Raw genomic sequence first — 843651 nt, 5'->3', positions numbered from 1 at the left:
TCACGTCACAATGCAAAGAGTATACTCTGTCTGATTAACTGCCAACAGAGTAGAATAGAAAAGATCTTGATTTCAGAAGAATGCATCTCTGAGGGCTACACCGCAGTGGGAGGACCAACAAGCAAAGTGCAGCCCAGTGACTATGACAGTTTGGATAGGCAGAAGGCAAGGAGTTGGTATCGCAGGAAGATGGGAATGGATATAAAAAGGTAAGCTGATGGAAAATACCCAATGTTTCTAGTTGGAGCAGAATCAGTAAGGATTCAGGTGCAAGTAGTTTACTTGGGAGGCGATTCCAGAGAACGCCAGTATGATAGTAAGGAAATGAGATAGGGAAGGGAAAGAAACCAATAAAGCATGTAAGGTTACCCCAAGGTGGGCATCTAGGGTGCAGATCCTGCGGGGAACTCTCAGAGATGGTGTAGAATCTGCCTCAGAGTTATCCCAAATGAAGCTGGAATTATTCACCGACTCCCCATTTGTTATTAGCTTCCCCCTACCCCACCCCACCCCCCACAAAGCTCTCATAGCTGTCAGTACCCTCCCTAATTGCAATTGTATCTTCGATGCCAGCCAGTTCGCATCTGACTCTTTGATTCACTGACAAGAGGGGTTCCATTTTTAACAAAATTAGAGCTTTGTTTCTTTCATCTGAGCAGCTCAAAGCATTCCACAGCCCCGCCTGGTTCATTCTCAGCATACCTCTAGGCAGCCAAGGGGAAGTATGGTCTCACCAACCCCAAGAAGAGAAGACATTCAGATCCTAGCACGTTACATGATTTATATCCCTTTCCGGACCAGGAATAACGTGGTCTAGATACTTATAAGTCAAAGGGACACAGTCCTAGGAGGAGAACTTTGAAATTTCGTGAGAAGGGATTTCTTCTGAGCACTTAGCCCAATAGAGGCTAATATCAGAATGGCAGGGAATAACTGCTAAAGCTCACAGACCAGACCAATTCTTCAGAAAATCAAGACACCCTAGTTAATCCCACCCCAGAGAGTTTGCTCACATTTTTATATATGAACATATCTAGGAACATCATTGTGTCAAAATGTGTGAGATGTTTAAAATTAATAAACTCAACACTACAAGAAAAATGAAGATAAAGCCTAAAAAAATTGAATCCGGATTTTTCATGGGATCTTTTCCCCAAGTGACTTTTTCTTCTTGCCTTTTTTTTAACACTAAAAATACTACTTTTAGTATGTTTACAAAAATAATATAGGTGTGTTTGGTGGATATGGAGTGTTTGTAAATAAAATTAATCTTAGAAACCATCCCACCAAAAAATAATCCATTTGCATTGAAAGAAATTATATTACACATAAATATAAAGAATGTAGAAGTCCAAATTTCCATCACCTTGATATAACATTTACATTTTATATAATTCATCTTGTGCATACATGCATATATACATATATATCAATGTATGCTGTTTTCCATCTTGTATGCTTTTTAAAAATTGTATTATTTTCCCTTAATCCCCCATCCCCATTCCTCCCCAGGTAACCAATTTTAACAACTTGGTGTATAGCCTTCTCCAGACTCAAAGACTTATAGGCAAGGATATACACATACACAGACCACGTTCCAATTTCAACAGACAATTCCAATTGTCCTGATAACATCCTTATTAATTTTTTCTGAGTTCAGCATCCACGAAGTAGTTATATCTTCTTAGTGTCCTTTCAACACTAAGTTGTCCACCACTCCTACAATTAAACCCAGCTGGAAGACACCAGAAAGACCCTGAATTTGCAAAACAGTTCCACTGCCTTACTTTTAATCTCTTGACCTTGACAAGAAATCAAGGTCAAGTTATTTTGCAGAATGCCAGTTATTTTGTAGAATGCCTCTCAATTTGGGTTTGTCTGATGTTTCCTCCTAATGAAATTCAGGATATGGTTCTCAGCAGGCCTTGGTCATGTGGAGGCAGTTGTGGCTTCATCAAGGGGGAAGCAGTACCTTGAGGCCGCAGCACTGAAATGTCAAATACCTGCCCAGATCAGCACTGCTCATTCAGGGTCTGCAGTGCATCACACAACGGTATTAAGAGCACTTTTGAAGAAGCACGGCCACACTTTCGGGTGCTCGTGCTGGGTAACTATCAAATGTATCTCAAGCCTAAGCCAAAACTGTTTACACCTAAAATGCAGAAACTTCTTAATCAAGAAGCAAAAAAAGTATGCACTCAGTTTTAAAGAAGTAAAATTGTAACGAGGTACAAGGACTCCAAAACCATTTTGTTGATTACTTGTAAAACATGCAACAGAACAGAACATGATGATAAAAGTAGAAGCTTCTATCAGCAAGGAGAAACAATTCCACCACTCCTACGATTAAACCCAGCCGGAAGACACCAGAAAGACCCTGAATTTGCAAACCTGTTCCAAAGGCAAAAGCCCAGCATCAGTTTTCAGAACACCTACATCTGGACAGTAGCACCCACTTGCTCCCCAAAGATCATTAGCAAAACGAAGAAACACATCACTCAATTAAAAAGGCTGCTTAGTCTGAAAGAATCCCCCAAAAACCCAAAGGTGTGTTTCAAATTTCTTCTCTTCTGTGAAGACAGGATTTTGAGAAATGTCTAATGCAATTTCTGATCTGAAGCTAGTCAGTAAAACAGACAGGATTTTGAGAAATGTCTAATGCAATTTCTGATCTGAAGCTAGTCAGTAAAACAAACTTGTTTCACTTTTACTTTTTCTCTGAATACATGGAAGCTAGATTCCAAAACAAACTTTTCTTGTCATCTTTCTTAGCATTTCTGGTGGGAAAAACTTCATTGGAATGACTAACTAAAATCTGTCTACCTCAAAGGTAGGATGTAAGATTAAAAAAAAAAATAGATGGATGTGCCTTGAAAATAGTAAATTAATATGCACGTAGTAAGTGGTATCCTGATCGTTTTCCCTTCCCTCAGCAATTTTCATTGTATCATTTTCTTTCATAAGGAAATTGAGACCTTTATGAAAGTTTCTACTCAGTCAGGAGAAATTCTTCCAGAGGTCAATAAACTCATTGTTAATTCAGAAAAAGTGTGTGTCTTTGTTTTCCCACAAACATCTGTAGTAAAATCTGAAGATTCTTCTATTTGGGTGCAAAAATCACTATCAGGGTTCAGAGTATAAGTATACTTTCTAGAATTTTTCATATTTATAACTTCCTGTCATTCCTATAATAATATTTCTCATTAAGGGACATTTTAATTTGTTTGGGGGCAGTCTTATTTCTAGGTTTAAAAATTATTTCAAAATATAATATAGTAACTTACAATTCAACTATCTTAAATCATTTCTGGAGCAACATAGATATAAATGGTGGTTGTTTTTTTATTTTTTTTAATAAGCTAGAATTGTTTGAAACCTTTCTTTTTAGCTCATTTAAATACTTCAGAAAAATAATTCAGGTGATGTATTTCTGGTAGGAGTACCGCTGAAGTGATGTAGTGTCCTTCCCTGTATCATAGCAAAAGCTCACCATGTTGGTTTGTCCCAGTACTGTTAAGGTTAATTTTGATCATTATAGTCAGGTGGTTTAGCCAGGTTTTCCCATATAAAGTTACTATTTTTTTTCTTTATAATTAGTAAATAAAAGACAGTACGAATATCTTTTTCTTCATCAAACTCTTACCCACTAATTTTAGTATTCATTCATGGTTTTCGCATTCCAGTATTCCATATTCCTTCTACATTTCTTTTTTATTTGTTTGTTTTGGAGGGGTGGGGGCATTTTATAAGGAAAACCCTTCACTTCTTCCCCATTTATGTATTTATTCATTGGTTTATTTATATTAATATGGCCTAATAGATACTTATTTTATTCAATATGTCCTTCTATAATATGAATTAAGGCCCCCTCTTATTGAGTTACAGCACGCCTTAACTAAAAATAATATCTTCAAGTGGTCTTATTTATATTGAGTTCACACTCACTCAGTGGGTGCTAAGTGGTATCTCATTTTGGTTTTGAGCATCTTTTCATGTGCTTATTGGCCATTTGTATATCTTCTTTGGAAAAATGTCTATTCAAGTCCTTTGTCTATATTTTAATTGAGTTATTTGTCTTTTGTTGTGGCATCATAAAATTTCTTTATATATTCTGGGTATTAAGCCCTTATCCAATATATGATTTGCAAGTATTTTCTCCCATTCTGTAGGTTGTCTTTTCACTTTCTTGATAATGTCCAGGACCACATTTTCTTGCTGCTTCACATGTCTAGTGTATGCTGGACATTGTAAATGCTTCATTTTTGAAAGTCTGCATTTTGTTATCTATAGTTTTTCTTTCCTGACACACTTCTGTTACTGACCTAGCAGCTTTAGCCTTTCAAGGCTTGTTGTTGTTTTTTGTTTGTTTGTTATTGTTTTAAATTCAGTTTTATTGAGATATATTCACATACCATACAATCATCCATGGTGTACAATCAACTGTTCACAGTATCATATAGTTATGGATTCATCACCCCAATCTATTTTTGAACATTTTCCTTACACCAGAAAGAATCAGAATCAGAATAAAAAATAAAAGTAAAAAAGAACAGTCAAATCATCCCCCCCATCCCACCCTATTTATATTTAGTCTTTGTCCCCATTTTTCTACTCATCCATCCATACACTGGATAAAGGGAGTGCAGTCCACAAGGTTTTCACAATCACACTGTCACCCCTTGTAAGCAAAATTGTAAGCTGTAATGTACCCCTTGTAAGCTACAATCATCTTCAAGAGTCAAGGTTACTGGGTTGGAGTTTGATAGTTTCAGGTATTTACTTCTAGCTATTCCAATATATTAAAACCTAAAAAGTGTTATCTATATAGTGTGTAAGAATGTCCACCAGAGTGACCTCTTGACTCCATTTGAAATCTCTCAGCCACTGAAGCTTTATTTCGTTTCATTTCACATCCCCCTTTTGGTCAAGAAGATGTTCTCAATCCCATGATGCCAGGTCCAGATTCATCCCCGGGAGTCATATCCTGCGTTGCCAGGGAGATTAACCCCCCTGGTAGTCAGGTCCCACGTAGGGGGAAGGGCAGTGAGATCACCTGCCGAAGTGGCTTAGTTAGAGAGAGAGACGGCCACATCTGAGCAACAGAGAGGCACTCAGGGGGAGACACTTAGGCACAATTATAAGCAGGTTTAGCCTCTCATTTGCAGTAACAAGCTTCATAGGGGCAAGACCCAAGACAGAGGGCTCAGCATATCAAGCTGTCAATCCCCAATGTTTGTGAAAACATCAGCAGCAATCCAGGTGAGGAAGTCCAACACCTCCGCATCCCTCCCCAGCTCCTCAGGGGGGCCCCCGAATGTATTATTTTTATTCCCCGCCCAAATTACTTTGGAATGTGTTGCTATTTCACGCTAACCTATACAGACCTACCATATCAGACTTCCTATTGAAAGTTCCATGTAATTGTGGTGTTTGAATAAACTGTAGAAGTTATATTGTTTAGAAAATATAGATCCTACACCAAATAAACATCTCTTCCTCAAGGCTTGTTTTTAAGCTATGTAATGTGAGTCCAGAGTAGTCTTTACTCCAGACTAGATGTTTTTTGGCATGTTAACTGAGTGCCCTCTGTGTTCAGTGAAGTCCCTCTGCTCTAGCTGAGTGGAATTCCTGTGTTACCACAGTGCTGTTCAACATATGGAATCTCTGTTCAGTTCAGAGCTCCCGAGAGGCTGTTCTCTACCAGGTCTAGTGCACCCTTGCCCTAACACACAACTCAGTATATGCCCAAAGATGTAAGGAGAACCCTAAGCAGTATTTTTAGCTCATATTATGCACAGCTCCCTTCAATTCTGGCACTCTGACCCACCAATTCCAGCTGCCTTACAAGCCTTGAACTCTGATCTCTGTTTCCACAAATCAGAGAGACCACTGAAGGGGCTTGGGCTCCCTCTCCCTGAACCATGGTCAGATAAAAGGCTGAGGCAATCATGGTGCTCACCACATTTGCTAACTGTTGTCCAACATCTGAAAACTGTTGACAAACATTTTGTTCAGTGTTCCAGTTTGCTAAAGCTGCTGGAATGCAATATACCAGAAATGGGTTTGCTTTTTCAATGGGGATTTATTAGTTTACAAAACTACAGTTCTAAGGCCATGAAAATGTCCAAATTAAGGCATCAAGAGGAAGATACCTTCTATGAGGAAAGGCTGCTGGCATGCAGGGTTCCTCTGTCTCATGGGAAGGCGTAAGGCGATGTCTGCTGGTCCTTCTCTCCTGGGCCCTGGTTTCAAAATGGCTCTCTCAGTTTCTTTGGGTCCTTCTTGCTTCTCCCGGGTGTTATCTTTCTAAGCTCTTTCTCTCCCTGAGCTCTCTTGAAGGACTCCAATAAAGGATTAAGACCAACCTTGAATTGGGTGGACCACATCTTCATGGAAACAACCTAATCAAAAGGTCCCACTCAGAATTGGCCTGCACCCACAAGACTGGATTAAAAGAACATGGTCTTTTCTGGGGTACATAACAGCTCCAAACATCACATTCAGTTTTCTAATTGTTTATGAAGGGAGAGTTAATTGGGTACTAGTTACTCAGTCGTGGCCTGCAATGGAAATCTCATGATAGTTTTTGGTAAATGTTCTATGGATACATGCTCAGTTGTGCTACCAGGGAAACTAATGCAGTACAGTGTTGCCTTGTCTCTCACGGATCCATGGGTGTCCTCAGGCCACACCCATTCCAGGAAGTCCTTCCTGATGCTCACCCAGGGCTTTCTTTCTCTGGTCCTGAAGCTCTCCCACCTAGAAAGGAAGAGTCTTATGATGACTTTCTGTCTGGATTCTCCCAGGGTCTGAGGCTAGTTCATCCCCTTGAGTCCCAGCAGCTTACTCTCCCAGGCTCAGAAGAAGTAATTGGTAGTTAAATTGACATTGGGAGGGGACAATGCAGACTTCTTCAAGTTGCCATTTTCCTCGTGAACACAACTTGATTACATTCGCTCCATGGATGAATAAGAGAAGAAAAGTTTCTTGAGCACCCCTTCATACAAAAAATTAGTTCTTCATATTTTGTATTCAGTGCTCATTCAAATAAAATTCTTGGCCAAGATTTCTTTTCTTATGTTAACCCTTGATTAAATATTTAAAACTTCCAATGCTTCTCTTAAAGATGAAAGTTGACCAGTATCAGGCTTAGATTACTGTCCTCTTCTCTCTTTCCAGGGCCCGGCACAACATTCAGCAGTAACTGTTGTTGATAATGAAAAACAACAGCATTTGAAATGATGCCAAATGCTGCCGAGGAGGTAAAACAACAAAATTCTCACAGGAGCATTCACTGAAGCATTGTTTTTATTAGTAGAAGACATAAAACTAGAACCAACCTATATGTCCATTAGTAGGGGACTAAATAAAGTATGGGATATTCATACAATAGAATATTATACAGGAACGAAAATGAAAGAATTAGAACCACAAGAATAAACATGTAAATTTCAAACAATTTGATGTTGAATGCAAAGAGAAATTTGCTGAAGGTTACATATATTGTGATATCTATTATAAGAATTAAAACAGCATATGTTGTTTATAGTTATATACATATATAGTAAAATTCAAAAAACATTCAAAGGGATGTTAATGCAAAATTCAGGATATTTGTTACATCTGAAAGGGAAAGAGGAAGGAAAGAAGAAAAAGAGGATCAACAGTTTCAATCAAATGCATAATACTTTATTTCTTAAGTTATATAGTGGGTACAGTGGTAATTATATTTTTATTCTATTAATATCTAAACTTTTTGTATTCCTGTCATTTCTTTATTTTTTAAAAAAATGGAAGTACTTTATCACTTTCATACCCCATTTTGTTTCGACATGAATAAAAGAGTTTGCAAACAATATGTTTTCTCAGATAAAAATCTATTCACAGGAAACTAACCAAATGTAAGGGAATTTACCTTTTGACATTTCTTATTCTATTTATTCTATTAGTTAGGGAGGTCTTTCTGGTCTGGTTCTTTACTGATGAGGAAGGCATGCATTCCACATACTGAGATACAGAACAGCACTTTATTAGCAGGTCATTGAGGTTGAGGCAAAATATGGCTGCTGTCAAGGGTTTGAAGGGATATATGGAAAAGAAGAAAGTCATAATTAATTCACTGGAAAAGTGTAAATAGGGTGAAGTGGTAGGTTACAAATTAATATTGTCAGACCTCCCATGATGGCTGTGTTCACATGTAAAACCACCACAAGAAAACATTCCATGTTATCTCAATCAGATTTTCTCTGCTAAATATTTATTATCCTTTTGGCAAAAAGGAAAATGGGTAATAAAGACTCCATTTTTTTAGCTTTGGTGTCTTAGCAGAGAAACAAATTGGGCTGGTTTGAATCTGTTATATACCCCATACAAAGCCATGTTCTTTATTTTATTTTTATTTTTTAAAGCCATGTTCTTTTAATGCAGTCTTGAGGGGGCAGATATGTTGTGGGTGGGATCTTTTGATTAGGATGTGTCCATGAAGATGTGACCCCACCCATTCAAGGTGGATTTTAATTAGTTTACTGGAGTCCTTAAGAGAGTCCACACAGACCCAGACATTGGAGGTGCTAAGCTAAGAGATGAAGCCCAGAGTTTGCCTCGGAGAAGCTAAGTGAGAACCCACAGATGCCTCAGAAGCTGAAAGCAATGCAATCGGGAGCAAAGGACTAGCAGACACCAGCCATGTGCCTTCCCATGTGACAGAGGAACCCAGATGCTATCAGCCTTTCTTCAGTGAAGGTATCCTCTGGTCGATGCCTTAGTTTGGACACTTTTATGGCTTTAGAACTGTAAATTTGTAACCTAATAAAACCCTGTTATAAAAGCCAACCCATTTCTGGTATTTTGCATTGAGGCAGCTTTAGCAAACTGGAACACAAATCTAACTATCTAGATTAACACAGTTGTTCAGTGAACTTGAGGGAAAAGCTTTGAAAAAATCTCTTGTGGGCCAAAAAATAAATAAATAAAAAATAAATGAAGTATGAGAAAGGAGAAAACTGGGGAGAAAAAAGGAAACTAAAGGAGTCTAAATGATAAGAAAAAGACATGGTACCCAAGGTAGGTTTGAGTAATGTTTGTGAAATATATCTCATCCAACCATCTGCAGAGTCCCAGGCATATACTATAGACTATGGGGATACAAAGATGGGTGGAAACCAAGCTCTGATATTTACTACAGAGAAAAAATTCCAATAACTAAGGATTGCCCCACAAGGCAGAGGGTAATAATTGCTGCAATAATGGTACACACAACATAACATGGGGTCACAGATGAAGGAATAATAATCGTGGACAGTTCTGTGGGAGAAGCTGGCATTTGGTTTGAACCTTTACTGAAATTCTACTCATCCTTAATCAAAGGGATGAAAAGAAAATTCCAAACTAAGGTTGAAAGATGACTATCATGGAACTGCTTAAATATTTGAAAAAAAAAAAAAAAAAAGGCGTAAGTTACCATGAATGAAGAATTGTTTTCAAAAATATATGTTATGCTTACAAGGCTGGCAAACATCCCATAAAGTAGTTTTTAAACAGGCTATCAAACACATGCATAGAATGAGCTAATTTTATAAAATTATGCAACTACATGCAAAAATATAAATAGAAAGGTGACAAAATGTTTATCTCTGGAATTTTGGGTGATCTGTGCCTTCTTCATTAACCTTTTCTGCATTGGTCAGTTATTTTTATAAGCACAAGAGTGGACGGATTCAAGTGGGAATAAATACATAGATCAAGAAAAGAATGTAGCTCAGGACAGAACCTTGGGGAATAGTTATATTAAAGAGACAGGGTGGGGGCAAGCAAAAGCAGCAAAGAAGGATCAGTCAGAGAGGAGAAAACACAAGAGTAGAATTCCAAAGAAACGCAAAATTTTCAGAGTAGCAGGGTGTTCGGCAGTGTGGAATTCTACAGAGCCCAGCTGCACGGAGGTCTGGCAGGAGAACTTGGCATTCAGAAATGAGGAGGTCATTGCTGCTGTCTGAGAGAGCACTTTAAGGCAGTGCTGGAGCCAGTTTGTAAAGGTTTGCAGAAAGAATGAGCGGTGAGGAAGGAAGGCAGCAAAGCCGTAAATAGGGGAAAGAACTAGAGACCTTCCGGCAGAGAAGCAGATTGTCATTGTTAAACTAGGAGTAGCCTGAATACAAACAGGAGGACGCTGCAATGGCAGTTACCCTAGAAACCCAGAGAGGAGAACCTAGCAACGTGTACCAAGCTGCTCTATTCTATACTGTCCCTAAGATGTTCTTGGACCCAGTCTAGTATCATCTGTCCATTCACCTGTAGTCTTTGCTTCATGAGAAGAATATCTCTATAAACCAAAGATCTTGATGAGGAAATCATTTAGCAGCCTCTCTGTAACGACAAAGGTGTTGGCAGCAACCAGCATAACTTGTTATTAGAAAGTTCCTGAAATATGATGGGAAAGGCTTTATAGACTCACTTTACTACTGGGGAACATGCTTTCTTGTCTGGTTTCTCTACCTCTTAGCAATTCTCTTGGGATGATGACACAGTAAAAAAAAAAAATTAAGAAACAGCGAGAAGGAGATGGGGAGAGAGGGAGAGGGAAAGAGAGAGAGTATGTGTTAAGGGTGTGTGCCAGACTCTGCCTTCTTCCTCCATCTTGGCCAGGTAGCCCTGGGATGGCATACTGTCAATATTATGGGATCTATACCTACCATATATTTGCCCATATATGTATGTGAATATGCATTAGGTGCCAAGTACCCTACTACCAACTTTACTTATTTAATCTTTACACAATCCCAATTAGGTAGGTACTATTAGCATCCCCTTTTCATAGATGAGGAAACTGAGGCTTAGAAAAGTTTCAATATTTGCTTGATCACACAAACCACTTGACTTAAGGTAATTTCCTGAGTACCACAGAGAACACAGTGACTTTATACATCTCTCCCATGGAGGAACTTGCACCCTGGTAAGACAAATTAGGTGCATAAAAAGTAAACAGCACCTGAAAGCAGCATATAAGTGCCATATGAGAGGGAGAGGGCCAAGGTGCTTGCTTCTGGTTGGGCAACCAGAAGGTTTCTAAAAGAAGGTAGCTTTAAAATTTGGCCTTGAAGGTTGAGACGAATTTTGTTAAGTAGAGATTCCTTTCACCCCAAGATCAAAACAACATCTATTTTTTCTACCTTTCTTTCTTTCTTTCCCCCTCCCCAGCTCTTTTCGAGCTATCTCTAAATAGTAAGCCATCACTATCACTACCACCTTTTTATTCCCATCGACTTTTATTTCCTTCAGGAAACTGAAATCATTTAGTAATAGCAGGCAGAGCTGGGCTTGCTCAGATTTCAAGGCGGGCTTTAATTGCAAAGCAGTTGTGGCAAGGATGAGGCTGGTCACAGTGACTTCATTAAAGGACAACAGCCCATCTTGCTAGCTTGGGTGTCTATGAGTGCCTTGTGGACCAGCTTCTGTGGGGTGAGGGGCAGCATAAATTAATACTAGATGTCAGGGGCAGCATCAGTTAATACTAGACATCAGACTTAACCCTGGTGCATTCTGGGTGCACTCTGAGCAGTCTGTCCCATTATGGAGATGTTATTGGAATTTGCCTTTAATGGTTGTCTGTTAAATAAAAGTCTAAAATGCTCTGCCCCTTCAAAGTTGGAGGATGGAGGGATTGAGTTATCAATTTCAGACCTGTAATCAGGTGGCTCAGCCCAGCACCTGGCTCAAGGATTGATGGGACGGTCCATTTGACTGGGCATTCTCCCAGCACCTGTATTTCACCCTACTTCCTCTCTAAATCTGTTTCTGACTGCATTGCTCCACCAGAAATCAGAAAGTCATCATTAAAATACATTAGTTTTTAAACTATGAGAAACACTTTCACATTGCTCGCAGTCAGATGTCTGTATTTCAGTAACCTGACTGGTGCTATAGTCAGAAAGGAGGGGACATGTTTTGAGTAAGCATCTTCCTTAAAAGAGAGTAAATTCTGGATACCTATAAAAAACAAGCCAAAGAAAAATTGGAAAGAGTTTTTTTGTCCTTACCAAAGCCAAATGATTTCTTATAAGAAGAAAAGCTCATGACAGTTGACTTTGATAACAGTCTGCTGAAAGAAACCTCAACAACTTAAGAAAAGAAATGCTCTCAACACACACGTCATTAAAACCTGCAGTGACAGTGCCAGAGTATCACATTTTTGACCAAATAAAAAGCCTGCAGACTTTCAATACCCCATTCAAGCACATGCAAGATTATTATATGAGGAACTCCTCCATCTCTTCAGAAGAGTAGTTTAGGTTTAAGAATGGTTTAAATTATAAATTTGGGGGAAAAAAATCTATGGAATTAGGATTATAAAATAAGATGCTAAAAGAGACTGTGGCTTTGATTTTTCCTAAGAATAGGACTGTGGGTGGGTGGTGGTCCACTGGATGTGACTGTGTCCCAGGTAATGTAATCTAAAGAATGCAGCAAGGGATGTGACACAGGCTGTAATACTAAAAATAGCTGAATCTTCAAGCATTTTCTGTTATTTATATATTATTTTAAAATCTGGATACCTAAAGTGTCATTTCTTTCCAGTTTAAAAATAATGTTATTTTTAGTGCTGTTTCCTGTGGAAACCATTTCCCTAGGCATGGTAAAAGCCAGAGGGAATTATTTATTTAAGCCAGTTTCTCTTGTTGAACTTTGGATGACACAAATTCATCTTTTATCCCAGTGGAGTCTTCAAAGCTAATCCCTGCCTACCCCAGGAAAATCATCTAATGCTGACATAGCCACACTCGCAGCTGCCAAGCAGCCAGGGAGAACCATTCCATTCCCCGGAGATCAGCTTGAAGAACATTAGGTCCTCAGGGACTGATGGAGAGTTAAAAAGACCTCTGACCAAATTGTTGGACCTCTCCAAATCTGCTTGCATCCAATGTCAAAACAGCAATAGGGCTCAGAAGACACATAGCATTGCACAAAGCCTTCCACACTTGCATAGAAGAGAAAGTATATTTCCTTTGCATAACGTAGATTTCTGACAATGTATTGTTCTCCTTTAAAAATTAAGGAATGAGAAACTTCTACTACCACCTATGAGTGCGTATCTTGTATCAGACTAGTTCTCCCACGAAAACAACTTGAAAAACAGGATAAAATACCCTTTCCACATAACACAGCAATTAAAACCACAGAGAGTGACCAAAGCAGCCAGGACTTCAGAGGTCAAGATCCTGGAGAGAAATAAAATGCCTTGTGGTAAGCCAGGGAGTTGATGGCTGCTTTCTGCCCCCAGGGTATTTGCTGATTGCCACCAGAGGCTTAGAAGCCAAATAAATAACTATAATATATAAATAAGATGATCTAGTGCTACAGGAGTTTCACTGGATGGGGAGACAAAAATTAGAAATCAGTAGATTCAATGCAATCCCAACTTTTAAAAATGCCTGTATCTTATCATTTTGGAAATTGACAAATTGATTCTAAAATTTATGTGGAAATGCAAAGGGCCAAGAAAAGTAAAATAACTTTGAGGAAGAAAAAAACAGTTGGAGAACTTATACTATTAGATATCAAGATTTATTGTAAAGTTAAATTAAAAATAATTTGTGTTATTAATGAAAGGAAAATCAAAGAGATCACCAGAATACGAAAGTTCAGTAAAATATTCACACATTTATGGTTGTCTGATTTGTGATAAAGGTGACGCATTGATGCTGTGGGGAAAAGAATATTAGATCTATAAGTGGTGTTAACTCTATATAGGCAAATAGGAACTTTGATCTCCTACTTCATACCCCAAAAGCCATTTCAGCTGGATCACAGACCTAAATGTGAAAGATAAAACAATAGAGCTTCTAGGATATAGCTAGGACAATAGCTTCATCAACTTGGGGTAGGCAAAGAGTTCTTAAACAGGACAGAAAAAACACTAAACACAAAGGAAAAGATGGAAAATCGGTATTTTTAAAATACTAAATTTCTGTTTATCAAAAGACATCATTAACAAATGAAAAAGCAAACAACAAGCTGTCAGAATACATAGAGAATGAATGTGCATGTGTGTGTCCTAATGAATCATTGAGGAAAACGCAGACAAACCAATTTTAGAAATGGACAAAAGGTTTAAATAGGCTGTTCAAAAAGGAGTATATCTAAATGGCCAATAAGGATGTAAAAAGGTGTTTGATATAATTAGTCATCAGGAAAATGCAATTTAATTCCACAATAAAATACCACTACTCACCCAGCAGGATGGCTAAAATGAAAAGGACTAATAATACCAAGTATTGGCTCTCTCCATGATTGCTGGTGGGAGCATAAATAGGTACTAACAATGTGGCAAATTTTTTAAATGGCTATAAATTTTTCCCATCTCTATGCATTTTCAATTAGCACATGCAATTTGCAATTGACTTTGCAGTTTCTGCCTCCAAAAGGTAGAGTCTGTTTGTCTATACCTTGATTCTAGGCTTGGCCATGTGACACAAGAAGAGGCTTGTAAAGAGATTGTGGGAATTAGACAGACACAAAGGGACAAATACCATATGATCTCAGTTATATGAAATAAGCAGAATATGCATATTCATAAAGTCAGAATCTAAAATACAGGTTACTAGGGGCTGGGGTAGGGAGGAAAGTGGGGAGCTAATATTTAAATGGTATGGAGTTTCTGTTTGGGGTGATGGAAAAGTTTTGGCAATGGATGATAGTGATGGAGGCACAAATTTGGGTGGGTAATTAACACCACTGAATTGTACATCTGAAAAGGGAATAAAAGGAAATTTTAGGTTGTATATAAGTTAATACATACACAAACACAAACACACACAAAAAACCTCATAGAACTTTATAACACAGAGTGAACCCTAATGTAAACAGTGGGCTAAATTTAATAGTATAATTGTAATAATATCGTGTCAACAATTGTAGCAAAGCTACCACACTAATGCAAAACATTCATAAGGAAAACTGCATGAGTAAGAGGGGGGTACATGAGAATTCTGTACTTCTGGCATGATTTTTCTATAAAACTATGTGGGAAACTGAGTCTTCCATGTTGCCTGAGGCATATCTAGGGTGGTGGCTTAGAACGCTAAGCCTCAGGCCTGCATGGAACACTGTGTGGGCCCGCCCTGTAAAGATATGTGTCTTGTGACTATGAGGACAACGTTTACCATTGTCCTAAACGTAGATTGTTCCTTCTGATATGCAACAGGATGTAAACATAGGTATCTGGTGGGCTCTCCCGAGCCTGAGGACATTTAGCATGTACTCCCCGATCTTCTGAAATAAATAACTGGAGCAAAGGTGCATTATCGTCCACTTAGCACGAGATGCAGTGGGCCTCCTGCTCCCTTAATTCTTAACTTTGTGTCTGTGTCTCATTCCTGCGCCGTCCTGTCAGCAACAAGTGGTGCCCAACGTGGGGCTCAAGAACCAGATCTGGTTCCTGACAGAAGAATCGCTTGAATGAAAGAGGTACAGCAGCGCTGGAACTCGGGTGGAGGTAACGGCCGTCTTTTGTATGCGTTCCTTGTAGAACGACCCCGAGCATTATAAGCAGGGTAATGGGTAATGTTGAAGGACACAATAAATATGTTTCCTATATTTCCCTCTTACGGCAGCTGCTGCGGGCCAGCGGTGTCAAGGTGGGGGAGTCACAAATCTTAGAATTGCTGCAGGTTATTGAAAAATACTGCTCTTGGTTCCCTACCCTTGGCTCCCTTGAATTGTATGACTGGGAGCGGGTAGGTAAGGAATTGAAACAAAAACATATGCAAGGAGCTAATTTACCTATTACTATTTAGTGTACATGGTCTTTAATTAAGTCTGTTCTTGAGACTTTAAAAACTGATGATGAGGAGGAAGAATATGAGTCTGATGACAATACTGGTCCCAATTCTCCTTCTGATGATGATAAGGGTAAAAAAGATCCAGTAAAATCTCAAGTTTTTTATTCTTGCCAATGCCCAAAACCTCCTTCTGCGCCTTGCTGGAAGGAATGGCCCCCCGCCTCCTCTGCTGCCTCTTTCTGAGCATAGCTGTACCCTGGTAGTTAAACCTGCCCACGTCTCTGGTGTACAGCAGGGTCTGGCAGAAGCCAGGCGGTGTGGAGATCTGGAGGCCATATGCTGTCCCTCCACCAACTCCAAGCCCTCCGTCTTGGAGCTTTCCCCAGCTATAGCAGGGAGCGCAGCAGAAGACCTCGCTGCCAATGCTGAGGTATGTCTTCTCCCCAATAATCCTGTTAAGGTCCCCACCAGCTATTATGGCCCCTTACCTAAAGGGACGGTGGGTCTTTTGCTTGGATGCAGTTCTCTCAATCTTAAGGGTGTTCGTGTACACACTGGAGTCATTGACTCTAACTACACTGGGGAAATTCAGGTGGTCATGTCTTCTTCTATTCCATGGACTGCCCATAAAGGCATCCTTATTATTACCTTATGTACCTGTTGGTTCCTCCTCTAAAAATTGGGAAAATGGAAGTTTTGGCAGCACAGGAAAGGCAGGAATTTTTCTCACAGAGGCTCTGCAGGAGCCGCGCCCTATGTGTACTCTTACAATTCATGGGCATAGCTTTACTGGGCTTATAGATACGGGTGCAGATGTCTCTATTATTAGTCAACAACATTGGCCCCGACATTGGCCTTTGCAAGAGGCATGAATTACTGTTTTGGGCCTAGGCTCCCTTCAGGGACTTATGGAAAGTGTTCATATTTTGCCTTGCCTTGGCCCTGAGGGACAGAAGGCCACTTTACAACCTTATGTGGCTGCTCTGCCTCTTAATCTTTGGGGCAGAGACCTACTTGAACAATGGGGTGCTACTGTACATATCCCTCCTCCTAGTGGAGTGTACAGTGTTCAAAGCCACAAAATAATGGCAAATATGAGGTATGCCCCTAGCTGTGGGCTTGGCGTACGTTTGCAAGGTACCCCTTCACCCATACAAGTCTCACCAAAATGTGATCAATTTGGTTTAGGGTATAAACCTTTTTAGTGGCAGCCGCTGTTCATTTGCCTCCCCAACCTGTCCCATTAGTATGTCTACAACAAAACCGGTATGGGTAGAGCAGTGGCCGCTTACAAAAGAAAAATTAGAGGCTTTACATGAATTGGTTCAAGAACAATTGTCCTTGCAGCATATCGAAGAGTCTTTTAGTCCTTGGAATTCTCCTGTGTTCCCAATAAAGAAAAAATCAGGAAAATGGAGAATGTTAACTGACCTAAGAGGTGTTAATGCTGTCATTCAGCCCATGGGACCTTTACAACCTGGGCTCCCCAATCCTAGCACGAGTCCTGAAAACTGGGCTTTAGTGGTCATTGATATTAAAGACTGTTTCTTTTCCATCCCTTTAGCTGATCAAGATAAGGAAAAATTTGCTTTTACTATTTTGTCCCTTAACAATAAAACCCCTTCTAAACGATATCAGTGGAAGGTTTTACCACAAGGTATGCTAAATAGTCCTACAATATGTCAATATTATGTCGACCATGCCTTACAGCCTATTTAAATTTTCCTAAAGCTTATATAATCCATTATATGGATGATATTTTGTGCTCTGCACCTCAGGAGACTGAAGTAGAAGCTTTGTTCTATGCTGTTCAAAAAGCTTTACAGGATGTAGGATTGCATATTGCTACTGACAAAGTGCAACATACTTTGCCTGTACAGTATTTAGGTTCTAGTATCAATAGACTTACAATTCAACCCCAAAAAGTACAACTCCACAGAGATGCTGTTACCACCTTAAATGATTTACAAAAACTACTAGGGGATATTAATTGACTTCGCCCCAAAGTAGGTATAGCTAACTATGAGCTCTCCAACCTATTTTCTCTCCTTTGTAGGGATTCTAAATTAAACAGCCCTAGATCTTTAACTTCAGCTGCAGAGAAGGAATTACAATTAGTGGAAGCTAAAGTTCAACAAGCTCGGATATCCCATGTTGATCCTACACAACCTTTATCTCTATTTATCTTTTCCACTCCCAAATCCCACACAGGCTTGCTTTTGCAAAATGATAAGCTTGTAAGAATGGATCTTCTTGCCCAATTCTTCCGTAAAATCCATTTCCCCCTATCTAGATCTCTTAGCTACTTTAGTTGCTTAAGCCAGAAAAAAGGCAAAACAACTCAATGGTTTTGACCTTCATTTAATTGTGCTCCCTATAACTGCTAAAGAACTCTCAGTTATTTTGCAACAACATCTAGCTTGGCAAATTGCTCTAGCTGACTATGTTGGCTAGCTGGATAATCATCATCCAAAAAATGATCTTTTCCAGTTCATTCGCCATACACAATGGATACTGCCTAAGTATACTTCTTGTGAGCCTTTAATCAATGCTCCCATTGTTTTTACTGATAGGTCATCTAAAGGTCGAGCTGCCTATACTGGCCCTAAGTCCAAAGTTTTAGATCTTCCTGATTTCTCTGCCCAGCAAGCTGAACTGGCTGCTGTAATAGCCATCTTAACAGATTTTTCTGAGGCTGTTAATATTTTATGATTCTGCCCATGTTGTTCATGTAGCTAGTAAAACTGAAACAGCATCCATTGAGCAACAGTTGCCTCCTTGTTTATTTAACCTTTTTCTTGAGCTACAATCAGCTATTAGCGCTCGTGTATCTCCTTTTTATATTACCCATATTCGTTCCCATACCAACCTCCCAGGCCCTTTAGCAGCTGGCAATGCTGCTGCGGATAAATTATTACTGCCTGTTATTTCAGAAGCTTCTCATTTTCACTCGCTTACTCATCTTAATGTGCAAGGACTCATGGCTCGATTTTCCCTTACGAGAACACAAGCTAAAGATATTGTTTCTTCTTGTCCTAATTGTCAACTCCTTACTGCTCCACCTTTGCAGGATCCTGGTGTTAACCCTTGTGGTCTAGCCCCCAATGATTTATGGCAAATGGATGTTACTCATATCCCTTCCTTTGGCCGCTTAGCCACTGTTCATGTCAGCATTGACACGTACTCTGGCTTTCTTTGGGCCAAAGCACAAACCGGTGAAACATTTCGACATGTTTGTACTCACCTTTTTGCCTGTTTTTCCTCTATGGGCTTGCCCCGTGCTTTAAAAACTGATAATGGCCCAGCCTATACATCTGCAAAATTTGCTACTTTTACTACAACTTGGGGCATTCATCATACCACTGGTATTCCTTATAATCCCCGAGGACAAGCTATTGTTGAGCGTGCCCATCATACTTTAAAAACTATGGTAACAAAACAAAAAGGGGGAGATGATGGAACTCCCCATAAACGATTATCAAAAGCTTTATTTACTTTAAATTTTCTAAATTTCTATGAAAAACTGGGTGGCACTGCCGCAGAACGACATTTTCCAGCTGAAAAGACAACACTGAAACATTATTTCCAGAAAGCACCTCCTATATGGTGGAAGGACATGCTGACTAATGAATGGACAATGGGTACTTTATTAACATGGGGAAGAGGTTATGCTTGTGTTTCCCCAGGTGACGGACGAGCACCACTTTGGATACCGGCCCGACGACTGAAGCCGTACCATGAACCCAGCAAAGAAAAGAAAATTCCTATGGAACGTCGAGCCACCAGTGATGCAGTTCCAGGGTCTGACACTGAAGACAACAGTGATCGGGCCAACACCCCGAACTAGGGAAGCCCAACATCCAACTTGGGGTCAGATAAAGAAATTATGTCAGGATGCTGAAAACAAGTCCAACGAGACAAGCTGCCTATGACAGGTTCTAACCTGACGGCAGCAATGTTGGCTCTTATTGCTATTGCTGTGAGTATATCTCCGGCATGTGCTCATTCTGGAAATTATACCTATTGGGCTTATATTCCTAACCCTCCATTGCTGCAACAAGATATAAACATTGGCAATGCAAAAGAAAACAGTTCGTTCAGTTTTCCCTCCTTCTTATTTTGGCTGCCTGGGTCCAAACCATTGCTGGGCATGGAGGCCACGGGGCATAGGCTGTCAAGGAGACAAAACTAACCTTCTTGGGGGGCGTTGCCCCTCCCTTACATCACCCTGTATGGCCCCGGAGGATGGCTGGTTAGCCAGAGACGGGTAAGATTCCTCAGGGAAGGAACAACCTAAGACAGGCACAGTCGCAGAGGGGCCATCAGGAGAACACTTGGGGGCCAACAGAAGTGGGGCACAGAACCTCACCCCCCCCATCTTTGCAAGGGTCTGAACCCTCACCCCTTTTAAGGGAGGTCTCCTGCCCCCATGGCTACTTTGTTTCCCACGCCCGGCTCAGATAGGAGCCCAAGTGGCAGACAGAGATCTGGCCAGCGGCTAAAATAAAAAGGGGGACATGTGGGAAACTGAGTCTTCCATGTTGCCTGAGGCATATCTAGGGTGGTGGCTTAGAATGTTAAGCCTCATGCCTGCATGGAACGCCGTGTGGGCCCGCCCTGTAAAGATATGTGTCTTGTGACTATGATGACAACGTTTACTATTGTCCTAAACCAAGATTGTTCCTTCTGATATGCAACAGGATGTAAACATAGGTATCTGGTGGGCTCTCCCGAGCCTGAGGACATTTAGCATGTACTCCCTGATCTTCTGAAATAAATAACTGGAGCAAAGGTGCATTATCGTCCACTTAGCATGAGATGCAGTGGGCCCCCTGCTCCCTTAATTCTTAACTTTGTGTCTGTGTCTCATTCCTGTGCCGCCCTGTCAGCAACAAAACCACAACTGCTCTAAAAAAAATTTAAGAGCTTTGTGTTGGAGTTTGCTCTCTTTTGCTGCTCTTGGGTACCCTGCCCCACCCACCACATGAATGAGCTCAGGCCAGCTTAGGGGGTGCCAAGTGACCATGGACCTATTAGCTCCATGACCCCTACTGACAACCGGCCAATCACCAGACATGTGAGTGAGGTCATCAACCGCCAGCCGATGACAAGTTCACAATGGAACCATCTGTCATACCTTGGAACACAAAGGAACCAACCCAGCTGAGTCCAGTCCATGGCACAGACCCAGAGAAGCATAAACTACTGTTTTAAGGCACTAGGTGTGTTATGCCACAAAAGCTAAACCGACACAACCACTTTGGAAACTTGTTTGGCAGAATCTGCTATACACATATTCTATTACCCAGCAATTCCACTTCTAGATATATATATCCACAGAAATGCATCAAAAGACATGTACAAGAATGATCATAACCCCAAATTAAAAATAGCACAAATACCCATCAACAGTAGAATATGTAAACACATTATGGAATATTTATGCAACTGAGTACTACACAGCAATGAAAATCAACAAATTGTTGATGCATGCATGGCATAGATGAATCTCACAAATATCATGTTAAGCAAAATAACCAGACACCAAAACAAAAGAATAACCACTGCATGATTTCGTTTAAGAAAGTTTTGACTGGGAAGGAGCCTGAGGAAGGCTTCTGGGTGCTGGCAATATTCTATATCTTGACCTAGTTGGGGGGTGCCCAGTTGTGTCTACTCTTAAACTTTCATTGAACTGAATCCCCTCAGATGTGTGCCCTTTACTGTACGCATGTTATACCTCAATTTTAAAAGTACAAAAGTGAATAAGAACTAGTTCTCAGCTGTATTCTCTATACTCTCTCCACAGGAGCTTTTCTAATGTCCCACACACTTTTAGTTACTAGATTTTTGCTGATGACTCTTTGACCTCTACCTCCATCCTCTACCACTCTCCAATTTCTACAGATATTTGTACTTACCTGATCCACCAATGTCTTGAACACAGAGACTAAAACTGAACATAGCCTCACTTACTCTACATCTTTGGGTTAGTGATGCTTCTCATTTCCAAGCACCTTCTCTGGTGCCTCTCACTGCTGTATCCCCCTGTTCTCCACATCAGATTGTCAAGCCCTGACAAGACTACCTTTGAACTTTCCTTCAACTGGATCCCTTTATCCTTCCCATTGACAGTCAAGATTCAGATGCAGGAAACAGAAACCACTCTAGTTATTTTAAGCAGAAAGAGATTTAATACAGGGAGTTCAGGGCTTAGAAAATAATTGGGAGGGTTTGAGGAATGTTCTCTAGCTTGGGCTGACCACCAAGAATGACTATCAAAGCAAGGCCACCAAACTGGATCTGCCATATCAGGCAGGTGGAGTGCCAGGATGCTGCCTCTGAAAGTGCTGAGTTCAGAAACACGCCATCATACCTGCAAACCGGATATCAGGCAGGAATGCAACCGCCCCACAAAGGCACTCAAAACTCACAATGCCAGTGACCCAGACACTTGGGAACAAACCCAGTCTCTCCACAACCTGGTCTGCCCGCAGCAACACCATGGCGGGAGAAAGTGTCCTCCACCTCACTTCCCTTATCCAAATCACAGCAACGATGAATCTAATTCACGTTCAGAATGCTGGCTGCAAGGGATTCTAGAATGGACCTTTTACCTCTCTAGAGAGACTGAAGTGACTTGCTGAGGGTCCATCCACCATACCCACTGCATATGCCTTCCATCTAATACAGGCCCACCATCTCTCACACCTGGGCCATTCATTTTGTCATCCAATAAACATTTACTAGTGTCTTCCAGGTGGCTGGTACTGCGCTAGGCTCTGGGAATACAAAGGAAAACAACTCCTTTCCTCAAGGAGCTCTTGGTCTAGAAGGAGAGAGGAATAGAAGAACTGATAATCACAAGACAGTGTGGGGGAAAAGGCTGTGATTGAGGTATGCATGCTGCATTTTGGGAACGTGGAAGGGGACTTCTATTTGAACCTGGGCAAATAAGAAAGCTTTACCAGAAGAGGCCCAAACATATTTAGAAGTCTTCGATGATTCTATTTCCTTTGCCTGAAGGATATTTTCTTATTCCATATTAATAAAAATCTTGTGAAACAACACACTCATTGTCTTAGTAGAGAAAGGGCAATTTAAATTAGAAAAAAAAATGTCTTTCTAATGGATTTTTAAAGATACATGTTTATTACTGTCAAGGACATTTTTAACAAATGAAGGCAACAGTTGGATATACTTATATTGAGTTTGAAAATTAATAGATATGTGTCTGTTTACACACACAAACATACAGATATTTGTCACATCCCTTACTACAAAATGGTGCTTCTAAAGGACATGAATTGTTTGGAAAGTCCGCTGATATGCATATCAGGCCACTCCAATTTATTTTTACACAATTGATCAGAACATATTATACCATTCATGGAGGAAAGCATCTTTTACTCAGTTCCTGTCCCATTTAATACTGGAACCCACATAATTTCAGTTTTACCTTTGCTCAGTGTAATTAAGCTCACTGCAGAGAGGGCATTAAAAAGTTGGAAACGGGATCGTTGTGTTTGCCTCGTCACTAACCAACTCTGTGACACCAGGTGTATCCCCTGCGTGTCTATCCAAGTCAACAGGTTCTTATTGAGCGCCTAGCTCATTTATGCAATGCTTGTCCTTCTCTGTCCTTATGGTGTGTCTTTATCTGGAGATGCTGCTTATAGTTTATGTATCTATGTGTGTGAGTGTAGCTGAAGAATCAGAGGTTGGCTGTAGTATGGGTAGGGGCTGGGATGTGGGGGGCTGGGATGTGGCCGGTTTGTCATTTTTCTAGCACTGACTCTTCCCTTTGGGGGCTGCTTAATCCCTTTGCTCAAAACGTGCTACTCCAATTCTAATCACTGCCAGCCAGATAAATACACCCTCTCTTATTTCCTGTTGGCCCCAGATCTATGCAATATTTCAAACAGAGTAATACACATCATCTGTAAAATAAAAATTATATTTCCTTTAGGCCAGTTGTCATGGTGTTTGCAAAGCATTGGACAAACAGTAATAGCTGATATTACTATGAGATCGGTTTCTGATTTAGGGGAGTGTGAAGTGGTCAAGTGTGATGGAGAGGCTCTGTGAGGAGCAGTCTACTTCTGTCTGGACACCTCTTTCCTGGAAGCGTGCATGTGGCTTTCTTGAGGTGCATCTGCCCTGAGAGTCAGAGCCAGTGCTTCCTTTGACCCTATAAGGAGTGTCTGCGCCTGACCCTTTCTAGAGAGGTGACAGCACACCTCAGCACACTGCTTGTCCCACATGCAATGTGGGAAGTCCCTCCCCTAACCTCATAAAGCCACACAAAGACTGAAGGGAAGTGAAAGGAAGGAAGGGCATGCCTGATTTTTAAAACCTAGTTTTCCTTGAGCCTCTGAGTTCAAATTACAACTTAGTCTATTTAAATGGCAAGTAAAATAAGAATTCATTTCACTTTTTATTTTAATCATTAATGACTGATTGTATCAAGATGAACAGACTAAACTCCCTTCAACAATCATTCCCATTTACATCTTGGTTAATTAAATTGCCTCAAATATGTTAAACTGCAGTAATAAATTTAACATATTCCATTTCCTTTTGAAGTACTTCAAATGCCTGTCCTAAGCAGCAAGGCTTTCCAGGTTCTTAACCAACTGTAATAAATCTAATAAATTAAACCTATAAATATAGCAACTCTCAAGTTTCTTAAGCATTCCAATATTGTTTATAAAATATAATCCATTTTTGTACTTAATTTAAAGTCGTAAGTCTAAAATCAATTACTTAATTATACATTTTATATTGGAAATCAGAAGGCTGGTCTCTTTGTTCTAATGTGCCCTATGCTCTTACCGCAAACACACAAAATTCAAATATACCCAGATTATCGCAATGATTTCAAATGTATTCCTGACTGTATCAGTTTGCCGGAGCTGCTATGAAAAATACCACATTTGGATTGGCTCAAACAACAAGCGTTTATTGTCTCACGGTTTTGAAGGATGGATGTCCAAAATCAAAATGTCAGCAAGGTCACGTTTCCCTTAGAAATCTGGTGAAGGCAGTCCTTTGTCACAAAGCACAAACCTGAGTCGTCTTCTCAGGGTTTTAATTATTTGTTGATCAGGCAGTTGAGTCCTAGACAAGATGGCAGCTTGAGCCTGCATTCATCCGGGCATTCCTACCTGCAGCAATGACAAGCCAAGAGCTTTCCTTGTGGTCTGACAACAGGGAACTCCATGTCCTCACCTTTCAGAAGCTGTTAATCTTGAAGCCCCTGTCCCCTGGGTTCAAGTGACAGCATTAACTAATCTTCTGAAACTTCTTTCAGCATTCCTGCCTGTTTTGGGGGGTTGGAGAACTGCACCCTTATTAGGTTTCATGAACCTTCTCTACCACTTACTATCTATTTGAACTTCAATTCTTTTTATATTCTCCCTGTGTGGACAGACCGCTACTTTTGCAGATATGGAAATGATGTCTGGTTGGATTCTACCATAGTTCATGCCAGTCTCTGGCTCTGTCTTCCTGTGGAGAATGCTGGCAGAAGCTCTTCATACCACACTGGCAGACTCCTCTGGTGGGCAGCTCATCTTAGACATCTAGAACAAAAGTGACAACCGCCTTCTAAGTTCAAACAAACCTCTAAAACCCCAATTGAAAAAACAAAGAAATATGATTTCCCTGGATGAAGGTGATTGTACAACCACACAGTGATTAAAATAAAAACAATGCAGCTACAAACACTGATTCTATCAAGTACCATTATGCATTCATTTCACAAACATTTTTGAGCACTTACTGTATGCCAGGCAGTGTGGATACTCCGAAGAAAAAGATAGATCAGGTTCCTACTCTCATCCCAGTGGGGGAAATCGGACCACCCATGTATGTCTCGCACCTGCACACCCCTCCTGTAGCTGAGAACCCCATGCTCCCCTCTCCATGCTGGACTGCTGCACAGGGGGGTCCAGTTTGTGGCAGCCCCTTTCTCCAGTTATGGCCTCCTGCCCTCCAGAGAGAGAAACCTGCCTTTCTGGTCAGTCACGTGACTTGGCAAGGATGAGCAATTACTTGGAAAATAGTTTTCTCCTATGTCAATTGGGGACAATAGCAGCTACCCCACAGGAGTGGGGATTCAATGAGCTCATAGAGATAAAGTACTTGGCCCAGTGCCTGTCTCCCAGCATGCACTTAATACCTGCTAGGTAGGATTGCCATATATATATATATATATATGTATATATATATATATATATATATATAATTTAGTTATGTTTCCCTGAGATTCAGCTAGGCTTGATTTTTTTTCATTATCTCTTGAAAAGAGATAAAACCATACATAGCTGTAACTTGATGTAACATAGTTAAGCATTGCCAAAATTTTACTCATAGGTTATTTCCTCCAATGGGCTACTCATTCCCCACCTGGGCCTGCAGACCCGTTCTCCACCCTCCTCGCCTTTCTCTGAGCTCTGAAAGGCTCTCTCTCAATGAGTCCATTTCAGCTGACTTCTGATAGGATTTGGCCAGTAGAAGCCCAAGGTCTTCAGAGAGCAGGTGGGCAAGACATTCTTTCTCTGCACCTCCAGGTTTTGGTCCTGAGCCTGGTCATATCCTCGCACAAATGCAGCTGCTGCAAGGAGTGGATGCCTTCCTGCCAGACTCCAAGTCTCTCTGGGCTTCCACATCGTCTTTCCCAGCCCCATTTCCCTCAGGCCTAGTGTTTATAACGGCTTTCCACCCTTGCTAGGTGGAAAACCTCTCTTGTTGGTTCTCTTAACCTTGCCTACATCTCTGTAGTGTTCCTTCACTCAGGAATCTTCCGGCGAACTATCAGAGGGGGTTTCTATGTCCTGCTTGGGACCCAGGTTGATACATGAAATTATCATAAATTTCAATATTTTCCCATGCAACCTATTTGCTTATCAATGATGATAGGCTTATCAGTCTTCTTTTTTTTTAATTAAATTCAGTTTTATTGAGATATATTCACATACTTATTCACATACCATACAATCATCCATGGCGTACAATCAACTGTTCACAGTACCATCATATAGTCATGCATTTTTGAACATTTTCCTTACACCAGAAAGAATGAGCATAAGAATAAAAAATAAAAGTAAAAAAGGCCACCCAAATTATACCCTGCATCCCACCCTATTTTTCATTTAGTTTTTATCCCTATTTTTCTACTCATCCATCCATACACTAGATAAAGGGAGTGTGATCCACAAGGTTTTCACAATCACACTATCAGTCTTCTTTTAATAAAATATTTTTCTTGATTAAAAAAGAAATTCTATAAAAATGTCACCTGGCACATGTGACTTTTGCAAGGTTGGAATGATAATTGCCATAAGGGAATTAGTCCTTTTCACTACAACATGGAGGTGAGATTGAGAAATACAGTATAGGAAATGCAATCCTTGTTCATGGCTTGATCTATTAAGAAATGTGAAAAATTGTGAATTGGAAGTAGTCAGCAGAGCAGTTAACAGAAATTAGCTATCACAAGAATCATTTTGTTACTGGTCATTTGCCTTCAAATTCCCTTAAGTCAAAGTACTAACTGTCTTTCTGTAGGAATTCAACACTTACCCCCAGCTGACACTTAGGAGCTACCACAGGGCATATCCCCATTGCCCCTAAATAGTGAGAGAAATAAAATTGCTCTCTAAGAATTAAACTTTAAATTACTTGTACTGGATCAAAACAGAGAAATGCAAAGTCACCTTAAAAGCAGAAGAACCCTTAGAATTTACCAACTTGGCTTTAGCTGGACTGAATATACTAAACTATCTGAAGCAAAAAAGTGCTGGTCGAGGACATCCAGTCAACCAAGATGGCGGTATAAGAAGCTCCAGGATGTGATTCCCCCACAGAATCTCGAATAACTAGCAAAAATTGGCAGAGCCACCTTCCTCAGACAACACCTCTCCCCGCCAAATAGTAAAAGAGTTGCAGTAACTGAGCAAGTGCTGAATTATGAAAACACAGCTTTAAAAAGCAGTACTCCCTGCACCCTAGCTGCCCCTTCCGCCAACCCTTCCCTGGCATGGTGTGGAGGCAGCCTGCACTCCCACTGTGAGTTCCTGATGCTGTTTTGGAGGGAGCAGAGTAATACCCATGTGCATACTGTGTCTATATGTCTGTGCCAATCTATCCAGTAGCAGCCTGTAAGATGGGATGAGGAAACACCTCTGGCTCACCACCCAAAAACCTGCCCTGAAGGCACAAGCAGGTTGCAGAAAACTAAAGCAGTGTAAGTAAACAAAGAAATCAAAGTGGTTTTGGGCAAAGGATTACCTGCTGTAAGTCATACAATACAGCACCCAGAGGGAGAGAACTGTCTATTTTATAGGGAGTAGAGGGGGGACTCTAATTCCTGTAAAAAGGGGAATTCTTAAGGCCACAAGCAAGCACAAGCCCAGGATAAGAGTCAGGCTCAGATACAATGGAAAGGATTTTGTCTCAGATTGATGTTATTAATAGGAGGGCTAAACTCTGAAAAAGAGCACCAACCAACACGGAGCCAATTTGCAAAGAAAAGTGATTTTTGCCTTGGTTTGTTTATTTTTGTTAGCTCCTGGCACTCAAGGAAATCTCTGTCATATTACTAACTGGATACAAAAATAAAGAACAGACAGCTCAGGGACTAAATCCCAGAGTTAATACCTTAAAATATAAAAATGTACGGTATACAACAAAAGAATACCAACAAAGAAACAGGAAATGATGGCCCATCCAAAGGAACAAGGTAAACATCCAGAAACCATCAATGAAGAACAACACACTTGGACATAATACCCAGAATATATAAGGAAATACTACAACTCAACAACAAAAAGACAAACAACCCAATTAAAAAAATGAACAAAAGACTTGAATAGACATTTTTCCATAGAACATATACAAATGACCAAAAAGCACATGAAAAGATGTTTCCCATGAGGGAAATTCAAATCAAAACCACAGTGAGATACCATTTGACACCCACTAGAATGGTTGCTATTTTAAAAACAACAATAACAAGCATTGGAGAAATGAGGAGAAATAGGAACACTCATTTATTGTTAGTGGCAATGTAAAATGGTGCAGCTGCTGTGGAAAACAGAAAGTTTAATACAGAATTGCCATATGACTCGGTAATCCCACTTTGGGATATATACCCAAAAGAACTGAAAGCACAGACTCAAACAAATATTTGCACATCAGTGTTCATAGCAGCATTTTTCACAATGGCCAAAAGATGGAAGCTATCAAAGTGTCCATCAACAGACGAAAAGATGAAAAAATATGTGGACTATATATACAATGGAAGATTATTCATCCATTAAAAGGAATGAAGTTCTCATACATGCAACAACATGGATGAAACTTGAAGATATTATGTTGAGTGAAATAAGCCAGACACAAAAGGACAAATATTGTATAATCTCACTAATATAAAATAGCTCACAGAGTAAGAAACTAGAATACAGTTTACCAGGATGCGGGGTGTGAGTAGGGAATGGAGCGCTAATGTTTAATTGGTACAGAGTTTTCATTTGATGTGATGGAAAAGTTTTGGTGATGGATGGTGGTAGCACAACATTGTGAATGTAATTAACTCCACTGAATTATACATTAGAATGTTGTTAAAAGGAGAAATTTTAGGGGGTATATATGTTATTAGAATGCAATTAAAAAAAAATAGGACTGTATAACACAAAGAGTGAACCCTAATGTAAACTATGGACTATAGTTAACAGTATAATTAAACAATATTGTTTATTCAATTTTAACAAAGACACCACCCCAATGCACAGTGTTAATGTTAGGGAAAACTGTGTGTGTAGGCAGGGTTATATGGGAACTCTTTATTTTCTGCTTGATTTTTCTGTTTACCTACAACTTCTCTCATTAAAAAAAAAAAGTCTTGCCTATTTAAAAGATGGATTTTTCTGTTTAAATAGAAATATTGTGTAGGTTTCCAGGGTAACTCATCAAACTCTCCAGCAGGATGTTTGCTAACAACATTCTTGCTTTGCAAAGAAGAAAGAGAGAGAAGCATTATGTCATGGGGAGAAACTCTGGGCTGGCCTGAGAGCCCCCAAGGCCTTTGCCTCCCCCAGTTTGCTGCTCTAAGGACCTCTTGAATTCTTCCCATATCTGCTCTGGGTTCCCAGAGCTAGAACTGCTTTGACGTGCACTGCAATCAATACAGTGCAATATAAATTTTAAGTGTGGTATAATTCCTCTGCAGTGAGCTGCAACTTGAATTCCAAAACGTTAGTCTCATTACTCACTTCCAGCATCTCATTACTTATCTTTTAGGATCATATTCTGTAACAGTCCCAATTTGAATAATGTAAGTCTGTCTTTACCACAATAAATGAAAGTTGCCCTTCTAGGTTCCTCCTTTCCATTTTTCTTTCTTGTCGAGTGTGCCTTCCCTATCTCTCTCTATGCTACCAGTGGAACTACTGTTAATGATAGACCAGAAATCTTTTGAAAGCTGTTGCAGTTGCTAAACCACTGGATATTTCCTTGTAAAAGAGCAATGCATCCAATTTCCTTTAACTATGTTCCGATCTCTTATGAGGATCAAATATGACAACATATGCTCAACATTTTGTAAACTGTCAAGTATTCTGGCAACATAAAACAATATTGCTTTAGTCTTATGTACATCCTTGTGCCAGTTTGAATGTACTATGTCCCCCAGAAAAAGCCATATTCTTTGATGCAGTCTTGTGGGGCAGATGTTTTGGTGCTGATTAGATTTCCATGGAGATGTGACCCACCCAACTGTAGGAGATAACACTGATGAGATATTTCCATGGAGGCATGTCCCCACCCATTCAGGGTGAGCCTTAATCAGTGGAGCCATGTAAATGAGCTGACAAACAGAAGGAACTCAGTGCAGCTGTGAGTGATATTTTGAAGAGGAGCTACAGCCAAGAGGGACACTTTGAAGAAAGCACAGGAGCTGCGGATGAGAGACATTTTGAAGAAGCCCTTTGAAAGCAGACTCTTGCTCTGGAGAAGCTGAGAGAGGACAAATATCCCAAGTGCAACTAAGAGTGACATTTTTGAGGAACTGCAGCCTAGAGAGGAACACCCTGGGAGAAAGCCATTTTGAAACCAGAACTTTGGAGCAGATGCCAGCCACGTGCCTTCCCGGCTAACAGAGGTTTTCTGGACACCATTGGCCATCCTCCAATGAAGGTACCCTTTGTTGATGGACATTTTATGGCCTTAAGACTGTAACTTTGTAACCAAATAAACCCCCTTTTATAAAAGCCAATCCATTTCTCGTGTTTTGCATCCTGGCAGCATTAGCAAACTAAAACAATCCTGGTCATAGAAAAGCCCCCTAACATTGCCAAAAGTAAAATACATTTCCATCACATTTACTATTAAGATCTGCTAATTATGTTTATTAATTATCTTTGCTGATATATTAAACATTATAAACTATAGCAATGTTTAAAAACAGCTTCTAACCCACATTTGAGTGACTATATAAACTAGAAAACTCTTCCTTGACCCAATATTATGTCTAGATTGATTTTATTTTTCATTCACTCACCAAGTTTTTACTGAGCACCTGTTATGGTCTCTGGCACTGGATAACTGCCGTGAAATAAGGAAGCACAGCCCTTGCCTTGTTGGAACTTACAGTTCCATGACCCTTAATTTTCTTTGTGAGAATTTCATCAATGCTTTGTTTTGTTTCAGGATTTGTGGCTGAAAATCATTCTAACTTAATAAGTAAATCACTGACTAAAGCAACATTTTAATTTTTGCTTAAGAATTTTTGCAGTGCATCAGGTGACTCCCCTGAATATCAACAATTACTGTGCATGTAGACCTAGCGGGCCCAGGAGATTGGTCTGCGTGCATGCTGAACCTAGGCAGTTGCATCTTGGAATTCCTAGGGGCATGTGGGAAGAGGCTGTTCCTGCATGTAGGTTCAGCAACTGAGGCTCTGACAAATGACCCAGCAGCAAGCAGATCAGGGGACAAACACATGTCTCAGGGGTCATAGCAAGAGCAGTGTTCCATCTTTGTGGTCTGGTGAAGTAGAAGGATTCTGAAATAGGCAACTTGGCAACTCGGAATCCAGGGCGAGAGAGGGAGTTCAGAAGTTTAGGCAAGAAGGTGAACAGCACCGAAAGATGTGTCCATGGGTAGCCAAGTCCCAGACTCTAGACGGCAGAACTGCAGAACTTGAGATGAGATGGTAACTGGTAACTGGAAGGCACAAACCTGGTTAAAATACCAAGGCCACTGAAAAAACATCAGGGTTCAGGAGTGCAGTTATCAGACCTGGAGCACAGTCAGAGGCCCAAGGTCTTTAAATATAGCCTGATTCAGGTGAGGATGAGGGCTAGGTCTGGAGGTGGGGATGGGTTCCTGCTCTGCAGAGGTGGAAGGCAAAACGAAAGGGAAAGAAACAGGACCCCTGCCTTTATTTGTGCAACTTGGTCCCTTGCACAAGGGCCTCCACGTAAGAGGAGGTGGGGGCTGGAATCCAGCCTGCATTCTGCTCACCGAGCCCTTGCCCCAGTGCAGGGCTGGCTACAACTGCCCTAAGGAAGGGGCACCTTTTCTGGTTCACAACAAGACACATAAGGACCATTATTGGCTTTGAAAATCTGAGGATGAACTTGGTATTCAGAGGCTAGAAACCAATTTAAAAATATCCCAACTGATGGGAACATATCTCATACCTCAAGTGTGTTAAGGCAGAAAAAAATCTGGAGAAATATTCAGGGCTGGATTCTCAGATACAAAGGTGTGGTTAAAGAAGTGCTGAAATGCATATCGATTCAATGTGCCTTTGGAATTCACAAAATAAAATCAGAAAAAATGTTGCTTCTGATGAGTGTCCAAACACTTAAACTCATTGAATTTACATTATTTGAAAAAGAAAAAGAAAAAGAAAAAGAAAAACTACCAGTGCTTTTTGGGAAAATTTTTATAATTTTGGCTCACCTACTCTCTGCATTACAGAAGTGCCAATGATTTCTTCTCACTGGACAGTGCACTTATATTTTAGTAACATATTTTAGTGAGATTTGACCCCTTTGATTTACTCTAAGCTTATAAAAGTAATAACCTCTTACAATGTGATTATATAGCCTGATAAAATATTTCATTATATAGCAAATTACCAGCCATTTAAAAGATAGTGTTTTATTTAGGTCAACTATACAGGGCCCAGTGCCCTTTCGAAAACATTCAAAGCATTTGATGGCTTCATTGTTGAGTGCCCTATAAATAAGTACAACCTCAAATTCCAGACAATGAAAATGTGCCAGGAGACACATCAAAGCTACCCCCATTAGTGATGCCTCTTTCAAGGTGACAGAAAGAGCAGGGACTAGTTTTTCTGTAAGCCAAGGTCTAGTTCCTAGCTCTGTCAGAAATGGGCCATGATTGCCCCACATTAGATAAACGAGCACTCTTCAGAGTATGTTTTGTGCCATGATGGTTCCAGAAGCTGTTAGATGTTACCTGGGGGTGGGGTTGAGGTGGGGGTGTGGTACAAATTTGTGATCAAAAATTAAGTCTGGCAACAAAAGATAACAGCATCCTTTGTTTAGGAGTATCTTGTGGGCTTGACCTCCTTAGAATATAGCTTGAGAAATACTGACGAGTTGGTCACTAGGATTCTTTCCATTTCCCCAAACTCTATGATCCTAGTCAAGCTTGGAGAGATGAGGATACTCCATTTGGAGGCCAGGTGACAACACATCTCCTTCACTCTTGTGGCTCATGGTCGGATCTAAAATTGAGTGAAATCTCCACTCTCCAGTTTGTCTGAATCATAAATGTGATTGGAAGATTAAAGATGAGATTTCACTGAGGGGTCAAAACTTGAATTCTACTTAGGCCCGATATAACCTTTCACTTTCCCATGTCAAATTTATAGCTATTCTTCACAGTCTCAGAGATAAGAAAGAGAGCATTTTTTGGAAAAAGAGGACAAAATTGGCACTGAGTAATCTTCATTGCAATCAATTAGGAAGGAAAATGCAATCCCCAAAGCACATTCTGAATTGACAGAGTGGAGAAATCAAAATAGACTGATTTACAGTAGACTGGGTTTACTATTTCAAGCCCTGCTATAAACGTATCCATATTTGGTTGCCACTCACAGATTTGTATGACTACCGAAATGGAAGAGACCTTGAGAGGTCATGAAGCTGATTGGCTTGTATCCAGGAAGGATTTCATTCAAGTTCTCCTAATCCAGGATTCAGCAGCAGGTCCATCTTGACTCCTGATTTTAGAGGAACTAGGTGGCTTAGGCACATTCTAACTTATACCTCATTTCTCTTAAAGTTACCCAGTTTGCTGGGGTTATGGGATTAGCAGAGATTGGAGAGATGTGATGATGTGTTGTATGCCCATCATACCCTCAGCTGCTTCTGAGAAAAATGGCTACCTACTGAGATTTCTGTTTTGTCTCCATGACCCAGTTACACTGGCCAAAGCAAATTGGTCCCAGATCACCACCAGACACAGAGACAGTCATCTATAGGCCAGCTGCTCTGCCCAATAGGATCACTCCTATTGCAAGCTCTGCCCAACCTGCCACTTCTGATGTCTTGATTACTCTCTCCCTTGAACCTCTCTCTGCCATTCTCATCCTAATGCTCCTGAAACTGTCCTTCAAGGTCTCCTATTCAGCCCCGTTTCCTCTGGCTGCCATACGTCACTTGAGTGATCGTCCATGGGGCTGCCACTAGCCCTTATGGCATCTTTGCTAGAATTGAAAAGATGCACATCTCTGCCAAGTAAAGTTGTTTTATGTGAGTAGATCATTGCACAACCTGCATTTGTGGTGGGCCCGTGGTGGCAGGAGGCAGCTCTGGCTGCAGCACACATGCACACATGCTTGCCCACTCACACAGCTTCCTGGAAGCTAAGGCCCACACAGTTGCCATGAGCAGAATGTCTGGCCACATCTCCTATTATTACCCGCAGGTGGTTACAAAATCCCCAGCCCTGCCCCAGCCCATTGTGTATCCACTCCAGGAGTCATATGTTGTTCCACTCCTGGGCTTCTCCTGGTTTGCCCTGCTCTGTTGCAGCAGCTGCACCCAAAATCAACAATGTCACGAGATGGGTCACACAGAACCATGAGTGATACTGTATTCCTATTTCAGTAGACTTGTGACCAAGTCTCTCCTTTCCTAACTATATCAATTAGATTGGTTGTATTTGAACCTGGTTGAGCCACATACCCTAAGAGTATTGATTATGTATCAGCTAGGGGGAGATCTCTGGGCCATGCTTCAGGTCTCTTTCCTGGACTTTCTTGCCCTTTCAGCATGTTTGTAGGCAACCCAGACCTAGCCTTAGAAGACATGCCTATTACATTTTACAGAAGGAAAAGAAAATAACAAAAAAAAAAAAACAAAACAGAAAGGTTCAGTTATTTAATGAATGAGATGAATGAGAGAAATGTTCTAAAATTACTTAGATTAATTAGACCAAATGTCAAAAACAAACAAAATGAATGGATTTTTAAGAAAATATCCAAGTGCACGATGGGAAAGACTTGGTTTAAAGCACTTCCCGTGGGGAAAAATATGGAAGAAGCAGTTGGCAACAGTGCTGAAAAGCAAAGGCCTTTGTGTCCCAGGCTAACTGGTACCTGCCTAACAGAGGTCTCTCCCGCCCAGTGCCATCACTCCTGGTACCACCTTTGGGGAAGGATCCTCAGAGAGCAGAGCAGGTCAAGGGGAAGGGGACCAGGATGGTGGGAAACCTTAACCACGATATCTAATAAGAAATAGCTGAGGGAGAGAGAGAGATTCAGGCTGGAGGAGAGACGGATGTGAAGGGCTGACATGAAAGAAGGGGTAGAATCTACAGGAAGCATAAGGAGAAGTTATACTAGGTAGATTTTCTATAAATAAGAGCCTTCTAAAAATTTGATATATCTCCAAAACGGAATTTGGTGCTTTGAATTTATAGTGTTTTTTTAATCACTAGGACTTTCTAAGAAGAAGTTGGATTAATAGCTGTCCGAGAGAATGCAGAAACCCTTCCTGCACTGAGTGACGAATTAGAACTTCTAAGATGGCTTATGTCACAGAACATGGGCCACCTCAGCTCTGCCGTCTCTGAAACTTGGTTTCTTCAGCAGAGCAAGAACAGATTTATCTCTGGGAGAAGAATCACATTAATCAGGCCCATGAGTCTGAATGCCAGTTTAATCATTTGTAATGAGAAACACAGTAAAAGAACTGAAATAATTTCCGACACCATCTGCAATCTAACCCTCTATGTCAGAGTCCCCATAGACTGCCCTCACTTCAGGCACCAGCTGCAATTTCAGGGGTTTCCAGAGCCGCTCACTCTTCTGACCAAGTGGCTACAAATTCAGAGGTTCCCACCACCATCTCAGGTTTGATAACTTGCTAGAATGACTCATGGTAGTCATGCTATACTTACAATTATGGTTTTATTATAGCAAAAAGGATATGAATGAGAAAGAGCCAAAAGAAGAGATGCAGAGGGCGAGGTTTAGGAGGGTCTCAAATGCTAAGCTTCCGTCACTTCTCCCTGTGGAGTCAGAATGCGTTACCTTCTGGGCACATCGATGTGTGTTACCAATCAGGGAAGCGCCTCTGAACTTCGGTGTCCAGAGATTTTACTAGGGTTCCGTTATGTAGGGATGACTGATGGAATCAATGTCCATGTGGCTGAACCCGAGCTCCAGTCCTCTCTTCTCCCCAGGTGTCTGTCATGGCTCAAAACCCCAACCCCTTCATCACATGCGTGGTCTTTCCAGCAAGGCCAGCTACACCCTAAGGTTACTGATGTAGCCACCCCCACCTGAGTCATCTCCTTAGCATAAACTACCAGTTGTGGTCTGGGGTTCATCAGGAATAGAAAAGACATTCCTATCACAAGGAAATTCCAAAGGATTAGATAGTATCTCCCAGGAAGCCAGGACAAAGGCTAGACAAATTCTTTATTACACAGGAAGAACCATAATGAGAAGCCAGATAACAATCAGAAAGTTGCTTGTGATATTCCTCTCTTGGGATCTGGGAGATTAAGTAGACAAATAATAAGAAGGAAAATGTTTAGGATGAATAGAGGGTTCAGTAAGGTGGCCAACAATAAAATAAAACTTATAAAAGCCTTTAGCTTTCTTATATATTGACTATAACCAATTAAAATACAACATAACGGAAAAAGATCCCACTATAGGAGAGATCACAAAACTTTTCTGGCACATAAAAGAAGACTTTACTATGCCATGTCTCTGTTCAGGAAACTTAATTGTACAAGTTGTCAATTTTCACTTAATTTATAAATGTAAGGCAATTCCTGTCAAAATCCAAATAGGATAATTTTTAAAACTTGACAAATTGAATAAAAATTCATCTGAATGACGAACATTCAAGAAAGAGCAAGAAATGTTTTAAAAAGAAGTATCATGGGAGGGGACTTGCCCTATAACGTTAAAATACAGGATAAGTTACATTGATTAAAGTATTAGTCACAGCAGAGGAACAGATAACTAAATTCAAGGTACAGAACAGTTAAGTACCAAAATGGACTTAGGTGTATATAATAGCTTATTCAATAATTAACATATTTCAAATCAGTGGAGAAAATTCTTAAATGATACTGGGATAACTGGCCAATCATTTGAGAAAAAAAAGTTTGATTTCTCCCTCATGTTACAATGAAACCATAAAAGTAATGGAAGAAAATATAGATAAATATCTACTGGAATATATCCTCGAATTGGGAAAGAACTTACTGAGCATGAATCCAAGACATAAATGCAGACCAATTTGACTACATAAAATCTCAAAGTTGCTCTATGGCAGTTGCTCTAAGTTTGCTCTCTAATCCCATCTTCCTTCACAGCTGAGAGTGGCCATGAGACCACTTCTGGCCAATGAAACATAAGCAGGAGTCCTTTGTGTCTCTTCCCCCTCCCTTCTTCCATCTGCCTGGAATACAGAGCTGATGACTAGTGATGCAGCAGCCATTTAGTGACCATAAAGTGACAGGCAGCTGAAGGCCAAGAAATGGAAGAGATGTTAGCTCTCACACTGTCATTCTGCTGAACCAGTTAAAACAGCTATTTCCCTATGCAGTGTTTGTTATATGAGATAACAGGTCCTTTTTGTTTAAGCTACTGGGGTTGGGTTTTCTGTTAAGGTCAAAGGCCTTCCTAGCTGTAAGGCAAACCACCACAGTGCATTAAAAGGTAGATGACAAACTGGGAAAAATACTTGCAATACATATCATGTATGTTAATATCCCTATTAATATAAAGAACTCTATAAATAAATAAGAGATAGACATACCAATAGACAAATGAGTAAAGAATATGAATAGGAAGATCAGAAAAAGAAGAAATTCAAATGTCTAATAAATTGATGAAAACATTTTGGCTTCATTAGTCATTAGAAAAATGCAAATTAAAACAATGGCCTAATAATTTATTACCTATCAAATTGGCAAATATTGGAACAATCATAATATTATTTTCTGGAAAGCAATTTGGCAAAATGTATCAAAAGCCTTGGAAATGTCCATGCCTTTGGAAATCCGTGCAAAGAACCGGTTCATGACGTGCAAAGATGTGTTATAAGGATGTATCCTGCAGTGCAGTTGGTTGCAAAATGATGGAAATTGCAAAAATGTGCAATAGAGCTTTTTGGTTAAAAAAAATGTTAGGGCTGCCCCACATATAAAAAAACACATGTATCCATTAACCTGCTGTGGTACATATGTTTGTTGATACACAAAAATGGTCATGATTCATTATTAAGTGAAGAGCATGTTGAAGAACCCCTCAGGAAGGACTAAACACTTCTATGTTTGTTAACAAGCATGTCTGTATATTTATGTGCATGAAAAAATGAATGGAAGAAAATACATCAAGGCATTAATTTATCCCTGGGCTTGTCTATATTTTCTAATGATTTCTGTAATGTACATGAATGCTTTTGAAATAAGAAAATTTTTACAATAAACATATTTCTTGGTGAGTACAGAATTGAAACAAGAGGAATTAGAAAAATTGATTATTTAATGGCATCACTCTGATGTAAGCTAAGATGTTTGTTTGTTTCATGACCAAGAGATGTTTATTTGGTGCAGGATCTATATTTTCCGTAGCACACTAAATAATTTAACTTGTACAGTCAGTTTAGTCAAACACCATAATTACACAGAACTTTGAATAGGAGGTGAGATCTGGTAGGTTCGTACAGGTTAGTGTGAGATTCCCAAAGTAATCTGGGCAGAGAATGAGGATTATTTGCAGGGACTCCTGGGGAACTGGGGAAGAATGAGGAAATGTTGGACTTCCCCACCTGGGTTGTTACTGGTGTTCTTGCAAATGCTGAGGACTGACAATTTGGCAGGATGAGCCCTTGATCTTGGAGTGTGCCCTTGTGAAGCTTGTTGCTGCAAAGGAGAGGCTGAGCCTACTTATAATTGTGCCTAAAAGTCTCCCCTAGAGAACTTTGTTGCTCAGATGTGGCCCCTCTCTCTCTCTCTAAGCCCACACAGCAGGTGAACTCACTGCCCTCCCCACTACGTGGGACTTGACTCCCAGGGGTGTAAATCTCCCTGGCAACATGGGACATGACTCCTGGAGATTAGCCTGGACATGGCATAGTGGGATTGAGAAAATCTTCTTGACCAAAAGGGGGAAGTGAAATGAAACAAAGTTTCAGTGGCTGAGAGATTTCAAATGGAATTGAGGTCACTCTGGAGGTTATTCTTAAGCACTATAATAGATGTCCCTTTTTAGTTTTAGCGTATTGGAATAGCTAGAAGGAAATACCTGAAATTGTCAAACCGCAACCCAGTAACCTTGATTCTTGAAGACAACTGCATAACCATGTAGCTTAGAGAGTGTGACTGTGTGATTGTGAAAACCTCATGGCTCACACTCCCTTTGGCCAGTGTATGGACAGATGAGTAGAAAAATGGGACAAAAACTAAATGAAAATAGAGTGGGATGGGGGGGATGGAATGTTTTGGGTGTTCTTTTTTACTTTTATTTTTATTTTTTTGGAGTAAGAAAAATATTCAAAAGTTCTTTCTGGCGGTGAATACGATGGTACTGTGAATAGTTGATTGTACACTGTGGATGATTGTAGGGTATGTGAATATATCTCAATAAAACTGTATTTTTTTTTAAAAAAGATGTTTTTCTCACAATAAGGATATCTGAACATTCCAAGTCTCCTCTGCAAGGTAATTCAATGGGCAGCGTCACATCTGCCCCAGTGGTGCTCCTTTTGCTGGCCCTTCTGACACTTTTTCTATTGACAAGTTTATTGTCAACTAAACTGACAAGTATATTGTAGTAACAAATACACAACCTAAAATTTCCCGTTGATCACATTTCAATACATTTTAATATACACTTCAATGTGTAATTTTGAATTACACTCACAGTGATGTACTACCATCCCCACCATCTATTACCAAAACTTCTCCATCACCTGAACAGAAACTCTGTTATCAATTAAGCACTAATTCCCCATCCTCCACCCCACCCCTCAACCTGTATTCTAGTTTCTGGCTCTATGAATTTGCTTATTCTAATTATTTCATATCTTCATATCATACAACATTTGTCTTTCCATGTCAGGCTTATTTCACTCAACATGCTGTCTTCAAAGTTCATTCATCTTTGTTCCATGTATCAGAACTTCATATCCTTTTTATGGCTGAATAATATTCCACTATATGTATATGCCACATTTTATTTATTCATTGATCTGTTGATGGACACTTGGATTGCTTCCATCTTTTGGTAATTGTGAATAATGTAGCTAGGAACATCAGTGTGCAAATATCTGTTCATATCTGTGCTTTCAGTTCTTTTGGGTATATACCTAGAAGTGGGATGGCTGGGTCATATGCTAATTTTATGCTTAACTTTCTGCTGTTTTCTACAGCAGCTGCATCATTTTACCTTCCCACTAACAATAAACGAGTGTTCTCCACATCCTCACTAAGACTTGTTATTTTCCACTTTTTTAATAGCAATCATTCTAGTGGATGTGAAATGAGAACCCAACGTGGTGTTGATCTGCATTTCCCTCATGGCTAATGATGTTGAGTATCTTTTCAAATGTTTTTTGGCCATTTGTATATGATTTTTGTCTATTAAATGTCTATTAAAGTCTTTCTCTTATTTTTTAAATTCAGTTGCTTTTCTTTGTTGTTGAGTTATAGGAGTTCTTTATATATTCTGGATATTAAACCCTTATCAGATATTTGGTTTCCAAATATTTACTCCCATTCTGTAGATTGCCTTTTTTATATGTCTCTCCTTGTGCTAGTACCATGCGGTTTTAATTACTGTAGCTTTGTAATAAGTTTTAAAATTGGGAGGTGTGAGTCCTCTGAGGTTGTTCTTTTTCAATAAGATTTTGCTGTTTGGAACCCCTTACAAATTTGGTGTAAATTTAATGATTAATTTTTCCATTTCTGCAAAGAAGGCTGTTAGAATTTTGATTGGGATTCTGTAGAATCTATATATTGAATTGGGTAGATTTGTCATCTCAACAATATTTAGTCTTCCATACATGAACACAGAACATCCTTACATTTATTTAGGTATTCTCTGATTTCTTTCAGTAATATTTTGTAGTTTTCAATGCCCAAGATCTTTACATCCTTGGGTTAAAATTTACTCCTAGGTATTTGACTCTTTTACTTGCTATTGTAAATGGAATTTTTTTTCTTGATTTCCCCTTCAGATTGTTTATTATCAGTGTATAGAAACACTAATGGTTTTTGTATGTTAATCTTGTACTCTGCCAACTTGCTGAATTCGTTTATTTTCTCTAGTAGTTTCTTGTAGATTTTTCAGAATTTTCCATACATAGGATTATGTCATCTGCAAATAGAGAAAGTTTTACTTCTACCTTTCCAATTTGGATGTGTGTGTGTGTGTGTTTTTTTTTCCTTTTCTTGCCTAATTGCACTGGTTAAATTCCCATTACAATGTTGAATAACAGTAGAAACAGTGGGCATCCTTGTCTTGTTCCAGATCTTAGAGGAAAAGCTTTCAGTCTTTCACCATTGAGCATGATGTTATGTATAGGTTTTTCATATATGCCCTTTATCTCATTAAGGAAGTTTCCTTTTATTCACAGTTTCCGGAGTGTCTTTATCAAGAAGGCATGCTGGATTTTGGCAAATGCCTTTTCTGCATCAGTTGAGAGGATCATGTGATTTTTTTCCTTTGTTCTATTAGTATTGATGTATTAGGTTAACTGATTTCCTTATGTTGAATCACACTTGCATACCTGGGATAAGTCCCACTTGATCATGCTGTATAATTCTTTTAACGTGCCATTAGATTTGCTTTGTTAGTATTTTGTTGACAATTTTTACAACTATATTCAAAGGAACTGTGATTTGGTCTGTGATTTTCTTTTCTTGTGGAATCACTAACTGGCTTTGGTATTAGTGTGATGTTGGCCTCATAGAATGAGTTAGGAAGTGTTTCCTCCATTCAATTTTTTGGGAAGTTTGAGCAGGTTTGGGGTTAACTCTTCTTGGAATGTTTGGTAAAATCTGCCAGTGAAGTTCTTGTCCAGGGCTTTTCTCTGCTGTGAAGTTTTGCTTCTGATTCAGTGTCTGCTTGTTATTGGTTTGTTAAGAAGTTCTACTTCTTCAGTCAGTATAGTCTGTGCACATGTTTCTAGGATTTTGTCTATTTTATCTAGGTTATCTAATTTGCTGGTGTACAGTTGTTCATAGTATCTTCTTAGACTCCTTTCTATTTGTGTGGGTTTGGTAGTAATGCCCCCCCCTTTCATTTATGATTTTAGTTATTTGCATCCTCTCTGTTTTCTTCATCAGTCCAGCTAAAGATTTGTTCATTTTATTGATCTTTTCAAGAGCCAACTGTTGGTTTTGTTGATTCTATGGTTTTCTTTTTATTTCTATAATTTTATCTCTGCAATAATCTTTCTTATTTCCTTCTGCTTTGGGTTTAGTTTGCTTTTCTTATTCTAGATCCTCCAGTTTTGAGGTTAGGTCTGATTTGATATCTTTCTTCTTTTTTAATGATGGCATTTAGAGCTATCAGCAACCCTCTCAGCTCTGCCTTTGCTGAGGCCCAAAAGTTTTGGTATGTAGTGTTTTCATTTTCATTCACTTTAAGATATTTCCTAATGTCCCTTGTGATTTCCTCTTTGACCCACTATTTTTTAAGAGTGGCTTTTAAATTTCCATATATTTGAAAGTTTTCCATTTCTCCCTAGTTATTGATTTCTAGTTTCATTCCATTATGGTCAGAGAAGATGTGTTATATGATTTTAGTGTTTTTTAATTTATTGAGACTTGTTTTGTGACCTAAGATATGGTCTACTCTGGAGAATGATCCATTTGCACTAGAGCAAAATGTATATTCTGCTGCTGTTGGGTGAAGTGTTCTATATATGTCTGTTAGGTCTAGTTGGTTTAGAGTATCATTTAAGTCTGTTTCCTTATTGATCTTCTGTCTAGATCTTCTATACATTAACGAAAGTGGTACACTGAAGTCCCCTGCTACTAATGTAGCAACATTTGCTTCATGTATTTTGGGGCTCTGTCATTAGTTGCATATATATTTATAATCGTTATGTCTTGTTGAATTGACTCCTTTATCGGTATACAGTGATTTTCTTTGTCTCTCTTAATAGTTTTTGACTTAAAGTCTATTTTATCTAATATTAGTATAACTATCCCTATTTTTGTTACTATTTGCATGGTACACTTTTTCTCATCCTTTCACTTTCAACCTTGTGTCTTTGAATTTAAGGTGAGTCTCTTGTAAAGAGCATATAAACGGGACATCTTTTCATCTATTCTGCCAATTTCTGCCTTTTGACTAGAGAGTTTAAGCCATTTACATTTAAAAAGACTACTGATGATGCTGAAGGACTTTCCTCAGCCATTTTGCTATTTCATCATTTTAAGTCATACACCTTTTTTTGTACCTCCATTCCTCTGTTAATGCCTATTTGAATATTTATTTCAGTTTTTGTATCATATTATTTTGAGTCCTTTCTTGTTTCTTTCTGTATATGTTTTTCATATATTTTCTTTGTGGTTACCACAAGGCTTAAATGTATGAACCTAAATCTATAACAATCATATTTGACTGATACTGTTAATTAAAATAAATTGACTCCCTATTTTGGCATTGCTGATAGTGACCTCTTTTTCCAGAAGTGACAGGGACTTTCTAAAGAGTTGAAAATAAATATGCAGGTTTTCCAAAACAATGGAATGTACCCTATAAAAGTTGCATTATAAGCAACAATTAGAAATAAACTGCTTTTGGTCCAGTAGAGATAACCCATCAGAAATTGACAATCCGTGATCATTCCCCACTTTGTTAAACCCTCCTTTGTAGTAAGGAACCTAAATGTCGACCAATATTTGTAACTTCCCCTTTGGAAATCCCTTAACTGCCTTTATAAGCCAATGTAACTCACTAATCATTTGTCTCTCATCCTTTCGTTTGAGCTCTCCCTGCTTGAGCAGTTTCTCTAGCAATAAAACTACCAACATACCCATTATTATTGCAGACTCAGTTTCTTTTGATAATACCAACTTAACTTTAGTAGATACACATACACTATTCTATAACCCCTTGTGCTGGTTTGGATGTATCTCATGTCCCCAAAAATGCCATTATCTTTGATGCGGTCTTGTGTGGGCAGGAAACGCATTGGTGTTGATTGGGTTGGAGACTTTGATTGGATGTTTCCGTGGAGATGTGATCATTCAACTGTGGGCGAGAGTCTTTCATTGGATAATTTCCATGGAGGTGTGGCCCCGCCCATTCAGTATGGGCCTTGATTAGTTTACTGGAGCACTACATAAGCTCAGACAGAAGGAGCGAGCTTGCTACAGCCAAGAGGGACACTTTGAAGAATGCAAAGGAGCTGAGAGAGGAGCTGCAGATGTGAAACAGTTTGAAGATGGCCACTGAAAGCAGACTTTTGGTCCAGAGAAGCTAAGAGAGGAAAAACACCCCAAGAACAACTAAGAATGACATTTTTGAGGAGCTGCCGCCTAGAGAGGAATGTCCTGGGAGAAAGCCATTTTGAAACCAGAACTCTGGAGCAGATGCCAGCCACGTGCCCTCCCAGCTAACAGAGATTTTCTGGACACCATTGGCCATCCTCCAGTTAAGGTAACCGATTGCTGATGACTTACCTTGGACACTTTATGGCCTTAAGACTGTAACTCTGTAACCAAATAAACCCCCTTTATAAAAGCCAATCCATTTCTGGTGTTTTGCATTCTGGCAGCATTAGCAAACCAGAATACCCCTCATACCCCCAGCTTTTTATGTAATTGTTATAATTTATATCTTTATTCCTTGTATGTCCAAAATCGTAGAGTTATCATTACTTTTTATGCGTTTGCATTTTAGAACCTGTAAGAAGTAAAAAGTAGAGTCACATACCAAAAAAACATAATATAATAGTACTGGCCTTTATAATTACCCATATGGCTACCTTATCAGAGGTCTTTATCTCTTTGATCCACTGTCTACTTTCCTTTCCTTTCAGTCTTAAAAACTCCCTTTAGCATTGCCTATGAGGCAGGTCTAGTGGTGATAGACTCCCTCAGCTTTCATTTATCTGAGAGTATTCTTAATCTTTTCCTCATTTTTTATAGTTGTACCATATATAAAAGTCTTGATTGTCAGTTGTTTTCTTTCAGCATTTTAAGTATTTTGTCCCACTGCCCTCTTGATTTCATGGTTTCTGATGAGAAATTGGTACTTTATTTTATTGGGACTTTCTTATACATAACATGTTTCTTTCCTCTTACAACTTTCAGAAATTTCTCTTTGTCCTTGGCATTCAACAATTTGACTAGTATGTGTCTGAACATGGTTATCTTTGAGTTTATCCTGTTTGAAGTTCATTGTGTTTCTTGAATGTGTATATTCATGTCTTTCATTAAATTTAGCAAGTGTTCTGCCATTATTTTTTTGAATATTCTTTCTGCCCCTTTCTCTCTTTCTTCTTCTTTGGGTACTTCCATAACATATTGGTATGCTTGATGGTGTCCTACAGGTCTCTTAGGCTCTGTTGACTTTTGTTCATAGTCCTCAGTTTAAATCATTTTCATAGTCTTGTCTTCAAATTCACTGATTCTTTCTTTTGCCATTTCCAATCTGCTGCTGAAACCCTCTAGGAAATTTTTCATTTTCGTTATTATGGACTTCAACTCCAGAATTTCTGTTTGGCTCTTTTTTTTTTTTTAATTCAGTTTTACTGAAATATTTCACATACTATACAATCATCCATGGTATATAATCAACTGTTCACAGTACAATCATATAGCTATGCATTCATCACCACAATCTATTTCTGAACATTTTCTTTACATCAGAAAGAATCAGAATAAAAATAAAAAACAAAAGTAAAAAAAGAACACCCAAACCATCCCCCCATCCCACCCTATTTGTCATTTAGTTTTTGTCCCCATTTTTCTACTCATCCATCCATACACTAGATAAAGGGAGTGTGATCCATAAAGTTTTCACAATCACACTGTCACCGCTTGTAATCTACATTGTTATACAATCATCTTCAGGAGTCCAGACTACAGGGTTGGAGTTTGGTAGTTTCGGGTATTTACTTCTAGCTATTCCAATACATTAAAACCTAAGAGGTGTTATCTATATAGTGCGTAAGAATGTCCACCAGAGTGACCTCTCGACTCCACTTGAAATCTCTCAGCCACTGAAACTTTATTTAGTTTCATTTCGCATCCTCCTTTTGGTCAAGAAGATATTCTCAATCCCACAATGCTGGGTCCAGATTCATCCCTGGGAGTCATATCCTGCATTGCCAGGGAGATTTACACCCCTGGGAGTCGGGTCCCACGTAGTGGGGAGGGCAGTGAGTTCACCTGTGTTTGGCTCCTTTTTAAAATTTCTCTTTATTGAGATTTTCATATTGTTCATTCTTTGTTTTTCTGATATCCTTTAGTTCTCTGTGTTGTCCTTTATTTCTTTGAACATATTAAGCATCATTTTTTAAAAGTCTTCATCCAGTATCTCTAAGTGTGTTCTTCATTTATGGTTTCTAGATGTTTATCTTGTTCCTTTGGATGTGCCACCATTTCCTGTTTCTGTCTGCCTTGTAGTCTTTCGTTGTACCCTGTATATTTTAATATTTTAAAGTGCTAACTCCGGGATTTGTCCCTGAGCTCTCTGTTCCTTAAGTTTGTGTTCAACTAGTGATATGCCAGGGATTTTCTTGAGTACTAAGAGCTAACAAAAACAAACAAACCAATGCAAACTACATTTTTCACAGTCTTTGCTGGTTTGGCTGGTACTCTCCTTCAGAGTTTACTTCTCCTATCAAGAAGATCAGGTAGAGGTGAAAGTGAAGTACAGGGTCCTTTCAGTGTTTTCTCAGCTTGAGTCTTGTCCTGGGCTTGTGCTTGTTTGTGATCTTAAGAATTTCCCCATTTACAGGAATTCAAATCTCTCTACATCCTATGGAAATATACTTTCTTCCTACTCTAGATGATCTACTGTATTTCTAAATCAGGTAATCCTTTGCCCCAAGCCACCATCTCGGTCAACTGGAAGCCTAGGTGACACATTTTGAGTATTTTTATTGTTTCTTTCCTTTTTTTGCCCTTCTCAAAAAAGTAATGCATGTCCATTGTTAAAATTTTTTCACACATTATAGAAATACATAATGTAAAAATGTTGCTTTGGTCAGTATTTTATTTATTATGAGAGAAAGTAGAAGAAATGCAGTTACAATTTTTTACTTTTCCCTCTTCCCCCAAGGAAAACTCTGTCAATCATTTAGTGTGAAGTACACCTTTTCCTTTATGCATATACTCAATTAGGCAGTAACTTTTAAAGATCTCTGTACTACATCATTTGACAGCTACCTTATATCAAATTGCTGTGAGAATAAAACGAGCAATGTATTACCCTTATCAGATTTTAAAAATAGTCCAGTGTCATATATTAAAAAGAAAGAAACTGAGGCTCCAAAAATGTTTTACGAATATATGGGGTGGGGAGGTATCCTGCCAGTGTTTGAAACTAGCTATATCTAGGGCTACCACAATTCTGGGAGCTGTAATGCTAGCAGGTTCCTAGCTGTCAAAATTTGAAATAGAATTTGCAGGAATCAACAGTTTGGAAATAAGAATGTGATCCTTTCAGCTGACCTAAACAAACACCAAAATAGCAACAGAGTCTATCTCAGATGGACTTGCTTTCACAGTGGCCTCCTTTGCTTGCCAGCCATTTCTATGACATTTTCCTAAAAGGGAATTATGCTTCTGTTGAAATGACAGTCCTATACTCACTGCATAAAGCACTGAAGCTCTGCAGCAGCTTTCTAATCATGGTTTCCACCTGTGAATGTTCTTTCTTGCTATTTTAGAACTAGGGAACCTGTCTTGTAAAGACACTGTGCTTTAAGACAACTGTTTGGAGCTCGTATCATGTCTTTCCCCAGAAACGAGCCTTGGTGTGATTTGGGGGCTCCTAAAATAGACCAGTTAGTCAGATTGCACCTGAAGCACCTAGTTGTGTGCACTGAAGAAATATGAGGCATTGCCTTCAGAAAGTGTTTTCTTTCAGTACTCTAACTTGGGATGCCTGGAAAGCGGTCCTAATCTCAGTGCCAGGAACCTGTCGTCCTTGTACTGCTCAGATGTCCAGACCCTGGAAACACCATTGCCCATCACCTGCGACAAAGAGTGTGCAGGGCAGGAGCCTGAGGGCAGTGAGGAGTGGGGCTGCAATTCCCCCCACAGCACCCCTTGTCCAAGTAGCTATCAGACACTCCTCTCAGGTGCTTATTGAACAAGGATGCTCAAAATGCAAATTGCTCACCTAAGGCTAAAGAGTATCATTTTGCCTTAATTGCCTCTTCAGGCCTAGGTGTATGGGGAAAATAAGCTTTAAGGTACAAAGAAGGAAAACTGTCTTTTACTTCTGGAAGTTAGAAAGAAGACAGAAGTTTGTGAGCCACATCCTCTTGAGTAAGAGCAGTGATACATCCAACAGGGTTTACAATACTAACTCAAAACAGAGATAGGCTGTAGAGTATAGGCTTGTGATTTCCCTTGACTTAAAGATAGGTTATCTCCCTTGTGTTCCATACAGTAAATAGAAATATAATCCTAAAAATTAAGGTTTGTGTTTTTTGGGGGAGGGGACACCAAAGAAGAACAGCTGAAGAGGCTGCTTTAGGAGAACAGAAGCCCAAGTCTTAAAGCAGACAGTAGATTTTAAGCACTGTAAACATCGAGAGCAAGACTAGTGAAGCAGTCTTCAAAGTGGAACCAGCAGCACCAGCCTCACCTAGTAACTTGTTAGGCATGCACATTCACAGGCCCACCCTTAGCCCTACTGAATCAGACACTCTGTGATGGGGCCCAGCAATCTGTTTAACGAGCCTTCCAGGTGATTCTGATTCAGGCTAAAGCTTGAGAACCACTGGCTTAGTGGTTAAGGACTTGAACAGATATACTTTTAAATCCTGGCTCTGCCTCTCAAAGCTGTGTGGGCTTGACCAAGTTACTGAGTCTCTCTGAGTTTAGGAAGAGGATTAAATAAGAGAATGTTTGTTAAGCACTTAGCATGGTGCCAGAAATATAGAAACCACTCAGTAAACATTGGCTGCTATTGTCACTGTTTTGTATGAGGAATTAGGATAAGCCCTTAAGACCTTCAACAAGTCAGATCAGCATTTACCGACTCTGACATTGTGCTTTCAAGGAATGCAAACTTCAAATAAATTTTTCATGATTCCATCCACAGAGAAACTTGAAGAGAGCAGTAGTTCTCAACCCCACTGATCATCAGAATTGCCCGCAGAGATTTTAAACTTACTGTTGCTGTCCCGGCCCTGCCTGGACCTTTAGAACCTAAGTTATTTTAAAAATAACACAGCCAGGGTTGAGGCCCAATGGAATCAAGGGTGATAATAATTAGCACTAACATTTACTGAATATTTATTTGTGCCCAGGCACTATGCTGACATCTGTATATATACTGCTTCATTTAATGCTCACAACTCTATGAGGTAGGGACTATCTGTTACTTTATTTTACAGAAGAGGAAACAGAGGAATAGAGAGGCTAATTAATGCAACCAGGTTCACACAGTGGAAAAGTGGTTTAAGAATTGAACCCAGGTTTGAGCTAGTAACTGCATTTAACCGATGCAAAAACTGATGCATTCATTCACTCATTCATCCAATATGTATTTATTGTGCAGTTCCCAGTAACAGCACTGAGAGCTGGGAAATATAAAAATGAATAAAGATCCCCTATCTCCACCCTCAAGAAACTCATGGGCCTAAAATGATAAGAAAGAACAACTAATCTCGTGTCTGTGTTCAAGAGGCTGAAAAGGTTTTCCATGACTCCCAGCCTCCCATCCCTCAAAGGCCAGGTACAGAATCCATCACCGTTTGCAAATCAGCCTCCCAGACTGTGGAAAATCAGTCCAGTCTGCTGGCTGCCAATTTTTCCCAGCAGCAACCAGCTCCAGTGCATCCTTCAAGCTCAGTGTTAGCAAATCTCTTGGAGTGGTTTCCCCTGCTCTTTCCCGCTGGAGGTTATACAGTTCACTTCAGTTCAACCATGCTAGCCATCCAACCCCCTAGCAAGCCCATCAATCAAAGGTGAGGAAGAGGTACATCACCACAGAGCGGGAAGACAGGATCTCTTCCAGGGATAAACTTGTCTCTAACACAGAAAGTGACGACTGTTACTAAATTTCCCAGAAAAATACAGAAGCCCTCGCGATGGAGAATTGTGGAATGTTAGCGTTACCCAAACCTTGGACAGAGCGTAAAGGCTGATCAGAAAACTGAGCTGCAGGGTCTCAAACCAGGCTGGGAGAGCATGGAACCATCTGCATCCCCTCACTGCCTCCTAGAGGAAGGGCTGAGCGTTGTTTCAAACAGACCAAGTACTTCAGTGCAGAGACCATTACCTTGGGGAGGTAACTGATCTCAGAGGGAGAAGGCCTTGGAGGACGCTGCGCCCGGCGCTGCGTTGAGGACACAACACGCAGCCACCTGCCCGCGGCGGGGGAGAAAAGCAGTTTGGGCGGCGCGTTCCCGGGGCCCAAACCCAGCTTGCACAGGCGGAGGAGACGGCGGAACCTTTTTCCTGCGCCTCTCGCTCGTGTCTGCCCGGCTCCACTTCGACGTCGAACACAGTAGGCGAAACTGAAACATGGAGGCGGCGGGCGCTGCGGCTGGGGAGTCGTCTTCCCGGCTGGATACTCCGGGACCCACCGACGACCGGCTGTTCCTGGTTAAAGGTGTGGTGAGGTGTGGGTGCTGGGCGGGGCTCACCGGCACACCTGCCCTGGGGACCTGAGCTTGGGATCGTCCCTGAGGTTAGCTCGTAGGGGCCGGGGGCCGGGCCGGGTGACACGCGGAGCGGGTGATTGTCCCCAAGGCGAGCGCAGATCCCATGAGCTGTACACCTGGGCGGGCCTCGATTTTCCATCCCTCTCTGCAGTTTTCCTCGGACCTTCCTCCCTTTTCTAATTACCACTGTCTCTTCCCTCCCCTACCTCCGAAAACACCTTACGCCGCTGGCCCGGGGAAGAGAGATGGGACCCTGCGCCCATTCTCTGCAGCTTGGGAATGACCCCTGGAACCAGAGGGCTTGAGGTCACGCAGGTTTCACATCCGCTATCATTTATCTTTGGCAAGAGCTGCTTAGCCATGCTTCTGGGATTCCAAAAGTGATATTGAATGTAACGTAAATAGTATCTGAAACTTGTGTACATCTTTTTAACTTAGGGTTTTTGTTTGTTTTTGTTTTTGTTTTTTGTATCTCCCGTCCTACCCCACTTACCCACTCCCAACTCTTGGCAGGTGGAATTTTCCTGGTACTGTTGCTGCAGCGGGAATGCTAGCTGGATTTGTTACAACATTATCATTGGCTAAAAGAAAAGCCCTGAATGGTTCAATAAGGTTTGTGACACAAAATCCACTCACAGCATTGTTACTGTTTACAATAAATGGTAGCTGTTTTGCATAGAAGAAATAAAGAAAATGTTGATAACTTTTCATATTACTTTAAGAGGTAAACCAGTATACATCTAATAGATTCAAGAAGTGTACAGATCAGTGGTCTTAATTTTCATCATTAGAAGTACTTAATTCTGTGCTTCCTTAAATTTTAACAGAACAAGATGTGGAAAGCTCACCCAATACATTTCCTATTCACAACATCACTGTAAATCTAAATCTAAAGTAACTCACCATCAGTTGTAAAATGCTCCAATATTTTGTGTACCACTGAGAAAGAAAACATGACATTTAAACTCTCCACTGATTGCAAGAGGCATCTCTACAGAAAAGTTAAAATAAAGTACATCTTAAAATAGTATGTTGGCTCCTCCAACATGGGGACCAGGCATGCTTGTTTGCTGCTACAGTACCAGTCTGTGAGAGTGCCCAGCACATAGTAAATTTTGTTTGAATGACTATAAACTTTGACTATTACCTATTTAAATCCTTACTCCATGAGCAAGATTGGGCAGTCACTCTGTTGTGGTCACGGGTATCTCATTTCCCCAGTTAGAATTTTCTTCATGTTTACTTGTAGTTGTCCTTAGGCACTGTCCTGTCTTCTCTCCCCACTCCATTTAGTTTATTTATTCATCACTTCAACAGATGTTTACTAGGGACCTTTTATGTGTCAGGCACTGTAGGTGCAAGGAATACAAAAATGCCCAAAACACATCTGCCTCTCAGGAAGCTTAGGATCTGGCTTGGGAGACAGATATTACACAAATATTCACACAAATAACTATATAATTTGATATGTGCTATGGAAGAAAAGCGTTGTGTGGGATTATAAACCAGTTGAATTCCATTTCCATTTCCATTTCTTTCTAATAACCTAATAATCATACTGAAGCCTTAGGAATACTATCATGGCAAGAGACCACATTTTAAAATGTGTTTGGATCTCCTTCTGAATACTCTTGAGAGCTTAGATAGAACTACCTGAATCATTGCTGTGAACTTTTTTCCCTGTATTTAGAATATTTTCAGAGCAGAAATAACACCTTGTGGCAGAAAGCAGTAAAACCTGATTGATAGTGGTGCTTAAACAGTGAAGATTTGATTTCTGAGCCTAAGCTAACATGATAAGCTTTAAGTCACCTGTCTTTTTTGAGAATCTGAAATAAGCTAGGGATTCTCTCCCAGGGGGAAAAAAAAGGCACATACATTTATTCACAATTTTGCATTCTATTTTGTTGGTTCTAAGATTTGATCATCACACATGCTTTTTATGGCTAAGACAATGGTTTTCAAAGTGTGATCCACAGATCCCTGGGGGTCCTTGAGACCCTTTTGGGGTCTATAAGGTAAAAACTATGTTCATAATACTAAGACATTTGCACTGTTGATAAAGAAGCAATGGCAGGTGAAGCTGCTGTTGCTTTGGCATGTTCAAGGTAGTGGCACCAAACTACCCAACAGTTACTGTATCCTGCATTGCCATATGCCTGTAGTGTGAAAAACAAAAGCCAGTATTGCATAAGAATTACATGTTGGAGCATTGAAAATTGTTCATTTTATTAAATCTCAACCCTTGAACATTCCTCTTTTTAAGATTCTGTGTGAAAAAATAGGAAGTATGCATAAAACATCTGTTCTACACTGAAGTAACATACTTTTCTCGAGGTAAAGCATTTATATGATTAAATTGTAAGTTGAACTAGCCACTTTTTTTTCCACAAAATACCATTTTAATTTGAAAGAACAACTGACAAACTGTGGTTATCCAGAAGCGTGTATGTGCAGACATTTTCTCAAAAATGAACACAATGACCCAGTCTCTTCAAGTCATTAACTGTCATTATTTGTTGCCAATGATAAAATTCAAGCTCTCAAGTGAAAATTAGAATTTTGGAAAACTTTTATCTACCACTGTGAGCTTGACAGCTACTCAATACTTAACAGCTTTTTGATGAGATTGGTGGTGATATTAAAGAATGTGGGTTTTTTAAATATTGTTTAATAAAGGCATCAACATTTGTAATATCTGCCTAACTTCGTAAACCAAGTTATTTTCCTGAATGATCATCAGGTATGGGTAAAAGATAGATTCAAAGTGCAGAACAGACCAGTGGATTTTGATGTAACAGTCCAATCAAAATTCACATTGCAACTAACCTTTGAGAAGCTACCATGTGTCAAGCTTTGGTGTCCTATCAAAGAAAGAAGGCTATTAAAATACCCCTTCCTTTTCCAACCACATAATCTGTGTGAGGCCAGATTTTATTCATATACCTGAATCAAAACAGCATGTTGTAACAAGCAGATATGAAAATCCAGGTGTCTTCTATTAAGCCAGACATTTAAAAGAGTAACAAAAATGTAAAACATTGCCTCTATACAAGTTTTTTTTTAAATAGTTTTTTCATTAAAAATAGATTTATGTTTATCATTAAGTAAATGTTTAAAATTTCTTAGTTTTAATTTCTAATACATTAAATATTGATAAATAGAACCCATATAATTAAAAACTCTTTGAAATCCAAGTGTAAAGGAATGCTGAATCCAAAAAGTTTGAGAACTATTGTTCTGGATAGTTAAATATGTAAGGTTCTCTTACTCTCTGGGAAAACATTTGAATTGAATCCTTACTATTTATCTAGACTCTATTTTAGGGGTAAAATGGTTTATAGAAGAACTCAGAGGTCTGGTATACATGGCTAATGAGTTTACCCTGAGCAAGCACCAGTTTAAGAATGCCCCCTGGGCAGAGGACTTAAAAGCTGCTGCCTGGAGCTTTTCTCTAACATTAATAATAATAATATCTCATATCTGAGTGCTTACAAAGTAATAGGTGCTGTTCTTGGGGCTTTACTCATTTAATCCCCATCACAGCCCTATGTACTATAGTATATAGCCCTAGAGTACTAGTGGAGTGTTGTCCCCTTTACAGATTAGGAAACTGAGGCATGGGTAAATTAAATACCCAATTTGGCACTCTCCATCTCTGGTCACTTCTGGGGAATAAGTGGTATTATTTTTAGCAACATTGTTATTTCAATAGACTTTTGTCCACTGGCCTGGAGACCTAGGTATTAATTATAAATACACATTCAACTTGCAACCCAAAAGACTTTAAAATGATCACCTTTTCAGTTGGGGACTGTCTTCACAGCTATTATATCAAGAGGATCATAAGCATTGCCTTAATGTCTTATTTTCATCGTCACAGCTGAGCCTCATGCTACGAAACTGGGAGTTGAAAAGCAATAGTAAGGTGCTAAATAAACATGAATTTTCCTTTGCCATTCTTTGAGTAAAAGGGAGGGGGAAGTGGCAAGTTAAAGTGGCCAAAGAATCCACTCTCAAGTTTCTTTGGCTGATTTATTAAAATATTAGTTCAAGGTTTCTTTTAAACTGGTATGTTTCCTATTTCTGTAACACCAGTCTCATAAAATGATTGTGAGATTAAGTGGGGTGCTATGAGTGGAAATGATTTTATATGTCTATTTGGTTTAGAATCATTGAAAAAAATGCAAAATTGATATAAACACCAACATAGTTTACTTATAAAAAATAATTGTCTTGCTTATCTTAATATTATGACATGACAAAAATCTTTCAAATAACTGAATTATTTCATGACCCTTTTATGTAACGAATAGTTAAAAAGGACAAATATCATTCATACTTCTAATATAACTATAACTTCTGAGAAATTGCCAAAGAAAATCTTTTTAAAATATGCATTTTATATGTTATAAAGATACAGTTGGCTATTTCTGTGATGTAATTTTAAAAAATCAAATTGTTATATCAAATAAAGATGCTCACTAGGGGAAATAACTAGATTGAACATTCCTTCTTAAAAATCAGTTTGATTTATATCAAATACACCCCAGGATTAAACTGAATGAAAGCTAAAGACCTTATTCTTAGGTACACAATTGACTTTTTGAGAAACTTTGAACACTTTGCCTATGATAGTGCCTGTGTGTGAATAATAGATTGATTCTCGTCACCTGTTTTCTCAAAAGGTACTGGTAAACGTTAGAAGATAAGGGGCCTCCATGTCTTCACACATAAGAGCTACTATAAATACTGACTGTTCATTTAGAAAATAATTTTCCTGTTTTATCATGGGGATACTGCAATGTGATTTGTTAAACTCAATTTCCATATGCAGATGCCTTAATTTTAATTAGCAAAATAATGTGACACTGAGGGAAGATTTAGCTTTCACTTTGAATATGTGGTTAATGTATACAAAGATCTTTTACCTCTCAGAGAGATTGTGACTTGTCTAAAGCCATGCAACTATTAAGTAGCAAAGCAGGTGCTTGAACTTGGGTTGGTCTGACTTCCCAATATCATGGCGCTTACACAGAGTAGTTAATTTCAAGTACTCCCCAAATATTTATGTTTTCTAAACCGATTATTTTTAGCCTGACCTTTCTTTCTTCATTTCAGGGAAGTATAGCCACAGCAGCCTTACCAGAGAGTGGGTCTTCCCTCGCCTTGCGAGCACTGGGCTGGGGCTCACTTTATGCCTGGTGTGGAGTTGGTGTGATCGGCTTTGCAGTCTGGAAAGCTTTAGGAGTTCACAGCGTAAGTAACCACAATCCTGTATTATGTATCTGAACTCTTATTGTACTTTCTGCAGCCTAAATCTTCCTTATTTTCAAATTTGTACATAGTTTGGTCACTGTTTTGGAAAACCTGTGACAGATTTTTGATGACTTTTGTCATTTCCTCAGTTTTGTTTTTGACCAGAAAAAAATCTCTTCATCCATTTCAGGTACTATACCAGACATTTAGACATCGTAGATTATTTAATTTTTGCTTTAACTAAGAAGCAGATATTAATATTCCCTGTGTTATAAATGAGAAAGTTGAAGCTCAGAGAGGTTAAGTCACTTGCCCAAGATCACAGCCTATAATTGGCACAGCCAAGACTTGAACCCATGTCTGACCGTCTTCAAAATCTATGTTTTTTTCCCACTTTACCTCCCTTAACAGAAGATACGAAACCAAGGAATAGACAGACTCATGGGCTGTGTGAGGGGAAGAAGGTAATGAATTTGATTCTTAACAACTCAGCAGGTTTTTCCTAGGGATCTTTAGTGTAGGCCTCATCTGCCAACATAACCATTGACTTCACTGTTGATATAGGACCGGCCATTCTTTTGATTAATAGAGAAGAACTTCTTTTAACCTGTCATGTTCAGTAGGATATAATGGTAAGTGGAAAACAGAATTACATGGCTGTATCTATATAAAATATAATAGCAGGTTTTTTTTTTTAAATAAGTGAAAAAAACTAAGGAAATATGTGTGGCAGACATGTTATGGGTATATAACATGAATTATGGACATATGGGTGAAGTTTTTTATTTTACTTTTCCATTTGTTTCTTTAATATTATGTACTACTTTACAATAAAAAATATTAGCTTTTAAAAATTGTGCTAGATTTTATTTTTACCAATTTATAGTTCCCTAATTTATAAATAAAGCACAGCTATCTAGGCATATATACACTTCCTTGACAACATACGATATCTACTTGGGGGTGGGGGAAGGCACATGCAAATACCTAGTAATAATGTTGTTAAGCTTTTAGTTTCTATTAAAGCAACTGACTTAGCATTTTATGTTGACTGCATGGAATTGATAGGTGATGTTCCCATTGTTTAGAAAGGCAGGTCATAAACTGAATAGTAAAAGTTTAAGATATTTGAAAATACATATAGCCTTTTATTTAGAAGAATCACAAGAATGAATCAATCCACATTTTCATAGACCAAGAAAATTAGGTTATTTAAATTAAGTTATACACTTGAGAACTTGTATTTTATGGGCTAGACTATGCTATTTTAGTTTCTAGAACATGAACTTTGTTTTATAAGACTAGTAAGAGGATTATTGCCTAAATAAAATATTTGGGGGGAGGAAAATTCTTTTCTGATTGGCACTGTTGAATATAAAAGTACTTAAAATCCTCTTATATTGTGTCCATTTATCTTTGTATTTTACTAAAAATGAGAGAATGCAAATATACCCTCTCTCCCTATATATAGGTCATTAGACATATCAGTTTGGCCTCCTTGTCTGAGAAATCTCAGAAAAATGAATCCATTGAATCCACTAATACCTTTTCAAGGGCACACACACACATACACACTATATGTGTGCGTGTGTGTGTGTGTGTATATATATGTATAGTGTGTGTGTGTGTGTGTGTGTGAAATCAAGAGATTTATTATAGGAATCAGCTCATGTGACCGTGGGGATTGGCAAGTCTGAATTCTGTAGGGCAGGTCGCAAGTTGGAAACTCAGTGAAGACATCAAGGACACATACTTTAAAGATAGTCATATTCATTAATTTGTTTGTTTGTTTATTCTGAAGATACTTATGTGCCTACCCTGAGCCAGCACTATGCTAAGGCATAGGGTCTAAGCCTTACTTATTGACTTACCAAGCAAATTCTTATTACCTGACCCTGCTCTGAGGTTTGCAGAGAGCAATATGGCATATTTCAGCTCTCATTTAGAGACTTTTTTGTTAATAAGATTTTGCTGAGTCCAGTGAAGAACTTTTATCACCATTTATTGCCTCTTACTGGGAATTGTCTTTCTATGACTAAGGACAGCAATCTGAGAGAAAATTTTGAACAAACAGTCCAGGTCTACATACACAATAAATAATTGAGATGCTCATTCTAGATAAATGCAGTTAAACCAAAATCAATTCCAGTGTCAAATAACTGTTGATAGGTACTTTGAATTGTGCCACATTTCCGATATAAATCCAGTTCAAAAAAACACGGTGCCATCTAATGGCTGATCTAGAGCAGCTTGATAGAAGTGGTTACTTTCCCTATTTTAATTCACAGCTACATCTGCTGGCCCAAAAGGGAACATGTTAGAAATGTTGAAAACAAAACCCTCTTCAGTTTCTTTAAAATATTTTGGATTTACTGTTTGTTTATTCAGAACTGTTATGGAATTTCTTTTAACATAGAATATCTATAACACACTGAATAAAAATATAAATTTGTATTTTACATAATGGCATATCATTTAATCAGAAGTTCCACATAAGTAGAGCTGCAGAAGCTATCTTGTTAGCAGACCAAAGCAGATAAGTGTGCCCAGGATTTAGGATGGGATCCTCCCTGCCTTCATGTAGAAATCAGTACAGATTCCTATCCCATCTCAACAGCTGCCCCAAACTGCCCTGACCAGTAAGCTTGGTTTGATTGTTCAGTAGCATTCATTGATTACTTTGAACTATGGTGTTTTATTATTTGATTGTGATTGAGGTTGTGTTCATTTTATCACAGTAAGTTAATTGTGAAAAAAATGATGAACCTTTCCTAAGGGTTTATGGCCTACTATTGCAGCTGTGCAAATGAGCAGATACTGGAGAACTGACATGTTTGGGCCAGTGAGTGCACATTGACTTGGGGCAGTTGACTCAGTTGTTTTATCAGGGCAGATATTTTAAGTTTAGAGAATATTCGAAAGAAATGCTCTTCAGTCAGCAAATAAGGAACTGTAGTGATACTAACCTGTAAGTTCCTAATTACCCAAATTAAAAAGGAAAAAAACAAAACAAAACACAGTTAATCATGTTACTCAAGAACAGGAACTTTTTAGGTTTTTTGTCTTGTATTATTTATTGTAGATATTGATACTTGAAAGGATTTCTGAAGAGGTAGTGCATATTTACGGTTAGACTATCTTTTTACCTCCTGTTAGAAGGAAAAACATTAGGTATATAAAGAATTCCCAAATGATATGATTTGAAGCTTTATAGACAGGAGTATGCAATTTCAGTAACTGCCTACGGACTGTTGTCTGTGACGAGGTTATCGTCAAAGTATAGGTCAGACTCACCATGGCTAATGCTTACTGTGACTTGTGTATAATATATTCATCATACGTAGTACTATTGAAATTTATAGATGATTTACTGCTCCTGCCCTCATTGGGACTAAAACCTCAACAGTTAGTAAAAGAGACATGAAATTAATAACAAACCATGAATGAAACACTCTTAGTTACTGCTTTAAATTTTCCAGAGATTTAATTATTAAAATTATTAATACATAGATGGAGTTTTTGGGTTTGTTTTTTTTTTTAACCCTTTTACCATGAAGTAAGAGGTGTTTGTCTTTGTTTAAATATTTCACTCTTTATTTTTAAAGAAAAAATATATTTAGGACCCATCTTTTTAAAACACAGATAGCTGAATTTCTTTGTAAAAATTTGTTCTTATTGTTAAAAATATCAGTGCAGAAAAGTACAAAGAAGAAAACAAGCATCACCTGAAATCCCACTAAGTTATCATCATTAACTACAGTTGGAACGTTCTTTCAGACTGTCTTCTATAAGTATTTTTACGTAATTGTAGATAAATGCGATTTACTGTACATGCAGCTCTGGAACCTTTTTTCACTGAACAGTCGAAACATCTTCGCCTAGCAGAGTATATAAATTTCCATCATTCTAAGTGACTACAGGTAATCTATTGTGTATTATAATTTACTTAATCATTCTCCTTCCAATGGGCATGTGGGTTGTAATATTTCATTATTAAAAACCACAGTGAATCTCTGTACACATACATGTTTTTGCACTTGGCTTGATCAAGAAATTTGTCCTAAAGACAAAAGATGTTACTATTGGTCTAAGTGCCTTTTAAAAATGTTTTTGATACCTGTTGCTAAAGGGCCTTCCAGAAAAGATATTACAATTTAGAGATAACCAAGCATACAAGTTTACCACCATCCTTGTCATTCATTAGTGGCTTTTGTTTCTCTGAACTTTTTGCCAATCTAATCAGTGGAAAATACCCTCTTTCTCTCTTTACTGCATCTTTCCTAAGTCTCTGCTGTGGTAAAGGCTTTTATGAAAATAATTAGGGTTTGGAGTCTTCCCTTCTCTATCTGTTGACAGAGGTTGCTTCTTTCTCAAGAGTTCAGGTCCCCTTTTCTTTAAAAAACAAAAAGTAAAACATAAATAAAACCCATATATTTTAAATATTCCTCTAACAATGGACATATGGCATTCCTATTATCAGAAATCCTGCATAGGAATCGTATTATCCCTTTCCTCTAGGACAGTATTTGATGCCCTCTAATAAAGTTTCTTTTCTCCAGCTCTTTCTTTTAGCTGCTATGCTAGGTATAATTTTTATGTTAATAATTTAGGCACACTTCCTGATTACCTTATGACCAACTTTTGCTAATTTCACTCAAACTTCTTTAGATTTTTTGCTAATTTCAAATTTTACCACCATTCGGGTGGTTCTCTCATCAGTACATTTATTCCTGCAGTATTTTTACTTATTCATCTCAAAGGAAGCAGCATTGTGGAATAAATGCTTGAACCCCCTATGTAAATAAAGCTATGGAAAAGCCTAGAGGTTGTTTAATTTCTAAGATTTCTAAAGAGGAAATAGACTTGAAGTGCTGGATACTTTTGATTGAGAAGGAAGTGTTTCTCCTTGGTTTAGGTCAAAGGTTACAAACATATCTGAGTCTCCTGGCAAATTGTTTAATGGTAGCTGCTTTTGAATGATCTGCAGGAGTCTGAAAAGCAGCTGAAACATTTTCCTTCTGTGGTCCTCACTTAATCTAATTTCAGTTCTTCCAAAGATCTCTACCTGTTTCTGCCCTCAGGTAACAAGCTTGAATTTCTTATGTCAGTATACTCAGCCTCGTTTCCTTTTCTTAATAATACTTAGTAGGACTTCCAGAACATAGTGTCCTCATGCTCTTGCAGAGATAGTTCCAAATGTCAAGCTCTTGGGCCTTTAGAAAACTTAAGGACTGAGGGATATTTTCCTGAAATCATTTTGAAATTAAGTAGAAGTAATAAGTGCATCACTTATTAAGCTGAGGTCTGCGATGACAGAACACCTCTATAAGCCTCACTTCCCATCCCTCTAATGAGCTTAGTCTCACCATGGAAATGTGGAGGAGCAACCACGTGCAGTGCCTGAGTCACAGGTCCTTGCTCAGTTTAAAGCTGGAGATAATGACCAGTGTACCTTTTTTGTTTTTTTTGAACCCAAGTATGAGGAGAAATCAGCTGTTTGGGCATATTTCCAAGATATCTCTTTAAAACCCCCACCAGTATCCTTTTGTAAGTCAAATAGAGCCTGGAGCATTTTCTGCAGTGGGAGTGTGCAACAATTCATAGGAAAGATAAATTCTGCCATAAAAGCCTTTTTGTTCTGAGGTCTGACATGATTGCCTCAGGAATGTTCACTGTGCCTACTCCACTGGAGGAAATGTATCCTTGATTTCACTTGGACTTTCTTTTTCTTTGTCCTTAATTTCTTACAACTGAGCATAAGAAATGGGACTCAGGAGCAGTGCTCTAATAAAGCTAGTGGGATGAAGACCTGGTCGTGTTTGTCTTCAGAGTGTGCCTTCCCCTTCAGTTTTGTTTTAAAAGATGCCCATTGTTAAACGCTTAGGTCATAAACTATGAAAAAAGATTACATTAGTAAAATATATATATGGATACAGTAATATGTATGTTTTACTTATTTTACATGTACCATTATATCAGAAAATGAAATGTTCTCTGAAATTGAATTTTCCCGACTAAAATATTTTTAACAATTTTTGGAAGAAATCTTTTTATGTAAATTATGCTGAACATAATTTTTCCTGATGACTCAGATATATCAGTTACTGTTGGCTTCTTGTGCTAATAGATTCTGGGCTTTTATGGTTCTTTATAGTTTTTATAATTTTTCTCAGTCCTAGTTTGGCTCTTATTTTTCTCTTCTGATTGTTCTGATTACTTTTGAAATGCTGTGACCTTATTTTACACTCAGTTACGCCTAAGGGTCCTTCCTTTGCCTTCTTCCTTCTCCTTAATGGATTCCACCCCCTCCCGTAGCTTCATCTGTATCCACCAGGTCTCCATCTCCAGCCAGGTGATCTCTGGAGTCCAGATTCATAGGCCCTCTTGACTCCTAGACACAGATGTTCGAATGTCCTGCAGGCATCGTGTGTGTTCCCAACTAAATTATCACTTGCTGTCACACCCTGTACCCCAACCAACGCCTGGGTCACTGTCTCAGTGAATGGGTACCCAGAGAGACACCTGTGTCACTCATGACCCTATACTTCCTCACCAAGTCTTGCTTCCTCCCATAGCCACTATAGTTGGGGGCACCATCTTCCCCCGAGCTTATCATAACAGCTTTCCCCGTCATCCCTGCCTCCCCGCTTGCCTCTCTACCATCCTTTCTCCACACTACTGCCAGAATGTGCTGGCCTTCATCTTCCTCATACTTCTAAGCTCCTTGAACCTATACCAGATGTCCTGCCTTTCTTCCTGTTACCGTGGATGAAATGTCCCTGCTGCTACCAAAGGCCTGCCCCTGCCACTTGGGCATCAGATCTTGTCCCTTCTCATCTACCCAAGGACTTTCCTCCTGTGCCCGTCCTCAGCCTTCACTGATAGTCAGCCTTTCACCCTCTGCTGCAACCCGGTATAGGCATGCTCTAGTTTCTCCACCTCTAAAAACCCTCCCTCTTCATATTCCTTACCCCCCTCCTGCTACCAGCCCATTTGCCTGCCTCCTTTGCAGAAAAAAAAAAAAAAAAAATGTCTTGAAAGAGTTGGCTGTGGTCACTGTTTCATCTTGCTCACCTTTCTCTCCTCAGTCCGACTTCTTTCCCCAGCACTTCACAGAAACTGCTGAAGTCAAAGTCACCAATGCCCTCTCATTGCCAAAGCCAGTTCTTATCTTTGTCCTTCTGTTACTAGACTTCTCAGCAATAGTTGGCACAGTTGGGCATTCTCTCCTTCATGAAAACACCACCTTTGGCTTCTAAGACACCTTCCTCCTCACTAGCCAGGCAAAACAACTCCCAGCAGACCTCTACATCACAGGGTCCAGCGGTTTTATTCTTAGACTCTTCTCTTCTCCGCCTATACTCAGGCCCTCAGCACGTTCATCTAGTCCCTGGTATCATAAAACAGTTAGGTCCAAATACATAGCTCCAGCCTCGACATTCAGACTTGTCTACTAACTGTTAGTGAAACTTGTCTGGCTCACAGGCATTTCAAATAACCCGTGCCCTAAACAGAACTCCTGATTGCTTTATCTCTTCCCCAATCTGTTCCTCCTTTGGTGTTCCCCATTTCATTAAATGCCACCATCATCCCCCCAGTTGTTAAACCAAAACCTAGGAGTCATCTTAGATGCTGTCATTTCTTTATTCCCTTCATCTAATTCATGAGTCAGTGTTCCTGCTAACCATAACTGGACTCCTTTTATATCTCTCTACTTCCATTTGTCTTTTGCCATGTGCATTGAAATAGTTTCCTATCTAGTCTCCTGGCCTCTCTTTTACTTCCCCTAGAACTTTTTAGCCACAGAGCAGCCAGAATGATATTTTAAAAATGTAAGTCAGATCATTTCTTTAAAACCCTTTATTTAAATAAACTCTATTTAAAACCCTTCAATGGCCCCCATTGAACCTAGAATAAAATCCAAATTTCTATCCCAAGCTTAAGAATCCTCACGTGTGGGCCCCACCTTCCCTAACCTTGTCTTGGATCCCCTTCAGAATAGCCTCCAACATGCACTGCAGCCATGCCGGCCTCCTTATTCCCTCAGCACACCAGGCCTGCTCCTTCTTGGGGCCTTGGTACTAGCTTTGCTAGGAAACTGATCTTTGCATGGGTGTTCTTTTTTGCCATTCGGGGTTTCAATTCAAATTTATTTCACCTCCTCTGAGCAGCTTTCCCAGACCATTTGATCTAAAATTAAATAGCCTGTCCATTCTCTTGTTTTATCTGTCTTCCGATAGAATGTAAATTCTAAGAGAACAGAGACCTTATTTATCTTGTGAATTATATCCTCAGCATCTGTAACAGTGCCTACTGCGTAGGTGTTCAGTAGATATTTGTTGAATGAAATCTGACCACATCACATCTACCACTTCAGTGGCTCCCTCTTCCCTTGAGAATAAAGTCCAAGCTCCTTGAAGTGGTTTATGAGTCCCTCTGATCTGGCCCCTGCTTGCTTTCTAGCTCTGTGGCTTGCAACCAGGGGCAAAGGCATCTGGCAATGTGTGGCAGCATGTTTGGTTGTCATAACTGGGGTGGGGCTACTGGCGTTTAGTGCATAGGGGTCAGGGATGCTGTTAAACATCTTGCAGGGCACAAGGCAGCCTCCACAAAACAGGGTTATCCTATCCAAAATGTGAGTGGTGCTGTGATGGTCTAGCTGTATCTCTCGTAACCCTTCTGTCTTGCTCAAAGTTCTGGTCATGTTGAAGGGCCATGTTCTGTCTAGCCTCTTTCTTGTCCTTGCTAATCCCTCTACCTGGAACACTGTCTCCTCTCCCCATCACTCCCCTCTGCTGACTCTGTTCTTTGCTCAGATGTAATCTTTGAGCAAATTAATTATTAACCTTTACAAAATGGAGTTAATCTTATATGCAGTTTTGAGTTTTTTATAAAGGTAACTTAAATTGCTACCTCAAATTGAAAGTAACTTCCATATACAAACATATTCTCCATATCACTTTTTCTTTAGATAAATAAAGCCATTGTTCCTTTGGACTACAGTATTAACTTCTATTACTTAATCCAGTCACAGAAGAAAAACGGGGTGGGTTAATAAAATGGCACCTCTGCAATTACAGCCTGTATCCACAAAGTTAAACTTTCTCAATTTTTAGAGATGATTTAGAATATTTAAATATATACTAACGAATGTGAAATTCTTTATTTTTCACATTTTGTGCCATACCAAATACTTTCTTTTGTTCCTTTATAGTGATTAATACAAGTGGTTCTTTTACATAGCTTCAAAAATTATGTGTAAGATGATGCCTTTAAATAACAAAAATTAGATTCAGGTAACCCATTTAATTTATGAGAATACTTTCCAATTCATCTTATAATATTTAAATCCCATAAATAGGAAGCTGATCCCAGTGTTACTTTTTGATTTGACATTCTACCTTTATTCTTCTTGGACAGAAAGCTTTTGTCCTTCTCTGTGCATTCCCAGTATTGCCAACAAAGGAATATACTTTCAAATACTAGAATTTTTGTGAAGACCCCACATAAGGATTACAGTTATATAAATCTTATTATCTATGAGCAATAGAATTAAAACCCACCGATTTACTATTAAAAAGACAATATACATTTTATGATTTTCCTATCAGAAAGACTTTTTAAAAAATGATATTTATAAAATGCTCTACTTGCATGCTTGTGCCTTTATGGCCTAGTTCAGGTCAGTTTACAATATTAATTAACACTGCTTTCATTGCATACTTGTTTTGCAAATCAAGGCCTTTGTGTGTTTTTAAAAAAATTTCCAAAGAATAAAACATTTAAATTACTTTAAAGGATAAAAATAGTCTGTTCTGTTGCAGATTTGTTTTGGTGTGTTTCTAGCACAGCAGAATTCTCTTTTTTTTTTTTTTTGGTATGTGACCAAATTTTAAAAGCACAGCTTTCTTTGGTATATGTTTTAATTTAGTAAAGATAGATATTGGCTTTGAAAATAGTTAAGAAATCTTTTAGCATAAGCACAGCTTTGTTTGACATTTGTGCATCAACCTTGCTAAGAAACCCCAAACAGGCTCCTACCCGTCTTACTTACCCCTTGACTCAGAACTCAGGCACCAGGTGGGCTCTCCGACCCTGCCTTTCCATATCTCCCCCACCTTTCAGGCTTCTAGTTACTAACTCATTTCTATAGTTACTTAACTGATTCTTTCCTACCACAAACATATACTGTGTCCATATTCAAACATGTACTCTTCTAGAGGACAGGGATATGGTGATGAATGAGAGGTGGTCCTTTGTGCAGTGAGACATTCATAAGTAATTATGTTTAATTGCGTGTGGCAGATTCTATAATGGAAAGAGGTACAAGGTATAATGATGGTATAGAGTCAGGAAAAGTTAATTCTGCTTGGGGTACTGGAGAGGACTTAACAGAGGACAGAAGTTTTGAACTGGACTCTTAGATAATAAAAGGAGTGAGGTGGGATTCCAGGTGACTTAGAGACTTGCTAGTCATCCTCATCTCCTGCATCCTTCTTCCCAAAAAGTGTGGCCTAAAGTATTAAGGTCCCATCCGGCCATCAGTGATAATTTTATCCTGTACTTTGAATAGATAACTTGAGTTAGGTTTTTAATTCAAAAGGAATAATGAGCCACCTAAGATAGAAAGTCATTAGGGCACTAACTATATTTGGCTTTCTTCATCTTTGAGTAGACCTAAATCTGCTTGGGAGGACTGTGCAACTTTATTTTTCTTAATACTTTCTTGTCTCAAGACTCATTGTAAATAAAAAGCTGCTTTGTTTGAGATATTTTTATTTTGTAAAGTATTGTTATTTTTTTTCCCCTCAAAATTGATTTATTTGTGGCTGAGGGGGAAAACTGAAGAGGCAGCTATCATAAAGATGGTATTTCTGAAGAGGTTCAGACTCAAGAAAGAAAATTACTATAGAAAGAAGCCATCCAGCATCCTTGAATTGCATCCTCAAGAACACTTATCTTGGAAAATGACTTGACCGGTCAAAGGAATCATTATAGGAAAAAGTGGAAAAAAGGCATCAGGCTAAAACATTTCTTGTTATGACTGGGATCAAAGAAGTGATAGCTGGCAGTAGCTGATCCTTTGAAAGGATCCCCCTAAAATGTTGGCCACTGTTAAGTAAAGATTATCATTTTTTAAATTCCCATATTCAGTTTGACAAATGGTTTCTATAAATCTGCCTGCCAGTGCTGAGAGAATTCTTACATTTCACGTGTCGCCTCGAATGGGCCATCCGGCCGCTGCCATGGGACAAGAGTCGGGGCAGCCACCGGGTCACAGGGAAACAGCTTCACAGGTACTCCACTAATGCCACTCTTTGCCCACCCTTCACCCTTCCTTTTATAACTGCTCCTCCTTCCTGAGCTGCATTTCAGTGGCAGGAAGGAAGAGAATAGCTTTCAAGTCCTGACTATAAATTATTCATTTTGTCAGGATTCAGTATTCTGAACTGAAATCTTTTGCTGACTGAGGGGGCTGTGTGAACCAAGAGCCCCCATTAGGAGAGAGCTCTCTTAGAGCGAGAGAGGGAGCTTTGAGGAACCATCACATGATCAGGATTCAGGCTTTACGGGGCAGAAACTACCATTTCTTTCTATTTGGGCTTCTGTAGTTTAATTTATCGGGTTTATTAGGATATACATTTCATTAGATGCAAAGACTATATATATATCCTCAGAAATTTGATTGGAAATACGTAAGACTGACAAGATAAATATAGAGAAGGGTAAAACATATTAATGCTATGTTGCACTGACTAACCAGTATTTCATTTGCTACTTCAGTCAATCTGATTTGAGCATTTATTAAGACTTGCCATTTTAAGGCCACTTAAGATGTAGCTTCATTTTAGTAGAGGGCATTTTTAGTTGGGACTTGGCAATCACAAGCTTTCCTTTGGCATTATAAAGAAATAATAGCCTCTCAAATGAGGTTTTAGTGTTGGAATGATTCCCAGTCGGCCCCTTCCCCTTGTTGTCAAGCTCCTGCTGACCTTCTCCACACTTGTCAGTCATGGTCATGACTGGAATAAAGGCAGTGGGATCCTTCCCAAACAGAAGGTCCTGGAACCGGATACACTGTAAAACATGATCCCCGTTTCTCCTCTGGATGCCAGGAAAGGGTGCAGAAGGCTATTGGGAAGACAGCCATGTGCACCTTGTTCTTCCTGTCAGGGTTACAGGTCAGCATATTTAATCTTATTTTCATCTGTAGTTAATATAAGCACTTTTATTTGGCAGACATACTAAAAAACAGAAAATGAATAATTCCACAGATCTGGGTTGGCCTGTTTTACATGTCAAATATTGAAGGGAATACGTGTTTTTAAAACTTTAACTCCAGGATTCACTTGCCAAAGAAGCAGCCCTTTGTCTGCCTTAATCGGAGCAGACAGGAGAAGTACTTTCTGTAATGGAGCCATCTCAGGGCTGCCTTCATTCCCCTGTGACAGTCTTTCAGCTGCACCATTAAAAAGGCATTATGAAATGGGAGCTACAGGTAGGTCCTGTGTGTATGTGCGTGTGTGTATGTGTGTGCACGGGCACGCCAAGGCAGGATCATTACATTAAGACATGAAAATAATCATGATTGGGTTAGTAGCTATTGAAATTGTTTAATGCAGGAAAGTATAAAGCTTTTAGAAAGAGGCCTGACAGTCAGAGGTGGTATAGTTACTGTCATTTATTTGGCAGAGGAAGGAAACATCTCTAAATGTTGCAGTTTCTAAAAATAAAGCCTGACTGAGTGAAATCATTCTAGAACTGCCTCTGAGTACCTGACCTGTTCACACATTAAATCAAGAAACACGTTATAAATTGTTTTTTGGGGGCCAGGTCTCAGCAGCAAGTGGACCTTGGCTGCAAGAGGCTCAGGGTTGTCCCTGTTGCTCAGTTTACTTCAAGTTAACAGAAAGCTTTTGAGTTGTGCTCTATTAGTTAATCACTGTCTTAAAAATTGGCCATTTTAATTAGTACCTCCAGGGATTGTATTTCTCAGAACATTACATGTTAATGGTCTATTCCTAAATCAACTGACTTTGCTGCAGATTCTTGACTTCATGCTTGTGATTCAGTGAGGGCTGAGGAGAAAGTAAAGATGCTCATCTGGCCTTTACCCAAATGATAGTATTAGTTACTTTCGAAATGGAACAGAGATTTTTTTTTTCACATTAGCCTTCTTGCTGCTATTTAATATTAAATAAATAATAATGAACTGTTAAAAATACATCTAATCTCAGGATCCACGTGGATATTAACAGGCCTAATCAAGTGAAATATCAGTGTCTGCCCCCTAAACCAAGACAGTCCTGCTTAGTTGTTAAATTGCATCAAATAGACATGACAGCAATCCTCCTTCGAAAAACTGACCCTTTATTTTACTTTGCTTCTCAGAGCTCCCCGTTCAATTTCATTACAGTCATCAGGAAATGTTCTTATTCACCAGGAAGCAGTGTCATGTAATGGGACCAATTGATGTGCTGAGCTCCCTCAGTGGGAAGGGGAGTGCTGCAGTTGTTCCAGGTGACTGTAAGAGCTTTTTGCTCAGCTGACAAGAGTTCCTGATCCCCTTTGTCCAGCGCTTGAGATTTTATTCAACCACATTTCAGGCAAATTGAATGTACCATTGAAGGATATCAGAGCAGGCCTTTTGTCCTCTTTGTACCCCTCTTTACCATCTATATTAGCCAGTATGCTGCAGTAAAAAATAATCCCATATCTGTGGCTTAAAATAAAAAAGGTTTATTTCACACTCATGCAAAATCCACTGTGTGTATTAGCGACCCTCTAGGGAAGCTGTCCTCCATGTGCTGGCTCAGCACTTCAGATTGCTTTGCTCTCCAGGTACCATCCTAGCCACACAGGTTTCCAGAATTGCAATGGAAGGGAAGAGAGGCCTGGAGAGTCCAGCACCTGCAATTAAATACTTCAGTCTAGAGGTGACATGTTTCATTAGAACTACTCCATGATTACTTAACTCCAAGGGGTGGGGGAATATAAGCCTCCCTGAATCCAGAAATAGATGAGTACTGGCTATTGGTGAATGCTAGTAATATCTACTGCACCATTTTCAATAAAATGGTCAGAATTGCAAGAGGTATATAGCATATGCTTTTAAAGTCATTTTAGTGAAAACTGGTATGTAGGTAGAGGTTATAGAAATTCCATGTCTTTCAAGGTCTCAGAACAAAAAGGAATAACCAGAGAAAAGAGACCTGGACATTGTTCAGACAGTTGCCCTTATAAGCTGTGTCACTGTGGACAGGTTAATTTCTCTGAACCTCTGGGTTCTCATTTGTAAAGTGGATGTCATCATTTCTGCCATCTAGAATTGTAAAGATGAAATACAAGTATAATTCTTGGTATGGTGCATGGCATATAGGTGATCTCAAATGGCAGACATTATTATTGCTGTTCAAGTAACATTTTATAATCTAACTACATTCTGTACCTCCTGGTATCAGAATTAAAATGCTATTATTCTGTTTTGTGAAGATGCTGAATTACCAGGTTCTTGAAAATTATCTTTTACATATGCAGAGGATTTCTCAACGGTCCATCCTGTAAAGCTTTTGCCATTCTAACCACAACAGTAGGCCTTCAGCAGTACAGGGCCTTCAAATGAGGAAGTTGAAGCTAAATGAGCTAGTCAATGGCAAAGACATTAATTCTAATAACTGCCTATTTATTCGAATCAATGCTGTAGGGATTTTCCTGAAATTAATTAAATTGGGGGCATAACCTGAAGCTTTTAAGTAATTTTTCAGTACACCATCTGTTAGACCAAAAGTTTTCAAGTCTTTTTTCCCTACAAGACATGCATGTAAATGTGCAGTAACATCCCATGCGACACCTGAGCAGTGCACCAAGTAGATGCATAAGGGTCAGACCTGCTTCACCAGCTATGAAACCAAGCATATTGTTTGATCTCTCTGAGCTTTGGTCACCATATCTGGAAGTAGGGATGGCATCTGCCCCACATGGTTGCTGTGAGGGTTAAATGAGGCAACATGCCCAGCCCCTCTCTGTGGCATCTGTAGTTGAGCACAAGAGCTGTGTGGCAGCCCTCTCGTGACCCTTCAAGAAGCTGTGGGAATCCGGTCATCCAAGATGGTGATGTAAGACACTCTAGGATGCTGTTTCCCCACAGAATCTTTGAAAAACTAGCAAAAACTGACAGAGCCATCCTGGAAACTCCAGTAACAGTTAAAGAGTTACAGTAACTGGGCGAGTGCTGAATCAAGAAAGTGCAGCTTTAAATCGGGTAGGTGAAGCTCATGGCACTCTCGCTAACCCCTACTCCACCCCCTCCCCAGCACAGCGTGGAGTCAGCCTGTGTTCCCATTGTGGGTCTCTGGCTCTGTTCCAGAAGGAGTCATACTGTGATGCCTATATGTTGGTGCCAGTCTCTCAGTGGCAGCATGAAAGACTGAAGGAAGAAACTCCTCCCTGACTCCCCTTCCCAGAACTTGCCTGACAGGCAGAAGCAGCTTGCAAACAGCTAAAGCTTTGTAGGACACAATTAAGTCAAAGTGGCCTGGGGCCTCTTTACAAAATAAAATAGATCATCCCGGAGTGGGGAGAAAGTCCATTTCATAGGCAATTGGGGGAGCATTCAAATTCCTGTAAATGGGGGATTTCCTAAGGCCTAGAGCAAGCACAAGCCCAGGACTAAGCACAAGTTCAGAAAAGACTAAGTATTGTTAAGATGTCAGTTATACCCAAAGCGATTTCCGGATTCAAGGCAATCCCAATCAAAATTCCAACAGCCTTCTTTGTGGAAATGGAAAAGCAAACCCTCAAATTTGTATGGAAGGGTAAGGGTCTCTGAATAGCCAAAACCTTGAAAAAGAACAAAGTTGGAGGACTCACACATCCTGATTTTAAAACTAATTACAAAGCTACAATAATCAAAACAGTATGTTCCTGGACAAGGATAGACATATAGATCAATGAAGTTGAATTGAGAGTTCAGAAATAAACCCTCACTGCTATGGCCAGTTGATTTTCAACAAGTGTGCCAAGTCCACTAAATGGGGAAAGAAAGTGTCTTCAACAAATGGTGCTGTGAAAACTGGCTATCCATATGCAAAAGAATGAAGGTGGAATGCTATCTCACACCATATACAAAAATTAACTCAAAATTGATCAAAGACCTAAATATAAGAACCAAAACTATAACACTACTCCTAGAAGAAAACATGGGTAAGCATCTTTAGAACTTTCTGTTAGACAATGATTTCTTAGACATTACGACAAAAGCATAACCTGCAAAAGAGAAGATAGATCAGTGGGACTTCAAAATGAAAAACTTTTGTGCAAAGACTCATCATGAAAAGTAGAATAACAGCCTACAGAACAGGAGAAAATATTTGGAAACCACCTATCTGATAAAGGTTTAATATCCAGAACATATAAAGAAATCCTATAACTCAATAACAAAAAGACAAACAATCCGACTTAAATATGGGCAAAAGACTTGAGTAGGTATTTCTTCAAAGAACATACACTGATGTCCACAAAGCACATGAAAAAATGGTTATTATCACAAGCCATGAGGGAAATGCAAATCAAAACCACAATGAGATACTATTTCACACCCACTAGAATGGCCACTTTTTAAAAAAATGGAACTTAACAAGTGTTGGAAAAGATGTGGAGTAGTAGGAACCCTCATTCATTGTTGGTAGGAATGTAAAGTGGTGCAGCTTCTGTGGGAAAAAGTTTGGCGGGTCCTCAAAGTTAAATATAGAATTACCATGTGACCTGGCAATCCCACTTCTAGGTATATACTCAGAAGAATTGAAAGCACAGACTCAAACAAATATTTGCACACTGATGTTCATAGCAGCATTATTCACAATTGCCAAAAGATGAAAGCAACCCATGTGTCCATCAAGTGATGAATGGATAAGCAAAATGTGGTAAATATACCCATTGGAATATTATTCAGCCATAAAAAGGAATGAAATTCTGATACATGTGACAACATGGATGAACCCTGAAGATACCATGTTGAGTGAAATAAGCCAGATAAAAAAGAACAAATATTGTATGATCTCACTGATAGGAAACAGAATAAGCATCATAGAGTCAGAAACTAGAAATAGATTACCAGGGGCTTGGGGTAGGGAATGGGGAGTTGATGCTTGGGGTGATGGTAGCACAACATTGTGAATAAATTAACACCACTGAATGATGTATTTGAATGTGGTTTAAAGAGGAAATTTTAGGTTGTATATATGTTACTAGAATAACAATTAAAAAAAAAAAAAACCTGTAGGACTATTCAGTACAGTGAACCATAATATAAACTATGGTTATCTCTAACATAACTACAGTAAACTATAGTTAGTAATATAATAATAGTTTCATCAGTTGTAACAAAGGAACCCCACTAATACAAAGCACTAATAGGGAATAAATACTATGTGTCTTTGTGGAGGGAAGGGTATATGGGAATTCTGTATTTTCTGCATGAGTTTTCTGTATACCTACAACTTCTCTAATAAAAAATAAGTAAAAAGAGGCTATGGGGATGAGAGTAACATTGTCAGAGGCATAGTCTTGAATCTATACTAACATCTAAAGAGTTAAATGTGCCAACTTCAGAACATCCATATCAGTGACAGATTACTTGTAATACATTTCCCAGTCATCTTGGCACTCCATCTGACAGCTGCTGCCTTACGTAGTGGTGGCTTCTGGTAATTAAATGGGAGAACACTGGGACTGAAGGCTGAGGTTCTGGGAGCAGTAGGGACACCATTCACATCTTAGGCTTTGTGGACAACATCCCCTGGAGTTGTGAAGTGCACAGCCCTCCTCTATGAGGCTAGTACCCTGTGATCCATAGCCATGGAAAAATTCTTACTGGACCCGGAAAGAAGGAAGAGACAATAGCAGGGATGAGATCCCAAGATTTGGAAAATGCTTCAGAGTAAAGCAAGTTGCAGATGGGGACTCGAGTTCCCAGCATGCCACATCTTCACCAAACTTTTGGGGCATAGGGTGGGGGAGATGGTTCTGTGGAAATGCTATTATCATCATGGAATTCAGCATATTTACTTTATAACCAAATTTGCTTAAATGCATTCAACCCAAGTCTTTTTTCAAGCCCCTTTTTAAGCAGAGAAATGTTCTGTTGGCCTGTGTATGGAGTATCCCCGATAAGACCAACATAACTTTTCTAAACTGTGTATCAGAAATCAATATAGGTGGGAAAAAAGTGAAGGTTTTTATTTCCTATCCATATAATAAAAACAGTACAAGTTTTGAAACCTTCCATAGAGCCCCACTGTCTAAAGCAACTTGAGGCCCTGTTTTTAACTTAAATGTAGATTGGGTTTCCATTTCCACAGCTTGTAAATTTAAAAGAACAGGGCTAAAAGGTGTTCTTTATCCCACTTGCCTCCCCTTCCTTTACCTTCCTCCCTTTGAGGCCCATCTAGTCCTAGTTAGTTGACTGTGCTTAGATATGCTCCTTCCAGCAATTCATTTACTCACTTAGGACCCTGGGAAATGAGGGGAAAGAAAGAAACCAGGCTAGAGAAGGCCATGGGCATATCACCATGCTGAAGCAGAGCCACTGTCCCTCATGCGCCCACCCCGGCCGCTTGTGCACTTCCCAGCCTCCCTCCCAGCAGCACATCATGTTCTGTCACTGAGGAGGGAGCGTGGTGGATGAGTCTGTCCACATCCTGCTGGCTGATCCCCCATTTGAAAATGAGTCATTGGCTTAGTTGTAACAAACAAATGTTCAACCAGAAAGATAGGGGAAGAACCAGGCAACATGTTGCAAACTCTGGCCCGGGGGATGTCTGTTTTTCATGTATGAAAGTACTCAAAGTTCTGTGATGGGGGTGCTGTCAGTATTTTGATCGGAGCAGTTCTTGCAGGCAGCCCTGGACATTTAGCCTCCCTGCCCCTCCCCCAATGCAAACAGTAGTCCCCAGTGATTGTGACAACCAGAACCACGCCCACTTCACCCTGATTTCTAGACCCTCCCCAGAGAGACAGCCACTACCTTTAGATAAGAACCTCTCAGAAGGGCTTAGCCCCAGTACACACTGGATTGCTGTGTGGGGGAGTGGGGAGAGACACCATCCATGGGTGTGTGCACCTTCTAGATCGGTGCCTGGTTGGCACAGACTTCATACGGACTTCGTATCTTCAAGAACCTTACGTTTCTTCCAGTTTCAGAATATGTAAACCAAAATGAACAGTAACTACAATGCTTTTAACAAACATGCCACAACAATTCTATCCATACAAGCTTTGTTCTTGGAACCCAGCTCACATACTTGGATGGAGGTGTCACGGCGACAGCTAATGTGCATTAGGCACTTCTGCCTGTGAGGCTCTGTGCTTTATGTGCATCCCCTCACTTAATCCTCCAGCTCTGTGAACAGGAGATTATCTTCTCCTCTCTATATCCATAGACACTACTGCTTGGAGAGGTTAAGTAAACTTTCCCGGGTGGTGGAGCTAGGATTTGAACAGAAGTCAGTCTTATGCTAGAATCTGTGCTTCTAACAGTGCTACGGTAACTTCTATGAATGTGTACAAGTTACAAGTCCCGAACGGAGCACACCCCCTGAGTCAGAAACAAAGTAAAGATTAATCCTCAATGTGAAATAAATGAGCATCAACATAGAACAGTATTAGCCAACTCTTAAAATAACTACTCAAAGAGGGACTTAAATGTTGCTGAGGAGACCAGGATGCCTCAGAAATCCAGTCAAAGACATCTGTATCCTCAGGAAAATCTGGCTAGGATGTAGCTGATGTGAGAAAAATTATAACAGTGCTTCTGAAAGAATATCTCCACAACAGGGCCATATGGATTGAAAAGGTGAACCCAAGAGTGTGTGGCTATGCTAGTACCCTCTAATGTGAAGATTATCCAACTTCCATTGTTGGTGGCTCCTCCCTTGGAGGAGTGTGCCTGGCATGGAGCCAGGTGCTCCTGGGGAACTTGGGCTTGTGCTCACACTGCCTGTTCTGACCTTCCACCCTGCCCCACAGCCCCCTGCTCCGACTCCCAGGTTCAGAGTAACCTCTGCCGGTGATCAAAACCTGACCACACTGCCAGCACATAAGAACTTTCTAGCTTACCTGTCATTCATTTGTTCTTTCAACACATTTATTAAACACCTACTAAGTTTCTTCTCTCCACCCCTTCCCAGTGGCTGTAACTTTCTGCTAATTTCGATGACCTGAGTATGTTCATTTATTCAAATGCACAGAAATTCCATTCCACAGCTGTGTCCTTGCCAACAATACATAACTGCTCTGAGGGTTGGGAATAGATATGGAAAGTTGACAGTTTAGGGCATATTGCCTTCCAGATTCAGAGTGGAGTTTTAATGTTATTTAAGTCTCGACAGATTTATACTTGGAGGAAGAAAAGAGGTGTATTTCATTTTTTGTTTTTCAAGGTAGCTAGAATAGAGCCCTTACCTGTTATTGGTATTCAGGTGATACCATTTGCTGTGTACCCGTGAGCAGTGAAGTATTATCCAGTCAGCAGAGGTGTCAGTCTCTAATGGCTTGGCTAGTTTCCCCTTTTCTTAACACTTAATGACTGCTTTTTTCTTCTTCTAGGTGAAAGACTTTCGAAGTAAAATGCAATTGATATTTCCAACAATTCCCAAGAACTCTGAATCGACAGTTGAGTGGGAGGAAGCATTGAAATCCAAATGAGATGAGCATGGATAAATTCTAAAATGACCCCACACCAGCAAAGGGCCTCAGCTGGATTTCTCCTCAGGAACATGTGCAGACCGTTGGCTGAACTCTGGAATGTACAGCTTCCAGCCTTCTCCTCAGGGGCCCTGATGACCCACAGTCATTCTGTTTGTTTTACTTTAAAATTGACTTGGCCAGGGTGTGTGTGTATGTGTGCGCACACGTGCATGTTGGGGTTAAGGAGGTAAAGTTTTTGCAGAGTTAGGAAGACTATTTAAAAATAACAGTTATAGGGACAACTGCCCTCTTTGGGGTAGCTGCCAGGGGAAAAACTTTTGTTTATGTCTATAACCTTTGAAACCAACTTTCCTACCTGAAAGAAAAACAAACAAACAAACATTAATAAATGTAGGATAGAAAATCAACCCAAGCAGATCCTAAGAGCAGTAGTACCTCAATATGTCTAATTAAATGAGTTTTGAGAGCCTTTCTTGTCCTTATGTGAGTGTCAGAATTAGGAGGGCTTTTTCCATTAGCCAGACTGCATAGAGACAGGTTCCTGGGCCAATCCATGTCAGGAAGGAGGTGTGACCCTGTTATCTGACCACAGTGGAGTCACGTGCCAATTACAGTCCTCAAGGACTTCCCTTAAGGTCCTATCAGGTTCTTCTGCTTAGGACCAAAAGCCAGTAACAGATCATGATAACTTGAAAAGGTACAGTTGGAACTAAAAAATGATAATGATTCCTGAACACTGACAATTTGTAGTTTGGCCTCAGTTGTCCAAGTAAAAATAGCCCAGTTGCCACCTATCTGAACACTTTTAACCAGGAAGTCACCTCAGTACTGAGTCTTAAGTATTCATTATTTAGTACCACCTCCCTGATAAAACTGCTACTAGTAATTTCTTACATAAACCCAACCCTTTCCTGTCCTCCATGTGCTCTGGCAAAAAAACACAAACAAAATGGAAGATAGTATCTACATGAATTTATTTTTTTTGGAGATTAACAAATTTTAAAGAAGAGAGATACTTTATTATGTCAATATGTACAGAGAAATAACCTCTTGAATATTAATTATGTAAGTTATAATTGCTGTGGCTTTAATTAGTCAGCAATCAGGTTTAATAAAGTACATTTGAAATTAATTTGTTACAATGAAACCTTTTAGTTCTAAGGAAAAATTTTAAATGAAATGTCAAATGCATAATGTAACATTTTTCTCTAGACCATGTTACCTTGTTAAAATTGCTGTATTGTGAGTTGAACAGGTGTAATAAGCGTCTGGGATTCATATGTAACCTGTTAAAAATTCAAGACTAAGAGAAAAGTATTGTGAAATTTCTCAAGATATGTGGAATATTTGGCAAAGAACTCTTCACCCATCTTTCTTGTTCAGCTAGATCTTCACTAAGAAAAGGCAGGACCCAAAGTGAGTGGGTGTTTTGTCCACATGATTAGTCTGAGTCCAGGTTTCCCTTAGTAGATGGCAAGGGCACCATCTAAAACTAAAGCTAGAATTCAGATTTTTCTTTTTCTTGAATGGAGGATGCCTATTGTTTTTCAAAAGATTTCCCCTGGGTAGGAGAAGATGAGAATTTGTAGCTAATCTGGAATTATAAGAGAAGAAATAATTATTAACTAAGTCTATTTAACAGATCCTCGCCTTGTAAGCTCCTTGAGGGCAGGGACTCCTCTTGGGCCTTGCAAACTGCAGGGGCTGCTATCTGCTAGCTGGGAAGGACAAAGAGGGCAGCATGTGTGGGAACAACAGCATGGAATTAGGACACATAACAGGCAAACAAACTAATAAAAACCAAAGACGATGCCAGCCACCTCTGAAAGACTTTCCTTGGAGTTCAGCGATGACCTGGCTGCCACTCCTGGACAAAGCCAAGTCCCTCCCTTAGCTACATGATGGGCTTGGCCAGAAGGCAAGAGCAGGGTAACACCAAAACGTCCGTGGTTATTAACTTGACTTCAGCACATTACCATGTTTTTTAGGGAAGAGAAAACATAACAAATACTCTTTTACAGCAAATTAAGTCATTTCTGACTATTTGGCTATATGTATTTTATTTCCATTTTCAAAGTTTCTGTTTGAACCTAAAAGAGCAGGGGAAAAACGGGCACCAGTCAATGAACACCGCAAGGGCAAGGGCAGCTGTGCAAAAAGGAGATGATAATCAGCGTGAAGCTCGACAGCAGTGGCAGTCGTGATCAGCCCTGCTCTGCCACACCTCTGCCACACCTCTGCCATGGGAAGTGTGCCCTGTAGGCCTGGGTGAACGAGTCCTGAAGGAGTAGATGTCTGAGTAGGTATTTGCGCAGCACACTGAATGTTTACAAAACCCTCTCTGTATGTGTTAGTTCTGTTGTCCTTGGTTGGCAGAACCAGTCCCAGGACCCTGGAATAGGTACTCAGCATAGTCTTCAACTGGACTTTAAAAGCAAAGATGAAGAAACTACAATGACAATAAAAAAACAATGCAAGCAATATGACTAAAATAGTAGTTTTCTACAGTCAGAATTCAGATGTCGGAAGATTTAGTCATTTGTCTACTCCTTCTATACCAGAGGCATATTGTTAAATTGGTTAATGGAAAGGAAAAATGTTTAACAGATAATGTTATTCTTTATGTGCATTACCATCTGTGTATTGAGTTCTGAATGTTCTGAATGTTGAGTTCTGGATATGGAAGAGAGGAAATGTTATGGAATTTCAAGTTTGCCTTCTTTGCTGTCTTTATCTTGGGTAGAGTATGACAAACATAATCACATTTATCTCCTGGAGCATAAAGAGTCTTAATCACCCTATTAACCAGGATGACATTTTTCACAGACTTAAAAAGGAATAGAATAGACATTATCTCCCCATAAGCAATCCATTTCATGGAGGCTGAGCACTAGAAAATTTTTAAAGGATGGGTAACAAGCCATCTCCATTTCCTGTCTAAGCCCACACAAAGGAGGCTTTTAGTACAGAGGTTGCCGCTTACACTGGTGGAGTGTTAAACTTTATGCTGGGAACCTCATGGCCTAAAAGCAGTGTAGACAAAACATGGTGGGCAGGGAGGGAGGCTTCTATGGCCTCAGGGTTCACTCAAGACAAAACACATATTCTGGTGAGTTACTGATGCTTGGGAAAAATGTATCCATGACTGCTGTTATTTTCAGAATAAAGAAAACATGGTTTCTGAACAACCTGGGAAAGAAACACAGAGCATGGGAATGGTCTCGCAAGGTCCCTAACAGCCTGTAACTAGAAGAAACCTGGGTTGTAATGAAATGGAGGGAGAGAGCTGCAGCTGAGGCCAGCCAAGCTGCGAGTGGCCCTGGGTAATTTCACCCCAGCGTGCCGACAGCCCCTGACGTGGACTGGAAAGCTCTCCTTAGCCTGCCTAATCACCTCCTCACCGGTCACAACTTTTGTTTAGTTTCGTGTTTAGTGTGGGACTAACCTTGCAAATTAATCCTGGTAACCTAAGGGGAAAATATAAGAAATTAAAAAGAAAAAAAAAAAAAAAAGTAAACCCATGGGATATTTTGCAATTAAAATCCATTGACTTTAGCTATTTCACTTGGGGCAAAATTTAATCTCTCCTAAATTCATGGAGCATATTGCGTATTTTCACCTCATTTTCATGTATTTTCTTTAAAAATAGTCAAATACAAAGGAAAATCAATCAGGTAAAATACAGTATAAAATTAGTTTTTCAAATAGTTGAAATTTGCCTATGAAAGTCAGTAGAATACATTTTTTGTAGCTTTTTTTTTTTTTCATGTTTAAGTGAGGTTCTTTTCCTCTATGCCAAGAGTCATTGAATGATATATCAAGTTTTTTTGATTTCTATATTGGTATTATCAGGATTAATTATCAAAGGCTGTGATTTTGTGAGTATAGAAGAGGGAAGTAAGCAGCTTGCTAGCAGCAACATTAATCTGTAATAATGAGTGAGGCTGTTAGCAAATTGTATCTGGATGGCAGATAATTCCATTCTGGAGAAAATTAAAATAGCAGTTAACAAGAAGCTCACATAGTTGTAACTTTTCTGCCCACCTATTAACTAAGTGAAGTGATTGAGGATCTTATTTCTTACAGAAGCTGGATCAGGTCTTTTCCTTCATTATTATTTGATGAGGCATGACTGGTTACTAAAAAAAAAGATGAACAATAGGAAAAACTAAGCAAGAGATTATAAATGTACTTAAAGACATAGGGTAAAGGCCATTCTTAATGGACTGTCCTAAGAAGCTAAATCAGGAAGACTGAGAAAGCTCGACACATTCATAACTCCTATTATCTGCTCATCTGAAAATACTGCAAAAATTAATCTTCATGCCTCACTTGACATCCCAGGCTTGAGAATCTAATTCCAGGTTTGCAGAATCCATAGGACATGTCCAGAAGGATGTCTAAAATGGGAGGCTCCATGCTATTCAAATGCATGAACCCATTGCCTTAGGAGAACAGGTTGACAGTACTGGTTTGATGAAGTTTGAATTTGTCATTCTTTAAGGTATGCCCCTTTGCTTGGCCAAGCTGGGTAATGGGGATGTTTTTATTTTTTATTGCCACTGGTGGAAGACCAAGCCCTCCCGTTTCAGTGCAGCTAGCACTTTCATTGACTGTGATATACATCTTGCCTCTAAGGACATGGTTGGGTGTAAGTGGTGAGAGCTTCAACCTGCTTAGTCATCACAGCCTGCAAGTCTCTCAGCAGGCCCTAAACTCAAAACACCTTATCGGCTGTCTTCTCCAACGTTCCCTGTTGCAGGGACTGACTCCCTTTGATTCCTGACCTGAGCAAAGCTCAAACTGTAGACACCACCATCTGCAAAACTGGGCTTCACAGTGAACAACAGGTGTACTGTCACTGTAGCCAGACTCTTCAAACCTCAGTCCATGGTGGGCACAGCTACTTACAGATACTTCCTTCAGTGAGGATAGAGGTTATAAAGTTAGGAAAATTCTAGGGCGGTAATCTCATGCAAAGCTTAAAATAAGACCTCTTGTCTAAAGACAAGGATGATTGAGGAAACTCTTTGCTCTCTGCTTGCTCGTGGACCAGCTCTGATTCTCTATTCATAGATTTTTATTTAAAATGATTGTATTAAAATATCTGTGGAAACAGCACATCATCAAGTCTACCAACTCCCCGTTGAAGAGGGAGGCTCATTTTTTTTTCAATACAGTAAGTGATCGGGGAGGCTCAACCATGGCAATGAAGAATTCGTGCAGGTTAACATTTTCAGAGGAAGAGGTGGAATTGCTGTACCTCATCCTGGTTTATCCAAAACTGGAGGTAAAATAGCCCTTTGGCCTGCCAAGATGTCGTTCTCTTCAAAAAATCAACTTGTATCCCAGCTTTCCTTGTGTCTTTCCAAATAGCTCTCAAATACAAAAAAGTTCCTACAGGAATTGTCCAAATGTAACATCTCTGGTATGTCCATCAATAAACGCATTGGGGGTGGCAACCACATTCTTCGCAGGGAGTGTGTTCACTTTAATCTCTCCATATTCCAAACACTACTGAAGGAGTCGGGAGTGAGGGGCTGGGTTAAGAGACACAGGGGCGGTAAGACTTTGGAGAATCTCCTACATACCCATCGGGCAGAGAAGGACATCCATGCTTGGATAGTTTCTTCAGGTTCAGGGTGTGCTAGTTTGAATCAGTTAGGTACCCCATAAAAAGCCATGGGTTGTTTCCATGGAGATGTGACCCACCCAACTGTGGGTGAGACCTTTTGATTAGATTATTTCCATGGAGGTGTGACCACGCCCATTCAAGGTGGGTCTTGATTAGTTTACCGGAGTCCTTAAGAGAGTTCAGGGGCCAACACAGACCCAGACACTTGGAGATGCAGACAGAAAGACAGTTGGAGATGCTAAGCTAAGAGATGAAGCCCAGAGTTTGTCCCAGAGAAGCTAAGAGAGGAACCCCAGATGCTTAGAGAGAAACACCCTGGGATAAAGAAGCAAGGATGCACAGGAGCTGAGAGAGAAGCTGAGAGACAGAAGCCCGGAGACATTTTGGAGAAAGCCATTTTGAAACCAGAACCCAGGAGCAAAGGACAAGCAGATTGCAGCCACGTGCCTTCCCAGCTGACAGAGGGGTTCCGGACACCACTGACCTTTCTTCAGTGAAGGTATCTTGTTGATGCCATAGTTTGGACACTTTTATGACCTTAGAGGTACATTTGTACCTCTAAGAACCGTACATTTGTAACCTGTAAAGTTGTACCCTAATAAATTCCCTTGTCAAAAGCCAGTCTATGTCTGGTATTTTGCCTAACAGCAGCTTTAGCAAACTGGAACATGGGACTAGGCTCATAATAAGACCTTAGTAAATGCAGGAAGGAAGGGAACAGGAGGAAGAGAAAGGGAGGAGGGGAAGGGTGGGGGCAGGGGAGGACTTGGTCCCTCGAGTATTCCTCATGGGGAAGGGGAGCCGTGTGTCCAACACCACACAGTCAGCTCCTGGGAAAATCACCCTTTGTCTTCCCACTCACAATGACCACATAAACCTCCACTGCCAAAACTCAAGACAATGAAAATCACATCAAAATGATGAAACATCCGCGTCCAAGGTGGGCCCTGGGCTCTGGGAGCAGAGGCTGCAATGGAGGGGGCAGGGGGCAGTTTCTAACACTCGGTCCCATGACCAGGTAGTTCAAAAATAAAAAATGAACAGCTATCTGGCAGGATCCTTACTGAGTAAGTGAGATAGAGACCCATGCAAATGGAGTACTGCTCCAGGTCATCTTGTGTCCACCTGGGAGATGGTGGTGTTTCATCCCACAGTTCCAGACTTCTGATCAGGCTTCCTGAGGCCTGAGCTCTCACTGGGGGCCACTGGGGAACATTCTCCCTGCAAGCAAAAGACCTTGGGGGAAACATCCCTCCACTTCTTACTGCATTTTAGAAACCACACTCGTTTGTCATTTGTAGAGTTGGCAATACCTTCTGAAACTAAAGGCCCCTTCCTCACCTCCAGGGGTGGAGAGTGTTATTTTTTGTGGGAGAACCAGGGTTGAAGTTTAACTCCAAACATATTTCAGATTAGGAAGGGCACACAGAAGCACCTTGGCCACAGAGCTGTTCGCTGAAGAAATTACCAGAAGCCAACCCACCATCCACTTCCCCGTGAACCTAATACACTGTAGAAAGAAGTCCAATAATTCTACCTAATCTACCCAATTTGTGCCTTTGATGTAAGTCTCAGCATGATTTCTTACTTTTTCACTAGTCACTAAATTATTTTGAGCTGAGTGCCATCACACATTAATTATCTAGCATGACAAACCCCCAGGTCAGCTGGTTTTTCTGGGTTGTGTCTGCTGGGAGGCAGCTGGAGTTGTTAGGAAGGTTTCAGACTGGCAGGTTAATCTCATTCCTTCCAGTATCAATCTGTGGTGCTCTACTCCGTGCCAGGGCCTTCAGTACTAAAATTAAAACAGCTGTCTCCAATGCATGACAGGCCAAGAATCTTACGGGCCCTGAGCCAGCCTGACCAGGTAAAGTGACTTTTATTCTCAGTTGCTCCAAACTTCTAAACACCCAATCACAGTAACTGCTCAGAGGCTCAAGAGCTGTGCTGCCCCAAGGCCTGGGGCTGGGAGCCCACTGATGCTTCATTTCGGGGTTCATGTCCGATATCAGTCGGTTACAGAGGAGAGAAGCCACCTTCTCTAAGATGGTGGCTTCCCAGTGTGGACAAGGACGAATCCAGAGCTAAGTCACGCTCCTCAAGAAGTGTGTGGCTCTGAGTGACCTGTGGGTGTTTAGTCGGCTCCAGAAAAGTCATAAAACCACGTGGAAACTTCACATGCATCCTGGCTAAATGCAAGCTACCTCCAGTTAAGTAGCAGCGTTGCCCAGCCACTGTGGACTAATCCCCATGGAGCGCTCATGTTTTCCCCCAAGATGTGCCCTTGCTCCCTTCCACCCCTCCTTATTGTATTCCCCAGTTGCCAGAAGATGGCCACACCATCTTCTGTCTCACTGGCACTTTCTCCATCTCCTCCTCTAGTCTTAAAATTCCCCTCCTCCTCCTTACAGAAGGCCTGGAAAAGCCAGACATGAATTTGATTCTGTGCATCATGGGAAAAGCTTAGAGTTTGTTCACTATAACCCATGGAGAATCTTCCCAGCCTCTTAGCTGGAAGGAGGTCAAGGTGGGGGTCCTGGGTCCTTGGGTATTGGGTGCCTTCTTAGGCTTCTCTGGGGGTTCTATTCCCCATGTTTCCAGAAACCTTCTCCACATACTACCCAGGGTGGACTTTGGCAAATCTTTCTCCAGGACCTCCCCAGCTCTCCCCAAAGGAGACTCTACGGCAAAAAAGGCAGCAGGTTGGCAGGTCTGAGCATGGACGTGTTGATCGGTAATTTTTTTTTCCTTGTCTGAGCATGGATGTGTTGATTAGTAATTTCGCAATGCCATGTGTCCAATTAAATTTTGTTACCTATTCACAGAAGTTGCTGTGCCAACAACCTGCCAGCCACGTTTCTCCTTTCAAAAAATTAGTCAATTTGTTCTCAACAGATATTCTGTCCTCCCGAGATTCGTATTGTCAGAGAGCCCCGTGGACAGCCCATGACGTCTGCCACATGCCTTTCTGTCACCTGGGAGCAGCCTGGCCTTGGAGAAGCCATTTCCCAAGCCTCATCCATATTCACAGTCCATTATTAAAAGTCTATTCAGCACCGTGAGACACCAATAAACATTTCTCTGCTGCTAAATCTCCTTTACGATAACTCCTCTCTACACACACACACACACACACACACACACATACACACACACACCCCATAATAAACATTAAAAAAAAAATCTTCACAATCAGGCAGCCCTTGGGAAACCAGGCAGGGGGATGATCAGCGGAGACAGCAGTTCACCCTGCAGGTAGGCTTGGAAGCCACTGGCGGGCAAGGGGACGTCCAAATCCCTTCTCTTTGACCCTCTTTCCTTCTTTGTCGGCCCTACCTGGCCCCATCCTCCAAACCTCCTCTGGCCCCCCAAGCTTAACCCCACACCAGGGTCCCTGCCACCCATAGCACACACCACTTACACGGCCGGTATGAGTGGGCACACGACTCCCCTCTTCGTCACTGAAGTGGGTATGTGAACTCCGCCACAGTATTGTTGGCAGGGCTGAAAGAGACCATGTGGGGTGCTTAAAGCAGCAGCCAGCTCGTGGGATGCCCCAGCCCGTGCTTGCTGGTGCGTTGGGGTGTATGTTACTTAGTTCTCGTGGCACACCAAGTGCTCCCTCCTCCACACTCCTGTTCATCCCTCCTCCTGGTCTGAGCACCACCCTTCCCAGGCTTGGCTTCCACAAGCTTGTGGGAGCCGCCCCGGGCCAGGGCCTCAGCAGCTGCCCCTGCTCTTGGCCAGTCATCGTCAATGGGCAGCCCCCAACCCCACCTAGTGCAGGCCTGGGCTCTCGGGGACCACTGGGCAGCTAATGTGGGGAAGGAGGGAGCTCAGATGCCCCCATCTAGGCTAAACAGGGCCCATCAGTATCCTCACTGTCCAATGACAGTGCCCCAGGGAGTCATCCAGTGGCACTTATTGAGAACTTATCAAGTGCCTGACAGGGTCACAGTCTCGAGTTGCTTCTTTATCACTGGGGCCCGAGACAAGGTCACAATACATTTGGGTCTGCCTTCCCCGACAGCACGTCTGAGAGGACAGCCTGCAGGAGGTGGCCGAGGTGGCAGGGATGCAGCAAGGCAGGTGCGGTGCCGGTGAGACAGGCTGGGGGCACACCTGAGACCAGGGTGGATGTTCTGGGGGTTTGGCTAGCAGACAGGGGGATGAGGCAGAAGGTGGGGTAAGGCCAGTTTGTAAAAGGCAGGCCAAGAAGCTCGGGTTTGCCTGTAAGCAAGCTTTCCAAGCATGTGCCCTAATGAACTTGGTATTTTCTTTTAATCATTCATTCATTCATTCATTCAAAGCACAATTATTAAGTGCCTACTAGAGGCTGGTGTGGGGGCGGGGAGTATGACAAGGACTAGACCCTCCCTCCTTTAAGACTTCCCTCTTGAGTAAGGGGGAGAGGGAGGGTCATTTTGACTCTGAACTTGAACTGGAAGGGAAGTCCACGGAGGACGGTAGGAGCACCTCCCTCATCCGGCCAGCAGGAGGCGGCAAAGCCCCTATGGGACGGCCAGAGAGAGGCTCTCCTGCCAGCTGAGGCGTGGGTGGTGCGGGATGGGTCTCAGGGGCGCTGACATTTCCTTGTTAAAAAAGAAACCGAGAGCCAATGGCAGAGCTGCAACGGAGCAGGGCCCCGCTGCTGCCTCACAGCGGCGAAAGGCTTTAACTGCAGGTGGCAGCGAATAAGCACAGGGCATTGGCGCTGGGACAGTTCCGGGTGGTGATGGGATGCAAAGGGCTGTGCCAGTGCAGCCTTCCCAGTTAACTGATGAGAGAAGTCAGGAGCCGGCTCGGGTTCCAGGAAAGGGGGCTCTGGCCCCTGGCCGCAGCACCGCAGGGACCCCGAGAGACTTCCTGCCGGGGAGTCTGCCCCCTACCCTGGGATCCTGCCAGGAGGGGGTCTTAGGGAAGGTGCACCCGGGAGGTGTAGGGCTGATCCTAATAGCCATGATAATAATAAGGGCACTTAGGTAGCATTTCCTCCGTGTCCAGAACTGTTCCAAAGAGTGACAGGCATAAACTCATTTAATCCTCATAGTGACCCCAGGTCGGGACTGTTAGATCCGCAATGTAAAGAGAAGGAAGCAGAAGCACGGTGGGGTTAAGCAATTTCCCAAGGCCTGATGGCTGGGAGCCAAACCAGGTGAAATAATTTGCACAAAGTCGCACATGTAATAGGTGTCACAGCTGGGGCTCAAACTCACGTCTGACCTACCAGGCACCCCGCCCCACGTCTGCCCGTGCAGCGGCCTGGAAGGAAAAGAAAATGTCGACCTGAAATTAGTGCATTTGCACCAGAGCAAGGAGAGGCCCATGTCCTGTGAGCCTAAAAGTTATAGATCAAACTAACAAACTGGTAAGTAAAATGCACTTAGCCCCCTCCCTTGACAAAGACAGCTTCTTAGCAATCGGGAAGGTTCAAATGGAGAGGCTCATACTCCTCAGAGGCCCACGCAGGACATGATGGTGTGGGCGGGCAGCCAGTCCTGAGCTAGGGCTCAGCCCAGCCCCGCTCCATCCTGCACTGCAAGGGTCTCACATGTACACGCATGGGGACACCCAGCCATGGTCCGTGCTCCCCCTGCACCTCCACTAACACCCCCTGGGCCGCTCCTTGGGCCAGGCTGCTCCAGAGATGATGGGCCCAGGGAAGAGGCCACAGAGCCCTGGTGGTCAGCTTGAGGCCTGTTGGGCAGGGAATTACACCAACAGCCCTCACCTAGATCCAGTGGCAGCACCTTGCTTTGTGCCAAAGCCCAGTCCCTCCCGCAGCACTGCCCTGTCTGCAGCGGCCAAGTTCCTGTCTCCTCTTTACTTGCTCCTCTAACCAGCTGTTGGAGAGAAACCTCTCAGGGAATTTATACTTCTGCTTAGTCAGGTGTTATTCCTTTTCGTTATGCCATGAGAGGAAGCAGAGAAAAGGAGTGTGAGAGAGGTAAATGAAGGCTGCCCCTGGAGTTAGTTTAACTCTAATCCTGGTTCTAACTAAGCAGAGGCCCCTGAGAGGCCCAGTGTCCAGCCGGAGGAGCCCCCTAACCTAAGGCTGGGGAAAGCCACCAGTGAGGGAAGGACAAGGGGTAACCTGTGCAACCTGTGTTTAAATTTTAAAATCATATTCTATGAGATTGGATACTTTACCATTTAACGGTATTGGTATTTAGCAGTTCAATAGATAATTCTGGTTTGTTCAAAATAAGCAGTAAACCACCACCACCAACCAAACCTCCTCCATCTCTTCCTGCTCCTTTCAGCCTGCTAGGCCACCCAGAGCAGAAGCTCAAGGCTTCCCGGGCCTCGGCCTCAACTCCTTCTCCACATCCGTTTGGCCCTGCTTTTGCCCCTCTAGACCCTGGGGTCTCTTTCCCCACTCCTGTGCTCTCTGCACACTGTGCTTGAGGCGTGACTTTCCTTCCTCAGTTTTGGTTCTTCCGGTTACGATTTGGTTTACTCAGACCGGTCCCCCACCAGGCCCTGGAGCCCCCATCACGGGTTACCCTCCTCCCCCCACCCCAGCTCCCTAGGGAGATCAGAATTTCCTTGTCTTCTGGACCACATGACCAACTGTTACAGAGGCAACAGTTCTTAATTGCAAGCCAAATTTTTAGGGATGAATAATCCTTTTAAACACAGTCTGCAAAATGGAACTCATAAAGTGATGGCAAAAGTCCTGGCTCCAGAAAGGTTGGCTGTGCAACATTACTTTCAATGTGGACAGTGTCATCAAAATCCTTTATGTACATAGATGTATCTATTTGTGGGCAATTATCACTGGGAGCTGGGATTTGGGGCGTTTTCTATAACCTTTTTTATACGCTTCTATACTATCTGAGTTGTTTCCCAGGGAGTATTGATTACTCTTCTAACTAGAAAAAAAGTGACGGAGCTTTAAAAATATATATATATTGAGAAAAAACCCATGTCTATAGAATTTTGGTTGATGTCAACCCCAGCAGCTCCGATGTTCTCATCCTTTTCTTCAGGAAGAAGTAAGTGCCCTGCCTGGCCCTTACTATTTCACAGCCCAGGGCCACCGGGATTAGATAGGATCATCCACGCTGCTCAGCTCTGCTGTGCCCAGCGCCGCACCCGGAGCACGCCCTGCCTGAACCCGCGGCGCACGGCCGCACTCGGTGCCCTTTGCTGGTCCGTGACCTCCTCAGGAAGCCTTCTGTGCTTCTCGCCCCGAATCACTGGGCTTTGGGTGGCACTGCTCGTTTACCGCTGCCCTCTCCGTCTGCCCCCAGCCCAGCCCAGCCCACCCCACTCCGTCAAGCCCCCTCGCCCTGAGCCCTGCGCACAGATGTCAGAGGAGTTGGGTCTCGGTGCTGGTAGAGGCCACGCCCCCGTCCCCCTGCTTCCGCGGTGGCCTTTCCTCCCGAGAGGAGCTTCACCCACTGTTTTTCCCCATCACGATCTCCCCGCGTTTCCACTTCCTCACTAACGCAAAGCAGGGCTCCCAGCTTGGAGAGGACGCGCCTGTCCCAGCACAGGTGCGTCTTTGCGCGTCAGCCCGCGGGCGGCTCCCTGGAGTTCGCGCTTCCCCCAGCAGAGGTCGGTCGAGGAGCGGGCACCGGCGACAGCGGCGTCCTCCCCTGCTCGCCGCCCCTGTCCCCAGGCCTGAGGACGACGACGCAGCCCCAGCCCTGCGGGGGGGCTTCCCGATGACCCGCCCGCCCCAGCCTGGACAGGTCCGAGGGAGCTAGGTTGTGGGGTCTGGCTGCGACATCGGGGTCCAGCGCGGTGACCGGCCATCCCCAGGACACCCGGCCTCCGGCATGGGCTCTCTGGAGCCCCAGCCATCACGGCCAGGCCGTCTCGCAGATGGTGTGACCTTGAGCAAGGTGACAGAACCTTCCGAACCTGGCTTCCTCCCTTGCAAACTGTGGGGAGGGGGGCGCTCCTAAAACCGTCCAGCTGGGTGGGACGGTCGCGGGGAGGCGCTGAGCACAGGGCCGGACAGTTGTTTTGTTTTTCATATTCCCTGAAGGTCCTGGGGACACCCAGACGACACACTTCTCATTTTGTCCCGATCAGGTGGCACGTGGAGGTCCCTTGCCCACCCAGGTGTCTCACATTTAGAATCATCCTTTAACCCAGGATGGCGGGGCCCAAGCTTGAGCCGCCCTCCAGCGTGAGCGCGGGTCGTCGCCCCGCACCGCCCGAACCCCGGTCCTGGAGGCTGCACGGCCCACAGGTCCCTGGAGGATGTGAGGGCTTGGCAGGCTGTGCACAGCCAGCAGACTGGTGGTGCCTCCTCCGTGGGTCCAGCCCCCACGTCATATCCCCCACCCCCAGATTCTCCAGTGTTCCCTCTCCTCCAGGCTGGCAGGCCCAGGTTGTCTGAATTACTTATTTACACTGATCTCCAGGCAGAAGCAGTGTCCACCAGTACTTCCCCAGAGCAGGTGCCCAAAATGACTGCCCACCTTTCTTATTACCTCCTGATCATAGTGGTGTTTGTGGCAATTTGGGCTTTCAATGTCTACTTTTAAATGTCTATCTTAAATGTCTAATTTTTCTTTACTATTGTGGATGACTTTTTTTTCTTGCCAAAGGTAACTACATGCTCAAGGTAGAAAAAAGATAAAACATAGATAAACAAATGAACAAAAAAAGTCACCTGAAGTCCCAGCTTCTGTAAATAACAATGGTCACATTTTGGTGTGTCTACCTTCAGATTGCCTTCCCCTATGTGTGCGTGTGTGTCTGTGTGTGTGTATAGTTTTATATTATTTTTTCCAAAATGGGGATGATACCCCCTCACAAAGCTCTGTAACCTTTTTCCACTTAACAATACACTGAGGACATCTCTCCATGAGGCAGCAGTGAAAGTGGCACCCAGGAGCCCCACAAGAAGAGCTGCTGGCCTGGAAGGGGAGAACAGGGGAGTGACCAGGTAAGCCGGAAAGCCCCAGGCCCCACCTGGCCCCTCACAAGGTAGGATCTCCTGGAGAGCCAGGAGCATCCTGGGCATTGACCCAAGCTCGGCACTGCCCGCACCCTCCGTCTCCTCGGCTGGTGAGTCTCACCCTGGCTGCAGCTCCGGGGGATTCAGCTTGTCATTTTAAAGAGCACTTTGATGAAAAACATCTCATACCTGTCTCATCCCCCCCAGGCCCATCCGCACATTGAAACAACTCCGCCCCTTGTAGACCTCTTTCTTATGTGGACTTAAATATGAAAAACACAAATAAATTTGTAAAATTGACACACAGAGGAACAGCCTTCTTCCTTTCTGCATGGGGGACAGAAGACTGAGCCTCCAGATCAATGGCTCTCAATGGGGGTGGGGAAGGAGAGCGATTCTGCCCCTCGGGGCATTTGGCAATGTCTGGAGACACTTGATTGTCAGGCCTGGGGATATTACTGGTGTCTAGTGGGTAGAGGGCAGAGATGCTGCTGAAAACCTACAATGCACTGGACAGCCCCCTTACGATGACCCAAAATGTCAACAGTTTTGAGGGTGAGAACCCTCCCAGTCTTGGTGGGCCTGTATAACTTGGACGGCATTGACCCGTCTCTCCAAGTCCCCTCCATTAGCCCTGGACATGAAAGGGCTGGTGGCAAAGGAGGGCAAGTCCCTGCTGAAACGAGAGGTCCTGGGCAGTCAGAGGGTAGAAGAGGGGTGGGAGGCAGGAGGGGGAAATTCAGTAGCCCATGTGCCCAGTTTTGTTTGCCTCCCTGCGTGTGAATTCAGATAGTTTTCTTAGATGTTGGAGGAGAAGATGGAGCTCACTTACACCTCTTTTTCTTTCAAGGTGATTCAGGACAACCCTACATTTCAACCCTTTTGCCCGCAGCATCCCAGATTGCTCGAGTTCAAAGGAACCTCAGATATTGCCCAATCTAACTGCCTCGTTTTCCAGATGGGAAACAGAGCCCAAACTGAGGTTTACTCAGAGCCTCTGTGCCTCAGTTCTTAATCAGTAAAATTACAAATAATAACATCTCCCTTTGCTGGGAACCACCTGCCCCTCGGGCACTTTCACATGATAAGTAATACAACCACCCTGGGAAGGGAGAGTTACTCATCCCATTTCACAGATGATGGCACCGAGGCCCGCGGACCTGGGGGGACATACCTGAAGCTTGCAGCCAGCAGGTGAAGGGCAAGGAGGTATCCTGCATTTCTCTCATCCCGAGACCAAAGACCCCTGGTTCTCAAACTTGCCTGCCCATTGAAATCACCTGAGGAACATTAAATCAGGGATTCTGGTTTAAGTAGTGTTTTCTGGGCCTGGGGGTTTTCAAAGGCTCCCCAGGAGAGTCTAATTACACAGAATTAGAGAACCCCACCCCAAGCACATCCCCTCCTAGGCTCACTGCACAAGCTCAGATAACATCCCTGATGTGGTGTGAGGGCAGTGGAGAGCCTGTTTCCAGGAATGCTGAGAACTTTCATTTTCCTCGTAATGAGCACGTTTCGATGTCTACAACCATTAGGATTGGCTTCAGTGAGCCTTTCCATCTGAATATTTCCCCAAACCTCGTCACTTTCAGACCTTTATTTTCCGGTTGCTTTTTCCTCCCTGGGTCTTTGGAGAGTTGGAAATATCAGCTATACCCACTGGTCCCTGGCAACAGCTCAGCCCGAGCATTCCAGAAGGCTGTGGGCTGCAGGGAGGGAGCGGGCCTGGAAGTCGCTTCCCCAGGCTCAGGGGCTGAAGGCACCACATCTTCTGGAGATATTTCATTTTAGGCAGAAACTCTGGAAAAAGGAAAGTCCTTCAGCTTAAAAAAAAATATCAGAAGGTGGCACTTCAGGCACCAAGAGGCAGGAAGAGAGCTAACTGTGCTGGGGGTAGCAGGCTGCTCCTGTACCTCAATTCTGCAACCCTCCCAGTGTAACTATTTTCAAGTGTATCTGTGCATTCCTTTTTCAAAATGAGTCTCACATCTGAGACAAAGGAAAACAAACATTATATAAATCTTTAAGCGTTCTGAGTTGGATGTAATGTCTGCATTTTTATCTAACCCCTAGTAATGAGTGCACCTTGAAACCTCACGAAGAAACTGGTCATGTATCATCTCATGTTAGTCTCACAATTTCAACAAGTGCATGTGGTTTCTGGCACTTTGTAGGCATTTGACCCAGGGGGCATTTGTTTCATTTGCAAACAGGTATAGGCTGCATCAACACGGACGTCCTGCAAGTGGGACACTGGGTTTTATGCCCTTGGAGCCCTTCTGCTTATGGCCCATCTTTCCTGTGGCAAGAATTCCAGCCACACCTCTCAGAGCTGAGTCTCCCCGCTTGCTGCTCAGGGTTTGGCCCCCAAATTCCAGCTGCTCTTGAATTGCTCAATCCCTTGCCTAGAGTGTGTGTTACATTCCTTTCCCTCTAATCCCGTGTTTTCTATGTAAGTCTCCCGAATTTGCATCTCTGGGACACTACTTTTCTTAGCTGATTAAATGATGCTAACGTGTTTTTATCTCTGTATTTTACTTTATTTTGATTTCATGATATTCTTTAAGCTCTACTTTGACAGAAATTTTTACATAAAAAGGTCTGATCGATTCTGTGAGTGTTTATGTATGTGTGTGTGTTTGTGTGGGGGTGTGTTTTAACCTCCTGTAATGATTCTCAGCTGTGGTTCCAGACCCTGCAGCATAACATCACCTGGGAGCTTATTAGAAATGCAAATTATCAAACCCCACCCCAGACCTACAGAATCAGAAATTCTGGGATGGGACCCAGCAATATACGTTTGAACAAGCCCTCTGCGTGATTCTGAGGCATGATAAGGTTTAAGAACCACTGATCTATGGTTTAAATCTGTTTCATGAGCTGCTCCTTGCAAAGGAAACATGGAAAATCACAACAACCTCCTCTAGAACTCTGTGACCTTTTAAAGATAGAAACATGTAAACAATAACAGCCCTGAGTTGGTTGCAGAAGTGTCAGTAGATTTTTTTAAAATGTCTTCATTATTTAATCTATAAACATGTGCATACACACCACCTTCCATCCCTGTTCCCATTTTGAGAGGCATCCCCTCAGCCCCTGGCTCTGCTACTACTAGAGACGTGTAGTCATTGAGAAAATCAGGCCTGAGACCTGCTAATTCATGCTGAGGTAATGTTTGCAAAGAGATTGGCTGAAGAAAGTAATGATTAAGTTGAAGGAATAAAGCTGCAATAGGACTTTTAGACACCTGGATGAGTATTGGTGATGTTGGCGGCGTTGCTTTTGGTGGGGGTGGGGAAGGTGATAGAGGTGGTGGCAGTGATGGCTGTTGGTGGTGGTGGTGGTAAAAGTGGGGATGATGGGGGAGGTAATGGTGGTGGTAGATGTGATGGAGGTGGAAGTGGTGATGGTGATGGTGGTGGTGATGGTGGTGGTGGTTGTGGTGGTGGTGGTTGTGGTGATGGTGGTGGTGGTAGTGGTGGTGGTGGTGGTGATGGTGATGGTGATGGTGGGGGTGGTGGTGGTGGTGATGGTGGAGATGGCGGTGATTGTGTTGGTGATGGTGATGGTGGTGGTCATGGTGGTGATATGGTGATGGAGATGGTGACGGTGGTGGCAACGGTGATGGTGACGGTGGTGATGGTGGCAGTGGCGGTGATGGTGATGGTGGTGGTGGTGGTGGTGACAGTGGTATGGTGATGGTGGTGGTGACAGTGTTGGTGGTGATGTGGTGGTGGTGGTGGTGGTGGTGGTGGTGATGGTGGTGACAGTGGTATGGTGATGGTGATGGTGGTGGTGACGGTGTTGGTGGTGATGTGGTGGTGGTGATGGTGGTGACAGTGGTATGGTGATGGTGATGGTGGTGACGGTGTTGGTGGTGATGTGGTGGTGGTGGTGGTGGTGGTGGTGATGGTGACAGTGGTATGGTGATGGTGATGGTGGTGGTGACGGTGTTGGTGGTGATGTGGTGGTGGCGGTGATGGTGATGGTGACGGTGGTGATGGTGGCGGTGATGGTGATGATGGTGGTGGTGGTGGTGACAGTTGTATGGTGATGGTGATGGTGGTGGTGACGGTGGTGGTGGTGGTGGTGGTGACAGTGGTATGGTGATGGTGATGGTGGTGGTGACGGTGTTGGTGGTGATGTGGTGGTGGTGGTGACGGTGTTGGTGGTGATGTGGTGGTGGTGGTGGTGGTGGTGATTGTGGTGATGGTGATGGTAATGGTGGTGATGTAGTGATGGAGATGGTAGTGATGGTGGTGATGGTGGAGGTGGTGGCGGTGATGGTGGTGGTGATGGTGGTGGTGATGCTAGTGAAGGCTGTGTTAATGATGCTTCCATACCATTCCCTCAGATCATATTACCTTCCCCCAACTCCTCCGCACCCAAAAGGTTGAGCCCAGGTCATGGCACGGGAGATGGTGTACGTGCACATGGACGTCAGTGAGTATGTATCTTGCAGCTTCGGCTTTAGCTTTCCAAAGTTTTCAAAATCCCCAAAGCTTTTAAAATAAAAATAGGGGTGAAACCATTTGGATCCTCCAAATTAGAAAGAATAAATGAACCATCCAGCTGCAGTATAGGCAATTAATGTGATTCTGGGAGGGCTTCACTGCAAGATAATGGAAAAGCTGATTATAAATGAGCCAGGAGTAACGAGGGAGGTCACATCAGTCCCTTAACTCTGAGCCGGAAGCCAAGGCGCTGCTCCATCTGATGCCAGCTGCGTTCGGGTGCAGTGTCCTTCCACACTGGCCTCCAAACCCGGCTGCCCACCGCGTCCCCGGCCAGGGAGGCAGGGCAGGCTGCTCCCGAGAGGGGCTGAGAACAGCCTCATTCACCTGCAGCAAGGAGTGCTGGGAACCCACAGCTTCAGAAAGAAAAGGTGGCTGACAATAAGCCCAGAGAAGGACAAGGGAAATGAGGACAGGAAGGGAGAGCAAGCAGGAGGGGAGGGTCCCCAGGAGAAAAGACTAAAAACAGGACTTCTGACCTGGAAAGACGCTGGCAGAAGCGGGCTATGAATTAACAAATGAGCCTGGTGAGGCAGGGGGGTTGGAAAGCACAGGCAGATCACAGAGCTGACTGGATTTCTCTTTTCATTGTGGCAATTAGGAATCTCATAACCAAAGCTGCAGATCACCTCTGGTACTTAGGCAGGCCGCTATGTCTTGCACATTTGCATTCTAATTTTATTCTTATCTCAATCCTTTTTTTTTTTTAAACCCTGTTCCGGATCCTTTAAATAAATCTTAAGAATGTAAGAATGTTGTGTTTGCTTTCTTATATCCTAATGCAAATTCTTTTTAGAAAATAAGTCAGAGTATGAATGAATATAGCTCACAGCACTTTAAACTCTGAACTTCCGTTTGTGAACTGACTACAGTCACTGGCAGGACGGGCTGAGCTCTAGCAGTCTCCCAGTGCAGCCTTGCTTTTCTTCAGAATCTGCAGGGTTGGTGGTACCCCTTCTCTTGACAACAGCCTGTGGTCAAAGGGCCTTGCACTCTTTATGCTAGGTTATTGTATGGGGTGGAAAGAACTGTTTCCCAATCCTATCCAGATCTCTTTGCTCTCAGATCTTCTGCAGTTTTGCAGAGACATTGGGGGCTTTGTCCTCTTCCTTGGATGGTTTGTCTGCAGGGAAGCCTCCCACCTCCCTCTACCCCCACCCTCTACCCCATGGGGCACAGGAACCCCCGCTCTGGGAGTGGAGGGCTGGTGGGATTTCTATGGGATATTCCTGCAATGTAGGTTGAATCATGTAACCCAATACATGTTCTTAATCTTAATCCACAACCCTGTGTATGTTAACCCATTGTAAACAGAACCGCTTGAAGATGCTATTTTCATTGACGGTGTGGCCCCAATGAGGGTGGGTCTTAATCTGGATGACTGGAGCCCTTATAAAGAGAACCTGGAGGTCACAGAAGACAGAAAGGAGATGACACCACATGTAACAGGAAGTAGAGATACAAGCCAAGGAACCCCAAGGATTGCTAGCAGCCAGCACCAGAACACTACAGGCTTTGGGGAGAAAGCATCGCCTTGCTGATGTCTTGATTTTGGATTTCTAGCCTCAAAACCATGAGCCAATAAATTCCCGTTGTTTCACCCAAAACCAGCTTGCGGCATTTGTGATCACAGCTGAGGCAGAGTAAGACACCCACCCTTTGTAGGATAACTATTTTCCCCCAAAAAAACCCAGTTCTGTCATTCTGGACCTGGTGAATAACTTACGTGACCCACTGTGGCTTCTATTTTGTGTTATATGTGGCTCAGTTGGGAGTGAGACTGTGAGAACTCACCTCCACAGACTGTAAAGCCACAGTGTGATGCAGTGGCTGAGAGCTGGGGTCCTGGAGCCGGCTGCCTGAGTCCTCGTGCCAGCTCTGTGGTCTGCTCGGCCTCAATTTTGTCAGCTGTAGAATGGGGTAGTAATAGACTCATCTCACAGGGTCACTGCGGATATTTAGAGATAAGAGATGTAAAGTGCTTTGTTCACTGCGGGGGGTGAGGTGAGAGGGTACAATGCAAATTATGGTGTTGATCATTTTTATTATTCCTACTATTATACTATTACCTGGGGCAGCAGGCAGGCCTGGGCTGAAGGCAGGTCAGACGTGGCGCACCATTAGTACTTTGATCGGGGTTCAAAGCAGGAGCTGCTAGAAGCTACCACTGCCTCGTACCTAGGTCATTGGCCCTGAATGACCCCACCTCCAGCCCTCGCTGCTCTGCCAAAGCTGTCCCACTCTGGCTGTGCCCATTGGTCATCCGCCTGTCTACTGTGCCCTTTCCTCAGGGGGCACCATGTTTCCACCCCTATGAGCCTGACGCCAGTGGGCCCTGTAGAGAGAAACCAGGCCCTTGGCTTTGGTGAAGAATATTTTTTAAAGCTTTGTTCCTTTGACTTTTTTGGCTCTTTGCTCCCTGTAATGCCCATTTGTCGTGATGGAAGTGACCCCTTTTCTTCTCACGGAACTTCGTATAAATGGAGCAAGCCCTAGGCGACAAGTCTCGACTCCCCACCCAATGTAGAAGTTGAGAGGAAATGTCCAGCCTCCCTTGCAGCTAGGATGCAGGCTCCGGCAATCAGGCTCAGCTGTGAAGACATCACTTCACAAGTAAGCAGTACATGGAAGCTGTCACAAGTCCAGGCATCTGGTTTCTGGAGACAATAGCGGCTGGGGCAGCAGGAGCCCCTGTGGCTGGGTCCGGTTCCCACTGCAAAAGTGGCATCAGTTGGGGAGTGGGGGCAGCAGTGCTTGTGGGGAAGTTTGGTATGATTGGGGGGCCCTGACCTTGGAAGATCAGCCCGGCTCTGTTTCTCCAGGCTCCCAATGATTCTGTGAACCACCTGATACACTTGACTAATTCCCTTTCTGCTTGAGCTAGTCAGGGGGCCTTCTGCTGTTCCCAACCCAGATGGTTGCCCAGGTCTGCAGGCTTGACTCCCTCTGCTCATCACCTGCTGTTCTGGTTTGCTAATGCTGCTGGAATACAAAACACCAGAAATTGATTGGCTTTTATAAAAGGGGGTTTATTTGGTTACAAAGTTACAGTCTTAAGGCCATAAAGTGTCCAAGGTAAGGCATCAACAATCGGGTACCTTCACTGGATGATGGCCAATGGCATCCGGAAAACCTGTTAGCTGGGAAGGCACATGGCTGGTGTCTGCTCCGGAGTCCTGGTTTCAAAATGGCTTTCTCCCAGGATGTTCCTCTCTAGGCTTCAGCTCCTCAAAAATGTCACTCTTAGTTGCTCTTGGGGTGTTTGTCCTCTCTTAGCTTCTCCAGAGCAAAAGTCTGCTTTCAAAGGCCATGTTCAAAATGTCTCTGTAAGCTGAAACTCCTCTCTCAGCTCCTGTGCGTTCTTCAAAGTGTCCCTCTTGGCTGTACTAGCTTGTTCCTTCTGTCTGAGCTTATATAGTGCTCCAGTAATTTAATTCAGACCCATCCTGAATTGGTGGGGCCACACCTCCATGGAAATTATCCAGTCAGAGTTATCACCCACAGTTGGGTGGGGCACATTTCCATGGAAACAACCTAACCCAAATGTTCCAGCTTAATCCCCACTAATACATCTGCCCCCACAAGATTGCATCAAAGAACGTGGCTTTTTCTGGGGGATATAATATATACAAACCAGTACACCTGCATTGCCTCGTTCAGTTCTCACTGCAGCCCTAAGAGTATGACTTTGGAAATTCAGGCTACCTTGCGTCACTCCCTGGCCAGGCCAATGTAGGGGTCAGAGCTGGGAGTTAGGCTTCTTCTAGGAGACATAGTCATTTTTTTGTCTGCAAACCTAAAAGCCACTCTAGACCTTCTCTAGAAAAGACCGGAAGACTGAGCATTATTAGAGCTGACCCAGGATTTCAAAGGTGCTTCATGGGTCATCTGGAGGAAGCAGGAAATTTCTGGGCCACCTGGGTCCTGGCCTTCCCCCTGCTCCACCCAGGCCCAGTGGGTCTGAGGGCAGACTGGGCAGGAGCTCGGGCCTGACAGGGAGGACAGGGCCCCTGACTCAGGCACATGCACCAGTGCCCAGGAGCCCCATCGGACCTTTGAATCTCAGGCCATGTCCTGTCCAGCTGCCTGTAGAGCCCCTCACAGCTGCTCAGAAGGGACGGCTGCAGCCTTAGACTGCGAGACAGAGTGGGTCTGATGCCCTTCTTCATGCATTTCCTTTCACCTCAGTTCCTAACCTTATTAAAGCCTTTGAACTGTCCCCTGACCATTCTGAAGCCCACATAATCTCATCTCCTCAGAAGCCTGCACCAGTTCCACCAAACAGGCAGTGGTATGCATTTTTCTCCTTAGATGATGCTGTCCCAAATAAAATTTAACTCTTTCTGTGAGCAACAGTTTTTAACTCCCTTCATTACCTCCTGCTAAGCCAAAAGCAGAATCTAAATTCTCGAGTTGGATGGTGGCTTTATGTTCTTCACTTCTTCATTCATGCATTTGTTCCCTCATTTAACAAATGTCTACTGAGCACATGACACACTCTGTGCCAGGCATGGTCTTAAGTGTGGGGGTCCCTGGTACACAAAAGACAAATTTACTCACTCACATGGACTTGTGGTATAGTGGGAGGAGCCAGACACGACACCTAAGACGGTTTCACGTAAGGACAACTGCTATGAAGAAAATGAACAGGGCACACAACCGTGATATTTGCGTGGAATTTGTGGGAGGTAGCATTGGGCAGGGGAGTCCTCCCATCCATTCAAACAGCCAAGGGTCCCAGAAGAGTGTGGGGGCTTCAGGAGTCCAAGAGACCAAAAGAGCTGGAGTGTGGATGATGAGGAGAGCGGGACTTGCAGGGCCTAGTGCAAAATGGAGATGCAGGTCTTTGTTCCAAAATAATTAGGAATTTCAGGATGACCACAGCACAGCATTAAACCTAACGGAGGACATTCTGAGCAGGGACCCTGGGTGGCTGCACGCTCGCTCACCTGGATAAGATGCAGTGGAGAGGTTATGTCTTCGTTTCTCATGGCTGATGTAGCAGTCACAAACCAGGTGGCTTAAAAATAACAGCAATTTATCATCTCATGGTTTTGGGGGGCGGAAGGCTGAGATCAAGGTGTCGCGGGGCTGTGCCCCCTCTGAAGTCTGTCAGGGAGAATCTGTTCCATGCCTCTCTCCTGGCTTCTGGTGGTGGCTTGCAGGTGATCCCTGGCATTCTCCCCTCTTCTGTCTGTGTCCAAATTCCCATCCTGATAAGGACACCAGTCATATTAGATGAAGGGCTCACCCTACTCCAGTCTGACCTCATCTAAACTTACCTAATTCCATCTGTAACGACCCTATTTACACAGAAGGTCACAGTCTGAGACACTGGGGTTTAGGACGTCAACATATCTTTTTGGAGGATACAGTTCAACTTGTAACAGGTAGGTAGGGCCAGATCGTGAGGCCTGGCAGGCCAAGGGAGAGATCTGGAATTTATTCCACCTGCAATAGGAAGCCACAGGCGGTGCAGCAGTGGAGAGATTGGACATGGGCCCTGCTTTTAAATGACCATCCAGCTGCTGCCATCAGCTGGATTGGGGAGGTGAGGGTGGGAGCAGTGCAGACAGGTGTTGCAGACACCCAGGTGAACGAGGATCATGGATGGGTTTTAGAAGAGGAGATGGCAAGAGGTGAGTGGGTTTGGATCCTATTTTAGAGAGTGCTGATGGGTTGGCTGTGGGCGGTGAGAGTTCTGCTTGATATTTGCACATTTCAGATGCTATTAGACAACCAGATAGGAATATGGAATGGGCCACCCTCTCCTGTGGACAAAATGCCTTTTCTAAGCAGATGCCCTTTCTCTCTCCTCTGAGAAGTCCGATCACAGAACACGAGCAACGACGATGCTTGTTAGGAAACGCCTCACAGTGAGAGGCCATGTTGCCAGATGCTAAATCTCCCCCATAAGAAATCTGAGGACAAAATTTGCAGCAGCCACTGTCCAAAACCAATATGAATGAAACCGCAGTAAACACTGGAGCCTCACGTGTTGACTTTGGCAGCGCGTGTGCGTGCCTGTCATGGCAAGCGAGTTTTATTGAAACTGAAAACTGGGAATAGACAGCTCAGCAAGGCTACCTCTCTCCTGATGTAATCCAAATAATCGAGGAAGGGTGAGAGTCCCCTTTTCTCAAATGCCGGCTCGGTGCCTTTGTACACGTCATCTGACATTTTAATCCTTATTTTTCAGATGCTGAAAATGGGGTCAGAGAATCAGGGTGATTTGTTTAGGATCACAGGGACAATTAAATGAAGCCAAAATTAAACACTAGGGTGGGGGTGGAGGGAGGGGGAAGGAGATCCTGTTGGCTGCCTGCAGCCTGCCAGTGCCCCCTTTCCTTGCTAAGGGTACCAATTTTCCATGGCAATCTGGCCAGCCCCAGGGGGTGAGCTATGATTGGTCAGAGCCAGTCACAAGACTCCTGCTCCCCTTTGCCAGTGGTTAGTAAGGGAGTGAGCATGTGACCCATTCTGGCCAATGAGACAGAAGAGAACACCGGGGAAGGCGGGGCTTCCGGGAAAGATGCTCTCCCTGATAAAAAGGAGAGAACAGCTCAAATCCTCCACCTTTCCTTCCTACCTGTGGATATGTCATGGGAGACCCAGATGTTTGGCTTATGCAGCCTCCCTAGATCCATGAGGGGAGAAGAATAAAGCCAACAAGCTGAACATGCTAAATGGAAGCCGGGAATGCACCTCTCATGCTCATGGTTGCAGCCTCTGTTAGTCCATGATCTATGTTCTTTCCAGCTGAACATTGCCTAACATGAACACCAGTGTCCAACCTCAAAGGCATCGGTAGGCCATGCTTTCTCTGAAGTCTGTAGCATTCTGGTGTGGCTTGCTGGCAATCAATCTCCGTCTCCATTACATGGCAGTCTGTCTCCCTTCGATCCCCTTTTGTGGCTTGTACTCACTTCCATGTCCCAATTTCCTCGCTTATAACCAGTCATACTGGATTAAGGCCATCGTGATTCAGTCTGGCCTCACTTAATAGATCTTTGAAGGTCCCATTTACAGATGAGTCCACACCTATAGGGCCAGGGTTAGGCTTGAGCAAGTTTTTGTGGGGGGACAATGATTCAAATCTGCCATAGCCAGGTTGTTCTCACTTATAGGTCCATGCCTTTTTTTCTGTATGGCTCTGAGTCTGCTTGGGGGTCCAGCTGCCATCGGTCATTCACAGTCAACTTAGTGTCCAACAATTACAGATGTAGATGATTAGATTTAGAAACTGAAAGGAACGCTGTCCATTTAAAGAAAGATCAGAAATCCCGGCCAGAATTGTATTGGAATGAAGTCCACCAGCATCACAGAACTTCAAAACTGGGTGGGACGAAAATGATCACTTGGCCTGGACCCTCTGTTTTATAGATGAGGAAACTGAGGCTTTGAGAAGCTGAGCAACTTGCCCAAAGGCTCTGGGATTGGAACTCAAATCTCCCAGTTTATGTTCAGCCAAGGGATCTTTCCTTTGCTTCCCACACAAACTCTTTAACTATTTTGTCCCAAGTTCTGATCGGCCGATCACCTTGAATCGAAAAGAGACTCTCAATTTAATCATAATCATGTGGCAGGGTCAAATTTAGTGTTGTTAACTGAGGTCTCTTTCACACACTTCCTGGTTGTGTCAAGTTAGCACTTTCCTCCAGTGAACTCAGCAGCACACACTACCCCAGAAAATATAAAGAACCCAGGATGATGGGGCCCAAGTTCTTGACTTTTCAGATTAAAAATGGATTCTTGAATGTCATCACTGAGACAGTGGTCTGGAAAGCAAAGTGATGGGTGTTTGGACGTTGAGAGGCTTCGCCTCTGAAGGGATCCAGTCAGAAGTGTGTGTGACATAAACAATACCTGGGGAGGAGAGGAGATGAAAAGCCAGAACCCCCCCCCCCCTGCCCCAAAGACTTAGTGCAGTGATGGCCCAGCCTAGGGTGCTGGAGAATCCCATGCAGGGGACCTGATGCCAGGGAGACAGGGTGGTGGGCAACAGGGACACCAGACAGGTTGAGGAGACTCAGAATGATTCTGGGGGGCAGTCAGGAGGGTCAACAATAGACTACTGAGAAGGGCTTTGGGGATCTGAGCACAGAGGGCTTGGGCCTCTGCTTCCTGACTGGAGCCCTGGCAGGGCAAGCGTGGCCACACAGATAGACCTCTACCACAAGGACTGGGGAAATAGAAGTCAAGGTGTTTTGCCTGGGGAGCCAGGGAAGAGAGGCTAAGTTGACCTTCCTGAATCTCCCACAGTACCAGGAAGGTTCCGGAAGGCGGGCCACCATTCCCAGGGACCTGAGAAGGCCTAGACATCAGCTGAGGGAGGGAGCTACTCAGAGAGCATATCACAGTGAACTATGCAAGCCTGAGGCAATTCGGAGCTGTGGGCACCACTGAGAGGCAGATCTTGTTAGGAATAGATGTCAATAATGAAATATGAGAGAAAGCCTTTATAGCTCCACAAGTGCTAGTGCAAGAAGGCAGGCCCTCCCCCCAGACATCACGATCCCGTGTGTATCATTTCTCTGCTGCTGCTGTAAACGCTGCATGACAACCACACAGCCTTGGTGGACTGTAACCATAAGCATTTATTTAGCTCACGTGTCGTGGGTTCAGCTCACCTGAAATGGGCTTGTTCACATGCCTGCAGTCCTGTGGACTGGGCATGTGGCTCTGCTGATCTTGGCAGGGCTCTCTCGCTTGTCTGGGATTGCTGGCTGGGGGCTGGTCTAGGATGGCCTCCGCCCCCTCTGGGGTGGCCCAGCTCTGCTCCACAGGGCCCCTCTTCTTCTCCTGGGACCAGCAGGCTGGCCCGGGCATGTCCTTCTCTTGGCAATGGCAGAGGGCAAGAGCCAGCAAGCGTAATCCTGCAAGTGCTTTTCAAGCCTCTAACAGCTTCTCATTTGCTAATAGCCCATAGGCCAAAGCAAGTTACACAGTTGAGTTCAGAGCCAGAGTGGGAGGGCACTAGGGAATTAGGTGGAAAGGGTGAGGATGCAGGGAGAAGCAAAAACTGGGCTTTGCTTGTAATCTACCACACCAAGGAAACTGCCCCCCACCCACAGCTCCAGAAAAGAGAAGCTGTCAAGGGAAAGAGAGAAAATCCTGATTTTCACCGATCTGAAGCACAAAGTGGCTTCTAGATTATGATTTTGTCTGAAGTTACCTGCAAAATTGAGTATAGATCAGGTTTTCTGTCATGAGACAGAAATGGGGTTCAGAATAAAAAATTAACTTTAATTGTAGACAAATTAAGTTACAGTTTTTGCTTCTGTGATGTTGTGGCTGAAATTTGTATCCACTAAATTCTTTATGCTTAAGTTTCCAGGACACTAGAATGTGATGAAAAAGTCAGCCTTAAATACCATAGGAGGCAGTCTTCTGGAAACCTCCAAGCAAACCAGAGAATCACAACATCCAAAGCTACACACAGGTTTACTTCCAAAAAGCAAATACAGCATGTAGGAGACTGTTGAAAAAATGTCATTTGGCTTACAACAGTGGATTCTGGAACAAAGTGTCCAGGAGCCTCTGATGCTTATCCTGGAATATCACCTTTCTAATGACAGCCATCTCTGTAATTACAACGATAATTGCCTCAAATATAAAATACCACTTATCCGGCTAGAATATTTATCTGGGTCAAGGCAAAAAATAACATTCAATTACTTGTTGTTGAATGAACAATGTTATCATCATTATAGCAGTTCTGGGGCATAATCCACTGAGTGATGGGAAGGCAGACGCGGGGCTGGCCGGGATACCAAACTCCCGATGGGACGGCTGATATCTGGTGTTTTGCATGTGTAGGATGCTCGCTCTCAATGCTGCCACAAGCTATGCGGAGACAAAGAGGGGGGGCTGCAGGCTGGAGGTGGAGGGGTGTGAGGAGAACAAGAAGGGACTCAAATGCCACAGAATGGTTGGAGGGATTCCATAGATCTGAGCAATGTATTTTGAAATAGGAGCATTTCCCCAGGTTCTCTCCCTGAGAGAGAGAGTCCGTGGTTTCTCTCCATTTTCAAAGGAACGTAAGCGTGCTGTGTGTCAGGGAGCCCCTGTTACACCCTGCCTTTTCGCCTCTGTGTGCACGTGTGTGTGAATGCATGTGTGCATATGTCTGTGCATGCATATGTTTGCAAGTGCATGTGTGAGCGTGCACATATGTGTGAAAGTGTGGCATATGTATGTGTGTGCATGCCTGTGTGCATGCATGTGTGTGTGTTCTGCTCCAATGCCTCAAAAAAGTTCTACGATAACAAAACTTTGGCCCCCTTTTGTAAATTGGGGTTGGGGGAGAGTAAGAAATGGATGATTATCTGTTCTTTATCCTAAGAAACCTGATGTATCTGTTCTTTTGTCCTGGCTCCTTGGACAGTGACTGTACCACATAGTGGATTCCTTTAAGGAAGACAAAGACAAAGAAACAAGAGGGCCTGCCTTAAATTGTATACCCTTTTTTGTGGGTGAATTGCATAGTATATAAATTACGTCTTTCACAGCCTCTTGGAAACTCCAGCATGAGGTTGGGGCCATTTCCTCCTGTTCTAAAAATTCCAGTGGACACCTTTATCAATGGCTCTAGTAAATTGTGTGGAACTCTAGAACAAACGTGCTAAAAAATGTTTGTGCAGTGAAAATTCCCCTGCAAGGCAGACCTGCTGATCGAGCGTTTCCAGAGAGGACCGCATCCAACCCCACAAATCTCTGCGGTAGATGAAGACGCCGTCACACACCGCAGCTCTCCTCTCCAAATTTACAAATGAACCAAACAGCACTGGTTTTCCGCTGCTAGATCTAAGGTCGGCTCAACTTGCTCTGTGTCTAATGTCTGCTGCCAAATCTCGCCCTTGCCGACCCTCTGTCCACCTACCAGGGATTAAACACTCACGAGGTGGGGCCAGCAGAAGAGAAGTGAGGGTCCCACAGTGCTGAGATCAGGGCACTTAGGTCCAAGATTTGCCTCGTGGTTTTGCCCCCCTGGGAAGGAGGCTCATTTCCTCAGCATCCTGAAACACTCTGGCCCTGGGGAGCTGAGCAAAGCGAGGCAATCACACCTACGGTCCCTGTGGGCTCTGCAGCCATCAGCCATCAGCTGCAGATAACATCCACTGCTCCTTCAGACACAAGAGCCTGGTTTCAACCGTAAAGCAAAAGGAGCCCAGATCTCGCAGAAGGCCTTGCTCTCCAATGCTGAATTGAAAGGAGCAGCGTGTTATGACGACAAGAGCAAATCACCCAGGCTGTCCCCATACAAAATGCCACAACACTATGCCAGTTCATGGAGGTTGTGAACCTTCACGTGGGCCCCAGAAACGACCTCCTGTGCTCCCTCAGGCCTCTCGTGGCTCCACGTGGACTCGATCCCAGCAGCCATGTTTTTATCTGGGTCCAGTGCTAGGTTCTGCATGGGATCCCATTTAAAGAGAGGCATTTCCTTGTTTTACTTCCTTTTTGAAACGACTTGTATTGCAAGCCTGCAGCCCCTGTTTGTAGAGTGCACTCCAGCTGACCACTCACTGTGGAAACCAGCCCATCTTTGTGTCTGAGACAATATTTTTCAAGTTTTTGGAGTTGCTCGGTGCAGGGTTCCAAGTCCTGGTGGGGAAATCCTTTCTCCCCAACTCCCTTCATCTGGATTTAGTGGATATTGTGGGTTCCCCAGACAATACCCCCCCACACACACACTTTTCTTTTTAACCGAACTCCAAATTTGTTCCACTAGGGTCAAGCAACCCCACCCCGGCTCCTTGGTCACATTCTGATTTGTCCAAATCAGCCACAGTTGTGCTAACAGCCCTGCCAGGAACAGGTGAGGAGTGGGCACAAAACCCTATTCTGGGAAAGGCATCCTGGCTCCCAAGGAGACACTGAGAGAGACGTTCTCACGTCTGGACATGAGAACCTGAGGAAGAACCCAGGCAGGGGGAGGGCAGAGCCAGGGGAGGTGGGAGAGAAGGGGCATCGGTTGTTGACCCAAACGAAGCCATGAGCACTAGGACACAGAGCAGAGCTGCAAGCACCCAGGAAACAGATTCTTAACTGAATCCATTCCTGTGGGTGTGAACCCACTGTAAGTAGGACTTTTTGATGAGGTTATTTCAGTTACGGTACTGCCTACCCCAGTCAGGATGGGTCTTAATTCTATTACTGGAATCCTTTATAAGCAGAATGAAATTCAGGTAGAGAAAGAGAGAGAGAAAGCCACAGCGGGAGCAGCCGAGGCTGAACATCAACAGAACCCGGAACAGAAGAGAGATACCAGGAGATGCCTTGTGCCGTGTGCATTGCCACGTGACAAGCTGAGGACCAAGGATCACCAGCAGCCAGCCCCAAATGCCACAGTCTTTGGGGAGAAAGCGTCACCTTGATGATGCCTTGATTGGGACTTCTGGCCTCAAAACCGTGAGCCAATAAATTCCCATTGTTTAAGCTGACCCACTGTCGGGTATTTGCTTGAATGGATCAGGAAATTAAAACACATAGAAATCCAGAATGCAGCGGCTGTGATTTCCCGGCAGTTCGCTCCTCTTCCTGCAGGGACTTTCTTCAAGGGCGGACTTGACTCCCCAGCACCCAGGCTCCCCCCACACTCAGGCCTGTCCCAGAGGGCACTTGCGAGGTGCTGGCCAATGTTTTAACAACCACTTGCCAAAGAAAGAAGCCATGACTTGTAGCACTTGTCCATGTCTGGTCCCTCATGATAAAGACAGCCAATACCTGTGATCACAGTCTCCCAAGGTGGTGGCTGGACCCACTGGGGGGGCCGTGGCCTCTGGAGGGAGAGGCGGGGGCAGCACGGCAGCAGCACACCAGGGCAAACAAAGTCCCACACAGCTCACCTGCCCTCGCCCCAACCTGTTCTGTGCCCTGGAGAAAATCAACTGGCACCCATTCTGCACAACTGCCTGGCTTGGGCCTCACACATTAGTGGCTTCCTTCCCTTTTCAGCTTTGATATCTATTTTAGTATAATTGTAATCTTTTTCTGATTATTGAAGTCATGCATGCTTATTGTCAATATTTCTAAAACACAGAAGAGTGTATAAAAATTGATAAACTACTGTTTGTACTGTACCATGTAGAATTAGAATTGGGTCAAGGTTAGGGTTTCAGGATGCTTTTTCTCTCCACTTTTTGTTCTCCACTTTATGTATATCCTGTTCCCTTTTAAAATAACAGGGTTTTTATTGTAACAATGTATATACAACTCAAAATTTCCCATTTTAACCACTTTTAAGTAAGTGGGCAATTCAGTGGTATTAATTACATTCACAATATTGTGCTATGATCACCACCATCTGTTACCCCAACTTTTCATCACCTCAAATAGAAACTGCACGCTTTAAGCAATAACTCCCCCTTCCCGTCTCCCCTGGTCCTTTTTTTTTTTTTTTAATCAGTTTCTATCTCTGGAACTTTTCTATATCCTCTGCTTTCAGGGCACTTGGGCACTCACCATGTTACTTATAGTCCTTTAACTGTCTTCTGGAGCTTTTAGAAAGATGTTTCTTCCAGTTCTTTCTGGGCATGCAGAGCTCCTGTGGGGGAACAGAGCCCTGACGCTTCTTCACCACTGTGACTGGGGTGGGACACCCACTAATCATTTAAGCACAGCTTGGAAGACCACATAGATCAATTAGAGAAAGGTTTCAAGTATCCAATGGTGTCAGCCTAGATGACCCAGCTGCTAGGTCTCTTCTAACCTTACAAAGGTGTCTTGAATCAGATAGGAATGCTATGGATCACAAGAAACAGAACACCTGATAATAAGGACAGTTAAGTATCTCACCTCACCAGAGTCGAGAGAAGGCAGGCCCAGGTGCTCGGCGAGTGGCCTCCAGCACCCATGTCCTTCTAGCCCCCATTCTGCCATCCTCAGCATTCTGGGGGCCATCTCAGGTCTGTTACCTCATGGGCATAAGAGGCTGCCACAGCTCTGAGCATCACATCATCATGCAAAAGCATTCAAGGCAGGAAGGAGGGAAAGGTGCCGAAAGGCTCTTTTCTTAAGAGATTTTTTCTTTTTATCTGGAAAAAAAAAAAATTCCTCCCCAGAAGCCCCATCAACAGACTTCCCCTATGTCTCATTGGCCACAGCTGGGTCCCATGCCAAGTTCTGGACTAACTACAAAATCACATTACAAGTTCTGGACTAACTACAAAATTAGATCAGACACAATTTGTCTTCTGAGGTTGAATCCAGGGAACTCCTATCCCTTTGTCTCAACAAAATTCAAGATTCTCTTGGCAGGGAAGGATGGAAAAAAAGAGGGGATTGGTTGTTGGGTGGGCCACAAATGGTATGGTTTGAGGGTAACAGAAGGCAGAAGAAAGACAGACAGGGTTCTCTTGCAGAAATACTATTTTGATGTTTTGCAAATATCACTAGAAAAGAAAGACTTTGACACGTGCGATTATAAGTTCGAAATCTAATCACATTCCACTTATGGGGCCAGCAGGTGTGACCCTAAAAATCCTCTGTTCTTAAGACATCAGAACCCTTGCCTGGAAGAGCCCAAAGGACTCCACCAGGGTGGGGAAGCCCACTCTGCCGATACCTTCACTTCTTCCCAGAGTATTTCTTTGGTCTGAAAAGGCGAAACTTGCATTGTGTTGCTGGAAATACATTCCACAATTGCTTTCTGGCCTCTGCGTGTCCCCTGTGTTAGCTGTGCCTAGTTCTGATGCAGAAGCAATTTGAAATGACCCTGACTGCACCAACAGGGGCTGGACGATGGCTGGGATCTGGAGATTTGATGCCTTCCACGTGTGTGCATCCCCGCCAGAGCCTGTGAATACAGCAAAACAGTGCAATCTTCTCAAAATTAATTGGTTTCTGAATCATTTGCATGTTTTATAGTTTGCCAACAAAAAAATAGGGAGAAAAGTGGGAAATTATTAATGTTTGAAGGAATTCTCCAAAAGGGGAAGGAGAGAGGGTAATTCTTAGCAAGACTCAGACATCCTCATTTCAATGAGACCCCACCTTGCTTTCCTAGCTGCCCCCCTTCTCCATAGTGGGGATTGCTACACAATTCTGGAAGTCGACAGCTGCACAGGGTGCCCAGAAGCTGCCTGGGACTTACCTTCTTTTATTTGGGGTCAGTGATAGGGTTTGGTAACGGCCACTTTCAGAAAACAACTGAGGCAATTTCAGGATTTGCTGTCACGATAGACACACCAAAAATAAAGTCAGCAAAAATAGATTAAGAAATTGACAGAGGAATGAGACAAAGAATGAGGACGAATGTGCACGCTCCAGATGACAGCACAGTGCAGCAGGCAGGGAGGTGGGGACAAGGAAACGGAAACTGGCGCCTCATGTGCTGACTCTGGTTTCCACCTGCTTCCTGTCTGGGAGCCGGGGGAGCTTACCTCACAGGGCCAATCGGCCCAGAATCTAATTCAGAACCAAGGGCAGTGGAGACTCTAAATGCACGGGTGGGGGGTGGGAGCAGTTTTCCTTGTGACTTTCCAAAGTTTTCATGCTGGTTCCTCTTAAAGGACAGATCAGATGTTTTCCATAGCTGATCCCCAATCTCAAAACTGAGTTAGGATAAGGGTAGAGATGCAGTGCAGAAAGAAGGCAGTTGCTTTTTATTTAGTTATTTTTTAATTTGGTTATAACTTTTGGATAAAGTGAATCTCTTTGGAAAACTGGCATGAGAGAGGAAAGAAAAAAAACAACTGTGGGTTAGGAACAGACTGTAATCACAGGTCAGGATATGCTGCAATAGCTTTAGGGCAATGGATTCATTCTGATCTACAGGTCCTCACACGGTTTCAATCAACTGGTTAACCAAAAAGCTCTGCTTGGGTCTTCCGCTCCCACCTCCCCACCCACGGCAGGAGTCATTGCTTCCTCCCAGCTGCTTGGGATACACACCCCCGGGTGGGAATGCCACCGGGAAATGAGCAGATTTGGAATGTGGGGCAGCCCTAGTTTCCTCATGACCTCCCCCTTCACGGATCCCGAGGCTGTATTTGAGAATAGAGCAACAAACATTACTTTTGAAAACGAGAAATTGGAACGGCTTATGGAATTTTTGGAACACCACTTCCCAAATGAGTTCCCCGGTTAGATGAAGGAGGAGTTCTTAGCCTAAGTGAGTGTGAGAAACACTCGGTTGAAGTGAGCTAAGCAGGTGAATTTGCTTCAGGACTTCTCAGAGTCTTCAATATGGTTAAAGAGTCAAAGCAGATATTTTTCAAGTGAATTTTATCGGTAAACCCTGCCCTTTTTAATTTTTTTTTTTTTTTTGTGAAACACTGTGGTGGAACTCTCTGGAAGTACGTTTGTCCTAGATACAAACGACAAGATTTTCAGTCAGGCAGACCTCCTACAGCCAGTGCCGTATCTTCAAGAGATGGGTGGGAATATTCAGAAACACAGACTCCAAAGTTTCTGCCTTGCCAAGACCAATTTTTTTGAGAAAGGAAACATTTTTATTATTTTCTTCCTGTTCAGTCAATTATCTACAAGGGATGGGCTTAAGGAACAGAGACGAAGGTGCTGAGTTCCCCAGGCTGGGGAAGAAGGAGGGAGCTCCACGTTCAGCCCAAACCCTGACTGGTGGCAAGATGCCTCACTCACGCCTTTCCGTGCTTTGCTAGGATTTTGGCAGACATTCATCAGAGGTCGATAAAAGTTAAAGAAATGGATTGGGGCTCCGCTGAGGTGACATTTAATCATTTCATTAAGCATACTGTTGTGTCCAGGTGCTCTGCCAAGTTGAGAGCCGGTTATGCCTCCCCCTGATTCCTAACTGCTGGGAAAATAAGCGAGTGATTCTTCTGATGTTCTCTCTCTCTCTCCATGTGTGCAGCCCTCCCCAGGCAGCTGCAGGAGAAGCGGCCAAGACGGGCAGCTGGAGTTAACCAGCCGTGTTTGCAAAAGGCAGACAGGATCTTCTGATCAATCTTTCCATTGAAGCTTCTCCAGCCTGACTGGAGTTAAGGGAAGGAGGGAGAGGCAGGGGTTGGGGAGCTCTGAGCTCTCCAGTGTGGCCAGGGTTTCAGAGCCCCTGTAGTCTCAAGTGAGGAGTATTCTTTTGCATTATAGGCTTCCTTGAAAACGTGGTGTGGGGGAGCCCCCGCTCCCCACCCCTACTCTCTACCTGTTGGAGACCTGTGCTTCTATCTGCAGCCAGGCTGTTGGAGGGCAAGGCTCATGGAGCTTAAAGGGTGTAGAAGGAGCAGTCAGCACCTGCTGTGGTGGGGACCTAGAACACTGAGAAATAGTGTGGGGAAAGGGGCCCTCCTTTTATCAGGGGGAAGAGTTTCAGGAGATGAAGGCTCAAAGCAGAGAATTTCAATATAGAATTATGAAACAAAAAATTGAGGGGCTTTCTAAAATAGACCCACACAGATATGGTCAATTGATTTTCAACAGAGGTGCAAAGGCAATTTGATATGGGGAAAGGATACTTTTTCTGATAAATAGTGGTAGAACAACTGGACATCCATATGAGAAGAAGAAGTAGAAGGAGGAGGAGAAGGAGGAGAAGAAGAAAGAGAAAAAAATGAACCTCAATCCAACCCTCACACTATCTATAAAAATTAACTCAAAGTGGAATGTTGACCTCAATGTAAAACCTAAAACTAAAAACTTCTAGAAGAAAACATAGGAGAAAATTTTGTGACCTTGGTTGAGGCAAAGATTTCTCAGCTGCAAGACCAAAAGAAAGAGGAAAAGAAGTGATAACTGAACTTCATCCAGATTAAAAATTTGTTCTTCAAAAGATATCGTTAAGAGAATGAAAAGACATGCCATCACCTGAAAGAAAATATTTGCAAAATATGTATCTGATAAGGGACTTGTACTCAGAATATATTTTTTAAACTCTTAAACTCAATAAAAATTAAACAATGCAATTAAAAACTGACAAAAAGATTTGAACAGACATGTGATGGTTAATTTCATATGTCACTTTGGCTAAGTTATGTTGTCCAGTTTTTAGGGGTACGCATAGGCCTGATTGTTATTGTGAGGGTATTTTGCAGATGGAGTTACATCATTAGTTGATTGCATCTATGACTGATTGCATCTACAATCAACAAAGGAGTGTGCCTTCAGCAATGAGGGGAATCTTCTCATTCAATCAGTTGGAAATTTTAAAGCAAGAACTGAGGATTTCAGCAGTCAGAAAGAAGAATTTCTATCTCTACTTCAGTCAGCCCACTTCTTCTGAGGAATTTGACATCACCTTCATCGAGTTTCCAAGTTGCAGCTGCCCTTTGGAAGTAGGACTTGCTAATCCCCATGGTTGAATGAGAAAATTCCTATAATAAATCTCTTAATATTTACATATATCCACATACATTTATCGTGTGTCAGTCTATTTCTCTGCAGAACCCTGACTAATAATATAAGACAATTTTCAAGATGTATGGGTGGCAAATAAGCTCATGAAAAGATGCACAAAATTATAAGTCACTAGGAAAATGCAAATTAAAATCACAAAGAAATAGCATTACACACCTATTAGAATGGCTAAACTGAAAAAGACTTGACTATACCCAGTGCTGGTGAGGAAGCAGAGCAACTGGATCTCAAATTTGGTTTCTATCTAGAAAAGATTAGTTGGGAGGAGTTCAGTATTATGAGATAACAATTAATTTGGTGTCAGGAATCTAAAACTCATTGTCTTGGATCAAGAATCCCTAGAAGGACTGTTCTTACTTTCTCCATTTAACAGACAAGTAAACTGAGACCTAGAGAACTTGGGTCACAAAATGACTTAGTGGTAGAGATTCAGAGCTACTCTGCCAATTCCTGAGCACCCTGCCGAGCCTCTGTTAGTGGCATCCAGTTAGTGACACCAAAGCAGTAAAACCCACAGAGAAGCAAACACAAGGCTGCAAGGATAGGGAGTAGGGACACCCACACTCCAGCTCCACCCCATAAGCAGCTACCACCTCTGTATCAGGGCAGGTACTGCTCAGCATTGGGGGTTAAATAGGAAACCTTGAAAAGTTTGGAAACCTAAAGAATATCTTTAGGAAGAAATGTGAGATTTGGCAGTGAATATTTGTCTGTGTATAATTTCTCTTTCCTTGATACCATAAACCAGAGAGGAAACAAAGTTAAATATAGACTCTTAAGACATTTCCAGCCTTGGGCAAACAGACATTAGGAAGATTATGGAAAGTTACGGAAAACTACAAAGTATAATTACAACTTTGTATTATTGATCACTTACTATTTTGCTAGGTCATCTTTTAGAGGTTGTATGGTGACAATGCTACTTCGTCTTTGCAAGAAGGTATTATTATCCAGACTTTAGAGATGATTAAACAGGTCTTCAGAGAGGTTAAGTAACTTGCCTAAGGTCACACAGCCAAGTGGCAAAGTAGGATTCAAATTAGATTTGTTGATAGGAATGCCTGTGTTTTCCTTTCCATTCCCCTGACTCCATCAAGGGATTGGTCTCTTTCTTTAAATAGGGATCGAAGGAGTCCTAAGGGGCAGTGTGTGTCCTGCCTCTAAGCTATCTGTCTTTCAGCGTTTATTTTTATGCAGTTGTAAGAAATAGGTGTTTACGGTTTGCTCTATAATTGCAAAAGGCTAAATTGCCTGCCTTTCCCTACACCCACCTCCCCCCAAAGCACAGCATTGACCAGTCCAGCCCCCAGACCAGGCACGCTGCCCTACCCCTCACCCTCCCGAGGCCTAAATGCATATCACCCCGGAAAACCGCCAAAACCGTCGGGGACTCGGGTGCCTCCAAACCTCTCTGATCAGCTGTGAAAATGAGGCCATGTTTAACAAGAGCGCTGTCGCGGTCGAGCGGCAGTCAACGCGCTTGGCAAGAAGGACGACTTGGAACAGGCCGGTGATTATTTTTAATTGGATGGGTCTCGTGGCTGTAACAAAAATCCGTGTATTTATGACAGGAAGGCAGATGCGCTGATCCGTCTGAGCCCTGCAGCTCCCGGGCACCCTGCAGGAGGTCGGCGCCCGCGGAGAGGAGCCTCTCGGTGGCCCGGGGAGCAGATGCGGATGGAGGGGTGGGGGGTTTGTGCGGCCCAGGGAGCTGCGTCCAAGGGTTGTCTTGCGAGAGCCCGGCATCCCCGGCGAAGCAGGTGACCACTGTGCCCTGGGCCCCTGGCTTTGAGGACCCGATATTTGGTGAAAAGCCTTGACCCTGCTGAGCATCCCGCACTTGAGTGGGGGGATGGGGGTGTGGTGGGGTTCAGACCCGATCAGTGGTGACAAGCCGGTCAGGGTCGGTGAGACAGAGATCCTTTCAATGCCTTTTTTCTAGCTGAACCAGCACTGTGAGATAACAAAACTGGAAAAAAAAAAAAAAATACACAACACCGTCCCCTGCGTAACCTATGGAAAGTATGTCTGTTTTCCCTGCTGGCGGCTGCCCAAGGTTTGGGGGGAGATGGGAATGTTGGTGTTTGGGGGTTTTGTTTGTTTGTTTGTGTCTAGAGCAAAGTAGTTGAGACAGATGTTCTATGGGGCCTTTTTAAAAATCTCATCAAAAATCATCCATTAAGGGGGAAAAAAGGTAATTGGATGGACACTGACCCCATTCCAGAAGGCTTGAACCTGGGTAAAGGTTTTTCTCAAGAAAGACGATGGCAGGGTCTCTGGGTGTGCGGGGAAGTCTGCAGCCTGGCGCTCCCTGCTGGGTGGGAGCTGAGGAGGGAGCCCCGAGGGGCCGGCGGGTCGCGGGAGAGCGGAGAGCGCCCCTGGAGCTCAGTGCCCCCGAGCTCTGCGGGCAGGTGTGCAGGAGTGAGCAGCCGCCATCGCAGAGGATGGGGCTTTTCAGGATTTTGGGAAGCTGCTTCCAGACCACAGTACAGCCTTACCGGTAAGAAAAGGGAAGATTCCCGAAGCCATCTGGGGGTTTGCTGTGATTCCTGTGAGTTGTGCCAAGCTGTCACTCTGCTTTCCCTTACGGAAAAAGTCCCCATTTTTGCATTCAATAACATCAAAAACTATTTAAGACACTTTATAGTGAGCCTGATTACAGTTTTTAAGCTTGGTTCTTGGTGTTCAACACACACACACACACACACTTGACGAGGAGATCTCAGAATTCACACTCCCACCCTCCCCCCTTAAACTCATCTTAGTTCTGGTTCTCTGGCATCTTGACATCTATCTACATTATAAGCTCATGGAAGCTTTGCTTGTACACTATGTTGCTTTTTCTACAAAGCTGCTGATTTTCACAGTCACATATGCCATGTCTCTCAAGACATTGCTTTTGTGTAGAAATTTATCATATGTTTTTCTGAGTCCAGAAGCGAATTATTATTATTTTTTGAAAACTAGAAGAAAATTCTTGAAGTTGTTTTGGACTTACTCAAACATTTAAAAAGGGTATTTTCCCACCCGTAGTACAGATGCTTGGCATGTTCTCAGATAGCCCAAACAATATGAATTTAAAACTTTGAATCAGGTCTCTTTAAAAAGTATCTTGAAAGGGTGCCGTTTATGAAGAAAAATATGGTCATGAAATACAGGATGTGGGGAGAAGGTGATCCTGCTAGTTACAGTAATAGATGGAGACTCATAAATCTTAGTTTCTTTTCTTGGCTCTCGAAAGAATTTATGTGTTCACTGTATTTGGCACATGGAAGCAACAGGGAGATAGATTCAAGAACTTGCATATGAAGGAAATAAGATCATCTTGTACAAGTAAAATTATGAAATCCACACATAACAGACTGTAGCAGACATGTGCAAAGCTACCTTAAAGAAACATAACAGTCTGCAGTTCACAGACAGGAGAGTCACAGAGGCAGCTGTGGGCAGCTCACATCCAAGGCTGGGGGTGGGGAGAGGTGGACTGGGGTGGGGTGGGGTACCTATGGGCCAAAAACTGGCACATTCTGCTCCGGGGGAAGCTGTAAGGTATCACTCGCTGACTGGGTGTTTAAATCCCTGCTCTGCCATTTATTAGCTGTGTGACCTTGAGCCAATTACCTAACTTCTCTGAGCCATAATAGCCTTGTTTGAAAAAATGGAGATAACAGTACTTATACTTACTTCACAGAGTCAGGGAAGGATAAAATGGGAAATCAGTGCAGAGTTGGCCAGGTCAGGCTGGCAGAGCTCAATGTTATTATTGATGTCCACTAGCCAAGGATGATATGGAATACACCTCTACTGGAACAAAGTTGGGTTTATTGGAACTTGTTGCCACAAGGGAGACTGTACACCATGGGCAACCGTGAGGCATCTCAGAAGGGGATGCTGGGGGGGGAACTGTTAACAGATTTGGGCTTGTACCAGATGATTTTGGGGCAGTTGCTTTGGATTGGGTGTCAGAACATTGCAATCGGGTATGACTGGTGTCAATAATTCTTATCTAAGAGGCTGGAGTAACAGAGTAAAGCTAAAGCTGTGATTGGTAAAGCAGCAGCAGCCATTCATAGTAGCTGGGAGAGAGGGATGTTCGGTCATTTTTGTGGTTTGAACAGTGTTCTTGTTTTGTCTGTGTTCAAACATGATTGCAGAGTGGTCTTGTTTATGTTTCTCTCTGTCCTGGTCATAGAATGACCTTGTTCGATGTTGGTGTTCGGTGAAGTTGTGTTTGTTCAACAAGGGAGCACCACGGCCACACTGTGAGTGTCTGGGCAGCTCCCAGCTGACAGTTGTCAGGGCCTGCTTTTTCGTTTCTCACCATAAATCCCTAGAATCCTTGCTCTGGTCCATTGCTCACCAAGCACCTCTCTGATTATAATTGGGCTTCCCACACGTGGGGCCTGCAGGGGACAATTGTAGTCGTGCTGATCAGGGTATTCCAAAGCCACTTGATGACATTCAGCCAGAACCATGTGAAACTGCCACTTTTGTAGGCTGAAAGCATTCTAAGATCTGCAATTTCACACCATTGAACCTAAATATTTCTCACTGTAGGTTAATGAATGGCCTTCCTGGTGTCCATGACCTTCTTCTGGGAGCTCAGTAAGAGAGGGGGACTGTGTATCTATCTGTGAACAATCTGGGGGTGCTGATCCTTTTAGGCAGAGAGTTTAACCTGAAACAGCACTCAGGATTATCAAAGTAACAGGAGGCCTTGGAGAGACCACCAGATTTTCCCGTGAAGACACTCTTTAATTTATCAGAGACTATCTGCCTCCATATAAACTTCAGCTATATCAGCAAGTCAGTTAACTCACCAATCTGTAAAATGACTTAGCTGTGACTTTCTCCAGGTGCAGATGCTGCCCACACTCTACCTCAAGTGCATGAAGAGAAAACAAATGAGAAAACTCGGAGACACAACTAGCTGGAGTAGGGGGCTGAGAATAAACATTTGAATTGAAAGAGGCTGAGGTGTCATCAAGGAAGCCATCCAGGGCTGCAGAATTTGATGCAAGCCACACTCCCAGTATCACAGGTTCCTGTTACTGGCTCCCAGGCCTAGTTTGACCTTGGTAAAATTCTACTGGCCCTTGCTGCTCTAACTGATATTTTTACCTGGCAGGAGTCACAGAGCTCAAGAATGGGTAAACAAAGTCAGGTGTACAAAACCACCTGCACCTTGAAGCTGCTATTTTAAGGGTGATGGGTGAGGCTGAGAGAAGGAAGACAGGGATGCTGAGTTTCTCCAAGCTGAGCCTGCCAGGCTCCCAGGCCCACTGGTCTGGGCACTTTCAGCCAGAATTAGTTATCTCCAAGAATGTTGGAGCTACTGCTGGAAGATGTGGGGTGGGCTTGTGCCCTTCTGAGCCCAAGTTTGCAGAAGGGAATGTATTACTTTCCCATGGCTGCTGTAACAAATTTCCACAAGTTGTGTGGCTTAAAACAACAGAAATTTATCATCCCAGTTCTGGAGGATAGAAGTCTGAAATTAAGGTATCGGTAGGGCCATGCTCCCTCTAGAGGCTCAGGGGCAGAATACATTCTGTGCCCCTCTTCTAGCTTCTGGTGGTGAGCCTTGGCATCCTTGGCTTGTAGCTGCATCACTCCAATCTCTGGCTTCCTTCTCTCCATTGTGTCTTCTCCTTTTCTGTCCATCTCAAATCACCCTCTGCCTCTCTCTTACAAGGACACTTGTCATTGGGTTTAGGGTCCACCTAGATAATTTGGGATGATCTCAAGATCCTTAACTTGAAAGAAGATTGTGGGAAGATGGCAGAGTAGGAAGCTCCAGGAATCAGTCCCTCCATCAAAACAACTAGAGCACTGGTAGGAACTGTCTGAATCAACTATCTTGGAAATCTGGAGTCTAATGGAACACTGTGCAGCATCCATGGAAGAGCTGGATGGAGAAGCTGGTAAATTGTGGCAAATATTGGCCACCATCTCCCATTATCCAACTGTCTGTCAGGCAGCAGGAGGTACTGCAGCCTGGGTTCCTGGTCCAACTTGCTGGTGGTGGGAGGAGTCTATAGGGACCTGGTCCTCCAAAATCCAGGGGTGTGTGGTCTGATTGCTGATCACAGCTTTTTATTAGTGACTTCAGATCACTGGGAGGCCAGCTCTGAGGGTGGCCATTGTACCAAGCCCCTCAGGCAAAAGTGGCAGAGAAGTCTTAAAGAGGCAGCACCTATTTTTTTTCCCCTTTTCACTTTTCATTCCCCATTTGGGAGCAAAAATAGATTGGAAAAATCACAGATTGGTGTCTCCAGCCCTCAAAGATATCAACAACAAAAACAAACAAACAAAAAAACTAGCAATCCCAAAGGAGTGGGAGAACTAGATTTCCACAGTTATAAGAAGATAATACTCAGAATGTCCAGTTCTCAACAAAAATTATAAAACATACAAAGAAACAGGAAAGTATTGTTCATTCCGGAAAAAAGGATTTTGCCAGAAACCATCCCTGAGGAAGCTCATACACTGGAACTTTTAGTCAAAGACTTTAAATCAACTGTCTTAAATATGTTCAATGAGCTAAGGAATCCATATACAAAGAACTAAAGGAAATTAGGCAAATGTTGTCTGAAGAAAATAAAGATAAATGAATTATAAAAAGGAAACAAACAGAAATTTTAGAGCTGCAAATTTCAGTAATCGAAATGAAAAACTTACTAGACAGATTCAACAGCAGATTTGAAGAGGCAGAAGAAAGGATCAGCAAACTTTGAAGACAAAACAATTGAAATTATTCAGTGTGAAGAGAAAAAAAGTAATGAAGAAAAATGAACAGAGCCTGAAGGACCTGTGAGACATCATCAAGCATACCAACATATGCATCATTGGTGTCCCAGAAGGACTAGAGATAGAGGGAAAGAGACAGAAAAACTATTTGAAGAAATAAGGTCAAAAACTTCCCAAATTTGAAGGGAGATATAAATATATACATCCAGGAAGCTCAATGAACTACAAGCAGGATAGATGCTAAGAGATCTACACCAAAATGTTATAGAAAACCTGTCAAGACAAAGACAAAAAGAGAAGTTTGAAAGCAGCAAGAGAGAAGCAACTGGACACATACAAGGGCTCCTCAAAAAGATTAACAGTAGATTCCTTATCAGAAACCATGGAGGCCAGAAGACAGTGGGATGACACATTTAAAGTTTTTAAAGAAAAAAAAAACAACTGTCGACCAAGAAATCTATACCTGGCAAAATTATCTTTCAAAAATGAAGGAGAAATTAAGACATTTATACATAAACAAAAGCTGAAAATTCATTACCCAAAGACCTGCATTACAAGAAATGCTAAAGGGAGTCCTTCAGACTGAAATAAAAGGACCCTAGACATTAACTTGAAGTCACAGAAGAAATAAAGAATACTGGTAAGTGTATCTACATATAAAATCCTATATTATTATTCTTTTGGTTTGTAATTGCTCCCTCCCCCCACCACTACATATGATTTAGGGGAAAATGTGTAAAAAAATTAAAATCTGTATTAATGCTCATACATTTTATAAAGACATAATCTAACATAATAACAATATAAAGAGGGAGAAACAGAGATATATAGCAGTAGAGAGTTTGTATACTACTGAAAGTATCTTGGTAGTTGTTGAACTAGGTTATTATTAGTTTCATATGTTAATATGTTAATAGTGATTACAAAGGTAACCACTAAGAAAATAACTAAAAATACATAGAGAAAATGAAAGAAAAGGGAATCAAAATGGCACACCATCGAATTAAATATTAAAAAGGCAATAATGCAGTAATTGAAGAGCAAAAAACATGAAAGACATACAGACAACAAATAGCTAAATAGCAGATGTAAATCCTGCCTTCTTGGTTATTATCTTAAATATCAATGGATTAAATTCCCCTATTAGAAGACAGAGATTGGCAGATTAGATTAAAAAGCATAATCCACATATGTGCTGTCTACAAGAGACTCTTTAGGTACAAAGACACAAAGAGGTTGAAAATAAAAGGGTGGAAAGGATATTCCATGGACACAGAGAGAGCCAGAGTGATTATATTATTGTCAGACAAATAGAGTTTGAATAAAAAAAGATTATAAGAAATAAAGAAGGATAATATATATTGATAAAAGGTCCAATCCATCAAGAAGATCTAATGGTTGCAAGCATGTATGTACCTCACAACACAGCCTTAAAATATATGAAGCAAAAATTGACAGAATTGAAGGGAAAAGTAAATAGTTCTAAAATAGTAACTGGAGACTTCAATATACCACTTTTGATAATTGAAAGACCATCTAAACAGAACATCAATAAGGAAATAGAGGACTTGAGCAATACTATTAAACAATTAGACCTAGTGGACATACATAGAACACTCCATCCAACAACAGCATAAATACATTTTTCTCAAGTGCAGATGGAACATTTTCCAGAATAGACCAGATTGTAGGTTGCAAATCAAATCTTAATAAATCTAAAAATATTGAAGTCATACCATATATCTTCTTAGACCATGATGGAATAAAGCTAGAAATCAATAACAGCAGGAAAACTGGAAAATTTTACATGTATGTGGAAATTAAACAGCACACTATTAAACAAGCAATAGGTCAAAGAAGAAATCACAAGGGAAAAGAGGAAATATCTTGACATAAATGAAAATGAAAACACAACGTACAAAAACTTATGGGATGCATCAAAGGCAGTGCTAAGAGGGAAATTTATAGCTCTAAATGCCTATATTATAGAAGAAGAAAGATCACAAATCAATAAACCAACTTCACACATAGAGAAACAAGTACAAGAAGAGCAAACTAAACCCAAAGTTAGTAGAAGGAAGGAAAAAGTAAAAATTAGAGGAGAAATAAATGAAATAAGTAGAAAAACAATAGAGAGAATGAACAAAACCGAAAGTTGGTTTTTTGGAAATATCAAAAAAATCGACAATCCTTTAGCCAGACTGACAAAGGAAAGAGAGAGAGGAGACAAATAACTAAAATCAGGAATGAAAGGGGAGGCATTACTACTGACTTTACAGAAATAAAAAGGGTTATAAAAGGTACTATGAACAATCATATGCCAACAAATTAGAAAACCCAGATGGAATGGACAAATTCCTAGAAAAATACAAATTATCAAATATGGTGCAAGAAGAAATAGAAAATCTCAACAGACCTATAAAAGTAAAGAGATTGAATCTTTAATGAAAAACCCCCATTCTAGTTTGCTAATGCTGTTGGAATGCAAAACACCAGAAATGGATTGGCTTTTATAAAGGGGGTTTATTTGGTTACACAGTTACAGTCTTAAGGCCATAATGTGCCCAAGGGAACACATCAGCAATCGGGTACCTTCACTGGATGATGGCCAATGGTGTCCGGAAAACCTCTGTTAGCTGGTAAGGCACGTGGCTGGCGTCTGCTCCAGAGTTCTGGTTTCAAAATGGCTTTCTCCCACAACGTTCCTCTCTAGGCTGCAGTTCCTCAAAAATGTCACCCTTAGTTGCACTTGGGATTTTTGTCCTCTCTCAGCTTCTCTGTAGCAAGAGTCTGCTTTAAACAGCCATCTTCAAACTGTCTCTCATCTGCAGCTCCTGTGCTTTCTTCAAAGTGTCCCTCTTGGCTGTAGCTCCTCTTCAAAATGTCACTCACAGCTGCACTGAGTTCTCTCTGCTCATCAGCTCATTTATATAGCTCTACTGATCAAGGCCCACAATGAATGTGTGGGGCCATGCCTCCATGGAAATGTCTCATCAGTTATCACCTACAGTTGGGTGGGGCGCATCTCCATAAAAATCTAGTCAGCACCAAAACGTCTGCCCCACAAGACTGCATCAAAGAATACGGCTTTTTCTGGGGGACATAATACATTCAAACCAGCACACCCCCCCCCCAACAAAAAAATTCCAGGATTGGATGGTTTCACTGCTGAATTCTACCAAACAGTTAAAGAAGACTTAACAGCAATCCTTCTCAATTCTTCCAGGGAAAAAAAAAAAAAAAAGAAGAGGAAGGATTGCTTCCTAACTCATTCTATGAGGCCAGCATTACCCTGATACCAAAGCCAGATAAAGACAGCACAAGAAAAGAAAATTACAGACAAATATACTCAAAACTCCTCAACAAAATGCTGGCAAACTGGATCCAACAGTATATTAAAGGATTATACATCATGGTCAAATGAGATATATTCTAGAAATGCAAGGATGGTTCAACAGAAGAAAATCAATCAATGTAATACACCATATTAACAGCATGAGGGAAAGAAAACCAATATGGTCATCTCAGCTGATGCAGAAAAGACATTTGACAAAATCCAACATACTTTCATGATAAAAACAGTTCAAAAACTAGGGGGGAGGTAACTTTCTCAACATGATAAAAGACAATTATAAAAACTCACAGAAAATATCATTCTCAATGGTGAAACACTGAAAGCTTTCCCCCTAAGATCAGGAGCAAGACAAGGATACTCATTGTCACAAATGTTATTCAACATCGTACTGGAAGTTCTAGCTAGAGCAATTAGGCAAGAGAAAGAAATAAAAGGCATCCAAATTGTAAAGGAAGCAGTCAAATTATCCCTATTTGCAGATGTCATTATCCTATAAATACAAAATCCCAAAGAAACCACAAGAAAGATACTAGAACTAATAAACAAATTCAGGAAAGTTTCAGGATACAATATAAAAATACAGAAGCCAGTTGGGTTTCTATACACTGGGAATGAACAATCTGAAAAGGAAATTATGAAAACAATTCCATTTACAATCATATCTAAAAGAATAAAATACCAGGAATAAATTTAACCAAGGAAGTGAATGACCTGTACATTGAAAACTACAAAACATTGCTGAAAGAAATTAAAGAAGACGTAAACAAATGAAATATATCCCATGTTTATGGATTAGAAGACTTAATATTGTTGTCAAAACTGCCTAAAGTGATCTACAAATTCAATGCAATCCCTATCAAAACTACAGCAGCCTTTCTGCAGAAATGGTAAAGCTGATCCTCAAATTCATATGGAATTGCAAGGGACCCCAAATAGCCAAAACATCTAGAAGAAGAACAAAGCTGGAAGACTCACAGTTCTTGACTTCAAAACTTACTACAAAGCTGCAGTGATTAAAACAGTGTGATACTGGCATAAGGATAGTCATATAGACCCTAGAATAACATTCAGAGTCCAGGATAAATCCACACATCTATGGCCTTGGTGATTTTTGCAAGGTTGCCAAGTCCATTCAATGGGGGAAAGAATAGTTTCTTCAAAATATGGTGCTGGGAGAACTGGAAATCTACTTGTACAAGAATGAATGTGGAACTCTGCCTCTCACCATGTACAAAAATTAGTTCCAAATGGATCAATGACCTAACTATGGGAGCTAATACTATAAAATTCCTACAAAAAAACATAGAAAAACCTCCTCAGGACCTTGTAGGAGGCCATGGCTTTTTAGATTTTACAACAAAAGGACAAGCAACAAAAGAATCAATAGATAAAATGGATTTCATCAAAATTAAAAATTTTGTGAACCAAAGGACATTATCAAGAATGTAAAAAGACAACCTACAGAATGGGAGAAAATATTTGGAAATCATATATCTGGTAAGGGTTGGAAATCATATGGTTATTAGAGTTTAATATCAAGAATATATAAGGAACTCCTACAACTCAACAACAGAAAAGACACCTCAATTAAAAATGGGTCAAGGATTTGGATAAACATTTTTCCAAAGAAAATATCAAATGGCCAATAAGTCTATGAAAAGATGCTCAACGTCATTAGCCATTAAAGAAATGCAAATTAAATCTATAATGAGCTACTACTTCACTCACACTAGGATGGCTGTTATTTAAAAAATGGAAAATAAGTGTTGGTGGGTATGTGGAAAGATAGGAACTCTTGTACAATGTTGGTGGGTATGTAAAATGGTGCAGCCTCTGTGGAAAACAGTTTGGTGGTTCCTCAGAACATTAAACATAGAATTACCTATGACCCAGTAATTCCACTGCTAGGTATACACCCTGAACTATTGAAAGCTGGAATTCAAACAGATATTTGTACATCGATGTTCACAGCAGCAATATTTCCAATAGCCAAAATGTGGAAGCAACCCAAGTGCCTATCAACAGATGGATAGATAAACAAAATGTGCTATGTCCATGCAATGGAAAATTATTCAGCTATAAAAAGAAATAAAATGCCGGTACATGCTACAGCATGGATGAACCGTGCAAACATCCTGTTGAGTGAAATTAGCCAGACACACAAGAACAAATATCATATGATGTTTCTTATATGAAATACTTAGAATAAGCAAATTCATAGAGACAGAAAGCAGAATTGTGGTTGCCAGGGGTGGAGGGGAGGGGAAAGAAGGGAATGGTGATGTATTACCAAATGGGTATGAGTTTGTGTTTGAGATGATGAAAATATTTGGAAATAGATAGTAAATACACTAGCCAATGTATTTAATGTCAAAGAATTGTCCAGTTAAAGTGGTTAAAATTATTTTTGTTATATATATTTAACCATAAATAAAAATAAATAAATTTTTTTAAAAGATCTTCATCTTGATTACATCTGTAAAGATGCTTTTTTCCAAGTAAAGTCACAGTCACAGGTCTGGAGATCCGGATGTGGACATATCTTTGTGGGGACTACCATTCGGCTCATATAAGGAACATGGGAGGAGCAGCCTGGCTTGGCCTCCAAGTGCCTGCCTGCCCTGGTCCTTCATTGTTGGGAATCTTTATCCCTATCCCACCTGGGAAACTCTGCCTCCCTCCAAGAAGCAGCCAGGCCTTCGGGGAACTGCCTCCACTGAAATCTCTAACCCCGTAATACTTCCTGTGTGTGCTTTGAAGTGTGGCTGCCTGGCTTCCTTCCCTCCCCTGCACACCTGCTGGACCTGATTGGAGGTGTAGGGGATCCAGAGTTAGGGACCAGACATGGGGGAGTCCATGGTCTGGGTGGGCAGACAGACAGACCCAGGAGTCAGGCCTCTCTGTGGTGGCACAACTCCCAGCTGAAAATGCCAGGCGGCACCTCAGGTGCAGCCAGACCCGGGCCTGCACTCTGCTTCCGCTCTCACCCAGCACCTGACACGGATACCTACAAAGGATGCTCTCCATCCTCTGGAATGGCTCCCAATTCCCTTGGCAGTGACTAAGCAGCTCTCAGTCACGGCTCCGGCCATTAATTTCAGCACCGTGGCCGTCTGGATGTCCTGTTCTCCCGTAGCGCCAAGGCTGTCCGCGCTGTTCCTGATTTAAGAGACAATATCACTTGCTTCCAAGTTTATGAGGCAATAAACAGCCCCCGCATATTGATGAATGCGGAGGTGTTTGCTCAGCACATTTGCTGTGTGCATTTATTACAAGGGCTCTGCTTTAAAGCAAATGAGACTGCAACTGTTTTCATTTCCTTTTGTAGGGCCAGGCCCTTCCCTCTACAATTGTCTTCTTCTTTTTGATCCCTGGTCCCTCTTCCCATGGTGCTGGGGCAGTAATGTGTCCTGCCGGGAATGCTCACCTGTTGTGGGAAACTCGCCAGCCCCGTTCTCACAGGCCTTGGGAATGCCTCTGAGGACACAGGGCTCACTGCTAGGAGGGTCATGGCATAAGAAGGGAAATGAAGAGGGTCATTTTTCTGAAGGTCCCACCCCTGAGGACGCCTCTCCGGCCTTGCCTCCTCCTCCCTGGGGAAAAGAACACATCATCATCATCATCATCATCATCATCATAAAACACAGTCACCATGCCAGCATCCACCCTCTCACGGCATAACACACCAAATAAAATTCCTTTTAATCTTAAGAAGCTGGGACGCCTGCAAGGCTGGGCTGTTAGTCCATAAAGATGAATCTTTGGAGCATTTACTAGCCGAATGCCCTGTGAATCCAAACTGGTTTATGTATAAAATATTAAGAAGGTTCGGAGGAGGTGTGGGCCGGGTGGGGAGCCAACGGGAGAGATTGATTGCAAACTTTGTGCCGACTGTGCAGCTCTGTGCATGCCAAGCGGCGAGAACAACACTTGAAAAATGGATTAGATTATCCAAAACACAAAACTGATTTATAGCCACAGTAATCCCTGTCTTGCCATCCATTTCAGTAATAGAGAGAGATTAGGACGACGGTGGTGTTTCGTTGGGTTTTGCCAGCTCAGTCCCCACTCCCAGCAACCCCCAAACCCACCATGAATCAGGCAATAAAATCAAGAATTAGCACTTTTAACCAGATATTCTGATATGCAGGGTTTTGAGTTTTGAAGCATCTCTGAGTTTGGAATGAAAACTGACCAGATGAGGATTTTTTTTTATTAAACTAATAATTATTGATGGCTTGAAATCACAGAGTTTCCTAATGGGAGGGAGGAGGCAAGCTCCCCAGGAGCTCTGGGGCTGTGTATACAATTGGAGGCACGTGTTTCGAGTAAGTTGGGTTGCTCAGCTCCAGGAGCATGGTCACGTGGTGGCTGCATCGGTGGCTTCCGCTGGAGTGTGACCATGGCCCTGGGCACAGGGCATCAGGGGCCACCTGCGTTAGGAGGACAAGAACAGAGCCGCTGTCAGGGAGCACGCCAGCATCCACCCCCTCTGTTACTGGAGACATTTAGTAGACATTCATTCAATGACATTTGCCAGCCACCCAGGATGTGCAAAGCACTGCTAGGCACATGGGAGACACCACCTGTGGGCCCCCTTCCTTCCATCTACTAGGTGCTTTGTGAGACCCTGTAGGAAGCAAATCAGGGGCCTGCCCTCCAGGACCCTACAGTCTGAGCTGGAATTGAGGCACAGGTATGTTGCAGGGAACTGAATGAACTTAGCCAAAAACTAAGAATTGGCATCATGTCAAGTCAGGGGTGAGTGAATGGAGGGAACTCCTGGGGCGTGAGATGAGGACGTGATCCAGGGAACTCAGCCTTCCATTCTGTGCAAAGGCTCCAGGGAGCAGCTGGAAGATGGGGATTTGTCTAACCGGCGGGCCCATACATAATATTGTCTGCCTTTCTTGAAGAACTACAATCCCCAAAAGCTGTCTTCCAAAACCTACTCTTCTAGGTCAATCTCATTCCTAAGTTTATTGTTCTAGGAAAGAGTTTAGAAAATGCTCATCTCTTCTTCCATCCCTCGAACATGCATAAGGCCAAGACCATTCAAGGACTCTTCAACTGTTCTAGAAATGCTCAGCAAACTCCACTTTGCCCAAGCAGCGTAGGAGACTCTGCCTCCCTGCACGTCCATTTAATCAGCAGAGAAAAAGCAGGCCTGGGATGAGGGTATACTCTTGAGGTTGGGGAACAATCCTACCACCCACCTTGGGGGTACAAGACCACCAGCTGCCATAGCTGAGTGGATGAAGGTTGGTCCCTGCTCCACAGAGCTGACCGTGGACGAGGGGACAGGTGGTCAACATATAGGATGATGAGCCCTGCTGTGTCCCAAAGCACATGGCACAGCAGTAGGTAAAGTCAACAGAGGAGCCTGATGGTAACACTGAGACCCAGTTGCTGAAAGAGAGCCTGGGGGTGGGGGGGTGGATCACCTTCACTGTCAATCAGTCCCAGCACCATCATCACCACCATTGCCACCATCACCACTGTAACTGTCATCACCATCACCACTATACCATCACTACCACCACCACCACCACCATTACCACCATCAGTATTTATTCTTGGGGGTATCGGTGGGCTGGACCCTTCCCTAAGGATTTATCTAAATCAATCCTCACAACAACCCAGTGACTCAGGGACCACTATGATCCCATTTTACTGAGGAGGGCATTGACGATTAGGGAGGTCACCCAGCTAATAAGTGATAGAGCAGGAATTCAAGCCCATTTGGTTTGATCCCAAAGCCTGAGCATCATCACATACCAAACTGCCTCTGCTGCAGCTGGTTTCTCACCAGGGTCCAAACGTGGCCACATCCCTGCCCTTGCCCAGGAGGAACATGCAGGGCCAGCACCTCGGTCACTTCTCTGCTCTGAGAGCACCCTGGGGCCGGGTGGCTGGACATCTTGGCATCCTTACACCTTCTTTCTCTCCTCCTCCCTCCACCGACAAGAGTATGTTACATGTACTTAAAAAAAAAAAAAAAAAAAAAAAAAAAGCAAAAGCAACACCTACCCACACTAGACAAAACCCAAATCCATCTTGCCAAAGACATTTTCCTTTAGATTTAAAACCCTGTGTAATTTAAGAGATGTGTAATTCATGTGCTTGCATTTAAACCATCAAAGTGCTTTTAAAAGAGCTATTTGAAATCTTTGGAGCTTTACGGACCTTTAAAGTTCTTTCTTTGAAACACAGGAATCACACACAGCTAAGGATAAAGATAGTCAAATACCAAAGAGTTAGGGGTGGGGTTGAGACTCCAAATCTGTGACATTTCTCTTTACAAAATTCAATTTTCTCATCTTTAACATCCACTTCCAATTAAAACCGCAGGCTGACAGGGGACTCTCACCCTGGCAAGCCCCTCCGTGGCCACCTTGAAAAGCCCTTCTGGCCCAGGGACGCCCCCAAATCCCCACCCGCCTGCACCGCCAATGCGCTTTTTCTCGGTGAGGATCGCCCTCAGGCTGCGGGTTCTGCGGTGCCACTCGCCAGGCGGGGCTCCCAGGATGTGCCGGTCAGCAGGGGGGCATTTTTCTAAGTCACACAAAAGCGTCCGCGAGCGGGTTTTTAAAATGCGGATTCCCCGGCCCTCGGCCCAAAGTGCTGATTCAGTACACCTGGGTGGGCCGGCAACAGCGCGCTGCCCGGCAGGTGATTCCTGTTCTCACTTGGGTTTGGGGACCCCAACTGGAGATCTCTTAGGCCCTACTCAGCTCCGCGCGGGTCATGATCGCCAGGCGAGGCTGACATCTCGGCTCCGGAAGGAGAGGAAAGAGAGGCGGGGTGCGCCCGGGGTGCCGGTGCAGGACAGGCGGGCGGGGCGCGCGTCGGGGGCAGTGGGCGTTGACCTTGGGCACTGACGCCCGCGGCCCCACCTGCAAGAGCTCTAGGACACCGTCCCGGGGGGCGCTGGGGTCGCGTGAGGTCTCCCACCCTGAGCCCCCGAGAGGCGTCTCTATTACGTCCGTGGTTCTATCAAATCTTTACGCACGGGTCTTGGTTTAGATGATTCAAGGTCGTTGGGCTAACCCACACCAGGGGATCTGTCTGGTCCGTGTGTCGGCCCGAGGGGAGGCGACATCCAGAGACGGGAGAGAGGGAGCTCGGCTCTGCTCGCCGTTGTCTTTCCCCAAAGGCCACCGGGTCGTCTTTGGCCTTGGCCGTGCGCACCGCGCATAAGCGGTGGTGGGACTTGGGCCGCGACGAGCTCCCGGCCGGGGTAGGGGCCAAGAAACAGCCATGGTCATTATGTCCAACACCAACCATCCTGTCCCCGCCCCACAGCTCGCCTTTGAGGGAGTGAAGGACCGACCCCGGGCCTGCGGGAGGGAACTGAAGGTTCCGTCTCCCCCCACGCCGGGCCCAGACCCCAGGCGGGCGCCGGATCCCGCGGGGCGCGCAGTGTCCAACTGCTCCTGCTTGCGCGATGTGGGTGCCCTCTCCCCGCGGGCGCACAGAGGAGGCCCTGGGGTGCCCAAGAGCAGGCAAGAGAGCTGGCCGGCGGCGCGAGTGTGGTCCCAAGTTTCCCCCCTCCCCAGGGTGCTCCCGCCCTCGCCCCCCGCCCCGGGGGGCCCGGCCCGCGCTGGGGCTCCAGCCTCTCCTCTCTGTTGCCGGGAAGGCCGGCCTGACCTGCACCGTCTGGAAAGTGGCCTTGTATTTTGGCTCACGCAGTCTCCACTCTACAGTACTGCCGGCGGCCACTATGTCAGCGTTAATGCCCATCCTGAGGTTGCTGTTTGGTTTCAGTGTAGACTGCAACCAGAACCTTCTTCTCAGTTCCTGGTCAATCCCAATTTCTTCTGGGCTCTACCCAAAGCTGCCAGCTAGCAAGTCTCTGTGCCAAGGAATACTTTTAAACATGTGTCATATTTGGAATAGAGACATGAGTAAAGCCCTGCAGACTTGGGTGCCCTTCCTGGGGAAAGTGGGGTAGGGATTCCAGAGCAGTGGGCCTAAATTGAGCCCCCGAGGTTTCCATGCACCTGGCCCACTGCAACTTCTGCCAGCATCTACCTCCCAGGCCCTGTCTGAGGGCTTCTCTCTTGACCCAGCTCTGATCACCAATGACCATGAATGACGACTAGGTCTCCACCCAGGCCTGAGTCCTCACCTTGTCCTCCTTGTCCTAACTCCTAGAGACTATTACCATCATCAATGAATGACCAGTGACATGGGAAATTCACCGTCTTCCCTTCCACAAACCTCCCTCTCCCGTTCCAGCTTCCCCATTACTTGCAATAGCTACACCCCCGAGTACTCCAATATCAAAAACATGTGATTCATTTTGACTTCTTTCTCTCCCTTGCTCCCTTCGACACCAGACTTAATCTGACATGAAATCCCTGCCAATTTTCTCCTTGAAGGGTCACTCGAATCTACATTATGTTCAATGAAGGTTGAGTCTTGAAGGCCAAGAGCGAGACGAAGGGCTTTCCAGACAAGGGAACAGCATGTGCAAAGACAGAGAGCGGAGACCTGGGTCCAGCTCTTCCAGAGCTGCCACACCCTCTCTAGTCCTTTGCCTTTTGGCACCTCCTTCTCTGCACTGGTCCCAAAACCTATCCGAGAGCCCTCAGAGGCCATTCACAGGTTTTGTCTCCATTGCTTCTTCAGGGAAGCAATGAGTTTCCTCAGCCCATTACCCAGGTGTGAGCAGAACTCAGGCAACTGTTTCGCCACTTGGTCAACAAGCCATGTCCTTCTTAGCCTTTGAAGGTGGGGATCAGACACTGCCTTGCATGACAGGAGAGGCCCATCCAACCTTTTCCATCCTGGCCTCTCCTCAGATAGGCAACCTCATCCCCTTAACCCACCCACCCCCACCCACCCACACAATTCTGGACCCTCATGTAAACTTTGTCTCCTTGGAGCTTTTACTCATGGAGTAACAGGGGTGTTGCTTTAGAGTTGCTGAGTTGGATGGTGGTGCAATCACCAGCTAGGAAAGGAAAGATCTCTTGGCGTATTCTTGGAGAATCTTTACATTAGTTAATAACAATAGCAATCACGTTCAATACAGGAACACTGCTGACCACAACAAGGCCCCTTCTGGGAGCCAGCATGGAACAAAGGCCTGCCTGGGTGGCATCTTTCATCTAGGCTTGTATTCATGGGAAATAACACAGCCTTGTCAAATGCAAAAAGCCACATTATGACAACTGGGGGATTTAAGAATTCCCCTGAGCCCAGCCAGACTTCTCTACTAAGTGCCTGTTAATATTCCACTTAAATACACAGATCTTGATAGCAGCCTCCTGCCTTCCAACGAATCACCCAGAAAATGGAGCGATTGAGTCTTCCCATCATCAGAGAAACTGGTGTTGCATCTGTAACTGGCCAGTTGGTGAGCCGCTCCGAGTGTTTTGGGGGAGAGGGTACGGGGTCGGGCTCACCCCTGCTAGCCTGCCCACCCTGCCCTGACTTGCTTGTCTCTTCTTCACTCAACCTACGAGATAAAGGGCCACAGTTCCAGAAGGCTTTCTCTGTGGTGTACCAAGAAATCTTCTCCTCTCCTTCCCCTGGGGTAGGGGTAGTGGGAGAGGACCACAGATTTCAAGAGTGGAATGCTCAGATTGGACTTGCCTTCTACCCTTTAGTAGCCATGTAATGCAGGGCAGGTGCACACCCTCCAAGCCTTGCTTTCCTCAATGAAGGCAGGAACCATCGCCAAAGCACCTGGCCCACGTGTCTGCACGTTTAGAAGAGACGAGGTCAGTGGCAGTGATCTGTGCAAACATCAGTTAGTATTACGGTACTTGACTTCCCCATAGCACTAGGGACTGGAATATGAACCAGTAACTTACAGAATAACAAGAATAATGACCATTATGGAGTACTTACCAGTGTGGGAAACACTACTTTGTATGAAATATTTAATTTAATCTCCACAGGGATCCTAAGAGGACAGACATGATCTTTATCTCCATTTTCCATGTAGGACAATAGAGGGGCTCCGTAGCTTGCCAGGCACAGGATCACTGGCTTGCTCAGCTGAGAGAAGCGTCCCACCACCGTCTGGAGAGAGTCTCTGGGTTCAGAGCCGAGCCCTTGTGTTAACCCTGTTCTCTGGAGAGCACATTCTGCCCTTCTGCCTGGAGCTCAGTGAGCCTGCATGCCCCTCCTGGCCTCTCATGCGCCTCGGGACCCAGCTAACTGGGCAGGAATCCCCTGCCAAGTGTAGGGCAGGTTTCTGGGCCCAGAATGTCCCGTTAGAAAGTCCAGCTCCAGAACCTGGAAATGACACCCTGCCCCAAACCGCTGAGAGAACATGTGGGGGGCGAAGGGCTCTCCCCTGTCAGGTGGACTGGCCTCTGTACTTGAACAGAATCACCACTGGGGGTGATCGCCACCTCCAGCCTTTGCAATGCTGGCTCCTGGAACCACATCTTGGCCAGGTGTCCCCTCTGCTGTTTTTTTTTTGGGGGGTGGGGTGGGGGGAGTCTGCAGTATCCTCTCTGGTGCACACTGCTGGGGTACAGCCACTGAAGGGCTGGGGGGGTGGGGAGAGTCGTGGCAGATGACACATGCACTTCCTGACCATGATTCAGTGATGGAACCAGCCAGCTTGTCCCTTATGGCCACTGTCCTTCATGCAGGCATCTTGGGGCCTGAGCTCAGGTCCTGCAAAGTGCTGGAGCCTGGCACAGGGGCGCCGATCCCTTTGTCCTCTCGGGGATGAAGCCCCACTGCCCTTGGTGGGCACAGAAGTTGGATGAAGGACGTGCTCTTCATCAGAGAGCATATCCCATAGCGCTGAGCCCTTCCCAGCTGTGTGGAACATTCTCTGCTGACCATAAAGCCACTCAGTGAAACGACCTGTTGGCGCACACACACCGACGTTCCAGAGTACAATTTTTTCAAAGCAAAGCCCACCTGTCACCTCATGCAGTCAATAAATCAGATGCTCGTTCTCTGCAATATCTCAGAGGAAGAGTATTGGATATGTTAATCATAACAATGTACTCATAGCGTACTTTTCAATTTGAATTAATTTGTGCACCTAATTCTGGCTACTGAATGTCTTCATTTAAAATATACATATACATGTATTTTGTTTGGTATTTTAATTAGGCCCAAAGGAATATACTTTCAAATTTTGGTACACTTCATTTGTTATATTAATGAAAAGGCACTTTAAATCAAGTTTCATGTGGATATTTCATTATGTATGCTGTTATTCCACATCTCTAAAAGAGATTTATGCTCCAAGTAGTAACCACAAATACTTACAGTGGACATGCTGTTAATTTAAAATGTAAAGTTTTCTTTTCAGGGGCAGCAAAAATATAAGGTTCCACTCTTCTCCCAGTGCAGCTAGCTTCCCTATAAACTTTCTGCCCCACGAATCGAAATGGCAGCTCACCATCCCTGTCCTTCACCCCCACACCCAGGAGTGGGTCCCACAGGCTCTGCCCCCAGCCATCCAGCACTGGGATCCATTGTTCACACCAAGATTTACAGGATGGAAGACAGTATCATAATTTAGGGATTGGAGTCCTAAACTAAGGGGACGAGCAGGTGGTGTTGAGTGTTAGGCATCAGAGACTGGGAAGGAAAGGATCTGAGGGCTGGGGGTAGTCTGGGGCCTCTGGGCTCTGGAATCACTGTGGTGGGGTGTAGATCTGGGGGCTTGATTGTGGCTTATGCCATCTGTGATGGTTCAGAGGTTTTATGGACCCCAGAAAAGATCATGTTCTTAAAGCCAATCCATTCCTGTGGGCGTGACCCGATTGTAGGTGGGGCCTTTTGATTAGGTTATCTCAGTTGAGGCCTGCCCCAGGTGGGTCTTAATCCTCTTACTGGAGTCCTTTATAGGAGGATAAAAGACAGAGAAGACACAGAAAAAAGCCCCAGAGAAGCTAATAGAGAAAAGCGAAAGAAGCCAAGAGACAAGGACATACACAGAAGCTCAGAGAAAGCCACTGAAGCCAGAAGCTGGAAGCAATGAAACCCAGGAGAGAAGGGAGAGACCAGCAGATGCCACGTGCCTTGCCATGTAGCAGAGGGGCCCAGGTATCGCCTGTTGATGCCTTGACTTGGACATCTTCACGGCTCCAGAACTGTGAGCTTGTAAGCTAATAAATCCCCATTGTTAAAAACCAGCCTATTTTGGTATATTGCATTTCAGCACCTTTAGCAAACTAAAGCACCATCTACGCACAGTGTCAGTGATGACGATACCGTGTGCAGCCCCGCCCCCAGTAACGTGGCTGGACTTTAAGCTGGCCTGGCCTTTATGGGCCACTGGATGTCCGTCACGCTCTGGGCACGTCATCTCGTTCACTCTTCCGCACAGGGCCGTGAGGGTGACAGTACCACCCCCAGCCCCATGTCACAGAGGCAGAAACCGAGACCACAGCGGTGGCTCTGAAGCCAGGCTGGGTGCTCCCACCCACTAAGTCCTACTGAGCACAGGTTCTGAGGGAGACAGACCTGCTGGCCCTGTGGATTTGGGCTACTGTGACATACGGAACGAGAGGCCTGAGTAGCTAAATAAGAAGGCAAAAAAAGCACTCTGGGTCCTGGGCCCGGTTTAGGAGAGACTGAGTTACAGCTCCCTTCCACACTGATCAAACCTCAAAAGTTAAGCTCCGTTGGACACATGTGCTGGCTCTAAATTTTAGTTTAATGTGAACAAATGGTTTGTTAAATTCTTCTTCTAGCCTCGCCTCAGGTTTTCCTGGACTGCAGGGGGTCCCCGAGAGTGTCACCGAATGCCCCTTTCATTCTCATCCCTGAGATGAAGGGGGTGGGAATGCAGATGGTTAAGCTGGTATGGGAATGTACACCCCGCTCTTACATCCAGTCGGCCCTGGATGACTTGCATACATGTTGACGAACATTAGAGTGCTGGACCCTCATGATAATCCTGTAGATCAAATTGTTTTCATCAAGTTCTCAGAGAAGTGAAGTGAAGTGACCCCACTGGCGTGGTGGGGCAGGGACATGGCCAGAGTGGACGTGAAGATCCGCCTGACCTCCACACAGATACTCTGTCTGGGGTGAGGAGCCCTAGATGACTTTTTTTTTTTAAATTATGGTAACATATGTACAATATAAAATTCCCCATTTTCACCACCTTCAAGCATTCAATTCAGTGGCATTCATGATGTTGTGCTACCATTCCCCGCCATCCGTCATTAAAACTCTCCCATCACCCCAAACAGGAACTCTGTCCCCATTAAGCATCGACTCCCCATTTCCTCTTCCCCCAACCCCTGGTGACCTCTAATCTACTTTCTGTCTCTATGAATTTGCTTATTCTAAGTATTTCATATAAGAAAAATCATACAATATTTGTCATTGTGTGTCTGGCTTATTTCACTCACCATGGTGTCATCAAGTTTCATCCATGTTGTGGCATGTATGGAACAGCGTTCCTCTATTACTGTTGTTCTTAAACTTTTAATTTTGAAATAATTTCAAACTTACAGGACAGCTGCAAAAAATAATACAAATAATGATTATTTTTATTTTTTGCATCCAGAGAACTCCAACAGGCTGCCCACCCAGATACCCAGATCCACCAACTTTTAACATTTGCTGTCTCTCTCTCTCTCTTTCTTTTTCTTCCCTCGCTCTCTCCCAGGGGTCCCACCCTCCCTTCCTTCCTTCCTCTCTTTCTTTCATCTATCTATTTCTGTATCTATCTGTCTAATCAGCTATCTATCTGTTTTCTAAGCATTTGAGAGTAGGTTGTATATATACATCATGCTCCTTGGACACATAATATTTCCATATACTTTTCCAAAAACACGGATATTCACTTATGTAACCACCTTAAGTACAATGATCAAGTTCAAGATATTTAACATTAATATACAACTTTAAGTATATATTCTAATTTTTTATATGCCCCAATAATGTCTTTTTGGGTCTTTTCTTCTCCATTATCATATCCTGTCTAAGATCATGTTCTATATTTAGTTGTCCTTGTCTCTTTATTTGCTCTACTTTTTTTAAGCATGGAAATAAATACACAACATAAATGTTCCATGTCAACCACTCCCCAGCACACCTAATTCAATGGGATTAATTACATGCACAGTGTTGTGCTACCCGCAGCACCGTCCATTACCAGAACTTTCCCATCACCCCAAACAGAAACTTCACACCCATTATGCATTTACTCTTCATTCTCTTCCCCACCACCCAAGTAACCTCTAAGCTGTTTTCTGTCTCTATACTTTTTTCATATTCTAACTATTTCATATAAGTGGAATCATACAATATCTGTCCCTTTGTGTCTGACATTTTTCCACTCGACATGATGTCTTCAGGGTTCATCCATGTTGTCGCATGTATCAGGACATCTTTCCTTTGTAAGGCTGAATAATATTTTGTGGTATGTATACACCACATTTTGTTTATCCTTTCATCTGCTGATGGACATTTGGGTTACTTCCACATTTGGCTATTGTGAATAACACTGCTGTGAACAGTGGTGTACAAATACCTGTCCAAGCCCTACTTTCAATGCTTCAGGGCACATATCTAGACATGGAATTGCTGGGTGGGTCATACGGTAATTCTATACTTAACTTTCTGAGGAACTGCCAAACTGCTCTCCATAGTGGCTGCACCATTTTACGTTCCCACCACCATTTCTCCTCATCCTTGCCAGAACTTAATATTTTCCACTTTTTAAATAATAGCCATTACAACATAGTGGGTATGAAGTGACTTCATTCCTTTAAGGCTAATTTCCATCATATATATGCACAATATGCACCACAATTTACCCGTTCGTCTGTTGATGGACACTTGAGTTATTTCCCATGTTTGGTTATTGTGAATAACAATGCTATGAATCTAGATGACTTCTTAACTTCTTATGATGGAAAATAGGGATTTCAGATAATAATCTGCATCTTAGCTTTTAGGAGAACTTAAATATGTATAAGCAAAATATATTATGCCTCCCTGGATGATATTTAGGACCACAGGCACTGAAACGACCTCATTCTATAAAGTTAAGATAAACATGGCAGTTTAGTGTACTGAAGGATGTGTTGCACAAAATGTCTGGAATTCATATTTGCTTGACTTTTATTATAATTATAAATAACACACAATGGCTACAATTTATGGAGCACTACTTATTGCTCCAAACTTATTACTAAGTTCATACGCACCTGCCTGCCCGTTTCTCTATCCAATCTCACTGGAACTTTGTCCCAGGGTGACCTCAGGGCCTTGGCACATGCTTTCCCCTCTGCCTGGAATGCTCTCCCCTGGGCTTTTCGCTTGGAGACCCATACTCCATGACTGGAGGGGGGGCTGTCCCTAACCGTGCAGTGGCTCCTTGTAATGCTCCAACAAAGCACTGGCTTTCTCTTCTTAGCACCCACCAGAATCCTGGAATTATGTTATTTCTGTATTTATTTGTTTGTATGCTTTCTCTCTCACCTAGGGTTGCCAGATAAAATGCAGGACGCCAATTTTGGATTTCAGATAAACAATATTTATACTTATACTAAAGATTAGTTATTATTTATCCTGAAATTCAAATATAACCGGGCATCGTATTTTTATTTGCTGAGTGTGACATCAGTACTCCCACTGGCCCCCAAGCTATACCAAGAAAGAGACCCTATGGTCCCACGATGTATCCCCAGGGCCGGTGCACAGCAGGTGGTGCGTGGAGATCCCGACCCACCCAGCTGACAGCACAGCCTGGCCGTCCCCTATGTGCAGGAACAGACCCCACACAGGGCCGTGTCCTTGCGAGTCAGTCTGCCGTGTCCTCCACCCACCCCAGCACATCAACTCCCCCATACCTGTCCCCAAAAGACAAGTGTCCAGAGCAAGTCAGCAAAGGTGGGAGCAAATCATCTTTGAGATAAAGCCAGGAAGAAAACAAGAGCACCAAGGGGAGGAGGGTGGTGAGCGGGAGTGGGGAGATGCCTTCGGAGATGGAAACCAGGCCCCAATGTGCGTCAGGATTGCAGGAGATGTGTGCGTGCAGGGAGGTGACAAGTCTCTGAGCAAAGAGGCAGCAGCCTGACCTCATCAGAACAGCCCATCCACCAGAGGTGCCTCGTCGCCATGGAGACCAGACACATGGGCAAGCTGGTCCAGGGAGGCAGGAGAAGAGGCTGTGGGTTGGACAGATGAGGAGAGCTGGAGAATTCAATATACGTGACTGCCCACCTACCCAGGGAGATGTGCATTAGAGAGGACAGAATTGTGTTTCAGGAGGCCAGCAGCTGGGACTGGAAAGGATGGGATGAGATAAAAAAAGTTCAATAGACGCCCGGGGGACATTCGGCATCAGAGATAGATCTTCAAGAGGCCGCATCTCCCCATACTCAGTACCTTCCTTCTGGGGAGTGCACCCTTTGTCTGGGGGCAGACACACCAAGAAAAACCTGGGCAGTCAGTGTTGGGAGCAGGAACAGGTCACCAATATGGCAGACCCTTCACCTCCCAACAGCAGAGGTTGAAGTGACAGTTGCTCCTTTTCCCAAGGATGCCCACTGGGAAGTCTGCTGGGAAGTTTCTGAGACCCAGGAGAGAATCCCTTTCTCTCCCCAGCATTCCCATCTTGCCTTGTATGCATGATGCAGGCAAAGCCTTCGCTGTAGCAGCCATTTTGCAACCAAGATGAGGTCACAAGCCAACCCTCCAAGGATGGTGGGGTGGAAGGAGAGGGAAAGATGGTAGGGTCCTCAATGACCTCTCCAAGTTGGAGAGCCCACCTGGGGCCACTTGCTCAGAATGCACTGTCCTGTGAGCATGTGTGTGAGTGGCCTTGGTCAGGTGCTCTGTCACCTGGGGCCAGGCTGCCCTCTAACCCCGCTGTCCATCGGACACCTCCACCAATGTCTGTCAGCACCTCAGATTCAACACGTCAAACGAGAACCAGGGGTGGGGCCGCCTGGCTGGGCGGTCAGTGGATGGCCCAAGGCTGCCCTGAACTGCTGCTGCTGGCAAGGCTGTGAGCACCACAGCCCCTTCTCCCTCCTCCTGTCGCCCAGTCTCCCCAGAGCCTCCTCCTGGCCAGCCAGCCAAGGTGTCACCAAGACACCCTTTGCAGAGGCCATGACTGGACGTTACTTGGAGCTGCAAGTCTACTGGTGGGGACCACACCAGGTGAGGACAGCCAGGCCCTCAGCCACCCAGCCTGGACACTGCTCAGCTGCCCCGGCTCAGTTCCCGGTCTCTACTGCCTTCCCCGTGCCGTGTGTGTGTGTGTGTGGAAATGGGGTCATCTATGTAAGACACTTAGTGCAGAGGACACTTTAGTAAGCTTTCCATAAATGAGTAGGTAAAAATGTGAATAACATCTAGTGATGCCAACATCCCAATGCGGACCCCTGCTGTTTTGCCCAAAGCCTTTGTGGGGACTCCCACATCACTTACAAGGTAGGTACAGATTCCTTAGCTGGTAGGACACCCCTTCTCAATGTGACCCCAATGACCGTTTCAGTCCCGCCCCCAGCTCTCACCCTGTGGTCCCCACTTGCATTCCCCTTGTGTTACCTGTCCTCTGGGACTGGCTCCAGCTTAGCCCTGGGAAATTCTACTGTCCCTGTCCCTTCCCCAGTGCCACTTCCTTTAGGAAGCTTTCCTTGAGCCAATCAGGCACCCACAGAACTCCTTCTCTGGTCTGCAGGATTCGCCCCGGCCTTTAACGGAACAGAGTAGACCATCTCTAGATACAGGTACAGGTATAGATATAGATACAGATTTCTGGTGAATAGATCATTGACCCTCTCCTTCCTTGGACTCCCTAGAACACTTTGTCTGTTGGTCACCAAACATATTTTATCACAATTATAACTCTTTATCTAATTGCTCTACTTTCTACTAAACATGATCCTTCTGGCCCAGCATCTTATCTCCTCGGTATCCACCACTTGGATGGAGTCTTGCCCCTGCTGGGGCTCAGACATATCCTGTTGACCCCAACCAGACATTGGGCCCCCTTTTTTGTTTTCTCCTGCTTCTGATGCACAGTCAATGGAGGAAGGAAAATGTGAATATTTACTGAGCACCTACAGTTCCAGGCACTCTGAAAGAACCCTCATTTCATCTAAGACACAGACATATTGTAATTCCCATTTCACAAATGAGAAAACTGGCGGTGATAGTTTAAGTAATTTGTCTAAGGTCTGATTTAAAAGCCCATGTGTCCCGGCCCGCGGGATGATCAACGGAAGCTCCAAGTCCTGTGAAGGAAGAATGGTATGGGACAAGAGACACAAAGAACGACAGCAAGACAGGAGTTCTGATCAAGCTGCAAAATTTTATTGAAGAGGCAGGGTATATATGCTCTAAGGTAGAGGGAGTGGCTAGTACGAACGGGTGGCGGCCTAGGATTGGTGGCTGCAAAGGCGGGTGGTGGTCTAGGATTGGTGATTGCTGTTGCTAGGGTGAGACGCAGATGTACGGTTAGAGCTTTTGGCAGGAACTACCATTACTTCCTTGAAGAAGGCTAATTATAGCTTAGGCTGTTCTTGCATCAGCCCTGGCGGCCATGTTGCATGTTGCATGTTACCGGTATCGCTGAAGGTGAATATTATATATGCTACCTTAATTGTCCCCAACACCCATGCACTTTTTTTTTCCTCTTAAATTTATCTATATGCAAAACTGGAAAACTTCTGAGTTCTCTTAAAATTTTAAAAATTATTTAAAAGATTAGAGGTATCACTGAGCTGTCACACGAGTCTCAGGTGCTGACAATCTGAATCCCAATACTAATATATCTACAATTACCTACCATTCTGGAAGAATCCTACCCCCAGCCCATCAGCTCTGAGCCTGCAGCCTTCCCTTCAGCTGTGTTTTCCACAGGCTCTTCCACTGGCTCTCTGAAGTTTGGAGAACTGCCTCTTGGAGGGGGCTTCTGACTACTCTGACCCTGTCCTGAGGACTCTTGGCTTCCAGTTGTGCTTTAAGATCAGACCTGGGTCTGGGGAGGAGCTTCCAGGGCTGCCAGGCCCGTGGGGCTGGTTCTGAGCAGGCCCCTGCTTGTGAGCCCCGTTGCACGTGATTACAAAAGTGCTCCAGGCCCTCCTCCTCAGCTGAAAACAGCTCAGAGCTCAGGGCTTTTAACCAGCAACCTAACAGTTCCAGGTGCTCAGGACAAACGACAATGCGGCACACATGTCTAAGTTTCTCTCTTGCACTGGTAGCCACACCCCCTCAAGTTGCAGTCCCTCACCCATCCATCAGAGCAGACAGCTGCTCCATGTCCTCAGAAAACACTGAGGGCTGGGCAAGCCAGAGGGAGGGCCTCCAGCCAGAGAGCCATCCTTTCTAGTCTGCAACTAGAAGTGTGTCCATGTGCACGAGTGTGCGTTGGCCTTGGCGATTTGGAGACGTGTAGTTTGAAAAAGCACAGTGACTCCTCCTCCAGTGTCCTTGAGAACCGCTGATTTAGGAGACTGTGGCCCTCACCCCTGACCCCAGACACCCACCAATTGGCCAAGGGGAGGAAACGGTTCCTGGAGAAACCTTGTTCCTGAGGGTGAACCTGGCCCCCGCAGTCCAGCCCTCTAGGCCCGACCAGGCGTGCATGAGCCGGCAGGGAGCGTAACAAGGTTACCTCAGCGCCCGGAAGCCAAGGGACGCGCGGGCAGCAGTGGGTCGGTACCTCGGAACAACTCATTCGGGGGCCACGTCTGAAGAGGAAAATTGTGTGGGGCGAGGCGGGGAGGGGGAGGTGAGAGAGAACGGCTGATAGAAGTGTTGCTGATTGAACGATAATTCACATTTCTTATAGAAAAATACAAAGAAAGAGAATCAAATAAAAACTGGCAATTCCACCTCCTCACGATGGAAATTGCTAATATTTTGGAGGAAATTGCTAATATTTTGTATGTGTGTATGTACTTGTATAAAAGGGCCTTCATTGTTCTGAAATCTACTTTTCTTATTTAATAATAAATTCTTCCATGTCAAACCCCACAGATGTACATGCAGGACCAGCGTGTGGATACAGCCCTGTGTCCTCAGCCAGACGGACCCGCCCACGCGCCTGGTGTGGGGCGCAGAGCCCTCTGCCCCGCCCACTGCCATGCCCCGACCCCGCCCCACCTCCGTCTGGCTCCGCCCTCAGCCCTGCCCCTGGCCCCGCCGTGCCCTCGGCCCCGCCCCCAGCCCAGGCCCCGCCCCGGCAGGAACGGGCCCCACTGACACCTGCCGGGCAGCCGAGCCCACCGAGCCCACCAAGCCTCTGTTATTCACCTGTGAACTCAAGCCAGGCAGACATGTGACACTCACGTTTTCCTGAGCCACGCGAATGGATTTGGAGGTCTGAGCTGGCTGCTGACGAGGGGAGGATTTTGATAGAAGTCGCCAGCAACAGAAGGCATGAGATGCCAGCACTTTGAAAGGACCTTTGGGGTCCAGAGGTCATTTGGTGGAGTAGATTCATTTTGCAGATGAAGAGACTTGAGGGAGCAGGCAGAGGAAAAAGTGGCAGTTATTTCTTCACGAACAAGTATGTACCAAATCAGTTTTGATTCAGGTTAATAATATTCTGGGGAAAATGGACAAAGAATACAAATAAAAAAATTTCCAGAAGACAAAATATAGGTGAGTTAAGAACACATGAAAAAATTTCAACCTTATGACAAGAAAATGAAAACAATAAAATTTCTTTTTTTGTCTATCAAATATGGAAGGGAAAAAAAAAGATCTCCAGGGCAGGCCAGGGTTCAAGAAGATACATCCTTTCATATACAACCATTGGGCTTTTAAATGGTGGAAGTTCTGGGACTGTAACTTGGCAATGTCTACATATCTTTGAAAATCACCATACTATTTGATATTGCTTTTTACTTCCAGGAGTTTATCTTAATGAATTACTTAGAGATAGTAAAGATTTATTGTCTAGGATGTTCAACTGCAGCCTTTTTTATGATGGTGAAAATGTGGAAAAGACATAAACGTCCAACAATGGGGGATTGGTTAAATAAATGGAGCCCTAGGCAGGTGCTAAGGATCAAATTTTAGAAAAATTAATGATACATGAAAATTCTCATCCTATAAAAAATTTTTAAATCTGCTTATAAAACTGAACATTTTATTAAGTGGATATTTCTCGGTGCTAGAAGTATACATAATTTTTATTTTTAATTTTTATCTCTGTGCTCCTGTACTTTTCAACACATATTTTTAACATCTATTTTTTAAAGAAAAGGACAAAGAAGGGAGGATAGATGGAAGGTGGAAGGAAAGATACAGTGCATGAAAGAAAGAAATCTTGGTGAGGATGCTTGTTGACTGCTGTCTCCCACCAGCCTGTCAGCTGTGGGGGGCAGGGTCTTGGTGGAGGCCCTGGGCTGGAGTCAAGCCAGTTGGGGGGCAACAGCAAATTGGGGAATTCAGCCTGTGGAGGGTCCCTGCAGGGTGAGAGGGCCATCAGGCAGGCCTGCAAGCCAGCGTTTTGCACCTCTTCTTAGACAGACTACATGGGTTTTGGTATGTCGGATGGTTATCGGCACTTAGTTTCTGTGCTACATTTCCAGACTTTCTTGTTGCTTTGGATTGTCTGGGCTTTTATCCTTCCAATATCACAACTACCTGGCCCCTATTCCTAGGACTTTGTGCTGTTTGCCCAGCTGACTTCACACGGTTGAAAAGTACTTTGACTTCTTTTGTTTTTCCCTCCTGTTGCTGGGTGAGCCCACACTTGCTCCCCTGATCCTGACTGGTCAGCTGGCGGTTCCTATGGGCCTCCTTAGTTTGCCTGAGTTGCCATAGTAACCACCACAAAGTGGTTTGGGCTTAAACAATGGGAATTTATTGGCTGACGGGTTCAGAAGGCCAAAGTGCAAATCAAGGCGTCAGTGAGGTGATGCTTTCTTTCCTCTAGACTGTAGCATTCTGGTGCTGGCTGCTGGAGATCCTTGGGGTTCCTTGGCTTTCCTGTCACACGGTAATGTCCTCTCCTTTCTCTCATGGGTTCCTGATGACTTCCTGCTTCTGGCACTTTCCTGTGGCTTTCTCTTTATAAGACCTCCAGTAATCCAGATGAAGGCCCACTAATTGGGCCACACCTTCACTAAAATCAAGAGGTCCTATTTATAATGGGTTCACAGCCACAGGGACATGGATTAAGAGTATGAACATGTGCTTGTTGGGGTACATGAGTCAACCTACCACAGGGCCTTCCCACAAGTCTATTTTGGAATTTGGGGATATTTTTATACTCAACAAGGAGCAAGGGTGGAGGACAAGTCACCTGACTGATACTGAACAGACACAGGCATGACAGCAGGAGAAGGCAGCAAAGAAGGTGCCCACCAAGAAACAGAGAAGAGAGCCAGGGAGCCACGACCACCGAGATAACACAAGTCAGGTGACCGGGAAAACTGTCCACCCCTTGTGAGCGGGCCACAGTCACTGCGAAGGCCCTGCTCAGGGCAGGTCACTCTGATCTGGAAACAGAGAAACTTAATTTTTCTGAGGCTGCAGAAAGGACACATTCAAGGTCAGGCATAAACAGGTAGCCTAGACCTTGGCAAAAGCTGGAATTTCCATTTGACTCCAGTTGATTCTGTTCCTAGGAGGTGGATAAAGCCCACACTGAAAAGAATTAGAGAAGGAAAATTCAGGAGCTAGGGTAATGGGATTAGCCAGGGAGTTTGATACTATGGTACAAACTGCCAAAATCTCCCTAAATCTAAATCTTGTTGAAAATGACAAAAGAGAACAAGTACATTTGCCCTGTTTAAAGTTGGTTCCAATGGGGATTAGTTCAGCAAGGGGAAAATGTAACCATCTGGCCACATTAACTGAGTACCTACTATGTAAAGACCCGGCGGTGAACAAAACAGGCGAGCCCTGCCCTCCCAGGGCTCCGAAGAAACTTGATGACATAATGCAAGGGCTGGATAATGGGGTGAAAAGTTAGGGGTGCATGCTGGAAGGGAGAAGAGGCATGGAATGGGGGGAAGGGGGAGCCACCCGGGAGGGAAGCCAGTGGTCCAGGGCTGGGGGTGTGGCCAGGCCGAGAGGGGGTAGGGGAAGCAGCCCTGGCCACTTCTGGGAAGGGATCTGCTGCTTAATTGGTTTCTGCCCATTCCTAGTGCTGTCCATTTGAAGCTGTCTGACGGCTCAGTTCTAAGAAAGTTCCAGCAGCGGGCCCTTGATTGCCCTCTGGAAGGCTAATTAGTCCCAGAACCGGAATGTCTGCGGGGCCTGCGGGACGGGGGAGCCATCAGCCAGCACAAATGGCAGGGACGGCATGGGGCTGCCTCTAATGGGTTTTTGAAGGTTGCTCTGCGTTTGATTGACAAATGCCATATGTCCCCAGTGCTCGGGGCATTAGCCTCTTTTTGGAGCCCTTGTCCTTGCCTCTAAAACATGTTCCTCTCTGCTTTGATGTCATATCTGCTGTTTTTATCAGTCCCCACTCTTTAAAGGGAGAAAATGCACATCTGAACACACCTCACTACTGTTCAAGCCTTGTCCCTGTCTTGTGGCTCTAATGACTGCAGCCGCCTTCTCCAGCATTCTGCGCTGCAGAGGGACAGGCCAGGGGAGCCGGGGGTCTCGCACTGCCACCGCTCCCCCATCTCAAAGCAGGGGGACCCTCTGAATCAAAAGGGGACGAGAGACCTCATAACTGCTGACATTGAGGCATAGGAAGCCCACCAGCCAGCAGCAGTACAGGGACCCCCACCTGGGCCTCAGCCAGCCATGTGGTGCTCAGGGAGCGTCCAGGGCTCCAGAAACTGGGCTGCAGCCCCTCAGACCCCCTGAGCCCTGGCCCTGGCTTCCCAGGAAGCCAACACCAAACCTCTCACCGGAGTCCTCACTGCCCTTCTGCCTCAGCACGTGCCCAGCAGAAGCATAGCCGTGGCCCTGGGCATCTGCTCTCAACTTGGCATCTGCTGACAACTCGTGTCCTCCTCCCCGTCCTTGGCCCCCGGCCTGTCTTCTCTTCTCCAGGCAGTTTCCCAAACTTCTAATTGCTCTAACCCACCTTCTCGCAGGGCAGGGCACTGCCGACATGCAGATCTTATTTCCTCCCTTAGTTTCGCTGGCTGGAAAGGCTCGGCTGGGGACGCGCTTGCTCCGGAAGGGTAATTTGAGGTGCAGGAGAAATTAGAAGCTGGTAGAGCTGTCACCGAGCACAAGTGACAGGCCTATTACCATATGCGCTCTAAAGACTGCCTGATGTTTCCCTTCATTTTGTCAAAAATAACATCATCGTCTTTGCACAACACTCAAACACCTGTCTGTTCCGACGCTGCCTTCGGAATGGATGTCTTCACTCACTGTCACCGAGGCACGGATTTTTTCTATTCTTTAGGACCCCCTGCGTCTTCCCCTAACAACCTGCCTCCCCACCCTTCTTTGCATTTGGTCTGTCACCCACGCCCTCCCACCTCGCCCCTGGGTGTGCACCCCAACACAGCTGCTGCAGGATGTACGACCACCCGTCTGTGCTTTCAGGACCCTCATCAAAATGGGGAGCTGTCCAAACAGTAATAGAGGAAGAATTATTTCTGACCTCAACATACTTTAAGCAAAACTTATCCCATCGTCCTCCCATGAAGGACTGGGCTAGGCAGACAGATAAATATCCCTGATTTCAGAGGAGAAGGACTGTGAGACTGTGTATCCCGAGGGGGTGATGCAGGGAAGCATCAGAGTTCACAGCCCCCCTGACGGTGTCAGTGGGAGCACCTGCTGTGCGCTGCCTGGAGAGGGTGGCAGAAGCTCGAGTGTCTGGGGCCCTGCACCCCTGTGTATTTCCTCAGCCTACTCTTCTGTCTTTCTGTTGAAACCTTGAGCTCCTTGGTACTCTTCTAGAAAATTCCCTTCCCGTTCGGATTAACTCACATTGGTTTCTTGTTTGCAAACAAGAAGCCCCCAGCCCCAGCCCTTGCCCTGCCCTGGGGCTGCTGGAAGCCCCCTGGGCCTGTGGGAGACACACCTGGAGCCTTGGGAAGTGGCATCCGAATGTCATTTGCTGCCATCCCTGCCCTCAACCCCTTGCTCCTGTCCAGCACTGAGATTTGCTCATTCCAGATTTACTACTGAGGTTTTCCCACTCTTAGGGAACCGTGAACATTTTTGTTTTGCTTGGGTTACTGGAGGCTCCCAAGTCCCAGGATGCCAAAGGGGTTCTCTCTGTTTACTGCACGAAGGTTGCACTGTCCTCTGCCCCTACACCCCGCCGCTGCTGTTTCAGAAGCCCCCAAACCACCCTCTTTGCTACCTATCAACCCTCCATGTTGTCCTCCCCTGGTGACCCATTCAGATTTCCCAGGCCCCCTCCCCCCCGCCCCATCTGAGCAGAGCCCAGGCTTCTGGACCCTTCTCTGTGTCCAACACATCCAGAGGACAGTCCTCCCCAGGCCGACAGACCCTCCTCCACCTCACGGGGCTGGAAGAAGGGAAAAACAGCTCAACCATGGCCATACGATGTCACTGAGCCAAGAGGAAATACTGCTTTTCCCTCTTTATCAGTAAAGCGAACCAATGGATGATAAACTAATACTTACACACTGACACCTATGATCTGATGCTTTCCAATCGCTTAACTGGATTCCTTTTGGCAATGATTTCTTTCCTTGGACGCTCTCCATGTTTCTCCCAATGTGTACTCTGATTTCTGGGGTCCTGGCAGGGCTGTCTGCCATCTCTGTGCCTGGCCAGGGGTGTGTAGCCAAGAGATGTGCAGTTCAGGCCGGGGCCCTGAAAACAGTGGTTTAAGCTGCTCGGTGCCTTGGGAGCAGCAGGAGAGACCTGAGTGGGCTCTGAGGGGGACCTGGCTTCCTGGCTGCCTAGCGTGGACACAGCTTGCCCTGAGAGAGCCATACGGACCGGGGGCCTCACAAAGGGCCCCCACTCCCATTCCGTGAGGGAACAACACGTGGATTAACCTGGACAAACCAAACTATCCCTGAAACCACAAGCAGGAAGATAAATCATGTCACACGGAAGGTGCTGCAATGACCCAGGGGGAGTTTAAGAGAAAGTGAGAGACTTCATTCAAGAGGGTCACTTGAGCCCACACATTTCTCTACTATATCCCCCACCCCCTATTAAAATACAAAAATACATGTCATCGCAGTAAGAAAAATGAAGATAAAGGTGGAATAGCATCGCTGAACTAGGAACTTGGCTTAGCTTCTGGAGCTGGAAGCAGATGGGCGTGACGAGGCAGCCTGGGGGTCACCCTGGGCATGGAAGGGCTCCCCAGCAGGGTCTCGGGAGCCCCAAGGCAGGACAGCAGAGCTGGGAGCTGGCACCTGGGTTCCCGGAGGAGGAGTCAGTTTTCTTTCTGAAAGAGTGAGTGCCGCCACCTGCTAGCAGATCTGGCTCCAGCAGCGTGACCAGGAGACCCCCTCGGAGCAGAGCCCCTTTCTGCTGTGCAGGAGTTGGCCAGGCGGGGCTGGTGCTTCTGGGGAGGGGGTTCTCTGTGCCAAAGCCAGGAAAGTCCCAAGTGCACCGGGCTAGTTGGTCACCTTATCTGGAGGGAAACGTATTACAGAACCCTTTTAGACCCAGCTTGACAACACTGCTCCTTTGCTTATGCAAGGGTGCCTGAGGCTTCAGGGCTGCTGGGGAGAGGGGCCAAGGGCCGCCCCCTGGACTGCTCCCCTTCGGGTTGCACATTCCTGAGACATTGCTAAGGGGCTGAGGCATTGCGGAGGAAACACCCTACACCTTCCTGTCCTCCTAGATCTGGCCATGTGGGTGGGAGGGGGAGCAAGGACGGACACCCTGGGATGCCCAGGCCTGGGTGTGCATCTGTGTGAGCTCTGTGTGTGCACGAATTTGTGACTCTGTATTCTCCAGGTGTGCATGTGTGTGCATGTCCATGAGTGTGTTCAGTGTGAGTGTGCCATTTGAGTGTGTGGGTGCATGTGTGTGTGTCTGTGTGGTAAGTGGGGAGGGATAGGCCGGCAAGCACAAGGAGCCAGCGTCCCTGTCGTGTTTTCATCACCCCATCACCCCATAACTGAGGAGGCACCCTCCAGCCATAAGGGAGGAGGCTGTGCAGCAGCTCCAGCAGTGAGCAGGGCAGGCAGCTCCCAGCACCACCCCTAGGACTGGATAAGCTCCTGCAGATTAAGGGACAGGGACTTGGGAGTAAAAAACATTTTCACTAAAGGTGAGTATGTCAGGTATGGAATACACACATATCCTACCAACGCCACTTTCCTGGTTTTGATATTGTGCTGTAGTTACGTAAGATCTACCACTGGGAAAACTGGTGAAGGGTACGGGAGGCTTCTCTGCACTGTTTTTGCAACTTCCTGTGAATCTATAATTATTTAAAAATAAAAAGTTTTTAAAAGAGATATGGGATAAGTTTTTCCATAATAAAATGTTGAGAAAAAAAACCTGGCCATGTCCTGGGTCACAGAAGGAAATTCCAACAGATTCCAAAGAAAAATCCTAAGAGATGGGGTATCATTTCTACCCTGGGCTGTTGACGTGGAACCTATGCATTGCCCAGAAACTGGCAGGCTGCAGGAGCTAGAAGGGCACCGCGGCCCCCTGGGGGAAGGCAGGCCTGGCATTCACCCACAGGCATGGTTCTAAAGAGCTTCAGGATCAGCAGAACTGGGGCGTCTCCACAGGGGTCACTGACAGAGGTGGCTGCAGTGAGAGAAGCATTTCAGGGCCTCAGACAACACCCACACACTCCCGTAAGTGCACACACATGCACGTGCACATGCACCCCACACACCTGCACACCTGCACACACACCCACACCCCTCCACACCTGTGCACACACCTATGCACACATACAGCACTCATGCACACACACCTATGTGTGCACCCATGCATAGACATTACATACACTTACACACCCCCACATACCACATACCTCCCCCATACCCACCACCTACACCCCCACACTCATGGACACACACCAGACACAACACACCTCCCACATGCTTACAGCCACCCATATGCACACACACACGCACACACACATGCACCATACTGCCCAGCCAACTCCAGGGAGTTCCCTTCTTATTTCCTATGGAAATCAGAAGCCCTTACCTGAGTTTAAGCGAAAAAGGCCAGTCCTGGAGTTATTGGCAAAAAGCAAATCTCGTTCCATGAACGGCCTCCAGAAGTGACCACTGGTGCCCACACACAGACACAGGAGAATCCTGTTGGTGTGTTGCTTCCACAGCAGCTTCACCTCTATGCTTCATGTTCGCAGAGCCTCCAGCGAAACAAGACTAAAATACACATGTGAAGTTTCCTCTTCACTCCTTGGTGTGAGACTGAAATATTTTAGCAGGTGCTTACACAGTCTCCAAAAAAATCCATGTCAAATGCAGTAGACTAAAGAGAAAAACAAGTGGATGTATGAAAAGATTCAGAAACCTAAAATCAGGGGCCTCGTGACAGGAATTACAGCAAATATTTCCTGTGAAATGTATTTTCTCCAAGAAATAGCAGAAAACTTTACATTATATTCTCAAGGAGACTTGGGATTAAATTGCATCTATGAAAGAGAACCACCTGAGATGTTTTAAAAATTGTTTTTAGAAATAAAACATAATTACTCATTTTTTAGTGCAACAAAAGTAGTGAATGACATGAGTATTACCAAAAAAATGAAACCAATGCCTCAAGAAATTCTGAGTACTTAGAAGACAATATGAAAAGATGAACATTATGAATGACAAGGAAGATAAAAAAAATATGGAACAACACAAAGTATCTGTTGAGGAAGTGCATGCAACAGGAATTCCAGAAGGAAATAATGCAGCAGAGGAGACATAACAACCAAAGAAATAATGTAAGAAAGATGACCAAATATAGGAATTATAAAAGCCATATTTTATGACAACAATGCAATAAAACTAAAAGCCAATAGCAGAGGGAAGAACAGGAAAGAAAAAAGAAAACAAACCAAACCGCTTGCAGAATGAAAGAGGCCCTGTAATTCATGGGTGAGAGAGAAGGGCCCCTCCCTGCAGAGTCTTCAGGAAACAACCTTCAACTCCTGACAACAGTGCTGTCAAAGCTTCGGGAATGGGGACAATTTGTCTCCAGAGGAAAATTAATCGTTTGAATGAGTTTTTTAAAAAAAGTAAACAGAAATGGAAATAAATATTCAATCGAGGAAGTAGGAAAATGTCAAGAATTGGAGGGGAATAGAAGAAAGGATAAACTCAAACGTATGATTTGGAAACTAGTAGAATGAATAAATCATCCTGGGAACTGGTTTTCCAAGAAGAACGATAAAGTAGATGAACAAACCCAAGCATCCAACACCAGTGAGGGAAGGAGAGGCCAGGGGCGCAGAGGAGGGTTGAGGGGCTCAGAGGAAGGGCTGTACCTGGTGGGAGCTACGAAGAGAGAGAGGCGCCCTGATGGATGGAGGGGTGCGTGTGGAGTGGGAGCACACATCCTCCCCTTCACCTGAGGTCGGGGGGTTCCTTCCGGAGACGAGATGTTAGTTGCGTCCCTCTTCATATGGACTCTGGGTGAAACAAGCCCCAAACTGCAGGGCCCTTAGCAAATGGTGGTGGCGGGTGACATCCGCGGTGCAGATGGGCTCTGAGGGGCCACAGCACCCCCACCATACAGGGAGGAAGTGAGGGGCACTATAACCTTAGGTGCTTACCTTGGAATGTTCTGGTAGGTTGGAATAGCTGGTCTTCATGCACTGGTGGCCAGGAGAAGAGACTTCAGGAGGAGCATGGGCTCGCAGGAGAGGAGGCTGGCTGTCAGCGGGGTCTGGGCAATGCTATACTGCCTAAAATGCTCCAATTTCTAGGTTTACCTCACTGATTTAAAGCAAATGTCATGATGGAGCCTGTGACTTTAAGGTCTAGGCACGTTTTTTTTTAACTTGTCCTGAGTATAGTAAAGGTGTGTTTTTCATTGGGAAGAGACCATTTCTAGGCTAGTACATAATAATAATAACAGTAATAAACACTTTGCACTTAAAAAAAACTATTGGAGCCCTTCCTCCCACTGTTCCCTCGTGCCATAGCCCCGGGGCTTGGAAACCCTCGGGCAGGTTCCCACGCTGGCCCTCAAAAACCCCAGCCCAGTCCCCAAGCTTCAGAATTCAGGTAGCTGATGTCACAGCCCAAATGTAGAAACACAGGTGCCACCAGAGAACCCCACCCCGACCCCCCCAATGACCGTGCCAAGGTTAAGGAAAACTCTATGATTATTGCTGAATATCATTGTCTTGATGGTTACTCTCTTATCAAGTCAACAATTTTTGAAGAGTAAAATAGGATTATTTTTTCATGCATGAGAAGAGGTGAGATTTTTCTGAGCCCTTTTTGAGCAAATTGTTGGCCATGAAGGACTTCCCCGAATTGCTATTAAGCTGTGTGCTTTGGGCACGCCAAGCCAGAAATGTGACCCCAAACTACTTTTTCTTGATAGTGTTTTAAAGGAGCCCTGCTCCACACAGCCTGGGGGGAAGTCTTTTATGCCAGGTATTGAAAGTGAATGCCTCCTCCACGGTGCCCAACCTCCCAGGGACTAAGCCACATGGACACTGAGGACCTGATGGTAGTCCCCAGCATCAGACACTCTTGCTGAGGACCCCTTGCAGCTGTCTCCCCCCTCAGCTGCCCCGAGCTCCATGCCACCACTCCTGCTTCCCTGCCCCCTCCCTGGGTTCTCTCCTCTTCCTCTCCCATGCTCACCCTCAGCTCCCCACACTTGTCCTACATTTTGTTCTCAGCCCTCTGATCTGCTCACTCAACCTGCAGTCCCCTAAGGTGATCGATGCTAACCCGCTCTGTGCAGGTGCCCCCCAAATCTCCACCTCCAGTCTACACTTTGGTGCTGGTTTCCAGAGCCCTGTATTCAACGGCCCATTGCCTAGCTCCCCTTGGGTGTTCTAGGAGCACCACTCAAAAGCCTCTGTAACAGTTTCCTATTGCTGTCATAACAAATTACAGGTTTGGTGCTTAAGACAACAGATTTTTTACTGTAGTTCTGGAGGTCAGAAGTTGGGACAAAAGTCAAGGTGTTGGAGGAGCTGCTTTCCCTCTGGAGGCTCTCGTTTCCTAACCCATCCCAGCTTGTAGAGGCTGCCTGCATTCCTTGGCTTGTGGCCCCACCTCCATCTGCAAACCCAGCAGCGTAGTGTCTCTCTGACCCTATTCTGTAGTAACATCTCCCCAGAACTCCTTCTGCCTCTCTCCCACTTGTAAATCTCTTGTGAGTGTGTAGGGCCCACCCAGATGATCCAGGTGGTCTCTGCATTTGAAGGTCAGCAGCATAGCAACCTTAACTCCACCTGCAACCTCAGGTACCCCTGACGTGTTACGTTCACAGGTCCTGGGGACCAGGCTGTAGGCATCTTGGGGGCCGATGTTCTCCCCACCAGAGCCCCTATCTGATGCTGGCCATCTTGGACCCCAAACCTGTGCTTCCTCGGATCTGCCCACTCAGCGGTGACCCAGGCCAGGTTCTGCCTCCCTCTCACCTCCTACATTCATGCCACCACCAAATTCACCTCTACAGACCCCTGGGGTGTGTGCCAACGCTTCCTTGACCTATAAGCCCTGCCCTCCACCAGCATTCCTTGTTTGGATGCTCAAATGGTTCCAGCCTCCAGTTGCAGTCCTCAGATTCCCACAGCTCTCTAAAGTGAGGATTTAATCATTTGGTCCCCATGTTTAAACCCTTCGGTAGCTCACCAACTCCATGCTTCTCAGCAGGGCACGAGAGGCCCTTGTTGTCTTGTCCTCACTTACCTCTCCAGTCTCTTCTTTTGTGTCCCACTGCAACTCGCCCCTCAGACCACTTCAAAACTGGCAATGCAACTATTTTGGTTTCATTTTAGGTTCCAGAATGCTCAGGGATCTTTCATGATGCTCTCCCACAGGAGAGCTCTGCCTGGGAAAGAGGCCTTCTTTTCTCAGCCTCATTCCTACTTTGGTTGCCTCCTACAGGAAGCCTTCCTGGATTGCCCCCTGCTTGCTGGGCTGGGGTCCCCTTCCGTACCCTCCCACAGCGCCCTGGGTGCGGCTCTGCTGGTTTATCACATCAGATGGCTCTTTCCTGTGGACGTGTGTGGCCATCATGAGGCACAGCACACCTGGTCCATGAGGTACTCTCTACTTGGTTTCTGAGTGACTTGTAGGTTGTGAATATGCTCAACTACAGCCTCAGGCCTTGTCCACTCTGTCAGGCAAAGGGCATGACACTGAGGCAGGGAGGTGAGGGACGCTGCGAATCAGGGTCCCACGACTGGGCAGTGGGAGCACCCAGGAGTCATGCTCTCTGGAAGTTCGCGTGGGGCCTGCAGCGGATGCTGGGGGTAGAGAGGGCCATGTACAGCCCTCCCTGCGCCCTCACCCCGCTGAGCAGGCAGGTCTGTGCCCCCTGTCCTGGAGCAGGTGCAATGGAAGCAGAAGGCACGCCATGGCTCCCCCTCCCAAAGGAAGACGAGAGGCCTGGGGAGTCCCCCCGAAGGGCTCCCCCAGAGCTGGGCTTCATACACGCTTTTGAGAAAACGTAAAGTAGCAGACGTCTCATCTCTATTTCCACAGGGGACGCTAGGCAAGAGGATTTGAGGAGATTGTCCTTAATTCCCCACACAAGCATCACACTGTGACAGCGATTCACAGGCTCGTACAACTCCAACCGTTTAACAATGGCGTTAAAGACAGATTCTGGGTGGATGGGAAGAGATGCCAGTCCATATCAAGATTTGATTACTCAGTCCTTTGAGCCCCCAAACTGAAACATTAATTTTAATTTTTCAAAACAAGGCCCACCAAGATGAAATCCCGCTAATTAACAAAAGCAGATTTTTTTCCAGATGCATTCCGACCTTCTATTACCCACCATCGCAGACATCAAATGTGAAATGTGGGGAGAGGGGATTGCACATAAAAAGCTGGCTGAGGCAGCCTTCTCCCCCGGCTCCCTTTGGAGTTGGAGCTGGTCCTGATGGATCACCGTGGCTCCCTGCCATCAGGAGTGTTCTCCCTTCATATCTGAGGGCCAAGAGAAGGGCTGCCCATATGTTCACACCATTTGGTGAAAAATACACTGAACCAACAAAACAAGCATTACACTCACGGGTACATTTTTTATCCTGCTACAAGTGTAATCATCTTAAATGTGGAAAACACTACGAGACTCTCCCCTCCAAGGGAACAAATAAGCTCTGGTATCAGACCAGCATTTTCAGTCATGATCTAAGCACAAGCCACTGGTGTGTCCCCCCCACATATGTCCCTTGTCACTTTTCATTCCTCAGGTGTCCAATTTTGAGTCACAATGGGTGGCTGAGAAATGAAACAGGAAAGAAAAGAAAAACACCATGAAATTAAAACCTGAAGTGTTGTCCTTCGGAGGCACCAGAGGTCGTTGATTATACACAGAATATTCTAATAGCCACCAAGTCAGCAAAGCTTCCCAGAGAAACTAGGTAAAAATCAGTGGGGTGCCATTGCCCTGCTGTGGGGCAGGCTCACCTCAGATGACTATGGATTCCAGTTTTTAAAGTTTACCTGGTGTTTGGTTAATGCTGGTAGTGGGATTCTAACTTTTCATAAAAGATCATCTATGAAAGCCGATGGGACCCAAGGAACTTCTGGAAGAAATTTAATTTCCAAATAAAAGTTTTGTGGCCTATTTTGGACTCCTGGTGGGCAGAACGTTTGTCTGGCCTGTCTTGGGACTCCTTAGTGTCCAGTAGGGACTCAAACACGGGATGCCCCCAAATGAGCTGCCCTGGGAGCTCCCACCAACCTTTGGCAGGAGACTGAGAAGGGAGGCCCAAGGAAGCACGGAGGAATGAGGCTGTCCCGGGAGCCGACTGTGCCTCACAGCACACAGATAAAGCTTCTGGGGGCTGTGAACATGGCACAGTAGGACAAGAGTGCTGGAAGGACTGCATAGACATTCCTGGGTGGTTTAAATTTAAACTGTTCATTTTAGCTGCAGCACCGAGGCCAAGTCGGCATAGGACAGTATGTCTGTATGATGAAGTGTTGCAAAAGACCCTTCTGTCCCTCTCATCTGTGGCCAACGTGCATTGAAGCTTCTATTTTAAAGGTCTTCTCTGGGTTTTGTGTAAAGCTGACACATATGCATTCTTGGAAAGGGGAGGTGAGGTCTCTCTCAGTTTGGTCCCAAGACAGTGCATGTCAGTCTATACTTCTGTGTCTTAATTTTTGGAAGATGGGTGTGATAATGTTCTGTATCAAGGCTTCTGTGAAGAACAAGGAACAGCTATGAAATTCTTTCAAGTGCAAAAAACACCCAAATGCAAAATAATTGCCACTTACCAGGAAGCAGTGCTATAAATGCTGGTGGTTCTTGCCTGAAGGAACTGCTTTGTTTGGCCAAGGATATCTTCAAGGAGCTGAATCCAGATTTGGGTTTTCTAATTTTCTGGCAAAACTGATGACTTGTGGAATTGCAGATCCGGGGCTTGCTAAATACAAACTTGTGCACAAGATCAGAGCTCAAGCTTTTTATTTACCTGACCTTAATTCACACGGAAATGAATAGCGTACTGAGTTTCACAACAGCCCCTAAAAAAACGGCTCCTCTCCAGCTAAGTGTGAAGACTCTGGCTCGTTTTCTCTAGGGAATCTCTTTGCTCTGTGCATCCGCTGAAAAGGAATATCAAATGACACATCATGGTCGGCCACCTGTCACATCTGACCTATGAAAGATGTCACTAACTGGTTTATTTTAGAAGGGCAGAGCATGGCGAGTTTATCACATCTGACTGTATTGCAGAAATATGTTTCACCTGGGTCTGAACAATTAAGGCTGGGGATCTCTAGATGTCTGACATACAAACTGATATTCAACAGAGAAAATATGCAGAACCAGCCTTGGCACTACCCACAGGGAATCAATAGACTGAACCTTTTAAGGCTTTTACTAAAACAAACAAAAAAAGTCAGACAAAATGACTTGGGAACTAGTTATGAAAATGAGACGATATTCCCTTAAGTCTCATTGTAAAGGTACAAGAAACACTGTTTAAGATGCTCACCCAAGGCAAAATGTACATGTATGTGCGTATCTAGGAGGAATGTCCAATGATCACTTAGACTACAAGGCCTTTATATACATGACCTAATTTAATCCTCAGCAAGCCTGGGAGGCGTTTCAGGTGAGGAACTGAGTTCAAAGAACTTAAGCTCCTTGCTCAAGGGCACACACATGGTGACAGCAGACACTACTCCGTCTCCTCTACGAGGCTATCTCAACTTCAGCTTAAGGAGTAAGAATGCACTGTGGGTAAGCAACAGGCACACTGGGCAGGAAGGGGAGGCATGACCTTTGGCGAATGCAGATACTTCCCAAAGACTGCAGCACACATAGGAATTATTAGAAAAACGGTTCCAAGGTTAAGTCAGGAAATGTTTGGAATAAACATGTTTCTGCAGGATTTCTGAGTCTCTAACATGGTAACCAGTAAAATGGATAACTGGTCGCTAAGAGGAGATGTAGGGAGATCTTTTTTCTTTTAATTCTCTTCTGTTTCTTAGAATACAGTGGAAAAAGTTGGGCTAAAACTTAAAAGCCCCTGAAATCAGGTTCAGGAAGTAGAAAAATAAGTCTCATGCTTTCTGTACTCACTTGCTTGTCTTCCCCCAACTCCCCTGCTCCCTCAAGATTTCAATTTTTAAAACTTAAAGTGAAGTACTTTGGCAGTTTGACTTTGGCATTTCAAAGGATTGCATGACTTGGATGATTGCAAAACAAAACCAGGCCTGGAAATCAGTGGCTGGAATCAGGAGGCAGTGAGTGAGATGGGTAGAGGCCACATTTGGAGGCCTGTGGGTCCTGAATAACATCTTGTTGTACAGTTTCAGTAAACTCCTGAATTTCCGAAGGCTCACTGTGTAACCTGGGGGTCATGGGGTACGGCTGCTACTGTTTTTTCCCCCTCCGATTCAGGACACCTCAGTACCCTCACGTGAGCAGAGCAGGAAAGAGCCAGATGCTTTACGATGCCGTAGAGCTGAAGGGGCCTTGCTTGTTTGTCCCAGCACGTTTCACAGAGCGCAGACATGCTTACAGGCCATGCCATGGTGGGAACCTCGTCACAGCCTGTTTCCTTTCCAGAGCAGGGCTCTCCTGGCCAAACCCGTTTCCCCACAGTGAGGGCTGTTTTATTTCTCATCCAACAAAACATATGGATGTCAATGCATGACACTGTATTTGGAAGGCTAGTTTATTTCCATCGTTGTCTGACACAGACTAGAGACTACATGTAACCAAAACGGCGCTTTGCGTGCCGACTGCCCACCGATGACCCCCTCCAGCACCTGCAACAGAACTGGGCACAAGGCACGGGCTGAATGAATGGCTTGTGGGGCACCTTAGATTACACTACCACCCAAAGTGTTTATTTAAGGCTTTAAAAGTTTAACTGACCGTGAAGCCAAGGCTTACTTTGAGAGTCTCCTAGGACAGCCAAAGGGAACTCCATCAGCATGGACGGAAGGCTCCAGGCTTGCCTGTGTGTCTCTGCCCTCTCAGGCCAAGGGCTGAAGGGGGTGCGGGGGCACCGGGCACGTGGGGAGGGGGAATCCTGACACCAGGTGAGGAGGTGAGACAAAACTCGGCAAGAAGACGACAGGCTGTCTGGAGGTCACGTCTGGCTCATTTATGATACTGTCTTTGCTTCCTTGCAGGAGAACAGATATAGGACTTGGTACGCTTGGTCTGACAGGCAATGAAAGCTTTCCAACAGTTTATAAAGGGATGGATTTCAGGGCAAGGGCTATCTTCTTTTCATAAAAGAGGTAATAGCTTACACTGTATCATAAGCCTGCCAATTATCATTACCCTTAAAAAAACTCATTCTCCATTATAACTTTTAAAAAAACAGCTTAACCAGTCTTTGGATAGGCCACATTCATCAGTAAAAAGAAACAAATCTTTATCAATCTCAGCCTCAAAGAAAACATCTTGAACAGCTATTTTTGAGCAGATACCACCCAACACTATCTCTTGCATGACATTAAAAAAATCCACTCAAATACCAACAGATTTGTCTTTACAGCAGCATTCAAAAATACTAAACTTTCTTTGCACCTTTATTTTTATCATTTTTTGTACACATTTAAAGTATGGGCATCCTGTTAATTTCTGAAAAGCCTCAGGAAAAAAAAACAACTAATTTTTAGGACAAGGCAATAACTCTGTTTGTAGGAAAGATGATTTCAGGCAGGCTGTGGGGTCTTCATGGGCTTCTCTAAGTTTTGGTTCTGGGGTGAAAATGGAGAAAGGATGCTCTGAATCTTCCTGGATTATTTTAGAGACTGAGCTGTATATCAGTATATAAAAACTTGCTGCTCAACTAACAGATTTTAGATATTGATTCCAACTGAAACCATGACAATAACAGTCTTTTGTAATGTTTTTACTCTTGACTGACAGAAAAAAAATTGGGATATTAACTTCAGAGTTTGTATACACCTTTTATTCAGACTCTGTAAGAGAGAAATTAGAATAATATGTTATTCCCTCTTACAAATCTCCACATTTTAAGCTTGGAGCAGTAACAACTGTTCTTAGGAAGCAGATGTATTTAAAGCAGAATTATAAATGGGTTTTTAATTCAACATATATTTGGCTGCATTGTTATGTAAGACTGTTGGAGTAAGTGATGTGGGAGTTGATAGATGATGTGAATGCTCGCAGAATTATTTTTTTTTCTTGTGACTCTAGAGTCAAGTTTCACACTCTGATTATAACTGTGTGTTCTTGTCTAACTCTTCCATAAATTACCGTAAGTGATGCAAACAAAGATAATAGGTACACCGAAAGGACTAGTAATTTCTGAGTCTGTTGTGATCGGTAGGGTGGTGTGAAGAGGTGGAATGGGGACAAGAAGGCTGTCCACTAACAGCACTATTATGCAGCAGTTTCAAAGAACTTGATTGTTATACAGTAACAGTCAGTCACCTGGGAAGAAGTTCAAGTTAGAAGAGAGAGTATTAAATGCTACTGTGCACCAGGTAGGAAGGAATACGAGAATATTAATATGCCCTGAAATAGAAATAATCACTTTGCATTGTGTACACCACATACAATAGAACATTCTCTTCTTAACATTGCACAATAAATATCATACATGGTGGAGTCAACTAAACGCAAAATAACTCTGAAGCACACAGAAGAAACATGGAATAGATTGAACTTTGATCAAAATTAAGATGGGGTTAGTAAAAGGCAGAATGTGACATTTTCAGGCCAGTACGTTTTTGAGATCTCATCTCAACTAGCTCTCGCAGCCACCTCCCATATATACTGAAAATGATCATACCTCAATGTCGTCAGGGTTAATTGCTTCAAAGAAAGACTAATTAGCTCAATAATTTGAGAAAATAAAACTGTCGCTCCCCACGCTAAAGTAGGTAATAACCTTGAAAGGTCCCTTCTGACCTATGGGTTTCACAACGATGGACTATGTGAGCACATGGCTGCATTCCCTACTTCCTGTAAATAACCTGGTTACTACGAAACCACTGCAAGAAAACTAGAACAGTATTCAAGAACACCCATCACAGTGCTTAACAAGATTTAATGTACATTTATTCTTAATATGTGGAACATATAAAGATTTTATACTGAATAAATGATATTCATTAAGCCAGAGGAAAAGGAGGAATTTACATCAAGTTTTTTTTTTCCTTTTTTTTTTAAACTACATTATCTTGAAATACAAATGTGGATTCTCATCACTGAAAAATCTTTGAAGTTGTATTTCTTTTCTTTAGCTGTATTTTTTTTTCTTTTTTGTCTGTACTGGTAACCATTTTCTAAATCAATCCATATGCAACCATTTCCACACCTTGATTCATGAAGCGAATTGTGATCAGCTGCTCTCCCGAAATAGAGCATGACTTTATACATACAGAAACTTGTACATAACCCTCTTTTTTTTTTTTGTCATTTTTTTTCTTTTTGTTTTTTGTATTTTTCTTTTTTTTCTTTTTTTGGAGATATGGCCCTAATGAAAAAATATATAAAATAAAAATAAAAATTATTTAAATCTACCGTCACTTCGTAGTTACCACATCATGAAAAAGAAAACTAAAAACTTTGTACTAAAAAAAAAAAAGACAAAAGAAAAGAAAAAATGAGGGTATGTTTAATGTACAACTTCTATATACATCACAGCCCATAGGCAGTAAAAAAAAAATATTTAAAAAATGATGAAAGGAATTGTGAAGAACTGTCACGTGGAAGGTCAAACGACAGGCCGCAGACAGGGCGGTAGTGGTGAGGAAGCCATTACACTGCTTGTTGTCAGGTATGCATTTTCAATCTTAAGCGACGCTGTTTTTGCTTCTAGCCTAACGGAACCATTTTCCTGTGGAGAAACCAGTATCATTTCATAGTCTGACTACTGACTGACACACCTCCTTGAGCCCCTATGCCTACATCTCTAGAAGTTTCTATTGCACAGAGCTTTGGGTGATGGGATACAGGGTTTTTCCTTATCTGAGAAAAATGAAACTCATAGAAAATTGATACGTTTTCACCTGTTTGCCTCAGTCTGGTGAAATTTTCCCATCTTAGCATGTTTTGCTGCAACTTTTTGACAGTTAATTTGCTTCCCCCCACCCCCCAAACGCAATACAACGTGGAGAACATTAAAAAGAAAATCTATGAAAAACAAAAAAAGTGACCTTTGAATGCACTAGACAGCAACTTTGGTTAAAAAAACACAACAAAATTAAAACAACAACAACAACAAAAGGATGTACTTATACACAGAGACAGCAAATATTGATTTCATAACTGTTCGAATTAATTATTTCTTTAATTCCCAATTGGTAAATAGTGAATGGGGCAGAGGAGCAAAGATATTCTTTTCCTTCTTCCTACGCTGGATAAACAAGAACAGAAAACAGCCAGTTCTATGTGACCCTCTAATCTTCACTCACACATGCTTGCCTTCTCACTTATGTCATAACTGCCCAATCTGAAACAGTACATCACAGATGACAGACGCCACCAGAGAGTTCAGCACAGCCGATATCGAGATATCCAGCAACCGACCCTCGTGCAAAAGGAACTCTGAGCGGTTTTCGTCCACCCTGGCCATGGCCAGCAAAGCCTTGGCTGCCCTGCACATCATGTCCACGCTTGGTGGTTCCAGAGGAGGGGGCTGCATGTGCATGAGGTTATGCTGGCTCTGCTGATACTGGGCCATCGTGACCCCATCCTCTAGGAAGCTTATCAAGTTTCCAATGCTTCCTTTCTGCACAGCGATGGCCCTTGCTGCTAACACATCCCCTTGGGCAAGGTTCGATAAAAGCGCCATGGACATTTCTCGACAGACTGGGTTTTTGCGATCCCCAACGTACCTAACTAATGTAGCATAGAATTTCTCCTGACGACTAAATGGAGGCGTGGCCAAGATTAGGTCCACGTTGTTGTCCTGGATACTGAGTTTACAGAGCGTCTCCAGCACAAGTCTCTGAGGCGACAGGACTGAGTTGGGTCCCACAGTTGGAAAGGGATCTTGTGCCTCTGCAGACGGGCACACCATCCAGTGAAGTAAGCCATCCAAAATTGGCAAGCAGATGCTTTCTGTGTAAGCAGACAAGTCTAGCTGCCCAGAAATGTTGGCCAGCGTGACCAACGTGTTATCCCGTAGGACCTCGAGGCAGTCCCACCACCACTCATCTTTGCTGCAGGCCACCCCCTTGTCCTCATCTTCCTCCTTCTCGTATGTCTGCGGTGCTCGTTTTCTCTCTGGATGCTCGTGGTGAAGAAGAATCAGCTTCCCCAGGATCAGCACCAAGCCTGGATGTTTGGACATTTCGGCGTCATTGCCAGGCACAAAGGACAAGCTACGGACAATATTGGACACACAGATACAGCGCTTGGCCAGAGAATCCTGCCAGTGCGCCACAGTGCAGAGGGGAGTCTCGTCTCGGCTTCTGGGCTCATCCTCCAGCAGCTTGATGTTTCGGTGGCTTTTGGCCTGATGTATACCAAAAGGAAACTTGCTGCTCTCGGTCTGGTGACCAGGGTTGGCGTCTTCGGGCAGTGCCCCTGGCCGAGCAGACAGGACATCGTCGATGGTTGCCGTGATGCTTTTCTCCTGCTGCTCTTCCGAATTGCCTTTTCCTTCTTGCTCTTTCTTTCTACCTGTGGAGATCAAAATGGGAGGAGGGCGCCTGCGAGGAGGAATTTCCATCTTGCTCTCAAAATGAGTCTGGATGTGCTCTGTTGTATCGCCCCCACCGAGCTGCCAGTGGAGAAGTCCACTACTGAACTCCTGAACGTGACCCAGTTTGTCGGAGCGGTCAACAACAAAGAGTTTATTCTTTTTGACGATCTTTATTGGAAGCTTGTCAAACTTACTAGCTTGCTTGGGCTTCTCCTTTGGATCTGCAGTGGCCTCGAGAGGCGTAAACACCGTGCTACTCTTAGCGTCGGTGTCTGTCTTTTCGCTGTCTTCCTCCTCCTCGTCCTCTTCGTCGTCCTCATCCTCAACACATTCAGCATCTTCTTCCTCTCTCCCAGAATCGTCTGCCAAGGACTGGCTGTCATCTTTTTTCACTGCGTTGTGATCAAGTGCTTTTTGACTGGGGTCTCCCACTTCATACTCCATGAGTATTCCAAAAATGTCAATCAGGCATTTTCTAAAGTACTCTACTAAGAGTTCGAGGAATCCAGACAACTGGAGAGGAAAGAGAAGAAGAAGAACGGGAACAGGTATAATGTCATGACATCAAATATGACCGAGAAGGGTGAAATTCCTGACAGCTATAAATACAATTTTATGATTATTTTCACATTTTCATTCCTTTTTTGGCTAGGTCAAGAAAGACAAGAGTACACAGCAACTGGAACTAACATCCTGAATTTTACATCACTGACTTCATCAACATTTATCATTTTTCTTATTTGCTGCTTATTTTCCTACACTACCAACGTGAAAACTTTACTTTTATATTTCTACTATTATCAGTGAGCGAGCTTTTTACCTTTTTTTCTGATTTGGAAACAATGCACGTGTTATTACAGGAGTGGGAATGTGCATTTTATAGACTCATTCACCCAAAGTGATTCTGTTCTCTTTCTATTATTTGTCTGAGACTTGCTTGCCTGGATTTTTATGGTTATTATTCTTTGAATTTAATGGCTATTTTTGTCTCAGGTGCCACAGGTTACCCTAATTTACGTTCTACATATATCTTTCAGAGAAGATAATTTCAGCAATGCAGTAGCTCATAAACACTGAAAATTAAAAACAAATCAATTTAGTCCCTGATAAATGAATTAGCATGTTTCATAGAATGTAATTTTACATTTAAGTTATTCATAACTTTAGCTGAAAGACAAAAGCTACTATGAGAGAACCACGGCCTATGAGAACTAGTTTGTTTCCTTCAAGCAAAGGTTTGTATCAAGAAAAAAACAACACATTCCATGATCAGCAACTACCCAACTCCTTCCTCCACCACACACGCGTCCACATGCAGGGATGAGAAAGGGTAAGTAAATAATAAAAGGATTCTTTGAGGATTGATGTTACAGGAATCAACCATATTTTATGTCTACTGTCAGTTTCTTGAAATTGGCAGAAACAATCATTGAGAAATAAGACCCAAATACTAACTAGAAAAGTACTTGTTTTCAGGATTCTGAGGGCATGATTTTTCAAAAGAAGGTTTAGGAATGTGTGTGTGTGTGTGTGTGTGTGTGTGTGTCTGTGTGTTTAAATTTACTTTTCTCCCAGGGGAAGAGGGTAAGTTGAGGAGGGTAAGTTGACAAAGCAATTTTGGTTATGAAAATGTGTGATCAACCACAGTTCACCTCATATAAGGATGAAAGTTAATTACTCTAGCAAAGGCAGAATAAATTTTTTCCAATGCTTACTTTCCATTAAAACAGACTTCATGCAATGTTTATGACCTTATTAATACACTTCCTATCAGTTGAAAAATTGCCTTTCTGGGCTATAGCAAGGAGTTAAATGAGAGAAGAAAGAGGAAATGGAAGACTCTGGTCTTATATCAATAGAAGCCAGGAAATTAGACGTTTTAGCTTTTTCCCTCCAAAGCAGGGAGTTGTTCATATGCAGTTAGGGAAAGCTACCTTTTCTCAGTTTTGTTTCTAAATACTTCTTTAAAAAGAAGTCTGAAGCCCAGTTGACTTCTGGACATTCTTCCTAAGCCTCAGTTTCCCGTCTTTCTTCTAGCTATTATGCTGGAAGCTACTTTAGATTTAGCTCTGAACAAAGGAGGGTGTGCACTCGTTAAACAGTAACAGGCTTTTAAATGACTGCTTCAAAATAATCTAGAGAGAGGCAGAAATGGGTAGAGAAACAGACCAAAAACACAAGTGTGGCTCTTAGTTGATAACTAATGATGGCTACATGGGGGTTCACTAAACTGCTCTCTCAACTTCTATATGTTATACTTTTTTTAAATAGCAAATTTATTTTTAACTTTACATTTCTTATTAGAATAAAGACGGCAGGTCTCCTAACGTCCCATTGCAAAGGACTCCATTTGCAACACTGACTACAGTCATAACTATGTTACATTTTGATTAACTGCTATTGGCCTGCTAATATTCATTACAAAACAACCATTTAACTTTACTACCATCATCTACTCCTCATATACATATATACAAGGTCACTGTTTTCTTATGAGAAATCTGGGTGTGTGTGTACATATTCTAAAGACAATATTATCCTAAATTGTCTGCCAACTATACATCGACAAATGTTGTTTTATGACAACTACAATGATTTAAAATGTTAGCCATGTCAAGGACAACTAAGTCAGGCATTAGTTCAAGCAGCATGTAGTACATCATTTTCTAGTGTCTACCTGGGCTCCTGGTTAGTGGCACACTTACCTGGGAGAGACTGAAAGTAGCAACAGTGCTGTCGTCATACAGAAGAATATTAATAGTGTCCAGAGCCCAAGTACTTTCAGCTAAAAGACCTGATTTAAGGGACATCATCACACGCCACGCCTCAGGAGTTACTAAAATACAGAGGAAAGAAACGAGGATATCATTATTTTTACCTCTATGCATGCAAGAATACAAAAATAAGAAAAAATAGGAGTGACTACTGAATTAAGTTAAACACTGATTTTAAACAAACGCTCTGAGGGACAGTTAAGCATGATCATGCACAGATTTTTAATGGAGGTGATAGGCTGTACTAAGAAACTTTTGTTAAGATTGTTTACTTTGGTGGTTAATCATGAGCCAGAGATGCCAGAGGCAGGAGTGGTATATGTAAATGGTCCGTTCTCCACTCCAGTTTACTTCTTTTAGCCACTAACTAGTTTGTAACGATGCAACAGGGTTTCTAATGATTGAATCAAAACAAAAACAGGTTTTTTTTTGTCTTCTTTTGCCTTCTCCATTCACAAATGTCTCAGGGTGGTGTCTTCAGAAGGCTGGCAAGTATGCAGAACATAAGGAAAATTTAATTTAAAAATATCACATCCTCAGATACAGAATCCTGATTTTTCCCATGCCGCGCTCTCTTTCACTGTGTGTTGAGAGGTGTTAGCACCGGGATGGGCCAGGGGTCTCAAGAGCTTAATCTGAGATAAGGAATAGGAAACAGAGGGGCTGTGTCCACCCCCTCCCCCCGCCCCGCACATTTTCCTACAACCAAAGGAAAACAAAATGATTAGACAGAAAGTTTTAAAGATTTGCCATAGATGGGGCCATGGGATTAGAGCCATCAGGTGTCTGAACTTCCAGTGGAAGACGTCTTAGGATGCCTGGGGGCACGAGGTGGTGGAAGCCCCCGGCCGGGCAGAGTGGGCCCGTCCAGGCAGACCCCAGCCCAGCGACCACCACCCAGTCTGGGAGGGGCTCTCCAGATCGCCAGCACTGACTGGCTGGGGGCAGTGGTGCTATGGGGTTGTTCCTCCTGTATTTTATCCACTTCACAAACATTCTTCTAAGATAGGTATGTATTACTTTTATAATAAAAAAGTCAAACTTTCTTTTTAAAATAAGGAACATCAATTTCCCTAGATTGAAGACAAATACCGGCACAACACACACTAACAAACTAAAACAAAATAATCTTTAAATTGATTTATCTATACAAATACATAAACATACATACATATTTTACATATATTTATTTCTCATAAAAATGGGGTTCAATATGTCTTTCTACGTATTCTTACTTTGTGTATAAATTCTGTACAAGGATTGAAAACATCTTTAATATCTTTAATTTTCCAATCATTGCAAATGATTCTGAGTCAGCTGCTTTTGAGATTTTTGGAGAAGTTTTCTTACAACTCAACTGAGATCTATTTTTTCCTTTGCTATGTTAAAGATACTTCAAAAGGAATGTAGACAAACTCTGTACTGCGGGACATCGTCATCTCTCCCAGTGTTCAGAGCCCCCCTGGAGGCTGACCCGGCATCACCGGCTTCCCACCGCAGTGGTTCCTGACCCGCAACTAGCAGTGCCGTATGGACCACGTCCACTCGGCACATCATATATGCTCAGGCTTCCCCCTTTCCTCACTTTCTGTGTTGTTACCAAAATTACAGAGTGGCTTGCCTTCAAATTTTCTCAGGTCAACTAAAGTTTCATTAGCCTCACAGTGGGCCTGTTAAACATGCATTGCAGAGATTACGTGACTTGGTTAAGGTCAAATCTGTAAGCCCCAAACATGTTCTGTAATCACTGAGAACTCCCTGGCCTCCTGCTTGGAGCTCTAATCTCTCACACAAATTACATGCACATCTAAAAATACCATTTAAATTCAAGCTCTTCTCTGAAAGTACTTCTCAATTCAGAGGACTGGCTTCTGACTATCGTGCTCCTATGTAAAAACATGTCCTGATTGTTTGTAGTTGTAAGAATTCTTATTTCCTTGAGATTAATAGGAATTACATCTAAACTAAAATTAAAATTCTAGATCTTAACTGGAATTCATTTCAGGAACAAAACCTCTGGATGCTTACCGATATCTTTTGAGGTAATCTTTCGTCTTTGTTTCAAGACTGGCTGTGACGCTTCTACTGAGCCAGGAGGGAAAGTGATCTCCCTCCTGATCGGGGGTGGCTGGGGGGGCGGCCCTGTGACCTGTGAGGCGGGCACGGTGGGCATGACCTTCTGCATTTTCATAGAGGGCAGGAAGGGAGACTTGCTTGGAGACATACGGTTCTCCAGGGAGCGCTGGAAGGACGCGGGGCTGGGCGCCCTGGAGATGTGGTTTGGCAGTGACGGTGGTGTCTGGTAGGATGGCTGAGGTGGTCGCGTGATGGGCTGCATGGAGGCTGATGATGACATATAAGGCTGACGCTGGCTGACGTGAGAAGGCCACTGGCTCTCGTGATTCATCCTCTGATCAGGTACCAGCATATCATCTGTGCGATTCATGCCTGGATAAGGAGGTGCCTGTGCAGGGCCGCTCGGGCCTTGTCTGTTCTGGTAGGGATAAGGCATGTCGTTGCGTGCCGCCCACATGTTCTGCTGAGGCCCCTCGCTGGAGGACGACTGCATCGGGCCACCCATCATCTGAGGCGGTATTCCATGCGGCTGCATCTGCCCTGGGCCCTGCATCCTCTCTCTGCTGTAGGGGTATGGGTACTGTCCCTGGATGGGCCTCCTGTCCGGTCCGGAGTAGGAGCTTCCATACTGGGTGTACATCTCCTGCTGCTGGCTGCCATACTGCATGTTGTACATGTCTCCCTCATGGCGTTTGGCTGGAGGCCCGTACATGCCATCCATATGGCGTTTGTAATTCTGAAATTCACATAAAGACCAATCATACTGGAGTGCTCTTACAGGTATAATCACACACACCTAAATTATGCAAAATAGTTATTACCTGGCGGAATATTCATTTCAAAATGAATGCAAGAAGCTCGTATAACAACTAAAGACCAACAATTTACACACTACATTTCAGTATTATACAATACCAGGTCATGTACTTTGAAGAGGGCTTCAGAAGTTTGTTTTCATGTACTTAGAACTTTCTGTGGAAAAAAAATAAAGCCTCTTTTCCTGTGGCATTTTCCAGGGCTACACTCCAGGATGATTCTGCTTTGTGACTACCACACAGGCAAAAGCTGGGCACGGGCCTGGAGCTGACATTGGTGGGTACAAGGAGAAATCACAGAAGAATGCAGTGAGGATGCCGGGCCAAGCCTGAAGGGGTTCTGGATCGGGTTGATTTCTGAGGCCTGCCCACACAGAAACGTCTCCAAGTAAGATCTGGCTCCTTGGCCGGGGCTGCTGGCACCGGGCACCTGGCCCTCTGTGGCTCCCCCTGACTTCTGGCTCGTCCAGGTCTGACTCTCCGGTGAAAGCCCTGCCCTGGCCCGGCTTCTGGGGATAAGGCCGGGCACAGCATCTGTCACTTAGCCCTCCTCCTGGTGACACATAATGAGGGTGGGTGGGAATCTGAGTGAGTGAGATGCTCATGTTTTAGTAAGTATTCTTTCACTTTACTTGAAAATCATTTAAAATCAAAGGTTTAATAGTGTAAGTCACTGTTTCTCTATGGTAAAAATTAAATAAATGCTTAAAACTGCTCTGTGGTTAAAAAAATCCAAAAAGAAAAATAATCCCTCTATTTTGCAAGAGGTGTCCTGAAGAGTTGCTTTAGAAACAACGAAACCCTCCGTGCCTGAAAAGCCACAACGCAAAGCACAATTCTCCTCATCAGTCCTGAGAACTGCCAGGTGGGGGCAGGGATTTGCACAGCTAAATACTGGTGAGCAGCAGCTGAGTCTGCAGACCAGCATAAACCTGTCACGTGGAGGCAAGGCAAGCAGCCATTCGCGTTTTATTTCTAAAAAGCCAATTAACTTGAACCATTAGCCTGTACTATTTTAAGCTGCTGTTTCTACATGTTCTCTTTAACACATATTGACACATTTCTGTTCTAAAAAAGGCTTTTGATATAACAGCACACACAAAAGACAGAAATTTAAAATATACTTACTTCAGGTTTGTTGTTATTTACAAGGATGAATGTACTTAGAGACTGCTTATAACACGGTTGTTTCAGGATACCATATATTTTAATTTGCTGAGTTTGAAATCCTAGGAAGATTTTCCAGCACTAAACAAATACACCCTGAACATTCAAATAAATGCTAATCATTTTTGTTATACTCCCTAAAAATCTTCAGAAGTACTGTGAGTTTAAATTTTAGCCTCCAGGAGAAAACCGGGAAATGAAAAGCTCCATGCCCACTTGTCAACTCACCGGCTGCTGTGGATACAGTCCAGGCTGGTGTCCTCCATATGGGGGCTGTCCTGAGGGAGGCCCTTGGCCTGGATACTGCTGCCCGTAAGTGTCATGCCTAGAATGAGGCATTCAAAGAGAAGTGAATTTATGAGGAACTTCAGGCCAACACAGAACTTACAGATCCATGTCTGGAAACACTACACCCGAGATGGCTCTGTCTTTTCTCCACTCTACACACTTTCCAACAGAGGTGCTCTGAGTGGCGGCAGTGCTTCACCTTTTGGCAAAAGGGATGGGAACACCCAAGCTGGGGAGGGGTGCCAAGCTCCTGCGGGGCCCTGGCTAATGGGTGCAGAGGAGGACCAGTCCAACAGGCAGGCTCCCTGGAGAGCACCGTCCGCTTCCCTGGCCTTGGCCTCTGAGGCAGAGGCCCCGCCCGGCCCGCTGGGGTTTACACGAGGGAGTGTCACACACTCGATGCCTCTGATGTGAGGCCTGGACGAAAGCAAGGAGCAGCAAAAGGATCTAAAAATCAAAAGCAGTATTTCTACAAGTATCAGAACATGGATGTATAATCAGGAAAATGTTTCTACTTCTCACTTCCTCACTATAAATGTAAAATGCTCAATTTTCTGTAACTTATACTTTAAAGGGAACTCAAATGATACTGAGTTAGCTAATTATAGTATAGATGGGCGTACTCAAAACCCCAAAATCCTAAGACTCTAAAAGGCTACAGAAAAGAACAGGGGTGACTTAAATGTACTCCTATTAAATGTTTAAATAGGAATGAACAATACCTTTATTTTTCAACTGCTTTTATGCTGAGAAATTACAAACACCATCAAAAGCAGCATTTTCAAAAGGGCAACTGATTTGAAATTTTGAACAAATAAATTGATTTACTCTATTGCATCTTGTAAGAAAGAGAAAATACTTGGATTGACTGTATTCTTAATCTCATCAAGGAGTGAGACTAAGAAAAAAACGAATGTATTTTCTGAACATCACATGTAAAACAGATACAGGGGGAGGTTTTGCTAACCACAATGATGTCTAGAAGGAAGCTTACAGTTAGGAGAAAAGGAATATAGTTGACATGGAAGAAATTTAAGCTGAATAATGGGACACATTTCTGAAAAGAGAGAATTTAACAATGAGGTAAACACCTCTCTCTAAGGGGGTTGAGCCAATAACTTCCAAACCTAGGCCATGCTTGTTCTGGAGAGCTTTCTAGAAGAAACAGGAAATTCCATTTGCTTGGGTTTCTTCAAGAATATATCTTAGGCCCACTGTTTTCGCCTTGTCAGCCACCCCCCCCCACACACAAATCAACAGCTTTTCCCAGACTTCCAAAGACGAAGCAAATCTAAGTAAATTCCTTGATCCAATCCACAAAACGCAACAAAATGGTTAACTGATTAATGTAACCACTACAGATAAATACTCACTATATTTTTGGCCACGGTCAGAATTAGAAGAATAAACTCTCAAGTCACTATCAGAAGGCACCATATCACTTTGAGCAGGTGATGTCTGTGTACTCTCAGAAACCAGGCTCACAGATAATGCCAGAAAGAAACCTTATGGCAAAACAGCGATTCTTCTTTGCATGAAACCAGTGAAACGTTTTCAATAACAGAACCTTCTGCAATGAGCCCAGCATGCTTGTGAGGCTGATGGAGGGCAAGCGCCTGGTGGAAGCAGCCCCGGAGCAGCCCGCGTATACCCCAGTTCTGAAAGAAACTATCTGGAATCCATCCCTGTCCTGAGACATGCCAAGTGTGGCTGCAGTTACTGTGCCTCTGGTTTTTCCTTTGAAAGTTTCTAATATTAAAGCCTTCGGCCTCTAAGCATTTGTCTACCAGGGAGGTAAAGAACATAATGACCAGGTGGAAGGCGTTTTGTAATAATATGTGTTAAAGCCAGGGGCATAGGTCAGGGGTTGTCTTCACAAAAAGAAGTCTACCTCAGCCATAGGAAGCAGTTTTCTGATTTATTCTCTCAGAGAGATGTCAATGATCCTCCTTCTATCTAATTAAATATAGATCTGGATTGGTGCTGCAGCCTTACTTGCCATTCTGTCTCAGGACGTCTAGAAGGGGGACGTCACAGACCCAGTGCCTGGAAGGCCCCCACGTGCTCCCTGCTCCTCGGGCCCCTGCGAGCCCAGCGAGGCGGCCACCGCGCCTATACTTCCCTGCGACAGGAAAGCTGCAGGGGTCGAGCCGGGGCTGCCTACCGGAAGAACATCTGGTAGCTGATGCAGCGAGGCCCGTCCGGGCTGGAAGGCGGCTAGTCTCCCACGGCAGGTGGATCCCAGAGGGAGGCTCAGTGCTGAGAACTGACTTCGCTTAGATGGCCCCGCTTTGGAGCTCTAGCGAAGCAGGCTCCTGCCCGGCCAGCCCGGCCCAGCACAGCATATTTCTGATTTACATGTCAGGCATTTGCTCATGAAACCACAGCTGCATGTGACTGCCTGCGGACAAGGTCCTCTCCCTGTCCTGGTACAGCCGCCTGAACCTCGACCCTCCTCCTCAACTCCAACAGGAAACCGGACATGGAGTTATGGTCAGTGGCTCAGCTATCAAGGCTCAGAAACATGTGTGAGGAAAGCACAGTTTCTATTCAGTCACCTCCTCTTCATTTTAAAAATGCCTCACCTTCGATCGTAACTGGCCCCGTAGGGGAACTGCTGCCGCTGGCCCATGCCCAGACTGGACATTGCTCCGGACGGACTCTGGTTGTACATGTCCTGCATGCTGCTATTGGGCAGCTGTCCTTGCGTCATGAAGGGCTCACTACTCCCAGGCACTGCAGTATGTTAAATACAAGACACAGAATTAGGCATTTTAGAAAGTCAAAGGGCCAAAAGATCCCTTCTAGTGTTTCTGTTGTAATTATATCATGGCCTTAGTATGTCAGAGAACAACACTAATGAGAGAGCTTAAGTTCTGGAGTCAAGATGGGCCCTTTGGTAGACAGATTCTGAGGATCCTCAAGATTTCTGTCCCTGCCCCCCTGGTGTACACGCCTGGGATAACCCTTCCCATTGAGTGTGGTCAGAATCTATGAAAATGATGGGGTATCACTCCCACGATTGCATTAGGTCATATGGTAAAGGGCTTTCACACATGTAATTAAGGTTCCTAATCAGAAGACTGTGAGATAACCAAAAGGAAGATGCTGGGTGGGGTGGGGTGGGAGAGCTCACCTACTCATACAAGCCCTTTACATCTGGATCTAGTGGTCGAGGTAGGGCAAGTCAGAGACCTCCTCCTGCAGGCTTGAAGGACCCTGGCCACATTGTGGAGGGGCCACATGTTAGGAAACGTGAGCATCTGCAGGAGCTGACAGCAGTCCCCAGAGACCAGCCAACGAGAAAATGGGCCCTGGGTCTTAAACCTGCAAGACACTGCACTCTGCCTACAAGCCGAGTGAGCTTAGAAGACCCGAAGCCTTGGATGAGACAGCAGTCCTGGCTGACACCTTGCTTTTGGCTGTGTGAGACCCTCAGCAGATGACCCAGCCACTCTGTGCCAGAATGCTGACCCACAGAAACTGTTTTAAGCTGCTACGTTCATGGTAATTTGTTATGTAGCAATATAGGAAACTAATACAGGCCCAAATCCATTACTTCCTTGGGTGAGTTACTAAGCTTCTGAGTTTAATTCCTTGTCTATAAAGTGTGAGTGATATCATCTCATGGGGTGGTTATAAGAAAGAAACTATATATACACACACACACACACATAAAGTTAGTTCCCTTCCCTTACAGACAAAAGAAAGAGAAAACCCTAACACGCATATCCATCCAGGATGAAGACAAGAATTGGGAAGTTAAGAATAGCTCAAGATGGGATGAGAATCAACTATTTCTAACAGAAGGTAGAATGCCAATTAGGTCAGATATGCAAATCAGCACCAGCTCAGAGCCTGAAGGAAACTGGGTCAAGCCCTGAAACTAGCCTGTAGGCAAATTAAACATTTTAATATAAATTTTAATTGATATACAGCACTAAAGCACCTTTTTTCATCTTAAAATGGCCACTCTGTTAATTGGGAAAAGCTGATTAAAATTTTGTGAGCTGATAAAATTTGTTAGGCTGATGGAGAAGTACAAATAATGAAGCCTAATGCCAGTATAATATATTTTACTTTGCAATGTGCTTTCACACATTTTATCTTATTTGCTCTCACATCAACCTGTAGTAGAACCAAGTTTTATGTTATTTTCCATTTTGAAGATACGAAAACAGAGATAGGCGGAAATTAAGGTATATAATTAGCTTAATTCTCTAATACACAAAGAGTTCTTAAAAATCAATAGGAAAAAAGGCAATCACATGAAAAATGGGTAAACACTAAATGGGCATTCACAGAAGATGAAAAACAAATGGCCAATCAACATATGAAAAGATGTGTGACCTCACTAATAAACAAATCCAAGTAAAAACAATCACAACCTGCCCCCCCATCTGATTGGCAAATACTAAAGTAATTGATAATAACCCTAAGGAGGCAAGGAACCACACTCTCCTACATACTGTAAGAGTATTAAATAGGTATAACTTCAGTAATACCCATGGTTGACCACCCCTTGGTAACCCCCATTGCTGCACACCCCCTGTGCTTATTTTTGAGAAGTCCCCTCCCATGACAACATTGGGCTTGGTCATGTGACTAGCTTTGACCAATGGGACCCTGCAAATGTGATGCAAGCCGAGGCATGATAAGCGCTTGTAACTGGGGTGTGTCCTCTTAGAGGGCTCCTTCTTGGAACCTGTGCACCATGTCACGAGGCACCCAAGGAGTTAGTGGAAAGGCCCCAGGGAGGAGGCCTCCGGTCATCCCAGTTCCAGGAGCGCTCCCCATCAGGCTTCTAGGTGATGGCAGCCATCTCAGTGTCCCAGGTGACAGCACATGGAGCTGAGAGCACATGGAGCCAACAGCTACCCAATCAACCACAAAGTTGTGAGAGATAATCAACTGTTGTTGCTTAGAGACACCAAGTTTTAGGGTAGTTTGTTATACAGCAACAGATTACCACGATATTTAGTAAACTAAAACAAAGTTCATATTCTTTGATTCAACAATTTCACTTTTAGGAATCCACTTCATAGACACTGTACTTGAATGATCACTGAATCACTCTTTATGATAGCAAAGTATTAGAAGAGAACCCATTCATTACCAGAGCATTAGAATACATCTGTTCAATTAAAAAGCTATGTACACAGAAGTGACCCGGCATTCCAATATACTAAGCTGAACAATACAAATATTATGTTCCCTTCTATGCAATCCGTCAATTGCTCAGTTGGTGATGAAGTAAGCCTACCAGCAGGTGGGAGAATGAAGGCAGGCTCCTTTCATTTACTACAGGGCCATCACATGGGTTAACAACCACCACCACAACCACACTGAGGTAGGTCATTAAAAAAAATCAGAGCACCAAGTTCACTGACAGAGTAAGGTGAAGTGAGGAATGGAAAACTTTGTTAAGAACAGGGGACTCTGCTTTCTGTGGATTTTCTGTTTATCTGCTTTATACAATTTGGTATCAAATATACCAATATTATAAGACAGAATGTGGACTGAAGTACATTGATGAAATCTGAAACAGAGCTTTCCTTTGGCTGTAGCATTCACATGGTGATGAAAACTATCTAGAACCTAGCAAGGTAATTCCAGTCTTTCCTCCCACAATTTGTCTTCCTGTGTGTGTAATAAGAAAAATTGCAGGCAAAAGAAGCAAAATAAGTACATCTCTAGATGTCTAATGTAGCATGTAGGTAGGATACTGGAACAGTTTGCAATACATTTTGGGGCCAGATTTCCAAATGCTACTGATTACTTCTGTTTTTTTATCCAGGTGATTGTCATACTTTTAGAATCTAATAGTTCTTGACAGAACAACAAAAAAATACAAACAAAATGCTCGTTCTAGCATATCATACCCCAAGAAAAGTAGCAACCTCCAGCACCAACAAAGCTTTGGAATCTCTGAGCTTTTGGGTTTACTGTCTGTTCTGCAAACTCCTTACTCAGAACAAGAGGCCCTGAAACTCTCTGAATGGAGAAATTATGGACTATTTTGCTTTATGTAACAGATAACATCCTGAAATATTAAAAATCTAATTTGTAAAATAAGGGGTATATTCCCAATATTTAAAGTTCTGAGATTACTCATTTTTATTTTTCTTTGGTCCATAATACTTGGGAAAACCAAGGCTTTGGGCTTTATGCTTCTATTTAGACAACAGACATATCAAGAAATTTATGTACCCCAAACATTTAAATACAACAGAGGCACTATTATTTAAGGGATCCCAAAATAAATACTTCCACTAAAAGTATTATTCACTATTTTTTATACATTTGTTTTCAATAATATTCACATCAAGCCTTGATTTCATAGGACCCATCTGCATTTTGAAGAGTGCCCCAAAAAATTAAAAACCAACAAGGGAAAAATCAAGTGTGCACTTAGAGTTTGTATGCCAGGGGAAGAGCTAAAAAGGGGTGGGTGCTGAGATAACTAAAATCTCAGTGCTCTCTGGACAAGGGAAAAACCATGCTGGGTGTTTCCTGATGTCTATCAGAGCCTCGCCTACACTTTCTCTCAGTGACTCTCCCTTCCCCTAGCCATGAATACCACCTCACTGCTTAAGACTCCAAAACGACATCAATTCCAACCCTCTGCTCAGCCCAGGCATCCACCCCACAACTACTTAACACTTGCTTACATCTCAGCGTGAACTCCGGTTTTTGTCTAGCCTGCTCCTGTCCCAACGTTTTGGCAGGCGTCTCATCTCAGTCATCAATGCTTGTTCTTCTCGCTTAAACCTCCATGTTCAAGCCATCTGCAAGTCATGTTGCCTCCACTTCCAAAGCACAGCGAAGAGTCTCACTTCTCTCGCCACTCTGGGATCCTACTCCAGCCCATCTCTCCCCCAGACTTCACCAGGGGCTCCTTACTTCTCCCCCATTCTACTCTTACCTCTCTCCAACACATTCTACATAGACGGTGAGATTTTTTTTTTTTTTAACAGAAAAAAAAATCTAGTCAGGCCACTTCCCTGCATAACATTTCACCCATAAAACCCAAACTCATCAGCAGTTCTGACTGCCTTGATGACCTCGCCCTGACCTACTGCTCACCGGCTCCAGCCACCTTTCAACTCCTCAGACACACCAATTTCATTCCCGCCTCAGGGCCCTACTCCTGCCTGCCCTTCCCTGCTACTCCCCATTCTTTAGGGCTCACAAGGTAACACCACCCTACCTATGTAGATTTTCCTTCCTCCGACTGCCCCGACCTCCAATATCTTTGCTATTTGTTCCTTCTTCCTTTTTGTTTCTATTTGTTTCTTTTCTTCCATTAACCACGTTCTTGTTTTAACTTATTAAAATTTTGTTTGTTTCTGCCAAGAATCTGTGAACTCCATGAGGAGGGACTGTCTGATTTACCAATATAATACCTAGCACTCAGTGCTGTGTTCAACCCATGCTGAAGCAGCAAAGATGACGGCAAAGATAATGCTTCCTGCTATGTGTGCCAGTCACTCCAACAGGGCTTTGTGTGTTACATGGTTATAAATATATTTGCTTTTATAAATATATCAGGATAATTCTACACCCTCTGAGACAGGCCCTATTATCATTCCAATTTCTAGATGAGGAAACTGATGCACAAAGATGCTAAGTAATTTTCCCAAGGTCACACATTTAGCAAATCGGGGACCTGGACTCCGACCTACGCAGTAGGCAGCCAAATATGTTTTGAATGGATGAGTGGATGAGTGAATTGGTTGGGGAACGGCAGAGCGGAGAACGAACGGCCTTTTGACCAGGTGTGTGCAGAGGTCCCCTGTGCATACCTTTTCTCATTCCACCAAAGGGGTCCTTGTTGGGCTCGTAGGGCATCCTGCCCATCATGTCTGGCATACTCATGCCTTGCTGGTATGGGGCATTGGGAGTCATGGAGTTCCGTTTTGGGAACGACGAATCACTCACGTCTGAAAATGGGTCGTGCACACTGATTGTACTGCTTCTGAAAAGACACAACAGATGAAAGCTTAATGATATAGCAGAAGTTACCTCCAAACATGGTATTCAGAAAATAAACCAATATTGAAATATGTAAGTACAAAAATCATCTAAAATAAATTACATGGCTAAAACTAGTAGTAATCAACATTTAAAAACCTACTAGGGAACACCATTTCCTCTCTTTATCAAGTTTGATCAGAAAATCAAGCAGTAAATGAATCTGATTTTGCACAGCTCCCGGAGCTCTTCTGACATACCTTCCACCTTGCATCGGGGCCATCTGGCCGTGAGGGGTAGAGGCTGGAGTGGGCGGCTTCAGGTCACCCGGAAGCTCTGCCATTGAATTGCTGCCGGTTGACTGGGGCGTCTGCGGACCTTGCAAGGACCCTGAGTTAGCTGACAGGAACAGTACCGAGATAAAATGGGAAAAAAAGCTGGAGGTTATCAAGTAAGCTCATCTTTGATAGGTACAAAAAAAATAAAAGACATCATCTTATGAAAACTGGTGATGATGTCCATTGCTGATAAAGATATGGTAAAATTAGTTGCTCTTACATTGTTTATGGTGAAAATCAGTTTTTTTATTTTTTTTTATTATTTTATTTTTATAATAATAATTTATTATTATTATTTTATTATTTTATTAGTTTTTTATTATTTTTTTTAAATTACGTGGTAACACACTTCATTTGCTAGCTATAGAACAGGTTTATACCTTTTGATGGGGCAACTGCTTTCCTAGGTATTTATCCCAAGAAAATAATCTAATAAAAGAAAGCTACAGGCCGAAAAATGTTTATTCTAGTGTTGTTTATACTGGAGATTATCTAAATGTCTAAGAATAAAGAAAAAGGGGTGACAATTTTGGATATCAGTTTGATGGACTGTTGTGCTATGCTGGAAAAAAATGAGAAAAATTAGTTCTGGGTCCCAGGCAATGAGAAATCTTGACGTTGAAAAGCGATGATACAAATTAGTAATGAGCCTGATGTCATTTCAATGCTTTCTCACGTCTAGATACGTCTATGCTCTGCCATTAACAACACAATCATTTTTGGAGCTGCGAAATCAGATTTGTTATTAAAGACACAGTCATACTGGTTCAGAGTTCTTTAATGTAGTTATCAGAGTTCTAAGATTTGGCTTTAACTATATGCAGTTACATTATAATAACAGCACTCAACTGAGCAGATCTGTTCAAAGCTTAAGGAGAAATCTTGAAAAAGTTAACCTCACCTTCTAAGAAACAATATTTTAAGGGTTCCTGTTTTATCCTCCACAGTATAATCAGTCTTCAGCACATTAGATGTTCAATAGATATCGTGTCATTTATTAATTAAACAAATATTTAATGAATGAGTATGTGCCTACTATATTTTAGGCTTTTCTATGTCTAGATACACCAGAGTGCCAAACCAACAGAGAAGACAAAAGTCTCTGCCTACATGGAGTTTATAAGTAAATACCTTCCAAACTATAACAAATGGAGGCATTACTGGCTACTTGTAAATAATATTTTGTACTCACAGTTCCTTTCATAAGAAGTTCTCAAAGCTCACCACACTTTCTATTAATCACATTTTACTTTAGAGGAAATCGAGGTTAATCAATCAATGGGGATTATAGAGTGAGCTACGAAGGAGTCAGAAATGGAAACAAATACATCACATAAACTCAGGAAGCATCTGTTAAATTCAGATATTTCTAGCGAGATCTGAAATGGATACTGGAATGGCCGGTTGGGAGAATGGACACTGGAATGGCCAATGGGGTTAAATACTCTTGTGTGTCCACTCCTGTGCCCCAGGACCAGAATGACTTAGAAAAGTTCCCAGTAACTGATGCTAACAAACCAAATTTTGGTGAAACAATGAAAATGCATATTAAAAAGTAGATTGTTATAAAAAGAAAAAAAAAAGCAGTGCCTTTTATACATGTATCAGGATAATTCTACAGCCGTGACTACTCCCACAGAGCTGGCAGAAGAGAAATAAGAAATAACTTGCTTCTTAAATCTTAAATAGTAACAGACTCCAACTTAGCTTGCACAGCTTCCTTGGAAGCATGGCTCACAAGGCTATGATTTCAGAATGACCCTTATTTACAAGTATTCACATTTACAGCTAATAAAAAAAAAAAAAAGGAAAAATTCTTCCCTCTTGCCAGTGTTTTTTCCTTTCCTCTCAGGAAAAAAAAATATGAATGCAGCTTCTTGAAACTCCTCTAATAGAGGAGGTTGGCATGCTCTCTAGGATATCCCTACCTTTTGCCAGAAGCTACAAATGTATACTCTAAAGTAAACAATGGAAAGGTTATTGAAGGTTAAGTACATTCACATGCTTCAGACTGTACAGCCAGACTTCTAGCTGGGAAGATAATTTACCCAGCACGAACCTCGTGCCCTAGTTCTGGCTGGGGTTGTGGGAGGTAGGGTGGGGAGAGGACAGCCTGATAGGTCCCAGGTCTACAGGGACTTGAGGTCAATCAGAGGGCACCTTTGTTTATAATCCTAACCCCTTTCCATTCATCTTCTGCTGAGGGTTCCCTAGTTGGATCTATGACAGGTTCTGTGACATCACCTGTCACTAATAATAGAAACTCAGGCAGCCACCTGCCAGCCGAGATGGATGGGTTTTTGGTTACTAATTGAATGCCAAGCCTCCTGACCTCCCCACCTCCCCTATCCCAGCCTGCTTACCCTGCTGCCAAGGCCACCTGGGGAGCCCACTCCTGCCACGAGTCATTAGAACTACTCCGCAAACTTTTATGGGTTCATTATAATGTGATCCCCACTGGCACCCTAAAGATGCAAACCACACTCCAAGGCCTAACCTAGGTTTCATTTGGGGGCCTGACTTCACCTACTCACTCTAGCACCCAAGGACAGTAACCTGGATCTCAAGCGTGGAAAACCACACACTCAGCAGTGACCCCAGTCATGCACCCACAAAAGGCTAAGAGGGCTGTACCTCCCAGAGGTTGACAGCAGTTAATTTTAGAGCCATCTTACAGAGAGGGATGACTTAGATCACTCTTAGCCCAGTGATTTAGTTATTCAGAGACGATTTTCAAAAAACTCTAGAACATTTCTTAGAAATCTTAGTTTAGCTTGTCTGGGGGTGCCTGCGAGGAATAAAGTACAATTATGTTCTTAGGAGAAAAACTGATTTCAAAGAACACATTTTTTTGCTGAAAATTAAGTTTTAAAAATGTTGTAATAAATGAAAGCTTGATGTGGCAAACTGGTGGGTGTGTATACTGTTTTTCTTCTATGAGAATAAAAATGTTTCAGAGACACTTTCCTCAATGACAGTACTGGAATCAGAGAGGCTATGTGACCCACAGACATCAGCGGAAGGCCTGGCTTGTCCTGTGGGATGGCATTGCTCACTCCCACCAGACCGGACTCCTGCGAGCTCTGTCTCCTGAGCAGTGTGGAGAACCCGAGAGAGATCACTTTGGGCCCCTGGGCCTATGCAGGATGCTTTCTGGGCTGTGCACTGACTTAATGGTTAAGACCAGGAAGCTTTATCACCTCCTGGTTCATAGGGCTTTGGCTCCATTTCTACTACTGAGAAGAATGTATTATATTGTAGGTGCATCTGCAATCCAAGCCCTTTCATGCAGTTAAAATGATCATGCTGCAGTTTAAAAAAAGGGGGGGGGGGTGGGCAGAGGAAAGAGCTGACGGTGAAGAGAACAGGCCCTCTCCTGTGTGACGTCTCTAGGCCTCAGCGGGATTCCTTGTACTGAAGCTATGCACACTGGGAGGGCTATTTTCCATACACAAGTGCACATCATTCGGTGACACAGGCTCTTTCCTGGCAAATAAAATGTACCTTCAGATCTTTGCTGACATCCCCACTTTGGTCCCAATACCCTACTGGGTTTTTATTTTGGAAAAATAGTTTCAAAGCTGTTCATCAGCAGCTTGTTTTACTCTGTGAACTGAATGTAATGTGAAATTTCAAAAATTAGATTTCACAGTTTTTAAGGTACACTGTAACTGGCAAAGGCTTTGAATCTTTAAGGGTGGGAGCTAGGGAGGACAATTTCTTCTTGTACCTAGTACCTATAGATCTAAATCTAGGCAGGTTCGCTACAAATGCACACTGGGCCCAAAAAGTATTTATGTGAGAGACCCTGACTGCCCCCACCCAGGCAGCAGCTGGAGGAAATAATTAGAAGGAAAACAATTCGTGTCTTTGTCTCATATGTGTAAACTTTTTACTTACTACAAAGGATTTGAGCTTAGTGGGTTCAGGAACACACTCTGGAGCCAGGCTCCCTGCGATCAAAGCCCCATTCTTCCACTCACTAGCTAAGTAATTTTGGGCAGGCTTAGATTCCATGTGCCTAAGTTTCTTCACAGATTTTTAAAACAGAACTATATGATAGGGCTGTTGTGAGGATTAAAAGATAAAGTACTTAGAAAAGGGCCTGGCACACACTAAGCGCCCAGGAGATGTTAGCTACTGGCTAGTCCTATTTGATCCTTACAACAAGCCTATGTGCTGGGAAGCAGCACACATTATCACTGCCATCTCAGATGAGGGGACCAAGAAACAGCATGGGTGGTAAGTGCTGACAGTCACAGAGCACCTTCCTCTGCAATGACTAACGGCCAGAAACAAGTATGAGAATGATCAGATGTTTCTGAGTGATGGCACCACCAAGAACTAAGGAGGATACAAATTTCTTCCAGCGTTTAATATTATAAGAAAATAACGATTTGGTAATTTCAAATTTAAAACCCGAACAGGTAGAACAAAGGAAAACAGGAGAACTGAAAAGGGCAGAAGGGTCTACAATAGTCGAGCAGAAAGGCAGGGGAGATGGCAAGTGTTGTTAACTGGTTTTGCTCATGAGCATTTAGGTGAACCACCGTTATTCCTGGGTAGTATTCTATAGACTCCTGACAAATTGAACCACCCTTTCTTAGAAATAGGACTTCATGGACCTTTGCCATGATAAGTTTGCTGAATTCCCTAAAAGTGAGTACTTGCTAGGCAGGGAACATTAAACTAAGTCTGCGTGTCACTATCAGGGGCTGAGCTGTTGCAAGCTAGCTGTTAAACCTGCAGGGTGGCAGTTTCCAGTCGTGCAAAAAAGGATTAACACGGGCTAATGGGGATTCTTATTTTGTATAGAGTTAGATGGAATAGTTTTAAGTACAGGTACAGGGAATAAAGGTATAAATAGCTTAGAATCCCAAAGTCTAGTTTGACTAAGTAAGGTAAAGGAAAAGAATGGTGCCTTCAAAGTGCTGCCCCCAAATGGCAATATCTCAAATTCTATTCTTTTCTTCCTTAAACACTGCTAACTGGGAGTCAACTAAATTTGAAAAAAAAAAGAAAGAAAGAGAAAGAGAGAAAGAAAAAGAAAAGAAAAAGAAATGAAAGAGAAAGAAAGAAAGAAAGAAAGAAAGAAAGAAAGAAAGAAAGAAAGAAAACAAAACCAACACCCTTCCTCTCAAAGAACCAAAGTTCTGTTTGCTTTACACTGACGTGAGCTTTGCAGAAGTGAAGAGAAGGGCATGCTCAGGAGTTTCCCCGGTCAACACCTGTAGCTCTGCCACTTACCAGGAGATGGCGGCTGAAGCTTGGGCTGCTTCTTAGCGTCCCCAGTGCTGAAGACTTCTGGCGGGGGCTCCTCCCCTCTTTCAATCTTGCACTCAAAGGCAAAAAGGTACTGAATATACTGCTTTTTCAGGGAGCTGGCCGCACTGCTCGAAGTGCCAACATTTAGGTTGGTTGCCAGCTCACGCCACTTCTTGTTTTTATTAACCTAGCAAACACACACACACACACACACACACACACACAAAAAAAAAAAACAAAAAAAACCCAGGATCACTGGTTTGCAGCAAAGTGGCTTGTTTAAAGCCAGGAGACAAAAAAAGCACTTAACGTCCTGGTTTACCTTTTTTTTTTATTTGCCTCTTTTAACTAATGCTCATTACTCCCACTCAGTAGTGCACAGACAGCATTTACAGTTATAAAACCATTAAGGAACCTGCTGATAGCTACATAAAAAGCATTGCTTGTTGAGATTCTTCTGCCTGGTGCATCCTTTAATGCCTTGCTCTCTTCCAGAGCCAGTGCTGCTCCTAGCCAGCAATTTATCTGTGTAAATGCACACCTTGCTCACACGTACCCTCATCCAAACTCTAATTTAAAAAAAGGGGGGGGGGGCTCTAAAATCTAATTTAAAAAGCAATCACAGCATCATTTTGCAATTTAAGTGTATGAGCACTGATACAAAAAAAAAACCAAACAGAACTGTTTTCCTTCAAAAAGCCACAGTTCCCAGAAAGATGGACCTGTAACTCAGGCTCAAGGCCTTTTCTGGATGCTTTCCTGTGGTCTGACCCAAGGTGGTGGCGAGGCCCCGTTCAAGGAGGCCCCTGACTGAAGGCCCCGGTTCCCACCCGTGGCGGCAGCGTTGGGGCCCAGCTGGCTCCACTCACACGCTGCGTGACCCACTGGGCAGGCAGAGGGGCAGGGAGCCCTCCTGAGTGCGATATGGGGCTACTCAGGGGTCCTCCTGCATTTAGGCTGGAGAGAACAGAATTGCTAAAAAAGGAGAAATGAAATAGGGAAATCCTGAAACGCTATATTAAGATTCGAGGCATTATTTTAACCTTCGATTACAACTTGGGAGCAGAGTTATAGAAAGTTAAACACATGAGTGAAACATGAAGATCTGCAAATGCCTCAGGGAATATTTTGCTTCTTGATGTCTCCTAGATTGAGCAATGCGGTAAGGATAAAAGTGACAGTGGTTTTTAATGAAATTTTGAATTTTTGGATTTAAACTTTCTCACAAAGCTCTTTATGTCCATTTACTTAGCACTGAATGGTGCATAACGAACAAACTGCCGAAAGCTCATGGAGATGCTTGATGTTCTGCTGGCAGTTAATCCATGGCTGCACACAGCAGGCTTGTGGACTGCTTCAGAGTCGGTCAATGGAGCGCTGCCTGGGACACCCTGAAAAGCCAGGGCTGGCATTGACAACCACATGGTGCAGCAGCTGCTACCAACCACATCTGCTGGCCCACCAGCAAGGGGATGCCTCTGACGGTGCCAGCCAAGCCTCTCACCATTGTGTCATTCAGCTACAGTCACCTAATCCTCACTAGCGAGGCAGCTAAGATTCTCATTTGCAGACCCAACTTGGTAACACACCCTGTCAAAACAGCCACAGTGAAGTATCCAGACAACATGTACTATTATTTGATGAGCAAAATCCAATTGTTTTAGCAGTCTGGGTAATTACGAAAAAAAAAAAAATCTATGTGAAGGGAGTCTGGGGGCAGAGGAGAAAGCTCAGGGGTCTGCCTCATGCCATTTAGCATCTGACTAGGCAAAGCACTGAAGCACACCCCAGTTGTCTCATTTGTAGGTGTTATTTCCTCAATGGGATGAGCCACCTAAGGGCATGGCCGAGAACAAGGGCTCCTCCTGCAGGCCCCCACAGTCATGTCCAACCGCTCCTGGTCTTCATGAAGCAGATGGCTAGCGCCTGGGTCCTTGGCTGCTGGTGTGCCCGCCTGGACAGGGAGGTGGTGCTCCCCCTGGCCTGCATATAAGCAATGCCTTCCACCTATCAGGGCCGGGTACTGAGAATGTCTAAAGCTCCCCAGGGGATTCTGATGTCTAACCAGGCTTGAGGACTCTGGTAGATGGCAAGAGTGCACATTTTGGAATCAGACAGATCTGGCCCCGAGAGGGACCCTGGGCATCAATATTGCTGTACTTAATTTTGTTACAGAAGAGTATCCGCATTTATTTTTGAGGGCTATCGATCCCTTCATGTTATGGGTATTTAAAAAGACGAACACAATGACCAACGTGAAGCCCAGTGCCCAGTGTGTCGTAAGCACTCACACGTTATCCCCCTTTTTCTATTATAGGACATGTCCATAAAACCAGACTAGGTACCAAAACCAGGGCTGGGACAAGGGTGAGGTGCCCAGAGGAGAGCTGAAGGAGGCACCGCCTCTCAGAGCTGTGCAAGCCAGGGGTGGTACTTTCACATCCCTGAAAATGAGGGTGTCCCCCCATCCTGCACCCCAGCTGACTCTCCTGCCCCAGCCTAGTCTCAGCCCTGCTAAAAAATAACAACACTGGCTCCTTCAGTTTCCCAGGTTATTATGGACATGGTTTTAGAAGTCTGACTGTTTTCATGACAAATTTCTCTGAATAGAGGGAAATGGTGAATTTGATTTATATCTGAGCTAGACCATTAATTCAGCCATTCACAAAACATTTTGGAGTGTTTACTATGAACTGCTGGCAGATTCCCCAGAATTCTAAAGCTGTAAGGGAACCTTAAAAATATTTTAGTCCAATGGTCTCATTTTACAGAGCAGAGAGCTAAGACCCACACAGGTGATGGGCCCGGGCACACAGTGGTTGGCGGCAGAGCTGGGGCTCCCAACACCCCCTGCCCCCCGGGCATGGGGCCCAGGGAGGGGTGGTCCACGGCCCCACAGGCCTAGTTCTTTCTTTGTGAGGGGAAAAAAAACCTTTCAATCCATATAGTCAAAGAAGCCACAATAAGAGCTTATATATAATACTTCCTTATCCCTTCCTTCCTCCATTCTTACCTGTGCCAAGCCTCCGATCTCTTTGACGCACACATAGAGTCGGAACAGGTCCAAGGGCTTCTTGCCCACAGCAGGCAGACTTGACACAGGGGAGCCTCTCTCCTCCATGAAGGTGAGGTACCGGTCGACCCACAGCTTTCTCTCTGGCTCGTTCCCCAACTCATATACCTTTGTGATCTTTTCCCCTGTGGTGGTGGATGAACTGGACTTCTAGTACCCAGAAGGAGCATTGGAGATGGGGCAAGGGTGGGCAGAGGGAAAGGGAGGAAGGTGAGAAAAGAGTAATGAACTCCCAATTACAAGAAGAGAAGAAATTAAAAAACTACTGCTATCACACCACAGTTAGGAATGAAGGCTACTAGTTCAGGCACAAACTATACATTGTTTTAATTAAGAATTTACTTCGACTTTAAATAAAGGGCCCAAACTCCCCCTTTTATACACTTAAAAAACAAAAGAAAATGGAAAAATCTTTTTTAATTTATTGATATAAGCGTTGAATCTCAGAAGGCAAGTTTCCAATAATGCCTTACACCACTTTTAAAAATAAAAGAGTGTTCTCCCCTGGAATTATCACAGTGAAAAAAAATTTCACAGGTAATAGTATAGGGCCCAATGAACTATATGGGGCCCAATGAACTATATGGGCCCCTACTTTTCCTTGTTGAAAAAAGATTGGCTAAAGTGTATCTTTCATTAAAACTAAAATCATATGGAGGAAGAGCAAACACTTTGTACTTGCTGAAAGATATAAGGCAGGACACAAGTCACAGGAACCAGTGGTAGGGGCGCTATGTTCACTTGGGAGTTCTTATCAACTAAGGGCCAGTTCAAGTTCTGACATTTACTCATGATAAGCAGCCTTCCCTATGTAAGATTTGTAGAACTCCTCTGTCAGGGTAAGGGGTTATTAAGTAATTGATTTCTCAAAACAGTCATGCTTTAAGCATGAAACAACATGCTACTTCATATTTTCAGCCCATCTATGGATAAACATCTACATTTGTTTTTAGGCATGTGTTTATATTTTCCTATGGTTTGTATTGATGCTCTAATTCTTGGTCTTTTATTATCTACAAGACACACTTGCTACTTAAATTGTAAAGTTGCTATTTCTGCACACTTGAAGCACAGGTAGTATTTTTAGGCCTTGAATGGCCCAATTGTGTTTTTTTTCCCCTTTCTTTATTGTCCCTATATTTATAACAGTATTTGTATATTTATAAAATTGGCACTGCTGGGGTGACTGTGCAAAATCACTTCTAAGTTCTTGAAAAAGAATTCCTTAGAACAATACTGTACTTCATTCACTCAAGCTTACTTACTAGGTTATCATTTGCAACACACAGCCATTATTTTAGACAGAACTCTTCCTCTTTTCCATTATACTTAACTGAACATAATTTTAAACATATTGCTGAAACCTTTTTAGTTAAATAATATGATTGCCATTGAGGTTAGATTTTTTCCTTGTTTAACAGAGTGAACCCCAGTAAAAGCAGGGCCCTGAGCAAGGCTGCTTGAGAATGAGACAAAGCTCATGAGGTGGCGGCTTTTCCCTCCAATTAACAGGAACTGCGCCCAAGGTATTTTTGCTGAAAATTTAAGCCTTCAAGCTTTAGGATTATTGAGGCATACAATCTTCATGTCAAATATATAACAACAGGAAATACAGTTGAGGTAAATAAAAAAATGAACAACGGTAGGGCAAAAAAAACAGTGTGATCTTTTTAGAATTTATTTTGGTGCTGAGGTTAAAGTGCAGGTCACTTCAAAAAATTACTTTAGTTCAGATCTTAAGAATACATACATTTTCTTATGTATATGTCTATACATCCATATACATACTTAGAATACAGAAAACACTATAGACCCAAGTGATAAATTTTTAAGATATATGTGCCAGACACTATTACCCAAGGGATACCTGAAAAGGAAAAGAAACTTATAATACATTTACAACAGATTCTCAAACTGATAACATTTTGAAAGTTTTACCATCATTAAGAGGGTAGTCATTAACAGGAGATTTCTAAATGCTATTGTTGAATTTTTTTTCTTTTGTGGAGGTACACTAAAAAAATAAAGGTCCAATGTTTTTCAAAAATGACAATTAGAAAAATAACACAAGGAAAAAAGGATTATCACCTAAAAACAGTTTTTTAAAAAAGTTCCCCTTTGCATTTCATTTGTGAAAAATTAAGAGGTAAAAGTTTGAGGTTCAATTTAAGGATGACAGAAAGAAAAACAATCACTTTCAACTCAAAATTACTCAGAATAGCTCTATCAACATCTTGAACTTAAGATACAACTGCTCGTTTCTGGCTCTGTCCTTTTTAAATCCAAACCAGGTAATGGTTTTGGATGAACAATTAATAATGAACTTAGCAATGGGCCCACTGAATTATGTGTTCCTACATATGAGACAACTGGATTTTTGTAACTGGAAACAGGCCTAAAAATTATAATTTTCTTCATCTGAATATACATATTTTAAATTTTCTCATCTTTCTTTGTTAAATTAACTTCTACATATCTCCATTGGTTCTCTTATAAAATTGGAAAAGTTCAATGAAACTAGTTTTTAATAGAATAGTTTTACTTTTCATGATGTTTAGATCTTCAAAAAAAAAACACAACACATTTTCATGGCACCATAACACAGAAAAACGCAACCCTGTGTAAGTGAAACGGTCAGGCCTCGGTTTCCTCCCAAAGCCCGGCTCGCTGCTCAAATCAGGCCCTCACTTCCAATCACTGAGCACACGCTTGTTTCTCCTTCGCAGCACTGTGCACATTTTGCACGTGATTGCGTGTTTGACATCCACACTGTCGACTAGGCAAAAAGTTCCCCATGGTGGGACTCGTGTTGATTTCGAATTGCCAGTACTCAGCACGGTGCCCTGCACGCCGAAGGTACAACAGACACTGTTCTATGAATAAATACTTAAGTGGATGAAAAAGGCTGGAGAAGTCTGGGGCTATTCAAACACAAATTAATCGCTGATTAAGATACTCTACAGAAAAGGACTGGAACGAGGCAAGATGCCAAGTATCTGTGCAGGACAACCTAAGAAGACTGAGTCTGGGCATGGGATGGTGCCCATCGCCAGTGTTTCAGGTTTTGACCTCCAACCCAAGGTTTGCTTATTAACTGAATAAGCAAATCTGTTAAAATACAAAAAGGGTGTTAAAAAACTCAAAAGTCTTAGGAAATAAAAAGCCCTCTCTTATCACTCATCGGGCTCAATACTAGCTTTTTTGTTCATAGACTTCAGCCATGGTGTACCCTTCGGATAAATGTCACTATTGCTCACTCTACTCACTGACAAGGGGCAAACAGACTTTTGTTGGTTGACTTTTCCAGGCCAGTAAGGACAACCTGGCATTCTTCAGTGTTGTTAAGAATCATCCCCTACTGTTCTGAAATTGCTACTGTCTATGTGGAGGTAAGAAAAAAGAAAGTGAAAAATTACAGCAAGACACGATTATGGTGTCACAAGTGTTCTCCTTGCATGTAATTTAATTAAGTCTGTATGTATATTTTCCCTCAAGTCTTAGGCAGATTTACATTTCAGCAGCTTTTCCATATGCCTGGTAATATGTGTAAATGCAAATGTTTGTTTTTATTTTAGAATGTTTTATAACAAAACAGTGTTGGTCCGTAATACACTTTCCAAGCATGGAACATCTTTACATTTGGTCCATTTCAAGCCTGCTGTTACACAGGCTTTATTAGGGACACTGCTAAAAGCAATTTTAAGTATCAGACTGAAGGTCTACCTCAGAAAGAGCAGTTAAAGATTCCTGAATTGCATGTTTGCAGTGATTTGATAGCAGAGGTATCTCTGAGGCCCTTCATTTACAATCTCCTTTGGTCCCCCTTCTTGAATTAGCATCTCATTCAAAAAAGTGATCTGTTTTCTCAATGCAGAGCGAGTCTCACATTTTCCATTACTAACCACAGCTTCGCTTGTCCTCAATCTACCCCTGGAGCCAGAGGTTTGCTTATAAATTCTTGCACATAAAAAAATTTATGATACAAGAAGAGACGATGTATGGAAAAAAGAGAAAAGTGAAATATGACTTCAAATATAATTGTATTATAATAAAAAAGAAGTCAACAATTCAGTTTTTTTCTTTTCTAAAATTTAAGTAGAAAATGGGATTTTATAATACTTTCCTACAGGACTTACAGGGATGGAGATAATGTGGCCAGCAAGAGAAAATACAATAAATAATCATTCTTTATAATTTAAAAATTAGCAAGGTGGTGTTTTAAAACCTAACATGATCTATTAGAATTCCTAATATTCTTAATTATAATCTTAATGTTTTTAAGACTATTATTTTCAACTGCTGGAATTCTCCCTCTGAGCCAATATACAAAGGTATCTGAAAAGCCAAACATAAGTTCCACCTGTTAAATCTAGAGTACTACTGATTCAAAAAATGCTTTTCCTATGATTAAAAAAAGAAAACAAATCCAAACAAACAAACAAAAAAAACCCAGGGTAGATTATGGGAAAATAAAACATGATATTGGCTGCCTTCTGAGACTCAAAGCAAATTAACACAATGACATTAAAATTAAGGAGTTGCACTCTCCCTTCCTATTGGTTCTGTTTAACCCATCCTAGAAGTATTTGACATTTCATCTTGGTTGTTGCAATAGTGAACCGTATCTCCACAGAGACGGTAACAGTGGATATCACCCTCTCCTCCTCTGAAAAGGAAAAGGCTGGTGTGAATTTTACCAACATTTACTGGAACAACCAACTCTTCAAACCTTCAACTCTGTTTAAACCAGTTAATGGATAATTAATAGCAGCCTCCTTACTAGGTTTTGACTAGATTGCCAGAATCTGCACAGATTCTTCTCCCCCAACAACTTGCTTTTCCTGAGCTGTGTTCTTCAATACTTCGTCTTACAAAAATTAGGGTGTTAATTAAGTCTTCTTTGCAAGTAATTGCATGGTAAGGTTTTTTTTTTTTTTTTTAAAGATCTTTTGATTCCCTATATGAATGCAAAAATAAAGGTTTCTACAGCACCATTACTCTTTTTTCTTCTTCTTCCTTTTTTTAATGGCAAGGAATTAATTTTTTTAGCAGAAAAAGGAAGGCCCAGATCTAAGTTCAGAAGAACATTAAGGCTAAACTTTTTTTCCTTATACTTACATTCCCATTTTTGTTTTTTATATTTCATATGAAAATGACTGCTTAATTTCAAGATTATCAGCAGTATTGTGCAGGATGCAATTTTTCTACCTCAACTCACTCTAACATAATTATACATTGTTTATCTAAAAGTGGCATTCTAAATATTCACATGCATTAACATTTCTACAACTTTAATTTCAGACAAATGGACTGAAACAAAGCAGAGCTAGTATTAGGCTAAACTGTGCCCAGATTGTAACATTTATATTTTTAGGTAGGCAGTTTTGAAATCAGATGTTTCATATAGAACTTCTCATGAAAGATTTAGCTCTGGGGCCAAACTTCTCATTTACTCTATGGCTGCTATTAGTTCCCATGTAAATGAAGAAGCATCTCATTTAATAAAAAATCTTCTGTAAGTGCACAAGAGATTAGACATGTAAACAAAGTCACTTGGGTGAAGGAGTTTGGACCCAGTAACACAATCTGCATGCTTCATATAGAAATGTTTCTTTACAACAGCTGTTTCATTACCAGAAATCAAGCTTTACTCATTTTATTACTAATATAATTATAAATAAAGAAAACCCTTTCATGGGTAATGAAGAAAAAGTCTTATAAAACAAATAAACAAGCAAGCATTAAAGTAGAATTAATTATCAAAAAACCCCCAAAAAACAAACCAAAAAAACCCCACAAAAAACCAGAGCCACTTACAGGGCTTGATGGAGTCTTTGGCCAGCCTGGGCTGCTAATGCTATCACTTTCATCTCCATGAAATGAGGAGATGCTAGCAGAGCTGGGGGACATTGGGGAAGGGACTGGCAGGTTGCCTGGGGTTGGGGGCTGAGAAATACCCTGAGAGCTGTAGCTATCCTGTGGTAGAAGAATAAAAAAAAAAAAAAATGACAAAGGTAGGGCAAACTTTATTAAAATAACAAAAAGCACATCCAGTTTAACAGACTAATTTTTTATATATAATATACATACATATATATATATATATATATATAAAGAAAAACATGTACAACAAACACACAAAAACACACACACAGAAAGTTATTAAAACAACATTCTTAATTAGTATAATCTGGTAAGTTTGCTGGATGCTGGACAAGGCCAAGAAGCCACCATGCTTGCTTCAAGCTTACATGGAATGCTAAGCATGGGATACCCTTTATGAAAGAAAGGAGAAAAAAAAACAAAAAACAAAAAAACAAAAAAGCTGTTCACCTTATTTATCAAATAAGGCAGGAAAGCAAAATATTAAGTATGTTGTTGCTGAGGCGGCCAAAACAGGAAGCTATAAACTGAAGGCAGAGAAAATGGCTGCAAGTGTCAAAACCAGGCAAGACCCTTTACTTCTCCCCACCCCAAAGCCTATTTCTTAGGTTGGTCCTTGTCCCTCCACCCCTCTCCCCCACCCCAACCGTGAGTTAAATGCCGTAAGAACTAGTAACTTTCAGATCCACACCATGAAGGGGGTGGGGAAAGAAAAGAAGGCTACAAACATGTTGCACAAAATGAAGCATGCAGAAGAGAGGAACCAACGGAAAAAAAAAAAAGTGTAGGCCAACACCAGAGAAGAGAGAGCAACATGGCAGCTTTCTGCGCGGAGGACCCAGCACCACGTGCAGAGGCGGCGGAATACCTTGGACTTGCTCTCGGGTTGTGCAGTGCCTTCTTCTTTACCGTCTGCTTTGAGAGGCACGGGCAATTTGGACTCACCAGGAGATATCATATCTGCAAGACCCATAGATGCTAATCGAAAACAGGAGAAAGAGTTCAGGATTATACATGTCATTTGTCAGACTGTGCTCCCACCAACACAAGTCACTGAGTGAAGCATGGGGCACCTGAATTTCCCTTGAAGGAAGAAAAAGAAAAAGAAACAAGAAACTAACTTGGAGCATGCTAATCTCTGAAATCTAAACAGCATCACATTCTGGCAATCCGTTTTTATCTTAAAAAAAAAAAGTAATCATTCTGTATACTTGAGACCCAAATCACTGAAGGTCAACTTATATCAATATGCTACTTTCAGAATCATTACAGGTTTAGGAAGAGTAGCTGATAAGTGGAAATAAGCCAAATGTTTAAACTGCTCATCAGGTGTTGAGAGCAAATGCTGGCACATGTGAGTATTTTTTACTTGAGTACTGGAGGATTTAGTGGCTTTTTAATTTCCTAAATTCATGTAATCTATAGTTTGCAAAATCATTTGACATTTTATATTGTTTCATTTGAAATCTTATCTATCATGTGTGGTCTGGTCTACAATAAAGGAAGATCAAAACAACAAATGGCTTCAAAAAAAAAACAACCATCAAAAACACATTTTTGAAGAAAAGGGTTTCTAATTATTTTGCAATGGGGCTGGCATCCTTTCAATCTGGCACGGAGCCTTCGACTCAGGCCTGATGCCCACACCTGCCCAGAGGTCACCAGCACCCGTTTTCTACCTCGAGGCACAGAACTCAATCTACTCGATCTCAACCTACTCCCATCCAGGCTTTAGAATGGAAGGTGATTATTCACTAAAGAACTAATTGATTTATACACATTTATTGCAAATGAATTTTCAGGTTAAACATATGGGTTTAGATTTCTTTTTAAAGGAAGAGGTAGGACTTGAAAGAACAAGGCTACAGTAGGGCATCAGTGCACATATCCAGGGGATAGCAGCTTAATTTCTACAGAACCCCACCGTGAAAACCATCTGCACAGCACTGGGCTGCTGGGGACTGTAAGTGAGACAACCCAAACAGATGTGTGAGAGGGAGGGAGGGATGGAAATAGAAAGGGAGAGGGGATTTTAGAGAGAGAGAGAGAGCCTTATAAACGAATGGAAACCAGAAAGTATTCCTATTTCAAAATAAAGTAAACCTGCTGTTTTATGAACAGGACCCATTTTACATTCTGCAAATGAAAACGCTGGCTCAACCAAGGCAGCACACATGTAGCATAATGTGCCTAAATAAATAAATAAATAAATAAAATAAATAAAAGGCTCCCCAGATTGCCCACTACAAAATGATTATTGCACATATTCATGTATTACTATGTTTTAGAAAATAATTAGCTTTAATTACAGCAGTGAGAGTGTGAGCAGGGCTCTAGCGAATGAGCTGGCAAGCTTTGTGGTGCTAATTTGCTAATATCTTTAGCATCTCTGCAGGTTGAGACCATAGGTCCTGCCAAGACAGCCTGCCCTGCCACGTGCTCCCGAGTTTACATCAGCACGCGCCAGAATGCAACTCTGAAATGCCTGTATTTTCCATGGGCACATTGGCTTGTTTTTCAAAGCCCATTTGCAGCCCAGTCAGCCCTTAAAGTCATCACAACACACACAAATCATAATTGGGATGCTTTTCCTTTTTTTTCCCCAAATTACTTTCAATACTTAGACTTTAAGAACTGGAACAAAAAGCTTTTTCAAGTGATGCAGCTGCAGAGAAAAAAATCTATTGGGATCAGCTAAAAATGCTGTTATTTTTGTGAATGTGAGAAACCTCAAAAAAGCAGCTGAGAGATATTACACCAAGAAGACTGCCTAGTTCAAAGTGGTGGATTGCTTTCATGCAGTTTTAGCTCTGAGGTCTAGTAAGAAAATGAATTAGTAAATCCGTACATTAAGAAACACCCGTTGTAGAAGAATGGGAGAGAAAAAAAGCAGAAGACTGTGGGAAAAGGGGCTTCTTTATGGAAGTGCACATGTCCTTGCTAGTTATTCACAGAGGATTCAAAGGAGCCACAGCAAATACAATTCTAGGGCAACTGGTAAAGTCCTTCTCGAAAGCTTATAACTAATAGTTTTGTCAGTATTTATAATAAATTATGCCTAAATAATAATTTAGAAAAATAGGAACAATAATAATATCCTATGTCATATAGTAAACACACATTTGATGCCTACAAAAGCAAGTATAAAGAAGTAGACTAATATGCATTATGATAACCAGCAACAATAATTTATACTGATTTAACAATCACTTAGATAAACATAAGCATGTATGTTTGGCTTGAAATTCCCCAAATTTCATTCTCTATTATATATTTTAAAGTGGGAACATATTTAAAAATTTTATGTAACAAAAACTATGCATATTAAAATGGGTATGCAAATATAAAAACTGTCAAGTTTCATTGCTTTATTATTTTGAGATTCATAAGGTTTGAATTTAGAGTAATAGTGTTATTTTGTTCTCCTGCCTTATTCTCCTGCCTTACAATGTACATTTTATTTTACTAAATGGATCATAAGGTCTTTTCTCAAGTGGCTTTTCCTACTCCTTATGTTGAAACGTTTATTTTTGACTTCTTACCAGAATTCTCAATGAATCACTGCAAAGAGCCATCTGCCTCCCAGGGCAAGGGAACTCCAGGGACACTATTTTCTCCTTTCTCCAAAGAGAAAGACCACCATTATTATAAAGGATGTGTTAAATCAAGGTACTGTCCTTTCTCCTACAGACATTGGTAATCCAGTATGTAATGTTCAGACATAAAAGGGGGCTGTAAAAAACTGTGAAGGCAGAAAATACTGCATGAGTTCTGTAAATACATTTCAAGCACCAGCCTCTGACTGTACAGTTGCAATTTAAGAGCTGGAAAATTTCTTAAAGTAAGTCTGGGTCAAGGTCCCAAGGCAGCTACTCCACACTGGATTTAATATATTCAAGAAGAACATAAAGATCATATGCCAGGAGTAAAGCTGAACTTAAACTTTTGTTCCCACTCATTCTCCCAATTCCTTTACTCAGTCTCACTACAAGGCTGTAGCATCATTCCCAGAAAGTGATAAAATAAGATCAGTAGCACACACACAGCTCTTTTCTTTTCACGGTAACATACCATACTCTGCAAAACATCTTATTCCTTGATTTGGAAAACTCGAAAGGGTCTGCCTATGTGTGCACATCTGTAGATGTTCACTCCTATTTTTATATATGGCAAATACATAAAGTATGCTGTTAACATAGTGCTTGGACAGGACAAAAAAAAAAAAAAAAGCTCAGAGATATGGTTCCCCTGCCCCGGATAAGCCGAGCCACACACTGTGCAGGGGCAGGGCCAGCAAGAGGCCCTGGGCAGCTTTGCGTGGCACCATATTCTCCATCAGCCCAGTATAGCCACCCCAAATAAACATGGGATCTGCTTACTATGCCTCGCTATTCAAGGAAAGGTTGCCAACTGACTTCTAACAAACTACCCCGACGCTTCCTAGAGAGTCCTGCCTAGAGACGAAGTCAGCAGCTGCTGGTTGCTCTGGTACAATTTTGGTACACATTTGCCCACAGCTGAACAAATCTGGGTTTCATAATTCATCAAGTCCTTCATTTGGGGGGGGAGGCAAGGAGACTGTGCAACATTACACCTAAAACCATTAACTTAGAGCAAGCAAGCAAACAAAAAACCCCCCAAAACCTTTACAAACTCCTCAGGCAATCAACCAGTAGCCATGGTGCTGAACACCTAAACTTAATTGGTGAATGCCTCAAGTCCCAGGACAGGAAACAGCTATCCATCTGGTTGACATATATTCTAGTTTTGGAAATCTTTTTTTTAATTCCAGAATATAGCAAATTATGTGACAAACAGCTTATGACACACAAAGCTAGCAGCAGCTCTGCCAGGAGACTGAGTAACATAGCTCTAAATCAATGTTTCAAACTTCAGCATGCATATGTAACAATTACCAGAGGAGTTTGTTAAAATCACAGACTTCCTGGACCCACTCTCAGAAATTGTGATGGGAGCCCAGGAAACCTGACTGGTTAATAAGCTTCCCAGGCAATTCTGAAGGAGGTGGTTCTTGATTCTTGAGAACCTCAAAGGAAGCCAAGGGTATTCATGTAACTGACTTTTATCCCTCGTCAGGACTACTGGAGCCAGTATAACCCGTGCTGGTAGGAAACGAGGAAGACAGTCTGCATTTGAGAGTGAGCAATGCTAGGTTAGCAGACAGATTCTTACTAGAACCTGACCCGGGTTCTGTGCAGGAGGCACAGGTTCATTCACCAGCTGATGGAAATGTCCTACATTTTGTAGAGTGACTTCTGCTGAGGCAAACTCAGAACCACAGATGGTAGAGTACTGTTTGGAATTTAGATTTCTACTTTAAGATGATGGTTTACATACAGACAAGGCTATGACTAATGAATATTATAAAACTGAAAGCAAATGAATAAAATCTAATTAACAACACAAGTATCGTAGAAGGGTATATTTATCAAGGTTCTACATGACTTGTGATTTCGTCCACAGTAAAAAATAATTCTAACCTTTTCATCCAAATCATTAAAAAAAAAAAAAAAAAAAAAGGCCCTTTAAAAGGGAAAAAAAGAGAAATTCCCACTGCTTACCATCCTACTTCTCTTGGCATTTTAAGTGAAGAAATAGTTGTCACATTCATACTCACACTGACTCCATTTAAATAATTACTTGCTCAATGAAGCCTGTAACAATTTGTCACTACACAGGAGGATTTTTTTTGGCCCTGTACACAGTCTACGACACAACTGTTTGCACTCAGCAAAGAGAATGCTGGAATGCCAGTTCTCTGGGCTGCTAACTGAGGTGTGGGAATCCCACAGCCAGCCCTGGCCATCTTCTGTGTTTCTTCACTTTACATTTTCTCTGATGGAGAAAGTGATGTGTCATTAGCACTGGCACTTTATTCCCATGGGCCCAAACCAAGCAAATGGATGCGATGATGATCCAGGCCATTTCTGGCACGTCTAGACCGAAATTCTCAATAGGAATGACACTGTCAAGTTCTGGCTTCCTTTGTCATCCCTGTTTCCTTTTAGAGATTGTAACAGTTATAGCAGAAATCACAGGTACCTATCAATAGATACACAGTAAATGCTAAATCGTCAGCACTCCTTGGACGTGCTGGACCATTATTTTCTATCAGGTAGCACTTGACTTAATAAAGCTGGAATAAAATCATACAAATGTGCAGAGGAAAACTGGATGTTCAAAAAAAAAAAAAAGCTCAGAGATATGTTTCCTCTGCTGGATGAGCCGAGCCACGCACTGTGCAGGGGTAGGGCAAGCAAGAGGCCTTGGGCAGCTTTGCATGGCACCATATTCTCCATCAGCCCAGTATAGCCACCCCAAATAATGATAACTAGCAACAATAATTTACACTGATTTAACAATCACTTAGATGAACATAAGCATGTATGTTTGGCTTGAAATTCCCCAAATTTCTTCATTCTCTATTATATATTTTAGAGTAGGAACATATTTAAAAATTTTATATAATAAAAACTATGCATATTAAAATGGGCATGCAAATATAAAAACTGCATACTATTTTTAATGAACTGTTTTGAGGTTTTTTTTTTAATTTATAATCTAAGCAGTTGCATTCTTTAAAAACCACATGTGATTAGTGAAGTAAGAGTGTTCTATAAGTTTGTGGGAAATATCAAGAATGTCTGCAACTGTGCAGAGCCTCCATGTTCTTGGAATTCTTTAGGCCCTTGAACCACCTCCTCAGATTCCCTAGCTACCTAAAGACAGTTAGTGCTTCTCTCTAAGTGAGAAAATGCTGTGTATTTTAATTGACCTGTTCTTTTCATGTGCTAAAATGGTAGATAGACGTTTGGGGTAGAATTCTCTCATTTAGTTACAGAACCTTTCTTAGTCATTGTGTCTTCTACTACCTTATGATGGTTAGAGAACATTGCGGAATGAGAGGTTTGCTTCCCTCTTCTTACTTTTTTAATTTCCTCTCCTTTTTGCTGTTTTTCTAGCCTCTCCACCTTTGAAGGGCTGTCCCAGGAGCTGTCGTTTCTTGGGCAGAGAGCAGACAGTGAGATGCCAGCTTGCCTCCTAGCTGAGCTTCTCGGTTGTAGGTTTCTAGGATCTAATTTAATAGTGGCATTCCTTGATTACTTCTCTTAGAAGAGTCATGAAAGAAGAAGAAAATAGAAGCTACTAGGGAAATTGAAGAATGGTTTAAAATAAATAAAATAGCCCTTCCTGATATTAAGAAGGCAGTTATTCCTCCCGGTGAGGTGGGTGTTCTTACATTTGCGATGAAAAGTGAAAAGCCCTTGAATAGTCTCTTAGCTCTTAGCCTCCTCTTCCCCATACCAGTGCTGTCCCAAGGAGTAGTGTATTTGGGTTGTAACATTAAATATTTTGTCTGGCTTGCCGATATAAAATTACTTCAGAGCATTGAAATTACACAATAAATTTTCACTTACTATTAGCAATACTCATTTTCTCCTTTTTCCTTTGGACCCCCAAGCTGCAAAAGTAACCATCAACAAACAGATGGCACAGTGCCCTGCCTAAGAAGATTTATTCCTATGGAATAACCAGTTTACTTCACTAATCACATGTGGTTTTTAAAGAATGCAACTGCTTAGATTATAAATAAAAAAAAACCTCAAAACAGTTCATTAAAAATAGTATGCAGTTTTTCAATAGAGACAATCTACAGATAGTACTAATGAAGCAACTACTTCCAGGTATATATTTAAAGGACTTTTCAAAAAAAAAAAAAAAGTACTTCAAACCTCACTTGTTCTGCCCTTCAATTACTTCCTCTGAAATGTGAATTTTAAATGTTTATCTCCACCTCTACAAAATGAACAAGTACAGATTTTGTCTTGGGATCTTCCAATATTCCTAACTAATGCCCAAAGATAAAAGAACTTAGTGTGTATATTTAGCAACCTCCAGTGACACTTGAAATATGTTTAGATATTGTACAAACACAGGATGAATACATATAATTTACATAAAATATAACGTCATGCTCAAATCTTAAAGGAATTAAATGATTGAGCAAGTTTCCGAGAAGCAGAAATGTGGTATTTTTCTCGTTTTCACCAAAATGGTCCAATTTCGAGTTTCGGTACATTCTCTGGTGAATCCCTAAAAGCAGAACGGGGGGAGGGAGGGCAGGCTTGGGTGCCCAGAGCTGCCACCGTTACCTGCTGAGCTGTTCACCATGTTGGGCGTCAGGCTGTACGGCGGGGCCTGTGTGGTCACCAGCCCCGAGCTGTTGTTCATGGGCTGGCTGTAGGGAGAGCTGGAGGCCAGGAGTCCGCTCTGAGTCATGCCCGGAAAGCTGCCTTGCCTACAGGAGGAGAGAGCACATGCACACATGTACTGGCCATGTACATCAGCAGCAGCTTGCCCTGGTGCTCATTTCTAACAATTCAGTTAGGTGGTGGTGGTGGGGGGTTGTATTATTTTTCATGTTTGCTTAACATAATTTATTTCCTAAAGAGACTAACCTCTACTGCTAGGTAATTATTTAACACATTATTTAAAAATTCCAGATAATATAATACGTTCCACAAATAAATTATACGTTTTTAATCATGTCAAGTATTCTAGAGCATTAATGGTATGGAGAAATGAGCAAGAAGGGGAGAACTTGAAATAAAAACAGGAATTACAAAAGCAAGCAAAATTAATTTTCTAATGTTTTGTAAGATCTGACTTTTTATTAACATTACTTAGTATCCTCACATAAAAAAAAAACAATAAAAAAATGGGCAGTGTGGGAAAACTTTCTGAAAAAATATTTCTTTGACCTAAATTTTCTGATATAAAAAATACAGAAGAGAGCATTTCCAGAACTTCCCTTAACACCTTTTCTTTAACTTTTTGGAATCAGGTACTGTCAAAGATATAGCCAATTTCCCTGTGTTAAAGTTGCCGAGTAGATATCAGATTCTGCTTTGTTTGGGGTAGGGGGTCCTGTCCCAAGAGAAGTCAGGAGGCTTGGAGTAGCTGTGAGCACCCCAGATGGGCGACAGGCCACCCTTCGCCCACTGCCCACGCCTTTGCGGGGTGCAGACGCATAAACCCATCTCCTTGGTGCCAAGTTTGTTTTGTTCTATGCTCTGTGAAAGACAAACATGTCTCCACTCTTGCAAAGAGGAAAGGGTGTTCTTTGATATGAAGGAGACAACTGCTGCACAATGTCATTTCTCTAACTACTGGTAAGGAGACTGGGGAGGGAGAGGGAGACTTAAGCTACACAGTGGATTAATTCTCCTAGGGAAAATTACAAAGCAAAAAAGAAAGATGATGGCAATGTGGCAAAAACCTTAAAAGATTCTACAATCATCATCAAGCTTTTCTTATGTAAATAGTATACTTTCAAGGAACTTTTCAAGGTTTAGGCTAATAATGTTTTATCTTATGAGTAAAGCTAGTAAGGGGTAAAAATCCACAGATACTATGCCTATGTTTCAAATTAATTTTGATTACAACCTCCACACCTCACCCCTACAATTAAACTATCACTTGATGGCTCTTAATGTAGAAAAACACAAATTATTTTTTTAAAGATTCTATTAAAGATTATCAGAAATCATTTTAAAAACCAATATACAGTTCTTTTTGTATAGCTATTTTCAGTGGATTCAACTTTCTGGCTCACAGAAAAGGTTCAAACATGGACCATTTGAAAAATCAAAGCCTCAAAGTTTGAGTGTTATTTTTTTTTTTTTCTTTAAATATTAGACCAAGCAATCAAGCGAATTCTGTATGCACTAAAGTTCGATGGCGGCCTGGAAAGGACATGCACAGAAGGTTGAAGAGTAATGGGTGTTCCTTCAGTCCCTAATTCTCAGCCCACTGAGAGCCCTCTCTGAGTAACTGCAGACTGCTGAGTCAGTATTATAATACCAGTGCCGTAGGTTAGGAACCGAGCTGAGATCACCTGATAGCTTCTGATTAACCTCTAGGTCATCAAATACTTACAAATACACTGCCCAGCAGTCACACACATATTCCTATTTGGTGAGGGCCTTGACATCATCACGTAGAGTGTTGGCATTCACTCAAATATCTTAGGTTCCCTCCTGAGGTGTTTTCATCCAAAGAAGAGACAATTCAGTATTTGTACAATGTTTCAAAAGAAAGCCACTGGCACACGTTGGCACCATTCTCTTATTTTCTTAGCAGATAAACCATGCAAAGAGCATCCTTCACTTATGCACAGGCTGTTTGTGGATGGCTGCCTCCCAGGCAGTGGCGGGCAACTCCCAGCCAACTTCTGCCATTCTTCAGGATCCCGCCTTAATGCTCGCCTCCTCTATGGGGCTTTTCCTACCCCCAAACCTGGAGAGTAAGCTCAGCCTTCTCCACACTCTCATGGCACCCTTCACCTGTGCCTGTTATAGCACTTGGCACTCCTGTGTGTATTAAGAAATCTTGTGTGTGTCTTGGCTCTCTCCTCTCAGTGTATAAGCCTCCTGAGAGGGGGATCTGTGCTGAATTAATCTTTTGGACATTTTAGGTGCCTTGCGCATGACAGTGACTAAAAAATATTTGTTAAATGAATTGAATTAGTAGGAGAACTCTGTTATCACTGTATGAAAGTAATATAAAGGAGGGTAACCGTTTTAAGCTTCCACTAAATTCAGTTTCACACGTGGTGTAACTAACACATGTAGGAAACTAACAGTTCCTTTGGCACTTGTTTATACCAAGGTAGAAAGAAGAATCAGAATACAAAATCCACCAGGTAGATGATTAAATGAAATAACCGCTGAGGTCCGATCTGATGCCAATTTGTGATTTCCCTCAAGTCAGCACTGTCCACCTTCAATCACCGTATGATGAGGAAGGTGTATGCTATAGAGGTTTTTTTTTTTTTCAAAAAAAAAAAAAGTCCTTAAAATAAAAAGAAATGGACGGATAATATTGAAAGGTCCATGTGTTGGACGTCAGCTGCTGCTAAGGGTCACAAGACCTCTCTCTGTTCTGGCTCTGACCTGCCACTGCCCACACTGTCCACTCTCACTGGGGGTCCCGGCACAAATCACTTTGGCTTTCTGGGCCTCAGTTTTTACACTGAAATACAGAGGGGCTGATAATGATAACATTAATAATCTGTTAAATACCTACAAGTATGCCTGGCATGATTTCTAGGCACCTGAATTTAATTTTTCAAATTCCTGGGGGAAGGAGGTAGAATTATGCTCAAATACAAATAAAGAAAATAAAGCTCAGAGAAGTTGCGTAAAGTCACACAGCTAGTAAGTGGCAGAAACTTAATTCCCCAAGCCTGCTTTTATCCAGTATACTACATTCTTTCTCCATGGTACCTCTAACTCTGCTAACATGTGATGAGACAAGCACAGTGGCACACAGCAAGCCTTGGCACCTTTCTATTTGTCTAGCATATGAATATTCAGTTGTAGAAAGCTGACAAAATGGAACTATGCTTTTCTGGGTATCTTCCTCGGGCTTCCTGGAGAAGAGAACTGCCAGGAGGGGAGTAGTGAGAGGAGGGGTGGCAGTGGGAGAAAAGGAAACAGCTCCCTGGACGCCTTTTCCTAGGAAGGAGGTTCATCCTCTGTGCTGCAGCCCCTTGGGGATCCAAACCAGGGCATGCGTGAACTCGATGACTGGTGACTTTGAACAGGCAAGATGGGCATTAACAAAAAAAAAAAAAAAAAGGAAAAGAAGAGGAAAAAAAGAGCTTTATATGCACTCTGTTGAATTTTGGAAACTGAGACAATTTGCCTTATGAAGGAAATATAAGATAACCGCCTCTTTCAGGGGTACTCCTAGGCTTTCCATGGTGTTGCTAGCCTAAGATTTCTGTGGCTTACAACAAAAGAGTCTTTTTGATTGGACTGAATAAAATGACCAGGACCACAGCCACCTAGGTTGTGAGGCTGAGGGCTACGCTACCCCGGAACCCTCCGCAGGGGCAGGCAGGCAGCACTCACTGCAAAATCCCTCTGACCATGGCGACATGTGGATGCTCCAAATGCAAGTGGAAGGCCAAGAAGCAAATCACCAGGCATTTTCCTTTTTCAAAATGAAACATCAACAAAACAAAAACAGGCAAAAACACACACTGAAATGAGGGGAACATTCTAAGTGTAAAACCCTACCAAAACACACACTGAAAGGCAGGTCCTGCCTGGACCTCTGCTTTTGAGACGGCCTATCTGGGCTTTTATTTCTAAAGGGTGTCGATACTTTTTGTTACGAATTACTGCTTTTCTTATTCTACGGATTCCTAACCCACAATGGCTGTGACAGTGACTGCCCAATAACATCTCAAGTGGGCAAGCCGGTAAGCATTTAAAATAATTTTTTGTTGTTATGCTGATACACTGCACACTGTGAAGATGACCACGTTAGAGCGGGCTCACGAGTCCCAGTGCCATGACCAAAATGGCCTACGCTCACCCGGGCCACGGTGACAGCAGGCAGTACTTCCTACATGCCTTAAGTTTGTCATTTAAATGCGGTGACCTGCAGAATAACCAGCAGAACTTTTAATTTTAATTGGTCTTCAGTTGGGATTAGATGTAACTGTTAATCTGACATTCTTTCACAAAAAACTTAAGTTATTATAATGAGAATAATCCAGAAGTAGAGGCTGTAAATGCTATTTCCCTAAAGGACTCCTCCTTTCTGCACACATACACAAATAACTTCATTAAAGATTTTCTTTTTACTCACTTTAGGGATTTCTCAAACACTACATTTTCACCTGCCAACAAAGGACTGGCTTTGGGGGAAAAGAAAGCAGAAGTAAGCATTAAAATTTTAAAGTGACCATCTCTTATGATTCAGTATGCAGCTTTCCGCCACAGTTTGAATTTAGCAGTTACAAATATTAGTATGAAATCCAATGAAGGGCACCCACACATTTAAAATAAAGTCTTTGGTGCTTTAAAAAGAGAATATTTAGGCCTTATTGTCTTAGCAAACAACTCTACTTTTCTTCAACAGTGAGAGATGGGGAAATGTGAGCTAGATATCTTCAAAATAAATGGATTTCTGATTTAGCTCTTTGGAGAAAGGAAGGGATAGACAGAAAAGATGCCTTGCAAATAGAGACCACATTAGAGAAGTCACTTTATGAAGTTCTAGTGGCAAAGACCCATAGAAGGAAGTGGTACTGACAAGAATTTTAACACACCCACTGAAAACATCATTCTTGACTTATGATCAAAATGAACTCACTGGCAATGCATAGATTATTGGAAAAACATGCATGACTGCCAAATACACATATCTTTTTCCATATGGATTGCCACTATTGATGTAGTGTGAGCTATTAAGCCTGAAAAGATTGCCCACTAACAAAATAAACTAGGCTAATAGTGAAATTTGGGGCAGCTTATCATCTAAACCCATCAGTTATCAGAACCAGGAAAGCAAAACCTTGAAAAGCACGAATTCCAGTGGAGTTTGTTTCTAAATGTGTTACTTTATTCTATGGAGCACTCAAATTGTATATATAACCTTACACAGGAGGCCCTATTTTAAATGTTTCTTTAAAAAAAGTCCTTCGTACATGTATCCAGCATCACTGATGAGAGAGTGCCAACCTGAAGCGCACAGTGACTATCCCACAGCTGTATCAAGAAGGAGAAAGTGAGTCGAGATTACCTGAAATCTGATATTTCAAGAGAGAAAAACCACTACCTATCCCAAAAACAAGAAAATCAAAACAGAAAACAAACCCATCCAAGCCCTGGTCAATTTTGGGGGGTGACTAACCCATGAGCATGTGTACAAGTACGGCACCAGTAATTCTGTGGCAAATATGCTAGAATTTCAACAAGCCAGTGGCTCTGGCTAGGACTCAATCCTGTGAAGGTAAAGTGGCATTTGTGTCAGTAAACCAAAGACAGAGAACAAATAGAAGTGCCACTGCCTTAATGACTGTAGATTCATGCAGAAATACATATTACCATGTGCTATTTTCAACTATTCCATCTCTTTCACTCAGGAAGACATGCTAGAAATAACTAAAAGTTATCAGAAATTCCATCTATTCACTTAATAGTTACAGTCATTCATCTAAGGTGGGTATTCTAAGATACATGTGGGAGAGGAGAGGAGGAGGACAGAGGACGGAGAACAATAGTACAAAGGAAAACAGAAGTCGAAGACACAGACAACTGAGCATGGGACTGCAGCCTGCCATGCGGCCTGAAGGAAGGGAATGGCTCTGTGTCCAGGAGGTCAGCCAAAGCTCCCTGAGGAAGGCATGACTTGACCTCCCTTCCCTTCCCTCTGAGGAAGAGGAGACAGCAAATCCAAGGGCCTCTGGTGTCACGGAGCAGGGAAGGCCTGCAGAGAATGGTGGATGTGGGAAGACTGAAGAGAGGAGGTAAAGGTAAGGGCCAGCTCATGCAAGGCTTGTAGTTCCATAAGGTTTTCTCTTTATTCTAAGAGAAATAGGAAGAAACTAGGAGGCTTTTAAGGTGGAAGAATGGCAAAAAAAAGTTGTATATTTTAAAGACATTATTCTCTGGGGTAGGGAGAACATTCTGGAGGCAGTGAGAGTGAACGCCAGGCAAACAGGAGGTTACCGCAACACAACAGGTAAGAAGAGTTATGGTGGAAAAAAGGGAGCCAAGAAGAATGTGGTTGATTGATTTTATAAGAAAGACTGGTATGATGGGAAAGCACAAGCAATGTTTAGTATAAGAGATATTGGGAAAATACTAGTTATTAGGACTCAAGGAACCAAAATTGCATGTGATGGCCTTAAGGGTCGTGTTTTTCAAGTGAACCTGACTGATCTGCAGAATGATAAAGTTGCATTTAGAAAATTCAAGCTAATTAATGAGGATGTGCAGGGCAAAAACTGCCTAACCAAATTCTATCCATGGCGTGGATCTTACCCATGACAAAATGTGTTCCATGGTCAAAAAATGACAGACAACGACTGAAGCTCATGTTATGTCAAAACTACAGAAGGTTATTTGCTTCATCTGTTCTGTGTTGGTTTTACCAAAAAACACACCAATCAGATTCGGAAGACCTTTTATGCTCAGCACCAACAGGTCTGCCAAATCCAGAAGATGATGGAAATCATGACCTGAGAAGGGCAGACAAATGACTTGAAAGAAGTGGTCAATAAACTGATTCCAGTCAGCACTGGTAAAGACACAGAATAGGCTTCCCAACCTATCTTTACTTCTGTTAAAAAAGCAAAACTGTTGAATCGCAAGTCTGAATTGGGAAAACTCATGGACCTTCATGGTGAAGGTAGTAGTTCTGGAACAGCAACTGGAGATGAGATGGGTACTAAATTGGAACGAGCTGATGGATATGAGCCACCAGTCCAAGAATCTGTTTAAAATTCAGACAAAATAAAAAATCATATTGGGGGGAGGGAAAGAGGAGATGGTGGGGCCTGGCAACAAGGCTGGCGAGAACAATAAAAAGAGTTTAGCAGTGTCTTGGACGTGAAACTGACAGGATTTGGTAGTGAATGGGACATGATGGGAGCAAGGAAAGGTGGCTGCACCAGAGGACAGATGACAGGCAGTTGTTGAGACAGGAAACACTAGAGAAGATGACGAGTTTGATTTTGGACACATTGAGCTCGATGCGCTCTGAGACATCCACGAGGCAATGTCGAGAGGCAGTGGAAGGCAGAAGATCTGGGTCGTCTGTTTCATCTTTCCTCCGGGCAGGAGCCCCCTTTACAGCCCCTCTCCGGCAGACGGCCATCCAGCCTCTTCTCAGAGATATTCCCCTGCTGGTGAATGTGGCCCCTTTCTTGAGGCAGTCTGGTCAATTAAAAGAAAGCTTACGTGTATATAACTCCAGCAGAAAAGCTAGAGAACAATTAGTCACTTTCCAGCTACCAATTAATAAACCCCCAAAATCTCTGGTAACTAATAGCTTTAAGCTTTCTTTTTTTCTGCCTTTAAGAAAGGGCAAGGAGGAATGTTATTGCTCAATGGCTCTATGAAGAAAGGGACCTGAACTGTCAACAGAGGAGTGGCAATTCTTGGTTACCATATTCTCGAGGACGGCATTTTTAGTGGCTAGGCCAGAACTCTTTGCAGCAGGCTTCTCTCTCCACATCTTGGTGTCGCCCACAAGGCCTCTATTTCCAAAGCATTTCTGTTTGTTTTCACCTTTCTCCAAAGAGCTGTGCTTTCACCTGTGCAAATCTTCACCTAGAATTCCATCATGGATTTTGTGAAGGCCTACGACACCAGAAACATATTTCCCTTTTTGTTTGTATTTCACACAGACCTCAAGAGGTTCCACTGTGTTATCAGCTCTGCTCTCGCAGCCACTGCTAAAATAACACCTGTTGTGCGATCTCAAGGGTTTGCTTCCTCCTCTTCACCTCAAGGCAGGTAACCAGTTTTAGCTGTTCCTAAAGAAGCTGGCTGATCTTCACTTCTCTCTCAAAGCAACCAGGAGAAGAAATAGCTTAATTTTGAAGTGAGAGACTTCCTTGTCAGGGTGTGAAGAAAACGTAAAAAGTCTGACTGCTTTGAATTTTGGTAGCTGATTACTAAGAGTGTTCTCTTCATTCTCAAAGTTTATCCACTCATCAGTTGAAGGACACTTGGATTGTTTCCATCTCTTGGCAATTGTGAATACTGCTGCTATGAACATTGGTGTGCAGATATCTGCTCGTTGTCACTGCTTTCAGATCTTCCGGGAATATACCAAGTGAAATTCACAGCAATACTTTATAAAACCCTCTAACAAAGAATGCACTTGAACAGGCTGCAGTGCCAGGAACCACGTAAATACAGTCATTTTCAATTTCTTTAAAACCCTCCTAAAATTCTTACAGATCTCCTTAAAGGATGTCTGGACTATAGTTACTTAATTTATTGAAGTAAAATGTGGTTCAAAATTGGGATAAATGTTGCAGGAAAGGCTTGAAAGGGGAGCAAACCTGCAGTTCTTGATGTCCTCACCAGTCATCTGTCCCTGAGAGGTAGAGATTATGTGTAGGAGAAGATGGGATTCAGGTGAGCTCTTACCTAGTAGGTATCTTAACTATCAAAGGTAATCTAGGCAGTGCTAACTTCAGCAAGGGAAAGTTTGTAGCTGTGAGTTTTTGTTTGGTTTGGTTTTTGTAATCTATGTTATGGTAAAAGTGGAGTTCAAAATACAAATGAAGATCAGGCCTAAGAAGGGCCTTTGGGCGTGGCTTCCCACAGCCCTTAACGTTACCAAACCAAGATGTCCTGGGGGTGGTCGAAGGACCCAGACTCTTTCTTACCTACGACCTTTACAAAGTCACCCCAGATATTTCCCCACCCCCAAAGTGGGATATACTAAGATAGGGCCCATAAGATCTTTACCTATAAACCTTTCCTGCTGCCTTCAGTCCAAAACACTGTGGAGTTAATCAGATGTCAGGGTAGAGAAAAAATGTGACACCCCACGGTGCAAGCCTGAAAGCCCTGCAGGTTAGCAAGGCAGGCTAATGCCACCATCTGAAATATATGCAATTTCAATGATCCCCACCTTTTGATTTTGGATAGCTGGAGTTGGCTGTGCTATGGATGCTGATTTTTTCCAGTGAGGGTGGGCTCTAACGCTGATTCTAGATATGATAATACCATTTAGACTGGTGTGAGAGTATGGGCACAGAGAAACTAGTAGGGTTAGTGGTTAGAAGGGCAGACAAGTGGCCTAGACAAGTAAACAGGGGCACACACCCCACTGACAGGAGATTCACCTGGTCAACAAGAACCTTACTCCAATATAAACCTTAACTGTTTTATCTTATTGAGAACAACAACAGCTGTGAGAAGTTCAGAATAGGACATGGATAGATGAAACATTAAGTTACAGAAGGCAGGTTGAAGGATTGTGGTGGATCTTTGAATATTTCAGACTATGAGGATACTGAGGTCTGAGAGGCTATTAAATGGCAGAAAATGAAACACATTTAGGGAAACAAATGCTGCCATGGGCCAACAGATTGCCAAAGCCCAAGTGAAGGCATCAAGTCTAGACAAACATTAGTTTCTCCTAATTCTCTCCAGTATCCCCAATGCTAGACCAGTGTTTCTTTATTCAGTGTCCATCAGGAAGAAAGTATAAAAAAAAAAATGAGGTGTCCAAATGTATACTTTCCTTCCTCTTCCCTCTGTGTTTTTCATTAGAGCTGTTCCCTAGCAGAACTCCCAAAAGAGGATCCTCAGACATGTGCTGGCTTTCTGCACAAGACCCATCCAGGGGATTTGTAAAAAAAAACAAAGGCTTGGGTCAGGGTATGTGCATGTTTAAATAACTCTCTAGTGATAATCATCAGTCACTGAGGTAATTTCATAAGACTCTAGTACACCAAAGGTTTCCTGAATATTTCATATTTTGTTTACTTGGATTTCATTAAAATTAAAAAAAAAAAAAAAATCCGTCAGTTTTTTTTTTTTTTTTTTTTTTTGGCGTTTTACTTCTTTTATGATTTGAATACTTGTAAATGTACTTTCTGGCTTCCATAATAGTTCTATAACTGAAAGAACTGACTGAAATCATAATCTTGAACTACTAAAATAATGTCCAAGCAAATTCTAAGTTTTGAAGGGAGAAGGGGGCTAAAGGTTAAGGCATAGTCTTTAAATGATAATGCAAAGGCTTACATTTAATTGCAGAAATAATCTATTTAAGCCTTTGAAATCTTTCCTCATTTGTCTTTCAATAACATGACTTCTATTATTTTAAATCCTAATTGTCCAAAATCCAAAGGGCTAAATTCTTAGTTAATACAAATTGCTCGGTCCTCTTCAGGCACGTGGACCCCACTATAACAGGGGCTCCACTTTGAAGTTTTTGCAACTTCCCTTTGACGTTTTAATGCACTATCTCCATTAATGTATTTCCACCTCAGTGGCTCCAGTTCATCAGCAAAACCGTGTCATACTGGCATGGGAGGAAAATAATATAGAAAAAGTACCTTGCTGGCAAATGGCAACATGGGATATGAATTATAAATACATTTCACTAAAGAACAGTTGCTGGAAGGCGTGTGTATGTGATACGCATGTGAGGCAAAGACACGAGCAAACTATGGACACCCAGAAAGACAGACCAATGCATCTGTGAATGTAAATGAATCCAGTGGTTTTGGAGTAGAGGAAGACTGTTGTTGAAACCGGCTGAGGAAACATTCAACTACTTCAAGATCAATATCGTTGGACTGCTACCAATCAAGCCACTTTATGGCTAAGACTTCATGGAATTTACTTACCAAAAGAGGGGCTTGCCATTCAGCAGGTGAACTCACTGCCCTCCCTACTACGTGGGACATGACTCCCAGGGGTGAAAATCTCCCTTGCAATGTGGGACATGACTCCTGGGGATGAGCCTGGACCCGGCATCATGGGATTGAGAACATCATTTTGACCAAAAGGTGGAAGCAAAATGAAACAAAGTTGCAGTGGCTGAAAGATTTCAAATAAGAGTCGAGAGGTCATCTTGGAGGGCATTCTTATGCAGTATATAGTTATCCCTTTTTAGTTTTTAGTGCATTGGAAAAGCTAGGAGGAAATACCTGAAACTGCTGAACTGCAACCCAGTAGCCTTGATTCTTGAAGAAAACTGTATAACTATATAGCTTATATGGTGGGACTGTGTGATTGTGAAAACCCGGTGGCTCACACTCCGTTTATCCAGTGTATGGACAGATGAGTAGAAAAAAGGGGGACAAAAAGTAAATGAATAATGGGGTGGGGGATGGGATGTTTTGGGTGTTCTTTATTTGTATTTTTTATTCTTATTTTTATGTTTTTGGTGTAATGAAAACGTTAAAAAATTGACTTTGGTGATGAACGCACAACCATATGACAGTACTGTGAACTGACTGTATACAGCAGATGACTGTAGGTACGTGAATATATCTTAATAAAACTGAATTGGAAAAAAAAGGGGGGGGGGGTGCTTGGATTAAGAAAATAGCCTTAATTTAAATTTCCAATCTTCTATTTTACTCAAAGAAAATACTGTAAAACTAATTTCAGTGTCCCCAACTTTTGAGTTTTGGTATGACAAAAATATGAAAATGTATTTGTGATAATCAGTATAAAAATTCCCTTCTGGGCAAGAACAATAAGACTTTTCAAATAGACTCTTTTTGCCCAATTTAAAAAATAAAACAAGGACGTCTGAGAGTTCTCCTCCTTCTGATGTTCAGTTAGCCTGCTACGAACCTTCCATGGACATCAGAGAATGGCAGCAGTTGTACTGTACTATGTATGTGCATGCATTTAGCTGTGTAAATGATGCCAACTTCCATTTTCACTCCTCTGCAACTCAGAATTCTTACTTTAGCAGTTACACTCCATTCACAAGAATGGAAAATGCTAAAGCTATAGTAGTATGGGCAGTCAAAGGGTAAAAAAGGACAAAAATTCAACTCCATTTGTGTGGAAGTAAACTACTACTTCATCTCAAGAGGTGCCTGGTTCTAGAAACAAGCGACACACACTGCACATAAGTGTAAATTGGGAATGTGCACAGCAGTCATTTCCTTTTAGGTGCAACAAAGGAAATCCAGCTAAGATAAAAGAAAAAAAAATCCAGACCTGTAACGTCAGAGGTAGGATCTGCACTAAGACACTACTAGAAAGACACTACTAGAAATCTGCACTGCTTTCTAATAGGATTGTCTTAAGACATGAAGGAGAACTAAAATTAAGAGATTAAAAAAGAAAAGAAAATCTAGTTTAGAGAGAACACAAGTAGAGGAAGAGCAACGGGACCTGGGGATGGGGACATGGGCCCTATCTGCCTGCCACTAATTAAACGATCCTGAGCAGATGACATTGTAGGTCTTGGTTCCTCAACCATAAAATCAATAAGTAGAGACTGGCTGACTTCTAAGCTCCTTTCAGTTCTAAAATTCCTTTATTCTGTAATTGAAACACTGCATCCTCTTGGAGCCTATTCTTATGAAAGCAGTATTACCTTCTGTTCCAGGACTTGGACCCACACAACCTCCACTCTTACAAAACTTGATATGTGTGTGTGTATATATATATATAAAGTGTGTATATACATATAAAGTGCTGAGAAGTGGCAGACCCTAAGGAATCAAAATCTGTTCAGCAATACTAGCTTAAAGATCTAGGTTTGTTAGGCCTTTTGTAAACTAATTGAAGTTTGTCATCCTCCTTGGAGTTCATTTCCAAGAAAAGAAATCTGGATAATTCTGCAGTTTACAGATCTACAAATCATTTGTATGTGGCAGAGATACCAATTGCTGGACCCCACTGGAGCTATCTAGAAATTGTAGATGGATGAAAAGATACCAGATGATTCGGAGAAATTTATTTTACATGTGTATATGTGTGTGCGTTGTAAGTATAAAGGGTACTGATAATGGATTCAGTCATTCAAAGAATATTAAAGCCTATGTTGTAGCCTGGGATTCATGCCAGCGCTTCCTCAGGAAGTTGCAAACCAAGGTCTTTCCTATGCTTTTGGTTCTTTGCTCGGGCAAAGTCTCAGAACACTCTCAACATGATGCTATAGATAAGCCATCAGAACTGGACTGAGGATGAAACGCACTGGTCATCCCTAAACAGGCTTCTGATAAGATAACCGATATTTCCAACTCTGTTTTTCGTGACTTTAAAAGAACATTACATTAACTATCGATGCATTAAAACTGAACACGGTATTGAATTTTCTGTGTAAATTTTCTGACTATGTAAGTGTGTATGTGTGTGTGTGGGCGTCCTGCATAGAAATTACTTATAACTCATTGATTTCATATGATCAGATATTATTACCCAGATAACTGAGTGCCTGAACTATAAGATTCACTATATCCAATCATAAATCTTCTGATACTTGGAATGGGGTTTCCTTTAATCAAAAGGTAACAAAGGAGCAGCAATTCATCTTTCAATTGTTTAACCTAGTCAATGCAGCAGGTGATTTTATCCACATAGTTCCCACTCGGAAAATAGCTTCCGGTCAGTTAGACTTGTGTGTTTTTCTCCATACTCTATTATATCCAACTAGCTGAGAAAATCTAAAGCATTAAGTGCCTTAATACTTTATTTTTACAGTGAACTTTGTTTCTGTTTAACTGTGAACACACTCTTCTCTCTACCTTCACCATTAATTTGTCATTTTCAGATTCCTTCACAGGCTCTAGGCCTTCTGGGATTCTGAGTCAAGAAAAAAGACATATGACAAACTCTGCAAATACTGTGTTTCTGAAAGGTCTGAGCTACTGCTTTCTTTCCAAAAGAGAAACTGACATTTGTAAACTGGCTTTTCAATTCATCAACCTACTTCAACTTTACAGAGCTATCAAAGAGGGAGGATAACAAAAAACAAAAACACAAGTTTGTGGCAATGAACTATTAAAAAAAGTAAAGCAAAAGGATGTTGAAAATGCAAATTTCTTAAATCACAGCACTAAAATATGTAATATATATGTTTTCTCATATTCAAGCTTCTGCTTTTTAACAAAAGGAACAGGTTATGAATGTTGCAAAGTAGAAAGGAAAAAATATTTAAAATAGAAATAAAATTTTCTTTCTTTTTTAGAAAGAACATTGTAGACATAAAAAGCATAATTCACAACTATCACAGATAGGGCTGCAAAGATAGAGCCTTTTGCCAAGTGTGCTTTGTGAGATTTACATAGAAGAATTCAAAAATTTTTCCTTATTTTTAATTAAGGAGGAGGCATTTTATTTTAAGGAAGCTATCTGGATACTGCTGGCTGAAATGCAGATTTGATCTTCTCCTGTGGGTTAGCTAACATTGATTTCCTGCCCCAGTGAAAGAGATTTTACTCTGATGCATGCCATTTAAATTCATTTTACACAGCTGCTTAATGTGGCTTGGCAAGGCATAGCCAAACTAGCTTTGTGGGTCTAAATAGGACTCCTGAGTTGGCTCAGGACAGATCCTATGGATTAGCAGCTAATGATAGATGCTTTTCTCCCCTCACTGTCATCTTCCTACTGACTCATGAATTGACCTGGAAGGTACCACATTTAAAAAAAAAAAAAAAAAAAGGAAAAGACAGTGTCCCAAGAACAGGCATGTCTACCCCATTCTGTACTTGTTAGTTTACTTTCAGGATTAAGGTCACAGAATTCTATATTTATTGGTCCACACTGAGGACCATGCTTTTAGAATTTACAACTCTCTATTTCCAAATTACCTTTTTCTGCTCGTTACCTAAATAAATGTATACTGAATATAAAACTATTAAAAAGCTCTCTATGTCATATATTCATAAGTACCAAAAGCATAGTTTTGTAACCTCAGTCTTTAAACAAAGCTAGTTAAACCAAGTTGTATACAAATTGTTGTCTGTTCTCCACTTTTTCTGAACCAAAGATGCAGTTATGTCTCTACTGGAAGTACTACTGAACATGACTAAATCTATGTAGAATAATCTTATTGTTAATTTATATATAATGACATCAATAGTATTTCTGCTTAATAAAATAATACACTTTTAGAGCATTTACAATCTAAAAATGGTGACAGATCTTGATATTACATTGTCTTGCAACAGGAAAAAAGATACTTTTTGTTGCTATATGTAATTCCTGTGTTGAAATTGATAATAATATGGCGACAATGTGTTTAGAAAGAAAATTCTGTGTTGTGTTTTGTTCTATTTTCCTGGTGACTTCAATATTCTAACACTCCTTGGAAGAAGGAAATATAGACATCGTTGGGACAGACGTGAGCTTGGTGATGAAATGATGAAACCCCTCAGACGTCCGACTAACACCCATGACACCCCACTGCAGTGAGTCTTGCCGAATGCGAGTGCTGCACTCTGAATTCAGGCCTGTGTGGCGGCAGGAGTGCTAATAACACAGTTGTGACAACAGCACACTAACTCCTAGACAAAACGACGACAACAGTGGGGGAAATGGCGCCAGGGTGGGTGCCTCTGTCACGTTTACAGAGACGTGGTTTGCATTTTCCTCTCAGGCATGAGGGGAGAAGCCATGCCACAGCCATGCAGAGGCGGGGTCGGAGGGGACGGCGTGCAGGTTTCCACCACACTACCACAGGGCTGTTCGCAAGAATGAAAAACAAAACAGAACAAACGAAACACAAAAAACCCGAAACAAACAAAAAGAAACAAAAGGACGGCCCCCTCCGTGACGAACTTCCTTTTGGGTCTGCCTTCTCTGGGTTTGGGTGCTCCCTTAGCAGCCAGATGGCATGTTCACTGACAGTTTAAAACAATGCCGGGTCCCACCGCAAGTCCAGCGTGTGTCACTACCTACCCGTACTGGTCAGGCTGGTGCATCACGGCGGCCTGAGAGCTGCCATAGTTGGGGTGCTGGGAAGAAAACATGGGGCGTCCGCCAGCCCCAGACTGGCTGGGATAAGCAGGCGACCTAATGTATGGTGGCCTAAAGCAGAACAGAAGAACAACTTCTTTGGATTTGTTCTGTAGCACAAGTGTGAGTCCCCCTGTCCACTATAACATTCCCACACGTGGGTGTGGGTGGCTATAGGCATAATATCTGTATCATGCAGCTGCCTAAAGGTGGGACTGGGTAAGAGTCCCTAAAAAATAAAAATAAAAAAAAAGGGTGGGGCAGGTCAAAGGAGAGAGAAAAGGAAGAGTCTCAGATCTAACCTCAGTTTACAGTTTTGAACTACAGCTTTGATTATGGTACAAGTCAAAAGTAAAATATAAAGTCCTCACTAAAATCATGGAGAGCTAAAATGGGCAGAGTGGGAACACAAGGCTTTAGAATGGTCTACCGATTAGAAATAGAAAATGAACACGCAGGAATGTGTATTTATACAGTAATTTATATAAACTAATTCAGAAAGGGAGCGTACAGAGGGGCAGGGATTTCTATGGCTATCTTCCCCTTGATCACTTGCAATGGCTTCATGTCAAATGCAATCACATACTTTCAACTTAACAAAAGGAATAACTTGTGTTTAGTGAGTTGCAACAATGGATAATTAATTTAAATCTAAATTAGAACTTCAACTGGACCAGCCAAACCAGTCTTAGCACAGGTTTCTTAAAATGCTCCCTCAAGATGGCATATATTTGGTTTAGAGGCATTCTGTTGGGGTTCAGTGGACTTTTAAGTATTCGTCAGGTGGATAAGAGAGATAATGATTTTATTTTAATTCCCCAAGGGAAATATATTATCGTTTGCAACAAACAGGTAGACTGGAGGGACCCCCACATTCCCAAAATAGCAGCTTCAGGGGAAAAGTAACAAAGGGACACATTCAAACACACACACATACACATACACACAAGCTTTATTTCCCCTTTGATGGAAATGAGAATCTTCTGCCTTTTCTTCTGAAGATACCATTAAGGTACATATCTTTCACTGTGCTTTTTTTAAAAACATATACACCTTGCCTCCCACACTTTCAATTAATTATCTTGCTTCCACACAAGTTGAGTACTTAATTCAAGGATTTTAAAAATCAGGATTAAAAACAAGTAACTGAGGCTAAAGCCTTCACTAGCAACTTAAACTTTCTAAATATATTATCTTTTCTTTATGAATCATATTTTGGTTTGGACACATGGGGAGGTAGAACTGGAAAAATAAAATATAAGAATAGGAAGTATATACAGTGCACATGTACATTTAGACAAACACACACACACAGCACGCACGTGCACACACAATGTTTCTATTTTATAAGGATTTTTATGGTTGGAGCAAAAAAAAAAAAAGAGGGGTGTTCTTTTTCAAGTTTTTAGGTTTTGAGTCCTGCTTAAAACTCATTGTTTCAAATGGGACCACAATGCCCCTTCCTCGTGCCACTGGGCCTGGTTTGCTGGTTGCTGGTTGAGATGATGGTTCACAGACATTTCAAATAACCTCCCCAACTGCCTCACCCACCACTCGGTTTCCTTCCTCCACTGATCATTAAACATGGCCTCCTATCATCTACTTCTCTGACCTTTTCGTTACAGGATATCTTTAACACAAAACAAACTGCCAAGCAAAATCACCTTCCCCTACTCCTCTGCAGGCTAGGGAGATTCTGTGGCTATGCGTTCAGTTCGTGTCTGTGTGTGAAAACCCAGAATCCCGGCCCTGGCGCTCTCCCTGAAGGCATACCTGCTTTGTGCTGAGTTTGCAGCAGCCTGCATCACGGCTGCAGCTGCCTCCTGTGCCTTACGGTTCACAGTGGGCATTGGAGGCCCCATTCCTGGCCCTCCCTGCTGAGACATGCCAGGAGAACTGGGGGTCATGCTGCTCATATTTCCAGGAAATGGTCTGCTCTGCATCCCCGCCGATGGCATCCGTCCCAGGGGCATAGCACCGCATGGCTGGCTGGGCCCTTGTCCATGCATCTGGCTGTTGGCATTGACAGCCATGCCGGGCCCTGGGCCGCTGTAGCTCGCACTGGGCACCCCACTATACGTTGGGGGTCTGGAGTAGTTACCTAAACAAAAAGCAAACACAAATTAAAGCCTTTTATTTAGTCTTTAAGCTTGTGAAAACATTCACTGGATATACTTTAAGTCCAACAATGGGATCAACACAAAATCTTAGCCATTATCCTTATTACTACCCTGCTGGCATTGGTAGGCTGGTGGTTTCAAAATATGCTATCATCCTAAAGGACCTTAAGTATCAAACAAAACCTTACATTCTTAAATTTTAACCAAAATAATAAATTCAGCTCCCAGGCTTTGGGTGAGAAGCACTCCAAGAGTGCACCACCACATTACCACTGTGCTCAACAGCTGTGATCAGGAGTTCAGAAGAACAACACGCAAAGGCAAAATTCACATAAAGCCAAAATCATCCTTCACAAGCCCCTAGGACGGAGTCAAGTGGAAACCCGGCTCCCGTCCAACACAGCCAGTTTTTCTCCAGCACTGGGAACAGCCTGGCACTTAGCCTGAGCTCCAGGTAAAGCGGGGGTCCGTGCCTGCAGCCGAGTCGTAGGGCCCCTGCCAGGGGAGCAGCCACAACCCCGCCTCCACCTCTACCCACGTGTTACCGTAATGTCCTGAACTGCTCAGAGTCGTGTGTTCTCTCCCTGCCCACATCGTTTATCTCAGCTACACGGATGTAAATTAAATTCAGGTAAATCAACAATATATGATGCCATTCCACTCGAACAATCATCACGACTTCAGGTAACAACTGTTGAATGATACTGCACCCCAGGCACTGGGCTTGACATCATCAACCGCAATGACTTCATTCATTTCTTCCAACAAATGTCTGAGCTACAGATAGCACCATGACTCCATTTTCAGAGGAGAAAAATCAAGCTCTTAAGATAGGATTCAAGCTCAAGAAAACTGACTCTGGAACCCACGTATTTAACCAATTGGATATGCTGTCTTCCAATAAGTGACTGTTGAAATAAAATACACATAAAAAGATAAGTGCTTGTAGACTATAAATGAGTGCTTCTCAATCACTGTCCTTACTACCCTCTGGAAGAACAGTCCCATTCATCTAATGTAGCTGCACACTTACCATATGCCAGGAACTGTTCTGGCATAGGGGACAGAAGTTCAATCCAATCCAACCCGTGTCCAAGAGGCTCACACTCTGTGTGTGTGTGTGTGTGTGTGTGTGTCTGTGGGTATTTGCACAGTATGGAGAAGCAGAGGTAGAGGCAAGAAAAAATACAAAAACAAAAAGACAATACAGTGTGAAGAGAGAAAGAAGAGCCGTTCTGACTGAGGGTAGGGGTGGGGGAGTTCAGTAGTTTCCCTGACTAAGCACTTCCTGAGCTGACACCTCGGAGTCCGCGTGGGCAGGCTTTTGGATCTGGAGACCGCAAGGTGAACGACGACTCTGCATTTCCTGACTGTAAGCTGCTTTAATCTTTATTTGTTTCATTCCACTGCCTGTAAAACAGACAGTCTTCTCTAATATTATCTACTTGAAGAGTTGTTGTGAGGCTTAAAGATATGATACATGTACAGTATTTCAAACACGGGCCTACAAATGGGAGCGGTTTCATGGCTGGGTGGCGAGGAAGGCAGAGAGGGGAAAGGCACTCACGGAGCGCCGAGCACGTGGACTCAAGACGGTCCTGATGGCTTCGTGAGGCTGGGGGGCAGGAGGGGGGCGGGGCAGAGGGAAGGGGCCAGATCTGACAGGGCCCGGGTACAGGCTTACAAGTGTGGGATTTATTCTAAAGGAAAGGAGGAGCTTCTAAAGGGTTTCCAGCAGAAATGGAATTGGATTAATAAAAACAATAAAAGCAAATACTTAAGTAATATTTACTATGTGCTAGGCTCAGTTCCAAGTTCTTTGTATTAACACATTTAATCCTCACATCCACTTTATTAAAAGAGAGGCACTTTATTACAATCCTCATTTAAAAGACAGAGAGCCTGTGGCACAGGGATGCTAAGTAACTTGCCCTATGACACAGAACTAATAAGGGAGGGAGCCGAGATTCGAGCCAGGCTGTCTGTGATCATGCGGTTCAGAATTCAGGTACAGGGCCACTCTGCCATGCTGCCCCTCAAACGCTTAAGAAAAACCACCCTATCTAATTATATCATCGCAATTGTACAGGTTCACACATAAAAAGCCGGATCACCTACAAATTTGCAAGGAATCCAAATAGATTTTTCAATATTTACTGAGTGTTTATTCTGCATCATGTGAATTATCCATTTGTAATTGTTCAAGAAATCAGTATTATTAATTACAAGTTATACAAAAGTCATTGTACATATAGACCATGGGTCATCACACTTTTTCTGCAAAGGGCTAGATGATAAATATTTTAGGCTTCGTGGGCCAGTCTTGTCACAACTACTCCGTTCTGTCATTGTACACCCAAAGCAGCCACAGACAATATGTAAATGACAAAGGCTGTGTCCCCATAAAACTTTATTCACAAAAACAGGCGGCATGTCAGGCCACAGTCTGCTGTCCCGATACAGGCCAATCTTCAGACAAGCGAATAAACGACTATAATGGCAGCTTCTTTTACCCTGAATACTATTCAGAAGGCTAAGGAAAGGCTTACAGGGATTACCATATGAGGCACTGGCAAACCTAAAAACTGGAAAATAAAGAGGAATTCAAAACGGAATACAAGAAAGCAATGGAAAAGGGAGCCACCTTTATGTGAAGGCAGATCACCTTTGCATAGTCAGGAGTTGCAGAAGTGATCAAATTTAAACTGTTTAGAAGTAAAAGGTAAACCATTCACTGTTTGTCAGCTTCGAAGTTCTTTTTAAAAAGTTCTTGAGGACACCCCACATCTGTCATAACCCTTTGAGCTCATTCCCTCGGCAAAAGATCTGTGATTTCAGGCTTGTTGCGTAGTTGCCAGATAAAGCAAATAAACTGAGGAATAACTACACTATAAATTTATTCATTCTTTCCTGAAATAAACTAAACACTACATGGAGACTTTAGGAAAGATGGCAGAATAGGAGAGACAGAGCAAATTATCCCCCATGGAATAAATAAGAAAAGGCAGAAAACAACCAAGACAGTGGTTCCAGGGTCTGAGCAGCCAGAGAAGGACCTCTACAATACAGAGAAATTACACCTGAAGGGATGGGGTGAATTTATTCAACTGGGACCACCACTAGTGCTGGCAGTTGCAAGCTGGCTGGCCAAGCAGGGGAGGGAGCAGGTCTCCACTCCTGAACACAATCTCAGCAATTAGCTGGCGAGATAACCCTTGTCAGCCCGGTGGCCAGGAGCTCCTGGGAGGAAACTTGGGAACCAGAGGACCTGTGCTGACTGCACAGAGAAAACTTGGTGCATTTACTCTTCGTCAACAGAAGCCTGCGGTGTCCATGGGTGAGAGGATGGGACCAGTCAGGGTGCCACATGGAAGCACCAGGAGCCCCTCCCCGACCCGAGGCTCATGGACGCATGGTGGGCAGGGACCTTGGGGGCCAACTAGGAGGCAGGGCACCTTTGAGCTGACTGAGGTTCGGCAAGGGTGAGACTTGCAGCCCCAAAACCTGAAGGTAGTCCATTCAGAGGCCTGGGAATCACCAGAACCACTGTGCCCTTAAGTGGACTCTCTGCCAAACTGCACGGGGTCCACCATCCAGCCCAAGGGCTGGCAGACACCAGTGCAAATGGAGAACTTCTGCACAGATGGGATTTCCAACTGGCTTGGTCCCCACCCAGTGCACATCGGCAGTCAGGAAAAAGTGGGATTGAGGGGAAGATGTGGCTCAAGAACGCCATCTACTGGGAAGACAGGGAAAGTGTGCTCCAGCAAGCTGTGATCCTGCTAAATTTTATATAAATACCAAGTAATCCTGCATTTCCCTGAAAACCTTATCAAGATAAGCAAAGGCCCTGAAGTCAACAGAAAATCACAAAGCATGTGAAGGTCCAATAAGATATGGACAAGCCAATCAAACAAATTAAAAAGGAGGAGGAGACAAAGGACTTGGAGCAATTAATCAAGCAATTAATACAAATCTCCAAAACAACTTCAGTGGGTTGGCTAAAGACATAAAGGACATCAGGAAGACTCTAGAATAATATAGATGCTGGCATGATACACTTTTTAAGTATGACATTGGTACAAAGAGTTAACAGAATGGTATATAGAAAAACTATCCATTTTATATTATACACTGTGTTTGAATGTATTATGTCCACCAGAAAAAAACATTTTCTTTGATGCAATCTTGTGGGGCAGACATATTAGTAGGGATTAAGTTGGAATGTTTGGATTAGGTTGTTTGCATGGAAATGCGCCCCACCCAACTGTAGGTGATAACTCTGATGAGATATTTCCATGGAGGCGTGGCCCCACCCATTCAGGGTGGGCCTTGATCACTGGAGCTGTATAAATGAGCTGACAAACAGAAGGAACTCAGTGCAGCGGTGAGTGACATTCTGAAGAGGAGCTACAGCCAAGAGGGACACTTTGAAGAATGCACAGGAGCTGAGAGAGTAGCTGCAGCTGAGAGACAGTGTGAAGATAGCCACTGAAAGCAGACTCTTGCCCTGGAGAAGCTGAGAGAGGACAAATATCCCAAGTGCAACTAAGAGTGCCATTTTTGAGGAACTGCAGCCTAGAGAGGAACGTTCTGGGAGAAAGCCATTTTGAAACCAGAACTCTGGAGCAGACGCCAGCCACATGCCTTCCCAGCTAACAGAGGTTTTCTGGATGCCATTGAACATCTTCCAGTGAAGGTACCTGATTGCTGATGTGTTACCTTAGACACTTTATGGCCTTAAGACTGTAACAGTGTAACCAAATAAACCCCCTTTTATAAAAGTTGATCCATCTCTGGTGTTTTGCACTCTGGCAGCATTAGCAAACTAGAACATAGACTATATTATATAGGAATACTTTACAAGTACTAAACTAATACTAGGGTTGAATAATAAGGGATGTCTGCGGTTACGATAATTGATTAAACTGAGAGTGATGATGACTACAACTAAGTGCAGAGATTGTGAGCTACTGATTTGTTTAAGTTGGACAGAATATAGGCTATGTAAAAATAGGAACCCCTTACTTAATAAATCAAGCCCTCGATCTTGAGGCTTGCTCTTGTGAAAGTTACCGCTGTAAAAGGGAGGCTAAGCCTTCCTATAATAATGCCTAAAAGGTATGTCCAGAGAACCCCTTTTGTAGCTCAGATGTGGCCTTTCTCTCTCTAAGCCCAATTCACAAATAAATTCATTAACATCCCCTTACATGGACCATGACTCCCAGGGGAGTAAGTCTCCCTGGTGACGTGGGACATGACTCCCAGGAACGAGCCTGGCTCTGGCATCGAGGGACTGAAAATGCCTACTTGACCAAAAAGGGGGAAAGGTAACAAAATAAGGTTACAGTGGCTAAGAGAATTCAAATAGGGTTGAGAGACTATCCTGGAGGTTACTCTAATGTAAGCTTCAGCTACATATCCCCAGTGGCCACAGTATGCCATGCCCAACCAACAGTAGTCCCAAAACACCTAGGTCCATATTTGAGACTCTATGAAAGTTTCACACACTAAGTTTATTTTTCAGAACTTAAATCTACCAGAGTGTTCCAATGCTGGACAAGTCCTAAAACCCAGGGGGAAAAGCCTCTTTAAAAACATCAGTCAGATGCAGCCCCCTTTGCCATAATGATAACCCTTTTAAATATGAACAGGTTAGGGTGGTCACTGCCTAGACACACCCGAAGATCGAGAAAGCAATTAAACGAAAGGAAGGGTTGCAACAGACAAGATAGGATTTAACAAATGATTACAAATATTAAATCTTTATATAAATATATGAATACATATATATTTTTTTAGATGCCAGGGTATTAGAATGGCTAGAAGGAAATAACTGAAATGGAAGTATAAACCATAACATTCTTTGAAATTTGCTCTAAAGCTACTCATTAAATTGTACTTTGAAAGCTATCACCTTTCTATATATATCTTATATTTCACAAAAAGGAAATAACTGAAACCGTGGAACTGTAACCCATAACATTCTTTGAAATTACCTATATAATCTCTCATTAAACTGTACTTTGACTGTTATCACAATAAGGAAATAACTGAAGTGGAACTGTAAAACATAACATTCTTTGAAATTTGCTCTCTACTTGTTCAGTTGTACTCTGAAAATCATCACTGTTCTGTATACGTTACATTTCAAAATAAAAAATGAATTACAAAAGAAGGCTCTAGAAGAGCATAAAGAAGAATTTGAAAGAATGAATAGAAAATAGTGGATCTTATGGAAATAAAAGAGACTGTAGATCAAATTTAAAATATACTAGAAACACAAAATAGCACATCTGAAGAGGCAGAAGAAAAACTAAGTGAACTAGAGGAAAAAGCAATTGAATGCAAATGTACAAAAGAACAAATGGTGAAAAAAATGGAAAAATTTGAAATGGACCTCAGGGAAATGATGGACAACATGAAGTGCACAAATATAAGAATCACTGGTGAATGCTGAAGACGATTGCATAAAAAAGTAGCTTATGAGGGGTGACAATGTGATTGGGAAAGCCCTATGGACCACACTCCCCTTTGTCTAGTTTATGGATGGATGAGTAGAAAAATGAGGGAAGGAAAAAACAAAACAAAACAAGGCACCCAGTGTTTCTTTTTTACTTTAATTGCTCTTTTTCACTTTAATTTTTATTCATATTATTTTTGTGTGTGTGGTAATGAAAATGTCAAAAATTAATTTTGGTGATGAATGCACAACTATATAATGGTACTGTAAACAAGTGAATGTACGCTTTGTTTTGTATGACTGCATGGTATGTGAATATATCTCAATAAAATGAATTAAAAAAATTAAGAAGAATCACTGGTGTCCCAGACGGAGAAGACTAAGGGGCTAGGAAAAGTACTCGAGGAAATAGTTGGAACTTCCAAACACTTACAAAAGACATAAATATGCATAACAAAAAGCCTAACAAACTCCAAATAGAATAAACCCAAACAGACCCACTCTAAGAAATATACTGACAAATGCTGAAGAGAAGGAGAAAGTTCTGAAAGCAGCAAGACAGAAGTGATTCACCATATACAAGGGAAATCACATAAAACTAAGTACTGATGACCCACTGAGCACCATGGAGGTTAGGAGGCAGTGGTATGACATATTTAAGATTCTGTGAAGGAGAAAAATTGCCAGCCAAGAATTCTTTATCCAGCAAAGTTCTCCTTCAAAACTGAGGGAAAATTTTAAATTTTCACAGACAAACAAATGCTGAGAGCATTTGCTAACAAAAGACCTGCCTTGCAAGAAATAATAAAGGGAGTTCTACCAGATCAAAAGAGAAAAGAAAGGAGAGGTTTGGAGAAGGGCACAGAACTGAAGAGTGTTAGTAAGGGTAATGTGAAGGAAAAAAAGAGAGAGATGGAAAAAACTGATCTCACAAATAAAAACAAAAGGATAAGATGGTTAGTTCAAGAACTGCCTTTACAATAATAACATTGAATGTGAAAGGATTAAACTCCCCAATTAAGATACAGATTGGCAAAATGGATTAAAAAGCATAATCCATTGATATGCTGTTTACAAGAGACTTATCTTAGACCCAGCGACACAAAGAGATGGAAAGTGAAAGGATGGAAAAAAATATTCCATGCAAGCTGCAGCCAAAAGAAAGGAGGGGTAGCTATACTAATCTCAGAAAAAATAGACTTTAAATCCAAAGATGTCATAAGAGACAAATAAGGACACTATATACTAATAAAAGGGACAATTTACCAAAAATAAATGACAATCATAAATGTTTATGCACCCAATAAAGGAGCTCCAAAGTGCATGAGACAAACATTGGCAAAATTGAAGGGAGCAACAGACGTCTCTACAATAATAGTGGAAGACTTCAATACACAACTTTCTTCTATAGATAGAACAACCGGACAGTGGACCAATAAGGAAACTAGGAACCTAAACAACATAATAAATGAATTGAATTTAACAGCCATATACAGATTGCTGTTACCCAAATTAGCAGGATACATCTACTTCTCTAGTGCTTATGGAATGTTCTCTAGGATAGATTATATGCTGGGGCACAGAAAGTCTCAACAAATTAAAAAAGACTGAAATTATTCAAAGCACATTCTCTGACCACAATGGAATGCAGCTGCAAATCAATAACCACAAAAGAACCAGAACTTTAAAAAATATACAGAGGTTAAACAACACACTCATAAATAATAAGTGGGTCAAAGAAGAAACTACAAGAGAAATTGCTAAATATCTAGAGATGAATCAAAACGAAAACACAATATAGCAAAACCTATGGGATTACCCCCTACGTGGGCTCTGACTCCCAGGGGTGTAAGTCTCCCTGGCAACACGGGATACGACTCCCAGGGATTAACCTGGACCTGACATCATAGGATTGAGAACATCTTCTTGACCAAAAGGGGGATGTGAAATGAAACAAAATAAAGTTTCAGTGGCTGAGAGATTCCAAATGGAGTCAAGAGGTCACTCTGGTGGGTATCCTTATGCACTACATAGATAACCCTTTTTAGGTTTTAATGCATTGGAACAGTTAGAAGTAAATACCTGAAACTATCAAACTGCAACCCAGTAGCCTTGACTCTTCAAGACGACTGGATAGCTTACAAGGGGTGACAACATGATTGTGAAAGCCTTGTGGCTCACATTCCCTTTACCCAGTGTAAGGATGGATGAGTAGAACAATGGGGACAAAAAATGAAATGAAAAAATAGGGTGTGGGGAATGATTTGGGTGTTTTTATTTTTATTTTTTATTCTCATTTTTACTTTTTCCGATACAAGGAAAATGTTCAAAAAATAGATTGGGGTGATGAATGCACAACTATATGATGGTACTGTGAGTAACTGATTGTACATTTTGGATGACTGTATGGTATGTAAATATATCTCGGTAAAATTGGATTTAAAAAACCCATGGGATGCGGCGAAGGTGGTGCTGAGAGGGAATTTATAGCTCTAAATGCATACATCAAAAAAGCAAGAGCGAGCTAAAATCAAAGACCTAACTAAACCACTGAAGAAGCTAGAGAATGATCAGCAATGAATCCTAAAATAAGTAGAAGAAATAACTAAGAATAAAGCAGAAATAAATGAAATGGAGGACAACAACAACAAAAAACACTAAAGAGAATGAATAAAACCAAAAGTTGGTTCTTTGAGAAGGTGAGCAAGATTTACAGACCCTTAGCTAGACAAACTCAGAAAGAGAGAAGACCCAAATAAACAGAATCAGAAATGAGAGTGGGGTAATTACTACATATCCTGAAGAAATTTTTAAAATCATAAGAAGATTCTACTAACAACTGCATGCCAACAAAACAGACAACTTAGAGGAAATGGACAATCTCCTGGAAACACATGAACAACCTAGAGAGACCCATGAAGAAACAGCAGATCTTAATAAATGCATCACAAGTAAAGAGATCCAATCAGTCATCAAAAAATTTCCTAGAAAAAAAAGTCCAGGACCAGATGGCTTCACAGGGGAATTTTACCAAACATTTCAAAATGAACCGACATCATTCCTCCTCAAAATATTTTAAAAAATTGAAGAAAAAGGAACACTACCTAACTCATTTATGAAGCTAACGTCACTCCAATACCAAAACCAGATAAAGATAATACAAGAAAAGAAACAACAGGCCAATCTCCCTTATGAAAATAGATGCAAAATTTCTCAACAAAATACTTGCAAATTGAAACCAAAGGCACCGCAAAAGAATTATACACCATGACCAAATGAGGTTCATTCCAGGTATGCAAAGGTGGTTCAACATAAGAAAATCAACCAATATAATACAACACATTAACAAATCAAAAGGGAAAACTCAAATGATCATCTCAGTAGATGCTGAAAAAGCATTTGACAAAATTCAGCATTGACTTCAAAAGACAGGAATTCAAGGAAACTCCCTCAATATTTTAAAGGGCATATATGAAAAACCCACACCCAGCATAGTACTCAATGATGAGAGACTGAAAAGTCTTACCCCTAAGATTGGGAATGAGACAAGGTGCTCACTCTCACCACTATTATTAAACATTGTGTTAGAAGTTCTAGCCAGAGCAATGAGGCAAGAAAAATAAATAAAAGACATGGAAATTCAAAAGGAAGAAGTAAAACTGATTTTTTGCAGATTATATGATCCTATATTTGGAAAATCCTGAGAAATTGATGACAAAGCTCCTTGAGCCAAAAAACAAATTCGATATAGTGGCATGATACTAGATTAATGTGCAAAAGTCAGCAATTCCTATACACTATAATAACCTAACTGAAGAGACAATCAAGAAAAAAAATTCTATTCAAAATAGCAACTAAAAGAATCAAGTATCTAAGAATAAACTTAATTAAGGATGTAAAAGATCTCTACATAGAAAATTACAAAACGTTACTCAAAGAAATCAATGATGACCTAAAGAGGTGGAAAGATATTCCTTGTTCATAGACAGGAAGGGTAAACATTATTAAGATGTCAGTTCTACCCAAACTGATCTAAAGATTCAATGCAATTCCAATAACCTACTTTGCAGATTTGGAAAAGCTAGTTATCAAATTTATTCGGAAGAGAAAGGGAACTTTACTTACTAAAAACATTCTAAAAAAGAAGAACAAAGTGGGAGGACTCACATTTCCAGACTTAAAAATCTACTATAAAGCAACAGTAGTCAAAACAGCATGTTACTTGCACAAAGATAGACATATTGATCAATGGAATCACACAGAGTTCAGAAACAGATCCCCAGATCTATGGTTAACTGATTTTCGACAAGGCCCCCAAATCCATAGATCTGGGACAGAATAGTCTCTTCAACAAATGGGGCTGGGAGAACTAGATATCCATACCAAAAAGAATGAAAGAGGACCCCTACCTCACACCCTATACAAAAATTAACTCAAAGTGGATCAAAGACCTCAATATAAGAGACAGTACAATAAAACTCTCGGAAGATAATGTAGGGAAACACTTTCAAGACCTAGTTAATAGTAGGTCGCTTCTTAGACCTTACACCCAAAGCACAAGCAACGAAAGAAAAAACAGATAAATAAAAACTCTTCAAAATCAAAAGTTTCTGTGCCTCACAGGACTTTGTCAAAAAGGTGAAGAGGCAGCCAACTCAATAGAAGAAAATACTTGGAAATCATATATCAGAAAGAGATTGATGTCCAGTATATATAAAGTAATCCTACAACTCAATGACAATAATACAAACAGCCCAATTATAAAGTGGGCAAAAGATATGAGAAGACATTTTTCCAAGGAGGAAATTGAAATGGCTAAAAAATATATTAAAAATTGTTCATCTTCACTAGCCATTAGGGAAATGCAAATCAAAACCACAATGAGATATATCTCACACCAATAAGAATGACTACCACTAAACAAAAAGGAAACTACAATTGCTGGAGAGGATGTGGTGATACTGGCACTCTTATTCATTGCTGCTGTGGAATAGGAGGTTCCTCAGAAAACTAAGTATCAAGTTACTCTATTATCTGGCAGTTCCACTACTCAGCATACACCCAGAAGATCTGAAAGCAGTGACATGAACACACATTTGCACACTGATGTTCATAGTGGCATTATTCACAAATGCCAAAAGAGGGAAACAATCCAAGTGTCCTTCAACAGATGAGTGGATAAACAAAATCTGGTATATACATACGATGGAATACTAGGCAGCAGTAAGAAGGAATGAGGTCATGAAACATGTCCTTATGGATGAACCTTGAGGACATAATGCTGAGTGAAATACATTAGACACAAAAGGAGAGATATTGTATGTTATCACTAATATGAACTCCCTGAATAATGTAAAATCAGTTTCTTAAAATGTAGAATATAGGGGACCTAGAGATAGATAGAAGCTATAGAAGGGAGAACGATAATCTAACATGAACAGACCTGTTAAAGAAGTTGAACTTAGGAGTATGGACAAGGGTGACGATGGTTTGTTAACAGGATTATAAGCATCAGTGCCTTACTGAAGGCAGACATGATTGAAAGGGGTTGTTTAAAGGCATGGATCCCACAGATTACCACTACAAATATAAATAAGTAGTTACATAATGTACTTCTAAGGCATGACACTGGTACAGAGAGTTAACCACAGAGTGGTATATGGGAAAAACTAGCTATTGCATATTATGGACTATATTTAATAGGAATACCTTATTAGTACCACACCAATACTAGGGATAAAAAATTAGGGGGTGATAACAGCCTTGGGTATTTTGGGTTATGAGAATTGTTTAAAATTGAGAGTGATGATTGTACAACTAAGTGAAGATGGTGTGAGACACTGATTGTTTATTTTGGACTGAATATATGCTATGTGAAATTAGGAACCCCCTATTTAATGTCAGGACCTCAATGTTGAGGCTTGTTTTTATGAACTTATGGCTGTAAAGGGGAGGCTAAGCCTTTCTATAATTATGTTATGCCTAAGAGTCACTTCCAGAGGACCTCTTTTGTTGCTCAGATGTGGCCTTTCTCTCTCTAAGCCTAATTCTGCAAATAAATTCCTTACTCTATCCTCTACATGGGACATGACTCTCAGGGGAATGAGTCTCTCTGATGACATGGGACATGACTCCCAGGAATGAGCCTGGCCCTGGCATTGAGGGATCGAGAATTCCCTCTTGACCAAAAGGGGGAAAAGAAAGGTAAAATAAGGTTTCAGTGGTTAAGAGATATCAAACAGGGTCAAGAGACTATCTTGGAGGTTACTCTTATGCAAGCTTCAGCTAGATATTCCAAATGCCCACAGTATGCCAAGCCCAAATCAATAGTAGTCCTGAAAATACTAAAGAATACCTGGATCCCTATCAGAGACTCTATAAAAGTTCTACTCTATTTCTCAGAAATTTAAATCCTCCAGAGAGTTCCTATGCCAGATAAGTACCAAATCCCAGAGGCAACAGCCTCTCCAAGAACATAACCAGATGCGTCCCCCTTCCCCATAATATCAACACCTCTTTTCAATATGAACAAGTTAGGTTGGGCACTGCCCAGAGACCCCTGAAGACTGAAATAGTCATCAAACAAGAGGGAGGAGTAGCAACTGATAAGGTAGGATTTAACAAAGGATTATGAATATTGAACCTTTATATAATTTTTTTTTCAGTCACCAGGGTCTTAGAACAGCTGGAAAGAACTGAAATGATAGAATAGTTAACACATAACATTCTTTAAAATTTGTTCTATAACTACTTGTTAGCTCGTACTTTGAAATTTATCACTTTTCTGTATATACACCATATTTCACAATAAAAAAGGTCACAAAAAAGTTCTTAAGTTGCTTCTGAATCTCCCATACCACGGGCACCACATAAGTTGCTCTGTTTTCTGACCACACTGTCTCAGTGGGAAGGGGACCTTACACCTCCCCTGGTGGGAGGGACCAGAGGGGTGGCAAAGGCTGCCCAGTCCTTCCTCTTTTCCAAGCTTCTTTAAAGAACCTGGCATCAGAACTTTTCTCCTTGAGCAGGAATAAAGACATCTCCTACTCCCCTTGCCGTCCTCATTTCTCCTCCCTTTAAGATTCTCTGATAAGATCAGTGGAATACAATGCTCCTTTTCTGCTCTTTCTTTTATTAAATAAATATACTCATTCTAGTTTGGATGCACATGTAATTAATTCACATATTCACGTTATTACTCTGTGGCTAGTTTCCACCCTCCCACAGTACTTGATAAGTGACTCATTTGGTAAGAAGCTTTTTCAGTGAAAACATATGTGCCCTTTGCTTTCGAAGGAAAAGAAATACCAATTTACTCTTCTTTTAGAAAGCAAGCATTTAGGCATGGTTATTGCAGACTATGCCTGAAATGCAGCTCTCAGAGAGAAGGAAGTCCCTATTTTCACTGCACTCTGCTTCCAGTCAGAGGAGCTTGCTGCTGGTGTGTTCTTGTGCTCTGGGTTTATCTCGCAGTCAGAAGCTGTATTTTAAGGAACACAAACGAAAAAACTGAGATGGTTAGTTACCCAGTATTCTACTTAAGTCTTTCTTACTTGTTTTATATAATAAAGAGAGAAGAGCTGTGTCTCAACAGCTTTGCTAACTGCAGCAGCTGGTGTTGGTCTTAGGCAGGAAGCACCCTGTAACTGGGTGGAGCATGCATTAGAGCACAACGGCCGTGCACACCCACACATGCATGCATGCATGCACAGGTGTGCAGAAAGGCACGTTTAATACTGGGCTCTCAATCCAGTTTTCTTCCATCAGTTGGGCTGATTCCATGTATTGGCACTCAAAAGCAGTCAAGTAAGTTCTAATTATAGAGGCCCCTACTTGAAAGAAGAAATACAAAATCCCCCTTTCTTCTCCTTGAAACTATAAAGATTTTTCTCATTAAACTAACATGCCTGGATAAAAATGGTTTCTAAAGGCTTAAAATGGCTTCAGAGGCAGCAATGGATACAAAGCACAGGCTTTAGTTTAGAACCTGGGTCTGAAAACTGGTTTTGACACTTCTGGGCAGCATGGCCTAGAACAAGGTATTTAACCTAATAAGCATCAGTTTTGCCATCTTTAAAGTGAGAATAATGGAGAATGTGTTTATTTAAAGTGACCAGTGCAGTGCCAGGCATAGAGTTCCTAGTAAATGAGAGCTGCTAGCAGCAGCAGCAGCAGCAGCAGCAACGGTATTATATTTTCCCTATCATCTTTTCAAAATGTGTGGATAAGGGGAGGAATGGTTAATGCCCCCCCTTTCCTTTACCGACTCAATAGCTTATCTTTCTCCCCCAAATAGACAGAACTCAAATATGTAAGCCAAGCAAAATATGAGAGGAAAATCCAGGAATGAGAAGGGCAATCTTATTACCCTGTTTCTCTAATAGATTAGTAATTTGTTGGCAATAGCTTTGACAGAAAACAGATGGATCCAGCATTAACCACAATGAAGGCAGCAGATGCTGGGCCAGCCCACCTCAGCTGGACGGGTCTGTCAGCCAAGTCTGAGAGCCACAGTTTTCAAGTGGGTTCATCTTGGCACACCAGCTTTGGAAAATTGGTGATCAAATGAATTCAGATTTCAACCCAGTAGGAGTTATAGTCAAACACCAGGGAGAGGAAGCAGGAGCTAGATTCCATTCAAGTCACTATCATTCTTTCGGGAGGACCACCAATAACTCAGTACGCAACTCCAGAATATTTAAATTTGCTAATTATAATCAACAATCTAAGCATACTCCTTTATGTTTCCACCCACAAAGCAAATTTTGCTCCCAATTTCAGTCATTCAACAATTACTCATGGACAACTACCATGTGCCATGTATTAGAGCACCCTGGTGCCGTGGAGAATAAAATGGAGGCACACATCATAGCACAGACATTTTACCCTGGCTAGAAGGAAAAAAATGCATAAGTAGCTATGTATCATGATACATATATTTCAGAATTGGAGCTAAATATGCATTTATCTTCTTTTAGCCAACGATGTTTATCATTTTTATAGCACTCTACTACATATTTTTAAGTCATGTTTATTGAAATATAATTTATATATACCATAATAAATACAGTCATGGAACCACCACCATGATCAAGGTACAGAATATTTCTATCACGACAATAAGTCCCCTGCCAGCCCCTTGCAGTCAATCCCATTTCCACACCACAGCCCCTGGTAACAGCTGATCTGTTTTCTGTCCCTATAGTTTTATCTTCTCCAGAACGTCATGTTTTGTTCTTAAACAAGAGTCATACACTATTTAGACTTTTTTTGTCTGGCTTCTTTCACTTGTATCTGCTTTTGAAATTCATCCATACTATAGCCATGGATCAAGAGTTTATTTTCTTATTACTGAGTAGTACATCACCACTGTAGGGTCAGTTGGGCTGTTTATAGTTTTTGACAATTATGAATAAAGCTGCTAAAACATTTGCATACGGGTCATTCTGTGGACATAGGTTTTCATTTCCCTTGGTAAAACCTTAGGACTGCGTTTGTTGGACTGTATGTTAAGTGAATGTTTAACTTTATAAGAAAGTGCCAAACTGTGGTTTTAATTATATTCCATTCCCACCAAAAAGTTTATGAGAGCTCTAATTGGTCCACATCCTTGCAAGCACTTGGTATTGCCAATTCTTAAAAAGTATTAGCCATTCTAATAGGTATGTGGTGGATATCACTACACATCTCCCTAATGACAAATGATTTTGAGTATTTTTCATACGCATGTTTGCTGCTTCTCATATTTTAACAAGGCTCGTTCTTTGGGGGTGGGGGGCTGTTTTAAAAACCTCCTTCGAGTATATCTTTCTACTCAGATCTATGGCACAATGCTACTCTCTTAGGCACTGCTTTAAGAGGAATTTGATAATGTAGTTGAATGGAGCACAAACACAGGTTCAAGATGAAAAGTGACCTACCCCAAGTTGTGTTAAATCCTACTGTTTGTAGGAGTAAAACAGAGATCATTTGTTTTTTGAGCTGATATATAAGGCACCATATTTTTTTTCTAGGTCAACTTACATTTAAAAAAAACCTTTAACATGTATTAGTAGAAACAGTATTATATAAAATTTGTAAAAGAGAGGAAAAAGATCCAATATCTTACCTTAAGTATCACATTAGAGCTTCACTTTTGGTAGTTTTTCCACATGTTAAAAAATTGTTTGTTTTAAAAAAACTTTAATGCAAGCTCAATGCAGAAAATAGATGCGCAGAGAAAAGGAGACAAAAATTATCTTTAGTTTCACCTCCCCCAGAAAAGATACCACGTATTAAATTACTCTTAAGCATTAAGTGTCAACCCAGTATCCTTCAAGCATTCAAAGCAGAGTCAAGAAGGTGTATTAGTGTCTTTGGATTTACCACTGTTTTAGCAAAAGTCACTCATTCAAGAAATATTTATTAAGGGTCTTTTCTGGGTCGATCTCTGTGTGAAACACTGGAGGCTCAGCCATGAACAAAGACAAGGAGCTTACGTTCTGGTGGTGGGAGACAGGTAAATACATATAGACATGCTGCATGGTGGTAAGCACTATGGAGAAAAAGAAAGCAGTGGGTGGGAATGTATCCAGAGTGGCAATGGAAGGCATCTCTGAGAAGGCAACTGAGGAGAGCCACTAGAGAACAAGGGAGCTGTGTTTCTCTCCAAAGCGTAAGTGGGATCTTTGGAGAAATGACAACAACCAAAGTACAAGCCTCATACCTAAACACAGGGAACATATGGGTACAAGCAGATGTCTGTATTTGACATCAGGGCAGGAAGTGAAGATGAGAACTAGGATCTCCAGGGAGTAGGGATGTAACCAAACATATACCAGGTGCGTGACCTCTGGAAAGCAATTAAAAGTACTCAGTTTTCTCGTCTGTAAAAAAGGTACAATGTGGGCATTGTGAGAAAAAATATCATAACAGTAACTACTGTTGGACAACTGACAACAACAGAAAGAATCTGTCAAGGAATATAAAGAAATCATTCAAATGTTAAAAAGATCTTTTTAATTGGTGAAAACAAATAATCTTTACAATATCATACTGTTTTTATATGCCTCATTCTATTTCATGATGCACAGATATTCAAATTTACTCCTCAGACAGAGGAAAGTATAAGAAAAACTATGCACTGATGTAAAAAACGTAAAAAGGTATTCTCTCCACCCAATAGCCAAATTTGTATACAACAATACAATCTCTCTGGTAAGAAACGAAGGAGTCTAAGAGTGTGAAGTCACCCCTTGCACAGCCCACGTGTCCTATGGGCTCACGGTGGCTGTGTACTGCACACCCCGCAGAGACTGTAGTGGAAAAGGTGCCTCAGGAGGTGGGCAAGGGAGAGCCCCAGCCCACTTCACTGATGGCCCAGAGACCTTCTGCAGTCAGAGGAAGCCTTCTGAAAGCACGCTTGGCGTTGGTCGGACAGATTTGTGAACTGTAATTCAATAGGCCATTTTTTTTAACAAAGATGTGAACATCTATGAACCTTGAGAAAAAATACCTTGCTGAGGGGTCAAGTAGAGCTGCATGTCTATACACTGCATTCCTACACTGCCATCCACAACTGGCATGATCAGGGGTGAAAGTTGACAGAACAAGAAAGTTTAAAAGTTTGCTTAGTCAATGAATGAAGAGAGTGAAAGTCATCACTCTTGACTGACGTTGATTTTAATTAGTGAGGTAAAATAATTAGCTCCCCAGTTGTCAGAAATTAGTTACTTTTTCTCTTTCTTTCAAGTTGATCTGTACTGTACATTTTCATTGCTTCTAACTCCCAGGTTTCATTTTTTCTAACTCCCAGGTTTTGATAAAATCATGAGGATTATCAGTCTCTTAAGAAAATTTCATGCTTAAGTCATTTAACTTGAAGGCTAAATATAAGCATCAAAAAAAAAAAAAAAAAAAAAAAGACTGACTGCATTAACCCACCTTTTGCTATAAAATTATCTAATTCAATTTGTTTTTTTCTGATATTAGCAAGATAGAGATTTAGAATATTTCTTTAGCAAAACAAATATTACAGACTTGGAAGGAATACTTGTTTCTAGCACTGTCAATTTAACCATAAAAGTAAGGCTATGGTATTAGGAAGTTGAAACCTCATCAAGTACATTACAACCTATTCCAAGATAAACCAAGTGAATGAACTGAAAGGAAGTCCCCTGCATGGAGACTACCCCATTTGGAAAGCCAAAGAACAAGATCTTGTTGACCTCTCCATCAGTGTCCAGGGAAAAAGTATTCTCCCCAGATGAAATGAACTCGTGTGGCAGACAAAATCTCACCTTTGTAGAAGACAGGATGCACTCAGCTTAATCCAATGATCAGACTGAGGTTCCAACTGCCGAGTGTGAAATCCCGGGTCATGGTGGCAACAGGTTGTCGTGTGCCTCTGAGGGACTCTCACATAGCTAGGGCACAAGCAACCTTTGACATTTATACCTTGTTCCTCTTGAAACAGTTGTGTTGTAAACTATTAACTTGTAATTCACTATTCTGGAACTGCATTCATTTCAACTCAGTATCATTTAAAGTTTGCTTTTGTTGAATTTTTGAGAAATAGATTTCAATGCATCCAGAGAAAAGGAAGATTTCAGAGGCCATCTGATTTATTTTAGAGAGTAAACCTTTAAACCTGTCTGAAAAACATCATTTACTAAATAAATTAAAAATAAAAGGCTCAACAGACTTACCTATTTGTAAGTCTCCTGCTTCCTAGGACACACACTGGAAATTAGGGCATAAAATCAGGGCTGTCTCAGTGTGCAGCCTCAGCACTGGGGGCTCTGCAAGGAACCCTAGATGCTTTTAAACTAGGGAGTGATAATTGGGGAGAATCTCATCTCAGAATTAATGGTACTTGTCCAAGGTAATAATGCTTACTTATAGCAAAACTAAACTTAGATCCTTATTTTTGCAAACAGCAAAAAATATGCAAAAAAATATTTGTGGATAGTCAGTGTGACAGACACTATTCTAGAGAACACAAAAACAAGTAAGACAGAATGTTTAGCCTGAGGCAACTTAAAGGCTATGAAGACGAAATTGACTTCAGCTCTTTTTCCCCCACACAAATTCATTTATTAATAATTAACATGTTAATTACAAATATCTCATTCCTATTTATTAAGGCAAGTCCCTATGGTCCTCTCTACTTGCAAACACTTTGTCAGGGTAGTTATTATATATGCTTGCTTGAAGATAGAAAAGTACTATTTCAAAAAATATGCTATAATTAAACATTTTTACACATTTAGGTTGGCTTCATCCCATTTGTATATTTAATAAATCAGATTTACAATGTTGATATACATTTCTAAAAGCTCCCCCTTCTCAACTTTGTAGGAATTTATTATTCCAAACATGTTTAGTATTTTTGACTTATTTTCATACCTAAAAGCCTGACGTATTCCTTGCTCCTTGAAGATAAAATGTTTGACCTTTTGCTTTTGGTTCCCTAGCAGCTCACTGAATGAATGAGCTACAGAGAAGGGCATACAGCGAAGAGCTGGGAAACAACACAGTCCCGTGACTAAGTGAGAGGCCTCTGGAGTACATCTCCCTTTGTCTGAACCCTGGTGCTACCACTTATTAGCTGTGCGATTAGGGGTAAATTACTTACTCTCTCAAGGCCTCAGTGTTCTCATTTGCAAAATGGGGATAACCTCACAGCTCTGACTACATGGATGTGAATCCTGGCCTGGCTGTGGAGTCCCTGTGCATGCTAGAGAAGCTGTTCACCTGTTCTGAGCCTCAGGTCCTTTGTCTGTCAAGTGGAGCAATGGCAGGAGCTAGCTTATTGTGAGGGTTAAACGAGGTAATATACGAGAACAACAGGGCCACTGCACAGTCACATATTTAATACAGGTCAGTTGTTACTATTAATAACAACAGTATTTGAAGAAGCCATTACAGCAATAATGGTTAGCAAAAGGAGGTTGTAAAATATGTTTCCAATATCTCTAAAAACACAGAAGAATTTCATCTAGTTAAGAATAGAAACAACTTCTGGGAAGATGGCAGATTAGAAGAGACAGAGCAACATTCTCCTCCATGGTAAACACTAGATAAAGGACAGAAAGTGCTCCAGAACAGCAGTTCCAGGGTGCCACTGACCAGGCAGGGACCTCTAAACCACACAGAGAAGACATAGCTGGAGAAGCAGAGAGACTGCATTTAGGATGGGTGAGTGTTCAGCCCAGAATGCCACCAGGGATGGGCAGTTGGAGCCAGCAGGTGAGCATGGAAGAGAGTGGCCTTCCACGCCCTGTATACCCATCTCAGCAGTTGGCTGGAGTGATAACCTTTCACGGCCCTGTGGCTGAGAGTGCCTGTGTGGGGAAATGGCAGCTAGAGCTGCCACTGAGTAGAACGAGGCAGCTTTCCAAGCCCTGGGAACCTATCTCAGCAGCTGGCTGGGGAGATAACCCTTCAAAGCCCTGTGACCGAGAGATCCTGTGAGGGAACTTGGGATTTGGCAGACTTGTGACTGCAACCACTCTTTCTCCACGGAAGCCTGTGGTGAGCACAGCTGAGAGCCAAGGGCGCCACACGGAAATGCCAAGAGGCCCTCCTCAACCAATCCCAGGGACATGCAGGCACACAGCAGACAAGGACCACGGTACATTTGAGCTGTAAAGTGAGATGCGCAGTTCTGCAGCCCTAGAGTAGTTCACTTGCAGCCCCAGGAATTACCGGGAAAACTGTGCCCTGGAGAGGACTCCTGCTGAACTGCGCAGGACCCGCTCCTCTCCTACAGGGCTGGCAGTCCCCAGTGTACAGGGAAAATTGGTGTGCTGCCTGGATTTCCATCCAGTTTGGACCCCGCCCAGAGCACAGACAAAGTTGAGGGAGAGCTGGCTTGAGGGTAAGAAGTGGCTCAAGAGTGCTATCTGCTGGTAGGGCAGGGAAGGTGCACTCCATCAAGCTGAAGCTCTGCCAAATTATAGATAAATGTTCAAATAATCATGCATATCCTAAAATAACCTTATCAAGAGAAGCAAATGCCACAAGGCCAATAACAAGAGAAAATTATAAAGCATAAGAAGAAACCGGAAGTTATGGACAACCCAAACGACCGACTTAAAAAGCCAGAGGAGACACAGAACTTGGAGCAATTAACCCAAGAAGTACACACAAATCTCCAAAACAACTTCAATGAGATGGCTAAGGACATAAAGGAAATCAAGAAGACCCAGAAGAGCACAAAGAAGAATCTGAAAGAATGAATAAAAAAACAGCAGATTTGATGGAAATAAAAGATATGGTTGATCAAATTAAAGATATACTTAAGACACACAGAGCAGATTTGAAGAGGCAGAGGAAAGAATAAGTGAACTAGAGGACAGACCAATGAAATATGAAAGCACAAAAGAACAAATGGTGAAAAAAATGGAAAAATTTGAAATGGATCTAAAGGAAATGATGGACTACATTAAGTGCACAAATATAAGAATCACTGGTGTTCCAGAAGGGGAAGAGAAGAGTAAAGGGATAGGAAGACTGTTTGAACACATTGTTGGGGAAAACTTCCCAATCCTTCTAAACGATGTAAATATGCAAAGCAAAGATGCCCAATGAACTACAAATAGAATAAATCAAAATAAACCCACACCGAGACAAATTTTGATCAGACTGTCAAATGCTGAAGAGAAGGAGAAAGTTCTGAAAGCAGCAAGGAGAAGCGATTCACCACATACAAGGGAAACAACATAAGACTAAGTACTGACTATTCAGCGGGCACCATGGAGGCAAGAAGGCAGTGGTATCACATATTTAAAATTCTGAAAGAGAAAAATTGCCAGCCAAGAATTCTTTATCAGCAAAACTCTCCTTCAAATTTGAGGGAGAGCTTAAATTTGTCACAAACAAATGTGGAGAGAATTTGCTAACACAAGACCTGTCCTACCTGAGATACCAAAGGGAGCCCTACCAACACAGAAACAAAGAAAGGAGAGAGCGATATGGAGAAAGGTTCAGTACTAAAGAGAGTCAGTATGGGTACATTGAAGGACATTAAGAGAGAGAGGGAAAAAATATATCTGACAAACATAAACCAAAGGACAGGATGGCTGATTCAAGAAATGCCTTCACAGTAATAATGTTGAAGGTAAATGGATTAAACTCCCCAATTAAAAGATATAGATTGGCAGAATGGATCAAAAAATATGAACCATCAATATGTTGCATCCAAGAGACTCATCTTAGGCACAGGAACACAAAGAAATTGAAAGCGAAACGATGGAAAAAATATTTCATGCCAGCTACAGCCAAAAGAAAGCAGGAGTAGCAATATTAATCTCAGATAAAACAGACTTTAAATGCAAGGATGTTATGAGAAACAAAGAAGGTCACTACATACTAATAAAAGGGGCAATTCAACAAGAAGAAATAACAGTCATAAATGTTTATGCACCCAATCATGGTGCCACAAAATACAGGAGACAAACACTGGCAAAATTAAGGGAAGCAATGGATGTTTCCACAATAACTGTGGGAGACTTCAACACATCACTCTCTCCTATAGATAGATCAACCAGACAGAAGACCAATAAGGAAACTGAGAACCTAACCAATGTGATAAACGAATCAGACTTAACAGAAATATATAGAGCATTACATTCCAAATTACCAGGATATACATTCTTCTCTAGTGCTCAAGGAACTTTCTCCAGGATAGATCATATGCTGGAGCATAAAACAAGCTTAAATAAATTTAAAAAGATTGAAATTATGCAAAGCACATTCTCTGACCACAATAGAAGTCAATAACCATCAAAGATTTAGAACATTCACAAATATATTGTTAAACAACACACTCCTAAACAATCTGTGGGTCAAATAAGAAATTGCAAGAGAAGTCGCTAACTATCTAGAGATAAATGAAAATGAGAAAATGAGAACACAACATAGGAAAACCTATGGGATGCAGCGAAGGCGGTGCTGAGAGGAAAATTTATAGCTCTAGATGCATATATTAAAAAGGAAAAAAGAGCTAAAATCAAAGAACTAAAGAAACAACTGAAGAAGCTAGAGAATGATCAGCAAACTAGCCCTAAGGCAAGTAGAAGAAAAGATATAACAAGGATTAAAGCAGAAATAAATAATATGGAAAACAACAACAACAACAACAAAACAACACAGAGAATAAATAAAACCAAAAATTGGTTCTTTGAGAAGATGAACAAGAGTGACAAACCCTTAGCTAGACTGACAAAGTTAAAAAGAGAGAAGACCCAAATAAACAAAATCATAAATGAGAGGGACACTACTGTGGATACCGAAGAAATTTAAAAAATCATAAGAGTATACTATGAACAACTGTATGCCAACAAACTAAACAATTTAGAGGAAATGGACAATTTCCTAGAACACACGAATAGCCTAGACTGACCCGAGAAGAAATAGAAGACCTCAACCAACCAATCACAAGCAAAGAGATCCAATCCGTCATCAAAAAGCTTCCTACAAATAAAAGCCCAGGGCCAGATGGCTTCACAAGGGAATTTTACCAAACTTCTCAAAAAGAACTGATACCATTCCTGCTCAAACTCTTTCAAAATACTGAAAAAAACATAAAACACTACCTAACTCATTTTACAAAGTTAACTTCATTCTAATACCAAAACCAGATAAAGATGCTACATGCAAGGTAAAGTACAGGCCAACCTCTCTAATGAATATTGATGCAAAAATTCTCAACAAAATACTTGCAAATTGAATATAGCCCCTTTCAATATGCACAAGTTAGGGTTCTCACTGTCAAGACACCCTTGCAGATCAAGCAAGTGATTAAATGAAAGGAAGGTGTAGCAACAGACAAGACAGTTTTAACAAAGGATTATGAATACTGAAATGTTATATACACACATATATACATTTTTTTAGATGCTAGGGTATTAGACTATCTGGAAGGAAATATATGAAATGGTAGAACTGTAACCCATAACATTCTTTGAAATTTGCTCTATAGCTACCTGTTATACTGCACTTTGAAAACTATCACTGTTATGTATATGTATGTTAAAGTTCACAATTAAAAAATGCATTTAAAAAAACAATAGAAACAGAAGGAGGAGATTAAAGGTCTCTGGGGATCACTGCACTGGTGATCCTTCTTAAAAGACTTAAAACTTACAACATGAAGCAGGTTGCATATTTTACTAATATCGAATACTTAATTAAGAGGAGGAAGAAAAAAAGATACTTCATTTGGGTTTCTATTTATAAACGGATCAACAATGAAGAGAGAAATGTAAAGGTACGAGCATGTATTCAACTGAAAAATCATGTTACCAGTATAATTTCCTGTCACTAGGCATTTGCTGAGGAAAGAACACAGGAAAGGAGAACGATTTCAACTGGAACACAGAGAGCACCAGGACAATGACTGTGGACACACAGTGACTGAAGCCACCAAGGGACCCAGGAGTGGCCACACCTCCGAGTGGAACCCAGGGGAGAGGGAGCAACCAGCAGGGAACCCGCGAATGCGGGTGCGTGGATGGCGGGTGCTTCCGTCCATCCTACATGACTAAGTGCTGAGTATGGGAAATACCATCTTCATTCCAAACTGTTTCTAATGTCAACCTAAGCCCAGTATTTATGCCTTTGAAAAAAAAAAAAAAAAAACACAAAATAAAAATCCTTGACTATACAGCCAAAGGTTATACAGGGAATCCAGCGAGCTCCGTCAATATAAAAGGACCTGGAGTAGAGGCTAGGCCTGCCTATAATTGTGCCTAAGAGCCTCCTCCCGAATGCCTCTTTGTTGCTCAGATGTGGCCCTCTCTCTCTAGCTAAGCCTACTTGGCAGGTGAAATCGCTGCCCTCCCCTCTATGTGGGATCTGACACACAGGGGAACGAATCTCCCTGGCAATGTGGAATATGACTCCCAGGGAGGAATCTAGACCTGGCATTGTGGGACGGAGAACATCTTCTTGACCAAAAGGGGGATGTGAAAGGAAATGAAATAAGCTTCAGTGGCAGAGAGATTCCAAAAGTTGCCGAGAGGTCACTCTGGTGGGCACTCTTACGCACAATTTAGACAACCCTTTTTAGGTTCTAAGGAATTGGAATAGCTAGCAGTAAATACCTGAAACTATCAAACTACAACCCAGTAGCCTTGAATCTTGAAGACAATTGTATAAAAATGTAGCTTATGAGGGGTGACAATGGGATTGGGAAAACCATATGGACCACACTCCCCTTTGCCCAGTGTATGGATGGATGAGTAGAAAAATGGGGGCAAGGAAAAAAAAAAGGCACCCAGTGTTCTTTTTTACTTTAATTGTTCTTTTTCACTTTAATTTTTATTCTTATTATTTTTGTGTGTGTGGTAATGAAATGTTCAAAAATTAATTTTGGTGATGAATGCACAACTATATAATGGTACTGTGAACTACTGAATGCACACTTTTCATGACTGTATGTGAATATAACTCAATAAAATTGAATTCAAAAAAAATAACAAAAAAAACACCAAAACCAAAACCAACCAAACAAAAAAGGACCTGGATTTGAAGCAAATTTTAGACTCAGAAATCAGGAATGGAAGCAACTTCCAAGGTAATATAATCCAATTTTCTCATCTTCCAGAAGAAAAGTAATTCACAGAGAGAGAGTAAGCAATTTTCCTGGAGACACAGCAGTTTGGATGAGAAGTTTCCCAGGTTCAGCACTCTTAGGTCAGTCTTCACTCATTATGAGTAACAGCAGAGGGAAAAGATTGCAAGATTGAATTTTTCAAGTAAGTTTAGTTACCAATTTCTAAGATGATATGAAGCCTTTAGGATTTTCAAGGGCTAAGTCCTAGACCCCCCGTTACTCCAATTCTGAGACCTTGTCTCCAATCACATTCTGAGCACAAGTATGCCATTTCCTGTGCATAGCACAACTAATTAATGGCGTTTCCACCTTTCACTCATGTTCTCATCTTTCCACACAGCCCATTATGCCCAGCAACGGTGCAGGAGACAGGTGGGCTCCCTTCACAGCCATGCCTCAGCTCAGCTACAAACTGCTGTTAGTCACCTGGGACTGACTGTTGCTGCCAACTGGGACTGCTGAATTCCAAGGGCTTACTGGAACTAATATCATAGAAAACTGTTTATGACATAGTATAAAGGAACTAAAGCAAAATACAAAAGTCTATATTCATGCTGACCTTGACTCTATGCGCATGGACAAATGCAGGAAGGGACTATATAAACAGTTTTATATTTCAGGTGTTCTAATACAGTTTTCATAACAGAAATAGTTAGAATGCACTATCACAGAGCAATGTAAGGCCAGGAAACAATGCTACACTGGCAGTACTGCAAGCTTACAACCCTTCAGAAAGAGATCTTCAAAAAACAAGGCAATTCAGTGATTACTGACTTTTTATCAGAAAAGTAAAATTTTCTAAGAAGCATACTAGTAAAAAGCCCAGGAGGTGCCTTGCCTCGTGGGCCCGTGTTCAATGCCTGGAGGGGCTCAACAAGCCTCAGTATAACACGGTTTGCTAAACAGACTCAAACGCTCTTAGGAAACACAAAGGTTCTAATATAGGTAGACTTGACTTGGTTGTGGAGGCAGCAGATGTTTTACTACAGTTTCCTAGTAGGCACTGATCATCTTTGCTTGGAATATTCCTGGTATTTTCAGAAATGAGGAAATGCTGGGAAATGAGCCAGATTATCTCATTCTCTGTAAATTACCCATTAATGTCTAATTTAAATAAACAAAATACAAAGAAGGTACTAAATTCAAATGCCTTATTGCTAAAAGTGACTTAGAAAAACAGGTTAAAAACCCTGATAAAAGGACATATGTCCGACAAAACATAAGTCCACTTCCAGGAAGGCAGAATATAAACAATGCATTCTGCACTGGGGATAATTCCACTTATTTTTCTAGTCTTCCCTTATCTTCCACACTGAAAGCCTCATGTCCATTTCAGGCTTGGTCCACTTTCTTCTAAGATTAAGACTGACAATGTGTGGGAAAATCAGAACACCTATTTTCCCAATTCAGCACTTCTGAGACAACGTGGGAGAAGATACACTACTATAACATCCTCCTGAGGAGGAAGTATATTGTTGTAAGGCTAGCCACTGAGAAAAGGGGTCAAACAAGAATTTGACATAAAGAAACCCAAGTTTTAAATCAGAAACTTTTTAAAAACACAGCTTTTGTTTTTTTTCCCCCACAAGCATTTAGAACTACATCACAGAAATAGGTTTACTCCTTTATTAATAATGCATGTATGAAAAGTACTTTAACTAGAGTGTCTGATGCTTAATGAATAGCTGCTATAATTATACTTTCCATCATTATGGGTAACCGAAGGACTTGGGTTTGCATGAACCTCACAAAATTGCCAGGTTAACAAATAACAGAATCTTTAAACATGCTTATAAAATTAAGATCTTGAAGAACTGGCATACCAACAAAATGTCTACAATCTACCGCAAGCCTTTTGGGGAAACTGTTTTTTTACCTTGTGGTCCATATTGGCTCATCTGTGGACCATAAGTCCCACTTGAGTTACTCTGCTGAAAGCTGCTGATTCCAGGATGCATCTGGCCTCCAGGAGAAGGATGAGGTGACATGGATGGTCCTGACTGTTGAGGTCCATATTGAGACATCTGAGGGTTTCTTTGTGAGCCTCCCATAAAACCTAAGTGGGAAATAAATGAAACGTAAATGCAGATGTTTCAGAATCTCTACACATACAAATACGGACATGGAATTGTGTGGAAGATGGATGGGGAGAAGCAGATTGGTTCTGTGAGACTCCTGTAAACTAAAGAAACATCTAAAGCCATCTCACCCCCAGTGGGGAGGATCTGGAAGGGCAGAGGACCCCATGGGCCTACCCTAGTCCTAATCCTGAACAATGCAATGGGAACCCAGTGGATTGTGCACTTGAACTAGGGAAAGGGAGAAGTAAGTAACCCTAAGTGCTAGAAATATCCTTTTATTGATGAGGCACCCAAAGAAGCAATAGTGGGAGCCACGGCCACCTTTGCTGTGAAGCATCCATTCGTGCCAGGCTGGATATGCTGGGTGAACCCACCTGAGAGCCTTTGCTCATGTTCTGACCTCTGGAATACATGCCTCCTGTCACTTACAAATCCTACCCAACACTCAAGCTCAGGGTGAGTCCCAGCTTTTCCCGGCACAAAACTGCTTTTTTCTCCTCTGATTCTCCTATAGCAATAATTGCTCAATCTGACTCCTAAAGAGCAGTGGATACTTACATGAAGACTTGACCTGATTCATACTATCCCTTACGGGGAAATCTTAAACTTGAGTGTATAAGGTGTATTCTGCTATTCCAAACAACTGCTTGACTTTCTCCCTCCAATCTGTAAATGGCTCTACCACGTACCCAAATGCTCATGTCAGAAGCCTCTGTCACCCATGACTCCCCCCTCTCCTTTTTTTCTTATATATACAATTGATCCACCAGCAAGTCCCAGTGACTGCTTCTGAGATGAGTCTTGAGCGTGCAATCTTCTCCATCCCCACTTCTACAAAAGCCTAGGCCAAGACGCATTGTCTCCTGCCCACATGGCAGCACTGGTTTCCTGACTGATCTCCTCTCTGGCTCCTTTTGTTCATTTTTTCACAAAGTTGCCAGAATTATCTTTCAGAAATAAAAAAGGAAATTAGGCCATATTTCTCACCTGCATAATAAACCCTCAAGGCTTCGCACTGAACTTGGGAATCAAATTCAAACCATGGCCTATGAGATCTTATGCAGTCTGCAATTGTCTTTCTCACTTTGACCCCATTTCCTCTAACTTTCCTTCTCTCTCATTATCCTACTGTAAGTCCATTGGCCTTCTGATAGTTCCTACAAGAGAGTATCAAGCTCTTTTCCTCAACAAGCTTTCGTCTCTCCTGTTTCCTCTTCCTAGAATGCTGTTCTACCCACCTTTCATAGTGCTGGTTCTTTCTCATCCTTTAGGCCAGCTTCCCAGGTCACCCAATCTAAAGCAGCATCAACCCCCACTGAACTCCTGCCACTCTCACTCACTTTCCTCCACAGCATTTTTCATAACCTATAATCATTTAACTTTATTTTGGATTCATGTATCTCTTTTCCTCACTAAAACATAAGCTCCATGAGGGCAAGGTCATGACTGTGGAGGTATCAAATACCATTTTTTGAATGAATGAATGCTAAATTTCTCAGGTACTGTACAGAGTGCTGGGTACATAATAAGTGCTTTGGAAGGGGACAGTTACTGCAAATTGATTTTTTAAAATGCATCTTTAAATTATGCAGAATTGTAATGTGGAAGTACATCTACATATCCAGTAGTTCAGGCAAAAGTAAGTGTGTAGCATGAGCTCTAAGATACACATTTGGACAAAGCATCTATTCCAAATCAAGACATTTATCTAAGAAAAAATAACATTATCAAACTCAACTAGGGCTGTTTGAATAACAACTCTTCAAAACCAAAGAGTTCAAGTTGGTAAGCGAGTCTATGTATCATCAAGTGAAGTCCTCTATTTTCTACAGAGTGCAGAAAGTTGACAGACTCTGCCTCCCCAGAGGATGACCAAGAGCAGAGCTTCCAAAGAAAGTCTACTGGGGCTGTCAGAGGGCAAGAGAATGCCAAGATATAAGGCCAGTTTAAACTTAAGGAGATTAAGTGGTACATGGTATTTACAAAGGTCACTGCTTACATTTCAGTAGAGAAAAAAAAAAATTTAACCTTCCTTCTCTCCAGAGATCTACATAAAACGAAAGTAGAATTGTTCCTTATTATCCTATTTAATTTATTTATAAAGGTAAACCTTATGAAACTAGGCTCAATTGGCAGCTCCCAGATATAAATCATTACAGAGAATGTTTGCTTCTTCAAATCTAAAAACAAACAGAAATCAGGGAACTAAAATAACTATAGATGATTGCATCTTAAGATGTTACATGAAATATTTATCTAAGCTTCACTATAAAATTGTTAAGAGTTTCAGAAAGAGAGTCTTGTTTAATAAAAAACGTTTCATCCTGTACTTAGGTTTGTTTTTTAAGAAAACTGCTGCTATCTTCATTAGTTAAAGAAAATGATACTGGTCCTTTAATTAGCATTAAATTTTGCTTCAACTGTGAAGGGTTCTACAAAAATTTAGAAGCAATGATAATAAAGTATATCCTTAAGTTACTGTTACCCCTGGGACACTTACTATATAGGTTTAAGGTTTGTTCAAATGTGTTCTACCTAAAAATTGTTACCTGGGTAATGTTCTTTCCTTATTTCTGAATATTTCCTCAGTCCTTAAAAAATGTATGTCCCATTCTACTTCAACTATCTCAATTATTACTAGCATTTTGCAGAAAACCAAGTTTGTGAAAAGGCTCCAAAAGGAGGTAGAATATTAACATAGCTAGTTCAAATGGAATGCATCACTGCATCAAATGATACAACATAGGGACAAGATTCCATGGGGCATGGAAGCCCCCTTTTTCCACATTAATTAAAATTGGAAAGCTAACTTTTTCGTTTTTGAATACTTTTTGTGGTGGCACCATTTGATAGATAAAGAGTTTCCTAAAATCTTGTTTTCTATTTTCTATGAGACTCATCCCTTCCCAGATACCTCCACCTAGCCCCACCCCCCACCTCCCAAGACAATGAAAGGGGAAAGTGACGCAATTTCCCTGGCTCCTTTCTGAGCTATTATCACCTAATGGCAGTAGACTAAGAAAAGACCTAGATACACTCTTGTTTGTGCTACCAGCTCAGAATCTATTGGGCAGAAAGACTTGTAAGTAAGTACATTATCAATGTACATTGAACTGAACTAGCTGTGTGACTGACCTTAGGCAAATCATACAATTTATGTGAACCTCAGTTTCCTTACCTTAAAATGAAGATGAGGCTGCTGTAAGGATCAACTGAGATAACATATGTGAAAGTGCTATATAATCTATAAAGCAATATACAAAAGTTTGTCATTATAATTTTCTTGTTTATAAATTTCCAAGAATATCTTTTAACTCCTTAATATCTCACATATTCCGATGCAGATTCCAATTGGAATGAATAAGCTAGTTTTTATTTCCATGATTATTTTTCTTAAAATGCGTGGAATACACACAATTTCAGTATTTGTCCAACTATGCATAAATTCCATGTGGTTAAAAAGGGTATACCATGGAAAGTGATCACTCCCATCTCCCACCACCTAGTCCCCCTTGCCAAAGGCAAATTGTTTTTAAGGTATTCTTTCAAAGATATTTTATAATTTGTGAACATACAGATATACATTCTTTTTCAAAAACTATGTTTGCTAAACACAAACTGTGGTGTAATACTCACCTTGTAGAAGTAAAAAAGAAACACACCACTTTATTGCTTTCCTTTAACAATATCTCCAGAAGATTATTCATACATTCTGTATCATTCTTTCTTTAATAACTGCATGGATGCACCACAACTTATCAGTCCTGTACAGAGGGACATTCAGAGTGTGTCCAATCTGGTATGAAGAACATCCTTGCACACACATAATTTCCCATACATGAAATTAAATTTTCAGGATAAAATTTTAGATGTGGAATTGCTGGATCAAAGGTTATGTGCATTAAATTTTGATCAAATAGAGGCTGTACCTGTATACACCCCTCCAGCAATGCATGGGAAGGCCTGCTTTGCTGCACCCTTTCCAATTTAGTGGGTTACCAAAGTTTTTGATCTTTTGCAATAGTAAATGGAAAACAGAACATCATCAAGTCTTGTTCTGTTTTGCTCATCATGAATGAAGTTGAACATTTTGTTTGTGTAAGAGCCATTTTTATTTCCTTTTCTAGAACTGTTCATATCCTTAGCCCATTTTTCTACTGGTTAACTTATCTCTTGATTACGAAGTATTTCATCATGCTCCCATTTCCAAAACAGTTGTAGGGCTCACACAAGCCCTTATATCTGTGATTCTGTGGAAACAGGATCTGACTTTCAGTTTGAATAACGCTGACAGGGGCCATACCATTTTAGTAGGAAAGTGATTTGACGTGACTTGTATTTCTGAATGCTTTAATTCAATTATAATACACAGTAGAATGGTAAAGCTAGGTGATATGCAAAGTAATACATAACTATGATTAAACACTAGCAATATTTCTACTAAAAAAAAGTCTTCCACTTTGGATATAACCATATTTCAAAAAGGTTATTGAATATCTTCATAACTTCTTAAACAAACTGATTGAAGTTAGCTAAAAAAGAGGCATTTCTATTTTTCACCCCAAGATAGAAACAAGGCATGTCTATCATATGATATGATCATATCTACCTCATAGAGTTGCTGTGGGGATTAAACAACACAATACATGAAAATACTTGTAACAGTGTGTGGCACACAGTAAGCTCTCAATAAATATTAATGATTACTATTATTTTTATATTCAGAATAAAAGGAAGTGAGAGAGGCAAGCATGGTTAATAACAAGAGCACTGAGCTAAGATTCAATCCTGGCTTCCCCATGTTTGCTGTGGAGATTTCAGCAAGTGACCTAACATTTGTGGACTCATGTTAAGATAGGGGTGTGGTGCTAGATAGCTTGTAGGGGCACTTCTAGGTCTGCTTCTCTAACATTCTGGTTAATTTTTTTTTCTCTAGGAAAAAACCTAATTCAGGTCTGTAATTTCCATATGTATTATTTGGGGTGTTCTTTTTGTTTGTTTCTGTGGGGTTTAAAAAAATTTTTTTTGAATGAAATAAATGTAAAAATGTTCCCCTGAAATATTTCAAAAAAGTAAAATTTTGACCAAGAATTTTCTACCCATTTATGCTGACATATTTATTTGATTGTAACTTGCTTCCTTTAGAAAGTTCTTATAAAATGGCAGCTTGTAACCTAGTTTGTGAATAGAAATTCTGACAGCTGAGAGAAGGCAGTTGCTTTTTTAAAAAAGGTGTAAAATTTTTCCTTAGTTACAAGAAACTAGAAAAAACTACCAAACTTTCTAGGAAGGGAATTTTACAAAATATATACTGAATTTCCTATATGTTATAAAAGCATATTGAATTACTACATGAATTATGGAAATATATGTCCCAAGTTAATATCCAACACGGAAAAATTCAAACTTAAAAAAGGCAATAAAATGTATAATTGTTATTTAAATTATTCAAAAGAACTTACAGAAGAGAATCTTAGAAATTCCCAACGAAAATATGTATTTCATCCATGATGTAAATCTATAAAAGATTATTATAAGTAAATTTATTTGAGTCCATTATGACACGCATATATAGTCACGAACACCTGTATGAGCACATCTCAAATGAAGAGGGGTACAATGACATGGAAAATCAAAGCTGTCCTTTAGGAAAAAAACATAAATATAGAGAGAAGGAAATGCAAACACACTCTGGATTTGTTTGGCATCTGATCTGGGTTAGAATGCTGCCTCAGCAATCTTCTGTTCGATCCAGGAACTCTTTTATAAAACAGTGAGTGTACTTGCCCTGGCTTACAAGATTATTCTGAGTCAAATAAGGAAAATACATGCAAAAGTACTTTTTCTAAACTGGAAAATACCATGAAAATGTTATATAAAGACAATACCATTGCCTCATAGTGATTCTATGAGCCTTTCATTCATTGTGTGACATCAGATTTTAGCCATTAAACTGCTAACTCAATTTGCAATCATGTTACAGAAACCTACCAGCATGGCCCAATTTTATTCTAGCACTCATGGAACTGTGGTAAGAATGAGAGCACTGAAAAAAAAGAGAGGGTAAAAGATATGATCCTTCCCCTTGAAGAACTTAAAATTCAGTTGAATAGAAAATAAAAACTATAAACGGGGAAATGCTGAAGTAAAATTACAAAGCAACCTACAACTTCACATGAGATGAAAAACAGTTAACATCTTTGTTAACTGGATATCACTCCCTTTCCCTTTCATTTATTAATTATAATGTACCAGTGGTGAGCAATTGCTAGGAGCTGGGGATATAATCAGTGAGCCAACCAGACACAATATCTGCTCTCAAGGAACTTCCGTTCTGGTGGGAGAGAGAGACATTCAACAGACAACTAAGGTACAGGTGCTGTGAGAGTAAAAGGGAAGGACACAATTCAGACTGGGGTATGAGGGTGATTTCCTTGAAGAAGTCACATTTAAGCTGAATGACCTCGGCAAATCTAACTAGGAAGCTTCTGAGAATCATGACAAAGACAAAATATGTCTGAACCCCAAGAGGATGTCACCATGTATAGACTTGGAAGCTCAAGTTCCTGCACTCGGCTGAGTCCCAGGCCACTGGGGTGTCCCTTTATTTGGCTACTTCTTTTCAATGGATGGATTCACACTTGACCCCCTTCCCCAACCCTTCCCCAGCATGATCACTAAACAACAAATGACCACCCACATCACAGGAAAGAGGCATGTCCTCCAACCTACAAGCATCCGCATCCATGCCCCACCCTTACCGATTTTCCTCCTTCCAGAGGAGGAACCTTGTCCTTGCGCCCAATGCCAGAGCCTTCACTTATGCTCTGATCCTGTCTTTTCTCATCTCTCCAGCAATCTCTCAGTGGTGTTTCTTTAAAAAGTATTCACTGACTCTTGACTGCATAACAGAACAGAATGAAACCCCAAACTTAATAGACCAGCACACAAGACATTTCAGAATTTGGTCCTGCCTATTTCTCCAGCCCCATCATGGCTACCTGGTCACCATGGTGCACACACTGTTTGGATCATTCCAGAACACTCCTGCTCCCTGCAGGCAGCTGGTTGCTTTAGACCCACAAGCCTTTGCACATTCATTCACTTAACAGATATTTACTGACTATCTATCATGTTTCAGAAAATGTGCTAGTCAAGTAACAGCTGACATTTAATAAGCATATATTATATGTGCTAACAACTTTGCTCATTATTAGCTCATTTAAACTTTAAAACAACTCTGAGGAGATGGAGGCTCAGAAAGGTTAATTTGCTAAGGCCAAGTTCAAACATTGTATAACACAGCCCATGGTTAAGAAATGTATTTTATATCATGATTCAGTGTCTATTTCTGAGTATATGTGTATATTATAAACATATTCAAATATAGTATTCACACATACATGTTTCATAAAACAGTCTTTATCCTTATTATGTGATGTGTTCTGATAATCTAAATATCAATGAAAAAAAAAAATCCTGATCATGACCCTGTAAATTGATTTCATAATCCACTAATGGGAGGGACGGTTTGAAGAACACAATGCTAAATCATTTCCCTCGATTGATCACGTTGCTTTCACAATGTGCCTAGAAGACCATTTCCCTCTAACTATTGTACTCCTATTCATCACGGCTCAGCTTAGTGTTACCTCCCACAAAGCACTCCTTGGCCTTGCGGGCGAGTTGACACTTCCACATGCTTGAAAGCACCACCTACATTAGGAGTATTGGAGCAGTTACCTCGCTGCTAACAAATGATAGTTATGTTAGATAGATGTGGGATTGTAACCACCGAGCACCTAGGCTTTAACACCCTCTTCAAATGCACGTATTTTTAATGAATAATAAAATATCTTCATTCAGAATTTACTTTTACTTTCCCAAAAGCTTAATAAGTTTGATTTCATTTTGTAGTATATTCAAACAATCACTTGCTATTCAAGGAAGGACTGTTTTGGCAGGAAGAACTGACAGCTGACAGCCAGGAGAGGAAGAAAAGAGACAGCTTAACAGCCAGAAAGCACTATTAGTTCCATCACCCAAGATCTGCCAAGCACATTCACTCTGCCCAGCTTTGCCGTCACTGCAAGGCAGGCTCTGCCCAGGTCAAATTTTGGCTTCATCACTGACGAGGCAGGTGACTTTAGGCAAGTTAGTTAATATACAAGCCTTGGTTTCTCTTCTGAAAAGTGTGGATGACAATCATAAGATTAAATGAAAGACATGTAAAACACATGTATCAGTGCCTGGTGCACACAGAGAAACCCAATAAGTTACAGCTGTTATTTTTAATACAACCCACCATATTTCCTGTCTGAATTATTCAAAGTTTACAAGTTAGCTCCCCTACTAGGCTTCCCAACAAACCATTCACTACAGTGAGGTCAGAAAGTGTTTTTTAAATACAAACTGCATTAAGTCAACTTCACCTAGCTCCAGCCCACCAGTGAAAATCTTTTAACAGTTCAAGGTTTCAGTAACAGTAATTGTTAATATTTACTAACTTTAATCCTCTCAAAGTTTGTGAGTTCTATGAAGGCAGAAACTATGTCTGACCCATTTCTCATCATTGCTTCTGTGCTTAGCATGTATCATATACCCACTGAGTATTTATTTAAGAAAGGACTGAGTGTGTCAGCTATGGGCTGAGCACTATTATGTTGTTTACAGATGAACAAATTAACCCTCAGACGAAAAGTTGTACCCCAGGTTCTAGTGACTGCAAAAAGAATGCTGCCTCCAAAGTCTGGTCTTTATTTGCCCAGCAGAGGAGGGGGTGGGTAGACAAGGAGGGTGCAGCTATAGGGGTGACCTTCAACCTTCTGGGCAGGCAGACAGCGGAAACCCAGAGGGCACACATGGTGAATCAAGCTCTGTTCACCCTAAGGACAACTTCCAGGGGGCTCAAATCCATGGTGAACAGTCTCAGTTTATTCAAGTCTTTTGTCTATTCAAGTCTTTTACCCATTTCTAAATTGGGTTGTTTTTATTTTTGTTGTTAAGTTGGAGAATTTCTTTATGTACTCTGGATATTAAACCTTAATCGTATAGATAAGTAGTTTCCAAATATTTTCTACCATTGTGTATGTTGTTTTATTTTCATGATAAAGTCCTTTAGGCACAACAGTCTTTAATTTTGATGCGATCCCCTTTATTTTTTCTTTTGTTGCTTACACTTTGGGTGTAAAATCTGAGACCACTGCCTAACCCAAGCTTCTGAAGATGCTGCCCTATGTTTTTTTTTTTTTTTTTTTTTCCTAGTTTGATAGTTCTGGATCTTATATTTAGGTCTTTGAGCCATTTTGATTTTATTTTTGTATAAGGTGTGAGGTAGGGGTCCTTTTTTCTTCTTTTTTTTTTAATTTTTGTGAATTGAGATTCAGTTCTCCCAGCACCATCTGTTGAAGAGACTATTCTTTCCCAGTTGAGGGGTTTTTGCCCCGTTGTCAAAAATCAGTTGGCTAGAAATATGAGGCTTGATTTCTGTGTTCTCAATTCTATTCCATTTGTCTATATGTTTATCCTTGTGCCAGTTCCATGCTGTTTTGGTTACTGTGACTTTGCAATAAATTATAAGATTAGGAAGTTTAACTCCTCCAACTTCATTATTCTTTTTTTCAAGATGGTGTTAGGATTCAGGCCCCTTACCCTTCCATAAAAATTTGATAACTGGCTTTTCTATTTCTGCAAAGCAGGCTGCTAGAATTTTGATTGGGATTGCATTGAATCTGCAAAACAATTTAGGTAGAATTGACATGTTAACAATATTTAGTCTTCCCATCCATGAACACAGAATGTCCTTCCATTTACTTAGGTCTCTAATTTCTTTTAGCAATGTTTTGTAGTTTTCTGTGTACAAATCCTTTACAACCTTGGTTGATATAGTCCCAGATATTTCATCCTTTTAGTGGCTATTGTAAATGGAATATTTTTCTTGTTTCTTCTTCTGATTGTTTGTTGCTTGTGAATAGAAACACTACAGATTCTCAGTCCCCACCACTTTGGTGAATTTATTTATTAGTTGTAAGAACTTTGTTGTGGATTTTTTTCAGGATTTTCTGTTTATAGGATCATGTCATCTGCAAATACAGAAGATTTTACTTCTTCCTTTTTAATGTGGATGTCTTTTATTTCTTTTTCTTGCTTAACTGCTTTGGCAAGAACTCCCAGTACACTGTTAAATAACAGTGGTTGACAGTGAGCATCTCTGTCTTGTACCTGATTTCAGAAGAAAAGTTTTCAGTCTTTCACCATTTCATAGGATGTTAGCTGTGGACTTTTCACATATGCCCTTTTTCTTTCATTGTAAATGTGGTTATTACATTAATTAACTTTCTTTGTTGGACCAATCTTGCATACCAGGGATAAATACCACTTGATAATGGTGTATAATTCTTTGAATGTACAGTTGGATTCAGTTTGCTATTATTTTATTGAGAATTTTTGCATCTATACTCATATGAAATATTCCTGTGTAGTTTTCTTTTCTCGTGGTATCTTTATCTGGTATAAGGGTAACACTGGCCTTGTAGAATGAATTGGGGAGTGTTCTCTCCTCTTCAAATTTTTGGAAGAGTTTGAGCAAAATTGGAGTTAAGTATTCTCGGAATATTTAGTAGAATTCCCCTGTGAAGCCATCTGATTCTGGGCTTCTCTTTTTCTGGGAGGTTTAAGATTACTGATTCAATCTCTTTACTAGTAATTGGTTTGTTGAGCTCTTCTGTTTTTTCTTGAGTCAATGTAGGTACTTTGTGTGTTTCTAAGCATTTGTCCATTTCATTTAGGTTATGTAATTAATTGGCATATGGCTGGCCACAGTATATCCTCTTATGCTCCTTTTTATTTCAGCAGGATTAGTAGTAATATTCCTCTTTTCATTTCTGGTTTTCATTATTTGTACCCTCTCTCTTCTTCCATTTGTCAGTCTAGCTGAAGTCTAGATTGACCAGCTAAAGTTAGTATAGCTAAATGTGTTCTTTTATTGATTCTTCCAAGGAATCAACTTTTGGTTTTGTTGATTCTATTGTTTTTCTTTCTTATTTTTTTGGTTTTCTATTTCATTTTTCTTCTATCCAACAATAGTACTCAATTTTGCGAATTCTCTGCCACTTGAAAACAAGGATTGCCTTTCTTCCAGTTTGAACAACATGCTCTTCATTTCTAAGGCCTCATCTAGAAGAAATCTTTAGCAACCATATTTCTACCAATAGTTTCTTCAAAATAATTTAGGTCTTTTCTATCAAGCTCCTCACAGTTCTTCCAGAATGTGCCCCTTATCCATTTATAAAGCAACTCCAGCATTGTTGGTATTTGCAATTCACAGCACCCCACCCCTGGTACCAAAATCTGTTTTGGTTTGCTAAAGTTGCCAGAATGCAATATATCAGAAGTGGATTGGCTTTTATAATGGGAGTTTATTAGTTCACAGAATTACATAGAACAGGCCATGAAAACATCCCAATTAAGGCATCAACAGGATGATACCTTCTCTGAAGAAAGGCTGATGGCATCTGGAGTTCCTCTGTAACATGGGAAGGCACATGGCAAGACTCTGTTGGTCCTCTCCTAGGTTTAGCTTCTGGTTTCCAAGGCTTTCTCTAAAATGTCTCTAAAATGCTTCTGTCTCCACTTCTCTGTGGGTCCTTTTTTTTCTCATGGGGCGTTTTCTTTCCAAGCATCTCTGAGCTCTCTTCAAAATGTCTCTGTGCTCTCTTCAAAATGTGTCTGCCTTTTATCCTCTCATAGAGGACTCCAGAAAAGGGATTAAGACCCACCTTGAACAGGAGGGGTCACATCTCCATGGAAACAACCTAATCAAAAGGTCCTACCCACAATTCTGCCCCCACAAGACTGAATTACAAGAACACAGGCTTTTCTGAGGTACAGAATAGATTCAAACCAGCACATACATTAAGGTACATGATAACAATCATGAAATTGTGCCAAAGACAATGGAAGATCTAAAAGCAGTAAGAGAAAATACAGATTACTTATAAAGGAATCATAGTTAGAGTGAGACAGACTTCTCAGCAACAAAACGAGACATTAGAATGGCATTGTCAGAGTGCTGATAGAAAATTATCACTCAAAAGTAAATAATAAACACATTTTAACACAAACTGAACTTACTTCATGGGGAGGGGTGGGTAAGTGAGAACTTCTACCCTAAACTGAAACCATTCGATAGATATCCATATCCATTCTCCAAATTTAATCTCATGAGTAAACTCTCCAATTTCTCTTCCTGTTAAAAGACTTGAGAGCCCCAGTAGCCCTTACCAACCCATAGTTATTGGCTAGATTAATACAATATTTAAGAATGTGGAAATAAGATTAACTCAAGTTAAACTTTATAACCAGCCTTATGCAAATTTACCCTACAAAATGGCTCCTATATGGCTGATGCCCAATTATCCATAACTATTATGATGTCTAAAGAAAAAATATAAATCCATAAAAAGGACAGTTTGATTGGAAAACAAAAATGCATAATAAAATGTGCCACAGAGGCAATGTTCATTTAAGCACCAAATTTCTATAATTTTGCTACTCTGGGAGAGACTCACCTCTACTAAGTGTGTTTAGTTTTATCCATATGAATCCTTTGCCTTCCAATGTTGCTAGCCAAGCAACCTATTGAGTAGGTCTGCCGCCATGAGAAAGTGTGCTGATCATATACACAAAGTATTTTGGACCTCAAAGACAGCTACTTCTCATTTTAAATTAATAACTTAATGTTGAGAGGCTGGACCAGTCATGAGAACATGAGTATTCTAATTCTTGTGGCAATTATATTTTTCATGATACACTGATAAACAGATATTCTCAAATCAGTAAATTAATCTTACTACTTTTCTTAATAAAGTCTGCCCCTGAGCGATGGCTCCATCCTTGATGTGCTAAGAAAAAGTTTTCGTTCTTAAAACCAGACTGCAAGGCATTGTATAGTGGTTAATTCCCAAGGTGATGAATGCCAGGGAGGACTCCCTGCAGACAGGCAGCTGCCCGTGCCCAGGGAGCACGCGACTCTGTGCCTGCGCTGGACCCACTGGTTCTACCTACTCCATCGGAGCCCATGACACTGACGGACGGGTAGCTTTCCTCACTTACAGACTATGCAGAATGCACTGCCTTTGCAAAAATGCTAGTTCCAGAAATAACTGGCTGGCCATTTTATTTTATGTGAAAAGCTAAACTTGTCAGTTTTAGGCCCCACAACCAAGAGCTACAAAACTGAATAGCTCTGAGCAGCTCAAGACTTAGTATACATCCTTCCTGATTGGATAGATAGCCCAGATGCTGGCTACTTAAAAAAAAAAAAAAACAAAGATAAATAAATAATCAAGATTCCTGCCAAGTGCTTGGATAGACTCTCGGCGTTAAGAACAGAGATGGTGGCATTGTTTACCACTGGGTCTCCATGGTGGTGACTAGGTTTGATAAACATTTGTACACTGGATGACTCAACTGGCTTTTTGTGGGGTGTAAAGGGAGAACAAGGGTATAAAGAAAGACCATTCTCTAGCTTGAAGGAAAATCCACCCAAACCTTGGCAGGAGACAAGGGTGAACTGCTCTTCGGTTGGGGCCTTGTCACTGCACTCGGGAGCCCACGGGGTAACAGCCTGATCTTGTCCAGGCTTGTTCTACTGCCTTGTAACATGCTAACGATTTGCCTTAAAATTCATTTCAAAGGCACACAGTACAATAATTTAGGTATTTGATCCTAATTTGATGCTTTTTTGAATTCCATATTCTAAGTATCCAACAGCAAAAGAGGATTGGTAGTGGGGTTCCCAGGACCTTATCTGAAGTTATTTAGTCTGCATTTCAAGGACTGTTTTATTTAGGTCATTTTCCTCAGGGTAATGATATTAATATCAATGGAAAAGTCCTAGACAAATAATATTCTTGTCACACAGCAGTGTAAGCAGTATTAAATATAAGTCTGAGGAAAATGTTATTTAATCTCTATTAGAGAAACCAATATTCAAGACTAAGCCAGAGACAGTTTTCTTTTCTCAAGGTTTCTTTTTCTTTTAAAATTTATTTTTTATTTAAAAATTCCTTCATTGCTGTCTTGGAAAACAGGCCCCACAGAGAATTACTATTTCCAAAATGTTTATCTAAATTGTTATTAGAAAAGTGAGTTTTCAAGACATTCATTTTCTTCAGCATGGTCCTATTTATGATTTAAGTGTTTTTTTTTTTTCCTGGTTTAAAGAAAACACACTATACATGATTCTCCTATTTGTAAAATTGTTGCGGAAAAAAATATATGCAGGGTTAACTGTCTAAATCTTAGCAGATCAAAAAATATATATAAGCAACTGATTTATGTAGTCTTATAAACAAGTCACATTTTCCAAATAGAGATGAAACTGCATGCCAAATAATTTTATGTAGCGGGAATGAGGAAAAACAATTCATTGGAATTATACAGCTTATCTGTAGAGATATTACAAGATCCTCAAAAATAAAATGAAATTGTATTTAAAAAGTAAACTTCTATATTAAAGCATATTTGGTGGAGATAACATATGGAAAGTAGAAAAGAAAGTTCCATGGATCCAAGTACCCAGTAACAGGTTGTGACCTGAGATAAATTAAAGGACCACACAACGAAAACGTATTGCTAAGTTGAAGGGTATTACAAAACTGAATAAAAAACAAAGTCAAATAAATAATGAAGGCAAAAACAGGACATTCTGAAAAATTAAATTGGAAGAATTTTCACTCGGATCCTAGCCTACAAATGTGAGTTCTTCTTGTTCACATAGCACAACAAATACTGGAACCTACACTTTAAGTACTGTTGAAAAATACAGGGTTAAGCACAAGGTCCACATGATGGTTCATCATACCCATGAAAAGGAAAACAGCAGAGAGAGAGTGAGGGGGGGTGAAGAGACACACGCACACCCGCCTGCCCCAGCTAATGTATGACGGCAAGAGAGCACAGAACCAATTACACAAAAACTGGATTTCTTCATCAAAGCCGCCTCTTCAGCTAGCAGAGAGGTACAGCATTGTCAAGATACCAATAAAATATCCAAGGTTCTATAAGTCACCTAAAAGCAAAGAATGTTTTTCCTTTGGCACATGGACAATTTATTTTCATGTTGGAATCTGTTAAAAATTTACAGAAAAACTGCCTTGTTTCTTCAAGCCAGTTCAATAAAAGAGGTCTCACCACATGTGTGAAATAATGGCCACCCACTGCACCACCTTAGCAGAGTGTCTCCCACAATACAGAGCTATTTCTCTTCACAAATAGGTGGCAGATTCCTATTTGGAGAGGAAAATAGATTTTAAAAAATATTCTTGTTACATTTTAATATCTTCAGTGTTTATTTGCCTGCCTGCTTCTCTTCACAACATGAATTGCTTTGAGGGTGACAGAAACTAATGATCCGTGCAAGGCTTTAACCCAGGCCCCCCAGTGCTCTACCAGCTGTGCTATTAGGTTAACTGGCAAAATCATTCCCACTTCTTTCCCTGCTACTAGAGCATCCTATACACAGAGGCATATACAACAACATGTAAGGTTTTCCCCATTCACCCCCACAAAACCCTCTTAGCTACTGACTTAGTTGTAAAATTTCTATCTATCATTGGGAAAATTAGAGTCGGGGATGGATCTGATTAACCAGATGGTAGATGGGGATACAATGTCTGACCTTTCCTTATGCAAATCTTTTAAGTTTTAGTTGTAAATGTCAGCATCAATGCTTAGGGCAAAGGCAATTATATTTATGTTACTATGAGATGGAAGAAGCAAAAAAACTACTTTTTGGGCTTTCAATTCAGATCTCACCTGAATTATATGTACCTGATACTTACATTTATTATTATTTGTAAAGTGCTTTAAAATGTATAATTCAGATACAAGACCTCATTTGATCTGTGTAACAATCCACGAGACAGTCTGAGCCTTATTTTACATAAAAAGAAGTGGAGCCTTACTCAATAGTCCCAAGTCAAAAAACTAGTTAGTGGTAAAGCCTGCACCTAAACCTTGACTTCTGGTTCTGAAGTCCCAGCAGACAGAAATGAGAAAGAGCACACAAAATAAAAGAGCACATAAAATACTAGGCACTCGAGTTATGAAATGGAACAGGGGTCCAGGATCCTTGCCTCACAGAGCTTGGAGGGGTGGGTGGGGTGTTTGCCCCAGCAATGTATGTGTGTATTGAAAGGGTGCCTCAAATGAGAGGGGCAGCACCATGACAGGGCAGGCTTCAATCATTTGTTCACTTAGCAAACATTTACTCAAGTCCTACTGTGTGCAGGCTACCTGGGACCTAAAGGATTAGTAAAAGCTGGGACCTAAAGGGCAAGAGAACACAGGTGCGGCGGCACAAGTGTTCCTGTTGGAGAAAAGAGCTTATAAAAAGGTCTCAAGAAGTTCAGCGTGGCAGGAGACAGTGTGAAATACTGTTATGCCAAGACGTGAGACCAGAATGGCAGACTGAGGCTGGATGAGAAAGGACCTCATAACCAAGGAAGGCACTGCAAGGCTTTACCCAAAGGCAAAGGCGAGCTGGAGCTAGTAAAGGATTTTATGAGGGGAGGGGCATGAGGTGCAGACAGTGGTCTTTCATGGAGGTGGGAAACAAAACAAACAGAAGAGAACTGCGCTGTTATTGCTAAGTGTTATAAAATATAAACATAGTGAATTTACCTAAGATGGAGATGTTCTCAAGTGTTCTCACGTAAGAATACTGAGCTGATTACAAATGTCTTAATAAAATGAACTTCATTTGGCAATTAAAAAATTATTGCACATAACAAAAACTAACAAAATGATGTTTCTTTCAAATATTCTAAAATTTAGACTGACTGCACTTGGCTCTGGTGACAACCCTTCGCGGGCCTGCGGTCTGTCCTGTCATACATCTGTCTGACATGTCACAAAACATGGTATCTTCAAGGTGCATCCGGTTTGTAGCATGTATCAGAACCTCACCTCTGTGGGTGAATAACATTCCACTGTGTGTATATAATGTATTCAGTTAATCCTCATCCGTTGGTGAATACTGTGCTGCCTTGACACTTGGGCTATTGTGAATAATGCTGCTATGAACAGTGGTGTACAAAAATATCTGGTTGAGTCTCCATTTTTTATTTCAAAAATACTGAGAAGTGGGATTGCCAGGGTTATGTAGTAGGTCTATGTTTAATTTTTGGAGGAACTGCCAAATTGTTTTGCTCAGCAGCTACACCATTTTATATTGCCACCAATAATGTACTAGGGTTCCTATTTCTCCATATCCTCACCAGTACTTATTTTCTTTTTTAAAATAACAACCATAATAATGGGTATGAGGTGGTACTACACTGTGATTTTGATTTGCATTTCCCTAATGGCTAATGATACTGAGCATCTTTTCATGTGTTTGTTGGCCATTTGTATATCTTCCCTGGAGAAAAGTTTATTCAAGTACTTTGCCCATTTTTAAAATGGGCTGTCTTTTTATTGTTGAATTATAAGAGTTCTTTATATGTTTTGCATATTATACCCATATCAGATGTATGCTTTCAAATATTTCTTCCCATTCTCTTCATCTTTTCACTTTCTTGATATTGTCCTTTGAGGCACAAAAGTTTTAAATTTCAGTGATGTACAATTTATCTATTTTTCTTTTGTTGCTCATGCTTTTGTTGTCAAGTCTAGGAATCCATTGATCTTGAAGGTATGTTTTCTCCTAAGAATTTTATAGTTTTAACTTATATTTAGGTTGCTTATCCATTTCAAATTAATTTTGTATACAGTTAGGGAGATATTGTGCATGTGGATATCCAGTTTTCCAAGAACTGTTTTTTGAAGAGACTATTCTTTCACCATTTGAATGAACTTGGCACTTTGTCAAAAATCAATTCAACATAGACATGTGGGTTTATTTCTGAACTCGCTATTCTATTCCACTGATTATATGTCTGTCTTGTGCCATTACTGTACTATTTTGATTACTGTAGCTTAGTAATAAATTTTGAAATCGTAAGTGTGAGTCCTTCAACTTTGTTCCTCCTTTTTAAAGATGGTTTTGGCTATTCAGGGCCCCTTTTACCTTCCAGATGAATGTGATGATTACAAAGCAGACCGCTGAATTTTCATTGGGATTACATTGACTCTGTAAATTTTTAAGGGTGGTACTGGCATCTTAACAATATTAAGTCTTCGAAACCATGAGCACATATCTTCAAACCATGAGCACGTATCTTTCCATTTGTTCAGGTCTTCTTTAATTTCAGCAATGATTTGTTTTCAGTGTACAAGTCCTTTTCATTTTTGGTTAAATTTATTCCCAGATATTTTGTTCTTTTAGTTGCTTTGTAAATGGAATTGTTTTCTTTTCTTTTTTTTTTTTTTCCGGATTGAATCATTACTGGTATGTAGAAACACTACTGATTTTTGCATGTTGATGTTCTACCCTTTGCTGATTTTATTTATTAGGTCAAGTAGCATTTTGTAGATCATTTAAGATCATGCCATCTGCAAATAGGGATAGTTTTACTTCTATCTTCCCAGTTTGGACTTTCCGTCTTTTTTCTGGTGTAACTACTCTGCCTAGCACTTCCAGTACAATGCTGAATAGAGGTGGTAAAAGTGGGCATCCTTGCCTTATTGGTGATTGTAGGGGGAAATCTTTCATTTTTTCACCTTTTGAGTATGACAATAGCCGTGGGCTTTTCATATATGTCCTTTTATCGTATTTTGGAAGTTCCCTTCTATTCCTAGTTTTCTAAATATTTTTATTAAGAAAAGGTGCTGGATTTTGTCAAATGCCTTTTGTTCGTCAATTGAGATGATCATGTGGTTCACCCACACCGTCCCTGCTTCATCCTATTAATGTGATATATTACACCGATCGATTTTCTTAGCTAAACCACCCTTGCATTCAGGAGACTCATTCACTTGATCATGGCATATAATCTTTCTCATGTGCTGTTGGAATTGGTTAGCTAGTATTTTATTGAGGATTCTTACATCTATGTTATAAAAGATATTGGTCTATAGTTATTTCTTATGACATTTACATATCTGGCTTTGGTATTATGGTGATGCTGGCTTCGTTGAATGTTAATTAGGAAGTGGTCTCTCTTCTTCAATACTTTAAGAGTTTGAGAAGGATTGGTGTTAATTCTTCTTTGAATGTTTGGTAAATTTCACCAGTGAAGCAATCTGGTCCAGAACTTTTCCTTTTCTGGAGGTTTTTGATTACTCATTCCACCTCTTTACTTGTTACTGGTCTACTGAAATCTTCTATTCCCTCTTATTTTTTTTTTTTTTCCATTTTTATTGAGATTGTTCAGATACCATACAATTATCCAAAGATCCAAAGTGTACAATCACTTGCCCCTGGGTACCCTCATACAGCTGTGCATCCATCACACTTAATTTTTGTTCAATTTTTAGAAACTTTTCATTACTCCAGACAAGAAATAAAGTGAAAGATGAAAAAAGAAAAAAAGAAAAGGAAACTCTAAACCTCCCCTATCCCTAACCAACCCCCCTCAATTGTTGACTCCTAGTATTGATACGGTACGTTTGTTACTGTTTATGAAAAAATGTTGAAATACTACTAACTGTAGCACATAGTTTGTAATAGGTATATAGTTCTTCCCTATATGCCCCTCTATTATTAACTTCTAATTGTATTGTCATACATTTGTTCTGGTTCATGAAGTGATTTCTAGTATTTGTACAGCTGATCATGGACATTGCCCACCACAGGATTCAGTTTTATACATTTCCATTTTTTGACCTCCAACTTTCCTTCTGGTGACATATATGACTCTGAGCTTCCCCTTTCCACCTCATTCACACACCATTAGGCACTGTTAGTTATTCTCACATCTTGCTACCAACACCCCTGTTCATTTCCAAACATTTAAGTTCATCCTAATTGAACATTCTGCTCATACTAAGCAAGAGCATCTACATTTCTTCCACAAGGCAGGAGGGAGAGTCAAAGAAGGTAGAGAGGCAAAAGAAAGAGGAAACAAAAAAATGACAGCTAGGAAGCAGCAAAAGGAAAAATAACCTTAAATCAAAGTAGAATAAAGAATCAGACAATACCACCAATGTCAAGTGTCTAACATGCCTCCCCTATCCCCACCTCTTATCTGCATTCACCTTGGTATATCACCTTTGTTACATTAAAGGAAGCATAATACAATGATTCTATTAGTTACAGTCTCTAGCTTATGCTGATTGCATCCCTCCCCCAATGCAACCCCATTTTTAACACCTTGCAAGGTTGACATTTGCTTGTTCTCCCTCGTAAAAGAACATATTTGTACATTTTATCACAATTGTTGAATACTCTAGATTTCACCAAGTTACACAGTCCCAGTCGTTATCTTTCCTCCTTTCTTGTGGTGTCTCACATGCTCCCCACCTTCCTCTCTCAACCGTATTCATAGTTGTCTTTGTTCAGTGTACTTACATTGTTGTGCTACCATCTCCCAAAATTGTGTTCCAAACCACACACTCCTGTCTTCTATCACCCTGTAGTGCTCCCTTTAGTATTTCCTGTAGGGCAGGTGTCTTGTTCACAAAGTCTCTCATTGTCTGTTTGTCAGAAAATATTTTGAGGTCTCCTCATATTTGAAGGACAGCTTTGCTGGATACAGGATTCTTGGTGGTTTTTCTCTTTCAGTATCTTAAATATATCACACCACTTCCTTCTTGCCTCCATGGTTTCTGCTGAGAGATCCGCACATAGTCTTATTAAGCTTCCTTTGTATGTAATGGATTGCTTTTCTCTTGCTGCTTTCAAGATTCTCTGTCTTTGACATTTGATAATGTGATTATTAAGTGTCTTGGCGTAGGCCTATTCAGATCTATTCTGTTTGGAGTACGCTGCGCTTCTTGGATCTGTAATTTTATGTCTTTCATAAGAGATGGGAAATTTTCATTAATTATTTCCTCTATTATTGCTTCTGCCCCCTTTCCCTTCTCTTCTCCTTCTGGGACACCAATGATACGTACATTATTGTACTTTGTTTCATCCTTGAGTTCCCGGAGACGTTGCTCATATTTTTTTCATTCTTTTCTCCATCTGCTCCTTTGCATGTAGGCTTTCAGGTGTTTTGTTCTCCAGTTCCTGAGTGTTTTCTTCTGCCTCTTGAGATCTGCTGTTGTATGTTTCCATTGTGTCTTTCATCTCTTGTATTGTGCCTTTCATTTCCATAGATTCTACTAGTAGGTTTTTTGAACTTTTGATTTCTGCCATATACATGTCCAGTGCTTCCTTTACAGCCTCTATCTCTTTTGCAATATCTTCTCTAAACTTTTTGAATTGATTTAGCATTAGTTGTTTAAATTCCTGTATCTCAGTTGAAGTGTACGTTTGTTCCTTTGACTGGGCCATAACTTTGTTTTTGTTAGTGTAGGTTGTAATTTTCTGTTGTCTAGGCATGGTTTCCTTGGTTATCCAAATCAGGTTTTCCCAGACCAGAACGGGCTCAGGTCCCAGAGGGAAGAAATATTCAGTATCTGGTTTCCCTGAGGGTGTGTCTTCGAGAATTGCTCCACCCTTTGATGCCTCAGGTCACTGTGCTTTTCTGCCCAGCAGGTGATGCCTGTTAGCCTATAATTCTTGACTGGTGTGAGGAGGTATGGCTGTGTTCCCCCAGGCTCTGGGGTCTGGTTCTGAATGGAAAGGGCCCCACCCCTTTCCTCCTAGAGAAGACAGACCCCTCAGGCGGAGGTCATTAGCATTTCAGTGGTCTCGCTCTCTGCTTGTGGTGTCTCCACCCTTCCCCGAGTCACAGCCCTGGAAACTGAAAATGACTGGGGCTTTCTCCACTGAGCCAAAAAAGAAACAGATAGTCCCCTTCAGACCAGGTCCAAGGCAACCCTCCGGCTCTCCCAGGTCAGTCGTCACCCAAAGCCTCTGTCTGTTTTTTGGGGATGCGTACCTTTAGTGAGCAGTTCACACTCGCTACTTAAAACCCCAGCTGGAGCTCAGCTGAGCTGTGTTCGCTTGCTGGGAGAGAGCTTCTCTGTGGCACCAGGAGGCTTTGCAGCTCGGGCTATGGGGGAGGGGGTCTCCCGACCTGGTTCCGCAGGTTTTACTTACAGATTTTATGCTGTGTTCTCGGGCATTCCTCCCAATTCAGGTTGGTGTATGATGAGTGGATGGTCTCGTTTGTCCCCCCGCAGTTATTCTGGATTATTTACTGGTTGTTTCTGGTTTTCTGTAGTTGTTCCAGGGTGACTACTTAGCTTCCACTCCTCTCTATGCCGCCATCTTGCCCGAGTCTCTCTAATTGTCCTATTCCCTCTTAAGTAAGTTTAGATAACTTGTGTGTTTCCAGGAATTTGTCCATTTCACTTAGGGTGTCTAATTACCTGGTATCCTCTTACAATCCTTTTTATTTCTGTAAGGTTGTTAGTAATCCCCCCCCCCCCATTCATTTCTGATTTTTGTTAATGGCCATCTACTTTTTTTGTCAGACCAGGTAAAGGTTTGTTAATTTTATTACTCTTTTGAAAGTACCACCTTTGGTTTAATCGATTCTCTCTATCATTTATCTATTCTCTATTTCACTTGTCTCGGCATTACTCTACTTTCTTCTGCCAGCTCTAATCTGCTGTTGAACTTCTCTAAGGAATTACCTTGTTTCTGTTATTGTGGTCTTTAGCTATGTTTGATTCCTTTATATGATTTGCTTCTCTTTATTGGTATTCTCTTTTCATTCATCTATCATTTTCCTGATATCTGTTAGTTCTTTGTTCATCTATTCCTTTAAGTTTTTGAGCACATTTATAGACCTCTTTTTTTTTTTTTTTAAATTCAAGTCCTAGGTATGTAGAAGATCTGATCCTCCTCATGGTAGTTTCAACTGTTTTATTTTGCTCCTTTGCATCGGCCAACTCCTGTTTCTTTGCATGCTTTGTAATCTTTCATTGCACATTGGACATTTTGATATTTTATTATCTCTGGAATTTAGCCACTGAGGAGTCTGTTCCTAAAGCTTATATCCAGATAGCTTTATGACAGAGATTTCCTTGAATGCCAAAAGCTAGCCAGAGAGAGAGAGAGAGAGAGAGAGAGAGAGAGAGGGAGAGAGAGAGAGAGAAAACACGTGCGCATGCACACACCTTTTCTAAAGTCTTTGCAGGTTGTCCCGTGGGGGTGTCTAACACAACACGAGGTGAAAGCATATGGTCTCTTCTGAGTATGTGTCTTGGTCCTGGGCATGCACAGATGACCCTGAATTTCCCCATTTAAGCGGATCCCAATGTCCCCTTTCCCCTAGGAAACTGTTTCCTCTCATTAGCAGGTGCCACACTGTATGTGCCAAAGCCGACAATCCTGTGCTCCAGGCAGCTGTGATCTGACTATTCTACAGCTTTTTAGCTGCTCTGCGAGCCACCTCTATGAGTAGGGCAAGTCATGGGATGGCAAGTCTATGATGAGTGTTCTGATTCAGTCCTTTAGGCTGACATCAGAAAGCTTGGTACAGACAGACATGCATCCTAGTAAACAGACAGACATGCACCATAGTATGTGCACAAGGGTTACTCAACTCTCTCCAGGGACCTGTACTGGGAGTGTGGACTGTCTCTGTACTGTACTAAGAAGAGGGTGGAGGAAGGGCCAAAAGGATAACTGTGAGGTTTTCCTACCCTTTTTAAGCTGCCTTTTTCTTTATTTGATGCTTGCCCAGTAACTGAAATTCTTTCTGAAGCTCTGAGAAAGATGGTTCTGCCTGACTTTGCTTGCTGTTAAAGCTTTTGTGGGGCATGGAATTCTGGAGTGTCTTATTCTGCCATCTTGGTGACATCACTTCCCCAGCTCTCACCTTCCCAGTTTTTGATGAACGTAAGAATAGTTAGTAGACTTAATAGGAACTTACCAGTCTTGCTATACTATTATTTCCCCATGACTCACTTTGGCTTGGTCCACAATCACAGCCCAAAGGCAGAGTTTTGAAGCTGAAGAAATTAAAAACAGCTTTCTACAGTAAAGTCTAGATAGTGTCTGTTTCATATAATCTCTGATTTTAGTTTATTTTTATCTTTCATAGATCATAAAAAAGAAACCCTCAATTAAGAGCAGAGGCCAAATTAATCGCATATGGGGGTGGGGTAGAATATCATGAAGGTCTTAATACATTGATCTTCTATAGTTACACAGCATTTATTAGGAAAGTAATATATCATTTTATATTTCGTATGTGCACAGCCTAAATGATAAAAACACTGTTATATATAAAGGTAATTAGAAAGGTAGGATTAAGAGAACATTTTCCATTGCTCAGTCCACTCTATGATACGTGTCAGAATCTGCAGACTTACTGTCATACCTAAAACTGAGAATCAACACAAAGAGAAAAAAATTGTTTTGGAGTTTGTAAAAACAGAAAGGCATTTTAAACTTCACTTACAACTTTTTAATAATTATCTTGTTGTTCTCCTGCATTTTCTGTACTAATCTGTTAATCTGTTCTCTACAATTAAGTGTATAGGTCAATTAAAATATTCAATCATTAAAAATTTTTTAAACTAATTTTTAGTGTCAGTATCATTATGAGACCAGCTGGTAGCATTAAAAAGTTGTAGTAATTTTTTATTTATCTCCAACTAAATACCTCTGGGTTATAAAGAACATTTTTTTGGTGAGGGAGGAGTACGCTCAGCAATTCATTTTGTGCCTGGCCCCACGGTGGGAGGCTTCCACTCCAGACTGACACCATGTCTGCTCATTCATAGAAATACGTCTGGGAAGAAAGAAGGGCAGAGCAGGAGCTTCAATCGGACACAAGACCAAACTGATGACAGGGTTTTAGCAGACAGAAACACTCTCTGCTACAGCAAATTACCTGTATTAGGTAAAAGTGTAAGAAGACTTAATTAATTTGTTAAAGAGTTTAAAAACAAGAAATATTCTATTATTTGGTTGTTATATGCTTTGAAAAGATGTGAGTTCTTTGAATGGGTGGGAAAACTGAATTATTTTCAGTCATCCAGCTCAATCTTTGCTGCATATCTATTGAAAGCGAGGCTCTGGGGTAGACATAGGGATGCAGGGTATAAACAAGATTCAGCTCTGGCCCTTGGAAGCTCACTTTAATTCACAGTAAGATACCAAATTTATTTTAAGAGATCTCTTTTTTTTCCCCAGGCATCAAAAAAAAAAAAGCAAGAGAAAGATATGCTCTTAGCAAATACAATGTGACTAGAAATCTGATGAGGATTTCTATTCAGACTCTGAAAAGAAGCTAGAACGCACCATTAAAGGGAGGAAATAAAATTACAGTACCAAAGCAGTAAAGATTTAGGGTGATAGTGAAGGAAATAAATATAAGAATAAGGAAGACACATTCTATTCAATCAGTCTAAATAAAATATGTAAGTTTGAAATCTTAAGACTTTTTAGGTATAGAAATTGAGTCACCATTTTGTGGGAGCATACAAAAAGAACATCTAAATGTCTGATTGTATCCTATATGGTACATACTTTTTCTGGATAACAGCTCTCTTTATATTAATAAAAATTCAGCTACTGATAAATAGCACTCTGGGAAGATTAGATTTGAAAGATTAGATTTTTGTAATATTATTGACAAACAGCTGCCAAGAAACTAAACTTTGGCTGAACAAGATTTATAACAATGTAAATTTTTGTTATCTATTTTCTCCTTGTCCTCCAGCTGTAGAGAAAATGCAGCTAGTCTAGCTCATCTAATTTTAGTGCCACGGTTATAGTAAAAGCCAATTCTCAATCAGGCACAGTGAGCCAGTCATGTTCTGACTGCAACTCTTCCTTTTAAATAGCAGAGAGACAAAAAAAAATAAAAAATAAAAAATAAAATAAATTGTTGTGTAGGTTGGCAATGTGGACAAGAATGAAGGTTAGGGTGGTTGCTACTCAATAATTCTGGACGATTTCACCCAGAACACCTTTCATACAGATCTGACGGTCACAGAATGGGGCCAGAAACTGCCTCCAGCAACAGAACACATTTTCTAGCACATCACAGCCTTGTTGCAGCATCTATTCGGCTTACAATCCATGTCCAAAAGGGAAAGTTCTTAGTGGTTCGGTTTCAGCATATCTGAAGGACTAATTAAATCCTCATTACTACCTTGCAATTATTCAACTACTATGGGATTACACTAAGGAAGTCCCTGCTGGCACACTAGATGAAAAGGGTGAAATACCCTATGTTGATTCTGAGAATCTGGATCTAGTTCAGACCTTCAGAAAACCACCAGCATTAACATGAATATTTAACTAGATACCACTGTGAATATTCAAAGGAAATTCAATTAACAGGTTTTCAAAAAATTAATTCTGACCTCTCTATATCCGTCCAAATAAACATTTTTACCTAATTGCTAAATCCAATAAACTAGAAGGGCATTTGCTAGTTTCATTAAATTTAACATTTTGTATGGGTTAAACATGTGATCATTTTAATGTTAATAATAATTATACTTATTTATCTGCTCAGATGATTATTTTATTTCATTTCCTCCTTCACCAGCTCTCTTGGAAAAGAGGACAACACATTAATTAAGCCATTCTCTATTAGGATAGAACTAATCTAATCTTAGTAACTACAATTTCTCTTATCCTCTAAATACTTGCAAAATAAACAGAATTCTGCGAGAGTAACGTTACAGGGGTATAAGTGAGGATCAAATGAAGTAACAACTCTAAAAAGACGCTAGCTCCAGAGCTGGCCTGAGTAGGCACTCAGTGCAGGAGTGTTTCTTTTCTCCCTTTCCTCCCCACATCCCTGACCCACAGCACAAGGAGGTGCAATCCCACTGCCAAAGAAAAGGCGTTTGGTGAGAATCACCCCCCTGCTCGGCATCATTAAATTCTGTAATGTCTTCAGGAAAACCAGAGCCACATGAGGGTTAGTACAGAACAAGCAATTTATAGACAGGATATGAGATACTAGAGGGACTGACAAGCGCTCACAGTGCAGAGTCTAGAGAAACGAATGAAAACGCTTGTTCACACAGTTACTAAAACATATTTTAGTATTGTCCTAGGCGGTGGTTCTCAGATGTGGTCCTTGGACCAGCAGTGTCAGCATTGTCTGGGAACTTGTCAGAAATGCAGATTTTTGTACCTCATTCTCAGACCTACTGAATCAGAAACTCTGAGGGTGAGGCCTAGCATCTAATCCAATAAGTCCTCCAAGTGATTCTGATGCACTCTAAAGTTTGAGAAACACTAACTATTCTGTTATTAAAATGTATTATTGTATGTCTGAAGGGAATTCAGGTATTATAATTATACCTTCCATTTTAATAAAAAATTAAATATGCAAAGGAATTAGAAAATGATAAATTCATTTTATCTTTATAAACATTCAGTTCAAAACAAATGATATGTAGATAGGCTAACCCATCTTTTCATTTGCATTGCTTTCTAGATCAACTTACTGCTAATTTTTTAACATGTAAAGTAAGTGAAACCTTATAAATCTAATTGGAAGCAAATCATCATCTCTTCAACTCGTATAGAAATAATTATAAACATTAGGGTCAGGAACCCTTTAAATATCAGTTAACAAGCTGGCAACTTCTGCCTTCTGGGGATGGGGTGGGGTCAAAGAAAAGAAGTGAAGCCAAGTGGCTTCTTCCTAATGGGCTACGATGGGGATGGGGTGAGGTGGGCAGGCCTACACTGGCAGGAGTGAGAAAGTGGCACTGACACAGCACCAGATCGTGCAGTAGGTTGGAACCCCAGGTCTACATTAACCTGGAATAAAATCACCTCTGTTACCACCACCACCAAAAGTAGCTTTACTATTGAAGGGGAGAAAGAGATACGCAAATGGAGGTCCGAGGCCTCACCCAAGGCAGTGGTAACTGCATTCTTTAGTCTGAAGGAAAGACAGGCAGAACTGAGCTAAAGGTCAAAGAATTTTGCAGATGTGGGATAATGTGAGTGTTCAAACGATTTCAGGAATACACTCCCTTTTAGCATTAGTAAATCTGCAAGGCAGAAGGTCCAAGTTCATTTTTCTGGCTCTTGCAAGTTATGTATAACTTTTATGGTCCCTCAGTTTCTTTATTTGTAAATTCAGGTGACCGAACTATTTGATCTTTTAGATCTGTGTTTAATAGTTTACTATTAAACAGTATAGGACAAGTAATTGATCAAAACAGCTAAACACCCACACACAAACTAAAATATTTTAATTCATTAGGACAAATATCCAACTTACACGCATAGTTATTTTTACACAGCTAGACCAAATGCTAGCTTATAGTCTTGTATAATCTATGTTTCATGGTGTTATGTGGACACATACATTCTTTGGCCTAGAAGTGCCTAGAAGTGCTCCCAATCTGCAAGAATGAACCCTCCTTTTGTGCATTTGTTCTATGTAGGTTCCTGTTTATTTCTTTTATGTGATGAGAAAACATGAGATCCTTTTTTTTGTTTTTTAAATAAGAGATTAACATAGGTAAGCAAATTCATATAAACCTTTATATAGTCAAAACACAACAGGCATGTAAGATACGAACTGAAGACCAACCTCTTTCCTGTGGCATTGGTGACTGGCTCAAGGCAGGATGGGCACTGGATTCTGACTGGCTACCAGGTGGCTGAGGAGGCATCTGACTGCCTGTAAAACACAGGAGGGAGAGTGGGGGTGCGGGGACCCTTTGCATTAATACTGTGATTGTGCAAAACCAAGACATAGCTACACTTATTTAACCCTTATGATCACAAAAGGTACAGCCCCACACAGAAAAAGACATTTATCAAAAAAGTGTAATATTTTACCTTATTTTAGAGGGGAGGGAAGGAGGCAAAATGAAGAAGAAAATTCATAAACGTATTTAGCAAAAGACCTGCTAAAAAGTTCAATTTCTTACTGAATGACTTCTCACAATCACAGACATGAATCAATTTGCAGCAAAAATCTCCTGACACACAGTTCTTCAGTGAGTTTAACAAAATCCAAGAGTGGTGAATTAAACTCATCCTCCTGAGTTTAAATGAGTCCCCAGGTAGGCAAGGCATGCATAGCTACCAACAATTTTTCATTGGACACATTCAATCCATATAGATACATCGAAAGATTTTTTTAAAAAATCTTTGTATTTAGTCAATCAGAGAATTTAACATGAATTTAGGAGAAGGAAATTAAAGCATTCCATTACAAAACATAAAATATACTAGTGTATATGATCACTAAAGAAGGGAATGTTATTCTGTATCTCTTTTGCTATTTATTGTTAATATAGCACACTTCAAGCATCTATTTGATTTCCACTAACTTAACGTTTGCTCACATTGTAAACTCCTTGAGGCTGGAATCACGCCTTTTACTTTTTTTATCCCTCCATTAGCAAACAAAGATCAAATAAATCTTTGTTTTTTAATGGTCCTTAATCTGAGAATATGAATTAAAGGAAAAGATATTTACTATTTATATTGAGAAAAGAGAGACAGTGGGTCATGTAAGGGCAGGAGACTGGATTTTGAAACTTAAGAATCACTGGAAGTACCTGATTATCTCCACTCATTTTCTGGCTCAGAGGTCAAATACTAAAAAATATTACAGAATTACAGAAAGGCATTAGCCCAATCCTCAAGGCAGCACGAAGACTGGGCTATTTTACCTTCTGCTTTCCTCTTGACTAAAATAAAGTGGAAAGACAGAATGTCTTTTATATATATATATATATATATATATACACGTGTGTGTGTGTGTGTGTGTGTGTGTGTGTGTGCCCCTGTGCAACCTTCTGGTATGATAATCAAGTGATCATGCTAGAGCAAGCTCACTGTTTTTATCCCATTGGTCCTATGGGTTCCATAGTTCTGTATATTTCTAAAGAGAATCAGAAGTGAGTAGAAAAGGAAATCAGCGCACTGGAAATCACCATCAATACACCCTGTAGAGGTCACGACCCACCACAGGGCCAGAGATGGGGTCTCACAGAGGAACAACCAACCTCCATATGCCTACGAAATGTGCCTACAGGATGGATTCTGCATGCTGGCAAGCAGGTGTCTGCCCACTGCATTGCAGGTGAGGAAAATGCACAGGTCACAAGCTTCCCAGGGCCATCGCTGCATACTTACTAATGAACAGCTGCTTCTGAGATAGCCAGAGGGGCAGGAAGATGATTTTCAATATAGAAAACAGGTATGAACAGTTGTTCAAAATATTACTATAAAGTAATTCTCAAATTGTTTTCTGCAGTTTAGGCTCCTCACTTTTAGAGAAGAATGTAAAACTTATGAATGTTCTTTTGAGTGCTTCTGGACCCAACTGCCACTCTCATTCTCAGATAAAGTCAAAACCAAGTAATGGTGTAGACACACTGAGAAGCATGGTGCTGTGAAACCACTGGGAATTGCTCTCAGTTTCTGGGTTGGAAAAAAGACCAAGACAAAACAGTATAGAATTTGTTTAACCATTCATTTAGCCTTAGACATTTGTAGTAAATTAGTGTTAGTATGAAATAATTAAATGTAAATTACTTGAAAAATTGAAAAAACTGGAACATAAACTGCATGCTTTTTATCAATGTTAAATTTCTTGAATTGACAGCTGTATTTGATGATATATCTTTGTTCTTAGGAAATGTATGTGGACATATTAAGTGTTCAAGGAGTATGATGTATGTAACCTATTCTCAAAGGTTTAGGAGATAAACAGAGAGCATGTACAAATGTGGAAATTGTTAAAAGTTTATAAATCTGGGTAAGAGGTATATTGGAATTCTCTATATTGTTTTTGTATTAACTTTGCAACTTTCCTAAAAGCTAGAAATTATTTCATTATATGTTTTTAAAAAATGTAAAGTAAAAAATACATAACATTCTGAATCAAAACAATTTCAAGGGGAAATGCTGGTCACCAACTTAACTACAGATATACAAAAGCTGCTGTGTCCACTGTGGGTCACATGCTTCCTATGAAATACCCTAAGGCTCACGAGCTACAGTACATTTACAAACTGAAAGCATGCTACAGCCAAATACTGACTTTTAAGAATGTCACTGGGGAATCAGCTGCCATAAGACAGTAAAAGCTTACATTATAATGATCACTTCTGCATGACAGCCTGAATTCATAGACTCATGACAGTAAAAATAAACAGCAATTTTATGTTAACACAGGACACCACTACTTACACTGTGCATGCCTGAGGCACTGCTCTTAGGTAAAACAGCAAAAGTAAAAACAAAAGGCTGTACAAATTTATAAGATACGGTCACAGCCAAGAAGCACTCCTGGCTGTCTGGTGAAATTTGAAGACATATATCCCTTTAAAGCAATCAGACAATTCATCTGTTAAATTCATACTGTTAAAAAAACAAACAGGAGCCTTTTTGTGATTTGGACAGATTTGCCCAAAACATTTAAAATTCATTTTCTCTTATCTTCTTAACATTCCGACCATAGTTTCATAGTTAATAAGAAAAAACTTCATCCCCTGTAAACACAGGTATGAGCACAGCCATAGCAGATGATGAATGACTGAGAAATGTAATCTAGAAGACTCATTTGTGTCCACAGTCCATATCAAGAAGAAAAGTCAGGGCCCTTTAAAGCACCCAAATTAAGGAAATAACTTCAAAGCCATGGATTTTTGTGATATATATTAGTCTTAGGTAAAACCATTCAAAGCAAATTTGGTAATTACTTTAAAAGAGAATATTGCCATCCATAGTGAGCAAACTTCATGAGGAACTTAATTAAAACTGAGTTTTTAAATAAGTCCAATGTTTTTCCCTTGCCTATGTTGATAATAATGTAAGCACAATGGAAAAAGATGCAACAGGAAAAAAACTATACTGTGCATTAGAATAAATTCACCATTTTATACCTATGCATTTATTCTCTAATGACCACGTACACAACACTGTTCAAAATGTTACTGCAACAAGTAAGAATGAAGCATTTATAAATCACCTGAACTTTTACTTTTTGTTGACTTAAAAATGTCATTATAAGTCTATACTGTGATTTTTAACAACCAGTAAGTTCTGTTTCTTTTAGACAGATGATGTTAATATTCCCTTAGCTCTTATTTTACTTCTGTATTTATTGTCTGTCTCCTCTCGCTAGAATGTAAGTTCCACGAATGCAGAGAATTCTATTTTGCTCCCTGCTAGATCCCCTGAACTGGACACATAGTAAGCATTCAATAAATATCTGTTGAATAAATAAAGAAATTGCTTGGCTGATTACTCCAGGAACAAAGCTCAGAAAAATAGCTATTTGGATCGCTACAGGTTATCAGAAATCATGTAGTTTCATCTTATGATTCCAGATCAGTAATAGGCACTTTTTCAAAAAATTGCCAGACAGTAAATATTTTCGGTTTTGCAGGCCACATGTTCTCTGTCGCAACTACTCAGACTGCTGTAGCATAAAAGCAGCCACTGAACATATATAAATAAAACAGAAATAAAACTTTATTTATAAACACAGGAAATAGACTGGATTTTCCCCGCAGATTGTAGTTTGCTGAGCCCTGTTCTAAATAATATCGGTCAAGAAACATTCAGGAACACTCGCTCAGTAAGTCTGTGAACATCAAATGGTATTTAATAACGAGCATTGACATACAAACCTGACACACTCCCCCATATTTAATACGGAAGCTGTGGCAGCCCCTGGCCTGAACAGAACAGGCCTGCGGACCTTGGCACACAGCAGTCTGCATGACCTAATGTTTAACTATCATCTTTGTAAGCCAGTAAAGAGAAAAAGGGTAAACTGTAACTTTAAATGGGATGTAAGCAGTAGGTGAGAAACTCTTGGTCTAGAATGTTACTCTAGTCTACCTGCTTCCTGGCCTTCAAGTGTTACCTCTTTTGTGGTTATTTACAAAGCCCCATCCTATAATTCTTTCCTTCCTGCACCACCCCCATGTCACAGGATGCTCTCTCACCCTTAGGAATATCTTTGTCTTAAACTCTATAACTGGCTCGCTGTCTTCTTTAAATCTTTAAATCCAGTGGCCAACTTCCCCGTGAAAGCGGTACCTGCCCGATGAGCAAAAAGCTGTTTTGATTTCTGCTGCTTTCTGCCTCCCTGTGAGTAAGCCCCAAATAAAGTTCATGTTTCAGAAAATGCTTGGAGTCTTCTTTGGCCTTTTGACTGGCAAAGCTCCCTAAGGGCTGTGACAGAAGCTTACATAAATAAATGTCAGTAACAGAATTTCATTTATGTCCTCTCCAAACCAGATATAGTATAGGATGCTTTGGGTCCTCAGCATATAATACATGCACAGTTCAGGACTTAAAATAGCAAGTGTAGTTATTTGGCAGGTACATTTTTAGCTAAATGACTACTTGCAGTTTTCTTTTCCCAATGCTTTTTAGTTTAGACCAAAACAAACAAATCAAAAGTGCTTATCAGATGCAATCATGTGTAAGTTTATACTCTACTACTGTTGTGCTGGGATGGCAGAGAATAAGCATGAGATGAACAGGCTTTCCACATTAATCCCTTACTGAGGCTAAAACTTCCCTGGATTATTCCTTTCTAAATTACAACAGCATACAACTATAAGAACTTAAAAGAACAAAGACACTAACTCTGAACTACAATAGCCCCTGGCAAACCAACCAGGGTAACACTGTGCTGTCTCCATATAATTTTAAAAGGCACAGAAATACCAAGAAATTCCATTTTTTGAAAGTTGTAATAGCCAGAAGAAAAGTACTTCTTTTCACACAGCGGCAGCTAAAAGATCAACCAACCTAGTTTTTTGATGGTTTTAGTTACCCAAGATGTAATACCGATACAATTAATCAACACAGCAAACCTGAAATGACAGACATTATTTGAGCTCAATGTTAGCACCAGGAATCCATTCTGTCCCCTCTCCACCTCTAATTTTTCTACTGTAGTTAACTTTTTGCAAGTGAATAAAGAAACGAATAAAGAGGGAATAACATCCAGAATACATAATTCTTTGTCTTATATGTTCTCAGATAAATTGGAGATTGTTAGCTTGAATATACAAAATGAAGGGGGGAAAGAAAAACCTTAGTATTTACTGTGTAGAAGGCAGTTCCCTAAATGATATTCTTTCATTGGTAATTCAAGCAATTTGCTTCTTGTAATTAACGTGAAATGTTATGTTAAACGACACGTTAAACCACAAGAAACCTGGACAATGTTGTTGGCCGATTCTTCCTTAGGATGGAGATCATGAGGTGTTTATTGAAAAAGACTTGAGTCTTATTCATAAATTCCTTCAAATTGACAGGGGTAACACTGGTCTATTGCTGGAAAAAGTAGGATCTGACAATTCACGTGAATTAAATTACTGGCTGTGGTTGTTTAGAAGTGTAAGAACAAACAAGGAATACTTTGTCACTTTGCAAATAACTCTATCATAATCAAGTTCTTTCCCTGGAATAGTGCTACAAAAAATATTTCACAGTTTCAAGCAATTAGCTATTGAATCATTCCTCTAATCTTCAAGAATTCTTGATGATAATTCCTTTAGCAAGGAATTTAAAAAAAATTGTAGAAATTATGGCTACCAATTACTGATACATCATGACCAAGATCAACTTCCATTTCGCACTTCTCTCTGAGTATTATTCAATTCTGCTACGTCCAGGATTAAGACACCAGTTGCTTTCTTTCAAATACTTAGTCTTGCTTTCTGCAGATTATGGAAATCAGCTCTCTCTTGAATTGTTAAAGCAGAATCTGGTTCTCACCCACTAGAGCCTGATGTTGCTGGTCTTCTGAAGGATGTATTTCTTAGATACCTGTTTTCACAGATGTTCTCCTTTAATTTGAAACATGAAGTACTGGTTAGGATCTTTTGTTGCACCATGATAAATGACAAGTAAGATTTTCTTTAGAGATGGCACTGGTGGGTTGCATGGTAGATTCCGTGTCTGTGGAAGCCATGTAACATTTTATCAAAGATAGCATCCAAACTAGAGTGTGGTAAGATGGCACAACTTCGCAATGCAAGCAGCAAGGATTTCACTGCTCATTTCCTTAGTAAAGTTTAAAGACCTGCCTAATGCCTAATAGTGTGAGTGAAATACGAGTTTTTCATAATCCATAAATTGATCAAATGGCCTAGCCTTATGCATTTATAGAGGTAGAAAATCCACAATTTATTTTGAGTATAACTTCTTCCTATTTGGTGTGTCTTCTATTTTCTTCAAGAAAGGAAAAAAAAAAAATTTTCTCTTACTCCCAGAATCCAAGAAGCAGGCTGACTGACAACAACTTCAATATGCTCTAAAGTCAACATTTAAAATACAGAATCTGCTCAGGTTCCCAGCATCATGGTTCTATTTAACAGTTCATCTGAAGTGCCTGAATACGCACTCACAGTGCTCACTATAGTTCGGGGTGTGTGTTGTGTGTGTGTGCATGCATGCATGTGCACATTATAAAGTGGCTCTCACACTCACCAGATCATCCTGTATTTGGGGTATACAGAAGAAGGGGCAGGAGCTCTGAACAGGCTGTCAACACAATACTTTGTGAACTAATTCTCCTCAAATTAGAGCACTATAAAGCAGAAAGTAACACTCTTCCTTACCTCCATCTTCCAAATGGCAACATGTTACCACAGCAACTTGAAATCCCAAACTTTAAAGAGTTCAGCTTGAGTCCTGCAAGGCAAACCCTTTCATTTCCTATGGCTCAAATTTTCACCCAAAATAGGGCTACTAAGGTTTGACTAACCCTCCCCCAAGGTACTGCAAGCTGTTATTGTACCGTTAGGTCTGACTATAGAGACAAATCAGTACTTCACAGGTGTGTCTAACTTCTGTACTCTTGAGCTGTTAAGGGAACAAGGAAATTCCCAGGATTCCCTGAAACAGACAGAATAAGAGGTTCCCATGTATCCTTAACTGGAGATACCTTCCTTCATGGTAAAGAAAGTTACAAAACTTGCTGGATTTAGGCTTTTCAGCTGTTCTCTCCACATGGTTTCTAGGTTAAGGGTCTCTCTATTAATCTTCCTGAGTCCAAGATAGCATAACTTCAAAGGGAGGTTAGTAGATGACTGAAAAAACAAGTGAATATGATATATTCTATGTAAGAATTATTTCCTTAAAAGAGACCTACTACCAAAGCTTTCTGCTTTGTTTGCTTTTACAAAGAACAACTTGTTATAATACATAATTCATCCAGACCACTAGGTTCAAATCAGAATTTTTCCAATTGCCCTCTTTTCTTTCATTAATTAAGTACACTATAATTACATAATACCTTTCACATAGTCTTACCACTCGAAACTTACTAGAGCCCTTTTGAGTAGACACTTGTCTACAGAGAACTTGAGGCACAGGAACTAAAAAGGCACACTACAAGTCAAGTCAGAGACCACCAGGCAAAAACACAGACTTTCAGACTTTACCATGCAGGTCGTTATATACTTTCATTAAGGATAAAACACTAAAACGTTTAGGCAAAGGAGATTCTCAGTTTTAAAATATAGTATTCTTCGTTTGGACCGTTCTCAGGTGGGTGAAAGGCATGGTTTCTGATTTTACTAAGGCATGATTGCAATCCTGCCCCAAACCGCAAGTGGCATGAGCAACATGGCCCAACTCCATTAGATGTTCTTCACTTCCCAGTAACTCTGGTGAAGTGAATGAAAACTGTGTTTCTTTGTAGAAAAAATGGCCATTTAGTTAGAGACAAAACTGGATGTGCCCAGTACAAATACTTCCATCTTTGGGAATCTTGAGGCTCCCAGAAGGTATCCCTTGTGAAAGTCAAAGATGCGCTTGTAATTTACAAACTTATTGTCTCTATTCAGCACTGTCAAAATAAACATCCTTTTCAATAGCTGTAAAGCTGAGGTGTACAATTCAATGGCTTTCTGGGTATGAAGAAATACCTGTGGGGAAGGGGGGTGGGGTGGGTTTCTATATATGTTTGGCTATAACACAGCTCACCTACCCTTCACCAGGAAGTCTAGATCCACAGCCCTCAATTATCTCTAAAAAAAGTGGCCGGTTCTGCACTTCATGCATGCAGAAACCCAGGCATAGATGTACAAGAGCTACTAGCTTAGTCTGCTCTAATCCTTGCTTTGACGGAAGGCAGGAGGCCGGGGAGGGGAACCAAATAGAGCAGGCAGTTTATATTTCTCTCACCAGGAGAAATTAATAAAAACAAAACCTAATTTCCTCCTCTCATACCCATTCTTATTCCTCCTCAATATTTTTCCTCTTTCTAAGATTCCTTTTTTGTTTGAGAAGCTTAATATTTGGCTGCCTTCAGAAGAAATGGGTATAGTGACAGATGAAAGACTTGTATTCACCGTATAATTCAGAATAAGGGAAAAAACCGACTGCTGTGCATTTAAGATTCTAACAACCTTGCAATTTTGTATAGTCGTTTCCCCCACCCGTTCTTTTGAAGAAATCTGCTTTTATTCTGTTAATAACTAACCACAGTTGCAGCAGCATGGATCCGATTAGCAGTTCTTACGGTACAAAGGGGAGAAGAAAAAACGCTGTGAACAGGGTTGCCAATTTGTCCACCTGGGCCCCCAGGAGAACGATCAGATGAGGCGCCTGCCTGCTCCCTTTTTTCCACTTGATCGCTGCTCTGCACAGCCTGACAGAGACAGGCCTTTTTAAAGCTCAGGCTCTTTCTTTCCCTTAATAAAAGTTTCACTTGTCCCCATCCTCTCTTGTTCAATATTTCTCCTTCTGGGTTCCAACACTTTGTGACAACTCTGAGTATAAACACGGTAGCTCTGAAAAGTGCCGCACACTGATGCTCACTCCCTGAGAGTCATTTTCGAATCCAAAATAGAAAACGTGTGTACGAGTGCTCGGCAGGCCCAGGATGTATGTGGGACCACGCTTTCCTGACCACAGGCAGTCAACGTGAATTTTTATGCTGCTTCTGGATGTGCGATGAGGTGAGAAAAACCATACAGTTTGGGAATGAAAGATTGGAATTTTAGGAAAATAGCACAGGATACCTAAAATTGGACCAACAGATAAAACACTGGCATTATAGGCAACACGTTTTTAAATATTTGCTATTTAGAGGTGGAATTGTCAATTTATGTACTAAAATAATGTATTTTTTTCTAAAAGGCTGTGAAATTTACTTCATTTTAAAAATGCCAGATAATGAGAGCATACTTTTATGATAAAACTTAAGACTTCTAAGCTGTTGGTATAAAACTAATTTTAAAAGTACAGAGGCAGAAAACTAAAAGCACTGTACTATGCTGAAAAACTTAAAAAAGAAAAAAAAATCCAAAACTTCTGGACTGAAATCTTCATATTCAAAGAAAGAGTATACCCAATGCTTTTTTATTCATATTTAAAGGTAATGAGCACCTATTTAACTCGCTTTGACATCACAGTACAAGGCATGACATACATTTGGGTATTTATTTTGTCAAGAGCAAAGAGACGGACAATGGGACCCTGATTAACCCTGATTAAAAGCTCTGTTCCTTTTGAATCATGCTTGTCTTGGGTGGGTGCTGGGGGGTGGGTCAGCCTTTTCAGCATGGGGGTAGCTGAGGCGGATGCGGTGGTAACTGTGGCCAGGGACCAGGCCTGGCAAAGGGGGAAGCTAAACTCTCCCAGGTGATGCCAAGGAGATGGGCTATGCCCAAGTCACAGGGAGCCAGTGGTCTGGGAAACCAGACGAGCTACAGACCGTGGCAACACAGAGGAGGGGACCCGATCTGGACCACAGGCTCATGGATTTACCATTTCTTTTATTTTAGATTTTAAATAAATATTCAACAAGTATGATTTTGAAAGGTAACTTTTTCATTAATAAGTGGTTTTTTTTTTTTTTTTTCTATTTATCACTTCAAATATCTGCAACATATTACTTATGTGTGGCTGAAGCCCAAATCCCAGTCAAGGGCTATTATTTCATCATTCCATGTTTATCTGCTCAATGCTGACAATGGCTACAGGGAAAATGGGAATATCATCTGGGCAATGACAAACTCTCTCCTCCAGCCAATCTGTTTTTAGTTGCCCGTTTCACTGAAAATAGGATTAGTTATTAATATTTATTGAAAAAACAGCTGATGTAAAAATTGGACATTAGACAATTCCAGAATTTTGCTACCATATTTATGTGGCACAATTTCTGTCTACAGGAAGGATAAGAATCAGGCAGTATCTACATATGTAAAGCTCTGATTTAGATTGACAAATCATAATTCAGGCTCTGTTTTTAAGAGGAAAGATAGTAAAATAATCTATCATAGAAGACTCTCTTTCAAAAGGGAGGGAAATAGAATGGTCCCACAAAATGTGAAAATGCTAAGGTAGAAAGATGGCTCTAAGGCCCTAGGGGACAAGATTATGTAAGTAAACAACTTAGGAACATTTTTTTCCTGAATTCCTGCTTGTTACAAGAGAACTGTGAGTTCTTTCATTTGGCCAACATCTACTGAGTGCCTCTTACTTGGCAGGCATTGTTCTTGGTACTAAGGATAAAAAGAAGAAAGTAATGTTCACTGCCCTCCAGGGGCTGCTCCTGGGCAAGGGGGCATTCCAAGGGGGCAGAGCTAGACTCTGTTCAGCATGGGTGGTCAGCAATGACTCTGCAAACCAAGATACTAGAGCTGGGTCTTGAAAGATCAGCAGGAGTTTGCCAGGCTGATAATGGTTGGGCTGGATATTCCAGGCAAAAGAGAACAACATATTCTCATTTAATTCAGCTCTAACAGCAAACATGTGACACAAAGTCATGGTCAGCAGTATTGAAACAAGGCATACTAAACTAGTTCACTCTGCTTTTAATAAAAAGCAATGATTCAACTTAAAAAAGTAGCCATTGTAGTTCAGTTCTCAAAACAGTATATATTTTTGCCTATTTTCAAGCAGAATTTAGATGGCACGATTCTTGAGTTTCGTGTGAAACGGACTTAAAATATCAATTGTAAAGTATCAAAGGGGATTCTATTACTAACTGAATTAAGTCTGAGAATTTAACAGCATTTTACACAAGAATTTTCTTCTGGGACATTATTTTCAATTGAGCCACAACCTATTTTTAGAAAGGTGAGACCCGAAGTGGCAACATGCTGCCCTTAAAAATACGAGCTATTGATCCCTACGCTTGTCTAAGACCAATCTATATACATGACCATAACCAGGAATCCAACTTCCTCTGAAAACACTGCCAGGGCCACTTCAAGGGAAGTGTTAAGCTGCACTGGACACAGCTGGTCTCTTCCATAGCTCAGAAACACTCTCTGCACGGCTTTTAGGACATGAGGTTTTCCTGGTTTGCCACTTATATCACAGGCTGTTCCTTCTCCATTTCCTCTTCCTGTTCACAGACTCTACATTTTTGAGTGCTTTAGGGTTCTGGCCTCAGGACTCCTCTCTTCTGAGAAGCTCAGAATTCTTTCCTTCAGCCTTGGCTGCAAATAGTAATTGCCTGGCAAGCTTAAAAATGTTTCTGATGGAATAGTCCACCTCAGATCAATTAAATGAGTATCTCTGGGGGTTTGGCCTAGGCATCAGACTTTTTTTGTGTGAAGCTGCCCAGAATGTTCTAGTGTGTAGCAAGCATTGAAAGCCTGACCTTCAGTCATTTCCCAAGTCACAAGTCTCCAGACTAGCAGCTTCATCATCAATTGGGGACCTGCTGGAAACACAAATTCTCAGGCTCCATCCCCAACCTACTGAATCAGAACCTGGGTTTGGGACCCAGCAATGTGTGCTTTAACCAGCCCTCCAGATGGTTCAGATGCTATAGTCTCCAAACCACTGCCCAAGTGATCTCATCTAGGACCTTAATGACATACAAGTTTATTCCCCCAGCCTGAATCTCTCCCTTGAATCCACACACTATCTAATTGCCTACTCAACACCTCCCTTTGGACACCTAACAGGCATCTCAAATGTAACATATACAAAATAATACTCTTAATCCCCCCCCCCCCCCCCCAAAAAAAAAAAGAAACAAACGAACTTGCTTCTTCCTCAGTCTTCCAAACCTGGTAAAAAGCACCACTATTTACCCAATGTCCAGGCCAAAAACCTTCCACCAACACTTCTGCTACATCTACAAACACCATCCCCAACAGTCCCAACCAGGTTACTCCAATGGCCTTCTGACTAGTCTGCCTGCTTCCACCTTTAGCCTGCAGAGTATTTTCCCCTCAGCATCCAGCATAATCCTTTTAAAACCTATATTGGATCATGCCATTCTCTGCCTTCTCAACCATCACAACACTTAAAATCAATTCCTAAATCCAAATCGTGACCTACAAAGCCCTATATAAGCTGGCCTTTGGCTATCCTCTAATGTAACTACTACCCATTCTTCCCCCTTTCCCCCCCACTATGACCCAGCCACAACAGCTTCCTTGTGTGTCCCATCCCCGCCCCCATGATGCCAAGCACATTACTGATTTAGGGCTTTGTACTTGCTTTCTCTGCATGGATGACTTCATTCATGTCTTTTATTCAAATATCAATTTCTAAGAGACACCTTTCCTAACCACTCCTGTCTAAAGAAGCAACTCCATATCCTATATAAGCCCATAATATCTTAGCCTGATATTTTTTCTGACAATACCAGGAAATAAATTGTATCCTTATTTGCTTGTTTTTTGTCTTTCTCACTAGAATTTAAGTTTTATGAGGACAGGGTCCTTTGCCTTTTATGCTTAATGCATAATCCCCAGGTCCTAGAAACTGGGCCTGCTGTAGAGTTGGCACTCAGCACTTTGCTGAATTACTGAAGGAAAGAAGAAAGCAATGAATTAAGAAAGGAAGGGAAATGGGCAACTGGGCTAACAGGGCTGCTTGAGATATCACCTAATCTATCCAATAGCAAAAATACCACACAACACGTTACTTTTTAAAAACCAATGAGTTAATACATTTGGCATCCTCAGCAAGGTCACACACGTGGCATTCAGCTACATGCATTTAATGTAGTTTGCAACTACAAACTCCTATGTCACTTTCTATTTGAAAGGGAGAATATCAACTTTAACAATCTCTGGTTATATCATTTATAAGCATGCAGATGTGGATTATTAAAGACTAATGCCTTTTAGGATTGGTGTCGGCATTCCGTTTGTCTCATGCCGAAACCAATTCTGTTCTTCATTAGTCAATGACAATCCATATTGCCCTGTTATGGAAGAGAAATCAAAGGTGCAAGTGTGTGAATTAAGAATAAGTGATGAAACTGATTAGTAAGAGACTTAACGGCTATAATCAATACATCATCAAAATCCTGGCTCTAGGGTTATCAGAACATAAGGAAATAAACATAATACCGTCTGTAAAATGGTTTTGTTCCTTCCACAACTGCTAATTATTCCCTTCAGAAAACACGGTAATAAAGATCAGCAGTTTATGAAATCAATTTTAGGACATCTTGTCTATAAGCACTATTTATTTTAACACCAAAATGTAGTCAAGTGATTTTTGAAACTTTTTCTTCTAGGCTAAAATTAGTTCATCAAAGCTTTTGTAACTCTTCCATTCTTATTCCTCATTCCCAATAAAGACATAAAATAAAGCAGGTCAAGGCCAACAGCATTTCTACAATGGAAGCACACTGCTGATTCAAGAAGCAACAATAGCCAGCTTAAGCACATTTTGGAGCAGTGACAGTCAACTCAGCCCAAGGAATCAAAACAAACAGTGAACAAGGCATGTGAAGTGCTTCTTCAGTGAACAATATAAAAAATAACTGAGAAGTGGGAGAGGACTGCTGGGTCAACCACATAAACACATTTAGTCACTGTGAACACTACAGAGAAAGAAAAAGGCACTAAATACTGCCTTGGTAGCACAATGCTTTCCTATATTTTCAAATGCAGAAGACCAGAGAAAGGGGAAGGAAAAGGAAAATGAGAGGAGAATTTAAATTGAATTGCATTACTTGGTTTTAATTAAAAAGGGAGAAAAACCAATTGTAATGAATATTTTGAGAAAATCTTAATGTTCTCTTAATTCTGAATGTGGGAGAAAGAGCAGAGGAAAAGGCTAAATTTGAAATTGGTTAGAACAGAAGAAGTGAAAAATGGACATTTGTGCATTTGAAACAAAGAAAGGCTCATTCCCCACTAATCAGAGTATCTTATTTGGGTTAGGAGTAAGCTGTAAAGCGTAAGAGCTCATAACACTGGGTCAACAGTGGGGAGAGTGCCCTCTAGAAGCAACACTGAGAACACCTATAACCAAAGTGCTGAACTTCTGTAACCAGGATTTTAAAATTTAAATTTTAAAATTGGTATCTTAAAGTCCCAGCAGTGTATCGTATTACTAATAACTAAGCTGTATAGAACTGCAATCTCATCTCTCTGAAAGACAAAATATATTGTTGCGTTCTTAACTGTTGCTAAGCATCATTTGGAAAGGATTTGAAATTACTGTTTGGTGTAACATATAAATATTTTACTCTGTAAGGGAAAAAAATACTGGCTTAAGTTCTCTTCAGTTTCTAGAACTGCTGAATTGATGTTTTTCTGTGCTGCCACAGATTAAAAACATGGATATATCAATGGCATTTTGTGTTTAAAAATTTTCCCCCCTGCTCAGCTTGCCAACAAGCAGCATGCATCTTCCTTGCAACAAGCTGTTGCAGCATATCTACCTCTAGGGAAGCCAAAAAGGAACACTTGATAGATATTTTAAACTGAAATTCCCAGGTAAGGTAACAGCACAGACTTTCAAAAATTGTTACTACATTTTAGAGATTCTACTAATGTTTTATCAAAGTAAATGGACTTAGAACCATTTACATATAGAAATAAACTCATAATTTGATCCTGAGCTTTATTTAAGCAAGGGTTAATTAAAAGTGGAAAATTCATTCTTTTCACATGGATCAGGCTCGAGCCCTAACTGATTTAAAAATCCAGGGAGAATGGATTTTTTAAAAAAAGAGCAACACTGGCTTGCATCCTCCACTGTTCATTTTACGTACTAATCTTGACAAATTAGAGCAGGAACCATCATTTCCCTTCTCTGAAATCCTTCCTGTTCACTCTGGCCTATGACTAACGCTTAGCGTGATTCATTTTTCTCTTTCCCATTATAGTATCCTCCCAGTATCTGCTTGTCTGAATGTCAATTTAAGCAAGAAAATTAGTTTTTTGATCAGAATATCTTCTGGCTTAGCTCTCACTTGCTCAACAGGGTGAAACTGAGTGAGTACTTAAATGGAAGACCTCAAATATGCCACAGTGATGCTGCCCAAAGAGCTACTTCCCACATTCCACCTAAAATGTGCAACCCTTTTTTGGAATCCATGGTTTTAGTGTTTGGGATTTTCTGTGAGATTTTCCATAGGGGTACAAACTCATCATAGTTTAGCTGGTTTGCTGGATGCGTCTCTCACCATCAAGGAACGGACATGGTAAAGCTTCACTTCAGGGAATCAGGTTTACCACAAAGTAACTAACTGGCACTTTATGATGGCAAAGGCCTGGTTCTGGCAAAGCCATTTCTACAGGCTCTGAAAACCTGTGATCCTTTCCAAAGACTGCAACTTAAGTCACTGCCCAGGTATGCATTTGCCTAAGTCCTGGAGCACCAAGCACCACATGCTGTGCTGTGGGGAGGCTGGTGCTCTCGGAAGCAGTGTCCTTCCTGAGCGGTGCATGGGCAGAGGAGCTTACATGGGGAATCAGCCGGCTGGGGAGTGAAGGAAAGGAAAGCCTCCAGAAGAGGAAAGCAAGAACAGAAAAAGACCAGCAACTCTTGAAAGGCTAATGAAAAAGAGCACGCTTTACCTTAACCTAGCTGTTTTTGAGTCCACCTTCAAACTGCCTTCTCTCCTCCATTACAACCGCTCAGTTCTTAAACGACCCTGACCCGCACCCACAACTCTTACTCTTCTTACTTCATAGGGCCACCAGTCAGTCGGGGGTGGTGGGTGAGGTGGGAAAGGAGACACCTCAAGCAGCAAAGCATATAAACCTCACCAAAAGAGAGGTTTTTACTTTCATATTTCATGAAACTACGTTTTGTTTCTGTGATGGTCAGGAAGCTGTTGCCATTTATCAGTCTTTCAATAATAAATACCTGGAACTGCACAAGAAAAAGAAAGGCTACTAAAATGCCTATAATTGTGGCGCTAATGTGAATACTTAAGTTTGCATTTTTTGTCCTAACCTATTATAATGAATGGCCCATCTGCTGTCAGATAAGTGACTTAACTCCATCTCCAACAAGAAATGGTACAAAGGCTAAAAAAAAGTATGGATAAAATAACCATTCAAGAACCTCCAGTTTCCCTTAGATCTTCTTTAATAAAACCAACAAACTATCAGCAGCAGCCTGAAAACTTCAAAGGTTTTATAAACAAAATGTTTATCTGGCTATAACCAGCTACGTGCTCGCCCATCCCCACACCTCACTGAATATTCACCATTCTAAATATTCAAACACCGTTGCCACTTACAGCACATGGAGGAAAGGGCTGACAAAAGCCTTTGGCCAATAAAACAAAAATTTTTTAAAAAGTTCAGCTTATTTACATTTTTGCTTTGTTAGTAAACTGGAATGGTTGGCTCTGGAGGCAAGACCAGTGAAATTAACACTCACTAAATCTTCTGGGGAGCAATGCATTCTGATGTTTTGCTGTGTCAGCCTTCACTGTTACGAAAGATTGCATTAGGCAGTGTAAGACTATACAATACATTCAAGATTGAGTGAGTAGTTTATGTTCCTGAAACCAAACTAAATAACTCTAGGATGTAACTCAAGAAGCGCAAACTGAATGTGATGGAATCATTTATTAGAAGGGGAACTAAATGTCTAACAGAAATTTCACGGGACATGAGATTCGCATAATTCAAATGTGTATATACAGGCACACCTGATAGTTGTTTACTTTAACTACCAATTAGTAAGATGGAGATCTTTCATATCTATTTCCAAATAAAAATACATAAATATGAAGAGGAAAGAGAAATGAAAAGAGAATAAGTAAAAAAGAAAAAAACAAGAAAATTTATAATAGCCCTGGAGAAAGTATACATCTCTGCTCTCAGATGCTCGTTTAGATTAAAAAAACAGGGTTGAATTCTTCACCTTCTAACTATAGATGGCTGCAATGTCGAGCCCAGTAATGGGCAAACAAAGGGAGACAATCCATGTGGCTACTTACCATAGAAAATCTCCATCATGCTTTTCAAAAAGAAGGCAGGAGGGGAAAGCCCTGCTGCTGGGTCAGGGCTCTGCCAGGCCCAGCATCGTGTCAGTGCCTCTTGGTGGTTGTGCATGGCACACCCGATGCTGGGGAGGCAGTGCGATAGCAGGGCAAATTTGCAGTAGGTGGCCAGACAGTTTAACAGGCAAGAAACAGAATCAGCCACACCAGATGCTTTACTCTGCTTTGTTTATCTACCTGTGTGATACTTCCATTAGCTATCAATTTCATTTACTAGAGCAGAGACGGAGAAAATGATTGCTTTTTTCCCCCCAATAAATCCAGGGATAGTAATACCAGGGAGAATACCCCACAATATTTTGGCTTTACCTCATCCCGACTATCAGCTACATGACAGCTGTTCATTTTACAACGACTTGCTGGAGAGACCACGAATGAAACAGTCAATCTGTGACACAGGGATAGGCAGGAGTAAGACAGAGCAGGAGGCAACAGAGAAGTAAGGTCAGAAAAACAAGCGAGTACCTTGAATGAAAGGAAGGAAGGGAGAGAAAAGAAGGCAAAAGGCTAGAGATAGAAATATTAAAAGGAAATTCCAAAGAGATATTTCTGAATGTGAATATCATATCCTGGGAAACCATGAAATCTCTATGTGCCATCTGTATTTCAGAACCAAATAAAGGCTGAGTGTCAATTATTGTAGGATCTAACAAACAGACCAAGAAAATTTGAACATAAGGACTAGAAACAGAAAAAGGAGGAGGTGAAATTACAAAATGGGCCTGACTATTCTCTAAAGAAAGAGGGGGCCTGTGCATTTAGTTAAAAGTAAATAATAAAAAATGCAAATATCAACTTTATGATGATCTCCAAAGTGTGATTTTGTTATCCATGACCAAGTTCTCACAAATACATAACACAATGTAAGTTGGATAAATGAAACATATTTAATATGTCCCAGAGAATAAGGTTATGGATATCTGTCCCAGAGAATAAGGTTATGGATATTAGAGAAATGCTAATAAAATATTAAACACACACACACACAGACACATACACACACAGAGACTAGGTGGAGGAAAGTAGAAGAGAATGACTTTTTTTTCCAACAAATATCTCTCAAGATTTTTAAATAAATTCCCTAAAAATGCACATAAAAATTTTGATGAACATATATTAAAACCTTATGTTTGAGCCTCTGTGGGAACAGAGTGGAGAAACAGGTAATACTTGGATTCAAGCCAGGAAATGCTACTTAAAAGTCTGGGACAAGGTTGCTGATAGCTCTCTGGCTCCTCTGCATGGATTAGAAAAGGGCACGCTTCCCCCAGGAGAGCAGGCTGGATTTCAACTCCCATTTCCTGCTCACGCTCCTGTGCAATAAGCAACCTGGCTAAGGCCACTTGAGAAAAGGAAAAGGTATGAAACTGAGCAAAGAGAGAATGAACTACATTGAGGTGATACCATTTGAATATGTGCAAAAATGGTGAGAAACAACCCAGCATCTGGAACTTCATCTACTGTTAAATCTTAACGACAGACTCCCTGCCAATCACACAGAAATCAATTTGCCTATGATATGAGTGAAGCATGGTTAACTGCCCAGCTAAATTTTTTATTTATGGAGATGACAGCAAAATTTCTGTTAATCTTTGGGATACATTCTTGTCTTCTCCTTGTCTTCTGGTCTTCTTAACCTTCTCAGGCCTAACCCCCAAGAAGAGCAACCGTGGGCCTATCTTTTTACTCCCTCCAAGTCAAAAGAAAAATAGATTCAACCTTGTGAACATACATTATATTTTATGGTTAGTTCTAGTGGTCCTACTGAATAACCTTAGTAATAAACACAGCAAAACATCACCAGAAACTTTATACACAAGTATTCTGAATTGTTTAAGAACATCTTTGACTAAGAATCAGAAGACTTGCTGTGAAAACCAATTCTACTGCTATGTCCAGTAATTATCATGGACAAATCTCTAGGTCTCAGTTGAATAAAAATAATAACTGTAATCATAACAACAATAATGAACATGCACTGAATGTTAACTATGTGCTACAAGATTAACACACTGAATCTTTATAATAAGCCCATGAGGTATGGTTGTTATCTTGACTTTGGTTGCAGAAATTGAAGCCAAGAGAGGTTCAAAGCCTTGCCCAAGGTTACACAGCTAGTAAATGGTTATAAAAGAGGAGGTGGGATCAGATGATTATGAAAGTCCATCCAAGTCAAATAGACTTTGAAATTCCACTTGGGAGGAAGGTAACAAAGTGTCAAAACTACTAACCAGATTTTCTCAGAGGACTGAACACTAACATTAAGAAACAATCTTTCATGTTTTACTTAATTCTGCGTTACACAGCTTCATCCTCAGCAAAAATAGTTAAGAAGTTACTTTAATATCATGATACCAAAAAAAAAAAAAGTGGAACTTTTTCTGCCTAACTTCTCTATACTAGATTTCATTTTTAAAGTTTTATTAAGCACCACATAGATGTAGGTTTCAGAGGAGATGACTTCGAATAGTATGGTGAAATGAAAATGTAGGCCAATTATCACTACTGATACAAATTCAAGATAATAAACTATATGCTTTAAACAATATTTCCAAGAAAAGTGAACTTGTCCAATGAGTTAGTGGAGCAAAATAATATTAAAGCCCTGGTCATCTCTTTTAATGCCTGATCATTCAGGATCACCTATCCAAAGTGAGCTCATTTAATGCGTTATGTGCTCTATACCATGTAAAAACCAAACAATGAAAACAAAAGTTAAAAAAAAAAAACATTTGGAATGATACAACATGTATAAAATCATCAGGTTGGTTAGGAATTTAAGGTTAAAAACTATAATATTTTTGAAACTCAATAAAGTTTTTATTTAGGTTATTTAGAAAAATCTTTTTTGCCAAATTCAGAATGAACGGGTGAGTTTTTCTTTGAGAAATATAACATTTTATATAATTTACTAATGTTTAGGTAGGTGCTACCTCAAAAACCAGTTCAATACCAAAAATTGGGTAAGGCACTCTGGAATATGGTGTATTCACAGCTTAAATAATTTCTAAAAGCAGATAAATCCAGATTTTATTACAATCACTATAAGAACAAATAATTTTTAAAGAAAGGCAACTTAAAATGCCTTAATCAAAATGCATTAAAACTGCAGTTTATGCAAAAATATAGGTGAATTTCAGAAACATAGCATTTGGTAAAAAAAAAAAAAAAAAAGCAAGTTTTTCCATATCACAGATAATATGACTAAGGGACCACATTCCTGATTTGCCCAGGACCTTCCTGGTTTATGACTGTCCCCTATAGTAATTATTAATAGCACCCCTTTTCATGCTCAAACATGTCTCAGCTTGGATGACGAATTATATAGTCATCATAATATGGTACATTTCTATAAAGCTCAAAACCAAATAAAATTAATAACATTTACACTATGAATGTTAAAAAAAAAAAATTCCCCTCCAAATCCAAAGTTTAATATAAGAAAGGTGTTAAAGGATGAAGATAAGGCAAGTGAAATAACAAATAAACAAAGGAAGTGTAACATACAGAAGACATATGACTGCTGAAATAACTGAACACACCTGTTAAACGGAACATGAACAGCTTGCATCAAAAAAGAAGGTAAGAGTTTATTTTGGTAATAAGGCCTTGAATGTGTGCTGGCAAATTATGGTTATTTTAGAAAATAACTGCTAAGATATTTATTAAGATAGACAATAAAAAATAAAGTTAGCACTAGTCAATAGTCACTTCAAGCTAATTTAGTGGCTGGCACTTGTCAACAGAGGATCTTGTTTAGCAGAATCACTACAAAATATGCTAGCACAATAAATAAATTTGTGGTTCTGATGCAGATGAAGTTACCTACACAAACTGAAAACATCAAAGTCACTGGTGATTTCACTAATTGGGTGGTTCTATTCATTAGTTGAGTATCTTTAGAAGCTAGAACTCTCACATACTTTGGTGACAATTCACAGAGTTATACTTCTAATACATGGTCCCTTCACTAGGTATTTTAATAGTAAAATAAAGTAATGGAATGTATGTTCCTGCCGATTAACACTAGGTCTGTCTTTACTACAAAGTAAAATAATAAGAAATTGAATACCTGGAATACTTGCAGGAGAAATTGGGCCAGATCTTGACTGGTTGCTTCCAACAGGAGAGCCAACGGGAGACGGTGACGGCCCGCCCGGGATACTGGAGAGGTGGGGGGATGCATGTGGAGAGAAAGGTGACTGAGCCGGGTTGCTCTGATCCCCTTGGCTGCTCGTGGACCCTGATGCGCTGACCGCTGAACTCAAGGTTGCTTCAGTCCCTGTCGGGAGGTCATCAATGGAGCCAGACAAATCCTGAAAAAGAGAAAAAAACAAGTATTTATAGCCCAAAACATAATTTGATCAGTATCTGATCAAAATACTATTTAAAAATAACACACCCTTTAGAGAGGTGAAGTTTCTCTGGAGAATCCCTTAAAATTTAGAGCATGGTTACTTCTCGTTTGAAGACTTTCATCAGGTTCCTTCTAGGCTGAATCCATAAGAACTTGTCTACCTCCAAACAAATGATAGTTACACCTTTCTTTCATAACCACCCTTGGACAGTAAACTTGCTCAGAGTGCCACACAAATCAGACAGGACTTGAGGTGAAGACTTGTGATATGAATGGAATGCCTGATTCTTAAATGATTACTTCAATAAACCAGTAAACTAGAGGCTTTATATCCTTTTATTTAGAAGTTGACATCAGAGGATTGTTTGAATTTCAAACCAGGTCATTCTAATGTAATAGCAATCAAGATTTTTCTTGTGGTGAAAATTCTTTAGGTAACTGCAAATCTGCCATTTTAAAAAAATAGGGATATGTGCATTTTTATCTGATATTGTGAAGATAAATCCCCTTGCAGTTAGTTGGCAGAACGAGTCCTAATGCTATACTAAACATTTTTTAAATAGCAACTTTACCTAAACAAAGATTTTAATGCTATCTAATTTATCGTAACACCCTGAGGCAGTTATTAAAATCTCCAGTTGTTGGATACAGAAACTGAAGCTCAGAGAGTAGAAGCACTGGTTACACCAGTGAGAGGAGAAGGAGGGAACTGGCTCCCCAGCACCCCCAGCAGGTGAGCAGTACTGAGATTATTTCCGCCTCCTTCCTTGAGTGCTCCCGGGCCCAGGCTGGGGTCTACCCTCTGCAGGCACTTGGTAAAGGAGGGGCCTGCGTGCTGACAGGACTCCCAGATCACCAGGTCTGCAAACCCAATCCAAGCAGAACGCGGGATGCTGAATGAGTTCAAGGGTGAGATGCAGTATGAAGATTTCCACGTTGGTAACTGGGGACTACCTGCTGCAGACAAAAGACACCTGGTTATGCTACTGTCCAGAAGGCAGAGTCAATCCTAATTGACAGCCTCTGCTCATTCAATGTTATTAATGTTTAATCTTACCTCACTGCTTTCTACTAAGACTTTTGAAACTAGGGCTTTAAAACTGTTAGAAGGAAGACTTTTAAGACGCAGAGAATGCATCAAGACCAGAAAGTGCAAAAGGGACAAGGTAAAGCAGAGCTGGCGGGGTACCTCAAAACATCACAACCTAAGCTCAGGATTAGGACCAGCGACCCCTGGACAGTGTGTCTGTCGAGCATTTCCTATACCACATAATTAACTCTTTTTTTTTTTTACAGCAAAATTGTCAATGATTAAAAAATACATTCCAAAGTTTGGCTGATGAAAAACCTCATTTACAGAAAAACAAGAATGCCTTGTGGTGAGAAGAATAACGTTTCTCTTAGTAAAGTAGTAATCTTCAACAACCAAATAATTTGTGGTTATGAATAATGATTGTAACATAAACAGGGTAGATTGAAAATATCATCCCCAGAAATAGTATCATCAATTCTCCAAAATAAATTTGGGCAAACAATCAGATTTTCAGAATTTAGAGATGAAATACATAAACATTTCTACTCAGGACGCAAGGGATGCATGACCTTGCACATATACGTATCTGGTAAAACATACCTGATTATTTGATTCAATAATCATTTTATTCAGACTTTCTGAATTGAATACAACATTGGTGAAGCCACGTAGAAACAGAAGGTTATGAAGCAAGTAACATACTACATACAATGTAGGAAGTAGCTGCACTTCAGCAATCAAGGCAAATATCTGAGTTCCTCAAAACAAAACTTCAGTTAGTGAAAGTGTACACATAACATGCACACACTGACATACTGAAAGAGACGATAAGATTTCAGTCCATTCCTACCCCTACTCCAGGCTGAATGCTGACTTCTCACAGCCTCAGGGGAAGGGTAGGGATGGGGTGGAAAGAATGCTGACAGGTTCAAGATAATTCTTTAAGTATATGCCTCCAAGGGGTTTCCTTCTTAATCTGGCACAGCCAATCCATAAATATGCCTTCAATGGCTCTTTAAAGCTAGGAATTACAAACCATGATGCATGAGCCCATATTCACCCAACTGCTTTTGATCAGTCCATAAGCCACGTATTTTTAAATGAATCAACAACAAAAAAGAAAATAATAATATTTTGTGACACATGAAGCATAAATGAAATTCAAATTTGTTGTCCATAAAGTTTTGTGGAATGCAGCCAAACCCATTCCTTTAAGTATTGTGTATAGCTGCCTTGGGTCTTAAACTACGTACCATTTGGTCCTTCTAAAAAATGTTTACCGACTCTGATTTACATAACCAAGGTATAGTGTGGTCTCCATTGCCCTTGCCTCTTGCTTGGGGAAAAAACAAGAATGAGACAGGCCTCAGCAGAACTGCACAATGACCTCTCCAGTACATCAAGATCTGTTCAAGCTTTAATAAGAATTGGAACTTGCTTCTCTACTATATCCCCTGGAAAAAGACGTATTTAACACCAGATATAAATTTACTCTTTTTAAAGCATCATTACAACCCAGAGACCCACCTATAAGGATGGGCAGGGGACTCTGCGTTACTTGTACTTGGTAATACCTACCAAATGTGGATTACTAACAAACAAAATGGCAGTCAGACGAGAATTAGTTGGGAGAAAATATGTCTATCATGCTGCTTCGGAGAAAAAAAAAAGGTATATAATTAAATATAAAACCATTATCTTCTATTATACTACACATGGAATTAAATATTAAAAGGACTCAACGTAGAATCAATTTTTAAAGTCATTAATTGTAATTACATAATCTTATGCAAATCTTTCATCATAAGGAACAAATTGTTACTCTTAAGTTTTTGCATTCTCTGCAGGGACCTACAAATTCCTTCCCTTTCCTCCCTTTTAAAAAACAAAAGAGACATGGATGAGCGTTAGGAGAGCATCATTCAAGCTGCAAAGGCATCAAAAACATTTCTGTTATTCAACAAGCTGGCCAAGGAAATATCAAGAGAAAAATATAAAAATGGTGGCTTTCTTAGTGTTCACATGTCATCAGAATTTCAGTGCTGACTAGACTAGTGCATGACAGACAGTATTATAGATATAATTTCTATATTTACTGTTATCCACACATGTAACTTTTATATGTAAATTATACAGAAACATCCCTGCCCTGCAGATACTTAGGATATCTACATGTATAACTATCTTAAAGCACATTAATAAAAGAAGTTCAACAGTGGTTTAAGCATTCAGCCTAGTTAACAAAGAAGCTCTGTAACTAATACTCCTCTAGAGGACAATTTAGTCAGCAGGGCACCGACTCGATTCTTCTTTTACAAGTACGATCAGATCTATGTTGCCTGTAAAGAATAGAGAGACCTTAATGCATCTCATTCTAACTAAGGCACCTTCAAGCTACAGTGCTTTCATTTATCTTGCTGGAAAGCTGGCAGGTAAGGTAATTGCAGGGAGGACTTTTTTTAAGGGGTTAGAGTCCCCACACCCCAAGGCATTCCTTAAATCCTTCCTCTCTTTTGATGGAGTGATTGGTAGAGCAATGACTTCATGGGCTCATGAATAGTAAATTCATTATTTTGCCATCACAATTTGATTTGGTAAAATCTTGCTATCAAATTGGGTTTTCAATATCTGACATCACTCAAAACACTGAATATCAAAAATAACGTAACTCCTACTGTCAACAGTTAATTCTTTTTAAATCACTGCCTTAGTAAAACAAAACAAAGCTTGTTTTGCTTTAAAATTTCATTTAAATGAAAGTTCCCTGCAAAGAATTTCCCTCTGTAACCATCTTTCTTTTACCCTCTGCCCACGTAAAATTTTCATTCTAACCGAAGTGACAAGTACGAGGGATTTTTCACTGTGCTAGAATGAAAAGCCACCAGGGAGTAATAATATCTTACCAGAAATTGGCAAGAGAAACACTTATGAATTAATACATAGCACAATATGTTACTGAAGGCAATAAGGAAAAGATGACCAGAAGAATTTTTAAAGATCTACATATAAATAAAATCTCATACAAAATTAAATATATTTTCATATCTATCTATTGTATATGATACTTCCTAAGTATTTTTACATTAATATATTATGACTTACTGCATCAAAACACATTCTTGGCTTTGATGGTACTCAGTTTATTGTAAGTTAGCTTACTAAAGGATAAATTCAGTCTATACTAGTGGTGTTTTACTCCCTTAAAAGAACTGGGAATAAATCAGAAAATTTTACTCCCTTACCTAATTAAATAAATTGTTTTCTAAAAAAGCCAATGAACTTCAAAATACTCAAAGCTGTTCTTCTCAATGCAATTAGTTGATGGTATTAGATCAGCCACTGAGATAGAACTGCAAAGCAGTGCGTGCATTTGGGCATCTCTTGCTCAGAAGCACCCCAAGAGAGCATCAGGATAAATACTGAATTAGAAATAGAGGAGATATTTCAATCAATGAGACCAATTCAGGGCTCTTGTTTAAAGATTTTAAGAGTACACAGTTAATAATTTCTCACTGTGACTTCCCCAGGGGTTAAAATGCCAGTTCAACGGTCTAAAGAAAAAGGCTCTTAGCCATCTTCAGAAGCAGAACTAGTACTCAGTCTCCTTTTTACAATATTAAGTATAAAATACAGGCATGCATTTTTTTGTTGTTGTTTTTCTCCCTCCAACTAGATCCTGTTTCTTAAGGGTAGTGACTCCTTATACCAGGTGTGGTGCTATACAGAGGATGGAGTTGACTACTCACTGGTAAATGTCACTAAAATTATAAGCTATACAGTAAAATACAGCTGCAAACGCTATACAAAGTAATCCAATACGTACAGATATTTCTAAATATTTACTATAAGCGCTCTACTGAAAACTACTGACTTAGCTATTTAAAATTCAGTAGTGACTTCTCAATTCTCTGTTTCTAGTTAACATCCAGGAGGTCAAGAATCCAGTCTCATTAGATTTTTAGTGCTTTAGAAACACACTGTAAAATTACATCATACCTTCCAACCTTATTTTGGAAATATTTTTTTGGACATATGATACAAATATACCTTGAAATTGAAATTATAACTGAGCCAACAATTTTGACTGATAAATATATACACAAAAGGAAAAACCTCACAGTGACTTTTATTTCCATGATGTTTATAGGCTTCTTTTCAGCACAAACTTGTGTGTAAGAGTGTATTTCAAGACACTTACCAAAGTCCCTGCTGCTCTCATTTGTCTAGACAGCAAATGAATTGAAAGTTTAGACTTCCTGTCAAAAGGAAAAAATGCAAAGGCACCAGAAAGACAGAATCCATGAAGAAAATCCTTCCAAGCACTAATTTTTAGGCCTTAAAAGCATCTTCTTTCCAAGATATATATACACAACTTTCTATGTAAACATGTCCAAATAACAAATATTTGTTTCTAATTATATGTGACAATATATAAAATGCAAGGCCTTAACATGCATGAAGTTAACTGGAAAAAAAAAAAAGGGACATTAATTTAACATAGTTACAAGCTACATGAATGACAAGGCCATATCCACAGCCAGGGATAACACAAGAAAAATTAATGAGTCAAAATTTATTTTAAAAGAGGAAGCGAAGAACCACATTTTGGGGAAATGACTTTTATCTGGTTTATTAACATGCTTTCTCAAGAAAAGATTCCACTATAGGTAACTCTCATTTTAAGGTGACATTTATAGGATAATCAGCTAAACTGCTATTTTGCAAAAGCAAAAGCCAGAGTTAAGCATATTATTACAGATAAATATTGTTACAGTGGTATTTTTTTTCTTTGACTATTTTAAAACCAACACCTAAAATAAAAGGTATCCATCCTCCAAGGTCCTTTGATTAAAACTCCTAATATGAAATGTGCTGCCATTTTAAATTGAGAAATGGTCAACAGGTAAGTATGAAATATGTATCATGTAAGGGAATTTTTTCCATTGCACTGGCCTCTGGGGTTTCTTAAATATTCTTAATATTTCAACTCAGCCCGTGGAGTTCTCTGCTCTTCCACTATTCACAACAGTCTTGAGAAGTTATGTAGACTAGGAAGAACAACAAATAGTCCTTTTAACAAAGTATAGGCAGTCTTGAACTTGAAAAAAATTTGGTAAGACAACTTTTGTTTATAATTTTGCTTTGGTTGCTTGGAATTTGGGACTAGCGTTCATCCGGAAGTAACATTACCTTCTTGATTAACTCCCACAACCAGCCTCACAAAAGATAATGATGATCTCAGCAACAACTATCACTACTACCACTTATTTATCTCCTTTTAAGTGCCAGAGATGTTATGTACATTTTCTTAGATGAGGAAACTATACCATCTTGTTAGCTCCAGTCCACTGTTTCAACCATGACCCGTTCTGACCTCAAGTCAAGGTCCACATCAGTGCTGAACACACTGAAGAAAACTCATGCATGAATGTTTGCTGACCCTTTATTACTCCAAGAGCACTGGCATTTTAAAGAATACACTTATAAATACAAATGATGGCATACTGGTGAAATTAAGGCTGCATAAAAAGTGAGAATACTGAATAATTTGGGGAAAGATGCCCTATCTGAGAGTTTGTAGTAGGAGCTGTGGAGAGGGTGAGTGGGAGGAGGAAGGCAAGTTTATATATGTGGGTGGATGACATTTTATATTTAGGTCTATCTGTAATGTTACACATAAATTTTCATTCTATCATGGAGACCCAAAGAAGAGAGACAAACAGCTAAACAGATAAACTATAATAAAAAGCAGAAAATTCTCTGAGACAAGGGTGAAGTAAGAGTTGCAGAATGCAGAATGGTATGTCTTCAGGCAGGGAGCACGCAGCCCAGGGGTTGATGTCTGAGTTAGGCCATCCAGCCCAGAATGTCCATCCAGACCCCTGCCTGGGTGGTGGGAAGGTGGGGGCACCTACGAGTGGAAGGGAGACGTAAGTCGGAGAATACAACAGATAAAGGCCATGTATCCAGGGCACAAAGGGCAAGAAGCACTCTGGGAAGGCATGCTCCTTTGGGAACACGAGGAGCTCGGGGTGGCTAGACATAAGCGGAGTGTGACAGAGGATAAGGCAGGCTGAGGACAGGCTGTGAATGACCTTCTATGTTTACACCATGGAAGATGGGTTTAAACTTTTAGGGAATACAGAGTCAAGAGAGGTTGCAAGAAACAGGAGAAAAAAATTGCAGAGGGGTATATCAAAATAAGACATTTTTAACTCGTCAAGAAAAAAATTCCTATTCTCAGGTGTTTATCAATAAAGAATACTTCACACATGAGTAAAACTGCAGTTGCCATTTGAGAATAAATTTGTAAATTTTTAAAACTTTATATATTTTCGCATTATACAAAATTAAACAAATGAATAACAAAACATGACTAAATAAGTAAAGTCTAGGTTAAATAGTAGTGTTCAGAAATTACCTTAACACTTTCTACACTGCAATAATTTCATGAGTTTAACAGAGTCTTCCTACTCAGTTTGGTTATATGTAAGAATCAATGGATAAAATGAACTGAAAGATATACTTCAACCTTGAAAAATTAATCATGAGTAAAATATGAGTAATATATGTCTTTAACAATTTATATTCTTAACTATATATTCTACTCCAAAAATACTGGTGATGACTCACAAGGCATTTAGCTACAAAGGGGGAAAAATCACCTAATGACTCAGAGGAGGAGGGATATAGGTTTATGGGCTGGTGCTTTACAAGTATCAGTGCCAGGCATGAAACTATAAATATTAATGACCCATGTGCTTTGAAAGCAAATTGACAAACTAACAAGATCTGTAAATATGTAAGATTTAGAGTTTCTCTACTGATTCCCATTTTTACCGCTGAAAGCATATCATAGATCTTTAGAATGGAAAAGCAAGCCACACCCCCTCTGGCAACTCTCACGGTAACAAACTTTACTGTTTACTTAGAAGTACAATGCTTAGCTTGTAGAAATTCTGAAAATAAAACTTAAAAACAAAAAGGCAGGAACCCTCAGGAGACATTTATTTCTTCACTAGTATAGCAATGAAATATTTTGAAACAGCTAGATCTAAAGAAACTGCAAATAAATTAGCAACTTAAAAAAACAAAAAACATAAAACCACACAACTCACAAATTGTACTAAGTCTATGTGGAATAAAGAGAAATTTTATTTTTGGAACAATACTAAAACTTAGTTGTTTTGACGTTTTCCCCATTCACAATTCAACCATATGGATATATGTTTGTTCTACCTCCTTCATTTTAATTTTAAAAATGTATTTTGAAATGAGTTCAGACCCACAGAAAAGTTCCAAAGATAGTACTGAGAGTTCCTGTATACCCTTCACACAGCTTTTCCCCTAATGCTAACCTTTGAAACAATCATGCATTTTTATTAAAACTATGAAATTAACATTGGTACAATACTACTAAGTAAACCATAGACTTTGTTCAGATTTTTGCAGTTTCCTTCTAGTATCTTTTCTGTCCCAGGACCACATCCAGGATTCCATGCTACATTTAGTTGCTATGGCTCCTTAGTGCCCTCCGATCTACGCCAGTTTCTCAGTTTTTCCTTGTTTTTCATGATCTTGATATTTCTGAAGTGTACGCATCAAGTATTTTGTAGACTGTCCTTCACTCTGGGTTTGCTGGTGTTAAATCATGATTAGACTGGGGTGATAGGTTTGGGGAAAGAATACCACAGAAGTGAAGTGTCCTTCCCCTGGCAACTTATCAGAGGGTGCATCATATCAACAGAGCATACCTAAAGATGATGTTAATCTTGATCATTTGGGTAAGGTGGTATCTGCCAGATTTCTCCACTATAAAGCCACTATTTTTCTGTTTCCATACTCAATGATTAGAAGGAAGTCAGACAAATCCAGCCCATACTCGAAGGAGAGGGACTGAACACATCCCAGAGGAGGTTTATCAAAGAATTTACCAATTTATGTTAAAACCATACAGCAATTAATACATATTTTGAGGAAGATGCTTTGAAGCTATACAAGAATCCTGCTTCTCCATAAAGTTTTACCCACTATTTTTAGCATTCATCAGTGGACCCTTCCTGCAGCAATTATTATCCTGGTTTTCTAATGGTGATTTTCTATTTTTTGCATTCTCTCTGTTTTTATTGTTTGTAATTCTTCTGTAAAGAAGAATTGTTCTTTCTCCATTTTTATAAGGGCAAGACAATTTTATCTTTTATATATGATGGTTTTTGTGCAATATGAGTCCTTCATAAGATGATGAAGTGATAGTTTGTCAACCACTGAATGACAGTAATATTTAAACAATATTTCCATCAATAAATACTATTAAAGCAAATAGACTAGTACTGGACTATTTAAGAATAACAAAAAACAAAATGTTGCCATTTAAGGGAGTAATATACTAAGGCAGAAAGAGGCATTTGAAGCTTGTACCATCATTTATCAGTTGTGGGCAAGACAGTTTACTTTATTCAATCATGAAATGGAGATTATAATGCTTATTCTTTATCCTATCAATGGGTCAATATAATGCAGAAAGCAAATGATACGATAATTGTGAGGACATCACTTTCAAAGTATAAAATAATATTTTCTAAAGCAAAGTTATGAATTACACACAGGATTCAGATCACTCCTGTTTCAAATAAGCTGCAAACAGAATAACAATGAAATAAATACTAAGGCTACATCATTTTGAATCCCAATTTCTTTCCTTAAATGCATACCTCCCTTTATCATAATAATGCCAACAGCTAAAAAAAAAGAAAAAAGATTCATTTGATTTCTTCATTATCTAAAGTCTACAGAGTTGAAGACTGTTTAAGATTGTCTAACTAAAAACAGAAAGCAAGTCTAACAGCTACCATATAACAGCTGAAATTTTCTAGTTTCAGAGAATTATTTTTCATACCTTCTAAATTCTTTAGAAAAATATAAAGAGTCCAGAAATTTTTTACATTATTAGTTTGACTAGATTACAGACGGAAATGTTTTGCGAAAGCTATTTTTATTTTTTAAAATGAAATTCAACACAGTACTCCCATTAGTCACACATAAAAACACACATTTTCCTTAATTTCACTCATGATTTACAGGTTCACTTAGTAAGAGGTTTCCGAAATGAGGTGTTTTTCTATTTTTGTTTAGGGTCAGTTGGTCACTGAAGTGGGGCATGACTACCAGAGATGAGCCTGGTCCTGGTATCGTAGGACTGAGAAAGCCTTCTTGACCAAAAGGGGGAAAAGAAATGAAAATACAGTTTCAGTGGCTAAGAGATTTCAAATTGAGTCAAGATGTCATTCTGGAGGTTATTCTTATGCATTGTATAGATATTCCTTTTTAGTTTCTAGTGTATTAGATAAATAACCATAAGGGAATACCTGAATCTGTTGAACATAATCAGTAGACTTGATCCTTGATGATTTCTGGATAACTATTACAGCTTTTATCATGCGACCGTGTGATTGTAAAAACCTTGTGACTGACACTCCCTTTATCCAGTGTATGGGTGGATAAGTAATAAAATATATAAATATATTATAAATAATGGGGGGGGAGTAAGGGGTATGGGATGTTTTGGGTGCTCTTTTTTATTTTTATTTTCTTCTTTATTTTGCAGTAATGAAAATGTTCTCAAATTGATTGTGGCAATGAACGCACAACTATTTCATGATACTGTGAGCCTTTGATTATATACTGTGGATGGATTATACAGTGTGTGACTATCTCAGTACAATTTCATTTTTAAAAAACATGCGTTTTTCTTAATTTCACTTATGATTCACAGGTTTACTCAGATAAGAGGTTCCCAAAATGTGGTGTTTTTCCGTTCTTATTTAGGGGCAATTGGGCACTTAATCCCCAACTGTAATTTTACATAACAATTGTTCCTAAGAGCATATAGTCATTTTGTAATAGATTCCTTCAAAACCTATTTCTCAAAAAGAGGTGGTCATAATCACACTCATGAGCTTCAGAGAGGAACTTCCAATATTAATGATGATGTTGATGGCGATAATAATACCCATAAATTTCACACTCAATCACCGGACTTCTCAGTAGAGCCAATACCATCCAACTGTATTATTGTACCTCAGACTTACAAATTATTCTGTCACTTAGAGCATGTACCCACACCCTGGAGAAGAATACAGACTTTTCTCTGATGACCACTTTACTCCACTATAAGGAGTCTCAAAGACAGCATAAACAAATTAAGGCATAGGATTCCTAAAGGCTGAAGAGTAAGATTCAGTTTTGCATGCCATCTAATACATTTGAACTGAGGAGAGAACTAAGTAATCTGACCACAAGCCTATCAGATTGCCTAATCCTTCCCCATCCTAGTAAATTTTAAGTAAGTTCTGAAGTAAAACTGGACTTAAATTCCAAACATCAGTCTGTAAATTCCTGGAAAGCAATGTGCAGGCTCCTCCCAAAACTATGTATCTCATTCTCTTCCTCTAATAAAATCAGCTTTTGTTTAAGGCAGTCATTAAATTTTAGTTTTCTTTTTAACATTTGTATCATATGCTAACAGTATTATTGCTTCTTGTATTCTGGGGGACAGTGCATACAAAAGAACCTGAGCTCTGGAACCAGATAGGTGTATTCAAAACCTAGCTTCTATCTCACTAACCCAGAGGACTCAGGCCAATCACTCACTCCCCCATACGCCTCCATTTCCTAATCTGAATGTAGCCTGGGGATAAAAGTATCTCACAGTGTGGCTGGGAGAGTTAAACGAGCTGCTGTATACAGACAAAGTGCTCATGAGACATTGTTTTCAACAGGGAATTTATAGTAATAACATAGTGGATAAAAGCCTGAATTCTAGAGTAAGATAACAGTCTGAAATCAAGTCCTGGCTCCATCATTTCCTCATGGAACCTTGAGCAAGTTATTTAACCTCAGTGAGCTTCAATTCCACTTTTCATAAAATGGGGAAAATTACACACCATGATGAGAATTACTAGAATTATGAATGAGAAGGATTAAGCACACAGTAGATGCTCAATAAATGATAGCTACGTATTTAAATACATAATACAGACACTTGAGACACAAACAGTTTATTTTTAACACTGCTTGCTACATAAAACACGTTTTGAGTACAGGACAAAGAACTTGTAAATGAATTTTTGGAAAAATAACATTTATAAGATGGAATGAGCAAATAGGGACATGAATGCATCCTTCCATTTTTAAACAAATATTTACCAGATAATTATGTGTTAGGTAAAGATTTCTTTATTATGTTAATAATCAGCAATATTTTATTAAGCAAATAGCCTTTGGTACTTCTTTAAAATGTAGTGATAGTGTTACCAATGAAATTACACAAAGTAAAACTGTAAGTAAACACTGCATACCAGAGAGGGAATTGGTTGGAAAAGATAATCAGTCCAGGATGAGAAGCCAGGCAGCCTGGGTTCGAGTCCTTGCTCCAATACTGCTTAGTGGTGTGACGTTTGACAGGTGACCCCTAAGCCTCAGTTTAGTCACCTATAATGTATCTATGTCCCAAAGAGCCTGAGAAAACTAAATGAGCTAGTAGAGAATCCATTTAATAAATAAAAGCCATTTTTATTTTTATATGTTACATAGTATGAAAACAAATTTAAAATGAAATAACAAGAAAACTGGATGCCTATAATGGCAAAAAAATTAGAAACCACCTGAATGTCAATCAGTAGTGGGCTACTTAGAAATATACAGTAATTATTTTAAATGCATATTTAAAATGATGTAATATTTATTGAAAAGAAAGGTGTCCATATTGTTGAGTGAAAACCAAGTAACAGCAGGAAATAAGAAACATGATCTAATTTATGTAAAATGTATAAAATATTATGCAAATATATGCATACATATAAAATATATGTATGAATATAGAGTATATATTTTACTGCTTAGATAGTGGTGACTGCTTAATAAAACGTTAACAGTAGTTACTTTGAGGCAATGGGATTTAGGTGGATTTTTACTTTCTTTTTTGTACTAGGAGTAGTTATTTTACAAAAATGCTGAAGCATTTTTATAAAAGAAATAAAAGAGGACCCTGGAGATTTTAACACTCGTTAGCACATAGCTACAACACAGCTTAATGAACAGAGTATTAATTTATGCCCATTCTAAGGCAAACAAACAAATGAGTTTTAAAAAAAAAAGTCCATTTAAAAGATGGGAAACAGGTGAAAGTAGCAGCATGAGATCATCTTAGTATTTTCAGAATATATATTCAAGCTTACTGCAAAATACAGTAATAAAGTGACAAGGCAAATTTGGACAAAGAGAAATTATGCTCACATGCACAGTCTGCAAATTTTATGAAGCTAAGATTTTTAATACAAGTTTCTTCACTGTTTCTATTAGCAAGTCTGTTTGTACATAATATGAATAAAATGGCTAGAAGAACTTTTTAAAACTCAGATTTTAGGTATGTAAAAAAAAAAAAAAAAAAAAAGATGTAAACACTAATTTTGAAAGTACTGCCTTTTGATTTACCAGGCTCCAGCCTACCAACCCAACTCTCCCAAAGAGACGAACAAACAACAAATACAGATACAGGTGCTTATGGTGAAATGAGACATGCAGCAACCGTTCATCATGGAACCTGGCGTACTGAGCCCTGAGATTCTCAGAAGAAACAGAAGTCACATGCCTATCAAAACTTTAATAGAACTTAATAGAAACAGTTCGTTCTGCTATTGCTGTCATCTTTGAGGAATAAGACCTCTTATCGGGAAATAAGGAAGACCTCTACACTTCAGGTTTCTGCAGCCCCTACACTCTGAAGAGCAATTGTCTGGTTCTGAAGAGTTTAACATTACTAATTTTCTTTTTCTTCCAAAGAAAATGACAATTCTTAAGACAATTCACTTTGTGAATTGCTGCTTTTAAAATTCCTGTTTTGTTTGGAAATTGTGGAAAGATGCAAACAAGCTAGAGATCAACAGAGTTTTAAAGTACAGAAGCGGAGTTAAAATCATAACCACAGTGTTACGAAAATATAGTCCGCAGTAAATTTGTTCTAATGAGATCAGTTTTAAGTATTCAGGATAAACACAGGTAGAAGTGGCAGAACGCGTGACTATATGAGACAGCTGAAGAGTGCCCTAACAGCCCCTCACTCGTGGAAAGATGCCTGACAGGACTTCAGATGTAATCCTGACAGGGGACTGAATGGAAAATACCAGCTCTTCCTGCCCTTCTGTGTGGTGCCCACTTCTGAATTTTCCTTGGCTCTGCCAAGCAGATAAAACATTGTAACAAAGAAAAACTGGATGTTGGCTCTGAGAATAAAAGTAATATATATATACATATTTTAAAAGCAAGTATATAAAGATTGGTGAAAACTACCTATGAATAGGAATCAAGAAAAAAATGTAAAAATACACCGAGCATGCTAATCTGTGATGAGCTGAATGATTGCCAGTTTGAGGGCCTCCGGGCTCCGTGGGATTTCTCTGTACAGTGCCAAACTTCAACAATATTGTTCTGGTTAGGAAGGAATTTCTCACAAGAGCTAACAAAGGCAGAAGGTCATAAATAAACACAGCAGGATTGCCTTGTCAGTTCTCATTATTAGCACTGCAGGCACTTGCTTTTCTATGGGCTTCTTGCAGGTTCATTTCTGTGTAAGAGTTCCTCCTCAGAAAGTCACATCCTCATAAATAAAATGGTTCTTAATCTAGCAAAGAAAAATACTAGAAAAGTAAGAAAGAAGGGTATGCAAACAAACAAAGGACAGAAGCATAGCAAATGGCAGGGCTTAGTTTTGCATTTCCGAAGACTGGGACACCCTTAACTACCAGCCAGGCTTTCTGTGAGTTTCTCTCCTAGGGCGCACCACACTTCGCAGCCACCAACAAGATGCTTTCCACCACAGTAATAGTCTGAGAATTATATCTGGGCAGGAAATGAAGCTGAGATCCTAAACTGATCCTGACGTGTTATAAAATGAGGAAACCACAGCTGTGTGATCATTACTGCAATTATGAAATGACATTTAGTGTTAACTTTATTTTATTGAAGATTTTTAACTAGTTAACAAAAGAGGAGGTACATATATATTAGTGATGGGAAGGGAATGCTGATTTTTAGCAATTAAGAAAAAAGGAATATGTTACTAGATCTTTAAAGATGGACACTACCCTTTCACATAAAGCAAATATACATCTTTGAGAATGTACCAATGCCATTTAAGATTTAGTTTAGTAATACTTAAGAAAATAGGACACAAATCTCTGTTCTTTTTCAAGTTAGTTTTAGAATTCTAAGAACGGCAGAATATACTAAAATTTCCAATAACCCTGATACATATATTTACTCAACATAGAAAAGGTCTGATAGACTTGGTTTCATTTACCACTAACTCAAAACAAAAACATACTTTTCTTGTGCAAGAATATACAATATACTTTATGTATAAGATATACTTTCTATTTAAAAGTATGTATAAAAATACACTTTTGCTGTACAAGAAAATTATACATCATGGTGTCATCTATTTTCCTAAAAAATAAAAAAAGAGTAAATGAAAAACGTTAAGTTATTACAGCTCATTATTCTTAAAAACAAATATGAGAAACACCCCAGAAAACAAAATGGAAAATAAAAATCATCAGTAGTGCCACTCTTCAGAGAGCTAACTAAATCCTAACCTAGTGCCCCATTTCCTTCTAGTCTTATTCTTAAGTGTAGTGAAACACCGTATCTTAAGCATCATATGCATGCAAAAATAAATAAGGTACCAACTGACCTACTTCCATTCCCTATAAAGAAAATGAACTTTTTGTTTCACAGATGATTTTTAGTTTTATAATCTGTGCAGTCTTTTTTATGCAACTGTAAATTTCAAAACTCATATCTTTTCTACATAATCCTCTTAAAGGGAGAACAATTAAAGTTTCCAAGTAAAAAAAAAAAACAAAAAAACGTTATTCTTGAAGGCCAGGATGCTGTAATACCCTTTTGTGTAGTTATTTTATCAGTCATGGAAGTTGCCCTGTTAAGTGCTGAGGTGTTACAAAGAAAAGTATGCTTGCAAAATTCCTTTTCACTGGCTTGCAGCCTCTCATTACCTACCACTCATGATTATTAGTGTCAAGCTGATACTGAATTCCTCACAGAGAAAAGTCACCGTGTTTGCTTTGGACACCGGCAATTGGTCTACGTTCTCAGCATTCAAACAGGATTGCCCTTGAATAACATAACATTACTGGTACAAGGAACATGAATAAATGATGAAAAAAGGGGAGCTTTACCATACAAGGGTGATGAGAAACTGTGACAGGCCTTTCCCACTGGTGGGGAAAAGGGGGTTTTGCTAGAGAATATTTCTAAATAAATAAATAAATAAATATTCTAAATAACTGCATCAACTGTTGCCTGTGTAAAAAATTGGTGGTGTTAAATTTACAATATGCTACAAAAATATCATATTAACTTTTGCTTGATTAGTAGCTTTTTAACCAGGTAGCCCATGGTGGACAATATTAGGCCACAAATAGCCCTCAGGAACTTGCCACTGAATATTACGTCAATCGTAATAAGGAGAAAAGTAAGGTTCCTGTATCTGACACACTCAGGACACATACAGTATATAAAAAAAATAAAAGGAGCTCTATTTAGACGCTGATATTAACTAACCTAGACTTCATCAATTCCTAGAGTTATACAGAAGAAAATCACAGTATGTCAAATCAAAACTTATTAGAAGATAAAGATTAAAACTTGGGGAGAGACTAAATTTGACTGCCTTGGAAGAGAAACACTTACAACTGTTCGGAATTGCATACCATTTTCAGGACCAAAACGAAGCCATAGTAAATATTTATTCCTATCCTATGTGTTTAAATTGTGAACCTGAGGTCCAGAGAGGCTAAATTATTTACATCAAAACGAGGTCAGCATCATATCCCAAAGTAATTTGTGCAGAGAATAAAAATATATATGCAGGGCCCCCCTGAGGAGAATGTGGAGATGTTGGACTTCCTCACCTGGACTGTTCCTGATGTTCTCACAAACATTGAGGACTGGCGGTTTGGTGTACTGAGCCCTCTATTTTGGGGCTTGCTCTTATGGAACTCATTACTGCAAAGGAGAGGCTAAACCTGCTTATAACTGTGCCAAAGAGTCTCCCCGAGTACCTCTTTGTTGCTCAGATGTGGCCCTCTCTCTCTCTAGCTAAGCCAATTCGGCAGGTGACCTCACTGCCCTCCCTCCTACGTGGGACCTGACTCCCAGGGGTGTAAATCTCCCTGGCAACGCAGGATATGACTCCCGGGGGTGAATCTGGACCCAGCATCGTGAGATTGAGAACATCTTCTTGACCAAAAGGGGGATGCAAAATGAAACAAAATAAAGTTTCACTGGCTGAGAGATTTCAAATGGAGTTGAGAGGTCACTCTGGTGGGCATTCTTATGCACTACATAGATAACCCTTTTAAGGTTGTAAAGTATTGGAATAGCTAAATACCTGGAAGTATCAAGCTGCAATCCAGCAGCCTTGACTCTTGATGATGATTCTATAACCATGTAGCTTACAAGGGGTGACAGTGTGACTGTGAAAATCTTGTGGATCATACTTCCTTCTCCAATGTATGGATTGATGAGTAGAAAAATGGGGACAAAAATGAAATGAAAAATAGGGTGTGGGGGGATTTGGGTGTTCTTTTTTACTTTTATTTTTTATCCTTATTTTTACTTTTTCTGGTATAAGGAAAATGTTCAAAAAATAGATTGGGGTGATGAATGCACAACTATATGATGGTACTGTGAACAGCTGATTGTACACCATGGATGACTATATGATATGTGAATATATCTCAATAAAATTGAATTTAAAAAAAAAAAAGAATGAACCCAAAGAATGGAAAAAAAAAAAACCACAATAAAAAAACAGGTCAGCATCTATGGACATAGAATACATTAGAATGCTGTTTTCTAAGGTATGGTCATTAATACCATTTGCACTAACAGTGATAGTGTCATCCAAGAGTTCAAAGGACAAGGCATGTCTGTGCGTATGGGTGAGCGCACATGCAACAAGTTTGGTTACAGCATTTTCTAATAGTTATTACTGCACACTAAACAGCCAGGTACATGCCCCAATCTCAAAATCTCTTGCATTAAGTAAATAAGGCTATGGCTTTGTAAGTGAGAAAAGGAAGAACAACACCCCAAACTACGTAGCAGATATGTCGAAGTATGCATCAGAGCAGGGCAGTTTCACAGATCCTGTGGTGAATTTAGAGTGGATTTTTATTTTCTAATTTCTACTCTCTAGTGTGTCTTACACAATGTTTTCTCTAGTTCTCTGATTTCCTGGGCTTGCAAACCTATTCATTCCATCTTCTTGTGGGTGAGTCACAACAGCTGTCACACGGAGGTTCATAAACCAAGATTCCATAAAAGTCACACTTGAGGACCACCAGCTCACACTGCCACCACACAGACCCATCCTTTTCATCTCCCCACCTGGTCTGGGCAAGAAGCCTGTCTCAGATTCAACAAAGGAATCAGTAACTAAATCTGGAGGGAATCCAAATAGCAGTAAGTTAAATATATTTTATAAAGAAGGCTAATAATTTTGCTTAAACAGATAAAACGAGTTTTTTTTTTCTCATTCTATCTACTGACTGTCCACAGGATTCACAAGCGAAATATAAGAGAACCAAATTGTGAAGGTAGGCTGTTTCGTGAAATCATAAGCCATGAAGTATGCCATCTGTGATCTGGCACAGTTCTCAATCTACAATGAATCCCCAGTGCAATTTAAGATGATAAATAGTTTATTTTTTAGAGTTCTGAAGTATCTGTAATTTAATCACATGGGATATAGCACAAACTGAACTAAAATTCCTGAGAACCGTTGATTATGGAATTAACTGTACCTATTGAAAAGCTGGCCAATTTGTAATAACCAAATACACATAGGACACAATGACAGGAAGAAAAAGAGGAATAAGAAGGGACAGAAAGAAAATGGGAGAAGGGAGTAAAAGACAGGAAAATATAAGAAATGTATAATATGAATAATAAGTATTTAAACACTTTCTGGATGAACGAATAAATCAATGAAATAAATCAAAGCATGTTGGAAATAAAGCCCCAAAAAGTAAGCAAGGGTTTGGGCAGATCAGACAAATAATATTTAAGATTTTAGCCTATCACTGCTAAGCTAAACAGTTAAGGAAACTCTACATATACATTTTGGGCAGGGTTCCTTTGTGAGAACCATGGTGCCTCGGTGGCGAGAAAACCGCACCCCCTTAGGAGGAACGGGATGGGGCGGGGAAACTCGGCCTTGCCTGAGTGCGCCAAGCAGGGCAGCAGGCTCCGTACCTGCCCGCGGCACTAGACCTGCCTGGTGAGAATCAGTGGCCTCCACTTGTCTGGGAAATGAGGAGCTGGTAACAGTCCCGTGGTTAAAAACATAGGCCTGTGGTCTGAATTCAGTTCATTTCTTATTTCCTCTAGTAACTAGCCATTTCACCTTATACAAGTTACTTAAACTCTCTGAGGCCTACATTTCTTCATTTCTAAACTGATAAAAGTGGTATTCAATTTTCGTTTATACTGATGTGAGAAAGCACTCAGAACAGTTCTTGGCACACACAGTACAGTTAGTGACAGCTCTGATGATTGTGACTGTATCCACCTAAGCCACTGTTCAAGTCTGCTAGTCCTGACAGCCACTGCACTTTACGCATCAAGGAAGCTGGCTCACTGGGGTGAGGCGGCTTGGCCATGGCCTCAGGCTAGCGCTGACTTCAAACCCAGGTGACTCCCACTACTCTCCCGGTTTTCTCCTTCTGGTCACTGTTCCTACTCCCATGCCAAACAAAGGAAAAGAAAAGACAAGGAAAAGGCCAACAACAACAACAAAAAAAGCTGTACTGTATCAATGTTTTCTCACCAGAAGGCTCACTGGATGAAAATCATTTAACAGTGTATCTCCTTTCTCTCTAAGGAAAAAAAATTCTTAGTTTTGCTTTGATGGAAAATGAGTCTTCTCATAGCAATTAGCTTCCAGATCCTCTGTTGGAACATAAAGTGGCAAAACACCACCAACAGTATATGCTGGCAAAGGTACTAAATTGTGATTCATTCTTTAAAACAAAAAGACCTCCAAAAGCCTAGATTTCACAAGCCCAGATATAAGCTACCTGTTAAAGGCCATAACAACACGAGGAAATAGGATGGCGTTTGGGCTTAAAAATATCATTAAAATTAGGACTTTCCTCATTTAGATACTGAATGGAAGATACTGTAAAACTGGCATCAATTATATATCTAATTGTCAGAAGACAAGTTAAAATTCTGAAATTATATACTGCCCTCAGAAAATAGTAATTTTAGAAGGAAGGACAGTAAGCACAAAACTGAAAGAGTGAACTGTAATTTTCCTTTCTTTATGTAATCCCTAAAGAGTACTCTTGAGTAACCAAATTTGAATGCAAAGAAAAGAGTACCTTTTTCTGTGACATACATCCTTCTAAGATTTCTTTTAATATCTTAGAATGAAAGAATAAAAACTTATGTTGACTATAAACCCCTTGAATAAGGTTTGTGTTTTCTTTTCACAAAACTTTTAATATTTAAAAGTGGAGAAATAAGATTGTTTTCTGAACCAAGGCTAAATAAATGGCTTACCATTGATGATTATGGACTATTTCAAATATCACTGACTTTTACGTATGGCAGTGGTTACCCTCGGTGGGGTAAATGGGTGAGAGCCACCGGAGGGCTTCTGCTGGTATTTCTGAACTGGTACTGGTTACACAAATACGCTCCCTTACAGAAAATATATCAAGCTATACACTTATAATTTGTGCACCTCCTGTATTTATGTTATACTTCTACAATATCTACATTTGAAAAAACTGACTTCTATGCAATGACATCATAGTCATTTGTCATGACATAGGAGAAAGGGCAAATACAAGAAAATAAATCAGTCATCTCCCATATCCTTCAAACATCCTGATAGGCAAGCACTAACATGCACTAAACTCTTCTTCAGTATTCTCCCTGTAAACATGACCTGCTTTCAGAAAAGCAAGAAGTCCAATTTAAATGGAAGTTCCTATGGGCAGGTAATGGGTTGACCCCTGATCCCACCACCACAATTGTTCCAATTCTCTAGTGATTTCCCTGAAGGCTTCATTTACCAGTTCTGGGTCAAAAACCAACATGCCCATGAAGTCAAGGGTTGACTCAAACAGTGCTTGATGCATTTGACAGTAACAGTACCATCAAGGCACCTTCCATCAATTAGACATGGTCTGTGATTTTAAAATAAAATGAAGGAACCTAAGATGGCGGCTAGGTGAGACAGGGCAAAAAAACACCTCTGTGAAAAATACTGGATAAAAATCAGAAAGTGACCCAGAACACCACTTCCAGCATAGCACCAGCCAGACAAGGTCTGCTAAATCCACAGGGAACGTGCATTTGGTGAAACCAGGAGCCTGCATTCTGAAATGAGTGAGTGAGCCGGCTGAAAGTCCAGCACCTGCTCTGCGGTGTGGGGAAACAGTGGGCTGGCGTTTGGAGACAGACTAGTTCTCACAGTGGGAGCGGGCTGGGCTAACACCTTGGTGTCTGGCATGGAGGATACCCCTTCCTACAACCACTGCTGATTGTCTCGAGACCAGGGGAGCAGAGGGGAGCCAAAAGGAGAAAAAAACCGCATTCCTTACAGCCATCTCCCCAGCGGGCAGGGGACGCTCCTGCCCAGGGCTGGACCCACAGCCCAAAGCTGCGCCAAGAAACCCAGTGTGACGGGGAGTCTTTCCTGCAGCACTGCACACACGCCACAATATCAGCCATGGACAGTGGCCTCTAGTGCACCCACGGCTGATTGTCCTGGAGCTGGGAGGGCAGAGCTGTGCGAAAAGGGGGAAGTTAACACATCCCATTCAACCATCTTTGAAGCGGGCTGGGAGTGCCCCTGCACGGCCCAGCGGCCCAGGGCTACCCTGGGGGCTGGTGCGCACTTGTGACGTGGCACAGCCTTCCCTCAGCAGAGATCCTGGAAGAGCACAGCTGGGAAGGGGGAACTGCTCGGAAATCCCAGGGACCCTAAGCGAATACCAAGGACTTGTGGGTCAGCGGCAGAGTCAATCTGTGGAAAGACTGAAATGAAGGCTTAGGCTCCTGCAACAGCCTTAAATCTCTGGGAACACCTGGGAGGCTTGATTATTAAAGCTGCCCTGCCTCCCTAACCACCCAGACACACGCCCCACATTCAGGGCAGACAGCACCAGCAACAAACCCAAATTTAGTGCACCAATTGAACCCCACAAGAATCAGACCCCCACACACCACAAAGACAAAGTTGGGGAGAACTGACTTGAGGGGAATAGGTGACTCACAGATGCCATCTGCTGGTTAGTTAGAGAAAGCGTACGCCACCAAGCTGCAGTTCTGTCAAATCAGGGATCAAGTAAAGAAAATGCCAAGAGGCCAAAAACAACAGAAAATCTTAAAGCATATGATAAAACCAGACAATATGGAGAACTCAACCCCAAACACCCAAATCAAAAGATCAGAAGACACATAGCATTTGGCACAATTAACTGCAGAACTACAGACAGGTAACAAGAGCATGCCACAGGAGATAAAGGACATAAAGAAGACCCTAGAAAAGCATAAACAAGAAATTGCAAGAGTAAATAAATAAACAGAAGATCTTATGGAAATAAAAGAAACTGTAGGCCAAATTGAAAAGACTCTGGATACTCATAATACAAGATTAGAGGAAGCTGAACAACAACTCAGCCTCCTCAAGGACCACAGAACAGAAAATGAAAGAACAAAAGAAAGAATGGGGAAAAAATAAAAAAATCGAAATGGATCTCAGGGATATGATAGATAAAATAAAACATCCAAATTTAAGACTCATTGGTGTCCCAGAAGGGGAAGAGAAGGTCTAGAAAGAGTATTCAAAGAAATTTTGGGGGAAAATTTCCCAAACCTTCTACACAATATAAATACACAAAGCATAAATGCCCAGCGAACTCCAAATAGAATAAATCCAAATAAACCCACTCTGAGACATATTCTAACCAGAATGTCAAATACTGAAGAGAAGGAGCAAGTTCTGAAAGCAGCAAGAGAAAAGCAATTCACCACATACAGAGGAAACAACATAAGACTAAGTAGTGACTACTCAGCGGCCACCATGGAGGCGAAAAGGCAGTGGCATAACATATTTAAAATTCTGAGAGAAAAAAATTTCCAACCAAGAATACTATATCCAGCAAAACTGTCCTTCAAATTTGAGGGAGAGCTTAAATTTTTCACAGACAAACAAATGCTGAGAGATTTTGCTAATAAAAGACCTGCCCTACTTCAGATACTAAAGGGAGCCCTACTGACAGAGAAACAAAGAAAAGAGAGAGAGAGATAGAGAATTTTAACAGACACATATAGAACACTACATCCCAGGTCACCAGCACACACACTCTTCTCTAGTGATCACAGATCTTTCTCCAGAATGGACCATATGCTGGGACATAAAAACAAGCCTCAATAAATTAAAAAAAAAAAAAAAAAAAAAAAAGAATTTGTTCAAAGCACATTCTCTGACCACAATGGAATACAAATAGAAGTCAATAGCCATCAGAGACTTGGAGAAATCACAAACATCTGGAAGGTAAAAATGAGGGGAAGATGAAAACATTCCCAGATAATCAAAAGCTGAGGGACTTCACCACCAGTAGATAAGTCCTATAAGAAATGTTAAAGGGAGGTGAGCAGGCTGAAAGGAAGGGACACTAAACAATTGACTGAAACTACATGAAGAAATAAAGATTACCAGTAAAGATCACATGGTAAATATAAATACAAATACTACTGTATTTTTGATTTGTAACACTACTATTTACTTCCTTCAGGATCTAAAGTACATAAACTGTAATGATAAATCAGTGGTTTTGGACTCAATGTAAAATATATAATTTTTGACAAGAACTACATAAAAGTAGGGGGAATGAGGGAGTACAGGAACATAATTTATGTGTCATATTGAAGTTAAGCTGGTATCAAAGAAAAACAAGATTGTTATAGATTTAAGATGTTAAATTTAAGCCCTACGGTAAACACAAAGAAAGTATCAGAGAATATGACCATAGAGATGAAAAGTAGAGTAGAGGTTCTGAGAAGTGGGGGAAGCGGCAATGAGGAGTTAAGAAATGAGTGCAGGGTTTCTGTTTGGGGTGAAGGGAAACTTCTAGAAATGGATGGTGGCAAGGTGATAGCACTGCAACATTCTAAATGTGATTAATCCCATTAATGGAATGCTAGGGAGGGGGTGGAATGGGAAGATTGAGGCTGTATATATGTTTCCACAATTGAAAAAAAAAAAAAAAATGTCTAAATAGATGACAATTAAATGCCAAGGATGATCCTGGATGGAGGAGAGGGGGCTCAAAGGGACACAGATGGGACATAAGGGAAAAAAAAAGGAAATACAGAATGTAAGCTCTGTATCAATGTTGAATTTCTTGAAATTCTTAGCTGCGCTTAATGGGACTGCATAAAAGAATGTTCTTGTTCATGGGAAAGGTATATGTGAATTATACTGTTTTTTCAAAGATGTGCACAGCTTGCTCTCATGTGTTCAGAGGGCAAAGCAATAGATGATGGGTGTTAGGGAGGGAGGGAGGGAGGGGAGAGAGAGAGGGAAAGAAAGAAATGGTGGTGTGATAGGATGTTAAAGGTGGTGGATCGGGGTATCGGGGGAGGGGGGAGGGGTATGCTGGATTTCTATGTATGGGATTTGTACTGTTTTTGCAACTGTTCCTGTAAGTTTGAATTTATTTCAAAATAAAATTTCTTAATAAAAAAATAAAATGAAGTGTGAACCACAATATCATCATCATTTTACATGAACAAATTGACAGACATACACACACAGAATGATACATCCTGATTAAGTTAAAAAACCAATAATACCCAGAGCCAAAGAAGTTCTGGACTTAAAGAAAAAGGAAATACTGCTTTATCACCTTTAGTGGTTTTGTATTTGAGAGCATTTTCTATTTGTCTCTACATTCTTCACTTAGTTGTTCATTAACTTGGACCACTTCCTCATAACTTGGCCGAGTACAATTATGATCAGTTACGTAGGAACTCAAGAGACCTAATTTCCCCCAAATATGACAAAACACTGCTAAAGTAATCTTTTAAATTTAAACACCACATTATTCCTTTTCCATACATAAAGAGAACTACTTGCAAATAATGATTTCTTGGGGGTAGTTTAAGCAAACTATCCTGGTACAGTACAAGTTGAAATTGGTGTAAAAGCTATGTTTGACTTGGAGACAGAGCATTTTTAAAAATTGTTTTCAGTTCCTAGTAAAAGAACAGAAAACATGTAATTCCCCCTACTATTTGTATAGAAGAGGAAGGAAAGAGAGAAACTACCAAAGATGGGGGGGGGGGCAGGTGAGTATGTGAGAGGTAGGATGAATGAAAGAGGAGTTGGGGGTGAGGCTGTGGTGGAAGCACTGTAGTGGCAACCAGAGATGGTGACTGAACTCAGCAAGGTGAGACGTCACCTGAGCGGAGCTATGCTGGAGCCCTCTCTTTAAAGTGCATTTCCTCCAGACAACGGGGCATGTCACTTCAGGCTACGGGTAGCTAAGGAAGCATGTGGAAGCCTTTGCTATGAGTTCAGCCAGCATCCTGCACTTTCCACTTGACTGACTTTGGATTGGGTTACAAGTATTCACGAATGGGAAGGGCTGGAAGAGTAAAAAATAAAACAAATAAAAGTCTAAGCTGTTTACTGTGAACAACAATATACTCAAAATGGAAGACTATTTCTACATCATTAGAAAAACAATACGAAAGAAAAAGATAAAAAGAAAAACAGTACACTCTCTAAATGTTTTGTTTTGCTCTTCATTATTACAAATGGACACCGTAAAACAAGTTTTCTGGAGAAATGGGCTTTAGATTCTTAAAGTTTATAAATAAATGTAAATGAAAGACATACAAAATACACATAAAAAGGAAAAAAAGTAAGTTAATACAAAAATTTGTGAAACCCACTTGAGAATGTGGTTTATTACTGCTCAGCGCATGCGCGCACACACACACACAAAGTTGCCTTAAGGAAAGAGCAAGGCCAACTCCTAGGCTAGCAACATCTACCTATAAACCAGACCAGATGTACTGATCTACATCAATCAAATGAGGGACTGATCAGCAACAGAAGAGCAGAAGAAATTCAGAGCTGATGACAGGAGCAGGGATCAGAAGCTGGACATCAACGGTATTGCACAGTTGGCAAGGCAACCCTATTCTAGAGGTAGTGGGGTCAGGCTATCTTAGTCCGATGCCACAAATCTTCAAATATTTACCTGGCTACCCCACAGTCTGGTACTGGCTCATGAAGCAGCCTCTTCCTGTGTAGGTATGCCCTAGAGAAGAGACCTGCCTCTCCAACAAAGCTGGTTGGTGAGTCTTTCCCAGAGAGAGCATTCATTCATCTGCTTTCTAAGCTTTGCAGAACAGAGAACCAGATCCTGGAGTTAAGTAATGGCACCCTGTGAGGAATCATGAAGAAGTGAAATTCTCCCTGGTAACACTGTGGCCATCTGAAGGTTCTATAAGGAAAAGCTTATGGTCTACCCATTGACTGTAATTCCATACATAGGTAACCATTATAAATAAAATTATGAACTCTGATTTATTGTAAGTATATTTATTAAGAGCCTTACATTTTATCCACACTTTATTTTCTTAACTATCACCTGCCTGATAAGCTAATATACTATGTACTTTCATAGACTCAATTCTCCCAATAACAGTTAAGATAGGATTAAATTCACTTTGCATATACAAAAAAACTAATGGCACCACCATCTAAAAAATCTCTAATAGAGAATAAAATGGCTCCTACGAAAAGCATCTTTTATTACTAACCATGTGTCCTATAGTTACAGCTACCTACCCTCTGAGCCTGGTTTTCTAAGCTGTAAAATTGGCATTGTTCACCTGACTATTAAGAGAAAAAACGAACAAAAAAAACCTATAAAGTACTTTGCAAAGTGTCTGATATTTATTTGTTGCTCAGTAAATGTTAGTTCTCTCCTTCTTTCCAGTCTTATCCAACATTTCACACCATGACGAAAAAACAACTGACAGCTATTTACCTGTACCCGTAGATATCCTATCTCTTGACATTTCAATGTAAAATAAGGAGGAGCCACCATATGAAATATTCCTCTATATTCTTCAAACCTTAGGGTGAGGATGATCCAAGCTGAGCCCATCCATCCTCATTCAGAAATGTAATTTATTTCTTTAAAATATATTTTGAAAACATCATCAGATAAATAGATGCCTTTTACAAAGCAAAACCCTCAAACCATCACAGAAGGAACAAGGTTAGAAGAGTCCTGATTGAACCATTGTCACTGGATCCTTTATAGTATCCCTTGCACACTCTTTCTAAGATATACAAGAGAAAGCTCTAAAATTAAACTAATGTCTATAACAATTAACAGAGAGAAATAGAAAAGGAAAAAAGCACAATAGCAAGAGAAAGCAAAAGACTCTAATGCCACAGCCTACAAGACAGGCTTGAAAAAGGAGACTCAAATTATCATGATTGCTTTGTGAAACATCTTCCATATCCAAAAAGTGACAGTATATCTGGACTATCTTTAGCTCCCCTCATATTTACTGTCTCACTTTTCCCACTGTAAACGCAGTACGTATTAGCTGCTGGAAAAATTCACTGTGGTGTCATTCTCATAAAAATATTTTCCACCTACAACATCATGTGGGTTTGGGAAGACTGTAGCATAGCCACTTCAGTTTAATTGCCCTTAATTGGATTGTTTGAAAAACAAAAATAGATTTTATATGTTGCATTGCACAGAGGAGTTTAATCAGCTGTGTTCCCTCTATTTTTAGTCTATCAGTTAAGAACTGGCCCAGAGCTTGTTACATAGTAGACATCTAAATGGATGGATTAAGTTATCCAGATAAAATACAGGCCACCCAGCTAAATTAGTATTTAAAAGAAACAATGAAAAATGTTTTAGTATAAGTATTTGCCATGCAATATTTGAGACATACTTGTACTAAAGTATGAGTCACTGTTTCTTTGAAACTCAAATAACTCAGCATCCTATATTTTAATTTGCTAAGTTGTACAACCCTAGGGTAGGTGGGTGGTAAAAGCCACAGTAACTAGGAGTTAAAGTACCTGAGTCCAATGACTAGACCTGCTGCCAGCTGTGTGGTGTTAAACAAGTGACTTAACCTCTTGGAGCTTCAGTTTTATCATCTAGGAGATGGCGATAATGCCTGCCACAACCACTTTTCAGGGCTGACTTGAGACTCAGATAACAAGAGTTCAGAGCAACAACAGCAAACCCTTCCTCAAGGCTATATGCTCCAGGTAATATTCCAAACGCTTTGCAAAAGCAATTCACTCAATCTTCACAACTGTTAGAGGTATTTATTATTATTATTCTATTTTTAAGGTGAGGGTACCGTGATTAAGGTCAAACAGCAAACACATGCAAATTCAAATGCAGCTGGCCTCCAGAGTCAATGCTCTTACTTCACTGCTGTAAAAATTAAAATATGATCAAATGTATGAAAAAAGATACACAAACAGAAGATCTTATTAGTATCAAAAAATTAGAAGGAATTAAACTATGGCAAAAAAGGGAAAAAACATGATCACAGTTGAGTGTAGACCCTAGAGGGAGAGAAGAGAGATAGCGAGATAGCCAGGAATCCCTCTTCCTGTCAGAGGCTTTGAAGCATGGGGGGTGGGGTCCACTCTGTAGCATTTTTAAATGAGGCTAAAAATGAAAAAGACCAGCAGCTCCATGGGCAAGAAGCTGTAAAAGTCATTTGTGAGTTAACTAACCATAGAAGGACAAAATTAACCTTGGTGTGGACAAGGAATTTGTTGAGATGGAAAGGAAGAACAGAGCTCAGAGAAGCTGAGAAGAGCAAATAGCAAGAGGTTAAGGAATGAATTTAATAAGTGTGTAAAATAAGCCACAAGCAGATATTTATTACCACCCCTGGGGTAAGGCAGGATGCTTGAGGTCCTGAATGTGGTTAAAAAATGAGAAAAATAGAAAAATAAGAATTTCAGATTGTAACTCAAATATGTTAAAATGCTTTTTAAATAAGTTAAAATTTATATTTGTAATCAGATTGAGCCAGTTTTTCTTCTGGGTCAATTTGTTGAAAAGTACTGTTTAAGAAAAACTACTACTGAAGCAACTGGATACTGGAAAATTGATGACCAGAGAGAGCTTGGTATATTTTTATATTCATCAATCAAAATATGTAATGTCTATGTTTCAGATAGAAATAGAGAGTATTTGGCAAATAATTCTTTTTACCCCAAATTATACAATCCTAAAAAAAACACACATATGCATATATAGTCCATATTAAAGACAAAATTGTACATTCTCTGCATTAACACAGCATTTATTTCTGAATTCAAAGTTGAGATATATTTTGCACAATTTACTTTGAAAACTGATTTACGGACTGATGATGGGTTGTCTGTACAGATGTGAACTTCTCTGTGCTCTGTTCTACGCTGCTATCTAGACAAGAAGTTGGCAGCAAAGTTCCTGTTTTACCAATTATATTCTTTTCCAAAAGTTCACACTGCCTGGGTGTCCAGGTAATTGCAATTAAGTCAGGAATCTGGTAATTAGAAATTCAAGTGCCCTGCCAGGAACAATACACTTCCTCTTGACATGCTGCCCACAAGAACTAATTCACCTGGAAACACCAGAAGCTGATGGGAAGTGGGAGTGTAGAAGTTGATTAAGCAACAAGCACAGAAATAAATCTCTCCACTCCTCTTTCTCTCTAAAACCAAACACATTATATCTCATTTAATCTCCCAGAAAGCATTCTGTTAATTCTGAAACACATCAGCAAAATGAGAATCACAAATATTCAAGAAAGGTTGTTCTATCACAAAATCATTCCTAGGCCAGGAAGGGAACTTGGGGACCACCAGGTCCACTGAGGCAGTAGGATCAGGGTGCTAAGGAAGTTAAGGGTCACTTGTATCTTGCCACAGAGCTTCACCCATGAAAAGCAATTAGCAAATGTTGAATGAACTAGTTTCAGAACATGTCTGCAAAAACTTTAATCACAGAATGCTTTACGGAAAAGACAAGAATAAACATTTCCTTCATTTACCAATTGGCTAATTTCCAATAAATTAATCAAAATTACCTTCAGTAAACTTTATAGTCTACAGTATACCATTGAATATTTATTTAAAAAGTAAAAAAAACAAATGCATAACTTTAATAAGCATCGACTTGGGGAGTGATGTCATCAACATGGCAAAATGAGCCTGAAAATCTTCCCCAGAGATTCAGTGAATATAAGGACAAATCCCGTGTGCTTAGAAATCTGGAGGATAGTAGAAACTGGAGAACAACTCCACAAGCACCATATTGAAGGAAAAGAAAAATATCAGGTAGGAAATTTCCATACCAGACCTGCCAGTCCTTCCCCTCCCCCTTACTCAGTCCCAGGCACCTTGGGAATCACTCAGGGGCAGTGGCCCTGATCCCTTCCACCGTGGAAACAGACTACAGAGCCACTTACAGCAGCAAGCTGGAACCACACACAAATCCAGGAACAGAGACCCAAGTCTGCAGAGACACTGGGCAGAAAAGAAGCCCATGTGCAGTGCTGCAACAAAAGGGCCCTCAGGGTTGGGGTGGGGGAAGAGCACAGGAGAATGGTTGGGCAGTCATTCAATCCAGTTTCTGCTGACTGGACAACCTAAATGCAAAACAAGATTTTCTGGAGTGACCCAACTTTCAGGACTGATCCCATCTGGCTCTCCAGGGTGGGATACCCTAATAGGGAAAAAATCAGAGGCAGAAAAGCCTCATGGGAATAAAAAGTGGGGGAGAGTTTAAACTGAACTGCTGTAAGATAAGATGGGCCACAGAACTGAAAAGGATGAGAAAAATGGGGCACTGCGTGAGGGAGAGAATAAAAACAAATTGAGTTGGGGAAAAATTTGGCACAAAACAAACAGAAGAGATCAAGATTCACAGAGAAGGAACAGAGGAAAGGAAGCTTTCTCCCACAGGTGAAATGATTGCACAAAAAGTGCAATCTTGAAAAGTACACTGCATGTCCAGGGCAAGAATCAGATGAAGAGGTGAGAAAATCTGATCAAACATGGGCTATTCTAAAGGTACAGAGTAAGTTGGACTAAGTGTCAAAGAAGAGCCTTAACACAAAGTCAATCACAAATTAAAACCCCACACAGGAGGGAGAAACTTAGCTTCACAGTTAGCTCATCAAGATAATCAGATGCACAGACATCAGCAAAAAATTACAATCCATACTCAGAAATAGGGAAATAGGGCTCAGGAACAAATTAAAACTTCAGAGGAGACTCAGAGTTTGGAACAATTAACCAAAGAAGTTCAAACAAATCTCCTAATTCAATTCAAGGAGATGAAGGAAAATATGGATAAAGAGCTAAAGGATATTAAAAAGACAATGTGTGAGCATAAAAAAAAATTGAAAGTACAAAAAGAAACATAACAAACTATAGGGATGAAAACCACAATAGCAGAGATTAAAAATACACTGGAGGCATACAACAGCAGATTTGAACAGGCAGAACAAAGAATGAGCAAGCTAGAAGACAGGATGATTGAATTCTTACAGACAGAACAGATAAAAGAATGGGAAAACACAGAAACAGAAAGTGTTTCTCAACAACAGACCTGCCCTACAAGAGATACTAAAGTGAATTCTGCAGGCTGAAAGGAAAAGACAGAATAGAATGGCCTGCAGTAGAAGATTAGCAGTAAGGGTAACTAAAAGGGAAAATGCAAAACGCAATAGTACTGTATCCTCTATATACAACTCTACTCTTTAATTCTTATGAGAGTCAGGATACTACTGAACAAGGAAAAGACATATTTACTGATAATGGATGTGCAAAATATAAAGTGGTGATGTGGGACCAAAAAAAAAAAAATAAATAAATAAATAAGGGGGCAAACAGAGGGAAATGAGAGCAAAGATCATGTGTGCTATTGAAAGTAAGTTGGTATCTTTTCAAATCAGTAGGCTACAGATGTAGGTTGTGTAATATAAACCCCAGGATAACCACTAAGAAAATATTTTAAAAATACACAGAAATAGAAATGAGGAAAGTATCAGTCAGATACATCACAAAATATCACCTCTACAGAAAAGGAAGTTGCCATAAAGGGAAAGAGAGGTAAAAAAAAAAAAAAAAGGATACGACATCTAAAAACCAAAGGACAAAATGGCTGAAGTACTGCCTTTATAGTAATACACTGAATGTTAATGGACTAAAATTACCAATCAAAAGACACAGATAGGAAGAATGGAAAAAACAAAACAAGACAGAATCTAACTACATGTTGTTTACAAGAGATTCAACTGAGATCCAAAGACACAAATAGGATGGAAAAAAACATTCCATGCAAATAGTAACCAAAAAAAAAACTGAGTTAGCTATACTAATATTGGACAAAAAAGATTTCAAATGCAAACCTGTTCTAAGAGACAAAGAAGGACACTATACTATTAATAAAAGTGGCAATCCACCAAAAAGAAATAACAATCATAAATATTTATTCACAGTGTATCTGGGGCACAGTGCCCCAAAATACAGGAAGGAAACACAGGAAAAACTGATGGGAGAGAAGATGGCAGCATAGAGAGGTGTGGAATTTAGTTAGTCCTCTAGCAAAGAACTAGTAAATAGTCTGGAACAACTGCTGGGGCACATCTGTAACTGAAAATATGCCATACAACAGACTGGAATGGGTGGAACAGCTGAGATCACAGCATAAAACTGTAAGTAAAGCTCCTCAAATTGTGGAGCTGGCATCCCTCCCCCACTGGTAGGGCAGGCTGAGCTGAAACATTCCCTATGGAAAAAAGAAACAGGTTACCTGGAGCTAGGGGAAATAACTCAACCAAGCTCCAACTGCAGTTTTAATTAACAAAGTTGAACTATTAAATACAAGCTATAAGCACAGATAAACTCAGAGCAAGCAGGAAAGGAATCTGAGGTTCCTTCTGAAAGAGAGGGCTGATGGGGGAAAAATACATAAATAATTTAAAACAAAGGATTCTGGAGAAAGCTGAGCTCAGAATACTGGAAAATGGCTGTGTCCCAAGAAAAGGGGCCCAGAGAACCAGGCTTTCTCTCTTTTTCTTGTTTTCCTTTTTTTTTTTTTCTCTCATCCTAAGCAGCTCATTAGAGAAAGCCTCAGGCATTTTCATTTGTCAACACTAATCCAGGCAAGGGCAGAGTTAACAGAGTCAGAGATAAAGGAATAATTCAAGTGTAGAAGGTAACTCCCTAAAGGGTATCACTTCCCTAAGAAAAGTGGGCAGGGCCCAGCTCAAGTGGCTGCCCCACCTCAGAGAACTCAGACCTCAGGGCTTGGAGTGGGGGTGGGGGACCAGAATCAACTTAAGCTTGGCTGCTGACACCCCCAGCCCCTGGTTGGGACAGGGTCCACAGAGAATTAAAGGAGCTGCACTTCTTTACACTAGTGGGGAAATGCAGGCTGACAAGCACCACCTGCTGGGCAGGATAAGAAAAATCAGAGTCTAGAGGCCTCACAGGAAAGTCCCGCAGGGAAATTTGATACTGAACATAGCCTCCTCCTGAAACCTGGGCCCGTCTGCTCTGCGAAAATCTGACGGGGGTAATCAAGGAAACCAGATGCCTAGACAACAAAAAATTATGAATCACATTAGGAAAAACGAAGATATGGCCCAAAGGAACAAGCTTACACCTAAACTGAGATACAGGAATTGAAACAACTAGTTATTAATCAAACAAATCTCCAAAATCAATAAAAATATCAAATGAATGAGTTGAGGGAAGATATGGCAAAAGAGATGAAGGATATAAAGAAGACATTGGGTGAACATAAGGAAGAACTCGAAAGTTTGAAAAAGCAATTGGCATAACTTATAGGAATGAAAGGCACAATACAAGAAATGAAATACACCTGCAACAGCAGATTTGAAGAGGCAGAAGAAAAGATTGATGAACTGGAGGACAAGATATCTGAAATCCTATACACAAAAGAACAGATAGGGAAGAGAATGGAAAAATATGAGCAGCATCTCAGAATTGAATGACAACATGAAGTGCATAAATGTACATGTCATGGGTGTCCCAGAAGGAGAGGTGTTAAACCTGGGCTGGTATTGGGGAAAAAAATACAATCAATACAAACTAGACTCTATAGTTAACAGTAACACTGTAATATGCTTCCAATAATTGTAACAAAGGCAATATACCCAAGTTAAATGTCTATAAAAGGGGGATATAAGGGAAGGGTATGGGATTCTTGGCATTGGTGTTGTCGTCCGACTTTTTATTGTATTTTGTTTTAATTTTATTTTTCTTTTATTGTTTTTAGTTGTCAGTTTTTTTCTCTTTTTTCTTTTTACTTTTTTCACCTCTTTCTTTGTGGGAGAAACGGAAATGTTCTTATACAGATAAAGGTGGTGAATGCATAACTATGTGATTATATAGCAGCCTATTGACTGTTAACTTAGGATGGAATGTATGGTGTGTGAATAAAACCATTTAAAAAATAAGCAGAGGGATACAAGTGCTGGAGAAAATGTGGAGAAAAGGATGTACCTAATCACTTGTTGGTGGGGAAATAGAATGGTGCAGCCCATCTGGAAGGCAGTTGTGGTGGTTCCACAGAAAGCTAAGCATGAGGTTGCCATATGGTCCTGCAACTCAGTTATTCAGTATATACTTGGAAGAACTGAAAAGAGGGACATGAATGGACATTTGCACAATGGGGTTTATGGTGTCAGTATTCAAGATTTACAGTGGATGGAGGTGGACTAAGGGTACCTCTACTGATGAATGGAATGGAGAACTGTCATATATATACAATGGAATACTGAGCTGCTGAAAAAAAAGAGTGAAGTTGTGAGGTGAATGGACATTGAAGACAGTATGTTGAGTGAAATAAACCAGAAATGGAAAGAAAAACATTATAATGCCTCACTAATATGGACTAACTATAATGTGCAAGCTCTGAGAACTGAGTCTGAGAGTATAGGTTATCATGGGAAGGTTTATTGCAAAGGTTCCTAGATTGTAAGTTCTTACAGCAGTTACATCTATTCCTGAGTTGTAATGGTTATTTCTAAATTCTGAGATGCTGAGCTCTTTGTATACAACCTGGTCGGTCTTGGGATTTTTGGGTATCTGTGTGACACCTGAGAGTCAGAGCCAGAGTCCAGCAACTATGAATGTCAGCATTACCCCATACAGCAAATGTTAAGGAGTCTGAAAAAAGAGATCAGACTTCAATTAGAGATGTGAACTAAATGTACTTGGTTAGGACTAAGGTAAATCAGATGAAAGGGTAAAGGACGATAGTGACGGTGTTTTTAAAACTTCAACTTCTGCATGAGACCAAAGGAGGAGATGTTTATTAGGTGCAAAATCTATACTTTCTGTAACACACTATATAATTTAACTTGTATGGTCAGTTTATTCAAACAACATAAATTACATGGAACATTGAATAGGTAGTGAAATCTGGTTAGTTTGTAAAGATTTGTGTGATGCTCCAATACATCCCAGAGTAATTGTGGCAGAGAATAAAAATGTATTTGCAAATGAGGGATGGGGAAAAATGTGGAAGTATTAAATTTCCCCACCTGGGGAATTAATGATATTCTCACAAGCATTGGGGGCTACCAATTTAGAAGGCCAAACTCTCGATCTTGGGGCTTGTCCTTATGAAGTTTGTTACTGCAACAGAGAGCTTAAGTCTACTTAAAATTATGCCTAAGAGTCACCCCATAGAGAACCTCTTTTGATGCTCAGATGTAGCCTCTCTCTATAAGTCAACTCTGCAGGTAAACTCACTCCCCTCCCCCCATGTGGAACATGACTCCCAGGAGTGTAAATCTCCTTGGCAACGTGGGACATGACTTGCGGGGATGAGCTTGACCACGGCACTGTTGAACTGAGAAAGTCTTGGACCAAAAGGGAGAAGAGAAATGAAACAAAACAAAGTTTCAGTGACTGAGAGATGTCAAATACGGTCAAAAGGTCATTCTGGACATTATTCATACACATTATACAGACATATCTTTTTCGTTTTTAGTATATTGGAATAGCTAGAAGGAAATACCTGAAATTGTTAACTGCAACCCAGAAGCCCTTATTCTTGAAGATGATTATGTAACTACATAGCTTACACTGTGTGACTGTGTGATTGTGAAAACTTTGTGGCTCCGACTCCCTTTATACAGTGTATGGACAGATGAATAGAAAAATGAGGACAAAAAATAAATGAATAATACGGAGGGATGGGGGTATGGGATGTTTTGGGTGTTCTTTTTTACTTTAACTTTTATTCTTATTCTTTTTTGTGTGTGGTAATGAAAATGCTCAAAAAAGTGATTGTGGTGATGAAAGCACAACTATATAATGGTTCTGTGAACAAGTGACTATACACCATGGATAACTGTATGGTACATGAATATATCTATAAAATTGAATTTAAAAAGAAAAAAAACTGAAGGGGGAAATAGACACCTCTACAATAATAGCTGGAAATTTCAATAGACAATTGTCATCAAGAGATAGAACATCTAGACAAAAGATGTCTAACTGCATACCTGGAGGCAAAAAGAATAGAAAACTAATCCAAAAGCAAGCAGAAGGAAAGAAATAACAAAGATAAAGGTATATGTAAGTGAAATTGAGAATTAAAAATAGAGAGAATTAACAAAACCAAAAGTTGGCTCTTTGAAAAGATCAATAAAATTCACAACCCCTTAGCCTGACTGACAAAGGAAAAAAGAGAGAAGATGCAAACAAATAAAATCAGTAATCAGAGGTGGGAGGCATTACTACTGACCCCACAGAAATAAAAAGGATCATAATTGGACACTATGAACAACTGTATGCCAACAAATGAGACAACCTAGATGAAATAGACAAATTACTAGAAACACACAAGCAACCCACAATGAATCTAGAAGAAATAGAAGACCTCAACAAACCAATCACAAGTAAAGAGATTGAATCAATCATCAAAAAACCTCCTAAAAGAAAAGTCCTGAATCAGATGGCTTCACTGGTGAATTCTACCAATCATTCCAAGAATTATTAATACTAATCCTGAGAAACTAAGATGGCAGCTAGGTGAGACAGGGCGAAAAAACACCTCCATGAAAAACACTAGATAAAAACCAGAAAGTGACCCAGAATACTGGTTACAGCGATGTGCCAGCTGGACGAGGTCTCCTAGTTCCAGAGGGGCTGCATACTTGGTGAAACCGGGAGTCTGAATTCTGAAATGACTGAGTAAGCTGCTGGAAGACCAGCAGCTGTGTGGCAGTCTGGGGAAGCCAGGGTTCAGTGTCTGGAGACCAACTGGCTCTTTAAAAAAAAAAAAAAAAAAAAGGGAAAAACCCAGGAGCAGCTGCAGCTGCAATAGTGGGAACCACGCAGTAAAACACAGCAAGAGGGGGCTGGGCCAGCCTCTCGGTGTCTGGCCAGGAAGATAGCCCGCTGCAGATACCTTTGGGGACGGGGGAACGGAGGGGAGAGCCGGAAGGAGAAAGAAACCCCGCGGCTAGCAGCTGGCTCCCCGGAGGGCTGGATAAACTCCTGCCGGGGGCCATACCCACAGCCCAGAGCCCTGCAAGTTGTCCAGGAGCTGCGAAGGAGGAACTGTGTGAGGAGGAGGGGGTTGAGACGCCCTGTTCGGTCATTTTTGCTTCAGGCTGAGAGCAAGCCGCCGCACGGCCCGGCGGCCCGGGGCTTCCCTTGAGGGACGGCACGCACTGGTGACGTAGCACGGCATTCCCTCGGCTGAGCTCCTGGAGGATCGTGGCTGGGAGAGGGGACCCGCCTGGAGAACCCAGAGACCCTACGCCAAGTCTGGTGGTTTGTGAGACAGCGAGAGAGAGGGGCTGGGGCTGAAATGAAATGAAGGCTTAGACTCTTGTGGTGGCCTTGAATCTCCGGGAACCTGGGGGATTTGAATATTAAAACTGCCCTTCCTCCCTGGCCACCCGTACACACGCCCCACATTCAGGGCAGACAGCTCCAGCAACACACTCAAACTGAGTTGTGAGTTCTCCAACTGAACCCCACAAGAATCATTTCCCCACACACCACGGGGACAAGGTGGAGAACTGACTTGAGGGGTATAGGTGACTCACAGACACCATCTGCTGGTTAGTTAGAGAAAGTGTATGCCACAGACGCCATCTGCTGGTTAGTTAGAGAAAGTGTACGTCACCAAACTGTGTTTCTGAAAAATTAGATCGATATCCCTTTTTTTTTTTTTTACAAGTTTAAAGAACCCTATCAAGCAAAACAAATGCCAAGAGGCCAAAAACAACAGAAAATCTTAATGCATATGATAAAACCAGACGATTTGGAGAATCCAACTCCAAACACACAAATCAAGATATTGGAAGAGACACAGTACCTCACACAATTAATCAAAGAACTACAATTGAAGAAAGAAAACATGGCAAAGGATTTAAAGGACATCAAGAAGACCATGGCCCAGGATATAAGCTACATAAAGAAGACCCTAGAAGAGCATAAAGAAGACACTGCAAGAGTAAATAAAAAAAATAGAAGATCTTATGGAAATAAAAGAAACTGTTGGCCAAATTAAAAAGACTCTGGATATTCACAATACAAGACAAGAGGAAGCTGAACAACATCTCAGTGTCCTAGAAGTCCACAGAACAGAAAATGAAAGAACAAAAGAAAGAATGGAGAAAAAAATTGAAAAAATTGAAATGGATCTCAGGGATACTATAGATAAAATAAAACGTCCAAACTTAAGACTCATTGGTGTCCCAGAAGGGGAAGAGAAGGGTAAAGGTCTAGAAAGAGTATTCAAAGAAATTGTTGGGGAAAACTTCCCCAACCTTCTACACAATATAAACACACAAAGCATAAATGCCCAGGGAAATCCAAATAGAATAAATCCAAATAAACTCACTCTGAGAATCATTCTGATCAGACTGTCAAATACTGAAGAGAAGGAGCAAGTTCTGAAAGTAGCAAGAGAAAAGCAATTCACCACATACAAAGGAAACAACATAAGACTAAGTAGTGACTACTCAGCAGCCACCATGGAGGTGAGAAGGCAGTGGCATGACATATTTAAAATTGAGAGAGAAAAATTTCCAACCAAGAATACTTTATCCAGCAAAACACTCCTTCAAATTTGAGGGAGAGCTTAAATTTTTCACAGACAAACAAATGCTGAGAGACTTTGCCAATAAAAGACCTGCCCTACTTCAGATTCTAAAGGAAGCCCTACCAACAGAGAGACAAAGAAAGGAGAAAGAGATACAGAGAATTTTAACAGACATGTATAGTACCTTACATCTCAAATCACCAGGACACTCATTTTTCTCTAGTGATCACAGATCTTTCTCCAGAAGGGACCATAAGCTGGGACATAAAACAAGATTCAAGAAATTAAAAAATTGAATATACTCAAAGCACATTCTCCAACCACAATGGAATACAAATAGAAGTCAATAATTTTTGAACTATAACTCCACTATTTACTTCCTACATGATAAAAAATACACAAACTCTAATGACAAATCAGTGGTTTTAAACTCAATGTAAAATATGTAATTTTAGACAACTATATAAAGGTGGGGGAATGAAGGATTATAGGAACATAGTTTATGTGTCCTATTGAAGTGAAGGTGGTATCAAAGAAAAACAAGATTGATATGGATTTAAGAGGTTGACTTTAAGCCCCACAGTAAACACAAAGAAATTATCAGAGAATATAACCATAGAGAAATATAGAGTTTGGGTTAAGAGAAATGGGGGAAGGGGCAATGGGGAGTTAAGAAATGAGTGTAGAGTTGCTGTTCGAGGTGAATGCAAATTTCTAGTAATGGATGGTGGGAAAGAGCACTAAAACACTCTAAATGTGATTAATCCCACTAATGCAAGGCTAGGAAGGGGGTGGAATGGAAAGATTTAGGCTGTATATATGTTTCCACAACTGAAAAAAAAAAAAAAAAAAAGACAGTCTAAATAGATGACAATTGAATGCCAAGGATGAACTTGAATGGGATTGGAGGATAGAGGACAGGTGGCTCAAAGGGACACAGTTGAGACATAAGGAAAAGGAAATATAGAATGTAAGCTTTGTATCATTGTTGAATCTCTTGTACTTAGCTGCGCTTAATGGGATTGCATAAAAGAATGTTCTTGTTCATGGGAAGTGTATACGTCAATTACAGTGTATGTTCAAGGATGTGTGCAGCTAGCTCTCATATGTCCAGAAGACAGAGCAATAGATAATGGATGATAGACAGGGAGGGAAAGAAATAGCGATGTGACAGCATGTTAAAGTTGGTGGATTGAGCTACCAGGGGAGGGGAGTCAGGGTATGATGGAATTCTGTGTATGGGGTTAGTATTGTTTTTGCAACTGTTCCTGTAACTTTGAATTTATTAAAAAAAGAAAAAAGTTCAAAACCAGGAAAAAAAAAAAATACTAATCCTGCTCAAACTCTTCCAAAAAATTGAAGAGGAAGAAACACTACCTAACTTATTCTATGGGGCCAACATCACCTTAATATGAAAACCAGATAAAGATATTACAACAAAAGAAAATTACAGACCAATTTCTCCTATGAATATAGTTAAAAACTCGTCAAAAAATACTTGTAAGTTGTCTCCAACAGCACTGTTCCAGTTTGCTAATGCTGTTGGAATGTAAAACACCAGAAATGAATTGGATTTGATAAAAGGAGCTTATTTGGTTACAAAGTTACAGTCTTAAGGCCATAAAGTGTACAATGCAACAGGGTACCTTCATTGAAGGATGTTTGAAAGCGTCCACAAACCTCTGTTAGCTGGAAAGCACGTGGTTGGTGTCTTCCGGCTTCTAGGTTCCGTTTCAAAATGGCATTCTCCAAAATGTCAGTGTCAGCTTCCAAAGGCCGTCTTCAAAATGTGTCTCTCAGCTGCAAATACTCTCTCAGCTCCTGTGCATTCTTCCAAGTGTCCCTCTTGGCTGTAGCAAGCTTGTTCCCTCTGTCTGAGCTTTCATAGGGTGCCAATGAACTAATCAAAGCCCATGCTGAATGGGCAGGACCATGCCTCCATGGAAATTATCTAATCAGGGTTATCAACTACAGTTGGTTGGATCACATCTCCATGGAAACACTCAATCAAAGAATTACAATCTATTCAACACTAATATTTCTGCCCACACAAGACTGCAAAGATAATGGCATTTTGGGGGACATAATACATTCAAACCAGCACAAGCACATTAAAAGAATTATACACCATGAACAAGTGGGTTTTATCACAGGTATGCAAGGGTAGTTCAGCATAAGAAAATTATTGTAATATACCACAGTAACAAAAGGAAAGGAAAAAAAAATCACATGATCATCTCAAATGACACAGAAAAGACATTTGACAAAATTCAGCATACTTTCTTGATAAAAAAACTTAGAAAAATAAGAATAGGAAGAAATTTCCTCAACACATAAAGGGCATATATGAGAAACCCACAGCTAACGTCATACTCAATGGTGAAAGACTGAAGGCTTTCCCTTTAAGACCTGGAATAAGGCAAGGATGCCCACTGTCAACCACTGTTATTCAACATTGTACTGGAAGTTCTAAGTCAAAGCAGTTAGGCAGAAAAGAAATCAAAGGCATTCAAATTGGAAAGTAAGAAGTAAAACTTTTACTCTTTGCAGATGACATGATCCTATATATAGAAAGTCCAAAGACATCTACAACAAATCTCCTAGAACTAATAAACGAATTCAACAAAGTGGCAGGGTACAAGATCAACACAAAAAATCAGCAGTGTTTCTATATAGTAGTACTGAGCAATCTCAGGGAAAAAAATCAAGAAAAAAAATTCCATTTACAATAGCAACTAAAAGAATCAAGTATCTAGGCATAAATAAGGATAGAAAAGACCTGTACACAGAAAATTACAAAAAATTGCTAAAAGAAATTAAGGAAGACCTAAATATATGGAAGGACACTTCATGTTATGGACTACAAGACTACCCAAAATGATCTAGAGATTCAACACAATTGCAATCAAAATGCCAACAGCCTACCTTTCAGAAATGGAAAAGCCAATTATCAAATTTATTTGCAAGGGTAAGAGGCCCTGAATTGCCAGAAACATCTTGAAAAAGAACAAAGCTGGAGGACTCACACTTCCTGACTTTAAAGCATATTACAAAGCTACAATGTTCAAAACAGTATGAAACACATAAGGATAGATATTTAGACAAATAGAATGGAACTGAGAGTTCAGAAACATACCCTCACATCTATAGTCAATTACTTTTTTTTAAGTTTTTTAAAATTCAGTTTTATTGAGATACATCCATATAATCATCCACAGTGTACAATTAACTGTTCACAGTACCATCATATAGTTGTGCATTCATCACAATTTTGAAACATTTTCCTTACCCCAAAAAATCTATCAATCAATAAAAGAATAAAAATAAAAGCAAAAAAGAACACCCAAGGCATTCCATCCCCCCCATCCCACCCTATTTTTCATTTAGTTTTTGTCCCCATTTTTCTACTCATCTGTCCATACACTGGATAAAGGGAGTATGAGCCACAAGGTTTTCACAATCACACAGTCACACCATGTAAGCTACATAGCTATAAAATCATCATCAAGAAGAAAGGCAATTAGGTTGCAGTTTGACAGTTTCAGGTATTTCCTTCCAGCTATCCCAATACACTAAAAACCAAAAAGGGGTATCTACATAGCACATAAAAATGCCTCCCATAGTGACCTCTGGACTCCATTTGAAATCTCTCAGCCACTGAAACTTGATTTTTTTCATTTTGCTTCCCCCTTTTGGTCAAGAAGATTTTCTCAATCCCATGATGCCAGGTCCAGGCTCATCCCTGGGAGTCATGTCCCATGTTGCCAGGGAGATTTACACCCCCGGGAGTCATGTTCCGTGTTGCCAGGGAGATTTACATCCCTGGGAGTCATGTCCCATAGGGGATAGGGGAGTGAGTTCACCTGCTGAGTGGGCTGAGAGAGAGAGAGAGAGGCCACGTCTGAGCAACAAAAGAAGTTCTCTGGGGGAGACTCTTAGGCACAGCCATAGGTAGGCTTAGCCTCTCCTTCGTCAATTGCTTTTTGACAAGGCTGTGAACTACACTCAATTGGAAAAGAACAGTCTCTTCAACAAATGTTGCTGGAAGAACTGGATATCCATATGGGAAAGAATGAAAGAGGACCCCTATCTCCACCAAATGAAAAAACTAAGTCAAAATGGCCCGAGACCTAAATAGAATAACTAGGACCATAAAACACTTAGAAGAAAATTTAGGGATGCTTCATCAGGATCTTGTGCTAGACAAAACCGCTGTCTTACCCAAACCATAGTCTTACCCAAAGCATAAGCTTCAAAAGAAAAATATTGGGACTTCTTCAAAATTAAAAACTTCTGGGCAAAGGACTTTGTCATGCAAGTGAAAAGAGAACCTCCTCAATGGGAGAAAAATTTGGAAACCATATATCTGATAAGGGTTTAATATCCAGAATAGATAAAGAAATCCTACAACTCAACAATAAAAAGACAAACAACACAACTTAAAAATGCGCCAAAGACTTAAACAGACATTTCTCCAGAGAGGATATGCAAATGGATAAAAAGCACATGAAAAAATGTTCAAAATCACTAGCTATTAGGGAAATGCAAATCAAAAGTACAATGATACATAATTAATTTCACACCCATTAGAATGGTTACAATTAAAAAAAAAGAAAATTGCAAGTATTGGAAAGGATATAGAAAAAGAGGAATACTCGTTCATTGGTGGAAATGTAAAATGGTGCAGCCACTGAAGAAGACAGCTTGGCAATTCCTCAGGATGCTAAGTACACAATTGCCACATGACCCAGTAATCCAGAAGAATTGAAAGCAGGGAATCAAATAGATACTTGCACACTGATGTTCACAGCAGCATTATTCACAATTGCCAGAAAATGAAAGCAACCCAAGTGTTGTCCATTAACCAGTGAATGAATAAACAAAATATGGTATATAAATACAATGGAATATTATTCAGTTGTAAAAAGGAATGACGTCCTGATGCATGCAACTTCATGGATGAACCTTGAGGACATTATGCTTCGTGAAATAAGCCAGACATAAAGGGGCATGATAGGAACTAATTATAATAAGCAAACTCTCAAGAGTTTATCTAGAATATATATCTAGAATATATATCTAGAATATAGTTCACCAGGAGATAGATTGGGGGTAGAGAATGGGGAGCTGGAGCTTAATTTGTACAGAATTTCTATTTAGGCTGAGTGTAAAGGTTTGGAAATGGATGGTGGTGATAGTAGCACATTATCATGAGTGTAATTAACAGTGCTGAATTATGGATGTGAATGTGGTTGAAGGAGGAAGTTTTAGGTTGTGTATGTTACTAAAACGAAAGTTAGAAGATAAAACATGGAACTGTATAACACAGTGAACCCTGCTGTGGATGATGGACTGCAGTTAATACTACAAGTATAAGAATGTTCTTTCATGAATTATAACAAATTACAAATACAAGGTGTTAATAATAGGGTGGTATATGGGAAAATATACCTAATATTAACTATTGTCTATATTAATAGTACTATATTTTAATATTCTTCCATCCATTGTAACAAAAGTACCCCACAAATGCAAATGCAAAGTGTCAACAATAGGGGAGTAAATGGGAACACTGTATTTTTTACATGACTTTTCTGCAAGCTTACAACTTCTGTAATTATAATAATAATAATAATAATAATAATAATAATACTAGGACATATTTCACAGGCCTATGTATTGGGTGTTTTAAATGAGGTAATCCATATAAATTGCTTCATACAGTGCCAAGAACATAGAATCTCTCAATAAATGCTGGCTGCTACTGTTGGGAAAAAAAAAAAAAAAGCATAATTATAAAAACATGTTATCATTAATAGTAACAAATGTTCCACATCATTGGAAGGTGTTGGTGTTAGGCATGATTGTTCTGTAAACCCACAACTTCCATAATGCAAAAAAACAAAAACAAAAACAGAAACAAAAAAGCCACAATGACTTAGTTTGGCTGACATTTTATCTAAGCCACTTGCTAGCTAATGGAGTAATTTTACCAGTTTCTTTTATTCTTGATATCACATAAATGTATACAAGTGGCTATAAATGATAATGTAAAACTTTCATTTACACAACACTTTACTATTTCCCAAGCACTTTCACATTTTCGTACTTGATTATAAAAAGCTAAAAACATAATTAATCTATATATCCTCTCCAAATTCAAGCTGTCTTTATGTCAATAGATACCAAAAACTGTTGACAAATCTTTTTTTAATTTTTTAAACAAAAATTTATTTTTAAGCTGAAGTGCCTTTGGCTGTAATCTCATCAAAGATGAAACATCTAGGCCTGCCACTCAAGGCCCTCCACCCTCCTTCCTTACAAAGGTGGTTAGACATAGCCAAGCCTACGTGTTTCTTTCTGCCTATTCGTGATGCTAAAGCTCTCCTTCAGCAGAGCCACGTGAAATCCCCTCTAAGGCCTCATCACTGCACATCACATTTTACTTCCCCCTTATGAATTCCTGTTGCATCACAGCAATGATTTTAGCACATATCATGGGCATTCTGGCCCATTTCTCCAACTGCACTGCAATTCAAAGAGAACGAGAACTTCATCTTATTGTCCTGGTGCTCTTAGTACCTAGCACAGGGTGAATGAGACAAGAAATCTGGGTTGCAGCATTCTGTCTCCCTCTGATAACAAGGTTTGTTCCTGCTGAACACCATTGCCAACAAAAATGGTGCTCTTCACAGTCGGAGGAAAGCAGATAACCTAGCAAGGGATCAGAATAAAGAAGTTCAAGAAATGGTTGCCAATAATACTTTAGAAAAAAGCCTGCTGTCATTCAGGCCAGTATTTAACTTCTTAGCCTTACTGCAGGCAACCTCAGGATGATGGTGGAGAGCAAGAGATGAAATAAGCACAATAATGACTCCCCCACATCAGCTTGCATATTCCGTATAAGGTAGGTGCTTGTCTTGCCATACTGCTTTCCTTAAATGCTATATAGTGCCTCTTGTAGCCACATACATTCCCCCAAAGTGTGAATCCATTAAACGCTCCATTAAAACTCAAAATGTTCTGTTAAAGAAACAAAATTGATTAGTATTTTTATGCCAACATTAGCAATTTCTACGGACTACTGGAAAATCACCCTGTTCTGGTTATGGAACACATTGTTGATATCAACTCTATCTAAGATGTTTCCTTCTTAACTTTTATTTGATTCTAGAATCAAGACTAGTAAATTATTTATTACTTTTAAAACTAAACTATTCATTATATTTCCAAAATCTGGATAACTTAAAAAAAAAAAAAAAAAATCACTAGACCCCTGGTCTGCCTTTTAAAAGTTTTGGTTCAATGGATTCCCCCACCAAAAGGACTCATCCAAATTGAGTACATGGTAATTCTATTGAATTTTTTTTCCTAAGGTAATTCTGAAATGAATGAGGTGTTAGGAGAAAAAAATAAATTAAAAATATTTTTATCTGAGTACATAATTTTAGAAGGACAGTGAGACCGATTTTAAAAAAGACTAAAGATAGTTTGGGGTTTTTATGTGTTATACTGTACTTGGAATTGATCCAGAGAATTCGTAGGAAAAACTATACAGTTCTTTAAAAATTAAATGAAACTGAATTTCATAAAAACAGGTTTCTCCTTTTCTGCTCCAAAAATGACCAGTCAATTCAAATATCAAGATGGTGATTTTTTGAAAAAAAAAAAAATTGTTTTCAAGAAAATTTTTTCTTAGCATTTCAAGTCTATAATTAACCAGACTTATTAGAGACTTCATTTTTCTGTTATTGATATGCTTATGAAGATTCCTGAGATAATAACCAAGCATAACTACTGGAAGAAGAAACCGAAACAATCTAAAACCTTTGGACAGAAGCACTGGAAACAGAAATTTTAGAGCATTCTCCACCCACCCCAGAAGTATATCAACTGCACAGTAAGAGTCTATATAGTAAGAAATTACTTTTCTTGCTCCTATAGGAAAGCCTCAGCAGCTAACAATACAAGAAATAAAACTGCTGTTATGATGGATAGCTCTGTTAAAGATGCTTATCGTTTATCTTCAATGTTGCCAGTCAAATATGTTCTATTATATCCTGCTTTCATTTGCCAGAACTGCATTTAAAAAAATTCAAGGTAAGGACACTTTGAGTCCATGTAGAGAAAACTTTTGTATTCCTCAAATTTGACAGCAAATGTGAATCGGTGGCTGTCGACAGGGAGAATTCTAAGATGGCCCCCAAGACTCCGAGCCCCTAGTGTGCACATCCTGTATAACTCCCTTCCCCTTATATATGAGGGCACTGTGATTACAATGGGCATCACTCCTGTGATTATGTTGCCTTATATGCCAGAAGGGATTTTATAGATTAATCATGGTCCCTAATCAGTTGCCTTTGAGTTTATATACTAGATGGACCTGACTTAATCACATGATTCCTTAAAAGAGGTGGGAGAGATGTGAAGCAAATCTGCCTGGCCATGATGTTGTGGGGAGGGCCACATGGCAGCGAACAGCAGTGGCCTCTAGGAACTGAGAATCGTCCCTGGTTGACAGCCAGTAAGAAAGCAGAGACCTTAGAACTACAGCCATAGGGAAATAAATTCTGCCAACAACCAGGAAGCTCAGAAGAGAATGCTGAATCTCAGATGAAATCACAGCCCCAACACCTTGATTTCAACCTTGTGGGACCTTGAGCAGAGGACTCAAGTTACACCTTGCCTAGATTCCCGAGATAATAAATGGGCGTGAATGTTTTAAGATGCTAAATTTTAATTTGTTACACAGCAATAAATAACTACCATGTTATGTTTAGTATGTTTCCTTTCCTTTCACATCTAACCAGAGGGCACCTGTAAGAATTTTTAAGTTTTCCTTTCTAAAAAAATTCAATTTTTTTCTATCTTCATTAAGATTATTATAATTAAATTTAAGGAAATTAAGGAAAATAATGATTGCAGGGAGAAGAAATTCCAGTAAGCATTAAAGGCTTGAAACTTAACGTAAATATTTACATTTTCTTTTTAAAGCAAAATTTCTGAGCAGCTATTCTGTAAGGTACTTTGTGCATTTAAATGAGAAAGACACAAACAAACTAACAAAAAACAGTTCCTTATTGGGAAGAAGAAAAATTGAAATCGTAAATTAAAGTAGGTAAACTATTCTCTAGGAATTTGATCAATGACCTGTATCTTTTCTAGAGTGGCATATGGTTGAAGACCTGGCTTGACGTAGAAAAAGCAATTATTTGTTTCTTCTTTAGAAAATAAATTAATTGTAAGTCAAAAGGACTAATGGAAGGCCTTCATTAACTCACGACCCAGGCTCCAGGCCCCAGGGCTGTGCGACCACTGGCGAGGCTCTCCCACGCCTGCACTCACACCAGTTGAGGAGACGCTTCCCAACAGCTGGTGGTGTTCCCTCCCGGGCAGGTTTATGCTGCTTGCTCCTCCAGCTATAAAACTTAATAAGAGATATGGAATCAAGTAATGTATGAATGAGAAAAGAGGACTGTTGGAAATAAACAAATAAATAACCGCACTCTATTAAAGATGAATGAACCCTTAAAAAGTGGCAGTAGAATTAGGTACAGCTGGGACAACTGCGAAAGACGGATGTGGGGCGGTAGTAAGAATCATGAAGACAGATAAGGATTCTGCATTTGGATTGTGGACACAACTGCAAAATATTCGGGGGAAAATTCATAAAAGTCCAAAAGGATTTGGAATAGATAACATCACAAGTTTAAGTAGTTTAAAAAATACACTGAAAATCTAAACTGAATACACTGAAAAAATAAACTGAAAATCTTAAATAATGCATTATAGGTATGGTTTATGCAAGAAAGAACTTGTGGAATTTCAATAAAGGGATCCATTCAGAAAGTAGAGAGCCCCTGCCCCTACAATTAAAAACAGTACATTTATATGCTCTCTGTTACAATAGAATGTGTGATGCATTATCATTTGCTAAGGCTTACCTCTTTAACCAGTCTGACCAACCACCTGGACAGGTGCCATTTAGCAAGGAAGCACATGCTGTGCTCCTCGTCCCTTTCACAACTCAGTGATACAGCTATATGTCACACACCTTTTACACTATACGTGAGCCATTAGCACTGGGTGTAGAAGAAAACACCCAGATTAGGAGCAAGGAGGTACGGGTCTAGTTGGAGAGTATCCTCTCGAGAGCCTCAAATACAACCTTTATAACTTGAGGCGGATGGATGACATAATTTCTCATGTTCCCTATAGCTCCGAATTCTCAAGTCATTTACATTGTTATTATGAAATCACACCACCCCATTATTTAAAAAACTATAGTTCATTACCATTAAAAAAACCAAAACCTTTAATTGGGTGACAGTGATATTAAAAGATACTAAGGAAGTTTAAGGAAGTTAGTGTTACATTGCTCTGTGTTACAGATCTGAGTTTTAACATCTAGCACTTCCAAGGGGAAGAATTTAATCTGGAGCAAAGAATGGTGACATCACACAGGTTTTGGACATCTAATAGTGTAAAAGAACAATTTCATGCTATCATAAATCAAATTTAAAGGGAGACATATTACATCAAGGGAAAAAAAGACGTAATATTTTGTGTCTATATTGAACAAAACAAAACCTTTCAAATAAAGGACCTTAAAGAAAAAATCATTTTCATATTCAAGATCATAATTATACCAAAGATTTAAGCATAAAGTCTCAGGTCTGAAAAACTGCCTACAAAGAAGGAAAAATAATAGGCTGCTAGTATTCAAACAAAAAAAATGCAGTCCAAAAGTAAACAGGTTTGTATACACCACTGACTGGAAAAAAAAGTTAAGCTACCTCCTACCGAGCTTATATTCTAAAAGGTGATACTCTGTATTTATGTAACTAAAGCTTACAAAAACTGTTCTTAGCTACTGTTGTTTGTTTATAGGTTGCTCTGTTTGTCTTTTATCTATTTAATTTTAAGTTCTTTGAAGCTAGCTACATCTTTCCCTTTATAACTTCTACTTTGCCTTACAAGGTGTTCTGTACAAGGAGCCCTTCATACTAAATCTGTCTGAGAGAATTAGGTAGCTGCAAGAGTCTATCTTGGAATTCCAAGAGTACTGATTAAAAATATCTATAAGGAAACTTCACTTTGTTTCAGCAGGAATGTGCAAAAGAGGTGCCAATTACATTGGGGGAAAGCAATCAGCTCTAACAAACTTATTTGGGTAGCAGAGTGCAGCATCTGTCTACAGTTGACATCCATTCCAATAGGCATGCTTTATTCTAGACAGATCCATTACCATTCAATAACCTGGTTGAAAGCTATTCCCTGAAAAATTCTGCTATACTGGACAAGTCACATTGGCTCTGATAAGCTTGACTGTCTGGAAATAATTCAACAATATATGAGGGTCATTTTCTTCATTTTACAAAAAATACAACCCCTGCTATCTAACCTGCATTCCCACTGCTTCATCTACAAGACAAAACAGCACACGTAGGAGATACCAAGTTCCTGCATCATTATATGGTAAAGCATGATGCGCCTGGAAGCCCACAAGGTGCACAAGGCCTCAACCTTTTGTTTTTATCATTCCATTTTTGCAAACTGCTTTCTGACTGCATTTTCAAAGTAATTACCTATTAATTGCACAAAGTGAAATAAAACAGAACACTAACATCAAATCATGTAAACAAACAGGCAGATTATAACTGAATATTATAAAATACTTTTGTGAAACATGGATACAATATTGCATATGGTATGATAAAAAGAAACAGTATGAGAAAGAAAATACCACTCTTCCTAATTTTTTTCCATAAAATTACTAACACCTAAGTGTGTGGCATGAGGGTGATACCCCTGCACAGCTTCAATCCTATCACTTGAGAATTATCTGTACATTGTCTTGCTAATTATATTATTACATTCTCATAGTATTATAAATATTCATTTTTTTTTTCTCGACTTCCTCTGCCTGCATTTACTGAAAATACATAGGCACAAGAAACAAAGATACCTCTAAGCTAACAGTCAAAAGATACATAGCATGGAATTTAGAATTGTGTAATACATTCCCGTGTAACCTAAAATACTGTTTGAATTTAAGAGGTTGCAAATCACCAATACTGTCATCTCAAATAAAAACAATTCCTTTAACAATATTTTTTTTGCTTAATATGAGAATCTATTGTATATTCTCCTTTCTATTATTATTTACTGAACTCTAAACTGCACTTTTCATTAATATTTAAATTGATAAAGGAAGCTGCCTGGAAAATCCGGTTTCCTTGTGCTTATTTCTATCTGCTGCTTTAGTTTAAGGCCAATTTTCCTTTATTTCACTTTTCCACAAGCCATAAAAAAAACTCATTTCTAATTCATCCATTCGTTCAGCTTAACCTCTCTTCTCAGCAATTAAAGCACTCTGCGCATCCCTCATCTATCACACAGCCAGCTAAATAATGCATTGCGTCCCCCGCTCATCTTTTATCATCCCAAATGACAGGTATTAGCATATCTCCCCAGTCAATTACAGTGCAGCAGAATAATCACAGCATAATTGGGCGAAAGCCACTCTAATCACCAACCCTGCAAACTCACAGAATAAAAACTGAGTGGCAGTTCAGACAGGCCTTGCTCTTGTCCATGACTCCAGCCAACAAATCTGGCAGATCTCCATTTCCTCCTTTTAAAACTTATCCTTTAGAGAGGTCAACTTCTCAATATATCCAAAGTAAATGGAAACAATGTACACATGTGCAAATGGAAAATTTTTACTATACAACAGGGTACATACATGTGTTACAATACTTTTGCTTTAGGATGTTTGCACATACTGTTAAATAGCATGTACTAAAAACTTCAACTGTCAATCAGAAAACAAAGTCATTTCATGAACATGATATCATTAGAAGTTCTATTTCATGGCTCATACCAAAGTAAAAGAAAATATTAAATTTTTTACATCAACCTTATCTGTTTTGAGGGGGAGGTTATTTAGAATCAAAATGAAGCCCTTGAAGTGTCCACATGGTGAGGAAATATCTTCTGAATTTCAAAAATCAGGATACCCCAGCTACTCTCTTCTCTTCTTGATTGAAAAACCTAACACCACCCAAGCTATCCATTTATTATAGATATTTTTAAATTTATTATTGTTATACTATAGTAGCATTTTATTGAACAGTTGTAGAATAACAGTATTTTTTTTAAAATCATGATATATTAAGTACAGGGTAACAAGTTAGGATGACTGAAGAAAATAAACTTACACTTTCATAAGGGGATTAAAAAGTTAAAAGAGTCAAAAGTAGAAAAATAATGTGAGAAACCTTAATTACAAATTCAAGACAACAAATTTCTTTTGAATTGAGTATTTTTAGAGCACTTTTTGTAAATTTATTGATTTTACCATGATATCTAACGTGTGATATCGAATCCAAGCCCATATCCAATTCTCAAATGTGCATTCACTTGCTATTCCATCTTCCACCTCCACTCCCCACCCCCTCAATGAGATGAAAAAGTCATTCTGAAATGAAATGAAAATTTAATTTGAGCAGAGTAAGAGGAGTTTCTTATAAAAATCTATGTTGCTTCTTAGGAACAGACAATCAAGTGCTTGCAACTGCCATATGTAGCTAGAAAAAAAATTAAATTTTCTGTAGGATTTAACTTACTCTTAACTCTATTATGTAGAGTATGAGTTCATTGTTGCCTGCCTCACATTCCTCACTCCTGATCACATATCCATCTAAGACGCCCCCTAATGAAAGCAGAAATCTGTCCAACAAACAAAGGAAATCAACATCTAAACTGCACTGTGGCCAGGAGAGAGAAGCTTCACATCCCCACAGCCGAAGCCCAAATTCACCACAGTGGTGCCCTTGCTGAGCAAAGTGGACAGCGAGCTACAGCAGCAGAGCCTCGGCAACCTGGCACACTGGGACACAACTACTTCAAGCTGCATGGACACTCTGCTATTCACAAATGAACAAATTACACAGCAAAATTCTCTGCCAAGTGATTCAAGAGTAGACAAGACACCAACGGAATTCAGAAAATTATGAGAATAGGCTATTTATTGCAACAAAGCAAACAAGATATGACATTTATTGCTTTTATTATTTAGAATTCATGAGATTTTCAACCACAACTCTGTCAGACAATTCAGTCCTTCAATACACCCAAAGAAACTGAAGCAATAATAATATAACTGTTACATCAAAAATGCACCTGCCAAAAGACCACAGTAAAAGCAAAATTCAGACAAAACAAATAGCCTCTCAAACGTTTTCTTGGTTCCAAATCCTGTTACTTTTAAGTTGCAATGTGAAACATTTTATTTGCATTATTTTTGTTGGCATATCCTTTGCACCCAAAGGATACATGACCTCAGTTGTAAAATGGTAATTTTACTGCTTATTTGGGACTATATTATACAAGTATTTATCAGATACATCTGGTATGCAAGTATTAATTCAACAGGTTTTATCACCCAAATCTAATTTTTAAAAATAATCTTCCAATATATTCTTTAATTCATATAAATGTTCTACTTGGCTTTATGCATCTTCTAACATATTGGCTCTTTCAACACCAGCCACTTTGACATTCTCAACTGACTTGCAAAAACTGACGTGGCTTGGGAAGAAGCCAGATTAAGGCAGGAGGAGGGGAGAAGGAAGGTTTTCACCATCTGAAGAAACCAAACTGGCTTTATAATTTGGCACTGGAGAGAGAGAACCTAAAACAGACACAATCAAAATCACTCCCTCCTCCCAGAATATTTCCCTTGCTTTCTCCCAGCAAAATCTTAAGCAGCTTGGTGATGATTAAGATAGATACTGTAACTTTATGCTAAGAAATCTTACAGGCCAGCCCAGAAACATGCCTCTAAATTTTATGTGCACATCTCAAATGAGCAGGTGTTTGAGAGTGGAGAAAGGAGAATATATGCATTTTTATTACAAGAAAATTAAGTCCTCAAAAAATAGTGCCAAAATATGTCCCCAGAGAAAAATGGAGTCAATCAAACTGTAGAATACGTTAAGTAAAAAAGCTTTCTTTCAGCCTAACCACTCATTTTAAAAAGGCTACTTTTCAGATCCACAGCACCTGAGGCCATACTTAATTCCTAACATCTTTTTAAAAATGAACAGAGGTCTGACAAAACCTATCAAGGACTGTATTGCATTTTGCTCCCTTCTACTCACTTTGCTGTCGTCATGACTATGATGGCAAACATTTCTGCCCAAATGTACTTACTAGACGTCAGAACAGACACCATGCAGTCAGAAAATCCATCTAAAGATTCTGTCCTCTACAGTTTTTGACAGAATATTTGGTCTAGAAGAAGAAAGCGCTCCTATCTCATTAAGAACCTACTTGGTCACGATGAAATACTTCTGATTGTCATATATAGTCAAAGGGTATTCTGGAAACATCACACATTCTTTACTGGGTTAGGTGGCCTTTTGGGTTTCATGCCATTTAAATGCCACAAATGTCTTGTGATCACCAATACTTCAAAAAAGGTGCACATACATATTCCAAGTGGGATAAACTACTTTTAAAGAAAACCATTGTTTTTGCTATTGAATGGAGCTATAAAATGAGATAAAAGAAGCCCTCATACATTGAGTTGAGTCATGTGAAACTGCCAAAATTTGACCATTTTTGGTTTGCAAAAATGACAATTTGATAAGGTTCAAACTAACATGTATTTCCTAAATTGGGAAGGGCTAATAACAAGCACTGTCTGCAATTTTGTATAAAGAAAACTGGCCTAGGAGGCAGAAACTTTGGTTCTTGTTCTACTTTGCCATTAAATTATGCCTGAAATAAGTCACCTTACTTCCCCCAGCCTTCTTCATTGTTAGAAAAAAAAAATGGTATTAGTATTTTGGAGTTCCTTTTCCTCTTTGAGAAAATCATAAACGAAATATCTGATCCAGTATCCTAGCCTCTAAAATTAGTCAAAGTAGCCCTAAGGGAAATTATTAAGGGAGACCAAAGGTGGCAAATAGTTTCCATATTTTGACTCTTAAAAAATTTTTTTCCTTGGTTTTACTTAATGGGATAATTTATATGTGGACAAAAAATATATATTTTGCCCACAACGAGCTATGAGAATAGCTTAGACTAGCAAACACTAGCAGGAGAAGGTTAGAAGAATGGTAAGTTAGGATAGAGCGGAAGGTTTGACCTAGTGAATACAAAAAGCCTGTTAGAATTAAGCACTTGCAGAAATTCAGGGCTGAAAAGAAACTTAGTGATATCAAGAAATTAATTTTCCAGCTTTGCAGAAGAAAAAGTTAGGAGCCCGAGTGTCTGAAGTGACTTTCAAAATCACACACTGGGACTTAAAGTGGAAGATAGGACTGCTCACTCCCAGTCAATGAGTCTTAATTACAAAATAGCATGATGGAATTCCTATTCTACATTTAATAGAAATTCAAAAATTAGGTAAGACCCCAACAGCTCTCATTACTCCTCATCATGGAATTCAAGACGTTTCATCAATAAATCTTCCTCTTTTTCTCTAACCTGCAGGCTTTGCCCTCATATTCTTATGTTTCCTAAGTTTTAGATTCATGTGATCCTTGTAAGACAGAGTTGCAAGTGAAGCTCAAATATTCTTTAAAAAGATAATTTAACGTAAGTAAAACTGCATCAAGATATTACAGATGAATATAAATAGAATGTTCCCCTCAAATCTTTCTGAAATAACAATAAAACAAATTTGTTTTAAAATCAAACATGTTTGAACTACCAGCAGATGGCAGAAGAAGAGGCAGGGAAATTCTCTAACAAAAGAAGAGAACAACTCAACATGGATCCCCAAGTCAGGACTCAGAAACTGAGAACCGCTGTGGATTTTTTTTTTCCCCGAATTTTTCTTTCATGGAGACGCAGCAAATATTTTTGTTTTACCATTAAATATTCCGTAATTTTAATTTAGAGTCAATGACTGAAACAATAAAGAATAAACTTGGTCCTCTACTTCTCTAAAGATTTCTAATAGATTTTAATTAAATTAAAAATTAAAAATGCAAAAATAAATCCTTCATATTATGAAAAAGTAGCATGACTTTATGAGATTATGGAAAGAATTGAGAATAACCAGAGTTAATGTAGCTTTACAACAAAAATATGAGTTTTTAAACATAAGATTAATGAATGCTTTCATGTGGTTATGTTAATAAAAGGAAGAACATTTCATTAATACATAGCATCTTACTATGCCAAATTAAGCATTTTAAAACTGAAATAGTATATTGGCAGCCCCCAGACATAACCCTAGGCTAATCAATGAATGAATGACCCATTATACCAGTCACCATTAGGATGTCTAATTTCAGGATCCTTTTAGAAACATTTCTACTTTCAAAATTCCATGTGAAATGTCAACTTTATTCTACTTATTTAAACAGAACATCTCTGCTTTATGGCACTTTATAATCCTTCTCTTCTCTACTCACCTGCTATAATCCTGTTTCTGCCTCAATTAAAAACAATGGCTGTTCTAATTGTGAAATGTGTTATGTCAAAATGTCTTGGGTCACACAACTAACAACGGAACCTTTATTTTCTAGACCATCTCTGGCCAATGGAATTTTCTGCATTGATGGAAATGTTATCTATATGTCCTATCCCAATAAAGTACTCACCAGCCATGTGTGGCTATTAATAAGGGGCTAGTGCAACAGAAGAAATGAATTTTTCTTAAATTGCTTTTAAACAGCCACATGTGGCTGGTAACTATCACATTAAACAACAGAGTAGATGACAAAAACATGCAGTAAAAACTGATTAAAAGCGGGAAAAATTTCCAAAACAACACCTAAGATTCAGAACTAACTAAAAAGAAATGGAGTGTTAAACAATTCAAGATGGAACCACCCCCACCCCACCCCCTCACCAAGGTGGATTGATCAGAAAAGAAAAATAGCAAATAAATCTCCCACTTTTCTCAAGGCGTATTTTTTTTTTTTTTGGCAATTTAGCCAAGAAGCCACCAGAGAGGGGCCACCACTGTTGTTCCATTTCCTCCTTAGCCATACAAATACACATCCATTCCATTATGACATATTTATAGGTTGCATCATCATGCTTTATTTATTTTTTAAATGAAGGTGGAAAGGATGGAAATGTAGATAGTTTTTGATAATGGTCAGAACGTCAAAAGACAGGAATAAGCCTAAATGTGACTTAAGTCGCTGCCAAATATGATCACCCAGGCTACATAATTTTTGTAACGATTAAAAGTACTTCATTGAAAAAAAGAAATTTCCGTTTTATTTCATTTGAAGTTATATTTACCAATAACTAATGCTTTGTCATTTATAAGCTTTTTAAGTCAATTGGAATCCTACTCCATTGTGGAGACCAGGACAGATAGATACCATGAAGGCAATTGTACCACAGAGTAACATACAATTATATCCAAAAGAAAGATATAAATTTGCATCTCTTCTTGGACTTCTCCCTGGCAAAAGACCATTCCAAAAATTGTGTCTAGAATGTAAGGTCTTTGGACCTTACAGGGTTAATTATTCTCACCACTGCCAGCCCAACGCCTGGCACATGATATATATCCCACAAATATTTGTTTGAATGGAAAGAAATAGAATGGAATCAATGAATATAACTGTAGAAATTCATTAACAAACATATTTAATAGTGAGCTTCATTGGAACCAACTGGTTTTAAGTGCCAACTATACCACTCAGGAGCTTCTGTAAGCTACAATGTTAATAATTCTTCACCATCCTTCTGGTGGGCTCTCAGAGGTTCAAAATAAAATGCCAAACCAGTTAATGGGGAAATCAGTGAGAAAACTCCAGAAAAGAAAAGAAAGCAGTAGCCACACGTTGATATCACAGGTATTTTGTCTCTTAGCAATCACAATTATTACAACTTCAGTGAATTCTAAATATTAATCAGCAATATTTGTTGCTGTCACATGCCTGTCAATACAGATATGAAAAGATGAACAAAATGGAGTCTCAAAATTTACAATTTTGCTGAAAACCGTGCCATATAATGGATCTGGACTGTGCCCTACCATGCTGTCTTCCATATACAAAAGAAAACAACAAGTTGGTAGAAGAGAAATTCCAAATGAGTGGTAAAGGCAGGGCAGTGCCATGAAAACTGAGGGCTGAGCGCTCAGAAGGCCTCAACAGTGAGCGAAGACCTCCCAAATGAGGAAGGGAATGATTCCAATCTGGAGGGCACGATTTTGAAATGCAAGCAGAGGAAAGGAAAGCATTTTAGGGGAAGTAAAGGTAGGAGATTGCACCAGAGGGAGGGTAACGGAACACCTTATACTAAGGGGACTGTATTTGTTGGGGGTCGGAAGAACTGTCTGTTATTTTTCTAAAATATCTAATCAACCACAATATTTTTTTTTAAAAAAAGTAAACAAATGCAAGCTTTCATTTAAATTCTTAAGTTTAGACACTTGAAAGCTTGGACTTTTCTCTAAAATAGCAATAAATTTTAGATGCCTAAAAGAAATAATAAAAATATTGCCAAAGGACAGTAAAAGGTGAATTGAGACAAAGAAAAACAATGTACAAAACTAAAAAAAAAAAACCAAAACTTTCAATAGTAAGAAGAAAATTAATGAAAATTAATGAGACTATTAAAATCCGTAACTCCAATCCCAGCCCTGTCAGCAACAACCTGTATGACCTTGGCCTTCAGCTTCCTCATCTGTAACACAGAAAAAATTTAGATGAAAAATCTGAAGATTTCCTGTAGGGATAAAATTGTAGGACTCTATAAGGAAACGGAGTTTCAGGAAAAGGCAGAAAGAGGAACAAAGAGAAATTGGAAGATGGGAAGAGACAAAATGAACACTGGGTCTTGCAATATAGTTTTGAAGAAAATATCTTACTGAGTTTAATATACCTCTCCTAAGTTTGGTTTAAAAAGGGAGCTGGGGGGAGGGAGGAGGCAGCCTGGAACTTTCCCTCCCCACCGTGGGTTGGTGATGTCTAGGAACAGCAGCAGCTCAAAGGGTGCCCAGTAGCAGAGGGTGCTCGTGGCCTTGAGGGCTCCAATGATGACCTAAATTATATCACTTTTCTTTTTTCTGTTCTTTTTTAGACCAACATGTTACATTACCCTTAATTTTCCTCATGATTCATTTTAAATAAACCTTCCCACATACAGTTTTTTTTTATTTTGAAATAATTTCAAAGTTACATGAATAGTTGCAAAAACAATACTAGCCCCATACACAGAATTATATCATACCCGGACCCCTCTCCCCTGATAGCTCAATCCACCAACTTTAACATGCTGTCACATCACTATTTCTTTCCCACCCTGTCATCCATCATCTATTTCTCCGTCTTCTGAATATACGAGAGTTAGCTGCACACATCCTTGAACATACACTATAATTCACGTATGTACTTCCCATGAACAAGAACATTTTTTTATGTAATTCCATTAAGCACAGCTAAGAAGTATAAGAGATTCAACAATGATACAATGCTTACATTCTATATTTCCTTTTCCTTATGTCTCAACTGTGTCCCTTCGAGCCACCTGTCCTCCACCCTCCAATCCCATCCAGGTTCATCCTTAGCATTCATTTGTCGTCTAGTTAGACTGTCTTTTTTCAATTGTGGAAACATATATACAGCCTAAATCTTCCCATTCCACCCCTTTCCTAGCCTTCCATTAGTGGGATTAATCACATTTAGAATGATGTTATGCTCTTTCCCACCATCCATTACAAGAAATTTCCCTTCACCTCAAACAGCAACCCTACACTCCTTTCTTAACTCCCCATTGCCCCTTCCCCCATTTCTCTTAACCCAAACTCTACTTTTCATCTCTATGGTTACATTCTCTGATAATTTCTTTGTGTTTACTGTGGGGCTTAAAATTAACCTCTTAAATCCCTATCAATCTTGTTTTTCTTTGATACCACCCTCACATCAATAGGGCACATAAAGTATGTTCCTATACTCCTTCATTCCCCCACCTTTATATAGTTGTCTAAAATTACATATTTTACATTGAGTTCAAAACCATTGATTTGTCCTTAGAGTTTGTGTATTTTTTATCATGTAGGAAGTAAATGGTGGAGTTATAGTTCAAAAATTATTGACTTCTATTTGTATTCCATTGTGTTTGGAGAATGTTCTTTGAGTATATTCAATTATTTATTTATTTTTTTTATTTTATTTGAGGCTTGTTTTATGTCCCAGCTTATGGTCCCTTCTGGAGAAGGATCTGTGATCACTAGAGAAAAATGAGTGTCCTGGTGATTTGGGATGTAAGGTACTATATATGTCTGCTAATATTCTCTATATCTCTTTCTCCTTTCTTTGTCTCTCTGTTGGTAGGGCTTCCTTTAGAATCTGAAGTAGGGCAGGTCTTTTATTGGCAAAGTCTCTCAGCATTTGTTTGTCTGTGAAAAATTTAAGCTCTCCCTCAAATTTGAAGGAGCGTTTTGCTGGATAAAGTATTCTTGGTTGGAAATTTTTCTCTCTCAGAATTTTAAATATGTCATGCCACTGCCTTCTCGCCTCCATCGTGGCCACTGAGTAGTCACTACTTAGTCTTATGTTGTTTCCTTTGTATGTGGTGAGTTGCTTTTCTCTTGCTGCTTTCAGAACTTGCTCCTTCTTTTCAGTATTTGAGAGTCTGATCAGAATATGTCTTGGGGTGGGTTTATTTGGATTTATTCTATTTGGAGTTTGCTGGGCATTTATGCTTTGTGTGTTTATATTGTGTAGAAGGCTGGGGAAGTTTTCCCCAACAATTTCTTTGAATACTCTTTCTAGACCTTTACCCTTCTCTTCCCCTTCTGGGACACCAATGAGTCTTAAGTTTGGACGTTTTATTTTATCTATCGTATCCCTGAGATCCATTTCAATTTTTTCGATTTTTTTCTCCATTCTTTCTTTTGTTCTTTCATTTTCTGTTCTGTGTATTTCTAGGACACTGAGATGATGTTCAGCTTCCTCTAATCTTGTATTGTGAATATCCAGAGTCTTTTTAATTTGGCCAACAGTTTCTTTTATTTCCATAAGATCTTCTATTTTTTTATTTACTCTTGCAATGTCTTCTTTATGCTCTTCTAGGGTCTTTTTTACGGTGCTTATATCCTGGGCCATGGTCCTCTTGATGTCCTTTAAACCCTTTGCCATGTTTTTGTTCTTTGATTGTAGTTCTTTAATTAATTTTGCGAGGTATAACATTTTTTCCGAAATCTTGATTTGTGTGTTTGGAGCTGGATTCTCCGTATTGTCTGGTTTTATCATATGCATTAAGAATTTCTGTTGTTTTTGGCCTCTTGGCATTTGTTTTGCTTGATAGGGTTCTTTCAAGTTGTATCAAAAAAAAAAGGATATCGATCTAATTTTTCAGAGACACAGTTTGGTGACGTACACTTTCTCTAACTAACCAGCAGATGGCGTCTGTGAGCCACCTATATCCATCCAGTCAGTAGTGTGGGGAAATGATTCTTGTGTGTTCAGTTGGAGAACTCAGCCTGGGTGCGCCGCTGGAGTCACCCGCCCTGAATGTAGGGGTGCGTGCACGGGTGGCCAGGGAGGAAGGGCAGCTCTCTCTTGGTGTCCCATAAACCACCGGACTTGGCGTAGCGCCCCTGGGTTCTCCGAGCGGATCCCTCCTCCCAGCCGCGATCCTCCCTCAGCCGAGGGGGATGCCGTGCTACGTCATCAGTGTGCACCGTCCCTCTAGGGAAGCCCTGGGCCGCTTGGCTGTGCCGCGGGGCTCTCAGCTCATTTCAGAATGCAGAATGTCTGAGGCTGTCTTTACTGCAACGCCTTGTGGGCTGAGAGCAGCTGAGGTTTTCTCCACAGAGAGAGAGCGAGAGACAGAATATTTCCCCCGATTCTCCCAAGGTCAGTTGTCACCAAAAGCCTCTGTCTGCTTGTTGAGGATTTGCTGTCTGTATTGAGCAGTTAGTATTAAAACCTCACTTGGAGCTGGGCTGAGAAAGTGCACAGCGTGGCTTCCGTGAGGGAGGGGCTCCCGGCTCTGGGTTCTCGGCTCTCAGCGCCGGTCTGCAATTTTACTTACAGATTTTATGCTGTGATCTCGGGCATTCCTCCCAATTCATGTCGGTGGATAGTGAGTGTACAGTCATGTTTGTCTCCCCGCTACTATTCCAGGTTATTTACTGGTTTTTTGTTCATTTATGAATTGTTCTGGGGGAGACTAAGTCTTCCACTTCTTTCTATGCTGCCATCTTCCCAGAATCCCCCCCACATACAGTTTTGTAACTGGATCTATCAAAAATCATAAAACGGGGGCATAAAATTCAGAGATTTCGTCTTCCAAAGAACCAAAGGATATGCTGGCCAAAACAGTGTATAAAAATATTTTTGAATTTGTAGAATTCTAACGCCTACTTAGTATTAGGAAAGAGGTATGGGAAACAAACTGGTGATTATATATATATATTTCTGTCCACCCACCTTCCAAAGGGAAAAGTCTTAAAAAATTATTTTGGTAATCAAATTATATTATTGCCAAACAAGTAAGCACTGAGAATCTACCCTAGGATAGATGTTATAGTAAACAAGAGATACATAGGATATATATTTTTTTAATCTTATTCATGGCTTTACGCATTTTCATTCATTCAGTGCAGTGTTTAAGAATAAGCTGTGGAGCAGGAAGGAGAGATGCGCCTTGGGGTGTCAGTGGCATATACACAAGAGAGGCGAACCCTGAGCAACCACAGCAACTAAGAGGAGGCAAATCAGTAAAGTGTGTAGGGGCCGCCAAAGGAAGAGACTGCTCCAAAGAAGAGGTTACCGGGGTCGAGTGCTGCAATGGGGCAGGCAAAGTATGAGGATGGAATAGTTCCTCTAGATTTAGGGCCAGGGAAGTCGTCTGTGACCTTAGGAAGAGAGGTGGAAGGTGGGCAGAGGTGAGGGTGGCTGAGCTCAAGTAGGGCAGTGAGGATATGCGGCAGGTAGCAGCGCACACCTCATCCCTTCTTAGGACCTTCAGGAAAACAGAACAGGCTTTGGGTTTGCCTTCTTGGCTCAAATTCCAGTTCTGTTCCTGACCACATGTGAACTTGGGAAGGCTACTTAAACTCTCTGAGCTTCAACTTCCTCTCCCAAAAATGGGGAAAACCACAGTGCCTACCTCACAGGGGAGTGGATGAAATAAACCCTTATTTCTTTGTAATTTTTTACTTAGTTATCTAGAACAAATTAGAAAGCAAAGGACATTCATGATCATGGGATTTTAAAGTAATTAAGAAACTTATTAAAAAGTTATATACTTTTTTTTTAATGATTCAGGGATATTTTATTCACTCCTTTTTTACATTCCTACCATAAATTTTGCTGTAGAATAACTGATAAATATACTGTTAAATGTAGAAAAACTACAAATTGTAGCTGATTTATTCCTCATATTTACTAGCAGCCTTACCTAGTACATTAATGCTACAAAAGGCATAATTACCTTGCAAAGCAACCTACCCATTTTGGCTGCCCTTGAGACTTCTCATTTATTTTTCTATAGAATTACAAACCTTTTACTATGTTCAAGTCTTGATCAAAACTGAAGTCAAGAACAGTGGTGTCTAGTTTGTAGAACTTTCCTTTTAAAATAAAGATATAATATTTGCCCATTTTTTATTTTAAACATTGCCTGATCACCACAAGTGTTATTTTTCATAAGTATACACAACTCTAAATCAATTAAATATCCCACTAACTTGCCCTGTATAGATGCAAACTAAGGAAAATCAAATTTACCTAAATTCAGAGAAAAAATTTAGAAGCACTGGAAAATAGCTGAATTGCTTAATATACTGTAAAACAGTTATCAGCATTTCAAATTGTAAATTATCTTTGACTTGAAATAAGCCTAATAAAACAATGAACCAGTATTAATGGGGAATTGAGATTTGTGAATCAGAAGAAAGAGCACAGATATTTTCCATTAGATTAGCTTTAAAAAAAATTTTTTTTTTTCAAACAGTACTAATAGTCATAAGAGTTTTGAATGATACAAAATTGTTTTCCTGGGGTTGTAGTTTCAGCACATTCATGTTCAAAAATAAGTTGTTTGATTCTATTGGGTCCCAATATGTTAAGTCATTTTTCACTAAGAGTGACTAGTTCATGCTTTAGTCTTAAATAAATATTAAACTTGTAGATTTTAGTTTGGTGTAGGAGAAAGGGAAACATGCAAGTGGCAAAGAATTTGACAGCGGCAAAAAACGGTAAAGAAAGATCAAAGGTTCATTAAATATCAGCACTAAAAAGATCAAAGTCATAAGTGGGACAAGCACACACTCAAGTGAACTTGAAAATATTCTATTCATTTATCAAGATGATGCCATTAATGTATTAACAGTGGGTCAGGTAGAGTTTTTTTCCCAGTGATTACTTACAAAAACAAGAAAAAAAGATCAACTGTGATTAAGTGTTTAAAGTCCTGATGAATGCTGAATACCTAGACTTTTTAAGAAACAAGATAATTTTGGGAACATAAAAATATATTTGTTGATTTCAAGATAACAAGGCAGTAAAATATTTAAAATTTCTCATTTTCAATTACAAATGTAAAAACTCTGGTATAGATCTGCAAAAGTGAAGAGCATCAAATATTTTGAAAATTACTAAATTACTGCGGGAACGTTCCAAACTGCAATTTCTACACTGAATTTAAGGCTACAAAAACAATCTGCAAGCTTCACCAAAAACAAATGCAAAGCTTTTACCCAGTGGGCAGACCATGAGAGCGGTTGGCTATGCTACTGTTCCAGAATACTGCTGTATACTCAGTAAGTGTGAAGGATTATGGAGATGGGTTCACAAGAGCTGACCCTATGGGTTTATTAAATATTCAATGAATATGTCATATGCATGCCAGGCACTATATAAAAAATGGAAAATTCAAGAAGATGACCATATGTTAGATCCTGCAAATAATAGTCAATTTGCTCTATTATATTTAATAATTTATTTAGCAATTTTTGGCAGTGACAGAAACATGAAAAACACATTACAGTATAAACTTGAGTTAATACATCAAGTATTTAAGTATTTATAAAAATTTATCTTTTCTCTTTTAATTTATATTTATGATAAAAAACCTTGATAAATTTATAACAAAAAAATAGCTTTGATTTGGGTAGTATTACAATATCATCTCACCTGTAATTATAATACAATTATGGGATTATGTCTATAAAATGCCAAACATCTAGAACTGAAATTAGAATTTGGAAAAAATACAAATAACCAATTTTTAGTTTTAAGTCAAAGATGGAGAACACAAAGCAGGCAGGTGTTGACAAGATGGACTGCCTATGCCTTGTATTCTGAAAGTTTCCACCATCACCACCATTCTCCTAAACTTCTGACTTTCAAAATTGATTGATGACACCTATTCTGTGCCTTGATAAGAAAATGAAACCAGACTTCCCTAATAAATGCTTCCTTCCAGTTTACCTAATACTATTTAAAAATTATCAGCAAATATGTACAAAAGGCAACTCATCTAAAAAAGAATTCATGTCTGAATGATTCTAAGTCTCAAAAGAAATATGCAGCCCCTCCTGCTGTGTCCATCTCAGTGTGCCCTGTGACAAAGCCCTTGGTCTCCCCTGATCTCCGCCCCCTCCCGCCTCTGCATGGCCTCACTTCTTCAGTGCTCCTCTCCTCTCTCCTCCTGCCACTCTGCCGACCACGCTGGTACAGGCCTTCATCGCCTCTTATCTGGTCTAGCCAACCTTCTTCAACTGGTCTCTCATATCCATCCAGGGGCCAGAGTCATCCAATAAATTGCAAATGTGACCACTACTGGGCTTAAAATCCTTTTCTATAGGATAAAATTCAAATCCTTAACCTCTCCAATCTCAGATCTTGCCACACAGGCAGAATTTAACTATTAGTTCCTGCTAATTCTTTTCCTTGCTGTCCTACCTGATATAGCTCTCGTTTCTCCTGCCCTCTTCTCTGCCTAAATTTAATCCAAATCCTTCAAACTCATTCCAGGGATCATCCTCCTAGATTGCCTTCCCACCTTCAACTCCTCCAGGCATACTCCTCTGCATATTTCCAGCACAGATGACACCTCCCTGCAAGAAAAGTTATCTGCTTATAGGCCTTTATCTGCCAACCGACTGAGCTCCTTAAGGGCAGGAGCTGGGTTTAATCTGCTTGTGACTGGAACATGGAGGTTTAATAAATATTTGAGCAAGGGATGGTGAATAAATCAATGAATAAAGCTAGACCTACATAATAAATACAGCACTCTGATAACACTCAGCTGTTACATTTTAGGAGCCCCAAAGTGGGCAAATGCATCAAATCCTGCTCCAGGGCTAACTCAAATTGAAATGTCAATTGCTACTGAATGAAACCTTCTCCTTTACCTGCCCTATTTCCCACTTATCTTCCACAATAAAGAAAGAAAACAAAGAAAATACTACCACAGTCTAATCTTAATGACAATAAAAGGGAAATCTTAAATTTCTGGAGATTGTAGAACCTCAGTATTTGATTAAAAATATAAGTCCTCTCTGCTGGGCCTTCAAATCCACCTAGCTGAACTGATGAGACCTACATAATAAGCTACATCAGACTACACACCTTGAGTCCAAAGGCTGCATCCTCCGAGGCCAAGACTTCAACCTGAAATCATAAGGAAAAAAATAATTTAGCCACTATCAAAAATCTTCTTTGAATCTAGCCACAGAAACCAGAGCATAGGCATGGGCTGGAACTCAGAGTTCTGAGACAGCTGGCAAAAGGAATATGGTGTATCAGAGTTCAGACATTCAATTTATGTCCGTTGTCAAGAACAAGAGGTCCGTGAGTGTCTTCAAGAGCTGGGTATAAATCCAGGTCACTGCTCCAGCTTTCAGTTTTGTAATGACAAAGTCCTATCAAATGAATATATCTGCCATCACACTGAAGTAGAAGTACAAGTTCCTCAAAAAATCTAACAAGCTATAGAATCATCCTTCACACATCACATGATGTTGTATGTGCTCTTTGATCTTTTTACTGACAGTGAGTGGAGAGTTATGCTTCATAAAGCAATTCATCATGCTTGTAAGCTACTAGTAGTTTCTTGTCCTGATAGATCAGAGTAGGCAGTCCTGAATCTCAGGAATGTTGCAGAGCAAGTTTCTGAAAGCAATACTCAGGAAAAGGCAGGCAGAGTCTAAGCAACAAGTTGTGAAATGATGGCAAAACTTCAAAATTGCCTGTCAGTCTTATGCATTAGAAGACATAGCTCATTAACATGAATTTAAAAGGCTGCATGGAACAAGATGTGCATTGATAATTACTGTTTTTTTTAAACATAATTATTCAGTCTGGGGCATAAAGCTTTTAACTTTGACTACAATAAAGTACCAATACGTGATGGAAAAGAGCAAGGAGAAAAGGCAACAGAACAAATACGAAGGTTTTAAAAGTGTCTGGGGAAGACAGTGGGGGCAGGGCAATAATATTCAGACTATCGGGGGCTTCACTGTTAAGTTTTAAACCTTTTACAACGAGGCATTTGTGGTAGGTGTTTAAGAAGAAGGCACACAGGTCTATACAATGTATCTTGCTATAAAACAAAACTGGAATCCTACTTTAGGGAAAGGAAATACAGAAAGGAAGATCATTCCAAAAAGACTGTCATCCAGTATGAAAGTAAAGGGGTCAGAAGAGAAATGAGGAAACAAATTGTATTCTCCAACTGCTTTTTTGAAGGTGAGAATCATCCACCACTACCTGGTACTTGATAAGAGACCTGTGCACAAAAAAGAAACACAGGGTCAGGTAGGTATTGAGAAGGGGAGCAGCCTCGTTCTGATAAAAATGGTGTGCTGCTGATACCAAACATGATTTTAAGTTAAAGACTGAGATGTTGGATCAACTATAGCAGATAATCATTTGAAGTTTCACTGACAGCACTTCTATTTACACGTCAATTTCCAAAACTGTTAGATTTAGAAACAGGGCCCCACTAGAGACTTTTAAGAAAAAAAAAAGAAAGGAAAAGAAGAAAAAAAAGCTATTCTATTTGCATATGCATGAATTTCCAAAGTCCCACCTTTCCCAACACTAGGTTACTAATATCAAACACTTTTTACATTAAAACCTCTAATCAATATATTGAAGACATTAGTTAAAGGGAAAGCACAAACAAATTAGCTGGATCTTTTCAGTGATTATTATGACACTTGGTCATAGGACATATATGCATACCTCAGTCTTAGGTGCATGCACCTCAGACGCGATATTTCGGTATACATACAATTATTTAAAATATATGTTAATGTTCAAATTTGCAAAAATCATCTCTAGAGTTAGTTTTGTATTCACTCAACATATTATAAGACGTCAAAGTAGCTAGAAAATTCACTAACAAATAGAAATCTATTTAAAGGCATGGCTTTAATATATTTGACAACTTGAGATGACAGCAAACAAAGCTTTCAAGCGGACTTCAGAAACTGAGTGTGGGTATCACCTTACATAATGACAGACCCTGGGGATGGGAGGAGGAAGGAAGAACTCAAAATGTCACCCCCATCCTCAACCCCAAATTTAAAAACAGAGATGTTTTTAAAATCCTAGATGTTATTCTTTTAAACCAATTTAATTAAAGCAACTGTAAAAAATATTTGTTTTATCCTTAAAAGCAATGATTCAAATACACATGTACTCTACTTCAGTATCCTTTATATTACTTCTCTCTGTTAAGATTTTATTTTCAATACCTGCAGAAAATCAACTGATTTCAAAACCATAACATCAGTTTAATATTAGGGAATGATCAATGTCATACAACAGTTTTCAAGTTGGGTCTAAGAGCATTTTTACCTACATTGGAAAGGAATCCCCCTCTAGTGGGAGTAAGAGAGTATTTCAACCTTAGCTTACAACTGTCAGGTAGTAGTCATTCAATTTAACTAGCAATGGGATCAGCTAAACTTTCTGTTCCTTTTATCATTAACTTGAAATTTAAAAAAAAGTTGATTACTGTTTTATATTTCATGAACAACAACAACAAAGAGTTAGATGAGAAATTCCTACCTATAAACTAGAAGTAGGTTTGTGTTAATCTGATAGGATTTTAGTTATTAATCTACCACCATCATCAAATTTAATTTGGCAAAAAGTAATCACAACTTTAGGTTAAAATGAGAATGAACAACTGAAAAAAATTAATAACTTCTCAGTGAAAAGATTTAATAATGTACTAGGCAGTTAGTTTAACATCAAATGTTTATTATTTGCCTCAATATACTCTGCATTTACCAGATCTAAATCTTTCAAAAGAAAAGCCCTTGCTCATTCATTAATAAGAAGTTTCTGGTTATTTATCACATGCAAAGCATTGTGCTTAATGTTTATAGGAGATACAAAGTGATGCGTTTCACTAAGATTACTACCTGAGTGAAATGTACCTAGAACCTAACATTCATTTTAAAAAAATAAATTCAAATTCACAAAGGAGATGAGATTATTCATGTTGACACTTTTTTAAAACTTCAGTTTGATATATTAGTGGATGATTCTAAAATCATCAGGAAAAGAACACACAGGTTTTATCAAATGTAAAATCAGGACATAATACCTAGTCTTTCTTTTCTCCATACAGATGCTGTAACAAATGTAAAGATAAATTTCAATACCCTGTCAAAAGCCTACTTGACCTCAACAGGAGAGAAGATATCAAACTTTTCAGAGGGTTATCAAGGTACAGATGTGTGAAGGGACATGTTAAAGATAAAGCATAGACTCCCTAACTCCAGAGAGAAGGCTCCTTCCATTAAATCTCACATATTTCAAATGATGCTGTAATCAACACTTTACCTCAGGAGTATCTAACTGGATTTGACAGATAGGGAATGTCTCAGTTATTAAATCACTGTGAAAGTTAAATCTGAAAAGTTCAGCAGCACCTAAGCCACTGACAATTCTTTCACTCTATTCAAACAGCAAATTGGCTTCTCTCTCTCTCTCCCAGTTATCCTCACTAAACCCCACCTCCACCCAAAATAAAAACAAATCACCTTAATTACCAATCATTCTATTAAGAGAAAAGGAAAACATGAACTCATGAATTTGGAAGTGTACTTTTCTCTTGCCTGAAACACTTTCAAAATGTGTCTCACTTTCAATTGTCAAAGCACACTACTAGCAGCATTTTCATTACAATAAAACTTAAAAAGCCAAACTTATGCCCCATTTTAATAAAAACATATATAAAATCAAGATCACACTGTCACAAAAAGAGGATTTCAAATAAAAACTAATGCCAATTTATAATCATGTATGAGGATTTTAATCTCACTCATAATTAAAGAAACCCAAACCCAAACCACAACATTATGCCATTTTCTCAAAAGCGATTAGCAAACATTAAAAATTTTGATGAATTACAATATTGACAAAGGTGTGGGGAATTTGGCCTTCCACTGCTGATGAGGGTTCTCATATGTTCATACTGGAATACAGTACAGTGGCACTACCCATCAAAAATGTAAATGCACACGATTATGTATTAATTCAACAATTCCAATGATATTTAAGTGCAAAAACAAAGACTTACAAGGATGTTACTGGAGCTTGTAATAGTAAAAAGCTGAAACGTCTGTCAACAAGGGAGTGTTTTAATAAATGAGGACACAGTCATACAATAGAACACTATATAAATCCTGCTTTTAAAAGGTACAAGGTACATCTCTGTGTGCAGATAAGGAAAGGTTTCTATGATATTACATTAACTGAAAATAACCAGAACCGTGTGTACAGTAAGCTAACACACCTGTGCTTTTTTGTTTGTTTGTTTGTTTGTTTTTAAAGTGGGGGTGAGTCATATGCTTGATATACTTTGAACATTTCTGGAAAAAAACATTCAAGAAACCCATCACTTACTGCCTCAAGGGAGAGACACTTATTTTCATTGTATTTCCTCTTAAAATTTAAGAAAATTTTCACCAAGTACATGTGTTTCTTATCAATTAAAAGTAAGTTGTTAACAAATAAGCAAATAATCACAGCAAAAACTGTCAATGTCAACAGACGTCACAGGAATGTAAATGAACTTCTTATCTTTCAAGTTGGCAAAAATCAACAACACTGTAGTCAGTGCTTATGTGTCCAACCAAGCTCTCTAGCACATGTGGTGTGTAAATGAGAAGAGCTCTCCCAGGAAACAATTTTCCATTACACATCAATAGCCTCAAACACTCATGCCCATTTACCTAGCAATCTATCTTCTAGAAAAATCTAGCTAAAGGAAATAATTTGTGATCTACCACTCACATATTAAGCATGTGCACTCTCTCATTATTTGAAATAATGACAAATTAGAAGAAAATGTGAATGTATAAAACTAGGGATGGTTAAATAAAGTATAGTATATTCATATGCAATACTATTATATAATCATGTAAAAATCAGTTTTCAAGAATTACTTTATAACATAGGGAAAAGCCTGAAAAATATTAAATTAAAAAGCAAGAATTAAAACAGAAATTTGACATTTTAAATAATCAGATTCATCCAAATTTCTAGAATTCATGCAATGCTAGAAAATGTTATTCATTCCCACTTTCTTTTAATACATTTGACTTTGTTGTTTTTTTTAGTTTATATATTTGATCCATCTATAATTTATTTTGAAAGAGTAAGGGAAGGAGATGACTCTGTTTTAATTTTCCATATGAATAACTGTAATGAAGAATAATACATTATTTTCTCCAGTGATTAGAAATACTATCTCTTTACCATAATTAAACATTAAAATGATATAAATTTTGCATCCAATTCCAGGCAGGGATGGGAAAGGTAAAATTACCCAAATGAGGTATTCAACCCAAAGGGCAATGGGAGTGAGGAGATTGGTAATAATCAACATGAACCTGATTGAATTTGCAGATACAATAATATTTCTCCACAAGTAAATTACGAAGAATTCAGACGCTCTTGGAGAAAATAATTTTTGCCTACACTGCTGTCCAAGGGGTAGAAATAATATTCTACTTAGAATATTTGCTGTGTCTGTGTTGGTTGGGCCAAAAAGGCCAACATACCATCTAGAACCTATTCCATTAAGCATACTTTTACCTACATTAAGTAGGAAAAGGAGACATACATAAATAAACTGCTCTCCAAAACCACGTCCTACGATTTACGATAATTTAAACTGCAGGATAAGCATCTCTCTCTCAAACACAAACCACAGCTCAAACTGGGTTGCAAAGTTTTAATTCTAGCAAGCAAGGAAGTTGGTTTGGCTTTTTATTATTACCACTGTTATCATTATTGTTTTACTTTTTTGTTGTTTTATAATCCTTAAAAAAAAAAACAGGAAAGCTTTAAAAAAAAACATTTAAAAAACTTTGCCAGTATTCCTCTCATACTTATTAATTCTCCACATTCTCCTTATTATCATGTGCAGACAACACGACAGCTTAAGGACGCAGCTTGCTAAAATTGCTCAGTATTTGGTTAGCTGGTAATAGAAAGAACATACAATGATGCCTCATACTATTAAATGCTGATCAGTAGAACCACCATTAAAATTAACTAAAAACTTGTCTTTATAGAGGGACCCAATAAATTTTTAAAACGATAAAAATAACCATGCAACCAAAAAACATTTATGTGTAATTCTGTGCAACATGATTTCAAGACAAAAAATCTGCATTATCATAATTATGCTTTTCATCGTGTTTTGCTTACATTATCTTCTAGACCAGAATTTTAGTTGTGTCTTCATATTCTAGGCTGTTAAATCTAAAACAAAGACCATCAGCAGTTGTAGTCATTCTCTTCTTTCTAATTATGTTCTCTTACTTATTATGATACCTTGACTTTGGGTTCACAAAATAGTAAAAGGATGCCAGTCAAGGATTCATGCACAGGCTCAAGAAAGAGAGACCATGCATGTGGTGCAGCGAATTTGCAAAAACAGACACCTCTATGCAATGTGACTTCTTAGCATCTTCCATAAAAAGGGGAGTTTGTTTCTCTGCCCCTTCAATTTGGGCTGGACTTGTGACTTGCTTGGATTAACAGAAAGCAGCAGAAATCATACTGTGCCAGTATGACTGTGTAGGGACTCAAGAGGCAATGCATACTTCTGAACATTCTCTTGAAACTCACTCCAGTCACCACGTGAATAAGTCTAGACTAGTTTATTGGATGACAAGAGACACATGACCCCGTTATCATATCACTCTAGCTAAGTAAGCCAGCCAACTCCCAGAAGCAAAGTCACTTAGCTTATCAGCAGTGGGGTTGAAGAGAGGAGAATGAACCCAGCAGAGACCACAAGAACTACTCAGCTGAGCCCAGGCAAAATGGTCAAACTGTAGAATCATGAGTGTGATGGTTAGGTTCATGTGTCAACTTGGCCAGGTGATGGTACCCAGCTGTCTGGTCAAGCAAGCACTGGCCTAACCATTGTGGCTGGTTAATAAACCAACAGGCTGGTTTATTAAATCATCAGTCAATTAGCTGCAGCTGTAACTGATGACTCAATGAAGGGCATGTTTTCCACAATGAGAGAACACAGTTGGCTGGATTTAATCCAATCAATCAGTTGAAGACTTTTAAGTGAGACAGACAGAGGACCTTCACTTCTTCTTTGGCTGACCAGTGAAGCGTTTCCTGAAGAGTTAATCAAATACGTTTGTCGAAGATCCCAGTTCATTTCCTGAGGAGTTCATCGAATATCTTCATTGGAGTTGCCAGTTTGCTGACTGCCCTGTGGAATTTGGACTCGTGCATACCCACAGTTGCATGAGTCATTTTTATAAATCTTATATTCACAGATATCCTCATTGATTCTGTTTCCCTAGAGAACCCTAACTAATACAATGAGCTAAATAAGTGGTTCTTGTTCTGAGCAATAAGTCATAGGTTGTTTTGTTACACAGCAAAAGCTAACCGATGCATTGTACAACTCTAAATACAATAACTCTAAGTATCATACATTTACCAGCAGAGTTCCTGACAAGCAGACCATGACACTAAAGGCAGTTCTAAAGCACTTGTAGCCTTTAAGCAGCCAAGTTCCTCCTCCTCCACCAGTACCTACTTAAAACTATCCAAAGGCTTCCCAGACCATAAAATAAAATGTCAATTCTTTACTATGGTCTACAAGAAGCTAAACAAAAGTTTTACTATGGCCTATGAGACCTAAATATAGCTCTTGCTTATCTCACTGTTGGGGATTGAATCATATCCCTCACGAAAGATAAGTTCAAATCTTAACACGCATTTCTGTAGTGTGAACCCCATTTGTAAATAGGACTATTTGAAGATGTTATTATTTAAGGTGTGGCCAAAGTGAATCAGGGTGGGTCTTAATCTGCAACACTGGATGCCTGATAAAGAGAAAATTTGGACACAGTCAGTAGTCAGAAGAAACCACAAAACAGGAGAAGCCAGAAGTTCAAAGATGCCAGAGAGGGGAAAGGGACTGCCATGTGACAGAGGACTGCCAACCACAGAACCCTACTGACCCCAGGACAAAGCACTGCCTTGCTGCCATCTTGATTCTGGACGTCTAGCCTTCCAAACTATGAGACAATAAATGCTTGTTGCTTAAGCCAAACACTGAGTGGGATTTTTCACAGGAGCTCTAGCAGGCTCAGACACTAACTGATCTCAAGTCCTACCAGTCTCCCCCAACTCACAGTGCTTCAGCCACAGTGGATTTCTTCCTGTTCCTCAGAATGGCCTCTTCTCACCTTAGGCTTTTGTACTTGCTGTTCCTTCCTCTTGGAACACTCTGCTCCTAGATCTTCCTATTACTGGCCCCTTCATATCATTCGAGCCTCAGTTTAAATGTCACCTACTAATGTCACTCTCCCTCTCTTGTATTGCCACCTGAAATTTTCTTTATTCATGTGTTCACTGTTTTTCTCCCTTCACTATAAAAGTAAACTTCACAAGTTTACATTCATCAAATTATCCTATTCACTCTGCATGACTCTTACCTAGAAGAGTGCCTGACACAGAGTAGAAGCTCAATAAATATTTGTTGAATGAATAAACAAGTATTTATGAATGAACACACTGAATACTCTATAACCCAAAGCATGGAACACAAGTTTATGAACCCAAATTTCACTCGGCTCAATATGACACAGGTGTAGATATATCAAACTTTAAAACACATCCCACCTAATATAACTATATACATTAAAGTCTTCTGTAACGTTTGGCTTATATTCAAAATCATGTTATACACTGTTCAAAGAGATTAAACCCAAAAACCAATTTCACCATACTTAATGATGATACCCATTAAGTTTTTGTCTCTCTAGTCAAGAGTGAACTTTAAACTCCTTAAAAGGATTAGGTCTTTTAAATTGATGATACTAAAGCAAGTATTATTGCTCAAAGATAGACCTTTTCTGCCCAGCCCAAACTAAAGCATAATGATTTCTTTTAAGAATTATACCAAGAAATGGCTACAGTTCAATTATAGTAAATATTTTGCAAAGAACACAGAGTTTTTTTCAAACTTAATTTTTAAAAGTAAATTTCATTAAAATGTGAGCTTTTCATTTAGGGTGGTTGACCACAACACAGCAGAGGAGAAGAATGCCCCGCCCAAGCCAGGTCATCACTGTGGAGGAGACTGGTGGGCCTACCTTCTACAGAGGACTCATGGCACTTAGAAGGCGGAAGTGGTACGGTGTCACACCTGCTCCACTGCCCATCTCCTTGAGTAGCGAAGGAACCCATCAAGTGTATCCTCATCAGGTACATGAGAGACACATCTGTAGATCTGGGGGTAGCTAATCATTTCTGTATTTTCACTGTTTTTCAAGAAATATGGTTATGGAATCATGAAAAACAGAAGCCAAATACATGTACCTATTCATGGTTTCATTTGACTTTTCCAGTGCAACACATGTCTATAAATAATGTAGATTAGTAAACAAAACTTTGAAAAGACTACTTTAAAGAAAAGCAATGCTTACCATGAATGCTTTCATATTTACCTTTAGATCTTTCAGTAAATCATATTTTATTGCAGTAAAAAATATGTGTATAGTAAAACACTAATATTTATTTATTATATCATTTCTGTGTGCTTGCTTTTTCTATATACTGCAAGTTAGCATCTATTTTTAATTAACATGTTCTATAATTATTCATAAATTCTAGGAGGTTTGACCAAGGAAAACGAAAGCTACTATCCAGACAATGAGGGACTGCTAAAAAAAATTTTTGAACACTAAGTAGGCAGTAATTAATCAAAACTCAAGAAGTTTAGCCATTTTCTAAATAATTATCTTCCAGTGAGTGTTCTCATTCCATCATAATTGAATGTTGTTTTAAGCAATACTTCCCTTTTTACTCATTCCTATATAGGAGTATACAAAGTTCATCAAATTTACTATTTTACAGTTTGATAAATTCAAATGCCCTAAAAACATAAGCCAATAATACATACTCTTCTTTTTCTGATTTTAAAATTTTCATAAAAAGGAACAATTTGCATTTTAAAAGTACCCAGATAAATTAACTAAGGTTCTTTAAGATGAAAATTCAGCTAAATTTATTTCCCTCTCCCAGGCCCACCATACCATTAAGGTTAGCACCCAGAAGCAAGTTGACAGTTGTTATAGAATCATTATGTAGAAGAGATACTGTAGATATATAAGCTATGGTGACTAAACAGATAAAGACTATTTAAAGGTTAATTACTATATTTAAGGATACAAGGTGCAACAAAGATTACCTTAACTAATTAGATGAGAATGAAAGGTTTTACAAACAAAAACATTTTTAGATCAACAAAGTAAACTTCCTCTGTTAGAAAATGACTGATTTGTACATTATTATTTTGATCACATGCCATTGGTTTTCTTTTCTGCTGACCTCTTCCCTGTCTAAATGTTCCTGGCCCCAGAACTCTGTCACCCTCCGAGTCTGGTGGTGAAGAAAAATGACAGATGAGAAAAACTACTTTTTTATCCTAAAATACTTCTACAAAAATAGACTGGTTTAAAAAATACTGCAATAGTGGTTATAAAGACTTCTTACTAGTGTATCTTTAAGGCCTTTCAAAATTTAAATTACATTTGTAGGACTATCTTGATTATCAGGTTGGAATGGAAAGGCAACTCAATAAAAGAGAGCATAAGACTAGATATACTTAAAGTTAACACAAAAGCTTTACCTTTTACCTTATAATGTATTTTTGTTTTGGATTTGACTTATTTTGAAGCATCTACCATTTGGTTAGGTAAACACATAACTGCAAAGCTAAGAAAGAAGCCACTAGGCAAGACACCCATGTTTTTACTTTTCAGATTTCCCTAATGTGCTGTTTATCCAAAGAACCTCAACTAAACCATCTCCACACCAAGCATGTCGCCTTCTTATCCCTAAAATGTTTAATACAGCCTTACCTGCTAATGGCAACAACAAAAATTAAAAACTTAGAGTATAAGTATGTGAAGGGAACTGTCTGAACCTAGAACAGGAAGTCCTGGAAGAGGCAATTTTAGGAAGAGGCGTTGAAGTTTTCAGGGCAGCATACAAAAGAATGACCCTCTGCATCACCACTATTCCATCGTGCCCCCTGCTCTCTCTCCAACATAAGCATATCTTCTAAAAGAAAGAAAATCATACAGGGGAAAAAAAGGTGGCTTCAAAAATAGGTGTCAGTTGTGGGAAAATGCTTTCCTATCAAGTTTAGTTTATAACATCATCTAAACTTAAAAAAACTTAAACATTAGTTTTCTAAAATAAAAGGTTTCAAACACCTGGTCTCTGAAGAATCTCCCAGTCTTGACCATTCTGCAAGAACTAATAAATTATGACATGGGTATTTTAGCCCCAGAAAAGTCAGGGAGATAATTATAAACACTCGTCTGCCCACCCAAGAACTAGGCTCTGAGGACATCTGCAGCTCAGGTTAGACAGGAACCAATGAACACAGGCCTGGGAGCCACACAGCTAAGGGGCTATACGGCTGGCTCAAAGGAGAAGGCAGCCACGCTTGTGAGTGGTGCACATTTGAAAAAGCAAGCGCTCTTGATCTGTGATTGCTTTATCAAGAAAAATACATCATACCAAGGGGCATATCTTAACATATTAACAGCTACTTTCTAAAATACTAGTGACATATGATTTCAATGCTCCTCTCAAGTCACCCAAACATGGAAAAGAGGAGGAATCTGCCAATTCCACCATAGACAGTAGTACTATTTGGCAAAAAAGATATGAGTAATTTGTCTGTTTCCATGAAAAAAAAGGGGGGGGGTGTGGACAAAGAAGAGAAATTAAAAAAAAAAAGATTCCAGCATATTCGTACAGTTTCTTTGGAAAGCAGTTTGGCAGTTACTTAAAGGTGAATTTTTTTACTCTAGGATCCAGCATTCTTTCTTCTAGGTATTTAAACACGAGAAATGAATGTATACATTCACATGAAAATCTGTACTGGAATGTTTACAGAGGGCTTATTCATAATTTTAAAGAACTGGAAACAATTCAAATGTCCTTCAACTGGAGAATAGATTAACAAACTATGGAACATCCACACAATGAAATACAGCTCACCACGCAAAAGGAAATTAACTACAGATACAGCCAACAGCATGGATAGATCTCAAGTGTAGTACACGAATGTGCTGGTTTGGATATATTACGTCCCCCAAAAAAGCCATATTCTTTCACGCAATCTTGTCGGGGCAGACTGATTAGTCTGTTGGTTAGTGTGGAAACGTTTGATTAAAATATTTCCATGGAGATGTGGATCCCGCCCATTCATGGGGGGTCTTAATTAAATCACTGGAGTCCTATAAGAGAACTCACAGACAGAAGAAGCTCAAAGAAGCTGAGAGAGACATTTTAGAAAGAAGCTAAGAGCTGACGCTGATACTTGGAGATGCCTGTAGACGTTTGGAGTTGCTAGCCCAGAGTTTGCTCCAGAGAAGTTAAGAGAGACAAGTCCAGAGACTTTTTGGACAAAGCCATTTTGAAATGCAACCCGGGAGCAAAGGACCAGCAGACGCCAGCCACGTGCCTTCCAAGCTGCTAGAGGTGTCCCAGATGCCAACGGCCACTCTTCAGTGAAGGTCTCCTCTTGTTGCTGCCTTAGTTTGGACACTTTTATGGACTCAAAACTGTAAATTTGTAACCAAATAAACCTCCTTTATTAAAGCTGACCCATTTCTGGTATTTTGCATAACAGCAGCATTAGCAAACCAGAACAGCAAAGTAGAAGCAGCCAGACTCTTTTGGGTGCTACTGTTTGATTTCATTTACATAACATTCTGGAAAAGGCAAAACTACAAAGAAAGTAAACAGATTGGTGGTTGCCAGGAGGTTACAGAAATGTTTAATATCTTCATTGTGGAAGTGATTACACAGCTGTATTTATCTGTCAAAACCCACAGAACTGTACACTAAACCTGTCTGGGAATAGAAGTCCTAACCCAGATTCAAACAATACTACTCTTTACATATTATCGTATTCTGTTTTCAAAAACATAGCCTATAACCTGCATAGTGATCAATGCTGCTTAGAAAAACATTACCTTTTCCAAATATACAGACAAGAACTAAAACAGTATTTCATAGTTTCTCTTCTTCAAAATGCCTTTTCATTGTATGGTATATTTTGACAATTTTTTTCCCTTAATAAAGTATCCCAAAATAAAGAGTTGAATTTTCAAGTTGATAATTTCTAGAGATTTCTGCAGGATATGGGAACTGCTAGATTTTTCTCAGGGGGTGGAGAGGAGTTTTGAGATTTTTGGAATTTTATGCTCAGGTGTAAATAATTATGGGTTCATTTTTGAAGCTAGAAAGGGATCATTTGTTATTTAATAATTCTTTATTATTTAATACAATTGCATATAAATTTCAACTTTAACATGAAAATAAGCAAGTAGACTTAAAACCAAAACTACAGCCAACACTAAAGTTAAGGTAGCGTGTGCAAGTTCAGACATGAAGATATAACACAACCTTCAGATCTGAGGTATGACACTTTAAAACAGTACCTTTTACTTATAGCTCAGAAATTTTAATGTATGATTTTTAAAATTCAATATTAAAAATCAGTTCTGGAAGGACTGCATACTTATATTTGAAAAGTGAGTCCATTAATTCAAGGATAAGCACTGGAAAATTCAAAGTACTGAGCTTACAACCATGAAACTGTTTTGTACTAAGAATGTAGTAAAAGGCTTGAACCGCAGTCTCAAGGTTCAAAACTTAAAGATTTTTAATGTTTGAAACACCAACTCCCAGCAGGCCCATCAACACCGATATATTACGTAGATTCCGTTTTGTTCATGCAAATGCTTTACAATATTTTCAACAAAAAGGAGGTTTCCAAAAGAGTTATGGTCACATGAACATTTAATATAGTGTTAAACTTAAAAAGAAACCGGTCACTAGCCCTCTGGCAGTAATAGTCATTTATGCCATATATTACCTAGAGTTTATAAACAAGTGTTCCAAGCATTACCAGTGAATGAATTTAATTTTTGTCAAGAATTTAGTTTTTGTCAAGACCAGCAGTTCCCAACTAGGGATGATTTTACCATTCACTCCCTACAGGAGACTCTTGGGAGAGATCGGGAGACATCTTTGGCTGTCACGGCTGGAGGTGGGGGTCACTACTGGCATCTAGTGGGTAGATCTTACATTACACAGCTCAGCCCCTTGCAAGCGAAGTATCTGGCCCCAAATGTTAATAGGTTGTGAAACTCTGGTCCAGACCTGGGAAATCCCAGCAACTGGGTTTTCAAAAGCATAAACATAAGAAGATATTGATTCAGTCAGTTAATACTCAAGAACACATCTAATATTTACAAACCTAGTGAATTGAAAGCCTGCTAACCCCAAACTCACCAACATGCATCAATTTAACCATTACACAAGATTGTAGCTCAAACCTAAAAGTAGCTGCTAACATTAGGCCACTGACAGTGACTATTGAGTGTTTGCTCCTCCTACTTGTTTTAATATGAAGAGGCATGTGAAGAACAGCAGTATTTCCTGGTATATAACCCATCCCTTTTTACAAAGTATCCCATAGTTTTGGATGTAACTGAATTTGAAATGGGACTGGCAAGTGTAAGTGAGTAACAAGGATCAAGGTGAGAAGTGTCCCTGCTGCAATCTATTTTTAGAAAATCTAGTCTGTTACAAAACAAAAGCACAGAAATAGCTATGTGAAAATACTGTGCACATTCATATTCACAGTAAACATTCTAAGGCATAAAAGCAAACAGGAACGTTAATGTTCAGAAATCCTTTTCAAGTCCATCACTCTTATATTGCTTCAAAACACTTATTTCTTAGACTCTGCCTCTATATCAATATTGATAAGCTAGCTCAAAACTATATTCTTATGACATATCACTTAATTTCTCCAGAATTCCTATATCAAACTGATATGCAACATGATAAAGAAACAGAACTCAGGTGTACCTCACAGTAAGCTATTTGAGTGAGTGGTATCAAAAACCAAGTAAACCAACTTGAGAAATCATATAGTCTGCAGAGTGGGATAAAATAAGTTTAAAAACCGAAGTGGCCACAGTTGATTACTACTAGTATGATTAAATGCAAGTTTTGATTAATCCAGTACAGTTCATGTATTATTGTTTTGCTTGCTTGGAATTGTCCTCAAAAGTCTCTAGATTCCAACATTTTGCCAAAATGCCCACAGAAATTAACCAATGAGAGTACTTAATCCCTACATCTTCACAACAGAGAAAGGCTGAAAAGAGAATTCCAAAGACAATATTCCAAAAAGGCTTTTTAGAATTTAATTAAGGGCAGGAAAGCACAGGAAGAAGAGAAAACTTCCCAAGGTAAGACTTCTCTTTTCAGCTTAAAAAATACCTTAAGCAATTTTCCCGCCAGAGAAGGGTAATGAGCACTTGGCTCTGGGAAGCAAGTTGTTACCCAAAAAGCCAGCCCCAGCAGCCCCAGCAGCCCCAGCCTGCGTGCACCCTGATGGGTGAAGGGCAGAGCTCAAAACCCAGCCAATGGCGGGTGGCCGTCTGGTCCCGTCCCCGCATCTGGGACTCAGTGATTTCCTGCTCCCCGGATCCACCCCTCGCCGCTGCAAGCTGAGGCTTCTCACAGCGACCCCACGACTCCTCCCACCCCAGCTAGCCCCTGCGCGCCCGACACCGGCTGCAGCGCAGTGCTCCCGCCCCGCGTTTCCTCCCGCCCCGGTTCTTTCCTGCTTTTCTACCATCAGCCACTCCTTTAATTAACACAAAACGAGTTGCAACTCATCCAGCCCTGGGAGTAGGATGCTGGTTTTGTTCCTTTCTTTCTTTCTTTTTTTTTGGAGGGAGAGTGAAAAGAATTCGGGGGGGTGGGGACAGGAAGAGAGACGCACCTAGGGGAGGAGGGGAAAACCAAGAAAAGGCTTTGACACGCCGAATGGGGAAAATTAAGCCACTTCGGGTAGAATTGTGGCTAGAGGTGGCCAAGAAAACGCTCATCACCCTCATAACTCTAGTGTTTATTTAAACGACAAGCTGCGTCAGCAGAAACTTAACAGAAAGGTGTTTCCATGTACCCAGCCAGGCCCCTCCTATCCAGGCCCGATTCTAGAGCTCCACAAACAACTCAGACACAGGAGCAGGCGCCTGGTGCCGAGGAGGGCCCGGGGGCGATGTGGGCTGCGCAGGCGGGACCTGCTCTCTGGAGGCGCGAGGGGAGAAGCGGGGGGTGGAAGGGAAGGAGTAAGGCAGGCACAAGGCCCTGGGGTCCGCCTCAGAGCCCTCCTTGGCGCCGATCACAAAAGGCGCCTGTACGCGCCGGGCCGCCTGGCTGGGCTCTGCGCGCCGCAGCTGCGGTTTCTGAGCGAACGGGGCTGATTTTCTAGTCAAGCTGGAAGGTTTCCCCCCAAGCGCCTACGTGCGGGGGAGGGAGGAGGCAGGAGGAGAAGGGGCTGGGAGAGGGGGCGGCAATAAAAGCCTCCAGAGCGGGGGTGGTGGGAGAAGCGCCTGCTGGGAGTTTTCTACTGCTTGCTTTCTCAACATGCCTTTTACGTTGCACAATCCCCTTGCCACAACCTTCTCCCACTCTTTCTCCACAGCACCTTCAGAAGCATAATTTGGTTCATAATTCCTAGATCTGGTGTTCAAGACCCGGAGGGAACTTCACATTACCTGTACCTTAATTCTGATTTTGCCTAATCATTCACCTTCCCCTTCCGCATTCTTTCTTACACTTTTTTCCTAAGCATTTCCCTATTTCTTCCTCGTTAAGTGCCAAATCAAATTTAAACTGGATGTCTAAATTGTTAAATTTGTAAATATGTCTTGGTTAAGAAAGCAAAAGAAACAAATGCAGAGATGTTTTAAATGCATAGAAAAAAAAAAAACAGCAATAGTAAGGCGGTGGCTGGAAAGAGGTCCTCTCTCCCCAAATATTTAATCCTTCTTCAAAACCAGTCTCCGGCAACCAATAAAAAATAGATAAATTGTGAGGATGACGAATGATTAACTGAGAAGCTGATATGCAGGCCAGCAAGGAAAGAGAAGTAGGAGGAGAGCAAGCTGGAGCCAGAGCAAGGGAGGGACACAAGGAGATGCACCAGGCTCAAAGAAGGGGCCCTTTTAGGGAGGCTCTAGCTGAGCAACTCACCAGCAATCTGCTGTGTCTGAGCAATCACCTTGGCATTTCTTTTAAAGTTTTTATTTTCCAAAATGTGTAATTCATTCAATTATCAAATTCTACAAATAAGAAACCTGTGTCACTCATTAAAGTTATGCAGAGTTTACAATTTCTAGCCACAAATGCCAGATTTTATCTTTTGGGAAGAAAGACAAGGAATCGATTAGATCAGCAAAAGGAAATACACAGAGCATAAAATCTTCTACCACTAACTTTAAAATATAATTTCCTGAATGATAAACAAGAGCCATAAGGGGGAGGTAATAATGATTTGAGGAAAACAGGAGAAGAAAATTAGAGAAAATAATTTTGAAGAAATTGTTAAATATAGTTTTAAATAACCAGTTTAATATTTTGAATATCTTTTAATAGGAGAAATGGCTAAAATTAGGCTTCACTGTATACCATTTTTCATCCAATCCTATTTACAGTACCAACAATATCAATAAAAGAAAAATATGCCTGCTGACATTTACCCTAAGCATTCATCCATTTACAGACCCTTATAAAAAATTTTAAAATTAGGACTGATAAAAAGACAATGCTTACTAGATTTTCAGATTAAAAGTTTGTTTTAGGTCCCAGCTTACAGTTAAGTGAAGTCTATCTACTGCTTTTAGGTTTAAATTCTATCCTTTATAAAGTGCTGAATTTTATCAAAAAGGATGTAAAAAAGACTAACAGATACCAAAAATGTTATCTACAATATGAAAATGCAAGAAAGAAAACTGTTCATGCCCATTTGTTTTCATCAGAGAGGGAGTGTTTAAAATTTATTTTCATTCTACTTATTCTCTAAATTGTGCAAAGTATAGGGGGAGGGGAGTTCACCCTCCCCAAGAGAAAGGCTGTGTGGGAGGGTGGGGATGGGGGTTGGATTTAGGGGCCTAACGAGATTTCAGATTGTTCCAGATCTGTTAAAATAATGGCTGTATGTACATGAGGCACAAGCCAGAGTAGGCAAGATGTCACCTGTTTCCTACTTGGTAGGCTGGATAATAAACACCATGTTCATTAACTAACATCTAATGACTCCGGTTTGGGGCAGTTTAATTTGATATGACTGGCACATCTAAGGCAGAGAGGGCCAGGTGGCAACGGGAAGTACAGGTCAGGGCAAAAGCTGCTTGGGGACTAAACAACATGGAGTCATGGGCAGTCAGATGGTAACTGAGTTCATGTGAGTGGGTGACTGAACTTCATCACCGAAAAGCATGCAGAATGAGAGGGAATAGTTCCTCCCTCCTCTCTTGGTGGAAGCAACAGCCACTGGACTAGAAATTTTAGGCCCCTCTGACTTCTTACACTATTTTTTTCCTCTGTATCTTAGGAAAAATAGGAATTAAAAGCATGGACTTTGAGGCAAAACTAACCAGGAGTGAATTCAACTCCACTTTATGACCTTAAGGCACATTTCATGGCATCTCTGTGCCTCAGCTTCCTCATGTATAAAATTACTATACAGGCATACCTCATTTTATTGTACTTTGCAGACATTGCATTTTTTTTTTTTTACAAATTCAAGGTTTGTGGCAACCCTGCAACAAGCAAGTCTATCCGCGCCATTTTTCCAACAGCACGTGCTCATCTCATGTCTCTGTCAAATTTTAATTAAAGTATGTACTTTTTTAAAAGAAATAATCCTATTATTGCACTTAATAGATACAGTATTAGTGTAAACATAACTTTTATAAGCACTGGGAAACCAAAAAGTTCATGTGATTCACTTTATTGCAATATTAACTTTATTGCAGTGGTCTGGAACTGAACCTGCAATATCTCCCAAGTGATGACAAATATGATGGGAATTGAGCACTTGCTAATTGTTAGCTTTGATCAACACTCAATCCCTCCCCAAATCCAAGTTTCCAAACCCATCCTAGCCGCTATTCCTGTTATCACTGTCACTTTACTTAGGCCTTTATCTCTCAATCTAGAACATTGTCAAACTGGTTTCTTAGACACCAGTGGCTCTTCTCTTTGCCACCCATTATCTTTCACAGTACCCGCCCTCCTCACCCGAGAGTCTGTTCAGTAACAATGAACATACTGTTTAACAGTGCTGTTTTCAGCAACACAAATTTGAATGTGTTATTCTGCTTCCAATCTTTCCAAATACCAAGAGAACTGAGTCCAGGCTTCTTACCTTGGGATAAAGGACCCTGGAGAATCTGTGTTTCATCTCCCTGCATTCATTCCATTAATCACCTTCTCTGGCAACTTGTATTCTGAACCTGCCCTATTTTTTCCAAGCCTTTATAGATACTCACCCCTTCACTTTCCCCATAATTTTGCCTTTTGAAATTTCCATACTTCCTTCCAAGAAGACTTCCCTGATTCTCTTCATTAGAATATACTGTACTTTGTATACTACTGAATTGATATAATTCTATTATTTTATGTGTAACTGTGTACATGTCCACTTTCCTCAACTAGATCTTTGAAGGCAAGATCCATCCATTGTGTATTTATGTATATTCTCCCACCCACAACCCCCATAGAATCTGCCATACACCAAGTAGACACTGAACTAAATTGAGTTGCAAAGAAAGAAAATCTAGAAACCAGAAATTTTCATATTTTGGCAATACAACTCTCAAGATTAGTAAATGAGTGTCAAGTTGGGACCTGAAGGTTCTATTTCGCACATGGAGATATGCAATCATTAAATAGCTGTATTTTGATAAGTATCTCTAGAAAATGGAGAGTTTTCTTTATTGTCCTAAAAAGGAGGTAGTTATTTTTAAAACTTACAACTTATTTTTGAAGTATTTTTCCCTACTGAAAGGTCAGTTTCCATTTTATAAGATGGTTAGGCTCTAGACATTTCCACAGAGTAGAAGGAGCTGGGGTGATGTTTACTTTTAAAACTTTAAAGCATATTCTAAAAAGGTCTGGCATTCTAAATGCGAGGTCCTCTACAGGTGGACTGTCCTTCAAAAAGACTGATAGAGCTTCGTCTCCAGAATGAAAACGAAAGAGACAAAAAACAAAAAAAAAGATAAGCAAACATCTGAAGGAACATGAATTTTTATTTTACTGAAATTTCGACTAGTATCGCTCATCTCCTAAAATAGCACATACCACCTTGTTGCTGAAGAATTCCTAAACAGATGCTAACCAATTACTGACATTTTTAAGTTGGCTACTTTAAATCCCATTTTGAACAAGGTAGCAAATAAACACAAATTTTATAAAATCTAAGTCATTTTTACAGACACTTTATAGTCAAATTTTATGGAACAAAAATTAATAATAAAGAATAAACAATCTTTCCAGTGGCCCCCAATATGTTTTACTGGTTGGGATTATTACTTTTGAATAACTCAACAAATTTAAATATTTCCCCATCTGCTCTTTGCAAAAATCTCCCCAATCAACAAAGGTAGCTTTAAAAATCACCAGGGTTGTTACTAAATTACCATAAGCTTAGACCTGGACAGTGACATTAGAAACAAGTGCAATCCATTACTAACAGATTCACAAGCGGCATCAACTCATTTGGAAAGTATTAGGGGAACACAGAGTATGGAGAGGACTGTGTTTGCTGTGGATTTGTCGAGAGCACCATCCAACAGAAATATAATGTGCTGCATGTGTAATTTAAAATTTTCTAGTACCCACATTAAGTTACAGAAAACAAGTAAAATGAATTTTAATGTTACTTGACCCAATATACCCAAGATATTATTGTTTCAACACATAACCAATGTAAAAATTATTGAGATTTTTTTTCATACTAAGTCTGCAAAATCCAATGTGTATTTTATACCTGCAGTACATCTCAATTTGAACTAGTCACAGTTCAGGTGTCCATATCGGACAGGTCTAGACATTGAGGGGAGACACTATTTGAGATTGGGTAATAACACTAAATTTATATTGAGATGATGTAGTGAACACTTTTTTTTTAACTAAAGACATCATTGCATATAAAGGTGTCAGTGATTACCTTTTTTGATATGAAAATAAAGCACTGAATATTAAAAGGATCTACAAGGATTAGCACTGAAATGTTTCTAATAAACACTACATAGCAGTCAATTGTAATTTGATTGACAATGTCTGCAAGTCAGGCTGGCTCAGGTGTTTTACTAGTTAAATGTCTTCTGAGAGAAGAGAAATAACCTTCTTTACCAGCCATTTCTCTGAACCAAAGTGAAAAATGTTCCCATCTGAGGGACAATGTCTCCAGTGACAATGTTTTGCAACTATATCAAGAGGCTCTGAATCAGTCAGATAATTTTTGCTGTTGAAAAGGCAATGAAGATGCAGGATTCACATCATAGTTTTGTCTTTCTTTCTGAAAAAAAAAAAAAGAAAACCTAGGTGGGGTTGATATAGTGATAGTGTGGGAGTGATGCTCTGATTGGCTCAATAAGGGAAGCAGAACATTTCCAATAATTTTACCATCATGCCAGGGATGAAAGCAGTGAAGAGACGACAGAATGACAGCAGATATGGTGTTACATAGTCAGCACTTGCTAACCTGTAAGTCATGAGAACTGCTTCCTATAGAAATAGGCTGTTGAAGTACTTGGTTCTAACTAGAGGAGGCCCCTTTAGAATAGATCTAATCAGCTCCAGAAATGTCAATTTTAAAGAAACTTAATTTCCCCATGGATCTTAGACATTCTTTTCACTTTTCTTGAACAACCTTGTTCACTTCTATGGCTCCAAATATCAAATATTTTGATGAATCCTAAATCATTACTCCATCTTACGCTCCAGGACTGATCAGACCTCTCCATCTGCACACTTAACATCCCCATGAGGATATCCCTCAAAAACTGAATTTAAGAAATCAAAAAATGGAACTGATTTTCTCTTATCATTCCACTGATCTCAAATCGATTTCTAAATTCTCTTTGTCAATTAATGACGAGCTATCAATCTGCCTGAGCTCATAACTTTGGAATTTGTCTGTCTCCTTATATTGCTCATCTACCAATCAGAAATCATATCACTTTCTTCTTAATATTTCCATTCATTCTGTAGAGTTCAGGTTCTCATCAACTATTTATTTTTCAAGACACAGTTCAGGTTTTTTCCTCAAACACTTGTTAGGTACCTATCATGTCCCAGGCATTTTGTGAAATGTGTGGGATATTAAAGATGAATATGGCATCAAACATCACTTTTTCCTTCCAAATCCGATACCTCAGTCAGGTTACCCAGGTCCTCTCCTTGCAACACTAAATTATAATGATCTGATTATTTGTTTTCTAATTTAGCCTACAAGTTCCTAGAAGATGGAGAATGACCTGTTTTGCTATTTGTTTATTCCTGGCATAATACAGAAACTAGAACAGTATTTGGTACAAAGGTAATGAATTCTCTTGAATAAATGAAATGTTCACTTGGCTTATTACCCTCTAGTTTACAAAAAGTCTGTTTCAGACCACCTAAAGGTTCATATTTAACTAAAGACTAATCTTTTTCTCAAATTTAAAATTCAGATGATCACCCTTCTATCAAAAACTATGCCAGAAATCTAGAAACTCTTACGTGAAAGCCTTATAGTATTGGGTAAGCAACAGAATTACAAATAAGTTTTAGCCCATGTTAACTTTAGAAAGAAATCAATCTCTTATCACTTATCTAGCAGGATTCAAATTACCAGTGATTCAAGGCATACCTCCCCTGATTTTAAAACTCATCCAGTAACTAATATATTAACTATATGAATCAGGGTTCCTAGAACGAATAGAAACAGAGTTTAGCTAATTTATCCATGAAAGGCTTTTCTTGAAAGAATACTGGGTTGGTTCATAAAATTAGTATGGGAGAACCAGAACTAGAAGAAAGGTAAGAACCAAGGGGGAAGATCAGTCAACAGAAATAATCTGACAATAATGTTAATACCCACATTTTCAAAAACAGATACAAATTCCACCAATATCGCTAGTCTCTCAATGGCTGTATGGTTTAATCAAGCCTACGAGTGGCTAAGCCTTAGTCATCACATGCTCCCTAAATAGATTCTAAGATCTGGTCTCCTTTGGATTCAGTAATGGAAAATATAACTCTATCTTTCACCAAGTCTCACTACTACTCCAAAAAAGAAAGCAGGTTTATATGCTTTTATCACCAAAAACAAAACAAAAACCCAGCAAGCAGTCAATACTGTTATCAAAAATATCATAATGCTCAAAGGTTCTGTGTGTGTGGATATTATCAATGCTTAAAGTCAAGGAGGCACTTATCTTAAGCAAAGCACCACATATAGGATTCCTATATTGCTATCCTGGATTACTGAATACACCCATATGGCTGAGTCCTTTAATTGATTTTTGCTTGTCACTTCTGTTCTGGTCTGTCATTGAGCTCCCTTTATGCTGACATCTAATTTGGCTATGGTGCAATCAGTTTCTAGTCAGTACAGAAAAAAATAAGTTTGTGAGACTGCATACAAGCATTCCCTCAACCCTCAATGCACACTCAGCCAAAACTTTTGTATGGTATTTAATGTGAGGGTTGGACAGCAGGCTCCATCATTTTAAGCAAATTCACATTGAAATTCTTGTCTGGTGACATATCCAGTCTTCACTGGTAGTTACATGATCTGATAAGTTCCTTTTGACCAATCAAATGAGGTAGATTTGAAGCAGTAATAGTATTCAAATCATTTGTTTTTTTATCATTAGGCTCAACTGAGACTTCAGCTTCAGGCAGCAAGAGTTACAATATTGATTTTTCTTCCTGTCATCGCTCCATATCACATGCATAATACTGAGTCAATATACTTCACAAAGTACTGGATCTAAATATTAGGGAATAGAGTTGCTGGCTCCTGGGATCATCTTAGAAGATAAATAACATAAACTGAGATCAAGCTTTGGAGGCACTGACTCTAAAAAGGTATAGCATACCATAGGCAGTATTAAGACAGTAAGATGACTAGCTCACAAACTTTATACCATATTTGATAACACACAAAATCCTTTAAGGTTTTATGCCATCTAACATGGGCATATTTATTATTTTCACTGTTATTTTGCAGAGTGATATTCAGAGACCTGAAAGACAATGGGGGTCTAGGAATACTGGCAGCACTGTGTCCACACAACCTTTTTTACTTCACAGATAAGCAAAATGGAGGCTACAAATTAAGTTAAACGACTTGTCTAAAGACACACAGTTACTCGAAAGAATCAGACAAAACCCAGGTCTCCTGCTCCAGGTTGTTGCTCTTTGTACTATATTAGACCATTCCAATAATGTCCTCTGCTTATGGCTGGAAAGACCTGGCTACAAAATGAAGAATCTTTAGATTATTCGAGTCAACCAATGATAAGAAAGGATAGTCATGTTTCAACAGCTCTGGTAAACTTACATATCCACCAAAATGTACCCTAACCTCTATTACATGTTCTTAATCGAAGTGACTTTGTTCCTGGTTTCTACTCCACTTATCTACTGAGAATGGAGCCCCTATAATCTGCCTCGTCATGCCACTCCAGTATTCCCTCAACTGCCTGTCTGGGGTTCTTCAACCTGGACCAGCTCCCTCTGAGAATCAAGACATCACCACCCGCTGATGACAGGGAAAACCACTGCCTAGGTAATGAATGATGCTACCCACCTCCACCAAACACGCTTTCCCCACATTCTTGAAAACCCACATTTTACTTGTGGGCATCCTCCCTTGGGGGCCAACTCTAAGTAATTAATTAACTGCCCTAGCTTCTTCCCTGATCCAGCTCAGCTTGTGACCCGTTCCCTGGTCTACTTTATGCAGAATAATTTGAAACCCTGGATCTCCCTCATCTTTCACTTAAAATTTAATACTTCATCACTTTTCAAATATATTAATACACTAATTTTTACTCTCTAGAATGCATGAACAAGAAGAAATGAGGCTAAATGGAAACACAAGGAAAATAGGTTAAATATGAGAAGAACAGCAAAGGTTGGCTGTTCAATTAATGAATTTAACTAGGGGAGCTAAAAATAGGAGGGGAAATTCATGGAGTTATAGGAGTCTTAAAAAGTCATTTGTTCTACTTAGTGATGGCTCCTACCTCCAGAGATCCTGAAGTAATTGATCTGGAGTATGACCTGGGTATCAGGGTTTTTTTACCCCCCCCCCCAAAATGATTCTAATTTTCAACTAAGGTTGAGAATCACTGCCAAAGGTAAAGAAATTTGGGTGACAAGTTTTCTAGACCTGTGCTATCCAATAGAAATGTAAGTCACATATGTGTTTCATATAGGTAATTTTAAATATTCTAGTAGACATATTCAGATAAAGGAAAAGGTAAAATCTCTTTTAATATGTTATTTGACTCATTATATATAAAATGTCATTTCTACATGTAATCAATATGAACAATACAGTAATTAGATATTTTACATTCTTTTCTTCATACCTATGTGATACCACCAGACCTGTGATTAATGCCGGGAGTTCTTAAACACTTAAACGTCCCAGGAAAACAGACTTTTGTGCAAATCAGGAAAGAGAAATATCTGGGCTCAGAAAGTGGTTATTCTGAGTGAGGGACCAGCTCCAAAAGCAATGAGGAATATTGTGTGGCTGTGAAAATCTTACAGTGCAATGTCCTCAGAAGTAGCACAGTTGGTTTATAGGTAGTTAGATGATCCAGATGCCACCCCCACAAGAACGCCAGCTCTTTAAGAACGAGTACTCTGAATGAACACTATCCTCCAAATAAGGTAACAAAGTGGTTACTGATACTCAGTGTTTTTGCCGCACAGATGAAGAACCAATCTATGGCATCCCACATGGGTATTTTCTGTACAGCTTAACTCGTCCTTTCTTTAATATGCAGAAATGCAAGTGCACCTCACAATGCTTCAGGTCTGAACATTAGTGATGGTAATTCTAAGATCCTCTGGGTCATACTTTTCTATTACAGACAGCAGTAAACACAACCAGTTTTGATAGATATGAGCAAGGGCTTCTACAACTTGGACCCAAGCTCTCCAACTATTTTGCTCTTTTGCCATAAAATAAAAGATCTAGGAATCTGGCTTTATTATCAGCACACATCAAGATATGGTAAACAGCTCTCATTACAACCTTCAACTACTCCTCTTTTTAACAAAATAATTGTCTTCAGAAAGATAATCATGGATTAACAAAAAACAACAAAAAGAAAGTATTCCTACTATTCAGTTTTTAAAAGAGTACTTGAAGAGCTGAGTGGAAATCTGTCAGAACAGAAAGAGTATAGGACTTGAAAGTCAAGCAAACACGGGTTTGAAATCTCTGCCATTTGCCAGCTGTGGAACCTTGGGCAAGTTAACTTTTTGGAACGTCTGTTTTCTAATATGTGAAAAGGAAAAAACAGTATCTATCTTTCCAGAGTTGTTCTGAGGACTATAAATAATAAGTAAAGCATCTAGCGAAATGCCTAGACCAAAGTAGTGCTCAATAAATGATAGCTATTATTAAATTTTCAAAGTGGGAGACAGAGTGAGATGGGGAAAAAAGTGGCATCTGCAGTGACTACCATTACTGAACACTCATATATAAGCATTCCTATATTCATCTAAAATACCAATTTTATGAAATAAGCACCTAACACTCCCATGACTGTCAGTAATACTTTCAGGAATCACAGATCCCAAAAAGAATCATAAAACCTCAGTAACTTTGGTCTCCTGTAATTTAGAATGAGCTTGGACAGATGGCTACTTTTGTACTACCCATAAAAAAAAGGCTTCTTAAACCGATCAATATTATAAACAAACCCAGAAAGTCTTTTTAAGCTATTTAAGATTAAAAACTTGAGTGCATAATTTATGTTTATAGATTTTCAAATTAGGAATAGGTCGTATGTCTTTAAAGAAAGCCCTGAGATGCTCTAGTTGATATCGGTTTGCTTTGTTTCTGTTAAGGTTACCATCAGAATAGTAGGACACAATCCTATTTTCTTTTACCCCCTCCTTTAGTGCTTCAGATTTTTTTTTTCTCTTTATTCTTTCAGTCGGTCCCCTTGAAATGTTAACATATCTATTTGACTAAATAAAATCTCCCTTTATGGGCAGTAAAAGGACATTAAGTTGCGATCTCTCGCCTTCCAGCTTACATTCTCTTGTTGAATAATGTTTAAGTTCCTTTTTTTAAAATTCTACAAATCAGACTATTATTTTATATGTTTGTTTGGTTTAACATATACGTGCACCATTCCATTTGCTTAGTGTTCCATTCCTTCTGAGATCATTTTCCTTTCTGTTGATTTATACACTATAGAATGTCAGTGATAAATTCCTTTTTTTTTTTTGTCTATCTCTAAATGTTTCCCTTTTATCTTAATACTGGAATAGCACTTGCAAATAGTTTTGTTAGATTCACACTTTTACTTTTCTGCTGTTTTCTGGATTCCAAAGTACTGCAGAAGTTTGCCGTCATTCTATTCCTTATAAGCGATCTGTTCTTTTTCTCGGGATGTTTTCAAGACTCTCTCTCTTTGATGTCCCAAAGTTAGGGTAAGTCTAGGCATGGATTTCTTATTTAAACTAGGAATACATTATGCTTCCTGGATCTGTAAATTCCTTATCTTTGTAAATTCTGACAAATAACTACATTTGTATAAAAAATGCAACGTGTATCAATCAAGACAAGGTAGTAGAGAAAGACAACAGTAACAAATTTTATGGTCCTTATGCATTTAAATTCATTTGTAATAAAAGACAAATCCTCTAATAATATCCATATTAACATCATACAACAACAAAAACATGACTTTCTGATAACAGAGAATTCTTCCAAAGACCTCAAAAGGAATTTATATTAGACTTTCATTTTATTCTTCATCATAAAAGTTCCCACAGCATAAATTAGCACAATGCTTCACAAATCCTATTAGGTTTTCTTTTCAGTATTCTCACTTAGTTCATCTTAAGTAATCAAATGACAACCACTACATAATTTTTCTTGGTTCTAAATACTGACTGAAGGTGTAGAATTCCTATGATGGGGAATTTGGACAGTCAATAAGTTCTAGGAAATGCAAAATGTTCAAACATCAATTGAATTATCTTGTAATTATGTTCATTTTATTCCAATGCTTTATATATCAATAATATATACATGCTTCCAATATTAGAACATTAGAATGTACATGTGACAAGACGACTGAAATCCTGACCATGCTAAGTCACCAAGATTTCACTGTACCTGCCCTAAAAACAAAAAAGGAAAGGAGGACAAATGAAAAGAAGTGGAGAATGGTTTCCCAGTTCACTTTCATCCCTTCTACAGCTCCCCCAAAGCAAAACCAACAGAACAAATGAAAGCTCACAAGATAGAAAAAAATTTACCTCTAAGAGGTGTTCTGGCATTAGGATCTTCAGGCTGCTGCAAAACAAGGTGCAATTAACCACATTACCTTTCCTCCTCCTTTTTTAAAAAAATAAACCTATTAAATGGTGATATTACTGATCATAATCTGTACACTTCTGCAGAAGCAAAATTAATGAAGCAGCAACTTCATAACTAAAAACAAAAGGAAGCATAGCTACTTCCTTATAGAGGATTAAGTGTTCTGAGGAAAGATTTTTCACTTTCACACATGTACAATCTCAATTTAAATAAATTTACACAAGTTGTTTTGCCTAAACTGATAGGAAGCCTTGCTGCATTAGAAATAGTTATTTTTACAGGCAATGAAACTGAAAACAAAATGTTTTCAAAATGAGAAGTCTACAGTTGACATTGATCAGTAGTAAAGAACAGCACTACCCTACTCAAAAATACCTAATGATGGAGAGTGGGGGGAAAACCGTGAGTTAAAGGCATGGAATTAACTTTAGATCCCCTATATTGGCTAAGTAACACCAAACAGTACACTGTATTCATTTCAGAAATTCCCTTCTTATCCTAGGCTTCTCTAACAACCCTTTATATGAAAGGAGATAAGAATTACTAAATGATTGCCTCGTAAATTACAAAAGAATATCACCTCACAATCTTTTGTAGAATCAGTAGGCAGGTTGACTATGTATATAGCACGTTCTATGCTCAGTAAGTAAATAAAAGCACAGGCTGTGCCTGTGTTAAAATCCTGCCCCCACAGGGACTGAACTAACAGTCAATTCACCTCCCTGTGCCTCATTTTCCACCTCTGCCAATAGGTATAACAGAAGGAAGTATCTACATCATAGGGCTGTTGTGGGGATTAAGCAAATTAATACATGTAAAGCACTGAGGAAGGTATGTTAACTAATAATATTATTGTTAAGTGTCTGAAGCGATGAGCATATACTTCATTATTAACAACTATGAAGTTTATGAGATTATTCTGTGCCAACTCAGATAAAGCTCCTATATCTAAAGTGGTAACACACAATAAATATTTGTTGAATAAAACAGAACCCACTGCAGAAGCCTTCCCATAAAAGAAACGTGGGCTCCAAAGCCAATGCTATCACCTAGTTTAGGACTGATTTTTCAACAGGTACATCTTTTTCCCGTCTAAGAAAAAGTCCTCTTTTTCAGTTCATCTCCTTCCAGTTCATCTGAGGAAGTGTTCTAAGTGTCACTCAGGCCTAATGGCACTGTGCATCTCAGGTCCCTGCTCAAAAATACGCAACGGCACCCTATCACCTACTGCATCCATCCCTTTATCCGCACACCCTTCTTTTCCTGGTGTACCCTGTAGTTTAGACAAGATGGAACAACTGTGTTTCCTAATTAAATCTTGCATAGATTCCTATCAAAAGGAACTGTTCCTTCGATAGGAACTGCTGGCACTCCTGCCCCTGCATGTCACAGTGTACTTTGGTTCACTGGCAGGTATGTCTTTCCTCTCACAAATGCTGCACAAGGAACATCTTCAAGCCCAAGTAAACAAGAGTGACTAGTATTCACAAACAAATTGATATTTGATTATTTGGAAGGTCAGCCTAAAAGCTAAATAAACCAGACTTCGTTGTTACACTCATCAATGAATTACTTCTTCCAGACAGTCTGTAACTAAACTATATTCTTTAAAAACCGAGGAAGACCAAACTTCTTAATACTGGAGGCAGTACAGGAGCAGTTAAGAGGAACATAGGTGTCAGGGTCAAATTGAAGGCTGCCAGCCCCCAGCACCCTGCTGACACCCTGCGGGACCCCAGGCAAGTCAGTGGAAGGACAGCCAATGCGGAGCACAGGCTCTCATATTTGAGAGGCCCCGTGGTCCATCCACGTCTCTCCTGGAGCCGGGCATTGGCACTGCTAAGAGAGCAACACAAAGAAAGGACAGCTCTACTGCACAACTCAAAGCCACACACCCTTTTGGCCTAAAATCCTTCAGTTAATAGGGATCATTGTAATGAAAAATTACAATCACAGTGACTGGGTGCCCTAGTCATGAAAATTTTGTCTGAATTAAGTTTGAGATCAGGGTGCCAAATCTAGGTTTGTACACAGGCTTTTTAACCTCCTAAATGGATTCTGTACCAGACTATTCTCCTGACTTGTGGACAGTGACTATATTTCCTAACCATTCAACTGTGACAATAAATGATTACAACCAAGGGATTATTACCAAGACCAGGGAAGAAAGTGACTAAGTCCAACCCATCAGTGCTTTCCCCAAAAATAAAAAAATAAAATAAAAGCAAGCAACTACCAACAATAAAAACTTACTAAAATGTGATTCCCAGTGTAGATGGTGGGATAAAGTAGCTTCATGCATACAAGCCCGGCCAGGCCGACATGTCACTTTCTCAGTAAAACCTACCCCCCATTCCGCCCAGACTCTCATACCTCAAGTACTACACTCTTTTTTTTTTTTTTTTTTTTTTTGACCCTTTTAAATGCCACATCCCTTGTTATAGTTACCTGTGTAGAGTTTGGTTTGTTTACATTAATTAGACTGTAAATTAAAACATGTTCCTGCTTTTCATATTGGTATGTCATATCAGAGTCTTTGAACATGGTACATAACAATAATAATAAAACTCCTTCTATGAGTCCTTTAGGTTGTTTCTAATTTTTCACTAATTTAAATAAGATACCAAGAAACATCTTTGTACACATAGCTGTCCCTCCAAGTCCCCCCACTTTGGATTATTTCCTTAGAACAAATTCTCAGCAGTGGAACTACTTCTGATTACACATTTCTCATTGGCATCTTTCCAATGCTAAAAAAAAGAAAGAAATTTCCTCATAATTCATAACATAAAATGAAGTAAAATAAATAAAAACTATGTATTTTGAGATAAATATTAGTGTAGTTACTAAGAACTTTTGTTCTGGCCAAATCCAAAGAATAACTGCTTTATTAGGACTGAAATTGGAACTCCCTTTCAATAACATGGCATCTCTGTACTATAGTGGTATTTTTATAAAATAATAATTTTGATCTTATACTACAATCCCTTAAATACAATTTTTCCTTTCAGACTGGAAATTTTAATGCCCATGAGGAGAGGAGGAGAGAATATTACACAGTATACAAGAGCCACATTACATTGTTATCACCACCACCATTTTAATAAATAGACTTTAATACATTAAGGCTCTTAACATAACATTATTAATAAATTGATAGTGTAAAATTGTGTATCAATGCTAGAGCCCTGAAATGTTTCCAAAAGTTCTTTAAATCAGTTCTCTGAGACAAGCATCTTTTTTGATCTAATGTGTATTATGACTTCTATAATAGTAAGATAGGATATCACTGAACTTGCCATTGAACACCAAGAGAAAAGAACTCTTACTGAATCTTTTAACAGGAGGGGTGGGGAATTAAGAAAAAGGGGAAATAGGAAGAAGGGGGAGCAAAGACAGAAAGAATGGAGGGGAGGGGGACACGTTAATTAATAAAAGCTGCTTAAATTAACAATGTAGTAATAACATACATTTCCAAGGCACAAGAAACAAAGTTAAATCTAGTAGTGTAAAACAAGGCCAGAGCATTTTAAATTCTGGAAGTTAGAGGGTAGTAGAGGAAAGAGAATTTGGAAAAAGGGTGAAATGCAGGCCAAACTTTTAAGCTCTAAATTTATTTGTTAGTTTATAAACTTAATATATATTATGTTAAATTCATCTGTTCATAAGTTTAGGAAGTAAGGATGTGATGAATAGGTAGGGAAAAAAGTGAGGAGAAAAACAGACGCTGCTCTCTTGAAGTTTATGAAGAAATCACTAATAAAAGGTTCTTTGGAGAAATAATTTTTACCAATTCTGTTTCCTTACTCCCCTATCCTGGGCTTTTCAGTTTTAGTTAAAACTCAAGATAACTAATCATTGATTCTTCTTACAATCTCAGTAGGCAGCAAAGAGGTTAAGAAACCTCATCCTTGACATTTTTGATGATAATAAATTTTTGTGTTAGAAATGCTACTGAATTTAAAATATATACACAAAAAATGGGTAAGAATAGACTGCTGTTCTGTAGTTATTTATCTCCTATTCTGAGGGCCATACCATACAAAACCATGTGCTTTTCTCAAGGATAACAGGTTTTCAGGAGTTCCTACCCCGACCACATGGAAGTACTGTAATCTTAATACAGCAGCGCCCAGTGCACAAAGCCAAATTGAACTTCACAACTATTTTGCATACATTTCTAAATTTAAGGTAACTATCATTTTTCTATGGGTTTATAAAAGTGATCATTTTTATCTTTTAAATTACAATTTGTTTTAAAATGTCAAAATTTGTGAAATAAAATTAAAATTTAATCTCCTTCATTCTTGGTCTCAGCATTTCTTTGCGCTTTTATCACAAGGAATACAACTTCATAAAATCAAGCAAAAATATGTTATTTGACCTTGTCACTTAGATCTCTGTTTCTAATATCTATTTTTTTTTCTTTTGTTGCTTGTGCTTCGGGAGAAAAAGTCCAAGAAACCATTGCCTAACACAAGGCCCTGATGATACTTCCCCTGTTTACTTCCAGAAGTTTTATAGCTCTGATTCCTCTGCTTAGGCCTGTGATCCATTTTGAGTTGATTTTTCTACATGCTGTGAGGCAGGGTCCACCTTCATTCTTTTGTATATGCACATCCAGTTCTCCCAGCATGATTTGTTGAAGAGACTATTCTTTCCCAATTGAGTGGACTTGGAAGCCTTGTCAAAAATCAGTTGGCTATAGATGTGAGGGATGATTTCTGAACTCTCAATTCTATTCCATTGGTCTATGTCTGTCCTTGTTCCAGTACCATGCTGTTTTGATTACTGTGGCTTTGTAATATGTTTTAAGATTGGGAAGTGTAAGTCCTTCAACTTTGTTCTTTTTCAAGATGGCTTTAGCTATTTGGCACCCTTTAACCTTCCATGTAAATTTGATGATTGGCTTTTCCATTTCTGTAAAGAAGGCTGTCGGAACGTCGGAACTTTCATTGGTATTGTGATGAATCTGTAAATCATTTTGGATAGAATATACATCTTAACATTTATTTTTCCAGTCAATGAACACGGAATACCCTTCCATTTATTTAGGTCTTTATATCTTTTAGCAATGCTTTGTAGTTTTCTGTATGCAAGTCCTTTATATCCTTGGTTTTAGATTTATTCCTAGAAATTTGATGCTGTTAGCTGTCTAACAAACAGCTTTTTCTTGAAGCCTCCTTACTCTTGATTGATAATACATTTTATAGTTTTAAGTCCTTTGTAAATGCTCTGAAACATTAAAAATAATTAAAAATTTTTAATTTGGTCTGTATGAAAATGTTCATTTGTTCATTCAGCCTTTGTTTATTGAGCACCTGTTGGATTCAAAGAGCAACTAGAGTAATGAACAAGAAACAGAGCTGCTTTCAAAAGTTACTTTAATTTAGTAGGATAGAGCAGGTCATCTTTTCTTAAATCAAGAAGGCATCTAAGTGACATCTATGCTTATACTAAGACCTGAAGGAGAAGTGACCAGACACAAGAATGGCAGGGACTCTAGGCAGAGGGAACAGCTGAGACCAGAAACAAAAGGGATTAAGGAAAACACTGTCCACTGGGGAAGGAAGCATGGGTAGTAGCAAGCTGATGTAAGAGACAAGCTACGCCAGTTCATGGGAGGGCCTTCTAAGATATGGTAAGGAGTTTGGCCTTGATCCTGTGTGCAATGGGAAGCCTTTTAAGGGAGATTTTATTTTAATCTGGGAAGTCACCTGAGTACACTTGAATTTTGGAATGGATATCAGAATTGGGGAATGGATTTCAGAATTGGGGAATGGATTGGAGGGAACAAGACTGGAGCTGGAGGCACTCTTGGGAAACTGCACTGTGTGGCCATTGTGGCCCTGCAGCCTGTACATGGCAGAACTTTAGGGAGAGTCACATGAATGCCCCCCTGCTCCCCCCCCCCCGCAATCCGTACTGCACAATGTGGGCAACTGTACATGGCAGCTCTGCCAGATGAGAAGATGGAGAAATTGAGAGCTGGGATTATAGTGGTCTGAATTCAGGTAGTGACAGTGATGTTGGAGAAAAATGGTCTGAGTTTTTTAGGACAAAGATTCATGGAATTTAGGGTGAATTGGGTGTAGAAGATGAGGGAGGAGAGAGTTGGGAAGATATCCAGTTTCCTGGCTTGGCTTATTTGAATGGATAAGGATACACAGACAAAGGAGCAAGTCCATTTTTGTTCTGCCTCTTTTCAAAAGGATTTGTCTATCCTACAGTAAAGTAGTAACGACAGCCAAATTAAATAACGCTATGACTTATTCTCTGACTCTATCCTTTTATCAGTACAAATCTAAGTAAGAGTTAATTAACATTAGGGTACATCCCATGATGTTTTTCACTGACATGTCTCAAACTTGTGAAACTTAAATATACACCAAAAAAAGGAAGGAAAAAAAAAAAGGAATTGAATTCTTAATACTGCCTTGTACATTTTATGTTTGCTAAGTCTTTAGCAAGTGTAATTTTGCAGCTGCTAAAATGTCAAACGAATCCATTTTGTTACAAATATTAGAACAGACTCAAAAGGATATCTGCACACTGATGTTCTTCATTGCAGCATTACTCACAAATGTCCAAAGATGGAAGCAACCCAAGTTTCCATCCATTGATGAATGGATAAACAAAATGTGATATATACATACAATGGAATATTATTCATCCACAGAAAGGAAAGTTCTGAAACATACAACATGGATAAAGATATCATGTTGAATGAAATAAGCCACACACAAAAAGACAAATATTGTATAATCTCATTGTTACGAAACATTGAGAAGTAACAAATTCATGGGGTCAGGAACTAAAATATAGGTAATCAGGGGCCAGAGTATGGGTGGGAATGGGGAAATTGTACATAGTTTCCATTTGGGTTGATGGAAAAGTTGTGGTAATGGATGGTGGTGACAGTAGCACTGCACTGTGAATGTAATTAACAGCACTGACGGAATTATATATTTGAATGTGGTTCGGAGGGAAAATTTTAGGTTATATATATGTTACTAGAACAAAAATTAAGAAAAAAAAAAAAAACCCATCAGACTGTACAACATAACCAGTGAAGCATAAGGTAAACTATTGAGCACAGTTAATAGTACAATTATAATAATATTCTTTCATCAATTGTAACAAAGGTACCACACTAGTGCAAGGTGTTAATAATAGCATGGTACATGGGAACTCAGTAGTTTAGAATGATTTTTCTGTAAACCTACAACTTCTCTAATTAAAAAAAACAACAAAACCTCCATCTGATAACTAAGAAAAGAAAGATTTCAAGAGGCAAAGCAGCCCGATGTTTGCATGTGTGGTTCACAGTGATTTTTCTGGAGGACTACTTAGATAACAAAAACTCAAAATGCCACTCATGCTCTAAAAACTACGTAAAGAAATAAGATTCTGGCGCTGTTTCTCTCTCCAGCCCCTAGGACCTCACTCCAGTTATGTCCCGCCCATCCCTATGTAAGGGCCTTTTTCAAAGTGGTTCTCCCAACCCGGGATGTTCTCACCTCTGGTCTTTGCATAACTAGCTCTTTGACTTTCAGATTTCAGCTTAAAGGTTTATTTCTTCTGAGACATCTTCTCTGACCACCCAACAAAAAACGTGTCACCCAGTCACTTTCACTTCGTCATTTCTAATTCTGTGCATAGCAATTACTTCTCTCTGACATTTTCTTATTATTTGTTTTCAACTGTCTTCCTCCACTGGAACACAAGCTCCCTGAGAGCAGAATGTGGTTGTCTTTTCACTACTTTTGTTCCTAGCACTTCAAAGTGTAACCTGACACTTACAAGGCAATTCCTAAATATTTGTTGAAAAGATGTGATCCTGATATAAGTCAGCGGCACTTGTATGCTCACATATGCAGCAATACAAACACCCAAATATACAAGTACCGGTAACAGCACATCCTGATGCCTGTGTTCCTTGAACTTTTCTCCTCTAGCATCAGCATGTGTAACTAATGTCAGAAGCAGAAAACAGAGTAGTCTTGATCCCCACAAGGAGCAACTTTCTTCAGTATCTGCTAATTGATAACAATGATGACAATGACAATGAGGATGAGAAAGAGGGTGTTAACAAAATTTGTTGAGCACTTATGTGACAGGTTCAGACAGCAACTCCGCTGACCTTTGATCATTATTATTATGGAGGTATTGATACCTTGTATTTATAAATGAGGAAATTACGATTCACAGAAGTTAAGAATCTTCTCCAATGTCACACAACTAGCTGGTTGTGAAGATGGGATTTATGTAACTACAAATTACATGGTCATGACCACCAGATCCCAAGGATAAACGGTTAATATGAAACTTTAAAATTAATGTACTGATCACTACAGTAGCTACCTACATTTAGACACAGTAATACAGACTACATATAACTGCCCCTTGGACCCTTTGTAAGGACTCCATGGCTTCCTGGCTTGGAAGTTACTGGCTGACCTGAGAACTCTGGGGATGCTTCACATGAGGTTAAAAGCAGCACTAAAAGAAGACCATACACATGTTGTCCCTCCTCCCAGCTCAAATGCCTTCCAACAGCTCTAAGCAATAGCTTGGAACACATTCATACACACCACTCAAGCCTGCTGAGTGTGCCACGGCAGTCGTTCCCGAAGAGCAATATTCCACCAGATTCAGAGGAAAAGACTTGTTTTTTTTTCTCTCTTTTTCAAGCAAAATAAATACAGATGAGTTACTATCCTATCACAGAAGACCAGAGAAAATGCAGTGGATGATTTTTAATCCTACTAGTATTGAACAGACTAATTTAGATATGAATAAAGAAATGGAACTTCAAGTACAGTGATGCATCTGCTGTGTTTCCTGATTCAAAAACTGGGAACAAGAAAGGTAAAATCAGTACTGATGGTGGTGGCTGAACAGCTTTCCACCCTACACTCTCTCTCACAGGTATTACTCCTTATTCCATTTCCACCCTTTGAACCTTTCTCAACTTCCTTCAAAGGAGACATTTAAGAGATTGGGAGAGGGGTCAAAATATTTTGAAAACCTAGGTCAAGGTAAACTACATTTTCACAGCACAAGCATATTCGGAGTTGTCTTGCGTTTGTGATCCAGAAACTTGGTGTAAGAATTACCCACACTGGACTGGACCCACAGTCCATACTCTAATATTCTGCAACCAGAGATTTACCAAAGCGACAGGCTCTAAAATGACATGTTTGCTCTTAAACATTAAGCTGAAAGAGGTAGCATATACCCTAGGAACTCATTTACACATATTCTGAAATCTATAAAGACTTTTCTAGTACTCACATTTTCAGGTAAACGATTTCCTTGCTTAGAGTTTATTTCATAAATTTTGCCTACAGTTTATTTTGTATAATTACAGTCTTCTACTATTTTGAAAATCATACATTTAAAGGAAAATAACTCCATCCCAATTTTCAATGAGGGAAACATTAGACATTCAAATGCATTCCTTTGAGTTAATGTAAAATTCTAGAAATGATGGGGGAGGGGTCTTATGGGAAGCAATATGGTAGAGTAGAAATGCCAGTAAAAAAGAAGTTAAAATACAAGTGGTTTAATCTCAGCGCTACTACTTGCCATCTAAAATCTGTACAAAACAATTTCTCCACCTCTATCTCTTACATAGAATAAGGATAAAATGCCTGCAATGCTTACCTCTTAATAATTGTAAATATTTAACAAGATAACGAGGCAAAACTTTCTGAAAACTATAAAGCGCTATACAAAGGGAACAATTATCCACTATGATGATAAAAAATTGCATCCACATACTAAAATAGAAGGCTTAACATATGTATGAACTACAACCACTAGAGAGCTACAGAATAGGACATAGATTGAAAAGTTGTAACAAAGATTGTAGGGTTCTTGCTTAGAACAGATACACACAAGACAAACCGGCACCATAAACATAAATAAATGCCCATGATTTTTAGGAACACCTGGCACTCAACCCCTACATTTTTTTTTTAAATTCAGTTTTATTGAAATACATTCACATACCATAAAATCATCCATGGTGTACAATCAACTGTTCACAGTACGATCATATAGTTATGCACTCATCACCACAATCTATTTCTGAACATTTTCCTTACATCAGAATCAGAATAAGAGTGAAAAAATAAAAGTAAAAAAAAAGAACACCCAAACCATCCCCCCCATCCCACCCCATTTGTCATTTAGTTTTTATCCCCATTTTTCTACTCCTCCATCCATACATTAGATAAAGGGAGTGTGATCTACAAGGTTTTCACAATCACACTGTCACCCCCTGTAATCTACATTATTATATAATCGTCTTCAGGAGTCCAGACTACTGTCAACCCCTACATTTTGTCAAGGAGGGGAAAAAAATCATGTTTATACAAATGAATAATGAAATATGCATAGTAAATTGCAATTTTTAAAAACAACAATTTTAGTATATGCACATATTTGGGTGTCTCCTATAGACCATATCGATTCACTGTGCTTTTTTTTTTTTTTAAATCTTCATTTTATTGAGATATATTCACATACCATGCAGTCATACAAAACAAATCGTACATTCGATTGTTCACAGTACCATTACGTAGTTCTACATTTATCACCTAAATCAATCCCTGACACCTTCATTAGCACACACACAAAAATAACAAGAAAAATAATTAAAGTAAAAAAGAGCAATTGAAGTAAAAAAGAACACTGGGTACCTTTGTCTGTTTGTTTGTTTGTTTCCTTCCCCTATTTTTCTACTCATCCATCCATAAACTAGACAAAGGGGAGTGTGGTCCTTATGGTTTTCCCAATCCCATTGTCACCCCTCATAAGCTACATTTTTATACAATTGTCTTCGAGATTCATGGGTTTTGGGTTGTAGTTTGATAGTTTCAGGTATCTACCACCAGCTACCCCCCCATTCTTTAGAACCTTAAAAAGGGTTGTCTAAAGTGTGCGTAAAAGTGCCCACCAGAGTGACCTCTCGGCCTCTCGGCTCCTTTTGGAATCTCTCTGCTACTGAAGCTTATTTCATTTCCTTTCACATCCCCCTTTTGGTCAAGAAGATGTTCTCCGTCCCACGATGCCAGGTCTACATTCCTCCCCGGGAGTCATATTCCACGTTGCCAGGGAGATTCACTCCCCTGGGTGTCTGATCCCACGTAGGGGGGAGGGCAGTGATTTCACCTTTCAAGTTGGCTTAGCTAGAGAGACAGGGCCACATCTGAGCAACAAAGAGGCATTTGGGAGGAGGCTCTTAGGCACAATTATAGGGAGGCCTAGCCTCTCCTTTGCAGCAACAGTCTTCCCAAGGGTAAAACCTACGGTAGAGGGCTAAACCCATCAAACCACCAGTTCCCTATGTCTGTGGTCATGTTAGCAACCATTGGGGTGGGGTAGGCGAATAACCCTGCATTCTCCACAGGCTCCTCAAGGGGGCACTACATCTTTCTTTCCTTTTTTTTTTAACCTTTTCTTCCTTTTTAAATCAACTGCATGGAAAAAAAAATTAAAAAAAAAAACACAAAAAAACAAAAAAGAAAAACATACAGTAAAAGAACATTTCAAAGAGACCATAACAAGGGAGTAAGAAAAAGACAACTAACCTAAGATAATTGCTTTACTTCTAACCTGTTCCTACTTTACCCCAAGAAAGTTACATAATATAGCAACATTTCTGTGAACTTGTTCCTACTATATCCATCAGAAATTAACAGACCATAATCATTCCTGGGCATCCCCAGAAAGTTAAATAGCATATCTGTTCTTCTTGGATTACTGTTTCCCCTTCCTTAATTACTCTCTATCGCTAGTTCCACTACATTCTACATTATAAACCATTCGTTTTACATTTTTCAAAGTTCACATTAGTGGTAGCATATAATATTTCTCTTTCTGTGCCTGGCTTATTTCACTCAGCATTATGTCTTCAAGGTTCATCCATGTTGTCATATGTTTCACGAGGTCGTTCCTTCTTACTGCCGTGTAGTATTCCACCGTGTGTATATACCACATTTTATTTATCCACTCATCTGTTGAAGGGCATTTGGGTTGTTTCCATCTCTTGGCAATTGTGAATAATGCTGCTATGAACATTGGGGTGCAGATATCTGTTCGTGTCACTGCTTCCCGATCTTCCGGGTATATACTGAGAAGTGCAATCGCTGGATCGAATGGTAACTTTATTTCTAGTTTTCTAAGGAACTGTCAGACTGACTTCCAGAGTGGCTGAACCATTATACAGTCCCACCAACAATGAATAAGAGTTCCAATTTCTCCACATACCCTCCAGCATTTGTAGTTTCCTGTTTGTTTAATGGCAGCCATTCTAACCGGTGTTAGATGGTATCTCATTGTGGTCTTAATTTCCATCTCTCTAACAGGTAGGGAAGCTGAACATTTTTTCATGTGTTTCTTGGCCATTTGTATTTCCTCTTCAGAGAATTGTCTTTTCATATCTTTTGCCCATTTTATAATTGGGCTGTCTGTACTATTGTCATTGAGTTGTAGGATTTCTTTATATATGCAAGATATCAGTCTTTTGTCAGATACATGGTTTCCAAAAATTTTTTCCCATTGAGTTGGCTGCCTCTTTACCTTTTTGAGAAATTCCTTTGAGGTGCAGAAACTTCTAAGCTTGAGGAGTTCCCATTTATCTATTTTTTCTTTTGTTGCTTGTGCTTTGGGTGTAAAGTCTAGGAAGTGGCCGCCTAACACAAGGTCTTGAAGATGTTTTCCTACATTATCTTCTAGGAGTTTTATGGTACTTTCTTTTATATTGAGATCTTTCGTCCATTTTGAGTTAATTTTTGTGTAGTGGGTGAGGTAGGGGTCCTCTTTCATTCTTTTGGATATGGATATCCAACTCTCCCAGCCCCATTTGTTGAAAAGACCATTATGACTCAGTTCAGTGACTTTGGGGGCCTAATCAAAGATCAGTTGGCCATAGATCTGAGGGTCTATCTCTGAATTCTCAATTCGATTCCATTGATCTATATGTCTATCTTTGTGCCAGTACCATGGTGTTTTGACAACTGTGGCTTTATAATAAGCTTCAAAGTCAGGGAGTGTAAGTCCTCCCACTTTGTTTTTCTTTTTTAGAGTGTCTTTAGCAATTCGAGGCATCTTCCGTTTCCAAATAAATTTGATAACTAGCTTTTCCAGGTCTGCAAAGTAGGTTGTTTAAATTTTGATTGGGATTGCATTGAATCTGTAGATGAGTTTGGGTAGAATTGACATCTTAATGACATTTAGCCTTCCTATCCATGAACATGGAATGTTTTTCCATCTTTTAAGGTCCACTTCTATTTCTTTTAGTAGAGTTATGTAGTTTTCTTTGTATAGGTCTTTTACATCTTTGGTTAAGTTTATTCCTAGGTACTTGATTTTTTTAGTTGCTATTGAAAATGGTATCTTTTTCTTGAGTGTCTCTTCAGTTTGTTCATTTCTAGCATATAGAAACATTACTGACTTATAAGCATTAATCTTGTATCCTGCTACTTTGCTAAATTTGTTTATTAGCTCTAGTAGCTGTATCGTCGATTTCTCAGGGTTTTCCAGATATAAGATCATATCATCTGCAAACAATGACAGTTTTACTTCTTCTTTTCCAATTTGGATGCCTTTTATTTCTTTGTCTTGCCGGATTGCCCTGACTAGCACTTCCAGCACAATGTTGAATAACAGTGGTGACAGCGGACATCCTTGTCTTGTTCCTGATCTTAGAGGGAAGGCTTTCAGTCTCTCACCATTGAGTACTATGCTGGCTGTGGGTTTTTCATATATGCTCTTTATCATATTGAGGAAGTTTCCTTCAATTCCTACCTTTTGAAGTGTTTTTATCAAAAAGGGATGTTGGATTTTGGCAAATGCTTTTTCAGCATCTATTGAGATGATCATTTGATTTTTCCCTTTTGAATTTTTACTGTGTTGTAATACATTGATTGATTTTCTTATGTTGAACTATCCTTGCATGACTGGAATGAACCCCACTTGGTCATGGTGTATGATTTTTTTAATGTGTCTTTGGATTTGATTTGCAAGTATTTTGTTGAGGATTTTTGCATCTATATTCATTAGGGAGATTGGCCGGTAGTTTTCCTTTTTTGTAGCATCTTTGCCTGGTTTTGGTATTAGACTGATGTTAGCTTCATAAAATGAGTTAGGTAGTATTCCATTTTCTTCAATGTTTTGAAAGAGTCTGAGTAAGATTGGTGTCAGTTCTTTCTGGAAAGTTTGGTAGAATTCCCCTGTGAAGCCATCTGGCCCTGGGCATTTATTTGTGGGAAGATTTTTGATGACTGATTGGATCTCTTTGCTTGTGATGGGTTGGTTGAGGTCTTCTATTTCTTCTCTGGTCAGTCTAGGTTGTTCATATGTTTCCAGGAAATTGTCCATTTCCTCTACATTATTCAGTTTGTTGCCATACAGTTGTTCATAGTATCCTCTTATAATTTTTTTTAATTTCTTCAGGATCTGCAGTTATGTCACCTTTTTCATTCATTATTTTGTTTATATGGGTCTTCTCTCGTTTTGATTTTGTCAGTCTAGCTAGGGGCTTGTCAATCTTGTTGATCTTCTCAAAGAACAAACTTTTGGTGATATTTATCCTCTATTGTTTTTTTGTTCTCTATGTCATTTATTTCTGCTTTAATCCTTCTTATTTCTTTTCTTCTACTTGGTTAAGGATTGGTTTGCTGTTCATTTTCTAGCTTCTTCAGTTGATCCATTAGTTCTTTGATTTTGGCTCTTTCTTCCTTTTTAATATATGCGTTTAGTGCTATAAATTTCCCCCTCAGCACTGCTTTTGCTGCATCCCATAGGTTTTGGTATGTTGTGTTCTCATTCTCATTCGTCTCTATATATTTAGCAATTTCTCTTGCTATTTCTTCTTTAAACCACTGATTGTTTAGGAATGTGTTGTTTAACCTCCAGTTATTTGTGAATTTTCTAAGTCTCTGATGGTTATTGACTTCTAATTGTATTCCATTATGGTCAGAGAATGTGCTTTGAATAATTTCAATCTTTTAAATTTACTGAAGCTTGTTTTATGTCCCAGCATATGATCTATTCTGGAGAAAGTTCCGTGAGCACTAGAAAAGTATGTGTATCCTGGTGATTTGGGATGTAATGTTCTGTATATGTCTGTTAAATCTAATTCATTTATCAGATTGTTTAGGTCTTCAATTTCCTTATTGGTCCTCTGTCTGGTTGATCTATCTATAGGAGAGAGTGATGTGTTGAAGTCTCCCACAATTATTGTGGAAACATCAATTGCTTCCTTTAGTTTTGCCAGTGTTTCTCTCATGTATTTTGTGGCACCTTGACTGGGTGCACAGACGTTTACGATTGTTATTTCTTCTTGTTGAATTGCCCCTTTTATTAGTATGTAGTGGCCTTCTTTGTCTCTCAAAACATCCCTGCATTTAAAGTCTATTTTATCTGAGATTAATATTGCTACACCTGCTTTCTTTTGGCTGTAGCTTGCATGAAATATTTTTTTCCATCCTTTCACTTTCAATTTCTTTGTGTCCCTGTGTCTAAGATGAGTCTCTTGTATGCAACATATTGATGGTTCATTTTTTTTGATCCATTCTGCGAATCTATATCTTTTAATTGGGGAGTTTAATCCATTTACATTCAACGTTATAACCGTGAAGGCATTTCTTGAATCAGCCATCTTATCCTTTGGTTTATGTTTGTCATATTTTTCCCCTCTGTCTATTAATATCCTTTATTGTACCCATACCGAATCTCTTTAGTACTGAACCTTTCTCCAAGTCTCTCTGTCCTTTCTTTGTTTCTCTGTCTGTAGGGCTCCCTTTAGTATCTCCAGTAGGGCAGGTCTCTTGTTAGCAAATTCTCTCAGCATTTGTTTGTCTGTGAAAAATTTAAGCTCTCCCTCAAATTTGAAGGAGAGCTTTGCTGGATAAAGTATCCTTGGTTAGAAATTTTTCTCACTCAGAATTTTAAATATATTGTGCCACTGCCTTCTCGCCTCCATGGTGGCTGCTGAGTAGTCACTACTTAGTCTTATACTGTTTCCTTTGTATGTGGTGAATTGCTTTTCTCTTGCTGCTTTCAGAACTTGCTCCTTCTCTTCCGTGTTTGACAGTGTGATCAGAATATGTCTCGGAGTGGGTTTATTTGGATTTATTCTATTTGGAGTTCGCTGAGCATTTATGATTTGTGTATTTATGTTGTTTAGAAGATTTGGGAAGTTTTCCCCAACAATTTCTTTGAATACTCTTCCTAGACCTTTACCCTTTTCTTCCCCTTCTGGAACACCAATGAGTCTTATATTCGGACGTTTTATATCATCTATTATATCCCTCAGGTCTGTTTCGATTTTTTCAATTTTTTTCCCCATTGTTTCTTTTATGCTTTCATTTTCCATTCTGTCATCTTCCAGGTCACTGATTCATTGTTCAACTTCCTCTAGTCTTGTACTATGAGTGTCCAGAATCTTTTTAATTTGGTCAACAGTTTCTTTAATTTCCATAAGATCATCTATTTTTTTATTTAGTCTTGCAATGTCTTCTTTATGCTCTTCTAGGGTCTTCTTGATATCCTTTGTATTCTGTACTATGGTCTCATTGTTCATCTTTAGTTCTTTGAGTAGCTGCTCTAGGTGCTGTGTCTCCTTTGATCTTTTGATTTGGGTGCTTGGGCTTGCGTTATCCATATCGTCTGGTTTTTTCATATGCTTTATAATTTTCTGTTGTTTTTGGCCTCTTGGCATTTGCTGAACTTTATAGGGTTCTTTTAGGATGTGTAGACCAATTGAAGTCCTTATCTCTAATTTATCAGATCTACAGGTTCGTGGAGTACACTTTCTCTAACTAACCAGCAGGTGGCATCCACGAGCCACCTGTTCTCCACAAGCCAGTTCTCCCCTGCTTTTCCTTTGTGGTGAGTGGGGGAGTGAGTCTTGTGGGGTCCAATTGGTGTACCAAGCTTGCGTGTGTAGTTGGTGTTGCCCGTCCTGTATATGGGGCGTGTTTCTGGGCAGTCAGGGAGGGGGGTGGCTCTAACAATCAAATCTCCCTGGTGATCCTGGAGTTTTAAAGCTGCTGCAATAGTCTAATCCTTCAGTTCAGTCCTGCCACAGTTTGTCTCTGCCACTGACCCACAAGTCCTTGGTATTGGTGTATGGCTCCTGAGACTTGTGAGTGGGTCCCTCTTCCAGGCCGTGCACCCCCTGTTCCTCTGTTGAGGGATGACTGTGCTATGTCACAGGTGAGTACCGTCCCCCCAGGGCGGTTCTGGGCTGCTGGGCTGTGTAGGGAGGCTCCCAGTCTGCTGAAATGATGGCTGAATGGGGCTTTGTTAATTCACACTGCTCCACCTTCCCAACTTTGGGACAATCAGCTGAGGTTGCAGGGAAGGCTAATGTCCACGCCTAGTTTTGTGGAGTGTGCCTGTTATTTGAAGCACTTCCGTCACACTGGGTTGTCTGGGGCAGCTCTGGGCTATGGGGCTGGCAATGGGCAGGAGTGTTTCCTGTCCACCAGGATGATGGCTGTGAGCAGATACCCCCCTTTTCTTGGGAAGTTGTGGTGTTTAGTAAAATTTCTCAGCCACTGGATTATTGCGTTTTGTCTCAGAGCTCTTTTAGTTCTGCTTTTGTCTTGACCTGCCCAAACTGTAAGTCTTTGAAGCTTTCTGTATTGGGCTTCTTAGAGTAATTGTTTTAGAAAAAGAAAAAAGGATTAAAAAAAGAAAAAAAAAAAAAAAAAAAAGGGCCCTCCTCAGAGATCTAATGGGTTATTGAAGTGCTAAGAGACAAAGCAATTAGGGCCATTAAGGAAAGGTCCACAGGGCAGAGAGATCAGCTTTTCTTCGGGATTTGCATATGAGCCTGAGGGCCTGAGCTCTGCCCTTCCCCTTTCTATGTTCACCAGAACTCCAAAAATCCTCCGCTTTTATTTTGGAGTTTTTCGTGCTGTTTTTTTCTATGTCTGTCTCCTCTCTGCTGGGCTGGCTGCTCTCAGATTCTCTGGTGTCTGGTCTCAGTCTATCTATGGTTGGAGTTTGGATCAGTAGAATGAGTTTCCGATAAGGGCTGCCACTGCAGTTCTCCCTTCTCCTTCCCGGAGCTGACAGCCCCTCCTCCCACGGGACTGAGCCTGGCAGGGAGGGGCGCGGGTCCCCTGGCCGCAAAAACTTACAGATTTCGCTGATCTCAGCAGTTCCACGTTTTCATGAGTGTTGTATGAAGTGTGCCCAAAGTCAGATTGCTCTGTGGTGTCCAGTCCACGTAGTTCCTGGCTTTCTACCTACTTTCCTGGAGGAGTAACTAAAACATACAGCTCACCAGTCCGCCATCTTGTCCCGCCTCCCACATGTGCTTCTGAACGTAATAGATTAAGAAATAATAATTTCCAAGAGGCTGAGGTTATTGAGAATTTATCTGTCTTAAGTAATGTTAAAAATTAGGTCTACTAAGATGTTATCATATTGCATACTATTAATAACATGTTTTTTTCTCTCCCAACATTATACAGCATCATATTTACACTGCGATTTTTAAAGTCATAGTGATAGACTACCAGTGTTATCTACTAATGTCGCCATGCCAGACAAAACCTTAACTAAAAAAAAAATAATATAATCAATCAGAAGAACTATTTTGATTTTGATGTTACTGCAACTGTGAAACTGCCAATTCCAAACTCTGAAAATTCATTAATTGCCATGCAGCAAAAATCTAATTCAATATGAGGCACTTACAAGTCTTAAAATTCACAACTGCTAAAAAATCCACGACAAAACTTTCAAAAAACAAAATATAGCATAATAATAGTAACCCTGGCAGCCTTAATGCCCTCTATTTATGAAATACAGCACAATTTATAAAACACTTTTACATGCTTTATCTTATTTACTCCAATTTGCAAAACAATCCTCTGAGGGCAGATATTATCCCCATTTCATACAGAAACAAACTAAGACACAGAGAAGTGAAAAATTAAAGTCTAGATCTCACAACAAATGAGGGGCAAAGCGGGATTCAGTCTTTGGCTCCTGAAATTCAGCGCTCTTTCCTTCCATTTTACCATCCTGTCTCTAAACAAGGACCATGAAGGCAGTGGGATGTTGATGACTGGGTTTGCAAGATTCCCTTTCAGACACTTTAGGGTCATCTTAGAACACTCAGCTCCTCCTGGTCTCATCAAGACTCCCCCTCACTGCAGGAAACCAAATCCTCACCCCAGTTTGATCTCAGTCCTGCAGATATTCTTTATGTTTTTTCTACCACTTGCACATATAACAGTAACAGCATCGAGACTGTGATGTAGATTATTTCTCATTATCCAAGCTTCTGGACAAAATTAAGGAAAATTAAGATTTTTTGGTGGACGGAAAATACTCCCATTATTCACACAGCACCTGAATTTGCTAGAGAGTTAAAAGATTTGGCCCTGACTTTTGAAACGCTTCCAGAATTAGGGTGTGGGATCCTGAAGTTTTCAGTAGCTTATCTGACAGGGAGAGGCCTCCTCTTTTGCCAAAGTGAACTCTTCTTCTATACAGGGTTGCCAAATTTAGTAATATGTTCTATGCAATATATTCCAGGCAATATTTGGGACACACTCACACTAAAAAAAAAATTCATTGCTTATCTGAAATTCAAATTTAACTGTGTCCTGTATTTCATCTGGCAACCCTACTGACACAATAACACATTCTTAAATTGGTAACAGATTCTCCAACTAATCTGGTGATAGCTCATTAGCAGCTAGTATAGCAATAACAATAACTGACTTCTTCAGTGCTCTTATCACTGAGCCTATAAGCAATTTGTCTAATCTACATAAGCAAAAGTGGAGGCTCAGGAAGGCTGAAGGCTCAGGAAAGTTAGTTAAGAGGTGGGCTTGAGGACCTCTTACTATTGTGCCTGTGCATGGCACTGAATGGCCATTTGGTTTACACCAATGATCACTTCATTCCTGTATTCAGCCTGCTCGGAATATTTACCAAGACTCTGCTACTCGGTTAGGACAATCTCTGTCCATAAAGAATTCTAAGCAGCTTGTTCCTAAGTCAGGTCATTATATACGTCAATTTGTAAAGTAAGGTACAGGTCGACTGTTTAAATTCCCTTCCTCTCTCTTGACTGCTATTATGCCTTAGACGCAACCAGAGTTCTTTATGGTAAAAAAAATAAGTAAGGAGGAAAAGAAAATGAAATTCATTTTTCAGGGACTCATTTGTAAATCATCTCACACTGTCCTGCTGGACTCTGTGGCTTCCTATTACCTCATTCATCAATGGGGTGCACCTGGAATCCCCTAACGCCCCACTTGCTGACAGTACCTCTTGGGCTCCCAGAAAAGGACTGCTCTCAGAGACAGAATAGACTCAGAATGGCACTGTAAGCCTCTGCGTACATTACAGGGTGGGGCTCACTGCAAAGCAGTCTCAGGGGTTTGAACCCTGACTTCCCTGCCCCTTGGCTCACCCAGGCACAGCTGACAGAGGGTTTGGGGTAGTAAGAGTAATTCCAAACCTTATGTGCTGGTGGGCATTTGTGCATGGTTGGGTATGCTGGGTCCTCAGGGTGTGAGGTAAAGGGACCTCTCCAAGCACTTCTGCATTCCTGAAAGAGAGGAGAGGGCAATGGCTTGTGGTAAACAGAGGGGGTAGAGGTCAAACCGTAGGCAGCATGGCCTGGAATCTCTCTTCCTCCCCTTAAAAGCACTGTGATTTGGTGAACGTTAGTAGATTTCACTCGTTTGAGCAACTGGTTTGAGGATTAGCGACGGAACATGTAAGGTGACTCTGAACAGGTACCCGGTAATGGTCGTTGTTAGAAATAATGGGTGTATAGCTATCCTATATACTTAAATCACTCACTTAAAAAAAAATAAAAATAAAAAGCTGCTTATTGTCCAAAAATGAGCTACATGGGAATAACTTTCTATGAATGTATTTGCTTAAATATAATTTCCTTCTTTTAGAATGAGTAAATTGAGAAAGGTACTTCAAGAAGTCCTGTGTGCAGATCCATAAACAATCCAATGGCATTCTTTGGAGTTCAAACTGCTGCTACAGTAGGTTTTAAATCCATTAAAGGATTTTGCATTAAGACTGTGCACCTACGTATCTAGTCAAATTTGGCTGAAATTGTACTGTTATTAAAATGTAGATGAACATACATTATGAGCAGAGTTTTGGTAACCACAATTACTATATATTTTTGTAAAATTCCATTTTATTGAAATATATTCACAATTACTATATTTTAACGATCCCATTCTATCCCTTCAACTGACTTATGAAGGAAAAAATAATTTAAATAAGTCACTTCTTCCACTGTCATTGTGTCAAATATCTCAAATATCCCCAAAACAAAAAAGGTGCATCTCCATTTCCATGTACCTAACAAACTTCGTATTTCTACATAATCATTTTTATTGTGGCACAATGGACTTCTGAGACTATTTAGTTTTTGCCATTTACTAAAGAGCACTGGTTTCAAACTATGTTTGTTAACAGAATAAATATTATTTCTATTTCATTAAGAAAAATTTAAAAGTTGCACCACTTGTGTGAAAGCAGCTTTGAAACTGTCCCTAGGAATATGACATCTTCATGGCAACTCTGAAGAATCAATGCTTTACAGAATTTTAAAAATTAAAATTGACATTAAGGCCTTAAAGGTCTGAAATATTTTATATCCAAGCATTAAGTCCATCTGCAAACTAATATAAAATGAAATTACATAAACATCTCACAAATTAGGAAATAACAGTTATGTGTTTATGCATCAGTTACCATACTGCCTGTCAAACAGAATACCTCCACTTAAAACCTGAGGGAAAAAAGATATCTCCCCTATCCTCTGTTACAAGAGGAATATGCACCCTTGTGCACATTACACTACACTTGTGCCGTAAAATGGTTAGATGTAAAATGGTTAAACTTAAACGATAGAGTCTACTCTTCAGAGGAGGCATTTAAATTTTACGCCTATTAATAAAGGTCTGTCTTTTCAATTCACTGAATACTCTCTGCTTATTCACAGATGAAATCTTTATTTTTTTAAATTCCAAATATAAACGTAGCCATCACAAAAATGATACTTTGTGGCTGCTCTCCACAATACTTCCCACACCTGATAGCTCACAAGTCCCAGGCTTGTGGTTGCTAACCTTTGTGGGCCGCATCATCAAAGTGCTCGTAAGCCCAATGGACCTCTCTATGACGGGGTCAGTTCTGCAAGGTCCAGTGGCCTCTGAGCAGAAGCAGGCCACCTTCTGACCCGACAGCCAGACGGCTGCTCCCGTGCTCTCAGCGCGCAAGACCACAGAGGGGAGCCTGTTCTGAAGACCTGCTCCAGAGGGCAAGGCCCCGGTGCTGGCCTTCTGTTCCCTGCGCTCCTTTTCTGATGGGGACACACAGAGAATCAGCAAGGAGCGTGCATTTGAGAACAAAGATGAAACAAATTAACCACTTTCTAAATTCAAAAGCTGTGAAAATAACACAAAAGTAGTGGCTATTATGATTATGAACAAGTTGAAAGGGCATTTAGATCATGATGAGATGTTAATATATAATACTGTTTTATTTTTTATTTTTCTCATGAGCCTGCAAACTGAGAAAGGGGCAACAGAAAACACCACCATTGTGCCAAACAGCTTTCCCACATGAAGGTCTACACAAACACACTGTTTATATGTCTATAAATATTTATTTACGGTGGAACATACAAAACCCCAAAACTTAAACTGTAAGCAAGTGCAAATACAATTTACATTTATGTACTACTTTGATCATGAAAGATTTCTATTTTGGAAAGAAACTTAAACTTTAAATTAAGTGTCAATGTTCAAAGTAACTGTTCATAACAAAACACAGATTTTTGTAGCTTAGTTGACTATTTTTAAAATATTTTCTGTTATTAAATTTAAAATATTATTTTCTTTGTTATTAAATTAGGATTACAATATTATTTGTTATGTCTTTTGATAACTTTCAAGATTAAGAATTTAAAAGTATATACTGGAAGAAGCACACTCCCTGAAAGCTGTTTAAAAATACCACATCTAATTCCAACAGAATTTCTGAAGCACTGAAAATGTTTGGGGAAGAAAATCAGGATATTTGAATAATTTATTAGCGTTTGATGCTGATGAAAACATACTAAGTTCTGTTTATTCCTGATTAAAATAAATTAAAAAACAGCATCCAGGCAATGTACTCATGAAAATATCATTTAAATTATTCAAATGCAGGAAGGATATAAGAAATATACAGAAATGACCATCTCCCCTAACACATTTCTCTGGTTCTAAATTGGTGCAATGTTATGCACAATTCTAGATTAATATATACATGTACCCCCAATTTTCTAATGACTATCAGAAAAGGTAAGCTAGCATAGTGAGTTGCATAAAGCCACACTGCCAGGGTTCCCATTCAGATTAAATTGGGCCAACAGCTGGTGGGAGGTGGGGGTGGAGGTTGAGGAATGGGGAGTTAATGGTTAATAGATGTTTGGAGTGCTAGAAAAGTTTGGGTAATAGATGGTGGTGATGGTAGCACAATACTGTGAATATAATTAACAGCACTGAATTGTGGACTTGAAAATGGTTAAAATTGGAAATGTTATGTTTATATATATTACAATTAAAATATTTTTTTAAATAGGGTTAACAACAATCCTCATAGAAATGTTGTGAAAGTAAATGAGTCAATACATGCATTACATTATATGCAATACATTCAATAGTGCCTGGCTCATAGTAATCCCTCAATCCATGTTAGTTGTTGTTACCATTATAGTTATAATTATTAATCTTCTTGGCTGTGAGATATGACTAACAATGAAAAGACATTTATGATGCTTGATTACAGGTAGGGGAGGGGAGGGGAGGGGAGGAGAGAACTGTGCCTAGGATCTCTACCTAACTCACCGACTCTACACGGGCACATTTACTAGGCTCTAAGTTCTCTGAGGACACACAGCACACCCTACTCAGGTCTGTGCTCCTAGGATAGTTAACCCATTGCCTGGCAGATGGCACATGCTCTTGATGTGCTCACCAAAGGAGGGTAAAGAAATACGGTTTGAATAAGAAACTTGACATTACTCATTGGTAAAGGTTAAGAATAAAATTAATTGGCAAGAATTAACCCAAAATGATAAAATAAAAGCTTAGAAGTTTCTGATTAAATATTAGATCACTATTCCTAATCATTCCCCCACCTGGTAGCAACAGGGAAGATTTCCATCATATGGGAAACAGCATAACAACAACTACTACTACTACAACAAAAACGATTATCATAACTACCCTTTACTTAGCATTTATTCACTGTGCACTCTAATAAGTAATTAGCAAACGTTATCTCTGACTCCTAAAAGCAGCCCTGTGAGGTAAGTTATCCCCATTTTACAGATGAGAAAACAGCGGTTTAGATACTAGGTAATTTGGTCATAGTCACACAGCTATTAAGTGGCCCAATTAGAATTAAAATCCAAATGTACGTGTCTCCTCAGAGCCTTAATGACAATCTACTGTGAGTAAAACTTCAGCATTTCTTCAGTTTCTGCATTGGTTTTGTGTAGTGCTGCTTTCACTGCTTCCCACAACTTTCAGTGACTAAGGATTCACATGCACTATCTTGAGACTATCAACAAAGATCATCTTTTCTCTCACTTAGGACCTTTATAACCATAAAAAGATTCAATCCTCACATCAACTTGACCTCCAGGATACAAGATGATCTTCTGGAGCAGAAACACCAATAGTCAAAGTTGTGGCATTTTGCCACAGCAATGCTTAGTAGAAGACATGTAAGAGCAGAGAAACAGAAAGGCTGACCTGATTTGGAGGGGTTCTTCTGAGTAAATGGGATTGACAGATAAGGGCTTAAAAGAATCAAGAGTTATGATAAAATAATTGAGCCTTATCATAAAATAATTACAATAAACCATGGCTAAGAAATTAAATCCAGAAAGGGAGCTGAAAGAATAGGAGGGGAATTGCAATGATCTAGAGGTCTCCACGTCATAACGGCAGGAACAGAGAAAGGTATAGTAAGAGTCAAGAGAGATAAGTCAAATTGGCAACATGGCAACATGACCAGATATGGCCTTGGGCATAGCTACTAGAGCAGAACAGACATGAGAAAAAAAAAATCTTACTTCCTTTATGATACATATTTTTGACTGTAAGAATGCACATGTCTAATAGCCATTAATACTGGCTGCTGTTCTCTATTGGGGATGAGATCAGGGGTTTATGGGTATGGTACTGGTCAACAAAGGGCAATGGCAGCTTCAAATGCCTAGGAATACAGCAGTAAAACATCAGTATCCCTCCAAATCAGATGATTCAGCATGCTAAAGTGTGTTCAGAATGATGAAAGCATGCTTTTGCATCCTACTGGGACAAAGACGAACCAATTGTGTTGGATGCAGTACCTGACAAGTCACTCAGCTTGCAAATGCATTCAGACACACATGGGATGAAATGTACAGAACTGACAGGTAAGAGGGCTCCTTTGGCAACTCCTGAACACTTCCTAGTGCACCTATTCACTTTCTGGTGGCAACAAAGGCTCTGCTGCCCTCATATAAAAGGGGGATGAATGGCCATGAAAGGACCCCACAGGTGCCTTGGTTATCCCCTGTCCCCCGACATCCCACCACCTACCCTCACAGGTGTCCACAATGGATCCCCAAGAAAATGGAACATCCAACTAAGTGAACTCCACGCTCAAAAGAATGAAGCTAGTACAAAACATGAGTCACCACATGTAATGCTCCAGAAATGTTCCTTTGAAGTAAGGTACAAATTGGGCATATGTCAAATAAATCATTGAACCAACAGGTCACATTATTTAGCATATTACTGGTTTGTTTTTTACTCTACCCCCTAAGGCTCCCATCTCACTCTGCAAACCCTTAATTTGTTACCACTGCATCTATCGCTAAATCTGTGGGCATAATCCCTTTACTTTCAGCCCCAAGCCAGTGGTCTACAAATCTGAATTTTCCATATATCAGGTTTTCCTAAAGCAGGCTGCCCATATATACAAACAGGAAGCATCTAAGATAAAACAAAGACTAAGCAAATTTCCCATTTTAACAATTAACACAATATTCTATTACCCCTCATAGACACACCCTGCCCCCTCACACACACCTGATATGGATTAATTAACTACATTGGTTTTGTATGTATGGGAGAGAGAGCGTGCATATTTTTAAAGCTTGAAGTAATACATATACTACTCAACTCAAAGAAATAGAGACTCAAGAAGAAACAATTCTAGATCCAAGGTAGATACAATGAAGGGCAAATAAAGTAAATTAAGGATAGGGTGGACCTTTTCAGTGAGTCAAGTCCTATGTATTAATATATCTGTCAAATATGAGAACACTATATTAAGTGCACAGAAAAAAAAAAAGATTTCCCATGCAGAGGAAATTCTCACAAATAATGCTAAGTGGAAAAAGCAGGAAACACACAAAACTAGCAGGTACATCTAGAAAACTGACTAGAAGGATACAGATAAAAATATTAGATGCAATTGTCTCCCCAGAATGGAGGAAAGTCAGGTATTTTTCTTCTCTTTTATACTTTTTAATGTTTTACAAATTGCTTATAATGAGTCAAGAGTTTGCATTTTAATCATTTTAATAACTTTTAGTACTGTTATTATGCTGAGAGTTGAGCTTCCAATGGTGGCAAATCTTAACCACCAGTCCTCGCTATTTCCTATGCTGATGATTTTACTCTCCAGAACTTCCATGCTTTGAATATGCCTAGAAATAGTGAGTCAACCGAACTTTGGAGACTGAAATAAAAATTCCTATTTAATAAAAATTAGTCATGAACCTGTCTGAGAGAAGACAAAGGATGCCCCTCTTATGATTAAAAAGGTCTGGTCAAGCCACCCCACACAGGCATTACATACTTAAGGGGCTGAGAGGAGGGTCTGGATGACCAATGAAACCACTCCCCAAGCCATTATAGGTGAAGACAGGTAACTAATTCAAATAAAAATCATGAAACTCCAAAGGGAAGGGAAAGAGAGTCTCCCTAGATTTCCTTCCTTTCCCTTGTGAATCTTAACACTTCAAAGACAGAAGCCTTCCAAGTAAAGGAAAATTTGGCAGAAATTGACAGACCAAAAAAAAACCTGACAGAAAAACAACAGAAGACAAGAAAACTAACACTGAAAACTACCTAGTGCAATAGGACATCACATCTCAAAAATGAAAGTAGTAGAGTACAGCAAACCTAGAAGTAAGCATATCACTTTCCTGCAGTGATTCAAGGTATCTTAGCTTGCCACAGCTGCTATAACAAGTACAAAAGACTGGCTGGCTTAAACAACAGGAATTTATTGTCTCTCAGTTTCAGAAGCTAGGTGTCCAAAATCAAGTTGTCGGCCGGGCCATGCTTCCTCCGAAGTCTGTAGCATTCTAGTGTGGCTTCCCGGTGATCCATAACTCGATCTCTGCCTTTGTCACAGGGTCAGCTGTCCCCTACTACTATGTTCAAATTTCCTCTGCTTATAAGGACACTCCAGTCATAATGGATTAAGTCCTACCCTGACTCAGTTTGTCCTCACCTTAACTAACAACATCTTCCAAGATCTCATTTACAAATGGGCTCACCTCCACAGGACTGGAGGTGAGGACTTGAGCAAGTCTTTGTGGGGGACATGATTCAATCCAAAATGCAAGGTGAACTAGGCAGGGCATAATCAAATCTCTAATGATGATGTGAACAGTATCACAAAACTTAAGTACACGTTCTCTTGTAGAAGTAAGTTTTACAACAATGTGCAGATGTTTAAGTTTTATTATCAATATGGTTCACGTTCTCAGGCCATGAAAAGTATATGCCATTAAACCCAATATGTGTATAAAAGTTTTAATAAAAAGAGAGATTCAAGCCACAGTAGTTGTTTACATCTATAAAAAGAGAGAGTTTTAATATATGGGAAGCTGAATACTAAAGGGAAATTAACAAAAAATAAACAGCCAATGTAGTATAAAAACATGAGTTAACTGAGGTCGTTAATGTCAGTTAAATGGCAAACGATCCATTACAACCAATGTTTAAACGTGTGTCAATTAAATATAAGCAGACAGCCTTACAATTAGAGTTTAAAGATTTACTTTTACTTCTTCTAGATTCATATATTACCTTTCAAACATGAACATTTTCTTTAAATTTAAAAAACCTTCCTTTACAGTCCATACTTGTACATTAAACTTTCATGCTAAATATAAAGACTTTTGCCAATGAAGTTGATCAAAGCAGGGGATATTCTTACATTAATTTCAGAATGCAACAATCCAAAAAGCATCAGTTTCAAATCATCTGAGTGATTGCAGAACCACAACATTAAATTCTCACTATTCTTTGCTTCTCTCTTTTCTACAAGAACTGCTAACAATAAAGTTTATGTTATGTGCTGCCCTTAAGAGCCACTGTTCGACGGAATCCCAAAACTATTCTAAATAATATGGAAGCTCTCTTACCAGAAGAGTTTTTTTTTTTAACATAGCAGTATTTAGTAAGAATCACTGTTAGGTATATAGGCACTGAGTCTTCACTTAAAAGGAAACAGTCTGTTTCTGAAACAAACTCTTTATAGCCTGAGCTAATTTTTTTAAAATTTCTTTCACATTTTACATTAAGGCTTCATCCACAACTGCCTCTAGCCCCTGTACTACCTGGTATCCCACCCATGACCTCACACCCTATAACTTTTTTCCAAAGTGTTATCTCACTTTACTTTTGTTTCCTAGCAATATAAAGTCATTGCCATACAGCCCTTGAAATTTCAAAATCATCTTCAATTCCGAATAAGTCAGTAGACATCAAACAAGACTCAGGGTGATCCAAACCCCAATTTGGAAAGTAAGTGATTTGGGGCACTGCTCATTTATCCAGGTTGTCCTTTCTTCCCTAGTGATGTTTCCAGGTACCTTAAAAGAATGGGTATAAGAACACTGTGGGACAAAAATATGTATCTGGACATTGCATTTTGACAACATTGCATTTTGATAAGAGACTGAAAAGATCCAAGGGGAAGCTGAAGAGAGAATTAGTTCTAATGATTATTAAGTTAATGGGCTCATCTCCCTTAGCTTACTCTCCACTCTCTGTTCTGGACCAATGTCAGACTGCTGTTGTAGTACAACCATGCTAATGCTGCACTTTGTCATATCCAAGCCATCATCTGTCCATTCCCTCTATATATAATGTCTGAAGTGGTCTTCTCTCCCTCTTCTTCCACCCCTCCAAAATACATCCAGTTAAGGCTATTCATTCTTCAAAGGTTCTGGTTAAATATCAAAACCTCAATGACACTTTCCCTGACTGTCCTCCCGCCCAAACCAACATCAGAATTGAATGCAACATTCTGCACACTTCCATGCACTTTGTTCCATGAGTCCACGACACATGCTATCTTGTGTTTTAAGTTGTCTGTACCCACATTTCTATTTCTGGTTACACCAAGAGCTCTTCAGAGGAAGGGGCTATGATGCAGTCATTTGTAGTTCCTTATCCAACATGATGACAGGCATCCTTACATGCTCAATAATCGCTGGCTAAACTAAATGCAGTGAGTTGGCTCAGAAATAATTAACCCTTTTCAATCATGGAGAAACAGTAGAGGTAACTAGGACTCAAAAATTATACCTATCTCACTAATAGAGATAGTATGAGAAATCAGTAATCTTGGAACAGGAAAGTATGAGCCAATGCACGCTTCATACTTAAGATTCAGCAGGATTTTCCGTTTTTCTAAAAGCACGTTCACAACAGAAATACCCACTGGTGTTGTACTTCCTTATTGAGTATAATATACATGATCACTGATACTTTTTGGATTAGAGACCCTATGACTTATTCAGCAAAATACATCTAGGTGGTTCTAGAATCAAAATGACAAATTTTCCAATGCTGCTCACACTCAAAAACAATAAAAGTATCCTTAAGAACAGAAACAGAAATATAATCTCCATGTCTGCTGAATCTAGAAGATATCTGTGACAGACTGTACTTTCCAAAGATGGTCACAAAGCAATGTCCCTTGTCCCACATGTTCTTCTAGAACCTTGCTCTCCCCTCCCCAAGAGGTGGGATTAAGGTCCCCTTCCCTTGAATCCAGGCAGATTTGTGGCTCAGCTGTGACCAAGAAAATGGGGCTGAAGTGGTGATGCCTGACCTCTAGGGCCGGGTCAGGAAAGGGGACAGGACTTCCACCTTGCTCACTGCGCTGGAGCCCTGAGTCACCGTGTAGGCAGTCCCCGTGCCCTGGACGGCAATTTTATGAGGAAACCCAATGTAGCCCACACATAGAGAAGCCATGGTATACACCAGGAAGAGATGACCAGGCAAAACCTAGCTGCTCCCACCCCACTTCCAGCTCCAGCCACTATCTATCTGCAACTATATGATATGCCTGGCCGTAACTGCCCTCCCCAAATTCCTAACTCACAGAAATGGTGAGAGGTAATAAAATGACTACTCTTTACAAATGAAGTTTTGAGGTTATTGTTCTGCACCAATAACAGGTGAAATAACAAACCTCAAATTACAATATATACAGAAGAAACAGCAAATGGAGGAATGAGAAATTCTTAGCAGATTGAAAGAATGTCAATCCTAAATCTCTGAGGGGTGCAGAAAAAAGGATATCAATAAGGAACAAGTCAGTATGACCTGTATAACCTGGAAAGCTCAAGAATTAGGGAGCACCAGACTAAAAACAGGTTTATCAAATGAAAGTCTATAAATCAAAGCATCAGACTGCCACAATCTCTCCAGTAGACAGACTGGAAATAATCCGGGCTCATAAGGGTGAGAGTGGCTTGTGAAATGGAGACATGCCATATTGAGAATAAGTGCTATAGATTGAGACCTTAAACCCCTTTCCCCAGTTCAGCTCCAGAATGTCAGCAGCCAGGCTTAAACTTCACCAACTTCACCACCATCTCTACACTAAAGACTAGAGGTGTCTTGTCTGGAGAAAATCAACTACCCCAGAGAAAAGATTTTCTCATATGAACACATGGAAGCTCCCAATTAAAAAGCTGGCTGATCGCAATGATAACCCTAAAGAGATGACTATCAGTTCACAAGCCCTGGCTCCCAAAGACGGCTTCCAATCAGCTTTTGAGTAACTCAGCCCTAATATGAACAAAGATTCTCTCATGTCTGAGAAAAGCCTCTGACATAACAGAGATTATAAAAAGCTAAAAGAGTAATTCAAAAGAGAGATAACACAAATAACAAAAGAAACATTAAAAAGAAGTAATAACCAACTTCCTATTTGAAAGAAAAAGCCATCACACCCAAGAAACAAATAAAGAATGCTATAAGGAGGAACCAAGTACAAAGAAAAACATTTGAAAATTAAAAATACACAAGGAAACAATTTAATACACAGGTTGGAAGAGGAAGTTACCTAGTAGGCAGATGAAAACAATAAAAAAATGGGAAAATTAGTACAGGAACAAAAGATCAATCAATCAATCAATCTTAGTACACTCAAACATTTAATCAATGAGAGGCTCAGAATGAGAGAGTAGATAAAAGGAGAAAGAGAAATTATTTAATAAACCTTATAAGATAATTACCCAGAAATGAAGAACAGTACAAACTTACTGCCCAGCACAATGAAAGGCAAACAAAGACCCACAGAAAGAAATATTATTTTAGAATATCATTGATGAAAATCCAAATAGCTCCCAACACTAGGGGGGAATAGCTCACATATCCAGAAAGGGTCCGTCTTCAAAACGTCGTATGATTTCTCAGCAACATAACACAATTGAAGGGAGGGAACATTAGAAGTCAGAAGATTTTATCTTAAGAATGCTTAGAGAAAATTATTTCTGTCCTAGATTGTTATATGGAGCCAAACAACCAGTTTAAATGTGAAAATACAGAAAAAACATTTTAAAAAATATAAGGCCTCAAAAACTTACCTCACATTCACACTTGATTCTCAGGAAGCTACTGACAGATGTGTGCCACCAAAATGGCAAGTGTTTTAAAAACAGGAGATCCATATATGAGAGACAATGGGAAGAGCCAGAGAAATAATGAAGGAGCATCCCAGGAGATAGCTGTACATATCTAAAGGAAACAACTATTTCAAATTTGGGCAGGGGACTGTGTAATTTCAGAAACGATGTCTCTTAAGAAAACAAAAGCGGAACTGAAAAACATTGACAAGTCTGAGGGTATGAAAAACTATATTGCCAAGCTGTTAGAGGGTATAGGAAAATCCAGCCAAATATTCAAAGAAAATGTTTCTAAAACATTTGAAAAAAATGAGGCAATTGTAAACTCCAGGCAAAACTAAAAGTTATCAAAGAAAGGAAATGTAATTATCATACAGTATACTAAGCTTAGTGAACAATACTTTAAGATATAATTATGAAAATAAGTAATATGGCCTTAACCAAGTGAGATATGATCATACTGGGATGAAGATGAGGAGTAGGAAAGATGTAAAGCAAGCTGTAATCCTCATCTAATAGGAAGTCATTAAATAATGCCAAATTTAAGAATATGAAAGATAATATATCTTAATAATTTTATGTGCATGTATACTCTTTAGAGAACTACAGATAAATATATATATATATATATATATATATATATATATATATATATATAAAGAGGACAATTTCCATTGATTCTTTTATATTCCCTATAAATTACTTACAGGGTTTTTTTTGGTCTATTTTTGAAAACTACAGAAATAAAAGACGTTTAGAAAATACTTTTGGTAGGGGTTACAATTTATCCTAGAAGAAAGGGACATACGTGCTTTCAACTCCTTTTTTGTTTTCTAATACTTCATTCCATATACCCAACAGGAAGAAAGGTGGAGACTCTTTCTCCATTTCCTGGTTCAGCAGACCTTTAATATCCTCTGCATTCCCCACTTTACTCCTGCCCCTGGATAAAATAAACCATCTCTCCTGCCACAAGTACTGTGTCAAGTGTTGCCAAACCTAGAGAGAGAGATGCACTAGTGGTGCTTTTGAACAGTTGGAACAGCAAGGCCGCCACCCACTGGATGAGAGAAGGGAGGATGCTTGCTAGAAGTCTCAAGAAGCTCAACATGTTTCTAGTTTTTTGCTGCCATGAATTAAGAAAAAAAAAAAACAAACAGTGGCTCCACTCAACCGCCAGGATGCCACAAATGTCTACAATGAAATGTGAGGATCAAAATAAAGACTAAATAGATTTACCATGAAATTGTTTCTTCCAATGAACAAATATGATTTAATTCTTGATATCCTCCCCAAACTAATAAAGGAGGTTTTCTCTAAAAATACAAACCAGGACATATGTATTCCTGTATATGTCGAAGACTCTTCATTGCTTCAAGCTACAATTTCAGCTGTCGGTACATTGACCAGTGCTGCCCGCCCCCCGTGCCAGGCCTCCGTGCCACTGCATGGCCCCTTCCCCTGGCTCGGAGACCTCTCCCTCTACCACATGGTGATGCTCACGTGGCTCCTCTGTGGGACTCCACGGCATCTTAGGTAAGACAGCAGAGTTATTACATGGCCCTGTTTTATGGTTGCTTTTGTCATTGACAGAACCAGACAACTCCTAAAGGAAAACGACCATGTATTTCAATAACTAGCCCATTGCCTAGAACATAGAAAGGAGTGCAGTAATTCTTTCCCAAATACACTAATCAAATTATAACAATATTATGATTATGAACCTAAGCATTAAAAGAAATTTTAGTCAATGTTTAATGGGAAATACTAAACTTACAGATACTTTCTTTATGGTTTTTTTAGCTTGACTGGTAAGAAAAGAAAGGCCATGCATGCCACAATCAATGGTTAAAAGGAAGGACAAATTGATTAAAAATTACCTGAGAAGAAAAAAGGTACAGAAAGCCTTACCAATGCTTGTTTCTCTCACACCATAAAACACTACTTTTCTAAAACCATAACAAAGAGGACTGACCTATGATTGCATTTCATGAAATCCCTTAGGTTCCTTGAACATTGCCAAGGTCAAATTCAGGTAAAGCAAACATTAATTTCTAATAACATAAACAGCAAAGAAAATGAGCAGCATGGTCCCACCTCCCAGACTCTCAAACCTGTCATTGGGGTAGATAAATTCTTCCCATGGGAGGATAGGGAAAGTTTAAAGCTGAGTCATCAGCTTACCAAACAGTATACTCTGTATAAGGGAAACCAGATTCACTGCGACCCGATAAAAATTTCCAACTAGGCATCTCTGAAGTTACTTTAGATATTTATTTCTTTATCATGTGATACAAGATACATTGTCCTTGCAAACCCTGGGAATACTGTCAATTGAGAATTTTCAAATGACAAGTGTTATTTATGATTCTATCAGCTGATAAATATAGAAACGGTAATGATAGAACCACAATATAGAAAACAAGAGTACAGTTTTAAAATCATAATCAGATAACATTATCAACACCACTAGTGCTTTCAAGGTTTTTCATTATAAACCAAGATGTAGATTTAAAACCTGTTTCATTCATTAAGAAACTCAATAGCGTTAAAAATGAATTTACTTTTAACTTAAAAAATGTAAACATACCATGTACACTTGAGTCAGCTGCCATCTGGATAGAAAATGGAGAGAAATTTGGTACAAACAGAATAACATAATTTAAGTCTGCCTTCACAAGAAACCTAAAAAAAAAAGTAGACTAAACAAATTATATCTCACATTTAAATATATTCTACCCAGAAGGTAAAAGTTATGATTCTCCAAAGGAAATGGCTCTTTTTACACTAACAAAACACAAAAATTAAATTATCTTTTGAATTACATTAATGAAGATAATGCTACCAGGGAACTAAACAGCATTTTAAGTAAAGGCCCACCCAACATAACAGCAGAGTAAAAATAACTTTTCACACAATAACACACAGCAGCCTCTAGTGATTTGCATCAAACAGGAACAAAGGTTTTTCACGTTGATAAGATGGGTTCTATACAATATACTGGGACTCCCATATTTTCTTAGTAAAAAAACTACACTTAAACAATATCTAGCATCATGCATACTCTAGTATACAGAAAAACTCAAAGCTATTAACAAAACTTGTGGAAGAGATACATCTCAACACTGGTTTATCAAAAAATCTATACTTTTCTCTATCTTTAAATTCTGTTGTTTGGAATCGAATTGAGAATTCGGAGATAGACCCCCAGATCTATGGTCGACTGATCTTTGATAAGGCCCCCAAAGCCAATGAACTAGGACATAGTCTTCTCAACAAATGGGGCCAGGAGAGTTGGATACCCATATTCAGAAGAATGAAAGAGGACCCCTACCTCACACCCTACACAAAAATTAACTCAAAATGGGTTAAAGACCTCAACATAAGGGACAGCACCATAAAACTCCTAAAAGATAACATAGGGAAACATCTTCAAGACCTTGTATTAGGCGATTACTTCCTAGACCTTACACCCAAAGCAAAAGCAACAAAAGAAAAAATAGATAAACGGGAACTCCTCAAACTTAGAAGTTTCTGTACCTCAAAGGAATTTGTCAAAAAGGTGAAGAGACAGCCAACTTAATTGGAAAAAATCTTTGGAAACCATGTATCTGACAAAAGACCGATATCTTGCATACATAAAGAAATCCTACAACTCAACGACAATAGCACAGACAGGACAATTTTTTTTTACTTTTTTTTTTGTTAATTAAATTCAGTTTTATTGAAACATATTCACATACCATACAATCATCCATGGTGTACAATCAACTATTCACAGTAAGATCATATAGTTACGCATTCATCACAACAATCTATTTCTGAACATTTTCCTTACATCAGAAAGAATGAGAATAAAAATAAAAAATAAAAGTAAAAAAGAACACCCAAATCATCCCCCCATCATACCCTGTTTTTCATTTAGTTTTTGTCCCCATTTTTCTCCTCACCCATCCATACACTAGATAAAGGGGGTGTGATCCACCAGGTTTTCACAATCACACTGTCACCCCTTGTAATCTACATTGTTATACAATCATCTTCAGGAGTCCAGACCACTGGGTTGGAGTTTGATAGTTTCAGGTATTTACTTCTAGCTATTCCAATACATTAAAACCTAAGAGGTGTATAGTGCATAAGAATGTCCACCAGAGTGACCTCTCAACTCCATTTGAAATCTCTCAGCCACTGAAACTTTGTTTTGTTTCATTTCACTTCCCCCTTTTGGTCAAGAAGATTTTCTCAATCCCATGATGCCATGTCCAGGCCCATCCCCACCAGTCATGTTCCACATTGCCAGGGAGATTTACACCCCTCGGAGTCGGGTCCCACGTAGAGGGGAGGGCAGTGAGTTCACCTGCCGAGGTGGTTCAGTTAGAGAGAGAGACGGCCACATCTGAGCAACAAAGAGGCACTCAAGGGGAGACGCTTAGGCACAATTATAAGCAGGTTTAGCCTCTCCTTTGCAGCAACCAGCTTCATAAGGGCAAGTCCCATGAAACCGCCAGTCCTAATGTTTGTGACAACATCAACATCAGTCCAGGTGAGGAAGTCCAACACTTCTGCACTTTCCCCCAGCTCGTGGGGGGGGGGGGGGGCAGGGAGGACCTATAAATATATTTTTTATTCTCTGCTCAAATTACTTTGGGATGTGTCACTATTTCACTCTAACCTATACTAACCTACCGTATCTCACTTCCTATTCAAAGTTCCATGTAATCGTGGTGTTTGAACAAACCGACTGTAGAGTTATTCTGTTTAGAAAATATAGATCTTGCACCAAATAGACATCTCTTCCCTTGGTCTCACATGGAAGTTGAAGCTTTAAAACACAGTCAGTTTCGACCTTTACCCTTTGGCTCAGTTTGTCCTAGTCTTAACCAGATCTGCTTCATTCATATCACTAACTGAAGTCTGGGCTCTTTTTCAGTTTTTTTTTCAAACAGTTGCTGTATGTGCTAATACTGACATTCATATCTGCCGAGCTCTAGCTCTGAGTTTCAGGTGTCACAGAGATACCCAGTGTTCCAGAGACCAATCAGGTTATACACTAAGGGATCAGCATCTCAAAGTTTGGAGATAGCCACTACAATTCAGGAACAGAGTTGGACGGTCCAATTTTAAAATGGGCAAAAGATATGAAAAGACAGTTCTCTGAAGAGGAAATACAAATGGCCAAAAACACATGAAAAAATGTTCAGTTTCACTAGCGATTAGGAGATGCAAATTAAGACCATAACGAGATACCATCTCACACCAATTAGAATGGCTGCCATTAAACAAAAAGGTAACCACAAATGCTGGAGGGGATTGGAGAAATTGGAACTCTTATTCATTGCTGGTGGGACTGTATAATGGTTCAGCCACTCTGGAAGTCAGTCTGGCAGTTCCTTAGAAAACTAGATATAGAGCTACCCTTCGATCCAGCAATTGCACTTCTCAGTATATACCCGGAAGATCTGAAAGCAGTGACACGAACAGACATCTGCACACCAATGTTCACAGCAGCAATAGTCACAATTGCCAAGAGATGGAAACAACCCAAATGTCCTTCAGCAGATGAGTGGATAAACAAAATGTGGTATATATACATGATGCAATACTACACAGCAGTAAGAAAGAACAATGTCGTGAAACATATGACAACATGGATGAACCTTGAAGACATAATGCTGAGCGAAATAAGCCAGGCACAAAAAGGGAACTACTATATGTTACTACTAATGTGAACACTGAAAAATGTAAAATAAATGGTTTATCATGTAGAATGTAGGGGACCTAGCAATAGATAGCAAATAGCAAAGGGGGAATGATCACCTACTAAGATAAGATAAATTATCGTGGGTAAATTTAATGTTCTGGGAATGCTCAGGAATGACTAAGGTTTGTTAATTTCTGGTGGGTATGGTAGGAACAAGTTCCCAGAAATGTAGTTATCTTAGGTTATCTGTTTTTCTTATTCCTTTGCTGGGTTATAGTCTGTATATTTTCTTGGGGTAGAGTAGCAACATCTTGGAAGTAATGTAGTTATCTTTGGTAACTTGTTTTTTCTTATTCCTTTGTGTTGGTTTTGTTTGAAATTGTTTTTTTTTAATTTTTTGATTAAATGAATTTACAAAAAAATGAAAAAAATATGCAGAGCACCCCTGAGGAGCTGGGGGAAAATGCAGAAGTGTTGGGTTCCTCACTGGATGGATACTAATGTTCTCACAAACATAGAGGACTGCTGGTTTGATGTGCTGAACCCTCTATCATGGGACTTGCCCTTAAGAAGCCCGTTACTGCAAAGGAGAGGGTAGGCCTGCTTATAATTGTGCCTAAGAGTCTCCTCCTGAATGCCTCTTTGTTGCTCAGATGTGGCCCTCTCTCTCTTGCTAAGCCAACTTGGTGGGTGAAATCACTGCCCTCCCCCTTACGTGGGATCTGACATCCAGGGGTGTAAATCCCCGGCAACGCAGAATATGACTCCAAGGGAGGATTCTGGACCCAGCGTTGTAGGATGGAGAACATCTTCTTGACCAAAAGGAGGATGTGAAATGAAATGAAATGAAGTTTCAGTGGCTGAAAGATTCCAAATGGAGTCGAGAGGTCACTCTGGTGGGCATTCTTATGCACAATATAGATAACTCTTTTTAGGCTTTAATGAATTGGAATAACTAGAGGTAAATACCTGAAACTATCAAACTACAACCGAGTAGCCTTGAAGCTTGAAGACGATTGTATAACAATGTAGTTTATAAGGGGTGACAGTGTGATTGTGAAAGCCTTATGGATCACACTCCCCTTTATCCAGTGTATGGATGGATGAGTAGAAAAATGGGGGCAAAGGACTAGAGGAAGAATGGGGTGGGAGGGGGGAACAATTTGTGCGTTCTTTTTTTACTTTTTTTAATTCTTATTTTCACTTTTTCTGATACAAGGAAAATGTTCAAAAAATAGATTGGGGTGATGAATGAACAACTATATGATGGTAATATGAACAACTGATTGTATACTTTGGATGATTGTATGGTGTGTGAATAAATCTTAATTAAAAAAAATGAAAAAAAAATTCTATTGTTCCAATGTTCATGTCTGCCTAAGAGGAAGTCATAGTGAATGCATTTACCCTCCCAACTAAATTAAACAAAAAAATACAAACTGGACAAAGTATACAATACAGCAATATTCAAGACACTGATCCCCAAACCATTAAGACAACAGTTTCTGAGACACAGGCGACAAATGAGGTGAATCTTTTGATTGCCTGCTTTACTGCTTAGATTGAGAGTCCCACCTGCAGTGCAGGGAGGGGAAAACCCCGCAGAGACTGGAGAAAGCAAAGTTGAGTGGGTGGAGCTGGGAGTTGAAGGAGGCCAAGAGGGTTAGAGTCCTCAGGGCAGAGTATAAGAAGGAAAAGCTGCACACAGAGAGACTGTGGATATTGGCAGAGTAATCATCAGCCCTTGTGCATGAAGAAACAATCTGAGGCTGGGCAAAGAACCACTGGGAACAATCAGAGGGAATAATCCTCAGGGATTACACAAAAGAGTTCCTGTTCACACCTGCCAAGAGGGAATGTGGTGTAGAGCACTCAGACGGGCTTATGTCTCAAAAGTGGGACAAAATTAGCCCTACGCTAAACTCTGCTCTAGCCCACCTAACAAACTTTTTTTTTTAAGACCCAAAAGGATCAGGCTTTTTCTGACAAAAGTCAAGGGCATTCAAAGGAAAAACAAAAACAAAAACAAAAACAAACCAACAAAAAAATATATATATATACACACAATGAATTTTACCATTCAATGAGGTAAAATTCATAATGTCTGACACCCAATAAAAAATTATCAGGCATACAATAAAGCAAAAAAATATGACCAAAGATGAGAAAAATCAATCATCTGAAACATACAGAAATGACAAAGATGTAGAATTAGTAAACAAATATATTAAAACAATTATAACTGAATTCCCTATGTTTAAAAAGGTAGAAAAAAGGATGAACATGTAAGTAGAGATATGGAAACAATACAAAATAATCCAAATTCAATTTCTAGAGATGAAAACTATAATGACTGAGAAGAAAAATACAGTTGATGGAATTAATGGCAGATTAAACAATGCAGAAGACCAGAAAACCTGAAATTGAAGACAAAGCACAGAAAGAAAAAAATAAAACACAGAGAGGAAAAAATAGGCAGGAGATCCAATATATGTGTAATTGGGAGTTGCTGGGAAAAAAAAGGGGGGGGGGATAGTAAAAAAATTCTTAAAAAAAGAATGCCTGAATTTTTTCCAAAATTTTGGTGAACACTGTAAATCTACAGATCACAAAGATTCAATGAGCCCCAGGCAAAAGACACACAAAGATAACAACACAAAATCATGTCATAATCAAATTGCTTAAAACCAATGATAAAGAGAAAATCTTATGCATTTGTCAAAACCCTTAGAACTGTACAACACAAAGTGAACTCTAATGTAAATTATGGACTTTAGTTACCAATAATGTATCAGTCAATATTGGTTCATCAATTGTAACAACTGTACCACACTAATGCAAGATGTTAATAATAGGGGAAAATGGGGGGATGGGGGGTGGTGTTTATGAGAACCTCTGTAATACCTGACAAGTTTTCTGTAAACCTAAAACTGCTTGTAAAAATAAAGTCTTCTTAAACAAAAACAAAAAGATGATGAAGGCAGTGTGAGAATATCAAGGAAGTCATTGATGAGAGCTACACTAGAGCAGATTTCCAAGAACTTAAGAGGATGGCCAGATGTAGAGAGTAGAACAGGTAGGAAGCTATGCCAGTGGTCGAGGCAGAAGACAGTCATAGCTTGGACTACGGTGGTTGTAGTGCAGCAGGAGAACAGATGTATTTGAAGACAATTTAGAAGGTAAAATTGACAGGGATTGATATGGAGGTGACGTTCACTGAGACAGGCAGTAATAGACGAAGACAACTTATGGGTTCAGAGAGAGCCATGAGCTCCACTTTGGATATTTTGATGTTGTGGAATCTTTGAGACACCCAAGAGGTGCAAGGAAAATGGGAGTAATAGCTCTCTCTACCTGAGTTTCTTCTAAAGTATGTGATTTTTTCAGAGAAAAGTTAGACTTCAATAAATGAAAAGAAGTGTAAGGTTAATGGGTTGAAAGTTATAGGCTATATGGGAATTTTACATAACAGACGGATGATACAAAAGATATAGTAGGAAGTGTTTACAATGGGGCCTGCAAATGTCATGTGTCTGCAGAGGTAGTATAAATGCAAATAAGATGATCTGATTAGGTTTTGATGGCAGTAAAACAGAAAAAGAAATCAATACTTAATATGAAAGAACAAGGAATAGAAATACATCTTTTTTCTAGGTTTTATTTGTGTGCCAGTGTTCAAGAAATGAAGGAGTTATGTCTCTTCTGGGATCTATGACCAGCGGAATTTTCTGTTCATTGTGTTTGAATGTTTAAAGCTTTGCTGATATTCTATTTAGGTGATTATTTGCTATTTCTTTGGTACCGTTGTCAATAATAAAACTTTTCAAAACAAACCTCTAACAAAAGGATCAAGGGGAAAAAAAGGACACATTATCTAAAGAAGAACTGAAATAAGAAAGACATCTTGTCAGAAAAAATGAAAGCCCTAAGACAGTGGAGCACTAACACTAAGGTACTCAAAGAAAAATATTGTCAACCTAAAAGTCTATATCCAATGAATTTATCTTTCAAAAATGAGATGTTCATACATTTCATACCAAAAGTATAAGTGACTTTAAAACATGATAAATTAGACTTTTTCAGCAAAATTTAAAAAGTTTATGCTTTAAATGACACTGTTAAAAGTGAAAAATAAAGCCACAGATGGGAGAAAATGGCTGCAAATCTTATATCCAATTAAGAACTTATAAAGAACTCTTCAAACTCAGTAATAAGATGACAAATAATCCAACTTAAATAACAGGCAAAAGATTTGAACAGATATTTCACCAAAGAAAATACACAAACAATTGGCCAATAAAAGCACATGAAATGATACTCAATATCACCAGTTATTAGGGAAATGCAAATTAAGCCCCCAATCATACCCACAAGATTGGCTATAATGAAAATGGCAGCAAGATAAACATTGGTGGGGTTGTAGAGAGGCTTCACCTCAAATGTTGCTGGTAGAATATAAAATGGTAGTTACTCTAGAAAACAGCTTGGCAGTTTCTTAAAACGTTAAATATAAGTTTACCAAATGATCCAGCAATTCAACTTCCTAGGTATCTCTACAAAGGAAATGAAAAAATATATATCTGCACAAAGACTTTTACATGACTGTTCATGGCAGAAGTATTCATAATAGCTAAAAAATGGAAACAACCGAAATGTCTATCAAATAGTAAACAAAATGTGGTGTACCCATTCAAAGCAATGCTGTTCAGCAATAAAAAGTAGTGACTACTGATACGTGCTACAACATGGATGAACCTCAAAAATTAAGCCAAGTGAAAGACAGCAGACACAAAAGACCATATTTAGTATGATTCCATTTATATGAAATGTCCAGAAAAATCAAATTTATAGAGACAGAATGTAGATTAGGGGTTGACTGGGGCTGCAGGTGGGAACAGGGAGTGACTGCAAATGGCCAGGAGATTCTAAATTTCCTGAAACTCGGTAATGGTGACGGTTGCACAGCTCTGTAAATTTACTAAAAATCACTCAATGGTACACTTAAAAAGAGTGGTATGGTATGTAAATTACACCTCAATAAAGCTGTTAAATACTAGGCAAAATAAAGACTTTTTCAGAGACACAAAAGATGAAAAAATTCATCACCAACACTACAAGAAATGTGAAGGAAAGTGCTTTCAGGGGTGGGAGTGTGGAGAGAAATGGCATCAGATGGAAGTCTGGATCTACACAAAAGGAATGAAGAGTATCAGAAATGGCATTTACTCCAGTACAGATAAAGGACCGCCTTTTTTTTTTTAAAAACTAAAGTCTCTAGAAAAGATATTTGCCTTTTTAAAGACAAATAAAAATAATGTATATTGTGCTTTGTAACATACTTAGAAATCAAATAAATCACAACAAAAGCAAAAAAGGCCAGGAGGGGAGAAACAGAAGTAAACTGCTTTGAGGTTATTATCTTATATGTGAAGTGGTATAATAAAACTTGAAGGTTGACTGTGATAAGTAAAAATGTACACTTTAAGTCCTAAAGCAACAACTTAAAAACACAACAAATGACAGCTAATTAATTATATTAATTGTTCCAGGTAATGCCATCTGTGATGGTTAGGTTCATGTGTCAACTTGGCCAGGTGATAGTACCCAGCTGTCTGGTCAAGCAAGCACTGGCCTAACCATTGCTGCCAGGACATTTGTGGCTGGTTAATAAACCAACAGGCTGGTTTATTAAATTATCAGTCAACTGGCTGCAGCTGTGACTGATGACGTCAACAAGGGTGTGTCTTCCACAATGAAAGAATGCAACTGGCTGGATTTAATCCAATTAATCAGTTGAAGACTTTTAAGCAAGACAGATGGAGGACTTTCACTTCTTCAGCTGCCCAGTGAAGCATTTCCTGAGGAGTTCGTCGAAGTTGCCAGTTCATTTCCTGAGGAGTTCATCCAACATCTTCCTCGGAGTTGACAGTTTGCTGACTGCCCTACAGAATTTGGACTTGTGCATATCCACAGTTGCGTGAGACACTTTTACAAATTTTATAGTCATAGATACCTCTCATTGATTCTGTTTCCCTAGAGAACCCTAACTAATACACCATCTATTGAGTTAAACTAATTTGTCGATATCTAATAAAAGGTAAGCTAAAATAAGATGCTTTTATGTGCTTTTACTTAGCTTTTTAAATATCTGAATTTCATTGAAGTAACAATGTGCCTTCTGTGAAAAAGATAGTAGAGAATAGCATTTGGGGTTTTTGTGGTTGTTTTTGTTTTGTGTTGTTACGTTTGCAAGGCAGGCATATTTTAACCTCTACGCTTTCCAGTCTTAGCTTGAATTACAACTCGCTCCTATCTACTTCCAATTAGCCTTTCTCATACATTAACCAAACAAGATTATTTACTATAAAACTATTTGATAACTGTAATTCACTGTGTTTACAAAGAGTATGCTGCAAAAAGAAGAGTCATAATGCTTTCCTTGTAAGAAACTACGAAGTATGAACAATAATTCCAGGACTCATACAGCTTAGTTATTAAAAGGTTTACAAAGCTAAAGCTCCCAGAAGACTTTACGTGTTTCAAAATCCTGAAGTGTCGTCAGTCTGAGCTTGTTCAAATTACACATCTTGATTCAGATTATTAAAAAATAAAGGCATACATAGACTTTATTAAAATATATCTGGGTAAAACACTTGAAATTCAAAACTACATTACAGTTCACCTCATTTCCCCATATCTTCTCTTTTCTTCTCTCCTAAAATCCCGGGTATTGTCAATCCTTGAATGAATAAAATAATTTTTCAACTCAGGTGCCCTTTGAGAAACTACATCTAAATCAGCCCAGCAACATGTTGTAGAAAAATGTTCCATAAGGAAAAACTTTTCAGATCATAGAGAACCTCTGCTCAGCTCATATAAAAACCAATCAGAAAATTCAAGAAGTTTTGAGGTGGGAAAACAGCAAAAAGATACAGACCAAAACATGTCTTCTCATCAAAATCACAAATATATATCTCAGTATTTCCTGTTTTTCTATTCAAACTTATGGTAAAATATGAGAATGTCACTAAATGGCTATGAAGGAATTCTTAAACAAATTCTATGTTACAACTATTGAAATAAAATGCTAAATCAACCTGAACCAAAAATAAGTGTGTGCAGGAGCTCCTAGGACATCATTCAAGATAAATAAACCAAGCCTCATTTTTTTCCTGATAGTGAGAATCATTTGGGAAAATCAAAAATATAAACTAAAATCAAATTTTCTTTTATTAATTTCATTTGCCTTTGGCCTCCATTTAATGGTAAGAGTTCTGTGATACTTAAAAAACAGCAAAGATCCTTTTAAACCAACCAAAAAATTGTTTCTATTGCACAACTGTACAACGATCTATGCAGGAAGATAAATAACTTAGAAACTCACTAATAAAACAACTCTACTTACCCTATGAAAATGCATTTTAATTTACAGCAATATGCACGTAAACAACAAAACGCAGGATGTGAGAAGCAGAAGGATGTTAAACACCATTTAGTTGAACTCCTTTGGCTCTTTATCACATGAGCTTATAAACTACATTCACTTACATCAGCACTGTTCAAAAGAACTTGCTGTTATGATAGAAATATTCTATAATTTGTGCTTTCCAGCATGACAGCCCCTACTTATAAACAGCTATTTAAATTTAAATTCATTAAAATTAAATTTTTGTTGGCTAGAGTAACATTCTGTCCCTCAGTTACTCTAGCCACATCTCAAGTACTCAACAGCAACATGTAGCAGCTAGTGGTTACTATACTGGATAGCACAAAGCTTAGACTAACTCTTCTCACTTGTATAATATAATGTGAGACTGTTAACTAACTCCAAACAATAGCAGCGTTAATGGATGTCAATACAAATAAAGTATTGTTTGTTTCTATTATTTTTCTATTTATTTCCCTCAAAAGAATCAAAATTTAATAAAGAAATTCCTGAAAATTTAAAATGCCTCTTTAATGGACTTTTTTTTTTTTTTTTACCAGAATTCCTAGGATAGCTTTTTCATGGGTGGTTTATTAAAATATGTCTTGTTTGTTTTAAAAACAACTATCTCTGAAGTTTAACAAATCCTATTTATACAATTTTTACAGGTTTTTCTGGCTAGATCCAGGGAAACATCAGGAAACTGCTGTAATTCACATGGCCACCTGAATCCTGATGGATTATCAAAGATAGAACATGGATCTAAATGAAACAGTATGAGAGAGAGAGAATCTCCAAGTTTAATAAACAATAATGGGAAACAGGGACATTACATGCTTAGAGTACTGATTTTAAACTATGGTGACCAAACTTATATTTAAATAAATGCCTACTGCCCAGGTCAATCTTCAAGTGGTAACCAAAGAAAAACCTTCATCAAAGTTACATGATCTCCTTAAAATAAATATTCTCTAATAAAGGAGCTGTGCACCACTTTTTACTCAGAAAGACAAAGGCTGAAGACAGCAGGTGAAGAGGTGACGTGGGCAGCCCATCCTCAGTCCATCACTGGTGCGGTTACATCAAGCAAATCACCAGACCTCCTTAGGTTTTTATTCACCTCCTCTCCCTCTTCCCAAAAACACACACCTTCTACAATCTAAAGTCACTAGCCCAGAGCTGATTGTTAGTTCCTGGGACATTATAAAGCTCAGTAAACATTTGAGAACCGTTCTTGTTGACTAGAGAGATACTAGCTAATATTTCTTCTGAATGTAGACACTATCATCTTAATGAAGGAATTCTGGGGAAATTTCCATATCCAGTGGATAAAAATGTATTTTTGAACACATAAATCCCTAAGAGATTTTTATGATGTAAGTAAAACCTTTTTTGTTTGTTTGTTTTAAATTTTTACCCTATTTTTGACTACCCCTATTCCTGTAAGGCAGTTACAGATAAATCTAATAAGAAAATTAACTTTCAAAACATACCACAGCAGTCCCAACTCTACTACTGGGGAGGTGACCACAGCAGTGTTTTCACAAATATTTTCTGGCCACTGGTTTTCCAACATCAGCAGGCTGACAGTTTATGGAGACATTTTTAAAAGGTAGTAGATGTCAGGAGGTAAATGCTTGTTCTGCTTTTTTATTTCACCAATTCCAAACAAGTGCTTGCAAGAACATGTTTCATCTTCACCTTCACTTCTCCCGCCTCTCTGTAGTCAGTCAACAGCAAGTGGGGTAAAAGTAAGAATTGTTAGGAGCTGAAGACAAATGATAGAGATAAAAAAAAATTACATTCTGCTTTAAGATTTTATGTAGACTTTTTCTTTGAAACTAGTAAGAATAGGTCCACACTGGGGGAGCACTAGAGAAGGGAAAGTGTATAAGCTTTATCAGGAAACCACTATTAGCCAAGAATTGGAGTAGGCTTTCTATGTACTAATTTTTAAATTCTAAAGAACAGAATTATATGAACCAAGGAATCTAAGTCCTTCCAAACCCATTTCCACTCCAGGACAGGCAGAATTCTAAGATGGCCCCACAAGATTCCCAGCTCCTGGTATTTATCCCCTGTATAATGCCCTCCCTTTGAGTGCAGGCATACTGAATTTGATGGGATATTATGCCCAATAAGTTACATCATATGGCAAAGGTCAAAAGATTCTGCAGATATAACGAAGGCCCCTAATCAGTAATTTTGAGTTACTGAAAAGGGAGATCATCCTGGGTGGGCCTGGCCTAATCAGGAGAACCCTTCGAAGAGAGTCTAGAGATCAGAGAGTCTCTCTCCTGCTGGCTAGAAGAAGCAAACTGCCATGAGTTCTAGAGCTGCAAGGAAATGAATTTTGCCCAACCCACATGAGCTTGGAAGCAGGCGCCATGCCTCAGATGAGACTGCAGCCCCAGAAGAGAACAGAGCAAAGGACCCGGCTCAGCCATGCCCAAACTCCTTATCCACAGAGGCTATGAAATAATAAATGATTATTATTTTAAAGTTGCTAAATTAGTGGTAATTTGATATACAACAATAGAAAGCCAACACACTCCCAAGCTCATCCACTATTTACTGTTTGATGTATCTCATTCAGACATTGTCTCTGAATACACACACGGAGTTCCCTCAAAAACTCTATATTATGTTACATATTATTACCTCAAAAGCAAGGAACTTGAGGCTAAAAAACACAGGAGTAAACCAAGTCCTACTAAAGTTGGGCATTATGCTAAGCCCTTTGCAACAGTTAACTTGTAATGTTGTATCAATAAGGATGGGAGGCTCATTTTACTCATCACATTGCAATTTTTAAAAAGTCATATAATTTTTCCAAGATCACAAAGCAATAAGCAGAAACGGGAATGGTTGAACTCAGTCTGTTAGAATCCAAAGCCCAAACTCTTTCCAACCCCTAACAATCTTTCAGTTCTTATTCCCTGATAATTATTCTTAATTGGAGAGAAATTTCTAGGTACTTCATCTCTAAGGAAGTTCAGAATGGGTGGATTTAGGTGAGAATGCAGCAGTGACCCTCGTTTATAGGTACCACTGGCCACAGAGCTCTCGGGCTAAGGAAGCCAGCAGCAGAAAGAAAAATCAGAACCCAAAGGAAACTAGGGATCTGCACCTTGACACAAAGTACAAATTGGGATATTTTACGTTTCTCCACTAGAAATCCAGGAGTAGGTAAGCAGGATGATGAAAGCAAGCAAGGCTGAGAGAGAACTGGCCCCAGTGCATCATGGTCACTCTCCAGTCACAAACGTTAACTGTTCTAGTACAGCTGGCACAAGAAAACACACGGCACACCATTGCAGGGGAACACAAACCCTCCAAGACAGCCAAAAGCAAACAGGCACCCAAATATTCCATCATACTGTCATACAGAGGAAGACAGGAGAGATATAACAATAGAGAAGGAATGTTGGACACTGTATGCACATATAATTTATATATGCAGATTTTTACCATAAGCTACAATTAGTTGTTTTGTAACCTAAAAGGATACCTCTTCTCAGTGTTGTTTACTAGCTACAAAAATTTGACAGTATGAATGAAATAGGAATAAAATAGTTTAGAACAAACTGCTTTTCATATTCCAAAATCTAAAAACCTGGAAGACTTACTGAGCAGTCTAGATTAAAATAGATCATATTTCAAGTGTTACAGAATAGAGTAAAATGTCAAAATTAAAAGAAGAAAAAAGACAAAAAACAAAAAGTAATGTTCTAAAAATTCGAAGCTTTTATTCCTAATAATTAAATACAAAATTCCACATGTCTACAATCTATAATTTACAAATTGACACTGAAAAGGTAAACACTAATTTTCTATTAAAAGTTTGAATTGCTTTACCCTGGAATTGGTTTGTCTGATACCAGTCAATGCAAAAAGGCATTACAGTATAAAAACGAAACTCATAAATGGAAATATTGAGATTTCTAAGTTACTAGACAGTGTCTTTTCTTTAAAAACTAAGGATTTAATATTGAAGTATGCTTTTAAACTTCTATTTAAATAAATGTTCCAGAGTCCAAGTTCCCCTAGTCACAACTTGCATACTCTACATCTATAGTTATAGGCAGATATAAAACTAGTGCCACGAGTGTGAAAATAAGGTTAGTTAACCTGGCTTTTGAGAAACTATTATATGTAAAACAATTATTGTATTATTCCAAGGCCTTAAATTTTCTCATAACATCTCTTTTCAATAAATGCAGAAAACTCTGCCTGGCAATGCCTGCCACATTAATTCAGTAGCTTAAACAAAGTTAATTTTGCTGTGTTTTGAGCCCAGACTACACTCAACCTTCAGCTGGTTGTCTTAAAAGAATTCCAGCACTCATGGGGAGAATCAGCAGTACAAAGTGTCAACAGCCACCACTAACTCTTAAGACTGGAAAGGACACAATTTTAGCTTCTACTAACAGACTTATTGTGAAGAGATTTGCATACATTTAGACTATTTTCTGGGTAACATCGCTGACATGCAAACACACAAAATTTACTGAGATAAAAATAGCAGGACATGTTTTTACTCAGTGTCCATTGTGGAACTAATTCACAAATAAATTACACTATTCAAGTTCAACAATAAGTCAAGTTGTTTGGAAACTTCAATTCTCAGTCTGCAAAAAAGGTAAACCCACAAACAGAACTAATATCACCAGAAGCTGAGTATCTTTTACAATAGTGACCCCTTCAACCACCAACAGCTTCATGCTGAGGACCTCCCCTGCCTGCCGCCATCCCCACCCCATCCCCTGCTGTCTGGGCTCCACTCTCAAGAAGCTAAGGTATGTGTTCCCAGGTGCTCCCATCCCTTCAGCTCTGAACAGCCAGCACAGAACCTCAAGCCAGAAAAACCATGAACAACAACGTGCTACCATTTACAGAGATGCTATGTATGCATCATCTCAAGTAATCCTGACCACATCTCCATGAAGAAGAAACCCTTATTTCCATCTGCAACAAAACAAACAGGTGAAAAGAAAAGTCAAAAAGACTGCCCAGGTCACAAAGCCAGTGCTGGGATTCAAACCCCGATCTGACTAATAACCCAGTAGACTACATTCCGATCAGTAGAGGTGATAAGAATTTTGAGATTATAGGGAGGCCAACATTTTTCACAGGCTATTTCTAAAAACATGTACGAAAGCCAAATGAGCAAAAGAAAAAGAGAATGGGGGTTAAGAGTGGTTCTACAACCAGAGAGAATAATGACGAAGGAAAAAGAAGAGGAGACAGAGGAGAAATGTTTAAATTATATTCTGCCTTCTAAAACGTAATCTTCAATGAGGACTTACTTCTCGCTAAGGGGACAATGAATAACTAATTAAGACAAAAGATTTTCTACATTCATCTTCTCCAACGGTTTCAATTCTTTGTACAGGCATACCTTGCTTTCTTATGCGCTGTTTTACTGCATTTCACAAATATTGAGTTTCGTTTGTTTTTAAATTGAAGGTGTGGGCAACCCTGAGTTGAGCAAGACTGTCCGCAACATTTTCCCAACAGCATATGCTCACTTCATGTCTCTGTCACATTTTAATTAAGGTATGTACATTTTTAAAAGATATAATGCTACTGCACACTTAACAGACCACAATACAATGTAAACATTAAGTCTTATACACACTGGGAAACCAAAAAATGTGTGTGACTCCTTTATTGTGATATTCACTTTATTGCACTGGTCTGGAGCCAAACCTGCAATATCTCCAAGGTACACCTGTACTACATTTTTTGGACATCACTAATACTGTCACTCCCAGCTTCTCATTTCTCCTCACTTTTTTAAAAAAATTAAATTCAGTTCTATTGAGATATATTCACATACCATACGATCATCCATGGTGTACAATCAACTGTTCACAGCACCATCATATAGCTATGCACTCATCACCACAATCTACTTCTGAACATTTTCCTTACATCAGAAAGAATCAGAATCAGAATAAAAAACAAACGTAAAAAAGAACACCCAAATCATCCCCCCATTCCACCCTATTTTTCATTTAGTTTTTTGTCCCCATTTTTCTACTCATCCATCCATACACTGGATAAAGGGAGTGTGATTCAAAGGGTTTTCACAATCACACTGTCACCCCTTGTAAGCTACATTGTTATACAAACGTCTTCAAGATTCAAGGCTACTGAGTTGGAGTTTGGTAGTTTCAGGTGTTTACTTCTAGCTATTCCAATACATTAAAACCTAAAAAGGGTTATCTATATAGTGCATAAGAATGTCCACCAGAGTGACCTCTTGACTCCATCTGAAATCCCCTCATTTTTGTAAATAAGGGCAAATGAACAAAGTATTCAAATATTTGTAACAACCTAAAACAGTCAGTACTAAAACCAAAATGCTGGCTAGCAAGCAGCATTAACAAACAATAGTCTAAAATAATCATTCTCCAGGTGACATGCAACAGTCTCCAAGAGGTGTTCCAGGGTGTTTAAGCTGACGATGTATGCAAGTGCTTGCTGGGTGGAGTTAAGGACTATCACTTGGAGCAACTGCCTTCCACCCATCCCAGTCTTCCCACAGTCCATTCCAACAGGCACAGGGAGAGTGACTAAGGACTGAGAAAGGTAGCTGGTAAAACAACGTGAGAAAAAGGCTAGTCCTTTCCCAGGAATAATGCCCCAATCTACACAAATCTGAACTTTGCATAAATTTACTGCAAAGGTTTACTTAACTGAAAAAAAAATAAAATTTGAAACCCAGCTCCCTACTGGATGAATTGAAGTCCCTTGTGAATCTTCTCTTCATTTTTGAAATTACTGAAACCCCCCCAAAAATGGTTCATACAGTATTTATGTTTCCAAATGCGATTATAAGTCAGTGTTATAAGAAAGGATAATTTCAACTCATCTATGAAATGATTTTGAATACATTCATGAAATTCTACAACATAAAATTTCACTGTAACGATAATGAACATAGCATTGCCTTAATTTCTAACAGTGGATTGGGTTTTTTTTTTTAATTTCAAATGAAATATCCAAGATAATATTACTGTTTCTTAAAAGCAATGAAACAATTTTATGTACCAAATGCAGATACACATTCTCTCACTTTTCCCCCCTCTCTTTCTCACTCATCACTCACAGAGCAGTGAAAATCAGTCAAAAGAGGGAAGCATAAGACAGGTTTTGAAATTAATTTGATTGTGGCTTGTGAGAGAAATGAAATAAATTTATGACTCCGCCTATGGTGACCAATTGAACGCTGTGCCCATTCCCAAATATAGGGACTAAAATATAGAGGAAATATGTGGAGGAGAGAAAAAAAGCTCAGGTTGGGTTTGCTGAGTTTGATGTGCTTATGGGAAAGCAAGTAAAGATTTCAAATGACAGTTAAATACCAATCTTCTGCTGTCAAGCATTTGATAGGGTTAGGATGTACATTGAGGAGATGCTAATGTGTGGAGTTGGGTGAAGTCAGAAGAGGAGCAGAGTGGAATAGCAGCATTTCAGAGGCTGGAAGAAACTCATCAAAGACTGAAATACAGAAAGATCAGTGGGGAGAAGAGCAATGGAGAGCTGTGACAAAGGAGGCCCTTTATATATTCAACTTTTGCAATATCCTTTCCTAATATTGTTCTTGATATGGAAGATACAGACTAATTACTTGACTTTAATATCCTCTAATTAGGAATATTCCAAGAGTCACAGAATCAGAGTAGGAAAGACCAAGGACTAATCAACCTTGAACCTCTCCAACCCACAACCCATATTACCCCTAACCATGGATGGCATACTCTGATTCAACAATGAGGACATGCTGCTACCCTATAAGAGATTTCATTCTTACATCAAGAAATCTATAAACCTAGAAATTTTAATAATTATTGGGCACCAAGGGGAAAATATTACATTAGAATCTGAATAATAATGATTCGTTTCAACATTTAATTGGTAGCACCACCTACTAGGCACTGGAGATACAGAGGAGTCAATCTGGGTCCCATGTCCTTAAGGAATGTATAATCTGATGGCAGAGGCAGATGTTTTACCATATGTCTTCAATATATTGTGGCAAGTGCAGTGAGAGGCATGCACCTGTGTGATGAGAGCTCTCTGACTTCACCTGGTCTGACCTCACCTGGGATTCTGGGTGTGGTGAATAGCAATATCCATGAGCTGAGTGATGAAGGCGGGTAGGAATTAGGCAAAGAAAAAAGAATAAGTGCATTCCAGGATGCAAGAATGAGTAAACTGCATACTCATGCAGCAGAGGGTTGAGCATGTAATGACAGGCAGTCTGGTCCAGTTGGGAGGCTCACCTGATCCACTGAGATGGGAGGGATAAGCCATTTGACCACTTGGTGTGCTACGAAGCAAGGTATATAAACTTAGAAACCTTTATTGGAACAAAAGCTAATGCAGAAATCCATTAAGTAAACTAAATATGGAGCCTCTAAGTAATTGGAACCCATAGATGTGTGTTATAATTTTCATTTTACATTAAATTCTTGGAGTAGCTGTGGATGACAGACTTGAAGGGATAAGATCAGAATCAGAGGTAGCAGTTAGGAGGCTGTTGCAAGTTTCTTACAGACAAATGATGAAGTATTTAACTAGAACCAGGGTGTAACAAGGGAATAGAGTGGGGGCAGAGAGGAGAGTAGTTAGATAAAACGGGCAGGACTTTGTGAGTGAATGGAGGTGGGAACTGAGGACCTCAGAGGAGTCTAAAAGGAATTACAGGTTTGACTCAGGCAAAGAAGTATAATATATAAAGATTTCACCTCAGTCCCTGCCCTCAGGGAACTTCTAACAGGAAGCAGGTGACAAAAGCAAGGAAGAGAATCATTCTCCAAGGATAAAATGGAAAAATCTCATTTGCCCAGAAAGCCTGAACAAAAGACAAAGGGTGGGGGCGAGGAGAAGAGAGAGGGAGAGAGATGCATGAAGAGACAAAAGTCCCACTTCCAAGTTAAATCATTACTCTGATGGGTGACAGCTGATTTCTCTTCATGACTTTTTCTTACCTCTTCAATGGCATTTCCTATGCTGATTCATGTCTCAATATTAGTGAATAATCTTATCTAAAGAGAATATATGTCTGTATGTGTTTGTATGTACAAACTAACTTGTATCCAGTAACATATATCTGCAAATGGAAGGTAGATTTTGAGGGACGGTAAGAATACTATGACCTCTTCAAAGTCCACTGAAGAACTGGGTTTACATATATCCAATGGTGATGGAGATAAAATTTCTAATCAAGGCATTTAAAAAGGAAGACAACATTATTACAAAGAACAAAAACAGGAAAAAAAGGAAATGGATTAAGATACTAAAGAGGCTATTGAAAGTTATCTGTATTTACACTGTAATACTTTTTCCCCAAATTGAAACCACTGCTTCTAAGCACTTAACCTACCAAAGTAGGAAGATTAGCCAGATTTAACAGTATGCCTTTTGAGTCTTGGTATACTGTGGACAGCAATATACCGTTAAGATATTCTCTGCCCACTCACAAGTTTTCATATAAATTTGAAGTTAAGACAGAGTTAAGAACAATTTGCTTGCAAGTCTACCTTGATGAATGGTAATTAACAGTACAAAGACAGGAAGACTTGCCCATTAAATGGACAGAAAATAGGCAGCATATCCTAAAAGATGCAGAGATGGTCTGTGATGTCTCAGGCAGGCTCTGCTGGCACTACATCAAGGATAAACAAAAGTAGTAAAGTAAAAGTAGAGCATACAAATATACAAAGAAAGCATCCTAGCAATTTAAACAAAAAGAGATAATGTCCACACTTTATAGACAAAACTAAGTCTAATGTGAAAATTTTCAGAACTTACTAAAGATGAGTGAAAACTTTTCATGATCTGCAATAAAACTCTAATGTACATTTTAATATGATATTTGTATAATCAAGCAAACAACAACAAAAAATGTTATTGTTCACAAACTCAACCCCCACATACAAAATAACCAGCAAACTACAATTCTACAGTAGGTGCCAAAATTTCAAAACTACTTTTAATATAACTGAAAGAGCCTATTAAAGGCTATCTATATCTGTATTACATAACTTCTTCCCTATTTTGAAATCACTGTTTTTAATTTAATGTACTGTAAGTTTATTCTAAGCTTTCACAGTTATTAATACATAGTGATGAACTGAAGTGCAAATTTAGTTTATTCCATTAACCCTTGTGAAATTGGACAGTATGGCCATAGAAAAATCAACAATTCTTTTTCTTAAAATGCCACACATTCCTATACGCACCAGACTGTTAAGATAAAGTATCTAGGGAAACCAAGCAAGAAAGCTGCTTTGGCAGGGGGTGGGAAGGGGAGAGCCTCTTCTAGATAAAATAAATTGTGCATCTACATTCAGTATAAGAAATCAACAAAGCAATGGCAGGAAAAAGCATTACCAAACTGTTATTACTTCAAATCTTAAAATTAAAAAAATAATAAATTTAAGAAATTCTTGATCCCAGCTGCTCTATGCAAGGGGGAAAAAAAAGGCGGGAAAACAGCTGACTTTCAAACTTCTGGTAACTGATGTCTACCATGTGGGAAATTCGGTATGTAAATAGCTGTAGAGTCAACGAAAAAATAACTTATGAAATATTCATCTGAAAAGTAATTAAGTCCTTGAAATTGAAAAGCTAACCTTTCACAACACAAAATCATCATGCAGCTTGAGGTGAACATGTTCGCATGTCCCCCGACACTTATTACAATTTATTTAGCACCTCATTGATGTTGATACTTGGATGACTTATGTATTTCTCATTTCTTAAAAGCTAAAATAAAAGAATACCCAAAGAATGAATCTCAATAAATATCTGACACAATACCTTTGCAGACCATATATACAAAACTTAAATATGACCTTAGTAAATCTTCTAAAACATTTATGAAAAATGAACCTTTTGCAGTAAGAGAATACAACTGAAGTTAAACTGTCAAAAGAAAAAAAAAAAAAAAAAAAGGAAGTGACAGTTTAAAAATGTCTTTTTCTTGTAAAATTGATAATTCCAAACTTTACAATTTTTATACACACACAATCATTGTATGGCCTATATATACACATATAATTATACTATTGTAAGAATTTTAAACCACAAATCTCTCAAATAATCCTATCCTAGTTTTCCCTACAAAGAATATAAAATTATGCCTGTCTGTATCTCAGCACATAAACATGAAGAAGTTTTTTTGTTAGGGGAAGAAATTTGCAGATTTTAGGCTTCAATGTCCAAAACAGATTATTAAGCTTCCATTCTAGCTATTAGTCAGATAAGCACAGTGGTCTCTACAGTATCACCAACTGATATGAATAAATTCTCAAAATGAGACTTAGCATCTGCTTTTCGAATGTTGAAGGGAATGAGGAAAGCTGATTCTGCGATGTAGATCTGTTCAAGTCACACACCACTATGTCACAAAGAGCCTGGACAGCTCGCAGTCCAGCAGAACCAGAGGTCAGGAGGCGCATCAATAAGACATGCAGCTGAGGCCAAGACACCATCACCAGGCCTGGAGGGCTGGGACAATAATCCCCACCACCGCGAGGCACAATCTTTGTGACTGCTCACAAGGGTGACGGGAGATTTTGAAATTGAGACAAAAGAGTGGCGTGGAAAGATGTCTCATTTGAGTGCTATTAACCAGTTTCTTTCCATAATTGGCAAGCATGTATTTTTAAACTAAAAAGAAAGGAAACAGAAAACTCTTTCAGAACCCAGACTTAAGCCAGGCAGAGTTCAAGCTAGAGGTTATGCTGTGTCTTCTTTCGCAGACCTCTGCCTCATAAGCACATCATAATTTTGTTTTGCAAGATAAACGTTATACAATTTCTGTAAACAAGGAGAATCTCAAACAAACACACCAAGAGGAAAAGTCTTTGTTTTTGATTTTTTTTTTTTGGGGGGGGGGGAGACTTGTTTGTTTATAAAACCAACCAACAAATTCCTCAAGGTTTAAAAAAATTTTTTAGATAGCATTTGATCATTCTTAGCAAATACCACACAATTTTTTAATATCTAAGCATCATTTAACACTAAAGATCAATATAGCAAAGAAGATACCTCAAAAAATGCAATGTTTAATTACATAATATATTTAGGTTTAATATTTTCTTAAGCAGGCTTATTTCATATATGTAGGCTACACAATCATTTAAAATGATGGTATATCTATATTTGACAGGAAATAAGTCTGCTAAGCAGGTTATAAAATAGTACAGAGGAACTGTTCATGTTTTTCTAAAAGAAATGAATTACCCACGAATATATGTAGACAAAAAAATCTAAAATACAGCAAGTAGTAATCTCAATTTTATAGTAAATATGTATTTATTACCAATGTAATTAGAATACCAATAAAATTTTTTTGAAGTGGTATCTCACGTTTTGTTTTGTTTTAATTGGAGAAGTTGTGGGTTTATAGAAAAATCGTGCATAAAATACAGAATTCCCATTTACCACCCTACTATTAACAACTTGCATTAGTGTGGGACATTTGTTACAATTCATGAAAGAACATTTTATGGTCCACTGCTTACAGTAGGGTTCACTGTGCTGTACAGTCCTGTTTTTTTAATAAATTTTTATTCTAGTAACATACACAACCTAAAATTTCCTCTTTTAACCACATTCAGATATATAATTTAGTGCTGTTAATCACATTCACAATGTTGTGCTACCATCACCACCATCCATAATCAAAACTTTTTATCATCAATCCAAACAAAAACTCTGTATAATTTAAGCATTAACTCCCCACTCCCTACTCACCCTCACCCAGTTCCCTGGTAATAACCTATGTTCTAGTTTCTGACTCTGTGAACTTGCTTATTCTCATTATTTCACGCCAATGAGATCATAAATATTTGTCCTTTTGTGTCTGGCTTATTTCACCCAACATGATGTCTTTCATTCATATTGTAGCATGTAGCAGAACATCATTCCTTTTTACAGCTGAATAACATTCCATTCTATGCATGTTTTTTAAAATAAGAAAGTTTTATCACTCAGCAGGAGGATTTTTCTGTTTCCTGATCTAATGCTACATTCCTTGTTTGATGCAAGAATGCAACACTATGGAATACAGTGTAGTTAAAACGGTTATTTTTAAATCCATTAAACTTTTATCTTTCAAAATAAATTATGACTACTATATAGTACGTCTAGAAGAACGGACACAGAAATTTCTGAAAAACTACTTTCAAAAATTTAAAAAAAAAAAAAAATACACACTGAGTTGTATTTCCCCCTGGTTTTGTTTTGAAAATTTATAGTGTATATAAGACAATACTAAGACAAGAAAGGAGATCTGAATTCATTGATGAATCATCATGTACCCTTTTGTAGTATTTTTGAGAGTATACATATGTGTGAGTGTCAAATTATTCTATAAAATAAATCAGTACCTCCATTCTAGTAGAAACAGGGCAGAAGGGTGTGGTGGCATGCTCAGTTATTTACCCACCCCCACCCCCATCCCCAACTCCATGTTTCATACTCTGGTTTGGAATACACAGAAGTAAAATGAATTATCTTTTTAAAAATATATCCCTCCTAAACAAAATTTCAGTCAAAAATAAAATCAGACAGGGTTAATCCTCGCCCCTGTGCCCATTTATTTATATTTGAAGAAATAATCAGCAAATACCACCTGAATATCAATTTCACATTCAACAAGACATACAACGCCACATTCGCAGTGACCAGGCAAGCCCTTGACACCCAAAGTTCAAACACCCCTGGCAAAGCGGCTGATTGCCACGCGGCTCCCAAGAGATTCGGGTGCAGCCTGTGGCCACCTACCCAGCCCGCGACAGGGGCCCACAGGGCCGAGCCGGGGGTGCCGAGCTGGGGGTGCAGACTGAGGCACCAGGGAGCAGCTGCCCTGCAGACCGCGCCCAGCGCGCAGGAAAACCCCCTCCGCACTGCTGGAGGGTCAGGGTCCCAGTGTAGACCTTCACGCCTGCCAAATATCCTTACTGTTGATTTCTTTCGTTTTACTCTCCAAAATACAAACCTAAGTAGCGTGGAGTAGTTGGAAAGATATCCGGTAAGGCCTAGATATCTGACAGAAACAGCTGATGAGATGTAAATTCACAATAGTTCTGGTCCCTAACCCAGTGCCCCAGGTGCTCGCGCCAGCGCGCCGGGTGGACCACCTTGTTGGCCCAAGGAACAGAAGTCTCCACAAAAGCTGAGGGCCATTTCGGTTGTTTCTTTGTTTTCTGGGAGGGTTCTTTCTTTTCTATGAGAACGTATAAAACTTCAAATGTAAAAATCAATGTTCCATTTAATAACTTTTTTTTCCTTTTGAAAAAGTAAAAAGTCCACGTGGAACACTTTGTAATTTTTTTTTTTAATGGCGCCCTTTACTAAAGAGGAAAATATAGGAAACTTTAATCTCTAGACTTTCCCGAAGCTCATTTCATTCAATGTTCTGAGAATAATTCTTCTTTACTGAACAAAATCTTCTAAATTGATGCCTTAAAAAATATAGCAAATGTTTTATACCTGTAATTCTAAAATCCTGTGATTTTTTGCTAAATCTGAATCTTATTCTAGTTTATCAGTTTGTTTTTTTCCAGAGAATAATTTGCGATTCTGCCTGTTTGACAACTGTCCTTTAGGTACATAAAAACGAAATGCCAAGACCAGTCATGGAATTGTTGCTTTAATTTTTAAGGCTTTAGCAGATAGCTATACTAAGGAAATGGATTCAAGAGAATGACGCTCAAACCCAGACAAACTACTTTGTTCATAAAGAAAAGTAGAACTTTGAAGGGCAATACTTTGTCAATAAAAAAAAAAATTGATGTCCATTATTTCTTGCTGACAACTAAAATAATAATCAAATAAAACATAATTTTAGTTTACTATAAATTAGGATAAATTATTTTAAAAACAATAATTCCATGATTTCAGTGCATGGGGAAACTCACTAAGAGTCAATAAAGGAAGTCTGTCATACAGACAGATGCCACATCACACATGTACAAAGCCCACTTCTCCATCAGAAAACAGGAAAGTCTGTTATCTTCCTTCTAAGCAAAGAAATTTAAACACTGTAAAGAAAAACGAAATATTACCGCCACCCCCACCCTTCAAAATCTCTGCAGTAGTTTAGGATGAACATAATATTCTTGGTTAAATCAAGAAGTGGACAATATTCAAAGACAATTCTGAATGAAAATTTAACCAGGAGATGGGGGCAGCCACCTGGCAAACCAGAGAAAGGCACATGGTGTGCTGCCCTCTCCCGTGCTCGGAGGGGACTGAAGGTCAAGGAGGGAGGTAATGAGAAAGTCATTTCAACTCATCCCTTACTCAGAATGAAAGCACAATGTCTCCATCCTGATTTGAAAAACGGAAGTGTTCATAATCGCCCAAAGTGACCAACTCTTTTTAAATGCTTTCTTTTAGATCGACAAACAGCTATCACAAGGAGAAAGTAGTGTCTGCCCTTCTCGTCTCCTCCTCACCCCCCTTCCAAACTCCTACCTTGCTGCTACCTCACCAGGAACAAAATCCTCAAATAAATCTGTTAAATCACGTCCTGCAATTAGCATAGTGCTACACATTTCATCCAATTAAACTAAATTTAAAAAATGATATCATGGAGTAGTCTAAAGCTTTTTATTTCATTTATTTATTTACTTGGGGGGGGGGTCCATGTTTTTAAAAGTGATAAAACATTATAAAAAGGATGCTGGTAAGTCAAACAACATAGACATCTCTACAACTGTTTGGCACTTCCTAAAGACTTAAAAAATTTTAAGCAAACTGCTAAAATTTTATTGAAAATATTTTGATAATGAGATACAACATCCATCCTTTTAAATGGTTTTAAGAACAAAACAGCACACTCTAACAATAAACCACTCAAATTAAGCAAGCCCTTTCTGGAGTGAATTAATGGCCATTTTCTTGCTTTTTTCCTTCATAGATATAGACAAAAAATCAGAATATTATACCCAATCATTAAAAAAGAAAGCCAAATATTCTAATAGGGGAAAGAATTCAATTTTGCATAGCACTTACATACACAAGTTCCACAGACTCATTTAATAGCTTTTCCATAATCTTATGAACGAAAGTATGATGATTAAACAGTCTATGGGTTTTGTGTTTAGGTTGAGGCATATATAAGTATTTAATGATTTTCCTTAACTGAATATCCCAGATGATGACCAGCTTGGAAGAAAGAGAAGGGAGCTTTTCCTCCTTACCTTTAGAAGTACTTGTCTTCACAAATGAACTAACTCCCTATCATTCCTAGCCTCATCCTCTTTTGTACTTTGCTTCATTAACTGGACTACAATCACTCTCTGGTTTTAATAGAACTTTTTTCATTGAAACTACTGAGACCACTGACTTTTCCAAAAAGAAGAGGAGGTGGAGCTATTATTTCTCAGGAGAGTAAAGAGAAAACCAGACTGTAATTTAAAACAATGATTATTCTAAAGAAATACTTCAGACACTTAGCAAACATTTAAATGTCCCTAAACAAGACGGGTGAATATATACTGCACACATTTGCTGAAAAGTACTTCTCAATCTCTGGAACTCCATGTTTCTTCTACTTTCTTCAAACCAGGAATGTATACATCAAAATAGTACACTACAAAGGTTCAAGAATTGCTTAGCAAAATGAATTCATAAATTCCCCTTCTCCCATTATAAATAAAAGACATTATTAGGTTTATAGACTGAATAAGAACAACTAGCAACAACCCGTCCATCTGCTTTTGATGCTGAAATGTACAGTATGCCACAGAAACAAACAAATAGTGAGAAATTATTTACCCATTCCTAGTGTTTTTCTTTTTCTTGGGGGTAGAGGGTAGGGCGTGTTTAAACAGTTTTAAAATAAAAAAATGTTCCCAGGTGTGGGTCAGTGACTACAAAAAAAGTCAGTCAGTATTTAACCTTTTGATACCAGGAAACAGACATAATACATTGACTGTACTATGAATGTTAAAATGTGTTTAATGAAATGAATGTAGACAATCAACAAAGGTTGAGTTCTGAAGGCAGTGACAACTGAATCAGAAACTCTGGAACATAGTATTCTACCTACCCAACAATATTACTTTGAATGTAAAATATATTTTTGAAAATTCTAAACATGCAGAACACTGAAAAGAGAATGAAGTGGCTGCCCTTAAATATAAGGGGAAGGCGTACCACACTCAGGTTCCCTAACAGAATACAGAGCTTGGGAGGGGCAATAAAATGAACTCAATGTGAGGGTCTAATTGGCATCTCTCCTCCATCAGCAAGATCCCCCCTCGTCCGGGGATGGAGAAAATCAGCCCTAAGGAGGTTAGCCATGAAAATCCCCACGCTGGCCTGAAATTCTGTACAAGGTGGTATGCTATTTCTTTCAACGTGGTGCCTTAATAGACAGAGAGTGAGCTCTGAGACAGAAAACTATGACTTAAGAAGTCATACCTATGGGAAATAAAGCAAATAACCAGATTGTCCATAACCAGGCAATAAGCTGTTAATTATTCTGATAATTTAGTCGCTAATTTAGCCTGATAAATAGTTCCCTAAATGTAGCGAAGCAGCTGTATTTTTGGGAAGTGGAGGTGATTCTAGAATTAACTCCCCCTCCTCAAGTGGCACATGGTCCCTTTTACATACTTGTGACATATGCAGTCTCGTCTGGTATCTTTTGGGGAAACTGCTTTCTCTCTACAACTTACTCTTTACCTTGATTTACTCTTTATCATAATTTTAATGGTAAAGTTTGGAAACAAACTCAATCTTAAAACTAAGTGTTGTTTTAAGTGTTACACTAAAAAAAAGACAAGAAATTACAGAATGCCACAGCGGCATAGAGTAGGGAATGTGAGAGCAAGCTTCTCCATATTTATACCTTATACAGGACACAAAGAAATCGTCCTAAATTTTCTGAAGATGCTCACATCTCTGTTTAATGGTTTGACATAGGAGGTGACCTCTGCAAAATCGTATTTACCATGAATAATATAGCACTGTCTCATCTATTTGAGCCATCCTATAAGGCACCCATATATATAATTCAAAAACTGAAAAGTAGTGGGGAAGGAAATATATCTGCACCGAAAGTCATGGCATTTTTTGTTGATAAGAAAGACCCACTGCTCTTTGTTCTGAGCCTGCTTTCATATTACACACATTTCTGACCTCAGCCCACAGCAGCAAATTCTAAAGGAGCCAGTTTCTACTACACTGACTGGCTGTAAGCTGAGGAAAATGCAGAGAAAATGAAGACTGTGTGAAGGTTCATACAGAGAAACTAAAGGCCATGAAATGATTCACATGAAGTTTTTTTTTTTATTTGTTTTTAAGTAATAGCTATTTGGGACCATCCCATTTACTTCCCATTAGAAAGTAAACTGAGCTACATACTGTACTTCAAAAGACTGAAAGGTTAGCATTACTATTTAAGTAAGTGACTCCAGGTATCTAGGAAAAAATATATACTTGGTATATTCTATTTAAGAAGTCAAAAATAGATACAGCACATTTTAAAATCATTTTCATACAAAGTAGTTAAAAACAAACTGCTCCCTAAAATTGGTACTTTAAGCCAGTAAACATGACCATCCAGGGTGTTTCATTTTCTAAGACTTCAAAAAAGCAGAGTTAACTGGAACTGACTTTTGTATCCAAATAGCACTCATTCTAAAAGTAATTTCACATAATGCCCTCATTTGAAATTGACAATAACTCTACAATATAAAAAGAATGGGTGTTCTTGCCCAACCACAGATTAGAGAACTAAAACTCAGGTCTGTGACAGGGCCACACACGGAGCTAGGGGCTGCTCAGCCCAGGAACCTAGGCCTCTTGCCTCCTATTCCCATGCTCTGTGTAGAAATTATCTGGGACTCCTGGGAGAAAAGAACCTCTCTGTGTCCTTTACAATTAAAGGGAAGAAAAATCATTTTAAATAGCAGCAAACACTCTCTATAAACATTTAAGGAACATTATTTACAACACTATAGAGCCAAATCAACCCTAACCTATTTCTCAGATGTGACCCATAAGTGATAAGAAAGATGCCAAGTGCTAAGCCTTCAACCATTTACCCTCCATATCCCAAAGCTCTCGCCGGCAACCCGAATCCTGGAACTCCATAGGACACACTCCACTGCCCATGGGCCACGTGACCGTGGGACCTGGAGTCTGTAACCAGGGGCACCACACTCCTGGTGGCTGAAGTGGAGGCTGGTACGTATCGGAGGGAGATGAGGCATCAGGAGAGATCCTTATGGTAATCACCTCTGTAATAACTATTTCCAATAAATCTGGACAACCAGAAATTCAGATAAATAGGTGAGCAGAAAGGCACAGAGGCCCGCTGACTTTCAAGCCTTTACAATAACACTTGGAAAAAATAAAATAAATAAAACAACGCTTGGTGCATGGCAAGCACTCACTGAACATGCAACTGTTCTTACTCCTGAATCCTGGTTTCAGCCTACACACCAAACCCAGCAACAGATGAACTCTGCATCTAAAATATTTGTTCCTTCAAGCTCCCATACACATGTATGAACAGGTTTAAGTGCTAGTTCAGAAAATGCATCACAAATCAATGATCTATATGCTTGCAAGTTTGAAAGCCTTAATGTAAGCACAATGTTATTTTCACCAAAATTCACTTTGGAATAAAAATACAAATACATAGGCTCCATAGTCTAGAACTATGCCGTCCAGTGTGGTAGCAACTAGTCATGTGTGGCTATTTAAATTTAAAATTTAAAAGCTGATTCCTCAGTCACACTAGCCACATCTCAAGTGCTATATGGCCACAGCTGGGAGGTGGCTAACAGACTGGATAGCACAGGTAGAGAATATTTCCATCACCACAGAAATTTCTATTAGTGCTGACCTAGAATGTACAAAAGTCCCTGTAACATACTTTGTCACAAATGCTATAAAATACTCTGCAATTAAAATTCACTCATATTTTTCCTTTTAGGGGAAGATGCAAAACCCCATCAATGAAAATCTCAAGAATTTCAGTGGCGTGAAAACCTGCCCATCCCCCAAAGGCTCAAGCCAAAACTCTTGTCAGTGAGAGAAGCTCAAATGGTCACATGTTGTATGGGGCCTACTGAAGGACCAAGGAAAGGACTACTGTCCCTAGAGACTGTCTCCAGGGGAAGTGTTTCCCACCTGCCACTCCACGAACCAGCACTGGTATGAAGCAAGTTTTTGCTCCAATCTATAAAGCTTACTGTCAGATTTTCTATTTGTAAATACGTTGCCTCCCTGGCACCAATCTCCAGAACCATCCAGCCCTGGCTGGGTGAGGGGAATATTACAGGTCCAGGCAGACTGTTTCCGAGGACCCCCTTGGCTCCCCTCCCCTCCACTGCCACAGGCGGCGGTCAGAAGGAGGCAGGAGCACACTCCAGTCCCCATGCTACCCTCACCACACATCTTCCCCAAGGTTTGGGCCCCTAGAGAGGGTTGGGTTAGTTTTAACTGCCGTAGTACCCAGTGCCCTCCTCTTCTTGATGTTTATCTTCACTGTTCCTCCTGGATACAGGAAAGGAGCCAATGCCAATCACTGGATACAAAAATATGAACTGTTTTAAAAAGGAGATTTTCTTCTGTCATACTGAACATTTAATTGTCATCAAACCTAAGTTACCTCAATAGCAAATTATGTGTAACCTTCAATTATTATACAGCCCTTATACATATTATTCCATTGGAAAAAGGTACACTCCACAATGCATAATTTTGAAAACAGAAGTATAATGCATAGAGAGCAGGGCAGTAGTCCTAATTGTTCTGGATTCCCACCCAGATTGTGATAAAGTATTAGGATAGTGTTGTGGTTAATATGTAATGTATGGCCTGGAAAGTACAGCAGCGCTGAATTTATTCTACTGGATGACTGGCAATAAGCAGAAAGTCGAAAAGTTCTGTATTTTTTAGCCTGTTTAAATTTTTAATATAAATTAAGAGCTATTATGAGATTTAAATTTACAGATGACACAAAGCTAGGAATTATACTGACTACATTGAATGTAGGATCCAAGCACACTTGTTCATCAGGCTTGAACAACAGCCCACATCATCAGAGAGCATTCACAAGGGTGAATGTGAAAGGCGTCCTTGGGCTCAGGTCCACGTGCAGGCCCAGGAGGGAAGAGGCATGTGCCTTAGAAGCAGTTCCCATCAGAGTGGCAGGAGCTGCAGCTGCTGTAAATCCTCTGACTACTTTAATAAAAGGCACCTGGACAGTGCACAAAAAAAGTGGGTGCAGGCTGGCAGCACTTGGGAGGATTTAAGATGGTTGTAGATACCACATTTAGAGGTGCTTATACAAAAATAAGGTTCATCAAAGAAATAAGGAAAGGGTGCTGTGGGGACTTGAAACCATGTAGTGGGAAAAATAGTTAAAAGAAGTAGGAACTATAACAGTAAAGATCCAGGTAAAATAAAAATTGCCTTCAAATATTTGAACAGCCATCATCATCATATAGAAGAGGCAGCCAGATAAATTTGATGTGGCTGAAGGCAGATGGAGAACCCAGATCCAATAAAACATTTCAAGTTAATATAAGGAAGAATTTCCTATCAATTTAAATTAGCAGAAACAAAATACTTCATGAAGTCATGAGTTCCATATCACCAAAAGTATTAAAAAAGATGTTTTAGAGGGAATTAAATATCAGGTAGGAAGGGACCTGTATATACTACATGAACATTTAAGATTCACCATTATTCTAATGACAAAATAATCAAGAATAAAAAAATCATAAGTATTTTCAAGTCACTGGTCTGGGATTCAAGCAGGCTGAAGAAGTGAGAGAATATTACTTCTAAAAGTTATATAAATCAAAACTTTCCAAAAGGCCCCACAGTTTCCCACAACTGTAAACAGTCTTTGTTTTTTATTATCTCATGTAAGGGTATAGGACAGAAAAAGGGCAAAATAGAACTTGAAGCAAGAAAAACATTTTGAAATAAAATTACTGCTGTGATTCATCGGGAAAAACTGATTACTCAAACACTATCATATACATAGTGAAAAAAAACCTTCATTTTTAATCCTTTTAAAGCCTATTCTCTTGGACTTTGCTCTGAAATAGTGCAAGATTCAGCAGAAAATGGATTAAGTTCAAAAACTAAAGGAGCAACAGAGCAAATCTGACTGCCTATTTGAGAAAGCCTATAAAATGTTACAAGCAAAACAGGAAAGCTTGTGTTAATAATGCATAACCCCAAAAAAGAAAAAAAAGCTACCCATTTAATAGACTAATGCTTTTCTCCTTGCAGTTAAAATGAAATAAACCATGACTATTAATCTAGTTAAGACCATGTAAAAATGTAATTTTTAAACATTTACTAAAAGGGGATAGTTCAGTAACCACTCTAAAAATCAAGGCCTTGTGTACAGCAGCGTTTAAATGCTAAATACCAATCTCCTGTCTGTGGAGGCCATTACCCGCCCTGTCACCATAGCAACGCTAACAGTATGCCTGACTTCAAAGACAAAGATGTAATTTCAGACTTCCAGCAGCCAGAGGGAGTGGTAAGAATATTCTACCCAGGCGGTGTCAGCTGATGATAAATTATAAAAATATCCAGGAAGGTTATGAGGCGGACTGTACCACATATCCTCATATTCCTGGGGGAAGACTCAACATTAGTCAAACATGCTGTGAGACAGCAGGAGTAAAACAAAAGTAAACAAGAAAGAAGCTCAATGGAGTCCGATTTTCAAAATTACACAGTACTGAGTTCCGCCTTCCTTTTCTCTTGCTTCCAAGCAAAAATAAAAATAGGTTCTACCATCCCCTTTCTCATTCAAATTGAGAGTGACTGAAGGGCTGCATGCATGTTCCAAGGACTCTGCAACACCACCTCTGTAACTGCTACTTCTGTATTTGTGAAAACTCCAGCATTTGTCAGAAATTGTTTCCAGTACAAGTAGCCGGCTGAGGGGGCAAAATCGATGTAAGCTTATGACACAAGACAGCAGCTATCCTAACTCCTAGAGCCTTTTTTCAACCATGCAATCCAATCCCAACATATTCAAGATATTTTTAATTAAACCTGTGAAGAGAAAACAACAGGTTTGCCTACTGCCAATCTTTGAATTTGCCAATTTACAAGTTTTTTTAATCTTAAAACTAAAACAGAAAAAACACACACACACATACATGGATAAGTAAAGCTGACACAGACAGTGCTGTTTCTTGATTAAGCTACTGATCAGTTTTTAAAATCATCAGCCCTAGTTGAGGGAGGAGGTACAAAATCCTGAGCAAGTGTTTTTCGTAAAGGTAATGAAATACAAAAGAACGAACATCAGAGTTAAATACTTTTTGAAAGACCTCTACAAAGAAGAATTTCCATACTACTAAGATTTTCTTTTACTTGAAGAAAGTTATACATGAATAGAAGGGCCAAAAAATGAACAGAGGCAGTTTTACTATAATTTTTTAAGAATAATTAAATATATATTAAATTCTCTCTTCATTGATTTCTGTTGAATGGATTTGGACTCAAAAAAGTCTGTTCCCTTACAATTACAGGCGTATGGTACAACTGGTCCTTTTTAACCCATCTGAAGAACAGCATCCCCCTGCCCCCCAACACCTGAAAGACTGATAAGTGACCAAATAACAAATCTACCACAGGGAAGGATAGTTGTGGATTTAAGTCAGGACTGGTGTCAAGGTCCTTGCCCCCTACTGGGTCACTGGCCTGTCTCACTAAAGTACAGGGCACAGCAGCCAAAATACAGTCAGAGCTGGAGTTTCTCCCATGGACTTGGTCAGTTCTGCAAGGAGGTGGAAAATTAAACCAGCTTAGGGCTCCTCACTGCTGAAACCCTGAAAGAGAGGTACACACTCTAAGGACAGAGTATGGATTTATCATTTCCTTCTTAGGAACATGTGCCGGTTTGGATATATTATGTCCCCCAAAACCATGCTTTAATGCAATCTTGTGGGGGCAGACTTATTAATCTTTTTGATTAGGGTTTGACCTCTTGATTGAATGTTTCCATGGAGATTTGGCCCCACCCATTCAGGGTGGGTCTTGATTAGTTTACTAGAGAGCTTTAAAAAGAGCTCCAGGCCCAGACTCTGGCTGATGCCAATGCTTGGAGATGCTTCAAGATGCAGACAGAAGCCCAAAGACATTTTGTAGAAAGTCTTTTTGAAACATAACCTGGGAGCCAAGGACCAGCAATGCCAGCCACGTGCCTTCCAGGCTAACAGAGGTGTTCCAGATGCCATTGGCCTTTCTTCAGTGAAGGTATCTTCTTTCTGATTCCTTAGTTTGGACAGTTTTATGGCCTTAAGACTCTAAATTTGTAACAAAATAAATCCCCTTTATAAAAGCCAATCCATTTCTGGTATTTTGCATAATGGCAGCATTAGCAAACCAGAACAGAACACATCTCCAGTTTTATAATATTCTGAAGTCAAAGGGTACATACAAGAAAAACAAATGGCATACATTTTGCCATAAGGTATAAATTGGAATGGTTATGACTATTAAGTAAAATAGTGGAATGCTTGCATTGCAGAATTTAGACCGTCACCAAACTCATCAATTAATTTTGAAACCAAGTCTTGTGCCCAAGGATTAGAAATTTTCCCATAAAATTATAATTGAAAAATGCCAAATTACAAAAAGTGCTACCCACACACCTATCCCTCAAAACAAAGAATAGGTTTATGAAAAATAATCTCTTCAATTAAACTTTTTCTTCAATAAACAGGTTTTTATCGTGCTATATATTTTATGCTTACCAAAGAATTATTTTAAAAAATCAGTGTGAAATGAAAAGGAGCTCAATAACCTACTTTTAGACAGAACCGTTGGGTTTAACTTTGAACTGGAAGTTAAGCAAATTAATGAAAAAATAACCTATCATTTATTCATTTATGTGACCAGATGCCCAGTTTAGGTCCTGGACAATCACCCCACCCAAATAACATGAAATAATTTCTTTAACACTATACCCCCCACCCACCCACCCACACAGAAAACCCATATTTAATATCATGATTCATTTCCACAAGAGCTGTTTATGTTTTTTTAATAGAATAGTTTTACTGAATAATAGAAAAGTGATATTTCTTCCTCAATAAATGTCTCACTTTATATGGATAATTATGTAACCTTAATTTCCCCCCCCTTGCCTTGGTAGTGAGGGACACAACCTTAAATTTTAATAGCTGTTCTTGGTAATTGCATTATCGTGGTTTGCTTCTCCCTTTTTCAAATATTTTTTAAAAATTTTGCATTCTACTTCAAGTAAGTAGTTTTAATGTATACAAAAGTTTTACTGTAAGCCAGCTCAAATCCTTTTTAGACACATATGGGTTATAAATTCTGTATAAAAATATCATAGGATATAAAAATGTTGAGTCACAATAGGACTCTTTCAGTTAAAAGTGGCCATCAGTTTATTTAAAAAATAAATGAATTTATTTCTAATTCTCAGGATACATATTCAAAGAACACCTCACCCTAGCTGTTTTTAAGCACATTTGTAAATTCCCATTTTACAGAATGAAGAAATTGATATCCTTAAATTTTGATCATTAAGTCAGAGTATCTGGAACCTACTTGTTATTAGCATGCCAAAGTAGTAACAAAATTCAACCGTGGAGGCTAACAAATGTATTAATTATTTCATATCTTATATATTTTTACTGTTTTAATAAGAAATTACATTTGTTGGTATATGCAAAAATAAAGCTGGTGATGGTGAATATGATAGGACAGGATATTACAGGATATGACAAGATACCCAGTAAAAATGTTCAGAAAAAGTAAAATTTATTAATCTACTTACAAAAGTGAAGTCATATTCATTTGCTCTACAATTTGCCCAGGAATCTCTTTACTAGCCACCATTGTTGCTACATAGTTGACCAATTAAATGATCATTTGCAAAAGTTTCCTATTTAGAGATCTTACGTGTAATTTAAACATCAATAAATACAACTATCTTATTGAAAGAGTAGCACTAAAAAGGTAGAACAAGCAAGTTTCAAGGTGCTTTCCTCTTGCAAAATACCACCTGTCTACAATGACATATTTTACTTAATGTCACCTTTAATTAACTGCAATGAGAAAAGGCAGAATTCAAAAAGGTTTATCTTCTATATTAATTACTTAGGTATGCCTCAAAAATGGTATTTAGTGAAATAGCTACGAATCTGTAAAATATTTTATCAAAAGGATCAAAGTAGTTACTTGGCTTAAAAGGGAACCTTAAGTTATATTACCTGATGCATCACCTTCAGTCTTCCACAAGATTTGTTATCAGTACAGCGGGCTGTCCCTAGACAACCACTGTGGTTTATATGGTTATCTGTCTCAAAAATCTGAAAACCCTTTGAGAAATCTAAGGAGTTTATCAAAAGCAGACTTTACTGCAAGCAAAGTAGATTTCTATCCACGCCTTTGCTTATGTCTTATTTTTCCTTTCTGTCTTCTTTTAGGGGATTCCACTACTCACTGATAATACTACAAGCTGGAAAGAGCAAGAGAAAAGTAAAGTCAAATCATTGCTGCCATTTTGCTGCCTGTACAAATCCGAAAATGCTTGGAGTGCAGATATGTATAAAACCAGCAGCTAAAATTAATATCTGAATTATCTAAAGTAATATTGGTAATTCTTCATAACTAGTTAACTGTAAGGTGAACTCTAGCGGATTTTTCCTTTTCATCCTCACTTCCCCTACCCACCTCTAACAATCCAGTCTACAGGGCTTAAACAAACTAAAAATAGCAGCACAATACTGGGAAATTGTTTTTAAAATTACAATGTATGTTAATATATTTTCCCATCTTCATGTTCTGTTATATGGTAAATAACAAATGAGAAACAAAATTTTTAAAGATGCAAAAGAATCATGATAGCATTCACACCAACATACTCTGTGTCCATAGTGGTTCCTGGTATTGGGATTACCAATGCACAGGCCAGCAGTCAACAAGAGAAAGTTTTAGCCAAGAGTCAGCTACTGTGACTGTGTCAGCTACAATGTCCTCCCCACACACTGAGAAGGGATGCTGAATCTCAGTGAAATTGGGCGAACTAGCAATCACAACAGGCTGAGGCAGCTACAGAAAGTTCAAAAGGGAAGGAGGGGAAGGGTAAGAAAATGGGCATTTATTAAGCACTGTGATGTGATAAGTACTACATGAGAGGTTTGATATATGTTATATCCCATGTAAATGCAAAGGGCGAGAAGCATCTGGGATGTAAAATTGATAGTATGGGTGAATGTGCTTTGTCAGTCGTAACATGCTTGTTTAGACAAAGTCTTTAAAATCTGATACCCAAAAAATGGGCCAGAATTGTGTCAGAAATGGCTAAAACTTTAGTATCTCGTTTTCATACCTATTTTAAAAACATAAATTAAGCCCAGGTAAAAAGTATTAAAAAAAATAATAACACCCTCAATTAGGAAAGCCAACACAATTGTTACTCTACCACACCAGGTATTTTTAAGTGTTAAGAGGCAGTGTTCTCCTTCACCTAAAACCAATATCCCAGATAATGCACAACGAAATACCCCCTGAACCTTGTACAAAAGGTTAAAATATTATTTTGATATAGTCAACACTGCTTTTACATTTTTAAATATTCAAGACTTCCACAATATGGCAAAATACTTGTGAAATTACACATGCTGAAAGCATGAAATCTGCAACTATATGTAGATGGTTCTCTGAAGATAACATGAAAAAATACATAAAAGTATTTAAATAACAAGCATCCTAAAAATAAGTTTTTAAAATTATTGATTTCTTTTCCTATGGCTGAATGTTTTACAGAAAAGGACAAACACTAATAGGCTAGTAAAAATAATATAAATTTTTATTATTTTTCCTTATTCCTACTTCTACCCAGACATAGGAGACAATCCATAAATGCTTGTTTAATGTAATCGAATTTTTCTGTGTAAAGTGAGATCTTGTGCCTTGAGGGTGCCGATATTTAACCATGCTAGCTAAGGAAAACCATAAAATGCAGTAACTACGAATCAAAAAAACATTTGGGGAAATCTGAACACATATTTATTCAAGGACATTCATGATTTTAATCGAAACTGGCAAAAATAGTTTTATTTAAAGGTGAGAAAGTCTTAGCTGTTACAATTAAAGTTTATGAGGACACTCAGGTATGTATCTTTTTGGCAGCAGATGCATTCAGACAGCTGCTATAATGGAATGAACTAAAGACTCACTACAACTGCACTAATGTATATATTTAAGGCACATTTCCTGTCATTTTTGTCTTCATTTTCCTATATTTGAATTACAGCTAAAAAAAATCTGGATTTGATATCCGAATCAAATTAAATATGTAAAATTACATATATGAACTATTACTGATTTTGTCTGTTTTTGTTAATTGTCCTTCCCTGTTACAATGTGTTCTGTACTACAGCTATAAAAAAGGGATTTAAAATGAAATCTTTACAAGTTAAATCAAAAGTTTTTTTATTCACCCATAAACCAAAACCTTCACTCTTTATGTGGGGAATGAAATGACAGTTCGGTGCTTTAAAAAAAAAGAAAATGAAGGGGGTGGAGAAGAAAGAAAGAAGGGAAGAAAAGGAAAAGGGATGGGAAAGAAGGAGGAAAGAAGACAAAAGGGGAGGGAAAGGGAAGGAAAGGGAAAAGACACGAAAAAGAAAGGAAGGAAGGGGGAGAGAGAAAGACCGAAAGACAGAAAGAAAATAAGAAAAAAAAGAAAGAATACCCATTCATAGTTTAGGATAATCTCTCCAAGGCCCCATTTCCTCTGCAGGGATTCAAACGTATCACACAAAAACTCATGATGGTAAAGCATTTATTACAAAATAAAAAATAACATGGTCTTTCAAAAATAGCATATTAAAACCAGGTCCCTCCACCCCCACATATTCACACATCTTATTATACTAGGCTCTCAAATACATGTACCTACAAAAGAATTCTAAGGAGGAGAAATTATAATAAGTTAGGATTTTCCTCCAAAATGAGTTAGTACAAAAAGAACACAGTGTAAATCATTCAAATGTATACCAAATAAAGCAATATAATGCAACCTGTCCCTACTCAAGGAACATATTAGGATATAACCTTACTGCACTATGCTGAAAGCAAAGAGAATGAGACTAGCCAGGAATCCTAATTGAACTACACATATCGTTTCATTTCTTTCTGGAGACTGCATTCTTGTCACAGTCTGTTATCACACAGCTGGTTGTCCCTCGACAACCACTGTGGTTTATATGGTTATCTGTTGAGTTGCCTATAAAATCTGCTACAAGAGAAGGAGTATTTTAATTTTTCAAGTCATCTTCAAGAATTTAAATAAAATGTAAAGTTATAGCTAATGCTATCACTCCTTCAACTTCAGTTTCTATCCATGACAATGTTTTACCTCTTTTATAAAGGACTATATAAAAATAAAGCTTTGGTAGCAAAGACAAATAGCTTCCTTTCAGGAGTTTTAGAATTCAAGTAAAGTAATCCAGGACTTTTTTTAATCTCAAAAAATCCCTGGGTATTATTTTCTCCCTCTAAACCAACTCCCTACCACAATTTCTCTGTTTTTGTCAGCACCACCACCATGCCTCCCAGTCAGAGAGCTCAAAAACCTCAAAAGCATCTATCATTCATCTCTCCCTTTATTTCAAGAATTTTCTTCCTCTGCATTCTGACTGCCATCACTTTTTAACAGTGTGTTTCAACTTCATCCCTGAGATAATAAAAAGGCCTCTGAAGTTGTCTCTCTGCCTCCAGTGATTATAAAGGCATTTGAAAATGAAAGCTTGGTATAAATAAAAGGCATGGTACAACTCATTTATCTTGGTAATCCAAAAGTCCAAGACTTTCAAAATATAGAATAGGTGGGACCTGGCTTTGTGAGGCAAAATAGACATCAGAAGGCCCTGGCTTTAAGAAGTGCATACGCCTCAAACCTAGGGTAGTTGCTGTAACCATTAGTCAGGGCATATTTATTCTTCTCTTACTAGGAATTGCCAGTGCTAATTAACTGAACTTTCCTTTCTATGAAACAACACTTTTTAAAATGGTGTCCAATAAATGAGGTGTTATAGTATTATATTTCTAAACCAAATTTTCTCCAGATACGGGATAACTGAAAAAGATCAACCACATATTTTTCAGGACCTCAGAAGGTGTTAAGTGACTCGCTGCACTCCTCAACCATGCCAAAATTAAGGCTAATGATCATCCCTACTCACCTCAGAAATTTTTCAAAAAGAAGAAAGCACACAGAGCACAAGCTTCAGGCTGGGGTACGACACTGCTGTACACTGCCAGCCAGGCAGCAGTCACCAGGCTCACTCACTCTCTTTAGGTGCCTTTACCTGTGGAGCAGGGGTAGCTAATGCCACTGCCTCAGTGCACATCACTCTGTGCTTCGACAGGAAGAGAAGTAAAATAAGACTTGTATCAACCTCTCCACCCAAACCCAACCAGTAAGCCATAAAGACTCAAAAACAACACCTGCACAAAATCTAGAAATTTGGGGGGTGGGGGGCATTATCCAGGAAACAGGCTTGATTCTATTTAGGACAAAGGGTGGTTTCATGTCTCTGGCTTGCTAATATTTCCACTCACGGCAAATCTCAATTTAAAAAGTATAAAATGATGACTCAATTACTTTGTAGTATACAAACATAAACCTGGAGGGCCCAGAAGTGAATGGAGACCTGAGGGACAGATCCTCCTGCCTTTCTTCCACCACACTGAAATTAAAACTAACTGCCACATCATGCCTTGGTTCAGCAAACTCTCCACTGGGTTTCAGGAGGTGGGGAAAGGCTTTGCATTATAAAGATAAGACTTCTCTCTCCTGCAGCTTCCTGTTCGTTCTCCCACCCAGGCAGTCGTAAAGACACTTGATAGAGGTACTCACTTTCCAACTTTTTCACATGAACTTTTCTCCTCTTCCTTAAACCTTCATAATCTCAAAGACATCAAGACTGGCAAGACTCATCACATAGGGATTGATAGGTGGACCTGAGCAGTTTCTGAGATGTCAGGGTTGGAGTCCACAAAAAGGACCATGGGTACCCCATGGGTTATGCACTCATGCAACCCCCAAATCCCTAAACATGTTGAGTCTCCCTACTGCAAACACAAATGACACCCAAGAACGGGATGAAGACCATCAAGGGACACATAGGAACCAGATCTGAAGACCCCAAGGGGGTTGCACCTCCCTCCTGCATAGTTAGAAGTGCTTTCCATTTCATAGTTATAAAGAAAGTCTTTTATGTAAAATTTGAATTGGGAAGGTGCTGCGATTCCTAAATCCTTCAGGGAAGGAAGCTGAGGCCCTGAGAAGTGACACAAATGGCTTGAGATGAGAATCTTGGCTGAGACACAGCATGGTCTGCCATTCAGCATCATTATTAGAACAGGTCTCCCTGTCAAATAACATTATTTTATCAATTGTTCCTTCCATACAAGTAATTATGAGCTGTTCATTTTGGTTTTTGTGAGGAGGGAAAAAAAGGCAAGTGATATAAACTAACTTTCAACTCATCATTGTTAAAATGATCGGATGGTAAACAGATACTGCAGTTAAATATTTATATCATTCCAATCTAATAATCAGGTACCATTTAAGTCAAGAGAACTCTAGAAAATGAACTATCAATAAATGAATGCCAGAATTTATTCATTTTAGAATTAGTGTTCTCACATGAATTGAACATGTACAATAAACACAAATATAAACACACAGACTCTACCACAAATGAACACCACCCTGAGCTCTAAAAAAACTCTCAAACGATAGTCCAATACCGAAGTAAAGTGAAAAGATGCCCAATCCACAATGTAAAAAAGGTAAATTTTAGGTCCTGTGGAAAGAAACAACAGTACCTGAACTTTTTTTTTTTTTAATTAATTTAATCTAATGCATTATGAAGGAAAGCAGTTGAGAAAGCTTAGTCACTTTTTTGTGGCTTAAAGCTTTTCTTTCCCTCTTTTATTCCAGGCTTAAACAAAGTTCAGTAGGGCATCAAAACTGCCTGTTTTAAATTACAGTCTGTATTTTAAAATAGAATGCATGCACGGCATGTTCCTGAAGCTAGAGGGTGGGAGTGTTATTCACAGAAAATTGAAGGCTTGTCGAGTCAATAATCTTCTTTCACACAGTAACAATTTTCAGCTAAAATTTCTTGACCCAAACAAAGGAAAACAAGACCATTCAATTATTCTACAACAATTTAGAAAGGCAGAAGAAAAAAAAATCGAGAGACAACTCTCAAATCCCACATTGTGAGGAAAGAAAAGAAAATTTCATTCTCAGGTAAAGACTTTCTCTACATAGATTTATTTTCTCTCTATAACTGACAGTAAATATTAAAAGTAGTTACTTCCAGTCCAAAAGAGACATAAAAGCAAATAACCAGTTCACAAATGCTACTATGAGCTTCTGCTGGTTATGTATCCCCTGTTGTATAAAGCAGATGTATTCCTTCAGAGTTACCCGCAAAGCGAAAATCTGTACATTAAAATCCATTTCCCACCTAACTTGGAAAACATAAAGTAAAATGCATTCAGTGCATTATATAACGGTCATCCCCTGCATAATCTAAAGAGAGCAGATTGACCACTCTAGATAGCAGGGAATGACAGCACCCTGAAGAGAGGAGAAAGATGGCTTTCAGGCTCAATATGCCAGAATTGCAGGTTGTAGAAACATGGGAACACGTACCTCAGAACATCACAGTAATTTTTTTCTTTCTAGCTTAAAGCAAAACAAAACAAACAAAAAAAGTAAAGGAGCGACAATGCTGACAAGCTCTTCTACCCAAGCCTCCATGCCCATCATGCTCCTTACAATGCTTTTTGTTGTTTGTCAGACATACTGAACACCCAACACGATCCCTCTTCCCCTCTCTACACAGAGATCCCCCCTCTTCCTAGAGACGGCGCCAGGCGTGGTTCTGCACTCCTCTGTAGATGGACCTGCCAGTGAGGTCACAGTAAAGGGCTTCCTGACATCACACGGGTCACATGAGGAGCCACAAGGATGTCAAAACTAGCCAGTTTTCTACTTACTATGGCAATATTCGTTTGCTAACTTTCTATTAGCCAAGAATATCTATATCTTTTATCTCTTATTTAATGAGCCTCATTTATCAACTACAGATCATAGCTATCTTTTTATTATCAAAACCAATATCATCTTTTCTTATGCTTTAATTTTGTCTGGTGTCTTTTTTATTGTAATCCTTCATTAGTGTTTTGTAACTAATTGACAGTCATATAAAATGGGGTGAAATTCACAACCACCCATATTTTAAATGGAAATCTTCAGAAAAATTACATTAAAAAGCTTGCCGGGGACATACTTATCATGCTTATAAACTATTTTTAAAAAAATATCCTGGCTCTAATGATTTTAAAATTATTCATTTATTATAACAGAACTGAAGACATCAATTCAGAAGCAATTTGGGGGCAAAAAGTCAAGTTATTTATAAAAGCGAACCCTAGTTACTTTTAAACATTAATTTATTTAGACTTTCCATCTATTTAGTCTGGTTTTTCCTGGAAAAAAATTCCAAATTGGAGAGATTTTATTGAATATTCACTTGCAGAACAAATATTTAAGTAGAAGATCATTTTGTAAGAGAGAGAAACATACCCTCCACTTCCTGCTACTTCCTACCATACTGAAGTTCAAGTATCACCCCCTATTTTCAAACTGATGACCAGTATAACAAAGAACACTTTGGAGGGTAAAAAGATAGACCACCACATTTAAGAGGAATAATTTGTGATGGAAAACAAACACCTGTCATAGTCATTATCACTTTTTATAAATGAGGACTTCAAGGAAAGCCCTTACATGCTCTCAACCTCTACCCAATAAAAAATGAGTCTTCATATGGAATCGACCAAACACAGTAAGTTCTAAGAAAGAAACTGAAGTATGCACATCACCTATAAAACTTCCCCAAGACTTTGAAGTGTGTTTGTGCCTTCAGTTATGGAATTACACAAGTGATTAAATATATATGAGAATCTATTTCTGCTTCCTCCTTACACAGGGGTGCTCACTTTTTATGGTTTCCATTTTAGACTCCTGAAACATTTCTTCTAAAACGCCAAAGTTCAAGACACTCCAATCACATTTAAAGAAAACTGACAATAAACAGCTCATGTACTCAGTTGCACACGGGGACTAGCCATGCTTGAACACTAAAGGAAGCGTGACAATAGATCAGATTTCTCTTTCATTAACTTGTAATTTTTAAACATTCAGAACAATTTGAGAAAGATCAATCAATGGAAGACAGCTATGTTCTTCACCTATTGATGGCAACCATTTAAGCCTAGTTCAAGATACAAATAAAGTTTGCAAAGAGTTCATTTAGCAGCCATATAGCTAATTCTTACCTGGCAGAGTTTAAAATCTTCCAACTAATATGTAAAGCTAACTTTAACAATTTACATCCCTAAATGGGTTACAAATTTGGTAAAAACAAAACAAAACAAAAACAGAACTTGTTTAAAAAGCTCCTTATCTAGCTTTTTCCAAAAAATCGCAGGAACTACATCATCAAATATACATATTTAAAACGTCCATATTGAATATCATCAAGTCACATATGCTTCTAAAGTACATGGCCTTTATCCCTAACCAACATAATATCATTAAAGATTATAAAAATAAAAACAAAAGTAAGCAAGTCTACACACAAAGAGTATCCTTCCTCGGTAAGGGCAGAGCTTCATGTGCTCTGTTGCTAATACCTCAGCCCTAAAACAGTATTCCTGGTAGGCTTTCCAATCATTCTCTTCCATGCTTCCAATATCCTGTTTAACACCCTCTATTTCAAAGAAGAAAACAGCATTTACTACCACCTCCTTCCTTTCACAAAGGGCCAAAAAACACATTTTGTCTAAAGCTCAGTATTTCTTCCTAATTGCGAACTCAACAAAAGTGCCATAAGCACTATTCACCATGAGATTTAGGATTTTTTAGTTAACTGGGAAAGATTAAACCCTTTTCATGTCAACCTGTTCAGATATTTACTATTTAAGGAGAAAGGGGCAGAAAAAAGGATTTTTTTATTCTCTGATGGGCCTTCTAGAACAGCCAACATTTATACACATTTTTTTTACAAAGTCATACAAAGCAGTCTCTTCTTAAATGCTGTCGGAATATGGCTGCTAAATTGCCTGTATTCTGTATTATATTTAGATACATGGAATAATGGACCCGGGTATCTGAAACACAAAACTAGTGGCAGGCCTCTCTGCAGAAAAAAACAAACTAGTTACTTCTAAACTGAGAAATATTAACAACTCTTTAGATCCCTGTGGGGGAAAGCGCTATTTTGCTTAGAACAAGGAAGAAAAATAAAAACTTTTTTCTTGTTTATTCCTTTTGTATATGTTTATATTTCATTTACAATATGTCTATCTGTACTATTTCTGAAATTGTGAATTACCCTTTGTCAATTTATTTTTACAATTAAAAAATAAATCTAAGAAAAAATATTTTCACATTGCTTTTAGCATAATTATTCAAAAGGGCCACTTCTTTTCTTGATGCTTAAGGTAAAACTCAAATGTCACTGTATAACTTTAAAAAAAGGTGGGGAGGGTCTTAAGGAAAACAAAACAACAACCTGTAAATACAGGCTCCCCCTGGTTGGATCCTGCAGCATCATGAGGAACAGCTTCTCCCAATGTCAATAATGTGGAAAGGTTCTCTTTCTCTGAAACTGGAGGAAGAGTGTACTTAAAAACAGGCTTTTGGATAAAGTCTATCAGGCAAATATTTACTGGAAAAAAAACCCCCACAAAAATATAATAAATACCCTGAAAAGATCCTAGTCTAATAGGAGGGAGCAAAGGCAGTTACAAAAATAACTAATAAAAGGATGAATAATAAATGCCACAAGACATGTAAATTGAACAAAACATCCAACGGGAAGTGTCATAAATCGTAATGGAAGGGTATCTTAGAATGTAAATTGAAATATACACAACGTTTATGAAGAAAAGGTGCTAACAAGCCATAGCCTCTTTAAGATCTTTCACTGTGTCTTTTAACCTTAAATGCTGGCTTTATTTCATATCCAAATTAGAGGCACAAAACTACAAAATGTGTTCAAATTTTAAATGATAATACTCAAAGAGACAAAGCTCTTCCAACTAATTTTTGTATCATGTGCTATAAGCTAAGATTTATTAATAATATCAATATATAAGCTAATATATCTCAACAGGAAGAAAGCAGTTTGATTAAGAGTTATAGAAATAAATGGACATTATTAAGAGGAATGTGTTTTTTTTTTATTATTAAGGTGAGGTCTGAGTCCATAATAATGGATAAAGACCTAATAATTATGTCACATTACAATCATATACCGCATTGAAAAATGATGCAGCTCGTGAGACCCACAATTTGAGTTCTATACAAAACTAGAAATTATAAATAGGATGGACTGTCATTAACCTTAAACAAAAAAACAAAATTTTTATCATTGATAGTTGCAAAGAAATATAGTAGCCTAAGTAAATAGACAAAGGATCTAACAGCAAATTCAGATGTGATGAAAATATACCTTCAAGGTATCAACAGCATTAACTCAGCAGAGAATTAAAATACTGTTTAACAGAATACCAAAAATCTTTCTTCAAAACAATAATTACCTTACTTGGGTACAACTTATCAATGTACCAGCCACATAAATAAAATACTTATAAGCGCCATAGAGAATTTGTTTACAAATATTAAGTACTAGTGAAAGAAGAATGGCATACCAAAGTTCTTTTAAATAAAGCAAATTTTCCTCCTAACAGACTGGATGGGTTTTATGTACACCAGCTGGTCTACAGTTGTCTTTTATTCAATAACTGACACTTCTGTACAAGCACCATAAAACCTGATAAAACCTGGAAACTTTGTTCTCTAAGATTACTGAAATGTGTTTGAAGCGTTACAGTCAATCAACATCCTATTTACCCCTGAGTTACAAAAACAGAAAGAAAATACCAATTAAGTTTCTTTTTCTTTAACCACCTTTATAAGAAACTTGTTATCGACAACCTTAAATCATCTTGGGAAGTCAGCAAGGTAAAGATTAAGATCGATAGCAAGCCATTATATGTATACAAACAGATACACACAGAACAACTCAGAAAAATTTAAGCTATTGATGCACACTGTGGTTCAATTCTCAAAATATTTCCATCCCACTTTCCAGTAGCCAACTGAAAATTTGCATCAACACACAATATATTTTCCAAGCTCTATCACAGTACAAATCACCTGCAATTGACAAACCTACAAAGTTGGGTTTCCCAAGAAACATGGAAAAACTATACATTCCACAGCACAAATAACTGGTGAAAAAAAGTGGAATTCACTGTCCACCCTGCTTTCCATGAGTCAGTTTAAATTTTGTAAGAGCACAAGCCAGTTTCCAAATAAATATTCAGCAAACGTGTTTATCAACAGCACACATGCAACACAATACATGCTCACAAAGCCCTGAAGTATCTGCAAAAGAAAAAAGCCCAGAGTATAAAACACAAACCCATCACCTTTTAAATTCTTTCAAAAACCAAATAACTAAGACAATAAATGCTCCAATATGACAACAGAATGAAAGCAAAAAGACTTCATCCCTTTCTACCATAGAAACAAAAGCTATAAAAATTAGGGTTTCAAAAAGATTCAAAGATAGTTTTCACCCTGTAGCTATCACTTACCTTCTTCCCCTAAGGCTACAAATAACTTAAAAATGTTTATGGTATACAATCTAAGTGTCATGTATAACATTCATTACAAATGTTTGTTCTCAAATGTTTAGAACTAATATAATAAATCTTACTTAACGCAAACATACTTGAAATTCAAATAAAAATCATATCTAGCCTGAACTCCCACCTCAAGCAAACCTTTCTAATAGCAATTATTCAGTAATTCTTCAAATCAGAATATTTTAACATGAAAAAAATGTAAAAATATTTATTTGTACAAACTTCTTTTCGTTTATAAGGAAAATTAGGTTCTCACTTAAACTAGGTTCTCTATTTAAAAAGGCAAATAAACTATGATACTCTATAATATTGCCACTACTGTTGCCAATATATACCCTAATCGCCATACACTATTTGCTGGTAAAAATATTTTACAAGCTGCTCATTCAAATTTTAAATTGCAATACTTTCTTCTTGGTTTGAAAAACAAAAAAAAAAAAGACTGGGTGATTTCTCATTAATTAAATATAAAGTTCCAAAAGAAATTCAAAATACTGTTGGATGCCTTATCTCATCATTTATATCCTTTGCCAAGTGGGGTTTTTTTTAAGTTTCAACTCCTACATAGATACCTCTGTTCACCTACCAGAAAGCAACAGGCTTAAGAAAGTTCAATTGCACAACAATAACTACCTGTACACAAAACCAACCAGCCCAGTAAAACCTTCCAATGCATGCCTGGACTCTGAAACAGAGATACCAAAAATGAAACAGCAGACTTCTCCAGGACTACATAGCGCCTAAGAATTATGCCCTAAAAAAGTTAATAAATGACAAAATACATCTGAAATCTAGAAATTTCTCCTCCAAACCTTAATTTAAAGTAGCACAAACAAAATCAACAACTCTTTTTAAAAGTATTTAACTCATTACACTTTCATTTCCAAATCATCACATAAATTTCTTACTGGTAAACTTGATGGTCTTTCTTGTTGTATTAAGTTCAAGTCTTCGTGGTTAGATTTTCCGGGGGCCATAGGAGGTTGAGTTCTAGTTCCATAGCCTTCCTGAGACATGTCCTAAACAAACATAAACAAAAAAGCACTTCATAAATATCTCAATGAGTTAAAAGTTTATTCAGTAACCAAAATCATGAAGGAAAGGCTTGTCACAAACTATCAACTAATGTTACATTTAAGCAGACATATATGCTAGTATTTCTTTAGTACTTTACTGGAAGTAAAAACAGAAAAGCAGTGAATCATCAATAGCAAAAAATACATATAATTCCCAACCAAGTTTATTATGAGACCATACAAACCAAGTATCAAGTCAATAAAAGATGCAGAGGGAGATCAGCTATAGCCAAACCATCTTTAAAACCAGAGCAAACCAAAAGCTCATTTTATTGTTTAATTCTGATTTTGGTTGTATTATTTAATTCTTCTGACTTCTACTGAACTGCCTTTAACATTACCTCCAAAAATGTTAAAATAATCAACAAAAAGCTTATTATCAATTGACTTTTAATATGCCCTTGTAATAACCAAAACAAAAACAAACAAACAAAAAACAAAAAACAAAAAACCCACTATAAGAAGTTACTAAGATCACGGTATTCTGGGGTTTCTACAAAACTAACAGAAACTCAGTTATAGAATTCCTTACATTCACATGGCATAGATTTCAGAGAACCATACTGAAGAATAATAGAGGACAAAACATACCCCAAAACCTGCTGATACATAAGAACCTCATCATTCACATGGTCTTTCTCACATCTTGTCGAACATTTGCTGAAGGTATTCTCCATGGTTTCAGTATTGTAGTGAAATAATATTACATACTCCAAATACCACACCTCACCAACCTGCTGTTTTCCAGCAAGTACCTGCCCAGTGCAGATCTCTAACTGGTTAACTATGTATGCTCAGCCACTAAACATTCTCCCACCATTTACACCCCAAGTCAAGTAGCAGGGTAGAATGTGAAATACTTATTATAGAATGTCCAACTGGCACCAAAAGCTGAAGAACCAGTTTTGGATTTTAGAGAAAAAAAGAGAAAAGAAAATATCACACTTAAAAATAAAATTATTTCCCTTTCCCTGTCAGTTGTTCAAATGCCTCTTGGTATTAAAGAAACATTATATGCAAGTTCTACTTCCCCTGTTAAATTCCTAAAATATTACTTTAAAATTTTATGTTTATCAGTCGATACCCTTTACAAAAAGCTTTTGCCCCACCCTTTTTTCTCACATAGCATACACTTAAAATTACATGCTTTCTAAACCAAGATATTTCGGACTAATAGCTGGTAGAACAAAATATACAAGCTGTACAAACTAGATCTGCAGTTCGCCCCTGCTGGTGGAACTACTTTTAACCAGGCTTTGGAATAAAGGCGAATGTCAACAATCCAGCATTGTCACAGCAACGCTCCTTCCCTTTACACAAATCTCTAAAGAAGTCCATCGACATAAAAATTAGATCTAACATCTCACAATAATGTTTAATACTTAGTACTAAACTTTTGTAACAGAATCAAATCCCAGTTGCCCAGGTTTTTATTATATAACAACAATAAGGTGAGGTATCAATAAGCACACGCACTCAAAGGATACTTAAAAGGGCAGCCCTGCAATCCGGTTGCCAGCAGAGGGTAACAATTAGGCTTGTGCGGGACAAAAGCTGAGGCTGAAAGGTTATTACCACTCTCAGCCCCAGTGCCCCTCCACCAGGCTCCTTCTGGATCCCACACTTCCCCACAGTGAACGGGCTTCCCACTGTGCACCCTGCAGAGTCCTTCAGATTAACATCAAGGATTTCAAATCAAGGAGGGCACAAGGCCTCCATTCAGTGGCCTTCACCCGGTTACAAAATCCCACAAAGGTGCAGGACAGCCTCACAATGGGCGAACAAATGAGCAGACCGCAGCCTCTCCTCCAACACCAGCCCGTTCGCACAGTTTACCGCAGGCTCCTGCGCTTACTCTAGGAGACTTCGGTGAGGGAACGGTAACAAGGGCTCCTATGCCTTAGGCTTATTAGCCTTTTAAATTCCTTTTTATTTTCTCCTTGTAGCTAAATGAACTGCCTTTTAAAAGAGTTGAGAAAGACCATCACAACTACATTGAATGCACATTTCAATTTAGATACTGTCCCATCTAAAATAAGCACCACTGAACTAATAGACTATGAAAGCCATCAGAGAAATGTACTATGACTTTACATTTCACTTCATAGGGCTTTAAAAGTTCAAAATAATTAGACTCTGCCAAAATCGCAAATACTATTCCTAACCTCAAGAGGCTTTCAATTATTAAATACAGTTGGAAATAAAACCACAACAAAATTTAGTGAGAATTTTCTGGAGATGGAACTGATTCTTTCTCAATTTAAGTTGTCAGAACGTAAAGATGAACTTAAATGAGCAAGCCTATGGAAAAGTACCATATACCTGTGACTATAACAGTCACCTAGACATAACTTACAATGGACTAGAAAGTCTGTGTTTAGCTGATTTAATACAAATATAAAGGTTATATCCCATAACAAACTTAAGCCTTTTCACCTTGAGTGCTATACTTACTTTTTGTCATGTAATTATTTTCACTGAGAAGACTAAATAAGAATAAGTAATTTAATAGACAATAAGAAGGCAATGCCAGCATAAAAAATACAGAATACGCTCAGCATCACACTTCATAAACACCAACAAAGCAGCACAGTTTTACATTTTACAACAACATAGCTCTCATTGGTTACTTGTGAAATTTAAACTAGTACATGTACAAATAACTACTGCCATTTATCTGACATACACATAAAAAGTTCTTTGGTTTTTTTTAAAGGCTATATATTGTGATTGAATTGCAATCAAAAGAGCCTAGGATGAGGACTGTGCTTTGCTGTTTTGGAATTCTTTATTGGTATTATGTCTTTTCCTCTCACACACACACTTTTACCCAACCATGGGATCTTTCCTTAACCTTACTTTAAGAGTCAAAGATAAGAAGGCAACTGACTCACAAAACAACAAAACTGTGAGAAGAGCCTGAGGTGGGTTGTGTGCATATTTGTTTAAGAAGTTTTCAAGCAAATTGTTTGCACATTCATATATTATAATATGAAACAGGACCAAGACAGAAAACACTAGTATTCCACCTATATTTTGAGAAAGGGTAAGTTCAAAACTATTATATGGGTCTAGTGCAAAGGCCAAGAGCATAAGAGCTTCTGTTTTCTTATATTATGAAATCAATTAAATACTAATGGCAACATGAGACTCTGAGGGAAATGTGAAATAACTAAAATGTCAAGGACACATTTTTTTAAAAAAATAATAGAAAGGAAAAACATTTCCATAGTATAAATTTAAAAGAAACAAAGCAATAAACAGTAAAAGAAAAACTGCCTTCCTCCCAGAATCTCCTCCACAAAGGTTACTACTGCTGAGATTTTTTTTTAATTTATCTTTCCACAATCTCTGAATGCATAACCAAGTATGAATGTGAATATAAATCCTTTTTCTTTTAAACACAATTGGAGTGTGAAAGTCTACTTCAGAGATCAATCTATATCTGCACCTAAATATCTACTTTATCTTTTTCTCATGGCAACATAGCATTTCATCATATCTCTGTACTGTAACTTATTTAAAACCAGTCCCTTCCAGATGGACACAGGTTGTTTCCCATCTTTCACTACCTCATAGAGCACTATAATAGACATCCTTGTATGTAAGACTTCATGTGTCTTACATGTATAGTATATAAGACTATATTTCTGTAGCATAAATCTCTACAGGCCGAGTTCTGTCAAGAGATTCATACATTTAAAATTTTGATAGATACAGGCAAAGGAAGTATCAATATACACAGAACAAGCTTTACTAAAGATGTCTGTTAGCATCTCAATACAATTAACCAAAATTTTTTAAGTAGCACATCTAGAAGGAGTGTGGGGAGAGAAGACAGTAACAAAAGAAAAAAAAGAATTTAAGACACAGACTGTAAATTAAAGGAAGATGGTAGGTACAGGTGTGGAGAAGGAACACCCCAGTCCTCACAAACAAATGGCAATGGTATTCAGTAAGCGTTTGATAAGAATAACCACAGAAACTAACAAAAATTGGTTAAAAAATAGTCCAACATAGAGCTTCAGGTCTAAAACAAAAAGCAAAAAGGAGCAACCATGACTTCTGGATGTACAGATGTGCCAGAAAGAAGATGGCCACTTAGTGTTATTCCAACAAGCTACAGCAGGGGGGTGGGGAGTGGGGTGCGGTGGTGGGGTGGTGGTGGTAAGGATTTGAGTAGTCATAAAATCCTGCAATATTCTTGTCAGAATTACCTCTTACTCCTTTTCTTTCCCTGCTTTCAGAATGCCTATCAATTCCAACTACTAGAGGGAATATAAAAAATGTTGCTGGCATGCAAGACATATTAGTGGGAGTGGAGAAGGATGGGATCCCCTTTTTCTACAGAGAAAGGGGTGGACACACAGGGTTGCCACGGTCACGTAAAATCATCTTTAAGCTTAAGAAATTGAGTGTGCTGCTCAACTCTTTTGTGTTTGGAGCTAAATGAATTGAAAATATCCTTTCCTAAAGGTAAGCAATACAAATCTATAAATAATCCATAAAATAAACACTTTCAAAATGGCACACTCCTTACCCACTTGCCATCACAGGAAAGCCCCAGTGGAAACACTGGTAACAAGGACAGCTTATACCTGCAAGCACTGACTCTGATGGGTACACTGAAGTGTATCCTAACAACCACCCTGTGAGAGAGCTCCGATTATCATCTTAATTCTAACCTCTGAGGAAACAAAAACAAATCATCTGACAAAGGCTACACAGATAGTATATGACTGCTATCTATATTAGAGCATCTCAAAGTGACAGACAAACCTTCACTTCCAACATGAATGTACTTTAGAGACAACTGGAAGCTTCAAGCACTAATATAGAACAAAAGAGTTAATGTAATTTTATTTTTAAAAAAAGTATCATCCAAAGCTTCCATATATTCTTTAAATTCCCTCTTCAAAAATAATCATCTTAAATATTAAATGTGGGAAGCATCCAAATCACTCAATCTGACTGAATGGCTTCTAAAAGATCACACTTAGAATTGGAAACAACAATGCAAAAACAGATGTATGCATACAAGCACATGAAACTGAACAAAACTTGGGCTCATGTCCAAGAATATCTATCAGGTTAACAGCTAAAATGCCTGGTAGCAATGTGCTAGAAAACACATTTTGCCGTTTGATACTGGCAGTCTTAATGCAAAAAGATGACCACGAAAGAATATAGTAAAAAAATATACTGAAAATTAAAAGGGAGGTTAAAGACTATACAGAGACTCAATGGTTGCTAACATTAAAAGAGGAAGATAATCATTAAAACATTCTGTACCTCCTAATGAACAAACATAACACCAACAATGAAATATTCTTGCCCCCCCCAAAAAAAATGAGTTTGATAAAGCCTATAGATCAAACTGCAAATTTACAGGAAATAAAAAGGACCAAGGAACATATTAAACCATAGTGAAGGAATCGGGAAATCCCAAACTCTGAGAATCTCGATTAGACAAATGACCTAGTTTCTCCAACAACTAAGCTGTAAGATAAAATTAAAAAAAAAAAAAAAAAAGGTAGAGAGGAAGAAAGGGAGAGGACATAGAAGAAAATCCTAGAGATTAAACAAGATTAAGTAGGAACCCACTACTTAATAAATCAAGCCCTCAACTTGAGGCCTGCTCTTGCAAAACTTGGGGCTGTAAATGGGAGGCTGAGCCCTCCTATAATTACGCCTAAGAGGCACCTCCAGGGAACCTCTTTTGTTGCACAGATGTGGCCTTTCTCTCTCTAATCCCAACTCGGCAAATGAATTCATTAACCTGCCCCCAATGAGGGACATGACTCCCAGGAGAATGAATCTCCCTGGTGACATGGACATGATACCCAGGGATGAGCCAGGCCCTAGCGGTGAGGGACTGAAATACCTATTTGACCAAAAGGGGGAGGAAAAAAAAAGATAACAAGCTGAGGTCACAGTGGCTGAGAGATCCCAAACAGAGTCAAGAAGCCATCCTGGAGATTTCTCTTATGCACAAGCTCCAGCTAGATATCCCAAATGGCCACAGTATGCCATGCCCTTATCAAAAGTAGCCACCAAATACCTAGCTCCCTCCCTGAGATTCTATAAAAGACTCACTCGCTAAGTTTTATCTCTCAGAAACTTAAAGCTACCTGAGTGTTCCTATGCCAGACAAGTCCTAAAACCCAGAGGCAATAGCCTCTTTAAGAACAACAATCAGATGCAGCCCCTTCCCCATGCTGTCAACACCCCCTTTCAATAGGAACAAGTTAGGGTGCTCACTGCTTAGACACCACTGAAAATGGAGAAAGAGACTGAGAGGAAACAGTAGCAACAAACAAGATAAGATTTAACAAAGGTCTATGAATACTGAAACTTTATATACATTGAGATGCTGTGGTGTTGGAATAGCAGGAAGGAGGTAAATGACATGGTGAAACTGTAACCTATAACATCCTTTGAAATTTGCTCTATAGCTACTCACTGAATTGTGCTTTGAAAGTCTTTGCCTTTCTGTATTTACCCTATAATTCATAATAAGGAAAAAACAAACTGTGGAACTGTAACCCATAACAATTTTTGAAATTACCTATATAACTGCTGTATATCCAAAGTTAACACCTTTCTGAATGTATGTTATATTTTATGATAATGGAAATAGCTGAAGTTGTGGAACTGCGACCCAGGAAATTCTTTGGAATTTGCTCTTTAACTACTTGTTAAATTGTACTTTCAAAGTTATCACTGTTACGTATATATGGTAAGTTCATAATAAAAAAAAATGCATTAAAAAAATACTGGTGTTGAAGGGGTGAGGGAGGGGAAGAGCCATATAATTGTTGAAAGATGAGAAATGGGTGCATGGGGTTCATTATACCATTCTGCCTACTTTTGTTTATGTTTGAAATTTTCCAGTTAAATGAAAATGAAGTCAATGGCATGAAAGACTACTTTAGGAATCAAGAAGCAGGACTGAGCTATGGAAGACAGTTTGGCAGTTTCTCAGAAAACTAAGTACAGAATATGATGTGGCAACCCTGCTACTAGGTATATACCCAAAAGAATTGAAAGCTGGGACTCTTAAGACATTTGCACACTGATGAGCATAGTGGCATTATTCACAATTGTCAAAAGATGGAAGCAATCCAGGCGTCCAACAACCAATGAATGGATAAACAAAATGAGGTATAAACACAGGATGAAATATTAAGCCATAAAAAGGAATCAAATCCTGGTTCAAATGACAACATGGATGAACCTTGAGGAAATTATGTTGAGTGAAATAAGCCACAGACAAAAGGGCAAATATTGTATGATCTCACTGATATGAAATAATTAGAATAAGCAAATTCATAGCCAGATTCTAGGGGCTGGGTTGAGAATAGGGAATGGGGAATTAACGCTTAAATTGTGCAGAATTTCTATTTGGGTTGATTATAAAGATTTGGTACTGTATAGGATGATGGCAGCACAACATTGTGAATGTAATTAACAGCACTAAATTATATATGTGAATGTGGTTAAAAGAGGAAATTCTAGGTTTTATATGTTACTAGAATAAAAGCTAAAAGAAAAAATATAGGACTGTACAACAAAGTGAACCCTATTGTAGATTATGGACTATAGCTTATAGTACAAATTTTTAAATGTTCTTTCATGATTTGTAACAAATGTACCACACTAATACACTAATGCAAGGTATTAATAATAGGGAGTATATGGGAACTTGGTATTTTATATATTTTATGCATGGTATTTCTGTAAATCTAAAACTTCTTGGGCAAAAAAAAAAAATTAACTAAAAAAAAAAGTAGCACTGAGAACGTGAGACTGACCCCACCTTTACTCTGAGATTATCATATCTTCCTACTTGGTCCCCCTTTGTTTTAGTTACCCAACTGCTAAATCACGTACCATGCAATGCGTTAGCTTAAACAACAGAATTTATTGGCTCATTGTTCTGAGACTAGGACAAGTCCAAAATCAAGGTGTCAGCAAGGCAATGCTTTCTCCCCAAAGACTATGGTATTTTGGGGTTGGCTGTTGGCGATCCTTGAGGTTCCTCGGCTTTTCACATGCAATGCACATGGCAATGTCTTCTTTCTCTTCTGGGTTCCTTTGACTTCCAGCTTCTTGCTTCTCCAGTGGCTTCTCTCTATGGCCTTCTCTGTAAGGTCTCCAGTAATAGGATTAAGACTCATGCTGATTCAGTCAGCCACAACTTAGTTAAAAATAACCTCATGGAAGGGTCCTGTTCACAAGGTGCTCATACCCACAGAATGGAGTAAGGTTAAGAATATGTTTTTCTGGGGTACACAACTCCGAGCCACCACAGTCTGCCTTCTGGATCCCAAAAAGACATGCATTCACCACATGTAAAATTCAGTCATTCTATCACAATACCCCAAAAAACTTAAGCCATTTTAGAGCAGTGCTAAATCCAAAATCTCAGCAGAATTAGTTATGGGAGTGCTCCATTCTGAGGAAAAATTCCTCTGTCTGTAGACTTGAAAACCTAGAAAACCTAGTATACCTTCTTCCAATATATGGGATAGAACAAACATTACCATTCTGGAAGGGAGAAATTGAAAGGAAAACAGGAGTCATGAGTCCCAAACAAGTTCTAAAACTATCAGGGCAAACTTCATTAGATTTAAAGATCTGAGAACCATCTATGGATCAACATTTTGTCCTCCAGGACTGATGAAGTGACAGCCCCACCACCTTCAAGCAGTTCCTCAGTTGGCCATGCCATGCTCTCCTTTACACAGGTGTAAAGTCCCCACCCTATCCAAACATCAGATGGTGACCAGGCTCTCGGCAAAAGCCCCACCCTGTCAGAGTACTGGGGTAGTAACACTCTCCCTGAATAATGGGGGTGCAAGGTCCACCCCTCCAAGCACTGTGCAGACCTGCCCTTTCCACATACGTCAGTGGGCCTACTCTCTTGGCCCAAGGAGACCTTTGCCTCCATGATTCTGTCCTTAAAGGCATTCTTCCTCCGCTTCATCCCTTCTCTGTCTTTTTAGTCCAGGCTGGCAGTGGTTCTGCTCATATAAATTTTGCAAAAACCTTATTGGCTTTGCATGCAGTTCAAACAAGTCCAATCCAACAGACAGAAGGACCTTCCCCAGATCCTTCATGCATAACTGTATTTCCAGTCCTGACTTCTTCTGAAATGGCTGGCTGTATCCATGTTCAGCCATACCCTCTTTAGCAAAGGGTATTCAGTTAAACCCTCACTCACACAGAACCCTGCTCCCTGGGGAGTCACTTACCAGAAGCTCAGTGTGGGTGGGTATGTGTGTGTGCGTGTCCCTGAGAGAGCAGCTTCTGGCCCTAGTCTCAGAGCACACTACCTGGAAAGGGTCAGAATCTCCCAAACCATCAATTTCTGGTTTCTTTGTGCTTAGGAGTTCAGTTCTCAGCTTATCCCTTTCCTCCTGCATTTTACTATAAGCTGCCCAGAGAAGCCAGGCTGTACCTTCCACACTGAGCTTGGAAACCTCAGTTAAATATGCAAGTTCATTGCTTAAAAGTTCCACTTTCAGTTCAACATCAGAAAAAAATTTTGCCAAGTTTTCTGCCACTCTTTAACAAGGATCGCCTTTCTTCTATTTTCCAATAAAACATTCACCATTCCTTCTAAAGCGTCATCAGAAGTACCTTTAATATCCACATTTCTACTGACAGTTTCTTTAAAATAATCTAAGCTTTTTGCATCAAATGCATCACAATACTTCCAGCCTTTACCCATTACCCAATTCCAAAAATGTCTTCCACATTTTTTGAGCATTGTAACAGCAGCACCCTACTCCCCATTAAAAAAAAAAAAAAAAAGTTTTCCAGCTGATAAAACAATTACCATAAAATAGATTGGCTTAAACAACGGGAATTTATTGGCCCATGATTCTAAGGTTAGGAAAAGTTCTCAGGCTAGCAGAAGTCCAAAATCAAGGCATCAGCAAGGTGATGCTTTCTCCCCAAAGACTGAGGCATTCTGGAGCTGGCTGCTGGTGACCCTTGGGGTTCCTCGGCCTTTCTGTCACACAGCAGTGCACATGGCAGCATCTTCTCCTTTCTCTTCTGGGTTCCATTGACTTCCAGCTGCTTCTTTCTCCAGTGGCTTCTTTCTGTAGCCTTCTGTATAAGGTCTCCAATAATAGGATTAAGACCCACCTGATTCAGTTGGCCACACCCTAGCTAAAAACAACCTCAATGGAGGGTCCTATTTACAAGGGGTTCACACCCTTAGGAATGGAATAAATTAAAGAACATGTTTGTCTGGATTACATAATTCCAAGCCACCATACTTTCTCTCCCCACCCCCCAAACAACCTTCCCCTTCCCCATATTTTTATCTTTAGCATGTTTACTGCTCTATTTAATCATAACATTTAGCTGTCTTAAACAAAAAATGCCTCATAATCTTAATCAGAACAGATTTCATTTTTCCCTAGATTCCCAAGGGAACATCTGCACTGACCATTGACTCATTGATCCTTTCTCAATCTCAACTCTTGGTCCTGCTGTCTTGTCTCACTCAAGCTGTCTTCCTAGCCTACATTTGACATACTGACTCTTATTATAGTCCAACCTCTTAAAGGCCCAGTTCTGTAAAATGATGATGCCAAGAAGCCTTTTCTATCCCCAGATGTCTCTAAGGACCATAATCCTTTGAGTCAGACAAACCCAGGTTCAAATTCCAGCTTCAATATTCATTAGCTGTGTGACTCGAAACAAATTTTTTCTGAGTTCAGTTTCCTACTCTTAAACCACATTTTGCCTGCTGCCCCCTCGTCTACCCCCAGTCCCTACTTCCCTCTGCTATTTCCTTTTATCTTAGATGAAAATCTTTTTATTGCTAATAATCCCATAGGCAGGTGTCAAGCTTAGATTAAGGCCATATTCCCCCTTATATACTATATGAATTGTTGCACTCAAAGGTTAGATTCAGAATGTTGTTTATTTTCTATCAATTCAAAGGAATAACTGTTTCCAGATTTTTAGAAACCATTCTTGAAAAAGGACAGGCTTATACAAGCTACTTTATCATTTTCTTACTGAAGAGTCTCAGTAATATTGACAGCAGATGCCTCACTACAAAATGCCTGCCATCAACAAGGGTATCAGTACAGTGTAGGACTTGCCGGCATAAATGCCACTGCAGCAGTATCCTAAACCGGCAGTAAAGACGAACCCCAAGGATTTAGAGACTAAAGAAAAGAGCCACACCAAAAGCAGCTGCCATCCCTCAGCTAACTGGGCTAGGTTCCTGGAGGCTCCTATTCCAGCACTGAAGATTTAAGAACAGCTTTTTAGTTTTCAGTTTTCACAACAACTTCTTCCTAAACCAACAGTGGGCCCAGAGTGACAAGGGAAGACACATGGTTGCCTAAAGTCACGTTTCCTAAAATAACAAAGAGAAGCCATGAAGAGACTGAAGAGCTAAGAACTAAAGTAATAAAGATTTTTAATAGGTGAATTTATTTTAATAAACTCACAAAGCTAAATAAGCCACAATGTTCAGCTACCTGTGCTTTAGAATGGAAAAAGTAGTGTGTGCCATTTTTTAAAAGTCCCTACTTATACTGAATGAAAGAATCCCACCTCCATCACTTATTACCTAAAGAATTATTTTCCTTATTTGTAAAACCATGATACATGGACCTACCCCCTAAAAGTATATTAATGATTAAATGAGATGCTGCCTTTAAGCAATTAGCACTATGCCCAGCACAATTCAAGCTTTTAATATATATCAGCTATTGTCATTTATAGTTAAATTACATTAAGACTGAAAATCATAATTTTAATTGAACTACCAAGACTTCATCCTGTGAAAACGACAATAATGATGACAGCGATCACAGTAGCTATTTGTCAGGTACTCACCCAAGAGCTTTCCTCATTTAATAAACTCATTTGCTCTTCACATCAACCCCAAGAAATAAGTACTATTTTAGAGATGAACAAACTGAGACATAGAGGTTGATTATCTCGCCCAAGATCACTCAGCTAGTAGGTGGTGGAGATGGGATGAACCAAAACATCCTTAATCCAGAGGCTGTCCATTCAACCACATTCCCACTGCCTCCCACAGGACAAGGAATGATTTCTGGACCCTATCCCATAGCTGGTAAATCTCAACCTGAGGTTAGGGTACAGTAATGTAAATACCCCATATTTGCCTGCAAAGTTTGGGATTTGTTGACTAAAGATAGTAGAGTATTTTCATTAAGGTATGAAGAGAGAGACTGAGAGACTGCTACAACATGGTGTTTTAAGTATTATGCCATCACTTAGTATCTAGGGCGTGAAATATTGCTTTATAATCGACAAGGGCCTATTTGCCAGGCCTTTATGACTGTAAAACAGGTAAAGTCTACTCGCCCTTCATCTGTCCTACTGAGGCCGAGGACCACCCTACTTTTCTCACCTTGGCTGCGGCAAGCACTTAAAAAGGTTATCATGGCTCTGAGGCGAAGCAATGTGTGACACCTCACATTCCGAGGGCTGACTCTACTGCCCAAATGCAAACCCCACCTGCCAGGGCCAGGAAGTCCAGGACCCTCCAAGCACAGGAGCCAGAGACCTGCAGGTACAGGGCAAGGGGATAAAGAGGGAAACCAACTCTCCTTACCCACTATGGGAATGGGAATGTAACTCACATTTAGGACCTGAATTCTTAACCTGGAATGCAAGGACTTTGAAAAATTGCCTGAAATTACAGGCAAACTTTGCATGGGTATGTACTTTTTTCTGGGAAGAAGATGCCTATCTTTCACCATATTCTCACAAGGATCTCAGAAAGTTTTGTTAAAGGGTAAGAACTAACAGAGATAATGGGATTCATCAGAACTGAGAAAACAACAATTTTGAGATTTTTAAAACCAGCTTTGCTACAAATAACTGCTTTCAACATTATAATCTCTTTCTTAATAACTGAAATAAGAAAATCATCACTAAAGAATTCCCAAATTCACTGTAAGTGTCCAAATTAAATACGCAATATAAGCTCAGGCTGGCTAAGTAACTCCAGCTTGAAAAGCTATCTATACAGGACACCTTGCATTATTATACATACTTTAATTAGAGGAATAGCATGAGGGACATGAGTGGCATGACAGCAACCTGCTGAAACAGAATTTATGAAACCCATATGCTGGATAAGCAGGTACAGAGTTTGTTTTTGCCAAAGAGAGTGAAGTGAGGTGCCAGAAAGATCCTGCCTCGAGCTGGTCTTGCCAACATATCCCTAAGGCTGCTCAGGGAATCACGTTTCAAAGTTTTCTCATGTCTCCACGAAATGCTTATGGAGTGAAAGCTAAAAGAACTGAAGAAAACGGGAAGAAGGCTAGAAAATAAATGTAACAGAAGAAATATAACAAAAGAGAATATAAGGTAGCAGCTATTGAAAATTCTGTTGCTGTTTTGCGTTATACCAATAACGCTCTTAAAATGCAAGGAGCAAAAGGGATTCTGAATTTTTGTATGAATTTTTATAACCATACACAAATATTACTTTGTGACTTTTAAAAACATTAAATTTGATTATTTGTTCTTTAAAATTAATCCTCTTTCTCCACTCTAGTTTTCATTTTCAGAGTATAGACTATGAGGAAAAACACCTTTAAAAGAATTTAGCATCCAATTACTATGATCTTTACTAACTTTCAGTGGAATTAGACAGGTCAAAGACATCCCTTCTCTGAGAAATAGCAGAAAATCTTAGTTTTTCAGGAATTCTTTTAAACTTTTAAAAATATTTACATTCCAGTAAAGTGTTACTATAGTTATAAGAAAAATTTTAACTTTAAGGAGTCAACTAAATTTCAATTTGGAGGAAAAAAGAAGAAAAGGAAGACTCTAGAAATTTGAGAGTTATTAACTATACCATAGAGTAAAATGTATTTATTAAAGTAAAATTTACCTTTTTAGCCATTTTATATTAAAATAAACACCTCAAACTTTCTAGGGACAATGAGCTATATATTCCTTCAGAGGTTATCCCCTACTGCTTCTATGTGGGGAGAGACAAGGTTCAAAAACATTGTTCTAAAGCAAGGGTATTCCAAACATTCGACAACTGGTAAGACAGAGGGTTGCATGGTCCCAGAGCCCGTCTGCTGTGCGGGACGGTAACCATTTAGCTGCAGAATCCTGGGGGTCCCAGGGGAAAGATGGAGGACCCTGTGAGTGCCTGCGGTACACGATGGGGAAGGGCTATTCCCAAGCAACTCCCGAGCACTGGGGTGGTTCAACCGTCGTTCCTCCAAGGCCAGCTCCTGCATGAGCAGCAGCCACACCAGCATCACCTGGGAACTTGTCTGAAATGAAAATTACTGGGCCAGGCCCCAAAATAATGAATCAGAAACTCTGGAGGCAAGGTCAGCAATCTGTGTTTTAACAAATCCTCCAGGTTCTAAGGCAAACTAAAGTTCTGAAACACATCAAGTGGAGGACCCATACCAACGGCCTTAAGGTTTGACTATCAGTCCATCTTTGGAGCAAAATGCATCACTATTGTATTCAGCAATAATGGCCACATTAACCCTTTGATTAAAATATATCTGGGATCAAACCCAAGTCCCAACACATTCAGGTATTACTTGTTCTGTGACCTCTCAAGGTTATTAGAAATAAATGAGATAATAAGCATGAGTGGCATGCTAGAACAGAAGATTAGAAAGTACTGGTTCACTTTTCTGCACACCAGTGGCTCTCAAATTTTGGTATGCATCAGAATTGCCTTAGAACCAAAGATAGATTCCCAGGTACCCAAAGGGAATAGTTTTGGAGTCAGGGAACTTTCCTAAACAAACACTTCAGGTGTTTCTGATGCAGTTCTCACCCACCCATCTTTTTTTTTAAGGGGAAAAAACAGCTCTATATTATCCAATGGCTCCTCCTTCTTACTCTACGTTTTTGATCCCCATCTCTCTTCTAGTCCCCAAGGCTTATGCAAAGAGACCTGAACCCATTCCTTTTCCCAAAAGACTAGCACTATAAGGAAGATCAATGAGTGAATTGGGGCTGGTTCTTCTGCCAAGATCTCCTTTCAGAAAAACAAAAACAAAAACAAAAACAAAAACAGTGGTCACTGCCCACACTAGGAAATTCTAATACTATGTTTCAAACACCTGCAGATAATCTCCCTCTGGAATTTACTCTAAGAATTTTACTTTAAGAATTTTCTAAAATCAAAGGAACTGATGAAGGAATAACTTCAACATATGTAAAAATTATGTTTCCTTTTAGTTCTCATACTTTAACAAAACTGAAATGACAAATGAAGGCAGCTGAGAGTAGCAGAAAACACTCCAAGAAAATAAAATTCCCCAATCTCTCTTGTGTCAGAATACAAATATCAAGGAAAGAGGAGAGAGTTGTGTGAGGAAATACAATGAGCCTTGGTGACACCCCATTCTCTCCTTCAACTTTATTCCTCAATACCAATGGGGTGGGAGGTGGGGCAATCAGAGAGGGGAGCAGACAAGCTGATTAGGCCTGCAAGTTGCTGAAGAGGCCTGAGGAGGAACCACCTTCAAGGAGTGCCAGTCCTACACACTATCCCTTTAGAAAAGGAGAGGCTTTCTCCTCCATCAGCAGAGGAGGACGGAAACATAACTAAGAACAAGAGCAGAAGTCACAAGTCCACATATGTCAGGATATCAGGCCCAATTCCATAAATCCATCTCCACTGGTAGAGCTGGAGATGGGGAGAGTGTGAGGAGAGGAGAGGAAGAGTGGGAGAGAATTTTTAAAGATCATCCATTGTTAGGGTTATGTCAGAAACAAAGGGAAGGATGTAGAGCTTAACAGACTTGCAAACTGCTAGGCAGAGGCCAACGGTGTCTGAGTGGGCTCTGAAACAGGTCTAAGCTACCCCATATGCAGGCCCCGTCTGTGGCTTCTAGGCTGGTCTCAGGAGGCATCCTTCTAAAATAAAGTATTGAAATAATTATCATCACTATGTAATTCCTCAATCCCTGATTTTCTTTCCCTTTCATTATACTCCTTGAAAGAAAAAAAATTTTTATGTATGTTAAACAGGCAAATGAACAGCATTATCAAATTACAAGTCAATGCAGTTAAATTCCTAGTTATAATCCAAAACATAAAAAGAATAAAGTTTCCATCAGAGCCAAAAAATGCACTAATACTAGAACAGATCAGTATAAAATCTGAATTTTTCTCTTGCTTTTCTCTACTGTTATAAAATAAACGCAAAGCTCAGACAGAGCTGCAACTGACTATAGGACTATCCTCATTTCTACAGCAATTAAAACAAAAACATACATGTCAAAAAATTCTAACATTCTGAAAATGTTTTTTCTTCGTTCTCAGTAGGTTTTTTCCCCTCTATTTTCTTATTGATGAAGCTTTCAGGAATAACAACAACCAAAACTCACACATAAATACACATACACAACTGACCATTCTTTATGAACTAAAACTGCTAAGCAGAAATTATCATCTACATTCAAATATTAGTGCTGAGCTTTTAAAATACACTGGTCTGTCTCCCAAGGGAGAAAAAAGGAGCTGAGAGAGGCAAGTCACCACTTTCTCCTCCCCCAGCAACTGAAACCCTGGGCCACTCCCAGCCAAGAGCCAGCGGCCTGGACAGCCTGGACGGAGCCCAGCAACAGCCATCTGTGCTCCCAGAATCCACCCCCAGACAGACCTTGGAGGCAGGTCGGTGCCTACCCAAGTCAAGGATCAGAAATTAGCCCAGGAGAAGTCATTGCTCAGACCCGAAATTAACTTAAAAGTTCTTCTCAGGTACTCACAAGCTCTTTAAACTTAAAAGGAAATCCCTTCCAGCAATGGTTCAAAGCCTACTATAACTGCAAACAGGGTAAGCAAGAAGAAAGCAGATTCAAAATTCAAACATAACCCAAAGCTTCACTAGCGGGCTCCCTTAAAACAACAAAGGACAGTTTTTATCAACCTACATTCCAATAGTTTTCATTATAAAGTTAAGTAAAAGACTCCTGTGTTAATATCTGATGGTAAGCAATTAATGACAAGGAACTAAAAATGTTCTTCTCTGTGCTCTTACAGCAAAATCTTATAAAATAAATGAAATCACTTTACTGATTTAACACGGGCCTTCTAAGGTTAATTTTCCCAAGAAGCTGTAGAATACAGAGCAGTTTATAAATGTAAACTTTTGTCACATAAGAAACATGGTTTAGAATAAACAAATAATAATACTAAAAAAAAAAATGTTTACACCAACATGCAGCACAGCCAATATGCTTAATGTAAGTTCTGAGCTCCCTTGGTGACTTATGCCAGTGGTAAGTTATTACAAGTTTTTATTCAGAAAAACATTTCACTTCATTTTAAGCTTATAAAATTTATTCTTTCTAAGTTAAACTCATTAATCCTTTAAAAGATTTTATTGATTTTTCTTGCTTATGATGAATATGTTGTTAAGTAATTCTAAACTATTTCAGGCTAAAGTTGCAAAGTTATCGCCTTTTCAAAATGGTGCCAATTTGCCAAATACTTTCAGTTCACTGCATCTCCCTTTGAAAAATGCTGACCATGACGATGACAAAATAAAGTAGTATCTTAGAAAATATAATGTAAGTACTTGTGTCTACCTACTCATAAAATTAGACTTGGGCTTCCACTTGGTCCAATTATCAAGGGATCCCCTGTTGTAAGTGAACTCCTGAGCTAGTGGTATTTTCTGTTTTAAAAAAATTACTGAACAATAACCTTTTATTTCATCTTTAATCTTTGAGGAAAAAGCAGTATGAGTCACCAACTCCAAGAATAATTAACACGTTACTTCTAAATGATCTTGACTGTTTAATCCAGTACAGTACCATATATGGATGGGCATTATCTGTGTTTTCACTAATGAAGAATTGGTCCTACCCCAAGACCAGTTATTTTCTCCCTAGCAAATTCTCACTCATTCTTCAAGACCTCCTCTGGGACACATTCACCAATATGCTCTCCCAGTGACCCAAAGCACTAGAGCTGTACCTCTTAAAAAACACCTCTCCCATTGGATGGTCTTTACCTGCCCACGACACCCCTCCAAAATCAACTGTGAGCCCCTTCAGATCTGAGAAAATGTCTTACTAATTACCGGATTCCCGGCATATAAAATTGTCCTAAGGATAAAGGGGTTCAATAAATGGTTTATGTTTTGTTTTTATTAATAGTATTATCTTCTTCAATTTTCCCAATAGTCCTGAGGTTAAAAAAGAGAGAGAGAAAGTTATACCTTGAGAAATACGCATTCATCACAGCCAATATCCTCTCAAGAATCTCAGACAATTCTATCAACTGAAAGAAAAACTATACTTAAATAAGCAAAGTTTGAAATCCTGTCACTTTACAATAGGGTTTTTTTTTTTTAAAGATCCATCCTGATACATCTTCTTCAAATAAACTGGGGCTTATTTAAATGGAATTACTTTCCACAATAAGGGAAGATTTTTCTGGATATGGAAGCGACAATATGGTTTAAAACCATGAAAACAGAGAGAGGGTTCTGCATGGCTACCAACTGTCACAATCCTGAAGTGGGGCTGAATGGGCAGAAGGCCTCAGTCAAAGGAAAGGGTGCTGACAGACAGTCTGTTTCCACACGGGCGACTCCCTCCAGGTGACCTGGTTCTTGAACACAGCCCTGACACCTACAAGCTGCATCTGTTTGGATGCAGTGGGTGGAAGGTTCCCGGAGAAATATGTGCCACAACAGAAAATGGGATCTCTTCCAGCATCTCATGAGGGTGGATCTGAAGTGGAACAGGAATCAGAAGTAAGAGGAAAAGGGTTATGAGTAAAAATGTACAAGGAGGAGAGAGGAAAGTAATGAGAGCTGGCTAAGAAGGAACAGAGAAGCAGGAAACAAATCTGTATATAATATTTTATGACCCAGAAATAATGAAATAGAAGACAAGTGGTAATTGGAGGAGGAAAAAAAAACAACAACAACTACTTATGGCTTAAAGAAGGTTTTCCCTACTCTACAAAAATATTAAATCACAGGTCATACAGTTTGAGGAAACAGTCTGGGGTCCAAAAATACTCCGTAAGATGGAAGCAACTTCTTCAAATAGCTTTTTTATTAAGGATTTAAAAATACATCCTTTTTAGAAGGAAGGAGAATGTCAGATTATTGAGTAAATGAATGTTTGGTGAGTGGATGGTGCACCTCACTGCTGGACCAGCTATTCTCTAGTCTACAACAGGAGGAACAAACAAAGCTATTCCTACATTGCACTTCTGTTTCTCACCCCAAAAAGGAGTAGAGAAACAAATAGTAACAAAAACAAAACCTAATAATTTGCGATGTTTAAGAAGCCTCTGTGTCAACAGTAAGTAAAAAAAACTATAAATGTCCAAGTGTGTACTTCTCTTCCTCATGAAACCATATTTCAATTATCTATTCCATCTATGACCACAGGAACATATTAGGTAAATCCTATAGCTAATGCAAAATTCTCTTAAGTCTCTTTAACTTTACCGGGGCTCAAAAAACAACCTATCTAGAATCTTCACTAAAAATAAAACATAACTGATAAGAACCATTGGAAAAATATATATTAAAATGCCTCAGGTAACCTGGTATCGGGGAGAAGGAATACAGAATTTGTTAAACCCTTCTGGAGAGGAATCTGGTAAAAATACAGCAAGTCTCTAAAACATGCCTGTTCTTTTACACAGTTCCACTTGGGAGGTTCACAGGAGGAGAAAACATGCAACGCACATCCACACACACGCACACGCACGCTGCACCAAAGACTGACCTATACAAGGAAATCAGCAAAGCCTCATCAGCAATATCGAAAGAAATTATACACTCCAAATAACCAGTAAGTGTTTATCTTCTTCAACCCTAAAAAGTCCACTTACTACGTGCTAACAATCAAAAAGATTTTTTGAATGACTGAATCAACAACAGCAGTGAGCACACTTACTGTGCTTCTCCTGTGTGCCAGGCACTGACCTGGATTCTGGGGAGAGAGCAATGACTAAACCAAGTCCCTCCTCTCATAAAGCTTATATTCTGACAGAGGAGTCATGGCCAATAAAAACACAAGTATGTAAATGCCCCTAAGTGATCAGTGCTATAAAGAAAACAGAAGCACAGTTAAATGAAAAGGAGTGAAGCGAGAAAACGGGTGCTCTTTTATACAAGGTAGCCAGGAAAGGTTTTGTCTGTTAAGACAACATATGAGCAAAGACCTCCCAAAAGTCAGGAAAAGAGCCATGTGGTAATCTGGGAGAAGAGCATCCCAGGCAGAGAAGTGGGGAGGACAAATGCCTGAGGTGAGCACAGGCAGTCTGAGCAAGGAGGCCCATGTGAATGACTGGGTTGGGGGTGAGACCTGAGAAGCAGTGCACCTCCCCACCACCCACCACTGTGAGGAGGCTGGCTGCTGTGTTCCTGTCCTGGACAAGGGCACAGAAGGACACAGACAGCCAGGGAGCTACTAGAATGATTCAAAGAAGACATCACAGTGCATTGGCCCAAGGTGCAGCAATAGAACTATTGAGAAGTAGTCAGATTCTGAAAAGAATTTTGAGACAGAATGCATTTGAAAGAAAAGAGTCAAGGAAGACTTCAACGTTTCTGACCAAAGAGTTATGGGAATGATGGACTACCATTTATTGAGATGAACAGGTTTGAGGAAGAAGGCAATGGGTGTCAAGAGTTTAGCTTTGGATATGCGGAATTTCAGATACGTTAAACTTTCAATTTAGAGATGATAAATAGGAACTGGACATCCAGACATATAATGAAGGGGAAAGGTCCAAGCTGCAGATATTTAAAGCCTTGAACCTGAATGAGATCACACAGGAAATGTCTGTAGAAAGAAGAGGCTCCGACACTGAGCCAACAATGGGGAGGGGGGGGAGGGATCAGGTGGATAAAGCAGCAGCAGCAACAGAGTACCCAGTAAGGCAGAAAGAGAAACTGGAAGAAGGTGGTGTTCCAGAAATCAAGCAGAGAACGTGCTTCAAGGAGGAAGGTGACAGTAACTGTATAAAAGGCCCTTGACAGGTGAAAACTGCCCACTGGACTGAGTAATAGGTAGGCCATTGGTGGCTTTCAAAAGAGCAGTGTCAGTTGAGAAACTGAAATAAAAGCCAATGGAGTAAATTTAAGGGATGACAGGCAATGGAAACTTTTTTTTTAAGGTGAGAGAAATGACAGCATGTTTGAATGCTAATGGGAATGACAGAAAGGGAAACTGATATGTGCAGAAACAGAGGAACATAGCAAAAGCTAAGGCCACGTTTATGTGCAGACAGAGGTAGGGTGGCATGTTTCAGTTCTCCTGATTGCTGGTACTTAGTCAATGAAATAGGCAGCAACATCACCAGCTGAGACTGAGGAGTAGAGACAAATGTTTCAGGTTTGAAGGCTGGGGGGGTGGATGAATTAGTCCAAAGGAAATGCAGAGTTGCACTGCAGGGATTACATGAAGGAAGTGGTCATGAATTTAAAGGAATAACAGTCTTCTTCCTTCCCTTCTGTTCCAGTTTGCTAGAGCTGCTGTTATGCAAAATACCAGAAATAGATTGGCTTTCATAAAGGAAGTTTATTAGATTATAAGTTTATAGTTCTAAGGCCATAAAGTGTCTAAACTAAGGCATCAACAAGAGGATACCTTCACTGAGGAAAGGCTGGAATGCCTCTGTCAGCTGGGAAGGCACATGGCTGGCGTCTGCTGGTCCTTTACTCCCAGGTTCTGGTTTCAAAGTGGCTTTCTCCAAAATGTTTCTAGGCTTCTGTCTTGGTTCCTCTCTCTCAGCTCCTGTGCATCCTTGCTTCTTTTTCCCAGGGCATTTCTCTCTAAGTATCTGGGGATCCTCTCTTAGCTTCTCTGGAGCAAACTCTGGGCTTCATCTCTTGGCTTAGCATCTCCAAACGTCGTTCTGTCCACATCTTTCCAAGCATCAGCCAGCATCTGTGTCAGCTATTGAGTTCTCTTAAGTAATCCAGGGAACCAATCAAGACTCGCTCTGAGTGGGCGGGGTCTATACCTCCATGGAAATAATTTAATCAAAGGTCTCACCCACAGTTTGGTGAGTCATATCTCCATGGAAACACTCAATCAAGAGGTTCCACTGAACAAGACTGAGTTAAAAGATCATGACTTTTGTGGGGGACATAATATATCCAAACCCGCATACTTTCCTCTTTTCTAGCTCAATTCAGCTGCGAGGTATAGGCCTGGAGTAGGTGGAGAGTTGGTTTCATCAGGATTGCTCACATCAGTTTTTTAAACTGGGGTGGGGAGGGAGACATCCACAAATGTATTTAAGAGTTTACACAAAAGAATGACTATAATGATGGACTAGAAATTTTAGCTGGGTAAGAAGGAAAGGGATGGCATGAGAGGGATGAGAAACAGGAAAAACAGGAGGGGCAACTGACTGTTTCACTGAGTTTGAAGAATTTCTTCAGCATTTCAGATATTTTGACCAATCAAGATATTTGGAGTTCCTAACCTACTATACTGCTCTGAAACTGGTAATCCCTTACATTTTCTAATTAGTTCATGTGGTATCCTTCACACAGTATTTAAAAATTAAAATACACATTTCAAAAGAAAACAAAGCTTTAACATTTTATATAACATTTACATAACATTTACATAAATGGTTTTTACTATGTGTCTGTAATTTATTTAGAAATTCAGGATACTTCCACAGTTTGAGATAATTTACCTTTTCTCTTTAAGAACTTTGTGAGCAGGTTATTAAACATACTCTTCTAAATTATCATTTTATAGAGTTACCACTGTATGAGAATTAATCCCATCTATTCAAACCCTCCTCAAGATTTGAGTTGTTAATGCAGTTCGCCTGCATCAGTATCCTCTGTACGTGTGGAGTTCATGGTTATTCCACACAGAGGTGCACGCATCTGACTATTTCTCAAGTCTAATGTAGCAGGCATGCCTCAGCTTTTACTGAGGAAACACAAGGCATTTTATTATAAACTACTTCCTTTCTTTCCTTTCTCCATTCTATTACATTTATGGCATTATACTGTGTGAGTCTTTTTATGAAGGCAGCTTATATTACGTGTAATTTTATTTAGAAAAATCAAAAAAGCACATAAGTTTTCTGCAATGACAAGTTTTCAGGGGAGAGGTTAGTAGTCACAAGGAAAAGGAAATGCTATGACACTTAGTGGGTGGAGGGTAGCAATGCTCGATTGTCCTGCAATATGTTAGAGACACTGACCCAACAGAAATTTGTTCCACATCTCACAATGCTTTCAAAATCCCAACATTTATGAAAATTTTTAAAACAAAACAACACAAAAAGTTAATAATTATCTGAGCCTAGAATCCAACTCCATTTATATATATAAAAAAAGCAAAATATTCTTAGAATTATTTTATTATATACTGAATTTTCCAGGAATAAAACTAACATGTATATTGAAGGAAGATCATACTTTGTTTTGTTCAGAACTGTCCCAAGAGCTGGTCAGCATTTTAGAAGATCACATTACTACCGATAATCCTGCTTAAAACATTTAGTTCTTAATACAACTCTTCTGTATCCATCTCATTTTGTAACCATCAGGTTCAAGTCTCCTAATATAGTCATGCCTGAGCATTTGCTTAAAAACACAAGATTTTCTTATATACTACTTTCCTTACCTTTTTCCATATACACAGTTGGTGCATTATACCAACTTCCTTGAAATTTCAAAAGAATAAAGGAGGCATTAGGAAAGTTACAATATAAAATTTGTATGTCCTAAGTAATCCATTATAAACATATAATATTTATAACCATTTTTGAGATTGTGTAAAGGATATCAAATGAACAATTAGAAAATATCAGGGAGCTCCAGTTTCAGCAGTATGGCAGATTAAACCCAGTATGTATCTACTGACTGAAATACCTAAAATATTGGATAAAACATCCTTTCTAAACCTTTCCAATTGGATCGCAGATTGGCATGAATCTGCATGAAACCAGGAACACACAGAAAGTAAACCAAGAACATGGAATGTAAGAGAATCAGCTAAAGACTTTGCATTTCCATTTGATGACCATATAGGGAACAGGGAAGAGGAGACAAAGTCTATGGTCCACCAAAATTGAGTAAAATAGGAGACAAAGTCTCTCAAATAAATTAGGGATAAAATGGGCTTTATCTGTCATTCTAAGGGTATATAAACCCATGAAGGAGAAATGAGAATACCTGTCTTGAACTTGACACAAAGAGGTAGGAGGAAAAAAAAAAATGGCTCCCTTGAGACTTATTACCACAGGTTAACCTTTACCAGAGTCTCTGGTCAAAATTAACACTTGAATAGTGTGGTCTGCAAAACCTCAAGAAGAGAATTTCATTTAAAGTGGTCCCAGAGGCCGCCACCACCTGAACCCACTAATCAATCTTAGCATCACTCTTAGTGGGACAAGCAAACATTACATTTGACCTGATTCAATACAATCACAGAATCAACTATGAAGTATTCAAATTATGCCAGTCACTAATGGTGTTTCACAAACCACCCCACACTTAGTGGCATAAAGCCCCCACCGTTTGTTATGCTTACAGGGTCTGTGGGTGAGGGATTTGGACAAAGTACAGAGGGGTGGCAGGTCTCTGCACCACGATGTCTCTGTGGCCTCTGTTGGCAACGCAAACAGCTAACTGTGCCTGAAATCATCGGGAGGCCTCTTCACTCACTTGTGATGACTCCCAGGCAGAGCCCAGACGGGAATGTCATCAAGCCCCACCCCACCCCCACCATGTAGGAGACATTTCATGCCACAGCAGCTGGGTTCCCAGGGAGAACGTTCCAAGAGAAGCAGGCAGAAGCTGCAGGCCTTTCCTGACCTAGACTCGAAATTTGCATATTGTCCCTTCTGCTGTTTTGAAGCGAACACAAGCCTATCCAGATTCAAAGGGCCACAGCCCTCCACGTACTGACCGGAGCAGTGCCAAAAATGGTGGAGACATGAATTTAAGTGACCATAAAACAAAAATGCTTACCTTCAAGCCTTTGGGGCTAATTTACAATTTACAGAAAATAGAGAGGATAGATGAAAAAGTCAAACCACATCAAGAGAACACAATCAGACAAAGTCATTCCACGACACAACTGACCCAGTTTTTCAATATGTCAAAGGCACAAATGGGGATGGGGGAAGAGAGAACTGTTCTTAATTAAAAGACTTAAGAACCAAATCAATTTTCTAATCATGTTTGAATTCTGCTTGACACCAACTATAAAGACATTCTGAGAACACTAGGGGATATCCACATTTGGCTGGGGTATCAGAAGAAAGGAAGTATACTTAATTTAGCAAAGTTTGATGATAGAATTGTGTTTATATAAAAGAAAATGGCCTTATTTTTTCAAAGATACCTACTGAACGATTTAGAGGTGAAACGTTGTGTCTTTGATACCCTGACGAACAAAAGGGGATGGGAAAGGAAGGAGGAAGGGAGAGAGAGGTAGAGCAGTAAATATGGCAAAATATTAGTAACATTAAATCCAGACAAAGCAAATCTGGAATATGCAAATTATACTCAAAGGGCTCATCATATCATTCTGTTTATTATCTCCATGATAAGAATCTTTTTATAACAAAAAGCTTTAAAAACAAAATACAAAAAGTAGCCCCAGGTGACTGGTGCCTTCAGGCAACTGGCAAAAGCAAATACCAACCCTTCCTGAGGGAAAGGAACTTAAACCCAGGCCTCAAAAAATGAATACACATAAAGCTTCAAAAAAAGGAGCACTGCACAGACAAAAATCATAGATACTGAGAACCAGAAGAAAAAGACAGAAAGAGGAAAAGACATCAGCTATTAGAATAATAGAAAATATATATGATAAAAGAGACTTCCAGGAACATGGCTGAGTAAGGGAGACAGAACGGGCTTCTCCTCTGTGAAATTAACTAGAAAGGGGCTGGAGGACACCAGGGACCACGGTTTCAGGGTATCACAGGCGACGGTCCCCCACAGTACGTGGAGAGGACACTGACAAAAACAGAGGAGAGACGGCAGCTGGAGGAACGAGGTGAGTGTATTCCCGTCTGATGGCAGCAGCAAAACCACCGCTGGGCAAGGGAGTGAGCAGCAGCTCTCCACTCCCATCCTACCTTAACAGTCTGCTGGAGGGTGATCCTCCACAATCAGACAGCAGGGAGCAGCATGAGGGAACCCAGAAGGTGGCGATTGTGCCCCCCCCCCAGGACAGTCCAGGGGGGTGCAACGGTGAGAAGCAGGGAAAGGAGAGGTGCCACACCGTGATCAAGAACCCCTCCCATACCCCAGAGACTTGCAGGCACAACGCAGGCAGAGAACGGGCAGGCAGGGCCCACGTTCCATCAGCAGGGTGCCCCTGATGGGATCCCTGTATGCCTGCTCAGAGCCCGCAAGGCAGCCCCAGGACAGGCATTCCCAAGTGCACACGGAGAAAAGGTGCACTGATCAGTTCCCCATCGGGCCTGGACTCGGCACACCACACAGGAGAATTTCGGAGAAGCCCTACTTCAGAGTGCCACCTGCCAGTAGGTTTGGGAAACTAAACTCCAGCAAATCAAATTATATATAAACGCTCAAATAATTCTGCACTTCCCAAAATAATCCTATCAGGACAAGCAAATGCCCCAAAGCCAACAGGAAATTACAAAGCACATGAAGGATCTAGAAGATATGGAAAAGCCAAACAAACAAATTAAAAAGCCACAAGACACAAAATTTGGAGCAATTAATTAAAGAAGAACAAACAAGTTTCTAAAACAACTTCAATGAGATGGCTAAAGACATAAAGGAAATCAAGAAGACTCTACAAGAACATAAAGAAGAACCTGAAATAGTAAGTAAAAATATAGCAGACCTTATGGAAATAGAAGACACTGTGGCTCAAATTAAAATACACTAGAAACACACAATAGCAGATTTGAAGAGGAAGAAGAAAGGATAAATGAACCTCAGGACAGACGAATTCAATGAGTGCACACGAAAGAACAAATGGAAAAATCTGAAAAAGTTGAAATGGATCTCAAAGAAATGAAGGACATCATGAAGCAAACAAATATAAGAATGACTGGTGTCCCAGAAGGAAAAGAGAAGGGTAAAGAGCTAGAAAGAGTGTTTCAAGACACAGTTGAGGAAAACTTCCCAAACCTTCTAAATGACATAAATATACAAATCAAAGATGACCAACAAGCTCCAAATATAATAAATCCCAATAAACCTACTCCGAGATAGATTCTGACCAGACTGTCAAATGCTGAAGAGAAGTGATTCACCACATACAAAAATAAAAACCCACATAAGACTAAGTACTGACTACAAAGCGGGCAACATGGAGGCAAGAAGGCAGTGGTATGACATATTTAAGATTCTGAAAGAGAAAAATTGCCAGCCAAGAATTCTTTATCCAGCAGAGCTTTCCTTCAAAACTGAGGGAGAGTTTAACATTTTCACAAACAAAAGCTGAAAGAGTTTGCTAACAAGAGACCTGCTCTGCAAGAAATACTAAAGGGAGCTCTACAAGCTGAGAAAAAAAGAAAGGAGAGGTCTGGAGTAAAGCACAGAACTGAAGAGTAAGGGTAACTTAAAGAAAAAAGAAAGAGACAGGAAAAAAAATAGATCTAACAACTAAAAACCAAAAGATAAGATGGCTTGTTCTAGAACTTCCTTCACAGTAAAAACTTTGTGAATGGATTAAACTCTCCAATTTAAAGATGCAGACTGTTAGAATGGATTAAAAAATATGACGCAGCAATATGCTGTTTAAAAGAGACTCATCATAGACCCTCTGACACAGAGAGACAGAAAGTGAAAGGACGGAAAAAAATATTCCACACAAACTGCAATCAAAAAGAAGCTGGGGTAGCTATACTAATATCAGACAAAATAGACTTTAAATGCAAAGATGTCCTAAGAGATAAAGAAGGACACTATATATTAATAAAAGGGGCAATTCACCAAGAAGAAATAACAATCATAAATGCTTACGCACCCTATCAAGGAGCAACAAAATATATGAGATAAACGTTGGCTAAACTGAAGGGAGCAACAGACATGTCCACAACAATAGTGGGAGACTTCAATACACCACTCTCTTCTATAGACAGAACAACTAGACAGAGAACTAATAAGGAAACTGAGAACCTAAACAATGTGATAAATGAATTAGGCATAACAGACATATATAGAACATTATATCCCAAATCACCAGGATACACATTCTTCTCTAGTGCTCACAGAACTTTCTCTAGGATATATCATATGCTGGGGCATAAAACAAGCCTCAATAAATTTAAAAAGATTGAAGTTATTCAAAGCACTTAACCAAGGACATAAAAGACCTCTACAAAAAAACTACAAAATTTTACTAAAAGAAATTTAAAAAGGACCTAAAGAGGTGGAAAAATATTCCATGCTCATGGGCGGTTAAGACTAAACATTGTTAAGATGTCAATTCTACTCAAACTGATCTACAGATTCAATGCAATTCCAATCAAAATTCCAACAACCTACTTTGCAGACTTGGAAAAGCTACTTATCAAATTAATTTGGAAGGAAAGGGCCTCGAATTACCAAAAACATCCTAGAAAAGAAGAACAAAGTGGTCAAAATAGCATGGCATTGGCATAAAGATAGACATGTTGATCAGTGGAATCAAATTGAGAGTTCAGAAGCAACTTCCAGATATACAGTCATTTTTGATAAGGTCCCCAAACCAACTGAACTGACAAGACAGTCTCTCAACAAATAGGGCTGGGAGAACTGGATCACCACAACAAAAGAATGAAAGAGGACTGCTACTTCATATCCTATACAAAAATGAACTGAAGGTGGATCAAAGACATTAGAATAAGAGACAGTACCATAAAACTCCTAGAAGATAATGTAGGGAAACATCTTCAACATCTACTATTAGGAGGTCGCTTCTTAGACCTTACACCCAAAGCACAAGCAACAAATGAAAAAACAGATAAATGAGAACTCCTCGAAATCAAAAGCTTCTGTATCTAGAGGAATTTGTCATAAAGGTGAAGAGGCAGCCAATGCAATGGGAGAAAATATTTGGAAACCACATATCTGACAAAAGACTGCTATCTTGCATATATAAAGAAATCCTACAGCTCAACAATAGTACAAACAGCTCATTTATAAAATGAGCAAAAGATATGCAAAGACATTTCTCCAGGAGGAAATACAATGGCTAAAAAACACATGAAGAAATGTTCATCTTCACTAACTGTTAGGGAGATGCAAATCAAGACCACAATAAGATGTCATCTCATACCAATAAGAATGGCTGCCATCAAACAAACAGGAAACTACAAATGCTGGAGAGGTTGTGGAGAAATTGGAACTCTTACTCATTGCTGTGGGACTGTATAATTTGTACGGCCACTCTAGAAGACAGTTTAGCGGTTTCTCAGAAAACTAGATATTGAATTACCTTATAATCTGGCAGTTCCACTTCTCGGTATATAATCAGATCTGAAAGCAGTGACATGAACAGACATTTGTACACTGATGTTCATAGCAGCATTGTTCACAATTGCCAAGAGATGGAAACAATCCAAGTGTCCTTCAACAGACGAGTGGATAAACTAAATGTGGTATATACATACGATGGAATACTGTGCAGCAGTAAGAAGCAACAAGGTCCTGAAACATATGGCAACATGGATGAATCTTGAAGATATAATACAGCGAAATAACTCAGATGCAAAAGGAGTGAGAGTGTATATTACCACTTCTATGAACCATCTGAACAATGTAAAATCAATGTCTTATAATATGGAATATTGGGAACCTAGTGATAGACAGTAGCTAGTGAGGGGGGAATGATAATCTAATATGTTCAGATATGTTAATGATGGTGAATTCAAAGGTATGGTAATGGGTAGTGGTGACGACTGTTTGTTAATGGGTTTATAAGTATCAGAGCTATACCAAAGGTGGATAAGATGGAAAGGGGTTGTTTAAAGGTAGGTTTTCCACAGATTAGCACCATAAATATAGACAAGTGCTTGCATGATACACTTCTAATAGGTGGCACTAGCACAGAAAGTTGACAACAGAAGGATATATGGGAAAAAGCTACACATTGCTTACTAGGGATGTTAATTAATAGGAATACCATACCATTATTACACAACTACTAGGAGCAAATAATTAAGGGTTGACAAGAGCTACGAGATGTTTTGCATCACGAGAATTGTTTAAAATAGAGAGAGATGAGGATTGAATAAGTGAAGATAATGTGAGATATGGATGGATTGTCAAGGACATAACACATGCTATGTGAACTTAGGAACTCCCTACTTAATAAGTCAAGCCCTTGATACTGACATCTGAAAGCAGTGACACGAACAGATATTTGCATACCGATGTTCACAGCGGCATTATTCACAATTGCCAAGGGATTGAAACAATCCAAATGTCCTTCAACAGATGAGTGGATAAACAAAATGTGGTATATACACACAATGGAACACTACGCGGCAGTAAGGAACAAGGTCATGAAACATATGGCAACATGGATGAACCCTGAAGACATAATGCTGAGTGAAATAAGCCAGGCACAAAAAGAGATATTGTATGTTACCACTAATGTGAACTCTGTGAAAAACGTAAAATAAATATTTTATATTGTAGAATGTAGGGGACCTAGAGATGACAGCAACTAGTGAAGGGGAATGATAATCTAATAAGAACAGATAAGCTATTGAGGGTAATCTCAATGTTACAGGAATGCTCAGAAATGATTATAGTTTGCAAATTTTCTTGGGTATGGTAGGAACATGTAGGAAGCAATGTAGTTATTATAGGTTACTTGTTTTTCTTATTCCTTTGTTTTGTTAGGGTTTGTTAATTTTCTTGGGTATGGCAGGGATACGTTGGAAGCAATGCAGTTATTTTATGTTATTTCTTTTTCTTATTCCTTTGTTTTGTTCTGTTTGAATTCTCTTTAATTTTTTGATCAAGTAAAAAAAACCTAATGCATTTTTTAAAAAGTAGCTCCAATGTAATTATTTTAGGTTATTTGGTTTTTCTTATACCTTTGTTTGATTATGGTTTGTTAATTTTAATTTATGGTAGGGACATGTTGGAAGCAATGCAGTTATTTCAGGTTATTTGTTTATCTTATTCCTTTGTTTAGTTTTCTTTGAATTTTTAAAAAATATTTTTAAGTTTTTGATGAAGTAAAAAAAAGCTATGCATTTAAAAAATTAGCTTCAATGCAGTTATTTAGATTATTTGGTTTTTCTTATGCCTTTGTTTGATCACGGTTTGTTAATTTTCTTGGGGTATGGCAGGGACATGTTGAAAGCAATGTAGTTATTTTAGATTATTTGTTTTTCTTACTCCTTTGGTTATGGTTTGTTAATTTTTGGGGGTATGGTAGGAACATGTTGGAAGCAAAGTAGTTATTTTAGGTTATTTGTTTTTCTTAATCCTCTGCTTTGTTTTATCAAAAATGCAGTGTTTTGTTGTTATTTTTTAATTTTTTTGATAAAGTTAAAAAAAAAAACTAAAATGAGATACCATTTTACACCCATAAGATGGTTCTAATTTAAAAATAGGACACTAACAAGTACTGTCAAGAATGTGGAGAAACTGGAAGCCACACACCTTACAAGTGGTAATGTAAAATGGTACAGCCACGTTGGAAAATACATTTAACCCATTCTTAAAAAGTAAACAAACTTATGAAATGATCCAGCAATTCCTCTCCCAGGAATCTACCCAAGAAACATGAAAACATATGCCCACACAGACATTAATACAAATATTCATAGCAACATTGAAATAGCCCCAAATTGGAAACAACCCAGATGATTATCACCTAGTGAATGGATAAACAAAATGTGGCATATCCATACAACAGAATATTATTCAGCAATAAAAAGGAACTACTAATGCATGCGACTACATCTAAACCTCAAAAACATTATGCGAGGTAAAAGAAGCCAGATGCGTAAGACTAGGTACTATATGATTCTATTTAAACAAAATGACCAGAAAAGACAAATTTATAAAAAGAAAGTAGATCAGTGCTTGCATAGGGCTGGGGGTAGAACAGGTATTAAATGGAAACAGCAATAAATGAATATTTGGGATTGATAAAAATGTTGTAAAACTGAATTATGGTAATGGTTGCACAACTCTCTATAATTACTAAAAATCACAGAATTGTAAAGTTAGAGTGGATTTTATGTTTTGTAAAATATATTTCAACAAAATGTCTTTCAAAAAAAAAAAGAAACGGAGGGAAAAAAATTCTTACAACTAAAAGAGTTACAATAATAATGCACATCAAAACTTGAAAGATTCAGCCAAAGCAATAACTTTGAGGGAAGATTTTATCCTTTTATTTAGCTTCATCAGACACACAAAAAAGGTTCAAATAACCTAAATATTCACTTAAGGGAAATCAAGAACACCAAATTAAACAAAACATAACTAGATTTACAGAAATTAAACTAATAGAAACTACTAATTAAAACTTTATGCCATTAAAATTGAAAAATTAGATGAAATGGATTAATTTCCAATACATAGGAATAGGAGAAATTGAAGAAAAAATTGATAACCAACATTTCCACATTCATTAAAGAAATGAGATCAAGAGGTAAAAATCGGAGGTGGGATAAAAATTAAGAACATTCAGGAGTACATAATCCTTTACGGCTTCACAGACACTTACGAAATATTCAAAGAGCAGATAATTCTAAACGTAACATGAACTCTTTGATTAAATTTAAAAATGGGACTAGTCATCAATTCACTATACAAAGCTCCAAAACTTCAGAAGAGTAATTACAATCTAATTTCATTCATTAACACCAGTTCAAGGAACCTTAAACAAATGCTAGTAAACTGACTTGAGAGATATATTAAAAGATAATAAACATAACATGAAGCTAGGTTTATTCCAGTATACAAGTATGGTTTAATATTTTTAAAATTTAATTTACAACAATAACAGATAAAAGAAAAGCAAAGGGATCACTTCAATAGATACAAAAAGCATGTAAGATAAAATTCAGCATCCTTTCATGATAAAATCTCTTAGCAAACTAGAAAAAGAAGGCAACTTAACCCAAGAAAGGGCAACTACAAACAACAACCTAATACTCATATTTAATGGTGAAATAGTGAAACCTTTCTTTTTAATCATGGATAATACAAGAATTATCAGTCCTCTCAAACACTGCATTAGAGAAGCTAATCTGCAGTAAGACAAAAAACAAAAAACAAAAAAAAACAAACAAACTTGAAATATGGAAGGCCTTTCAAATTCTGACCAAAAATCCAGAGGCCATAAAAGAAAATAGATAATTTTGACTACATAAAAATCTTTAAACTTTCTTTACGACAATAAAAATACGACAATTAATGTTAATAGACAAATGATAACATAGGAAGGTGGTTAATAACTCCTATCAAACACAAAAAGGTTCATGCTCGTAATACATAAAGGGGTTTCACATATAAATTTTTAAAAGACCAACAACAGAATGGAGAAAACTCAAGATAAAAAAATACAAATTTATAGTTCAGAAAAAAGAAAACACAAATGTTTTTAAATATATAGGCTATGCAGCATCACTCATAGCAAGATAAATGCAACTTAAAACTATATTATCGAGAAGAGGGTGACACAGAGAGGAGTGGAAGCTAGACAGTCCCCCTGTAACAACAAATAAACAACCAGGAACAACTAGTAAGTAATCTGGAATAACTGCGGAGGGACAAACATGACCATCCACTCATCATACACCAACCTGAATTGGGAAGAATGCCCGAGATCGCAACATAAAATCTGTTAAGATCCAAGCTGGGAACCCCCTACCCCCATGGCCCAAACTGCAAAGCCTCACGGTGCTAGAGAGCAGACCTCTCCCAGCAAGCAAATATAGCTCAGCTGAGCTCCAACCGGGGTTTTAATTAACAAATATGGACTGCACAATACAAGCTACGAATCCCCAACAAGCAGAGGCTTTTGGTGACGACTGACCTTGGAGAGCTGGAGGACCTCTCTGAGAGGGAAGGGAAGCCCAGAGGACCAGGTGCTGTCTCTGGCCAATGGGTGAAACTGAGGGGGGCTGCAGACTGACCCTGAAGGGGGGCTTCCTGTCCCTTTTTTGGCACAGAGGAGAATGCGTCAGCCATTTTCAGCACCCGGTCCTCTGGACTCCCCCTCCCTCCCAGAGGGGTCCTCCGGCTTTCCAAGGTCAGTAGTCACCAAAAACCTCTGTCTGCTTGTTGGGGACTCATAGCTTATATTGTGCAGACCCAGACAAAGGTGGAGATAGCAGAGTCAGAGACTATTCAAATGTAAATGACCTCCCCTAGGGGGTGTATCTTCCCTAAGAGGAAAGAGGTGGTACCCAGCTCTAATACCCACCTTCCATTCAGAACCAGACCCCAGAGCCTGAGGGAAAACAGTCACGCACCACACTCCTTATACCAGTCTGGAGCTATGGCTAACAGGCACCACCTGCTGGGCAGAAAAGCACAGTGACTTAAGGCCTCACAGGGTGTGCCAATCTTCTAAGACACACCTTCAGGAAGACCTGATATGACTGCCTCCTTCCAAGACCTGAGCCCATTATGGTCTGGGAAAACCTGATTCAGGTAACAAAGGAAATCAGATGCCTAAACAACAGAAAACTACAAGCTACACTAAGAAAACCGAGGTTATGGCCCACTTAAAGGAACAAACTTACACTTCAATTGAGATACAGGAATTTAAACAACTAATGCTGAATCAATTCAAAATGTTTAGGAAAGATATGGCAAAAGAGATGAAGCGTATAACGAAAACACTGGGAGTACATAAGTAGAAATCGAAAGTTCGAAAAACAACTGACAGAATCTATGGAAATCAAAGGCACAATACAAGAGATGAAAAGACAAAATGGAGACATACAACAGCAGATCTCAAGAGGCAAAAGAAAACACTCAGGAACTGGAGAACAAGACACCTGAAAGCCTACACACAAAAAAACATAGAGAAAAGAATGGAAAAATATGAGCAATGTCTCCAGGAACTTAAGGACAAAATGAAATTCAGGAATGTATGTGTCATTGGTGTCCCAAAAGGAGAAGAGAAAGGAGAAGGGGCAGAAGCAATAATAGAGGAAATAATCAAAGAAAATTTCCCATCTTTATGAAAGACATAAAATTATGGATCCAAGAAGTGCAGCATACCCCAAACAGCATAGATATGAATAGGCCTACACCAAGACTCTTAATAATCAGATTACCAAACATCAAAGATAAAAAAAAGAGAATCCTGAAAGCAGCAACAGAAAAGCGATCCATCACATACAACGGAAGCTTGTTAAGACTATGTGTGGACTCCTCAAAAGAAACCATGCAGGCAAGAAGGAAGTGGGGTGATATATTTAGGATACTAAAAGAGAAAAACCACCAGTGAAGAATCCTATATCCGGCAAAACTGTCCTTCAAATACGAGAGAGAGCTTAAAATATTCGCTGACAGACAGACAATGAAAGAGTGTGTGAACAAGATACCTGCTCTACAGGAAACATTAAAGGGAGCACTATAGACAGAAAGGAAAAGACAGGAGTGAGAGGTTTGGAACACAATTTTGGGAGACAGTAGCACAGCAATGTAAGTACACTGAACAAAGATGACTGTGAGTATGGTTGAAAGAGGAAGGTTAGAAGCATACGGGACAACAAAAGGAAAGAGAAAAGATAAAGACTGGGACTATATAACCCAGTGAAACCTAGGGTGTTCAATGATTGTGATAAAAGGTACAAATATGTTTTTACATGAGGTAGAACAAATGAAGGTCAAGATTGCAAGGTGTTAAAAATGGGGTGGGACATGGGGAAAAATACAATCAATGCAAACTAGAGACTATAGTTAACAGAAACACCATATTATGCTTCCTTTAATGTAACATAGGCAATATACCAAAGCTAAATGCGTATGGGGGGGCACATAGGGCAAGGGTATGGGACTCTTGGCATTGGTGATGTTGTCTGATTCTTTATTCTACTTTATTTAATGCTATCTTTCCTTTTGTTGCTTCCTAGCTGTCATGTTTTGTTTTGTTTTCTCTTCTCTCTTTTTTTCTTTTCCTCTTGTCTCTCTACCTTCTTTGACTCTTCCTCCTCCTTTGTGGAAGAAACAGAGATGTCCTTATATAGATAGTGACAATGGTGTTGAACACATAAATACGTGATTACACAGGGAACCGTCGGTTGTTTACCTAGGAGGGAATGTTTGGTGTGTGAAAAAAACCATCTTAAAAAAAAAATGGGTTGATGAAGAAACCCTGAGGGCACTATATTGAGTGAAATAAGACAGACACATAGCGATAAATATTGCAGGGTCTCACTGATATGAAATAATTATAATATGTAAACTCATAGACATGAAATGTAAGTTAGCAGGATATAGAACGAGGCTAAAGAATGGGGAGCAGTTGCTTATTATGAGCAGAACGTTCAACTAGGGTGAACTTAAATGTTTGGAAATGGACAGAGGTGATGTTAGCACATTGTGAGAATAACTAACAGTGCTGACTGGTGTGTGAATGTGGTAGGAAGGGGAAGCTCAGAGTCACTTATGTCACCAGAAGGAAAGGTTAAAAGATGGGAATGTACGCAGTGAATCTTGTAGTGTACAATGTCTGTGATTAACTGTACAAATAATGAGAAATCTCTCTCATGAACTAGAACAAATGTATGACACTTTAACTAGAAGTTAATAATAGAGGGGCATATAGGAAAAAATATATACCCACTGCTAACTATATACTACAGTTAGTAGGATTTTAACATTCTTTCATCAACAGTAACAAATATACTATACCAATACTATGCATCAATAATGGGGGGGGTGGTTAGGGGTATTGGAGGATTGGAGTTTCCTTTTTTGTGTGTCTTTCTTTTCAGGAGTAATGAAAATGTTCTAAAAATTGAAAAAAAAATTAATTGTGATGGATGCACAGCTATATGATGGTACCATGGGCAACTGATTGCACACTTTGGATCTCTGGATAATTGTATGGTATGTGAACAATCTCAAAAAAATAAATAAATAAATAACAAAAAAAAACCTGTATTATCAGAAGTCTTGGCCAAGAGTCACCTGGTTTCTGCTTCCGCAGTGCTTGAAAGGAACCTACCGAGGCTCGCCCCCGCCGGGGTCCCTCAGAGCAGCCCTTCCCACTGCTCCAGGGCTGCACAGTTGCCTCCCCTCCTCAACTGCCCGCCAGGACGTCCAAGTCCCTGTCAGGTGCACCAGAACTGCAACCAGGACTCAGAGGCCGCCATCAACCGCCAGATCAACCTGGAGCTCTAGGCCTCTTACGTCAATGCCTTACTATTTGACTATGATGATGTAGCTTTGAAGAACTTTGCTAAATATTTTCTTCACCAATCTCATGAAGAGAGGGAACATGCTGAGAAACTTACGAAGCTGCAGAACCAACAAGGTGGCCAAATCTTCTTTCAGGATGCCAGGAAACCAGACCGAGAGGACAGGGAGAGCGGACCGAATGCAATGGAATGTGCATTACACTTGGAAAAATGGGTGAATCAGTCACTACTGGAAATGTACAAACTGGCCACTGACAAAAACGACCCACATTTGTTTGAGTTCATAATGTGAGACACATTACCTGAATGAAGAGGTGAAGTCTGTCAAAGAATTGTGTGACTATATAACCAACTTACGCAAGACAGGGGCCCCGGATTCTGGCTTGGCAGAGTATCTCTTTGATAAGCAAACTCTGGGTAACAGTGATGATGAGAGCTAAGCCTTATGCCATCTTCCCCAGAGTCATGGGGTGACTTCTGTGGTCACCACAGCAGTGCATACATGTTGGGTGTACCATTACCTTTTGTATAAATTGTATCAACATCCACCAAGTTCTTTCATTTGTACCATTCCTTCAAATAAAGTAATTTGGTACCTCCTTCCAAAACAAAACAAAACAAAAAGTGTACTACCAGCAAAAATCCAGAAGCTTTATAAAGCCACACTATTGGCAAATGTGGGGACAAGAAGCACTCTGCACATCGTGGGTGGGGGTATAAATTAGTACAATCCCCATGGGGGGCATTCTGGTAATATCCACCAAAATTACAAATGCATATGCAATGTCACTTCCAGGAATTTATCTTATAGTTATACTTACACGCTTTTGAAATTTATCATGGTAACACTGTTTGACTTGGAAGCAATTAAAAATAATCTAAATATCTAGCAAAAGAGAACTGGTTAAATACATTATGATATATCCATAAAATGAAGTGCAGCTACAAAATAACAGGGATCACTCGATACAGTCCTTTGAAAAGATCTCCAAATTATATAGTTAGGTAGGCAGTGGGACACAAAGAACAGAAGAGTATGTATACTATGCCACCCTTTGAGTAAGGTAAAAATTACCATCTGGTATTTTGCTTGCATTTGCATAAAGAAACTCCAAAGAGACATAAAATAAACTCCTGAAGTGGTTATCTGGCAAGGGATGGGTTGGATGGTGAACTGGGCAGGGGGACTAAAGCGGGAGAGAAACTTCTCTCTGTGCCCTGGAACCCTGCAATTATCTTTTATATTCATCACATTAGCAAAAAACACGAAGTATTACATACTGACTAATGGCCTTATATAAATCAATAGATTATGCATGCTAAGTCTGAATACAAGAGGAGAGTATGCAGATGAGAACGCTCAGACTTTTATGAAACACTGGCTTATTAAACATAGCTGAATCACTTTACTTTTTAAATGCATATGAATTCAGTATTACAAACCCTTATTAAAATTCGACTTGATTTTGAAAATATTCTATTGGTAATTTTTGCTTTCTTTTGGGATGGATTGGGGTGGGGATTATTCTGTTTTTGGAGGTGCTAATTATATCTGCAATGCTAGATCTCATTTCCTAAAGAAACTTTCCAAATCTATCTTACAGAGAATAGTCAAGGCAAGGAATCCCCTGTCCACCGAAATCCCTAAAACTGGGACTACTACCGTCAAGCCTGATTAGCCTAACTATCTCCAATTCTGATGTCTCTATTTCACAATGAATTTAAAGAAATTTTAAAAGTACTAAGACATTCTATGAAAGCAGGAAAGAATTTCCAAAATACTTTGAGAAATGTTCAGTTTTATTAAGAATACACAAAAATAACACCATTTATGTTAAAGATTAAGTTATATAGTATTTCTTACTATTTAATTTATTGTCTTCAAATCAATAAAATAATGGCAATATAAACAAAGCAAAAGATAGCATGAAATTAAGTGCATTAAAAGAGTATTCATTAAAATAAGATTCTACCTGTAGTATACTTTAAGTATTTAAACGCAAAGGATATTAAATAATCAGCTGCCATGTGGTAGAAGTCATCAATGAATGCTTCATAAGGGGAAGTAAATTTTGAGCTTGGTCTTTCAGGAAATGATAGGCACCGAGAATCCTTCATCAAACTGGTTGTACAATCAAGGATTCATTTTAACACACTGAAGTGAAATGAGAAACATAATCTCTCTATTGAATCTTTCTCAAATTTTGATGACATTACAAAATATTCTATGTGTACAGATTAGTTCAGTAAGGCTCTGAAAGCTCTGGAAAAAGCCTATAACTTTATAAAGCAAAAATCCAGATACCAGTCTTTCTCACTTAAAAAGAACTGATACTAAAGAGTTTTTAAATTTTCCCATTCTTTAATAAAAAAGGAGACTAGATAATTCTGATATAATGTACATGCCCACCTCTACAAACTCCAGATATATTACCAAAAATTTGAAAATATATATACAATACAAGGTTCCACAGCATCTTAAATATCAGCTGACATTTTAATGTGTTTTGTTTAAAGTCAAACTCTCTTTAGAACTTTTAAATAAAATTCACATGGGCAAAAACTCCAACAAACCCAAGAATATACTCAAGATACCAGCTGAACTGATGAAAAGTGAGCTCCATATAGTTATATATTTTGCTTAGTATCAGTCTATTCAAGACAGAGAAGCAGCACTTTAAAAACAGAACAGTCAATGTCACATCAACATCATCTTCTTCACTATCCCCAGATCCCGACAATAGAGAAAGAAAAAAGAAAATATAAAAATGGAAAGTTAACTGGGATATTTATGATTGGGAGTGCTAGGAAAGTCTGATCTGGATTCGGAGTCCGAGTCCCTGGCTCACAACTCCTTTTAGTGTCATTCATGAATGACAGTGTCTAAAGCAAAAGATGAAACTCAATCTCCTTACAAAATACATACATTGTACTGTTTTTCTACAAATCATGTAAGCTGATATAGCCCAATAATTTAAAACAGTATTTAATGAGGCTATTTTAACCTAGAAAATTGCTTAATATACTTAAAAGTACAATTCCTTTCAGTATTTTAATATGTTGTGATTGAAGTGATTATCTGTTTATAAGATAGTTTAAGAATAACAGTGCCAAAGGCAACGTTTTGATGAAGTAGTACTGCCATTAAAACAAAAACAGAAAAGCTCAAGATAAAAATGCCATGCATGCACCAACTAGAAAGACTGAACGATCAATAAAACCAGTCTCATGAATAAGCCTCCACAAAACGGCAGAGCACTTTCTTGAAAGATTTTCCAACACAAATGACAATGCACATAAAATGACATTTTCTGCTCTCACTAACCAGTAATACAAGCACCTATTAAACTAGTCATTCCTCCTGCCCTTGAATCTCAAATTTGCCCAAAATAAATAAATAATAAACAAATATTTAGACTGGTTTATAGGTTTGCATTTTCTCCGAACTACATTTTTTTTTCCCATTAAGAACATCATTTTAAAACTGGAAAAGGAAGATTTTTCAGAGACTGTGTGTCCTGTAGACATAGACACCAGGGAGAGACAGAGACCTGGAGAGTGGTGGCTGTGCTCACCTGCTGTGGCTGATACCTTGGCTGGGACTGTGAGGGCAGATACTGGGCCTGCGGCGGCAGGTGCGGAGGCTGGGGCTGCTGGCTGTAATACGGCTGCTGGCCCTGCTGGCAGTAGCCACTCACACCCTGCTGTCCATACTGAGGTGGCATCTGTCAAAAAGTCAAGCAAAGCGAGTGAGAAAGTCAGAACGTGCAATTAAATGAAATCATACATGGTTTTGATTCAGCAACTTCAAGAGAAGTGGGTTCTTGGCTAAGCAACTGAATTCGGTATTTTTAATCCTCTCTTCATTAGATAAAATCAATGAAAGCAAAAGATAATTTGACTTTGCCTTTAAAAACAATTAGATTTTATCAGATATCAAGGGTGTGTTGATAACTTCGTAAAAATCTAGTGGAATTAAAAAAAAGAGCTAATACTGATATTAAAAAATTGCATCCACTAAAGTCAAAGCAGCATTATGTTAAATCCATTCCCATAAAGACTTAAAAAGAAAATATATCCCTTTACATTCAAATGAAACCCTTTTAGAAAGCAATTCTATGCGTATCAAACAATATAAACGCCAATACGAGTTCTTAAAGGAAAAGATATCTGTATCTAACACAAGAACAGTATTTTCACAGTTGATAAAACAGGTAATGATGTAAAGTAAAGTGTACTACACAGCAAATATCAGAAAAACAGACCAAAAATGGACTAAAATCAGTTTACAATTCCGGAAATAACTGTTCAAAGGAAAAACCCTTCATCATGCACTACATATATCATTCATAATATGTGTTAATGTTTTTTCCAAATGTGAAGTCCATTGACTGTTTTCCTAATTAGGAGAGCAGGAAAAGAAAAACAAAACAAAACAAGAACCCCAAGATATCAGGACAGCAAAAGGTACTCAGAGATGAGAATGGTGACATCACTCTGCTAATAACACAATACGGTCCTTTCGGGAACTTCGAGAACATGAGCCCCATAAACCTCTAATTAAGAAATCAGTGATCAGTTCCAGACATACACTTAAAAACCTACTTAACTATGGAATACTGAATCAGGAGAAAAAAATGAAGGAATGGCAAAGGAGTAAAAAAGTTAAAACATCTTGCTTCTAAGACCAATTAGGGCAGTAATTCAAAACATGTACAATGGAGTAAAAGGAGAAAATGCAAAAAAACTAAACTTCATGTTCCTTTTGACCAATCTAAATTATCTTTAAGACTTGTCAGCAAGGAGCACAAAATTTTGGCCACAATGGCTCACAAATGACTCTCATCATATATAGCCTAAGTTAGTGGCACAAATGAGTTTATACTGAAAACCATGTAACAGCACAGTTGAACTTTTTGCTTTTATTTATTTTACAGCTTGATATTTCATAATGAATGTATGTCCCTGCCATAAGCCAAGCCAAAGCATTTCCATGAAATAGTCCCCCACATGCCAAAATACTATACACTACCACAACACATATCCTTCCCGTTCAACACCCATATGTTTGATTTGATATCTAATACTATATTTCACACAAGCATCTTTGCAGTTTGATTTGAAGCAGTTAGGATAACACTTTTACCAGTGTTAAAATGACTGTAAAGCTCAGTCAACACAGCCAGCTCCCCCATGAACTGCACTTTAATATGCTGACTTTTTGGATTACATAAACCCTTAGATACAATATGGAAGAGAGGTTTCGGGATGGGAGCTCTACTTTCTAGGCAATACAACAGGACATATTGCAGGAGCATACTAACACTAGAGCAGCCACAATCTTACTGAATCTTATACTATATATTCCAGCTCTGAAAAGTTTTGGGGTGGGGCAAGAGAGTATAAGCAAGTCTTCAATAGAGCTATAGCAATGATCTGCAGAACACGAGAACTGCAGAGGGGAAACAAAAGCATCTGCTTAGGCTATTTGATTAGTCTTTCACAATTTAAAACCCATTTACTATCCTTTTAGATACATGATCTAATTTAAAGATTCGGTACTAACTTAATTGGCACCTCACTTTCTTGTGAGCCTTGGATGAGGAAACCTCTAACATAATACAGGTGGTCTAAAAGTGAGATCTGGGACCTAGTGTCAGTCCACCAGATCTGGTCTGCTGTCCTTAAAGTGGAGCAACGATAGACATGGATTACTAAACTGTTTTACAGATGCATGAAATCTAAATCCAGTTTCTATTGTGCCTCTATTTGTCCTACATCTCCATCTGAAGAATGGCTTTCTATTAATTCTATTAATTTTTCTCTTATTATTGGTATTGTGACCAGCAATATAAAAATCCTTGCTGAAATTTTGCACAGAGGCTACAGTTACTTATTAAATTATAAGTTGTAGTCCTATCTCTAATATATTAATTATTATCTAAGCTTTTCTTTAAAATTCAATTTCTAAATATAACACTCCCAGCTGTCTGGAACTAAATTCTGCTCTTTAATGATCAATATTGTTTTCATTTAGATGCAGGGCTTTCAAACATAGATTATATGCTTTTCTGACTTCATAAACCAAATAATTGTTATTATGAAACATAAATGGACAGATTGAGCCATAATACTCTGAAGGCCCAAGAGCCTCCTGTCAAAAACTGTCTGCACAAACTCCCGATGGCCCCAGAATGTAATACATTTATGAGTTCTAGAGTCTGCTTGGTCTGATCATGTCACCTTCTCCCATGCCATCAAGGAATTCAGTCATGACCCATCCCTCAGACCTCAACTCTCAGTCCCCAACCCTTTATTATACTTCCAATCTGCTGAGGATTGAGAAACCCACTACACATTGTTAAAACGATGAAAGCCCAAGGGGCTATCCACAAGGGAAGTCCATGCTTCAAACTCTATAATAAACCATTTTGTCTAACAAGAGGTCTTTTGGTTGTCTCTTAGTTCTCAACCAAATTCAGGATAAATGGGATTACAAAATTGTTCAGTACAAGTGAAATTTAACCAACAGTTACTGAGGACCAGGAACTATAGCTGAGAGTTGGGGATACAAAGCACTTCTGGCTCAAAGGTTGCCTCTTCCCTTATCAGCCTAACCAAAGGCCCACAGTACCACCCACTCTAGTTCTCATGCCATTACCCTACGGTATGTTCCCGCAGGGGGGATCAGCTAAGTTACTTCGCCAGGTAGAGGGCCCAACAGTCAAATACTTGATGAATGAATTAATGTTGTTGAATAGGTTACTAAAGTGAGCTATTGTTATATAAAAATTTAAAATGAACCAAAGAACACATAAAATAGAAATCACTTGTATCACCCAAATCTTTAGTATACTTAAGTTCAGCTTAATCCAAAGGCCAAAGGACCAAACCTTATGCTAACAACTTGGTGCTTTGGGCTATTAACTGTTTGTTTCTTTTTTTTTTAATCTTCATTTTATTGAGATATATTCACATACCACGCAGTCATACAAAACAAATCGTACATTCGATTGTTCACAGTACCATTATGTAGTTCTACATTCATCACCTAAATCAATCCCTGACACCTTCATTAGCACACACACAAAAATAACAAGAATAATAATTAAAGTGAAAAAGAGCAATTGAAGTAAAAAAGAACACTGGGTACCTTTGTCTGTTTGTTTCCTTCCCCTATTTTTCTACTCATCCATCCATAAACTAGACAAAGTGGAGTGTGGTCCTTATGGCTTTCCCAATCCCATTGTCACCCCTCATAAGCTACATTTTTATACATCTGTCTTCGAGATTCATGGGTTCTGGGTTGTACTTTGATAGTTTCAGGTATCCACCACCAGCTACCCCAATTCTTTAGAACCTAAAAAGGGTTGTCCAAAGTGTGCGTAAGAGTGCCCACCAGAGTGACCTCTCGGCTCCTTTTGGAATCTCTCTGCTACTGAAGCTTATTTCATTTCCTTTCACATCCCCCTTTTGGTCAAGAAGATGTTCTCCGTCCCACGAAGCCAGGTCTACATTCCTCCCCGGGAGTCATATTCCACGTTGCCAGGGAGATTCACTCCCCTGGGTGTCTGATCCCACGTAGGGGGGAGGGCAGTGATTTCACCTTACAAGTTGGCTTAGCTAGAGAGAGAGGGCCACATCTGAGCAACAAAGAGACATTTGGGAGGAGGCTCTTAGGCACAACTATAGGGAGGCCTAGCCTCTCCTTTGCAGCAACCGTCTTCCCAAGGGTAAAACCTATGGTAGAGGGCTCAACCCATCAAACCACCAGTCCCCTATGTCTGTGGTCATGTTAACAACCATGGAGGTGGGGTAGGCCAATACCCCTGCATTCTCCACAGGCTCCGCAAGGGGGCTCTACAAATTTTTTTCCTTGTTTTTTTTTTTTTTTTTAAATCAACTGTATGAAAAAAAAAAAAATTAAAAAACAAAAAAAACATACAATAAACGAACATTTCAAAGAGACCATAAAAAGGGAGTAAGAAAAAGACAACTAACCTAAGATAACTGCTTTACTTCCAACATGTTCCTACTTTACCCCAAGAAAGTTACCTAACACAGCAACATTTCTGTGAACTTCCTCCTACTATATCCATCAGAAATTAACAGACCATAGTCATTCCTGGGCATCCCCAGAACATTAAATAGCTTATCTGTTCTTCTTGGATTACTGTTCCCCCTTCCTTCATATCTTCTGCCCATTTTATAATTGGACTGTCTGTACTATTGTCATTGAGTTGTAGGATTTCTTTATATATGCAAGATATCAGTCTTTTGTCAGATACATGGTCTCCAAAAATTTTTTCCCATTGAGGTGGCTGCCTCTTTACCTTTTTGAGAAATTCCTTTGAGGTGCAGAAACTTCTAAGCTTGAGGAGTTCCCATTTATCTATTTTCTCTTTTGTTGCTTGTGCTTTGGGTGTAAAGTCTAGGAAGTGGCTGCCTAATACAAGGTCTTGAAGATGTTTTCCTACATTATCTTCTAGGAGTTTTATGGTACTTTCTTTTATATTGAGATCTATCGTCCATTTTGAGTTAATTTTTGTGTAGGGTGTGAGGTAGGGGTCCTCTTTCATTCTCTTGGATATGGATATCCAACTCTCCCAGCCCCATTTGTTGAAAAGACCATTATGACTCAGTTCAGTGACTTTGGGGGCCTTATCAAAGATCAGTCGGCCATAGATCTGAGGGTCTATCTCCGAATTCTCAATTCGATTCCATTGATCTATATGACTATCTTTGTGCCAGTACCATGCTGTTTTGACAACTGTGGCTTTATAATAAGCTTCAAAGTCAGGGAGTGTAAGTCCTCCCACTTCGTTTTTCTTTTTTAGGGTGTCTTTAGCAATTCGAGGCATATTCCCTTTTCAAATAAATTTGATAACTAGCTTTTCCAAGTCTGTGAAGTAGGTTGTTGGAATTCTGATTGGGATTGCATTGAATCTGTAGATGAGTTTGGGTAGAATTGACATCTTAATGACATTTAGCCTTCCTATCCATGAACATGGAATATTTTTCCATCTTTTAAGGTCCCCTTCTGTTTCTTTTAGTAGAGTTACGTAGTTTTCTTTGTATAGGTCTTTTACATCTTTGGTTAAGTTTATTCCTAGGTACTTGATTTTTTTAGTTGCTTTTGAAAATGGTATCTTTTTCTTCAGTGTCTCTTCAGTTTGTTCATTTCTAGCATACAGAAACATTACTGACTTATGTGCATTAATCTTGTATCCCGCTACTTTGCTAAATTTGTTGATTAGCTCTAGTAGCTCTATCGTCGATTTCTCAGGGTTTTCTAGATATAAGATCATATCATCTGCAAACAATGACAGTTTTACTTCTTTTCCAATTTGGATGCCTTTTATTTCTTTGTCTTGCAGGATTGCCCTGGCTAGCACTTCCAGCACAATGTTGAATAACAGTGGTGACAGCGGGCATCCTTGTCTTTCTTGTTCCTGATCTTAGAGGGAAGGCTTTCAGTCTCTCACCATTGAGTACTATGCTGGCTGTGGGTTTTTCATATATGCTCTTTATCATATTGAGGAAGTTTCCTTCAATTCCTACCTTTTGAAGTGTTTTTATCAAAAACGGATGTTGGATTTTGTCCAATGCTTTTTCAGCATCTATTGAGATGATCATTTGATTTTTCGCTTTCGAATTGTTAATGTGTTGTAATACATTGATTGATTTTCTTATGTTGAACCATCCTTGCATGCCTGGAATGAACCCCACTTGGTCATGGTGTATGATTTTTTAATGTGTCTTTGGATTCGATTTGCAAGTATTCTGTTGAGGATTTTTGCATCTATATTCATTAGGGAGATTGGCCGGTAGTTTTCCTTTTTTGTAACATCTTTGCCTGGTTTTGATATTAGATTGATGTTAGCTTCATAAAATGAGGTAGGTAGTGTTCCATTTTCTTCAATGTTTTGAAAGAGTCTGAGTAAGATTGGTGTCAGTTTTTTCTGGAAAGTTTGGTAGAATTCCCCTGTGAAGCCATCTGGCCCTGGGCATTTATTTGTGGGAAGATTTTTGATGACTGATTGGATCTCTTTGCTTGTGATGGGTTGATTGAGGTCTTCTATTTCTTCTCTGGTCAGTCTAGGTTGTTCATATGATTCCAGGAAATTGTCCATTTCCTTTACATTATCCAGTTTGTTGCCATACAGTTGTTCATAGTATCCTCTTATAGTTTTTTTAATTTCTTCAGGATCTGCAGTTATGTCCCCTTTTTCATTCATTATTTTGTTTATATGCGTCTTCTCACTTTTTGATTTTGTGAGTCTAGCTAGGGGCTTGTCAACCTTGTTGATCTTCTCAAAGAACCAACTTTTGGTGATATTTATCTTCTCTATTGTTTTTTTTGTTCTCTATGTCATTTATTTCTGCTTTAATCCTTGTTATTTCTTTTCTTGTACTTGGTTTAGGATTGGTTTGCTGTTCATTTTCTAGCTTCTTCAGTTGATCCATTAGTTCTTTGATTTTGGCTCTTTCTTCCTTTTTAATATATGCGTTTAGTGCTATAAATTTCCCCCTCAGTACCGCTTTTGCTGCATCCCATAGGTTTTGGTATGTTGTGTTCTCATTTTCATTTGTGTCTATATATTTAGCAATTTCTCTTGCTATTTCTTCTTTAACCCACTGATTGTTTAGGAGTGTGTTGTTTAACCTCCAGGTATTTGTGAATTTTCTAAGTCTCTGATGGTTATTGACTTCTAATTGTATTCCATTGTGGTCAGAGAATGTGCTTTCAATAATTTCAATCTTTTTAAATTTACTGAGGCTTGTTTTACGTCCCAGCATATGATCTATTCTGGAGAAAGTTCCGTGAGCACTAGAAAAGTATGTGTATCCTGGTGATTTGGGATGTAATGTTCTGTACATGTCTGTTAAATCTAATTCATTTATCAGATTGTTTAGGTTTTCAATTTCCTTATTGGTCTTCTGTCTGGTTGATCTATCTATAGGAGACAGTGATGTGTTGAAGTCTCCCACAGCTACTGTGGAAACATCAATTGCTTCCTTTAGTTTTGCCAGTGTTTCTCTCATGTATTTTGTGGCACCTTGATTGGGTGCATAGACATTTATGATTGTTATTTCTTCTTGTTGAATTGCCCCTTTTATTAGTATGTAGTGGCCTTCTTTGTCTCTCAAAATATCCCTGCATTTAAAGTCTATTTTATCTGAGATTAATATTGCTACACCTGCTTTCTTTTGGCTGTAGCTTGCATGATATATTGTTTTCCATCCTTTCACTTTCAATTTCTTTGTGTCCCTGTGTCTAAGATGAGTCTCTTGTATGCAACATATTGATGGTTCATTTTTTATGATCCATTCTGCGAATCTATATCTTTTAATTGGGGAGTTTAATTCATTTACATTCAACGTTATAACCGTGAAGGCATTTCTTGAATCAGCCATCTTCCTTTGGTTTATGTTTGTCATATATATTTTTCCCCTCTCTCTATTAATATCCTTTATTGTACCCATATTGAATCTCTTTAGTACTGAACCTTTCTCCAAGTCTCTCTGTCCTTTCTTTGTTTGTCTGTCTGTAGGGCTCCCTTTAGTATCTCCAGTAGGGCAGGTCTCTTGTTAGCAAATTCTCTCAGCATTTGTTTGTCTGTGAAAAATTTAAGCTCTCCCTCAAATTTGAAGGAGAGCTTTGCTGGATAAAGTATCCTTGGTTAGAAATTTTTCTCACTCAGAATTTTAAATATATCGTGCCACTGCCTTCTCGCCTCCATGGTGGCTGCTGAGTAGTCACTACTTAGTCTTATACTGTTTCCTTTGTATGCGGTGAATTGCTTTTCTGTTGCTGCTTTCAGAACTTGCTCCTTCTCTTCCGTGTTTGACAGTGTGATCAGAGTATCTCTCGGAGTGCGTTTATTTGGATTTATTCTATTTGGAGTTCGCTGAGCATTTATGATTTGTGTATTTATGTTGATTAGAAGATTTGGGAAGTTTTCCCCAACAATTTCTTTGAATACTCTTCCTAGACCTTTACCCTTTTCTTCCCCTTCTGGAACACCAATGAGTCTTATATTCGGACGTTTCATATTATCTATCATATCCCTGAGGTCTGTTTTGATTTTTTCAAGTTTTTTCCCCATTCTTTCTTTTATGCTTTCATTTTCCATTCTGTCATCTTCCAGGTCACTGATACGTTGTTCAACTTCCTCTAGTCTTGTACTATGAGTATCCAGAATCTTTTTAATTTGGTCAACAGTTTCTTTAATTTCCACAAGATCATCTATTTTTTAATTTAGTCTTGCAATGTCTTCTTTATGCTCTTCTAGGGTCTTCTTGATATCCTTTGCATCCCATACTATGGTCTCATTGTTCATCTTTAGTTCTTTGAGTAGCTGCTCTAGGTGCTGTGTCTCTTCTGATCTTTTGATTTGGGTGCTTGGGCTTGGGTTATCCATATCGTCTGGTTTTTTCATATGCTTTATAATTTTCTGTTGTTTTTGGCCTCTTGGCATTTGCTTAACTTGTTAGGGTTCTGTTAGGATTTGTAGACCAATTGAAGTCCTTATCTCTAATTTATCAGATCTACAGCTTCGTGGAGTACACTTTCTCTAACTAACCAGCAGGTGGCGTCCACGAGCCACCTGTTCTCCACAAGCCAGTTCTCCCCTGCTTTTCCTTTGTGGTGAGTGGGGGAGTGAGTCTTGTGGGGTCCAATTGGTGTACCAAGCTTGCGTGTGTAGTTGGTGTTGCCCGTCCTGTATATGGGGCGTGTTTCTGGGCAGTCAGGGAGGGGGGGTGGCTCTAACAATCAAATCTCCCTGGTGATCCTGGAGTTTTAAAGCTGCTGCAATAGTCTAATCCTTCAGTTCAGTCCTGCCACAGTTTGTCTCTGCCACTGACCCACAAGTCCTTGGTATTGGCGTATGGCTCCTGAGACTTGCGAGTCGGTCCCTCTTCCAGGCCATGCACCCCCTGGTCCTCTGTTGAGGGATGACTGTGCTATATCACAGGTGAGTGCCAACCCCCCAAGGTGGTTCTGGGCTCCTGGGCTGTGTAGGGAGGCTCCCAGTCTGCTGAAATGATGGCTGAATGGGGCTCTGTTAATTCACACTGCTCCACCTTCCGAACTCTGGGACAATCAACTGAGGTTGCAGGAAGGCTAATGTCCACGCCCAGTTTTGTGGTGTGTGCCTGTTATTTGAAGCGCTTCTGTCACACTGGGTTGTCTGGGGCAGCTCTGGGCTATGGGGCTGGCGATGGCCAGGAGTGTTTCCTGTCCACCAGGATGATGGCTGTGAGCGGACACCCCCCTTTTCTTGGGAAGTTGTGGTGTTTAGTGAATTTTCTCAGCCACTGGATTATTGCCTTTTGTCTCAGAGCTCTCTTAGTTCTGCTCTTGTCTTGACCTGCCCAAACTGCAAGTCTTCCAAGCTTTCTGTATTGGGCTTCTTAGAGTAATTGTTTTAGAAAAAGAAAAATGGATTAAAAAAAAAAAAAAAAGGGCCCTCCTCACAGATCTAATGGGTTACTGTAATGCTAAGAGACAAAGCAATTAGGGCCATTAAGGAAAGGTCCACAGGGCAGAGAGATCAGCTTTTCTTCGGGATTTGCATATGCGCCTCAGGGCCTGAGCTCTGCCCTTCCCCTTTCTATGTTCACCAGAACTCCAAAAATCCTCCGCTTTTATTTTGGAGTTTTTCGTGTTGTTTTTTTTCTATGCCTGTCTCCTCTCTGCTGGGCTGGCTGCTCTCAGATTCTCTGGTGTCTGGTCTCAGTCTATCTATGGTTGGAGTTTGGATCAGTAGAATGAGTTTCCGATAAGGGCTGCCATTGCAGTTCTCCCTTCTCCTTCCCGGAGCTGACAGCCCCTCCTCCCACGGGACTGAGCCTGGCAGGGAGGGGTGTGGGTCTCCTGGCCGCAAAAACTTACAGATTTCGCTGATCTCAGAAGTTCCACGTTTTCATGAGTGTTGTATGAAGCATGCCCAAAGTCAGATTGCTCTGTGGTGTCCAGTCCACGCAGTTCCTGGCTTTCTACCTACTTTACTGGAGGAGTAACTAAAACATACAGCTCACCAGTCCGCCATCTTGCCCCCGACTCCTGGGCTATTAACTGTTTACCCTAGGAAGTTAGTATTGCCCAGCAAATGCCCTGTGCTTTTAGCGTACAGCTTAAATAAAAAGAACAGTATCATTAAATTAACCAAAATGGAAATCTCCAGAAAATGTTTGGGATCAGAGTTTTTCTGTTGGTTATTTAAGAATAAGAAAATCAAGAGTTTATTTCTCTCATTTCCAAACTTTCTTAACGTTGTGTGTGAGCCCACACAGTAACAGAACATTTATGCTAATTTTCAAATAAATTTTCACGCTTCCAAACATTACTGGAGGGGAAAAATATGGCTAAAACCAACTCATTTTAAGTATTTATCTTAGGAAACTGCCCTGATAAAGGACTTGATTATTAACTTCCACATCTCTGTGTAATGTTAGGTGCACAAAATTCTGGACACCTTTTCTCATTACAGCACACCCTCAATATTTTACTCATTCTCCAAAGCTGGTGAAATGATCCAAGTTGTTCCTACTCTCCCTTTCTTTCTAACTATGGGTTGGAGAGCAGGTTCACCACTCAGTTTAAGGGTGCCTGGCCCTACGTCCCAGCAGTTCCACGTCTAAGCTGTACCCATGGAACACTACCATCTGCATCATGACGCAGGCCAGAAAGAGGACACAATCTAACTCCAGCACAGTAAGTAAATAGAAAAATAAATTTTGCTTTAGTCACACAATAGCATTCTATACAGTGTTAAACAGAAATGAGTAAGAACCATATAACAAAATGGGTCACATCTAAAAAGATACCACGTTGAGGTAGAAAGAAAGGCCAACAAAGTCTAATGCAGTGATGCCATTTGCGTAAATTTTAATACAGAAAACAGTATGTATTGTTTATGAATACCCACACCTAATGAAACATGCATCTGGGACGGGGGGACTTGGGGGCAGGGCTGCAACCCTGTATTCGAAAGATGAAGCACATGTGGCAAAATGTTCACACGTATAATTTTGGAGTAGTTACACAATGGCTGTCCATGTGTTTCTCTACTTCCAGGTATGCCTAAACTGTTCCCAAATTATAACTCTGTTAGGTTACCTCCACCATACCCCATCCTCATCCCCACAGAGAAAGCAAGCGAGGAGAGGCCAGTGGAAGCCCTGGGAGCCGCACTTCAAGAAAAGCTCCTGCAGCTTCCAAGAGACTGCTTGAAAGAACAGTGACCACTGGGCCAGGGGCCCTGGTCCTTCCAAGGCCTCCATTAAGGTCTTCTCCTCAGGGGAAAGACATTTCCTGGAGCTTGGCAGATATCTGACAGGAACAGCTTTATGCCAGCATTTCCCTATGTCTCCTGAGGGACACTAATCCTGCAAGGTATTTCACAGAAATGAGTTCAGTTGTCAAAACAACGCGAGAAAGAGAACACACTACATCACCACATTAGAATAGTAAAGGATTTATTTACCTTTAAATCCAGGATTTCTCAAAAGTATCTGACCACAAACACACCCCCACACCCCCTGGAGTACAAATTCCAGAGAGGAAAGGAACATAGTTTAGTTCATCATTGTATTCAGAACTCCGGACCTGAGGAAAGAGCTAAATGAGTATTTGTTGACTAAGCCTTCTGGAGAAAGTATGTAAATCACGCACCTCTGACTTTAAATATAAAAACTTCCGCCTTGAGCTGAACAACGGCCCTGTCTAATGTACCATCTCTGCACAGTTCATAAAGACATTTGGAACAGATACTAGAAGCCTCCTTGATGTGAGTTTTGAAGCAAAGATAGCAAAACACACACCAGTTTCTATCATGGATTTCCAGATTACCTGAATCTATTTATCAGTTTGTCACTCCTTTTTTGGGAAAACAATTTATGAACAAAGATATATTATAAAGTCTTAAATTTAACATAGACATTGTTCAGTGTAGGAAAAAACTACTCACTTCTGAAAACTGGCGTGCTAATTTTGTGGAATATAATGGAATGAGCACTTTTCTCAGTATCTTCAACCTTCTAGATTAAAGACCTATTGTTCTTACTCTATATAATTTTCACATCAGTTTCAGATCCTTTTGTTCTAAGAAGTACAGTTTGCTTTGGAATCTACATTTTCCTCAACAATTATATTAAATGTATACATGCTCAACATTCTGTACACTTCTGTTTATACGAAATTCAAGAAGAGGCAAAACTCATTTACAGAGATAGAAATGGTAGTAAAAGGCAGAGAATGGGATAAAGGAAATATTCTATATCTTACTTTGGGTGGTGGTTTCACAGACATACATATTTATCAAAACTCTTCAAACTGTACACTTAAGATATTGGCATGTTATTGCATCTCAATTACAAAAAAAAATATATATATATGTGTGTGTGTGTATAGACACTTAAGTTAGAAGGGAACTATCTAAACTTTTGGCCTCATGTTTTTGTACAGTTTTATAACACATATTTAAAAATATTTATGCCTAAACCATTCTTGACTTATTTATTCCTAAGTTTTCTATTTGATAATTTAAATAGTGACAGTTCTAGATGCTTTACAAGGAGTTTCCAAATTTTCACATTACATAATATAAGATATTACAAAGCAGTTAAGCATATTGAAACAAATCATGGAGCATATGTAAATTCAAGTATCTTTTTAAAAGGCATGTACCTATACAATCAACATCCCTTTGACCCAGAATTCTACTTTTTGGAAATTTATCTTAAGAAAAAGTATCAAACAGATGTGTGTAGCAAGGAGTTCACTACAGCCCCAGGATAGGACCCCACTCAAAACTATGGAAACCACCTAAATGGCTACGTGACAATCATCAAGGGACTGGGAAAATAAACAGGAAGATTCAATAAAATACCATACAGCCATTAAAAATAATGGTTCTCCATCCTCCCCCCAACGTGGGACAGGACCCCCAAGATGAATGAGCCTTCCTGGCGACGTGAGACATGAATTCCGGGAATGAGCCTGACCCTGGAATCAAGCGATTGAGAATGCCTTTTTGACCAAAAAGGGGAAAAGAAAGCCAACAAAACAAGGTTTTAGTAGCTAAGAGAATTCAAATAGAGTCAAGAGACTGTCCTGGAGGTTACCCCTATGCAAGCTCCACCTAGACATGCCAAAGGACCACAATATGATAAACCCAAGTCAACAGTAGTTCCAAAAACTTAAAGAACACCTAGATCCCTATCTGGGGCTCACTCACTAAGTTTAGTCATCAGAGACTTAAATCCTTTCTAGTACTTGTGCCAGCTGAGTCCCAAAACCCAGAAGCAATTGCCTCTTCCAGAACAAAATTAGATATGTCCCTTTTGCTCATAAAATTGACACCCCTTTTCAAGGTGGTCATTGCCTAGATATCCCTGAAGATTGGGAAAGTGATTAAACAAGAGGAGGAATAGCAACAGACAAGATGGAATTTAACAAAGAATTATGAATACTAAATCTTTATATAATTTTCTTTTTCTTAGTTGCTCGGGTACTAGAGTAGTTAGATGGAAAGAAGTGAAAAGGTGAAACTGTAACACACAGCATCCTTTGAAATCTATTCTATAGCTACTTGTTAAATTGTAATTTGAAAGCTTTACCTTTTTGTATATATATTTCACAATCAGGAAATAACTGAAACTATGGTACTATAGCTCATAACAGCTTTGAAAATTTCCTATATATTACTTATTAAATCATACTTTGAAAGATATTACCTTTGTATATATGTTTTATATTTCATAATAAGGAAATAACTGAAACTGCGGAACTGTAACCTATAATAGTTTTTGAAATTTGCTCTCTAACTACTTGTTAAATTGCACTCGGAAAGTTATCACTTCTATGTATATATGTTATATTTGACAAAAAATTATGATAAAAAAATGATTCACATTATAGATAATGTGGTAGTTTAGAACTATGTATCTTAATCCTGTTACTAATTATAACTTTGATAGACGGAAGAAATTCAGACAGAAGCGAAAAAGCCACAAGAAGTAAGAAGCTGGAACTCTATGGAACCAGAAGAGAAGGGTGATGCCAGAAGAGGCTGCCATCTGCACTGCCATGTGACGGAGGAGGAAGGACCCAGGATCATCAGCAGCCAGCCACAGAGCACCAGTCTCAGGGAGAAAGCATAGCCTTGATGATGCCTTGATTTGGACTTTTTTCCCAGCCTCAAAACCATGAGCCATTAAATTCCCGCTGTTGAACCAAACCATTGCATGGTATTTACTTGAGCAATGAAGGAAACCGAAACAAACAATATTTAAATATCAGAAAGTTCTGCCCATGGATTGTTGAGTTGGGAAGCAGGGGTAGCATGTTGCAAAACAACATACACAGTATTATTTTTTGTGACCTTTGTTTTTAACTGGTGTCCTGAAAACCTTTCCTAAAATGCCAGGGTCTGCCTTTCCCATCACCCATGCCCTGCCACTATGCCTCTTCCTACTTTCTTTCAAATTCCCCAGCCCTTCCCAGACTGCTTCCACACAGAAAAAAACAACTAATTTTTTTTTCCTCACACACATTCTCCCTTCCCCGCTACCCTGATTCCATCCTACCTCCTTTCCCCCACACCCCACCACTCCCTACCTCTTGTACCTTACCTTTCTAGTCGTCTCTTATAATGGACACCACACACTTGTGGTCTAGCATATATTGCTTGTTTCACTGACCTTAATCTTTTCAGACATGTTGCAGCATGTCTCATAACTTCATTCTTTCTTACGGGTGAATAACATTCAATTGTGTATATGTACTATATTTTATTTGCTCATTTGCTGATGGACACTTGGGTTGCTGCCAGTGTTTGCTTGTTGTGAATAATGCTACTATAAACACATATCCGTTTAACGACCCTGTTTTCACTCTTATTTGGTATATACCTGGAAGTGGGATTGAGGGGTCAAATTATAACTATATATTTAACTTTGGGGGGACCACTATATAGCTTTCCACAGTGGCTATACCATTTTACGTTCCCACAAACAATGCACTAGAGTTCTAATTTCTCCACATCCTCTCCAAAACTTGTTTTAATTTACTTTTTTTTTTAAAACAGTAACCATTCTTGAAGATGGGAAGTGGTATCACACCTGGTTTAACTTTACATTTCCCTAATGACCAATGATGTTGAATTTCCATACATGTGCTTAATGGCCATTTACATAGCTTCTCTGGAGAAATATCTGTTCAAGTTCTTTGCCTACTTTTTTAGTTATCTTTTTGTTGTTGCATTATAAAGGTTCTTTGTATATAGATTTATACCCTTACCCAATATACAGTTTCAAACTACCAATTATGTAGGCTACCTTTTCACTTTCTTGATAATTTCCTTTAACACATATTTTTAAATTTTTGTGAAACAAAATTTACCTGTTTCTTTTGTTGTTGATGCTTTTGGTGTCACGTCTATGAATTCATTACCAAATCCATAGGTAATGCCCCTATGTTATCTTCTAAGAGTTTTCCAGTTTTAACTCTTATATTTAGGTCCTTGAACCAGTTTGAGTTGATATATCTATATGGTGTAGGGCCTAACTTCATTTTTCTACATGTGTGGGTATCCAGTTTTCTCAACACCATCTGTTGAAGAAACTTATTTTCCCCACTGCATGTACTTAGCATCCTTGTCAGAAATCCACTGGCCATAGATGTAAGGGCGTATTTGTGGACTTTCAATTCTGTTTCACTGATCTATTTGTCTATCTTTATGCCAGTACCACACTGTTCTGATTATTGTTACTTTGTAATACAATTTGAAATTAGTAAGCATACTCCAAACCTATTCATCTTTTAAAAGATGGTTTTGGCTATCTAGGGCCCATTGCAATTATATTTAAATTTTATCTTGTTTATCCATTTCTGCAGAAAAGGCTGCAGGAATTTTCATAGGGATTGCACTGAATTTGTATATTGCTTTGAAAAACACTAATATATAAACAATGCTAACTCCCAATCTATGAACATGGGATATCATTCCATTTTATTTAGGTCTTCTTTAATTTTTTAGCAGTAATTTGTAGTTTCCAGCATACAAAGTCTTTTATATGCTTAATTATATTTATTCCTAGTATTTTATTCTTTTAGATGCTATTGTAAATGGAGTTGTTTTCTTAATTTTCTCTTCAGATTGCTCATTGCTGAATTCATGCAAAAACTGATAGTTTTGATGTGGATTCCTTTGGGTTTTCTAAATATAAGTTCATGTCATTTACAAACAGAAATACCTTTACTTTTCCTTGCCAATTTCAATACACTTTATTCCCTTTTCTTGACAAATTAATCTGGGAAAAAATTCTGCTATACAATATCAAATAGCAGTGATGAAAGCAGGCATCCTTGAGTTGGTCTTGTTCTCAGGAGGAAAACTTTAAGTATTTCACCAATGAGTATATGATGATAGGTATGAGCTTCATAAACAGCTGTTATTATGCTGAGAAGTTTCCCTTCTATTCCTACTTTTCTGAGTGTTTTTATCAACAAGTATCTTTGGATTTTGTCAAAGGACTTTTCTGCATCTACTCAGAAAATCATGAGGTTTTTTCCTTCATTCTATTTATGTAGTGTAATAAATTGATTTCTATGTTGAACCACCGTTGCATTCCTGGGGTGAATTCCACTTGGTCATGGTATTTAATGTTTTTAACCTGTTGCTAGATTCACTATAAGAACTAAAAGATGGCCAATTAGAAGAGACACTGCAAAACTCTCCTTCATGAAAAACACCAGATAAAGGACAGAAAGCGCTCCGCAACAGCCATTTCAGGATTCAAGCAGCTGGGCACAGACTTCTACACATACATTGAGAATGTACTTGCAGAAGCTGAGAGACTGCATTTAAGAACGATGAGTGTTCAGCCCAGAATGCCACCGGGAAATAGGCGGTTGGAGCGAGATGACGAGCACAGAGAAGAGCAGCCTTCCACACCCCGGGCACCCTCCTCAGCACTTGGCTTGGTGATAACCCTTCATGGACCCACAGCCAAGAGCTTCCGTGCCAGTGACTGGTGGTTGGAGCAGTCAGATGAGCATGGAGGGGGGGCAGATTTCCAGGTGCCAGGCAGCCATCTTTACAGTTGGCTAGGGAGACAACCCTTCACAGCCCTGCAGCCTAGAGGCAAGGGCGAGGCACTGAAGTGCCAGCCAGAGGCCCTCCCCAAATTCCAGGGACTTGCGGGTACACGGTAGAGAGGCACTGTGGAGCATTTGAGCTGGAACATGAGAATGAGCAGCTCTGCAGCCCCAGAGTACTCCACCTGCAGCCCCAGGAACAGCCGGGACCACTGAGTCCTGGAGCAGACACCCTGCCAAACTGCACAGTGCATGTCCCTCCTCCCCCACAGGGCTGCAGTCCCCAGTGCACACGGAAAATTGGTGCACTGACAGGAATTCCACATGGTTTGAACCCCCACTCAGTGCACAGATGAAGTTGGGGGAGAACTGGCTTGAGGGTAAGAGGTGAGTCAAGAGCGCAGTTTGCTGGTAGGCCAGGGAAAGTGCATGCCACCAAGCTGTAGCTCTGCCAAATTATAGATGAAAGTTGAAATAATCCTACATTTCCTAAAAGAGCCCTATAAAGATAAGCAACTGCCAAGACGCCAAAAACAACAGAAAATTATAGAGCATATGAAGAAACCAGAATATATGGATAACCAAAAGTCCAAATTAAAAAGCCAGAGAAAACACAGAACTTGGATCAACTAATCAAAGAAGTACACAAACATCAATGTCATGGCTCAGGATATAAAAGACACGAAGAAGATACAAGAAGAGGGTAAAGAAGAATTTTCAAGAGCAAATAAAAAATAGCGAATATTATGAAAATAAAAGATACTGTTGAGCAAATTAAAAGTATTCTTGAGACACATAACAGATTTGAAGAGGCCTAGGAATGAATTAGCGAACTCAACGACAGACCAATGGAATGCAAACGCACAAAAGAACAAATGGTGAAGAAAACCGAAAAATTTGAAAAGGATCTCAGGGAAATGATGGACAACATGAAATGCACAAATATAAGAATCGGTGGTGTTCCAGAAGGTGACGAGAAAGGGGCTAGGAAGAGTATTTGAGGACACTGTCGGGGAAACTTTTCCAACCCTACTAAATGACAAAAATATGCAAATCAAAGATGTCCAAAGAACTGAAAACTTAATAAATCCAAACAAACAAACACTGAGACATATTCTGACCAGACTATCAAATTCTGAAGAGAAAAAGAAAGTCCTGAAAGCAGCAAGGGAGAAGCAATTCACCACATACAGGGGCAAAAACATAAGATGAAGTAGTGACTACTCAGCAGATACCATGGAGGAGAGAAGGCAGTGGCATGACATATTTAAAACTCTGAAAGAGAAAAATTGCCAGCCAAGAATTCTTTATCCAGCAAAGCGCCCCTTCAAATTTGAGGGAGAGCTTAAAATTTTGACAGACAAACAAATGCTGAGAAAATTTGTTAGTTAACAAGAGACCTGCCCTACAAGAAATATTAAAGGGAGCTCTACAGGCTCAGGAAAAAAAAAAAAAAAAAGACAGGAGAGAGGTCTGGAGAAGGGCACAGAACCGAGAAGTATTAGTAAGTTTAACTTAAAGGAAATAAAGAGAGGAAAAAAATAGATCTGACAAATAAAAACCAAAGGATAAGATGGCTGATTCAAGAACTGCCTTCACAGTAATATAATACTGAATGGGAATGGATTAAACTCCCCAATTAAGAATAAGATGGCAGAATGGATTAAAAAAATACGAACCATCAATACGCTGCTTATAAGACACTCATCTTAGACCCAGCAAAACAATGAGACTGAAAGTGAAAGGATGGAAAACAATATTCCATGCAAGCTACAGCCAAAAGAAAGCAGGAGTAGCAATACTAATCTCAGATAAAATAGACTTTAAATGCAAGGATGTCAGAAGAGAAAAAGAAGGACATTACATACTAATAAAAGGGATAATTCACCAAGAAGAAATAACAATATAAATGTTTATGCACCCAATCAAGGTGCACCAAAGTACATGAGACAAACATTGCAAAACTGAAGGAAGCAATAGATGTTTCCACAATAATCATGGGAGACTTCAATACATCACTCTCTCCTATAGAAAGATCAACTAGGCAGATGACCAATAAGGAAACTGAGAACCTAAAAATTGTGATAAATGAATAAGATTTAACAGACATATATAGAGAATTACATGTCCAATTACCAGAATATACATTCTTTTCTAGTGCTCATGAAACTTTCCCCAGGACAGATCATATGCTGGGGAATAAAACAAGTCTCAGTAAATTTAAAGAGATGGAAATTATTCAAAGCACATCTCTAACCACAACTGAATGCAATTAGAAGTCAATAAACATCAACAATCTAGAACATTCACAAATATCTCTAGTGTTGTCTAACTAGACACTCCTAAACAATCAGTGGGTCAAAAAAGAAAATGCGTGAGTATCGCTAAATATGTAGAGACTAATGAAAACAAGAACACAATGTATCAAAACTTACGGGATGCAGCAAAGGCGGTATTGAGGGGGAAATTTATAGCTCTAAATGCATACATTAAAAAGGAAGAAAGAGCTAAATCAAAGAAAGAATAAACAATTGAAGAAGCCAGAAAATGATCAGCAAACTAATCCTAAAGCAAGAAGAAACGAAATAACAAGGATTAAAGAAGAAATAAATGATATGGAGAACAAAAAAAAAATAGAATAAATAAAACCAAAAGGAGGTTCTTTGAGAAGATCAACAAGATAAACTCTTAGCTAGACCAACAAAGTCAAAAAAGAGAGAAGAGCAAAATAAACAAAATAATAAATGAGAGGGTGGACATTACTGCAGATCCTGAAGAAATTTAAAAAATCATAAGAGGAGCCTATGAACAACTGCATGCCAACAAGCTAGACAATTTAGAGGAAATAGATAATTTCCTGGAAACACATGAACAACCTAGACTGACCAGAGAAGAAATAGAAAACCTCAACAAACCAATCACAAGCAAAGAGATCCAGTCAGTCATCAAAAAGCTTCCCACAAATAAAAGCCCAAGGCCAGATGGCTTCACGGGGAATACTACCAAACTTTCCAAAAAGAACTGACACGTTTCCTACACTCAACTTCAGTAAGAAAGCATGCCTTGATCATGTCTTGAATTTGGACATTTTCTCAGCCTCAAAACTGTAAGCTAATAAATTCCAATTGTTCACACCTAACCATTTCATGGTATCCACTACCAGCAGCCTAGGAAACTGAAACAATATATTTACCCATATTGTTACTTACACTGTAGATCTTTATTTCTTCATCTAGCACCAAGATATTATCTAGTGTCCTTTCCTTTCAACATGGAGGACTCCCTTTAGCATTTCCTGTAAGGAAAATCCAGTGATTCCATGCATTTTTGTCAGAAAATGTCTTAATTTCTCTCTCATTTTTGAAAGACAACTTCTCTGGGTATATTATTTGCAATAACTGCTTTTTTTGTTTTTCTTTCAGCACATTAAATATCTCCTCCCAATGCCTTCTGGTCTCCATGGTTTCTACTGAGAAATCAGATGCTACTCTTATTAAGGCTCCCTTATATATGACACATCGTTTCTCTCTTACCGTTCTTAAGATTCTTTGTTCTTGGTATTGGACAGTTTGATCATAATGTTCCTTGATGTAGATCTGTTCGGGTTCATCCTGCTTGGCATTCACTGAGCATCTTGGATTTGTATATTCATACCTTTCTCAGATTTGGTTTGTTTTCTCCCATTATTTCTTCAATTTTTTTCTGGCCCTTTATCTCTTTCTTCTCCTTTTAGGACTCCTATGACGCATATATTGGTATGCTTAATGGAGTTCCAGAGGTTCCTCAGACTCTGCTTTTGTTGTTACTGTTTTTAATCATTCTTTTCACTTTCTGCTCCTCAACCTGGACAATTTCTATTGTTTTACCTTCAAGATTACGGATCCTTTTTTCTGCCTCTTCCAATCTGCTCTTGAATCCCTCAGTTACTGTACTTTTGAGTCTCTGAATTTCCATTTGGTTTTTATTTATACTTTCTATGTCATTAGTGAAATTCTCATTGGGTTCATAAATTGTTTGCTTGATTTTTAGTTCTTTATCGGTGTTTTCTTTTAGTTCATTGATCCTATTTATGAGAGTTCTTCTAAGATCTGTGATTAGTAACTTGAGACTGCACTTCTTCCAGAATATTTCTCATCAATTATTTTCTTTCCTGCCTCCTTGCATGTTTCATCATTTTTTGTTGAGAACTAGACACTCTTGATTACTCTGGATATCTAGTTCTCTCACTCTTCAGTACATCAAACTAAGAACAAGTAGGAAAAGAAACAAAGGGAAGCAAAGAGGGAAAGGAGGAATGAAAAGCAAACAGACAAAACACCTACTAAAACAAAAAATAACGGAAAAAGAGGGGGAAAGAGGGACCCTCAAAAGTGACAAATTGCACTGCTTCTCTAAGTCTTCTATTATGCACCAATGGGAAAAGCCAGACGCTGTTGCTTTCAGTGCTGAAAACTAGGCCAGCATCCCTGCTTGTCCCTCAAGGATCCACCAGACCCACAACTATGAAACAGAGTAGGAAAAAATGAACAAACCAAAAAAGAAAAAGAGAAACAGGGGCAATGGCTCTTTATGTCCCTATAGATGTTAGTGTAAGCTTCTGAGAGAGACTGAAGCTAGCCTCCATGCTGGGCCCTCAGGGATCCACCAGACTAAACACAAGAAAGAGAAAGAAGGAACTCAACCAATGAAAAAATGCACTGATAGATGGCAAGAATCCACTGCTGCAGAGAGGGCTGAAACAAAACCGAGAGTCTGTACTGAGCCCTCCTGGATCTTCGAGACCAGAAATGGCCCAGACATGGGAGGGGGTGGGGGTGGTAGGTGGGCCTCGCTCCTGAAGGCCAGGTGGATGCTCCTGGGAGGCTGAAGTAGCTGGTGCCCACAAGGCCCAAAGCAAGATCGGCTTCTACCCTGGTCCCTCAGGGATCCCTGAGCCTGTGAAGCTGAACAGTGGGGGCTGCACACTGGCTAGAGCTTTCACTTACAAAAGCTAAATTCTCGGCATCCTCTCCCTTTCTCTGGCTGTCCTGTAGTTGTTCTTAATGTCCATTCTGGTTTCACAAAGTTAATTATAATCTCTTTTTCCAGTTCCTTCATTTTCCTAGTGGAGAGAATAGGTTGTAACACTTCCTACTCTGCCATTTTTGCACCTGCACTCTCCCTTATAATGCTATTTTTATACCTGAAAATCTATATATGTATGTGTGTAAAAAATTAATAGCCTGGAATAATATACACCAAAATGTTATTTCTTAAACCAAGTCAATGTTTTTCATGAAGCCAAAACAAAATATAACTTATTTTGGATTATGTATTGCTGTTTTACTATGAGTTATCAAAAAAGTTTATTATAACAATTTGTTTTTAATCACATGCAGAAAAGTTCTCTAATTTGTATTTGTTTTTCATCATAGCCTTGAGCCCCCTCTAGGTAAATTCTACAAAATAGGAAGACAAAAAAAACAAAAAATCGTAAGTTCCACAACAGTTATATTTTAGTCATTACTGTGGCAAATTCTACTGGCTTTCAATTCCACAGCAAGATCATACATTTATTTTTCACGCATAAGAGAGACACGGACTGAAAATTCCCCAGAGCAAAGAATTCAAATTCTAATCAGTTCTTGGCTGAACCAATTGTGTGAGGAAATTTTATTATGTCAACATGTCCAGTCAAAAATAACATGCTGGAAGGTAATAAATAAAGTTTACAAGGTCAAGATCCTACTACTCCTCCACATTCTACAGCCCCCTAAGCTAAATTTCCAATTGAGGCCTCCCAACAATTTAGGTGGTTTTGTTTTTATAATTTCTTATTTTAAAAAGAAAAATAAATCCTGCACTTAGCCTTGTTTGAGGGAAAAAAAAGACTGCATGATTTCTTGAAATTATTCCTTCATGCATGAAAATAACAGTCAACAAATGCAGATTAAGTGCTTATTGTATGCATTATACATTGAAGCAAAATTCTACAAAATTCTGTCCAGTTCTCCCTCAAGAATAGAAAAAAGACAACCAGGCTTAAGAAGGAGTTTAGCTAAGTATTCAAGGGTCAAGAATGAGCAGTGTCTTAAACTCAGGAATAGGACTGATGGCCAGCCACACAAATAAGGTAGTTTCAAGTAGCTCATGTTACTCGGGAGCCCACATCAATTTTTCCTATGCCCTCATTCCTAAACATATTACTTTGTGCCACAAATAATGCTGTGCTTTGATATACTAAATATCAGTCAATGGATCTGGGCTAATTTAATCCTCTTTAGATTAAAAAAATTCAAGTCAGAAAATAAATTTATTATTTTTGATTTGTGAAATTGTGTTTAAAAAGTTCTCATTTGTCATCAGTAATAAGTCTTTTTTTCATGACAAATTTGTTTCCTTAATCTTTCTTTACAGGTACACACGATGTAAGATTACAGCGACGTAAGCACGGTGAAATAATCTCTCTCGGATTTTTTACAGTTACTAGTTGCCTACAAAGTTTTACTGTCTCTTTTAAGTTCACAGTAAATGGAACTGTTCTATATTTAGTAAATCATAGCTTAAGAGAATACTAGGTCACACCAGTGTCCTGCAGAGTGAATATTCTATATGGCAGAAGAACTAAATGCTAGGGCTTCTAGTGACCTCAATTGCCACAAGTCAGGTATATGTCCTGAGCAGTCTTTATTTCCTCTTAATAACCACTATGAATCTGTTATCCATGAATTTATTTATACCCTTCTTAAATTAATGTACATTTTCCAGTCCATGCCACCTCCTAAGGTAACATAATCATCCCTTTTGTGATGGGATACCTCTTTAACTGATCATGAACTTAACTCCTTCAAGCTTGAAGAAGTGCCCCCTAATTCTAGAATATAGAATTTGATCAACAAATGTTTAGCCAATCAGTGCAAACCAATGGTATCAGCCCATAGTCTTCATTCTGCCAGATCAAAGATTCCTTACCAACTGCTCTGTATATTGCACGGCCTTCTGACTGCTTTCACTGACTCGTATAAACTGATTTCACTCTTTTAGTCTTTACTGGGGAATATAACAGCTAAAATGGCAGACTCCAAAAGCACATCGAGCATGGCTATATTCACGAGTAAGATTTTTTTCTAGTTACTGTTAAAAAGAAACCCTAGTATCCATTTTGTATACTTCTCTACCACCTTGCTACAGATGTTTTCACCTTTCTTTCCAGGTCAGCCGATTAGAGGAGATTTTGTGTAAGTATTCATAAAATGCAGGCATTCACTGGCAGTAAAATGCTTCTTCTCATTTACAACCAGTGTTGAACTGAAGTCTTACTGTACACAAAATTAACACACAAGTGTATAATTGTAGTTTTATGCTCAAGTGCCCTAATTATGCACTTTAAAACACTTTCTTCCCAAGGATCCATCGAGGGCATTCGATATCACAGATCTGTAAAGTCTACAGTGCACTTTTTGACAAAACAGAAGTATAACCAGAAAATAAATGCCACTGCAGAGAGAAAAATGTGTGTAATGCAAAGGATGATAAATCTTATTCTAAATTTTTTAGCTAAAAAACATAGCATATTCCCAATGTATATAAATTTGGTATGGCGGAGGACAGGGGGAGGTGCCTAGAGCAAAAGACTGTTAATTCATTTTTAAAGAAACTAGAACCAGGAATGAAAAATGAGTGGTCTAAAAACTTTCATAAACCATCTCAGGGGAGAGAAAAATTCATATACGTGTTTTTATGCCTTATCTATATAATAATATAAGCAGGAAAAAATTAACAATAAAGAGTGCCATGCTCACTTCTAATATGGAAGCTTTGATATCCAAGTTACTAACATTTACATTTGAAAACAAAACAAAAAAATAAGTATTTTCCATGCCAAACATGCAGTCATTTTTAAACTACAGACTCATAACTATGGAAATGCATAAACATGACTTGCATAAAGCTCTACTTCTGTGGAGGTTATAGTATGTATAGGAAGAAGTGGAGACCCTGAAGGCAATCCACAGCTAATAAGAAGATTAGGGCACCTCTACAAACAGAAGCATCATTTTCCTAGAAAAAACTACTTGAAAATGAAAAAAGGCATGTGCTGCCTCACAGAGATTCAGTGGGCTCCATCCAAGAAAGTGCTTTCCCAAGAAAACATGCACATGATGGCATTTATTTAGTAACGAACGCATCTCGCTAGAAAACAATTTGGATTTGCCATCTTTCTTGTTATATTATTGCCCAAACTACAACAGGTAATTCTGTATTAATGAATATATTCTTTGAGTTGTGTGAATTAAAAAAATTATACAACAACTTACAAAATCAAAAGTCAAAACAGCACAACGGTACTTCACACACATGTTGCAACAGCAGGGTTTTCTAATAAGACTTTAAAAATAAGTGTCAGGCTACAGTATGTTCGCATTTTTAAAAAACCACCCACCAGGTCCACAACCACATGTTAAGGATGCCATTTACTACAGCATAAAACAGAAAATACTCAGGAAGTAGAACTGATGGGAGTTTTAGAAGGAGCTTCTTGCCTATCTGCCTTTCTGGCCAGAGATTTTTATTTTTATAAAGAACAAAAAGAGGAGAGTAGAGCTTTACCACTTGCCTATATAAACCCAGCTGCCAAAATGGATGTGCCAAAAGGGAATTTCAAAGAATTCTAAAGAGATAACCTTTGCTGAGGCTGCAATGTCAACTTTGTAACCGCATGACTGGAACATGTGCAGTGAATGCTAGATTGGAAAGACTGTTCATTTGAGATAACTATGGAGTGGGGGAAACAGAGAAAACAGGGATTTACCAGGATACGACTAGAATTTTTAAACAGCCAATGGATAGACAAGCAACCGGTTATATTCTGCAGAGTGGAACTGAGTGGGGGGAAGGAGAGGGAGAGAGACCTTGCACTGCAGGCCTGTTTCTACTTTAGGGATTTTATACCACGTATGCACATTTCTTGTTCAAGTGCGTGTGAGAGAGAGACGGAGCAAGAGAGTAGAGAGATTTCTTCTCATACAGCCTTTGGGGCTGTTTCTTTTTGTTAATTAAATAGTCAAAGGAGGTAAAAAAGCCCACGCAATTGTATTGTTACCAACAGTCTAAAGCTCACTTTTTGAGGGTGAAGGGGTTAGTTGCTTCTATATCCTTTTTCTTTTCTGCCAAAAAAGAAAGACAGAGAGAAGAGAAGGAAGGGAGGGATGGAGGGAATAATTCTGGCCAGTGAGCTAACAAAAATTTTAGTACACAACCATTAAGCACCTCAAAAGTGGGAATTTCACAAAATACACTGTTATAACACACAATCCTTTAAGAATACATAGTATAAGTGTTCCATAAGATTTTAGTAAGAAACATGTAGTCATTCATCTCTCCAACCCTAAATTTAAACAATGTATATGGTGAAAATCATATGAATTGGGAGAAAAATAATATCAATGGTAATGTGAAAAGGGTCGGACATCTCCACAGACTGCACTCAAGACCGAAACTTGGCTCTTGACTTTGTCCTCTGGAGTCTGAAAAGTAAGCAGACTGCAGAACTGGAGGACAGCCAGCCCCAAGGGGGGAACCAGTCCTGGGGCCTTTCTGGGCATCCATCTGCCCTGCTCCCTGGAGGTCACAAAGGCTAGCAGGGGAGGGTGGCAGCTGGCAGCAGGGTCTACCCATCCAGGGACAGAAAAAGCTTCAACTGAACCTAACTAGTCAGTCACTTTTTCTCACCCTGAATTTCAGAATGTTCTGGTAATAAATGATGAGAAGGGAGTTTATAAATAAAGGAGTCCTGTATTAGATGATGTTTTACTACTCACCCAAGGCAGTGATTCCTCCCCTGAACCACATGCACAGAAGAACCAGAAGGAACATACAGTCACATCAGGGGTTGAAAAACTGACTCCTTGCAATTTATTCTCTGAATCATAGGTTAAGTTGTGCAAATGGGAATGGGGAGATACCTGAAAATATAACTCACACGCATAGTCCACATATCATTCAGACCAATAAGCTACTGTTTTAAACAGAAAATACACATGCATTCCCCTCCTCAGAAAGCTAAGCCTCATTACCCGTTTTATGAATGAATTTATCATAGACTATTAGAACTGGTAGAGATTTCAGAGAGAAGCTGGTTCAGTCCCCAGGGCAAAGGGTTAGGGATCCTGAACAGTTTTGCCCAGCTAGAGTTACAAATAAAACCCAAGTCTCTTTAAAACCTGGATTTTTCCTTCCAGTAGTAACATAAATTGTTTTCTTTTGGTTTAAGATAAAGTAGAATTAGAATTTGAATTTAGGGCTCACAGAAAATATGTTGGCCTCCTCATCAGTGCTTTTTCCACTCTCCCAATGCTCAGTCACCAAATGAGAGGCCTGAGCAGGAAATGTTTAAGTGATGCGTGGAGAGAGAAAGCGAGTGGGCATTCACGCTGTCCCGGGCACAGAGAGGACATTGTGGAGGACTGGATGATTCTAGAGGAGAGCAGTGTGAGAGCAGGAGAGAGCACCAGGGAGGCTGAGGAACACAGGAGAAGCCGCAGGAGTGAAAGGGGGCTGTGAGTAGCAGGAATAAAGACTACAAATGAGAAATGCATGTCATTTTTTTTTTTTTTTAAACTGAAATTTCAAAAAGCTGTGTGGTTTAGATTAGTTTAGAAAGTAAGAAATATCTATCCAAAAGCACTAAGATTTAAAAGTGCTACCAACATCCACACATTATGTACAACATACATGAGATGCTTAAGACAGAAGCAGGGAGAGCCTCTTCATTTGGAGCCAGCACATCAACTTAACTTCTGTGATCAACCTGGGATATTGGATAAGAGTTTGCACAGGAGCTGTTCCATATTGAGACTGAGGCAGTATGAGAAAATAGTGCTCTGGTTAAAAGACCAAAGCCCTTGAAATATAAAAATATTTCAAAGTAAATATTTATATAAAAGAGGAACTGCCATTCTTTATTATATTTCATCAGGTGGAACATGTGCCAAATACTCCCAAGACTGGTCAGCAAAAATTTAGGATGTTGACATTTTAAAATCATTAACAGAAATATACTCAGGGGAAGTGGGAAGAGATTTTCTTAAAGTAGAATTTTTAAGAAATTAAACATTTCACTTCTTTCCATTGTCTCCTCTGTTTATATTAACAAATCATTAAAATTAGGCATTCTAAACTATGTATTCTGAAAATCAATAAATCATAAAAATCATAATTATCACCCTCAAACTTATACTTCAATATGGATACAATTTCAGATTGTCTACTCTAAGCACATCAGTAGGTAAGTCAATAGATTTCACTAAAATACAAAAGCCATTTAACTATTTTGCTAGGGTCCCAAGATACAGCCCTCCAATCCAATGGCAAATAAGGATAACAGTGCAAACATATTTTTGTTAGTCCTAAACTTAGGACATAGTCAAATTCTACTTTACCTTAAGTATAAGAACACAGTTTCTTATATTATCATCAGTATGATAAAGCCAGGTTTCAAACAGTATCCCACAAAGATTTTCATTTTAGTAACTCCTCTAAATTTAAAAGATACCCTGTATGGGTTTTGTATGAGTGGGTGGGAGGTGGGGAGATTTCTGACTTTTGTTCCACCTATTTAGTTTTCTTTCCAAACTGTATCTTATAAGAACAGTGAAAGCCTATCAGAGCAGTGACAAAGTAAAATAACCCTGAGGTCAGGAAGGATTTCCCTAGGCTCAAAACAAGGTAAAAAGAATTGGAGGAAAACGGTAATAAGTTTTGGCCAGAGATGCTACATTCAATAATCACTCACACTTAAAACCAACAGCTATTTCTTAGTGCAGAGAAAAGAACTGGCAACTAGAGTCTGGCCATTTGGTGGTTCTTAAAATTCAGAATCTCTTTCCAATGGATTCCACTCCCTATACTGGTTGTGGCCTAATAAAACCTTGAAATGGCTCCCCAGCCATCCCCTTAGCCGACCACAATCATTCCACACATGGTGTTTGCACAGACTCCCAGAACAAATCACCTGTTAGGAGTTAGGCACTCCATCCTTCCACATTCTAATCCTCCCAGATCGAGCTCACCATCTATAGAAGAAATTCTAATGCCTTCCTACTAAGTCAACCTCCAGGCAGCTCCTTCAGAGCTTTGCTGGGCCTGTCCTTCAACTGGCAAATCACCTGTGGCTTCCACTTTCCATCAGGTTTGTCCCGAAAATCAACCATATTCTAACCACTTCATCTTAATGACAAGAAAACAATTTCTTATGTTACCATTAGAACGAAGGGGGGGGGGGGGATGACAAAGGAACTGAAAAATACTGCTTAATTTTGACTCCAAAGCAATAGAAGAAATATATTTTATATTACAGCCTTGAACATACATGTGTGTTATATGTTACTACCTGTGACACATTTGTTTTTCCCTTCCCTTTTTAAAAAATTTTCTGGTTGCAGCCCAACAGATTGCTTTCAGGGTCCCTCTAATGGATCACAACTGGCAGTTTTTAAAAACTGCATTAGAGTATGATTGTTTTAGAAAATCTCATGGCAAACTGTTCCAAAAAGTGATATGCTATCAAAATAAATCAGGGTCCACAGACTCTGGCTCCTGGAATTCTGCTGCTTTTGATACACACCATTGCAAAGAAACAGAACTCACCACTGGCATGAGCCACAGCACCTGGAGCACCTCAACAAGAAACAACAGCAAACTGAGGGAGGCCAACAACACCAACAGATCAAATTAGCAACCAACCATTCAGAGGGAAGGAGACAGTGACTCCTGGAAGGAATCAAAAGCCAAAACAAGACAGGGAGAAGGAGAGAGGCAAAGCTGAAGCTTGCCAGTAATGGCCACAAACTGAAAATCAGGAAGAATGGGGTCATGCAATGGTGAGCAAAAAGCAAGTGCCAGAGAGGGCATGCATCAAACTTACAGTCAGGTTAAAGAAAGTATGGAGTGAGTTCCAGAGGTGGTGAAGCAAGGAAAAGGAGATAAATGTAAGATTTAAAAAAATTTTTTTTAAAAATTAAGAGAGTGAAAAAGAAGGGCTATGATTTCTTTTAATTTTCAACACGGGTCCCCAAAAAAAGAAAAGTAAAACATCAAAAGGACAAGGCAGCCTATCTGTCCAGAATGAGAGGAGGAAAATGGGAGACATGGAGTACAACCCTGAACCTCCTAGCAATGAGTTCTTTGCCAAGCTTATAAGTATTCAGGCAAATAATCACCCTGGGAGAAATAGTTCAACAAAAATTATAATTACTCCCTGAAATTTGCAATCATGCTACTAAGAGTAAAGACAGTTAACATATAAGTGAGAAAGTAAATGCTTACAAGAAAGCATGTTATAATCAGAGAGTCACCGTGTAAGATTTTGAAGCATGAAGAACCTAAAGGTACATCTCAAATATTCCCCTGCACAATTCATAGCCAGACCCGAAGATCACTCAGGCAGTTGTGTAAATAAGGTTCCACCCTTTAAACAACGCAGAATTCAAGCTCCTGAATGCTCCCTCTTTTCAGGTCCCCCTTGAACTGTTTTACTATGGCCCTTACTTTGTTACCCATCCTGAAGTCTAAATATCAGATCCCCTATACCACAAAATACAGTAGAAGCTAATCAGCTTATTACTTTCTCCAACAAGACTTGTTACAATAACTACCAGACATGCTCATAAAATTCTTCCATTGGCAACAGCTCCCCTCCAAACAACTAACATTTGTGACAATAACGGTATTTTAAACTTTTTAAACCCTTTTCAATCAAATGTCTCATTTGACTCCATGAAAATCCTGTTAAAGGGGATAAATTATTCCATTTCATAGAGAAGAATTTTAAAATGTATAAGATTATGTGGCCAAATAATGCCAGAATCACTGCTAGATTTCTGGTTTCCTAATTCAGGTAAACCACTGTATTGAAGAAAAAGGTATGGCAAGGCTCACTGGTATTTGGTATCTATATCTATGCCTAGTTTTCCCTAATGGGTTTCAAATATTACTGTATTTCCCATTTCATCAAATGTATTAATTCAACATTTTACTGAGCAATGATTGTCAACAGAATCATGTGAGGCCCTGTAGAAGACAGAAGTATGAATAAGACAAAATGCCTGCACTTAAAGCAGCTTACAAGCATAAGAGAAAGAAAATGCATGTTTATAACTCAGAGTAACGCACTGAGATTTCAATGAGTAATAGAGAGGCAAAGCACAGAAGGCAACAGGTAAATGCCATCTGAGAGCTGGAGGGAACCTTCGGAAATGCTGTTTGGACCAGCAACACTGGAACAAATTTTGGAGGGTACACTAGACTTTCAATCGGCAGAGAAGAGAAAAGAGCAATCTCGGCTGAGTAGCAGCAACCCAACTGGGGAAGAAAGGGAATTCTCATTAAGGGAAAAATGGCTCAGGACAGCATGAGGTGATGAGGGGGAAGAATGCATATTAATTCTCAGGGCCATGCTAGGCATGTGGCGGTGCTTAAAAACAAAAAACTAATGGCTGTAGAAATGGAAGACTCTGTAATAACTTAGTACATTTTATTTTAAAACATAAGAATATGAACTATCACCAAGTTAATGAGCTACAGCTAATTCTCAAATATCAACTGTGCAATGTCCATGGAAAAATTCTAAGCCTCACGGGCTTTCCCCATGGCCACACACAGCTTTAAGGATATCTCCTCACATGACTAGCCAGGAGCACATCTTTTTCAAATTAACATAGTTAAGCCATGGGTAGGGAGGTAAACCTGCTGCCCAATGAAGTCGAATAATTCACTGCAAAACCTGTAGCCAATTTTTAAGGAAGACATACCATTTGGAATTATTCATATAACTGCTCCCCCTCCATCAACATAAACAAATGTTGGGCTACTAAGTCTGTGTACCACTTAAATTAAAATTCCAATTATAGGTATTGAAAGTAGTTAAGTATTGAAGTACAGTAGCCAATGCAGACCTCAAAAAGTGAATGACGCAGAATTGAAGACAATATACTCTATGTGCAGACATTAGGTTAAGAAAGAGCCTGAATATATTATAGGTGACATTTTATAGGTATATAGACATATACAGTGTGTATAAATACATGTATGTATACAAAACTAAGTACAGAGACTAATTTTCAAAACTTTGAGAAAGAGAACTACTAAAAATCAGCCAGTGAAATTTCAAATACCATATACCAGACTTCAATCTGGGCGCAGATGAGCAACTTGAAGTTTCCCATGTACTACACTGCAACTTCTAAAGTCAGCCTGATAACAGAAATCAGTCTTCTGAGGTCGGGAGAGTGGACCAGAGAGGCTGTACCAGACCACGGAGCCCAGGCTGGGGAGGCAGGAGTGGGCAAAAGGCTGGGCTACAGACAGGCATGGGCTGACTTGGCCCACCTCACCCTGCATAGTTCTGGAAAGCCCAACATTCCCAGGGCAACACATTGTCTCTGCAACATAGAGGTTAATGCTTTCTTAAATCCCCTTTTAACCTACTATCAAAGCTTCAAAACCAGTAAACATTTCTAAACTCTTCTTTAGCCTCCTTTTTCTCTACATTAGAAAATGTAAGAACCTGACAATGCAAACTCGTTAAAACTTGAAATTGTTGTATATTTCAAGCATTTTCTAAATAAGCTTAATAACTACCATCCACCAAAAGCCATGAATGTTTGTTTAACTGTAACTGCCTTTTTCTTATGCAAGCCTTTGATGAAAAGTTTTCAATTATGAAAATTTCTTAATGCTTGACACTTTGAACACCATCCTATCTCATCTACTATCCTACAAATACGCTTCGCAGGAAGCTTTTGTCTCAACACAGTCACACAACATTTTATGTTTCTTTCTTCCCCCTTCCATTACCAGTATTTCATTTTCCACCTTTTCCCCTCTCTCTCCTATCACATCCCTGTTTCCCTGATTCTCCCTACTAAGCACGGGGTCATGTTCTCACTCTAAGTTGTTCCCCTTCCCCAAAGATACAACCCGTTCCACCCTACATTTTTCTCTCTTCTTACTCTCAGCCTCGTGGTTCTTGGCTCACCTGTCCATGACATTAACCTGCACTCCCTTATCACCTGGTTCCCCCACATCACACCTCAGAGCTTGGGGGACAGGGGGTGCAGTGGTGTGTGGCTTCTGGTTCCAGATGCTCACAGCCCTCACCAGGACAGACTTAACGTAGAAAGGATTCTTCTCTGATTACAATTTGCCATCTGCTGCTGCAAACACAGTTTGAAATTTTTTTGTTCTTGTTCTTGCTTTGTTTCTCTGCCCCCATTAAGAAAGGGTTGACTTAGCTTTCTTACTAGGTGAAGAGCATGTATGCATTCACGCATCATATGCTCCCATCTTAACTCACATCCAGAGTTGATGTGATACAAAAATAATAATAGTAATAAGCCCTCTGTCCCTGTAATAGAAAACCTAGCCAATACTCTTAAAATAGAAGACTTAACAGTTTGCTGAAGTGTTTAATGTTATACGAAAACGAACCCACTATAACACCTCTTATACAACTGCTTTTGAGGTAATTCATCTCCAGAACACATTTCCCATTATCATCTTTTAATGTGTTCACCTTCCTGACTTCTACCAGTAATCAGCAAGTGTGAAACAAATATACAATTTAAAGAAGGAAAAAGCACAAAGGTTTAGTCTACTGTACTTTCCCATGCCAGAATAAGAAGACGTGAGGCAGAGCTACAAAAATGCTTGTAAATTCAACTGGTCTAATGAACAGATGCAATTTTCATAATTTTTACTGCTGTTCTCCACAGCTGAGTGATTGTCAGGCCAATGCCAAAGTACAGGCTCCATTTGAATGACATATGGTTTCAACCAACCAGAGAGATGTTATAGCAAGAAACAACACCAGCAGACAGAGTAAGAATACAAAGTGGCAAATCAGCACGAACCAGACATGCTAGCATGCACATGAGTGCTTTGGAAGAGGGGCTGTGTGAGAGCATGTGGTAAACACAACCTAGATGACGCCCCCGGGCACTGTCCCACTGCACAGTGCTGACAGGTGGGTGCCATGGAAAGAGCCTGGCACTTAACAGATAAATGATCTCTGTCAGACAAGAGAGCATCGTTGCTTACCAATATCCTTATGAAATGGACATTACAATACTCCCTACACCTCAATATGCAAATAATCACATAAGACCAATACAAAACTGCCTAGAACACATCGAGTCCAAGTTATTAAGCCGCACTGTGGTGAACTTCTGTCCATCTGTTTGGCTTCCCTGGCTGTGACCCTCTTTCTATACTTGAGTAATCTCTCACCTTACGAGTCGTACAGGATGAGGACCTGGCCGCCCATTAAAGAGGATGACAATGCCAGACACTTGCTTTCCCAAACTCACTGGCAATTAGCGTGTGGGTGTGTGAGCCAGCATTAACCAAATCAGAGGCACAAGCTCTGGTCCTTAACTTGTTGGGTAGCGACACAAAGAAACTAGGACGGGAGGAATTTTTCCCAGTACAAACAACAATACCCAATTTCAGGCATAGGCACATGTGCACATGAGCAGGCTGCCTGGGGATAATGATGGAAGATGAGCTGTGGCACTGCCTGCTGAGTGACAGCAGCAGGGATGCTCTCCTGGTACTTGCTTGGTGACCTGGTTTTAGAGTCATACTCACAGTGAGGTCTACTGGCTGCCCTGGTTCTGCAGCCTTCCTAGCAATTCTGGGAGCTTCCCAACTTCCTACCAATAGGTCTTCACAGCTTACAACTAAGAACGCTGGCTGATATACACACTTGCTGAAATGGTGGGGAAGAGAAGTAGAGGAACAACAGGACATCTTCAAAGTGTGTAGTCCAAAATAGCAAAAGCAGAACAGAGAACACAGAACGTGATAAACAGCTGCCAGAAGCACGGGGAAGGGCAGTGCTTGATCAAGTTTATAGGGCAGGAGCAGGAAAAGAATCAGGTCCTTCCAGAGATTTTATGTAACTAATCAAAAATCAAGAATGAATTCAGTTACACGAGAAGGTCCACAGGTCGCGTATAACCAGATTTTAGAGACAGGCAGTTCTAATGCATTCATTCTTTCCTTTAACTAGTATTCACTGTGGCCTTACATGCCAGGCTCTGAAAACCATAAGACAAGATCACAAATTCATCAGGACACACTCACTATACACAAATCTTAATACAGAGACACGAGTATCAACTGAAACAGAAATTGACTGGATGCAGGTGGTGGTCAGTGGGCATGGAAGATTTCACAAAGTCACAGTGTGGGGGAAAGGAGGGAAGAATTTCAGACACAAGGGACAGTGTAACAAAACTACAGAGAGGTGATGCCATCAACATGGTGACAAGACATCCCCTCAGCAAATAAAAGGACAAACCCCACTTCCTTGAAACGACAGAGGATGGTAGAGAATGGATAAGGACTACACAAACACTAAAGTGAAGAAAAAGAAAACCACAAGGTAGGAAATTACTGTCCCAGAATGCCGGTACACCTTGCCATCGCTCTGTCCCGCGCCGTTTAGGAATCCCTCAGAGACAAAGGGGCAGAGACCCTTCCCTGCCACCATGTCATAAACTTTAGAGCCATTCACGGGAACCTGTTAAAACCCCACACAAATCCAGGCACCAGGTCCCAAGACCACAGAATCCAGGGAGGAACAAAGGCCTCCTGTGAGTGCTGTATGCATAAGAGACTCCAGGAGGCAAAAAACGGGGGGTGGGGGTGGGTGGGGGGGGACGAAAGAAAGAAAAGGCAAAGCTGAAAAGTGATGCACTCATTCAAGCCAGTTTCTGTTGGCTGGACCACCTAAACACAAAACAGACGTTTCCAGAGTGACATGCCTTTTACAGGATTGACCCCCATATGCTTCCCAGCATTGGATACCCCAATGGGGAAGAAACCAGAGGCAGAAAAACCTCAGGGAGAGACCAAAATACAAGGAGGAGGGTGTTAAATTGAACTGCTGTAAGACAAGAGGTCCCAAGAAGTGACAAGTACAAGGAAAATGGGGCACTGAGGGAGAGAATTTGAACAAATTGTAGGAGTGAGGGAGAAAATTCTGCATAAAACAGAATAGATCAAGATTCCCAGAGAAGGAACAGAAGAAAGGAAGCTTTCTCCTGGAGGTGCAACAAATGCACAAAAGCACAATCTCAAAACTGTACCGTATATCCAGAGTAAGAATCAGATGAAGAAGAGAAAAAAAATCAGATCAGTTAAACATGAGCTACCCTAACAGTGCCAGTTTTGAATGTATTATGTCCCCCCAAACGTCATTACCTTTGATGTAATCTTGTGTGGACAGATCTATCAGTGTTAATCAGATTGTAATTCTTTGATTGTTTCCATGGAGATGAACCCCACCCAACTGTGAGTGATGACTCTGACTGGATAATTTCCATGGAGGTGTTGGCCTGCCCATTGGGTGGGTCTGAATTAAATTACTGTTACACTATATAAGACCAGACAGAAGGAGTGAGCTTCCTACAGCCAAGAGGGACACTTTGAAGAAAGCACGGGAGCCGCAGATGAGAGACATTTTAAACAATGCCATTGAAAGCAGACTCTTGCTCCGGAGAAACTAAGAAAGGACAAATACCCCAAGTGCAAACCCAAGTGACATTTTTGAGGAACTAAGCATAGAGAGGAACATCCTGGGAGAAAGCCATTTTGAAACCAGAAGTCTGGAGCAGACACCAGCCACATGCCTTCCCAGCTAACAGAGGTTTTCCAGACACCATTGGCCATCCTCCAGTGAAGGTACCCGGTTGCTGATGTGCTACCTTGGACACTTTACGGCCTTAAGACTAACTGTGTAACCAAATAAACCCCCTTTTATAAAAGCCAATCCATCTCTGGTGTTTTGCATTCTGGCAGCATTAGCAAATTAGAACAGTAACAGTCTAGAATAAGCCAGACTAAGTATCAAATAAGAGCCTTAACACAAAGCGAATCAACAATAAAACCCAAGGCAAGAAAGAAAAGCTGACCTTCAGAGTCAGACATCAGCAAAAAATTACAAGCCATGCCAAAAATCAGGAAGATATGGCCCAGGCAAGGGAACAAATTAAAATCTCAGAGGAGTCACAAAACGTGGAACAATTCATCAAAGAAGTTCAAACAAATCTATTTCAAGTCAAGGGGATAAAGGAAAATACAGCTAAAGACATAACGAATATTACAAAGACACTGTATGAGCATAAAGAAAAATCTGAAAGCATAAAAAGAAAAATAACAAATTATGGGGATGAAAGGCACAATAGAAGAGATTAAAAATACACCAGAGGGACTCTCAGGGGTATAAATCTCCCTGGCAGTGCAGAATATGACTCCTGAGAATGAATTTGGACCCGACATCGTGGGATTAAGGACATCTTCTTGAACAAAAGGAGGATGTGAAATAAAACTAAAAAGTTTCAGTGGCTGAGAGATTCCAAATGGAATAGAGAGGTCACTCTGGTGGACATTCTTACGCACTTTATAGATAACACTTTTTAGGTTTTAATGTACCAGAATAGCAAGAAGTAAATACCTGAAACTATCAAACTGCAACCCAGTTGCCTTGACTCTTGAAGGTGATTGTATAACAATGTAGCTTACAAGGGGAGACAGTGTGATTGTGAAAACCTTGAGGATCACACCCCCTTTATCTAGTATATGGATGGGTGAGTAGAAAAATGGGGACAAAAACTAAATGAAAAATAGGGTGGGATGGGGGGGGATGGTTTAGGTGTTCTTTTTTACTTTTATTTTTTATTCCTATTCTGATTCTTCCTGATGTAAGGAAAATGTTCAGAAATAGATTGTGGTGATGAACGCGTAACTATATGATTGTACTGTGAACAGTTGATTGTACACCATGGATGATTGTATGGTATGTGAATATATTTCAATAAACCTGAATTTAAAAATCACACTAGAGGAATATAACAGCAAGTTTCAACTGGCAGAAGAAAGAATGAGTAAGCTACAAGACAGAACAATTGAGATCTTATAAACAGAAGATAAGAAAAAGAAAAGAATAGAAAAAACAGAGGAGCACCTCAGAGATTTGAGTGACAGCACAAAGTGCGCAAACATATGCATCATGGGTATCCCAGAAGGAGAAAAGAGGGTAAAAGGGGTTAGAAAGATTGGCAGAAAATTTCCCAACTCATATGAAAGTCATAAATTTATGTGTCCAAGAAGCCCAAGGTATTCCAAACAGAATAAATTCTATCAGACCTACCCCAAGACACATACTAATCAAGGTGTCAAGTGCCAAAGATAAAGAGAGAATTCCAAAAACAGCAAGAGAAAAGTGATTTGTCACATACTAGGGATCCGCAATAAGACTAAGTTCAATTTCTCATCAGAAACCATGAAGGAGAGGAGGCAGTGGTATGATATATTTAAGGTACTGAAAGAGAAAAACTGTTGTTTATCTGGCAAAACTGTCCTTCAAAAATGAGGAAGAGTTTAAAATACTCACAGATAAACAGAAACTGAGAGAGCTCATCAACAAGAAATCTGACTTATGAAAAATACTAAAGGGACTTCTGCAGGTGGAAAGGAAAAGTCAGGAAACAGTGGCTCAGAGAAGTGTGAAGAAGTGAAGATTATCAGTAAGGATAACTAAAAGGTTAAAAAGAGAGAGAGAGACAGAGAGAGAGAGAGAGAGAGAGAGAGACACGCACACACATAAAAGATAAGACATATAAAAAGCAAAGGAAAAAACGGCTGAATTAAGTACTGCCTTACAGTAATAACAATGAGTGTTAACGGATTAAACTCCCCAATCAAAAAACACTGATAGGCAGAAAAGATAAAAAAGCATGATTCAACTATTTTACTACAAGAGAATCATCTCAGACCCAAAGACACAATAGGACAGAAAAAGATGTTCTATGTAAATAGTAACTAGAAATTAGCAGGAGTAGCTATACCAATAATGGACAAAAGAGACTTTAAATACAAAGCTGTTACAAGAGACAAAGAAGGACACTATATATTAATAAATGAGGCAATCCACCAAGAAGTAACAACTATCATAAATATTAGGCACTTAACCAAAAATACATGAGGTAAACCATGGTAAAACTGAAGGGAGAAATAGACGGCCCTACAAGAATAGTGGGAGACCTTACTGCACCACTCTCATCAATAGATAGAACATCACCTAGACAGAGGATCAATACAGAAACAGAGAACATAAATGACAGGATAAACGTACTTTACCAAACAGACATATACAGAACAGTGCAACCCAACACAGCAGGATATACGTTCTTCTCAAGTACGCACAGATCATTTGTTGGGTCACAAAACAAGTCTCAATGAATTTTAAAAGATTGAAATTATAAAAAGCACTATCTCTGACCATAATAGAATGAAGCGGCAAAAAAAACAGCGGGCACAGAACTGGAAAATTCACAAGTATAAGCAAGTTATACACAATCAGTGGATGAAAGAAGAAATTGCAAAGGATACTACTAAATATCTCAAGAGAATGAAAACGAGAACACAACACATCAAAACTTACGGATGCAGCAAAGGCATTGCTGAGAGGGAAATTTATAGCCCCAAATGATTATATTAAAAAAGAAGGAAGAGCTAAAATCAAAGACTTGACTGTACACTGCAGGAACCAGAGTAAGAACAGCAAACTAATCCCAAAGCAAGCAGAAGGAAAGAAATAAAAATTAAAGCAGAAATAAATGAAATTGAGAATAAAAAAACGAGAATTAACAAAAGTTGATTCTTTGAGAATACAATAAAATTGACAAACCCTTAGCTAGACTGACAAAGAAAAAAAGGTGGAAGATGCAAATAAATAAAATCAGAAATGAGAGGGGGACATTACCACTGACCCCACAGAAATAAAAAGATCATAAGAGGATACTATGAACAACAGTATGCCAACAAAGTGGACAACCTAAATTAAACGGACAAATTGGTAGAAACACAGACAACCTACACTGACTCTACAAGAAACGGAAGACCTCAACAGACCAATGACAGGTAAAGAGACTGAATCAGTTATCAAAAGGCTCCCAAAAACAACAACAACAAAAAGCCCAGGATCAGGTGACTTCACTTGTGAATTTTACCAAAAATTCCTAGAGGAATTAACACAAATCCTGCTCAAACTCTCCCAAAAATTTCAAGAGGAGGGAACATTTCTAACTCATTCCATGAGGCCAACATAACTATAATACCAAAGCCTGGGAAAGATGACACAAGAAAAGAACATTACAGACCAATTTCTCTTAAGAATATGGATACAAAAATCCTCAACAAAAAACTTGCAAATCGAATTGAGTAGCACATTAAAAGAACTATACACCATGATCAAGTTTTTGGTTTTTATTCCAGGTATGCAAGGTGGTTCAACATAAAAACAAACAAAAAAACAAAACAAAACAAAAAACACAATGAATTCCATACACATTAACAGAAAAAGGGAGAAAAACCACATGAGCAAATTTCAACTGCATCTTGACAGATGCAGAAAGGCATCTGACAAAATTCAGTATCCTTTCTTAATAAAAAGACTTGGAAAAATAGGAATAGAAGACAGAAACTTCATCAACATGATTAAGGGCATATATGCAAAACCTATACCTATCATCATATTCAATAGTGAAAGGATGAAAGCTTTCCCCCTAAAACCCATAACAAGACAAGGACGCCTACTATCATCGTTATTCAACACTGTGCTGTAAAAACTACCCAGGGTAATTAGGCAAGAAAAAGAAATAAAAGCCATCCAAATTGGAAAGGAAAAGTAGAACTTTCATTATTTTCAGATGACATGATCCTATATAGACAAAGTCCTCAAAAATTTACAACAAAGCTATTAGGGCTAATAAACGAGTTCAGCAGAGTGGCAGGATACGAGATCAACATGCGAAAATCAGTAGTGTTACTGTATACTAGTAATGAGCAATCTGAGGAGGAAATCAAAAACAAAATTACATTTACAATAGGAACTAAAAGAATCAAATATCCAAGAATAAATTTAACCAAGGATGTAAAAGACCTGTACACAGAGAACTACAAAACATTGCTAAAAGAAATCAAAGAAGATCTAAATAAATGAAAGGACATTCTGTGTTCACGGACTGGAAGACTAAATATCGTTAACATGTCAAGTCTACCCAAACTGATTTACAGATTCAATGCAATCCCAATCAAAATTCCAACAGCCTACTTTGCAGAAATGGAAAAACCAATTATCAAATTTATTTGGAAGCTTAAGGGGCCCTAAAGGGCCAAAAACGTCTTGAAAAAGAATAATGAAGTTGGAGGACTCACACCTTCTGACTTTAAAGCATATTACAAAGCTACAGTGATCAAAACAGCATGGTACTGGCACAAGGATAGATACACTGGCCAACAGAATCAAACTAAGAGTTCATGAATAGACCCTACCATCTACAGCCAAATGATTTTTGACAAGGATGTCAAGTCAACTCAACTAGAACAGAACAGTCTCTTCAACAAATGGTTTTCAGAAAACTGGATTCCATATGCAGAAGAATGAAAGAGGACCCTTAATTCACAACATATACAAAAATTAACTCAAAATGGATGAAAGACCTAAATAGAAGAACCAGGACTATAAAACTCCTAGAATAAAACACAGGGAAAGATCTTCAAGATTGTATGTTAGGCAATGGTTTCTTAGACTTAACACACAAAGCACAAGCAACAAAAGGAAAAAAAAAAGATAAAAGGATGTTGCTCAAAATTAAAAACTTTTGTGCAAAGGACTTTTTCATAAAAGTGAAAATACAACCTACCTAATGGGAGAAAACATTTGGAAACCATGCATCCAAAAAGGGTTTAATACCCAGAATATATAAAGAAATCCTACAACTCAACAATAAAAAGAGAAACAACCCAATTAAAAAATGGACAAAAGACTTGAATAGGCACTTCTCCAAAGAAGAAATATAAATGGCTAAAAAGCATATGAAAAGATGCTCAACATCACTAGTTATTTGGAAATGCAAATCAAAACAACAATGGTATATCATTTCACACCCACTAGAATGGACACTATTAAAAAAAAAAAACAGAAAACTACAAGTGTTGGAGAGGTTGTAGAGAAACAGGAACACTCAATCATTGCTGATTGCAATGTAAAATGGTGCAGCTACTGTGGAAGACAGTTTGATAGCTCCTCAGGAAGGTAAATATAGAATTACCGTATGACCCAGCTATCTTGCTACTAAGTATATACCAAGAAGAAGTGAAAGCAGGGACTCTAAAAGATATTTGGACACCAATGTTCACTGAAGCATTATTCACAATTGCCAAAAGATGGAAGCAACCCAAGTGTCTGTCAACTGATGAACAGATAAACAAAACGTGGTATACACATACCATGTAGTATTATTCAGACTTCAGAAGGAATGACGTTCTGATACGTGCGACAACATGGATGATTCTTGAAGACATCATGCTGAGTGAAATAAGCCAGACACAAGAGGACAAATATTGTATGATCTCACTGATATAAAATAATTATAATAAGCAAAGTCATAGAATTAGAATCTAGAGTATAGGTTACCAGGAGAAAGATTGGGTTTAGAGAATGGGGAGTTGAGATTTAACTGATATAGAATTTCTATTTAGATTTCTGGTAAAGGTTTGGAAATAGATGGTGGTGACGGTACCACGTTATTGTGAGTGTAATCAACAGCACTGAAGTATAGACATCAGTGTGGTTAATTAAAAGGGGAAACTTCGGGACGTATATATTACTAGAATAAAAATTAAAAGATAAAACATAGTACTGTGTAACACAGTGAACCCTACTGTAGACAAAGAACTAAAATTAGTAGTATAAGAATGTTCACGAATTATATAAACAAACGTTATGACACCAATACAAGGTGTTAATAATAGGCTGGTATATCAGAAAAATATACACCTAATGTAAATTATGGATGATAGATAATAATATGACCTTAATAATGTTTCATCAATTGTAACAAAGGTAACTACTGTTAAAAATATAGTACAATTATAAAAAAGTGCTGTCATCAATTGTAACAAATGTTCCAAACCAATGCAAGGTGTTGGTGAGGGGGTGGTGTATGGGAATCCCATATTGTATGCATGATTGTTTTATAAACACAAAACTTCTCTATTAAAATTTTTTTTTAATTAAAAAATTAAAAAAACAAAACAAAAAAACTTTGGAGTAAAAAAATGCATGGTGCATTCATCTGCCAGTAGTTCAGTAAGCTGATGTTTAGACATGTCACAGAGGAATGACAGAGATAAAGTTGGAAAAAAAAAAAGAGAGAGAGACAGGAGTTAGTTCATGCTGCTGTCAGGGTTAACAAGGCTGGATTTCATTTTATAATAGGATATTCACCAAAGAACTTTAAGAAGGAGAATAACATATCAGATTTGCATTTCAGAATGACAACTGTGAAAGTGCTATGTGAAGAAATAATAAAATAATAGCCAGTTCTTAACTAGTTGGGATTCATAAAATCCTTGACACCTACATATAAAGAAATCTCAATATTTAATTCCAAAGGGCTCACAGCCTGCCTAAAGCCCATCCGTGGACCCCCAAGTATCCAAAGACCTCAAAGTAAGAATGATCTAGAAATAGGGGCGGGTAATTGGCCAAGACACTGGTTGAGAGGCTATAGCAGTTGTCCACACCACTGATAGCAAGGGCCTAATCTAAAGTTAAGCCTATGAAGAGGAAGAAAACAGAAAATGACATCAATCTGCAGGAATTAGTAACCAAATGGATGTAGGTAATGAGAGAGAGATGTCAGGGATGGCTTCAGTGACTGGGCAGTGCCATCGTTCTATAGAGACAAATGCTGGGAAAAAGGAAAAGCAATGGGATAGTCAGAACTGAGTCGCCAGGGACATATGTAGCTGGCATCAGAAATCAGAGTATCTACCTGAGCAGGCCGGGAGAGTCAGGGTAGAGTCACCAAAACCAAGATGAACTGTAGAGGCTGCACAAGACAACCAGAGGGACACAGGGCCTAGTGGATTCAAGCCAGGTCAAAAAGTCCACATGGGAAAGCCAGAACTCAGCATCAAATCCAAAGGGCCAAAAGAATGTGGGATGGTCAGAGTGAGGACAAAATCAGAGTATCATTTTATAAATATAAATACAAATACAAATTTACTATTGTGTGCTCGTGACTTATCTGCATGGTCATTTCAGCGCTATCTACTCTAAAATGTAAAACCTAGATAAATTTCTTTAAATCAGTGCCTAGTAGGTACAATAAGAAATTCAACAAATATTAACCACATACGATCCTAAATCTTTTCAGAGCCCTACCTTCAAAAATGATAGTGTATGTAGATAAAAATGTTTAAGGTTGCCTTTAAAATACCCATATAATTTGAAATATTCAACAGTATACTTCTGTAAAACTGAAAATCTAGAATGGAATTTGCAACCTCCTTTCATGAAAGCAATTCTTTCAACAGAAGTATTCAGCATGTTATATAAACATGTTATTCAGAGAAATGTACAACATAGGGGATTTTCATCACATTTACTATATTTGCTAGCCAAATGTAGCAGTCTTGTAATCACCAACAGAGCTGTAGTAAAACCTCGATAATATTAAACAACAACAAAACATGGCAGTAGGCCATCCTCCTATTAAAAAAGAAAACATACTCAAGTAAGTACAGCTTTCTTTGTGATTTGTTCCTAAGGATCTCATTTAAACAACAGCTCACTGGCAAATTTGCATGATAGTGTTTAAATCTGAGCAGAGTCTGGCATCTTTACTTTGCAAAGAGAAGTTGGCAGGGATAAAGAGCATAATGATCCTAAAGTTCTAATATTCTTACACTGGCATCTAGAATAAGAAATAAAAATAACAAAAACATCAATCCAGAATATAATTCAGCTAATCAAGTATCTCTTTCTCATGTCATTCAGCTTTTACCATTGAGTATTACGTATGCAATTGTTCTATACATTCCTACGAAACAAATTGTAGACGTCATTAACTGGACTGGACGATGGACACAGATATTAAGAAAGCTTACAGTACGCAGTCAGCAATTTGTAAAGCTCTGAAACCTGATCATCTTCACAACAGTTTCCAGAGAAACTAAAGAATTACATTTCTTCCACATAATGGGTTTTCTGCTACACAGTATTAGTGTAGTGCAATGATATTTTAATGGAGGAATGAGGAAATAACAAACTAATGAATGGTGATCAGCCCAATATTTATCTGGTATTGCTCTTGCTATACTCAGTTAGGAAATTTAAGGTAGGCTTTCAAACTGGATTGCAAGCTCTAGCAGGTAAAAGTAATTATATGGCAATTAATTCAAATATTTAATTGATCAGTTACTACAGACAGGCCATTCTACTTTTTGCCACAAAGATGAAGTCAAGATATATGGCTCCTGCTTTTAAAGACCTTAAAAGGGCAAAGGATCAGTACAAAAATTATCTTAAGTCAAGATGAAACATCTGATGGCCATAATGTGATGGCTACCCAAATTCTGGAAACAGAAACCAGTTCCAGTAAGAAGAATGGAGCTGAGCTTTGAGGCATGCCCAGGGTTTCAGCAGACAGAAACAAATAGGAAAAGAGATCAGGGCTTCCAAATAAAAAATAATGGCTCAATAAAAAGTGTGGGGCATGTTAAGAAGGCAGGGTTTGTGGTTTACGAGACAAAAGGACAGAAAGGGGAATGAGGCACACAGTGGTCACCTGCAAGGGAGAGGTGGCACTGAAAAGGGTGTTGGAGGTTGACTTGTTGACTTTTAGTTTAAGAGGAATGTGTGATAATACCAGAGTGCCATAATTTTAAAAGAATTACCTAATCACTGAAGGGAGGGAGAAATGGAATTCAAGTTTGAAGACTACTGCCTGCTGGTCCCTAGAACTAACCCCTGAACCATGCTGCCCACAATTCTTCTCCACACCTTGTGAGGGAGAAAGTGTCACCTTCACTTTACAGGTGAGGTGACCCGGGCTACTCAGGTTGATCTCTACATCACATATCTAATCAGTAAGCCTGACTGGAAATCAGGAATACCTGAGCCCTGAGTCCCACTTGAATGCATTAAAATCAACTTGAGAAGTTCATCACTAGAGGAAAAACAGGGTAAAATCCAATGTGACTTGGTATCCCAAATGTCTACAGCATGCCAAGCCCAACCAACAGTAGTCCTGAAATACCTAGGTCCCTATCTGAGACTCCATAAAAGTTTCACTCACTAAGCGTATTTTTCAGAAACTTAAATCTACCAGAGTGCTCCTATGTCAGTCAAGTCCTAAAACCCAGAAGCAACAGCCTCTTTAAGAACAATAACCAGATGCAGCCCCTTCCCCATAATGTTGACACCCCTTTCCAATATGAACAAGTTAGGGTGGTCACTGCCTGGACATCCCTGAAGATGGAGAAAGTAATTAAACGAGAGGAAGGGGTAGCAACAGACAAGACAGGATATAACAAAGGAGTAAGAATACTGAATGTTTATATAAATATATTAGATGCTGTGGTATTAGAATAACTAGAAGGAAGTAATTGAAATGGTGGACCTATAACCCATAACATTCTTTGAAATCTGCTCTATAGTAATTATAACTACTCGCTAAATTGTACTTAGAAAGTTATCATCTATCTGTATATACCTTATATTTCACAATATATGACTGAATCTGTGGCAATGTAACCCATAAAATTCTTTGAAATTACCTATATAACCACCTGTTAAATCATACTTTGAAAGTTATCATATTTCTGTACATATGTTATACTTCACAATAAGGAAATAAAACTGAGGAATTGTAACCCATAACATTTTTTGAAATTTGCCCTCTAATACTTGTTAAATCATACTTTGAAAGTTATCACTGTTCTCTATATATGTTATATTTCACAATAAAAAATGTATTTAAAAAAACCCAACGTGACTCTTCGGCACTGCCCCACGGGCCTGGGGATACCATGGCTCCGTTAAACGAAAGGGTAAATCTGACAGAGAAGCAGCTGTTCCTGAGGAAGCTTCGGACACATGAAACACTCCCCAGCAGGCAGGAGAGGCCAGCCTGGAGACAGAAGGTAAGTGGGGGTTGGAGACAGACCCAGGAATAACCTGCCTACACGAAGAGCTGAAGCCAGCTGAACACCTGAGACTATCGGAGGGGACTGCACAGCAAAAAGAGGGCCGAGGACTTGCAATGAGGCAAACATATCCAAGTTAAGAGAAATCATCCAAGTGTTTAAAGTATTACAGCAAAGCACTGCACAAGATTCCACTGCATTTGCTAAATAATGTGTATTGTGCAAAAGCACAGTCTACACCAAGGCAGATCGTCTGTAGTCTCAAATGTACTCTTCTGGACTGTCAGTGGTGTACTCTCATATCTCCACTTACCCTGGAACGTGCTGTTTCTCCCTTTCAGAAACCAATCACCAACACCAAAGTTCACAAAAGCATTCACGCCAAAGTTCAAATAAAGTAATACAGACTAGTATTGGTTACCCTCTCCTCAAAATGTGGTCACTTCTCTGTAAGAAGGATGTTTTCATACAGGAAAAAAAGCTACTTACTTTGAAGATGCCCTAACTTTAGGGCTTGGTGTAACAGGGAGCAAATATATTTGTCATTTAACAAATTACCTAGGTTAAATTTCATTCACTATCTTTTATGTCTAAAAAGATTTTAGTCTAAAAATTTTCCGATGCTTTCTTGGCTATACATTGAAGTGCTTGCTTTGAATTATGTCCCATCAAAGACTGAATCTGTGTGGTCACTTATAGCTTCTAGTGGGAAAATGTGAGTTCCAAGTTTTGAAAGTAGAATATAAATACTTTTTAAGCACTGCTTACAAGGGTAGTATAAAACCCTACGAAATATAGATCATGATGCATATGTTTATTTTGTGTGTGTGTGTGTCACACTAGACTCTGGGCCCAGAGTAAGAACATTATACTAAACCTGTCGCTATCTTGAAGCGATATTTAGTGACGATTCTCTATCTAGAAATTCCCTAATGGTTATCTAGCAAACAACCATTATAAAGTCTCTAAATGTTCTATATTTGGGATTTTCATGCTCGTTTCTGCTATCTAGAACATGTGAATTTCCTAGAACAATGCCTGAGAGGGTTTTAGTGTTTGTCTCATTAAGTTTTGTAACTATAATCTAAGTGATTTTTTTTTCTGCCTTGGCATTAATCTGAAAAAACTCAAGACTACATGTTAATGGAGATACACAAATAGGTTTGAAACTAAGACTGCTTTCATGGTTCCTTACTTTTTGGCAGCCTATATAGCTATTGTTCCTTGTATATAACCATACAAACAACAGTTCAGTCTATGGTGCAGGAAAGCGAAACTTTTGGAGGACAGGGATACCATAACTTAATCATCTGTTGTATTAGGAAAAATAGCTAAAATTATTAAATCTGAGAATCTGGCCACTTTTGACACAGAAATTTGAAAGTTGATTCCAAATCTTTATATTCCTCTTGAAAAAATATCAAGTAGCTACACAGTATACTAATTAAAATGAAATAAAGTTTCAATTTATAACAAGATTCAATGTATCAGGTGAAAAGACTAAGTTTTTTAAAAATCAGAAACATTTTGCAGACCATCTACTACAATCTCTTCCCTCCACCACTTAAAATTAGATACCCCAAGTAAACTGGATACTTCTAATGATCACTATTCATCATCATTCTGCCACCTCTTTTATTTGGTTAATAATTGTGCTAAATTCCTTTTTAAACTGATGAAACAGAAAATACCATAAAAAAGGTTATTAAAGGCTGACAAGAAAGGTCTCTAAATCCTATTTCTAAAGAGGTATCATTTATAGTCCTGTCCTGAGTGGTTTTATGTCTTGAGGTTTTTGGGGGGAGATTGCTTGCTTTGTTTTGTCTTAAATCCTTTCAGTCTTTCTGCGTATGTGTTTTTTTTTTAATTAGACTTTATTTTTGCCTTTCCATTTTCAAAGGCCGTTTCTTCATTATATTTAGATCCTTAATATTTATCCTAATGTTATAAGGATACAACACAACCACTCAGGGACATCAATGACAAAAAACAAAGAAACACCCCTCCCTTGCTGATAAACTTCATTTAACAGGGAGAGAGAAGAATGAATAAAAAATTTTTAAGTTACAATGTATCCAAATAGTCCAACAAATAATAAAGACCACATGGTTAACTGACCCAAAATAATTAATTAGACACTCATAATTGGTTCAGTGTTGATGTAACTATTCATTTAGCAGCTTTCTACAATTTTCTCAGAGAGAAATGTAGGATTAAAATGATCCATCAACCTGAATTGTTACCGAGAATACTAATGACTATAAAGCACTGTGGAAAAGTGTAACTGCAATAGCACTGCTCAACAATAAAGTGAATAATTTCTCTACTACTAGTATAGCCACTCACAATTTGGACATTAAATTAACTTTTGACACAAACGTTTGTTTTTGCCATCTATCTTCTTATAAAAGGATTTTTCATCTTTTGAAGAGTTGTATTTTGAACCCCAATGAGTGTCATCTAAGGGGAGGGCATGTAAAAAGGAGTTAGAGATCTCAGGACTACTTCTGAGATGAAATGTTATTAAAATGTCATGTCAAAAGTAGATGGAAAAGTAAAACTATTTTCAAAGCAGAATTTTAAAACTTCAAATTAATATATTCTGAATACTTTTCAAATATATAACCAAAACAAACAAAAGGTAATTAACCAGATGGTATTTCTGATGACACTGCCAGTAACTTTTTACTACATTCACTTAAAGAATCAAATATTCCAACACAATCCACAGATGAGCCCTCCACAGGAAGCACTATGGTCTCCCACCCCCTCTAGGTGTGGAGCCATCCTTCTGTCCTTCTGTCCTCCTTCGTAGCTCAGCCTATGCCTCTGGAGGTGGATTCCCAGCAACCCTCTCTCTCCCATGCTCTTCTGTCCCCTTGAGCACTGTGGCGCCCCTGGGGCTCACTCCTTCCAGCTAACACTCATGCACTTGCCAGCCAATCTTCAGGCAGCAGGGCTTGTCAGCACAGGACTCCTTCCAGCCCCTAACTGCCTACTGATTGTTAAACAGTGTTGCCACAAACTTTTCTTTAAAGGCACTTCAGGCTACTTGAAAACTTGCATTTTAAGATCCAGCAAGATAATCACCTTTGTTACTCCCTAGTAGGTTCAGAAATAGCATTGTACACTTTTAATTAAGGATCAAAGCTGTTCAGCAGAATATGCAATAAATGCCAGAAAGAGGGTGTGCCAGTTTGGATGTATTATGTCCCCCAAAACGCCATGTTCTTTAATGCAATCTTGTGGGGGCTGACCTATTAGTGTTGACTAGGTAGGAATCTTTTGATTAAGCTGCTTCCATGTTGATGTGACCCACCCAACTGTGGGTAATACCTTTTGATTAGATTATATTCACGGAGGTGTGGCCCTGCCCATTCAAGTGGGTCTTGATTAGTTTACCTGAGCCCTATAAGACATCAGAAACAAGGACCTCAGAGCAGCTGCAGCTAAGAGAGACATTTTGGAGATGGCCATTGAAAGCAAATTTTTGCTGTCGCTTTGGAGATACTAGCCCAGAGTTTCCCGGAGAAGCTGATGCAGAGACATTTGGGAGAAAGTCATTTTGAAATGCAACCTGGGAGCAAGCAGATGCCAGCCATGTGCCTTCTGAACTAACAGGTTTTCCGGACACCAATGACCTTTCTCTAGTGAAGGTACCCTATTGTTTATGCCTTAGCTTGGACACTTCTATGGCCTTAAGACTGCAACTCTGTAACCAAATAAGCCCCGTTTATAAAAGCCAATCCATTTCTGGTATTTTGCAATCCAGCAGTGTTAGCAAACTGAAACAGAGGGTGTTGAAGAAGATATCTCCACAAAGTGGCTGAGGGCATGTGAAGGGTGGTGAGCTGAGGTGTGCTGGCTGAGGGTGCAGGACAGTCTGACATGCTCCCTTCTCCAGGATGGAAAACATGGGAAATGGCATCAAGAGTGCCGTGATACGTTGTTATATATGTGCACACCAACAAATGTGTATATATGGACATATTTTTGAAGGAAACAAATAGCATTATAAAAAGTCAGCACTGAGCCAGGCAGTGTTAAATAGGGAATTCATATACAGGGACCAACTGTGGTCACAAGTAATTTTCAGAAGCTTGTACAGAAAATAAATGTACTAAATCACATTTAAATGAAGTCCTTTCCATGATGTTTGCAGAATCAAGTGAATTTTCAACTTTTGCAAATAGTGTAAACCACTCAGAACTGCTGACAGAGTGCAGACAGGTCTTGCAGCTGTTAATTACATTTTATGCCTGCGAAAATTCTGTTTATGTCCTGGACAGACTATAACCCACAGTTATGTATATATTCACATAAATTACAAAGGTATTTGTAAAGCAGCACACAACATCAGTCAGACCAACAAATGCAAATGTAGCCAAATTCTTTTAATTTTATAAGTTGCTTATTTCCAACCTAAATGTTTCCAAAATTAAACTAAAGAGAGGTGTCTGGATGAGGATGGCAGCTTCAATGCTTACACCTAGTTTACTCCCCCCTAAAAACAAAAATGTCAGTATGGTTTGTTTTTTGTTTGTTTTTGTAAACACACACACAAACAGGAACAACAAGAGAGAACAGGAGAAACAAAATTTTCAAAGCTATAAACAGATGGACAAGTGGTAACCGACTTAGCACACCTGGAATAGTTAAACCCTATACCCAGTTTACTTGGCAGAACCTTCCAAAGATCAGGTATTGGTGGCCCCAGACATAGCTGAGAGAAGTGTGACCAGGGTGTGTTTTGGAGAGGTCGGGGTTGGAGGCGCTGTGGCCTAGAACAGAGAGGACTGGCTAAAAGGTAACTAAGCAGCAGCTCTCCCCACTTAGCACAGCACCTCCCTCATCCTGGCAGAAGCCCAGAGATTTACTCCCTGCAGAGGAGAAAGCAGTGCTTCTCTACCCCGGGGCACAGAAATACCACAGCAATATGTACTGCATGTTAAGATCCCTTGGGACTACCCTGCCAACTGCCCCTCTTCCCATGGGCTTCTCTCTCTCTCTCTCTCTCTCTCTCTCTCTCTCTCTCTCTCTCTATATATATATATATATACACACACACACACACACACACATATATATATATATATACACACACGAGATATGGGGAGGTCCCCAAATCCTCCAGTAAAGAGCCCATCCAGATAACCTACAGCAGACCCTACGTCAGTAGGCCCTGCCCAGGCAATAGGAACCCTCAAATAAGAGCAGCCAACAAGGATTACTAGATAGCTGGGGAAAGCCTTTAACATGAAAACAGAGACCAAAACAAACAGAAAAGGGCAAAACAGAAGACAATCAAAGTAAGAAAAACAACATAATTTTTAATATCTTAAAGGTTAAGAAAAAGTAATCTAGCCTAATACAAATACAGAATTGTATTAAAACCAAATAAAAAAGAATTTAAAAAGGAAAAAAAGGGCAAGGAGGGAAAGCAAGGAAAAAACTTCCAGAAGATCAGAAAGAATTCTCGAAAATTAACAGAAAGGAGGAGCTCCTCCAGAAAGGAGGGCAAAAAGAAAAAGATATGGAAAATAGAAAAGATAAGAAAGCAAGAAAGTAAGTCCTATGTCAGTAATAGGTGCTCTGAAAAGAAAGAAAAAATTAAAATTTTGGGAGGGGGGGATCAAAGACAAGATTTTTTCCATGATTGAAAGGGTCAGGGTGCAGAGGCAATGGACAAGAGTGGACCAAAATTTAAGTACACTGAAGAAGAAAAAGGCCCTACAACATTAAGGACAGGGAGGAAGGCAGTATCTAAAGAGATCACATGCAAGGGATCTGAAAGCAAGAATGGCTTCAAACTTCCTAATGGCAACAATGGAAGCTACTTCCAAATTCTGAACGGAAATGATTTCCAGAACTCTATTCCCAATATGTAATTCATATATGAGAGCAGAATAAAAACATTTACAGACAAGCAATATCTTTTTAAAAAATTTACTTTCCTGAATCATTTCATGAGAAAGCTACTGGAGAATGGGCTCTGCCAAAACAAGACAGACAGAGAATCAAGAAACCAAAGATCTAACATAGGAAGGAGATGGAGGGAATCTCTACTACTACATATAGTAAAGGGAAAACGCAGGATAATAGTTGTGTATCAGATGTAGAAGGTAATCAGATAAGAATGGAGCAAGGCTAAAGCTCTAGAAGAGAGTTCTCCAAGAAGATAAGAATGATTATATAACTGATGGACATGAATGTCTTACAAGGAGAGACAGTTATCACTGATGAAGACTCTAAATCAAAGTGAGTAACAAGTATATACAGAAAACTTTAAAAAAAAGTCTGTTCTATTAACACCAGGAAAAATTGTGAAAAAAGGAAAATAACAGTTTAATGGACAGCTTCTGAACAGTTTTCAAAGCCACAATAATGTAAATACAACAGTAATCAAACCAAAATTACAACAAAACTATACTAGGAAGATGAGGGATATGAAAGATTCATGCTTGTGATGAGGGCAAAGTGAGAAAGGAGCACTACTAAATCACCATCTTTCAGAGGGTAAACCAATAGATACTACCTAACACTGAATATTGCAAGATGATGTTATTTTTAAAGTAGGGAAATGCACTCAATGAACAAGCTAGAATAGTTTAAAGTGGTTGCCTCTGGAAAAGAAAAATGCGGGAAGGAGGGCAGCAAATACTGTTTTTGATAGCACACCTTGTAAAACCATGGATTTTGTAACCCATTTACACATAATAACCTTGTACAAAAAACAAAAAAAAACTTTTAAAAAACTAGACTAAAAGAATGAAGATGGCTAGCAGAAAGGAAATACAATATCACAAGCCAAAAGAATTTAAACCCATACTTTATATATTATCATTACTTAGAATCAAGGTAAAAGCCCAAGGGAGGCACTGAGGGTATAGTCACTGCTCAAAGCACACTTCTGAAAGACAAGATGATAATTTGTCAGAGAGCGTCCTCTCCTTATCTCCCTCAGAGGGCTTTAAAATTATTAATCTTCAGAACACAAAGAAGTGGAAAACTACAATTCCCAGTATACCCTGCAGCCCATTCAATTACTTTAAGTACATGAGGCTTTGCAGTGAGGGAGCAGATTGGTTTTAAGAAAATATAAAACTGGCTCTCACAAGCCATTTTCAGCCTACTACACACTATAGATATAATTTTCCCATTCTCTACTTGAGGAAAAAAAGAGGATAGAAAATAAATTATCTGTTAGGGGTTAAACAGTATTTTTCAGTTACTTCAAAGAACAATTTTTCAAGTGGATGACACTGAAAGTCTAGAAACACAGACTATTTGAGCTGAAAGGACTCCATTAGCTATAATGGCATCTACTCTTCCCTCTACACATCCCATGAAGCCACTTTTTCAGATGAAGAAACCAAGGCCCAGAAAGGTTCGGTGTCCAACCAAAAAGCTCAGGAGCTGTGTGCAGCATCATGGAGGTGGGAGAACTTCACTTATCTTCCATCTAACATTTTCGGCAATTACTATAAGTATTTGAATACAAAATTAGGGTATTCATAAACCTGGTTCTACTTCCTATTTTATGCTTTAGGTAATTCACTTAATATTGCAATTCCTTCCATTTCTCCATCTGTAAAGTACAGATGTAACTATCCTACATCTCAAAGGAAACTTTATGAGACTGGAGTTGCTTTAAGATTCTTAAAGGAAAAAAGAAATGAAATATTTTCCCTACAATCCTCAAGTATTCACAACTAACAAAATCATCTCCAGCTCAATATATCCAAAACCAAACTCATCATCATCTTCCTCCTACATTCAGGCTTTTGGTTACTGGACTCAGTCTTCTCATCCAGCCAAACCAGAGAATCAGAATCATCCAAGACGCCTCCCCTTCCTCTGCACCATCTTGCCCTAATCCAATCATTCTCCATGCCCTACCTAGTTTACCTTTGACATAGGTTCAAAGTCACCCCTTTCCTTCTTATCCCCACTATCACCACACTAATTCATTGGAGTCCTCTCATGCCTAGATTCAGAACAGGTTGTTCCCAGTTACTACACTCTTTCCTCTTAAATCCTTTTTCCCTCAAGCAGCAGGCAGAAAGTGGCTTTTCTAAAACACTAATTACAAGAGACCAACAACCCCACTCCCAACCCCCACCACACACAACTGACAAGACTCCATACTACTTACAGGATCAATATGGTGTTCAGTTTTCCACGACCTGACACCTCTCTCCAGTATCCTCTCAGGTGCACCATCTCCTACAAACACTCAAAACACTCAAGGCTGACTCACACCACTACCACTACCACTCCTTATGCTATTCTTTCTGCCTGGAACACAAGTCACAACCTTTTTTTTTTTTAAGCAACTCTTACTCACTTTATGAAACTCAGCTCAGGTTGGACCAAGACCTCACCCGTTCATCTGTCTCTCTCCCCGCAAGGTTATAAGCACCTTGAGGGCAGGAACAGTGATTCAGTCATAATTACACTGCTGGGGTCCAGCACAAAGTCAGGCATACAGCAGGCTTTCAATAACATAGACCCACTCATGGATCTTACAGAATAAAGCACGAAGACTCAAAGGGCTTTCTACTTAGATTCATTCCTCCTTTCCCCTTAAACATTCACTCCTCAAACCAATGCAATCTGACTTCCACTATCAAATCACAGCAAGAAGTCTCTCTGGCCACTTCACAGTCCTTATTTCCTCTTGATCCTTCTGCAGCAGATGATACTGCTGGACACTTGTGATGACTCCATACCCATCTCTTTCATGACACAACTATTTCCTGATTCTCCTTTTATTGCTCTACCTTCTTCATCCTATTTTCTCACTTTCGCCTCTTTTGCAAATCACCCCTTAAAAGCTTGGGTTCCAAGGTAAGTTCCCACCCTTCTGTCTTCTACTCTTTGGGAAATGCACATCATTTCCTATGGCTTCTACTATGGACCTAACCAATTGTGGTTCTCAACCCTAGTTACACACCAAAACAACCTGAACAGGTTTTGCCTTTTCCACATTAAATAGTTGGAATCATACAGTATGTAACCTTTTCATACTGGCTTCTTTCACTTAGCAAGATGCATTTAAGATGGCTCCATGGTTTTTCATGGCTTGATAGCTCATGTTCTTTTACCACCAAATAATACCCCCTTGTATGGCTGTGCCACTGTTTGTTTATCCATTCACTTATGGAAGGGCATCTTGGTTACTTTCAATTTCCGACAAATAGGAATAAAGCTGTTATCTATAAAGACAGTAAAAAGATCAGTAGTTGCAACAAGTTTGGGGGAGTAGAGGGAAGGAATTAATAAATGGAGCACTATTACAGGTGGATACATGACACTCATTTGTCAAAACCCATAGAACTGTATACACAAAGAGTGAAACTTAATGTAACCTATGGACTTAACTAATAATATATCAACACTGGATCATCAATTGTAACAAATGTACCACACTACTGAAAGATATTAATAAAGGGGGAAATCAAGTGTGTTTGGTGAAATAAAAGGGAACTCTCAGTACTGTCTGCATAATTCTTCTGTAAACCAAAAACCGTTCTAAAAATAAGTTGATTAAAGTAAAAATTAAAAAAACAAAACAAACAAACAAAAAAACTTATGCTCAGAATCCATTCCATACCAATTTAAATAATGTCCTGTGACAGAGTTTGCCATGGACACTTCTGACAGCCCCCCAAGCAATTCTCAAGTACAGTCAGACTCAGAACCACTGATCCACTCTATAACTTTAGAATGGGACCTCAAATCTCCATCAATCAACCATCCACAACACCCTGACCCATATTTCCAACTGCCCACTGAACTCTTCCATTTCCTGCAGGCTGCCACCTAAAACCAAACTGTGTTCCAAACTCAAGTCATTCTCTTTTCTCAGACCTGCTACTCCTCCTGCACTCCTTTATCTCTAAAATGATCTCTATCCGGGTGCCCAAGCTAAATATTTGAGAATAATCTCCACAGCCCTCCCTTGCCTTGTCTTAACTCAGTTGGTTACTAAGATCAGTGTGGTCAACCCATGAAATGCTCTTGGGTGCTGTTTCCCAACAGAATCCTTTAACAACCAGCAAAAATTGGCAAAGCCATCCTCCTCAAAACTCTGGAAAACAGTCAAATGGCTGTAGTAACTGGACAAATGTAAATGTAAATATGCAGCTTAAAAGCAGTAGGAGAAATTCATAGCATCCTTTCTTGCCCAGTTTATGTGTCTGTTACTGAAGTTAAGTTGGTATCAAATTGAATGTGACTGTTACAGATTCAGGATGTTAAATTTTAGTCCCATGATAACCAGAAAGAAAATATATGAAAAATATATTTAAAAAAGAAATGAGAAGGGACTCAAACTGGTATGCTACAAAAATCAAATAACAGAAGAACTGAAGGACAAAATAAAGTATTGGACTGACAAAGACCAAATAGCAAAGTGGCAAAAGATAGTCTGGCTTTATCAACAATTAGTTTAAATATACATGGATTAAAAACTCTCCAGTCAAAATGCAGATGTTGGAAGAATGGATAAAAAGCATGACCCAACTACAGGCTGTTTACAAGAGAATCACTTTAAATTCAAAGACACAAGGCGGTTGAAAGTGAAAGAATGGAAAAAATACCATGCAAAGGGTAACCAGAAGAGAGCTGCAGTAGCTATGCTAATAATAGATAAAACAGACTAAATCAAAAACTGTTACAAGGGACAAAGAAGGTCACGATATACTGATAAGGGGTCAATTCAACAATAAGACATAACAATTATAAATATATATGCTCCAAATGGCAGAGCCCCAAAATAAGGAACTAAATATTGACGTATTTGAAGGGAAAAGCACACAGCTCTATATTAATAGTAGGAGGCTTCAAAACACCACTGTTAATGATGGAAAGACCATCTAGCTATAAGATCAATAAAGAAATAGAAGACTTGAGCAGTGCTATAAACCAACTAGACCTAACAGACATATATAGAATACTTCACCTAACAGCAGCAAAATACACATTCTTCTCTAGTGCACATGGATCATTCTACAGGAAAAACCATACATTAGGTCACAAAACAAGTCTCAATACATTAAAAAAGATTGAAATAATCTTCTCCAAACACAATGGAATGAAGCCAGAAATCAGTAACAGATGGAAAATCGGAAAACTCACAAATAGGTGGAAATTAAACAACATTACTTCAAACATCCAATGGGTCAAAGAAGAAATCACAAAGGAAAGTAGGAAATTCCTTGAGGTAAATGAAAACAAAAACCGAACATACCAAATCTTATGGGATGTAGCAAAGGCAGTGCTAAGAGGGAAGTTTATAGCTCTAAATTCTTACATTAAAAAACAAGAATGATCTCAAATCAGAGACCTAACTTCACAATGGGAGGATCTAGAAAAAGATGAGCAAACAAAATCCAAATCATGCAAAACTAAGGAAATAACAAAGATTAGAGCAGAGATAAATGAAATAGAGGAGGAGGGGAATAGAAAGATTCAATGAAACCAAAAGTTGGTTCCTTGAAAAGATGTATAAAATCGACAAACATTTACCCAGAGCAACAGAATAAAAAAGAGAGGATACAACTAAAATCAGAAATAAAGGGGAGGAGAGCTGTTAGTGCCAACCCCACAGAAATAAAAAGAATTATAAGAGAATACTTTGAACAACCGAAGCCAATAAATTAGATAACCAAGATGGACACATCTTTAGAAACACACAAGGTACCCTGAGTACTCAAGAAGAAAGAGAAGATCTAGACAGAACAATAACAAGTAAGGAGATGGAATCAATGATGAAAACCTCCCAACAAAGGAAAGCCCAGGACCACATGGCTTCACTGGTGAATTTTACCAAACATTCCAAGAGGAATTAACACAAACACCACCAAAAAATTCAAGAGAAGGGAACACTTCATAACTCATTCCATGAGGCCAAGATCATCGTAAAACCAAAGCCTGGGAACGATACCACAAGAAAAGATAACTACAGACTAGTATCTGTTATGAATATGGATGCAAAACACCTCAAAATACTAGCAAACCAAATCCAACAGCATATTAATAGAATTATACACCATGATCAAGTGGGATTTAACCCAGATTTTCAACATAAGAAAATCAATTAATGTAAAAACACCATATTAATAAAAAAAAAGGGGGGGAAATGGTCATTTCAATTGATGCAGAAGAGAAACTTGACAGAACCCAGTACCCCTTCTTAATAAAAGCACTTAAAAAACTAGGAATAGAAGGAAAAATCCTCAAAATGATATCGGGTGTATATGAAAAACCCACAGCTAACATCATACTCAATGGTGAAAGACTGAAAGCTTTTCCCCTAAACTCAGGTACAAGAATTCAACACTCATTCACCACTGTCATTCAACATTGTACTGGAAGTTCTAGCCAGAACAGCTAGATAAAAGAAAATAAAAGGCATCAGTTCTGGTTAGCTATTGCTGCCATTATGCAAAATACCAAAAATGGATTGGCTTTTATAAAGGGGGTTTATTTGGTTACAAAGTTACAGTCTGAAGGCCATAAAGTGTCCAAGGTAAAAGGGTACCTTCACTGAAGGATGGCCATTGGTGTCCGGAAACCTCTGTTAGCTCAGAAGGCTCATGGTTGCACTCAGCTTGCTCCCAGGTTAAGTTTAAAATGGCACGCTCCAAAATGTTGCTCTTGGGGCTTTTTGTCCTCTCTTAGCTGCAGCTCCTCTTCAAAATGTCACTCTCAGTTGCTCTCAGCTCTCTGGGTGTTCTTCAAAGTGTCCCTCGTGGCTGTAGCAAGCTCGCACCTTCTGTCTGAGCTTAGATAGTGCTCTAGGAAACTAATCAAGGCCCACACTGAATGGGCAGGGCCACACCTCCATGGAAATTATCTAATTAGAGTTATTACCTACAGTTGGGTGGGTCGCATCTCCATGGAAACACTCACTCAAAGAATTAAATCTAATCACCATTCATACGTCTGCCCACACAAGACTGCATCAAAGATAATGGCGTTTTAGGGGACATAATACATTCAAATTGGCACAGCATCCAAACTGGAAAGGAAGAAGTCAAATTACCCCTAGTCACAGATGACATGATCCTATACATAGAAAATCCCAAAGAATCCACAAGAAAGCTACCAGAACTAACAAATGAATTCAGCAAAGTTGCAAGGTACCAGATAAACATGCATAAGTCAGCTGGGTTCCTATACAACAGTAATGAACAGTCTGAAAAGGAAATCAAGAAGACAATTACAGTATCATCTAAAAGAATGAAATACCTAGGAATAAAGTTAACTAAGGAGGTAAAACATTTCTACACTGAAAACTACAAAACATTGCCGAAAGAAATTAAAGAGCTAAATAAAATGGTCAGTACACAGTCACAAATTTGAAGACTTAATATTGTTAAGATGCCAATACTGCCTAAAGCAGTCTATAAATTCAGTGCAATCCGTATCAAAATTCCATCAGCCTTTTTTTGCAGAAATGGAAATGCTGATTCTGAAATTCATGAGATCAGTAACAAGACAAGGATGACTGCTGTCAACATTTATTCAATAGTGCCTTGGAAGTTCTAGCTACAGCACAGATAAGAAATAGAAATAAAAGGCATATAAATTGGAAAAGGAGAAGTAAAGTTTTCCCTATTTGCAGATGATATAATCCAATATACAAAAAATCCTGAAAAATCTGCAACAAAGCTACTAGAATAAACGAATCCAGCAAAATGAAAAAGAATTCAGCAATACACAAAAATCAGTCATTTCTATACACTATGAACAATCTGAAGAGGAAATAAAGAAAAAAATTCCATTTACAATAATAACTAAAAATCAAGTATCTAGAATAAATTTATCCAAGGATGTAAAGGACTTACATACGGAAAACTACAAAACATAGTTAAATTCAAGAAGACTGAAATATGTGGAAGGACAATCTGTGTTCATTGATTGGAACACTAAATACTATAACAATGTCACTGTACCCAAAGCCATTTAGAGATTTCATGCAATCCCAATTAAAATTCCAAACACAAAATTTTCAGAAATGGAAAACTCAAATCATCATATTTATATGGAAGGGTAAGGGCTTCCAAATAGTCAAAAGCATATTGAAAAAGAAGAATGAGGTTGGAGGACTCACACATCCCTATTTTAAAACTTATTACAATGCTACAGTGATTAAAATAGCATGGTACTGGCTCCAAGAGAAATGTACAGACCAATGTAATCAACCTCAAAGTTCAGGGAATAACCCTCACATCCATGGACAACTGATTTTTGAAAAGGGTGGCAAGTCTACTTGGTGGGGAAAGAACAGTCTCCTCAAAAAAGGTGCTGGGAAAACTAGATCTCTATATGCAGAAGAATAAAGGAGGATCTCCCCACTCACCTCACACCACATACAAAAATTAACTCAAAATATAAGAAGCAAAACCATAAAATGTCTAGAGGGAAATAGGATAGCATCTTCAAAACCTTGTGTTAGTCAATGGTTTCTTAGACTTTATGCCAAAAGCACAAGCAACAAAAGAAAAAAAAAAAAAGGATTTTATCAAAATGAAAAACTTTTCTGAGTCAAAGGACCTCCCATGAAAGTAAAAAGACTATCTGAAGAATGGGAGAAAATACATCTGATAAGGGTTTAATATCCAATTATATAAAGAAATCCTATAACTCCACAATAAGAACAAGCAAATTTAAAAAAAAAACTCGGGTGGTTCCTTAGAAAGTTAAGTATAGAACTACTGTGCCAGTTTGGATGTATTATGTTCCCCCAGAACGCCATTATCTTTGATGCAATCTTGTGTGGGCAGCTGTATTAGTGTTGATTAGATTGTAATTCTTTGATTGGGTGTATCCATGGAGATGTGAAGTACCCAGCTGTGGGTGATGACTCTGATTGGATAATTTCTATGGAGGTGTGGCCCCGCCCATTCAGCATGGGTCTTGATTAGTTTACTGGAGCACTACATAAGCTCAGACAGAAGGAGCGAGCTTGCCAGAGCCAAGAGGGACCTTTTGAAGAACGCACAGGAGCTGAGAGAGGAGCTTCCGCTTACAGAGACATTTTGGAGATGGCTTTTGAAAGGAGACTTTTGCTCTGAAGAAGCTAAGAGAGGACAAACGCCCCAAGAGTCACTGAGAGTGACATTGTGAAGAGGAGCCATGGCCTAGAGAGTAATGTCCTGGGAGAAAGCTATTTTGAAACCAGAATTCTGGAGCAGGCGCCAGCCACGTGACTTCCCAGCTAACAGAGGTTTTCTGGACACCACTGGCCATCTTCCAGGGAAGGTACCCGATTGTTGATGAATTACCTTGGACACTTTATGGCCTTAAGACTGTAACTGTGTAACCAAAAAACCCCCTTTTATAAAAGCTAATCCATCTCTGGCATTTTGCATTCCAGCAGCATTAGCAAACTGGAACAAACTACCGTATGACCTGGAAATCCCACTTCCAGGTATATTCTCAGAATAATTGAAAGCACGGACTCAAAAAGATACTTGCACACATATGCTCATTATTCACAACTGCCAAAAGATGGAAGCAACCCAAGAGTCTATCAACCAAAGAATGGATGAACAAAATGTGGTGGTTTGGGGATGTGAGCTGCCATAGAGGAACTCCTATAGAACCTGGCAGGGCCGTGGATAGAAAGGCAGAGAAACTGTGCCTTGAAGGATGTCAGTTTGTTCGCCCGGGACTGCCTCCTGTGGCCTACAGCAATGAGACTGCCACTGGGCAAGGGAGTGAGAAGAGGCGCACCACTCCCATGCACCTACCTTAACAATTAACTGGGGACATAATCCTCCACAACCACACAGCCAGAGCTCCCATGAGGGAACCCAGGAGGCAGCGGACAAGTATTGACCACATTTACTCTCCCCCTATGGAAGCCTGAGGGGGAAGGAGGGGGTGCACAGGAAGAAACAGGGAACCAGTGATGACTGTTAATGGGATTATAAGTATCAGAGCTGCACTGAAGGTGAACTGGATTGAAAGGGGTTGTTTAAAGGCACGTATCTCACAGATCAGCACTACAAATACAGATAGGTGCTTGCATGATATACTTCTCAGATGTCACATTGGTACGGAGAGTTGACAACAGAACAGCATATGGGAAAAATCTACCTATTGCATAATAGGTACTATAATTAATAGGAATATCTTACTAGTACCACATAAATAATTAAGGGCTAAAAAGAGCTATGGGGTGTTTGGGGTCATGAGAATTGTTTAAAATGGAGTTATGAGGATTGTACAACTAAGTGATGATAATGTGAGATACGGATGGATTATTGTGGACAGAACATATGCTATGTTAAATCAGGAACTCCTACTTTATAAGTCAAGTTCTCAATCTTGAAACTTGCCCTTGTGAAAGTTATGACTGTAAAGGGGAGGCTAAGCCCAACTATAATTATGCCTGGGAGTCACCTCCAGAGAACCTCCTTTGTTGCTCAAATTTGGACTTTCTCTCTCTAAGCCTAACCCTGCAAATAAATTCATCACCCTCCCCCTGACGTGGGATAGGACCCCCTAGGTGAGGGAGTCTCCCTGGCGACGTGGCACACAGATTCCAGAAATGAGCCTGACCGTGGCATCGAGGCATTGAGAATGCCTTTTTGACCAAAAGGGGGAAAAGAAACGCAACAAAATAAGGTTTCAGTGGCTAAAAGATTTCAGGCTGTCCTGGATGTCACTCCTATGCAAGCTTCAACTAGATATCCCAAATGGCCACAGTATGATAAGCCCAAGTCAAAAGTAGTCCCCCAAACCCTAAAGATTATCCAGGTCCCTTCAGAAACTTAAAATTCTCCAGAGTGCTCCTATGCCAGCTAAGTCCTAAAACCCAGAGGCAATAGCCTCTTCAAGAACATTAACCAGTCTCGTCCCCTTTTCCCATAAAAAGGTTGACACCCCTTTTCAACATGAACAAGTTAAGGTGGTCACTGCTTAGACATCCACAAAGATCAAGATCAGAAAAGTGATTAAACAAGAGGAGTGGGTAGCAACAGACAAGATGGAATTTAACAAAGGATTACGAATACTGAATTTCTATATAATTTTCTTTTTCTTAGTTGTTGGGGTTTTAGAATAGCTAGAAAGAAAGACCTGAAATGGTGGAACTTAACCCATAATATTCTTTGAAATCTGCTACACAGCTGCTTGTTACAGTGTAATCTGAAAGTAATCACCTTTTTGTATATGTTATATTTCACAATAAGGAAATAACTGAAGCTATGGTACTGTAACCCATAACATTCTTGAAAATTTCCTACATAACTACTTGTTAAATCATACTTTGAAAGTTATCACCTTTTTGCATATATATTTTACAATAAGGAAATAATGAAACTGTGGCTCTATAATCCATAGCATTCTTTGAAATTTGCTCTCTAACTACTTGTTAAATTGCACTTGAAAAGTTATTAATTCTATGTAAATATGTTGTAGTCCACAATTTTAAAAATTCAGTATATACATACAATAGAATCTTAGTCATAAAAAGGAATGAAGTTCCGATACATGAAACTACATGGATGATTCTTGAAGACATCATGTTAAGTGAAGTAAGCCATATACAAAAGGACAAATATTGTATGTTCTCAGTTATATGAAATAATTAGAATGTGTATAGAGTCAGAAACTAAGACACAGGTTACCAGTGGCTGGGGCAGGGAACAGGGAGTTAATGCTTATTTGGTACAGATTTTCTTCGGGGATTATGGGAAAGTTTTGGTAATGGGTAGTGGTGATCCTACTGTAACACTGCAAATAAAGTTAACACCAGTGAATTGTATATTTGAATGTGGTTAAAGGGAAAATTTTAGATTGTATATGTTACCACAGTAAGAATTGTTAAAAAAAAAAAAAAAAAGGGCACACAGTTTACCTTAATGTAAACTATGTACTACAGTTAATATTATAATTTGTTTCATCAATTGTAATAAAGGTATCACACTAATGCAGTATTAATAAGGAAAACTGGGTCTGTGACAGGAGAGTTGAGTATATGGAAACTCGTTACTTTTCTGCACGGCTTTTCTCCACACCTACAACTTCTCTAATTAAAAAAAATATATTTGAGCAATCCAAAATCCCTCTGAGATTATAACAAATTCTGAACATCAAATAATATTTTACAGAACTTTTAAATCATTAAATCTGTCATACCCTCAGAAAAGGAAATTGGAAAATACAGTCTTAAAAGTTTTCAAGAAAACAGTTCTATATAAGGAAATGAATATAAGTATGTGCTTTTGTTAGTATTCATCTCACTTATGAGATGGACGTATCCACTGACTTTCTCAGTAGGAATCTAGGTTTTAATTCTAAATGCTTTCACGCTTTATAAGATTCTCAAATTTGTATCAGTACTGTGCCCAGCTCTTAAAATTAAACAGACTCTCTCTCTTGCGCTCTCTCTCTCGCTCTCTTTTAAAATAAGGACAAGACCAAATGGCTGAAACAACTCCTGCTGCATGCAATTATGTAACTAGACAAGAAGGGTGTGAAAGTTTGAATGAAAATATTAGAAGTGACAGCTTTTCACCTTAGTATTTCTGTGCCCTCTCCAAACTGCAGGGAGCAGATGGTAATTTTCAAGCACATTTAGACCAGGCTTGGAAGGACAACTTGGTGATAAAGAAATAACTGCACATGCAAAAAACCACATGTTTTGCAACCTACAGTTTTTAATCTAGAAAAGCTTTAGTACTAAACACAGGGAAAAGCTGCTATAGACATCGCTCCATATAAAATGCTGATGTATAAATTATAAAATAATTAAATTTGTTAACAGTTTCCTTTTCACATTTGCACCACAGCATGCCAATAAGCATTGGAATTAAAAAAACAAAAAAAAAAAAAACCACCAAAATCTAAGTATTATGTAACTCCCCAAACCAGGAATAAATTCAACTCTTATGGGAAGAACTCTCCCTACTCTCAACAACTTTATGACCAAAAAGCCGTGATGGATGCCAATGCCAATGGCACCAACACCAGTATTGCTCTCCAGAATAATGCTGCATCGGGTTAAAGGCCAAAAGTTTAAAGGGAAACAGAGAAGGAACAAATTAAACATTTCTGATCCATTTACATTTCAAACGTAAAGCTGAGAGATTCCTATGCTAGCTAAGGAACAGAGCCATTCTTCCCCTTTTCCACTCGAGCCACAGTGAAAAGGAACAATGAAAGCAGTTCCAGGATTGGTGAGCAGCCCCTCTCCCAACTCTAGACCCATCTTGAATTTCCAGCTCAAATATAAGGTTCAAAACAAAGCCTTTCATTACACGGTCAGCTCCGGGGCGGTCCGGGTGGAACCCCGCACGAGGAGTTTGGGCCCAGGCCCAGACCACACCAGGACCTCTGCTTCTACCCGCCGGGCCACCTGTCCTTTAATTTCACGTGCCTTATGCTTAGTATCTAAGCTTCATGGGGGCTACGGACCACCTCTAAGTGGAGCAGAGCCTTGGATTCTGACATCTTCTTCAAACTGTGGACAACAGAAAGAACATGGGTCTCATCCATCAGAAAACCTTGGTTCAGCTTTGACACTTCAACACTGTACAACCCTGGGAATGTCACTTAACCTAAGTCTCAATTTCCTCATCTGGAAAACGGTAGTGCTCCCAGTTTTAATTAACAGGGCTGTTAAGAGGTTCAAATGAGATTACTGAGGTAAAAGCCCTTAGCAAACTGTATAAATCTTACTAAGCTGATGTCCTAGTTGTGATACAAGCAAAGCCAGAGCAAGAAATACAAATTTCACTCAATCACAGAGCCACCAGAGGATACCCCTAAATCCAATCACAGGCCCTTCTGGACCATTAAAACTTTGGAGTGCATTAGTGAAGTCTCACAGATACCCCATCCTAACCTTAGATCACCAATACTTCAATTGTTTGCTTTAGCTATTCCACCAATCATTTTTCTGGCCTCTCCCCCGACCCCCATTTCTTTCCCTTACATTTGATGACATCATTTCAACAAAAAATAATTTAAACACTTTACAATTAAGCAAGGGCAAAATGTTCCCTCTCATGCACATGCACACACACACACACAATGCAGTGAACAGGCTATGATGTATATATGCACAAACATACAAAGATTTAGGACAGTCAGATAAACATGAGTGTTCTTGTAAGAACAAGCTAAAATGTTTAGTGTTGGTAAGGCAGCATAGCATAGAGATTAAAAGTTTCTAGAGCCACACTGACCAGATTCCACTCCAGCTTCTCCACTATAAGTTCTTGGAACAAATGCTTAACCTCCCTGTGTCTCACTTTCATCATCTGTAGAATGGGATGAAAACAGTACCTCCATCTCATAGAGTTGCTATGAAGTTGAAAGAGTTAATGTATGTAAAATGCTGAAAATGCATGTGGCACACAGGGGAATTATAAGTGTCAATATTATTATTCATGAGTCATGAAAAATGAGGGGCAGGTTATCATACATATACATGCATATATATACAGTTCTATGCATTCATATAGTTAAATCTATTTGTTTACACATACAGACATCCTTTCACATGGCATCTGCAATCAGTTCACTGGAGTTAATGTTAGGCACCGTATACTGAGTGCTTACTCTGTGCCAAGGACTGCTCTCGAAGCTCAATCCACAGGAACATGTTCAATCCTTATAACATCCCTATAAAGAAACTGAGGTCCAGGATGACTCCAGAACCCACCGTCTGATCTACTGTCCACAACCAGTCTACAAGAACACATGGAAATAGTAGGTTACAGAATCAAATTTTTCCTTAAAATTTTGAAAATAGAAAACAAACCACTATAATCTTTATTTTCTAACTGGTATTTTCAACAATTGCCTTTACTATAAAAGTGCTATAGCATCTCTGAGGGTCCCATAAATATGAGAGCAGACAGCTGGTGCCTGCATAGATTCCAGAGCTAATTTCTGTAATGTAAATCTGTGGATTATGCCCTTCTCTAATTGTGGGATTTTAAACAGATACATACACACACACACAACATATTTAGAGTTCCATGGAAAGAGTGGACTATTTCGTTGAACCTAAGATTTCATTGTCTTAACCAGTTTTCAGATAGCTTACTTATTACTTGGCATGATCACTAATCTTTCATCTTAATATAATTACAAACTTATCTTACAATTTTTATAAAAAACTATTTTAAGGCATTAGAAACACTGCCTGAAATGTGTGATAGTTTGTCAAAATAAGAAACTAAAAGTAAACATGAAGTTTAATCAAATGATTATTCATTTGTAAAATAAATACCAAGTTAAACTATGATACCACATGAAACACCTAAAAGTAAACAAGTCTACTCTACCATGTGTACCATAATCAAATGCTTCTACATACATATTCCATAAAAGGCACAGTCCAAATCCTATAGAACTTAAAATTACATGCACTTCTAGATATATTTGTAGCCAAAGTCCACTCCAAATGTCAATTCTGGCTAATGCCCAGTTCTTGAAAAATCAAAAGCAATTTTCTCATTAACTGGCTTAAAAGGTATTATCCACACCCCCTGAAAATTTACTGCTGGTTCTTAAGAATAGTTTAGATAAAAATACTGCAAATTTTTTCCCCAAACTGAACATTATTCCCAATCTCTCAGATCTGTATTCACTCATTCATTCCTATTTTCTTAAACTGACAACACTGATTACATTTTCTATATCTCGGATTTCATTTTAAACACACAGCCCACTATATACAATAAGCATCCTCCCCAACCCCAACTGCCTTGAGTTAATAAGTTTATCACAAAAGCCATACTATAATGGCCCTAGAGGGCAAAAAACTGTCTTGTGGTTAGCTGGAAGTTAACAGGACAAAGCAACGAAAGTAACAGAAGCCCATCCAGTCACAACCTAATGCATTTTGTTCATTTATTCTGATGATCATGTTTTTGTTTTATCATTTATGGTAATTATAGCAGGTAATGTGCAGTAACATCTTTGTGAAAGAAATGATCTCTCAGTATAATAAAACCTTCCCAAATCTTTCACTGTTTCATCTGTGGCCAATATCATCAAACAACAACAACCAAACAACACCATGTTAGTTGATACATAGAGACTGACACAACATCACATTAACTGCATTGTACCAACGCAGGAGGCGAGAGTTCTCTTCACTCAGTTTTATCAATAGGGTCTAAAGCAGATCTGGATTTCCTTATTCCTAAGAAAACTTTTTCAAATCTGAGAACTGCTCCCAACTCTACCTTGGGGTCTGGAGGAATGACCCAGACACTGGGATTTTCAGCATTCAGCCTCCCCTGATGTCTGCCTTCCAACCCCCACCCCACCCCCTGCCACAAAGGATCTCGAAACTACCTCGGGTTTTGGTCACCTGAACCGCAATGCTCTGAATTCCATAGAAAATCTCCAAACACAAATCACTGAACCCCTCCCCGCCCCCCCCAAATAGCCATTTCACGCTCGTTTTAGCGTACCATGACAATTGTGTTCAATCTTCAGTCAAAAAAATAAAAAGGAAGGGAAACTGGGTCTAGTTAGCTATCTTTGTTTCATGAACAAAAATTGTTGATACCACAATTAACAACTCACTGAAGAAACATTCATAGCAATATTTTCACACACAAGAAATGAGGTTTTCAGTGAGTTCTACCAGTATACATCTATCAGTGTTAAATTCTTCACATCATTTCATTAAACCCTCATAAAAATCTATGGAGATAAGTAATACTATCAGCCCCATTTTACAGATACGGAACCCATCTCTCAGAAATTAAAGTTGAGCTAAAGAGTTCAAAGGCAAACAAAGCAGGATTATATAACAGAAGAGAAACTATGCCGGCAAATCAGAGAAAACAAGCAGACATTTCTGTGCCTGGGGCCTTCTTCCTCTGCAAAAATGTCTACGCGGAATGAAGAAAGAAGTTTCTGCAGCCTCCGGTGATGTCCCGTTCCACGAAGCCTTAGCCAAGTGTGACCCAGCAGCAAACCAAACCTTCCAGGAAAATGAAGTTTAGGCCCCACAACTGATGGAGGGAGAGTCAGTATTTACCATTAGAAAATATTATCATAGTGTTCCAGTTTGCTAATGCTGCCATCATACAATACCAGAAATGGATTGGCTTTTATAAAGGGAGGTTATTTGGTTACAAATTTACAGCTCTACAGCCATAAAAGTGTCCAAATTAAGGCATCAGCACAAGTATACCTTCACCAAAAGAAGGCCACTGGCATCCAGAAAACCTCTGTTAGCTGGGAAGGCTCATGGCTGGCATCTGCTGATCCCAGGTTGTGTTCCAGTTCCTCTCTCAGCTCCTGTGCTTTTTTTCAAAATGTTGCTCTTGGGGCATTTTGTCCTCTCTTGGCAAACAATGGGCTAGCATCTCCAAAGTGTCAGCAAAAGTCTGCTTTTAGCAGCCATCTCCAAAATGTCTCTCTCAGCTGCTCTGAGGTCCTTGTTTGTGAGATCTTTTATAGGACTCCAGTGATTAAATCAAGACCACCCTGAACGAGCAGGGGAAATAATTTAATCAAATGGTTCGTCCACAGTTGACTGAGTCACAACTCCATGGAAACACTCAATAAAAAGGTTCCAACCTCATGAACAATAATATGTCGGCCCCACAAGATTGCATTAAAGAATACAGCTTTTCTTGAGACATAATACATCGAAACTACCACACATAGCAAAGGTGGAAATCCCAAGGTTCTAAATAAAATCACAGGATTGCTTTAAAGAATGTATCAAAGTATTTCAAACCACTTTGACATAGACTTTCATCTAGTCTCACAACACATTACGACATGGGTGGACTTCAGTGCTATTACCTAATGTCTTGGTAAGATCCAATGCAAGAGCTAAACCTCAAATTCTTAAGTTCTAAATCCTAATCCAGTTCTCTTATGAACTGTAAAATGAGAAAGTACCACCCTAAAATATGGTTCCAGTAATTTAATCACTCAAATAGAATGCTTTATGTACAAATGATACATTTCTCACAGTAACACTAAAGGTTTCTAGGCATTATCCCTCCTATTGGCATTAAAACAGGATTCTACAGAATTTAGAGCAAACTTATAAAAGCATAGGGAAGATTTGGGTTTCTAACCTAAGTTTATTTGGTAAATCCCTCTACCTTTGTTCCCCTAATCAAATGGGGCAGGGGAACATTAAAACCATACCATAAATGACAGAAAGAACAATACTTCTAGTCAGATCCCTAGGAAAGGTAATGATTATATCTGAAAAGTCTAAAATGTAGTGCAACATAGCTCACAGGCATAGGAAAATATAATACAAGTCATTAACTATTAATAGAGGCAGAGAGTCAATTGTAATTAAATCATAGTTTAATCTTTCGTATAATCCTCTGAGTTAGTCTTGACATGCTTCCTTGTGGTCAGTTTTGGAAAAACATCTGCTTAGATTTTTGGTTAAGAGGGGGAAAGTTTACATTCTGTTTACAAAAATGTCACAGTCTTAGCAGGTGATTAATTTTTACGAGAACACTGTATTAATGAAGGTCCAATCACTGGCTGCATTTTTTTTAAGGTAAAAGAGCCATAAACACAGACACAAACTAAATTTATAAAGGCTACAGCAAATGGAACATACAAAATATTTTGATTTAAAGTGTCTGTATGCCTATGCCAGAGATAAAGAGTAGAAATACAGTTTTTACCAATTAGGAAAGATATATTCATATAAATAACAAGTATTTGTACAACCAAAAGTGCCCCATTTCTGTATCAACTTAACACTAAGAGATAACAATACCACCGTAATATTTTTAATGAAAAAATATAACTCCATCCATAGTCCATAGGGATCCATTTACTACCAGTCAATTTTGCAGAAGACTATTTAGCAAAATTCAAGCAGAGATATTAGCCAAAAACCAGCTCTGAATGTGTGGTGGGCATTTTCATTATTTTAGTTTTCTGTGTGAAGCACTCGACCAATAAATACTCAAATAATTAACTATGTCAGCAAGAAGTTTACTATACTTAGTCATTTCAATGCTTAAGTAGTACTTTTTAACAATCTTTGCATAATTCCACATTACATTTTGCAGTCCCAGTGGAACCCCACTCCTGACACCCTACAGCTATAAATTATCTCTGGAACTTAAAAGTGAAAGAAAGCCAGGCCCAGTCTGAAACAGCATAATAGTTGGACAGTTCCAGATTTGAGAAGGCAAACCCTGTAATGCCCTAGATGCAGAGCCTTCAGAAGTACTCTCACTGGCAAAAAAAAAAAAAAAAAAGGGAAAAAATAAACCTCCAAAAAATATTCTTCTTTAAAAAAAATATTTTCTTCCTGCTATTTCCTAAAGACATAAGTAAATATGGTGATGTCAAAAGCAAACCAGAAAATGGAAGCTGCAGAATAAATAACAAGGAACGAGAATTGAACTCTAATGACCAGACAGACGTAGAGTGAAAGTCTGGAGAACAAAGGGGATGGTTTTCTGCACCCCTTTCCAGGCTGAGTGGAGGCCTAGCAAAAGCCCCTAGTACTGGCTGGGACTTTCCCAATGCAGGAGAGACGCACAGGGAACGGACTCCCAGTCTCCTCCACACTGATGTCTTCTGCAGATTCCAAGTACACAAGGAGCCAGACCTCGTCCACTTCACCATGGTGACAGATGACCTGACCACACAGAACATGCAGAAAACAGTACCTAACGCGGTTCACAAGTGGTTGGAACAAGCAACGTTCTGAACAGTCACACAACACCCTGTTAACCTTTATGCCTTTATACTCTTCAATTTTTAGACAGAAAATACCTAACTTTCCTGTGCATTATATATTTACGTTTGCAATTTTACTAATTATGGTAAGAAGCACTTTGTGATTATCCAAAATTACTATAATTCTGCCTCAGAGCAGACTTGCCCATGCTGTGTTGAGTACTTAGTACTAAGTGTTCAATGAATAACCAGCCAATGGACATTTTCCACTTTCTAAATTTTGTTTTAGCTATAGTTTTGACTAGAAAATCAAAGAGTACTCAAAGGTAAAGAGTAAGTTCAAAGGAGTTCCCCAACATTTATAGTACACAGTACAGATAATAGAACAGGAGGAAATAATATTCACACCAATTGTAACAGGCTTATCATTTTATTAATCTAATAACAAAATACACTAAAATTTAAAACTTTTCATGTAAAGGAAGGCTTTTTCAAGTGTAGATCAAAGATTAAATGAGAAAGTTCAATGACAAAAAAAATCTACTTCTAAATAAAAATTAATCCCAAGAAAGATCCCCCCCCTCCAAATTGTAGTTTACAATAATCCTATCTTTTGATGATACAGGAAAAGAACACTCATTTTAAAAGGCAGAAAACCAGCCAGAGTTCAGTTTGGGGTTTCGTTTTCCTCCCTATTAAAAAATAGGGTACAGTTGTAGGAGAGCATTCTTTCACAGCTCCTTGGTAATAGCAAAATACTGGAATCAACCCAAATATCCCTCAGTCAGAAATGCAACTAAAGGATGATATATCCATACAAAGAAATGCTGCACAGCATTAAATATGGATAATGGAAAGATGCCTAAGATACATTAAGCAAGGAAAACAAGTCGCAGAATATGTGTAATGTTCACTTTCTGCATTAAGCAGCCCAATATTTTTTAATCTTTTACAAGCAGTACTTTTGTAATCAGAAAAGCAGAAAAACAGAACTAATTCCCCATCCCCACAGAAATCTGAAATTCATCATTCACATGATAATAAAGCAGACCCATTTGCAGTTCTATGTATCTCATTTATTAAAAAACAGTACAACCTGCAACAAGATTTGGAAGTTGTCATTCATGCAGTCTGTTAGACCTCTTAATTTATGAATTTAAAGGATCTAAAAAATAGGACTGTTTCTAAGATTTTACCAACCTACAAAATCAGGAAGTCACAATATATATTTACAAAATCCATTTAAATGATAAAAATAGTTTCAAGCAAAAGAAAAATATTTATGCAATTTCTTGGGAGAGTACAGTCCTGTACAAGAATGCTGGAGTTCAAAATCATCAGAAATGCTATAATAAAAACAGAGATTCATTAGACCAGTAAAAAAAAAGGGGGGGGGGGGTCTCTAATATTGCCATAAATTGTCCCAGCATTCTCAAGACTTAAAACCACAGCATCCTGTCTTTTCTTTTCTCAGAAAAAGAGGCAATGATTTGAAACGGAAGCTCAGTAACCACTTAGGGTGCCATGTGTAAGTTGGCACCATTCTCTGCCCATCGACTTAGATTTAAGCAAGATAGTCTTCCCCTCTGGTATGTAGCCCCGTGTCAAGTAACTATGTGCTAAAACTTGCCCAGTGCCACCTGTTCAGGGAGAGCCAGGCAAGAAGATTTCAAGCTCTGACAGTTACGACCTTGTGCACTAACATTCACTAAAGAGACAGCAGTGACGTTAGAGCAAACCAAGCGTGAACAACGGTAGCCTCGTGCATTTTTAACCAGCGGGAGAAAGTGAACAACCCTCCCCTTCTGTAATGGGTGTCAGGGCGATGCCACGGTCCCCATTCTCAGAACCTGCATGGGTGGCTACAATCAGCTTACCCACCACGCTCCTTAGAAGCTTGCAAAAATCAACACCCTCTCCCAGAAAATAACAGATATTTGTTTCTTTCTTCCTTTTCCCTTTCCATCAAGTGGTGAGTAAAAGAAAAGAGGGGAAATTAATGTGAGTGCTCACTCTTAGGACAGAAACACATGCAAAGACAACAGGTGACACAAAAGGGTGTTTGAAATTTTGACTCTTCTAGACTACTCAAATGCAGAAGCTTCTCTGTGTGAATTAAACAACATTTTGCCATTTAATAGCCTGAATCTTAAACCAGTCACACATCTTGATTGACTGAAGTATACAGCCTGAGATTATTTGTAAAGAAAATTCAACAATATCATACCTCACTTTACCAAATCCCTTGCCAATGTTTAACAACAAAACAACATGTCACTGGCATTTTTGACTTTAACCCTATGATTTTGATAATAAAACAGTATCCAGAGAAGAAGATAGAGACAAAAGGAGACAAAAATGATTTTCTAGGTTACTAGGGAGGGAAGGAGAAGAACTATGGAAACAAATGAATACCTTCAGAAGAAATTAAGCAATATCAACACAATTTAGAATAAAAAAACAATATACATCATCCCAAGGAAATTCTGGACATAATTTAGGAAAACTGCCACCGGACACAGAAGACCAAAAATGAAGACTAAATGTCCCCAAATTGTTGACATTTAATAAATATGTTTCTCCGGGAACCTGGTGCTAAATTAATTAATTAAAGTATATGTACTTAGGCAGTGAAGTTTCTCCCTACCAGATGGTAGAACAGGCTTCAAAAATAACGGAAAAAAAATTACTTAAAGTTGTCTCCTCGGTTATTTTAACAAACATCTTACCACAAGATATCAGAGAAGGGGCTGACATCAGATGACTTGTGTTTTATTTATGATGACAGGGCTAGGACTGATGATGGAGGCAGGACACCCCCACCCCCCACTTCTGGACACAAAGCCAGCGGACACCGTCCCCAGGGCAGCAGCCCTGCACCTCCCCCTAGTGCTAAGCTCTGTTCCCAGGCCAGACAAGGCTATAAAAAGCCTGGCGTCTTGCCAGCTGGCAAGACCACACACTGGGTATTTTTAACTTAAGGGGGCCTAAGGATCAGGGCAACACCAGGGCACCAAAAATGCACAGGAAGAATGACCTCCTGTCCAGATGCTGGTTTTTATTCACCTTCTGAATCTTCTATCAGGTGATGTGAATATAAGATTCTTTTCCGAGGTATCCTGATTACTAACTGCTGTTTTAATAGTGATAGAGACATAAAAAGATAACATTTGTGAAAGCTGATAGAAGTGGACAGATATATTTCATTTTGAAAGAGCATGATTGTTTTAAATACCATATGTAGAGCTATGAAAACAGCAACGTGAACACCAAACGCTAGCCAAATAAATTGAACTATTATTCTTTATTCCTGACACATAAGTCTACAAACGTGACTTTTGTTATAATTACTCTAACAGTTAGCTGCTGTTGTTTTTAGTTTCACACTGGTCTTGGCACTGGGCCACACATACTGATACCATGAAGCTGTTCTCTTAGATAAAACTCAAATACAGCAACATCCCAACTGAATTCTGAAATGCTCAAAGAATATGCTACTATGGTTTAATTTTGTGGATAAATAAGAAAAAAAAATCAGAAAGTGTTTAGTTTCATTCTTTTCTGTTAAAAATGACATTTTAACACAGACATATTAATATTAGTATGTTTTCTGCCTTAAACGAACACCATTTCATCCTTCTTTGAGGACTGAAGATTCACAAAGTCTTTGTCATGACTCAATGTAAATTGTAAAACCAGAATTGTCCCCAAGAAGGGGACAAGGGGGAGACCAGGTAGGTGGGGCTTCTAGCACGAAAGCTTCTCGTTTACTGTTTCATATACTGGAGTCTTCATGAGGCTTCTGGGGAAGAGGTGGGAGGTCTCCCCTGCTCCCAGCATTTTAAAAGCCACTGGCAGAGAGCACACAGAACGTCTGTAGACTCGGGTCTACACACGTGATTTCTTTTCTGACTCAAAATAAGCTTTAAATATTTTATTTATCTTGCCTATTTTTTCTCCTAAAACCAAAGGGCAACCAGAAAAATCTGGTCTACTTACAGATTTAACGATTGTATTATAGAATACATTCAATGCATCCTGAAAATTTAAAACACTGAAATCATCTCTGACTTCCTTAAAATATCTGTTCTCACATGCAATTAACCCCCAAAGCCTTGTTCCTCTTTATCATCACTCTCAACCAGACTACTTTCGGTTTCCCTTCACTGGGGAACTGCTGGTTGTCCAGACGCTGGCACTGACTTCCCCTCGGGATGGTGAGCGCGCCTTCTGGCCTTCCTACTTCCGACCTCTCCTTCACTGGGTCCTAAACACAGCTGGGAAGATCATTTTCCGCTGAGCAGCACTTCCTGCGTTCCATGAGGCTTTTCCTGGCTAATCTAAACAAAGGCCGCCCCACCCTCACACTGCCTCAGGCCAGGCCCCCTGCCAACCAGAGGATACGCCAGCAGTTCAGTTCATTTATTCACAGGTTTATTCTTGGTCCACAATTCCTTGAGACGCTGAAAAGTCCAGCATATTACCAGGTAGCACACTGTAAAAACGTCATAAACAGACAATAGGTTGGTAGAGAAAAAATGCTTTGGTACATGTCTTTGTGGATACTTCCAGTAAAACACATCAGATTAAATACTCATGTTTATCTCTACTCCTTCATGGAACCCCATTAAAATGACAGTAAAGGAATTAAAAAAAAAAAAGCATAAATCCACAAGGGCAAAGAGAACATGAGATAAAATAACAGATAAGAGGTCAACAAAATCTTGAAAGAAGAAAAGGAGATAGACAAGTGATAATTAAAGTGTCCATTTGTTCTAGGTGAGAGGATAAAAAGCAAGCCAATTAAAGCCAGAACCCCAAAGGCTCAGGAATCAGAGGCAGCTGGTTCATGGAAGAAAGGGTGGCAGCAGGGAGCTGAGTAGAAAATGGCAGCAGTGCAGAGCCCCTCCCCAGCCTCCACCCCATTCTGCGAGAAGTCAAGAGGATTGCCGTCTGGAGAGCCTGAACAGAAAGGGGGAGGGGGGCAGCGGAGGAGAGAGGAATCTGCAGAAAAGGGGGGAAGAAATGAAAGTCTCCATGCTGAGCAGACCCATTCCCCCATTCAGCCTACAGATCTCCAGGTGCCCGATTTCTTCTCAGAGAGTAAACGATGAGGTGAGGGTGGGAGGACATTTTAGAGTCCCCAAGCAAAATGGCCCGGCCCCATCCTCATCATCCACGCCCACTGGTAGACGCGCCTGTAGAAGTACCTAGGCCTTTAGTTCCTTCTGCTACATATGAACAGAAAGCCAAGGATCACCACACTGTTCCAGAAGGACTCCCACAGAAAAGACAATTAACATAAGGACAGTTACGGAATCAGAGCAAATAGTCAAGGAACACTACAGAGGAAATCTAAAAATAAAAAAAACAAAACCTAAAATTACCTTCAGCAAGATTAAACTATTGTATTCACGAGATAAGATGTTATAAAACAGGGAAAATTTAGTTAACAAAAACAAGTTCTTAGAAAGTAAACTGTAACAGAACTTTTTTTAATCACTAGAACAGTTGAAAATCAAACTAAGAAAATCTCCCCAAAAATAGAAAAAAAAAATGCAAAAAGATGGAAAAGGGAAATAGAAAAGGTTTAAAAATTAAAGGATTAATCCAAGATTTAAAACATCCAACTAACAGGAGTTCCAGAAAGTAAGGGCAGAGAAAAATGAAGGTTTTATTTTCTCAAATATTAAAGAATTTATACCCCCCCAAAATTCCCATGAGACAGGCACAACAAAATGAATGTAAAATACCAACTCCAATGTTCATACTATTTTAGAAATCAGGGAAATAAAAAGCATCTAAAGTCTTGAGAAAGGAAAACAACAGGTGATGCACAAATGATGAGGCACTGGACTTCTCAGCAGAAATTCTGGAAGTTTAGACGGCAATGGAACAATAATTTTTAAGGGAAATTATTTCCAATCTAGAATTCTATAACCAGTCAAACCACCAATCAAGTGTGAGGGTAGAAAAGGCATTTTTCAGACATACAGGAACACTCACCTCCCTACACCTTCTCCCAGAAGGTACTGCAGGATGTGCCCCACCAAAATATGGAAGTCCATGAACAGAGAAGACAAGGTTTGGGGACCAAAGTAATTTCAAAAAAGGACAGATACGGGAAGTTTCACTATGCACGTGAAGCAGAGAGTATTAAGTTACAGCCTGGAGAATGAAGCAGAGGAGTCCAGGAGGGGTTTCAATTCTAACCAGGACTCAATCATGCAGCCACTGCTGCGGACCAAAGCCAGAGAACTTTGGAAATAAGTAGCACGCAGCACACTTACTGCAAAGCCAAATCTGCACGGGCCTTCTAACTGGAAGAATTTACCTCACCTGAATGCATCTTAGCTTCAAGGGAGACTGTGAATTTGAGTCTGCGAATTCTAAATTGTGGAAGCAGAGCTTTTAAATATGGGCATTACCCCAAACATTGAAAAGTTATCCAAAAGATGAAGGGCACTCATAAACATGAAAATGTTCATTACAGTTGAATAAACTACTATACATTGAGAGGAGTTCTACAGTTAGTTCCTCAGAGTCTGAGGATACATTCATGCTGTATATACTTTAAAAGAAGTAAAACTGAAGCAAATATTGGGATAACAAAAAGTTGTATATTAAGGAAATAGACAGTTATTTTTTATAGTCATACTAATGTAAACACTGAGTGTTGATTTAACCAAAAGTTTTGATATAATGAGAGGACAGAGGGAAGGGGAATAGTAGGGCTGTGTAAAAAGAGCTAACTTGTACACACTAGAGTTCAATAGATAAAGCTTAAACTTGAAAACTGAAAAAAGTGCAACATAAGCCTATCATTTAGAAGTATGGATTTAAGTACCAGAAAAAAACATTAAAAGGTGAAAATGGACAGCTCTAGGCAAGGAGAGATGGGGTGAGATATTTTTCATAACAAGCCTTGCAATGCTATTTTTTTTAACTGGTATACATATACTACTTAGGAAATGTTTTTCTCCACTTTTTATTTCACCAAGCTGCCTGCCCCAGGCAAATCAGACTGACCCCACTGGCCACTAACTAAGCAAAGTATAACACAATGGCAACAAGGGAAAGCTTGCAAATACCCACAATGGCGCCCTTTCTAATATATGCTTTATTTTTCATATACTGGATAAGGTAAGTCTTCTAGTTTGTTAATGCTGCTGGAATGCAAAACACCAGAGATGGATTGGTTTTTATAAAAGGGAATTTATTTGGTTACACAGTTAAAGTGTCCAAGGTAACACATCAGCAATCAGGTACCTTCACTGGAGGATGGCCAATGGTGTCCAGAAAACCTCTGTTAGCTGGGAAGGCACGTGGCTGGCATCTGCGCCAAAGCTCTGGTTTCAAAATGGCTTTCTCCCAGGACGTTCCTCTCTAGGCTGCAGTTCCTTGAAAATGTCACTTTTAGTTGCTCTTGGGGTGTTTGTCGTCTCTTAGCTTCTCCGGAGCAAGAGTCTGCTTTCAACAGCCGTCTTCAAACTGTCTCTCATCTGCAGCTACTCTCTCAGCTTCCATGCATTCTTCAACATGTCCCTCTTGGCTGTGGCAAGCTCGCTCCTTCTGTTTGAGCTTATATAGTGCTCCAGTGAACTAATTCAAACCCACCCTGAATGGGTGGGGTCACACCTCCACGGAAATTATCCCATCAAGGTCTTGTCCACAGTTGATTGAGTCACATCTCCATGGAAACATTCAATCAGCAGAATTACAATCTAATCAACACTAATAGGTCTGCCCACACAAGACTGCATCAAAGATAATGGCGTTTTGGGGGACATAATACATTCAAACCAGCACAGCAATTATACATTATTTGCAGGAGTGTTGAAAGAATGCATATTTTAACAAGGAAATCAAAACATTAAGTTCATACTCAGTTTTACAAAAGGCAGGTGAGCCCCTGGGGTTCATTAGGATTTCCAACCTTATTTTCTCACAAGAATTAGGACAAAGTAATCAAGTGAATGCATCTGACTTTAAAACAAGGTCAATCATCCCTCACCTCTTTACCTTTAAAAGAAATCATCTGACCTGATTCATGTGTGACTTTGGATTTCCAAGCAACTAATTTTTAATAATCATATTAATACCAATCTTACATTGTCTTTAAAGTAGGAGTTAATATAACAAATACTAATGCTTGAACAAATGAAATAATGGAAGGGGAAAAATATGATGAAGGAAGAGAAACATCTTATTCATATGCAGACAGTGAATTTTATAAATCTGATTAACAGAAATGAGCAAGCACTCAAATATTACTTTTTCCCTTTTAATTTGAAAAGATATGTAAATATATGCCACTTTGAATAACAAGAAAAGATATGCTGAAATACGTTATCAAGGACAACAATAACAGATAAATCTGGTAATAACCAGAAAAATTGCTAAGAGCTGCACTCTTTTACACTCCTGTTTATAAAAGCAGAAGTCAGAGGCAGGAACATAAGAATCAACTAGTAATCTCAACTTAAGGGGGAAAAACATGCTTAAGTTTTTACTCAAAATTTAGCTTCTTTATATAGTTTAACATTAACATTTACCCAGTTAAATGCACCAAAATAAATACCCAAGAGTATTGCTTATATTGTCTGAATATTACTTTAGATTTCTGACAGGATCTTATTTCTAAAAGCAAAACTCATCAGCGACATAGAATGTAATGCCATGTTATTAATTCCTATGTATAAACTTAACTATCAAAAAGTAATCTAGTTTTATGATGCAGGCACAGTTTTCCACATTGATAACTCTGAAGTGAAAGCAATTAAAGTTAATAGAAATCATAGGCCATTAAAAAATGTCTACTTACTAAAATAATATTTTTAAACATACTACATTTTTGTCCATTCTTGATACATGAATAGATAGTAATTTTCTCCTTTTGGAAACCTACACACTGGCTTTAAGTATGGAGAGACGGTTTCTCTTCTTAAAAATCAAACAAGACACAGTCAGCCTTTAAGCAGCAGCCTTGTCATTTTCTGAACTGATTCATCAAAGCGCCAGAACAGGGGAAAGATGAAAGGAAATTTTGGAGGCACAGAAGAAAAGAAAAGCTAGGTTCTATCCTCATAACCTTGTACAAACTGAAAATGTGAAAAATGCTGTAACATTCACAAAATCCCCTTTGAATCCCAATTCAACTTTAAAAAGCACCCCCGTGTAAAGCACTCTCATCTCCTCTGACCCAGCTCCAAGATCCAGGTCTAATGTCACCTATTCCTGGAGGCCGTCTCACCTACCTACCCCACCACCACCGCCGCCGCTGCTTTAGCTGTTCCCAAAGCATGTTCTTCAAATCTTTATTAGGGCACTTACCAAACCATACTTTTAGTATTTATGTACATATCCCTTCCCCATGACTGTACTCTGAGGTCCCCAGGTTATCAATAAATGTCTGGGGACCAACATATAGATAAAGCATTAAAGACCTTAATGATATTCTTTCAACACAATAAACCAAAAATAACAGTAAATCAAATGAATGTATGAGACAATGGTATTTATGTGATCCCAAAAGATCATTTTTCAAAATTCAGTAGGGGACCTGTTATAATTAGAATCAGTCTGTGTTCACACATGCAGCCTAACACCCTTCCCTCACTTCCCTGCTCCTATCCCGAGCCTGGTAAACATCCCTCTGTGGTGCCACAGCCTTGGGGGAACCATCTATACCTGCAATCACTACACGCTACCCTGCTTAGCTCTTCTCAGCCCTTGTATTCCCCAGTGTCTAGACAGTCAACATAACTGCTGAGTTAAATGGAAATTGAGTAGGGTCTATTTATAATATGAACTGTTTTTCTTTAAATTGAATCACTTTTTAAATTCAAATAATTGTATTTTAAAAGGAAACTTTGTATTTACTATCATCAATAGAAAAACAGTTTTACTTGCCATCGATAGAAGATAATCACAAAAATAAATACCATGAAGACAATACAACATGAGTACATCCTAACTGGAAACAGACATCCCCAAGGCTCTTAAACTGGAGCCTGTTCTTTAGAGAAAGAAAGGATTCAAGGAAGGTAGGGGGCAGGAGGAGGCTAAGAAGTGTCAGAAAAAGGTGTTAGAGCTTACTATGCCCAATGAGGCTTTATACTTCAGTTAGTAAGAAAGAATCTTGCAAGAAAAACTTTCATACTAAACAATTTAATTTTATTTAATGCTGTGTCGATGTGCCACCCAAAATGATCTCACTTACCATGTGTGGGATGTGTTGCCCACACTGACAAACTCTGGCTGGATGACCCTGGGCGAGCCACCTAACCTCTCAGCCTCTGCTTCCCCATAGATTTTGTGAGAATTGTATAAGAAGTTATATGTAAAAGGTTTAGCAAGATGCCCCAGTTCCAGGATAGGTTCTCAGTAAATACTAGGCCAATGTTAAAACTCTCTGAATCTAATATAAAGGTTGCAGCCATTCTGGAAAACAGTGTGGCAGTTCCTCAAAAAGTTGAACATAGAATTACCATATAATCCAGCAATATCACCCCTAGGTATATACCCAAAAGAAAAAAACACAGGTATTTAAATACTTGCATGTGAATCCTTACAGCAGCCCCAGTCACAACAGCCAAAGGTGGAAACAGTTCCAATGTCCATCGACAGACGAATGGATAAACAAGGTGGTTTATACACAATGGAGTATTACTCACTCATAAAAAGGAAAGAAGTTTTCATATATGCCATAACATGGACGAGCCTCAAAATCAATATACTAAGTGAAATAAGCTAGACACAAAAGGCCACATATTTTATGACTGGATTCATATGAAATCTACAGAGCAGGTAAATCTGTAGAGACAGAAAGTAGACTGGTGAATGCCAAGAGCTGGGGGAAAATGAAAGGGAAATAGGGAATGACTGGTTAATGGGTATGAGGTCTCCTTCTGGGGTGATGAAAATATTCTGGAACTACAAGGTAATGGTTGTACAACATTGTGAATGTCCTAAATACCACTGAATTGTACACTTTAAAATGGTTAATTTCACTTCAATTTTTAAAAATCCTATGATTCCAAGTGTGACAGAAAAGTAGGTAACATTCAATTTTCAACTTGGTAAAGGTTACAAAGGATTTTCCATGACAATAATATTCAACACCAAGAATGAGGCTATCTTAATTATAAGCAGACTTATTAATGACTTCTGCTTTCAGAGATGTGCAGCATTCTGGCTTTATCAGAACGAACAACTTTAGTGCTGGCATAGGCACCAGAGTTAATATGCTAGGATTAGAGTAAAGGTGTAAATCTGAACAACTTGGTTAACCACCCTAGCCTCAGCTTCATCTGTCAAGTGAGGATCATAATACCTACCTCAGAAGGCTGTTATGAGACCAAGTGAGTGATCCATTTAGAGCATGTAAATCAGTGCTGGCACACTGTAAGCACTAAACAAACATTAGCTATTATTATTATTACTCATAAAATGGAGATAAATAGAAGCATGGCAAGGATTAAATGAGGACACCTACGTAAAAATACTTAGTATAATACCAGACACAGCTGTTGTTCTTATTACTGCCATCTAGCGACAATCTCCTACATTTAACAAATAATAAAATGGGTGGGCCAAGGGGGGAGAAGATGATGATGATGGTGATGACCAGAACAAGACAACACCATCCATACTGAGGCACTAAATCCCTATACTTCCTTAACAATGAAAACCATTTATCATTCATCTCAATGACTGATAAAGCACATAGAGATAATTTTTAAAAATTCAATCTGAACAACCTTTCTTTTTTCCTAGGTGTAACTTTCATTCTATTAAGTATAGCGACAACCTCAGCTTTTGGATTGTAATCAGGCTAAAATGTATAATTTAGGCATATGGCAACAATTCCAATTCATGTCTGTAATGCCCTTTCTAAAAGTTGAGCTTACAGAGTTGCTCTGGTCCCATAAGGCATCTGAAAAGAATGTCTGCTGAGATGAGTGCGCTCATATCCTAAGTTTCACTTACGGGGAGCTGAAATGTCACATTTGAGTTTTCTTCTATAAGAAAACACCATTACACAATTCTAGTGTAAGCATTAATGGAAAACATCCCCCATCACAGCGGGCTTTCAACCCTTCTTCTTCCAGTCCCCAGGCTTCCACGCACACATGGCAGAGCTCTGCCCCAGTATGTGAAGGAATTCTGTTCCCTCCAGTACCATATGCTTGCCAGTAAAATGTTTGTTTTGCATAATAAGGCATCCTAAATAGTTTGGGGATTTTCCGCAACAAGCACTGAAAAATAACCAGTTACTAAGATGAACATCTGAACTACCACCTAACTTATACCAAATCTGATTCAACTATCATCAATGATTTTTGTTCACCTCCCCCTAATTAGAAAAGGTAATTCTGCAAGGGATTACTGTCCATGAATTAAAGTAGCAGCATCTTCCATTTATTCAATGGGATTTAGTGTCAGAGAGAAAGAAACATGGGCCACTAAAATTACACACTCTGAAATAAGCAACAACAGAAAATCACTCTACTGTAACAATCTCAAAGGTAGCAAAAATTCCTCAGTATTCTAAAAGCAACATTAAAAATGGAGTCCAAAAAAAAAAAAAAAAAAAAATGGAGTCCAGGGATCATTCAGCAGGCCAAGTGTTAGTTCACCAGAGGAGCTGGGAACTAAGATTTCAACTGGAAACTCTAAAAGCCAGCGAAGGAGCAGATACACTGCAGAAACACTCGAACCTCACCTACCGGGCTGGATGGATTTTGCTAGCCAGGGCCAAGGATTCTGCAAATGCTCTCTCATTTCTTGGATAATGCTTTGCAGTGCCATGTACTATTCTAGATGATGGGCCTACAACAGGGCAAAACAAAGTCCCTGCCACCAGAGAGCTCATGTTCTCATAGGAGCAACAGACAGCAACCAAGTACACCTCACAGGGTGGTAGGTGCTAGGGAGAAAATAAAACAGGGCAAGAGTCTCAGGGGTCTGACTTTTACTCTGAGTGAAATGGAGGAACTTGGGAACAGTGACACAGCCCAAATGGCGCCCTTTCTTCTAGCTGCAGTGCTGAAAATGGACTGGGGTGCAGCAGGGCGCAGTGACGAGACGGGTGAGGAGTCCATCCACTGCAAATCCAAACAAGGGGGGTGGGTATGGATCTGGGGGGAGCAGCAGAGATGGGGAGAAGTGCTCAGAAGGGCTGAGTTTCTGGAGATGGTTTGAAAGAAGGGTCACTGGGATTATTCAGCAGATTTAAAAGCTGAGAAAAAAAGAGGATTAAAATATGACTGTGAAGGTTTGGCCTGGGCAAGTAGAGGGATGGAGTCACCATTTACTGAGCTACTGAGAAGGGGTAGACTACAGGAAGAGAGGATGGGGGGGGGGGGTGATACAAGAGAAACTTGAGAATTTTCAAGAATAATTCTGTGTTCTCTACAAAGACTCAGTCACTAAAAAGGTCAAGTCCTAACCATGAGGGTATTCAAATTCTCACAATAGTTAATAATTCTAGATGATTACTGGACCAGGATACGTTCTGGAATAAAACTATAAAAGTTATGCCACTAGACCTGGGGATCCAAGATGTGGATGAAGAGAGAGACAGCAAAATTCTTCTCCATGAAAAACACTAAAGGACACAAAATGCCCCAGAACAGCAGTTTCAGCATTCCACCGGCAGAGAAGGGACTTCTAAACCCAGAGTGAGTGTGGACTTGGAGAAGACAGGAGGCTGCTTTTAGAGAAGCGTAAGCATTCGGCCTGGAACACTGCCAGGGAACGGGTGGCTGGAGCAGGCTGACAGCGCAGGAGAGAGTAGCTTTCCACACCCCGGGCACCCTCCTCAGTACCTGCCGTGGGGGATAACCCTTCACAGACCCGTAGCCAAGAGCCCCTGTGCCAGGGACTGGCCATTGGAGCAGGCAGACAATCGCGGAATGAGGTAGCTTTTTACGCCCCGTGCAGCCAGCTTTGCAGCTGGCTGGGAATCAACCCTTGGTAGCCCCACAGCCAAGAGCTTCCTTAACAGAATTTGGGATTCGGGGGGCTTGTGATAGCAACCACTCTTCCTCCACTGAAGTCCATGGTGTGAACAGCCTAGTGGTAGGGGTGCCACACGGAAGTGCCAGGAGCCCTCCCCCAAACCCAGGGACCCATGGGTACACAGCAGACAGGGAGCATGGAACACTTGAGCTGGAAGGCGAGAGACGCAGCTCTGCAGCCCCAGAGTATTCCACCCGCAGCCCCGGGAATGGCTGGGACCAATGCGTACTCAAGTGGACTCCCTGCCAAACTGCACAGGGCACGCCCGCCACCCACAGAGCTGTCAGTCCCCAATGCACATGGAAAACTGGTGCACTGATTCTATCTCCACGTGGTTTGGACCCCCACTCAATGTAGAGACGATATACTGGTTTGTATATATTATGTCCCCCAGAAAAAGCCATGTTCTTTGATGCAATCTTGTGGGGGCAGACATACTAGTGGGGATTAAGTTCAAAGTCTGGATTATGGTGTTTCCATGGAGATGCGCCCCACCCAACTGTGGGTGATAACTCTGATTGGATAATTTCCATGGAGGTGTTACCCCACCCATTCAGGGTGGGTCTAACTTAAATCACTGGAGCCCTATAAATGAGCTGACAAACAGAAGGAACTCAGTGCAGCTGAGAGTGACATTTTGAAGAGGAGCTACAGACAAGAGGGACACTTTGAAGAACCCACAGGAGCTGCAGATGAGAGACAGTTTGAAGACAGCCGTTGAAAGCAGATTCTTGCTCTGGAGAAGCTAAGAGAGGACAAATACCCCAAGTGCAACTAAGAGTGACATTTTTGAGGAACTGCAGCCTAGAGAGGAACGTCCTGGGAGAAAGCCATTTTGAAACCAGAACTTTGGAGCAGATGCCAACCATGTGCCTTCCCAGCTAACAGAGGTTTTCCGGACACCATTGGCCATCCTCCAGTGAAGGTACCTGATTGTTGATGTGTTACCCTGGACACTTTATGGCCTTGAGACTGTAACTGCATAACCAAAATAAACCCCCTTTTATAAAAGCCAATCCATTCCTGGTGTTTTGCATTCCGGCAGCATTAGCAAACTAGAACAAAGTTGGGGAGAACTGACTCGAGGGTAAGAAGTAGCTCAGGGGTGTCATCTGCCGGTAGGTGAGGGAAAGTGCACTCCACCAAGCTGTAGCTCTGCCAAATAACAGATAAACGTTCAAATAACCCTGCATATCCTAAAAGAACCGTATCAAGATAAGCAAATGCCTAGACGTAAAAAACAACAGAAAATTATAAAGCATATGAAGAAACCAGAAGATATGGATAACACAAACGACAAAACTAAAATTCCAGAAGAGATGAAGAACTTGGAGCAATTAATCAAAGAAATACACATAAACATCATGGCTCAGGATATAAAGGACATGAAGAAGACCCTAGAAGAGCATATAGAAGAATTTGCAAGAGTAAATCTTAAAAATAACTGATCTTATGTAAACAAAAGACACTGTTCATAAAATTTAAAAGATTCTTAAGGCACTTAACACCAAATTTGAAGAGGTAGAGGAAGGAATTAGCAAACTCGAGGATAGGGATGGAAAGTGAATGCACAAAAGAACAAATTGTGAAAAAAAATCAAAAAATTTGAAACGGCTCTCAGGGAATGATGGACAATATGAAGCACAGAAATATAAGGATCACTGGTATTCCAGAAGGGGAAGGGAAAAGGGCTAAGAAGAGCATTCAAAGACATCGTTGGGGAAAACTTTCCAACTCTGATGAACAACATAAGCAAATCAAAAAAGCCCAAGGAACTCCAAACAGAATAAATCCAAGTAAACCCACTCCGAGACATATTGAGATCAGATTGTCAAATGCCGAAGAGAAGGAGAAAGTTCTGAAAGCAGCAAGAGAAGCAGTTCACCACATACAAGGGAAACAACATAAGACTAAGTACTGACTACTCAGAGGACACCATGGAGGCAAGAAGGCAGTGGTATGATATATTTAAAATTCTGAAAGAGAACAATTTCCAGCCAAGAATTCTTTATGCAGTAAAGCTCTCCTTCAAAATTGAAGGAGAGCTTAAAATTTCACAAACAAACAAACGCTGAGAGAACTTGTTAACAAGAGACTTGCCCTACAAGAGATAGCAAAGGGAGTTCTACAGGCAGAGAAAAAAAGAGACAGGAGAGAGAGGTCTGGAGAAGGGCACAGAACTGAAGACCTGTACTAAGGGTACCTTAAAGGAAATAAAGAGATGGAAGGTAAAAAAAAAAATACATCTGACAAATAAAAACCAAAGGATAAGATGGCTGATTGAAGAACTGCCTTCACAGTAACAATATTGGATGTGAACGGATTAAACTCCCCAATTAAAAGATATAGATTGACAGAATGGATTAAAAAATATGAACCATCAATATCCTGTTTACAAGAGACCATCTTAGACCCAGTGACACAAAGAAACTGAAAGTGAAGAATGGAAAAAAATAAAACACATTAGACTTAACAGACATATATAGAGTATTACATCCCAAATTACCAGGATATACATTCCTCTCCAGTGCTCATGGAACTTTATCCAGGCTAGACCTTATGCTGTGGCATAAAACAAGCCTCAATAAATTTAAAAAGACTGAAATTATTCAAAACACATTCTCTGATCACAACGCAATGCAACTAGAAGTCAGTAACGATCAAAGATTGTTAAAGTTCACAAATACATGGAGGTGAAACAACACACTCCTAAAAAGTCCATGGGTCAAAGAAGAAATTGCAAGAGAAACTGCTAAGTATCTAGAGATGAATGAAAACAAGAACACACAACATATCAAAACTTATGGGATGCAGTGAAGGTGTTACTGAGGGGGAAATTCATAGCTCTAAATGCATACACTAAAAAGGAAGAAAGAGCTAAAATCAAAGAACAGAACGAATGAAAAAGCTAGAAAATGATCAGCAAACTAAGCAAGCAGAAGAAAAGAAATAACAAGGATTAAAGCAAAAATAAATGATACAGAGAACAGAAAAACAATAAAGAGAATAAATAAAACCAAAAGTTGGTTCTTTGAGAAGATCAACGGAGACTGACAAGCCCTTAGCTAGACTGACAAAGTAAAAAAGAGAAGACCCAAGTAAACAAAATAATAAATGAGATGAGAGACGTTACTGCAGATCCCTAAGAAATTTAAAACATCATTAAGAGGATACTATGAACAACTGTATGCCAACAAACTAGATAATTCAGAAGAAATGGATAATTTCCCGGAAACACATGAACAACCTAGACTGGCCAGAGAAGAAACAGAAGACCTCAACAAACCAATCACAACCAAAGAGATCCAATCAGTCATTAAAAGGCTTCCAAATAAAAGCCCAGGGCCAGATGGCGTCACAGGGGAATTCTAGCAAACTTTCCAGAAAGAACTGACACCAATCCTACTTAAACTCTTTCAAAAAATTGAAGAAAATGGGACACTACCTAACTCATTTTATTAAGCCAACATCACTCCAATACCAAAACAAGATAAACATGCTACAAGAAAGGAAAACTACAGGCCAATCTCCCTAATGAATATAGATGCAAAAATTCTCAACAAAATATTTGCAAGTCAAATGCAAAGACACATTAAAAAAAAATCATACCCCATGATCAAGAAGGGTTCATTACAGGCATGCAAGGGTGGTTCAACATAAGAAAATCAATTAATGTATTACAACACATTAACAAATCAAAAGTAAAAAATCAAATGATCATCTCAATAGATGCTGAAACAGCATTCAACAAAATTCAGGATCCTTTCTCGATAAAAACACTTCAAAAGGTAGAATTGAGGAAACTTCCTCAATACGATAAAGGGCATGTGCGAAAAACACACAGCCAGCATAGTACTCAATGGCGAGAGACTGAAAGCCTTCCCTCTAAGATCACCAATTATTCAATATTGTGCTATTATTCAATATCGTGCTAGAAGTTCTGGCCAGAGCAATCCAGCAAGACGAAGAAATAAAAGGCATCCAAATTGGAGAGAAAGTAAAACTGTCTTTATTTGCAGATGATATGATCTTATATTTGGAAAACCCTGAGAAACTGATGGCACAGCTACTTGAACTAATAAACAAACTTAGCAAAGTGGCAGGATATAAGATTAATGCACATACATCAGTAATGTTCCTAGACAGCTGAAATGACCTAACTGAAGAGACACTCAAGAAAAGATTCCATTCTCAATAGCAACTAAAAACACCAAGTACCTAGGAATAATAAACTTAATGGAGGGTGTAACAAACTTCTACACAGAAAATTATATCACTTTGCTAAAAGAAATAAAATTGGACCTAAAGAGAAAGATATTCCGTGTTTACAGACAGGAAGGCTAAACATCATTAAGATGTCAACCCTACCCAAACTGATCTACAGATTCAATGCAATTCCAATCAAAATTCCAACAACCTACTTTGAAGAATTGGAAAAGCTAGTTACCAAATTTATTTGGAAGGGAAAGATGCCTCAAATTACTAAAAACACTCTAAAACAGAAAAAGTAGGAGGATTTATATTTCCCAACTTTGAAGCTTACTATAAAGCCACAGTAGTCAAAACAGCGTTGTATTGGCACAAAGATAGACAAATAGGTCCATGGAATCAAACTGAGAATTTGGAAATAAACCCCCAGATCTATGGTCGACTGATTTTTGATAAAGCCCCCAAATTCACTGAAGTGGAACATAACAGCCTCTTCAACTAATGGGGCTGGGAGAACTGGATATTCATATCCAAAAGAATGAAAGAGGACCCCCTATCTCACACCCTACAAAAAAATTAACTCAAAGTGGATCAAAGACCTCAATATGAGACAGTACCATGAAACTCCTAGAAGATAACGTAGGGAAACATCTTTAAGACCTAGTATTAGAAGGTCGCTTCTTAGACCTTACACCCAAAGCACAAGCAAAGAAAGAAAAATAGATAAATGGGAATTCTTCAAAACCAAAAGCTTCTGTACCTCAAAGGAATTTGTCAAAAACATGAAGAGGCAGACAATTCAATGGGAAAAAATATTTGGAAACCATGTATCTGATAAGAGATTGATATCTTGCATACTTAAAGAAATTCTATACCTCACCGACAATAGTACAGACAGCCCAATTATAAAATGGGCAAAAGATATGAAAAGACATTTCTCTGAAGAGGAAATACAGATGGTAAAAAACACAGGAAGAAATGTTCATCTTCACTGGCTATTAGGGAGATGCAAATCAAGACCACAATGACTTATCATCTCACACCAATAACAATGGCTGCCATTAAACAAACAGGAAACTACAAATGCTGGAGAGGATGTGGAGAAATTGGAACTCTTATTCTTGCTAGTGGGACTGTATATTGGTACAGCCACTCTGGAAAACAGTTTGGTGGTTCCTCAGAAAACCAGATATCAAGTTACCCTATGATCCAGCAATTTCACTTCTCAGTATACATGCAGAAGATCTGAAAGCAGTGACACAAACATTATTTGCACACTGATGTTCACAGCGGCATTCTTCACAATTGCCAAGAGATGGAAACAATCCAAACATCCTTCAACAGATAAATGGATTAAAAAAATGTGGTATATGCACACGATGGAATAATACATGGCAGTAAGAAGGAACAAGGTCATGAAACGTATGACATCATGGATGAACCTTGAAGACATAATTGCTGAGTAAAATAAGCCAGACACCAAAGGAGAGATATTGAATGTTACCACTAATGTGAACTCCATGAAAAATGTAAAATAAGTGTCTTATAATGTAGAATATAGGGAAACTAGGGATGGCCAGAAGCTAGTGAAGGGGGAACAATAATCTAATACATACAGATATGAAAATGAGGGTGACCTTAATGGTATGGGAATGGTCAGGTGTGACTATGGTTTGTTAATGGGATTATAAGTATCAGTGATGCATGGAAGGCAAACATGTTTGTAAATTATTGTTTAAAGGGACGCAACCCACAGAGTAGCACCATAAACCAAAATAAGCGTTAGCATGATATACCTTAAAAGGTTTGACACTGGTGTAGAGGGTTAACAACACAGCGGTATGGAAAAACTACCCATTAGATATTAATGACTATATTTAATACAAGTATCTTACCAACTATTACTAGGGATGAATAATTAGCAGCTCATAAGAGCTCTGGGATGTATTATGTTATGATAATTGTTTAAAGTTGAGAGCGATGATGATTGTACAACTAACTGAAAATAATGTAAGAATCTGACTGTTTATCTTGGGATAGAATACATATTAAGTGAAATTCGGAATGCACTACTTAATAAACCAAGCCCTCGACTTGAGGCTTGCTCTTGTGAAACTTAGGGTTGTAAATGGGAGGCTGAGCCCTCCTATAATTAGGCCTAAGAGGCTCCTCCAGGGAACCTCTTGTTTCTCAGATGTGGACTTTCTCTCTCTAAGCCCAACTTGGCAAATAAATTCATTTACCTCCCCCCCACAAAGGACATGACTCCCAGGGGAATGACTCTTCCCAGCAACATGGGACATGATTCCCAGAAGGGAGCCTGGCCCTGGCAGTGAGGGATTGAAAATGTCTACTTGACCAAAGCAGGGATAAAGAAAGGTAACAAATTGAAGTCACAGTGGCTGAGAGATCCCAAATAGAATCAAGAGGCTATCCTGGAGGTTTCTCTTATGCAAGCTCCAGCTAGACATCCCAAATGGCCATAGTATGCCATGCCCTTACCAAAAGTAGTCAACAAATACCTAGGTCCCTACCTGAGATTCTTAAAAGATTGACTCATTGAGTTTTAAATCTCTCAGAAACGTAAATCCACCAGAGTGTTCCTATACGAGTCCTAAAACCCAGAGGCAACAGCACTTTTAAGATCAGTAATCAGATGCAGCCCCTTTCCCCACTGTTGGCACCCCCTTTCAATATGAACAAGTTCGGATGCGCACTGCCTAGACACCCCTGAAGATGGAGAAAGAGATTAAGTGAGAGGAAGGGGTAGCAACAAAGAAGATAAGATTTAACAAAGGTCTAAGAATACTGAAACTTTATATAATTGTACATACTTTTTGGATGCTGAGGTGTTGGAATGGCTGGAAGGAGGTAAATGACATGGTGGAACTGTAGCCTATCGTATCCTTTGGGATTTGCTCTATAGTTGCTCACTGAATTGTGCCTTGTATTGCATAAGGAAAGAACTGAAACTGTGGAAGCATAACCCACAACAGTTTAAATTACCTATTTGCTTGTTGAGCTATACACTGAGAGATGACGCCTTTCTGTATGTATGTTATATTTTACAATAATGGAAATGGCTGAAGTTGTGGAACTGTGACCCATGACATTCTTTGAAATTTGCTAACTACTTGTGAAATCACATTTTGACAGTTACCACTGTTATACATATGTTAAAGTACACAATTTAAAAAATGAAAGAAAAAAAGTTATGACACCTGAATTTATAGGAATAACTGTAGCAAAAAAAAAAAGTTAAGAGTAAAAACATGAATCTAGTCACAGTGGTTAAAAGGCAAAGGATATGCACAAATAAAAAATACATGTGTATGTATGTATATCTATTTACCGAGCTTTTCTTTCACTTAATTAGCTTTCTTTGTATTTGTGCATAAACTCCAAAGTCTTGGCAAGTGACTCATTTCCACAGAATAAAGAAAGGGAAAAATAGTAACTTTACAATGGAGACAACAGGCAGATAATACCTTAACCAAGAGATGAAGATTAATCTCACCAGGAATGTCATGTGGGTATCAAGTATCATGATAGGATATGATGAGAAAGCCCTCTACCTCTGTTGTATTCTTTCCAAAAACCCATAACCCCAGTCTAATCACAAGAAAAACAACAAACCCAGGCTAGGGGGACACACTGTACTTCTTGAGACTGCCCAGGTCATGAAAAATAAGGAAAGACTAAAAAACTGTCACAGACCAGAAGACACAAGGGAGACAAGGCAACTAAATCAAACAAAGTTCCATGGGTCGGATCCTGGAACAGAAAGAGGACACTGATGAAAAAAATAGTGAAATCTAAATAGAGTCCAGAGTTTAGTTAACGGACCAATGCCAGTGCCTTAGTGTTGACGAATGTACACAATGATGTAAGATGTTTTCAATGGGGGAAATCGGGTGACGGGTATCATGGAACGCTCTGCACTATCTTTGCGACTTTTCTGTAATATATTCCCCCCAAAATCCAAAAACCTAAAGTCTTCAATTTTTCTTAACAGTCTTCAGATTTTTCTGAATCAAAGAGATTCGGGGGATTTTGTGCATGTGTGTATGTGCATGTTTGTGTGTCAGAGCAGAAGAGAAAACCAGTAGCACACGAGTGTGAACAAGAACACTAGCAAGCTTGCACACATGTTCCTACTACCTCTGGAAATCTACCTGCTATCTGGAATCAGGTGTTTGGAATCAGCTGTTTCTTGAGCACTCTATCCTCTTTCCTAGTTGAGATAACTATATTAGGGCACCTAGAGTTCTGGCTGACTCACAGTTACCATTAGAACAAACTGTTACATATCTAAGATTTTTTGTTGGTGGTGTCTTCAGCTTTGAAAATTATTCCCATTTGAATGCTCATAATCACAAATTTAAGATACTTAAAATTTCAAGAGTTTGAAGCTAACCGCTTAAAGAGCCCAACAGCTGACCCCTGTGCTTCTCTGTAGGTGCTCTGCAATGTATGAGATGTCACAACTAAGGGCCAATGCTGTCACCACACAGCACTCCGCCCATTCTTTATTTCTGAAGCCAAAGAGGTGTGGGGAAAACCCACCTAGAAGCAGCCAGTGGAGAAAGAAGAGACGGTTCTCTCTGGCAGCCCACTTGACTTGGAAGCTGGTGTTTCTTCCACTCCCCACTATCAAAATTTGGCCAATTCTTGTTGAGGAATAAAATCCCCTCATCCCCATGGTCACTGACACATGCACAGGACTTAACCTGTGGGAAGTAGGGAAACAAGGCCCTATTTTTTCATGAAGCCCAAAACACTAAGAAAAACCTCCAAAGACAAAAACTCTTAAGATGTCTAAAAAAATAATTACTAGGCTATCCAACATTCTTACTGAAAGTTCAAGGAAAAAGCATCCCCTTTGGGCTGGTTTTTTTAAAGCTCTCCCAGGACATAGAGCCCTCAGGCCAACTATCCTGCCATACTCCCAGTTCTCTCTAGAACCAATGATATTGACGATACTGGGAACAGAGGAGTGTCCAATCCTCATTTCTGGTCTTTCAAGGAGCTACTGCTTTCATGTTTGCTCTCTATGCTTAGCAGCTTCTTGCCGCATTTTTTCTGCACTGCGCCTCAATCTGGAGTTCTCCTCCCAGGAGACACTCTTCTCCCTCGTCCTCCTTGGCACCAGCTGCTGTGGCCATCCAGGTGGAGCCAGTTTTTCTCAATTTCAAGACCACCAAGTAAAACTTAACTACCTCAGCAATAGCAGATTGTTGCATGCCAATACCAAAACTTGCATTTTTTTCTATTGATAACTGACTTACTCTTCCTCTGTATTTCTGAATGTTTGGTGTTTTTAAGAACCTGACCTGCATATTTGCCTTTGATTAACAATGAAGAGCAATTCCACTGGTTTGTTGTTCGGTAGTTTAAAAAAAAGAAGCCTGCTCTTACTAACTACCAATAGAAGGAGACTAAGTTGGCTAATTTCTTGGAATCCTGTCTGTTTTCTAAATTAAACACACGTCTCTGTAGCAATTGGGAAGCTGGGTAATTCCTGCTGTTGTAGACAATTACCTGGAGACCAAACTTTTAGTTTGAGGCTATTTTAGTAGGTAAGGGATGTTTGTTCTACACATTCACACTAACCACCCTCAGAAATCTGCTCCAGAATTTCCAGGAAATTTCTAACACCTGACTCCAAGTGGGAGTTCCTCTTAAGACCCAAGAGACACTGAATTAAAGCAAAGTTCCCCAGCATGCTCAAAGGAAGACCCAAACCAAATCAAGCAAGGGAGTGTCCCTCTTCTTCGGTTTTTGCTCCTAATTCCCTTCTTTCCTTCACACTCTCATCCATCTTTTTTCTCTCTCCCTCATTACTAATGCATTTTCTTAATGTCATTCACAACTATGGATTTAACTTTTAAAGTTATTTCTCAAAACTGTAAGGGCAAATAGCCTTAATAAACATTTACTGCATATAAAAACAATCAAACAGCCATAAAGAATTTTGGACCATAAAGAATTCAACTACTGGCCATTAACATAAAAGAAAAACCTTCTCTTACCCTTAAAAAAGTCTGTTTTAAAATACAAAACAAAGTTATCTAGCCAACCCCTCCACCCCCCTTCATGGGGTTAAAGAGAAGTTAAGTCATAGAACATAAATCTTGAAAATTTATCTCTATTCAGAATTCATTTTACACAATTTATCTCAATGTTGTAACAATACATACTTATTTTCAGAACTACTTAGAAAGTAATAATGTGTTTAATGAGTAATTACTGGATCTCTCTTTGCTTCCTTCTGTGATTCAAGCAAAGTTAGCATCTCAACCTTAAGATTTTCTTCATATCAAACAAGGACAACCTACATTGTAATATTCAATGCATACCAGCTATTCAAAAGAAAGGTTATCTGAGAAAACTTTCACTTTAAAAATAAAGTTAAAATTAGAAAATATTTTATTGCACTGATTCCAACAATTTGCTAATTTTTGAAGAAGAAAAAGCTCTTTCCCCTTTAGAAAGAGTTTTAGAGAATCTGGGTTAATAGGACATTAATACAATTTGTCAAGCATCAACCTATAAATTTCAGAAGACTGCTGAAATGTCAAAACTCTAAGATCTAATATAGACACAGAAGGACATTAACTTACTATTATTTTAAAGGAACCAAAACCCAGCCCGGAAAACCCACGCCAGGAGCCCTTGCAGTCCACCTCTGGCAGACGAGCACCAGGAGGCCCGGATGTTCCCACTGCCTCACACAGATTCAACAGATTCACAAGCAGGACTAAACTCTCCCAACTCCCTGTTCCGGGCGTGTTTCATTCCTTCAGGGTAGGGTGAGTTTCTGACTCACTGGGTTGGTGAATCCTAATGTGCATTTCTAACAGGCTTCGAGAGAATGCAGAAGCAGCTGGTCAGCTGGTCAGGGAAGCACAGCTCTAGTCCAGCCCTAACACCTGGTCCTCCAGCTGGAGCACGAGGGCGTCACCTGTGGAGCTAGGAAAGCGACCAAGGCCTTTACGTTCAGATGTCACTGATAGGGGCCTCCCTGGTAGCCCCTGGGATTTTTTCTTTTTTAAGCACCCTAGAAGAGTCTCAGATATACCACTCAGTCACTTCAACGTTCAATGTATCTTGTTGGATTTTTTTGTTGTTCTTGGTTACCGTTTGTTTTTCAAGGAGCACTGAAGGAGTGTGGTTGGTTAATTTTACTGATGTCAACTATTAGCTTTATTTGAATTGTTAAAATGTTTAACATAAATGTCATACTTAATGGTTCTCTGGTTTGAGCAAATGAAGCAAAATTATTTAAAATATATTGAACTAATTCTAATGCTACCTAGCATACACTTAAAATTTACACTTGAAAAATAAAAATACAATTGAAAAATTTAATAGATATTTTAGAGTTATAAGTCTATATATGTAAAACACATGGAATTTATGTTTATGTGAGACAAACAGAATAAGCTATCTGCAGACCACAGGTACTGTATACAACATATAATCTTTAGAGTATCTAGAATGTAAGTGCTCAGATAAAAAAACAAATGTATCAGTATAACCTTCCTAATATAAAAGTAGCTTTCCAAACTAAAAGAGAAATCATCCCACCTTTTCCCATTAAATTCCCAAGTATAATACCTGGTCTTATTTCACTTTCAAGAAAAAGGCTAAAGATTAAAAATCTATATTTCACCTGAAATGTGCTAACTTCTAATACACCTCCACCAAAAAAGATACATTGCATGCTTCAAAATATGTTTAAATCCAACCACAATATAAAAAGTCAATAGAACCACTTATTATTCCAGAAATTTAAATTTTAAGGAGCAAATAAAAATTACCATATCTACAAATGTTTTCAAAAATATTTTCTTGGTACAAAACTCCACCCACTAGGAACTTTGGCATCAAAGCCGATAGCATCTGCTATCTATTTGGAAGCAGAAATGTGAGGTGCAAATGTATTCTGTTGGTAAACCTTAAATACCTTCATGTTCACTGATGAAGAACAACTAAAGAAATCAAGACAAAATGGGGCCAACAAAAGGCCATTATTTATACAAATCTGCAACCCGCTGAAAGGACTCCAAGAATTCCAGATGTAACAAGGAAAGCCACTTGGCTCCGGTCTCAATGCAGAACATGAATATATGAGAACGCTGTAAACAACATATTTAAAAAACTCTCACAGCATTTCACTATTTTACTGGCCAAAATGTTTACCTTAATTTTATTTGTTTACTTACTTATAACAATACATGTTTCAAATAGTATGTAATGTGTGTATGCTTATATATAAACACAGACATATAAATATTTCATTACATTAGGGTACCACTGGCACACAGATGGCTGTCTATGAATGAATATAAAGACTATTAAAAAAATAAGTCTGAATGAAACACAGATAACTGGGCACCCATTCCTTTCCATTCAGTTAGGTCAAGCCTTCCTTTCTCATTCTATCACACCCTAGTCATACCCCTCAGAAACAAGAGGTTCAAGCTCTTTTCAAAGCAAACCAAAATTAAGCCCTATTACCTTCACACTGAGGTTCAGAAACTGAGCCTAAACAGAAACATTTCATGTCAAAGAATTAAGGAATTTTTAAAACTTTAACCACTCCCCACCTCCAATTCATCCTGACTTTTCAGAGATATTGTTCAAAATATATCAAAACAAGATTTTAACTACAATTAAAAGAAACAAATACTTTCTACAGACCAACACTATAAACACAGTTGTGAATCCTAGAAATTGTTTGGCTGCCTTAATACCCCCCAAAAAAACATTTACTTTAGCCAAACAATTGCAATGTTTGTCTCCTTTTAGAAACATCTACAGCCAAAATAAACATTTGCATTGGAAGAAGTGTTTTTGGCTGTTAAGATGGTACCAAATAAAATGCTTATGTTCTGAAATAAATATTTTACTCACAAAAACATGCAGCAAAACAGACCTAGCCAAAGGGCGCAGAAGAAAAACTAAAGACACAAATTAGATTAGCTAGTTGATTCTAAGTCCTCTTCAAAAGAACCTCAGTTTTTCTGTTATTACTTAGATTTAAAGTGATAAATTCAAATGGATTACCGTAACACAACTAAGTAATTTCGATTTAATTTTGCCACAATATCATTCAAAACAATGATATTCCCTGCTTTTCTTATTGTAAAGGTCTTCAAAATACAGATGTGTTTTTAAAAAATAAAAAAGTAATATATTCCCATTGTAAAAGTACCCATGAACTTAAATCTCTCATTTTGCTCTCTTTCCCTTTCCCCAGTTATTTTACATTCCGACAGGCAGCAACAAGATAAGGAAAGTTAAAATATCAACCGAATAACCCAATAACTCAAGAATAAACTAAGACTACACAACTGAAATCTGCTTGACACAAATAAATATATCTCAGCTTCCACAGGCTGTTTCCCCTAGGTGCTATATCTTTTACATGAAAACCTTTTTTTAAGGATGTTGGCACAGGCCTATGTGTATATGATTGCAAAGAACAAGAGAAATGAAACAAAACATTTGCTCCTTGATCCAAGCGAAAGATACCTTGGTGTGTTAAATTTAAAAAAAAAAAATCTGAAAAATTCAGGAAGAGTAAGATTCTAGTAATCTTAAAGATTACACATCCTCTATGTAGCACTGTTTCTATGAAATTAAACCAATGTACTCCTGTTTAACCATCCCCAGGTTTGATTTCCAGGAGCCTGGAGGCAGAACATTCTCCACAGAGTCATAAAAAATGCATTTTCCCCTTCAGTTCAATAAAAAACGAAGTAGACTAGTTTTCAGGGCACCATGGAAAACTAATCTGTTTAGCCATGTATTTGCCTGATGATGTGGGAGAATCAGCAAGTTAAAGACCACAAACCTAGTTCCAGTTAGTAAATATCAAAATGATGTATTATTATCACATCATGCCTCAAATACTGTCGAGCATATTTCAAAAATAAAATTATTACCATACAAATCAAGAATCACCAGGTTAATATCAAAATCAAACACTCAGTGGCCAGCTCCTCCTGACTGTCAGAGACAAAATGTAAGCAGTAAAATTACATACGTTAAATTTCATACAAGCACTGCAGTTCTAAAAGAATACTCATTTAAAATTCAAGTCACAAGAGTGGAATGCCAGCCAGGAATCAAACTGTGACCCTTGAGCCAAAGACAACTTACCACTCAGCTAGTAAGTGGGCAACTCAATTTACAAACTTGAATTCCTGCATTTTAATCCTTTGCAGAAATATATGAGCAATATTAAATGAACTGCATTCAGCTCATTAGAGGTTCACAAACCAAACGCAGAAAGCTTTGGAGGCTATCCAAAGCAAAGTCATGCCTAGGTGATGATGTCCACTCAGTAAAAACTCAATGTCATAATTATCTTCCAACTTTTCCCCTGAAGAACATTAGTAGACATAACTACAACAATGCTCAGCCAATTGCATGAATACTAAGAGAAGATGGATGGTACCAGCAAGTAATCTTGTTTATGGACAAATTTACAATTATTCAAAACTTAGCAAACTAAGCAACTCACTGAAAAGTCCTCGCCAAACAACAAGAGGAAAGCTAACAAAACAAATGCATGGGGCTCTAATAACCTTCACAGAAAACCTTAACTATTTTTTCCATCTCAAAACTATTAAGTAGTCTACATTTAACTGTTCACACGAACTTGGTGTAATAAAAGCTGTCCCTTTTAACATGTTATACATATCCAAAACGTATTCACAACCATTTTAGCCTTTTAAATTTCAAAACAACACACTATAGTTCAAAGCTATGTTAGAACTAAATGAAAGAGTGAAAAAAGCAATGCAATGATTTAGAACCCTTGATTACAATTAACTCAGTATTATAAAAGCTCGACCTTTCTACAGCCAGGGTATTCTGTTTCTTATCAGATATTCTATTTTTATTTCATTAATAGAAAGAATGTGCTTAATTACAATTGGACATTTCTTTTGGTCAGCAGAATACCAAACTTGAAATCACAGTTTAAAATTTGCTGGTATCCTTGGTGGGTAATCTTCATTAATTTGTCCCTGCAAATAAATCTAAGAATGACTGGATTTCAACAGCATATAATAGCAAAAAAAAAAGAAAGAAAGGGAAAGGGGGGAAAAAAACAGAAAAATCACAACTCTCACCTCACTTTTCAATCATTTATAAATTATTTCCCTCTCTCATTTACAATTTACCAGCCACCACTAAAGAAATTTAGAAGCAAAACATTGCTCCAAGAACAAGTAATATTGAAAATAAATTCAGAGTACAATTAGTTACGCAACTGGCTGCTATAATTCCAAGTGGCCAGTCTTTAACAAAGAAGGAATGAGAACTTCTGACAATAATTAAGGCTGTTTAAGGAGTCAAAGGCTGAGATACTTCAGCCTTTCCCCTCAATCACCTTAAAATGAACTATCACCAAAGTGGAAAGATAATTTTCAATCTATAGCAGAAAAGAGGAAACTTATTAACGAATTTTTAGTACACAGCTTTGTACCATATAAAAAATATGATAAATCATTCTCCACATCCACTTCAGTGAAAACAAAAGTTCTAACCATTTATTTTTCCCATAAAATATTTTTTGCCAAATATAGGGAAGACTTTCCTGAGAGGGAGTATTGTTCGATGCTGCAAAGGTTACCTGGTGGCACTCTGGAGGCAGTAAAACGTTCACCAGCATCAGCATGATACAGACTCTTGGGTGAGGGCATGATATGGACATTATAAATAAGCCCTTCTGGTGTTCTTAGGAACCCAATACCTGAAGCAAGTTTGCATCTAATTTAGGCTCTCCCAAATTTCATGCTTCCTTGGCTAAGACAACAAAGGCATATTGTCAAATATCCAATAGACTGGAGGTTTACTACTGCCAGAAAGTAAATGGCCACTGAAGCTAACTCCAACTATTTGACTCTAGAGAAAAAGTAAGAAATTCTTGGTTCGGGTTTTTTTTTTTTTTAAGAGCAGGAAGTCTTTTGTTCGTTTGAAATAAAAACATTAAGATTCATCAAGATCTAAGAAAACAGATTTACATCAAATTCTCTGATAAAAAACATTAAGATTCATCAAGATCTAAGAAAACAGATTTACATCAAATTCTCTGATATGAAATACAGAAACTTTTTACATAAGGTACAGAAGAAATAATGTATTAAGAAACAAATCAAAATAACTCTTTGGGAGACTGAAAAAAAGAATTTTAAGTTGATGCCCTCTTCATGGGAAGACCTTTAAATGACTTGAAACTTCACTTTAAGTCCAGTCACAGCTCAAAACCTGACAAAGTCTGACAACAGAGATGTTAGGATGCCAAGTTCATTTCATAGCTTAGATCTATATAATATGCTACAAAGTTACGGCAGAGTCCATCTTTCAAAGACAGTCTGGTAACACTGGTCTTGTACCAAACAGGTGTTTTGTCAACTTTGTTCTAAGAGGCTCATCCTCCCCTTTTTAAAAGAAAGAAAAAAAAATTGTACACTTGAGTATTTAAAGATACAAAGAAAATTAAAGGAAAGCAGAAAATTGGTGAAATTTCCCGTCACAGCACCAACCTTAGGTAGTAAGTAAAAGACAAAGCCAAAACTGCCACACACACACAACCCCTCAAAAAGGGGGGGAAAAGTAAAACCTGCCGCCCACCTGCTGCTGTGGGTACTGCATTCCGCCCATGGCTCCTGGGCTGCGTCCCTGGATGCCCATCGGGTACCGCTGCGGGCCAGCCGGGCCATAGGTGCCCCCTGGGTAGGGGCTGCTCTGCTGGGGCTGCGAGTGGGGGCTGCTGCCCATGCCGTATAGCTGCGGCCGCTTCATCACCATTGGGTCCAGCGGACTGCCCTGTGGAGAAATATAAGAAGTAGGCTTACTAATTCACCTTTTATTACCGAGGCAAAAAATCTGTTACATTAGTATATGCCTTAAAAATACAATGATCCTTAAATTTGAAAATATTTAAAAAAAAAAAAGGACATGACAAAAATCAATGACCTGACAAATAGAAACCCAGAAGAGCATTAAGTAAAAAATGGGAAAGGATACAAGACATTTTACTTTTTTGCTTTTAGGAAAGTTCTAACAATTAAGATGGATATGGAGTAAACAACTTAAAGAAAGATTTTGCATCCTAAGCAGTGAGAAAATATCTGCCATCTAAGTTCTGTTATGCACATAGGAAAAGAGCATGATGTTAGTCTTACCCAGCACCTTCTGGCTTACGAGCAAACAAGGGCAAAGTGCACAGAGACTAGCAACACTTCCTGTGAGGTAGTCTTAGAACAACTCTTCTGTTTTTCAGGCCTTAATCCCCAGGCCTGTTCAAACATTTGCATATCTGAATCCTCATTAGAAAGTGAGAGAGTAGATTGCGGATAATATAAAATGTCTGGGTAAATATTTTCGAAGATGACTAGTGCACATGAATAAGCACCCGGACCAAAAGCAACAAGCCGCCTTCCCTATGTAAGTAAGCAACTTAACAAATGTAACCAGTTCAAACCTAGCCTTTGAATTTTATTTTTGGTTTGGTGACTCAGCCCATGTGTCTAGGGGCCAAAAGCACTGGAGAGCCAGAAGTGGGGCCTCAGCCTGGGCTCCAGGGAGCACAGCCCTCCCTCCCACTGTGCGACAAAGGCCAGCCTGTCACATTCATTCAGTAGAACAAACACCACAACCCTCCCGTGCCAGACTCTATGTTAACAACGAGGTAAGTATCTGGGATTCTCAGGAAGGTTTGAGGATTACCAAGGATGAACGGGAGTTTAAAGGTGAGAAAGGGACACGAAGTAGAGTGTTACCAGGCTGAAGAAAACAGCAGAAAGCAAAGGCTCACAGGGAAAGGAATGCCTGGTGTGTGTGAGGAAATAAGGGCAATTTGGATCAAAGTGTGAGGCAGGGATTTGCGGAGAAGAAGCTGAAGGAGGTAGAAGCCAGGACATGGGTGAGCTTTCAGTGTCATTTTAAAGGCTTCAGTGGCTGGGTGTCTTTAACAGGGAGAGCTGTGGTCAGATTCCCCTTTTAGATGGGCTGACCTCTCGCGCAGCTGCAGGAATCAGGCTGGGTTGCAACAGGTGAGGCAGGTGAGCAGGCAGCTTAGCCTGAGGTCCTGAGCTGGTGGCAGTGGTGGGAAAAGAAAGCCCAGATTCAAGTAACATTTAGGAAGGAAATGCAGCAAGACTTGGAGACTGAATGAAGGATGGAGGACAGGAGTCAAGAGGGCTCCACAGATGAGGACACTTGGAATGGATGGAGTAAGCAGGGGGAGAAGGAGCTCCAGTCCTCTTCCCTGGGAGTGGAACACTCCATGCGCTACATATAAATCTAAGAATCCATGGGGAAATATCCAAAAGGAAGAAACAATGAGTCTGCAGTTTAGGGGATAAGGTGTGACCTGAAAAAAACAGGGGAGTCATCAGCGAAGGGAGGATTTATGCTTCCTGAGGGCAGGGACTGTCTCTGTTTTCTTCACTCTTCTAGCTCCAGGATATAAATCAAGCAGGGCACCCGGCACATAGTCAATGACCAATAAAAACTAGTTAAAGGGGTCAGGAGGAAGCAGGTGAAACCCAAGAAGTTTATCCAGTAAGAACAAATGAAAAGAGGGCAATGGATAGGGATCAAAATCCTAGAACATACTGCCATTTAAGGGAGGATAAAGAGACCAAAAGAATGGTCAGGAAATGTAGTTAGGATTCTCAGAAGGTTGGCGTTATGAAGAAAAGGGAGTCAAGCATAGTGACAAGCCAGGCATGCCAAATGCAGTCTGGGTGTACAGGAGGGGAGGGCTCCGAGTCCCGGCTACCCTGCACAACGAGGGGTCACTGCCAGCTGCCCACAGAGGTCTGCGGCGAGGGCGGAACTGGAGTGCCAGGTTGGAGGGGTGAACTGGAAGGGAGGAGCGGGGCCTGGAGTGGAGACCTAGAATCTGAGGTGGGGAAGCTGCTGGGACTGCCAATCCACCCTCCACACACGCCCCAAAGGGTTAGTCCCGCGGCTGAAGTAATGGCTTGATGGACCCATTCACCACACACTTGCCCACTAAGTGCAGAAAAACCTACAAGCCTAAGCAGCTGTCCTGCAACAAATCCACAACACAGTGCAGTAGACACTCTAATCAAGGGACACACAAGGCCCTGTGAGAAGGGCGCATCTCACTGGGTCTGTGATGGGTTTTAATAAGAAATATCTCAGGAATTTGTCAGGGGATTGATCTCACCTGAATAAAAATGTGCAGACCACAGGAGGAAAGAGTGCTCTGCCCTAGGCCTCACATCCTACAAAGAATGGTTCTGCTCAAAATTCCCAGTGTTATGTAATTTTAACAACGGTATTACTGTCACCAACCAAGAAAAGGTTTGGACTTATAATGACAGAAATTGAATTTTGCTCAAACAATATACCGATGTTACACAAACCCGTGCTGGCTTCATAACTTAAAATATATACATTTGATATACTGTAGTAAGACGAAAGGCAAAGACTAAGAATTAGTTTTCTCAGAATTATTTAAATTAAAATTCATGCGTGAGAAAAGCAAAAGATAATTATTATCCACACTTTCTTTAAAAAAGACAAAACTTTCTACGGAAGTGTGGAAATCACGGTGGAGCTGGCAATTTCAGGATCCCCCAAGTGAGGCATGGCCTGCGGTGAATAGCATCGCAGGCTCCGTTTTCCATCAGGGAGGGCCCTGCGGCAGCCCTACCCTCACAGTCAATCTGGATGAGCCCAAGGCCTAGGAAAGGGCTATATGTTTCGCTTTAAATAGTGCACTACCAAAACTGACTTAATTAAAACAGAAATTTAAAATGGGAAAATGGTTGGAATGCCTATGTTTTAATGCCATAGATAACAGTGCAGCAAATTCATGAGTGACTAAAATCGTTTTTGTTTTTTAACATGTCTCATCACTGCCATAACTCAGTACTACTTAAAATACTGTTAATTTATGAGTTTAACCTTGAATTTAACACAGATTATCTGTACCTCTCAAAACGCATCAAATACCTTTCAATGAGATTTCAGATATGAAAACAGATACTCATAGAGATTAAAATTATTTCATTTTAACCTTCTCTCCTTATGGCCTATTATTAAATATTCATCTGCAATCCAAATTCATCCCATGTATACACCCTTGTTATTTTTAATATTAAGCATGTACCATTACAGTATCTCAACCCCTGCTTTTTTTTTCTTTTTTCTTTTTTTAATTAGAGAAGTTGTGGGTTTATAGAATAATCATGCATAAAATACAGGATTCCCATACACCACCCCACCACCAACACCTTGCAGTGGTTTGGAACATCTGTTACAATTGCTGAGAGCACATTTTTAAAATTGTACTATTAATTCAAGTCCATTCAACCTGCCTTAAAGAAAAGAAAGACCAAATCAAATCTAAAACTTCCCAAAAACCTAAAGGCCAATGCACTTCACATACTCTAATCCGGCAACAATTTTGTATATTTTCTTTTACCATCTATCCTTCTTCTGACATATTCCAGAGTATCACCATTTTCACTTCTCACATAAAATTTATGCTCTATCAGAGCCATCGTCCACATTAATACTTCTCTAAACAGGTATTTCCTGAACATGATTTTCCTTTCTAAACAGCATTCCACAATTGCTGCAGTTGGGGTTTCAATTCAGTAAAATAAGGGCTTTGAAGTCCACAATACCTACCACTGCTTTTCAAACAGCTCTTAAAATAACTTGTCTAGGTTTATTCATTCTACTTCTAATGCAAATTTTATCACTTGAAAAGACTCTCTGTAATCCCTCCTGATTCACATGAGCGTTGGGAGGTGTAAGTACTGTATTAGTTACACATCTCACAAGCCACCCCTGCCACTGCCTGCATCTCCCTCTGGGAAGCCACCTCTGCTGCCCACAGCCTCGGGCTTCCCATTCCTGGACAACTGAGAATGCGGGACAATGTAGGCTTTAAAAATGTATTTTTGTATATAGATTCTACGCGTACTGAGTAGCTCCATGCAGCTCTACTGTAGGTTAAACAGACTTTCAGAAGCTGGCTTGGGAACCCAACTTTCCTTTATTAGATCATCCAAGTTAAAGAACAACTCATATACTTTTAGAAAACTTTAGATATACTTCATACTTTTTATACTTAGATACTTCTTCATTATCACTCAGAGTACGCCTGTAGAAATTATAGTAAAAATATCTATGTAGATGTATTTGCTCCAAAATAACAGGTTAAGGGGTTGCTCCAAAATATCAAGTTAAGAGGACAGTTTTTTTAAAGATTCTTTATGAGTATAATATTCCATGATCTGAAATTCCATATACCACAAAACGAAGAACAGTTTTACAAAAACCAAAACAAAGAACCATCACATCATTTTGACTTCTAATCATTTCTATACATCTGGATTAAACAAGAGCTCAGAGAAAGAAAGAAATTCTTCCCTTTTTGAATAATTATTTGGGAAAATGTTCTACCGTACTAGTAACTGAAGAAAACTTTTGAAGTAATACTCAATACTGTGAACTGACAAAAATAATCAACCTCAATATGAGTAAATGAGTATGTGAACTAGTTGCTAGTGATGGTATAAGCTCTTTCCAAATGATAATCTGACAATGAGAAATAAAGCTATCAAAATTATAAAATCCTTGTTCCAACTCTAAGGCTCTATCAAATGGGGAGGAAGGAGCTCTTTATTCAAAGTTGTCTGCAGCTATAATTTATAATACCCAAAGAAGACAGCAAGGAACAGCGCAGAAAGCATGGGCTGGATTCCACCACATACTACCACTGTGTGACCTAGAGTAAGTTGCTCATTTCGGAACCTTCGTTTTCTCATTCACTAAATGAGAGAAATAATATCTACACTTCACAATGACTGTGAAAATTAAAGTACAACAGAGTTCACAAGCGCTTCCACAGCGCCCGTGGTACTTACTCAGGTTTCAGAGAAGAAAACCTGAAACAACCCAACTCTGCAACAATTATAGAATATATGAACAAGCCATAACATGTCAAAGTAGTGGAATATAGAGAGACATAGAAAAGTAAATAGAAAATAATGTTAAAATTTTAAATAGTGGTGCACATTAATCATAGAAATGTGAAAACCGGGCTGATAATGATGAGGCAGTCACAGTGACCTGTGAAGAGTTGCTGATACAATCGATGTTTACATTTCTATGATGATGTCTAAATATAACTCTCAAGTGCCGTCTTCCTCTGGCTTTATGCCGAGGGAGGGGGAGGAGGCCGGGACCCAGCTGTCCTGCACCCACCACCATCCACGGCAGCAGTGCGAGCAGGGCTGGCTGGAGGTCCGCCTGCTGCTAATCCCCCGGCTCTGGGTGCTCTGTGCTCTCCCCTCTGCTTGAGACCGAACCCCAACTACAGAGCTGCTCCCGTCAACCGCTCCAGCAGCGCTTCCTGTCATGTCTTGGGACAGCCTTGTCATTTAAGTCCTGTATATTTTACATTTTTCACATGTTATTTCTTACCTCCTCAACTGCACTCAAATGAGAATGTCCACGCTTTACGTTTCCACATCTTAAGTCGCGTATAGCGCACAAATGACTTACATGACTGTGGTTACTCAGTAACTGCTTGGGAATGCAGTAACACATTCAAGTGAGACATTCTCAGAAATAAAAAGCAAAAAGCACTAATCGATTTCTACATTGATTCTGTACATGCATGCAGAAGACACACTTAATGTCAATGGCAATATATAATGCCACATTCTAACTCAAGTTCCTCTCTTAAGGGCATAAAAATCAGTGTAAATCAAAAAAATAAGAGAGGGGCACTAAAGACTCTGCCCTCATTTACTAAGGAGTGCACATATTCTTCTTCAAGCCAGAAAATACAAGACGCTCTGTTCCCACTGTCACCACTGCTACAGACCCCAACCACCTAAGAACCTCTCGCCCCCGACAGCACAGGAGGCTGAGCGCCGTGGGGCCCGCAGGGACACCAGTCTTCTGGCACCCATGGGTGAGACCAGGCTGGGATAAGACAAAACGCAATGCAACACCTACAACCATGGTGCTTTTTATTTATGCCAATGACAAATCAGTATCCATTCATTCAGAGTTGAACTAAAACATCAGAACTTCAAATCAAGTACCAACACAACATAAAAAAATTTTCTTTTGTCAATACAGGAATATTTGCCACATTCTACAGTGTTATAGGAAGGACCAAGAAGTGGACTTCTAAGATACTAGACAAAGCAGAAAAGGCTGTTTGGATGGCTCTAAGAACCATCAAAACAAACTTGGTGCCTTGTGCCCATGACACCGTGCTGGTTAGCGATATGGGGGCGGTGCTGGAAAGACAGCAAAATATTCCCATTTCAACCTGGAAGATGTCTGTTGTCGGGTTTTTTTTGTTTATTTTTGTTTCTTTAAGGCAAGTTGCAGAGAAATGTGTGACACCTTCTTTTTTTTTTTTTTTTAAGAAAAGTATATATCTCTCTCTCCTTCACACACTATATATTTTTGGAAACGAATGAAATCTAGAAGGACACCCACTGCAGTATCAGAGTGGCTACCCCAAGAGACAAGGGAAGAGGAGAAAATTGGAGGGGAGACTACTTCTTTATAGTCCTTTTCTTAAAAATGGGAATGTAGGAAATTTTTATTTGTGTAGTTTATCTCCGAAATAAATGTGTTTTAATAGGTAATTTTAAATTAGGAAGTTCTGTTTGTCTCTCTTCACATATATGTTATCACTAGTCAACCTGGAGTAGAAGATATCCAGTATTTGTCCCTAGCTACACTTAAAATTTTATCTCAAGTCTAAAAAGCCATTACATCCTTATTTTTCCAGAATTATTAATATTAGTTATAAAACCTTAATATTTTTATAACTATGCATAAAGTAACTTCCATACTACAGAAAAAAAAGCAACAATGTACAGTAGTGGTTCTTAACTCTTAGGGGTGCTCTAAAGAAAAGCATGATAATGTATATACATCTCAAATTCAGCATATAGTATTAGGGGTTTGTGGAACCCCGTCTAAAAACCCATCCAAATTCCCTGACCTGTGTTATCAAAGAATGACCAATACCTGCCATGCATTTCCAAAGCACTTTAACAAACATTCTCATTTGATCACGCTTCTTAAGATGCCCTGACAAGGATTCCGCAATGAAACACAGAATCTTTAGATTTTATTATCTATCTATTATCCCCTAAAGGCGGTGACAACCATGAATGCTATGAATTTCTTTCTCCTGTTCAACAAAAATCTGTTCCTTATAATTGATACCCATTGGGTCTACTTTAGTCCTTTTGCAGAATATTTGAAGATACCTACATCTAATTTCCCTTTTCTGAGTGAAATACCCCCATTCTTAATCCCCTTAACACAAAAGATACTACAGTGAGGTACTTGCTTACTCTCTGCCAGACCCTGTATTTTTACTAATGCAGCCTAGGATGTAGTTGCTCTTTTGGCAGCCACATCACACACTTGATCATCCCCACACAAGCTGTGATTAAACCACATACACACACCCCATCTATCACACAGCTGGCTGTTTGACCCTCACGGCAGAAGTGCATCTTTATCTCTGCTTATTTCAAGCCACCATTCTCACCTGATGACCTTTCTTTTCAGATCCTGATTCTGACGCACAATATATTAACTGCACTTCAGGCTTGATGTCAGTCACCAGTTAAATCAGCATGCCATGTCATTCATGTTTTCATCCATATCACTGATAAAAATATTGAAGAGGTCAAGGAAGTGGACAGAGCCTTAAGCCAACCACCAGAGACATCCACAAAGGCTGGCATAAATCCAGACATCAACATTCCTGGAGGAAGAGCCCTGCTAGGAACCTCAGGAAAGTACTTTCCCCTGGTCCTCAGCACTCCTGTAACTGACTATTCCTGTTAGGCAAGCGCCAGAAGGTGTCTGCCTTTATGTGAAACTGCCTGCTTCAAATTCCTCTGTCTTTTCTAACATGTAAAATAAATAGTCCAAAGTTTAGAATTTGAGAAAGGGGCTATAAGAGGAAAGGCAGGGAATTTAAGAGTCAGGCAGGGTTTGAATTCTGACTATACCAGCTATGAACTAGCCAACTGTTTAATACAGTACATTCATATCCACCTCAGTGTTGCTGGGGGATTAAGTGAGACACCACACAATTTATCACAGAGTGAAAACTTCATAAATGTTTTTTTCCTTTTCCTCTTAACAAATTAGTCAAAGCAAAACCATCCATTATTTTAATCTATTTATTTTCCTGTCTCCCTAGTAGACTGTTAATTAAAGGTAGAAATTTTTTTAAATTCATCTTTGCATTCCTAGCACTTAGTCCAATGCCTGCCTGACAGGATTAGCTCATCTGCTGAATTGAGAAAGGAATGACTTAAACCAAACGGCCAATTACACAGTAGGGCTCTAGAACGTAGCCTCTTGATGGCATTATAGGCACAAGTGGTTAAAAACTCACGCATCGCTGCAGACAAATCTTCACTTTCCCTAACTTCATACAAACTGTGTTTTGTAAAGAAGCAGAAACTACTGAAAGGAGTGCCCTGGAAAATTAACAGGATTGGGGAAGAAGGTGTGAAGGACAAGGAGGATAGAGAAGAGATGGTGCAGCATATTCCACAAGGGCAGGCTTGGGCTGCCACCCTGTTATCAGGAGCATGAAGAGAGAATGCTCAGGAAGGCAGCTTAATATAGGGATGAAGGTGGAAAGAAGACATCAGCATACTTCAAGAAAGGAAATATTCTCACACAGCCCCAGAGAAGGGAAAGTCAGTAAGGATAATGGCAACATAGTACTACTGGCAGAAAATCCAACAGAAGGAACGGCAGGTAGGAAAGAACAGTGTACAGGTAAATAAAGCAGAGGATGGAAGGAGTCTGCAAATGGAGCTGCAGGGCTGTGCTTTGTTTTGTTGTGTTTTTTGATGTGAGAGGTTAGTCTAAATGGGACCACATATGAAGGAAACATGCCAGTCATCTCATTCTACAGCAAACCACACAAACCCTCCCTATCACATGCAAGTGCCCCGTTCAGGCTTCTCAACTACAAGGGACTGAGGTTCAGCAAAGAGCCACACGATTTAAGCATTAGAAAGAGTTAAACGAAGCGAGACTCTTAATTGCAGAAGACTGAAAGTTGAAATAAACATCTTCCACGCCTGAGGAAGCGGGGAGTTCCTCGACCTCAGCTATGGCTGTCACTGCCTCACAAGGCCTGTGTCTCCCAAACGCGTTCCACGGGGTTGCTTCTCTGGGCCCCAGAACTCCACACCTGACTGCCACCCAGCACTCCTGTCCGGATGGCCACTGGCTTCTTCCTGCCTGTCCCTGATCTCAGAGAAAGGGACCTCATCCCTCCAGATGCACACGACAGAATCAGGGACGCAGCCCGACTCCTTCCTCTCCCTCTCCTCCACAGGCAGCCCCCCACCAAGTGCAGTCAGTAGGACCCACCATTACTGCCACGAGGAAGTCTCTCCATCCAAACATACAGCTTCCATGGGGATGAGGGGAAAGCCAGGCACCTCCCCACCACCAGACCTGCAAACATGCTATTTCCTCCACCCGAATTAACTCTGCTCTCCTTTAGGACTTAGTTCAACTCATGTTCTTAGTGAAGCCCTTCCTGACCACCACTCAGGCAGGATTCCCTCAGAACATATTCTACTTTTCCTCCATAGCACTAATCAAATTCTACAACAGTCACTTGTGTGACTATTGATCTAGGTCTCCCCAACTAGACTACCCACAGGAATAGGAATGGTGACCCATTCATAGCTATCATATAGGAACTATGGAATGGGTCTAGAAAATAAGACTGTTTTGGTGCTCCAGTTTTTGCCTGATTTTTAAATTGGTAAAAATAACATTTGCTTAATCCCCCACAAAGTTCAGCAGCTTTACATCAATTCAATAAGTCTAACTGAACTGTATTTTCAAATATAATTTAGCAAACATAAGAATTTTATGAGCATACCAAAGTATATCTATAGGTATTTTTTTTTTTTTAATTTCTAGAGTAAATTAGACCTAAAAGGAGTATCAAAATAGTAGTGGAACATATTTCCATTTTCCCTCAAATCTGTTATTCTTGCCACCCAAAAATTATAAAGCTTTTATCATGGCTTTAACACTTTCTAAAATTTACATCTTTAAGTATGCAAGGCTGTCCATCTTCATGTGTCACTAGCAGCAGACTCTTATTTAAGAAAGATAAATATTTCATATACAAATCCAGAATTAAATCAAGAAAAAAAGCTTTTCTGAGAATATGTCAAATTCGAAACCTGCCACTTTTATCTGGGTGATTTTCTGGTTTAACTTTTCCACACCTCAGTTTACTCAACTGTACACAAAGAACACCCTCAACAGAGGTTTTAGAGACTTAGAGAACAAAGTTCAAGTTCTAGCACATGACAGGCTTTTATCAAGGATAGATTTCATCACCATCCTTACTGAATGGACATATAAGTCTAGAATCAGTATCAGATCTGGAAACCAACCCCCACATCCCACCAACTTCTCCACCTTGTGCAAAAAGCAGACAACTGCTAATCAGCCTGAGCATTCATTTTCTGCAAGCCCCGTAAGCCTCAGAATCTTTCACCCTCTGGAGTTCCAGGCAGCCACTATCAATTTTCAAATTTTGCAAACAAGTAGAAACCAATATGCATAAAGTTTGTTAACAGATAGACCTGGGTTCATCTCTCTCTTCTGCTGCTCACTTGCCATGAAATGTTGGGTCAATTATTCCAATGCACTAAGCCTCGGTTTCCCCATTTTAAAGTGAAGATAGTAATACTTGCATCAAAGATAATCATGCTAAAATTATTTAGCATGCAATATGCATGGATAAACAACTCCAAAGACATATCAGAGAAGTATCTAAAGACACAGAGTTGTCACTGATTTCCCCAGCAAGCTCCATGGTGGTCATCAAGCCTTTTTCAAATATCTTATTAATTTTTTAAATTAAAAACTTTAAAACTACATTAAAGAGGATGCTAATAAAATACCATAAAAGGTGCCAATTGACTTACCCATCTCTAGATAAAGTGTGCTTGCTGTGCTGAGACCCTGGTTGTTGCCCACCCTGCTTTAAAAAGGCTATTCAGAAACATGGCCCCACTAAGTATCTACTTGACCAGAGTCATAGTTAAGTGAAAGCATATACTGGCTCTTATTGTGATGTGGTTAAGCCAAGGAAAAATTTTAACATGACTAATGAAGTCAAATCTTATACACTGAAAAATACAGGATTCCTATACTAAAGCAAAGAAAATCACTATAACAGACAATGGACAAAATTAGAATATGGACTGCAGGCTAAAGTATTGTATCAAAGTTAAATTTCCTGACAGTGAAAATTGCAAAAGATAATTGCAATAGAATATCCTTATTCCTGGGAAATCACTCTGAAGTATTAAAGAGTAAAGGGGCAGGATGTATGCAACTTACTCTCAAATGATTCTGAGCAACAGCATTACAGCTAGACGATTGATAGATAAGAGAGAAAAATAAAGTAAATGGAGCAAAATGTTAAAAACTGGTATCATTTTTATCAGTAAAGGTATCAGTAAAAGGTCTATGGGATGTCACTGTACTATTTCTTGCAAACTTTCCTGTAAGTTTGAAATTATTTCAAAACAAAAAGTAAAAAAAAGGGGGGGGGGAGCAAAGAGGGAAGACAAGAACTGAAAACCAAAATAATTACTATGCCTCACTTCAGAACTGAGAGCATCACCAATGACTGAGCCATGTCAGTGGTGCCACAGGCAGGCTTAACACATAGGGGGAAGAGAGGAAAAGTACAGGAAAAAGCAACATGGAGAACTGGAAGAGTCAAAAAAACTAGAGAGGGAGCACAGATAGAAAAGAGAGATGTGCAATAAGGTATAACTCAAGGCGCAGGATGGGGGTTGTGCTATAGCACCTTTAGTACTGAAACTGGTTAAACACCTATTGAATATATATTTTTAAATATATATTTTTAAAGTTCTTAGGAACCGTTGTTCTATAAAAAGCAGATTTTCCATGTTAAAATCCTGCTTTGATAGCCACCTTTTCCCACAGATCACATTTTTAGATTCTCAATCAAGATATAATGTGGCTTCCTTCATTTTGCTATGCTTTTTAAAGATTTCAAACCAGCCATTAAGGATATGAAATGTGCCATCTTTTAACTCAAAATTCTCGCTTGTTTTTATAAGTCTCAAAAAAACGCTTTTATAGCTACCAGCACTTTTCACATATTACCACCTCCTCCACCCCTTAAGGAGAGAAGGTGCAACATAAACAGATCTGCTCCCTTAGCAGGGTGGGGGGAGGGGCTCAGGTTCTTTGATTTAAGGTAGTGAAAGCAGCTACCTATATGGAAATCTGGTATTTTAAAAATTCAGTACAAATTAAAAAGTGAATTATCCCAAACTGTGGTTAATAAAACTTCAACTGGAGGAAGCAGAAGGTTCCAGGATTATTCAGAGACAGTCAACTAATTAATAAGAGTTCAGGCATTTGGTATGCTAGATACACTGAGCTCTGAAATACGAACAGGAGGCCACAGAGCTGTGATGAGGAGTGGGGACAAGTTCATGGAATCTGGAGTGCACCGTGACCTGCCACTCACTGAGTGAGCTTGGCCAGAGCACATCACTTCTCAGACGCTCAGTTTTCTTCTGTGTAAAGTTAGGGTAATAAGGGTACCTATCTCCTAACACTGTCATAAGTATTAAATGAGACATTAGATAGAAAACACTTGGAACAGTGCCTGGCACACAGTAAGTGCTCAATTAAGGGTTAGAGATTATCACTGCCAGGTAATTTCACTCCTCTGAGGGATAAAAGAGATAAAGTGAAGTTTGGCAGTCCCTGCCTGTTCTAACTTTCCATGATTCTAGAATCATCCCTCCTCCCTGCTGTCAGACCTTCCAACTGTCATGGTAAGTATCAAAAGGAATGTAGAGATATTTCTCCTTTGCCTCATTCTTGCCAGAAATCTTATCAATGAACCACCTTGGAAGTGAAAAGGTAGGGAGAGGGGTCTAAAGAATTCAAAAATTCATTATTGCCCCATCCAAACAATCCAGGCTGACACACACCTTCAGGTCTTAGCCCACACTGAACCTGCAGAGCCCCCACCCCAACCATCTAGAATGCCTCTGCTCACTGCAGGCCTTTGGCTAACCTGTAAATTTATGAAACTCTTCCTAACCCCCTGATGAAATATTCTGCCTTCTCAGAGCTTCTACCATATACCTCAACTCTTTTACTTAAAAGAAATATTAAACATTTATTACAACCCTCTGCAACTTTCTGTTTATATGTATCTCCACATCAGGGAGTTTCTTCAGGGCAGAAATTATTTATTCCTCATTCTATTTTTCTTTATATCCCCAACTTCTGACACATAGTAGACAGTCAGTGTTGCCATTATTTCTTTAATAAATAAACAAACAAACAAAAGAAACTCAAAGGTGGTACATGGGAACTCTGTATTTTCTGCATGCTTTTTCTGTAAACCTACGACTTTTCTAATAAAAAAGTAAAATAGAAACCCAATGTACCTTAACCCTTACCTCTCTAAGCTGTCCTCTTCTAAATAATACTGTACTACCTCCCTAGGTGTATGAATTGTTAAGTAATGAAAACTATGAAACCTGATACAGTGTCTGGCTAGTAACAGGCACTTAATAAATGTCTGATACATGAAAGACATCCAGCTTTCTCTCTCAAGTGAGATTTCTCTTGGATTCAGATTATAGCGCTCCAAACAGGCATTTTTTTTTTTTATTTCCAGGCTATAATATCACTATATCTAGTACTCTTAAAACAATATTTCCCGGGGTGACAATAGTTTGTTAATGGGATTAGAAGTATCAGAGCTGTATTGAAGAGAATAGGAATGAAAGGGGTTGTTGAAAGGCATGTTTCCCACAGATCAGCAGCACAAATATAGATACATGCTTGTATGATGTAATTCAAAGGTATAACACTGGCACAGAGAATTGACAACAGAAGGGTAAATAGGAAAATCTACACATTGCATACTAGGGACTATAATTAATAGGCATATCATACACTATAAAAGTTTTACTAAGTTTATTTGCCAGAAACTTAAATCCTTCAGAGGAAGGGGAAGCAACAGATAAGATGGAATTTAACAAAGGATTATGAATACTGAATCTTTATATAATTTTCTTTTTCTTAGTTGCTAGGGTATTAGAATAGATAGAAGGAAAGAATTCAAATGGTGAAACTGTAACCCACAGCATCCTTTGAAATTTGTTCTAGAGCTGCTGGTTAAATTGTAATTTGAAAGCTATATCTTTTTGTATATATGTTATATTTCACAATAAGGAAATAACTGAAACTATGGTACTATAACTCATAACATATCTTTGGAAATTTCCTATATATCTACTTATTAAATCAAACTTGGAAAGATATTACCTTTTTGTATGTATATTTCATAATAAGGAAATAACTGAAACTGTGTAATTATAAACTACAATATTCTTTGAAATTTGCTAACTTCTTATTAACTTGCACTTGGAAAGTTATTACTTTTATGTATATATGTTATATTCTACAAAAAAACAGTATGAATAAAAAACAATATTTCCCAAATTATGCCCAGAACTGTTACTGTAATTAAGAATGGGAAATGTGTATAAACCACATGCAGCTCCTTAAGATTCATAATATATGTGAGCATAAGAAAAGTCTAAAAAGCCCTACATAGAAAAAAGAAACCCATTTAACTTAGTTGTAAGTAGGCAACTTCTTAATTTTTTTAAGCAGAACACAGGAAAACATGAACTTTGGATGATATAAAAAAGGTAACAATGCATTCTCTTTTCATTGTTAGGTAGGTCTATCTAGGTAGATAACCAAAGAATGAATAATATTACTTATAGGAAAAAAGTGATATACTCTCACACTAACTGAGACAGAATATATATAACTTTACCTGTAGATTTTTATATATAGTGAGATAGTAACAACAACAAGGTATGCTGGTCATATATCCTTAGCATTTATGGCAAATTATTAATCAAGTCCCACCTGAAACAATTTGTTAAATTGATTTTAATCACTGGGCCTCTCATGTGAAGCTTTGTATAATCAGCATTTCATTTACAAAATTAATTGCCTGATTGATTCTCGGGAGGCAGTTGCTGTCATTACCCTGCTGTCATAACTTCTGAGGAGGGTGTCACAACATGAAATTCTGACAGTATGAAAAGCACTGCTATTTTAAAAATGGGTGAAGGGAGAAAGAGATAAAGGAGGAAAAGCAAAGAAGTTACATTACACCCTTCAACCTGAGAGAAACTTGAGAGTTTCAAGCTAAATACACTCCAATAGCAAAACCCTTCTACTGAATTAATCAATGCACAAACCTAGGGAACAGGGCATGAAGAATTTTTACTATCTTAAAATAATAACTAGAATACAAAAACACAGATTCACCATTAGAGAAAAATTTTAACCTGTTACAAAATACATATCAGATAAAGAGCAGCACTAGATATATTAGACTGGTAGACTATTTGCCTAGTTCCAGCCATTTCAACTCTCCATACTGTTTCCTTTCTTACATTTTCTAATAAAAAAGCATGACAGAAAATTTTAGGAGTTTATGACTGAGAAATCAAAATATATCCATTTTAAGCATATCTAACACATACAAACATGCATTCAGTGTTTCAAAAAATCTATTACACACATTTTTATATTTAATTTCTTGCTCATTTTAATATTTAATAATTTATTGGTAATTGATGGTTCTTCACCTAAAAATCTGCCATCACAATCAATTAAAATAGATTAATTTAAAAACTACTTTTTGTGTAAAACAAAGTAATAGGAGTACAGAACAAGGGAGGAAAGAGGGAATTTTAAAAAGTTATTGAGTATCATTCTCCCAAAAATGAGGTCATATTACCTTTATCATGATATTTCAAATGGACCATGTAAGCATCAAACAAGCCCAAGAGTCTATTTTTCTTTACCATTTATTTGCCTTTTCAGAAGGGATGCCCAATTCTGCAAAAGCCCCTCAACCTCAGACACCCATAGCTAGCTGACAGCTGCATTTCCAATCTCAACATTGCATAAAAGCAGGGTTGACCACACAAAGCCAAGTTGTTTTCAAAGGCTTAAAACAATTTCCAGAATATAGAAAAGGGCTCATTTAAAACAATCCCTATTCAATGCAATCCGATTCCAAATAAGGCCTCTTCTAAATGGGTCACTCTGAATTTAAAACAGGGTATCCTCTGGAGACCAGATGTAATTTACCTTCCTTTCAGAAAATTGAATTTTGATTCCTATGTACAGCCACAGAATTCCTTTAAGAGGAAAAATCACTTTATAAATTTGCTCTATTTTCTCGTGACCAAAGGGTGTTTTGTTTATTGGCTTAGGGAAGAGAACTAACTGGCACACTGTACCCACTCCTATATTTCAGATTAACATGACAAATTCATGGTTAAGTGACCCCAAAAGCACAGTCCATCCAGCACACACACTCCTGGGGGCTCTGGAGGGCAGGTCCATCCTTCGCCTCTCGGCCACACCTTACTTCCGACAGAACGTGAGTCTTGGTGCCAATTTTCACTTGACTTCCAGGGATTTTCAGGGTCTTGCTAAGGTAATGTCTACAGTGCTTTGAGTTCAGGCGAGAAAGGCATCAAAAGAGCACAACGCATGCCTAGATCACTTCTTAAGCTACCCACAGTATTTCAAATTCAAATACATATCATTTTAACACCTTTCATATAAAAGAGTCCTACAAAGAGAAGATGGAGAATTCTCTCATACATGCGCAGAGGGGGTGGAGACACAACACTTCACCCAAACATTTGATGCTAGCTTCACTACCACCTTGAACAGTATTCTATAGCATGTCTGAAATTCATTTAGAGCAGTAATTCTCAGAGGCAAAAATGAATGAATGCTATACAAATGGGAATATACGCTGATGTGAGGCTGTAATTGAAATTGTATATTCAGAATTCTAATTTTCTATTTGGAAAAGGGGAAAACTATTGTTTTTAGAACATACCACATGAAAGCTGAACTTAGTAAAATAATCTTGATAGTTGAGGATTTGTAGAAAAAGTCAAGCTTGTCTTTTCAAGGGAGGTGGGGGGTGGGACCTGGCTTTTTTGGGAGGATATATCCGAATACCGGAAGGAATGAAAGGAAAATTATGTTTATCAAAAGGAGGCATGAGTTAGAAAAAGCTGAGAAACAAAGATTTAGTTAAAAGTGTAAGCGAGTTATTTCCAAGGCCATACTATTCATTCGACATTTTTAAGTGAACAAATATTAACATGCAAGGTACTATGAAAGATGAGTAGATGTATAAGACAGTCCTTGACTTCAAGAAACACATACTCTGAACAAGGAAATAAGAAGTGTAAACAAATAATGCAAGTATAAATAAGCTTGTAAATGCCACAGGACAGAGGAAAATAGTCCTATGAGTGCTCAGATGAGAGTAATAACTTCCAGTTGGAAGAAATGGAAAGATTCGTGGGGAATTTGTCTTTGAAGATAGGTAATAAAAGATGAAAAAGAGATACAGAAATATCAAGGCACAAACGTAATAACAGCCACAATTTAATGATTGCCTCCTGGGAGGTGAGCACTATACTCAGTGTTTTACAAATGGCATGTCTAATCCTAACAAAAAACCCTGCAGAGTAGTTGATATCACCAGTCACCATTGTTAGAAGAAGAAAAAAACACTGCATGGAGAATAGGTAACGCGCCCAAGATCACACCACGTATGATGGAGTCAGGATTTTCCCAGACCAAACTGATGCTCTTTGGGGGAAGACTTCTAACTGCCATTAAATCCCTCCTCCAAGCCACTCCAAGTTAATATTCCTTGAAACGAACAAAATGTAAATAGAACACTTTTAACCACTGCTGTTTTTATTAATTTGCAACATTCAACCTGTGGTAGGCAGAATTCTAAAATGGCTCCCTGTGATTTCTGCCCCTGGTATTCCCGTCCTTACATAATCCCTTCCTCCTAAGAGGGGACAAGACCTATGACTTACATCTAACCAAGAGAACACAGCAAAGGTGATGCCATTTTTCAGATGTAAATAAGGTCCCTAACCCACTGACTGAGTTTGAGGGGGGTGGATTATTGTGGGTGGGCCTGACCTAACCAGGTGAGCCCTTGGCAAGCCAATCTGCCCAGAAGGTATGCTCCAAGAGGCAGAGATGTCCTCTCTGATGGTGGCACTGAAGAAGCAAGCAGCTATGAACTCTGCAGCCACATGGAAATGAATTCTCCCAGCAACCTGAGGGAATCTTCCCTAGTCCAGCCCTTAGATGAGAATGCAGCCCCGCTGACTCCTTGACTGCCGCTTCTGAGACCCTGAGCAGAGGATGCAGACAAGCTGTGCCAGGACTCCTGACCCATAGAAACTGAGATGATAAAGTATGCTGTTTTAAGCCACCAAACTTGTGGTAATTAGTTATGCAGCAAAAGAAAACTAACCCACAGTTTAAGTAAAAATAAAATGCTTCCCATGTAACCTGGCCCCAACTCGGCACCCAACAGCCCTGCTGCTCCTGACCTCACTTGCAAAGGACCTACTCTGCTGACCAACTGACAGGAAGCCTTAAAAACATACAATCCCAGAAGTTTTCAGGAGGTTCTTTACTTTCCCCATTTCCTGACAAACTCCTACTCATCTTTCAAACCTAGTCTCAAGGATCTCTTTCCCTGTCAAGTTTGTCTTGAAACCACCAGGCAGAATAAAACTATCTCCCTCTGTGGTCTCACTGTCCTTTGAAGAAACCTCTACTTTGATACTTAAAAGGTTTGGTTGTAATTTCCTGTGTGTCCCCTCAACAGCAGAGGCCCAGATAAACAGCAAAATAAAGTTTAAAAGGTGAAGGAAAACACCCTGGCTTATAACGGAGATAGAACAGGAGCAAGAATCTCTTATTCCACTCCTCTAGGCCTCAATTTCCTCACCTATAAAACAGTTTGCAGCAGGCATTCAATAAACAGTATTTGTTCCATTTATTTTTTATACCCAGAACTGAACACAATATATGCCTGTGGATTGACTAAATATGTGACATTTAAAATGTTTGACAGACCAACCTAAATTCTACTCAAAAAGCACCAACATACTAGTAATGATACCAATATAGGAAAATGTGTACAAAATTGTGAATTAAAAATAAGTGGTTAAAACTAACTACAACTATTTAATAATACATGCATATATGCTAACAAGAGATATAAATGATTTAAAATAGGTGTGTGTCACTCCCCCCCCCCCCCCGTTTTTCTCACTGCCTTCTTTTGTGACCCCATGAAGATAAGAATACACTGCCTTTGTAAAGGCTGTGAAAGGTCTGCAAAACACAACGCCTGTTGCCAGAATTCCCTGCGCTCTTGAAGTACATCCTATTACTGGGCTACCTGCCGTAAAGGTTTCTGGGACGACTGCTTAAATCCTCAGTCTGTATCTCTTTGCCCTTTCCATGCTATCTCTCTGGCCAAAATATTAAACTCCACCCATCTCCAAGAACTGGCCTTGCCCAGCTTACTGAACTTAATCTGAGAGACCATGTCACACCTATAGCCAGCTCCACTGTCTGGCTGGCCTCACCTAAAGCGATTTGAGGAGGATGTTTTTGAATGAACCAATAAACTGAAGGTAAAAGGGAGTACCCCAAACACCCATGCTTTTTTTTTTTTTTTTTTGTAAGTGAGAGGCAGATCTTCAAATGCTCCTGACAATGGTGGTACGGAAAACTCAGGTTTGCCCACACTCATCTAAAAGTTACATCTAACCTAGTAATACCATATAATGCAACTGATTTGCTAGTATCATCTTACAATTCTGATTAGGCTTTCTCTAAAATCCTGTTTACCAAATTGCTTCCTTTAAGCATGTATAGTTACTAATTTGTTTCCAACTAAATCAGGTATCACATGGAAAGATTATATTAACAGTGAGAGAGCACTCCAGGGATTACGTTTCATCTAGATTTTAAAATTGAAATAAGACTAAAATTTTACAATTGTAAAATTTCTTTTTTAAAAAGGCAGCTTAATGTATATACAGCTGTCTGGATCAGTAAAATGTCAATATCCCATTGTAACATCCTGTGTACAAAATGACTGCAACTTTGACAAAGCATATGCTGAAAGGCCAATAGTTTCAAAGTGCTGATTTCTTTTTAATCAGGACAGTCATGGTATGAGGCTGTTGAACAGTCCACAGAGCTAAAACAGAGTTAGCCTTTCTGTGCAACTTGAATGTACAAAATAAGCAACAATAAAGGAGGCCAAAAATAAGATATCCAATACTTTATTAAATTAGGTTACTGGTGTTTTCTATTAAAAGAAGAAGAGCAAATCAACAGAGTAAAACAGAAATAATAAAACTCTCCAAAAAGTAATAGTTCAGATTTTCTCAAGCCAATGTGACTTTGATTAACTTTGATTAGAGTTACACAGATTAAACAATGTACAAACTTTGATATTTCTCCCCAAAGCCCAATGAAATAAAAATCCTTAACAGTTTTTCATCAAAGATTCTAGTGTCTTTAAATGTTAATTTAAAAAGTTTCTTTCATTTCATAAAACAAAAACAAAGCAAAAGAGAGCAGGATATTTGTTTATATTTAAAAACCAAATCGATAAATAATTTGCACAACTGATGAATAAGTTCCTATTACTAAACAATACAAATACAGTTTTAATTTTCAATTTTCATATTTGGCATACAGTTTAGAAAACGGGTTTTGTTTTTTAACTATGGAGACTTAATGTACTTAATTACAAAAACTATGTTTTCCCAGCTGAAATTGAAAAAAATGCATGTTAAAAAAAAAAAGAGTATGAAAGGAAGAAAGGAATGATTTAAGGAAAATAGGTGGTAGGAGAACAGAGAAGCACAGGTATGGACTTTAGCAACTGGGCAGATATGGTTCCCAGTCAATTTAGGCAGGAACCACACTCAAAAGAGCCCACATGACAGACTGTCAACAATGCAGTGGAGGCACCTTTCCTTCAAAAGATGTCTCTAGGAAGCTACACCCTATTCTTGGATAAGATATCTATATAGTACTCTACCTAAAAACGAATGAGAACTCACAAGTTTTTCAAGATCTACATTATACCATTGTATGGTCTCCTTTCTGCTCTCCAACTTATAAAGCTAACTACATACAATGAAAATAAATTCAGGAAAAAAACTCAGATGATGCCTTCCAAATGGGAAACTGCCCTCATCCTCCCTCAATTATTTTCAAAATTTTAGTCACCATATTCAATTACTTTGAAATGTCACCTTTGCTTCTGCTTTGGGATACAACTGGGTTAAAGCATCAAGAGTCACACATCTCAACAAGGAAGGGGCTGCATTTTTATAACATACTCCATGGTTAGAAACTGGTAGGAAGGGCACACAATGACCCAGGAGGCCACTGATTGCCTTCGGAGTCAGAAAAGAGGTTTCAGGGCTCATGCCTAGAGATTCTATGCCTGTTCCTTCCAGGCAAATCCTCCGCTGGTTGCCTCAGCAGACGGTGCACGCCCAACAATGGCTCACTGGTCCAGGGTAGAAAAGACATTGTGGTTTGTTTTGTTTAATTTGCTCAATGAACAGGTTAGACAATAATAAGAGAACCCCTCTCCTCCTTATCCTCCTACAAAATTACCCAAAGGGAAAAAGCACTGTGATCTATCCAAAAAGAGGCTTCAGCAGGGAAAAAGGTAAAGTCAAAGACCACGTAAATATAATCTTAGGTATGGGTTTTTATGTTTATATAATTGTATATTTCATACAATATTTTAAAATAAAAGAACTAGAAAAAATGCATTTAATTTAGGAACAGAAACTTCTGGAAAGTGAATAAAAGGTAATTTAAATTCAATGTACATGTTTCTGTCAGTGTTTAAATCTTTTATAATGGGAATGTACTCAAATACTACACTTCTGTAATCAAAAAGGTTTAAGAATAAAACACAAAATTGTGGGAAAAAAATAAAGGAACTTACAGGCTGGCTGGAACATGGAGAAACTCAATCAAATGGTAGACATTAAAAAATAAAATAAAATAAGATCACTGCACAGAGAATCAGAAGCCTGGTTTACTATGTGCAAGCTCTACTGCTATGAGATTTCCAACCTGTAGCTATATTCTCTTACCCCTTTGGACCCGGGTTTCATCATCTGATCTAAAATCCTCCCCCTCTCCATGCTAATCAGCTAAGTGCCGCTACTTGAGCCAGGATCTCAAGATTTGGATGGAACTTGACATGATAAATCGCATACCTGTCTATACCACAATCTAAAACCAGGATTAGCAAACTATGGTGCACAGGCCAAATGCGGTCCTCCATCTGTTTTTGTAGACGTGAACTAAGAAACTAAGAATGTTTTTTTTTTTCCCTCTGCATTTGTAAATGCTTGTACATTATCAAAAGAAGAATCCTTCATAACATAGGAAATTATATGACATTAAAATTTCAGCATCCATGGTTTCATTGGCACACAACCTCGCCCATTCATCTACGTACTGTCTACAGTTACTTTCACGCTACTATGGCAAACCTGAATAGCTGCAGCGGAAGACCCTCTGACCTAAAATGCCTAAAGTATTTAACAGCTGGCCTTTTACAGGAAATCTGCCTACCTCTGATGTAAACATTTAACATGCCTCTAGGTTGAAGAACTATCAGAACACACCAAAACAATAGTGGAAAGCTCAGATTCTGGTCTGAATCCCAGCTGTGTCCTTAAACAAGTCACTCAGCTTCACCTTCTGCATATATAGAAAAGGGATAGTAACTAAACCTCACAAGATTATTGTGAGGACTAAATGAGAAAAGCACTTTGGAAATTATTAAATTAACTGTAAAGTATTATTATTAAGTAAAAGCACCAATCCACATTTAAACTTAGATTGAAAATGTGATGTAAATAAGTATTTGAAGTGTATTTTTAATTGAAGTGTATTTTTAGAAGAAAGGACAAGTGGGGAACAGAAACACCTCCAAACCAGCTCTAATGGAATTATTAAAGCTATAGAGAGAACAGATAAAACCCGATTTTTCAATTGAGTAACAGCATATTAAGGCAGTTTTTCAACTTCAGAAACTAAACATATTTACTGAAGATCATAAACCCTTTAAACACTAAAGATCTGTTTAAATTTCTTGTAGGTGAGGATTAAAAATTATACTCTATCATTCACTGAGGACTTGGGTAGCGCTAGACGACAGTTCATGTAATTCCAATTTTATGGATAAGGAAAAAGAGGCTCAACAGGTTTATGGTAAAGATTTTGGGGCCCTGCATTGAGCCTAATTCAACATATACAATGGAAGAAGTGGCCATTATACACATTAGGAATAAATGTTCTCCTTTAATTGGGGAAAAAAAATTTACAAAGTTTCAAAATTTCCAAATGCATATAATTTTTCCTCTGTATTTTCCTTTCATCCCTGTGTAGAAAGGAAAGAAAAACATGGCAATAGGATAGAAACATTTCTTTGTGGTAGAAGCTCGAAGAGCAGAGAGAATATATACCTGTAAGCAAATGATTACCTGCCTTTGGATAAAGTGCAAACTGTTAAGTTTCTACAATCATAATAATGATAATAGCCAAACATATAACACTTTCTTTATGCATTACCTATATTACCTCATTTAATCCTCATAACAATTCCAGGGCTTAGGTACTATAATTATCCCCATTTTACAAATAATAAGTGGCAGAACTCACTAACCATAAAGTCCAGCAAGAGACAAATGAAAGCAATGTGTTTATGCTAGACTTGCCTTAAGATTCAAATCGAAGGAGTCAAGACCATATACCCCAGAAAAAGCATCCAACTAGAAGTATCAGGACTCAGGTAAAAAGGTCAGGTGAGAGCCATTTGCTCCAGCCTGAGTAACATAAGCAAAAAATGTATAGTTATAATAAGCAATTATCGGTTAAAAAGTCAAAGATCCATGTGTAAAGAACTAAATTTTAGCAACACATTAGTATTTGCTAAATTTTTATCCTAATTATATGTCACGTTCTAAGTACTGGAAGTCCATAATATTGCCTTATCTTTAAATTTTACAGTTTTGGTAGGGAGGGAGGGAAACGGGACATTAAGAGATAAAAGAGCCAAGTTTTTTAAAGGTACTAGCACAAATTAAGAAAAACACACAGGAAAAAATTTACATGAGTACCCACCCAGGGCAGGATATGGAATTTGAAATTTACAAATTGATCAACAAATGTGAGCATCTAAGATGGGACAGGAAGAACTGGTTCAAAGAAAGAGAAAAAAAAAAAATACAAAATGAAAGCAAGAAAGAGCATATGACCAGAGCAAGAAAGAAAGAATCCACTTGCAAAGTAAAAAAAAAAAAAAAGGATCAAAAATAAATACAAAAACAAAAGCAAAGAGGACTCCAGGTAAGTACGAGACAGATAAGCACAGAGAGATAAAGATGATAGATCATACACAGGTAGGGTAGGAAGGAGATCCACAGATCCACTCACCCACCAACAGACTGACCAACTGGTATCTCCAAGATGAGAGTAAATCAAAAAGAACAGAAAGGAAAATATGTTGATTCCCTCTTAAAAGGGCAAGTAGCACCTACTACAATCCCTGTAAGACCCATTACTACTCCATAATTGAAAACTCACAGTCTATACACATGCACTTCTACTACATAACTTTATAAATGTGGACTGCTTTCCATAAATAAAATGCAGGTCCTTAACTCTTCATAGAAAAGGTATAATAAACATGCAAAATCACACCCACAAAAATTCAATCATCTCTGCATACTGGAGTCAGTCCAGTAAGACAGTCCTATAAAAAGGAAACTCAGTTGCTTAGAAGCTGTACAATGAATGTATTATACTCCTTACATACACCTCTCACTATAGCAATACTTGAAAGAAAGCAGGATTAAATAGGTGTTCATACACACATACACTCATAAGGAATAAAAATAGACGGAAAGATGCAAAGTAACAGCTGTTGTATTAGTGTGATAGGCTTATGCTTTTTTCTATTTTCCATACTTCTTAGTTATATTAAATGTATATACATATACATATATATATATACACACAAAATACACACTCATTAATCCATATACACATATATTCATGTATCTCTATTTCAAAAAGGCTAAAAATACTTGAAAATATAAAAATAACCCTTAACTTATGCTTAGCCACAGAAAAACGATACCAATACATAATCTTTCTCTTCATTTATTTAAAACGCCTCCCCTCACCCTCTGTATGAAGCATCTATTTTAGCCATTTTATGTTTTGAAATTAAAAGCCCCAGTGGGATAGGAGAGCTGTAATCTTCTATTTGCTGTATCTTAATAAATTCTAACCTAAGAACCTAAATAGGAGCTTTAAAAATGAGAAGTGAAAGAGGAGTAGCCAAAAATATGAAGTGCCACCTATTAAACCTCTAGCTATTCCTTAAATTATATTAACATATGACATTTTAAAGTAAAAGCCAATGATTTAAACACTTGATTATCTTTCAGTTAAAGCATTGTTTTAATCCTAAAGAGCTAGGTATTATTCTGAATAGAACTATCTACAATGAATTAATTAAGAGGTTATAGGCATAAAGAACCACTGACATACTTTACACATAATCAAGCTTTCAGAAACACTAAAATTTTACTTTTGCTTCATCTACTGAGGATTGTGAAGTAAAATGTTTGCAAACAGGAAGTTTATTTCTTCTAATCCATAGCCTACTGTACTTCTTAATTATTCCTCATAGCAACACTATAATCTAGCCCTTTCAGAAGGGCTGTGATTTTTCTGACTTAGATTTAGGTCCTTTGGTGAAGACAAACTGTGAAAAATCGGGAAGGAAAAAGGGAGAAAGGTGCCATTTACACATTTATCTGCTAGGCTCACACCTTGGGTAGAACATCGCCAGCCAGTTTAAACATTCAGTACCGCAATAATTTTGTCTCCATCCTTTTGACAATTTGTTTCACGCCTCATTTGTTACAAAGAGTTAAAACATTTTAGTCAGCCTTGAGAAAGCAATTGGATTTTTTCCACAGCAAAATGCATAACCTATTCCAACTACTAGGCCAGTGGTTAAAGTTCAAACTGCAACACAGAAAGAAATCAAGTACTTTCCTTCAAATGTTGCAAAAGGAAAAAACACTAACCAGTCTTACATTTATTTTCATCAAATATAGGCATAATCAGGTAAAATAACCTTTCACATGCTCAGTTACAAACAACAACAACATTTTCTCTTCTACTAAAACACAGTAGGGTAGTATATTGAGGAAAAAAACTATACCCTAATGTAAACTATAGACTACAGTTAATAGTACAATTTTATTATACTTTCATCAGTTGTAGCAATAGTGCAACAGTAATGCAAGGTGTTAATAATGGAGGAGGTTATTTGGGCACACTGTATTTTTATAGGATTTTTCTGTAAACCTACAACTTCTCTAATTTAAAAAATTAACCAAAAAAAAAAAAAATAAGTTTTTAAAGTAAACAGCACGGATACCCTGTCCCTACTGTCCTCAGACAACATGGCAGAACCCTCAATAGAACAACTAAAACAGAAAAGGAAATCATTTCCTACAATGTTGTCTGTTTTTTCAATTATTTTTAATTTTGATTAGCACAATATCTTTGTACCACTGATGACATGAAAGACAACTTCAAAATTATTATTCAAGATCCTACACTATTTATAGCCATCCAAACTTCAAGCAGCTCACATTTTGCACCTAAAAAGAGCAGGGCACAGTACAGTATGTTTTAATAGCTTTAAACATTATAAAATGCAACCAAAGACACTCTAGAGCAGTACTGTTCACCAGAACTTTCTGCAGCGATGAGAACGTTCTACACGTGTGTTGTATCTGTGCTGTGGAGCCACTTAAAATGTGGCTAGGGCCCCCTACGTGGGATCAGACACCCAGGGGAGTGAATCTCCCTGGCAACGTGGAATATGACTCCCGGGGAGGAATGTAGACCTGGCATCTTGGGACGGAGAACATCTTGACCAAAAGGGGGATGTGAAAGGAAATGAAATAAGCTTCAGTGGCAGAGAGATTCCAAAACGAGCCGAGAGGTCACTCTGGTGGGCACTCTTACACACACTTTAGACAACCCTTTTTAGGTTCTAAAGAATTGGGGTAGCTGGTGGTGGATACCTGAAACTATCAAACTACAACCCAGAACCCATGAATCTCGAAGACAATTGTATAAAAATGTAGCTTATGAGGGGTGACAATGGGATTGGGAAAGCCATAAGGACCACACTCCACTTTGTCTAGTTTATGGATGGATGAGTAGAAAAATAGGGGAAGGAAACAAACAGACAAAGGTACCCAGTGTTCTTTTTTACTTCAATTGCTCTTTTTCACTTTAATTATTATTCTTGTTATTTTTGGGTGTGTGCTAATGAAGGTGTCAGGGATTGATTTAGGTGATGAATGTACAACTATGTAATGGTCCTGTGAACAATCGAATGTACGATTTGTTTTGTATGACTGCGTGGTATGTGAATATATCTCAATAAAATGAAGATAAAAAAAAATGTGGCTAGGGTCACTGTAGAACTGAATTTTTATTTTGCCTAATTTTCACTGATTTAAATTTACATAGCCACTAGTGGCCAGGGTCTACCATACCAGACAACACAGTTTTAATGCCAAAAAGGCTTCCTGCTGGAAGAAGTTTCTCCAGTCACATTATAGATGTCCTAATCCTGAACGTTCTTAGGAAGGGGGACAGTCATAAAAACTAAGCCAATGATAAAGCTCACCGCCACATTCTCATCAAAAAAGAAATACACCTTAGTTCAAACATGTTTCCTAACTGGTGGGGCAGGAGAGACTGTATAATAAAAAGGTTGGTCCTGGGGAAAATGGGAGTCCAGGGGCACCTTAGAATCCCGTCTCACAGGACACCAAAAAGAAGTCGACGACGACGCTCCTTGTTTCACTTGTTTGCTCAAGGTCTCCTGCGGGCCCTGTGGCTTCCGAGGTGTTTCTATTTCCCATGCCTCTCCAACCAATGAGAGCCCAGTGTGGGGAAGGGACGCTCCTTCCTCATCAACCCTTCTAAGATCCCAACAGAATACCAAATGATGTGCATGCAAGAAAAGAGGAGCAAAAAGTCTTACTAAGACCACTTCCACAATACTACAAACACAAAGCCCTGGTCTAACTCTACTCATCCCAGTCACTCCTGACAGGAAATACGGCATAATTTTTGAGAAGCCTATGGTGTCAGAATGCCTGGACTCAGACTGCGTCTGTGCCACTTCCTAGATATGTGCCTTGGGCTACCTAGAGTGCACCTTTGCTTATTCATTTTTAAAATGGGTACACCCATTGGACCTATCTCATAGATAATGCTTACACAGTGCTTAGCACAGCATGTGATACCCAGGAACTGTGAGATAAATTATTTTATATAATTAATTATTCAATACTTTATATTTCAGTATAATGGAAAAACAACTGATTTCCCTTTGAGGATCCAAAAGAATGGTTTCATTATAAATAAATGCTAGAAAACACAAACTTGTGTTAACAATGTACACAAAGAGGAAACTGTTTCAGAATCACTAAGTGTTGTTGCCATTGTTGTTGTGGTTTGGGGAGATCCTGAATGCCAGGTCTCAAACACAAGTTGTCAGAGGGATTAATGAGAAAATGTGTAACTTTTACTGCTACTGACACCACCTTAGCCTAACTAAGCAAAGCTAATCACCCAAATGCAATTATCTGTGTTAAGAGGTTTCTCCAGTCAGAGATGTCTCCAGCTGACTATTTCATGATGACAATCCAGTACACCAAAAATATCAAGAGCACCCAAAATATACTGATAGTTCAACATACTGCAAATTTTCTGGAAATGTCTGTAAATCGTCTTTATACAAACACAGCTCCTTTCTCTTAGACTACAAATATAATGAAAAATCCTCCATCCTTAATGAAGGAAAAAGGCAGTCCGGGTTTTGGAGTTAATTCTATTGCAGTTTGAAACCTGGTGCTGTACCTCAATAATCTTGGTCAAAGCACAAGTGCCCTCTAGTCCTATTTCCTCAGAACTTATAAAATGCAGATGGCAACACCTGTCACATAGAATCATTGCCAGGATTAAATTAAGGGAACTCATATAACACATGTGGTCCCTCAACAAACATATATTAAGTCACCATACTATATGGCAGATACTATACCAGGCACTGGGGACACAAAGAAGAAAAAGGTCTCCTGCCATCCCCACCCAAGCAGCTCTCAGTCCACTGGAAGAGGGAAAAAAAATCAAGCAACATTTATGGATCTGGGACACAAGAACCCAGCACAGCACCTGAGCATAAAGAAAGCAATGCAACAAGGGCTGGATCTCTACCGCTCTTCCAATTAAATAAAAGGGAGAAAAAATCTTCCAAACATCTTGAAAGCCTCTTTCTCATTTCCCATTCCCTGCTCCACCTACAACTTGTGTTCCTTCTTAACCACTCTTCCAAAGGGCATCAATGAGAGAAGATGCCAGCGCCCACTCTTATTGGATCTCCCCTCAGTGCTCACCCCAGTGGTCCACATCTTCTTTCTGGACACCTCTGCCCTCCCATGACTTCCGTGAACTCTCCCAAGGTTTCCCACCTCCTTTGCTGGCTCTTTGGCTAGCTTCTCTTTCACCCCTTAAAGGTTGGTGTTTCCTAAAATTCCTCAGCACCCCTCTTCTCCACATGCATGGCCCCCAAAACCAATCTCATAAACCCCCACACTCTGAAGTGACACTTCATGCTGATAACACAAATTTGCCTACTAGGCCCCAGCCCCGTTCCTCTCCTCCAGAGCCCTATTTTCTGTCTGCCTATTGGAGTGTCTCCACGTAGCTGTCTGGAACACACCTCAAACCCATGATGTCCACAACCTGTTACGAAACATACAGGATGATTCAAAAGCAAAGAACTCTTTCAAAAAACAATTCTGCTAGATGACTTCTTCCTGTGGAGACAGACGAGAACTGTGTACCAGCTTTTCCTCTCAGCCTTGAAGAGATAAAGGAAGGCATCGTGGCTGCCACTGACCTGCCGACCTCAGTGAAAATGCTGCCCAGGTCTGGGATGATTTAGATGGCAGGAATGGAAGTGCCGGGTGTCACAGAATGCACACTGAGCACTTGTAAGATTGCAGAAACAACTGTGTAGCTCTTTTACAAAGTGAATTTTTTTACACAGCCACACAGAGCCTCATTAATAAATGACCAGTTTTTGAAAGGATTCAATTCTGCTGAGTCCCCCTGTACTGTTACCACCCACCATGTGGAGCGGTGGTTCTGCAATCTTGGGGATTAAATTTCACTGGAATGTAAGCCTTCTGATATGAGGGTCACTGCTGTACCCCCAGTCAACAGAACACTGTCACAGAGAAGGCACTGAACAGATATCTATTCAGTGAATAGGTGAAGTGACTGTGACTTCATCTGAATGACCGAAGTGGGTAACATAAAGTTGCACAGGACCTGGCAATTGTTGGCAATCGGTTTCGGTCTCCCACCTAGTCCCAACACTGGTTTCTCACTCCTCCTTCCCAGGGTCTTTTGGGGTATGGAAGATATCCCTCGAAAAGCCTCCAAATATACTGCATACGCAGTGTTTCTGCAGATTGGTGAGACTCTCAGAGATGCCAAGGCATGTAAGGCTTAGCTTGCTCCTTGCTAAATTCCCTCAGAAGGTCATGAGATTCTGAATAGCCTGCCTGTGCTTCTTCCGAGTGGCTGAGCAGGATTTGCTGCATCTCACTCCCTATCTGCTTCTTCAAGCCCCACCACCCCTAACCTGCTGCCCACAGCTGCTCCACTAACTTCTCCACTTTGTACTTTAATATGGCAAAAAGGAACGTCACCAGGGAGAACCAAATAGCCTGAAAAAAAGGAGAGAAATGCTTCATTCTTTTTCCAACAGTCATGAGTATTGTGACAGATTTTTTTCATAGGGCTTTCTAAGCTGTTTTAGAATGTTAAGACTGCTGAAAATTTTCTTACTAGATAAATGATACATTACTACAGAACTTCTCTGAAAGGACTAACACAGGTAGATAGGTATTAGCTTTCCAGGCAAAAGATACCTTTTATCAAAGATTATAATACGGTTGCTAAGACACTGAAGATGCCCATTCCCTTCGTAAGCTTAAATAACCAAATAAATTAAAGGCCCAGTCTTAGAGAAAAGGACTTGCTTAAGACACACTGAAACAGCCTAACAAAAAACAGGTTACAGTTTTTTTTTGATTCCTGTCAACTCATGTGCTTGAGATGCGTTAGGTGTAGTCAGCATTACCTTAAAAAACCACAAATCCATGATTACTCTAGTAGTGCTATATTATTATAAATAATAAAGAAAAACTAAATCTTATTATTAAATAGGAAGCAAGAGCCAGGAAAGCCTTCATTTAATTCTAAGCTAAAAATGGCATAATGGAGGTAGGTCACTTGGAAATATTCTCAGCCTGAAATTAAGGAGCAAGCAGGAAGTGAGGAAAACACAAGTTAAAAACCCAGAAAACATGCTGAACATAGACAGTACTGTGAACTTTCATAGGGCTTAGGCACTTCCGCAGTGCTAGTTAAGTGGAATTTAACTTACATTGTATGTAAGACAGATTATGAGCCAAACTGATTTTTTTAAAACTGTGGGATTTGGTTTTATTGACAAATTCAGAGAAAGAAGAGGTGGAGCGATCAAGGGTAAATCGGGTCCCATACAGTCTTTATCCCTGAGTCATAAGGCAGAGGAAGACTGCAGGGGTCTCAGCACCCATCCCCGTTCCCTTAATGCTTCACAGGCCTAGAAGCTCACCAGGGAGGGAAGTAGCAAAGTGAAAACAGGAATTATCAGACTTGGTTCAGTTATTTAGTGCTGCTAAAGTCTTCCCCAACATCAATGAATCTGGCTCCAAAGTGGCCACACAATAGCAGCAAAGACAGAAACAAGCATGATTATGTGTTGTGAAATAACCTCACCAAAGAACAGGAATATTTTCCTACCTTACATTTGTTAAGTATACATTAACATCTTGATTATTTTGAGATACGCTAATTTTTGTGTCTGTCTACAAATTTCATCACATAGTAGTTCCCTGTGGGCACATAATGAACATTACACTCAATTTTGTTCATATCTTACTCTAAAATCCTCTCTTTTGGCTGCCTGTGTTCTCTCTCCTTTCCAGTCTTCTGGTCCCCAAATGGTTAATGGTTACTTGTTCTCCTTCCTTTATTCTCTCTTCACACAACCTTTGATTTATATATTTCTGGCCTCCTAACACCAAGAAACCTACTGTGTGCCACTGTTCTGGACACTGGTCCATTGCCTCCCACCTCCAGAACTCCAGTCATGGCCACACTTAAATAATCCCAGACAGCAAAGGATCTATGCTCCTCTTTAAACATCAACAGACTATTTCACTATCTTCCTTGATAACTCAACTCAAGCCAATGACCCAGATGGTGGCACACGATTCCCAACAAATGTAAATTTATGTTCCGTGACACCACCAGAAAAGCCCAACCAAGAGTCATCCTCTGCCCTCACAGAGCAGATTCTTTCCTCTTCTTTGTCTGGTAATGACTATGGAACAAAAATATACTAAAAGCTCCTCAATTCTTTTTCCTGCATGTCTTTATTTTATTACTCATGTAACCATACACTGGATAAAGAAGTGTCAGTCACAAGGATTTTACAATCACACAGTCAACACATTGAAAGCTATATAGTTATATAATCATTATCAAAGATCAAGGCTACTGGATAACAATTCAACAATTTCAGGTATTTCCTTCAGGCTATTCTAATGCACTAGAAACGACAAAGCAATATCTACATAATGAGTCAGTAATCGTTATCATTTGTTAAATCCTAACTTCTCAATTACAACTCCTCCCTTTCATTTGATCATTCTCTCAATCTTCAGGGATATCTGAACAATGACCATTCTAACGTCTTCATGCTGGAAAAGGATGTCGACTTTATACAGTAGAGGAATGAAACTGGTTGATGTTCTTGAAGAGACTGGTACCTCTGGGTTTCAGGGCTCATCTGGCAAAGGAATAATCTGGAGACTATGTTTCTGAAAAAATAAGCTTAATAGGCAAAACTTTTATAGAGTCTTAGTTAGAGTCCAGGGTATTCTTTAGGGTTTTCAGGAATACTGTTTGTTGGGGCTTGGTATTAAAAGCTCCTCAATTTTAAGAATGCAATTTTATACATCTTAATAACAAACAAAATAAATTTTATTTCCAGCTTTTCAGCTTTCTCTGCAAGAGGCAGACAGCTGTGGCGTACAGGCCATCCCACAGTCTGATTCTGTCAAAATCCCTGGGTGATTCTGACACACAGCCAGGTTTGAGAACCATCAGTTTAGTGGACAAAACTAGTATCAAACAAACCTGGGTAATCTTGAACAAGCTTCTTAATTCTACCAGTGTACTAAACCATGAAATAGGGATAATAATGACTGCCTTGCAAGACTGTTGAAAGTATTGCAGTGCCTGGCACACAGTGTAGGCATTCAATAAACTGTGGCTCCTATTGGTAGCAAGGTTATTTATTATACCTTTATTATTTAGGGCTCTGCTAAAACTCTCTCTAAACCCGCATTTCTTTATTTGAGAGGCAGAGAATGGGAAGTGGTGTGCTTGCAGAATGAGGATCGTTTCCTGCTCCCCATGGCATGGTCCTATGTAGGCCGCCCTTCCAGGTCCAGCTGCTGACTCAGCACCACTCGGTGCAGTTCCCGCCTCGGTGCCACTCTTCTTCACTTGGGCACCTTGCTCTCCAGGAGGACCACTCTCCACCGGTCCACTGTGACCTTAATTTGGCTCCTCTACTTCTCCAGTCACAGACTTGCCTTCTTACCTGCTCAGGTGCTGGCCATGCCTCCAGGCCTCTACACTTCGTTAACCTAACATCATGGATGGACTTGCTGCTCCACCTTCCCACTTACATGTGAAGTGGGCCACTCTCATCCCTGCTCTCTATGGAACTTGACTCCTCCTGCCTGGAGTGCTCACAAGGTCCATGCAAGTCCCCAAGTTCTGCACAATCACAATCAGATACTTTCCCCAATATATTTTATTAGCCCTTACATGGAAAAGGCAGAACTCTTCCTCAGGTCAGTGGACAATTTTACTTCCCCCTTGATCTGCTGTAACCTTTAAGCACATTCCCACATAGGCACCCTACGGAATACCTCTTTTCCACCCCACAGAAAGAGTTAGGGACCTACAAGGCCTCCCGCAGTGCCTGTAATGGATGCTGTCACCCGCAGTATTTCATAAACCCTCGTGTACGCAGGAAAGGATTGGCTCTGAAAGCCACACACAAGCACTTGGAAACTGAACACTGCTCTCATCATCTCTCCTTTTGCTAAGAAACTAGTTGGAGTACCACTTCAGACCCATTATCCTTATAATGAGAACTTTCCTTCGGAATGCTGTCATATCGACCTAATCAAGTATTGGGCCTATTATTTATACTAAATTTTACTTTAATGCCAGGTATGATGTATTTATTAACAAGGCAAACAAAGATAAACATTCTCTAAAACTAGTTTTGTCTGACAAAACCCCCAAAATTCACCGTTCCTTAACTATTTTCATTAATCACTGTAAAACTGAGTAAAGCTATCTCCATAAGTATCAATTTGTTTCAAAATTTTGTAGAACAAAGACACTGATTCTTCCAGAGACAGATCATACAAATCCACCTATCCGATATTCTGAAGACTTTTGCTTTTGAAAAGCTCCTCTACATTGAAAGCATTTAAGACTATGATTACCTACAATATTAAAATTATTTAGCTCTCAAGTAGGAATAAGAAATAAACAGAAATTCGAAAAACATTTCAAAAATTGCAGTTGGAAAGGAAAAGAAAGATTAGTCAAAACTAATAAGAAATGCCCGATTTTCTTTTTTAAAATGATGTTTCTTTTATAAAAAGACAGTTTCAAAACTCCTACACTTATCCATCTCCCTATCTATCTCTTGATTTTCAGATCCTTGGAATCAGCACATTATCCATACACCACGGAACACTGCCAGCCCCGACGAAGTGGAGAGCCTGCTTGTCTGAACAGGCTGCCTCTCTGTTATCTGTCCACGTTCCATTTGAATCCAATTTCCTTGCATTACCTCTGCCCAGGTCAGGGATGAATGGCTGTCAAATTCCCAGTAGAATAAAAAGAAAAACCCTTTCTTCCTGAGGCAGCAAGTTTCAATTCACAGAGCACATGGCTAATCTACATATGTGAAGGTCACGGCACTTCAGTCAAAGAGGTTAAGAATGGAACAGCTCACGTAAGGGGTTGTCTTAAACATCTTGGCAAGATGCCCAACAAGTGAGATTGTTGAAAAGCAACAGATAGCTTCTGGCAGCAGCAAGGGGAAAAATATTTTGATCATGTGATGCTATACACACTACCTAGTTTACTTCATGTGTGAAACTTTGAGACTCCCTAAAAAATACCACATATGCAAATCGAATCCAGATTTCAGCTTTACCAGTTTAGCTGGAGCTAGGACACCTTCCTCTTCATAAAGTAGATTTATGCAGAATTTCTAGATGCAGGAGAGTAAAACTTTAACATACTGACAGCCAGTTGGCTCAATTTTCTTAACAGCTGATTACAACTTCTTTGCATTTGTTTTCAATGAAGCATGAAACTTAGACCCGGAAAGGGTATTTAGACTAAAAAAGCATATTCTTTTAAGATGTCCAAATACAACTGTTTTAAGTAAAATTCAGGTTCTGCATTTCCTTCCACTCTTCTCTCCCTCCTCACTGATAATACAGCAAAATGGAAAATTACAAGAACTTAAAACACAATAAAAGCCAAACCAGTTGCTTTTTGCGTCCTAGCTTTACTAATTAATTATAGAACAAAAGCAAAACACGACTGCTTTAACGGGCTCACACTTCTGATAAATGCCAAGCCGGAGGAGGAGTGACAACATGCCACACACAGGACGTGCTGGGCAAAGGGAGAAAGCCAGGACGCCATCGACACGTGCCTGCCTGTTACTAACACCGCACCTTCCTGAATGTTTCCTCTATCAACCAAAGGAAAAATAAAGGGAGTTGAGCAGTAGGAGGGGCAGAAAAGAGAAATTTTTAAACCCAGCAAATTAATAATAAATGTGCTGAAAATTTTAAAACTTTTCACAATACATAAACTACTTTTTTAATACATGGAGAAAATAAATGACAAGCAAAAGATCCATTTCACCTATTTTAAAGTTGTCTACCTACTATCAATTTCTGTTAACTCAGATTTTGGATTGCTTGTAAGGCCAGAGTTAGTTATTCAATCCATATTTCTAATGAAATAAAATAGAAAACAGAACAAAAATATCTCACAAACCATGGTCTTTAATTATTGTAGTCACCAATATTAACTTAATAATCTAAGGGCCTCCTCTATGCTAAACAATGAACACAACTTTTAATAATTTACAAATATTCTCTGGATACCTTCTTACCTGGTACAACACCCCTACAACTAAGGTCAGTAAATGTTGATGGTGGTGAAATTAAATTCTTCAATTATCAATCTTCTGAATTTATTTTTCCTTACCAATTCAAACAAAAATGACTGGAAAAAAAATAGGAAAACTACAGCAGACATTTTAGAAATATGAGCAATTGGTCAATAACTCACTTTTCCTAAACACTTGGCAAGGTAAAGACATATCAGGCAATGAAAAACTGAAACTGTCTAGATTAGAAATAAGCTTCAAATATTCACCTATTTTTCATGAGATGAAAGATTGATAGGGTGTTAAATTAATTTGGCAAATTAACTAATACAGAACCACATCTAACTCACTTTAACTCCTTATCCAAAGAGACAGTACAATTCTCCATCGCGCTACTAAAATGTTCCTTTCCTTGCCAGGCAGTATATCAGTACTTACTATGAAGTCTATTCCTCGCTACAATTCCTTCAGAAAAGAGAAAAGGACAACCTCAGAGAGGCAAAGGAATTTGTGGAACATCACACAGCTGGTGAACACCCATCTTCCAGCCTTCTCCAACCAACCTGGCCTTTGGGCCCCAGCTCTCACCCCTGCTTCCCTCTCCAGGTCTGATCTTCACTTCATCCAACCCCCACCCCAACCTAGCCAGTGTGAGGTGCCCCTCCCGGGTGCTCCCATAATGTCAAATATTCTCCCATCCTGACCCTCTACACCCTGTATTGGTAGTACATCTTCTTGTCCTTAATCACCGCATGGTCCATCTGCCCTGTCACGAGGTATCCCAGCTCCAACACAGCCCCAGACAGGCAGACAGAGGCTCCTCACAAACATCTGCCTGAGACCTATTCACGGCTCCAATCTAGATTCCCAAAGCCTTGGGCAAACAGAAAACAATGCCTGAAATTCAATGAACTGAATATTAAATCCTTAGGGCTAATGATGCTACAGAGCCATTTCTTCAACAGAAAAATCACCCTATGAACAAACTCCCAAATCACTCAAAAAAAATCTAAATTAAGATCACTTTTTTATCATCACACCACCCAAGAACAATCTCCAATGCATGGATGTTCCACATAAGATAGTGAACCACTGACTGGACAGATTTTCCTGAAATTGATATTAGAAATATATAATACATTCATCAGGAAATTTTCAGTTTAGACACATTATTAACTACTCTTCAGATTATTTCTTCGATGATGCACTTTGAGGGAGAGTCTTTCTGCATAAGAACTGCAAAAGAATAACGTAGCCATTCATTTTAATTTCCACTTTGTAAAACACCAGGAGTCTATGATAATTCACCAGGGAAAATTATAAATCATATGTTATATTTACTCTTTGTATCTTAAGCACCAAGTGGTGCTCAGGAAGTATTTGTTCATAAAAGAATTAAATTGTCCCTGATACTTTTATAAATCTCAGTGTGAGGGGGGAAAAAAAAAAACTGTTCTCCACATCTTTGAGGCAGGTCTTTGGCATTCTCAGTTCTGACACTCCGTTTTGACTATATGAAAGCAGCCCTAACCCTTCTCGAAATGTAAATGAATTATAACCTCATGAAGGACCATATATGAATCATATACTCAGTGACACTGAAGCAGACACAGAAGCAAGTTACTCAGCTAATGGGAGACCAAAGACCACCACCCAGAATCTCAAAGGAGCTTATCTTTATATTTCCAAAACTGTTTCTTTGCAAAATTAACATTTGCCCTAAAAAGTCAGACATTATTGCAGATCATGAAAAAAGACAAGTCTAAGAGGTAGAAGAAAGAAATGATTCTTGGCCAGAAATCAGAATTCACTAATTAATATTAAGAATGGAATATTGAATCGGGCAGCAGCTTGAATCCAATTACATTAGTCCACCATTTATAGGTAAACCAAAACTAATTAAAGTAATGGTTAGCAAGGGTCCCAATCAGTACAAAGCTACATTTTGTGAGGGAAATTACAGCAGAATACACAAAATCTGAATTTGCACAGGTCTCAGTTGCTATTCACTGAACATGTCTGGGAGCTACTGTAGTTAAATAAGCTGTTCAGCGGTGCATACCTAATTAGGCACTATATACTTTTAAAGTTTTTTCAAAGAAAACAGAATTGATGGTGGCTAAGGCTTGTTCTAGACACACACTGACTGTGGCAGGGCCAGGCAGAGGACAAGAACCAAGGCCACCTTCACCAGCGAGAAAGAATGTGAGGAAAGAAAAAATAGGTGTCAAATACAGACGTATAACCCACACCTATTCCCTCACCCTGGCTCAGCAAGCAACAGTGCATATAAGGAAACTGAGGCCCTGCCCAATCCCAGAAAATGGGCACAGAAGCCTATAAATGAACCAAAGTCTGACCCACTCCAAGCCCATGCATGATCTCTCCATCACATCAGCATGACTTGTAATATGTTGTTATTCTCTCGGACACTCTCATAACCACAGAAATACACTAATATACAAAAACATACCAGTTTCCTTAGAAATGTCTCCTTCGTCGGAAAGATACTTTCTCAGTGATAGCAATGTTTTACATTTCTATTTCCAAGGTCATTTATAATTCATTGCATAAAGTGAATTTATCATTAAAAATACAAACTAGAAGCAGGAAATTTAAAGGGCATTTAAAAGGGCTTATAGCTTGATATATGTAAATGTATTGACTTTAAATTCGGTTCTTAAAATTTCACAAATTAGATGACAAATTCTAGATGTATTTTAGAATCACCAATCATTTCAAAATAAGGCTATGAAGTATGGTGAGTGGTTTAACTCCTAAGATGCTCTTCATAGAAAGAAACAGAAGATACTAAGAATTCTGCAACAGCCTCCACTAATCATCAATGTCTTGCTTTCTGAAAGGTTTATTTCAGGACCCAGAAGCAGTAGCTGAATTTACTCCTCAGCCAGCATACATTATCTAAACAGTTACCAAAAATACCCCAGCAATCTAAGTATCTTCCTAAATCTAAGCGGACTGTTTTAACTTTCTTTCCAAGAGTCTATGTAATGTAGACAACGGATAAAAGAAAAGGACCCCTCTATATACATTCCCAAGTGATTATCTTTTCCCTCTTTCTGTCCTTATTCCCTGTAGTGGAGCTGTACTTTGCTCTAGCACCAAGCCAGAAACTGACTGGTAGGGAGAAATGGAAAAGGGTCACTAGGTCACATCGGCTACATCATAAAAACTACAACTACTTGTTTTGCCAAAATCCACTTCCCCACCCCAAAACAGCAGGCAAAATAGACCTATGACCCACATGGTTGCTATTTGGATTCTGTTTAAATGAACTGGTTCTAAGTAAATGACACTAAAAATATCCCGGCCCTAGTAGAGTGGAGGAAGCTTGGGCAGTGTCCCCTTCAGGAGCAGTATGCAGGGCACACGGGTCCCCGGACCCCAGCTACTGTCTGTATTGGGCACAGGGCTGATTAAGAAAATGGGTGCTCAATAAATATTTTTCAGATGATCATCTTGAGTAGATACCTATCTAACATACACATACAAATGTTCAATGTTTACTCCTTAAAGAAATAATTGTTGCTTCCCAGTAGAAGCTCTTCAACATCAGTTCAGTTTTTCCAGTCCCTCAGTGGAATCTGGTGTTAAGGTTAAAGTACATAACTGATATGGTATAAAGATGGAACTACAGATCAGCATTGATAGCAGCTAAAACACAATTCCAATAGTTTACACAAAAAAGCCTGTTCATAAGACTAACTAGGATTTAAAAACTATCCCTTTGCAGCTACCTCTATTAATTAAAAGATCAGTCATTTTAATTCGCTAATTTTTCCACATACAAAGAATTCCTACAGTTTTGCAGAGGACCACAAGTTAAAAATATGAGGGGGAAACAAAAATTCTGGGGCAGAGAATTGGTATGAACAAGGAAACCTAGGCTGTGATTTGCTGGGGGGTGGGGGGGCAAAATCTGTAAACAGAGGAATAAAAAAACATACTGGCATTGCTTTGTAAATGATTTGCACTACTAGAAAGATGAAACTAATAAAAGGAAACTAAAAATGCAAAAAGTGGGTAAAATAATATTAATACTTCACTTCTACATCCTGTTAAACCTTGAAGCATAATGACTCCAAAAGGCTGCTTTTAAACTTTTAATGGCATAATTGACAATGAAACAACTACTCTACACAATATACATTTCCAAATAGGCAAAATCTGAGAAGATTACCCCATGGCTAGCATTGGGGAGGAAGTAATGGACTTCAAAAAAAAAAAAAATTAGCCTTCTTGTGGAACACTGAGCAAGAATTTACTAATAAGCTATGAAGTAGCAAGATTAATGTTTCTAAAAATAAGATCATTTTGCTTACAGTATACATTAATAGCTAAAAATCTTAAAGTCTGACACAAAGGGAAGATAAGACTTTTTTTTTTTAACATCACATAACAAAAACAAAAGTGGTCTTATGTGCTAGGATTTTCTTCTAGATTTCATCAAATACAGCTTCTCTTCCAGTCGCCTAATAAGGAATGACTTTTTATCTGGTTCTCAAAATCCACCTTTCATCAAGGCCACAAGGAGACACTGAGAAGTGTATCCTACAGAAAACTGTCAGAGAGGCAGAATCTAGTTTAATTCAAAAGAGTAGTCTTGCTGTGACAAATCTATGCCAGATTCTGCTGCCATCTACCTAATTTTAATAATGGAGATAAGAATGTCTATTGGTAAACTACATATGCTTAAGATTTCAAGGCTTTAGGCTCTTTCCTAACAATAAATATCATTCAGGAAACAAATTAATTACATCATTAGTTCACATGTCAAACTCAGTAGCCTTTCTCATATTCTTGGCACTGAAAAGGGTTTGAAACTGCCTACTGGACACTATTCAAATAAGTAAATCTAAGGAAATAGTTTTCTTAGAAATTCTTAGAATTACTCTAAATTAGACCTTGAAAGTAGAAACTGGTAAAAACTTACTATGGAAACACATATTCTATTTTGGTAAATTCACTCAGTCACTCAATCAAAGTCAACAGTTAAGTTAAAACTATAATATAAGCACATCAAAAACTGCATTCATTCAGAGGTTAGCAGAAGACAAAATAAGTGGATATTTAAGTGATATGTAGATAATGACACCTAAATGGTACCTAAATCATTTTCTCTTCCTCAGATTTCTAAAAGAAAAGTCTCTAAAGTACACCAAGTTTTTAAATTAAAATTAATACACTCAATCACCGAATTAAAACCAAAAATGGCCACTTCATCTTATATAAATAGCCTCCAAATTGGAAAAATCAATATTGTATAATAGTTGTGTATCTATGGTACTTAAATACATTCCTGGTGGATTCGCAAATTTGCCTGGGATTCTCCCCTCCACCCCAGGGAACTCGGCCCTGGAGCGCCTCAGCCTCAGGCCTGCACGCTCAGCCAGTGTGCAGCGCTGCTTTGCACAGCCGCCGAGGAGCTGCAACCCACGAGAAGCAACGGCCCAAGTCCAATAAGGACTAGGACACGGACGTGGCCCCTTAGTTATAAATGGCACTGTAAAATGTCCTAGCAATTTTATAACATCCATTTTAAAAATCTCAATATTGGAAAAACAAGTGAATGGAAGCTGAGTTTCACTAATATTCATCTTTAGCCCCCATAAATATATTGTCTTAAGTAACACATGACAGTTCTATCAACAACCTCAAATTTACAAATCTACACACACCCTAAAATGAAAATCACATGAGTGAAATATAAGTCCCTTTCCCACATATTTGGACCAAAGCACACAGATCCACTAATGGAGTGTCAAAGTCTAGTGCAAAGTAATGACAAAAGCCTCAAGATTTAGGACACCAGGCAAAAAGCTAATATAATTTTGTCTACCAACACACCCAAAACTCACACCCAAATCAGTCTTCAAAATAAGCAGCAAAATTTTACAGACCTCAACAAATTTTAAATCAAACTACTCTCTTCCTAGGAGAGGACAGGGTTAAATAAATGAAATCATCTTTTTGGTTTGCCCTGTCATAAATTGGTATTTATCCTAGGGAAATAAGTAAGTTCCTATTGCATCAGAAGTCATATTTTTAGATATACCCAGGCCAAATAATAAAGAAATCAAGTCCACTAATAAGAAACTCAACCCCATTCTATTATACCTGACATGTTTTTTTAACATGTATCTAGGTCTAATAAAACTGTCAAATGATTTATGTTAAAAGATTCCTCTACACTACCTTATTTACATTTTTAAAATCAGTTCTCAAAACAGAATTAATGCTGTTTTACACTGTTTCACACCAGAGTAAAGATGTTGTATTTCCCAATTCTAGTAAAGGAACACAGTATTTAGAGGGTAGGACCATTAGAAAAATACTCCAGGTGTGAGTTGGACTACTTACACATCCCTAACACACTTCTGATACTTCTGATACTATATGATGTTGGGAGAAATGGAACAACTTTAAAATGCTTCGCTGAAAATTCATCCCTAAATATAGATAGTATAGATAATAAACAAAACTACAGGAAAAAGACCCAAGATAAGAATATGTTGTTCCCTGAAATATACCTATCAATTTAGTATCAGACAATAAATTCCAGTGATACCTGTGTTTTAAAGAGTGGTTACCATTAAAAAAATAAATTGTCCCAAGTAAGTAGTAGTACAGATGCACAGATACCAACATCCCCAATGAAAACAATTTTATACCATTCATAACTGCATCCTAGATAACCTAGAAAAACAGAAAACTGTGGACATTTTTGTTGTATTTTCTGATTTTGTTTTTTAAACAACAGGCCTTTTCTCTCAATCAGTTACCAAGCCCACCTCCTCTGACTGTAGAGGAACCATCCATATAAATGGTTGTATACTGGCAAACATAAAAATATAGGCCACAAAAATTTCTTTAGAAGAATTAAAATGTCAGATAGCCTAGAATTTCACTGGGAGGGGTAATGGGGAGTGGTATTATAATAGAATGCAGCTCATACACATTTAAAGGTTTCAGGAACCAATCTGTAGCATCCAGCTTTGTAAGCCACTTTTCTCTTAATGGTAAATAAGGCTCTTTTCTAATTAAATGATATTGTATTCTATAAAACTAAAGGTTAAAATAGCATTAATGGAATTCAGTGCAAATGCAGACATCCTCAAATCTTATGCATGTGTGTAGACCTCAGTATTCCTTTTGAGACTGTTCTATCTGAATATTTTATCTCGTAAAAATCCAGTAACAAATTGCTTATTACCCTTTTGAAAAAGACCCTCTCTCTACAATATATGTCTATGTTCTTCCCAATTACAAAAACATTTGCCACCCAATATAAACCATTTCCTAAAATCAAAAATGAAACTAAAGCATTTCTTAAAAGCCACAGGAAATTTTCATCATTCAACAACGTGAGATTTAATAATAGTATATGACCTATGGTTAGATAGCAATTTAATATTTTGGACAAATGACTGTGTCTTAGTATATGAATACTAATACTATCCTTCTGGGGGAAAAAAAAAACACATTCCACATGTCATACGGTACCTAAAAGAAATATGTGAATCTAGGTCATATATCCATCATTTTTTTCCCCTCAAAAATAAAAAAGATATTCCCTAAGGACATAATTGATTCACTCTCATTCCAAAAAGAAAACAAAATATTTAGAATGATTTCTACCATTACAAAATAATACTCCAAAATGACGTGAACCTACATCTGTCCTTAACTTCATTTGTTCCTAGCTCACGAAGATGTGAATTTTAATCTGTCCCCTAAAAGCAAGCTGACAAAGCACATCTTTATAAAATAAACTATGGGAGTTTATTTACATGAGATTTCTCTACAATGTTTTCACTTGTACAAAAATAAAAATTGAAATTACAAGTTTTCTATTAAGAATAGGAAAATACATTATTATTAACAGTAAAACTCAACTAAAGATTTGAAGGCTGTGGACACCAATATTCAGCCTAGGACTGACAATATTTATTAAATTCAGTCCTTCATTCGCTTTGACAAGTATCTTCCCTACGATATCTTCATTATCCTCTAAGATATGAATACTGTTATAACACACCTTCCTAAAATAAATAAACTGGGTAAAACACATATACAACCACTGGTATTTACTTCTAACCAACTACAATCTTATCAACGTTCATAGGATTAAAACATATATAAAAGAAAATTGTTTGAAAGAAACACACCCAGCACAACTTGCTTCTAATACAGTTTTTCCTAATTCATTGTATAAGCAATTCAAATAAAGGTCACATCACCTAATCTAAATAATCAAGGAAAAAAGAAGATTCTTGGAGAATTTCTGTATTCTCCAGATCAGAAGCAAATATAAAATAATTTTAATGCTTCACAGAAATATCCATTTTCCCCTTTTTTAACTAATTGTTGTCTGCAAAAATTGTTTATTATATAGTTTATTAATTTCATGTTTTTAAAATATAACGTCAATTCTAATTAAAATTCCTCAACCACAAACATCCTCAATGGTCAGAATCCTAAATAGCCGCAAGTTGCTAAATATATAGTTTTAATCTTGTTATAAAACAAATTAAATGTCATCAAAAGATATCACATCAGAATCTTGAAAATATTAATTTTGTATTAAACAATGTGTTCTATTGTAAATCAGATGTTTGTTCCAATGTCTAACTTGTAAAGGGCAGACTTACATAAAAGCTTTGCCAATTCAAAAATTGGTAAAATTCTTGGTTTGATTATTTTTCAATTAACATATCCTCACCCTGAAATTAAATGTCCGTATTGTAAGATTATCATTGAAAAACTGACTTTAGTAAATGCCCAATAGTAGACACTAGCATAGTGTTTTTATTTAATCCTATTATTAACAACTATGATTCACAATAACTTAAGCTTTAAATAATACTCAACCTTACATCTGCTTGTAATAGAGCTCAGTTATTATTTGTGGCAAGAATTTTTGTGACTGTACTGCTCAGCACTTCTATTTACATCAGCAGTGCTAAATGCCCAATGGTGAGAGGGGAGCCAATCAGATGGCAGATTAGATGTCAACTCAGAGGCAGCTGTCTGGAGACTATTACAGCCAGTTTACCTCCACAATTCAAATTCCAAACCTTTCAAAGGAGATCAAGTCAGTCCTTAGGCTCAGCCTACTAGCAAGAAACGGCAAGTGTGCAGGACACTTCCTAATAACGCTGTGAGACTTCAGTGGCAGCAAAATAAAGGAAATCCAAATAAATATGATCCCAAAAGATCCATTTTTACTGGTTTGGCATCTTACTGGATGTGTCTAATGAAACACATGCATAACCCATGATCAAAAATGAATTCAACTTACTCGGAATATGTTCCTTTAACACGGCCTACCTATCGAAGACGACTCCTTTCAAGCAGCCCATAAGCCAAATAATGGACTTCACTGGTTATTCTTGGGAAGGAATCAATATATTTTAAAATATTTTACCACCACACAGTTGCAAATTTTGATCTTATGTTTGCTCCGAAACATTCAAACTCAAAAGACCGCACCAAACATTCCTGAATGCTCTAGTTATACCGGGCTCCACATAACTACGAAAAACACACTTCAGTTATCACCCAGCTAACCTATTTTTTCTGCCGTTTCCAGCCCTTTACCTACTAGGAGGGAACGCACTGTGGTTAAAACACTGTAGGAAAAAGTTCTTCATTCTTTTCCCAGTTAAAGCATATCGTTGGCGCTAACGGAAGGTCTAGTCAATATTCCCCTTCCCGACCGTATTGGCTGGGAAACTATTCTGCTACAAAAGCAACCCGAATCGTCCCCACCACCCCAAACTGCTTTCTCCCGTGGGTCCCCTTCCTGGGACCAGGCTGGAAGGCCGGGGTGGGGGTGCGGAGGGTGCTCCCGCAGAGTGAAATGCCACCGCCGGTGCTCTTCTTCGCTGAAGCCCCCTCCCCTAGTCCCCAGAACGCCCGGTCTGACATTGTGTGCTCCCCGAGCCCTCCGCCGAGGCGGCTGCGAGTTAAAATGGCTTTGGGAATCTCGCCCCCGTCCCCCCCCCGAAAAGCAGACGAAGAAAAGTAAATCCGAAAGAAAGAAACTCGGCTCGCGGGCCGGAGGCCGCCCGGGCGGAAGCAGGCCCGGCGGCGCGGTTACCTGGGCTCGGCCCATGCTCTGTCCGGGGTGGCCGGGGCTCATCGCCGGATGGCTTCTTTGTTGCGCGGCCGCCCAGGCGGGGCTGGCCGCGGCGTACGGGGCGCCCATGTCCTTGCCCAGCCCCATGCCCGCGGCCGCCTGCTGGCCGCCCGCCGCCCCCGCGCCCGCCGCCGCCGCCTGGGACTGGGGCTGGGGCTGCGCCGGCGGCGGCGGCGGCGCGCCGGGGCTGCTGTAGTCCGGGTAGCCGCCGCCGTAGCTCCTCATCATGGGGCTGGGCGAGGTGAGCAGCTGGTTCAGGGTCGGGGTGGCCCCCGACGGGTGCTGGCTCTGGCCCGCGAAGCGCTGGAAGCCCCCCGCCGCCGCGCCGCCGGCCGCCTTGCTGAGGCTCGCGGCCCCGCCGGCCCCGGGGCCCATCATCATGCCGCCGCCCTGCTGCCGGGGCGAGCTCAGCACCCCGAAGCCCGAAGACGGGCCCCCATAGCCGCCGCCGCCGCCTCCTGCTGCTGCCGCCGCCGCGGCCGCCGCCGCCACAGCTCCCGCTCCTCCTCCTCCTCCTCCTCCTCCTCCGCTGCCTCCTCCTCCTCCTCCTCCTCCGCTGCCGCCGCCGCCGCCCGCGCCAGGCCGGCTGTAGCCCGGATAATGGTTGTAGTGGCTGCCGGGGTAGCCTTCGTGGGAGTTGTGCAGGGGTTCCATGCCGCTGGGGGCTCCGGCAGCGGCGGAGGCGGAGTGCATCATCCCCATCCCGGGGCTTTGTTGTCCGCCATGTTGATCAAAGCCAGGCCCGGCCCGGCCGCCGGGGCCGCCGCCGGCGGGGGCAGCGCTGCCGTAGTAATTATTAAACTCCGGGCCGGTCGCCGGGCCGCCGCCGCCGCCCCCCGGCACGGCGACGGGCGGGTGCGCGCCCAGAGCGCCCAGGCCTGCGGGCTCCAGCCTCCCGCTCGCTGGCTCCCCCATCTTGGGCGGCGCGTCGTCCTCGTCGCCCGGCTTGCCCAGTGCAGGCTGGCCCGGGGGCTCGGCCTGAGGGCCCGCCGCGCCGTCCGGGCCGCCTCCGTGCGGCGGCGGCTCCATGTCGGGGCCCGGCTGCGCCGCGCTGCCGCCGAGGCTGCTGCTGTTGTTGGCGATGGGATGCTGCTGCTGCTGCTGCTGCTGCTGAAGCTGGCTTAGCTGCTGCTGTAGTGCGTGGTGGTGGTGGAGGTGGTGGGCATGGTGGTGGTGGTGGTGGTGGTGGTGGTGGGCATGGTGGTGGTGGAGGTGCTGCTGGAGGGGCGCTGCGGCGGGGGCCTCGCCGACGGCTTTCAGTTTGTGGTTGGGGAGCAGCCCCGTCTCCATGGCCGGGACCGAGGAGGAGGACGAGGACGCCGACGACGCCGAGGAGCACGGCGCGGCGCCGCTTCCACCCTCCTTGAGGGCCGCCTCGGAGCCGCCGCTCTGCGCGCCGGGGCCGCCTCCGGCCGCCGCGCTCGCGCTGTGGGCCATGTTCAACTCATGGCGGGGGCGCAGGGGGTGGTGGTGCACATGATTCAGGCCGCCGTCGCCGCCGCCGCCCCCCGGCACAGGCCCGGGAGCCGCCGCGCCGCGCGCCCCCGCCTCTGGGTCCCGGGCCCCGAGCGCCGGCCGCGGCCCGGGGGGCGCCCGCCGCTCTCCGCCGCCCGCGCTCGGCCGAGCCGCCGCCGCTGCTCGCGCGGCCATGATCGGGCGGCCGGGCCGGGCGGGGCGGGGGCCGGGCAGGCCCTCAGTCGGCGGCCCCTCCTGTGCGCATCCACACGCCCGGGTCTAATAAAGCGAGCCCCCTCCCCCTCCGAAGTCCTGGGTCGAGGCGGAAAGCGGAGTAACGCCTTACGGTCTGGGCCTGTTTCCGCTGTGGGCTTTCATGGTGAAAGTTTTAAGTTCAGGTTTAAATGAAACTTTTCTCTTTTCCTCTCTAACCCGGATATAGGCGAATACACGACTGGCTGAGCCTCTCGGGCCCAGCATGGCATGCTAGGGAGCCGCGCGAGCTCGAGCAACTATTATCCACTCCGCTCGGCTCGCCGTGCGCACTCGCAAAACGCGGACTGGACTCGGCCCCGGCCGCCGCCGCCCGCCCGGCGCCCTCGCCGGGCACCTCGCCGGGCCCCGGGGCCGGGGCCTACGCAGGCTCTGCGCCGCTCCGAGCACGGCGGCGTGGGGCGAGAGGCTGCCCTCTCCCCGGCTCCCCTGTCTCCTTGCCAACCAGGCGTTCGTGTGTTTGTTTTCACGTCTAAAAGGAACGATACAACAGTGGAAAACGAGTCTGACTAGCAGACAAAAGAGAGAGGAGGCTGGGGAACAAAATTGTCTGCTGACCTAAAAGGTTACGAGGAGCCGGTGGAAAAAGAAAACATTGGGGCAATCTGTGCAAAAGCACTGTCCCTCCCCAGAGTTATGTAATTTTTCAGAATGTTAAACTCTCTGCAGTGATTTCGGTCCATCCGCGTAATTCCCACAGCTTCTTCAAACTGTAAAATGAGGGAAGGTTTTATTAAGTGAATGTCAGCTGCATTCAAGGAGGGCTGTGCCCTGTACACAGCAGGTACTCAATAAAGGCTTACTGCTGACTGTACCTGCCACCAAGATAGTGTTGTTTATTTAACTATTTTTAAAGGCAACCTAAATTTGTGTGTAGGCTTATCAATGAAAACTTAAGCCTTCCCAAGGGAGCATTTCTTTTACAACACACGTGTATGCCCCCTCTTTAAAGGGGAAAATCCACAGATGTGTAGCATGGTGTGTTATGCTCCAACTTTCAGATTAAAATTTAACTATTAGTGCCATAATAACATCAGCTAAGTGTATGTCACATCTTCATTAATCTGTATGGCACCTTTCATATTTCAGAGGTTAATGTGTACAATTAACCTTCATAAGAGTTCATTTCTAAGTAATGTGAAGCAAAACTAAAATAAATAGATGTTATAGTTAATAAATATAAATAGAAGATCCAATAATTGTATAGAAAGATCAATTCTAATACTAAAGTAGAAATGTTTCTTACTTTGTTCTTTACAAAATATCTAGTCATATTATTTTATACTGTTTTAAATGTTTTCCTGATTGTTAATTTACTACCTAGTACTATTTTAAATCTCTTTAATGGCAGGACTTCTTAAGCAATGGCCACTTGTACTAGAGTGGGCTCTGTGTTCTTTGATAGAAAGTATATGAAACCAGAGCTTTCAAGAGGTCGAGTTGGCTGCAATGATATATATGATTTTCAAAGAATGTAGTTTTCCAAAATCATATTTCACTCTTCAACTTTTCATAAAAACTATTTTAGCTCATTTCACCTCCAGTGGTTATTTTTGTTTGCTTGGCCAAGTGTAAATATGTTACATGACTAATAGAAAACGAAAGACTGGAAAAAATTGGTGACTAATTGTGGTGGGGGGAAATCAGGTGCACACCTTAGGGTCATTATAGAGTGTAGAAACAACAAATTGCAATTCTATGCAAGCAACTGGAAAACGGGGTATATCATCATGTGTAAGTGAGGATAACAGAACTGTAAGATGAATGCATGCCAAATCATTCATCAGTTTTGCCAAGAGAATATTACATCTTTGTTAGTGTGCCTCTTTGACATTTTCACCTGGATTTTCTCCTTTTATAAATTCAAATACATAACAAATTATACACATTTGCACCACATAAGTTGAATTTTTTTAAATTTTCATATGCAAATATAAATATTTTGTGTATGTGTGTATATACATATATTCTAAAATCATTTATGTATTTATGCTTTTAGACATTCATAGTCAAACTGAATATATACATATAATCATAAGAAAATCATTTTTTCAAATTGATAAAATACATCAAAGTCAATTCATGCATGTATAGCCATATTTTGTGGCTTATTTTCACAGCTAATCCTAAAAGGGAAAATGAGTCACCAAGTTCAGTTCTGACCCTTCTCTTACAAATATTTTTTTCATATAGAAAAATCACGAAATTAAAATAAAATTAGGTATAGAAGTCTAAATCTCTTTTAATTCCAGTTGCTTCAGCAAGTCAACTAGAAGACTGGAACCAAGAGGCTATGAAATAGAGGGCCTCAGCACAATGAAATCAGTCTGCTATAAAAGGCAACACATGCCAGTTTTTTCCTCCCCAATGGCAGATGCCACGCCCTAACGCAGACAGAAGCCACTGCAGTCTGTAAGAGAAGCACAGCACAAAGCCATCAGGACTTGGATTTGTCTCTTAAACCACAGCAAATGTCAAAATACCATTTCTTTAGCATCTTTGCTGAAGCTAAGTGGTGGTATCATATTTTATTCAACTTACACTTTTCAAACACACTTTTTGGGAAAACAAAACAAAAGCCTCTTACAGTTTCATTTTTTTTTTTTAATTCAAGGTTTAATAAACAAAACAGCAGTTGTCAGGGATCTGTTACAAAAGGGATGAAATAGAGTTCACAAAAGCAGTATCAGCTACAGATTATTTCCGTTGCATCATTTGCCTCAATTATCTTTATGGCTGTCCTACATTATTGTTTCTTTTTGATGAAATAAGGTTCTAGAATACTGAGTTCATGTTTCCTAATAAGTTCCTTATTTTTACCCCTCTTGCCTAAATTTCAAACCCTAATGACAACTTTAATAAGTTGAGGAGGTGAAAGCCCAAAAGCTGCAGACCTCCCAACTACATCTGCTCCCCATGCCTTCATGTTTAGCCAGAAGGTTACCCATTATTTCGTTAAACATTTCTTTTCGGTTACAAAGAGATTTTTTTTTTAATTATATGGAAATATTAATATTCAACTACTGCTCCTTTTGAATGGTTTTAGGGCACTGAATAAAAGCCTCTTCAACTTGCCCACTTAGAGAGGATTGAGCCAGATGGCAGTCTAAGAATTCCATAGTTCTATCCTCTTACTTCATCATAGCCCATCTTACTGTTTGCTTTCAGATTAGCCCCCTTTTAGTGTTCCACTTATTTATTCCATGACTGAAACGATCACGATTCACTTCCCATCATATTTCTCAGTATTCTTTGTGTAATTTGGAAGCAATTTAGAATAAAGCCCTGTCAAGGTTTTACAAATAAGAACTATTAAAGAATAAGGCTTTGGATACTTGCTTTCCTTTTAGATTTATGAGAAATGCGATGAATGGAGCTAATGGGATTTCCCTACTGATCTTGGTGAGGGACTTCAAAAGGCACTAAACAATTGTCCTTTTCACTTCTCTGATTTAGACATTAGCCATGAATAACTGAGTAAATGCAAGATATGGGATATAGCATTTGATTCGAAACCACTATGCAAATTAACAGTGGCCTGTAAATTCAGGATGCAGAACAATTAGGTGGGATTTGAAAAAAATCTAGGCAAAAAAAAAATTAATAAATTTGGGAACGTAACTATGACAAAGAGTAGCACTATTATACTTACTAAGGATATTATAATGCGGATCATAAACTTGAATGGGGATAAACTACACTTGTTTATTCAACAAATTTATCTAGAATCTACTTGGTGCCGTGCCCTGAGAATAAAAAGATAAATATTACTTTGTTCCTGTCCTCAAGTGTTTCAGAGTCTAACAGAGGAAATAAACAATTAACAATTACACTAAAATTGAGCATCATGGAGGATTTGACTAGTAAAGAAACAAGCTCAGCCTTCCCCATACAACAGCATTCTTGCTATGAACAGGACACTTGACCCCAATCCTGCATCAGGTGAGGGTCTCCCACGACACTAGGATCTGACCACCGAATCCTGTTGAGGCTAGTTGGCACAAGCAATTAGGCCAAAGACAGAATATTTCTCAATTCTGAATGTAGAGTCCAAAACCTTAAGTCTAATTTAACATTAGGCTGCTACCATTTCTCTCAAAAGTTATTAGAAACATAGTAACATCACTGAAATAGAGATTGAAAAACCTTATTACATTTTAAAACGTTGTAATTTTTATCTTACCCTAGACTGTCCACATTTTGAATGATGCATAGTAAATATTTTTAATACACCCTACTTTATCTATGACTTTATACAAATGTGATCTACCACATCCTTCATTTTATTTCCAGTTTTGTCCTCAACCATTTTACCACCGTCAAAAATCATTTATTGAGGACCTACTAAGGCTTTTCAATATTCTCTGTGATTATATCATGTTATATAATCACCTGTGTGACTCCTATCAGTGATAACCTGCTGCTTGGATAACGGCACTTTATAGGTAACTCCACTCTAGCTTCTAAACAACTAATATTCAGATAGTAAGCATACATGAGATCGTATGTAATAATCAGGTATACAAAGGGAAATCCATTCAGAAGGATAATCGCCTCAGTTTTCTGGGGCTACTTCAGTAACTTCTCAAAGGACCTTCTCGGTCTCTCTCCCATATGAAGTTCATTGCTTCATAGAACATGTAGACTTTTAAAATAAGACTACTTTTCAAACAATGAATCCCAAACAACCCTAACTCATGTGCATTGATGTAACGCATTCCTGATTTTTATTTCACCTCACTTATACTAAATTGCTTTGTCCCTAATTCCTTATGAAAGTCAATGGGCACTTTTAAGGGTAGGTTACTTGTAAGTCATCTGATTGTTCTGGTAAGAGCCAAAGGACTTAGTTATATGCTTTTCTTTCATATTATGACACAATTTCATTGCAGAATTTGCTTATTCCTTATTGAAGCTCCCAGCATATGCTCAAGTTGTTGAGCATAAATATTTTCTCTCTTTTTAACTTAAGGAAATGTAGGACATTACAACATGTTATTATAAAACTTAAAATTCAGGGGCCTCCCTTGAGAGACTGGGGACAAATGTGGAAATATTAAACTTCTCCACTTGGGGAATTACCAATATTCTTGCAAGCATTGAGGACTACCAATTTGGAAGGCCAAGCCCTCGATCTTGGGGCTTGCCCTTAGGAAGCTTCTTGCTGCAAAGGAGAGGCTAAGCCTACTTATAATTGTGCCTAAGAGTCTCCCCCAGAGAACCTCTTTTGTTGCTCAGATGGGGCTGCTCTCTCTAAGCCAACTTCGCAAGTGACTTGCTGCCCTCTCCCCTACGTGGGACATGACTCCCAGGGGTGTAAATCTCCCTGGCAACGTGGGACATAACTCCCAAGGATGAACATGGACCCAACATCGTGGGATTGAGAAAACCTTCTTGACCAAAAGGGGGAAGAGAAATGAAACAAAATAAAGTTTCAGTGGCTAAGAGATTTAAAATGGAGTCGAGAGGACATTCTGGAGGATATTCTTATGCATTATATAGGTATCCCTTTTTAGTTTTTAGTGTGTTAGAATAACAAGAAGGAAATACTTGAAACTGTTGAACTGCAGTCCAGTAGCCTTGATTCTTGAAGACTATTGTATAACTATATAGCTTACACTATGTGACCATCTCATTGTGAAAACCTTGTGGCTCACACTCCTTTTATCCAGGGTATGGACACATGAATAGAAAAATGAGCACAAAAAGTAAGTGAATAATGGGGGTTGGGGGGATGGGATGTTTTGGGTCTTCTTTTTTACTTTAATTTTTATTCTTATTTTTGTGTGTGTGTGGTAATGAAAATGTTCAAAAATTGATTGTAGTGATGAATGCACAACTATGTAATAGTACTGTGAACTGATGGTACACTGTGGATGATTGTATGGTATATGAATATATCTCAATAAAATTGAATTTAAAAAAAATTCAGGGGCCTTACAAAAAATTTCAGGGGGCTAAACCTGTTATCCTGACAATTCACGTCTCCTCTGACAAGCTGACCTTCTCTACTCTCTGGTACTGGGTGACCCGCTCTCTCAAGGACCATGTGTGCTAGAAGGGCTCCCTCCCAAAACATAACCCACAAGAAGCAGCTGGGAAGGTGGCCTCTTGGCCCAATGTCATTCATTTATTCATTCAGCAAATAATTGCTGAGTGTCTACTCTTTGCCCAGCACTGTGCTAGACTCTGCATTAGAACCTGCTAGTCATTCATCAAGTGATCACACTAATAAATGTATAATGGCAAAGAGATAACATGCTCTGAAGGAGAAATGCAGGGTTCCATGAGGGAAATAATGGAGGAAACTGCTGTAGACTGGCCTTAGGAAAAGCTGCCCTAAGGAAATGACTTTGGGGCTGAAAGCTAAAACACAAGGAGGAATCAACCATGTGAATAGGTGTTCTGGTTTGCTAATGCTGCCATTATGCAAAATACCAGAAATGGATTGGCTTTTATAAAGGGTAGTTATTTGGTTACAAATTTACAGTCTGAAGGCCATGAAAATATCCAAATTAAGGCATCAATGCAAGTATACCTTCAGTGAAAGAAGGCCAATGGTGTCCAGAAAATCTCTTAGCTGGGAAGGCACGTGGCTGGCAACTGCTGATCCTGGGTTGTGTTCCAGCATCTCTCTCAGCTCCTGTGCATTCTTCAAAATATTGCTCTTGGAGCATTTTGTCCTCTCTTAGCTTCTCTGGAGCAAACTCTGGGCTAGAATCTCCAAAGCATCAGCAAAAGTCTGCTTTCAATGGCTGTCGCCAAAATGTCTCTCTAAGCTGCAGCAGCAAGCTCCTTCTGTCTGAGCTCTTACACAGGACTCCAATGATTAAATCAGGACCCATCCTGATTGGGCGGGGCCACACCTCCATGGAAATAATCTAATCAAAGGTATTACCCACAGTTGGGTGGGTCACATCTCCATGGAAACAACCTAATCCAAAGATTCCAACCTAAACAACACTAATACGCCTGCCCCCACAAGATTACATTAAAGAACATGGCATTTTCAGGGACACTGAAAACGTATTGGGACACAATACATCCAAACTGGCACAATAGGGGAAAGAGCATCCTGGACAGCAGGAGGCCGGTGGGGCTGAAGAACAGGGTGGTGGCAGGAGGGGCCCGGAGCCACTGCTGAGGTAGGGGCACTGTGCTGGACCCACCAACCTGATTAGGTCAGAGCATTATCTAAGGGCCCTAGGAAACAGCTGGAGCATTTTAGCAGGGGGCTGATGTGATCAGATGTGGGGTATGGACAGAACCCCTGGTTGCTGGGAGGAGGAGGTGGAGCCCAAGCAGATGGGAGTTAGAGTGGGGATCAGGACTCAGGGGTCCAATCCAGTTCTCTTGGGCCAGGGAGGCCTGGTCACCTTCATTGATTGAGGCTCCCCATACATCATGATATTAAGAAATGACAAAAAAGAATCATAAATCTTACTGTTTAATGTTAACATTTTTTTTTAAAAAAAGTATTGTGTTCAGCCTCAAAAATGCAATGCAGTGTGATTGTAGTTTTAAAAGAATAACTCTAAGATTTTTTAAAAAATACATTCATAGTGCCCTAAAGGCAGTGTGCTCTGATAATCACAAAATTAAAACACATATACGTATGTACGTATATATATATTTGTTGCTCCAATTGCTTTGCTTTGTTTGTCTGGAAATGGTTTTTTTATTTGATAAATAAAGTTAATTTAAATATATATATATGATGAACATCTTTTAATTTAGTCATTGCATCTCTAGAACTAAATGTATGACTTTACCTGACACCACCAGCAAAGCTATTTGAGACTATTTGTGGCTGGCTCTCCAAGTTATCTGTCACAATAGGGCATAATACAAGTGAGATACGGTGTCGTCTGGACGGGGAGGCACTGTGTAGATGGAGATGTAAACTGACCCCAAAATGTCCACCACCTAAGAATAGTGGTGAATGGAAAAGGGTGCCCAACCTGAGAGATGACAAGAAGCTGCAATGCAGCCTGAGTCTTGCTTGCCACTCACTGAGCCCTACCAAGGACCGAGTCTGCGGGTGGGACAGATGTCTTTTCTCACTTACACAAAGCACCGTGCGTGTCTGTAAGGGCCGCGATGGGAGAGACAGGAGGTAGCATTGAAGAACTTGGTGATAGATCAGATACAGGGTGAAGGAGTGGAAGGGTCAAGAGCTCATCTCTCTCTCTCCTTTTTCTTGCCACATCACTCTGGCCCAAACCAATTTTTGATGCAGCTGGAAAGTCCAACTTTTATTTCCTACCCTCTTGTACTGATTTGGGTATATTATGTCCCCCAAAAAGCCATATTCTTCAGTGCAATCTTGTGGGAGCAGACTGATTAATCTTTTTGATTAGGGTGTGATCTCTTGTTTGAATGTTTCCATGGAGATTTGACCCCACCCATTCAGGGTAGGTCTTGATTAGTTTACTGAAGTCCTTTAAAGGAAGCTCACACAGAGACCAGAGAGACAAAAATGCCCTGGGATATGCTAAGTGTGCCGGTTTGAATGTATTATGTCTCCCAGAAAAAGCCATATTCTTTGATGCAATCTTGTGGGGCAGACATATTAGTGTGAATAAAGTTGGAATGTTTGGATTAGGTTGTCTGCATGGAAATGCGCCCCACTCAACTGTAGGTGATAACTCTGATGAGATATTTCCATGGAGGCATGGCCCCACCCATTCAGGGTGGGCCTTGATCAGTGGAGCCATATAAATGAGCTGAAGGGCAGAGGGAACTCAGTGCAGCTGCAGCTGAGAGTGACATTTTGAAGAGGAGCTACAGCCAAGAGGGACACTTTGAAGAAAGCACAGGAGCTGCAGATGAGAGACAGTTTGAAGATGGCTGTTGAAAGCAGACTTTTGCTCCAGAGAAGCTAAGAGAGGACAAATACCCCAAGTGCAACTAAGAGTGACATTTTTGAGGAACTTCAGCCTAGAGAGGAATGTCCTGGGAGAAAGCCATTTTGAAACCAGAACTTTGGAGCAGACGCCAGCCACGTGCCTTCCCAGCTAACAGAGGTTTTCCTGACACCATTGGCCATCCTCCAGTGAAGGTACCCGATTGCTGATGTGTTACCTTGGACACTTTATGGCCTTAAGACTGTAACTGTGTAACCAAATAAACCCCCTTTTATAAAAGCCAGGCCATGTCTAGTGTTTTGCATTCCGGCAGCATTAGCAAACTAGAACACTAAGCCAGGAGACCCAGATGCTCGCTGACGCTTTGGAGATGCTAGCCCAGAGTAGATAAAAGAGACAAGCCCAGAAACGTTTTGGAGAAAGCCATTTTGAAACCAGAACCCCAGAGCAGATGGCAGCCACGTGCCTTCCCAGCTAAAAGAGGTTTTCTGGATGCCATCAACCATTCTTCAGTGAAGGTATCCTCTTGTTAATGCCTTAGTTTGGACACTTATATGTCCATAGGACTGTAATTTGTAACCAAATAAACCCCCTTTATAAAAGCCAATCAATTTCTGGTATTTTGCACAATGGCAGCATTAGCAAACCAGAACACCTCTACTCCAACTTATCCAGCTCTCCTACCCAGTTGTCTTTACCTATGCCACATTGCTCTGATAAGCCAATTCTACTCAAAATAGAGTCTTTGACCTAAAGAATCCTTAGAAGTTTAAGAAGCTGACGGTAATGCCTCAAATCCATACACTGCAAACATTTTGTGGCCAGAGAGCCTTCTCTATCCAGCAATTACTGAAGTTGAGATGGAAGGGTGATATCATGGCAAACCCTTCAAAACAAATGAACTAAGTGAGTCAAGACATCCAACCCACGAGTTACAGCTCACCTCCTACCCAAGACCGACCATCTGTACAACAACAAAAGAGCGCCATTCTAGTCCTTTATCTGAAGGTTGCCTCTGTCCAGTGTGACTGTTTGTCCTGATCTTTCCCCATTTGTCAGAGGCCAGAGCCTCTGAAATGGTGCATGGGAAAAAAGCAGTAGCCTCAGTTGGGAAATGCTAGGGCCTGAGCATATCTTTGTTTTGCACCATGACTTGGCTTTCTGCCACCTTCCTGCAGATGCTAAACATGGGCTTGGAGCAAAACTCATGTCTGTGGATGAGGAATAGAAGAGGCAAACCTTAGGAGCCCAGTTACTCCACTGTTTAGTGTTTGGGTCACCCAGTACCCCATCTCTTCTCCTTAACCTCCCTCACTCTCCTATCTACAAATAGGGTATATGTTTAGAAAAGGGGAACCCTCAGGCAGAAGTAGTTTTACTTAACCAATGAACCCAGCTACTTCTTTGCTGATTTGGGCTTTATAACTATCATTACTTTACATTTAATGTGTTTATCCTATGCATAGATGCAGGTCAACTAAGCCAACATTTGTTCTCCCCACCTTTCTCCCTACCTTTTGTAATAGAAGCCCCAATTTTAGCTGGGCAGATGACCACTTAAAAAAAAAAAAAGTCCACTTTTTCCAGATTCCCTTGGAGTTGTATGTCCATGTGCTTAAATGGAGCTGCTGAACCCGCTGGGTTACTACCTACCATTGGGCTTTGTCTATAGGAGAGAAAAATAAAATTCTAACTTAAGATACTGATTTTTTTTTTCCTTGTTTTGTTTGGAGGTGCTTTTTCCTTTCTTGTCCGTCCTTCATTCCTTTCTTCCTTTCTCCCCTTCCTTCCTGCCTGTGTTCCTTTCTACCTTTACTTATGAAACCAAATCTAACTGAAATAGTGCATTAAAATTTCTCATTTAATCCTCACAGTGGCCTTTTGAGAGCTTATAAACCTCTCTAGCCTTGATTATCTCCTGTATAAAACACAGATAATAATAGTACCTACTTCACCAGGCTTCTGAGGATGAAATGGAATAATCCCTATACAGCTCTGAACACAGTGCCTGGCATCTGGGAAGCATTCACTAACTACCCTTTATTTTATGAAGGAAACTATATTAGGGTTCTCTAGGGAAACAGAACCAACAGGAGATATCTATAAATATGAGATTTTATTGAAGTGTCTCACACAACTGTGGGAATACACGAGTCCAGATTCTGCAGGGCAGGATGCACAAGTTCAAATTCCTAGGGCAGGCAGCAAGCTGGCAACTCTGATGATGGTCTTCAGTGAACTCCCAGGAGAGGCTGGCTGGCTGAAGAAAAAGTGAAAGTTCTCTCTCTTCTTCCTTAAAAATCTTCAACTGATTGGATTAAATCCAGCTGATTGGATTCTCTCATTGTAGAGGACATGCCCTTCATTGATGTAATCAGCCACAGTTGCAGTCAATTGACTGATGATTTAATAAATCAGCCTCCTGGTTTATTAACCAGCCACAAATGTCCTTGCAATAACAGGCCAGTGCTTGCTTGACCAGATACCTGGGCACCATCACCTGGCCAAGCTGACACATGACCATAACCATCACAGTGACCTTACACCTCTCTAGCTGGATTATCATCTCTAAAGGACAAAGTCCCCATATTCAATTTCTCTTATGTCTTCCACAATATCCAGAACAACCCTGGACCCACAGTGGACCCTAACCACTTAATTGTCAATAGAACTTTGTGGCTGGACATAACTGTGCTACATGCATTTTTAAAATTAATTGCTTCTTTAGATGCAGAGAACAAATGTAGCGTAAGCAACAGTGACTTTTCATGTGACTGCTCATTTAAAATAAAGACAGGATTCATAACTTGTGTTTTAATTTACTTAAAAGGCAGAGGAAATTTTTCTCAAAAACTCAGGTCTACCTAGTTTGGTAATCTAAGTTTTAAGCTTTGTTCAGGAATGAACTCTGCCTAATTTCCCATCTTCCCCTCTAGGTAAGACTCTTCATTATCCTTGTTAATTAAAGGAGCTTTGTGTGGGATGGGATTTGCAACTGTAGAGAACATTGCAGAGTTGCTTTGAACATGTTTAATGCTTAATGCTTGTGCACATCAAAGTAAGTCTTGGTCTGTTTGAGCCTAGTGTGGCACTTGTTTATAAACAGCATGATTATTAGTGTTGATTCTATGAGATTGATTTCCCATTGACCCAACAAAAACCGTGCAATATCTTCACCCTTTTCTAAAGCACAGCTAAACTCCCATGGTTTCTGAAACCAGACCAGGAACACATGCAGAAGCTCGTGGATTATTTTAATTGAACTTATTATTTTTTTAATCTCATTAACTTTTCACCGTATGCTGTTTACTTTTTGTATCCTGTATAGGATGAAAAATAAAAATAGGCCAGGCCACTATGTTTCATTGGGGCCACATCATTATGAGGATGACAGGCACAAACTCTGGCGAGTTCAGAGGAAAGCAAAGATGATTAAGGGGGGGCTTTTAAAGATGACTTGTGAGCAAAGATTTTTATAGCTCTACATGTTGTTTAACTAAGCAACCCGGCAGGCAAGCAGGAAAACAGATTCCCACCATGTGAAGAACGTGTAACCACAGGAGGCATTGTGACATAGCAGAAAGACACAGTAGAGAGAAACATCCCAGTTCCACGTTTACAGGATGTGCAAATTTTGGCAACTTACTTAACCTTGTTGCATACCAGAATGTATGTGAAACATTATCTAATTTGCATGATTTTCTTTTTGTAAGAATTTAATGAAAGAGTGTATTACGTAAGGCCCTTAACATATTTACCTGGCATCAAATAGGTAAGCAAGTATTATGGGTGTGTGTGTGGGTGTGTGTGGGTGTGTGTGTGTTTAAATTTTTAAATAGAATAGATATCTGTAGTGTGATTTCAGGAAAGTCAGGTATACTTGCTCAACTCCAAACATTTCTCCTGCTACCTAATTTTAATTTCCCCAATAAATATTTACAGATTTATTCTTTTCTCTAAAGGTTCTGAACCCTGTCAAAATACAAAGTTTCATCTAAAGTGTAATACCTTAAACTTTTACTGGCCATTTATACCTTTTTATGATTATATCTCGGATCCGTTCTTGAAGGTTGGATGCAGAGGAAGAAGAGATGAGAATGAGGGCATGAGTCTCAGAAAGAAGATGACTCAAAGCAGGAATGACTGGCAGTGAAGGAGAAAGTCTGAGAGATGGGGACAAACTCCATTTACTGCTCAGTGTTCTCTCAGAAATAGCCCTCTGCATAATGGGCTGAAATTATGAAAAGGAAAACATACTTAATATTCAAAGTGTTTTTCTTTCTATCCAAACTGTGCAGTCTTTTGGTTCTTCAACCCATTTCTTAAAGGCTGGCATCCCAGGATTTGTTATTGCTAACTGTGTTTCAGTTGAAGCCTGGTAGATGGAGACAGGGATGGACGTGGGAGAGAAAGAGGCTGTGGAACAGGGGAGCTTTTCCAGGCTGAAGTTAATTCCAGGATTCTGTGGCTAGATAGGATGACGATGATGTAAAGCAATTTTTCTTTGGAGGTGATAGTGAATACTCTACACTTCAAAAGAATGCTGGTGCTAAGGAGGCAAGCGAGAACAGCCATGAAGATCCCTTTGGCTACGTTGACAAGGATTAGTACAGGGAGATGAGAATTTGCCTCACCCAAGGAGAACAGGAGAAGAGGACAAGGAAGGAAGGAAAATTGGAAGGGAAGGGGGAGGAGAAGAGGGAAGAATGGGAGAATACGAACACAGAAAAACTGATAGAGACAGCCAGAGACACTGTTACTAGAAGCATCACTCATCTAGAAAAAAAACAATGTTGCAAACTACAATTTGTTCTTTGATACATTTATCATTTACTAGGCTGTACACTTACTAATATGAGATTACTGATAAAACTCTTAAGCTCAAGGTTAAAACCTTAGAAGGTGAGTAAGACTATCTCAGCCTTTCCAATTAAAAACCTTTCTTGCTGACCTTTCATTGGTAAATTCCTTTGCCTGATGATCTACCTGCCTCCATTTTTATTTCATAAGTCCTGCCATATTCTGATTCCTAACCTCACCCAACCATTGAAAAATATCTTTCTGTGATCTCTAATGACCTCCTTTCTTCTAGTAATACCCACGTGTCTTTTCTTGGCTTTCCTCTGCTTCAGTCTTTTGGAAATATTTATTGCTATTTGAAGCATAGCATTCTGGAATTTTAATACTACTACTGCTTATTAAAGCAGCTAGGCCCCTTCCATGTGCCAAGTATGTATGCTAGGACTCAGGGGATGCAGGTTCAAGGACATATAATAGTCTTTGACCTGAAAGAGACAGACAATAGCAAAAATTTTAATTTTCTTATCTACAAAAGGAGGTAATGACCAGATGGTGGCTACTCTGATGGTTTTTTAAATCTCAAAATTATTTTCCTCCTCTCTTGATTTCCCTGAGACTATTCTAGTCCAAAGCTCCTTTTGCTCTTTCTCTTCTTCTTTTCACCAGCTTCTTTTCCTTGTAGCCACCAGCCCCCACACCCTGCAGGGACCCCCTGCTCCTTTTCTTTCAGTGTCCACTTCCCTGTGGCCATCTAGCTGGCCTCTGAATTTTCAGGACAGCCCTTGTCTGGTCACAATGGCATCCTCTCTGCCCTGAAACACTTTTGCTGCTCCGCTCTCTGTGCCTTCATCCATGTCATTCCTCTCAATGTCCAGCCACTCCCAAAGACTAGCTCACAACCCACCCTCTCTGGGAAGCTGTCCCCAATGATGTCCATTTCTAATTCCTTTCCCACACCTGGCACCCTCATACCTCTCTGCCTTTAAATTTGCTATTTTCAACACTCTTTCCCACTGCTTAATAAAAAGCTACTCTCAAAACTCATCCCAAATATTCCCATCTTTGGGAAGCCTTCCCTGTCACAGTGTCCATACACCTAAGTGGAAGAGTCACCTGTCTGAGCTCTGAAACCATCTCATGGTCATCGCTGTTTTAGCCCTTATATTCTGTATGTATATAGTTATGAATGTTTGTGTCTCTACACTAGATGGTGTGCTCAGGAGAGACCACACATTTTTGTATATACAGGACCTGATTAGAGCCCAGTTCTCCATTACGTTTGTCAAGTGAATGAATAACCTCAGCAACAAGTCAGGGTGATAATTAGGGGAACACTGCCTCCCCACCCCCACCCCAGCATGGTACCAACGTGACAGATACATTTGAGTTCTGTGACCCATCCTGAGTGGCCACAATGTCATTATGCATGAGAATGTGTCCTTAGTAATGAAAGGACTAAGTTTTTTGTTGTTGTTTGTTTGTTTGTCTTGTACCAAACAGTGGGAAAGAGCACAGGAGCATAGAAAGCTGCAAATTTAAAGGCAGAGAGGTATAAGGGAGACATATTATCAGGAAAATTAAGGATAATCTTTCTCACATCATGACATGAGCAGTGATTTCTTAAGATCATTTAACAGAAGCCTTTTTTTTTTTCTAAGACAAGTGCCACCACTCTGCTCATCTGAACACACTTCACAGTGGTTTGTGCAGGAACAAGAACTCAAGGCAACTGGTCTCCCACAACAAAGCGGCAATGCCAGCAGTTGACTCTTTGGTTTGGAGAACATCTAATGCTGCATGGCCTCCTCAGAATCTCGACCTAACAAAATGTGAAACTGTGCTTTGGGACACTATAAAAGAAAAATTCTCTCTTCCATTTAATAAATGTCAAAGATCTAAAAATAGCTATTATGGATTTCTTTAATGATACTAACTATCAATATAGGCAAGATGTCTGGAACAACATGGGGGAAATTGTGATATTTGTGGAGAGGTGCACACATATAAATTTTAATGAACATGCAAAAAGACTATGCAGCCATCCTATAGACTTCGGTGTTTTGTTGGTTTGTTTAAGATGCTATAAATAAAGCATACCATTGCAAAAGCTTTCCCACTACACTTCCAGTAGCTTGGGTTATTAAAATTATTAGATACAGATAGTAGATATTTCTTTGCACTACAAAGAAATAAACTTAACACAACTGATCTAAAAAAAGGCTAATCACACCTGAGTTCAGAAGTATTTTCCAGATATTTTGGCTTAACTTCTAATTTGTTTCTTTCAAATACAAATGCTATTATATGACATGAAATCTTTGCATTGTATTAATCTGTCAGGATCTGTCACTTCTTTGTTTTTTCTCTAATTTAAAAGTTTATATATATATGTGTGTGTGTGTGTGTGTGTGTATATACATATATATATAATATTCTTGGAAGAATTTTGTTAACTTGGCTTCGGAAATTGCACAGTGAAGATAGCTAACATCCATTAAAGTTTTTTCATAAGATTGCAACAATTCAGTCACATCTTCAGGCTCCACTTTTAATTCTAGTTCTCCTGTATTTCTACCACAATGGAAGTTACTTCCTCCAGGAAAGTCTTAAACCCCTCAAAGTCATCCCTGAAGGTTGGAATCAACTTCTTCCAAACTCCTGTTCATGTTGATATTTTTACCTCCTCCCATGAATCACGGGTGTTCTCAATGGCATCTAGAATGGTGAATCCTTACCAGGTTTTCAATTGACTTTACCAAGTTCCATCAGAGGAATCACTATCTATGGCAGCTATAGCCTCACAAAATGTATTTCTTAAATAATAAGACTTGAAAGTTGAAATTACTCCTTGATCCATGGGCTGCAGAATGGATGCTGTGTTAGCAGGCATGAAAACAAAATTAATCTTGTATATTTCCATCAGAGCTCTTGTGTGACCAGGTGCATTGTCAATGAGTAGCAATATTTTGGATGGCATCTTTTTTTCTGAGCAGTAAATCTCAAGAGTGGGCTTAAAATATTCAGAAAATCATGTTGTAAACATATGTGCTGACATCCAGACATTGTTTTTTCATTTACATAGCACAATCGGAGTAGATTTAGCATAATTCTTAAGAGCCCTAAGATTTTCAGAATGGTAAATGAGCATTGGCTTCAATGTAAAGTTACCAGCTCCCTAACAAGAGAGTCAGCCTGTCCATTGAAGCTTTGAAACCAGGCATTGACTTCTCCTCTTTAGCTATGAACATCCTAGAAGACATCTTCTTCCAATATAAAGCTATTTCACCTACACTGAAAATCTGTTATTTATTGTAGCTACCTTCATCAATTATCTTAGCTAGATCTTCTGGATAACTTACTGAAGTTTCTACATCAGATATTATGGAGACAGCTTCTTTCCTTAAACCTCATGAACCAGCCTCTGCTAACTTTAAACTTTTCTCTTCAGCTTCCTTACCTCTCTCAGCCTTCATAGAACTGAAGACAGTTAGGACCTTGCTCTGGATTAGGCTTTGGTTTAAGGGAATGTTGTGGCTGGTTTGATCTTCTCTCCAGACCACTAACACTTTCTCCATATCAGCAATAAGGCTGTTTCACTTTCTTATCATTTGTGTATTCACTGGAGTAGCACTTTTAATTTCCTTCAAGAACTTTTCTTTTGCACTCATAACTTGGCTAACTGTTTGTCTCAAGAGGCCTAGCTTTCAGCCTATCTAGGCTTTCAACATACCTTTCTCACTAAACTTAATCATTTCTAGCTTTTGATTTAGAAGTTCAGTTGAACTCTTACGAACCATTGTAGGGTTATTAATTGGCCTAATTTCAATCTGATTGTGTCTCAGGGAATAGGGAGGCCAAAGGAGAGGGAGAGACACGGGGGAATGGCTGATTGGTGGAGCCATCAGAACACATGTTTATCGATTAAGTTTGCCCTCTTTCGTGGGTGCAGTTTGTGGCGCTACACAACAAATACAATATTAACATCAAAGATCGCCAAACACAGATCACCATAATAGATATAATAATAATGAAAAAGTTTGAAATATTGGAGAATTACCAAAATGTGACACAGAGACACAAAGAGAGCACCTGCTGTTGGAAGAATGGCGCTTTTCCACATAGACTTGCTCCACATAGGGTTTCTGCCAATCTTCAATTTGTAAAAAACTCAGTATCTGCAAAGTGCAAAAAAAATGAGGTATGCCTGTAATTCTAATAGATCTTCCAGAAAGAATGTTGTAGGAACATTCAAAGGGATAACTGAAGAAGAAAATAAATTGTTACAATTCACATTAAATGATCTTTTTTTATGTTGTAAACCCAAAATTATCAACAGAGAAGTTACTGGAATTAATAAGAGAGTTTAGCAAGATAGGTGCAAAATCAATATACATTTAATGGGAATTTGTGTGTTTTCTTCTAAATTTCCAATTTCACTGGCATAACTTTAATAGATAGCATTCCCTTCTCTTTTTAATCTCTGCAGCATCTGTACTTATGACACCTTTATCACTTCAATGATATTTATTTGTGCCTTTTTTCTTTTCATTGAGCAGTCTCACGAGACTTTATCTATTTAGTTAGCATTTTCAAAGAACAATATTTTGGCCTCTGTGAGCCTCTCTATTATTTATATGATTTCTATTTAATTGATCTATTGTTTTATGATTGTTATTTTATTGGTTTCTGCACTTATCTCTATAACATTCTTTATTCTATTTCATTTCTGTTTTTTCTGTAGTTCTTTTTTTAACTTTAACTTATTATTTTGAAGTAATTTCAAACTTACAGAACAGTTGCAAAAAAATACAAAACCCATACAGAGAACTCTAATGTATCCCCACTCAGATACCAGATTCATCAACTTTTAACATTTTGATATATTTGCCATATCACTCTATTTAGCTATCTATCCATCCATCCATCCATCCAACAATCCATATCCATGCATCTATCCATCTATTTATCTGTTGATCTGGCTACATAATTACCTATCTATTTTCTAAACATTTGAGAGTAGGTTGTGCACATCATGCTTCCTGAGCACTTAATACTTCCATGTACATTTCCTAAGAACAAAGATATCCACTTACATAATCATTAAGTAACATTATCAAGTTCAAGCAACATGAGCAATATTGGCATAAAGCTTACAGTCTATATTCCAGGTTTCTCATATTCCAATAATGTCCCTTGGGCATTTTCTTCTCCATTATTAGTTCCAGTCCAAGATCATGGATTGCACTTAACTGTCATTGTCTCTTTAGTTGCTTTTTCTTTCTTTCTTTAATTGTGGAAACATATACAATATAAACTTTGCCGTCTCAACCACTCCCAAGCATAACATTTAGTGGGATCAATCCCATTCACAGCGTTGCACTACCCTTACCAACATCCGTTACCAAAATTATTTACCAAAATTATCCCAGCACCCCAAACAGAAACTCTACACCCATTATGCATTATCTCCCCATTACCCTCCTCCCCCCACACCCCTGGTAACCTGTGCTATACTTCCCATCTCTATGAATTTGCATAGTCCAGTTATTTCACATAAATGAGATCCTACAACGTTTGTCCTTTTACATCTGGCTTATTTAACTCAACATGTCTTCATGATTCATCCATGTTGTAACACTTATCAGATTTTCATTCATTTTTACTGCTGAATAATATTCCATGGTATGTATATACTGGTTGGTCACTGAGTTTGAAAATTATTAAAATTTTAAAAATTTCTTGAAGTTGTATCTGGTACTACTTACCAATTTCTATCAGGTATTTTCAAGCTTATGTTTTGTTTATTTAATCATAGTATTGTATTTATTTTCTTTAATTTTTAAATTTGGAAATATAGCTACTTAATTTTCATCCTTTGAGTATCAAGGCTATAAATTTCTCTCAAAATGACATTTTTTCTGCATCTCACAATACAGTATGCTACCTTTTATATACATATATACACATAAAAACAAACACTGATAAGATACATAAGAATAGTAAGAATTTATAACCCTACATCATACTGTACATGAAATTCAATCTGCTCTAGGTGAATTAAAGAGTCAAATATGAAATACAAAACTAAAGCTTTTAGAAGTCAGTATTGGATGATACTTGTACCACCTCAGAGATATAAGTGTTTTCTTAAATGTGCCAGTTTGAATGTATTATGTCCCCCTAAACGCCATTATCTTTGACATAATCTTGTGTGGGCAGACGTTATCTGTGTTGATTAGACTGTAATTCTCTGAGTGTTTCCAGGGAGATGCAACCCGCCCAATTGTGGGTGATGACTCTGGATGGTTTCCATGGAGGTGTGGCCCCGCCCATTCAGCGTGGGCTTTGATTAGTTTACTAGAGCACTATATAAGCTCAGACAGAAAGAGTGAGCTTGCTACAGCCAAGAGGGACACTTTGAAGACTGCACAGAAGCTGAGAGAGTAGCTGCAGATGACAAACAGTTTGAAGACAGCCGTTGAAAGCAGATTCTTGCTCTGGAGAAGCTATGGGAGGACAAACACTCCAAGAGCAACTAAGAGTGATATTTTTGAGGAGCTGAAGCCTAGAGAGGAACGTCCTGGGAGAAAGCCATTTTGAAACCAGAACTTTGGAGCAGATGCCAGCCACATGCCTTCCCAGCTAACAGAGGTTTTCTGGATGCCACTGGCCATCCTCCAGTGAAGGTACCCGATTGTTGATGACTTACCTTGGACACTTTATGGCCTTAAGATGGTAACTGTGTAACCAAATAAACCCCCTTTATAAAAACCAATCTATCTCTGGTGTTTTGCATTATGGCAGTATTAGCAAACCGGAACATTAAACAAGAAATAAAATTTAAAATCCACAAAGGAAAACATTAAAATTATAACATTTTATTATTCAGTTAATAAGTAATGCATATTTGGGTCATTTGTATGCTGATTACATTTCTTCCATGTGTATTTTCTATTATTAAATCATTCAATTCATAAAACGGATCAATGATTCAAAAACAAAACAAAAGCAAAAACAATATCTATTTATCAAAAGACAGTATAGTGAGAATGAAAAAACTAGCCACAGACTGAGAGAAAATATATGCTAAATATGTAATTGGCGAGGGATTAGTACCCTGAGTATATGAAGAATTCTTATAAATCAATAAGAAAAGGGCAAACCAATAAAAAGAGTGGAAAAATTCTTGTACAAGCATTTCATGGAAAAGGAAATGACCAGTAAAGTTATAAAGTCACCCAATCTCATTAACAACCAGGAAAATACAAATTAATTCTACTCTAAAGAACCATCACATACCCACAGAAGTGACAGAAATTTAAAAGTCTGAAACTATCATGCATTGGCAGGGATGTCAAGAAAGGCAGTCTCCCAGGTACTATTAATTCAATCACCTTGGACAACAATTTTGATTTATGAAGCACAGAGTCTTTGACCTAGCAATTCCATTTTTAGGTACAAACTCTAGAGGAACTCTACCGTTCCAGGAGGCATTTACAAGAATGATTAAAGCAGAACTATTCCTATTACCAAAAATGAGAAGCAAAGCAATGTCCATCAATAGTAGAATGAGTCAACAAACATGGATAAGGGTGAAATGGAATACTATATAGCTTTGAATGTGAATAAATTAGAGCTGTCCTCAATAACGTAATAAAATCTCCAGAACATAATTTTCACTGGAGAAGATAAATTGAAGAACATATACAGCATTAGTCCATTGATATAGAGTTAAAAAACATGCATAACATATTTTTTCCTTTGTGAAACAACAAAGAAAAGAAAGAAATGATAAATACTAAGTTTAAGATAATAGATAATTGTGTCTTCTGAAGGTAGAGGAAGTAAATAGGATTATGGAGGACACAGAAGAATTTAAAAGTAATAGTGTTGCTCATTTTGTTTTTTCCCTATACTGGATAGTGAATACATGGGTGTCATATCATTATTTTTTAAACTATTTTTCTTTGTAATTTATGTATGTTTTAAAATATTGTTTGATCCACGAAGTATTCATTAGAAATTATTTTTAAATAATTAATATATTTTTAATTGTGGTAAAATATACATAACATAAAAATCATTTTCACCATTTTAAGTGGACACTTCTTCCACATTAAGTCCATTGACAATACTGTGTAACTTTCACCACTATTTCCAGACAATTTTCATCACCCTAATCGAAAACTCATGCTCATTTAGCAATGACTTCCCATTCCCCTCTCCCACCACCTCTGATAACCACTGTTCTGTTTTTTGTCTCTATGAATTTGTTTTTATTCTAAGTATTTCATATAAGAGAAATCATACAATATTGTCCTTTTGTGTCTGGCTTATTTCACTCAACATGATGTCTTCAAGGTTCATCCACACTGTAGTCTGTACCAGCACTTCACTTCTATTTATGGTTGAATAATATTCCATTGTAGATAAACCATATTTTGTTTACCCATTCATCTGTTAATGGACCCTAGGGCTATATCCACCTTTTGGCTATTATACGTAATGCTGTGATGAACACTGATGTACAAATATCTGTCTGAGCCCCTACTTTCAATTCTTTTGGGTATGTACTCAGGAATGGAATTGCTGGGTCATCTGATATTTCTATGCTCAATTTTCTGAGGAACTGCTAAACTGTTCTCCACTATGGCTGCACCATTTTATGTTGTCACTAACAATGTAAGGTTGTTCCTATTTCTCTGCATCCTCACCAAATCTTATTATTTTCAGTTTTTTAAATAAAAGTCATCCTAGGGGGTGTAACATGGTATCTCAATATAGTTTTAATTTGCATTTCTCTAATGGCTAATGATTTTGAGCATCTTTTCATATACTTACTGGCCAGTTGAACATCTTCTTTGGCAAAACATTTATTCCAATCCTTGGCCCATTTTTAAAATTTATCCTTTTTTTTTTTTTTGTCCTTTTGTTGTGTTGAAGCAATTCTTCATACATTTTGGATATTAAACCCTTATCAAATATATGGTTTCCAAATATTTTCTCCCATTCTGTAGGTTGTCTTTTCACTTTTGTAATAGCAATAATGTCCTTTGATGCACAAAAGTTTTTAATTTTGATGAAGTCTTATTTATCTATTTTTTCTTTTGTTGCTGATGCTTTTGGTGTAAAATCTAAAAATCCATTACCTGCTACAAGGTGTCTCTATTTTCTTGTAACAGTTTTGTAGTATTAGCTTACACTCAGGTGTCTGATCTATTTTAAATTAATTTTTATATATGGTGAGAACTAGAGGTCTACATCCATTCTTTTGCATGTGGATGTCCAGTTGTCCCATCACCATTGGTTGAAGACACTATTCTTTCCCCATCAAATGGACTTGGCACCCTTGTTGAAAATCAACCGGCCAAAGATGTGTGGATTTGACTTCGGACTTTTAATTCTACTCCATTGGTCTATATGTCTATCTGTATGCTAGTACCACACTGCAGCTTTGTACAAAGTTTTGAAATCAGGAAGTGTGAGTCCTCCAAATTGTTCTTCTTTTTCAAGATTATTTTGTTTATTTGGGGGCCCTTGCAATTCCATATGAATTTCAGAATCAGCATTTTCATTTCTGCAAAAAAGGCTGCTGGAATTTTGATAGGGATTACACTGAATTTGTAGACTGCTTTAGACAATATTGACATCTTAACAATATTAGGTCTTCCAATCCATGAACACAGACTGTCCTTCCTTTTATTTAGGTCTTCTTTAATTTCTTTCAGCAATGTTTTGTAGTTTTCAGTGCACAAGTCTTTTACCTCCTTGGTTAACTTCATTCCTAGATGTTTCATTCTTTTAGATGCCAGCATAATTGTTTTCTTGATTTCCTTTTCAGATTGTCTATTACTGGTGTATAGGAACTCAGCCGACTTCTGCATGTTTATCTTGATCCTGCAACTTTGCTGAATTTTGTTTATTCATTCTAGTAACTTTCTTGTGGATTTTTTGGGATTTTCTGTATATAGGATCATGTCATCTGTAAATAGGGATAATTAGATTTTCTTCCTTTTCAATTTGGATACTTTTTATTTCTTTCTCTTGCCTAATTGTTCTGGCTAGAACTTCCAGTACAATGTTGAATAACAGTGGTAACAGTGGGCATCTGTTCCGGTTTTGTAGAGCTGCCGTTATGCAAAATACCAGAAATGGATTGGCTTTTATAAAGGGGATTTATTAAGTTACAAATTAACAGTTCTAAGGCCATAAAACTGTCCAAACTAAGGCATCAACAAGAAGATACCTTCACTGAAGAATGGTTGTTGGCTTCTGGAAAACCTCTGTTAGCTGGGAAGGCTCTTGGCTGGCATCTGCTGTTCCTTTGCTCCCAGGCTGCATTTCAAGATGGCAGTCTCCAAGCATCACTGAGTGTCAGCAAGTGTCTGGGCCTGTGTGGCTGTTTTTAAAGGACTCCAGTAAACTAATCAAGACCCACGGTGAGTGGGTGGGGCCACACTTCCATGGAAATAGTTCAGAGTTATCACCTACAGTTGGGTGAGTTCACATCTCCATACAAAAACCTAATCCAAATATCCCACAGGATTGCATTAAAGAATATGGCTTTTTGGGGGACATAATATATCCAAACCAGCGCAGCATCCTTGCCTTGTTCCTGATGTTAGGGCAAAAGTTTTCAGTCTTTCACCATTTGGTATGATATTTGCCATGGGTTTTTCATAAATGCTCTTTATCATGTTGAGAAAGTTCCCTTCTAGTCCTCGTTTTGTGAGTTTTTATCATGAAAGGATGTTGGATTTTGTCAGATGTCTTTTCTGTGTCAACTGAGAGGATCACATGGTACTTTCCTTCATTCTATTAATGTGGTGTATTACATTGATTTTTTTTCTTATGGTGAACCACTCTTGCATACCTGGGATAAATCCTACTTGGTCATGGTGCATAATCCTTTTAATATATGGATGGGTTTGGTTGGCCAATATTTTGTTGAGGATTTTTACATCTGTAATCATAAGGGCTATTAGTCTGTAACTTTCTTGTGCTATCTTTATCTGGCTTTGGTAACAGGGTAATAGTGGCCTCATAAAATCTGTTAGAAAGTAATCCCTCCTAGTCTATTTTATGGATGAGTTTGAGAAGAATTGGTAGTAAATCTTCTTTACTTGTTATAGGTCTGTTGAGATTTTCTATTTTTTCTTGCATCAGATTAGTTAATTTGCATGTTTCTAGGAATTTGTCCAGTTCATCTAGGTTTTCTAATTTGTTGGCATATAATTTTCATAGTACCCTCTTATAATCCTTTTTATTTCTGTAAGGTCACTAGTAATGTTTCCCTTTCATTCCTGATTTTAGTTATTTGTGTCCTCTCTCTCTTTGTCTTTGTCAGTGTGGCTAAAGTTTCTTGATTTTATTGATTTTTCCAAAACACCAACTTTTGGTTTTGTTGATTCTCTCTATTGTTTTTCTATTATCTATTTAATTTATCTCTGCTCTAATCTTTATTATTTCCTTCCTTCTACTAGTTTTGGATATAGTTTGCTCTTCTTGTTCTAGTTTCTTTAGGTATGAAGTTAGGTTATTGATTCGTTATCTTCTTTTTTAACGTAGGTATTTAGAGCTATAAATTTCCCTCTGAGTACTGTCTTCACTGTATCCCATAAGTTTTGGTATGTTGTGTTTCATTTTCATTCATTTCAAGATATTTCCTAACTTCCCTTAGATTTCTTCTTTGACCCATTGCTTGTTTAATAGTGCATCATCTAATTTTCACGTATTTGTAAGTTTTCCAGTTTTCCTTCTCTTACTGATTTCTAGATTTATTCTATGGTGATCTGAGATTTGTATGATTTCAAAATTTTAAAATTTAGTAAGATTTGACTTATGGCCTAACATATGGTCTATCCTGGAAAATGTTCCATTTGCAGTTAAGAAGAATGGTATTCTGCTATTTTTGCCATGGAGTGTTCTACATATGTCCATTAGGTCTAACTGGTTAATAGTGTTGTTCAAGTCCCCTATTTCCTTATTAATCTTCTGCTTAGATGGTCTATCAATTATTGAAAGTAGCATATGACATGTCTCCAACTATTAATGTAAAATTATATATTTCTCCTTTCAATTCTGTCCATTTCCGCTTCATATATTTTGGGGATCTGTTGTGAGGTGCATGTATGTTTGTAATTGATATATCTTCTTGCTGGATTGAGCTTTTTATCAATATATAATACCCTTCTTTGTTTCATGTAATCTTTTTTGACTTAAAGCCTATTTTGTCTGACAGTAATACAGCCATCCTGTCTCACAGGAATTTCAACTCTGAGGTGTCTGCTCCTTAAGCTTGTAACCAGCTAGTGTTATAACTGACCTTTCCTTGAATGCAGGAGAGAAGGAGGAGGAGGAGGAGGAGAAGGAAAAGTAGAAAGCACTTTTTTTTACAGTCTTTGCAGATTGACTTGTGCAAGCATTCTCCTTCAGAGCTTATCCATAATAGAGTTTGGAGAATAGCTCAAAGCATAGGGGCTGCCCTGATCTTTCTGTGCATGCTTTTTTGTCTCGGGCATATGTGTTTGTCCCTAAGAATTGCTGTCCCTAAGAATTCTCCATTTTCTTGACTATAATTGTTCCCTCTTGGCTAGGATGGTCCCAGGCACTGCATTGCATATTCTACAATCAGTAATCCCTTGTCCCACACAACCACTTGACTGTTTTCCCAGAGCATTTTGTAGGAGGGTTCCATGAGCTGCCTTCTATATGCAGGGCAAGTTCTGGGACAAGTTGCTCAGGCCACCACCAGACAGGTTAGGCCAGACATATATGCTTCCAATATGTGCTTAAGGGTTACTCTGCTACCTCTGGAACCAGGGCCAACAACCACACTGGGAGCATGGGCTGGCTCCATGCAGAGCCATGGGGGGTGGGGAAGGGGCTCCAGCCAGGGTGCCAAGAAATCCCACCATTCTTACTTAGCCTTTTACTTGATTTGCTGCTTGCCTTGTTAATTAATGCAGTCTTTTAATTCTTTTCTGAAACTTTAAGAAAGATGTTTCTATCAATTCTGGCTGGCTGTTCAAACCTTCTGTCCATAGCGGGGATTTTAATACACATTGCTCAGAAACTAATATAGTAGCATACACATAATTAAGAAGGATAAGATGTCTTGAACAACACAACTAATAAGCATCTTCTAACGAACATATACAGCATCTTGCCCTGAATAAATAGAGCAAACATATAATTTCAGATACTCATGGATCATTAACAGACAGTAACCATATCTAGCCCCAACAAATACCAAAGTACCCATTTAATACAGAGCACATTTTCATATCACAATGCCATTTAGATAGTAACAAAAAAAAACCTCAAAAAGATAATTTAGAAATTCTATCATTTTACAACTTAAAAAACTCTTTAAGATAAATAGAAAGATAGATACATAGAAATAGATAGATAGATAGATAGATAGATAGATAGATAGATAGATTGATTAGATAGATATATGTAAGGGTAATTAGAGAAATAAGAGATGATACGATCATACAATATAAAAAGAATTCCATGAATTGTCCTTTTCATTTAATAATAAATTGTGCATAAAACAATCATGCATTGTCCATATATTTTCATATTAATAACTGTACATCCATATCTACAATAATAGTATTTCATTGTTTGAAAATACCATAATTTATTTTACCACCCATTTTGAGACAATATTTGCTATGTGGCAGAGAATGCTGGTTGTCCCCTAAAAGCTCTTCTTTCCTTCTTCCTTAGTTATGTCCCAGTTCAGTCAACCATAGATCTGGGGGTCTATCTCCAAATTCTCAATTTGATTCCACTGATCAATATGTCTATCTTTCTGCCAGTACCATGCTGTTTTGACTACTGTGGCTTTATAATAAGCTTTATAATAAGTCCTCCTGCTTCTTTCTTATTGATTTTTAAAGACTCTCTACGTAGTGAGTATTCAACCTTTTGTATGTCTTACATATTGCAAATATTTTCTTCAGTCAGTTCATTGTCTAAACTTTATGACATTTTTATGCAGAATTTTACAAATTTACCAGGATTTACTCTTCCTTTTTAATTTTCATCTTTGGTATCATTTTTAGAAAGTTCTCTCCTCTTAAAGAATATAGAAACATTTACCTACAGAATAGACCAGTGCTTTTATGTTTTTTTTTTTTTTAATTTGGTTTATTTTGGAATTTTTAATCTATACGGCATTTATTTTGGTATAAGGTAGGGATCTAAATTTTTATTTTTACAAGTGATTACCCATATGTTTCAATCTTTATTTAATACATCCTTTTCCTTCTGATATAAAATGCTAGCTCTAGGAAAAACTAAATTCTTCCTATATCTATGGATTATTTTTGAACTTTCACCTATATTCCATTGATCTTTTTATATATCTTTTTACAAGTACCACAGCTTTAGCTACTCTAGTGTTTTAATAGTTCATAGTAATTAGTATAGTATATCCTCCCTAATAAATTAAAAAAAACTTACCTAGTCACATGAATTCACCACTCAAGATGAATTATAGAATTTTTTAAATGTTCCAATAAAACAAAACAAAAAACATAGACCCATGACAGTTAAGATTTTTATTTGAATTGCCCCAAAGTTTTAGAATAATTTGCAAATATTTGACATATTTTCATTATTTACTCTTCCCGTCAACATATTTCTTTTTTATTTTCAAATTAATTCACTTTTTTCTTTTTCTCCGATGTTATCAGAACTTTGAAACTCACGGTCTGATAATAATTATGAAGCTTCTAGTCATTTTGGTGGAAGTGAGGAAGTAGTGGAAGTAGTCTTTGCCTTCAGTATGCTTATATTCCATAGAAGATAATTAAGACTATACTGAATTAACACAATGTCCCTTGAAGCAAAAATACAACTTTCCCTAATTTTATGATTGTGAGTAAGCTGCTCTCTGCTTGAATTGTGCAAAGTTGCCAGGAATGACAAGTGACAATGAGAGTGGAATAGGATTGATCTGGAATGGTAAAGGGCAGCTTGAAAGGCATTTGGACTGGAGGAAAAAATCTATGTGACAGATTCCAAGTGTTCTAGGCTAGAAAAGACAACAATTTACAATCATTTAGGGAGAAGGGAACTGATTGTTAGAAAATCTTTCAACATGAATCAGAAATGTGGATTTTACATAAGCAAATTTTGGATCTTCTGTCGTTTCTGAAAATGGGTCAGAAAAATCAAAATGGTGCTTAAGAAATAATTCTTGCTGCAATGAGCAGACTAGTTTGGAGAAGAGAGGTCACTAAGTCTGTTTAGGAAATTGCAATAATATTTTAGTTTGAAATTTAATTTACTCAGTAATTTTTATGGAACATTTCTGTGGGCCTATCATTGTGTCAGCTCTGAGATGACTTTGCATCAAGACATCTATTTTTACAAGGCCTGCACGACGGTTGTCTAATGTCACCATTTACAAAGAGGTACTCCTGTACTTTGTTCAACAGAAATTTAACTGCCCAAGTGGATGCATGATTGAAGTTATTCAATGATTAATGCAGCAAACTCCCTGCTTTACCCTCTGCAGCAGAAATCTCCATTTAACCCTGTGGGACATGTAGGTGCCTCATTTCTTAAAAAGAAAAAAAAGTACTGTGAGATTAGCCAGACAGGAAGGCTTCACAAAACAATTAGGAAGAGGGCAGTTTAATCCGTCCTCTTCTTTATTGAAAAGCAGCTTCAACCAAGGTACTTCCTACTAAAGTAAACTTTAATCTATAAGGGGGTTTACAAGAAAATGCAATCAAATAAGAAAATAACAGAAATAAATAAAACAGCTGTTAAGACAACCTATTTCTCTCTTTTTTTTCTTTCAGCATATTGAGTCATAGCAGAAACTCTCATTTAAATAAGCATTGCTTTTCATCCAGCAAAAATCACTTTTCTTAAGCATGCATTTTTTTTCCTCAACATATAACTGATGTCCACATGATATGAAGCAAAATACTTTCAGTTATTGTTGCTGCTATTTGGAATTGGAAGAGATATCTGGAATTGGGTCTACCACCACCCCACCCCCTAAAAAAAAAGAGCTTTAAAATTTTGCTTCATTTTGTGTTTTTAATTCCTCTCTGACTTCCCTTACTTGTAGTTATCGGCTGCTAAGTGAGAGAGTACTATAGGAGATGAAAAAGGACTGCATGTCAGTGTAGGAGTTTTTTATAAAAGCATATTTAACTTTTGTTTTTAAAGCCCATTTTGGCCCTCAGATCTGGTGGTGTGCACGATACCATTTTCCTAAGCATCTTTGTATTGATAAGAGCATTTAGACATTAAAGATATTAACTCTTTGTCATAGGAATTAAAACTGTTTTTCCTGGGGATGTAAAATGGTAGAGCCCCTGTGGAAAACAATTTGGCAGTTCCTCATAAAGTTAAATATAGAATTACCATATGATCTGGTAATTACAATGATACTGAAAACAAGGACTCAAACAAATACTTGTACATCAATGTTCATAGCAGCATTAAATGGAAACAACCCAAGTGTGCATTGGCAGATGAATGGATAAACAAAATGTGGTACATAAACACAATGGAATATTATTCACCTGTAAGAAGGAATGAAGTTCTGACACATGCTGCAATGTGGACAAACCTTGTAAACAACGTTGAATAAAATAAGTAAGGTATATAAGGACAAATACTGTATGATTTCACTTAATGGAATATCTAGAAATAGCAAATACGTAGTGACAGAAATTAGATTAGAGGTTCAGGGAAGGGGGGGGATGGCAGTAGTTACTGCTGGTGGGTTTAGAGTGTTTGTAAACTTTGGAAATTTTAAACAAAAATTTATTTAAAATTTTTCTCCCAAGAATGAGTAATAAATATTCCATTTAAAAAGAATACTCCTAGTTTTACTAGAAGACTCCTTATTCAGGGTGGATTTGATTTAAAATAATTTCTATTTAAATCTCTCACTAGGAAAATTGGATTTAATCAATTTTTCCAAAGAAAGTGCATACTTCTATTTGATTTAATCTTAAGATAGTTGTTTAATGTAACTTTAATACATAGTCATTACCTCAAAGATAGATTTATGTTTCAGAAAGAAAGAAAAATTAGGAAACAAAAATGAAAAGTCAGAGAATAATGATGACCATCTTCATGTCTCACGAAACCTTTATAATAAAATAAATTAAGAATATAAGGCATAGAACATTCATGGGGATTTCAAGCTTTGCTCAAAACTTTGTCCTTAATTACTTTGCCAGAATTTTTTCTTTATCATTTCTATTGTAATTCTCTCTGTGGAGGACATATTCTACACTCCCCCCTCTCTTTATCTATACCCTCTCCCCCAAATTATCTCACTTATCTTCTGAAATTTTACATTTTTTGAGGGAAGTAAGGCTTGCCTTAAAAGCTAATCATTATTAGATTCCATACTTTTTTTTATAGAAAGGTCATAGAGTTAGGCATTGCCAAAGACTCAGATCTGCACTAACCTACTTAACTAGAGCTCACAAAAGTGTTATCTCTGAAATAGTTTGAGGAAAATTGATAACAATGATGTTGAATGAAGTAGTCCAAATACTAAACACTAGCATGAAAAATAAAATTATTTAATTTTTCTAACTCTCTGAAAATCATATCATTCTATGATTCAACACTTAAATCATTCTATGATTTAATCCCTAATATTTTGTGAACTGATGATTCTAGGATTTCATTTGGAAACGATTTAACTATGTTTTAAGACCAATGTTTTAGGTTCCAAAGTGTTTAGATTCTCGATGGTTTATTTTTAAATTTAGTTGACTAACTTAAGAAAATAACTGATTCCTTGGACTCAAGAGACTGTAAAATTGCAGGCTAAGTAATAAAGTGAATAAATTAAAATATGATATAATTAAAGGAGGATAGTGATAATAGGTTGTCACATTAACATTTTAAATTTATTTTAAATAAGAATAAAGTAGAACTATTTAAAACATTATTTTAACCATTTTTCTCAATTAGATTTATTATAAGGCATTAAGGAATTCTATTAATATTTATTTTTTCAAAAGTTTTTCATGTTTGGACAAGGGAGATCAATGTGTTTTTTGTTGCTGTTTATTTTTGACTAAGTAATGGGGAAAAAAAGACATAACAGAAGATATGGAAACTTTTAGTCCAAGATTATCTGGAGATGATAACATTTACAGTTCTTTCCATTCATTAAAAAAAATATTTATTGAGGACCTATTGAGATTAATTTGGATAAGAACTGAATTAGAAGCTTTTGAAACTTGAGTAAAAGAAGATAGAGACTTTCCAAAAAAGCCTTAGGTATTCACTGAGCTTTGAAAACATTCAGAAGCCCCCAAATCCAAGGGGATTTAACTCATAAATTTGCCCCCTGAAATTCAAATTTTAGTTAAGGTATGTTAATTGTGTGACTATAGTCAATTTGTTGTTAATCATATTTCTTTAAAAATTACTCTATGTTACATTTTAATTTACTCATAAAACAAAGATTTTTTTTTTTAAAACCATCAGTTCTGTTAGTTTAGTAAAGAATTTATTTTTATACGTTAACAGAATTCCTGTTGGTGGTAACCCTCATTGCTTTCTGAGGATAAATTCTTGTAGCTGGAGGGCCCTCAGTTTGCTGAATGCTGGGATAAGCTAAGGAATTCAGGCTTGATGACTGAATTACTCTGCAGAGTAAGGCAGCCGTGAAAGGGAGGAGCAAACAAGTTCACCTTGGAGAACATACAGAAGGAAGGAGTCTGGAGACGTCTCCAGGTGAGTTCTGTGCTGGAGAGCCCAGAAAGCTTAGGAAGATGGGTGGGGGGCTGGGAAAGGGATGGGATAAGAGATGTTCAGTGGGATTTTGGAGAGAAAGGTTGTACAATGTGGGATGCAACCCTTCATAATGCCATCACAAATCATCAATACATCTTTCAAGGATCTTGATATATTTGGAGAGATTGAATTTCTTGTGGAAGGTGGTAAATAGAGTTTATGTCAAGGTCGGCTCCAGGAAAAAATAGTTAGCTCAGCATAGATGAAAAGGGCAGCAAACACAAATACCCAAAATAATAATGATAAAAAATAAATAAATAAATAAATAAATAAATAAATAAATAAATAAAATTTACATTTAAATTAAAAACTGGGAGCATAGTTGCCAAATGTTTTGCCATTTGGTTGTGCCTGGGGTTATGAAAACCATTGGGCCTATGCAATACTTCTCAAGACACAGCTGTCTGTCAGGAATAACAACCAGAATTCACTGCCAACAGGTTCAGAGATGAAAAGCTTCCCAAGAAAGATCTCCATGAGTTATTTATTAAAGAAATTACATGAACATAATCCTCACTAGAACTTTAGGTGGTAAAGAACCTTATAGTTAAAATTATCAATTGTTGTTTAAATCAATTAAGAAAATTTTACTTCTTTTGCAAAAAAAAGTTATAAACTCTTAAAGCCTATTTAATTTTTACAGTTGAATTTCTAAAGGAAAGAAGTTTTTGTTTATATCCCTAATACACTCCATTTTCAAATATTTTAGGGCTATCCAGACTGTTTTTTTTCTTCAATCAATCAAACAACAAACCTATTATAACATGTATCTAATACTTAATACTGGTGGAAAAATACTGTTTTCAAACTCCTCATTCCTTAATAGCAATCATTTTCCACTGTAAGGCTATACTCACTGGATATACTTGAAGATAGTCTCTATATGCTGTGATAGGAAGTAAAAGTCACTTGGCAAGAAATTTCTGACTGTGGCAGTATTTTTCATTTGCATATTGGTAAGTGATTTGCATACTAGTTAAGTTAAAGATGCCACAAATGTATTTCTCTTTTACATCACCGAGAGGGGGAAATTAGATGATGACAGGATGAATGTGGAAGCACTTTTAAAGTACCAACAAAATATAGACCTCTACTATCAAGATCAGACAGAAGCTAACAAGTCTCAGGAATAGCCATAAGGCAAATGAAACCAGAATTATAAATAACTATACATCAAACTGTACAACCATATATCAAAAACCTTAAAATTTTTTCTTGTATAAATTGAGGTGATGAAATAGTGAAAAATGTTAAATTCATGCTTCAATATAGTTTGTGTTTTTCACTTTTTATTGATTCTATGATCATCTTCACTTTCCCAGCAGAAATTATTTTCTTATAAATTTCTAATTTTACTGTATTATGATCATAGAATGTGTTCTATATGAAACCAATCTTTTGTCCCTTATTGATATTTCCTTTTTGGGAAACTTTGAAACTGTTGGATTTTCTCCACAGTATGTCTATGAGTATACTTGTTTTTATTTTCACTGCTTGGGAATCAGCGTACTTCCTCAATATTTAGACTCATCTATGTCCTCAATTATGTAAACTTTTCATTCATTTTCTTTTTGAGGATTGCCTTCCTCCCATTTTCTACTCTCTCTGAGACATATTAGATGTATGTTGGACCTTCTCATTCTATCTTCTCTATCTTTTAACCACTCTTTTATCTCTTCCATCTCTTTCTCTTTGAACTTCATTCTGGATGATTTCCTCACATATATCTCCCAGTGTGCTAATTCCTCCTTGGATGTGTCTAGTCTGCTATTTAACCCAGCCACTGAGCTTTTAATAACTATAATTTTCATTTCTATATACTCTATTTAGTTCTTTTCACATTTGCCTGTACTTTATTTCCATAGTGTCCTCTTATTTCATTTTGTTTTCAATTCTTTTTCAAAATGTTTTTACTCATTTTTTGTCTTGTCATCTGTAGTTTTGTCCTGTTATCTGTAGTTGTTTTTGGTACTAACTCTCCTTCTTTTTGCCTCTGCTGACTCTCCTTCGCAGAGGCATCATTCCTTGTTTATTTTATAATAATTATTGCTGTTCTTGTGAATTCATCTTCAACAGGTTCAGTTGTTAATCATAGAGAGGCTTCTGGTCCTTAGAGTGGCAAAGTGTCCTCACAGAGTGCTTTTGCATTTGTTTCTATCAGATTCCTAGGGATTTCAAGGTTCTGGAACTATTTTTATGTTAATTTATTATCTTTATAGAGTCCATGCCAAGAAAATGGCTCAGGGCTACCTTTCCAAGCAAATAGTATAAATCAGATTTCTCAACACCCTGTCTAAGCTGGTGTCAGTTTCTCTCAGCTGATGTCCCTCCCCAGCCTACCCCCACGCAAGGTTCAATAAACAGCAAGCTTCCTTGTTGCTCCTATGGGCCAATGGGTGGGTTTTCTCTAGCTCTCTTTCTTTGAGGCTCTGGGCTTTATGCAAGGGGCTGGCTTCAGCGTTCCTGTCCAGTTAGTCTGAGGCTTCATCAACTATCCCTTGGTCTATCTTCTCTCCTGTCCATCCTCAACCCCAAGTGCCTTTATCCAAGACTAAAACCCCATTGGTCCCTGCAGCACTAGCTTGTGCATACTGCTTTGGCTTTGGTCTCTTGCTTTGTTTCTGACATCTGAGGAGCTGTTTCATTTTATTCATCTATTCTATGAATTTGTAGCAGGAAAAGAGTGTTTCCATGCCGCATTTGTCCACCATGTTCACTTTCGAATTGTGTGTCCTGAAAGGAGTAGGAATTTTTCTAACATGCTGGAAGTAAATTTGTCCTTGTAGAGCAGGACCAAAGAAATTGTATAAGTTAGTAGTTAGTAAATTTGTCACAACTATTTTCAAAAAAAGTTTGTTGCAGGTAGGAGGATAAATTATTTCAGATAAATAACCTTCAGTAATGTGATGAAACTATCACCAGGGATCTTATTTCTAGACTTAATTATATTAGAGAAATATACATGCATACACAGACACATGCATTCACGGTTTTAGGACAACAAATGTCAAAAAAAATTACAATTATAAAGTGAAAAGGTAGGAAAAAGACTTCATCGTTGTATTTATAATATAACTGCAACGTGACCAATATCTTCATCAACTTTTAATGTACATACATTTATATAGCTGTAATTCACTTTCCTGTCATATGTTCAATTAAGTCTATATTTTTCAGGTTTATGCTCTCTCTACATACTTACCAGATAAATAGGAAATGATAGTTTGTGATCACCCAAAATTCAGAGTATTTAACATGCCGTCAAGATTCTGAAACCCATTTTCCTCCTTTAAAGCTTTTCTGACTCAAAAGCACTCTTAATTATTCAAAGTAATTCATTGTTCTTCCTCTTATTCAGCTATCTGAGGGTTGATTAAGATTAATGCATTTAAGAACCCAAACACTAGACCTTATGCTGGAGGGTGTCAGATGATCTTGCTAGTGTGTAACCACCAATAAACAGCATGTTCTGGGCACAGTCTGAATGGATGAAATGTGCATGCTGTGAGATCCTTGCCGTGTTCTCTTAACAACTTAGTTTGTGGGAGGATGAAGGAGGAAAAGCATAATTCTCTCTCTCACTAAGGCAAGATGAAATCAAGTAGTAAAGTCTATTGCACAGACAGAATATTTCCATGTTTCCTGGTGTCATCTACTAACTAAGATGATAAGGAAGGAGAGAGTGAAGGAGGCCACTAGTGAAGCTCAAATAGGAACCAGGAGACTCCCTGCTTTTCCAGAGTGTTCCACTCCAGCTTCAGCCTTTCGGATGATTCCCTTGTCCTTACAGGAGTCCTTGAGGATTTAAATTTGCTTATTTTCTTCATTTCCATTTACAAGGCAAGTGGTTTTGGATTTATCCTGATGCCTTCAATTTCCTATAATGATAAGCCTAGCCAGTGCAGGGTGATAAAAGAAACTCCTGGATAGCATCACTGTCTTAATAGGTATGCTACCCTGAGCCCAGAGGAGGCGTTTGGTTGGGGAGAAGGTTGGGGAGCCTCCCCATCAGGCATTCCTCAGCACGGTCACAAGCCTTTACTGATCCCAGACTTTGACTCAGCAAATTACTGTATTTATGCAGATTTCTTTTTAAAATAGTTGTCTGTAGTGGTCCTGAATCAGCAGTGTGGCAATGTCCTGGGAGCTTCTTAGAAATGCAGGATCTCAGGCCCTACTCTGAGCTACTGAATTAGAATCTGCGATATATCAAGATCCCTGCATGATGCATAAGCACGTTCAAGTTTGAGAAGCCCTGGTCTAGAGTGTTATGTGCTGGACTTAATATAGGCTTGCTTCTTTTGATTTAATACCTGTGGAACAAGATGAAAGGATCCCCCATAAAACCCACCTAACATGGCATTTTGATATTCAATTAACAATTAGGAATCACAGTAGGGTCTCTTTTTCCACATATAAGAAACCCTAATATTAAAGTCTACAAATGGATCAGACAAATTGTTTCCATTTCTATTTAGTATGAATACAGTCTTGTTCACAAGGGCTAAATTAGAAGCAAAGGACTGGTCCCTTTCAGGTTAATGGGTTTCCCCTCATCAAGCTGTCCTTCTTTCATGTACTCTGGACTTGCCCCCACTTACTTATTTTTTATAACTGTTCTTCTTTTTAATAGGATTATTCATCCTTCTGATATTAACAGCAATTAGACTCACCTCATGGCGCGTCATGCCAAGTCAGTCTGTGACTCTCGAAGTAGGATGATCTTAGTCTTGTCTCAGTAATGAACTTTGACAACCAAAACAAAGCGTCAGGCAAAACACACGAAGAGAATTAACAATAAAGGAGAGCGGATGACAAGAACCTCTCGAATACCACGGCTCTCTCTGTCCCTGCTGCTGAAATGGAAATAATGGAGTTCTTGCTGCTGGGACTGACGAGACTGTGACATAGCCCTAAATTCTGTTTTTCAGAAAAGTTTTAAAAGAAGACTCCTTAAAAGCCTTCGAAACATTAGCATTCTCTTTCCAAATCTAATCTATTTAATTTTATTGGAAAACATTTACATAGCTCATCAGCAGACTCCTTAGTATTGAGTAATATTTAGCATGCTGTAATCACGGGAAGGAGAGATTTAGATTAAATGCTGCTTTTTATTACTATTCAATCATCGTAAGTTGTTCTACTTTTTATCTTTTTAGTCAACAGATTTTAAAGGTGGGAAAATATCTTCATTTGCAGACATATCTGTATTTATCTCCTATTATATTTTCCATTAGTGTCTTCATGAGATTTATTCCTGGTGATTTGCAACAAAGTAAATGTGAATCTCCTAACACCAGATGCTAATAATAAAGACAAATGCACCCTATCTCTTAGAGATGTTATGAGAATAAATTAGATAATATTTACAGGGGAATCTGACTTCACTAGAGATACTATATAAATAAAATGTAAAAAAAAAAAAGACAACAAAAACAAAAAAATCCTTTAAAGAACAGAAAATTCCATTCAATTGTAGTCAGATTGATCTGACAGTACCAAGTTATGTTCTGAGTAAAGACAATAGGCCTTACTAATAGTGGTTCCACTGGTTGTGAGTAAATGCCAAATATTGACAATGAATTCTGAAACCTCAGGCATCAGTTTGGATGTGAGCAGATGAGCTCTTTGCCTTTTATTATATGTCTACATTTATCATACTTTGGATACTGGCAAAGCCTTGCATATGTTGGGTATCATCATTAAAGTTATTTTAAACCTCTTTCTACATTTAATAACATGTAAGGATGGGAAAAATCTACCTATAGCGTACTAGGGACCATAATTAATAGGAATAACATACTAGTACCACACAAATACTAGGGACAAATAATTAAGGGCTGAAAAGAGCTACAAGGTGTTTTGGGTCATGAGAATTGTTTAAAATAGAGAGTGATGAGGACTGTACAACTAAGTGATGATAATGTGAGATATGGATGGATTATCATGGACGTAACATATGCTATGTGAACTTAGGAACCCCCTACTTTATAAGTCAAGCCTCGGTCTTGAGGCTTGCTCTGGTGAAACTTATGGTTGCAAAGGAGAGGCTAAGCCCACCTGTAATTATGCCTGGGGAGTCACCTCCAGAGAATCTCTTTTGTTGCTCAACTGTGGACTTAACTCTCTCTAAGCCCAACTCTGCAAATAAATTCATCACCCTTCCCTCAACAGGAAACTGGACCCCCCAAGATGAATGAGTCTCCCTGGCGACATGGGACACAGATTCCGGGGATGAGCCTGACCCTGGCATCGAGGGATTGAGAATGCCTTTTTGACCAAAAGGGGGAAAAGAAAGGCAACAGAATAAGGTTTCAGTGGCTAAGGGAATTCCTGGAAGTTATTCCTATGCAAGCTTCACCTAGATATGCCGAATGACCACAGTATGATAAGCCCAAGTCAACAGTATTTCCGAAAACCCTAAAAAATACCCAGATCCCCTATCTGAGACTCTGTAAAAGTTTCACTCACTATGTTTATTCTTCAGGAACTTAAATCCTTCAAAGAACTCTTGTGACAGCTAAGTCCCAAAACCTAGAGGCAATAGCTTCTTCAAGAACATCAACCAGACATGTCCCCTTTTTGCATAAAGTCAACACCCCTTTACAACATGCACGATTTAGGATGGTCACTGCCTAGACATCCCTGAAGATCAGAAAAGTGATTAAACTAGAGGAAGGGATAGCAATAGACAAGATGGAATTTAACAAAGGATTATGAATACTGAATCGCTATACAATTTTCTTTTTCTTAGTTGCTAGGGTATTAGAATAGCTAGAAGGAAATAACTGAAATGATGGAATTGTAACCCATAGCATCCTTTGAAATTTGTTCTGCAGTTACTTGTTAAATTGTAATTTGAAAGTTATCAGCTTTTTGTATATTATGTTATATTTCACAATAAGGAAATAACTGAAAATATGGTTCTGTAACTCATAACATTTTTGGAAATTTCCTGTATAACTACTTGTTAAAGCATACTTTGGAAGATATTATCTTTTTGTTTATATATTTCACAATAAGGAAATAACTGAAACTGGAAATGTAACCTGTAACATTCTTTGAAATTTGCTCTCTAACTACTTGTGTGAAATTACTCTTGGAAAGTTAAAAAAATAATAATAATATATAAGGATAGTTAGTGTGAGAGGGCTTAATATATATAGTAAGGTACTGAAGTAAACAGAGATTTTAAGGACATTTATAGAATATATACACTTAGACAAGCTATTTTTAAATTTATATCAATCAGAATCCAAGAGAAGCTTTTTTAGTGGGGCAGTGGGCAAAAAGGAATCCCAGTTATTACAGACTGAAATGCACAGTTGTGCTCACAGGTATGGGGAAGTCATCAATTATATTCTTAGTATGATTTATAGGGCACAAGAATGTTCCCCCATTACACACATTTTTTTAAAACATCCTGCCAAATTGACCTAGATTCTACCATTTTAAATTCTTTAAGTTAAGGGAAAGGGCTGAATATTCATAGAAAAAAGGCAAGAGCAAAAACTGTAAGATAATGATATTCCCTTAATGCACCTCTACTATATGTCAGGCACTAAGTGTTTCATAGGACTTTATCTCATTTAATTATCACCTTAGCTCTGTGAAACAGGTACTATTATTATCCCTGTGTTATAGATGTGGAAGCACAGAGAGGTTAAGTAGCCTGCCTGAATTTGCACAGCTTGTCAATAGAAGAGCTGGGCTCCCAACCTGGCAATCTGTCTCTACAGTCCCTTTCATGACCACCATGCCATCCTGACTCCTTTAATACAAGTGTAGCCAAAGAGTTAGCTCCATCCAATATATTCCTCTTAAAAAGCAAAACAAACAGTACTTCTCAATGCTTAAAAGCAAGAAATGTGAAAAAGCTGTAATTTTTAGACTGTTTGACCAATGGATGCATTTTTCTAGGAAAGCCAAGATTTTAATGTTAGATAGTCTCCACCTTTCCATTTTTAAACAGAGTGGGGCTCATGCACAGCAAGTATCTGTATACAATCATAGTGTGTTTGAAAGGCTTTGCAAAGAATGGAGCACCAGATACTACGCCTAAAGGACAGATCTCTTAGGGAACCAACCACAGATATTCAGGTAGAAAGAAGAGGCAAAAAACACGGAAATGAATTTAGAAATGGACATATCAGAGGAGTAAATAATAAACTGTGAGTCATTAACTTGTTTAACCTTAATATTAACTTCCATGATAAGAGGACTACTGTGGATGTTAGAATGTAGAATAGCTTCTTTTTTTAAAAAAATACCGTGGTTAACACATATACAACATACTATTTTTCCATTTTAACCACTTTCAAGCATACAATTCAGTGGCATTAATTACATTCACAATGTTTTGTGCTACCATCACCACTACCCCATTACCAAAACTTTTCCATCACCCCAAAGAGAAACTCTGCACACATTAAGCATTAACTTTCTTGAAATAGCTTCTTGATACATACGATGTAAAAAAGTTCTTTAAAATTTTTCTCTAACATCCAAAGTATGTGCTGTACAGTTTTTCTTTTTGTTTTATCCTATAAAACACCTGGTTTTAAGAAAAAGATGAACTGATGTCCTGGTTTCCCTGCTCCCAACAGAACACTGTCATATGGTTAAAGTACAAACCTTTCCATAGCAACAGACATTATATATCGGACATGAACCCTATGTATCTCCCTTGAAGAAAGCTTTAAGGTTATAACAGACAAATTCAAAATAAAGCCTATGATCGCATCACCCTAAAGCCTGCTTCCCCAACGAGCTCAAGAAAGGATACACTGAATAAATGACTCACCACGGCTTCCTACAGCTCATTTCTTTGCCTTCCTTTTTCTTTAAATGGCACTTCAGCCTTAATAGTTACAAAGGGTTCAAGAGAGAGCACCAGTGCCACCTGAAAAAGAAAGGCCAACAATCCGATCCAATCATGGTTTGCAATTCAGCATTGGGCTTACTGAATGGCTTTGGGGGGCTGGCGGTGGGGGTGGGGGAGGGGGAGGGTGGTTTTTCTACTTTGAGACCAAAGGCACCCGTTCCTGCCACCCTTTCCTGTTTTATATTGTGTGTTTCCACTCTGTGAACATTCAATGAACGCTGCCTACATGGTTATCTGTAATTTTAAAATATGTATTTCACACAGGGGGAAAGGTAGCTTCAGGGACAGTATCTTGGAATGTTTTCATAAATACATATCAGAAACATGATATCAGGCAGTTGGAAGTAGTGGCTAATGCACGGGCAAAACTGGGCTTATACAGACAGTTGCATATGCAAACTATAATTAGATTCCCCAAATACTTGATTGTGCAGAGTGGCGGCCTCCCTTGGCTTACTCCAATTAGGCAAGAGGCAGTACCGAGAGCTGCAGAGTAATCTGCTGGCTATTGTCTTGGTGTGGGGAGCAGACGTGAACGCTCTGTACTGCTAACATTGTACTTTGTTTTTTAGCACGCGGAACCCGGCTTGCAGACGCTATTGATTATGCTAGGAGAGAGGAAGTTAATGATATGTTGTGAGTGGATGTACTGTATATCATCCCCATTCAGGTTCTAAACAGCATCCTCCTCCAAAATTTCTACTCTAAGGGTTGCAAGTTGAAAAGTGAAACAGATGGTCCAGTTTTATGTTTCTTTTCCTTTAGAATTTCATATGCAGCTCAGGGGCCTTGGTCTTCTGGGATCTCAAATTATATTTCAGCCCATTATATGAATATCAGTTTTGAAACTAAGATGGTATGTAAAAATTATTCAAAATTCACACGGCCTCAGCCCTTGCTGGCTCTTAGCGTGTGGCATGTGCTGTTCATTTTACTTGAGAATATTCTAAAAGCAAGATTGATGTGTTTTCTATCATCCTAAAATAGAAACAGGTTCTGGGCTCATAATTGAACACTCATAAGCCCCCTTTCCTTATTAACATGCCCTTTCTAATTTGTGCCTCTGTTTGCACAATATAAATGGCCTCTAACAGCCCTTCATTCATACAATGGTCTGCGTAACCCAAAGAAAATCAGTAGCAGGCAAAAGCCTATTTTTACTGACACAGAGACAAAAATGCTAATTACCTTAAAATATTCTCAAGTGTGTAGCTTTGGCACCCTTCCAGGCAAGGCTCAAAAGTTTTTTTTTTCCTGTTATTTACTAGTTATACGGGGGGAAGTTTTTCGGTTTACATTCAGGCTCATACCTAACTAAGTTTATAATCATAATTTGATATCTTTTATTTTGGGTCCAGAATATAGGTGATGAGTAAGGCAGTTGATTTTTTTTCCACTTATTCCTGGGTATACTTGAGAAAGTTGCACTTGTGGTTAATAACATTTTTGCTATTTGTGTTAAGGTACTCAGGAACATTCGCGGGGAAAAAAACAATGCCTAAAACTCTAAATTTATCTTATTTAAACATATTAATTGCCATAAAACATGAATGTTTCCCAGAATTCCAGAGAATTTTTCTCTGATAAAGTTCTTTGTCCAAGTTTATCTACCTTTCAAAAAATGGGTTAAAACTAAAACCTTCAGTGTACAAAATAAGTAATAAAGAAATAAAATTCACTGTGACTTACTAAATGATGATACCAGCTGTGCTGACAACATTTACATAAAGATGACATGCTTTTATTGTTGCTGTAACAACTATTTGTTGAGGATGTTTTATTTTTCAGAGTACTTTGCTAGGCTTCGTATATAAAAATATAAATAATGTTAAAAGTGCTCTTCCTGAGGGAGTTAAAAAATCAAGTCTGGGGAAGGAAAATATATGCACACTAAAAGTTAAATAACAGTACAAGACTTAAGAAACAGTGGAAGAAAACAATAAGAGAATTTAAGAGAAGTCACAGTCAATGGAAGGTGAAGTACCACTTAGTGGAACATACAGGTTAGTATTCAACTCAATGGTAAGACAACCCAATTTAAAAATGAGCAAAAGACTTGAATAGACATTTCTCCGAAGAAGATATACAAATGGCCATAGACAAATGGCCAATAGTACATGAAAAGATGCTTGACATCACTAGTTATTAGGGAGATGCAAATCAAAACCAACAACGAGATGCTACCTCACACCCACTAGGATGGCTATACTCAAAAAGACAGACAATACCAAGTGTTGGTGAGGATGTGGAGAAACTGAAACCCACCCACATTGCTGATGGGAATGTAAAATGGGAAGATATACCCATCATAGAACCCAGCAATTCATTCCTAGGAGAAGTGAAAACATGTCCAAACAAAGATTAGGTAAATAAATGTCTGTAACAGCATTATTCATAGTAGCCCCAAAACAGAAACAGCCTAAATGTCCATCCACTGGTGAATGGATAAACGAAATGAGTTCTAGCCAATTCACAGAATACCATTAAGCCATAAAAAGGAACCAGCTACTAACACATGTTACAACATGATGAATCTCAAAAACATTATGCAAATGAAAGAAGCCGGGTGCAAAAAACTAAATTTAGTATGACTCCATTTATATGAAATGCCCAGAAAAGACAAATTTATAGAGACAGAAAGCACATCAAGGTTTTCCTCGGGCTGGGGAAGTGGAGATCATCTGCAAATAGGCACATGGGAACTTTTTGGAGTGATGAAAATGTTCTAAAACTGGACTGTAATGATGCTTCCATGACTGTACAAATTTACAAACAATCATCGACTTGTACACTCACAAGTGGATTTTATGATATGCAAATTATACCTCAATGAAGCTGTATTTAAAAAAACAATGTCATATGTTTTCATAGGAGTGGGTTAAGTAGTCACCCGAATTTTCATTTTTACTTCAGAGTTGACATATAATTCAAATATATATCTACAGCAATAGATATGAATAGTTCAAAGTTTGCTACATCCTTTACAATTTCCAAATTTATTTGATTCTCACACCAATCCTGTCAGGTAGGTTGAGCAACTACTACAAAATATACAACAACTATGTTTTTTCCTTTTAGCTTTCTTCTGAGAAAATTTTAAATGCTGTAGACAATATAATTTAAAAATCAAGACCACCCTGGTTAATGTAATCTGAATAAACTGGATAACAAGGATTATTATTGCCCAAAGAACCACAAATGCTCCTACAAAGACGACAGTATACAGAAGGTAAGTCTCCAGCTGGGGTCTCCATACAGCCACTTGCCATAGACCTCACTTGGACCACTTCATCCACAGACCTGCCCCCTGGCCAGGCCCCTCCATTTAAGCCTCTCACTCTTAAACATTTGTATTTACAAATATTGCAATGCATGTACTATAATTGCATATACAATTAGGCACACAATGACTAACATTACAGGAGCTAACATTCCCCAGCAGAAACAAAGCTACCAAAAAACAAAAATGGAAATTACTGTTTTTTATTAATTATATTAATTTGCTTTATGGCACAAACCTCTCTAGTATTTCTCATGAAAGCTCTAAAAGAACTTAAATGAACAATTCCAATTTAGCCTAAATTAGAGAATGACATGTTTCAAGAAATGTGATGGATAAATAAGGTGTCAAATTACATAATTTGAAAATGTATATGGCATGTGCACAAACACTCTTACGGAGTTAAGAACTACGTGAATCTCCTTTATTTTGGTTATACACATGCAAGACAGGCCAAAATCATGGTCTTTCACATACAGCCTGAGATTTAATGCTCTGTTATTTATGAGAAGCTCAGCTTCGTAACACCCTCTACCCAGTTTCTGCTCGAGGGGTTAGTTGTAAAATGTGTTCTCCAAAGGTGGGGAAGTATCAGACCCTTGTAAGCTAAAGCTTCAACCTTCCTATCTTAACTTCATATTCACTAATTCATCTACTTATATACCTATGTAATCTCTGTTTTATGAAAAAGGCATGAATACTTTGTGCATCTTATTATTCTTCAACTCACTGAACGATTTCTATACATTTCACCCGGCAGTCCTTTGGCAGGCAACGTGTTGCTTGAGGATGCTTCTATCATTTTTCAATCTGACACAAGCTGTGCTTCTTGACTACGATTGAAATGTCCATCAGGTTGGATTAGTTTAAACAAATGTATGATTTTTGACTGATTTCAATCAGTAGCTCATTTTTATTTTTCAAGTTGTAAAAATACATTAATTCATACAATGCAACACATAGGGTAGTAGAAAAAGCCTGTGACCTAGAGGCAAGATAATGCGTTCTGGGCTGGAATGCACCAACGTGAGTTTAAGTCACTCAGCCTCCAGGACCCCAGTGTTCTCAAACTGGCAAAAATCAAGGTTTTTGGATAAAATAGTCTCTAAAGTCCCCAACATAACTTAACAATTATTTATCAAGAACCTCTTGTTACTATATAAAATACTACATTTCATTTATTTAAATAATTTGTGCTTTTCATCATCCAGGTCACATGGGTTTGGGCCTAACATCCTATACTGTTAAGATAAAACAACTTTGAATTGGAAACCCATAGACACAGAATCCTTTGGTGCTATCATAAAAGCTCCAGCTTTAGAGTAAGGATTATAAATATAAGAATTGAATATTAATTGGATGACATTTCACACAGACGTATGCAAGGAAAAGCCATGCCATCTAAAACTGTACCTCTTATTTATTTTCTTTTTAAAAAGTCTTAACAGTACTACATTGGCTTTCAAACTTCCTAGAGCCCCCGTGTTCTTCGAGAGTGCTTTTCTGGCCAAGAAGAGGGTCGAAAGGACTAACCCTCACTGACCTCTCAACACCTCTGTTTTTATCTATTTATTTGGCTTCTGTTTAACATTTTGTTTTGAAAAGAGTCCTTGGATAAATGCATTGTGAAAACCACTGCACTATATAATTTTAAAGGTTTTGCTTAAATGCTGTACTTGAAGAAAGTATTTCAGGATTATACATTCCACTTAAAATATGTCATCCTACAAGTTGTTCCAGCAAAAACCAAAGGCTAGAGAATATTTTTCATTTACAGTCTTTTCTAATACTGTAAATGGCATGCTATATTTAATTTTACAGAGTCTGTATACAGATCATCAAATACTTTAATAACTATACAAATATTAATATTTGATGTAAAGGAACTCTGAGGTTAAGGCAAATCATGGATTGATAGGGTGCTAAATGGGAAAATCCTGTTTAGACAGTTGTAAGAGAAAGGACAGTGTTTGATGAAACAAGTTTGATGATTTTGTCATCATAAAACTGATAGATATTTGGCACAATTTAGTCTTTGCCAAAAAAGGATTTTGAGAAAGGAACAATCTGTGACTTGCTTTAATTCACCATACTTCCCCTTGGGTCCATTTCATCTATTTCTTTTTCTGTGAATGACCCATTGGTCTGCTGGTTTTAACAAATTCTTTTTCGCACCATTATTTAAGTAATTAAAATTGGTTTTTAATTTTATATTTTTAAGGGTACCTGTCATTGTTGATTTCTAAGAATGCAAGTAAAGACTATCTCATTTCATCACTGATTTTATAAATTGACCCAGAGAGTAAAAACAAAATATAATCTTTGGGTCATTTTCCCCATGACTTTGAATCTACGTACCACCCAGATAGGTTGGTTCACTGTGTTACTGCCAGACTTTGTGAAATAAGGATAAATTATTTCAGCCAAAGGATTTTCTCATTTTAGTTTCCTAGGAGTCTGTACTCTTCCTATACAAAGAGATGGATTTGGATTCCTTTGTAAAAAGGCTTTGGGGACCACTGAGATAAAGTGCTATAAGAATGATTACTCTATTAGAATAAAGTGGAAAGGGATCCTTTTCTCTATGCAGAACACCCTCTATAAGTAAGAGGAAGTGGAAAAGCAGCTGGTGTTACCATGAAAATGTTTGGAGAATGTCTTGGAGAAGCATAAGGAATGGGGTCATTTATCAGCTTTCTTCAACCCCCCTGGAGCTGACAGCATGGTATCATCCATTTGGGCTCGTATATCTCTGGGTCTCACTTTAGTAGGTATGGATCCCCATACAAAGCAAAGTGAGAGAGGTGTCCTTCAACTTTGGAAAGTGGTTTACTTTTCCTTTGTGTTTTCTCCCTGGAAGAAAGCCCCTGTTTTTTCTAAGTTCCATCCTTACTGAAAAGGGAGACATTAGTGAAGTCAGTAAGCTCATTCTAGAAGAGGTAGATCCTACTTTTTTTTACTATTGTATGTTTGACTTTTCACCTCTTCACATGAGAACCTGAGTTAAGGGGGCAGATCTTCCCCATGAGGATTTTAGTGTGTTCGTGGGGCATCCAAGGGGTTTGGAAAGAAGCCACCTTAACAGACCTTCCTTCTGCTGCTCTAAGTTAGGCAACCCTCCGAAGTACTTAGGTTGTGCCAGGGTCTGCATTCTCCCTGGGGAAACTGCACCACCTGGAAAACGCCAAATGTCATCTCTGCAGCCAGGATTCAAAAGCACGTTAGCAGTCACAGCAGCAGGGGACATGCAGGTAGACAGTGTTCAGAGAAAAAAAAACAGAATTGCTGACTCTCCCTGATACTATAATTTTAAAATTTTGCTGAAAATATAAAAGCATCACAGAGCTAGGACAAAACATGATTCAATGTGAAGACAGGGGAGACAGAGAACGTAAGAATTAATTGCCTTCTTTAGGATCATCTTAGATTTGTTCAGAATATTCATTCTGCTTATATGATATCACTTTAATCCTAAGGACTCTAGTCAAGTCGGTGGCAGAGCTCTGAAGCATTGCTTCCCTTTGAATATTAGCTAGCTAGGACTTCTAAAGAGAATGGAGGAGTTAGTAAAAAGTCGCAGGGAGCGAAGGGACCCCCCAAGCCTGCGTCTAGAATTCACAGGACACTTTCATCGGTCTGCCAGGCAGGAGTGCTAGGCTGGGATGCTGTGTTCAGCCGCGTGCAAAACAAACGCAGCTCCACGTCAGGTAGGTCTGGTGGCAAGCTTGCAGGATTGCTCCCAAGAGACTCTGGCATATGCCACAGAGGAGGAGAAAGTGCCACAAACAACCCCCAGATCCCTCCACCCAGTTCTAGTTACACCTGGTTTCTCAAGAGCAGATTGCTTAGCTAACCTTAACAATCCCAAAGGAGCGCCAGGGCAAAAGAGGCTGGATTCCAGCTACCTTTGCCCTAATTTATTGACGGCTTTAAAAGCAGAAAATAAAACTTTGGACTCAACTCATCAGATGCTTTGTGATTCGGGTGTGGTGCTTTCCGTCAGGGGCACCTGAAATCACTTAAGTTGAAGTGACCAAAAATAAATAAATAAATAAATAATGCTGTGAGCAGAACAGAAAGCGTGTCCAGACCCGGCCTGGCTGGTTCCCGCCCACGGTAATTGGCAGGACCAGCACGGAAGTCCCCTGCGCTGCCCTTGTCCTCTGCTAATGGATAGGATTTCCCCTGCTTAAAGGCCTCTAATCCGTCCTCCTCGCCCGCCTGCCAGAGTCTGGAAAAAAGCTATCCGCGTGAAGAAGGGAGCAGAAAGATGTGGGAGGGGAAAGCAGGAAGAGAAGGAAATGAAAATGGCTCATGAGAAATGGTTGGAAAAAGAAATAACAGGGCAAGGGTGAAGTCACTTCTAATTTAAATACGAATGAAATTTGAAGTTTAAATTTCTAGCGCTGCAATGAGCTGGCCCGTATGAATTTGGACAAATAGCGTAGCCTACGCAGTCAGTCTCGTTCGTTATCTTAAAATGAGGACATTAAATGCAAATCACCCATCTGTATAGGGATCCACTGAATTAATCTATGTGGAAGTACCTAACAGGGTTCTAAGTCTTAGTAGGTGTTAAATTTAATTCTGAAACAAAGATCCCTGTATGAATCACCAGAAAACAATTTGGTGATATTTAAAGTTAGATGTAGGCTTTTAGTTACAGGAAAAGCCACGCCCAAAAGGAGGGAGCATTTGGAGCCCAAACAAAGGGGAGGTGGACTTCCCTCCCACATCTTTGCGGATAGAAGCTTCTAGGTTTTTCTAGAGGGCAGACCTCCCTCATCTCCCACAGGCTGCCTTTCGATGATTTCCTCCCCCTAAACTCAGTTACCAAGCACATTCCCTGGAAAAGAAGGGGCGGCACCTATTAGCAATTCCTACTGACTCCCGGTGTGGGTGTTTAGAAATCACCTCTGTTCCTCCGAGGTCCTTTTTATCATTGCTGAGTTATGCTGGGTGCATGTTTGGGGCACTGCTAATGAGCCAGGCAGATGCTGGATGTGTGCATCGCCCGGTACTGTCTGCCGAGCCCTTTGGTAGGCTTGACACATGAACTGGTTTCACTCCTGGTCAGCACCTCCTCCAGCCGGCTGAGCGGTGAGAGGTGGGGAGAAGGCAGGTTAAGCAACCAGGAGCAGGCCTGCCCAGCGCCGAGCAGCCACACCCTGAGGCCGCCCGCTCTCGCTCTCGAAGGCGGGCTCCTTCTGGCCTCCTTTGTAGGAGAAGCTGCCAATGCAGGCCTGGGTTTGTTCGTGCAAGACTGGGCTTCCCCAGGAGGTGCTGTGTCAACAACACTGTTGTCAATCAAATCCACTCTTAGAGGCACTCAGGGAGTTTGTGGGATAAAGGAACCCTGTGGTGGATTATTTTGTTAAAGGAAAGTCTTTTTGCTAGGAAAACTCCAACCCCCCCTTCACACATATCTATATAGTTTTATTAATTTCTGGATTTGGTAAACTTTTCAGGCCTTGGTCTTTTTCTCTGGTCCATCACTCTTTTTGATGATCCTTTCTGCCCTGTAATGTCCCACCTGTGGAGCAGCTGAGCTCATGTGATCTCAACAGCATTTCCCAATTAGCAATTTTCCAATTTTTAAAACCAGAGCTTTTAATCCAAAGACTGTGGTGGGTGGGTAAAAGGAAGGATGAACATATCCTCAGACCCTCCAGCCTCCAGGATGGAATGTGGGTCCCTTCGAGTCACCTACCTTTGATCCTTGCTGAACTGTGTCGTTCCTCACCCAGGGGATAGTAATTTGGGACAATCTCCCCTTTCTTCCCCGGAGGAGACAGCCATATTTCACCACGGGATGAAGTGATTTACGCACGCAATTTAAATAGTGTTTCGGAGCGCTCAGGAATGCAAAACACAACATGACTTGACGGCACTATATACTTGAAAGGAGATGTGGAATGCACCGAATGTTTTCCTTCTGTTAAAGCTAGTTTAAATCTCTCTCTCTGAGGCAGCAGTTTAACCTTGCGCATGCGCAAAGGTTTAACTGTGTCCTGACGGCCAGGATCGCGGCGGTCTGCCAGGTCCCATCGCTGCATGGCTTCCGACCCCTGGTTGCTCCGAGAGGAGGATATTTCCCCCCTAAATTTAAAGCACTCTGAAAGAATAAAATGATTACTACTTTTCACAGATTCAATGTCTTTCTTTCCTCTTCTTCTTTTAGATATGTATGGGTGTTGTGTGTGCATATGCCTTAATTTTTACCCCAGTAGAGATTCTTGGGGCTTTAAACAAAATTGGGTTATAATAATTATAATCAAATATTCTCATTAAAAACTGTTAATGTTTTAAAGAAGTTAAATATTCTGGTTTGGAAATCCTATTTTTGCCAAAAATGAAAATGTAAAGATATTTAAATTTTTTTCAAAAGTTCATGATTGCACCTTCAATTAATTACATTGCTAAAGATATCCTTAATTTTTAATTGTTATGTCATTGTATGAGTACTACTTTTTTTATTATGAAACAATTCAGGCATACGAAAAGGTACTGAGAGCTATATAATAAACCCCTATAATCCACCACCCAGCCCAAGAGATAAAGCATTAAGATATAATTGAAGCTTCACCATCATTCCATGAGTACCCCTTCCTAATCCCATTTCCCTTCCTCACATCCTAGAGATAAAACTATTTAATTATTCATTCAACATTAGATGGATATTTGAGTTGTTCCAAGATTTTTTTTTTTTTTTTTTTGGTCCCCAAATTTTGCCATTACAAACAGTGCTGTGGTGCCCTCCCTCACTTATGTCTCTGGTGGGGATATGTGAGAGCTTCCTTCTAGCTCTAGCCATTGTGTCTCCACCCACCACTGACTAGGTGTGTGACTCCAAGAGTAAATTAACTTTTATGAGCCTCAACTTACACCATCCACAAAATGGAATTAACAGGATAATGACTAACATTTACTGAGGGCTCATGGCAAAGCAAAGACTGATCTAAGTCCCTTATACGAATTGCCTCATTTAACACTCACAGAATCTTTATCGAATACATACTACTATTATTTACCTTTTACAGATGATTAAACTGTGGAAGAGAGGGCCAAAATAAATTGCCCAGGTCACATCAATAACTGGCAGAGCCAGGATTCAAACCTGGGACTCTGTCCTAGAGCCTGTTCCCAATGCCCCGTTTTAAAACATTTTATCACATTCGCCTTATCTCTTTCCCTCTCTCTCTTCACATGTTTTCTGCTGAACTATTTTGAAGTTGTAGAAATCCAGACATTTCACCCCTAAATACCTCAACAGTACCACACTTAAGAAAATTAACACTAATTTAATTTCCATTATCCATCTGTCCACCCACCCATCCAACCATCTATCCATCCATCGTGCCTAGGAACAGAACAGCTGGGATGTAGGGTGAGCATGCCAACTTTACCAAGTAATTCAAATTTTTTTTCAAAGTGCTTTACCCATTTAGATACCCCCTGCCCCAACCCATCACACCAATTGAAAGAGTTTCTATAGTCTTGCATCCTCATCAATACTTGGTATTGTCAGACTAAAATTTTTTGCTAATCTGATAGGGTGTGAAATGGTGGCTCCTTATGGGCTTAATTTGCATTTTCCTGATTATTTTTGAGGTTGAACTTATGAGACCATCTTTCTTTTGGTCATCATTTATATTTCTTATGTGAAAAGCCTGTTCATTTCTTTAACCTATTTTAGAAAAAGGTGGGTTTGTCTTAAAGGCATTTATTTTTAAGATGGAAGCTAGCATAACAAAATTCATACCAAAATCTCTAGTTACTCAGTGACTCAGTCTCACAAATAAGTGGTCCATGGAGAATGAAGCTGAAAAATAGAGGCATGCCTTCCTAAAAGCAACTACTTGGAAATTCAGATTTCAAAGGTAGAAATGAAGCATGTAGCTTCATGCTGAATAGCAAAATATACCAATACTTACAAAATTTCCCAGGATAAGGAACAGAAATAGCAGCAGTGCTATATTTAAATAAGAGAGATGAATTGAATTCCGTGTCCTATTTCCCACCTGCCCTATTTCCAGGAGGTTGAAATCTAAGGTATGATGATGGCTGTAGGAATGAACTCCAAGTACATCTTCTTCCTTTATCTGTTCTTTAGACAGAGAGTGGATTCCAGTCATTAGTGCTTCAAGTCACTCAATTTTAACCAGGACTAAGCACGGAAAATCAATAGTAGGATCGTTTAATAACGCTCCAAAGGCTTGAAAAGAGGCTGTTAAGAGAGGTTTAAACCAAACTAAAGGAACTTCAGAGTAAGGTGTTCCTGTTATTTGTTGTTATTTTCCTTTGACTTAAGGAGAACTATTTGTCGCTATGTACTGTTGTTGCTAGAATGGAATTCAGCCCAGGCTGTTAATCCAGATTTTTCAGATGGGACCGAAGATAAGGTGTATGGGCCCATTCATGGTGGCAGAAAAAGAAAAATTTTTAAAGAAAACAAAGTTTGATTAATCACTTTTCATAATACACAAGGTTAAGATTAATACTTTAAAGTGTGAATCACGTTATAGCGATTTAGTGTTTACTATTTCTTTTCAAAATAATGATGGAAAAACTATTCTTATAGATAGGATAAAATGTACATTTTCTACACAGTATCTCATTAGTCTCAAGTCTTAGGTGCTATTTCTGAGATTTCAAACCCAAAATTTTGGAACAGTAGAAAGTGTTATGAGTCATAGCTGTTGGGTCCATAAAGATAAGAAGTTTCCTTAAAAACTGACTTGATGTTGTATTTTCATTGCAATGCTGTTTACATGGGTGTGTAGTCTTATCAAAATTAATAGAATAGGATTCCAATCGGTTACAAAGGCAGTGTAAGATGCTCCAAGGTGTCGTTCCTTATAGTCATTGAACAACTAGCATAAACTGGCCAGAGGCATCTTCTTCACAGCTCCAAAAACAGTTAAAGAATTTCAGTAACTGGGCAAGGGATGAATCAAGAAAACACAGCTTTAAAAATGATAGAGGGAGAACCTAAGATGGCAGCTAGGTGAGACAGGGCAAAAAAACACCTCCATGAAAAATACTAGATAAAAACCAGAAAGTGACCCAGAATACCACTTCCAGTGATGCACCAGCTGGACAAGGTCTGCTAAAACCACAGGGACTGTGCACTTGGTGAAACCAGGAGTCTGCATTCTGAAACGAGTGAGTAAGCCAGCTGAAAGTCCCGCGGCTGTGCTGCAGCGTGGGGAAACTGCGGGTTGGCATTTGGAGACAGACTAGTTCTTTAAAAAAAAAAAACAACCCAGGAGTAGCTGCAGATACAGCAGTGAGAACCGCGCAGTGAAGCACAGCAGGAGCGGGCTGTAGCCAACGCCTTGGTGTCTGGCGTGGTGGATAGCCTTCCCCACACCCGCTGCTGATTGTCCCGGGGCCAGAGGGACAGAGGGGAGAGCCAAAAGGAGAAAGAAACCGCACCCCTTGCAGCCAGTTTCCCAGCATGCTGGCAACACACCTCCCCAGGGCTGTACCCACAGCCCAGAGCTGCACCAGGAAACCCAGTCTGATGAGGAGTGTATCCCACGGCACCGCACACACGCCACAATATTGGCCGTGGACAGTGGCCTTGGGTGCAACCACAGCTAGTTGTCCCGGAGCTGGGAAGGTGGAGCTGTGTGAAAGGGGTGGAGGTTGAGACGCCCCATTCAGCCATTTTTGCATCAGGCTGGGAGCGCCCCTGCACAGCCCGGCAGCCCCAGGGCTTCCCTTGAGGGAAGGCATGCACTTGTGACGTAGCACAGCCTTCCCTCAGCAGAGGTCCTGGAAGATCACAGCTATCAAGCAAAGCAAATGCCAAGAGGCCAAAAACAACAGAAAATCTTAAAGCATTTGCTAAAACCAGTTGATATGGAGAACCCAATCCCACACATCCAAATCAAACGATCGGAGGAGATACAGTACTTGGTGCAATTAATCAAAGGACTACAGTCAAAGAATGAGAGCATGGCACAGGATATAAATGACATGAAGAAGAACATGGCACAGGATATAAAGGACATAAAGAAGACCCTAGAAGAGCATAAAGAAGAAATTGCAAGAGTAAATAAAAAAAATAGAAGATCTTATGGAAACAAAAGAAATTGTTGGCCAAATTAAAATGACTCTGGGTACAAGATTAGAGGAAGCTGAACAACAACTCAGTGTCCTAGAGGACCACAGAACAGAAAATGAAAGAACAAAAGAAAGAATGGAGAAAAAAATCAAAAAAATCAAAATGGATCTCAGGGATATGATAGATAAAATAAAACTTCCAAATTTAAGACTCATTGGTGTCCCAGAAGGGGAAGAGAAGGGTAAAGGTCTAGAAAGAGTATTCAAAGAAATTCTTGGGAAAAACTTCCCAAACCTTCTACACAATATAAATACACAAAGCATAAATGCCCAGCGAACTCCAAATAGAATAAATCCAAATAAACCCACTCCAAGGCATATTCTGATCAGACTGTCAAATACTGAAGAGAAGGAGCAAGTTCTGAAAGCAGCAAGAGAAAAGCAATTCACCACATACAAAGGAAACAACATAAGACTAAGTAGTGACTACTCAGCGGTCACCATGGAGGTGAGAAGGCAGTGGCATGACATATTTAAAATTCTGAGAGAGAAAAATTTCCAGCCAAGAATACTTTATCCAGCAAAACTCTCCTTCAAATTTGAGGGAGAGCTTAAATTCTTCATAGACAAACAAATGCTGAGAGATTTTGCCAACAAAAACCTGCCCTACTTCAGATACTAAAGGGAGCCCTACCAACAGAGAAACAAAGAAAGGAGAGAGAGATATAGAGAATTTTAACAGACATATATAGAACCTTACATCCCAAATCACCAGGACACACATTTTTCTCTAGTGATCACGGATCTTTCTCCAGAATAGACCATCTGCTGGGACATAAATCAAGCCTCAATAAATTAATAAAAAAACAATTGAATATATTCCAAGCACATAGAAGTCAATAATTTTTTATTTTTAACTCCACTATTTACTTCCTACAGGATATAAAATACATAAACTCTAATGACAAATCAGTGGTTTTGGACTCAATGTAAAATATGTAATTTTTGACAAGAACCATATAAAGGCGGGGGAATGGAGGAGTATAGGAACATAGTTCATGGGTCCTATTGAAGTTAAGTTGGCATCAAAGAAAAACAAAACTGTTATTGATTTAAGAGGTTAAATTTAAGCCCCACAGTAAACACAAAGAAATTATCAGAGGATATGACCAAAGAGATGAAAAGTAGAGTATGGGTTATGAGAAGCGGGGGAAGGGGCAATGGGGAGTTAAGAAATGAGTGTAGGGTTGCTGTTTGAGGTGAAGGGAAATTTCTAGTAATGGATTGTGGGAAGGTGATAGCATTACACATTTAAATGTGATTAATCCCACTAATGGAATGCTAGGGAGGGGGTGGAATGGGAAGATTTAGGCTGTATATATGTTTCCATAATTGAAAAAACAAAAAAAGACAATCTAAATAGATGACAATTGAATGCCAAGGATGATCCTGGATGGGATCTGAGGATGGAGAACAGAAGGCTCAAACGGACACAGTTGGGACATAAGGAAAAAAAAAAAGGGAATATAGAATGTAAGCTTTGTATCAATGTTGAATTTCTTGAACTTCTTAGCTGCGCTTAATGGGATTGCATAAAAGAATGTTCTTGTTCATGGGAAGCGTATATGTGAATTACAGTGTTTGTTCAAGGATGTGTGCAGCTTGCTCTCATATATTCAGAAGACAGAGCAATAGATGATGGATGATAGATAGGGAGGGAGGAAGGGAGGGAGGGAGGGAAAGAAAGAAATGGCGGTGTGACAGCATGTTAAAGTTGATGGATTGGGGTATCCGGGGAGGGGGGTCAGGGTATGCTGTGTATGGGGTTTGTATTGTTTTTGCAACTGTTCCTGTAACTTTGAATTTATTTCAAAATAAAATTTAAAAAAAAATGATAGGAGAAGCTAGTGGCGCCCTTTCTGGCTATTCCACTACTTCTCCCCAGCCTGTACTCCCATTGTGGGTCCATGGTCCCATTCAGGAGCAAGCAGAGTAACCTCTATGTGCATACTGTTTGCCTGTCTGTCCATGCAAATCTGTCTGGTGGGAACCTGAAAGACTGAACCAGAAAACTCCTCCCTGCTTGACTTCTCAGAAATTGCCACATAGACAGAAGCAGCCTGCAGACAGCTAAAGCAGTGTAAGAAACAATTAAGTCAAAGTGACCCAGGTATGAAGGATTACCTGCTTTAAGTCTATTCAACACCCAGAAGGGAGAGAAAGTCTATTTCACACGGAATAGAGGGGCATTCGGATACCTGTAAATGGGAGAATTCCTAAGGCCATGAGCAAGCACAAGCCCAGGAAGAGATGCAGGCTTAGAAAAGACAGAGAGAACCCTACACTTTGCATTTGATTTGGGCTGATTTTCTTAACAGGAGGGCTAAACTCTGAAGGAGAGTAACAGCCAATGCAGACACATTTGAAAGACTGAGAAGGGTGTGTTTGTTTGTTTGTTTGTTTGTTCTTCTTTTTAATGATTTGTCTGTTTTTGTTAGCTCCTGGCACTGAAGGAAAGTTCTGTTCTATCACTAGCTGGATACAAACTCTAGGAACAGTCCCATTTAGTCAGGGACTAAATGACAGAGTTAACACATTAAAATATTCAAATGTACATTGGGCAACAAAAGATTACAAGACAAGCAAAGAAACAGGAAGTGAAAGCCCATCCAAAGGATCAAGATAAAAATCCAGACACCATCACTGAAGAATACCAGACATCAGACTTTGGACATAATGGATAAATACTTTTTTTTTTTTAAAGATCTTCAATATGCTCAACAATATCATGGAAAACATGGACTAAGAACTAAGGATTATGAGGAAAACAATGAATGGGTAATATGAGAATCTCAATGAAGAGACAGAAATTTTAAAAAGGAACCAAACAGAAATACTAGGTTTGAAGACCATAATAACTTAAATAAAATTCCCTAGAGCATTTCAACAGCAGATTGGAGCTGGCAGAAGACAGAATCAATGAACTCAAAATCAAGATTATTGAAATGATTTAGGCTGAAGAACAGAAAGAAAAAAAGCCTAAGAGAACTGTGGGGAACCATCAAGCATACCAATATATGCACAATGGGAGTCCTAGAAGGAGAAGAAAGAAAGGAAGTGGCAGAAGGAATATTCATAGAATTAATGGTAAGAAATCTCCCAAATTTAATGAAAGGCAAGAATATGCATATTCAAGAAACCCAATGAAACCCAAATAGGATAAACATGAAATGAACCCTGCCCAGATAGATACATAGTAATCAAACTGTCAATGCCAAGGATAAGAAGAGAGTTCTGAAAGCTGCAAGACAAAAGCAATGTGTTAGGTACAAGGGGATTTCAATACAGTCAAGTGCTGATTTCTCATCAGAAACCAAGGTGGCAAGAAGGAAGTGGAACAAAATATTTAAAGTGCAGAAAGAAAACAATGGTTAACCAAGAATTTTGTATCTGGTGAGACTGTCCTACAAAAATGAGGGAGAGATTAAGAAATTCCCAAATAAAATATGATGGAATTAGTCACCCCTAGACCTGCCCTAAAGCAATGGTAAAGGGAGGTTTTTCAAATGAAAGGAAATGACACCAGACAGTGGATAAAAGCAGCATCAAGAAATAAAGACTTCCGGTAAAGGTAAACATATGCGTAAATATAAAGGCCAGAATGATTGTATTGTATTTTTTGGTGTGTAACACTACTTTTTTTTTTTTTTTTAACTTCTTACAGGTTTTAAAATGCATATGCAAAGAAAGTAATGATAAAATCTATGGTTTTGGAAATACAATGTATAAAGTTATAATTTTTAACAAGTGCAAAAAAAAAAAGACTAGGAAACTTATTCTCATCACTGTTATTCAACATACTGGGAGTACTAGCCAAAGCAATTAGGCAAGAAAAGAAATAAAAGTCATCCAAATTGGAAAGGAAGAAGTAAAACTTTCCCTATTTGCAAATGACATGATCCTATATATAGAACATCCTAAAAAACCCATAACAAAGCTTCTACAGACAATAATGAATTCACAAAGTGGATCAACACAAAGAAGTCAGTATATTTTCCATACACTAGTAATGAACAATCTGAAGAGGAAATCAGGAAAAAAATTCATTTAAATGGCAACTAAAAGAATCAAATATCTAGGAATAAATTTAACCAAGGAAGCAAAGGACTTGTACACAGAAAACTATAAAACAAATTGCTAAAATAGATTAAAGAAGACAAATAAATGGAAGGATATTCCATTTTTATGGCTGGAAGACTAAACTTTGTTAACATATCAATGCTCACCAAAATGACTTATATACTCAGTGGAATGCCAATCCAAGAACCTTCTTTGTAGAAATGGAAAAACCAATCTTCATATTTATATGGAAGGGTAAGGGGCCCTGAATAGCCAAAGGCATCTTCAAAAAGCAGAACAAAACTGGAGGATTCACACTTTCCAATTTTATAAATTATACAAAGCTACAGTAATCCAAACAGCATGATACTCACACAAGGACAGACAGACCAATGGAATCAAATTGAGAGTTCAAAAATAAACCCTCACATCTATGGTCAATTGATTTTTTACAGGTGTGCTGAGTCCATTCAATTGGGAAAGAATAGCCTATTCAACAAACGGTGCTGGGAAAACTGGATTATCCATTTGGAAAAAATGAAGGTGCACTCCTATCTCACACCATAATCAAAAAGTAACTGAAAATGGATTAAAGACCTAACTATAAGAATAAAATCTATAAAACTTTTTAAAGAAAATACAGGAAGCATCTTCAGGACCTTGTGTTATGGTTAATTAGACTTTACATCAAAAGCATGAGCAACAAAAGAAAAAATAGTTACATGTTCCTTCATCAACTTAAAGCTTTTGTGCACAAAGGACTTCATCATGAAAGTAAAAAGACAACCTACAAAATGGGAGAAAATATTTGGAAACCACACATCCAATATGTGTTTACTATCCAGAATATGAAGAGAAACCCTACCAACACAGCAGCAAGACAAACAACCCAGTTAAAAAATGGGCAAAAGACTTTAATAGACTTTTCTCCAAAGGAGATAGGCCAATGACCTAAAAGCACATGAAAGGATCCTCAACATCATTAGCCATTAATGAAAAGCAAATCAAACCCAAAGTGAGTTACCATTTCACACCCACTAGAAAGTAGAAAATAACATTATTATTATTATTTTAAAATAATGGAAAATAGCAAGTGTTGGAGATTGTGGGTAGACATATGAAATGGTGCAACCATTGTGGAAAACAGTTTGGTAGTTCCTCAGAAAGTTAATTGTAGAATAACTATATGACCCGACAATCCCACTTCTAAGTATACATCCCAAAAAATTGAAAGCAAGAGTTGAACATTTTTATTTTTACACAGATGTTCATAGCATTATTCACAATTGCCAAAAGATGGAAGCAAACCAAGTGCCCATCAACTGACGAATGGATAAATAAAATGTGACATACACATACAATGGAATATTATCCATCTACAAAAAGGAATGAAGTTCTGATGCATGCAACAACATGGATGACCCTTGACGATATCATGTTGAGTGAAATATGCCAGACACAAAAGGACAAATATTGTATGATCTCACTGTTATGAAATAGTTAGAATAAGTACATTCACAGAGTAAGAAACTAGAATTCAAGTTATCAGGGGTTGGGTTGGAGGTGAGGAATGGGGGAGTTAATACTTAATTGGTGTAGAATTTTTGTTTGAAGTGATGGAAAGGCATTGGTAAAGGATGGTGGTGATGGTAGCACAATATTATGAATGTGATGGACACCACTGAATTGTATATTTGAATATGGTTAAAAGGTGAAATTTTAGGTTCTATATATGGTATTGGAATAAAAAGTTAAAAAGAAAACCATAGGACTGTACAATACAAACAGTGAACCCTGAAGTAAACTATGGATTAATTTTAATGGTACAATTATAATAATATTCTGTCATCAATTGTAACAAAGATACCACATTAATTCAAAATGTTTATAATAGGGAGGTTGGGGGAACTCTGTGTCTTCTGCATGATTTTTCTATAAACCCACAACTTCTCTAATAAAAAAATTCTAAAAAATATTAGAATAGTGTATTTTAAATATGTGCACTTTTTTCATAAATTATACCTCGATCTAAAAGAAAGAGTATTAGGAATGGAAATGACATTTTAGACTCACATTTCTGCATGGAACGGTGGAGACCTTAGAGTTTGGTAGTCCTCCAAGTATTCATGGGATCCTCCTGGAATCAGTGAAGTGTTGTGCAAGATGGGCCCAAGTCTAGTGTTCCTGGTATCTGATGAAAATCTTTATCACTTTGAGAAAAAAACAAAGACCGGTACTATATTTAGCTGCCAAAAACCCAATGATAAAACCTGTGAGCCACCAATGTTCATAGCAGCATTATCTACAAAAGCCAAATGGTGGACGCAACCCAAATGCCCATCAACAGATGAATGGATAAACAAATGTGGTATAACCATACAATGGAATATTACAATGGAATGAAGTCCTGATACACACTACAACATGAATGAATCCTGAAAACATTATGCTGAGTGAAATAAGCCAGATACAAATATTGCATGTTTCCACATACATGAAATATTTAGAAATATCAAATCCATAGAGACAGAAAGTTGATTAGGGGTTCCCAGGGGGGCAGTTGTAATGGGGAATTATTGCTTAATGAGTGTCTGTTTGGGGTGATTAAAAAAGCTTTGGTAATGAATATTAGCACAACATTTTGAATGTAATTAGTATCACTGAACTGTACACTTAAAAACGGAAAAATTCAAATCTTTTGAGTTATTATATATTGCCACAAAATTTAAAAACAAAATAAATGTGAGCAAATTTTCCCACTGATACTGTCTCATGGCCAGCTTGAATCGGAAGAAGTGTAATTACATCCCATCTTCTCTTAACATTGGCCAAAAAACTGAAAAATTATGGGATGAGAAAATGTAGAAAGTTAATCACATTTGAAATTTTTTCCAGTTGTCTTTGCATCCAACGGTATGTGTTAGTGAGAAACAAAATGGGACAAGAAAGTAAAAGTAGGTGAGTGGCTTAGGCAGCGTTTTACACCTGGTCTTGGCCTCCTCCTTTTTCAGAATAGTGGCGAGCAGCAGAAGGTGGAGGAACTTCCTCAACTTGTGACTTCCATAATTGGAAGCATCTGGAGAGCTCTTTGACTTGCTCCACACTTTTTGCAATTTTTTACTCAGATTTTTGCAGCTCTATAAGTTTGAGAACCAGTAATCTAGTGTGCCATTCTGCCCTCAGGGATTTTATAACAGTGGCCAAATTATTCTATCTTATGTGTAAATATTTTAAGGAAAAAATACTCTACAATATATATACATTTATTAAATTTTATCATATGTTACAAAATTATTAGAGTCACATAAACCTTTCTTCACTCTAAGATCAACTTTGTGTTTGCAAATTAAATCCAATTTCTTTCCCACAAACCCCTGCAAATAGAAGGCTAACGCCAATACTTATAACTGAAGACAAACACTGCTACAAGGTATCCTTGAAGGGTCTTATTTTGTGCTTATTCATGCTTTATCTGTTTCTCTGTACTTTTTTATTTGCTGAAGGGCAGTTTTCTTGATTTGATGTTTGTGCAGAATTACATTTATTGGATTGAATGGCTTATCATTTTTCTTTTATTATAATTATTTGATTCACATTATAGAAAAATGTTAAGTTACATTGAAGCCTTTTTGTATCTATTTTTTTCCTTGAACAAACACTATAATTCACATATACAATTCCCATGAACAAGAACATTCTTTTATGCAATCCCATTAAGCGCAGCTAAGAAGTATAAGAGATTCACAATGATACAAAGCTTACATTCTATATTTCCTTTTCCTTATGTCTCAATGGTGAAACTTTGAGCCTCCTGTCCTCCGTCCTCAGATCCCATCCAGGGTCATCCTTGGCATTCAATTGTCATCTATTTAGACTGTCTTTTTTTTTTTTTTTCCCTCAATTGTGGAAACATATATACAGCCTAAATCTTCCCATTCCACCCCCTCCCTAGCATTCCATTAGTGGGATTAATCACATTTAGAATGTTGTAATGCTATCACCTTCCTACCATCCATTACTAGAAATTTCCCTTCACTCAAACAGCAACCCTACACCCATTTCTTAACTCCCCATTGCCCCTTCCCCCATTTATCTTAACCCATACTCTACTTTTCATCTCTATGGTCATATTCTCTGATAATTTCTTTATGTTTACTGTGGGGCTTAAAATTAAACTCTTAAATCCATAACAATCTTGTTTTTCTTTGATACCAACTTAATTCCAATAGGACACATAAACTATGCTCCTATATCCTCCATTCCCCCACCTTTATATAGTTCTTGTCAAAAATTACATATTTTACATTGAGTTCAAAACCACTGATTTGTCATTAGAGTTTGCGTATTTTATATCATGTAGGAAGTAAATAGTGGAGTTACAATTAAAAAATTATTGACTTCTATTTGTATTCCATTGTGGTCAGAGACTGTGCTTTGAATATGTTCAATTGTTTTTGTTTGTTTGTTTGTTTTGTTTTGTTTTAATTTATTGAGGCTTGCTTTATGTCCCAGCATATGGTCCATTCTGGGGAAAGACCCGTGATCACCAGAGAAAAATAAGTGTCCTGGTGATTTGGGATGTAAGCTTCTATATATATCCATTAAAATTCTCTATATCTCTCTCTCCTTTCTTTGATTCTCTGTCGGTAGGGCTCCCTTTAGTATCTGAAGTAGGGCAGGTCTTTTATTGGGAAAGTCTCTCAGCATTTGTTTGTCTGTGAAAAATTTAAGTTCTCCCTCAAATTTGAAGGAGAGTTTTGCTGGATAAAGTATTCTTGGCTGGAAATTTTTCTCTCTCAGAGTTTTAAATATGTCATGCCACTGCCTTCTCACCTCCATGGTGGCCGCTGAGTAGTCACTACTTAGTCTTATGTTGTTTCCTTTGTATGTGGTGAATTGCTTTTCTCTTGCTGCTTTCAGAACTTGCTCCTTCTCTTCAGTATTTGACAGTCTGATCAGAATATGCCTTGGAGTGGGTTTATTTGGATTTATTCTATTTGGAGTTCGCTGGGCATTTATGCTTTGTGTATTTATATTGTGTAGAAGGTTTGGGAAGTTTTTCCCAAGAATTTCTTTGAATACTCTTTCTAGACCTTTACCCTTCTCTTCCCCTTCTGGGACACCAATGAGTCTTAAATTTGGAAGTTTTATTTTATCTATCATATCCCTGAGATCCTTTTCAATTTTTTCTCCATTCTTTCTTTTGTTCTTTCATTTTCTGTTCTGTGGACCTCTAGGACACTGAGTCATTGTTCAACTTCCTCTAATCTTGTATTATGAGTATCCAGAGTCTTTTTAATTTGGCCAACAATTAATTTTATTTCCATAAGATCTTCTATTTTTTTATTTACTCTTGCAATTTCTTCTTTATGCTCTTCTAGGGTCTTCTTTATGTCCCTTTTATCCTGCTCCATGGTCTTCTTCATGTCTTTTATATCCTGTGCCATGTTTTTCTTCCTCGATTGTAATTGTTTGATTAATTGTGCTAAGTACTGTATCTCCTCTGATCGCTTGATTTGGGTGTTTGGGATCGGGTTCTCCATATTGTCTGGTTTTATCATATGCATTAAGATTTTCTGTTGTTTTTGGCTTCTTGGCATTTGCTTTGCTTGATAGGGTTTTTTCACGTTGTAAAAAAAAAAAATACCAATCTAATTTTTCAGAAATACAAGTTGGTGGCATACAGTTTTGCCAACTAACCAGCAGATGGCGTCTGCGAGTCACCTATACCCCTCTAGTCAGTTCTCCCCAGCTCTGTCTCTGTGGTGTGTGGGGAAATGATTTTTGTGGGGTTCAGTTGGTGAACTCAGTTTGGATTTGTTGTTGGAGCTGTCCGCCCTGAACATGGTGCGTGTGTCTGGGAGGTCAGGGAGGCAGGGCCACTTTAATATTCAAACCTCCCAGGTGTTCCCGGAGATTCAAGGCTGTTGCAAGAGTCTAAGCCTTCATTTCAGTTTTGCCCCAGATTTTCTCTGTCGCTGAACCACAAACCACCAGCATTGATGTAGCGTCCCTGGGTTTTCCGAGCGGGCCCCCCTTCTCAGCTGTGATCTTCCAGGACCTCTGCTGAGAGAAGGCTGTGCTACGTCACTAGTGTGCGTCATCCCTCAAGGGAAGCCCTGGGCCACTGGGCTGTGCAGGGGCGCTCTCAGCCTGATGCAAAGATTAGCCTATAATTCTTGACTGATGTAAGTTCTGAATGAAAGGCAGGTAGTAGAGCTGGGCCCCACCCCTTTCCTCTTAGAGAAGATGGATGCCTTAGGGGGAGGTCAGTAGCATTTCAATGGTCTCTCTCTGCCTGTGCCACACCCCTGTCTGGGTCACAGAACTAGGAAGTGAAAATGGCTGAGGCTTTCTCCACTGAGTCAAAAAAGGAACAGAGCTAGTCCAAGGCAACCCTCTGGCTCTCCAAGGTCAGTTGTCACCCAAAGCCTCTGTCTACTTGTTGGGGATTTGCACCTCGTAGTGAGCACTTCAGACTCGCTAATTAAAACCACAATTGGAGCCCAGCTGAGCTATATTCACTTGCTGGGAGAAAGCTTCTCTCTGGCACCTCGAGGCTTTGTAGGGGACGGGTCTCCCGATTTGGATCCGCAGTTCTTACTTACAGGTTTTATGCTGTGATCTCGGGCATTCCTCCCAATTCAGGTTAGTGTATGATGAGTGGATGGTCACGTTTGTCCCCCTGCAGTTATTCTGGATTATTTACTAGTTGTTTCTGGTTTTTTTTTAGTTGTTCCAGGGGGACTACTTAGCTTCCACTCCTCTCTATGCCGCCATCTTCACCCTCTTCTTGTATCTATTTTTAGTTGCAGTCTCTTCCTTTCCCCTCTAACACTAGCCACTATTCTGAAATTGGTGATTATCTTTTCTGTGTATGTCTTCATACTTTTACTTTATATATCTGCTATTGACAATAGGCTGTACTGATTTATGGTTTAAAATACTGTGTATGTTACAATATGTTGTAAAATGTATAATGTATTCATATAATGTATATAAGCATCAGTCAACATTATGTTTTATGCTATCTATTTAGATTTACATTTGTGTGTATCTTTTTTTCTTCTCCCTCATTTCCTGACTTTTACTAGATTGTCAAAATCTCAAGTTCGTTTTTCTTTTAATTTTATTTATTTCCCTCATTTTGGTTTGGAAATTGCATTTTATACTTCTATTTCTTTAATATTTATTCTGAAAAATTCTTAAAAGAATTTGAAGTTAATTAGTATCTCTATTCTCCTTCTGAATAACACAGGACCATAGGGCCCTAACTCTTTTCCTATCCTCCCTGTTATCATTGATTGGTATCTTAGCATTGCCTTACTTTCAAAGTTCCTTCAAATTAGTCCTAACTATTTATTATTTACAGTAATTTCTTATTTAATTTTGATAGGTTTATCAATTTCTTCATTCACCCCTGCATTTTGCTCTCTACTACTTCCTTCTGGATTCAATTGTTTTTCTTACTGAAGTACACCCTTTAGTAGTAGGTGTTTTAAAGTGGGTCTTTGAGCGGTAAATCTCAATCTTCGTCAGTTTGAAATATATTTATGTCACTCTCAGTTTTGAATGAAAATTTAGCTGGGTATAGAATTCTAGGATGACAATTCCCCATAGCACTGTGGAGATGTCATTCCATTTTCTGCAGACATCTATTGTAACTGATGGCAAGTTTCATGATGGTCTATCTGTATGTTTTTGTTTTTAGCTTTGCTTTTATTCTTTATTTGCTTTAAGATTTTTCTCCTTATTACTGAAATTCTAAAGTTCCCCCATAGTGTATCAAATGGTGGATTTGTTTTTATTTATTCTGGTAGGGCCTACTAGAGACATCTGAAAATTCATTTATGGTTTTTTGTTCAGTTCTGGAAAATTCTTAATTGTTATTTCCTTCCCTTCTTTTTGTTATTTGTTATCAACTTTTCCCCTCTTTGTTCTCTGTTCTGTCTGGAATTTTTACTTGATATGTATTGTAACTTCTTGATCTATTTTCTATTTTTTTTTTTTAAAGGAGCAGAGCCCTCTTTCTGAAAACCTTCCCCACCCCCAAGATGATAATTGGCAGGAAGGAAACCAGAAGGGGAGGGGGACAGAGAGAGATCTAAGGAGACTGCAGTCATGTGACTTGAGTCAATCTATTCTCCATGGCCCTTAACAACACCATCACAGTTTCTGTCTGTTTCTTCTTTCATTATGGTTTTTATACCTTTTTTATACCTTCAGTTATTTTATATGCAGTTTTCTTCACACCGATTTTTTCATTTACTATGTTTATTAACTCTGCCTCATAGTAATTTATTTTTCATTGACCTTATAATTTTTTACTGTGAATTTATCTTTAATTTTCCTTCGCAAGGGATGTTCTAAGATATGAATATATTCGTAGGGAGTGAGTGAACTTTTTTTTTTAACTGCTCGGACTCTAGAGATTTCAAAGGCCTTGGCCTGATGTGTAATTTAATTTCTCAATTTAGGATTCCTAAATCAAGCAGGTAGTGTAAATTTAGACCCTGTATGCACATGTACCTCAGGCTTGGAGTTTCCATTTACCAAAGTTTTTTCTCTCCTTCACAAGTTCCCAGACATAAGATATATTATTTAAGGATGTAACCAAAACCCGAATATAATGGTTGTGCCAGTTTGGATATATTACGTCCCCCAAAAGCCATGTCCTTTAATGCAATCTTGTGAGGGAAGACATTAAACTTTGATTGTTTCTGTGGAGATGTGACTCACCCAACTGTGGGTGATACTTTTGATTAGATTATTTCCATGGAGATGTAGGCCCTGCCCATTCAGGGTGGGTCTTAATTACATCACTGAAGTCCTATAAGAGTGCTCACAGACAGAAGGAGCTCAGAGCAGCTGAGAGAGACTTTTGGAGAGATGCCTGAGAGAAGACAGAGATGCTCAGAGATGCTTGGAGTTGTGGACAGAAGGATGTTTGGAGATGCTAAGCTAAGGATGCAAAGGAGCAGAAAGAGAAGCTGAAACACAACCTGGGACCAGCAGATGCCAGCCACATGCTTTCCCAGCTGACAGAGGTGTTCTGGATGCCATCAGCCATTCTTCAGTGAAGGTATCTTCTTGTTGATGCCTTAGTTTGGACACTTATATGGACTTAGCACTTCAAATTTGTACCTGAATAAATTCCCTCAATAAAATCCAATCCATTTCTGGTATTTTGCATAATGTCAGCTGTAGCAAACTGTAACAGATTTTGGTACCAGAGAAGTGGGGTGCTGCTGAGTGTGCAAACACCAAACATGTTGGAATGGCTTTTTAAATGAATAAGTGGAAGATTCTGGAAGAATTGTGAGGAGCTTGGTAGAAAAGGCCTAGAACTGCTTTGAAGAGCTGTTGGTAGAAATATGGTCTCTAAAGATACTTCTGATGAGGCCTTAAAGAGAAATGATGAATGTGTTATTGCAAACTGGAAGAAAGGCAATCCTTGTTTTAAAGTGGCAGAGAATTTGGCAAAATTGAGTCCTGGTGTTGGATGGAAGACAGAATTTGAAAGAGACAAGCTGGGATACTTAGCTGAAGAGATCTCCAAACTATGTGTGGGAAATGCAGCCTGGCTTCTCCTTGCATCTTCTAGTAAAATGTGAGAAGAAAGATAAGCTGAGAACTGAATTCTTGGGTACACAGAAACCATAAATTGATGGTCTGGAAAACTCTGGGCTTCCAAAAAGTGAAACCCCAGAGGCTACAGCCCCATGTGAGGATTTAATGAAACCTGGAAACTGATTGCTATTTCGGTACAAGCCAGGATCAGAGATGGAGTTATCCAGAAAGGATTTGTGGAAAGTCCTATTGTCTGATGGTCTTGATCCCTGTATGCTTCATGCCAAGCCACAAGTTTTTTGTGAGATCTGTATAGATGGAACCACTGCCAGTCTGGACTGGAGGGGATGGAGAAGGGAAAAATTGACAGAAGGATGACTTCAAAGGCAGAACCATAGGAGCCAAGGCAGCTCTAGCAAACCGGAATAATAGCCCAGCCAGGTAGGGGTTTATTTTTCTCACATAACAAGAAGGCTGGAAGCAGGTGGAGCAGAAATGCTACCATACATGTCCTTGTCCTCAAGCTCCTTATATCTTCCTGCCTCTCTGTCCTCAAGGTGTGGCTTTCATCCTTCTTGTTCACTGGAAGGAGAAATACATATTTTTTTCATTCCAACTTCAGTAGGAAGTTGGTGTTTTTTGTTGTTGTTGTTGTTGCTTTTGTTTTGTTTTGTTTTTACATTGTGTGTGGTTTTTGTTGCCTCATCATTCTGGTAATGGCTGGTTTTGGCCAAGGTCACTGATAACTATCATGTTGCTAAAGCTAATGGATAAATGTTTGGCCCTCATCATTCTTGAGTTTTGAGCAGGCTTGACATTGTCAATCACTTTCTTCTTGAAAAGCACTCTTTTCTTTTGACTTCTGAGACACCAGATTCTCCTGATTCTCTTCCCTTCTCTCTGGTTATTTTAATATGAGTAGGCTCATCATCTAAGCCCTTAAATTTAGGATCTTCTCAACATTTGGTCCTAAAATCTTTCTTTTTTTTACTATCTATTCTCTACCTATGTAAACTTACTGCTACACACGAGTACCATCCGTATGTCAGTGAATCTCAAATTTATATCTTTAACCTGACCTCTCCTTTGAGTTCTAAACATGTGGCCAACTGGCCACTCAATATCATTTGGCTGTCTCAGAAGTACCTCAGATTCAACATGTTCACGTATGGTCATATAGTTCATTATTTAGAACAGGCTGCAGCCATTTACACATTTACACAAAAACCTTTCTGAAGAGTGAGTAAAAACCATGTGTGGCATCTGTCTGTGTTCGTAGAATGATCAACCTGTAGACAACTAACACTGTAGCTAATATCTTAATAGATAAATACATTTATTAAGTGCATCAAGTTTTGTATTTGATTTTGCACCTTCCAAAAAATGGTCTTTCAGTTGGTGAGAAAGACAATGTTATCAAAGCAGAAAGGAAATGAGAATTACCAGGTGCAAATAGTACTGGATTGGGTGGATGATTTCACATTCTGAGGTTTGGATGAATTGTTGAAGTCACCAATTTTCAATTTAGGGGCCTCTCTAATTTTACCACCAAGTCAAATGATATTAAGGAAATATTTTAGCAATTGTTCTAGTTAAAACAATGGACAAAGTAAACATAGCTAGTGAATACAATATTTTACTGTAAATATACATAGCAAAGTTAAGCCTAACCCAAGAATATTTACTGCTCCTGTTTAGATATTGTCAAAGACAGCAATTGAGAAAATACATTTTGATGCATTACTTACTTTCTTTTCAACTTTTTTAGGGCTTGATAGTCTAGTCATTCATTCAAAAAGTGCCAGTATTGTGTCAGACAGTATTTATTTTTGCTCAATCTTCTCATATTATAACTTACACTTTTCTCATTCTCTTTATCTTCTTTCTCTAAAACCTCTTAAATTTGCTCTAATTTTTCCTTTAGTTTTTCTTTGTCATTTAGATATGAGCCTTTCCCATAAAAATTCATTTTTCCTGCTTCATGCCTCTTGAACAGGAACTTCCTTCAACTGGAAAGAGTGGAAACTAGCCACCAAACTAAAGCATAACAATAGCCATGCAAATATTTAACTATGTTATTTCTTTCATTATTACGAAATAATAAGCTTGGTCATTAATTTCTTTATTTAGCATGTGTCTTTGCTTCTCAATGAATTTCTGCTACTTTGAGAATTAGCTTTCTGGCATTCCTTACTCACTAAACTAAAAAGACAAAGCAGTTTAGCTAAGAGTGAAATAATTTCAGCAACTATGAAATACTGCAAAAAAAAAAATGTGGCCGACAGAAAGCCTTCATTCTCTGTGCTTACATTAGTACTGATCTTAACAGTGTGCTGCTAACTCAACATAAAGCTATGTCTTTTAAAACAATTCAAGTTCAAGGGCATCCCGTTTATAACCAGTCATATTCCAGGCCTATAAAGCATTTGCAATAACAATCCAAACTGGCATATAACTTAAAGCTCACCCTGGGCAGCTTAAATTTACACGAGTAGCCTGGGACTTGCTCATCCTGTCACGTCGAGAAGCGTGATCTCATGATCAAGTGTAAAACACATCTCACAATTCTAGGAATCCATGTACACTTATACACTATTAACTTATTATTAAATCCAATTGCTTTGCAATTAACCCAATATGACACCTATCCAAATGATTCAAATAGAGCCTCATGTTAGACAATCAATAGAGTGAAATCACAGATACGACAATGCCAGCAATCTGGCTTGTTACTGAAGTACTACATTTTCCTTCAGATTGAGGCTGCTATTCCCCCTATTGAATCACAGTTTCCATACCTTTCAACTCTTGGTAATGTCCATGCCTCACAAAAGCATGATATTCAAACACATTTGGCTGTTTGTATCCATCTTACCTGAGTCATGAAAAGTTACACCCAGTCTGAGATGCACTTAATCATAAATTTATTCTTTGTTCCAAAAATAAAATTAGGGCTCTTTTCACCAGGAAAGACTCCTTAATCGTGAAAAAGAAAACAAATGGCTTTGTTGATAGTTAAAATAAGTTCATGGGAAAAAATTAATTCTTGCTCTTCCCCTTGTACAAAGTTCTGACAGATTTCTGAAAGCAAAACCAAATCGTAATAGTAACTTTCCCAGTTATTATTATTGTTATTATTCTATAGTTTTATCGTCTCAATTTTAAGTAAGTGAAAGTACTTTACAGATATAATCCTGACCAAAACCAACCTTTTGTAAAAATATTATAACTGTCCTCTTGTATCACCCTCTTACAGCAGATTTTACTAGTGCGTTTGTCTATCAGACCACTTGGCTTAGAGAATCAACTTCTTGAGGGCAGGGACTGCACAGTGAATTTCTTTCAGAGATCTTAACAGAGTTGTGTGCAGACATTTACTGACAGACTCTTTGCATGCTACCTTGTTAAGACCATATAACTCCTTATTTTAATAAGACTGAACTTGACCTTATAGGGCATTCAGCAGTTACTCACCAAAACTGAGTCTTTTCCATGTCTCTCTCTATGTTCTTGTTTCCAGAGACCAATCACATCAGGATATGTTGACAGAAGGCCATTTCCGTCTCCTGAAATGGGGAGAACAGAACATTAAGTATGTAAAATGTCTCTTTTTTATTTTTTAATACCGATGTGGACAATTTAAAACAATGACTTATTTAATACTTGTAGTAGACTCTGTTCAACATGAATCATACTGTACACATTATGGTGATGAAAATATTCATCACAAAGTTCAAATTTCTCCATGTTCAGGGAGGAAACCATGGGGTGAATCATCGTTTCGGTGATGACTGTTGTGGAGACCACAGGTTAAAAGAGTAGGGGGAGCAAATCCTTAACAGGAATGCAACAATTATAAATCTGAGAAGGCCACAGACGCTCCCTTACCCTGTTCACCTGGCCAAAGCCTCCTGGACAATCACCCACTGGAGAGAAATGTGGAAAGCAGAGAAACCCAAACACGACATGCAAGGTTACCCATGTTCTGGGAAAAGAAACAAGACTTCCCTGTGGGGGAAGAGAGAGAGAGACAGTTGCCTGAAAAGAGGACATTCACAGGCATTTACAGAGGACACAACTGAGTGCACTCACTCATGTGAAAGAAATTCATTTGAGAGCAATTGGATTAGAGATGGAGATTAACATGGGTGACTTTAAAGAAGAAGAGGAGCGTGTAAGAGACAGTCAAGATGTACACCGGTCATTTGTTACAAAGCTGTGAATAGCATCGGTGACTTAGGATGCACTTAAGTGAGAAAGAGGCCACTAAATTGCAATTGAACTCTGATTGCAATTATGTAAAATATGTGCACTTATGGACAAAGGCTGGCCGGGAGAACGCAGGAATTAATACAGTTATTGTGGTAATGTTAATGTAGTGATATTATTTGTTTTCCATTATTTAAACTGTATGGGTGGGAATGTGAAGATGGGATGGAGGAGAGCAGAAATGAGGAGGATTTGTGCCCAAGTTTCTCCTGGCCACTCTAGCTGTGACCCTCACCTCCCTGAGCCTCAGGATCCTTACAGAGAAAGAGGGAATACCTGCCCTGCTCTAACCGGGTAGTGCAAACACTTGGTAAATTTGAAGGTATCGGAAGAGATTGCATGAGAAATTAAGGCCAGAGTGCTATATAGACGAGAGACTTCAAAGTCCAGAACTCACAAAATTATCCAAAAGCTCTCTTTTCTCAGCAGGGACCCTGGGATCTGGACAACATGTTTTAATCTCATTTAATTTCACAATAAACAAAACACAACATTTACTGAGCATCTACTAATTGTTTTACTAACTGGCTTCCCAGTATGTTTTATAGAATAATCCAGTTTTCCTCCAGTGATTTGAAAATGCTCTCTTTATCATATACCCAAGTTTATTTCTGAACTCTACCCTGTTTTACTGCTTATTACTCTGATTTAGTTACTATAGCTTTATATTCTTTTTTTTTAATATTCTTTTTAAAGATCTGGATAACTCCTGAGAGTTTTTTGTTTGTTTGTTTTTTAATAGTTTGCAGGTTAGTGAATAACCTATTAAGGAGGATAACCAAACTTGGGTGCAGAGGAGAGTAAGGAACCAGCCCAAGGGCACATGATAGTACAGAATAATCTTAGGTTAAGAGACTTTGGAATCAGAGACGGCTTGGTTTGATGGTTAAATTCATGTGTCAGCTTGGCTAGTTGCTAGTTACAGTGTCCGGTTATTTGGTCCAGCAAGCACTGGCCTGATGGTTACAATGAGGATATTTTGTGGATATGAATCATCAGTCATTTAATTGCTTCTTTGGCTGATTACATCTACAATCAACTGAGGAGCTTGCCTTCAGCAATAAGAAAAGTCTGATCCAATCAGTTGGAGGCCTTAAAGAGAGAACTGATGATTTCAGCAGTCAGAAGGGAAAATTTCCATCTCTACTTCAGCCAGCCAGCTTTTCCCAGAGAATTCATTGAAAGCTTCATCAGAGGTCTGATGAAACTTGAGACCTGCCCTATGGAATTTGGAGTTGCCAATCCTCATGGTCACGTGAGACAATTCCTATAATAAATCTCATAATATTTACATTATATGCATATCCTTGGAGAATGCTTGGTTCAAATTCTGCTTATTACCGTCTGCGTGACCCAAGGTACATTATCTCCTCTCTCTAACCTGTCACCTCATTTGTAAATTGAGGACAAAAACACAGATCTCAAAATGTTTCAATGTGGACTGAATGAATATGAGTTTACCCAGCACCATGCCTGGCACATGTCCCTTTGTAGGCTGTCATCATAGTCATATGTGGCTTCCCTTTCTTAGGTTTTCTTGCACCTGCAAAGAAAGGAGGAGGAACAAAGAATCATCACCAACTTCTACAGGCATTCTGAAGTCTTGATACACGGTAACAGTAGAGTGAGGACACAGGGCATTCAAATTGTGTGTGTGTATTGGCTGTGCCCTGAATATGGCAAAGCAGGAGGTACTGCATGCCATACAACCTGTAGAACGCTCTGTCATTTTGCAGCCAAGAACACACATTTCAAACATATAGTCACATCAGGCCATGCCTGCCTATCAGACCTCTAGGGGACTGGAGTGCAAAAGCAGAGGGAAATTGCTGAAGGTGACGAGAACAGGTTAGGAAACAGGTGAAAAATATGGGGCCTCTCTTATTTCTTCTGCTCTGACAAGTTTGGATTTGAAGTGATTTGGGAGCAGGGGTCACATCTTTTACCTTCCTTTTTGTAGTTTCTAAAAGGTTAATGAATATTGTTTAACAATATTTGATTATTAGCATGAAGAAGTGCTGCACACAGCCTCAGGGTGACCCCCTGTCTCCAAGAGGGGCTATGGTGACTTCTACAGGAGCCCCTATAGTCTTTTCTCCCTGAGAAGCCACGAGCAGGGCCTGATAGTGACTAACTTCAATAGAGACCTGACATGCTGTAAAAGAATCTTGGCCATTCAAATTAAATAGAACTAACCAGCCAACGTGGATCAAAAAATAATCTGTTTCTTCTCACTATGGGCTTTGGAGCAAGTTGAGTCCTGCTGAAAAATAAAGATTAAGTGATTTTGTGCCTAGCACTATTGAAGGGATACAAAAGAAGGACCCTGTGTGGCACTCACTGTCTGAGTTGGACAGACAAATATAATAAAATAGTAATAAGTACCATCCATTGAGCCCCTGACATATGCTCTCTACTGAGCCAAATGTTCAGGGTACATTATCTCTAATTCATTAATTCATTCATTCCACAAAAGCATCTTAAGTGCCGATTATGTGCCAGGCATTCTAGTTGCTGGGAATACCACAGGGCACAAGGTGGTCAAAGTCTCTGCCCTTGCGGAATCCATGTTCTGGTGCTTTGAAGCAAATGAGAACAAAATATAGTTTTAGGTGGTATAGATGCTACAAAGAACAAAGCAGGGTAAAGGAATGGAGTGGGAGTGGTGTGCAGGTAGGGGATTTTTCCGGACAGGGCCTCCAGGAGGAGGTAACCTAGAGGGAGGGTGGGAGGGAGCCAGGCAGGGTGGGAGGATGGAACAAGATGCAGGGCAGCAAGTGTGCAGGCCCGAGTGGGAAATGAGCTTGGCATGTTCAAATGTGAGCAATAAGGATGACAGAGGCTGGAAAGGAGAAGGGGAGACAGGCAGATGGTTAGGCCATGTAGGGCCCTGAGGGAGATGAGAAGCATTTCAGGTTCCATTCTGAATGGGAATGGGCAGTTGGAAGCTCTGAGACAGTTTTGTGCAGGGGACGGTTACCTGGAAACGGACTGCAATGGAGGTTCACATCCAGGAGTTTTATTCTTGCACTATCATAAGAATGTGAGAGGAGCAGGACTGGGTAGATGGAAAACATGAGTTATCTCAACAGAGGACTCAGCCATTCCTGATGGAAGCCATGGGGTTGAGGTGACCCTTCAGTTTTCCCAAACTGAAGCAAGCTGGCTGGACCTTGTAAACCAGCATCAGGCAGTTGCCATCTCCAGAGAACACGAGGCAGCTCCCTTGGGGAGCCAGCTGCTGGAGAGGGATGCAGCTGTGAACTTTCTACAAGAGACACTCCCAGCAGCTGGCACCATCATGGTTCAGACCTGAAACGGGCATCTGGGTGGTGCGCCAAGCATCCACCATGGACAAGTTTCATGTTTTAGTTCTCACAACCGTCCTACGAGTTAGATATTTTTATTTCCTTAAAGATAGGAGAAATCTGGGGTCTGGAGAGTTCCAGCAATGTGCTCAAGGTTACATAGCCAGCAGATGATGGAGTCTTGTTTTGAACCAGCGTCTCTCTGAATCCAAAGACCATGCACTTTTTACATTCCCGGAAATGAATCAGAGATTGAGAGCATGCATCCAATCTCACCATTCTACTTGCGGGTGAAAATACTGGCAGCACTTGGTCAAGACCAGAGCTCAGTTCATGTCCCTGCATTAACGGTTAGCTACAGAAAACCACATTCTGAATATCCCCTTAGATAGTCGAAGGATTCAGGAACAATGCAAAATTTGGCTCTGCATGCTGAATCAGTCTTTAAAGGTTCTTCTTGAGGACGCTAAGAGAATTTGAAAACTTTGCTTCTCTTTGCACATTCAAAAATTAAAATCTACAATTTTATCATAAGTTTAAATTAATGCATTAATATATTTCTAGCATATTGTAAATACTGACATTTAAAAATAAAACTGTTATACCACTCTTTTAAATATACCAAACAAAATCTAAATACCACAAGTTTTGCGGGTAGCTGAACTTGTGCCTCAGCTTGCCAGGCCTGGGCCAGGGGACCTGATCACCCCCTGGGGAGGGTAGTAGGTACGGGCGTGAGTGCCCTCTGCAGCCCCCCCGAGCCTGGGGAGCGAGGTCAAGGCAGCTCCCTTTTCCTCACCCAAAATGTCACGGGCAGGGGAGGCTTGCCGGAGGAAACCGCCTTTCTCCCAACTGCCCTTTCCCCACTTCCTTATCTTACCCACTCACTCCCTGGTGCCAAGGCCACTCCTGCCACCGCCAGCGCGCATGCACCGTGGCCAGAACAACCCCCGCCCGCTGCAACGGCTCCTGCGTCCTCTCAGAACCAATCCTAGCCCCTCTCCCTTCAATATTGCCATTTAAGGCTACTTCACCTCTTTTCCAGCCCTGCCCTTCCTACCAACCTATATAACCTGTAATCACCCCTGAATAAAGCCTTTTTGGCGCATACTCCTACTGGATGAAGAGTGTCTTGTCCTTATCGCCGCCCTCCACACCTTGCACGCCTCTCGCCGAGGACCCGGCCACGTCCTCCGCCTCGCCCTCGCCTCCGGGAAAGAGCCCCCGCCGCCGGTACCCTTTAAGCAGCCCCGAGAGCTGAGGGCTCGGCTACCGGCCGCCACTCCCCCTAGAAGCAGTAACCCCGACCGCAACTGGTGCCCCGTGTGAGGAACGTCTCCGCACAACAGTTTGGCAGGTCACCCGCTCGCCCGGACGCCTCTCCAGCTTCCCATTTCCTCGCCTGCAAGGTAAGGGCCGCCTCTCCCTCGCCGCTTCCGGAGCCGTGGGAGGTTCCTTGCTCCGAAGCCGCTCCTCCCTTCCCCCACGCTCTCTTCATCCAGTAGGAACTCCTCCCTTCCCCCACGCTCTCTTCGTCCTCTTGTATGCGCACTTCTATGACCCCCGTTCCTCCTAACGCTCTCCCTCTTCCCCTCCATTACTTTGCTGTAGTTCTTTGTATCTTTATTTCCTCATTTGGTGCCGTGTGCCTCTGCAACCGCCCCCCCTGACTGCTCCCGTTGTCAAAGGGCACTGCTTTCTGCTCTCACCGTCTCCTTCGGCCTTGCAGCCACAGTTTATCTCATTCTCTCTGCTCGGTAAACAACTCCTCCTCCTCCTCCCCGCCAGCCGGGCCGGCCCGGCTCGGGAACAACTCCCCCTCCTCTCCCCTCAGCTATGGGTAATCGTATATCTACATGTCAGGCACCTCAAGTTCGTGCTCTAGCGGGTCTCCTAGACACGCATCGCTGTAAAGTGTCTGTCCGGCAGCTGCAGATATACTGGGATCTCCTGCTGCCCTTTAACCCATGGCTCACCACTTGCCATCTTTGGGACCCTGTTACTTATGATCGCCTTATTGATCGAGTCACCAACGCCATGGAACATGAGAGCAAGCGTTTCCCTCCCGGCTTGCTCCCCACTCTGATAACCATCCGCTCCTGCCTTCAAGGCTCCCTCCCCCCTGATCGAGGCCCCGTTAAATCCAAAGAGGCCCTAGCAACCCAGCCAACAGATTCAGATAGCGATACTAATTCAAATCATGACTCGGACACGGAGTCCTTAGTCGAGCAGATTAACAACGCGCTCGAGGTGACTCCCAAAAAGCAAAATAACACTGTGCCACGCCAAGATGGCAAACTTCCTCCTTCTTCTTCCATCGAGGGGAGGAAATGCTCCGGCGATGACGTCAGCCCTAAGCTGGGCCGGAAACCGCATACGCTTTACCCCGCCCTTCCACAGGGCGGAGCTAGTCCGCCATCTTATGCCTTGGGCCCCGCCCTTTACGCACAGGGCGGGGCTGATCCACCATCTTGTGTCTTAGCCACGCCTACCGCGCCGCCATCTTGCGACGCTTGGGGCTTCCCACTCCCGCCTCTCCCTCCGGCGAGCTCCCCTTCGGAGCCGCTACCGGCAGCTGCCGCCGTTCCTCCCACCCTGCCGACTAACAACCCCTGGCTGCCTTCTACACCTCAAGGCAACCCTTGGGGCAACGCTCCTCCTACCCCCACTCCCGCGCCAAGCCCTCTGCAAGCGCGTCCTCCTTTCTCTCGTGCTTTTCGCTGCTTTCCTCTTAACCTTGCCCCCACCCCACAGAAACCGCATGACTGGTATCCCATTGACTTAGATACTATCAAGCAGCTTCGCAGGGCCGTCAAGGAGGACGGGTTAGGTAGCCCATATGCTTCCCAAATACTACAGGATCTCGCCATGAACTATTGCCTCCCCCAAGACTGGGCCTCGCTTGCCCGTTCAATTTTTAACCCCGGTCAGTTTGTTGACTGGCGTGCTCACTTCCAGGCAGAAGCAGCTAAGCAAAGTGAGCAAGATGCAGCCATTGGAGTCTATCATCCCCCCGAAGCCTATTTGGGCACTGGAGCGTTTCTAAATGCGTCTGCTTATATTAATGCCCCTGCTGCCTTCTGGACTGTCCTCAGAGGCATCGCCTTACGCGCGTTTGCCAACTGCTCTGCCCGTCGACCTGACAACTTTACCAAGCTCCTCCAGGAGCCAAACGAACCTTTCGCCACCTTTGTTTCCAGGGTTGAAGAAGCCTGTGCTAGAAAAGTTACCAACCCTCAAGCCCAGCTAGCTCTCACCCGGGAACTCATTCTAGAAGGGGCTAACCCCCCCTGTAAGCAAGCCATTCTCCCCTTGCGGGAAAAAACACTTAATGACTGGGTTCTCGCCTGCAGCGCCTTTGACCCAGCTGCTGCGTCCCTAGCCCAAGCTGTCTCTGGTGCTGTCACTGCTGCCTTAGCCGCCACCACCGGTTGCTTTAAGTGCGGGCAGAGCGGTCATTTTGCCCGGGAGTGCCCCAATGCGGAGGTCAAACGCCCGCTTCACATGCAGCGCAATGGGCGCCCCCCTTCCACTCCATGTCCGCGCTGCCAACGTGGTTATCACTGGGCGCGCGATTGCAAAAACAGCCACAGAGACCTTAACGAGAAAGATTTAAAAAAATTCTGCTATCCCTGGTGCCCTGGCGGTAGTCAACACCAAAGCACTGAACAGGCTTTAAACTCCAAGCGGGGCAAGCCTCAGCCCCGCCCCTAAGAGGCAGCATGCCGGCCGGTTCCAATAAAACTAATCAATGCTCCGACAATAAAACGCTTCTCTGAACAGTCCCCATCACTCCAGAAAAACCTACTCGTAAGTTAAGAATAGAAGGGCAATGGTACACAGGCACGCTCGATTCAAGGGCAGAAATCTCTTGCATGCCTGCTCAGTATGCCACCATGTGCATGGTTCTTGATGGTCCCTCGGTAGTGGGAGCCACCGGTACCTCTACTTCTCTTCAAGCCATGAGACCCATTAAGTGGGAAGATGAAGAGGGCCACTCAGGCACCTTCCGCCCGTTATTTCTGCACACCATAGACCAAATTTTATGGGGCCGTGATATCCTTGCCGCTTTTGGGGCAGTGCTTACCGCGCAGCCCCCCCAATAATGTGCGCCACTGCTCGTTTAACACCTCCAACGCCCGTTCCTCTGCAGTGGGATACTGAGGAACCTATATGGGTGGAGCAGTGGCCCCTTCCCACGCATAAATTGGTAGTACTCCAAGCCCTCGTACAAGAACAATTGGACGCTGGCCACATAGAGCCTTCTACTAGTCCTTATAATTCGCCAGTGTTTGTTATTCACAAAAAGGCCACAGAAAAATTTAGGCTCCTCAATGATCTGCGGGAAATCAATAAGCATATTCTTCCCATGGGTTCCCCGCAGCCTGGCCTCCCCCACCCGGTGGCCATCCCGGCCCATTATCATGTAGCCACTATTGACATCAAAGACTGTTTCTTTTCCATCCCGCTACATGAGCAAGACCGCCCGCGCTTTGCCTTTACAGTTCCCGTCCCCAATCACGCGGGCGCGGCTAGCAGGTATCAATGAAAAGTCCTCCCTCAAGGGATGCGTAACAGTCCGGCCATCTGCCAAATGTATGTTAATCACGCAGTGGCCCCCCTGCGAAAGCGGGCCATGCTCATCCATTACATGGATGACATCTTGGTGGCCTCTGAGGACGCCGAGGCACTTCCTCTACTCCTTAAAGACCTCACCACTAATTTAGCTGACCTCGGCCTTACGATTCAACCCGATAAAGTTCAAATTGTGCCACCATTAGCCTTCTTAGGATTTAGTATTGATAAAACCATTGCTCCGTCCGCTCCTCAGCTGGACATACCGGACCGGGTAACTATCACTGAGCTTCAACAGCTCTGCGGTCAGATCAATTGGCTCCGCTCTGCGTTGCCAATCACCACAGCACAGCTACAACCACTCTTTACGCTGTTGAGTGTCCCTGAAACCCCGCCGCTAGCAATCTCCTGGCGCATTAAGCTTACCCAAGAGGCAAAGGAAGCCATTGCCGCAATTAACAAGGCACTCGTTGCCTGCTGTCTCAACAGATTCAACACCAAGGAAGGCAATCTTATAGCACTCATCCTCCCTACGCCCGGCACACCTATGGGCTGCCTGTGGCAGGAAGGCCCTCTACTTTGGGCGCATCCCGCTAAAAGTCGACTTAGGAAGATTTGCCCTACAGTGCGGCTCTGGATCAGCCTAGCTTCAGATCTAGTTACCTTGGCCGTTCATGTATTCGGAGAGCCACCAGAAAAAATTGTTTGGCCCCTAGACACAGGCCAAACCCGCCTGCTTATACGTGACAACCCGGACATGCAAATCCTTTTAGAAGGATTTCAGGGGGAATTCAGCTGTCACTATCCCAGCCATCGGCTGTTACAGGGACTCGCCAAGCTTCCCTTCCGCAGCCCCTTCCATCCTTTCCCCTCCTCTGCACCCATCCCGGGTGCCAACACCGTCTTTACTGACGCCTCCAAAACCCGTTTCGCCTTCCTCTCTTATTCACAGGACCATCCAGAACCCCGCCTATTTAGTTATGTCAACCTTCATTCAGTCCAAGTGGGGGAAATTCTGGCAGTGTCATACGCACTAAACGCCCACTGCAACCACCCAGTAAACATTTTCACAGACAGCCTCTACACGTATCAGGTCTGCCGAGTCCTCGCGTTTTCCACCTTTTTCCCCAGAAACTCGGCCATTGATAAAGCACTTTCTAACCTCAGAAGCATCCTGGAGCATCGACAGGATCCTTGGTTCATTAGCCACATTCGTAGTCACTCAAGCCTTCCGGGGCCCCTGGCTAATGGCAATAGTATAGTAGACCAAGCAGTCTCAACTCAACATACCCAAGCTATGCTAACCCACACGGCAGCCCCTCCGGGGGATACTGTTAACCAGGCCAAGTTATTGCATTCCAGGTTTCACTTTTCGGCTACGTCGTTACATCATCTATTTGGCCTCCCCTTAGATACCTATAAACATCTTGTCCGCAATTGTGCAACTTGTGCGCCCTTTGCGCCACTAGGCCCCTTACAACCTCAAGGAGTCAACCCACGAGGCTTAAAACCAAATTCTAGATGGCAAATGGATGTAACTCATGTTCCGTCCTTTGGGCGCCTTAAGTATGTACATGTAATGATTGACACCTTCTCAGCCATGTGTTATGCAGTTCCCCTCGCCGGGGAAACGGCCAAACACTGTATCAAGGCCCTAAGACAAGGAATTCTCTTCATGGGAGTCCCCTGGGACCTAAAAACAGACAATGGGCCTGCCTATCGCAGTGCCTCTTTTGCGGCTTTTCTTCAGTTATATAACATCACCCATCATTTCGGCATCCCCTATAATCCAAAGGGACAAGCCATCGTAGAAGCAATCCATCGCCGCTTAAAAATACAAATTGAAAAAGAAAAGGCAATGCTCCCCCAGGCGACTCCAGGGGACCTTGTTATAGCAGCCCTTATTCACCTTAATCTACTCACATTCAATAAGGAAGGGCTTTCGCCCCTACATAAACATTGGGGGCCCTCGTATAGGCCCACCCAGGCCCCGATGGTTTACTGGAAGGACCCGGAGAATAATACCTGGAAAGGTCCCTCCCCACTTCTCGCCCAGGGGCGCGGGTTTGCTTGTGTTTTTCCAGATGATGCAGCACAACCAATATGGATCCCAGGAAGGGCAATCCGGCCCGCCACCAGCAACCACGCGTCCAACGAGACGGGAACGCCGTCGTCTCCGCAGCCTGGTGCACCAGATGACAACAGTATACCTGGGCCTGGACCCCAGTCCGAGCAGAGCGCAGCAGCGGCGAGAAATTAGAAAAATTATACGCCTCTATAAACAGGCAAAAACCAATGTCATACACCCTCTCAACCCTCACCCAAGCATAACCTCCCTTCTAATGGTCATGTTAATTCTTGCCTCTTCTACCCAGGGCGATCCCCACCAGCCTTGGAAGTGGACTCTTGCGCGTTGGAAAGACTCCACAGTAATTTTTTCCAACACCACAGCGGGATCTCCCTCCTTCGTCTTTTATGCCATTGATCTGTTTATCCCTCCTAATCCAAAACCTCCTGGTTATCCAGGCAGCCTAAAAATTCAAGATTATTATGTTCAGGATTATTATATGTGTCCAGCTTCAAATCCTGGAAAATCATATTGTAAATCCCCAAAGGACTATTACTGCCCGTACTGGGGGTGTGAAACATTAGCCACTGGCTGGAAACCTTCTGTTCCTGATAAATTTCTAAACCTCGCAGTAATCCCGTATACTTGCCAAAATTCAGGCTATCGCTATTTCAACAGGTACCTTTGTCCTAAAAGATTAATGCTCACCATACAAAACCCTGCCGATACGTTTTGGCTCCTAGGTAAAACTTGGGGCTTCCGAATTTGGCTATCGGGGTTCGATCGGGGAACCCTTATAATCATAAGAAAGGAGGCTTTAAACCAACCAAAGAAAAATACTGTTATAAAAAAGCCCTTTAACATTGGTCCCAATAAAGTCATTAACCCCCTTTTTCCACAGCTCTCCAGCCGCACCTTAGTTCCAACTAAACGCACTTCAACTACATCTCAAACCCCACCACCCCAGCTTCCTCTGCCCCCTTCTCGTTATTCCTCTCCCCTCCTCAGCCTCATCCAAGCCACCTTTGCCTCAGTGAACTCCTCCAACCCCAATTTTACCTCCTCCTGCTGGCTCTGCCTCTCCACCTCTTCCTCACTGTACGAGCCCGTTGCCTCCAACCTCTCCTTTTCAGAAAGCACAGAAGACAGCCCCTCGGAATGCAATTGGAGTACCTCTGCCGTCCCCCTGACCTTTCATTCAGTCTCCTATACGGGAAAGTGCGTCCGCCCTCGCTCCAATAACTCTCCCGACCTCACTGCCTGTGCCAGCTACTCATCTCCCAGTAGCTCGGCAAAATTTCTCATTCCTCATAACTCCTCCCAATGGCTCTGCTCCTCTACAGGACTTACCCCCTGTCTCAGCACAAATATCATCAGCGAATATAAAGAAACTTGCCTCCTAATTGTCCTTATCCCTAGGGTCTTATATCATAGCGAAGAAGACTTCTTCCTCCGTCTGGAAAGAACTGCAGCTCCAGCCCCACTGCAAAAGCGAGAGCCCATCACCGTCCTTACAATTACCTCCCTCCTAGGTCTTGCCGGCACTGGCACCGGAATCGCTGCACTAGCCAGTCAAGGCTCCGCCCTAACTCACCTCAGGGCGGCTGTTGACGAGGACATTCGTCACTTACAAAACGCTATTTACCATCTAAAAAATTCTGTCAATTCCCTCTCTGAAGTCGTGCTCCAAAACTGCCGAGGTCTTGACCTTCTCCTCCTCAAAGAAGGAGGCCTCTGCGCCGCCCTAGGAGAAGAGTGCTGTGTTTATGCCAATTCCACAGGTCTCGTCGAAGACAGCCTAAAAAGGGTCCGAGAGGGACTAGAAAAGCGTAAAAGAGATCGTGAAGCCACCAATTATTGGTCCAGTTTTTTCACTCTCATCCTCCCATACATCCTTCCTTTTCTTGGCCCCCTATTAATAATTATTCTAGCTCTCATCTTAGGACCCTGCCTCATCCGCAAAATTGTCCAGCTTGTAAGAAAACAAACGGATGCCATTTTTTCCTCGTTCGTGCAAATCCAGTATCAGCGACTCGCCACCTCTGACGCTCCCCACTCCGAGATGACAACCAACCCTCCGCGACCTCAACGCCACCGGTCAACCCGCCGACCGCGAGGCCCTTCCCAATCACCTAAACATCGCTCTCGCCTCGAGTTCCAGCTTCTCTGAACCCCTGAACTTTAAACCCCTCACCTTCGCCCAGCCCGCTGCAGCGAAGCCATTGTCAAGCGCCCGGGCACCACACCAACACTGAGCTCCAGCCTCGCTGAGCCACCGTCAACCCCTTTTTCCCTTCCCTGACCTCCCCCTTCCCTCACCCTTAGCGGGCCTCTCCGGTAAAGCCTCTTCCTCTAATTAGAAAAGAAAGGGGAATTGCGGGTAGCTGAACTTGTGCCTCAGCTTGCCAGGCCTGGGCCAGGGGACCTGATCACCCCCTGGGGAGGGTAGTAGGTACGGGCGTGAGTGCCCTCTGCAGCCCCCCCGAGCCTGGGGAGCGAGGTCAAGGCAGCTCCCTTTTCCTCACCCAAAATGTCACGGGCAGGGGAGGCTTGCCGGAGGAAACCGCCTTTCTCCCAACTGCCCTTTCCCCACTTCCTTATCTTACCCACTCACTCCCTGGTGCCAAGGCCACTCCTGCCACCGCCAGCGCGCATGCACCGTGGCCAGAACAACCCCCGCCCGCTGCAACGGCTCCTGCGTCCTCTCAGAACCAATCCTAGCCCCTCTCCCTTCAATATTGCCATTTAAGGCTACTTCACCTCTTTTCCAGCCCTGCCCTTCCTACCAACCTATATAACCTGTAATCACCCCTGAATAAAGCCTTTTTGGCGCATACTCCTACTGGATGAAGAGTGTCTTGTCCTTATCGCCGCCCTCCACACCTTGCACGCCTCTCGCCGAGGACCCGGCCACGTCCTCCGCCTCGCCCTCGCCTCCGGGAAAGAGCCCCCGCCGCCGGTACCCTTTAAGCAGCCCCGAGAGCTGAGGGCTCGGCTACCGGCCGCCACTCCCCCTAGAAGCAGTAACCCCGACCGCAAGTTTGTTACCCACCATCATACATTTAAGAAATATACAAAGAAGCTCATCTTTAGAGTCAGAAATCATATACTGTTCTGGTTTCTCTTTGAACTTTTAGTTTCATTTCACTTTTCCCTCAAAATTTAATGCTAACATCATATATTTATGATTGAAAGTCTTTTACTGAATAGTCCATGTTTTCTCTATCAAACATATGTATACAAATGAAAATTTATACATTTTTAATGATCTAAGTGTTTAAAAGCTCTAAGTGTTTTCTGGATTTTGTTATCACTACAATTATTAGTACTACACAATTGATCAAACTACATAAATGAATAGCAAATTTTGATAAATGTTAACATAAAAAGTAAAATCTTACTCTCTTAATCTCTTAATAAGTCTCTTAATAAGATGGATGATACTGTCCTTTTTTCAAACATTACATGTATTATGGATAAATGTTGCTTATTGCTAGAATGACAAATGTTTAGCATCAGTTCTATTTCTATGTTTCATTGTCTATAGATGAAAGATCCCTGTTCTTATAACTAAGGACGTGGGAATGGAAAAAGTTTTGTTATGGAAATTGCATTTGATTTTTAAAACTCCTTCTGACCTATTTGTCCCAAATTACATGGTAGCCTATTATCAACAATTATTTTTAATGATCCATCAGCTGACAACTTTATGAGGCCCTCCTTCAACTCTGTTAGAAGCAAAGTATTAGAAACCACCCGATTTGAGAAGGATTTGTTACCCAGTCTTGAATGGTCTTTACTTTCTCTATGTCTAAACCAATATTTTCAATTTTTCCTCTATTTGGTGCCCAGGAGGGTCTCATTAAAACCCCTGAGCAATGCATCCTAGTAAGATTAGGAATGAGTGAGAGGGACACCATTCTTTTGCAAAGTGCGGGAAGAGATATTGCAAAGGGAGGACAGAAATGTTTAATTAAAAGCAGAAATGGAAAGTGAAGATCTGCAAATTGCTTTCCTTCAAAATATCCTTGTCAGTGAACCCCGCTGGAAAGACTTTGTCAGCCCCAGAGGTACAGGTGTACTCAAGTTTGAAGATGGCTGTGCTGAGCTGTAGTATATCTACCATAATTCAAAGACTGGAACCACCAGAGGTGTTGACATTTTCATGGTGGTTACAACATCTGCTGGCCTTGTGTGTAGAATTTTTATTCCTGGCGAGAAGGAAGGGCATTCCAGCCAGGGTGGAAGCAACTTGGAAATGGACTTCTGACCTAACTAAAGACTGGGTAGGGTGGGACCAGCCCACAGACGATCTCGAATTATAGCCCTGGGAGCTTGTACTCAGGCACCAGAGATTTTTGCATGAGCACGTGACATCCTTCCACAACCTCCAGTTTGGGGGAATGGGTGGGCATGTGCAGAGCTGGGAGGCAGGAAGCACTTCCGAGGTGTGGTCACTAATGCATGGATCTGTATAATAGCACTGCAAACGGGGAGGCGGCTATTTGTTGGTTGTGATGGAGGAAAAAGTCGCGTGCCCCTGTTACGGTTAAATTGTATGCTGATCGCTTAATAATCTTCATTCTGTATGGGCTGGCAAGTCCCAGAACTAACTTCCTGCCTTTTCTCCCCTTCTACCATCGCCTTCTGTACTGATGGAGTGCTCAAAGTCTAGAAAGACTATATTCACTTTTAGTCAGTCAAGTTGAGATACAATAGGGGCAACATTTCTCTAACCCTTGACTGATCCTTCTATTGTAAGGATGAAATGAGGAAATGTATGTGAAAACACTTGGTTAATTACAAAGTACCCTGAAAATGTAAAGATAGCACTATTCATTATTCATGACTATTATTGTTGCGTGCTACCCTTTCTTCGAGGCAGTGAAGAGGTTTCCTGAGTGCCTCCTTGAACATTAGCCCTGAGTGAGTGAAATCCAGGTAATAGAGACCCCATTGTATGCTGCCTGAGAATTCCACTGGGCTATGGCTCTCTTTGCAAAGTGGGAAGGTGCAACAAGACCCCCTGCTGAGCCCCTCTTGGGAGAAGAGCCCCTCTTTACCCTCCTTCCTGCTCCTTAGAGGTGTCTGGCCTCTGGCCCAAGCACCCGCAGAAGAGTGTTCATTTTCTGAGCTTTCTGGAGTCTTCCTGATTATAGAGTGACTTAAATAAAGCTTTCCTATGCCCAGAAAACCAGATTTTCTAAATAGCCACATGCTTCCTCCCCAAAGCATGGAAGGAGGCAGAGCGTCAGAACAACCCAGACACACAGCTCTTGTTCTCTCTGTTGTGCGAGGTACCATTGTGCTTTTAAGATGCTGAGAAGATCACAAACTGATTCTATATTAGAAGAAAGTAGTGGTCGTGGCTGGGTTATTATTCTTAGAGTTGTCTTCCTAAGTCACATTCACATAGTGATCCTCTGTGTGTGATCCTGAGGGTTGGTGAAACTTTCTGGAATGTTCATGCCTTCACTGATGAGAAACAAATTGGAGTGATCAAGTATCTTTAGGCATAATATTAGTTCCATTGCTATGCCATTTCTCTCCCTCTTCCATAGCATTTCCCCTCAAATACTATTAATTTTGTTGTTGCTATTCGCAGAGTCTCAACTAGGCATTCTCCTTGGCATTTCTTTTTTGTTTCACATATTTTTTTTGAAATTCCCCTATAAACTGCCCTCTTTATTTTTCTTCTCTTTACTTTTAATAATTTTTCTGTATGTCCATATTCCTTATTTTATATCTGCATATCCATACTCCAGAACTGATAAATAGAATACGTTGTGTTTTTCCTGGCTGTTCCCTGCATGGCAAGGGCCTTTAGCACTTCCTGGCACTAGCCTCCATCTTTATCCCCCCAAGTCAGTCCCTGCTCCACTCCACAGCTCTCCCACCCACTGTATATTCTCCCCCTTCACTCAGGATGTTCCCTCAGCCTGGAATGAGTCTTGACTCTCTTCCACGGTTGGTCTTCAGGGTCCAGCTCAAATGCCTGCACTTTCACGAAGCCTTCTCAGACTCCTTTCCTTCACCTGTACTTTGCAGCACTTTACTATCTCCTCCAACATATACTCATTTAAGAAAACATTTATTCGGGACCTATGGTAGGCTTTGAAGTGCTGGGGCGGATACAAAGAGCAATAAGCCTTGGTACCACCCTCTAGGAATCTTTCCCAGTGGGGGAGATAGTGGGTCAACCAATAATTTCAGTACACTGTGATAAATGCTGTAATGGAAGTGATGCAATGTGCTCAGGGAGTAACATGTCCCAGCTAGCACAAATTTCCTCCTCCCCTCCCCTGTTTGTTTTTATTTATTGTGGCAATATATATACACCACATTTCCCATTTTAGACATTTACATATATACAGTTCAGTGGTATCAGTTACATTCACAATCACCACCATCCCAAACAGAAACTTGGTATCCCTTAAGCAATAATTCCCCATTTCCCCTTCTTCCAGCCCTGGTAATCTCTAATCTACTTTCTGACTCTACGAAGTTGCTTATTCTAGATATTTCATTTAAGTGAGATCATACAATATTTGTCCTTTTGTATCTAGCTTGTTTCATTCAACATGACGTCTTCAAGGTTCATCCATGTTGTAGCATGTATCAGGACTTCATTCTTTTTTATAGCTGAATAATATTCCATTGTATGGATAGACCACATTTTGTTAACCCAAGGGACTTGCTTTTGAGGGCATGTTTTCCCTTAGTAAAACTAAAATTTCCTGAGGTAAGGGGTCTGTTTTTTACTCACTTTTCTATCCCTGCAGGATTCACAGCTTTGTTTTGGTAGGCATTTTGTCTACAGTAAGCACTTACCCTAATAAATAAACGTCTCAGGTGTGCGACATGGACAAGCAACAGGCACCGGCCCCATCCAACCGGCCACATTCCCAGAATCCTGGCTACTCTGCACAGCTTTTTTCTTTTTTCTTCCCTGAAACGATGCACATTCTCCTCCAGATATAGAAAAAAAGTAAAAACTAGTTCACGGAAAGCTGGGAAATATGACTTTTCCAGAAGTGGTTTGGCTCGGTCATACATTTTAGGCTTCTGGGAGTGCAGGACGGAGCTGTGCCCTACTTGGACGTATTTATCCCTAAGGCCCGCTTTGGAATGTTGTCCAGGCCTGGCTCGCATCACCGATCACCGCCCAGGCCCGGTAGGAGGTCCCGAAGAAGGCCATTTGCGAACCAGTCGCGCGCTCCGCGAAGCCGGCGTGGGCTTCCAGGAGTGCTTTGCCCTTCCGCAGCGCGGGCCGGGGAACTTCGCAGCTGCAGCCCCGATCCGCGCCGGTCTCCGGCCCGGGATTTGCGTCCCGCCGGCCGCCGCGCTCGCCGAGTCGGGAGCTGGCGCCGCTGAAGCCGGGCGTGGGGAGGCGGCGCGCGTGCCCGCGAGGTCGGGTCCGGGCGTTTAGAGGGAGGGAGCCTGGCGCGCGCCCGTGGGCTCGGTGGGTGCCTGCGCCCGGAACCCCGCGCCGCCGCGGGGCCCGGACGCGCCCGGACCTGATCCTGAGGGGACCCACTTCGGGGCCGCGTCCGCTCTCCGGGGCGGGAGGGACGTTCTTGGCCTCCCTGCCGGGCCTCCGCCGCTCGCGCTCCGCCCCCGCCGCCTGTTTTCCGTCCCAGTTAAAACCGAGACCCACAAATCAGCCTAGGGCACCGTTTGCTGAGCAAGCGGCAGGAAGGCGAGCGCGGAGCCTGGCTGGGCCGTTTTCGGGGTGCGTCTGCGTAGTCGCCCAAAGTCTTGTTTTCTCCCCAGAGTGGAAGGTATGGGGGTGGGGGCGGCTGCGGGGCCGCTTCCAACTGCTCCGCACGCTCGAATAGTTGTCAGTAAAGTCAGACTGACGTCAGCTCCGGGGAAAAAGATAGGCTCTTTTGTTCTCAGGTTCTCCCCCCTCCCTGGCGATCAAAGGCAAAAATAAAAAACAAAAACAAAAAACATTTTTTTAGAGGTAGAGAAAAGACAGGAAAAAAAAATTGCAATGCAAAGAGATAGCTTCCATTAGAGCTGCTGCCCGGGCGATGGGAATGTTTAATGACTGCATCAAGCCTTTTGATCACCCTCGCTCGGTTGGGTTCAGTAGTGCCGGAAGGTTAGTTGCATATCCTGTGGCTGATCTGAAATTCGATCAGCAGAGGGGGCACAGAAAAGAAAAGCATTTCAATAGGAATCAATAGAGGATTATAGGTCCTGGAAAGAAATACGTGTTGATTAAAAATGCCACAAGATTTTTAAAAATGCTCACTACTGGTTTGAAAAAAAAAAAGCGAAAAAGGAACGAGCGAGCGCGAGAGGAGAGAGGGAGGAGGAGGGGAAAAAAAAACCCTTAGCAATCTATTTTCTGTGTGTGTTACTGCCAGAGAGGCAGTCAGCAGACCAACAGTTTGTGTAATGCTTCAAGCTACAGCGGGCAAATTTAAAGCTGTATGCTCAGAACATCATAGTAAATACTTATTGAAAATGCATTTCTGTTTCTAAGCGGGGTTCATTCATGTATTATACAAAACACCTAGGGCTGCGGTTGCAAGACACAAGGGGACAAATACGGTGGACTGTGATTCAAGTTCTTAAAACTTGACTCTTGGGCTTTTAGTAGTTGACAGCAAGAACATATTCCCATGTTTTATCAAAAACTAGCTTTGACAGATAGTACAGACTTAAATTGTATTAAACTTCCAAAAAATTGCAATTAGAAAAAATCTGGTATCTGTGAGGATTAGAAGGGTAGGTGAGGGGAGTTAGTGGCAGAGAGCATATTGATTGGATTACAGAGTGGAAAATTATTGCCCTGTAGGTAGAGAAAGTGATCAACAGTGTGATAAAATGGGCGAGGATTATATGACTGTCTACCTACTACAGCCGGAAAGAGAAAAAGCCCTTTAAACCCAATCTTTAACACAAACACAAATACACACCCTGTCTGCTTGGCCATTTGGAGAAGAATCAATAGCATATAAATTTTCACGTTAAGCAAACAAACAGTTCCTTCATTATTGCAAAGGAATCCAGATAGCAATAGTGGTGGAAGTTTCAGTCACCTTTTAGGGATTCCTCAGTGGGCTTCTGCATTCTGGTCTTCATCCTTTTCCCTATGTGGTCCTTATTTTCACTTTCCTATCTCTCCGAAGAACATAGAAAGGATCAAAGAGGCTTTTCAGGGCAGTTTCCCACTATTTAATGTCAGTAGTTTGAAGCAGGATCTGTCAAAATTAAGGTTTCCTGCTCAGCCACAAATTCTTCTTTCAAAATACTGAAATTCTTTTCAATATTGTGTAGCTCCATGAAATTATAAAATCCTAGAAGGCGGGGGTATGTATTTCCTGTCTCATTCATATTCCCAACTGTGCTCCTTAGAACAAAACCTTGCACCTAGGAAGTAATAGAGCTGATTGAGAGGGCTTTGGGTTAACTGGATGTCAGAGAGGAAAATTATCGTTGGGTAGTCTCAGTCAAGTGGTTTAGCATCTCTGAGCTTCAGGTTCCTCATCTGTAAAATGGGGTTGCCAGTATGTGCTGGTTTGGATGTATTATGTCCCCCAAAATGCCATATTCTTTAATGCATTCTTGTGGGGGCAGATGTATTTAGTCTTGATTAGGTTGGAACCTTTATATTGGGTTGTTTCCATGGAGAAGTAACCCACCCAACTGTAGATGATAACTCTGACTGGATTATTTCCATGGACATGTGGCCCCCCCATTCAGCATGGAGCTTAATTAAATCACTGGAGCCCTATAAGAGCTCAGACAGAAGGAGCTCGGTGCTACAGCCAAGAGAGACATTTTGGAGATGGTCGCCTTGCTGACACTTTGCTCCGGAGACGATAAAAGAGGACAGAATGCCCCAAGAGTAACATTTTGAAGAAAGCACAGGAGCTTAGAGAGGAGCCGGAACACAACCTGGGAACAACAGATGCCAGCCATGAGCCTTCCCAGCTAACAAAGATTTTCCGGACGCCATTGGCCTTCCTTCAGTAAGGTATACTTCTGTTGATGCCTTAATTTGGACATTTTTATGGCTTTCAGACTGTAAATTTTGAACCAAATAAGCCACCTTTTAAAAGCCAATCCATTTCTGGTATTTTGCCTAATGGCAGCATTAGCAAACTGGAACACTGTAATTTAGTGAATAAAAGAATGTATGTAAAACACACTGTGTAATAATGTCTGGGAGTCATATATATAAATTTTTTTTCCTTCAAAGATACCCTCCCTGCACTCCCACCCCTGTTTGTACTCTTGCCTAGTCCCTCCTTGAATCTTGGCTGCAGCTGAAGTGACACTTTATGACTAGATCATATGAATCTTGCTGCTTCTACTTGGGTCTCTTGGAATTGCTTGCTCTTGGGACCCAGCTACATTTTTCATGAGGTCTGAGCTAGTGGAAAGGTCACATGTAGGTGCTCAGGTCACAGCTGAGCTCCTAGTCCGCAGGTAACATCAACTACCAACCATGTGAATGAACCATTTGAATGCCCAGTCTTTCCAGCTTTGTGGAGATCCGATCCCAGCTGCTATCTGACTTCAACTGTATGAAGAATCACCAGCAAGAACTTCCCAGCTGAGCTTTGTCAACCCACAGAACCATGAGAGATAATAAGTACACAGACACACTTACGTAATCTAATGAGCAAATGCTTGCTCTTATTAATATCTTAATTATACAGCAGATACTAAAACCTGCTTGTTGAACAAACATGAAGTGAAACAAACTAGCTACTGACAATCTCTTAGCCCTTCCCTCCTGCTCCTGGGTTTTTCTTCAGTGCCCCCAATGGCTTTTCAGCCCTTATTCCAGTAGGCTATTAAGCTAGGTTTTTGGAACATGAAAACACATAAAGCCCTTTCCTCAAGGCTCTCTTCACAGACCCTTCAAAATTTGTATCCTGAATGAAATAGCTACCACAGGCTTCCAGAGCAGAGGTTGTTTTCTGGAATGCACTAGTTGGGTAGTGTAATATCTTCTCATGAGGTATTAGCCGAGGTTGCATCCCACCCCTTGTTGCTATCTTTGACTTATTTGCCTCTTCTCCATGGTGGCTTATAATACTTCATTCCAGTAGGGTGATTGGGTCTCAGTGTCTTTTGGGGTTGAGCTTATCTCTTGAAATTGGGCCCTTATCATGAAGCTTGGGCCATATGGTCCATTCACTTAATTGCTTGTTCATTCATTATTTATTTGTTCATTCAACAAACATGACTCTGCCTACTCAGTAGATTTTCCTCTGTATTAGTGGTGGTAGCTGCCATTTTGGAAAAGTGATTTTTTTCTCCTATTTCTATGGATATTATATCTTAATGTCATTATGATGTTATATTACATTCTATGATATTAATTCTTGTCTTTTGTACCTACAAACATTCTGAGGTGTTTGTTCTTATTTTGTAACTGCAGTGTTTTAATATCATTTTATATTTTAAAGCTTTTGGTAGAGTGGCCAATAGACTCTAAATGGCACTGGAGAAAGATTTCACAAGATGAATTACTGAAATTTTTAATGCATTTAGGTGTTCTGAACATAGATGTTTAATTTTCTGTGAATATGTAATTTATTCTGAAGCTGTTATGTCAATGTGTCTCAAGTCACCATCAATGTGGTAAAAACTTTTGACGTGGTAAAAGATTATTGAACAGTTAGGATGCTGTGATAGCAATATAAATTAAGGTGTGAGATTCTATCTCATCTAACTTGATAGGATCTTCCTTCTGTATGTAGAGTTAAGTGTTCTCCAGTTAAAATGATTTTATTCAGTATTCTTCAGAACATTGTCATTAACTCCCTTAATGTATGGGAAAGATGGTAAATATTATGAAGTATTTTTATAATCACTCATTTTACACATTTCTGAAGACAGTAAAAATAACATTTTGTTTCACTCACAAATGTCTGAGAAATAACACTCTATATTTTAAGGTATAAAAATTTCTTAAGTTAAATAGTAAAAGTGACTCTGAGAAATAAAGATAGGAAACTATAGCTTACATTCTCCCAAACCTTTGTAAAAAAAATTACACAGGAACATTATAGTCATATACTTAGATTATAAATAATTTTACTGCCAAGTTATCCATGTGAAAATTTAATTAATAAAAATTATGCATTGCAGTAAAAATGATCTCCATAATGGCAAAATTTAGGCTTTTACAGCTTTCTGCTTTCGATATGATGTCATCTTTGCCAGAATGATTTGAAAAAGGCCTTAAGTCTTAGAAGTAATTTATTTATAGGAATTCCATTTCTTAGGTTGCAGTAAAGACAGTGGAACCTCATTAATTCTCACTTTGCTAATCTATAAACCCTATAATTTCCACAAAAATCCCTAAGCAATATCATTGCACTTCACAGGAAACGTTTTACAGCCAGGAGCTGTAGGCAAATCTCAAATCACTAAGAATTCATTACTTTTGCCAAAAATACTACAGGCCATTCACTAGCTGACTACCATAAAGTATTATGACTAAACTACATTTTTCTAAATAAACTAGTAAAGTAAATATGATTCCAAATTCAGATGTTAAAAAAATCGTGTTATGCATATATTCATATATTTCATGCATAAAACATAACTTAGGTGGTAGGTTGTTATAATAATGGCCCCTAATGAATTACACTTCTCTGTATTCATATCCCTTTGCTACTCCTTCAATTGAGAGGTGCAGTATAATTTTCCATCCTTTTGAATATAGGCTGAATTTGTGACTTGATTCAAACAATGGAATATGGCATAAGGAACCCTGAGTAACTTCTAAGGCTAGGCTGTGAGAGGTTTGGAGCCTCACTTTGGCTCTTTGATCACCGCAAGCTTATCAGGCTGAGAAGAAGCCCAGCATGTAAGACCTTCTGGAGAGAAAGGCCCAGGTGAGCTCAGCCCCCAGCCAACCTGCCAGCTGAGTTTAGCACTGGCAAGAACAGCAGAACAGTCCAGCCAACTTGTGGGATTGTGAGAAATGATAAATTCTGGTTGTTTTAAGCCACTAAGTTTTTTTTTTGTGTGTGTGTGTGCAGTAATAAGTAACTGATATAGAAATTGATGTCTGGAAGTGGGTTTTTGTAGGAAAACCCTAAAACATGTGGTATTGACTTGGGACTGGGTTGTGAGTAGAGGCTGAAAGGGCATCACAGAGTTTGTTAGCACAAGCTGGGAGACCAGTGAGGATATTGGAGGCTGAAAAAATGGTGACCCATGTTATGTAATGGATACACTGATGCCCACAGTAACTTGGAAGATAGAAAATGTACCTAATGAACTTGTGGACATGGCTGAGAACATTGCCAGACAAAATGTTGAAAGTGCCCATTGGCTTTTTGTTTTTCAACCTGGGAAGAGAGAAATGAACCAAAGAATGAAATGATTGGTTTGTAAGCAGAATTTACAGGGAATATAGAAGAACAGGATTTTTGGGGGGTTAGAAAGGAAACTATTTCACATTTCCTTTCTCCTCAGGAAAAGATTCTCTGAGTTAGAAATTCTCCAAGAATCTTAAGGGCATTGTTTCATTGCAGCTTGACTGTCCAAAGTAAAGAGAAGTATGTCTAGAAAGGAATTATGGATGTGGCTTTTGGGCATGGATGAACCTCTGTAAGATTCATAGGAAATACACAAGAGTTTTTTGTGAGTATGGCTTTTACAAGAGCACTATCAACTTGGATTAGAAGAGAGAGAGAGAGTTCAAAATGAAAAAGTGGCCTTGGGTCCCGCCAGCTTTCTATTGGCAGAAAGAAGACTAAAATAGCTTCTCAGATGCAAACATGGGCCATTTCTTTTGGAAAGGTAAATGTGTCTCAGAAGGTATACTCCTGAGTCTGGGGCAGAGCCAATAGCTGGGGAGAACAATAATCGAAGAAACCACTCCTAGGGAACTGAGCTGGTCCCCATCCAGGAACATTCCCTGCTCCCAGGCGGGAAGGCCTGTAAGGTACACTCAGCAGAATTTCAGAATTACTATGGATCAGTGACAGGGCTGAGCCTCCCATTTCTCCCTGTTATGAATCAGAGTATCTGTTATAGTTATCTTGTCTGGTTTTCCACTGTATATTGGGGGTGTAAGTGTGGGGAAGATAATTGTCTTTTTAGTTCACTGATCTCTTAAGTCAAGAGGAGTCCCACCAAAGAGCTGCTCTTAAGACACATCGTCTGTATCTGGACTTGATGATTTTCATGAGATCCTGAACCCTCAGCCTGATGCTGGGATTGGATGTGACTTTGGGGATTTTACCTATGAAAGAGACATGAATCATTGGGGCCTAATTGAAGACTGTGCTACCATAGTGAGTACAATAATGCCCCTAATGGATCACTCCTTTTTGCAATATGACTTTGGTGCTCCTTCCGTCCAGAAGTGGAGTCTATTTCCTCACTCCTTGAATGTGGGCTGCCCTTATGAATTATTCTAATCAGTGGAAGATAGAAGTGACATGGTATGATTTCTGAGGCTAGGCCTTATGAGGCTTTCAAGCTTCTGCTTTTGTCCTCTTGGACTTCGGAGATCACCATGCTGTGAAAAGGCTCAGAATGAAAGACCATGTGGAGAATGAGGCCCAGATTTCTTAGCTATCCCAGCTGAGCACAGACCCCAACTGATCCACTCATGAATGTGGTTGCATGAGTGAGCCCAAGTGACAGCTGCAGCAGAGCTTCTGGGCCAACATACAGGACCAATCATGATAAATGATAAGTTGCTGTTTTAAGCCACTAAGTTTTGAGGTGGTTTGTTGTACAGCAATAGATAACTGATTCAAATTAGAATTTAATGTTGATTGATGTGACTAAATGATATCCTTAATGATTTTTGCTGCTTTTAGTAACACTACTCCTCAGTGTGTGCATGGATGACAGCATGATCTCCTTGGCTGTTGAAAGGCAAGTTAAAACTGGGACACCTTAAGAAGAAAGGGTAGCAGAAGCAGAAGGTGCTACAGGGCAAATTCAGTTTCTCAAGAGCTGCTACTTTAACCTCAGCAGCCTGTTGGCATTACCAAGTTAAGCAAGGGCTTTAGTATAAAATCTACCTGAGATCAAATTCTAGCTCTAGGACTTGCTATCTTTTTGACTCTTAACAAATTACTTAATTGTTCTGCATGTCAATTATGTCATCTGTGAATGGGGGTTATAATTCTTATGCGGCGGGGTTGTTGCAAGAATTAAATCAGAGAAGGCATGTAAATCTCCTTGATAAATGACAGCTGTGGTTGGCCTGGCTCTCTTTTCTGAAACTAGACATTTTGCTTGGGCAGGTGTGCAAGTTTGGATGTACTATGTCCCCCAAAACACCATTATCTTTAATGCAGTCTTGTGGGGGCTGACATATTAGTGTTGATTAGATTGGAACCTTTTGATTGTTTCCATGGAGATGTTACCAGTAACACCTTTGATTAGGGTGTGACCAATTGGTGGGATTATTTCCATGGAGGTGTGGCCCTGCCAATTCAGCTTGGGTCTTGATTTGATTACTGGAACCCTATAAAAGCTCAGAAACAGAAGGACTTCAGAGAAGCTACAGCTGAGAGACACTTTGAAGTTAGCCATTGAAAGCTGACATTTTGGAGAACGCCATTTTGAAACGCAACCCTGGGAGCAAGCAGATGCCAGCCATGTGCTTTCCCAGCTAACAGAGATTTTTCAGATGCCAATGGCCTTTCTCCAGTGAAGGTACCCTATTGTTGATGTGTTACCTTGGACAGTTTATGGCCTTAAGACTGTAACCTGTAACCAAATAAACCCCCTTTATAAAAGCCAATCCATCTCTGGTATTTTGCATTCTGGCAGCATTAGCAAACTGGAACAGCAGGGCTATGGGGCTGGAGGCTCAACCCGCTTTCTTCTCAAAGTTTCTTCCATCGTGCTCTGCTTTACTGTTTCCTGGTCCTCTCACTACCTCCTGGGATACTGGGGATGCAGTGGGGGGGGGTATGTCCTTCCCACAGCAAAAGTGACTCCCCAAGCCACTCTTTTTAGCACCAACTGCTGTTAAACCAGAGCCATGATCTGAGCATAATAGCCCTGAGGCCGTAAGGTATGAGCTCCCCCCACCTTAGACCAGAAGCTTCCGGTTAACCATGAATATCAGCAGCAGAGTAACAAGTAGTGACAAGGCAGCAGCAAACCCTAGAACAATCTATGGGGTGCAGATAAGATTTCACATTGGTATTTAAGCCACATTCTAAAGCTGATGGGCACGTCATCTTTGAATACAAAGAACCATGAGGTATAGTACAGTTTACAGTACAGTCCAACGTTCTTGTCGGTAACATTCTCAATTCCCCCTCCCCCCAACTACTTGACAATATTATGTTTTCTTCAGGGGCTGAAACAACAGTCCCCTGCCTATTTCCCTGCTTGGCTGTTATTTGAAGTGCCATTAGAAGCCTCTGGTAGGCTGCAGACGCACAAACCTTTCCTTTTTGAAGGCTATGCTCACGTTACTCGGTTTCCATTCATCTCTGGTCTGCTCCGGTCAGGGATGGTGCTAAGGACAGATCCTGATGTCTTACTGATCTTGGGAATTAGTCTGAGGTTTCAGGGAGATGGTACTCGGAGTCAAAGCATGCAGGTTTGGCAAAGGTGTCCCTGCCAAGCACCCCTATTATCTGAATTAAAAAAGCTCAGGGCCTGGTTCCAGGTTGTAGGCTCATTCCCCGAAACTCCAGTTTTCTGGCATCATTTAACTCTTAGGTCATCATCGTTTAAAATATAGCTTTGCCTTCTCCTGTTGACACTTAATAATAAGATCCTATGTAGATCTGGAAAAGCACTGTCCATATTTCGGTGCTTTATGTATAGAAAATGAAAAAAAAAATGACTTTTTCCCCCTAACCAAGCAGACTTGGTGTTCATATTAACATTACTTGATTTTTAAGTCAAAATATCTTTCAAGATAAAAACGCATTTAAAAAAAATTACTGTTTTATATTTAGCCCTGGTTTTATGTTTATGTTGCAACTGTAATTAATGCAAAAGGAGTGTGAGGTTTTGTGCTTCTCATAGAGGGCATGAGTCAACAAAGGTTGTAGATTTCAGCTTTATTACAAATTTAAAGTGATAGCTAATGTCTAAGTCTTCTTTGAGAGAGAAGCCAAGGCACAGGCAGGTTCATTACAGAAATGCACAGGATGTTCACAACCAGCTCTTTGCTCTAGAAATTGATTTGGCAAAGAGCCCAAGGGAGTGCTGTGCCATGAAGGTTGGTGCAAGTTGGGAGCATGGGGTGCTGGAGATGTTCCTGCTGCTTCTGCACCTGACATGGCACTGGGGGTCTGTATTTGTTCTGTGTAGTCCTGAGGGGCTGCGGGGCCCCGGCTGGAGCTGCATCCTCTTGTGCTCCTAAGTGGCAGTGACAGCTCATTCAGCTGCAGGGCGATCTTTGGGACAGCATCTGCCAGTCTCTGACCTGGGAGGATCCCAGCCTCTCAGGTCACAGGCTCCTTGCCTATAAAATGAGAGAGTTGGATTAGCTCATTTGCAGGGACTCTTTTTATTCAAATACACTATGATAATATGGAATTAAGTCCGTTTGACCTAAAATTGGAACAGAAACCCTGGGCATGTGAGTGAGAGAGGAATGGCTTGTATTGCAGGTTTAAGAGCAAATACTCCTTCCATCAGCCTCATCTGCCTTTTCTCTCCACAGTGGAAGCTTTTGTATGCTGTCCCTACTGTGTGCTCTGTGTTGATTAGGTTCAGAAAAATATAAGCCGTATTCCCAAAATTAAGATGCTTAAAAGTTAAACGAGGAAACGGCTGATATGAAATAATAATATGAGGACATGTATCATCCATGTGAGAAAAAGCACTATACCTAAAAAGGAATAAACGCTCACCCGATTGTGGAGAAGGAAAGAATTTATTCATAATCTTGCAAGAACGGGCATGCAACCAAAATGTGGTGATTGGCCTGCTGAACAATAGAACACAGCGCTATTTATTCCCTAAGCCTAACATGCAAGCCCCTCCCCTGTTTCTCCATTGGCTGGGTACTCCAGAGGTTACAGCCTATTCGATAGGCCTAACTATCCCATGCAAATTTGAAACATGCAGCCTGTGTAAATTGGAAACATTCAAAATAAGAAACATTTGAATCAAGTCTCCACCCCTGACTATAACTGTTATGCCCACAGAAGGCACTGACACCACTTCTATGCTTAAGTGGCCTCTTTCCTTTGTTCTTTAACTGCAGAGCCAGTCTGAGCTACTTTGGTAACAAGTTATTAGGCTATTTTAGGAACCTCCACTCTGAGTCTCCACATTGCAAGGAGAGTGGGCAGATAAACAGGAGGACTGGCCACTGATTATGGCTTGGCTTCTTAACCCTCTGCCAACCCCCAAACTGCCCCCCAGTCACACCTTCCCTGTGTGAAAGCTAAACTTAATCTCATTTGCACATCTGTGTGAAGAATTGCAGAGCAGAATTCAGAGGAGGTGACATCCTTCACGTTTTTCCTCAGATTTCTCCTTGTCAGTGAAGCTTACCAGATGACCCCTTTCTATTATTGCCAACTTCCCCCTTGCTGCTTCCGCCAGCAGGGCTCATCATGCTCACCCTGCTCTCCTTTCTTTCTGGTCTGTTTTTTGTTTACTAATAAATCCCAAGTGCTGAGAATAGTGCCTCAATAAATTAGTAGACCCTTAATATATATTTGTTGAATGAATGAACGAACTAGAGAGAGAGCAGGGAGAGAGCGCACAGATAAGGGGAAGTGGGATATAGGCTCAGCCTGGAAGTTTGGGCATACTAATTAGCCTTTGCACGGAGGATGTGAGGTGACCTATAAAAGGCAGGACTGGACACTGCTTGGTGTTCAGGGAAAGTCCTGAAAGCTTCGAGTCCTCTCTGCAACATGGACACACTAAACCTGAATTTTTTTTCCCTTTGGACAGTAAGACATCACTGGGAGTCGGTCAGATGTCTTGGGTCTGGCTTCACTCCAGAGCCATCCATTGTTAGTGACAGATAACTACAGTCATTCGAACAGCAACAGCTGTTGACCAGCACATTATGGGGGCCTTGCCAACTAAAATGAGGGTAGTGCTAATGGGATTTTAGGGATCATCCAGTCTGGTGGTTCTCCAATGTTGACTGCACTTTAGGATCCCCTAGGGAGCTTTTTAAAAGTACCAGTGCTTTGGTCCCTTCACCCCCACCCCAGATTTTAAATTAATTGGTCTGGGAAGGGGGGCCTAAGCAGGCTGAGTCAATTTAAAATTCCCCAGGTGATTCTAATTTTCAGCCAAGGTTGGCGCCACCATCCTAATCTAACTCCCTTTTTATTTGTGAGGGAACCCAGGCACAGAGAAATCAAGCACCCTGTCTGAAAGCAACAGGCTCTTACTACCTTCAGAAATAAATCAGAGGAGTTGCAAAGAATTTGTTGGAGTTGACCACAGAGACTGTCCATTTTAGGTGGCCTGATTCTGGATGAGTTAAGTAATCTGAGCTAGATAATTTAAGTCACAGACACAGACCCAGACTCCACATAGGAGCAGTGGAAGGAACTCTGGGCTGATTGGAAGGCTGGTGATGGAGGGTTCTGTAAGAGTGTCCCATTGGGACCCACTGTGCCTGGGAGGTCAGCAATATATGATGGGAGGCCTTCAGATGCACCGCAGAGAAGAGGCTGGAAACGATGGACACTTCAGGGTCACTAAGGGGAACCATCTGGCTGTGTCGTTTCACCGGAAGCCTTTGTTGCAGAGCCCCTTTCTTTACACGCACTGCCCTGGGTGTCCCAGCACTGTCAGGCTGGGGGTGGGGGCATGTTCCCCCTTCCTTTCTGGGTGTGGTCGTTCACTGTGGACCCATACTCCTGTGCAGAAAAGCTGAGGCTTTCTTTTCCTGCTGGTTCTGAAAGTCATGCTAGGAAAAAAAAATGAACAATACAACCTGTCTGTCTTTCTACCCAATTTTGCATTCTTCTACAGACATGTCAGGGAAGAACGAGCTGTCCTTGCCACTTAGAACAAACAAAGCCCCAAAGAGAGCCCCCTTAGCCAGTCAGTGACTGTTACGAAAATACTGACTCCGGGCTATATGCAAAACCAAAACATAAAGCCTCTAGAGAACCCAGGGGTCCCCAGGGGAGGCCCACTCCCAGGGTTCTTTGCGCCTCGAGCTAATGGAACTCTCACAGCCAAGCAGAGGTGGCGCAGAGCGTCTTTGCTCCTGCTTTTAAGTTCTCTGCCTTCGTAGCGCCCCTCCAACCCCCACCCGCCTCTGTTCTATGGGAGGGGATGAGGTAGCCCCAGATGAAGGCAGTGCCCTAAAGGAGAACTGAGGTCAGTGGTTAGCACTGAGGAGGTTTCAGGCCCTTGGAGGATATTGAGCAGTGGAGAAGATAGCCAAGAAGTTGTTTCTTGGGGAGGGCAATCGTTGAAGGGACATTTTTCAAGCTCTTGAGGAGAGGGCAGTGGTGGTTTAGGATATTACCAGAAAAAAAAAAAAAAATCAAAAGCCATGCTCAGTGGGCTGGATAGATGGGAATACATGCCTCTGTTGGATGTAATCGTTGGGGAGAGGAAACCCATCTAATGATCTGATCTGGCCCAAGGAACATACAAACTTCAATTTCATAGTTGTCGCATATTCTTTGTGACATTAAGGATGGTTAGGGACAAGTGATTGTCGTTTCTAAAGGACGGTTCTAGGATACAGCATCCACGTTCTCATCATGTTTACAGTCTTGTGGGGGAGAAGTATAACACATACAACAGACTATGCACACATACACACATACCCCTCAGAAGATATTGATAAGTTCAAGGAGGAAAAACGAAGCAGGTTGGGAGTGGGGGAGATTTTGGTGGAGTGGTTATGGAAGGCCTTTTTAAGGATATGGCATCTGAGCAGAGACTGAGGAAGTGGAGGGATTTGGCTACATGGGAGAGCAAATGAGGCAAAGGAACAAGCAATGGCAAAGACCATGAGTGATGAGTGTACAGCATCTCGCAGCGATAAATAGAAGGAGCGAGTATCAGGTGGTTGCCTCTGGCCAAGAGACCAAGCAGGATGTCACGGAGGAGGGTGCATGTAAACTGAACCTTGAGGGATTCACTGGGTTTCAATAGACTGGATTCTAAGCAGCCAAGGGGAGAACGGTGTCCTGATAGTCACAATGCCTTATGTATGGGAGATGTTTGATAATATTTAGGCATTATGCAAACAGGTAGTGATGAGGAAGGCATGCTAGGCAGGGGGAAAGATGTGAATGAAGATGGAAGATGTAGAAGTGGGAATGTGTGGGTCACACTCAGGGAATGGAATAGTTTGACTTGGATCCGGGCTATGCAAAAGACATGCAAGACTGAAACAGGTCAGGGGGCAGATAAAACAGGGAAAACTATTCAATTCTGAAATCCGGACTTGATTTTGTAGGCAAATAGATGTCATGGAGGGTTTTTGAACAGTAGAACTACATATACAGAAACAGAACATACATTAAGATGAGTAGGCTACATGGTTGGGAAGAAAATGGAGGTGGACGGCTATCAAATTTCCTCCAGATAACATGGATTTGAAATTGGGATTGTGTTACTAGTAATAGAGGGGTGAGACATGCAAATAAAATTGCTCGGGTTTTGTGATGTGGGAAGAGAAGAGAGAGGGTGCCTCAGGTTTCAAGTCTGATTGACTGGGATGACGGTGGTTATTGACAAGGAAACGGAAGGAAAAATGATGTGGAATGATTTTAGACGGCAACAGTACACCCAGGTGTTTGGTGTTTAGCTAACAGGATGGTGCTCAGAGAGAAGGCTGGGGTAAAAGACAGAGGTGAGAATCTCTAGCTAGAGGAGATATGAGTATTCAGAACTAATAAAGTGAGTGTTTTAGGAAATGAGAAGAGAAGAGGGACCAGAACAGAAACACAGGGATGCTCACATTTAGGGTTGGGGAAGAAGGGGTGGAACGTGGGAAGGGAAGGAGAGTCGGAGGAGTGGGCAGGTGGAGGGGAAGGTGTCATGCCAGGGATGCTATGATTGACAGTCAAAAGGGGGAGGTGGTCAACGGTGTCAAGTGTGATAGCACAGTCCAGCATTCTGGCACTTTGCAAACCTTTGGGAGATGTCTCAGTTAATTTTAGCCTGGGTAGCTGGGACTTTTCTAAGGGGAACCAGCCTCCCCTCACTCAAAAGGCTCTGAGTCTGCGAACTGGCTCCCATCTAGGAACTGGTTGAGAGGCCACAACTTTCTACTGTGTTGTGGTGATTCAAGTCCGAATTCTCTTCCCCATGCCTAGTTGGTTGTACATATATTTCAGTTCTAGGGACACCATGATCAATTAGTCAGTGCCAAAGATTTTTGTGGATCAAAGCATTCTGATTACTGCTTTTACTCTCCTGCCTATTACGGTAACAGAATCAACCTCATCTCTGTGAATGAGGGCAAGTACTGGGTCCCTGCCAGCCCAGGACCCCTGATCCCCAGTGAACTCTGGGAGCCTGGGTGCCACTCTGGTTCCTGGCCTGCAGAGCTCTTCAGGGATGCTGGGTCCCCTCTCATGCAGGCATTTCTCATAGCCTTGGTGAAGGGACGACCCTCAAAACCCTTCTGGAGACATGGTTAGGGAAGGGTTGACATATCTTCCATAATTAATCCACCTTCCATTGCAGGTCTCCCTTAGTCTCTGTTTTTCTTCTTTTAAAGTTTTCTAAGAAGGTTCTGGCATTTCAATTTCAATCTGTATGTGAGGGCAAGAAGTTGCTTTCACATGTGTAGGCCACTTTTAGGTCCAAGTTTCAGAAACTGCACACACTTTAGAGCCACTCTCAGCTGCTCAAGCTAACACACTGAATCCAGAATCTCTGCTTAGTGTACTCACATCAACACATTTGGCCCAATCCAAAATATTCCTTCCACTCTGATCCAACACTTAAGATTCATACCAACAAATATTACCCAGATTAGTGTTGACAAAAGTCCATGCAATATTTCAGTTATTTTGGTGTATATGGCTTTTCAAGGGTCACACTTCATACCTTAGCTCCTGGGGACCACAAGGACCTGATTCTGATTATAGGTCTAGATGCAAAGAGAGGGGTATGAGTAGGTCCCGGGGAGAATCGGTAGTCCCCTGCCAGCCAACTACAGGATATAGGAAAACTAACCTCCTCGGACTAGAAGAAAGGGCTGATTCTACTCATTAAAAAAGGCTTGGCAGAAACTATCTCAAGAGTTCAGGATCTCGATCAATGCCCTAATTTTAGCATAAATGGTCCTGCGAGGTTGTGAATTCATTTTGCATTGTGATTTAGCTATCCTTAGGACTGGACCTTGGGTTTTGTTTTAAGAAATCTTGGCTACCTGAGACAAGAACTTCTTTTAGGCCAGTCCTGGAAGCCTTCTGGTCTTTTACCCAGACCTTGAACTGGGAGTTAGAAGCCCTGAGCTCACTTTTTTTTTTTTTTTTTTTGCAAAGTTCTCTGCTATTCTTAAAAGCAACCAACTCCATTATACTCTTAATTTCACCAGAATGTACTATAGCAGCAACTACTAGGTCACCCACATAGCCTTGTCATCTAGGCACTTGATTACAGGTGTTTGCTACACGTGATAGTTGAGTGTCTTGCCACCGCATGCCACTGACTACAATGTCTCCTTTGCCACTGGTGACGGGGTCATTTACACCTTTAAATATAATCAGATCAGAGAACCAGTTCTAGGTAAACCAGTCCCAAGATACAGAACCCATCTATTCCCCTGGAACCCTTTCCAGTCCCAATACCTGCATCAGTCAGGGTTCGGTCAGAGAAGCAGAACCACTGTGATTGATATAAACAAGGGATTTATTACAGCAATTAGACCAAATGTAATTTCGAAGTTGGTAAAGAAGTCTATAGAAGACAGCTGCCTCTGTGTGTGGTGGACAACAGGAAGCTCATAAGTCAACAGGGTCAGAAGGTAGGGAAAGAAGCTGGACATGGACAAGGGGAAATCGAGGACAAACTGGAACTTGTGAAGACAAACCAGAACCCACAAGGACAAATTGCGACCTGCATCTGTCTCTCACTGCCTCCAACCTTGGTGACCTGTAGAAGAAGCTGGTATATTTTGCCATGGAGCAGCCTATAAGCTTGCCTGAGGGCTCAGAGAAGCTGAAGGAGGAGATCCAGCAGGAGGAGGGGCTGTGGGCCCAACAGTAGCTCCATGTCAACAAAGCCAGACGGCAGATCAGCAGTAACACGGGTGAGCTGCAGCAAGGCTGGACCCTGTGCTGACCTTCAGAGTGTGACACCTGTCACTTCACTCTGGCCTTGCAAATCTCATGCGAATTTTTCTTGTGGCCAACCCTAATCCAGAACCACGCAGGTTAGGAAACTCTGGGACTTGCAATTCAACCAAGCCATGTTGTCGCATTACAAAAAATCCATAGGAGAGAAGTTGCTTAGGGTGGGAGCTTTGCCATATGCCTGAAAGCGAGTGTGTGGTGAGGAAGTAGGTGGCGATTGTGACCTGCATGTTTAGTGTGTGCAGAGAGTGTGAGCTGAAAGGCAGTGTTTCCCAAACTTGCCCAATTATTCAGATTCCCATGGCTTGCCTCAGATCTACTAAATCAGTATTCAGGGGAAATGCCTGGGAATCTGTATAATTCACAAGGGCCTCAGGTAATTCTTGTGATTGGGTGAGTTTTGAAAACCTCACTGCAAGGAGGAGCATGGTAAAAAAGATGGTTTTAAAATCTGTATCCTCTTATTCATTGTGTTTATCAAGATGACAGGGTAGCCCCTGCATATCAGCAGAGAAGGTGGCTATGTGTAAGGCAGACTGAATGAGCAAGAGAGAGTCAGGTGTTTGAGTAGGCATGAGGGTGGAGTTTTGGAAAGGAGCAGTAGCATCTATTTTGCTAAAAGAGGGGAAAATCACAAAAGAGGGCAAATGTAGCAAAATGTTTAGGTGAAGTGGGAAGAAGTGAAGGAAATTCATGTAGTATGGCCAACTTGAATTCTCAGTAAAACTGGGAGCAAAAAACTTTGAGGGAGAGCAGGGGACTAGATTCAGACTTGAGGGATGACACTGGAGTTGTCAAGGGATTGATGAAGATGGAGCTGTGGGAACTGAGAGCATCTTCACGAGAGGAGGTGACCCAATCTGGGTGGGATCTCGTACTCTGTGATGTACTCACATTGGTTCAGAAATCTTTTAAATGTTAAAAGACTACTAAATACCCTGGATGTTGACTGATTAGTGGGTTGATTTCATACCTTAACTTACAGATTTTATTTTTCTAGTAGGGGTTTCTCTGCCTGTCACAAGCCTAATTTCTTTTCCATATTTCTTACCCTTTGGCATCTGCTAAATAAGAAAAAATAGAATAGGCAGTTGGTGACATCCTCACTCTAGCATCTTGGCAGGGTTGCTGGAGTTCCACCTAGTTGGTTTTGAATATTTATGATTAAAAGCTAATTGTTTCCCTAGCAATAGTGCAGAATGGTTAGGAGTGTGGATGGTTTGGAGACAGACTCGATCACCTCAGTGCAAATCTCAGCTCTAATATTTGCTGGCTGGGCCCCCTTGGGTAACTTTTTACCCCAAGTCTCTGTTTCCTCACCTATAAACAGGGCAGTATTAGCACTTATGCTGAAGAGGGCTGTTCTGGTTTGCTAAAGCTGCCGTTATGCAAAATACCAAAAATGGATTGGCTTTTATAAAGGGGTTTATTAGGTTACAGATTTACAGTTCAACAGCCATAGCAGTGTCCAAACTAAGGTATCAACAAGAGGATATCTTCACTGAGGAAAGGCTGATGGCATCCAGAACACCTCTGTTAGCTGGGAAGGCATGTGGCTGGCATCTACTGGTCCTTTGCTCCTGGATTCTGGTTTCAACGTAGCTTTCTCCAAAATGTCTCTGGGCTTCTGTCTTTGCTCCTCTCTCTCAGTTCCCGTGTGTCCTTGCTTTTTTCTCCTAGGGTGTTTCTCTCCAGGCTTCTGGGGGTCCTCTCTTAACTTCTCCAGGGCAACTCTGGGCTTTATCTCTTAGCTTAGCATCTCGAAACATCCTTCTGTCTGCATTTCCAAGTGTCTCCAAGCATCAGCAAGCATCTGGGTCTCTCCAAAAGTCTCTCTCAGCTGCCCAGAGCTGATTCTGCCTGTGACCTCTCTTATAGGACTCCAGTGATTTAATTAAGACCCACCCTTAATGGGTGGGCCCCACATCTCCTTGTAAATAATTCAGTCAGAGGTTCCACCATAATCAACAGACTAATCAATCTGCCTCCACAAGATTGCATTAAAGAATATGGCTTTTTGGGAGACACAATATATCCAAACTGGCTCAGGGGCTATGAGAAATAAAGGAGGACATCCCGGTAAACATTAACATGACGCCTGATGCCACAAGTGCTCAGCGATTATTAGCGTTGTAAGATTATTTGAGGATGGTGGAAGGAGGTATTGGGAAATAGCTGAGTCTGGATCTCTTTAAAAATGCATCCAACTGGGGTCCAGTAAAGAAGTCTATGGGTAGATTTGGCATCTTTCATCTGAACTTCCAATCCTGAGAATTCTTCTTGGGCAGGATTGTCTTTAATAACCTAGGTTCTCCCTCTCCTGCCTTCTTGCTCTGTCTTGGTTTTCAGCACACAGGGCAGAATATGGGGCCAATTCGCATAATCATCTTCTACCACCGGAAGCCCTCGCTAGGACAGCACCTTTCCTCCTCCCTTCAGCCTCCTTGGGTGCCAGGCCCTGCCTACTCTCCCAACTCCGTCTCCCACTGCTCCCTGCCCAGGCCTGTTCCAGGTTTAGGCTTTCCAAAATATGGATGTGAGAGAACTGGAACCATGTTTGGGCTGGAGGTGACAGCGCCCTCTAGAGGTTAAGAGCTGCTGCTGCCACCTATTGAGTGCTCAGGCCGGGCGGTGGTTTATCACCGTGGTAGGAGCTCTCTCTTTGGCAGGGAAACAAAAGGGGCAAATGCAGGAGGAGGATGGAGAGGGGATGACGGGGGCGATTCTTTTTAGCATTCTTGTTTCCTAAAGTCAAAACTGCATTACTGTGAGACGTGAGACGGGTAGCAGTGAGGTTCCCTGCTGCTCCTCCGTGGACCCACGTGGGTATGCACGCCACAACTCACCTGCGTGATGGAGATAAGGGAATTTTATTAGTTTAGAATTAACTTGGAATTAATGGTTTGTCTTAGTGAGAGACAAACCTTTATTTTTATTTATTTATTTTTTTTTAAGGAGGAGAAGGAGGAGGAGGAGAGGCAGGCTACGAGGAATATTTTATGCAGTGTAAAGCTGGCTATCTCCCCTCTGCACTGAATTGAAGAAAAACCTTAGAAAACCAGCTTTGTAAGAGTTCCCCTCTCCCAGAGGCCAGGAACATCCATGTGTGCAGTGTTTTTTATTAGATCTGCTGTTTTGCCCATGGCACTTATCCATAAAAACACTCTTTCCCTATACATCACTCAAGCCTCTATACATGATGCAGTTGCTTCTTTCTTCCCACCCCCCCACCCCCCGTTTTTTTTTTTTGTTCCATCAAAGCCAAATAGGCTGGTGCTTTTCCTTAGTAAAATTCCCCTTCTTTTTGGCTTCATGCCTAGCTCTTCCCAAGGTGCTTGGACAGACAGGACAAATTCAGAACCATTTCCTTTTGTTCTTGACTGATTCATGAGTGGAGGGAAAAAGGGGTGGTTTTCAGTTTGAAACAAAATGATGTTCAAACAGTTTTAAAAACATGGTGTTCATTAATCCTCGTTGTGTTGCACTCCCCCTTTAGTTGCAGGCTATTTTCTTTTTTTTTTTTTTTTCCTATCCATTTTTGTGTCCAGCACCTAGCACAGTGCCTGAACATAGTAGGTGTCTGTATATGTAGAACACAGAAGGTCTACATATTATGATATTATGCTGGACCCCACATGGCACATAGGAACGATCACATTTAAGCTAAGTATTTATTAAAATACATAAAAATTAAATACAACATGTTGCTACACTTCTCTACTTCAAAAGCTTTATTCACAGTGTTTTTCAGCATAAATCAGTTTCAACTTTGCTCAACCCCAAACCCCAAACAGGAGTTATGTAAGGGCAGGAAAATCAAACCAATGTTTTCTTAATTACAGCACTGGTTTGAAAATAGTTATTGACCTGTAGGAGCTCATTATTTGTCTTTCTGTCCATCTGTTTATCTGTGTGTCTAATGTTGTCAAGAGGTCAGATAGGAATACAGCCAGAAATATGGTACCTCTAATGTAACTGATAAAAATCTGAATGGGCATGACTGCTACTGGGGTCCATTTCTAGCACCAGATGAAACCAATTCAGCAGCATGGGGAAGGAAGACCCTTCACCATGAAAATTTTGCTAATCTTATCATGCTAAAAAAAGAGAGAGAGATACACTTTTAAAAGCATATTTTATGAAATTGAGAAAATAAAAGGGAAAAAACGGCTGAAAAACAAAAGAGTACCATCTTCCACGTTTCTTAAAAGGAAAAGCCATTCTATTCTCACACTCAGTGGAGACTTGCTGCCTTAAAGGAGAAGCCCTTTAAGAAAGCATATTTGTGTGCGGAGCAAGGTCATGCACTTACTGGTTTTCGGCTGTGCGGCATAAATATACCAGACAAGGAGCATCAGTTTGGTTTTACTCCAGTCTTGTACATTACACAAAGGCTGTAGCACATATATATTCCCTGATTCCAGCAGAGCCAAAGCACACAGAAACCAGAGTCAGGGGTTTCAAAAATAGATGAGAACTTGTTGTAAGAAATAACTAAATTACCTGGAAACACAATCTAGTCTTTCCATCATTATATTCTGAGCAATCAACCAAGGTTGTTGGAAAGGGGGGTGGGGATGTGATCCAAGTCTTACTGATGTTATTTCCTAGACAGATGACTTCCCAAATGTTTCTCTCATTCTGCCTTCTCTTGCACCAATCTCTCTGACCATCGCTGCTCAACAAATATTATTAATCGTCTCTGTACTGCTGCTGCTACTACTATTGCTAATACGGTAACACTTCATTTATCCAGCATCATCAGGGATGAGCTGTTCCACGTAACTACATTTTCCAGCTGACTGAACTTCACTTCTCTGAGCACCAAAATTTAGTTTGTTTGCATCATTTTGAATAGCAATCTTCTAAATGTTTTAAATACTTGCCTTCTTGAATAGCTCCAGTTGAGCACGCTGTAACCTCATCTTGATGATCTGGAGGGCATTTTCACTTACGCCTGGGATGCTGTGCTACCCAATAGAGCTGCCCTTACAGGATTCCTTGCCCCTCTCTGAAGGGCAGCTTGCTCTGCGTTATGCCAGTCTCATTGCTTTTCTCAGCCTCCATTTCCTTATCTGTAAAAGGGAGGTAGTAGTACCTGCCTCATTGGGTTGATGCAACAGTTAAGTAAATGAAATAATATCTATGAAATGCTCAGCATGGTCGTGGCGCATAGGAAGTGTTTAGTATGTGTTAGCTATTTGTACTTAAAGTGAGAAAATATGGTAATCATAACCACCAGCACAGTAATGTTGACATTGGCATACACACGTTGAATATTTTAAACGCTTTTACAGATATTTCCTCAAACACAGTTTAACACAGTTTACTCATTACTGGAGAGTGCCATCCTGGCAGACCAGCTAAGGGTGCACATCCAGGGAGCCTCTCTCAGCTCCTTTCTCCCATCAGAACCTTGTCCCAAACATTTGTCCATTGTCTTTTATTATTATTATTTTTTGACCTTAAAAATTTTTTAAATTGTGGTAAAATATACACAATATAAAAATCATTTTATCTATTTTTAGGTGAACAATTCTATGACATTAAGTACATGGACAATATTGTATAGCTTTCGCCACAATCTATTTCCAGAACATTTTCATCTCCTAAACAGAAATTCCTTCCTTTAAGAAGTTACCCCCCCCCACCTCTATTCTGCTTTCTTTCTCTATGAATTTGTTTCTTCTGAGTAATTCCTATAAGAGAAATCACACAATATTTGTTATTTTGTGTCTGGCTTATTTCAGTCAACATGCTGTCTTCAAGATTCATCCATGTTGTTGCATGTATTAGAACTTCATTTCTTTTTATGGCTGAATAATATTCCATTGTGTGGATATACCACATTCTGTTTATCCATTCATCTCTTGGATGGACACTTGAGTTGCTTCCTTTTTTGGTAATTGTGAATAATGCCCCAAGGAATATTGGTGTTTGGCCATTGTCTTCTGTCGTTTCGAGCTTCTGTTCCTGAGGAAAGCTCCCTTCCTACTTTCTACCCACTTGGATTTCACCCACTTTGGTACTTGGCATCCCCTGGGCCCCATGTGCTCTGTGTGGATAGATTGCTTTCCTCGGTGTTCTTAAATGTTGATGTGGGCAGCAGACCACGGGCAAACATCCAGGGGCCATTCAAACCACCCAGCATCCTTTTGACCCGTTCGTCTGGTATATGTGGAATGGGAAAGTTAACAACAGATTTGTGTTTAGTCCCACTGGAAGGGGAAGACAGATTCTAGCATGAGCAAAGGGCTAGATGCAAGTGGAAATGCAGAGAGTGCTATGACTCTCAAGGACGCATGGTTTCCCTGTTTGCCCGGGACTGTCCTTGGAAAAGGCCTGCAGTTACGCTGGGCAGGGAATTGAGGCTGTTCTTGGGTGCAGCCCTGTCTCTGGGCTCCTGGAGGAGATTGTCTGAGCTTTACTAAGCCCCTCACCCATCTCCCTCCATTCACTCAAGCCCATTCCTCGCTCCAGAGCCATGTCCGTTATCTGATTATTTTTGCTTGAAACCTGATTAATAGTCAAAACTGACTCTATCCAGAAGTGCAGCTCAGCTTCTCAATTTCAACTGGAATATGGATTTAGTCATCCCTGGAGTCTCTGTACATTCCCCCACTCTGCCAGCAGCAGGGAGCTGGGCTCTGGGTTTGTGTTTCCGGCATGCCCTCTTGGCTCCTCCCACTGACTTCTGCAGAGTGGAGGTGATGACACCCCGGAGCCAGTGCAAGAGTTCTCCTGGTGACCCCTGTAGACGCCTCTCAGGGACCTGGTTTTCCGGGTAGTAGCATCATTGTCCACTATAGAAAAATGACTACGGGAACGATAGTTTTAACTAACAATAAGGGAAGGACTTTCTCTCACACATTATCTTACACTATAAATGTGTTTCTGAAAAGTACATAATTGAGATGGGGTCAATAAAATCATGTTTAAAGGGAGCTAGGTCAGTTGTTCACAAAGTTATTCAGATGGCAACCTACTGGGAAGTCTCTGATACTCTTTGAAGGATAAACCCATGGTAAGCGGACTTATTTGGTAATTTCCTATGAAAAGGGAGCAACTTTACCAAGAAAGTATGACTATGCCATATGAGTACAATATGAAACCGCAAGCATACAATCCTTAAAAAGAATCAGGCTGGCCGATGTGACAAGATTTGTTCTTTCTGAGTGTTTTCTTTAATAATTGTTTGGTACTTGTTTATTTGCTTTGTAGTCAAGTCTCCCTAAGGAACAGATAAATGGTACAAGCACCATATGTTTTAAGAAAAACTTTTCATTAAGAGCAGACTAATAATCCACATTATTTCAACAGAGAGTAAACTAAACTTTAGTTTTGTATGAATACATGGTTTGACACAAAAGCTCTTTTTTAAAAAAAATATTAAAAATCGGCTTATCAAATTTTTGGTCAGCATAAACTATGACAGGCAGAATTCACTTTTATAAACTTTCTACAACTTTCTGTATTCATTCAGGGCTTGTAGTCAGATACAAACAAAATTCAGTTTAATCAGAAAATTTGGTCATTTTAGCATGGAAAATAATAAAAATCCTATTTATCCCACCTATAGTCTTTATTTAGACTGCATACAATTAGAAATAAATTTGATAACAAATTTATAAACTCCTAGAACATGCATACTATCTTCCTAAGAAAAATATATAGGAGACAAAATTAAGATGGTTAAAATTATATTCACTCACTTAAGTGTTTTTCTATGTATTAGGAATTGTGCCATTACCAATTTTTTTTTGTTGTTCAGTTTTAGTGGTCAAACATTTTCATGCAATTTGTGGACAGTCTATATGGCACCTTGCTTTGGAAATGTCTGCTGTAAGAGACCTCACTGCAAAAACTCCCTCACACAGAAGAATAATTTTGTCCTGCAAATCATAAACTGTTTTTTTTCAGTTTTGTTAAGTTTGCATATATATGTATAATTTATACATGCATACACACATACCTATACAAACACATAACATCCCATAACATTCCCCATCCTCTTTAATTCATAACAGCAGAAAGGACAGGTCCTAATAAAGCAACTTCTAACCCCTAAGATAGAATTCAAATTTTTTGGTTATGATACAATACCAATTTAAGAGAAGTTTTATAATATAGTACAATGTATGTCCCAGAAAAATACTAACTACCTGAATTAGCATCACCTGGGGTGTTGTATGAAAACATCATATTCCCTAGGAATGCCTCAGGCCTGCTGAATCTGAATCTTTGGGGATGGGACCCAGGAGCCTGTATTTTGTGTATTTCATATGAGTCTTAAACACATCACAAGTTTGAAAAAAACTGGTGTAATATTTGAGAGAGCAGTCTCTGAAGTCAAATTCTGCCTGTATCACTTAGCAGGCCTGCATCAAATTACTTAATCCTTTGTTTTCTCTTCTGTAAAATGGGAATATTAGGTATAGTGACCTCAATTACATGATGTAGGGAAATCATGTATGAAAATCAGGAATGGTCAACTCAACAACAAACAAGACAAATAACCCAATAACAAAACGGGCAAAAGACTTGAAAAGACATTTCTTCAAAGAAGATATTCAAATGGCCAATAAACACATGAAAAGATGCTCAACATCATTAGCCCTTAGGGGAGTACAAATCAAAACCACAATGAGGTACCATTTCACACCCACCAGAATGGTGACTGTTAAGAAAACAGAAAATAACAGGTATTGGAGAGGATGTTGAGAAATAGGAGAAGTCATTCATTGTTGATGAGAATGTAAAATAGGGCAGCCACTGAGGAAAACAGTTAGGTGGTTCTTCCAAAAGTTTAGTGTAGAATTTCCCTGTGGCCTGGCAATCCAACTTCTAGGTATATCCCCAAAAGAACTGAAAGCAGGGACTCGAAGTTATTTACACACCAGTGTTCATAGTGGCATTATTCACAATTGCCAAAAAATGGAAGCAACCCAAATATCCATCAACAGATGAATGGATAAACAAAATGTGGTGTATAAATACAATGGAATATTATCCATCCATAAAAAAGAATAAAATTCTGATGCATATGACAACATGGATGAACCTTGAAGACATCATATTGCTTGATATAAGCCAGACACAGATATTGTATGACCTCACTTAAATGAAATAATTAGAATATGCAAATTCACAGAGTCGGAATCTAGAATGCAGGATACCAAGGGGCTGGAATGGGGGTAGGGAATGGGAAATTAATGCTTAACTGGTACAGACTTTCCATTTGGAGTGACGGAAAAATTTTGGTAATAGATGGTAGTGATGATACCACAATATTGTGAGTGTAATTTTTGAATTGCGAATTATATATTTGAATGTGGTTAAAAGGAGAATTTTTAGGTTGCATAAATGTTACCAAAATAAAAATAAAAAAAGCCCATAGAACTGTACAACACAGAGAATCTTAATGTAAATGATGGACTATATTATTATTATAATTATAATAATGTTTCATCAATTGTAACAAATGTAACAAACTAATGCAAAGTGTAAATAATAGGGAAAATAGTGTTAAAATAGTTGGGGGTGGAGTACATGGGAACTCTACTTTCCGCATGGTTTTTCTATAAGTCTACAACTGTTCTAATTTTTTAAAAGATCACATAAGCTGAGTGTTTGCCTCAAAACAAGGGCTCAATAAACGGCAGATGTTATTAATGGCTGAGTTATAATTATTAATAATAATGATTTAACTAAGACATATTTAATAATATGAACTAATAATATTAACTAAGACATTTAATAATGGTTTAACTTAGACATATTTCAATTATTCAGCCATTTTAGCAGTAACATGTAACTTACATTACTTATGGCACAATATGCAGTATAGATTCATGTACACTTAGCTGTATATATAAGTGTCTAAGCTTTGGTAAGTTGGCCCTTGGAGGAACAATTAGATGAGGGCATTCTGCCTTGGTCCACAGTGGTCAACTAGGTGTAAATAGGCAAGGCTTTGTACTATGATTATTCTTGTGATCCTTGATTCTATAAGTAGAACATTTCAGTGGAAGGGAGTGGCAAAGGTAGAAGAGAGTGAAATATTTGGAATCAGTATTTTACTTAATGCATAAAGAGCTGCTTAATACTAAAAGAGTTAAATATTTGGGTAGCTAATGATGAGAGACGTTAGTAGACCTCCTTCTTTCCTTCCTCCCTACTTCCTTCTTACCAAATCTCTACTCCCCTAACCTCCTACTCACACTCAAATGATGCAATTTTTACAAGAAAGGATAAGCTCCTCCCACCCACCCTAAAATCTTCCCGAGGTATTTTTCTTAGGTATTTGTTGCTTTAATCTTATAAATGGATCATATATTTTCTGGCTTTTTAAAAGCTTTTTGTCCTTGATTTTAAATATTCTGTTCATCTTCAGCAACAAGATGAATGCCTGCCACAGCTACCACCTCGTCTTGCTTGATGTGATTTTTACATTTACTTCCCCTGAAAAACCACACCATTTTCTGCCACTTCCCATAACACACTTCCCGTGTGTTTCCAAGTCCATTGCTTGCTTTTCCAGTTTGTAAGTGCTGCATTTTTGGTTAGGTGATTATAACAGATGGCTTTTCACGTTTGGAGCCTAAGTTCCACTGTTTAATTTTACTATCTGGCTTTTATATGGAAGATAGGAAAGATCTGGGCTCAGGAACAGAGTGGTCTTAGCATCCAGAGAGCAAATTTTCCTGAAGGCTGATGGCTTTGATAAAAATCATTTATGAATCACATAAATTCTCATCTAGGGTCAACTCCTAACATTGTTGACTTACTAATATTAGAAAGTGTGGAGGAATGAAGTTTTTATTCACATACTAGGAGCTTTCCTAAAATGTATCCAGAAGCACATACTTATCCTTACTTAAACCAATATTGTAGTTGTTAGAATTAATTAAGGCACTATATATTATAAATCAAGTATGAGAAGTATGCTGGGGAACATAGATTTCCACAGAAAGTAGCTTTTAATTGCATTGTGTAATAAATGTCCTTAAAATCACTCTACCTTTAAAATAGTTTTTCCTTTCTGATAACCTTTTTTTTAAATTTATTGAGATTGTTTACATTGGTAACTATATTTTGATACTACTTACCTACCACCAGATAGATGTCCTGATAAATTATTACTGAAAATAGAAACTAAGGATGAGCAAGCATTTTCTTTTACCTCTCAAGTTGTCTCCAGACTTCTTTGATTCTTTGCTTCTGCCTATTAAAAAGAATATTGTGAGCACCCTATATAGATATATTAGTGTGTATCTATTATATAAATGTTCATATATGTAAATGTACTTATTCTTATGTCCTATTTTAATAATACTTTGTGCATATCATGAAGCGTGCACAAAATACAAACTAAATGAGATGAGAAATATGAGAGATATTTTTAAAATAAATGTATTTTCTATTATTTATTAATGTTCAAAACCTTTTTGTCTCTTATTAAAATATCTCAGAATCCAAAATATACTTTGGGATAAAGTTCTTTGCCCTTTGAGGAGCCTCATTTGCACCTGGATCTGATTTAAATGACATTCTGGACTTGGAGCTGATGCTGTAATGAGATGAGATTTTAGGTGCACTTGAGAGAGAGTATATTTTGCATGTGGAAGGGATGTAAATCATTGAGGATCAGAAGGTTAACTAGGGCGGAGAGTCTCCAAGAGGGCCCACAGTGGTCCTTGCCTCCTGGGATTCAAGTCCTTTTTGGTTACCTCCCATACCACATCAATAGAATGTGGCAGCAGTGATGGTGTGTAACTTCTGAGACTGGGTCATAAAAGACATTGCCTCTTTGTCTTGTTCTCTTGGATCACTTAGCACTTAGTCTAGGGGAAGCCAGCTGTTATGTTGTGAGGACACTCTAGTAGCCTCATGGAGAGGTCCACATGGTGAGGAATTGAGACTTCTTGCTAACAGCCAGCACCAACTCGCCAGCCAAATGAATAAGCCACCTTAGAAGTAGATCCTCCAGCCCAATCAAACTCTCAGATGACTTTGGCCCTGGCCAACATCTTGATTGCAATCTCATACGAGTCTATAGGCCAGAGTCACCCAGCTAAGCTGCATCCAAATTTTTGACCCATAGAAACTGTTAGATATTAAATCATTATTGTTGTTTTAAGTTTTAATTTGGGGGTAATTTGTTACACAGCAATGGATAACTAATGCAGATTTGAATATTTTTGTGGACTGTTTTTCAGATATTAATTCCTTGTTGTTTTGTCTTTAATGTGATTGACAAAATGCTTCTCCTAGGAGTTGGAGAAGTGTCTGTTCTGTTGTTTTTGTTAATCTCTTGTGCTTGCATTACTGGTAGTGTCTTCAGTCTTTTTATTCCTCTTGCCCATCCTGTGTGGGTTACACATAAACTGTAATGTATTACCATACACTGAAAGCAAATGGGATCAGGGACCCTCTGCCAATATTGCTGCTTTGTGGGAAACCCCTTCTTCCCATACCATATGTGATCATTTATTCTGGCTGATGTTCAGGGCCTAGCTTTGATTATCCCAAATAAACTGAATCCTAGAACCTGGTTATGACTTGAATTTTAACGGAACCAATAGTGATCTGACAGTGCAAATAACTGTACATATCTGTGCTGTGGGAGTCTCATATACTGTGGTTGATGGGTGTTATGGGTTTCATTGTGTCCCTCAAAAAGTTATACTGCAGTCCTAACCTCCAGTACCATGGACATGGCCTTACTTTGAAATGGGGTCATTGCATATGAAGTTGGTTAAGTTAAAATGAAGCCATACTGTGGTAGGGTGGGCCCTTAATCCAGTAGGACTGGAATCCTTAAAAGAAGAGGAAATCTGGACAAAGACACACGGAGAGAAGATAGCCATGTAACAACAGAGGCAGAGGTTGAGTTATGCCACAAGCCAAGAATTTCTGGCCCCTGCCAGAAGCCAGGAGAGAGGGCTGGAACCGATTCTTCCCTACAGACTTCAGAGAAAATGCAACCCTTCTAACACCTTGATTTTGGACTTCTAGCCTCCAGAAGCGTGACACAATAAGTTTCTGTGGTTTTAAGGCTTCCAGTTTGTGGTGCTTAATTACAGCAGCCCTAGAAACCTAAGACAATGGGAAATGGGAAATAGCCTTAGTCTTTCTTTCTACCTATGTCTAACCTGAACAATAACCCCAAAGCTTTGGTTCCTTTCTGTTAGCTGAGCCTTCATACTTGCTTCTTCTCCTTGGATTGTCCTTCTCCTGTATCTTTGTTTAGTTGGTGCCTTCTCATCCAAACTCAGCTTCTTTAGAGAGGCCTTTCCCGAACACCCAGTTTAAAGTGGTTCCAGTAACACACCCATTACTCTCTACCTCCTTGTCCTGTGTTAGTTTTTCAATATGCTTATTGATATCTGATACTACTTTTTGTATGATGTTTGTTGTCTTCTAGACAACAAACCATGAGAATGCAAGTTTCAGAAGAGAAAGGAACTTGTCTGTATTATTCATAACTGTATCACTAGGGCTTTGAACCCAAACTTGAATATTTGAGAAGGAACAACAGGGCTGCCTAATATTATGTTGTATTTGGCTGCAGAATTGGTATTGCATCATGGCTCATAAAGCATGCAATTGGTTGGGGAAAAATCCAGGCTGAACAACACATGTTGCTTTTCTCCTTGCTCTGGTTTTAGAAACAGTATCAATTAGATCAATTATCCACACAATGACTTTTTTTAAAATTGTAATGATAGTATATTTTTTTATGTGTAGAATTCCTGTATTTTTCCCCCAAAGCTACCTGCTTCTTCCTTTCTGTTCTTTCATTATGGTTTATAGACAAACTTTTGTATCTTTGGTAGGGATATTTGTTTTATGTTCCCTCAGATTATTCTAATTATCCCTAACTCTTGGAGAACAAAGTTTTCCATTTGCTGCCTCTGCCGACTATTCCGTGATGACTCGTTTCCCATGCTGTTTGTCATCTTTGAGTGTGAGCTCATCTTCAGCAGGGATTGTTTTCTGGTGTCATGGGTACCTGGGTGTCCTCACATTTAGATAGTATTATTTCACTTTTGCCATCCTGAGGCCCAAAGGGTTGCTTTGCTTCTGTATCAGTTTTTGTATTAATTTCCCAGTTGAGGGTTCTCTCACCATGTAGGCAGCGCAGATTTGAACATGATACCATATGTAGTGCAGGCACTCAGCTCTAACTTCCTATGAATAACTCTTTTTCTACCCATTGCCCTAAGCTGGTGGCAGGCTTCCTTTCTGATTCCCTAAACCAAGCCCTGAATTTGTAAATTCTAGCGTCACAGACCAGGCAAAGCTTCCTGGCTCCCAGCTACATACAGGAGCTCAGTTTCAGCTCTTTCCCTTGCAGGGGATCAAGGTCTTGTCTTGTATCCCTCTGTAGTTATTAAAACTCAAGCCCCCCAGCCTGGTATTTACAATGCCCCTGTCATCTGTTTGGCTATAGCTCCCATGCATCCCTTTTTCTTTGAGTTGTTTTTTATTTTTGACATCTGGGGATTTTGTTTCCTTGCTTTTGAGTTTGGCTATGCTTAAAAAAAAAGGTTATATTTTATCCAGCATTTTCATGTGTGTGTGTGTGTGTGTGTGTGTGTGCATGAATATCCTTTCAGGTCAGCTTGGCATGCAGTACCGATATTTATTTGTTTATTCATTCAATGTTTTTTGAGCATCTATAGCTTGTACAATGATAAGGCTAGGATGACTAAATAAAGTATCTTCCAAACTCCTGCAACTGGGGAAGATGTTTAATCATAATATACAAAATGGTAAGGTATATATGGTGCTGTTGGCTGGGCCAGTGGAATCCATTTTTAGCTTGCACTGCAAACTGGAAAAGCTGCAGAATCGGCCCCTCCTCAGGTTGCCCTGGGAGGAGATCCCAGGGGCAGAGCACAGAGATGGTGGACCAGAACTCTGAGCACTGAGGTTACAGAGCAGGCCTGGAGTGCCACAAACTGGGAGGGAGAGAAGCCATCCTAGGTTAATAAGGAAAAGCAGGTAGACATTTTTGTGACATGTGTTGAGGATAGCCCAGGCTGCATAGAGGTGGCTTTATTAATCAATACTTAAATATATATGTAGCAAGCACATTAGCAAAGACCAAGAATTTTCTGCAAACAGGAATAAGGGCAATGAGACAAGTGTCTACCCCCACATAATTTGTCATGGGAGAAGAACTACACTAAACACACAGAAGACAGAGAATTTAGCAAGAGAAAGGGAAATACAGACTAGACTAGAAGAGATCCTTTTATTATTGTTGTTATCATCATTGTCATCATCATCATCATCATCCATATTATGATCTATATTTGGTTAAACGTTTTCAATAATTCCTCAGCAAGGAGCAATTAGTTTATATCAGAGTGCCATTATAAAGCATTTCTTCATTATTATAGGTAACACTGCCAAAATTAACTGTACAGTAAATTATACATGGTTTCCACTTTAGATTTGCTTTATTCATCCAGAATTTATGTTTTTGTGGTCTTAAGTTCTGAATTAAAGAGCACTTCCAGGTATTTTTGTAGGTAGATAGTTGAACTAAGAGGGTCTTACCCAAATATGTAGGCAGAGTTGTGTTTCTCAGAGTACATGATACCCAGGAGTAAACATTGTACAGAACATTCATTGTTCAACAGCCTACTTTCATCTAATTATTAATAACCAGTTTATAATAATAGTTATATAACAATAATTCACACAGCACCCAGTCAGTTATCATCATTACCCACTTTTTTTTTTCAGATGAGAAAACTGAAGCTTAATGAGAGTAAGTAATTGCTCAAGATTACACAGCCAGTAAATGGAGGAGGGAATTGGTCATAGATGAATAAGTAGGGTGCTATTTTCCTGAGAGTTCTTTTTATCATGGATGGGTGTTGAATTTTGTCAAATTCTTTTTTTGCACTGATTGATACGATCATGTGATTTTCTTCATTAGCCTGTTAATATGGTGGGTTACATCGATTTTCACATATCGAACCAGTCTTGCTTCTCTATAATAAACCCCGCTTAGCTATGGTGTATGACTCTTTTTATATTTTGCTGAATTTTATTTTCTAATATTTTGTTAAGGATTTTTGCTTCTATATTCATGAGGCATATCGGTCTGTAGTTTTCTTTTTCTGTATTGTCTTTATCTAGTTTTGCAATCAGGGTAATATTAGTTTCATGAAATGAATTGGGAAGTGTTCCCTCCTCTTCTATTGTTTAGAATATATTGTATAAGAGAGGTATTAATTCTTTAAATGCTTTGTGGAATTCTCCAGTGAAATTGTGTGGGCCTAGAGATTTCTTTTTTCAGTGTTTTAAAATTATAAATTCAATATCCTGAATAGTTACAGGGCTATTCAAATTATCTATTTAATATTGGGTGAATTGTGGGAATTTGTGTTCTTTGAGGAAGTGACCCATTTCATCTACATTGTCAAACTGAAATGTGAAGAGTTGTATTCCCTTATTATTTTTGTTAAGACTTTCTATTTTTTCATTTGTTTCAAGCATATTCATAATTACTCATTGAAGCATTTTCCATCATGGCTGTTTTAAAATTTTTGTCAGATAACTCTAACACCTTTGTCATATTAGTGTTAGCTTCTATTCATTGTCTCTTTTTGTTCTGTTTGAGATCATCCTGCTTTTTTGGCAGGACAAGTGATTTTCGTGTGAAATTTTGACATCTTCGTATTAGACTATGATACTTGATCTTATTTAAACCTTCTGTTTTTGGCTTTGCTTGCCACTATTCTGGATTGGAAAGAGGGAACACCTTCTCATTACTGCCAGGTGGAGACAGAAGTCCAGATTTCCCAACTGGCCTCTGTTGACTTGAGAAGTAGGGGAAAGGCCCTTGTTGCTGCTGGGCTGTGGTGGGAGTTCTGGCTCCCCACTTGGTCTCCCCTGACACTGTGGGCTGGGTGGGTGGGCCTCATTACTGGCTGGTGGGCGTCCTTGTTTGACCTGCATTGACATCACCCTGGTGCGAATTTTGGGGTGCCATGTTCCATCCTCGCCAAGGGGGAAGACAAGGTTCTCCACTCTGCTGGTGAGGTGGGGTCAGGTTTTAACTGTGGGCATTTGGTTGGAGTAAGTGGCTGTTTTTTAAGTTTTCAGTCTTGCAAGGCCTCCCCTTTCCTGGTTTTTGGCTAAAGAGAGTAGGCTTTTGTTGGGGCCTCTTTTGCCTGTGCCCATTGGTGTTTCAGGGCTGCTGGCTTCTTCAGTTCCAAGTCTGGGATATATATGAGGCAAAAGGAAACCCAGGGAGCTCATCATTGTATCATTCCTCAGGTCCCCAGTCCCTAGCCAGACTGCCACCTTCTGTCCATGTTGTAGAGTCTTTTTATCTTTAAATTATAGATAATACCCAGGGTTTTTAGTTATACTCAGTGAGAGGAACAGAGGAAACACATCTCCTTCATCTATCTTCCCAGTGGGTTTTTTTTTAAAGAGATTAAACTTATTGTGTCTTTTCCCCCCTGATTATTAAAATAATACATGCTTATGGAGATCTGGATAATACCGAAAGGATTGAAAGTAATAATTGAGCTGGGTAAGATTGTTAAGTGTGGTTGTGGGAAGAAAAGGCAGTACAGGTATATGTGGGATTGATGAAGCTTCTTTTCAGTTTTATCTCAACTTTAGATGATTTCTGTTGACATTTTTCTCAGTAGTGCATTTTTTTTCCAGTTTAAGAGGAAAGATGAATCATGAGGGACTTTCCTTAATGAAAACCTGATACCTGCAGATTTGGATTAACAAAGTGAATAAGTCTGGAGGTGATTCTGAATTTCACTTCTCATGAACTCATGTGTTGTAGAACGTCAGCTTGGAAAAATTTTACTTGATAATCACTTTGGGAATCTTGGCATAAGTATAATTCATGTACATAAGTACAGGGAACCCTCATTTAGGAGTTGCTTTGCTCTCAGATTATAGAACAAAAGATTGTTGATCAATTCATATCCCACATATACTCCCTGATATATGACTTGAATAAAATAACTAATGAGGCAAGTATTCTCGCATACTGACACCAGGGTCATAATAGAGTTCTACTGAATTATTCGTAAGAAAACATTTTCCATGAAATTTCTCTCTGGATATACACGGCAGCCAGGCTCTGATGTTTTCCACATTAACATCATCACGCTGAGTGTTACTGTAATGGCATTCTTATGTCACACAACATTGGGGTCTAAATGAGTTTTTCCTAAAAGAGGTTCACTTCACAAGGTAGCCCCTGCCATTTAACACCATTCTTTCATGCCTCTGTTTCATTAGACATTTCCCCATCTAGTTTCATCTTCCTGCAAGAAATAGCTACAACCCACAACAAGAATTACAATTTTAACCATATTGTGAAGTGGTTATTTAAAAGCCAGCGTGTGCGTGTTTGATCGCCAAGTTTAAAGTGGAGGAAGGGCAGGCAGCTCAGTCATCAAAGGGTGAACATCTAGGCTAATCTTAAAAGCAAAGCACAGCATAGAATTTCTTGTCTATTTTTGACAAAAGAAGACCATTGCATTCCCCTTCCTGGCTCTTTCAGCAGTGATGGACCCCCCCCCCACCACCAGCCCCCACCAACCACCCCCATTTTTTTTCTGGCATTGATCGTTAACTTCCCCTGACACCACATCACAACCCATTAGTACTGAAAACTGACAAGCCCAGCTGCAACAGCAAAATGGCAAGTTTGAAAGAAAATATTGAAAGCACAGGCAAAGTGCGATATTAGTGCACACACAAGCCCCAAATGCAACAATTTCTCCCTGCCCCCATGGCACTTTTGTGAAGGTCAGCCCAGTCAGCATATTTTCTTTAACCCAGACTTCAAGGTCTTGAGGAAATTACAAGGAGCATTGCTTTATTTTTACTTTCACTTTTAAAGGAATAGGAAGACGGAATTGGCTAAAGCACTTTTGCTGATAATGCTAATACACTTTATGTCTCTTTTCAGACTGAAGCATTTCAGACATTAGTGGCTTAGCAGTATTGGCTCTTGAAGGCCACACATTAAACCCTGGCAGTTTCTAAAGTTATGAGTTTTTTTCCCTTCTTTTTCTTCTTTTTTTTCTGTCAGAGTTATACGGTGTCTGTGTTCTGAGACTTGTGGTAATGGTAATAGCGAACTTTCCTCGTGACTGTACAGTTGATTGCCCAGGGGAAAAAGTGACAACTCCAGATTTCCAATAGACTTCGTATTTGCAGAGATATAAGTTCAAGCAAGGGCAGCCAACTTGTCAAAAATCTTACGAGCCAAGACACAAGTTGAATATAACTTTAGTTAAAAGGCCAGATGGAAGTTTTGTACAGTCAAAGCTGGAGAGATGTGGAACTGAACAAATAGCAGCCGCTACCCATTTGGGTAAAATATTTAACTGCAAATGGTCGTTGAGCTAAGAAGAGATAAGAATGAAGAATCAGAGATAATAGTGAAGCCACCAGCTTTGACCAGGCATTCGCTGTATCCTCATCCCCTGTGGAGGGCAGAGAGGATGCGGTGAATAAGTGTGTGTTAAAAACAATTATGCTTTGCCTCAAGAACGGGCACTACAAATGCTATAGGTTATTTAGTACCATTCTTGTCAGGTGTTGGCTTGGAAAGGGAAAAAAACCAGGTCCCTCATTGGTGAAGGTTATCCAGAGAAACAGAACTGATGGGATACATACATACATACATATATATTTGCATAATTAAACATAATAGATTGTCTATATTATATAATATATATATAAAGAGATTTACTATAGGAATTGGCTCATGCCACCTTGGGGATTGGCAAGTTGGAATTCTGTAGGGCAGGCCACAAGCTGGAAACTCCAATGAAGGCAGTGTTGAATTCCCCAGGAGAAGCTGGCTGGCTGAAGTGGATATAGAAATTCTTCTTTTTGACGCCTAAAATCCTCAGTTCTGGCTTTAGGGCCTCCAAGTGATTGGATGAGGAGACTTGCCTCATTGCTGTGGGCAGTCTCCTTTGTTGATTGTAGATGCAATCAGCTGTTAAGGCGATCAACTGCCCAATGATGTACATCCATCTACAAAATACCCTCACAGTAACAATCAGGCCAGTGCTTGCTTGACCAAACAACTGGACACCATAACCTGGCCAAGTTGACACATGAAATTAACCATCACAGGTCCCTTAAATAAGTTTTAGGGCACCTCCCAACCACATCTGAGTGTGCTTGGAGGTTACTCACTTCTCCCTTCCTCTTTGAGTATTTTTTGTTTCTTACACAGCTACTGATGTGTTTTTTGCCAGTACACACCCTCTAGGAGAGGTTCAGAGTGTCTGCTGCCTCTTAAGTGCTGGAGCTTGAACCCAACTACTGGCTCCACTACTCACACAGCTAGTGAGCCTGTGTACTCTTCCTGGTTCCCCAGCCCTCCACACTCTCTCCCTTTGCAAAGACCTGTGCTCTGGCAGAGGATGGGCCAATAGGAAAAGCCAAGTGTTCCAAGCTTCGGGCCTCGTTGACTTAGCTCCCTCCTGGACCTTGCTTTATTTTGCAGGGCAGAGGCTGGGCCTGGTCAGAGGGAATGTGACAAATTCCAGCCTCCTCTGAGATGACCCTCAAGCTTACAGAAATCAGGCCTGGCTTTGATATGAAGCAACATTATTTAATAGCCTGCCTGGCGCCTGGTCTAGCCTGCAGCCCCCTACACTTTGAAGTCACTGCTTTGGCTCTGCATTGAGTGCAAACCAATCCTTTTCCTCTACAGGAGACTCTGAGGAGACCTGGCTCTGCTCTGTTCTTGGTGCTCAAATTCCAGCCTTCAGGTTCTTGTCTGCCCCAGCTTCTGCAAGACTCAGCCTCTAAACACTTGTGCTGGTTTGAATGTATTATGTCCCCCAAAATACCATTATCTTTGATGTAATCTTGTGGTGCAGATTGATTGGTCTTTTTGATTAGGGTGTGACCTTTTGATTAGATGTTTCCATGGAGATGTGCCCCACCCAACTGTAGGTGATAACTGATGAGATATTCCCCTGGAGGCATGGCCCCACCCATTCAGGGGGGGCCTTGATCAGTGGAGCTATATAAATGAGCTGACTAACAGAAGGAACTCAGTGCAGCTGAGAGTGACATTTTGAAGAGGAGCTACAGCCAAGAGGGACACTTTGAAGAAAGCACAGGAGCTGCAGATGAGAGACAGTTGAAGACGGCTGTTGAAAGCAGACTCTTGCTCCAGAGAAGCTGAGAGAGGACAAATATCCCAAGTGCAACTAAGAGTGACATTTTTGAGGAACTGCAGCCTAGAGAGGAATGTCTTGGGAGAAAGCCGTTTTGAAACTAGAACTTTGGAGCAGACACCAGCCATGTGCCTTCCCAGCTAACAAAGGTTTTCTGGACACCATTGGCCATCCTTTAGTGAAAGTACCCGATTGCTTATGTGTTAACTTGGACACTTTATGGCCTTAAGACTGTAACTGTGTAACCAAATAAACCCCCTTTTATAAAAGCCAATCCATCTCTGGTGTTTTGCATTCCAGCAGCATTAGCAAACTAGAACATACCTCTACTGTGTATACCACCTGCATGCCTGCTGGAAATCCCTTGATCACCTATTCTTCCCCAATGAAAGTAGACCTTGGACTTGGGCTTGGTTGGGAACTTTGGCTTAAGGCATGTATCTTCGACTCTAAAGATAGCTTCCTGGTTTGGCTCTGTTTTTGGACTCTTGACCCTGTGGGCTAACCATGTCTGGACTTTGGTTCATGCCCTGACCCAAGCCCTCTGTCAACCCTGAATATGACCAGTCCAAGACCTTCCTCATTCTATCCCAGTATGCTCTTGATTTCCATCTTCATAGAACTTATTCTTATGCATTATTTGGTTGAACCACACCTGAGAATGACCTTTGGTGCCTGAGTATCTGATCCCCGACCCCTGTGCAGGGGGATGGGAGGAGTAGGTCGCATCTCTGGTTGTGGTGTGAGAGAACAGAGGGCAAAAGTCAGAATCACGTCCAAGGGAGAAGTTGGAGGTTGAGCTAGGAGGACGAGTCCAAGTCACGAAAGCAAGCAGAGCCAGCCTGTGTGCTGGGAACTGAGGCACAATCACCCAAGAACATTCTGAGAACTGGGAAAGATGGGTATGAGATACAACTGGGAAAGAATTTGTGCATGTAAAGGTGATCTGGGAGAGATCCAAAGCTGGGGTATCAGAGCCTGTGGTTGTAAGTTAACATCCTTCTAGCCCTTGTTTTTATGGTTGATATTGTCTCATCATCAAAAAATATTTATATAAGTACCTCCTGGCTGCAACTTTCTGAGTCCTGACAAGGTTAGAGAATTTGGAGAAGAGTCCTGGAGTGGAGATTGGGGGTGCAGTGGTAGGTACATCTTGCAGATCATGAATTTCCAAGGCCCTCTGATGAAAATCACATGCTCTTTTTTTAAAAAAAGGATGGAATGATCTTTTTGGGACTTAAGTATCATAATGATGATAAAATTGAGAGAGGGACAACGATTGAGTGCTTATTATTGTTAGGCAATGAGCTTCTCTCTCTCTTTAGTTCTGACAAAAATCATATGAAGTAGGATTCTTATTATTGATACAGTTTAATAGAGAAGGCAACTAAGGTTTCAAGAAGTTAACTTGCAGACATTTCACAACTACTTCCTGCCATGACTCCACACTGGTTCTTTCCTATTTCAGAAGCATCTAAGCTAAGTTTTATTAATGAAAATTAAGACAGATAGACACCCTGTTCTTGCAGTAAATCAGGTCTCAGACATACAGGACTGTCTTGAGGGAGAGTTTGTAACTTGCACTGATGACGTGAGGAAATTTCTTAAGGAACATTTACTTAGGCTCTTTCATGAAAAGATTGAGAGGATAACTCTAGGTTTCTTGGGCTGATTCTTTAGCTAAACGTTTTGGTAATGATCAAGAGATTCATTTGAAATAGTGGTTGAAACATCAGATCAAATTTTACTCTTTGGTGAAATTTTTTTTCCAGGTCTCCACTGAGGGAACAAAAAAGAAGTATGTTAAAAAGTCAGCCCAGTACTATGAATATTTATGTATTTTGGTGTGACTCACACCAAAATACATAAACAGCATTTGTCTTTAGCTCATTGTAAGACACATCTTAGGTTTTATTTGTGGTTCATGAGACAATTGTTTTCATTAGCTGGCAAAATTTTCTAATGGACATATAACTGCAATTTTTAATGGAATACCAACAACTTTGTACATGACCAAAGGTTGGAGAAATATATAATGATTTTGAAGTTTACAGATCAAAAGTCACCTACACCTGTGGTTAATTATATGTATCAATTTTATGTGAGTAAATAAAAAAATAAATAAATATACTCCATATATATATTTATAATTTGGCCACTCCTGTTTATATACGTCTTCTCTGCACTCTTGTTTGTAAATGACCCAAAGACTTAGTCCAGTTAGAATTTATTGATTTTGGACCTGTAGTGCAATAAAGATGACATTCCAGCCTGCAAAAGAGAGATATCCGTTATAAAACAGATATCAGCATGGACTCTTTTGAGGCTGGTTTATATAATTACTGTGCAGAATCAGGTACTTTGATGTGATTTTGTGAAATAACTGTTTCTGCAAAGTTGTAAGTAAATACAATCTTATTTAAAATGCACTGGAAGGAAAGACAAATGGCTAATTAACATATGAAAAATGTTCAAACTTCTGAGCATCAAAGAAATGTAAATTAAAAGAGCACTGAGACTGTCTATCAAATTGGCAAGTTTAAAAAATTATTATACTCAGCATTTGAGAGAATGAACATTTGTACTCATGTTGGGAGAACACTTTGGCAATATGTATATGTATTTTAAAAATGTTCATACCTTTTGTCCCAGTAACCCTACTTCTAGAAGTTTATCACAGGGAAATATTGAATGTATTATGATGCAATATTATGTATAGTAGGTACAAATTAAAAACAACAAAATGTCCATAATAGGAGACTAGAGAGATTATGGTATCATTTTATATATTTTTATATATTTTATAAATATTATATTACATATAGAAATATATTTAAAGACATGGGAAATGTCCATAATATATTAAATGAACAAAGGCAAGTTATAATTCTATTACATTAGTATAATTTCATAAAATAGTATATTTATAAATGTAGAAGAAAGACCAAAATATTGATTTTTATTTTTACATTTGTGCTTCCAAATTTTTTTAAGACTAAGCCCTTTATGAAGAAGCCCAATTACAACAATTAAAAAATGCATTGGGAAGGACTTCAGGCAGATGTCAAAGTGAATAGATGCAGCAACTTCTCTTCTAGACATGTAGGGATTAGGGATGACTTAGAAACAAAAATTGGAAGTACATAGTTGTGCTAAAAGAAAAGAGAAAAATCTCCTGGGACAGAATGGAGCAGAATCTCACAGCAGTGAGCACTGACTGAGCCTGGATCCCATGGGAGGCTGGGTGAAGGAAGAGTTTGGGATCTAGGACTTCAAAGTGGGAGGGGAACAGAGGTTGGTGAGTGGTGAGTCTCGCTCCAGGATTCTGTCAGGAAGCCAGTGCTGGGAGCATGCTTCATGCCTGTGATTTGAAGCAGAAAAGACTCCAACCAACCTGCCTGCGGTTTTAGCAGCTGTTCTGGTTTGCTAATGCTGTCATTACACAAAATACCAGAAATGGATTGGCTCTTATAAAGGGAGTTTATTTGGTTGCAAAGTTACAGTCTTATGGCCGTGCAAATGTCCAAATAAAGGCATCAATAGTAGGGTACCATCACTGAAGAACACCGATGGCATCTGGAAAACCTCTGTTAGCTGGGAAGGCATGTGGCTGGCGTCTGCTTGCTTCTAGGTTGCGTTTCAAAATGGCATTCTCCAAAATGTCTCTCTAAGCTGCAGCAGCTCTGAGGTCCTTCTGTTTGTGAGCTTTTATAGGGCTCCAGTAAACTAGTCAAGATCCATGCTGAATGGGAGGGATCACACCTCAATGGAAATAATTTAATCAAATGTATTACCCACAGTTGGGTGGGTCACATCTCCATGGAAACAGCCTAATCCAAAGATTCCAACCTAATCAACACTAACACATCAGGCCCCCACAAGATTATATTAAAGAACATGGCATTTTGGGGGACATAATACATCCAAACTGGCACAGCAGCTAACAAGCTACTTACCTGTGGCAGAAGCAGAGGCACCTGTATGACTGGGAGGAGGGTCAAGTTCCATCCTGGCTAAGTTCTGTCCTGTCCAGGGTCTGGACACTGAAGACCCTGAAGCATGAAGCCTTACTTCTGAGCTGCAGACCTCATAGGAGCCTGACTGAGGCAACCCATTAACATGAGGAGGGGAAAAACCAACCTCCTAAACCAGTGTGGAATAGTTTTGGTGACAAGTAATTGTGGCTTAAACCATATGAGCATTTATTATCTTTCTTAATAATATGAATACTGAAGGCAGGCAGTCTCAGGATAGTGTAGCAGTTCAACAATGCCATCAATGATCCAGTTTCTCTCTAATTTTCCTTTTCCTCTGAGTTTGCTGTTTCCTTATCACTGCAAGATGGCTGCTGGGGCTCTAGCCATCACAATTCCTGCCTTCCCAGATGCTCCCAAGCAGAATCTCCTTTAAATCTTGTTAGCCAGAGCTGGGTCACACGTCCTCCCTTGGGTCCAGGTTAGGCCGGGAAATTGATATCTGGCAAAGGGAAACAGATTGTCACAACAGACTTAGACCAATCATGATCATTGCCATTCAAAATAAAATTCGGGTTTTATTTGCAATGTAAAAGGGAATGGCTGATAGGTAGGCAACTCCCATGCAGTATGAACTCTCAAAAAAAATTGGAAGAATTCATGCCTGAGAAACTATAAATAATAGAGGAATATGAAAATTACTTTAAAATAAGCACATTTACAATCTTCAGTAAGATAAAACAGGGAACAGAAACTGAAAAACATGAAATAAATAGGCAATTACATCAGGAATAGGTAGAAATCTTGGAAATGAAAAACATAGTAATTGAAATAAAAAAGCAACCCGTATAAATGAAATGCCAAATTGGATATAGTTGAAGAGAGATAGAAGTTAGAACTGTACATATCACCTAGAGTGTAGCACTGAGAGATAAAGGAAGGGAACATATGAAAAGAAATGTAAGATGGGCTTGCAGGATAAGTTAAGAAATTGTACCTTATTACTAATAAGTATTCCTGAAGAAGAATAGCAAGAGTAGGAGTGAAGAAATATTTGAAAAGATAATGGTTAAGACTTTTTCAGAATTAAAGGTAGACATGACTCCTAGGATACAAAGGGCATTTTGATTGTTGAGTTGTGCAAAAAACAAAACAAAACAAAACAACAACAACAAAAATCCCACACTTAGATATATATTAGTGAAACAGCAGAATGGCAAGAATGAAAAAATAAATGAAAAGTATCAGAGAGAAGTACAGATTACTTACAAAGGAATAGCACTCAGACTGATAGCAGATTTCTCACCAGCCATACTAGATGCCAGATGATGATGGAATAACTTAAAAGTGCTGAGGGAAAACAACTACTGGTCAGATTTCATCTTTTCAGGGTAGGTATAAAATACAAAAAGAAAACAACAACAACAACAGTAACAACAAAACTCAAACACTCAATATGGATCATAGACCTATGTAGAAAAGCTAAAATTATAAAACTCTTTGAAGAAAACGAGAGAAAAATCTGTGACCTTAGGGTCTCAATATTATATACCTGGCTAGAAATATTATGCCTTTATTTTTGCCTTGAAGAAGAATTATTTTCGGTCTAGATCTATTCATACTCTATTTCTCAGATAGGGCCCCAAAACAAGAAAAAATGGATAAACTGGACTATATCAAAATTAAAATCTTTCATTCTTCAAAAGATGCCATTAAGACAATAAAAAGTTACAGGATGGAATGAAATTTTTGTTATACATATATCTGACAATGAATTTATATCCAGAATATAAAAAGAACACTTAAAATTCAATAATACAAACAGCCCAATACAAAATGAAGAAAATATTTGAACAGATACTCTTCAAAAGAAGATAAATGAATAGACAATAAACACATGAAAAAAATGGTTAGCATCATTAGTTATCAGGGAAAGGCAAAAATAAAACCACAATGAGAAACCACTAGGTGCCCACTGCAGTAGCTAAAATTAAAAAGACTGGCAGTACCCAGTGTTGACAAGGATGTAGAGACTCTCACTCACTGTTGGTGGGAGTATAAAATGGCACAACCACCTTGGAGAGCTGCATTGGCTTCGTAAAAATTTAAGTACATACTTACTCTATGACCCAGGCATTCCATTCCTAGGTATTTACCCAAAAGAAATGAAAACACATGTCCATACAAATATTTGTACACAAATGTTCACAGCAGCTTTAATCACAATAGCCAAAACCTAGAAATAACCTCAAATACTCAGCAAACAAAATGTGGTATTTCCATACAAAGGAATACTACTCAACAGTAAAAAAGGAACACACTACCGAAGCGTAGAGCAATATGTATGAATCTTAAAATCAATATGCTGAATGAAAGAAGCCAGATGCAAAAGAGTACATCCTCTATTATTCCATTTATACAAACTGCAAACTAATCTATAGTGACATGAAGCATATCTGTGGTTGCCTGGGGCTGGGGCAGAGGGAGGAATCTTTTGGGGTAGATGGAAATGTTCTGTATCTTGATTGTGGTGGAGGTTTTATAGGTGTTTACATCTAATGAAACTCATTTAAATGGATGTAGTTTATTGTACGTAAATTATTCCTCCATAAATTTCAAAAGGAAAAATTGAGTGGGTGTAAAAAAAAGACATTTTCAGACACACGAAAGATAAAGAGAGTTTAAATTTTATTATGCCTTGATGAAAGAACTTGTAAAATTCTAAAATACTTTGAAGGAATGAAAAAAATAAAAGGAAAAGATGAACCCCAAAGGAAGGAATATGTTGTAAGAAATTTACTGCTTCAATTTGAAACACAAAAAGAGGCTTTGATGGTTTCACAATCCTGGAGTGAATCTCTGTGTTACACGACTGACTAGTAAAACTCAATCTTTCTAATTTAAAAAAAAATTATTAGGAAAATTTGAAGCTCACAGAAGCAGAGATATCAGTACAATGAACTCCTGTCTACCTAAAAAACCCATACTATCATAGGTTGAGCATTCTTGAATAAGGAAATATCAATTTATAAATGATTATATGGTATTCTTTGTTTGAAAAGGATTATCTCCTTTATGTTCTCTTAAAATCCATCAAAAGGAAAAAAAACCATTTTGTATGTATATTTGTAATATTCAAGAGATGTGAAAGATAATTAAAGGATATCAAGAATGCAAATGGTAGAATGGATTTATAAGCACTTAGGGCAGTTTCATGCACCCACCAAGAATTCAGTGAATACTTTTATTATGTCTTTGGTAAGGTTTGTATATGATCTTGAATCACCTAGGGTTATGATGTTTGACAGTAGTAAGTGCTTAATCAAGATGTCCCATCTTTCAAATTTCAGCTTGCTATTTATATTGTAATTGGAACTGTGCTCTGCCTAATTTTGCACAGGACCTCAAATCACATTACTAATGCCTTGTAACTGCAACAAACACTCAACAGCGGGTTGTGTGGCATCCCCTCAAAATTCACATCTACCTGGAAACTCAGCATGTGGCCATATTTGGAAATAGGGTCTTTGCAGATGTGATTAGTTAAGGACCTTAAGAGGAAATCATCCTGGATTTAGGATAGGCCCCAAAGCCAATAACTTTATGAAAAGAGGAGGGGACAGAGAGAAAAGGGGAGAAAAGGAGAAGACGACCATGTGAAGCCAGAGGCAGGGAGTGGAGTGAAGCTGCCACAAGCCAAGGAGTGTCTGGGGCTACTAGATGCAGGAAGAGGCAAGAAAGGATTCTTCCCTAGAGCCTTTGGAAGGAGTGTGGCCCTGCTGACACCTTGATCACGGGACTTCTATCCTCCAGAACTGTGAGACATAAATTTCTGTTGTTTTAACTCACCCAGTTTGTTATGACAGCCACAGGAAACTAATACCCCCCTATTGCATGCATCCTTCGAATAAAATTTTCCTGGACATTTATTTTGTTTAATTTTCAACTAAACATTATACAATTTAGACTCTTAGGTAGATTAATTCAAAACCTATTGTTCTGATTTGCTAATGCTGCTGCTTTGCAAAACACCAGAAATGGATCGGCTTTTATAAAGGGGGTTTATTTGGTTACAGAGTTACAATCTTAAAGCCATAAAATGTCCAAGGTAAGGCAGTAACAACAGGATGCCTTCACTGGAGAAAGGCTATTGGCATCCGGAAAACCTCTGTTAGCTGGGAAGTCACATGGCTGGCATCTGCTTGCTCCCAGGTTGCGTTTCAAAATGGCATTCTCCAAAATGTCAGCATCGGCTTTCAACGGCTGTCTTCAAAATGTCTCTCTAAGCTGCTCTCTCTCCAAAAGGTCACTCTTAGCTGCTCTGAGGGCCTTCTGTCTGTGAACTGTTTTATATGACTCCAGATGATTAAATCAAGACCCACTCTGAGTAGGCGGGGCCACAAGAGGTCACACCCTAATCAAAGGTGTCACTCACAGTTGGGTGGGTCACATCTCCATGGAAACAATCAAAAGGTTCCAACCTAATCAACACTAATACATCTGCCCCCGCAAGATTGCATTAAAGAACATGGCATTTTGGGGGACATAATACATCCAAACTGGCACCTCTATGTTTGCTGAGCAACTTCCATCTGCCAGGTTTAGGGCACGTGGCTTTGAATACAGCTTGGTATTAACTAAAGAGCTTATAGATCTCCAAAATGGTAAGAATATTAGTCCTTCTCTTTTCTCCAAAGTTAAGCAGAGATCGGGGGTCTCTGCTTTGGCATGGGTCTAGCTTGTGTTACTCCCTTCTTCTCAAGGTGGACTCCTAAAGCCCCATTTCCTAAAATATCCTTTTGTTTTGAGAGAGTAGGAGGAGGGACAAGTAAACAGTGTTCTATCATTCCCAGTACACATACTGTCTCATCCTTGCAAATTTATGAGTAAATGCACAACACCTCACGGTGAGCCTCAGTGGTTGTCCCGACAGCAATTTGTAATGAAACAATGTCGTAAACACAGGATCTGGCCAGCACCCCAAATAAAATACCTTTGGCTTCAAATTACACGTCTCACGTGTTAAGACATGTCTGGTCTGTTCTGATCACAGAACATTAGAACTGAAGGGAAAGCAGGAGCAAAAAAATTTTATCACCTCCAAGTCTGCAGTGTTCTCTATAAATTGGTAATAAACACACCTAAGTCACTTCATTACAATGTGATAGATTGTAACAGCAACTCTGAAGTCCCATTAAATAAATCATTTAAATAGCGATTCAGACAATTTCAAAAGTTTCCATTAATTACCACAAAGTCAGTGGCAGTGATGCCAGTGAGGTTTCAGTTTTATCCTCTGCGTTTGAATAGACACTTTAAAGTGCAGACTGTGACCCGTTGGGGCAGAGTAGCTCATTAGTCATGTAAAATCTTTTTATTTTTTAATTTTGATGGGATGAGGACTGTTGAACTAATAGATTATAATTGATTTTTTAGAGTAAAGTGGCCACAACATCCTCAGCACAACTCTTGCCTGCGTCACAGGGAGGTTGTTTATTGTCTGTCCATGTTTTCAGGTGCACCCAGAGTGTGGGGTGCTGAGCACTGTCAAGGGGGATGCAAAAGTAAACTATTTAACCCCTTTCCTGGAAAGTGAGGGGATATATATATATATATATATTTTTTTTTTTTCTTTGTTTTCAGTTTATGGAATATCTTAAAACAGAAACCAGCAATGCTATAAAGTACACCAGCCCCATCCCTGGTAAGGATTCTAGAAGTGATACTTTTCCAGTGGAGCCGATTTGTTTTCTGCTTCTAAGAATGAGGGAGTCCCCGGCATCTCCTGAGCTGAGTATCCTGCACGGCTGCTTAGATGTTTTGAGAATGTGAGACTGGCTGTTTCTGCATTCAGCCCGCAACCCTCCTTCCAGCTCTGTTTATACTCTTCAATTACTGAAAAGGAGGCCTTTCTTCGCCACCAGAATCTCAGAACCTCGAGGGCAAGGATTGTATATCACTCACACATGGTGCTTGATTCAGCAATCTGCAGAGAGTGGTGCTGAATTCATAGTCATCAAACACACTCGCACACTTACATACACACACACACACACACACACACATGCTCACACATTCACATATGATCACACACACTCACATATACACTCTCTCACACACATATGCTTGCTTGCACATGCTCACACACATTCACACACACATACACTCACACCCATATGCATGCACCCACACTCACACACACACTTGATAAATAAAGGCAGAATTCTGAAATTGGAGAGATCGGATCAAATCTGGGCATCCTTTCCTTGCTTAACCTGTCTTCTTTCCTGCTCGGAGACCAGCCAAGGGCACTGGTGGGCTGCTTCTGCTCCACCGCCTCCAAGCCGCGTCAGCTACATCTCCCACTCCTCTCCCCCCTCCACTACAGCCCCTCTGGACGTCTTGGGGCTCCCAGAAGTCCCCCTGCCTTTGCTCTTGAAGTCTTGAGCCTCTATTCATGTTCTCCCTGGCTCGCGCTTGTCGAAATGCTATCCATGATAAAAGGATCCATTGAAAACGTCACTCAGAATGTTGTGCTGGTGCCAGGCACTTCCTAGGTCTAGAACAAAATATGGAATCCCACAAGCCACGCCCACCTCTTCACCCTTGCCCTTGTCATCGTTCGTGTGCTTCCATGCAGATTCGATCCGCAGGTCTCTCAGCAACTCGATGCCTAGCCTCGCCTCAGTCTCCCACCCCATGCTCACCCTAGACCCTTCCACATCTCCGCTGGGCTGCGAGCATTTCGCTCTCTGACCACACCTCTTCTAGTATCCTGATCACCACCCTACTTCGACCAAACCAATGAATTACCATCGATACTGCTACTTTTAAGTAATTAATTTTATTTTATTAAAGTATTATTGCACCTAGTTGAAAAGTAAAAAAATACTAAGAGGCATATTACAGAATGCATTGATTTTCTTCATCACTTTTACCTATTCCTGCTAGTTCCTCTTCCCAGAGGCGACCAAGTTAGACTATCTGAGCAGTTTCTTGAGGCATTTATACAGCTCCTTCTATCTGAATGCTGTGCTTATGCACTTACATCTACTGATTGCCTGTTATGGTAGCTGAGGACTTAGCTCTTACACATGCCATCCTCTCTGTTTCTCCTCCCCCTTCATCTCAATATAGTTACAGTCCAATTTTTAGATGCTAAATGTGTTTCATTATTATGTGTATGCAAATTTTTTCACATCTTAGCATTGTAGTGTATTATGATTATGTTTTCATTTTTAATTTTATTTTCCCTAAAACTAATAATTGTCTCTTTTTCGTTTGTATACTTTTCTTTGTGCCTAATTCATCCCATTCATTCAAATAGCCTGCTAGTATAATTTTCTGCTGACAAGTTCAATCACATCACATCAGAAAATGTATTAATTTCAACTATATTCTTGGAGATATCCCCCCACGGAGACCTCCATTCTCTTTTCACTCTGGGCTGGTTACTTTCCAAGCCTGTCATACAACAGTCATCCTGGGATGCTCCTTTGCTCTCCTTGGAATTCACTTCTTCTCCTGAGTTGAATTCTCTGTGTTCTGCATTTCATCTCTTTCTCTTTTTTGGTTTATTCCCTTGTTTGCATGGAGCACATCCTCCGGTAGTTTTGTTGGGGTATAAAGATGATTTAACAGCAAAAGGCATGGTATTTCCAGTCCTCAAAATGCTTGAGTCATACTGTTCTAGTGTGGGCTGGAGACCCTCAATGCCGCGTGTAGGATCTTCCTACGGTGTATTGGTGGAGATTCCCGTTGTTTCTTTCCTGGAGATCTTTCTCTCTCATCTCCTTCATTTTGATGGCAAACATCTTCCAGTAGCTTCCTGTGAGACTGCATGAGAGAGAAATTTTGGAGCTAAATTCTACGTTTCCATTTGATTGTTAGTTTGGCTAAATGTGCACTTCTAGGTTGGAAATAATTTTCTTACAGAATTTTGAAGGCATGGCTCTGTTGGCTTCTAGTTTTCTGTTGCTCTCGAGTAATCCAAATGCCATTCTGATTCCTGACCCATTGTATTTGACCTTTGCCTTCTCTCTGCTTATCGGATTGGCTCTTTGTTCCAATAGTTCTGACATTTCACAATGATAAGCCTTGGTGTGGGTCTGTTTATAGCTAGTGTGCTGGACATTTGGTGGACTCTTTCAATGTAGGAATTTATGCCCTTCAATTTATGGAAATCTTCTGGACTTATTTCGTTGAAAATCCCATACCCACACTTTGTTCTCTGTTCTCTTTTTCTGGAATTTCTATTATCCAGATATTGACCTTCTGGGCAGATTCTCATTTTTCTTGTTTATTTCTTGCATATTTTCTATCTGTTTTGTCTTTTCACTCTATATTTTTGGGGATTTCCTTAATTTTATCTTCCAGCCCTGCTACTGAGTTTTTTCATTTCTGCCGTCCTGATTTTAATTTCCAAGAGATTTATTTTTTTTTCTGAATGCCTCCCTCCCTTTTTTTTTTAAATAAATAGAATCCTATTCTTACGCCCTGTATACAAAATATCTTCTCTTACTTTATTCTGAGCATATGAATGTTAGCTTTATTTTTAGTACCCCCCCCCCACCCCTGCTTCCTCCTTCTGTTTACTTTGGTCTCCATCTTCTGTAGTAGAGGCCTTCCTTAGATGTCTTGTCTTAACTTGTCTGCTCATGATTACGAATGAGGGCTCTAAGGCTGCTTGGGTAGGGCTCGGTGATTTTGAACTTCATGGTTGGTGATCTTGGTGGGCTGTTTGTTATGGAGCCCTGGATTCAGAGTTCAGATATTTCCTCTTGGGCTTGCCAGACTCCTCAGAAGGAAAGATGCTCGTTTCCTGCCTGGAGAGTAGAAGACTGGCTGCAGATTTCTGGGAATTGATTGGAGGAAGATGGCTGGATCTCTCAGTATGCAACTTTGAGTAGGTACATGGTCACTTAAGCCCATGTCCTCCACTGTGCTGGTTGACCTGTTATCAAAAGACTCTGCTTTGTCATCTACAGAGAATAATCCTCCAGTTTTCCACCAGGATGCGGAGGGGCTGCTGTCAGTGGGGAAGGCGATCCAGGAGCCCAACTGCTTCTTGCATAGCTGTCACTCAGTCTTCTGGATTTCAATCACCTCCCCTTCCCTCCTCAGCTCTAGAGGTTCCTGGTGCTGGTGATTTCTGAGCCTTTTAAGATGTCTGCAGTATGGATCTTGCTGGCTCTCAGCTTTCCCACTACTGATTTAGGATTTGGCTTTTCCCAGTCTGCCAGGGCAGTTCTGTCTCATACTTTTGTTTTCCAGCAGATGTCCTGTTCTCCTTTTCCTTGTGGGTTTATGTCTTAAAAAATAAGCATACAAGTAGACAAACTCTTGGCCTACAGGCTTTGGGATTTTGCCAGATGGCAAACCACCATGGGCTGCTGGCTTTTTTCCCCCAAATCAACTCTGGAGAGACTGTAGGAACTAAAGGAAAACATGAATTCTAGGAATGAGACAACAATAACAACAAAAACAACAAAAGCAAACCAAAATGAAAAGAAGAGAAAGCCTTGGAGGAGAGTAATGGTGCCTGTGGGAGGGAAGTCTTAGGCTGGGGTGGGGAGAGGCTGGAGACATCAGTGTGAGGATAGGATGACTGACTTCTCCCCCATGTGGCTTTGGGATAATCACTGTCAGTCCCTTAACTAAAGTCAGCCCTGACTGCTGATGCAAGGGTTAGCAGGGCAGGGCCTAAACGCTGCTGGGAACAGACAGTGTGGACTGACTTCTGGCATTCACCCTTGGGCTACTAGCCACTCCATGACTTCAGGATGGTGGATTACAACCCAGAGAGATGTCACTCAACCTTGGCTACATGTTAGAATTACCTGGGGAGCTTTAAAAGTCCATCTCCCTGGCATCACCCCAGACCAATCAATTAAGCAGAATCTCTGGGTGTTGCTTCAGTATTTTTTTGAAGCTTCCTAGATGATTCCATTGCGTGGCTGATTGAGAGACACTGACCCAGGGGGATTACATTCTCCCCACGTTGCTTCTCCTAACGTTTAAAAGAATAGTCCTAACCCCAAGAGTTGCTGGTGTGGATTGGGAAAAGCAGGCGATCAAAGTGGTTCTTTGGTGCCTGGGGGCTGTCTCTTGGGCTATGTCTACTTCTATCCAGACTGCGTCCTGGTACCACCTCCCAAAAGCCCCAGTCAACCAGTAGACTAAGCAGTTGGTGTTTCCAGGACACATGCCCCAGAAGTCAAGATAACTAGATATATAGGAATATAACACCCCAAAAAACTGGGTCACATATACCACCTGAAGTAGAATTATTGGAACAGTTTAAAATAAGCATGTTATAAATCTTTCACTTAAAGAGATAAGGGGAGATTATTTTATTATGACTTTTTGATTTAAGTACGTCATTGTGGACAACATATTGTTGGATCTTGGTTTTTTCAAATTTAGCAAGACTGTCTTTATGCAGCTGTTTAACTCATTTATACTTAATGTTATTACTACTATAATAAGACTTACTTCTGCCGCCTTATATTTTCCATATGTTTTTCTATATTTTTCTCTTCCTATTTTCCATTGAATGGATTGAAATTTCTTCTGTTGGCTTAACAATTTTATCTTCTGTTTTTGTTCTTTCTTCTGGTCTTGTCCTTTAATTTGAGAATCATACTCCTCTCTATTTAGCCTTATTGGTTTCTTAAACCAATCAGTTTATATATTCTTGTTTTAAAAGACTACTCCTATGGATATTGTTGTGCTATCATTAAGTTTTGTTATGGATATACCTTCTTTTTTCTTGTACTTTGTTCTAGATTTTATCATTAAAAGTAATCTTTTATTATTATTATTAAAAATAAATAATAATGATAATTTTTGTTAGGCCAACAATAAAATTCAATTATCCCTCCTCTCCATACTTGCAGTCTTGTTCTCGTTTCTTTTCTTATTTGGGTTCTTTCTCCAATATGTGTCTTTCTGTGGCAAACCACTGAAGCCGTGTATGTCTAAGAATATTTTAATTATACCTTTACACTTGAATGGCAATTCAGATAAATATAACACTATGGGATCAAAGTTGTTTACATTCAATACTTTAAGCGTTACTCTTTTGTCTTAATTCAATGCTGCTATTGAGAAGTCTGATGTCAGTCTGATTCTGATTTCTTTATATTTGAGCTACTCTGAGTGTTATGCACTCAGGAGATTAAATTGAGTTGGTTAGTAGTCATCAGTTTATTTTTCATCCTGGCATCTACGTTTTCAGGGTTCTTCTTCCCCTTTGGGGCCAGGCATATTCCTTAGGATGCAGTCCCTTTGTGCTGTCATTCTTTCTCTCATCAATGGGGACATACTTTGGGTAAAATACCTATTTGGGGGAGTCTGCAGATGATTGACAGGAGTCTTCTTGATGCTTTCTCAGACCCCACTATGTAGCAGCCCAGCTTACAAAGGACTTAGTATTTGCCTATCACTCTTGTATGTACTTTATATACATCAATTCATTTAATCCTCACTGCCTTATGAGGTTGATATTACTCCCTGTTCATAGATGGGAAAACTGAAGGCTGGAGTGGTTAAGAGACTTGTCCAAGTCACACATGGAGTCAGTGTTAAAGCTAGGACTGAAACGCCTTCTGGCTCCAGAGTCTGTGCTCCTAACCATGGCATCCACAAAGAGAGCCCTGGTGCAAGACCCAGAAATAACAGTAAAAACCTATATTCACTGAGAATTTGCTGAGTGCCAGGCAGGATGCTGAGGGTTTTACATCCATTTTTTGTTTTTCCTGTATATCAAATTTGTGATTTTGAAAAAAATTTTAGACATGTAAAAAGTTGCAATAATAGTACAAAGAATTCCTGTATAACCTTCATGTGAATTCACCAAATGCTAACATTTTACCACACCTCTCTCTCTTTATGCACACACACACACACGCGTGTGATTCTTTTCTTGAAAAATTTGAGAATAAGTTGCAGACTGGATGTCTTTTTACCTCTAAATACTTCAGTGTATATTTCCTAAGAACAAGGTCATTTTCTTACATAACCAAGTACAATGACCAAAACAAGAAAATTAGTATGGATACAGTAATATCTTCTCCTCTACAGATCTAACTCAGATTTTGCCAATTGTCCCAATAATACTGTTTTAGTTTCCTAGGCTGCCGAAAGCAGATACCAGGAAATGGGTTGACATAAACATAGGGAATTTATTAGCTTACAGTGTGAGGCTGAGAAAATGCCCAAATCAAGTCATCATCAAGGCGATGCTTTCTTCCTGAAAACTGGCTGCCGGTGATCCTTGGCTCCTCTGCCACATGGCAAGGCACATGGCAGTGTCTGCTGCTCTCTCCCTTCTCTTCTGAGTTTCGTTGCTTTCAGCTTCTTGCTTTTGTGGCTCTTTCTAATTCATTCTGTTTATAAAGGACTCCAGTAATAGGATTAAGACCCATTCTGAATGAGGTGGGTCACACCTTAACTGAAGTAGCCTCATCAAATCATCCTACTTACAATGGGTCCACACCCATAGGAATGGATTAAATTTAAGAACATATGTTTCAAACCACCACAAATACTCTACTTTTGGTCCAGGCTCTAGTATAGGGTCACACATTGCATTTAGGTGCCCTGCCCCTTTAGTTCCCTGTACTCTGCCTCAGGTCCACATTCTTCTTTTGACTTTCATGCCTGTAGTCGTTCCCTTTTGCTGCTGTAACAAATGACCACAAATGTCGTGGCCTTCACAAAACAAATTTATTACCTCACAGTTCTGTAGGTCAGTGGTCCAGGGTGTCTGCCAGGCTGCATTTCTTCTGGAGACTCTAGGGGAGAATATTTTTTCTTGCCTCTTCCAGCTTCTAGAGGCCACTTGTATTCCATGCTGTGTGGCTCCTTCCTCCATCTTCAAAGCTGGAAATGATCCAGGGAGTCCTTCTCATGTCTCACACCTCTGAACCTTCTTTCATCGTCACATCTCTGACCACACCCAGGAAAGATGATCCTCTGCTTGCAAGGTCTCATGTGATTAGATTGGACCAGGATAATCTCCATATTGACAAAGACCCTGTTACTATGCAAGGTAACTGTATTAGTTAGGGGTCTCTATGGAGACAGAATCAACAGGAGATATCTATAAATATAAGATTTTATAAAAGGATCTCATGCAACTGTGGGGATGCACAAGTCCAAATTCCGTAGGGCAGGCAGCAAACTGGCAACTCCGATGAAGGTGTTCAATGAACTCCTCAGGAAACGCTTCGCTGGTTAGCCGAAGAAGAAGTGAAGTTCCTCTGTCTTCCTCGCTTAGAAGTCTTCAACTGATTGAATTAAATTCAGCTGATTGCATTCTCTCATTGTGGAAGACACGCCCTTCATTGATGTAATCAGTCACAGCTGCAGCCAACTGACAGATGATTTAATAAACCAGCCTTCTGGTTTCTTAACCAGCCACAAATGTTCTTGTAGTAACGGTTAGGCCAGTGCTTGCTTGACCAGACACCTGGACACCATTACCTGGCCAAGTTGACACATAAACCTAACCATCACAGTAACATATTCACAGGTTCCAGGGATTTGGGGGGTGGGTTGGTGGTGGGGGTGGTGGGCATTATTCTGCCTACTGCTATGATGGTGACATTTTTGAAGGATGCAGGCCTGTTATTCTGTAGAATGTCCCTTGCTTTGAGTTTGATGTTTCCCCATGATTAGGTTCAGATGATGCAGTTGTGGCAGTGCTGCTGTGCTCTTCTCAATTACAGTTTATCAGGAGGTGCCTGATGTCAGTTTGTTCCATTACTCTGATCCCTTGGCTAAGGGATGCATGCCAGTGTCTTCTCTGAAAAGTTACTATTTTTCACTTTGTAATTAATAAATATCTCATGGGGGGGAGGTTCCTTGAGACTATGTAAATACCCTGCTTCTCATGATACTTTCCCCCACTAATTTTAGCATCCATTGCTGGTCCTTTGCTTGAAACAATTATTACTGTGGTGGTTGCCAAATGGTTACATTTTCTCATTTAATCTTCACAACCATGAGATGGGTAGTGCTATCATGCTCATATTACAGATGAGGGAACAGCTTACATAAATTAAATAACTTTCCCAAGTTCCCACAGCTAATAAGTGTAAAACATATGGTGAAGCCACACTATGGAGAGTCAGGGTACTTTACACTCCTGGGTAGAAAGGTAGTTGGCAAGATAAAATTTAGGTATTCTAAGAAATAAAATTTAAAAGATCTAGAGATGTCATTTGATGTAATGCTGCATAAAACAGGATCTATTTGTTTTGGGGGAAATTCACAATGACAAATTCTATGAACAGACGGTAGAAACAGTCCACAGACAAAATTGCCAACTTTTGAGGTTCATCCTTCTTGAGGAAAAGCAAGCGGCACTTTAGCCCAACACCTGCGCGGGTACCCTTACATCACCGGTCCCCAAGGTAGAGCTGGATTATAGATGGGCCTGTAGGATGAACCAGCGCTTCTGCTGCTGTCCGTAACGAACCCCGTTTGGAAGGGGTCCACCATTGCCTGCGTTGGATCAGATTTCGCACTATAGTTGGCTGATTCCCTAAAGCCCCAGCGCATTTGGTGTAAACCTCTGGCTTCCTTATCCCACCGAGCGCCTATAATTCCTCTCCGCCAAAGAGACGCGGCACACCAAAAAGCCACTTGGAGGGGCTCCCATAACCAATAACCCTAGGTCAGAGCGAGCCGCGGTTCTGGCTGACGCTGCCTGGAGGCGCCCCCAAAGCCAGAGCTGGCTCCTCCAAGGGAGCGTCCCAAAGAGACTGCCATTGCGGGGACCCCCAGCAGGACGGGCCCTGCGCGCGCTCTCTAGAAAAAAAAACGTCGATCGCTTCTGCTGTCTCCTGGCTCTATTCTCCCGCCTCTGACCTTAAAAGTAACTCATCACCACACACAGGAATAATTAGAAACAGGTGGTTCCCCAGTTGCACCTGGAGAGCTCCGATTGTTGGGCTGTGCGCTTGCTGTTTTTCGCACCAGCCTGAGAATACATCACCAATTCTGCACAGCCGGTTAAGTCCGCTTACTGTGTTTTAACTTTCCACCAGGAAATGCTATTTTGTGTCCACGTAGAGAAGCAGTGGTGCGTTAGGGCTGAGAGGTTTGTGATGGTCTCTGAGCAGCCTGGAGAAAGGAGCTGCTGGATAATCCCAGCAGCTGCGCACCTGCGGAGCAGATGGCCGCGATGGTAAAAATGTAACGTCTTGCTGAAGGTACCCCAATTTTGTCTACTTTTGGTACTACGTGCTGATAAATCCTAGGTCTTTATATACTTCCAGAGAAAATTGGATGATTAATGAACTTGGTTAGAACAACAACAACACAACAAGACACAAATGCACTTGATTAATTTCTAGGTGCTTTTCTACAAGTGCTTGCTTAAAATGAAGTGGATATTCCCGGAGATAAAAAGAAACCTAAGGCTAATGCATAGAGTATCGTGCAGGCAAGGGCTGGATATAATGTCAAGGGGACATTTAGGAATAATTTTAGTACTTTGGATTCTAGTGTATTCAAAGTTATCCAGAAAGATGGCTCTTTAAATTTTCTAGAGAAGGACAGCTTTTCTTGTTCTCTTTCTTTCCCTCCCTCCTTCCCAACCTTTCTCCTTCCCTTCTCCCCTTCTTTCCTCCCTCTCTCCCTCCTTCCCTTACTTTCTCTTTCTTTTTTTGCCCCAGCTTTTCTTCTTTTGTTGATAACGTATTCCATAATATTGTGAGTTCTTTGCAGACAGTTTTTTTTTTTTTTTTTAAATCTTTCTATCACCTGTGTTTGGCTCATTTTCTGTACATGGTAAGTATTAAAAAAACGTCTCTTGAATGAATCTCAACATGATTACAGTTCCTCAACTTAGTACGCTCTTCTTATTTATCCACCTTCGTGTGTCCTCTGGCAGTTTCCAGCCTCATTTTCTTGTACCTCCTGGTACTCACTATTCAGGGTAGGTCTCCCCTGGCACCTTGGCTTCTCTGCCCTCAGCCTTCCCTGCTCCAAGTGGCCATGGGCCATCAGAACCCGTCACTTCTCCTGGCCTTGGATGATGGGGAAGGGATGGACTCCTGGCTCCATGCTGTCCAGGGTCTTGGGTCTTTCAGCATTCAGGTCAGGCAGGCGTAGGTTTGGAGTGGCTGTCTTGGGACCATGGCAGGCTGAGGGGGTGCACATGGGAAGCTGGTCTGCGGGGAGGGGAGCATGGAGCTGGAGTGTGGGGAGAAAGGATGAAAGGCCTTAGGGCTCCTGAGAACTGGAGAAAGTGGCCTCGGTTCCCAAGGACACCCCAAATGCCCATTGTACATCATGTCTTTCCATAGATTCTGGGAAATATTTCTGCATCCTTACTTCACATTCATCTCCCTCTTATTTGAGCTAACTTCAGTGAAGAGACTGCTTGAGAACCCTCTTATAGTCTTACTCTAAAGTGTAAATAAATTCTCGCCTTAGCTCCTTTTAAAAAACTGTTATCAGCTCGTGGCCATTGGTTTGAATTGAAGTAGTCACTTCCCAAAACTTTCAAGTATCCTTTGGTCCTTTTCTGCAGGGTCTTGATTTTTATTCCTTGTCTCTGGTTGGGTGCTCTGAACAGAACATGGAGCTTCTAATGAGTCCGACAAACACTGTTTAGAGTGATACGATTGCCTCAAAATCCCAATGCATATATATTTTGTTTATATTAGCCATTACAAGGATTATTTACAAATGGTTTATTTAAATTCATTTTATAATTTATTTTAAATTATTTCAAATGCTTGTGTAAAAATGGATTATTTTAAAAATGGAGATTATATATATTTATATATTTTGTTGTTCTCTTTCCTTTTCCTGCATTCTTCTACAAAGATGTTTTATACCCTTCCTGTATTTTATTCTGCTCAATTTACCAAAACCTCGGAGATGTATGCTAGAGTCTCCTACAATGTTTGTGATGTTAGTCTGTGTCTCCTTGTAATTCTAAATAATCATTTATTTTGAGGCTGTGCTATTAAATATACATTTACAATTATAGTATCTCCCTCATGAACTTTTTCTTTTATCACTATGTAGTGACCCTCTTTTTCCTTGATAAAGTGTTTTGTCCCTAACATTTGTTTTTTCTCATATTATGTAGCTATACCAGCTTTCATTTGGTTGTGTGTTTTATATCTTTTTCTTTTCCTTTATTTTTAACTTTTCTGTAATACTATGCTTTAAGCTTAACTTTTATAAAAGTAATCCAGATATCTTTCTTTTTCCTGGTAGATTTACATTTATTATAATTAAAGATTTACTTTTACTTTTGATTTATCCTGACTTTAACTTTCCTATCTTCCCTTTTATTGGTTAGTTTTCTTTATTTTCTTCCTCCCTATACCTCAATTTCTTTGGAGCTATCCATTCTATTTCTATTCATTTACTGGTTACCCATAAAAATATAACATGATACTTCATATTAGTGTTGTATTAACCAATGTATTACATACTTCCTGACTTATAACTTAATACCTGGATAACCTTAAGGTGTTTTAAATTCAACCACCACTCCCATCTTTCATACTAGTTATGTCCAATATTTTAGTTCTACCTTATTTTCATTCCAATGTCATTATTATCACTGCTTTATACTAGTAAAAGCTTCTTTATAAATTCATACCTATTTACCAATTTCTTTACTCAACTTTCTTGCATCTTAATCTTTCCTTCTATGCTGAGTTTTCTTGCCAAAGTATGTAATTTAGTTGTACTTTTTCCAATGAAGTTTCCTAGTAAAAAAAAAATGTCTTAGCTTCTTTGAAAATGCCTTTATTTTCCCCTTTTCTTTAATGATAGTTTATCTGGGTTTAGAATCCTAAAATGACATTTTTTGTATGAATACTTTGAAAATACTTTCCATTATTTTATGCGTTCTGTTGTTGCAGTTGAGATGTCCCTTGTCAATTTAATGTTTGTTCCTCTATAGACAATGTTTTTCTCTATGGTTGATATAGGATTTTCTCTTTGCTGGTATTTTGCAGTTTTTCTCTACAATGTGTGGGTGTGGATTCATTTTTATTTGCTATGTTTTGTATTTGAAGTGATTCCTGAATTATAGGATTCCTCTCTTTCTTCAATTCTAAAAATATTGCCTCGTCTCCTTTTTGTTATCTCTCTCTGCATTTCTTTTAGATGTTTGTTGGATCTACTCATTTTATCCTCAGTATTTCTCAAATTAAACTAGCTTTCATTTCTTTATCTCGCTGTGCTTCATTCTGGGTAACTTTTACAGAAATATCTTCCAATTCACCAATTTTCTTCAGCCATGTCTAATTTGCTTAAATCTATTGAGATTTAAATCACAATGATTATGGTTTTCATTTCTAGAAGCTCTATTTTGATAACTTTAAAATGTCCATTTTCACAGTTTCTTGTTATGTTTTTGTTTACCTCTTTTATGACTAATGATTCAAAGCATGTTCGTTTTTAGAGTCTTTTTCTAATTGTTCTATCATCTAAAGTTCTTTGGGATTAAATTCTGCTGTTTGTACTATTGACTTCTTTTTTCCATGGTGGATTATTTCCTCATGTTTTTAGCTAGGTTATGAGCATATCTTTGGTAGGGTTTATCTTTGAGAATTTCTTGGTGGCCTGAGTTTGGGATGCACCCCTCCAGAGCAGTTTTGAATCTGCTTCTGCCAAGTACCTTAAGAATATTACCATTTTGCAAACATTTCATTTTAATTTCTTGGCATGGGGGTTTCTGGTCGGTTTGAGTCTGGTAAATCTAAACCAAAAACTTAGAGAGAATGCAGGCCCATTGTTGCAAATTTGCAGGGTAGTCTTTGTCTTACCCAAAGCGCAGGTCAATAATTAGAAAGCTTTTTGTTTCTTTAAGTCAGTGGATTTTCTTTGTAATTCATCTTATCATTGAAAATGTAGCCTTCTGGGTGACCTGACTTCATTCAGGGGTCCCAGTTCTAGCTCCCAGTCTTGTTTGGGGCTAAGACCTCATTGTTGGTGCCTGTGAGACATTAAAACCCAAGCCTCTTGGTCATTAGAATCAGTTATAAAACCGATTTATAATTCCTAGTTCATTTTTAGTCCTTGGGGGGCGCCTTTACTTTATTATGCATTTACCTATGCATTTTACAGGCATTTGCTGTACTTTATCAGCATTTTAAGGTATTTTACAGCAGGAGGATTTTCAGGTTGTTTATTCCATCTTTTGGCAATAATAGAAGGATCATGATTGTTTCTTACGTATCAGCAAGGAACCCCTGTCTGAAGGAGTCATTTAGGCTGGAGAGAATTGATTTGATAAATAAAGTGCAAAATCACATTATCAGTTAACTTTGATCAAATTACAGAGTATGAGAAGTGAACTCCCCTCCCTCAAATTAGTTATTTATGTTAGACTTTAGAATGTGCTTTGGTCTGTTGCCAGTGTGTATGACTGGAGTAATAATATTGAGATGTCACGATATAATAATGATTTTAAGTAAACGTAGACATATAGCCAGTAGCTAACTTGAAATTTTTATGTGTTTTATATATATATATATATCTCATATATTTAAAATTTTGTCAATTATTTCACGATATTTTGTAGCTTTACTGTGGCATTTTTCCAAAATGTGTTCCTCAAAATATTTTACCAAAAAGTGTTCCATTGGCAAATATCTTTGGAAAATCCTGCATTTTACACCTTTTCTTGATAATGTAAAAGCATGCCTACATGTGAAACTCACTGAGGAATCTTGAGGTAAAGAAATAAAATTTGGACCTTTGTTTATCTAAGTGTGTCCCAAGCCTATTTGACTAAAGAAATATTCATTATTGTTTTTAGTAACACTTATTAGTATTCTATTCTGTAAAACATAATTTGGGGAATTCTGTTCTATTAGGCATATGCTTTTGTCAAGATAATCTTTAAATTCTTAATTTTCAAGACAAGAATTATTACATATATTATAGAAAGCATAGCAAGGGTCTTCCTTATCTGAGATAAAATTTAATTAATTTATAAAATTAAATAACAAAATCCCCCCAAAGAAAATGCAATCATATATTGCTATCTATGAAAGCACTTGCATTTCTTAAATGAATGATTTTTAGAGTAGGGAAAATATCTATAGTTGCTAATATACTGGTAAGAAACAACATTACACATATGAATTCTGTTTTTTTTAAATTAAAAATAATATTTAAAGTTTAGTCAAATCATATTTGGAACGTTTTTAAACTGGGTATTATATTACTCAATGCAATGGGGAGGTTAGCATTAAATGGGTTTGTCTTATATCCCAATAATAAAATCTGAGCCATAAGAATTTGTAATGGCAAAGAACTCATTATCACAATTTTGGACTTTTTACATAGCTCCCTGGCCTGAGCTCTCAGGACAGTGTGACAGTATGATTGAGAAGCTCCAGGTTATTTATTTTTTAAATTCCATCTCTCTATCTCTATCTCTGTCTCTGTCTCTATCTCTATCTCTATCTCTGTACCTATCTATCTAATCATCTGTGTATGTATGTATGTATGTATCTATCATCTATCATATCATATTAATGTATCTATCATCTATCTGTCTCTCTCTATCTAATTTATCATCACATATGACAGAATGTTAAACACAGTTGTTCCAGGTTGAGAACAAACAGTAGTTGTCCAGTGCTACTACATTCTAAAATGAGGAGCTAGATCACTTAAGTAGGGCCTGTGAAGGGGTGTGTGAAAACATAGGCTCTGCCAGCCTTAGCCCCTTGCCCACCTGCTTTAAGCTATATACGAGGTGTTGAAAAAGTCAATGGTAGGTGAAACAGTCAGAGTTCATGTGGAGAAGTGGAACTGCTGTGAGTGATGTAGAATTTAGGGTTTATTACACGAGCCATGTATTATGCGGTTGTGGGCATTAGTGGAGCAGCAGTGGGGAGGAATGCTGGATGTAAGAGTGAGCAGAAAACACAGCCCGTGAGGATGAAGGGACCTGCAAAGATGGATGAATCCTGTGAGGACAAACTGGAACCTGCATCTGCCTCTCACCAGCTCCAGTTCAGCGCTGTGGACTACCTGCAGGAAAAATTGGTTCATTTTGGCATGGAGCAGCATGCACCCTCAGCTCAGGACTCAGAGACGCTGGAGAAGGAGAGCTGATGGGAGCTGGAGAAGCCTGTGTGTGGGTGTTGCCCTGCACCTACTAGGGGAGACAGCTGATCAGGGAGTCCCATGTGCGAGCAGCCAGGGCACCTTCAGCACATAAGAAATAGGGCTGCTGCTTCACTTCCACCTTCTTGGTCTTGTGCAAAATGTCTCTTGTAGTCAGTCCTAACCCAGAATCATACATGCCAGGGAAGACTGGGAAAGAGAGTACAAAGCCACCACTGGGCCAAAAGATTGATAGGAGTTCTTTGGAGAGAACATCAGAGTGCTGTGTCCCCTCTCCAGCTCCCCTCAATGCCTGCCCAGGGTGTATGCCTTGGGCTTGCTTGGGTTGCTGTAACAAAGTACCATAAACTAGGCAGATTAAAATTACAGCATCATAGTCTCAGTTCTGGAGCCCAGAAGTCTGAAATCAGGACAATGGCAGGGCCATGCTTCCTTTGAAGTCTGTAGGGAAGAATCTGTTCCAGTTTGATTTCTTCAATTTAACTTGCCTCATTCCGTTGGTAACAATCCTATTTCCAAAATAAGGTCACATTTGCAGGATCAGTCATTAGGACTTGAACATTTTTTTGTGTGGGGGGGTGGAGGGAGCACATGCTTCAACCCCTAAGAAGTTCACTTCCCCACACCTCTGCTGTATTGAGGGGGTGCTTCTAGACAATCAGTTGGAGTTTGGGGACATAGGGACTGTATTAATTAGGGTTCTCTAGGGAAACAGAATCAACAAGAGATATCTATAAATATAAGATTTTATAGAAGTGTCTCATGCAACTGTGGGGATGCATGAGTCCAAATTCCGTAGGGCAGGCGGCAAACTGGAAATTCCAATGAAGATGTTTGATGAACTCCTCAGGCAGTGAACTGGCAAGTCTGATCAAAGTGTCTGATGAACTGGCAACTTCGATGAACTCCTCAGGAAATGCTTCGCTGGTTAGCAGAAGAAGAAGTGAAGTCCCTCTAACTTTCTCACTTAGATGTCTTCAACTGATTGGATTAAATCCAGCTGATTGAATTCTCTCATTGCGAAGACACACCCTTCATTGATGTAATCAGTCACAGCTGCAGCCAGTTGACTGATGATTTAATTAACCAGCCTTTTGGTTTATTAACCAGCCACAAATGTCCTTGCAGTAATGATTAGGACAGTGCTTGCTTGACCAGACACCTGGACACCATCACCTGGCCAAGTTGACACATGAACCTAACCATCATAGAGACTGAATGTCTGGCGAGTATGGATGTCAGAGATGCAAGATGGTGACTGTACCTCCCCTGCCTGATGGCATAGCACTAAGACAGGGTGACTTGGAGGAGCCTGCATGGTCAACATGTGTTGGGGTCAGGCCATGAAGGTTCTCTGAAGGCCAGATGTGGATCCTGCAGAAGGCACATAGTTGACCTTAAATGAATATTTGTTGAATGAATGAAAATATTATTTCATCTAGATTCTAAGTAAAATATGATTTGATAAATTTGGGCAAGAACACTAGTTGTTTCCTAATATCCAGTTTTCCTTTCTCCCTTAATAGCAGAATTCTAGTTTTACTTGGGGTAACAAAGTACTTCAGTAATAATGCCAGATTGAATGATTTTCCTTGTAGTCAGATGTGAACCGATGACCAAGTTTTGGTCAATGATGCATAAGCAGATTGTTGTGTGAAACTTCCAGGAAGACTGCTGAAGGAGGGCTGATTCAGCTGGAAGCAGTCTTTTTTTTGCCTTTCCATATGGACATGATGGCTGGAGGTGCAGCAGCCCATTTGGCCCATGAGGTAACATTGAGGATGAAAGCTACAGGCTAGAAAGGAGAAGCAGAAACACAGCCTTCATTGGTTCTTCTGTAACACTGGATTAAGCAATGTGAACAGTATCATCCTAGATATTTTTGTGTATAATGCTAAACCCAATACAATGTTTTGGGAGTCAAACACCTGTGGCAGGGATGCAAGTATTGAAGGGTGGGAGTGTTGGATTCTCTATGTTAAGAAGTATATTTTGAGGAGAGAGATCCAGACAAGAAGCATGTCAAGGGGCCTAAGGTAAGTGAGGAACAAGGTAAAAGACTAAGAAAATAAGCCATTGTCTGCAGAAAGGCACTGGGAAATCTAGGCTTTAAACTGTCACAGCTAGTCTAGACTGTGGACCATTAATGACCCGTGTGTACAGGGACAGAGTACTCTTAGGTCTCTTTCAGCCAGGACATGTAGTAAGAACCAAGAAATGATATCATTAACTGTGCTTGCATTCCCCAAAACACAACTGTCTTGCATGTTTGTCAGTCATCTTTAAAGGGCAGAAGATAGTTACAAGTTGAAGCTTTTCGTTGTGTATGTTTATGTGCATATCTTTCAGTATATTGTTCTCTGTTATCTATGTCTTTTTTTCGACTTAAGCAGTTATGTACATCTCTCTGAGAGAGTGTGTGAGAGAGAGAGAGAAGGAGAGAGGGAGAGGTCAGTTGCTTGTTTTACTTCCTGGATCTTCATTTCCTTTTCTTTGTCTCTTCCATTTGGTGGTATGTGGCCCCATTAAACAGTTGAGCCACATTGCATTTTCCTTAATGACATCCTTGATTCCCCTTCTCTTTGTGGGTCAGTAACCCTTGGGAGATAAGCTGTCCCTCATTGGTAGTCCAACCCTGTGGAGAAGGGGCGTTGTCCAGAAATGCATATTGGTTTGCCCATGCTTGCTTGTGCTGGGTAGAAGGACATTAGTAGGGCACTGACCAGCCACCTCTTCAATGGGCCGATCTGACCTGGTGATGCTACTACTAAAATCTGCTACTTCTACCACTCAAATCTTATCTTCATGGAACCCTGGAAGTGGCTCAAGTGGAGCTTCTCATCTGTGTTCTTAAATTCCTTCTGTGTGGTTGCTGGTTGTCAGTTGTCATTCCAGGATTAGTTGTTAGGGTCTTCCGTCACAAGCCTGCCCCCCAAAAGTTTCTCTTCATCTCTGAGTTCTGTGAGATGGGAGGAAATATATTAAGTGTGTGCTAACTCTCAGGGCCTAGCAGAACTGCCAGTCAAATATTTCCACAGGTTACAGCATCTTTACAGAGCTAAGCGCCTCTAGGACAAGAGGTATGGGAAGTAAGAAGTGAGCATAATTTGCGGAGAGGCTGCTGGCCCGGCTGTAATAAAGCTGTCTGTTAGGAAGTTATCTTTCATATACAATTGCTTCCCCTAAGCTCTTAAGCACATTAACTGCACCTGTAATTATACACACCTTCAGAAAATGCATAAAAGCTGCCTTCTTCGCCAGACTAAATAAAACTGTAATCTCCTTCATATCCTCTATCGTCTGCTATACCTTAACATTAAGTGTAAAAAAGGAAAAAGAAGTGCAAGAAAAGAGAAGAGCTAATTGCCCACTGGAGAGTTGCCCATAAGTGAACTTTGTCTCTCGTTTACAACATTAATTTGGGTGTGTGTGATAGCACTTGACTGTTCAAAGGGCTCAAGAGCTCTGTTCTTGTTTGCCTGCATGGCTCTGTGTTGCTGCTCTGCATTTCAGAGAGTGTGTAGGGTGAAACAACCACAACAACCACAATGACAATATTCTCTTTCGGCTCTTGAGACTAGCTGGTATCAGAGTGAAAAGCACATAGGCATTTTGCCAGGAGTCCTTTGTTTCTTGCTGACCCCCTCTCTTGCATTTGGAACCAATGAGCCTGAAACGCCTGCTAAGAACTTCCCTTCCGCCATACTGATTTCCTTCGCCTCTCCTTGCTCCTCCCCGCCCCAGCTCTTTCTCAGGTATTCTTTGGGGCTAAAGAATCTGAGATCCTCGGGCATAATCTCTTCTAGCTGGGGTTTATCTACCAACAATGGAAAGTGGCAGTAGCGGGAGGAAGGAATCTGGCCCAGTAGCCAGACAGACTTCTCACATCAGGATAAAGTAGATAATGGGCAGTGGGTTACCGCCACCTACTTTCAAAACCTACTTTACTATAAAGCATTCCTTGTACAGTGTCAGTTAAATTAATTCGCTGGGAATACACGGGAGATGTTCAGATGGCCTACAGTTTATTTTATGAGTCCTCCAAGATCAATTTCATGTTTGGATGACTATTCCTAGCATGTATTTACATACACAGTTGTCCTTTGTATTCAAAGGTGACTTGGTTGCTTGTTTACTCCCCAGGCATATTCTAGAAAAGAAAGGTGGAGATGTTATTTGATGTCCTTTTGGTAGTTAGCACATTTTAATCAAGTGTCTATTCAGCAAGTATGTGTAGTCCTGTGTTAACTGTGGGAGGAATCCAAAGGACACAGAAAGGCAAAATGTCTGCTCTCAAGAATTTTATAGTCTTCCCTGGGGGAGTGGGGTGGAGTGGGGGAATATGCACAGGTGAAACAGACTGGGGCAACTGCAGATAACCTAATGAAAAGTACAGAATAATGAAGAGGTATAAGGCAAATTTTCCTGTGGGATGATGAGTGGGGATGAAAACTGGGAAGAGTGAAGAGAACTTTCTGTAGGGGTCAGGTCTTGAAAAGGAGGTAGATGCTCAGAGTACTGACCTTTAACAGAGACAAAATAATTAATTACAAAGAATTCATTGCCCTTGCACCTCTCCTGCCTTTAGGACAGCTCTTTTCTTGCAAAATCCCTTTACTGCACCTCTCCTCAGCTGGTCTAATAAGTGGGTGAGAAGAACTCTAAAGGGCTGAGGGCTTCAGTTGTATGGAGAGTATGAATGTAATTCTTTAAGAGTATGCAGTTATTTAAATAGACATTTTTTTTTCCAACTAAGATATGCAGATGTTCAATAAGCACATGAAAAGATGCTCCACATCATTAGCCTTTAGGGGAATGAAAATCAAAACCACAATGAGATAGCACTTCATACCCACAAGGATGGCTATTATTTAAAAAAAAAATCACGGAAAATAAGAAGGGTTGGAGAGGAGGTGAGAAATTGGAACTCTAGTGGGAATAATAAAATGGTGGGAATTCAAAATGGTGCAGGCACTGTGCAAAGCAGTATGGCGGTTCCTTGAAAAGTTATGTGTAGAATTATATGATCTGGCAATAGATACAATAGATACAAGTAGACGCTTATATACAAGTGTTCATAGAAGCATTACTCACAGTAGCCGAAAGGTGGAAACAGCCCAAGTGTCCATCAACGAATGAATGAACAAAACGTGGTACCAACACACAATAGAGTATTATTTGGCCATAAGAAGGCATGTAATTTTGAGACAGGTTGCAACATGGATGAACCGTGAAAAGATTGTGCTAAGTGAAATAAGCCAGATACCTAAGGACACATATTGTATGCTGTCACTTATAGGAGATATCTAGGAATAGCAAATTTGCAGAGATAGAAAGTAGATTAATGGTTACCAAGGAATGAGGGGTGGGAGGAAGTGGGAATATATGTTTGGTGGATACAGAATGTATGTAAAGAAATAAAAAAAAGAGTAGGAAGTGAATACTCTTAAGAATGGAGAAGATGCAGGAGGCCGGAGGATGGGGCTACAGAGAAATGGGAGTAGGGCAGCGAGGAGGGCCAGGGTGGGCTGGGGAGCTGGGAGAGGGAAGGGAGGTTGGAGGGCACTGCTGTGCCCTGTGGAAATGGGATTTGGGGGAAGGTTTGCTCCTTGTGTGTTATGTGAGCCCCCTGGGGACTCTTTTGGAATCATCAGTATAAAGGTGCCTTTGCAAGGATTTTCGGAGTCTAGTATATGTTTCTTTTGGTGCTTGTGTTGGAGGGCCAGGCTAGAGCTGGTGAGAATGGAGCCACTGCTGGGGCCCAGCTCCTTTACATGACAGGGCCAATTTGATCTTCCCCATTAGAATGAATATAAGTAGAGAAACAGGAATGACATAAATCCTCTTAAAGTGGTGGTGACATTTGGCTACTTTATTCTTTGATAGGGAGGTGAACAGGTTTGTAGGGTCATCATCCCTTCATTCATTCATTCATTCATTCATTCAGTACACATTTATTGAGGGCTTTTGTGTGATGGGTCCTGCCCTGGGTGCTGGCCATGCAGAGTGAGTAAAACATACATTCCCTGTTTTCGTGGAGTTTTGATTTTAGGGAGAATGTTTTCTTTGTGGGAGTTGGATTTAGCCTCTCTTCTGCATTGGCAGATCCTGAGAGCATTTAAATATTACTCAAGCCTCATACCTTGACAAAGTTTAGCTAATTGGTGTTGAGACAAACAAACTCTTGTGCAGCTGTTCCAAAATGTAGGCCTGCAGACAGCTGTTGCCCTCTCTACTTCAGAATCACTGAGATGTCTGTTGACGAAGCAGAATCCTGGTCCCTCACTGGGAAGGTCTGATTCAGAAGATCTGAGGTAGGGCTGCAGAATGTTTATTTATTTTTTTACTTTTCTCAAATGATTCTTTTTGTAAGTTAACTTTTGCTTATATGCAATTAGTAAATCTGTATGTGGTTAAGTTGCTCCCTGCCTCCAGTTCTCCTGCCCTCAGTCCCCATCCCTTTCCCCCTTGGTTTGGTTTATATACTATGGACCTATTTGGATGAACTTGCATTTATCAATTTATACAATAGAAAATATATAGTATTGTTTTGTGAATTTTTTTTTTTTTAATAAATGGGAGCAGTCTTTATATGTGTGGTCAATTTATCAGCCTCTCCCTTCCCTGCTTCTCTCCAGTCTTAGTTTGCCAGAGCTGGTATGACAAATACCACACAAGAGGTTGGTTTAAACAACAAGCATTTATTGTCTCAAGGTTGGGGAGACTAGAAGTCCAAAACCAAGATGGCAGCAAGGCTGTGCTTTCTCCTGGGGTTGGTAGGGTTCTGGTGCAGGCTGCCCTCCATCACATGGCAAACTCTCTCCTCTTTGGCTTCTTCTGACTTCTGGCTTCTTCCATGTCCAATTTCCTCTCTTTATAAGGCCATCAGTCATATGGATTAAGAGCCCCTTGATTGAATTTGGCTTTAAACTAAAAATGTTTTCAGCAGTCCTATTGACCAATCGGCTCACTGCCCTGGGAATATAGATTAAGACTTGAACATATTTCTGTGGGAGACATGATTCAATCCTTGACACCTCCTTAAGATGCTGGCGGGGATATGGGCTGAGGGCATGGCTTATATTATCTCAGAGCTGTTGGGAAGAGCTCGGATCCTTGCAACAGTGTCTTTGCTCTCTCTGGTGCAGTTAGAGGCAGCTTGCTCCTGGTCTTTGCAGTGATGTTTGTGGTGGGGGTAACTTCCCCCTAGCCCTGACCAGTTCCATGCCCTTGATTCCTGCTACCACCAGCCGTATCCTCTGTCCTGTCTATGGGCCTCAAGCTCCTCCCCAACCTTTATTGTGGGGTATATCCTCCCACTACTGTGGGATCCTAGATGGCACTTTCTCTCTCCACCCAGAGCCTTGCTACTAAAACTGCCCCTTGGTGCCTGAAGAGAGAAGATGATACAGACAATCCTTTCCTAAGTCTGTAGCCTATTCTCTCAAGTGATTGTCTTACAGAAATATCCCATTTTTGCAAGTCAAAATCCTAGGTCTTTCTCTTGGCATTCCTTTGGTAACAAATTCTAGCCATCCTCCAGGTAGATGGAAGCCTCAAATGGACTAGGCTAAAGTTATGTGCTTGGACAAGCAAAAAGGAAAAGTGCATGACTCATTTTCAGAATATTACTCCTGTTCACCCCATAACCATGGTGTCCAGCCATTTTTCATTGGGTTTTGGGACCGACAGACAAGGATCAGATAGAGTGTTTACTACATTTTGAACCTCTTTTCCAATGGAGGCATTTGAGGGCACCTCTTGACCAGAGATTCAGGAGAAACTCCCCTCTAGGTCCTAAATTAACTAATTGGTTCTTTTTATAGTTCAATGAGGAAATGATTCAGAAGCCCAAGAGCCTGAAATCAGTCAAGAATTCTTCACAAGTCCCTTTTATTTTCAAAATAAGAAAACATACAGTAATTGTGGTGGCCCTACCTTAAGATGACCTTCAGTGAGTCATGCTTTTGTATAATCTTTTCTCCTTGAGTGTAGGAACCTGTGACTTGTTTCCAGCCAATAGAATACAGCAGAGGTGAAGGGATTTTGCAATTAAGGTGCCAAATCTGTTGATTCTGAGTTAATCAAAAGGGAGATTGTTTCAGGTGGGCCTGACTTAATCAGGTAGAAACCCTTAAAAGAGGAATGTCCCTGAGGTCAGAGACTCTCTCCTTCTGGCCTTGAAGAAGCAAGTAGTGTGACTATTACAGCTGTAAGGAAATTAATTCTGCCAACCACCCTGAGGAAACTGAAAGCAAACCTTTCCCCAGTCAAAGCCTCTGATGACAATGCAGCCTGTCAAACCTTGATTCCAAACCTGACCATAGGATGCGGCTAAGCCATGCCCATACTCCTGACCTGCAGAAACTGTGAGAGAACAGGGTGTGCTGTTGTAAGCCATAAGCTGTTATTACCCATCTGATTGCTCAGCCCTCTGTTGAAGACATTTCTCTTTCTTTCTCTTTTTCTCCATTTCTTCCTCTTTCCCTCTCTCCCTCTCTCCCTCTTTCCTTCTCTCCCCCCCCCCTTTCTTTCTCTCTCAGCTACTTTCTCCTTCTGACCTGCAGAAATGCAACCCAAACAGCTGGATTGGTTATCTTGGTTTTGATGTTCAAGCACTATAGCAAGAAATTGCATCCATTCTCTTTACCAGTGAAATATTATTAATATTGATAAATATCATTATATTAATATCTATTAATAACAATAATATTAAAATTAACACCAATTAATGTTATATTATGCATTTTATATTTATATATATTTATATATATTTTATATTATTAGTTTCAAATTTAGAGGTTACAAAGTGTTCGGAGATTTGACAATGGTACAATTTAGCAGGCTGCACCATTTCATAATCTTGTCCTAAAATAACAGTGGTTAAGCTTTGTAAAAAAATGATATAATGTATGCTGCAAATAATGGCCTTGTTACTAGAGAGACAAACCATTGAGGAAGGCTAGGTCTGGGTTTTCTCAATTTTCTTTCTCTGAGCTTGAAAAGAGACCACATAATTGGAGGTGATCGTATTTGAAAAAATGCCTGTGGTAAGGACACAGCTCACCTGTTTACAGTTATGGCTTGTGGACCTTAATGCTTTACATGTTGACAGGAGACTGTAAAAACTCTAGGATCACATAAGGACGTAGACTTGCATTTTTCTTGACCAAGAAAAATTTTTGTTTCAGAAGAGCCAGTTAAGCATAGTGGATTGAACAAATGTGTTTATGGCTGCTTCCTCCTAAAATTCCATAAAGATGATGATAAAGGAGTACAAAAAGACAGACCCACAGGGATAAAGAGAACAGGAGAGGTTGCTCATGCTAAGCCACCATATTCTGGAAGTTCTAAATCAGATGAATGAGTGGTTGCTGATTCAGTGGTTGAGAGAAAGCTAAAACCTAAGAGAGGAGGAATTCCAGAAGCAGGATGGTTGAAGTCACAGACCCTAGGAAGACTCAGGAATTGAAATTACCAGCAATCTCCTGGAGGTACAGGTGGAGACAAAAACAAGACTGGATGAAAGTCTTTATGTGAAGCAGAATCCTCTCCTTCCCCAGTCCTTTTCTTTCTCCCACAGTGCAGGAACAGCACCTCTACATGAGTGCAAATGAAAGTTTTATTCTCTGTAGAGGCTGAAGCAGAGTCAGTAGACTTGGAGAGACCAGGCTCAGCTGAAGGCAAGAGAATCCCATGAAGTTCTGCTTGTAGACATACACTCGAAGGCTCCTCTCCGCCCTTGCCAGGCAGCCTCCAAGCCCAGGAGTCTCTCGCCAGAGCCACGCTGGGTTGACCTGGAAATGGAGGACATGGGCTTTGGGGTCAGGCAGAACTGGGCTCCTGCCTGGCTGTCAGACTTTGAACAAGTTATTTAATCTCTCTAACTTTCACCTGCAATTGTGACTAAGAAGAGTTTTCATCTTATAGGGTTGTCCTGGGGTCTAAGTGACATGATACATGGAAAAACTCGAAGAAACGATTCAGTCATTTCTGAAAGCTATGTCTTGATTTTTGAGAGATTGTATAAAAATGTTTCTGGTGCTTCTGCCAAGAATCAATTCTTTTATGTGATTCTTTAAAATTTAGTTCAGTAGATAACAAAATAAAAAATTAGGAGGCCTTTCTAACCCTTCCCTTCCAGCTGTGGTGATCATATATAAAATGTTAGCCACAACAGAAACCTGGTTAGGTGATTCCTTTTTAACTAGTTTCAATCAGTTTAAGAACCCTTTCTTTTTAACTCCTTTCTTTTATCTGTTCTCAAGAGTGCATCAATTTCATACCCTGAATACTTTTTCAAAGACTACTTTGATTTGAAAACTTCCATAGTGACCCAGAACACATTTTATTTCTTACTTGCTGGTAAGCTCACTCTAGACATCAGTCTTTCTCAGACTCTGTGACATCTCACTATTACTGAGTGAACATCACTTATACCTATATCTTGAGGAGTGTCAATCTAAATTAAAATATGCCAAATTTCTTAACAGCAGCAATAGATTTCCTAATTAACCTATGAATACTGTCAATCTGTTAATATAGTGCTCTTGTTCTTTTAGAAACACAATATATAACACTTCTTGTATTTATTCTAGCAAATTCAAAACTAAGATGCTCTTTAAAGTATTCCAAACTTCCTTTCAAAATTAAAGAAAATATGGATAAATATCTGCTGCCAATCAGTCAATTCGCAAAGACTGTGAAAGATGTTTTATGTGTTTGTTTGTTTTTGTTAGCTCCTGGCACCCAAGGAAATCTCTATCATATCATTAGCTGGATTTAAACTTTAGGAGCATGTAGCTCAGGGACTAAATCCCAGAGATTTAAAGTATTTTAACACTTTAAAATATTAAAATGTACACTGTGCAGCAAAAGATTAAGAACAACAATGAAAAAGGAAATGTTGACCCAGCCAAAGGAAAAAATAAAAATAAAAATCCAGAAATAATCATTGAAGAAGACCAGACTTGGAACATACCAGACAAATACTTTCAAAAAATTATCCTCAGTATGATCAGGGAGATAGAGGAAAACACAAAGAACTAAGGGATATCAGGAACACAATGAATGAACAGTATGAGACTATCAGTAAAGAGATAGAAAATTGAAAAAGGAAAATAGAAATACTGGGGTTAAAGGCTACAATAACTGAAATGCAAAATTTCCTAGAGGGTTTCAGTAGCAGACTGGAGCTGGCAGAAGAAAGAATCAGTGAACCGTGAGACAGGACAGTTGAAATGATTCAGGCTGAGGAGCAGAAGGTAATAAAAAGAATGAAAGAAAATAAAAATGAACAAAACCTAAGAAACTTGTAAGACAACATAAAGCATATCAAAGCACATATTATGGGGACCCCAGAAGAAGAAGAAAGAGAGAAGGGGGAAGAAAGAATATTCAAAGAAATAATGGCAGTAAATTTCCTAAATCTAATGAAACATGAATATGCACATTCAAGAATCCCAACAAACCCCAAATAGGATAAACTTGAAGAGAACAATGCCCACACACATAGTAGTAGTTGAACTGCTATATGACAAGGACAAGGAAAGAGTTTGGAAAGCTGCAAGAAAAAAGCAACATGTTAGATCCAAGGGAGTTCCATTTTGATTAAGTGCTGATTTCTCATCAGAACCCATAAAGGAGAGAAGACAGTGGGTTGAAATACTTAAAGTGGTGAAAGAAAACAATTACCAACCAAGAATTTTATATTCAGTGGGACTTCCTTTCAAAAATGAGGGAGAGAATAAGACATTCCCAGATAAACAAAAGCTGAGGGGGTTTATCACCACTAGATCTGCCCTATAAGCAATGCTAAAGGTTGTTCTTCAGACTGGAAAGAAAGGATAATAGACAGGGAATTGAATGGCATAAACAAATAAAAGCCTCTGGTAAAGTTAACGATATGGGTAATTATAATTGCTGGTACTTTATGTAGCTCCACTTTTTTTTTACAGGTTCTAAAATGCTAATGCATAAAAATAATGATAAGTCTATGGTTTTAGAACACAATGTGTAAAGATATAATTTGTAATAAGTACAAAAAAAAAAGGTGGGGGAATGGAGGAATACAGGAACAGTGTATCTGTGTGCTATTGGAGTTAAGTCAGTTTCAGATCAAAAGTGATAGAGATTTAGGATGTTAAATTTAAGTCCCAGGGCAACCACAAAGAAGATATGTGAAAAATATATACAGAAAGAAATGAGAAAGGACTCAAAATGATACACTTAAAAAAATCAAATAAATATGAAAGTAGGCATTAAGAGAATTGAGGGACAAAGAAGGTATAATACTCACAAATACCAAATAACCACATGGAAGAAGAAAGTTCTGCCTCATCAGTAGTTACTTTAAATGTAAGTGGATTAAACTCTCTAGTCAAAGGGCAGAGATTGGCCTAATGGATAAAAAGCATGACCTAACTAACAGCTGTTTATAAAACTCTCACCTTAAAGTCAAAGACACAAGTAGGTTGAAAGGAAAATAATGGAAAAAAACATACCATGCAAGTAGTAAGCAAAAGAGAGCTGGGGTAACTATACTAATATCAGATAGAATAGACTAAGTAAAAAACTATTATGAGGGACAAAGGGTACTATATACTCAATTCAACAAAAAAACCCCACAATATTTATAAATATATATATGCCCCTAACATCAGAACCCCAAAATATATGAAGCAAATATTGACAGATTTTAGAAGGGAGAACTATTGGGCTCTATATTAATAGTAGGAGAATTCAATGCAGCACTTCTAATGATGGATAGAACTAGACAGAAGATCAATAAGGGAATGGAAGACTTGAATATTACTATAAACCAACTAGACCTACCAGACACATATGGAACAGTTTACCCAGTGGCAGCAGAATATATATTCTTCTCAAGTGCACTTGGGTCATTCTCCAGGAAGGACCATTTGTTAGGTCACAAAACAAGTCTCAATAAATTTAAAAAGTTGGAAATTATACAATATATCTTCTGAACCACAATGATTGAAGCTAGAATTAATAGAGGAGAACTGAAAAATTCACAAATATGTGGAAATTAAATAATGCATTGTTATACAACTAATGGGTCAAAGAAGAAATCACAAGGGAAATTAGGAAATATCATGAGGCAACTGAAAATGAAAACTCAACATGTCAAACTTATGGGATGCAGCAAAAGCACTGCTAAGAGGAAAAGTTATAGCTCTAAGTGGTTACATTAAAAAAGAAGAAAGATCTCAAATAGAAGATCCAACCTCACAACTGGAGGATCTAGAAAAAGAAGGGCGAACTAAACTGAAAGAGAGCAGAAGGAAGGAAATAACAAATATAGTGGGGATAAATGAAACAGAGAATTTAAAAAAACAGTACAATCAATGAAACCAAAAGTTCATTCTTAGAAAAGATCAATAAAATCTACAAACCTTATTTAGATTGACAAAGAGAAAAAGAGGATGCAAATAACTGAATCTGAAATTAAAGGGGGAACATTACTACTGACACCTCAGAAATAAACAGGTTTAATGGGCATACTGTGAATAACTGTATGCCAACATATTAGATAACCCAGATGAAATGGGCAAATTCCTGGAAACACTAAAATACCTATACTGATCCAAGAAGAAATAGAATATCTCAATAAAACAAGAACAAACAAAGAGATTGAATCAATTTTCAAAAATTTGCCAACAAAGAAAAGCTGAGGACCAGATGGCTTCACTGGTGAATTTACCAAATACTTCAAGAAGAATTAGCACCAATGCTGCTGAAACTCTTCCAAAAAAACTCAAGAGGAGGGAACACTTCCTGACAGTCTATAGGGCCAACATCATCCTAATACCAAAGTCAGAGAAGGATGCCACAAGAAAAGAAAATTGCCAATAACCCTTATGAATATAGATTCAAAAATTCTCCACAAAATACTGGCAATCAAATTCAACAGCACTTTAAAAGAATTATACACTATGATCAAGTGGATTTATCCCATGTATGTAAGGGTGTTTTACCATAAGAAAATCAATGAGTGTAACACATCACATAAATAGAATGAAGAAAAAAGCATGATCATCTCAACTGACACAGAAAAGGCATTTGACAAACTTTAGTACCTTTTCTTGATAATTGAGAAAACTAGAAATGGAAGGAAATTTCCTTAGCATGATAAAGGACATATATGAAAAACACTCAGCTAACCTGAAACTCAATGGTGAAAGACTAAATGCTTTCCTTCTAAGATCAGGAACAAGACAAGGATGCTGACTATCACCAATTTTATTCAACACTGTAGTGGAAGTTCTAGCCAGAGCAATTAAGCAAGAAAAAGAAATAAAAGGCATTCAATTTGGAAAGGAAGAAGTAAAACTTTCCCTATTTACAGATGGCATAATCCTATACATAGAAAATCCTGAAAAGTCCACAACAAACAACTAGAGCTAATAAACAAACAAAGCAAAGTGGCAGGGTACAAGATCAGCATGCAAAAATCAGTAGTGTTTCTTCACCAGAAAAAAATACAAGCACACACACAAAGAAATTCCATTTACAATAGCTACTAAAGAATCACATATATAAGAATAAATTTAATGAAGGATGTAAAGGATTTATACATGGGAAACTAAAATACATTGCTAAAAGAAATTGAAGAAATCCCAAATAAATGGAAGCACATTATGTGTTCAAGCTGGAAGACTAAATATTGTTAAGAGGCCAATTCTCCCCAAAGTGATGTACAGATTGAACACAATCCCAATCAAAATACTATCAGCCTTTTTTGCAGAAATGGAAAAGCCAATCATCAAATTTATATTGAACTTTAAGGAGGCCCAAATAGTCAAAACCATCTTGAAAAGAAGAATGAGGTTGGAGGACTCACACTTCCTGATTTTAAAACTTATTCTCAAGTTACAGTAATCAAAACAGCATGGTGCTGACATAAGAACAAATATACAGGCCAATGGAATCGAATTAAGGATTCAGAAATAAACCCTCACAACTGTGCTCAATTAAGTTTTTAAAATGCAATCTTATTGAGATACATTCACATACCATACAATCATCCAAAGTGTACAATCAGTTGTTCACAGTATCATCATATAGTTGTGCATTCATCAGTTGAGTTTTGACAAGAGTGCCAAGTCCACTCAATGGGAAAAAAAAATAATCTCCTCAACAAATGGTTCTGGGAAAACTGTATATTCATATGCAAAATATGAATGTGAATTCCTTCCTCACATCATGCACAAAAATTAACTCAAAATGGATCAAAGACCTAAATACAAGAACTCAAACTGTAAAACTCCTAGGAGAAAACACAAGGAAGCATCTTTTGTATCCTCTGTTAAGCAATAGTTTCTTAAACTTTACATCCAAAGCAGGAGCAACACAAGAAAATATATTAATAGGTCTTCATCAAAATGAAAATCTTTTTTGCATCAAAGGAGTTTGTCCTGAAATTAAAAAGACTACTTACAGAATAGGAGAAAATATTTGGAAACAACATATCTGATAAGGGTTTAATATCCAGACTATATACAGTAACACTACAAATCAACAACAAAAGGACAAACAATCCAATTTAAAAATGGACGAAAGACTGAATGGACATTTCTCCAAAGAAGATATACAAATGGCCAAAGAGCACATGAAAAGGTGCTCAATGTTATTTGCCATTAGGGAAATGCAGATAAAAACCACAATCAGATACAATTTCATACCTACAAGAATGACTACTGTTATAAAAACAGAACATAACAAGTGTTAGACAGTGTTTTGGAGAAACAGAACACTCATACATTGTTCAAGGAATTGTAAAATGGTACAGCCACTATGGAAAAAAGTTTGTCAGTTCCTCAGAAAGTTAAGTATAGAATTACTGTATGACCTGGCAATCCTGCTTCTAGATATATACTCAAAGTATTGAAAGTAGGGACTTGAACAGGTATTTGCACACCAATGTTCGTAGTGACATTATTCACAATTCCCAAAAGATGGAAGCAACCCAAGTATCTATCAACAAATGAAAGGATAATCAAAATGCAGTATATAAATACCATGGAATATTATTCGGTTTTAATAAAAGAATGAAGTCCTGATACATGCAAAAACATGGATGAACCTTGAAGACATCATGTTGTGTGAAATAAACCAGACACAAAAGGACAGATATCGTATGATCTCACTACATGAAATAATTAGAAGAAACAAAGTCATAGAGTCAGAAACTAAAATACAGGTTACCAGGGGCTGGGGTAGGAGGAGAGAGTGGAGAGTTTAATGCTTAATTGGTATCAAGTTTCCATTTTGGATGATGGAAAAGTTCTGGTACTGGATGGTAATGGTGTAGCACAATATTGTGAATGTAATGAAGACCACTGAATTGTATATTTGAATGTGGTTAAAAGGAGAAATTTTGGGTATATATATGTTACCAAAATAAAAATAAACATAAAAGTTTACATCATTGTACAACAATGTGAGTAGAATGGATTGACTTATCAAATTGGCTAAGGTCTTTTGGCTCCTAGAATTTTTTTTCAAGCCTTTTCTGTAATGCTTCTTGTCTAGACTGCTGCTCTTGTAGAATTCTTCCTGTAAAGTGGATCCATGATCCCTTCCTCTCACAACATGTTTAGTCCAGGAAGCCCGAGGCAGTAGCTTTTATGAGCTTTCGTCTGATTTCCTTGACAAAATTGCTACAATAAGTCCTTTCTCTTCCCAAATGGACCTTAGTCACAGAATTGTTATAGTCACAATCTCATTTCATGACACAATCTCATTTTTAATCTGTGCATGGTCCTTATTTATTTATTGTAGTGTAACGAATAACTGAAAACCTACCACCTACCCCAGTAAATAGAGCAACTGTAATT

The 843651-nt window shown here is 39.6% G+C and overlaps 2 protein-coding genes, 2 long non-coding RNA genes and 1 pseudogene across 11 annotated transcripts; 2 read left to right on the top strand and 3 right to left on the bottom strand.

Annotated features, from left to right (window-relative positions):
• The first annotated feature begins 436 nt into the window (after positions 1 to 436).
• On the top strand, positions 437 to 3008 carry LOC119515139 (annotated as a pseudogene).
• A 47738-nt stretch (positions 3009 to 50746) lies between these two features.
• TMEM242 (transmembrane protein 242) lies at positions 50747 to 80628 on the top strand. The gene is given in 5 exon segments (XM_037820374.1): positions 50747 to 51109; positions 51665 to 51732; positions 51735 to 51763; positions 56273 to 56410; positions 77015 to 80628. Coding segments are annotated over 5 exon segments (432 nt in total). The 5' UTR covers positions 50747 to 51011; the 3' UTR covers positions 77114 to 80628.
• An 82776-nt stretch (positions 80629 to 163404) lies between these two features.
• On the bottom strand, positions 163405 to 673985 carry ARID1B (AT-rich interaction domain 1B). 8 transcript variants are annotated; one of them, XM_037820294.1, is made up of 23 exons: positions 671872 to 673984; positions 624818 to 625012; positions 520686 to 520835; positions 479596 to 479706; positions 416244 to 416333; positions 367333 to 367374; positions 300176 to 300419; positions 278467 to 278556; positions 249736 to 249915; positions 221450 to 221777; positions 219620 to 219748; positions 203567 to 203712; positions 196261 to 196370; positions 195327 to 195485; positions 189450 to 189659; positions 186419 to 186623; positions 181094 to 181232; positions 180665 to 180837; positions 175445 to 175595; positions 172800 to 172896; positions 170542 to 171325; positions 168445 to 168575; positions 163405 to 166252 (listed from the first exon to the last, which is right to left on the bottom strand). In XM_037820294.1, exons 1-23 carry the CDS (start codon positions 673558 to 673560, stop codon positions 164528 to 164530), a joined length of 7278 nt encoding a protein of 2425 aa, XP_037676222.1. In that variant the 5' UTR covers positions 673561 to 673984; the 3' UTR covers positions 163405 to 164527. The 8 variants fall into 8 exon arrangements, with proteins under 8 accessions (XP_037676222.1, XP_037676240.1, XP_037676268.1 ...); XM_037820312.1 differs by lacking the exon at positions 278467 to 278556 and having other exon boundaries at positions 671872 to 673985; XM_037820340.1 differs by lacking the exon at positions 195327 to 195485.
• On the bottom strand, positions 387399 to 395711 carry LOC119521745. Its single transcript, XR_005214415.1, has 2 exons — positions 395677 to 395711; positions 387399 to 388687 (listed from the first exon to the last, which is right to left on the bottom strand). It is a non-coding gene; the product is annotated as an uncharacterized LOC119521745 (long non-coding RNA).
• Positions 673986 to 691353: 17368 nt separating the features above from the next.
• Positions 691354 to 764007, bottom strand: LOC119521705. Its single transcript, XR_005214401.1, has 6 exons — positions 763085 to 764007; positions 747764 to 747845; positions 745508 to 745599; positions 734537 to 734673; positions 714913 to 715011; positions 691354 to 691480 (listed from the first exon to the last, which is right to left on the bottom strand). It is a non-coding gene; the product is annotated as an uncharacterized LOC119521705 (long non-coding RNA).
• Positions 764008 to 843651: the final 79644 nt, after the last annotated feature.

This window comes from Choloepus didactylus, chromosome 2 (genome assembly GCF_015220235.1).
Source record: "Choloepus didactylus isolate mChoDid1 chromosome 2, mChoDid1.pri, whole genome shotgun sequence".
Classification (NCBI taxonomy): Eukaryota; Metazoa; Chordata; class Mammalia; order Pilosa; family Megalonychidae; genus Choloepus; species Choloepus didactylus.
Note: the sequence above shows the minus strand (reverse complement) of the source record. Positions and strands in the feature narration are given on the sequence as shown.

What these genes read in the sequence shown, in the direction of transcription:
- ARID1B (XM_037820294.1), bottom strand. Translation starts at nt 673,560, where the DNA reads ATGGCCGCGCGAGCAGCGGCGGCGGCTCGGCCGAGCGCGGGCGGCGGA. An exon ending in AAAGACCATCAAGTTTACCA is followed by an intron (nt 416,334 to 479,595) that starts GTAAGAAATTTA and finishes CCTCTCTTTCAG; the next exon opens with GAATGCAGAAGTGCTTGGAG. An exon ending in GCTTCAGCCGCCATCTCCTG is followed by an intron (nt 181,233 to 186,418) that starts GTAAGTGGCAGA and finishes TGTTCCTGTCAG; the next exon opens with CTAACTCAGGGTCCTTGCAA.